Genomic DNA, 1,153,433 nt, shown 5'->3' with positions numbered 1-1,153,433 from the left:
TTTAAAGGTTGTTCTCAACCCTCCTTTACAAGTGTGAGTGGACCCCTAACAGGGTGTCCAAAAAGAAGTTCAAAGGGGCTGAAGCCCACTCCTTTTTGGGGTACCTCCCTGTAGGCAAAAAGGAGGCATGGTAGAAGGATATCCCATCTCCTGCGGAGTTTTTCAGGGAGACCCATAATCATGCCTTTGAGAGTTTTGTTAAATCTCTCCACCAGTCCATTTGTTTGTGGATGATAGGGTGTTGTGAACTTATAAGTTACACCACACTCCTTCCACATGGCCTTTAAGTATGCAGACATGAAATTGCTTCCCCTGTCTGATACAACTTCCTTTGGGAAGCCCACCCTGGAAAATATTCCCAGGAGGGCCTTTGCCACTGCAGGAGCTGTAGTGGTCCTTAAAGGAATAGCTTCAGGATATCTTGTGGCATGGTCCACTACCACCAAGATAAATCTATTGCCTGAAGCAGTAGGAGGGTCAAGGGGGCCAACTATTTCAACCCCTACCCTTTCAAAGGGAACCCCAACCACAGGCAGTGGGATAAGGGGCGCCTTTGGGGTGCCACCTGTCTTGCCACTGGCTTGACAGGTTTCACAGGACTTACAAAATTCTTTTGTGTCCTCAGACATCCTAGGCCAATGAAACAAGGGGACAAGCCTGTCCCAAGTTTTCATTTGTCCTAGATGCCCAGCTAGGGGAATGTCGTGGGCTAGAGTTAGGAGGAACTTTCTGTACTCCTGAGGAATCACTAATCTCCTGGCAGCTCCAGGTTTTGGATCCCTATGCTCAGTGTACAAGAGGTTGTCCTCCCAGTAAACTCTGTGAGAGTCACTGACATCCCCATTAGCCTGTTTGACAGCTTGCTGTCTGAGACCCTCTAATGTGGGACAGGTTTGCTGTGCCACACTCAGCTCCTCTCTGGCTGGCCCCCCTTCACCCAAAAGCTCAGCAGTGTCTGCTTCAAGCTCCTCTGGTGTAGGTTCTGCACAGGGAGGGAATTCTTCTTCCTCAGAAGTAGAATCCACTGTAGAGGGAGGGATAGTAGGAAGTGGTTTGCTTCTACTAGCCCTAGCTTTAGGGAGCACTTGGTGCATTGTTCCAGGATCCAAGCTTCCCTGTCCTTTTTGCTTTTTGGCCTGAGCCCTTGTCAAAGCAAAAATATGCCCTGGGATGCCCAGCATTGCTGCATGGGCCTCCAACTCCACATCTGACGACCAAGCTGATGTCTCCAAATCATTTCCTAGTAGACAGTCTACAGGTAAATCTGTGGCTACCACAACTTTCTTTGGACCAGTAACCCCCCCCAGTTGAGATTAACAACAGCCATGGGGTGGCTAAGTGTGTTGTTGTGAGCATCGGTTACTTGGTACTGGTGACCAAGTAGGTGTTGTTCAGGGTGGACCAGTTTCTCTATGACCATAGTCACACTGGCACCAGTGTCCCTGTAGGCCTGAACCTCAACACCATTTATTAGGGGTAGCTGCTTGTACTTATCCATATTAAGGGGACAAGCAACTAAGGTGGCTAAATCAATAGCCCCCTCAGAGACTAACACAGCCTCTGTGGCCTCCCTAACAAGGCCAACCCCAACTAAGTTACCAATAGTGAGCCCAGCTACTCCCTTGGATTGGCTATTAGTAGGTTTGCTCCCACCACCACTGCTATTAGTAGGGACACTAGGGGTAGCAGTAGGGGTTGTAGTGGTAGGAGAATTGGTGCTTTTCTTTGGACAACTGGGATCTGTTGTCCAATGGCCTTTTATTTTACATAAATAGCACCATGGTTTCTTTTCCTTGTTCTGATTAAAAGAGGATTTGGGCCCACCACCCCCACCAGAGTGTTTTTGTGGGCCTGATGAAGACTCATTTTTAGATTTGTCCCCACCCTTGTCAGAAGACTTACCATCCTTCTTTTTGTTGCCATCTTTGTCACCCCCGTATGAACTTTTCTGTTCACCCTTGTTCTGACCCATTTGTCTGCCTTCTTTCCCAATTCTTGGGGAGAGGTCAGATCAGAGTCCACCAAGTACTGGTGCAACAAATCAGACACACAATTATTAAGAATATGCTCTCTCAGGATTAAGTTATACAGGCTGTCATAATCAGTAACTTTACTGCCATGTAACCACCCCCCCAAGGCCTTCACTGAATGGTCAATGAAATCAACCCAGTTTTGTGAAGACTCCTTTTTGGTCTCTCTGAACTTTATCCTGTATTGTTCAGTGGTTCAGCCATAACCATCTAGGAGTGCATTCTTAAGAACTTGGAAATTATTAGCATCATTTTCTTTCACAGTAAGGAGCCTATCCCTACCTTTTCCGCTAAATGATAGCCATAGGATAGCAGCCCACTGCCTTTGAGGGACATCCTGTACAACACAGGCCCTCTCAAGTGCAGCAAACCACTTGTTAATGTCATCCCCCTCCTTATAAGGGGGAACTATCTTGTGCAGATTCCTGGAATCATGCTCTTTTGCAGGATGACTATGGGGAATACTGCTGCTGCCACCATGGGTTTCTAAACCCAACTTCTGTCTTTCCTTCTCTAGTTCAAAAGACTGTCTATCCAAATCCAGCTGTTGCTTTTTAAGCTTCAGTCTGGTTTGTTCCACCCTCAACTTATTGAGTTCCCTCTCTAACATTCTGTCATCAGGGTTGGTGGGAGGGAAATTCCTAGATACAGAGGTATGATGGGAATGAACAGAAGGAGACCTGTCCCTTACAGAAGCCACCCTAACAGCTTGGCTAACAGAAACATCACTACCAGTATGGTGAGAATAAATGCTTTTGCTATGATGTGAGACAACACTATTTGTATGGTGTGGCTCTCCATCATTACCAACTATGCTAGACTGTCTAGAAATGGGCAGGCTAGGAAGTTTCTTTCCTGAATCTTTTCCTGGGGGAGTCCCTGGATCAGATTGGGAACCATTAGCTACTTTTTCTACAGATGGGGCACTTCTAGCCTTATCCTGTTCTCTAAGCATGTTAAGTAACAGTTCCAAGGAAGGATTCTTCCCTACACTCAAACCTCTCTCTATGCAGAGACTCCTTGCTCCTTTCCAGCTAAGGTGATCATATGCAAGTTTGGACAGATCAACATTTTCGCCTGTGCCAGACATTTTTAGAGAGAGTTAAAGTGATAGAAAAAGAAAAAAAGTTTTCAGAACTTTTTGGAAAGACAGAAAAAAACTTTTTAAACTTTTAAGAACTTTTTGAAAGTTTAGAAGTACTTTTCAGCACTTTTGAAAAGAGTGAAAAGAGGAAATGCAAAACGTTTTAGCACTGTGTACACACACTGACCTTGTTTTGTATATTTTTCTCTTATGAAAAGTACAATGACAAGAGTGGTAAGTAGTCTCAAAGCACTTATCCCACCACTGCACAACCAATGTAGGAGGCTGGACTGGCTTGTAGTGAGTACCAAGGGGTACTTGCACCTTGCACCAGGCCCAGTTATCCCTTTATTAGTGTATATGGTGTCTAGCAGCTTAGGCTGATAGATAATGGTAGCTTAGCAGAGCAGTTTAGGCTGAACTAGGAGACGTGTGAAGCTACTACAGTACCACTTAGTGTCATATGCACAATATCATAAGAAAACACAATACACAGTTATACTAAAAATAAAGGTACTTTATTTTTGTGACAATATGCCAAAGTATCTTAGAGTGTACCCTCAGTGAGAGGATAGGAAATATACACAAGATATATGTACACAATACCAAAAATATGCAGTATAGTCTTAGAAAACAATGCAAACAATGTATAGTTACAATAGGATGCAATGGGGAAACATAGGGATAGGGGCAACACAAACCATATACTCCAAAAGTGGAATGCGAACCACGAATGGACCCCAAACCTATGTGACCTTGTAGAGGGTCGCTAGGACTATTAGAAAATAGTGAGAGTTAGAAAAATAACCCTCCCCAAGACCCTGAAAAGTGAGTGCAAAGTGCACTAAAGTTCCTCTAAGGACAAAGAAGTCGTGTTAGAGGAATAATGCAGGAAAGACACAAACCAACAATGCAACAACGCTGGATTTCCAATCTAGGGTACCTGTGGAACAAGCGGACCAAGTCCAAAAGTCACAAGCAAGTCGGAGATGGGCAGATGCCCAGGAAATGCCAGATGCGGGTGCAAAGAAGCTTCTACTGGACAGAAGAAGCTGTGGTTTCTGCAGGAATGCAAAGGGCTAGAGACTTCCCCTTTGGAGGACGGATCCCTCTTGCCTTGTAGAGTCGTGCAAAAGTGTTTTCCCGCCGAAAGAACGCCAACAAGCCTTGCTAGCTGCAAATCGTGCGGTTACCATTTTTGGACACTGCTGTGGCCCAGGAAGGACCAGGAGGTCGCAAATTGGACCAGGAGAGAGAGGGGACGTCGAGCAAGACAAGAAGCCCTCTCAGCAGCAGGTAGCACCCGGAGAAATGCCAGAAACAGGCACTACAAGGATGCATGAAACAGTGCTCACCCGAAGTTACACAAAGGAGTCCCACATCGCCGGAGACCAACTTAGAAAGTCGTGCAATGCAGGTTAGAGTGCCGTGGACCCAGGCTTGGCTGTGCACAAAGGATTTCCACCGGAAGTGCACAGGGGCCGGAGTAGCTGCAAAAGTCGCGGTTCCCAGCAATGCAGTCTAGCGAGGTGAGGCAAGGACTTACCTCCACCAAACTTGGACTGAAGAGTCACTGGACTGTGGGGGTCACTTGGACAGAGTTGCTGAATTCGAGGGACCTCGCTCGTTGTGCTGAAAGGAGACCCAAGGGACCGGTAATGCAGCTTTTTGGTGCCTGCGGTTGCAGGGGGAAGATTCCAGCGACCCACGGGAGATTTCTTCGGAGCTTCTAGTGCAGAGAGGAGGCAGACTACCCCCACAGCATGTACCACCAGGAAAACAGTCGAGAAGGCGGCAGGATCAGCGTTACAGAGTTGCAGTAGTCGTCTTTGCTACTATGTTGCAGGTTTGCAGGCTTCCAGCGCGGTCAGCAGTCGATTCCTTGGCAGAAGGTGAAGAGAGAGATGCAGAGGAACTCGGATGAGCTCTTGCATTCGCTATCTAAAGTTTCCCCAGAGACAGAGACCCTAAATAGCCAGAAAAGAGGGTTTGGCTACCTAGGAGAGAGGATAGGCTACTAACACCTGAAGGAGCCTATCAGAAGGAGTCTCTGACGTCACCTGCTGGCACTGGCCACTCAGAGCAGTCCAGTGTGCCAGCAGCACCTCTGTTTCCAAGATGGCAGAGGTCTGGAGCACACTGGAGGAGCTCTGGACACCTCCCAGGGGAGGTGCAGGTCAGGGGAGTGGTCACTCCCCTTTCCTTTGTCCAGTTTCGTGCCAGAGCAGGGCTAAGGGGTCCCCTGAACCGGTGTAGACTGGCTTATGCAGAATTGGGCACATCTGTGCACAAGAAAGCATTTCCAGAGGCTGGGGGAGGCTACTCCTCCCCTGCCTTCACACCATTTTCCAAAGGGAGAGGGTGTAACACCCTCTCTCAGAGGAAGTCCTTTGTTCTGCCATCCTGGGCCAGGCCTGGCTGGACCCCAGGAGGGCAGATGCCTGTCTGAGGGGTTGGCAGCAGCAGCAGCTGCAGTGAAACCCCAGGAAGGGCAGTTTGGCAGTACCAGGGTCTGTGCTACAGACCACTGGGATCATGGGATTGTGCCAACTATGCCAGGATGGTATAGAGGGGGCAATTCCATGATCATAGACATGTTACATGGCCATATTCGGAGTTACCATTGTGAAGCTACATATAGGTAGTGACCTATATGTAGTGCACGCGTGTAATGGTGTCCCCGCACTCACAAAGTACGGGGAATTGGCCCTGAACAATGTGGGGGCACCTTGGCTAGTGCCAGGGTGCCCTCACACTAAGTAACTTTGCAGCTAACCTTTACCAGGTAAAGGTTAGACATATAGGTGACTTATAAGTTACTTAAGTGCAGTGTAAAATGGCTGTGAAATAACGTGGACGTTATTTCACTCAGGCTGCAGTGGCAGGCCTGTGTAAGAATTGTCAGAGCTCCCTATGGGTGGCAAAAGAAATGCTGCAGCCCATAGGGATCTCCTGGAACCCCAATACCCTGGGTACCTCAGTACCATATACTAGGGAATTATAAGGGTGTTCCAGTAAGCCAATGTAAATTGGTAAAAATAGTCACTAGCCTGTTAGTGACAATTTGGAAAGAAATGAGAGAGCATAACCACTGAGGTTCTGATTAGCAGAGCCTCAGTGAGACAGTTAGTCACTACACAGGTAAAACATTCAGGCACACATATGAGCACTGGGGCCCTGGTGAACAGGGTCCCAGTGACACATACAACTAAAACAACATATATACAGTGAAAAATGGGGGTAACATGCCAGGCAAGATGGTACTTTCCTACAAGTTGTTAATAAAAAATGGTCTTCTGATAACCTAATGAGATGTATATTATTCCAACTGGAATGCGTTATAAGACTTTTTAAGGAATATTCTATTAGTTCCTTATATTTTCTAACTGAATGATTTTCAGTTCAGTGGATGTATATGACATTTTGGGGCAAGTGCTTGCATATCTAAACTGGCAGATTCTAGGCTATCTGAAATCTGAGGGCCAGATTTAAGAAGTGAGTTTTTCAGCTCGTCACGCAAGGCAATGCAAGGCATCACGTTTCCTTAATTCAGATTTACACAGCCATGCAAGTGGTGATTTGCACCACCTTGCATGTCTTTGTAAAGAAATGTAAGGCAACACAGCTGCTTCCACTGCACTATGTTAAATTTCAAGCTGGGAGGCATTCCATGCGTGGATCCTGGGCGTTCCTGTGCATCCACCTATGGATATGCTGCAATTTCAGATTTACAAAAGTTTGTAAACCTGGGATTGCATCAAATCTGTACACCTCTCAGATAATGGTGTAACGAGGAGAAAAATCATTTTCTTCTCCTCATTATTTCCTCTTTCCATAGGTGATGCATTCTGCAATCCGCATAAAAAGTGGAAAATGCTTATTTCGATTGATTTTTGTGCAGAGAGGTATTCCTTTCTGCACAAAAACAAACCTGCTCGTTATGGTGCAAGGGTGCCTGCAGTGACGATAGGCAGCACACAATGCACCAGTGCGAGTAAAGAGCAGAAATGCTCCATATCTTTGTAAATATGGAACATTTTGCAGGCTCCCTTTCACACAAAGCAGCACAGCAACTTCCCTTGCTGCACAGCGTTGTGTGAAGTAATAGTAAATGTGCTCCTTAGTGTCTTTGCAATAAAGCATGTGTTGCATATAAGTAAGCTAATTAATTTCTGCCTCTCTCTCACCTCTTCGTTATGGTTATTCTGTTCCAAGTCCAACTGGAGTTGCGTGATTTCCTCCTGATAAATCTTGAAGGATTTAAGCAGACTAACTGGTAACTCATTCGAATAAATAGTAACTGCGTCTGTGGTTGGAATTCTGACAACTGAAGTACTTAAACCGGTCTTCGGACTTGTACCTCCTTAAGTGTGGCCTATTTCCCTCATGGCACATATAGCAAAGGTAGCTTATGTCGAACTACGGCCCTATTCAGGGTTGTTTCTCTTTCATAGCCCAGGTTTTCAGGTCCAGGCAATACACGTTTAGCACTATTTAAAGGGCCAGAGCTAATAGGAGACTTTGTATCACTCTACCCCTCAATTACCTTATCAGACTTTGGGGGGAGGGACTTAGCCTGCCCCGACCCCCAATATTCATTCAGATATAGAAGCCAATTTGGAGTCTAGACTTTGAAGGGAGCAGGCATTAGAAATCATTCTCGTGTCTTCCTTTTTCCCTTAACCTTGAACAAGTACAAAGTCCACCAAAGACGTATGATCTGACCTTGACCATTGACTGCTTAACACGAACATTCGCATTGTCCGCAGAATCTGACAACTCCACAAATTATTGGCTTGTCATCTAGTCTGGTATGAAAGACCAGTGAAATTACTAGCCAGAGGCTGAAGTCTGTGACACTGATTCTTTAATACCTGCGACAGTATGGGACAGTGTTTTAAAGTGCATTAAATCCACTTCTGTCAAAATGGATATTGTACGGTCCAGAGCACCACAAAGCAATGCCAACCACACAGGCAATTAGGCCAGGTGAGTGGATCCTTAATCCATTACATGGGTACATGTACATTTATATAACGGCAGAAATGTGAGTAGCATCCTTCCAGGCTTCTGCGGTGGAAAGGAAGAAGTGACCAAAGTTGTGGCTCTAGAACCAGTAATTCCCTTCAAAGTTAATTATGATATTTCACAGTATAGTCACTCTGACATCCTGGAGCCTAGCTATAATCCGTCTTAGCCTGGCCTTTCTTCCCAACACCCCCCCCCCATGGAATGGAATCCATCAAATCTGATATTTTCTTACTCAGTATTGATTTGAACATTTATGTATGCCTTGCTTATGTAGTGCAATCTGCCGGAGCTGATTCATTCAACTCAAGCTTTGTGAGCTCTCCGGTATTTATAGATATTATGGATTCGAATAGTGTCAATGATACATCCACTGATGATGTTAACCAAGATAGAGACAAAGTAATTCATTGTGTCAATTATTGATCCTATGTAGAGCTTTCACAATGGATTTCATTCAGTATGGTGAATATAATTATTGTCTTGTTTTCTGGTGCATAGACATACATTTAGGCCCTCATTATGACATTGGTGGTCTTTACCGAAGACGAAGTGGTGACGGCTGCCAACAGACCCCCATGGAGGCGGCAATCTGTCCGCTAAGTTATGACACACAAACACAAAACCGACAGAAAGCAGCTGAAACAACAGCCCCGCCAGACCCAGCGGAGGCGAAAAACAGTCGGTCCCACCACCCTCCCCGCTATGCCTGCAACATACCGGCCTCTAAATTATGAACCACAAATAACAACAGCAGACGCTCAACGGCGGTCACCCATTAGTGGTGCGGACCGCCGCTGCTGATTTGGCAACTCCACACCAACAGTAGCCAACATTGGCCAGACTGGAAAACCCACACCTGACACATTTACACACACCTTACACACCCACCAACAGCTCTATAAAACAACCCCCCACACAACATACAATTCTTTGCAAATTCCACAATTCTGCCACACTTTGCCAGCACATACATTGATAGAACTGCATACACACACCACAACCACCTGTACACCCATCACGCATCACACACCACCAACCATACCTCAACACCTAACACCCTCTGCACAACACACACACTACACAATAGGCATGTCCCCACAAAAGAATCCCCATTTCACTGATGAGGAGTTGCGGGTGATGGTAGAAGAAATCGTCAGGGTAGAGCCACAGCTGTTCGGTGCACAGATCCAGCAGATATCCATTGCCAGCAAAGTGGAGCTATGGCAGAGGATTGCGGACAAGGTGAACTGCGTGGGAACCTATCCACACACAAGGAAGGACATAAGAAAGAGGTGGAATGGCCTGCGGGGAAAGGTACGTGCAGTGGCCTCCAGGCACCACATTGTCATAATGAGAACTGGTGGTGGACCCCTACATCCTCCCCCACAGTTGACAGCATGGGAGGAGAAATGGTGTCAAACTTTTAAACACAAGTTGGCAAATACAGCGTTACTTTTCATGGGCAGTTGCAAACTTTAAATTGAGTCTCAATTATATTCGCACTTTCCATTGTACCCACGTTGTTCTGTTACGTAACTTCTGATCATTTGGATCAGACCCCCAGGAAAGAATTGCAGTGGTTGTGTTTGATTCGACGCACCAATGCACAGCAGCACCAGAAGACCACAGCCTGTGGTGTCATGCAGTCTGTCATCAACCAGCCACATCCCACCTGGCCAACTACCTTCCCTTATATTACCTCGACAGACGTTTTTAGTTTTTGCCTATCAGCCGTGACTGGCCTAAACTGACCCGACATTTCACAATCTGGTGCATGATGCACTTCTTAGATGCAAGTGTCATTAGAGTGAAGTTTTGCACGAATGGGCACAATGTATATTCAAAAGATTTACCCTGCAATGTCTTTTTTGTAGGACTCCAACAGGCCAATCCCTTTTTTTTATTTGTACCCCTATTTCAAGCGCTGAAAGAGTGAAAGACAGTAGTAGTTTCTATGACTGCGACATATATGTTGTAGACATCAAACACTTCTTTCCCCGACTAAATCTTTGTATGTTTTAGAGCAATACCAAACTTGAGCGGGGAACAGCCAACATCTTACAGTGTTTACCCGCCCCCCCTCAGTCAATAATACAATAAAAGAAAGTGATGAAAGACAAATGAACATTCAAACTTCTAACGAGGCAGAGTAAAATAGGAGCAAAAAGATCTTGAAAGTAAACCTGAAGCATCCCACTGATGTATTTGGAGATGAACATTTGAAATGAAGAAAGAGACAATTCAAATTATATTTTTGCTTGGATGGACAGACTGGGGTGTTCCATGCAGGTGGGGTGCTAGCATCCATGTTTCTATCATTGGAATGCCAATCAATCAAGCAGGACTTTACAGAAACTGCTTGATAGAACCAGTTGATTAGGGGCCTGCCACTCTTGGTGCCACTTTGTACCTGCTGCAGGCAGCCATCTTGGATCAGCTGATTCTTCCAAATTAGGCTTGGATTTAAAACTGGGTCTCCTACCACAGTCTGGGACGGACACATCTGTAAAGAGTTTATTCCTACCAGACCTGTCATTGTGGTTCACAACAATTCACCACTCATTGACTTTGTATTGCTTTGCCTTACATAGATGCTTCCTCATCGTAGATATCTTATTGAGTGAACTAACAGGGCAAATCACTTTTTGTAGCATTACTTATTTTATTGGTTCCCAGAGTTAACCAGGGCTTTATTTGGAGGGTAGCTGTAAATGTGAGTGTTCAAACTATTCGAGCAGCATAAACTTAAAGCTTGAGCCACCTTATGACTCTACAGATATTTTAGGATTTCGAGGAAAGGCAATCCAGACCATGACAGCAGCAGTGTTAGTAGTTGAGCTCTGTCCAAAGGCTGTAGAACAAAACTATAGAAATATACATTTAGGTGCAATAGAGATCTTTTATGATGCAATCCAAATGAGGTGTGTGACAGTGAGAAAGATTTTAAAGGGATTACCAATGGGTGCTTATATTACTTAATGCAGACTGGAGACCAACTGCCCAAAGCAAATACTCATGCGTCACACAGAAGGAGTTCAGTGCTGGATTACTGGCCCAGTTCCGGACAGGTCTACCATCCACAGGGAATCTTGGGGGCAGTCTTGGAATGAGGCTTTGAGGGCACTTCAAGATAAACATCACAGCCAAAACAATATTCTTTCCCAATGGAACAATCATGGAAGTGATGGACAAATATGTTCCCCGCAAATGAGGGACCTGGAGTGCAAGAGCTTTACAGACCTTACTAGCGTAGCATATACATATATCTCCAGCTAAGTTTCAAGGTGGGTCGTGCATTGGCACTTATTGAAATTTTGTGACATGGCCAGGCCTATTAGATGGTCGTCCTGTATTTCTGTAAAAATGCAAAAGTCTAACAACACATTTAAGTAGCATTACATATCAAGTTGACCCACATCAGGTGTGAGTAGATAATGGCCATGTAGCCCTACAGTTGTAATTGAAGAAGCACTGATATAAGTACCAGAATACAAAGACCAAAACAAGTGTTGGATGAGCTGCTCTTACCTGCATGGAAAAATTTCAAAGCTCTGCAGGTTAGGAGCACACAAAAAATGTGGCCTTACACAGTAGGCTCAGGACATTCTTCAGAGAAAACATCTGCTAGACCTGTCATTGTTAGGATGGCCTTCCCCCAAACCTTTTGTCTACTCCCCTCTGGTTTGCTGGAATTCATTTTTGTTGGTGTTAGGACGCTGTGCACTTTGCCACTGCTAAGCAGTGCTAAAATGCTTATGCTTACTCATTAAGATGTGGTAAAATTGCCCTATCCCTGATTGGAACACTTAATTTACTTACACGTCCCTAGTAATGTGGTACAACATGTATTCATTGCCTAAAAATTAAATTCTAATAGTGGGCCTGTCACCCTTAAGGTAGGCCATAAGCAGCTCATTCGGCAGAGTACAGTGTATTTTAAAAGTTGGACATGTTCTTTTACGTTTTACATGCCTTGGTAGTGAAAAACTCCTAAATGTGTTTTTCACTGAGGGGAGGCCTACCTCTCCCAAGAGATAGCATTGGGTTACCTTAATATATTTATTAAGTGATAACCTTGGTTTGGTAATAGGTATAAATGTCATGTTTGGGCTCTAAAGAATTGTAATTTATAATCCTCTTCAATTGTAAAGTTGCATTTTGAGTCACAATTCTGAAAATGCAATTTTTAGAAAGTTGTTTATTTCTTGTCCCACCCATTTGGTGTCTGCAACCTGTACCTTGGGTCACAAGACCAGGTGTAGCTGGAAGTTGGTGTTTCTCTTTTGCTCCCAGACAGAGAGAGGTAAAGGAGAAATTGGGTGCTGGCAGGATGGGTTATTTCTGACTTGATGAGGGGGAGGAGCTGTCACCTACCACACGTACACACCACAAAGGCTCTGTCTCAGCACACTCAAAAAGGGTTTCACACCAGTCTATTGTGCCCACAGGCAAGCTGGAGTTAGGGCAGGGAGGCATCAAATTCCAAACACCTCTGAGGGTGGAACCTTCTAGTAAGTAATCTTACTTCAAAGCTGGGACCAAGGATACATAATGGACCCTCCCAACCAACTGTTTAGTATGCATCTGAACCTATGGAAGACTCACAAGAAGGAATGCTGTGCTGCACTACTGCAAGAAGGACCGCTACTCTGCTGCCCTAATACTGTGCTATCCTGCTGCCTGAGTGAAAAGGACTGGCCCTGCATCTTAACCCAGAACCACTGAGTGACTCCTAGGGGTAGTTAGCTGGCTTCCCAATCAGAGTCTTAGAGAGAGAATTTCCTCCAACCACTTTGAACCTTGAAGCTGAACTCTGCATGCTGTGGGTTGTATTCCCCAAGTGATGCCACCCCAGTCCTGGACCCTTGGAAGTGGGCCAGAAGGTGCTCTGCCAGCCCAGGTGTGGTCTTTTGGGCAGATGCATCTCCTTGTGGCCCGCTTCGGAACTACTGCTGCATGGCTAATCTCCTACACGGGACCCCACAGCTATTTGGAACCCCTTCTGGAAGATACTTCTTCCATGCTGGTCTCACATCACAGCTCCTCAGAACCACTGCTGTGCGATGCATCCTCAACGCAGGACTTTGCAACACAAATGTTTGTCGACATCATCATCGATGACGACACAGGATCTCACATAGCAGGCCGTGTCGAAAGCTTCATCAGAACCACCACTGTGCGACACATCTCACTGCAAGACCTCTCATCGCAGCCCGCAACCTGCATGACGCACCCACAACGGGGGATCTCACACTGCTCTGCAATGCAGATTTACTGTACTTTATTGAGTGGGCCAGACTTGGTCCCTGAATCAGGCCTGTGCTCGATCATGGTCAGCCTGAACTTGCCACTTTGGCCCAGTCAGCACAACCACATAACCACAGTCAGCTCTTTGAGCTTCTAAGCACTGTTTTCATTGAAATCTTTAAAATTGCATATCTCCAATTCTACTGATTGGATTTTTGTTGTTTTGGGTTGCATTACATTTTACTATATTTTTTTCTAAATTGGTGTATCATTTTTCATGTGTTGTGTTTTCAATTTATTAGTGTCTGAATTGCTACATAAACATTGCGTCTAAGTTAAGAGTGACTTCTTTGTGCTAAGCTACCAGAGGTTTCAGAGATGTTAATTTGGGGTTTGCTTGTGTTTTACCCTGACAAGAGTGGTGTTTTCTGCTTGGGTAGGATTTCATCCCCAACGGTTTTCTTGCAGCTTACTTTTGTCAGGTAACAATACATCATGTTACACCTTTATTATTTCTAGTCTGTTGGCCATCGGAAATTCTTCTGCAGTTAGTGCTGTCAGTCTAGAGCAGACATTCCTTACCTATTACAAAATACTCTGAATTGCAATCATATTTTCTATTCAGATCTACAGGGGGGGTCAGTAATCTAACTCTGTATATTTATGTTGGCACTATAGTTTTACACCAAGGTACTTAGGCACTAATTCGGTGCAATGTACACATATATCAAGTGCCACACAAAGTCAATTTATGATAATTAGGATTAAGTGTAACAATTCAGTAAAAAGTAGCTAAAATTTATCCAGTTCCGAAATGTTTAGGCCTTTGCATTTCTCTTGTTGGAATATTAATATGTTTCTGTATCTTTAGGGCATATGTGACAGCTTCCTGTTGTGATACTTTCTGTGATGTTACTTCCTGTGATGTTACTGATTATACTAATTTTCAGCTCCCTGCTGACTGAATGTCCCTAACAGAATTATGTGTCTACTATGTCCATAAGCATTTCAGGGTTTCAGTCTCTGCTGGCAGGCAGATGAAGGCTCTCTGAACAATTCAGTGGTGAAGACCAAACAGAAAAAGCAGAGTATTGGTAGTTAACACTGCAATGATCTTCCCAGAGCAATCAGTTCATAGTATACCTGGCTTTTTCTGTGTACTCTGTGGGGTTCTGTAAGTCGCTCCTTGGGCATTTCTATTTCCACATTGCCACTGCATGATTTAATGTGCCGCCCCATCAGGCAAACCCCTGTTACAGGCACTTGTGCCTGGAGCTCATGCTGTAGCATGGGCATGATGGGTCTAACACGGGCAGAGGGTGCTGAGCAGTGGCCACCGCTGCAAATCTCAAGGGAAGGGGCGGGGGACAGAGACGCAGGGAGGAAAATATATATTTTTTAAACTTACCTTACTGCCATCTCCATCTCCGGCTCCTGTGGTCTCGTGCTCCTCTTACCTCCATGTGGTGTCCCAGCATTCACTGGGATACCAGCACAGGTTCCCCAGCAATCCTTGTGCGGCTTACATGCTAAACATAGTATGTAAGCAGCGTCAGGATTGGTCTGAGCGGCAGTCACTGCCGCTTAGACACAAGCCTGGGGTCTGTGCTGTTTCTCCAGCATAGCTGTTTATTCAGCTGGGTTGGAGAAACCTAAGTGCGCTTGTGTGTTTGGCCGGCCTGAGATGGCCAGAGAAACACACATGCGCACTTAGTGCATTCTCCCCTCCTCCTCCCTCCCACCTCCCGTGACCCAGACCTGCCCCTCCCTGCACTGTTAGCTGAGCCAGCAGATGAAAAACAAGCATTTGCAATGCAATGGGTCTCACATTTGTTGGACTTAGAGCTATTAGCATTGTAAAGTCCTAACCGGACTTTTCTTGCCACATAAATTGAAAATGAAAAGTTATGCAGTTTTACATAAGCAATCCGATTTAAAGCGCCACGCCATAAGCATGAACAGACGTTCACTCGCAGTCAAACAGTTATGCAATTATCTATGTAACAGGGTCGATGTCACGCAAATCGCTCGACTACTGCCCAGCAAGATCGCACTGAGTTGGAAATAAAAATCAAAAGTAGTCCAGAAGCCATGTGGCAAACATGGAGCCTGTATGTTTTCAGTAATATACTGGTGCTGTTGAGGAGGGCTAAATACCAGTAAAGGCATGACCTAGGCATGCCTTTCCCAAATGAAATCAAGCAAATTTTAAAAGGCAAGCCCACAAACCAACGAAAATGATGGACATGACATGGGAGTGGTTAAAAGCCCACAGAGAGGTTACAACAGGAGCCAGAGCGATTCGGCGCTCGACCCTAATGAAACGATAGTGGAACTATTGTTTCATTTTTGATCTCCTGGCTCTTGGCTAGGGGTGCAAAGCTCCTTCCCCATAGTGAAGGAGCCGCCCCTGCACCAGGGATGCTCTTTTCCACTTTTTTCTTAACGTCAATGACAATCTGTCGATCCAGTAGATCTCACCAGATGCTAAGTGTTATCATACTTGTGCAGTCACAGGCATCCACGAAGCGCAGGGATGCGCCACAAGATGCACTCTCTTTATGGAACTGTCTCCTTAATGCTACCCACAAGTCTTATCTTTATGCCATTGTAATTATTCATGCGGTAATACATTTCCTCATGTTTCGATTCAATGGAACTCTTTATTAGGAGCTCGTGGGAGTGGTGTAGCTGAGTCAGTTTAAAATCAGTTCAGCATCTACTATTTTTGTAACTACTTATGCAACTAAAGAAGGTTAGAAGAATTTGAAATTACATGAAATGATTATTTGATTATTTTATTTGTTTTTGTTGTCGAATGTATATCGTCAGTTGCATTGCGCAGGTATAATTTTTGCATAAAAAGTGTTGTTCAGATGACCATGAGCTGTGTGCTAAGTTTCATCTAACATTTATTCAAAAACCTAAAATTAAAAAAAAAAAAAAAATAGGCACTGTTCTTTACCCCTTAGCTTTTAGTTCTAATTCATGCTTGACGACTTGGGATGGTGTGCGATTCTGGACTCACCATCTTCATGCACCTAATATTGTAATCATATGTAATGTAAACAAAACAATTCTTCTAAACGTGTAATGTGCAAATGAACTGTAGAGAGTGGGGCCTAGTACCGCCCCCAATCAAATGTGGTCACCACAACCTGGTTTCGGTAATCTGGTTTTAACCACAGATGTGCGCACATGTACATACAGGCACACACACGCTACTGACCGATCTATGGGCCATATGTACTAAAGCATTTTCCCATAGACACAGAATGGGTAAAACCCTTTGATACATCTGCCCCTATGTACCTTACTTCATGTGTGATATGCTCCTGATTCAAGAAAAAGGTTTCTCTCTAAAGAGTAGGTTGGAGCTGCGTCAAAAACCTAAAATAAAATAGAGACGCACACAAATACTCTACACTGTGAAGCTAAAATTATCAATAGTGACATATAAAGTCACGGTCCATGGCAAAATAGCAAAATCAATTCGAGAAGTGCAACTGCAGTTGTCTTTCCCGGGTTTTTAATTATGTGTTTGTTTGCCACGGTGGCCTAATTTAGTGAAGAAGATGAGCCAACATTAAGAGCTGGTCTGAGAGCTAAGTAATCCCGGGGGTGGCCCGCAAGTGCGCAGAGTTTAAAAGCTACACGTACAAAACCATCAAGCAAGGCAAATTTGAGAAGGGGTCCACATGATAAACAGGGATGAGCTCGCAAATCACATTTTTCACAATTAGCTGAACAACAACTGTGGCAGGTTCAGCGCGCCGCATTTTCATTTGTGAGCTCAAATTTGGTTATCCGTCCGCTTTTATGCAAATGTGATGTGACAGGTGAAGCTGGGAGCACTCAAGCAGTCCGATCACTCACAACGGGGGCTGCGGTCGCTGCAGCTGAGATGCCCGAATTAAATGGACTGAGCGCTGATGGATAAATGACACGAGCTGCGCTGAAAGCCTCGTAAACTGATTTAAAACTTCTCGGGGAAAACTAGGAGGGCGTAATTAGGCCGCAGGCCGCATCCTCACCTTCTCGCGCACAAGAAAAGGGAAAGGCCCAAAACCTTCTCCAAAGGAATTCTGCTATTTTCATATTATTCAGGGAAACTCTGCCTTTTTAAAGGCAGACCGTGTTAAATGCCTTGCACGTGTGGTGCTGTGGCGTAACTGTTTGGAAAAAGGTAAGAAAAACAAAATATAAAATGCAATGAGGCATGGTGAAAAATATTAAGGAAATTACTGTCTCTGAGAGATAGCATGTTAAAAAAAGCCTATGATTTCCTCATCTCATATCTACATTTTTCGAATTTGTATAGCAAGGTTCTGAAGGTTCCTAATGGAAGTAAGGGAAATGATGCCATCTTCCTGGAGCCGAAGCACAAAGTCGTAAGCCGCCAGGGCTGGACAGGCCTTTTATTAGACCGGGCATTTTCCTAATGGGCAGAAGCCCTTGGATACTGGTTTTGAAAGCTCAGGATCGCTTCTGGTGCCACTGTCACTTTCCCCAGATCCCCCAGGTTAAATGCAGTAGGCATGTGGCGACTTCAATAGAGAGAGAGAAAGAGAGTGAGGGGGGAGAGTAGAGAGAAAACAATCAAAGAGGGAGAAGAGGGATAGAATGGACGGATTGAAACAGAGAGATTGTGCAAGGAGACGAAGGAAGCAGAGTGGTTTGAGCATTTTTGCGAGGGTTGCTCTCAGGGGGGAGTCCTCCGTTAGGGGCGAGGAGCGTCACCCACCCGCCAGCAGCAGAAGCTGCAAAAGCTTTCACAATGAAGGAATAATAAATTATGTTTATTATCCCTTTGTTGTGAAAGGGGTGAGGCCATGGGGGTGACGAGCTGAGGGGAGTGCACTGTGCACTTCCCTCAGTGCGCATGTATGTTTGGCCGGCTGTCTCGGGCCGCCCAAACACACATGCGCACTAGGCTCTCTCCAGCCCAGCACTGTGTTGCTGGGCTGGAGAGAGCCTGCACAGGCTCTCAGTCTGCCTGGGAATGCCCTGGCTAGGCACTCCGAGCCAGTCCTGACGCTGCTTTGAGCAGAGTCAGGACTGGCCACAGGGCAGGCTGGGAGCCTGTGCCTGCAACGAGACGGAGGAGAGCAGTGGAGCGGCAAGGAGCAAGGTAAGTTTTTATTTTATTTTATTTTTAAATTCATTTTTAAACCTGCTTCTCTTACCCCCGCGCACCTCACCCGCCCCGCTCCTTATGAGCGGAATGAGCAGCAACTGGTTGCTTTAAGATCCCCAGTCAAGATCTGTCGGCCACCACCAGCATCATTTTTCAGCCTCCCTCACATAAGCTGAACCTGTCACCATAACATTCACCACTAGTCAGAGACCCTATTGTTTTTGAAGACCTTTACTTACAGCACGCTTAAGACGGGTGACAAGCTTCATGTTTAAAGTGGTTGGCACACACATGTATAACATGGTGCATAGCCAGGGTCGGCTGGAGGTGGGACACTGACCTCTGGGGTGGGGGGGGACGCTATGTTTAGCAATAACTTACAATTTAAAAGCACCTGCTGCAAAGTTCCTTGTGAGCCCAGCTTTCAGGCAGCAATAAAAATGTCAAGGTAACTCTTGTGACTAATGTTCGTGCTTGAGAGAGAGAGAGAGAGAGATTGGAGTTTTGTCTACTGGCAGTTCTGACTTGCCTTAAAGTTGTTCAGTGGGTTAATATGCCTGCTGCAAAAAACAGATCTGTATTTTTGTGGATAGTTGAGTGGATTAGCAAAGCCACCCTTCTTCGGAAATGTATGTGAGAGGGGGACTATGGAGATATGGAGCACTTTTGCTGTATGATAGTGAGGGAATCAGAGGAGGAAGATATTTTGGCACGTGGGTGCCAAAATACATTGCTACACCGGGGGCCACCTGCGTTAAAGCCAGCCCTGCGCATAGCTTGTCTAAAGCTTATTCACTGTAGAGACATGGATATTTTGATTAGCACTGAATCTCTATGGAAGTGACTTTCCCTACACGACTGTGGCAGGACCAACACACTGTGGCAGGAGCTCTTTCATTAGCTATCGCACATACCTATTGCTAACCATATGCAGTGAGTGGGCTTCGGGTTCACTTATTCAAGCCATTGGCTTTCTTCAACCATTGACTTGTGACTTTGTCATACACATCTTGGCTCATCCCTGTGGAGTATTAATATCTCACCTATTGCTATTGACTGTTTGAATGGTCCTACCACGTACACTTGAGTGTTTGCTTTGAACTGCATGACTACTTTACAACTTTAGTCCTCTGTCCATTCCTGCTGGTTCCCTGTCATGTGTCTCACTCTAATGTGCTGACACTACATGCATTAGCTTATTAAACCCAAACCTATTAGTTTTGCCAACGTTTGTTTTAGTAGTCACCTATACTGCAAGAGTGACTGGTATATGCAATGTAGTGGACTGCAAACAGTGAAAAGACCTACTGCAAATGGCATGTATAAATAATCTTTACAATTTGTGACTTGGCCCCTCTGAGAGGGCCCATACAGTTTAGGAATAAAACGGAGATTTCAAAGATTGCAGCATGCCCCCAACTTTAAAAACTGCTCTCCCAGGAAGACAATAAATGATTGACTATGGCCCAGATATACTGTGCGTTTCTGGGGGCACTTGCACGAGGCATAGGAGCACAAAAAGCAGCGTCAATCGAATTACCAAAGAAAAAATAATTTTGCACCGAAAAGTTGGCGTGAGTGTAACACCAAATGGCATTCCATCAAATAGAGCCAACCCTCTGATAATGAATGTAAGAGGGCGAAACAGTGAGGGAACTGTCACACGCACCTGCGAATTCACACAAACTCGCATTTGCTAAAGACGTCCAATGGACATTGTGTGCTATTCTAGCATCAAATTAAACCACATGCAAACAATGGAGAAGTTTACTATTGTCTGATATTCTCACACAAATGTCAGGCGTGAAAGGCCTACTGAGTCCTATATTTTTTCTTCTGGTATTTCTGATATTTGATTTATGATGAGTTAAACAAAGCTACAAGGCCCAGAATACAAAAGAGACACAAGCATTGGCATAGCCAATAGGTCTCGCCTTTTGGACCTTATAAGTGATTAGAATTGCAGCATACTATCCAGGGTCTCTTGTTTCGTTCAAATACCTTCGCTGGATGATGCAGGTGAATAGGCAGACGCAACATTAAATGACGCTAAAAGTTTTGCAACTTACCTATGAAAGGTGATGGGCCTCCCCTGTGCATCCAGACATTCAAATTTACATTGATTTCTACAATTTACAGCAATACAACATTGTGGCATGTTAATTCATTGTTAAACCCACTACAAATCAACGAGCAAGCAGCAGATGCTACAGAAAAGCAACTCAATAGGTCAGTACAGTCAAGGCATTAACCCAAGATTGCTCCTCCGTTCTGCCAATATCTCCCTTTGTCATCTCCATGATCACTGCATGTACACAATACTGACACAAAAGACACACATTAGACTGCCCTCCTTTGTCCATGTTGAAGAAAAAGTGAATGACACAATAACAAACCAATGAAAGATGAATGAGAACTGCCTGAAAGACCCTATGAGTAAGTATACTGTATATATAACTTAAGAAAAATCAAAAGATCAGAGCTAATTCCAGGTCTAAAAAATATATCTTGGCTACTTTAAAACTGTCCACTCAAATTCAGACCAAAAATAAAGCAAAGATAAACAGTAAGTCCTTGCTTACTAGTTACTAGGATCTGCCACAATCTGAACCACTACCCACCACCCCACCAGCAGTCATGCCACCCACATTCAGCACAAGAAGACCACGCTGAGCCCTCCCTTGATGCTGCTACCACCTATATGTAACAAAAAACTTTTTTACTCAACCCCGGAAAGTTCTTTGTGACACGTCAGGCAAATGATGGCAAATGATGCTCTATATAAATACTCAAATACAATACAATACAAAAGACCTAACATGAAAAAAGGGACAACTTAAATGTATGCCAGAAAACTGGTTTCGCTCTTAATCAATGATTAGGCACTATATAAAAACATTTGCTAGATGTTCTGCTAAAAATACGTTCAAGCAGTAAATCAATTTCAGTAAAAATAAAACACAACTCTACTCAACTAAACGTCCTCGTTTTGCTAGCGTCAATTTAACTGGTATTGTGGAAAACACTTTTGCTGCAGTAGCAACATATGCTTTGTAAATGTCTGCATTGCTATAAACGTAGGAAGAAGTTCTTTTGGATTATATCCTTTCGTCAAAAAAGGTTCCATCCAGAATAATAAATATCTATGTTTAAAGTCACCAGTGTCAATGTAACTGGTATAGTGTAAACACTTTTGCTGCAGTAGCAACATGCGCTTTGAAAATGTCTGTATTGCTATAAACGTACTTTAGGAAGAATTTTTTTGGGGGATTATATTCATTTGTCAAAAAAGGCCTCATAAAAAAAAAATCTATGTTGAAAGTCACTAAAAGTGGACTGGCATGCTAAGGAATTGGGGCTTTTGTATGTGTGACTAACTCTTCTCCAGCCCTACCAGTCTTTTAAGCACTGGCCAGAGTACTCTGAAGACAAGGATGTTTGTTTACCAAGCTTGTGAATATCTATGAAAACTGGTCAATAAAATACTGAGAGTAACAGAGTAAAGCCAGAAACCATGCAGGGTCAGTGTGGAAATAATGTGTGGCGGTTTCTGGGCTCAGCCGCCGCTATCTGTGCTCTATTTCCAAGTAAGAGTGCTGCAGATCTGATCAGTTGCAGATGGCAGGCAATTCACACCCCAACCTAAGTATGTGTGGATGGGAGGGGCGCCCTGCAGGCCTTTAAAACAGGAAGAGATAACACGATGGAGAGGTGCACGTATGTAGAACAACATTTCACAATGCAGCAAAGCATCTTTAATAACGCAGGTCTGAATCCACGGAATGAAACTTCAGGATAGAAATCTCACCATTTTCCAGATCATCCTCAGCGCTCCAGCAGTGAACTAAAATTGCCAGCTTTAGAGACTTTTCATCATATTCACTTTATAAAATAAATAAGTTCAATACTCAAAAAGGTGGGGGCTGGAGTAAATGCACTTGTGCTGACAGGCGTAGGACAAACAGAACACTTGGCTGTTAACTCAAAGATTTGCTGGAAGAGGACTTGACAAAGGAGGATGTGAAATCTCGCTAAAGGAGTGAGATCTGAAAGAATCAGAGCTCTCAAGTTACCCAATTCCTTGTAGGGCATCTATTCCAGTGTTTTACCGTTGCATGCTGAGATTTGTGGTCCTGCAAAACCTATTATAAAATTTGGACTATTCCCACAATCAAAGTGACATTCCTGGACTGCATGACCCACCCTCGTAGGAAACTGATAAACTTGAATGCTCTTAAATATATATATATATATATATATATATATATATATATATATATATATATATATATATATATAAAAAAAAATAACAATACAAAAATGCAGGAGTGTGAAACATCTTAAGAAAACAGTAATCCTCTCACGAGTCGGCACGAGCTTTAAAATGGAACGACGCAGTTGTCTTCACACCTGAAAACCAGGATGCAATGCAGTACCTCCCTTGACCCCCATTTTTCTTTACTTTTGACTGAGCCAAGATATACACACTGAAAGGAGTCAAAAAGATTCTCTGGAATGCACTTCTTAAGCTGAAGAAGACATTTATTATAGCTTTTTGCAAGGTTCGTGAAGGAAGGTTTGAATAGTAAAAAGTGTACTTTCCAAATGTGCAACAACAACGTAACACCATGTATAAAGAATCTTCAATCTATAAACAGCAAAGATATACATGTAAGGATACAAACACTTATATTGATATATAGATATATATTCATACGCAATGCAAAGCAAATAATTAATAAAAATTCATCACCGTAGGGCCTGTCAGATGCTTCATCTTTCTCATGCCAGCAAGAAGATGACCTCGTTCAACTGCGAGAAAGAGATCCCCACCCTCACGGGACAAATGTCAGGCTGTTGACATCCAATCCTGACCGAGGTCTCAGAATTCATCGCTACTGAGCAAGGCCACCTTTTTATATCTTAAAAACCATGGAAAGGGCCTTCTGGAAAAACCCCTCCTTTCAGAAGGAAATATTAAAAAACGCTGGCTAGTTTAGGTAAACTTTGAAAGGAATGCGTTGGGAGTTGGCCATCATCCCAAGGCACTTTTCCCAAAGTCAAACCGTTCCCTGCCTGTAATAAACACCAGCCTGGTACCTTCTTATCGTACTGACTGCTTACCTCCTACATATTATGTACCAGTCCTAGGTGATAATATGTCCTAACTCTTCGGTGAGAAGGAAAACACGCAGAAGTGGAAAACACGTTGCATAACATGTTTGTACTGAAAAATACTTTAACGTGGCGGTGAAGCTAAGCTGAACACAAAATGGAGTCTAGGCTGAATACAAAATGGAGTCTATAACCAGTGACCATTAAAGTGACAGTAGGCAGCTAAGCCAGGTGCAAAGTGGTGCGACATGACATCAGTGGTCAACACATAAATAACACTACAACCCCTCTGCTCCTGCACCTGAACAAGAAGGGGACTATTTCCAGCTGATCAACGTCCATCTCACAACTGACAAAGATGACGGATGAGTCTGACCTATGTAGAAAGAAGATAGTAGTGCGTGCCTGTCTGCAGGCTTGGAAGGACGGCTATGGAAAGTTAATCATGTTACAGAGAAAGAGACAACACAATGCGCAAAACCACTAACATAGGACAAAAGTTACCAAAGAAATGCAAAGTATCAAAGCTAATTATAAGAATCTGACGGGGTCAGAGTCAGACTCACCTTTATAAACCGGCATTAGACAACATGCAGAACACACTAAAATAGGAGACACCAAAAAGATTCACATTTGATGGTAAAGCACTCTAAAAAGCATCAGAGTACTAATGAAGACAAAAGGCACCTACTACAGAGGGTCAAAGTTAATATCATACAGAGGGTGCTATCAAGCAACACTGACAAAAGATTGAAGGTATCTGTGAAGGATAGGCTGGGTAAACAGAAACAATTCACTGCCACAGCTATGATAAGAGGGTTGAGAAACACCTCCCAGTACATAGTGGCTGCAACCTGATCTCACTGCTGTGCCATTTGTGAAAGTTAGGAAACAGAACTTTACTCAATTCTTAATGTTACTTTTGTGAAATGCATACGACAAAAGGCCCCTTCAAAAGAATTCATCTATTCTTCAAACAGCTGATACATCCCTAAATCACATTCAATGACAGCCCTTCAGCAGAGACACACCCTCCACTCTCCCTGCACCAGGCCAATGCCCTGTGCTGCACTGCCAGGGTATGCCCATTCCTACCTGACTATCAGCCTTTGCATGAGTCTTGGCTCCTGTGGCTGGCTTGCTTTCGGTTCCCCACTTCACTGTGTGGGAAGCCTGATATTTGAAAGTCCAGAGCCCAGACTGCAGTCACTCCAGGATTTAACAAAGCTGCCCTTTCTGTCCAGGACTTTTGAGGCAATAGACATAAATGTAGGACTACAAATGGTCGCACACAAAATGAAGGTAGGACTACAAACAAACACACATAAAAGGGAGGAAGTGGTAGGATGGCTGAAAGAGCGAAGCAGGAGGGGGCTATGGTATGGGACAAATCCTTTTACTTTTATTGTGACAAAACTAAATGAAAGCGGCCCCTCTTCTGACATTCTATGTGAGGAGATAAGAACAAGAATTACAGTCCTTTTTAGACAACTGGCGCCACTGAAAACATCGGGAGCTGAGACTGAATGAAAAAATAAATCGAGCACTTGTGCTTTGGAGCCACTGTAACCAAACAAGTTACAAAAAGGAGGGGCAAATAAGACAGATTACCCACCAGGAAACAAGGAATTTTAAAGTACACTGAAATAGACAAATTAAAACCAATGGGCCTGACTTGAAGTCCACAAAGCATATACAACAGACCTCAAGGTTCAACCTAAAAAGGACAGATAAGTTTCTCACACCTAAAATTGAGAATTAAACTCAGCAAATGTGTGATTAACTATATTTATAAGCAATACATTGCTTCTAGTCAGACTACATTTTATAGTGAATATAGGAACTGCTCTTGATGGTTGTTCATGGGATTTGAGGGTGGGACAATGTGGTGATACAATCACAGTGTAGTATAGAATTTCCAGATTAACAAGGTATATTGCCCCACAGGCTGTACCTGAAGTAAAGATTCAGATTGTATCTGGATCCTTGCTATGTTTAGGGCAAATCACCCTTGTTAGAAATTCTGTGAAAGGATAAGTGGTTAACATATTTGCAGCATTTTAGCCAATAGTGTTTTTCCTGGCCAGCAACACTTGGCATTCTGCAATGTGTGATTTGTTCATTTGTTTTTACTATATGAGCATGGGCTTAAAAATCCTAGAATGTAAAATGATGTTGGTTAAACACCCAAGGCTGGTTGAACAAGGTGCACTTGACAATGTGCCACTTGGCAGCCTTGAAGAGTAAAGAAGCAGTGCCCAAACTTTTCTTATAGTAATTCACAGGCTCCACTGAATGTGAATGTCAGGATTGCCACATATCAAGACTCTATAGTTCTTATGCTACTGTACTAGAATACCTTGTGGCCTAAATATCGTCTGACAAAAACCCTAAACATAGTTTGCAAATATATTGACCCATTGGAGCTTATACTAAAAATATTATACACAATGTAGTGATATTATATTTATGCCACCAAATTTATATCTGACAATACTTCTATAAACGATATTGTGTTATGCAACCATTATGATTCCACCTCCTCCCTTTTTCTTCTACCACCCTACACTTTCTGTCTTTTTGTTCACTTTTCATCCATGCTTTCTACCTTTGTCAGTTTCCTATCTTTATTATCTTCCTCCCTTTTATGACTTTTTCTCTCCTTATAGTCCTGTACCCTTACCCATTCTTGAATCTAGGCTTAAGACAGAAGAAACACCCTGGCTTTGCCTATCCAAAAGTGTGCCACAATGAAGTCCAAGCCTTGCACTGTCTTCATAAAATTCAAGCTATTGATCAGGAAACAAGAAAGTCAGCAGTCTGGAATCCTCCTTGCTCTTACATAAAATAGAGACATTCGTCTTTCATTTATATGAAGTAGGCCTACTATGCCTGATATTAGCAGAAATGCCACCACATGTGCAAGGAATTCAATTTGATAACTTAGTAAGCATGAGTATTTGAACCCTGTACAGAAAATGTCTGTACCCTAATAAAACATGCATCCTATTTTAGTAATCTGAATGGATACTAATGAAATCTCGATTATAAATAAGTGAAAATTGAAAACTATTCTTTGTCTATTTTATATTAATAATACCATTTAATAAAAGGTATGGTTTGTGACCTGTATGGACACGAAACTTAATAAATCATACTGTTTATGGTGGCCAATGGCCCTCAGCCATGCAACCTAAAAACACTGAAAAACAATAGTGATTAATGAAAGAAAAGCAGGGTAGCCCACTCTTGAACTGCATCACTGACAGACAAAAAGTGCTTCTTTGGTCAAGAGGTGTGTCAAGACACTGCTCCTTCCTACCTAGCCTCCAAACTCAGCATTCTTTTGGACACTACCCACCATTGGTATGCCCCCTGAATATCAACCCTAAAATATCAATGGGACACAATATCGAGGACAAAATATTGAAAAACAAATATCAGCAGGTTTGTTAGTCTAAATTTTCTAAACCTCACTCCAAATATATGCATCTACATGATATATATATATCTTCAAGGAACCTAGATGTGAAGTTTGGAATAATAAATCTAAACTTCCTATATGCACTTATATTTTCAGATTTTGTCCATCGATAGTCTGTCCTCGATATTCTTGTAACAACGCTATTTTGGGTGTCGATATTCAGTACCTCAATCCTCACAGATTAACCATTATGTAAGATTTCATGATCTCTAAACAATTCAAGCTTTTCAAAATAAACTATGTATGCTAATATGTGAAGTACAAGGGGAGACAGAGGCAATTGATTTCTGTATGATATACAACATCCTGTCTTTGTAACAAAAATTGCATGCCTTTGCAAAACATTCAGTCTAATATAATGTAGCATCCGTGTGTGAGAAAAGGCCTCTTTTGGACAGGGTTAGCCCCCACTTTTTGCCTGGTATATGATGTAGCCTAGAAGTTGTTAGTGCCCAGGGCCCCTGCCAACCAGGTCCCCTGGGCCAGAGCTCTTTCCCTAAACTGTTATGATGCATTGGCACAATTGGAGACACCTGTAGCTGCCCCCATATGTCCCTAGTAAATGGTACTTAGATACCCAGGGCAGGAGGTACTAAGGGAAGGCCTCTGAGGGCAGCCGCACTGATTGTGCCACCCTCTAGGGCCATGCATTCAGGTGCACCCAGAACTGCCACTGCAGACAGGGTGTCCTGATGCAATCCTAAATTTGAGACTCAACATGGCACACTGCCTGTGTGCCCCGTCCACTGCACATTGCATGCACTATGGGTAAGACACCCCTCTGGCAGGCCTTCAAGTCCTAAGGCAGGGTGTACTATACAGTATGTGAGGGCATAGCTGCATGAGCAATATGTTCCCACTGTGTCACTGCCAAACCTGGGACATGGTGAGTGAACAGAGCAGCCATTTTAATACATGTGCTAGAGACTGGTCAACACGGGTTTTACAGCTAGATGATAGCCACTCTGAACTCTGGGTTGTTTGGTATCAAACAACTCAGAATAATAAATCCAAACTGGTACCAGTATTGGATTCATTAACAAATGTACCCTGGGGTTACCTTAGAGGTGTCCCCAGCAACAGCTACCTAGCCTGGCATGGTTGCTGGCCGGTCACATCCAGCCTGCCGCCTCCAGACACAAATCTGCACCCCGGGGATGAGGGCCTCTGCCCTCTGGCATGTAGAAAAAAGCCCTTCCTAGGCAGAGGTGCTAACACTCCTCCCTCAAAAAAAAAAAAATGGGCACTGCTGTGTTGGTAAGCTTCAAAGTGCTTACTGCCTCTGAAACTCTACCTCCTGGCCTGCTGCTAGCAGTAGATGGCCATCCCCATTGCAAAAGGCCCACTTTTGGCGGTAACAAATGTGGGAAATTCATACAAAGGATAGGAGGAGTGACCCTACCTGGCATGCATCACCCCTAAGGTGTTGCATGTGAGTTGGACCCTCCATTTCATTTTCCTCCATCCTGGATGGAGGAAAATAGCCAATCAGGTGTAGGGAAGTGACCCTTGCCCAGAGGAAGTGGTCGCTTAGTGGGCATAGCCACCTTAAGGTAGATGACCCATTGGTCACTATCAGGTTCCCCGTAAAATTCCCACTAAATGCAGTATTTAGTGGGCATCCCTAGGCCAAGAAATCAGATTTGATGGGCAGAAAAGGGACCAAACCCTGACTGCTGCACCCAGGACCCGACAATCACCACTGAGGAGCTGCTGGATAACTGGAAAAACTCTAAAGAACCCCAGAGGAGCCCCAGGCTTCACAAATTGCCAGATAACTCCCTGCAGAGTGGAGGTACCACTCTAGATCCACAAGGAACCAACAAGCCAGTGAGGTCCACTTCACTGACTGGTTGCTAACTCTGGAACTGGATGCTGCAGCTGAACCAAACTCCACGACAACAATTGCAAGGACAAACCCTGCCAGTGTGCCAAGCTTTGTTGCAACGTGCCCTTTAGCAGCTCAATCATACCAATACCCTTGGTATTGGTCACCTGACTTCAGACACCAAGAAAAACAGTCCACCCAGGGCTGAAAAAGGACCAGGAGGAAACTCCAGTCAAGGGACTTCAGAAACAACCAAGAACTCCCACCAGAGTGTCCTCCTTGTCCTCCAATCGACCCTTGAACCGGCTTACCTTCTGCTTCTGAGGGCATGCTGGCGCATAGCTCCTGGATCACCGATTTGCTCTGCACCCGGCCGCCCAGTGCCCTGCACTGAAGAACCTGCTGTGCCCTAAGGGTCCCTAGACCAAGAAATCAGATTTGACGGGCAGAAAAGGCACCAAACCCTGACTGCTGCTCCCAGGACCCAACAATGACCACTGAGGAGCTGCTGAATAACTGGAAAAACTCTAATGAACCCCAGAGGAGCCACAGGCTTCACAAATTGCCAGATAACTCCCTGCAGAGTGGAGGTACCACTCTAGGTCCACAAGGAGCCAACAAGCCAGTGAGGTCCACTTCACTGACTGGTTGCTAACTCTGGAACTGGATGCCGCAGCTGAACCAAACTCCACAACAACAATTGCAAGGACCAACTCTGCCAGTGTGCAAAGCTTTGTTGCACTGTGCCCTTTAGCGGCTCAATCATACCAATACCCTTGGTATTGGTCACCTGACTTCAAACACCAAGAAAAACAGTCCACCCAGGACTGAAAAAGGACCAGGAGGAAACTCCAGTCAAGGGACTTCAGAAACAACCAAGAACTCCCACCAGAGTGTCCCCCTTGTCCTGCAGTCGACACTTGAACCGGCTTACCTTCTGCTTCTGAGGGCATCCTGGTGCATAGCTCCTCGATCACCGATTTGCTCTGAACCCGGCCGCCCAATGCCCTGCACCGAAGAACTTGCTGTGCCCTAAGGGTCCCCCGCCCCTTGCCACCTCGACCCTCAAACGGGACCCCCAGGATTCACTTTTAAACTTGCCTGTGCAGTGCTTTTCCAGGTCACCCCCGCACCAGCCCCGCACCAGCTCCAGAGACCTTCTCCTGCTGCTCCCGCCGGGACCTGGAGCTGCCCGAACTTCTCCAACTGGCTCTGCATACCCACCAATGACCTCAACAAACCTGCAAAAGAAGAATTTGGTGAACTCACTGTGTGATTTTATATGTATTTTTTATGTTTATCCTCCATTGATTTCTATGGTACATAATTAAGCACAAAAGTAATGAGGTTGATGATTTTGGGTCCGATGTTGTGGAGGGCTTTGTATGCGATGGTGAAGACCTGGAATTTGTGCACAGGCAGCCAGTGGAGACCTTTGAGGTGGGGGTGATGTGGGTCCATCTGGGGAGATCCAGGACGAGTCTTGCGGCTGCATTCTGAAGGGTCTGGAGGCGGTGGAGGAGTTGAATGGGGAGTCCGATGTAGAGGTTGTTTCCGTAGTCTAGTCTGCTGGTGATGATGGCTTGGGTTACTGTCTTTCTGGTTTTAGTGGGGATCCATTTGAAGATCTTCCATAAAATGTGGAGGTTGTGGAAGCAGGAGGAGGCCACTGCGCTTATCTGTCGTTTGAAGGTGCTGTGGTTGGTGTGGGAACTGCATTTCGAGGTTTCCAGTATGTTTTGTCTTTCTGTTCGGAGAGCTGTTTGTTGATGGCTTTTTCTAGGACTTTAGTTGGAAAGGGGAGCAGACAAATAGGAAGATAATGTTTGAGTTCACTCTGGTTGACGAATGGTTTCTTGAGGAGCAGCTTGACCTCTGCTTTCAGGGATGATGGCAGTCCTAATGGAGGTGTTGACGATGGGAGTGAGGACACAGCTGATTTCTTTCTGGCCCATGTTGAAGATGTAGTGGGGGTATAGGTCGTTGGGTCAGCCGGAGTGGGTTGAACCCATGAGGGCTGCTGTTTCCTGGATAGATAGAGGCTTCCAGTCGGCGATCAGGTGGCTGGCAGAGTTGCCTGATGAGGTTAGTAGGTGTTCCATGCTCATAGGTTGGGGATGGAAGTTTCTGTAAAATTCATTTACAAGCATATGACAGTCACACAATACCAGCAGGTCATTTCTAGACCTAAGACTAAGGCTAGTCAAGATTATCCAACAGGCATGGGGTCAACTTTAGATATATAAATAGCCAGACAATCTGTGGAGGGAACTGAAGGATATTGTCTGGACATCAATACTTGCATTCCCTGCTAGGGTCTCTAGAAATGAATGATTTAAACCTATCCACTATAACATCTTACTTTGTGCCCTAAAGCATACAGAGAATATATCCTGAAGTGTCAGACACTTGCCATGATGTGGTATGTGTGACATGGAATTTTTTCACATGCACTGGGCATGTACAACCATTAACTATATTAGAAAACAATATGATCACAATACTTTAGGAAAACCTAACATATGTAGGCCCTATATGCACCTCTGTCAGTGATTATGAGACCTAAGAAAAAAATAAGATTAAGGCCCTCATTACAACCCTGGTGGTCGGCGGAGAAGCGGCGGTCTTACCGCCAACAGGCTGGCGGTAAAAATTTTGAAATTATGACCATGGCGGTTACCGCCATGGTCATCCGCCACTTCTCCGATCCGACCGACAGGGTGGAGACGACCGTTGGGCTGGAGACCAGGGTCTCCAGCCCGGCAGTCGTCACAATACCGCCGGCGGTATCATGACCCAGCTGACTGCCATGGATTTCATGGGGTTAGGAACCGCCATGAAATCCATGGCGGTGAGCACTATCAGTGCCAGGGAATTCCTTCCCTGGCACTGATAGGGGTCTCCACCACCCCACACCCCCACCCGAGTCCTTGCCCTACACCCCCCACCACCCCTGCCACCCCCAAAGGTGGCAGGACCCTCCTCCCCACCCCTAACCCCAACATTACATTACACAGTCACACCTGACACGCACGCAGGCACCACCAACACACATACCCACACACACACCAACATACATGCCAACAGCCACACACACAGTCATATGCACACACCCACATTCAGACATACACGCACACATCCATACAGACATACATACAGACAGACATGCACTCATTTCCAAACACACGACACCCCCGCATGCATACACGCACTCACACACCCCATCTACATACACACACGCACACCCCATGCACCCGCACATCACACAACACCCCCCCACCCTCCTCCCCTAACGGACGATCAACTTACCTGGTCCATTGATCCTCCGGGAGGGGACGGGATCCATGGGGGCAGCTCCGCCGCCAGCACCCCATCAACAGAACACCGCCACGCCAAATCACAGGACGTGATTCGGTGGGCGGTGTTCTGTTGATGGGGCAGTGGAGGTGGAACTACCTCCACTTCCCCGCCGTCCACCAGTATGGCTGCTGGCGGCTCTCCATCCAGAAAAGAACGGAGGGCTGCCAGCGGTCATAATGCGCCGATCGGAAAACCGCCTGCACTGGCGGTCTTCAGCACGGCGGTCCCTCGGCGGTCTTGTAAAAAGACCACCGAGGTTGTAATGACCATCTAAGTGTTTAATGTTGACTGAGTTTTTGTTGGCTAAGAGACAGATAGCTATGACCTGAAATCTCTGAATGGCAAATGCCCCACAGGTTTTCTTCCATACAGAGAAAAGCTTTGCTGAAGAGGGCAGAGGCTGAAACCTTAGCTATGTCCACCCACTAGAGAAAAGAGGCAGGGGGCAAAACAATTACTGTCTGGGATACTGTGAAAACGTGGATTATTAGTTGGGGATGATGGGAGGCCATCATAAGTAATAAATGCACTATTCGTGTTGGGTCTAATAAAGTTTTTAGTAATCCAAACAAGAGCTGAACCCCTAGCAGCTATGGCACAGAGCAAACAGGCTTAACTTAAAAACATGTGTAAAGCTGTTAGAAGTGCCAAAACAGTAAAAAAGACAACACAATAAGACTACTACTCCAACTTGTAAAAATAGAGAATATTTGATGAACAAAATTACATTTAAATGACAAAAATCCAGTAAGGGGAACCACAGATATGAATTTGTAAAGTTTCAAATAAAAATAGCAGCAAAATGTCCAAAGTGCCAACCGCAGGCAATTGGTCACACTAGACCCTGTCAAAGTAAAAAATTAAGGTCACACTGTGATGAATCGTCAATCAGATACACGGACTGGGTTCATTCTGGGTGAAAGTTTACCTTATGATTTAAATCCTTTTATGGAAAAAAGTGGTTGCCGGTAAGTCATCAGTGGGATAGGCTGCTAGCTGCAAGCTGCACGCGGTGTGGGTCTTGACGATGGCAGGTTACTGAAGAGAAGAATGCTAGTGCTGTCATTGACGAAGGCAAGAAGCACAGAGCAGGCGAAGTCCAAAGTCCATGCCCAGGAAGGCCTCAACGTCAATGAGATGTTTCTCGGTATTGGTCCTGGTGAAGTTCTATGTTCAGAATTAGGATCTGGTCCTGGAAGTCGGATCTCCTTCAGCTCCGCAAACTGTCAGGTTGAGCTCAACTGGCAAATCAGCGTCAGCAACGACCCCAGGCTCCATTGGTTCTTCAGACAGAAAGGTGGCAAAAGGTTTCAAAGTCATGCTTCTTGCAGTCTGGGGACAGGAAGAGTTTATTCTAACACTAGCCAAGAGTCTAGTGGTGGGGCACTACTTGGAGGTTAGGACTCACTCCAACAGAAACCAGCTGCAGGCTCCATGGCAGGTCCAGTTAAAACTGGTCAGCTGGGCTTCTTGAGGAATGTGGACTTGCTGCAGCTTGTGTGCCCTTGTAGCTTAACAAAAGGTCAGACAACTAATAGTTGGAGTTCACTTCCTGGGTCTGCGTACAAGTAAGAGTAGGTCCAGCCCTTAGGGTTGTCTTCTAGGACCTCAATTGCAGGTGCACTCCTTCTTCTGTCTTGCATTGTTCTAACGAAAGGACTCAGGAGTGCCACATTTATGCCTGACACTAGCCAATGATGCCTTTCCCCGACCAATAGAAAATAAGTTCCCATGGGTAACCTAACCCACTTTTGTAGCAGTTCCTGTGTGCCTTACTGAAAGCAATCCCACAGTACCCCTCGCTACCTAAATCCAACATGGCAGAACCTTTTCTCCCTTGTGCAGAGCTCTTGTGCCTACCCTAGAGGTGTAATGAGTGAAATGAGCATACCGTCCCCTGTGGTTATTCAAAATCTATCCTGGGGGCAGCTCCACTTCACCTGGGATTGGTGGCAGGCAGGCTACTAAGTAGGCATCCTTTAAAGATGTGCAAGGGACTGGGCACAGCCCCAGGCCATCCTGTCAGGGCAATGCCAAATTTGCTACACACCCAAGGCTCTTGTCTGAGCTCTGGGAGCCAATTTACACCTAATCAAGGAGCTATTCAGCTCCTGGGGGAAAAGTGGAAGAAAACGCTATTGGGCTCCTCCAGGATTTAGACAAGCTAAAGATAACTTTTCAAAAGTACCTTTTTATAAATTATTTCTTACAAGTTCAACATTACTGGGAGGAAATGCGGTGTGGTATATGGTGTGGTTGTGCAACCTCAGCATGTAATACACTTATCAACCTCTTTGGGACCCTGAGGTTTTGTTTGCTAAACCTTCCTCTCAAACCTACATAGCTGTGGCTCTGCGCAGCAAGGGTTTCTCAAAGGAGCAACTGTAAAGCATTTAAACAGTACCCAAACAATTGAAGAAGAAATCAATAAGACACCAAAGAAATCGAACACACACTTATAAAAATTGACTGGATTTTTATGTATTTTTAGACACACAATGAAAAATGATTCACTGGAGGGTTCTGGATATACAGAATTCACAAAGTAAAGTAAATTAGGTTATTTCACTAAACCACGAACAAGCATTGGTAAAGTCAATGAATTTGACACTTAGAAACTTTTTCACTAAAATGTTTGGCTTGTTGGAATGCGGTCACTTTGAGTCACTTTAGGTGAACAACTCCAGTAGGGAGCAAGTCAGGGGGACCAGCTAGGTCCTCAGAGACAGTTTCCATAGTATGTGAAGCAGTCTTCAGTCATTTCAAGGCACTTTTATCTGTTGCAGGGCTTTCCTGTGGAAGTGGTCCTGATGCAAGGTTTGAAGGATGCTGAAGATGCTCAAAGGATGCTGTGGATATGATGTGTTTGATAGAAGTTTTGCTGCTACTACTCCTCAGTCCACTAGGTGAGGTGGTCCTGGTCACAAGGCTGATGGCTGATGTCCCTCCAAGTCCTCTCGGTGCTGGTAGAAGTCTAGTCCCCACTGGACTACTGGTCCCCCAGTATTGCAGTCACAGGCCAATCTTTCCTGGGTTGATAACTCGTCATCTGGGGGACCCAGCTACACCTCAATGACACTTCCATACTCAGTGAACTCATGTGCAACTTGATGCATCGAGTTCTGATCCCTGGTGCTGCATGGCGGCTTTTGGACGCAGGTTAAAGCCTTTGGGCTACCAGCTTGCCCTAGCAGTATTCTCAAATGTTGTGTCCCTGTGCTGTGACCAGGACGCCAGCTCATTGACCCTTGGAATTTCTTGGCTTTGGTCATGCTATGGAGTCAGCTTCTCCCTGAGCAGGACACACTAGGCACAGTCCCTCTCCTTTGCTAGCCTCCAGGTTCAGCAGGTGCAGTCCATGACAGTCTAGCCTCTCTTTGCTGGTTCCTTAGTGCAGCAGGACAGTCTTTCTTCAGTCCTCTTTCAGGACAGTTGAAATCTGAGATTAGGGTGCCAGGCGTACCTATGCTCAGAAAATGCCCTGAGGGCAGGATGCGGTTGGTAACCAATGGGCTACCAGGTTCCCTCCCACCTGATGACTACTTCCTGTGAAGCATGGAATCTGGGCATCACAGGATGCACCTTTGTGCCCACTTCACATATGGCAGGACCCCTCTCCGGGGTGTGGAGCTCCATAACCCAACCCAGAAGTGTGGCTACCAAGGGGGCAAAATGCCCCTGGAAAATAGGCTTGTCAACTTGTTTCCCCACTCCTGACCCAATTGCCAGTCTGTCTACCTGAACAATGGAGCAGCCCCTCTCCCAAGTGTTACCCATTTGCCCTGCTAATGTGGCTTGTCCTTTGAATCTCAACCTTTGGTGGTCCAACACCTGTGTGACTTACTGCAGGAGGCAGGAGGTAGGTGACACCTCCTTCCAGAGCAGCCCCTATTGTATTCTTTCCTGAGAGTCATTAGCATGTGCCCAGATGGCATAAATCTGTCTCTGCAACAGGACCCTTTGTATAACCAGTATGGGCACAGGGGACTGAAGGCAACAAAGTGGCAACTTTGCTAAAGTTGCCCACTGCAACATGTTACATTAATTTCGACTTGAGAATAAAGCCGGACTTAATGAAACAAGTTGTTTGATACCTTGAATGACTCACTTTTGTTGCACCGTTCCAGACTTAGTACAGCTGATGGGCCAGTGTATAACTGTGCACTCGCCATTGGGTGACCAAGCTTTTCCATAGTAAAAATTAGAGTTTACCGATTTTAGTACTAAAACATGTAAAATACATGTTTTGCCCATTAGATTTGTTGCACACTGCCTTAGGATTCACCAGGCATGCCATAGAGATGACTTACACGTGTACCAGGAGGAAGCCTGGCTTTGCCATTGCTTTAAATGGCAAAGTTGAGCCAGCAGTTAAACTGCTCTTCCAGCCTGCCAAGAGTGGGCTGCCAGTCTAGTTTTACTTCTGTCCCACCCAAGGTGGCACAACCAGTGTGGCATTCCCTGATGGGACCCTCTAGCTTACATGACCTGGGTAAGATTTACTATGGACTTACAGGTAAGCTAGCTCAGCGAATTGGGTAGAAGTCAATTCAACATATCAGTTTAAGGCTAAGGGCACAGGCATTGAGGTCTGGTGAGCAGGCCTCAGTGTACTCTCAGAGCCAGAAAACTAGCAGCATCAGTCAAAAAACTTGGAAAAGACCATAGAAAAGGAGGCATTTCACTATATTACCAATAAGTTGGATTTGCAATAACTATTTTAAAAAGTCCAAAATGAACTTTTTATCTAGTCCCTAGCTGAAGATAACTTTATTAACTTTAATAAAGTATCCAAATGCTTTCCTATGAAACAGCTAACCATGCTACATCAAAACTAGCTTTTAGGTAATTGTCACTGTAGGGACCTTCTTTTAAATAACATGTGCCATTCCTCATGGGCATTTAAGGAATAGTAAGGGATGATCTATTAATACTAAAAAGGGGATTAGGCCAGTCAGAAGGTGATATGTTGACAGATTGAATTTGGAACTTAAACCTGCATAGGCAAACTATTGGTGGCAGGCATGCAGTCATGTTTTGCATTGTCCCTTTAGTGGTGGCCCAATATGTGCTGCAGTCCACTAGTGACAGTTAACTTACAAGCCCTGAGCACACTTTGCACCATATAATAGGGATCTAGTGGTAAGTTAAATGTGCCAATTACGAATATACTAATTTGACACATTTTATAGGGCTCATAACACATACACCAGCACTGGACAGAAGTGTCTCAGTGTGAAGAGTCAAGAAAACAGCAACAGAACTAGCAAAAAATGGGAGAGACCACGCAAAAAGAGGCATTTTCCTACAGATACTATTGTATTTGTTCTCCAAGAGAAAAGTGATGAGAAATCCATTTAGACCTGTAATCGGCAGGATGTAGTCGCAATATACATTAGGATTGAAGATGCTGATTTTAAGGCAATACACACTAATACACTTAGGGACATACTTATCCTTGTGTTGTGTCCCCCTTGCACCACGCAAGGGGGCACAAGGGGAACGCAACAACAAAGTCAGACTTATCAGGCCATGCAAGGTCCCCTTGCATGGCCCTGAGTGGCTTGATAAATCTGGAGAAACGCAAGACAGCACAAATCACAGTCTAACGTTACTCTGCCCCAGGTTCGTGTTCAAGGGGGGCACATACATGTTCCCACTCATTCACTTATGGATTTTGACGCATTCACAGATTTAACAACAAGGTAAACCTGTGAATGCATCAAAATGCTAAGCCTTCCCAGGGGAGGTGCAATGAGAAGAAATATCTTTATTTCTCCTAGCTGTTTCCTCTTTCTAAGTGTTCCTCACTTAGAAAGAGGACAATTACTCTGAGGGTTCCTTTTGTACAGGAAGGTGCCCCTTCCTACAAGAAAACAATTCTGCCTGCATTGCAAGCACCCTTGCACCATGACGCAAGGGTGCCTGTGTTAGCGAAAACAGCACATCGTGCGCCAGCACATGGAAGAGACAGGAATGCACTGTATCATGTTAAATATGGCACATTCCTGCCCTTTCAAGTAGCACAGTGCAGCAAGGTGGATGCATGAAATAATTATAACTCTGCCTCTCAGAATTTAAATCTACAGACCAATACACTCAAAATCGGAAGTTATGAAAGGGTCAGGGTGCACTGTTAGCTACGTAGGTGCAGACAGGCAATGACATCTTGAAAGCTCAGGACGCTGAGCGCCTTGGAAGGGACTGAATGGCTTAGCTACATGGTTGTTTCTGTTGTAGTGTTGTCTTCCCCCAGTTGTCTACTTCTGAGACATGCATTGAACTGTATTTGTTTCAGGCAGCTTAATGTCCTTGAATGAAATGAGCACAATGATGTCCGAATACTTAAAGTGCTGCATATTACGAACTGTTAAAATCAATACAAATATTTACAAAAAACATTGCTCCTGAACTCCAAAACTATGGTAATAAGTGGTATTTACAAGCACAAGTACACGTGTATATGCACTCATTTTCATTAAAATAAATAAATACATAAATTAACTAAAATGTGGGACTGCAAAGGGGTGTGACACTTTAATGTGGGCAGACCTTAATCTCGGATTTTGCTCATTGCACATGATCCAGCCCCGTATTTCAATGGTACACTAAAATTCACCTTGAGGCTTTGGTTCTAGGCTTCTGCTTCGAGGGTTGCTGCTTGTAGACAAGATGTGTCTGCTATTGGGTCTTGCCAGCAGTGGCCACAATATGTTAATAGTAGCCCCCATACAGAGAGGACTGGGCCCTTGTCTAGTCTTGGTACTTTGATCCCCATGCAGGCTCTCATTTTTAGGCAGATAGGGTCTACAGATGCCATTGCTTAGTGATGTGTTTGCCTTTGCTGTCCATGGATGTGAGAAGAGCAGAATAATGGGAATGAGCCTGACCACCATAAACAGCCGATGATGGGGAACTGTCCATCAAAAGGACACTTGCTATGGCAACATCAAATCTGGGACATATTCTTTTTTATCTCCTTTGAAAATGCACATCTATTAATAACATGTTGTGATGCAAAGTGGCATGTAGCTACATGCAGGCACCAGTTAATTAAAACAGGGGTTATTGTAAGTTGAATGGATACATAAATGACTCCACCAGGAGCAGAAGTAGTTAGTTGCTCATCCCTGGTCTGTCTGGCTCATCTGCCTTTCAGAGATCCTCATAACCCTTAACATTCCATGAAATCATTGTGTAACATGACAAGCAGGATACCATACATCTCTCTCCTTTTAAAACACAAAAAACAAATGCCTCTCACCTTGAAAACATAGACTACAAAAACACCAGACCGCAACATTTCACATCATCATCATCACCATCATCAAATGGTGCATGCAAAAAGGACACCACAAAACATGCTGCTAATATGACCACCACCATACTATACCAGTTGGCAAAAAGGGCATAGCACACTGGTAGACATAGAAGAACCAGGGAAACAACAAAAACATAGAACCAGGTATGTGGTAAATTTCAAACGCGACACTCATCCCCTATAATGGAATCTTGTGTATTAGCAATAGGAATCTTTCACCCCACACACTCATCCTCTGTCAGGGAATCTTGTGTTTTAGCAATGGGGTTCCCTACCAATGAGAGAGAATCACACGGAACAGGGTTCAGCACAACCGAAAGACGTCCCTGCCACCAAGGGAAATCAGGTGGGAGAATCATGCAAAACAAGCTACAACAGAACTCAAGAACCTCCTGGTCACTGAGGGAAAACTATGTGAAACAGGGTTCAAAACAACCCTAGCTAACAGCTACACATCAACAATATTCTCACACACAAAGAACAAATAACAAATAGGGTATGTCACAATATCTGTAACATACCAACAGAACAGGGTGCTAACATCCAATGAGAAACAGGGAAGAGCAAAACTGAATACAAGTAAAGGGAAATACAGGTGCCTTATGCACACTCCTGCAGTACAATAAAAACATTCACTTATTTACCTCTCAAATCCTATACCAGCTGCACTGTGGGACAAATTATAAAGCAAATGCAAGTGTGTGTGTGACTGCATCATGTTACCAATTGTTTTGAACTTGCAAACTGCATACATTTGGATGTTGTAACATAAGTTAGAAAAACCATCCCAAAATTAAATTGCACACATTCACAGAAATACTTGCCTTTAGGTTGTGAAAACGATTACATGACAAATATCAAAATATTATCTTAAGCTGTGTATAGGCCTGAGAGATAACACGTTGAACCTCTTCAGAAATGCCCAGCACACATCAGCACATGTAAAAGAAAACACTGAATATTAAATAGGTCAATAGTACAAAGAGTGCATGCTAACACACATACTAGCCCTGGTCTGCCTGGCTCAACTATCCTTCAGAGACCCTCATAACCCTAACATTCCATGGTACCATTGTGTAACATGACAAGCATGACACCACATAACATAGGCATTTGTGGGGTCGTTTCCACACCACTCATGGAGGCTCACCATGACTGACATGTTCCTGCATGCTTTGTTGTCATCGCTGAGGATGAGATCAGGTGCAAGGCTTGTTGGGGCATGGGTGCACAGGAATGTTAGATGCCATAAACAGGCATAGGGTCTGCTCCCTCGGTGTATATGGTCCATGCAAGCAGTTCAATAGCTTTGAGGGGGGGAGGGGGGGTACCGGTCTATTTACAATGCACGAACCAATGCTGCCATATAACACTCGGGCTGCTAAGGCAGAACCTCTAGTATGGCTATTAACATTAGAAAGTAGTCCACATTTGTAAGTAAATCAGAATATCTGTATCAGAGACAATCCCTGGTTTACATGCTGATTCTTAGTTAAGTAAATCGTTTTTCTTCATGCTTTTGGAAGGGAAAATATTTTGTAAAAGGTAGCAAAAATAAAAACATGCCTTTTGAAGGAAATACTCGAACTTTTTTCTTGTTTCCTCGGGGGCAAGAGAATTATCGGTCTCTAGCAGCACAACTCACCCTTGTGATGTCAGAGCTGAGACCAGGTGTTTGAAAAATGACAACGTTTTTCTTTCTCAAAAACCTTATTTATTTCTCACAATAAAACTAAGAAAAATCATGAAGGCCGCACAGTTATACACTGTTGGAGGGTCACGATGGTTTTCTTTTCCCATTCTCACTCTTTTCACCATTTGAGGCCCTATTAGTGTATCTTTCCTGCTCGAGTAAGGAGTGGTCCATGAGAAAAAGTCACACAAAGTACGCTCTAGCTGTTCAAATCGGTGATACTCGACAAAAAACAAAAAACTCAATCTACTCTCCCACATCGACTCCATTGCAAAGTCTGCTCGACACCAACTGCGCCTTCTTTGGGGAATTCGTCGCTTCTTCCCGGAGCACGACCTTAAAACCCTGGTCCAATCTCTGGTTCTCTCTAGATTGGACTACTGCAACTCTCTTCTTACTGGCCTTCCCAAATCCCACCTTTCCCCCCTGAAGTCTATTCTCCATTCAGCAGCTCGTTTCATATATGGGGCCAAAAGAAGCGACCACATTACACCCATTTTATCCACCCTTCGTTGGCTTCCCATAGAGGCAAGATCTATCTACAAAACTGCATGTATCACCCACAAAGCCTTGCACTCCTCCTCCCCTCGCTACCTGGTGAATAAACTGAAACTCTCTGGGGGCTCCAGACCATCACGTAATGCAGAAAAGTTATTGCTTGAACCTCCCATTTTCAAGAAGGAAAGATCGATGGCCCAATCCTTTTCAGGCAACGCGGTGAGAATCTGGAACTCACTTCCGCCTCAGCTTCGGACCACCACCTCTTCCCAGGCCTTCAAAACTGACCTCAAAGCTCTCCTCCTTCAAAGACACTTCCAAATTTAATTCAAGCCCTCTATTTTCTGAAGGAAACCCTTCCATTATAGGAAATTCTCTTCTCCATGCCTATAGAAGTGCCTTCCCAGGGTGTTTTGGTGTTTTGAGTGTCTGCCATTTAGTGCAGTTTTATACCTCTACCTGTATTTTGTACTCTTTTGTATCATGCACACGGCACCTTTCCTTTTACAACGTATCATTTGCTACCTCTTTTATCTTGTTTGCTTTTGATACATGCACAATGGCCACCACTGCCTCATGTAACGTAACTATTGTTTTAGTGTTTTGAGTGTCTACCATTTATTGCTATTTTTTTTTTTTTCTCTACTCGTACTTTATTTGCTCTTGTAACCTGCACACGTCACTTTCTCCTTTCGTATTGCCTCATGTAATGTAACGTTTGCGTTTGTAACAGGCACACTTGTAATTCCTCTCCTCTTGTATCTTTACTTTGCCTATTGTGAAGCGCTCTGACACCTTCGGGTAAAGTCTGCGCTATATAAAAACGCATTAAATAAATAAATAAATACACCAGATACCGTGTAAATATCAGATGGAGTAAAAGGCCAGCCCAACCTATCCAAGAGATAATGGAAAGAAATCTTATTATGGTTTGTGTGACATGTTTTATTGCATGTTTGAATTCAGGTGATGTGAGAAAATACGCTTGAGAGCAAGGGAAGACAGTGTAGGAAACGAAACAAGGTGAATAAGGAATTAAAAAATAAAAAGTCCGCGCCTCTAACTTCGACGAGGAAGGCTGTGACGATTATTTAAATAAAGTTTATTAACTCGGCAATAACAAAAGAAAAACAACTATTTGCGTGTGCAGATCAATATGTAATACACGGCCTTTAATTGTAGCTAAGAATGCAGTTCTTTGTTTCAAACAACAGTTTGTAAGAGCTGCATTGTAATTATTGCAGGCAGCGACACTCAGTGTGAAGGCCTATAATCTCCATGTCTGCCCTGCTTTACTGACATTAGAGAAGGGAAACTACCGGAAATGCAGCACTCTGGGTATGTAATGTACAGCCATATAATCCGCCTTCTAGTCAGTTTCACTCTTGGGCACTATATAAAGGGCTAATGTTCAGTAGTGTTTTATCTTGGCAATCATCAGCGCTACATCTGATATGCAAGCAATGAATTTTTATCCCTCTGAAAGGGCCCAATTCATTAAATTTTGATTTGTCCATTTAAAATATTCACAGTAACAATTTTTGCTAAATGATTCTGATATAGCCATTTCGCACAGAATGGAGAACATTGTTCAGCGACACTTTGAAAGATGTGGGTTTTTAGAGAACGCGTAATATGAACTGGAACAACCTGCTGTATTTTTATTTAGTACACAAGTGAGTACTTATCGGAAACATTCTCTGAAGGGCTCTTAAACCAGAGATTATGGATATGTGTAAACATAATGGAACTTCCCCCCGTCGACTGCGAGCTAAAGAAACACCCAGGCCCATATTTACTCTACTTTTGCGACTGTACTCATGTGACAGCAATGCGGTGATTAGCAACGAAAACGCAGCAAACAACCGTCGTTCAACTGTTGCATGCAGTTTTTTGTTCTGAGAAGTTAGTGCTTTGAGTGAAATCTTAGTGCTGAACAAAAGTAGGTGAAAACAATGGGAAAAAAGTCTGATTTTCCTACATGTGATACACGTAACTTTGTGAAATTACACACGTGGTTTGTTTATTCAATTTGTGGTGGTCCATTGCGTGAAATTAGAACACAGAAGGTGTTCCTCTAGTACAAAAATCACACGAGACCTTGGGCCTCATTATGAGGCTGGCGGTCTTTAGACCGCCAGCCTCGCAGTGGCGGTCAGGATCACCGCTGCTGTAGTGTTCCACCCACCACATTAGGACCCTGGCAATCAGACCGCCAGGGTTCTCCCAGCACCGCCAGGATTCATGATCCCGACGGCCTGGCAGTGGCGATCGTAATCCGCCAGGGCAGTGCTGCATGCAGCGCTGCCCTGCCCTGCGGATTACGACCTTGTTCTCCACCAGCCTTTTCATGGTGGTCCATGGAAAGGCTGGCAGAAAACAGGTGCAGGGGCCACAGATGGGCCCCTGCACTGCCCATGCACTTGGCATGAGCAGTGCAGGGGCCCCCTTGCCCACCACCATCGTAATGTTGTGGTGCTGGTGTGATGGTGCTGGTGCACCCTGGAGGCTACAGCATTGCTGCCAGCTTGATTGTGAGCCAGAGACAATGTCCTGCTAGGCGGCGGACGGAACCCAGCGTCCTAGCGTGAAACTCTTAATAGGGCTGGCGGGGTGGTCACCATGAAGACGGCAGCCACCCTGTCCGGAGTTTGGCGGACAGGCTTTCCCGTCTGTCAAACTCATAATGAGGCCCCTCGTTCACTTGCCTTTGCACCGTTTTGCAATCCTTAGCATTGCACAAAAGTGGCTTTTGTTGTGCGAGCACCACTGATGACACAATTGGCACAACATTCTTTCAATGCAAAAACGCATGTGATGCAGCACTGCAGTCCTGCAAGCAGCAGAGTGTTGCACTGAATGCAGGTAAGAATGGTCCCTAAAGTCTTCTTAGAAGATAATGCTGCTTTGTTGGGAATTAGTGGCATGCTGCTTATCCCTAAAAACCTGCTGTTGCCTAGCTCATGTACTGATTCAAACATAGATCTAGACAACCACTACTGACTTGTGGCATTATATTACAAGTTGATTAAAACAGTCAAACTTAAGTCTGGGCTCTAAAGTGTTCTAAGAAGAATATGATGCTATGTTGAGAACTAGTGATCTGCTGTATGTTGCCCAAATAACCTTTTAGCTTCTCTTAGATATTCATTTACACAAAGAACGTTACAGCCATTATTGGCCTGTGGTGTGAATACACAAAGCCGATTAAAACATTAACACTTACAACAGAAATGGTTCTTTGAAGATACTGTTGTATCATATGTTTAGCAGAAGTGGTTTGCTGCATGCTATCCAAATAGCATGCTATCATTTCTTTTAGATACTGATAAAAAAAAAGAACTAGACATCCTCTACTGACTTGTGCTATGACATTGCAGAGCTGATTAAAATATTAAGGCTGGGTCTGGACCATAAAGTGTTCTCTGAAGATTAAGCTGCTGTGTTGGGAACTAGTGGCTTGCTGCATACTGCCCACATAGCATCCTATAACTTCTCTTAGGTGCTAATTTAAACAAAGGAGTAGACAACCACAACTGAAATGTGGCGTAATATTACAGATTTTATCTGGAAGTTTCCAGCCTAGCCCAGAGTATCTCTGTGGCAGTGGAAAGTGGAGAAATGGGGGCTATATAGTAACTAATGTTGCACCTGACTGCATCCTCATCTTTATTAGTTGCACTCTTTTTACATAGCAGAGATAGGGTTTTTGGTCTTTGACAAGCTTATTACCAGCAATGACGATGTTCAGTGTGGGAGGGGGGAGAGGGTTAACTTGTTTGATTAAGATCATACTTTGAATATTTTATTTAATGATAATACCCTGTAGAGGAACTGCCACCTGCTATCTGCACAGCAGTACCAACAGCTTTTACCTATACACTCAAATGTTGTTCTATATGATCTGGACCCTGTGATGGCCTATGCATATGTATCCATGGTTGGCACTGCACAACATTAAAAAATGCAACAAAGTATGTTTTAAAAACAAGTTACAGAGTTAATTAAACCTTTTAAATTTTGTGAAAAAGCCCAGTTGATCACAGATTCCTAAGAGGGCAAAATCATAATTTATTCAAAAACATAGTTTATTTAAAAACACATGCATACCGTTAAATGTATACATTAGCTAATGAATTGCGTACAATGACTAAAAAATACCTTTCACGCCCACACTTTTACTGTCTAGGCTTCAAAGAACATAATTAATTTATTTGCACTCTATATGTGGGGATTTCTGCCTTGCAAAATGTTGATTAGGGGGCCTTTAGCAGGCCAAATCCCAACTATTTTCGAGGTGTTATGCCGAAATATTGACTTAAAAATATTAAAAATATATTATGTGACCAGAATATAATCTCAAGAATATTTTAATGTTAAAAATACAATCAACAGGATTACTGCAGGTAAGAATATCATTTTTAGTGTTATTTTTAACATCACAGTTAAAAATATATTGAGGGTTATATTGTTTTTTAGATATTCTTGTTATAAATGGTATATAGCTTTAACTGCTTTTTCAAAATAATTCTATTTGATGTTTTTTAATCTAGGTTATATTTAGGTTTTTTCAAGAATTTATAGCATAATTTTCTGTTAGTATTTATGTAAAAAGTATTTTTTATTAAAAATACATAATACATAAAAAACTAACCATTTTTATGTTTAATAACAATCATAATAAATGTAAACAATATAAAATTACATTTAATATATGTGACTATGTCATATATTGTGGTTGTTAAATATAAAATGCTTTCTTAATAATGGTAATTTAATTGAAATATATTAAAATTTTATGAAACTATATAATTTATAAAAATGTTTTCAAAAATTATATTACAAGGGAAATATTAAATATACTTTTACATTTGTAATTTTAATATGATATAAACGTTACTGTATTAATATAAATGTAATATATTTTGAATGTTTAAAATTATTCAATATTTATAATTTCATCGTTTAATGTAAATGCATGGTTTTACCTGTGTTTTTTATTTACATATTTTAAGCACTCATATTTTGGGGGGTAATTATTCACACAAATCTACTAATTTTACATTTAAAATATTACATGACTGTTTATTTAATCAGTTATTTGTATATATTTTTGCATAATACTCAATTATATTTCATTTGATTTTTTGCATTTCAGATCTATATTCTTTAATAACAATAGTAAAGTATATACTAAATACATATTAGTGCATTATACATTTTATATGTAGCATATATTTGATTGCTTATACAGTATTTAATGTTTTTAAAGTCCAAGCTCTTTCCCATTATAGTTTAGAATGGACGGGGGATAGTATATGTAGCCCTTTCAGTGTCCAACACCTTCCCCACCCATATGTTACTTTGAAGTGGAAATATAAAAACGACCCCTTGAATAATTAGCAACACCTACCCCAAAGTGGCTCACATTATAGTCATGTTAGTAAATGTAACCCCTTTTATGTCCAATGTGTTCCAGAATGTAGCTTAGATTGGAGTGGGAATAGTATAGGTAACCCCTCCGATGTCCAACACTTTTCCCAATGTATCTTTGATTGGAGTGGAAATAGTGAATGTAACCCTTCAATATCGAACACTTTCCCCAATGTAGGTTAGATTGGAATTTTTATTACTAAATGTATCCCTTGGAATGTCTGACACTTTCCCCTTTGTAACTTGGATTGGAGTGGGATTACTAAATGTAGCCTCTTCAATGTCTACACCTTCTAAAATGTAGCTTATGCTGAAGTGGGATAAGTAAATCTCACCCTTTTAGTGACCAACACCTTTCCTAATGTGGCTTAGATTGAACTGGGAATAGTAAATGTAACCTCTTCAATGCCCAACACCTCCCCAATGTAGTTTTCTTTGGATAGAGAATAATAAGTCTCACGCCTTCAATATCCAACACCTTCCACAAAGTAGTTTTAATTGGAATGGGAATTTAAATATCACCCCTTTAATGTCCAACAACTTCCCCCAAAGTACATTAAATTGGAGTGGGAATACTAAACTTGACCCCTTCAATGTACATCTTCCCCAATGTATCTTAGTTTGGAGTGGGATCAGTTAATGTTACACCTTTAATGTTGAACCCCCAATCCAAAATCTATTGTTGATTACAAGGGAAATAATACATTTTGGGCCATATTTATGAAACGTTTGCGCCGTCTTTGCGTCATTTTTGTATGCATAAGCAAAGTAAACCTACTGGAGCATTAACCCACCTTGTGTCGTATTGCAACAATGCAAGGTAGGCATTCCCTGATGCTAAAACGACGCACAGAAAGGAAGCGGACCTAAAAAATGACACAAAGCTTGATTTGTGTCAAATTTTAATGATGGGTCAGACTAGGCATTAAAATGAGATCCACACACCACTACTTAGGGAAAACACACAAAAGGAGTATTTACAACTTCCTGGATAACATGGAACTGTTATTGCTCCAGCTTGGCACCCACCCCAGACGACAGCGACGACAACAGGTCCCTCCACCATCACCGCAGCAACCCCAAACACCACCACAGCAGCCACAAAGGCAGCGCAGTGCAGAAGGTGGGAAAGTATCTTTCAACAGTGTACAACCATCCTTGGGCGCACAGAACAAGATGTAATCAGGAATTGCCATCTGAACCGGGAGTCAATTGTACGCCTGCTGCACCATATTGCATCAGACATCACTGCAAGGGTGGAAACTTCAACAAACGTACCACCCAAGACCAAACTCCTCTTTGTCCTCCATGTGCTGGGGTCAGGATCTTTTCAGACAACAGGCGCACAAGTGGCTGATATCTCCCAGCCCTCCTTCCCGGACTGCCTTCCAAAGGTTCTGGACGCAATCATATGCCTCACACACCACCACATCTGCTTCGCCAACACCCAGCAACTGCAGCAGGAAACCAAGCTAGATTTCTATCTCATTGTTGGGTTCCAGCATGTGCTGGGTGCAATGGACTGCACCCACGTCCAACTGGTGCCACCTGCAGCAATGAAACACCTATACAGGAACCACAAGCACACCCATTTGATAAATGTGCAGGTCATTGTGGGCCACCGTGGGCTCTTCTCAAACATCCTTGCCAAATACCCTGGCAGTGTCCGTGATGCCTACATATTCCGGCATTCCACCATCAACGAGCGGTTCCAGGATGGGCAATATGGCAATGGCCTACTCGTTGGTAAGCCACCATTCCAATCAGTACACAGGCAGCATGCCAACCTTGTAGGACAAACAAGAGATACATCTCACTAAACATACATGGGCAGGGGAACAAAGATGTACAGACAGCAAAACATATGCCACACTACACTGCAATCATTGCACATCACACACACATACACCCACATGTAGATACAACAGCCACAACCTGACTGGCACACCATGTGAGAACAGGTGGAGCTATGTCCCCTTTGCATAGAGAAGCTGGGCCCAAACCACTACTAGTGTCTAATGGTTGACACCTAAATACAGATCCCACACACATTACACCAAACAATGAATAGCTCAGCTATGTGAATGGCATAGGCCATGTCAATGTAAAGAAAGTCACACATAAGCACAGCCCCACATCTGTCATGGGGTTCAAGGCTCTGGCAGCACCAATATCAAATGCCACCCAAGTGTTGCCATTACCAACAACACATCACCTACACATACCTGACATACATGTAGTGTGTACTTTCACCTGCCTGCTGCATTGTGTTGCACACACAGGAATACAACATTACCTGCCATGAAAGACAATGGGGCAGAATAAAGAGAAGGCGTGCAGCACCTAGTCCAGTGCCACCTCACATGCACCCCTTAGCGCCCCCTAATGCCACAATGTGTGTGCCTTATACAAGAAATGGCCCACTATGGCGCAGAGTTTGTGCAATACTGTAAATATCATGGATGCCATAGTTGGACTCTGTAGGAGTATAGAGGACATAACTGACCTTTCATGCACAGTACATAGGGACCCATGTAAAAAAATGGGTGTTCCCTCCAAACGCATGCACTGTGCATGTGTTGAAAGTGTCTGTGAGAAATCATGTATAGGAACTTAGGAGATTCCACTGCACTAACTTTTGCTCATCCTCCAATTGTGTGATTCACACCATAGTACACTTGAGGGCTGGCACAGCCATCATCTGCCACAAGGGTCACTATGGGTTGCACTGCATGCGTAGTGTCACATGTTAATATGAAGGCCAGAGGTTGGTTTTGTACGGCTATCATTCTGGCTCTACATATGACACCACTGTGGTGCAAGAACGTGTTAGGTTCCACCAACAATAGGACACTGCCCCAAATATGGCCAACACAACACATATTTGCAATGGTTGAACCATCAGTTTGGGTTAAATTTTACAATCCCCATATCCCTGAGCCACAACCCAAGATTGTAATATCCATCAACACAGACCAATTAAACCATTTCACAAAACAGGAACATACATTATACCAGAAGCAAGTCTGAGTCACCACTCCACCTAAAACTAACAACTGCCAAGGTGCATACCAAACCACTATTAAGCATTACCAACACATCTTCTCTCATTCCTTTGCAGCCGACCAAGGTTATGGCATACAGCCATGGGTGGCAACTCCATTTGTCACCCCCACAACAGTGGAAGAGCATGCATATAATGAAGGGCACAGAAGAACACTAAAAGTGGTGGAAAGGACATTTAGGCTTCTGAAGTCAAGGTTCAGGTGCCTGGCCCTGACAGGAGGAAGCCTGTTGTATGCTCCACCAGTGGTATATAAGTTGATACTGGTATATGCAATCTTGCATAATATATGTATACAGGCCAATGTTCCCTGGGATGAACAGTTAGATGTCCCCAACGAGGAGGAGGATGACAACGGTGCAGCACATTTGGAGGGGGAACTACAAAACACTGCTGCAGGAGTTCGCAGGAGACTATAAATTGTACAGAACATCTACACATAGTCACTGTACAAATATTAACACTTTTTAAATATCAGCAATAAATTACTTTGCACCAGAATGTCCATTGTCTACTCATTCTCCACTACATATATCATTGGAATGTTACTCATACCTCAGAGGGCAGGAAAGACTCACAACAGTTACAAGTAAGATGTAAGCTGTAAGAGGGTCTAGCGCCTCCATGTCACACATCAGTGCCAGATAACTCATGGGCATGTGGATCTCGAAGGCATAGATACATGCTCTACAAAACATGGGCAATGTGCAAAGTCCTAGCCCTTTCCCCACATGATCATCCCACACCTGGCAGGATGGATGCAACAGGTTTACATAAGGTAGGGGCTGTTATCAAATGGTGCTTTAGTAATGTAGGAACTGAACTGTGTCACATCTCAGGCAGATCACTGCAACGCCAGCACTGTGCACGTGTGACAAGGGGGACACCATTGGTAACAATGGACCTTCATTAACTGTTCAGTGTTAGTAACCAACATTAGAGCCTGAGCCTTTACTGTATGTCAATGGGCTTACGTCCTGGCACTGCCATTGGGCCCAACCCTGCCACGTGGTGCACTGTACCTCAAATATGGCGCACACGCGTTGCCTGTGGAGTGCGCTACAGGTTGCTAGACAAATGAAGCAGCAATGGGTGCTGAACCACTTTCCAAACGTGGCCAATTATCAGGATCTAATAAAAACAATTGTGACAATGCACCACCAAATTAATGTCTGGGTGGAATGTAGGCAGAGTGTGTTCCACTCTCTATGTATATTCTATACACACTTTTCACACAAATCTGCTGTCTTGACACATACCTACAGCTAATCCAGATATACATGTGAAGACTGATGTACAGGTGTATGGTCTAGGTAGGAAAGGGTTTGCAATTACAAACAATGGTTGCCATGTGTCAGCAAGGTAACCTAGTATAGACTGTATTACACCATCACAGAGCACATATCAATACACACCTCTCATTGACACTCACATGCCAGACAAAGTGAAAGTTACCAACAGTGAAAAAAAAATCCCTAATATATCTAGGTCTCCAACATGCTAATCACGTGTGGGATGTGCAAGTATGTCCAGCAATGTCCAAACATGTCACAGACCCATCCAAAAATGTATAGAAGAAGAAGACAGATACGTTGCATGTGGCTAATAAAAAAAAATAGCACTGAGATTATTTCACACACTAACATCATACACTCATGGTAAAAGTGACATAGGTTGTGGAGTGCAGGAATTAGTGCATACCCATGTACAACAAAGTATGTGAATGGACATCTGAGAGATACCCACAGATACTTGTAGATACAACATTGGGAGGTCACTTGGAGACGACACAAGCGCCGTGTAATCTTGCAAAGCCAGGCAATGGGATGGTAACTATCATGTAGCCAGTAGTAGAAGATGTGTACATCTTCAATTTACACAAGTCACATGTTGCACCCTGTCCATGTGTGACTCAACAATGTTGCTGTAGAAGATGTGTACAAAGTGTAAGCAACCTAAAGATTGGCAAAAATGTAGGACACAATCTATTCCTAACAAGATATGAGGTAGAAGATTGAGAAGGTACACACATACACCAATACTGACTGTGCAACACATCAATGTTACCATGTGATCACCGAACATACGTAAAGAGAGGATGCCTAGGTCAGTACATAACCCACTCATGTTTGCCACTACAATTAACTGTTAGTTACCTATTGCATACCATTCTGACAGAAGGCAGTGACAGATGACATCCTCTGTCCCCTGGCTCGGTCCAAATTTACAAATTACACCAAATAAACAAGCACCACCCAAACTGTTCATGGAAATTACTAAGGACATAAAATCATGTCTGTCAGACCATGCCAAATGATGAGATATGACCTACACGTACAAGTAGACAGTTCTCAGTACATTATAGGGAAAGGCTGAGATCAAGTACTCCAGAGGAAAAATAATATCCCAGTCCTTTTGATCACAATTGTGCATGGGTCTGTCTGCAGGGGACTGTGCATTGCTCTGCTGAAGAGCAATCATGAAGAAGCTAGATCCCTACACCAAACCCCCTGACCCCACTGCTGAGGTTACATTGACTAATAACATAGTAAGCGGGTTGATGCATGTGCACAGTGGACTGAATAAAATGGAGCACCGTAAACCTGTGCCTAAACATGCAACCATGGCTTTATGTGGGCATAAAAACTCCCACAGTAGTGATGATGACTGGGCTGCCATCTTTGCCTGACAGCAACACTGCTACACAGTGGTGTGCCATTGCATGTGACAGTCATAGTCATAACAAACATGATGTGGTTGATTGTGAGTACCTAGTTGGTGGCATACTCCTATATGCCAGATATCTCAGTACACATGTGCCACTTAAATGGCACAGGCCTGGTAATGTGTATTGGAGTCTGTACAAAAGGCAACTTTCCACAAATGTAAATGCATATGTGTCACAAGATCATTGACAGAATAAAATTACCTTCAGATGTGCTCTGACATACAGAAACATAGGTGGCACTGACATGACTACACAGGCATTTGACAAAGTCCAACATGTGTCCATGCAGGAAGATAGATATGTGAGGTTTCATATCCCATTAACACATTGCTGTGGTCATATTTTCCTGAAATTACACTACACATGTCTTTCCACACACACAGCACATACCAACCTTTATTGACACATGTGTACACCATCTCCTGCATCTAAAATGCATGGGGAAATATATGTCACGCATGTAGCAGAGCATCGTGAAGGCTAAACCTAACTACATACCACAGTGTGGACACACAGACACTCAAATTGCCAGGGGTTACGTGATTTCAACCCAGCTGTAGTCCACTGAATCCTCTGAGTACGATTTGTCATGGGTATCACATGGATTACCATTTATTGGACATAGCCCATCATATCTATTGTGTTGTTGTTAAAAGTACATTTGGAAATCAGACATCACAATGTAGGAGACTCACAAATATGTGTTAGATCGCATATGTACACTCCTAGTTCACATGTATGTGGACACAGTCTAGCTACACATGCACATATGTACATGGTATCACTCATCGCATGCATCACACACATATATAAACATGTTGGTAGCATATACCGATTGTAGGAGGGTGGCCTGGTTTGTAGTGGTACCAAGGGGTACTTACACTCTGCACCAGGTCCAGTTATCCCTTATTAGTGTAGAAGAGGTGTCTAGCAGCTTAGGCTGATAGAAAAGGGTAGCTTAGCAGAGCAGCTTAGGCTGAACTAGGAGACGTGTAAAGCTCCTACTATACCACTGGTGTCATATGCACAATATCATAAGAAAACACAATACACAGATATACTAAAAATAAAGGTACTTTATGTTTATGACAATATGCCAAAAGTATCTCAGTGAGTACCCTCAGTATGAGGATAGCAAATATACACAAGATATATGTACACAATACCAAAATTATGCAGTAATAGCAATAGAAAGCAATGCAAGCAATGTACAGTCACAATAGATTGCAATGAGAGCACATAGGTATAGGGGCAACACAAACCATATACTCCAAAAGTGGAATGCGAATAACATATGGACCCCAAACCTATGTGAGCTTGTAGAGGGTCGCTGGGACTGTAAGAAAACAGTGAGGGTTAGAAAAATAGCCCACCCCAAGACCCTGAAAAGTGGGTGCAAAGTGCACCTAAGTTCCCCAGAGAGCACAGAAGTCGTGATAGGGGAATTCTGCAAGGAAGACCAACACCAGCAATGCAACAACAATGGATTTCCAGACGAGAGTACCTGTGGAACAAGGGGACCAAGTCCAAGAGTCACACTCAAGTCGTGAGTGGGCAGATTCCCAAGAAATGCCAGCAGAGGGTGCAAAGAAGCTGCCACCGGATGGTAGAAGCTGTGGATTCTGCAAGAACAAAGAGGACTAGGAACTTCTCCTTTGGAGGATGGATGTCCCACGTCGTGAAAAAGCTTGCAGAGGTGTTTCTGTGCAGAAAGACCACAAACAAGCCTTGCTAGCTGCAAGGGTCGTGGTTAGGATTTTTGGATGCTGCTGTGGCCCAGGAGGGACCAGGATGTCGCCAATTGCGTGAGGAGACAGAGGGGGCATCCAGCAAGACAAAGAGCCCACTCAGAAGCAGGCAGCACCCGCAGAAGTGCCGGAAAAGGCACTACAAAGAAGAGTGAACCAGAGCTCACCCAAAGTCATAAAAGAAGGTCCCACGACGCCGGAGGACAACTCAGAAGGTCGTGCACTGCAGGTTAGAGTGTCGGGGACCCAGGCTTGGCTGTGCACAAAGGAAATCCTGGAAGAGTGCACAGGAGCCGGAGAAGCTGCAAATCACACGGTGCCCAGCAATGCAGTCTAGCGTGGTGAGGCAAGGACTTACCTCCACCAAACTTGGACTGAAGAGTCACTGGACTGTGGGAGTCACTTGGACCGAGTTGCTGAGTTCCATGGACCACGCTCGTTGTGCTGAGAGGGGACCCAGAGGACCGGTGATGCAGTCTTTTGGTGCCTGCGGTTGCAGGGGGAAGATTCCGTCGACCAACGGGAGATTTCTTCATAGCTTCTAGAGCAGAGAGGAGGCAGACTACCCCCACAACATGCACCACCAGGAAAGCAGTCGAGAAGGCGGCTGGATCAGCGATACAAGGTTGCAGTAGTCGTCTTTGCTACTTTGTTGCGGTTTTGCAGGCGTCCAGAGCAGTCAGCGGTCGATTCCTTGGCAGAAGGTGAATAGAGAGATGCAGAGGAACTCTGATGAGCTCTTGCATTCGTTATCTAAAGAATTCCCCAAAGCAGAGACCCTAAATAGCCAGAAAAGGAGGTTTGGCTACTTAGGAAGGAAGATAGGCTAGCAACACAGGTAAGAGCCTATCAGAAGGAGTCTCTGATGTCACCTGCTGGCCCTGGCTACTGAGAGCAGTCCAGTGTGCCAGCAGTACCTCTGTTTCCAAGATGGCAGAGGTCTGGAGCACACTGGAGGAGCTCTGGGCACCTCCCAGGGGAGGTGCAGGTCAGGGGAGTGGTCACTCCCCTTTCCTTTGTCCAGTTTCGCGCCAGAGCAGGGCTGGGGGATCCCTGAACCGGTGTAGACTGGCTTATGCAGAGATGGGCACCATCTGTGCCCATCAAAGCATTTCCAGAGGCTGGGGGAGGCTACTCCTCCCCAGCCCTGACACCTTTTTCCAAAGGGAGAGGGTGTAACACCCTCTCTCTGAGGAAGTCCTTTGTTCTGCCTTCCTGGGCCAAGCCTGGCTGGACCCCAGGAGGGCAGAAACCTGTCTGAGGGGTTGGGCAGCAGCAGCAGCTGCAGTGAAACCCCGGGAAAGGTAGTTTGGCAGTACCCAGGTCTGTGCTAGAGACTCGGGGGATCATGGAATTGTCTCCCCAATGCCAGAATGGCATTGGGGTGACAATTCCATGATCTTAGACATGTTACATGGCCATGTTCGGAGTTACCATTGTGACGCTATACATATGTAGTGACATATGTATAGTGCACGCGTGTAATGGTGTCCCCGCACTCACAAAGTCCGGGGAATTGGCCCTGAACAATGTGGGGGCACCTTGGCTAGTGGCAGGGTGCCCACACACTAAGTAACTTAGCACCCAACCTTTACCAGGTAAAGGTTAGACATATAGGTGACTTATAAGTTACTTAAGTGCAGTGGTAAATGGCTGTGAAATAACGTGGACGTTATTTCACTCAGGCTGCAATGGCAGGCCTGTGTAAGAATTGTCAGAGCTCCCTATGGGTGGCAAAAGAAATGCTGCAGCCCATAGGGATCTCCTGGAACCCCAATACCCTGGGTACCTCAGTACCATATACTAGGGAATTATAAGGGTGTTCCAGTATGCCAATGTAAATTGGTGAAATTGGTCACTAGCCTGTTAGTGACAATTTGGAAAGAAATGAGAGAGCATAACCACTGAGGTTCTGGTTAGCAGAGCCTCAGTGAGACAGTTAGTCATCACACAGGGAACACATACAGGGCACACTTATGAGCACTGGGGCCCTGGCTGGCAGGGTCCCAGTGACACATACAACTAAAACAACATATATACAGTGAAATATGGGGGTAACATGCCAGGCAAGATGGTACTTTCCTACACCGATGTTACCGTAAAGATAGGAACGGACATGCACACACAGGTATCCATACTATACTGACTACATACATGCATAGACCCTGTGACATGTTATGTGAATCTGGGTGCACTGTAAGCCTTTCCAAAACAAATCCACGCATTGCCGTCAAGTGTCAAAATATTTTGATGCAAACAACAATTTTCCACACTCCACAAGGCCCAAACAATGATGCCTGGCCCCTGCTCGTCAATCACATGTCCACAGGCCTTGTCAGGCTTTATGGAAAGAAATACCACACATGACTGTCATGCATTAAAATTTTAGACGCAAACGGCAAAACGTCATACTTTCCTATGCAGAAAAATTACACCTGGCACCTGTGCGTCAATCGCAAGTCCACAGGCCTTGTTAGGCACAATGGGAGAAAATCAACGCATGACCGCCATGGGTCAAAAAATGATGCATATCTGAAAACCTGACACACAGGTCAAGGAAGTGATGAAACAGGACATCCTGCCTGCATACATGGTACAGTGAGTTCACTTTCACTTCACAGTCTTGTTGTCTGTGGCTGTGTGAGGGTGTGTGGAGCTGATGTTTTTGGAGCATTGGAGTTGTAGGAAAGTTTTGTGCTGTGTCCTGTTGCTGTTGTGTTATATTTGTCTTTTCCTCAGTCTTTTGGAGTGTTTTTGTACTGTATTTGTCACTGTATTGTGGGGTGTTTTCTAGGGCTAGTATAGTACGTTGGGGTATTTGGGGTAGAGGCGGGGTAGTTTAATATTTACTTTATTTTTGGGTACTTACATTTGCAGTCTCCTAAAACTGAAATATGTCTGGGAAAGGGAGGATGACAAAGATGATGGCTGATGAACTGGGAGGGTTTATATGGCTTGTGCAGCTTTCCTTCCACTGATGCTGGTCTTGGGTGGCTGCGTGATCAAGGGCTACCCCAGAGAGGCCCAGAAGCTGCAGTGGGGCAAGATGCTCCATCTCCTAAATCGCCTAAATCAAATCTTTGGAGGAGGACGCAATGACCACCAGCTGAAACACTGTTGGGCAGACCTGATCTCAATGGAGCAAGACCTACTGGATCACCTGGGAATTCAGAATGGTGGAGCAGTTGGTAAGTATCCCTTTTGCATAGCGACATCATCATTTGTATGTGCTTGACAGGCGGACATAAAGTTGACTGCAGCATGTTTGGTCAAGAGATCTGGACAGGTTGTTTTGGGCCTGTATAAAGAGCCCCAGCACAACCTTTGGGCTGCCATTGTAATTTCCATTAATGAATCAGAGGCAGGGCAGTAGTGGCATCTTCCCTGTGCCATAATAACAAAGTGGTGCGATGCATGCATAGCGCCACTCAGTTAAGACTTATACAATATGAAGCCTGTGCCATGCATTATGTATGGGAGGGAGACCCTACCCCTGTATGGGGGCTAAAGTATATGGGTCTGGGAAAAATTATATCTTTCCTAGCGCCATATTTCCCGCACTTTGAACAACTGCTCAGAGCAGGTGTTAAAAGGGGGCATACCGTTGTATATGGTGGGCCTCTATATACTCAGCAGAAGTCGTGCTAATTTTTTGGTGCTACTCCTGCTGAGTACATCATTTGCATCCATATAAATTAACGTAATTGCCCCCTATCTCCACCATGGTGCAGCGTCTTTTTTGTACAGTGCATACATGGTGGAGGAAAAGGGGTGCTAAGGGGCACAAGGACAGTAGTGATGCACTAGGCGCAGAACTGTTTTCCTAAATCTGCTCCTTTGTGTCATTGGCCAACGGCATTTAAGGGAGCTTGTCTATGCACCGGGTCCAGACTACTAGCACATTCTTCTTCCTGTATTGTGTATCATGTACACCCTATGATGTGTCTATTACCCCACACACATATGCTGAATGTGTACCACAGGCCTGCCACTTCTTACAGACAGTATGGGGCAGGCCTGCATCTGTGGCAGCACTAGCATATTACTCAGAAACCTGCACCAACACAGGCATCCGTGGACCACAGAGGAAGAGTGTCTGTGCTGAGGGGAATGTATATGCGCATGTTGGTATCCCTTCCTGGACAAGAAATGGTATACTACGGCAACAATGGCTAGCCACGCAGTATTGGCAAGACATCAGTAATGTTACTCAGTTAATGTGCAGGCAGGGACAACTAAGTGAACATAAGTAAACTTCCATAGCATTATAGCTCAAGTGTGTGTGTCTTGTAATGGCACACACATATTAGAAACAAGAAACAAGGATGTTTCAATGCATTCCTCAACACTTTGCAACACTAACACAAACCCTGGGCAATTGTCATTCTTTTAGCAGTGATAAAGAGTTAGATGTCTTCAACATCTGGGGCAGGGTCAAAAGCTACGTGTGTCACAATGGGATGACCACTGCAACAACCATTGCATGCCCCTCAGATGCCGAATACTGTGTCATGCAGCTCCATATGGTCATGGAGGAGTAAAGCAACAAAACAGCTGCATGACAATTCCATGTGCATATGGTGCAGTTAATTGCACCACAGGAGTGTCAGGGAAAGTGATACTATGTTGCTGCCAGGGTCTCCATTATCTGGCCCTATGTCTCACAGACAGATTATAGATGTTTGACAGTTGTTCAGATCTACCACTAGGCTGACTTGCTCACTCAGCTTAACAAGTTTATTTTAAAACTGTTGTCCATGCACAGAAATGTCCAAATATCACTAAGCTATGTTTTCCTTTCATGTATTGCGGGTGGGCCTCCACCCTACACCAGTGGAGGGGTGTCCAGATTAAAAGACCCCAATGCTGACAGTAAGTGTCACCTTGTGAGTCATTTGTGGCATTTCAGGGTTTTATGTGAGACACTCTGATGTGTGTAATGCAATGATTAAATGTATTGTGTGACCAATGCAATGAAATCATCTGAGTTAGGATGTTGACATCATGTCTGATTCAATATTGAGGATTTAGAATGGATTGATTGTTGCACAAGTGGCAACGTGTGCTGCTATGGAATTGTGGGTGTTAGGAAATGGAAAGCATGCCCACATATACATTGATGTCACTCATGATAGGTGTCAGAACTGCTTTTAATGTGATTAGCATGCCTGTTGCCAAAAAATTTGTCACTGCACTTTTGACAGCACTGTGTGCCACACATAGCTTTGAGTTACTCATAAAACAGTACAGATGAAGTAAATGTATTGAGGTCTCCAGGGGGCTTATATAGGAGACACTTTCACCACCGGTGCCTCACAACTCTTCAAATTTTAATTGAGGCAGCAGTCGTTCAAGGAGCCTTATTGTGCTGGCCAACAGTCAGTAGAGTATACAATGAGAATACAACTCAGCTCAAGATGCTTGTGGGCAATGTCTACGGCTTGTAGCAAGCTAGCTCTCTGCAGATTTACCAGCATGGTCTACCCATCATGATATTTGTGAGTGATCTTGGTCACATCACATGTGCATATGATGTGAATTCTGAGTGTGTACCAGGTACTTAGGTGATGTCTGACATGCATGTGCACATGTTGTTCAATTGATAGGAATACAGTAGCTGCACTCAGTGCAGTACCAATCTTACAGTGTCCCTAAGGGCACCCATACAGCCACCATGGCTGTGCCACATTACACATTTTGCACAACATAGCACAGGGTAGGGGGCAATAGTTATGAAATCTGTAGACAACTTTGATGTGCTGTTCAGGCTTTGCCCAAACTATATGGGTACTTTGCATGAATTGTACATGTGGGCACATTGTGAGCAATGGTGTGCCCCCTTGTAACGCATGCTCAGAGCAGGTTTTAACCCAGGATACATGAATGAAGTTTTACCTAACCTCAGATTTGCCAGGGGAAAGTTTCCTGTCCCCCTATCAGATGACCCCCACCTTGCATCCATAATGCCTGGGCAAGGCATGATGTAGCACCAGGGGTGTCAAAGTGATGTACTGCATACAAAGCTCCACATGTTGACAATGGCACAGGGATTCTGGACTTGGTGGGCCACTTGATCCTCACTAGTTTCTTCACACAAAAGTTGAGCAAGGACGCAGTAGTCCACTTACCTCCGGGCCCCGATAGTCAACAATGGATAGCTGTTAACACAGTGACGTACATGACACCATAGATGGCTGGTAGGAATTTGGTATAGATTTTGAGTCAGTCAGAGTTGTGGAATGGGTGGTGGACTGCATGTGTCATCTGAGGGTGCTGTGTACATGTTTGTTCTACCTCCACCCAATGCTTTATTCTCCTCATATTTCAGCTGCCAAATGACCCCAGCAAAAATACATGCTTTCCACAAGCAGGCCGATAGGTACGGGCACATATTGGAGGTGAACGCCGGATACCAAAGGATGGAGAGGGGATTTAGGCAGGAGAAAGCCATTGGGGCATGGTGTGCATTCCCACATGCGGGACCTCTGCAACAGCCAACAACAAAGCAGGCCACATTGGGAAAGAAATCTGGGGTCTAGGGGGCCTCAGCGGGTCCGACCATATCCACATCTGCTGCACCTGTCTCAAGCCAGGCACCCCTACAGCCACCTGCTCCAGCAACAACTTCAAGCTTCGAATCAGACATAAGACAGGACATGGCCACCATGATTGCCAGATTGGAAAAGTTGGAGGCTGAGAGTGCTAAAAATCATGAGTTGCTCAGGTACTGCAAAAAAATTGAAAAAGCTGTGAACTGCTTGTGCCACAACCTCCCAGTTCCTTTCCTCTCCGTTTTACTGTTATTAGATATTTATAGTGGGTTTTAGATGAGTAGTGTTAGGTTTGTAAAATAGTGTAGGGTAGGCATAGGTTAGAGTAAGTATAGTTGGGTGGTTTAGTCAATTTTGTATTTTGGGTGGGGTGGGTGGGAGGTTATGTTGCAGACATAGAATTTTTTTTTGAAAAAATACTTTAAAATATATGTATATATGTATTTGTTTAGGACATAGGTTAAGTTAGTACATGTGTAGCCTTAGTTTATGTTGACCTACTTGTATCTTGTCTCTTGGTGGTGGTGGGGAATGTTTAGAGTGTGATGTTACATGTGTAAGATTAGTATAGAATAGGATAGATTGGTGTATATGTAAATTAAGCTAAGTTAGTTTAGGTTAGTTTATGTAGGGTAGTGTATAGGATTGGTTTAGATATGATGTTTTTAATATGTTTTAATAAATCCAGTTGGCATTTGATTGAGTGTCTGGGTGTTCTCATGTGTGCACTGGCCAAGTAGGAGGAATGGCAAAGGGTATGCTTCCTGTCTTTATTTCCATGTATGACCACATGCATCCCCTATGACCAAGGAGCTGTCAGATTGGCTGCTAAATGACATCAGCTAGTCAATACATTTATCATCCACAGTTCCAGCCATTCACATTGTGTATGTATACGGTATCTTGGACAGGTAAGTATTGAACTTCAACTGTCATTGGTGGGGTCTAGCAGTATTATTGTTGGAAAGTGTGGCACATAGGACATTAGCCAAATTTGGGTCTGGATACTGCAACACTAACAGCTGCCCATCACTGATTAGATTTGCCTCTTCTGAACCACACATATTAGTTGTGCTGGTGCTCCCAGCTGGAAAATCACCATACACTTGGCTCAGACCCATACATGCCATTTGTCAACTTCCATGGCTATCTGTTCAACACATTTATTAATGACTCTGTAAGTTGGTTGTAGCCATCATTCACCTTTTTCATGTTAGGATCCTAGTGTGTGGCTTTGTGTCTGACAGTAATAAACACATGTAATTATGTTCTGTTCTTGTTGACATAGCTTCACACAATGCATACATTTAGCTGCGGTGATGGATCACAGTATACATAGAAATGTTACACGTGAACAAAGTGATTTATTTACAGGTGCAATCATATTTCCAATGCTATACAGTGTCCAGTTCACAGACCCCATGAGAGATCCTGAGCCATTTGGTGTACAAACAGAGTCCAGGGGTGAGGCACATGTCATGAGACATGGTTGGGAGAACTGTGCATTAGTGAGGAGGTGTCCAAATTGCCAATAGGTAAGATTTGAGACAATGACAGCACATGGCAGACAAGTCAATAGTGGTTGCATGAAGAGAGCACATAGCCTGCTGTCCCAACACAGGCATGATCTTAAGCACAGAATTAAGGAGATACTATCCATGTGGCACAGACTTGTGCTACCTGGTGTGAATATTGTTCCTTCTACATCTTCATACTCTGATGTGTGTGGTGTCTACTGTGCCATGGGTGGTGCTGTTGTTGAGGTTGAGGGGGCCACACACACATACATCAGGGGAGAGAGATGTGGAGTAAAAGGTCCCGGCAGCTGCCCTTCGTGGGAACACCTATCGCTGCAGTTAGGAGGAACTGATGATTTCAGCAACAGCACAGTGGTAGGCAGCCATGTTTTCCCTGAGAGAGGCCACTTCCCGCTGTATGGACTCCAGGGTATTCTGTATAGCCTCAGCCTGTTGTCTAGCATGCTGCTGCCACCTTGGAAGGGCAATTGTTGTAGCGTTCTGCCTCATGACAGCAGCTATGTCGGCCAGGGACTGCTGGAGTCCATGTAGCGGGGGCTGTGTGCCTCTGATGGCAGCTGGGTTGTCCTTAATTGGTCTGAGGCACCTCTGCACTCCCTCTAGGCTGCCTGCCATGGTCTCCACACACACCCTCACCTGCTTGGCCAGCTCGTGCTGAACTCCTACCACTGTACTCTGGAAGGTCATGTCTGGGTCTTGGAAGTCCAGAGCTGTGTCAGGGCAGGCTGGTGCTGTGTAGCTGGGTGGTTCATGTGGAGACCCAACAATGCTGTGTGTCCCTGCGACTGGAGGTGCTGTCTGAAGGGAACCTGGGACATCCTAGAGAGCCTCTTCATTGATGGTCGGCAACTGGTCATCCATGTCATCTGTAAAATCCAGGACAGGCAGGTCAGCAGGAGGTAAGGCATTATCCTTTGCAATAAGATAGTGATATGTCAATCTTTGGTTGTGGTGGCCATTGGCATGGCACATAATTTAGTTGCTACTGGAGGCTCAGTGACATGTGACAGACCCCAGGTTGTAGTTGTATATTATGTGTAGCATTGTGCATCACACATGGGGCAAGTTCACAAGCTATTTTGGGGCCATATTTAGGAGCACCACCAGAGCATCATTTTTCGTGATGCTCCTGTGCCGTATTTACAAGGTGGCGCTAAGCCACTCTTTGTAGCTTAGCACCACGTTGTAAATACAGCCCCTTCACATGCAGCACTTTGCGTGGAAGGGGCGTGCAATGTGTGTTGCTGTGGGCGTGCACAGCAACACCCATTGAATTTTGACACTGCCTCAGATTTACAAGTTGTCATAAATCTGAGGCAGCACCAAAATCTAATGTGGTGTTAGCATGGCGCAACAAAGTGAAATACTTTCTTTTCTCCTCATTTTTTACTTTTTCTATGTGTGCTGCATTTTGCAACACACATAGAAGAGGTAATGGCCTTTTAAGATTGTTTTTGTGCAGGAGGGTGCGCCTTCCAGCACAAAAACAATCTCCCCCTCAACGCAGTCATCGCTGGACGATGGTGCAAGGGTTTCTGGATTAGAACACAGCAGCTAATTTAGCGCTGGCACAGGGTGTGCCATATTCTAGTATATACGGCACATTCTGGTGTTTTGAACATGATGGTGCACAACACTGCCAAATTTGGGGCAGCGCAGTGCACCATCATTTGCTATTACATCTGGCCCCTTGTGCTTTGATCCAACACAACCTACTTCTTTGCAGCCTCAATTTCCCTGCCACTAAAACCAGGATGGCATGTAATTTGCCATCCTATTCACCATGGTGGACATTGTCACAGTTGTGTAATGTCTGCTGTCACTCTTTTGGTGCTATAATGCATCCGCACCATGAATGATGGCAGTAGTTCAGCATAGTATATGTAGGTCCATTGTGTACAATGCTTATGTTACATTCTCATCTGCCTGTAGCAGGTCCCACACATGTGCTAACTGGAAGGGACAGTGCGACCATTATGGATTGTCTGCCCAATTACTTTGTCCCTCTCTGAATTTGGGATATTTCTTTGCACACAACAGCTCTGCAACAAGCATATGTTGGTGCAAGGATGTAGAATGTGGATCAATGTATGCATTTTGAGACTTTGTTGATGTGGCACAAGGGAAATGTGTAGCTTGGATCCACATGGGCAACTATTTGTATATACATACAGTTGCATTACAGGCTAGTGACATTGTGCCAGTAGTGCAATTTTGATGCCACTTGTGCCAGTTCTTACACATGTTGACTGTACCATTGAGCAGTACACCCACCAATCACACAAAGCACTCAATCTTGTCAGTTGCTGAGATTGCAGCTACTTGTATAGCTGCACAAATGATGTTCACAGACATACCCCATGGGTTGTATGAGTTGACTTCCCAAATGGCACATGGAGTTGTGTGAGAGTCAATGTTGGTTCACCCTTTGCGGTTTGCGTTCTACATGTTGCACACTTTAGGCACAGCTCAGTGCAGCAACAATATGTGTTGCACGACGCTGCACCAGTTTTGAAACGCCGGGATGTGCCATGTTTACTGGAATACGGCACACCCCTGCAATTCCCTCTGCTCAGACTTATTCTCCCTGCACCAATGCAGGCATTGTTGCAGCTTGATGAACGGTTGCCTGTGTTGAGGGGATAGATTATTTATATGCAGGGAGGTGTCTCTTACTGCACACGTACAAGCTATTTTGGCAAGGTGACATTTCTAATTGTTCTGCAGGATACAGCACACATGAGTAGGGCAATGGCACAAGGAGGAAGGAAAGCATTTTGAATGTTACCCCATCCTGTCTCCAACCCTGGGGTGGTAGTGGCTTCAGTCCCAGTCTCTGTTGTAGATGTTGTGTTGGATCAGGGGCAATGACAATATACAATGGGTGATGTCGTGGTACAGCCACAGCCAGACTAATTGCACATCACTTCCAGGAAATGTGCTGCATATTTACATGGTGGAGTAAAGCCATAGTGAGTGGCTTATGTCCATGTTTTGTATATGTCGGAGTGCATTGCGTAACCAGAGCGGCAGTACAAGTGTGGCTTGGGTGACGATGGAGCATTTTGATTCATGGCCCATGTGTCCCGATGCAACCCTTCAGCATGCATTGAGTGTGTCCTACGTGCCTCCCCCTTTTGCCATTTGTGAGGTCCCAGATAGTCCCCCCCCCACGCAACTTACCCTGCATTTGTGGTAGTTCTTGGCAGTCTGCTTTGTACTGCCCTGCGATTCCAGTGACCAGCTCCTCCGGGATGACCGCTGAAACCATCTCCTCCAGCTCATCCAGGTCCTTCTGGGATGCGGTACTTCCACCTCAAGTCTGCAGTGCTGCCTTTCGGTTCCTGGACAGTTTCTCCTTAGTCCTGCTCTTGCAATCATGCCAGCACTTCTTGCAATCAGTGACAGTCCTCCTCACTTCTGCCACGCTGTTGACCTTGTCTACTATTGCCTGCCATGTGGCGTCTCTCCTACCGACTGGCACTTTGGAGGTGATGAATAGCTAGTGTTGGTGCTCCGTCACCTTTCTGACCAGGATGTCATGCTCCTTCTCATTAAAGCAACACTTCAGTTTCCTCTTCTCCTTCTCCTGGGACTTTGCTGGACCCTCCTAACTGGTACTTGACTGACTGGGGTCTCCCTGGGGTCCTCTCCTGGCCTCATTCTCTGTCTTGTCTTTCCAAATGTTTCTTTCTTGCATGTTTTTTTTACACTAATGCGGTTAAATATGGCGCTAACCAGTTTTGCTTCAAAAATACGTGCCGCAAAATGGTCTACCTCCACTTTCGCAGCATTGGCATAATTTTAAAATGTTTATTATACTTTCAATGCCTAGCTTTATTTTGCTTATTTTAAACGGATAGTTTACATTAGAAAAAACTTTTAAAATATTGTTTAACAGATTTGTATTTTGTATAATCATAAATTACCATATTTTCTTTATCTTTTTAACATGTTTTTGTTTTACTTTTTCACATAACATTATAGATATCTTTACCCGTATATGTGTCACCAGGGTCAGCCCCTCCACGTGGGCAGAGGAGTGTCACCCCGCCAAAGAAATGCCCCCTATAACGAAAAATAAAATGATAATCAACTTTGCTTATTACCCTTTTATTCTTCAGCACCACGTCCTGAACAAAGTGTCCGGACGGGGCATGGCAGCTGCTGCCGAGTGGCAGCAGGGCACTGTGCACTTGTTTAAAGTGCGCATGTCCCTTTGGCCATCCGTCTGGCAACAGCCAGCCACGCAAATGTGCACTTTAAACATCTCTAACCCAGCTGTTTTAGGACAGCTGGGATAGAGAAGGCACAGACCTCCAGCGCTCTGGTGAGTGCTAAAAGAGCCTGCTCCCACCAACGCTGACACTGGTTTCATGCTGGTTACCAGCATGAAACCAGCATCAGGATTGGCTTGTGCAGTTTCCTTTGTCCCGTGCTGGTTACCAGCATGAAACCAGCATCAGGATTGGCTTGTGCAGTTTCCTTTGTCCCGTGAAGGTTGGAGCTGGGAGAGACAAGGCAACGTGAGGAGAGAAGATTGTCTAAAGGTAGGTGCTTTTTTAATTTTATTTTTACTGTATTACCCCTTTTCGCCCCCCCCCCCCATTGTAAATATGAGCTGGCATCCACTGTGTGTCACCACAGAGTTCCTCTTTTTTGCGAAAAGGAAAACACACACTGTGACAGCTAGTGAGCACTGTGAGTTTATTTTCCTTGCAGCAGCCAAACCTCTAACATGTTTTGGATGTAAACACCTTGATCACAGGTCACAAAATGAATACCCATACATGATACGCATAGTCTTAAAAATGGTGAGAAGAAAAGAAGGACTGATGTGAAAATGAGCTTCGACATTTAACATTCACAGACACCCTATTGGAATTATTATACAAACAAAAAAAACATAACCATCCATCCTTAACATTGAATACAAACTAATATATTATGAGGCACTAATGTTTCCTATGCCCAGGTGACAATATTGTCATAATAATAATCTTATTTATGGAAAGTCTAATGTATAATTGTGATTAGTAATGTCAGCTGGGTATCTATACCAGGTCTTGATAACTCTTTGTCTCTGGGGCATTTTAAAGTCCATGGACATCATTTTGGAACTGATCTAAAAACAGAGACAACAATTGTTTTATATACCCAGGTAATATTGTCATTAATATAATCTTATTTGTGGAAGTCCATTGTAAAGTTGTGATTGTCCATATCGGCTGAGGATATCTGAAGGATCTTAACAACCTTTTCTCGCTGAGGCATTATAATATCCCAGTGAACAGTCTCCAACATAAAGCAGCAGTTACAAAAACTAGCAAGTTATTTGATATGTTTCTGCCTCACAATACATACTGAAGCATCTGTCCGAATGGGCAAAAATATCTCAATTTGTTTTACTCTAACAAATAAGTGCGTACTGATAAGGCAACAACAAGAAACATGTAGGCACCTAGCCCATAAAAGTACACTGCTCCAACCAGGATCCTCCTGATGTTTGCATCTGCCAGTATTTTAGCTACTGTGCCACATGTGTAGAAGTAAGTGTACCAATACTTAATGTAACACCGTGCTCAAGTGTGCTAAAGGTTTCCCAAATCCCCACTTATTCTTAGCTCCCATGTCAGCTCCTATATGAAAACCAGTTAAAATCAGAACTGGATGGCACTTCATACATGCACTGGAAAACAAACATCATTTAGTTTAAACCAATACTATTCATTGAAGTTTTAAGATACTGTTTAACCCAAATGGACTGCTATCACTTTGAGTTTAACTCAATTGATGACAAACAGCCTCATTACGAGTCTGGCGGTCCCAACGCAGGACCGCCAGACTCGTGGGTCGGACACCCTGCCCCATTACAATGTTCCCTGCCGGTCTAACCAGCGGGAACATTGTAATAGAGTGTTCCTGCCGGTCAAACCTGCGGGAACAGTGATACAAGATAGCACTCAGCTCCCATGAGAGTCTGTTCTCTCTGGAAAAATTCCTCACTACTGAAGTTTCTTTTTGCACATAATAGTTCTCCATATAAGATACTATTTTTTAAATTCCAAGGATGGTTGCTAGAAGTGTCCAGAAGACTGTTGCCTCAAGTTTTCCTATGATAAAGCACGGTATCCAACTTCATACCGCTGACCTCTACCTTCAGATCTCTACATGCTACACAGTTTACTTCAATAGTACTGGTAAACTTCAAATTGAAATCGATGCTGTTCAATTCCTGCACAAAGTTTACAGCAGAGTCCTTTCCAATTGATGAATAAATCATCTATATAACAGACTCAAATCGCTACATGTTCAGTGTACTCCTCCTTGGTACTGATGACCTGCTCCTCCCACCAGCCCATGAACAAATTGGCATAGTGGGGGCATCTAAGTGCCCTGGGTCTGTCTGTAGAACTTAGATAAACAATTGTGACCATGACAAAACCTAATCATATCAAGCAACATTTATGTGTGTAATAGAAATGACAAGACACATGCTCTGTGAAAGTACTGGCAAACTGATATCCCTCACTTGTGTTCTATACTGGGATATAAGCTGTTCACATCCAAGGTCATGAGAAGATAAACTTCCTCCCATGCTATCCTTTCTATTAGCCTAAAAATGTCTCCACTATCTTGGAATATGAGGATAATATCTGTAAAAAGTTATTAATGCATTTAGATGTGCTTTCCAACAGACAGTCAACAATTAGACTGCAAGCTTTTTGGCATCCTTATAAATTTTGGGAATTAGATTCAGAACTGGAATCCTAGGATGATTACATCTTAAGTATTGGCATTCTTACCACCAAATGTCTCAATCCCTCCCACCAGTTAGCAGGTCCCAATACATTGTGTTAGCCTACATGATCTTGTCCTTCCACACTGGCTCATAACAGGTGTCATCTTAGAGGTGCCTATGGCCTTCTTCATGGTATTTTATTCTCAATAAGACCACTGTATTCCTTCTTTATCAGATTGAAGGATCACTAGATCATTGTTGTTTTGTAATGCTGTTAAGGCCTCCCTCTTCTTTTGATTAATTTTGAGAGCCTCAGTTTCTGACATATCTTAATTTCTTTGAATCATTGATCACCTCTTTCTCATAAACATCTACAGCTTTATGAGGTAAGCAAAACAAAAATACAACATTTGGCATGAACTTCCCTGGGCAATTCTGATCTTAAGGGATGTTCATATCTGTTAGGTGGAACACAGCATCACTCCAAGTAACAATATCTTCATCTAATTCAGATAGAGTATGTAGCAGTTCAACATCATCAAGCCTAGGTTTAGTCTGTATCGGCTGACTATTTGTAATAGGACCTGGCATCCTTAGGGTGGTCTTCCTCCAGACATTTTGCCTTTCACCTCCTGTTTTTACCTGTATGTTTTTGTTCGCCTTAAGACTCTGGGCACTTTACCACTGCTAACCAGTGCTAAAGTGCACATGCGTCTTCCCTAAACCTGGTAACATTGGTGCATCCATAATTGGCATATTTAATGTACTTGTAGGTCCCCTGTAAAGTGGTATCCCATATGCCTATGGCCTGTAAATTAAATGCTATTAGTGGGCCTGCAGCACCGATTGTGTTACCCACTTCAGTAGCCCTTAAACATGTCTCAGGCCTGACATTGTGGAGCCTGTGTGTGCAGTCCCACTGCCACTTTGACTTGGCATTTAAAACCTCTTCCCAAGCCCTAACTCCCCTTCTCTTAAATATAAGTCACCCCTAAGGTAAGTCATGTACTTTTAAGTTTTACATGTCCTGGTAATGAAATACTCCCAAAGCCCCTTTTCATTACTGTAAGGCCTGCTCCTCTTATAGTCCAGCATTGGGAATTCCTTAATATACTTTTAAGTTGTAATTCCTGATCAGAAAGGATTAGTTGATCATGTTTCATATAATTGGAATTGTAATGACAAACCCTACTTACTGGTAAGGTTGGATTTATTATTACTATTTTAGAAATGCTACTTTTAGAAAGTAGGCATGTCTCTGCTCTTACTACACTGTGTGCCTGACAGCCTGTCTACTATACACATCTGGCCTGGGTGACAACTACATTTGGGCATTCCCTCCAGACATCCACAACACAGGACACTCAAAGGCATTTGCATTCATCTGCATACTGTTGGGTCTTCCTGGCCTGGAGGGGTTAAGGGGAGTTCACATCTACATTTCAAGAGGAGAGTGGCTGTCCCCACACAAGGGCTGATTACTCTCTACTGATAGTCTGGAGCCAGGGCTGGGCTGAAAGGGGAACCTGCATACTTCAAAGGGATCTTTTTAAGTCACCTCCCACATCTGAGGCACTTTTTAGTATAAGTACGGGGGCTCTCTGGCCCCCTGAAATCAGTACACTTCTAGACCTGAAGGAAACTCTGCTGGAGAGAATTCCTGACTGATCAGCCAGAATGCAGCACAACTCAATCCCCGTTTTATGATTCTCCAAATGATTTTTTTTGTGTGTGTGAACTGTGAACCACTCCAATGTGCTGGGTGTGCTTTCGCTGATCTCCACTGGTGTTGCTGCCAGAGGTGCACAGCCCAGTTGCTCAGGCAACTGCAATGCACTATACGCACCTGCACCTTGTCTGCCGGGCCCCAGCCTGACTCCACTCTCAGCTGTGACACCGATCTAACCAGGTACTTCAATTGTTCCAGCCCACAGATGCAGCAGTGTCATTCTTTGTTTTAACTTGCATTCAAGCAGTTCTGACATTGCGATGCAGTGCTCCTCACCGCGGGGAATGCTACTCATTACTCACATTTGCGATGTCGCCCCAGTGGGACTGTAATTGACTTCCAGCATTAGTTTCTGAAATAGCAACATTGAACGATTTACCCAAATTACCGTAAAGGCTCTAAGATGACTCCCAGCAAAAGAACTGTATTTGATATCTTGAAAAGTGGATAACTCTGATTGTACTGATTTGATTATTGTCATTTTTGGTCTAATTCAATTCAGATACATATTCTCTATTTTTCCAATCCTGTGTGGAGACCTTTTTGTGGTGTTCTCATTGGTTGCTGTATTGGTGTGTGCTGCACAAATATTTTACACATTGCCTCTTAAGTTAAGCCTGCCTGCTTTGCGCCAAGCTACCAGGGGATGAGCACAGGTTAATTGAAAGTGTCTATCTGACTTACCCTAACTAGGACTGCTGAGCTGTGTTCTGCATGCTCTCTCCAGGTGGGAGCGGTATCTGTTCTGTTTCCAGGAAATAGAAGCCTGATCCCAGCTGGCACAAGCATGCTTAAATTTCCTGTCAGCTAAGAGCAGACTTGCATTCTTTGCCCACACTCGTGCATGCAGAGAAGGCATGTTTGCTCCCATTTGGCTGGAGATTTACAAATGATCCCCCCAGGTTGAAGTAAACATATGTTTCTCTGCCCACATTAGTGTGGGCAGGAAAACTATACTGTGTAAAGGGGATGGGCTTCCTGGGACACAGTAACTGAGCTAGTCCCAGCATAGGGGTCCCAGGGGCCTTTAAAAGTTCACGGAGGGTAGCCCTCCCTTTTAATTTGTGGTAGGTTTGTGGGTATGGGGTCCACAGGGTGTTTGCAAGACTCAGGGGGGAGGCCAAGCAGCCCTCTCACCTCTTTATATAGATTTTGACCCCAGAGCCCAATTAGACTCCAGGAGTGGGGCTGTGAGCCCCCCTTCTTTTTGTACCCCAGGGATGAGGTTGTACTCCCTGAGGCCTTTTTAGGCTCAGGGAGTACAACCTCTCCTCCTCTTTAGTAAAATATCTGCCCCAGGGTATGGGGTCCCTAGGGCTTCTTAGAGGCCCCGGGGATGGGTACGCGCTCCCTGAGGCCTTGTTAGGCTCAGGGAGTACGACCTCTCCTCTTTAGTAAAATATCAGCTCCAGGGTATGGGGTCCCTGGGGCTTTTTAGAGGCTTGGGGAGGGGGGAAATTTTCCTAAGATGGCGCCACCACTTCCTAGTTGATTTGATGGCATCAATCAGATCTCAGCAGGGGATCTGTTAGCTCCGCCGTTCCTCTGCCATGTGAAATATACAAACATATTCAGCATAATTACTTAAAAACTACTGAACACATTTACAACAAACCCCAAAACTATTCAAAAGTAATAGTTAACTATAACGCGCACCCCTACCATGTACCATGCAGTGTTGTCATCTATGATGTAATTTCAGGTTTTGCAGTGATGTTATCAATGATTCCATAGAAGATGTCATGAGTGGTGCATGGATTTTCATGTTCTTGTAGATATGGACTGAGCCAATGCAGCACAAGTTGCTACATTGCCTCACCCTTTGACAGGGAGGCGTGCCATGCATGTTACTGTGGGTGTTCCCACATAACACCCATGGCATTTGACACATTCCCAGATTTCCGAGAGTTCGTAAAGCTGGAAATGTGCCAAAAGCCTACGCCTCCCCAGGGGAGGTGTAAACGAGGCGCATCGAGTAGAAATACCTTTATTTCTCCTTGTTTTTCCTTTTTCTTTGTGTACTGCATTCTGAAAATGCCTCTTGCGATTGTGTTTGTGCAGGAAGGTGTCCCTTCCTGCACAAAATCAATCATCCTTACATCGCAGACACCCTTACACCATGGTAAATGGGTGCCTGCATTGGTGCATACCAGCCCATTATGCACCAGAGCAGAGGTAAAGGACAGGAATGTGCCGTGCCTCATAGATACGGCACATTTCTACCCTTTTCTTTTGACACAGGGCAGCACATTGTACATTTAACATATTACATTGTCACTGAAATTCACACTTAACTATGCTACTGCCTTTGTTTTGTCAGTTAGATATATATATACATATGTGAGTGTGTGTGGTGTTTGTGTATACTGATTACTACTATACTTATTTTTGGAATAGTATTTTTAGAATCTATTTTGCAAATATATTTGTAATGTTTCATACTTTTTTTACTTTTTATAATATTTATACATTTATTTATGGCAAGAATTTTTCACTTCTACTATTTATTATTTAACAGTCATTGACTTTTATTGATGTATAGTCTTTTTTTACTTTCATTTAGCAGACTTTTTTTCTTTACTAACTTTGGGCCCGATTTAGAGTTTGGTGGTGGGGCTTACTCCATCACAAACGTGACAAATAGCCCATCCACCTTATTACGATTCCATTATTGCCTATGGAAATAGTGACATGGCGGATGGGATATCTGTCACGTCTGTGATAGAGTAACCCATCCACCAAACAGAAGCTCTTTGCCTGTTGCTGCTCCACTGGTCAGGTAAAACATTTAAACTATGTTGTGGGGTACTGGGGGTAGGAACGATATGGGTAGGGTAATAAACTTACATTAATGTATTGTTTTGCACTGGTTGCATAGTTTTATGTCTGGTTCTATTTGGGTTTTGTTAAGTATACTGAGATAGGCTTTAATGAAGTATGTGTATGGTAGTCTATTATATTAGTTCTTCACATTATGTGACTAGTGTTATTCAATGAATGCTACATAGTTTGTAATGTATTTAGGGCATTTGTTATATGTATGTGGATTTTCTGTGCTTTTTTACATATTTTTTGTACTGGTCAAAGCCTATTCTAATTTTGAGATCTATTTCTTTTTTTAAAAAGAAGGAAAAGATATTGGTTTTATTTTACCCAAGATTACTTTTTAATTTCATTTTATTTTTCAATTTTCAAGGAGCGGTTTTAAAATTCAATATTTATGGGTTTGTTATGTTTTCCTAGGATATGCATTTATTTTATGGGTAGGTCTTTGTCCTTTCTTTAATTTCTGTGGGTGGGAAATATCTGTTTCTTTTATAGTTATTAATTTTAATGTATTGTGATATTAATTGCTTTATATTTTATACAGTTGTTAATAATTGGTTGTTGTTAGAAACTGGGTCTCCAGTTTCCAGAGGTATGCACCCTGTCCAAGCAATCCTAGTCAAGGTAAGTCACAACACAACCCAAATGATCCTGTGCTCACCCTCCGGTAGCTTGGTACACAGCAGTCTGGCTTAACTTAGACGATAATGTGTAATGTATTTGTGCAATAACTCATACAGTACCACAGCGGAAACACCACAAAACATACTCCACACCAGTTTAGAAAAATAGATAACATTTATCTGAATAAAATAAGACCCAAACAACACAAATCCAATATGCACAAGTCAAGATATCACTTTTTAAAGGATTAAATGAGTCTCAATCCTTAAGAAACAGTGGTTGTATCCTTTTAACACACAGTACCTGAGATGCATAATAAAAAAATGCAGAGGGGCCGCAAAGTAGGAGATGCGTTGAAAAGCAAAGCGATGCATTGATTTTTAAGGCGCGCCAAAGGCAATGCCTCCTCTCTTTCTACGCTGCAAGGCAATGCATCGGTTTCCAGGAATGCAGCCTTGCTTACTCACTGCAATGCAGGGATATTTTGGTGCCCAGGGATGATGCATGGAAAATCCAGAACGCTTTGACCAGAGGCAACAGGTGCTGCCTCGATCCGGCAGGTGATAAGGTGATTTTTCAGCCGCAGAGCAGGCAATGCTTTGATCTGGCAGGCGTTGCATCGATTTTACGACACACTGGATTTTCTTTTCCTTGGTGAAGTCTTTGATAGCCCTGAGACCTCAGAACAGGAGGCAAGCTCAATCCGAGCCCTTGGAGAGCAATTGAGGAGGAAGGCAGAGTCCTTCCAGCAGAGTCAGGGGTAAACAGGCAGCAGGGCAACAAGCAGGCCAGCAGTCCTTCCAGCAAAGCAGTCCAGATGAGTCCTTTGTGTTTTTAGGGAGTCTTTTTGACACAGTCCAGTTGTAGGTCCAGAAGTGTCTGATTTGGTAGGGTCACAGACCTAGTATATATTCCCAAAAGTGCCTTTGAAGTGGAGGAAAGTTAAAAGAGTGATTTTGAAATGCACAAGTTCCCCTTTCACCCCAGCCCTGTCTTCCATGAGTCCTGTGGGGGGTTATCAGTCCTTTGTGTCAGAGCAGGCCACTGGTCTTTTTTTAGACCTGGCATCCTTGGCATAGTTTCTATTGTCTTTTTGCCAATATCTCCTATATTTTTGACTGTGTGCTGGATTTTGTTTTTGCTGGTTTTGGTACTCTGGGCACTTTGCCATTGCTGATCAGTGCTAAAGTGCAAGAACTCCCTGTGTAAATTGTGATTATGATTATTTATCCATGATTGGCATATTTGATTTAAAAGTAAGTCCCTAGTCTAGTGCATCATGTGTGCCCAGGGCATGTAAAACAAATGCTACTAGTGGCCTTGCAGCAATGGTTGTGCCATCCACATGGATAGTCTTGTAAACATGTCTCAGACCTGCCATTGCGGTGTCTGTGTGTGCAGTTTTAAACTGCCATGTTGACCTGGCAAATGCATCCACTGGCCAGACCCAAATCTTCCCTTTTAGTACATGTAAGGCACCCCTAAGATATGCCCAAGGAAGCCCAATGGGCAGGGTGTATTGTGTTTAAAAGGTAAGACATGTACTGGTGTGTTGTACATGTCCTGATAGCGAAATACTGCCAAATTCGGTTTTCACTATTACAAGGTCATTCTCTCCCATAGGTTAACATGGGGATTGCCTTGGAATGTCTTTTAAGTGTAATTTCCCACTGGGAGGTATGGAGTTGGGGCCTCTGAACTCACAATGTACAAAATCCATCTTTTAGTGAAGGTGATTTTTGACTTGTGTGTTTAAAAAGTGGGCAGTTGCTTGCTTAATCATTCTGTGCCTCTGCCTGGCTGTGGAATACACGTCTGGGTCAAGATGACAGCTAGGCTGGTTGTGAATTCACTCTAGACCGTCACACAAGGGGAGCTGAGGTGTGCCCTGCATATCCTGATGGGTGTTCCTGGGCTAAAGTGGTGGGAGGAGCTGACACGTTCACCTGAATAGGGCTGTGCCTGTCCTTACACAACACAGTCTCAACCCCCCTACAGTGTGGCTGGGACCATGGCAGGAAAGGCAGGGTCTTGTACATTTCAAAGACTTTTCTTTGAAGTTTGCCTACTTCAAAGGCAGAAATAAGTATAAGTATTGGACCCAAAATACCAGACTTTTAGAACACTTTTGGATCAAGAAGAGACTCTGCCAAAGAGAAGAGCTGAAGAGCTGCGAGGAGGAGTACTGCCCCTTTATTGTGTGCTTTGTTGGGCTGTCTTGCAGTTGCTGCTTCTGCTTTGGAGAAGATAAAGACTGGACTTTGCTGTGTATCCTGCTTGTAAAATTTCTCCAAGGGCTTCAGGGACATCAAAGGCTTCATCTGCCAGCCCTAGATTCTCTTGCTGAGGACCCTAACTTGCCAAGAGGTGCCCACTCGAGTTCTCGGGCTCTTGGGAGTTAAGTCTGGCATAAAACAAGAAGAACCAGGCACACCAACTCTGGACTGCTCCAGAACCGGCACCGCTGCCCAACTCCGTGCCACTGCCTGCACCCTAAGCCATGGTCCCCGACGAAGTGCAATGACCGTGACCGACACCACAGGTCCGACACCTCCGCAGCGCCTCTGAAGACCCACAACATTGTGAGTCCTGAGTGCCCGTGACACCCGACTCTGCCATGGTGCCTGTGTCACCGTGGTGTGACCGCAACACTGGAAAGTCATGTCATCATGTCTTGACCCGCTGGACTCATCGACCCTTTCGGATCAAAAGGAACTGACACCTCACTGCCAACGCCACCTCACCCGCTGCCTCTGTAAGGAACAGATGCCTCACCTCCTCTGCATAGCAGTAAGGAACCAACGCCTCACCTCCTGCATAGCAGTACAGAACCTATGTCCAACCGGCTCCAGTGACGCCTCACCTCTAAGACTCCGTACCACTTTTTTGACTCTGCCTTGTTTCTAAAATACTTTATCTGGGGCCGTGCCCGGTGCCACATTCCCTTGTGAGTGGTGTTGGACTGTTGAGAACGACTGCGTCACAATGCCATGTAGCACCAGTTGGAGCTATTATATTTCTTAGTGCTTTGATTGGGATTTAATCTTTTAAAACCCATTTCTTTGCTTGTGTACGATGGATTTTTTTTGTTGTGGTCTTGTTTTACTTAGACAAATATTGGCATTTTTTCTAAACTGGTGTGGTGTCCATTTATAGTGTTTTTATTTTGTGACTGTGTGTGGGTTCAGATGTTTAACACATTGCCTCTGAGATACGCCTGACTGCTTGTGCCAAGGTACCAAGTGGTTGAGCAGGGGTTATCTTAGGAGTGTGACTCCCTTACCCTGACTAGAGCGAGTGTCCCAACTTGGACAGGGTATAAACCGACTGCCAACTAGAGACCCCATTTCTAACATTGGTAAACAGCGGTGAGGATAGCACTTGTCCCTGAGGTACTCTGGGGCCAGGTCTGTGGAAGCACTTTAAGGTAGAGGGAAGGGACACCTTGACAACCTTAGGGAATCCCCAGGGGCTCACCTACTCTACCATGAAGGATGTCTTACTCACCAGATGTGGTCTCACTCTGGAGCAGTAATGAAAACTTTAGGTCATACAAGAAGCTGGATTCCCAAACTTGGCTAGAATGTGTCGATTCTTTTTGCAGAGCACTGGATGGATGGGTGAAGGGCAGCAAGTTAACAGATTATGAGGGGCTGTACAATTTGATTGCATGGGAGCACTTGTATAGTCTTTGTTTTCCAGAGCTGCACCAGCATCTGATTAACAGCAAGCAGACTGACCCTAGGAAGCTTACCCAGGAAGCAGACCACTGGGAGAATACCAGTTACACAAGAGGTATGGGGGAGACTCTGCCAAGGGTGAACAGCGTCACCAACAGAAGAAATGGGGGGGCAAGGGTAAACAGGGGGAGTTCTCTAAAGGGCCCCAACCTACCTCCCAGGGTAAGGATTCCCATCCCCCAGGTGAGCCTTAAATCTCTACAGGGAAGTGTGCAGAGAAGGGTCCCAGCAAGTGTTATGCATGTGATCAGGAGGGTCACATGGGGGCATCTCAAGTGGACACTGGCACCCTCTGGTGCATGGGGGTTGGCCAGTGCCGGACAAAACATTTGATGGCTGGGCATTGATGGGGATCTTTTCCCTCATGGTGTTTTTCAAGGAGGTGGTATGCAACCGGGGTACCAACTTCATATCCACATATATGAAGTCTCTGTGGAAAACATGTGGGTGACCTACAAGTTTACCACTCCTTACCACCCTTAATGAAATGGGTTGGTTGAAAGGTTCAACTGTATACTGAACGGCATGATTGTGGGACTGTCAGACTCCATGAGGAGTAAGAGGGACATCCTCTCTTTGCGTGCAGGGAAGTAGCGGGATTTGGCTTTAGCCGTTTTGAGCTGCTGTACGGGCACCCTCTAAGAGGACCTCTTAAAATTCATATCTTTGCTTGTATATGTTATATTTTTGTTGTTTTGGTCTTGCTTTACTTTGATAAATATTGGCTGCTTTTCTGAACGGGTGTGGTGTCCATTTGTAGAGTTTTCACTGTGTTACTGTGTAAGGGTACAAAAACTTAACACATTTCCTCTGAGATAAGCCTGACTGCTCATGCCAAGCTACCAAGGGGATGAGCAGTGGTTATCTTAGAAGTGTGACTCCCTTACCCTGACTAGAGTAAGGGTCCCTACTTGGACGGGGGTAAACTGACTGCCAACTAGAGACCCAATTTGTACGTGTAAGAGAGAGCCACCTCCACCTTCCTGCCCAGGGAAACCCTTCTGTATGCAGATGCAGCCGACCATCCTTTGTTTATGGCTGCCTGGGTGGCATGCAAAAGGGGAGCTGTCAATCAGCACAGACCAGATGTGGATTTGAGACAGGCTGGCAGTAACTGCAGAGAAATGCCTACTTTCTAAACGTGGCATTTCTAAAATAGTAATGTAGAATCCAACTTCATCAGTAAGTAGGATTTCTCACTACCACTTCATCCATACCAAATATGACAATTCTATTACTCCCAGATCAGAAATTACCACTTAAAACAATATAAGGTAATTCCTAATGCTGGTTTATGAGAGCAGCAGGCTTCGCAGTAGAGAAAAATGACTTTGGGAGTTTTTCACTACCAGCACATATAAAACTTATAAGTACATGTCCTGCCTTTTACTTACATAGCACCCTGCTCTATGGGTTACCTAGGGCCTACCTTATGGGTGGCATATGGAAGAAAAGGGGAATTTAAGGCTTGGCAAGTAGTTTTAAATGCCACGTTAGAGTGGCAGTAAAACGGCGCACACAGGCTGCCAATGGCAGACCTGAGACACGGTTGGGTGGCACAATCAGTGCTGCAGGCCCACTAGTAGCATTTAATTTACAGGCCCTGGGCACATCTAGTGCACTTTACTAGGGGCCTCTAGGTACATTAAATATTTCAATTAGGTATGAGCCAATGTTACCACATTTTAGGGAGAACGCACATGCACTTTAGAACTGGTTAGCAGTGGTAAAGTGCCCAGAGTCCTAAAACCAACAAAAATGAGGTCAGAAAAGATGAGGAGGAAGCCAAACATGTTTGGGGTGACCCTTCAGAAAGGGCCATTTTCCAACAGTTGTTGAATATTTTCTTGTGAGATTGAGTTGTGTATTAGCTTTTAATTTGTGTATGTTTATTTATCATTTTTACATTAATTTATTTTCACTTATCAGTCTCACTGGATAATGTTTCAAATATGTTTAAATCCAACATATTTGTAAAAATAACGTAAGCAATATTTAAAAGGAAATGTTTTGCTTTATTTGTTATTAATGCTCTCTGACCATGGAAATATGCCTACAGCTCCCCTTACTCCTGCCCATACCCAGGCGTTAAATAATGGCGCTAAGCAAGCTTGGCGCCATTATTTTTTAAGGCCCTCCCATGCTGGATTTTAGCACAGGGGATAAATATGGCGCAAAGGCCATATCGTCCTTTTCTGGCCTGCCTACCTTGCATCTTTTCTGGAACGCCTACCTTGCATCTCATTGACACAAGGTAGGTTTTCACATCCAGAAAACTGTATTAACTCCATAACTTTGACGCTATACGTGTCTAGCACTAAAGTATAAATATGGAGTTTGGTTTGCGCTGAGTTAGCGTAAAGAAAAAATGACGCTAATTCAGTGCAAACTGAGTATAAATATGGGCCTTAATGTACTACTAGACCACCATAATATGTTTTGGCCACATCATGCTGCCTTTTTCACAAACAACGAGTGCCATATTGTGCAACTATTTATATAAAGAATCACTTCTTGTGTGAGAAGTAAACATCCTCAAACTACTAATGAAGATTCAATCTTAAAATAAAGATGGCGAGAGACTGCCAACAACAGAAAATAAAGTTCATTTTTTTCACATTTTTTTCCTCAACAAATGCTGTCTTGTCAACACAGACACAAATATGTAAACATAATAATATTAAAATATTCCATGCATTTTTTTAAAAACATAAGTTGAAACTTAAAAATAAATTCAAGATATGAGTGTAACTTCATTATACATGGCAATACAAAAATTTAATTCTGAGTAACTTTGCGTCACACATGTCACTGTATAACGTCCTGCCTAATTTACCCATAAACTGATACATGGTCTATGACTGTCAAAAATTAAATCAGCAAGAATGTATAAGAATACAATTTATACATTTTGGATACCTAACAATATTGATTAGTATGGGAATTGTTTTGTGTATGTTGACAATGTGACTGAATGGATTCCGCCTCAGTTGCAGTAGTGAATATGCATCTATCGCTCTATGTGTTTTTCAGTGCTCATCATAATAAAAAGAAGGAATTTACACAGAAAGATTCATGTTCCAATCAGACTCTAAGGTTAAAGGAATCTAAGGGATTCATAAAGGTGTATATAAATCCTCTTACATGTTGAGGCCTCCTGGTGTCTTTGTGTTCAGTTCTAAGATGTAATGTGACTCTAATCTGCTGAGTTGCTTCTTCCTACTGCCCTCAGGTTGGGTTCTAGGTACTGAGTAGATGATGAATTATTTCAAGCCATCTACATTGTTGCCATGCTTTGCCTGAAAGTCAGGAGCTACTGGATAGCTCCTATCAACATTCTTAATGAAATGCACATGTTGGAGAATGCATTTGTGGGTGTGAAGAATTGCACCACCTACATATAACTTCGGACAAGGCCACATGAGGATGTACACAACAAATTCACTTTATGTGGCTTGTAAATGAATGGTGATATAACTTCAGTAGCATTAATGCCATACCGATAAGCCTTATGTTTATGACATTTTCTGAATCCACTTGCCTTGTTAGACACGTTTTTTGATATGTCAAGATCCTGCCTCATGAACCTAGCTCTCCTGAAGGGATTGAGGGGCATATTATGAACCATATTACCTATAAAACTTGTTACCCAATGTTGCTATGTTATAAAGGCCTTCCAGGCATGGCTAACATGGCTCTCTAAGACCCTGTCAGCGCAACTCTGCTTCTGCTTTTCTGAAAGGAAGACAGGGAACGTGGTCAAGGTTGGGATTTTTTAGGGATTGCAGGTAAGGTTTTTTAATGTGGAACGGGGAGGGAAGGCTGTGTTATGCATGGCACCCACTTACTCCTCTGTCCCTGCATAGCAGTTGAAAGCATGGGAAGATGATTTTGGGGCCTTACTTAATCTAAAACTATAGCTGGGTAAACAGTGAAATACAGGGATATTTTTCACCACGGGACTCTGGGTGACATCATAGACAACCTGAGCTTCACTCTCATTGTCACTTAGAACCCCTCAGTGAAAGCATTCCCGTACATCACGGTTTCCCATCTATAATTCTATATGTTATATATGTAATTCACTGCTATGATGTAACAATAGTGAGTAACATATCTTTTAGCCCACTGTTTCTACATCACAAAGAAATTTCAGGCAGTTCTGGCTGTCAGAGCACCGCGGGTTTCATGAAGCCCAGGAAAACCTTCTTTGTTGTAAAGGGAAAGGTGTGAAGTATATCTAGGAAGATCACTGTGTCATCTAAGAATGTCACTATTTAACATTGACTTTTATAATAAGCATCTTTGATGGTGAAACTAGCAGATGTGGAGCTCAAAGACATCATGGAGGAGCTTGTTGAGAATAAACTTGACCTTATACCAAGTCTGCTTGATATGGATTTATGTACTTCTTTACAGATGCAGGTGCAAAGTTAGATCTACTTAAGTAACGTGATTTGGCTTTATGCCTAATTCTAATTCCAAGTGAAATCAGATGCAAGCAAGAGGTCAAGCAGTATATTATCTGATATACCTACATGTCAGATGTATGCTTTTCACTAATGCACACATTTTACATGTCCAACCACTGTGTGGGTGTCTCCACATTGGAATTTGCACTGGAAGGTGTACCACAAAAACAAATCATACATTACATGCTGATGGCACACCTTTGCACCAGAGCACAAAGTCGAGCATCATGCAAAACAGTTATGTTTAGGACCACTAATGACATCGTAGGCATGAGACTATTGCTAATTCTGAATTATTTTATTGTCCTTCTCACAGTGGCGCACTGCACTATTTCATGCAGTGCTTCGTTATATGACAGATAGTAAATCTGAGCCCATGAGTTGATAGAACATATCTGCAGCAGGCGACCATGATGGAAAGGACCTTAGCGATCAACTATATACCTTTGCCTATACATTTATCAGGGTAGATTCCCTTGAGGCATTGTCAAATGATTTTCCCTTTAGCTTGTTTTAAGGCTTGATTATGTGATGTAACTGGATTTATGGCCCAATCTTTATGTGTCTTAGTCAACCTTTTTGGCATTTAGGAGCCTTTGAGGTACAAAGTAGTCATCCACAATGTATTGGGCAGTCTGCAAATTTTTCAGTTGCTAGATTGACTGCTTCTCTTCACTACAGGGATGATTGACCTAAGAAAGTATTTCCACAATTAGCAAAATCAGATACAGCCCCCTTGAGAATTGCGCTGCCTGCCTAAGGCAAGCTTGTATACTTTGAGATTTATCTGATAAATACACCTGTAGTGGCCTCAAAAGGATGCAGAGGAAGACAATTTCAGGTATGGCTTTTATTTGTAGGCTGAGAGGCAGCTTAACAACCAGCCGACCATTCTCCGGTCTCAACCATTAATCCCTCCATGAACACCCCCAACATTCTACATTCTATCTTATGTATAGAATGTTTGCGCTACCCAGCTCTAAGCCTACCACACATCTTTCCCCTTTTTTTAACAACAAAAAAATCCGATCCCCACCCCAAAATAAACATAGGTAATATTAAATAACTACAACATTAAGATAACAATTACGTGGAAACATACTATATGATCAATACATCAATTCATTACATATTCCACATACTGTATGATAAGTTCATCAAACCTTTACATAGTCCTTGTACTTCTCAGGAAATTTCAAACTTCGCTGACTTCTACGATTAACTTGGTTGGATTCGTTTTGCAAATCCTTGGAGCAAATTGGTACACTTTCTTCTTCCTCATTGTTATTCATAGGAGGAACACCACCTTTACTAGAAAAACTGTTAGAAACATTGTTCTCGAAATAGAAAAAAAAAATCAGGCTCACACTCAGTGTATATGCGTTCTCTTTCATTCTCCAAATTGCCTTTATACATATGATATTCTTCTCAAATCCCAGATATTACTACCTTCCACACACACTGCCTTACTGAAAATGTGCATCACTCTTACTGGTCCAGATCACTTGGGCAACCCTTTACCAGTTATACTAGGGATGTTTACTCTCACATAGCCCTCCACACTCAATTTGGAACTTAGGACATACTTCCTTACTCTACCCATCCTCATTTGGTCTTTCTTCACCCTTCTCCTGACAGCTGTAAAGTCCACCAGAACACCGCTTTGTTTCTTTCCTCAAAGCCACCCAGGAAAAAGTTTACACCCTGGATTCCTACCATGCAACAATGCGAATGGAGAAATTCCTGTCACAGAGTTGCCTGTAATGCCTTTCTCCTTGGCGTTGTACTCTTGACAGCCAACTGAATAGATTACTTTACTGCCCTATTAAATCTTCCCACTGACCGTTGGCTTAGGAGTGGTAATTAGACACTCTTTTATGGATTACACCACACCGAGACAAAAACATTTTAAACTCTCCTTACAAATTGAGGACCATTGTCATACACAAGTTCTTCTGGTAGTCCTTGCCTACAAAAAACCTCATCCAAAAATTCAGTCACCACATTGGAATCAACTTTCTCTACCATCCTTACCTCTGGCCATTTTGAAAAATAATCAATCAACACCAGTGCAAAAGCTGATTTTCTTGGAAGTACAGAAAATGGACACATTATGGCAATACCAAGGGGCTTATTTACAGGCCCCTTGCGCTGCTGTAGCATAATTTCTTTTGATGCTACGGCAGCAGAAACAGTCCCCCACCTGGCGCTGCATGTACAAACTGGTACAATGGAACCATTGCGCCAGTTTGTAAAGCCTTGCACCACATTATACCTTCCCCAGTTATAATGTATGCAAGCTAGGCGTTCCCCCGCAAAAAGGGCTGCAGAAATGGTGAAGGAAAACCTACAAGATTTTACTGCACAATTCTGTGCCGTCACAGCATCATATTTTTTAAGCCTGCTCAGGGCATGCGTTAAAGTGACGATGTGACGTTTTCAATGGGGCACCCCCCAGCATTGCTGGACTACCATCAAAACGTTAACTCTAGTCCAGCAATTCTATTGTTTAGCTCCACAACTGCATCAGCATTTCTGGTGCAGCAGTGGACACTGTGCGCCATGAAGCACTGTACTGTAAATTAGGGGTGGGCGGTGAACTCCGCTCTGCTCGCAGAGTTTGTGGGGTTTTTCCCACTCCACGCTCCACTTATAGCACAGAGTTCTAGAAAACTCAGCGTAACAGTTTTTTTCCCCTCGCTCGGACTCTCCAACAAGTTGGCTAGAGCGAGCGAGGAAAATCGTCAACTCCTGGAGAGATTTCTCAACGCAGGTGGTCATGGATGGTCGCTACTGCCTGCATTGAGAAATCTTACATTTGCATTGAGAAAGTTGCCGCTCGAGTAGAAAATCTACTTGAGTGGTAGAAAAGAAGCAGCACCCTCTTGGGCTGTGCATGGTGCTGTATGCACTGATTTTTCAGTGCAGGACGAACACTCTGGCTAAAAATCATCACGAACGACGTGACCTAACGCAGTCCACCACTTGCAGAACTCTGCGTAGCGTGGCAGTTTTTTGGTCACTTCGCGAAGTTCCGCTATGCTGAACTCCGCAAACTCCACCCAGGCCTACTGTAATTACAGCGCTCCCATGGTGCTGTTAGGGAGGGTGCAGGGCAGCACAAGAAAATTGGCGCATCAATCACGATGCACCAGTTTCTTGTAAATGAGGCCCCAAGTCTTCTCCACTGACCTTCATGTAATTCAATACATTTATTCTCCACCACATATGCTTTAAAAGTCTTATCACTACTCACACATGGTGTACACTCCCTTACCAATTATCAATCATATCATCCACTTTTGGCCACCACTTGAATTCACAAATTCTCCTTTTATTAGAAGGCATCAGTGGATGTCCTTAATGAGATAAAGTAAAAACATTTCTCCACAAAGTTTGGGGAGAAACCACCTTGTCACCTCTCACTATAATGCTCTCACTGAACATTAATTTGTACCATGAAGTCAAATTCCCACTCGATTTCCTCTTTTCAGTCCAGTCTTTAACTAGATACTCACTCTCCAATTCTAAAACCCCATTATTTTGTAAGGATTCTTTCCACATGCCTTCAGAGATAGCACACAAAACTCACCAACCACACACCCTTCCTTCAAATCCTCCACAGTATATGCTACATCACATTAAAATTAATTGTCAAGCTCACCATTTTACTCCAAAAGAAAATGTGACATGCAATCCGCATGGACATTATCACAATCAGGGACATGCTGTACAACTTATTGGTATTCCAGCAGTTGACCCGCTAGATGAGCAAGCCATGTCGTCAATGTCCTTCCACCACCAGCTGATAGCATATTAATTAAACGCTTGTGGACAGTCCTGGTTACAAATCTTGTTTCCCCCAAAAATGGTCTAAAATGCTGTAAGACCCAAGTACATGCCAGCAGTTCTTTTTCAATCTCAGCATAATTCCTTTCCGAAGATTTAAGTGTGCAAGATGCATATGCCACAATCCATACTTTTCCATCATCCTTCTGCAGGAGTACCACACCCAGATCTGCACTGCTGGCATCCACAGCTAATACACATTTTTTACCCACAACAGACAAGGTGCATATGTAATTTCCTTCTTTAAAAGTTTGAAAGATTCTTGTTGTGGTTTCCTCCATTCTAATTTCCCAATTTTCTTCAAAACAGCTCTCAATGGGTCAACTTTTGTGTGTAGCACAGTCATGCACAAATTTGGCGTCAAACTGAGTGAAGCCTAATAAGGACAATAATTTCTCCTTTGCAATGAGCTCAACAGCATCAACAATAGCTCCCACATGGTTTATTTTGGGTTTAATGCCCTTCTGTGAAATTTCATAGCCCAAATATTCAACTTCTTTACTCTGGAAACAGCATTTATTCAATCTCACAGTTAAACCTTTCTCCTGTAACCTACTCAATACCACATGCAAATTCCTATCATGTTCTTTATCTGTTCTTCCAAACACCAGAATGTCATCTGGGAAATCTACTGCACTGATAACACCCTCGAGCGTAAACGTCATCAAGCATTAGAACACACAAGTTATAGAACATAGAACACACAAGCAGCACTTTCTAATCCAAATGGCATTCTCAGAAATTGATACATCCCTTCAGGAGTTATAAATGCAATGAGATACCTTGAAACCTCTTTCAACCCAACCTGGCGGTATGGCCTTGCTAAATCAATGGTTGAAAATACAGCTGTACCCTTAAGTGTTGAAAGCATGTCATGCAAAATTGGTAAAGGATGTCTATTGATCCCGATCTCATTGTTTAGACTATGTAAATCAACACATACGCATAATTCACCAAAACATTTTACAGAAATCACCACAGGAGATACCCAAGACTATGATTCAATTGGCTCATTCTCTTTCAAAGACACAGATTATGCAACATCTCCTTCAGTTTGTCCCTATATGCCGTATATACATTCCTAACCTTGTGTCTGACATGAGCAGCCTCCTCTTTCAGAATAGTCTTTTGTTTAAAAACTGGAAATTTTCTAGCTCCTCCTTGAAAAGTTTGGGTATATATATATATATATAGAGACTTAATCCCAGACACAAAGTCAGACCTGTGTATATCAGATGTGACAAGAGATACAGATAGAAATGTGTTGGGATCTAATTTCATCCCCAACTCTTGTTGGTGTGGCCATCCCAAAATAGAGTCACCCTTCTTGGCCGCATAAATATTCCCTCTTGCTCTTCCTCCATTATATTCTATTTCAGACCAACAATAGCCCTCTAAATTGATTTTATGTCCAGAATATCCCCTGATTGTTCATCAGGTGGATATAACTCATGTTCACTCTAAAACTCAGAGAAGATTGTTTTTCTGATTATACTGTACCATGCACAAAAATTCACCATCAATGAAATAGATTTCCTGTCCAATTTCAGATTGCATGTAGGAAACACTTTGCATTTTTATCAGAAACACAAAGCACAAAACCTACACCCAAATGTAATACAGTTGATCTTATTGGGTGTAACAGCTCTGCACATTCTCCCAAAGTGTTATTCCTTTTTACCTTTTAAGAAACTTATCTAAAGCCGGACTTCCTTTAAAATTTCCAACAGAGTATGGGCTATCATGTCTATAGCATAACATACCATTCCCTCTCCTGTCCATTCCTTTGCATTAAGAAACTTTCTTTAACTTAGCATTCATATTATTTTTATGGCATTATTCTCAGTACTTATTTCAATAGTTTCTTGAAGTAAGCCTCTAATCTCACTTACAAACTTCTCAGAACGCTCAATTCTCTTGGAAATATTTTTATTGGCACTCAAGGAAGTCTCTTTGCCAGCCCATAATCTTTCTTTGAATTTTTTCTTTTCATTTTCATCATTATTTGATCCCAAATAACTTGATCGTATGTAATTGTCTCAAATTCGCAAAAACAATCTTAAGTTTGTAATGCTGGTACATAGCCCTCAATAGATTTTTCTTCTCTTTAAGCGCGAAAATTAAATCTAAAATCTTTCTATTACTGATTAATTTTTTTTCCAAATCTGATTTTAATCTCTTCACCACCCGCTCAGATACATTCATATCATCTGTAGTTTCCAGAGGAGGTAGGCTATTAAACTCCTTCAAACCTATTCTCGCCAAACAGAGTTTTAACAAAGCAAGTTTCTGTTGGGGAGAACAGTTGTCATCCTCTAACACAGTGGTTCCCAACCTGTGGTCCAGCGTAGGAGGCTGGCCTGGTTTCTAGTGGGTACCTTGGGTACTTACACCTTACACCAGGTCCAGTTGTCTCTTATTAGTGAAATGTAGTAGTGTTCTAGCAGCTTAGGCTGATATAGGTAGCTATAGCAGAGCAGCTTAGGCTAAACTAGGAGACGTGCAAAGCTCCTGCAATACCACTTATAGTCACACAGTACTTGTACACAAGTAAAGACAATACTCAGTGTTACCAAAAATAAAGGTAAGTTATTTAGGTGACACAGTAAGAAAAATATCTTAGAGGCAATACTCCTTCTGGAGGTAAGTATTATACACAATATATACACTAGACACCAAAATAAGGTAAGTAATTAGACATAGGATAGTGCAAACAATAGGAAATGCTATAGAATGCAATGAGAGAAAAAAGGTCTAGGGGCAACACAAACCATATACTAAGAAAGTGGAATGCGAATCACAAATTCCCCCCTAGACATGTGTAGTGTGTGCAGAATCGCTGGGAGAGTAAGAATACAGTAAAGGTAAGTAAATTACCCCAACCCAGAGCCCAGAAAAGCAGGAGTAAAGTACTGCAAGTTTCCTTACGACACACTACATGTTGTGATTAGAGTTATTGCAATAACCAACCAAGTCTGAAAACAACAAATGGTGGATTCCTGGACCTGAAGACCTGCAAAGGAAGGAGACCAAGTCCAGAAGTCGAAAGAAGTTCCAGGAAGGACAGGAGCCCCTGCCAACCCAGAAGAAGGTGCAAAAGAAGAGTCCCCGGTTGAATGAAGACTGCTGAAATGCACCCTAGGAAGATGTCAGCAGGTTCCTGCTTGATGCAAAGGATGTCGCACATCATGAAGTTGGATGCAGGTGAGTTTTGGCACTGGATTCCTCCAACAAGCCTTGGTTCCGGCAAAGTTGCATTTTGCATTAAGTAGGTGCTATCTGGACCCAGGAGGGACCTGGGGGCTCAACTCTGTGTGAGGAGGAAAAGGGGACTCTCAGCACTTCAGAGAGCCCCAGAGCACCAGATAGCACCCACGGGAGTCCCAGGAAATGGGGACAAAGGAGCTGCAAAATGCAGTTGGTGCAGCACTACAAAGGAAGGTCCCACGCCGCTGGAGATCAACTCAGCGAGTTGAGCATCGCAGGATAGAGTGCTGGGGACCTGGGCCAGGCTGTGCATGAAGGAATTTTGCAAATAGTGCACAGATGCCTCAGGAGGTGAAGATGGTGTGGTGTACAGGGGAACTGTCGTTCTGGGGGAAGGCAAGGTCTTACCTCATCCAAATTGCAACAGCAGGACCTCAGGACAGTCTGTGTCAATGGGGTCCACCCTCTGTGTTCCAAGGAGCACGCTCGTCATCAGGAGAGGAGTCCAACAGAACCGTTCGTCGACTTAGAAGGTGCCTACTTCAGCAGGGGAGTGACTCCATCACCCCACAGGAGATTTCTTTGGTCCTTCTGGAGCAGGGTGAAGACAGGGAGTCCTCAGGGGGTGCACACCGTGGAAACTGTTGCAGTTGCTGGCTGGAGCTGAAGTTGCAGAGGAAAAGTATCCCTTGTGGATACTTTGTTGCTGTTACAGTGGTTCCTAAAGCAGGCTGCGGTTGATCCGACGTCAGAGGATGAAGTAGTAGTTGCAGAGGATTCTTGCTGGAAACTTGCAAGTAGAATATAAAGAGAACCCACAGGAGAGACTTTAAACAGCCCTGAGAGTGGGCTTGGCTACCTTATCAGATAAGGACCTATCAGGAGGAGTTTCTGACGTCATCTGCTGGCACTGGCCACTCAGAGGCCTCCAGAGTGTCCCCACACCTTGGAAAACAAGATGGCTGAAGTCTGGGACACACTGGAGGAGCTCTGGGGCACCAACCCTGGGGTGGTGATGGACCGGTGAGTGGTCACTCCCCTTTCCTTTGTCCAGTTTCATGCCAGAGCAAGGGACAAGGGGTCCCTGAACCGGTGTAGACTGCTTATGCAAGGAGGGCACCATCTGTGCCCTTCAAAGCATTTCCAAAGGCTAGGGGAGGCTAACCCCCCCCTGCCTGTTACACCTATTTCCAAAGGGAGAGGGTGTAACACCCTCCTCCCAAAGGAAATGCTTTGTTCTACCTTCCTGGGACTGAGCTGCTCAGACCCCAGGAGGGCAGAACCCTGTCTGTGAGGTGGCAGCATCTGTAGCTGCATTGCAAGCCTCAGAGAGATGGTTTCGCAGTACTGGGGGTCCAGGGTGGAGCCCCCAGGATGCATGGAATTGGCTCCCCAATACCAGATTTGGAATAGGGGGAAAATTCCATGATCTTAGACACCTTACATGTCCATATTCGGGATTACCATTGTGAAGCTACATATAGGTATTGACCTATATGTAGTGCACACGTGTAATGGCATCCCTGCACTAACAAAGTTCCAGGAATTGGCCCTGAACTATTTTGGGGCACCTTTGCTAGTGCAAGGGTGCCCTCACACTTAGTAACTTTGCACCTAGCCTTCTTTAAAAGAAGGTTAGACATATAGGTGACTTATAAGTTACTTAAGTGCAGTGGAAATGGCTGTGAAATAATGTGTGCACTATTTCACACAGGCTGCAGTGGCAGTCCTGTGAAAGGGTTTGTCTGAGCTTCTTATGGGTGGCAAAAGAAATGCTGCAGCCCATAAGGATCTCCTGGAACCCCAATGCCCTGGTTACCTAGGTACCATATACTAGGGATTTATAAGGGGGGGGTCCAGTGTACCAATTGGAATTGGTAAATGAAGTCACTAGCGTATAGTGACAAATTTAAAAGCCGAGAGATCATAAGCACTGAGGTTCTGATTAGCAGAGCCTCAGTGACACAGTTAAGCACTATACAGACACACACATTAGGTCACAAACTATGAGCACTGGGGTCCGGGCTAGTAGGATCCCAGTGAGACAGACAAAAGACACTGACATATAGGTTTTTTATCTATGAGCACTGGGGTCCTGGCTAGCAGGATCTCAGTAACACAGTAAAAACACAATGACACACACTTACAAACAGGCCAAAAGTGGGGGTAACCATGCTAGAAAGATGCTACTTTCTCACATCCAGGGACCCCTGGAGGTCCGCGAAGCCTCCCTAGGGGGTCCGCGACTACTTAGAAAAATTAAATAATATTAACAGATTAGGGGCCAGATGTAGCAACAAACCAAATTGCGAGTTGCAATTTGCGAGTCCATCCGACTCGCAAATTGCAACTCGCAATTTGGTATGCAGTACGGTGTCTCAGACACCGACTGCGACTCGCTATGGGGTCGCAATGACCCACCTCATGAATATTTATGAGGTGGGTCGCAAATTGCGGCCCCATAGCGAGTCAAGGCACTCGCAAACATGGAGGCCTGCTGCAGTCAGCAGACCTCCGTGTTCGTGACTGCTTTAAATAAAGCAGTTTTTTTTTTTTAAGTGTAGCCCGTTTTCCTTAAAGGAAAACGAGCTGCACTTAAAAAAAAAAACGAAACCTTTCGTTTCGGTATTTTTTCAGGGCAGGGAGTGGTCCCTTGGACCACTCCCTGCCCTGAAAAAATATTTTTGGGTCCATTCACAAAGTGGAAGGGGTCCCATGGTGACCCCTTCCAATTTGCGAGTGGGTATCAATCCACTTGAAGTGGATGGTAACTGCGATGCCATTTGCGACCGCGTACGCGGTCGCAAATGGTATTGCAACCCACTGCGAGTCGCAAATAGGAAGGGAACACCCCTTCCTATTTGCGAGTCGGAAATGCATTTTGCGAGTCGGTTCCGACTCGCAAAATGCATTTCTGCATAGGAAACTGCGTTTTGCGACTCGCAAACGGCAAATTTTGCCGTTTGCGAGTCGCAAACAGTTTCCTACATCTGGCCCTAGGTTCACTGCTTTTAGTAACGACTCAGTGGGGGTTCCCAGATTCCAATAATGATTCAGTGGGGGTCCCCAGGTTCCAGTAATGATAAAGTGGGGGTCCACAGGAGACAAAAGGTTGGGAACCACTGCTCTAACACATCTACATATGCCAGAAAAACAGGAAACCATAATTCCCATTCCATTGGAGGTTCACTTGCTACCTTCAAGAATGGTGGTGGTGTAGGCACAATGTTGGACATTGGAGTGACGAAAGACACCAACAGTTAGGGATGTTAATAATAACAGAAAGAAAAATGTATGTGAAAAAAAGCTATTTGCACATGTAACCCTAAAACTACTGTATTACATCTTAAAACGCCAAACACACATTTCACAATGGCATTGGAATCTGTATTTGTCAAGCCAGCCAAGGCCACACAAGGTAGCCTTGCCTGGCTTGATAAGAGAAACATAAGAGTTGTGTCGCTCTTACACCACGATGCATGGTGCAAAAGCAACGAAATTCTTTGATAAATATGCTCCCATGTACTTTTAGAAAAGCAACTCTAAGCGTTCAATTGTTACTCTAGCCCTAGTTAAACTGCTAATGCTAGGTGTTGGAAAATGGGTTATTGGTAAGGGCAGGTAAGTACCTACACTTAGCAATAGGCTACTAACCTCCACTTAGGTCCAGTTAGGTCTCATTAAATTAAACCTAGCTCAACCCTTGGTAGCTTGGCAATGAGCGACAAGGCTTAACTAAGAGACAAAGCGTAAAGCATTCAAATATCACAAAACAGTAATTAAATAAAACACAGGAAATAGTTTACAGAATTAATGCTTTCTAGCGCATAGGAGCAACTAGCGCTCAAAGGGTTAAAAAAGGTCACACTGGAAAGGAACAAAGTACAGAGTTCAGGCCACCTACGAGGTAACCCTGTCACACTTACTTTCAGAAGTGTTTGATTTAGGAAAGTGGTCCACAGCACCAGCCAAGGGTTCAGAGGCTCTGGTGTGCCTCTTGGGGTCTGGGACTACAACTCCCACAATGCACCTCTTCAACTTATGGAGTTGCTCCAAACATCTCCAAGCTTCTGGATCTTCTTTCAGAGGTCCTTTTTGTGTCCTTAAAGTGTCCACAACTTGATCCAAGGCTCCAGAAGCTCTTAGTTGCTCCTTGGGAGTTGGGACTACAATTCCCAGAATGCACCTGGTCAGAATACTCAAATGACCACTGGACGCTGGTCAGCTGGGCTCTGCTTGCAGGACTTGATGCAGGGGACTTTGGGCAGCTCCTTTGTACCTGTATCAAACAGCGAGTCCCTTCTTGAAGCAGTAGAAGACAGGTAAAGTCCTTTTAGTGGTGAAACCCAAGTGTGCAGCTGGTGCAGTCGTCCAGAGTGCAGTGTCCAGGTGCAGGTCAGGAGTCCAGCAGGGCAGTCCTTCTTCTCCTGTAGTTCTTCCTTGTTAGAATCTGATAGGTATCTGAGGTGTGGGTGCAGGTCTGCCAGTTTTATCCTTGCTCCTGGGTGAAAAACAGGGGGGTCCTGGTTCTCCAATCGGGGGCAGGGTCCTTCCCCCTGTGATGACAACTTCCTGGGAAGTGGGGCAAAAATCAATCCCAGGGAGCAACATTCCTCAAAAATCAATCATGGCTGAAAGGGATTTTTGGAGGTTACATCTGGCTGAGCCCATCCACTGGTGTGGCTAAAAATCCTAAACACACCCCTCTCCTGCCCTCTCCTAATCTAATCAAGGGGGCACCTAATTGTCTGGGTTTGCAGGATGTGAGGGTGTTGCTGGTTTGCTCTAAATGTCCTTCTCTGTCTTTAAAGACCAGTTTGGCAGCCCTCCCCCTTCACCATATGCTGAGGGGAGATCTCATCCCCCAGGCACATCTCTTTGTGTGGAGCCAGGCCACTTCACACCTCATCAAGGCAGGCTGGCCAATCAGATCACAGCAGCAAAAACACTGCAGGGCTGAAGTTGGCAACTTTTCAGGTAAAGTTTAAAACTGGAAGTTGTGGGGTTTATTACAACAAATAATTTTGATACCAAACTTCTGGTATCTGTTACTTAAGGGGACTTTAAAATTTAAAATAAAGTCTCCCCATTCTAGCCTATGGAGGCCATTCACTACAATGAGGGAAAAATGAATTTGGCTGTTTTACCTCACCAGGGCTTATAAAACAATTTTTATAAAGTCCCTGCTTATAGTTACATGGCACCCAGCCCTAGGGGCACATAGGGCACACCTTATGGGTGACTTATATGTAAAAATAAGATAGTTTAAGACTTTGGAACTACTTTTAATTCCAAAGTCGAATTTGCATATAACTTTAATTTAAAAGCAGCCAGCAAGGCAAGCCAGCTTTTAAAATGACACTGGGCACCTCAGCAGTGCACCTAGGGGTGCACTACCTATGCTGGGGTCCCAAAACCTACATGCCCTACCATATACTAGGGACTTATAGGTAGGTTGACTTAGCCAATTATAATTAGCCTAATTTGCATACTGATTTTACACAGACCACAAGCCCTGAGAATGGTTGGCAGTACCCACGGCATCATCAGAGTAAGGAAAACACCAGCAAAAAGTGGAAAATGGGGGCCTCTGCAATCAGTCCTGTTCTCTCACACTAGGACTATTAGAAAACAAAAGAAATGGTTGGGGCATATTTATGAAATTATCATGCAGCACAGCAAGTCACCTTGCTGTGCAGCATGAGAGGGAAAGGGCAGGAATGTGCAGTACTTAACAATATACAGTGCATTACTGTAATTTCCCAGCACTGGCGCATAATGTGCTGACTAGTGCCAATGCATCATGGTACAAAGGTGCATGCATTGTCAGCAGGATTGTTTTTGTGCAGGAAGGGCCATCTTCCTGCACAAAAACAATCCCCTGAGTCATTTTCCTCTTTCTATATGTGCTGCAGAATGCAGCACACACAAAAATGAGGAAAAACAAGGAGAAATAAACATATTTCTCCTTGTCACACATCACCTGAGGAGACGTAGAAGGTTTGGTGCATTCTCAGGTCTACCACTTATGGTAAATCTGGGAATGTATCAAAATCCATTGGTGTTGCATGGAAACGCTCAAGAACCACCCATGGAACACCTCCATGGGGCAGAGGGACTCAACGCAGCAATTTCCATTGTGTTGCGTTACTCCAGATTTATCAAGCTACTCAGAGCCACGCACAGTGGCCTTGCGTGGCTTGATAAATTGCACTTAATAGTTGTGTCGCACTTGCACCGCATTATGTGATGCAAGTGCGACAAAACTACATGATAAATATGGCCCTAAGTATACAATAACAATTTTATTACCTATGTAAATGACTTTACTTCTCTGAGCTCTATTTAACAAATTAAACACATGAAAAATCCAGTTGTGTTGATTTGGTTTAAGTTCCTTAGTGTGTAAAGTGAATGCACAATTAATTGTGTTTCAGTCACTACCTCAAGTCGATTGCACACAAATTATCTTTCCCTGCTACAAATTGGGGAGGAGATGTGTCTGCATATTTCTTTTCAGCTTGCTGCCACTAGGAATAAAAGCAGGACAATTTAATCCCATTAAAGCAAAGACACAACTGGAGAGCATAGACAATTGATAGCACGCATATTGATGTCATAACAAGAAAAAAGAGCACAAGGAAATGATGTAGGGAAAAAGCAAATTGCTATGCAAAATTTGAAAAGCTGCTATCAATATTTCCATTGCAAACCCACCCAGTTAATCTGCAACTCCACTGAAATACTTGTCACAGCCATAAAGAAATCTTACTGCACTTACGTGGCTCATTTTTCCCTTCTCAGCGCATCTCTGTTGATCACAATCTCCTCACTGTCCTTTCCCACAAGACACAAGCTTGTCAGCAACAACTATGTCAAATATAGGGATTCAATATGTGTCAGGGTGAAGTGTGTATCAATGCAAAAAAATTATCAACCAACACCTCCCCGGCCACCTCAGCAACCATCAGCTCCTCGAGACCAGCCAGTCTGCATTCATGCCCAACCACAGTATAGAAACAGCACTTATCAACGCCACAGAGGACATCTGCATGATCCTTAACAGAGGTGACATAGTAGCCCTCATTCTCCTCAACCTCTCTGCAGCATTTGACACAGTCTCACAACCCATCCTCATTAGGTGCCTGCACTATATTGACACCCAGGGCCAATCTTTGTTGGCTCGGCTCCTTCTTAAAGATAGAACACAAGCTGTCAGCCTGGCACCTTACTGCTCAGAAGCCCACAAGCTAATTTGCGGATGCCTCAAGGCTCATCACTGAGCCTCACCCTCTTCAATGCATACGTGAGCCCTCTGGGCAACACCAACCATATACACATCAACTTCCTCTTCTATGCCCAAGACACGCAACTCATACTTTACCTCTCCGACAAGACCCCTAGCACAAGAAACAAGTTTAATGCCTGCATGACCAAAGACACTAACTGCATGAAAGCCAAATGTATCAAGCTCAACACTGACAAGGCAAAAGTAGTGATCTTCTGCAAGACCACCTTATCATGGTTCTCAAATTGTTGGTCTGTCGAACTCTGACCCTCTTCCAGTATTCATGCCAGGAACCTCAGAACCATCATAAACAGTAAACCGGACATCACTGCAGAAGTCTGCAGCATCACTGCATCCTGCGTCCAAACCGTGAAGATGCTGAGGAAGATCTTCAAATGGCTTCCAAGCAGCAGTAAAAAAACTGTCACTCACACCCTAGTCACTAGGAAGCTGGACTACAGGAACAGCCTCAATGCTGTCTATGCTGGATTCAACAAGCAACCTACCAGAAGACTACAAACCATCCACTACCCGTCAGCCAGACTCATCCTTCCACACAGAACCCACATCACACCACACCTCAAGGAGCTTCACTGGCTCCCGAAACACAAATATGGTCATTTCAGACTACTCATAAAAACATTCAGGGCACCACACAACTTAGGTCCCACCTACCTGAACGGTTCCATCTCCTTCACCAACCTCCCAGACACCTCTGTGTGGCAGGACTCTCAAAAACACACATCCTACGCATACAAAGAACAAGATCAGGAGGACTGGCGTTCTCTTACATTACTAAACAACCTCTCACCACACATCAGAGCCCCCTGCTCTCTTCTTTAATTAAGTAAGAAGTTGAATACCTTATTTTTCAACTAACCATCCTACAATAGGCAGAGCCAGACAGACACACCTACTCAGCACCAGGATATCCTCACAAGTGATATAGTATTTTCCAGGTACACATAACATGCAAGGAGAGCTCTAAGTTCCTCATTATGAGTGGCAATCTAAGCGCAATGAGGCCAGTAACAGCAGTCTCCTGACCCATCAAAATTATAAGACGTGGGAAAATTGCAGCTCTGTTTGACCTGAACATTTTTACTGCTAAATGAAGCTGAACTCATGGTGAAAGGCCAAAATGAAGAATTACCAGGAACCATACCCAGGGTTACCAATTTCCTTGGTCATTCCTAATTTCTTAGTTGACCTTCAGGGATCACTCAAAATGGGACAGATTTACCCTCACCAGAAGTTACCAGCAAACCCCGCATGTGTTACTTCCGGGTGGGAAAATATCATCTCTTGTCCTTGGCTACTTGTAAACAGGGCCTAAGATTGAGTAGATGGACGGGGCAGGCAAGTTCAATCTGCAGCACAGCCACCATTGTATAAATATTAGTTGCTTCTGGCCAGAGAATCTCTAAGCACCAGTTACATCACCTGATGAGGATAGCATCCATTGTTGTGGAAGTCACTTCTATGTGAAATGTACTGCACAAGCATCTGAAAAATAGAGTTGGATTTAAGTAAAGTGCAGTTCCAGTTTCACAAGTTACACTACGAAAGACGACTCTGTTATGATTTATGATGTTGACCTGAGGTCACTTACCTCACATAGGGGGTCATTCCAACCCTGGCGGTCGGTGTTAAAGTGGCGGCCAACCCGCCAACAGGCAGGCGGATAAAAAAATGGAATTCTGACCCTGGCGGGAACCACCAACAGAGACCGCCACTTTAACACTCCGACCGCCACGGCGGGACAAACAAACAGTGCAGCGGTCACCGCCAACAGACAGGCGGGAGACAATGTACGGCCCACCCTATCACAACCCACCAATCTGCCACCTTTTCCGGGGCGGTAGCCCCGCCGATAAAAACACGGCGGAAACAGACAGTACGAACGGAAAACCCTCACCTCTACACACTCCACGAGGAATCTGGACAGCATGGAACCCGAATTACACATCCTACCAGCTATTGTCTACCTGCTCCTCTACCAGGAGCACAAACGCCGCCGCAGGAGACAACGATGAGTACTGCACCTACGACACAGGGGAGGGGGGAGGAGAAAAGATTACGGGCACACACATACGCGACACACCCACCCTCACCCTCACCCACAACTACATACACATCAATGCAGAGCAACAACTCAGAGTGACACCCCCCGGAAGAATGCAAAGACAAAATAAAATGATCATGAAAATTGAAGTATATTGTACGGCTAAGTAAATAAATATAACAAACAACTACAACTATATATACATATGTAAATTGTCTTGTCCAAATTGGGTATCAGCCATTGTACTTGGGCCAATGGGCCGAAACACATGGGCAAAGCCCACACAGGAGACCCGAATCCATTGGAGAGAACACTGCACGGGCATCAGATATCAAAACTACAGGCACCTCAGGGGGAGTGGAAGGGGGGGCACCTCAGCCAGATGAGTCCACGACGCCAGATCCACGAGGGGTCTCCATGGCTACTGTTCCATCCTGGGGAGTGCAAAGCCACAGTCTCACAATTCTCTACAGTGGGTGGTTTGCCCACTGTTCAATCCTGGGGAGTGCAAAGCCACAGTCTCACAAGTCTCTACAGTGGGTGGATTGCCCACTGTACCATCCTGGGGAGTGCAAAGCCACAGTCTATCAAGTGGATTACAGACTCCACTGGTTCTGGAGGAGGCATGGTGCCCAGAGTGCTTCGTGCAGCCCTGCCCGACACAGATCCGGCCCTGCCCCTTCTGCCAATGGGCCAGCGGTGCTTGAGATGAAGGGCCCAGTGGAGCGGTGCTTGAGATGAAGGGCCCAGCGGAGCGGTGCTTGAGACGCCGGTGCCCAGCGGAGCGTTGCTTGAGATGAAGGGCCCAGCGGAGAAGTGCTTGAGATGAAGGGCCCAGCGGAGCGGTGCTTGAGATGAAGGGCCCAGCGGAGCGGTGCTTGAGATGAAGGGCCCAGCGGAGCGGTGCTTGAGATGAAGGGCCCAGCAGAGCGGTGCTTGAGACGGCGGTGCCCAGCGGAGCGGTGCTTGAGATGAAGGGCCCAGAGGAGCGGTGCTTGAGATGAAGGGCCCAGCGAAGCGGTGCTTGAGATGAAGGGCCCAGCGGAGCGGTGCTTGAGATGAAGGGCCCAGCTGAGCGGTGCTTGAGATGGCGGTGCCCTGTTCAGCGGTGCTTGACTTGAAGGGCCCTGTTCAGCGGTGCTTGTCTTGAAGGGCCCTGTTCAGCGGTGCTTGTCTTGAAGGGCCCTGTTCAGCGGTGCTTGTCTTGAAGGGCCCTGTTCAGCGGTTCTTGACACGGCGGTGCCCTGTTCAGCAGTGCTTGACTTGAAGGGCCCTGTTCAGCGGTTCTTGACACGGCGGTGCCCTGTTCAGCGGTGCTTGACTTGAAGGACCCTGTTCAGCGGTGCTTGTCTTGAAGGGCCCTGTTCAGCGGTGCTTGTCTTGAAGGGCCCTGTTCAGCGGTGCTTGACACGGCGGTGCCCTGTTCAGCGGTGCTTGACTTGAAGGGCCCTGTTCAGCAAGGCTTGTCTTGAAGGGCCCTGTTCAGCGGTGCTTGTCTTGAAGGGCCCTGTTCAGCGGTTCTTGACACGGCGGTGCCCTGTTCAGCGGTTCTTGACACGGCGGTGCCCTGTTCAGCGGTGCTTGACTTGAAGGGCCCTGTTCAGCGGTTCTTGACACGGCGGTGCCCTGTTCAGCGGTGCTTGACTTGAAGGGCCCTGTTCAGCGGTGCTTGTCTTGAAGGGCCCTGTTCAGCGGTTCTTGACATGTGTCTCCAGGGCACCAGATCCGGCCACGAGATGGAGTTCAGTCGCCACCCGACATGTGGCTGCCGGGCCCTTCGTGCACATCTGTCTTCTCGCTTGCGGGGCCCTCCTGTGCTGCCGTCCCGGGACCGTGGGTGTCCTCCTTCACACCTGGAATGGGGCTGGTGGGGCCCTCCTGGGCAGCTCGCCTGCTGCCGGACTTGTCGGGCGTGCTGCCCTTGCCACCCTTCCCTGCTCCTCTGTGGCCCTTTCCTCCCTTTGTCGGTGTGACAGGTGGCACCACACTTCCTGACGGTGCCAGGGTAGTGCCATTCGAGCCTGCTGTCTCTGGCCTCTCGCGCCGAGCCTTGCCTTTCTTAGATTTTTTACCAGGGGTGGGCTGGCTGTCCCTTTACTGCTAGCAGAAGTAGCTGCCCTTGAAGGTGGTGGACTCCAAAATCCCTGGACTATTGTCCTTGTAGGTCCAGGGGATGTGGTGGCTGAGGTGCTGATTCGACTCTTAAGAGATGGAGGGGGTGGGTCAGATGGAAAGAGGTTAATTTTGGACAGGAATTATTTTTAGGAGCAGTGGGAAGGGTAGGTGCAGTGGGTATGGGAGTGGAGGAAGAGGATGTGGTTGGAGGTGAGTCAGGTCTGGTGTCTTTGGGTGCAGGTGCTTGTGCTGGAGGCTGTCGTGAGGTGGATGGGTGTTGGGTGGGTGGCTGCCTGCGTTTGTGTGGTTTGGAATAGGGGGTGACAGACACACTGGGAGAGGACACAGGGGACATGTAAATGGCAGTGGGGGTGGTGACTGCACGTGTGCGGAGTGTCTTGGTGGGTGTGCTGGTGATAGACGTAGTGGCTGATGATGTTGTGCATGCAAGTGTGAGTGGAGACGTCACAAGGAGGGAGGAGGGAGACGAGGAGGAGGGGGACACAGAGGAGGCAGTGGCTGTTGGCATGTCTGCATGTGGATGTTGCTTGGGTGAATGCTTGTGTGATGTGTGGTGTTTATGTCTGGATGAGCTTGCCTTGGGTGTTGAGGTGTGTGCAGGCTGGTCTGTAGGTGTGTCTGGGATAGGCAGAGGAACAGGGGAGTGGGACTGGGTTGAGGAAGTTGGAGGAGGGAGGCAGGAGACAGGGACAATGGCTGCCGTCAGTGCTGAGGCCAGAGCGTTGAACGATCGCTGATGAGCAGCCTGACCCGAATGAATGCCCTCCAGGTATGCATTACTCCGGTGCACCTCCCTTTCTACACCCTGGATGGCATTCAAAAGGGTAGACTGCCCAACAATGAGCATCCTGAGGAGGTCAATGACCTCCTCACTGAGGGCAGCAGGGGTAACTGGGGCAGGGCCTGAGGTGCCTTGGGCGAAGGAGATGCCCACCTTCCTGGGTGAGCGGGCACAGGGCAAAGGCTGAGGGGCTGCTGGGAGGGCGGAGCTGGTGCGTTGGGTGGCAGCTGTACCTGTTGTTGCGGTGGGCACGGATGTTGCCACCACCACAAGGGAGCTCCCTTCCGAGGACGTGTCTGTGTCGCTGGTGTCACCACGTGTTCCCGCTGTGGAGCTCCCCTCGCCCTCCGTCTCACTGGTGAACTCCGAGTCGGTTGCATGGCCCTCCAGGGCCATGTGAGATGCAGCTCCCTCATGCTCCGATGCCACTTCTCCTCCGCCTGATGATGTTAATGCACACATGAACAGGAAGACCAACAAAAAAGGGGGGGGGAGAAATAAAGACATGTTGAGTGCATGCATTGGCGACACCGTTGGTGGAGAGGATAGACACAGAAGCCCCCTGCACTACGCCGCGCACTTGGGGTACACTACTCAATCCGTGGGACATGGCCTACAAGCCTATGGACGACAAATCCACACATAGGTGACACAGCGCCATGATTAGCTGTACTAGGCAACCTACAGAGGTGGGGGGCGGGGGCACAGGGCCATGCCTAACGGAGGGGCCTAGCCTACAGAAATCGCCCTGGCCTAGGGATACCCACAGCCCTCCTCCCCCACCCAGACACCTCCAATGTGCGCTAAATCAGCAGAATGTGCTTGTACTCACCCCCTTGTGTCTGCTGTGATGTCCTCACGCGCCCATCCAAATCAGGGTAGGCCACCGCCAGGATCCGGGACAACAGGGGGGTCAATTGACGGGAGCCACCCCTCCTACGTTGGGAGGCCATCCCCAGCAGAGCCTCCGCGGTCTTCCTGCTCCCGCGGCGAATGTCCTCCCACCTCTTGCGGCAGTGGGTGCCCCGTCTGTTGTGGACCCCCAGGGTCCGGACGTCCTTGGTGATGGCACGCCAAATGTCGATTTTCTGATGGGCGCTGACCTATGTCACATGTACAGGGGGAGAAATAACATTGTCATAATTTTCTGCATGCTCGATGTGAGTGGCCCCCCATCCCCACCCTTGCCATGTGGCACATGCTCTCATCCGTTGTTTGATGCATGCCTCAATCGCTCCCCTCCCCACCATCTTTCATCCACCCGACTCAACACAGGCATTGCCCACAAAGCATGCTCCCAGTGTACTTACCTGTTGGTCTGGAGGACCGTAGAGTAGCGCATACTGGGGGAGGACCCCATCCACGAGTTTCTCCAATTCTTCAGAAGTGAAGGCAGGGGCCCTTTCCCCAGTCGCAGCAGCCATTGTATCTTCCAGACCGAGGTCACAGCAGCACTTGCAGTATAGGTCCTCTCCTGTGGATGATCAGGTCTCGAGTGATTAAGCAGATAGAAAATGGTGGTCACGTCCGCGGCGGTGCGTACTGCGACCTCCGGCGCACTTCGTCATTGGCTCCTGAAACCCATAGGGTTCAATGTTAACCAATGCGGCTTTGCGCTGCGGTCTTCGACCGCCTACCGCCACGGTGTGCCATGCCAGCGCATTTACCTCACATCCCATTGTCGCACTTCACAGGTCAGGCAGCCACCATTTCAAGGGCCCACATGGCTTAATTTCTACTGCGTCACACATGCCTAGGCCTTGCATCGACACTCATACAAGCCATTCAATGCATAGAGAATCGTGTTATGTGCAAGCTGTGGCAACGTACCTGTGGGTTGATTGACTCTGTGCTCGCTGTTGTCCTTCCTAGGCACCGTCCGCTGGGACTTGCGAGGAGATGGAGGAATGTTCCTGTGTACAGACCGCTGGTGGACCTGTCGACAATGGAAGAAAGACATGTCATACTGACATACAGGCTTGACCGAGCCACTATACAGGAACTGTGTGCCCAGCTGGAGCCACACCTGATGTCACCCATCCGCCAACCCACAGGGATCCCCCCTCTAGTGCAGGTGCTGTCAGTACTCCATTTTTTGGCAAGTGGCTCATTTCAAACAACAGTGGCCATTTCATCAGGGATGTCTCAACCTATGTTTTCAAAGGTGTTGTCCAGAGTGTTGTCTGCCCTGCTCAAACACATGCAGAGATACATCGTTTTCCCTGAGGTGGGGGATTTGCCTACAGTGAAGGGTGATTTCTATGCCCTTGGACATATTCCCAACATCATTGGTGCCATTGATGGGACACATGTGGCGTTGATCCCCCCCAGCAGGAGTGAACAGGTGTACAGGAACAGAAAAAGTTATCATTCCATGAATGTCCAGGTGGTCTGTTTGGCTGACCAGTACATCTCCCATGTAAATGCCAAGTTCCCTGGGTCAGTGCATGACGCGTACATCATGCGAAATAGCAGCATCCCTTATGTAATGGAACAACTACAGAGACACCGTGTGTGGCTAATTGGTGACTCAGGTTACCCCAACCTGTCGTGGTTACTGACCCCAGTGAGGAATCCCAGGACAAGGGCAGAGGAACAGTACAATGAGGCACATGGGCGTACTAGGAGGGTGATCGAGCGGACCTTCGGCCTCCTGAAGACCAGGTTTAGGTGCCTGCATATGACAGGTGGATCCCTAATGTACTCACCAAAGAAGGTGTGCCAGATCATCGTGGCCTGCTGTATGCTTCACAACCTGGCTTTGCGACGCCAGGTGCCTTTTCTGCAGGAGGATGGTCCAGATGGTGGTGTTGTAGCAGCTGTGGAGCCTGCGGAGAGTGAAGAGGAGGAAGACGAAGAGAACGACACAGACAACAGGGACACAGTGATACAGCAGTATTTTCAATAACACACAGGTAAGAATCAACACCGGCATTTTACATTTACTTACAGTCTCCTGCCTCTCTACTGTCTGTCCTTTTCACCCAGTGTATGCTAACAGAGTTGTGACTTTCCCTTCCAATTTCAGAGATGTGGGCCCCACTGTGTGACCTCTGCTTTGTTTACCCATGGACTACAGCTGTGTGACAGTGGTATGTTGTCATCACAATGTAACTGGTCATTTTGGCACATTTATGTCTAATACATATTTTCAAAAATACAGGCAGACTCCAGATTATTTGTGTGCAATAAATGTGTTTATTAAAGTGCTAAATTTTGGGACATGGTTGAAAATCGGTGATGGGTGATGATGGAGGAATGTCCATGGCAGAGTCCAGATTCTCAGTCTCACAGGTGCATTGTCCATATGCCTGTGGAAGGTGGAGAAGGGGCAGTTAGGGTTGGACAGGGTGACAATGTGGGACAGTGGGATGACATCAGGGGGTATCCTTTCCTGGCGGGGGTCTTGGCATCCTACTCTGCCTTCTTCCTAGATCTCAGGCCCCGCTTGCGGGGTGGTTCTTCTTCTGCAGGGGGTGGGGTTCTGGTGGCCGGTTGTTCTTGTGTCGGGGCCTCCTGTCCACTAGCGCCGGCGGAGGTGGTAGCCTGTTCCTGGTCCATGGTAGTGACAGGGGCCCTTTGTGGTGCCACATGGTCCCGCAATGTGGTGACAATCTGGTTGAGAGCCACAACGATGGTGCCCATTGCGGAACTAATGTTTCTCAGTTCTTCCCTGAACCCCATAAACTGTTCCTCCTGCAGTACCTGGATCTCCTGGAACCTGGCCAGGACCGTCGCCATCGTCTCCTGGGAGTGGTGGTATGCTCCCATGATGGAGGTGAGGGCCTCGTGGAGAGTGGGTTCCCTGGGCCTGTCCCCCCCCTGTCGCACAGCAGCCCTCCCAGTTCCCCTGTTTCCCTGGGCCTCTGTCCCCTGGACCGTGTGCCCACTACCACTGCCCCCAGGTCCCTGTTGTTGTTGGGGTGGTGGGTTAACCTGGGTTCCCTGTAGTGGTGGACACACCGCTGATTGACGTGTCCTGGAGACAGAGGCATGGGCCCGCTGGGTGGGTGCTGTGCTGGTGTTCCCAGAGGGGGGTAGGTCTGCTGTGGCCTGTGGCTGTCTGAGGGGAACCGACTGTTCCGAGGTCCCCGATGGGCCGGGCTGGTCATCTGGGTCCAGGGAGACAGAGCTGCTGTCATCACTGGGGGCCTCTTCTGGGGGTGGGATGGACATTTCTGGACCCTCCTGGGCAGTGTGGTGGCGTTCGGGTCCTGCAGGGGTATAAGAGTATAGTTATTGCTTCTGTGTGTGCCATAGCGTGCAATGGGTGGGTGCCCGTGTACCCCAGTGCTGGCATTCCTTTGTGGGGGCTGTTGTGACGGCGGTTTGTGGGGGAGATGGGTATGTGCAGTGGGCATGCTTAGGTGATGGGTGTCGATGGTTTGTGGTGGCATGCAGGGTTTGGTGTTGGGATGGGTGGGTTGTGATGGTGAGACATTAGCAAGGAGGATGAGTGATGGGGGTGTGAGTTGGCATGCTGGTGGGTGGGGGGGATGAAGTAGTTGAGATTAGACTTACCAGAGTCCATTCCTCTAGATACTCCTGCGAGGCCCTCAGGATGCAGGATGTTCAAGACCTGTTCCTCCCATGTTGTAAATTCTGGGGGTTGAGGTGGGAGTCCGCCGCCAGTCTTCTGCACCGCAATGTTGTGCCTGGATACCATGGAACGCACCTTCCCCAGTAGGTCGTTCTACCGCTTCCTGATGTCGTCCCGATTTCGTGGATGCTGTCCCACAGCGTTGACCCTGTCCACTATTCTTTGCCATAGCTCCATCTTCCTGGCAATGGTGGTGTGCTGCACCTGTGTCCCGAAGAGCTGGGGCTCTACCCGAACTATTTCCTCTACCATGACCCTGAGTTCGGCGTCTGAGAACCTGGGGTGTCTTTGGGGTGCCATGGGGTGGTGTGGATGAGGTGTGGGGTGGTGTTTGTGGTGATGAGTGTGGTGAGTGTGGTGGTTTGTGGTGTTTTGTGCGTGGTTGTTGTGTGGGTGATGGTGTAGTGTGCCTCTGTGTGATGGTGTTCTCTATTCTGTGCTGTCTCTCTCTGGGCTTCATCTCTGATTTGTGGTCGTAGGGGTTTGTGGGTGATGTGGGTGTGTGTTTTATAGTTAATTGGGTGTGTGGGAGTGTTGTGTGTATGTGTCTCAGGTGTGTGTATTTCAAATTGTCCAATGTGGCTGTGTTTTGGAGCTGTATGTGTATTTTGAGCGCGGCGGTGTGTACCGCCAATGGAATACCGCGGTTGAAAGACCGCCGTGTGGATTCGTGGGTCGTAATGGCATGGGCGTATTTCTGTTGGCGTGACGGTGGAGGTTTGGTCTTCGCCAGTTTATCGCTGGCCGTTGGTGTGGCAGACTTTTGTGGATGTCAGGTTTTTGGCGGTTTGCCTCTTGAGGGTCAGAATGACCGTGGCGGTTTACCGCGACCGCGGCGGTGTTGTGGTGGTCTTCTGACCGGCGGTAAGCGCCTTTTACCGCCGTGGTCAGAATGACCACCATAATGTCTTTTTCACTGGAGGAAAAACCATTAGTTGTCTGGGCCCCTTGATGCACCTAGGTAAATAAATTGTTGTCTACAGATTTTCATTTTTGATTTGTGTTTTTGTATCATTAGATATTGCTAATCCGGCCAATTTTTTCTGGACAACATTCTTAAAAATGGTGGCTGTATTGCTGAGATAATGTAATATTTCAGGAACCATGAGACCTATATACTTCATTTTGGCGTCAAAACATAGGTCTTGGTGATCAAGCAGCCTTATAGAGACAGAAAGTAACTCCTCAGAGCAACCCTTCCACCAGTTTCCAAAATGGCAGCTTCATAATGTGTTTTAGCCATCATATTGGTAATTTATTTTAATATAGTTTTTGGTTCAGGTTTTCCATTGATTCAAATTTGTAAACATGAGCGAAGCAGGTGGTAGCAGAGGATCTTTACCGCCTGACAGAGTGTTGCTAACTACAAAATCTGAGGACTCCTTCAACCAAGACAAATGTGTCATATGTCAAACTAATCCCAAAGGAAAGCTAACATCAACTAGACAGAAGAGAGTTCAAGATGCTGCAGAAATATGGCATGACGAAGCTCACAAAAGGTTGAAACTCATGGGTGAAAAGGTTCAAATATTTTATCATTGGAACAAGTGCTACAAGTTGTATACAATGGACAAAAAGCCTGGAAAACATTTGTCAAAAAATAGCAGAAACCAGTGAATCACAACAAGTATCTGAGTCTTCTGAGAAAGCAATTGCAAACAATCCCAATGCCCATCCACTTAAAAGATTGATGGCTACCCCGTGTCCGCCTCTAACAACTGATCAGAAAGCAGAGGATCTGCGATGTGTTATCTGTGGGTTAACCAGGACAAGGGCCAAGGGGACTGGCAAAAGAACAAAGTACATAGTATGTGAGTCTCAAAGGGCAAACATATTTTTATCTGCAGATCGTTTCTTCCAAGATGAAGTTTTCAGCTGAGTAGCTGATCTAAACAGTGAGAAGAATGTATTTGCAGAGGATTTGTATGCCCATCCGAACTGCATGTGTGCATACATTCGAAAATATGAATGTACAATGAGCTCCCAGCAGCAATATAACTGCCAGCCTTTGCACTCTTTGAAAAAGTAAATTAAGTTTTAAAGCCACTCTTGAGTGCTAGCTATGGGTTGTCACTAAGGGGGTCATTACGACCCTGACGGTCGGAGACCGCCAGGGCTAAAGTGGCGTCCGTACCGCCAACAAGCTGGCGGTACGGAGACCCATATTATGACCGCGGCGGTAGCGCCGAGGTCGTACCGCCAGGCCCGGTGGTTTCCCGACGTTTTAGCCCCGGCGGTGATAATCCGCCAGGGCAGCGCTGCAAGCAGCGATGCCCTGGGGATTATGACTCCCCTACCGCCAGCCTGTTTCTGGCTGTTTGCACCGCCAGGAAGAGGCTGGCGGCAAGGGGAGTCCTGGGGCCCCCTAACAGTGCAGGGGCCCCCTAACAGGGCCCCGTGCAGCTTTTCACTGTCTGCATAGCAGACAGTGAAAAGCGCGAAGGGTGCTACTGCACCCGTCGCACTGCCGCAACACCGCCGGCTCCATTAGGAGCCGGCTCCTATGTTGCGGCCGCATAAAGTAGGTTTGCGCCCGCCGGCCCAGCGGGGATGTTGTAATGGGGACCGCGGGAGTGCCGCCCGCCAATGTTGTAATGACCCCCTAAGTGAGATCAGAGAAATAATGGTCAACATTGAAGAAACCGTATTCATCCATACTAATCCATACTAATAAAATTAAGATTTTTCTGATGAGAATGTACAATGACAGAATTTATTTTTGTCAGCCCTTCAAAAATATTGAGCTACTTATGGTGTTCTAAGCTGGCTTGACTCCTGACGTTCTTGCTGCCAAAATAAGATCACAGGATCCAGTAAAATCAGTAGGAAACATTTTAAGAAATGTCCTGAAAGATTAGATTTTGTGATGCCCCGGAGCTCCGCAAATCATGGGAGACAACAGGAATGCCTGATGTTGTCTTAACATTTTTTACATCATTGTTTAATATCAGCAAAGCAAAATTGTTACAAACTAAAGTTCTTGAGTTTGGAACAGAAGCTGACAACATTGATGATGGCTTTGAAGATATAACCTGAAACAATACCATGAACCAACAGGCTTATGTTGTGCAAATGTACTGTCTTTTCCAAATCATGTTTTATAAATTACACCACAGCAAAAAAGAACTCCACTACACATGGTGACTTCCCATGCAATATATGACAAATGGCATGTGAATGGACCATAAACAGGTTGGTGCCTGGATGCAGCTTTGTGGCCCACCTTCAGAAGGCTTGGTTTCAATATTCAGATACTTTGATAAGTATTCATGCATTGAAACCATAATTTCTGGAGGTGCAAAAACCAACCAGTGTGAGTTGTGGGTTAACTTTAACAAACTAGTACCAGGGGAGTCCAAGGGTGCAGGGCTTGCGTGGCTCTCACCAGTTTTCCTTCACACAGAATCCCCTTCAAATCACTAATGTGGTCATTCCAACCCTGGCGGTCGGTGTTAAACCTGCGGCCAAACCGCAAACAGGCTGGCGGGGTAGAAAATGGAATTCCGACCCTGGCGGAAACCGCAAACTGAGACCGCCACATTACCACACCGCCCGCCACGGCAGCACAAACAAACAGCGCGGCGGTCACCGCCAACAGACAGGCGGGAGACAATGTACCGCCCACTGTATCACAACCTACCAATCCGCCACCTTTTCCCGGGCGGTAGCCCCGCCGATAAAAACACGGCAGAAACAGCCATTTCGAAGGGAAAACGCCCACCTCCATATACCCCACGAGGAATCAGGACAGCATGGAACCCGAACTCCACATACTCCCAGCGATAGTGTTCCTACTCCTCTACCAGGAGCACGAACGCCGGCGCAGAAGACAACGGTGAGTACTGCACCTACGACATAGGGGAGGGGGGAGAAGAACATATTACGGGTACACACATACACGACACACCCACCCTCACCCTCACCCACTACAACACACACATCAATGCATAGCAACACATCAGAGTGACACCCCCCAAACCCCCCGGAAGAATGCAAAGACAAAAGGAAATGATTCTAAACATTTGAATATATTGTATCACTGGCTTAAAAATATATCTACACATCAAAAAATCTGATATACATAAATGTACAAGTCCGAGCATTGTAGCATGCATTGTCCGTGGACCACTGGGCCCAAATCACATGGGCAAAGCCCACACAAGATACCTGACTCCAACGGAGAGAACACTGCAGGGGCATCAGATAGCAAAACTACAGGCACCTCAGGGGGAAGGGAATGGGGGGCACCTCAGCCAGATGAGTGAACAACACCAGATCCACGAGGGGCCTCCATGGCCACTGTTCAATCCTGGGGAATGCAAAGCCACAGTCTCACAAGTCTCTGCAGTGGGTGGTTTGCCCACTGGAGCATCCTGGGGAGTGCAAAGCCACAGTCTCACAAGTCTCTGCAGTGGGTGGTTTGCCCACTGGACCATCCTGGGGAGTGCAAAGCCACAGTCTAACAAGTGGATAACAGTCTCCACTGGTTCTGGAGGGGGCTTTGTGCCCAGAGTTCTTCGTGCAGCCCTGCCCAACACAGATGCGGGCCAGCCCCTGCCGCTTATGGGGCAGGGGTGCTTGAGACGGCGGTGCCCAGTTCAGCGGTGCTTGAGATGAAGGGCCCAGTGCAGCGGTACTTGAGACGGCGGTGCCCAGTTCAGCGGTGCTTGAGATGAAGGGCCCAGTTCAGCGGTGCTTGAGATGAAGGGCCCAGTTCAGCGGTGCTTGAGACGGCGGTGCCCAGTTCAACGGTGCTTGAGACGGCGGTGCCCAGTTCATCGGTGCTTGAGACGGCGGTGCCCAGTTCAGCGGTGCTTGAGACGGCGGTGCCCAGTTCAGCGATGCTTGAGACGGCGGTGCCCAGTTCAGCGGTGCTTGAGATCAAGGGCCCAGTTCAGCGGTGCTTGAGATGAAGGGCCCAGTTCAGCGGTGCTTGAGACGGCGGTGCCCAGTTCAGCGGTGCTTGAGATGAAGGGCCCAGTTCAGCGGTGCTTGAGATGAAGGGCCCAGTGCAGCGGAGCTTGAGACGGCGGTGCCCAGTTCAGCGGTGCTTGAGATGAAGGGCCCAGTTCAGCGGTGCTTGAGACGGCGGTGCCCAGTTCAGCGGTGCTTGAGACGGCGGTGCCCAGTTCAGCGGTGCTTGAGACGGCGGTGCCCAGTTCAGCGGTGCTTGAGATGAAGGGCCCAGTTCAGCGGTGCTTGAGATGAAGGGCCCAGTGCAGCGGTGCTTGAGATGAAGGGCCCAGTTCAGCGGTGCTTGAGACGGCGGTGCCCAGTTCAGCGGTGTTTGAGACGGCGGTGCCCAGTTCAGCGGTGCTTGAGATGAATGGCCCAGTTTAGCGGTGCTTGAGATGAAGGGCCCAGTGCAGCGGTGCTTGAGATGAAGGGCCCAGTTCAGCGGTGCTTGAGACGACGGTGCCCAGTTCAGTGGTGCTTGAGATGAAGGGCCCAGTTCAGCGGTGCTTGAGATGAAGGGCCCAGTTCAGCGGTGCTTGAGATGAAGGGCCCAGTGCAGCGGTGCTTGAGATGAAGGGCCCAGTGCAGCGGTGCTTGAGACGGCGGTGCCCAGTTCAGCGGTGCTTGAGACGGCGGTGCCCAGTTCAGCGGTGCTTGAGACGGCGGTGCCCAGTTCAGCGGTGCTTGAGATGAAGGGCCCAGTTCAGCGGTGCTTGAGATGAAGGGCCCAGTGCAGCGGTGCTTGAGACGGCGGTGCCCAGTTCAGCGGTGCTTGAGATGAAGGGCCCAGTGCAGCGGTGCTTGAGACAGCGGTGCTCAGTTCAGCGGTGCTTGAGATGAAGGGCCCAGTTCAGCGGTGCTTGAGACGGCGGTGCCCAGTTCAGCGGTGCTTGAGACGACGTGCCCAGTTCAGCGGTGCTTGAGACGGCGGTGCCCAGTTCAGCGGTACTTGAGACGGCGGTGCCCAGTTCAGCGGTGCTTGAGACGGCGGTGCCCAGTTCAGCGGTGCTTGAGACGGCGGTGCCCAGTTCAGCGGTGCTTGAGATGGCGGTGCCCAGTTCAGCGGTGCTTGAGACGGCGGTGCCCAGTTCAGCGGTGCTTGAGACGGCGGTGCCCAGTTCAGCGGTGCTTGAGATGAAGGGCCCAGTTCAGCGGTGCTTGAGACGGCGGTGCCCAGTTCAGCGGTGCTTGAGACGGCGGTGCCCAGTTCAGCGGTGCTTGAGACGGCGCTGCCCAGTTCAGCGGTGCTTGAGATGAAGGGCCCAGTTCAGCGGTACTTGAGATGAAGGGCCCAGTTCAGCGGTGCTTGAGACGGCGGTGCCCAGTTCAGCGGTGCTTGAGACGGCGGTGCCCAGTTCAGCGGTGCTTGAGATGAATGGCCCAGTTAAGCGGTGCTTGAGATGAAGGGCCCAGTGCAGCGGTGCTTGAGACGGCGGTGCCCAGTTCAGCGGTGCTTGAGATGAAGGGCCCAGTTCAGCAGTGCTTGAGACGGCGGTGCCCAGTTCAGCGGTGCTTGAGATGGCGGTGCCCAGTTCAGCGGTGCTTGAGACGGCGGTGCCCAGTTCAGCGGTGCTTGAGACGGCGGTGCCCAGTTCAGCGGTGCTTGAGATGAAGGGCCCAGTTCAGCGGTGCTTGAGACGGCGGTGCCCAGTTCAGCGGTGCTTGAGACGGCAGTGCCCAGTTCAGCGGTGCTTGAGACGGCGGTGCCCAGTGCAGCGGATCTGGCCATGGCGTGGAGGTCATTTGCCACCCGTCCTGTGGCTGGCGGAGCCTTCCTGCCCATCTGTCCTGTGGCTGGCGGGGCCCTCCTGGGCTGCAGTGCTGGGCCTGCTGGTGGCCTCCTGCCCACCTGGGATGGGGCTGGCGGGGCCCTCCTGGCCAGCTTGGCTGATGGCGGTATTGTCGGGCATGCTGCCCTTCCCAGCCTTCCCTGATCGCCTGTGTCCCTTCCCCACCTTGGGCGGGGTGCCAGCTGTCTCCACACTTCCTGCCGGAGCCATGGTAGGGGTTTTAGTCCCTGCTGTTTTCACCCTCTCGCGCCGGCCACTGCCTATCTTTGGATGTTTCTCCGGGGGTGGGCTGCCCGTGCCTTGGCTCCGTACTGAACTTGCTGCCCTGGAGGGTGGGGGACTCCACAGTCCATGGCAGACTGTCATGACAGGGCCCGGTTATGTCGTGGCTGAGGTGCTGACTATAGTCCTATGACATGGATGGGGTGGGGGAGTTGGTGGAAAGAGGTTGAGTTTGGACAGGAAAAACTTCTTAGGAGCAGTGGGACGGGTAGGTGTAGTGGGTATGGGAGTGGAGGAAGAGGTTGTGGTTGTAGGAGTATGAAGTCTGGTGTCTTTGGGTGCTTTGGCTGGAGGCTGTCGTGAGGTGGATGGCTGTTGGGCGGGTGGCTGCCTGCGTTTGTGTATCTTAGAAGAGGGGGTCACAGACACACTGGGAGAGGACACAGGGGACGTATAAATGGTAGTGGGGGTGGTGACTGCACGTGTGCGGGGGTTCTGGTGTGTGTGCTGGTGATGGACGTAGTGGCTGAAGATGTTGTGCATGCAGGTGTGAGTGGAGACGTGACAGGGAGGGAGGAGGGAGACGAGGAGGAGGGGGACACAGTGGAGGCAGTGGGTGTTGGTATGTCTGTATGTGGATGTTGATTGGGTGAATGCCTGTGTGATCTGTGGTGCTTATGTCTGCCTGAGCTTCCCTTGGGTGTTGAGGTGTGTACAGGCTGGTCTGATGGTGTATCAGGGATAGGCAGAGGTACAGGTGATAGGGTCTGGGTGGAGGAAGTTGGAGGGGGGATGCTAGAGACAGGGACAATGGCTGCCATCAGTGCTGAGGCCAGAGTGTTGAACGATCGCTGATGGGCAGCCTGACCAGAATTAATGCCCTCCAGGTATGCATTACTCTGGTGCACCTCTCTTTCTACACCCTGGATGGCATTCAAAATGGTAGACTGCCCAACAGTGAGCGTCCTCAGGAGGTCAATGACCTCCTCACTGAGGGCAGCAGGGGTGACTGGGGCAGGGCCTGAGGTGCCTGGGGCGAAGGAGATGCCCACCTTCCTGGGTGAGCGGGCACGGGGCAAACGCTGAGGGGCTGCTGGGAGGGCGGTGCTGGTGCGGTGGGTGGCGGCTGTACCTGTTGTCGCGGGGGCACAGATGTTGCCGCCACCACAAGGGAGCTCCCTTCAGAGGACGAGTCCGTGTCGCTGATGTCTGCCCGAGTCCCCGCTGTGGAGCTCCCCTCGCCCTCCGTCCCACTGGTGAATTCGGAGTCCGTTGCATGGTTCTCCATGGCCAAGTGGGATGCAGCTCCCTCATGCTCCGATGCCACTTCTCCTCCACCTGATGATGCTAATGCACACATGAACAGGAAGACCACAAAAAGGGGGGGGAGAAAATAAAGACATGTTGAGTGCATGCATTGGCGACACCGTTGGCGGACAGGACAGACACAGAAGCCCCCTGCACTACGCAGCACACTTGGGGTCGACTACTCAATCCGTGGAACATGGCCTGCAAGCCTATGGACGACAGCTGCACACATAGATGGCACAGGGCCTTGATTAGCTGTACTTGGCACCCTACAGAGGTGGGGGGCGGGGGCACAGGGCCATGCCTTACGGAGGGGCCTAGCCTACAGAAATCGCCCTGGCCTAGGGATACCCACAGCCCTCCTCCCCCACCCAGACACCTCCACTGCGCGCAAAGTCAACAGAATGAGAGTGTACTCACCCCCTTGTGTCTGCTGTGATGTCCTCACGCGCCCATCCAAATCGGGGTAGGCCACCGCCAGGATCCGGGACATCAGGGGGGTCAAAGTCTGACTGGCACCCCTCCCACGTTGGGAGGCCATCCCCAGCTGAGCCTCCGCCGTCTTCCTGCTCCAGCGTCGGATGTCCTCCCATCTCTTCCGGCAGTGGGTGCCCCGTCTCTGGTGGACCCCCAGGGTCCGGACGTCATTGGCGATGGCACGCCAAATATCGATCTTCTGGTGGGCGCTGACCTATGTGAAATGTACAGGGGGGGAAAAATAGTCATCACCATCTGCATGCTCAATGTGAGTGGCCCCCCATCCCTACCCTTGCCATGTGGCACATGCTCTCACCGTCGTTTGATGCATGCCTCAATCGCTCCCCTCCCCACCATCATTCATCCACCCCACTCAACACAGGCATTGCCCACAAAGCATGGTCCCAGTGTTCTTACCTGTTGGTCTGGAGGACCGTAGAGTAGCGCATACTGGGGGAGGACCCCATCCACAAGTTTCTCCAATTCCTGAGCAGTGAAGGCAGGGGCCCTTTCCCCAGTCGCATGAGCCATTGTCTCTTCCAGACCGAGGTCACAGCAGCACTTGCAGTGTAGGTCCTCTCCTGTCGAAGATCAGGTATCGAGTGATTAAGCTGATAGAAAATGGCGGTTACGCCCGCGGCGGTGCGTACCGCGGCGGTGCGTACCGCGACCGCCGGCGCACATCTCCATTGGCTCCTGAGACCCATAGGGTTCAATGTTAACCAATGGTGCTTAGCGCCGCGGTCTTCGACCGCCTACCGCCACGGTGTGCCACGCCAGCGCATTTACCTCACATCTCATTGTCGCACTTCACAGGTCAGGCAGCCGCCATTTCAGGGGCCCACATGGCTTTCTTTCTACTGCGTCACACATACCTAGGCCTTGCATCAACACTCATACAAGCCATTCAATGCATTAGGAATCGTGTTATGTGCAAGCTGTTGTTACGTACCTGTGGGTTGATTGACTCTGTGCTCGCTGTTGTCCTTCATAGGCACCGTCCGCTGGGACATGCGAGGAGATGGAGGAATCTTCCCGTGTACAGACCGCTGGTGGACCTGTCGACAATGGAGGAAAGACATGTCATACTGACATACAGGCTTGAGCGAGCCACTATCCATGAACTGTGTGCCCAGCTGGAGCCAGACCTGATGTCACCAATCTGCCAACCCACAGGGATCCCCCCTCTAGTGCAGGTGCTGTCAGTGCTCCATTTCTTTGCAAGTGGGTCATTTCAAACAACAGTGGCCATATCATCAGGGATGTCTCAGCCTATGTTTTCCAAGGTGTTGTCCAGAGTGTTGTCTGCCCTGCTGAAACACATGCGCAGCTACATCGTTTTCCCTGAGGTGGGGGATTTGCCTACAGTGAAAGGGGACTTCTATGCCCTTGGACATATCCCCAACATCATAGGTGCCATTGATGGGACACATGCGGCTTTGGTACCCCCCAGCAGGAGTGAACAGGTGTACAGAAACAGGAAGAGTTATCATTCGATGAATGTACTGATGGTGTGTTTGGCAGACCAGTACATCTCCCATATGAATGCCAAGTTCCCTGGCTCAGTGCATGACGCGTACATCATGCGGAATAGCAGCATCCCTTACGTGATGGGTCAACTCCAGAGGCACCGTGTGTGGCTAATTGGTGACTCTGGTTACCCCAACCTGTCATGGCTACTGACCCCAGTGAGGAATCCCAGGACAAGGGCAGAGGAACGCTACAATGAGGCACATGGGCGTACTAGGAGGGTGATCGAGCGGACCTTCGGCCTCCTGAAGGCCAGGTTTCGGTGCCTCCATATGACAGGTGGTTCTCTCTACTACTCACCAAAGAAGGTGTGCCAGATCATCGTGGCCTGCTGTATGCTTCACAACCTGGCTTTGCGACGCCAGGTGCCTTTTCTGCAGGAGGATGGTGCAGATGGTGGTATTGTAGCAGCTGTGGAGCCTGTGGAGAGTGAAGACGAGGAAGCCGAAGAGGACGACATAGACAACAGGAACACAGTAATACAGCAGTATTTTCAGTGACACACAGGTAAGAATCCACACCAGCATATTACATATACTTAACCACTACTACGTCTCTACTGTCTGTCCTTTTCCCCCAGTGTATGGTAACTGAGTTGTAACTTTCCCTTCCGATTTTAGAGATGTGGGGCCCACTGTGTGACATCTGCTTTGTTTCCCAATGGACTACAGCTGTGTGACAGTGGTATGTTGGCATCACAATGTAAATATGCATTTTGGCACAGTAATCTCTAATACATTTGTACTAAATCACAGCCAGACTCCAGAATGTTTTGTGCAATGACTGTGTTTATTTCTGTGCTCTATATTGGTGGGTGGTTGCAAATCGGTGAGGGGTGATGGTGGAGGATTGTCCATGGCAGAGTCCAGACTAGTATTATCACAAGTGCATTGTCCAAATGGCTGTGGGAAGTGGAGCAGGGGCAGTTTAAGGATGGAAAGGGTGACAATGTGGGTCAGTGGGATGACAATCAGGAAGTTATCCTTTGCTGGCGGGGGTCTTGGCATCTTACTCTGTCTTCTTCCTGGATCTCAGGGCCCGCTTGCGGGGTGGTTCTCCTTCTGCAGGGGGTGGGGTGCTGGTGGCCTGTTGGTCCTGTGGCGGGGCCTCCTGTCCACTAGCGCCGGCAGAGGTGGTAGGCAGTTCTTGGTCCATGCTAGTGTCAGGGGCCCTTTGTGGTGCCACAGTGTCCCGCAATGTGGTGACTACCTGATTCAGAGCCCCTACAATGGTGCCCAATCAATCAATCAATCATAACATTTATAGAGCGCTCTATGTACCTGTTAGGGTTTCAAGGCGCTGAGGAGGGGGGGGGTGAGCTGCTATTGGTCGAAGAGCCAGGTCTTGAGGAGTCTCCTGAAGGTGAGGAGGTCCTGGGTCTGGCGCAGGGGGGTCGGGAGGGAGTTCCAGGTCTTGGCGGCGAGGTAGGAGAAGGATCTGCCGCCGGAGGTCTTGCGTTGGATTCGGGGGACGATGGTGAGGGAGAGGTTGGCAGAGCCGAGTTGGCGGGAGGGGACGTAGAAGTTGAGTCTGTTGTTCAGGTAGGCGGGTCCGGCATTGTGTAGTGCTTTGTGCGCGTGGGTGAGTAGTTTAAAGGTGATCCTCTTGTTCACGGGGAGCCAGTGGAGGTCTTTCAGGTGGTGGGAGATGTGGCATTGGCGAGGAATGTCGAGGATCAGGCGGGAGGATGCGTTCTGGATGCGTTTGAGTCATTGGATGTCTTTTGCTGGGATGCCTGTGTAGAGGGTGTTGCCGTAGTCCAGTCTGCTACTGACGAGGGCCTGGGTCACCGTTTTTCTGGTCTTCGTCGGGATCCACTTGTAGATTCTGCGGAGCATGCGAAGGGTGTTGAAGCAGGAGGAGGAGACTGCGTTGACCTGTTTGGACATGGTGAGGGCGGAGTCGAGGATGAAGCCGAGGTTGCATGCGTGGTTGGCTGGAGTGGGGGGGGTTCCCAGTGCGGTGGGCCACCAGGAGTCATCCCAGGCCGAGAGGGTGCGTCCGAGGATGAGGACTTCCGTCTTGTCGGAGTTTAATTTTAGGCGGCTGTCTCTCATCCATTCGGCGATGAATTTCAGATCCTCATGGAGGTTGCCTTTGGCGGTGTGTGGGTCTTTGGTGAGGGAGAGGATGAGCTGGGTGTCGTCGGCGTAGGAGAGGATGCTGAGGTTGTGTTGACGGGCCAGTTGTGCGAGGGGTGCCATGTAGATGTTGAACAGCGTCGGGCTTAGCGAGGAGCCTTGGGGGACGCCGCAGATGAGGTTGGTGGCTTCGGAGCGGAAGGGTGAGAGTCGGACTCTCTGGGTTCTGCCGGAGGAAAGATGAGATCCAGTTGAGGGCTTTGTCTTGTATTCCGGCTTCGTGGAGACGAGTTAGTAGGGTGCGGTGGCAGGCTGTATCGAAGGCCGCGGAGAGGTCTAGAAGGATGAGGGCTGAGGTCTCGCCATTGTCCATTTGCTGTCTGATGTCATCTGTGGCGGTGAGGAGCGCGGTTTCGGTGCTATGATTTCGTCTGAAGCCGGATTGGGAGGGGTCTAGGATGGAGTTGTCTTCTAGGTGGTGGGTGAGCTGGGCGTTGACGATCTTCTCGATGACCTTCGCTGGGAAGGGAAGGAGGGAGATCGGGCGGAAGTTTTTGAGGTCGTTGAGGTCAGCCTTGGGTTTCTTGAGGAGGGCTTGGATATCAGCGTGATTCCAGCTGTCCGGGAAGGTCGCAGTATCGAAGGATAGATTGATGATCTTGCGAACTGATGGTTCGTAGTTCCTCCCTGAACCCCAAATACTGTTCCTCCTGCAGGAGCTGGATCTCCTGAAACCTGGCCAGGACCGTCGCCATCATCTCCTGGGAATGATGGTAGGCTCCCATGATGGAGGAGAGGGCCTCGTGGAGAGTGGGTTCCCTGGGCCTGTCCCCCCCCTGTCGCACAGCAGCCCTCCCAGTTCCCCTGTTTCCCTGGGCCTCTGTCCCCTGGACCGTGTGCCCACTACCACTGCCCCCAGGTCCCTATTGTTGTTGGGGTGGTGGGTTAACCTGGGTGCCCTGTAGTGGTGGACACACCGCTGATTGACGTGTCCTGGGGACAGAGGTATGGACCCGCTGGGTGGGTGCTGTGCTGGTGTTCCCAGAGGGGGGAAGGTCTGCTGTGGCCTGTGGCTGTCTGAGGGGAACCGACTGTCCCGAGGTCCCCGATGGGCCGGGCTGGTCATCTAGATCCAGGTCGACAGAGGTGCTGTCATTACTGTGGTCCTCTTCTGGGGGTGGAGTGGACATTTGTGGACCCTCCTGCGCAGTGACGTGGCGTTCGGGTCCTGCAGGGGTATAAATGGATGGTTATTGCATCTGTGTGTGCCATAGCGTGCAATGGGTGCGTGCCCGTGTACCCCAGTGCTGGCATTCCTGTGTGGGGGGATCTACCTATCTCTCTATCTATCTATTTCTCTATCTATCGATTTCTCTATCTATCGATTTTCTCTATCTATTTCTCTATCTCTCCCCCCTTCCCGCCACCCCCTCTATTACCTATCTTCCTATCCTCTCACTCTACCTCTCACCCTCACCCACCTCTACAACCCCCCCTCCCCTATCTTCACAACCCTACTCCTATCTTTCTCCCTAATCTCCTAAACCTCCTAACACTCACCCCCCTCCACCCTTAAACCCCCCTCCCCCAGCTCTTCTCACTCTACCTGTCCCCCCTCCCTTGCGCTTTCCCGTCGCGACCTCCTGCACGCCCCCGCCCCCCAGCTCCCATTCGCCCCCAGCTGACCCCTCCCCCCCTCCTACCTCATATGGCGGCCGCTGCGCGACAGTGGTAGCGACCCTTGACCCAAGGGTAGGTCGCTCCCCCTGCCGCTCCTCCAGCTCCTCCAGGTTCCTGAGACCCACCTCACAGTAAGTACCCTAAGTACCCCCCACCTCCCAGCCCCTCGCTCTGCCCCGCGCTACTCACCCTCTCTCCTGCTCCTGCTTCTTTTCTTCTTTTCTTCTTCTCTGTTCTTCCTCCTCGCTCCTCGTCTGTAATCTTCTTCTGTACTCTTCTTTTCCCCGTCTTCTTCTTCTGTGGTCTTCTGCCTTCTATTCTTCGTTTTCTGTATCTTCTTCTGTCTTCTTCTGTGTTCTTCTGTGTTCTTCTGTTCTTCTGGTCTCCTGTTCTTCCGGTCTTCCTTTCTTCCTTTCTTCTGTTCTTCCGGTCTTCTGTTCTTCTGTTCTTCTGTTCTTCCGGTCTTCTGCTCTTCTGTCTTCTATCTTCTGCCTTCGGCTCTTCTGCCTCCTCCGTCTTCTTCTCCCCGCGCCTGCCCTCCTGCTCCTGCCTCATCCCCCTCCCTCACTCGCCTCCCCCCTCTCTATCACCCCTATCTAACCCGTTCGCTATCTACCTCCCTCACTCCTCCTATCTACCTATCTCTCTATCTCTCTATCCCACTATCTAACTCCCTCACTCTCCACCTCCTCCTATCTACCTATCTCTCTATCGATTTCTCTATCTATCGATTTTCTCTATCTATTTCTCTATCTCTCCCCCCTTCCCGCCACCCCCTCTATTACCTATCTTCCTATCCTCTCACTCTACCTCTCACCCTCACCCACCTCTACAACCCTCCCTCCCCTATCTTCACAACCCTACTCCTATCTTTCTCCCTAATCTCCTAAACCTCCTAACACTCACCCCCCTCCACCCTTAAACCCCCCTCCCCCAGCTCTTCTCACTCTACCTGTCCCCCCCTCCCTCGCGCTTTTCCGCCGCAACCTCCTGCACGCCCCCCAGCTCCCATTTGCCCCCAGCTGACCCCTCCTACCTCATATGGCGGCCGCTGCGCGACTGCGCAGCGGGCACGCGCCAGAGGCAAGCCCGTCTGCGCCCGTCCGCGCCTGGCCCGCGCCCAGCGCCACGACCCCTGGTCCCCAGCTCTCCCGAGCCCCGCTGATCCGCTACGACCCCACCACCCTCCACGCCCTCAACCCAGGACGCTCCAACACCTGCTTCCAAGCTCATCCCAAACGCACCCATGGACCCTTCGCCTGCAACTCCTGCAAACGCATCTTCCACCACGCAACTACCACGACCACAAGCCCACGCGCCATCAACCACCTCAAGTGCATTCTGGTCAACGCTCGTTCCGTCCACAAGCACGCCGTTGAACTCTGGGACCTCCTGGACAGTCGCCTTCATCACGGAGACTTGGATGAACGCCTCCTCTGCTCCAGACATCGCCACCGCCATCCCCGAAGGCTACAAGATCTCCAGAAAAGACCGCACCAACCAAGTAGGAGGAGGTATCGCCATCGTCTTCAAAGACTGCATCAGCGTCACCACCTCCACCGAAGACACCCCTCTCGCCGCTGAACACCTGCATTTTCAGATTCGCACCGACCCGAGGACCACCCTCAGAGGATCCCTCGTCTACCGTCCTCCCGGACCACGCGCCCCATTCAGCGACGCCATCGCCGACTTCATCTCCCCGCACGCCCTCGCCTCACCGGACTACATCCTCAACTTTCATCTGGAACAAAACAACGACCCCAACACCACCAACCTGCTCGACAACCTCGCCAACCTCGGCCTCAAACAACTGGTGAACACCGCCACCCACATCACCGGACACACGCTCGACCCTATCTTCTCCGCCAGCAAACACATCTTCTTCAGCCACACCTCCGCTCTACACTGGACCGACCACAGCTGTGTCCACTTCACATTCCGACGCGAGACCCGCCACCTCCGCACTCAACCCATCCCTCGTCGACAGTGGAGCAAGATCCCCGAAGAGCAACTCTTCTCCGCACTCGCCGCCAACCAACCCACCCTCACCACCGACCCCAACGACGCAGCCCTCAGCCTCACAAACTGGATCTCCAACTGCGCAGACAACCTTGCTCCCCTCAAACGCACGCATCGACAGACCAACACCAAAAACCCTCTCTGGTTCTCTGACACCCTCAAAGAATCAAAGAAAACTTGTCGCGCTCTCGAGAAGGCCTGGCGCAAGGACCACACCGCTGACAACATGACTGCCCTCAAGAACGCTACCCGCGAACACCATCACCTGATCCGCGCTGCTAAAAGGAACTTTTTCACCGACAGACTGGACAAAAACAGCCACAACAGCAGAGAACTCTTCAGCATCGTCAAGGAGTTCTCCAACCCCAACGCCAACGCCGTCACGCCCTCACACGATTTGTGCGAATCCCTCGCCACCTTCTTCCACCGCAAGATCAGCGACCTCCACGACAGCTTCGGACACCAGACCCAACCAAACACCACCGAACCCGCACCCCCGACCATCACCCTCAACAACTGGACCCACATCAACACTGAAGAAACCAAATCCACTATGAACTCTATCCACTCCGGCACCCCTTCGGACCCCTGCCCTCACTTCATCTTTAACAAAGCCGACGACATCATCGCCCTGCACCTCCAGGCCGTCATCAACTCTTCTTTTTCTTCTGCTACCTTCCCCAAATGCTGGAAACACGCCGAAGTCAACACCCTACTAAAGAAACCTACGGCTGACCCGAGCGACCTGAAAAACTTCCGCCCCATCTCTCTCCTGCCTTTCCCAGCCAAGGTAATAGAGAAGACCGTCAACAAACAGCTGACCACCTTCCTGGAAAACAACAACCTGCTCGACCCTTCACAAACCGGATTCCGAACCAACCACAGCACGGAAACCGCCCTCATCTCAGTCACAGACGACATCAGAACCCTGATGGACAACGGTGAAACAGTCGCCCTCATTCTCCTCGACCTTTCGGCTGCCTTCGACACCGTCTGTCACCGCACCCTAATCACCCGCCTCCGCTCCACCGGGATCCAAGGCCAGGCCCTGGACTGGATCGTCTCCTTCCTCTCAAACCGTTCCCAAAGAGTTTACCTCCCTCCGTTTCGCTCAGTACCCACCAAGATCATCTGCGGCGTACCCCAAGGCTCATCACTCAGCCCGACACTCTTCAATGTCTACATGAGCCCCCTCGCCAACATCGTACGCAAGCACAACATCATCATCACCTCCTACGCCGATGACACCCAACTTATACTCTCCCTCACTAAGGACCCCGCCAGCGCCAAGACCAACCTATAAGAGGGTATGAAGGACGTCGCAGATTGGATGAGGCTCAGCCGCCTAAAGCTGAACTCTGAAAAAACAGAAGTCCTCATCCTCGGCAACACCCCGTCCACCTGGGACGACTCCATGGTGGCCCACGGCCCTCGGCACCGCACCGGCCCCCGCAGACCACGCCCGCAACCTCGGCTTCATCTTGGACCATCTTCTCCCCATGACCAAGCAAGTCAACGCCGTGTCCTACGCCTGCTTCCTCACCCTCCGCATGCTCCGCAAGATCTTCCGCTGGATCCCCGCCGACACTAGAAAAACCGTGACCCACGCCCTCGTCACGAGCCCCCTGGACCACAGCCAAACTCCAAAATCGCCTGCAATGCATTCAAAACGCCTCGGCCCGCCTCATCCTCGATGTACCCAGCAACAGCCACATCTCCGCACACCTGAGACACCTGAATTGGCTCCCAGTCAGCAAAAGGATCACCTTTCGACTTCTCACCCACGCACACAAAGCCCTCCACGACAAGGGACCGGAATACCTCAACCGACGCCTCAGCTTCTACGTCCCCACCCGCCTCCTCCGTTCCTCTGGCCTCGCACTCGCTTCCGTCCCTCGCATCCGCCGCTCCACGGCGGGTGGGAGATCTTTCTCCTTCCTGGCGGCCAGGACCTGGAACTCCCTCCCCACCAGCCTCAGGACCACCCAGGACCACTCCGCTTTCTGGAGACTCCTAAAGACCTGGCTTTTCGAGCAGCAGTAACCCCCTCTTTCCCCTAGCGCCTTGAGACCCGCACGGGTGAGTAGCGAGCTTTATAAATGTTAATGATTTGATTTGATTTGATTTGGGGGCTTTTGTGACGGTGGTTTGGGGGGGGATGGGGATGTGCAGTGGGCATGCTTTGGTGATGGGTGTCCATGCTTTGTGGTCGCATGCAGGGCTTGGGGTTGGGATGGGTGGGTTGTGATGGTGAGACATTTGCAAGGAGTAGGTGTGATGTGGGTGAGGGTGGGGGTATGAGTTGGCATGCTGGTGGGGTGGGGGGGATGAAGTAGTGAAGATGAGACTTACCAGAGTCCATTCCTCCAGATACTCCGCCGAGGCCCTCAGGATGCAGGATCGCCAAGACCTGCTCCTCCCATGTTGTAAATTCTGGGGGAGGAGGTGGGGGTCCGCCGACAGTCCGCTGCACCGCGATGTTGTGCCTGGATACCATTGAACGCACCTTCCCCCGTAAGTCGTTCCACGCTTCCTGATGTCGTCCCTATTTCTTGGGTGCTGTCCCACTGCATTTACCCTGTCGACTATTCTGCTCCATAGCTCCATCTTCCTGGCAATGGAGGTGTGCTGCACCTGTGTTCCGAAGAGCTGTGGCTCTACCCGTGCGATTTCCTCCACCATGACCCTGAGTTCATCCTCAGAAAACCTGGGGTGTCTTTGCGGTGCCATGGGGTGGTGTGGGTGATGTGTGGGGTGGATTGTGTGGTGCTAAGTGTGGTGATGTGTATTGGTGTGTTGTGTGAAGTGTGTGGTAATATTGCTGGGTGAAAGTAAAATGCGCGTCTGGGTGCTCGGATCTCTATTTCTCTGTGCGTGGTCCCGATTCTGGAGGAGTGGGGGTTTGAGGGTGATGTGGGTGTGTGTTTTATATTGTCTTGGGTGTGTGGGAGTGGTGTTTGTATGTGTATTTTGATTTGTCCAATGTGGTTGTATTTTGTAAGTGTGTGTATATTTTGAGCGTGGCGGTGTGTACCGCCAATAGAATACCGCGGTTGAAAGACCGCCGCGTGGATTCGTGTGTCGTGATAGTGTGGGCGTATTTCTGTTGCCATGACGGTGGAGGTTTGGTGATCGCCAGTTTCTCGCTGCCCTTTGGTGTGGCGGACTTTTGTGGATGTCTGTATTTTGACGGTTTGCCTGTTGTGGGTCAGAATGACCGTGGCGTTTACTGCGGCGGTATGTTGGCGGTCTTCTGACAGCGGTAAGCTGATATTACCGCCAAGGTTAGAATGACCCCCAAAGTCTGCTTAAAAAACACTTTATTTGTGCAACTGTGCATTTCCATGAGCAGAAGTCCAGGGATCTGCAGGCAGCCACAGATTTTCTACCACTCAGCGTTCCACTAAGTCTCCAGCGAAAAACTGCCTCACGTTAGTGAGTGGGGAAGTGACCACAACAGGGAAGTACCCAAAACGGATTGTGGAGATATTAAAATTACCTACCACAAAACAGCCTCGTTTTGTAAGACAATCACCTGAGTATTTGGTCCTGGGCTCTGCAGCCATTTAGGGAAACCTACCAAACCCAAACCTTTCTGAAAACTAGACACCCAAGGCAGTCCACGTAAGTGTGGCGTGTTTGGATTTCACAAAGGTGTCTTACCCAGAATACCCTGCAAACGTGAAACGTTGATTAAAAACACTATTTTTCCTTTCTTTTTCATCACAGAAACTACAGGAGTGTGCAGGGATCTTCAAAATCCCTACCACCCAGTGTTTCTCCACTTGTCCTGATAAAAACACAACCCCACTTGTGTGCCTGCACCTAGTGCCTGCGTCAGGAATGGATCACTCCAGGGTTTACAGTAGCCCTCATGTGAGGACCACCGTTAACCTTTGTGTGATCCATTCCTGTTGCGGGCACTAGACCTATGGACACAAGTGAGGTACCATTTTTATCAGGAGACTTGGGAGAACGCTGGGTAGGAGGAAATTTGTGGCTCCTCTCAGATTCCAGAACTTTCTGTCACCGAAATGTGAGGAAAAAGTGTTTTTGGGGCTAAATTTTGAGGTTGGCAAAGGATTCTGGGTAACAGAACCTGGTCAGAGCCCCACAAGTCACCCCATCTTGGATTCCCCTAGGTGTCTAGTTTTCAAAAATGCACAGGTTTGGTAGATTACCCTAGGATGCGGCTGAGCTAGAGGCCAAAATCCACAGCTAGGCACTTTGTAAAAAAAAGTTCTGATTTCTTTGGAAAATGTGATGTGTCCACGTTGTGTTTTGGGGCATTTCCTGTCACGGGCACTAGGCCTACCAACACAAGTGAGGTACCATTTTTATCGGGGGACTTGGGAGAATGCTGGGTAGGAGGAAATGTGTGGCTCCTCTCAGATTCCAGAACTTTCTATCACCGAAATGTGAGGAAAAAGTGTTTTATTTTGCCACATTTTGAGGTTTGCAAAGGATTCTGGGTAACAGAACCTGGTGAGAGCCCCACAAGTCACCCCATCTTGGATTCCCTTAGGTGTCTAGCTTTAAAAAATGCACAGGTTTGGTAGGTTTTCCTAGGTGGCGGCTGAGCTAGAGGCCAAAATCCACAGCTAGGCACTTTGTAATAAAACAGCTCTGATTTCTTTGGGAAAATATGATGTGTCCACGTTGTGTTTTGGGGCATTTCCTGTTGCGGGCACTAGACCTACCATACAGGTGAGGTACAATTTTTACCGGGAGACTTAGGGGAACACAGATTAGCAAACAAGTGTTATTGCCCCTTGTCTTTCTCTACATTTTTTCCTTCCAAATGTAAAACAGTGTGTAAAAAAAGACGTCTATTTGAGAAATGCCCTGTAATTCACATGCTAGTATGGGCACCCCGGAGTTCAGAGATGTGCAAATACACTGCTTCTCAATACCTTATCGTGTGCCCATTTTGGAAATACAAAGGTTTTCTTGATACCTATTTTTCACTCTTTATATTTCAGCAAATGAATTGCTGTATACCCGGTATAGAATGAAAACCCATTGCAAGGTGCAGCTCCTTTATTGGCTTTGGGTACCTAGGGTTCTTGATAAACCTACAAGCCCTATATATCTCCACAACCAGAAGAGTCCAGCAGACGTAACGGTATGTTGCATTCCAAAATCTGACATCGCAGGAAAAAGTTACAGAGTAAAATGTGGAGAATAATTGCTGATTTTTTCACCTCAACTGCAATATGTTTTTTATTTCAGCTGTTATTTTCTGTAGGAAAACTTTGTAGTATCTGCACAAATGACCCCTTCCTGAATTTAGAATTTTGTTTATCTTTGCAAAATATTTAGCTTTCCAGGATCCAGCATTGGTTTCACACCCATTTCTGTCACTAACTGGAAGGAAGCTAAAAGCACAAAAAATAGTAAAAATGGGTTATGTCTCAGTAAAATGCCAAAATTGTGTTGAAAAATGTGGTTTTCTGATTCAAGTCTACCTGTTCCTAAAAGCTGGGAAGCTGGTAATTTTAGCACAGAAAACCCTTTGTTGATGCCATTTTCAGGGAAAAAAAAACACAAGCCTTCTTCAGCAGCCCTTTTTTCCCTTTTTTTTTTTAAATGAAATATTTGTTGTATTTTGGCTAATTCCTTGATCTCCTCCAGGGGCAACCACAAACCCTGGGTACTTTTAGAGTCACTAGGATGTTGGCAAACAAGGACACAAATTTGGTGTGGATAGCTTATGTGGACCAAATGTTATGAAGGCCTAAGCGCGAACTACCCCAAATAGCTAAAAATAAAAAGGGCTCAGCACTCAGTTAAGAGGTTAACTGCTGAACCTGTGCAGTTTCTAAAAGGATTTGCTGAGAGAGAAGAAGAATGTGACTTTAAAGACTTTAAAAAAATACTTTGGGAGTTTGTGGAAAATGAGTTCTGGCTGTCACAATTTTGACGATCTTCGGTAAAGTAAGTTCAAGAGATCAGTCCAGCTAAGTTACCTTCCAATGAGATCATATTCTGTGCATGGACACATTAAAAGATCGTTCTACTTGATCAGAAGGTCTGTAAATGTTTTGGATCATGTATATGTGGAGAAAGATCTGTGTGAATTTGGTTAGGAAGATATTGATGGGGTGCTAAAACCTATGAAATTTCTAAAGCCTCTATCCACAGAACTTACATATACTTCCAAACCCTGTGCTGCAAAAAGCTGTCCCTGTCGATATGCTCTTCTCAAATGTTCAGCATTCTGCAGATGTACCATGAGTGATTGCCGAAACAAATAAATAAAGTGAACAAGAAAAATGTGCCTAAAACAGGAGTGATAAACATTTTTTTAATATTAAGATCATTTACATTGTTTGGTGTAAACATTAAAGGTTTAAAACCCATTTTTATTTGTTTAATTTCTATATATGTTTCTTCTTCCTCTATTATAACCTCCATTATGGAAAATGGCAAAAGGGTTGCTCTGAGGAGTTATTTTCTGTCTTTATAAGACTACTTGACCCCCAAAACCTATGTTTTGACACCAAAATGAAGTACATTGTTTTCATGGTTTCTGAAATATTAAATCATCACTGCAACACATCTGCCATTTTTAAAAAGGTCATCCAGCAGAATAATTTGGCCCAGATCAGCAATGTCTACCCAAGCTAAATTACTTTTCTAATGATCCAAAAACATAAATCAAAAATAAAAATCTCCGGACACTAATTTTTTTACAAAGGCATATCAGGGGGCCGGGATTATAGTAATAACATAACTAAAATATCTTCCTAAACATGTTATTATAAACATTAGGATCATAGTGCAGTTTGCACTTATCTTTTCTTACACATAATTATAAAACTTTACTGACTGGAGGTGATTTCAAAAAACATTTTCACACATATTTCCTGGACAAATTACCAACATTTCTAACTCACTGTGGTTTTAAAGGCACAAATTATTGTAAGATAAAATAATACATTAAAAATACCCCAAAATATGAAAAGATATTGGGAAAGGGTGCATACAATACACCTTTCAAATTCCAAGATCCTATTTATGCTGTAGTTGTTCCTTGAGGTGATGCTCCTTGTTAGACCTGTGAGCCTTAGGGTGGTCTTCCACCAAACTTTTTGCTGCTTGCTTCATATTTCTAATGATTCTTTTTGTAGGCCTTAGGACTCTGAGCACTTTACCTCTGCTGACCCAGTGCTATAGTGAATGTGCTCCTACCCTAAAACATGGTAACACTGATGTATACATAACTGGTATATTTAATTTACTTATAGGTCCCTTGTAAAGCGGTATACCACATACCCAGAGCCTGTAAATTAAATGTTACTAGTGGCCCTGCAGCACTGATTGTGCCACCTTCTTAAGTAGCCCATTAAACATGTCTTAGGCCTGCCACTGTGGAGCCTGTGTGTGCAGTTTACTGCCACTTATACCTGGCATTTAAACCCCTTTGCCAAGCCGTAAATTCCCCTTTTATTACATATAGGCCACCTCGAAGGTAGGCCATAGTTAGCCTACAGAGCAGTGAGCTATTTAACTAAAAGGTAGGACATATACTTGTAGGTTTTACATGTCAAGGCAGTGAAAAACTTCCAAAGCTGTTTTTCACTGTTGTGAGGCCACCTCCTCTCATATGTTAACATAGGGACTTCTTTAATACACTTTTGAGCTGTAATTCCTGATTAAAAAAGGAGTAGCTGTGTCATGTTTCATATCTTTGAGATGGTAATGATAAATCCTTTTTACTGGTAGAGTCAGATTTAACATTAATATTTTAGAAATGGCACTTTTAGAAAGTAGATATTTCTCTGTTCCTACAGCTCTGTGTGCCTGCATCCTGTCACCAATAAACCTCTGGGGTGGGTGACAGCTACACTTTGTGCATTCCCGCTAGTCAGCCACAAACACAGGAAGGATAGGTTTGTCTGAATATTCATCTGCACTCTAATGGCAATCCCTGAGCAGGAAGAGCAGGAGGAAATGACACTTATACCTGAATAGGCAGTGCCTGTCCCCAAACAGAGAGCTGATTACACCCCTACTGATAGTCTGCAGCCAGGGCTGAGAAAGAAAGGATACTTGTGCACTTTAAAGACCCTTCTCTAAAATCACCCCCACTTCAAAGGCCCATTTGTATATAAGTAATGGGTCTCTGACCCAACCAAATCAGACACTTCTGGACCTACAACCATACTCTGTCAAAAGAACTGATGTGCTGCATCAATTACTGTCTCTCTGCTGGACTGTTGCCCTGGAAGGACTGCTTTTCTACTGTGCTGTCTCGCTACCTGACCCTCTCTGACCTTGCTGAGGGAGAGACAGACTCTGCCTTGCAATCCAAAGTGAATTCCAAGGACTTGTTGACTTGCTTCCTGTTGCTAGAGACTTGGGGATATCAAAGTCTCTATCTCTGCTTCTGTGCCTAATTTACTGGAAGTGGACTCAGATACCTGCACCAATAAAAATCGACACATCCCCTGCCTGCTGGAAGCTGCAACCAACGCATTGACCCTGTTGCAGGAATTAAATCAGCACACAGCACTTCGGGCCTGAGCAGCACCTCCAGAACCACCACATCAACTGCCACATCCCCTGCCTGCTAGAAGTGGCACTGACGTATCATAATTGATGCAGTGAAACCACCACATTGCCACCATTGCTGAAGGATAATCGACGCATCCTTTCAACAGCATGGAAAAACCCGGCATATCCGCTTCAGAATCAACGCATCACGGTTTCGATGTTCACCTTTGAAAACTAGCACATTGCCATCAACATGTAGAAAAATCAATGTATCCCCTCCACTGCCGGAATGACATTGATGCATCTACCGATACATCATCCCTCATCTTGTGCTAGCGACCAGGATCGAGGTAGTCTGTTTCCCAGGTCTGTGTGACTCCTGCACCTGTCATGCGCTCCATCACCGTCTGTTTGAATTGTTGACTTTGCCGCAGTCCAGTGCGACCTCAAGTAACTCCTAAAGCGTTATTTGCTTTTAAGCGATGTAACTCTTATATTCATCTAAAATTCATATGTCGACTTCTACTCATTGGATTTTTATTGTACTTGTCTTAATTTGTTTATAAAATCATAATCTATTTTTGTAACCTGGTGTGGAGTCTTTTTGTGGTGTTTTAATTGTATTTCTCTTTGTGTGTGTTGCACAAATACTTTACACATTGCCTCTTGAGATAAGCCTGACTGCTCTGTGCCAATCTACCAGAGGGTGAGCACAGGTTATCTTTTGGTGTGTTTTCGACTTACTCTGACTAGAGTGGTGGTCCCTGCTTGGACTGGGTGCATACCCCTGCCCACTAGAAACCAAGGCCCTGATTTATACTTTTTATGCACTGCATTTGCGTCATTTTCTGATGCAAAAGCGGCATAAACGTACAAAATACAATTGTAGTTTGTAAGTTTATGCTGCTTTTACATAAAAAAATGATGCAAATGCGGTGCAAAAAATGTATAAATCAGGGCCCAAATTTCTAACAGTCCTCATAGTTTCTACCTCTGATTATGGGCTTGCTTATGGGTGCTTAAACAAGCCCACGAGGACTATAAAAGATGTGTGATGAGTACTATTTACAATCAGTTGCAAAAGTATCCAATTGCAGAGATCTATGTAATTTACGGGCTACTGATGATCAGCTTTCATTGAATACAGTTGACCAAGGGACAATCCTAATTTGGTATTCTGGATTTTGTAGTCACTCCTAGGCAGTAAAGGTGAGTGATCAAGATAGACCCAATTGACTTGGGTGGAGTGTTCTAGTGTGATCATGACTGTTAAACCTGTCACCCTTAAGGTTGTCTTCCCCCCAAACGTTTTGCCTGCTTTGCCTCACTTTCGCTAATATGTCTTTGATTGCCTTAGGACTCTGGGCACTTTACGGCTGCTAACTAGTGCTAAGGTGTATGTGCTCACTCCCTTAAAACATGGTAACATTTGTGTATCCACAATTGCCATATTTAATTTTCTTATCAGCCCCTAGTTAAGTGCACTGTACGTGCCTAGGGCCCTTGAATTAAATGCTACCAGTGGGCCTGCAGCACTGATTGTGCCCCTCACTCAAGTAACCCTTTAAACATGTTTCTGGCATGCCATTGCAGAACCTGTGTGTGCAGTTTGACTGCCATGTTTACCTGGCATTTAAAACCACTTGCGAAGCCTTAAACTCCCTTTTCATTACATGGAAGTCACCCCTAAGGTAGGCCCTAAGTAGCCACAGGGCAGGATACTATGTAATTAAAAGGCAGGACATAGACCTTTATGTTTTACATGTCCTGGTAGTGACAAATTCCCAAATTTGTTTTTCACTACTGTGAAGCCTTTCCCTCTCATAGGTTAACATTGGGGAATCTTTAATACATTTAATAAAGTAGAGTTCCTGATTAAGAAGGAGTAGACCTATTATGTTTAGCTCCTATGGAATTGTAATGATAAATACACTTTAATGGTTACGTTGGATTTGCCATTACAGTGTTATAATGCCTCATTTAGAAAGTTGGTAATTTCCTGCACTTAGCCCTATGTGCCTGCAGCCTGTCTCCAATACATATTTGTGTTGAGGCGACAGCTGGTTTCCTGCACTCCCTCTAGACATTCTTGCACAAAGGGAGGGCAGGTGTGATTGAGTTGCCATCTACATGTTGATGGGCCATCCTGGGCAGGTTAGGAGGGAGGAGCTGACACTTACACATGAATGAGTGGTGGTCTGCTCCAACACAAAAGTTTGCTTAACCCCCTGTAGTGAGTCTGGAGCCACAGCAGGAAGGGAGGAACTCTGCACTTCACCCCAATTTCAAAGGCACAACTGGGTATCAGTACTGGACCTTTGACCCTACCAAATCAGTACACTTCTGAACCTGTGGATACTCTACCAGGAAGAAGGACTGCTGTGATGCCAAAGGATTGCTACACTTCTGGACTGCTGCTCTGGAAGAACTGTTTTTCTTATTGTGCTGACCTGCCTGCTGCCTCTGCCCACTCTGTCTGGGTGAGAAGGACTGGACCTACACCGTTTGAACCCAGAGTGACTGCAAGGGCTTGTCTATTTGCCTCCTTTTCTGAAGTCTCAGGAACATCCAAGACTTCCAGCAACTCTACAACAGCACCAGGACTCTGCCAACTGTGAGTCCTCCCTGCCAAGTGGTGCCACTCCAGTCCTGGATGCTTGGAAGTGGGCTTCCCTGTACTGAACGAGACAAATCCATGCATCACTGGTGTTGGGCCGCTCGGAACTGATGCATCTCCTTCGACAACAACGCATTACTGCTCAAGGACTTGGCAGCGTCATCTGCGCAGCCTGACGATGACACATCACCTTCATCACCAAAGGACTCCCTGTTGACTCATCCCTGACTGCACAGATCAGAACCAACACATCAAAAGGATTAACACCGACACATCACCTCCTCTGCTCCTTGCACCGGATCTTCGACGTTGGAGCATCTCGCATCCAAAGGTGCCTGTATGTGACCCACACTCCATTGTGGTTGGCTTGCCTTTTCAAATTTGACCCACCCTAGCGCAAACAGGTAGCCCCAGTTGGCGCTTTAAGCTTCTAAGCACTATATTTGCACCTATTCTTTAAAAAAAGAATATCTCGACTTCAACTTATGGTATTGTTGTCATTTTGGTCTTGTTTTGTTCAATACATTAAACTTAATTTTTCTAACCTAGTGTGAATTATTTTTGTGTGGTGTTTTCCCTGTTTTCGGTATTGCACAAATATGTTACACATTGCCTCCTAAGTTAAGCCTGTTTGCTGTGTACCAAGCTACCAGAGGGCGATCACAGGTTAGTTTATGTTGTGTATCCAATTTACCCTGACTAGGATTGTGGTTCCTACTTGAACAGGTTGTATACATCTGCCAAATGGAAACCCAGTTTTTAACAATGACTTTAGTCCAAGAGTGACATCTGGGTATCCTTTTATCTGGAACTTTGTTTTTGTGGAACAGACACATTTTTGTTCCTTCTTGAATTTTTAAGTGCTCTTTTATATTCTGCATCTTAGCTAAGAGGAGTTCCATTGTGTTGCTACCTGTACTGAAAAGAGAATCCAGCAATTATTTTTTTTATTTAAGAACACATTTTGACCTGTGGTGCTAGGCTTGAGCGTAATGCCCTATTTTGTGAATATTGCTGGAATTATAATTACGTGTACTCTGAACCTTTTCCGTGCATGGATCTGGGGACAATGAAGAGTGTTTTAAATATCGACTGACTCGCTTTCAGAAGCCATTAGGTGCATGAAGCATTACTATCATGTGTTCCCTTGGAAAGGGGTAGTAATGTTGCTATGGCATTGTGAATCCTTAGTAATGTATGTATTAGGAAGCAAAGAACTCCAAGGTACAGACTGTTAGTATAATCAATTATAGTTATTACTAGAGTAAAAATTGCACACAGTCAGGAAATGAGATTATAAACAAAATCTCTTTTAACTTCCCTAAGTAACACTCACAGTCATTGAAATAAAAGGAAATAATTTCATGGCAAACCTAGCAAGATATCTACAAGATATGGCGCATTTCTGTCCTCTCCCCCTGCGCTGGTGCACACTTTGCTTCCTAGTGCCAATGCAGGCATCCTTGCACCATTGTGCAAGGATGCCTGTGTTGCGGGGATGATTGCTTGTGTGCAGGAAGGGATACCTTTTTTGCACAAAAACAATCACAAGAGGTGTTTTCCTCTTTCTATGTGTGCTGCAGAATGCAGCACACATAGAAAGAGTAATAACTGGGAGAAATAAAGATATTTATCACCGTTGCATCATTATTACTCCACCCCTGGGGTGGCATAGGAATCTGACACATTTCTAGACTTGTAAATCTGAAAATGCGTCAGATTCCTTCGGGTTGCATAGGTGTTGCTTGGGAACACCCTAAGCAACACCAATGGCTCCGCCTTTCTCACAGTGTTATGCGTGAAAGGGGTCTATATTTACAAGGACATGAAAAGCCACGCAAAGTGACTTTGCATAGGTTTGTAAATATGGTCTGGCACCCTGAGTCACCGGAGCGTCAAAAAACATTACGCTGCGGTGGCGCAGTGTGCTGCTAGGGCCTCGTCAATGAGGCACAATGAGTGTCAATTTAAAAAAGAAATGGATGTCAGTCCTATACTAATGCTATATATATCGAGATCTGTACTTAAATAGAAATGATAAGTAGATGTATGGGTAGATGAGTGCTGTAAATACGTTAAATAATATATTTTGGGAGCAAAGTAATGCCAGGGAAAGGTCTCAAATACAGAGAGAAGCTGGACACCCCGATATTTGTCTTTAACTGATATGCCTATTTTTTTTAGATACTAAATGATGATTAGAGTATAAATGTATTAGATTAGCACAATTGTGATTCAAGTCCTCTTGTTTCATCACAGTCTTCATTAAGAGAAATGTGCAAATGGTTCCAACTATGTTAACCGTTGTGAAAGTCCCTAAATCGTGCATTTCTGCAAGACAGAAAGTATTATTACAGAAGACAAAATGTAAAATTATACAAACAAAACGTGTCTAACAAAATATCTTCCATATGAAACAGTAAATAAATATATTTAGCAACAACGTTTTACGGCTCAAATAATCTACAGAAAAATAACATATACCTACATATTCAGTAGATGGCAGTGTTGCATAGTTTATGATAGAAAACAGTGAAAACATAGGTAACGGTGATTTCTCGTTTTTCTCATAAAAATGGATACAGCTATGTCACATGATCATTTAATGGGGTTAGGGCAAATATTACACAGGCTTCTTTAGTCGAAGCGGCCAATAGCTAAGACGTGACATTGAAATGCAGAAATGTATCAAGCCCTGAATGGAGATGGTAGGAGATTTGACTGCCAGAATAGAACTATAAATACATGCGTGAAAATAACACATTCAAACGCGGATGGTCATAGCAGGTGGTAGATGTATGCATTAAACCCCGTAGGAATGAAGTCTATGTTGATTTTACAACCAGTCCAATACGGTAATTCCCCATTCCATGGTGTTTAACTCGCAATTGCACAGTACTGCCCCGCACAGTAGCATTATTCTGGAGCGCAGATTTACCACCCTCCAGTATTGTGCAACTCATGAACATCTTCTTAGTATTCTGAAATTCACAATGCCTATCGATCTGGATGCTCGTAGAGGAGGAGAACACCCAATAGGCTTGCTAAACTAGAAGCAGCAGAAGGCCCTTCACTACAGTGCTAGTAATTCACATCAACATTCAATGCCATTGGGACATTGCACATGACAGTCTGTTCGTTCTGCCACAGGCTATACCAGGTGGTGGATACCTTGTTAAGACACTTAGGGCCATATTTACAAGGCCATGTGGCGCAGGAAAGGGCAGAAATGTGCTGTATCTACAAGATTTTACACATTTCTGTCCTCTCCCCCTGCACTGGTGCACAAATTTCTGCAATGCGCCAGTGCAGGCACCCTTGCACCATGGTCCAAGGGTGCTTCTGTTGTGGAGATGTTTGTTTTTTGCAGGAAGGGATACCTTCCTGCATAACAATCAGTGGAGGCATTTTCCTCTTTCTACGTGTGCTTGAGAATTAGAAAAAAATGAGGAGAAATAACGTTATTTCTCCCTGTTGCGTCACTCTTACACCACCCCTCGGGTGGTGCAGGCTTTTGATACATTCCCAGGTTTACAAAACTTTGTAAATCTGAGAATGCATCAAAATTAATGAATGCTGCCTACTAACACCCATGCAACACCAATGGTAATGTCTACCTGACGAAAAGTAAGGAAACACATCACCTTGGGCTGCATTGCCCTACTCCATATCTAAAAGCCATAAAAAGCCACGCAGAGTGACTTTGCATGGACTTGTAGATATGGATCAGCAGCCTGCGCCACCGGTGCCCCACTAAAAGTGACACACCGGCAATGCAGGTTGCTTGTAAATATGGGTCTTAGGACCTCGTTTACGGGTGTCCCTTCTGCACATAAACAATCACCCCTGCAATTCAGGGACCCTTGCACCATGGTGCCTGCGTAGATCCTTGGCACCAATTTGTGCGTCAGCGCACGGGAAGAAGGACAGGAATACGCCGTATCTTCTAGATATGGCACATTCTTGCCCTTTTGTTTTGACGCAGGGGGGCGCAGCAGAAAAGCTTGCGGCGCTGCCCTGGGCAAAACATAGTAAATGAGGCCCTTAGAGTCTTATTTACAAGCCCCTTGAGCCACTGGTGCGTCACTTTTGATATGGGGAAAAAGTGAGGCACCCCCTGATTCAGAACTCGTCGGAATCAAGGTGGTATTTATCGCAACTCAGTAATAATGATACCCCAGGACACTTTATTTATCAGGTGCAATAAATAGCAACTCTTACACGTTTTGGGGAAATAACATGCAGATTTTGTACTTAATGCACTAAAATGTGCATGGTACAGTAACTTACTCCTGTTAAATTTTGGGAGGTTTGACCAGTGAAGGGTAAGTTAACGAAGGGTAAGTTGTTTATTGCACGTGGTAATTACTGGGTGTGTTAAATAACAAATCACTCGTAATTCCAGCCCTTGCTCAAACAGGAGCTTAAGCAGGGTTCGGAAAACAACGATTGTAAACAGGGCCCTAGAGTGCTCTATCAAATTCTGTATAGTCTCTTATTTCTGGGAGAATGCGTTTGTATTCTACCGTTAATTTCCCCAGTGATGGAGTGTCAGACTGCAACCACATTCAAGTGCTATCAAAGGAACGGTGAGTAGATCTTTCGCAATAGGAAAATCATCTATTCCATCCACTTGTAAATTATCTTTGATGCCGATCCTGCATTCTCTTATAAGCATACTTTACCAATAGCCCTACCAAATGAATTAAGCAGCAGCTTATTGAAAAAGTACAGCCAGAAGCAGCTAACTGAACTTTCTACTAACACAAAGTTAGATCCCTGAACAGGAGGAGAATTTCCAACCACTCCCTAAAAGCCACCCATTTTCTTGAAATGCACACCTCACAAGAGCTTCTGACGTTACTCACAAACAACAACAAACTGGATGGGTAAACTATATGGCAAGGAGATACATCAGTTACTAAGATTGAGCCATTATTTCAAGTTATTAATTTCTTCTCTTGTCAAAAGCCACACCCTCATTTCAACCAGGCTGGGCCCCACATTTCCTGGTATTGCCTCAATGGGCCTAAGCCCATGGATTTAATTTTTGGAGATATCCTCATTATAATGGTTAGTGACTTTGAAACCTGAACTCTCTGGTAACATAATGCACCCCTAATCACACATAGCACACCAGCAAACAGGACAATGAGTTAATATTAATAGACCACCGTAGCATTAACACTGAAAGCACTGAGACAGCAGAACCCAGTGAGCAGGGCATTAAGCAATGCTTAATAGCAACTGGGTGCAGTACATGGCCTCTGGCCTCACATTGCATATCACCCTCCTGGCCCGAGCACACTGCACTCAGTCTTGAGCTAAGTGGTGCTGCCAGTGGGTGCAGGGAGTGTTGACTGGCCTCAACCCGGGTGCTGCCCTCCTGTTCTAGAATCAACTGTGCATGGTCTCCAGTCAAACACAGGGACCACTGGGCACAGGGTGTGACACCCTGCCAGACTCTGCACCTAGTCCATATACCCTTAAACCAATTGAACAGGTTTCGGACATGCACAATGGTCACTGAGAGGTGTTTGGACAAAATATCAAAATAACATCGGGACATTAAAAATATCGTGGACAGGAATGTCAAAGGTAAAACTACTCTTTTTAGTGTCTTTTTAATATTGTTTTAAATTATCAATGTAGAAAATATCATAATATGTAATGTCGTTTGTAAGTGTTAATTGGGAGGTACTCTACTGAAGGGTATTTGATTGTATGTGTTTACTTTTTCGTGTTTTTACTAAGATAATTGATAAAATGTGTAGTTTTAGTTGTATTAATGTATATAAAAAATTATCCCATTTTTTTGTAGCTGGATCCTGGGTTTTTAGGGCAAAAGTGTGGGGACATTTTTAAAACATACGTTTTACATTTGAATTGTAAAGTAATAAATAATTTTAAATACATGCAAATTAATAATTTAGAATGTTTAAATATATTTTAATATATTATTATTTTTTATATATTTTAATCTGATGTTAATTAAGATGTATATTAATGCTATTATATGTTTATTAAGAGAAAATGTTACAATATATTAAAATATGTAATTTTTTAATATATTTAGAAATATCTCTGTTAAAATTACAATTTTACATTATTTTTAGGAAATATTTACAAATGGATGGAACATGTATTTTCTTAAAAAATTTTTTTTTTTAATGTTAAGTGTTTAAAATGTGTAAAAAATATTTCTTACATTTATGATTGTAAATTTTCGTTATGAATTTAATTTCATTTTTTCTTAAAGTTTATGAATGGTAGTAAATATTTTCAATGGTATATAATAATTTTACTAGTACTTAAAATCGTAATTTTACAATAAAAAAAAAAAAAAGATATATATATATATATATATATATATATATATACATATGTATATATAAATATAGTTATATAAAGGTTTGTAGTTTATATTAGTGTGTTTTTAGCTAACACTAAGAATATGGAGTATTGATTGTGTATGTAATATTTGTATTTTGTAATTTGTTTTGTAAATTTTTTATTTTGAAGTGGATATTGTACATTTGAACTCTTTAGTGTCCAATTCCTTTCTCAAATTGGTTTACATTGGAGTGGGAATTATAAATGTCACCACTTTAGTGTCCAACACCTTCCCCCAAATGGGTTTAGATTGGAGTGGGGCTAGTAAATGTCACTCATTTAGAGTCCAACACCTTCTCCAAATTAGTTTATATTGGAGTATGAATAGTAAGTGCCAACTTTTTAGCATTCAACACCTTCCCCAAATTGGTTTACACTGGAGTGGGAACTATAAATGTCACCCCTTTTATGTTGAACACCTTGCATCAAATTGGCTTTGGCTTTGATCGGTGTGGGAATAGTAAATGTCACCTCTTTAGTGTAAAACACCTTCCCCCAAATTGGTTTAGATTGGAGTGTAAATAGTAAATATCACCCCTTTAGTGTTCAATGTCTTTTCCAAACTGGTTTAGGTGGGAGTGGGAATTGTAAATGTTTCCCCTTTAGTATCCAATACCTTCCCCAAATTGGTTTAGATTGGAGTGGGAATAGTAAATGTCACCCATTTAGTGTACAACACCTTCCCCCAAATTAGATTAGGTTGGATTGGGAATAGTAAAGGCCACCACTTTAGTGTCCAACAGCTTCCCCAAATTGTTTTAGATTGGAGTGGAAATAGTTAATGTCACTCCTTTTGTGTCCAACAAAGTTTGTATATCAAAGAGATGTCACACATTTTTTTTATTGTATTTGTTTCCAATTTGTATTTACTTTATAGTTTTATGTATATGTGTATATGTATAGTTGTATATGTATATATATATATATATATATATATATATATATATATATATATATATATAAACATACCTTCCCACGCGGAAAGAAAAGCTCGACTCTCCTGTAGGTGTAAAGATAATCTTTATTGAGACCTCTCCCGTCGCATTTTGGTCCCAACTGACCTTTTTCATGGGTAACAGGAGTGAAGTGACCAACACAATATATAAATCTAACAGAAATAATAAAAGAACTCATCCAGTGTCAATACCATGGGTGCCATCTTGGAATAGTATTATGAAAGCACACTAAATACATATTGAAACACTTTCTGTGCTACAAAAAATTGGCACCAAAACGCATCGGGAGAGGTCTCAATAAAGATTATCTTCGCACCTACAGAAGATTTGAGGTTTCTTTCCATGTGGGAAGGTGTGTTCCCAATATTAGGGGCAGCCTGAATCCTGCTCGAACCACTGCTGTTGCAGTCCCAGTGCGGACGGAAAAAAGGCAGTTAGACCACCAGTACCGCCAGCCAGCCAAAATCTACTGATCTAATTACGATCCACAAATCACAAAAGCGGTTCTTCCACGGTGAAAAACCATTGGCATTGTGAACCACGGTGGTCTGAACTCACATCAGTCAGAACACTACACCACGTTGGATAGTTCAATTACCCCACACCTGACACACATTCACACCCCTGACACACCTATATACTGCACTATAAAACACACCCCTACACAACCCACAATCCTTTGCAACCAGAATGCCACTCACAGCCGGAGAGTAGCCAAAAAAAGAACTAGCTAAACAAAAAATAGACAACCCTACACATTATACTCAGCACACATCCCACATTTGCACAACATACACAACACACAAATTTACAAAACCACACAATACACAACAACCGTCACCCACTCACATCACAGCACCCACACCTCATCACAAACATTTATCATCCTTTTATTCACTACCTCACCGTCTTTACCACCACCACCATGTCCCCACAAAAACATCCATGTTTCACTGATGATGAGTTGAGGGTCATGGTGGACAAAAATGTCAGGGTAGAGCCATATCTTTTCGGAGCACAGGTCCAACAAACATCAATAGCCAGGAAAATGGAGTTGTGGAATAGAACAGTCAATAGGGTGAATGCAGTAGGCAGTTACCCACACACAAGAGAGGACATCAGGAAAAGGTGGAACGATCCCAGGGGAAAGGTTTGTTCCATGGCATCCAGGCACAAGCTGGTAGTTCTCAAGTCTGGCATTGGGCCCCCCACCTCCTCCCCCACAGTTCACATCATGGAAGGAGAAGGTCTTGGCCATCCTGCATCCTGAGGGCCTGACAGGAATACCTGGGGGAGTAGAGTCGGGTAAGTAACAACAACATTCATGTCATCAAACAGTTTTGTCTTGCATGCTCACTCATCACCTTTTCCCACCCCAATGACAAAATCACCCACCACCCTCATCGAAAACTCCAAATACCCCTCACTGCCATGCCACATGTCAAGTAAACTCATCTTGGGCCACATTGTTTGGGAAGGGCATGTGGAGTTCTGGGAATTGACAGCACTGCAACTCCCAGAAGACACTGCTCCAACATTCATAAAACTTGAAATGTGCAATAAACTTGAAATGTCTTGCATGTGAGCCTAACAATCAAAGTAAACGGGCCTAAATAGTTCACCAGTAAACAGTTCATGGCAATGACAGCTATGCAATGGCTCACTACCAGTACCAATACAAGAAATTCACAGCTACAGCTGAGTCCCATACCAAACTGGACTCAATATCCATAATAATGTAATATACTCACCTGGAAGAGACACATAAATGGCAAACTGGATGCACTTACAGTACATCCAGACAGAGGCCCAGATAAACATTTAACACCAATTTTGTGTGCCAGCTCTGACACCAGTGTGCATTGTTCAGCTTGTAGTTGGCCATACACCTTACTAGGAGAGAAATGTACAATGACATGTCTTCACTCAGACAAGATATCAGGGTATTTGCAGCCATTTAAACACCAACATACACCAAGAGCATGGAGCATGCTATATGCAATTACAAATTTCTGTGTCTCACATCGCACTAACCTAGATTAAGTAGCAGCTGTCATTGTCATGTCAGGGGATCACGTAAAGGCAGTGTGTGCATCTCACATACCATGTTTAATTTATACATCACTTGCTGCATCATTTACACCAAGGTAACCATGCCATCCCCAACATGGAGATGATACCAGAGACAGACACTACCCCTCTGGATGAAGGCCCCAGTGAGGAAAACAGCCCTGGATGTCTGGACACTGAGGACAAAGCGTGCCCATCAGGGACACCTGGTCAGTCAACAACTGTCAGCCTCACCTTGCCCACAACGACTCCTCCCAGTGCTATTGTAACTGTATCACAGGCAACCATTCACCCCCAAACCTGTGTCCCAAGGACAGTCATTTCCATTGTGTGCCAGGGCACTGGTATGTGGGGGTAAGGTGCGTGGGAGGGATGGCATGGGCCAGAGGGTGGGGGCTCTAAGAGACACAACTGATCAGGAGACCATCTCCCAAGTCTTGGGAGCCTACCAAAATTCCCAAGGCATGATGGGCCAGGTACTTACCATGATGGGCAAGATCACACAGCTGCAGAGGGACAACCACCAGGAAGCCATACAGCAGTGGCTGGCCCAAAATGCCACCCCGGCGTCCATTGCTGGGGTACTGAGGGACATCAACACTAACCCTGAGTAGCTTTGGCACCCAACATCAGGCTTCTTCCACTAGCCAAGAGACATCAGGCCCCTCAACATCTGTGGCTGCTAGTGGAATTGAGGCTCTGCCAGGGAAAGAGGATTCCTCAGGCACCCTACCCTATGTAGCAGAAGAACGCCCCGCAATGTAAAAGTCCACCCAGACATCCAGGAGGAACAGATGCTAAGACTAAACCTACTGCCAGGAAGTGAACCTCTCCTGATTGGTTCCACTTGTGTGTGACTGATTTATCCTGTTGACTGTTCTGATACCTAATTCCACTTTCCTATGGTGCAAGGATACTGGACTTGTGTTTCCAAATGGTGAAGCAGCTACCCTGATGATTTCATCCACCATGACTGAACCCTTCACTGTTAACTTTGTTTCATTTCTGTTTCAATTCAGTCATTTAGTTGTTCACTCCCCAATAAATACCACTTAATCACAGATCCTGTGTAAGTGTGATGTATCAACCATATACAACTGTTATGTATGACAACTATTGTACCAAAATATTCCTCTCCAATGTTATACCTCTGTTATTGTCATCACACGTGTACTGGACAACCAGGATACATATTGCATTGGGATTGTAACATACACATGACACAAGTCACCTGTATTGTATATCTCCACATATTTATTTGTAGAATTACAATCAGCACATTGTGAAGTCATGCTGTGGATTTCAGTATTTCAGCATAGGCGTCATTCACTTCCAACCCACCGAATATAGAAGTTAGGGATATGTCATTGTATCACCATCCCAGGAGGCAGGCAGATTAATTCAATGTATATTCAGCTAAAGCCTTATCACATACCCATACCTTATCCTCCAGAATGCCCATACCCCATGAAACAGACGGAAGTCAGTAGTAAACTCCCAAGTTGTGGAATTTTCAACTTATCATGGTCAGGTAGGCTTGAAACTCACCTACGTCAGACTTCAGACACATGCACATTGGTCTGCAATGAGGAAACACACTGACAGTACGCACAAGTTAGGTCACATACAACACAAACCATAATGATGGTAGATTGTCTGGATACCACATTATGACGTGTTAGACACTTCCAAACTACTGTCCTGACTGTCTGGGCATAGAATTCACACACCAGAAATCTAATGCAAAACAGTACCTGGTCTAATCCATGTCCACTGGTCATGTCAGTCTGCACATTGCATCTGCCTGTGATACTGTTTTACAATGCCAAATGAGGATGAGCCAAAAAGCCAATCTGCAAATTTGTGATTGACAAAGTTAAGGTATAGGCCAGAGTGGAACACAAAAATCACATTGTCTATTCATAACTACAAATGTGACTTTGTGCATTTTCTAAAGTTATATACATAACTCGTAGGAACATTCAGCATGCATACCTGAGTCATGGGCTTTGGAGCCATTTAAGACCACACTGATAGTGGTAAAAAGAACATTACATGGCATGCATAACCTCAACAAGACACCATGGGATCTCTATTGTAACATCACATCACATACCTTGAGTCAGTTGAAGTTGTGATTGATGACATCTGCCCAGATGTCTCCGACTTCATCATCATTATGCTCATCCTTACTTGGCATATCTGCATTTCCACCCACAGGATCTGCTGGCCCCTCCTCATCTGGTATGAATGGTATCCGACATCCCAGGGCAAGGTTGCAGAGCATGTAGCAGGCAACAATTATTTGACATACCTTGTAGGGTGAGTAGAGGAGGGCTTCTCCAGATTTGTCAATGTAGCAAAATCTTGCCTTCAACAGCCAAAAGTCCACTCCACGACATGCCTTGTACTTCCATGGGTCTCATTGAAGTTAACTTCCCCTGGCGTGGGTAGGTACCTCACTGGTGTCAATGACTAAGGATGATTTGGGTAGACAGAGTCCCCTGTAAGGTATAGTGACACCAATCCAAACTTTAATCTTGGACATCCACATACATGGTAACAGGAAAAAAGGTACAAACACACATGACATACATCACTTACCAACCAGCCAGGCCCTCTCTGTGTATAGTTGTGTCATCATCAGTGGGATATTGGTGTTCCGCACGATGAAGGAATCATGGACTGATCCTGGATACCCTGCATAAACTTGTGAAATGTAGAGGTCAGCCAAACAGACCACTTGGACGTTTATGGAGTAGAAGTTTTTCCTAATCCTATATACCTGTTCATTTGCACTTGGGGGAACCAAGGCTACATGGGTGCCATCTATGGCTCCAACCACATGTGGAATGTGCCCCAAAGCATAGACATCTGCCTTCACATGGGCCAAATCCTCAAGTTGGGGAAATCTGATATAGCTGTCCAGGTGTTTTAACAGTTCAGACAGTTCAGGCTTCTAAACCAGACTGAACATGTGCTGAAACAGCCCAGCAGTTAGGGCCACTGTATTCTGAAAGGTCCCAGTGACCAGAAAGTGCAGCACTGACATGACTTGAACAATGGGAGGTATGCCATTGGGATTGCGAATGGCAGGGATCAGATCTGGTTCCAACTGACAACATAGATCCATAATTGTAAGCCTATCCAGGTGATATATTTGGATTACATGTCGCGCCTCCATGGTCTGCTAGTGGAGTGTACACTGGAGGTTGTCTTGCTCTCCTCAGGCCAGGGTAACTATGTGGGACAACATCAGAAGGTATATGAATGACTCAGTCTATACATCATAAGTATGATCACAACGTCACACAAATATCTAAATCATGTCACATGAAACAGTGAATATGTAGTATTCAGCACATATCGAGCCAAAATATGAAAGTGTACTGGATTCAAATCCCCTAAACCCTTGCATGTACTCTACATGGAGATACATGTCACTGGCAGTGAAAGTTACATCAACCCTGTAGACATGTAACACATATTTTTTGCACAGTTACAATCTTCAGATTGTCATTAGTAAGGTGACAACACTGTTTCATGTACATAAAAATACCTCTTTTCTCTTCTCTACTAATGACATGCACATTAATACTTGTAAACAGTAAGCCTGAACTTCACACGTTTTTATAGAGGTTTCAGTAAATGATGCAACTTTCATTATTACATCATACATATTTGAGTCCTAAAATGGCAGCTCCCTGACCTGCTGTACTGGATATCAGTAAATGACTTGACTCCGCCGGCAGATGTCGTCCTTGTGGCAGGCGGTAACAACTGCATGGACATTGCCACTGGAACACATTGCTGCCTTTGGCGGACCTGGGCCAATGGCAACGTCTGCTGGCAGTGACTGTCCTGGACATGGCAGACATGACCGTCATCTTCTGCACAGACCCTCACTTGACTCCTGACACAGCTGCCAGCAAGACCTTCACGACCTGAGCTGCTTATACTACCTCTGGGAGCAATCATGCCACGTCCTGCAGTTAATAAGGCCCCTGCCTTCTCTTTGAAAGAGCTGGACAAGCTTGTGGAGGAGCTCTTACCCCTGTATGGACAGCTATGTGGTGCACCAGAGAAGCAGGTGAGTCCAAAGCAATACCAATGGGTGAAAGATAGAGTGTATGATGAGGTAGATGAAATGTGCATGAATGAAGGAATGAGCTATCATGTGTGGGTAGATGGTTATGTGCACATGTACATAGAAAGACTGCTACCCCCGATACATAGTAGGTAGTGCGAGATGTATGTACCCTGATCCACATATGTACGTTACAGCATTTACATCCATGTTGGTGTGACAAACAGTTATAGAGATGTACCATTTTAAGGACACACTTGTAGTCTGGTCCTATGTTTATAGCCAAAACCTGGTACTGGGTATGCATGTTGCATGCCTAACTCCACTTCAGATATGGCCTAATGGCAGTGGGTGACTTGCAAAAAATGTTTGAGGTGTAAGGAAGAGTATGTTTGGCTACTTGCAATAACTTAATTGTTCACCATACTTGTTTTGGGATGGAGCCTATGTACATGACTTTCTCCTCTTGTCTGTGTCCAGTTCGACACCCATCAGAAAAAGAGGATCTGGTGTGCCATCGCCAAGAAAGTGCAGACCCTGGGAGTCCACAACGGGCGGATTACCCACTATCGAAATCGGTGGGAGGACCTAGATGCTGGGCGCGTAAGAATGCTGAGGCCCATTTGGGGATGTCCTTCCAAGGACAAAGGGGTGCCCGTTGGAACTTGACCCCCCCCCAATGACAGGCATATTGGCGGTGGCCTACCGTGAGTTGAATGGGCATTTGAGGTGAACTCAACAGCCACAAGGGGGTGAGTACTGAGTAAACTCATTTACCTTCCTCTCCAAGGTCAGTGTATGATGTGAAAGACTCTAAGCTGTGACAATGTGGTAAGGGAAGAAGGTAAAATGTCTCAGAGGAAAACCTAGAAGTACAGTCCTCAACATTGATACATAGGTGTGCACATTGCATTGTGTATAGGGACATATTACTCATCTATGCCATCCCTTCTGTACAGTAGCATATGATGATGCACATATGACTGTGTCATATGTGTACCACTGTACTGCTCTTAGTACCTTGCTGGTTGTTCCTTGCCACCTACAGATCCTTACTCACAATATCCTAATGGTAAGTTGTCCAGTTCTTTGCCCTCTGTCCATTCAAATGCCCTTGATCCATCTCTATGTGCAACATTGAGTCTGACAAGTTGAGTATATGTCTGCTATTCCTGAGGTTTCCAATGAGTGTCAACTTGCTGTGATTTCAGTCTGACATTTCACATGCCACACTTGCTGCACTTACTCAGATCTGTTAGGAGGTGCCCCCATTGATAAGTGTGGACTAAACATTGGCATGTGTGATGTTTCCTCAGAATGGAAATTCTGCATGTACTAAGCGGTAAAGTACACAGAATCCTAAAAGCCAGCACAAAGTGAGGCAGAAAAACATGAGGCCAGGGGGGCAAAAGCTAAATGACCAGTCTAAAGATGCCATGGTTTACAAATACAAATTTAATAAGGGTGTCTGGGAGGGCAATAGAGTCCAAGTCTTCCCCAAAATGATCCTCAGCAGGTGTAAGGGGGTCAGCAGTTCTGGCCCTGGGGTAATCTCTGGGGAGAGTCCATGACCTATCAGGGCACCAGGGTGCTTGTTTTTCCAGCTGTACATAATGTTGCTGCCGGTGCAGACTGAGTCCAATGTCTTGATATCTCTCATGTTCTGGTAGGTACATCTTCATGCCCAGTCCAGCTTGTGGGTGGGGGGGGGGGGCCCTTTGGCTAAGCCTCCTTCATTCATGGGTTTGACTCTGGACCAGCTAGTTACACAAAAGGTTGGTGTCAGGTCTGTTTGTGTGTGTTGGTGAAAAGACCCTTTAAAGGTGTAATGAAAGCAGGGTCCCACTCCACCCTTGTCATGCTACCAAGATGGCCCATCATGTCAACACCTAAGCCCCATTGTACACTGTCTGTCTCCAACACGCATTTCCCAGTGAGAGAGCTATCACCAGCCAGGAAGTTGGAAAGTCCCAGTCACTTTAGGCAGAAAAATGCCAACTCCCTAAATGTTGTATACAAAACAGAAGGGGGAGTCTTGATAAGAGGTAGAGACTGGATAATTCAGTCATAGCATGCAAACACACTGCCTGAAACCATTAAATTAAATTATTACTATGTCTCTTTAATTTTGGTAACCATAGGACAGGGCACAGTGGACCAATATTGTCCCATTTATTACAATTATTTATAAGGATTCTGAAAAGCAATCAGACAATCATAGTGACTCTGCCAGAGCAGCTAAATTTCAGATACTGTGTGGGCTGTTTACAGGGTTTACAGGGTGAATAATTCTGCCACAAATGTTAAGAACACCTCTTTTTGTGTCAAACTAGCAACAAACTTGTTTAGTTTACATTTATTATGCCTGCCTTTGGCGAAGGAACAGTTTCTTTGGGGAAGTATAGAATTTAATACCACTGAATTTAACTGCCTTTTGAACAATTATTACATAGATGAAACCCGGAATCAACCCATAGCAAGATTCATTTTTTCACTTGTTCTAACTAGATAGGAACCGTTTCCTAGTGGTGTGTGCCAAAAAATGAATGAGGAAGATGCTGAAAGCAATTTGCAAGTAATGCCAGTTTTAAAGGGTTGAAAACATTGTGAAACGTAATAGAATCACAAAAGAGTGAATATCCTCGTGGGTCAATGCATGCAGGTGAGCTGACTACAGGATTGTCTTTTGTCCTATAGCTGAACTCAAAAGTAAATTTCTATATGCGTTGTAGAAAAGTATTGTAGATTTTCCATACCAAGCCAAGTAGGTGTTCTTTTGACAATCGTACAAATGAAAAACAGTGACTGAAAAGATTATTTCTCCTTGCATGAGGTAGATAAGGAGTGGATTTGCTACGGAGAACAGAGTACTCTCTATCTGTTGAAGAGGAAACAAATGCATGATGCCTTTTTCTTGGAGATTGTTATTGGTCTTTAGGTCAGATTATAGGGGAATAACATGACTGATGCATTTATATGATGCCATACCACTTTATTCTTTTTTTTAGTTTGTAAAGCACAATGTAATTGTATTATTGGCCTAAACTGGGCCTGCCCTTATTGCAGGAAACTCAAATCTTCTCTTAAAAGATCAAAAGAAATAATGGTTGGGCTTGGGTGCATGCATTTGGAAAGTGTTTGAAACCCATTTTCAAATGTGTTTGATTTAATGAACGTAGCTGCGACTATAATTGAAAGATGTTGCACAGTTCGCAACTAATGAGGGTAGAAAGTTTACAGAAAGAATACTTGTTCAAGGACTGGTGCGCCCACAGTATACACCCCTGATACTTGCTAAGGGCAATGATGGTGCAAAGAATAACAAACTACTAAATCATGAAACAAGGTAACACTGTTTGAGAACAAATAACCAGAAATGTTAGTCCATAAGTCCAAAATCAAGTGATACATTTTTGTAGTCCTTACTGTGTTTACATGCTTCCAACCCAGTACATGATCATCAGCTGCCACATGTTTCAGCCCCAATGGGACCTTTTCAAGGCTTTTGACTACAAACTGTATTTCTTATTCCTCTAACAATAATACATGAAGTAAGACGATATAGATGCCAGAATATGAGTTTCTTCTCGGTGATCTCTTCTGTACCTGTTCGGCTGTACAATTCTTCCTAATAGCATATGTAGTCATTCATATCTTTTTATCTTCAATATTTTCAAGCTCACAATGAAGTGGTGTTGATTCTCAGTCATGGGAGACACCAGCGTAGAGGACCCTAATAAGCTGTGTCCTGTCCTTCGCAAAATGAAATGGGGGGTCAGAATATGCCTGCTCTTGGCAGCATATATCAGAGATAGGTAAATCTTTTTTTATGGGATGTGGCAATCAATCGAAAATCAATTACATTCATATCTTCATTAAGCTTTGACAGGTGTTCTTTCACAGCACTCAATCTAGAGTGGGACAGCCATCTCTTGCATAACCTTCCTACATTGAATGTTGTCAAAGTCATAAGAGAATATATGTTTTACCCGGGATCTGGTCTAGTTGTCATTGGACCAGCTCCTTCTTGACAGAAACCTGTGCAAACATACTTCAATATCTACTGGACACAATGTTATTCCCTCTGAACCAAGCACAGTCAAATTGTATGTTCCATTTGTTTTATTTATTTAGGTGTGTCTGACCAGTTCAAGTACACACTGTGCACATTCTCAGTTTTGGACTGGGCCCTTTTTGCAGGGCCACCTCAGATTTTTGTCTTCCTTTGCTGAACCCATTTTTGGTGGCTTTTAGACCTCTGCACACTTTAATTCTGCTCACCAGTGATAAAGTGCGTGTGCTCTCCCTTCTTAACATGGTAAAATTGCCCTACACCTGATTGGTAAATTTAATTTACTTATAGACCCCTAGTAAATGATACTACTCGTACCTAGGGCCTTTAAATGAAATGCTAGTACTGGGTTGCAGCACTCATTGTGCCACCCACAAACGTAACACTGTAAAACCTGTATTGGACTTGCCACTGCAGCCGGTAGTGCAGTTTTCAAGTGCCATTTCAACCTTGTAAAATAAATATTTTTCCAGTCCTAAACAGTCCTTCTTAATACTTATAAGTCACCCTTAATGTAGGCCCTAAAGGTCCATAGGGCAGGGTGCATGGTATTTAAAAAGCAGGACATGTATATTTAAGTTTTACATGTCCCAACAGTGACTAACTCCCAAAGTGGTTTTCTGTGAAGCAAGGCTATCTCTGCCATAGACTAACATTTGGTTACATTAAATAAGTGATAATTTCCGTTTGGCAACAGATAGAGGGATATTGCTTCCACTCATTTGAATTGTAATTTAAAATCCTCTTTAATGATAAGGTTAGATTTTAAGTTACTATTCTATAAATGCCACTTTTAGAAAGTAGTCATTTCTCTGCCTAAACCAAATGTGCCTTTTTGCCGATGTGTGAATGGCTCTCCTGTGGTGTTTTGTGTATTCCTTCCAGAGTTAACAGAAGAGGCCTGGGTGTAGAAGGGGTGGGTCTTCCTAACAGGGTGGCTGGGAAGGAGTTGTGCCCTGCCCTGATTACACTTCAAAGTACCCTTCCTGCAGTACATACAAAGGAACCGGACACCAGGCCTGCTCAGGACTCCAAGACGTGGCTCCAAGGGTATGTTAGCTGCCCTCTTGTTTGCGCTACTGAGACACAACAAGCTTTCAGAGGCCCCAGCTGACCAACACCACTTGGACCTGCTGGACCTGTTACTTGCCTCTGCTGGAGTAAGTCCTAACTCCCAAGAGGCACCCCCCCAAATCCTCCACCTTTGGCTGGCATTAGAGTGTACTTCTCCTGTTAAAATTACAAAATCTGTATTCCAGGGGTAAATCCATAAGTTTTGGGGTTCTTCTCAACTGCAAGTGGGCTCCTCCTGTCAGCAACAGTTGCCGCATTTCCCTCCAATGCAAAGTTCTGAAGGTGACTGTAGGAAAGTGCTTCTTTTGGCATTGTTACCCCACAAACATTTACCTGATATCTGATGCTAACCTGAATGTGTGCTGGGACCCTGCTACCCAGGCCCCAGAACCTGTGTTCTTTCCCTAAAACTGTGCCATTGCTCCCACAATTCACACTCTTCTCGCACACAGAAAAGTCCCTTGTAAGAGGTATTAGCTGTTCCAAGGGCCCTGTAACCAGAGAGGGTCTCTAAACGCTGCAGCATGAATTGGGCCACCCTAACAGACCCCTCACTAAACACATGCACACTGCCATTGCAGACTGTGTGTTCTAGTGCAGATACAAAGATAGAGTCGACTTGGTACCCACCCCTGAGTGCCATGTCTACAAACACTGCCTGTGGCATAGGTAAGTCACCCCTCTAGCAGGTCTTGCAGCCCTATGGCAGAATGCACTATACCACAGGTGAGGGCATGGCTGCATTATCAATATGCCCCTACAGTGTCTTAGTCCATTCCTAGACAATGTAAGTGCAGTGAAGCCATAGTGAATAAATGGGCTAGGAGTTTGTCACTATGAACTCCACAGTGCCATGATGGAATTACATTGTCAGCCTGCCACCACCAGGCAGGTTTCTGAACCCCTGAGGTGAAAGCCTTTGTGCTATCAGGGGGTCAGAAACAAAACCTGCTCCGGATGGAGGTGCTTCACACCTCCCCCAGCAGGAACAGCAACACTCGGCGGTGAGCCTCAAAGGCTCTTGCCCTTTGTCATGCTGACTTAGGACACTCCAGCCAGTGGAGATGCCCGCCCCCTGACTGAGCCCCACTTTTTGGCAGCAGGTACAGCAGGAAAATTAGCAAGCAGAGAAGGAGTGTCCACCTCAGATGGGACCACCTCTAAGGTGTCCAAAGCTGAGGTGAACTCCTCTCTTCAGAATCCTCCATATTGTCTTGGAGGATAAGAGCCAATATGACCAGGGTTGTGCACCCTCCCCAAAGGGAGTGGACACAGGAAGGGTGTAGTTACCCTGAAGGTCAGTAGCCATCGGTCTCCTTCGTCCAGCTCCCCGGGCTGATTCTGCAGCCTCTTTGGGAAACCGACGATCTCCGTTGCTTTGAATTGGGTGCCTGATGCTGTGTTTGCACTCTGCACCTGGCCGCTCAGGTGCCGCTGGTAGTGTATGTTTAGTACTGCATGTATGTTTGGTTCCCCTGTGCTGAGCTAAACACCCAGGGCTTGTGTCCTGAAACTGCATGTACTTACTGCAAACCATTCATTTTCGATTACCCCCAGTCTCCATTGATGTCTATTGGGCACCCAACACCACCTTTGATCGCTGCATCCAGCACCCCCATGACACTGGTGGTGCAACCTTGGTGACACCTTGAACTTTGCCCTGTGGACACCCTAAACCCTGAGGACTGGAATAGTAAGTCTAGCACTTACCTATAAATTGTGATTGTGTTTTTCCTCGCATAGGATTGCATTGCATTCACTGATTTTGCACTGTCTACTTTTTCTCATTGGAAACTATTGCTAACTGAAAAGTACTTCTACTGCTAATTTTCACCAGAAGTCCTATTGTTATTTGAAAGTATTACAAACTTGAAACTGTACTCACCTGAAAATAAAAGTAACCAAGTAATATTTATACAAACATTGGACTGGAGTTAGCCATTGAGTGTGTGCCTCATTTCCTGACTACAACAAATGCTTAACACTACCCTTTGATAAGCCTAACTGCTCGTCTACACTACTGCAAAAGAGAGCATTAAGATTACCTATTTTAGTCTCTGTAAAGCCTCTGTGGATCCACTGGACTCTGTGCACACTATACTTTACTTTGATATATATACAAAGGCAGCTTCCTACAGCAAACTGCTTTTCCTGGCAAACAGCTACCACCCACATTCCCCTCCAAAGTGAAGTTCCAGTGATGACTGCTCCTTGTGCCAACAAACTCCTTGTGGCTCCCGCCAACCAAAGCTCCAATTGAGGCTCCTTGCGTGGACCCAGACTCAAAGCAAGTAAACTCCTCACCTGTGTGTAACTGTATCTGACCTGCACTCCATTGTGGTTGGCCCGCACTTGTGACTTTCACTGGGTTTAACATGACCAGATACCCACTAGTGGTGCTTTGCTATTTTTCACTGAGAACCTTCAAAACACATATCTTCAGTTCTACTAATTGAATTGTAATGGTTTTGGTGTCATTTTATTTTTAAAATGTTACCCTATTTTGCTAAATTGGTTTGGAACTTGTCTCCTGTTGTGTTTTCACTGTACTGCTATTTGTGAAATACATAAATGGTTTATACATAGCCTCTACAATAAATGTACCTGCTTTTGTGCCAAACTACTAGAGGGTTATGCAAAGGTTTAATTAGTGACTTTTGAGTCTCACTGTAAAAAAATATTGTTTATTATTTGTGTAGGGTTTACACCCTCCTCACTAATAACCCAATTTCTTTCACTTGACATTTGGTTTCTGTTGCAGAAGTCACTTGCTTTCTTGCTTAGATTTCAGACTGTTGTGAGTTTTATCCAGAGATCCATGGCCCGGCTCCCAGTCCCTGGCCAGCACAGCTCAGCCCGATCCTGTATTTTATTTTTTACCCATATCTTACACCTACACCTGCTACTATTGACAAACAGGCCGTGGTGGTGTAAGACTTTTTGCCGGAGTTGTTGGGGTTAGACCAACTATAGAGGTTTGCAGCAAACCCATGACTTAGCACTTCCTTGGAGGTGAGAACAGGAGGGGGAGAGTAGGTGAGAGAAGAGGCACACAAGTGTGCTGTGGGGCCAAAGCTGCCCTATTGCAGGGTGACTGGCACCGCAGAAGAAAATCCTCCTGCCAACACCACCCCCTCTGGGTCGCATAGTCACAACTCCAGTGGAAGGAAATCCGTAGCAGAAAGAGAGAAGAGTTTTAGAGACTGTGATGGACATCTAATCCTCTCCTCCAGTCACGGAAGAGGGCAGTATCACTTGTGCCTTTGTTGCTGGGGAGGCCCGCTACACGTGGCCTATGCTCCAGCTGCGGCTCCTCCGCTATGGCAGAGTAGCATTGTCCCCCGCCAGCAGCAGCCACTGCAAATCCTTAACATCCTTTCGTTAAAGGAGCAGGCCATGGGGATGCCAGGATGCCAGGACGAAGGGAGTGCACTGTACACTCACCTCAATGTGCAGGTGTTTGGCTGGCTGGGGAGAAAAGGCACAGGCTCGCAGTCTGCCTGGGAGCACCCTGGCTGGGAGTTTCCAGCCAATCCTTACTGTGCTCTGAGCAGCTTCAGGATTGGCCACAGGCAGGCTGGGAGCCTGTGCCTGCTGAGGGGATGGAGGACCAGCAACGCGCAGGTAAGCTTTTTAAAAATTATTTTTATATTAATAGTATCCCCCCTGCAGTGTGTCGCACCACCCATTGTAACTCCTGCGAGCCGCGACTGCTGTGCCTCCCTCCACAATAGGCCTGACGGTACTGGCACACGCCAGCTAGTCTGGAAGCAAGCAGAAGAGGACACTTGTTTAATGGAGGTGTTGGGGGGCAGTAGTTATGTGTGTTGAGTTGCTTTATGCAGCAACAAGAAAGCGGCTTTGGTGCGGCTTGTGGCAGTAGGGATAGAGATCCATGCTACCGCCAATATTTTGGTCTGTTTTTGATGGCACTGTTGAACTATACCACCTGCATTTTCCACACCTCTAAATCTTAAATCATAATCCAGAAACTGACTATATGTTATGCTGCAAACCACGTGCACCAACATGTTTTGAGAGAATAGCCAGAAAAGATAAGCACTATAAGCCTCAGACGTATTTACGCATTCCAGGTATTTAAATAAATGTGTGGTGACTGGATACTATATACGATATGACACATGATGTGAATAATCTTAGAAAACAGTCTGCTATTACTATCTTCTATTATTTAGTTTTGAAAGAAGTTTTAAAGAGGTTAGTCTCCTGGCCCCTGGGCATTAGGGTGGGGGTTCTTGGCATCACCAGGAAGCTGATTCATTCTAAGTAATTGGTTTAATTACTTATTATAGGGTGATCTAAGAGCTCCCAACCAAGGACGTCATTTAGGGGTCGCAGCTGTGACCCCTGGCTTGCCCTTTGCTACTCCTGGCACTTCCTTTGTGACCCCTGGCCTCAAGGGAAGCAAATTCAGTGCCAGTAACACAGGAGCAGCTAGTCCTTATGGGCATCAGTTGGGGCTCTACATGCTTTGTTTTCTGTCATTGTTTTATTACACTAATAGTGAATAATTTTATGCGAGAGAGTGTATGTGTGTTTGGGGGTGTCTGTGTGGAAGCAGATGTCAAAGAGCATGTGATGTCACTTCTGCTACCCATGACATTTTGGTGAATTGACGCCCATGCTCCCAACTTAAGAAATAATTAAAAATCCTTAGACTAGCGGTCTTGTAGTAATATGACAGCCAGTGTGAAATCAAAGCCAGATGATAAGCAAATGCCCTCAAGGTGCTCTAAGAGAATCAACAACTGATTAATTACAGCTTTGCCAAAGGGGAGAAAAACGATGGCAAGATCAGCATTAACCCACTTAAAGACTATTGATGAGCCTGCCGTTTTATTAAAACCTGGGCCAAACCAGATTACTTATTTCTTCTACATGCAAATAAGCCAGCAGACTCCATTCAAAGGACCACTCAAAAGCCTAACTCTAAACATCTAGACGCAATTGGCATAAATGTGCACATCTTGGCAGATGTACATCATAGGAAATTAAGCATGATGGATGAACAAGGAAAATCAGTGGACTACTTGGGTCAGAATGACTCAAGGAATATGAATGATCGGAAGGGTACTGTTGCCATCAATATGGAAAAGGTAACCAAATAACTTATTTCCTTTGGCTAGCTCCCCTGTTGGGCTGGATTATACTCTTCCTGATGTACCAGTTATCGCAGTTGAAACACCCAATAAAGTGTGTGAAAATAAAACTGCACTAGTGCACAGTGAACCTGCCAAGTGCATCTTGGAAGTAAATACAGATAGCAGCCTGGGATAGTATTCAGGCGACTCAATCTTTTTAAATATGCCTGGACATAATCAACCCGCAATGTACTCCCCAAGATACTAAAGCCAACAAACTGTTATCATGGCAGAGGCTTTAAGTGCCCTATACAAAGTTTTAACTTACATAATGCCATTAATGGAGAAAGAGTAGGTGGGTCTGACTATACTGCATCCCTACTAGTAATAATTCTTCAAACTTTGGCTACCACTAGGGCTAAATGTGATGTAGCCCTCCAGACAGACGTCATAATATATAAGCCAGAGTCCAACACATCCAACTCTCATACAACCATGATACCATCAGAATATAATTGAGCAGCCAACTGTGAAGAGAGAGCAGATGATAGCCATTTGAAGGCTGTTGCCATGGAACACTGTGCCTGCTGTCAATAAAGAGGTGCTAATTTCAATAAAGGGAAAGAAGGGCAAAAAGGAGAATGCCCTGCTTACTCATTAAGAAAGCTGTTCTCAGACAAGGAGGCGGAAATAGTAAAGATTGTTGAACTAAATTGTAACCAAAAAAAAGTTGCTGCTATGTTACCTATTCACCAAAAACATTGGCTACCCCTATTGATCCTATCTTTAAAATATGAGCAAGCACAACAGCTGGTAAAAATGATTCCCTGAAAGCAGCAGCGGCTCCTTCACAATGGCAAAGGAGCGTCGCACTGCTGGCTCAGAGCCAGCAGCTGAAAACCAAACAATATTTTACTATCATTTTATTTTTTAGCTGCTGGCTGAGCCAGCCTGTTCAGGAAGAGGCTGGGCCAGGTCATGGGAGGGGGAGTGCAGTGTGCACTTAACTGCGCATGTCTGTTTGGCTGGCTGTTCTAGGCCGGAAAAACAGACATGCGCAGTTAGGTTTCTCCAACCTAGCTGTATTTGACTGCCGGGATTGGAGAAACAGCACAGACTCCCTGTGCCTGAGCGAATGGCAAACCAGCCCACTCAGCCCAATCCCGGTGCTGCTCTCATGCTTGGTAATAGCATGAGAGCAGCACCGGGATTGCACAAGGAGTCTTTCGTTCTGTCCCAGGGATCGCTGGAACCAGGAAGAGGAGAGAGAGGCAGGTAGCAGCACCAAGCAAGTGCTTTTTTGTTTTTTTCAGCAAGCTCCCCCCGAGGTACCCCCGTGCCCCTTCCACCTGCCCTACCATTTCTATTTTATGTCAACCGCTGCTGCCTGAAGGAGGAGAAACTAACAAGTCAACCAACCAAAAAGGCCCAGACTAAGAGGCCCACAACAAGAAAATTCAGAACAAAAAGCGACTCTATAATAGAACAATAAATGTCCTGCCCACTACAGGGAATGCCAGATGGGTCACGACTGTCAGTGCTTCCTGTATGCAGCCCCGGGCTGTCCTCCTCACGGCCCTCCAAGCTGCAATGGTGGCTAAAGAGCTCCGCCTCATCCTTGTGGCCTGCGCCCGAGGCTGTTGCGGGGCCTTGCGGTGGAGAGTGGAACGAGGGCTTGTCTGTAGCAAGCCTTCTGCGCCGCCTCCTCTTTCCTTTAGGCCCGTCCTGCCTCCCAGGCATCTCCTTTGCCCTGTGGGCTGCCCTAAGCGGTTCCACACAAGAGGATGTGGCGGCCTGCCTGGCGGGACACTTCCAGTGTGGGTCCCTGCCATTCCAGCTGAGCCTTGCTCTGCCTCGCAGCGTAATTCTCATCCTAATCAGCTGTATTACCCCACAGGGATTTGGGGTGGTGTGGGTTGGGGGGGGGGGCTGCGGAGCGAGGATTCACCCCAACAGACCTTCTGCGGCCCTCCACGAGGCTGGGCTGGCCTGTCCTGCCACCTGGCAAGTTTAACCCCCCCCCCCTCTCTTGGTTCCACTACTGAGGTGCTTTTTTGCCCTCCACCACTCCACTCTGCAATCCAGGTTTGTTGCACACGACCAGGCTGCCATATGCTGGTGGGAGTGGTGGGATGAGGACTATGCAATAAGGGCCCTTCTGAGGACATTCTAGTTGTCGGGCCAGCCCGCCCAATTCAGGGTGTCAAAGGCCTGTTGGCATTCTACAGTCCAGTTTACCTTCTTGGGCATCTTCTTAGAGGTAAGTTCTGTGAGGGGTGTCACTATGGATCCATATCCCTTCACAAACCTCCTATAGTAACCAGTCAAGCCAAGGAATGCCCCGACTTGAGTCTGGGTTTTTGGAGCTACCCAGTCCAGAATAGTCTGGATCTTGGGTTGGAGTGGCTGAACTTGGCCTCCACCTACAAGGTGTCCCAAGTAAACCACAGTACCCTGCCCTATCTGACATTTGAATGCCTTGATAGAGAGGCCAGCTGCTTGCAGGGCCTGCAAAACCTTCTTCAGGTGGACCAGGTGATCCTGCCAGCTGGAGCTAAAGACAGCAATATCATCAAGATAAGCTGCACTAAAGGACTCCAAGCCAGCAAGGACTTGATTCACCAACCTTTGGAAGGTGGCAGGGGCATTCTTTAGGCCAGAGGGCATCACAGTAAACTGATAGTGTCCATCAGGTGTGGAGAATGCTGTCTTTTCTTTTGCTCCTGGTGCCATTTTTATTTGCCAGTACCCTGCTGTCAAGTCAAGGGTACTCAAGTATTTGGCAGCACCCAATTTATCAATTGACTCATCTGCCCTTGGAATGAGATGGGCATCTGCCTTGGTGACAGAATTAAGTCCTCTGTAGTCCACACAAAACCTCATCTCTCTCTTACCATCTTTTGTGTGAAGTTTGGGGACTAAGACCACTGAGCTAGCCCAGGGACTGTCAGAGTGCTCAATGACTCCCAATTCCAGCATCTTGTGGACTTCCACTTTGATGCTTTCCTTAACTTGGTCAGACTGTCTAAATAATTAGTTTTTGACAGGCATGCTGTGTCCTGTGTCCACATCATGGGTACACAGGTGTGTCTGACCAGGGGTTAGGGAAAAGAGCTCAGCAAACTGTTGTAGGACTTTCCTACAGTAAGCTTGCTGTTGGCCAGAGAGGGTGTCTGAATAGATCACTCCATATACGGAGCCATCTTTAGGATCAGTGGAGAGGAGATCAGGGAGAGGTTCACTCTCAGCTTCCTGGTCCTCATCTGTAACCATTAAATGTTTACATCTGCCCTGTCATGAAAGAGTTTGAGGCGGTTCACATGGATCACCCTTTTGGGGGTCCTACTAGTGCCTAGGTCTACCAGGTAGGTGACCTGACTCTTTCTCTCTAGCACTGGGTAAGGGCCACTCCATCTTTCCTGAAGTGCCCTGGGAGCCACAGGCTCCAGAACCCAGACTTTCTGCCCTGGCTGAAACTCAACCATAGCAGCCTTTTGGTCATACCACATCTTCTGAAGTTGTTGGCTGGCCTCAAGGCTTTTACTTGCCTTTTCCATGTACTCTGCCATCCTGGAACGTAGGCCTAGTACATAGTCCACAATATGTTGCTTAGGCTCATGAAGAGGTCTCTCCCAGCCTTCTTTCACAAGAGCTAGTGGTCCCCTGACAGGATGGCAAAACAGAAGTTCAAAGGGGGAAAACCCTACTCCCTTCTGAGGCACCTCTCTGTAGGCAAAAAGCAGACATGGCAAGAGGACATCCCATCTCATTTTGAGCTTTTCAGGGAGCCCCATGATCATGCCCTTCAATGTCTTGTTGAATCTTTCCACAAGACCATTGGTTTGTGGATGGTATGGTGTGGTGAATTTGTAAGTCACCCCACACTCATTCCACATGTGTTTAAGGTATGCTGACATGAAGTTGGTACCTCTGTCAGAAACCACCTCCTTAGGAAATCCCACTCTGGTAAAGATACCAATGAGTGCTTTGGCTACTGCAGGGGCAGTAATGGACCTAAGGGGAATTGCTTCAGGGTACCTAGTAGCATGATCCACTACTACTAGGATATACTGATTCCCTGAGGCTGTGGGAGGTTCAAGTGGACCCACTATGTCCACTCCCACTCTTTCAAAGGGGACCCCCACCACTGGAAGTGGAATGAGGGGGGCCTTTGGATGGCCACCTGTCTTACCACTGGCTTGACAGGTGGCACAGGAGGCACAAAGGGCCAGATGTAGGAAACTCTTTGCGACTCGCAAACGGCAAAAAATGCCGTTTGCGAGTCGCAAATGTGTGTTTCCAATGCAGAAATGCATTTTGCGAGTCGGGACCGACTCGCAAAATGCATTTACGAATCACAAATAGGAAGGGGTGTTCCCTTCCTATTTGGCGATTCGCAGTGGTATGCAATACCATTTGCGACCGCATATGCGGTCGCAAATGGTGTCGCAGTTACCATCCACTTGAAGTGGATGGTAACCGACTCGCAAATTGGAAGGGGTCCCCATGGGACCCCTTCCCCTTTGTGAATGGACCACAAATTATTTTTTCAGGGCAGGTAGTGGTCCAAGGGACCACTACCTGCCATGAAAAAATACCGAAACTAAAGGTTTCGGATTTTTTTTCAAGTGCAGCTCGTATTCCTTTAAGGAAAACGGGCTACACTTAAAAAAATAAAAACTGCTTTATTTATAAGCAGTCACGAACATGGAGGTCTGCAGACTACAGCCATGAAAAAATACCGAAACGAAAGGTTTCGGATTTTTTTTCAAGTGCAGCTCGTACTCCTTTAAGGAAAACGGGCTACACTTAAAAAAAAAAAAAAACTGCTTTATTTATAAGCAGTCACGAACATGGAGGTCTGCAGACTACAGCAGGCCTCCGTGTTTGCGAGTGCCCATAGTCGCTATGGGGCCGCAATTTGCGACCCACCTCATTAATATTAATGAGGTGGGTCTTTGCGACCCCATACCGACTCGCAGATGGTGTCTGAGACACCGTTCTGCATACCAAATAGCGAGTTGCAATTTGCGAGTCGGAAGGACTCGCAAATTGCAACTCGCTATTTGGTTTTTTGCAACGTCTGGCCCAAAGTCCTTTACTTTCTGGGACATGTTGGGTCAATAGAAATGGTTGACTAACCTCTCCCAAGTCTTGGTTTGTCCCAAATGCCCAGCAAGTGGAATATCATGGGCTAAGGTCCGAATGAACTCCCTAAACTCCTGAGGCACTACCACTCTCCTAGTGGCACCAGGTTTGGGATCTTTTGCCTCAGTATAAAGGAGCCTATCTTCCCAATAGACCCTGTGTGTTCCACTGACTTTTCCTTTTGTTTCCTCAGCAGCTTGCTGCCTAAGGCCTTCAAGAGAGGGACAGGTTTCGTGCCCCTTACACAGCTGTTCCCTTGTGGGTCCCCCTGGGCCTAAGAGTTCAACCTGATAAGGTTCCAACTCCATGGGCTCAGTTCCCTCAGAGGGCAGAACTTCTTCCTGGGAAGAGAGGTTCTTTTTCTTTTGCTGTGTTGAAGCTGGTTCCCCAGTCTTCTTTCCTTTTCTCTTGGAGGGTTGGGCCATTCTTCCAGGCTCCAACACCTCTTTTTCACCCTGAGCCTTGCACTGTGCCCTTGTCTTGACACACAGCAGTTCAGGGATACCCAGCATGACTGCATGGGTTTTGAGTTCTACCTCAGCCCATGCTGAGGACTCCAGGTCGTTTCCAAGGAAACAGTCTACTGGGATAGCAGAGGAGACTACCACCTGTTTCAGGCCAGTGACCCCTCCCCATTCTAAAGTTACCATAGCCATGGGATGTACTTTAGTCTGATTGTCAGCGTTGGTGACTGGATAAGTTTGTCCAGTCAGGTATTGTCCTGGGGAAACCAGTTTGTCTGTCACCATTGTGACACTGGCACCTTTATCCCTCAGGGCTTCTACACTAGTCCCATTAATTAAGAGTTGCTGTCTGCATTTATGCATATTAGAGGGCCAGGCAGCTAGTGTGGCTAAGTCCCCCCCACCCTCAGAAACTAATGTAGCTTCAGTGTGAACCCTGATTTGCTCTGGGCACACTGTTGATCCCTCCTGGAGACTGGCTATTCCAGTGCTAACTGGAGTAGTAGTAGTAGAAGTGGAACCTTTCTTGGGACAGGCCTTGTCTCCAGTTTGGTGTCCCTGCTGATTACAGCTACGACGCCAGGCCTTTTTGGGATCAAAGTTTTTACCCTTGTACCCAAATGACCCTTGTACCCAAATGAGGATTGTGAAGAGGCTTTGGACCCTCCCTCCTGAGCAGGTTTTTGGGGCCCTGTGGAAGTCTCTTTACTTTTGCCCTTGGATGTCTCAACATTCTTCCCCTGGGGAGTCTTTGTGACCCCTTTCTTTTGGCCACCCCCTGTGGAAGTCTTGGTCACCCTAGTCTTGACCCAATGGTCTGCCTTCTTTCCCAATTCTTGGGGAGAAATTGGACCTAGGTCTACCAGATGCTGATGCAGTTTATCATTGAAACAATTATTTAAAAGGTGTTCTTTCATAAACAGATTGTACAGCCCATCATAATCATTTACACCACTGCCATTAATCCAACCATCCAGTGTTTTGACTGAGAAGTCAACAAAATCAACCCAGGTCTGGCTCGAGGATTTTTGAGCCCCCCTGAACCTAATTCTGTACTCCTCAGTTGAGAATCCAAAGCCCTCAATCAGGGTAGCCTTCATGAGGTCATAGGATTCTGCATCTTTTCCAGAGAGTGTGAGGAGTCTATCCCTACACTTTCCAGTGAACATTTCCAAAAGGAGAGCACCCCAGTGAGATTTGTTTACTTTTCTGGTTGCACAAGCCCTCTCAAAAGTTGTGAACCATTTGGTGATGTCATCACCATCTTCATAATTTGTTACAATCCCTTTGGGGTTTTGTAGCATATCAGGAGTATCTCTGACCCTATTTAAGTTGCTGCCACCATTGATGGGAGCTAAGCCCATCTCTTGTCTTTCCCTTTCTATGGCTAGGAGCTGTCTCTCCAAAGCCAATCTTTTGGCCATCCTGGCTAACAGGAGGTCATCTTCATTGAGGCTGCCCTCAATGCTTCCAGAGCTGTTGGACTCCCCTGTGGGAGAAGCAACATCTCTGACAATCACTTGTGGAGTCAGGGTTGGAGGAACCCTGGTCTCCCTAACTAGGAGTGGAGGGGGGAAATTTTCCTCCACATCACTAGCTTCCCCCTCTGTAAGGGTATCTTCAGAGGGGTTGTCTCTAAAAACTCTGCCAAGAGCTCCTGGAGCTGTACTTTGGTAGGGTTTAATCCAGTTTTTATTTTTTTTAATTCTGCAGAGAGTCCTTAACTCTGACATCCTAAGATGCAGGTAAGGTGTGAGGTTGAGCTCCACCACTGTCTCTTCTGCAGTAGACATTATTTTTCTAAAAGTTGGGATACTTTTTAAGAATCTAAAACTATCTCTAGAACTTAATCCAAACGTTTACAAAACTTTTAAACTCTAAAAGAAATGCTAACAGGGACTAACACAAGGCCCTAGCAGGACTTTTAAAAATTTAGAAAAATAGCTCAAATTTTAAAAACCAGTTTCTAATGACAATTTTTGGAATTTTAGTCGTGTGATCAGGTATTGGCTGAGTACTCCAGCAAATGCAAAGTCTTGTACCCCACCGCTGATCCACCAATGTAGGAAGTTGGCTCTGTAAATACTATTTCAAAGTAAGAAATAGTGTGCACAGGGTCCAAGGGTACCCCTTAGAGGTAAGATAGTGGCAAAAAGAGATAATTCTAATGCTCTATTTTGTGGTAGTGTGGTCGAGCAGTAGGCTTATCAGAGGGTAGTGTTAAGCATTTGTTGTACACACACAGGCAATAAATGAGAAACACACACTCAAAGACAAATTCCAGGCCAATAGGTTTTTATATAGAAAAATATCATTTCTTAGTTTATTTTAAGAACCACAGGTTCAAGATTTACAAGAAATACTTTAAATGAAAGGTATTTCACTCAGGTATTCTAGGAACTATGAATTATCACAATAGCATGTACAGTTTTGACAAAAATGGCAATAAGCTATTTTAAAAGTGGACACTGCAAAAATCAACAGTTCCTGGGGGAGGTAAGTAAATGTTAAGTTCACAGGTAAGTAAAACACTTACAGGGTTCAAAGTTGGGTCCAAAGTAGCCCACTGTTGGGGGTTCAAGGCAACCCCAGAGTTACCACACCAGCAGCTCAGGGCCGGTCAGGTGCAGAGGTCAAAGTGGTGCCCAAAACACCTAGGCTTCAATGGAAACAGGGGTGCCCCGGTTCCAGTCTGCCAGCAGGTAAGTACCCGCGTCTACGGAGGGCAGACCAGGGGGGTCTTGTAGGGCACCGGGGGAACACAAGCAGGCACAGAAGGTACACCCTCAGCAGCACAGGGGCGGCCGTGTGCAGAGTGCAAACAGGCATCGGGTTTCAGATAGGAATGGATGGGGAGACCCGGGGGTCTCTTCAATGATGCAGGCAGGCACGGGGGCTCCTCGGGGTAGCAACCACCTGGGCTAGGCAGAGGGTCACCTGGGGGGTGCTCTTGCACTGGAGTTCGGTTCCTTCAGGTCCTGGGGGCTGCGGCTGCAGTGCTGGTTCCAGGCATCGGGTTCCTTGAAGCAGGCAGTCGCGGTCCGGGGGAGCCTCTGGATTTCCTCTGCAGGCGTCGCTGTGGGGGCTCACCTCTGGCTACTCACGGGCTCGCAGTCGCTGGGGAGTCCTCCCTGTAGTGTTAGTTTTCCGCAGGTCGAGCGGGGGGCGTCGGGTGCAGAGTGGAAAGTCTCACGCTTCCGGCGTGAAACGTGTGGTCTTTAAAAGTTGCTTCTTTGTTGCAAAGAGTTGCAGTTTCTTAAACAGGGCCGCTGTTCTCAGAGCTTCTTGGTCCTTTAGATGCAGGGTAGTCCTCTGAGGCTTCAGAGGTCGCTGGACCGTGTTGGATGCGTCGCTGTTGCAGTTTTCTTCGAAGTAGGGAGACAGGCCGGTGGGGCTGGGGCCAAATCAGTTGTCGTCCCCGCCTTCACTGCAGGGCTTCAGGTCAGCAGTCCTTCTTTTTCTTTAGGTTGCAGAAATCTATCTTCCTCGGTTCTGGGAGCCCCTAAATACTGAATTTAGGGGTGTGTTTAGGTCTGGGAGGGCAGTAGCCAATGGCTACTGACCCGGACGGTGGCTACACCCTCTTTGTGCCTCCTCCCTGTGGGGAGGGGGGCACATCCCTAATCCTATTGGGGGAATCCTCCATCTGCAAGATGGAGGATTTCTAAAAGTAAGAATCACCTCAGCACAGGACACCTTAGGGGCTGTCCTTACTGGGGAGTGACTCCTCCTTGTTTTTCTCATTATCTCCTCCAGCCTTGCAGCCAAAAGTGGGGGCAGTGGCCAGAGGGGCGGGCATCTCCACTAGCTGGGATGCCCTGTGGTGCTGTAACAAAGGGGGTGAGCCTTTGAGGCTCACCGCCAGGTGTTACAGTTCCTGCATGGGGAGGTGAGAAGCACCTCCACCCAGTACAGGCTTTGTTCCTGGCCACAGAGTGACAAAGGCACTCTCCCCATGTGGCCAGCAACATGTCTGGTGTGTGGCAAGCTGGCAAAAACTAGTCAGCCCACACTGGAAGTCGGGTATGTTGTCAGGGGGCATCTCTAAGATGCCCTCTGGGTGTATTTTACAATAAAGTGCACACTGGCATCAGTGTGCATTTATTGTGCTAAGAAGTTTGATACCAAACTTCCCAGTTTTCAGTGTAGCCATTATGGTGCTGTGGAGTTCGTGTTTGACAGACTCCCAGACCATACACTCTTATGGCTACTCTGCACTTACAATATCTAAAGTTTTGCTTAGATACTGTAGGGGCATAGTGCTCATGCACATATGCCCTCACCTGTGGTATAGTGCACCCTGCCTTAGGGCTGCAAGGCCTGCTAGAGGGGTGACTTACCTATGCCACAGGCAGTGTGAGGTTGGCATGGCACTCTGAGGGGAGTGCCCTGTCGACTTAGTCAATTTTTCCCCACCAGCACACACAAGCTGGCAAGCAGTGTGTATGTGCTGAGTGAGGGGTCTCCAGGGTGGCATAAGACATGCTGCAGCCCTTAGAGACCATCCCTGGCATCAGGGCCCTTGGTACCAGGGGTACCAGTTACAAGGGACTTACCTGGGTGCCAGGGTTGTGCCAATTGTGGAGACAAAGGTACAGTTTAGGGAAAGAACACTGGTGCTGGGGCCTGGTCAACAGGGTCCCAGCACACTTTCAAATCCTAACTTAGCATCAGCAAAGGCAAAAAGTCAGGGGGTAACCATGCAAAGGAGGCATTTCCTTACACAAGGTAACTGTAAACAAGTATGGATTGCTATTTTCTAGTGATGGACAGACGTTTATTCCAACTGTGGAATGGCTATAGGCAAACAGTGATAGCGACTTCCAGAGCTTGAACATCAGTTAGACGTTTTGTACCACAGAGAAATGGCACGCTACAGGGAGACAAGGGTATTTAAAAAGCCCTTGCTGTATATGGAGATAAGAATATGCATGCTGAATGTTAAGAGTGCCATCAAATATTTCTCTGGTAGAGTTTAGACAGACCCTGCAGAATCCACATTCTGAGGTGCAGTTTTTTTAATAAATAAAAACTTGCTGAGGTACCAAGGACGAGCTGTAGCCATTGACTGCCTTTTGTTGTCAGAAGGACTCAGAGTAAAGGCCTTATTCCTTTGGAATTTTGGACCTGACTCTATACCTTTTTTCAGCTACATAACAAAGACTTCCTCTTGAGGCAATAATTATTGTGGGTCCTTTCCACAGACAGGAAAACTGTGTTAAGTTCAGGTGATGGTAGAAGGGCCACTTCTCTTAAATGAAGTGTGCTTCAGTAGCATTTGCCACTGATCTAACAGCTGTTGCTGAAAGCTCCATTAACATGTAGGTTGTTTCGTTACCTCAAGCTATCTGATAGGGGAATAGATGGCATATGTTCAAGACTCTCTTGCAAAGAGCCATATTAAGTCTGATTCCCTGGACAACTGGAGGGGCATGGCCTAGCTGCCTGTCCAGATTAGCCTCATTGTCAAACCAGAATGAACTCAAATGGCTATACCACAAAGATGTCTAAAGAGGAGGACATCTGTTCTCACTTTTAGTTCAAGAAAATCTGTATGGGATACATCCAAAGCCATATGCACCATGAAAGCTGATGAGCATTGCTTTGAGGATCGCAGTCCCTTTCCTAATAGGAATAAGATCGAGGCATAGCCAAATCTCACACCACCTCTGTCGGCTATAGCGATCGAGGACAGCTTTACTCTACAACCATAGATTTATCTTTCCAAAGGTACAAATGAGCTTTATTTAGAGGTCTGGTGAAGCAGCTGCAGGTTGACAACATGTCATTTGGGTGTTGCTGCAGCATTAGATGTTGGGTTAGGGTGGTCCCTTCTCAGACTTTGTATAATTTTTTGTATAATTTGCCCTTCTCAGGCTATATATTGTCTGTAATTTTCTAAGAAAATACAAATAGCTTTAACAGAATGGTGTGTTCTCCATCTAAATCATACAAACTTTGGATGATCACCTTACATGAGTAGTATCGTTTTCCGGGCTTCATTTCTGCTGCAAAACAGGCAAGACTGTCCAGTCATCAGGCACTGAGGATCGAGGTCTATGGAGTCTGCCATGACCTTTGTTGTGCATCTTATGAGACTTTTCCTCTCTTCAACCTCTTTATCTGTAATCTGTTGAAACAGGTCACAGGGAGGAATCTTCTTTAGAGGCCTGGCTGCCACAGGTGGCTGCTGGAACACACTTAAACCTAAAAGTTATAAAGATTGCACATGATGTTTTCAATTAATGGTGAATCTCGATATCAGGGTAACACTGTTACATTGTCCATTCCTTCCTCATATCTTACTATTTGAGAGATTACTCTCTTGAAGTGGTCCCAAAAGGTTTGGAGAAAAAAAAACATCAAAATTCTGAGCTTGCACTCAATGCCCCATTTCCGTGAGCTTTCGCAGAGAAACATCTTCAGTGTCTTGATGATGAGGTATCAAGGGATGCTGTAAGTGCAGTCATTGTTAACTAGAGTATCACTGTCCACGGAATATCATCTTCAAAGGTTATTCAGGGTCATTGTACTTTTTGGGTAACTTATTTACAAGTGATTGCTTACAGAGGCTTTGTCTACAAGCAACTGTCTACAAGGCATCATCTACCATGGAACGTTTACAGGGCCTCATATACAAGCAACAATCTACACTCCATACTCTATGAGGTTTACAGTGCCTCGTCTATGAGAGACTGTCTGCAAGGCCTCATCTATGAAAAACTGTCCTCAAGGCCCCGTCTATGGCTAGCATGTCACTCTAAGATGTCACTGAAAAAAAATCTTTTGATGAGGATTTTGGTGACAAAAAGTCTGCAGGCAAAAGTTGATTGATGGATGATTAGAGATTTTGACAAATACAAGGTCATTTATGAGGTGTAGCATGAAGGGAGAATGCCAATTTCCCCCATGAAGGCATTTTCTAGGCAGCTTCCATTTGGAAAAATCAACTTCGAAATTTTAGAGGGCTTTCACTGTTGCCTTTACCTTAGGGAAAATAAGTAAATTTCTGTAACGTAGCTGTTTGAAGGCATATTACACTGAGAGATGTTAAATTCAAATAAATCTTGAATGGCTCACATTGTTGTAGAATTTTGGTGGGTACTCCCAATACCATTTTCAAGGGTTCTGAAGGTCCTCGCAGAGCTATTTCACCCCTAAAGGGTTCAGACATGGAGCCAGCACTGTCTACATTCTATCAAATGTTACAGCTTTATGTTCCCTGCCAAAATAAATCCCAGAAACCACCTTCCTTAGGGTAGCAGGATGCTGCTAGGCTTCAAAAAGATAGCAAGCAAAGATGTTCTGAAGATCCAAATCAATGAAAAAGCCTATCTGAAGTGCTGAAGAGCAGAACTCTATACAGGGAGTCCCTCACACTATGGGCCGGATTACAACTTTGGAGGAGGTGTTAATCCGTCCCAAATGTGACGGATATACCATCAGCCGTATTATGAGTTCCATAGGATATAATGGACTCGTAATACGGCTGGTGGTATATCCGTCACTTTACCGCCACTTTTGGGACGGATTAACACCTCCTCCAAAGTTGTAATCAGGCCCTATGTGTGGTAGACATCTAAGGTATGGTGGCCTCTTGGGGGGGGCGGAGTAGAGTTCAGTGTACTTTCACCTCATTGGCTAATGGTTGGGGCATTTTAAATGAGGTGATTGTGTTACAAAAGGGGCACTATGTACAGCCAATAGCTATGTTACCATCTTACACTGCTATTTAAAAGGGACAGTAGGACTTCAAGCTCAACAACAGGTAATGATTCAAGCATATGAATCATTGATGGCATTACTGATAACCCCATAGTTATATACAGCATTGTGTTACTGTGTATAAGTGAGTCCATGTCATGGAAATAGCGTAAGCGCTGGAGACAAGAGTGATTGTGCATGTTGACAGTTGTATGGTGCACCATCTATAAATAACTATAGTTTGTGGTGCAAGTATTACTTTATGTTAAACAAGGTAAAGGCTGAGTACACCTCAACTGAGCTGCAGAGATACATTTGAAAGAAGATTGAGGCTTAAAGCCAAAGCCGGTTCCAAAAAATCTGTGAGAAAGTCCAAAGCTTCTATTAACAACAGATTATGCACCAGTGGATTTCTGGGTATGTGCTCCCGTTGAACAGTTGTAATGCAGTGGTATTGACAATTTCTATGCAGTGAGGATGTTTATAAGGTGTGGATGTTTATTTCCACGCCTTCGCAAAGGATTATGAGGCATTGTAGATTGTTGAATAATATAGAATGTAGAGGTGTCCAACTTAAAGGTTATCTCACGCTGGTATTGTAGGCATGGCTCTAAAGGTGTATGTCATTGTGCCCATCTCAGGCATGTGTATAGTGTATTTTACTAAACTACAGAGGGTTGTCCATAGGACCTGACAGAAGGTATCATTCCAGTAGCAAATGTATCCCTGTCAACCTCGTGACTTACAATTGGGGGTTATGAAAAGCCTTTATGGGGTAATCTCATTAAAGTGAATAGAAGACTGCCCAGAGGTGTGGTGTGTTGAATTACTTCAAGTCCACAAAACCTATAGGATGATGTCACAATGATTGTATGATGTCAACACTGATGGAATTTGAGATGCCATAAGTGATGTAATGTACAAGTTACTTACCTTCGGTAAAGAAATATCTGGTAGAGACATATTCTAGTTGCAGATTCCTTACCTTAGAATTTTCCCTCAGGCGTCAGACTAGATCCGGAGATTTTTCATCGAGCAATACCCTTGCGTGTCGGTAGGTGGCGTTGGTCGACTCCGCAGGCGTCGTAGGCGTCATGATCGCCGTGATGACGTCGGGAGTAGTACATAGACGCCGCCCTCGTGCAGTGACGTCATTTTCTTTTAACGACCTTCCACGCCAGAGCGCAGAGCCGCCAAGAACACCAAGTTTGGTGCGCCAGAGCTAAGGACCTGAAAGGGGGGAATCCCTGTCCCAAGAAATCAGTTCGCAAGCGGGGAGGATGGGTGGGCGGTAAGGAATCTGCAACTAGAATATGTCTCTACCAGATATTTTGGTAAGGTAAGTAACTTGTACATTTGATAGAGACTTCTAGTTGCAGATTCCTTACCTTAGAATAGATACCCAAGCAATGCCATCCTCGGTGGTGGGATGCGAACTAAGATCATACTAGAAAGTGCTGCAGGACCGAACGACCAAATTAGCCGTCCCGACGGACCTGACTATCCAGGCAGTAATGCTTAGCAAACATGTGCAGACGCCCACGTAGCTGCCTGACAGATATCCAGGACAGGAACTCTGCGTGCTAACGCAGTGGATGCAGCAGTGGCCCTGGTAGAATGAGCCCGCAAGCCGTCAGGAGGTTGCTTTTTTGCCAAAGCGTAGCACATTTTGATGCAAAGAAGCACCCATCGAGAGATGGTATGCTTCTGCACCGCCTTCCCTTTATTTGCACCCACATAGCCAACAAAGAGTTGATCGTCCACCGGAAGTCTTTAGTACGATTGAGATAGAATGCCAACGCTCTTTTTGGGTCCAGGCGTTGGAGTCTCTCCTCCTCATGGGAAGGATGTGGGGGTGCGTAGAAGGTAGGCAAAGTGATGAACTGGCCTACATGAAATGGTGTAACCACCTTAGGAAGGAAGGAAGCCCTAGTGTGTAACACCACTTTGTCGGGGTGCACAGACAAGTATGGAGGCTTTGAAGAAAGGGCCTGAAGCTCACTCACCATGCGAGCAGCGGTGATGGCGATGAGAAAGGCAGTTTTGAATGTGAGGAGCCATAAGCGACAATTATGCATTGGCTCAAAGGGGGGTACACATCCAGTAATTAAGTATAAGATTAAGATCCCACTGAGGCATGATGAAGGGAGTGGGAGGAAATAAGTGGGTGAGCCCCTTCAAGAACCTGCTCACAAGAGGAGATTTAAAGAGTGAGGGCTGATCAGGAAGCCTAAGAAAGGCAGAAATGGCAGACAGATACCCCTTAAAGGTGCCCAATGCAGAGCCCAGCTGGGCTAAAGAAAGAATGAATAGAAGAACTTCTGAAAGAGGGGCAGAAAGGGGGTCTACAGATTTGTTGGTGCACCATGCCACAAATGTATTCCAACGACAGGCGTATACAGTTTTAGTCGATGGACACCTGGCTGCCAAGATAACATTGCAGACTTCGGGTGGAAGAGCAAATGCCGTCAACTGTTGCCGCTTAATCTCCATGCATGAAGGCGGAGGTTGGACAGGTTCGGGTGGAGGACCGTCTCCTGCTGCTGCGACAGAAGATCCGCCCGAAAAGGCAGTATGAGTGGAGGATCGATGGACATGCTCAATTGCTCTGGATACCACACTCTTCGAGCCCAGTCCGGAGCCAAGATAACTTGGACCCGATCGTACTTGATTTTCTTGAGAACTCTGGGCAGAAGAGGGATAGCCGGGAAGGCGTAAAGGAGGCCGGCGTTCTGCTCGAGACGAAAAGCGTCTCCGAGCAAGTGCTGCCTTGGAAACCCCAACGCGCAAAATAGCTGACATTGCACGTTCTCTGTGGAGGGACTGTTGGACATCCCCCGAGAAGCCAGAATTACGTAACCAGGCATGGCGCCGTAAGGCCACTGTCGTTGCAACCGATCTGCCCAGAGAGACGGTCGTATCCAGTCCACAACGGATCGTGAACTTTGCTGCGTCTCTCCCATCGTTGACTGCTTGGGAGACAATAGCACGGTCCTCCTCCGATATCTGCGGCAGGACTTGCGCAACCGTATCCCACAGTGAGTGGGAATAACGTCCCAAAAGGCATGCGGTGTTCACAGACCGCAGCACGAGCTGGAGGAAGAAAACAACTTCTTACCAAATTGTTCCAGCCTTTTGGATACCCTATCCGGGGGTGCGGAAGAAAACACGCCAGAAGAAGAGGACGCCTGGATGACTAGACTCTCAGGCGTAGGATGTTGGGACAGGAACTTAGGGTCGTTTGGCGCAGGCCGATGGCGGTGAGCGATAGTCCTGTTCACAGGAGCCCTTGTGTTGGGTTTGGACCATGTACCCAAAAGGACATCAGTGAGGGCCTCATTAAATGGGAGAAGGGGTTCAGATGAAGAAGCCCCAGGCTGAAGCACCTCCATCAGGAAATTAGACCTGACTTTGACAGTAAGTAGCTCAAGGCCAAGGACCTCAGCCGCCCTACTAACCACCATACTATAGGTAGCTCCCTCCGCTGTAGCCACGGTAGGAGAAGACAGCATTCCAGCGTCAGGAGAAGTATCCATACCACTGGCTTCGCCCAAGTCCTGTGCCCAGTCCATAGTAGGGTCTTCCTGGTATTCATAAGGGTCCAGGGACCCCTCAAATTCCTCCCCGTATTCGTACCTATAGGAAAATGGGTCAGAATCCTACCTCGGGCGAAAAGGGCCCACTGAAGCCGATGGCAGCGGCGGCCGACGCCACTCCGGCTCCGAGTCGTCGGGAATGAGAATCTGGTCGTCGTCGAAAGTGGGCACTACCGACGTCGGGAGCATCGATAAACGACCAGGCGCTGGGGAAGGTCTCGATTATGCGACCGGCGTCGGTGCGGATCCGCGCACAGATCCAGAGGTGACGTCGGTGGCCGGGGCCGAAGCCGCTAGCGCAGAACCCGAAGGCCCCTCAGCCAAGCCCCTTGGGCCCGAAGGCGCCGTATCGGGGTCGGCACGCCCAAAGATGAGGCGAATGCCCTCGTAGAACTCTTTGAGTTGGCCGGGGGTCGCTCCAGCAAACTCAGGGAAGCGCGGAGACGACCCAGACGTAGGCTCCGAGGATGGAGGCCTAGGGCTTGGACGCTCGTCCCGCATCGCGTCGGCCGAGCGACGGGGTGAAGTCGGGGAGCGATGGGACTTCTTCGACTTCTTCTTCTTCTTACCTTGACCCGAAGACTTCGAAGAAGACTAGTGGTGATGGCTCCATGACGGATCTCGAGACCTTCCTCTCGAGCGAGATCGGGATCTACGCGGAGTCGAGTGCTGGGCCGCCATCAGCTTTAGGGACCGCTCCCACAAAGCCTTCGGATGCATTGCCTAACACTCGGAGCACGACTTCGGGTCATGGTCGCGCTCAAGGCACCGCAAGCAAACACGATGAGGGTCCGTCACCAACATCATGCAGTGGCAGTCCTTGCAGGGCTTGAACCCGGTCTTCCTCGACGCACCAAGTATCACACCATTTTTTTTTTTACAAAACGGTCCAATTCGGCCAAAAATACCCGAGGGTAGCTCTCTCTCGGATCAGCGTACGGCACGGAAAGAAAAGAACTGACATCACTGCGTGAGGGCGGCGTCTATGTACTACTCCCGACGTCATCACGGCGACCACGATGCCTACGGAGTCGACCGATGCCACATACGGACGCGCAAGGGTATTGCTCGAAGAAAAATCTCCGGATCCAGTCTGACGCCTGGGGGAAAATTCTAAGATAAGGAATCTGCAACTGCAACTACAAGTCTCTATCAGATATGTGAGATCATAAGCAGTGCGTAGAGATGTAGCAAGTTGGTTAGCTCAGAAAACTGTAACTGGTGAATTTCAGTATTTTTTTTGTTTTTGAACATGAGTTTTCATCACATTCCAGCACCCAATTATAACTTCACTTTATCCTTTGTTTTTTTTTATTGAATTTCTATTACTAAGCATGGGTGCTGGTGCCTGCATGAGATTTGCTGCTTGTTGGGGGTGGTTTGGCACAGGGGGTTGTGGCCACTCGTATGAGATTGGATGCCTGCAGGTGTGCAATCTCCAATTCACAAGTCTTTGGTTATATGTAGTGGGGCTTGGGCACAGGGCCTTGTGAGGGTTGGCTGAAGGGCCTGTTAGATTATCTGTACATGCAGAGTGTACAACTCGCTCAGGAGGGATCCTGCCAAGTGTAGGTGTCAGAAGTTGATGCGCCTGTTGAGGTAGGCAGGGCCTTGGTTGCATAGGGCTTTGCATGTGTTCATAAGGTTCTTGAACAGCGTATGTTTGTGAATGGGGAGCCAAAGAAGGTCTTTGAGGTGGGGGGTGATGTTGGTGCAGGGAGGGAACTTGAGTCTGGCTGTTGCATTCTGGATGGTCTGAAGTCTTCTGGTCAGCGGGGCGGTGATACCAACAGAGTGCTTTACCATAGTCCATCTTACTGATGAGGCATGGGTGACGGTTCTGCATATGTTAATCGGAAACCATTTGAAGATTTTCCTCAGGATTTTGAGGGAGTGGAAACAGGAGGCGGTAACTATGTTGACTTGGCTGGTCATAGTGAGATGTTTGTCAATTTGTATGCCTAGGTTCTTGGGTTGGGAGGCTGGGCAGGGGTTGGAACAGATCTGCTGGCCAATAGGAGGTGTTCCATAGCAAGGTGTCTCTGCTGAAAAGTACCACTTCAATTTTATCTGTTGATCTTCACACATCTTGCATTGTTTTTGTCTATTGATCTTCATCCACTTGGGTACTTTGACAATGCAAGAGGTGAAGTTGGTCCGCGTACTAGGTGTTTCATTACAGGGGAAAAAGATGAGCTGGGTATTGTCAGCACAGGAGATGATGTTGATTCTGTGGATCTCGATGATGTTTGCAAGCTGGGCCATATAGTTCTTGAACAGTGTGGGACTTAGAGATGATCCTTAGGGTACCCCCACTGATGAGACTGATGGCAGATGAGGTATAGGGAGTCAGGCTGACGGGGTGGGGTCTGTAAGAACAAACAGATTCAGTGTAGTGCAGGTGCTTGTTTTGTGGAGGTGTCAAATTAGAAAGGGGTGGTACACAGCGTCAAAGGCTGTGAATAGGTAAAGTTGGATGAGTGCTGAGTTGCCTCTTCTGTCCATGTTAAATTGAATGTCGTCTGTGGCAGTGATGAGGGCAGTCTTGGTGCTGTGGTTGGGATTGAGTCTGGACTGAGTGGGGTGAGGAGGTGGTTGACATGAAGGTATTTCTTGTTGACTTTCTCCAGAACATTTACAGGGTAGGGTATCAATGAGATGGGTGGTATTTGGTCAACTTTTTCAGGTCTGTTGAGGTGGAGTATTGTGGCATGCTTCCAGGCACCTGGGAAAATGGCTAAGCAGATTAAGTTGTTCAATACTGGGGTCTGAGATGAGCTGATGAGGTCCCAATCTTTGTTGAATATATGTTGAGGGCAGGGGACATCTGATGTTCCAAAATGGATGGACCACATGGCAGTTGATGATTCCGAAGTGGTGGTGATGTGCTAGATGACCCCGGTAGATTTCGAAGGGCTTGTCTTGATGGGCAGGAGGGCTGCAAGGGTGGATGGGTCCAGCTGGGCTCAAAGTTGTTGTTGATATTGCTGATCTTCCTACCAGAAAAGTTGGAGAGCTGGACAGAGAGGTCTTGAAAGGGTGTGAAAGTTCTGGAGCTGGCAGTAGGTGTGGTGAAATCCTTCTAGATGGAGAAGATTTCTTTGGCTCTATTTGTGTTCTTCTAATTAGGTTCAGTGAGTGCTGACTTATTGAGGCTTTTGTGAGTGTTGTCGTGGGTCTGTCTGCATCTGCGTTCAAGTTACTTGCAGTGGCGTTTGGCAAGTCTAAGTTCTTCTGTATACCAACTTGCTTGAAGTCTGGAAGTGGTGGCAGTGGTGGCCTTCATTGGGACCAGGCTGTTCAGGTGGCCAAACTGGTGATGAATCGTGAGATGTTGTCAGTGTGTGTGATTGATGGGCTAGGGCTTCCAAAGTTGTTTTCTTCTGGAGTCCTTTTCCAGGTTTTTCAGGCAATCATGACGGATGCAATTCCTTGATGGTGAGGGATGGGAAGGTTCAAATGGATGAGAACAGTTGTTCCAGTCGAGTGGTGTGGGCTTGTCTACTGTAATGTCATTGAAGTTCATGAATATGAAGTCCAAGAGATGTCCAGGTGTGTGGGTAGAATAACCTATTCACTGAGTGAGTTGGAGTGTGAACAGGTCCTCCAAGAGGTTGTCTATGTTGGGGCTCGGTGAGGTCCTCCAGGTGCAGTTGAGGTTGCCGAGAAAAAGGAAGGAGACAGTTGAGTACCAGAGGGTCCACTAAGGTAGCAATAGTGCTGTCGATGTCGGTGCATGGTCAGGGAGGTCAGAAGATGAGGACTCCAATAGGGTACATATGTACATACCCAAGAGGAAATACACAACATTTTTGCAGATTACACAGGAGGCAATACAAAACTTCTTTCCCAATATCCCACTACCCCAGGTCAATCCAAAGCAGCACCATGATATAGGTCTCCTTATTTCAAGAGATGAAAGAACAGCAACCATACTAATGAAACTTCAAGCTCTCCTCATACAGGCCTATCACGATCCTCAACACAGATTACAAAATCTTAAGTAAGATATTGGCGGAATGACTGATGTCGCTCAGTCTGCAACTGGTACAACTGGATCAGAATGGTTTTGTTGTTGGCGGGAGCACCCACTAAATATTTGCAGACTTTCCAGGATCATAAAGGCCAGCTCGAACTAGTGGCCTAAAGCACTAGGCATGGTCCTTGACCTCAAAAATGCATTCCACTCACTGAGCTGTCCATACCTCTTCGAACAGCTAGAAGGCTATGGTCTGGGCAGATCCTTCATTGCCATGGTCTGCCTTTTATATACAACATCATTGGTGTGGGTTAGAGTGGGCAAACTTGTAGGAGGCAGTGAAAATAAAGAGGATCCAAACAGGGCTAAACCGGCCCCCCTCAACTCTTTGCCCTGGCAATGAAACCATTGGCTATCATTAGCAATGGAGTTATTCACTGGGGAATACTGTTTGGGGATAGGACTCACATGGGTTTCCTTATACGTGAACAACATTCTGCTATACACCCGTGATGTGGCATCAGACCATGTTAACTATGCTACCATCCTTAACTCCAATGCGGGAATTTCGGGCCTCCTGGGTAATTGGGGAAAGTCTTGTCTTTGTCCCATCCATGCCAGAGGGGGAGAAACAGAGCTTGATATTAGTGTGGTTCCACTCGAAAGGCAACCCCACAAGTTCAGATATCTTGGGGTTTGAACATATCATGATGAAAATGTCGTGCTTGATGGTAATATTATCAGAACAATGAAGATGTTCTGCATCCAAATTGCATTCTGGAAATCGTTACCCTTCACCGTTTTTTGTACCACTTCGCTAACCTCCCCCTCAAACTGTCAGTAGCTTTTTTCTGTGCATTAGGCTGTCTGGTGGGAGACATGATAGGGTGCAAAGGCTGGTGCAGGATGTCTTTCTTCAAGCTAAGACTGCCCACTGAGAAGGGTGGGCTGGGAGTTCCCAATTTTGTAAAGTACTACTTGGTGGCGTAAATACAACAGGTGAGTCACTGGCTTGCCGAGGACCACCTTGCAGATAACACCTCTACCCAACTCCTTCTAATTAGCCTTCCTTCTGCACCTTTTCAACAAGTGCAAACCCTTCCCGCCACCTTTTGTGCTCGTTTTGAGTGGCCCACTATGTTTTTGCAGAAACCTGTGATATACGGTGTCCCTTTTGCCCCTGTGATCCCGCACATAGGCTTCCCCCCACAATGTAGGGTATCTCAGAGCTAACCAGTTGAAACACTGGCGTGAAGCAGGCTTCACAATCTTTGGAGACCTAATTCATGACTGTGCTCTCAACACAATATCCACAGAAGCAAATTGCTGACTTATCACAAATGGACCCATATGAGGAAAATGCACTGGTCTCTGTAAATGTATGTTGCCCCACTGCAGCCTACCAAATGCTGACTTATGCTATATGTTGGGGTCTTATCCCATGCTGTCCCAAAACTGGATACCACCACTTGAACAAATAACAGAAATTACTTGTACTCAGTTGGGAAGTGAGTGCCTTGGGGTCGTACACATGCACCAAAAAGACTAAAATGGTAGCTAGCATTATTGATTTGACATTAATTCAGGCCAAGCAAGAAATTACATGTCGATGGAAGGCCCCCGCAATCCCTCACATGATTGAAGCATGCAAGCACTCACTAGCATGAAGGGCTGCAGCAGAGAGCACCCTTTTAACATCAGAGGAGGCCATAGCCCTCTGGAAATGCACAATCTCCATGCAGTGGAAAGCCCTGGAGCTCTGATTCCAGGCAGTGATTAAGGACATCCCTCTATCACATTAAGTCGAGTTCTGCCATACGACGTATTTATGCCTACCTGCCCACCTGACACAACGCTACTTAGCTAGTACACTGTCTGCACTGCCCTGCTCGGGGAGCAGCCCCCCCCCCCCACCCAATCCTTATATAGTGACTATGTTCACTCTTTTATGATGTTACCAACAGCAAAACCGTCCTTACCCTGCCCTACACCATTTAAGGCATTAACTTAAGAACGCTGTGTCAATCTACTCTCCCTTTGTGCTATGCTTGTTATGAAGGCTCTGCTTACTCCCTACATGCAACATTGGATGTACCTCCTCATATAGCCTGCTGTTAATTTACGCTGCAGTTATTGTTTTTCTTTCCCCTCGCTACTGCAAAATTAGATGATCATTATCAAGTGCTGTAGCAATGGGAAGTTGATAGTGTTCACTATGTACCTGTCGGCATCTATACTTGCTTATTCGCAACACTATATATATATATATATATATATATATATATATATATATATATATATATATATATATATATATATATATATATATATATATATATATATATATATATATAAAATGTCACTTACCCAGTGTACATCTGTTCGTGACATGTAGTGCTGCAGATTCACATGCTATGCATAGCTCTTCCGACATCTAGTGTTGGGCTCGGAGTGTTACAAGTTGTTTTTCTTTGAAGAAGTATTTTCTGAGTCACGGGATCGAGTGACTCCTCCTCTCGGTTACACCGCGCATGGGCATCGACTCCATTGTTAGATTGTTTTCCTGCAAAGGATGAAGGAAGGCGTGATATAGTATAAGAATTTAAATAGATGTCCATGCAAATGTAAATGTATCTACGTATGTACAAATGATAAACTTTAATGAGTGCAGGCTTCCGGGGAGGAGGGAGGGTGCATGTGAAGCTGCAGCACTACATGCCACGAACAGATGTACACTGGGTAAGTGACATTTTCCATTCAGTGGCATGTGTAGCTGCAGATATACATGCTATGCATAGACTACAAAGCAGATAATCCTCCCGAAATAAATTAGCGGTGGCTAGCCTGTCGGAGTTGAAGTTGTTTGAAATATGGTTCTTAAGACAGCTTGGCCAACATTGGCCTGCTACTTTGAAAATACATCTACACAATAATGTTTTGTAAATGTATGAGGAGTAGACAATGTGGCAGCTTTACATATATCAGCCATTGGTATGTTTCCTAAGAATGCCATAGATGCAAACTTTCTTTCTTGTAGAATGTGCTCTAGGTGTGATCAAAAGTTGTCTTTTTGCCTTAATGTAACATGTTTGTATGCATCTAACAATCCATCTTGCTAACCCCTGCTTAGAGATAGGATTGCCTTTATGTGGTTGCTGAAAAGCAACAAAAAGTTGTTCTGTTTTTCTAAAATCTTTATTTCTATCTATATAGTACATAAGAGCGCTTCAGAGATCAAGAGTATGAAGGGCTCTTTCTCCAACTGAGTCTGGCTGTGGAAAGAAGACTGGCAATTCCACTGTTTGGTTGATGTGAAAAGGAGATACTACTTGTAAGGAAATGCCTCCTTGGCATGGTTACCCCCTGACTTTTTGCCTTTGCTGATGCCAAGTTATGATTTGAAAGTGTGCTGAGGCCTGCTAACCAGGCCCCAGCACCAGTGTTCTTTCCCTAAAACTGTACCTTTGTCTCCACAATTGGCACACCCTGGCATCCAGGTAAGTCCCTAGTAACTGGTGCCCCTGGTACCAAGGGCCCTGATGCCAGGGAAGGTCTCTAAGGGCTGCAGCATGTCTTATGTCACCCTGGGGACCCCTCACTCAGCACAGACACACTGCTTGCAAGCTTGTGTGTGCTGGTGGGGAGAAAATGACTGAGTCGACATGGCACTCCCCTCAGGGTGCTATGCCAACCTCACACTGCCCATGGCATAGATAAGTCACCCCTCTAGCAGGCCTTACAGCCCTATGGCAGGGTGCACTATACCATAGGTGTGGGCATAGGTGCATGAGCACTATGCCCCTACAATGTCTAAGCAAAACCTTAGACATTGTAAGTGCAGGGTAGCCATAAGAGTATATGGTCTGGGAGATTGTCATACACGAACTCCACAGCACCATAATGGCTACACTGAAAGCTGGGAAGTTTGGTATCAGCACAATAAATGCACACTGATGCCAGTGTACATTTTATTGTGAAATACACCCAGAGGGCATCTTAGAGATGCCCCCTGAAAACATACCCGACTTCCAGTGTGGGCTGACTAGTTTTATCAGCCTGCCACACACCAGACATGTTGCTGGCCAAATGGGGAGAGTGCCTTTGTCACTCTGTGGCTAGTAAAGCCTGTACTGGGTGGAGGTGCTTCTCACCTCCCCCTGCAGCAGCTGTAACACCTGGCGGTGAGCCTCAAAGGCTCACCCCCTTTGTTACAGCGCCACAGGACATTCCAGCTAGTGGAGATGCCCTCCCCCTCCGGCCACGGCCCCACTTTTGGCGGCAAGGCCGGAGGAGATAATGAGAAAAACAAGGAGGAGTCACTGGCCAGTCAGGACAACCCATAAAGTGTCCTGAGCTGAGGTGACTGACTTTTAGAAATCCTCCATCTTGCAGATGGAGGATTCCCCCAAAAGGATTAGGGATGTGCCCCCCTCCCCTCAGGGAGGAGGCACAAAGAGGGTGTAGCCACCCTCAGGGCTAGTAGCCATTGGCTACTAACCCCCCCAGACCTAAACACACCCCTAAATTGAGAATTTAGGGCCCCCCAGAACATAGGAAAATAGATTCCTGCAACCTGAAGACGAAGAAGGACTGCTGACCTGAAGCCCTGCAGAGAAGACAGAGACACCAACTGCTTTGGCCCCAGCCCCACCGGCCTGTCTCCCCACTTTGAGAAAAACTGCAACAGCGACGCGTCCCCCAGGGTCCAGCGACCTCTGAAGCCTCAGAGGAATACCCTGCATCTAAAAGGACCAAGAACTCCTGAGGACAGCGGCCCTGTTCCACAAAGACTGAAACTTGCAACAAAGAAACAACTTTTAAAGGACTCCACATTTCCCGCCGGAAGCGTGAGACTTTCCACTTTGCACCCGACGCCCCCGGCTCGCCCTGCGGAGAAACACTACAGGGAGGACTCCCCGGCAACTGCGAGCCCGTGAGTAGCCAGAGTTGACCCCCCCTGAGCCCCCACAGCCACGCCTGCAGAGGGAATCCAGAGGCTCCCCCTGACCGCGACTGCCTGCTTCAAAGAACCCGACACCTGGTAAAGACACTGCACCCGCAGCCCCCAGGACCTGAAGGATCCGACCTCCAGTGCAGAAGCGACCCCCAGGTGGCCCTCTCCCTTGCCCAGGTGGTGGCTACCCTGAGGAGCCCCCCACCTTGCCTCCCTGCTTCGCTGAAGAGACCCCTGGGTCTCCCATTGAAACCAATTGCAAACCCGACGCCTGTTTGCACTCTGCACCCGGCCGCCCCTGTGCCGCTGAGGGTGTACTTTTTGTGCTGACTTGTCCCCCACCCCCCCGGTGCCCTACAAACCCCCCCTGGTCTGCCCTCCGAAGTCGCGGGTACTTACCTGCTGGCAGACTGGAACTGGGGCACCCCCTTCTCCATTGAAGCCTATGCGTTTTGGGCTCCACTTTGACCTCTGCACCTGAGCTGCTGGTGTGGTAACTTTGGGGTTGCCCTGAACCCCCAACGGTGGGCTACCTTGGACCCAACTTTGAACCCTGTAGGTGTTTTACCTGCAAAACTAACCAATACTTACTTCCCCCAGGAACTGTTAGAAATTGCACCAAGTGTCTAGTTTTAAAATAGCTTATTGCCATTTTTGCTAAAACTGTACATGATATTGTGTTGATTCAAAGTTCATAACATACCTGAGTGGAATACCTTTCATTTTTGTCTTTGAGTGTGTGTTCCTCATTTATTGCCTGTGTGTGTACAACAAATGCTTAACACTACCCTCTGATAAGCCTACTGCTCGACCACACTACCACAAAATAGAGCATTAGAATTATCTTTTTTTGCCACTATCTTACCTCTAAGGGGAACCCTTGGACTCTGTGCATGCTATTTCTTACTTTGAAATAGTGCATACAGAGCCAACTTCCTTCACTACTTTAGGTAGAAATTTGGGATTTGTCCTAAGAACAACTTTATGTTTGTGTACTTGGAAAAAAGGTTTCTCAAGAGTGAATGCTTATATTTAGCTAACTCTTCGTAATGAAGTAATAGCTACCAGGAAGGCAACCTTCCATCTCAAAAACTGAATTTGACAAAAGTGCATGGGTTCAAAAGGTGGACCCATGGGTCTGGTGAGCACAATATTTAGATTCCAAGTAGGAACAGGTGGTATTCTAGGTGGAATAATGCGTTTTAATCCTTCCATGAAGGCTTTTATAAGAGGAACTCTGAATAGAGAAGTGTCTTGAACAGTCTGTAACTATGCTGATATTACAGTAAGATGAATTTGAATGGATGAGAAAGCTAAATTTGATTTCGCCAAATCAAGTAGATAGCATTCAATATCTTGTATTGATGCTGTAAGTGGATCAGTGTTTTTAGATTGACAGTAGTAAACAAATCTTTTCCATTTGTTAGCATAACATGGTCTAGTAGTAGGTTTACGTGCCTGCTTAAGCACTTCCATACATTCTAATGGAAGTTTTAAGTATCCAAATTCTATGAGTCAGGAGCCAAATCGCTAAATTGAGAGAACTGGGGCTTGGGTGCCTGATTTGACCTTTACTTTGTGTTAATAAATAGGGTCTGTTTGGGAGTTTGGAATCAGGTATTACCGACAGGTCTAGGAGTGTTGTGTATCAATGTTGATGTGCCATGTTGGGGCTATGAGTATCATGGTCAGAGATGTTTGATGTAGTTTGTTGACCAGAAATGAAGGAGTGGGAGAGGGGGAAAAGCATAAGCAAATATCCCTGACCAATTGAACCACAGAGCATTGCCCTTGGATAGGGGATGTGGGTGTCTGGATGCAAAGTTTTGGCATTTTGCATTTTCGCTTGTTGCGAATAAGTCTATTTCTGGTGTTCCCCACTTTTGAAAGTACTTTTGAAGGACCTGAAAGTGAATCTCCCATTCATATGTCTGTTGGGTGGTTCCTGCTTAGGAGGTCTGCCAACTGATTGTGTATTCCTGTAATGTATTCTGCTCACCGATGAATATGATTGTGAATTGTTCATTTCCATATTGTCTGGGCTAGAATGGACATTTGAGATGAATGTGTGCCACCTTGTTTTTTCAGGTAATACATGGTCGTCATATTGTCTGTTTTTATCAAAACAGTCTTGTGTTTGAGAAAGGGTTGAAAGGTTTTTAGGGCAAGGAACACAGCTAATAATTCTAAATGGCTTATGTGAAATTCTTTCTGTTTGGAATCCCACTGAATGGTGTGGTTGTCTAGATGAGCTCCCCAACCTATCATTGATGCGTCTGTTATTGTAGTCTGAGGCACAGGGTCTTGAAATGACCGCCCCTTCATTAGATTGCTGAGATTCCACCATTGGAGGGAAGTGTGTGTGTGTGTGTTTGGCGGTCTGTCAACACTAGATCTTGCAATTTACCTTGTGCTTGAGACCATTGTTGTGAGAGGCATTGTTGTAAAGGCCTCATGTTGAGTCTCGCATGTGGTACTATCACTATGCAAGATGCCATCATTCCTAGAAGTTTCATAATAAATCTTACAGTGTATTGTTGATTTGGCTGTATGTGTGGTGTGAGATTTTGGAAAGCCTGTATCCTTTGTGTATTTGGATATGCTAGGGCTTTTTGTGTATTTAGAATAGCACCTAGGTAAGATTGTACTTGTTGAAGGTGAGATTTCTGGTAATTTAGAGTGAACCCTAATGTATGGAGGGTTTCTATTACGTACTGAGTGTTGTTGGCATTGTGTAAAATTGCTTGATTTTATTAGCCAATCATCTAGATATGGCAAGACGTGAATGTGTTGCCTTCTTAAGTAGGCTGCTACTACTGCTAGACATTTTGTGAACACTCTTGAAGCTGTTGTTATGCCGAATGGCAGACCATTGAAATGATAATGTTTTCCTGCTATGACAAACCTGAGGTATTTTCTGTGAGCTGGATGGATGGGTATATGAAAATACGCATCTTTGAGGTCTAAAGCAGTCATGTAATCTTGTTTCTGTAGTAGTGGAATGACATCCTGCAGAGTTACCATGTGAAAGTGTTCTGACAGGATGTATAGATTGAGAGACCTAAGGCCTTAGAGTGCCATCTTTTTTGGGAATGAGGACGTATAGTGAGTATACTCCTGTTCCTTGTTCAGAATGTGGGACCAATTCTATTTCTTGTTTTAGTAGTAGCGATTGTACCTCCTGTTGTAATATAACGTTGTGTTCTGGGGACAATTTGTGGTAATGTGGTGGAATGTTTGGACGGGTTAAGATAAATTCTAGGCAATAGCCATTGTGGATAATTGATAACACCCAATGATCTGTAGTTAAATTTTGCCAATGAGAGTGGAATTGCTGTAGTCTTCCCCCCACAGTAGATCTGTGGGGTGGAGGGATGGGAAATAAGTCACTGTTTGGATGGTGTAGTGGCTTGTTTGGAACTTGCCTCTGTTTCTAAAATATTGGCCTCTATAAGACCCTCTAAATCCCCTTCTATATTGTTGCTGCTTTTGTCCCTGCTTTGCCTGGGAGGTAGAGGATTCAGAGGATTGTGGTTTGAATCCTCCTCTAAATTATGGCCTCTATAAGGTGTTGTGTATAATGCTCCCATTGCTGTGGCAGTGTCTGAGTCTTTCCTCTGCTTTTCTATTGTCGTATCGACCTCAGGCCCAAATAAGTGTTTCTTGTCAAAAGGCATGTTGAGTACTGCCATTTGGATTTCTGGTTTAAAACCAGAAGAACGTAGCCATGCATGCCTTCTTATAGTAATGGCAGTATTGACACTTCTGGCTGCTGTATCGGGAGCATCGAGGGCACCCCTTATCTGATTGTTCCTTATGGCCTGTCCCTCTCCTACAATTTGCTGTGCCCTCTTTTGATGTTCCTTTGGGAGGTGCTGTAGGAGTTCTTGCCTCTCATCCCAGTGGGCTCTATTGTATCTGGTGAGAAGTGCTTGCGAATTTGCAATTTGTCATTGGTTGGCCGCTTGTGTGGCCACTCTCTTGCCAGCAGCATCAAATTTTCTACTCTCCTTATCAGGTGGAGGAGCATCCCGAGGATTGGCTATTAGCCATCTTTCTAGCCACAATCACTACCACTGAATCTGGAGGAACTTGGTGTGTGATATAGTCTAGGTCTGTAGGAGCAGGTTTGTACTTCTTGTCAATATGCAGAGTAATTACTCTAGCTTTGACTGGCTCACAAAAAATTTGGTCTGCATGTTTGACCATTCCCGGCAACATGGGAAGGTACCGCTATCTAGAGTGAGTCGAGGACAGAGTGTTAAAAAATCCTCCTCTAGGGGCTCAGTATGCATAAGCATTCCATGATAAGCAGCTGCCCTGGAAACAACCTCATGTATGCAGTAGTGTCCTCTGGTGGAGAAGGCTTGGAGGGGTACAAGTCAGGACCGTTATCTGGAATAGGATCGGGGTCATATAGATCCCAAGGATCCACTGTATCCCCATGAGAGTACTGTGAATGCGTTGGTGAAGGCAACAGTGGTGGACTAGTGTGTGGAGGTAAAAAAAAAAAGCTGCGGAGAATGAAGAGGAGAATTAGGGGGCCAGTACTGGCTTCTCCTTTTGCTCATAAATCTTTGCTGGTGTTGAACAGTGTCTAATTCTTCCTGAAAAGCCAGCCTTCTTTCAGTTTTGAAAGGAGGTGCAGTAACAATTCTGCCAGTCTCTTTTTGGATGTGGATTCTGGATTGTCTTTCATCCATAACCTCCAGTTTAGGTTGAATCTCAGTGTTCTCATCAGAAGGTCTGTAAGATTTCTGCATTGATTTCGAACTCTGAGACGGCTCGAAAGTCCTTGTTCTTCTGTATAAAAGGATTCTTGGGTTCTGAAGTTTGGATCTTTTTCAGTCCCGAAAATGGAGTCAGTTGTTTCGGCTCCGAAGCATGGCATCGAAGCTTCGACTCCGAGGAGTGAGGACGCTTACTGGAGTCTGAGGCAGAACTCTTTACAGATTTACTCAACTTCGAAGTCGACAGAGGAGTGGCCTTTTTTGGCGTCGAACCCGAAGGTCGGCCGACAACAGTCTTTTTTCGGGTCAAATCATGGCCTTCTGGCAGTGGTGTACCCAAGGCCTTCAGTGGTTTTTTGGATATGGGCGTAGGGGCAGACGTACTCACGTGCTGGCCAGCAGTGATAGGCCTATCTTCTTCCGATTCTTGCTCGGAGTCGGTGTCTCAGATGGAGACTGCTGTCTGCACCTGTTCTTCTTCCATGATTTCGAGATGTTCTGTACTTTTCGATGCCATCTCTAACCTTCAGGCCTCACAATCCTTTTCTCGGTGGTCCGGAGAAAGACACAGATTACAAACCAGGTGTTGGCACCGAGGGCAGAATCAAAATGGAGTCCGATCCATCAGGCTTCCACGCGGTAGGCCCGAACAGGCCAGAGTCGGGCGCACGTGCCCAAAAGTGTGAAGTCTATAATCCGACGGTACTGTCAGTTCAAGGCTAGATAGAACGCGATTGAAACAATACCTACGATTAAATGAGTTTTTAAGGTTTCAAAATCTCGGAGCGAGAGGAAACACGTCTGAACCCGACAACGGAAAGAAAACAATCTAACAATGGAGTCGATGCCCATGTGCAGTGCAAGTGAGAGGAGTCACTCGATCCCATGACTCCAAAAAGACTTCTTCGAAGAAAAACAACCTGTAACACTCCAAGCCCAACACTAGATGTCGGTAGAGCTAGGCATAGCATGTGTATCTGCAGCTACACATGCCATTGAACACATATTATATATATATATATATATATATATATATATATATAAAAAATTTGAATTTGCTTATAGTATTGTAATGATGAAACCCATGTTTCAAAACGCAATACAATAAAAAAAAGTTCCATGCTGTGGCTGGTGTGGTGCAGTAGCGGATGTTCTCTTTAGGGTCATGGAGTCCTCCTCAGTGTCTGATTGCTCTGTCCAGCCTTATAATCTTGTATCCAGTGGTCAGACTGTTGGCGATCTCCATGCTGATGTCAGGGAATGTTGTTGGGGGTCAGTCAGATTTTGATCAGGTAGAGCAGGTCTGGTGAGTGGCTGTGCAGAATGTCACACATGGTGGTGGTGTGTATGGTAAGTGAATGGGTGTTGAGGGAAAGGCAGGACAAGGAAGGTTGGGAGCTTTGTGGGGTGGGTGGCTGTGTATTTTGGGCAGTGGGGGCAGGTACAGGTGAGGAAGTGTGGGAGGGGTGTAGTGCAGGACACGACAGAGGCCTCACCAAAAGGTGAGGAGGGCTGCACAGAATAACAGGATGGGTGTGGTCGGTGTTCTGACAGGTGTAAACAGGCCTGACTGGCAATCTGTGCATGTCCATGCTGCAATTATAGGTGGGACTGGGAGGAGTTTGGTGGCAGTGAGGAGGGGGGCAGGCAGGCGGGAGTGAGTGGCAGGAAGGAGGTGGGAACACAGCATGGAGAAAAAGGTGGGAAGGCGGGGGTAAGAAGCGAGTGGGGAGCAAAAAGGCACAAAAAATGAGTCTGGATCAGAAAGATGAGAAGACAACAGGTCAAGTGGGGCACAAAGCACAGTATGGGTCTCCCTCACAAGTGCTTTGGGGTCAAAGTGTTCCTAATTGTGCCCCCTTATTCCTTATTTTTAACACATTTAAAGGACATGGGGGCAGAGTCCCCGAGTCCTGCAATGGAGGCCGCAACATTCTTCTCGGGGTGCACCCAGTCAATCAGATTGCTTGGTACCAGGGGACTGAAATGGGTGACGGGAGAAAAAGCTCTCTTGGACAATCAGAAGGCCCCATTTGCTTTTTAATTTATAACACCATGAGACCAACTGTCCACATACACCTATTTTTTAATCCCATCATTACTACTAAGAACACATTTAAATGCAAATTTCACCAAAACAACAGATTTACAGTTAACATCAAATAACAAAAGCAGGCTTTCTGAGTAAAATTCTAACTTTTACTAAATCTGGTGTAATCCCAATGGAAACTCTGACTCAACTATAACATAATGGTTACTTACCAAAATGGTTTCTGGATTCACATGATGTGCATTATTACCCCATCCACTGGTTAGGTCCGGAATTGTCATTTCCTTTTCTTTTTCGTTTCCTCTGTGGGCATCACTGATCCCCATTTGGTGGTATGTCCTTCCCCTAGTGTGATGTCAGAAGGTGCCCCGGATGTTCTTGTGCGTAGTCATTGTCTGACACTTTTTTTTTTTTACTTTCCTTGTTTACTTCTTTCTTGTTTTTCCCTTTCATACCTTGTTGCTTCCCTTCCCAATTCTAGGGACGATAGGTCACATGAGACTCCAGACAACTCTTGAAGCTTTACTGGTAACCATTTTGTTTTGCAGCATTTATCCTTTTCTGGATTCACATGCTGTGCATCAGATTATGTAGTGGTATCTCCTCCCATGGGTTGGTTGGGATGAAATGAGGAGGTGTTAGTAACAGGTCATGTAGTACTCTTTGACCCATCTGTGCCTCCTTGTTTATTTGGATAGCCACACAATAATGTTTTGCCAATGTGTATGGTGAAGCCCATGTTGCTGACGCACAGATTGCCTCCATTGGTACGTTGTCTAGGAATTCCAGTGTTACGTCCATTTTTTCATGTTGAATGCGCTCTTAGGAGTATGGGCAGTGACATTCCTGCAATAGCATAGCAAGTCTGTATTGTTTCTCTAATCCATCTCGAGATTGTTACTTTAGTTACGGGTAAACCCTTGGTTGTTTTGGCAAACAAGACAACTGATTTCCTTTACAAAAACACTCTTGTACCTTGCAGATACTACATTAAAGCACTCCTTACATCTAACATGTGTAGGGCTCTTTCTGTCTGTGTTTTTAGTTCTTTCATGAGTGATGGCAGTTGAATACTTTGATTGACGTTAAACTGAGATACCACCTTCGGCATGAACTCTGGGTTTGTTCTGAGAATCACTTTGCCTCTGTGTATTTGCAAGTAAGGCTCCTGTATTGTTAGTGCCTGTAGTTTGCTTACTCTGCATGGCGATGTGATTGCGAGTGGGAACGCTGTCCTGAGAGTTAGTGATTTTAGATCTGCTTTGTCAATGGGTTTAAAGGGCTTTTTTCATTAACTGCGTTAGCTAGTTATTTATATTCCATATAGCCAATGAAACTGATCGTGGTGGAGCAATTCTTTTTGCTGCACGTAGGAATCTCTTCACCACTGGTGATATGAAGAAGCTGCTGCATGAAGTGCCCCTAGTGTAGGCCACCATGGCTGCCAGATGTACCTTTAAGAATGAAAATGTTAGTCCGGTACATAGCAGGTGAGGAAGATACATTAACAGTTTCCTGTCTAGTCCTAGTCTCCAAATGTATTTTCTTTGTGCACCAGTTAATTTCTCTTCTCCATTTTGCTGCATATCATTTCCTTGAAGTAGCCTTTCTAACTTCCTTAAGGATCTCCATTGTCCTAGGTAATAGTTGAAGGTATCCAAATTCTAAGTTTTTAGGAGCCAGGCCGCAAGGCTGAGTGTTGCTGGTTCTGGGTTGTACACACTTCCCTCCGGAATTGTTGGGAGTTCTTGTTCTGCTTTGATTGTCATCATTTGGCCTCTCTCCAGTTCCTTCAGGTCCGAGTACCAAGTCTCTCTGGCCCACTGTGGCGCTATGAAAATTAGGTGTGTCCCTTGTTGTCTGGCTTTCTCAAGCACCGTTGGCAGGAGGGATACTGGAGGAAAGGTGAAGCACATCTCCCCAACCAATTTATTGAGGACATTCCCCTCTAATTGGTGGTATAGATACCTGGAGACGAAACGTTTAAATTTTGCATTCTTTGCTGTTGCAAACAGGTCTATTTCTGACTATTTCAGACTTTGAAGATCTTCTCCAGTACCTTTTGCTTTAGTTCATATTCGTGAGAACTGCTTTCTTGTCTGCTCAATCTGTCTGCCTCTGTTTTCTTTTGCCAGTAGGTATATTTATTGCAGTGTGATCTTTCTTGGTGTTGCCCATTGCCATATCTCTTAGGGCTATCTTACTCAGGATGAACGATTTCGTTCCTCCCTGCTTGTTGAGGAAGAACATCATTGTTGTTTTTGCTGTTTGTATTAGTACAGTCTGACTCATGATGTGTGTTTGGAATGCCTCCAGGGACAGGAAAACTGTTTGTTTCCAGGTAGTTGATGTGTTTCAGCGCATCTGTCTTGCACCATGGTCCTCGTACCTTGGGGTTGCCTGTGTGTGCTCCTAAACCCTTTTGGGATGCATCCGTTGTAATGATCACTGTTGGAATTGGTGTTCTGATTGGTCCCCCTACGGTCACGTTCTTTTGTTTCCTTTTGTACCTTTGCTGTGATAACAACTAGATCCTCCCAATTCCCTGTGGCCTGTGACCATTTGTTGCAGATACATTCTTGGAAAGAACGCATATGTTGTCTCGCTTGTGTTATCAGGGGTATGCATGAGGCCATCGTGCCCCTTAGTTTCATGACTGTCCTCACTGGCAGAGACTTTCCTTTCTGGTAAAGGCGAATTTGATCTGTGATCACCTGTGCCCTCTTCTGGACCGGGTGAGCTCGGCTGCTCTTGTACTAAATGTCGCTCCCAAAAACACTACTGCTTGCTCTGGCTGTGTGGGTGACTTTCTGTGGTTTGAGAAAACTGGACGTTCTAGTGTTGGTTACTGTCTGAATGTCTTCTTGGCATTTGTTTTGTTTTCGCCTTCACTAGCCAATCGTCCAAGTACGGGTATACATGGATACCCTACCTTCTTAGATATGCTGTAATTGTGGCGTGGCACTTTGTGAAGACTGATGGTGCTGAGTTGATGCTGAAGGGCAGCACTGTGAACTGGTAGTGCACTTTGTCTAAAACAAATCTAAGATATTTTTGGTGTCCTTGATTCATTAGGATGGGTAGACCCTTTAGGTCTAGGATTGCCATGTAGTCTACTTTCTTTAAGAGAGGTATAACTCCTTGGAGTGTTGTCATTCTAAAGTGTTGGGTACGAATGAATTTAAGAATCTGAGGTCTGGGACTGGACTCGGTGTTCAATGTTGCTGTGGGACAAAGAGCTAAGGGGAACAGTTTCCTTTGTTTCTTTCCCTTACTGGTACTCTTTTGATAGCCTTCTTTTGTAAGAGTTCTTTCACTTCTTTCCATAGTTGTATGATCTCTTCCCCTTGAGATTCCTTTGGATTGGGGGGGGGATAGGAGTTGGTTCCTTGGTATGTTCTATACAGTATCCGTGAAGTGCCACGTTCACAATTGATTTGTCTGATGTGATTGTTTTCCCACTCCTGTATTGGGCCTTCGGTTTGTGTTATCAGGTGTTGTTGCTCAAGTCACTCGCGGGCCAGATGTAAAAGGTGCTCTGCATGTAGGTCTTCAGGATGTGCCTCCTCACCTTAGGAATGTGTCTTTGTATTGTATAGCCTCCACTGTTTTGGCCGTTTCTTAGTCCTTCTTCAGCTGTTGTAAGGACACGTCTCCTGGAAAAGGCATGTGGATGATAGAAGCTTGTATCTCTGGCTTGAACCCAGACACCCTGAGCCACGCATATATTCTCATAGCTGTGCCTGTACACATCTGCCTGCTAGCAATATCTGCCGCATGTAGGGCTAATTTTAGACATTTATTGACTGTTTTGGCCCTGTTGCATGACTGCCTCAGCCCTCTTTTTGTACTCCTTTGGGAGATGCTGCATGAGGGACTCCATCTCATCCCATTGTTGGTGGCCAGATCTATTTAAGAGGATGCTGGAACAGGCAATCTGCCATTGGGTTAAGCCTCCCTCTTCATTTTTCTCCCCACCATAACCAGCCTCTTGCTCTCCTTTGCAGGTGGTGGTCCTGTGGAAGTGTGTGCATTGCTCTGCTTTCTTGTGGTTGCCACAATGATGGAATCAGCTGGGGTGTTCCCTTGTATGTATTTTAAGTCTTGCATAGATGCCTTGTATTTTTTCTCTACTTTTGGAGGTTACTGCTTTAGCAGTAGATGGTTACCAAAATAAAACACACCTTTTCTTGATCTAATACGCTGGGAAGCATTGGTAGACAGATTCCCCATGCTGGCTGACATTAGTGTCTCAAGGAGGAAACAAGTGTCTCCCTTCTCTTTCTCCAGCTAACCCCATATGTTTCAGCAGCCCTTTTAATTGTGTTATTTTATATGGAGAGGTTTGTCTGGTGGTGACTGCCTTGAAGGGTAGTTGTCTACTCCTTTCTTTGGGGAAATCAGTCTAGAGATCATGCCAAGGGTCTCTCTGGACGAATTTGTGGTGGCAGCTTGGGCAGATATTAAAGGAGGTGTTTTCCATGGTCCCTAACTGCCTTCATTCTCCGACCACATGGCTGGTACCAGCAGGATCCCTGTCGGGAGAAAAAAAGAAAGGTCCCCCTTCTCTCTGCTCTGCAATTTATTTTTATTTCTTCAAAAATTTCCTTTTTCGAAAACATTTTCACAGCTCCTCCATTACTTCCAGACCCAATGGCAGGAAAAAAGCATTTGAAGATGACGACTACACAGGAATATCCGGGGTGCTGTCTGATGTCACACAAGGGGATGGACATACCACCAAATGGTGGTCGACGACACCCACAGCAGGGAGGAGAAAAAAAAAAAAAAAAAAAAAAAAGACAACTGCGCAGCCAACCACGAGATGGAGGAATAATGCACAACATGTGAATCCAGAAAATGATTCATTCTGCAAAAGTACACAGCTGTGCCTCCTCTCCCCCCACTGTGTACTATACATATACACACAGGAGGGAATCAAGTGTGACTGAAAATATCTAACTGCTGCAATGCGACAAATGTAATCAGAGAAGGAATATTGCATAAACTGATAATTAAAACCAATAGGAAGCAATGTGCTCTTTCGGCAGCAAAGAAAATAAACGTATACAGAAGAGCGTAACATAATGTGCAATTAAATAAGTAAAAAAGAAGCACAGACGAGACATCCTAAAAAAATAAATATTTATTGCAAACCTATGTAATTCTTCCCATTGTGTCATCCAAATTATTTTAATACAACAGGAATACAAATATGCTTTTGATGCAAATATAGAAAACCTTGGACCAAGTTTTACAATTTCAACTATCACTTTATGTTAAAAAAATAAGCATAAAAAATGAAAAAGCTTTACATTTTAGTTTGGTTTACCCTTGTATTTATTATATTTTTTTACTTGAGAAAATGGCTGTCTTTCAGTAGGTTCACTGACTGGAACGCATTTGGTTTGAATACAAATTGTAAATGAACCATAATGAAAAGGTGTCTTAAATGAACAGCATACTGATGAAGCGGCATAGGAGAGCTATTTTAAAACAAAATCCAAGATGTGGGTTCGACTGGACTGCTTTTTAGCTGTTGGTTACAGCGTCAGAGGCGAGATCAATTAATATAATGGACCACTCTGCAAGGTAGGGTTTACGCTATGACATTACTGCACTATTGGGAAGGAGACAAGACCTCGCACCTGCACAAAGAAATGAAAAGAAAAACTCCCATGAATACAAATTATAAAAAATATATTGCTCGTACGAAGTGATACTGTCAAAAGCATATGTAAATACAGTAGCATGCCATAATCGTTTTACAGTTTTAAAAAAACAATCAACACCTGCAAATGAAACTAGTGCTCATTCCGCTGTCTGCCACTATGGTGTTATTTGCATTATAGGTTGTTTCCATTGAAAATGTATTTGCTGCACAAATTAACGCTATCAAAATGGTTCTCTCACCCGACCACCATCATAACTTTTACTTAAAGTGCAGGTATTCATTCAGATCTAGGAGTATCATCTGTCGAGTTGAAACGGAAAGGTCCACAACATTGTTTATTGTGTGACTGTCGAAGTTGTTGGGCAGGAGTTACGGTTAAGAGGCAAAAATGTTTAGGGCACTGGAAATGATCCGTGAGATAATGTAAGGGAGGGTACCCTGTGGACATGCAGCAGGGGGAGCATTTGGTTCGTCATACATGGAAGAGTCTTGTGGGGACTCTTTTCACTGTGCCAAAGATGGAGGAAAAAAAGATGAGGAGCAGAGGAAACTTGTCGAAGCGGGTGGAAGCATCCAGCACGACAAGTGCAGTTGGCCATGACACGGGAAGGAATAGTATCGGGTGCAGGTAGCTCCTTTTTGCCATAGGAGTGTAGCCCTGACTTGCTTTAGATTAGAGTGGCAGCATTTAACACGTTGATTCTGATCACCTCAGACAAGTGAACTGATTGAATACAACCGTTAAGGACTTGAGGCAGGGTGGAAAGATCCAGATCAAGGGCTGATTCAAATTAAGGTACATGAAATGATTCAAAGGTATAGCAGCAGGTGAGAGCACACTAAGAATGATAGTGATGAGGTCATGGCGCTTGAAACAGCGATGAGCAGGGGAGAAGTTCATAAGGGACGATGAAATATGCAGAAAACTGAATTGCCTGTACTCTATGGTTTATAAACCATATTAACAACACATTTACATTAATTTAACCTAAGCAAAACGTATGCAGCTTTTCAGTGAATGCTCGTACACACACCATTCAATGACTGCCTTTATTTAACATTTGAGGCTTTTCATTCATACGAATTTCATGCAAAAGTAAGGGAAATGTGAGAAGGTACCCATGCCAAACATCAGAGCAATTATTTTCTTCTGAAACTTAATTTGAAATGCAAGCTACATGAAATTTACAACAGGATGACATAACCAAAAGTATAACAAAATACTAAAAACAGTATCTAACTTCGAGTGTATGTGTTGCAGGATAGATTTCAATCTGAGTCAATCAACAAGACATGGCATGAGGACTGGTAAGAAAATCACAGTCTGGAGCAGCAAAACAACACTGCCTCTCTGACGCAGAAGGAATACCTTGTTTTTGTATGATTCCAATGTTTTCAATTGCTGATGGACCTCACGCATTTGTACCTAGTGTATCTAAATACTTTTACACACAGCTAATGGCAGGATTTTTCCTTTTCAATTTTGGTATATTGCACAAACATCAGATGATGTAAGGCATCCATTAATTTAAAGTGATGAGATCAGGGAAGATATCCCATCAATCATCAGTTCTGCTGATTTGGACAATTGATCTGCTTTATGTTTTATTTTAAGACAGTGCTTCTTCGCGCCTCTATTCATTCAGTAATTGGCATGAATTGAGATTGCTCATGCAGGACAGACCTGTCAAAAATTAAGTGGAATGCATCTGAAACAAATATCAGTTGAAATGGCATTTATAGCAAGAACTATTTACACTAGTTATTTCTTAGCTGTAGACTTATGATATTAAACAGGACTGAACTTAAAAGGGAAAATTGACACTGGTTGGTGACCCCTTGTTAAGATAGGGGATTAGTAGAGATCTGCAGCAGAATTAAGTTTCAACCAGATGTGGTATGAGCAGGGTTGATGCCTTTCAGGCATCAGTCACGGTTTTCCAAATAAATTTCTGGTCATCGATCAACCGCAAGAATTACTAGTTAGAACATGCTCAACGTTGGTAAAATTGTCTTGTATAAAAACAGTCTTTTGCTTCACTCGTTTGTTTTACCTAGCCAGTCTGATGGTACAAAAGAGGTATTAAACATGGGCGGCCCCTTCTGAAAACATCAAAGTTCGTGCCCACTGAAAATAGTGTGTGTACTTTCCTCATTTACTTGGGGTTGTGGTTCAATTTAAATAAGGGAATGTGTCTGCCACACAACAGACATGGGCAAAAAGGCTCCAGAAAGATGCATTAGCTTCATACCACACAGAAATGGCTCATGTCAGAGCCCGTTTAGGAGCCCTTGGGGAACACACAGGCTACTAGGCCCGAAGCATGGTGTATGTGTCAGCTTGCCTCTTTATGTCACAGTGCAGTCTATCAGTCCTGAAAATTGAACATCAAATACCCACATTGAGCACCTGACTCTCAGGGTAGCGGGTGAGCAGCCCAAAGTTTACTCAAGGTGGTGGTGTGGGATTTGACACTCAGTAGCACACTGTACAGCTCTTAATAAATAGTTTGTCCAAAAAGTACTCTGATCTATACAAAACTCAATACTGCACAAAAGGCACAGTGATATGGGAATACTTTAAGCAACCCCTAGAAAAAAGGCAGTAATCGAGTGAATCAGCTGTCTATATTCTGTGGTCAAAACATAAGTCTCTAGTGCCCACTATTTAGCCTGCAGTGTACTGATGGCAAAACTGGGTGGCAGGTGTTGTCAATGTCTCTCTAAGCCTCAGATAGAACGTCACCTCAAGATTCACACACTGGTTTCTTTACTTCAGAAAGTCAGTCACCGGTTGCAGTGGTTACCAATTCCAGCCACTCCTGCGGTACATCTATGGTTTGCAGAGTGGTCAAAAGCCTAAACAAATGTAACACCCAAATGAACAGAAAGCCCACGCCACTAGCCTTTGATACTGAATGGAGGCTGCAATCCTGGATCCCCGGGGTCTCAGTCATGGAGTGAGATCAATGGTCACAACATGCACTTGCAAGCGTCAGCATAGCTGTGGAACAAAGTGGGGAAAAAATCTGCTCATTGTTCAGGTAAGAGTATTGCACAATGCTTCACAGACCAATGGGGGGCCCTCAGAAGCATCAAAGACTCTCTTGCTCGAAGGGCTCTCCACAGCAGATGTTTGGTAAACGCAGTCCCCACTGGCAATCCCTCAGATTCTCCACACCAGGGAGAAGTGCCAAGGTAACCTTGAGAATCAGCTGGAGCAGGGCACACGGGTTCACCAAGTCTCTGTAGCACTGATCTTCCCCTAGGCACCACAGTGACGATATCACTCGTTTTTCTTAGTCCTCTACTGTGGCCAGCCCCTACACCACCTAGCTCCTTGCTGGGCACTCCTCTGGACAATCTCCACTTATGGGGCAACCTCTAGTGTGCCTCCCTTCGCAACAAGGCCTGCTCCTCATCCAAGGCAGATGCCCAGCTCTTGCAGAACAATTCAGACTTACCCCCTCTCTGCTCACCAGGCTAGGAAGATAGCTAACAGCAACAGTACCTTTAGATGTCAAATTTCTCCAACCTTGCACTTGGTGTGATCTAGCAATGATCAACGGAACACTGACTTGGGATTTCAGTCATCTTTCATATCGTATTTCTAGACAGGGTTTGTGAATTCAACATGCAAAATATTTGTCTGTGTGTGCCAGCACAAGGGAGGCAATGGGGCTGTAAGCTGCTCAAGAGACAGAAAACAGGCACAAATGAAGGGAAGCCTTCATACTTAAGACACATCAGCCTTTACGTTGGAGCACCTCTTGGGGAAAAGAAAAGGAAGTGGCAAGAGATCTGGGCCTGCACTTCTGAACACAATCTATGATCCAGCTACATCACATATGAAACTGATGGTGGTAAAACCTGAAAAAAGAAAAGGCTAGGTCATGAAAAAAAGACTATCCCTGCACTTCTAAAGAGACTGTTGTCGGCGGACCTCCCACACCCAAGATACTAGCTCAACAGAAAAACTCAAGGAATGCTAGCCATACACATCACTCGCCTGAAGGCTTTATTACGTGCACGATCTCTACAGTAGTGATCTTTAAAATGAATTTCACTATGCACAAATCATCCATTACATGGATGCTCCTAAAAGATCCTGCTGTGCACATACACCACCAAATACATGCTGCATACACAAACATGGGATGGAGGCAATGTACATACATGAGGCCGTAAAGCCACTCTTCCTCAATCAGCAACATGAAAACTGGCCCTGCTGCTCATAGCTCAATTCTGTTGCTATAAGGACTAATGCAGCTCACTCCGGCAAGCTGACATAAGACATAAATCACTATAGCAATTATCTTTGGGCTGCAATCTATAAATACAGTGGACCTCAGTGCAGACGCAGGAGAGTTGTGTGCTTTTAGGCCAAAAGCAGATCAACAATACCAGAACCATGTGTTGTGCGTAATTCGGGGGAGGGAATGCAGGCTTGTAAAATCATGCAGAGGGCCTATCCCATTCCAACAGCTTACAAAACAAGGTGCCCCATCAGTGAGCAGAAGTGATCCTAGGGAATGCCATGGATGGTGGGTGTGGGTATTACAGACTTCAATCCCCTTTGATAAAGGGCAAGAGCTCACTAGCCCCAATCCAAATGGTAGGCAGCTATGGTCGCTGCAGTGACCTCAAAAACGCAGCAATGACGAGGCTGCTGGGGTCTGTCTACAAGCACCTGGCGCTACAACCTCTGAAGGAGAACAAGAAGGCCCACAGAGGGTAGGTGTTTTGACTGCAATCACCATTTTGAAGGGCTTCAAGGCTCCCTTAGTGGTTGGTACGAGCAGTGGCGTAGCGTGGGGGGAGCAGGGGGGGCCGGCTGCACCGGGCGCAACATCTGGGGGGGGGGGGGGTGCGCTCACACTCGCGAGTGCTAAAATCCACGGGTTAGGGGGCGCAAATTACTTGCCTTGCCCTGGGTGCTGACAACCCACGCTACGCCACTGGGTACGAGCACCTGCAGCGAAACTTTAAGAGACAGGGGAATGACAGCTCTGCGTTTTCATTCATCTTCTAGAGCATATGTGCTAATTCAGAGAATCGGTGCATGCCCAGCAAGCAATGCTTTTTCCAAGTAACACACACAATGCTGCTAATACCATACAATGTTTAAAAGCCAAATTGAAATTTGAAATTGACCAAGTGGATGAACGCGTTTCAGACAAGTCAAAAGTGTAGGCTTTGAAGAATGGTGACAATCAAAAAGGAGAAAACTCTTCGAATTCATGAAACAAGAACTACGGGTCAGATATCAATTTCTGGTTCCAGCAGTTAGAAAACAGAAAACAAAAGCTTAAGACAGCTTCTCATCTATAAGGTAATATGTGGAAAACTGTTTCTTGCAAAAAAGACTTTCAGGGAGGAGACATGGGTTAGGTTAGTCTCTTCATGTCTGCTTCAACAAAGTGAAAAAGGAAGATCATAGGAAGTGAAGGAAAAACTAAAAAGAGAAAAAGTAAAGAAATATGTCTGGAAGGAGGCTGTGTCAAAGCAGAGTTTGGGGGAAGGAAGAGAGCAAAAACTGTAAGAGCCAGACAACATGATAAAAGGGAAAGCAAACTCAAAAGTGTGTGAATTATAAAGAGACAAGTAAGGAGAGATGCCAAGAGTTGATTCCACCTATAAATCATTAAAAAAAACAAGATTTGCACTGCAACGGGTCTCACGTTCGCTCGAGTTACGGCTATTCGCGTTTTAAACTCCTAACCGGACTTTTCTTGCCACATAAACTGAAAAGTAAAACAGTTTCACATAAGCGAGCCCACAGCCACCGTTAAGTATGACGGAGACACACAAAAAGAAACAGAAGTTCGCTAGCAGTGGAACTTATTGGCAAATGTGCAATTATCCATGTAACCGGCAAAAGTGCAATTAGCCATGTAACAAGGTCGATGTCATGAAAAGGCGCTCGATTAATGTCCAGAGAGATCACGCTGCTGGCAAAATAAAGAGAAAAAGTAGTCCAGAAACCATACGGGAAACACAGATCCTCGTATGTTTTCAGTAGTTGGCCGGTGCGATTGAGGTGGGCTAAACACTGCAAAAGCCATGACACATGCATGCCTTCCACTAATGAAATGAAGCGAATTGTAAAAGGCAACCCCAGAAACCAACCAAACTCATGGGTGTGGTTAAAAGCCCATAGAGAGATTACACCAGGGACAGAGCGCTTTGCACTCGACCCTAAAAAATAAAAGTAATAAGGCATAAGTCAATGCATTTACACTACAGATTTGCACTGGACAAATGATGCACTTTAACTGAACAATGAAAAAACGTTTTCAGGTCACAATGGTCAGTCTAGTAATTTGGCAGGCCAAACTTGCCAGCATTACAGATGCCCATTTGGAGTTATTATAGGCCTTTCCTACCACTAATACCTTTGCAGTGGCACAGATTGGCAGTTTAATATAGCATCCACCATAAAGAGCATTACTGAAGGTTAAGCAATGTGTTCTTCTGATGGATACTTCTAACCACAAATTCTCGTCTTTAGCTCCACGCTGGAGGGTTTGTGGAATGGACTCAAGCCAAAAAATCTTGTAGAACAGAGCAGGGAAAATACCTCTCTCAGCAGATCAGGCTATCAAGGCAGTACTGCTTTGTGAATGTGTGCTCTGACATTCATGCGCGAAATGTCTAGGACAGGCACCCTCTGTGTGCCAACATATTGATAGCAGCCTTAGGTCTGGCAAAATGGGCCTTCAGACTTTCTGGAAGCTACCTTTTGCCAATGAGTAGCCGATCTTGATGCAGAGGGCAAACCTCCTCAAAATAATCTTTTTGTGCACAGCCACATTATTTTTTGCCCCAGAGCACTCGAGAAAAAGCTGTTGATCCTTTCGATTTTCTGTGATATGATCAATGCAAAAGCTGAAAGCTCTTTTGGCGTCCAATTAATATAGCCTTTCATCTACTCTGAAAGGATAAGGCAGGGCAAAAAACACTGGAAGAATGATGGATTGCCCAACATGGAAACGAGTCACACCTTCAGAAAGAAGGTCACCTGAACAACCTGACCGGGTTTGTCAGGAGAAAAAAAAAGGTAGGGCCGTTGTATGGGAGAGCCTAGAGTTTGCCTTGCAACGAGGAAGACTGTATTTAAGATCAAAGATGCAACAAACAGCCATGCATCAGCTTGAAGGAAGTACACATGAGAAACGTCAAGGCTGAATTAAGGTCCCGCTGTGGCATCACAAACATTTTAGGAGGGAACATGTGGGTTAAACCTTTAAAAAACCCACATCACAACCGGTGATTTAAGCAAGGACTGTTGGTCTGAAAAAAATGCAAAATGCTGAAAGACGTGACAAATAACCTTCACTAGTGCCCACTGCAAGGCCTTACGGGGCCAATCACAAAACAAACCAGAAAACACCTACCAGTCTGACTTGCATAAGGTCTGTTTCACAAATTTGTCCCAGTGTCCACTATTAAGTGGACTTCACACACTGACATTTGCCAGCAAGGAAGACATCCACAGCCTCTGGTGGTAGATAAACTGATCCTACTCACTCTCCATTCATGGAGGTGTAGACTGTGCAGGTTTGGGTGCGCAATCCTGTTGAGCTACTGCACCAGAATATCCTCCCGGAGTGGTAAACTGTTCGAAGAACAGACACTCATACCCAAAAGCTCTGGGTACCATGCTCACCCAGTCCAATCCAAAATCAATAGGGTGACCTGGCCCTGTTGCTCCTAATAGTCTTCAGAACTCCAGACAGGAGACACAATGGCAGAAAGGTATATAGCAGTACTGGGTTCCATTCCAGCTGCAATGCATCTCCTAACAAGAGGTTTTGCAGGAATTCCAATGCAAAAAAAAGTTTTGACAGTGCACTTTCTCGACAGCGATAAAAAGATCGAATCAGGGTTCCCCCATGTGGTTCACGATCAGGGTATGCATTAATGTTCCAAACAACTCGAGGCACAGAACCACACTATGCCCTGCTTGTTGCAGTACCATTTAATGGTCGTGTTATCTGTGTAAACCTGTACCAGCATCCCGTTAGTGGACCGCAGAAAGGCCTTCTGTGCCAAATAGCCCACAACTTTAACTTACTGATAATGAGCCGGGCTTCTGATGGAGACCAGAGTTCTCTGATCTCCACCTTCCTCAGATGAGCTTCCCAATCCAGCAGTGACATCTGTTAGCACCATCCACTCTGGATCAGGAAACGTGAGAGGTCTGCTGCTAGCCCGCTTGAGTCGGGCAGCCTCCACTGCAGATCATGTGCTGTTACCTCCAAAACTTGGACATCTGACAGGCTGCCTTGGTGCTGGGCCTTTTGGGACTACAGAATTCACTGCAGAACCTGCATATGCCATCTGGTGTGACTGACAAGGAGGTTGCGGGAAGCTAAACGGCCGAGAAGTTTCAGAACTGCTCTCACCTAGAACCAAAATTGAGGCTGAAACATCAGAATTATAGCCCAAATGTCCTGGACGTATTGCTACAGGGGGAAGGGCCTGAAATGAACCATATTCAGGATAGCTCTGATGAACATGAGCATGAAATCCACTGTCGCCTGGAGGTGGTCTCAACTGAATGTGGCATCCCACCTTTAACAGCCAGACAACAAGCGAGGAAAAAAATGATATCTCTGACCTTAAAAGATGGGCTGCAACCACTGCCGTCACTTTTTGAAACACCCAGCGGACACTGGTGAGCCCAGAGGGGAGCATGGCAAAATGGAAACGCTCCTACCCTATCTTGAACCGGAGATAATGTCTGGGGGACTGGTATATAAAAATACTTATCCTGCAAATCCAAGGCCACCGACCAGTTACCCGGATCGAGGGCAGACAGGACCTGGGCCAGCGTGAGCACTTTGAAGTTGCCCTTCCCTAGAAAGGCATTCATAGGGCAAAGATCCAAGATGCTGAGCCGAAGCACTCCATCCTTCTGTACTAGGATACAACACGAGTAACAGCCTGTCATCCATTTCCAGAATCCGCTTGATGGCTCCATTTACAGCTAAGTTCGTACCTCTTGCATTGGAATGGAATGGTGCTCCTCAGAGAGCCAGTCTGGTGTGGGAGGGAGATGGGGTGTGGTAGGTAGAAGTAGTAGGCCATAACCATGCTGAATAAACTGAAGGACCCATCTGTCGGATGTGACAGAGCCCCACCCTGGGAGAAAATACTAGATTCAACCTCTGACAGCGTGGTTGTGTGCTGATAAAGAGAATATGTATTGGCTTGGATACCGTAGTGGAAGGTAACTGGGAACACTGATATCCAGAATGACTTGCTCGTTCATGGCAGATCCATGGCCTCTATATTTATAAGGGAGGCTTTTATATCCCATGAGTAACCTGTGGAACACATCCACACAAGGTGACGGATTTACCACTTTGTTGCAACCCACCCATCCTAGATAATCAGTAGTATCAAGGCTTGCAAGGATCATTTCTGACCAAATGTTGACCATCCTAAAGGTTTGAGCTGAGCAAATGATGCCCTAAATTTTGTCAGGATTACCAGCAAGATCTCTCTGGACATGTATCAGAGGGCGTGTTTATCATCTGAATAAACACAACACTTTACCTGGTAACAGTGCTAAGCTGGCTGAGGAGGACATTAGTTTAATGAAAGCCTCAATCCTCTTCCAATCCCTCTACAGAGGGGTTGTACGAAACAAATTGGGATTCACCTTGCTGGTGGAAGCCTTAACTACCAGACTCTCTAGAGTAGTATGCCATGTAAGGAAACCGGGTCAACGGGAGCCTGTCTATGGTGCCCGGCTACTTGCCATTTTAACAGTGGGCACGAACATGGCTTTGACCAAATGCCAATTAGGGTATCAGCAAAGGCTTCACTGAAAGGATGCAAGGAGTCAGATTGCAAAACCTCAGTAAGGCCATTTGTCCAGGTCATCTGCTGCTAATCTAATTACAACAGCAAAGGAAGATTGCTCTATGCCCATGTGATCATAAAAGGGCTTGGCAAGGGGGGAGGTAAGGTGGGGGTGTGGGGGGGAGGGGGAAAGAGGGGTTGTAAATCATCCCATCAATGTCATTGTAAAGTGGAGGCAAACTCTGGTCAGAGCCAAAAAGAACATGAAGCCTCTAAAGGTGCCTCTGTGGTAGTGAAAGCAAAGGATCAAACTCAGCTTTTTGGGAATCGGGTGCATTATAACAGGTTTGGAGCATGACCATAGTTAGGGTCAAGCTGAGGCCGGTTTGGGGTCAGCTATCAACTTGGTACCGGATTCTCCTCAGTCACTGTCAATGAATGACTGATCAATGTGGATTTCGACCAGCTCCGGCATCTCCAATTTTCTGGGGAACTCTGGGTGCCTCGAGATCAACTGCAGAATGAGCTCCCCAATTGTAGATTCGGAGAACTTTTACATCTTAGCGACTTTTGTTTTTGTGCGGTGGGCTGAGGTAGAGTTCTGCTTTGCCATCATACACTTCGGCTTGGACGACTTCTTACCTGAACACTTCGACTACAAAGAGGACATCTTGCTGAAGTGGACTTGGGACAGGAGTGGGTCAACACTCTAAACCTGGAGTGGGGCGTATGCAAGGCCAGTGACTGCTTCCTTTGTTTGGCAAATATAGCTTTGTGGTCCTGGGCTGCCTTCACGTGCATGACGGCACACTCATAGTATGACTCTGAGTCGTGCCCCGAGCCCAACCACTAAAGACACACTTTGTGAGGGTCTGTAACCAACATCTGTTTTCTGCAGCCATGGCATGGTCTGAAGCCTGTCGTTTAAGAAGGGGACATCATTCCCTTACACAATGGATTTTGTTTTGGGGGGCCATCAAAAACTGGTGAAACTGAAAGTGGAGCACCAGATCTGCATTCAAAGGCACAAAAAGAATGGAACGGACGTTGGTAAGCAAGGCTGGCGCTTATATGCGCCTCAGTTTCATCACTTCAGGAATGGAACAAAGCCTACACACAGCTGCACAACACCAGTCAGCGGCACGCTATGTAAAGTTTTCAGATAGTCTGACACCTGGGGCTTATTCTTAAGGTGAGGAACCTGCAGCGACAAATAACCATCAAAACAGCAAACATATTTCTTGGTTAGACTAAAGTTGGCAACATGTCTGACTGAAATCTTGCTAGAAGAAGCTTTTTTGTCATGACTGCTGATAATTCCACACACAGAAACCTCTGGGGAAGGTAAAGAGTTCCAATTTAAACAAAGAAAATGAAAGTGTTAAGGAAGACACAATATGACTCGTCCAAACTCCAGCAATCCCTCGGCAGCTGATTGTACTGGGCATAGGCAACACTTGTGTTGATGGATGCAATGTACATACCACATATCCTGCATTCATTAGGGAGAATTTGAACACATCAGAGTGGAGATACAGTGAAACAGCTGCTATCAAGAGAGCTTATGGTCAGATATGGCCCTTGCAATTTAGCAGTCATATGCTGGGAATCTGGTGTGCTAGATGAAGATTGGCGGTCGGCCCTGGAAGAGACTAAAAGAGAACAGGGTGTGCAGTATGGATGTGGCTGGCATGCCAGGTGGAGCTGGAGTGAGATGAACAGCAAATCAGCACTGAGCAGTGCAAGAAGGCCCTGGGATGGCACAAAACAGTGGGACCACAAAAGAGGTGGGCTTGGAAGGTGTGCCAAACAGGGTAAGGTGAGCATTAGGATTCTCACCCCTTACCTTTATACTTTGCAACACTACCATGCAATGAAAGAGTGCTTCCACCAGGGGAGACATGAAGAGAAAGAACGAAAAAATATCTTCAATACAGAGTAGTATTATGGCAGAGCAGGCCAGTGACACTCAAACACTGGCATTGGGCTGGTTCTTCACAGTATTTCCTTAGATGGGTACAGGCAGGTTTCTCTGTACGGCAGTCTACCTTATTTTCTTCAAATACATGTAACAGGTGCTTCTCCCTCAGTCCAAAAATCTGGCTGTCCCCATGAAGGGGAAAGGACAAACCATCTAAGCCATTCCCCCCTTCCTTAGAACACCAAGTTCTGCAAATTCAAGGGTGAACTTAAATACTTTACAACTGCATTTTATAATCACTAATAGTGGCGGTTAGGATGGGACCGATAAGCCACTCAGAACAGGTGCATCACTTGAATTTTGTATTTTAGACCAATTCAGTTCCAGTGTATTATTTTTCAAGTACAGTTTATTCTCATTAGCAACAGACATACCATAATGTTCCCAGTTTTTTTTAAATCAATTTAGATAGCAGACAACTCATAAATATGCATTTCTTTTTAAATGAACACTGGCCAATGTAGATCTGTTGCTTAGTGTCAAGCTCTCCTACGTCAGACAAGAACACTGGGAATGGCCAGAGGGAGTCAGCACATTCTTTTTGTTCAAGCAAGAGGAGCGGTCATTCCCTTGGCACAGTGTTTAACTTCTTGCTTTTCTGGAGAAATACGCTGAAAATCAAACACAAAACAACCTAGCTACAATCTCCTGGTAAAAGAGGAAGGGTGGAACGAATAGCACAGGAACCTGCAAGGAGGCAGAGAAAACAGCTACTAAAATGGCATAACTTTATAACGATGAAACTCACTTTCTTGAGGGTAGAAAAGCATTACAGGATATTTCACTAGCCTATGGGTAAGCTGGGGCCTTATATGCCAAGCCCTCTAGCTCTCTCTTTCCCAACCACACCTGAAAGTAGTTTAAGACTATAAAGATTTGCAAGGGACGATCGGCATCCAGCCTCCCCAGCTGGGGGTGACATATATTTTAAAAAGCCTGTACCGACAACTATTACTCAGCTGCCCTCTAATCTTAGATGTGTCATGGTCTGAAGATGGAGACAGTGTGGTTCAATGGGGGTTAACTCCATCTCCAATGAAGTTCAATTCTCTAAAAATAAAAGCATTTGACGGGAAACTGACAAGACTTGTTTCTGGCCAGCTGAGTCTTCAAATACAGCTGCTTCACTAGAAGCTTTAAAATATATTCTGGAAAACGAAGAAAAAGGGTTGCTGAGCTTTTCGCAACACACTGTGTTTGTCGAATTCGGCTTCCGCCTCAACGCCTTCCATGACAAAAACTCCAGTGAAGAGTAATGCAACTTAAAGGCAAACACGAGTCATTACATTGATGTTAGTTTATTTATTTTTTAAATGAAAAAAGTTGACTGAGAGGCCACTTTATCAAAACATGTTTTGATGTGCAGTCTAATTTGCGAAATACTGAAACATAGGCACTATCCCACTTCATTCAATACAACATGGAATGCAAGAATTGTTTGCTACTCTTTGAAGGATGGCAAATCACTTCATGGTTGCCTCCAACCATTATTGCAAAAAAACTTTTGTGAAGGGGAATAGCTTATGGCAATTCTTAGCATTGCAGTTATGTAGGCGTTCTACTTGGAACTTCTTTTCTCCTCAGTCCTACCAATGCTACGTGGTAAATGGCAGCTTCTACACTTATATTCTTGCCCAGGAATTGCAATGCATGTAGTCTTGTGTCAAGAGTACAGGGCTAGCGGTCTGCCATCCTAGGAGTTGATGAAAACTCCTTATGCTAAGATGAGGAATAAATTTGGTAAATTGATGAAGAAGCTACGTTAGAACACTGAGGGGCTACCTTCCAAGGCACAGCGTTTAAACCCAGTGAGTGGGTGTGAATCAAAGAAGGTATCTATCTTAGTTCATTATGCCCATTACAGTAAACTTCAATATTCTCCTAAAACTGTACTGAACTTGTGCCCAATGGGTCACAAGTATCAATCAAAAAGGTGACAATCACAATGGAATAATGCCACAGTGATACTTGGGCGAATTTGACTGCATTATCAGGACACAGAACCACCTTCCATTTGTAGTGCAGGTACCCGGGAGCCACAGCTCAGCCCAAGTTCATGGTACTGAAAGGCTAATTATGTTACTTTGTGCTTCACTTTTCAAGCACAGAAAGTTGAAAATAGCCTTTGCTCAGGCTGACTCTAAGATAGCAGCCAATTATGTTTCATCGCCATCGAGATCTTTCTTTTGCACCAGTACTATTGGCAATAATGCAATGGGTAAAGCATCTCACATTTGCAGTTAGTCTGTGGGGTGTTCTCTTCACTTGTGGCTTTTTTCATGAGGACCATCAAATCAACAGCTGTTCTTTTTAGCTCTTTTCCGCAATCAACTTCGGAGAACAATTGGGATTTGTGGTCATTTTTCAGGAGCACAACTGCTGGTAATTTGTAGTTAAGGATACACGTTGAACAAAAGCTAAACCCGCTGCCCTACTTTAATATGCATAGCAGCCCGTGCCCTGCTGCGCAATTTTAAGGACCATAAATGCACATCGTGTAGCCAAACTTCATATACAATGTATGGATCTGTAAGCATATTGTCAAAACTAATACGTCCTGACGTAGCTTGGCTAAACAACTACCTAAAAAAAAAAAAATTATAATACACTTAATGGGAAATGAATGGAGGAAGCACTGCAAAAAAAAAAAAAATCATAATAATATTTGGGGTAACCGGAATACCATTCATCTAGTACATCTCTGTAAACGAATATAGTGCATTATGTAAACTAGTATGACACATGTAATAGCAAAAAAAAGTAACCTAAGATGACTATTTGCTAACAAAAAGCGTGGCCGACATGTAATAGTCTTACAGGAAGCAAGCTGCAGAATCTCAAAGCGGAAGCTGGCCCCTAGCTGATGTAATGGCGTGTACGACCTTCTATGTGCATCTTGCAGAGCCAGTATGAAAAGCAACATGTACAGGACACACGTGAGATGCTGGAGGTTTTTTTTTTTTTTTTTTATAGTTAAGAGGTGCACAGTGTGAGGATACGGACTAGTGAATAGTTTCATGAGAGCAGGAGGTGGTTACCTAAGAAGAGAGGAATAACAGGACAGAGATACAGTAAAACTTTGGCTATAATTTATAGAGGGCTCAAGGTTTGATAGGTTTTCTTTCTGAGACAGCACATTAATCCCTCGACAGCACTTCACCAATTACAATAAGCTATAAACTGCCACATCAATCTAGCCTTTTTATAGCAGTGCCAATGGCTCTAGATTTCCCAAAAAATAATTGTGATAACATTATTTAGTTAACTAAAACACCAAATAACGCACTGCAGTTAATATTGTTATCTAATGTAACCCCTTGCTTTCTGCTGTGGTAACCAAAAAACACAACGGCACCCAAGGGAGACCTACGACAGGGATTTGGAAGAGGCGCCTGAACCTGGGCTCAAAAGGTCAAGTATTATGGTCTAATAAAAAAGAAATATCCATTATTTATTAGGATCCGACTGGCTCGGGAACTGGCCTGGAAATTAATATACCTTTTCTCTAAACAAACAACCGTGACGGCTTGGGATACCAAAATTGACTGGAAGTAACATGATACCCAATGTTTGCGTGGGATTTGTCACAGAAAAGAAAAAAAAAAAAAAACACGTGACAAGCAACCTCAGACTGGACAAAAATGTTATTCTGCAATAGCACTGTGATCAAGACCATACACACAAACACACACACATGCACAAATGAACATGAGAATCAGTGCAGCAACATTATGACCACAACCCTCACATAACCAGATATCTTGGGCAACAACCATCTTCCTCTGGCCAACAATTTAACTGAAAACCATCCAACGCATACTATGATGTACTATTGGACCTACATAAAAGCCACCTTCTATTAGGTATACACTACAAACGGGAGGCTGCGCTGTAGCCCGATGTAGAGGTCTTGCATGGTTAATAACAGAAGCCTTTTGACTCTGAATTGGCTCAAAGCAGCATGATGTAATCACTAGCATGTAATTAAATGAAAGCTTGGTTAAAATGTGGGAGTTTACCGGTACATGCAGAAGAATAAAGGCGCGTGATTTACAGCTGTGTGTGTGGCATAGTCACTTGCGGGTACCTGGGCTGGGGAGGACGCTACAACTGGCGATGAGATAGTGGATAAGTACCCTGAAAAAGGTAGTGCTCTCCCAGAGAGTTGGCATCGGTCCATGCAAACTGCTTGTGCATGCCACGTGTGCCTTAGTTCAAGTGCTGAATCAACAGCAGGTGTATGCAGAGTCAAAGCACAACTCCAGCTGGTGTGAAGCATATAGAAGTAAAGTTTCACTGGAGTCTACAAATTGTTGGTGAAGAAACTACGACCAAGAACAGAGTAAAAGTTGCTGTGCTGTCACATAAAATAAAGTTGTACATTGTACGAACTCTTAGCGGGGGGGGGGCAGTTTACCAGGTTTACAAAGCACAGTCAAAGACAATCCTAATTTACCACATAAGGTTGTGAACAGAAGCACTGCAAGGCAGAGATCAACCAGTTGTCAGAATATGAAAACTGAAGTGTTAACAAATGATGAAATAAATAACTTGCAGAGCCCACTAAAGACAGTTATCGTGCCACAGCAGTCGATTAAGTTGTTCAAGGAGAAGTGCTCAGGGTTGTGCTTACAGAGCTGTCCATATCCAGAGCAGTTACTCAGTAAGCTGCTGAGTAGTCTCAGAACAACTCCATAGGTCTTCAAAGAGCAAAGAACTGAAGGCAGTTGTTGGGTTTGTGATTTTTAAGGATTGCAGCTAAGAAATAAGACACTGTTTCCAATTAATTTTGAAGATAGTCCTAAGGCCCACCTATCAAAGGACTCTAGTGAAAGTTTGCATAACCATGATGTAGGAAGCTGGCTCTGTATATACTATATCAAAATTAGATATAACATGCACAGAGTCCAGAGATTCCCCAGAGGCTTAACAGAGGCTTAACAGAGGCTAAAGTAGATAATACTAATGCTCTCTTTTGTGGTGAGTGGTCGAGCAGTTAGGCTTATCAGAGGGTAATGCAAAGCATTTGTTGTACACACACAGACAATAGTTTGGGGTTCAAGTTAACACCAAACACCCACCACCAGCAACACGGGGCCAGCCGGGTGCAGAGGTCAACAATGAGGCAAATTTAACATGGGCTCCTATGGAGACTGGGGCCACTCGGAATCAGGCCTGCCTGCAGATAAGTACCTGCGACTCCAGAGGTCAGACCTGGGGGTTTACTGGAACCGGGGGTGGGTGGGGGGGGGGCCATGAGTAAGCACCAAACACACACCCTCAGCTGCACTGGGGCAGCCAGGTGCAAACAAGGTGTTGGGTTTCCAATGCTGGTCTATGAGGGGACCCCTGGGGGTCACTCAGATGCTGCAGGTGAGGTCCAGGGGGTCACCTTGGGCAAACCACAGGCTGGAGAGGGCCATCTGCTGAACATAGCTGCACCAGAGGTCGGGTACTCCAAGGCCTGGGGGCTGCAGGTGCACTGGTCTTTTAGGCGCTGGATATCTCCATCCGGTGCTTTCGCAGTCAGGGAGGTCCTCGGGATTCCCTCAGAAGGCGTCGTCATGGAGGAGTGGAGAGGTCACCCCAGGGAGGGCACTTGCTCACAATCACCTGGGTACTCTCTCTTGGTGGTTGGGCCACCCAGCCAATGGCATTGGCTGCAGGGGGGGCAGGACTCACGGATCTGGGGAGGCTCTGGAGTCCCTTGGTTGTAGTTTCTTCTTGGACAGGGCTGCTGTCCACAGGAGTTCTTGGTCCTTTGGGGTACAGGGCAGTCCTCAGGAGCTTGGCAGAGGTCACTGGTCCCGCAGGAAGCGTCGCTTTCTTGTTGCAGTTGCTTTGAAGCAGGAGATAGGCTGGAAGGCTGGGGCCAAGTCATTTTGCGTCTTCCTTCTTCTCTGCTGGGGGTTCTGCTTAGCAGTCCTTCTTTCTTGTCAGGTCACCAGGAATCTGGCGAGTTGGGTTCAGGGAGGCCCTTAAATCCTAGATTTAGGGGCATATCAGGGGTCAGAGGGCGGTAGCCAATGGCTACTGTCCCTGAGGGTGGCTCCACCCTTCTTGTGTTCACTTCATTTGGGGAGGGGGACACAACCCTTAACCCTATTGGTCCCTGTCCTCCAAAACAAGATGGAGGATTCTGCAGGGAGGGGGTCACCTCAGCTCTGGACACCTTAGGGGTGGTCCTAACTGGGGTGGTCACTCCTCCCGGTTTTCCCTAATTTTCCCGCCAGAGCTGCTGCCAAAGGTGGGGCTTTGCCCAGGGCGGGCAACTCCATTAGCTGGAGTGCCCTGGGGCACTGTAACAAGAGGCTTGAGCCTTTGAGGCTCACCGCCAGGTGTTACAGTTCTTGCAGGGGGGAGGTGTGAAGCACCTCCATCCAGGACAGGCTTTGTTTCTGACCACAGAGAGCACAAAGGCTCTCACCCCATGTGGTCAGAAACTTGTTTGAAAGTGGCAGGCTGACACAGACCGGTCAGTCCTGCACTAGCAGTTTGGCTAACAAACAGGTGTTTCTCTAAGATGCCCTCCAGGTGCATTTCTCAATAAATCCCATACTGGCATCAGTGTAGGTTTATTGTGCTGATAAGTTTGATACTGAACTTCCCAGTACTCAGTGAAGCCATTATGGAGCTGTGGAGTTCGTAATGACAAACTCCCAGACCATATACTCAATATGGCTACACTGCACTTTACAATGTCCAATAATGGGCTTAGACACTGTAGGGGCATATTGCTCATGCAGCTATGCCCTCACCTGTGGTATAGTGCACCCTGCTTTAGGGCTCTAAGGCCTGCTATAGGGGTGACTTACCTATGCCACAGGCAGTTGTTTGTGGGCAGGGCACCCTGAGAGGGATGCCATGTCGACTTTGCCTTTTTCTCCCCACCAGCACACACAAGCTGCAAAGGCAGTGTGCATGTGCTTGGTGAGGGGTCCCCCAGGGTGGCATAATACATGCTGCAGTCCTTGGGGAAAGTCTTGATGCATTCATAAAACATGAAGTTCAATTAATTTAATGATGAAGAAACTATGCGCCAGAGTTATTGATGGATGCTTGTCAGATTCATTCAGACAACAAATACTGACAGAAACCCTTAGTCTGAAGCAAGTGATGGCGGATGCCAGAGCGGAGGAATGTGCTCATAGTCAAGCAGCTGACGCGGAGGCACCCTGGGCGAGTCAATAATGAGTGTAAAAAGTAATACGAAGCAAAAGACTAAAGGACACAAAGAGATGTCAACACATAAAAAGAAGTTGTGCTTTAGATGTGGATTTCCGTTTCCATACCAAAGAAAGTGCCCTGCCACTGGACAGATCTGTAAAGGCTGTGGTAAAGACAACCATTTTGTGATGGTGTGTAATTTGAAGGAAAAAGTGTGTGGCGGAGCAAAGAAACAGCAGCCAGAACATTCCAGAAGCAACATTTGACGCACAACCACAAGGCCAAACGGCAACATCATTGGAGGCAAATTCTAACTGATGAAAGTTGATCATCTATATAATCAAACAGTTCATCTGTCTCAATAACAAGTGAAAGTGAAGAAAGTGATTGTGCCATATCTATGTCTACGTGTGAGAAACGTGTTCATGTTGTACTGGTCGCTTGTGAAGAAATATGTTAGTCGAAGAAAAAGCGACATGCCAAAGCACCAAAATCATACAAAAACTGCCCAAATATTATATTAAAATATATGGTTGTTTGATACCTTTCATTATTAACAGTGGTGCATCAATAAAGAATTCATGAAGAGAAATACAATGTATTATCTCCATTACGCATCAAAGACCAAATTGCATATTTGGGCTGCTTTGACAACCATAAAGAGCCAGAGTTCCTTTGTAGTAACAGTGAAACATAAGAAAACGAAGTACAAGCACTGATCCATGTGCTTCAAGGTACAGCATCAAGAGCCTGTTTAATTAGTTTCAACACGACCGCTGATATGGGACTGATTTCTGTGAATTACAACATGAATGCTCATCACATAAGAGTAGGTCAACTTCCTCCGCTGTTTCATGGTTTAGGAAAGCTTAAAACTATGGGAGTAAAACTGCATAGTAATAAGGATGCCCATCCTGTTGCTCAGAGACAGTCAAACTGTGTTTCATTTACAAGAAGCATTTGAAAAAGAACTTGAATCATTACTTAAACATGAGCATAGTGAGTTGGGACGGAGGACACATATGCATAAGGCCTTTAAGAAACCTATTTACAATAGGAAATTTAAACAAAGAAGGTTGATCAGGCGGTTAAGAGAAAGCAGAGACTGCAGACAAACTTTGAGAGTGCCCATAGCAGACCTCTGCTGGGCCAACCAAAGTATAATCAAGAGAACCTTGGCTAGAGGGGGAGCCTTGTTTGTGCACCATGCCGCACATTTCTTCTGACAGGTATATACCGTTTCAGGATGCCTGGCTGCCAAGATTACATTACAAACTTGGGCGCAAGGTCAAAAGTTGTCAACTGCCGTCCTCAATTTTTACGAAAAAAAGGCAGAGACTGGACAGGTTTGGGCAGAGAACCCTCCCATGCTGCTGCAACAGAAGATCCTCCCGAAGGAGCAGTCTGATAGGAGGATCCATGGACATGCTCAATAGCTCGGGATACCAGACTCTTCATGGCCTGTCCAGAGCCACAAGGATTACTTGGGCCCGGCCGATAGTGATCTTCTTGAGAACTCTGGGCAGAAGTGGTTTGGGCAGAAAGAGACAAACGACACCTGAATACCACTTGAGACTAAAAACATTGTCAAGCAACTGATATCTTGGAAACTCCAACACGCAATACTGCTGACATTGAGCGTTCTCTGCGAAGGCGAACTAATCTAACCAGGGCTCTACCCACTGCTGAGAGGGACCTTGCGCCACCTTCGGATGGAGACGGCATTCATGATCGACTGAGCATTGTCGGCTGAGTTTGTCCACTCTAACACTCAGCGAGCCACCAGATGTTGAAACACCAGGGGAATGCCCTGTTGTTCCAGCCACATCCAGAGGCGCAGAGCCTCCTGACAAAGGGTCCACAACCCCACCCTGCTTGCTGCAGGACCACATGGCAGTGGTGTTGACAATGAACACCTGCACTATCTTCCCTTTGGGCGAGAAAAGAAATGCTTTCAATACTAGCCTGATTGCCAGGAGCTCCAGCAGGCTGATGTGGAGCCTGGACTCTGCCGGAGACCAGATGCCTCTGATCTCTGCCTCTCCCAGGTGGCCGCCCCAGCCTAAGAGTGACACATCTGTCACTACTGTCAGATCTGGTTGGGGAAGGGAGAGGGACATGCCTCTGACCCCAATTATGGTTTGTTGGCCACCACCGCAAATTTTGAGCAGTACTCTCCGAGATCTGGACCTTGTCAAAGGAATTACCACTGCAGAGCCCACATATGCCATCTGGCATGTGTCACCAGCAGGTTGCAGGAGGCAGTGAGGTACAGGAGCCTCAGAGTCATTCTCACTGAAATCCAGGATAGAGGCTGAAACTTCTGTATCACAGCCTGAATATCCTGGACTCACTGCTCGGGAGGGTAAGCCTGAAACTGCACTGTGTCCAGCACAGCTCAGATGAAAGAGTGTCAACCAGGCAGTCAGGTGTGACTTCTGCATGTTTAGAGTGAACCACAGTGACTGCAGGAAGCCAGCCATAGTCAGGAGGTGGGAGACAACGGCCTGGGGCAAGCCCGCCTTCAACAGCCAGTCATCAGATAGGGGACGACTGAAACCCCTTATCTGCGCAGATAAGCTGGGACCACCACCATCACCTGGTGAACATCTGAGGGGTGCTGGTGTTTCAGTGAGAACTGAAAGTGCTTGTGGCCTACCGGGAACCGCAATTAATGTCTGAGGGACAGACAGGACAGGACTGTTGAAGTAAGCTTCCTGCAAGTCCAACGCTACCATCCAGTCTCCTGGGTCCAGGGCAGATAAAACCTGAGCTAGAGTGAGCATTTTGAACTTCTCCTTTTAGAGGAAGTGATTGAGGGACTGGAGGTCTAGGAGAGGGTGGAGGCCTTTGTCCCTTTTGGGCACCCGAAGGTAGAAGGAATAACAACCACAACCTACTTCTGGAACAGGGACCCTGTTTATGGCTCCCTTGGCCAAGAGAGCTGTAACCTCCCTGCAGAGAAGTAACAAGTGATCCTCCGTCAACCTATCGTAGAACAGTGTCATGGATGGAGGGTCAGTCTTGAAGGGGAGGGAGTAGCCACTCTGGATTATTTGCAAAACCCACCAGTGCTGCGTCTCCCCATCAGCAACTGCTTGGGAGAAAATGGCACAAGGCTCCTCTGCGACCTATGGCAGCACTTGCGCAACCGTATTCCACAGGGTGTGCGCGTACCGACCCAAAAGGTATGCAGTGTTCATGGACTGCAAAGCCAGTTTGGCAAAATAAAACATCTTCTTCCCAGGATGGGGGCTACACCACCCAGGGACACAGGCAGCATCGGGAGCGTCAAAGCCGGCATTGGAGAAGGTTGAGGTGGTAAGACCGACACCCATTTGTGATCCAGGAACGGATCCATTGGTGCCCCCTAGAGCCAAAGCTGCCTGTGCAGAAACCAAGGGGGCCCCCTTTGACCCCTCGGGGCCTAATGGCACTGCAGCAGAGTCGGTCTGCCCACAAATGAGGAGCATGGCCTCATGAAACTGAGTTGGGCAGGGTTCGCTGAGGACTAGAGTGAGAATGCTCCAGATCCCTCATCTCATTGGCTGACGAACGGGATGAAGTTGAAGAACGTCTATTCTCCTTTCACTTCTTCTTGTGTCTCAACTCACCTGACTGTCCCGAGGACATGGATGATGACGTGGGCTGGTGGGCGCGACCGTTCCTGGGACCTTCCTCTCGACAGAGATCGGGACTTATGCTCAGCCAAGCACCTGGCCTCCAGGAACCTTAGGGACCGCTTCCTCAAAGCTATCAGATTCGTGGCCTGACACACTAAGCATGATTTCAGGTCGCGCTCCAGACACTAAAGACGAGGTGTTGATCCGTTAGACATCGCCAGATGACAGGATCCACCGGGCTTGAACCTGGTCTTATGAGAAGACAACCTCAATGCACCAGGAGTGTAGACACTCAAAATTCTTTGACAAAAACAATGACTGAGGCGTAGCTCTTTCTTCAGATCGGTGCTGGCTGGCAGAGAAAGAAAATCTGACGTCAGTGTGCCGCCTATATAGGAACCACAACATCATAGTCAGCCCAGACAACATGGAGGACACTGAGCCACTCAACTCCATCTAAAGGCATGCAGGGGTATTGCTCAAGAAAAATCTCTGGATTTAGACCAACGGCTGGGGAAATTCTTTGGTATGAAATCCTTAACTAGATGCCTCTATCAAGATAGTGCTCCATTACGAGAGCTGATGAAGAAAAAATGTTTCCTTTCAAAGGTCACAAGAATGTGAGAGAAGTTTCAAGAGAATCAGACACGCCATCGGAAATGCTACTGAAACTGCATACTTCAATCCAAACCTTCCTAAGGAAGTTGTAGTCGACGCTAGCCCGTTCGGGTTAGGCCCTATCTTTGCACAGTGGACACCCAAATGCTCAACTGCATACAGAGGCCTAAGCTAGCAGAACTTTGTCCCAAACAGAACGTGTTTACTCACAACCTGAGAAACAAAGCGTGGCTGTGGTATGGGCTTATTAACACTTCCATGTATTCCTATACGGAAAGCCTTTTATGCTGGTAAATGATCATGAAGCTTTGCTGACCGTCTTTGAGTCCAAGAGCCAATATACCTCCTTGCATTAAACAATGGGGACCCCGACTGCATTAAAGATTATGCAATTATGCATCACCCAGGAAAGGATCAGAATCTAGCTGACTAGTTTTTGAGAGGCCCTTTACAAAGGTCATGGTAACTCTAAGATGCCTGAAGCCTACATTAATGTCATCAAGTCTACCAGCTGCTATCGTGTTAGCCAAGAATATAACTGCCACAAGCCATGATAGTGACCTGCTGAAGTTAAAATACAAAATATGCACCAGTCATGAAACCAACACAACCGACCTCTCACCAATGATGGTGAATATAAAAATGTCATGGATGAGGTGTGCATAACCCAGGAAAGAGTTATACTGTGAGGGTTGATAATCTTGATTTCAGAGTGTAGGAAGTTGGCTCTGTATATACTATTTCAAAGTAAGAAATAGTGTGCACAGAGTTCAAGGGTTCCCCTTAGAGGTAAGATAGTGGCAAAAAGAGATAATTCTAATGCTCTATTTTGTGGTAGTGTGGTCGAGCAGTAGGCTTATCAGAGGGTAGTGTTAAGCATTTGTTGTACACACACAGGCAATAAATGAGGAACACAAACTCAAAGACTTACTCCAGGCCAATAGGTTTTTATATAGAAAAATATATTTTCTTAGTTTATTTTAAGAACCACAGGTTCAAGATTTACAAGTAATACTTCAAATGAAAGGTATTTCACTTAGGTACTCTAGGAACTTTGAATAATCACAATATCATGTACAGTCTTTGTAAAAATGGCAATAAGCTATTTTAAAAGTGGACACAGTGCAAAAATCAACAGTTCCTGGGGGAGGTAAGTAATTGTTAAGTTCACAGGTAAGTAAAACACTTACAAGTCTCAAAGTTGGGTCCAAGGTAGCACACACTTGGGGGTTCAAGGCAACCACAAAGTTACCACACCAGCAGCTCAGGGCCGGTCAGGTGCAGAGGTCAAAGAGGTGCCCAAAACACATAGGCTTCAAAATGGAGAACAGGGGTGCCCCCATTCCAGTCTGCCAGAAGGTAAGTACCCGCGTCCTCGGGGGCAGACCAGGGGGCTTTGTAGGGCACCGGGGGGTGGGGGGGAGGAGGGGGACACAAGTAGGCACAGAAAGTACACCCTCAGCGGCACAGGGGCAGCCGGGTGCAGAGTGCAAACAGGCGTTGGGTTTTAGATAGGAAGTAATGGGGAGACCCGGGGGTCTCTTCAACGATGCAGGCAGGCACAGGGGGGGCTCCTCAGGGTAGCCACCACCTGGGCTAGGCAGAGGGTCGCTCCTGCACTGGAGTTCGGTTCCTTCAGGTCCTGGGGGCTGTGGGTGCAGTGTTGTTTCCAGGAGTCAGGTCCCTTGTTGCAGGCAGTCGTGGTCAGGGGGAGCCTCTGGATTTCCTCTGCAGGCGTCGCTGTGGGGGCCCAGGGGGAGGGGGTCATCGCTGGCTACTCACGGGCTCGCAGTCGCCGGGGAGTCCTCCCTGAAGTGTTGGTTTTCCACAGGTCGAGCCGGGGGCATCGGGTGCAGACTGGAAAGTTTCACGCTTCCGGCGGAAAAAGTGAAGTCTTTAAAGTTGTTTATTTGTTGCAAGAAAGTTGCAGATTGTTGAACAGGGCCGCTGTTCACAGGAGTTTCTTGGTCCTCGGTTGCAGGGCAGTCCTCTGAGGCTTCAGACGTCGCTGGTCCCTGCTGGATGCGTCGCTGTTGCTGGTTTCTTCGAAGTTGGGAGACAGGCTGGTAGGGCTGGGGCCAAAGCAGTTGTCTCTGTCTTCACTGCAGGGCTTCAGGTCAGCAGTCCTTATTAAGGTTGCAGGAATCTCGTTTCCTAGGTTCTGGGGAGCCCCTAAATACTGAATTTATGGGTGTGTTTAGGTCTGGGAGGGCAGTAGCCAATGGCTACTGTCCCGGAGGGTGGCTACACCCTCTTTGTGCCTCCTCCCTGTGGGGAGGGGGGCACATCTCTAATTCTATTGGGGGAATCCTCCACTCACAAGATGGAGGATTTCTAAAAGTAAGGGTCACCTCAGCTCAGGACACCTTAGGGGCTGTCCTGACTGGTGGGTAGCTCCTCCTTGTTTTTCTAATTATCTCCTCCAGCCTTGCTGCCAAAAGTGGGGGCTGTGGCCGGAGGGGCGGGCATCTCCACTAGCTGGGATGCCCTGTGGAGCTGTAACAAAAGGGGTGATCCTTTGAGGCTCACCGCCAGGTGTTACAGTTCCTGCAGGGGGAGGTGAGAAGCACCTCCACCCAGTACAGGCTTTGTTCCTGGCCACAGAGTGACAAAGGCACTCATCCCATGTGGCCAGCAACATGTCTGGTGTGTGGCAGGCTGGCAGAAACTAGTCAGCCTACACTGGAAGTCGGGTATGTTTTCAGGGGGCATCTCTAAGATGCCCTCTGGGTGTATTTTACAATAAATTGCACACTGGCATCAGTGTGCATTTATTGTGCTGAGAAGTTTGATACCAAACTTCTCAGTTTTCAGTGTAGCCATTATGGAACTGTGGAGTTTGTGTTTGACAAACTGCCAGACCATATACTCTTATGGCTACCCTGCACTTACAATGTCTAAGGTTTTGCTTAGACACTGTAGGGGCATTGTGCTCATGCACATATGCCCTCACCTGTGGTATAGTGAGCCCCACCTTAGGGCTGTAAGGCCTGCTAGAGGGGTGACTTACCTATGCCACAGGCAGTGTGAGGTTGGCATGGCACTCTGAGGGGAGTGCCATGTTGACTTAGTCATTTTCTCCCCACCAGCACACACAAGCTGAGAGGCAGTGTGCATGTGCTGAGTGTGAGGGGTCCCTGGGGTGGCACAAGACATGTTGCTGCCCTTAGAGACCTTCCCTGGCATCAGGGCCCTTGGTACCAGGGGTACCAGTTACAAGGGACTTACCTGAGTGCCAGGGTTGTGCCAATTGTGGAGACAAAGGTACAGTTTAGGGAAAGAACACTGGTGCTGGGGCCTGGTTAGCAGGGTCCCAGCACACTTTCAAGTCATAGCTTAGCATCAGCAAAGTCAAAAAGTTAGGGGGTAACCATGCCAAGGAGGGATTTCTTTACACAACTCTCCCCCCCCCCCCCCAAACAAAGGAGGATGAGAGTATACTTTCCCAAAAGAGTCTTCATTTTCTACATGGAAGAACCTGGAAAGGCCATCTGCATTGGCATGGGCAGTCCCAGGTCTGTGTTCCACTATAAAGTCCATTCCCTGTAGGGATATGGACCACCTCAACAGTTTAGGGTTTTCTCCTTTCATTTGCATGAGCCATCTGAGAGGTCTATGGTCAGTCTGAACTACAAAGTGAGTACCAAAGAGGTATGGTCTCAACGTCTTCCGGGACCAGACCACAGCAAAGGCCTCCCTCTCAATGGCACTCCAACGCTGCTCCCTGGGGAGTAACCTCCTGCTAATAAAAGCAACAGGCTGGTTAAGGCGATCATCATTTGTCTGGGACAGGACTGCTCCTATCCCATATTCAGAGGCATCTGTCTGCACAATGAACTGCTTAGAGTAATCTGGAGCTTTTAGAACTGGTGCTGTGCACATAGCTTGTTTCAGGGTGCCAAAGGCCTGTTGACATTCCACGGTCCAGTTAACCTTCTTGGGCATTTTCTTGGAGGTAAGTTCTGTGAGGGGTGTCACTATTGATCCATACCCCTTCACAAACCTCCTATAGTAACCAGTCAAGCCAAGGAATGCCCTGACTTGAGTCTGGGTTTTTGGACCTACCCAGTCCAGAATAGTCTGGATCTTGCGTTGGAGTGGCTGAACTTGGCCTCCACCTACAAGGTGTCCCAAGTAAACCACAGTACCCTGCCATATCTGACATTAAGATGCCTTGATAGAGAGGCCTGCTGCTTGCAGGGTCTGCAAAACCTTCTTCAGGTGGACCAGGTGATCCTGCCAGTTGGAGCTAAAGACAGCAATATCATCAAGATAAGCTGCACTAAAGGACTCCAAGCCAGCAAGGACTTGATTCACCAACCTTTGGAAGGTGACAGGGGCATTCTTTAAGCCAAAGGGCATCACAGTAAAATGGTAGTGCCCATCAGGTGTAGAGAATGCTGTTTTCTCTTTTGCTCCTGGTGCCATTCTTATTTGCCAGTACCCTGCTGTTAAGTCAAAGGTACTCAAGTATTTGGCAGCACCTAATTTATCAATTAACTCATCTGCTCTTGGAATGGGATGGGCATCTGTCTTGCTGAAAGAATTAAGCCCTCTGCAGTCCACACATAACCTCATCTCTCTCTTGCCATCTTTTGTGTGAGGTTTGGGGACTAAGACCACTGGGCTAGCCCAGGGGCTGTCAGAGTGCTCAATCACTCCCAACTCCAGCATCTTGTGGACTTTCACTTTGATGCTTTCCTTAACTTGGTCAGACTGTCTAAAAATGTTGTTTTTGACAGGCATGCTGTCTCCTGTGTCCACATCATGGGTACACAGGTGTGTCTGACCAGGGTTTAGGGAAAAGAGGTCAGCAAACTGCTGGAGGACTTGCCTGCAGTCAGCTTGCTGTTGGCCAGAGAGGGTGTCTGAATAGACCACTCCATCTACTGAGCCATCTTAGGGGGTCAGAGGAGACGAGATCAGGGAGAGGTTCACTCTCAGTTTCCTGGTCCTCATCTGTAACCATTAACATGTTTACATCTGCCCTGTCATGAAAGAGTTTGAGGCGGTTCACATGGATCACCCTTTTGGGGGTCCTGCTAGTGCCTAGGTCTACCAAGTAGGTGACCTGACTCTTTCTTTCTAGCATTGGGTAAGGGCCACTCCATCTGTCCTGAAGTGCCCTGGGAGCCACAGGCTCCAGAATCCAGACTTTCTACCCTGGCTGAAACACAACCATAGCAGCCTTTTGGTCATACCACATCTTCTGGAGTTGTTGGCTGGCCTCAAGGTTTTTGCTTGCCTTTTCCATGTACTCTGCCATCCTTGAACATAGGCCTAGTACATAGTCCACTATATCTTGCTTAGGCTCATGAAGAGGTCTCTCCCCGCCTTCTTTCACAAGAGCTAGTGTGCCCCGCAAGTGGAATGTCATGGGATAAGGTCAGAATGAACTCCCTAAACTCCTGAGGCACTACCACTCTCCTAGTGGCACCAGGTTTTGGATCTCTTGCCTCAGTGTAGAGGAGTCCATCTTCCCAATGGACCCTGTGGGTTCCACTGACATTTCCTTTTGTTTCCTCAGCAGCTTGCTGCCTAAGGCCTTCAAGAGAGGGACATGTTTCTTGCCCCTTGCAGTTGTTCCCCTGTGGGTCCCCCTGGGCCCAAGAGTTCAACCTGATAAGGTTCCAACTCCATAGGCTCAGTTCCCTCAGGGGATATAACTTCTTCCTGAGAAGAGAGGTTCTTTTCCTTTTTCTGTGCTGAAGCTGGTTCCCCAGTCTTCTTTCCTTTTCTCTTGGAGGGTTGGGCCATTATTCCAGACTCCAACACCTCTTTTTCAACCTGAGCCTTGCACTGTGCCCTTGTCTTGACACACACTAGTTCAGGGATACCCAGCATGGCTGCATGGGTTTTAAGTTCTACCTCAGCCCATGCTGAGGACTCCAGATCATTTCCAAGCAGACAATCTACTGGTATAGCAGAGGAGACTACCACCTGCTTCAGGCCAGTGACCCCTCCCCATTCTAAAGTTACTATAGCCATGGGATGTACTTTAGTCTGATTGTCAGCGTTGGTGACTGGATAAGTTTGTCCAGTCAGGTATTGTCCTGGGGAAACCAGTTTGTCTGTCACCATTGTGACACTGGCACCTGTATCCCTCAGGGCTTCTACTCTAGTCCAATTAATAAAGAGATCCTGCCTGTATTTTTGCATGTTAGGGGGCCAGGCAGCTAGTTTGGCTAGGTCCACCCCACCCTCAGAGACTAATGTAGCTTCAGTGTGGACCCTGATGATTTGCTCTGGGCACACTGTTGATCCCACCTGGAGACTGGCTATTCCAGTGCTAACTGGAGTAGTAGTTGAAGTGGAACCTTTCTTGGGACAGGCCTTGTCTCCAGTTTGGTGTACCTGCTGATTACAGCAGCGACACCAGGCCTTTTTGGGATCAATGTTTTTATCCTTGTACCCAAATGAGGATTGTGAAGAGGCTTTGGATCCACCCTCCTGAGCAGGTTTTTGGGGCCCTGTAGAAGACTCTTTACTTTTTCCCTTGGATGTCTCAACACTCTTCCCTTGTGGAGGCTTTGTGACCCCTTTCTTTTGGTCACCCCCTGTGGAAGTATTGGCCACCCTTGTCTTGACCCAGTGGTCAGCCTTCTTTCCCAATTCTTGGGGAGAAATTGGACCTAGGTCTACCAGATGCAGTTTATCACTAAAACAATTACTTAAAAGGTGTTCCTTCATAAACAAATTATACAGCCCTTCACGAAGGACATTGTGGTAGTACTGCCACAAAGAGAGCTCCCAGAGACAGAGTCTGGTTTCTATGCTTAGATGAAAGAGTTAAAAAGGAACTAAAGGCCTGTCATATATGCAACTGCCTTTCTTCCACTGTTACTCAACAAACTCTGAACATGTCAGAACTCCCTAAACATGCATGGGAGAGAACAGCCACGCACTTCTTTGGTCCACTTGATAATGGACATCATCTAATAGTGATTGTAGATAAATGTTCACGATTCCCGTTGGTTGAAGACCTCTCATCTATGACTCACAAACAAGTCATTGAAAAACCTGATGGCATCTTTGCAACATTGGGCATTCCAGCCATTACGAAATGTGACAATGGCCCACCCTTTAACTGTAAAAAACTAAATAATTCCTGGAGCATCTAAACATAAAGCATCAAAAGAGTACGCCCTTGTGAGCATAGGCCAATGGACTAGTTGAGCATTTTATGAGTATGTTAAAGAAAGCAGTGCAGCACAAACTCTTGAGAAGCTCGATGTGAAAACAGTACTAAATTCTACTATACTAGCTCATCTTTCAACACCCCACTTGACCACAGGCTCAAGTCCTGCGACTGATGTTCGGGAGAGCAATGATAACCAAGTTTTCTCAATGGGCCAACAAGAGAGACCAAAGTGAGAACATGATTCATACAAAGGACTTGGTTAACAAGCAGAAACGTAAAGCTTTTGCGGGCAAGAGGTGACATGCAAAAGATATCCTGTTTAGAAAAGGAGATTTATTGATCGCCCGACAGATGCGCAACAGAAAATCTGATGCTCACTATGATGCTGAACCTTTTCAAGAGGTGTCTAACAAGGGCCACATGGTGACCGCCCAGCACGCTGAGAAGTCTATTACCAGAGACTATCTCACATTAGGTCTGTGATTCAGCGGTCTTCAACTCGGAATGGTGAAAGAAACACTGCCCCTGGCAACTCAGTGACTGCTGTCTCTTTACAATCTTTAGCAATTTCTTACACTGAAGATCACAGCTTCCAGTAACCAGATCAGGTTGAATGATCAAAGCGCCAAGAAGATTGATTGGGTTGGGGGAGAGGTGTGTGTGTTTCTCTCTCTCTCTCTACTGATTTTGCAAAAACAAACTGTCATTTTTCATTTGAGAGCGCAGGAGGTGTATTGTCCTGCATGTTTTATAACTGAACCCTTTTGGCTCTGAACAGACTACGTAGCAGTGTGACGTAATCACTAGAATGTAATATAATGAACGCTTGGTTTAGTATGTAGGAGTTCATAGTTACACACAGAGGAATAAAGTTGTGTGATTTATAGGTCCGTGTGTAGTGTAGTCATTGGCAGGAACCCAGGCTTTGGAGGAAGCCTCATCCGACAGTACATTATAATTCAGCACAGGATCACCAAAATATTTCCTCAGTAGGGCTAGTGCCTTTCCTTCACCAAAGATAGGTATCAATTTTTCTCTGAACCATGTCTCATATATATCACTCTACACTTAACACACAGTAAAGTGGAGTCCAGTTAAATCTGTGCACTCTTTATTAAGAGGGGACACATTCTCAGCACTCCTTCAAAATAGTTAAAAAAAACTTGCAAGTGATATTAAAAGATTTTTTTTCAACTGAAAATGTGTGAATGCATTGTTGTAAATGTCACAAATATAGATATTTTGAAATTACAAAAACAGCGTCACATAGCATGACAGTATTTGTTCTCTACGAACTATAAACAAAAACGTAACAATATTAGCAGGGTAACCCAACTGTATGAAAAGCTCAATTTATTTTTGAAAGGTCGTTATTTGCATGGTTACATAACTATCTGTGTGTGTCAAATTTCATGTAAATCTGTTGCTTTGCCAAATTAGTAACAAACTTTGAAGTTTATATATCCATCAAGCTAACACTGATTTCACGAAACCTGCTGAATGCATCAGGCCGAAACTAGTTGTTTTGCCATTAAATTACATAGCAGAAAAATAATAGGTGACAAACAAGAGTATTATGTTTAGTGAACGTAGTCCTAAGCACGTGGAAGCATGTGCATGATAAAAGTGCATCTTTGAACATTTTGTACTTTACTAAAATGCACAAGATCACCACTGATCAAAATGCAAGTCTTTACTCTAGTTCGATTTTGGAAACAGGGTTTGGTTAAAGGCATGGGGCAGACTCTAATCTGGAAGAGAAACAAAGTGTTTACAGAAAATGAAACTGTGTTCACAGGGTGCTCTAAAAAACATGACTTAAGGAACCTAAAAATATTCTGACATTTGTCCTCATCGTTTTATTTTGGCCATGGCAATACTTCTGTCGGGATACTAGATAGATTTCAAACACACCTTTCCGCATCTGTATCTTTATTTAATGGTTTTGTGCAAGTGGACTGCCATCAAAATCCTAGTTTGATTTGAATGACACTTAAAACACATTTATATGGCTTGTAGGGTTCATCCAAATTAACCACTTCACCTTGGACATGCATATTTATTTCTGGTGTTCTACTTCTGTTTCTGTTGTGTGTCATTTTATAAATACGGGTTCATTTCAAGAAAATGTAAAACTATACACGTTTTAATTTTTTGCTCCGTTTATGAGATTACGAAATCCAAGGTTTTTTCCAGCGCCTGTCCTCGATTTTTAAGGTTAAATCCTAAACCTGTTAACAGACAGTTTAAAACGCCCACAAATTGCATTTTCAGAACATTTTACAAACTGGAAATCACCATTGAGATGTGGCAGGAAAATCAAAATCTGCAAATGGCGTGCGCAGTTGTTAGTGGTCAAGATATTGCCCTGGTTTACAAGCATAGTAACATTTGTATACTTTGTGTATGGAAACTTAGGGAATGTCTGACAAGTTGCCCTGAAAGGCTGATACCATTTTCACCATATTAAGGAAAGCCGCCTAACCGGTTTGCTCTCATCACTATAGTTATTAGGTTAACATAAGTAATATTTAGTGAAGCTCCTAAGCAAAGACATCTGACAGAGGTTATTTGGTTAACATAAGGAATATTTAGTGAAGCTCCTAAGCAAAGATATCTGACAGAGGTGAACATTCGAAACGATATTTTGATGACATACCACATAATCGTTTCTCCTACAAGAAAATGCTATGTTATCATAGGTATGGATCCCTTCAGGGCCAAATGCCGAAGGTTGCAATCTTGCCACCCATACTAGGTGTAAAATGGCCCATTTCCAGGGAACTTCTACAATGTGGCATAGCCAATATATTTTGTTTATTTTGCTATTTGTAGGCTAGCCATTACACCCAACGCCCATAATATAAGAGCGTCTGTCAATAGACTGTTTTACAGGGACAACTGTCATTTAAAGATCTAAATAAAACCCGATAAAATACAAAATTATGTTAATTGTCCTAAAATTAGATTAAAAGTCAACGAGGAGATGGGTACCAAATAAATAACACAATACAGACGTCAAGTACACTATAAAAAGTGCACCTGGTGGGACGTCTTTCAATATGGTACCACATTTCTACAGAGTAATTTCATTTTGAAAAGTCCATAAGTGCGTAGAATTTAAGAAAATCGTAGTGTTTTTGATTTACTGAATATATTAAGTACAACACTTCTATAGCAAACGTAAAGCTAAGATATAATTTAAACAAGAGATCTTACAGTATTCTTGGGTGGTCTCTTAAAAAATCAAAAGCTTTGAGGTTAGCTGAATGACTGTGCCATAAACGCACACTAACAATATTCTGCACCCATCCATAACGGAGTCTGCTGGAGGAGGAAATTTATGATTTGCTCAGCAAAGATCTTAAGTCTGGTATACAACGAAAACTAGAATAAACTATGTTGACTAATGTGAGTTCAGAAAGCCAGACACCGAGATACTGCTTTTAAAAACTCTGTTAATATGCAGTGAGAGAGCTTGATAAAAGATTTATCACACACTTTAATTTACGTGCAATCGCTATACTGATACTTGTTTCCTGTTCTCTTAAGCTGGCAACACTCAAAATCCTGATTAAGTTTGGAAGTGCAATTCCAGCTGTGCATGCGGTTCATTAAAGATGCAACATTGGTTTTAGTGGCGAACCATGTAGTACCCTGCATATCAGATCAAGTAGATTTGATCAAAAGAAGCCAAGGCTGACTATTGGTAATACACCACTTAACTGCATTTCCAGAGCCACCAGCAACTTGTTTGTGGTGCCTGAGCAGAGGTGAGACTGACAGACATTTACTAGAGCTAATTCCGCACAGTGGCAAAATTGTATCCCAGATAACTAAGGTTGCAGAAAGTGAAAAGTATCAAGCTGTGATTGAAGTTGCAATAACACCATCTTCTTACATAATTTGTTTAAAACAGGTAAGCTAGCAATGAGTGGATAGTAAGCAGATTCCAATACAACTGTGTGACTATTTTGAGTAATGCATGATTTATGTTTTTTCAGTCATTTGTCACATGGGTTCAACCAACAAGAGGTGATGAGGATGCTACATGAAATATCTTTAAAGTTTCCACAACACAAATGCAGTGACTACCTGGGTGCTAGGTCACAGGAGAAACCAGAAGGCTTAATGAAAAAGGTACTTACCTTTGGTAACGCATTATCTGGTAGAGACTATCTGGCTGCAGATTCCTTACCTTTGAATTCTCTGGCGTCAGCTTAGAATCCGGAATCTTTTTGCTGAGCAATACCCTGCACGTGCCATCGGGTGGCATCGTTCGGTTCCGCTTCTTCGGCGTCACTGGAGCCGTTTGAGACATCACGGTCGTCTATATTGACGTCACCTCGGCGCGCGTACGTCAGTTCTTTTATCCACAAAACTTTGGCACCAGAAGCGCAGTCATGGATAGACCCAACATTTGTCTGTGCAAAACTAGGGCCCTGAAAAGGGATAAACCCTAACCCTACTAGTCATATCCACAGAGCGGGGAGGCATGGGTGGGTGTCAGGAATCTGCAGCTAGATAAGAGTCTCTACCAGATAATGCGTTACTGAAGGTAAGTAACTTGTTTATGTGATAGAGACTTCTCGCGGCAGATTCCTTACCTTTGAATAGATACCCAAGCCATAACCTCCTGGCGGTGGGCTGCGGATACTACTCCTTATACTAAAAAGTCCTGTAGGACTGCATGGACAAAGTGCCCGTCTCTTTGTACCTGACTGTCCAGGCAGTAATGTTTTGCAAACGTGTGCAAAGACGCCCACGTTGCCGCCTGATAGATCTCCAGGACTGGTATGCCTTGAGCAGTGGTAGCAGCTTTGCCCCTGGTAGAATGAGCCTGCAACCCCTCAGGAGGCTGCTTCCTCACCAATGCATTGCATATCTCAATGCAGAAAATGACCCAGCGCAGAATGGTTTGCTTCTGCACTGCCCAACCATTCTTTGCCCCAATGTACCCCACAAAGAGTTGGTCATCCACCCGGAACTCTTTTGTGTGGTCAAGGTAGAACGACAACCCTCTTTTTCTGTCCAGTCGATGGAGTTGCTTCTCTTTAGAGGGATGCGGTGGTGCAAAGAAGGTGTGCAGGGTGATGTCCTGACCCAGACGAAATGGGGTCACCACCTTGGGGAGGAAAGAGGCACAAGTTCTGAGATCCATTTTATCTGGATGGATAGTGAGATACAGTGGCTTTGATGACAGGGCTTGCATCTCACTCACCCTCCTGGGCAGATGTTATTGCCACCAAGGAGGCGGTCTTGATGGTGGGCAGCCGGAGGGGACAGTTATGCAAAGGCTCGATGGAAGCTCACATTAGAAATGCGAGGACAAGATTTAAGTCCCATTGAGGCATAATAAAGGGCATAGGGGGAAACATGTGTACAAACCCTTTGAGGAATCTATGTATAATGGGAGATTTGAACAAAGAAGGCTGGTCAGGCAGCCGAAGAAATGCTGATAAGGCAGAAAGATAGCCCTTTAGAGTTCCTAAGGCAGAACCCTGCTGGGCTAGAGACAGAATGAAGAGAAGAATGTCAGAAAGAGAAGCAGAAAGAGGGTCAATAGACCTTTCTGTACAATAATATACAAAGCGTTTCCAACAGCAGGTGTATACCTTTTTAGTGGGGGGACGCCTAGCTGCCAAAATAACCTTACAGACTTCGGGAGGAAGGTCAAAAGCCATCAACTGACGCCACTCAACCGCCACGCATGAAGGCGCAGAGTTGACAGGTTCGGGTGAAAAACCCTCCCCTGCTGCTGCGACAGAAGAGCCTCTCGAAGTGGCAGCCTGATGGATTGATGCTCATTTTGAGTAGCTCCTGATACCAGACTCTTCGTGCCTAATCCGGAGCCACAAAGATGACTTGGGCCCAGTTGTTCTTGATCTTCTTGAGAACTGTGGGCAGAAGTGGAATGGGTGGGAATGTGTATAGGAGGCCTGAATTCCACTTGCGAGGAAAAGCGTTGCAGAGCGATTGCTGCTTTGGAAACTCCAATGCGCAATACTGCTGACATTGCACGTTCTCTGCAAAGGCGAGCAGATCTAACCAAGGCTCTCCCCACTGATGAGAGTCCTTGCGCTACCTCAAGATGGAGATACCATTCGTGATCCGCTAGGCATCGACGGCTGAGTTCACTTGCCCTGGCGTTCAGAGAACCTGCCAGGTGTTGAACCACCATGGTTATACCCTACTGTTCCAGCTATGTCCAAAGACGCAGAGCCTCTTGACAAAGGGTCCACAACCCCACACTGCCCTGATTGTTTCAGTACCACATTGCAGTTGTGTTGTCCGTGAACACCTGTACTATCTTACCTTTCACAACAGGAAGATATGTTTTCAATACGAGCCGGTTCACCCTGAGCTCCAACAAGTTGATATGGAGCCCGGATGCCGCCGGAGACCAGAGGCCCCTAATCTCTGCCTCTCTTACTTAGGTGGCCGCCCCATCCCGGAAGTGACGCATCTGCCACTACTGAGAGATCTGGTTGGGGAAGGGAGAGGAGTCTGCCTTTGACCCAATTGTAGTTCACTAACCACCAATGCAGGTCTTTTGCAGTTCCTTCAGAGATCTGATCCGTGTTGGAAAGATTTCCCTGATGCTGTGCCCACTGAAAGTTCAGATCCCATTGCAGAGCCTTCATATGCCATCTGGCATGTTTGACTAACAGGATGCAGGAAGCCATGAGTCCCAACAGCCTCAGAGTCTGTCTCACCGAAATCCAGGATAGAGGCCGAAAGATCGTTATCATAACCTGAATATCCTGGACTCGCTGCTCGGGAGGATAGGCCCGAAACTGCACTGTGTCCAGACCAGTTCCGATGAAAGGGAGCTTCTGAGAGGGAGTCAGGTGTGGCTTCAGGACATTTATAGTGAACGTCAGCGAATGCAGGAGGTCCGCCGTAGTCTGCAGGTGGGTGACGGGAGCCTGGGGCGTAGGAGTCTTCAACAGCCAGTCGTCGAGGTAGGGGAAGACTGAAATCCCTAACCTGCGCAGATGAGCTGCTACCACCGCCATCACCTTGGTGAACACCCGAGAGGCAGTGGTAAGACCGAAGGGAAGCATGGTAAACTAAAAGTGCTCATGGCCCACCTTCAACTGCAAGTAACGCCTGTGGGCGAGCAGGATGGGGATGTGAAAACACGCATCCTGCAAGTCCAATGCTACCATCCAGTCTCCTTGGTCTAGGGCAGACAAGACCTTAGCAAGAGTGAGCACCTTGAATTTCTCTTTTTTAAGGAAGAGACTGACGTCCCTTAAATCCAAAATAGGGTGAAGACCCTTGTTCTTTTTTGGGATCAGAAAGTAGCAGGAATATCAACCACTGCCTACTTCTGACATCGGGACCCTTCCTATGGCTCCCTTGGCCAAGAGAGCCGTAACTTCCTCGCGGAGTAAGATCAAATGATCCTCCGTCAGCCATTCTTTTACAGGAGAGATAGAGGGAGGGAAGGACTGGATGGGGAGGGAATAGCACTTCTGTATGATCTGCAAGATCTGTCCAATGTTATGGCCCGCCAGTGAGGGGATGAAATTGAATCCTACCTCCGACTGGACGGACATGGTCTTGCAGAACCATACTACGGGGGCTTGGGTTTTGCGGTAGAGAGGGGCTGGGTCGTGGCTGACCTCTGGCCAGACCCTCTGGGTCTGAAGGTACCACAACCTCGTCCTCGCACGGGACGCTGTGAAGCAGGACGACGGTGGCTAACCTGTGGTTGGCGTGGTACCGCGCCCCTCCCAAGACCTCAAAAGGGGCGATAAGACTGCTGGCGAACAGGCGCTGAGAGGCCCAAGGATCAGGCTGTAGCTCGAGAATCCTTGAATCTCTCAAGTGCAGTCTGCCTTCCCACCAAAAAGGCGTGAGCCATCGAAAAGCATGTCCATCTAGTTCGACTGGACATCCCCTGAAAAGCCAGTGGTACGCAGCCAGGGGTGACATCGGAGGGCCACTGTCAAAGAAATCTTCCTGCCCAGCAAGTCGGTTGTGTCCAAGCCACACCTGATGATAAACTTGGCTGCATCTCTCCCATCCTTGATAGCCTGGGTGAAAGTGTCCCGTACGCCCTCTGGGACCTGGGGCAGCACTTGTGCCACCGTATCCCATAAAGTATGGGGAAAAACAGCCCAATAGGCAAGAGGTGTTTACCGCTCTCAATGCCAGGCTGGAGGAAGAAAACATCTTCTTTCCAAGTTGGTCCAGCCTCTTGGATTCCCTATCCAGAGGAGCAGAAGGGAAGGCACACAGGAAGTGGAGGCTTGGACCACCAAGCTCGCCAGGGTGGGGTGCTGGGTGAGCAAACTAGGGTTGTTTGGAGCTGGTCGATGGTGGTGGCCGATTATCCTATTCACAGGAGCCCCTGTGCTGGGTTTGGAACACGTCCCCAGTAGAACATCTGTAAGGGCTTCATTGAAGGGTAACATCGGCCCTGATGTAGCAACTCCTGGCTGAAGCACCTCTGTCAGGAGATTAGTCCTGACGGGCACCGTAGGCAAGTCCAAGACCTCAGCTGCCCTACGCACCACCATGGCATAAGATGCCCCCTCCTCGGTATCCGCAGAAGGAGGTGAGAGCATGCCAGCATCTGGAGAAGTATCCAGTCCACTGGCTTCCCCTAGATCCTCATACCAGTCCAGCTCCTGCTCCAATCCATATTCTAAGGGGTCCTCAGACCCCTCCCGCTCCTCACCTATGCCTGGCTGTTCAAAAGAAGCCAAAAGCACTGATATGGGCCTAGTCAGCGCAGTCGAAGTCGGAATTGGCATCGTACAATGTCGTTCCAGCTCATCAGGAATGAGGATGGGGCTACCTCCACCAGTGGGTGCTGGTGGTGGAGGGAGCATCGACGTTGGGCCCGGTGCCGGAGGAGGCCGACTGTGAGAACCTGGTGACGGTCCAGATCCACTATCGGATCCTAGGGTCCCCAACGGTGCAGAGGCAAAAGCCGCTGTCATTGAATCCAATGGGCCCCCCCCTGCTGACCCCGCAGCGTATGAAGACCGACCCGCAGGGACAGCCGGCTCAAAAACAAAGCTCATGGCTATGTAAAATTCCTTTATTTGCGTGGGGGGGGGGGGGCGGGAATGTCACTCCAGCTCCTGGAAAGGGGGGAAGACGCGAAGTCAGCCCCAGCAACGGCTTAGTGGAACCGTGCTCGGAACGAGATGCCTCGTCGACCAATGGGCGTGGCAAAGTCAAAGTCTGCTTGGACGACTTCTTTTTGTGACTCTTCCCCGAGGACCTCAAGTGGGCCGAAAAGGGCTTGGGGCTCCTGGAGTGGTTCCATGACCACCTCCTTGAGCGGGACCGTCACCTCCGAGGAGTCGCACCAACCAAATCGACTGCCGGGCCGTTATGAGCTTCAATCAAATCTGCAGTGCTCCTGAGAGTGATTGGCAAATAAACCTAAAGGGAAGAGACGTGGATCGAGCCCAATGTCACATATGAAACCCTATCTGGCTTAAATATATATATCATGGAACTAATCTTATTCAAAAAAGGCCTCTGTGTTTGTGGGCTTGGTGAGCCAAATGAAGGAAGCCATGGAAGGAAGGTGACAGTGGTGCCCTTCCTAAAATAATTTCATAGAGATTAATTGAAGACATGATTTTATCACATTGCTGCATCAGTCGCATTTTAGGTCTGGCCAAGTTGCAAAGCAGTCATTCAACCTATTGTTTGCACCCTTAAGACATTGCTTTCCAACAGCCTCAGTCACAATAGTATACACCTCTTACCTTATGCTTTTGGCTCTTTGATATATGATTGCTCCGCCTCTTAGTAGCAGCTGAAGTGCAATTTTACATATGGAAAGTATACTACACACTGCATCAGAATGCATTACCCATCCACAATTCTGCTTCTTCTCCCGTTACTTGCAGACTTTAAGCTAGCACTCGACCATGTACTGCACCCCAATGCTTTTTGACTAGATTTACTCAAGAAATACCACATACATAAATTAATAAATACATACACTATCTTTAAAGTACGACCAACTCAATTAGCTATTTCATACATGCATTGTATACACATAGAAATAATTTCCTGTTATTTGATTCCACTGGCAGATATATGGGTTCACATTATAGCATTATGAAGGAACTGCTTGAAGGAATTGCAAGAATGCCAAGGAGTCATTCTGCTAATATTTTTCAATGGAGGAACACCCATTTGAAGTCTTGAGCAACATAGCTCAGCCTAGTTAGACTCGGATAAGTTCCAGCAAATATCATCCTCCTGTTACTCGGCTGCTGATATATAATTCAGCTGAGTGGTTTTTGCAAAGCAAGTAGCTCCGGCTTGTAATGATAAATGAAAACCAGACCTGTTCTCTTTGCCAATGCCTGCTGATATTGTTGCCACAGCCTTTTCTGTTTGCAATTTTCTAACTGCAGGTTTATTTAGCTCCATTCATCCTACAGCTGCCTGCATTTTTATGTGCACTGTACCTTTCTTTGCACCTAATGCACAGAGGTTTCATTTACTCAGTGTAGGATAAAGGCGGCCCCAGTATTTAACTGGTGAGCTGTGAAAACCGAACTAGAGCACTATTTAGAGATCACTGACAAATGGTTGCAACATGGTGCTATGTCACTATAACCATATTTGACTATGAAGTAATAATGACCGAGCAACTGTGGATTCGGTAAACAACATAAATAGGCAATCAAAGCCTTGGATAAGCTAGTTACACTAAAGCTTCGATTATTTTTATCTGCCCCAAATGTCCTGTTTGTTTGCTGCATGATATATGTTGTTAAAATGTTTGGAAATGCCATGCCTTTGCATTAACAAATTTATACAATCTATCACTGGAATAGGGCAAGGTCCGAAACAGAAAAAGAAAATGACAGAAATCTAAAGAAGACCCTAAAAAAATAACAAATTGCTTTGTATTCTCATTGCTGCCAGTAGCAGCTAAGGCAGCTGAAGGATCAGTAAACATATAAGCAATTGCTAACATTTAATCTCAATAACCTATGTGAGCCAGCTCAAGCTGGCTTCTGCCCCCACACTATAAGGAAATGGTGTTAAGGGTTGCATTATGTGATGATAGGTGTCATTTAGATTGGAGGATGATATTACCCTCATTCTCTTAGCACGCTCTATATCCTTTAAGAATATTATCCATCCAGTTTGCTCAACTGCCTTAAAGAGGTTGATGTGGGAGCTAGAGCACTGGCATTGTGAGATCTCAAGCAATGTTTATAATCCCAGTTACTACTACAGGGAGTGCAGAATTATTAGGCAAATTGTATTTTTGAGGATTAATTTTATTATTGAACAACAACCATGTTCTCAATGAACCCAAAAAACTCATTAATATCAAAGCTGAATATTTTTGGAAGTAGTTTTTAGTTTGTTTTTAGTTTTAGCTATGTTAGGGGGATATCTGTGTGTGCAGGTGACTATTACTGTGCATAATTATTAGGCAACTCAACAAAAAAAAAAATATACCCATTTCAATTATTTATTATTACCAGTGAAACCAATATAACATCTCAACATTCACAAATATACATTTCTGACATTCAAAAACAAAACAAAAAAAAAATCAGTGACCAATATAGCCACCTTTCTTTGCAAGGACACTCAAAAGCCTGCCATCCATGGATTCTGTCAGTGTTTTGATCTGTTCACCATCAACATTGCGTGCAGCAGCAACCACAGCCTCCCAGACACTGTTCAGAGAGGTGTACTGTTTTCCCTCCTTGTAAATCTCACATTTGATGATGGACCACAGGTTCTCAATGGGGTTCAGATCAGGTGAACAAGGAGGCCATGTCATTAGATTTCCTTCTTTTATACCCTTTCTTGCCAGCCACGCTGTGGAGTACTTGGACGCGTGTGATGGAGCATTGCCCTGCATGAAAATCATGTTTTTCTTGAAGGATGCAGACTTCTTCCTGTACCACTGCTTGAAGAAGGTGTCTTCCAGGAACTGGCAGTAGGACTGGGAGTTGAGCTTGACTCCATCCTCAACCCGAAAAGGCCCCACAAGCTCATCTTTGATGATACCAGCCCAAACCAGTACTCCACCTCCACCTTGCTGGCGTCTGAGTCGGACTGGAGCTCTCTGCCCTTTACCAATCCAGCCACGGGCCCATCAAGACTCACTCTCATTTCATCAGTCCATAAAACCTTAGAAAAATCAGTCTTGAGATATTTCTTGGCCCAGTCTTGACGTTTCAGCTAGTGTGTCTTGTTCAGTGGTGGTCGTCTTTCAGCCTTTCTTACCTTGGCCATGTCTCTGAGTATTGCACACCTTGTGCTTTTGGGCACTCCAGTGATGTTGCAGCTCTGAAATATGGCCAAACTGGTGGCAAGTGGCATCGTGGCAGCTGCACGCTTGACTTTTCTCAGTTCATGGGCAGTTATTTTGCGCCTTGGTTTTTCGACACGCTTCTTGCGACCCTGTTGATTATTTTGAATGAAACGCTTGATTGTTCGATGATCACGCTTCAGAAGCTTTGCAATTTTAAGAGTGCTGCATCCCTCTGCAAGATATCTCACTATTTTTGACTTTTCTGAGCCTGTCAAGTCCTTCTTTTGACCCATTTTGCCAAAGGAAAGGAAGTTGCCTAATAATTATGCACACCTGATATAGGGTGTTGATGTCATTAGACCACACCCCTTCTCATTACAGAGATGCACATCACCTAATATGCTTAATTGGTAGTAGGCTTTCGAGCCTATACAGCTTGGAGTAAGACAACATGCATAAAGAGGATGATGTGGTCAAAATACTCATTTGCCTAATAATTCTGCACTCCCTGTACTTTCAAACCACTGGGGAACAGAATACATCATGGCTCAGCTTTGAGCACCATGTTTTGTAAATAAAATGTTACTTACCCTGTAAACATCGTTTTGTGACATGCAGTGCTGTAGATTCCTTCTGCCATTTAGTGTTGGGCTCAGACATGTTCAACTTAATTTCTTCTTCCAAGAAGTCTTTCGAGTCACACAGTATACAGTATAGCGACTTCTATAAATGGTAATGCACTTGAACATTGACTCCATTTATAGATTGTTTTCCTGCATGATGGGCGAAGATGGAGAAGGAACACACACGATGACAATGTGAGTGAATGTTGAAAAGTAAAGCATCTGCAAGAACCAAAGGCTTCCTGGGAGGTGGAAGGGGGCATGTGAATCTACATCACTACATGTCACAAGTAAATTCTTACAGGGTTAATTTTTCCATTTGAGGTATCTGCAGCTGTAGATAAACATGCTCTGCATAGACTGTAAAGCAGTAGCTAGCCAGAGGATTGAAAAGTGTACGTAATACAGAACCAGCCCAACCCACTTGAGCTTGTTGATGTGCTAGTACATCCATACAGTAGCGTTTGGTAAGTGTGTGGAAAGGACCAGGACGCTACCTTACAAACATCAGCTATTGGGATTGTACCCTAAACAGTGATTGGGGGGGGGGGGGGTTCTTGCATGTAGAATGTGGCCTAGGAGGAGCAGGGGAGGTATCTTTCTGCTTTGGTGTAGCAGGTCTGAATGCACTTGACTAGCCTGCAAGCTATTCCTGCTTTTGAAACAATACTGCCTTTATGTGGTTTAATGTAGGCGACAAGTAACTGTTGCTCTTTGCAAAATGGTGCCATCGTATTGTCATAGTAAATGAGGGCCCTTCTAACATCTAACTTGTGAAGGGTTCTGTCTGCCACACAGTCCAGATATGGGAAGAACACAATAAGTTCAATTGTCTGGTTCAGGTGGAATTAGGTGATCACCTTGGGCAGAAACTTTGGGTTAGTTGCAAGTACTACTCTGTCAGCGCAGACCTTAAAGAAGTCTATTATAGCATGAAAGTTTGGATCTGAAGAACACACCTGAGAGAAGTGACTGTGACTAGAAACTCTACCTCCCATAAGAGAAACTGGAGAGAGCATTTATGAAGGGGCTCAAACAGGAGACCCATGAGCCCAGTGAGGACTACACTGAAGTTCCAGGACAGAGCCAGGGGGCAACGTGGTGGTGGGGGTGACCCTTTTAAGTCCCTTCATAAAGGTCTTAATGATGGTGACTCTGAATAATGAAGAGCTCTCCCTACTGTGTAGATATGCTGCCACTGCAGCCAAATGCAAACAAATGGAAGTGTAAGAGTATTGCAAGTGAAACTGTCAGCTTGAGTGGATCCATGTGTTTGGGTAGGCAGTAGTGGATGAACATTTTCCAATTTGCCACACAGCAGGTTTGGGTACTGGGACAGACAGCCTCTTTAGAAATGGACTTACACTCAGCGGGCAGACTGGGATAGCCAAACTCTGGGACCTCACTAATTTAAAATGCTTGGGGTTGTGTCATTTTCGTGTTGTTGAGTGAGAAGATCTAGCTGGTTGGGAAGCTTCTCTTATCAAAGGTATTCAGCCTTTTGGATTCCCTATCAGGTAAAGCGGTGGGGGACATGCCAGGGTTGACTTGCGATGTGAATGCTTGGACCATCAAGCTCTTTGGGATGGAGTGCTGGGTGAGAAAACTGGGGTCCTCTGGACCAGGTTGATGGCAGTGGCCAATTGTCCTGTGCACAGGACCCGCTTTGTAGGGCTTATACCAGTAGGGGCTTCATTAAATGGGAGTAAGGGTTTGCAGAGGGCAACTCCTGGCTGAAGCATCTCTCTCAAAACATTTGTTTTGACCGCCACTGAGGGCAACTGAAGGTTCAAGAGCTCAGCCACCCGTCACACCACCATAGCAAATGCGGCATCCTCCTCAGTAGCCAAGTTTGGGGACCGGGGGGGTGTGGGTCGGGGGAGCCCTAGGGTTGTGGGGGGAGGGGGGGGTGCTAAGCCAGTGTCCAGTATAATGTCTAACCCACTGGCATCCACCAGTTCCTCATACCAGTTGTCTTCCTTGTCATCTAGGGAATGCTGGTATTCGTAAGGGTCCTCACACCCCTCCCATTCATCTCTCTCTCCAGGTCTCTCGAATGAAAAAGACACTGGTTCCAGGTTTGAGGGCATGGACTTGGTTGATTTTGGAGTCGACACTGGACAACGCCTATCCAGCGCTTGTGTGGGAGGTGAGAATGATGAGGGTGAAGGTGCTGCTGTGGGGTGTCTGCAATGGAGTGGGCACAGAGGAAGGGTGCGGGCGGCACCAATTCAGATCCAGCATCGGATCAAAGGGACCAGAGTGGTGTTTGGGCGCTCCTGCTTTGGTAAAGTCAGAGAGCCGTGAACCGGACCCTGGCGCAGGCTATGCAGAAGAGGGAGGCCTCGAGTGCTGACGCTCCTGGGCTCATTTGCAGCAAAGTTTAAGACCTCTTCGAATTCTTTGATTTCTTCCAGTGGAACTTACCAGGCGACTTCGATCGAGACGATGACCGCAGTGTGCAGCTACGCAAGCAGCCCCAAAACCATGCATGAGACCAGGAATGTGAACGGTGTGGGGTCGTTCAACGCTGGGCGGCAAGGAGCTTGAGGGAACACTCCCTCAGAACCTTCAGGTTCAAGGAACGGCAATCCTCGCAAGTCTTGGTCCCTCTCTAAGCACCACAGAGAAAACAAGCGTTGATCTGTCACAGACATCTACATGTGACTGCCACCTTATGGCTTATAACATCCTTGTCACACTAAGAGAATTCTAAAAAAAAAAAGAGAAGGCAAAAAGTCTAGGGGAAAAAAAAAGTCACACAAAGTGATTGAGAGGTAGCTCTTCACAGATCAGCACTAACTGGCGTGGAAAGAAAAAAACTGACAACAGCAGGCTGAAGTGGCATATATATCGGGACCATTCTTGTTACTTTTGGCGCAGACACACCCAAGCTGAACGACACCCCCTATCGGTGTAGAGGAGTGCTGTTTCCACATACAGTTGGACGCCTGGGGAATAGTCTAAGGTAAGGAACCTGTGGCTAGAAGGCTCTATCAGATTGACTGTATATTGACCCGGCCTCCAGGACATGCATTACTGGCTATCTGTCTGTACTAGTACAAAGAGGCACAGGTATATGCCTTAGTTTTCCCCTGTTCCCCCTCCTATTCGCCCTTGTGAAAGAGCCCCTCGCAACCTCATTGTGCTGTACAGTGAACATTCTCATAAATGAATTATATTTCCATACAAGCACAGATTGCTTTTACTGTATGCTGACGATAGAATTGTTTGTGAAAGACTGTGAAACACACGTAGAGCAGTTGTTCCTGAAATACTGCACCATGGTGCTGTGGCAGGTATTTCTATTAACTGGTTGAAATTTGAGATGTTTATGATGACTGAAGCAGCTTGTAAATTGATGATCAGGTTCCCCCTCTGCAGTGGTGCCACAGCTCAGTGAAATACCTAGGAATTAAACTACACTGGCTGGTGAGACAGGTGATACAGGAGAACTACAGGTCCATAACCAATAGACTTAGAGACAGAGATGGTTAGTGCTTCCGCTGTACATGGCAGGTAGAATTGGGCTGGTCAAAAGTTTATACTATCCAAGATTTTTTATATCTTTTTCATAACATACCTATTCCTCTTTCTTCTTACATTAAAGGCATCTTTGACCAGATTGATCTTGTCTGAGGAACATGAAATCTGAGACTACATTGGGAAACACTTAAACTGTTCTTTTGGGGCGTCTATGACATACTGAGTGGAGAGGATACCACTACATTCAACACACAACCCACTTCCTAATAACGTCACTCCGCCCAAATGCTAGATAGCTGAGTAATAGGAAGAATGCAGGGTGCTGCACTAACAAGGGAAGGACACTTTATTTGCTGAAGGGAAATGACTATCGCTTGAGCAGTTCAAAATAGGGCTCTACGACCACCGCAAGAGATGGCTTGGATTAACTGAGTGTCCATCACTCCACTTTGACAGGATGACCCTCCTTTCTGGATGAACCCCCAGACTTCTCACCGCTAATCCAAGTAATCACTATTAGATGAAAAGAAATGGATGTCTAAATGGTATACACTGAACTTTGCACATACCTTGAGAAGAAGACATTCAACAAATGAAAAAATGTTTTGGGGATGGGCATTAGCGTAGACACAAGGAAATATTGTTGTAGGAAGTTGGCTCTGTATGTGCTATTTCAAAGTAAGGAATAGCATGCACAGAGTCCAAGGGTTCCCCTTAGAGGTAAAATAGTGGTAAAAAGAGATAATACTAATGCTCTATTTTGTGGTAGTGTGGTCGAGCAGTAGGCTTATCCAAGGAGTAGTGTTAAGCATTTGTTGTACATACACATAGACAATAAATGAGGTACACACACTCAGAGACAAATCCAGCCAATAGGTTTTTGTATAGAAAAATATATTTTCTTAGTTTATTTTAAGAACCACAGGTTCAAATTCTACATGTAATATCTCATTCGAAAGGTATTGCAGGTAAGTACTTTAGGAACTTCAAATCATAAACATTGCATGTATACTTTTCAAGTTATTGACAAATAGCTGTTTTAAAAGTGGACACTTAGTGCAATTTTCACAGTTCCTAGGGGAGGTAAGTTTTTGTTAGTTTTACCAGGTAAGTAGGACACTTACAGGGCTTAGTTCTTGGTCCAAAGTAGCCCACCGTTGGGGGTTCAGAGCAACCCCAAAGTCACCACACCAGCAGCTCAGGGCCGGTCAGGTGCAGAGTTCAAGGTGGTGCCCAAAACACATAGGCTTCAATGGAGAAGGGGGTGCCCCGGTTCCAGTCTGCCAGCAGGTAAGTACCCGCGTCTTCGGAGGGCAGACCAGGGGGGTTTTGTAGGGCACCGGGGGGGACACAAGCCCACACAGAAATTTCACCCTCAGCAGCGCGGGGGCGGCCGGGTGCAGTGTAGAAACAAGCGTCAGGTTCGCAATGTTAGTCTATGAGAGATCTTGGGATCTCTTCAGCGCTGCAGGCAGGCAAGGGGGGGGTTCCTCGGGGAAACCTCCACTTGGGCAAGGGAGAGGGACTCCTGGGGGTCACTTCTCCAGTGAAAGTCCGGTCCTTCAGGTCCTGGGGGCTGCGGGTGCAGGGTCTCTCCCAGGCGTCGGGACTTAGGATTCAAAGAGTCGCGGTCAGGGGAAGCCTCGGGATTCCCTCTGCAGGCGGCGCTGTGGGGGCTCAGGGGGGACAGGTTTTGGTACTCACAGTATCAGAGTAGTCCTGGGGTCCCTCCTGAGGTGTTGGATCTCCACCAGCCGAGTCGGGGTCGCCGGGTGCAGTGTTGCAAGTCTCACGCTTCTTGCGGGGAGCTTGCAGGGTTCTTTCAAGGCTGCTGGAAACAAAGTTGCAGCCTTTCTTGGAGCAGGTCCGCTGTCCTCGGGAGTTTCTTGTCTTTTCGAAGCAGGGGCAGTCCTCAGAGGATGTCGAGGTCGCTGGTCCCTTTGGAAGGCGTCGCTGGAGCAGGATCTTTGGAAGGCAGGAGACAGGCCGGTGAGTTTCTGGAGCCAAGGCAGTTGTCGTCTTCTGGTCTTCCTCTGCAGGGGTTTTCAGCTAGGCAGTCCTTCTTCTTGTAGTTGCAGGAATCTAATTTTCTAGGGTTCAGGGTAGCCCTTAAATACTAAATTTAAGGGCGTGTTTAGGTCTGGGGGGTTAGTAGCCAATGGCTACTAGCCCTGAGGGTGGGTACACCCTCTTTGTGCCTCCTCCCAAGGGGAGGGGGTCACAATCCTAACCCTATTGGGGGAATCCTCCATCTGCAAGATGGGGGATTTCTAAAAGTCAGAGTCACCTCAGCTCAGGACACCTTAGGGGCTGTCCTGACTGGCCAGTGACTCCTCCTTGTTGCTTTCTTTGTTCCCTCCAGCCTTGCCGCCAAAAGTGGGGCCGTGGCCGGAGGGGGCGGGCAACTCCACTAAGCTGGAGTGCCCTGCTGGGCTGTGACAAAGGGGTGAGCCTTTGAGGCTCACCGCCAGGTGTTACAGCTCCTGCCTGGGGGAGGTGTTAGCATCTCCACCCAGTGCAGGCTTTGTTACTGGCCTCAGAGTGACAAAGGCACTCTCCCCATGGGGCCAGCAACATGTCTCTGGTGTGGCAGGCTGCTGGAACTAGTCAGCCTACACAGACAGTCGGTTAAGTTTCAGGGGGCACCTCTAAGGTGCCCTCTGTGGTGTATTTTACAATAAAATGTACACTGGCATCAGTGTGCATTTATTGTGCTGAGAAGTTTGATACCAAACTTACCAGTTTTCAGTGTAGCCATTATGGTGCTGTGGAGTTCGTGTTTGACAGACTCCCAGACCATATACTCTTATGGCTACCCTGCACTTACAATGTCTAAGGTTTTGTTTAGACACTGTAGGGGTACCATGCTCATGCACTGGTACCCTCACTTATGGTATAGTGCACCCTGCCTTAGGGCTGTAAGGCCTGCTAGAGGGGTGTCTTACCTATACTGCATAGGCAGTGAGAGGCTGGCATGGCACCCTGAGGGGAGTGCCATGTCGACTTACTCGTTTTGTCCTCACTAGCACACACAAGCTGGCAAGCAGTGTGTCTGTGCTGAGTGAGAGGTCTCCAGGGTGGCATAAGACATGCTGCAGCCCTTAGAGACCTTCCTTGGCATCAGGGCCCTTGGTACTAGAAGTACCAGTTACAAGGGACTTATCTGGATGCCAGGATCTGCCAATTGTGGATACAAAAGTACAGGTTAGGGAAAGAACACTGGTGCTGGGGCCTGGTTAGCAGGCCTCAGCACACTTTCAATTGTAAACATAGCATCAGCAAAGGCAAAAAGTCAGGGGGGCAACCATGCCAAGGAGGCATTTCCTTACAATTGTTCTACCCAAAACTCAGTTAATATCTATTTATTATAGACACAAACTGATGCATTCTAAATTTTTCAGACTGTAAGGTTCCCCTAGTTATTTACATTGGTTAGAACGGTATAAATGACCCAGCAGTTGTTTCCCATTTAGACCAGGAATGCCCTCCAACCAGGATGTATTTTGAAGCAAGTGACTGAAACATTGGTGATATTGTTGAATCCAGAGTTGAATGTGCACCTTTGATCATATTGTTGGGTTTTGTCAAGCTACTCCTCAAGCCAACCAAGAGGCTGGTGTCAGTATTGTTACTGTTGGTGAAAAAATTATTGCTGCACTCCTGGATGAAAGGTCCCCTCCTTCCCTCACACAAGCCCGCAGACTAGCTAGGGGATGTTGCTACTAGCAGAGAGTTGGCTGAAAACTTTGCAGATCTATAGGCCCTGCAGGCCAGATTATGCAACACATAGGGACCTTTCACATCATGTCTAGCCGGTAAACATAAAGAAACAGTCTAAAATAAAGAGACTGGGCAGTATATGCGGGCTTTGTAATTCTAGGGTTTTTAGATGCTGCAGAGTTATACCTTATATATATATTTTGCTCATTTAAGTATATCCCTTAATAACATTAGATGCAATGCTATGATACTTTAATAGATGTATACATTGAATATGTGATACATGGAGGTAGAGTATTGTCCTCCATCAATAGACACCATGACCCTTTTCGGTTTGGAGAACTTGTTAGATTGCTTCTTTTAGAAGAAGAGCTTGTATAACCTCTAGCAAAAGTTTGCAATGTTCTGTTATGATGGTATACGGAGAGGGTTGCTATGCTGGGTGATGAGGTGTAAAATTCTAAGCAATAACTCTGAGCAACAGAGGGAAGTACCCACTAATCAGAGGTTATTTCTTGCGAGGGAGGAAGGGATAACCTCAGTCATCCCCTGGCAGCAGTTAGATGACCAGAGGTGGAGTTACAGATGTGACAGAAGTGCCGCTCAATGTGTACCTATAATTTTGTGGGTCTATTGCCTCTGACGCCACCACTTGAACCCGGTCCATGTTTGGGTAGTTGCTAAACCCTCCTCAAAAGTCTTCCACACCTGGTATTGTTTCCTTGTAGAGGCAGATGCCCCTTTGATATTCCACATGTTTGTGGCCTACAAAAACCATGCTATTGCTGCTGACGCTGGAAAACTTCCATGACTTTCACAGTGACTGTAGCTTTCATAATTTTCTCAACCATCCCATTTACTTGTGGTCCAAACAGGTGAAAATCAGATCTCCTAAGCCAAGCATGGCACCTAAACAATAGGCTGGTGTAACCTGACTTAATGCCTTATCAGCTGCATGCAAGGGCACAGCGTATGATAGCATTAGATATTATCTTACCTTCTTTCACTACATTATTAGCCATTCCCATGTATGGGTTAGAGAGGTTTTGCAGTGTGTCTCCATCCCATCTCATTGATTCCCGTCATACCTACACAAGGGAGCCACTGAAATGGCAATGTGCCTCTGCATTTCTTCCCCTAATGCCACATGCTTTCAAAGCCACATCAATGTGCTTATTCTCTTTGATAGCAGGGAGTCCACTGTGCCTTGCATGAGTACTCTTCTCCTGACTGTATGAACTGACAGTGGGTAAATAACCTCAAGTGAATAATGAATCTTGTGGTGTAGGTTTAAAACACTTTTGTATTTTGGGCATTACTGCCTTGGAATTCACCAGGTCTTTAAAGTTCTTATAGAACATTTTATCACTGTATTCAACATTGGCAAAAACTGGGTAGTGAGCCAGTATAGATACACTGGAATACCCTCTAATGGTGTAGCTCCCCCAACTGATATCTTTAAAGAGGAGTATTCCCTGGGATCGGACCTGCAATTGTGCCAGGCATCATCCTGCACTCAGTAAGTTTTATCTCTTCATATATTGAGAGCGATTCCGCAATGATATCCTCATCTGAGCTGCTGTGAATTGAATACACTGGGAATACCTGTGCAAGTGATGTGGGTGGCTCTACTGTTTATGGGATGGAATAGGTGGTGTAGTGCTGCCTTAATAAACTGATTAATAGGGATGGTAAGTTCCCTAATGTTATCAAAAGATTGCCTCATCGAAACGTAGCCTACATTTCTTGCATGTTGGACTGTTATCTGAAGAGCTGAAGAGGGTAATGCTACTATACACCCTGTTACAGGATCTATAACTATAATCTATATATCTTTAGCTCAATCCATATGTCTACCTATCTTCTATACATGTATCTACATTCATCTATCAACACACCTCTATGTTGAGGGATAGATATATATATATTCACTGAAAAAAAACAAAGGTTAAAGGGACGTTATAGTTCGGCTGATGTTTTACCCATAAAAAACAATACACATTTAGCAGTTATAGTTATACTTATGTTAAGAAACTATAACTCGTTGCCCAAAGTTACTTTCCCGCACGAGTTATAGTTTCTTCAGATAAGTATAGCTATAACTGCAGAATTTCTATGGTTTTGTATGGGTAAAATGTCCATTATTAATTCTGGCCCAGGGAGGTGGCAGTCCCTGGGGAAAATGTCAATGCCCCAGGGACCTGGCCAACCTCAGGGCTTCATTTAAACAAGCACAGGACCCCACACATTAAAAACAAAAAAACAAAAAAATCAGAAGATGCGCAGATCTGCCGGGTCTCCACCCAAAATAGGAACCCAGCACCAGAGATAAGTGGTCAGGGTGTCCCTACCCTTGCCCCTTATCCTTTTTTTTTTTTTAATGGAACCCTGCTGAAGCTGAGTCCCGACATGGACTTCCTTGTTGAAGTGCTGGCAGCCAATCTGATCTCAGCAAGAGATCAGGAGGGTTCGCAGAGCCTTTGCATCCCTATGTATATAGATATGGATTTTCATCAATTTCTAAAAAATTACTGATACAAAATAACAAAATGGTCGCTTTCTGGACCAAGAGCTACCTTTCTGCCAAATTCAGGGTAATTCTGTCCAGTTGTTCGGGTGCTATTACTGTTCAAAATCCCTATGGAAAAATGCCTGGAGAAAAGCGTTTTTCTACAGAAATTAGGTCCTAATTATAATTACCTAGTGGCTACTGCCACTAGGTAATATATCGAAAAATCACTCTCTAGTCCTTGGATAACTTCATGCCAAGGTTTGGTTGGTACACACTTGGGTCTCAGGCTCGATTTATCACACCTTTGAAATTATTTGCAACTTGAATGAGGCTTTTGGCATCAAATACTCTCCACTGATGTGTATTAGCACTAATGGGCATTTTTTTTTTTTTTTTAAGTTGTTCATCGACTGTAGTATGGTGCTCTGAGCAGGTCCATGCAATGGAGCAGAGACTCCTTCGGAGGCCAAGGCCTACAGAGTCTTTAGGAAGCAAACGGGGTGGTGGTCTGTACTACGACTGCCAGAAACCCAGAGGCATAGGCATAGTCCTGGGTGTGGGTGGAGGCCCTGAAGATTACTCATTTCCAAAATAGGAGTATGAGAGGAAAGATACAATTGACTAATCTTCTGATGTTTGTCCGTGATGCCACATGGACTGCCCTTTCATCACGGAACAGAGGCCTTTAACATCCTCAGCAATCAAGGCAGATGGAGATTCACTGGAGTTGTGGTGCTGTATTGTGGGATTAGTAACCCACTCTGCTTTTCAGTGCCTGATTTAAATGTTTAACTTGGTAAACATAGCTCATGTTGTTGTCCTCCAGTAGGCAGAGATTACAGTGAACACAACAGGCGTGGAGGAGAAAAGATAAAACTGTCAACCACAACCACTTTGGCTGTGATCCTACCAATATCATCTAGAGTTTTTTGGAACACCGTCAAGTTGGAACCTACGTTGGGATTCCTCTTTATGGAACGCTCGTCTCACACACATAAGGTTACTTATAAGATTTATATCACCTTGGATCGAGAATCTCTGTATACTAATATACCTCAAGAAGCTACCCTTGGGGTTGTAGAGGAACTCCTTAAGAACACAGATTGGTAATCAATAACTCCTCCGGAGTTTATACTGTATCTAGCCCACCTGGCACAGAGTAGAAATTATTTTGAATTTGAAAAGCAACACCTCCTGCAGTTGCATGGGACATTGATGGGCAGTACATCTGCCCAAAGTCTGGCATGTATCTAAAAGTCTGGCATGTATCTAAAAGTCTGGCATGTATCTAAAAGTCTAGCATGTATCTAAAAGTCTGGCATGTATCTAAAAGTCTGGCATGTATCTAAAAGTCTGGCATGTATCTATGTCGACTCCTTTGAGAGAGAGTATGTGTTCCACCCCTCTAATCCATTCCGGAAACAAATCAGGTTATGGAAGCGTTACATTGATGACGGGCTACTCATATGGGTTGGCAAGAGAAATGAGGCACTGGTATTCACCGAGTGGCTCAATGCACTTAATCCATACCTACGGTTTACCATGACCATAGGGAGCACTGAACTACCTTACCTTGATCTCCTTATTCAAGAAAAAAATGGGCGCCTGGAAACACAAGTTTATTATAAACCAACAAACAGGAGCAACCTACTCCAGTTTAATAGTTTCCAGCCATGAGCCCTAAAGTACAAGTTACTTACCTTCGGTAACAATATATCTGGTAGAGACATATTCTAGTTGCAGATTCCTTACCTTTGAATTTCCCCAGGCCTCGGACTGGATCTGGAGATTTTTTCTCCAAGCAGTACCCCTACGCGCCGTTAGGTAGCGCCTGTCGACTCCGCAGGCGTCGTGGTCAGCGTGATGACGTTCCAGTCATATATAGGCACCACCCCGGCACGCTCACGTTAGTTTCTTTTCACAACTGTCCACACCAGTAGTGCGGAGCCATGAAGAATACTGAGAATGGTGCGACAAAACTACGCCCCTTAGAGGGAAGTACCTGTCTCTAGAAATCATTTCGCAGTGCGGGAGGATGGGCGGGTTGGTAAGGAACCTGCAAATAGAATATGCCTCTACCAGATATATTGTTACCGAAGGTAAGTAACTTGTACATCTGATAGAGACTTCTAGTTGCAGATTCCTTACCTTTGAATAGATATCAAAGTAATACCATCCCCAGTGGTGGGCTGTGAACTAAGATCACACCAAAAAATCCTGCAGGACCGACAGTCAATAGAGCTTGGTGAACGTATGTAAGGACGCCTACGTTGCGGCCTGACAGATATCAAGGACTGGAACTCTGTGTGCTAACGCTGTGGTAGAAGCTGTTGCTCTGGTTGAATGAGCGTGCAAACCCTTTCGGGGTTGCTTTTTCGCCAAAGCGTATCACATCTTGATGCAGAGGACAACCCATTGTGAGATGGTCCTCTTTTGCACCGCCTTTCCTTTCTTCGCACCCACATATCCCACAGAGTTGATTGCCCACCCGGAATTCTTTGGAATGATCTAGGTGTAACGCCAACGCTCCTTTTGGATCCAGACGGTGAAGTCTCTCCTCCTCATGAGAGGGATGTGGGGGTGCGTAAAAAGTAGGCAAGGTGATAAATTGGCCTACTTGAAAAGGTGTTACCACTTTGGGAAGAAAGGAAGCCCTGGTAGGAAGCACCACTTTGTCACGATGCACTGCTAGGAATTGTGGCTTTGACGAAAGAGCCTGAAGCTCACTTACTCTGCGAGCAGAGGTGATGGCAATCAAGAAAGCTGTTTTAAGGGTTAAGAGCCGTAAAGGACAGTTGTGGTGGCTCGAAAGGGGCGCACATGAGGTATGTGAGGACCACGTTCAAATCCCACTGGGGCATGATGAATGGGACGGGAGGAAACATGAGTGAGCCTTTAAGAAACAGCCCAACAATGGGAGGTCTGAAAAGAGAAGGTTGGTCTGGTACCCGTAAAAAGGCAGAGATGGCAGACAAATATCCCTTGAGGGTGCTCAGAGTAGAGCCCTGCTGGGCAGGAGAGAGAATGAACAGGAGAACCTCTCACAGAGGTGCAGAGAGGGGATCAACAGATTTGTTGATTCACAGTGAAACTAAATTCTTCCAACGACAGGCGTATATCGTTTTGGTGGAGGGACGCCTGGCTGCCAAGATGACATTACAGACTTCGGGTGGAAGGTCAAAAGCCATCAACTGCCCCGCTCAATCTCCACACAAGGAGGCGAAGATTGGACAGGTTTGGGTAGATAACCGTCCCCTGCTGCTGCGACAGAAGATCCTCCCGAAGGGGCAGTCTGATCTGAGGATCGATGGCCATGCTCAAGAGCTCAGGATACGTGCCTAGTCCGGAGCCACCAAGACTACTTGGGCTCGGTCTTGCCTGATCTGCTTCAGAACTCTGGGCAGAAGTGCTATTGACGGGAAGGCGTACAGGAGATCTGAGTTCCACTCTTGCCGAAAAGTGTCACCAAGCAAGTGCCGCCTTGGAAACTCCAACGTGCAAAACAGCTGACATTGTGCGTTCTCTGCAGAGGCACACAGATCTAACCAAGGCTCTCCCCACTGCTGAAAGAGGCCTTGTGCCACCTCTGGATGGAGACGCCATTCATAATTGACTACGCATCAACGGCTGAGTTTGTCTGCTCTGATGTTCAGAGAGCCTGCCAGGTGTTGAACCACCAGGGAAATGTCCTGGAGTTCCAGCCGTGTCCAGAAGTGGAGAGCCTCTTGACAAAGGGTCCACGACCCCACTTGTCCTGCACCACTTTCCCTTTGCGAGAGGGAAGAAATGCTTTCAATGCAAGTCTGATTGCCCAGAGCTCCAAAAGGTTGAAGTAGAACCCGGACTCCGATGGAGACCAGAGGCATCTGATCTCCACCTCTCCCATGTGGCCGCCCCATCCCAGGAGTGATGCATCTGTCACTACTGTGAGATCTGGTTGGGGAAGGGAGCGGGATCTGCCACTGACCCAACCTGGATTCAACTACCACCACTGCAGGTCTTTTGCAGTACCCTCCGAGATCTGAACCATGTCGGAAAAATTCCCCTGATGCTGCGCCCACTGGAACTTCAGGTCCCACTGCAGAGCCCGCATGCGCCATCTGGCATGTTGGACTAGCAGGATGCAGGAGGCCATGAGGCCCACAGCCTCAGAGCCATTCTCACCGAAATCCAGGATAGAGGCTAAAACATCGGTATCATAGCCCAAATATCCTTGACTTGCGGATAAGCCCGAAACTGCACTGTGTCCAGAACATCTCTGATGAAAGGGAGCGTCTGAGAGGGAGGCAGGTGTGACTTAGCCACGTTGATAGTGAACCCCAGCGAATTTAGGAGGTTCGTGGTAGTATGGAGGTGGGAGACGACTTTCTGGGGCATGTCCGCCTTCAACAGCCAGTCGTGGAGGTAGGGGAAGACTGGGACCCCTAACCTGCGCAGATGAGCTGCAACCACTACCATCACTTTTGTGAACACCCGAGGGGCACTGGTAAGGCGAAAGGGGAGCACGTTGAACTGAAAGTGTTTGTGACCTACCACGAATCGTAGGTAATGTCTGTGGGCTGCCAGGACGGGAATATGGAAATAGGTGTCCTGCAAGTCCAACGCAACCATCCAGTCTCCAGGGTCCAGGGCAGAAAGGACCTGAGCAAGGGTTAACATCTTGAACGTCTCCTTCTTGAGGAAGAGATTGAGGGACCTGAGATCTAGGATAGGGTGAAGACCTTTGTCCTTTTTGGCCATCAGAAAGTAGCGGGAATAGCAACCACAACCTACTTCAGGGCGGGGTGGACTGGGCGGCACGCTGACTCCCTGAGCCACGGACTCGGTGGATCACACATCCGCGCAGGGGCTGTACAGCATGCGTGGGTCTGTGGCCCGGTGGAAATGGACGTGGTTAAGTGCCCCTTTCGTAGCCACAAAAGGGGCGAGAGGCAGACTCAGGAGGGTGAGAAGAGCCTGCGAGGCCAAGGGACCGAGCTGTAGCCCGGGAATCCTTAGAGCATTCTAGTGCAGAGTCAGCCATGTCTCCGTAGAGACGAGTGCCATCAAAGGGCATGTCCATCAAAGATTGCTGGACATCCCCCAAAAAGCCGGACGTCCTTAACCAGGCGTGGCGTCTCAGTGCCACCGTCGATGCAACCGAACTGCCTAGTGAGTCGGACGCAATCAGTCCACAATGGATCATGAACTTGGCTGCGTCTCGCCCATCTGTGATGGCTTGGGAGAGAACGTTCCAGGCCTCCTCCAGAACTTGAGGCAGCACTTGCGCAACCGTATCCCAGACAGTATGGGAATAGCATCCCAAAAGGCATGTGGTTTTCACAGACCGCAGCGCTAGACTGGCAGAAGAAAACATCTTCTTCCCTAAATTGCCCAGTCTTTTTGATTCCCTGTCCGGGGGAGAGGTAGGAAATGCGCCAGAGGATGAAGAAGCCGGGATGACAAGGCTCTCAGGCGTAGGGTGTTGGGTCAGGAAATTTGGGTCATTTGACACAGGTCGATGGCAGCGGGCAATCGTCCTATTCACAGCAGCCCCTGTGCTGGGTTTGGACCAGGTCCCCAATAGGATGTCCGTAAGTGCTTCATTGAAGGGAAGAAGGGGTTCAGAGTTGGAGGCCCCAGGCAGAAGCACTTCTGTCAGGAGGTTAGGCCCAACCCCCACTGAAGGAAGCTCGAGGTTCAAAACCTCAGAGGCCCTTCTCACCACCATAGTATAAGACACTCCCCCTCCGTAGCCACAGTACAAGGAGAGAACATGCCAGTGTCCGGGGAGATGTCCAACCCACTGGCATCACCCAAATCCTATACCCAGTCCAGTTCAGGCTCATGCTGGTTTTCTATTGGGCCCAGAGACCCTTCTGCACAATCCCCGTATCCATACCCATAGTAATAGGGTTCAGGATCGAGCCTGGGCACAGCAGAGCCCATGGAAAACGGAACTGCCGTTGAGCGACCTCGTTCCGGCTTCAGGTCATTGGGAATGAGCATAGGGTTGACGTAGATTGTAGGCCCAATCGGCACCGGGAGCGCTGACGTCTGACCCGACACCGGGGTAGGTCACGTTGGCACGACCAGCGTCGGGACGGATCCGGAAGCGGATACTGAGGTGCCCTCTGGAATCGGGATCGAAGTCACGGACTTTCAACCTGAGGAGGCCCTCACCGACTCCCCTGTGCCCGAAGGAGCCGAGGGGTGGTCGGGATGCCCAAATATGAGTCAAATGGCCTCTCAGAACTCCTTAAGTTGGGCAGGGGTAGCCCCAGCTCTCGGAAATTCGGGGAGGCACGGAGCAGACCCAGACTGAGGCTCTGAGGACAGAGGCCTAGAGCATCGGTACTCTTCCCGCATCGTGCGAGCGACGGGACGAAGTTGAAGAACGTTTTGCCTTCTACGACTTCTTACCTGAATGTCCAGATGACCTGGACGGAGAAGAATGGTGGTGACTCCGTGACCGGACTCCTGACCTTCCTCTCGAATGGGAACGACACAGAGTCGAGTGTTGGGTCGCCATGAGCTTCAGGGACCACTACCTCTAAGCTTTCGGGTTCATGGCCCGACACTTGGAGCACAACTTTGGGTCGTGGTCGCGCTCCAAACACCAGATGCATATGAGGTGCAGATCCGTCACCAACATCATGCGGTAACAGGGCTTACATCCGGTCTTACGAGACATCCCTCAACGCACCAAAACTCATCAAAAACGAATTCGACAAAATATCGCAGTTAGTCAAAAAATGACTGGGGTAGCTCTTCTCTGGATCTGCGCATAGGCTGGCACGGAAAGAAAAGAACTGACATCAGTGCGCCGGGGTGGCGCCAATATAAACTGCAACATCATCACGGAAACCACAATGCTCGTGGAGTCGACCGACGCCACCTAACGGTGCGCAGAGGTACAGCTTGAAGAAAAAAATCTCCGGATCCAGTCGGACGCCTGGGGAAATTCAGAGGTAAGGAATCTGCAACTAGAAGTTTCTACCAGATAGAGAATTTACCAGTAGGTCAGTTTCTACGACTAAGAAGGAACTGTTCCAACCTAACAGATTATACCAAACATTCCAAAAGACTGTCCAACAAACTAAATGAAAAGAACTACTCTGATCTTCTCACAGGGAGAGCTGATAAGAGGGCAGCTAATAATCATACAGAACAACTATTGGAATCCTTTCAAAAATCCAAGGAGGAAAGATTAATGTGTGTCTCAACTTTCAATCCTTTGTCCAATAAAGTACAAAAGGTCATCAGGGATGGTTGGAAAAGTTTGACTTCAAGGGGGAGGGTCCCTTTCTCACAACCATTACATGCCTTTAGGAAGGCTAAAAGCATTTGAGCCATGATAGTTCATACACGACCTCGGGACAAGGCATCCACGGTCACACAATCTAAATTAGGGCACTTACCTCCCCCATGGGCCACTAACCATGCCGGAAAAGCAGCATATGCCAATTCACCAAAAGATGACAAACCTAGACTTGGGTCTACCTACCCCCTGGGAGTTGAGGACATTAACTAACTGTAATAGCAAGAAAGTGGTCTATGTCATCTGCTGTCCTTGCAAGCTAAAATACATCGGTATGACAACTAGAAGGGTGGGTACCCGCATCTGCAAGCACAGGAGCACGATACGATGTATACGAGACTCGACTAAACTCACCAGCCACTATATCATGAATAATCACACTGCAGACGATATTGAGTGGTATGTCATTGACAAACAAACAACAGCCGACATGAGGCAACTGCTTCTGAAATACAAACATAGATGGGTGTGACGTTTACAGACATGCATACATGGGCTGAACGACGACTTACAATGGTCAGTGTTACAGTAGTTCGTTCTGGTTCACTGAAAAATGTCATGACTAAGTTTAGCCTAATAGCACATCTAACAGAAAACAGAGGGCGACAACACAGCCATATATGTCATCACAGAGGCAATCAATAGAGACGTGCCATTGCCCGTCTCATCCTACTCCCCAAGGCAAAATACACTAATACCAACCCCACTTAGCACACTAAAGTCCCAGAGTAAGGGCCGGGAATACAGTAATAACATGAGGTTCCAAGTGTGGGTATGCCAGTTGTATAATTGGATATTCCAGGGAGTCCCAGCTACTCTAAGCATGAAGGCAGATTAATGTCATGTCCGCAATGAATTGCGGCCAACGCGAATGTGCACGGATGTTAAAGGCTTGATCAGGACCACAAATACCATCAGCCCCTGCGAACAATACCGTGTGGATGACGCGTACGCCGCATGTCTGGGAGAAACACCACAGGCACGCGAGCCGAGATGTTTATATGGGGGCCTCAAGCGCTGCATTTTTAGCTAAGTGGCTGTGAGGAGGCTGAAATAGGTGTTCAACAATGATGCGCCCTTTGACGAAGTAAATGGTGGGGGGCACGGGGGACCGGATTTCTGCATGTTTGCCCACAGCAGGGATGGGAGGAGGTTGAAGTAGGTGCTGAACGATGATGCACCCTTTGATGAAGTGCAGGGGTACAGGGGACCGAATTTCGGCATGTTTGCCCTTAGCAGGGATGCTGTACACACCAGCACATTGCCCTTAACCAGAAGCAGTTGGGTGTAGGTTATGTTACCCCTGCAAGGGTCATACGCGGGATAGGCACTTTGGCTGCCCTTTTTCGGTACAATGTTTTGGGTAGACAGTGCAAAACAGATTGTGCTTTAGAGAATGAGATATACCCATGACAAGCCAACAGATTCATGCATGGCTAAATACCTTGTTTAGACCATAACTTCATTCCCATGCATCACAGTATAGGTAGAACGAGTAGTATGTGAGTATCTTGATTTATACTATCAAGCACTGAGCTGATGGTTTACTCCTGGTTTGCACAGGAGACTATTGGGGGTGACGGACATCAAGGATCACCTCTGAAGCATTTTATTTTTCTCTCCGCAGTGTGCGACTACAAGGGGCATCATCCCCACCCCAGACCAGAGGCTTGCATCCCTAAAGTTTAGGGTAAGAGTACGAACATCCCCATAATTGAGAGGATGAGTGGATGTAGTGAGTAACAATGATAGGCAACACATCCACAAGAATGAAAACCTGCATGTTTTGTGATATTTGTGGTATGTAACTTGTAGGAAGTTGGCTCTGTATGCACTATTTCAAAGTAAGGAATAGTATGCACAGAGTCCAAGGGTTCCCCTTAGAGGTAAGATAGTGGCAAAAAGAGATAATACTAATGCTCTATTTTGTGGTAGTGTGGTCGAGCAGTAGGCTTATCAAAGGAGTAGTGTTAAGCATTTGTTGTACATACACACAGGCAATAAATGAGGAACACACACTCGGAAACAATTCCAGGCCAATAGGTTTTTGTTACAGAAAAATATATTTTCTTAGTTTATTTTAAGAACCACAGGTTCAAATTCTCCATGTAATATCTCATTTGAAAGGTATTGCAGGTAAGTACTCTAGGAACTTTGAATAATCACAATAGCATATATACTTTTTACATAAAACACATTTAGCTGTTTTAAACGTGGACACAGTGCAATTTTCACAGTTCCTGGGGGAGGTAAAGTTTTGTTAGTTCTTGCAGGTAAGTAAACCACCTACGGGGTTCAAATTGGGGTCCAAGGTAGCCCACCGTTGGGGGTTCAGAGCAACCCCAAAGTTACCACACCAGCAGCTCAGGGCCGGTCAGGTGCAGAGTTCAAAGTGGTGCCCAAAACGCATAGGCTTCAATGGAGAGAAGGGGGTGCCCCGGTTCCAGTCTGCCAGCAGGTAAGTACCCGCGTCTTTGGAGGGCAGACCAGGGGGGTTTTGTAGGGCACTGGGGGGGGGGGGGGGGGGGGGGGACACAAACTCACACAAAAAGTACACCCTCAGCGGCACTGGGGCGGCCGGGTGCAGTGTGCAAACACGTGTCGGGTTTCCAATGGATTTCAATGAGAGACCAAGGGGTCTCTTCAGCGGTGCAGGCAGGCAAGGGGGGGGGTTCCTCGGGGTAGCCACCACCTGGGCAAGGGAGAGGGCCTCCTGGGGGTCACTCCTGCACTGAAGTTCCGATCCTTCAGGTGCTGGGGGCTGCGGGTGCAGGGTCTTTTCCAGCCGTCGGGATTTTAGAGTCAGGCAGTCGCGGTCAGGGGGAGCCTCGGGATTCCCTCTGCAGGCGTCGCTGTGGGGGCTCAGGGGGGACAACTTTGGTTACTCACAGTCTCGGAGTCGCCGGAGGGTCCTCCCTGAGGTGTTGGTTCTCCACCAGTCGAGTCGGGGTCGCCGGGTGCAGTGTTTCAAGTCTCACGCTTCTTGCGGGGATTGCAGGGGTCTTTAAATCTGCTCCTCTGGATACAAAGTTGCAGTCTTTGTTGAACAGAGCCGCTGTTCTCGGGAGTTTCTTGGTCTCTTGGAAGCAGGGCAGTCCTCTGAGGATTCAGAGGTCGCTGGTCCCAGGGAAAGCGTCGCTGGAGCAGTTTTCTTCTGAAGGCAGGAGACAGGCCGGTAGGACTGGGGCCAAAGCAGTTGGTGTCTTCTTTCTTCTTCTGCAGGGGTTTTCAGCTCAGCAGTCCTCTTCTTCTGTAAGTTGCAGGAATCTAAATTCTTAGGTTCAGGGGAGCCCTTAAATACTAAATTTAAGGGCGTGTTTAGGTCTGGGGGGTTAGTAGCCAATGGCTACTAGCCCGGAGGGTGGGTACACCCTCTTTGTGCCTCCTCCCAAGGGGAGGGGGTCACATTCCTATCACTATTGGGGGAATCCTCCATCTGCAAGATGGAGGATTTCTAAAAGTTAGAGTCACTTCAGCTCAGGGCACCTTAGGGGCTGTCCTGACTGGCCAGTGACTCCTCCTTGTTTTTCTCATTAATTCCTCCAGCCTTGCCGCCAAAAGTGGGGCCGTGGCCGGAGGGGGCGGGCAACTCCACTAGCTGGAGTGCCCTGTGGTGCTGGAACAAAGGGGGTGAGCCTTTGAGGCTCACAGCCAGGTGTTACAGCTCCTGCCTGGGGGAGGTGATAGCATCTCCACCCAGTGCAGGCTTTGTTACTGGCCACAGAGTGACAAAGGCACTTTCCCCATGTGGCCAGCAACATGTCTCGAGTGTGGCAGGCTGCTAAAACCAGTCAGCCTACACGGGTAGTTGGTTAAGGTTTCAGGGGGCACCTCTAAGGTGCCCTCTGGGGTGTATTTCACAATCAAATGTACACTGGCATCAGTGTGCATTTATTGTGCTGAGAAGTTGGATACCAAACTTCCCAGTTTTCAGTGTAGCCATTATGGTGCTGTGGAGTTCGTGTTTGACAGACTCCCAGACCATATACTCTTATGGCTACCCTGCACTTACAATGTCTAAGGTTTTGCTTAGACACTGTAGGGGCACAGTGCTTATGCACTGGTGTCCTCACCTATGGTATAGTGCACCCTGCCTTAGGGCTGTAAGGCCTGCTAGAGGGGTGACTTATCTATACTGCACAGGCAGTGTGAGGTTGGCATGGCACCCTGAGGGGAGTGCCATGTCGACTTACTCGTTTTGTCCTCACCAGCACACACAAGCTGGCAAGCAGTGTGTCTGTGCTGAGTGAGGGGTCCCCAGGGTGGCATAAGCTATGCTGCAGCCCTTAGAGACCTTCCCTGGCATCAGGGTCCTTGGTACCAGGGGTACCAGTCACAAGGGACTTACCTGGATGCCAGGGTGTGCCAATTGTGTAAAACAAAAGTACAGGTTAGGGAAAGAACACTGGTGCTGGGGCCTGGTTAGCAGGCCTCAGCACACTTTCAAATCAAAACATAGCATCAGCAAAGGCAAAAAGTCAAGGGGTAACCATGCCAAGGAGGCATTTCCTTACATAACTTGGCACCTTTGTTTGCAGTATTCTATCACTAGGCTTGTTCACGTAATAGGTCACCAGTATAAGCTAGCAATACATCATTTTCTGTGAAGGAGCAATCTTAATGTATTGTTTCCCTTCATGTACAGGTAACTTCAGCCTTTCACTAACACTCAGGTAGGCCTTGGGTAGTATGGAGTGAAGTATATTTTCGCAGCAGTAGGATAGAAAAGGATCCATCTCACTTTTGCATAGAAAGGGATCTCTAGCCCTGAAGAACGCCCCAGACCAGTTGTGGGTCAATGTGAGGGCAGAAACATGTTGACCTATATGATTTTTTGACAGAGTGAGTCATTCTACTCACACATACCATTTAATTTTGACAAAAGACACCATTATTAAAGGTGTAATTAACACTGGTTGTCTATTAGGTAATTTTAAATACAACTAAGAACTCCCTCTGGGTGTATCTAATCATGAGGTTGAGTCAGCCCTGGTGGCATTGTCCTACCAGGGTGGGGTGGACAGGTGGCCGATGATGAAGCATGACACCATTATGTGCATGAGACCACCAGTTCCATAAAGAGGAATCCCCAACATAGATTCAAACTTGACGGTCTTCACAAAAAACTCTAGATGATATTGGTAGGATCACAAACAAAGTGGTTGGGGTTGACAGTTTTATCTTTTCTCCTCCACACCTGTTGCGATTTTGAGAGGAAGTGTGGCGGGTAGACCTCTCGTCTCTGTTTGTGCAAGGGGGCAGGGATTACAGACCTGATGCTGGTCTGACCAGGGGAATTTACTGTTACAGAAATACTTATGTTAAAATGGTATATTTTCCATAGTCCTCTCCCACAAGAACCATTCTTATACACTTAGCCACAGGTTCATCAACTGCAATTTTTACAGGGTTAATAAAGGGGAGTGTTCTTGGCCTTCTATGTCAAATGTTCAATGTTAGTTGGTTTGAGGTGCTCTGGTTATCTGTTTTTGGTGCAAAGTGGATGCAGTGCTGAAGAAACACACATGATCCCAATGGCGGGGAAAAAAAAAGGCGGTGCCTGAGTCATGGATGCATTGTAGGTTTCAGAAAAGGTATCAAGGGTCACTTTGATACATTTTCTTAAGGAAAAAAACAAACTGCAAGGCTAAGCCCAACACCATTTGGCAAACGTGTGCACGAGTGATGAACTACATATTCTGAACATATGACTGTTACTTGAGTGTTTGAGAGAGAAATCCTAATGTCTAGAAGTCACTGAACAAGGTTGGCAATGAGATGAGAAAATCTAAGACAGCTCCCTAAATCCCTGAGAAATATTGCCCAAATGAAGAGCTGCTGGAGGTGTGTAGATCCAATGGGTTAAGTACTCAGGGGATCTCTGCAAGCTCAAATTACAGAAACAGGATGCTTCGGATTCATAGTGAAGGTGACAAAATGAGTGGGCATCCTTTGGAAAAATATATGAAGCAGTACCATACATACAGGCCTACATTATTGACACAATGCACCTCCTATATAAACATGTTATTTATTACCTGCCGGCTTCTTTTTAGGGAGGAGCAGAATGGTAATTTGAGCTGGCAAAGCTGAGTGCAACAGCTGGTCTGGGGTTGTTAAAAATTGAGCTTTGTCCTAGACTCTGGACAGCACAGTGCTCTTCGGGCAAGAGTGTGTGCTGAAGGTTGTAAGTCAGCAACTTGGTGTTCAGCTAAGCTGGTTTGGCAAAGTACCTGGATAATGTTGATTTAAGGTGCTGTTCTTGGCACAGAACTGTTGCTAGATTTGATGAAGCTCATTTGATGGATTTTAAGCCCTTACCGCTATGCTAGAATAGCAAGTTGACCTCAATGTCCTTCATGAGTGGGACTTTTGGGCTATGTACCAGAGTGAGCTCAGCAGTTCTTTCTAGGTGCCTGCTTAGTGCCAGTAGAATGGCTTGTCCAAATGTACCAAGTAAGTCCCTTAGTATTGCAGCCGCTGTACAAAGGTAAAAGGGATGTCATTTGTAACAAAGAATGCAAGTCTCTAGAGATGATTAGTAAGAACCAGGACAAGTGGCAAACAGTCCTGTGTCCAATAAAGTGGAAAACACACAAAACAAGTGCTTTTTCTCCTACATACCTGTCTATAAATTCTTACTTTAATTCCAGGCCTTTAGCTCAGTAGCTGAACATCTAATTTTTCAGAGTGACTAAAGACTCTTGGCACTCTGGTGTCTAAATTAGCAGTTTAGGTTGTTACTAGGCGGTCAGCTCCATGATGCAGAGATAATGCTTCCAAATCCTTTTATAAACCTGCAGACGTGCCAGGTGAAACCTAAAATGTTCGGTCATCCAAGTTTGGGTCTTGGGACTGCAAATTTCTTTTGTCAACTGCTGCACAATGTAACTTTACCCAGTCTTGTACTCATTGGCCTTAATAGTGAGGGCTGCATATCAAAAGCATCGAAGTGCTTCCTGGCGGTGAACCAGGTGGTTTAACCCCCCCCCACCAACCCTGTGTGGAAACTGTTGCTCTCTCCTTGGATGACTCAATTAGGATCTGCTGCTAGTAACCTGAACCTAAGACAAAAGTAATTGGGAAACTTGTAGCCTCCAACTGATACACTGATCAGCTTTGTAGCAGCATTGAGCCCTCAAAACCCCAAATAGTACTGCTTGACCACCTTGTGAGCAGACTTTGGTATCAGAACCACAACACCTGACCAGCACATATACAGAACCTTGGTTCCTTAATGCTTAATTACTTGAACACTCTTTACATTTTGCTGTCGACAGATGGGCTGTCATTGGTGTTGATGTCAGGCACACTCAATATGGTGAACACTGGCTGTATTGAAAACAGGTCCGATAACTGGTACTGCCCTTTCGTACAGTCTTCTGCAATTCATCTGTCAGACTTCGACAGAGTTTTCCTTCTTCCAGGGAGCTGTTTTTCTGAGTGGGCCAAGAGGTCAGTAAGTTGTTCACCAGCTTTGTAATCTTTTACTACTATCAAATGGACCACATCAGTGAAGCTACAGTAGACTATCAAGCGATAGGTGGGTATGACCAGCTGGAATTGCTGTGAGGCCTCATTTCACCTGACCAATCTTCTCTACCACTGTAACTGTAAACAATCTGATTCAACAGTCATATAGGGCTCTAGTTTCAAAGGCTCAACCACCCAGACCTTTTGTCCAGTTTGGTATTTAGTCAATGTGGCCTCCTGCTTTGTCAATATTTGACTAAAGCCTTAGCTAACTTATACATCTTTGTTGGCATCTTACATATTTTGGAGGACCATAAATTAAGCACAATGTACAAAATGTCATGTGTAACTGAATTAAGCATGTTCACTCCCGTTCTCAAATAACACTCCATGGACGTCTTACATGGTACTAGGAGAGATGTCTGTAGAGTCTAAACTCCACTCCCTTCTTTAGAACCTTCACACAGGCAACTAATATGCACAGCACCCTAAAGTCTCCACCCTTCTTGACTGGAATAAAGCCAGCTTCTAGCAGTACAAGACTCTATAGTTACCTTGGTTTCAGTCACTATCACTCTAGGAATGATGGCACCCATGTTGTCCTCTATCTGTTTCATAGTTTAAAGACGATTGGTTTACCTGAACCAGCTCTAAACAGGCTTGTTTCCTTTTTGCACTGATGCTCACTAGCCTATCTTTCTCTGCCCTCACATTGCTTTATGGAACGGCATCTGTAACGTGCAGTTCCTTGCTTTCCTTCAGAGTTTTAACTTCAATGGTCAGCCTCAGGGAGAGCTGACCAGGAGTTTTGGTTTACATTCTCAAATCCAGATTGTTTTTTGAAGGTCAGCCACACTTCATCACGCAACCCCTTGCTCTTCAGGGACTGTCAGATGGTCATGCAAGCAGCATGGAGATAAAACAGAAATTTTAATCTTTAGCGACAGTAAGGTTGGAAGATCATTGGCCTTCCTTAGAGTCCTTACTAGCCCAGAGGCAACAGCTGACATTCTTGGGAGTCTGGGTTGAGCAAGATACCTCTGTCAATACACCGCTCACTCTCTCCTTACTAAAATGGACTTCCTGCTTTGCAGCATTTAAAACACCCAGGAAACACCTGCCCTCTATCTCCTTTCACCAGTGGACAGAGGCTATCAGTTCACCATCCTGTCTTGGCTGGACTATGGCTATGCTCTTCCTCACAGCCTCCCAGGCTTCTAATTAGCTAAGATGCAGAGAGTCCAAAATGTGCATATACCCATTGCAGTCAGCCTTTGGAAATGCAGTTCACAGACTGAAAAACGAACAGTGCTGCACTGACAACCAGTCAAACAGTGTATTAATTTCAAAGTTCTTAGCATGGCCAAGTGGGACCATAGCTCCTGTCTTATTTGAAGTTACTCTAGCATCAGTTAGACTCCTTAGATCAGGATCCCTTTTCACTGCCCTCAATCCCACATGGTTCAATATAAGTGATGCCCCTTTGGGATACTGGGGCTTATGCTGGACTTTCATCAGACAACCTTTCGAAACATCTTTCACATAAAACAAAAACCCATTTGTTTTATTGATGCTGTCTCTATCACCTTCTTTCTACCCTCTTGTGCAGCTTTTCCATTTCTTTTGCTCCCATGTTTTTTTCTGTTACCTTTAATCTTGTTTCTTTCTGTGCTGTATGTTTACTAGCAGTTTTAGTTTCAGGTACCTCAGGTTGAGAGTTTGTGCGGTACAAATAAATAAAATGCCCCACTTCCTTCTATGTTTGCTGCAGATAAAAAAGCCATAAAACATGCATGTTGCCCCCTACATAACAAAGTTAAATCAACTTCTTTCTTAAACAAAGCTATTTCATATTTGAAAAATAATAATCTTAAAAAAAGAGATGAAGTACTATAGGAGTGACAATATTCCAGATGGATACCGCCTGAATGTAGCACAGTCAACAACCACCAGACCAAATCTGCTGCTTGAAGTTATAAGGGTTGGCCTCCAAAGTCTATGCTGTATTTCTCAAATGTTGCCAGCGCCACCAGTGGAGGAACCATGCTGTGGTTGAGCCTCCCAGATGTGTAACTCACTGTCTAGGTTGGACAGGACAGGACAGGAAAAGCGCTTATCTTCACTCATCTAGGGTCAGTAAAAATGCTTCACCAATCTGTTCTGGGTGTCGAGTACACCAAAGGGCCCAGCCAAGGAAATGCTGAATTTCACATTTGGAAGGTGAACAGCACTGGGATGTTAGTGGCTTAACCATGGTTCCAGAACTTCTAGACACTTCTATCCTTGTTGTGTTACAAGAGGCAGGGCTACTGGAGGACTAGAAGTCTGAATATGTTTCAGAATAAAAACCACCTCCAAGAGAGAACAATAATGGTCTTGCTCCTGGGATATCTGTTGATGAATATCTTCTAAATACCACCTGGTACCTAGTACATTCAAGATGGAGTAACCAGGTGATATGGTGGGTGTTTTTAAGTTACTAATCCTAGAACCGATAACAGCTCTTCAAACACAGTTCTCTTCAAAGAGAACAAAATAGCTCAGTCTAAACGCATTTACTGCAACTGAAATAAAACAAAAAATAGTCAACTATGTCTCAAGATTTGTGACATCTAACAAGTATGAATGTTAATAGCTCCTTGAGATTTAAAACCAAGATAGCTCCGGGTATTAAAAATGCAAATATTGGGGCCTACACAAATAACAGAAAGTGGTTTTAATCTAAAAATAAATAAATAATGAGTACTTAGATTGAGTAGAATATTTAGTGAAACAAACTTGTGTTAAATGGAAGGTTCCTCTCTGACCAACTGTGAGGTAGAATTCTGTTGCGGTTTGAGGGGGCTAAACCACACAATACGAAGTGGCTGCTCAGCACACTATTTGTGGAAAGATTTTTTATTTGTTGCTATTTGCAACAGTTGTCCCTTGTGTGAAATCTGATTGAAACGTCAAGGGGAAACATCAGGCAACACTCCCTATGGAGGTACATCTTTCTCAAAGAATTAGTTCTCAGATTATGTCAATGTCCGCTGAATGTGGAATACCGCTGACAGATGTTCAAAAACCCTTAGTAGAGTTTGAAAACCTTATCAACTAAACTCAAGGTATTTTCTGAACTATTCGGCCAAAGCAACATATGGAGATTACTCAAAGGACTACACTGTTACAAGTAGAACCAAGAAAGTTTTGACAAAAAAAAAAAAGTCAAAATATTGAAGGGCCTACCTCTGGTAGGAAGATGCCACCCACCTCTTGTAACGTACAAGACTGAAGTTACATAGAAGAATGCACTGGAGTATTATGACTACAGGACATTTTAGGAAATGGCTGATAAGTGTTTATCAAGCCTCCAATACACTCCTCACACAGGTGTCTTTGGACAATTGCTCCGTAGAGTTGCTGTGTGCAAAGACTCTGAATTTTGAAGTCTATGCACCAAACAACGTTGATCCCAGTCCTATATATCTCACTAGAAATGAAAACATCAAAAAGCCTAAGAAAATGAAGGCCAGTTGATGGGACATGTCTAGCCTATAATACGAGCTGCAATTATAACCCTACAGTCACAACTGCTATTGCTTCACATTTTTCTTTACATCTTGTGAAAAAGAAAAATCCTGGGTTCCAAGAAATGAATATTAATCAACTCCAGCCTTTTAATGGTTTAAGAAGGCAAAACCATCCTGCAGCCTGGTGTCCTTGCTACACTACATGAGAGGTACTCTTCAGGTTTCTTTTGTGGCTGTAGATGGATGGGATTAGCAATCTCAGGCCTTGTGCCCAAGCAGGTTTAGAGATGGCCAAAGAACAAAATAACATGGATTTATCGTTTGGCATGTAGTGCAGAACTTGACAAACGTTTTTGCTGTTGATCTGTCAACTTCAACTCAGATCCATTTTTTTGTGGTCGTAATGAGGCAGTGATAGATGACACCTGATTTTCTAAACTTTAAGCACTCCAAATAAGGAACTGTGAGCAGGTTGAATTAGAGACTAATCAAACTGAAACACTAAATTCCCATAAGCAAGTGAGTGTTCTTACTTTAAAACCCATTAGATACTTTGTGGCTCAGCTTGTTATCGTATAAAATACTTTTGCCCCAGAGATGATTATCTGCACATCAACACCTATTTGTAACATAATGATTTAGCCATTTTAGATTATAGATTATAGGCTCATAATCGGACACCCTGCAAATGTACTGTAATGCAAATCTAAATACAACTGAAATGTTAGCCTCGTATCAGAGGAAAATAAAATTAACATGATGGCTTGTTGAAGGAAGAGTGGACAAGTGGATGCTTACTGATATTTAAGATTTTTTTGTTGCCTATTTATTTACAGAGGAAAATGCAATGAATACAACATTCATCCAGGAAATAACTTATGCATGGTCTTGGAGCCAGTATGGTGAATAGTCAACCAAATCCCTTAGCAATGCGTATAACAGTAAGAGTGGTAGTGGAATTTAAACAAACAAAAAAAACAAAATCAAAAAGAAATTTGGGAGAACTATTTTAAGTTGATTGGTGAATGCCATGATGCATGAGGTGAAATTAGAAAAGGGCATTTTCTCATGGAAATCCTAGCATGACTACCGAGGTCTAATTTGAAGTAAAGAAACATGAAACCAAAGAATCACCTCAAATAATTATGTTCCCTGTAAATGCTCCAATATCCCACGTCATGCTGTTCATAAAATCATCTTACTATTACCAACGATAAAGAGTATCTGGTGGAAAAGAAATCAGTGGAACCGTTTGCAACTCTTTTTGGCTAGGGAATTTAGAATAATTATTGGGGTATTATTAAGAACTGTCAGTTGTGAAATGGGTTGTTGAGGTTCAGATTTGGAATCAATCAAGGATGCAAGACTGCAGGTTTCGCACACCCTGCTACCTTCACAATGGGAACAAACCTCTCTGAAAAGAAAAAGGCCTGCAAGGAAGTGATTAGACCAGTGGTTCCCAACCTTTTGATTTCTGTGGACCCCCATTTTAACATTAATGGAACCCAGGGACCCCCACTGAATCATCATGGGAATCCGGGGACCCCCGCCTGAGTCATTACTGGAAGCTGGGGACCTAATTTGTCAATATTTGTTCATATTTTTTAATTTTCTAGGCTCTCGCGGACCCCCTGAGAAGGCTTCGCGGACCCCCAGGGGTCCCCGGACCACAGGTTGGGAACCACTGGATTAGACTGTTGAAGACAAAGGGAAATGTATGGGAAGATTCAATGGAAAACGTATTACTTGGAAATAGCCACACCTGTACGTAAAGGATATTTGAGTAACAAAAGGTCCTCAAGGATTTAGGCTACCTAGCTACAACCATAAGACTGCACAAATCTCTAGAGAACATAGAGCGCATTCTGCCGCAGTCATAGAATTACTACATAATAGTGGGTAGATAACAGAGAGATTTACATGGAATTCTGAATGCACTCTAAGTAAAAAACAAAAAAAACAACAACAAAAAATACAGATGAGTTCCCATAACCACTTAGTTATCTTGGAAGACAGTACAGGGCTGAACAGCTGAAAGGGCCTGCAAGTAACTATACGTGCAGAAGCATTCACAACTAAAACAGTGGTCTTCCATCAGACATTCTGCAATGAACTGGACTTTCATTCAAGCAAACAGCAGCTTAGCCAAATCTAGTTAGACCAAGTGCAGTAAGAATACATCACCTTGGTAAGAAGTTGAGTTTTGACCTGGCTGCTGACCCCGTAAACAAAATATATGCCACTTTACACTCCTGTGAAGGCTTCTTAGTTTCAGTCGGGATTTCTAAATATGCTACAGAGGGATTTAAATGTCTACACTCTCTGCAGGAGAAACGCTGCCAAAGAAAAGGATGTCAGTTTCGGGTTTAACAGAAGTCACTGATGTCTGGTCAAAATGTTTGATATGCATGGAAGACTCCTGTGCCTTTTAAGAGACATCTGAAAGAGGGTGGGAGCTACCACTGCCTGAGCCATTTAGGAGCAATGAGGATCATGCTTGCTTGGGAGTGCTGCAGTTTCGATGGGACCAATGTTAACACTGGAATAGGTGTGAAAGTGTAAATTACCAGATCAGTTCATCAAAGGGACATTGCCAAGGAACCTCGTTCTGTTGCTTGCTTTGTCAGCAGTGAGGCAGTTTCCTTGCTCCATTTAGACCGTTTATACCTAAACGCTGGCATCTGTGTGATAGAAGGTCTATGTGCATTTAAACTAAGAAAGTAGCCATCTTGCTCAAACATCAGCACCAACTAGTTGCTTTTTATGTTTTGACACCATATGAAATACTGCATTATAAAAAAAACTCAGTCTGGAGTGCAGTATAGAGGAGGGGAGGAAATAGAAGAATCATTATCTATAGTTAGACAATGGATACCTTGGCGGACTGGGTAGAGGACTTTTTTTAAGCTTCACCTCTGGTTAAAAGAATATCTGTGTCATTGTCGTCAGTGTTGAGAATGGTACCACCACTAAAGGGATTGAACTCTCTGGCACTGGTACTTGTGATCTTTGTGTTTAATTGAGAGATAAAAATGTAATTCTTTTCTCTGAACAAACAAGCTTTTAATCTTTCTGTTTAGACTTTAATCCATCTGTTCTCGGTGTATTGACCAAAGAGAACAGAGACAGATATTTAACTGGGCATGTGGTTACAAGAATGTAAGGCACAATCGATGGCAGCACTAATCACCTGATGAGAAAGGAGAAGGCTGTCTTCTACCTCATCTTTGTAATCTATGATACGGTCTTACAGTAGATTTTCAGCAAACCTCTTTAGGTTTCCCCCAACTACCTGTGATATTTCCTTCCACCAGAAGTATTCATTTCCCTGCACTCCCAAACAGGTGGGGGACTGAAAGGCTTGGCTGGGGTTGGTAGTGATGTTTCTGGTGCTAATGCATACTTCTTCTGGAGACTTAAAGCTATCACTGAGTCAGGCCATAGGAAAGTAGAGTCCTGCGCCATAAATCTTGTGCTTCTTTCATGAGCTGTAAAGTGGTTGTTTTGTAGAGTAGGGTCTGCAAAGGAAGTATTAAACTATCGATTTAAGAATTTAAAGTGTTTTGGGTCCCTTTAAGTGGTGGAGAATAATTCTAACGTTTATGGCTATTAATGAAGGTCCTAAAACGCAGTATCACAGATGCGTGTGTGCATTCTAGCATTCTTAAGTGGTCACTTGATAACATGTTTTATTGCTATACAAAACTCCATGTATACAATAAATATTTCTAATGTTCGTCATCTGCTGTGGGCTTGTCTTCTAATGAGGAAAAGCTTCCCTTCTGTTCTTTTAACTAAAAACGAGGGAAAATGTAAATGATCTTTTCAATATAAAGTAGTTTCAAGAAATTACTGTTGCACTTAAAAAAAATAATAATAATAATTGGAGTGAACCATATATCCATGAATTTACTGAAGTGTTAAAGGACACTGGGCATTTACCTGCCTGCTTTGGTCTAGTAAACTACTTCTAAAACTTAACACATCACTAACCTCTACAGAAGAATTCACAGCAAAGAATGCCCTCTTTGCAAAATGTCAGTTTATTACCAGGGCTCCAGGGTTGCCGCCTGTATGTGAATGTCAGGCACCCTCTCAATGCCGGACATCCGCCCGCCTGCTTAGAGCTTCCTGTTCTGTTGATTTCCCCAGCTCAGCTCAAAGGTGCAAGTCACCACAGGCTTAGCAACCTCTCTAACATCGCTTGGCATATGCTAGGTCGTGGCCAATTTTCTTTAACAGATATCCTGCCTTTTGCCCCCGATCCTTTTGGAATGACGAGGTAACTTTCTTAGGTTTACCTCTGAGCTGTATCTCAGATTCATTGGGGATTGCAATTTATGATGATTCACTTTTTGTGCATTAGCTTAAACCTAATCTTTACTAATCAGGGGCTGTAAGGAAATGCCTCCTTGGCATGGTTGCCCCCTGACTTTTTGCCTTTGCTGATGCTATGTTTACAATTGAAAGTGTGCTGAGGCCTGCTAACCAGGCCCCAGCACCAGTGTTCTTTCCCTAACCTGTACTTTTGTATCCACAATTGGCAGACCCTGGCATCCAGATAAGTCCCTTGTAACTGGTACTTCTAGTACCAAGGGCCCTGATGCCAAGGAAGGTCTCTAAGGGCTGCAGCATCTTATGCCACCCTGGAGACCTCTCACTCAGCACAGACACACTGCTTGCCAGCTTGTGTGTGCTAGTGAGGACAAAACGAGTAAGTCGACATGGCACTCCCCTCAGGGTGCCATGCCAGCCTCTCACTGCCTATGCAGTATAGGTAAGACACCCCTCTAGCAGGCCTTACAGCCCTAAGGCAGGGTGCACTATACCATAGGTGAGGGTACCAGTGCATGAGCGTGGTACCCCTACAGTGTCTAAACAAAACCTTAGACATTGTAAGTGCAGGGTAGCCATAAGAGTATATGGTCTGGGAGTTTGTCAAACACGAACTCCACAGCACCATAATGGCTACACTGAAAACTGGGAAGTTTGGTATCAAACTTCTCAGCACAATAAATGCACACTGATGCCAGTGTACATTTTATTGCAAGATACACCCCAGAGGGCACCTTAGAGGTGCCCCCTGAAACTTAACCGACTATCTGTGTAGGCTGACTAGTTCCAGCAGCCTGCCACACTAGAGACATGTTGCTGGCCCCATGGGGAGAGTGCCTTTGTCACTCTGAGGCCAGTAACAAAGCCTGCACTGGGTGGAGATGCTAACACCTCCCCCAGGCAGGAGCTGTAACACCTGGCGGTGAGCCTCAAAGGCTCACCCCTTTGTCACAGCACCGCAGGACACTCCAGCTAGTGGAGTTGCCTGCCCCCTCCGGCCCGGCCCCCACTTTTGGCGGCAAGGCCGGAGAAAATAATGAGAATAACAAGGAGGAGTCACTGGCCAGTCAGGACAGCCCCTAAGGTGTCCTGAGCTGAGGTGACTAACTTTTAGAAATCCTCCATCTTGCAGATGGAGGATTCCCCCAATAGGGTTAGGATTGTGACCCCCTCCCCTTGGGAGGAGGCACAAAGAGGGTGTACCCACCCTCAGGGCTAGTAGCCATTGGCTACTAACCCCCCAGACCTAAACACGCCCTTAAATTTAGTATTTAAGGGCTACCCTGAACCCTAGAAGATTAGATTCCTGCAAACTACAAGAAGAAGGACTGCCCAGCTGAAAACCCCTGCAGAGGAAGACCAGAAGACGACAACTGCCTTGGCTACAGAAACTCACCGGCCTGTCTCCTGCCTTCCAAAGATCCTGCTCCAGCGACGCCTTCCAAAGGGACCAGCGACCTCGACATCCTCTGAGGACTGCCCCTGCTTCGAAAAGACAAGAAACTCCCGAGGACAGCGGACCTGCTCCAAGAAAGGCTGCAACTTTGTTTCCAGCAGCCTTGAAAGAACCCTGCAAGCTCCCCGCAAGAAGCGTGAGACTTGCAACACTGCACCCGGCGACCCCGACTCGGCTGGTGGAGATCCAACACCTCAGGAGGGACCCCAGGACTACTCTGATACTGTGAGTACAAAAACCTGTCCCCCCTGAGCCCCCACAGCGCCGCCTGCAGAGGGAATCACGAGGCTTCCCCTGACCGCGACTCTCTGAAACCTAAGTCCCGACGCCTGGAACAGACCCTGCACCCGCAGCCCCCAGGACCTGAAGGACTGAACTTTCACTGGAGAAGTGACCCCCAGGAGTCCCTCTCCCTTGCCCAGGTGGAGGTTTCCCCGAGGAACCCCCCCCATTGCCTGCCTGCAGCGCTGAAGAGATCCCGTGATCTCTCATTAACTAACATTGCGAACCCGACGCTTGTTTCTACACTGCACCCGGCCGCCCCCGCGCCGCTGAGGGTGAAATTTCTGTGTGGGCTTGTGTCCCCCCCGGTGCCCTACAAAACCCCCCTGGTCTGCCCTCCGAAGACGCGGGTACTTACCTGCAAGCAGACCGGAACCGGGGCACCCCCTTCTCTCCATTCTAGCCTATGCGTTTTGGGCACCGCTTTGAACTCTGCACCTGACCGGCCCTGAGCTGCTGGTGTGGTGACTTTGGGGTTGCTCTGAACCCCCAACGGTGGGCTACTTTGGACCAAGAACTAAGCCCTGTAAGTGTCCTACTTACCTGGTTAACCTAACAAATACTTACCTCCCCCAGGAACTGTGAAAATTGCACTGTGTCCACTTTTAAAGTAGCTATTTGTCAATAACTTGAAAAGTATACATGCAATTGAAATGATTCAAAGTTCCTAATGTACTTACCTGCAATACCTTTCAAACAAGATATTACATGTTAAATTTGAACCTGTGGTTCTTAAAATAAACTAAGAAAAGATATTTTTCTATACAAAACCTATTGGCTGGATTTGTCTCTGAGTGTGTGTCCCTCATTTATTGTCTATGTGTATGTACAACAAATGCTTAACACTACTCCTTGGATAAGCCTACTGCTCGACCACACTACCACAAAATAGAGCATTAGTATTATCTCTTTTTACCACTATTTTACCTCTAAGGGGAACCCTTGGACTCTGTGCATGCTATTCCTTACTTTGAAATAGCACATACAGAGCCAACTTCCTACATTGGTGGATCAGCGGTGGGGTACAAGACTTTGCATTTGCTGGACTACTCAGCCAATACCTGATCACACGACAAATTCCAAAATTGTCATTAGAAATTGATTTTTGCAATTTGAAAAGTTTTCTAAATTCTTAAAAGACCTGCTAGGGCCTTGTGTTAGATCCTGTTTAGCATTTCTTTTAGAGTTTAAAAGTTTGTAAAAGTTTGAATTAGATTCTAGAACCAGTTGTAGATTCTTAAAAAGTATTCCAACTTTTAGAAGCAAAATGTCTAGCACAGATGTGACTGTGGTGGAACTCGACACCACACCTTACCTCCATCTTAAGATGAGGGAGCTAAGGTCACTCTGTAAAATAAAGAAAATAACAAGGGCCCCAAACCTACCAAAATACAGCTCCAGGAGCTCTTGGCAGAGTTTGAAAAGGCCAACCCCTCTGAAGGTGGCAACTCAGAGAAAGAAGATAGTGACTTGGAGGAAAATTCCCCCCTACCAGTCCTATCTAGGGAGAACAGGGTCCCTCAAACCCTGACTCCAAAAATAATAGTCAGAGATGCTGGTTCCCTCACAGGAGAGACCAACACCTCTGAAATCACTGAGGATAACCCCAGTGAAGAGGACATCCAGTTAGCCAGGATGGCCAAAAGATTGGCTTTGGAAAGACAGATCCTAGCCATAGAGAGGGAAAGACAAGAGATGGGCCTAGGACCCATCAATGGTGGCAGCAACATAAATAGGGTCAGAGATTCTCCTGACATGTTGAAAATCCCTAAAGGGATTGTAACTAAATATGAAGATGGTGATGACATCACCAAATGGTTCACAGCTTTTGAGAGGGCTTGTGTAACCAGAAAAGTGAACAGATCTCACTGGGGTGCTCTCCTTTGGGAAATGTTCACAGGAAAGTGTAGGGATAGACTCCTCACACTCTCTGGACAAGATGCAGAATCTTATGACCTCATGAAGGGTACCCTGATTGAGGGCTTTGGATTCTCCACTGAGGAGTATAGGATTAGATTCAGGGGGGCTCAAAAATCCTCGAGCCAGACCTGGGTTGACTTTGTAGACTACTCAGTGAAAACACTAGATGGTTGGATTCAAGGCAGTGGTGTAAGTAATTATGATGGGCTGTACAATTTATTTGTGAAAGAACACCTATTGAGTAATTGTTTCAATGATAAACTGCATCAGCATCTGGTAGACCTAGGACCAATTTCTCCCCAAGAATTGGGAAAGAAGGCGGACCATTGGGTCAAGACAAGGGTGTCCAAGACTTCAACAGGGGGTGACCAAAAGAAAGGGGTCACAAAGACTCCCCAGGGGAAGGGTGATGAGACAACCAAAACTAAAAATAGTAAAGAGTCTTCTACAGGCCCCCAAAAACCTGCACAGGAGGGTGGGCCCAGAGCCTCTTCACAAAACAATGGGTACAAGGGTAAAAACTTTGATCCCAAAAAGGCCTGGTGTCATAGCTGTAAACAGCATGGACACCAAACTGGAGACAAGGCCTGTCCCAAGAAAGGTTCCACTCCAAACTCCAATCCAGGTAACACTGGAATGGCTAGTCTCCAAGTGGGATCAACAGAGTGCCCAGAGCAAATCAGGGTCCACACTGAAGCTACTCTAGTCTCTGAGGGTGGGGTGGATTTAGCCACACTAGCTGCCTGGCCCCCTAACATGCAAAAATACAGGCAGCAGCTCTTTATTAATGGGACAAGTGTAGAGGGCCTGAGGGATACAGGTGCCAGTGTCACCATGGTGACAGAGAAACTGGTTTCCCCTGGCCAATACCTGACTGGAAAAACTTATACAGTCACCAATGCTGACAATCAAACTAAAGCACATCCCATGGCAATGGTAACTTTAGAATGGGGAGGGGTCAATGGCCTGAAACAGGTGGTGGTCTCCTCAAACATCCCAGTAGACTGTCTGCTTGGAAATGACCTGGAGTCCTCAGCATGGGCTGAGGTAGAACTAAAAACCCATGCAGCCATGCTGGGTATCCCTGAACTGGTGTGTGTAAAAACAAGAGCACAATGCAAGGCACAGGGTGAAAAAGTAGAGCTGGAGTCTGGAAAAATGGCCCAGCCTACCAAGAGAAAAGGAAAGTCAGTTGGGAAACCAACTGCAACACAGTCAGAAAAAGAGAACCTCTCTTCTCAGGAAGAAGTTCTGCCCTCTGAGGGAACTGAGCCTTTGGAGCTTGAACCTTATCAGGTTGAGCTCTTAGGCCCAGGGGGACCCTCAAGGGAGGAGCTGTGTAAGGGACAAGAAACCTGTCCCTCTCTTGAAGGCCTTAGGCAGCAAGCTGCTGAAGAGTCTAAGGGCAAGAAAAATGGAACACATAGGGTCTATTGGGAAGATGGACTCCTGTACACTGAGGCCAGAGACCCCAAACCTGCTGCCACTAGGAGAGTGGTAGTGCCTCAGTCGTTCAGAGAGTTTATTCTGACCTTGGCCCATGATATTCCCCTTGCTGGGCATTTGGGACAAACCAAGACGTGGGAGAGGTTAGTCAACCACTTCTACTGGCCCAATATGTCCCAGAAGGTTAAGGAGTTTTGCCTCTCCTGCCCCACCTGTCAATCCAGTGGTAAGACAGGTGGGCACCCAAAGGCCCCCCTCATTCCACTTCCAGTGGTGGGGGTCCCCTTTGAAAGAGTGGGTGTGGACATAGTTGGTCCACTGGAACCTCCTACAGCCTCAGGAAATATGTATATCCTAGTAGTAGTGGATCATGCTACTAGGTATCCTGAAGCTATTCCCCTTAGGTCGACTACTGCCCCTGCAGTAGCCAAGGCCCTCATTGGTATCTTTACCAGAGTGGGTTTCCCTAAGGAGGTGGTGTCTGACAGAGGTACCAACTTCATGTCAGCATACCTAAAACACATGTGGAATGAGTGTGGAGTGACTTACAAATTCACTACACCATACCATCCACAAACTAATGGCTTAGTTGAGAGATTCAACAAGACATTAAAAGGCATGATCATGGGGCTCCCAGAAAAACTCAAAAGGAGATGGGATGTCCTCTTGCCATGTCTGCTTTTTGCTTACAGAGAGGTGCCACAGAAGGGAGTAGGATTCTCACCCTTTGAACTTCTGTTTGGTCACCCTGTAAGGGGACCACTTGCTCTTGTTAAAGAAGGCTGGGAGAGACCTCTTCATGAGCCTAAACAAGACATAGTGGACTATGTACTTGGCCTTCGCTCTAGAATGGCAGAGTACATGGAAAAGGCAACCAAAAACCTTGAGGCCAGCCAACAGCTCCAGAAGTTTTGGTATGACCAAAAGGCTGCACTGGTTGAGTTCCAACCAGGGCAGAAAGTCTGGGTTCTGGAGCCTGTGGCTCCCAGGGCACTCCAGGACAAATGGAGTGGCCCTTACCCAGTGCTAGAAAGGAAGAGTCAGGTCACCTACCTGGTGGACCTGGGCACAAGCAGGAGCCCCAAGAGGGTGATCCATGTGAACCGCCTTAAGCTCTTCCATGACAGGGCTGATGTAAATCTGTTGATGGTAACAGATGAGGATCAGGAGGCAGAGAGTGAACCTCTCCCTGATCTTCTGTCATCAGACCCAAAAGATGGCTCAGTAGATGGAGTGATCTACTCAGACACCCTCTCTAGCCAACAGCAAGCTGATTGTAGGAGAGTCCTACAACAGTTTCCTGAACTCTTCTCCTTAACCCCTGGTCAGACACCCCTGTGTACCCATGATGTGGACACAGGAGACAGCATGTCTGTCAAAAACAAAATCTTTAGACAGTCTGACCATGTTAAGGAAAGCATCAAGGTGGAAGTCCACAAGATGCTGGAATTGGGAGTAATTGAGCGCTCTGACAGCCCCTGGGCTAGCCCAGTGGTCTTAGTCCCCAAACCTCACACCAAAGATGGAAAGAAAGAGATGAGGTTTTGTGTGGATTACAGAGGGCTCAATTCTGTCACCAAGACAGATGCTCATCCAATTCCTAGAGCTGATGAGCTCATAGATAAATTAGGTGCTGCCAAATTCTTAAGTACCTTTGACTTGACAGCAGGGTACTGGCAAATAAAAATGGCACCTGGAGCAAAAGAGAAAACAGCATTCTCCACACCTGATGGGCATTATCAGTTTACTGTTATGCCCTTTGGTTTAAAGAATGCCCCTGCCACCTTCCAAAGGTTGGTGAATCAAGTCCTTGCTGGCTTGGAGTCCTTTAGCACAGCCTATCTTGATGATATCGCTGTCTTTAGCTCCACCTGGCAGGATCACCTGGTCCACCTGAAGAAGGTTTTGAAGGCTCTGCAATCTGCAGGCCTCTCTATCAAGGCATCCAAATGTCAGATAGGGAAGGGAACTGTGGTTTACTTGGGCCACCTGGTAGGTGGAGGCCAAGTTCAGCCACTCCAACCCAAGATCCAGACTATTCTGGACTGGGTAGCTCCAAAAACCCAGACTCAAGTCAGGGCATTCCTTGGCTTGACTGGGTATTACAGGAGGTTTGTGAAGGGATATGGATCCATTGTGACAGCCCTCACTGAACTCACCTCCAAGAAAATGCCCAAGAAAGTGAACTGGACTGTGGAATGCCAACAGGCCTTTGACACCCTGAAACAAGCAATGTGCTCAGCACCAGTTCTAAAAGCTCCAGATTATTCTAAGCAGTTCATTGTGCAGACAGATGCCTCTGAACATGGGATAGGGGCAGTTTTGTCCCAAACAAATGATGATGGCCTTGACCAGCCTGTTGCTTTCATTAGCAGGAGGTTACTCCCCAGGGAGCAGCGTTGGAGTTCCATTGAGAGGGAGGCCTTTGCTGTGGTTTGGTCCCTGAAGAAGCTGAGACCATACCTCTTTGGGACTCACTTCCTAGTTCAAACTGACCACAGACCTCTCAAATGGCTGATGCAAATGAAAGGTGAAAACCCTAAACTGTTGAGGTGGTCCATCTCCCTACAGGGAATGGACTTTATAGTGGAACACAGACCTGGGACTGCCCATGCCAATGCAGATGGCCTTTCCAGGTTCTTCCACTTAGAAAATGAAGACTCTCTTGGGAAAGGTTAGTCTCATCCTCTTTCGTTTGGGGGGGGGGGGGTTGTGTAAGGAAATGCCTCCTTGGCATGGTTGCCCCCTGACTTTTTGCCTTTGCTGATGCTATGTTTACAATTGAAAGTGTGCTGAGGCCTGCTAACCAGGCCCCAGCACCAGTGTTCTTTCCCTAACCTGTACTTTTGTATCCACAATTGGCAGACCCTGGCATCCAGATAAGTCCCTTGTAACTGGTACTTCTAGTACCAAGGGCCCTGATGCCAAGGAAGGTCTCTAAGGGCTGCAGCATGTCTTATGCCACCCTGGAGACCTCTCACTCAGCACAGACACACTGCTTGCCAGCTTGTGTGTGCTAGTGAGGACACAACGAGTAAGTCGACATGGCACTCCCCTCAGGGTGCCATGCCAGCCTCTCACTGCCTATGCAGTATAGGTAAGACACCCCTCTAGCAGGCCTTACAGCCCTAAGGCAGGGTGCACTATACCATAGGTGAGGGTACCAGTGCATGAGCGTGGTACCCCTACAGTGTCTAAACAAAACCTTAGACATTGTAAGTGCAGGGTAGCCATAAGAGTATATGGTCTGGGAGTTTGTCAAACACGAACTCCACAGCACCATAATGGCTACACTGAAAACTGGGAAGTTTGGTATCAAACTTCTCAGCACAATAAATGCACACTGATGCCAGTGTACATTTTATTGCAAGATACACCCCAGAGGGCACCTTAGAGGTGCCCCCTGAAACTTAACCGACTATCTGTGTAGGCTGACTAGTTCCAGCAGCCTGCCACACTAGAGACATGTTGCTGGCCCCATGGGGAGAGTGCCTTTGTCACTCTGAGGCCAGTAACAAAGCCTGCACTGGGTGGAGATGCTAACACCTCCCCCAGGCAGGAGCTGTAACACCTGGCGGTGAGCCTCAAAGGCTCACCTCCTTTGTGCCAACCCAGCAGGACACTCCAGCTAGTGGAGTTGCCCGCCCCCTCCGGCCAGGCCCCACTTTTGGCGGCAAGGCCGGAGAAGATAATGAGAAAAACAAGGAGGAGTCACTGACCAGTCAGGACAGCCCCTAAGGTGTCCTGAGCTGAAGTGACTCTAACTTTTAGAAATCCTCCATCTTGCAGATGGAGGATTCCCCCAATAGGGTTAGGATTGTGACCCCCTCCCCTTGGGAGGAGGCACAAAGAGGGTGTACCCACCCTCAGGGCTAGTAGCCATTGGCTACTAACCCCCCAGACCTAAACACGCCCTTAAATTTAGTATTTAAGGGCTACCCTGAACCCTAGAAGATTAGATTCCTGCAAACTACAAGAAGAAGGACTGCCCAGCTGAAAACCCCTGCAGAGGAAGACCAGAAGACGACAACTGCCTTGGCTACAGAAACTCACCGGCCTGTCTCCTGCCTTCCAAAGATCCTGCTCCAGCGACGCCTTCCAAAGGGACCAGCGACCTCGACATCCTCTGAGGACTGCCCCTGCTTCGAAAAGACAAGAAACTCCCGAGGACAGCGGACCTGCTCCAAGAAAGGCTGCAACTTTGTTTCCAGCAGCCTTGAAAGAACCCTGCAAGCTCCCCGCAAGAAGCGTGAGACTTGCAACACTGCACCCGGCGACCCCGACTCGGCTGGTGGAGATCCAACACCTCAGGAGGGACCCCAGGACTACTCTGATACTGTGAGTACAAAAACCTGTCCCCCCTGAGCCCCCACAGCGCCGCCTGCAGAGGGAATCCCGAGGCTTCCCCTGACCGCGACTCTCTGAAACCTAAGTCCCGACGCCTGGAACAGACCCTGCACCCGCAGCCCCCAGGACCTGAAGGACTGAACTTTCACTGGAGAAGTGACCCCCAGGAGTCCCTCTCCCTTGCCCAGGTGGAGGTTTCCCCGAGGAACCCCCCCCATTGTCTGCCTGCAGCGCTGAAGAGATCCCGTGATCTCTCATTAACTAACATTGCGAACCCGACGCTTGTTTCTACACTGCACCCGGCCGCCCCCGCGCCGCTGAGGGTGAAATTTCTGTGTGGGCTTGTGTCCCCCCCGGTGCCCTACAAAACCCCCCTGGTCTGCCCTCCGAAGACGCGGGTACTTACCTGCAAGCAGACCGGAACCGGGGCACCCCCTTCTCTCCATTCTAGCCTATGCGTTTTGGGCACCGCTTTGAACTCTGCACCTGACCGGCCCTGAGCTGCTGGTGTGGTGACTTTGGGGTTGCTCTGAACCCCCAACGGTGGGCTACTTTGGACCAAGAACTAAGCCCTGTAAGTGTCCTACTTACCTGGTTAACCTAACAAATACTTACCTCCCCCAGGAACTGTGAAAATTGCACTGTGTCCACTTTTAAAGTAGCTATTTGTCAATAACTTGAAAAGTATACATGCAATTGAAATGATTCAAAGTTCCTAATGTACTTACCTGCAATACCTTTCAAACAAGATATTACATGTTAAATTTGAACCTGTGGTTCTTAAAATAAACTAAGAAAAGATATTTTTCTATACAAAACCTATTGGCTGGATTTGTCTCTGAGTGTGTGTACCTCATTTATTGTCTATGTGTATGTACAACAAATGCTTAACACTACTCCTTGGATAAGCCTACTGCTCGACCACACTACCACAAAATAGAGCATTAGTATTATCTCTTTTTACCACTATTTTACCTCTAAGGGGAACCCTTGGACTCTGTGCATGCTATTCCTTACTTTGAAATAGCACATACAGAGCCAACTTCCTACATTGGTGGATCAGCGGTGGGGTACAAGACTTTGCATTTGCTGGACTACTCAGCCAATACCTGATCACACGACAAATTCCAAAATTGTCATTAGAAATTGATTTTTGCAATTTGAAAAGTTTTCTAAATTCTTAAAAGACCTGCTAGGGCCTTGTGTTAGATCCTGTTTAGCATTTCTTTTAGAGTTTAAAAGTTTGTAAAAGTTTGAATTAGATTCTAGAACCAGTTGTAGATTCTTAAAAAGTATTCCAACTTTTAGAAGCAAAATGTCTAGCACAGATGTGACTGTGGTGGAACTCGACACCACACCTTACCTCCATCTTAAGATGAGGGAGCTAAGGTCACTCTGTAAAATAAAGAAAATAACAAGGGCCCCAAACCTACCAAAATACAGCTCCAGGAGCTCTTGGCAGAGTTTGAAAAGGCCAACCCCTCTGAAGGTGGCAACTCAGAGAAAGAAGATAGTGACTTGGAGGAAAATTCCCCCCTACCAGTCCTATCTAGGGAGAACAGGGTCCCTCAAACCCTGACTCCAAAAATAATAGTCAGAGATGCTGGTTCCCTCACAGGAGAGACCAACACCTCTGAAATCACTGAGGATAACCCCAGTGAAGAGGACATCCAGTTAGCCAGGATGGCCAAAAGATTGGCTTTGGAAAGACAGATCCTAGCCATAGAGAGGGAAAGACAAGAGATGGGCCTAGGACCCATCAATGGTGGCAGCAACATAAATAGGGTCAGAGATTCTCCTGACATGTTGAAAATCCCTAAAGGGATTGTAACTAAATATGAAGATGGTGATGACATCACCAAATGGTTCACAGCTTTTGAGAGGGCTTGTGTAACCAGAAAAGTGAACAGATCTCACTGGGGTGCTCTCCTTTGGGAAATGTTCACAGGAAAGTGTAGGGATAGACTCCTCACACTCTCTGGACAAGATGCAGAATCTTATGACCTCATGAAGGGTACCCTGATTGAGGGCTTTGGATTCTCCACTGAGGAGTATAGGATTAGATTCAGGGGGGCTCAAAAATCCTCGAGCCAGACCTGGGTTGACTTTGTAGACTACTCAGTGAAAACACTAGATGGTTGGATTCAAGGCAGTGGTGTAAGTAATTATGATGGGCTGTACAATTTATTTGTGAAAGAACACCTATTGAGTAATTGTTTCAATGATAAACTGCATCAGCATCTGGTAGACCTAGGACCAATTTCTCCCCAAGAATTGGGAAAGAAGGCGGACCATTGGGTCAAGACAAGGGTGTCCAAGACTTCAACAGGGGGTGACCAAAAGAAAGGGGTCACAAAGACTCCCCAGGGGAAGGGTGATGAGACAACCAAAACTAAAAATAGTAAAGAGTCTTCTACAGGCCCCCAAAAACCTGCACAGGAGGGTGGGCCCAGAGCCTCTTCACAAAACAATGGGTACAAGGGTAAAAACTTTGATCCCAAAAAGGCCTGGTGTCATAGCTGTAAACAGCATGGACACCAAACTGGAGACAAGGCCTGTCCCAAGAAAGGTTCCACTCCAAACTCCAATCCAGGTAACACTGGAATGGCTAGTCTCCAAGTGGGATCAACAGAGTGCCCAGAGCAAATCAGGGTCCACACTGAAGCTACTCTAGTCTCTGAGGGTGGGGTGGATTTAGCCACACTAGCTGCCTGGCCCCCTAACATGCAAAAATACAGGCAGCAGCTCTTTATTAATGGGACAAGTGTAGAGGGCCTGAGGGATACAGGTGCCAGTGTCACCATGGTGACAGAGAAACTGGTTTCCCCTGGCCAATACCTGACTGGAAAAACTTATACAGTCACCAATGCTGACAATCAAACTAAAGCACATCCCATGGCAATGGTAACTTTAGAATGGGGAGGGGTCAATGGCCTGAAACAGGTGGTGGTCTCCTCAAACATCCCAGTAGACTGTCTGCTTGGAAATGACCTGGAGTCCTCAGCATGGGCTGAGGTAGAACTAAAAACCCATGCAGCCATGCTGGGTATCCCTGAACTGGTGTGTGTAAAAACAAGAGCACAATGCAAGGCACAGGGTGAAAAAGTAGAGCTGGAGTCTGGAAAAATGGCCCAGCCTACCAAGAGAAAAGGAAAGTCAGTTGGGAAACCAACTGCAACACAGTCAGAAAAAGAGAACCTCTCTTCTCAGGAAGAAGTTCTGCCCTCTGAGGGAACTGAGCCTTTGGAGCTTGAACCTTATCAGGTTGAGCTCTTAGGCCCAGGGGGACCCTCAAGGGAGGAGCTGTGTAAGGGACAAGAAACCTGTCCCTCTCTTGAAGGCCTTAGGCAGCAAGCTGCTGAAGAGTCCAAGGGCAAGAAAAATGGAACACATAGGGTCTATTGGGAAGATGGACTCCTGTACACTGAGGCCAGAGACCCCAAACCTGCTGCCACTAGGAGAGTGGTAGTGCCTCAGTCGTTCAGAGAGTTTATTCTGACCTTGGCCCATGATATTCCCCTTGCTGGGCATTTGGGACAAACCAAGACGTGGGAGAGGTTAGTCAACCACTTCTACTGGCCCAATATGTCCCAGAAGGTTAAGGAGTTTTGCCTCTCCTGCCCCACCTGTCAATCCAGTGGTAAGACAGGTGGGCACCCAAAGGCCCCCCTCATTCCACTTCCAGTGGTGGGGGTCCCCTTTGAAAGAGTGGGTGTGGACATAGTTGGTCCACTGGAACCTCCTACAGCCTCAGGAAATATGTATATCCTAGTAGTAGTGGATCATGCTACTAGGTATCCTGAAGCTATTCCCCTTAGGTCGACTACTGCCCCTGCAGTAGCCAAGGCCCTCATTGGTATCTTTACCAGAGTGGGTTTCCCTAAGGAGGTGGTGTCTGACAGAGGTACCAACTTCATGTCAGCATACCTAAAACACATGTGGAATGAGTGTGGAGTGACTTACAAATTCACTACACCATACCATCCACAAACTAATGGCTTAGTTGAGAGATTCAACAAGACATTAAAAGGCATGATCATGGGGCTCCCAGAAAAACTCAAAAGGAGATGGGATGTCCTCTTGCCATGTCTGCTTTTTGCTTACAGAGAGGTGCCACAGAAGGGAGTAGGATTCTCACCCTTTGAACTTCTGTTTGGTCACCCTGTAAGGGGACCACTTGCTCTTGTTAAAGAAGGCTGGGAGAGACCTCTTCATGAGCCTAAACAAGACATAGTGGACTATGTACTTGGCCTTCGCTCTAGAATGGCAGAGTACATGGAAAAGGCAACCAAAAACCTTGAGGCCAGCCAACAGCTCCAGAAGTTTTGGTATGACCAAAAGGCTGCACTGGTTGAGTTCCAACCAGGGCAGAAAGTCTGGGTTCTGGAGCCTGTGGCTCCCAGGGCACTCCAGGACAAATGGAGTGGCCCTTACCCAGTGCTAGAAAGGAAGAGTCAGGTCACCTACCTGGTGGACCTGGGCACAAGCAGGAGCCCCAAGAGGGTGATCCATGTGAACCGCCTTAAGCTCTTCCATGACAGGGCTGATGTAAATCTGTTGATGGTAACAGATGAGGATCAGGAGGCAGAGAGTGAACCTCTCCCTGATCTTCTGTCATCAGACCCAAAAGATGGCTCAGTAGATGGAGTGATCTACTCAGACACCCTCTCTAGCCAACAGCAAGCTGATTGTAGGAGAGTCCTACAACAGTTTCCTGAACTCTTCTCCTTAACCCCTGGTCAGACACCCCTGTGTACCCATGATGTGGACACAGGAGACAGCATGTCTGTCAAAAACAAAATCTTTAGACAGTCTGACCATGTTAAGGAAAGCATCAAGGTGGAAGTCCACAAGATGCTGGAATTGGGAGTAATTGAGCGCTCTGACAGCCCCTGGGCTAGCCCAGTGGTCTTAGTCCCCAAACCTCACACCAAAGATGGAAAGAAAGAGATGAGGTTTTGTGTGGATTACAGAGGGCTCAATTCTGTCACCAAGACAGATGCTCATCCAATTCCTAGAGCTGATGAGCTCATAGATAAATTAGGTGCTGCCAAATTCTTAAGTACCTTTGACTTGACAGCAGGGTACTGGCAAATAAAAATGGCACCTGGAGCAAAAGAGAAAACAGCATTCTCCACACCTGATGGGCATTATCAGTTTACTGTTATGCCCTTTGGTTTAAAGAATGCCCCTGCCACCTTCCAAAGGTTGGTGAATCAAGTCCTTGCTGGCTTGGAGTCCTTTAGCACAGCCTATCTTGATGATATCGCTGTCTTTAGCTCCACCTGGCAGGATCACCTGGTCCACCTGAAGAAGGTTTTGAAGGCTCTGCAATCTGCAGGCCTCTCTATCAAGGCATCCAAATGTCAGATAGGGCAGGGAACTGTGGTTTACTTGGGCCACCTGGTAGGTGGAGGCCAAGTTCAGCCACTCCAACCCAAGATCCAGACTATTCTGGACTGGGTAGCTCCAAAAACCCAGACTCAAGTCAGGGCATTCCTTGGCTTGACTGGGTATTACAGGAGGTTTGTGAAGGGATATGGATCCATTGTGACAGCCCTCACTGAACTCACCTCCAAGAAAATGCCCAAGAAAGTGAACTGGACTGTGGAATGCCAACAGGCCTTTGACACCCTGAAACAAGCAATGTGCTCAGCACCAGTTCTAAAAGCTCCAGATTATTCTAAGCAGTTCATTGTGCAGACAGATGCCTCTGAACATGGGATAGGGGCAGTTTTGTCCCAAACAAATGATGATGGCCTTGACCAGCCTGTTGCTTTCATTAGCAGGAGGTTACTCCCCAGGGAGCAGCGTTGGAGTTCCATTGAGAGGGAGGCCTTTGCTGTGGTTTGGTCCCTGAAGAAGCTGAGACCATACCTCTTTGGGACTCACTTACTAGTTCAAACTGACCACAGACCTCTCAAATGGCTGATGCAAATGAAAGGTGAAAACCCTAAACTGTTGAGGTGGTCCATCTCCCTACAGGGAATGGACTTTATAGTGGAACACAGACCTGGGACTGCCCATGCCAATGCAGATGGCCTTTCCAGGTTCTTCCACTTAGAAAATGAAGACTCTCTTGGGAAAGGTTAGTCTCATCCTCTTTCGTTTGGGGGGGGGGGGTTGTGTAAGGAAATGCCTCCTTGGCATGGTTGCCCCCTGACTTTTTGCCTTTGCTGATGCTATGTTTACAATTGAAAGTGTGCTGAGGCCTGCTAACCAGGCCCCAGCACCAGTGTTCTTTCCCTAACCTGTACTTTTGTATCCACAATTGGCAGACCCTGGCATCCAGATAAGTCCCTTGTAACTGGTACTTCTAGTACCAAGGGCCCTGATGCCAAGGAAGGTCTCTAAGGGCTGCAGCATGTCTTATGCCACCCTGGAGACCTCTCACTCAGCACAGACACACTGCTTGCCAGCTTGTGTGTGCTAGTGAGGACACAACGAGTAAGTCGACATGGCACTCCCCTCAGGGTGCCATGCCAGCCTCTCACTGCCTATGCAGTATAGGTAAGACACCCCTCTAGCAGGCCTTACAGCCCTAAGGCAGGGTGCACTATACCATAGGTGAGGGTACCAGTGCATGAGCGTGGTACCCCTACAGTGTCTAAACAAAACCTTAGACATTGTAAGTGCAGGGTAGCCATAAGAGTATATGGTCTGGGAGTTTGTCAAACACGAACTCCACAGCACCATAATGGCTACACTGAAAACTGGGAAGTTTGGTATCAAACTTCTCAGCACAATAAATGCACACTGATGCCAGTGTACATTTTATTGCAAGATACACCCCAGAGGGCACCTTAGAGGTGCCCCCTGAAACTTAACCGACTATCTGTGTAGGCTGACTAGTTCCAGCAGCCTGCCACACTAGAGACATGTTGCTGGCCCCATGGGGAGAGTGCCTTTGTCACTCTGAGGCCAGTAACAAAGCCTGCACTGGGTGGAGATGCTAACACCTCCCCCAGGCAGGAGCTGTAACACCTGGCGGTGAGCCTCAAAGGCTCACCTCCTTTGTGCCAACCCAGCAGGACACTCCAGCTAGTGGAGTTGCCCGCCCCCTCCGGCCAGGCCCCACTTTTGGCGGCAAGGCCGGAGAAGATAATGAGAAAAACAAGGAGGAGTCACTGACCAGTCAGGACAGCCCCTAAGGTGTCCTGAGCTGAAGTGACTCTAACTTTTAGAAATCCTCCATCTTGCAGATGGAGGATTCCCCCAATAGGGTTAGGATTGTGACCCCCTCCCCTTGGGAGGAGGCACAAAGAGGGTGTACCCACCCTCAGGGCTAGTAGCCATTGGCTACTAACCCCCCAGACCTAAACACGCCCTTAAATTTAGTATTTAAGGGCTACCCTGAACCCTAGAAGATTAGATTCCTGCAAACTACAAGAAGAAGGACTGCCCAGCTGAAAACCCCTGCAGAGGAAGACCAGAAGACGACAACTGCCTTGGCTACAGAAACTCACCGGCCTGTCTCCTGCCTTCCAAAGATCCTGCTCCAGCGACGCCTTCCAAAGGGACCAGCGACCTCGACATCCTCTGAGGACTGCCCCTGCTTCGAAAAGACAAGAAACTCCCGAGGACAGCGGACCTGCTCCAAGAAAGGCTGCAACTTTGTTTCCAGCAGCCTTGAAAGAACCCTGCAAGCTCCCCGCAAGAAGCGTGAGACTTGCAACACTGCACCCGGCGACCCCGACTCGGCTGGTGGAGATCCAACACCTCAGGAGGGACCCCAGGACTACTCTGATACTGTGAGTACAAAAACCTGTCCCCCCCTGAGCCCCCACAGCGCCGCCTGCAGAGGGAATCCCGAGGCTTCCCCTGACCGCGACTCTCTGAAACCTAAGTCCCGACGCCTGGAACAGACCCTGCACCCGCAGCCCCCAGGACCTGAAGGACTGAACTTTCACTGGAGAAGTGACCCCCAGGAGTCCCTCTCCCTTGCCCAGGTGGAGGTTTCCCCGAGGAACCCCCCCCATTGTCTGCCTGCAGCGCTGAAGAGATCCCGTGATCTCTCATTAACTAACATTGCGAACCCGACGCTTGTTTCTACACTGCACCCGGCCGCCCCCGCGCCGCTGAGGGTGAAATTTCTGTGTGGGCTTGTGTCCCCCCCGGTGCCCTACAAAACCCCCCTGGTCTGCCCTCCGAAGACGCGGGTACTTACCTGCAAGCAGACCGGAACCGGGGCACCCCCTTCTCTCCATTCTAGCCTATGCGTTTTGGGCACCGCTTTGAACTCTGCACCTGACCGGCCCTGAGCTGCTGGTGTGGTGACTTTGGGGTTGCTCTGAACCCCCAACGGTGGGCTACTTTGGACCAAGAACTAAGCCCTGTAAGTGTCCTACTTACCTGGTTAACCTAACAAATACTTACCTCCCCCAGGAACTGTGAAAATTGCACTGTGTCCACTTTTAAAGTAGCTATTTGTCAATAACTTGAAAAGTATACATGCAATTGAAATGATTCAAAGTTCCTAATGTACTTACCTGCAATACCTTTCAAACAAGATATTACATGTTAAATTTGAACCTGTGGTTCTTAAAATAAACTAAGAAAAGATATTTTTCTATACAAAACCTATTGGCTGGATTTGTCTCTGAGTGTGTGTACCTCATTTATTGTCTATGTGTATGTACAACAAATGCTTAACACTACTCCTTGGATAAGCCTACTGCTCGACCACACTACCACAAAATAGAGCATTAGTATTATCTCTTTTTACCACTATTTTACCTCTAAGGGGAACCCTTGGACTCTGTGCATGCTATTCCTTACTTTGAAATAGCACATACAGAGCCAACTTCCTACAGGGGCCATTTCTTTCTTTTTTAATAACAGACTCACCAAACAATTATATAAGTATTTAATGAACAAACATATAGTAAAACAGATGCAGATAATGAAGGCCAATAATGTATAAAAAAGATTAGCAAAAATGAAGAACATGCTCACTCCCCAAACTGAGGTCTTTACAAAGTAAATCTTCCACACCAAAACCCGTGTTCGCAACATGTCATTTACTTAAGAAAACTTCAAGATTTAACATCACTATTCCCATAACAAGATGCTTGCATTACCTTTCAATTCCCTGTAATAATTATGTCTATTATCACTGCCTAGAGGTATAATTTGTCCTCCTTATGCGAGAATATCATCTAAGAATCTAGAGTCAGGGCAATATTCACTATCACTATCTTACTTGGTGTTTGGTAGTCCAGTGTTTGGCAGCCCGATACTGCGTCAGGGCAGGTACAAAACACGGCAGGTCTTGTGGGAGTGTACACCCCACATCCTTGGACATTTAAACATGCAATCCAGCCACATTTCATACAAAATTGTATGTGGTAGAGTGTTTATTTGATGAATGGGCGGAGTCATAATTAAATGCAGATTAGGTACAGCCTAATATACGCTTCATTAGATTGGGAACCTCTACACTAGTCTGGTATGTGCGAGAACCTAGACAAGTAGCACATTTTTTGCCAATACCAAGGTATTATCTGTAACAAATAATTGTCCAACAGTGAAATCTATGTAACATCAGGCTTAAGTATTGGGCAGACCAACCGTTTCTGCAAGACTAGAGCATTGGGAAGCGTTTTCCTATAAGAGGTGGCCCTATTGTGCAAAAATGTTTAAAAGGTGCCCTTACGAAGATTTAATTCACTTCCAAGTTGGTCCTCAGTATGAGCCCATAATTGTACAGAAGAGTCATCTCATAGCCTGAAATGGCTGTCATGAAAGATTTCTGACAGGGAAGAGTAATTTAGAGCACAAATGTGAAGTGAATCTTTGGGATTCCAAGATACCTTTTTCATACAGACCTTATGAAAAATTAAACGGCTACAGTTGTGAATCTTACCTCCATAACTAAACAGCAGATTAACTCACCCAATCTAAACAAACAATGGCAAAAAAGGAGTTCTTGCACAACTGATGACAAGCTTTGGTAGAGGAGTTGTTGCTGTCACCAGTGAACAGATTTGTTCGTTCACTAGAGAGGGCAATTGTTCCTAGAGATAGGTTGCAAAGGGGAGGGGGAGTAGAGACCCATGTCAGGGGGTGGTCCTTGTGTACTGGGAGCAGCACAGGAGTGGCAGGCGCTACACTAGTCTGGTCTGTGTCGAAGGAGCGTTTCATTATTAGGGCTGTGCAGTGTTTCTGCACCATATTATTTACCAGTGCATGGATCATTTAAATATTGTTCTTTTTTAAGTTTAGATCTGAGACATTATAAAGTAGTATATCATAATAGGATGGAATTAGTTGGTTAGGAACAATCAGTAATTCCTGTGGCACCGTTTTATGGAAATTAAGTATTCACTCTGTAGGTCCACTGAGACCAATACGTTTAGTAAGTCTGTTGCTTAAGGATCTGTGCCACAGTTATCCTCATGAACTTGCACATTGTTTTTTTCCAGGAAGAGAAGATCAACCATAACGATAAGTCCTCAACCATGCACAGGTTTTGGAAAATACCTAGAATAAAAGCTTCTGCAAATTTGAGAATACTGTAGTTCTACTCCAGTAAGGTAGGAACCTTGTTCATCAACATGGTTGGTAGAGAGAATGAAGGAAAGGATGCAGGGAGCCTTCCACTTCAGCCCTTTCTCCCCTACAGGGATGTCATGCAGCTCAGAGGTTAACTTTTCAAATAGGGTCTGATTTCACTGAGTCAGCAACAATGAGTTCTGCTGTGTCTGCCCCTACATACCTCTCTATCACACACTGGAGAGAAGTAATGGGGTGGATATTGCTGCTGCATAATATGGGTCCTAAGTAATTTAGAAAGTATACAGCCACCCGAATTTGTGCTGCAAATCCGTGGGTGGACGTACCTCGCAGAGTGACTCCCAAGAAGTGACATCGAAAAGCATGACTGAAACTTTGCTGTAGCATTTCACAGACAACCTGACACCAGCACTATAATGATGCCAGTACACCTCAACCTATTGCAAACATCAACTGCATCCAAGTTTTGAGCACACTGATGTGAGAATAACACCTTTATGCAGCTGGCTGAAATTCTATGTATTGGGCTAAATTGTGGTGTAGTGACCCACACCATCTCCCTCAAGGGGTGACAGCAATAAAAGTGCATGCAAGAAACTAGAGAAGCCATTAGGGCTAGGTGAGCACAGAATACCACCTTACTGCCCAGGCTGTTCAAAGTTTTAGATTTCCTGTCAAGGGACAACAAAGTGTAAGTTTCTGAATAAGTACAGTAAACGCAAAATAACAGACTTTCTCAAGCAGGTTGATAACTTAGTAATCCTAGACTCTCCAGTGCTGTAGAGAGTTTCTTGGCAGTTTTGGTGTGCACTACACAAAACCACATTGAGTGACTGCCATGCTGACATGACTGAATCTAGCAGGGTCAATAAGGGCATTTGGGACTGCTAAGATGGTGCCCACGTGTCAGTTAGAAAGCTAGCAAAAAAGCAATAATCTTCGTTAGTTTGCTTGTCGCACCTAGGAAAGAACAACCGTGGTTTACTGAATAAAACATATAGACCTTAGGAAATTGCCCTTTGTGAAAAGTTACTGATCCCCATCAGCAACTCGGTGTAGGAATCCAAATGAAAAAAAAGCAGAAGATTTATGAATCACCATCACTGGAAATGTACATTTCTAAAAGCCCAAATGAAATAGTCAGAGCTGAAAAAACCTTCAGTCTCGCAAATGTTTGAGATTTTGGAAGCTCCTTGTCCCTTTCTTCCACATCCGAAGAGAGCTCCACGACACACTTCCTGGCAGAAAAGCCAATGCCTCAGGTCCATGACAGCTTCCAAGCCGATATCACTAGAAGATGCACCACAAGCTCTGTGCCCTACGTTTTTTTGGCCCTCGAGTATAGTACTATCTAAAATCAGACAATGCAGTAGCATGGCACATGCTATTTGAAAATTGAGAAGCTTGACCTACAGCAAAAGTAGCTTGGGCGTTGTGTTGGGAAGCAGAGCCAGCAAAGTAGCAGCAATGCTTGCATCTCCCAATGAAGTGCCAGAGATCCAGAATATCCGTATCAGAGAAGCCTTCCCCTCCCTCAGACCTGAAGCCATATAAACATCCTATGGCTTATGTTGTAATTTTCCCAACTCTACAATATGCTCAGGGAAGGAATCTGACAACTTTATAAAAGCACTACACTGTTGCCTCTTCCTTCATGAATTCAACATGTGGCACCGTTCCCTCTCTGACTGAGGCGAGGCTCCTTGATAAAGTACAAAAAACATAAATGATGGACAGAATGCAGAACAAATCAAACATTCACCCCAAGTCACAGATCTGGGTTTAATCCATCAAATCTTTTGCTCACCACGCCACCCTAGTTTGGACCCAGCCATATGCAAATCAGTCTAGACCCTGGTTCCCCATGGGAACAGTCCAGCCCAGACGTAGGTCCCGAGATTCAAGCTACCCTGACTGATAAAGGGTTATACCCTGAAACCGGCCCCAGGATGCTTGTTTCTGGTCAAGAAAGGATCTAGCCTGCCAGTTCGGGCTGGATTGTTCCCATGGGGAACAGGGTCAAGACTGAGCTGCATATGGCTGGGTCCTAACTTAGGACCTGTAAGTTAAATTTTACCAAAGGACTCAAGTGCTCATTGTGCCACCCCAAGTGTAACCAGTAAAAACATGACTCCCAGACTGCCACAGTAAGCTAGCAGAGAAGCTTTGAAACTGCTAATTCGACTTTGTCATTTCAACCAGTGGCAAAGTCCAAACTTTCCTTTTTAATAATTATAAGTAACCCCCATGGTAGGACTAAAATAACCAAAAGGTAGGGTGCATTATATTAAAAAGAACAACATATGCCTTCGATTTTAAAAATTATATGACAGACAAAACTTCACATTGTTGTTTTTAATATAGGAAGGCTAGTAGACCCATTGACAAAAATGGAGTTACATGCTGACAACTCAGCAGTGCTAACTTCCAAATGGGACTACTAAAATTGATACTTCAAGGTATCCAAAACATTGTTACCTTAAACCCAACTGTTGCAAAAGTCAAATTTAAACCAGTTACAAAGGGCAATTTTAGAAAGTTGCGACTCTGCCAAATGTTTTCCAGTAGCCGTGGGTGTAGAAAATAACTACTGTAGCCCAAGCTGGCCTGCGCCCTTCCTGCTGTTGAGTTATGATTTGGGCCTTCTGGAGCCAGGAACGGTGGCACACGTCTTATGTCCATGCTGCTGGGGATAGGCAGGCTTGTGACTTTCTGAGGCAGGGGTTTGAGTCCCCAAAAGCCAATGATGGTGTCATAATAGAATGGCTCTCTGGAGGAAAACAAAAGACCTGCAAGCGGAAGGATGGCCAGCACAGTGTGAACTTCAAAAGGGAAGTCGCCTCTGTTAAGCAAAATTAAGTCACAATAGTCAAGGACTCCGCTGTGGTTTAGGCAGAAAGGCTGGCATCTTGAGGAGGAAAGGAAAACTTGTGTTGAAACTATGTTTCCAAGGGAAGTATGGCCCCAGGAAGCCACACCACTGGGTCGGGATACAATACTCCATACACTGAGAGAAGAGTCTGGCCATCTTGAGAGTGGGCAGAGTAGTGTGACCTGGGATAGCTAGATGCTACTCTTCGCAGGAAGTAGTCACCAGGTGGGTTATGTTGCCCTGTGGAACTGGCATCCCATTGGCTAGCTAGTTTCCTACACCCCGAACTTGCATTTGGCTTAAAAGTGGGACCTTTGGCACCTAGACCTCAGATCACTACTGGACTGGAAGGAAGACAGAAGGATTGCACTGCTGTCCCAAACAAAGAGAGGCTGCACGAAAGACTAGAATTCAACTGTCACACCTGATGATTGGCAAAGAGAAGTCCCCATGAATGGAAAAGAGTCCCACTGTTCAGGGAAGAAAGAAGTAACTCCAAGAGCCAATTCGCTGACCCCCTGTTAAGCATCAGGGCCACAAAAGCTAACAAGTCTGCCTTCTAGAGAGCCTGTATCCATAAATGCCTTACTTCTGCTGGATGCTGAAGTGCAGCCTACGAAACAAAGTTATGACCCCTCACAAGGTGCCCCTGTGTTTGCTGGACCCGTGGAGGTTGATAGAGTGTACTCAAGTCCCCCTGTAAGGGGAATTGTGGCTTCTAAAGGGAACCACTGAGAGCTCTGGAAACTGAGGACCAGCTGCAACTGGACATGCAAAGGACTTCATCCAAGTATCATGGAAAATTGAGTCCTGAGGTAAAAGGCAACCCTCCCAAGTCTGTGGACAAATGGAGGACTCAAAGGAGAGACACCTCTCATCACAGCATCACCCGCTTCCTGCAACAGGACTCTGCCATTCATTTCAATAGGGGTCCGACCCAAGGACCCAGCACTGGTCTGGAGACTGCTCAGAGTGACAGGTAACTGTATCCAGCACCTGTTTGATTCCTGTGACTGGCTCCCTATCAGAGTTGGCCCTTCTAGAACTGCCTATATGGAATATGTCACTTACCCTGTAACCATCTTTTCGTTGCATGCAAAGCTGTATAGTCACATGCTCTGTATATTCCTGCCATCTAGTGTTGATTCCAGAACTATGCAAGTTGTTTTTCTTTGAAAATATCTTTCGAGTCACAAGGTCAAGTGACTCCTACTCTGGGTGATAATGTGCATGGACAATGACTCCAATGTTGGATTGTTTTACCCAGGGCGAGAAAGGAGTGTAAAGTATGTGTAGATCATGCAATGACCATGTTCAAAAGTGAAAACTAATAAATGTAAAGAACTGCAACAGCCACAGGTGTCTGGGGAGGAGGGTGGGTGCGTGTTAATCTACAGAACTACATGCCACAAACAGATGCTTACAGAGTAACATTCTGTTCAATGCAATGTGTGAATGTTGATACAAATGCTCGGTATAGGCTGTAAAGCATTTCCTCCTTAGAAGCAGTGGCTAACCTGGGTGTGTTGCAGTGGTCTGAAAGAGAGTACATAGCACTGCCTGTCCTACACTGGGTTGCTGGTGTGCTAATACATCCACACAGTAATGTTTGGTGAAAGTGTGTGGTGTGGAATGGAACATATAGATGCCTTACACATGCCAACTACAAAAATATTTCCTAAAAAGACCATGGTTGCTCCTTTTTTACGAGTAGTGTGCGATCTGGAAGGAACAGGTATAGGTCTTTTGGTTTTAGCACAGCAAGTCTGAAGGCACTGTACTATCCATCTGGTTATGCCTGATCTGGATATATGGTTGCCTTTTTGTGGTGGTGAAAAGGCGACAAAAAGCTGTTTAGAATTTCTAAAAGTTTTAGTTCTATCATGTAGAACATATGTGCTCTTTTAACATCTAAAGCTTGAAGAGCTCTTTCTGCAACAGAAGCTTGTTGAGAGAAAAGAACTGGCAATTAAATGGATTGGTTGAGGTGAAATTGAGACACTACCTTAGGCAAGAATTTAGGGTTGGTGCGGAGAACCACTAGCTCAGCGTATTTGGAAGAAGGGTTCTTCTAAGGTTAAAGCCTGGAGCACACTAACATGCCTAAGTGAAGTGATGGCAACTAAGAAGGCCACCTTCCAAGAAAGAATCTGAAGAAGGGATGAGTGTAGAGGGGTATGAGTGAATGGGTGACCCCCATGAATCTTTACGATATTAAGGTTCCACAAAGGTGCATGAGGAACACTTTGTGGAATACCTTGTTTGTGTCCTTCCTTAAAAGATCTAATGACTGGAATTTTGAAGAGAGAAAGGTGCTTCCTACTTTGGAGGTCGGCAGCCATTGCAGTGAGATGTAGTCATATAGAAGTGTATGCTAATTTTGCCTTTTGTAAGTGAAGTAGGTAACAGACAATGTCTTGCACCGTGGATTTGAAAGGGTCAATTTGTTTAGAATGGCAGTAGTAAACAAAACATTTCCATTCTGCTGCTTCACAGGCTCTAGTGGTGGGTCTATGTGCTTCCTTAAGAATGGTCATACACTCATACCCAAACTCTGACCTCAGGAGGCAAATTACTAGGTTGACAGTTTTGGGACCTGGGTGTCCAATTATTAGAGTATACAGAGCATGCGTATCTACAACCACATGTCATCGAACAGATATTTTCAACTTGCTTGCCATGGCTGTCCCCAGACATTGTTGTGGTCCAATATGATTTAACACATTGACTGCAACGCAGTGACTTATTGCTTTTTTTTTTAAATCATATCGCCAGATTCCTCTGGTGGATTAGTCATGTTTAAAAGATAAAAATATATCCTATCTTTATATATTGGTGGTGTCTTGTTATTGTGTCATGCTTTCTTCCTATTTATTGTTTTGGCACTTCTTAATGCTTTACATTTGTTCCTTTGATAATGCCCGACTGCTCCATGCACAGATATCCAGGACTGGGAAACGGCCTAAACTACGCCAGGACAGCCATGCGTACCGGAAGGCTGCAAGCTGAACAACGCTTGTCTGAAACACTAGTGTGTCTTAACTACGCATTTGCGTGGTTCAGGCAGTGGTCTAGCTGTGCGGATGGGCAGGCAAGCAGGAAGACAGATCAAGGTAAGTGGGGCTTTTTAATTTTTTTTTTTTTTTTAAAGCAGTAGGGGAGTATTTTTTTTTATATTAGTGGTGTGTGTGTGTGGAGATTAAAGGGCAGCGGGCCGGAGCAGTTTGGGGGATGTCAGTGCTATGGGGGGTTGGGAGAGGGGTGAAGGGTCGGTCTGGGTAAATTAAAGGGCAGGGGTGCCGGGTGGAGGCTTTTAAGGGTGCATTCGGGGGAAGATTGGAGGGGGTGTAATGGGTTTACGTCTCAGGGCGGGGAGGATGGGCGGGCAAGCAGGACAGAGGAGGAGGAGGAAGGACTGTTCGAGGTAAGTTGGGCTGGGGTTGTTTTTTAGGGGTGAGGTATTTCTTTCAAATTTTAGGTGGGTGTTGGGGTGAGGGGGGTAGTTTGGTGGATTTGACCCTCAAGGGGGGGCAGGGGAGGTTGTTAGGGGTGCATGGGGTTTTTAGGGATCAGTATAGGGTGTTTTTTGGAATTTAGGCCTCAAAGCGGGGTGAGGGAGTTTGGGAGATATTCAGGGGTGTATGGGCAGGGTGGGAGGGAGTTAGGGCCTCAGGACAGTGGTGGGGGGGGGGGAACAGGGTAGTATTTGGAATTTAGGGCACAGGGTCGGGGATATGTTGTGGTGGATTTGGGGGGGCAGGTGTAGTTTTGTGGATTTAGTTTTACAGGCAGGGGTGGGGTGGATGGCTGGTGTGTTTTAGGGCTCAGGGCGCCTTTAGATTTAAGGATGGGGGTCAGGGTAGATTTGTGGATTTAGGTCTTGGGTAATTTTAAGAGCAGGGGAGGTTGCTGGGGGAGGTGGGGGGCAGGGGGAGCTTATGGGCCATGGGGAGAGTTGTTTTTAATGTTTAGGGCTCAGGGCGGGAGGGCAGGGTAGTTTTAATTACAGGGGTGTTTATAGGGTGCAGGGTGGGGGGGTGGTAATTTACCATGCATATTACTTAACCACATATGCTTTTACAACAAAATACATTGAAAAAACATGCATGGTAAAGAGACAGTCGTGGTTCAGACCGCATTGTTTTTGCATGTGTGGTTGTGTCATACAACCCCCAGGACTGAGCTAAGGTTTTACAAGCCAACCTAACTGGACCTGACAGTGAGGCTGCACAACCACATCATATAACAATCCACACTTCTCATAGCAAATTTATGGAATTACATATGGGAAGCTGTGCATCGCCAATCAGAAACACAGGTGTTCTCCAGTTGCATTGCTGGAACTTTGGGGCATCACTTCTGTTTGCTGATAAAACAATGGCTTGCGTGGAATGATTTGTGTGGCGTTTGAATTTTGCAGCAGGACTAATGCGGGAATCATGAAGCATCAAGTGAGGGCAAGATCGGTGGCAAGTATTATCACTACTGCTCTTAGATATGGTGATCACAATGAAGAACGCAAGTTACAGTCGCACTTAGCTTCACATATCTTTCTCTGGTCTCCATAGTAAGACTTTTCGGCGTGAGCGTGAATCCCTGAGAGTAGAGGGACGATTGTAAATCTAATTTGGTGCCAATCAGGTCTCTGTCACACCACTTCACAAAGTAAGACAGTGGAGCCTAGATTAAAAGATTTTCCAGAAAGCACACCTTTTGCAGAGTATTACCATTACTATATGAACAGAAATAGGGCACACATGGTGAACAACATTTTCAAAATTGTTTTTTGAAAGTACGGGTGTACAATAAGGCACGAAACAGAGCAACTGCCCTCCCTACAAAAAAGCAGACCAGGTTGGGACAGGAAATGTCTCCTACGTGGAGCCACAGTCACGGACTACTGCCATGAGCAGCCAAATGCATATAGCTGGTATCCTGGTTTTAAATATTGGCCCCAGCGTAAACAATAATCAATAATCTAGTGTATGGGTAGAAACCGATCCATAAGTGAGGTCTAGGACTTTCATGTTACCTAGAGGGGTGATCTCATTGCACTGACAGTGGTCTACTGTCTTGGTTATGGATTAAGTACATAGAGCGGTGGTGGAAGTGTACCCTGCTTTGTGATCTACAGTTGCAACCATACCTTATTATCTGTATCACTCCAAGTAAAGTCCTGCTCTATGTGCTAACTGGATACTAGAGCTAACATCCCACATGCATATTGTGCATGTTTGTGGCCTGCAGGGTACATACATTGTATGGTATAGGTAGACCAAAGTAACAGAGGCTTATGGAACCACTTTGGGATGCCCCTACCGTGGACATGTGCACAAGATGAAGGTAAGGTTGTTTTCCCAGACAGTGGAATTGCACTTCTGACATTCCTTGAGTTAGAGAGAGGAGACCCAGACACTAAAGTGGGGAGAGAGGAGACCAGGTTCCTTTAGAAATCAGTTGAAAAATGAAATTAAAAAAGATTTCTAAAACACAAACAAATGCTCAAAGAAGAGCTTGTAAGCACCATTACTTGATAAAAATAACTCACCTTAAAACCTGAATAGATGAAGGCCCCAATGAGCCAAAGACAGATCTAATTAAAAGTCTGCCTAAAAAGCCAGATTTGGAGATTTTTTTAAAAGAAAGACAGATCCAAGTTGGAAGGGAGTGCAAGTGACAAACTGTTCCATAATCGGGCACGCAAAGCAGCCGCAGAGCTTCCACCCCAGCTAACCAGTTGAAACCTGAGTGGTTGTAGGACGTAAGCCGTATAGGTCGTGAAGGAATGTAGAATTAAAAAATGTTTTGCAGACAAATGAGCCCGGCTTTTTAAACAGCACTGTGGATATGAGCGAACATCTTAAAGTGAATTTGTTTAGACACTGGCAGCCAATGAACATCCATTAGTCTGGAAAAAAATTAAGCTATGCTTATGGATACTAAGCAGCAGCCTGGTCGCTGCATCCTGGACAATCTGAAGTCTGTCAGATATTTTTTTGAAGTCCCTAAATATAGGAAATTTGTCTACTCTAGAAATAAATAACTGAACCACAGTTTTCCTGGCTGTGGAAGGTAAAAAAAGGAAAGACTTTATGAAGCGTTTTTAGCAAGCCAAAGCAAGTAGCAGTTCCTGACTGGATCTGTTGCCAAAAGGGTAACTGAGAATTGAATCCTACTCAAAGGTTGCATACAGATTACCCGCCCAACCTTGGGTTGGATATCAAATGGAAGATGAACATCCAGACATTTGCCAATTCTCTTTAGGCCTTCTTCACTGTCAAATCTGCACTGCTTAGAAAAATCTTTCCATCTTTCACAGAATATACCTAATGCTGAAGAAACAGGCAAAATATGAAAGAAATTGTTGGTGTCTAAACAATCTGTGAGTAATGAGCTGTTAGGTGATTCTAGCATCTTAGCTAAGGCCGGCAACAAATAAACAGGCCTGAAATTAGCAGGAATATATATATATATATATATATATATATTTCACAAGAAACTGGCCTTTGATAGCGACGCGCCTCTCTGCCGGTGCAGGTGTTAGGGTTCAGGCCAAGGACCCTCAAATACGACATCAGGGAAAACAACACCGCACTCCCGGGGACTGAAATCCATTCTTTATTCACCACATAACATGAAAGCTTCACAGCAAACCCCACGACGCGTTTCGACAAACAAGTCTTCTTCCAGGTGATTTAGTCTGCTTTCTCGATTTTTCTCCTGCCATCTAAGTAAGTATTTATGCATTCTGGGACATTGAGTCCATAACTGCCTTACACCTGAAACCAATAATGTCATTTGGTTCTTATTTCAGCACAAACCTTTCAAAACAAAAAATATGCAAATATGTTATTTCATTTCCTGATATGATCTCACCTTCATGGGGGTACGTGCCTGCAAAAAACAATATTGATTTTATGTTTATATATATATATATATGGAAAATGTCACTTACCCAGTGTAGCTCCATTGCGCATGGGCGTCGACTCCATCTTAGATTGTTTTCCCCCGCAGAGGGTGAGGTAGGAGTTGTATATGCTAGTAATAGTGCCCATGCAATGGAGTGAATACGTATGTACATAATGTAGTTTAAAGTAATATATATATATTTACAAATATACAGATGTTCAAGATCAACTTCTAAACGGCTACAGGCTCCCGGGGAGGCGGGTGGGCGCATGTGAATCTGCAGCGACTAATGCCACGAACAGATGTACACTGGGTAAGTGACATTTTCCGTTCGGTGTCATGTGTAGCTGCAGATACACATGCTGTGCATAGACTAGTAAGCAGTTATCTCCCCAAAAGCGGTGGTTCAGCCTGTAGGAGTTGAAGTTGTCTGAAACAATGTTCGTAGTACTGCTTGGCCTACTGTGGCTTGCTGTGTTGTTAGCACGTCTACACAGTAGTGTTTGGTAAATGTATGAGGCGTAGACCATGTAGCTGCCTTACATATTTCTGTCATTGGAATATTTCCTAGAAAGGCCATGGTAGCACCTTTCTTTCTAGTTGAGTGTGCCTTTGGTGTAATAGGCAGTTCTCTTTTAGCTTTAAGATAACAGGTTTGAATGCAATTGGATTTCCTGTATGAGGTTTTTGGACAGCAATAAATAATTGTTTTGTTTTGCGAATTAGTTTTGTTCTGTCAATGTAGTACATTAACGCTCTTTTGATGTCCAATGTATGTAGTGCTCTTTCAGCTAGAGTCTGGCTGTGGGAAGAACACTGGTAATTCTACTGTTTGATTTAAGTGGAACGGTGATATGACTTTTGGTAAAAATTTAGGATTTGTTCGTAGAACTACTTTATGCTTGTGTATCCGAACAAATGGTTCTTGTATGGTAAATGCTTGAATCTCACTTACTCTTCTTAAAGATGTGATGGCAATTAAAAATGCAACTTTCCATGTTAAATATTGCATTTCCCAAGAGTGCATGGGCTCAAAAGGTGGACCCATGAGTCGTGTTAAGACAATGTTGAGGTTCCATGAAGGAACTGGTGGTGTTCTTGGTGGTATAATTCTCTTTAGACCTTCCATAAATGCTTTTATGACTGGTATTCTAAATAGAGAAGTTGAGTGCGTAATTTGCAGGTAAGCTGAAATTGCTGTAAGATGTATTTTAATAGAAGAAAAAGCTAGCTTTGATTTTTGCAAATGTAGTAAGTATCCTACGATGTCTTTGGCAGATGCGTGTAAGGGTTGAATTTGATTATTGTGGCAGTAATAGACAAATCTTTTCCACTTATTTGCAGAGCAATGTCTAGTGGTAGGTTTCCTAGCTTGTTTTATGACCTCCATACATTCCTGTGTAAGGTCTAAATGTCCGAACTCTAGGACTTCAGGAGCCAGATTGCTAGATTCAGCGATGCTGGATTTGGGTGTCTGATCTGTTGTTTGTGTTGCGTTAACAGATCTGGTATGTTTGGTAATTTGACATGAGGCCCTACTGAGAGGTCTAGTAGTGTTGTGTACCAAGGTTGCCTTGCCCATGTTGGTGCTATTAGTATTAGTTTGAGTTTGTTTTGACTCAGCTTGTTTACTAGATATGGAAGGAGTGGGAGAGGGGGAAAAGCGTAAGCAAATATCTCTGACCAACTCATCCATAACGCATTGCCCTGAGACTGATATTGTGGGTACCTGGATGCAAAGTTTTGGCATTTTGCGTTTTCCTTTGTTGCAAATAGATCTATTTGTGGCGTTCCCAAACTCTGGAAGTAAGTATTCAGTATTTGGGGGTGAATCTCCCATTCGTGGATCTGTTGGTGATCCCGAGAAAGATTGTCCGCTAGCTGGTTCGGAATTCCTGGAATAAATTGTGCTATTAGGCGAATGTGGTTGTGAATCGCCCAATGCCATATTTTCTGTGCCAGGAGACACAACTGTGTTGAGTGTGTGCCTCCCTGTTTGTTTAGGTAATACATCGTTGTCATGTTGTCTGTTTTGACAAGAATGTGTTTGTAGCTTATGGGTTGAAATGCTTTCAGCGCTAGAAATACTGCCAATAGTTCTAAGTGATTTAAGTGAAACTGTTTTTGGTGAGTGTCCCATTGTCCTTGGATGCTGTATTGATTGAGGTGTGCTCCCCACCCTATCATGGAGGCATCTGTTGTTATTACGTATTGTGGCACTGGGTCTTGGAAAGGCCGCCCTTGGTTTAAATTTATACTGTTCCACCATTGAAGCGAGGTGTATGTTTGGCGGTCTACCAACACCAGATCTAGAATTTGACCCTGTGCCTGTGACCACTGTGATGCTAGGCACTGTTGTAAGGGCCGCATGTGCAACCTTGCGTTTGGGACAATGGCTATGCATGAGGACATCATGCCTAGGAGTTTCATCACCTTTTTGACTTGTATTTTTTTATTTGGATACATGGCCTGTATTACATTGTGAAATGCCTGAACCCTTTGTGGACTTGGAGTGGCAATCCCTTTTGCTGTGTTGATTGTCGCCCCTAAGTATTGCTGTGTTTGACACGGCAGAAGGTGTGACTTTGTGTAGTTGATTGAGAAACCTAGTTTGTTTAGGGTTTCTATGACATACTTTGTGTGTTGTGAACACCTTTCTAGAGTGTTGGTTTTGATTAACCAATCGTCTAGGTACGGGAACACATGTATTTGCTGCCTTCTGATATGTGCAGCTACGACTGCTAGGCACTTTGTAAAAACTCTTGGCGCAGTTGTTATTCCAAATGGCAACACCTTGAATTGGTAATGTGTTCCTTGGAATACAAACCTTAAGTACTTTCTGTGTGAAGGATGTATCGGTATATGGAAATATGCATCCTTTAGGTCTAGTGTTGTCATGTAGTCTTGTGGTTTGAGTAGTGGGATTACGTCTTGTAATGTCACCATGTGAAAGTGATCTGATTTGATGTAGGTATTTAATGTTCGGAGATCTAATATAGGTCTCAGAGTCTTGTCTTTTTTGGGTATGAGAAAGTACAGAGAGTAAACTCCTGTTCCTTTCTGGTGTTCTGGTACTAATTCTATTGCTTCTTTTAGTAGTAATGCCTGAACTTCTAGTCCTAGAAGATCTATATGTTGTTTTGACATATTGTGTGTTTTCGGTGGCACGTTTGGAGGGAATTTGAGAAATTCTATGCATTAACCATGCTGGATAATTGCCAGTACCCAAGTGTCTGTTGTTATTTCCTCCCAATGTTTGTAAAATTGTCTTAGTCTCCCCCCACAGGTGTTGTGTTGGGGATGTGTGACTTGGAAGTCACTGTTTGTTTTGAGGGGTTTTGGGGCTTTGGAACTTCCCTCTATTTTTTGGGACAGACACAAGTTACAGACCAGATGCTGATCTGTATATGGATACTTGTTATGGCATTTTGGGCAGAAGCGGAATGGGGTCCGTTCCATCAGCCTTGAAGAGACACGTGGTCGGGCCGACCAGGCCCTGACGGGGGGGATCGAAAAAACCCTGCAGGGCCACCGGAGCTCTTCAAAAGTCAGTGTCGATCTGTTATAACTAACCCGATACCGAACGCAAACAATACCGACGATTTTTCTAAGATTCTAACTAACTTTCCGACCCGAAACACGGAGCGAAAAGGAACACGTTCGAACCCGATGGCGGAAAAAAAACAATCTAAGATGGAGTCGACGCCCATGCGCAATGGAGCCGAAATGGGAGGAGTCCCTCGATCTCGTGACTCGAAAAGACTTCTTCGAAGAAAAACAACTTGTAACACTCCGAGCCCAACACCAGATGGCGGGATGTGCACAGCATGTGTATCTGCAGCTACACATGCCACCGAACATATATATATATATATATACATATATATATATATATATACATATATATATATATATATTACTTAGAACGGGGTTACTGTGGCCGATTTGCAGGGCACAAACCAATGCAGATTCAATTGATGAATTTAATAAGGTGCAAAGAAAGGCACTTTTGTTGAGGCCTCCTATTTTGAAATGTGGGAAGGACCGGGATCACTGGGTCACCGTGAAGAACATTCATTAAATAGTTTCAGCATTTCTGAGTTCAAATAGAGAAACAAATCTGGGCTGTCAAAGGTAGGATTTCAAGGAATAGGTGCTAACATGGATTAGCCAAAAGAACTACGTATAGCCATAATCTTTCCTTCTAAGTAATCGCCAGAGAGTCACAACAAGCTTGAGAATGATTAACTTGCTGTGTAGCTGCGGCCGGAGATGTAATAGAATTTACAGTCTTAAATATGGCCTTGTTAGAACGCTTAATTGATGCAATCTTAGATACATAGAAAGTCGATTTGGCCAATCTAATCTCCTTATGGTATGACTTTACACAGGCCACACAGGCTTCTTTAGCTCTGGCTGTTAAAGAAAACGCCATTTCCTTTCAAGCTGGCACCTATGATGTTTTAATATTAAAAGGCTAGGAACTAGAAATTAGGCCTACAGCTGAGAAGGACTGTTGATTAGTTTTTCTGAAGCAATTCTATTTGGTAGATGGTGGAAGGTGGTGAGGTTGAAGTGTGGGATTGCAATCTCTTGTTGAAGCTGTAAAGCCAGCCTTTTGTCTGTCCCCCCCAATCACTCTTCAGTGCAGCTGATGACAGCCGGGTGCAGAAAGCTCACACTTCCTTGTACCTCTAATGTGGGTCCTTCAGACTGGAGACTACCCTGTTAGGGGCCATCACTCTATATAGGTTTTGTCAGGGAAGTAGCATTTAAATGATACTTCCAATGAGAACCATCCTAAACAAGTTCTGGAAATGCAGACAGTGGATGCAGATCTGCAGTCTGCTTTGACTGCATAAAAGCAGAACCGGCAAAACCCACTTGCAATTTGTAGGAAGTTGGCTCTGTATGTGCTATTTCAAAGTAAGGAATAGCATGCACAGAGTCCAAGGGTTCCCCTTAGAGGTAAAATAGTGGTAAAAATAGATAATACCAATGCTCTATTTTGTGGTAGTGTGGTCGAGCAGTAGGCTTATCCAAGGAGTAGTGTTAAGCATTTGTTGTACATACACATAGACAATAAATGAGGTACACACACTCAGACAAATCTAGCCAATAGGTTTTTGTATAGAAAAATATCTTTTCTTAGTTTATTTTAAGAACCACAGGTTCAAATTCTACATGTAATATCTCATTCGAAAGGTATTGCAGGTAAGTACTTTAGGAACTTTAAATCATAAAAATTGCATGTATACTTTTCAAGTTATTGACAAATAGCTGTTTCAAAAGTGGACACAGTGCAATTTTCACAGTTCCTAGGGGAGGTAAGTATTTGTTAGTTTTACCAGGTAAGTAAGACACTTACAGGGTTCAGTTCTTGGTCCAAGGTAGCCCACCGTTGGGGGTTCAGAGCAACCCCAAAGTCACCACACCAGCAGCTCAGGGCCGGTCAGGTGCAGAGTTCAAAGTGGTGCCCAAAACACATAGGCTAGAATGGAGAGAAGGGGGTGCCCCGGTTCCGGTCTGCTTGCAGGTAAGTACCCGCGTCTTCGGAGGGCAGACCAGGGGGGTTTTGTAGGGCACCGGGGGGACACAAGTCCACACAGAAATTTCACCCTCAGCAGCGCGGGGGCGGCCGGGTGCAGTGTAGAAACAAGCGTCGGGTTCGCAATGTTAGTCTATGAGAGATCTCGGGATCTCTTCAGCGCTGCAGGCAGGCAAGGGGGGGGTTCCTCGGGGAAACCTCCACTTGATCAAGGGAGAGGGACTCCTGGGGGTCACTCCTCCAGTGAAAGTCCGGTCCTTCAGGTCCTGGGGGCTGCGGGTGCAGGGTCTCTCCCAGGTGTCGGGACTTAAGATTCAAAGAGTCGCGGTCAGGGGAAGCCTCGGGATTCCCTCTGCAGGCGGCGCTGTGGGGGCTCAGGGGGGACAGGTTTTTGTACTCACAGTCTTAGAGTAGTCCTGGGGTCCCTCCTGAGGTGTTGGATCGCCACCAGCCGAGTCGGGGTCGCCGGGTGCAGTGTTGCAAGTCTCACGCTTCTTGCGGGGAGCTTACAGGGTTCTTTAAAGCTGCTGGAAACAAAGTTGCAGCTTTTCTTGGAGCAGGTCCGCTGTCCTCGGGAGTTTCTTGTCTTTTCGAAGCAGGAGCAGTCCTCAGAGGATGTCGAGGTCGCTGGTCCCTTTGGAAGGCGTCGCTGGAGCAGGATCTTTGGAAGGCAGGAGACAGGCCGGTGAGTTTCTGGAGCCAAGGCAGTTGTCGTCTTCTGGTCTTCCTCTGCAGGGGTTTTCAGCTGGGCAGTCCTTCTTCTTGTAGTTGCAGGAATCTAATTTTCTAGGGTTCAGGGTAGCCCTTAAATACTAAATTTAAGGGCGTGTTTAGGTCTGGGGGGTTAGTAGCCAATGGCTACTAGCCCTGAGGGTGGGTACACCCTCTTTGTGCCTCCTCCCAAGGGGAGGGGGTCACAATCCTAACCCTATTGGGGGAATCCTCCATCTGCAAGATGGAGGATTTCTAAAAGTTAGAGTCACTTCAGCTCAGGACACCTTAGGGGCTGTCCTGACTGGTCAGTGACTCCTCCTTGTTTTTCTCATTATCTTCTCCGGCCTTGCCGCCAAAAGTGGGGCCTGGCCGGAGGGGGCGGGCAACTCCACTAGCTGGAGTGTCCTGCTGGGTTGGCACAAAGGAGGTGAGCCTTTGAGGCTCACCGCCAGGTGTGACAATTCCTGCCTGGGGGAGGTGTTAGCATCTCCACCCAGTGCAGGCTTTGTTACTGGCCTCAGAGTGACAAAGGCACTCTCCCCATGGGGCCAGCAACATGTCTCGGTTTGTGGCAGGCTGCTAAAACTAGTCAGCCTACACAGATAGTCGGTTAAGTTTCAGGGGGCACCTCTAAGGTGCCCTCTGTGGTGTATTTTACAATAAAATGTACACTGGCATCAGTGTGCATTTATTGTGCTGAGAAGTTTGATACCAAACTTCCCAGTTTTCAGTGTAGCCATTATGGTGCTGTGGAGTTCGTGTTTGCCAAACTCCCAGACCATATACTCTTATGGCTACCCTGCACTTACAATGTCTAAGGTTTTGTTTAGACACTGTAGGGGTACCATGCTCATGCACTGGTACCCTCACCTATGGTATAGTGCACCCTGCCTTAGGGCTGTAAGGCCTGCTAGAGGGGTGTCTTACCTTATACTGCATAGGCAGTGAGAGGCTGGCATGGCACCCTGAGGGGAGTGCCATGTCGACTTACTCGTTTTGTCCTCACTAGCACACACAAGCTGGCAAGCAGTGTGTCTGTGCTGAGTGAGAGGTCTCCAGGGTGGCATAAGACATGCTGCAGCCCTTAGAGACCTTCCTTGGCATCAGGGCCCTTGGTACTAGAAGTACCAGTTACAAGGGACTTATCTGGATGCCAGGGTCTGCCAATTGTGGATACAAAAGTACAGGTTAGGGAAAGAACACTGGTGCTGGGGCCTGGTTAGCAGGCCTCAGCACACTTTCAATTGTAAACATAGCATCAGCAAAGGCAAAAAGTCAGGGGGCAACCATGCCAAGGAGGCATTTCCTTACACAACCCCCCCCCCCAAACGAAAGAGGATGAGACTAACCTTTCCCAAGAGAGTCTTCATTTTCTAAGTGGAAGAACCTGGAAAGGCCATCTGCATTGGCATGGGCAGTCCCAGGTCTGTGTTCCACTATAAAGTCCATTCCCTGTAGGGAGATGGACCACCTCAACAGTTTAGGATTTTCACCTTTCATTTGCATCAGCCATTTGAGAGGTCTGTGGTCAGTTTGAACTAGGAAGTGAGTCCCAAAGAGGTATGGTCTCAGCTTCTTCAGGGACCAAACCACAGCAAAGGCCTCCCTCTCAATGGCACTCCAACGCTGCTCCCTGGGGAGTAACCTCCTGCTAATGAAAGCAACAGGCTGGTCAAGGCCATCATCATTTGTTTGGGACAAAACTGCCCCTATCCCATGTTCAGAGGCATCAGTCTGCACAATGAACTGCTTAGAATAATCTGGAGCTTTGAGAACTGGTGCTGAGCACATTGCTTGTTTCAGGGTGTCAAAGGCCTGTTGGCATTCTACAGTCCAGTTCACTTTCTTGGGCATTTTCTTGGAGGTGAGTTCAGTGAGGGCTGTCACAATGGATCCATATCCCTTCACAAACCTCCTGTAATACCCAGTCAAGCCAAGGAATGCCCTGACTTGAGTCTGGGTTTTTGGAGCTACCCAGTCCAGAATAGTCTGGATCTTGGGTTGGAGTGGCTGAACTTGGCCTCCACCTACAAGGTGGCCCAAGTAAACCACAGTTCCCTGCCCTATCTGGCATTTGGATGCCTTGATAGAGAGGCCTGCAGATTGCAGAGCCTTCAAAACCTTCTTCAGGTGGACCAGGTGATCCTGCCAGGTGGAGCTAAAGACAGCAATATCATCAAGATAAGCTGTGCTAAAGGACTCCAAGCCAGCAAGGACTTGATTCACCAACCTTTGGAAGGTGGCAGGGGCATTCTTTAAACCAAAGGGCATAACAGTAAACTGATAATGCCCATCAGGTGTGGAGAATGCTGTTTTCTCTTTTGCTCCAGGTGCCATTTTTATTTGCCAGTACCCTGCTGTCAAGTCAAAGGTACTTAAGAATTTGGCAGCACCTAATTTGTCTATGAGCTCATCAGCTCTTGGAATTGGATGAGCATCTGTCTTGGTGACAGAGTTGAGCCCTCTGTAGTCCACACAAAACCTCATCTCTTTCTTTCCATCTTTGGTGTGAGGTTTGGGGACTAAGACCACTGGGCTAGCCCAGGGGCTGTCAGAGCGCTCAATTACTCCCAATTCCAGCATCTTGTGGACTTCCACCTTGATGCTTTCCTTAACATGGTCAGATTGTCTAAAGATTTTGTTCTTGACAGGCATGCTGTCTCCTGTGTCCACATCATGGGTACTCAGGTGTGTCTGACCAGGGGTTAAGGAGAAGAGTTCAGGAAACTGTTGTAGGACTCTCCTACAATCAGCTTGCTGTTGGCCAGAGAGGGTGTCTGAGTAGATCACTCCATCTACTGTGCCATCTTTTGGGTCTGATGACAGAAGATCAGGGAGAGGTTCACTCTCTGCCTCCTGATCCTCATCTGTTACCATCAACAGATTCACATCAGCCCTGTCATGGAAGAGCTTAAGGCGGTTCACATGGATCACCCTCTTGGGGCTCCTGCTTGTGCCCAGGTCCACCAGGTAGGTGACCTGACTCTTCCTTTCTAGCACTGGGTAAGGGCCACTCCATTTGTCCTGGAGTGCCCGGGGAGCCACAGGCTCCAGAACCCAGACTTTCTGCCCTGGTTGGAACTCAACCAGTGCAGCCTTTTGGTCATACCAAAACTTCTGGAGTTGTTGGCTGGCCTCAAGGTTTTTGGTTGCCTTTTCCATGTACTCTGCCATTCTAGAGCGAAGGCCAAGTACATAGTCCACTATGTCCTGTTTAGGCTCATGGAGAGGTCTCTCCCAGCCTTCTTTAACAAGGGCAAGTGGTCCCCTTACAGGATGACCAAACAGAAGTTCAAAGGGTGAGAATCCTACTCCCTTCTGTGGCACCTCTCTGTAAGCGAAAAGCAGACATGGCAAGAGGACATCCCATCTCCTTTTGAGTTTTTCTGGGAGCCCCATGATCATGCCTTTTAATGTCTTGTTGAATCTCTCAACCAAGCCATTAGTTTGTGGATGGTATGGTGTAGTGAATTTATAAGTCACTCCACACTCATTCCACATGTGCTTTAGGTATGCTGACATGAAGTTGGTACCTCTGTCAGACACCACCTCCTTAGGGAAACCCACTCTGGTAAAGATACCAATGAGGGCCTTGGGTACTGCAGGGGCAGTAGTCGACCTAAGGGGAATAGCTTCAGGATACCTGGTAGCATGATCCACTACTACCAGGATATACATATTTCCTGAGGCTGTGGGAGGTTCTAGTGGACCAACTATGTCCACACCCACTCTTTCAAAGGGGACCCCCACCACTGGAAGTGGAATGAGGGGGGCCTTTGGGTGCCCACCTGTCTTACCACTGGCTTGACAGGTGGGGCAGGAGAGGCAAAACTCCTTAACCATGTTGGACATATTGGGCCAGTAGAAGTGGTTGACTAACCTCTCCCACGTCTTGGTTTGTCCCAAATGTCCAGCAAGGGGAATGTCATGGGCCAATGTTAGGATGAACTTCCTGAACAGCTGAGGCACTACCACTCTCCTAGTGGCACCAGGTTTGGGGTCTCTGGCCTCAGTGTACAGGAGCCCATCTTCCCAATAGACCCTATGTGTTCCATTTTTCTTGCCTTTGGACTCTTCAGCAGCTTGCTGCCTAAGGCCTTCAAGAGAGGGACAGGTTTCTTGTCCCTTACACAGCTCCTCCCTTGAGGGTCCCCCTGGGCCTAAGAGCTCAACCTGGTAAGGTTCAAGCTCCAAAGGCTCAGTTCCCTCAGAGGGCAGAACTTCTTTCTGAGAAGAGAGGTTCCCTTTCTTTTGCTGTGTTGCAGTTGGTTTCCCAACTGACTTTCCTTTCCTCTTGGTAGGCTGGGCCATTCTTCCAGACTCCAGCTCTACTTGTTCACCCTGTGCCTTGCATTGTGCTCTTGTTTTCACACACACTAGTTCAGGGATACCCAGCATTGCTGCATGGGTTTTTAGTTCTACCTCAGCCCATGCTGAGGACTCCAGGTCATTTCCAAGCAGACAGTCCACTGGGATATTTGAGGAGACCACCACCTGTTTCAGGCCATTGACCCCTCCCCATTCTAAAGTAACCATTGCCATGGGATGTACTTTTCTCTGATTGTCAGCGTTGGTGACTGTGTAAGTTTTTCCAGTCAGGTATTGGCCAGGGGAAACCAGTTTCTCTGTCACCATGGTGACACTGGCACCTGTATCCCTCAGGCCCTCTATTCTAGTCCCATTAATTAAGAGTTGCTGTCTGTATTTTTGCATGTTAGGCGGCCAGACAGCTAGTGTGGCTAAATCCACCCCACCCTCAGAAACTAGAGTAGCTTCAGTGTGGACCCTGATTTGCTCTGGGCACACTGTTGATCCCACTTGGAGACTAGCCATACCAGTGTTACCTGGATGGGAGTTTGGAGTGGAACCTTTCTTGGGACAGGCCTTGTCTCCAGTTTGGTGTCCATGCTGTTTACAGCTATGACACCAGGCCTTTTTGGGATCAAAGTTTTTACCCTTGTACCCATTGTTTTGTGAAGAGGCTCTGGGCCCACCCTCCTGTGCAGGTTTTTGGGGGCCTGTAGAAGACTCTTTACTATTTTTAGTTTTGGTTGTCTCATCACCCTTCCCCTGGGGAGTCTTTGTGACCCCTTTCTTTGGGTCACCCCCTGTTGAAGTCTTGGACACCCTTGTCTTGACCCAATGGTCCGCCTTCTTTCCCAATTCTTGGGGAGAAATTGGTCCTAGGTCTACCAGATGCTGATGCAGTTTATCATTGAAACAATTACTTAACAGGTGTTCTTTCACAAATAAATTGTACAGCCCATCATAATTACTTACACCACTGCCTTGAATCCAACCATCTAGTGTTTTCACTGAGTAGTCAACAAAGTCAACCCAGGTCTGGCTCGAGGATTTTTGAGCCCCCCTGAACCTAATCCTGTACTCAGTGGAGAATCCAAAGCCCTCAATCAGGGTACCCTTCATGAGGTCATAAGATTCTGCATCTTTTCCAGAGAGTGTGAGGAGTCTATCCCTACACTTTCCAGTGAACATTTCCCAAAGGAGAGCACCCCAGTGAGATCTGTTCACTTTTCTGGTTACACAAGCCCTCTCAAAAGCTGTGAACCACTTGGTGATGTCATCACCATCTTCAAATTTTGTCACAATCCCTTTGGGGATTTTTAACATGTCAGGAGAATCTCTGACCCTATTTATATTGCTGCCACCATTGATGGGTCCTAGGCCCATCTCTTGTCTTTCCCTTTCTATGGCTAGGAGCTGTCTCTCTAAAGCCAATCTTTTGGCCATCCTGGCTAACAGGAGGTCATCTTCACTGAGAGCATCCTCAGTGATTTCAGAAATGTGGGACCCTCCTGTGAGGGACTCACTATTTCTGACTAACACAGTTGGAGACAGGACTTGAGGGGTCCTGTTCTCCCTATTTAGGACTGGAGGAGGGACATTGGCCTCTAAGTCACTAATTTCTTCCTCTGTGAGGTCATCATCAGAGGGGTTGGCTTTTTCAAACTCTGCCAACAGCTCCTGGAGCTGAATTTTGGTAGGTCTGGAGCCAATGGTTATTTTTTTGATATTACAGAGAGACCTTAGCTCCCTCATCTTAAGATGGAGGTAAGGTGTGGTGTCGAGTTCCACCACATTCATCTCTGTATCAGACATTATTTTGCTAAGAGTTGGAAGACTTTTTAAAGAATCTAAAACTGTTTCTAGAATCTAATTAAAAACTTTTAACAAACTTTTAAACTCTAAAAGACAATGCTAAACAGGGACTTAACACACAAGGCCCTAGCAGGACTTTTAAGAATTTAGAAAAATTTCAAATTGCAAAAATGAATTTCTAATGACAATTTTGGAATTTGTCGTGTGATCAGGTATTGGCTGAGTAGTCCAGCAAATGCAAAGTCTTGTACCCCACCGCTGATCCACCAATGTAGGAAGTTGGCTCTGTATGTGCTATTTCAAAGTAAGGAATAGCATGCACAGAGTCCAAGGGTTCCCCTTAGAGGTAAAATAGTGGTAAAAATAGATAATACCAATGCTCTATTTTGTGGTAGTGTGGTCGAGCAGTAGGCTTATCCAAGGAGTAGTGTTAAGCATTTGTTGTACATACACATAGACAATAAATGAGGTACACACACTCAGAGACAAATCTAGCCAATAGGTTTTTGTATAGAAAAATATCTTTTCTTAGTTTATTTTAAGAACCACAGGTTCAAATTCTACATGTAATATCTCATTCGAAAGGTATTCCAGGTAAGTACTTTAGGAACTTTAAATCATAAAAATTGCATGTATACTTTTCAAGTTATTGACAAATAGCTGTTTCAAAAGTGGACACTTAGTGCAATTTTCACAGTTCCTAGGGGAGGTAAGTATTTGTTAGTTTTACCAGGTAAGTAAGACACTTACAGGGTTCAGTTCTTGGTCCAAGGTAGCCCACCGTTGGGGGTTCAGAGCAACCCCAAAGTCACCACACCAGCAGCTCAGGGCCGGTCAGGTGCAGAGTTCAAAGTGGTGCCCAAAACACATAGGCTAGAATGGAGAGAAGGGGGTGCCCCGGTTCCGGTCTGCTTGCAGGTAAGTACCCGCGTCTTCGGAGGGCAGACCAGGGGGGTTTTGTAGGGCACAGGGGGGGACACAAGTCCACACAGAAATTTCACCCTCAGCAGCGCGGGGGCGGCCGGGTGCAGTGTAGAAACAAGCGTCGGGTTCGCAATGTTAGTCTATGAGAGATCTCGGGATCTCTTCAGCGCTGCAGGCAGGCAAGGGGGGGGTTCCTCGGGGAAACCTCCACTTGATCAAGGGAGAGGGACTCCTGGGGGTCACTCCTCCAGTGAAAGTCCGGTCCTTCAGGTCCTGGGGGCTGCGGGTGCAGGGTCTCTCCCAGGTGTCGGGACTTAGGATTCAAAGAGTCGCGGTCAGGGGAAGCCTCGGGATTCCCTCTGCAGGCGGCGCTGTGGGGGCTCAGGGGGGACAGGTTTTTGTACTCACAGTCTTAGAGTAGTCCTGGGGTCCCTCCTGAGGTGTTGGATCGCCACCAGCCGAGTCGGGGTCGCCGGGTGCAGTGTTGCAAGTCTCACGCTTCTTGCGGGGAGCTTACAGGGTTCTTTAAAGCTGCTGGAAACAAAGTTGCAGCTTTTCTTGGAGCAGGTCCGCTGTCCTCGGGAGTTTCTTGTCTTTTCGAAGCAGGAGCAGTCCTCAGAGGATGTCGAGGTCGCTGGTCCCTTTGGAAGGCGTCGCTGGAGCAGGATCTTTGGAAGGCAGGAGACAGGCCGGTGAGTTTCTGGAGCCAAGGCAGTTGTCGTCTTCTGGTCTTCCTCTGCAGGGGTTTTCAGCTGGGCAGTCCTTCTTCTTGTAGTTGCAGGAATCTAATTTTCTAGGGTTCAGGGTAGCCCTTAAATACTAAATTTAAGGGCGTGTTTAGGTCTGGGGGGTTAGTAGCCAATGGCTACTAGCCCTGAGGGTGGGTACACCCTCTTTGTGCCTCCTCCCAAGGGGAGGGGGTCACAATCCTAACCCTATTGGGGGAATCCTCCATCTGCAAGATGGAGGATTTCTAAAAGTTAGAGTCACCTCAGCTCAGGACACCTTAGGGGCTGTCCTGACTGGTCAGTGACTCCTCCTTGTTTTTCTCATTATCTTCTCCGGCCTTGCCGCCAAAAGTGGGGCCTGGCCGGAGGGGGCGGGCAACTCCACTAGCTGGAGTGTCCTGCTGGGTTGGCACAAAGGAGGTGAGCCTTTGAGGCTCACCGCCAGGTGTGACAATTCCTGCCTGGGGGAGGTGTTAGCATCTCCACCCAGTGCAGGCTTTGTTACTGGCCTCAGAGTGACAAAGGCACTCTCCCCATGGGGCCAGCAACATGTCTCGGTTTGTGGCAGGCTGCTAAAACTAGTCAGCCTACACAGATAGTCGGTTAAGTTTCAGGGGGCACCTCTAAGGTGCCCTCTGTGGTGTATTTTACAATAAAATGTACACTGGCATCAGTGTGCATTTATTGTGCTGAGAAGTTTGATACCAAACTTCCCAGTTTTCAGTGTAGCCATTATGGTGCTGTGGAGTTCGTGTTTGCCAAACTCCCAGACCATATACTCTTATGGCTACCCTGCACTTACAATGTCTAAGGTTTTGTTTAGACACTGTAGGGGTACCATGCTCATGCACTGGTACCCTCACCTATGGTATAGTGCACCCTGCCTTAGGGCTGTAAGGCCTGCTAGAGGGGTGTCTTACCTTATACTGCATAGGCAGTGAGAGGCTGGCATGGCACCCTGAGGGGAGTGCCATGTCGACTTACTCGTTTTGTCCTCACTAGCACACACAAGCTGGCAAGCAGTGTGTCTGTGCTGAGTGAGAGGTCTCCAGGGTGGCATAAGACATGCTGCAGCCCTTAGAGACCTTCCTTGGCATCAGGGCCCTTGGTACTAGAAGTACCAGTTACAAGGGACTTATCTGGATGCCAGGGTCTGCCAATTGTGGATACAAAAGTACAGGTTAGGGAAAGAACACTGGTGCTGGGGCCTGGTTAGCAGGCCTCAGCACACTTTCAATTGTAAACATAGCATCAGCAAAGGCAAAAAGTCAGGGGGCAACCATGCCAAGGAGGCATTTCCTTACACTATTCCAGTACCAAGTTCTCTATGACCAACGAAGGGAGAAGTCCACAGAATACTCAGAGGACTACAGTGCAACATAGCTCCTTGTCTGCCTGGCAGCCAGATTATGAGCAGGGAGACAAAATTAACAGTGTCTCCCTTGCTAGAAGACACTGTTCATCTGATCTGAAGTGCCTAGTATCTAGTCTGCATGCTTGAAGAGGGAAGGAGCCTGCTAACTCTGCAGGCAAAATGAATGTCCAAGAGGAGCCAGGTGCTGCATGATGCTGGTGGGGGTACAGCAGAGGAGGGTGATGGAGGAGTATGATCTTTGAACCTTGGCAACATGCGCCAACTGTAAACAAAGTGAATATAGTGGCATGACCTATAACGCTGTGACCAGAAGTCTGTGGTTGAACTGTGCCGCCGCCGCCCCCCCCCCCCCCCTTGCACCCCCCCACGCTCCAAAAAAAGGTAGCCTGGTCAGAACCATCTTGCTGAAAGAGGAACCCCGTGGGTGGCCTTGCTGCCCCTTCATTTTAATCTTCATGCAGAGACTGGCCAGAAGGGCTGCCACAAACATAGAACATCTACCTGTGTCATCATCAGCCAACCCCTACACCCAAGGCAGTAAATTGTATCATGTCAAAATTGTGTGTGTGGTAATTAGTTCTACAGTGCATTTAAGTACTTTTCCTCTTGAAGTTAAAACTGTGTGACTGCTAAGACCTGAGCTCAAGCACATCCATACTAGCTACCTGAGAAGCCCTTGACAGCTTGTCAATGCTACCATCGAAATAAATGTACATGGAACAGTTTTGCACAGCTGTAGTAGAAAGGACCCAGGGACATCACTATCAAACAAACCCAATCCCTAAAGCTGAGCCCAAGTATCCCCTGGTTGCCTCATGGCCACTGAATGGGGTCTGACACCCGTTTGGAACATGCAACGGCTTACACCAGAAGAGATTTGGACACAACCTAGAAAGGTGGAAGAACGGGGAAATAGAGGAGAATTACAGGCTTGTTTGAGCTGGAAATAATAATTTTAGTAATTTAGCTGACGTTAAGGATGCCTTCGAAGTGATGCAATGGAAATCACTATTTTTACCAAGCATTAACTGACAACCACCATAACATTTTAAGAACTTTATAGGCCATAAAACTACCCTCATTGTGACTTTTCTTGAGGAAATAGTGAATTAGCAGACTACCTCTTTGCAGAATTTCATGTTAACATGCTGCAAGATTTTAAGAGATGGAATTAATTCACAATGAAAATGCTTTGATGTCTCGATGTGTGATCGGTTTAGTACAGAAAGTAAAATTCTTAATACAAATCAAGACCTTCCTTGTCCTATATTGCCCTTCATGTAAGATTTAGAGGCAAGAGCAAAAAGGGGAACATATCTGTATTGACTGACCTAACTTTTTTCTAAAGCAAGGCATATTTTTGTGCCTTAAAAATCAATATTCAGTGAGTGAAATCGGCTCTTACAGTCCAAATTCCAGGATGCTTAAAAAAAACAGAAATTGTTATACATCTCTTTGACAGAGATATATTCATTATAATTGCAGCTTTACATCAAATTCACAGGAAGAACAGCATATTTAACCACTGTCATCTGTCAAGAATAGTGTGATATACACTACAAATATTACCTTTAAATCACTTGGCTTTCTGGCGGCTCACTTTTCTGTGCATTTGCCTTCCCATCGTAACCATTTTCAAATCCAGAAAGTTGAACTTGAAATCCTCTACATGTTTGAAGAAAACAAATAGTATTCAGCATGTGAAGAACAAAGATACATGTCATTCTATAAAAGAATCAAGTACTTATAAAGTGTCACATTTCAGTACAATAGATGTTAGATAACAATGCCACTACAGCATACCTTTAATGCAAATGCATAACAGCTTGATCAAATCTAAGGCAAGGTAGCAAGTAGTAATAGTAGTTTGTGTTATCTGTGGCTGCTCAAACTGACACAAAGAAGCTAGACCATTAAAGTTCAGGGTTATACACAAACCTCTGTCAATTTATATCATCACCTTAGCTGGTAATGGCCATAATTTCATGATATCATAGTTCATTACAACGTTTATGTGAATTCCTTCACATCCCCTTAAAAGATCTTCAGCAGGAAAAAATAGTGTCAACAAATTAACTTGTATTTTCCTAACCGTGAAAACATCCAAGGTAGAAAATATGAACACTGTATTTTTCCACGTTACCTAGGTGAGGAACTGAATGTCTAATTTCTTTGACTAGGAAAGCAGATGCACAACTCAGTGGAGACTACAATGCGTACTGGATGTCACTAAAGTAATCAAATGCTCTATTAATCGAAGAAGCTTGCTTAGGAAAACAACTACAATAACCATGGCAATTTATTAATTTGCAAGGTAAGTAATGAATTAAGGTTTCAGAAAATTAAAAACTTGGTTTCATTTGATCTAATCCAGAAGGTGCCACATGTTCAGTCTGTCAGTCTCCCTCTACTGAACCAAAACACCCATCTAAGTTGAACGTCTGAGTTTTTTGCAATACCCTATACGTAAAGATATATGTTTTTGGCCTATTGAAGAATGACCAAAGATTTTTTAGTCTTAATAGGCATATTTAGTGCTTTCAAAGAGTGTACATAATTGACAAACATCCTTTCCTGTAAGTATGTCTTTAATATTAGCAGCATAAAGCCATTAAGTGTGGTGGGCAGCACTTTAAATATAACAAAATTAGTAAATCAACCATGCACCGAGTTAGAAAAACATTTTCAACCTCTGAAAACCACACCTCACTAGTGTGTCTCAGATTCTTAGTAATAAAGTATATAGGATACATATCCAGAGATCCTAAATGAAGATCAGAAAAGGTAACAAATGGAGTACGCGATGTTGGCTGCAATGTGTACAACCACTTGAGATTGAAATTCTATGTATATTATGATTTATATGGGGCGGGCCTGATCACATTTTCATGTCCACAATGCTAACATCAACAACTAGAATTAAACTAATTAAATGGAGCCTGATTAATCAATATAATTTTGAAACCGTACATTTCACTCATTTCAACAAGGCATGTGAAACTGGTTGGAATGAAAAATACAGAACAGATATACATATAATCCAACAGACCCTTGGACAAGGCTAAAGACACTCAAATATGTGTCACATTACGGTCTTAAATATAAAACAGAAAAATTAATAACTGTAATGTTACCTTCTTCCACAAATTGTAACAATTCACGGTGATTAGTCTTGCATCATGTTAGATCGAGGTATAAACCTGTCAAAAAGAAAAAAGAAAAAAACATGACATTTGTTTAAAAAGTTATTCATTTTAAAAAATACTAAAAAAAAAAAAAAAAAATGTTTACCCTGTATTGTTCCTCTAGTGGGATAGTCAGCCCAAGGACATCATGTCTACCATTACCTATGACCTAACCAACATTTAGTAACACAATTACAGGATGTAACAACGTTCGGGATGGAATAATTGTAGTACATATACTTACCAAAAGTTGCTACGTTTTGGTTGTGCACAACAAACGCTGGCGTGTCATTCTGCAGGAGCGGATTTCATTCAACTAAGTTTCCATTATTCCTTGTAAAGTGAAATGACGTAAAATGTTTTTCTTATTCACAAATTTTACTGATTTGGTTGCATGAAGTACGTGGGGCTTTAAAACCAGGAGAGTGGTAAGTTTACATCTGTAACTATTTTTTTAGATTAAAAGTCCGGCTTTTAACTAAAACATTAAAACTTGAGCATATCAGCATTCATATAATTCCAACTGCTTAGCAGAGGTTTTTTTTTTGTTTGATTTTTGTTTAAAACAAGGATTACAACGAAGAACCTCTTCTTTTGCGAATATGGGCAGGAGGCCACTTGGAATGGTCCTTTATCTTTTTTTTTTTTTTTTTTTTAAATATTTTCTTTTTTATGTTGTACTTTACACAGTGAAGTGTTTTTTGGGTTATTGCTTTTTTCTCAAAGACCATTCTATCTCTATGTTTTTGACATCTTAAAGTCAGAAGGACTTTAATACAGTTCAGCCATACAACATATTATTAAAACCCATACGTAAAATACGTACACTAATTGAACAAAAGAAGCTGGCACATAGTAAAGCCCAAGCATTCTACTATGTGATATTCTATATACACACACACACAAAGTTGTTGTGACCTCAGTTTAGTACTGTTACCTATTTATGCAGGAACACATCCATAAACATTATAAATGCAAGAATCATTCCATATTCTGGAATTAAACAAATCCATTCTAGATAACACCACCCCCTGGTCATCTGTGTGTCGGCATTTAAATTAGAGAGAAACAAAAAAATCTGTTATGCCCAGCAGATGTAATAAAACACTGCATATGTCTCTTTTGCAATGTCCTTGGCAATCAATTACTGAAATGCAACTCAGACATCAGTCTTTTCAGATTCTGCAACAGACTGCTTTTCAAGTCATTAGTCTGGGACATCCATCTTCCACGAATGTTTCTTCGCCAAAAGATTTCAGTATGACATATGCAGATGTACATTAGGTAATACTAATGCAGTTCCAGTACTGTTTTAGTTTTTGTAGATTTGCGAAAGCCAGACGATTCATCTCCTCCACGAGCGTGACTCGTTATCTTCTTCCTCTTCATCATCATCTTGAAGCAAAGAATCATCCACCAAGGACTCTTCTTGAAACTAAATCAGGCCAAAATGTATAGATAATTAACCAATATTGTTGAAAACACTAAATAAACGCAACAAGAAACTGCTTAAAGACATTAGGTTTGAGTCTCAATAAACAAGCTATCTTTTTTTAGCTGTAAGAAAGGAAGTCTTAATAAAAGGATAAATACACAAATAGGAAATATATTTTGCTTTAGTGTCAATCATGTTTATTGTGTTTTATTTTCATACAGCATAAGGCGGGCATACTCACATAGCCCCGCCCCCCACACCTCCAAGTAAATGCCCCCCCAGAATCCATAACTAACACTTTTAACCATCTCTGCCCACTAGTTTAGTTTCACACACCCACCATCCAATTATACTCACTGGTTCTCTGACTGGGCCACTTTTTCCCCAAAGAAGATAGTAGTTCGCTATCAAAACCAGAGCCCTTGGTCTTGGGCATGTTTAAACTCTGCTGTCATGATTATGGTATTCTAAGGTAGGTTTCCACAACTCACTGAATTTGTGTGCCATATTCTTTATGTTAGATGCAAGTTTCTCATACCTCAGGAGTATCCTGTCTCTAGAGCCAGGTCAGGTTGACATTACAGCACCACAAAAATACAATCACCTGCTTCAACACTCTGAGTTGGTATGGTAATGTGTTCCCCTTAACTGAGGGAAGGGCTTATCTCTCCTCTGCAGCTCATCCCAGAATTATCACCTGTGGGCATTTTTCCATTTCTTTTTCCATAGTTAGATAAGACCTTCTTCAAAAACAGCATTAACTTTGGAAATATACAGTATGCAAATTATCATTCCAACACTGCCACACTTCCTTGAGCATTCACCAGGTTTGCTGTTTATTCTTTGTAATTATTTGAGGTGTAATCCTATTTGTAAAGGATACTGTAGAAAGTATCTTTATGCTGTGCATGTTTTGTCTATTTCCTCAAAGTTTAAAGGTCCCTTCCCTTTTTTCTTTGGTAGAGAGATTTAGTCAAAATGTGCTACGTCATGAACTGTATACATTACACTAAATGTCTAATATTAGTAAGAAGGTTTTTAAGGATTGTAAGGTTTCTTGTAGCACATTCTTGGATATGTTGCCCAATGACAATGTGGAAACATTCCACATCGGATAGCCACATTCTGTCCTTGATTGTTTTAACTGTATCATTGTGATAAAGGTCTCTGAGCCTCAAGTACTCTCTGGCTCTCTAGGTCTGAAAATCATGCCAAACACTTTTGTAAACTGTGAGGGGTACAGAGTTAGTCCCACATGTTTGACCAAGCTGTCCCATATCTCTAAGGTGGTTTGCTTGACCAGAGAAACATACAAGGTTCATCCTTACTAGTGCTTCAGGAATGCACAAAACCTCCTCTCCACTGGGTGATCAGCGATCTTTGTCAAGTACCAAAACTTATCAGTCTCTCCTCGCAAACACAATCATATATGGAGAGGTAACCAATCAACCATATTTTGGCCCTGGTGAATCATTAATGACTGCTGTCCCCCCAATAAAAAAGCCTCTCATCCCAATCAGTCTGCCATCATAAACCAGTCTACCTTATCAAATACTATTTGCGCATCTCGAGGAAAAAACACTGCTTGTGCGCTTCCTTATGAGGATGCAGATTTCTATTTTTTTTTTTGTTTTGTTTGGGGGGTGGTAGGGGATGCGTCAGGGGAAGGATTAGGGGGGGTGTCTGCCATGGTTCACAAATCGAGGTAACTAATCTGTGGGAGTTGCTCCTTCCATGGAGCATAAACAGAACTGCCTAATCTAGGCCTGGCGGCTGTTTGAAACCATCGGGATCTGGTCTACATTAATCACTGTGTGGCAGTTTAGTGGCGTTCTACCACCACCTGGGTCCCGACAGCCTCCTGTGGGACAGAAAGCCCTGCTTGGCCTCAAGCACATGCCACCTGCCAGTTGGGGCACACCAAAGGTGATGGCTGTGACTGTGGCGTCCCCATGACTAACCCTTGGTGACAAGAGTAAAGGAGAATATTTACATTAACTCTCCTTCCAAGTTCTGAGGACCACTGGGCAGCTGCCCACTCCCCAACATGATGTGGTACAGTGTGGAAACACTGACACTATATTGAGCACAATATGGATAAAGAGGTGGCTTGGTGACTGACTGGACAGACATTAATTGTAATCACCATGTGCACACCATCACTGAATGAGTTTGCTCTGTTGGGGATGTGAAGCATTTGGAGTGACCGGGGTTCTGGTTTAATATCTTCCGGACACAATAATGGGAAAACTCTGACGTTCAGCAGGCAAAGCTACATTATGAGGCTAGGAGGACAGCCAGGGACTTGTCGTCGGAGCTGACATCCTCCTCGTAGACAGCCACTGTGGAACTGGAGAACGCCAAAATGAAATCACTCCTGGTAGATATCCAGAAAACCCTCACCTCTGTAGGCAGCAAGATAGATACACCTGCTGCCAGAGTAAATAAGCTAATTACTGCCCTCAATAAGCAGGAAAAACCATGCAGCACAGCTGAAAAATAGATTTGCAGCCTAGAAGACGATGCAGTCAGATACAATGAAAAGATCTGACTATGGACAAAGTGCTCAACATCATCGAGGAGACAAAACAAAGACCAGAAAACTAGGTCACAGCGCATTAACCTATGCATAATTAGCCTCCTTGTGTCTACATACACAGACAACATGGCCGGCTATATTGAATCACCTATGTGCCTCCTGAAAGATAACAGTTTTTAGTCACTGTCTACAGTTGAATGTGTGCAAAGATCCCTGTGTCCAAAACCTCCGCCGGAGGCAGCTCCTCGCCTGATTACTGCTAGACTGATCAACCACAGGGATCATGATACAGTCCTACGATAGGCTCGTGAGAAGCACATGCTGACAAGCAAGAGCTCCATCATCTCTATTTCTCTGGACTTCAGGGCTGGTGGTCCAGGAGGCTCCCTGTGAATACCTGCCCATCAAGCTTTGGCTGTGTCAGACTTGCATTCAATATGCATTGCTGTACTCAGAGTGCCTCTAAATCACACCTCGTGATAAGCCTCATGTTATTTGCATCCTCCCAAAGCACTGTACCATTTATGAAAAGCTCATCAAGGATCTGAAGTCAGACTCACCACATGGATCGGCTGCCTTAAACTAGATGACAGCTTTGCGACTAAAGAAACAGCCATGCATGTAAAGGTTTTTCTTTTGATCCTAGTATTTTTGTATAAGACTGGGAAGATGGGGGGTGGGGGAAATGCTGCAGAGAGAGATTGACAGAGTGCCATTTATCGTTGGATTTGTAGCTTGTGCTGATGGACAGCTAAACTCTGGGATGTGTTGCCACTGCCCAACTGAAAGTGGGTGCTTAGTGAGATCCAGTGCCACTGAACTACTGGCCACTTATAGTTCCTGATGCTGCACTCAGTTCATACGTATACCCAGCAGACACCACCACCAATGAAGGTGTTGACTGGCTGGTCCTCAGGACTCCCTGTGGATGCAAGCCCTTAAATAGGTGCGGACCAGTTTGAATTCATTGATGTGTTAATTTGGGGTCAGATTGATGGGATTCTCAAGGTATGATTCACTAGCATGTTGGGGTGGCTGGAGTAGGTGGGAGGGGTTACAGACAATTAAATGATGTAACATATTATGGCAATGGCTTGTGGAGGGTTATAAGTGGTCCTTTATGAGAACAATACTGTAAATGAACAATGCTGTGTTGTATTATATATCAGACAGGTCCACCGCAGTAAACCTCCATGAGACAGAAATAGGGAGATTCATCCCACAATCCAGGACTGTGAGGGGCGTTAATCACTGCAAAATGAGACAGATACTGGCATATTTGATCACCACAAAGCAGATAAATTAACTCTAGGAACTGCAAATTACGATGCAACTGAACTTGCCCTTTCCATTAAAATGGAGCAGCCACAGATTACTCTCTATTCATCATACGCCCAAGGGATGGCTCTATTAAAATTGCATGGGTTCCATTTCAGACTGCTACATGAAGAAAATGATGCACTCTGTAGATACAACATTATTCAGTTGGTGATAGGAGGGAAGCATTTCACACATGTAGACAAAATACAGATGACTTCAATATCCTTCATTAGAACTAGAATAAATGCATAGTGCGATTGCCAGAAACCATAGTAGAGGGTGGAGATTTTAATTTGGCCCTGAATAAACACCTTGATTGCTCAAACCCCACAACACTCTCTCATCCTTTGTCTGCCACTGGCCTTCTACAAATCATGAAAGATCACGGGCTAGTGGATATGTGGAGATGTAGCTGTGCTTCACTTGGCTGGGTTATTGGTTAGGCACATCTGAGGTGCAGTGAACATCTTTCCGCATTCTTGGATCACACTCCCACTTCCCAATTCTAAGTTAATTATAAAACCCCCTGCGCCTAAATATCGTCATTTACCTGCAGTCTCTCAATAGTGCCTTTGCTGAGGAATTGAAGGCTGCAACTTCAAATTATTTCACTACAGATGAAACACATCTGTGTAAGATTCTGTCATTCTACTGGAGGCTTTCAAAGCATACATGAGGGAAATCTGTAAAGCGAATTTTCATCGTATCCGCAATACATTGCGAGGTAGCCTGGATAGGCTGGAGCGAGTACTTAAAACCATTAAGGAGAAATACTCCTTATGTTCCCTCCACTAATATACTGCTGAGATAAGAACGAAATACACACTGAGTTTGTGGATACAGCTGAGCTAAAAGACATCTACATAATGTAGCCAGGGCTAGGGCGTATGGAAAAAGAAACTGACGAGCAAGATTCTGACACTTAATACAACGTATTGGCCGTGGAGAGGAATGATTGGCACCATGTTCTATGATGCTGATGATATACTGATAGATGCTGATGATATACTGATAGAACTGGTAGATTACTACTGCGGGTGCAAGTCCAGTACCTCCAGATCCTGTGATAATTAGACTAAGTATTTTGAACGTATATCTCTAGCCTGGAAAGAAGGTCTCCCAAAACGTTTTTAGATATGCCTATTATGTTGGATGAGGTAACTGCAACAAAAGGAGGGCTTCCCACGTCCCAGGCTCTAGGAGGGGATGGATTTCCAGCGAAGTTCTACAAAGCATATACTATACTCCTAGCCCCTCGATTATTGCAGGTGTACAATCATGCACTTCAGCGAGGTTTACTCCCCCAGTCTAAGATAGTGAATAGTTTTTACACTCCTTAAGCCTGGTAAGCTGCCCACCCCAAAGCAGACCCCTACAAGTTCCTCTCCATAATATATCTAGATACAAAGATTTTAGCTCAAATTTTGGCGAATAAGCTGCTACTGGATGTACCAGATCAGGTGGGTTTTACTCCAGGGAGGTATACTGCCCACAGTCTTACAACACTCTTCGTCTTTATCCATCATTTAGACCCAGGACAATAGGTGGTGGTCTTTCTGGACGCAACCAAGGTCTTTGATTCTATTGAGTGGCAATACATATTTGCAGTCTTGACTCGTATAGGTGTATGTGCACACTTCAATAATCTTGTTTGATTGCTATATGCCAGCCCATTCCCCTAGGATTTGATTAAGGGGTTTGCACAGGGACACCTTTTTTATAGGAAGGTATACCTGCCAATTGTCACCTATACTTCACACCGTCACAACAGATCCCCTGGCATATGCTTTACGACAATTGCATGGTAGGCAGGTTCATTTTCTATTGGAAATTTGATAGCGTCATTAAATGAGGATGACATCAAATTGTACCTATCAAACCCAGCCTAAAACCTTAACCAGGTAATCTGCAAGGTTACTCTACTCAATTGCTCTCTCATATGCTACAATAAACTGGAACAAGTCCAACATTCTCTTGCTCACACAGGCTATACAGCCTTGTGTACTAGAGTTTCCCCTTGCATGGAACACAATGATTATCAATTACCTGGGGGAGTGTGCCAGTCAAGACAGGATCACAGTTAGAAGAGATAACCATGGGACAACCAAGACATATCGAACAGCGTGTCCAGTGATAGATATGTATATTCCATTATCACAGGTAGGGAGAACTGCTTTGATGAAGATGACCCTCTTACCTAACCTACTCTGTCTCTTCAACAACATTGCCATACCACTAAAACAACATTTCAAAACTCTGAAATCCCACATGATCACATTGGCATGGACAGGCAAACAATGCAGGGTGAATGAGAGGCACTGCCCCTTTCTTGTGAGCAGGGTGAGCGACCAAAAAGCATGGCTAACCACAGAGGGCCTACCAGCGCTAAGACAGGTAGGAGCTAGTCAAGTTTTTAACTTAGTCTTAGGAGATTTCCTGAAAATGTGCTCTGAATTTCAGAGAGTAGAAAGGAGAGAATTCTATAATTTAGAAGCAAGAAGGGAGAAGGATGCTACCATTTCTGCTTTTTTGGAATTTGGGGATCACTGCAGAGTAGTAAGTTGAGGATCTAAGAGATCTCACTGGATTAGAAGGTTGGATCAGATGACACAACAGACTTGGGCCCTTGTTGTTAAATACTCTGAAAGCAAAACATAAGCATTTAAATTGAATCTTTTTGTTTAATTGAAAGCCAATTAAGTTTCAGCAGAGAGTTAGCCAGTTAGTCACAGTCTGAGTCTAGACATATTTAGCAAGAGACAGGCTGCCCAAAAATGTGCAGTCTTTTTAATGCTAATTGAGAGAGAGCCAAATATAGTACATTTCCATTGTCCATGTGAGATGTAATCAGAGCCTGGACTACAGATCTAAGGGTCGGGCAAGGCAGAATTTCAAGAACCTTTCTTATAGTTCTTAAAAGGCCAAAACAACCTACCACAAGTGTCCTCACCGGACTTTCAAATGACATCTCGTGATTAAACCAAATTCCTAAATTCAGCACTAAGAAGCCCAGCAAACTGGATTGTTACCTATTATCATGACTTCTGTTTTTTCACCACTGAGTTTTAAACAGAAATTGGCCATCCACTTTACAAATGCTGCAAGGGGTACCTTTAATTGGGTTGCTTTCGAATGCTGCTATGGGGTTAAGGAAATGACCAACTGCATGTCATCCACATAGGATACCAAAGTAAGTCTAAAGGACTGAACAATATGCACTAGAGGTCTCAAATAGACATTAGACAAGGTATGATTCAGAGAGGATGCCTGTGAGACCCCTCACTTAAAAGTCAAGGAAGCAAACAATTTCAAAGCCAACTGTGTCACTCCAGTAAGCAGTAATGTATTGAAACATTGTCCAAAGCAGCACTAAGATCTACCAGAATTAAGGCACAGTGTTGCCACGATCCAATGTACATTTGCGGTTCTCAGTCACAGCCCGGAGCTTGGGTCCTATCTGAGACAGATGAATGAGGTTTTGAGCTCCAGAAATTCAGATAATGCGATCTGATAGGTTTCTCTAGGAGGAAAGTGAAATTGGTATACAATTTTCTAATTGTAGGGCATCTAAAGAAGATTTATTTTAGCAGAGTTTTAACTATAGCATGTTTCCACTCCTTTGACACCAATCCACTGGCCAGGGACCAGTTCAATATATCCCTTAGTACAGGATAGATAACTGCAGTGTGACTAAAATTGAAAGTGGAGACGGCAGGGTCGAGAGGAGAACCTTATTTGAAGCTATTAGCGAGGTCTTCATTGTATTTCATAGGGAGAGAGAGAGAGAGTTTTAAGCCTTTAGATGGACTGGAAATTTCAACCCAGGGGGGTGTAGGGAGACTAAATTCCTTTATCAGGGAAGGATGATTAAATATCTGATATTTTCCTTAAGTAAAATCTGGCTATGTCATTACAGCGGGATGCCGAATTCTTTTTACAGCTGGATCAGTCACAGAGTTCACTACTATAAACGCTTCTTTTGCTAAATAAGTAGCCTTTTCGCTTTGGAAGGAAAAATGTTGCCAGTTTTCTTCTAAAAGGATAGTAACAGTTTTTAATTGCCTTCAAGTATATGCATTTACTTGGGGCATCCTAAGTCTTTCTCTACATTCTTTCTGGGATTTTACTATTCTTTTTTAGCTCCCGAAGATGGTAGTCAAACCAAAGGCCAGGCCCCTTTGAGCGCCAGTGTGCTCCAGAACAAGATAGTTTTATCTAGTGCAGTGGTGAGCCAGTCTCTGAATTTTTTATCTGCTTCTATTACATTCTGATTTACATCTGGCTTTGCGAAGGTTGGTAGATCAAATTGTACAGGTTCCAATTTCTATCAACATCTACCACTACATGTGTTGGGAGGGACACAGGGGTGTTAAAAGACTGTAGCAAACTCAGGAACACAAAGTAATCTGCACACGAAAAGGCGTATGAACTCATATCATGAACAATGAAAAACACAGCATCAAGAAGGTGGCCCCTTCTTATGTGTCGGAAAAAACACCAATTGTGTTAAGTCAAACTGCATCTAAATCTTGAAGATTAGTAGCCTGAGAGAAATGTAGATTGTGTAAGTGAATATTCCAGTCACTAAGGAGGGGGAGGGTGTTAGTAGTTATCGCCTCTGCTAAAGCTTGTAAAAACAGTGATGTAGAGCACATATGTAGCCAATAACTTAACAGTGAAGAGTAAACTTTCACAGTATGGTACAGGGAGTGACGAGACTATCATGATTCTGCAACCTTTTCTGCCTAAGCGATCCATCACAGCCGACTATATAATCACCTCAGGGGATAGCCAAAATATCTGGCATAAAACGTTCATGGTGCCAAGTATCCTTTAAGAACATTACATCCAGTTGTCTCTCCTCAATAAAAGTAAACAGATCAAGTTGCTGTCTTTCTCAAGATCTACAGTTTATCAAGAAAAGATGCCAAGTTATATTACTTCCGCAACAAGAGACCTTGGAGTATAGGCACACACTTTACAGGTTAGTGGTAATATATTAGGGTTTATAAAGTTCTGATATTTTTTTGCTACACTTACTCTACACAGCAAAAGTTATGATGCAGAGTAAGTAAGGCATAAGAATAGACTTGACTAGGCACATTAGTGGCGTGTCCGCTACGCATACCTGCTGCAATTCCACGCCTTGGCCTTTAATGAATAGTGTGGCTGGAAAAATATAATAAAGCGCACACAACTATGGCATCTCTGCATTACACAAGATGGGGACAAAAACTCCCTCTGCAATTAGGGCACAGACTAGGGACCATGCGAAGAACATTAAATGTATTCAGTACAACACAGGATTAAAGTGGAAAACACAAGTATAAGGAAATGCCTCCTTGGCATGGTTACCCCCCTAACGTTTTGCCTTTGCTGATGCTAAATTATGATTGAAAGTGTGCTGGGACCCTGCTAACCAGTCCCCAGCACCTGTGTTCTTTCCCTAAACTGTACCTTTGTCTCCACAATTGGCACAACCCAGGCACTCAGGTAAGGCCCTTGTAACTGGTACCCCTGGTACCAAGGGCCCTGATGCCAGGGAAGGTCTCTAAGGGCTGCAGCATGTCTTATGCCACCCCAGGGACCCCTCACTCAGCACATGCACACTGCCTTACAGCTTGTGTGTGCTGGTGGGGAGAAAATGACTAAGTCGACATGGCACTCCCCTCAGAGTGCCATGCCAACCTCACACTGTCTGTGGCATAGGTAAGTCACGCATCTAGCAGGCCTTACAGCCCTAAGGCAGAGTGCACTATACCACAGGTGAAGGAATATGTGCATGAGAACTATGCCCCTACAGTGTCTAAGCAAAACCTTAGACATTGTAAGTGCAGGGTAGCCATAAGAGTATATGGTCTGGGAGTTTGTCAAACACGAACTCCACATTTCCATAATGGCTACACTGAAAACTGGGAAGTTTGGTATCAAACTTCTCAGCACAATAAATGCACACTGATGCCAGTTTGCAATTTATTGTAAAATACACCCAGACTGAAAGTGCTTGTGGCCTACCGTGAACCACAAGTAATGCCTGTGGGCAGGCATCTACTTTTGGCGGCGAGGCTGGAGGAGATAATGAGAAAAACAAGGAGGAGTCACCCACCAGTCAGGACAGCCCCTAAGGTGTCCTGAGCTGAGGTGACCCCTGCCTTGAGAAATCCTCCATCTTGAGTATGGAGGATTCCCCCAATAGGATTACGGATGTGCCCCCCTCCCCACAGGGAGGAGGCACAAAGAGGGTGTAGCCACCCTCAAGGACAGTAGCCATTGGCTACTGCCCTCCCAGACCTAAACACCCCACTAAATTCAGTATTTAGGGGCTCCCCAGATCCCAGGAAATCAGAATCCTGCAACCTAAAGAAAGAAGAAGGACTACTGACCTACACGCCTGCAGAGAAGGCGGACGACGACAACTGCTTTGGCCCCAGCCCTACCGGCCTGTCTCCAACTTCAAAAACCTGCTCCAGCGACGCATCCGACAGAATCAGATAGAGAGGCCCACCCTGACCGCGACTGCCTGTAACAAGGGACCAGATGCCTGGAACCAACACTGCACCCGCAACCCCCAGGACCTGAAGGAACCGAACTCCAGTGCAGGAGCGACCCCCAGGCGACCCTCTGCCTAGCCCAGGTGGTGTCTACCCCGAGGAGCCCCCCTGTGCCTGCCTGCATCGTTTAAGTGACCCCCGGGTCCCTCCATTACTTCCTATCTAAAACCCGTTGCCTGTTTGCACTCTGCACCCAGCCGCCCCTGTGCCGCTGAGGGAGAACTTTCTGTGCCTTCTTGTGTCTCCACACCCCTCCTCCCCCCGGTGCCCTACAAAAGCCCCCTGGTCCGCCCCCCCCCCCCCCCCGAGGACGCAGGTACTTACCTGCTGGCAGACTGGAACTGGGTCACCCCTGTTCTCCATTAAAGCCTATGTGTTTTGGGCACTTCTTTGACCTCTGCACCTGACCGGCCCTGAGCTGCTGGTGTGGTAACTTTGGGGTTGCCTTGAACCCCCAGCGGTGGGCTACCTATGCCCCAACTTTGAGACTTGTGTTTTACTTGCCTTCAAAAACTAACCTTCACTTACCTCCCCCAGGAACTGTTGATTTTTGCACTGTGTCCACTTTGAAAATAGCTTATTGCCATTTTTACAAAGACTGTATGTGATAATGCTTTTATTCAAAGTTCCTAAAGTATCTGTGAAGTACCTTACAACATGTAAATCTTGAACCTGTGGTTCTTAAAATAAAATAAGAAAATATATTTTTCAATATAAAAACCTATTGGGCTGGAGTAAGTCTGAGTGTATGTTCTTCATTTATTGCCTGTGTGTGTACAACAAATGCTTACCACTACCCTCTGATAAGCCTACTGCTCGACCACACTACCACAAAATAGAGCATTAGAATTATCTACTTTTGCCACTATCTTACCTCTAAGGGGAACCCTTGGACTCTGAGCACACTATTTCTTACTTTGAAATAGTATATACAGAGCCAACTTTCTACAAGAGTGTAGAAAAAAAGAACCAAGAATTTAATCTTAAAGAATACACGTTCGGAAACAATACGGACGATGATAGAAAAACAGAAAGAATCCCATTATAGACTGTTTGGAGCAGAGAACTCTGAGCAAGAGGAACACACGTCTGAACCCAATGGCGGAGAAAAGCAATCTAACAAAGGACTTGATGTCCATGAGGAGTATCATCGAGAAGAGGAGTCACTCGATCCTGTGACTCGAAAACTTTCTTCGAACAAAAACAATTTGTACTATCCCAAACCCAACACTGGATGGTGAGCTTATGCACATCATGTCTATCTACAGCTACACATGCCATTGAACATAAAGGATTCTTTATACAACACTAACTACTACACTATCATTGGTATATCTCCCTTTCGAGATATATACACACACACAATATATACATACCCGAAAACAAGCAGACATAGCATAAAATGTACAGGGCCCTATTTTTTTTTTTTTTAGGGGGGGCGGGGAAGCGCGGGAGGAATTGAGGAGGAGGGTGGGGTGTGCATCTATGAAGTAAGTGGAATGTGAAATAGTGACCCCAACCAAGGTGAGTATGGTAGTTAGCTCGGAGCTGGGGAAGAAAGAAAACACCAAAGGTAACTAAAGCAAAGTGTCCTTAGCGACCGGGTGCAGGGTGAATATCTACCCGGTCGTCCCATTGGCTAACACAGGGAAGTCGCAGTTGGAATTTGTTTGTTTCAGGACCTTTCCCAGTGGACCTCGAGGAAACCCAAAGACAAGAGGAAGGTTTGAGAGTGCCCCCACCCAAGGATATCCAGAAGACAGGAGTACCTACACCAGGAGACCCGGATGCATAGTGGTGAAAGGACGTCAGAAACCCTCGCTGAAGTCAATGGAGGTATCAGTTGGCCAGCTGCTGTCGCGACCTGTGGACCAGTGATGGATTCCGGACCTGAAAAGGAAGGAGACCGAGACCAGCACCCTCAGAGGGGCCCAGGTGGTGTATGTGGCAATGCCCACCCTCCTAGAGTTGAAGTTCCTGCAGGTTGGTGATGGAAGACGTCCAGCTGCAGAAGATCCTACGAGTTGCCTACAAGCTGTCCCACGTCGGTCATCAGACTGCAGGAGGGTCAGTGACCTGCGTTGCCACCATCAAGCATTGGCAATTGCAAGCAGGAGCTAAAGATGGATTTGCAAGTTTTTGGGGACCAACAAGGTCAAGAAAACTCTACTCTTGAGGGGGAGTCAGGGCTGGCCCTCAGCACAAGGTGGAGGGCAGGGGGGAAGTATAAGTCATTGGAGCCCCCACAAGTGATCTACAGGCGATGGACACGGAGTCCCAAGGAGGCCTCAGCAGTAATGAATTCTGAATATCTCTTGGAGGAAGTGCCAACAAGCCCGGCATCAGCAACAGTTGCGGTGCACATTAGTGCTGTTCCAGTGGCTGCAGCAGGGGCCCACAGTCTCCCAAGTGGATCAGAAGTCAAGAGGAACCCGAGGAAGACCACAGAACCAACAGATGTATTGCAGAGCCTTTCAATGTCCTTGGGACAGCAGGATCCACCAGCCAGACGTTGTTGTCTTGAGGTGACTGCAGATGCAGGGGAGTGACTCTTTCACTCCAAGGGAGATTCCTTCTTGCTTCTCAGATGCAAACAGAGTCCTTGTGACCCTGAAGGAATCACAGACAATGATGTTGCAGAAATTTTACAGGTGCTGGAGAAACAATGTTGCAGTGGGAGCCCTCCCAACTGGATACAGCCTTATTTCAGGTCCAAAGCAGACCAGCAGCGGTTCCAGAGGCCAGGAGCAGAAAAGTCTTGCATAGAGTTCCTGTTGTAGAGTCTTGCTTGACAAAATGAGGACACACCCTTGGGAGAGCCCTTAAGTAACACTAAAAGACAGTTGGTCACTCTGCGGTGACCCACCTATCAGAGGGGGTCAGGGACATCAGTTACCTGGCCTAACCAATCAGATGCTCCCAGGGGCCTCTGCACATCTTGTTTCCAAGATGACAGATCCAATCAGCCACATGGCAGAGCTCTGTGTACACCTCTCTAGGGGGGATCTGAATAGGGGGGTGGACATTCCCCTGCACTTTGTGTGGTTTCGCACCAGAGCGGGAGGCAAGGGTCCCTGCACTAGTGCAAACCGGTTTATGCAGGGAGACCCCTGGTGTACCAAAGACCTGGGTAACTAAGTGCCCTATACTAGGGACTTACATGGGTGCACCAGTATGCCAAGTGTGGGGCAAGAAAGTTACCAAGCAACCAAATTTAGAGGAGAGCACACAGCCACTGGGGTCCTGGTTAGCAGGATCCCAGTGAACTAAAGTCTAAACATAATGACATCATGCAAAATGTGGGGGTAACTCTGCTAGAAAGATGGTACTTTCCTACACCTGCCGAGCAAGAGAAAGAATGAAGAGAAGAACCTGAGAAAGAGTGGGCAGAAAGGGGATCGATCTGTCTTTCTGAACACCATGCCACAAATGTTCCCAATGGCAGGCATATACTATGTGGGTGGAGGGACGCCTAGCTGCCAAGTTAACAATGGAGACTTCCGGGGAAAGGTCGAAAGCTGCCAACCGCCACCACTCAATCTCCACGCAGGAAGGTGAAGAGTTGACAGATTCGGGTGGAGAGCCCTCCCCTGCTGCTGTAACAGAAGATCCTCCCAAACGGGCAGCTTGATTAGAGGATTGATGGACATGCTCAAAAGCAGAGGATAGTAGACTCTCCATGTCTAGTCCCGAGCCACAAGGATTACTTCGGCCCAGTCATTCTTGATCTTCATGAGAACTCTGGGCAGAAGTGGTATTGACGGAATGGCGTGTAGGAGGCCTGAGCTCCACTTGAGACAAAAAGCTTCTCCAAGCGTGAGCTGCCTTAGAGACCATAGTTCACAGAAGTGCTGACATAGCCCGTCCTCATTGGTGGCAAACAGATCTAACCAAAGCTCTCCCCACTGCTGAAACAGACCTTGCAGCACCTCTGAATGGAGACGACATTCGTGATCACTAGGCATATTCGGCTGAGTTAGCCCAGCTTGGCGCTAAGAGAACCTGCCAGGTGTTAAACCACCATTGAAGTGTCCTGACTTTCTAGGAATGTGCAGAGATGCAAGGCCTTTTGATAAAGGGTCCATGACCTCACACCGCCCGTTTGTCGCAGTACTATATGGTGGTGGTGCTGTCCGTGAACATTTGTACTAACCTTCCCTTGAAAGAGGGAAGAAATGCCTTCAATGCTAACCGGATTGCACAGAGCTCCAACAATCAGATGTGGACGCCGAACTCCACCAGAGACCATATGCCTCTGATCTTCACCTCTTCCAGAGTGCCACCTCCTCCCATGAGTGATGCATCTGCCGCTACTGTCAGATCTGATTGGGGAAGGGAGAGGGATCTGTCTCTGACCCAATCGCAATTCATTCACCCTCACTGCAGATTGTGGGCAGTTCCCTCTGAGATCTGGACCTTGTTGGAGAGATATCCTTGATCCTGCGCCCACTATCACTTCAGGTCCCACTGCAAAGCCTGCAAATGCCATCTGGTATATGTCACCAGCATGATGCAGGAGACCACGAGGCCCAGTAACGTCAGTCATTCTCTTCAAAATCAAGGATAGAGGCTGAAACATCAGTATCATAGGCTGAATGTCCAGAACTCACCATTCAGGAGGATAAGCCAGAAACTGCACAGTGTCCAAAACAGCTCAGATGAAAGGAAGCGTCTGAGAGGGTATCAGGTTTGACTTCGGCGTGTTTATAGTAAATACCAGCAAATCCAGGAGGCCTGCCATAGTCGGAGGTAGGAGACCACTGCCTGGGGAGAGCCCACCTTTAACAGCCAATCCTCGAGATAGGGGACGACACACTCCTGATCTGGGTAGATGCAACCACTGCCATCACCTTGGTGAACACACGAGGGGAGCTGGTAAAGCCAAAGGATACCACAGTAGACTGAAAGTGCTTGTGGCCTACCGTGAACCACAAGTAATGCCTGTGGGCAGGCAGGAGAGGAATAACACTACCATCCAGTCCTCCTAGGTCCAGGGCATATAAGAGCTAAGCCAGAGTGAGCATTTTGAATGTCTCCTTTTGAGGAAGAGCGCAAGGGATCAAAGGTCTAGGATAGGGAAGAGGCCATCGTCCTTTTTGGGTATCAGAAGGTAGCGGGAATAGCAACCACAAACTACTTTTGGCACAGGAACCCTCTCTGTGTCTCTCTTGGCCAAGAGAGTCGTAACTTCTTCGCATGTGATCCACTGTCATCTGGTCGTAGGATGGTGGCATGGGGGGGAGGGGTAGTTTTGAAGGCGAGGAAGTGAACCCTTCAGACTATCTAAAATACCCACCTGCCCGACGTGGTGGATTGCAAGCGGAGCAGGTGATGGTGGATCCTGTCTCTGATTGGCCCCTGATGGGAGTCAGACTAGGAAGGATTAGAGGCTGCTCCGGTGTGGATGAAGGGAAACTGGCCAGATGGCTCCCTGATACATGGGGGTCAGTGGATCCCATGCCCGCGGCCATGCAAAGGTTGGCCACCATGCGCAGCACTGTGGCTGGCTGGGAATAAACCCATTTAGAGGCCCCTTCTGTAGCCACAAAAGGGGTGAAAAGCTTCTGAGGGGGAAGAGGGGCCGTAGCACAAGAATCCTTGAAGCACTCGAGTGCCGCATCTGCCTTGTCTCTGAAGAGACAGGTGCCTTCAAAGGGCAGGTCCATCAAAGTAGCATGAACATCCCCTGAAAAGCCAGACGTCCTCATCCAGGCATGGCGCCTTAGGGCCACTGTCGACTAAACATCTCTGCCTAGCGAGTCAATCACATCCAGTCCGCAAGAATTGTGATCTTTTCTGCATCTCTCCCATCGGCAGCAGCCTGAAAGAGCATGAGGGCCACCTCCTATGGGACCTGTGGCAGCACTTGAGCAATGGTATCTGTAGGAAAATGCCACTGTTGTTAGGGGGTAACCATGCCGTTTTCCTTTTGTTGATGCCAGCTTTGATTGAAAGTGTGCTAGGACCATGCTAACTAGGCCCCAGCACTAGAGTTCTTTCCCTAAAACTGTACCTTTGTCTCCACAACTAGCACAACCCTGGCACACAGTAAGTCCCTTGTTAAAGGTATCTCTGGTACCAAGGTCCCTGTGGCCAGGGAAGATCTCTAAGGGCTGCAGCATGTATTATGTCACCCTGGGGGGCCCTCACTAAGCACATGCACACTGCCTCACAGCTTGTGTGTGCTGGTGGGGAGAAAAAGACTAAGCACCTCACAGTGCCGTGCCCACAACTCACTGTCTGGCCTTACAGCCCTTAGGGAGGGTGCTCTATACCACAGGTGAGGGCATAGTTGCATGAGCACTATGCCCATACAGTGTCTAAGCCAATTCTTAGACATTTTAAGTGCAGGGTAGCCATATTGAGTATATGGTCTGGGAGTTTGTCAAACACGAACTCCACAGTTCCATAATGACTACACCGAATACTGGGAAGTTTAGTATCAAACTTCTAAGCACAATAAATCCACATTGATGCCAGTGTGGGATTTATTGAGAAATGCACAGAGAGGGCATCTTAGAGATGCCCAATGTATGCCAGCCCAACTGCTAGTGCTAGGCTGACCAGTCTCTCTGCCAGCCTGCCACTTCCAGACAAGTTTCTGGCCACATGGGGTGAGTGCCTTTGTGCACTCTGTGACCAGGAACAAAGACTGTCCTGGGTGGAGGTGCTTCACACCTCCCCTTGCAGGAACTGTAACACTTGGCGGTGAGGCTCAAAGGCTCAAGCCTGTTGTTACAGCACCCCAGGGCACTCCAGCTAGTGGAGATGCCCGCCCCCCCCCCGACGCAGCCCCCACTTTTGGCAGCAAGTCCAGGGAAATAATGAGAAAAACAAGGAGTCACCCCCTCAGCCAGGTCCACCCCTAAGCTGACCAGAGCTGAAGTGGACCCCTCCTTAAATCCTCCATCTTGCTTTGGGGGATTTAGCCCAATAGGAATAGGGATGTGCCCCGCCCCCCCCTCCCTAAAGGAAGGAGGCACAAGGAGGGTGCAGCCACCCTCAGGGACAGTAGCCATTGGCTACTGCCCTCAAGCCCTAACACACCCCTAAATTTAGTATTTAGGAGCGACCCTGAACCCAGGAAATCAGATTCCTGACGACCTACAAAGAAGGACTGCTTAGCTGAAAAGCCCCACAGAGAAAGGAGGACGAGAACAACTGCTTTGGCCCAAGCCCTACTGCCCTGTCTCCAACTTCAGAGAACCTGCACCAGCGACGCATCCTGCGGGACCAGCGATGTCTGCCGATCAGAGGACTGCCTTGTACCTAAGAAGGATCAAGAACTCCTGTGGGTAGCGGACCTGTCCAACCAAGCAAGAAGAAACCATCTGTAGGAAGTTGGCTCTGTATATACTATTTCAAAGTGAGAGATAGTGTGCACAGAGTCCAAGGGCTCCGCTTAGAGGTAAGATAGTGGCAAAATAAGATAATTCTAATGCTCTATTTTGTGGTAGTGTGGTCGAGCAGTAGGCTTATCAGTGGGTAGTGTTAAGCATTTGTTGTACACACACAGGCAATAAATGAGGAACACACACTCAAAGATTTACTCCAGGCCAATAGTTTTTATATTGAAAAATATATTTTCTTAATTTATTTTTAGAACCACAAGTTCAAGATTTGAAGTAAATACATAAAATGCAAGGTACTCCACACAGGTAAGCCAGGAACTTTGAATTAGAGCAATAACACATACAGTTTTGTTAAAATGGCAATAAGATATTTTAAAAGTGGACACAGTGCAAAAATCAAGTTCCTGGGGGAGGTAAGTATTGGTTAGATTGTGAGGTAAGTAAGACACTTACAAGTCTCAGTTCCTGGGCATAGGCAGCCCATTGTTGGGGGTTCAAGGCAACCCCAAAGTTACCACACCAGCAGCTCAGGGCCGGTCAGGTGCAGAGATCAAAGAGGTGCCCAAAACACATAGGCGCCTATGGAGAACAGGGGTGCTCCGGTTCCAGTCTACCAGCAGGTAAGTACCTGCGTCCTCGGAAGGCAGATCAGAGGGGTTTTGTAGAGCAGGGGAAGGGGGGGAATGGGGGGGGGGGCACAAGTAGGCACACAAAACACACCCTCAGCGGCACAGGGGCGGCCGGGTGCAGTGTGCAAACCAGGCGTTGGGTTTTGTATTGGATTCAATATAGGGACCCGGGGGTCACACTAGCAGTGCAGGAAGGGCACAGGGGAGCTTCTCGGGCCAGCCACCGACTGGGCTAGGCAGAGGGTCGCCTGGTGGTCACTCCTGCACTGAGGTTCAGTTCCTTCTGGTCCTGGGGGCTGCGGGTGCAGTGCTTGGCCCAGGCGTCGGGTCCCTTGTTACAGGCAGTCGCGGTCAGCGGAAGCCTCTGGATTCTCTCTGCATGCGTCACTGTGGAGGAGCAGGGGGGTCGTCTCGGGCTACCCATGAAGTCGCAGTTGCCTGGGAGTCCTCCCTGTGGTTTTGGTTCTCTGGATCTCAAGCCGGGGCGTCGGGTGCAGAGGGTGAAGTCTCACGCTTCCGGTGGGAAGAGTGAGGTCTTTGAAAGTTGTAGAAAAGTTGCAATATTGTTGCCGTTTGTTGAGTAGAGACGCTGCTCACAGGAGTTTCTTGGTCCTTAGGTTCAGGGCAGTCCTTTGAGGCTTCAGAAGTCGCTGGTCCCTGTGGATCCGTCGCTGTTGAAGTTTTTCGAGTCAGGAGACAGGCCGGTAGGGCTGGGGCCAAATCAGTTGTCTTCTGTCGTCTCTGCAGGGCTTTCAGGTCAGCAGTCCTTCTTGTAGGTTGCAGGAATCTGATTTCCTGGGTTCTTGGGCGCCCCTAAATACTAAATTTAGGGGTGTGTTTAGGTCTGGGGGCAGTAGCCAATGGCTACTGTCCTGGTGGGTGGCTACACTCTCTTTGTGCCTCATCCCTGAGGGGAGGGGGGCACATCCCTAATCCTATTGAGGGAATCCTCCAAACGTAAGATGGAGGATTTCTAAAGGCAGTGGTCACCTCACCTCAGGATACCTTAGGGGCTGTCCTGACTGGTGGGTGACTCCTCCTTGTTTTTCTCATTATCTCCTCCAGCCTTGCCGCCAAAAGTGGGGGCAGTGGCCGGAGGGGTGGGCATTTCCACTAGCTAGGATGCCCTGAGGGGCTGTAACAAAAGGGGTAAGCCTTTGAGGCTCACCGCCAGGTGTTACAGTTCCTGCAGGGGGAGGTGAGAAGCACTTCCACCCAGTACAGGCTTTGTTCCTGGCCACAGAGTGACAAAGGCACTCTCTCCATATGGCCAGCAACTCGTCTGGTTGTGGTAGGCTGGCAGAAACTGGTCAGCCTAACACTAGAAGTTGGATTGGTATTCAGGGGGCATATCTGAGATGCCCTCTGGGTGTATTTTACAATAAATTCCACACTGGCATCAGTGTGGATTTATTGCGCTGAGAAGTTTGACACCAAACTTCCCAGTATTCGGTGTAGTCATTACATGGCCCATGTCCAGAGAAACCAACGACCCAGAGAGGATCTCCAGGCCACTAGGATGACGTGTCCACACTGGGCTAACCTCTCTGCACCCCCACGACGATGCCTGTAGAGGGAATCCCGAGGACACCCCTGACTGTAACTGCCCGGGACGAAGAAATCCAACCCCTGGAAGGAGCACTGCACACACATCCCCCAGGCCCGTGAATAACTGACCACCAGTGCAGCAGTGACCAGCAGGCGGCCCTCACCCTTGCCCAGTCAGTGGCTGGCCCTAAGAAGCTCCCCGTGCCCTGCCTGCAACGTCTGAGTGACCACCGGGTCCAGCCATTGAAATCTATTGTAAACCTGATGCCCTGTTTGTCCACTGCACCCAGCCGCCCCTGTGCCGCTGAGGGTGTTGTTTGGACCCCCCCCCCCCAATGCTCTACTAAATTCCCCTCGTCTGCTCCCCAAGGACGCAGGTACTTACCTGCCAGCAGACAGGAACCGAAGCACCCCGTCTCCATAGGCGCCCATGTTATTTGGGTTCCTCTTTGACCTCTGCACCTTACCGGCCTTGTGTTGCTGGTGCTGGGTGTTTGGGGCTGACTTGAACCCCTAACGGTGGGCTACCTATGCCCCGGACACTGAACTTGTAAGTGCTTTACTTACCACATTAACTGTACTTACCTACCCCAGGAACAGTTGAATTTTGCACTGTGCCCACTTTTAAAATAGCTTAGTCATTTTATGAAAAACTGTGTACATTACTGTTTAGGTTCAAAGTTGTAACTATACCTATGCAAAGTACTTTACATTTAATCTACTTACCTGCAATTTGAATCTTGTGGTTCTAAAATAAATTAAGAAAAGAATATTTTTCTATATAAAAACCTATTGGCCTGGAGTTAAGTCATTGAGTGTGTGTTCTCATTTATTGCTTGTGTATGTACAACAAATGCTCAACACTACCTTCTGATAAGCCTAACTGCTTGACCACACTACCACAAATAGAGCATTAGTATTATCTATTATTGCCTATGTCAAGCCTCTTGGGGAACCCCTGGACTCTGTGCACACTATATCTCATTTTGATATAGTATATACAGAGCCAGCGTCCTACAGTATCTTATAGTGTGTGGGAGTAAAGGCCCAAAAGGCATGTGGTGTTCATGGACCGCAATGCTGGGCTGGTGGAAGAAAGAAATCTTCTTCCCAAGTGGGCCCAACCTTTTGGTTCTTCTATCCGGGGGTGCGGAAGGGAACATGCCCTGGGAAATAGTGGCTTGGCTAGCCAAGCTCTCAGGGGTAGGGTCTTGCGTCAGAAAGGTTGGGTCTCCTCGAACTGGTTTATGGTGGGCAATTGTCATGATCACAGGAGAACCTGTCCTGGGCTTGGACACAGTACCCCAGTAGGCAATCCGTAAGAGATTAATTGAAGAGGAGCTTAGGTTCCGAGGAGGAAGTCGCAGGTTGATGCACCTCTGTCAGGTTGGTCCTGTCGGCCATGGAAGGCAACTCAAGGTCTAAGACCTCAGCTTCTAACCACCATGAAATAGGAAGTTCCCTTCTCCACAGCCACTGTAGGGGGAGAAAGCATGCCTGTATCTGGAAAAGAATCCAGTCTGCTGGCCTCACCCAAGTCTGTACTCCATTCCATACGGTCCGCCCATTCCTCACATAACCTAGCCCCTAAGAAAGATGCGCATGATCAGACATAGGAGGCAAGGCTCCTGCTGGCATTGAAGTCACCGTCGTACGACGCCCATTCAGCTCCATGTAGGAGTTGGCATTGAGAATGGGGATGGTCTGCCAGAGGGTGGGGTGGCAATAAGAATGGGGATGGCCTGCCTGAGGGCACGGAGGCATTGGCATCGGGTTGGTATGACTGACGTTATTCTGGATCCAGGAATAGATCCATCGGTGCCCCTCATCACCAAAGCCACCGGCACAGAACCTGAAGTGGCCTCGACCGACTCTGCGGGGCCCAGAGGCACTCCAGCAGTGTCAGGCTGCCCAAAAATGAGGTACATTGACTCGTAAAACTCTTGGAATTGAGCTGGGGTAGCTCCGGCTCCCAGAACCTCGGGCAGGAGCTAAGCTGGCCCAGGCACCTCAGAACGCGGCCTAGAGCACAGACACCCCCTCATCTCGTCAGCCGACTGACAATGAGAAGTTGAACAAAGCTTCAACTTCTTGTTTTTCCTCTTGTGCCTCGACTAACCTGATCGCCCGAGGACTTGGAGTGGAATGATGACTAAGAAGATCTCTGCGACTGACCCTGGGACCTTCCTCTCAACAGGGATCTCAACTTGTGAGAAGTCAAGTGTCGGGCCACCATCAGCTTCAGGGACCACTCCCTCAAAGCCTTTGGATGAATCGCTCCACACTCGGAGCATGACTTCGGGTCGTGGTCACGCTCCAGGCACCAAAACCACATAAGGTGCGGATCTGTTCCAGACATCGCCCGATGACCGGAATAGCAGGGCTTAAACCCAGTAATCCTCAATGAGATCCTCGGTGCACCAGGAGCTGAAAACCCGAAAAAAGTTTTCACCAAAAAGTCAAAAAAAGCCAGTCAAAACATGACTGAGGGTAGCTCTCTTCGGATCAGTGTTAGGTGGCCCGTAAAGAAAAGAACTGACAGTGTGGTGCCTATATTGGACCTGGATCATCAAATCCTACGCGGACGTCATCAACTATGGACGTGGAGCCGATCTACACTACTTAATGGCATGCCAGGATACTGCTCAGAACACTGTCCAGATCCAGTCCGACACCTGGGGGAAATTCACAGGTAAGGAATCTGCAACTAGAATTCTCTATAAGATCATCACTTTCAGGAAGAGCTTCAAATTATCTTTATAGAGAAATTGAGAACACAAACATTTTTGCAGCAGTAAAAAATCTAGACTCTCAACCTGGCAGATTGGGACATTTTCTCGGAAAGAATCTATAAAGAAAAAGTACCCCTAAAAATTCAGAGCTGAAGCTGAGGTTTTTCAAGTCTTTCCTAGCCTGGAACATACAGGACAATGTTATAGGTAAGTACAAGAAATAAGTCCTTGGTAGCTGAACCACAATTTACTTTATAAAAAAAAAAAAAAACAAAAAAAAAAAAAAAAGATTTGGACACAGCAATAATGTAATTCAAATGGTGGGGAATACTAAGAAGAACTAGAAATTGGAGAAGTATCTTTTTAACAGGCATTTAATGTCATGGATGATGCTCGTGGCTGACTTAATCCATTTCAGGATTTGATTCGGCCAATATGGAAGGGGGGCTATAAAATGAATACCATTAGCTGTTTTAACATATACAATGCAATAATCATTGACAATATGTAGAATGCTGCAGTTCTATAATATCCATCATGTAATGTATAGGGTTTGGGACTTTCATTTTTATTTTCTTTATTCTCCACATGAATGAAACTGGCAACTAGACTTATGATACATTTTGGGGCTTTAGTTTGTGAATATGAAGGAGGACGATTTCCAAGCAAGCAGTGTGGACACTAGTTGCTATGAGAGCATTATATTAGCCACTGAATGAAGGTTGTTTATGCAAAAGTTATGATATAATTATGCTTTATATGTTGCTTTAGAGCAAGTATTGTACACATTACCTAATTATGTCTTACAATATGGCACTTCTAGATTCTCTTGGTAAGAGTTGGTGAGATATCTGGAATGCATTCAGCAGCTTTTTACACCACCTTTCCACTTGCCCTATGGGCTCTAAATGTAATACATGGATTGATATTATTTGATTAGAGCGACCTCCTATTCTTGGCAGAACATCTTTGGAGTGACTTAGCTTGAACTACTGGTGATGGTATCAGACAGTCAATGGTCACTGAAAAATAGTGGACCTCAAACATACTGTCCTGCATGAAAAACATTTAGCTGTCAATGATTCTGTTATCAAGAAAGGACTCACTTCCTCCTCTTCTTGTTCAACGTCTTCCGTTTCAGCACTTGACATGCTGGCTACAGGTTTATTCCAAGACAACTTTAAGTCTTGGCCCTTGAAACGTGCTCCATGAACAGCAGCCTGAAAGAAAAGTTTGAAATACAAAAATATCACACTGGGTAGCAATTACATAGCAAAGTGTTAATTAAAGAGCAGAGTAAACTCTTACTTTCTTAAAGTGAAAGTGATATATTATTATCATTGAGGAATACCCCTTCTGTAGCTTCTTTACTGACAGTTAAATGCTCCCTCCAGTCATAACAAATGTAAACACTAGCATCTAGTATACTGTAACAGAACCTGTGCTAAAACTAAATGGTAGGGAAGCCAACTACCCTGTTAAATTATTCACTAAGCCAGGAGGACAAAGAGCGCCTTAATACCTATAGGACATTGTCCTTCATGTAATGCAGAACAAAATATAAAGTTATTGAGCATCAAGATGGAATGGTTAACAGCACAAGGAGCAAAGATATAACTATGTAAAGTTAGAAGAAAAACATACTCACTTATAACATATATATGTAATCATTTTAGGTTGAAGGTCCAGTTGATGACTAACAACTGTGAACTACATGGTGAGAGGTGTTCAGGCTTACGTTTCCTGTGGGTGCAGGAAGTAGGTGTCTAGATGGTCTTACTACTAAGATTTGCTGGATGGAGGGTAGTACCAGATTTCACCTTCTAGTCCCAGGCCAACAAAGACCAAATTACGGAGCAGGTGTTCATGCCCTAAGCCCTCCCTCATTCCTCTAAAGGCAGATGAGCTCCATGCAAAGGAGCCCTAGCAGGGTGATGGCTATGAAATATCTCTAACACAAGCCACACTGGCAACCTGCATATGAGAGGATGAGAAAGGAAGCACTTGTTTGGTTGCTGCAATGACAGAAAACGTTTGAAAAACCTCATTGTTATGAAGATTCAGATGCAATGAAGTGAAAACCTAGCCTGTACAACACGTTTCTGAATAATGCTTATATTTCTAAACTCTACAGTTATTATGGTCAGCTGTATATAAACGTTTCATTCACAGGATCTTCCGTGATGGACATAAGCCCAGAAACGCTATGCTCATGTACAGGATCCGCCACCACTTTTCAAAATGAATGCATATTAACATACATAGTAGTTATGTGACAAAACATTTTTTAGTTTATCTTTGGTTTACAATGGCTCTTTTTTTGTTTTTAAATCAAAAGTATAAGACCACATAAAAGTCACCTTCAGAAAAAATGAGGGAGACATTTATTCACCTTGTTTATTTTTTAAATGTTAAAGAAAAAGGCATCGAAATAGACAGGATGCAGCTTTTTACCCTGGGGTACCTCTTTCAAGACTTTCTATTAAAGAGGTGCACAGGTACATCACTACAGTCACTTCCTTTCAATGTGGGTCCCTCTTGGGGAGGTACCAGAGGATCCAAGTCAGTTTGTAGGTATCCAACAGATTTGGTACTCCTGCCAGGTTATTAAAATGTGCCACTGCTTGTGAAAATCCTGTTCACTCCTTGGCACTGTTTTCATTATTTTCTCTATTCCCAGCAGCCCCTAGAATGAAAATGTCACTTACCCAGTGTACATCTGTTCGTGGCATCAGTCGCAGTAGATTCGCATGTTCTGCAATAGCTCGCCATCTGGTGTTGGGCCGGAGTGTTACAAGTTGTTTTTCTTCGAAGAAGTCTTTCGAGTCACGGGACCGAGTGACTCCTCCTTTTGTCTCCATTGCGCATGGGCGTCGACTCCATCTTCGATTGTTTTTCCCCGCAGAGGGTGAGGTAGGAGTTGAATTGTAGTAATAGTGCCCATGCAATGGAGTGACTAAGTATGCACCTATTTAAGGTTGAGATGATACATATATAAATAATTGAAGGTAACTTCCAAACTGCTACAGGCTCCCGGGGAGGCGGGTGGGCACATGCGAATCTACTGCGACTGATGCCACGAACAGATGTACACTGGGTAAGTGACATTTTCAGTTCGATGGCATCTGTCGCTGTAGATACGCATGTTCTGCATAGACTAGTAAGCAGTTATTTCCCCAAAAGCGGTGGATCAGCCTGTAGGAGTGGAAGTAGTCTGAAATAATGTTCTTAATACAGCTTGACCTACTGTGGCTTGTTGTGCGGATAACACGTCTACACAGTAGTGCTTGGTGAATGTGTGAGGCGTAGACCATGTGGCTGCCTTACATATTTCTTGCATTGGGATGTTTCCTAGAAAGGCCATGGTAGCACCTTTCTTTCTGGTTGAGTGTGCCCTTGGTGTAATGGGCAGCTGTCGTTTAGCTTTAAGGTAGCAGATTTGGATGCATTTAACTATCCATCTGGCTATACCTTGTTTTGAAATTGGGTTTCCTGCATGAGGTTTTTGAAATGCAATAAAGAGTTGTTTAGTCTTTCTGATGTTTTTTGTTCTGTCAATGTAATACATTAATGCTCTTTTGACATCTAATGTATGTAGCGCCCTTTCAGCTACGGTATCTGGCTGTGGAAAGAACACTGGAAGTTCCACTGTTTGATTTAGATGGAACGGTGAAATAACCTTTGGCAAAAATTTAGGATTGGTCCTTAAGACGACTTTATTTTTGTGTAGTTGTATAAAAGGTTCCTGTATTGTAAACGCCTGAATCTCGCTTACTCTTCTTAGGGAAGTAATGGCAATGAGAAATGCCACCTTCCAGGTTAGGAACTGTATGTCGCAGGAGTGCATGGGTTCAAAAGGTGGACCCATAAGTCTAGTTAGGACAACATTTAGGTTCCATGAAGGAACAGGTAGTGTTCTTGGTGGTATAATTCTCCTAAGGCCCTCCATGAATGCTTTAATGACTGGTATCTTATATAGGGAAGTTGAATAGGTAGTCTGCAGGTATGCAGAAATTGCTGCAAGGTGTATTTTAATGGAAGAGAAAGCTAGGTTAGATTTTTGTAAGTGAAGCAAGTAACCCACTACATGTTCTGGAGTTGTGTGTAATGGTTGTATTTGATTAATATGGCAGTAGCAAACAAACCTCTTCCATTTACTTGCATAACAGTGCCTGGTGGATGGCCTTCTGGCCTGTTTTATGACTTCCATACATTCTTGGGTAAGTTGTAAGTGCCCGAATTCTAGGATTTCAGGAGCCAGATTGCTAGATTCAGCGATGCTGGATCTGGGTGTCTGATCTTTTGGTTGTGCTGTGTCAACAGATCTGGCCTGTTGGGCAATTTGATGCAGGGTACCACTGATAGGTCTAGCAGCGTTGTGTACCAGGGTTGCCTTGCCCAAGTTGGTGCTATTAATATGAGTTTGAGTTTGCTTTGACTGAGTTTGTTTACCAGGTAAGGAAGGAGAGGGAGAGGAGGAAAAGCGTAAGCAAATATCCCTGACCAGTTCATCCATAGGGCATTGCCTTGGGATTGTTTGTGTGGGTATCTGGATGCGAAGTTTTGGCATTTTGCGTTCTCCCTTGTCGCAAACAAGTCTATCTGAGGTGTTCCCCAGAGTTTGAAATAAGTGTTCAGAATTTGGGGGTGAATTTCCCATTCGTGGACCTGTTGATGATCTCGAGAGAGATTGTCTGCGAGTTGATTTTGGATCCCTGGTATAAACTGTGCTATTAGGCGAATTTGGTTGTGAATTGCCCAATGCCAAATTTTTTGTGCTAGCAGGCTTAACTGCGTGGAGTGCGTCCCCCCCTGCTTGTTTAGATAATACATTGTTGTCATGTTGTCTGTTTTGACGAGAATGTATTTGTGAACTATTATTGGTTGGAAGGCTTTTAGTGCTTGAAAAACTGCTAGAAGTTCTAGGTGATTGATATGCAGTTTTGTTTGATGTACGTTCCATTGTCCTTGTATGCTGTGTTGATCGAGGTGTGCTCCCCACCCTGTCATGGAAGCATCTGTTGTTATTACGTATTGTGGCACTGGGTCTTGGAAAGGCCGCCCCTTGTTTAAATTTATGTTGTTCCACCACAGAAGCGAGAGGTAAGTTTGGCGGTCTATTAACACCAGATCTAGAAGGTGACCCTGTGCTTGAGACCACTGTGATGCTAGGCATTGTTGTAAGGGCCTCATGTGCAGTCTTGCGTTTGGGACAATGGCTATGCATGAAGACATCATGCCTACGAGTTGTAATACCATCTTTGCCTGTATCTTTTGTGTTGGATACATGCGTTGTATGATGGTGTTGAAATTTAGAATTCTTTGTGGACTTGGAGTGGCTACTCCCTTTGATGTGTCTATTATGGCTCCTAGGTATTGTTGTACCTTGCGCGGCAGAATGTTGGATTTTGTAAAGTTGACGGTGAACCCGAGTTTGAAGAGGGTTTGTATGATCTGATTTGTGTGATTTGAGCACTGTATGAACGAATGGGCCTTGATTAGCCAGTCGTCCAAATATGGGAACACATGTATTTGCTGCCTTCTTATGTGTGCAGCGACTACCGCTAGACATTTGGTAAAGACTCTTGGTGCGGTTGTTAATCCGAAAGGCAGTACCTTGAATTGGTAATGTATTCCTTTGAATACAAACCTTAGGTATTTCCTGTGCGATGGGTGTATTGGTATATGGAAATAAGCATCCTTGAGGTCTAAAGTTGCCATGTAGTCGTGTAGTTTTAGCAATGGCAATACTTCTTGTAGTGTGACCATGTGGAAGTGGTCTGATTTGATGAAAGTGTTCACTACTCTGAGGTCTAGGATTGGTCTCAGTGTTTTGTCCTTCTTTGGTATCAGAAAGTACAGTGAGTAAACTCCTGTGTTTATTTGTGTGTTTGGCACTAATTCGATTGCATTCTTTTGCAATAGTGCCTGCACTTCTATCTCCAGGAGATTGGAATGGTGTGTTGTTAGATTTTGTGCTTTTGGTGGTATGTTTGGAGGGAATTGTAGAAATTCTATGCAATAACCATGTTGGATAATTGCTAGAACCCAAGTGTCTGTAGTGATTTTCTCCCATGCTTTGTAATAATGACCTATTCTTCCCCCCACTGGTGTTGTGTGGAGGGGGTGAGTGACATGTGAGTCACTGTTTAGTAGTAGGGGTTTTGGGGCTTTGAAATCTCCCTCTATTTCTAGGGAATTGCCCTCCTCTATATTGTCCCCGAAAACCTCCTCTATACTGTCCCTGGTAACTGGACGGTGTGGCTTGTGAGGTGCTGGCTTGTGTGCTTTGACCCCGAAACCCCCCTCGAAAGGGCGTTTTACGGAATGTGCTGTAATTCCCTCTGCTCTGCGGGGAGTAGAGTGCGCCCATGGCTTTGGCAGTGTCTGTATCTTTTTTGAGTTTCTCAATCGCTGTGTCCACTTGTGGACCGAACAGTTCTTTTTCATTAAAAGGCATATTGAGAACTGCTTGTTGAATCTCTGGTTTAAATCCAGACGTTCGGAGCCATGCATGCCTTCTGATAGTTACAGATGTATTAATTGTCCGTGCAGCTGTATCTGCAGCGTCCATGGAGGAGCGTATCTGGTTGTTGGAGATGGTCTGTCCCTCTTCAACCACTTGTTTTGCCCTATTTTGTAAGTCCTTGGGCAGATGTTCAATGAGATGTTGCATCTCGTCCCAGTGGGCTCTGTCAAAGCGCGCAAGTAGTGCCTGGAAGCTCGCGATGCGCCACTGGTTTGCAGCTTGTGCTGCGACTCTTTTACCAGCTGCATCGAACTTGCGGCTTTCTTTATCTGGGGGTGGTGCATCTCCAGATGTGTGAGAGTTGGCCCTTTTCCTAGCTGCTCCTACAACGACAGAGTCTGGTGGCAGCTGTGTAGTGATGAAAACCGGGTCCGTAGGAGGCGGCTTATACTTTTTTTCCACCCTTGGTGTGATTGCCCTACTTTTGACCGGCTCCTTAAAGATGTCTTTTGCGTGCCGGAGCATACCAGGGAGCATAGGCAGGCTTTGGTATGAGCTGTGGGTGGAGGAGAGTGTGTTGAATAAGAAATCATCCTCGACCTGTTCTGAGTGGAGGCTTACGTGGTGAAATTGTGCTGCTCTAGCCACCACTTGAGAGTACGCGGTGCTGTCTTCTGGTGGAGATGGCTTTGTAGGGTATGCCTCCGGACTGTTATCTGACACTGGGGCGTCATATAGGTCCCATGCGTCCTGATCTTGGTCACCCTGGCTCATGGTGGTGTGAGCTGGGGAGTGTGATGGGGTTTGTGCTGGTGAAACGTCAATCACGGGCGGAGGAGAGGGTGGTGGTGTAACTCTTTTCACCACTTTTGGTTGTGGTGTTTGTTCCGTCTGGAACTCCAACCTTCTCTTTCTCCTAATGGGGGGAAGGGTGCTTATTTTTCCTGTCCCCTGCTGAATGAAGATACGCTTTTGCGTATGGTCCACATCAGTTGCTTGTAGCTCTTCCTCAAACCTATGCTTCTGCATTTGGGAGGTTAGCGAGTGCTCTTCTGTATAAGAGCCTGAAGCTGGGTCGCTTGCAGTTTGTTTCGGCATCGAAACTTTGTCTGCGTGTTTTTTCGGCTCCGAGGTGACTTTTTTCCTTTTCGGGGCCGAAACCTCTCGGCGTCGATCTGTTTCGGTGCCGCTGTCTCGGCGTCGAGCCGTGTCCACACCGGCATCTCGGTGTCGAGGCTTGTCTCCAGCACTTTCTCGGTCCCGAGAAGGCTGCGTGCCGGTGTCTCGACCGGAGTCGGACGATCTCGGCACTGTTTGGGCCTTTTTCGGTGCCGACGGTCGGTCACCGATTTTATGGGTCGAGCCATGGCCTGGTGGCAGTGGCGTCCCCTGGGCCTTGTAAATGTTCCTTTGAGTGGATTTCGACGTCTTACTCACGGTTTGTGTATCGTCGAATCCTTCGGAGTCTGAGTCTTGGATCGAGAAGGTACCTTCCTCTTCTTGTTCCTCGAACTCCCGTTGGGCTGTCGGAGCGGACGCCATCTGAAGTCTTCTGGCTCGACGGTCTCGGAGTGTTTTTCGGGACCGGAACGCACGACAGGCCTCGCAGGTGTCTTCGCTGTGCTCAGGTGACAGGCACAGGATGCAGACCAAGTGTTGGTCTGTGTAGGGGTATTTATTGTGGCATTTGGGGCAGAAACGGAACGGGGTCCGTTCCATCGGCGTTCTTCAGCACGCGGTCGGGCCGACCAGGCCCCGACGGAGGATCGAAAAAACTACCCCGAAGGGCACCGGAGCTCTCCGATCTTCGATGCGGTGTGGAATCTAAGTACGCCGATCCCGAACGCAACAATACCGACGAAAATCTTCCGAAATTAGCTAATTTTCCGTTCCGAAACTCGGAGCGACAGGAACACGTCCGAACCCGATGGCGGAAAAAAAACAATCGAAGATGGAGTCGACGCCCATGCGCAATGGAGACAAAAGGAGGAGTCACTCGGTCCCGTGACTCGAAAGACTTCTTCGAAGAAAAACAACTTGTAACACTCCGGCCCAACACCAGATGGCGAGCTATTGCAGAACATGCGTATCTACAGCGACAGATGCCATCGAACACTTAGTTTCAAACACTTTTGGGAAGGTAAAGTCCCAGTCTCTGGCTGTAATTTCCCAACAGCACACACACTATGATTATGTATCTGAACATAACAGGTAGGTGGCCATGGCTCCGAACCATACAAGAACTTCAGTCAAGAAATGTGATAAATGTGTGCACAATGTCAAGATCAAGCTAAGGTCCCACTGTGGTATCACAAATGGCCTAAGAGGAAATGTGTGTCAAATCTTTAATAAATCTCATTTTAAGAGGTGATCTGAAGACGGACGGATGATCCTGAAAACGTATAAAGGCCAAACAGAATGACAAATAACTTTCTGCAGTGGCCATAGCAAGGTTTTGCTGGAAAGGGCATTTACAGCTTTGCCACCAAGGGGGTTATATTCCTGGCACAGCACCAGGTCACAAACGTGTCCTAGTGCCCAGAATAAACAACTGTTGCGATAAGGTGCCTAGAGACAACAACAGTCAGCAAATCAAACAGTCAGTTGCAGTTGCTCAAACCCACACAAGGAAGTGTAAGTTGCATAGAGTACCCTGCCCTGCTACTGAGACAGGATGTCTTCTTAAAGAGGCAGTTTGATCGGTGAACAGACCTAATGCTCAGGAGCTACGGGTAACTACACTCTCCTGGCCCAGTCTTGTGCCAACAGTATGATTTGGGCCAGTCTTTCTTGATCTTCTTCAGACTTGGGGTAGAACAGGAAGGCATACATGATTCTCTTGTTCCATTTCAACTGGAATGAATCTCCTGAGTGTTCTTGCGGAAACTTCAACACATAGTTGACGGTTTTCATTTTAATGGTGGCAAAAAGTACAAGCTACTTACCTTCGGTAACGATATCTGTTAGAGACATATTCTAGTTGCAGAATCCATACCCTAGAATTTCCCCCAGGCATCAGACTGGATCCGGAGATTTTTCTTCGAGCAATACCCTTGCACGTCGTTAGGTGGCATCGTTTGACTCCGTGGGCGTTGTTGCTGCTGTGATGACATCTGGAGTGGTACAAAGACACGGACTCAGGGCAGTGATGTCAGTTTCTTTTTTGTGACTTTCCACGCCAAAGCGCAGAGAGGCGAAGAACACTAAAATTGGTGTGCCAGAGCTAAGGCCCTGAATGGGGAAGCTCTGTCCCTAGAAATCACTTCGCAAGCGGGGAGAATGGGTGGGTCGCTAAGGAATCTGCAACCAGAATGTGTCTCTACCAGATACGTCGTTACCAAAGGTAAGTAACTTGTACATCTGATAGAAAGTTCAAGTTGCAGATTCCTTACCTTGGAATAGATACCCAAGCAATGCCAACCTTGGCTGCGAACCAAGTTCACTGTCCAGGCAGTAATGTTTAGTAAACGTGTGCAGGGATGCCCACGTTGCTGCCTGGCAGATATCCGGGACAGGAATTCTACGTGCTAATGATGTGGAAGCAGCAGTTGCTCTGGTGGAATGAGCGCTCAAGCCCTCAGGGGGTTGCTTCTTTACCAACGCATAGCACATCTTCATGCAAAGAAGGACCAATCGCAAGATGGTACGTTTTGTCACTACCTACCCTTCTTACACACCCACATATCGAAAAAAAAAGTTGATCATCTACCCGGAAATCTTTAGCACGATTGAGATAGAATGCCAACACTCTTTTTGGATCCAGGCGGTGGAGTCTCTCCTCCTCCTAAGAAGGATGTGGAGGTGTGTAAAAAGTAGGCTAAGTGGTGAACTGGCCTACATGAAAAGGTGTAACGACTTTGGGAAGGAATGAAGCCTTAGTGCATAACACCACTTTGTCTGGCTGCACAGGCAAAAATGGAGGCACAGAAGATAGAGCCTGAAGTTCACTCACTCTGCGAGCAGAAGTGATGGCAATAAGAAAACCAGTTTTCAAAGGAAGGAGCCGTAAAGGACAATTGTGCATCGGCTCAAAGGGAGCACACATTAAGTAAGGACAAGATTGAGGTCCCACTGAGGCATGATAAACGGAGTGGGAGGAAACAAATAGGTGAGATCCTTAAGGAATCTGCTAACAATAGGAGACTTAAAGTGTGAAGGCTGATCAGGCAACCTAACGAAGGCTGAAATAGCCTTTAAGGGGGCCCAATGCAGAGCCTTGCTGGTCAAAAGAAAGAATGAACAAAAGAACCTCAGAAAGAGGAGCAGAGAGGGGATCAACAGAGACGCCTGGCTGCCAGGATTACATCACAGACTTCAGGTAGAAGGTCAAAAGCCGCCAACTGCCGCCGCTCAATCTCCACGCATGAAGGTGAAGATTGGACAGGTTCGGGTGGAGAACCGCCCCCTGTTGCTGCGACTTAAGATCCTCCCAAAGGGGCAGTCGGAGTGGAGGATCAGTGGCCATGCTCAGTAGCTCTGTATGCCATACTCTGTGCCCAGTCGGGGGCCACCAAGATTACTTGGGCCCAGTCATTCTTGCTCTTCTTGAGAACTCTGGACAGAAGAGGTATAGGCAGAAAGGCGTGAAGGAGGTCGAAGGTCCACTTGAGACGAAAAGCACTGCCGAGCGAGTGCCGCCTTGGAAACTCCAACACGTAAATCAGCTGACATTGTGCATTATCTGCAGTGGTGAACAGATCTAACCATTGCTGAAAGAGACCTTGTGCCACCTCAGTTTGTCTGCTCTAGCATTCAGAGAGCCCGCCAGCTGTTGAACCACCAGGGTGATGTCCTGATGTGCCAGCCATGTCCAGAGGCGCAGGGCCTCCTGACAAAGGGTTCAGGACCCTACTCTGCCCTCTTTGTTGAAGTAACACATGGCGCTAGTGTTGCCGTGAACACCTGCACCATGTTCCTTTTTTAGAGAGGTGTAGGAAAGTACCCTCTTTCTTGGCATGGCTACCACCAATTTCTGCCTGTTGTCCGTATGTTTGACTGTGTTTACTGGGTTCCTGCTAACCAGGACCCCAGTAGTTTTGCCCACTCTTTTAAAAATTGTACCTTTTTCTTCCCACAAATTGGCATACTGGTCCCCCTAAGTAAGGCCCTAGTATATGGTACCTAGGTACCCAGGACATTGGGGTTCCAAAGGATCCCTATGGGCTGCAGCAGTTATTCTGCCACCCATAGGGAGCCCATGGAAAGGGTTCTGCAGGCCTCCCATTGCAGCCTGCGTGAAACGGGTGCACACACCCGGTTTCACTACAGGTCACTGCACCAGGTCACTGTAAGACACCCCTATGGTAGGCCCTCTTGGCCCAAGGGCAGGGTACAGATACCTGTGTGTGAGGGCACCCCTGCACTAGCAAAGGTGCCCCCACAAACTCCAGATCCATTTTCCTGGACTTTGTGAGTACAGGGACACCATTTTACTTGTGCACTGGACATAGGTCACTACCTATGTCCAGCTACTTGATGGTAACTCCGAACCTGGGCATGTTTGGTACCAAAAATGTCTGAATCATACCCCAATAGTGATGCAAGTATTGGAAGTATAATTCCAAGCACTCTGGGGGCTCCTTAGAGGACGCCCAGCATTGATACCACAAGTCTTACAGGGTTTTCTGGGCAGCACAGCTGCTGCCACCACTCAGATAGGTTTCTGCCCTCCTGCTGCTTGACCTGATCACACCCAGGAAGGCAGAACAAAAGATTTCCTTTGGGGGAAGGGAGGTAACACCTGTAGGAAAGTACCATCTTGCCTGGTATATTACCCCCATATTTCACTGTATATATGTTGTTTTAGTCTATGTGTCACTGGGACCCTGCCAGGCAGGGCCCCAGTGCTCATAAGTATGTGCCCTGTATGTGTTCCCTGTGTGATGCCTAACTGTCTCACTGAGGCTCTGCTAACCAGAACCTCAGTGGTTATGCTCTCTGTGCTTTCCAAATTTGTCACTAACAGGCTAGTGACTAAATATACCAATTCACATTGGCATATTGGTACACCCATATAATTCCCTTGTATATGGTACTGAGGTACCCAGGGTATTGGGGTTCCAGGAGAACCCTATGGGCAGCAGCATTTCTTTTGCCACCCATAGGGAGCTCTGACAATTCTTACACAGGCCTGCCACTGCAGCCTGCGTGAAATAACGTCCATGTTATTTCACAGCCATTTACCACTGCACATAAGTAACTTATAAGTCACCTATATGTCTAACCTTCACCTGGTGAAGGTTGGGTGCAAAGTTACTTAGTGTGTGGGCACCCTGGCACTAGCCAAGGTACCCCCACATTGTTCAGGGCAAATTCCCCGGACTTTGTGAGTGCGGGGACACCATTACACGCATGCACTATACATAGGTCACTACCTATGTATAGCGTCACAATGGTAACTCCGAACCTGGCCTGTAACATGTCTAAGATCATGGAATTGTCACCCCAATACCATTCTGGTATAGGGGGGACAATTCCATGATCCCCCGGGTCTCTAGCACAGAACCCGGGTACTACCAAACTGCCTTTCCGGGGTCTCCACTGCAGCAGCTGCTGCTGCCAACCGCTCAGACAGGTTTCTGCCCTCCTGGAGTCCAGGCAGCCCTGGCCCAGGAAGGCAGAACAAAGGATTTCCTCTGAGAGAGGGTGTTACACCCTCTCCCTTTGGAAATAGGTGTGAAGGGCTGGGGAGGAGTAGCCTCCCCCAGCCTCTGGAAATGCTTTGATGGGCACAGATGGTGCCCATCTCTGCATAAGCCAGTCTACACCGGTTCAGTGATCCCCCAGCCCAGCTCTGGTGCGAAACTGGACAAAGGAAAGGGGAGTGACCCCTCCCCTGACCAGTACCTCCCAGGGGAGGTGCCCAGAGCTCCTCCAGTGTGTCCCAGACCTCGGCCATCTTGGAAACAGAGGTGTTTGGGGCACACTGGACTGCTCTGAGTGGCAAGTGCCAGCAGGTGACGTCAGAGGCTCCTTCTGACAGGCTCTTACCTCTCTTGGTAGCCAATCCTCCTTCCTTGGTAGCCAAACCTCCTTTTCTGGCTATTTAGGGTCTCTGCTTTGGGGAATTCTTCAGATAACGAATGCTAGAGATCACCAGAGTTCCTCTGCATCTCCCTCTTCACCTTCTACCAAAGGATCAACCGCTGACTGCTCCAGGATGCCTGCAAAACCGCAACAAAGTAGCAAGACGACTACCAGCAACATAGTAGCGCCTAATCCTGCCGGCTTTCTCGACTGTTTCCAGGTGGTGCATGCTCTGGGGGTAGCCTGCCTCCTCTCTGCACCAGAAGCTCCGAAGAAATCTCCCATGGGTCGACGGAATCTTCCCCCTGCTAATGCAGGCACCAAAAGACTGCATCTCTGGTCCTCTGGGTCCTCTCTCATCCTGACGAGCGTGGTCTCTGGAACACAGCAACTCTGTCCAGGTGACTCCCACAGTCCAGTGACTCTTCAGTCCAAGTTTGGTGGAGGTAAGTTCTTGCCTCCCCACACTAGACTGCAAAGCTGTGTACTGCGTGATTTGAAGCTGCTCCGGCTCCTGTGCACTCTTCCAGGATTTCCTTTGTGCACAGCCTAGCCTGGGTCCCCAGTACTCCGTCCTGCAGTGCACAACCTTCTGAGTTGTCCTCCGACGTCGTGGGACCCCGGATCACTCCTCTTCTAAGTGCCTGTTGGGGTACTTCTGCAGGTGCTGCCTGCTTCTGTGAGGGCTCTCTGAGTTGCTGAGCGCCCCCTCTGTCTCTTCCTCCAAAAGGCGACATCCTGGTCCTTCCTGGTCCTCAGCAGCACCCAAAAACCTCTACTGCGACCCTTGCAGCTAGCAAGGCTTGTTTGCGGTCTTTCTGCGTTTGAACACACCTGCAAGCTTCATCGTGACGTGGGGCATCCGTCTTCCAAAGGAGAAGTTCCTAGTCCTCTTCTTTCTTGCAGAACTCCAAGCTTCTACCAGCCGGTGGCAGCTTCCTTGCACCTTCAGCTGGGGTTTCCTGGGCTCCTGCCCCCCTGGACACTGTCGCGACTATTGGACTTGGTCCCCTTGTCTTACAGGTACTCAGGTCCGGAAATCCGTTGTCAGTGCACTGCTGGTGTTTGTTCTCCCTGCAGAATCCCCCTATCACGACTTCTGTGCTCTCTGGGGGTAGTAGGTGCACTTTACTCCTACTTTTCAGGGTCTTGGGGGGGGGGGGTATTTTTCTAACCCTCACTGTTTTCTTACAGTCCCAGCGACCCTCTACAAGCTCACATAGGTCTGGGGTCCATTCGTGGTTCGCATTCCACTTTTGGAGTATATGGTTTGTGTTGCCGCTATACCTATGCTTGCCTATTGCAACCTATTGTAATTCTACACTGTTTGCATGACTTTTCTTACTCACCTAATTTTGGTTTGTGTACATATAACTTGTGTATATTACTTACCTTCTTGCTGAGGGAACTCACGGAGATACTTGTGGCATATTGTCATAAAAATTAAGTACCTTTATTTTTCGTAACTGTGTATTGTATTTTCTTATGATATTGTGCATATGATATAAGTGGTATAGTAGGAGCTTTGCATGTCTCCTAGTTCAGCCTAAGCTGCTTTGCCATAGCTACCTTCTATCAGTCTAAGCTGCTAGAAACTCCTCTTCTACACTAACAAGGGATAACTGGACCTGGCACAAGGTGTAAGTACCTTTGGTACCCACTACAAGCCAGGCCAGCCTCCTACAACACCTTCTCCCTTTGGAAATAGGTGTGACTGGCTTGGGAGGGGTAGCCTCCCAAAACCACTGGTTTGCTTTGAAGGGCACATTTTGTGCCCTCTGTGCATAAACCAGTCCACACCAGTTCAGGTACCTCCAGTCCGTAGTCTGGCACGAAACTGGACAATGGAATGGTGTAGGAAGTTGGTTCTGTATATACTATTTCAAAGTAAGAAATAGTGTGCACAGAGTCCAAGGGTTCCCCTTAGAGGTAAGACAGTGGCAAAACTAGATAATTCTAATGCTCTATTTTGTGGTAGTGTGGTCGAGCAGTAGGCTTATTAGAGGGTAGTGTTAAGCATTTGTTGTACACACACAGGCAATAAATGAGAAACACATTCAAAGACTTACTCCAGGCCAATAGGTTTTTATATTGAAAAATATATTTTCTTAGTTTATTTTAAGAACCACAGCTTCAAGATTTGCAATAAACACTTTAAATGTAAGGTACTTCAACTAGATACTTTAAAAACTTTGAATAAAAGCAATATCATATACACTCTGGAAAAATGGCAATAAGCTATTTTCAAAGTGGACACAGTGCAAAAATCAACAGTTCCAGGGGGAGGTAAGTAAAGGTTAGATCAGGAGGAAAGTAAAACACTTACAAGTCTCAGTTCTGGGGCATAGGCAGCCCACTGTTAGGGGTTCAAGGCAACCCCAAAGTTAGCACACCAGCAGCTCATCGCCGTTCAGGTGCAGAGGTCAAAGAGGTGCCCAAAACACATAGGCGCCTATGGAGAACAGGGGTGCTCCGATTCCAGTCTGCCAGCAGGTAAGTACCTGCGTCCTCGGGGGGCAGGCCAGGGGGGGTTTTGTAGAGCACTGGGGGGACAGACACAAGTAGGCACACAAAACACACCCTCAGCGGCACGGGGAAGGCCGGGTGCAGTGTGCAAAGCAGGTGTCGTGTTTCAGATAGGAATCAATGGGTGGACCCAGGGGTCACTCTAGCGGTGCAGGCACGCACAGGGGGGCTTCTCGGGACAGCTACCACCTGGGCAAGGCAGAGGGTCGCCAGGGGGTCACTCCTACACTGAGTTCCGGTTCCTTCAGGTCCTGGGGGCTGCGGATGCAGTGTTGGTTCCAGGCGTCGTGTCCCTTGTTACAGGCAGTAGCGGTCAGGGGGAGCCTCTGGATTCTCTCTCTGCAGGCGTCGCTGTTGGGGCTCACGCCCTGTGGTGTTTGTTCTCTGATCTCGAGCCGGGGGCGTCGGGTGCAGTGTGTGAAATCTCACACTTCCGGCGGGCAACGTGCAGTCTTTGAAAGTTGCTTCTTTGTTGCAAAGTAGCAGCTGGTTTTGAACAGGCCTGCTGTTCACAGGAGTTTCTTGGTCCTTTAGTCCAGGGCAGTCCTCTGAGGCTTCAGAGGTCGCTGGTCCGTGTCAGATGCGTCGCTGGTTGCAGGTTTTCGAAGTTGGAGACAGGCCGGTAGAGCTGGGGCCAAAGCAGTTGTCGTCTTCCTCCTTCTCTGCAGGCTTGTAGGTCAGCAGTCCTTCTTGTTTCTTTAGGTTGCAGGAATCTGATTTCCTGGGATCTGGGGAGCCCCTAAATACTGAATTTAGGGGTGTGTTTAGGTCTGGGAGGGCAGTAGCCAATGGCTACTGTCCTTCAGGGTGGCTACAAACTCTTTGTGCCTCCTACCTGTGGGGAGGGGGGCACATCCCTAATCCTATTGGGGGAATCCTCCAAACTCAAGATGGAGGAGTTCTCAAGGCAGGGGTCACCTCAGCTCAGGGCACCTTAGGGGCTGTCCTGACTGGTGGGTGACTCCTTCTTGTTTTGATCATTAAATCCTCCAGCCTTGCCGCCAAAATTGGGGGCAGTGGCCGGAGGGGCGGGCATTTCCACTAGCTTGGATGCCCTGGGGCGCTATAACAAAAGGGGTGAGCCTTTGAGGCTCACCGCCAGTGTTACACTTCCTGCAGGGGGAGGTGAGAAGCACCTCCACCCAGTACAGGCTTTGTTCCTGGCCACAGAGTGACAAAGGCACTCTCCCCATGTGGCCAGCAACATGTCTTGTGTGTGGCAGGATGTCAGAAACTGGTCAGCCTACACTAGTAGTCGGATTGGTATTCAGGGGGCATCTCTAAGATGTCCTCTGGGTGTATGTTACAATAAATTGCACACGGGCATCAATGTGCATTTATTGTGCTGAGAAGTTTGATACCAAACTTCCCAGTTTTCAGTGTAGCCATTATGGAACTGTGGAGTTCGTGTCTGACAAACTCCCAGACCTTATAGCTACCCTGCACTTACAATGTCTAAGGTTTTGCTTAGACACTGTAGGCGCATAGTTCTCACGCACATATGCCCTTACCTGTGGTATAGTGCACCCTGCCTTAGGGCTGTAAGGCCTGCTAGAGGGGTGACTTACCTATGCCACAGGCAGTGTGAGGTTGGCATGGCACACTGAGGGGAGTGCCATGTCGACTTAGTCATTTTCTCCCCACCAGCACACACAAGCTGTGAGGCAGTGTGCTGAGTGAGGGGTCCCTATGGTGGCATAAGACATGCTGCAGCCCTTAGAGACCTTCCCTGGCATCATAGCCCTTGGTGCCAGGGCTACCAGTTACAAGGGACTTACCTGAGTGCCAGGGTTGTGCCAATTGTGGAGACAAAGGTACAGTTTAGGGAAAGAACACTGGTGCTGCGGCCTGGTTAGCACGGTCCAGCACACTTTCAAGTCATAACTTAGCATGAGCAAAGGCAAAAAGTTAAGGGGTAACCATGCCAAGGAGGCATTTCTTTACACCCCCGCCAAACGAAAGAGGATGAGACTAACCTTTCCCAAGACAGTCTTCATTTTCTAAGTGGAAGAACCTGGAAAGGCCATCAGCATTGGCATGGGCAGTTCCAGGTCTGTGTTCCACTATAAAAACCATTCCCTGTAGGGATACAGACCACCTAACAGTTTAGGGTTTTCTTCTTTCATTTGCATTAGCCATCTGAGAGGTCTCTGGTCAGTTTGAACTATGAAGTGAGTACCAAAAAGGTATGGTCTCAACTTCTTCAGGGACCAGACCACAGCAAAGGCCTCCCTCTCAATGGCACTCCAACGCTGCTTCCTTGGGAGTAACCTCCTTCTAATGAAAGCAACAGGCTGGTCAAGGCCATCATCATTTGTTTGGGACAGGACTGCTCCTATCCCATGTTCAGATGCATCTGTCTGCACAATGAACTGCTTAGAGTAATCTGGAGCTTTCAAAACTGGTGCTGTGCACATTGCTTGCTTCAGGGGTTCAAAGGCTTTTTGACAGTCCACTGACTTTCTTGGGCATTTTCGTGGAGGTAAGTTCTGTGAGGGGTGTCACTATGGATCCATATCCCTTCACAAACCTCCTATAGTAACCAGTCAAGCCAAGGAATGCCCTGACTTGAGTCTGGGTTTTTGGAGTTACCCAGTCCAGAATGGTCTGGATCTTGGGTTGGAGCCGCTGAACTTGGCCTCCACCTACAAGGTGTCCCAAGTAAACCACAGTATCCTGCCCTATCTGACATTTAGATGCCTTGATAGAGAGGCCTGCTGCTTGCAGGGCCTGCAAAACCTTTTTCAGGTGGACCAGGTGATCCTGCGAGCTAGAGCTAAAGAGAGCAATATCATCATGAAAAGCTGCACTAAATGACTCCAAGCAGCCAGCAAGGACTTGATTCACCAACCCTTGGAAGGTGGCAGGGGCATTCTTTAAGCCAAAGGGCATCACAGTAAACTGGTATTGCCTATCAGGTGTAGAGAATGCTGTTTTCTCTTTCGCTCCTGGTGCCATTCTAATTTGCCAGTACCCTGCTGTCAAGTCAAAGGCACTCATTTATTTGCCAGCACCCAATTTATCAATCAGCTCATCTGCCCTTGGAATGGGGTGAGCATCTGCCTTGGTAACAGAATTAAGCCCTCTATAGTCCACACAGAACCTCATCTCTCTCTTGCCATCTTTTGTGTGAGGTTTGGGGACCAAGACCACTGGGCTAGACCAGGGACTGTCAGTGCTCAATCACTCCCAACTCCAGCATCTTGTGGACTTCCACTTTGATGCTTTCCTTAATTTCATCAGACTGTCTGAATATTTTTTTTTTTTTGACAAGCATGCTATCTCCTGTGTCCACATCATGGGTACACAGGTGTGTCTGACCAGGGGTTAGGGAAAAGAGCTCAGCAAACTGCTGGAGGACTTGCCTGTAGTCAGCTTGTTGTTGGCCAGAGAAGGTGTCTGAATAGATAACTCCATCTACTGTGCCATCTTTAGGGTCAGTGGAGAGGAGATCAGGGAGAGGTTCACTCTCTGCTTCCTGGTCCTCACCTTTAACCATTAACATGTTTACATCTGCCCTGTCATGGAAGAGTTTTAGGCGGTTAACGTGGATCACCCTCTTGGGGGTCCTGCTAGTGCCTAGGCCCCCAAGTAGGTGACCTGACTCTTCTTCTCTAGCACTGGGTAAGGGCCACTCCATCTGTCCTGAAGTGCCCTGGGAGCCACAGGCTCCAGAACCCAGACTTTATGCCCTGCCTGAAACACAACCATAGCAGCCTTTTGGTCATACCACATCTTCTGGAGTTTTTGCTTGCATTTTCCATGTACTCTGCCATCCTTGAACATAGCCTAGTACATAGTCCACTATATCTTGTTTAGGCTCATGGAGAGGTCTCTCCCAGCCTTCTTTCACAAGAGCTAGTGGTCCCCTAGCAGGATGGCCAAACAGAAGTTTAAAGGGGGAAAACCCTACTCCCCTCTGAGGCACCTCGCTGTAGGCAAAAAGCAGGCATGGCAAGAGGACATCCCATCTCCTTTTGAGTTTTTCAGGGAGCCCCATGATCATGCCCTTCAATGTCTTGTTAAATCTCTCAACAAGACCATTGGTTTGTGGATGGTATGGTGTGGTGAATTTGTAAGTCACCCCACTCTCATTCCACATGTGTTTTAGGTAAGCTGACATGAAGTTGGTACCTCTGTCAGAAACCACCTCCTTAGGAAATCCCACTCCGGTAACAATACCAGTGAGTGCTTTGGCTACTGCAGGGGCAGTAGTGGACCTAAGGGGAATTGTCTCAGGGTACCTAGTACCATGATCCACTACTACTAGGATATACTGATTTCCTGATGCTATGGGAGGTTCAAGTGGACCCACTATATCCACTCCCACTCTTTCAAAGGGGAGCCCGACCACTGGAAGTGGAATGAGGGGGGCCTTTGGTTGGCGACCTGTCTTACCACTGGTTTGACAGGTGGCACAGGAGGTACAAAACTCCTTTACCTTCTGGGACCTGTTGGGCCAATAGAAATGGTTGACTAACCTCTCCCATGTCTTGGTTTGTCCCAAATGCCCAGCAAGGGGAATGTCATGGGCTAAGGTCAGAATGAACTCCCTAAACTCCTGAGGTACTACCACTCTCCTAGTGGCAGCAGGTTTGGGATCTCTTCCCTCAGTGTAGAGGAGTCCATCTTCCCAATAGACCCTTTGTGTTCCACTGACATTTCCTTTCTCTTGTTCAGCAGCTTGCGTTCTTAGGCCTTCAAGAGAGGGACACGTTTCTTGGCCCTTGCACAGCTGTTCCCTTGAGGGTCCCCCTGCTAAGGCTCCAGCTCCATGGACTCAGTTCCCTCAGTGGATATAACTTCTTCCTGAGAAGAGAGGTTCTGTTTCTTTTTCTATGCTGAAGCTAGTTCCTCAGTCTTCTTTCCTTTTCTCTTGGAAGGTTGGGCCATCATTCCAGACTCCAACACCTCTTTTTCACCCTGAGCTCTGCCCTGTGCCCTAGTCTTGACACACACCAGTTCAGGGATACCCAGCATGGATGCATGGGTTTTGAGTTCTACCTCAGCCCATGCTGAGGATTCCAGATCATTTCCAAGCAGGTATTGTCCTGGCGAAACCAGTTTGTCTGTCACCATTGTGACACTGGCACCTGTATCCCTCAGGGCCTCCACTCTAGTCCCATTAATTAAGAGCTGCTGCCTGTATTTTTGCATGTTAGGCGGCCAGGCAGCAAGTGTGGCTAAGTCCACCCCACCCTCAGATACTAATGTAACTTCAGTGTGAACCCTGATTTGCTCTGGGCACACTGTTGATCCCACTTGGAGAATTGCTATTCCAGTGCTAACTGGAGTAGTAGTTGAAGTGGAACCTTTCTTGGGACAGGCCTGGTCTCCAGTTTGGTGTCCATGCTGGCTACAGCTGCGACACCAGGCCTTTTTGGGATCAAAGTTTTTACTCTTGTACCCAAATGAGGATTGTGAAGAGGCTTTGGACCCACCCTCCTGTGCAGGTTTTTGGGGCCCTGTAGAAGACTCTTTACTTTTTCCCGTGGATGTCTCAACACTCTTCCCCTGGGGAGGCTTTGTGACCCCTTTCTTTTGGTCACCCCCTGTGGAAGTCTTTGTCACCCTTGTCTTGACCCAGTGGTCTGCCTTCTTTCCCAATTCCTGGGGAGAATTTGAACCTAGGTCTACCAGATGCTGATGCAGGTTATCATTGAAATTACTTAAAAGGTGTTCCTTCATAAACAAATTATACAGCTCTTCGTAATCATTTACACCACTGCCATTAATCCAACCATCTAGTGTTTTGACTGAAGTCAACAAAATCAACCCAGGTCTGGCTCGAGGATTTCTGAGCCCCCCTGAACCTAATCCTGTACTCCTCAGCTGAGAATCCAAAGCCCTCAATCAGGGTAGCCTTCATGAGGTCATAGGATTCTGCGTCTTTACCAGAGTGTGAGGAGTCTATCTCTACACTTTCCAGTGAACATTTCCCAAAGGAGAGCACCCCAGTGAGATCTGCTTACTTTTCTGGTTGCACAAGCCCTCTCAAAAGCGGTGAACCATTTGGTGATGTCATCACCATCTTCATATTTAGTTACAATCCCTTTGGGGACTTTTAGCATGTCAGTACTTTCTCTGACCCTATTTATGTTGCTGCCACCACTAATGGGAGCTAAACCCATCTCTTATCTTTCCCTTTCTACGGCTAGGAGCTATCTCTCCAAAGCCAATCTTTTGGCCATCCTGGCTAACAGGTGGTCATCTTCACTGAGGCTGCCCTCAATGCTTTCAGAGTTACTGGACTCCCCTGTGGAAGAACCAGTATCTCTGACTATCACTTGTGGAGTCAGGGTTTGAGGGACCCTGGCCTCCCTAACTAGGACAGGAGGGAGGGAATTATCCTCCTGGTCGCTAGTTTCCCCCTCTGTAGGGTTATCCTCAGATGGATGGTCTTTTGTAAACTTTGCTAAAAGCTCCTGAAGCTTGACTTTGGTAGGGTTTGATCCAGTCTTTATATTTTTTAGTTTACAGAGAGTCCTTAACTCCGATATCCCTAGATGCAGGTAAGGGGTGAGGTTGAGTTCCACCACCATCTCTTCTGTGCTAGACATTATCACTCTAAAAGTTAGGATTACTTTTTAAGAATCTAAAAACTACTTCTAGAACTTAAATCCAAACTTTTAAACTCTAAAAGAAATGCTAACAGGGACTTACACAAGGCCCTAGCAGGTCTTTTAAAAATTTAGAAAAATAGCTCTAAATTGCAAAAATCTGTTTCTAATGACACTTTTTGGAATTTAGTCGTGTGATCAGGTATTGGCTGAGTAGTTCAGCAAATGCAAAGTCTTAGACCCCACCGCTGATCCACTAATGTAGGACGTTGGCCCTGTATATACTATGTCAAAGTAAGAAATAGTGTGCATATAGTCCAAGGGTTCCCCTTAGAGGTAAGATAGTGGCAAAAGTAGATAATCCAGAGGCTCCCCGCTGAGGGTGTTTTTTTTGTGCCTACTTGTGCCCGCCCCCTCCGTGCTCTACAAAACCCCCCTGGTCTGCCTTCCGAGGACGCAGGTACTTACCTGCAGGCAGACTGGTACCAGAGCACCCCTGTTCTCCATAGGCTCCTATGTGTTTTGGGCACCTCTTTGACCTCTGCACCTGACCGGCCCTGAGTTGCTGGTGTGGTAACTTTGGGGTTGCCTTGAACCCCCAATGGTGGGCTGCCTATGCCCCAATCTTGAGACTTGTAAGTGTTTTACTTACCTTCAAGTCTAACCTTTACTTACCTCCCCCAGGAACTGTTGATTTTTGCAGTGTCCACTTTGAAAATAGCTTATTGCCATTTTTACAAAGACTGTAAGAGATATTGCTTTCATTCAAAGTTCCTAAAGTATCTAAGTGAGGTACCTTACATTTAAAGTATTAATTGTAAATCTTGAACCTGTGGTTCTTAAAATAAACTAAGAAAATATATTTTTCAATATAAAAACCTATTGGCCTGGAGTAAGTCTTTGAGTGTGTGTTCCTCATTTATTGCCTGTGTGTGTACAACAAATGCTTAACACTACTCTCTGATAAGCCTACGGCTCGACCACACTACCACAAAATAGAGTATTAGAAGTATCTGCTTTTACCACTATCTTACCTCTAAGGGGAACCCTTGGACTCTGTGCACACAATTTCTTACTTTGAAATAGTATATACAGAGCCAACTTCCTACACTTACTCCTTTCTTCCTGGTCGCTGGGGGGCACTGTGAACTTACCTTTATGTTTTCCGAGTTCCCCCAGCTTCCCTCTACACATTCCACTTACCTAGGTGGGGGTCCTGCATTTGCATTCAATTTTTTAAGTATATGGTTTGGGCTCTCCCTAGGGTCAGTATTGTCTATTGCTATTTGCAATGTTTTCTAACACTTTCTATGCCTACTGCTGATTACTAGAGTAGACATCTAGTGTGTTACTTACCTCCTTTTGGAGGGTTGCCTCTAGTACTTTTTGGTAATTGTGTCACTCAAATAAAGTACCATTATTTTTGTAACACTGAGTATTTTCTTTCATGTGTGTGAGTGCTTTGTTACTACAGCGGTATTGCATGAGCCTCCCATGTCTCCTAGATAAGCCTTGTCTGCTCATCCACAGCTAACCCTAGAGAGCCTGGCTTCTAGACACTGCCTACAATACACTAATAGGGGATACCTGGACCTGGTATAAGATGTAAGTACCTTAGGTACCCACCACGCACCAGGCCAGCTTCCTACACTGTCACTCAAGGGCATGATGGAATACTGGTGCTGCTGCCTTGCCTAAAGGAGTGGTTTCATTTTAGCCTTTGAAAATCTGCAGTCTATCTGGCTCCACTATCCTTTGCTTTTTCCATTTCCCATTAAGAGATTTTGAAATATTCATTTTGTCACTTGATGTCCTGCTAATAACGTTGTGAGACTTAAATCGTGATTTAATAAAAAAAAAAAAGAAATTCAGAAGTATTCACATAGTTGACTACGTAAGGCAGGCTAATGGGAGAAAAGCTTAGGACCACCCTGAAGGAGAGTGGTTTGCAAAGCTTGAGAGCAGCATGGTGAAAAGGGGCAGGAGATGGCATGATCATTAGGGGCTCAAGCCAGGTCTTGGGCAATCATGCTGCATGGCTAAGTCACATTCCAGTCAAGATGAACCTGCAGTTGGTCCAGAACTGGGCTCTGCATAAATGCAATGGAACAGACATTTACAGATTCAACTATGTACAGCATGATCAACATGCTATTTCTCAAACTCTTAATTAAGCCTGTCTTGCTTTCAGGAGTGGGAAGCACAGATCACTTTTTTTTTTTTTTGCATGTGTCAGCATATGAGAACCATCAAGCTATTTACTGCCCTACAATCTATATTTTGAGATGGGTCTGTCAAATAGTTTCTGCCCCGTGGTGCTGAAAGGAAGGCTGTGGCAAAACAAAATGAAGTATCACTCAAGAAGAAAACCACCAAAACGCATTTTTCTATTACTTAAGGTGGCTCATAATGTTGGAATCAATTCTTATGTCATCTTTATAGACTACTTGTCAATCAAATTATATTTCTGATGTCTTATTTTGAGAACTGTGGTCTTTACAAAAAAATTAAGAACTCAAATGCATACTTACTACTTCAGCTTCAGCTCTCGTCTTGAACGTAATCACTGCATGAAGGGAAGAGTCGTCAATCCGGCAGTCTTCAATTTCCCCAAATTGCTTTTTTGAGAAACAAAAATTACTCTCTTCATCAACTAACATTTGATCATACTTGCATTGCTAGTATACTGTGAAAATCATATGACAAAAGCAAAGAGGTACATGTCCTTGGTAATATTCATTCAAATAAATATGCCATTTTCTGTCCATTCTTTAAACTAACCTTTCCCCATATGCCAGACTGGATCCTGAAAACATTTTACTTGCAATGCTGAGTCACTGGTGGGGGCTGTATTAAATCCATCATGGGTAAGCAAGGCACCAGTGTAAGTAATATAGCTGGTCCAAATAAAAAGTCTGATGACCGTTTTAAACGTTTTTCTATGATCCTGCAAAGTCTACAGATTCAGCAGACACAATGAAAACAAAAGAACTGTTATATCATCATGACGTGAGGTGGAGGAGGGATGAGGAATTTGAAGGGGGCTACAAATTAACAAATATGTTACCAAAGATAAACCTTTTTCTACTCAAGTGGGTAATCTTTCTAGCAGATTTCCTATATGAGCAACTTCCAGAGGATTCAGGAGGTGGAGTGGGTAAAACAGAATCAGTAGCTTTAATCTAGTAAATTATGAATGGCATCTCTTCAAGAACCTGCTCAAGCATCAGTACTCAAACATTAATGTTTGTATAGAAATGCAGAAAGGAACCGCTCAGCCCAACCAATTCAATTGGGATTTTACCTGGCAGCCTGGAAGAGTGTTCATCTATAAGAGAACATGAAAAATAGCTATTTTTTTTACAGCTTTTAATAGCTGGCAAACCTAATACTCCACTAAGTGATTGTCATCTAGTCTACTATCCTTTGACCTAAGAATATAGGTGCTTAAAGTTATTGTGGAATCTAATCTACACAACTTCTTATTCCTGGAAATAAAAACAATCTACTTTTGGAAAAAGGAGGCTCTGACCTGCGACTATTCTTGGCACTTAAAGAAAGTAGTAAACGAAGGAGGTGCAGAAAGAGTCTGCAGCTCTACATCTCTTCTTGCTGGAACAATTATTTTTTACATAAGGACTATGCTGGGGCAAGAAGGCATTATTCAAATGGTGGCAGAGTGAGAAAGGTGAACATCAAGTTAAGATCTGGTTAAAGCATCTGAGTGGAAATTTGCTCTCAAGATGTTTCAAGAATCAAGCCACAACAAAGTGAACAAGGAGCCATGGTAAGGTTAGTATATGCAGGCATAAATCTCAGCCAAGTAAGTTTTCACTGTATTTAACTGTGAGTTGGTGGATGTTCACTGCTCCAGATTGAAGTGATTCAATCAATTTGGTAAGACACCAAGCTATGTAGACTGATCAACTACTTCAATAAATTGCTCTTGTATACAGACTTCATCCTGCTACAATGACTTATCAGGTGGCAAATTCAAGTGGACTTGGGTAAACCACTCAAGTTTCAAGCTTAAAATTTGAGCATGTGCAGACCTGGGTGTAAAATCAGGTCTGCTTAAACTATTCTTCACCTACAAGAGTGGTGATGGTCTGTTGAGGCTTGGATACAATGTGCCTCAAACCAATCCAGAACTATTATTAGCACAAAGGCCTATGACTGTGTTGTCTCTTAATGAGCTTTATGCATTTAAAGCACAGAAGGAAAAGCATTATGCATGTCGAAAGCCCAGTCCAGGGAGAGTGTGTTCCCCACTACTGTGTAAAATCTTAGTTATTTCCTGACTTGATCAATTTGCATAAAGGTGTTTAGACCTGCAACACGAAAACACAATCCAAAGTACACATGATGCTCTGCTTGCAGCTGCTCATGTGCCTGCAAAGCTCCAGTCCTCCCGTACCAAAAATAGGAGAGTGGGAAATGTGAGTGTTTTCTCAGTTCAAATACTGGCAGAAATGAAGGCAACTCTGGGCTGGGGTACTTTACACAAGTTATGAAATCACGCATTTATGCTTCCTATGTAAAATTTCTGAAATGATTCCATTTTACATATTTACATGCCATTTGTGGTAAAAATGTACCATTAACGTGTCATTTGAATGCACTGGAACAACAGAATGGTACTGACCGTGGTTCTTTTGTTTGCACTATTTTTTATCCAAAATGCATCCTTTTTCACTACAATGTAACACAAAAGTACGCATTAGCATTCTGCATGATTATGTGTAATTCTGCCACGATTTCATGTGATTACACCAAAACAAATTATACAAATTTCGCACACCTCTACTATTTTAATGGTGTTACAGAGAAAGTCAATTTTGTGCAAAGGTTGCATTGATTTCTTCACGAATAGAATGTAAGAGGAAGACAAGTATAACTGTACTGATGAGGATGCCTTACCTATCTAAAGCAGACTGTCAGAAATCTCTACAGCACTCAACACAGCTATGTAGTGCAATGAAGACCGAGTGACAGAGTAATATCTGACTCCTGGAAGATAATCAGAAGAGTCCCACAGAACCGTATGATGATGCATCTTAGCACAAATTGCTCCCTTGCACTCATCATTTTCTTTTTTTATTATTATTATTAAAAGAGCTAACGGTTCACCTGGACCAAGAAAGGCACTTGGTGCAAACCAGAGACGCATTGTGACTAATGTTTTGAGAGATTGTGACACTACTCCGAGTGGTGATCCATCAGTTTTCTCCAGAGTTCACCAGTGCAGTGCAAAGAGCTAGGCAGAGCTTTGATGCTGTCAACGTGGTCTAGCTTTGGAAGAGGGTGCAATAAGCAATGTTGCACCATGCAAAGCTGAAGATTCTCACCAATGATCAAGGCGATTATTTTTTCACTGACCCAATCAATGCCAAAGCTCTGATGGAGACTATTCTGAAGTAGCCCTGTAAATCTCATGCTCAGGCGGCAGCAGCAAGCACTTATCAAAGACCATAGTTATTTGCAAGACAGTAAATGACTGGTTGATTACATTCTGTAGCATTCATTCTGGTACAGCCTCTGTAAACGCAGTTTTCTCACCTTCTGAATATTCCATAGGTGCCAGACTGGATCCAGAAACTATTTCAGCTTTACCTCTGCAGGTCAGTAGCTGGTGCCATGCAGCTCTACACTATCGCATTCTAGCTCAGGAAATTATGTCTAGGGCTTATAAAGGTTCCACTTCTGCGTACTGTCAGCTGGTTTCAAGACTATCCAGCCCGAGAACCGAAGCCCCACCAGCAAATTGGCTTTGACCAGCGTGCCGATTCCTAGACTTGGGATCTTATTAATGGGTAATGCCCAACACACATCCCAAGAAGGATGGGAGGGTCGGTGAGGAAGGATAAGTTACTTACCTGTAATCCTAGTTCTCTAAGCAAAATCACCATCAAAGTCATAAGCACTGAATATTCCAGCCCACATGCGGGGGGCCCAACAGCACATATTAAATAAATAAATACATTTTACCTAGAATTCTATGTAGACTACATTAAAGTCTAAAAATACCTAATTTACACTGAGTTTTTCTTTAATAAACATCTCACTAGACTCAAGCGTTCCTGTAAATCAGAAAAGAAAAGAAAGAGCAAAGAGTGCAAACAGCCTTTAGAGAAGAAAAATTATAAGGAATAGCAAAGGCATTGTTAGCCAATAGGCTGCTTTAAAGCATAACAAAAGAATACTGGGACCATGCATTTAAGACCTCCAGGACCTCCTGTATCCCATCATGCTCCAAAGGTAACAGTTATGTGAAAGGTCAGTACTTTTTTACGGTGATATGCAGAACAGCACACAGACATGTATTAACTTCTGTAAGCAAGATTCATCCGGGGAGGTGGGTAGCTTATGACTTTGATTAGGTTTCCCCTGGAACAGAGATAAGATTACATGTAATTATCTTATCCTTCACTTCCAGGGAATCCTCATCAATAGTCCTAAGCAATGAATAGAGTAGCAAGCCCAACTCATACCCCTGCAGACGAAGCAAGAGCAAGCAAAAGCAGTTGGAATGTTTATTTAAAGAGGTTTCTTAAGGAGACTTCTCCTACTTGGGTGTCTGTTTTAGTATCAAGACAGTAATGCCTTGTGAAAGTATGCACCGATCTCCAAGAAGCAGCTTTGCAGATTTTGAAGATGGGGGCATTCTTTAGTAGGACTGCTGTTGTCCCCTTGCACTTTGTTGAGCGGGCTTTGGGCATGGTAGGCAATTACTTGTTGGCCAACTGAAAAGTGAACATAATGCAAGAAACTATCCATCTGGAAATGGTTTGTTTAAAGGTGGCGATGCCTGTCCTCATAGGGCCATAATTTACAAACAGGTAGTCAGACTGTCTGATGTCTAATCTTGCCCGGATGAAACTTCAATACTCTTTTCAGATCTAAAGAGTGTACCGCTCTTTCCGCTGGTATGGACGGATTAGGAAAGGACACAGGGAGTGAAATTGTCTGGTTAATGTGGAAATCAGACACCACCTTGGGAAGAAAACTAGGCTGAGTTCTTATTACTTACCCTGTTGGCATGGAACACTGTGTACAGCTCTTTGGCACATACAGACTGTATTTCGCTGACTCTGCCTGCTGAAGTAATGGTGACAAGAAAAAGCAGTCTTCCACATAAGGTGCTGTAAGGAAGCCTTACGTATAGGTTCAAAAGGTAGACCCATGAGTTTTGAAAGAATCACATTCAACTCCTATGGAGGAGAGGGGGAATGTAGAGGTGGGAATATTATGTTAAGACTTTCTAGGATATCTTCAACCTTGGGTATTTGGAAAACAATACTTTTGAGAAGGCGGTTTTCTATAAGCAGTAATTGCTGCAAGATGCACCTTTATAGAGGAAAATTGTAAACCAGATGTAGGAAGTTGGCTCTGTATGTGCTATTTCAAAGTAAGGAATAGCATGCACAGAGTCCAAGGGTTCCCCTTAGAGGTAAAATAGTGGTAAAAATAGATAATACTAATGCTCTATTTTGTGGTAGTGTGGTCGAGCAGTAGGCTTATCCAAGGAGTAGTGTTAAGCATTTGTTGTACATACACATAGACAATAAATGAGGTACACACACTCAGAGACAAATCCAGCCAATAGGTTTTGTTATAGAAAAATATCTTTTCTTAGTTTATTTTAAGAACCACAGGTTCAAATTTAACATGTAATATCTTGTTTGAAAGGTATTGCAGGTAAGTACATTAGGAACTTTGAATCATTTCAATTGCATGTATACTTTTCAAGTTATTCACAAATAGCTACTTTAAAAGTGGACACTTAGTGCAATTTTCACAGTTCCTGGGGGAGGTAAGTTTTTGTTAGTTTTACCAGGTAAGTAAGACACTTACAGGGTTCAGTTCTTGGTCCAAGGTAGCCCACCGTGGGGGGTTCAGAGCAACCCCAAAGTTACCACACCAGCAGCTCAGGGCCGGTCAGGTGCAGAGTTCAAAGTGGTGCCCAAAACGCATAGGCTAGAATGGAGAGAAGGGGGTGCCCCGGTTCCGGTCTGCTTGCAGGTAAGTACCCGCGTCTTCGGAGGGCAGACCAGGGGGGTTTTGTAGGGCACCGGGGGGGACACAAGCCCACACAGAAATTTCACCCTCAGCTGCGCGGGGGCGGCCGGGTGCAGTGTAGAAACAAGCGTCGGGTTCGCAATGTTAGTCAATGAGAGATCAAGGGATCTCTTTAGCGCTGCAGGCAGGCAAGGGGGGGCTTCCTCGGGGAAACCTCCACTTGGACAAGGGAGAGGGACTCCTGGGGGTCACTTCTGCAGTGAAAGTCCGGTCCTTCAGGTCCTGGGGGCTGCGGGTGCAGGGTCTTTTCCAGGCGTCGGGACTTAGGTTTCAGAGAGTCGCGGTCAGGGGAAGCCTCGGGATTCCCTCTGCAGGCGGCGCTGTGGGGGCTCAGGGGGGACAGGTTTTGGTACTCACAGTCGTAGAGTAGTCCGGGGGTCCTCCCTGAGGTGTTGGTTCTCCACCAGCCGAGTCGGGGTCGCCGGGTGCAGTGTTGCAAGTCTCGCGCTTCTTGCGGGGAGTTGCAGGGGTCTTTAAAGCTGCTCCTTGAAACAAAGTTGCAGTCTTTTTGGAGCAGGTCCGCTGTCCTCGGGAGTTTCTTGTCGTCGTCGAAGCAGGGCAGTCCTCAGAGGATTCAGAGGTCGCTGGTCCCTTTGGAAGGCAGGAGACAGGCCGGTGAGTTTCTGGAGCCAAGGCAGTTGTTGTCTTCTGGTCTTCCTCTGCAGGGGTTTTCAGCTGGGCAATCCTTCTTCTTGTTGTTGCAGGAATCTAATTTTCTAGGGTTCAGGGTAGCCCTTAAATACTAAATTTAAGGGCGTGTTTAGGTCTGGGGGGTTAGTAGCCAATGGCTACTAGCCCTGAGGGTGGGTACACCCTCTTTGTGCCTCCTCCCAAGGGGAGGGGGTCACAATCCTAACCCTATTGGGGGAATCCTCCATCTGCAAGATGGAGGATTTCTAAAAGTTAGAGTCACCTCAGCTCAGGACACCTTAGGGGCTGTCCTGACTGGCCAGTGACTCCTCCTTGTTGCTTTCTTTGTTCCCTCCAGCCTTGCCGCCAAAAGTGGGGGCCGTGGCCGGAGGGGGCGGGCAACTCCACTAAGCTGGAGTGCCCTGCTGGGCTGTGACAAAGGGGTGAGCCTTTGAGGCTCACCGCCAGGTGTTACAGCTCCTGCCTGGGGGAGGTGTTAGCATCTCCACCCAGTGCAGGCTTTGTTACTGGCCTCAGAGTGACAAAGGCACTCTCCCCATGGGGCCAGCAACATGTCTCTGGTGTGGCAGGCTGCTGGAACTAGTCAGCCTACACAGACAGTCGGTTAAGTTTCAGGGGGCACCTCTAAGGTGCCCTCTGGGGTGTATTTTGCAATAAAATGTACACTGGCATCAGTGTGCATTTATTGTGCTGAGAAGTTTGATACCAAACTTCCCAGTTTTCAGTGTAGCCATTATGGTGCTGTGGAGTTCGTGTTCGACAGACTCCCAGACCATACAGGGAGTGCAGAATTATTAGGCAAGTTGTATTTTTGAGGATTAATTTTATTATTGAACAACAACCATGTTCTCAATGAACCCAAAAAACTCATCAATATCAAAGCTGAATATTTTTGGAAGTAGTTTTTAGTTTGTTTTTAGTTTTAGCTATGTTAGGGGGATATCTGTGTGTGCAGGTGACTATTACTGTGCATAATTATTAGGCAACTTAACAAAAAAAAATATATACCCATTTCAATTATTTATTATTACCAGTGAAACCAATATAACATCTCAACATTCACAAATATACATTTCTGACATTCAAAAACAAAACAAAAACAAATCAGTGACCAATATAGCCACCTTTCTTTGCAAGGACACTCAAAAGCCTGACATCCATGGATTCTGTCAGTGTTTTGATCTGTTCACCATCAACATTGCGTGCAGCAGCAACCACAGCCTCCCAGACACTGTTCAGAGAGGTGTACTGTTTTCCCTCCTTGTAAATCTCACATTTGATGATGGACCACAGGTTCTCAATGGGGTTCAGATCAGGTGAACAAGGAGGCCATGTCATTAGATTTCCTTCTTTTATACCCTTTCTTGCCAGCCACGCTGTGGAGTACTTGGACGCGTGTGATGGAGCATTGTCCTGCATGAAAATCATGTTTTTCTTGAAGGATGCAGACTTCTTCCTGTACCACTGCTTGAAGAAGGTGTCTTCCAGGAACTGGCAGTAGGACTGGGAGTTGAGCTTGACTCCATCCTCAACCCGAAAAGGCCCCACAAGCTCATCTTTGATGATACCAGCCCAAACCAGTACTCCACCTCCACCTTGCTGGCGTCTGAGTCGGACTGGAGCTCTCTGCCCTTTACCAATCCAGCCACGGGCCCATCCATCTGGCCCATCAAGACTCACTCTCATTTCATCAGTCCATAAAACCTTAGAAAAATCAGTCTTGAGATATTTCTTGGCCCAGTCTTGACGTTTCAGCTTGTGTGTCTTGTTCAGTGGTGGTCGTCTTTCAGCCTTTCTTACCTTGGCCATGTCTCTGAGTATTGCACACCTTGTGCTTTTGGGCACTCCAGTGATGTTGCAGCTCTGAAATATGGCCAAACTGGTGGCAAGTGGCATCGTGGCAGCTGCACGCTTGACTTTTCTCAGTTCATGGGCAGTTATTTTGCGCCTTGGTTTTTCCACACGCTTCTTGCGACCCTGTTGACTATTTTGAATGAAACGCTTGATTGTTCGATGATCACGCTTCAGAAGCTTTGCAATTTTAAGAGTGCTGCATCCCTCTGCAAGATATCTCACTATTTTTGACTTTTCTGAGCCTGTCAAGTCCTTCTTTTGACCCATTTTGCCAAAGGAAAGGAAGTTGCCTAATAATTATGCACACCTGATATAGGGTGTTGATGTCATTAGACCACACCCCTTCTCATTACAGAGATGCACATCACCTAATATGCTTAATTGGTAGTAGGCTTTCGAGCCTATACAGCTTGGAGTAAGACAACATGCATAAAGAGGATGATGTGGTCAAAATACTCATTTGCCTAATAATTCTGCACTCCCTGTATACTCTTATGGCTACCCTGCACTTACAATGTCTAAGGTTTTGCTTAGACACTGTAGGGGTACAGTGCTCATGCACTGGTACCCTCACCTATGGTATAGTGCACCCTGCCTTAGGGCTGTAAGGCCTGCTAGAGGGGTGTCTTACCTATACTGCATAGGCAGTGAGAGGCTGGCATGGCACCCTGAGGGGAGTGCCATGTCGACTTACTCGTTTTGTCCTCACTAGCACACACAAGCTGGCAAGCAGTGTGTCTGTGTTGAGTGAGAGGTCTCCAGGGTGGCATAAGACATGCTGCAGCCCTTAGAGACCTTCCTTGGCATCAGGGCCCTTGGTACTAGAAGTACCAGTTACAAGGGACTTATCTGGATGCCAGGGTCTGCCAATTGTGGATACAAAAGTACAGGTTAGGGAAAGAACACTGGTGCTGGGGCCTGGTTAGCAGGCCTCAGCACACTTTCAATTGTAAACATAGCATCAGCAAAGGCAAAAAGTCAGGGGGCAACCATGCCAAGGAGGCATTTCCTTACACAACCCCCCCCCCCCCCAAACGAAAGAGGATGAGACTAACCTTTCCCAAGAGAGTCTTCATTTTCTAAGTGGAAGAACCTGGAAAGGCCATCTGCATTGGCATGGGCAGTCCCAGGTCTGTGTTCCACTATAAAGTCCATTCCCTGTAGGGAGATGGACCACCTCAACAGTTTAGGATTTTCACCTTTCATTTGCATCAGCCATTTGAGAGGTCTGTGGTCAGTTTGAACTAGGAAGTGAGTCCCAAAGAGGTATGGTCTCAGCTTCTTCAGGGACCAAACCACAGCAAAGGCCTCCCTCTCAATGGCACTCCAACGCTGCTCCCTGGGGAGTAACCTCCTGCTAATGAAAGCAACAGGCTGGTCAAGGCCATCATCATTTGTTTGGGACAAAACTGCCCCTATCCCATGTTCAGAGGCATCTGTCTGCACAATGAACTGCTTAGAATAATCTGGAGCTTTTAGAACTGGTGCTGAGCACATTGCTTGGTTCAGGGTGTCAAAGGCCTGTTGGCATTCCACAGTCCAGTTCACTTTCTTGGGCATTTTCTTGGAGGTGAGTTCAGTGAGGGCTGTCACAATGGATCCATATCCCTTCACAAACCTCCTGTAATACCCAGTCAAGCCAAGGAATGCCCTGACTTGAGTCTGGGTTTTTGGAGCTACCCAGTCCAGAATAGTCTGGATCTTGGGTTGGAGTGGCTGGACTTGGCCTCCACCTACAAGGTGGCCCAAGTAAACCACAGTTCCCTGCCCTATCTGGCATTTGGATGCCTTGATAGAGAGGCCTGCAGTTTGCAGAGCCTTCAAAACCTTCTTCAGGTGGACCAGGTGATCCTGCCAGGTGGAGCTAAAGACAGCAATATCATCAAGATAAGCTGTGCTAAAGGACTCCAAGCCAGCAAGGACTTGATTCACCAACCTTTGGAAGGTGGCAGGGGCATTCTTTAAACCAAAGGGCATAACAGTAAACTGGTAATGCCCATCAGGTGTGGAGAATGCTGTTTTCTCTTTTGCTCCAGGTGCCATTTTTATTTGCCAGTACCCTGCTGTCAAGTCAAAGGTACTTAAGAATTTGGCAGCACCTAATTTATCTATGAGCTCATCAGCTCGAGGGATTGGATGAGCATCTGTCTTGGTGACAGAATTGAGCCCTCTGTAGTCCACACAAAACCTCATCTCTTTCTTTCCATCTTTGGTGTGAGGTTTGGGGACTAAGACCACTGGGCTAGCCCAGGGGCTGTCAGAGCGCTCAATTACTCCCAATTCCAGCATCTTGTGGACTTCCACCTTGATGCTTTCCTTAACATGGTCAGACTGTCTAAAGATTTTGTTTTTGACAGGCATGCTGTCTCCTGTGTCCACATCATGGGTACACAGGGGTGTCTGACCAGGGGTTAGGGAGAAGAGTTCAGGAAACTGTTGTAGGACTCTCCTACAATCAGCTTGCTGTTGGCCAGAGAGGGTGTCTGAGAAGATCACTCCATCTACTGAGCCATCTTTTGGGTCTGATGATAGAAGATCAGGGAGAGGTTCACTCTCTGCCTCCTGATCCTCATCTGTTACCATCAACAGATTCACATCAGCCCTGTCATGGAAGAGCTTAAGGCGGTTCACATGGATCACCCTCTTGGGGCTCCTGCTTGTGCCCAGGTCCACCAGGTAGGTGACCTGACTCTTCCTTTCTAGCACTGGGTAAGGGCCACTCCATTTGTCCTGGAGTGCCCTGGGAGCCACAGGCTCCAGAACCCAGACTTTCTGCCCTGGTTGGAACTCAACCAGTGCAGCCTTTTGGTCATACCAAAACTTCTGGAGCTGTTGGCTGGCCTCAAGGTTTTTGGTTGCCTTTTCCATGTACTCTGCCATTCTAGAGCGAAGGCCAAGTACATAGTCCACTATGTCTTGTTTAGGCTCATGAAGAGGTCTCTCCCAGCCTTCTTTAACAAGAGCAAGTGGTCCTCTTACAGGATGACCAAACAGAAGTTCAAAGGGTGAGAATCCTACTCCCTTCTGTGGCACCTCTCTGTAAGCGAAAAGCAGACATGGCAAGAGGACATCCCATCTCCTTTTGAGTTTTTCTGGGAGCCCCATGATCATGCCTTTTAATGTCTTGTTGAATCTCTCAACTAAGCCATTAGTTTGTGGATGGTATGGTGTAGTGAATTTGTAAGTCACTCCACACTCATTCCACATGTGTTTTAGGTATGCTGACATGAAGTTGGTACCTCTGTCAGACACCACCTCCTTAGGGAAACCCACTCTGGTAAAGATACCAATGAGGGCCTTGGCTACTGCAGGGGCAGTAGTCGACCTAAGGGGAATAGCTTCAGGATACCTAGTAGCATGATCCACTACTACTAGGATGTACATATTTCCTGAGGCTGTGGGAGGTTCCAGTGGACCAACTATGTCCACACCCACTCTTTCAAAGGGGACCCCCACCACTGGAAGTGGAATGAGGGGGGCCTTTGGGTGCCCACCTGTCTTACCACTGGATTGACAGGTGGGGCAGGAGAGGCAAAACTCCTTAACCTTCTGGGACATATTGGGCCAGTAGAAGTGGTTGACTAACCTCTCCCACGTCTTGGTTTGTCCCAAATGCCCAGCAAGGGGAATATCATGGGCTAAGGTCAGAATAAACTCTCTGAACGACTGAGGCACTACCACTCTCCTAGTGGCACCAGGTTTGGGGTCTCTGGCCTCAGTGTACAGGAGTCCATCTTCCCAATAGACCCTATGTGTTCCATTTTTCTTGCCCTTGGACTCTTCAGCAGCTTGCTGCCTAAGGCCTTCAAGAGAGGGACAGGTTTCTTGTCCCTTACACAGCTCCTCCCTTGAGGGTCCCCCTGGGCCTAAGAGCTCAACCTGATAAGGTTCAAGCTCCAAAGGCTCAGTTCCCTCAGAGGGCAGAACTTCTTCCTGAGAAGAGAGGTTCTCTTTTTCTGACTGTGTTGCAGTTGGTTTCCCAACTGACTTTCCTTTTCTCTTGGTAGGCTGGGCCATTTTTCCCAGACTCCAGCTCTATTTTTTCACCCTGTGCCTTGCACTGTGCTCTTGTTTTTACACACACCAGTTCAGGGATACCCAGCATGGCTGCATGGGTTTTTAGTTCTACCTCAGCCCATGCTGAGGACTCCAGGTCATTTCCAAGCAGACAGTCTACTGGGATGTTTGAGGAGACCACCACCTGTTTCAGGCCATTGACCCCTCCCCATTCTAAAGTTACCATTGCCATGGGATGTGCTTTAGTTTGATTGTCAGCATTGGTGACTGTATAAGTTTTTCCAGTCAGGTATTGGCCAGGGGAAACCAGTTTCTCTGTCACCATGGTGACACTGGCACCTGTATCCCACAGGCCCTCTACACTTGTCCCATTAATAAAGAGCTGCTGCCTGTATTTTTGCATGTTAGGAGGCCAGGCAGCTAGTGTGGCTAAATCCACCCCACCCTCAGAGACTAGAGTAGCTTCAGTGTGGACCCTGATTTGCTCTGGGCACACTGTTGATCCCACTTGGAGACTAGCCATTCCAGTGTTACCTGGATTGGAGTTTGGAGTGGAACTTTTCTTGGGACAGGCCTTGTCTCCAGTTTGGTGTCCAGACTGACTACAGTTTCGACACCAGGCCTTTTTGGGATCAAAGTTTTTACCCTTGTACCCAGGATTGTTTTGTGAAGAGGCTCTGGGCCCACCCTCCTGTGCAGGTTTTTGGGGGCCTGTAGAAGACTCTTGACTATTTTTATTTTTGGCTGTCTCACCACCCTTCCCCTGGGGAGGTTTTGTGACCCCTTTCTTTTGGTCACCCCCTGTGGAAGTTTTGGACACCCTTGTCTTGACCCAATGGTCCGCCTTCTTTCCCAATTCTTGGGGAGAAATTGGTCCTAGGTCTCCAGATGCTGATGCAGTTTATCATTGAAACAATTACTTAACAGGTGTTCTTTCACAAATAAATTGTACATCCCATCATAATTACTTACACCACTGCCTTGAATCCAACCATCTAGTGTTTTGACTGAGTAGTCTACGAAGTCAACCCAGGTCTGGCTCGAGGATTTTTGAGCCCCCCTGAATCTAATCCTATACTCCTCAGTGGAGAATCCAAAGCCCTCAATCAGGGTACCCTTCATGAGGTCATAAGATTCTGCATCTTTTCCAGAGAGTGTGAGGAGTCTATCCCTACACTTTCCTGTGAACATTTCCCAAAGGAGAGCACCCCAGTGAGATTTGTTCACTTTTCTGGTTACACAAGCCCTCTCAAAAGCTGTGAACCATTTGGTGATGTCATCACCATCTTCATATTTAGTTACAATCCCTTTAGGGATTTTCATCATGTCAGGAGAATCTCTGACCCTATTTATGTTGCTGCCACCATTGATGGGTCCTAGGCCCATCTCTTGTCTTTCCCTCTCTATGGCTAGGATCTGTCTTTCCAAAGCCAATCTTTTGGCCATCCTGGCTAACTGGATGTCCTCTTCACTGGAGTTATCCTCAGTGATTTCAGAGTTGTTGGTCCCTCCTGTGAGGGAACCAGCATCTCTGACTATTATTTGTGGAGTCAGGGCTTGAGTAGCCCTGCTCTCCCTAAGTAGGACTGGAGGGGGGGAATTTCCCTCCAAGTCACTATCTTCATCCTCTGAGTTGCCACCCTCAGAGGGGTTGGCCTTTTCAAACTCTGCCAAAAGCTCCTGGAGCTGTATTTTGGTAGGTTTGGGGCCTATTGTTATTTTCTTTAGTTTACAGAGTGACCTTAGCTCTCTCATCTGTAGATGGAGGTAAGGTGTGGTGTCGAGTTCCACCACAGTCACATCTGTGCTAGACATTTTGCTTCTAAAAGTTGGAATACTTTTTAAGAATCTACAACTAGTTCTAGGTTCTAATTCAAACTTTTACAAACTTTTAAACTCTAAAAGAAATGCTAAACAGGATCTAACACAAGGCCCTAGCAGGTCTTTTAAGAATTTAGAAAACTTTTCAAATTGCAAAAATCAATTTCTAATGACAATTTTGGAATTTGTCGTGTGATCAGGTATTGGCTGAGTAGTCCAGCAAATGCAAAGTCTTGTACCCCACCGCTGATCCACCAATGTAGGAAGTTGGCTCTGTATGTGCTATTTCAAAGTAAGGAATAGCATGCACAGAGTCCAAGGGTTCCCCTTAGAGGTAAAATAGTGGTAAAAATAGATAATACTAATGCTCTATTTTGTGGTAGTGTGGTCGAGCAGTAGGCTTATCCAAGGAGTAGTGTTAAGCATTTGTTGTACATACACATAGACAATAAATGAGGTACACACACTCAGAGACAAATCCAGCCAATAGGTTTTGTTATAGAAAAATATATTTTCTTAGTTTATTTTAAGAACCACAGGTTCAAATTTAACATGTAATATCTTGTTTGAAAGGTATTGCAGGTAAGTACATTAGGAACTTTGAATCATTTCAATTGCATGTATACTTTTCAAGTTATTCACAAATAGCTACTTTAAAAGTGGACACAGTGCAATTTTCACAGTTCCTGGGGGAGGTAAGTTTTTGTTAGTTTTACCAGGTAAGTAAGACACTTACAGGGTTCAGTTCTTGGTCCAAGGTAGCCCACCGTGGGGGGTTCAGAGCAACCCCAAAGTTATCACACCAGCAGCTCAGGGCCGGTCAGGTGCAGAGTTCAAAGTGGTGCCCAAAACGCATAGGCTAGAATGGAGAGAAGGGGGTGCCCCGGTTCCGGTCTGCTTGCAGGTAAGTACCCGCGTCTTCGGAGGGCAGACCAGGGGGGTTTTGTAGGGCACCGGGGGGGGACACAAGCCCACACAAAAATTTCATCCTCAGCAGCGCGGGGGCGGCCGGGTGCAGTGTAGAAACAAGCGTCGGGTTCGCAATGTTAGTCAATGAGAGATCAAGGGATCTCTTTAGCGCTGCAGGCAGGCAAGGGGGGGCTTCCTCGGGGAAACCTCCACTTGGACAAGGGAGAGGGACTCCTGGGGGTCACTTCTGCAGTGAAAGTCCGGTCCTTCAGGTCCTGGGGGCTGCGGGTGCAGGGTCTTTTCCAGGCGTCGGGACTTAGGTTTCAGAGAGTTGCGGTCAGGGGAAGCCTCGGGATTCCCTCTGCAGGCGGCGCTGTGGGGGCTCAGGGGGGACAGGTTTTGGTACTCACAGTCGTAGAGTAGTCCGGGGGTCCTCCCTGAGGTGTTGGTTCTCCACCAGCCGAGTCGGGGTCGCCGGGTGCAGTGTTGCAAGTCTCACGCTTCTTGCGGGGAGTTGCAGGGGTCTTTAAAGCTGCTCCTTGAAACAAAGTTGCAGTCTTTTTGGAGCAGGTCCGCTGTCCTCTGGAGTTTCTTGTCGTCGTCGAAGCAGGGCAGTCCTCAGAGGATTCAGAGGTCGCTGGTCCCTTTGGAAGGCAGGAGACAGGCCGGTGAGTTTCTGGAGCCAAGGCAGTTGTTGTCTTCTGGTCTTCCTCTGCAGGGGTTTTCAGCTGGGCAATCCTTCTTCTTGTTGTTGCAGGAATCTAATTTTCTAGGGTTCAGGGTAGCCCTTAAATACTAAATTTAAGGGCGTGTTTAGGTCTGGGGGGTTAGTAGCCAATGGCTACTAGCCCTGAGGGTGGGTACACCCTCTTTGTGCCTCCTCCCAAGGGGAGGGGGTCACAATCCTAACCCTATTGGGGGAATCCTCCATCTGCAAGATGGAGGATTTCTAAAAGTTAGAGTCACCTCAGCTCAGGACACCTTAGGGGCTGTCCTGACTGGCCAGTGACTCCTCCTTGTTGCTTTCTTTGTTCCCTCCAGCCTTGCCGCCAAAAGTGGGGGCCGTGGCCGGAGGGGGCGGGCAACTCCACTAAGCTGGAGTGCCCTGCTGGGCTGTGACAAAGGGGTGAGCCTTTGAGGCTCACCGCCAGGTGTTACAGCTCCTGCCTGGGGGAGGTGTTAGCATCTCCACCCAGTGCAGGCTTTGTTACTGGCCTCAGAGTGACAAAGGCACTCTCCCCATGGGGCCAGCAACATGTCTCTGGTGTGGCAGGCTGCTGGAACTAGTCAGCCTACACAGACAGTCGGTTAAGTTTCAGGGGGCACCTCTAAGGTGCCCTCTGGGGTGTATTTTGCAATAAAATGTACACTGGCATCAGTGTGCATTTATTGTGCTGAGAAGTTTGATACCAAACTTCCCAGTTTTCAGTGTAGCCATTATGGTGCTGTGGAGTTCGTGTTCGACAGACTCCCAGACCATATACTCTTATGGCTACCCTGCACTTACAATGTCTAAGGTTTTGCTTAGACACTGTAGGGGTACAGTGCTCATGCACTGGTACCCTCACCTATGGTATAGTGCACCCTGCCTTAGGGCTGTAAGGCCTGCTAGAGGGGTGTCTTACCTATACTGCATAGGCAGTGAGAGGCTGGCATGGCACCCTGAGGGGAGTGCCATGTCGACTTACTCGTTTTGTCCTCACTAGCACACACAAGCTGGCAAGCAGTGTGTCTGTGTTGAGTGAGAGGTCTCCAGGGTGGCATAAGACATGCTGCAGCCCTTAGAGACCTTCCTTGGCATCAGGGCCCTTGGTACTAGAAGTACCAGTTACAAGGGACTTATCTGGATGCCAGGGTCTGCCAATTGTGGATACAAAAGTACAGGTTAGGGAAAGAACACTGGTGCTGGGGCCTGGTTAGCAGGCCTCAGCACACTTTCAATTGTAAACATAGCATCAGCAAAGGCAAAAAGTCAGGGGGCAACCATGCCAAGGAGGCATTTCCTTACACCAGATTTAGCTAGATGGAGGACGATGGGTAACAGTACCTCCTCCTGGCCTAGAATTCGGCTAAAATTATTCTGAATACACGTTGAACCTCTTCCATTTAAAAGAGTAAATGTCTGGTTGATGGTCTTACCGGATCCCTCAAAATGTTCATGCATTCCTGAGGAAAACCTAGCTGTCCATACTGCAGGAATTCAGGAGCCATGCAGTCAAGCTCAGCGAGGGAATGCTGGGGTGGAATATCTTCCCTTCGAACTTGCAGAGGAGATCCGGTCTGCATGACAGTCTCCTGTGTGGTCCTTCCAATAGGTGAAAAAGATCAGAGTACCACCACTGGCTGGGCCATTCTAGGGCTATCAGGATCATTCGGGTCCTGGCTGTGTATAGTTTGTTGAAGACTCTTTGTATCAGAGGAATGAGAAGAAAAGTACAGAAATGTCTGTGACCTGTTTATCAAAGGGGCATTCCTCTTTATTCACGGTCTGTAAAACCTGGATGCGAAGTCTGAGCATTTTTTGTTTGTTTCGTCTGCAAACAGGTCTATTTGAGGCTGCTCCCATTCCTGAAAAATATCTCTTACGAAGTTGCTGTGCAGGATCCAGTCATGAGAGTCTGAGAAGTAAGCCTTCATGTTCTGGACTCCTGGCAGATGAATCGCTGAGATGGTGAGTTTCCTCGCTATTAGCCAGTGCCATATGGCCTGCGCTTCAGGGATAGAGGGCAGGAGCATGTGCCCCCTTCTTTGGTCAGCTAGTGCACTGTGGTCGTGAAATCCATTTGGATGAGGAGCACAGTGGTTTGGATGGATGGGTAGAAAGACTTGAGGGCTAAATGCACTGCCTGTAGCTCCGGCATGTTGATGTGGTATTGTTGCTTCTTGGATGACCACAGGCCCTGTGTTTGTAGGGTACCTATGTGAGCAACTCAGCTCTGGAGATACGCATCTTTGATGGTCGTCTGGGTATGAGTGTCCTGGTGAAAAGGAACACCGATCATCTTTCTGTTGAAACCACCACTGGATTGACTCTTGTGCATCCGTTGACAGGGTGATCTTGGTGTCCCAATGGTCTGTGAATTGATACCACTGATCCTCTAGATTCTGCTGCAAAGTTCTCATGTGCAGCCTGGCATTGAGAACAATGAAGATACATGACGCCATGGATCCCAGAAAGGACATCACTTGCTTGGCTGATGGAAGCGGAGTGTGAAGGACATTGGCACACTTCCTTGCTATTGATGATAGTCTCTCCTCCAATGGACACACTCTTGCGACCTTTGTGTCCAGTGTTGAAACGAGGTAGTGTATTTGTTGAGTTGGGACTCAGATGGATTTGTCGAGACTGATTTGCAGACGCAACGACTGAATGATATCTATGGAGATCTGATAGTGTTTTCTCATCAGTTCTAGGGAGGAGCTTCTCAGCAGCCAGTAGTCTAAATATGGGTAGACAAAGATGGCTTTCTTTCTCAAAGCTGCCGCTAAAACTGCCAGGCACTTTGAAAATGTTCAGGGTGCCGACTTCAGGCTGAACGGAAGCACCCTGTATTTGTAATGTTTGGAAGCCACTTTGAACCCTTGGAACTTCCGATGCTTTTTCGTGATTGGGATGTGAAAGTAGGTATCCTCGACGTCGATGGAACACATACAATCCCCCTGATGGAGCTGTGGGAATATTTGATGAAGAGCCAGCATTAAAAACTTTTACTTTCTTAAGTGTTTGTTCAGTAGTCGTAAGTTGAGACTTGTTCTGAATTTTGCATTTGGGCCATATTTCTTCACAAGGAAGTGCTCTGAGTATACTCCTACTCCCCTGTGAGAGAACGGAACCTCCTCTATTGCCCCCTTGAGAAACAAAGCGGACACTTCGGATCGCAGTAGCTTTTGACGAGATTCTTTTGGAGGTGGAACGTTCAGAGAAGGGAACTTGAACCGAAGTGAGTACCCATTCTCTATAATATTAAAGACCCAGTTGGTTGCTTGTGATTGGGCACCACTCGTCGAGATGATTGGTGATATTCCCCTCACCCCCCACAGGAGAGGGTAACAGCGACAGAGGAAGTGAGACCTTGTTGTTTTGCTTGGTGTCTGAGGAAGCTGGGGGCTATTGAGTGGTTCCTCGTCCACGCACTGATCTGCGGGCCTGGTATGGAGCCTTGGCAGATTGATGGTGCTGGTGACGAGGGACTTAGTGAGGGATTTGAACCCTCTGATGGTAGCGACACCTGTTGTACTGCCTGTACCAGCGATGGAATTACTTCCTCTTTTCTAGTCCCACTGCTTTTAGCGTATCCAACTCAGCAATCAACGCACAACTACGGAATTTCATCGAGGCCAACAACTCCCTGGACAGCTCCCAGTCCGGCTTCCGCAGCAATCAGAGCACAGACGGCACTCCTGGTAGCCACCGATTACATCCGATTACTCCTAGATCACAGCCACACCGCAGCACTCATACTCCTCAACCTCTCAGCAGCTTTCAACACCGTCTTCCACAGCACTCTGCGCACCAGACTCCACGACATAGGAATCCGAAGAAGAACCCTGAAATGGATCCACTCCTTCCTCTCTGGGAGGACGCAGAGGGTCAGACTCCCGCCCCACACCTCCAAACCCACAGGTGTCAACTGCGGAGTCCCCAAGGATCCTCAATGAGTCCCACAATGTTCTACGTATACATGGCCCCTCTTGCTGCCATCGTCAGAAGCCATGGTATGAACATCGTGTCATATGCAGATGAGACACAACTAATTTCTCTCACTGAAGTCCCAGACACAGCCAAAAGGAACTTTCACGCAGGAATGGAAGCCGTCGCCACCTGGATGAGAGAAAGGTGCCTCAAGCTCAACTCCAACAACACGGAGCTCAACATCTTCAAAAACACCACCTCAGCTTGGGACGACTCCTGGTGGCCCACATCCCTCAGCACCCCTTGCTGCACCGACCAGGCACTCCCTCAACTTAGGAATCATCCTCGACTCCTCCCTATCCATGACTCGCCTAGTAAACTCTGTCGCCGCCTCCTGCTGGCACACATTCCTCAAACTACGGAAGATCTTCAGATGGATCCCAGCAGACTGTTGCAGGACAATCACCCATGCCTTAGTCACGAGCAAGTTCGACTACAGCAATGCCCACTACACTGGCACCTCAACTAGGAACATCAAAAAACTTCAACTCATCCAAAACACCGCCGCCAGAATCATTCTGGACCGCCCTCGCCGAGAACACATCTCCTAACACCTGAGGACCCTCCAATGGCTACCGGTCGAGAAGCGAATCACTTTCAAGCTTCTCACCCACACGTACAAGGCCATCCACAAAGCAGGACCAGCCTACCTGAACCACCACGTCTCATTCCACACCCCCGCCAGATCCATTCGCTCTGCCCAGATGGCCCTGGCTTCCATTCCTCGCATCCGCAAAACCACCACCGGAAAACGATCTTTTACTTACACTGCAGCAAACAGCTGAAACAACCTCCCCCTGCACCACAGACAAAGTCCGTCGCTCACCATCTTCAAGATGAACCTCATGACGTGGCTCTTCGTATGAGGCACCTCCCTCCCCCAGTGCCTTGAGACCCTCACGGGTAAGTAGCCGCGCTTTACAAATACTGATTGATTGTCGTTGTCTAGGAAGCCAGGATTCTCTAGAGGTAGCTGTGGATGAGTAGCCAAGCCTTATCTAGGAGACATGCGAAGCTTACGCAATACCACTATAGTCACACATCATTATTACACATGAAAAAAACCACACAGTTACTACAATAAAAATACCTTTATTTTTGTAACACAATACTAGACTACTGAATAGGCAATCCCCCAACTGGAGGTCAGAAAACACACTATTATATACACAGTAGAAATTTGTGTCTGGACTTAAAAGGAAGCCTTAAAAAAGTCCAGATAGAAGGAGAACACTTACTTTTGGAGAAGCAATCAAAATCTTCCAAAGATCTGTAATGCCACCCTGATCCAAGTAAGAAGGATGGCAAAGGTGGCTATACTTAAATACAGAAAGCTTGAACCAATTAGTAAAAGATGTATAGCTGGTGTGTAAAGGCACATTAAGCAAAACTAAAGAAAAACAGCCAAATGTTTGCACAACGAAGACAAGTGTCCTGCAGCTCTTTTGGGAAATGTCAGACAGAGAAAAGGGACTTCTCGTCTGAGCACTCAACATTGGGAAAAGTGGCTTAGACTTCCAAATGAAAACTAGCCACATTTTGTCAAAATAGTGTTCACTGTTACACATGGCTGCTTTGAAAATAAAAAGCAGTGACAACAGACTCTTAAATATTCAACATCTAGATTTTCCCACGCTTAAACAAATGTGTTCAACATTAATATTTCATATTACAAGTGCTGATCCTTTAACATTCTTGAGACTAAAAATGATTTTAAAGTCATTGTACATAACATTTCTGATGTACCAGACTGAGGAAGTATTCCTTATTCAGAAAACAAATGTTGTATTCTTGGGCTGTTCTCTGATAAAAGACTCGGGTCCAGGTGATCACTACAAGAGTGTTGCTGAAATAATTGAACTAGTGAAAGCAGCTCTTTAAGGGAGGCTTACAGTATCGGTATGTGGTCCTAGGGAGCTGTTATCGTCACCTGGCCCGTCTTGTATATGTGCATCATTGGCCAAATGAAAGCCACAGGATTGTTGTCATTGAGACCTTTGACAAAGGTCCTCAATCGGTATACCCAACTCTGTTTTTTCTGAAAGAGAACTTGGTCTACATTGTCCTTTCTTCCACCTAGCATTTCAAGTACAATCCACTCCATGTCACGGTTTGCGTGCTTTGCTGCCATAAAATGACTGCTCATTTTTGTTGTGCATTTCTGACATCTAATATTGCACCAATGCTCCCTTATGAGCACTTATTTTTCTACTCATCAGACCAATGAATTTTAGTTGACATGGACATTTAATCATGTATATTACGAGTGTGCAATTACAATTGGTGTGTTTCCTCAAAGTCCATTCCAGATTCTCAGCCAACCTGATAGTTTTGGTGACTTTCGTTAAGTGGCTAACACTGCTGAGCCACATGGATAGTGGCCAATAATGGGTTGCAGGCCGTAATTAGACAGAACTGTGGTTGGTTCCTTATGAGCTCTCTTCAGGCATGTGTGCACCAAATGATCCCGTAGGTTCTTCTTTTAAAAGCAAAACTTGGTTTTGCCCATTTTTTAATTTTCAGACGTTATAATGTTCCAGTGTTTATTATGTTTTTGACAAGGTTTGAGGATGACAAAATGTGGTAACGTATGTTCTCATCTGTGTTCCTCAATGATGGTTCTAGGAGACATTCTTGTTGCAGGTATCTTGCATGTTTTCTGCACGTGTCCACAATCTTTGTTGGCTAATTTCTCTCCTTCACTTTGGCAGTAAGGTCCTTTGTCTGGATCTTAAAATCTTCTATGTTGCTGTAATTCCACCAAATCCTTAAGAATTTACTTTAAGGCAAATTATCTCTCAGGGAACGTGGATGGAAACTGTCAAATAGCAACAAACTGTTCTTTGCTGTAAGTTTGTAAAAAGTTTTAGTTTCCAATGTCATCTCTTCTGCAAAAATAATGATGTCTAGAAAGTCCAATGTGAAATTATGCATAGTCCACATAAATTTCAAAAACTTGTATTGAGTATTTAGCCAACTTAAAAATTCTGTTAGTGTCTCTCTGGAGCCTCTCCAGATAATCAAGATGTCGTCCATGAATCGCTTCCAGAGTCAAAAGTTTTGTTTGTAGGGATTAGCTGTACTTAATGCATGATTCTCTTTGTTCTTTCCCTAAACTGTACCTTTGTCTCCACAATTGGCACAACCCTGGCACTCAGGTAAGTCCCTTGTAACTGGTACCCCTGGTACCAAGGGCCCTGATGCCAGGGAAGGTCTCTAAGAGCTGCAGCATGTCTTATGCCACCCTAAGGACCCCTCACTCAGCACATGCACACTGCTTCACAGCTAGTGTGTGCTGGTGGGGAGAAAATGACTAAGTCGACATGACACTCCCCTCAGAGTGCCATGCCAACCTCACATTGCCTGTGGCATAGGTAAGTCACCCCTCTAGCAGGCCTTACAGCCCTAAGGTAGGGTGCACTATACCACAGGTGAGGGCATAAGTGCATAAGCACTATGTCCCTACAGTGTCTAAGCCAAACCTTAGACATTGTAAGTGCAGAGTAGCCATAAGAGTATATGGTCTGGGAGTCTTTCAAACACGAACTCCACAGCACCATAATGGCTACACTGAAAACTGGTAAGTTTGGTATCAAACGTCACAGCACAATAAATGCACACTGATGCCAGTGTGCAATTTATTGTAAAATACACCCAGAGGGCATCTTAGAGATGCCCCCTGAAAACATCCCCGACTTCCAGTGTAGGCTGACTAGTTTTTGCCAGCCTGCCACACACCAGACATGTTGCTGGCCACATGGGGAGAGTGCCTTTGTCACTCTGTGGCCAGGAACAAAGCCTGTACTGGGTGGAGGTGCTTCTCACCTCCCCCTGCAGGAACTGTAACACCTGGCGGTGAGCCTCAAAGGCTCACGCCCTTTGTTACAGCGCCACAGGGCATCCCAGCTAGTGGAGATGCCCGTCCCTCCGGCTACTGCCCCCACTTTTGGCGGCAAGGCTGGAGGAGATAATTAGAAAAACAAGGAGGAGTCACCCACCAGTCAGGACAGCCCCTAAGGCAGAGGTCTTCAAACTGGGGGGCGGGCCCCCCTAGGGGGGCCCGAAGTGATCCCAGGGGGGCCCCAGACTCTGGACAAAATAAATATTATACAGATAACAGGCCTTTGTTTTAAGCAGAAGCATGTTATTGCAGTTTTAAAAAGGTAACAGTACTTAACTGCAATGTTTAAATAGGTTTAGACATATTTAGACATTGCCATGTTTATAAAATAATTGTTTAAAATTCTGAGGGGGGCCCAATGATTTTTATTTTTCAACTGGGGGGTGCGGCATTAAAAAGTTTGGAGACCTCTGCCCTAAGGTGTCCTGAGCTGAGGTGACTCTTACTTTTAGAAATCCTCCATCTTGTGGATGGAGGATTCCCCCACTAGGATTAGGGACGTGCCCCCCCTCCCCACAGGGAGGAGGCACAAATAGGGTGTAGCCACCATCAAGGACAGTAGCCATTGGCTACTGCCCTCCCAGACCTAAACACACCCCTAAATTCAGTATTTAGGGGCCCCCAGAACCGAGGAAGCGAGATTCCTGCAACCTTAACAAGAAGGAGGCCTGCTGACCTGAAGCCCTGCAGAGAAGACGGAGACGACAACTGCTTTGGCCCCAGCCCTACCGGCCTGTCTCCCAACTTCGAAGAAAACTGCAACAGCGACGCATCCAACAGGGACCAGCGACCTCTGAAGCCTCAGAGGATAGCCCTGCACCCAAGGACCAAGAAACTCCCGAGAACAGTGGCCCTGTTCAACAATCTGCAACTTTCTTGCAACAAAGAAACAACTTTAAAGACTTCACGTTTCCCGCCGGAAGCGTGAGACTTTCCAGTCTGCACCCGATGCCCCCGGCTCGACCTGTGGAAAATCAACACTTCAGGGAGGACTCCCCAGCGACTGCGAGCCCGTGAGTAGCCAGAGACGACCTCCCCTGAGCCCCCACAGCGACACCTGCAGAGGAAATCCAGAGGCTCCCCCTGACTGCGACTGCCTGTAACAAGGGACCCGACGCCTGGAACCAACACTGCAACCGCAGCCCCCAGGACCTGAAGGAACCGAACTCCAGTGCAGGAGCGACCCCCAGGCGACCCTCTGCCTAGCCCAGGTGGTGGCTACCCCGAGGAACCCCCGTGCCTGCCTGCATCGTTGAAGAGACCCCTGGGTCTCCCATTTGCTTTCAAGACAAAACCCGACGCCTGTTTGCACTCTGCACCCGGCCGCCCCTGTGCCGCTGAGGGTGTACTTTCTGTGCCTGCTTGTATTCCCCCCTGGTGCCCTACAAAACCCCCCTGGTCTGCCCCCGAGGACGCAGGTACTTACCTGCTGGCAGACTGGAACCGGGGCACCCCTGTTCTCCATTGAAGCTTACGTGTTTTGGGCACCTCTTTGAACGCTGCACCTGACCGACCCTGAGCTGCTGGTGTGGTAACTTTGGGGTTGCCTTGAACCCCCAACGGTGAGCTACCTTGAACCCAACTTCGAACCCTGTAACTGTTTTACTTACCTGTGAACTTAACAATTGCTTACCTCCCCCAGGAACTGTTGATTTTTGCACTGTGTCCACTTTTAAAATAGCTATATGTCATTTATGTGAAAACTGTATATGCTATTTTGCTAATTCAAAGGTCCTAAAGTACCTACCTGCAATACCTTTCATTTGAAGTATTACATGTAAATCTTGAACCTGTGGTTCTTAAAATAAACTAAGAAAATATATTTTTCTATACAAAAACCTATTGGCCTGGAATTGTCTCTGAGTGTGTGTTCCTCATTTATTGCCTGTGTGTGTACAACAAATGCTTAACACTACCCTCTGTTAAGCCTACTGCTCGACCACACTACCACAAAATAGAGCATTAGAATGATCTCTTTTTGCCACTTTCTTACCTCTAAGGGAAACCCTTGGACCCTGTGCATGTGCTGAGTGAGGGGTCCATAGGGTGGCACAAGACATGCTGCAGCCCTTAGAGACCTTCCCTGGCATCAGGGCCCTTGGTACCAGGGGTACCTGTTACAAGGGACTTACCTGAAAGGCAGGGTTGTGCCAATTGTGGAGACAAAGGTACAGTTTAGGGAAAGAACACTGGTGCTGGGGTCTGGTTAGCAGGGTTCCCAGCACACTTTCAAGTCATAACTTAGCATCAGCAAACGCAAAAAGTCAGGGGGTAACCATGCCAAGGAGGCATTTCCTTACAATGGCGATAAGAAAGGCAGTTTTGAATGTGAGGAGCCGTAAGGGACAATTATGCATTGGCTAAGAGGGAGTACAAATCAAGAAAGTAAGTACAAGATTAAGATCACACTGAGGCATGATGAAGGGACCGGGAGGAAATAAGTGGGTGAGCCCCTTCAAGAATCTAATCACAAGAGGAGATTTAAAGAGTGAGGGCTGATCAGGAAGCCTAAGAAAGGCAGAAATGCCAGAAAGATACCCCTTAAGGGTGTCCAATGCAGAGCCCTGCTGGGCCAAGGAAAGAATGAATAGAAGAATTTCTGAAAGAGGGGCAGATAGGGGGTCAACAGATTTGTTAGTGCACCATGCCACAAATTTATTCCAACGACAGACGTATACAGTTTTAGTCGAGGGACGCCTGGCTGCCAAGATAACATTGCAGACTTCGGGTGGAAGGGCAAATGCCGTCAACTGTTGCCGCTCAATCTCCACGCATGAAGTCGGAGGTTGGACAGGTTCGGGTGGAAGACCATCCCCTGCTGCTGCGACAGAAGATCCGCCTGAAGAGGCAGTCTGAAAGGAGGACCAATGGACATGCTCAGTAGCTCGGGATACCACACGCTTTGAGCCCAGTCCGGAGCCACCAAGATGACTTGGGCCCGGTCGCTCTTGATCTTCTTGAGAACTCTGGGCAGAAGAGGGATAGGCGGGAAGGCGTAAAGGAGGCCGGAGTTCCACTCGAGACGAAAAGCATCTCCAAGCGAGTGCCGTCTTGCAAACTCCAAAGCGCAAAATAGCTGACACTGCGTGTTCTCTGTGGAGGCAAACAGATCTAACCAAGGCTCTGCCCACTTGAGAAAGAGACCTTGCACCACCTCCGGATGGAGACGCCATTCGTGATCGACAGTGCGTCGGGTGGCTGAGTTCGTCTGCTCTGGCGTTGAGAGCCCGCCAGATGTTGAACCAGCAGGGTAATGCCCTGATGTTCCAGCCATGTCCAGAGGCGTAGTGCCTCCCGACATAGGGTCCAGGAACCTACCCCACTTTGCTTGTTGGAGTACCACATGGCGGTAATGTTGTCCGTGAACACCTGCACCACTTTCCCTTTGAGAGAGGGAAGGAAGGCCTTCAACGCAAGTCTGATCGCTCGGAGCTCCAGCAGGTTGATGTGGAGGTCCGACTCCGCCGGAGACCAGAGGCCTCTGATCTCCGCCTCTCCCATGTGGCCGCCCCAACCCAGAAGCGACGCATCTGCCACTATTGAGAAATCTGGTTGGGGAAGGGAGAGGGATCTGCCATTGACCCAATTGGGATTCGAAAGCCACCACTGCAGGTCTTTCGCAGTGCCCTCTGAGATCTGGACCATGTCGGAGAGATTCCCCTGATGCTGCGCCCACTGGAACTTCAAGTCCCACTGCAGAGCCTGCATATGCCACCTGGCATGTGCTACTAGCAGGATGGAGGAGGACAAGAGGCCCAGCAGTCTCAGAGTCTGTCTCACCGAAACCCAAGACCACGGCTGAAAGATCGGAATCATAGCCTGAATGTCTTGGACTAGCTTTTGGGGAGGATAAGCCCGAAACCGCACTGTGTCCAGAACTGCCCAGATGAAAGGGAGCGTCTGAGAGGGAGTCAGGTGGGACTTCGCCACATTGATAGTGAACCCCAGCTGGTGCAGAAGGTTCGCCGTAGTCTGGAGGTGTGAGACCACTGTCTGGGGCGAAGGCGCCTTCAACAGCCAGTCGTCTAGGTAGGGGAAGACTGAGACCCCTAACCTGCGCAGATGAGCTGCAACCACTGCCATCACTTTCGTGAACACCCGAGGGGCACTGGTGAGGCCGAAAGGGTGCACGGTAAACTGAAAGTGCTCGTGACCTACCACGAATCGTAGGTAACGTCTGGTCAGGCAGGATGGGGATGTGGAAATAAGTGTCCTGCAAGTCCAACGCTACCATCCAGTCTTCTGGGTCCAAGGCAGACAGAACCTGAGCCAGGGTGAGCATTTTGAACTTCTCCTTCTTGAGGAAGTAGTTCAGGTCCTGAAGATCTAGGATAAGGTGCAAGCCTTTGTCCTTCTTTGGTATCAGAAAGTAGTGGAAATAACAACCACAACCTACTTCTGGCACATGGACCTTTTCTATAGCTCCCTTAGCCAAGAGAGCTGCGACTTCCTGGTGGAGAAGCACCAAATGACCCTCCGAAAGGGGGTGGAAGGATGGTGGCATGTGTGGTGGCGCGGATTCGAAAGGGAGGGAGTAGCCCTTCTGAATGATTTGCAAAACCCACCTGTCTGTGTTGATATGTTCCCAGTAGGGCAGGTGATTGCAGATTCTGCCACCTACTGGGCGGGAGTGAGGGGACGGACTAGGAAGGTTTGGAGGCTGCTGCAGGGGCAGGGGTGGACTGGACAGACCACTGGTTCCATGACCCACGACCACGTGGGATTCCGCACCCCCGGCCACGCATACGCTGTCCAGCGTGCATGGCCTGATGGCTGGGTTGAGGACGCGACAAGGCGCCCCTTCCGTGGCCACGAAAAGCGAACTGTGGGGGGCGTGTGGCGGCAGAAAGGCCAAGGGACCAAGCCGTAGCCCTGGACTCCTTGAACCGCTCTAAGGCCGAGTACGCTTTGTCTTCGAAGAGATGGGTGCCATCAAAGGGCATGTCCATGAGTGACTGTTGGGCATCCCCCGAAAAACCAGAAGTACGTAACCAGGTATGTGCTTCAAGGCCACTGTCGTAGCAACCGATCTGCCCAGAGACGGTCGTATCCAGCCCACAACGGATGGTGAACTTTGCCACGTCTCCCCTGTCTTAGACTGCTTGGGAGACGATAGCACGGGCCTCCTCCGGTATCTGCGGCAGGACTTGCGCAGCCGTATCCCACAGGGAGTGGGAATAACAGCCCAAAAGGCATGCAGTGTTCACGGAGCGCGAGGCTGGAGGAAGAAAACAACTTCTTACCAAACTGTTCCAGCCTTTTGGATTCCCTATGCGGGGGTGCGGAAGGGAACGCGCCAGAAGAAGAGGACGCCTGGATAACAAGACTCTCAGGCGTAGGATGTTGGGACAGGAACGGAACTTCGGGTCGTTCGGCGCAGGCCGATGGCGGAGAACGATCGTCCTGTTCACAGGAACCCTCTGTTGGGTTTGGACCACATTCCCAAAAGGACGTCATTGAGGGCTTCATTAAATGGAAGAAGGGGTTCAGAAGTAGAACCCCAGGCTGAAGCACCTCTGTCAGGAGGTTAGACCTGACTTCGACAGTAGGTAGCTCAAGGCCAAGGACCTCAGCCGCCCTACTAACCACCATACCATAGGTAGCTCCCTCCGCCGTAGCCACGGTAGGAGGAGACAGCATGCCATAGTCAGGAGAAGTATCAAGACCACTGGCTTCGCCAAAGTCCTGAGAACAGTCCATAGTAGGGTCTTCCTGGTATTCATAAGGGTCCAGGGACCCCTCCAATTCCTCCCTGTATTCGTACCCATAGGAAAATGGGTCAGAATCCGCAGTCGGCCGAATAGGGCCCACCGAAGCCGATGACGTCGCCGGCCGAAGCCGCTCAGACTCGTCGGTAATGAGAATGGGGTCGACATCGATAGTGGGCACTACCAACGTCTAGAGCATCGCTAAACGACCCGGCGTCAGGGAAGGTCTTGACTGTGCGACCAGCGTCGGGGCGGATCTGCGCACGGATCTGGAGGCGACCTCGGTGGCCGGGGCCAAAGCCGCCGGAGCAGAATCCGAAGGCCCCTCGGCCAAGCCCCTTGGGCCCGAAGGTGCCGTATCGGGGTCGGCACGCTCAAAGATGAGGCGTATGGCCTTGAAAAACTGAGTTGGGCGGGGGTCGCTCCGGGATACTCGGGGAAGCACGGAGCCGACTCAGACGTAGGCTCCAAGGATAGAGGCCTACTTCGTTGACGCTCGTCCCGCGTCGCATTCTCCGAGCGACGGGGTGAAGTCGGAGAGCGATGGGACTTCTTCGACGACTTCTTTTTCTTACCGTGACCCGACAATTTCGATGAAGACGAGTGGTGGTGGCTCTGCGACGGATCGAGACCTTCCTCTCGAGCGAGATCGGGACTTACGCGGAGTCGAGTGCCGGGACCACTCCCTCAAAGCCTTCGGATGCATCGCCCGCCACTCGGAGCACGACTTCGGGTCGTGGTCGCGCTCGAGGCACCACAGACAGACACAATGAGGGTCCGTCACCGACATCATGCGGTGACATTCCTCGCACGGCTTGAACCCGGTCTTCGGGGACATCCTCGACGCACCAAGTTAACACCAAAAAATTTCGACAAAATGGTCGAATTCGGCCAAAAAATTGCTGAGGGTAGCTCTCTCGGATCAGCGCGTGGCGTGGAAAGAAAAAAAACTGACGTCACTGCACGAGGGAGGCGTCTATGAAGTACTCCCGACATCATTACGGCGAGCACAACGCCTACGGAGACAACCGACGCCACCTACTGATGCGCAAGGGTATTGCTCAAAGAAAAAATCTCCGGGTCCAGTCTGACGCCTGGGGGAAAATTCTAAGGTAAGGAATCTGCAACTAGAAGTCTCTATCAGATATCAATTTTTGATTTTCACAATGACTAGCAGTAAACATGAGTTGCCCTTCCTGGATTTCCTGATTAGAAGAATTGGAAGGCACTTTGAGTACAAGGGTCTATAAAAAACTCACAGATATGAACAGTTTTGACAGCGCACACCCCAGGGTATTGAGGGAGAATCCACAAGTGAGGCAGTTCCTCCGCATGGCAAGAAACGGCACAGATCTCCAGCAATACAAAACAGAGGCCAGGACACTGACAGAAAAGCTAAAAGAAATGAGGTACCCATAATTAGAAAAACAGAAAAAAGAGCGAGGTATTGTAACAGGGAAGTGTCTCTTAAAAGGGAAACACAGAATGGAGAAAAGATTATATACGTAAGCATTTCCAATCAACAAAAGAAAATAATTAAACATAGGGGGATACTAAATGGTAATAATGTTTACTTGGGAAAACCTTTTCTTTCCCTCCAAATAAAACAGAATTATTATAAGAAATATGTTAATCTACACATACCTCAAACTAACACACTCTGGGACTTATCAGTTAAGTGGCATTTCCTATGTGGTCACTACACAGTATGGGCATAACTAACACAGTCTTTAGACCTAGGTCTAGAACATATATGGGAACAAAGAAACCATACTGATTGCAGCACAAATAATGTGATAAAAAAAGATAACTTGTCCATGCAAACTGAGATACAAGAATGATCACTAGAAAAGTATGCATAAGAATAACAGAGCACTGTAGTACTGTCAGATGCTGTCTCAACACAACAAGGATGACTAACCACTTCATAACTAGCAGACACACAAAAAAATGATACAATGAAATGATGACAAGAGAAAAAACAGTGAACCATAACCAGGGTCCTAACTGAATGTGAGCAAATTGGGTTTATAAATTGGGCACACACAGTAGGGACTGAATAATTAAATCAATCTGAACCTTCTAAATACACGGATGAGTGGTCCACTCAGTACCCAGACAACTCGGCATTCCAAACATATAATACATTGGAGTACATTAAGACATACAAAACAACTCAAATAAAAGACTATCTCAATGATCAATTCAATTGATTATCTAGAACAGTCCATAATGATATGTAGGGTTAAAATTGAGAATTCACTGAGTTCATGCAACAAAAATGAATTTAGCCCTACTATTTATAATCTTAGATTGTCTGCCAAATTCAGGTCACAATTAGGCACACTGAAGATTTTTAGCAAGATCTTAACTGTAGTAAACCACTTTTCCTATGAGCCTGCTATAAATTGAGGGGCCATACTGCTATACTTATTGCGTGATTTGACTGCATGAAGTATTTAATTCAGGGTGTTCTGCTGTATTACGAGATGCAACTGTTTGACTAGATTACCCATGTACTCACGGGCAATGGTAACGGAATATCATAATGTTGATACATGATCCATGCGACTTCACCGAACGAAAACAGTGCTGGACACAACATAAAAGAATCACATCGATCCTGTAGGGGCCAATGATATAGGTGAAAGGTAGCATTTCTAAGCAAAAAGTGGCACACAATCCTTGCAGTAAGGTGTTAGGCCGAGAAACAATCCTTATATTCATGACGGTAAGAGGGAGCAACAAGGAGGGACTAATCTCTCGCCTCTATAATTTTGTCAGAGTGTGACTACAGGGATGTGCTCCACAAACTGGTATACAGTGCGACTACACATCAGGGAGGGTAAGAATGCACATGACTGACTGATGAAATGCGCCATACAATAGGTTGGGACTATACAATTCACAGCCTGGACAGACTGCTCCTAAACTACTTTTCACACTGTGTGCATTCAAAAGGTTTTATATAAAAAAAAATCTAGTGTCAAAAACAACAAAACTTAGTGATTGGTCTCAATGCATGGAACAGCTGTAATGTCGTGATCTGTGCATAAATGCATGTGTGTGTTGTTTGCATTTGGGTTCTACAATGCAGATCAGCCAGGATTAAATTAACTCTTCCTTTTCTCTACTTTTACACATCATGAACAAGATGAAAATAGGCACCAAAGGGGGCCTCTGTAGCCAAAGTACAGACACGTAGGACTGTTCTACACATCAATGTATGTTTATTCATATAATTGTTAGCCTATGTCATAGGACGATTGACTGACTGTAAAATAAATAGGAAAACAAATGCTACAGGAAAATATAGATTAAAGTCCAGGACATATATCTGACTGTTTAAAAAGGCTAAAACATGTTGACAATAGGGTACAGAGATAGTAACCCTCCCCTATATAATACCTTACATTCAGCTTTTTAAACATACCAGTGTCACCCAATAAAAAAAGGAAACTGGGCTGCGAACCAGTTATTTTTAATGCATATATTGTCCCCGTTAGACTAAGAACAATATCGAAAGTGTTTCCTGGAACATGGTATAGTCAGCCTGGTTTTTACAGAGCTGGGTGCAACCCCATGATGAAGCATGACAAGAGAGTGTATGAGGGTCCTTAAAGAACACAAGCGCTCTTCTTTTCAGAAAAGGCAGAGTTGAGGCAAAGGCGAAAGGGTAACAGGATACTTTTGATGATGTAGTTCAGGGGTCTCCAACCTTTTTGCTAATGAGTCCTAGTTTTGTTTCGACAAAATCAGCCAGAGCTACCAAAACTACTAGTGTTGTACACTTAATACAAGAGTACATTAGTGGCCATGCTATGCAAGCTTACCAGCTGTGATAACCTTAGTACAGGATTGCCAGCAGTAATGTAAAAAAAGCTTAGTCTGTTAGGAATACCTCTATAAGGGTAATACATAATGGCCACAGCTGCAATGCCCCCCCAGAAGAAAGGGAATAATATTAGCAATAAGTCTCCCAATGCTACAGGACTTTTCATTTACGTATCAACTTTAAATATATTTTTCAAAGTGTGGGTTCTGAAAATACACACATTTCACCTCAGTCGTTTAATTTTGGTAAACACATTAATTTAACCAAGTGAAGGTTTCTAATTTGGTTGCTGAGCTGCACACAGGAGAGCTACTCACAGGTAGTTGGAAAGCTAAATGCAGCTCACGATCTACTGATGTGAGACGTTTGATGTAGTTGATATGTAGAGATGGTGCACTTTAAGTTCTAATTTGTGGCAGGTGAACGCCACCAACCATAATGGCTGTGTGCAATAATGCCATAGCAAGTCATCGATTGATATTCCCATATGAACTTTCATATATTGGCACCCACTTTTTATAGCAATGCAACCAGTATCTTGAAGAGCAGCATGTCAAACATATAACTCAGACACTGGACCACCACCATTTTCATGGTTTGCACTCTACCCCAATGGGAGAGTTTTAACACTTCCCATATGATCAAGTCTATTTTCATTTGCTCAAGCAGTGATGGCATATCTTTCACAATCGAAACAAAATCCTTGCTAGTCTTTATTCCCAAATATGTCAGCGTACAGGGTAGCCAAGTCACTGGTAAGAAAACCAGTGCTTCCTGGGTTGTTTAGGATGTCCTCGGAATAGTCTCACATTTATCCTAGTTTGTTATATCCTGAAAAGATGGAAAAGTTCATGAATGGTAATGCGGTCTTAGGGTTCCCAATAATTAATAAGATGTAATTTTCATAAAGCAGTAACTTAGACTGTTCAGCTATTGTCATACAAATGACTAAGGCCAGAAGAAGTGACAGGGAACAGCCCTGTCTCATGCCCTACAGGTCTTTACAGTATCAGATATAAAGCTGTTACAGTTGAATTGAGCAGTAGGATTAGTACACAGCCGCTGGACCAATCTTGTGAACATATGTCCCATGCCAAAATGTTGCATTGCTCTGAACAGGTATAATCACTGCAGGAAACTGGATTACAAATGTCCCCCACCTTTTGCCCCCATTTGAACTAATGGATGCTCGTTTTTGACTGACAGTACAGCAAAGCCTACTAACCAGGCTCTGGTGCCAATGTTGTTCCCCTTAAAAACAGAATACTCAATTGAAACCCGATTGGCAAGGAATTCAGCACCCCTGTAAGTCCGTAGTAAATGGTACTTCTGGTACCTAGGCCACGAGTACTAAAGAGGATCCCCTATAGGCTGCAGCATATATTATGCCACTCTAAGGGACGCACACTAAAACACATGCAGACTGCCATCGCACAGTGTGAAATGGTGCAAACCATTTACAAACAAGGCATTGCACACACCTGTAAAGAAATGGCTCCCTGTTGCAGTTACCCCCCACTTTTTGCCTGATACTGATGCTGACTTGACTGAGAAGTGTGCTGGGACCCTGCTAACCAGGCCACATCACCCGTGTTCTTTCACCTAAAATGTACCATTGATTCCACAATTGGCACACCCTGGCATCCAGATAAGTCCCTTGTAACTGGTACCCCTGGTACCAAGGGCCCTGATGCCAGGGAAGGTCTCTAAGGGCTGCAGCATATCTTATGCCACCCTGGGGACCCCTCACTCAGCCCAGACACACTGCTTGCCAGCTTGTGTGTGCTGATGAGAACAAAACGAGTAAGTCGACATGGCACTCCCCTCAGGGTGCCATGCCAACCTCACACTGCCTATGCACTATAGATAAGTCACCCCTCTAGTAGGCCTTACAGCCCTAAGGCAGGGTGCACTATACCATAGGTGAGGGCACCAGTGCATGAGCACTATGCCCCTACAGTGTCTAAGCAAAACCTTAGACATTGTAAGTGCAGGGTAGCCATAAGAGTATATGGTCTGGGAGTCTGTCAAAAACGAACTCCACAGCTCCATAATGGCTACACTGAATACTGGGAAGTTTAGTATCAAACTTCTCAGAATAATAAACCCACACTGATACCAGTGTTGGATTTATTAAAAAATACACACAGAGGGCATCTTAGAGATACCCCCTGTATTTTACCCAATTGTTAAGTGCAGGACTGACTGGTCTGTGCCGGCCTGCTGCTGAGAGACGAGTGTCTGACCTCATGCGGTGAGAGCCTTTGTGCTCTCTGAGGACAGAAACAAAGCCTGCTCTGGGTGGAGGTGCTTCACACCTCCCCCCTGCAGGAACTGTAACACCTAGCAGTGAGCTTCAAAGGCTCAAGCTTCGTGTTACAATGCCCCAGGGCACTCCAGCTAGTGGAGATGCCCGCCCCCTGGACACAGCCCCCATGTTTGGCGGCAAGTCCAGGAGAGATAATGAGAAAAACAAGGAGGAGTCACTGGCCAGTCAGGACAGCCCCTAAGGTGTCCTGAGCTGAGGGGACTCTGACTTTTAGAAATCCTCCATCTTGTAGAAGGAGGATTCCCCCAATAGGGATAGGAATGTGACCCCCTCCCCTTGGGAGGAGGCACAAAGGGGGTGTACCCACCCTCAGGGCTAGTAGCCATTGGCTACTAACCCCCCAGACCTAAACACGCCCTTAAATTTAGTATTTAAGGGCTTCCCTGAACCTAAGAATTTAGATTCCTGAAACTACAAGAAGAAGAGGACTGCTGAGCTGAAAACCCCCTGCAGAGGAAGACCAGAAGACACCAACTGCTTTGGCCCCAGACTTACCGGCCTGTCTCCTGCCTTCCAAAGAAACCTGCTCCAGCGACGCTTTCCAAGGGACCAGCGACCTCTGAATCCTCTGAGGACTGCCCTGCTTCAAGAAAGACAAGAAACTCCCGAGGACAGCGGCACTGCTCCAAAAGAACTGCAACTTTGTTTCAAGGAGCAGATTTAAAGACCCCTGCAACTCCCCGCAAGAAGCGTGAGACTTGCAACACTGCACCCGGCGACCCCGACTCGACTGGTGGAGAACTAACACCTCAGGGAGGACCCTCCGGCGACTCCGAGACTGAGTAACCAAAGTTGTCCCCCCTGATCCCCCACAGCGACGCCTGCAGAGGGAATCCCGAGGCTCCCCCTGACCGCGACTGCCTGAACTCCATTTCCCGACGGCTGGAAAAGACTCTGCACCCGCAGCCCCCAGCACCTAAAGGAACGGAACTCCTGTGCAGGAGTGACCCCCAGGAGGCCCTCTCCCTTGTCCAGGTGGAGGCTACCCCGAGGAGCCCCCCCCTTGCATGCCTGCAACGCTGAAGAGATCCCTTGATCTCTCATTGAAAACCATTGAAAACCCGACACGTGTTTGCACACTGCACCCGGCCGCCCCCGCGCTGCTGAGGGTGTACTTTTTGTGCTGACTTGTGTCCCCCCCGGTGCCCTACAAAACCCCCCTGGTCTGCCCTCCGAAGACGCGGGTACTTACCTGCTGGCAGACTGGAACCGGGGCACCCCCTTCTCTCCATTGGAGCCTATGTGTTTTGGGCACCTCTTTGACCTCTGCACCTGACCGGCCCTGAGCTGCTGGTGTGGTAACTTTGGGGTTGCTCTGAACCCCCAACGGTGGGCTACCTTGGACCAAAAACTGAAACCTGTAAGTGATTTACTTACCTGACAAAAACTAACAAAAACGTACCTCCCCAGGAACTGTGAAAATTGCACTAAGTGTCCACTTTTAAAACAGCTTATTGTGTTTTATGTGAAAAGTATACATGCTAATGTAATGATTCAAAGTTCCTAAAGTACTTACCTGCAATACCTTTCAAATTAGATATTACACGTAGAATTTGAACCTGTGGTTCTTAAAATAAACTAAGAAAAGATATTTTTCTATAACAAAACCTATTGGATTGGATTTGTCTCTGAGTGTGTGTTCCTCATTTATTGCCTGGGTGTATGTACAACAAATGCTTAACACTACTCCTTTGATAAGCTTACTGCTCGACCACACTACCACAAAATAGAGCATTAGTATTATCTCTTTTTGCCACTATCTTACCTCTAAGGGGAACCCTTGGACTCTGTGCATACTATTCCTTACTTTGAAATAGTGCATACAGAGCCAACTTCCTACAACACCCTTGTGCAAAGTTCATATACACTGCATGTCTTATATTTATGTCACCCCTACAGCAGGCCTTGAGCCCTAAGGCAGGGTGCATTATAATGCATGTGAGGGCATATCTGCATGAGCAGATATGCCCCTGCAATGTCTACTTCTATTACAAGATATTGCAAGTGAACAGGTAAGCCATCTTACGGTATGTACTGGGCACTGATCATTACGAGATAACCAGCTACATAATGTCTTCACTGAAACCTAGAGCATTTGGTATCAAACAGCTTATCTCAATAAATCCATACTTATACCTATAGTGGAAATATTATGACATGTATCCAGAGGGAACCTTAGAGGTCCCCATAAAACCTGCTAGTCTTCTGGTGTCTGGCTGACTGGTATGACCAGCCTGCCACAACAGAAAAGTTTCTGACCCCCTGCAGGTCAGAGCCCTCACTCTCAGAGGCCAGAAACAATGTCTGCTCCGGAGGAAAGTGTTATCGCCTCCCCAAGCAGGACTAGTAAATTGGCATATCTGGGCTGAAGGCTTCAAAGCCTCTGCCCCCCTTTGATACGCAGCCTTGGCTTCCACAGACCTGGGAAATGGCACCTCCTGGCCGAAGCCCCTTTTGCACCAAGACAGGCCGGAAATGAGGTATACAGTAGACATGTTGCACCTCCAGGCTTGTCACACCCATTAGGTGGGCTGCATGATATGCTCAACGAAGGAAGTGTTCCACCATCTTGCTTTTGGTGGAATTATGAACTATGGGACAGGGGTATGCCCACTCCCCACAGAAAATAGTCATACAGGGGACAAAGTGTTCCCATGGTTAGGTTGCATTAGCTACTACCCATCATTCCCCTAAACACCCCTGCATTTATTTAGTATTTAGATGACCCCCTGACACCAGGACCTCAAACTGCAAGGAGGACAAAGAAGAGCCGAAAAACGGAATAACAGTGAACTAGCTATGGACTAGGCACCAAACTTTGATCGTCTGCTCCTGTCCCGACAATTGTAAAGACCGACTTGTCCTGCAACTGTGCATCTGCCCACAGCCTTTGAATGCCACTAGCACTTCACAACCAGCCATCTCCCCTGGAGTGGAGGAGCTCCTCCATTTTGCTGACCATCGGGGGTGGTCAACCGTGGGCACATGTCACCAAGAAGAGGATACCGAATGACCAGGAGGTCAATCCCATCAACCCATCTAGTCTTGTAGATGCTGATTGTAAGGAAATGCCTCCTTGGCATGGTTACCCCCTGACTTTTTGCCTTTGCTGATGCCAAGTTATGATTTGAAAGTGTGCTGAGGCCTGCTAACCAGGCCCCAGCACCAGTGTTCTTTCCCTAACCTGTACCTTTGTTTCCACAATTGGCACACCCTGGCATCCAGGTAAGTCCTTTGTAACTGGTACCTCTGGTACCAAGGGCCCTGATGCCAGGGAAGGTCTCTAAGGGCTGCAGCATGTCTTATGCCACCCTGGGGACCCCTCACTCAGCACAGACACACTGCTTGCCAGCTTGTGTGTGCTAGTGGGTATAAAATGAATAAGTCGACATGGCACTCCCCTCAGGGTGCCATGCCAACCTCACACTGCCTATAGATATAGGTAAGTCACCCCTCTAGCAGGCCTTACAGCCCCAAGGCAGGGTGCACTATACCATAGGTGAGGGCATAAGTGCATGAGCACTATGCCCCTACAGTGTCTAAGCAAAACCTTAGACATTGTAAGTGCAGGGTAGCCATAAGAGTATATGGTCTGGGAGTCTGTAATGCACGAACTCCACAGCACCATAATGGCTATACTGAAAACTGGGAAGTTTGGTATCAAACTTCTCAGCACAATAAATGCACACTGATGCCAGTGTACATTTTATTGTAAAATGCACCCCAGAGGGCATCTTAGAGATGCCCCCTGAAACCTTAACCGACTACCAGTGTGGGCTGACTAGTTTTAGCAGCCTGCCACACACCAGACATGTTGCTGGCCACATGGGGAGAGTGCCTTTGTCACTCTGTGGCTAGTAACAAAGCCTGTACTGGGTGGAGGTGCTTCTCACCTCCCCCTGCAGGAACTGTAACACCTGGCGGTGAGCCTCAAAGGCTCACCCCCTTTGTTACAGCACCCCAGGGCACTCCAGCTAGTGGAGTTGCCCGCCCCCTCCGGCCACGGCCCCACTTTTGGCGGCAAGGCCGGAGGAGATAATGAGAAAAACAAGGAGGAGTCACTGGGCAGTCAGGACAGCCCCTAAGGTGTCCTGAGCTGAGGTGACTCTGACTTTTAGAAATCCTCCATCTTGCAGATGGAGGATTCCCCCAATAGGGATAGGGATGTGCCCCCCTCCCCTCAGGGAGGAGGCACAAAGAGGGTGTAGCCACCCTCAGGGCTAGTAGCCATTGGCTACTAACCTCCCAGACCTAAACACACCCCTAAATCGAGTATTTAGGGGCTCCTAGAACACAGCAAGATAGATTCCTGCAACCTAAGACGAAGAAGGACTGCTGAGCTGAAAACCTGCAGAGAAGACGGAGACACCAACTGCTTTGGCCCCAGCTCTACCGGCCTGTCTCCCAACTTCTAAAGACACTGCTCCAGCGATGCGTTCCACAGGGTCCAGCGACCTCTGAAGCCTCAGAGGACTACCCTGCATCTAGAAGGACCAAGAACTCCCGAGGACAGCGGCTCTGCTCCACAAAGACTGCAACTTTGCAACAAAGAAGCAACTTTGAAACAACAGACGTTTCTCGCCGGAAGCGTGAGACTTTGCACTCTGCACCCGACGCCCCCGGCTCGACTTCTGGAGAACAAACACCACAGGGAGGACTCCCTGGCGACTACGAGACCGTGAGTAGCCAGAGTTGACCCCCCTGAGCCCCCACAGCGACACCTGCAGAGGGAATCCCAAGGCTCCCACTGACCGCGACTGCCTGCTTCAAAGACCCAACACCTGGTAAAGACACTGCACCCGCAGCCCCCAGGACCTGAAGGATCCGACCTCCAGTGCAGGAGCGACCCCCAGGTGGCCCTCTCCCTTGCACAGGTGGTGGCTACCCCGAGGAGCCCCCCCTTGCCTGCATCGCTGAAGAGACGCCTTGGTCTCCCATTGAAACCTATTGCGAACCAGACGCCTGTTTGCACACTGCACCCGGCCGCCCCCGTGCCGCTGAGGGTGTACTTTTTGTGCTGACTTGTGTCCCCCCGGTGCCCTACAAAACCCCCCTGGTCTGCCCTCCGAAGACGCAGGTACTTACCTGCTGGCAGACTGGAACCGGGGCACCCCCTTCTCCATTGAAGCCTATGTGTTTTGGGCACCACTTTGACCTCTGCACCTGACCGGCCCTGAGCTGCTGGTGTGGTAACTTTGGGGTTGCTCTGAACCCCCAACGGTGGGCTACCTTGGACCAAACTTTGAACCCTGTAGGTGGTTTACTTACCTGCAAAACTAACCAACACTTACCTCGCCCAGGAACTGTTGAAAATTGCACTGTGTCCAGTTTTAAAATAGCTTATTGCTATTTGTGTGAAAACTGTATATGCTATTTTGCTAATTCAACGTTCCTAAAGTTCCTAAGTGAAATACCTTTCATTTAAAGTATTACTTGTAAATCTTGAACCTGTGGTTCTTAAAATAAACTAAGAAAAGATTTTTCTATACAAAAACCTATTGGCCTGGAATTGTCTTTGAGTGTGTGTTCCTCATTTATTGCCTGTGTGTGTACAACAAATGCTTAACACTACCCTCTGATAAGCCTACTGCTCGACCACACTACCACAAAATAGAGCATTAGAATTATCTCTTTTTGCCACTATCTTACCTCTAAGGGGAACCCTTGGACTCTGTGCATGCTATTTCTTACTTTGAAATAGTACATACAGAGCCAACTTCCTACACTGATCCTACCTGGAGCCTCACTGCACTAATACCCGGGGGTACTAAAACCGGCAGGGTGCAAGCGCCAAGGATTGTTTGTGCTCAGCTGGAACACCATTACTGCCTAAACTTACCTGCACGTCGAGGGACTTCGAGATTGCCCAGCTCCATGCTAGAAGTCATCTTGCTGTGTTTCTTTTCCCTCTTCGGTAGGAGCACCAAGAACAGGGAGAGCCTCAAACCTGATGACCAGGTGGATAAAAAATAAATAAATAAAAACGCATGCACCCAAGCCCCCCAGCACGAGTCCATTGAAACCAACAGAATCTCTGTGGACCTGAGACCCTCAAGAGTCGAGCATCCCTTTGGTTTCTGCCAGACTGGTGCATAAAAAAAACCACTTACAGCCTTTTTCCTGCAGGTACGTTACCCAATTGATTTTAGTGTATGGTGTCCGAGGTTGCCACCGCTGGAAACACCTCTGCACCCAGACACACCAGGGCAGGTATACCCAAATTGTTGGAGCTTTCTAGGACCTTGGCCCCTACTTATCTCAAGTACAGAACAACAGTCCCGAAAATTGTTTGCAAGAGACCCTATGCAATGTATGTTTCTCCCCTAGGATGGCATAACTGTTTTCAAGGCTCAAGCCTCAAACCTGTCAGCTGCATTTCCTAACAATCGCTTACTCGAAAAGTACTTAACTGATCCTGAAAATGTTGGTGTCTAAATTAAAATAAAATCTGTGCTATTTTTCTACATTGGTGTTGGATTTCCTTATTAATTGAGTCATTTTTTGAACTAGGTGTGTGCAACAAATGCCCAACATTCCCCTTTGATAAACTTTAAACTGCTCAACAACACTACCACAAAGGGAGCATCATGGGACTGTTAAAGCAAACCAATGTACGCTAATGGGGATACATGGACTACCTGCATAGTGTACCTCATTTTCAGTGGTGTATAGTGGGTACAGCCAAGAAAGTCTCTGTTTCAGCTGCAAACCCAGGATCCTGCCTGCTATTCATAGAGCTTCATGCATTTTCACTTTTATACGAGAGCAGGGTTTTGTCCGCTGCCAATGAAAAAACTAGTTTTGATTTTGAATTTCGTCTTTGTTAAACTACATAGAAAATCGGCTGTAGTGTGCTAATGACAGCTGTTTGCAAATGGAAGATTTTTAAATCCAAATTTCACTTATTACCTGCAGCCCGAGGCATTGAGTCTTTCATATACATGCCTCAGAGATACGTCTTGTCAGGGGGGTGGGGGTTTCGGGGGGGAAGGAGGAATCACAGCCTAGAAAGATAAGTGGGACTGCTTTGCATAGTAAATGGATAACAGGGTTGTGGAATTGTAAGGAGGAGGACTATGAAAGATGAATTCCAGTACCATAATTCTACCACCCAAGGGCTAAAAAAAAGAGCACCTTCTTGTAGACACCCGATGTGACTGATGCAGCTCAAATTTTCTAAGCAAAGCAAGGGAAAAAGACAACTTTAGAATGGGTGAGTATTAGCTATAGGTATTCAGCTGCACCTTATGTCTGGTCTATGTTTAAACAATTCCAGTCATTGTAGTTATAGGGGGGGGGTGTCTTGTAGGAAAGTATCATCTTTTCTCGCATGTTACATCCATTTTTACTGTGTTTATGGTTGTTTTTGCCTGCGTCACTGGGATCCTGCAAGCCAGGACCCCAGTGCTCATAAAGTACGCCCTATATGTGTTCCCTGTGTGGTGCCTAACTGTATCACTGAGGCTCTGCTAATCAGACCCTCAGTGTTTATGCTCTCTCTGCTTTTAAAATTGTCACTGCAGGCTAGTGACTAATTTTACCAATTCTGATTGGCACACTGGAACACCCTTATAATTCCCTAGTATATGGTACCTAGGTACCCAGGGTATTGGGGTTCCAGGAGATCCCTATGGGCTGTAGCATTTCTTTTGCCACCAACAGGGAGCTCAGACAATTCTTACACAGGACTGCCACTGCAGCCTGAGTGAAATAATGTCCACGTTATTTCACAGCCATTTTACACTGCACTTAAGTAACTTATAAGTCACCTATATGTCTAACCCTCACTTAGTGAAGGTTAGGTGCAAAGTTACTTAGTGTGAGGGCACCCTGGCACTAGCCAAGGTGCCCCCACATTGGTCAGGGAAATTTCCCCGGACTTTGTGATTACACCATTACAACCGTGCACTACATATAGGTCAATACCTATATGTAGCGTCACCATGGTAACTCCAAACATGGCCATGTAACATGTCTATTATCATGGAATTGTCACCCCAATACCATTCTGGTAATGGGGGGACAATTCTATGCATCCCCGGGTCTCCAGCATAGAGCCCGGGTACTGCCAAACTAACTTTCCAGGGTTTTCTCTGCAGCTACCGCCAACCCTCAGACAGGTTTCTGCCCCCCTGGGGCCTGGGCAGCCCAGTCCCAGGAAGGCAGAATAAAGGATTTCCTCTGAGAGAGGGTGTTACACCCTCTCCCTTTGGAAATAGGTGTGAAGGGCCTGAGAGGAGTAGCCTCTCCTGGCCTCTGGAAATGCTTTGAAGGGCACATATGGTGCCCTCCTTGCATAAGTCAGTCTACACCGGTTCAGGGATCTCTTCCCAGCCCTGCTCTGGCGCAAAACTGGACAAAGGAAAGGGGAGTGACCACACCCCTGACCAGCACCTCCCATGGGAGGTGCCCAGAGCTCCTCCAGTGTGTCCCAGACCTCTGCCATCTTGGATGCAGAGGTGTGAGGGCACAATGGACAGCTCTGAGTGGCCAGTGCCAGCAGGTGACCCCTCCTGATAGGTGCTTACCTTTCTCTGTAGCCAATCCTCCTCTGAGGGCTATTTAGGGTCTCTCCTGTGGGTATCTCACCAGATAACGAATGCAAGAGCTCACCAGAGTTCCTCTGCACTTCCCTCTTCGACTTCTGCCAAGGATCGACCGCTGACTGCTCCAGGACGCCGGCAAAACCGCAACAAAGTAGCAAGAAGACTACCAGCAACATTGTAGCGCCTCATCCTGCTGGCTTTCTAGACTGTTTCCTGGTGGTGCATGCTCTGAGGCTGTCTGCCTTCACCCTGCACTGGAAGCCAAGAAGAAATCTCCTGAGGGTCGACAGAATCTTCCCCCTGCCAACGCAGGCACCAAACGTCGGTCCTTTGGGTCCCCTCTCATCCTGACGAGCGTGGTCCCTGGAACACAGGAGCTGGATCCAAGTGTCCCCGACAGTCAAGTGGCCCTTCTGTCCAAATTTGGTGGAGGTAAGTCCTTGCCTCCCCACGCCAGACAGTAATCCTCTGTACTGCGTGAACTGCAGCTGCTCGGGCTTCTGTGCACTTTTGCAAGACTTCCTTTGTGCACAGCCTAGCCCAGGTCTCCAGCACTCCGTCCTGCATTGCCCAACTCGCTGAGTTGGACTCCAACTTCGTGGGACCCTCTTTTGTTGTGCTGAGTCGACCGTCATGCTCTGATCTTCTGAATGCCTGTTCAGGTGCTTCTGCGGATGCTGCCTGCTTCTGCGTGGGCTCTCCGTGTTGCTGAGCGCCCCCTCTGTCTCCTCCTCCAAGGGGGGGGCCTCCTGGTCCTTCTTAGGCCCTGGCAGCACCCAAAATCCTCAACCGCGACTCTTGCAGTTAGCAAGGCTTGGTTGTGTCCTTTCTTCATGGAAACAACTCTGCATCCTCCAGCACGCCGTGGGACATCTTTTGACCAAAGGAGAAGTTCCCTGGCACCTTCCGTTGTTGCAGAATCTTCGGATTCTTCCACCCGGAGGCAGCCTTTTTTCACCTTCATCTGAGGTTTAGTGGGCTCCTGTGTGACTCTTGGACTTGGTTCCCTTCCTTTACAGGTCCTCAGGTCCAGGAATCACTCTTCAGTGCTTTGCAGTCAGTTGTCCTTGCAGAATCCCCTATCTCGACTTTACTGTCTTTCTAGGGTAGTAGGGTAACTTTACTCTTACTTTTCAGGGTCTTGGGGTGGGGTATCTTGGACACCCTTAGTGTTTTCGTACACTCCCAGCGACTCTCTACACACCACACTAGGCCTGGGGTCCATTCGTGGTTCGCATTCCACTTTTGGAGTATATGGTTTGTGTTGCCCCTAGGCCTATTTTTCCCTATTGCATTCTATTGTGTTCTACAGTGTTAGCACTATTTTTCTAACTGTTTACTTACCTGATGTGGTTTGTGTGTGTATATTTTGTGTATATTACTTACCTCCTAAGGAAATATATCTTCTGAGATACTTTTGGCATATTGTCACTAAAATTAAGTACCTTTATTTTTAGTAACTCGGAGTATTGTGTTTTCTTGTTGTAGGAAGTTGGCTCTGTATGTGCTATTTCTAAGTAAGAAATAGCATGCACAGAGTCCAAGGGTTCCCCTTAGAGGTAAGATAGTGGCAAAAATAGATAATTCTAATGCTTTATTTTGTGGTAGTGTGGTCGAGCAGTAGGCTTATCAGAGGGTAGTGTTAAGCATTTGTTGTACACATACAGGCAATAAATGAGGAACACACACTCAAAATTCCAGGCCAATAGGTTTTTATATAAAAAAATATATTTTCTCAGTTTATTTTAAGAACCACAGGTTCAAGATTTAGAAACAATACTTTAAAAGAAAGGTATTTCACTCAGGTATCTTAGGAATTTTGAATCATCACAATAGCATGTACAGTTTTGGCAAGAATGGCAATAAGCTATTTTAAAATTGGACACAGTGCAAAAATCAACAGTTCCTGGGGGAGGTAAGTATTTGTTAGGTTCACAGGTAAGTAAAGCACTTACAGGGTTCAAAGTTGGGTCCAAGGTAGTCCACCGTTGGGGGTTCAAGGCAACCCCAAAGTTACCACACCAGCAGCTCATGGCCGGTCAGGTGCAGAGGTCAAAGTGGTGCCCAAAACACACAGGCTTCAATGGAAATAGGGGTGCCCCGGTTCCAGTCTGCCAGCAGGTAAGTACCTGCGACTTTGGAGGGCAGACCAGGGGGGTTTTGTAGGGCACGGGGGGGAGGGGGGACACAAGCAGGCACAGAAAGTACACCCTCAGCGGCACAGGGACGGCCGAGTGCAGAGTGCAAACAGGCGTTGGGTTTGCAATAGGATTCAATGGGAGACCCGGGGGTCTCTTCAGCGATGCAGGCAGGCCAAAGGGGTGGGGGGCTCCTCGGGGTAGCCACCACCTGGGCTAGGAAGAGGGCCGCCTGGGGGTTGCTACTGCACTGGAGTTCGGTTCCTTCAGGTCCTGGGGGCTGCGGGTGCAGTGTCTTTACCAGGCGTCGGGTTCCTTGAAGCAGGCAGTCGCGGTCAGGGGAAGCCTCTGGATTCCCTCTGCAGGCGTCGCTGTGGGGGCTCAGGGGGGTCAACTCTGGCTACTCACGGGCTCGCAGTCGCCAGGGAGTCCTCCCTGTAGAGTTGGTTTTCCACAGGTCGAGCCGGGGGCGCCGGGTGCAGAGTGGAAAGTCTCACTCTTCCGGCGGGAAATGTGTGGTCTTTAAAAGTTGCTTCTTTGTTGCAAAGTTGCAGTCTTTGTGGAACAGGGCTGCTGTCCTCAGGAGTTTCTTGGTCCTTTTAGATGCAGTGTAGTCCTCTGAGGCTTCAGAGGTCGCTGGACCCTGAGGGACGCGTCGCTGTTGCAGTTTTTCTCGAAGTGGGGAGACAGGCCGGTAGGGCTGGGGCCAAAGCAGTTGGTGTCTCCGTCTTCTCTGCAGGGCTTCAGGTCAGCAGTCCTTCGTCTTCAGGTTGCAGGAATCTATCTTCCTAGGTTCTGGGGGGCCCTAAATACTCAACTTAGGGGTGTGTTTAGGCCTGGGAGGTTAGTAGCCAAAGGCTACTAGCCCTGAGGGTGGCTACACCCTCTTTGTGCCTCCTCCCGGTGGGGAGAGGGTCACATCCCTAATCCTATTGGGGGAATCCTCCATCTGCAAGATGGAGGATTTCTAAAAGTCAGGGTCACCTCAGCTCAGGACACCTTAGGGGTTGTCTCGAATGGCCAGTGACTCCTCCCTGTTTTTCTCATTATCTCCTCCAACCGTGCCGCCAAAAGTGGGGGCAGTGGCCGGAGGGGCAGGCATCTCCACTAGCTGGGATGCCCTGTAACAAAGGGGGTGAGCCTTTGAGGCTCACCGCCAGGTGTTACAGTTCCTGCAGGGGGAGGTGAGAAGCACCTCCACCCAGTACAGGCTTTGTTCCTGGCCACAGAGTGACAAAGGCACTCTCCCCATGTGGCCAGCAACAGGTCTGGTGTATGGCAGGCTGGCAACAACTAGTCAGCCAACACTGGAAGTCGGGTATGTTTTCAGGGGGCATCTCTAAGATGCCATCTGGGTGTATTTCACAATAAAATGTACACTGGCATCAGTGTGTGTAAGGAAATGCCTCCTTGGCATGGTTACCCCCTGACTTTTTGCCTTTGCTGATGCTATGTTTTGAATTGAAAGTGTGCTGAGGCCTGCCAACCAGGCCCCAGCACCAGTGTTCTTTCCCTAACCTGTACTTTTGTATCCACAATTGGCACACCCTGGCATCCAGATAAGTCCCTTGTAAATGGTACCCCTGGTACCAAGGGCCCTGATGCCAAGGAAGGTCTCTAAGGACTGCAGCATGTCTTATGCCACCCTGGAGACCCCTCACTCAGCACACACACACTGCTTGCCAGCTTGTGTGTGCTGGTGAGAACAAAACGAGTAAGTCGACATGGCACTCCCCTCAGGGTGCCATGCCAGCCTCTCACTGCCTATGCAGGTATAGATAAGTCACCCCTCTAGCAGGCCTTACAGCCCTAAGGCAGGGTGCACTATACCATAGGTGAGGGCACCAGTGCATGAGCACTGTGCCCCTACAGTGTCTAAGCAATACCTTAGACATTGTAAGTGCAGGGTAGCCATAAGAGTATATGGTCTGGGAGTCTGTTTTACACGAACTCCACAGCACCATAATGGCTACACTGAAACCTTTGACCTCTCAACCCAGCCGTTCCTGTGTTGCTGGTGGTGCACCCTTGGTGTCTACCTAAACTTTGTCCTGTGTGTAGGAAAGTAGCCTCTTTTTGGCATGGTTACCCCCACTTTTTGCCTGCTGTCAGTGTGTTTTTACTGTTTTTACTGGGATCCTGCCAACCAGGACCCCAGTGTAGGAAGTTGGCTCTGTATGTACTATTTCAAAGTAAGACATAGTGTGCACAGAGTCCAAGGGTTCCCCTTAGAGGTAAGATAGTGGCAAAAAGAGATAAGTCTAATGCTCTATTTTGTGGTAGTGTGGTCGAGCAGTGTGGTCGAGCAGTAGGCTTATCAGAGGGTAGTGTTAAGCATTTGTTGTACACACACAGACAATAAATGAGGAACCCACACTCAAAGACTTACTCCAGGCCAATAGGTTTTTATAGAGGAAAAATATATTTTCTTAGTTTATTTTAAGAACCACAGAGGCTTGGCAGAGGGTCACCTGGGGGTCGCTCCTGCACTGGAGTTCGGTTCCTTCAGGTCCTGGAGGCTGCGGGTGCAGTGTTGGTTCCAGGCGTCGGGTCCCTTGTTACAGACAGTCGCGGTCAGGGGGAGCGTCTGGATTTCCTCTGCAGGCGTCACTGTCGGGGCTCAGGGGGGTCGTCTCTGGTTACTCACTGGCTCGCAGTCGCTGGGGAGTCCTCCCTGAGGTGTTTGTTTTCCGCAGGTCGAGCCGGGGGCGTCGGGTGCAGAGTGGAAAGTCTCACGCGTCCGGCGGGAAACGTGGAGTCTTTAGAGTTGCTTCTTTGTTGCAGAAAGTTGCAGTTTGTTGAACAGGGCCGCTGTTCTTGGGAGCTTCTTGGTCCTTTGGATGCAGGGCAGTCCTCTGAGGCTTCAGATGTCGCAGGTCCCTGTTGGATGCGTCGCTGTTGCAGTTTTCGTCGAAGTAGGGAGACAGGCTGGTGGGGATGGGGCCAAATCAGTTGTCGTCTCCGTCTTCACTGCAGGGCTTCAGGTCAGCAGTCCTTCTTCTTTAGGTTGCAGGAATCTAATTTCCTGGGTTCAGGGTCACCTCTAAATACTCAATTTAGGGGTGTGTTTAGGTCTGGGAGGGCAGTAGCTAATGGCTACTGTCCTTGAGGGTGGCTACACCCTCTTTGTGCCTCCTCCCTGAGGGGAGGGGAGCACATCCCTATTCCTATTGGGGGAATCCTCCAAAACCAAGATGGAGGATTTCTAAAGGCAGGGATCACCTCAGCTCAGGGCACATCAGGGGCTGTCCTGACTGGTGGGTGACGACTCCTTTTTTTTTCTCTCACTATCTCCCCTGGACTTGCCGCCAAAAGTGGGGACTGTGTCTGGGGGCGGGCATCTCCACTTGCTGGAGTGCCCTGGGGCATTGTAACACGAAGCCTGAGCCTTTGAGGCTCACTGCTAGGTGTTACAGTTCCTGCAAGGGGGAGGTGTGAAGCAACTCCACCCAGAGCAGGCTTTTGTTTCTGTCCTCAGAGAGCACAAAGGCCCTCACCACATGGGGTCAGAAACTCGTCTCTCAGCAGCAGGCTGGCACAGACCAGTCAGTCCTGCACTGAACAATTGGGTAAAATACAGGGGGCATCTCTAAGACTATGCACATTGGACCTCATTTTGGTATAGTATGTACAGATTCAGCTTCTTACAAGGGCATACATGCATAAGCAGATATGCCCCTGCTATGTCTTTGTCGAGTCTGAGACATAGTAAGCATACAGGGAAGCTATTTGAAATGCATGTGTTGGACATTGGTCACTACGAGTTCCCCAGCTACATGATGGTTTCACGGAATCCTGGGATGTTTGGCATCAAACATCTCAGAATAATAAACCCACACTGATTTCAGTGAATGATTTATTGATAAATGCACCCAGAGGGCACCTTGGAGGTGCCCCCTGAAAATCCTACCAGCTACTAGTGTGCTGATTGACTGATCCCAAACAGTTCAGACACCACAGATGCATTTCTGGAACCCCGGTGTGAGAGCCAGTGCTCTTGAGACCCAAAGACAAAAGCCTGCCTTGGGAAGAGGTGTTACCTTCTCTCCCATGCAGGATGGACTTTCCAGGGTGGAGAGTTTCAAAGGCCTTGCCGCCTTTGTAATGCAACCAAGGTAGATAAAATTAAGTGGACACTACTTTTAATTTACTCCATCTTGTTTGGAAGGAACTAGGCCACTAGGGTTAGTGTCATGCCCACTTCTCAACAGAAGTGGTCATTAAAAAGGTGTAATCACTCTAAAGGTGAGTAGATAATTGGCTACCACTTGGCACTCCCTGTAAGGCCCCTAGATTCAGTAGGTAGGTGGCACCCCTGGACCCCGGAACTCAGATTCTTTCTGACCTAAGAAGAGCCGGACACTACAGAGTTGAATCAGCAGAGAAGACTGCAGACACCAACTGACTTGGACCCAGCCGTACCAGCCTGTCTGCCGGTAAAGATGACCTGTCCTGCAGTCCAAAGCTTTAAGAGGACTGCCTGCCTTCGACACAGATCAAGATCTCTTGAGAAAATGGGACCTGTTCAAGAAGAAACCAACTTTAAAAGCAAAGAACTCTGCGCTGAGGAACCGCAAAGCCCCTTCGGGACCCACCTCACCTCTGTACCCGATGCCGAACGGCCAGCGCCCAAGTGGCCAACCGGTCCTGTGAAAGTTCCCCAGTGATTCTGAGTCAGTCCACCGTAAACTGACCCCGGCCGGACTCTGCCTCAAAGGCTGCAGCCTCAAACCAAAGACTACCGCGACCTGCCTGGTAAGCTGTTTCCAACACCAAAGGACATCCCTCCACCCGGAGCCCCTGGACCTTGGGGAGCTGTTCCGTCTGTCAGTGTTCCTACGTACACTAGCACCAGAACTTACTTGGGCAGCTGTGGGATTTTCATACAGTGTGCTGGCCCGAGGCTGCAGCCTTTTTCCAAACTGCTCCTCTCATTGACTTACACTGGGTGCCACGCTGTGTTGGCACTCTGCACCTGGCCGCCCCTGTGCTGCTGAGGGTGTAAGTTTGGTGCTGTCTTGTGAGCACCCCCGTGCCTACCTCAAACCTAGGAGTCCAACCCCGACAACGCTTTACTCACCTCTGAGCGGTGCATCTTCGTTCACCCCAAGTATTCACTGGTTAACATTGGGTACCGACTTTGAATCTGACCTGCATCCAGCCGTCCCTGTGCCACTGTCAACTGCCACCGCTCAATCTCCACGCAAGAAGGCAGTGACTGGACAGGTTTGGGTGAAGAACCCTTCCCTACGACAGAAAATCCTCCTAAAGTGGCAGTCTGATCGGAGGATCAACAGCCATGCTCAGAAGCTCGGGATACCAGACTCTTCATGCCCAGTCCAGAGCCACAATGATTACTTAGGCCCGGTCGTTCTTGATCTTCTTGAGAACTCTGGGCAGAAAGGCGTACATGGGGCCTGCGTTCCACTCTAGACAAAAAGCATCGCAGAGCGATTGCCGCCTTTGAAACTCCAACGTGCAATACTGCTGGCATTGTGCATTCTCTGTGGAGGCAAACAGATCTAACCAAGGCTCTCCCCACTCCTGAAAGAGACCTTTTGCCACCTCCGGATGGTGATGTCATTCGTGATTGACTAAGCATTGTCGGCTGAGTGTCTGCTCTTGTTGTGTAGCCATTATAGTTATAGCTCCATGCACGTTGTTTTAACACACTAGGCCACTGTGCACTTTAACCTAGATATATTTTATTCAGCTTGCTTTATTATTATTACAATAACCATTTTTACGGTCTTGTTTTATTTTCATCTATCTAACTGTTTTTGCCTAGGCCAGCACTCTGTTCTCAAACAAGACATTCTTAATCACTCTGTGCTTTATTCAAGGCTGCAGCTCGGTACATTGCCGTTGAACGTGGTAGAAGTTTAGTCTCCAACATTCGTAGAAAATACACATCTTAACATAGGGACATTTTCTCAGAACATCAGTTGGGTTTAAACACTTCTTTGTCCCTTACACGTTAGAGGGAGATGCCAGCCAGGGAACCACGACTGTATGCTGATTGCTTCGCTACAGATGCTAAAGCAGACCACAGGCCTTTGCTCAGGTATGGGGGTTGATGTCTTCCCAGGGGAACCTGAAAGGCAGAATTAGAGCTTCACATGCTGTGTGTAATGATGTAACATGGCTCCATGCCAGAACACTGGGCATGGAACCAGCTTGTTCTGAGGTTCTGTCATGCAGGGTTCTCTGCATGACAGTTGATATGCTGGCTGTTGGTTGAGGCTGTAATAAATACCTCCTACCACATATCTTCATCTGGTGTGGACTCACTGTATTACACTGTGCTCAATTATAACCTAGATAGGAAATAGTGAATCGATCATAGTGACAATATGATAGCGTTGTTTTTATGTTTCACTCTTCTCGTCACAATTTTAATAGTCATGTTGTGTCGTCCTGGTTATTGCAGCTCATGCTTTGCTATCTAAGATGCAGTTATTTTATTAAATTCATTATTGAAACGTATACTGCTTCTGTTTGTCATTTATATATGAGACTAAATTGTAAATGAGAGAACCGGATGCGACCTGAGCGACCACGACTTCCCTGAAAAGCCCAGAATGTCATGCGCTCGGCTGCCCAATCATCCCTATCCTTTGGCAGAGATGAGACACTGCTAGTTAGCCGGAGCAAAACCCGGATTGGAGCGACAGGTGATGGACTTAGTCTCCCACACCACGGGCAATTCTACTGCTCAAAATCCAGTAGTGTAATTAGAATAATGAGAGCCTACGTGACACTCTAGTGTTCAGAGAGCCTGCCAGATGCTGAACCACCAGGGAAATTCCCTGTTGTTCCAGCCACGTCCAAAGGCGCAGACCTTCTTCACAAAGGGTCCACGACCCCACCCCGCCCTGCTTGTTGCAGTACCACATGGCGGGGGTGTCATCCGTGAACACCTGCACTATCCTCCTTTTGAGTGAGGGAAAAAATGCTTTCCATGCTAGCCTGATCACTCTGAGCTCCAACAGGTCGATGTGGAGTCCGGACTCCATCCGAGACCAGATGCCTCTGATCTCAGCCTCTCCCAGCCACTCGGTGCAGGGCAACAGTGGCAGGCAATCGTCCTGTTCAAAGGAGCCCCTGTGCCAGGTTTGGATCAGGTACCCATGAGGCCATCCGTAAGGGCTGCATTGAAGGGAGGCAGGGGTTCAGATGATAAAGACCCAGAATGAAGCACTTCTGTCATGAGTTTAGTCCTGACTGCCACCAAAGGTAGCTTAAGGTCCAGGACCTCAGCCGCTCTCCGCACCACTACTGAATATGAAGCTCCCTTCTCCATAGCCATAGTGACGGCAGCAAGCATACCAGTTCGTGGGGAGGTATCCAGTCCACTGGCTTCGCCCAGGTCCTTATGCCAATCCATGGTGTCTTGGAGCAGGGATTCCAAACGGTCCAGTGACCCTGCCCACTCCTCACCATAACCTAGCCCCATAGGAATAAGGCTCAGGATCTGACATGCGTGGCAAGGTCTTTGGCGGCGCCGGAGTTGCCATCATACGACGCCCATCCAGTTCAATGGGAGAGTAGGCAATGAAGATGGGGGTAGCACTGCATAGGACACGGGCAGCGGCAGAATCCCCCCTCAGATCAGAGAGCAAAGCTGCTGGCGTGGAACCCAAAGGGGCCCCTTCAACTCTGCTGGGTCCGAAAGTACTCCAGCAGTGTTGAACTGCCCAAAAATGAGGCGCATGGCATCATCGAACTCTTAACTGGGCAGAGGTCGCTAAAGCTCCTGGAAACTCAGGGAGGTGCGGAGTCGGCCAAGACGCAAGCTCCCTCATCTCGCCGGCCGACAGTTGAGGTAAAGTCAAAGAGCTCATCGCTTTCTTCGACTTCTTATGCCTCGACTTATCTGATTGTCCCAAGGACTTGGAGTGGGACAACGAAGAGGGGGGCTCTCAACTAAGATTGAGACTTATGCAGAGAGCGCCAGGCCGCAATTAACTTTAGGGACCACTCCCTCAAAGCCTTCGGATTCATGGCTCGACACACAGAGCACTACTTTGGCTCGTGGTCGGACTCCAGATACCAAAGACACACGAGGTGCGGATCCGTCACTGACATCGCCCGATGGCAGGATCAGCAGGGCTTGAACCCGGTCTTACACAAAGGCATCCCTTGATGCACTAGAAGTAGAAATATTCAAAAAACGTCAACAAAAGTTGAAAAAGAGCAGTCAAAAAACGACTGAGGGACCACTGTTTCTTCAGATCAGCACTGGCTGGCACAGAAAAAAAAAACTGCAGTCAGAACTCTTGGGTAGTATCTATATAGGATCCGCAACAGCATATCCAGCGCAGACGACGCATATGGATGCGGAGCCTATCAACTCTACCTAAAGGTGCACAGGGGAAATTCTAAGGTAAGGAATCTGCAACTTGATGTTTCTTTTAGAGTCAGCCAATGTCAAAGAATGCACTGAAGGCCCAGGAGGACAATAAAGTACCACAGAGTGTGTATGGAATTTAGCGATGAAAGTAAATGTAATTTCGAAGACCAGGAGGGAACCCAATCAAGGAGCTGGTAAAGTTAAGTGATCTAATGTAAAAATTACAAATACCACCTCTTCACAGGTGCTGTGCGGAGAACGGGAGAGAGTAGCATGCACAGTGCAGAGAACAGCAGTGCCTTTTGCATATTTTCCAGGTTTCAGTGATTGCTATTGTAGGAAGGTGGCTCTCTACAGTAGGAAGCCAGCTCTTTATATGATATATAAAAATGAGATCTATTGTGCAAAGTGTCCAGGGGTTCTGTTACTAGTGGACAGGGGCTTGCTGTAGCAATCTCAAGGTGCTCTCTTAGGGGGTATGGTGATAGAGCATCCTTAGGCTTATCAGAGAGGAACGTTAGAAGTTAATAAATGAGACATGACTCAATAAGGAGATCCACACCAATTTACAAAAACAACAAGTATTGTTATATGTGGTTAGGCACCACAATCAATACGATCAGGTAAGTACATTTTGCAAGAAAAATCCTTACAGTTTTGAAATGTCAACAGTGCAATTTTTGGAAGCTGCAATGTTATCCTATGGAGAGGAAAACGAGTACTGCATTCAGGTATAGTACAGCAACTTACGGGACCAATCTGCTGGACTTAAGGAGGGCAAGGATCAGGACCTCACCAATATGTCACACCGGGCGGCACAGGGGCAGCTGGGTGGAGAGGTGCAGTATGGCGTTGGATGTCCAATGTTAGTCAATGGGGATCGCTCCAGTTAAAAAGACTACAGTTCTGGCCGGGGAGTCCAGTCAAATAGAACCAATAGGTGTGTCCAAGTCTTCAGATGCTCAGGGACAGAGGGACCCCTTGGGTCCTCTTCTCCACGGACCAAGAGCAATGGGTGCAGAGGTGTCCTGAGACGCTGGGTTTTCTCAACCGGGAGCACTAGCGGATGAGGGGACCTGCGGGCAGAGGCTGCAGACGGCGTCAGTGAGTCCACAGTGGGAAAGTCTAAGATGGGCTTTGTCTCTAGAGGGTTGGGGTACCACGTTGACACCGTTGTCCCATTTCAGCTTCACCAAGGCAGTACGGGTACTGTGATTCTTTCCGGTGTCTGGTTTTTGTGGTCCCAAGTCCTCTCAGGTCTCTTGGGGGGTGACTGCAAGATGCAGAGAAGCACGTCTGCTGCTCCACAGGAGTTCCTGGGCCTTTGTTGAAGGCAGGCAGGCCTCCCAGGCTTTGTGAGGCACAGTAGCTTCCAGGGCAAGCCAACTTCACCGCAAATATAGGAACAATAGGCTGGAAGTGCTGGGGCCAAGTGAGTTGCTTCGTTGGACTTTGCAGCTCTTGAGTGCCCTTCTTCTTGGGTCAGCAGGAATATTGGGGAGTGTAGAGTAGCAGCCAATGGGCTACTGTAGGAAGTTGGCTCTGTATACACTATTTCAAAGTAAGAAATAGTGTGCACAGAGTCCAAGGGTTCCCCTTAGAGGTAAGATAGTGGCAAAAAGAGATAATTCTAATGCTCTATTTTGTGGTAGGGTGGTCGAGCAGTAGGCTTATCAGAGGGTAGTGTTAAGCATTTGTTGTACACACACAGGCAACAAATGAGGAACACACACTCAAAGACTTACTCCAGGCCAATAGGTTTTTATATAGAAAAATATATTTTCTTAGTTTATTTTAAGAACCACAGGTTCAAGATTTATAAGTAATACTTCAAATGAAAGGTATTTCACTCAGGTATTCTAGAAACTTTGAATAATCACAATAGCATGTACAGGTTTGGCAAAAATGGCAATAAGCTATTTTAAAAGTGGACACAGTGCAAAAATCAACAGTTCTTGGGGGAGGTAAGTAATTGTTAAGTTCACAGGTAAGTAAAACACTTACAGTGTTCAAAGTTGGGTCCGAGGTAGCCCACCGTTGGGGGTTCAAGGCAATCCCAAAGTTACCACACCAGCAGCTCAGAGCCGGTCAGGTGCAGAGGTCAAAGAGGTGCCCAAAAACACATAGGCTTCAATGGAAACAGGGGTGCCCCGGTTCCAGTCTGCCAGCATGTAAGTACCCGCGTCCTCGGAGGGCAGACCAGAGGGGTTTTGGAGGGCAGACCAGGGGGGTTTTGTAGGACACTGGGGGGGGGGGAGATCACAAGCAGGCACAGAAAGTACACCCTCAGCGGTACACGAGGAGCCTGGTGCAGAGTGCAAACAGGTGTCGGGTTTTAGATAGGAAGTAATGATGCAGGCAGGCACAGGGGGGGGGGGGGGGGGGGGGGGATCCTCGGGGGTAGCCACCACCTGGGCTAGACAGACGGTCGCCTCTGCACTGGAGTTCGGTTCCTTCAGGTCCTGGGGCTGCGGGTGCAGTGTTGGTTCCAGGCGTCGGGTCCCTGGTTCCAGGCGTCGGGTCCCTTGTTACAGGCAGTCGCGGTCAGGGGGAGCCTCTGGATTTCCTCTGCAGGAGTCGCTGTGGGGTTCAGGGGGGTCGTCTTTGGTTACTCACGGGCTCGCAGTCGCCAGGGAGTCCTCCCTGAGGTGTTTGTTTTCCGCAGGTCAAGCCAGGGGCGTCGGGTGCAGAGTGGAAAGTCTCACGCTTCGGCGGGAAACGTGAAGTCTTTAAAGTTGATTCTTTGTTGCAGAAAGTTGCAGATTGTTGAACAGGGCAGCTGTTCTCGGGAGTTTCTTGGTCCTTGGTTGCAGGGCAGTCCTCCGAGGCTTCGGAGGTCGCTGGTCCCTGTTGGATGCGTCGCTGTTGCAGTTTACTTCGAAGTGGGGAGACAGGCCGGTAGGGCTAGGGCCAAAGCAGTTGTCGTCTCCGTCTTCACTGCAGGGCTTCAGGTCAGCAGTCCTCTTTCTTGTTAAGGTTGCAGGAATCTAGTTTCCTAGGATCTGGGGAGCCCCTAAATACTGAATTTAGGGGTGTGTTTACGTCTGGGAGGGCAGTAGCCAATGGCTACTGTCCTTGAGGGTGGCTACACCCTCTTTGTGCCTCCTCCCTGTGGGGAGGGGGGCACATCCCTAATCCTATTGGGGGAATCCTCCATCCACAAGATGGAGGATTTCTAAAAGTAAGAGTCACCTCAGCTCAGGACACCTTAGGGGCTGTCCTGACTGGGGGGTGGTGACTCCTTGTTTTTCTCATTATCTCCTCCAGCCTTGCCGCCAAAAGTGGGGGCAGTGGCCGGAGGGGCGGGCATCTCCACTAGCTGGGATGCCCTGGGGCTCTGTAACAAAAGGGGTGAGCCTTTGAGGCTCACCGCCAGTTGTTACAGTTCCTGCAGGGGGAGGTGAGAATCACCTCCATCTAGTACAGGCTTTGTTCCTGGCCACAGAGTGACAAAGGCCCTCTCCCCATGTGGCCAGCAACATGTCTGGTGTGTGGCAGGCTGGCAACAACTAGTCAGCCCACACTGGAAGTCGGGTATGTTTTCAGGGGGCATCTCTAAGATGCCCTCTGGGTGTATTTTACAATAAATTGTACACTGGCATCAGTGTGCATTTATTGTGCTGAGAAGTTTGATACCAAACTTCCCAGTTTTCAATGTAGCCATTATGGTGCTGTGGAGTTCGTGTTTGACAGACTCCTAGACCATCAACTCTTATGGCTACTGTAGGAAGTTGGCTCTGTATGTGCTATTTCAAAGTAAGGAATAGCATGCACAGAGTCCAAGGGTTCCCCTTAGAGGTAAAATAGTGGTAAAAAGAGATAATACTAATGCTCTATTTTGTGGTAGTGTGGTCGAGCAGTAGGCTTATCCAAGGAGTAGTGTTAAGCATTTGTTGTACATACACAGACAATAAATGAGGTACACACACTCAGAGACAAATCCAGCCAATAGGTTTTGTTATAGAAAAATATATTTTCTTAGTTTATTTTAAGAACCACAGGTTCAAATTTTACATGTAATAGCTCTTTTGAAAGGTATTGCAGGTAAGTACTCTAGGAACTTTGAATCATTACTTTAGCATGTATACTTTTTGCATAAAACACAATAAGCTGTTTTAAAAGTGGACAGTGCAATTTTCACAGTTCCTGGGGGAGGTAAGTTATTGTTAGTTTTCACAGGTAAATAAGTCACTTACAGGTTTGAGTTTTTGGTCCAAGGTAGCCCACCGTTGGGGGTTCAGAGCAACCCCAAAGTTATCACACCAGCAGCTCAGGGCCGGTCAGGTGCAAAGGTCAAAGAGGTGCCCAAAACACATAGGCTATAATGGAGAGAAGGGGGTGCCCCGGTTCCAGTCTGCCAGCAGGTAAGTACCCGTGTCTTCGGAGGGCAGACCAGGGGGGATTTGTAGGGCACCGGGGGGGACACAAAGTAGCACAGAAAGTACACCCACAGCAGCGCGGGGGCGGCCGGGTGCAGTGTGCAAACACGCGTCGGGTTTCCTTCAGTTTTCAATGGGAGACCAAGGGGTCTCTTCAGCGATGCAGGCAGGCAAGGGGGGGGCTCCTCGGGGTAGCCACCACCTGGGCAAGGGAGAGGGCCTCCTGGGGGTCACTCCTGCACAGAAGTTCCGTTTCTTTAGGGGCTGGGGGCTGCGGGTGCAGGGTCTTTTCCAGCCGTCGGGAAATGGAGTTCAGACAGTCGCGGTCAGGGGGAGCCTGGGGATTCCCTCTGCAGGCGTCGCTGTGGGGGCTCAGGGGGGACAACTTTGGTTACTCACAGTCGTAGAGTCGCCGGAGGGTCCTCCCTGAGTTGGTTGTTCTCCACCAGTCGAGTCGGGGTCGCCGGGTGCAGTGTTGCAAGTCTCACGCTTCTTGCGGGGAGTTGCAGGGGTCTTTAAATCTGCTCCTTGTAACAAAGTTGCAGTTCTTTTGGAGCAGGGCCGCTGTCCTCAGGAGTTTCTTGTCTTTTTCGAAGCAGGGCAGTCCTCAGAGGATTCAGAGGTCGCTGGTCCCTTGGAAAGCGTCACTGGAGCAGGTTCTTTGGAAGGCAGGAGACAGGCCGGTATGTCTGGGGCCAAGGCAGTTGGTGTCTTCCGTTCTTCCTCTGCAGGGGTTTGTCAGCTCGGCAGTCCTTCTTCTTGTAGTTGCAGGAATCTAATTTCTAGGTTCAGGGAGAGCCCTTAAAAACTAAATTTAAGGGCGTGTTTAGGTCTGGGGGGTTAGTAGCCAATGGCTACTAGCCCTGAGGGTGAGTACACCCTCTTTGAGCCTCCTCCCAAGGGGAGGGGGTCACATCACTAATCCTATTGGGGGAATCCTCCATCTGCAAGATGGAGGATTTCTAAAAGTTAGAGTCACTTCAGCTCAGGACACCTTAGGGGCTGTCCTGACTGGCCAGTGACTCCTCCTTGTTGATTTCTTTGTTTCCTCCAGCCTTGCCGCCAAAAGTGGGGGCCGTGGCCGGAGGGGGCGGGCAACTCCACTAAGCTGGAGTGTCCTGCGGTGCTGTGACAAAGGGGTGAGCCTTTGAGGCTCACCGCCAGGTGTTACAGCTCCTGCCTGGGGGAGGTGTTAGCATCTCCACCCAGTGCAGGCTTTGTTACTGGCCTCAGAGTGACAAAGGCACTCTCCCCATGGGGCCAGCAACATGTCTCTAGTGTGGCAGGCTGCTGGAACCAGTCAGCCTACACAGATAGTCGGTTAAGTTTCAGGGGGTACCTCTAAGGTGCCCTCTGTGGTGTATTTTACAATAAAATGTACACTGGCATCAGTGTGCATTTATTGTGCTGAGAAGTTTGATACCAAACTTCCCAGTTTTCAGTGTAGCCATTATGGTGCTGTGGAGTTCGTGTAAAACAGACTCCCAGACCATATACTCTTATGGCTACCCTGCACTTACAATGTCTAAGGTTTTGCTTAGACACTGTAGGGGCACAGTGCTCATGCACTGGTACCCTCACCTATGGTATAGTGCACCCTGCCTTAGGGCTGTAAGGCCTGCTAGAGGGGTGTCTTACCTATACTGCATAGGCAGTGAGAGGCTGGCATGGCACCCTGAGGGGAGTGCCATGTCGACTTACTCATTTTGTTCTCACTAGCACACACAAGCTGGTAAGCAGTGTGTCTGTGCTGAGTGAGGGGTCTCCAGGGTGGCATAATACATGCTGCAGCCCTTAGAGACCTTCCCTGGCATCAGGGCCCTGGGTACCACAGGTACCAGTTACAAGGGACTTATCTGGATGCCAGGGTGTGCCAATTGTGGAAGCAAAAGTACAGGTTAGGGAAAGAACACTGGTGCTGGGGCCTGGTTAGCAGGGTCCCAGCACACTTCTCAGTCAAGTCAGCATCAGTATCAGGCAAAAAGTGGGGGGTAACTGCAACAGGGAGCCATTTCTTTACACAAGCCCCCCCAGCCCACAGGCCAGGAGACTCAGCCAAAGCTGGGAGAGTCTTCCTAGTCTGTCAGGCGAGGAAGAGTAGAGGAAATAGGCTGGTTTGTTGCAGGGCCTACTCTGCCTTACATCCTCCTGTTCAGGTCATTCCCTCTGGGGAACTGACCCACTTCCACAGTGATAGGACCTAGTCTGAATTGCCTCTTGTCTGTGTCTTTAATGTCTCCACCCATTCTCTCTATTTTGAGGTTAGAGGTATCCACCTCTGCTAATCTTATCTTAGCCAGGGTCACCCCTAGCTTACCCAAAGAGGTTACCCAGAGCTGGAGTAACCCCACCATGACCAACAGGGTCAGGGGGCCTAACTTTCTATTTGGCATGGGGTCAGACCACCAGGCCAAGGATAGTGCAGCCATAAAGGCTAACACCCAGCAGAGGCCACTGACAGCTGTCAGTGCCCAGAACCACACCTTTAGCTCTTCACCTACAAGGGAAGGGGCTAAGTTACAGGTTTCTTTGGGTTCAGGGTGCCTGTCTGCTGTATTAGAATGGGGGGTTACCACATCTTGTAGTAAACACCCTTCTTCCACTCTTTCTTCTGTTAGCTGAGGAGCCACCCACTCAGGCTGAACAGTTGCCTGACTAGCCAGGACTTCTTGTGGGTCAGGTTGGACCTTACCAGTGTCACTTTTGGAGTTCTCCCCTACTGGAGCAGAATCTCCTTGGCTTGCTGGAACCTTGGCTAAAGGTTGTCCACCCTTCCTACACTGTTTTCTTTTCTTTTTCTTCTGGGGCCTACTTGCATTTACTGCAGAGGCAGGAACTCCAGAATCCTTGGGAGAGGACTGGCACTGGACCAGTTCCTCTCTTGGGCTCTGACTAACCTCTGGGTAGTCATTTCCAAGGAGACAATCAAGGGGGAGGTCTGCACTGACTACCACCCTTCTCCAGCTAAAAGTCCCACCCACTTCTATGGGCACAAAAGCCACAGGCCTATCAGTGACCCTGTCTGGGCTAACTCTTACTCTGGCCATCTCACCTGGGATGTACTGGTTTGAGAACACCAGCCTGTCATGCACAATAGTGTGACTGGCACAAGTGTCTCTCAGGGCAGTGGCTGGGATTCCATTCACCTGTAGGTGGTGGAAGTGTCTACTTCCCTCTGGAATTTCCAACTCACCTGTTGGGCCCTTTTTCCAGTTGAAGGCTATGAAGACCTCCTCATCTGAGGAGTCATCTCCAATGGCTACACTGGTTACCCCTGGGATTTTGCTAGGGGGTTTGTTTTTGGGACAAGAAGTGTCCTTGGTGTGGTGCCCTGTCTGTTTACAGTTATGGCACCATGCCTTAGTGGCATCCCAGCTCTTACCCTGGTACCCACCTTTGTTTTGGGTTGTGTCTCTGGGCCCACCCACCTGGTCTGGTTTTTGGGGGCCTACAGGGGACTCTTTTTCTTTGTTTCTAGTGTCACCCACTTTCTCCTGGGGAGGCTTTGTAACCCCTTTCTTTTGGTCACCCCCAGTGGAAGTTTTGGTTACCCTAGTCTTGACCCAGTGGTCTGCCTTCTTTCCCAATTCTTGGGGAGAAATTGGACCTAGGTCTACCAGATACTGATGCAACTTTTCATTGAAGCAGTTACTTAAAATGTGTTCTTTCATAAACAAATTATAAAGCCCAACATAGTCATCCACTTCATTTCCAGTTACCCAACCATCCAGTGTTTTCACTGAGTAGTCAACATAATCAACCCAGGTCTGGCTCGAGGATTTTTTTAGCCCCCCTGAATCTAATTCTATACTCCTCAGTGGAGAATCCAAAGCCCTCAATCAGGGTACCCTTCATAAGGTCATAAGATTCTGCATCTTTTTTAGAGAGTGTGAGGAGTCTATCCCTACACTTTCCTGTGAACATTTCCCAAAGGAGAGCACCCCAGTGAGATTTGTTCACTTTTCTGGTTTCACAAGCCCTCTCAAAAGCTGTGAACCATTTGGTGATGTCATCACCATCTTCATATTTAGTTACAATCCCTTTGGGGTTTTTCAACATGTCAGGAGAATCTCTGACCCTAGTTATGTTGCTGCCACCATTGATGGGTCCTAGGCCCATCTCTTGTCTTTCCCTTTCTATGGCTAGGATCTGTTTTTCCAAAGCCAATCTTTTGGCCATCCTGGCTAACTGGATGTCCTCTTCACTGGAGTTATCCTCAGTGATTTCAGAGAGGCTGGACCCTCCTGTGAGGGAGCCAGCATCTCTGACTATTATTTTTGGAGTCAGGGCTTGAGAAGCCCTGTTCTCCCTAGATAGGACTGGTGGAGGGGATTCTTCCTCCAGTTCACTATCATCCTCCTCTGTGTTATCCACAGAGGGGTTGGCTCTATCATACTCTTCCAACAGCTCCTGGAGCTGTACTTTGGTAGGTCTGGAGCCCATTGTTATTTTTCTTATGTTACAGAGTGACCTTAGCTCTTTCATCTGGAGATGGAGGTAAGGTGTGGTGTCGAGTTCCACCACATTCATCTCTGTACTAGACATTATTCTTCTAAAAGTTGGAATGCTTTTAAGAATCTAAAACTAGTTCTAGAATCTAATTCAAACTTTTACAAACTTTTAAACTCTAAAAGAAATGCTAACAGGGACTAACACAAGGCCCTAGCAGGACTTTAAAGAATTTAGAAAACTTTTCAAATTGCAAAAATCAATTTCTAATGACAATTTTGGAATTTGTCGTGTGATCAGGTATTGGCTGAGTAGTCCAGCAAATGCAAAGTCTTGTATCCCACCGCTGCCACCAATGTAGGAAGTTGGCTCTGTATGTGCTATTTCAAAGTAAGGAATAGCATGCACAGAGTCCAAGGGTTCCCCTTAGAGGTAAAATAGTGGTAAAAAGAGATAATACTAATGCTCTATTTTGTGGTAGTGTGGTCGAGCAGTAGGCTTATCCAAGGAGTAGTGTTAAGCATTTGTTGTACATACACAGACAATAAATGAGGTACACCCACTCAGAGACAAATCCAGCCAATAGGTTTTGTTAAAGAAAAATATATTTTCTTAGTTTATTTTAAGAACCACAGGTTCAAATTTTACATGTAATAGCTCTTTTAAAAGGTATTGCAGGTAAGTACTCTAGGAACTTTGAATCATTACTTTAGCATGTATACTTTTTGCATAAAACACAATAAGCTGTTTTAAAAGTGGACACAGTGCAATTTTCACAGTTCCTGGGGGAGGTAAGTTATTGTTAGTTTTCACAGGTAAGTAAGTCACTTACAGGTTTGAGTTTTTGGTCCAAGGTAGCCCACCGTTGGGGGTTCAGAGCAACCCCAAAGTTATCACACCAGCAGCTCAGGGCCGGTCAGGTGCAAAGGTCAAAGAGGTGCCCAAAACACATAGGCTATAATGGAGAGAAGGGGGTGCCCCGGTTCCAGTCTGCCAGCAGGTAAGTACCCGCGTCATCGGAGGGCAGACCAGGGGGGTTTTGTAGGGCACCGGGGGGGACACAAAGTAGCACAGAAAGTACACCCACAGCAGGGTGGGGGCGGCCGGGTGCAGTGTGCAAACACGCGTCGGGTTTCCTTCAGTTTTCAATGGGAGACCAAGGGGTCTCTTCAGCGATGCAGGCAGGCAAGGGGGGGGCTCCTCGGGGTAGCCACCACCTGGGCAAGGGAGAGGGCCTCCTGGGGGTCACTCCTGCACAGAAGTTCAGTTTCTTTAGGGGCTGGGGGCTGCGGGTGCAGGGTCTTTTCCAGCCGTCGGGAAATGGAGTTCAGACAGTCGCGGTCAGGGGGAGCCTGGGGATTCCCTCTGCAGGCGTCGCTGTGGGGGCTCAGGGGGGACAACTTTGGTTACTCACAGTCGTAGAGTCGCCGGAGGGTCCTCCCTGAGTTGGTTGTTCTCCACCAGTCGAGTCGGGGTCGCCGGGTGCAGTGTAGCAAGTCTCACGCTTCTTGCGGGGAGTTGCAGGGGTCTTTAAATCTGCTCCTTGTAACAAAGTTGCAGTTCTTTTGGAGCAGGGCCGCTGTCCTCGGGAGTTTCTTGTCTTTTTCGAAGCAGGGCAGTCCTCAGAGGATTCAGAGGTCGCTGGTCCCTTGGAAAGCGTCGCTGGAGCAGGTTCTTTGGAAGGCAGGAGACAGGCCGGTAAGTCTGGGGCCAAGGCAGTTGGTGTCTTCTGTTCTTCCTCTGCAGGGGTTTGTCAGCTCGGCAGTCCTTCTTCTTGTAGTTGCAGGAATCTAATTTCTAGGTTCAGGGAGAGCCCTTAAATACTAAATTTAAGGGCGTGTTTAGGTCTGGGGGGTTGGTAGCCAATGGCTACTAGCCCTGAGGGTGAGTACACCCTCTTTGTGCCTCCTCCCAAGGGGAGGGGGTCACATCCCAAATCCTTTTGGGGGAATCCTCCATCTGCAAGATGGAGGATTTCTAAAAGTTAGAGTCACTTCAGCTCAGGACACCTTAGGGGCTGTCCTGACTGGCCAGTGACTCCTCCTTGTTGATTTCTTTGTTTCCTCCAGCCTTGCCGCCAAAAGTGGGGGTCGTGGCCGGAGGGGGCGGGCAACTCCACTAAGCTGGCGTGTCCTGCAGTGCTGTGACAAAGGGGTGAGCCTTTGAGGCTCACCGCCAGGTGTTACAGCTCCTGCCTGGGGGAGGTGTTAGCATCTCCACCCAGTGCAGGCTTTGTTACTGGCCTCAGAGTGACAAAGGCACTCTCCCCATGGGGCCAGCAACATGTCTCTAGTGTGGCAGGCTGCTGGAACCAGTCAGCCTACACAGATAGTCGGTTAAGTTTCAGGGGGCACCTCTAAGGTGCCCTCTGTGGTGTATTTTACAATAAAATTTACACTGGCATCAGTGTGCATTTATTGTGCTGAGAAGTTTGATACCAAACTTCCCAGTTTTCAGTGTAGCCATTATGGTGCTGTGGAGTTCGTGAAAAACAGACTCCCAGACCATATACTCTTATGGCTACCCTGCACTTACAATGTCTAAGGTTTTGCTTAGACACTGTAGGGGCACAGTGCTCATGCACTGGTACCCTCACGTATTGTATAGTGCACCCTGCCTTAGGGCTGTAAGGCCTGCTAGAGGGGTGTCTTACCTATACTGCATAGGCAGTGAGAGGCTGGCATGGCACCCTGAGGGGAGTGCCATGTCGACTTACTCATTTTGTTCTCACTAGCACACACAAGCTGGTAAGCAGTGTGTCTGTGCTGAGTGAGGGGTCTCCAGGGTGGCATAATACATGCTGCAGCCCTTAGAGACCTTCCCTGGCATCAGGGCCCTGGGTACCAGAGGTACCAGTTACAAGGGATTTATCTGGATGCCAGGGTGTGCCAATTGTGGAAGCAAAAGTACAGGTTAGGGAAAGAACACTGGTGCTGGGGCCTGGTTAGCAGGGTCCCAGCACACTTCTCAGTCAAGTCAGCATCAGAATCAGGCAAAAAGTGGGGGGTAACTGCAACAGGGAGCCATTTCTTTACAGCTACCCTGCACTTACAATGTCTAAGGGTTTGCTTAGACACTGTAGGGGCATAGTGCTCATGCACATATGCCCTCACCTATGGTATAGTGCGGGCTCCGGTTCCAGTCTGCCAGCAGGTAAGTACTTGCGTCCTCAGGGGGCAGACCAGGGGGGTTTTGCAGAGCACTGGGGGGATCCCAAGTAGGCACACACAAAAAACACGTCAGCGGCACAGGGGCGGCCGGGTGCAGTGGGCAAACAAGGCATTGGGTTTGTAATTGAAATCAATTGAGGGACCCCCGGGGGTCACTCACACGTTGCAGGCAGGGCACAGGGGGCATTCTCGGGCCAGCCACCGACTGGGCAAGGGTGAGAGCCGTCTGCTGGTCACTGCTGCACTGATGGTTGGTTCTTCACGGGCCTGGGGGCTGCGGTTGCAGTGCTTCTTCCAAGCGTCTGGTTTCTTTTCACCGGACACTCACGGTCAGGGAGGTCCTCTGGATTCCCTCTGCAGGCGTCATCGTGGGGGTGTGCAGAGAGGTTGGCTCAGGGTGGACACATCAGAGTCGCCTGGGGGTCCTCTCTGCGGCATTGGTTTCTCTGGACACGAACCTGGGGCATTGGGCACAGTGGTGGGGCCTCATGCTTCTGGAGTGAGGTCAGAGTTCCTTTAAAGATAGTTTCTTCTTGGTTGTTTAGACAGGGCCGCTGTCCACTGGAGTTTCTTGGTCCTTTGTAGTTGCAGGGCAGTCCTATGAGTCAGCAGAGGTCGCTGGGCCCGCAGGATTCTTTGAATCAGGAGACAGGCCGGTAGGGCTGGGGCCAAAGCAGTTGTCTTTCTTCTTCTCTGCGGGGTTTTTCAGGTCAGCAGTCCTTTGTACGTTGTCAGGAATCTGATTTCCTGGGTTCAGGGTCACCCCTAAATACTAGATTTAGGGGGGTGTTTAGGGCTGAATGGCTACTGTGCCGGAGGGTGGCTACACCCTCCTTGTGCCTCCTCCCTTTGCAGGAAAAAAGCTGCAAGTTCAAGCTGGGGGGCCAGTCAGGCAGAACCCGAAGGGGGGCTCAGCCCTGGGGGGATCTCAGATCCAAAGAGACACCGCTGGTTTCAATGGACTTAGGCTCGGATGCAGAGGTGTTTGTCCAGTGGGTCGGCAAGTTTGAGGCTCTCACGGTTCTTGGTGCACTTGCAGAAGAGGGGAAAAGAAACTGCAAGATGACTTCTGCCGTGGGCCTAGCCCCCTCTACAAGTCCCTCAATGTACAGGTAAGTTTAGGTGGCAGTGGTGTTCTGGTTGAATACAAACAAGCCTGGGTAACTGCAAATGGCTAGGGTACCCCGGCTATTGATGTAGGGAGTCTCCGGGCAGGCTCAGCACATCAAAGTCTTGATGGGTCAACAAGGGTAACCTCCTGATATCTCAGTATGCTTTTCATGGTGAGATGCGCCCACCGTGGACTTGATGGTTCCAAAAACGAGGGACAGGGCAGTTGCACTCAGTGTCTGCTTGTGTAGAGAAGTGGCTCCTCCACTCCAAGAGAGCTGCAAGCGTTTTGGTGAAGTGCTGGCAGCAGTCCAAGGCTCTGGGCAGATGCATAGCTGTAGAACAAGTAGGGTATTTGCAACTCTCGGGAGAGGAACAGACATGGTTTGGCACCAAGTCTACAGTTTTCATGTCTTCAGCTCTTCTTTGTCCTCCTTCTTGTAGTCAGACGAATCTGTGATCCTGGTGTCAAGGGGCCACCTAAATACTGCATTTAGGGGCATTAAGGAGTGTGAAGGCTAGTAGGCAATAGGCTATCTACCCCTGGAGACCCTATGGCTACTATACGACCGCTTCCTGTGGGAAGTGGGCATAACCCTGTCCCAGAGTTCCTAATTCTATCAAAAGCAAGATTGTGGAACCCTTCCTTCAAGGAACACATTGGGCAGCCCACCTTAAGGGTGAGAGTAGCCTGGAGATGCAATATGCCGACTGCATAGCTAATTTTCTGCCTGTCCTGGTGCCAAATGGGCCTCAGGACAGTGGGTGGCATTCCCCCGGTCTGGAGAAAGCCAGGATCACATATTAAATGGCAGTAGAGGCTTTGAAGCCTCCAGCCCAGATATGCCAATTTACTAGCAATCCTGCTGGCCTAGGTGAGACCACCTTTCTCCGGAGCAAGCATTGTTTCTGGCTTATGACAGCTTGGTCTCACCTCCAGAGGGGTGAGAAACTTGTCTGTGGTGGCAGGCTGGTCGAAACCAGTCAGCCAGCACATAAGAGGACTAGTAGGTTTCAGGAGGCATCTCTAAGGTGCCCTCTGGGTGCATGTCATAATAAAACCAATACTGGCAAAAGCATGGGTGTATGAAGATGAGTTGTTTGATAACAAATACCATAGGTTCCAGTGAAGCCATTATGTAGCTGGGCAACTCGTAATGACCAGTGCCCATACATATCTTACGATGGCTTTCCTGTTCACTTGCAATATCTAGTAATCGAACTTGATCTCACAGGGGCACGTCAGCTCATATTATAAAAAAATATAAGGTATCCTGCCTCAGAGCTCTCAGACCAGCTGCAGGGGTGACTTACATATATTGTATGCAGTGAGTTCGGCAAGGCACACAAGAAAGCATGCCATGTTGTGTTTTTACACATGGTTTATACCATGCCATGCAGCCCGCATGCAATGTATAGGGGGTCCTTTATGGTGGCATAATACATGCTAGAGCCCTTAGGGACCCTCTTTAGTACCCATGACCCAGGTAGCAGGGGTACCATTTACTAGGGACTTACATGGGTGCTAACCTGTGTGCCAATGATACACAATTAGACCATTTTACCTTGTTTAAGAGAAAGATCACTGGCACTGGAGACCCAGTTAGCAGGAACCCAGTGCACCTTCAGTCAAAAAAAAACCTTAGTACCAGTGACAAAAACGTAGGTGTGACCATGTCAAAAAGGGAACTTTCCTACAGCTGTGGCCATGAGGAAGGGAATGGAACAAATGTCCAAGTGATATGGAATGGTGGATCGCATACATGTTATAAGATGGGAGGGGAAAGAGGGATGTACATTTAAAGATGAGAAGCTTGTGTTTAGTCTGGAAACTACTTTGAATAACAGTATTGCAACATTAGTCATTTTAATTGTGTGATGTCTATTTTTCTCCGAAACCTCTCCCGAAGTTCCATATATTTATTTAACACAGGACTCCAATCAAAATTGATTAACACCAAATACTTACAGCAAAATGAGGAAGGAGGTCTTCTCTGTCACTTTCTAAAAAGGCAGAAATTTCTAGTGCCCTTGGACGATGGTCAACTACTGCATGGAGTGGAAGTCCTCTTCCTCTACCACGAAGTCCCCTGCCTCGGCCACGGCCACGGGACATACCACGTCCTATTGCATGAATACCTCTACCCCTCCCTCGTCCTCTGGAAGAAGACAGAATACCTCGTTTTGCTGCCTAAAAGGAAAAATTAAAAATGGTTACTCAAAACAAGTCTCTGCAGTCAATGGCCTGTTGAATAAAACAGCAAAAGATGATGTCAAACACATGAATTAACATACATTAAGGAAAAGTTTGTAATTGTTTACCAATGTAAATAATGCTCAGAGGACAAGTTCCTTACCTTCTGTAATGCCTTGTCTGGTACAGACATTCTAGCCACAGGTATATTTTCTTAGAATTATCTCCAGACATAAAACTAGATCTGGATGTTTTTCGTGACCAGTATCCCTGTGCGCCGGTAAGTGGCATCTTGGGCCATGCGTGGTGTCATTGGCCAAGCCAGAATGTCATGCGCAGTGCCTATATACAGGCGCCTCCCAGCGTGCCGATGTCAGTTTCTTTTTGTCTCTTTCTATGCCAGGAGTGCAGAGTCACAAAGAGTACTAACCACTGGTGTGTGAAACTAGAGCCCTAAAAGGGGAAAAGACATGACTATCAATCCATTCGCAGAACGGGGAGAATGGGTGGGTTAGTAAGGAATTTGCAGCTAGATAGAGTCTCTACCATATAAGGTGATACTGAAGGTAAGTAAGCTGTCCATCTGATAAAGACTTCTAACCGTAGATTCCTTGACTTTCCTTTCTTGGTCCCGTCATGCCCCATGAAGAGTTGATCTTACACGTGGAATGGTTTTGCGTGGTCAAGGTAGAACGAAAAAGCTCTTTTTGGGTCCAGTGGGTGGAGTCTGTCCTCCTCCTTAGAGGGATGTGACAGAGTGTTAAAAGGAGGCAAGGTGATTGACTAGCCTACGTGGAATTAAATGACTATCTTTGGCAAGAAGGATGCTCAAGTCCAAAGGACCAGTTTTTCAGGGAAAAACAAAATGTAGACGTTGGAAGAACAGACCTTGAAGCTCACTGACCCACCGGGGGTAGATGTAATCGTCACTGTAGGAAAGTGCCCTCTTTCTGGCATGTTTACCCCCACGTTTTGCCTGTTGTCAGTATGTTTTGACTGTGCTCACTGGGATCCTGCTAACCAGGACCCCAGTGACTATGCTGTCTCCCTTTAAACTTAGTTGCTTGAACCACAAACACCCAATATTTGGCATAATGGTGCTCCCTTATAAGTCCGTAGAATATGGTTCCCAAATACCCAGGCATTGAGGCACTAAAGGTCCCCCATGGGGTGCAACATGCATTGTGTCACCCATGGGAAGCCCATGCAAAGTTTATCTGCAGGCCTGCCACTGGAGCCTGCCTGCCCGAAAGGATGCATGCACCCCTTTCATTACAGGTCAATGCACCAGGTCACTGTAAGTCACCCCTATGGTAGGCACTCCTATCCTAGAGGGCAGGTACCTGTGTGTGAGGGCACCCCTGCATGAGCAGAGGTACCCCCAAGAACTCCCGCTCCCTTTTTTCTGGACTTCGTGAGTGCAGGGATGCCGTTTTACACATATACTGGACATAGGACACTACCTATGTCTAGCTACATAATGGTAACTCCAAAGATAGGCAAGTTTGATATCAAACATTATCAGTATTAGTTGTATGAATCTTTGCCCTCTGGGGGCCCCTTAGAGGATCCCCAGCATTGCTTCTACCAACTTTGTGAGATTTTCCAGGCAGCCCATGATGCTACCATCCCTTAGAGAGGTTTCTGCCCTCCTGCTGCTTGAACAGCACAAGCCAAGGAAGGCAGAACAAAGGATTTCCTTTGGGAGAGAGGGGGGAGTAATGCCCTCTCCTTTTGTAAATATATGTTACATGGCTTGAAAGGGGTAGCCTCCCCAAGCCATTGGTATGATTTGAAGGGCACATTTGATGCCCTCCTTGCATAAGCCAGGCTACAACATTTCAGAGACTTCCAGTCCCTCCTCTGGCACGCAACTAGACAATGGAAAGGGGAGTGATCACTCCCCTGTCGATCACCCCCCCCAAGGGGTGGTGCCCAGAGCTCTTCCAGAGGGTCTCTTGAATCCAAGGTGGACAGAGACCTCTGGGAGCATCTAAGTGGCCAGGTCAGAGCCCCTTTCTGATAGGTGGTCACCTGGCTAGGTGACAAATCCCCATTCCAGGGCTATTCAGGGTCTCCCTCTTGGGTGGGTCCTCAGATTCAACTTGCAAGATTCAAGCAGAACTCCTCTGCAATGTCTACTTCGACTTCTGGCCACTGGAACTGCAACTGGACTTCACAGGAACCTACAATCTGCAGCTCCAGCTCTTCAACAATGTTTCTCCAGCTCCTTCCAGCTTCTGCAACATTTCCCCGGCTGTGCATCCTCTGAGGACAGCAAGTCTCCAGTCTGTATGAGAACGAAGGAGGAATCACTCCTTTGTATATGCAGGCAACAACTGCAACGACGACCAGCTGCGTGGATCTTCTCTCATCCTGAGCTGCGTGGATCCTGCATCAAAGGTGGTGGTCTAGAGTGGTCCCCTTGGTCCTTTCTGCTAGCTGTTCAACTTTGGTGAAGGTAAACCCTTGCCTTCACACACAGGACAGTACTCCCGTGCAGTGCGTCTCTTGCAGCTACCAAGGCTTGTTGGTATCTCCTCCAAGGGATCTTCAGGTTCCATGTAGCCCTCGCCCCCCATTACTCTTTCCTGTGACGCACATCCCTCTGCGTGCTTCTCCCGTGGCACGGGACCCTTCTTCAATTGTGCGGCATGGGCCTCTGTGACTCCTGGGGTCCTTATCTGTGGGGGCTGCCTTTTCTTCTGTTGACTCTCTACCCTGGTGAGAGAACCCGGAGGCTCCAACCCCCGCCCCCCCAAAAAAATGTGGGTTGGGCACCGCTTTTCGTCTACCACGACTCTTTCCTGTGCCAAGGCTTGTTGCCAGTCATTCCACACCACAACCAGACGCAATCTTCCTTCCGACGTAGGACATCATCTGCATCCTCCATGAACTCTTCACCGACCCCAGGGCTGCATTCCTGACCATCTTCGTTCCACTGTCGACTAATACCTGCAACCACAGAGGGGGGGGGGGGATGGGTGATGGGTAGTGGCTCCTGCCACGACCATACACTTCCACGAGATCTGGAATTGGTCCCTTTGTTTTTCAGGTCTTCCTCTTCAGGAATCCAGCGCTGGTTTCTTGCAGTCTTGTTTCGATGTTACATTATCCTTATTTTCAGTCCTTTTGGTAGTGTTGGGAAAATACAGTAACTTACTCCTTTCCTCCTGGTCACTGGAGGACACTCTGGTACTTACCTTTGGGGTTTCCTAGTTCCTCCAGCTCCTCTCTACCGATTCCACTTCCTTGGGTGGGGACCCAACATTCACCTTCCACTTTCTTAGTACATCGTTTGGTCCCCTCCAGGCCTTAATTAGTGTCCATTGCATTTCACTGTTTTCTATTGCTCTGTATGCTTATTTCTGATTATTAGCGTACATATTTAGTGTGTTTACTTACCTCCTATTGCAGAGTTGCCGAAAAGTATTTTTGGTAATTGTGTCACTAAAATAAAGTGCCTTTATTTTTGTAACACTTTGGTTCTTTTTGTAAGTGGGGAGGGCGGGTGACTACAGTGGTATTGCATGAGCTTTGCATGTCTGCTAGATAAGCACTGGTTGCTCATCCACAGCTACCTCTAGAAAGCCTGGCTGCTAGACACTGCCTACACTTCACTCCTAGGGGAACCCTGGACCTGGTATAAGGTTTAAGTACAATAGGTACCCACCAAACACCAGGCCAGCTTCCTACAGTCACCAGAAAAGCTGTCTTGATAGTGAGCAGCCTAAGAGTTGAAGAATAAAGTGTCTCAAAGGAAGTACACATTAGAAAAGTAAGAACCAGATTTAGGTCCCATTGAGGCATAGCAAAGGGAACTGGGGGAAATCTGCTGCAGACATTTAAGGAACCTATTTACTAGAGGAGACCTGAAAAGCAGAGCTAGCACATAGATGGCCGTGTAAGGTGTCTAATACAGAGCCCTGCTGGGCCAGGTGGAGCATAAAGCAAAAGAACCTTGGAAAGAGGAGCAGATAAGGAATCCACCTGTTGCTATGTACATCATTTGTTCCAACGCCCAGCGTATACTGTCTTGGAGGAGAGACGCCAAGCTGCCAAGGTAACAGTGAAGACTTCGGGTGAAAGGTCGAAAGCTATCAACCGTTGCTGCTTAATCTCCACGCATGAAGGTGGAGGGTTGATAGGTTCAGGTGGAGAAACCTCCCCTGCGACAAAAGATACTCCTGAAAAGCAGTCTTATCAGAGAACCAATGGCCTTACCAGACTCTCCGAGCCCAGTCCAGAGCCACAAGGATGACCTGGGTCCAGTTGTTCCCAATCTTCTTGAGGGGTATGGGCAGAAAGGCGTACAGGAAGCCTGAGCTCCACTCAAGATAAAAAACCTCCATGAGTGAGAGCTGCCTTGGAAACTCCAATACCTAGAACTACTAACATTGCACGTTCTCTGGGGTGGCGAATAAATCTGACTAAGACTCTCCCCACAGCTGAAAGACCGTGCACTGTAGGTAGGTGGCTCTGTATATACTATACCAAAATCAGTTATAGTGTGCTGGGTAAGGGTTCCCCAGAGGCTAAAGTAGATAATACTAATGCTATCTTTTGTGGTAGTGTGGTCGAGCAGTTAGGCTTATCAGAGGGTAGTGCAAAGCATTAATTGCACACACATACACAGTCAAGAAATGAGGCACACACTCAATGATTAACTCCAGGCCAATGTTTTTATATAACAAAAATATATTTTGTTACGTTATTACTAGAACCAAAGGGTCTTTATTGAAGATAAGTGCAGTTGTAAGAGTAGGTATCAGACATATGTAGCAAATGTACTTTGTTTGGATTTTGCAGATAAAGCAGTTTACAATAAGTAAGACTTTTCAATTTTAAAAGTTGACAATGCAATTTTTCATAGGAATCAAGGCAGTCCTAGGGGAGGAAAAGTGTTAACACATTTAACTGGTAAGTACTCGACTTATGATCCCTGTCTTCAGGAGTTAGATGGTACAAATCTCAAAGTTCCAGTTAACGGCACAGGTCTACACCAAACTCATCCCCTCAGCGGCAGAGGGGTGGCCTGGTGCAAACAGTGCTAGAGGCCCTATTCTTTCCAATGGGGGAAGCCCCGGGGGTCACAAAAGATGCTGCAGGCTGGGTCCAGAGGGTGGTCCTGGAAAACCAGAGGCTGGACACTTAGGAGAGGTGTCCACTGGATGTTGCTTTCCCAAGGCCAGGGGGCTGCAGGTGCAAGGGTATGTCTGGGCATCTGGAATCTTTATTGTATCCGGTCATGGTCAGTGGGATGCTCTGGATTCAGGCGTTGTTGTGCTGGCCAGGAGGTGTCAACCCAGGATGGACTAAGATTGGAATCGCCTGGGGGACCTTTTCTAGACTGGTGGGCCACCTGGACTCAGGCCGGGGGCGTCGGGTGCAGAGTGGGCAGAGCTTTCGGATCAAGGCTGTTCCGGAGTCCTTTTGGAGGGTTTCTTCTGGACAGGGCCTCTGTCCTCAGGAGCTCTTGGTCCTCTGCTGGGCAGGCAGTCCCCTGGGGGTTTGTCGAGGTTGCTGGTTCTGCAGGATGCGTCACCTTTTTGTAGCAGGAGTCTTCAAAGCTGCAGACAGGCCGGTGGGGCTGGGGCAATGCCAGCTGTCGTCTGGAGTCTTCACTGCTGGGGTCGGCTTTGCAGTCCTTCTTCTGCCTTCAGGTTGCTAGGAATCTGGTAAGTAAGGTTCAAGGGTGCCCCTAAATACTAGATTTAGGGGTGTTACCGGAGTCCGAAGGCAGTAGATGAGGGTGGCTACACCCTTCCTGTGCCCACTCCCTTTGGGGAGGGGGGGCACATTCTTAACCCTAATGGCTGTATCCCTCCAAAGCAAGATGGAGGATTCTGAAAGGAGGGGGAAGGGGGGGGGGTCACACCAGCTCTGGGCACCCTAGGGGTGGTCCCAGCTGAAGTGGTCTCTCCTCCTTGTTTTTCCTATTTTTTTTTTGCTGGTCCTGCGCCAAAAGTGGGACTTGGTCCGGGGAGTGGGCACATCCACTAGCTGGAGTGCCCTGGGGCAATTTACCCAGAGGCAGGAGCCTTTGAGGCTCACCGCCATGTTTTGCAGTTCCTGCAGTGGGGTAGGTGTGAAGCACCTCCACCCAGAGCAGGCTTTGTTCCTGACCCCAGACAGCACAAAGGCTCTCACCCAATGGGATCAGAAACTTGTCTGAAAGTGGCAGGCTGGCACAGACCAGTCAGTTCTGCATTAGCAGTTTGGGTAACATACAGGGGGCATCTTTAAGTTGCCCTCTGGGTGCATTTTTCAATGAATCCCACACTAGCATCAGTGTGGGTTTATTGTGCTGAGAGATTGCAGAGTAGTATTCCCAGTCTTCAGTGAAGCCTTTATGGAGCTGTGGAGTTCGTAATGACAAACTCCCAGACCATATACTCAATATGGCTTTATTGTACTTACAATGTCTAAGAATAGACTTGGATACTGTAGGGGCATATTGCTCATGCAGTTATGCCCTCACCTGTGGTATAGTGCATCCTGCCTTAGGGCTGTAAAGCCTGCTAAAAGGGGGACTTACCTATGCCACAGGCAGTGGTTTGTGGGCATGGCACCCTGATTGGGGTGTCATGTCGACCTTGCCTTTTTCTCCCCACCAGCACACAAGTTGCAAAGGCAGGGACATGTGCTTGGTGAGGGGTCCTCCGGGGTGGCATAATACATGGTGCAGCCCTTGGGGACCCTTCCCTGGCCACAGGACCCTTGGTACCATGGGTACCCTTTTACAAGGGACTTAACTGAGCGTCATGGGTGTGCACATTGTAGAAACAAAGGTACAGATTTTGGGAAAGAAAACTGGTGATGGGGTATGGCTAGCAGGATTCCAGGCACACTTTCAATCAAAGTCTGCATCAACATCAGGCAAAAAGTGTGAGTGTGTTGGAAGGGGGGGGTGTAACTGTGCCAACAGTGGCACTTTCCTACAGTATCATACTGCTCTCTGTATCTAGGTACTAAGTTGCTGCCACCATTAATGGGTACTAGGCCAATTTCTGATCTCTCCCTTTCTATAGCCAGGAGCCGTCTCTCCAAAGCTAATCTTTTGGCAACCCTTGTTAAAAAGAGGTTCTCTTCACTGAAGCTGCCCTCGGTATTCTCAGAGGAACTAGACTTCCCTGTGGGAGATCCTGATCTTGTGACTACTATCCTTGGAGTCAGGGGCACTGGGGAAGGGGGAGGTTATCCTCCTGATCCCCAACTTCTTCACCATCTGAGGGGAGGTCTTCCTCCTCAATAGGGTGTTCCTTTGCATACTCTGTGAAGAGCAACTGGAGCTTAATCTTGGTAGGGTTGGAACCAGTTTTAATCTTAGCTCTCTCATCCCAAGACGGAGGTAAGGGGTGAGGTTGAGTTCCACAACCATGTCCTCTGAGTTGCCTATTTTGTGACTAAGGTTGGGGATTTCTTTTAGGAACTAAAGACTACTTCTAGTTACATACCCCTAACTATATTAACTTTTTAAATGTTTTAAGAAATGCTAAAGGGGACTTAACCAAGGCCCTAGCAAGACTTTTACAAATTCAGAAAAAGTGTCAATTAAAAAAATCACTTGAATCTGAAGGTAATTTTAGAACTTAGTCATGTGATCAGATCATGGCTGAGTAATCCAGCAATTGCAAAGCCATAGATCGTGCCGCTGACACCAATGTAGGAAGATGGATCTATATATACTATACCAAAATGAGGTATAGTGTGCACAGAGTCCAGGAGCTTCCCAGAGGCTAAAGTAGATAATACTAATGCTATCTTTTGTGGTAGTGTGGATGAGCAGTTAGGCTTAGCAGAGGGTAGTGAAAAGCATTTGTTGTACATACACACAGTCAAGAAATGACTAACTCAAGGCCTATTGTTTTATATAGCAAAAATATATTTTGTTACTTTATTACTAGACACAAAAGGTCTTTGTTGCAGGTAAGTACAGTTGTAAGTAGGTATCGGGAATATTTATCAAATGTACTTTGCAGATAAAGCAGTTTACAAGTAAAAAACTTTTCAATATTAAAAGTTGACAGTGCAATTTGTCATAGGAATCAATGCAGTCCTAGGGGAGGAAAAGTGTAAGGAAATGCCTCCTTGGCATGGTTGCCCCCTGACTTTTTGCCTTTGCTGATGCTATGTTTACAATTGAAAGTGTGCTGAGGCCTGCTAACCAGGCCCCAGCACCAGTGTTCTTTCCCTAACCTGTACTTTTGTATCCACAATTGGCAGACCCTGGCATCCAGATAAGTCCCTTGTAACTGGTACTTCTAGTACCAAGGGCCCTGATGCCAAGGAAGGTCTCTAAGGGCTGCAGCATGTCTTATGCCACCCTGGAGACCTCTCACTCAGCACAGACACCCTGCTTGCCAGCTTGTGTGTGCTAGTGAGGACAAAACGAGTAAGTCGACATGGCACTCCCCTCAGGGTGCCATGCCAGCCTCTCACTGCCTATGCAGTATAGGTAAGACACCCCTCTAGCAGGCCTTACAGCCCTAAGGCAGGGTGCACTATACCATAGGTGAGGGTACCAGTGCATGAGCATGGTACCCCTACAGTGTCTAAACAAAACCTTAGACATTGTAAGTGCAGGGTAGCCATAAGAGTATATGGTCTGGGAGTTTGTCAAACACGAACTCCACAGCCCCATAATGGCTACACTGAAAACTGGGAAGTTTGGTATCAAACTTCTCAGCACAATAAATGCACACTGATGCCAGTGTACATTTTATTGTAAAATACACCCCAGAGGGCACCTTAGAGGTGCCCCCTGAAACTTAACCGACTATCTGTGTGGGCTGACTAGTTTTAGCAGCCTGCCACAAACCGAGACATGTTGCTGGCCCCATGGGGAGAGTGCCTTTGTCACTCTGAGGCCAGTAACAAAGCCTGCACTGGGTGGAGATGCTAACACCTCCCCCAGGCAGGACTTGTCACACCTGGCGGTGAGCCTCAAAGGCTCACCTCCTTTGTGCCAACCCAGCAGGACACTCCAGCTAGTGGAGTTGCCCGCCCCCTCCGGCCAGGCCCCACTTTTGGCGGCAAGGCCGGAGAAAATAATGAGAAAAACAAGGAGGAGTCACTGGCCAGTCAGGACAGCCCCTAAGGTGTCCTGAGCTGAAGTGACTCTAACTTTTAGAAATCCTCCATCTTGCAGATGGAGGATTCCCCCAATAGGGTTAGGATTGTGACCCCCTCCCCTTGGGAGGAGGCACAAAGAGGGTGTACCCACCCTCAGGGCTAGTAGCCATTGGCTACTAACCCCCCAGACCTAAACACGCCCTTAAATTTAGTATTTAAGGGCTACCCTGAACCCTAGAAAATTAGATTCCTGCAACTACAAGAAGAAGGACTGCCTAGCTGAAAACCCCTGCAGCGGAAGACCAGAAGACGACAACTGCCTTGGCTCCAGAAACTCACCGGCCTGTCTCCTGCCTTCCAAAGATCCTGCTCCAGCGACGCCTTCCAAAGGGACCAGCGACCTCGACATACTCTGAGGACTGCCCCTGCTTCGAAAAGACAAGAAACTCCCGAGGACAGCGGACCTGCTCCAAGAAAAGCTGCAACTTTGTTTCCAGCAGCTTTAAAGAACCCTGCAAGCTCCCCGCAAGAAGCGTGAGACTTGCAACACTGCACCCGGCGACCCCGACTCGGCTGGTGGCGATCCAACACCTCAGGAGGGACCCCAGGACTACTCTAAGACTGTGAGTACCAAAACCTGTCCCCCCTGAGCCCCCACAGCGCCGCCTGCAGAGGGAATCCCGAGGCTTCCCCTGACCGCGACTCTTTGAATCCAAAGTCCCGACACCTGGGAGAGACCCTGCACCCGCAGCCCCCAGGACCTGAAGGACCGGACTTTCACTGGAGGAGTGACCCCCAGGAGTCCCTCTCCCTTGTCCAAGTGGAGGTTTCCCCGAGGAAGCCCCCCCTTGCCTGCCTGCAGCGCTGAAGAGATCCCGAGATCTCTCATAGACTAACACTGCGAACCCGACGCTTGTTTCTACACTGCACCCGGCCGCCCCCGCGCCGCTGAGGGTGAAATTTCTGTGTGGGCTTGTGTCCCCCCCGGTGCCCTACAAAACCCCCCTGGTCTGCCCTCCGAAGACGCGGGTACTTACCTGCAAGCAGACCGGAACCGGGGCACCCCCTTCTCTCCATTCTAGCCTATGCGTTTTGGGCACCACTTTGAACTCTGCACCTGACCGGCCCTGAGCTGCTGGTGTGGTGACTTTGGGGTTGCTCTGAACCCCCAACGGTGGGCTACCTTGGACCAAGAACTAAGCCCTGTAAGTGTCTTACTTACCTGGTTAACCTAACAAATACTTACCTCCCCTAGGAACTGTGAAAATTGCACTAAGTGTCCACTTTTAAAACAGCTATTTGTGAATAACTTGAAAAGTATACATGCAATTTTGATGATTTGAAGTTCCTAAAGTACTTACCTGCAATACCTTTCGAATGAGATATTACATGTAGAATTTGAACCTGTGGTTCTTAAAATAAACTAAGAAAAGATATTTTTCTATACAAAAACCTATTGGCTGGATTTGTCTCTGAGTGTGTGTACCTCATTTATTGTCTATGTGTATGTACAACAAATGCTTAACACTACTCCTTGGATAAGCCTACTGCTCGACCACACTACCACAAAATAGAGCATTAGTATTATCTCTTTTTGCCACTATCTTACCTCTAAGGGGAACCCTTGGACTCTGTGCATGCTATTCCTTACTTTGAAATAGCACATACAGAGCCAACTTCCTACATTGGTGGATCAGCGGTGGGGTACAAGACTTTGCATTTGCTGGACTACTCAGCCAATACCTGATCACACGACAAATTCCAAAATTGTCATTAGAAATTGATTTTTGCAATTTGAAAAGTTTTCTAAATTCTTAAAAGACCTGCTAGGGCCTTGTGTTAGATCCTGTTTAGCATTTCTTTTAGAGTTTAAAAGTTTGTAAAAGTTTGAATTAGATTCTAGAACCAGTTGTAGATTCTTAAAAAGTATTCCAACTTTTAGAAGCAAAATGTCTAGCACAGATGTGACTGTGGTGGAACTCGACACCACACCTTACCTCCATCTTAAGATGGGGGAGCTAAGGTCACTCTGTAAAATAAAGAAAATAACAATGGGCCCCAAACCTACCAAAATACAGCTCCAGGAGCTTTTGGCAGAGTTTGAAAAGGCCAACCCCTCTGAGGGTGGCAACTCAGAGGAAGAGGATAGTGACTTGGAGGAAAATTCCCCCCTACCAGTCCTATCTAGGGAGGACAGGGTCCCTCAAACCCTGACTCCTAAAATAATAGTCAGAGATGCTGGTTCCCTCACAGGAGAGACCAACACCTCTGAAATCACTGAGGATAGCCCCAGTGAAGAGGACATCCAGTTAGCCAGGATGGCCAAAAGATTGGCTTTGGAAAGACAGATCCTAGCCATAGAGAGGGAAAGACAAGAGATGGGCCTAGGACCCATCAATGGTGGCAGCAACATAAATAGGGTCAGAGATTCTCCTGACATGTTGAAAATCCCTAAAGGGATTGTAACTAAATATGAAGATGGTGATGACATCACCAAATGGTTCACAGCTTTTGAGAGGGCTTGTGTAACCAGAAAAGTGAACAGATCTCACTGGGGTGCTCTCCTTTGGGAAATGTTCACAGGAAAGTGTAGGGATAGACTCCTCACACTCTCTGGACAAGATGCAGAGTCTTATGACCTCATGAAGGGTACCCTGATTGAGGGCTTTGGATTCTCCACTGAGGAGTATAGGATTAGATTCAGGGGGGCTCAAAAATCCTCGAGCCAGACCTGGGTTGACTTTGTAGACTACTCAGTGAAAACACTAGATGGTTGGATTCAAGGCAGTGGTGTAAGTAATTATGATGGGCTGTACAATTTATTTGTGAAAGAACACCTGTTAAGTAATTGTTTCAATGATAAACTGCATCAGCATCTGGTAGACCTAGGACCAATTTCTCCCCAAGAATTGGGAAAGAAGGCGGACCATTGGGTCAAGACAAGGGTGTCCAAGACTTCAACAGGGGGTGACCAAAAGAAAGGGGTCACAAAGACTCCCCAGGGGAAGAGTGATGAGACAACCAAAACTAAAAATAGTAAAGAGTCTTCTACAGGCCCCCAAAAACCTGCACAGGAGGGTGGGCCCAGAGCCTCTTCACAAAACAATGGGTACAAGGGTAAAAACTTTGATCCCAAAAAGGCCTGGTGTCATAGCTGTAAACAGCATGGACACCAAACTGGAGACAAGGCCTGTCCCAAGAAAGGTTCCACTCCAAACTCCCATCCAGGTAACACTGGTATGGCTAGTCTCCAAGTGGGATCAACAGTGTGCCCAGAGCAAATCAGGGTCCACACTGAAGCTACTCTAGTTTCTGAGGGTGGGGTGGATTTAGCCACACTAGCTGTCTGGCCGCCTAACATGCAAAAATACAGACAGCAACTCTTAATTAATGGGACTAGAATAGAGGGCCTGAGGGATACAGGTGCCAGTGTCACCATGGTGACAGAGAAACTGGTTTCCCCTGGCCAATACCTGACTGGAAAAACTTACACAGTCACCAACGCTGACAATCAGAGAAAAGTACATCCCATGGCAATGGTTACTTTAGAATGGGGAGGGGTCAATGGCCTGAAACAGGTGGTGGTCTCCTCAAATATCCCAGTGGACTGTCTGCTTGGAAATGACCTGGAGTCCTCAGCATGGGCTGAGGTAGAACTAAAAACCCATGCAGCAATGCTGGGTATCCCTGAACTGGTGTGTGTGAAAACAAGAGCACAGTGCAAGGCACAGGGTGAACAAGTAGAGCTGGAGTCAGGAAGAATGGCCCAGCCTACCAAGAGAACAGGAAAGTCAGCTGGGAAACCAACTGCAACACAGCAAAAGAAAGGGAACCTCTCTTCTCAGGAAGAAGTTCTGCCCTCTGAGGGAACTGAGCCTTTGGAGCTTGAACCTTATCAGGTTGAGCTCTTAGGCCCAGGGGGACCCTCAAGGGAGGAGCTGTGTAGGGGACAAGAAACCTGTCCCTCTCTTGAAGGCCTTAGGCAGCAAGCTGCTGAAGAGTCCAAGGGCAAGAAAAATGGAACACATAGGGTCTATTGGGGAGATGGACTCCTGTACACTGAGGCCAGAGACCCCAAACCTGGTGCCACTAGGAGAGTGGTAGTGCCTCAGCTGTTCAGGAAGTTCATCCTAACATTGGCCCATGACATTCCCCTTGCTGGACATTTGGGACAAACCAAGACGTGGGAGAGGTTAGTCAACCACTTCTACTGGCCCAATATGTCCAACATGGTTAAGGAGTTTTGCCTCTCCTGCCCCACCTGTCAAGCCAGTGGTAAGACAGGTGGGCATCCAAAGGCCCCCCTCATTCCACTTCCAGTGGTGGGGGTTCCCTTTGAAAGAGTGGGTGTGGACATAGTTGGTCCACTAGAACCTCCCACAGCCTCAGGAAATATGTATATCCTGGTAGTAGTGGATCATGCTACCAGGTATCCTGAAGCTATTCCCCTTAGGTCGACTACTGCCCCTGCAGTAGCCAAGGCCCTCATTGGTATCTTTACCAGAGTGGGTTTCCCTAAGGAGGTGGTGTCTGACAGAGGTACCAACTTCATGTCAGCATACCTAAAGCACATGTGGAATGAGTGTGGAGTGACTTATAAATTCACTACACCATACCATCCACAAACTAATGGCTTGGTTGAGAGATTCAACAAGACATTAAAAGGCATGATCATGGGGCTCCCAGAAAAGCTCAAAAGGAGATGGGATGTCCTCTTGCCATGTCTGCTTTTCGCTTACAGAGAGGTGCCACAGAAGGGAGTAGGATTCTCACCCTTTGAACTTCTGTTTGGTCATCCTGTAAGGGGACCACTTGCCCTTGTTAAAGAAGGCTGGGAGAGACCTCTCCATGAGCCTAAACAGGACATAGTGGACTATGTACTTGGCCTTCGCTCTAGAATGGCAGAGTACATGGAAAAGGCAACCAAAAACCTTGAGGCCAGCCAACAGCTCCAGAAGTTTTGGTATGACCAAAAGGCTGCACTGGTTGAGTTCCAACCAGGGCAGAAAGTCTGGGTTCTGGAGCCTGTGGCTCCCAGGGCACTCCAGGACAAATGGAGTGGCCCTTACCCGGTACTAGAAAGGAAGAGTCAGGTCACCTACCTGGTGGACCTGGGCACAAGCAGGAGCCCCAAGAGGGTGATCCATGTGAACCGCCTTAAGCTCTTCCATGACAGGGCTGATGTCAATCTGTTGATGGTAACAGATGAGGATCAGGAGGCAGAGAGTGAACCTCTCCCTGATCTTCTGTCATCAGACCCAAAAGATGGCACAGTAGATGGAGTGATCTACTCAGACACCCTCTCTGGCCAACAGCAAGCTGATTGTAGGAGAGTCCTACAACAGTTTCCTGAACTCTTCTCCTTAACCCCTGGTCAGACACACCTGTGTACCCATGATGTGGACACAGGAGACAGCATGCCTGTCAAAAACAAAATCTTTAGACAGTCTGACCATGTTAAGGAAAGCATCAAGGTGGAAGTCCACAAGATGCTGGAATTGGGAGTAATTGAGCGCTCTGACAGCCCCTGGGCTAGCCCAGTAGTCTTAGTCCCCAAACCTCACACCAAAGATGGAAAGAAAGAGATGAGGTTTTGTGTGGACTACAGAGGGCTCAATTCTGTCACCAAGACAGATGCCCATCCAATTCCAAGAGCTGATGAGCTCATTGATAAATTAGGTGCTGCCAAATTTCTAAGTACCTTTGACTTGACAGCAGGGTACTGGCAAATAAAAATGGCACCTGGAGCAAAAGAAAAGACAGCATTCTCCACACCTGATGGGCATTATCAGTTTACTGTTATGCCCTTTGGTTTAAAGAATGCCCCTGCCACCTTCCAAAGGTTGGTGAATCAAGTCCTTGCTGGCTTGGAGTCCTTTAGCACAGCTTATCTTGATGATATTGCTGTCTTTAGCTCCACCTGGCAGGATCACCTGGTCCATCTGAGGAAGGTTTTGAAGGCTCTGCAATCTGCAGGCCTCTCTATCAAGGCATCCAAATGCCAGATAGGGCAGGGAACTGTGGTTTACTTGGGCCACCTTGTAGGTGGAGGCCAAGTTCAGCCACTCCAACCCAAGATCCAGACTATTCTGGACTGGGTAGCTCCAAAAACCCAGACTCAAGTCAGGGCATTCCTTGGCTTGACTGGGTATTACAGGAGGTTTGTGAAGGGATATGGATCCATTGTGACAGCCCTCACTGAACTCACCTCCAAGAAAATGCCCAAGAAAGTGAACTGGACTGTGGAATGCCAACAGGCCTTTGACACCCTGAAACAAGCAATGTGCTCAGCACCAGTTCTAAAAGCTCCAGATTATTCTAAGCAGTTCATTGTGCAGACTGATGCCTCTGAACATGGGATAGGGGCAGTTTTGTCCCAAACAAATGATGATGGCCTTGACCAGCCTGTTGCTTTCATTAGCAGGAGGTTACTCCCCAGGGAGCAGCGTTGGAGTGCCATTGAGAGGGAGGCCTTTGCTGTGGTTTGGTCCCTGAAGAAGCTGAGACCATACCTCTTTGGGACTCACTTCCTAGTTCAAACTGACCACAGACCTCTCAAATGGCTGATGCAAATGAAAGGTGAAAATCCTAAACTGTTGAGGTGGTCCATCTCCCTACAGGGAATGGACTTTATAGTGGAACACAGACCTGGGACTGCCCATGCCAATGCAGATGGCCTTTCCAGGTTCTTCCACTTAGAAAATGAAGACTCTCTTGGGAAAGGTTAGTCTCATCCTCTTTCGTTTGGGGGGGGGTTGTGTAAGGAAATGCCTCCTTGGCATGGTTGCCCCCTGACTTTTTGCCTTTGCTGATGCTATGTTTACAATTGAAAGTGTGCTGAGGCCTGCTAACCAGGCCCCAGCACCAGTGTTCTTTCCCTAACCTGTACTTTTGTATCCACAATTGGCAGACCCTGGCATCCAGATAAGTCCCTTGTAACTGGTACTTCTAGTACCAAGGGCCCTGATGCCAAGGAATGTCTCTAAGGGCTGCAGCATGACTTATGCCACCCTGGAGACCTCTCACTCAGCACAGACACCCTGCTTGCCAGCTTGTGTGTGCTAGTGAGGACAAAACGAGTAAGTCGACATGGCACTCCCCTCAGGGTGCCATGCCAGCCTCTCACTGCCTATGCAGTATAGGTAAGACACCCCTCTAGCAGGCCTTACAGCCCTAAGGCAGGGTGCACTATACCATAGGTGAGGGTACCAGTGCATGAGCATGGTACCCCTACAGTGTCTAAACAAAACCTTAGACATTGTAAGTGCAGGGTAGCCATAAGAGTATATGGTCTGGGAGTTTGTCAAACACGAACTCCACAGCCCCATAATGGCTACACTGAAAACTGGGAAGTTTGGTATCAAACTTCTCAGCACAATAAATGCACACTGATGCCAGTGTACATTTTATTGTAAAATACACCCCAGAGGGCACCTTAGAGGTGCCCCCTGAAACTTAACCGACTATCTGTGTGGGCTGACTAGTTTTAGCAGCCTGCCACAAACCGAGACATGTTGCTGGCCCCATGGGGAGAGTGCCTTTGTCACTCTGAGGCCAGTAACAAAGCCTGCACTGGGTGGAGATGCTAACACCTCCCCCAGGCAGGACTTGTCACACCTGGCGGTGAGCCTCAAAGGCTCACCTCCTTTGTGCCAACCCAGCAGGACACTCCAGCTAGTGGAGTTGCCCGCCCCCTCCGGCCAGGCCCCACTTTTGGCGGCAAGGCCGGAGAAAATAATGAGAAAAACAAGGAGGAGTCACTGGCCAGTCAGGACAGCCCCTAAGGTGTCCTGAGCTGAAGTGACTCTAACTTTTAGAAATCCTCCATCTTGCAGATGGAGGATTCCCCCAATAGGGTTAGGATTGTGACCCCCTCCCCTTGGGAGGAGGCACAAAGAGGGTGTACCCACCCTCAGGGCTAGTAGCCATTGGCTACTAACCCCCCAGACCTAAACACGCCCTTAAATTTAGTATTTAAGGGCTACCCTGAACCCTAGAAAATTAGATTCCTGCAACTACAAGAAGAAGGACTGCCTAGCTGAAAACCCCTGCAGCGGAAGACCAGAAGACGACAACTGCCTTGGCTCCAGAAACTCACCGGCCTGTCTCCTGCCTTCCAAAGATCCTGCTCCAGCGACGCCTTCCAAAGGGACCAGCGACCTCGACATCCTCTGAGGACTGCCCCTGCTTCGAAAAGACAAGAAACTCCCGAGGACAGCGGACCTGCTCCAAGAAAAGCTGCAACTTTGTTTCCAGCAGCTTTAAAGAACCCTGCAAGCTCCCCGCAAGAAGCGTGAGACTTGCAACACTTCACCCGGCGACCCCGACTCGGCTGGTGGCGATCCAACACCTCAGGAGGGACCCCAGGACTACTCTAAGACTGTGAGTACCAAAACCTGTCCCCCCTGAGCCCCCACAGCGCCGCCTGCAGAGGGAATCCCGAGGCTTCCCCTGACCGCGACTCTTTGAATCCAAAGTCCCGACACCTGGGAGAGACCCTGCACCCGCAGCCCCCAGGACCTGAAGGACCGGACTTTCACTGGAGGAGTGACCCCCAGGAGTCCCTCTCCCTTGTCCAAGTGGAGGTTTCCCCGAGGAACCCCCCCCCTTGCCTGCCTGCAGCGCTGAAGAGATCCCGAGATCTCTCATAGACTAACACTGCGAACCCGACGCTTGTTTCTACACTGCACCCGGCCGCCCCCGCGCCGCTGAGGGTGAAATTTCTGTGTGGGCTTGTGTCCCCCCCGGTGCCCTACAAAACCCCCCTGGTCTGCCCTCCGAAGACGCGGGTACTTACCTGCAAGCAGACCGGAACCGGGGCACCCCCTTCTCTCCATTCTAGCCTATGCGTTTTGGGCACCACTTTGAACTCTGCACCTGACCGGCCCTGAGCTGCTGGTGTGGTGACTTTGGGGTTGCTCTGAACCCCCAACGGTGGGCTACCTTGGACCAAGAACTAAGCCCTGTAAGTGTCTTACTTACCTGGTTAACCTAACAAATACTTACCTCCCCTAGGAACTGTGAAAATTGCACTAAGTGTCCACTTTTAAAACAGCTATTTGTGAATAACTTGAAAAGTATACATGCAATTTTGATGATTTGAAGTTCCTAAAGTACTTACCTGCAATACCTTTCGAATGAGATATTACATGTAGAATTTGAACCTGTGGTTCTTAAAATAAACTAAGAAAAGATATTTTTCTATACAAAAACCTATTGGCTGGATTTGTCTCTGAGTGTGTGTACCTCATTTATTGTCTATGTGTATGTACAACAAATGCTTAACACTACTCCTTGGATAAGCCTACTGCTCGACCACACTACCACAAAATAGAGCATTAGTATTATCTCTTTTTGCCACTATCTTACCTCTAAGGGGAACCCTTGGACTCTGTGCATGCTATTCCTTACTTTGAAATAGCACATACAGAGCCAACTTCCTACAAAAAGTGTTAACACATTTAACTGGTAAGTACTCATCTTACAATCACGGTCTTCAGGGGGTAAGATGTCCATAGGTCAAAGTTCAAGTCGACCCTAAGAGTCGACCTCTTCATCCAGCCGGCCCCTCCAGCAACAGGGGCCGGCTGGATGAAGAGGTCAAAGTTGGCACCAGGTTTTCAATGGAATTCTATGAGGACTGGGGGTGCTCAGTAGAAACCAACTGCAGGTAAGTAGTCACGGGACATAGGCCTAGGGGGTGTAGATCAGCACGGGGGGGCATAGGTCAACACCAAACACACACCCTCAGAGGCACGGGGGCGGCCGGGTGCTAACACAGTACAGTGCAGTGCTGGGCGACCAATGCTTTTGAATGGGGAGACCGCGGGGTCACAAGATGCTGCAGCCTGGGTCCAGGGGGCTGGTTCCAGAAAACCAAAGGCTAGACAATTAGGAGAGGTGCCCGCTGGACGCTGCTGGACCATCGGTCAGATTTCCCAAGGCCAAGGGGCTATGAGTGCAGGGGTACCTTTGGGCGTCGGGAATCTCTATCAGATCCAGTTGTGTTCAGGGGGTCCTCTGGATTCAGGATGCAGGCGTCATCATGCGGGCCAGGAGGAGCCAAACCAGGGTGGACTCTAGGTCGGCATCGTCTGGGGACCTCCTCTGGACCAGTGGGCCACCTTGACTCAGGCTGTGGGCATGGGGTGCAGAGTGGGCAGGGCTCTCGGATCTGGGGTGGTTCTGGAGGGGTGACTTATGTATGCCACTGGCAGTAGTTTGTAGGCATGGCATCCAGAGAGGGATGCCATGTCGATTTTACCTTTTTCTCCCCACCAGCGCACATCAGCTGCAATGGCAGTGTGCATGTGTTTGGTGAAGGGTCCCTTAGGGTGGCAAAATACATGCTGCAGCCCTTAGGGACCCTCGCTGGCCACAGGGCTCTTGCTATCACTGGTACCTTTTACAAGGGACTTATCTGTGTGCCAGAGGTGTGCCAATTGTAGAAACAATGGTACATTTTTAGAGAAAGAACACAGGTGCTGGGGCCTGGTTAGCAAGATCACAGCACACACTCAGTCAAGTTAGCATCAGGCAAAAGGTGTGGTGGGGGTACTGCAACAGGAGGCCAGTTTCCTACAAGCAGCACCTCCAAATCGAGATGTCAGTTGTGATTCACTAGGCATCTTTGGATGAGTTTGTCCACTTTGGCGTTCAGAGATCCCGCCAGGTGTTGAACCACTAGGGATATGTCCGAGTATTGCAGCCATATCTAGAGACGCAGGGCTTCTTGATAAAGAGTCCAGGACCCCACCGCTGCCCTGTTTGTTGCAGTACCACATGGCAATGGTGTTGTCTGCGAACACCTGCACCAGCTTTCCTTTGACAGGGGGTAGAAAGCCTTTCAATGTCAGCTGGCTCACTCAGAGCTCTAACATGTTGATGTAGAGCCCGGATACCGATGGAGACCAGAGTCCTCTGATCTTCACTTCTCCCAGATGGTCGGCACACACTATGAGTGACGCATCTTTCGAAGTCAGAACTGGTTGGGGAAGGGAGAGGGGTTTGCCTCTGACCCCATCGCAGTTTGCTAAACACAGCTGCCTGTATTCTGCAGTGTCCTCATATATGGATCATGTCGGAAAAATTCCTCTGATGCTACGCCCACTGGAACTTCAGGTCCCACTGTAGAGACCACATATGCCAGTGGGCATGTGTCATAAGCAGAATGCAGGAGGTCATGAGGCCCAGCAGCCCAATAGTCAGCACCATTGATACCAATGATAGAGACTGAAACATCCTAATCATAGTGTAGGAAGTTGGCTCTGTATGTGCTATTTCAAAGTAAGGAATAGCATGCACAGAGTCCAAGGGTTCCCCTTAGAGGTAAAATAGTGGTAAAAATAGATAATACTAATGCTCTATTTTGTGGTAGTGTGGTCGAGCAGTAGGCTTATCCAAGGAGTAGTGTTAAGCATTTGTTGTACATACACATAGACAATAAATGAGGTACACACACTCAGACAAATCCAGCCAATAGGTTTTGTTATAGAAAAATATATTTTCTTAGTTTATTTTAAGAACCACAGGTTCAAATTTAACATGTAATATCTTGTTTGAAAGGTATTGCAGGTAAGTACATTAGGAACTTTGAATCATTTCAATTGCATGTATACTTTTCAAGTTATTCACAAATAGCTATTTTAAAAGTGGACACTTAGTGCAATTTTCACAGTTCCTGGGGGAGGTAAGTTTTTGTTAGTTTTACCAGGTAAGTAAGACACTTACGGGGTTCAGTTCTTGGTCCAAGGTAGCCCACCGTTGGGGGTTCAGAGCAACCCCAAAGTTACCACACCAGCAGCTCAGGGCCGGTTAGGTGCAGAGTTCAAAGAGGTGCCCAAAACGCATAGGCTCCAATGGAGAGAAGGGGGTGCCCCGGTTCCAGTCTGCCAGCAGGTAAGTACCTGCGTCTTCGGAGGGCAGACCAGGGGGGTTTTGTAGGGCACCGGGGGGGACACAAGCCCACACAGAAATTTCACCCTCAGCGGCGCGGGGGCGGCCGGGTGCAGTGTTAGAACAAGCGTCGGGTTCGCAATGGAAGTCAATGAGAGATCAAGGGATCTCTTCAGCGCTGCAGGCAGGCAAGGGGGGGCTTCCTCGGGGAAACCTCCACTTGGGCAAGGGAGAGGGACTCCTGGGGGTCACTTCTGCAGTGAAAGTCCGGTCCTTCAGGTCCTGGGGGCTGCGGGTGCAGGGTCTTTTCCAGGCGTCGGGACTTAGGTTTCAGAGAGTCGCGGTCAGGGGAAGCCTCGGGATTCCCTCTGCAGGCGGCGCTGTGGGGGCTCAGGGGGGATAGGTTTTGGTACTCACAGTCGTAGAGTAGTCCGGGGGTCCTCCCTGAGGTGTTGGTTCTCCACCAGCCGAGTCGGGGTCGCCGGGTGCAGTGTTGCAAGTCTCACGCTTCTTGCGGGGAGATTGCAGGGTTCTTTAAAGCTGCTCCTTTGGATAAAGTTGCAGTCTTTTTGGAGCAGGTCCGCTGTCCTCGGGAGTTTCTTGTCGTCGTCGAAGCAGGGCAGTCCTCAGAGGATTCAGAGGTCGCTGGTCCCTTTGGAAGGCGTCGCTGGAGCAGAGTTCTTTGGAAGGCAGGAGACAGGCCGGTGAGTTTCTGGAGCCAAGGCAGTTGTTGTCTTCTGGTCTTCCTCTGCAGGGGTTTTCAGCTAGGCAGTCCTTCTTGTTGTTGCAGGAATCTAATTTTCTAGGGTTCAGGGTAGCCCTTAAATACTAAATTTAAGGGCGTGTTTAGGTCTGGGGGGTTAGTAGCCAATGGCTACTAGCCCTGAGGGTGGGTACACCCTCTTTGTGCCTCCTCCCAAGGGGAGGGGGTCACATCCCTAATCCTATTGGGGGAATCCTCCATCTGCAAGATGGAGGATTTCTAAAAGTTAGAGTCACCTCAGCTCAGGACACCTTAGGGGCTGTCCTGACTGGCCAGTGACTCGTCCTTGTTGCTTTCTTTGTTCCCTCCAGCCTTGCCGCCAAAAGTGGGGGCCGTGGCCGGAGGGGGCGGGCAACTCCACTAAGCTGGAGTGCCCTGCTGGGCTGTGACAAAGGGGTGAGCCTTTGAGGCTCACCGCCAGGTGTTACAGCTCCTGCCTGGGGGAGGTGTTAGCATCTCCACCCAGTGCAGGCTTTGTTACTGGCCTCAGAGTGACAAAGGCACTCTCCCCATGGGGCCAGCAACATGTCTCTAGTGTGGCAGGCTGCTGGAACCAGTCAGCCTACACAGATAGTCGGTTAAGTTTCAGGGGGCACCTCTAAGGTGCCCTCTGTGGTGTATTTTACAATAAAATGTACACTGGCATCAGTGTGCATTTATTGTGCTGGGAAGTTTGATACCAAACTTCCCAGATTTCAGTGTAGCCATTATGGTGCTGTGGAGTTCGTGTAAAACAGACTACCAGACCATATACTCTTATGGCTACCCTGCACTTACAATGTCTAAGGTTTTGCTTAGACACTGTAGGGGTACAGTGCTCATGCACTGGTACCCTCACCTATGGTATAGTGCACCCTGCCTTGGGGCTGTAAGGCCTGCTATAGGGGTGTCTTACCTATACTGTATAGGCAGTGAGACGCTGGTATGGCACCCTGAGGGGAGTGCCATGTCGACTTACTCATTTTGTTCTCACTAGCACACATAGGCTTGTAAGCAGTGTGTCTGTGCTGAGTGAGGGGTCTCTAGGGTGGCATAATACATGCTGCAGCCCTTAGAGACCTTCCCTGGCATCAGGGCCCTTGGTACCAGAGGTACCAGTTACAAGGGACTTATCTGGATGCCAGGGTGTGCCAATTGTGGAAACAATGGTACATTTTAGGTGAAAGAACACTGGTGCTGGGGCCTGGTTAGCAGGGTCCCAGCACACTTCTCAGTCAAGTCAGCATCAGTATCAGGCAAAAAGTGGGGGGTAACTGCAACAGGGAGCCATTTCCTTACACATAGCTTGCAGTTCAGGAGGATAAGACTGAAAATGCACTTTGTTCAGAAAAGTGCAGAAGAAAGTGAGCGTCTGAGAAGGGGTCAGGTAGTCTTCTGCACACTGATGGTGAACCCTAGTGAGTCCAGGATGTCCACCATAGTCAGGAGATGGAAGACTACTGCCTGGGATGAGCCAGCCTCAACACCCAGTCATCAAGATATGGAAGATCATCACCCCTGATCTCAGCAGATAAGCTGCAACCACCAACATCACCCTGGTGAACACCCAAGGGGTGCTGGTACGATTAAAAAGGAGCACAGTGAAATTAAAGTGGTCTTTGCTTACTGTGAACTGCAGGTGACATCCGTGGGCAGGCAGGATGGGGATATGGAAGCATGCGCCCTGCAAGTCCAACACTACCATCCAATCTCCCAGGTCCAGGGCACACAGGACTTGAGACCATGGGCATTTTTAATTCCTCCTTTTTCAGGACGAAATTTGAGCAGGCACAGGTCTAGGATAGGAAGAAGGCCTCTGTCATCACTGGGCACCAGAAAGTAGAGGGAATAACAACCACAACCTATTTCTGAAGTGGACATCCTCTCCATGGCTCCTTTGGCCAAAAGAGCTGCTACTTCCTGGCTGAGTAAGGAGAGATGGTCTCAGTCAGTCTGTAATAAGAGGGTGGCATGGAAGGAGTGGGAGTCACGCAGGTGAGGGAGTATCCCCTCAAGACAACCTGGAGAACTCAGTGATTTGATGTTACTGTGGTGCAGGTGATTGCATATCCTGCCACTCACTTGTTGCCAATGGTGGTCAGAGGGCAAACTAAAGGGGCTTGAAGGCTGCAGCTGCTGAGGGCTTTTGTCCTTCTTCGCTCTTCCTTCCCGCTTCGCGGTCGGAAAGTATCTGCTCCAAGAACACCGTGTTTAATTAGACGCGCGGAGCAGTATGCAAGCGATTTAAAATCCAGCAAGCACCATTGTAGGAAGTTGGCTCTGTATGTGCTATTTCAAAGTAAGGAATAGCATGCACAGAGTCCAAGGGTTCCCCTTAGAGGTAAAATAGTGGTAAAAATAGATAATACTAATGCTCTATTTTGTGGTAGTGTGGTCGAGCAGTAGGCTTATCCAAGGAGTAGTGTTAAGCATTTGTTGTACATACACATAGACAATAAATGAGGTACACACACTCAGAGACAAATCCAGCCAATAGGTTTTGTTATAGAAAAATATCTTTTCTTAGTTTATTTTAAGAACCACAGGTTCCAATTCTACATGTAATATCTCATTTGAAAGGTATTGCAGGTAAGTACTTTAGGAACTTTAAATCATAAAAATTGCATGTATACTTTACAAGTTATTGACAAATAGCTGTTTTAAAAGTGGACACAGTGCAATTTTCACAGTTCCTGGGGGAGGTAAGTTTTTGTTAGTTTTACCAGGTAAGTAAGACACTTACAGGGTTCAGTTCTTGGTCCAAGGTAGCCCACCGTTGGAGGTTCAGAGCAACCCCAAAGTCACCACACCAGCAGCTCAGGGCCGGTCAGGTGCAGAGTTCAAAGTGGTGCCCAAAACACATAGGCTAGAATGGAGAGAAGGGGGTGCCCCGGTTCCGGTCTGCTTGCAGGTAAGTACCCGCGTCTTCGGAGGGCAGACCAGGGGGGTTTTGTAGGGCACCGGGGGGGACACAAGCCCACACAGAAATTTCACCCTCAGCGGCGCGGGGGCGGCCGGGTGCAGTGTAGAAACAAGCGTCGGGTTCGCAATGTTAGTCTATGAGAGATCTCGGGATCTCTTCAGCGCTGCAGGCAGGCAAGGGGGGGGTTCCTCGGGGAAACCTCCACTTGGGCAAGGGAGAGGGACTCCTGGGGGTCACTTCTCCAGTGAAAGTCCGGTCCTTCAGGTCCTGGGGGCTGCGGGTGCAGGGTCTCTCCCAGGCGTCGGGACTTAGGATTCAAAGAGTCGCGGTCAGGGGAAGCCTCGGGATTCCCTCTGCAGGCGGCGCTGTGGGGGCTCAGGGGGGACAGGTTTTGGTACTCACAGTATCAGAGTAGTCCTGGGGTCCCTCCTGAGGTGTTGGATCTCCACCAGCCGAGTCGGGGTCGCCGGGTGCAGTGTTGCAAGTCTCACGCTTCTTGCGGGGAGCTTGCAGGGTTCTTTCAAGGCTGCTGGAAACAAAGTTGCAGCCTTTCTTGGAGCAGGTCCGCTGTCCTCGGGAGTTTCTTGTCTTTTCGAAGCAGGGGCAGTCCTCAGAGGATGTCGAGGTCGCTGGTCCCTTTGGAAGGCGTCGCTGGAGCAGGATCTTTGGAAGGCAGGAGACAGGCCGGTGAGTTTCTGGAGCCAAGGCAGTTGTCGTCTTCTGGTCTTCCTCTGCAGGGGTTTTCAGCTAGGCAGTCCTTCTTCTTGTAGTTGCAGGAATCTAATTTTCTAGGGTTCAGGGTAGCCCTTAAATACTAAATTTAAGGGCGTGTTTAGGTCTGGGGGGTTAGTAGCCAATGGCTACTAGCCCCGAGGGTGGGTACACCCTCTTTGTGCCTCCTCCCAAGGGGAGGGGGTCACAATCCTAACCCTATTGGGGGAATCCTCCATCTGCAAGATGGAGGATTTCTAAAAGTTAGAGTCACTTCAGCTCAGGACACCTTAGGGGCTGTCCTGACTGGCCAGTGACTCCTCCTTGTTGCTTTCTTTGTTCCCTCCAGCCTTGCCGCCAAAAGTGGGGGCCGTGGCCGGAGGGGGCGGGCAACTCCACTAAGCTGGAGTGCCCTGCTGGGCTGTGACAAAGGGGTGAGCCTTTGAGGCTCACCGCCAGGTGTCACAGCTCCTGCCTGGGGGAGGTGTTAGCATCTCCACCCAGTGCAGGCTTTGTTACTGGCCTCAGAGTGACAAAGGCACTCTCCCCATGGGGCCAGCAACATGTCTCTGGTGTGGCAGGCTGCTGGAACTAGTCAGCCTACACAGACAGTCGGTTAAGTTTCAGGGGGCACCTCTAAGGTGCCCTCTGTGGTGTATTTTACAATAAAATGTACACTGGCATCAGTGTGCATTTATTGTGCTGAGAAGTTTGATACCAAACTTCCCAGTTTTCAGTGTAGCCATTATGGTGCTGTGGAGTTCGTGTTTGACAGACTCCCAGACCATATACTCTTATGGCTACCCTGCACTTACAATGTCTAAGGTTTTGTTTAGACACTGTAGGGGTACCATGCTCATGCACTGGTACCCTCGCCTATGGTATAGTGCACCCTGCCTTAGGGCAGGAAGGCCTGCTAGAGGGGTGTCTTACCTATACTGCATAGGCAGTGAGAGGCTGGCATGGCACCCTGAGGGGAGTGCCATGTCGACTTACTCGTTTTTGTCCTCACTAGCACACACAAGCTGGCAAGCAGTGTGTCTGTGCTGAGTGAGAGGTCTCCAGGGTGGCATAAGACATGCTGCAGCCCTTAGAGACCTTCCTTGGCATCAGGGCCCTTGGTACTAGAAGTACCAGTTACAAGGGACTTATCTGGGTGCCAGGGTCTGCCAATTGTGGATACAAAAGTACAGGTTAGGGAAAGAACACTGGTGCTGGGGCCTGGTTAGCAGGCCTCAGCACACTTTCAATTGTAAACATAGCATCAGCAAAGGCAAAAAGTCAGGGGGCAACCATGCCAAGGAGGCATTTCCTTACAACCATCCAAATAAGCAGTGCTAGATATGCGTTTGATGCCAGTTTCCAAAAAGAACACTGGATACTATTTTGAAACGGAAGGAAGTCCACGAAGTAATGGTACTCGCTTTGAACAAATACTCTACAAAAGGAAATTCCATCCCTAAAGATAAGGCACTGGTTTTGATGTCCTGAGGAGGCCAGAAGTTAAAAGGCTGAAACACGTCGACCACACTTTTGAGGAATGTCATTGAAATTTTGGAACAATTAAACATTTGAAATGAGATGGTATCTTGTATAAGTATTAGGAACAAAGAACCTTAAAAAAAGACGATACCAAATACCATTACCTTAAGCTAGAAGACGGTTTGCCCATAAAGGTTCAGCAGCTTATCGAAGAAAAGATTTCAGTGCTAAAAGAATTATTTTTTCTTAAATTTTTGAATATTGGTTTATGTTATATGTTTATTTATGTTATGTTTAAAATGTAGCTATGTATAGTGTTGTCAAATTCTACTTTTTTGATGAAACAAAGACAAAAAACTAATAAACATTTGGAAAAAATAAGACAATAATTGTCTCCAGTGATCAATGGACTTTTTCAGTGAGGATATATACTTTTTGATCCCTTCTGTATAATCTTAATGTTATATTGATATTTGGCCCAGATACAGCGAGGTTATAAGGGCCTACCCCCAAACGGCATGCGGTATTCACGGACCGCAATGCGAGGCTGGTGGAAGAGGACATCTTCTTACCCAAGGTGTCCAGCCCTTTGGATTCCCTTTCCGATCAAGCAGTAAAATGCACCAGCATTTACTTTGGAAGTGGAGGCTTGGACAACCAACCTCTACGGTGTGGGGCATCGGGGGAGGAAAGAGGTCCCTTGGGGCAGGGGCGGCAGGCAATCGTCCTGTTCACAGGAGCCCCTGTGCAGGGCATGACCAAGGCCCCAAGCAGGTTGACCAAGAGGGCTTCATTAAATGGAAGAAGCAGTTCTGAGGGGGTGACTCCTGGCTGAAACACCCCCGTCAAGACATTAGTGTTGACAGTCACCAAGGGCAGCAGAAGGACTTTGGCGCCCTGCTCACCCCCATATCAAATGTGACACCCTCCTCTGTAGCCACAGTAGGGGATGAGCCAAGCCAGTATCTGGGGATGTGTCCTGTCCACTAGCATCCTGCAGTTCCTCACACCAGTCCATATCAGGATCTAGGAGCTGGTATTTTTCAGGGTCCAGTGGCCCATCAGCCAATACTCCCCAAATCCTAGCCCACAGGAATGGGGCTCAGCCTCCGACCTGAAGGGAATGGCTCCAGTCGGCACCGGAAGATGCCCCTCCAGCTCCGTGTCAGCTGGGGATAAGAACCTCCAGTAGGGATAGGCGGGCCAAACAGGAGGGACCTCATAGAATTCTCAGAGTTAGGTGGGCGTTGTGCCAACTCCTGGAGACTCTGGGAGCCACAGAGACGGCCCAGGCTCACCCACAGAGCCAAGCCTCGAGTGACAATGCTCACCTTCTCTCATCAGAAGACTTCAACAGGAGGTGACGAAGATCTCTGCGACTTCTTGCTCTTCTTTTTGTGGGACTTCCTGAAGTGAGACAACTTCGACTGTGACAAAGAATGATGCCTCTGAGACCGATCCTGGGATCTTTCTTGACTGGGATCAAGACCGCTGCAGCGTCGAGTAGCAAGGAGCTTGAGGGATCACTCCCTCAAGGCCTTGGGGTGCATGGAGTGACAATCGACACAGGTCTTGGTGTTGCGGTTGCGCTCAAGGGACCAGAGACAGATGAGATGCAGGTCCGTCACAGACATTTGTCAGTGGCAGGCACTGCAGGGCTTGAATCGACCCTTCCTCGAGGACATCCCTGCCACACTAGGAGAAAAACTCTCAAAAATCTTCAACAAAAAGTCAGAAAAGATCAGTCAAGAAATGACTGGGAGGTGAAGGGGGGGCGGGTGAAGCGCTCTCTCTGGATCTGCACTGACTGATGCGGAAAGAAAAAAGCTGATGTCAGCATGCTGGGTGGCACCTTTATAGGTACCGTGCATGTCACTTCCAGTGTTGACGATGCTACACAGAGCTGAACGACACCATCTATTGGCACACAGCAGTACTGCTCATGAAAAATTCCTGATCCAGTCTGACTCCTGGGGATAATCAAAGGTAAAGAATCGGCAGATAGAAGTCTCACTCAGGTTATACAGCTATTCCAAAGGGAAAGGTAAAATCGCACAGAGTGCACTGGCAGTGATTTCTAAGGGCCAGATGTATCAAAGTTCTATTTTGCATTACTTAAATAGCCAATTTTAGGTAATCGCCATTTAGGTAATGCAAAATGGAATGTAACAAAATAGCAATTCCCCAATAGTGATTACGTAAAATTGGAAATCACTATTAGGGAATGAGACTCCATTCGTTCCTAAGGGCCTGAAGGCCCACATGTGCGAATGGTTTTGCATTTCCTAATTTGCAAATTCCTTTTATGAATTTGCATTTAGGAAATGCAAAGCCAAGGGTGCCGTGGGCATAAGGCCCCCATTCATGCACCCCTCCAAAACAACTGTGCACATGTAAAGAGCATATATGCCCTAGGGACATGTGTACGCCATATGGCACTTTAAAAAAATCATTTGTAATGCATTTTGTTTTAAATGCACATGGTTACCACGAATTTGGAGTGGTGGTAACTGCATTTCCTAAATTCCCAGTTCGCATTTAGGAAATGCCTCTTACATTTGCATAGGGAACTGCAAATAGGAATTCCCCATTTGTGATTTCCTATTTAGGGAATCGCAAATTTTGATTCCCTAACTGGAGTCGCAATTTTAGGTGAAAGGCTATTTTACATTCTCAAACAGTGAAATTTATCAAATGCAAAATCCTTTGATACATCTGGTCCTAAATAAGATGCTCTCTGCACGCTTCAACAGTCAATGTCTTTAGAAGTGTCTAAAAGCACGAGGAATCTAAAATGAGCCAGATCTCAGTATCAAAGGGTGAGCTGCTGCAAATTTAATAGACTTGCACAGAAATTTACAGACAGTAGATGAGAATTATTTGTTACTCTAGCATTATTCACCTTGTTAAAGTGAATTACTGAAACTGTATGGATTCTTCCACAGATCTGAGAATGGTAGGGTGTGCTTACATTACTGTTCTTGAGGCTCCGCAGTCCCAGAAGATGATGTTTGCTAAAGTCATGGATAAAAGGCAAGAGCAGTTCCACTGTGAAACAGCCATGCAGTGATAACTAAACCACTATCTCAAAAAGGAACCCAATCCGACCACCAGTCAGCTAAACATCTTTGAGAGTGATAGCTCATGTACATACCTGCACTACACCTGGGATTACATCAGAAAATGTATTTCAAAAACATGAGTGGACTTGTGAGGTTTTACTTTCCCTCAGAAAGGCAGCCATCCAGTTCCATTTAGGAAACGAAAAATACTTTGAAAATGGCCCAAACACAGTAAAAAAGGTAGGGACGTATGAGCTTGCAGTAAAACAGCTGATGTTGCAGAAAACTCAATAAAGTACCATAGCAGACGAAAGGGTGCCTGTTTGACCACCCAATGAGACCAAATAACGTTCAGAGAAAAGGAATTTTAATCAGGTCTTTCAGGGTCACCACCTGGAAAATCAACTGAGTGGACTCGTTAACACTTTAGGGTCAAAGCATAGATCTTCAGTGTAATAACAGCTGACATCAAGTCAACAGGGTAGTTCAAAGGAAGTCACAGCAAAGTGGAAAATCTAAAAAAATAAAAGTGGGTTTTTGTATTTTTGGGGTTATTTGTAAAAGCACATTCAGACTAGAGGAATCGAAGCGCTAAGCAGATGAGAAGGCTGAAGCGAAGCAGCCACCTATAATGCAAACAGCCAAGTGTTTATATGCTTTCGAAATGGCAGGAGGGACAATATCTCTAATTTTTGGAGGGAGTGAGTTCCAGAGCCTGACAGCTGCCACTGAGAAGGCTTTGTCTCCCCAATTAGCTTTTTAACTTCTTCCTGTCTGGGCAAGCCTAAGCCCAGCCGATCTTAAAGGAGTGTACCAATTAACGGCCGATTGTAGGTATCCTGATCCTTGAGAGTGGAGGGCCTTATGAGTCAGGCACAGTGCCTTAAAGGTAATGCGTTTTCTGATGGGAAGCCAATGCAGTTTCTTTAGACCTTCTGTAATGGAGGAGAATTTCGGCAGCCCAAGCACTAGTCGAGCGGCAGCATTCTGTATTAGCTGCAACTTGAGAAGGGATGACTGGTTTATATTTAAATAAAGGGCATTACAGCAGCCCAGTCTAGAGAGTATGAGGGTCAGCACCACTGTTGCTCTGAAGTCTGGAGGAATAAACAGCAGAACTTTTTTTTTTTTTTTTTAGAATTCTAATTATCTAAAGGCAAGTATTGGCAATTTTATTTATCTGTGAATTAAAAGTCAGATCTGAATTGCAGTAGACCCTGAGGTTCCTGGCTTTGGAAATAGGATTGGGAAGGGTACCACAGATGTCTGGCCACTACCTGTGATTCGAAATGGAGGTGTTTGCCCCAAAGATGATGACCTCTGTTTTATTCCCGTTCATCTTCAAATAATTGTGGTTCATCTAATTGCTGATTTCCTTTGTGCAGGATTTAAATCTGTCTGCTGTAATCTGTATAGTCATGAATATTAACAATAATTTGGGCGTCATCACCTGGAAGTTAAAAGATCGGATGATTTTAGCCAGAGGAGTCATGTACAAATTAAAGAGGGTGGGGCTAAGTGACGAACCCTGAGGGACTGTACAGGGAAGCTGAAAGGGGGCTGAGCTGCAGTCCCCACAGCTAGCTGTCATTGTCCTGTTTTGGAGAAAAGTCTCCAGGATACTCCTAGCCGGACCCCTCAGTCCTGCCTGATGTAGGCAGTGTAGCAAAATTTGGGGCGAGTTAACATTATAGTTAGATGAATACATCAGTGATAACGTTAACAAAACAGAAATTCACAAGTTATAGTTAGCAATGTCAACTGTAACTTGAGCCCCAGCCATGCACAGATTATGAGCTCACAAATTACATCACTGTAGGAAGCTGGCCTGGTGTTTGGATATCTATGGTTCTTACACATTATATCAGGTCCAGGTATCCCTCTTAGTCAAGTGTAGGCAGTGTTTAGAAGCCGTGCTCTCTAGAGGTAGCTGTGGAAGAGCAGTCAAGGCTCATCTAGGAGACATGCAAAGCTCATGTAATATCATTGTAGTCACACAGCACTTACACATATGAAAGAAAAACACGAAATTGTACAAAAATAAAGGTACTTTATTTTTTGAACTAATCACGACAAAATAGTAGAAAAGTAACCCACCCTTAGGAGTAAGTAATACACTCAATATATACACTAGAGATCAGAAATAGGCATAGAAAAGAGTATAAAACATTGCAAACAGTAAAAACCAACTGTGACCCTAGGGGGAGCACAAACCCTATACTAAAAAAAAAAAAAAAATTGCGAACAAGGTACCCCCCACCATGGCAAGTAAAATGTGTAGAGGGGACCTGGGAGTACTAAAAAACCACAGACGTAAGAAACACAGTACTCCCCAGCGGCCAGGAATGCAAGAGTAAAACACTGGATTCTCCCCAAACCACCCAAAAGGAGGAAAAGAAGACGCCCAGAGAAGACTGCAAGAAAACCAGTGGTGGATTCCTGAGGAAAGAAGACCTGTGGAGAGAGGGGACCAAGTCCACGAGTCACAGTGGAGTCGAGGAGGAATAGGAGGTACTACTACCCAGCTGTGGATGCAGGAGTTGGTCGTTGGTTATAAAGAACAAGCCAGCACTGCAGCCCTGGAGTCGGAGAAGAGTTCCCGATGGAAGCAGATGTCCCATGCCAGAAGGAAGATTGTAGACAGCTGTTGGTGCAGGATTTCCACCAACAAGCCTTGGCAAAAGCAAACACGCAGTTAGTGAGAATAGGTGCTGCCAGGGACCAGCAAGGCCCAGGAGGACACAACCCAGGAGGGGGAGTCACACGGGACCCACAGCATCGCAAAGAGTCCACAGGAGCAGAGGCAGCACCCATAGGAGTCCCACAGGACGGGGACACAGGAGGCGCAGAAGAAGCCCACGCAGCATTACAAAAGAGGATCCCACGCTGCAGGAGAAGCACGCAGGAGGCTGTGCCTTGCAGGATGGAGTGCTAAGGGCTGGAGCTACACTTAACCTGAAGATCCCTTGGAGGAGATGCAAACAAGCCTTAGCAGCGGCACAAGACGTGGTGCACTGGGGTACTGTCCTGCGTGGGAAGGCCAGGGCTTACCTTCACCAAAGCTGGACAGCTGGCAGAGAGAACCATGAGGACTACTCCGGACCACCACCCATGATACAGGATCAACGCAGCTCAGCAGGAGAGGGGACCCACGCAGCCAGTCGTCGCTTGTTGTAGGTGCCTGCGGGTGAAGGGGAGTGACTCCATTCCAAGGAGATTCCTCCTCCTTGTGCAGGCTGTATAGTTGCAGTCTTCTGAGGATGCACGGCGAGGGAAATGTTGCAAAGCTGGCAGGAGCCCTAGAAACAATGTTGCTTTCTTCTTAGAAGCAGCTTGGCAGGTCCTGGATGTTCCAGCGGCAGTCCTGGTGGCCAGAAGTCTAAGCAGAGGTTGCAGAAGAGTGCTTCTGGAATCTTACAAGCCGAATCTGAGGACCCACTCAAGAGAGAGACCCTAAATAGCCCTGAACGGGGGGACTGGTCACCTAACCAGGTAAGCACCTATCAAGAGGGGGCTCTGATATCACCTGCCTGGCCACTCACATGCTCCCAGAGTTCCCTGCCAACCTTGGAAACAAGATGGCAGAACCCAGGGACCTTCTGGAGGAGCTCTGGGTACCACCCTGGAGGAGCTCTTGGGTCGTGATGGACAGGGGAGTGGTCACTACCCTATAATTGTCCAGTTTTGCGCCAGAGCAGTGACTGTGGGTCCCTGAACCAGTGTGGACTGATTTATGCATGGAGGGCACCAAATGTGCCCTTCAAAGCAAACCAGTGGATTGGGGAGGCTACCCCTCCCAAACCAATCACACCTATTTCCAAAGAGAGAGGGTGTTACCTCCCTCTCCCTAAAGAAATCCTTTGTTCTACCTTCCTAAGCTTGATCAGATCAAGCAGGAGGGCAGAAACCTCTCTGGGGGGGGGGGGGGGGGGGGGCAACTGCTTGGCTGCCCGGAAAACCCTGTAAGACAGGTGGCAGCAATACTGGGGGTCCTCTAAGGAGCCCCAAGAGTGCATGGAATCATACTTCCAATACTTGCAACCGTAGTGGGGTGTGATTCCGACATGTTTGATACCAAACATGCCCAGGTTCAAAGTTACCATTATGTAGCTGGACATAGGTAGTGACTTATGTCCAGGACACAAGTAAAATGACGTCCCCGTACTCACAAAGTCCAGTAAAAGGGATCTGGTGTTTGTGGGGGCACCTCTGCTATTGCAGGGGTGCCCTCACACACCGGTACCTGCACCCTGCCCTCTAGGTTGAGAAGGCCTACCATAGGGGTGACTTACAGTCATCTGGTGTAGTGACCTGTAGTGAAAACAGGTGCATGCACCCATTTCACACAGGCTGAAATGGCAGGCCTGCAGAACCCTTTGCATGGGCTCCCTCTGGGTGGCAGAATAACTGCTGCAGCCCATAGGGGTCCCCTGACGCCCCAATGCCCTAGGTACCATATACTAGGGACTTACCTGGGGGTCCAGTATGCCAATTGTGGGAAGGAAAAGTACAATTTAGAGGAGAGAGCAAAGCTACTGGGGTGCTGGTTAGCAGGAACCCAGTAAATACAGTCAAACATACTGACAAAAGGACGAAAATGGGGTAACCATGCCAAGAAAGAGGGCACTTTCCTACAATCACTGATGACATCATCCAAGTTTTTTTTGTACACACTGCTCTATAAACAGGTATGGCATGAGAGCTCTGAAACGTCTGCAAGGGTCTGTGAATTCCCTGATGCAGCCATTTACCATGGCAGAAGAATATTGTTTTTTTTACAGGTGAATCAACACCCCAAGAGAGAACCCCCAGGAGGAAGAGGAGAAAACAATGGAGGAAGAAGACGCAACGAAAGGGAACAGGTAAAGAAGTGAAAAGTGCCGCAAGGGAGGAATACACAGCAGAACAAGTGGGGCAAATAATGGTTGAGGAATGTTTAACTGTTGTCAATGTATCCACACAGAAGCCCACCACAGGGGAGAGATCCCTTTTGGAGTTGGGATTGTCCTTTTGTCCCACTGCAAATTTTGCCAATGCAAAGATCAGATTTGATTTGTTTCTTTTCATTAGAAAACTGAAATTACTTAAGGTTTACAAACAACATGAGAAACCCAGAGCTGTATTGAGGGGGGTGGAGGAGTTTGAAATGGATACATCTGCTAATGTTTTGAGCATTTGGCAAAGTGAAGGTTTGTCCATAATGAAGGAACTTGAAACTGGTTGACAAGGATTGACAATCTGAGAGAGAACGGTTGTGCAGTATGGGCTTGCAACTGGATAGAGTGGCCAAGAATTAATTTTGCCCCCAGGGGAGCTACCCTCGCCTAAGTGGTCCCTCCCCACATATAAAGAAAATAAAAAACATCCCTGGTGTCTAGGGGTTTCGGATACCTTGGAGTAACTTGCTTTCAATGTCAGGGCATGTTAAACAGAAAAAGAACTGGGGAGGCTTATTAATGAGAAACGTTTTGACCTACCAAAAAGGTTTTCTTTGCCATTAGCAGTTGGTACTGCAGTCCACTAGTGACATTTAACTTGGTAGCCCTGGGTACCTCTTGTGCCATAGACTAGGGACTTACAGGCACATTAAGTAAGCCAATGTGGTGTAAGCCAATTGTACATACACTTTGGTGGTCAAAGCACATGCATTAGGATGAGGACAGCAGGGCCCATGGCACTACAGAATTGAAACAAGCAGCATCAGTTGAAAAACTTCAGAGCGGAGTGGTCATGCAAATAGTTGTCTTTACCTACACTAATCTTCGTAAAGGGCCAATTCATCTGTTCCGATGCTTGGCAGCCTTCTGAATTTGGAGACTCCCCCAATCCCTGTGAAGTCAGCTAGGAATCTCAGAGCAAAATTGGACACTGATCTTTCATTTGGCCCTCAGATTTCCACAGCCTTAGCTTACAGCTTCATACTCCTACATGCCCTCAGAAAGTTGCTGAACGTACTTCCTCAGGTTTCACACAAAGAAGTGGTGCATGCATGCACTACTTCATGATTGAGCAAAGCCAATTTGTTCAAAACGAGGGTTCCTCCAAAACACATTAAAAAAAGTCATCTGGCTCAAAATGCAGCAGCCTGCCTCATTCTGAACATTACATGTCACAAACCTATCTCCGCTCATATACGGAGGTTCCATTGGCTCCCTGTGCATAAAAGGGGTGAAATTCAAAATGCTTGTTAGCACTTACTCAGTTAGGAGGAGGCTGGGTCCTGCTTTTCTTCATGAGCTGGCTCAATGTTATGACCCCCTCAAGTTAGCTGTGTTCCTCTTCGGGTAGCTTGATCACTGCATCTTGCCAGAGCTGACAGGGATGCACATCCTTTTTTGTTTAAGATTCCAAACTTTGAAACCAGTTACCTTTTGCACGGAGTTGCACGCAAACAGTGTTCCATTTCTGCGAATGGCTAAAGACATGGTTGTTTGATTCCAGTTAATGACCTAGATCATGTCTCTCAGTCTTTGGAAAGTCATTTGTCCATCTCCAGGATGCCCAGATGCAGGCAGTTGTTAGCGAGTTACAATTATTTTTCATTCATTATATAGGTAATCTGTGTAAGGATCTTTTGAAATATTACAATGTCCAGATTTGCACATTCCTTGAACAGAACCTGAAGCTGAAAAGGATTAGCCTGTACAAGACAGCCTGAAACTCTTCACCTCCCATGAAAGCACTGTAGTTGCAGTAAACCAAACTTAGAGAAGAGCTGCAGAAACACTAGCTAGTACAATCAGAATCTGAGGAAGGGAGGTGCCTACAGGAGATATCTCTGTAGGGTTGGGAGGAACAGGTAAAAGTATTGAACAGACTATACAAAATAACCTGTGAGGAGCTTCTATTTAAAGACACCATATTATACGGGAGGATCCCCAGCTTTACAGGGGGATATTCAAAAAGCATCTGAATCTAGAATCCAACACTGGCAGAAGTACTGACTAAAGTCATATGCTTGCTGAAGGCATCTGACTCAAAGTGAAGGTATCAAATGATATAGGAAACTGATTATCTGCAAATGAATGCCTCCATCCTCTGATTCGTTTGTGATTATCCCACAGACACCTCTTTATGAAAACCACTGGAATAAGAAAGCCTACACTTCTTGGCACTTTTTTGTTTTTTAGGAACTAGGTGCGTCGTGCTGGTGGTCCATAAAGCAAAGATATGTTTAATTAATCAATCACATCATGATCAGTCAGTCATGCATGGAATCAGAAATCTGATCTGTTGAAAATATACATGCTAATTGTCAAATTAATGTAGCTGAGAAAAGTTCACACCAACTCTGCATTACCTCTTCCCAGGGGAATCAACAATTTATCATTGGATCAGTTGCTGCATTATTATTACACAGTCCTATAGATACTGTACATCAGTGGTTCCCAACTTGTGGTTTGGGCACCCTGGGGGTAAGTGAAGCCTCCTCAGGGGGTCCGTGACTGCTTAGAATATTAAATAATAACAGTTTAACAAAGTGTCTATAAATAAAGTGGCTAAATGTACAGTTGAAATTTTAAAACACACTGTAAATGTCAAGGAATATGAAATTAGAGGCTAATTAAAATTAGTTTCCTCAGATTGATTTGTGGGAGCAGTGCAGGTGCATCAAACATACTTTAGTATGGACAATGTTTGGCTTCTGCTTAATTTAGAAAAGCTCAAACCTTCCTATTAAAATTACATTTTTTATTTTTTTATTTCTATTTGCAAATTAAATAAAATGTGGTAACATTTCTGTATGTGTTTGAATGCTTGTTTCTGTTTTTTGTGTGTACTGTTTTGCACTTCACATCATGGACAGCGTTTAAGCTGGGGTTCCTGGATTCCAGTAATGACTCAGTGGGGGTCCCCAGATTCCAATAACGACTCTGTGGGGGTCCCCAGGTTCCAGTAATGATAAAGTGGGGGTCCATGGAGATGCCAAAGTGTTGGGAACCACAGCTGTACCTTATTTATTCCTTGCACATAACACAAACAGAACCATAGTTCCTCCTAGAGCGTGCCCGAATTGAAAATAGGTATCATGGCCTTCTGAAAAACGCCTCAATCTGGCTTAGAGAGGTATATACCTGTTAAAGAGTAAGTTCACCTCTTTAACAGGTATTTCTGCTGACACAGACAAGATACAAATAGGAGCATGAAAGCTCCTCTTGTACTTGTCAAGAAGGATAAATCTTAAGGCATGGACCAGCGCTGCGTAATGTATTTTCTTTCTGTTGACAGGTTCCTACAAGGAGAATGGATTTGGAAAGGCTCTTCTACTTTCGGAGAGGCATGAATTTGGCCTCTTGTTCCCAAGCCTTATTCAGGTGCATCAAAGAAAAGGCACCAAAGGCAGTCCTCTAATTAGAGTGAGATGCAACAACAAAGCAGAAGCCCTGAATTAGAGTGGATTTTGGTGGCAATACATGAAAGAGCATTGGATTAGCAGTCAAAAATCACAAAATACAGTATAAAAAAAACGAAGCTGTCCAAATTCTACATTTGTGGAGGCACAGGAAATACAGTAACTGACTGCCACCAGTCCCTTTTAATTAAACCATGTAATTTCAAGCTAAATAATGGGATTCACGCCAGACACTATACAGTGCCATACAATGCTGTCCCTAGACAATGGTAGAAAAAATTCAAAGATCCAGTTTGGCGACTGGAATGTTTAAGGAATTTTCAGAACGGAGATTCATTTAAAATTACTGAATTAAGTCAAGACTCTCACACAACCAAATGATTACTCAAGGTTTCTCAAACGTGGTAATTGGGCAGAAATTCAAATTTTTGATTTGCAGAACTTGGAAACATTCTAAAACTTACTTCAAGCTGCAGCTCTGTGTACTTCCTCCTCAGTTCAGTAACGTCTTCTCCAGCCTGAACCTTTTTATACAAATCCAGCTCTGTATCTAGTAATTCCTTCTGAGTCTAAGAAATAAGCAATGATTGATTAAGGTGATATGTATTGCAAAATGTCAAATATACATAAGCTAAGTAACCAATTAAAAAGTGTAAGTTTTTACTTCATTTTCTCTCTCCATAAATTCACATTTTAAACATTGGCCTTAAATAAGACGTTCAAACACTTATCTGATCAAAGTTAAACTGGTCATTTCCTGGGGCAATGACAAATTCACATAATTCAAAATAAATAATAAAAATTATATATATATATATATTAAACTCCAACAGATCCACAGAAAGGGGCGCGCTCAGCTCGTCGGTGCAGGCATCAGGGAAGGACCAATTCCCATAAATCATTTTACCAGTTTAACATTTAAGTTAAAGATGCCGCACTCACAGGATTGTAATGAATCCACTTTTATTACAGACAACGAAACATCCCACCACCTAACACCTACGCGTTTTGACCTTCACGGTCTTGATCACGGTAAATGATCAAGACCGTGAAGGTCGAAACGCGTAGGTGTTAGGTGGTGGGATGTTTCGTTGTCTGTAATAAAAGTGGATTCATTACAATCCTGTGAGTGCGGCATCTTTAACTTAAATGTTAAACTGGTAAAATAATATATATATATATATATATATATATATATATATATATATATATATATATATATATATATATGTGTATATCCAAGAAGAAACACAAACAAAAGATTGGTTGGGCAGGAACTGAGAAAAACAAAACAATCCGTAAAGTCACAGAACCTAGGAAAATGGCAATTTTGGCTAATCATACAGAATACGTTTAAAGTGTCATGTGTAGTGCAGAGTAAAACTATGTAAACCCAACCCTAGATTTTTTCCATAAAAATTCTAATGGTACATGCCAAAATGTCTCCTTCGCTCAGTTGTCAGTAAGAAAGTTACAGTATCCAAAGTGACTCAAACTAGATGGGTGAACAGACCTGTCTCCTATGCTACAGTTACAATATGGAATCCAATGTCCTTCCACATTAAAAACCTTCAAAGATCATTAAGTCTTTTCAGAAAGCCTAAAAACTTGGCTATTTACCCTGCAGCTCCCCTTTCACTTTGGTTAGAGACTTGTTCCTGTCACTCATTCTTAGGGATTGGTGGTCTACAGCGCTAAGATGTGTTATGGTATATCAGCAGAAAATGTTACTTAACTTGTAAGCATTTGTTCATGGCATGTAGTGCTGTAGATTCACATGCTGTGCATACTCCTGCAATCTGGTCTTGTGACTGGATGTGGGCAAACTTTTTTTTTTTTTTTTACAATATATATATAATTTTTTTAAAGAAGTCTTTCAAGTCATGAGGTACAATGACTCCTCCACTTGCTGGTAATGTGAATGCTCATCGACTCCACTGTTGGATTGTTTCCCAGCACAGCAAGTGAGGAAGCAATGTGAAGTGAAGCCATACACAGATATACGTCCATGCAAAAGAGGGTGAAGAGATAGTAAAATAGTAAAAGGCACTACAACATCAATAGGTGTCTGGGAAGGATGGCGGGTGGGTGTGAATCTACAGCACTACATGCCATGAACAGATGCTTACAAACTAAGAAACATTTTCCAGTAGAGGCATGTGTGGCTATAGATACACATGCTGTGCACATACTGTGAAGAAATCCTCCCAAAAGCGGTGGCTAGCCTGTGGGTGTTGAAGGAGACAAAAAATATATGGTGTACTGCCTGGCCAACATTGGGTTGTTGGCTGGCTATGACAAACACAGTAATGTTTTGTAAAAGTGTGTGGTGTAGACCATGTAGCTCTTTTCCATATATCAGCTTCTGAACTGTTCCACAGAAAACCACAGACGGTCCAACACCCACCCACCCTGGAAAGCAAGGGGGCTGCAGTATATTCATATATCTGGATACATCTCACAATCTATCTGGCAGTGCCTAATTTTGACAGAGCCATCCCTTTATGGAGTTTGGAGGTTTGGAGAGAGCAACTAAGTGCTGTTGTGTGTTCCTGAGTGGTTTATGTAATGTAATTAAAAATGTAATGTGATAAAAGATTTATAAAGTGCACGGTTACTCAAGAGAGTTTCTCAGTGCTACACGATAAGTCAAGGTAAACAGACTAAACAGATTTCTGTAGGACGCTGGCCTGCTGTTTGGTGATCACCTATGGTGTTATCACCTTATATCAGGTCCAAGTATCCCCTATTAGTGAAGTGTAGGCAGTGTTTAGGAAGCCAGGGCTCTCTAGCGGTAGCTGTGGATGAGCAACCAAGACTTATCTAGGAGACATGCAAAGCGTATGCAAAACCACTAGTCACACAGCACTTAAACACATGAAAGAACCACACAGTGTTACAAAAAAAAAAAAAAAAAAAAAGGGACTTTATTATAGTAACACAAATACTAAAATACTATATAGGCAATATCCCAACTGGAGGCAAGTAAACACACTATATACACATTAGAAATCAGTAAATAGCAAAGAAAGCAGTAGACACTGGTAAAAGCAATAGCAAATAGTGAGGACCCTAGGGGAAGGCCAAACCATACATTATAAAAATGGAATGTGAAAGGCAGTCCCCCACCCAAGAAGTGGAATCAGTAGAAGGGAGCTGGAGAAACTAGGAACCCCAAGAGGTGAGTACCTGAGTAACCCCCAGCGACAAGGAGAGCGGAGGGAAGTACCTGGTTTCCCCCCAAAACTAACAGGACGACTTTGGAAAATGATTGTGCAAGACCCTGTCGAACCCAAAAGGTGGATCCTCACAGAAGAGGACCTGCAACGGAGGGAACCAAGTCCAGTTCTGGCTGGAGTGTCTCTTAAGCAGGCTGGGAAGTAAACACCTCCGAGGTTGTGGATTTGTAACCATCTCTGAATGTGGGGTGACTAAAAGTGCCCCTTTGTGAGGGGGACCGAAGAGCAACCGTGGCTTTTGCAGTGTGAGTATCTTTTTTTTCAGTTTCTCAAGGATGAAGTCCACTCAAGGGCCAAAAAGGTGCTCCTTCTCGAAGGGCATATTGAGCACCCCCTGCTGCACCTCTGGTTTGAACCCAGAGCATCAAAGCCATGCATGTCTCCTTATCAACACACTACTGTTAATATAGTGTGTATCTGTGTCTGCAGCATCTAGGGCACAGCGGATAGAATTATTTGTGATTGTTGGCCCCTTCGCAACAATCTGCTATCCTCTTTTTCAGTGCTCATCTTGGAGAAATAGGAGGAGCTCCTCCATCTCATCCCATTGAGCTCGGTCATATCTCGCTAGAAAAGGCCTGCAAATTGGCAGCACACTAAGGATTGGCTGCCTGGGAACCCACCCTTTTGCCGGCAGAATCCAGCTTTTTGCTCTCCTTATCTGTGGAAGGAGAGTCCCCTGTGGGCTGACTATTGGACCTTTTTGTGCAGTGGTGGCCACTATAGAGTCTGGAGGGACCCAGGACCTGATATATAGCGGGTCAATGGGAGCAGGCATATTTCTTATCTCCTCTATGGGTGATAACCCTAGAGTGGACAGGTTCTTTAATAATGTTATCTGTGTGATGCAGCATGCCAGAGAGCATGGAGAGAAACTGTAGATCCCTGTGTGTGATTGTAAGGCTATCAAAGCAGAAGTCCTGTTCGACTGGGTCCCTATGCAGCTCAACATTACGGAAGGTGGCTGCGTGAGCTACTACCTGTTGATAGGATGTTCTATCATCAGGTGGGGAACATTGTGCAGGGAACAAATCAGGGTCGTTGGTCAACATGGGACCAGGGTCATACGGGATCTGGGTGTTATGTCCCACCCAACTCTTCCCCTGTGAATACAGGGGATCCCTGTGGTGTAGTCTCCTGCTGTAGGTGAGGGAGGTGAATGAGGAGGGGTGGGAGCTGGAAGAGAAGTAGGTGGTGAAGGTGTAGAAGGTGGAGGAGGATGTGGTGGGGAAGGCTTGATAGGTGTAGGGGAAGGCTTGGTAGGTGTAGAGGAAGCCTGGTCATTAGTAACCTTCTTTGGGGCTGGAAAAGTGTCCAAAGCCTCTTGGAAGGATCATTTCCTCTTGCAAAGTACAGGGTGGCAAAGCCATAATGCGCCCTGTACCCTCCTGGATATGAAGGTGGCGCTGTTGAGCACCCATGGTATCCAAAAGGTGAAGGCGTAGCTGAAGACTGGGTAGAGTCCTTTTGGTCCGAAGATCTTGTCTCTGTGCTTTTCGGCACCAAAGCTTTTTTGTCAGTGCACTTTGCTCTGCACCAAGGTGATAGCTGTTCGGGTTGGTACCGAAGTACGCAGAGCCAAAGTTCAGACTGAAGTTTTTCGGACAAAGGTGCCTTAAGTTGAAGCTGAAGATGATGTTTTGGTCTTGGCTACTTTCGGGGCCAAGCCGGAGGGCGGGGCAGTCAAACCTGTTTATTGGGACTGACCATGACCTGGCGGGAGTGGCGGTCCGGTGACCTCTAGAAAGGGGCTCTTTAACAGTCTTACAGTGGGCAGGAGGGGCCACAGTACTCACGGGTTGTGCAGATGTTACCTTGTGGCTTTTAATGTCTAACTGGACGTTGGGAGTCCTGGATAGAGAAGGCCTCCCCCTTTTCTGGCTCTTCCTGGACATGTTCCTCTCTGAAGATGTCTGGGGTGTCGTCCGGACTCTTGTGGTTGATCTCAAACTGACCAGCTCTTCGGTCTGAAGGGTCTTCTTTGACCGGAAGGATTTACAGGCATCACAGGTAGCTTCTTGGTGATCGGGGGAGAGGAGCAGGTTACACACTAGATGGTGGTCAGTGTGGGGAATTTCGAGTGGCACAGAGGACAGAAACGAAATGGCATCCATTCCATCAGCTCAGCATACTCTTCGGTGCTTCATGGTGAGGTAGGACCAAAACGGGTGAGGTCGCCCCCGAAGGGAGTGTAGTCAGTGCCCGGACCGACAAGAGCAGATGAACAAGAAGATGGGAATAAGCGACTGAGAAACAATATAGTTGATACAGAGAAGACTAAAGGAAAGATTTTTGGAGTTCGTTGAAAGACGGAGTGACGAAAGACCCGTCCGAATCCGATGGTGGAGAGAAAACAATCTAACAGAGTGGATGCATATGCGCAGAATCACCGATAAGGAGGAGTCATTCGATTCAGTTACTAGAAAATGCTTCTCCTAAGAAAGACAATTTGCAACACTCCGGACTCAACACCAGATGGCAGGAGTATGCAGAGCATGTGTATCTGCAGCCACACATGCCATCAAACAAATTATTATCTTCTACCTGATAAAAAATCTGCAACCACTACCATGCATTTGGAGAACATTTGAGGCATACATTTCAGTCTTAAGGAATCACCATGGTCAGACAGTGCAAGCTCCACTAGTATGAATCTTAGAATGTTTGTGTTTGTGTGCCATTGGAATTTGAATGTATACATCTTTAAGCCCACTGCCCACATCTAGTTCCCTTTCCTAAGCTGGGGAAAAATATGATGGAGAGCAAGTTTAAGGTCCATGACCGGTCTGAGCTCTTTTGGGACCTTTTTTTCTGGAACAAAAAATAATTTTAATAAGTACCTAACCTGCATATCTGTTTTGCACTAAAGCAACAATCCATTTGTAGCTGGGTATGGCGCGCCACCTTGAGAAGTTTTGAGGCACTTCCAGCAGAACAGCACAGTGACAAGATTAAGTGAAACCCTGTGGAACCCCGATTGCAGTTATTAGGTTTACATTTCATGAATATACTGCTGTTTAAATAAGACAGTGGCTGTACTTCAGGCTGGCTCAAGCTGCCAGCGACGTAGAGCTAATATAACGAGGAGTTATTTCATTTTGAATGTTCAGGCTTTGCTTGGGTTTAAAAAATATTAGACTATTTAAACAATGAGCTATGCTCAAAGAAATCAGCAGCTTCAGCAGTATTAAGCTATTATACCAAGGCCAACTGCAATTTGAAGGTTCAGATTTCACTCTCACCTTCATGAAGAGGTTACTAATTCAACAATGGGCAAAGGAAGACCATCCTGGGACCGAAAGTGCAAGCTATAGTGAGGTTTCTCAAAAACTCATGTTTAATGTGAGCAAGATGGAAAGCCTGCTTGTAATCCTAGTTCTTTATCAGGGGTATTCGTTCTGAATGTGAAAACCTCAGTCATGATGTCAAAATCCACATTTTTATCAGTACTAATGCAGCTAATAAATTTCTGAATGGAGTTCAACCTAAAAGGCCTGGCTGACGACTCTGAAGGTGATTGGTTATTACTCCAGCAGTGATCTGGATAGCTGAAACTGCCTTCTAGTCTACAGATGCTCTTAGATACCTTCCATGACTACTTCCACAGCATAGAAAGTGGCATCTTTTTTACACAAAAGAATATATAAAAGTGAAGATGGTTCTCATTTTAATGACATGTTAAAATTAGTAATTCTCTTGACTAGATGTGGTTGTTATTGGCACAGAACCTACAAAAGCACTTACAGATTAAAAGGGAAATCTAAAGAAGCTCAGTGTAGTAAATTCCTCATTACCTGCTGCATTCTATTTGTATACTTTAAGCTAAAATCATGCTTCTTTATCCTCTGATTTCTTTTTCTTTATATACCATTACTATACTTACATTAAAAAGATTTTCTCAGTTTGAAATGCGACAATAAATGTCATACCTGAGCCTTGGTTTTTAAGACTTTAGCAGGGGTGGCTCCTGATGACACTGCCTGTAATTCATCTTTCAGTTTGGTTATGCTGTTGGTCAAGAGATCCAAAGTTTTCATAATATCTGCTTTGTCTTCAGCCTTCATGGATTTGTTTTTCTCCATTCTTGAAATAAGAATCTGTAGTTTGGAATGAAGAAAACACATCAACGTTAAATAAATCCAAAACACATAAATCAAAAAAAAAATATTAAAAGCTAACATAACTGAATTACCACTTGCGTGACTTTTTTGTGTGCAAATTAATGTAATCAGTTTTAGTACACGCGGTACAAAAAAAAATGTTTACAAAAGTCTGCCCATATGGTGAAAATAGAAACGCAAAAAAAAACAATAACTCAAAAAGTACACATAAGGTAGGACTGTAAGTAGGGTGACCAGAGATCCTGGATTTCCACTGACAGTCCCGGGTTTCAGGTGACTGTCCCGATTCTTTTATTAATTATAAATAAATGTCCTGGTTTTTGGGACAAAGGTCAGGGCAACCTGGCAACCCTGCCTCCTCTAAAGTCTTAAATAACTGAAAAAGTAATTTATTGGTTTCTGCCCGCATGCGCGTGCGTCACATTTACAGGACAGGCTAGATTTAAAAGTGAGACTAAAGGCTTTAGTCCTACTTTTATGTCTGAACTGTCCTGTTTTTTTTTCTTTTCAAAATCTGGTCACCTTAACAGTAAGAGGTCTGTCTGCATATGATTCTGTTCTTACAAACATAACATATCCAATGATAAACTTACAAAAATGTTAAGTTGTTTTAATTATGCTGAACGATATCTGTATCGAAAAAGCAAAATAGATGACTTGCCATTAACCCCTTCGCTGCCATGCCTTTTTTTTTGGCTATTTGGGGCAGTTCGCGCTTAGGCCCTCATAACTTTTTGTCCACATAAGCTACCCACGCCAAATTTGCGTCCTTTTTTCCCCAAAATCCTAGGGATTCTAGAGGTTCCAGGAGTTTGTGGGTTCCTCTGGAGGGGACCAAGAAATTAGCCCAAAAACAGCAATTATTATTATTATTTATTTTTTTTAAGGGAAAAAAGGGCTTCAGAAGAAGGCTTGTGTTTTTTCCCCCTGGACATGGCATCAACGAAGGGTTTGCAGTGCTAAAATCACCATCTTCCCAGCTTTCAGGAATAGGTCGACTTGAATCAGAAAACTAAATTTTTCAACACAATTTTGGCGTTTTACTGGGACATGCCACATTTTTACAACTTTTTGTGCTTTTAGCCTCCTTCCAGTTAGTGACAGAAATGGGTGTGAAACCAATGCTGGATCCCGGAAAGCTAAACATTTCTGAAAAGTAGAAAACATTCAGAATTCACCAAGGGGTCATTTGTGTAGATCCTACAAGGTTTTCCTACAGAAAATAACAGCTAAAATAAAAACAACATTGAAATTGGGGTAACAAATAGAGCCACCTCTCTCCACTTTTTACTTTGTAACTTTTTCCTGCAATGTCAGATTTTCAAAAGTAGTATACCATTCCACGTCTGCTGGACTCTTCTGGTTGCGGGGATATATTGGGCTTGTAGGTACATCAAAAACCCGAGGTTCCCAGAGCCCATAAAGGAGCTGCACCTTGCAATGGGTTTTCCGTGTACACCTGGTATACAGCAGTTCATTTGGTGAAATTTTAAAGAGAGAAAAATAGGTATCAAGGAACCCTTTGCAGTTCCAAAATGGGCACAAGATAAGGTGTTGAGAAGCAGTGGTTATTTGCACATCTCTGAATTCAGGGGTCCCCACAATGGCATGTGAATTACAGGCCATTTCTCAAATAGTCGTCTTTTTTACATACTGTCTTACATCTGGAAGGAACAAATGTAGAGAAAGACAAGGGGCAATAACACTTGTTCTGCTATTCTGTGTTCTCTCAGGTTTCCCAATAAGAATGGTACCTCACTGGTGTGGGTAGGCCTAATGCCTGCGACAGGAACAGCAACATGGACAGAACACATTTTTACATTGAAATCTGACGTGTTTTTTTGGAAAGTGCCTAGCTGTGGATTTTGGCCTCTAGCTCAGCCGGCACCTAGGGAAACCTACAAAACCAGTGCATTTTCTAACACTAGACACCTAGGGGAATCCAGGATGGGGTGACGTGTGGGGCTCTCACCAGGTTCTGTTACCCAGAATCCTTTGCAAACCTCAAAATTTGGCCCAAAAAATCCTTTCTCCTCACATTTCGGCGACAGAAAGTTCTGGAATCTGAGAGGAGCCACAAATTTCCTTCCAGCCAGCCTTCCCCTAAGTCTCCCGATAAAAATGATACCTCACTTGTGTGGGTAGGCCTAGTGCCCATGAAAGGAAGTGCCCCAAAACACTATGTGGACACATCAAAATTATCAAAGACAAAACTACCTGTTTTTGCAAGGGGAGGTGTGGGGGGCAGTGTGGGGGGGGTGCACCTGCGTTTTTGGTCCTCGGCTCAGCAGCCGTATAGGGAAACCTATCAAACCTAAACATTTCTGGAAACTAGACACCCGAGGGCAGGGAGGTGTGACCTGCGTGGATCCCAAAGTGTTTTCTTACCCATTTGAAGTTCAAGTTCATTTAAAATGCATAGTTAATAAAAACCAATACATCATACATTTAAAAGGATACTACACCCCCCTTACAGAATAAGAGGCAACTAACTTCCATTCTTGTCTAAAAGTTCTTCTTAAGTTGATAAAATATAGGATCAATATAACCAACCCTGATTTTTCTTCTAATTATAATAATCCATACAATATTACTATTATTAATTGTTTTTTCTGGCAAAGTGCCATTCTTATAAACGTGGGTATGTTTTAGTCATAGCCACATAGGTATTCCTATAAAGTGCATCCGTTTCTCGATCTCTTATGTTATGTGTGCAAAAAAAAAAAAAAAAAAAAGTTATGAATTTATTTACAATTAAATTGATTCTCCAATGCTAAAATGCTTTCCTTAACACTGTACAGAGGCATCATAAGCCATATATTAAGTTTGTACCAATTGATGTGCTTGCAGTATATATTTTTTTTTTTTAGATGTCAGGCGTAACATCTTTGTAAATCTGGCATTCAAGATTTAGTCAGTAGGTTTAAAACAGACAATCCCCACTTCTCTGCAGGGCCGTATTCCCCTCTAATTAAATGCTGCTTTTATTAGCGTCTTACGCTCATTCATTAGGACGTTACAGATGCATGTCAGATGGGTAATGTCTTCCAGCCCACAGCCACATAGCCTACACTGGGGAAATGTAACAGTACTTTCGCATGGGGCTTGGTGGACAACCAGGAATAACGCCAAAACGATGTTTAATAAAAAGATCCTTCTCAGCTTTTGACCACCCGGACTCCAGATATGGCTGACGTTTTAAGATTTTATACTCATTTATTACCATCCAAGCATGCGACCTGGTTGCTAACAAGTTCTTATCCATTAATACTGATCTCTTCCTCGCTGTTCGGTTTAAGATTTTTTTGAAAGCATAGTAGGAGAGATTTGAGTCCCATAGTTCCAAATCTTCTATTGCCTGATCTAGATACTGTCTGGGTTTTGCTTTTCCAGGTTTTAATATAGCTACATTCCCTTGGTATAATTTGGTTTAGATAACCAAACTCCAGTCCAATTTGAGCTTGGGAAGTATACCCTGGTATTCTAAATAGAGACCTAAATATTTTTCCGATTATACCATTTAGGATGGTGGCATCTTGCCCACGCAGGGCTTCGCTACTGTACCCTATCATCGAATTTAGTTTTGCTGCCACATCTTGTAGTAGGGGACGGTAGCTAGGGCTGTTTAGCGACTTTTTCAAGGTGCAAAAGGCGAGCAGTAGCACATTTCCTTTTCTGTATAAATCCTGCTTCTGAGGGAGAAAGGTACCCCGGTTATCAAATAATGCACCCAGATATCTGTAGTGATTGACTTGTTCTAAAAGTCCTCTTTGTGTATGCAATTTTTTATCTCTAAGGTTTTTTTTTTTTTTTTTACTATACCATCACTTTGGTTTTTTTCTGATTAATTTCCATTCCGTTCTGTTCGGCGTATTTAATTAAATTGACAATGAGCCGTCGTAGTCCTACTTTAGTTCGGCTCAAAAGAACAATATCGTCTGCGTATAGCAGGTTAGAGATAAACATGTTGCCAACCTTCAGGGGGTGCGCATTCACCTTATTAAGCTTAACAGTCAGATCAGAGAGACAGATTGAAAATAAACAGTGCCAACATGCAACCCTGTTTTAGACCTTGTTTTGTCTCAATTTTTCTTGAGAGAAAGGATCCATCCCCAATTTTACTCTGATCCATGTGTCGGTATATAGCTGCTGAATGGACTTTAACAATTTCTCTGGTACAACCCAGGCTGCTAATTTTTCCCATAGAAGGCTTCGCTGGACCATATCAAAGGTTGATTTGAAGTCTACAAAACACAAATACAAGGGTTGACTTTTTTGTTTACATTTGTCAATGACAATACAAAGAGTTAAAATGTTTGTAGAGGTTCCGGGGCCCGTTGCAAAGCCTGTCTTATTAGAGGGGATATTATTGTTCTTGGTTGCCCAGCCACTGAGATGCTCCTGCAATAGCCCAGCATAGTATTTCACCTCTACATCCATTAAGGTAATCAATCAATAATTCTCTGGGTGAACTTTATTACCTCCTTTAAAAATTGGATGAATTAGATAATCAGACCATATAGATTACGCAATGTTGGAGCTATTCAAGGTCATTGAGGCTCTGTTCAGTTGATTAACCATTTTCCAGAATCCCTGAGCATTAGATTTTTTTACTCAGAAATAAAGCCTTTGCCCAGAAGTCCTTACTATTCTGTAATTTATCTTTCCATATTTGTTTCCCGTAGATATTATTTATACTTTTTAGGTCAGCCTTAATATCACAGTCAGTTGGGTTTTTCCTATGGAGCTTTAAGAGTCTGTTTCATTGTCGTCTTAATTTGGTCGTATGAGCTGAGGTTTTAATATCCTTTTTTATTTTAATACACCCCTGAACTTGACAATCCTTTTGAGGTCTATTTAAAGATTGACTGCAAATCTGTCCAAGAATATTGACCAGATTGTTACTGGGTCACAAGATGTATCATTATGGCATTGATCACCGATGGACTCAATTGATTTTTCATTCCATTGAAGTTTCTTATAGTTTGTTGTACTGACATCCCTTGAAGTAGTTGAGGCAGGATTAAATATAGGAAAGCCACAACCAATTTCCAGACATTGTTGACCATGATCACTTTTATCTGTCTTTATAATCTGATACATAGTAATTAAAGTAAGTAGAGATAAGGAGACCGCAGTATAATCATTTTTTTTTGTCCTCATTTCAATCAATTGTTGCTTGAGTTCCAGTGGCATAGCAAGTGGTCGCCGGCGGAGTATCTTGTGGAAACCTCCCGTTTAGGAGTCTGAGCCCAAAGGCCTCAAGATTATTAACTAAGGAAAGCGCCTTGGTGTCAAATTTGCCCTGCTCTAGAGATCCCAGGGACTGCTGCGGGACTGCCCACAGCTGGTCTTGCAAGATGGTTTGAGCATCCCTTCCAAAGGAATTTAGTAATTTCATATTGAAGTCTCCAACTACTAAAAACTCCGGGAATCCTAACTCCTGATAGGCAGATAGTATTTTATCTGTCAGTTTGGAGGATATGTGTCTTCTGGAGCAGGCATCTGGATGGATGTAGACGTTAATTACATACATCAATTGTAAATGGGTTGGTAGCCAGGTCTCCTGTAAGAAGATAATTTTATATTTTTTTAATATACTTGTCAGGTCTTTATGTTAGATATTTGATTTAATTCTGTTTATATTTCATGAGCAAACTTCGAGGGGTTTATGATAGGGACTTACCAGCCTAAGTCAATGACTGTTTTCTTGTGAATTACAACCGACAACCACCCTAGATCTAGCTGCTGAGAGTTGTGAGTATTGGAAGCTTTGGACTCCGTTTATTGATCGGTACCTTGGCTCCCGATTGCAGATTTTATTTTAGGTCTTTCAGTTTGTTTGAATTGGGCATATTATTTTGAGCCTCTAGAAGGTCGGGGTAACCTATTTGTTGGGGTATAATAAATGTAATACCCCATTTTAAAAAGGAACTTTTTTCTGTCACAACTCTGCTTGCCACTTTGGATGTCCTCCAAGTTACCTGCGTTGATTCATTAGGTTTGCCTTCATTACTTTCATCCCCTGATAAGAATTCTATAGAAGCAATATCGGTGGACTTTATATCTTTAAGGGCCGGAATAGCTTGTAAAAAATTTAGTATGTTTCCTCAAATTAAAATGTCATATGGGCCCCTAGAGTGATATTGTGGTTCCAGAATTAGTTGCTTTCAGTCTACGGGTGTGCCGTACTTGGAATTTCTTATAGGCTTGTCCTGTTCCCCCGTTTGGGCTGTCTTATTGTGATTTGTTTCTTGAGCCTGTAGCACATGGTCTTCATCTGGCCGTCCTAGACTCGATATATTTGGCTTCGTGAGTGATCTAATTGGGGGGACTGCCCCCATAAGCGGTCTGGTGGATTCCATCATGCCCCTTGCCCCTGATCATACCCTTCCCAGCTGTTTGGGGAAACCTCTTCCTTTTTTAACCCAAAGTTTATCTAAATGGCCCCCTATTTGAGCCCCTCGACGTTCAGCATGGTCTGAATTGGTAACTGTAATAGTTATACACTCGTCGTCAAATGAACTCCTATGGATTACTGGGATAGTATTTTGTTCATCTTCCACCTCCCAATGATGTGGTTTTAGATTCTGTGGTTCCTGCTTGGTTGAATTTGTATCGTTTAATTTTAACGCATCTTGTTGGTTCATATATTTTATTCCTTCCTGGTCCATATATTTTATTCCTTACTCATCAGAGTTTGATTCCTTCTGCTTCCTATGATTTTGATGAATGGGCCCCGTCTTTTGAGTGCTAAATAGTGTAAACAACTTGTTGGTCATTGGGCTTTACTTTTTATTTTGGTCACAAGACATTAATATTCCATTTCCTCTGTCCAAGGTTAGAGAGGGACTCATCTTCGTAGTAGGAGGGGCCATTAAGACACCCCCTTTTTTATTTCTTGCTTTCCATTGTTTTTTCTTTTGTCTTTTTGTGGGAGGCTTTTCTAATTGAAGCAGGTGCACTGCAAATTTGGGGGAGAATGTATATTTGTTTGAGTCTCAGACTGGCGCCCTTCCTCTTTCTCAAGAGATATTAATGGACATGCTATTCCCCTGAGTGCTCCCTCCAACCCGCACCCTGGTTCTTCACTAAGTTTAATCCCCCTATCGTTATTTTCTTCAGGGCAGCACGTTACTACGATGCCCATATTTTTATTTAAACCGGCCAACTCCTGTTGGGTGGATTCTTGGGCCGCAAATCCATCCCCTTTTCCTGTGTTTAGATTCGCCTTAAGGGTTGTTTTAATTGAATTTAAAGCCTCTGAGAGAGTGGTCAGTTTATTAATTAATGGCTCACATGTGCAGCTTGTTATTGTCATCTCTGCAAAATTCTAAGCTCGCTTTATGAGGCTGTTTAAGTTTGCCAGCTTCTGATCAATTCCTGCCACTGATTTTGCCATGGCTTTCAATGTGTCTACCTGGACATCCATTTGGGCGTCAAGAGTTAATTGCGAGGTCTTGGAGAAAATATCCCATACCACATTTTGATCCAGTTGGTTTTGAGTGATTCGTGGAGGCAGTATGTCCTGATTTACAGCCGCCTTACTTCCAGAATCATCTATGGGTGTTTTTAATATGACAGAAGCATTTGAGGATCTGTCTTCAAAGGCAGAGGTGTTCAATTGAGTGCTTAAGATAGCAGCTTGGTCTTCTTGTGGATTTCCCCCATCTCTTCCCTCCAAGGTCCTTTAAAGCCGTTTGCCATAAGGCTCAAATCCAATTGTAGATGAGAGGGAGAATTGGGGTATAAATTTAATGAGCCTTGTTTGATATTGTCATCTTAAGTGGAAGTGGTTTCTGGAAAGAAGTTCACATCCCGCTCTTGGCCAGCCTCCTGTGGACCCAATGTGGATAATCGTGGCCATACCTCTTTTAATGATTACATTTACCTCAAGGGGAGATTGAATCCCTGTTTGAGGATGCTCATTAAGGGCTACCAGAGATGAATAGTCGGAGGCAACTGGTGACGGCGGTGATGACCGGAGGGTTAGTAGGTCTAAATCGCTGATTGAGCCCCAGGCATTATATTTAAGTTTATTGTCTGTTAGAGTTGTGATATTACCAAGGGCAGATTTTTCCACCGGCCCCTCCTCCTTGGGCCCCTTATGTTGTCTTGCTCATTTATCAATTTACTTTCACTTTTTATAGGGGAAGTTGGATGAGGTAAGACCGCAGAGCAATCAGGTATGGTGAGAATCGCATCCATGGGATCCCTCAAAAAGTCAGATTTATGGGGAATGATTAACTTCTCCAACCTCTGAAGAAAGGGCATTATTGGAGAGATTAAGGATGTTGCCCTTGCTTCATTTTTGGTTTCTGTTTTAGTACTGAAGACAGAGATGAGGGCTTGTTATTCTTCCTATTTCTCTTAATTTGAGGCTGAATAGCCCTCTCTTTCCCAGATCGCATTTTTAGCAGCCAAGTGGAATTTTCATCTCCTTGTTTAATTTTTGTTTTTAATTTTACTAACGTGATGCCACACCTCGGTATTGAGGGCACGAGCATGCGTGATCCTCCTCTGGTCTTGCAAGATCCTCCTAAAACCGCTAAAGATTCGAGCCGCTAAGGAAGTTCAACTGAGCTAGGGCTTTCACCAGGCTTTAGATAACCCTTGGTACCTCAATTATTGAGGGTCACAAGCACGCGCAGACTTCTTCGGTCTCTTCCTGAATCTTGCTCGGTTTACTGGAAATTCCGCTATATACCTGCTATATATCTGCTGTAAATCTTCGTGGATTTGAGTGCTGGGCCTAGTTGATCCTGTTATACCTGAAGGACTTACTAGGGCATTGGGCACAAAAACAGCAGAGCTCAGCGTTTAGCGGCTTGACACACAGTAGTGGCTAACATACAGTATAGCAAGCAAATCTTGTTCTCGACAAGCTGCACCCAGGCCTTGCTGAACGGCTTCTGTGGAGCTCTCCCCTTTGCACCCTCCACCCACTAGGCCACTTAGGTCAAGTCAAATACCTGCCGATCAGGCCAGCGAATTCACAGGCCAGCAGATGCAGTGACAAGGGCAAAGGAGCCCAAGGGGACCGGGAGGCCAGCTGGAGGGGCTACTGAAGCTGGTGAAGCTGCTGAGGCGGTGAATGGCAGCTGGCGGGCTTGAGGGCAGCCCTCGCCACAGGAGCAGCACATGCGGCTCAAGGACAGCCAACGGCAGACTTCCTGCCTGCCCGCTCGCTCCAAGTCCAAATACCCCGGTGGCAGGATATGTGGGTGATGCGGGATGCAGCCCGATCCGCACGCTGCTCGATCCGCTCAGCTCGGCTGCGGCTACGTGCCCCTGCTGCTCGGACGCGGACTGCGATCTACACAACCCGCATTCCAGCTTAGTCCATCCTCGCTCCCTCTCAAGAAAGACGCAAACAGTCACAGCTCAAATCGGCAAGGCTTCTATTGAAGCAGGGGCGAACTCAGGCGTGAGACATCCAAAATTAAAAAAAAATTCGCTTTCAAAATCGGGACTCTCCCGCATGTATCGGGTGTGTTGGGAGTGTATGATACGAAACCCCGTCCCTGAAACAAAGAGTAAAGCTCTTGCTTTCTAACACCTGCGAGCTCAACACTGACTAGGGAAATGTTTATCACAGAAGAAAGCCCTACAGAACAGGGTTTTCTTACCCAGAATCCTCAGCAAACCTCACATTTAGCTAAAAAAAAAAAAAAGAAAATGTTCATTTTCCCCACATTTCTGTGTGGGATCACTGCACCGGGACGAATTTCCTATCACCCAACATTCCCCTCAGTCTCCCGGTAAAAATGATACCTCATGTGTAGGTGACCCAAGCGCCTGTGACAGGAAAGAGCCAAAAACATGTCAAAACTGAGGGGGAACCAAAGCGGGTCCAAAAGGGCAGTTTGAAAAAAAAACATTTTTAGGCTGACAAATGAGGCAGAATTTTTATCGGTATAGATGCGACAATGCTGGGTGGTAGGAATTTTGTGGATTCCTGCAGATTCCGGAAGGTTCCATCACAAAAATGTGGGAAAAATGTATGATTTCCAGCAAAGTTTGCTCTGCATTGAGGGTAAAAAAAAAAATGGTGCAGGGTGCATGTGAAGCACAGCACCCTGGACTCACCCAGATGTTTAGTTCTCAGAACAACCTTGGCCCCATTTATTTGATGTGGGGGTATGGCCATACCCCCACCCTCTTTTTTTGAAGAAAAAAGAAAAATCTTCCCTGGTCTCTGGTGGGCTTTCTGTCCCCACTTGGGGACAGTTGGGCCTTCCAAAAAAAGGCCGATCTGCACCAAGGGTGGCAGACATGGCCAACGGTAATAATCCACAAACCAAGAAAAGGAGGGACCGGGAGAAGTTACTGGTCCAGTGTACACTCTCCCATCATTAGTAAATAAATACAAGTACACTGTTCCAATCAAAATAAACAAACCAGGAGGCCTATGATCTCAGGAGCTGAGACCCTCAAGCATCACTATGGATGACTAGTATCATCATTGGGAATAGCTCCTCACCAGGCCGGCACTGCAATGCCTGGTGGGCACCCCGATGTAGGGGGCTCTCAGCCGGATTCTCGTGATAGTGACTAGTAGGTTCAACTATCCAAATTGTGATGCTGGAAAGTCACCACCAATTAACAAAGACAGTTTAAAATTGGTTATTCATCCACTTGACACCATCATTTATTCAATCTGACCAGAACCGAGAGACTCCTTTAACTTTTAGGACTCTCCACTATATCCTTAACCTTTGAAAGGCTTTGAGCATAATCCTCAATTTTCCTTTCACGCTTTTTGATTTTAATCTTGGTCTTCATCCTCGTTATATCAGATTGATTAAATGATGGTGTCAAGTGGATGAATAACCAATTTTAAACTTTCTTTGTTTATTGGTGGTGACTTTCCAGCATCACAATTTGGATAGTTGAACCTACCAGTCACTATCACGAGAATCCGGCTGAGAGCCCCCTACATCGGGGTGCCCACCAGGCATTGCAGTGCCGGCCTGGTGAGGAGCTATTCCCAATAATGATACTAGTCATCCATAGTGATGCTTGAGGGTCCCAGCTCCTGAGATCATAGGCCTCCTGGTTTGTTTATTTTGATTGGAACAGTGTACTTGTATTTATTTACTAACAACGGTAATAAGCCCCCATGGGAGTGACCCTTGCCCAAGGGGCTGGCCCCCCCCAAACAAAACACACACATACACACACACCAATACCTCGTGACTAAGTGGTTCCAACATTATCCAGGAGACTATATAAAAAAAAAAATATATTTTCTTTTTTTACACAAGAACAGCACATGCCAGTTGATGATCAGGGTCAGCTTGTTTTGTAGCCATTTTAGCTATAGTTTTAGACACGTTATTTTAGCAAACTAGGCCTGCCGCTGTGCACTTTAACCTAGATATGTTTTATTCTAGCTTCATTATATTATTTTAACAATAGCCACATTTGCGGGCTTGTTTTATTTTCTCCATCTAGTTGTTCTTCACCTAGGTCAGCACTGCGTTCTTAAACAAGACAATTCTTTCACACTGCGCCTTTCTCAAGACTGCAGTAAGATAGGTTGCTGGCAAAAGTGGTGGTTATAAAAACACTACTTTGACCCTTGTATGTTAGAGGGAGATTCTAGCTATATGACCACGACTGTATGCCGATTGCTTCGTTGCAGTTGCTTATCTAGACTACAGGCCTCTTGCTCATGTATGAGGGATGATGTCTTCCCAGGGGGAACCTGAAGGGCAGAATTAGAGCTTAACATGCTGTGCTCTAATATAGCCTAGGTAGGAACTATCCTTCACAATCTTAGTGACACAATGGTAGTGTTATTTTTGTTTTTTACTCTCCTTGTCACAATTGTAATCTTATTGTGCTTCATCATCCAAGTTATTGCAATACAATCTTTATAATCTAAGATGCAGTCGCTTCAATAAAACCTTATTGAACTATACTCTGCTTCTGGTTGTCCTTGCATATGTGAGACTAATGTAACTGAGAGAAACGGATGAGATCCGAGTGACCACGATTCCCCTTAGGAGTCATTTATGTCATGTGCCCAGTTTCTCTTGGGTGGAGATGAGGCACTGCTAGTTAGCTGGAACAAGCCCAGATTAGGCAGACAGGTGTCACATGGTGCGGGATCAGACTCAGTATTCTGAAATACAACTGATTCTGCCGCCCAAATCCAGTAGTCTCATTAGGACAAGCTCTGCTCTTCATCTAGGTGGATATTATATATTCTTAAGTGCTGTGGGCGTGATACATATCTATGCTGATCAGTCCAGACAAAAGCCTATTTGGGATTTAAAAGATACGTCTGCTGAGCTTAAGGAATTAACTAAAACACAGAACAAGAAAAGCTGAAGAGTCTTACTAAACAAGGGTTAAGAGCCAGTAACAAGACCAACAATCACTGACAAAGCCAAAAGGACTCGGCACTGCCGGAGCTATTGGCCTTGTCAATGTGAATGCCTTTTAGATATGTTATCTAGCAGCACATCTGCTTTTCAGCATGACTGAAAGTCACTGAAAAAAAAGTGCTATTAGGCGGCCAGCCAGCGGAGGCCACGTCAAAGCGTTTTTTTTTTGTATGTCAGGAGGGGCAGAACAATGAACTCAACATGGAGGAGCAAAGAGACTCTGCATCGGCCTGTGATTCAGGGTAAATCACTTAATCTTCCCTCTCCCTACGACAATGAATGTGTCAGTGTGTAATGTAACCGGTAAGCACGTAAACCTTTGGACTGTGTCATGCTACGGAAAACTGTAAAGCAACAAACAAACAAAAATAATAAAAACATAAGCATCAATGATGAAGGAGGTAGAGGCGGAGACAGGTCAAACAGGGAAGCAGGAGGGAATGGGGAGACGGGCAAGCAAAGACAGGGGAGAGCAGGAGAAAGCAACAATTAAGGGGGAAAAAATAGCATTACCAGCTGAATAAAACCAAGGTAAAAATAAAGGGGGCAAAAGGAAACTGAGGAGGGAGTGAGTTAAAACATGAGCACTCGTGTGGAGTGCTCAAACACAAATAAACAAATAGCTCCTAAAACAGGAGCAGTGGATGGACACAAGTACTTGGTCCATGCTCTGGGCAAGGACCAAACACAGGAAGAGGCTTTGAACACATGTGGACAATGGCTATGAGAATGACGATGGGACGAGCAAATGGTATGCCTACGGGCAGACTGAAGCGCACAGACTGAACAGACTGTCTCTTTGATACAGAACATGAGCTGTCAAGCCAAGACTGAAAAAAGGATGAGAGGGTGGCTGTGACTCCCCAACCAAACCCCACAACTTTGACTGTTCTTTTACTACAACTTTGCCTCTTTGCCCACTTTGGCCAAACTGCACCTCAATTTTCCTTAATGTTTGTGAAAGTATTTTTTTAAATATCAAATCAATGTCTGTTTTAGTTAATATTGCACTTATTACTTTGCTTACTACAGAACACTATGTTGGGAAGGGGCAGACATGATACACCACTGCACCTCTACCATTTCACCATCACTGTTTATGAGCCTTTGAGAATGATGTCACAAAGCCCTAATTTTCCCTGCCCACCACATTTTTTCTTGTTTTACTTATTTAAAATGATGGACCTGAATTTAAACAGGCATACAAGATTGCCACTACAACCCCCCGTCACAATCAAATCCACATTCTGCTTCAATGATCGTGAAATATGACTGCTGCCAACCAAAGATCTCTAGTTTTCCAATCCCAAGAAATCCTTCAATAATACTGTTGGGATGACTTGTACCCAAATCACACCTACTCCTCATTAGTACGGTTTCTAAAATTTGTCAAGGTGTTAAAAAATAAAATAAAAAAAAAGCAAAACCAAACTGGACTCCACAATAATTCAAACTTGGTAAGTTGCAGTTTCAACAGGGACAAATTAATGGCTGCAACAGAACTCTCTTTTCATATAGTGGACCAAAACGAGATAAGCTGTGTATAGAGTCCAAGCAAACCCCAGAGGAATTACAGAGGCACAAATGACACCGCAAATGCTCTCTTTTATGGTAGTGTGGGCGAGCAGTTAGGCATATCAGAAGGTACTGCTAAGCATGTAGTGCACTCACAAAGGCACTAAGCAAGACACACACGCAAATGAATCCTAGACCGATTAATAAAAGTAATATGTACCTACATATACATTTTGATATAAAGATAATCGGAATCGGGTGAGTACTTTGAGTCAACAATTTTTACAGTATTCAAAAGTGGACAGTGCAATTTTTGGAGCTGTAATGTTCTCCTATGGGGAGAAATAATATACTGCATACAGGTATTTAGCAGTGACTTGCATGACCCATCTTCTGGAGATAAGCTAAGTATGGGGCTAGGTCCAAGCCAGCACCAACAGGTCACTTCGAGAGACACTGGGGCCTCTGGGTGCAGAAGTGTTTTTCAGCATTGGGTGCCCTAATGTTATCCTATGGGAAAATAAACATATGCTGGATTCGGGCACTTAACAATGACCTAAAGGACTGTTCTTCTGGAGTTTAGCTAAGTATGGGTCTAGGTCCAAAGCAGCACCAACAGGTCACTTCAGGAGGCACTGAGGCATCCTTCTACAGAGGTGCATCTCAGCCTCATGTGCCCTAATGTTATCCTGAGGGAAAGAAACAGACACTGCACACGGGTACTTAGCAAAGACTTACAGGACTGTTCTTCTGGACTTGGGGTGAGTATGGGTCAAGGCTAAGGCCACACAACAGCTTACCTCGCTGGGCCGGGGATCCAGGTGCAATGGTGTGTTAGTGTTGGGTGTCCTATTCTCTTCAATGGCGATAGTTCTGTTCAGAAAGAGGCTGCAACCAGGGATTCGTCTCAAGTCTGGGAGAAGCCATTGGGGGGGGGAGGGGGGGGGGGGCAGGGGGTTGGGGGCAGAAATGTCGACCTTGGAGATCCTCTGGCCCATAGGGACCACGTTGCCCACTTCTCCTCGGGCTGTGGGACTCGTATGCAGTGGTATCGTCGGGTTTTCAGTGAACAGGACACTTACGGTTGGAAGGGGCATGCAAAAAGAGGCTGCACGCAGCATCGGGGCGTCCACTGTTGGCAAACCAAAGGTGGACTTTGGCTCTGGAGGGCCTGGGGGCCAGGCTGGCACTGTTGACCCACTTCACCAGTTTTGGAGGTCCAGAGTCCTCCTGAGTCTTCTTTGCTGCGTACAAGGTGCAAGAAAGCAGCTATGCTACCCCACGGGAGATCCTGCTTACTTTTTGAAGTGCTGGAAGTCCTGCTAGGCTTTTGGAGGTAGGACAGCTGCAGGATGAGTCGTCCTTGGCTCAAATGTCAAGGACAGCAGGCAGGCCAGCGGGGTTTGGGCAAAGTCAGTTGCTGCTCCTCATCTATACCTTTTCGCAGCTCTTCAGGTCCTCCTCGTGTAGTTGTAGGAAGCTGGCTCTGGATATTCTATCTCAAAGTGAGAGATAGTGTGCAGAGTCCAAGGGTTCCCCTTAAGAGGTTGATAGTGGCAAAATTAGATAATACTAATGCTCTATTTGTGGTAGTGTGGTCGAGCAACAGGCTTATCAGAGGGTAGTGTTAAGCATTTGCTGTACACACACACACACACACACAGGCAATAAATGAGAACCCACACTCAAAGACTTAACTCCAGGCCAATAGGTTTTTATATAGAAAAATATTCTTTTTTTTATTTTAGATCAAAAAGATTCAGAATTCAAGCAAGTAAATAAATTGTAATGTACTTGGCATAGGTAAATATGGAACTTTGAAATAAAACAGTAATGTACACAGTTTTCTCAAAAAGGGCAATAAGCTATTTTAAAAGTGGTCACAGTGCAAAAATAAACAGTTCCTGGGAGAGGTAAGTATTGGTTAGTTTTTCAGGTAAGTAAAGCACTTACAAGTTCAGTCTCCGGGGCATAGGCAGTCCACTGTTGGGGGTTCAAGTTAAACCCAAACACCCAGCAACACAGGGTGGGTCAAAGTAGGGCCCAAATAGCATAGGTGCCTATGGGGAATAGGGGTGCTCTGGTTCCAGTCTGCTAGCAGATCAGTACCTGCGTCCTCGGGGAGCAGGCCAGGGGGGTTTTCTAGAGCACTGGAGGGGTCCCAAACAGGCACACCAAATACACCCTCAGCAGCACAGGGGCGGCTGGGTGTAGTGTGTGAAGTAGGTGTCGGGATTCAAATAGGAATCAATGGAGAGACCCGGGGGTCACTCTGGCGATGCAGGCAGGGCACAGGGGGGCTTCTCGGGCCAGCCACCGACTGGGCATGGATGAGGGCTGCCTGCTTGTCACTCCTGCACCGGTAGCTGGTTTCTGTCGGGCCTGGGGGCTGCGGGTGCAGTGCTTCTTCCAGGCATCGGGTTCCTTTGTTACCGGGCAGTCGTGGTCAGAGGGAGCCTTCAGATTCTCTCTGCAGGCATCGATGTGGGGGTGCAGGGAGGTCACCTCGGGGTGTCCACGTCTTGGGAGTCCCCTGGGGTCCTCTCTGCAGTGTTGGTTCTTCTGGACACAAGCTGGGAGCATCGGGTGCAGAGTGTTGGGGACTCACGCTTCCGGAGTGAGGCTGGAGTCCCTTTAGAGATGGTTGTTTCTTGGTTTCTTGGAGAGAGCCGCTGTCCATGGGAGTTTCTTGGTCCTTTGGGTGCAGGGCACTTCTGAGTTGGCAGAGGTCGCTGGTCCCGCTGGGTGCGTCACTGTGCAGGTTCTTTGAGTCTTGTGACAGGCCAGTAGGGCTGGGGACAAATCAGTTGTTTTCTCCGTCATCTCTGCAAGGCTTTCAGGTCAGCAGTCCTCCTTGTTGTAGGTTGCAGGAATTTTATTTCCTGGGTTCAGGGTCGCCCCTAAATACTCAATTTAGGGTTGTGCTTAGGTCTGGGGGGGCAGTAGCCAAATGGCTACTGTCCTTGAGGGTGGCTACACCCTCTTTGTGCATCCTCCATGTGGGAGGGGGGCACATCCCTAATCCTATTGGGGGGAATCCTCCAAAACAAGATGGAGGATTTCCTGAGGCAGGGGTCACTACAGCTCAGGACACCTTAGGGGCTGTCCTGACTGGAGGGTGACTCCTTGTTTTTCTCATTACCTCCTCTGGACTTGCCTCCAAAAGTGGGGACTGTATCCGGAGGGGCGGGCTTTTTCACCAGCTGGAATGCCCTGGGGCGCTGTAACACCAGGTTTAAGCATTTGAGGCACACCGCCAGGTGTTACAGTTCCTGCAGGGGGAGGTGTGAAGCACCTCCACCCAGTACAGGCTTTGTTCCTGGCCACAGAGTGACAAGGGCACTCACCTCATGTGGTCAGAAACCCGTCTGGATGTGCCAGGCTGGTGGAAACTGGTCAGCCTAGCACTAGTAGTTGGGCTGGTATACAGGGGGCATATCTCTAAGATGCCCTATGTGTGCATTTCTCAATAAATCCCACACTGGCATCACTGTGGATTTATTGTGCTGAGACGTTTGATGTCAAACTTCCCAATATTCAATGTAGCCATTATGGAACTGTGGAGTTCGTGTTTGACAAACTCCCGGACCATATACTCTTTATGGCTACCCTGCACTTACAATGTCTAAGAATTGGCTTAGACACTGTAGTGGCATAGTGCTCATGCAACTATGCCTTCACCTGTGGTATAGTGCACCCTGCCTTAGGGCTGTAAGGCCTGCTAGAGGGGTGACTTACCTATGCCACAGGCAGTGGGTTGTAGGCAAGGCACTCTGAGGGGGAGTGCCATGTTTACTTACTCATTTTCTCCCCAACAGCACACACAAGCTGTGAGGCAGTCTGCATGTGCTGAGTGAGAGGTCCCCAGGGTGGCATAATATATGATGCAGGCCTTAGAGGCCTTCCCTGGTCACAGGACCCTTGGTACCAGTTACAAGGGACTTACCTGAGTGCCAGGGCTGTGCTAATTGTGGAGACAAAGTTACAGTTTAGGGAAAGAACACTGGTGCTGGGGCCTGGTTAGCCTGGTTAGCACACTTTCAATCATAACTAGCATCAACAAAAAGCAAACAGTTAGGGGATAACCATGCCATCTGAGGCATTTTCCTACAGTAGTCTAACAAATCTGAGGTTCTGGTAGCAGGGGGTCCCCTAAATACTTAATTTAGGGGCATTAAGGGGAGTGAAGGGTAGTAGCCAATGGGCTACTTACCCATGGGGTCACTACGTCCCCTGGATGACCACTTCCTTTGGGGAGTGAACATCTTGCTGTCCCGAAATTCCTTATTCCAACACACACAAGATGGTGAAATTCCTAAGGCTGTGTTCATTTCAGGAACCCCACCCTAGAGTCCAGCCTGCAAATGCAACACACCTCCTGCATAAATAGTTATCCTGTCTGCCCAGGTGCCGAATGGGACCTGGGTCGAGGGGGGATCAGCATCTCCCTTCAGAGGGAAGCACGATCTGCATACCAAGGGAGGTGGGCTTCTTTGAAGATCCCCTGCAGGTCATTCTATTGGGAGGAGTGTGTTAACAGCAGGCTTTGTTCCTAGCCGCGTGAAAGCAAAGGCTCTCACCCGTGGCGAGTAAGTCAGAAACTTTTCTGTTGGTAGCAAATGGGTGGAAGCTAGTCAGTCAGCCCACCAGCAGTTGAGGGATCCAGGGGGGAGCCTCTAAGGTGCCCGTGGGCGCATATATTAGTAAAGCATTCACAGGAATCAGTAGGGGTTTATTAATATGGGAAGTTTGATACCAAACATCCCTATTTTCAGTGAAGCTTTCATGTAGCTGGGGAACCCGTATTGACCAGTGTCCAGCACATGCATTTAAAATGGCTTCCCTGTTCACTTACTATGTCTAATACTTGTCAAAGACGTAGGGTAGAAGGGGCATATTTGCTCATGCAGTTAAGGCCTGTAGGAACGTGCCCTTTTTTGGCATAGTTACCCCCACTTCTTGCCTATCAGTGTGCTTTGACTGTTTTCACTGGGATCCTGCTAACCAGAAACCCAGTGATTGTGCTCTCTCCCTCTAAATTTTGTTGCTTTGGACTTTGCACATGCCACCATTGGCATACTGGTGACCCCATATAAGTCCCTAGTATATGGTACTTAGGTACCCAGGGCACTGGGGCACCAGGGGTTCCCCGTGGGTTGCAGCATGTTTTGTGCCACCCATGGGAGCCCATGCAAAATGTGTCTGCAGGCCTGCCGTTGCTGCCTGCGTGAAAAGGTGCATGCATCCTTTCACTACAGGTCACTGCACCAGGCCACTGTAAGGCACTCCTATGGTAGGCCCTCCTAGCCCAGAGGGCAGGGTGCAGGTACCTGCTAGCGAGAGCACCCAAGCATGAGCAAAGGTGCCCCTACGAACTCCAGTTCCATTACACTGGACTTCGTAAGTGCAACAAAGTCATTTTACCAGTGTACTGGACACAGGTCACTCTCTACCTGTGTCCAGGTACGTAATGGTAACTTCGAACCTGGCCATGTTTGTTATCAAACATGTCGAAATGATACCCCAATAATGTTGTCAATGTTGGTTGTATTATTCCATGCACTCTGGGTGCTCCTTAAAGGACCCCCAGCTTTGCTCCTACCGTTCATCTGGGGTTTTCCGAGCAGCCTGTGCTGCTGCCACCCCTCAGACAGGTTTCTGCCCTCCTGCTGCTTGATCAGCTCAAAAAAAAAAAAACACAAATGATGGACAGAATGCGGAACCAATCAAACATTCACCCGCAGTCACAGATCTGGGTTTAATCCATCAATTCTTTTGCTCACCATGCCACCCTAGTTTGGACCCAGTCACTTGCAAATCAGTCTTGACCCTGTTCTCCATGGGAAAAGTTCAGCCCGAACTGCCAGGCCAGGTCCTCCCTGGACCAGAAACGAGCATCCTGGGACCGGTTTCAGGGTATCACCCTTCATCACCCATGACCAGCTCAAGCAGAGGAAGACAGAGCAAAGGATTTCTCTGTGGGAGAGGGAGGTAACACCCTCTCCCTTGGAAATAGGTGTTACAATAAGGGCACATTTGTCACCCCCTTGAATAAACTGATTTGTACCAGTCCAGGGACCCCCGGTCCCTGTTCTGGTGTGAAACTGGACAAAGGAAAGGGGAGTGACCACTCCCCTGTCCATCAACACCCTAGGGGTGGTGCCCAGAGCTTCTCCAGGTGGGCACTTGGTTCTGCCATCTTGAAGCCAAGGTGGTCAGAGGCCCCTGGGAGCATCTGAGTAGCCAGTTCAGATAGGTTACGTCACAGTCCCTCCTAATAGGAAGTCACCCCGCTAGGTGACCAATCCCGCTTCCTGGGCTATTCAGGGTCTCCCTCTTGGGTGGGTCCTCAGATTCGACATGCAAGATTCCAGCAGGACTCTTCTGCATTGTTTACTTCGTCTTCTGGCCACTGGGACTGCAACTGACCCTCCAGGAACCAACAAGCTGCAACCTCAGTGACGACTCCGCTCTGCAACATTGTTTCTCCGGCTGTTTCAATCAACTGCAACATTTCTCTGCTGTGCATCCTCCGAGAGCGGCGTGTCTTCAGCCTGCACAAGAAGTACAAAGGAATCTCCCTTGGAGTGAAGGAGTCACTCCTCTGCATCTGCAGGCACCACCTGCAACGACAGACTGCATGGATCTGCTCTCCTCTGGAACTGCGTGGATCCTGTATCACAGGTAATGATCTATAGAGGGCCCCTTGGTCCTCTCTACCAGCTGTCCAACCTGGGAGACGGTAAGCCCTTGCCTCTCCTTGCAGCACAGTACCCCTGTGCACAGAGACTCTTGAAGCTAACAGGGCTTGTTTGCTCCTACTGCAAGGGATCTTCAGGCTAAGTGTAGCACCGGCCTCCAGCACTCCTTCCTGCAAAGCAGTCTCCTGCCAGCTGCTCCAGTGTGACTCCTCTGCAGGTGTGGTGAGTGGGCCTCACTTCAGCTCCTGTGCCTGCTGCCAGCGGGGGCTGCCACCTCTTCTTGCGAGGTCCCCCCTCCTTGGGTTGAGTCCCCTGGACCTTGCTGGTCTTCTTCAGCCTTGCAAACCTTCTTCTCTGTCTCTTGCATTTACCAAGGCTTGTTGGTTGTTTTCCACCACCACTAACAGACTGAATCTCGACCACCGATGTGGGACATCACTTGCATTACTTTTGGGACTTCTCTTCATCTCCTGTGCTGCACTGCTGACCTTCTTCGTCCACTGTCGACCTAGTCCTGCATCTACAAAAGGGTGGGTAGTGGCTCCTGACACTCCATCATGAACTGGAGTTGGTCTCCTTCCTTTGCAGGTCCTCTTCTGTCAGGATCCACCTTTGGGTTCTTCCAGTCTTGGTTGGGACTTACACAATCCTTTTCCAAAGTCCTCCTGTTGGTTTTGTGGAAACCCAGGTACTTAACTCTGCTATCCTGGTCGCTGGGGGTCACTTTGGTACTCATCTCTTGGGGTTCCTAGTCCCTCCAGCTCCCTTATACTGATTCTACGTCCTTGGGTGGGGGACTGCCTTTCACATTCCACTTTTTTAATATATGGTTCGGCCCTCCCCGAGGGCCCTCACTATTTGCAGATACCAATACTTACTGATTTCTATGCTATTTACTGATTGCTAATGTGTATATAATAGTGTGTTTACTTACCTCCAGTTGGGGGACTGCCTATTCAGTATTCTAGTATGTGTGTTACCCTAACGAAGTATCTTTTTTCTAACACTGTGTGCTCCCTTCATGTGTGAGTGCTGTGTGACTATGGTGGTATTGCAAAAGCTTTGCATGTCGCCTATATAAGCATAGGAAGCTGGCTCTGTATATACTATATCAAAATGAGGTATAGTGTACACAGAGTCCAGGGGTTACCCAAGAGGCTTGACAGAGGCAAGAATGGATAATTCTAATGCTCTATTTGTGGTAGTGTGGTCGAGCAGTTAGGCTTATCAGAGGGTAGTGTTAAGCATTTGTTGTACACACACAGGCAATAAATGAAAACACACACTCAATGACTTAACTCCAGGACAAAATGTTTTTACATAGAAAAATATTCGTCGTTTTTTTTTTTTTTTTTTTTAGAAACACAAGATTCAGACTTCAGGTAAGTACATTAAATGTAAGGTACTTTGCATAAGTATAGTTAGAACTTAGAACCAAAACAGTAAATTACACCGTTTTTCATAAAATGGCAATAAGCTATTTTAAAAGTGGACACATAAGGCCTGATTTACACTTTTTTAGTGCTGCATTTGCGTCATTTTTGGACACAAAAGCGGCGCAAACTTACAAAATAGAATAGAATTTTGTACGTTTGTGCAGCTTTTGGGTCAAAAGATGATGCAAATGCGGTGCTAAAAAAGTATAAACCAGGCCCTAAGTGCAATTTCCAACAGTTCCTGGGGGAGGTAGGTACAGTTTAGGTATTACGGTAAGTAAAGCACTTACAAGTATGGTCTCCGGGGCATAGGTAGCCCACCGTTGAGGGTTCAAGTCAACCTCAAGCACTCAGCACCAGCAATACAGGGCCGGTCAGGTGCAGAGGTCAAAGAGGAGCCAAAATAACATGGGCGCCTATGGAGACAGGGGGTGCTCGGGTTCCGGTTTGCTGGCAGGTAAGTGCCCGCGAAGGGCAGACCAGGGGTGTTTAGTAGAGCACTGCGGGGGGGACGACAGGGTTAAGTAAGCACACAAAACACATCCTCAGCGGCACAGGAGCAGCCGGGTGCAGTGGGCAAACAGGGTGTCGGGTTTTCAATAGGATTCGATGGAGAGACCCGGGGGTCACTCACACGTTGCAGGCAGGGCACAAGGGGGCTTCTCGGGCCAGCCACCAACTGGGCAAAGGTGAGGGCCGCCTGCTGGTCACTGCTGCACCGGTGGTCAGTTTCTCACGGGCCTGGGGGCTGCGGGTGCAGTGCTTCTCCAGGCGTCGGATATACTAGCTGGTGTGCCCCGTGGCGTTTTAGCACCAGGCTTGAGCCTTTGAGGTTCACCGCTAGGTGTTACAGTTCCTGCAGGGGGAGGTGTGAAGCACCTCCACCCAGGACAGGCTTTGTTTCTGACCACCGAGTGCACAAAGGCACTCACCCCAGGTGGTCAGAAACTTGTCTGGAAATGGCAGGCAGGCACAGACCGGTTAGCCTTGCACTAGTAGTTGGCTAACATACAGGGGGCATCTCTAAGGCGCCCTATGTGTGCATTTCTCAATAAATCCCACACTGGCATCAGTGTGGGTTTATTGTGCTGAGACGTTTGATACCAAATTTCCCAATATTCAGTGTAGCCATTATGGTGCTGTGGAGTTCGTAATAACAAACTCCCAGACCATATACTCAGTATGGCTACCCTCCACTTACAATGTCCAAGAACTGGCTTAGACACTGTAGGGGCATTGTGCTCATGCAACTATGCCCTCACCTGTCGTATAGTGCACCCTGCCTTAGGGCTGTACGGCCTGCTAGAGGGGTGATTTACCTATGCCACAGGCAGTGGTTTGTGGGCATAGCACTCTGAGGGGAGTGCCATGTCGACTGTTTTTTCTCCCCACCAGCACACACAAGCTGCAAAGCAGTGTGCATGCACTGAGTGAGGGGTCCCTGAGGGTGGCATAATACATGCTGCAGCCCTTAGGGACCTTCCCTGGCCACAGAGCCCTTGGTACCAGGGGTACCTTTTACAAGGGACTTAACTGTGTGCCAGGGCTGTGCCAATTGTGGAAACAAAGTTACAGTTTTAGGGAAAGAACACTGGTGCTGGGGCCTGGTTAGCAGGGTCCCATCACACTTCCAATCAAAGCTGGCATCAACACTAGGCAAAACGTGGGGGGTGACTATGCCAACAGTGGTATTTCCCTACAATAAGTCTTGGCTGCTGATCCACAGCTACCTCTAGAGAGCCCTGACATCCTAGACACTGTCTATCCTTCACTAATAGGGGATACCTGGACCTGGTATAAGGTGATAACACCATAGGTGCTCACCACGCACCAGGCCAGATTCCTACAACGCCCTCACTTGTAAAATAATGCACTCTGCCTTTGGGCTGTAAGGCCTGCTGCAGGGTTGACCTACAAGTATTACAGGCAGTGTTAGGAGACATGGCACACAAGTGTGTGCCGTGTTCGTTTTTCTCTTCTTAGAGCACCTTGTCAAGCAGCCTGCAGTGGTAGTCTCTACGAGTGTGCTGCTGGGTCCTTTTGAGGGGCATAAGCTGCATTGCAGCTTTTTAGGGATCCTCTTTAGTACCCCTGCCCTGGCCACTTAGGGATCATTGGCAATGGGGGCCTGGTTAGCAGGAACTCCGTCAAAGATTCATCAAAACCCAGGCAAAAGTGGGAGGCTTCTGCAACCAGAACCCAGATTCCTACAAATATGCTGCTAATATTATAGGGGAAAATAATACATGCTATGTGGGGTGCAACAACTGAGGATCAAGTTCTAGTATATAGTAGTTGCCATGTCTGTACATTAGGGTGGAAACCTGTGTAGCAAACTTTTGAGTATCCACCCAAAGCTATTCTTTAATAGTGAGCATGGGCTTGGCAAGAATAAAGCACAGGGGACTAAGTGTCAGTAAGAAAACAGATTTTTGAATAATGTTGGATTTTTTTTACTATGAAGTCCAAACTTCCAGGAAGTGGATCACCAAAGGTGTCTAATGTAGATGCACTGAATTTTCAATACCCTACAAAAAGAGATAGCAAAAACAAACTTGGGTTCATGCATGTAGGCGGATGAAGGGCTAATCTCTGGAACAATGGAAAGCATGACATTTAGTAACTACTTTCTACAAGCCCCTCAAATTCTTGAGTTATCGTGGCAAAAATCAACTTTCTCTACTATGGTAATAACAAACTGCCAATGATGTCACAATCATCGTTGGGTATTATAAACTGAGGTCTCTCAGAGCAGTAACTGTCAGCCCAAAGGCAGGCTTAGGGCAATGGGAGTCTAATCCATAGATGATTTAATATTGAAGGCTGTGGCCCTTCTATTATAGTAGCTCAGGAAAGTGAGCAATTCCTCAGACAAGACAACATGTACTGACTGTAAACATTCACAAATAAAAACTGCAGGTACACATCGTCACAGGAGTAGCTGTGCAACTTACAGTTCTTTCAGCAGCATGACTGTCCTGTGGCTTCCCATGTTTTTATTATTTATTTGTTTTGCAAAATAAAATGGCACATTACCTCCCCTATCTCTGGAGGACATTACTCCAGATTAGAGGAAGGGGTGCTTTGTCTTGAAAGCATTGCTAAATGCATTTCTAATGTAGTATTCATGAATGTTTATACAAATTGACAGGTAAAACTTAATTGTCCAAATGTGGCGTAAAACAACATTTATAACTGAAAACAAGATCAATGGTAGTTTATAGTACAAGTACAATAGTATTATTTAGCAGGGAAAATAAGGATAAGTTACTTACCTGTAAATCCTAGTTCTCTTCCAGGGGTATCCTCATCAAAGTCATAAACATTGAATATTCCCGCCCTTGTGCGGGGACCCCGGAGCATACATAAAATACACACACATAAAAGTATGAAATATGCACGAAAAATATATATATATAGCATTTTTAGTAGACAAATTTTCATACTAAACTCATATATACGTGTGTATAACAGCAATGCAGACTATATTCACAAACCGGCTAAAATGCTTTATTTCTATGGAGTTTTTTTTTTGTTGTCGTTTTTTAACAGTCCTTTTCAAAATTACAATAAGAGAAAAACTTTCCAGAGCCCCATAGCTGGGCCCAGGGAAAGAAGCAGTAGCAACATCAGTGAAAAAAGAGAAAAACTACATTGAAAACAATGGAGCATTATTAGCCAATAGGCTGCATGCAGGTTAACACAGGAGAACCATAAAAATTCTGGCACCATGCCTTTAAGACCCTGAGCACCTCAGTATCCCACCATGCCTCAGGGGTGAAGGAGAGGTGACAGTTGGTTCACAGTTCGGTCAGTACTTTTTTACGGTGACAACTTGTGCAGCAGATTCAAAAGATAGTGTGTCCTGCACTTCTAGGAGACTTGCGATCGGGGAGGAGGGTGGGTTGTTTATGACTTTGATGAGGATTCCCCTGGAAGAGAACTAGGATTTACAGGTAAGTAACTTATCCTTCTCTTCCAGGGATCCTCATCAAGTCATAAACATTGAATAGATTAGCAAGCCCATCTCTTAACTCTGCGGACTGTCTAATAGAAGTGCAGGAAGAGATATGTATTATGCAAACAAATTTCTCAGAGATGCTTGTCCAACGTGGGCGTCTGCTCTGGCATCTGAGTCCAAACAGTAATGCCTAGTAAATGTATGTACAGACTTCCATGTAGCAGCCTTACAAATTTCAGAGATTGGAACATTATTAAGGAGTGCAGCCGTAGCCACCTTTCCTCTTGTCGAATGAGCCTTAGGCCTAGCAAGTAGTTGTTTGTTAGCCAATTGATATGCAGTAACAATACATGAAACTATCCATCTAGATATGGTTCGTTTTGAGGCTGCCTTGCCTGTTCTCAAATGACCGTAATTTACAAATAAGTGGTGAGATTGTCTAATTAGTTTGGTTTTATCCAAGTAAAATTTTAGCACTCTTTTCAAATCCAGGGAGTGCAAAGCTTTCTCCGCCGGAGTATCCGGACTGGGGAAAAAAGTTGGTAGTGAAATAGTCTGATTGATGTGAAAATCTGACACCACCTTCGGTAAGAATGATGGATGAGTTCGTAGAACCACTCTATTCTCGTGGAAGACTGTGTATGGTTCTTTGGAGGACAAAGCCTGAATTTCACCGACCCTCCTCGCGGAAGTAATGGCTACCAGAAAAGCCGTCTTCCACGTAAGGTGTTGCAAAGAGGCTTTGTGTATAGGTTCGAAAGGAGGGCCCATGAGTTTCGATAGTACTATGTTTAGCTCCCATGGAGGGGAGGGTTTTCGAATGGGTGGAAAAACTTTTTTTTAAACCTTCTAAGAAATCCTTGACTACTGGCCTTGTAAAAAAGGATTCCTGAGAAGGTGACTTACGATAGGCTGTAATGGCAGATAAATGTACCTTAATAGATGACACTTGCAGACCCGATTTTGCCAAATGGAGTAGGTAAGACAGTATGACGTCCTCCTGAGCCAGTATAGGATTCTGACCTTGCTGACGACACCATATGTAGAACCTCTTCCACTTGAACGCGTAAGAACGCCGCGTGGAAGGTCGTCTGGACTCCTTTAAGATGTTCATGCACTCCTGCGAGAGCCCTAGGTGCCCATACTGCAGGAATTCAGGAGCCATGCCGTCAAGATCAGAGAGGGAAGGTTGGGGTGAAGTATCCTGCCTCCCAGCCTGCAAAGGAGATCCAGTCTGCACGGCAGCCTCCTGTGAGGCTGTTCTGATAGGTTGAGGAGATCTGTGTACCAGAACTGACGAGGCCATTGCGGAGCTATGAGAATCATTCTGGTGCTGGATCTGTAGAGTTTGTTGATCACCGCAGTTATGAGGGGAATCGGTGGAAAAGCGTAGAGAAATATCCCTGACCAGTCGATCAACAGGGCATTCCCTCGAGACCCCGGACGGTAAAACCTGGACGCGAAGTCTGGGCATTTTTTGTTTTCCTCGTCTGCGAAGAGATCTAATTGAGGCCGACCCCATTGAGCGAAGATGTCTTCGACGACCTCGTCGTGAAGAACCCAATCATGAGCGTCCTCGAGATTTCTGCTCAGGAAGTCCGCCTCCACATTTTGTTGCCCTGGTAGGTGAACTGCTGTAAGAGACATTCCCCTCGCTAAGAGCCAATGCCAGATGGCCTGAGACTCCCAAGATAGGGGAAGGGATCTCGTTCCTCCTTGTCTGTTCAGATAATACATTGTCGTCGTATTGTCCGTTTGCACTAGAAGAGATTTCCCCTGAATCGATGGAGCAAAAGACTTGAGAGCCAGATGAACTGCTCTGAGCTCCAGCAGGTTGATGTGGTACTCTCTTTCGTTGTCGGACCACATGCGCTGAGCTTGAAGGGAACCAAGATGAGCTCCCCATCCCTGAAGCGTCGCATCCGTTACCAGAGTGTCGGACGGGATTAGCTGGTGAAACAGAACTCCTACTGACAGGTGAGGTCTGTGCATCCACCATCGTAACGACTGTCGTGCTCCTATCGGAAGACGCATTCTGTCCTCCCAGCGGCCTGTGCTCTGGGTCCAGTTGTTTTCCAGCGCCTCTTGAAGAGGCCTCATATGTAGCCTGGCATTCGGGACAATGAAAATGCAGGAGGCCATGGAGCCCAGTAGAGATGTCACCTGACGGGCCGTAGGTCTGGACACTTTCTCTTTATTGATAATAGTCGTTCTCCCGAAGCATACAGTCTTTCGAGCTCTGTATTCAGTATTGCTCCCAGGTAGTGGAGATTTTGCATTGGAATGAGGGTGGACCTTTGGTAGTTGACTTGTAGACCTAGAGATCTGAAAACACTGAGCACAATGTCCCGATGGTTCTTCGCCTGCTCCGGAGAGGAGGCTTTCAGTAGCCAGTCGTCTAGGTATGGGTAAATGAAGATTTTCTGCTTCCTTAGATGCACCGCTACCGTTGCTACGCATTTTGAGAAGACGCGAGGGGCAGATTTTAGGCCGAACGGAAGCACCTTGAACGGATAGTGCTGGGAGGCTATCCGGAAGCGTAGGAATTTCCGATGCTTGGGAATGATCAGGATATGAAAGTACGCGTCTTGCAGGTCTATGGAGCACATCCAGTCTCCTCGATGCAGCTGAGGGAAAATCTGGTGGAGAGCCAGCATCCTGAACTTTTGCTTTTTTATGTACTTGTTCAGTAGTCGTAAGTCCAGAATCGGTCTGAAAACTCCTTCTCGACCTTTTTTTGCTACCAGAAAGTATCGGGAGTATACTCCTTTCCCTCTGTGCGCGACTGGGACTTTTTCTATTGCTTTTTTCCGTAAAAGGGCGTGAGCCTCTTTGCGTAATAGGCTCATGTGAGCTGGATTGCATTTGGTTGGTGGCAAGTGAGGAGGAGGTTGTCGGAAAAGAAGAGAGTACCCATTCTCTACAATGTTCAGCACCCATTTTTCTTTTGTTATGCCACGCCACTCGTGAATGAACGCTGTGATACTTCCCCCCACCGGAGTGGTGCACGGTGTTAAGGGAAGCGAGTCCTCATTGCTTTGCAGGAGCTTTGGGTGTGGACTGCTGAGGTCTGCTTGACCCTCAGTCTCTCGTGGCCTTACGAGATTGGAAGAGTAGACGCCCTTGCCTCTGTTGTGGCCCCTGGGACCAATGAGGGGCTGGAACCCTCTGCTGAAAAGGACACCTGTCGTAAGGTCTATACCTTCCCCTGAAGTCCTTCCTTCTCTCCAGGCCCACTGCTCTCATGGTGTCCACTTCCGCCTTCATACGCGCCATCTCCTCATCTGTGTGGGTTCCAAAAAGCGAATTTCCGTTGAACGGAAGGTTTAGAATACGCTGCTGCGCTTCCTGCTTCAATCCTGTAAGTCTCAGCCAGGAAGACCTTCTCGCACAAACCCCATGTGAAAACCATGTGCTGCTAAGTCTGCCCCATCTGCTGCTGCACTGATGACCTGATTGGAGACCAGACTCCCCTCCAGAAGGATCTCCTGAAAATCCTGCCTGTCCTCCCTAAGCAGCTTCTCTGTGAACCTGCTCAGCGAGTCCCAGAGTGATCGGTCGTATCTGCCTAGGAGTGCAGAAGCGCTGGAGACCTTCATCATGGAAGCCGCCGTGCCACGCATCTACCTCCCCAGAGAGTCCAGGTGCCTACTCTCCTTGTCCGGTGGAACCGTGGAGGATGATGCCACTGAGTGAGTCTTCCGGGCTGCGGCCAATATTACTGAGTCCGGCGGTGGATCAGTCCTGAGAAATAAAGGATCTTGCTCAGGTGCCTTATATTTCTTTAAGATCCTAGCAGGAGCTGATCTGAGGGTGGCTGGTGTTAAAAAGGTGTCCATGATTGGTTGTAAAAGACCAGGCACTAGCGGTAGCAATTTCTTTGAAACCGCTCTGTGTTGCAGGGTTTCAAAGATCACGGATGAGGCGGTTGACGGTTCCAGGACCTCTATATTCAGCGTTTGTGCTCCCCTGAGAAGCACCTCTTTAAAGGTTGTGATATCGTCCACCGGGGAAACTCTAGCTGGTGGAGAATCCGTTAGTGTAGGGGAGTACTCTCTTACTGAGGACCCCGACGACGACCAAGAAGGAGACCTTCTGCGATAGCGTGACCATGATCTAGATCTTCTCTGGGAGCGTGACCTGCTCCGAGATGTTGTAGCGGCGCGTCGAGGCCTAGTGGCCGACTGGCAAGACGCAGAACGAGCCCGTCCTACCCGCGCTGTTGGCGATGGTGTTCTCGGGAGAGAAGCCGAAGGTGAGTACATCCTCGAGTATTGCATGTCTGGGGAGGCAGTCGTTCTATTAAGGCTCTCCAACCACCTTGGCGACAAGTTGATGGGCGAGACATGCCCAGACGATGCGGCTCTCGACCGCCCAGATGAACCACTCCTTATGGAGACCACCGGAGATGTTGGGGTGGTCTTATCCGCCGGCGGTAGCCGACGCTCTTCTCCTTGTAAGACAGGCAAAACCTGTGTCGACGTCGAAGGGAGTGACGTGGGTTGCTCTGGTCTCAACGTTGAGCGCATCGACGGTGACCGGCGATCCCTTGACCGCGACCTGCTCGACGTCGTGTGCCTCGCCGTCAAGAGATGGGCCGTCGACGGCGGATGTCTTTGCTCTCGCCGTTGAGGCGATTTCGACGTCGTCTTTCGTGCCGTTGAGGGGTGCGAGGCCTTCGATGGAGAATGGGCACGCCGGTGCTGGCTCGACATCGATCGGTGGGTTGCCGTCGACGGAGATCTGCCCCTGTGGTGGCCATGTTCCTTCGACGTCATATCCTTCGACGTCGGTCGGGTCGCCGTCGATCTATGGCGACGTGACGGTGGCAGCGATGACGTAGACGGGGAACAAACAGGTACATTCCTACCCCTGCTGACGTCGATATAGCCTGTCTCTCCTGAGAATGGCTTGTTGGCTGCCTGGGAAGCGAAGAGGACGATGTCTTCTGCCTCTCATGAAGACCATGAAGTCTGATCTTCTCCCTGTCCTTCAGAGTCCTTTTTGACATGTTCTTGCAGTGTCTGCAAGTGTCAGGTCAGTGACTCTGAGGCAAACACACAATGCAGAGAGTGTGTGGATCTGACTGGCCCTTCTTCCCACAGGAAGGGCACTTCACAAAAAGAGAAGGCATTTTCAGTCAGGAAAAAGTCTCTTTACTCAGACAAAGGTGTAAAATGTCGAGTGAAAAGCAGAAAAAAACGCTGTTTTTAAGTATTTTTCTGAGAAAAACTCAGAAAAATTGAGAGCTCAATGCTCCAGGATCCTCTCAGAAGAAGCCGGAAAAAAGAACTGACCTAACTGTGTACCAAATGTCACCTCTCCTTCACCCCTGAGGCATGGTGGGATACTGGAGGTGCTCAGGGTCTTAAAGGCACGGTGCCAGAATTTTTATGGTTCTCCTGTGTTAACCTGCATGCAGTCTATTGGCTAATAATGCTCCATTGTTTTCAATGTAGTTTTTCTCTTTTTTCACTGATGTTGCTACTGCTTCTTTCCCTGGGCCCAGCTATGGGGCTTTGGAAAGTTTTTCTCTTATTGTAATTTTGAAAAGTACTGTTATTAAAAAACGGAAAAAAAAAAAACTCCATAGAAATAAAGCATTTTAGCCGGTTTGTGAATATAGTCTGCATTGCTGTTATACACACGTATATATGAGTTTGGTATGAAAATTTGTCTACTAAAAATGCTATATATATTTTTTTCGTGCATATTTCATACTTTTATGTGTGTGTATTTTATGTATGCTCTGGGGTCCCCGCACGAGGGTGGGAATATTCAATGTTTATGACTATTGATGAGGATCCCATGGAAGAGAAGCAGGGCTTATTTTAGATGTAGGGGTTCTCAGCTTTTCATATTAATTTTTCACAGTAAAGGGACTGGGTGCATTAATGAAAATAAAAATAAATGTGGTCTGTCTGCTGCCTTCTGGTATGGGCACGTTTTAGGACAGAAAGCAACTACACTAGGTGAAACTACTGTTTATAGTGAAAGCGTAAGAAATTCTCACCTTCTGTGTTTCAATGTGCTTTTCTAGAATTTCTTGCTTTTTTTTCCTAACATCTTGCTGAAGTCTCAATGCTTCCTGTCGGGTAAAGAGAAACAGGGTTACCACACATGGTCTCGATAAATAATCAACAATGCTTGCCTCACCACTGGCTACAAAGCTTGATAAGGTCAACACATCACAATATGATCAATTTGCTGCGTGCTTGTTTATCCCAACCTCACATCCTGGTGCAACACAAGATCTTAATTGACCTGCAACTTCTACCATGTATTTTAACTTAAAGGAGAGGGAGAGTCATTCTAAGAGACAATACAAGAGGACAGCCATGTCTGAGTAGTGTGAGTATGATGCTGATAAACACACATGTGCAGATGAAGGTCCACCAGAAGTAGACAAAAATTGGTAGCATGGTAAGGACCCATCTTCTCAAACAACCAAACAGATATGGGTGCACAAGAGTATATTGCCGGTATTGTAGGACAAGGGCTAAACTTACATGGAGCACATTATATAGCATTGCCTGTTTAAACTTATCTGTGTGAATCAAAATCAAGCTTTTGAAAGAAACATCAAATCCTTTAAATGAATGTTTACGTCATCAATGTGTCAATGCTCAGGAATAATAACTTTAAGAGACAGGTAAATCCTTAGGCAATATACTTTGTCCCAATAATAAGTCAAGATAATAAAGGAAAATGAGTTGCAAAGGTGTGCAGATGAGCCTAGCAATAAAACATCTACATCAGGAATGCCTGGTCACCCTTAGGAATTTATTAGAAGTCAGATGCAAGCAAATATAGAGATTGGGGTATACTACTAAAGATATGGTGTAGAATGGGGAGGCTGAGGGAATACTTATTGTATATATGGGTTTATTGTCCCCAACTAAAAGTTCTTCAAGAAGTCCAGATTTTACAATGTGACACTGTAGGAAGCTGGCTCTGTATATACTATATCAAAATAATGGATAGTGTGCACAGAGTCCAGAGGTTTAACAGAGCCTAAAGTAGATAATACTAATGCTCGCTTATGGTAGTGTGGTCGAGCAGTTACCCTTATCAGAGGGTAGGGTAAAGCATCTGTTGGTCACACAGGCAATAAATGAAACACATACTCTAAGACTTCACTCCAGAACAATTGTTTTTATATAGCAAAAATATCCTTTGTTAATTTCTAGAGCCACATGATTCAAGTTGCAGGTAAGTACATACATAAAGTATATCACATAGGTATCGATACCACTCTGATAGTAATTGGTAAGTTGTGCAGTTTTTGGGGGGGGTGGGGGCACTGTAACAAGAGGCTTCAGTCTTTGAGGCTCACCGTCAGGTGTTACAGCTTTGTTTCTGGCCAACTAGAGCACAAAGGCTCTCACCCTATGGAGTCAGAAACTTGTCTGAAAGTGTCAGGCTGGCACAAACTGGTCAGTCCTGCACTAGCAGTTTGGCTAACATACAGGGGGGCATCTCTAAGATGCCCTCTGGGTGCATTTCTCAATACATTTCACACTGGCAGCAGTGGGTTTACTGAGCTGAGAAGTTTGATACCAGACTTCCCAGTATTCAGTGAATACTTTAAGGAGCTGTGGAGTTTGTAATAACAAACTCCCAGACCATGTACTCAATATGGATACACTGCACTTACAATGTCTAAGACTGAACTTAAATACTGTAGGGGCATATTGTGCCCTCACATGTGGTATAGTGCGCCCTACCTTAGGGCTGTAAGGCCTGCTAGATAGGTGACTTATCTATGCCACAGGCAGTGGTTTGTGCGCCCTGAGGGGCACGCTCTCAAAGTTGGCATTAATATCAGGCAAAAAGTGTGTGTGTGGGGGTAGGGATGGGGGGTAACCATGCCAACAAGGGCACTTTCCTACAGACACATTTAATTACCACTAATGATGAATTGTACATATGTTTAACTGCTTCTGACCACACTGCATACCTCAACACCTCACAGTAGGCTCTAGGCACTGGTCTAATATTGTGGCAGTCCTACTGACATATGGGCACCACCACCACATACCTTTTGTGGCTGACAGGAATTTGCAATATACTAGCAATGTATGAAGCCAGCGGCATTCAACAAAACATTATGTAAGAGAGTCCCCCCTTTTGCTGAATTCGTGGGGCAGAAGACTTTCTAACTTCCTACACTTTCCCTGCAGCTTTCTCACCTTCTGAATTCTCCCAGACCTCAGCCAGGATCTGGAGAGTAATGGAGCTGCTAGACCATCAACCAACATTGCGGTTCCATCCTGCACTTCTTATGTTGGTATACAGCTACAAACAGGCACCATCACTGCTTGCGCCCAGACGTTAAATTCTCCTTTTTCTAACACCGTCAGACCTGAAAACATGACTGATAAGACTGAAGTGATAGTTGGCAGTGAGCAAATCTAACTTGGTTTCTTATTAATTGCAGACAGCTCACTAGCAGAACAGGGAGGTAGGCAGGCATTAACAAATCTAGAAAGAGATAGAACAGGCCTTGAAAAATCAAAATGTTACTAGACCTGCAGGTGGAGTAGCTTGAATAATCTACTCAACCTAACTAACGTACTTGACTCTGAAACGGGTCTCAAATTGTGTGATCCTAGGCAAATATTGTATTTTACAGTCACCTTTTTCTTCATTCTCACGAGTGCACCTTTAATATGCGAGTTCAGCATTTCTGCTGTGAAAAAATCCTTTTGTTTGATTAAATACAATAAACGTGTGCTCCACGTATAATAAATCCAGCCCACATAAAGGGTACACATGGTCCATGCATGACTTGCCTCTTAGTTTACTAAAAGCTTTGCCAAACAGTGTTACTCAGTTTATGTTTAAACACTCACTTTTAATAAATATATTAGTGAAGCAAGATGTGGTAGCACACTGTCATTTACAGACAGTAAATTTCCAAGGAATGTCCAGAAACCTTCCCACTAACTTGCAGCTTTACTGATAAAACTATATAGTGTATTAACAATAATCTGTGAACATTGGGTTTCATAAAACGTTTATCATTTGCACATCACCAAGTAGAGTGTTCTGACTTTTTTCATCCTTTTAAAATATTTTTTTCATCGCAGAGAAGTACAACAAAATGGTCGTTCACAGCTACTGAAATATATTTTGAAATATTTGTAAAGTTGACTTAGTTATGTTAATGCTGTGTGTTAGGAAAAACCCGATACCAAAAGCCTTTCATTTCTCATAGGTCAGACAGTTTACCTTACAAAATCCTGAAACTCTGCAGTCACAAGGAAAAGTATTTGCACTGCAAGACAAACTGACTTTTGACCTCTGTTTCTGAACACAGAGCAAATGGGACAAGAATAAGATTTAAAGGCATCATAATTGCTAATTCTGTTTCCAACAGGAGACCTAAAAGGCAAAGAAGGCCTCTTGCAGACCTGGGAATCAATACAGTAGTGACTAGTGGAAGCATTTGTAATGCAATGGGTCTTGGGTTTGCTCGAGTTAGAGCTATTAGCATTGTAAACTCCTAACCAGACTTTTCTTGCCACATAAATTGAAAATTTAAAGTAAAACAGTTTCACATAACTAACCAGACTTTTCTTGTGCCATATAAACTAAAAAGTTAAAGTGTCACATAAGCGAGCCGACAATCGCCATCAGCGCAAAGCAGACACACAAAGGGAAATAAAAGTTTGCTCGCAGTGAAACCTATCAGCAAAAGTGCAATTATCCATGTAACCGGCAAATGTGAAATTATTTATGTAACCGGCAATGGTGCAATTACCTATGTAACAGGATCGATGTCATGCAAAGCGCTTGACTATTGCTCAACGAGATCACTCAGCAAAATAAAGAGAAAAAGTAGTCCAGAAACCAGACGGAAAACAGAGCCTCGTATGTTTTCAGTAGTTGGTCAGTGCGCTCGAGGAGGGCTAAACACCGGAAAAGGCATGACGTATGCATGCCTTTCACTAATGAAGGCAAGCTGATTTTAAAAGGCAAGCCCACGAACCAATGAAAGTGACTGACTTGACATGGGGGTGGTTAGAAGCCCAAAGAGAGATTACAACAGGGGACGGAGCACTTTGCGCTCTCACTGAAAAAGGAGGGAAGCCCAGATAGAGGCCTGGAAGATGCCCAAACAGGAAACCCCTGAGCTAAAGCGGTTGCAGCCTTCACCCTAGTAGAATGAGACCTGAGGCTAATTTTTGGCCTAGCAAGTAGATGAACAGAATAAGCTGTTTGTGGCAAGCAGTGCTGTTGAGTCACAGGCTTAGCATAATCCTGCCATCTAGTGTTGGGCTTGGATGAGGGCAAGTTGTTTTCCTTCAAAGAAAGTCTTTTGAGTCACTCCTCCTCTTGCTGGTAATGTGCATGTTTAGGAAACTGGGTCATAGCTGCAGAAGCTGTAGGAGGCTGGCTCAGTTTATGGTGTATACACATTGTGTGGCACTCTATACTGTGACTAGGCAACCCTTAGTAGTAACTGTTAAGTGTCCAGATAGCAAGAGCTCTCTAGGGGTTAGCTGTGGTGAGCAGCTAAAGGGTATCTAGGAGGAGTGTAAAGCACTTGCAACACCACAATAGTCAATCAGTAACTGTTCAAAAGAAAGAACAGCACCAGGTGCTGCAAAAATAAAGGTTTCTTTATTACAACCATAAAGACTATACTAACGTTGGTATATCTCCACTTCAAGATATCTACAAACAAAATATACACTTAGGAACAATTAAATAGTATAAGACTACATGGTGCACTATGGAGGGGAGCAAATTATATACTAAGAAAGTGGTATAGAAATGGAGGTGTCCAACCAAGGTAAGTGTGTTTTCGAGCCAGGTGTGCCACAGGCTAACAGTACCATCGCGGTTTGATTTTTATGGATTAAGGACCCTTCCCGAGGAAACCAGTTGGCAAAAAGAAGGTTGGAGAGTGCCCCTCTCCATGGACACCCAGAAGACTGGAGTACCTACACCAGGGAGCGGAGGTGCATGGGATGAAGTAGAATCTGAAACCCTCATTGGAGTCAACGGAGACCTTGGTTGTCCCGCTGCAGTCGCAACCCACGGACTAGGTCGGTGGAATTTAAAGATGGATTCTGGACGAGAGGAACATGAAACAGAAGGGGGCAGTGTCCAGGCCACTCTGAGATCTCCGGGCAGAGCAGGTAGGCAATGCACACCCTCTTGGAGGTAAGTTCCTGCAGGACGGTTGTAAAGAAATGGCTCCCTGTTGCAGTTACCCCCCCACTTTTTGCCTGATACTGATGCTGACTTGACTGAGAAGTGTGCTGGGACCCGGCTAACCAGGCCCCAGCACCAGTGTTCTTTCACCTAAAAATGTACCATTGTCTCCACAATTGGCACAACCCTGGCACCCAGGTAAGTCCCTTGTAACTGGTACCCCTGGTACCAAGGGCCCTGATGCCATGGAAGGTCTCTAAGGGCTGCAGCATATCTTATGCCACCCTGGGGACCCCTCACTCAGCACAGACACACTGCTTGCCAGCTTGTGTGTGCTAGTGGGGATAAAATGACTAAGTCGACATGCCACTCCCCTCAGGGTGCCATGCCAACCTCACACTGCCTGTGGCATAGGTAAGTCACCCCTGTAGTACGCCTTACAGCCCTAAGGCAGGGTGCACTATACCACAGGTGAGGGCATAGGTGCATGAGCACTATGCCCCTACAGTGTCTAAGCAAAACCTTAGACATTGTAAGTGCAGGGTAGCCATAAGAGTATATGGGCGGGGAGTCTGTCAAAAACGAACTCCACAGCTCCATAATGGCTACACTGAATACTGGGAAGTTTAGTATCAAACTTCTCAGAATAATAAACCCACACTGATGCCAGTGTTGGATTTATTAAAAAAATGCACACAGAGGGCATCTTAGAGATACCCCCTGTATTTTACCCATTTGTTCAGTGCAGGACTGACTGGTCTGTGCCAGCCTGCTGCTGAGAGACGAGTGTCTGACCTCATGCGGTGAGAGCCTTTGTGCTCTCTGAGGACAGAAACAAAGCCTGCTCTGGGTGGAGGTGCTTCACACCTCCCCCCTGCAGGAACTGTAACACCTAGCAGTGAGCTTCAAAGGCTCAAGCTTCGTGTTACAATGCCCCAGGGCACTCCAGCAAGTGGAGATGCCCGCCCCCTGGACACAGCCCCCACTTTTGGCGGCAAGTCCAGGAGAGATAATGAGAAAAACAAGGAGGAGTCACTGGCCAGTCAGGACAGCCCCTAAGGTGTCCTGAGCTGAGGTGACTGACTTTTAGAAATCCTCCATCTTGTAGAAGGAGGATTCCCCCAATAGGAATAGGGATGTGACCCCCTCCCCTTGGAAGGAGGCACAAAGAGGGTGGACCCACCCTCAGGGCTAGTAGCCATTGGCTACTAACCCCCAAGACCTAAACACGCCCTTAAATTTAGTATTTAAGGGCTTCCCTGAACCTAAGAATTTAGATTCCTGAAACTACAAGAAGAAGAAGACTGCCGAGCTGAAAAACCCCTGCAGAGGAAGAACAGAAGACACCAACTGCTTTGGCCCCAGACTTACCGGCCTGTCTCCTGCCTTCCAAAGAAACCTGCTCCAGCGACGCTTTCCAAGGGACCAGCGACCTCTGAATCCTCTGAGGACTGCTCTGCTTCAAGAAAGACAAGAAACTCCCGAGGACAGCGGCACTGCTCCAAAAGAACTGCTACTTTATTTCAAGGAGCAGATTTAAAGACCCCTGCAACTCCCCGCAAGAAGCGTGAGACTTGCAACACTGCACCCGGCGACCCCGACTCGACTGGTGGAGAACCAACACCTCAGGGAGGACTCTCTGGCGACTCCGAGTCCGTGAGTAACCAAAGTTGTCCCCCCTGAGCCCCCACAGCGACGCCTGCAGAGGGAATCCCGAGGTTCCCCCTGACCGCGACAGCCTGAACTTCATTTTCCGACGGCTGGAAAAGACCCTGCACCCGCAGCCCCCAGCACCTAAAGGAACGGAACTCCTGTGCAGGAGTGACCCCCAGGAGGCCCTCTCCCTTGTCCAGGTGGTGGCTACCCCGAGGAGCCCCCCCCTTGCCTGCCTGCAACGCTGAAGAGATCCCTTGGTCTCTCATTGATTTACATTGAAAACCCGACGCTTGTTTCTACACTGCACCCGGCGCCCCAGTGCCGCTGAGGGTGTACTTTTTGTGTGAACTTGTGTCCCCCCCGGTGCCCTAAAAAAAAACCCTGGTCTGCACACTGAAGACGCGGGTACTTCCCTGCTGGCAGACTCGAACCGGGGCACCCCCTTCTCTCCATTGAAGCCTATGTGTTTTGGGCACCTCTTTGACCTCTGCACCTGACCGGCCCTGAGCTGCTGGTGTGATAACTTTGCGGTTGCTTCGAACCCCCAACGGTGGGCTACCTTGAACCACAAACTGAAACCTGTAAGTGACTTATTTACCTGTTAAAACTAACATTACTTTACCTCCCCCAGGAACTGTGAGAATTGCACTGTGTCCACTTTTAAAACAGCTTTTTGTGTTTTATGTGAAAAGTATACATGCTAATGTAATGATTCAAAGTTCCTAAAGTACTTACCTGCAATACCTTTCAAATGAGATATTACATGTAGAATTTGAACCTGTGGTTCTTAAAATAAACTAAGAAAATATATTTTTCTATAACAAAACCTATTGGCTGGATTTGTCTCTGAGTGTGTGTTCCTCATTTATTGCCTGTGTGTATGTACAACAAATGCTTAACACTACTCCTTTGATAAGCCTACTGCTCGACCACACTACCACAAAATAGAGCATTAGTATTATCTCTTTTTGCCACTATCTTACCTCTAAGGGGAACCCTTGGACTCTGTGCATACTATTCCTTACTTTGAAATAGTGCATACAGAGCCAACTTCCTACAACGGTGAAGGAGAAGTCCAGCTGTGGAGCACAGGAGGATGCAGGAGATCCTTGGAGTCACCCACAAACTGTCCCAGCAGAGCCACCAACAAGCCTTGGCAAATGCAGAATGTATTTGCAAGGTAAGTTGTAGCTTTTTGAGGACCAGCAAGGTTCTAGTGAATCGACCCTTGGAAGAGAGTCAGGGCAGACCTTCAGCAGGAAGGATAGCCAGCCGGAGTGGATGGAGTCCCCACGAGTGACCCACTGGCAGCAGGCTCAGGGAGGCCTCAACAGCACAACAAAACAGAAGCCCCACGTCACAGGAGCTGCAAAGCAGAAGCTGATCTTGGAGTTGCAGAGTGCTCGAGACTGGGGGTTCTTGGAGCCTGAAGATCTCCTTGGAAAGACAGCAAACAAGCCTTAGCAAGAGCAACAGTTGCGTGCAGAGGGGTTCTATTCCAGTGGCTGTAGCAAGGGCCCACAGTCTCCCAAGCAGACCAGAAGACAAGGGGAACATGAGGAGAAGGACAGAACTAACACATTTGTTGCAGGGCCTTTAAATGTCCATGGGACAGCAGGATCCACCAACCGGACGTCATTGTCTTGAAGTGCATGCAGATGCAGGCGAGTGACTCCTTAGATTCCTTCCTGTGTCTTGGATGCAAACAGAGTCCTTGTGACCCTGAAGGACACACAGCCACGGGTGTTGCAGAAATCTTGCAGGAGCTGGAAAAACAATGTTACAGTAGGAGGCCCTCCCAACTGGATACAGTCTTGTTTCAGTTCCAAAGCAGGCCAGCAGCAGTTCCGGAAGCCAGAAGAGTCTTGCAGAGAGTTCCTGTTGTAGAGTCTAGCTTGACGAATCTGAGGACCCACCCTTGGGAGAGCCCTTAAGTAACCCTAAGATGGGATTGGTCACTCTGCGGTGACCCACCTATCAGAGGGGGTAAGGGACATCATTTATCTTGGCTAAACAGTCGGATGCTCCTAGGGAACTCTGCCCACCTTGTCTCTAAGATGGCAAAAACACGGGCCACCTGGAAGAGCTCTGTTCGCTTTCCTTGGGGAGGAGCTGGCCCATGGGGGGAAGGGAATGGGGGAGGGGGGTCTCTCCCATGTCCTTTGTGTGGTTATATGCCAGAGCAGGAAATGGGAGGTCCTGAACTGGTGCAAACCGTATTATGCAAGGAGGGCACCAAATGTGTCCTTCAAAGCAGTCTGGTGGCGCTCAGCCTCCACCCCACCCCAGCCCAGCCCATAGACACCTAATTCAAAGGGAGAGTTCGACACACCTCTTCCTTGCAGGAAATTCTTTGTTCTACGTTCCCTGCTTGAGTCTGGCTCGCAAGCAGGAGGGCAGAACAGAGTCTGGGGTCAGTAGCAGCGTGGGCTGGCAGCCAGACTGTGTAAGACTGCACAGGCAGAACTGGGGGATCCTCTAAGGAACCGACATAGTACAAGGGATCATGCAACTAGCACTGGAATCGGTGTAGTTGCATGATGGCAACATGTTTGATACCAAACATGCCTAGGTTCAGAGAAGCCATTATGTAGTTAGACCAATAGTGTTGACCAGTGTCCACTACATACCTTAAGATGGCTTCCCAGCACCTACAAAACCCAGAGAATGGAGTCTGGGGTTAGTAGGGACACCCTGCTCATGCATGGATACCCTCACACTTAGGGACATGCACCCACTCCTTGAGCTAAAAGGGCCTACCAGAGGGGGTGACTTACAGTGTCCAAGTGCAGTGACCACGATATACGGCAAGCCTTACATCTGAAGTGAAAGGTGCATGCACCATTTCATGCAGGCTGCAATGGAGGGCAGGCAGATACAGTTTGCATGGGCTCCCATGAGTGGCATAAAACATGCTGCAAACCACGTGAGACCCCTGAGGTACCAATGCCCTGGATACCCAAATACCATATACTAGAGACTTACAAGTGTGCACCAGTATGCCAATTGTGGATGTGAAAATTTACCAGAAACCAAATTTAGAGAGAGGAGACACTGGGTCCTGGTTAGACGGATCCCAATGTACTACAGTCAAAACATACGGACACCGGGCAAAAAGTGGGGGTAACTGTGTCAGAAAGATGCTACTATCCTACATAACCCCCTGCTAAACCAAAGGGAACAAGATGAGCCTTACCCAGGTGAGTCTTCATTTTTTAAAGTAAATATCTGTGAAGTCCAACTGCATTGGCATGGTTACTCCCAGGTCTATGTTCCACTGAAAATTCCATCCCCTGTAGGGAAATGGACCACCTCAGCAATTTAGGGTTTTCACCTTTCATTTCGCCCATAACAGGGGCATGTGATCTGTCTGAACAATGGAGTGAGTGCCAAACGGGTATTGCCTCAATTTTTTCAAGGCCCATACCACAGCAAAGGCCTCCCTCTCAATAGCTGACAGTGCTTTTCTTTGGGGGTCAACCTTCTGCTGATAAAAGGTACAGGTTGAATCCGGCCCTCTTCATTTAGTTGATATAGTATTGCTCCTATTCCTATTTCTGAAGCATCAGTCTCAACAATGAATTGTTTTGAAAAGTCTGGGCTTTTAAGAATTGGAGCTGAGCATGTGGCCTTTTTCAGGGCATCAAAGGCCTCTTGACAGGTCCATTGTATCTTTTTAGGCACCGTTTTGTAAGTGAGATCATTCAAGGGGGTCACATTTGAGCCATACCCTTTTACAAATCTCCTGTAATACCCTGTTAGACCTAGAAAGGCTAGATAGTGAGGCCTGCCTTTTTCAAGGCCTCAAGTACATTCCCGAGGTGGACCAGGTGATCCTGCCAGAACTTGATTCACCAACCTCTGAAATGTGTCAAGTGCATTTTTTCAGACCAAAGGGCATCACTGTAAAGTGACAAAGCCCACTAGGAGTGGGCAATACTGTTTTAGGCTTAACAGCATCAGTTAACATGATCTGCCAATATCCTGAAGTTAAATCAAACGTACTGAGATACTTGGCTGCAGCCAAAGTACCTATCAGCTCATCCGTCCTGGAGATAAGATGGGCAACAGTCAGTTACTGCACTGAGTCCCCTGTAGTCTACACAAACCCTTGTTTATCTCTTTCCACCCTGGGAATGAAGCTTTGGCACAAATACTATAGGACTAGCCCAAGGGCTGTCTGAGGGCTCAATAATCCCTAACTCCAGCATCTTTTGTACTTTTGCGCTGATGCAAAATCTCATACATGATCAGGCTGCCTGTAGATGTTACTCTTGACTGGCAGACTGTCACCCGTCCCTACATCATGCGCACACCAGGTTTTCTGACTGGGTATAAAGAAAATAGTTCAGAGAACTGACTGAGGACTTGCCTGCAATCAGACTGCTGCTGGTCACATAAGCAATCTGCAAAGACTACCCCCATCCACTGAACCATCAACAGGTTTGTGGGAGAGAATGCCAGGAAGAGGATCTTTCTCTGCTTCCTGTCCATCACTGGCCATGAGTAAGCTCATGTCATAGTAAGGTTTAAGGCGGTTCACATGAAGCACCATGTGGGGGCTTTTTGGAGTGCCCAGGTCAAACAAATAGGTGACCACACCTTAATTCTCTTCTATGGTGTGGGGGCCACTTCACTTGTCGTTAAGTGCTCTTGGGGCCACAGACTCTAAGACCCACATTTTCTGTCCTGGCTAGTAAACAGTCAGTACATGTAGGAAGGTAGCCTCTTTCTAGCCTTGTTACCCCCACTTTTGGCCTGTTTGTGAGTATATGTCAGGGTGTTTTTACTGTCTCACTGGGATCCTGCTAGCCAGGGCCCAGTGCTCATAGTGAAAACCCTATGTTGCCAGTGTGTTTGATATGTGTCACTGAGATCCTGCAAGCCAGGACCACAGTGCTCATAAGTTTGTGGCCTATATGTGTTCCCTGTGTGGTGCCGAACTGTATCACTGAGGCTCTAACCAGAACCTCAGTGTTTATGCTCTCTCTGCTTTTAAAATTGTCACTGCAGGCTAGTGACTAATTTTACCAATTCTGATTGGCACACTGGAACACCGTTATAATTCCCCAGTATATGGTACCTAGGTACCCAGGGTATTGGGGTTCCAGGAGATCCCTATGGGCTGCAGCATTTCTGTTGCCACCCATAGGGAGCTGAGACAATTCTCACACAGGACTGCCACTGCAGCCTGAGTGAAATAACATCCACGTTATTTCACAGCCATTTTACACTGCACTTAAGTAACTTATAAGTCACCTATATGTCTAACCCTCACTTAGTGAAGGTTAGGTGCAAAGTTACTAAGTGTGAGGGCACCCTGGCACTAGCCAAGGTGCCCCCACATTGTTCAGGGCAATTTCCCTGGACTTTGTGAGTGCGGGGACACCATTACACGCGTGCACTACATATAGGTTGATACCTATATGTAGCGTCACCATGGTAACTCCGAACATGGCCATGTAACATGTCTAGGATCATGGAATTGTCACCCCAATACTATTCTGGTATTGGGGGGACAATTCCATGCATCCCGGGTCTCCAGCATAGAGCCCGGGTACTGCCAAACTAACTTTCCAGGGTTTTCTCTGCAGCTATCGCTGCTGCCAACCCTCAGGCAGGTTTTTGCCCCCCTGGGGCCTGGGCAGCCCAGTCCCAGGAAGGCAGAAAAAAGGATTTCCTCTGAGAGAAATAGGTGTGAAGGGCCTGAGAGGGGTAGCCTCTCCAGGCCTCTGGAAATGCTTTGAAGGGCACAGATGGTGCCCTCCTTGTATAAGCCAGTCTACACTGGTTCAGGGATCCCCCCAGCCCTGCTCTGGCGCGAAACTGGACAAAGGAAAGGGGAGTGACCACTCCCCTGACCAGCACCTCCCATGGGAGGTGCCCAGAGCTCCTCCATTGTGTCCCAGACCTCTGCCATCTTGGATGCAGAGGTGTGAAGGCACAATGGACAGCTCTGAGTGGCCAGGGCCAGCAGGTGACGTCAGAGACCCCCTCCTGATAGGTGCTTACCTTTCTCTGTAGCCAATCCTCTTCTGAGGGCTATTTAGGGTCTCTCTTGTGGGTATCTCACCAGATAACGAATGCAAGAGCTCACCGAGTTCCTCTGCACTGCCATCTTCGACTTTTGCCAAGGATCACCGCTGACTGCTCCAGGACGCCTGCAAAACCACAACAAAGTAGCAAGAAGACTACCAGCAACATTGTAGCGCCTCATCCTGCCGGCATTCTCGACTGTTTCCTGGTGGTGCATGCTCTGAGGGCTGTCTGCCTTCTCCCTGCACTGGAAGCCAAGAAGAAATCTCCCTGGGGTCGATGGAATCTTCCCCCTGCCAACGCAGGCACCAAACTTCTGCATCACCGGTCCTCTGGGTCCCCTCTCATCTTGACGAGCGTGGTCCCTGGAACACGGGAGCAGGATGCAAGTGTCCCCGAAAGTCCAGTGGCCCTTCTGTCCAAATTTGGTGGAGGTAAGTCCTTGCCTCCCCACGCCAGGCAGTAATCCTGTGTACTGCGTGAACTGCAGCTGCTCGGGCTTCTGTGCACTTTTGCAAAACTTCCTTTGTGCACAGCCTAGCCCAGGTCCCCAGCACTACGTCCTGCATTGCCCAACTCGCTGAGTTGGACTCCGACTTTGTGGGACCCTCTTTTGTTGTGCTGAGTTGACCGTCATGCTCAGATCTTCTGAACGCCTGTTCAGGTGCTTCTGCGGGTGCTGCCTGCTTTGCATAGGCCCTCTGTGTTGCTGAGTGCCCCTCTGTCTCCTCCTCCAAGGGGCGACCTCCTGGTCCTTCCTGGGCCCTGGCAGCACCCGAAATCCTTAGCCGCGACTCTTGCAGCTAGCAAGGCTTGGCTGTGGTCTTTCTGCGTGGAAACAACTCTGCATCCTCCAGCACGCCGTGGGACATCTTCTGACCAAAGGAGAAGTTCCTGGCACCTTCCGTTGTTGCAGAATCTTCGGCTTCTTCCACCCGGAGGCAGCCTTTTTGCACCTTCATCCGAGGTTTAGTGGGCTCCTGCCCCCCCCGACACTTGCGTGACTCTTGGACTTGGTCCCCTTCCTTTACAGGTCCTCAGGTCCAGGAATCAGTCTTCAGTGCTTTGCGGTCAGTTGTTGTCCTTGCAGAATCCCCTATCACGATTTTACTGTCTTTCTGGGGTAGTAGGGTAACTTTACTCTTACTTTTCGGGGTCTTGGGGTGGGGTATCTTGGACACCCTTAGTGTTTTCTTACACTCCCAGCGACCCTCTACACACTACACTAGGCCTGGGGTCCATTCGTGGTTCGCATTCCACTTTGAGTATATGGTTTGTGTTGCCCCTAGGCCTATTTTTCCCTATTGCATTCTATTGTATTCTACAGTGTTTGCACTACTTTTCTAACTGTTTTACTTACCTGATTTGGTTTGTGTGTATATTTTGTGTATATTACTTACCTCCTAAGGGAGTATATCCTCTGAGATACTTTTGGCATATTGTCACTAAAATAAAGTACCTTTATTTTTAGTAACTCTGAGTATTGTGTTTTCTTGTGATATAATACTAAGTGATATAAGTGTTATAGTAGGAGCTTTGCAGGTCTCCTAGTTCAGCCTAAGCTGCTCTGCTATAGCTACCTCTATCAGCCTAAGCTGCTAGAACACCTCTAATCTACTAATAAGGGATAACTGGACCTGGCACAAGGTTTAAGTACCACTTGGTACCCACTATAAGCCAGGCCAGCCTCCTACAGTAAAGCCTTTTGGTCATGCCACTGCTTTGAAGTTCTTGGCTGGCCTCGAGGTTTTTGGAAGCCTTCTTCATGTACTCAGTCATGCGAGAACACAGGTCTAGTACATAATCAACTATTCCTTGTTTACGGGGTTTGAGAGGTTGCTTCCAACCCTTCTTCACAAGACTAAGAGGACCCTTAACAGGACGTCCAAACAAACGTTAAAATGGACTGTAGCTCACTCCCTTTTGTGGAACCTACCTATACGCAAAAATAAGACAAGATAAAAGGACAACTCATCTCCTAAGTTTGTCTGAGAGTCCCATGACCATACAGTTTAAGGGTTTTGTTGAATCTTTCAATCAACCCATTTCTTTGTGGATGATAAGAAGTGGTGAATTTGTATATTACACCACATTCCATCCATATTGCTTTGAGGTATCCAGATATGAAGTTTGCACCCCTGTTGGATTCAACATCTTTAGGGAAGCCCACCCTGGAAAAGCTTCCCAGGAGGGCCTTGGCCACTGCAGCAGCTCTAGTGCTCCTAAAGGGAATGGCCTCTTTGGGTACCTGGTGACATGGTCCACCACCACCAGAATAAATCTGTTCCCATATTCTGTAGGAAAGTCAAGGGCATGAACAATGTCCATCCCTACCCTCTGAAAGGGGACCCCAACCACACATAATGGAATTAAGGTGGCCGCAGGCACAGGAGTCGGACTCAGCAAAACTGGTAAAAAACGGTTTATGCAAGGAGGGCACCAAATGTGTCCTTCAAAGCATGCCGGTGGCTTGGGGAGGCTACCCGTCCCAAGCCATGTAACACCTATTTCCAAGGAAGTGGGTGTTACCTCCCTCACCCACAGGAAATCCTTTGTTCTGCCTTCCTCTGCCTGAGCTGCCTCAGCAGGAAGGCAGAAACCTGCCTGTGGGGTGGCAGCAGCGCGGGCTGCCCGGAACACCCCAGAAGGCTGGTAGGAGCAATTCTGGGGGCCCTATAAGGAGCCCCCAGAGTGTATGGTATCACACAACCAATACTGACAACAGTATTGGGGTATGATTCCGACATGTTTGATATCAAACATGCCGAGGTTCAGAGTGTGTGGTGAGCACCTATGCTGTTATCACCTTATACCAGGTCCAGGTATCCCATATTAGAGAAGTGTATGCAGTGCCTAGGAAGCTAGGGCTCTCTAGAAGTAGCTGTGGATGAGCAGATAAGACTTATCTAGGAGACATGCAGAGCTTATACAATACCACTACAGTCACACACCACTTACAAACATAAAAGAACATCATAGTGTTAGAAAAGTAAACGTACTTTATTATGGTAACACAAATACAAAAATACTGTATAGGCAATACCCCAACTGGAGGTAAGTAAACACACTATTATATACACATTAGCAATCAGTAAATAGCATAGAAAGCAATAGCAAATAGTGAGGGCAAAACCATATACTAAAAAAGTGGAATGTGAAAGGTAGTCCCCCACCCAAGCAATTAGTATCAGTAGAGGGGAGTGAACTGGGGGAACTAAGAACCCCAAAGTGTAAGTATCAGTGTGCCCCCAGCGACCAGGAAAGAAGAGGTAAGTAACTAGTTTTCCCCAAACCCAACACGAGGACTTTGGAAAAGGATTGTGCAAGTCGATGTGGAGGTTGCAGAGGAATCCTGTTGGAATCCTGCACGTCGAATCTAAGAACCTCCCCAAGAGGGAGACCCTAAATAGCCAAGGAAAGGGGATTGGCCACCTAGCAGGGTGACCACCTATCAGGAGGGGACTGCGACATCACCTGCATGACCTGGCCCCTCAGATGCTCCCAGGGGCTTCTGCCCACCTTGGAATCAAGATAGCAGAACCAAGTGGCCACCTGGAGGAGCTCTGGGCAGCACCCAGAGGTGTTAAACAGGGGAGTGGTCACTCCCCTTTCCATTGTCCAGTTTTGCGCCAGAGCAGACCAGGGGTCCATGGACTGGTGCAAACTGGTTTATGCAAATAGGGCACCAAATGCATCCTTTAAAGTACACTGGTGGCTTGGGAAGGCTACGCCTCCCAAACCATGTAACACCCATTTCCAAGAGAGAGTGTTGCCTCCCTCACCCACAGGAAATCCTTTGTTCTGCCTTCCTCTGCCTGAGCTGGTCAAGCAGCAGGAGAGCAGAAAACTGTCTCTGGGGTGGCAGCAGCGCGGCCTGACCGGAACACCCTAGAAGGCTGGTAGGAGCAATTCTGGGGGTCATCTAAGGAGCCCTCAGAGTGCATGGATTCGTACAACCAGTACTGGCAACTGTATTGGGGTATGATTCAGACATGTTTGATACCAAACATGCCCAGGTTCGGAGTTACTATTATGTAGCTGGATAAGTGACCTGTGTCCAATACATGGGTAAAATGGCCTCTTCGCACTTACAAAGTCCAGTGTAATGGAGCTGCAATTTGTAGGGGAACCCTGCCCTCTGGGGTGTGCAAAGTCCTAGGCAACTAAATTTAGAGGGAAAGAACATTCACTGGGGTACTGGTTAGCAGGATCCCTGTGAACACAGTCAAAACACACTGACAGCAGCCAAAATGTGGGGGTAACATTGCCAAAAAGAGGGTACCTTCCTACAGTATTGCAAACTTTGCTGTGCTAATGCTGCTTGATTGCCTCCCTGACAGCTTTGGTGGGATGTTTCTAACTAGAGGCTTCCTCTCCCTGTGGGTTTGCTGAATGTTACTGTACCCCTGTGCATTTCTCCATGAAGCACGGCTCCTCAACTTTGCCATTTCGTTGTCCTTTTTCAATTGGTTGAGTTTCTCATCAACCATGCTCCCAAACAACTATTTCCCGTTGAATGAGGTGAGAATGCTGGCCTGCACCGCTGGCTTAAATCTTGTACTTCTCAGCCACAATTGGCATCTGAGGGTGATGTCCATCATTTGTCGGCTTGATAAATCTACCCTGTACAATGCGGACTTCGAGTATGCATTGGTGATGGTCTTGCCAATGTCGACTAAATGTGCTGCTGTTTTCCTATATGGTGCAGGGTGGTGTTTCATCAGTTCTCCAATCTCCTCCCAGTGCTGGTGTGCATGACGATTTAGTAGAGTTTGCAATGCACCTCTGATTGGCTGATCTGTGCTCAAACTTCCTCCCCATGAGCTCCATTCTTTTGCTCATCTTTTCTGGAGGGGGTCCTGATGTTGATGGAACGCTGGCCCTCTCCCTTGCTGTCGACACGGTCATTAAGTCTGCATGTACTGTGCCCTTTATATATACTGTATCCTTTGAAGAATATTTGTACTATTTGTCTGCCCTTGGAGTCACTGCTCAACAAGTGGCAGGCTCCTTGAAGGATTCTCTTCCCAGATCAAGGACACTAGGGAGCATGGGTAGGAACTGTTTCCTGGTCTGAGTCCAGCAGGATGCAAGGTTGAGGTTTATCTTTCTCCAGTTGTACACCATACTTGTCTGCATCCTGTTTAATAACTTGATTGTACATGCTGATGTCATCGGAGGTGAAGGTCTAGATGGATAACTATCTACTACTTCCTCAGGGGAGTTTGTGTCTAGGTCTTGCCACTGCTCTATGTATTCAGATTCAGAGCCTTGGTATGTTTTTACCAATTGTTTCTCTTCCTCCTCATGCAAGAGTTTCTCTTCCTCTTCTTGTGGCTTAGGAGTTAAGGGAGGTTTGATTTAGTTGACCTCATTTTCGATCGGATCCTTCAGCATCTACGTTTTCTGAGGTATGCGAACATCTCTCAGACTTTCATCTAAGTACTTCTTTTCTGAATGCGGACGGCCATCTTTGCCTGAAGCTGCCTCTTCGATCTCCACCACTCTCTCTTTGGTGTTGAGGCTTGATGTCTTCCTTTTCAGCATTGATGAGTCTTTTGAAGACTTATCTGACGTCAAGCTTCGGTGTTCTGCTTGCGACCTGTCCGATTTCGACACTGAAATGTCTTTTCACGGCTGTCTTTCAATTACTTGGATTTTTCGGGTCCTCCCACGGAGTCCCCTTCGGGGGAAGTAAGGGGCCTCTTGCTCGGGGCATGCCTGCAGTCGGCGAATGCTTTAACACCCTTGAGTCATATTTTCGTAACTAAGGCAATTTCTTTTAGAATGATGGCTCTCTTAATCTTTTTGGTCTGACCGTCGACGATCCTCAATGTTACTTACACAGAAGACATCTGTTCGTGGCATGTAGTGCTGTAGATTTACATGCTAGTGTTACTAGTTGTTTTTCTTTGAAGAAGGTTTTCGAGTTGCGGGATCGAGTGACTCCTCTTGATAATACTACGTATGGGCATCGAGTCCTTTGTTAGATTGTTTTCCCGCAGTAGGGTTAAGTAAAGAGTATATAAATGTATATGTAGACATATAGTAAAGAAATGAGATGTCCATGCTATGTACAGGGAGTGCAGAATTATTAGGCAAATGAGTATTTTGACCACATCATCCTCTTTATGCATGTTGTCTTACTCCAAGCTGTATAGGCTCGAAAGCCCACTACCAATTAAGCATATTAGGTGATGTGCATCTCTGTAATGAGAAGGGGTGTGGTCTAATGACATCAACACCCTATATCAGATGTGCAGAATTATTAGGCAACTTCCTTTCCTTTGGCAAAATGGGTCAAAAGAAGGACTTGACAGGCTCAGAAAAGTCAAAAATAGTGAGATATCTTGCAGAGGGATGCAGCACTCTTAAAATTGCAAAGCTTCTGAAGCGTGATCATCGAACAATCAAGCGTTTCATTCAAAATAGTCAACAGGGTCGCAAGAAGCGTGTGGAAAAACCAAGGCGCAAAATAACTGCCCATGAACTGAGAAAAGTCAAGCGTGCAGCTGCCACGATGCCACTTGCCACCAGTTTGGCCATATTTCAGAGCTGCAACATCACTGGAGTGCCCAAAAGCACAAGGTGTGCAATACTAAGAGACATGGCCAAGGTAAGAAAGGCTGAAAGACGACCACCACTGAACAAGACACACAAGCTGAAACGTCAAGACTGGGCCAAGAAATATCTCAAGACTGATTTTTCTAAGGTTTTATGGACTGATGAAATGAGAGTGAGTCTTGATGGGCCAGATGGATGGGCCCGTGGCTGGATTGGTAAAGGGCAGAGAGCTCCAGTCCGACTCAGACGCCAGCAAGGTGGAGGTGGAGTACTGGTTTGGGCTGGTATCATCAAAGATGAGCTTGTGGGGCCTTTTCGGGTTGAGGATGGAGTCAAGCTCAACTCCCAGTCCTACTGCCAGTTCCTGGAAGACACCTTCTTCAAGCAGTGGTACAGGAAGAAGTCTGCATCCTTCAAGAAAAACATGATTTTCATGCAGGACAATGCTCCATCACACGCGTCCAAGTACTCCACAGCGTGGCTGGCAAGAAAGGGTATAAAAGAAGGAAATCTAATGACATGGCCTCCTTGTTCACCTGATCTGAACCCCATTGAGAACCTGTGGTCCATCATCAAATGTGAGATTTACAAGGAGGGAAAACAGTACATCTCTCTGAACAGTGTCTGGGAGGCTGTGGTTGCTGCTGCACGCAATGTTGATGGTGAACAGATGTAAACACTGACAGAATCCATGGATGGCAGGCTTTTGAGTGTCCTTGCAAAGAAAGGTGGCTATATTGGTCACTGATTTGTTTTTGCTTTGTTTTTGAATGTCAGAAATGTATATTTGTGAATGTTGAGATGTTATATTGGTTTCACTGGTAATAATAAATAATTGAAATGGGTATATATTTGTTTTTTGTTAAGTTGCCTAATAATTATGCACAGTAATAGTCACCTGCACACACAGATATCCCCCTAACATAGCTAAAACTAAAAACAAACTAAAAACTACTTCCAAAAATATTCTGCTTTGATATTAATTAGTTTTTTGGGTTCATTGAGAACATGGTTGTTGTTCAATAATAAAATTAATCCTCAAAAATACAACTTGCCTAATAATTCTGCACTCCCTGTATATGGGAAATGTTACTTACCCAGTAGACATCTGTTTGTGTCATGTAGTGCTGCAGATTCACATGCTTTGCATAAGTCCGCCATCTAGTGTTGGGCTCAGAGTGTTACAATTTGTATTTCTTCGAAGAAGCTTTTTCGAGTCACGCAATTGAGTGACTCCTCCTCTCTGTGATAGTGCGCATGGGCATTGAGACCTTTGTTAGATTTTTTTCCCGCAGGTAGGTAAAGTAAAGAGTGAAAAAATGTATATGTACACACACACATATATATATATATATATATATATATATTGAGGAAAGAAGATGTCCATGCAGTGTACATACATATTTATAAGGAACATAAGGAACGTACTACAACAGCTACAGGCTTCTGGGGAGGAGGGAAGGCGCATGTGAATCTACAGCACTACACGCCACAAACAGATGTCTACTGGGTAAGTAGCATTTTCAGTTCAATGGCATGTGTAGCTGTAGATACACATGCTCTGCATAGACTGTAAAGCAGTCCCCTCCCAAAATAAGTGATGGTTAGCCTGTAGGCGTTGGAGTAGTCTGAAATAGCGTTCTAAGTACTGCCTGTCAAATGTTTGCTTGTTGGTGACATAACACATCCACACAGTAGTGTTTAGTAAATGTGTGTGATGTAGACCATGTGGCAGATTTACATATATCTGCTGTTGGTATACTCACGAAGAATGCAATCGAAGCTCCCTTTTTCCTAGCGGAATATGCTTTAGGAGTTACTGGTAACTGTCTTTTCTTTAAGAAAGCAAGTCTAAATACACTTTACTATCCATCTGGCTAATCCATTTTTTGAAATAGGATTGCCTTTGTGAGGTTCTGAAAATGCCACAAAGAGTTGTTTAGATTTTCTGAAATCTTTTGTTCAGTCTATATGGTACATGAGTGCTCTTTTAACATCAAGGGTGTGAAGAGTTCTTTCAGCAACTGAATCTGGCTGTGGAAAGAAGACTGGCAATTCCACTGACTGATTGACATGAAAAGGTGAAACCACCTTTGATAGGAACTTTGGATTTGGTCTAAGAACCCATTTATCTTTATGGATTTAAAAGAAAGGTTCTTCTAAAGCAAACGCTTACATTTTGGTGGCTCTTCATAAAGAAGTGATTGCTATTAAGAAAACAACCTTCCAAGACAGAAACTGTAGAGTACAAGAACGCATGGGTTCAAATGGTGACCCCGTAAGTCTTGTGAGTACAATATTAGGATTGCACACAGGGGCTGGAGGAACTCTAGGTGGAATAACTCTTTTAAGACCTTCCATAAAGCCCTTTATAACAGGAATCCTGAACAGGGAAATATGCTGTCTGTTTTGAAGGTAACGAGCTATAGCTGTTATATGAATCCTAATAGATGAATATGCCAGAGCAAACAATATATCGTACTGAAGCTTTAAGTGAGTCAATATTTTGGGGTTGACAATAGTAGACAAACGTTTCCATTTAGTAGCATAACATTGTCTAGTTGTGGGTTTGCGTGCTTCTTTTAGAATATCCATACATTCAGATGGAAGTTGTAAATAGCCAAACTCTATGACTTCAGGAGCCAAATCGCTAGGATCAGTGTGCTGGTATTTGGATGTCTGGTTTGGGATCTCCTTTGAGTCAACAAATCTGGTCTGTTTGGCAGGTTGTGATGTGGTTCTACAGACAGGTCCAATAGTCTGTGTACCAATGTTGACGTGCCCATGTGGGAGATATGTGTATAATAGTGAGTGAGGTTTGTTTAATCTTTATTATCAGAGATGGAATTAATGGGAGAGGTGGAAAAGTGTAAGCAAATATTCCTGACCAATTCATCCATAGAGCATTGCTCTTGGATTGAGGGAGTGAGTACCTGGATGTGAAGCTTTGACATTTTGCTTTTTCTTTTGTGTGCGAAAATGTCTATGTCTGTGGTTCCCCTAATTTGGAAGTATTGTTGAATTACTTGAGGGTGAATTTCTCATTCATGGACTTGTTGCTGCGTCCTGCTTAGGAGGTCTGCTAGTTGATTGTGTATCACTGGAAGATATTCTGCCACTAATTAATTGCGAATCGCCCATTTCCAAATTGTCTGTGCTAAAAGGGACAATTGAGGTGAGTCTCCATCCCTCGTTTTTGCAGATAATACATTGCAGTCTTATTGTCTATCCCTATTAATACTATCGTTTGTATGATTTGTGTCTGAAAAGCTTTGAGTCTTAGAAATACTGCTAGTAATTCTAAGTAGTGTACATAAGTTTGTTGGATTAAGTCCCATTCCCCTTGTATAGTGAGGTTGTTGTGATGAGCTCCCCAACCTATCAGTGATGCATCTGTTGTGATTGTGGTCTGAGGCACAGGGTCCTGAAAGGGCTGCCCCTTTGATAGGTTGGTGTAATTCCACCATTGCAGAGAGCGGTGAGTCTGGCGGTCTGACAACACTAGATCCTGAATTTGCCCCTGTGACTGAGACCATTGCTGAGAAAGGCACTGCTGTAGTGGTCACATGTGTAGTCTTGCATTGGGGACTATGGCTATACATAAAGCCATCATTCCCAATAGTTTCAACACTAGTTTTACAGTGTAAGTGTGGTTGTACTGTAGGTGAGATACAAGATTGTGAAATGCTTGGATCCTTATTGGGTTTGGGTATGCTAATCCTGATTGAGTGTGCAGAATTGCTCCCAGATACGGTTGTTTCTGTGATGGTTGCAGGTGATATCTGTAGTAATTGATTGTGAATCCTAGATTTTGTAGGATATCTATGGTATATTGAGTATGTTGTTGACAATCTTGAATTGTACTGGCATTTATGAGCCAGTCCTCTAGATATGGGAAGACATGTATGTGCTATCTTCTGAGAAATGCTGCAACCACCGCTAAGTATTTTGTGAACTTCATTGGTGCTGTTGTTACACCAAATGGTAGCACTTTGAATTTGTAGTGCTTTCCTGCTATGACAAACCTTAGATATGTTTGATGAGCTGGATGTATGGGAGAATGTGAAAATAAGCATCTTTGAGGTTGAATGCTGTCATGTAAGAAAGTAGGTAAGTACCCACTCTTGACATGGTTACCCCCATTATTCTGCCTGTTGTCAGTATGTTTGACTGTGTCTACTGGGACCCTGGTAACCAGCAGCCACGTAGTTTTGCTCTCTCCTCCAAATTGTACCTTTTACTTCCCACAACTGGCATACTGATCCCCCCTATGTAAGTCCCTAGTATATGGTACCTAGGTACCCAGGGCACTGGGGCTCCAGGGGATCCCTATGGGCTGCAGCAGTTATTCTGCCACCCATAGGGAGCACATGCAAAGGGTTCTGCATGCCTGCAGCCTGAGTGAAATGGCTGCATGCACCGGTGTTCACTACAGGTTATTACACCAAGTCACTATAAGTCACCCCTATGGTAGGGTCCTCTCCGCCCAGAGGGCAGGATGCAGGTACCAAAGTGTGAGGGCACCCCTGCACTAGCAGAGGTGCCCTCACAAACTCTAGATCCATTTTCCTGGACTTTATGAGTACGGGGACGCCATTTTAAGTGTGTACTGGACATATATCATTACCTATGTCCAGCTACATAATGGTAACTCCGAACCTGGGCATGTTTGGTATCAAACATGTCGGAATCATACCCCATTACTGTTGCAAGTATTGGAAGTATGATTCCATGCACTCTGGGAGCTCCTTAGAGTACCCCTAGCATTGCTACCACCAGTTTTACAGGGTTTTCCGGGCAGCCCAGCTGCTGCCATCACACAGACAGGTTTCCGCCCTCATGCTGATTGATCTGACCAAGCCCAGGAAGGCAGAACAAAGGATTTCCTTTGGGAGAGGGAGGTAACACCCTCACCCTTTAGAAATAGGTGTGACTGGCTTCTGAGGGGTAGCCTCCCCAAGCCACTGGTTTGCTTTGAAAGGCACATTTGGTGCCCTCCACACATAAACCAGTCCACACCGGTTCAGGGACCCCCCCCAGTCCCTGCTCTGGCACAAAATAGGACAATGGAAAGGGGAGTGACCACTCCCCTGTCCATCACCACCCCAGGGGTGGTGCCCAGAGCTCCTCCAGAGGGTCCCCGAGTTCTGTCATCTTGTTTCCAAGGTTGGCAGAGAATTCTGGGAGCATCTGAGTGGCTAGGCCAGGCAGCTGACGTCAAAGCCCCCTTCTGATAGGTGCTTACCTGGTTAGGTGACAATCGCCCTTTCAGGGTCATTTAGGATCTCTCTTGGGTGCGTCCTCAGATTCGGCTTGTAAGATTCCAGCAGGATTCCTCTGCAACCTCCACTTCGACTTCTGGCTGTTGGAACTGCGACTGGACTCTGCAGGAACCAAAAGACGCTTCTACACAAAGAAGACTCTTCAGCAACTTTGCTTCCACGTCTCCAGCCAGCTTTGCAACATTTCCCTGGCCATGCATCCTCAGACAACTGCAACTCTTAAGCTCACACAAGAAGAAGGAATCTCCCTTGGAGTGAAGGAGTCACTCCCCTGCAACCGGACTAGTGCTGGAGTCTTTTTTAGTGTCTTTGTATGGTGCGATGGGGCAATTGTACTCTTGTACTGCGCTAGAGGTATGTTGTGGCTACCATCATCGGAGCGTTGATCAGAGTCCGAATCTTGGATAGAAAGTGCAGCCCCTTGTCAAACCTTTTCCTGAGCATGTTCTTCACCGAAAGATATTAGGTGTGTCTTCAGTGGACTTGGACGTCATTTCGAACGACGAGCTCTATGGTTCTGGAGAGGCTTTTTACATCAAAATGATCTGCGGGCATCACAAGTCTCTTCTCGATGATCGGGAGATAGACCGATATTACACAAGGAATGTTGGTCAGTGGATGGAAATTTAGCGTGACACCGAGGACAGAATCGAAATGGAGTTTGTTCCACCGGCCCAACACTGAAGTAGGCCCTAAAAGGGCAAGGCCCTTTTTAAGGGCAAGATTTCGAACCAGATGGTCTAAATCGGATCAAGTATAGATAGGAAACGCGATCGAAACAATACAAACGGTATTACAGAAAGGTAGAAAAAAGTTCAGAAATACCGAACTGAGATCCACCAGAGCGAGAGGAAACATGTCCAAAACCCGAATGCGGAGAGAAAACAATCTAACAAAGGACTCGATGCCCATGCGCAGTATTACTGGGAAGAGAAGCCACTGGATCCCGTGACTTGAAAACCTTCTTTAAAGAAGAATAACAACTTGTCACACTCCGAACCCAACCCAACGTCTAACAATTTTGGATAATTGACAGCACCCATTGATCTGATGTAATGTTGAGCCATTGTTGATAGAACTTTTCCAGTGTTCCTCCCACAGAAGATGTATCCTCTGTGGGTACTTACAGAAAGTCACTGTTTAGTTGAGGTGGAGGCACCTCTTGTGGTGATGGATTTACCTCTACCTCTAAAGTTGTTTCCCTTGTAGGATTCTCTGAAAAACCCTCTGGTGTAATATAGCTGTCCCTGCTTTTGTTGGGATGTAGAGGGCTTTGATGTTGACAGTTTAAAACCACCTCTGAAATGGGGCTTACAAAAAGTACCCAGAGCAAGTGTAGTATAAAGGGTACCCATAGCCTTAGCTGTCAAGAGTCTTTTTCAATTTTTGGATGGTGGTATCCACCTCTGGGCCAATTAAGTGCTGTTTGTCAAAAGGCATATTGAGTACCGACTGTTGTATCTCATGTTTAAACCCTGAAGTTCGCAACCAGGAATGCCTTCTAATGATAACCCTTGCTGTGGTGTCTGCTGCTACTAAGGGGGGGGATCTAATTTGGTTGTTGAAGATAGCCTGGCCCTCTGTAACTATGTGCTGTGCCCTTTTTGGTGGTTGGGTGGAAGGTATTGTAAGAACTCCTCCATCTCATCCCCATGAGCTCTATAATATCTGGCTAAAAGAGCCTGAGAGTTGGCAATTCTCCAGTGATTTGCAGGTTGAGTTGCCACTCTCTTCCCTACTGCATCAAACTTGCAGTTTTATCTGAGGGAGGACCTTCCCCGGTGGACTGACTATTAGCCATATCCTTGCTGCACTAACAACAATAGAGTCAGGAGGCAATTGTGTGATAAGAGTGGATCTGAAGGTGCAGCTTTGTATTTTTTGTCCACCCTTGGTGTAATAACCCTAGCCTTCACTGGCTCCTTAAAAATTTAATCTGCATGTTTAAGCATGCCTAGGAGCATTGGTAGGCATTGATATTACTTGTGCGTAGACGATAGTGTGTTAATTAAAAAAAAATCATCCTCTATGGAATCTGAATGCAAACGCACATTGTTATATGCAGCTGCCCTAGCAATGACCTGATTACAGGCAGTGTTGTCTTCAGGTGGAGATGGCCGAGCGGGGTATAAATTAGGATCCTTGGATGGAATAGGGTCTCAGTCATACAATTGCCATGGGGCTACACTGTAAGGAGTGTCACCCAACAGATCCCCATGTGAAGAAAATTGTGTAGGTGAAGGTGGTGGTGGTGGTGGTGGTGGTGGTAGAGTATCAAGTGGTTGTGAAGCAGGAAACAAAGGAGAATGTGGTGGTGAAGGCTGATGTACTGCCTTTGGGTTTCTCCTTGTGCTTGAAACTTTTTGCAGGTGGAGGCCCAGCTTCTAAAGTCTCTTGGAAAGTTAATTTTCATTTAGTTTTAGAAGGAGGAGAAGCAATAATTCTTCCAGTATCTTTATGGATTTGGATTTTGCACTGTTTAGCGTCCATAACTCCAAGTATGGGCCTTATTTCTGGAGACTCCTCTCCAGTTGGAGCATATTTCCCTCCCACAGGTTTTACATTCCAAAGTTTGGAGACTGAATGTTTTAATCAGGCCGAGAACGTCTGCTCTGAAATGGATGGTAGTTTTTTCGGTTCCAAAATGGATGATGGGTGTTCCGGCTCCGAGGTGGTAGTCTCCACTCTTCGACTCGATCCCAAAACAGATGTGGAACGCTGTTCATTCGACGCTGAATGCACTTTGGTCTTTTTCGGTGTCGAACGGGAGGATTGGTCATCGGAATGTATTTTTCGGGCCTGACCATGGCCGGCAAGCAGTGGTGGGCCCAAGACCAGTGCTGATGTGTTTTTAGATGGTTTTTGGTGATGGGAAAGGGCTAACATACTCATGTACTGCGCCACTGGAATCAATTGGTTGTACCCATCATAGTCTTGGTCGGAATCAGAATCTGCGATGGGAACTGCAGTCTGAGCTTGTTCCTCTCCGAAAATGTTGGGCGTCTGTTCAGACGACTTGGATGCCATCTCTAACCAACGCGCTCTTCGATCCCGCAGAGTTTTCTTGGAACGGATCGATACACATCACAGCTTTTCTCCTTGTGATCGGGAGAGAGGCAGAGGTTGTACACAGAGTGTTGGTCAGTGTATGGTAACTTGGCGTGACACCGAGGGCAAAAGCAAAACTGAGTCACATCCATCAGCCTGACATCATTCGAGGACCACAAGTTGAAGTAAGCCTGAGAATGTCGCGGTCGCCCGAGATGGCGTTTAATCAACCCCAACAATACAATCTGATCTAATACAAGTGAGAAAACACAGACGAAAACGATAGACATTTAGAGGAAGAAGAGAGAAGTTCAAATAGTACTGAACCAAGATCTACCAGAGCAAGAGGAAACACACCCGAACCCAACGGTGAAAACAAAGGACTCAATGCCCATGCGCACTATCACTGAGAGGAGTCACCACTCAATCTTGTGACTCGAAAAAAACAACTTGTAACACTCCGAGCCCAACACTATAGACGGACTTATACAAAACATGTGTATCTGCAGCTACACATGCTATCGAATGAATATATATATATATATATATATATATATATAGGAAGTTGGCTCTGTATGTACTATTTCAAAGTAAGAAATAGCATGCACAGAGTCCAAGGGTTCCCCTTAGAGGTAAGATAGTGGCAAAAGAGATCATTCTAATGCTCTATTTTGTGGTAGTGTGGTCGAGCAGTAGGCTTATCAGAGTGTTAAGCATTTGTTGTACACACGCAGGCAATAAATGAGGAACACACACCCAAAGACAATTCCAGGCCAATAGGTTTTTATATAGAAAAATATGTTTTCTTAGTTTATTTTAAGAACCACAGATTCAAGATTTACAATCAATACTTCAAATGAAAGGTACTTCACTTAGGTATCATAGGAACTTTGAATCAGCAAAATAGCATGTACAGTATTGGCAAAAATGGCAATAAGCTATTTTAAAACTAGACAGTGCAAATTTTAACAGTTCCTGGGGGAGGTAAGTATTTGTTAGTTTTGCAGGTAAGTAAACCACCTACAGGGTTCAAAGTTGGGTACAAGGTAGCCCAACGTTGGGGGTTCAGGGCAACCCCAAAGTTACCACACCAGCAGCTCAGGGCCGGTCAGGTGCAGAGGTCAAAGTGGTGCCCAAAACGCATAGGCTTCAATGCCCCGGTTCCAGTCTGCTAGCAGCTAAGTACCCGCATCTTCGGAGGGCAGACCAGGGGGGTTTTGTAGGGCACCGGGTGCCCGGGGGGGGGGACACAAGTCAGCACAAAAAGCACACCCTCAGCGGCACGGCGGCGGCCAAGTGCAGAGTGCAAACAGGTGTTGGGTTTCCAATAGGAGACCCAGGGGTCTCTTCAGCGAAGCAGAAAGGCGGAGGGGGGTAGCCACCACCCGGGGGTCGCTTCTGCACTGGAGGTCGGATCCTTCAGGTCCTGGGGGCTGCGGGTGCAGTGTCTTTACCAGGCGTCAGGTTCTTTGAAGCAGGCAGTCGCGGTCAGGGGAAGCCTCTGGATTCCCTCTGCAGGTGTCGCTGGGGGGGCTCAGGGGGGTCAACTCTGGCTACTCACAGGGTCGCAGTCGCCGGGGAGTCCTCCCTGTAGTGTTGTTTCTCCGCAGGTCGAGCCGGGGGCGTCGGGTGCAGAGTGCAAAGTCTCAAGCTTCCGGCGGGAAACGTGGAGTCCTTTTAAAGTTGTTTCTTTGTTGCAAAGTTGTTTCAGGGAGGATGAGAGGGTAGATAAGAAATCTGGATAGAGTATGTGAGGCGTTACTGAAGTTAAGTCATTTGTTCATCTGATAGAGAATTCTAGCTGCAGAATCCTTACCTTAGAAAAGATACCCAAGTAATACCTCCCCGTAAGTAGGTCTGCAAACAGACTCAAATCAGGAACTCTTCGAAGACTGAACAAGAAAAATGTCCATCCAGAAGGATCTGACTGTCCAGGAAGTAATGCTTGGTTAAAATGTGCAGAGATGCCCACTTCACAGCCTGACAGATATCCAGGACAAAGACTCTGTGAGCTACCAGTGGTTGCAGCTTCAGCACTGGTAGAATGAGCTCTCAAGCCCTCTGTGGTTGCTTTTGGTCAGTGCGTACCAGATTGTAATGCAGAGCACAATTTATTTAAAGATGGTCCGTTTCTGCATGGCTTGCGCTTTTTTAGCCCCAGCAAACCCAACAGAGTCTTTTCCTAAAACGAGTCAACACAGGTGACAAACAGGGAGGGCTGATCCGGCAACAGTAAGAAAGCCAATATGGCTGAGAGATACTCTAACTGTGCGCAAAGCAAAGCTTTGCCTGGCTAACAGAACATACAGCAACAGTTCAGACAGGGATGCAGAGAACCAACATGTTTGGCAGTGCAACAAGAAACAAACTTGTCCCAACGCAGATTTATACAGTCATAGTTGAGAGGTGACTTTGCAGACTTCTGAAGGAAGATTAAAGACTGTCAGCTATCACCACTCAATCTCCATGCATGTAGGTGAAGCATGCGCAGGTTCGGGAATAGGAACCAGCCCTTTGCTGTAACAGAAGCTTCTCCTGAAGGTGCAGCCTAGTCTGAGGATCGAGGCTCATGCTCAAGAATTCGGAATACCATAATCTGCATGCCCATTCTGAAGCCATAAGACTCATTTGGGCATGGTCCTTCCTTATCTTCTTGAGAACTCTCGGCAAGAAGAGTATCAGTGGGAAAGTGCAAAGGAGGACTCAAGACAAAAATGCATGTCTAAGCGAAAGCCGCCTTCGAAACTTCAGGGTGCAGAAGTGCTGACACTGCATATTCTCAGCAGTAGCAAACAGATCTAAGGTGCTCCCCAATCTCAGAAGAGACCCTGCACCGCCTCCGGATGGAAATGCCATTGGTGAACATCAAGGCATTGACAGGTGTGTTTCTCCGTTCTAGTGTTTAGAGAACCAGCCCGATAAGGTACGACCAGGAATATGTCCTGACTTTCCAGTCAAGTACGGAGATAAAGGGCCTCTTGACAAAGGCCACAACCTCACACTGCCCTGCTTGCTGCAATACCACAAGATGTAGGTGTTGTCCATGAACACTTGAACCAGCGTTCCCTTCATGGAAGGACTCAAAGCTTTCAACACCAGGCAAATGGCTCTCAACTCCAACAGGTTTATGTGAGACTCCGCTGGACACCAGGGTCTTCTGATCTGGACTTCTCCCAGATGGCCAACTAGCCCAGAAGTGACATCTGTCACCATTGGGAGCTCCAAGTTGGGAAAAGAGAGGGTCTGCCATTGGTAGAATCATGGTTTGTCAGCCACTGTTGCAGATGTTTTGCTATTCCATCTGATATCTGGACAAGGCCGGAGATATTTCCTTAATGCTGCGTCTACTGGGAAGAGATCCCACTGCAGAGCACGCATATGCCAATGGGCATGTGTTACTAATAGGATACAGGAAGCCATGAGCCAAGCAGGCTCAGAGCCAGACTCCCTAAAATCCAGGGTAGAGGCTAATACATTGGAATCATAACCTAATATCCTGGACTTGCCATTCCAGAGGACAGGGCCAAAACTGCACTGTGTCCAGATTAGCTCCAAATTACAAAACTCATCTGAGAGGGAGTCAGGAGCGACTTCAACACAATCACAGTGAACCTTAGCGAATACAGGATGTCCACCGTGGTTTGGAGGTTAAAGACTACTGTCTGCAATGAGCCTGCCTTCAACAGCCAATAACCGAAGTAGGGGAAGACTGGAATCCCAGACCTCCTGCAGATGGGTTGCAGCCACTATCACTTTTTATGAACTCCTGATGGGAACTGGGAAAGCCAAAGGGGAGCACAAAGAACTAAAAATGCTTGTGGCCCACCATGAACGGCAGGTAACATCTGTGGGCAGGCAGAACGGGTATGTGAAAATAGTTGTCCTGTAAAGCCAATGCTACAGTTCACTCTCCAAGGCAGACAGGATCTGAGCTAACGTGAGCATTTTAGAATTTCTTCTTCTTCAGGAAGACGTTGACAGTGCACAGGTCTAGTAAAGGGCAGAGGGCTCTACTTTTTCAGCACCAGAAAGTTGCAGTAACAGCAACTACTACTGTTGTTGGCACACTCTTCATGGCTGCTTTGGCCAAACAACAACACTTCCTGATGCAGCAGGCAGAGGTGGTCCTACATCGGCTTTTGTAAGGATAGTGGCTTAGGCAGGAAAGGTTTTGCAAACTGAAGGGTGTAACCCAAAGAACAATTTGGAGCACCCATTTGTCTAATGTTATGGGCTGCCGGTATGCCGGCCTGTGCTGTTGAGAGGGCAAACTAAAGGGGTTTGGAGGCAATGGCTGCAAGGGAAAGGGGGTTGCTCACTAGGTAGACCTCTGCCCTTGGGTCCCATGGGGCTTGTGGAAACCAAGGCCACGAACGGAACGGGAAACCCATTGGCCTGGGTGGATGGGCTGGAATAAACGTGGTTGGTAACCCCTACCATAGCCACGGAAGTGGTTAAAGGCAGAATGGGGATAGCGTGAGGCCATGGAGAATACCAACAATCAGACATGAGCTCTACTGTCACCAAAGAGCTCAAGTGGCTAATATGCCTTGTTGGGAAAGAGGCAGTGCCATAGAATGGCATCCGCTGAAAAGCTGGTAGATCTCAGCCAGGCGTGGCGTTGAAGTGCCTTTGACAACGTAATTGCTCTGTCCAGAAAGTCGGTTATATTAACTGTAGTATTAGGGTCGCTCAAGCTCTGGGAAATTCAGGGTGGTGCGAAGAGCACCCAAACTCCAGCCCAGTGACTGACAAATGGGAGCAGGGCCTAGATCGATGGTGTATTTCCTGCACCTCGTACGAAGACGTGGACCAGTGCAGCAAAGTTGAAGAGTGGTTTGACTTTTTTTTTTTTTTTTAAATGGCACTTACTTGACACTGACTGAGTGCAAAGACGAGCGCTAGAAATGGCTCCACTAGTGGGCTGGAACCTGGAGCGTCGTGAAGTCAACTGTTGCAGTACAACTATGAGCTTCAGCTCACATTCTTCATCTCTGAAATGCAAACTGAGTCACTAACCACGACTGCAATGGCAACACTGAAATTAAAAAGGGGTTGCCTGCATTGACGCTTTGATGTGAAGAGGCCTAGCAGTTTGAGATAGACTGTTTCACACATGCACAGCCAGACAAACAAAATACAGAGGCAGGTACTCTCAAGTGGTAGCCATTTACTCACTCCGGCACAGTGATCTTGCATGCGTCCCTTTCATTCAATGCACTCACAAAGATGTACCTGATGTTGCCTTCTCCAATGGCACCTAGGTCCATGTTCCATGGATGGGACTGCTGGTGCCATGTCCCAAAGACGGGACAGGGGAAATCGCAGTGCAGCACTTTATGCCAGTAGCATTACATTCACAATACTTTAAGCAAATCAAATAATTATAATACTTGTCTTCATCAGCAAATCAGTGTCCTGAAGCTTGCCCGACATCACCAGATAGCTGAAGGTGAAACGGCAAGAAGATATCCTTCTGCCTCATAAAACAGTCTGATGTATCTAAGTCTCAAGTCTATCTGCATAAACGGATGGCTTTTTTACTTGCTGGTTAGTAGACAAGACAAAACAGTACTGTCACCACAGCATAAGATGTCAACAAGATTCTGATATGGTGCAATACAAATTTAGAATTTACAGACTTTCAATGCAACTGGCTGTTCTTAAAACTAATGATTAAATGAGTATAAAACTTGCACTTCAAAAGATGTTTGTCATGTTTACCATGTAAAACGAGTCCCCAGGTACAAAGCGAAAATCACTAACATGTACACTGCAAAACCAAGATACTAAAACTAACCCGTAACATTTTCCTTCAGATTAGCCTTACCTATTTTAGTTATGGTAGCAAAGAACACATGTTTGATAACGTACCTGCTTTTTTTTCAATGCTTCACTTGAATCTACCGTAGCAGGCAGTGATTTTTGTAGTGCCTTTAAAGCTGCATGGTTGTACACAGTTTTGGTCAGTCCTGTGGAAGTGGAAAATACCTGGGGAAAAATTGGATAAATATTTAATATGATGATGCATTTAAAAAGGTGTACAAGAAAGTATAACATATCCTATTATTTCATTCTGCTAAAACCATAGTTAAAATAAAGTTAAGGTTTAGACAGCACAAACCCTCTAACATTTAACTACAAACAGTTATAGGGACATTATGGGTCCAAATCAAACTCTAAAATCCCCTCAAATTAGACAGTTACGGTGTGCTACACAAAAAAGAAATCATGCCTCTATCATGAAAACAATAACTCACCTGGCAAATAGACTCTAATGGCACCAGTAAACAACTGTACTCATCAACATATCACTGAATAATAACCTATTCACACAAAGTGTCCAAAATGGTATCATTCATATTACGAGCAGAAAGGCGACATATAATATCAATAAGGTCACAATGCCATTTCTGATGGAATCTTTACCATTAGGTGTGAGCTCAAGAGCATTTTTTATTGGGAGGAAAGTTATTCACTGTAGTTTTCCCCATATGAATAATGCAAGCCCTAAATGACTAAAATGTTAACTTCCCCATGTTTAATTGCAATTCTCTTCATAGAATGATAGCAAAGCCCAGACATGCTATTTAAAGCTGGGTGCTATCAACCATACCTCAAGACAGTAGCTTCAACAATCTCGTGCTTTTACTAAACTGCAACTTCTAAACTGCATATTTTTCTCATCCTTTTAACAGAAACAAAAACAGTTAAACGTCCGCCTTTGTAGTGCAGCATAATTTTTATGTTGAGTGAAATTAAACATGCACCTAATAAAATATAACTAACAAGTAACACTTGATATATGGTCCTTTACTGCCGTATTAGTGTTCGGGTGATATTTATTCTTTACCCTACACACAGTACATAAAGCAAATGAGAACGGTGATGAATGCTATCAATTACCACTGCTGAGTGACAGGACAGGCGTTCAATCAAGGATAACAAACCCTCAAGTGGGTCATCAACTTCCCTCCTTGTATGAGTTAGGGAAGAGCATTTAAATAAAACCAACAAACAAGTGCTTAAATGTGTGTAACGGACTAAAATAAAGCTGTTGAGGCCTCACTAACTGTAAGGAAATGCCTCCTTGGCTTGGTTACCCCCTGACTTTTTGCCTTCTGTGGATGCCAGTCATCACACAGTGTGCTGGGACCCTGCTAACCAGGCCCCAGTACCAGTGTTCTTTCCCTAAAATGTACATTTGTTCCCACAATTGGCACAGCCCTGGCACACACAGTCCCTTGTAAATGGTACCCCCCCCGGTACCAAGGGCGCCGTTTCCAGGGAAGGTCTCTAAGGGCTGCAGCATGTCTCCTGCCACCCTGGGGACCCCTCACTCAGCACATGCACACTGCCTCACAGTTTGTGTGTGCTGGTGGGGAGAAAATGACTAAGTCGACATGGCACTCCCTTCAGGGTGCCATGCCAACCTCACACTGCCTATGAAGTTTAGATAAGTCACCCCTCTAGCAGGCCTTACAGCCCTAAGGCAGGGTGCACTATACCATAGGTGAGGGCATAAGTGCATGAGCACTATGCCCCTACAGTGTCTAAGCAAAACCTTAGACCTTGTAAGTGCAGGGTAGCCATAAGAATATATGGTCTGGGAGTCTGTCATGCACGAACTCCACAGCACCATAATGGCTACACTGAAAACTGGGAAGTTTGGTATCAAACTTCTCAGCACAATAAATGCACACTGATGCCAGTGTACATTTTATTGTAACATACGCCCCAGAGGGCACCTTAGAGGTGCCCCCTGAAACCTTAAACCGACTACCCGTTTAGGCTGACTGGTTTTAGCAGCCTGTCACACACCAGACATGTTGCTGGCCACATGGGGAGAGTGCCTTTGTCACTCTGTGGCGAGTAACAAAGCCTGTACTGGGTGGAGGTCCTTCACAACTCCCCCTGCAGGAACTGTAACACCTGGCGGTGAGCCTCAAAGGCTCACCCCCTTTTGTTACAGCACCCCAGCTAGTGGAGTTGCCCGCCCCCTCCGGCCACGGCCCCACTGTTGGCGGCAAGGCCGGAGGAGATAATGAGAAAAACAAGGAGGAGTCACTGGCCAGTCAGGACAGCCCCTAAGGTGTCCTGAGCTGAGGCGACTCTGACTTTCAGAAATCCTCCATCTTGCAGATGGAGGATTCCCCCCAATAGGGATAGGAATGTGCCCCCCTCCCCTCAGGGAGGAGGCACAAAGAGGGTGTAGCCACCCTCAGGGCTAGTAGCAATTGGCTTCTAACCCCCCCAGACCTAAACACACCCCTAAATTCAGTATTTAGGGGCTCCCCAGAACCTAGGAACTCAGATTCCTGCAACCTAAGAAGAGGACTGCTGAACTGAAAACCCTGCAGAGAAGACGGAGACACCAACTGCTTTGGCCCCAGCTCTACCGGCCTGTCTCCCCACTTCTAAAGACACTGCTCCAGCGACACGTTCCCAGGGTCCATATAGCGGCTCTGTTCCCCAAAGATTGCAACTTTGCAACAAAGAAGCAACTTTGAAACAACACACGTTTCCCGCCGGAAGCGTGAGACTTTGCACTCTGCACCCGACGCCCCCGGCTCGACTTGTAGAGAACAAACACCACAGAGAGGACTCCCCGGCGACTACGAGACTGTGAGTAGCCAGAGTTGACCCCCCTGAGCCCCCACAGCGACGCCTGCAGAAGGAATCCTGAGGCTCCCCCTGACCGCGACTGCCTGCTTCTAAGACCCGACGTCTGGTAAAGACACTGCACCCGCAGCCCCCAGGACCTGAAGGATCCGACCTCCAGTGCAGGAGCGACCCCCAGGTGGCCCTCTCCCTTGCCCAGGTGGTGGCTACCCAGAGGAGCCCCCCCCCCCCCCCCCTTTTTGCCTGCATCACTGAAGAGACCCCTTGGTCTCCCATGGATTTCTATTGCGAACCCGACGCTTGTTTGCCCACTGCACCCGGCCACCCCCGTGCCGCTGAGGGTGTACTTTCTGTGCTGACTTGTGACCCCCCTGGTGCCCTACAAAACCCCCCTGGTCTGCCCTCCGAAGACACGGGTACTTACCTGCTGACAGACTGGAACCGGGGCACCCCCTTCTCCATTGAAGCCTATGCGTTTTGGGCACCACTTTGACCTCTGCATCTGACCGGCCCTGAGCTGCTGGTGTGGTAACTTTGGGGTTGCCCTGAACCCCCAACGGTGGGCTACCTTGGACCCAAACTTGAACCCCGTAGGTGGTTCACTTACCTGCAAAAACTAACAAACACTTACCTCCCCCAGGAACTGTTGAAAATTGCACTGTCTAGTTTTAAAATAGCTATATGTGATTTATGTGAAAACTGTATATGCTATTTTGCTAATTCAAAGTTCCTAAGGTTCCTACCTGAAATACCTTTCATTTGAAGTATTACTTGTAAATCTTGAACCTGTGGTTCCTAAAATAAACTAAGAAAATATATTTTCTATACAAAAACCTATTGGCCTGGAATTGTCTCTGAGTGTGTGTTCCTCATTTATTGCCTGTGTGTGTACAACAAATGCTTAACACTACCCTCTGATAAGCCTACTTCTCGACCACACTACCACAAAATAGAGCATTAGAATTATCTCTTTTTGCCACTATCTTACCTCTAAGGGGAACCCTTGGACTCTGTGCATGCTATTTCTTACTTTGAAATAGTACATACAGAGCCAACTTCCTACAGTTATCAAACATCTCAGCACAATAAATCCACACTGATGCCAGTGTGGGATTTATTGTAAAATGCACCCAGAGGGCATCTTCGAGATGCCCCCTGAATACCAGTCCAACTCCTAGTGCTAGGCTGACCAGTTTCTGCCAGCCTGCCACAACCAGACAAGTTTCTGGCCATAGAAAAAGGAACAATGCCTGCACTAGGTGGAGGTGCTTCTCACCTCCCCCTGCAGGAACTGAAACACCTGGCGGTGAGCCTCAAAGGCTCACCCCCTTTGTTACAGCACCCCATGGCATGCCAGCTAGTGGAGATGCCCGACCCTCCGGCCACTGCCCCCACTTTTGGTGTCAAGGCAGGAGAGGATAATGAGAAAAAACAAGGAGTCACCCACCAGACAAGACAGCCCCTAAGGTGTCCTGAGCTGAGGTGACCCCTGCCTTTAGAAATCCTCCATCTTGAGATTGGCGGATTCCCCCAATAGGATTAGGGATGTGCCCCCCTCCCCTCAGGGAGGAGGTACAAAGAGGGTGTAGCCAACTTCCAGGACAGTAGCCATTGGCTACTGCCCCCCTGACCTAAACACCCCCCTAAATTTAGTATTTAGGGGCGACCCAGAGCCCAGGAAATCAGATTCCTGCAACCTACACAAAGAAGGACTGCTGACCTGAAAGCCCTGCAGAGATGACAGAGACAACAAATGACTTGACCCCAGCCCTACCGGCCTGTCTGCAGACTCAAAGAACCTGCACAGCGGCGCATCCGACAGGGACCAGCGACCTCTGAGGACTCAGAAGACTGCCCTGAACCGAAGGACCAAGAAACTCCCTAGAACAGCGGCACGGTTCATCAACAGCAACATTTTTGCAACTTTGAAGCAACTTTTAAAGAACTCACTCTTCCCGCCGGAAGCGTGAAACTTCACACTCTGCACCAAACGCCCTGGCTTGAGCTCCAGAGAACCAACACTGCAGAGAGGACTCCCAGGCAACTGCAACCTCGTGAGTAACCTGAGATTACCCCCCTGCGCCCCCACAGCGACGCCTGCAGAGAGGATCCAGAGGCTCCCCCGGACCGCGACTGCCTGGTAACAAGGAACCAGACGCCTGGAAAAGACACTGCACCCGCAGCCCCCAGGACTGAGAGGAACCAAATTCCAGTGCAGGAGTGACCATCAGGCGGCCCTCTGCCTAGCCCAGTCGGTGGTTGGCCCGAGAAGCCCCCCTGTGCCCTGCTTGCATCGCTTAAGTGACCCCAGGGGTCCCTCCATTGCTTCCTATAGCAAACCCGACGCCAACTTTGCACACTGCACCTGGCTGCCCCTGTGCCGCTGAGGGTGTGTTCTGTGTGCCTTTGGTGTCCCCCCCCCCCCCAAAGTGCTCTACAAAACCGCCCTGGTCTGCTATATGTTTTGGGCCCTCCTTTGACCTCTGCACCTGACCGGCCCTGTGTTACTGGTGCAGTGACTTTGGGGTTACCTTAAACTCCCAACGGTGGACTGCCTATGTCCAGGATGCTTAACTTGTAAGTCCTTTACTTACCTCAGAAACTTAACCATACTTACCTCCCCCAGGAACTGTTGATTTTTGCACAGGGTCCACTTTTAAAGTAGCTTATTGCCATTTTAAACTATACTGTGTGTACTAATGCTTTAATTCAAAGTTCCTTTCTTACCTATGGGGAGTACCTTGCATTTTATGTATTTACTTCAAATCTTAAATCTTGTGGTTCTAAAATAAATTAATAAAAGTTATTTTTCTATATAAAAACTATTGGCCTGGAGTTAAGTCTTTGTGTGAGTGTTCCTCATTTATTGCTTGTGTGTGTACAACAAATGCTTAACACTACCCTTTGATGAGCCTACTGCTCGACCACACTACCACAAAATAGAGCATTAGAACTATCTAATGTTGCCACTATCAACCTCTAAGGGGAGCCCTTGGACTCTGTGCACACTATCTCTCACTTTGAGATAGTATATACAGAGCCAACTTCCTACACTAATCAGAACTGTTTCTCATGGAACATCATTGTAGTACCTACACTGAGGCAGTAAACAATGTTTAAAATGGGTTTCTCTGTACTGTGATACATGTTATATATTGTAATATTGCATGTTTATTTTGGGGTAGTATGCTTGAAAACATTTTTTTCCCCAAACACAGAAATATTTATTCAAAACAGTACATGAAATATTGAACTATATAGTTTGACTGTCTGCGATAAAATGTGACCAGTACCTAATTATGTAGTTACAAATTTGGACTTTTAAGACAAAAGCATCCCCAGTTTTGCTACAAAGCACATTCTGTTCATGGAAGCGAAACATTCCTTGAGCAGTTCTTGTCAATGTGCAGAAAGCGAGAGCCATAGAGTGTAATGAATGGCTAGGTTTTGATAAGCTCGGACGATAGACTGTTCAATAAAACAAAGGCCATAGCAAGTAGCATTTCGAGATTTGCAGAGTAATTTAGATAACCTTGCTGAATATTTAGATTATCCAGTGCCACATAATCATAGTGCCCTCCCCAACAACGTTAAAGCTCTGCAAAGTCATCTGTGGGCTGTTATTATCATGACAGTTTCACATGAGCTTTTAAAAAATATTCCATGTTTCCAGTGTCCCTGTGAAACGTGTTTTTTTTATACCCCTGCAATACAAGTGACCAAACATGTCATTTTTTACTCACATATTTTATTCAGAGGGTGATAGTGTTTGTGTAATTATGACTGGGTCAGAGTTTCCAATAAAAAGGCATTTTAAGTTTACCTGATAAGTATGGCACTGTTTGAAAGAGCTGTATTTAACTTTACAAAAGAGGAAAATCATTCCATTTAAGTTTATAATGGCACATCCCGTGCAGATCAGTCAACCAGGAGAAATAAAAGGGGAACGTGGAGAAAAAAAGTACCAATTAAATTTTTGTTTCTGTTGAGATTCTTTACTATTCAATTCAAATTGTTTACAGATTCCTCAAGAAATCCTAGGCATTTTCGAGCATGTAGCTGCAATCTAAAGTAAATTAGTGTCAGTCGTGTATAGAGGGGTATCTGTAGCGAATGCAACAAGTAAAATAAATGGGTTCTATGAAATGTTTTTTTTGTCCTGAAGTGGTGGAAGGATGATCCTAAGGTGTTGCAGATAATTACACTATTCTCTTTCGTGGTAGGCATCCACACTCTTCTGCTGAGTGGGTCTAAACTAAGAGGTACTGGTGTGGGACCACAGACAAAACGCTTTCTGCACAGCATGTACAACTTTCAGAGAAAAACATCCAAGTGTGCAACTGAGATGATTAACTGCATAAGAAGCAATCATTTAAGTGGAGGAGCCTGTTCAAGCATCAGAACCTTACCAATGAAGGCGCTCAAACATGGCTTCTCTTATGCCCCTTTTCATGTGTATGTCACAGCTTAGTAAGCAAACAAAAAGTTTACTGAACAATCGTCTTTCAGAAATAATACTTTTTTTCTTTGTTTTGTGGGGTTTTTTAAATACTCTATCAACAGGAAAAAACAGTCAGTTGTGGAGCTATGTAGTCATTTATGAAATTAACGGACAAAAATAATTTCTTCATTGTGTGAACGCCTTCCAGTTTACTTTAAAGTTTGTTAAAACGAAGTGGTTTGAGTTTCAGCTAAAACACGTTAAAAAATAGGAATTGATACTAGGATACATTACAGATACACATGCATTTCTGCCAACTCAAAGACCAGAAAAAAAACAGTGTAGATGATTTTTTATTTTTTAACATTAATACACATAAATGATCTCATTCTATCTATTGTTTGTATTCCCTTCAAGCTGTAAACAAATGACAATCCTTATGCTATAAGGCTGTTGCTCAACCTCATACAGAAGTTTTAGAGGAACCAGATAGGGGCCCGACTCTCCAGTAGTTTCTTTGCTTTGGCAGTAAGGGTGGGCAAACTCCTGGAGTTTTACTCCATGGACTTATGCAGACTTCAACGCATGGGAGGAAATCAGCACGGTACACTGCTCTCGCTGATTTTTAGCACCGGGAGCTCGTTCCATCCTGAAAAATCTGTGCGAACTGTACCACATAGCAGGCCAGAGAGTGGGTGCTAATTCTCAAGTTACTCTGGCTGCTGCTAGAGTAGATTTTCTACTTGAGTGGCAACTTTCTCATCGCACCAGTCACAACCTCCTTAAGGAGAAAGCTTGCTCTTTCTATGGTATATTAAAATGATATATACCATGCAAAGAGTCCACAGGTTCCCTTTTCTAGAGGACAGGGCTTGCTCTAGCAATCTCAAGGTGCTCTTTTAGGGGGTAGTTTGGTTGAGCAGCCTTAGGCTTATCAGAGAGGAGTGAAGATATCTGCAAATACACAAACAGTCAATAAATGAGACACATTACTCAATAAGGAGATCCACTCCAATTTACAAAAATACCAAGTATATTTGTATAGGTTTTGGCACCAGAATCCATATGATCAGGTAGGTACATTTTGCAAGCGAAATCTTTACCGTTCAGAAAAGTAGACGTGCAACTCTTGAAAGCTACAATGTTATCCTATGGAGGAACAACAGACACAGCAGACACAGCAATTTACAAGACCAAACGGCTGGACTTAAGATGAGTAGTGGGAAATGGTCAGGACCACACTAACAGGACACACTGGGCAGCACGGGAGCAGCTGGGTGCAGAGGTGTGGTGCGGTGTCAGGTGCCCAATGACAGTCAAAGGGGCTCAATCAAGTTGGAAAGAGGCTGCAGGTTAGGATTAGGTGTACAGTTGGTGCGAGTCAAAGAATAAACTCAGGTCTTGCGGTGCTCGGGACGTAGGGACACCAGCGGTCTTCTTTTCCTCAGTCCAGGGCAGCCAGGTACAGAGGGTTCTTGGGTTTTGGTCACCGGTTGCGGTGGAGGGGCGCACAGGAACAGGCTGAAGGCATGGACTGGGGGACCAGTTCAGGCAAATCAACAAGTGGGCTCAAGTCTCACAAGCCTAGCGGACGCAGAGACATCAGTGGTCCCCTCTTTCTCGGTCCAGGGCTTTGAGATGCAGAGGACCATAGAGGTTGCCGTCACCAGACGTGGTCGCAGTTGAGGGGGGTCTTCACAGACTGCAGGTGTCAGAGTGAAGGTCTCAGTGGCGAATCCCATGATGGACTGAGTCTCTGGAGAGGCTGGGGACCAGGTTGGCACCATTGGTCCACTCCAACATACTCGGTTGCAGTGTTCCTGTCCGGCGGTAGCTATAGTGGTCCAGAGTCCTCTTCAGTGGTCCTTGGGTGACGGCAAGGATACAGGGGAGCAGCTCCGCTACTCCACTGGAATTCCCTGGTGCTTGGATGAAGGCTGGCAGTCTTCCCAGGCTTTTGGAAGTTTGAACAGCTGGAGGACGAGGCGACTTTGGCACAACTGTCCAAGTTAGCAGGCAAGGTTGGTGCCAAGTCCGTCACCAGTCTTCAGTACTTGCTTTTGCATCTCTGGAATGTCCTTCAGGTCAGTGGGATCTGAATTCCTGGTGTCAGGGGCTCCCCTAAATACTGAATTTAGGGGCATCTAGGGGAGTGTAGGGTAGTAGCCAACGGCCTACTCATCCCTGTGGCCACTACTTGTCCCAGAGTTCCTAATTCTGCCAGCACCAAGATGGCAGATTTCTAAATGTTGTGTCCACATCAGCCAGCTTTTCTTAAGGGTGGGACTGACCTGAGGGACGGACACACCTCCATGAAGTCTACATTTCCTGCCTATCCTGGTGCAAAATGGGCCCTGGTGCAAGGGGGTCGCTACTGCTCCTTTGAGTGAAGCCATATCTGCATATCAAGGGTGGTGGGATTCTTTGAAACCCTCCTGCCTTGGAATGCGAATTCGCAGGGCACCTTGTTGGGTGGGGAGGTTAAAATGGCTTTCCTGTTCACTCACTATGTGTAAGAATCAACAAAGACCTAGCGGGGGCACATATGTTCTTGCAGATATGCCCTCACATTTAATATAATGCACTGTCTCTTAGGGCTGTAAGGTCTGCTGTGGGGTGACTTACATATATTGCATGCAGCATGAGGGGGCAGTACACACAGGCTGTGTGCTATGTTGTGTTTTCACTTTAACTGCACCAAGACACACAGCCTGCAATGGCATCTGCATGTGCTAGGTGAGGGGTCCCGTAGGGTGGGCCAATACATGCTGAAGCCCTTCGTGGCCCTCTTTGGTACCCCAGCCCTAGGTACCAGGGGTACCATTTACTAGGGACTTAGTGGGGGAAAAGGAATTGTCAACTGGGTAACAAATGCACAGTTTTAGGGAAGGAGATCTGGCATTGGGCACCTGGTTAAGCAGAAACCTAGTGCACGTTCAGTCAAAAGTGCATCAATTACCAGCCAAACAAAAGGGGTAACCGGACACTATCGCCCCCCCACTTTCTGGAGGGCTGCGGTTTTCATAAGTCTAAGGGTGTCTCAAACAATTTTGAACAGGAGATAGAAGGCCCTATTGGTTGAATACTAAACAGTTGGAGTTCCACCTGTATTGGTGGCATATCCCCCATTCAACATGTTCTATAAGTTTGTATTGTTGGAAGGGTAGGGTGGAGGAGGGGGGGGGCTACAGACCTCTTGACTCTTGTGGGGAAGGTGTGTGGAGATGTACACTCACAGGGGCCAAAGGGAGGTGGGGAGGGGGGTGGGTTGGGTTCTATTATGAGAAGGTTATTTCTTCTTCTGTTGTCAAGTTACACAGTTAACTCACAGACACAAATAGTTGAGCATTGTACGATTAGAAGAGTTGTTCCTCTATCCCCTCATTTATGCTCCTGGAGGTCCGAGTGGTTGCAGAGCTTAAATATTATGACTAGTTGTTTTAGATGGGCCCCATGACTAAAGGTAGGGAGACGCCCTCTGAAGGTGAACAAGGCTTTACAATCCTCTCCTGGAATGTGAACGGACTGGGAGACAAGGTTAAGTGCGGACTAGTGTCCCAATATATTAAAAGGCAGAAACCGGATATAGTGCTCCTCCAGGAGACTCATCTCAGAGGTACAAAGTGTGCTTTTCTGAGCAGGGGCCCGTATGTAGTGCTGGCACATGCAGGATACACGTCCGGCTCCAGGGGAGTAGCAATCCTGATCCTTCAGTCTCTCCCCCCCTCCCCCCTTCGCGTCACCCGCCGATGGGAGGATCCTGATGGTCGATATGTAGGTGTAGAGGGGTTCTGGGGACGGAGAGAGGTCCTGCTGATGAGTGTGTATGCCCAGCCGAGACTCCAAGGCCCCCTTCCAGAGAAGGTAGCAAAGATCCTGCTGGGGTCCTCTTCTCCACTTCATATACTGGGAGGAGATTTTCATGATGTGATGGAGACAGGTGTGGACAGATCGGGAGATGGGATATCCACTGGTCATGCTACCCCGCTGTGTGACTTTGCTGCAGCGTTGGGATTGTCGGACCTGTTGAGACAGGCGCATCCCACGGACAGAAAATATTCGTATTTCGCCAGAGCCCACAGGGATTTCTCCCGATTAGACTATATCTTTGCTCCGGCGGGAGAGGTAGGCAAAATACACCACGCTGAATACCTGGCGAGGGGGCTGTTGGATCATTCCCCTTTGATGGTGCATTTGGGTGGAAAAGCGAAGGGGCATAAGGGGTGGAGGTTGTGCGCTTGGGATCTACAAGATTGCGAAGTGGTGAGAGGACTTCGGGTAGATACTGACTTATATTTCAAAGAAAATCTGGGGTCAGTCGGCTCGGCGGTGGTGTTGTTGTGGGAGGCTTACAAAACAGTACTCCGAGAGTGCACAAAATCTAGTAGCTCAGAAAAGGTGAAGAGACAATGAACAGCTGAGTAATATGGAATGCAAGCTCCTAGAATTAGAGGAAACAGTAGTGCGGGCGCAGACATCATTGCTTCTTCGGCAACTAGAGTTGGCGAGAATTGAATATCGAGAGACAGCAGAGGAGGAGGCTAGCAATAGTCTGCAGGCGGTCCAACATAGGCTGTATGAGACTGGGGACAAAGCCGGGAAACTATTGGCCTGGCTCGGGAGGAAGGAGAAGGAAGCTAGATGGATACAGGAGGTGGAGACTCAGGACGGGAGTAAGGTGTCCGCTGACAAAGATATCGCAGAGACGCTTGCTATTATAGAGACTTTTATAGGGCAAGGTCATTAGAAAATGCCGACCGCATCACTGAATATCTAGACAGTATAGATGTTCCTGTCTTGGACGTAGAGGGGCTGGAAGAAAAGGAGGGAGACATTACACTAGATGAGATCACGGCAGCACTGATGAGCCTTAGATCGGGTAAAGTCCCAAGCCCAAATGGGTTTCCAGCAGAGCTCTTTAAGAGATTCTGCGATGTACTGGATCTCCATCTCTTAAATATGTTTTTGGAGGCTTGTGAACAGGAGTTCTCCCCCCAGACTTAAGGAGGGCTGAGATAGCAGTGATATATAAAGAGGGGAGACCTAAATGGCGATGTGCGTCATACAGACCGATATCTCTGCTAAATGTGAAAGTGAATGTTCTGGCCACAGTGTTGGCAACTCGCGCATGGTAGGTGTTCTCTCTCCATTAATTCACATGGATCAGACCGGCTTCATGCCTGGGCGCTCCACAAGACATAACCTGAGGTGGGCCCATGTGTGGCTGGCCACCATAATTGGCTGACTAGAACCTCACGTATTCTTAGCCCTAGATGCTGAGAAGGCCTTTGATGAGGTGCACTGGCCCTTTCTGGAAGCTACGCTAACACAATTTGGTTTTGGTCTGAAATATAGAGGGTGGGTGCACCTGCTTTATTGCAAACCGGTGGCAGCGGTTAGAGTAAACAGGGTCCTCTCCTCTGAATTCCCCATTACACGGAACACGAGAAAGGGATGCCCGCTGTCCATCCTTACTGTTTGCCCTTACCCTGGAATCGCTGGCGTGCAGGGTCCGCACCTGTCCAAACTTCTGTGGTTTTAGACTAAGAGGAGGGAGAGGAAGAGAGGCGTATTTCCTTACATGCGGACGATGTCCTCCTCTACATAACTCGCCCAGAGGTATCCCTCCCGACGCTCTTTCATCTGCTTGAGGAATATGGGACACATTTGGGATATTGTATTAACTGTGATAAAACAATTCTATATGCACCACGAGGGGATGTGTTGCTGCCCCCATTGCCGATACGGTTGCAGTGTAAAGGCGAAGGCTTCACATACCTTGGCATCTACGTGACACATAAGGCTGACAGATGACATGCTCATAATCTGGTGAGGGTGCTGAAGGAGTGCAGGACTGACTTGGAAAGATGGAAAAAACTGCCTCTTACACTGATGGGACGAGTGGCAATGATTAAAATTATTCCTTTATGTAGGAAGTTGGCTCTGTATGCACTATTTCAAAGTAAGGAATAGTATGCACAGAGTCCCAGGGTTCCCCTTAGAGGTAAGATAGTGGCAAAAATAGATAATTCTAATGCTCTATTTTGTGGTAGTGTGGTCGAGCAGTAGGCTTATCAAAGGAGTAGTGTTAAGCATTTGTTGTACACACACAGGCAATAAATGAGGAACACACACTCAGAGACAATTCCAGGCCAATAGGTTTTTGTATAGAAAAATATATTTTCTTAGTTTATTTTAAGAACCACAGGTTCAAGATTTACATGTAATACTTCAAATGAAAGGTATTGCAGGTAGGTACTTTAGGAACTTTGAATTAGCAAAACAGCATATACAATTTTCACATAAATCACATATAGCTATTTTAAAACTAGACACTTAGTGCAATTTTCAACAGTCCCTGGGGGGAGTGAGAGTTTGTTAGTTTTTGCAGGTAAGTAAACCACCTACGGGGTTCAAGTTTGGGTCCAAGGTAGCCCACCGTTGGGGGTTCAAAGCAACCCCAAAGTTACCACACCAGCAGCTCAGGGCCGGTCAGGTGCAGAGGTCAAAGTGGTGCCCAAAACGCATAGGCTTCAATGGAGAAGGGGGTGCCCCGGTTCCAGTCTGCCAGCAGGTAAGTACCCGTGTCTTCGGAGGGCAGACCAGGGGGGTTTTGTAGGGCACCGGGGGGGGGGGGGGGACACACAAGTCCACACATAAAGTACACCCTCAGCGGCACGGGGGCGGCCGGGTGCAGTGTGCAAACAAGCGTCTGGTTTGTAATAGAAAGCAATGGGAGACCAAGGGGTCTCTTCAGCGATGCAGGCAGGCAAGGGGGGGCTCCTCGGGGTAGCCACCACCTGGGCAAGGGAGAGGGCCACCTGGGGGTCGCTCCTGCACTGGTGGTCGGATCCTTCAGGTCCTGGGGGCTGCGGTGCTGTGTCCCTACCAGGCGTCGGGTTCTTAGAAGCAGGCAGTCGTGGTCAGGGGGAGCCTCGGGATTCCCTCTGCAGGCATCGCTGTGGGGGCCCAGGGGGGGGGGGGCAACTCTGGCTACTCACGGTCTCGCAGTCGCCGGGGAGTCCTCCCTGAAGTGTTTGTTCTCCACAAGTCGAGCCGGGGGCGTCGGGTGCAGAGTGCCAAGTCTCACGCTTCCGGCGGGAAACACGAGTTGTTTCAAAGTTGCTTCTTTATTGCAAAGTTGCAGTCTTTGGTGAACAGAGCCGCTGTCTTCTGGAGTTCTTGGTCCTTCTAGATGCAGGGCAGTCCTCTGAGGCTTCAGAGGTCGCTGGTCCCTGGGGAAAGCGCCGCTGGAGCAGTGTCTTTAGAAGTGGGGAGACAGGCCGGTAGAGCTGGGGCCAAAGCAGTTGGTGTCTCGGTCTTCTCTGCAGGGTTTTTCAGCTTAGCAGTCCTCTTCTTCTTAGGTTGCAGGAATCTGAGTTCCTAGGTTCTGGGGAGCCCCTAAATACTGAATTTAGGTCTGTGTTTAGGTCTGGGGGGGGGGTTAGTAGCCAATGGCTACTAGCCCCGAGGGTGGCTACACCCTCTTTGTGCCTCCTCCCTGAGGGGAGGGGGGCACATCCCTAATCCTATTGGGGGAATCCTCCATCTGCGAGATGGAGGATTTCTAAAAGTTAGAGTCACCTCAGCTCAGGACACCTTAGTGGCTGTCCTGACTGGCCAGTGACTCCTCCTTGTTTTTCTCATTATCTCCTCCGGCCTTGCCGCCAAAAGTGGGGTCGTGGCCGGAGGGAGCGGGCAACTCCACTAGCTGGAGTGCCCTGGGGTGCTGTAACAAAGGGGGTGAGCCTTTGAGGCTCACCGCCAGGTGTTACAGTTCCTGCAGGGGGAGGTGTGAAGCACCTCAAACCAGTACAGGCTTTGTTACTAGCCACAGAGTGACAAAGGCACTCTCCCCATGTGGCCAGCAACATGTCTGGTGTGTGGCAGGCTGCTAAAACTAGTCAGCCTACACGGATAGTCGGTTAAGGTTTCAGGGGGCACCTCTAAGGTGCCCTCTGGGGTGTATGTTACAATAAAATGTACACTGGCATCAGTGTGCATTTATTGTGCTGAGAAGTTTGATACCAAACTTCACAGTTTGCAGTGTAGCCATTATGGTGCTGTGGAGTTCGTGCATGACCGACTCCCAGACCATATACTCTTATGGCTACCCTGCACTTACAATGTCTAAGGTTTTGCTTAGACACTGTAGGGGCATAGTGCTCATGCACTTATGCCCTCACCTATGGTATAGTGCACCCTGCCTTAGGGCTGTAAGGCCTGCCAGAGTGGTGACTTATCTATACTTCATAGGCAGTGTGAGGTTGGCATGGCACCCTGAGGGGAGTGCCATGTCGACTTAGTCGTTTTATCCCCACTAGCACACACAAGCTGGCAAGCAGTGTGTCTGTGCTGAGTGAGGGGTCCCCAGGGTGTCATAAGACATGCTGCAGCCCTTAGAGACCTTCCCTGGCATCAGGGCCCTTGGTACCAGGGGTACCAGTTACAAGGGACTTACCTGGATGCCAGGGTGTGCCAATTGTGGAAACAAAAGTACAGGTTAGGGAAAAAACACTGGTGCTGGGGCCTGGTTAGCAGGCCTCAGCACACTTTCAAATCAAAACTTAGCATCAGCAAAGGCAAAAAGTCAGGGGGTAACCATGCCAAGGGGGCATTTCCTTACACTTTACCAAAGCTCCTATATGTCCTACAAAATACATACTATCAGATCCCTCCAAGCCTGTTCAGGGACATAGATCGCAACATGCAGCTCTTCCTGTAGGAGGGGAAACATCCAAGAAGAGCTCTTCAGACGTTACAACGCAATCAATACACAGGGGGATTGTCTCTGCCAGATATAGAGGTGTATTACTGGGCAGCGCACCTGGTCAATGTTAATGAATGGTTGTGCGCATCAGAGGACCACCCCACCTTCCACCTAGAGCGACTACAATGGGATAAGAAGTCGTGTAGGCAGCAGAAGTCGTGTAGGCAGCACCTATATGAGGTAAGTGGGATTGGACATCTTCTAACAGCCACACAGACGGCCTTGAAGGCTTGGATAAGAGCTAATAGGATGATGGGGTGGCATAGATGTCCCACTAAAGAGACTCCACTCTGGGTGGGGGGCTGGCTGCGGGAGATTAAGAAACTGGAGGGTTTTGAATGCTGGGACCGGATTGGTATTTCAAAAGTCGGGACGTGATGGAAGATGGGGACATTATGTCTTTTGAGTCCCTTCAAACTGAGTATGCGCTGAGCAACACACAGTACTTTCACTACACACGTCTGAGACATGCATGGAGAGCGGAGTGTCTCCCGGGAGAGGGAATACCTGAGTGCGCCCCTCCAGAAGGCAGACTATAAATGGGCAGTCTAGATGTTAAGGCAACATCCCTAATATATAGGACTATTAACAGCAACATGCCAAACACACTGGTAAACTTGCGTAATAGGTGGGAGGCAGAGATGGGAACATTGGAAGACAGACTGGGAGGCAGCACTGATGTTCCCCGGAGAGGTGGCGATTAGGTCACGACTTAGGCTGATTCAGTTTAAAATTTTACAAAGGGTATATTATGATATACAACGATTACATGTGATGGGAAGAGCGAGACACCCGAACTGCATTACAGGCTGCGGTAATATTAGATCCTTCTTTCACGTTTTATGGGAACGTCCCAAGATCAAGGAGTTTTGGAGTAAGGTGATGAGAGAGATGGAGGGAGTGCTGCCGGTACAGATTCCCTTAGACCCCAAATATATTTTGTTGGGAATACCTAACGATATTGACCTGCCCCAGAGAAATCTCACGCTGTGTGGACTGGGACTGATGGTAGCCAAAAGGGATCAGAGACATGCCCTTCTGTGGATGTGTGGAGGAGAGGGATGGACGGGTTCATGATGGGGGAAAAAGTGACGTACACAAATAGAAGATGCCCGTAGAAGTTTAAAAGGATATGGGGAGAGTGGATGACTTATTTTTCCCTGCAGATATAGCCAACTGCCGAATATGGACTCCAAGGGTGATGAGAGAGATACACTATGACACATTGCAACAGTGGAGACCTCTGGGAAAGATGAGTGTGCTGGGAGAACTGAACTCAGGGACTGCTCAACGTGCTGATGGGTTCTGTGTCAGGGTTTGGGTGGAGAGGGAGGGATGGGGATGTTTGACATATGTTTTTAGTTTAGGTGCATTGCAAAGAGATTGCTATGTAATGTCTAATTGGCTGTGCTATGCTTCGGTTAAAATTCAAATCCATTTTTTTTTTTTTTTTTTAAATAGGGGTGACCATGTGTAGGATGCAGGCTACTTGTATGATATACCACAAAGTGGTTATCTTGTGCAAAGAGTCCAGAGATTCCCCCAGAAATTTAAAGGGCTCAATGTGAACACAAAGTTCTCTATTCATGGTAGTGTGGTTAAGCAGCCTTAGGTCTAACACAGAGGATTGTAAGACAGTTATCCACAATTTTAGAAAAATAAGCTTCGTTCAAAATGTATTTTAAGACCAAGAAATACGTAAAAAGATAAGTAAATTTTTCAAGAAAAACACTTTTCACCTTAAAAGGTGGACAGTGCAATTTTTAGTTCAGCAATGTTAACCTAGGGGAGGAAACAAGAATGCAGTTTTGCAGGTAAGTTTCCAACTTACAGTCTTGGTTTTCAGGATGAAGAATCATCACCAGGCAATGTTCAAATAAGTAGAAATTCTGCACTTCAAGCAGCAAAGGGTGGCCAGGTGCAGGGTTTAAACTAGGAATGTGGCACCAAAGTTATCCAATTGAGAAAGGGGGTTATCAAAGAGATGCTGCTCAAAGGTGAGTAAAGCAATTTGGTAGCCCAGTCACCAGGGGTTAAAGTATGCACGGGGGGCCACAAGGCAGCACCAATATTACCCTCGCAGTGGCACCGGGGCGGCCAGGTGCATAAGGCCAACACACCATCAGGCGCCCAATGCAATCTAACAGGGGGAAATCAGTTTTAGAAACAGGCTACAGGGTCTGGCCAGGAAGACAACCCACAGATGTCCAGTTAAGTAGAGATGCTGGGGGACATAGAGGCACAGTTGGTCTTGCTCCCCAAAGTCCAGGGGCTTTGGGTGCAGAGGTGTCCTTAGGCATCAAAAAAGTTTTTCCGGGCAGGTCGCAGTCAGGGGGAGTCTTCGGGTTGAGGCTGTAGGTGTTGCTGTGGAGACCGGCACAGATCAGCCCACAGTGAACTCTTGCTTAGAAGCACTGGGGAACCTTAACAGGACCGGTGAGCAACTTGGACTCAGGCTGGAGGTGTCAGGTGCAGGGGCAGGCCCCCTCGGTGGCTTCACGTTTCCTCAGAACAAAGTTTTTTGTTATTTAAAGTTGGTTTCTTCTGGACAGGTCCACCGTCCATGGGTTATCTAGGTCTTTGTCGAAGGCAGGCAGTCCTCCCAAGGCTGTGGAGGTCACTGAGCTGCAGAACTGGTCATCTTTTGTTGCAGAATCAACGACGGCTGAAGACAAGCCAGTAGGGCTGGGACCAAGTCAGTTGGTGCCAACAGTCTTCTCTGCTGGTGCAACTCTGTTGTGTCCGGCTCTTCTTAAGCTGTCAGGAATCTAGTTTCAGGGTCTTGGGGAGCCACCTAAATACTACATTAAGGGGTATTACCGAGGACTAACAGATAAGAACCAATGGGTACCTTATCTGGGGTACCTACACCCACTATTAGGCCACCTTCTGTGATAAGGGGCATAGGCCTAGCCCTGACTGGTTAAATCCTACCACCTTCAAGATGGTGGGCATTGAAAAATGTGCTTCACTTCGCCTCCAGCACCGGAGGGGTGGAGTTGGTGAAGGTGGGCACACCTCCTATTTTCACTTGGTCTTGGTTTTCCTTCTGGTTCTCCCACCAAAAGTGTGTGTGTGTGTGTGTGTGTGTGTGTGTGTGTGTGTGTGTGTGCGTGTGTGTGTGTTGGGGGGTGGGGGTTGAACTGGTGGTGGCCATCTGCTGTTGGCAGCGGAGGCTGGGGTCGCATTACAAAGGCAGCATGCCTTTAAAGCTTCCCCCTTGAGCATTGTGCCTTCCTGTGGAGTAGAGGTGTGACATCTACTCCCAGGATGGGCTTTGCTTCTGGCCGCAGAGAGCAAGGGATCACACCCCATGGGTCCAGAAACATGTCAGGTTGTGGCAGACAGACTACAACTAAACAGGGTCCACACCAAGGTTGGTAGGTTTTCAGGGAGCACCTTTAAGGTGGTATTTGAGTACATACTGCAATAAATCCAACACTGGCATCATTGTGGGCTTATTGAGGGAGTTGCTTGGTACCAAACAGTTCTGGGTTCAGTGAAGCCATCATGGTGCTGGGGAACTAGAGTTGCTGAGTGTAGGAAGTTGGCTATGTATGTGCTATTTCAAAGTAAGGAATAGCATGCACAGAGTCCAAGGGTTCCCCTTAGAGGTAAGATAGTGGCAAAAAGAGATAATACTAATGCTCTATTTTGTGGTAGTGTGGTCGAGCAGTAGGCTTATCAAAGGAGCAGTGTTAAGCATTTGTTGTACATACACACAGGCAATAAATGAGGAACACACACTCAGAGACAAATCCAGCCAATAGGTTTTGTTATAGAAAAATATATTTTCTTAGTTTATTTTAAGAACCACAGGTTCAAATTCTACATGTAATGGCTCATTTGAAAGGTATTGCAGGTAAGTACTTTAGGAACTTTGAATCATTACATTAGCATGTATACTTTTTACATACAACACAATAAGCGGTTTTAAAAGTGGACAGTGCAATTTTCACAGTTCCTGGGGGAGGTAAAGTAATGTTAGTTTTAATAGGTAAGTAAGTCACTTACAGGTTTCAGTTTTGGGTCCAAGGTAGCCCACCGTTGGGGGTTCAGGGCAACCCCAAAGTTATCACACCAGCAGCTCGGGGCCGGTCAGGTGCAAAGGTCAAAGAGGTGCCCAAAACACATAGGCTTCAATGGAGAGAAGGGGGTGCCCCGGTTCCAGTCTGCCAGCAGGTAAGTACCCGCGTCTTCGGAGGGCAGACCAGTGGGGTTTTGTAGGGCACCGGGGGGACACAAGTTCACACAAAAAGTACACCCTCAGCGGCACTGGGGCGGCCGGGTGCTATGTAGAAACAAGCGTCGGGTTTTCAATGTAAATCAATGAGAGACCAAGGGATCTCTTCAGCGTTGCAGGCAGGCAAGGGGGGGGCTCCTCGGGGTAGCCACCACCTGGGCAAGGGAGAGGGCCTCCTGGGGGTCACTCCTGCACAGGAGTTCCGTTCCTTTAGGTGCTGGGGGCTGCGGGTGCAGGGTCTTTTCCAGCCGTCGGGAAATGGAGTTCAGGCAGTCGCGGTCAGGGGGAGCCTCGGGATTCCCTCTGCAGGCGTCGCTGTGGGGGCTAGTGGGGGACAACTTTGGTTACTCACAGACTCGGAGTCGCCGGAGGGTCCTCCCTGAGGTGTTGGTTCTCCACCAGTCGAGTCGGGGTCGCCGGGTGCAGTGTTGCAAGTCTCACGCTTCTTGCGGGGAGTTGCAGGGGTCTTTAAAATCTGCTCCTTGAAACAAAGTTGCAGTTCTTTTGGAGCAGTGCCGCTGTCCTCGGGAGTTTCTTGTCTTTCTTGAAGCAGGGCAGTCCTCAGAGGATTCAGAGGTCGCTGGTCCCTTGGAAAGCGTCGCTGGAGCAGGTTTCTTTGGAAGGCAGGAGACAGGCCGGTAAGTCTGGGGCCAAGGCAGTTGGTGTCTTCTGTTCTTCCTCTGCAGGGGTTCTTCAGCTCAGCAGTCCTCTTCTTCTTGTAGTTTCAGGAATCTAAATTCTTAGGTTCAGGGAAGCCCTTAAATACTGAATTTAAGGGCGTGTTTAGGTCTGGGGGGTTAGTAGCCAATGGCTACTAGCCCTGAGGGTGGGTACACCCTCTTTGTGCCACCTCCCAAGGGGAGGGGGTCACAATCCTATCCCTATTGGGGGAATCCTCCATCTGCAAGATGGAGGATTTCTAAAAGTCAGAGTCACCTCAGCTCAGGACACCTTAGGGGCTGTCCTGACTGGTCAGTGACTCCTCCTTGTTTTTCTCATTATCTCTCCTGGACTTGCCGCCAAAAGTGGGGGCTGGGTCCAGGGGGCGGGCATCTCCACTAGCTGGAGTGCCCTGGGGCATTGTAACACGAAGCTTGAGCCTTTGAAGCTCACTGCTAGGTGTTACAGTTCCTGCAGGGGGGAGGTGTGAAGCACCTCCACCCAGAGCAGGCTTTGTTTCTGTCCTCAGAGAGCACAAAGGCTCTCACCGCATGAGGTCAGAAACTCGTCTCTCAGCAGCAGGCTGGCACAGACCAGTCAGTCCTGCACTGAACAATTGGGTAAAATACAGGGGGCATCTCTAAGAGGCCCTCTGTGTGCATTTTTTAATAAATCCAACACTGGCATCAGTGTGGGTTTATTATTCTGAGAAGTTTGATACCAAACTTCCCAGTATTCAGTGTAGCCATTATGGAGCTGTGGAGTTCGTTTTTGACAGACTCCCAGACCATATACTCTTATGGCTACCCTGCACTTCCAATGTCTAAGGTTTTGCTTAGACACTGTAGGGGCATAGTGCTCATGCACCTATGCCCTCACCTGTGGTATAGTGCACCCTGCCTTAGGGCTGTAAGGCCTGTTAGAGGGGTGACTTACCTATGCCATAGGCAGTGTGAGGTTGGCATGGCACCCTGAGGGGAGTGCCATGTCGACTTAGTCATTTTCTCCCCACCAGCACACACAAGCTGGCAAGCAGTGTGTCTGTGCTGAGTGAGGGGTCCCTAGGGTGGCATAAGACATGCTGCAGCCCTTAGAGACCTTCCCTGGCATCAGGGCCCTTGGTACCAGGGGTACCAGTTACAAGGGACTTACCTAGGTGCCAGGGTTGTGCCAATTGTGGAAACAATGGTACATTTTAGGTGAAAGAACACAGGTGCTGGGGCCTGGTTAGCAGGGTCCCAGCACACTTCTCAGTCAAGTCAGCATCAGTATCAGGCAAAAAGTGGGGGGTAACTGCAACAGGGAGCCATTTCTTTACACTGAGTTTCCAGCTCATTTACTCTTTATGGCTTCAATGACACTTACAATATTAATAACAGACTTCGATACTGTAGGGGCATATCTGCTCATGCAGTTATGCTCATGCATGAGATATTAAGTACCCTGCCTTAGGGGTAGTAAGGCCTGCTAGAGGGTTGACTGACCTATACCTTAGGCAGTGCTTCTGGACATGGCACACAAGTAGCGTGCCATGTCAACCTGGTCATTTGACCCTACACCAAGGGACGCTAGCTGCAGTGGCATGGCCTTGGTGAGAGGTCTCTAGGGGACCTTCTTCAGTCGCCATGCCTTAGGTATCAGATATCATTTACAAGGGACTCATAGGGAGGTCTGAAGTTGTACCAATCGTGGTACAGTTTTAGGGAAGAAGCACTGGCACAAGGGACCTGTTTGGCAGGGACACTGGGCACTACAACTGAAACCCATTATTTCCAGGCAAAAGTTGAGGGGGGGGGGAGAAGGAGTTAACCATGTCAAAAGAGGAACTTTCTCACACCATGTCCTGCACCTGGGTAGGGAAAATCTTGACGGGTGCCCTTCCAGTGCCTGAAAACCACACTGGAGTACACCAAAATGCACTCGCCAACTTACCGCTGACAAGCCACACACAAGAAAAAAAACTCTGCCAGGCAGCAGTTGGCAGAATTTGGCCAGAACAGAATTGTCAAAATCTCACCTACTACGCCAGTGGAGCAGAATTTATCACCCAGTCCTAGCTGGAATGGAGCAGTTTGTAAAACCTTAATAAAAGAAAACCAGAATACAAATACAAATGAACAATGGGACAATTTTTTTTTATTGCTATGGACATACTGTAATTTCTTGAAGAGGGTAATGCAGGGTTAGACACAACTATGCAACTCCTAGAAGAATTTGGAAAACTTTCAGGCTTCAAAGCAAATTGGTTGAGGACAGGTGTACTTGCAAAAAACCATAGCTGACAGACCAAAAACATTTGAGGACCGGAATAAAGTATGGAAGAAACATTCTTTTGGTACCTGAATGTTAAGACATACCATTCAGTAGAAGTCTTCACTGAAGGGAAAAGTTCTGAGATCTCTGAAAGGAAATACTGAGTTTTGAAAACCATTTAATCTGTTGGTTATGGTCATGATGTCCAGGCTCCTATATTTATTTAATTATCATATCAGACTGGATACGCACAAAATGGTTTAAAGAATTGGAATCCCTTGTAAGAGACATTAAATGGGGTTAAGGAAGATAAAGATTTGGTCTAGACTGTTAAAACTACCAATTTCTGAAAGAGGACAGGGCAATCCTAATTTTGAATTATACTGAATGACAAATCAGATACAATGTTAGTGAGCTGCATGGCATACTGAATGTGATGCATGGCCTGTTACAATCACTAAACACGACAGGGAACAGCTGCAAGATGGTGACATGGTTTAAATAAAATTCAACTACCTACAAAGAAGGTATGATACACTACTGTAGGAAGTTGGCTCTGTATGTGCTATTTCAAAGTAAGGAATAGCATGCACAGAGTCCAAGGGTTCCCCTTAGAGGTAAAATAGTGGTAAAAAGAGATAATACTAATGCTCTATTTTGTGGTAGTGTGGTCGAGCAGTAGGCTTATCCAAGGAGTAGTGTTAAGCATTTGTTGTACATACACATAGACAATAAATGAGGTACACACACTCAGAGACAAATCCAGCCAATAGGTTTTTATATAGAAAAATATCTTTTCTTAGTTTATTTTAAGAACCACAGGTTCAAATTCTACATGTAATATCTCATTCGAAAGGTATTGCAGGTAAGTACTTTAGGAACTTCAAATCATCAAAATTGCATGTATACTTTTCAAGTTATTCACAAATAGCTGTTTTAAAAGTGGACACTTAGTGCAATTTTCACAGTTCCTGGGGGAGGTAAGTTTTTGTTAGGTTAACCAGGTAAGTAAGACACTTACAGGGCTTAGTTCTTGGTCCAAGGTAGCCCACCGTTGGGGGTTCAGAGCAACCCCAAAGTCACCACACCAGCAGCTCAGGGCCGGTCAGGTGCAGAGTTCAAAGTGGTGCCCAAAACACATAGGCTAGAATGGAGAGAAGGGGGTGCCCCGGTTCCGGTCTGCTTGCAGGTAAGTACCCGCGTCTTCGGAGGGCAGACCAGAGGGGTTTTGTAGGGCACCGGGGGGGACACAAGCCCACACAGAAATTTCACCCTCAGCAGCGCGGGGGCGGCCGGGTGCAGTGTAGAAACAGGCGTCGGGTTCGCAAAGTTAGTCTATGAGAGATCTCGGGATCTCTTCAGCGCTGCAGGCAGGCAAGGGGGGGGTTCCTCGGGGAAACCTCCACTTGGGCAAGGGAGAGGGACTCCTGGGGGTCACTTCTCCAGTGAAAGTCCGGTCCTTCAGGTCCTGGGGGCTGCGGGTGCAGGGTCTCTCCCAGGTGTCGGGACTTTGGATTCAAAGAGTCGCGGTCAGGGGAAGCCTCGGGATTCCCTCTGCAGGCGGCGCTGTGGGGGCTCAGGGGGGACAGGTTTTGGTACTCACAGTATCAGAGTAGTCCTGGGGTCCCTCCTGAGGTATTGGATCTCCACCAGCCGAGTCGGGGTCGCCGGGTGCAGTGTTGCAAGTCTCACGCTTCTTGCGGGGAGCTTGCAGGGTTCTTTAAAGCTGCTGGAAACAAAGTTGCAGCTTTTCTTGGAGCAGGTCCGCTGTCCTCGGGAGTTTCTTGTCTTTTCGAAGCAGGGGCAGTCCTCAGAGGATGTCGAGGTCGCTGGTCCCTTTGGAAGGCGTCGCTGGAGCAGGATCTTTGGAAGGCAGGAGACAGGCCGGTGAGTTTCTGGAGCCAAGGCAGTTGTCGTCTTCTGGTCTTCCTCTGCAGGGGTTTTTCAGCTAGGCAGTCCTTCTTCTTGTAGTTGCAGGAATCTAATTTTCTAGGGTTCAGGGTAGCCCTTAAATACTAAATTTAAGGGCGTGTTTAGGTCTGGGGGGTTAGTAGCCAATGGCTATAAGCCCTGAGGGTGGGTACACCCTCTTTGTGCCTCCTCCCAAGGGGAGGGGGTCACAATCCTAACCCTATTGGGGGAATCCTCCATCTGCAAGATGGAGGATTTCTAAAAGTCAGAGTCACCTCAGCTCAGGACACCTTAGGGGCTGTCCTGACTGGCCAGTGACTCCTCCTTGTTGCTTTCTTTGTTCCCTCCAGCCTTGCCGCCAAAAGTGGGGGCCGTGGCCGGAGGGGGCGGGCAACTCCACTAAGCTGGAGTGCCCTGCTGGGCTGTGACAAAGGGGTGAGCCTTTGAGGCTCACCGCCAGGTGTCACAGCTCCTGCCTGGGGGAGGTGTTAGCATCTCCACCCAGTGCAGGCTTTGTTACTGGCCTCAGAGTGACAAAGGCACTCTCCCCATGGGGCCAGCAACATGTCTCTGGTGTGGCAGGCTGCTGGAACTAGTCAGCCTACACAGACAGTCGGTTAAGTTTCAGGGGGCACCTCTAAGGTGCCCTCTGGGGTGTATTTTACAATAAAATGTACACTGGCATCAGTGTGCATTTATTGTGCTGAGAAGTTTGATATCAAACTTCCCTGTTTTCAGTGTAGCCATTATGGTGCTGTGGAGTTCGTGTTTGACAAACTCCCAGACCATATACTCTTATGGCTACCCTGCACTTACAATGTCTAAGGTTTTGTTTAGACACTGTAGGGGTACCATGCTCATGCACTGGTACCCTCACCTATGGTATAGTGCACCCTGCCTTAGGGCTGTAAGGCCTGCTAGAGGGGTGTCTTACCTATACTGCATAGGCAGTGAGAGGCTGGCATGGCACCCCGAGGGGAGTGCCATGTCGACTTACTCGTTTTGTCCTCACTAGCACACACAAGCTGGCAAGCAGTGTGTCTGTGCTGAGTGAGAGGTCTCCAGGGTGGCATAAGACATGCTGCAGCCCTTAGAGACCTTCCTTGGCATCAGGGCCCTTGGTACTAGAAGTACCAGTTACAAGGGACTTATCTGGCTGCCAGGGTCTGCCAATTGTGGATACAAAAGTACAGGTTAGGGAAAGAACACTGGTGCTGGGGCCTGGTTAGCAGGCCTCAGCACACTTTCAATTGTAAACATAGCATCAGCAAAGGCAAAAAGTCAGGGGGCAACCATGCCAAGGAGGCATTTCCTTACACAACCCCCCCCCCAAACGAAAGAGGATGAGACTAACCTTTCCCAAGAGAGTCTTCATTTTCTAAGTGGAAGAACCTGGAAAGGCCATCTGCATTGGCATGGGCAGTCCCAGGTCTGTGTTCCACTATAAAGTCCATTCCCTGTAGGGAGATGGACCACCTCAACAGTTTAGGATTTTCACCTTTCATTTGCATCAGCCATTTGAGAGGTCTGTGGTCAGTTTGAACTAGGAAGTGAGTCCCAAAGAGGTATGGTCTCAGCTTCTTCAGGGACCAAACCACAGCAAAGGCCTCCCTCTCAATGGCACTCCAACGCTGCTCCCTGGGGAGTAACCTCCTGCTAATGAAAGCAACAGGCTGGTCAAGGCCATCATCATTTGTTTGGGACAAAACTGCCCCTATCCCATGTTCAGAGGCATCAGTCTGCACAATGAACTGCTTAGAATAATCTGGAGCTTTTAGAACTGGTGCTGAGCACATTGCCTGTTTCAGGGTGTCAAAGGCCTGTTGGCATTCCACAGTCCAGTTCACTTTCTTGGGCATTTTCTTGGAGGTGAGTTCAGTGAGGGCTGTCACAATGGATCCATATCCCTTCACAAACCTCCTGTAATACCCAGTCAAGCCAAGGAATGCCCTGACTTGAGTCTGGGTTTTTGGAGCTACCCAGTCCAGAATAGTCTGGATCTTGGGTTGGAGTGGCTGAACTTGGCCTCCACCTACAAGGTGTCCCAAGTAAACCACAGTTCCCTGCCCTATCTGGCATTTGGATGCCTTGATAGAGAGGCCTGCAGATTGCAGAGCCTTCAAAACCTTCCTCAGGTGGACCAGGTGATCCTGCCAGGTGGAGCTAAAGACAGCAATATCATCAAGATAAGCTGTGCTAAAGGACTCCAAGCCAGCAAGGACTTGATTCACCAACCTTTGGAAGGTGGCAGGGGCATTCTTTAAACCAAAGGGCATAACAGTAAACTGATAATGCCCATCAGGTGTGGAGAATGCTGTTTTCTCTTTTGCTCCAGGTGCCATTTTTATTTGCCAGTACCCTGCTGTCAAGTCAAAGGTACTTAGGAATTTGGCAGCACCTAATTTGTCTATGAGCTCATCAGCTCTTGGAATTGGATGAGCATCTGTCTTGGTGACAGAATTGAGCCCTCTGTAGTCCACACAAAACCTCATCTCTTTCTTTCCATCTTTGGTGTGAGGTTTGGGGACTAAGACCACTGGGCTAGCCCAGGGGCTGTCAGAGCGCTCAATCACTCCCAATTCCAGCATCTTGTGGACTTCCACCTTGATGCTTTCCTTAACATGGTCAGACTGTCTAAAGATTTTGTTCTTGACAGGCATGCTGTCTCCTGTGTCCACATCATGGGTACACAGGTGTGTCTGACCAGGGGTTAAGGAGAAGAGTTCAGGAAACTGTTGTAGGACTCTCCTACAATCAGCTTGCTGTTGGCCAGAGAGGGTGTCTGAGTAGATCACTCCATCTACTGTGCCATCTTTTGGGTCTGATGACAGAAGATCAGGGAGAGGTTCACTCTCTGCCTCCTGATCTTCATCTGTTACCATCAACAGATTCACATCAGCCCTGTCATGGAAGAGCTTAAGGCGGTTCACATGGATCACCCTCTTGGGGCTCCTGCTTGTGCCCAGGTCCACCAGGTAGGTGACCTGACTCTTCCTTTCTAGTACTGGGTAGGGGCCACTCCATTTGTCCTGGAGTGCCCTGGGAGCCACAGGCTCCAGAACCCAGACTTACTTTCTGCCCTGGTTGGAACTCAACCAGTGCAGCCTTTTGGTCATACCAAAACTTCTGGAGCTGTTGGCTGGCCTCAAGGTTTTTGGTTGCCTTTTCCATGTACTCTGCCATTCTAGAGCGAAGGCCAAGTACATAGTCCACTATGTCCTGTTTAGGCTCATGGAGAGGTCTCTCCCAGCCTTCTTTAACAAGGGCAAGTGGTCCCCTTACAGGATGACCAAACAGAAGTTCAAAGGGTGAGAATCCTACTCCCTTCTGTGGCACCTCTCTGTAAGCGAAAAGCAGACATGGCAAGAGGACATCCCATCTCCTTTTGAGTTTTTCTGGGAGCCCCATGATCATGCCTTTTAATGTCTTGTTGAATCTCTCAACCAAGCCATTAGTTTGTGGATGGTATGGTGTAGTGAATTTATAAGTCACCCCACACTCATTCCACATGTGCTTTAGGTATGCTGACATGAAGTTGGTACCTCTGTCAGACACCACCTCCTTAGGGAAACCCACTCTGGTAAAGATACCAATGAGGGCCTTGGCTACTGCAGGGGCAGTAGTCGACCTAAGGGGAATAGCTTCAGGATACCTGGTAGCATGATCCACTACTACCAGGATATACATATTTCCTGAGGCTGAGGGAGGTTCTAGTGGACCAACTATGTCCACACCCACTCTTTCAAAGGGCACCCCCACCACAGGAAGTGGAATGAGGGGGGCCTTTGGATGCCCACCTGTCTTACCACTGGCTTGACAGGTGGGGCAGGAGAGGCAAAACTCCTTAACCATGTTGGACATATTGGGCCAGTAGAAGTGGTTGACTAACCTCTCCCACGTCTTGGTTTGTCCCAAATGTCCAGCAAGGGGAATGTCATGGGCCAATGTTAGGATGAACTTCCTGAACAGCTGAGGCACTACCACTCTCCTAGTGGCACCAGGTTTGGGGTCTCTGGCCTCAGTGTACAGGAGTCCATCTTCCCAATAGACCCTATGCGTTCCATTTTTCTTGCCTTTGGACTCTTCAGCAGCTTGCTGCCTAAGGCCTTCAAGAGAGGGACAGGTTTCTTGTCCCTTACACAGCTCCTCCCTTGAGGGTCCCCCTGGGCCTAAGAGCTCAACCTGATAAGGTTCAAGCTCCAAAGGCTCAGTTCCCTCAGAGGGCAGAACTTCTTCCTGAGAAGAGAGGTTCCCTTTCTTTTGCTGTGTTGCAGTTGGTTTCCCAACTGACTTTCCTGTTCTCTTGGTAGGCTGGGCCATTCTTCCAGACTCCAGCTCTACTTGTTCACCCTGTGCCTTGCATTGTGCTCTTGTTTTCACACACACCAGTTCAGGGATACCCAGCATTGCTGCATGGGTTTTTAGTTCTACCTCAGCCCATGCTGAGGACTCCAGGTCATTTCCAAGCAGACAGTCCACTGGGATATTTGAGGAGACCACCACCTGTTTCAGGCCATTGACCCCTCCCCATTCTAAAGTAACCATTGCCATGGGATGTACTTTTCTCTGATTGTCAGCGTTGGTGACTGTGTAAGTTTTTCCAGTCAGGTATTGGCCAGGGGAAACCAGTTTCTCTGTCACCATGGTGACACTGGCACCTGTATCCCTCAGGCCCTCTATTCTAGTCCCATTAATTAAGAGTTGCTGTCTGTATTTTTGCATGTTAGGCGGCCAGACAGCTAGTGTGGCTAAATCCACCCCACCCTCAGAAACTAGAGTAGCTTCAGTGTGGACCCTGATTTGCTCTGGGCACACTGTTGATCCCACTTGGAGACTAGCCATACCAGTGTTACCTGGATGGGAGTTTGGAGTGGAACCTTTCTTGGGACAGGCCTTGTCTCCAGTTTGGTGTCCATGCTGTTTACAGCTATGACACCAGGCCTTTTTGGGATCAAAGTTTTTACCCTTGTACCCATTGTTTTGTGAAGAGGCTCTGGGCCCACCCTCCTGTGCAGGTTTTTGGGGGCCTGTAGAAGACTCTTTACTATTTTTAGTTTTGGTTGTCTCATCACCCTTCCCCTGGGGAGTCTTTGTGACCCCTTTCTTTTGGTCACCCCCTGTTGAAGTCTTGGACACCCTTGTCTTGACCCAATGGTCCGCCTTCTTTCCCAATTCTTGGGGAGAAATTGGTCCTAGGTCTACCAGATGCTGATGCAGTTTATCATTGAAACAATTACTTAACAGGTGTTCTTTCACAAATAAATTGTACAGCCCATCATAATTACTTACACCACTGCCTTGAATCCAACCATCTAGTGTTTTCACTGAGTAGTCTACAAAGTCAACCCAGGTCTGGCTCGAGGATTTTTGAGCCCCCCTGAATCTAATCCTATACTCCTCAGTGGAGAATCCAAAGCCCTCAATCAGGGTACCCTTCATGAGGTCATAAGATTCTGCATCTTGTCCAGAGAGTGTGAGGAGTCTATCCCTACACTTTCCTGTGAACATTTCCCAAAGGAGAGCACCCCAGTGAGATCTGTTCACTTTTCTGGTTACACAAGCCCTCTCAAAAGCTGTGAACCATTTGGTGATGTCATCACCATCTTCATATTTAGTTACAATCCCTTTGGGGATTTTCAACATGTCAGGAGAATCTCTGACCCTATTTATGTTGCTGCCACCATTGATGGGTCCTAGGCCCATCTCTTGTCTTTCCCTCTCTATGGCTAGGATCTGTCTTTCCAAAGCCAATCTTTTGGCCATCCTGGCTAACTGGATGTCCTCTTCACTGGGGCTATCCTCAGTGATTTCAGAGGTGTTGGTCTCTCCTGTGAGGGAACCAGCATCTCTGACTATTATTTTAGGAGTCAGGGTTTGAGGGACCCTGTTCTCCCTAGATAGGACTGGTAGGGGGGAATTGTCCTCCAAGTCACTATCCTCTTCCTCTGAGTTGCCACCCTCAGAGGGGTTGGCCTTTTCAAACTCTGCCAAAAGCTCCTGGAGCTGTATTTTGGTAGGTTTGGGGCCCATTGTTATTTTCTTTATTTTACAGAGTGACCTTAGCTCCCTCATCTTAAGATGGAGGTAAGGTGTGGTGTCGAGTTCCACCACAGTCACATCTGTGCTAGACATTTTGCTTCTAAAAGTTGGAATACTTTTTAAGAATCTACAACTGGTTCTAGAATCTAATTCAAACTTTTACAAACTTTTAAACTCTAAAAGAAATGCTAAACAGGATCTAACACAAGGCCCTAGCAGGTCTTTTAAGAATTTAGAAAACTTTTCAAATTGCAAAAATCAATTTCTAATGACAATTTTGGAATTTGTCGTGTGATCAGGTATTGGCTGAGTAGTCCAGCAAATGCAAAGTCTTGTACCCCACCGCTGATCCACCAATGTAGGAAGTTGGCTCTGTATGTGCTATTTCAAAGTAAGGAATAGCATGCACAGAGTCCAAGGGTTCCCCTTAGAGGTAAAATAGTGGTAAAAAGAGATAATACTAATGCTCTATTTTGTGGTAGTGTGGTCGAGCAGTAGGCTTATCCAAGGAGTAGTGTTAAGCATTTGTTGTACATACACATAGACAATAAATGAGGTACACACACTCAGAGACAAATCCAGCCAATAGGTTTTTGTATAGAAAAATATCTTTTCTTAGTTTATTTTAAGAACCACAGGTTCAAATTCTACATGTAATATCTCATTCGAAAGGTATTGCAGGTAAGTACTTTAGGAACTTCAAATCATAAAAATTGCATGTATACTTTTCAAGTTATTCACAAATAGCTGTTTTAAAAGTGGACACTTAGTGCAATTTTCACAGTTCCTGGGGGAGGTAAGTTTTTGTTAGTTTTACCAGGTAAGTAAGACACTTACAGGGTTCAGTTCTTGGTCCAAGGTAGCCCACCGTTGGGGGTTCAGAGCAACCCCAAAGTTACCACACCAGCAGCTCAGGGCCGGTCAGGTGCAGAGTTCAAAGTGGTGCCCAAAACGCATAGGCTAGAGTGGAGAGAAGGGGGTGCCCCGGTTCCGGTCTGCTTGCAGGTAAGTACCCGCGTCTTCGGAGGGCAGACCAGGGGGGTTTTGTAGGGCACCGGGGGGGACACAAGCCCACACAGAAATTTCACCCTCAGCGGCGCGGGGGCGGCCGGGTGCAGTGTAGAAACAAGCGTCGGGTTCGCAATGTTAGTCTATGAGAGATCTCGGGATCTCTTCAGCGCTGCAGGCAGGCAAGGGGGGGGTTCCTCGGGGAAACCTCCACTTGGGCAAGGGAGAGGGACTCCTGGGGGTCACTTCTCCAGTGAAAGTCCGGTCCTTCAGGTCCTGGGGGCTGCGGGTGCAGGGTCTCTCCCAGGCGTCGGGACTTTGGATTCAAAGAGTCGCGGTCAGGGGAAGCCTCGGGATTCCCTCTGCAGGCGGCGCTGTGGGGGCTCAGGGGGGACAGGTTTTGGTACTCACAGTATCAGAGTAGTCCTGGGGTCCCTCCTGAGGTGTTGGATCTCCACCAGCCGAGTCGGGGTCGCCGGGTGCAGTGTTGCAAGTCTCACGCTTCTTGCGGGGAGCTTGCAGGGTTCTTTCAAGGCTGCTGGAAACAAAGTTGCAGCCTTTCTTGGAGCAGGTCCGCTGTCCTCGGGAGTTTCTTGTCTTTTCGAAGTAGGGGCAGTCCTCAGAGGATGTCGAGGTCGCTGGTCCCTTTGGAAGGCGTCGCTGGAGCAGGATCTTTGGAAGGCAGGAGACAGGCCGGTGAGTTTCTGGAGCCAAGGCAGTTGTCGTCTTCTGGTCTTCCTCTGCAGGGGTTTTTCAGCTAGGCAGTCCTTCTTCTTGTAGTTGCAGGAATCTAATTTTCTAGGGTTCAGGGTAGCCCTTAAATACTAAATTTAAGGGCGTGTTTAGGTCTGGGGGGTTAGTAGCCAATGGCTACTAGCCCTGAGGGTGGGTACACCCTCTTTGTGCCTCCTCCCAAGGGGAGGGGGTCACAGTCCTAACCCTATTGGGGGAATCCTCCATCTGCAAGATGGAGGATTTCTAAAAGTTGGAGTCACTTCAGCTCAGGACACCTTAGGGGCTGTCCTGACTGGCCAGTGACTCCTCCTTGTTGCTTTCTTTGTTCCCTCCAGCCTTGCCGCCAAAAGTGGGGGCCGTGGCCGGAGGGGGCGGGCAACTCCACTAAGCTGCAGTGCCCTGCTGGGCTGTGACAAAGGGGTGAGCCTTTGAGGCTCACCGCCAGGTGTTACAGCTCCTGCCTGGGGGAGGTGTTCGCATCTCCACCCAGTGCAGGCTTTGTTACTGGCCTCAGAGTGACAAAGGCACTCTCCCCATGGGGCCAGCAACATGTCTCTGGTGTGGCAGGCTGCTGGAACTAGTCAGCCTACACAGACAGTCGGTTAAGTTTCAGGGGGCACCTCTAAGGTGCCCTCTGGGGTGTGTTTTGCAATAAAATGTACACTGGCATCAGTGTGCATTTATTGTGCTGAGAAGTTTGATACCAAACTTCCCAGTTTTCAGTGTAGCCATTATGGTGCTGTGGAGTTCGTGTAAAACAGACTCCCAGACCATATACTCTTATGGCTACCCTGCACTTACAATGTCTAAGGTTTTATTTAGACACTGTAGGGGCACAGTGCTCATGCACTGGTACCCTCACCTATGGTATAGTGCACCCTGCCTTAGGGCTGTAAGGCCTGCTAGAGGGGTGTCTTACCTATACTGCATAGGCAGTGAGAGGCTGGCATGGCACCCTGAGGGGAGTGCCATGTCGACTTACTCATTTTGTTCTCACTAGCACACACAGGCTTGTAAGCAGTGTGTCTGTGCTGAGTGAGGGGTCTCTAGGGTGGCATAAGACATGCTGCAGCCCTTAGAGACCTTCCTTGGCATCAGGGCCCTTGGTACTAGAAGTACCAGTTACAAGGGACTTATCTGAATGCCAGGGTGTGCCAATTGTGGATACAATGGTACATTTTAGGTGAAGGAACACTGGTGCTGGGGCCTGGTTAGCAGGGTCCCAGCACTCTTCTCAGTCAAGTCAGCATCAGTATCAGGCAAAAAGTGGGGGGTAACTGCAACAGGGAGCCATTTCTTTACAATGACATTTTAAACTTCAAAGCACCTACGGAGGAAGAGGAAGATGTCCTTAGATGATACATTAAAGAGTAGGAAGTAACACAAGGGTGATTGCAGAGAACTGTGTTCTTTGTTGCAGTACCCACACCCCCACGTTTTGCCTGGTACTGGATGCAAACTTTGGAGTGCTCTAGGACCCTGCTAACCAGGACCCATGTGCCAGTGTTCTTTCGTCTAATACTGCACACCTGGCAAAACCTTTAGCACTCTCTGAAAGTTCCTAGTAAATGGCACTCATAGTACCTAGGACCTGAGGTGCTAAAAAGGGCCCCTAAGGGCTGCAGCACAATTTGTGCCACCCTAAGGGACCACTCACCAAGCACATAACAGACTGCCATTGGCTGTCCTGGTGCAGATAAAAGTGAAAACACGTCATGCCACACATCCTGTGTGCCATGTCCCCTAACACTGCATGCAGTATATGTAAGTCACCCCTAGAGCAGGGCTTATACCCCTAAGGCAAAGTGCATTATATTACATGTGATATGTCTCAGTCAATTCTAATACATTGGAAGTGACCAGGCAAGCCATTTTAAATGCATGTGCTGGACACAGATCAATACGAGTTCCACAGCTACATGACTGCTTCACTGAAGATAGGGATGTTTGATATCAAACATCTTGTACTTGCAATCCCACACTGATGCCAGTAATACATGCACCCATAGGGCACCTTAGAGGTTTCCCCCTCAAACCTTACCAGCCCCTGGTGTGTTTGCTGACCAGTTTATGCAAGACTTCCACCTGAGACACAGCTCTGGCCCCTTTAGGTGAGAGCCTTCTGCTCTCAGGAGGCCTAGAATAAAAGACTTTCGGGCAAGAGGGTGAGATAACCCCCTCCCACAGGATGACCTGCTGATTAGTCATTCTAAGGCGGCAAGCCTCAAAGGGCTGCTGCCTTTGAAATGCAAATGTGGCTCCCCTCACAGGAGAGCAAGCCAACCCCTCATCCAGTGCCCACTGGTGGGGAAATTAGCTAGTCAAATTCAGATTTAGTTTATTGTTTTAATTAAAACCATAACAATTTTGCCATTTTGCATGCTAAAAACAATCTAATGTAAGTTATGGTTTTTAATACAAAGTAATTAAATGTGGATTCAAAAGTTAAGTGAAAGACGAGAACAATTTTACATTTTGGTTTTCTTAGAAAAAAATAAAACGTATAAAATGTTTTGTTTGTAATAAAGGCTATGGTGGAAGCACATCAGTCAAAGCTTCTTTGGGCTTGGAAAAACAGAAAGCTGGGGATCATACGGGTTGAAACATGCTACTATTGCTCTCCTACAGGTCCTTACGGCTCTGTGGTTGAACATCCTCTTGAAAAGTCTCCTTCGAAGGTCTAACAGACCCGGGCAGATGCAGATAATATGTTGCAGGTCTTATTTGTGGCATGAACAGTGCCTACACTGCAGCAAAGTGATGTTCCTCCATGATGGAGCATTGGCCAAGGTTGGTAAATCGCCAAGTCGCAATGTCATGAATTCATGTCTCATGTGCGGTGCTTAGGTGGTGGTGAGATAGGCAGCCGGTTCCAGTTTGGCATAGTACCTTATGCAACACAAAAGGATGATGTTCGGAGTGCTGAACATTGCAAACACTCACCGCAGTCACAGATCTGGGTTTAATCCATCGTTCTTTTGCTCACCATGCCACCCCAGTTTGGACGCAGCCATATGCAAATCAGTCTTGACCCTGTTCCACATGGGAAATGCCCAGCCAGAACTGCCAAGCCAGGACCTCCCTGGACCGGAAACATGCATCCTGGGACCGGTTTCAGGGTATCACCCTTCATCAGCCAGGCTAGCTTCAATCCAGTGGCACTGTGAGCACTGGACCCACGTCTGGGCATGCCCTTCCCATTTAGGGCAACTTTAGCAACCCCAAAGTATGATGGACGGAGTGCTGAACAATGCTACCCCCAGTCACAGATCTGGGTTTCATTCATCGTTCTTTTGCTCACCATGCCACCCCAGTTTGGACCCAGCCATATGCGAATCAGTCTTGACCCTGTTCCTCATGGGAACAGTCCAGCCCGAACTGCCAAACTAGTACCTTATGGTCATCCACGCATGTGCCCGGGCACTAAATGTAGCTTTATCTTCTATGAGCGAAATAAATTTACTGGCCTTATTAACCCCTCCTGAAAATTAATTCAATGTTGGCGCTGCCCCCCACAGATCCTTAAGTCATAGTTGGGTAGTTGATAATTGAAGGTTCTTGTTGTAGGCTGAGTGCTGGTCATATTCTAGGGCCCACCAGAGTGCCTCGTTCAGTTTGTCTGCCGAGTTGCTGATTTTGTACCAGGTTTTAGCTGCCTCTGCTCTTGTGGCTAAGTTTTGCCGTACAAGTCTGAATTCAAGGCGTATCTGCAGCGGTGAGGCGGATTTTGATAATTTAAAGATTCGTCTGAATACTTTAAGCTGTGTTTTGTCTGTCAGGATCTCGTCCAGACCATGCATAGCCACTCTTGCAAGGTTAGTGTGGGAAGCAATTTAGATGCGATAACTTATCAGGGGGCGAAATGATGGACCATGTAGCCGCTTGGCCAGGAGAGATAAGGCGTGGATTAGAGCTGGGACTCTTTGCGCGATGATCCTCTTCTGTTGCTGGAAGTTAACCTGAGCATCTAAGATTACTCCAAGATATTTATAATATGGCACCGCCTCTAGCGAAAAGTTACTTAGGAACATCCTTCATCTGGAGGTTTAACTGCCGCCCTCACACATTTTTGATTTAGAAACGTTAATTTCCTGCTGGTTGGAATGAACGTATTTGGCTAAGATGTTTAGGGATCTTTGCAGCCCAACCTTTGTGCAGCTTAGCAGTATCACATTGTCCACGTATAGTAGATGTGTCAGCGAGATCCCTCCCACACGGAGGGGGTGAGCATTTCCAGCATCCAGAGTTAGGGTCTGCCATGAATAAGTTAAACAGGTGTGGGGCGGGCACACAGCCTTGTTTCAAACCGAGGGTTGTGGGGATTTTCCTTGAGAGCCTCGTAACGTTTCGGATCTTTATGCGTACCCTTATATCTGAATATAAAGAAATTATTGCATTACAAAGGGGGCGAGAAGACCCCATAGCTTCAGCACGCTCCAGAGCAGGTGTCTATTCACTCGGTCAAAGGCAGCCTTGAAGTCATGAAAGCCAAGATGTAGTTTCCTGTGCCGCTGTCTGCTGTACCAGAAAGGAGGTTATTAAGATGTCTGTCGTGGTGCCCACCCCTTTCCTGAAGCTGTTTGGTTAACTGGAATGATTTTATGTTTTTCTGACCATGTTGTTAATTCAGCAAGGAGCAGGGAGGCATAGATTGTAGCTTTAACATCATTAAGGGCGACTAACCTGTAGTCACCCAGGTTGTCTCTGTTACAGCCCTTGAAGATTGGGTTGATTATAGAGCCTCGCCAGCTCTCAGGGATGCCTCCTCCTACACTTGCTTCCTGGTATAAATAAGTTAGGACTTCTGACCAGAGGACACAGGAGAGCAAGCCACCCCCTTGTCCAGTGCCCACTAGGCACCTGGACGTGGGGAAAATTAGCTAGTCAGGTAGTCGTGCCACCTCCAGGCCACTACAACCCCTAAGGTGGGCTACTGGGAGGTGGACACAAAAGGTAGTCATCTTTGTGATAGCATACCTACGAATTCTGGGACAGGGTTATGCCCATTTCCCACAGGAAGTGTCATAGGGGGTATGGTGATCCCAAGGGTCAGTATCCCATTGGCTACTACCTGACAAATCCCTAATCCCCCTACATTCAGTATTCAGGAGAGCCCCTGGCACCGGAAAAGCAGATCCTGATAACCTAAGAAGATCAAGGACACCGAAGATGCAACAGCAGAAAAGGAGAAAAAAAAAGCAGTTGTCCTAGTATCAACCAAGCCAGCCTGTCTGTATTCCTCGCCAAGATCTGCACAAAAGTCAACTCGCCCTCCAGTTGTGACTCCAGATACCCGGGAACACTGCCTCCCTTCAAAAAGGACTCAAGACCTAACATGAACAGCAAACCTGTTTACCAGCAAACTCCAAAAGAAGGGACTCTGAAGCCTCTGGAACCGTCAAAACCCGCCACCTGAAGTCACCTCTGCACCCACCATCTCCGACCTGAGCTGAAGTGGCCCAACAGAACCAACAAGGTTCCCCTGACTTCTAGAGTCCTAGTCCATAATGGTTTCACAGCTCCTGGACTCCCCGACTATGTCTAGAGCCAGCCCCCCTCCACCGCGAGCACTCCAGTAAAGAAAACCTGTCACCTCAGGACACCTCTGCACCCATTGCCCCAGAACCATCTAGAAGAGGATCAAAGGTGCCTTTCTGTGCCTGAGCTTCGCTAGGCCTCAGCCTCCCGGTTGGTTCAGCCAGATTGGCTGCCTGGCCAGAGCCTGCAGCCTCTTTTCACACTGACTGACCTCCACTGGAATGCACAGGCACCTGATGCTGTTTGGCACTCTGCACTCGTCCGCCCCTGTCCCGCTGAGGATGGACTGCTAGTGCTGCCATAGACATTGCCCACTATTCACCTTAAACCCTGGAGATTGGTCTTGTAAGTAGCTGTACTCTATCTGTTTGCAAAACTTGTTTTTCCTCCAATGAGAACACTGCAGAACTCAGAAAATGCAGTGTGTCTACTTTTTAAAGTGAAAAGAATTAGTAGCTAAAAATGTACTTACTTTAAAGATTTTTCTCTTATACCCAACATATATGAAGATATTTGCTATTTTTATTAATTGGTGTGGATGCTCTTTGAGTCATGTGTCTCATTTATTGACTATTGTGTGTATTTGTAGATGTCTTGCACTCCCCTGTGTTAAGCCTAAGGATGCTCGACCACACTACCCCTAAATAGACCACTTTGGGATTGCATAACAAGCCCTGTCCACTCACTGGGGAACCCCTGGACTCTTTACAGGGTATACACATACCACATAAAGGGCCATCTTTTTACAGTAATTGAGTCATGACCACAAGAAGCGGGAACTGTGTTACCCCAATGTCACACTTGTGAGAGACAGGGGTGCAACTGACCGTTTCTTGTACATTGGCAGCTTTGATCAGCTATGCAGTTTCCTTCATTATACTTTTCAAGAACCCAGTCCACTAAGCTGGCTGCTGCCTATAGTTACATATTCTGGTATTTGTCTTTGTTTATGAGCTGGAGCAGGCAAAGGTCTGAGGGGATATCGGAAATTCTGGACACTGGGATGGACTTTATCATGCTCATCCCTAATATGGTGGTTGCTGTGAGGTGTCAAGGAGCAGTCGGTCATAGTATGTGGTCTGGTGGGACCTGCAGTGGTGGATTAAATTAAATTACTCCTGTCACAACTGGCCACTTCAAATTAACTTAAATGTTGACATGCAAATCTAGGTTGCTTAAAAAATGACAAAAATAATCCAGCAATTTGAGTAAAGGGTTTAAGAGGAAGTCAGAACTAATCTATATTTCAGAAATGCATGCACAAAACCACCTAAGCCCTAAACGGTTAAACATAAGCAGTGAGAAAGCCATACAGAAAAGCATGCTTGAAAACTACTATATACTGTGCTTTGAGAGCCAGCAAATGCATATTCAAGCAAAAATGTACTAACAATAAGGAACCCAAAAGCAAAAAAGAAACAAGGCACATGCATGCAAACAAGTGTTTATGTAATGGATATTCAGACTAGACAACTTGGTTGTGTTTCATAAATCTACTTTGTCGCGGTCTTTGGCTTAAAAAGGTAAGGGAAACCATCAGAAAAAAACAGTTTACAACTGGAGTTTTCTTATTCCGCTGCTTGTTATAGCACACAGCACCATGGACACGTACTCAGCGATAATGCTGCATCGGAGGGTACAATTTGGCAAATTTCAAATTCTTGAGTCTTAGGAGACGGAATTTCAAAGAGGATGGAGCCTCAGGAGAAGGTAACTTTTCGCACTAATTGGTTTAATCAAGCAGGTTAGCTACAGACTACAAGGCTGGCATATTAGGAGAAGCTCATCAGGTGCCAAATGGAACTCACTGAGTGAGTAACAGTATCCCACAGAAGAATCCTTTAACATATGTTCTGAACGTCCTTGGGGTGGCATGGTGTAGGATGGGGAAAAAACCTTCAATGACCTAAATCTTCACACAGCTTATCACACTTCTTGTTTTAATCTTTTCTACGCTTTGTGTCACTGACCACTTTTACACATCTGACAGCCACCCCTCAATCGCTGGAGTTTCCCTCCCCACTACCTCTGATTTTCACTTAAATTATTTCTATTGCAAACAGTGCTGAACCACATGGAAACATACCTGTACATTGCATGTCACAACTTAGAATTTGTCAAACCAAATTAGTTACATCAAACTCAAATCAAACATCCCCTAATATACACAAAAAACTGTGGAACTTTGCACCAGGCTGGCTTGAGACCTCCAAAGAGGTGAAGGGAGAATTAGTTGGATACACACAATAACACCAAATGGTAACCCTAAAATTAACTGTCTCCACTCTTGAAAAAGCTCATCAGCCTACAGACTTCTTGCCCTGGCTGTGTTCCAGTCTTCTGGAAAAACAGACTCCTCAATCGTCAATCCATCTGCATGGGGAATAACCACAGGACCTAAGGTCACAGATTATGCAGCACCACCCTGCAACCTCTAGCTAGATGACAAAGTTACTGTTAGATTGTATGTGGGTAAAAACATGAATCCTTTGGACATGGAGCACTGGAGGTCTGTCAGGGTAACAGACCAGAGCATCTAAGTCGCATCTGTCCCAGTTCCCTTTTGATCACAAGGGACATCTTACACTTGGTTAGGGTCTCCCTATTTCAGTCATGGAACATAAGGATATGCATCGCCACAATCAATCAATCAGATATTTGTAGAGTACAACTCATCACCCGGGGAGTCTCAAGACACTGAAGGGAGATGTGGGTCAGTCGAATAGCCAGGTCTTCAGGTCCTTCCTGAACTGAACTAGTGAGGGTGACTACCGGAGGTGAAGCAGCAGTGTGTTTCAGGTCTGCATGGCAAAGTAAGAGAAGGATCTTCCTCCAGCCGTGTTCTTCCGGATCCTAGGGATGGTGGGGAGGACCAGTTGAGCAGAGCGGAGTTGCCTGGGGAGGTGCATAGAAGGAGAGGAAGTGATTGAGGAAGGCAGATCCGGTGTTGTGAAGGGCCTTGTAAGCGTGTGTCAGGAGTTTGAAAGTGATGTCTGTTGACAGGGAGCCAGTGTAGGTCTCTCAGATGGGCGGAGATGTGGCTGTGGATGTCCAGGATGAGTCTGGCTCCGATGTTCTGTATTCTCTGGAGTCTTGTTTGGCGCTTGTTGATGCCGGGATAGTGTGTGTTGCCGTAGTCGACTTCACTGCGGATGAGTGCAGGGATGACTGCTCTTCTCGCAGCAATGGAGATCCACTTGAAAATCTTCCAGAGCAGCTGGAGTGTATGGAAGCATCAGCATGTGTTGACTTGGCAGGCCATAGAGAGCAAGGAGTCGGGAATGATGTTGTGGATACATGTGTGGTAAGTGGGAGATGAGGCAGTTCAGAGGACAGTGGGCCACCAGTAGTCATCCTAGGCAGTGGGGCTTGGGTCCAGGATGAGGATCTCAGCCTCATCCGAGCTGAGCTTGAGACAGCTGCCTTTCATCCAGTCAGTGACTGCCTTCGTTCCATTGTGAAAGTTGCTTTTGGCTGTCGATGGTTCTTCGGTAAGGGAGAGAATGAGCTGTGTCGTCAGCGTATGAGAGGACACTGAGGCTGTGGTGTCTGATGATCTTGGCGAGCGGGGTCAAATAGACATTAAAGAGGGTGGAACCCAGAGGAGCCCTGGGGTACTCCGCTGCTGCTTTCCGTCAGTTTTGAGGTGAGAGGTGGAAGCCTGACTTTGTGTTCGGCCGGTGAGGATGGAGTGGAGCCACTCCAGGGCTTTGCTGCAATTGCCGGCATCGTGTAGTCTGGTGCACAAGGTGGAGTGGGAGACTATTTTGAAAGCGGTGAAGAGGACGAGGAGGATGAGGGAAGCTGTTTCACCGTGGTCCACTTGTGTGCAGATGTCATCCGTGGCTGCTAGGAGTGTGGTTTCAGTGCTGTGGTTGTTCCTGAATCTGGATTGGGAGGGATCTAGGATGTGGTTTGTCTCGAACTTTGAGAGCTGTGTGTTGATCACTTTTTCAATTACCTTGGATGGAAAAGGGAGCAGTGAGATCGGTCTGTAGTTCTTCAGCTCCATTGGGTCTGCAGATGGCTTATTCAGTAGTGGGTTTATCTCTGCGCATTTCCATTCATCTGGGAAGGTGGGGGGTTGAGGATCTGCTGTGGTGGTGTGCAGAGGGGGTGGGTCTTTGCTTGCAAACGCTTTGTAGATGTCCTGGATTTTTTGGTGGAAAAAAGGTGGTGAGGTTATCGCAGAGGTGCTGGGAGGGGATGTCTGTGGTGTTCGTGCTGGGTTTCGCGAATTCTTTGAAAATGGTGAAGAGTTCCTTGCTGTTGTGTTCATTGGCGTGGATGTGCTCCTTAATGGCTGATTTTCTGGCTGATTTGATGAGCCGGTGGTGCGATGGGATGGCAACATCACTTCTGCCTAATCTCACAGTAGAAGCTAAGCTTTCAGAAATTCCTATTCAGTAACTATCACAGATTCACTCTCATGGGCAGATGTAAATTCTGGAATTTACAAGTTAGAAGCCCTAGGATTATTCTCCAGCCACTCAACTTTATTCTCCCTCCAACGGGATATTGGAATTCTTTTTTTTGACAAATGCTGCAGATACAACTCTTTACTGCCACCATATATGTAATTTCAGCATTTATATTATCAGAGGCAGTCATCAGAAGGGATCTACCACCCTTCAAACTTGTCCTGCAGGAATCTTCAAATCCCTATCAGGTTCTTCTGCTCACAGCTCAGGGTACAGAACCTACAGAGAAAGAAAATAATCCTGTTTTCACCCCCTGCTCTCGTTCTCTCCAGGAAGGACAGCAGGACACAAACAGGTGCCTTTTGCAACAAACTTCAGTATAAGGTATCTAAAGTGGGAAGGACTAAGATACCCACTCTCATCATGGACATTCTTTAAAAATAAATCTTCAAGGGACAGGAGATTACTTCAACTTGTGGATAGCAATCAATCCCCCTTCTGTGTCGGCTCACCCATTCACATCTCATGCCCCGCAGTTGTCTTGAAAAGGGGGAAAATGCAGTCAGTGTCAGAGAATAACATCCCTGGTGTAGGAAAATGCCTCTTGTGGCATGGTTACCCCTTAACATTTTGCCTTTTGTTGATGCTAGTTCTGATTGAAAGTGTGCTGGGATCCTGCTAACCAGGCCCCAGCATTAGTGTTCTTTCCCTAAACTGTACCTTTGTTTCCACAATTGGCACAGCCCTGGCACACAGGTAAGTCCCTTGGAACTGGTACCCCTGGCACCAAGGGACCTGTGGCTAGGGAAGGCCTCTATGGGCTGCAGCATGTAGTATGCCACCCTGGGGACCACTCACTCATCACATGCACACTGCCTCACAGCTTGTATGTACTGGTGGGTAAAAAATTACTGTCGACATGCCACTCCCCTCAGAGTGCCATGCCCACAACCCACTGCCTATGCAGTATAGATAAGTCACCCCTCTAGCAGGCCTTACAGCCCTAAGGCAGGGTTCACTATACGACAGGTGAGGGCATAGGTGCATGAGCACTATGCCCCTACAGTGTCTAAGCCAAACCTTAGACATTGTAAGTTGAGGGTAGCCATAAAGAGCATATGGTCTGCGAGTTTGTCAAACACAAACTCCACAGTTCCATAATGGCTACAGTGAATTCTGGGAAGTTTGGTATCAAACTTCTCAGCACTATAAATCCACACTGATGCCAGTGTGGGATTTATTGAAAAATGCACACAGAGTGCATCCTAGAGATGCCGCCTGAATACCAGCCCAATTCCTAGTTTTAGGCTGACCAGTTCCTGCCAGCCTGCCACACACCAGACCTGTTGCTGGCCACATGGGGTGAGTGCCTTTGTCACTCTGTGGCCAGGAACGAAGCCTGCACTGGGTGGAGGTGCTTCTCACCTCCCCCAGCAGGAAATGTAACACGTGGCGGTGAGCCTCAAAGGCTCAACCCTGGTGTTACATCGCCCCAGGGCACTCTGACTAGTGGAGATACCCGCCCCTCCGGACACAGCCCCCACTTTTGACGGCAAGTCTGGAAGAGATTATGAGAAAAACAAGGAGGAGTCACCCACCTGTTACTAATCTTTTAAATAAAGCAATCATACACCAGGTTAACTGGCCTCTACTTGTGTGGGGATAGATTCGAAAGGATTTCAATTAAGTTCAGCAATTTAGGTATTTTTCACTCTGCTAGGTTTTGCAATCAAAAAAGGAAAGACGAGTACCACAATGCTTTTAAACAATTTGTGAAAAAGTGAAGGAATTACAAGATTCTGCAGGTATGTATGAAAACACCTAAACAAAATGACACACACAGAACATGATAAAGATAATCAAAAAGTGGAAAGATTATTGCAGCATCATGACTGGCTGAATAAGCCACCCCCTTCTCCTGAGAGAATCAAAGTTTAAAAATAAGACTAAGCATAGACGTCTACGTGGTCAACAGCAACTGAGACTTCGAGAACATTCATGGCCTAGAATGATCCAGGTCTATGTCCACAAAACTGGGTTGTGTAGTGGGGTCAGAAGACAAAATATCGATTGCGCATGAATGTTCACCATGAATTTCAGTTGAATTATGTGAAAAACACCACGGAAGCACTGTAGGCATTTTGCATAATGCTTTTATGTATGACAAAACTAAAATGCATGCCTTCTAGTTAAACACATATTTAGCAAATCTTTACCCAAACACACAAACCCTTCTTCTATCACCAAGTGTAGTGATGACATCATCCATCGAAGTATGGGGATATTTCTCATCAAGAGGGAATTTAAAACTGGTCTATGCAACCTAAGTGTAAATCTACAAAAACGTTCTTAAGGGAAATTTGCTGAATTGTCTTACATTTGTAACTTTCAGCATGATAACCTGGTGTGCACAGCCACATCTAAACTGGAGGATAAGGCTTTGAAAGACCAAGCCAGAGTCACAATCTAAATGCACTAAAAAATTTGTGGCTTTACTGCCGCCTATCAACATTCCACAATGAGGTTATGCTCAGCACTTGTCACAAGGTCACTATATTCAATTAACTTCTAAGCACTTTTATAATCATTACACCAAGGGCACAGGTGGTTGCTGAAAACTGTAGATCACATTACAGACCCGGTCACAACCTACACTACGTTTAGCTGCGTTTCAATTTTGCTGATTCACAAAACTCCACTGAGGAGCTGTCTAAACATACTGTTTCATAATGTATATTTAAAATTAATCGACAGGACACTCAAATGAACAAATTACTTACTTTCACCAACGCTTTTGCTGATACACATGGTGGTTGTGTTGCCTGTGAGCACCTGAACCTGTTCCCCTTAATGGCTGGAAGGAATGCTGCAGTGCCAAGTAAATAATCACTGACAACTCCAAAAACGTCAAGTTAAAGGCAAGCTTCAGCTGGAGACCAAAGTCGTCTGAGCTCCACCTCTCCCAGATGACCTCTCCAAACAAGTAACAATGCATTCCTAATGATTGTTAGTCATCCAGGGTGGGATAGGGAAAAGTGTCTGTCACCAGTCCAATTGATGATAAGTAGGCACCACTGTCAGTCTTTCACTGACTCCTTCACCACTTGGATGAAATCCGACAGATTACTTAGGTGTTGACACCACTGAGACTTGAGATCCCACTGTATACCTTGCATGAGCCACCTAGTGTGGTCCACAAGTAGCATACAGGTAGCCAAGTAGCTTCAGAGCAAACCTCAATGATACCCAAGCTACAGGATGAGCCATCAGAATGATAGCCAGAATGTCCTGGACCCAGTGAGGTAAGAGATGGATCAGAAACGCACTGTATCCAGGATGGTTCTGATGAAGGGGAGCTATTATGAAGGAGAGGTGTGTCTTTGGCACATTCATGGAAAACCCCAATGATGTCAACTGGTTGGCAGTCGTCTGCAGGTACTGCACAACTATTTAAAGCAAGCCCACTCAGCCCCCCAGCACTTCAGGTAATGTCTGAGAGACTGCAGGATGGGAATTTGAAAAGATCTGCCCTGCAGGTCCAGCATTACCACCCAGTCTCCTGAGTCCATGGCAGACCGAACTTTGGCCTCCGGGGAGATGCTGGGGTTTGGGTGGCATATCCGGGGTGTAGGAAAGGTAGTGAGTGTCCCTTTTTTGACCATTTGGAGCATCTATTGGTAGGCTGTAATGCTACTCAAGCCTGGGAGCTAAAAGGTTATGTGCCCAAACCGGCTGATCATGCGCCACTAAGGACAAACTGATGCAGTTTTGTAGCAGCTGCGGGAAAGGGGGTGGGGTTTGAGTAGGTCGTTGCACGTGGGGGCCTGGATGCTGTCTGCCTAATCCCCGGCCTTGACTTCAATAGGATGGGAAGGCCTGTTCTTGCATTAGGGGCATATTGTCTCTGTTAGCAGCGCCATTCAAAGCCTCAAAAGGGGTGTGTAGGAAGTTGACCAGGTGTGTGGTGAGCACCTATGGTGCTATCACATTATATCACGTCCAGGCATCCCCTATTAGTGAAGTGTAGGCAGTGTCTAGGAAGCCAGGGCACTCTAGAGGTAGCTGTGGATGAGCAGCTACGACTTATCTAGGAGACATGCAAGGCTTATGCAATGCTACTATAGACCCAACAGCACTATCACACATGAACGAACCACACAGTATTACAAAAATAAAGGTACTAAATTATGGTAACAAAAAACTAGAATACCAAATAGGCAATCCCCCAACTGGAGGTGAGCAAACACACTATTATATACACATTAGCGATTAGTACAGAACATAGAAAGCAATAAGCATTGGCAAAAGTATAGTGTAAGGAAATGCCTCCTTGGCATGGTTACCCCCTGACTTTTTGCCTTTGCTGATGCTATGTTTTGAATTGAAAGTGTGCTGAGGCCTGCTAACCCGGCCCCAGCACCAGTGTTCTTTCCCTAACCTGTACTTTTGTATCCACAATTGGCACACCCTGGCATCCAGGTAAGTCCCTTGTAAATGGTACCTCTGGTACCAAGGGCCCTGATGCCAGGGAAGGTCTCTAAGGGCTGCAGCATGTCTTATGCCACCCTGGAGACCCCTCACTCAGCACAGACACACTGCTTGCCAGCTTGTGTGTGCTGGTGAGAACAAAATGAGTAAGTCGACATGGCACTCCCCTCAGGGTGCCATGCCAGCCTCTCACTGCCTAAGCCAGTATAGATAAGTCACCCCTCAAGCAGGCCTTACAGCCCTAAGGCAGGGTGCACTATACCATAGGTGAGGGCACCAGTGCATGAGCACTGTGCCCCTACAGTGTCTAAGCAATACCTTAGACATTGTAAGTGCAGGGTAGCCATAAAAGTATATGGTCTGGGAGTCTGTCAAACACGAACTCCACAGCACCATAATGGCTACACTGAAAACTGGGAAGTTTGGTATCAAACTTCTCAGCACAATAAAAGCACACTGATGCCAGTGTACATTTTATTGTAAAATACACCCCAGAGGGCACCTTAGAGGTGCCCCCTAAAACCTTAACCGACTATCTGTGTAGGCTGACTGGTTCCAGCAGCCTGCCACAACCGAGACATGTTGCTGGCCACATGGGGAGAGTGCCTTTGTCGCTCTGAGGCCAGTAACAAAGCCTGCACTGGGTGGAGATGCTAACACCTCCCCCAGGCAGGAGCTGTAACAGCTGGCGGTGAGCCTCAAAGGCTCACCCCCTTTGTTCCAGCACCACAGGGCACTCCAGCTTGTGGAGTTGCCCGCCCCCTCCGGCCACGGCCCCACTTTTGGCGGCAAGGCCGGGGGAAATAATGAGAATAACAAGGAGGAGTCACTGGCCAGTCAGGACAGCCCCTAAGGTGTCCTGAGCTGAAGTGACTCTAACTTTTAGAAATCCTCAGGGTTCCCCAATAGGATTAGGGATGTGATCCCCTCCCTTTGGGAGGAGGCACAAAGAGGGTGTACCCACCCTCAGGGCTAGTAGCCATTGGCTACTAACCCCCCAGACCTAAACACGCCCTTAAATTTAGTATTTAAGGGCTCCCCTGAACCTAAGAATTTAGATTCCTGCAACTTACAGAAGAAGAGGACTGCTGAGCTGAAAGACCCCTGCAGAGGAAGAAAAGACACCACCAACTGCTTTGGCCCCAGACTTACCGGCCTGTCTCCTGCCTTCCAAAGAAACCTGCTCCAGCGACGCTTCCCAAGGGACCAGTGACCTCTGAATCCTGAGAGGACTGCCCTGCTTCAAGAAAGACAAGAAACTCCCAAGGACAGCGGCACTGCTCCAAAAGAACTGCAACTTTGTTTCAAAGGAGCAGATTTAAAGACCCCTGCAACTCCCCGCAAGAAGCGTGAGACTTGCAACACTGCACCCGGCGACCCCGACTCGACTGGTGGAGAACCAACACCTCAGGGAGGACCCTCCGGCGACTCAGAGTCCGTGAGTAACCAAAGTTGTCCCCCCTGAGCCCCCACAGCGACGCCTGCAGAGGGAATCCCGAGGCTCCCCCTGACCGCGACTGCCTGAACCTAAAGTCCAGACGGCTGGAAAAGACCCTGCACCCGCAGCCCCCAGCACCTGAAGGAACGGAACTTCTGTGCAGGAGTGACCCCCAGGAGGCCCTCTCCCTTGCCCAGGTGGTGGCTACCCCGAGGAGCCCCCCCCCTTGCCTGCCTGCACCGCTGAAGAGACCCCTTGTTCTCTCATTGAAAACCATTGAAAACCCGACGCATGTTTGCACACTGCACCCGGCCGCCCCCACGCTGCTGAGGGTGTACTTTTTGTGCTGACTTGTGTCCCCCCCCCGGTGCCCTACAAAACCCCCCTGGTCTGCCCTCCGAAGACGCGGGTACTTACCTGCTGGCAGACTGGAACCGGGGCACCCCCTTCTCTCCATTGAAGCCTATGTGTTTTGGGCACCTCTTTGACCTCTGCACCTGACCGGCCCTGAGCTGCTGGTGTGGTAACTTTGGGGTTGCTCTGAACCCCCAACGGTGGGCTACCTTGGACCCAAAACTGTGACCTGTAAGTGATTTACTTACCTGCTAAAAATAACAATACTTTACCTCCCCCAGGAACTGTGAAAATTGCACTAAGTGTCCACTTTTAAAACAGCTTATTGTGTTTTATGTAAAAAGTATATATGCTACTGTGATTATTCAAAGTTCCTAAAGTACTTACCTGCAATACCTTTCAAATGAGATATTACATGTAGAATTTGAACCTGTGGTTCTTAAAATAAACTAAGAAAATATATTTTTCTATAACAAAACCTATTGGCTTGGAATTGTCTCTGAGTGTGTGTTCCTCATTTATTGCCTGTGTGTATGTACAACAAATGCTTAACACTACTCCTTGGATAAGCCTACTGCTCGACCACACTACCACAAAATAGAGCATTAGTATTATCTCTTTTTGCCACTATCTTACTTCTAAGGGGAACCCTTGGACTCTGTGCATGCTATTCCTTACTTTGAAATAGCACATACAGAGCCAACTTCCTACATATAGGCAAACAGTGAGGGTCCTAGGGGGCCAAACCATACGCTAAAAAAGTGGAGTGTGAAAGGCAGTCCTCCACCCAAGGAAATGGAAACGGTAGAAGTGAGCTGAAGGAACTAGGAACCCCAAGAGGTGAGTACCAGAGTGACCCCCAGCAACCAGGAGAGCAGAGTTTATCCCAAAACCAACGGGAGGACATTGAAAAAGGATTATGCAAGACCCAACCAAGACTGAAAGTACCCAAAGGTGGACCCTGAGAGAAGATGACCTGCAAAGGAAGGGGACCAAGTCCAGTTCGAGTTGGAGTGTCCGGTTGTGGCAGGAGCCACTACCTACCCTTCTGGGGAGGCAGGACTATGTCGACAGTGGACAAAGAAGGCCAGCAATGCAGCACCAGGGATGAAGAGGAGTCCCAGGAGTAATGCAAGTGGTGCCCCACGTTGGCAGTTGAGATAGTCGGTCAGTGGTGCTGGAAAACCACCAAATGCATGAGTTGGAAAGAGGTTTTGCAAGGCTGAAGAGGACCAGCAAGGTCCAGGGGACTCAACCCAAGGAGGGGAGTCTGAGTGACACTCGGCAGTCAGGAGAGTCACAAGAAGAGGAGGCAGCCCTCACAGACAACCCACTAGAGGCAGGCACAGGAGTCGCAGTGAGGCCCACTCGGCACACCTGAAGAAGGATCCCACGTCGCTGGAGAAGCAGGCTTACTTTGCTCGAAGGAGTGCTGGAGGCCAGGGCTAGACGAAGCCTGAAGATCCCTTGAAGGAGGAGTAAACAAGCCTTGGAGCTACAAGAGTCGCTTGTGCACAGGGGTACTGTCCTGCAAGGAGAGGCAAGGGCTTACAGTCTCCCAAGGGGACCGCTTCAGCACACCACCTGTGACTCAGGATCCACACAGTTCCAGTGGAGAGTAGTTGGTGCCTGTGGATGCAGAGGAGTGACTCCTTCACTCCAAGAGAGATTCCTTCTTACTTCTTGTGCAGGCTAAAGACTTGCCATCCTCAGAGGATGCACAGCCAGGGGAAGGTTGCAGTTGATGTAAGGAGATGGAAAAACAATGTTGCAGAGCGGAGTCGTCACTGAAGTTGCAGATTGTCTGCTCCTGGAGGGTCCAGTTGGAGTCCCAGTGACCAGAAGATGAAGTAAATGATGCAGAGGAGTCGGGCTGGAATCTTGCACGTCAAATCTGGGGACCCATCCAAGAGGGAGACCCTAAATAGCCCAGGAAGAGGTACTGGTCACCTGGCAGGGTGACCAACTATCAGGGGGCTGTGACGGAACCTATCTGAACAGGCTACTCAGATGCTCCCAGGGGCCTCTACCCACCTTGGATTCAAGATGGCAGAATCAAGTGGCCACTGGAGGAGCTCTGGGCACCACCCCTAGGGTCTTGATGGTCAGGGGAGTGGTCACTACTCTTTCCTTTGTCCAGTTTCGCGCCAGAGCAGGGACCAAGGGTCCCTGGACTGGAGCAAACCAGTTTATGCAAGGAGGGCATCAAATGTGCCCTTCAAAGCATACAGTGGGTTGGGGAGGCTACCCTTCCCAAGCCATGTAACACCTATTTCCAAGGGAGAGGGTTTTACCTCCCTTGCAAAAGAAATCCTTTGTTCTGCCTTCCGCTGCCTGAGCAGGTCAAGCAGCAGGAAGGCAGAAAACCTGTCTGAGGGGTGGCGGCAGCGCAGGCCGCCCAGAAAACCCCAGAGACTCGTAGGAGCAATGCTGGGGGCCCCCTAAGGAACCCGCAGAGTGCATGGAATCATGCAACCAATACTGGTAACAGGATTTCAGAGTTTAATCTATGTCATGTATCAGAAAGGGCTCAATACAAAGGTTGAATAATGCCACCTGAGGTAACCAATTATATCTGGGTACCAACAGCTAATAAACACAACTTCAACAAACACAGATGTTCAATCTTCATGAGAAAATGGGAACGGGTAAATGAACTAGTGAATTCCGTTTGCATATCCTTAAAGCATAGAGATTAATGGATCTGACCGTAGTCACTGAGAACAGAGTATAATATATACAATAACACCCTTGTCTTAAGAACCTGATAGACCGGAGAATGGTCCTCAATATGGGTTCTAAACTTTAAGTTCTTAGCACCAGTGTACTCAGAATCCCAATCATGTACCGTAACTAACAGCGCTCTGCACTTTTAAACCAGAAAGCCACCTCTGAAAAAGTACTTCAAATTAGGTTAACATTTCTTTGAATAGACTGTCATCTCTAACATGAAGAAAAGGTCTGTGAAAATAAAAAACAGCAATTAAAGATGGTTCCACTCAAGGTGCCTGTCCATGCAAAAGGTAGGGCCCAAATTCCTGAAACAAATGCAGAATTTACCCACTGTAGGGCTAAACTAATAATTTGAATTCAAAGTTCTGTTCAGGTAATATTAAGCTAGTAGTTTTGAAGTAGGCCCCTATGGGAAAGGCAGTGTTCTTGAAACATATTTCTTCAATGTGGGAAAGAAGTGAAAGCATCCTTGCCTAGTGTATTTGCGGACACCAAAGTATTATGTGGAGATACAATTGAACTCACCACGTTCTCTCAGCCACAACTGTGCAGTTTTCCTAGTATGGCTTGCTTTTAACTCATTGAAGATATCATGGCAAAGAGGGAGAAGGGACACCAGTGCAACTACCTCACTGCACTTTGAATGGAAATGGAAGCTATTTCCAATGCAGTCAATAAGACTGAAACTTGAAAACTGGCATTTTTCATTATGAAAATCTGTAACCTGAGGATCCTAGAGATCACACCATTCAAAATGTCTTTTAAAAAAGAATAAACAATCTGTAGACAACCAAACCACAAATCAAATTAACACTAAATCCTTTATTCTTACCTTTTGTGAGGCTGCAGCAGATGGTTTTGAGACAAAACCCAGTCTATCCTTTACAGATAATTTAGTATCGCTCTAAAAAGTAGTAAAAAAATTAAGAATGGGCTTTTAGAAAAGTACGCATTTAGATGGAAAGGTGATGTGTTCAATATGAAACGGGTCACATGGTCCTGGGTGTAAAAAGGACACTGGTTTATTTGATGAACTCTGAAGCAGAGGGCATTCCCCAGGAAACAAAGGGAAGGATCACCTGAAAACCTAAATTACTTTCATAATATCAACCATGTTCTGGTGCTATCCATTTGGCCCCTCTCCATCTTGCTCCCTTTCAAGCATACACTCTTAATGATTCACCACAAATATAAAAAGCTTGTTTCACACATCTACATCTAGGTAACACTAAGTTTTGACTCTTTTTGGTGGATCACTATTCATGAGGTAAAGAAATATATTTTGAAATGTATTTTAAAAGTATGGCATGTTGGTTTCAAAACACTACAATGCTTGATTTGTGAAAAAATAAAATCAAACTGTGATTTGCACAGTGGTTTAACTTAAATACATTTGTAAATTATATACAATACATGTACAGCACTGAGGGTCTCGTGCTCTAGGGGGATCAGAGTTAGAAGTGTAGCAATGTTAAAACCAAAACAGATTTATGTGGAAAAATTTCAAGATTTTAAAATGCATGATGGTAGTGCTGCATAATCTCCATGAAGTCCAAATATGCCTGTAACTTCCCCATCCCTCACCCAATAGTTCTATGACATTTCCAGGGTGAGAGAGGGCGAGCACTGAATGCTTTACATTTGTGCAAACAACATGTTTGCCTGTTTGCTTACATGTTCATATGATTTTGAGGTATACAACACGTGGAACTAGCACTACAATCCACCAGACAAAAAACGTTAACAAAGCCTATAGGTTTGGCCATTGTGAACTGGTTGACCAATATTTTTTAATGAATTTATTGGAATCATATGCCACAAAATGTTAGAAAAAAGAAAATATGCTGCTGCCTAAAGGTAGCAGTCTTATGCTTGTAATACAATTGTACATGTAAAATATAATTAACAATCACACAATTAACATAAAAGTACAACTATTTCGCAGAAGGGAAGAATCCTTAAAGCAGGTATAGTAATCTTAATTTTTTCCAAGTTTAATGTACATCACAGGATAATATGCTTTTGTTGAGGCAAGCAAAAGCTATTACTGGTGTTGAATTACTGTATCTAGAAGATATCATTTTTAACACCAAAAAACTAAAACAAGGAAAATAAATGTAAATAAAAAGCAATGACAAAGTAAAAGCCCAACAGGGACTGGTTCAAAAGTGTGCTGCTTCTCAGATCTCGTCTGTAGGTAGTGCACATGCGCTGTAGCTATGGAAATGACCTCTTGTGAGGGGAAAAAACTCTAAAAAATGGCTTTTAGTCCTCTTAGTACTTACTATTCATGGCATCCTTATAACTCTTCTTTGCTGCTTTCTAATTCAGCAGAATATGTGAGGCATCACTTCCTTATGTCTGGGAGCACACAGACCAAGTACAGACTGATTAATGTTATAGCACATTAGGTCTCAGCTCAGTGCCTGATTAGTGAATCATAATTGTCAGTATCCCTATGACTGGTTAATGTTTAACAGAATGTCTTTAAACTTAAACTTTAAACTTGGCAGCGTTCAAAACATCAGGTTTACAGTCGCAGGTGTGGGTATGATAGTGCACATTAGCAATCAATTTCATAAGAGGTGATCAACAATTTTTCACCTGCCACATGTAGATTATTATTGCAATAGTGACATAATGTCTTAACAACTGCATGTCTTTCTATTTCCATATCCATATTGATGTTAATATAACATCAATCATGCACGGTTTCACTAGTCATTGTTCAGTCTCGGCGCCAAAGCTTGACATCATCCAAGAATTGGGTTTGCACCCATAAACATCTGTAAACAGTTGTATCAACAGCTTCTTGGGAGATGTACACACGGTTATTAATATGCTACTTGTACAATCCTGAGGCCCACATTTCAATGTTGCAATACTTCATACTTTTCTTTGTCATCTGCAGGATTTGTGTAGCACATTTTTCCTTAAATTGTTAAATAATTGACTGCCATTTGAGTTCATGTCCATTACTCTATTCAAAGATGTACATACATTTCCTCATCAGCATTAAGATCACAAGATTTAAGTTTGACTTTTTGTATTTGATCGTCACCTCTTTGGCTCTTCTGAATACTTGTAATGCCATTTTTCTTAGGTTGTCATCAACTTTCATAGTTAGTTTGTTGTTTATATAGTCTTGTTTGGTGAACAAGTGACAAGGTGGCAAAGAAGATAATCTAACCATAGGAGAACATCAGGCCTTAGAGCACCTTATTAAGGAGAACTCTGCAGATAAAGCAGAAAGATAAAGGCGGTAATAAAGTCATTATGGACAAACAAGACTATATCTATGAGACCTACCACCAAATTAAAAACAACACAAGTTATAAAAAGTTGGAAGGCAACCCCATCAAACAAACAAACTATGGAACAAAATGACAGCCTAAAAAAAACTGTATGATGATTCCCTAATCAATGGTGGTTTTCTAATACCTAATAACTGACAACCCAATCATCCCTACCATCTATTCCTACAAAACATTAGCCAGACATTGAAGAGCCCGCCAGGAAGACCAACAGTATCAGGGTGTGGATCGCTATAAGCGAAGATCTCAACATATGTTGACTTTTACATAGTTCCATTAGTTAATACATTCAGTTCATATATTATGGATACAGGGGACTTCGAGAATCCTAACTGATCTTGTTCGATCACCAGATGTTCTTACTAACATACTAGACTGTGATGGAAGTTTTTCGCTCCAAGCTACACCAATCTTACAATGGGTTGGCCGGAGAGGAGAACAGCACGGAGCGAAGAGAATTAACAACACTTGGAGAAACGCGTTCTTTGGTTGAGGTATATAGACCTCTTTATAATCTGGAATGGAATGAGTTAAGAGTTTCTGACATACTTCAAAATATTAAATACAAATAATGTGGTTTCAAATTCACGTGTAATATGAGTAAAACTCAGATTTATTTTCTGGATATAAGAGCTTATATCAAAAACAACACAATAGAAACTACGTTATACATAAAAGCTACAACGACAAACTTAATATTACATGGTACAATCTTCCATATAAGAACACTCATTAAAAGCATACCATACAGAGATTTCTTAGGGGTAAGATGCAACTGTTAAAATGGCCTAGATATGAAGTACCAATTTGAAGAGAGGATACCCTTGGAAATATAAAAAACAATAAGCAGATAGAGCCAATTCCAGAACTCGCACACAAACCTTGGCTCAGAAGAAAAAAAGATACTGAACATGAGCAAGAAGACCAAAGCATTAGACTAATAATCACATTTAGCATGTAAAGTCAAACAATTTACAAAACCTTTAGTAGACCCTGGAATCTCATAAGTAAAGCCCCTGATATAGGAAACAAAGTTTGACCAAAGATCACATATAGAAAGGTACTGTCTCTGAAAGGCAAACTGATTAGAAGTCACTTCACCAATATACAACATCATGCATGGCTAGATAAAGAAAATAATGGATTCATTAAATGGAAAATAAATGTAAGGCTTATAAAATTGGAAGAAACACCACAGCAATCAGAGAATTCAAAAACCAGACAATAACCACCAACCAGAAGATAACATGTGAAACTCAACTTTGCAGTAGGTTATTGAGTATGGCCTTAAACATTTAGGCAGCACCATCTACTCCCTAAATAAAGAGAGGATCCTGGAACACATTGAGTGGTGCAGAACAAAGACACCATTTATGCTATTGCTAAACATTATTATTTATCGCATCATGACTATAACTGGAGAACCCCAGGGGTATTATTGCACAGTAAGTATTCAGAAAAAGAGGTGGCAATTGTATACAATAACCCAGCCACCTGGAATCAAGAATCATAAGATTGAGAACCAAGATCCCATATGATCTAAATGCTGATGGGAAAATGTATGTAAATCTTTGAATGTAATAATGGACTTGAAGTCATATTTCAGTCAGTTTTTTAACAATGTGAGGAAAAATTTGCTACACAAAACTTGCAGATGACAAAGTAAAGAGGTATACAATTTGGGGAAGTTTAAAGGTGGGCCATTGGATTGGACAAGTAAAATGTGGTATTCGTAACCTTACATATCTCTCTCAATAAAATACTGATACCAAAAAGGTTTCTTACCTGTAGTAGTAGTTTTGAAGCTTGGAAAAAAAGTTTCTGAATTCACATGTTGTGCATTAATCCACCATCTAGTGGTCCCACCATTTAGGGTCCTATGCAGCCTCCCCTGAAGTCATATGCCCTTCCCCAGAACCTCCCACCTGTAGTCGCCATCTTCAGATTATTTCTCCTTCTCTCCTATCTTCTAGGGAAGGTGAGTGGGTCACCTGTGAATCCAGAAATTTTTCAAGCTGCAAAACTGCTCCTACAGGTACTGTTTTGCAGTGTGAATCTTTTCTGGATTCGTATGCTGTGCACTGATTTTGCAGCAGTTTCTTAATCGTGTGGATAAAGATGAGCCTACAATTTTAAGTAGATATTTTAATACTTTTTGTCTAACTTTAGCTTTCTTGTTCATTTGAATATCAATGCAATAATGTTTTGTAAATGTGTGGACTGATGACCATGTAGCTGCCATGCAAATGGCTTGCAAAGGTATATTTGCTAATGTTGCTTTTTTTTTTGCGTGTTCAGTGCACTTTTGGTTTAAAAATATAATTGTATTCCTGCACTTGTGTGACAACTGAATTGTTAATGAGAACCATTTAAAGTGCGTACCATATGTCACTGGTTTACCCATGTTGTTCTCTGCAAATGACATAAATAGCTTGTTTTCTTACGTGTCTTAGTACTTTTAATGTATTATATGATCGCTCTTCTTGCGCCCAGTGTGTGTAATGCTCTTTCCACTTCATATTTTTTGGCTCTTGGAAAAAACGTAGTATTTTAATTGGCTGATTTATGGGAAAGTGCGAAATAACTTTGGGTGAAAATTGTTTATCTGTCCTCACCTCTATTCTGTCTTTTTGGATTTGTAGCTCTGGCTTTTGAATTTTAAATGCCTGCAGTCCGCTCACCCTCCGAAGCAATGTCTCCAAGGGTTTCCTCAATAATTGTGTTAGTGTCAGTTTTGGTTCCATGTAGCAGCCATAACCAGTCTGGGTGGTGCTACCCTTTTGCTGCCTCTAGAAATGCTTTTATTACCAATGCTCTGAATAAATATCTTCCTATATGGCCTCTTGCATAGGCCACAATCGCTGGTAGATGTACTTTTAACGAAGCATAAGTTAGTTTGCAGTCTGGCAGGTGTGTGAGATATTTCATAACTGCTGTGTCCCAGGTATTGTCCTGTAATAGGCCCATACTTTGGCACCACATTGAGTATCTTTCCCATCACACTTTCTTGTTGTTGGCCTTTTTGCTTCTCTGCGAATGTACATTTTGTTTTCTGGTAAGCCTATGTGGCCAAATTTTAAGTCTTCAGGAGCCATGCTGCCAAACTGAAACTTTCTGGTTCTACATGGAGATCTCTTACCCCCACTTTATTGACAGCAGGACTTGTTGTCTTTGTGATTTCTATATGTTGACCTGTGCCATTTCTATTAGTTCTGAGTACCACGTTTGTCTCACCCACTGAGGGTCATTATGTATTAGTGTCATCTTGCGATATTTGCATTTGTTGATAACTTTCAGTAATAGAGGTATCGGAGGTGGGGGAAGCGTAAGCAAATACTCCTAACCAATTTATCGACAGAGCATTCCCTAGGGATTGGTATTCTGGATTTCTGGACACAAGTATTGGCATTTTGCATTTGCTGGTGTTGCGAATAGATATATTTCTGGTGTTCCTCAATGTTTAAATATCTGAGTACTGCTTGATTGAGTTGCCATTCGTGGGATTGATGATGCTTGCCCTCTTAGCTTGTCTCCTTCGACACTGTCCTTCCCTGGAAGATGAATTGCTGTTATGTCTATTTGTCGGATTGGCCCATTTCCAAACTTCCTGATCTAAGCTTGATATAACAAAGGATTATGTTCCTCCCTGCTTGTTGGTGTAAATATTGGTGTAGTATTGTTTATTTGAATTAATTGCGATTTTCCCCATAGCTCCTACTGAAAGACTTTTAAAGCACATTTTTTGTTCCAGGACATTGATATGCTGGAACGCTTTGTGTTCCTTCCATACACCTCTGAGCTTCAGTAAGCCCATACGAATTCTGCAACCCACATGATGCATCTGTAGTAATGGTTACTGATGGAGCTGGTTGTATAAATGATCTTCCGCTGTTAAATGTGATGTGTTCCACCACACTATCTCCTCCTGTATTTTCTGCATGACAAGCACTAGATCTTCCAAACTCTCCATAGTTGGTGACAACTGCTTCTGTAGCCATTCTTGAACTGGTGTGATATGTAGCCCCCCTTATGGAATGAGAGGGAGGCATGAGGCCGTCTTCCCCAGAATTTTGCCCACAGTCCTCGTTGTCAGACAGCCTTTTCTGGTAAAGGCAAGTTTCTTTATGTATTGACGCTATCCTCTTCTCGCAGGGATGCGCCTTTGTTTCTACTGTGTTGATTCTTGCTCCCAGAAAGATTGTTTCTTGTTCTGGTTTTGGGGATGATTTTTCTATGTTTATTGAATACCCCAGACTGAAACGCTATCACGTTTTGTATTTATGTCTTGCATTTGCTTAAAGAATTCACTCTTACTAGCCGGTCATCTAAGTAAGGATAAACATGTATCCCTTGTCTTCTCAAACGTGCTACCACTGCTGCTAGGCACTTTGTAAACACTCATGCTGCAGATTTTATCCCAAAAGCCAGCACTCTGAATTGTCAATGTGCCTTGCCCACTACAAACCGCAACTATCTCTTGTGTATGTGATTCACTGTGATGTGCAAGTAAAGGTCTTTCAAGTCAATAGGTCCCATACCTCTTTCAGTGTTGTCATCTCAAATTTTGGGGTCTTTATAAACTTGTTTATAAACCGGAGGTCATGTATAGGATGCAGAGTTCCATCTGGTTTTGGAATTAGGAAATATGATGGCTAATTTCCCTGATTGATCTCTTTTATATTGCCTTCTTTCCCAGCAACTCCTCTACTTCTGTGAGTAGACAGGATGTTTCCTCTCTTGAGGACCATTTTCTTTGGTACCCTTGATGGTGGTATTTTGATACGTACTATGCAATAGCCAAAATGTATGATACTTAATATCCAACTATTTGAAGTCACCTTCCTCCACTCCTAAATAAAGTCTTTTATTCTGACCCGACTGGTTGTGAGAGAGAGAGGGTTTGATGTACTGATAAGTTACTTACTGGCAGGGATTTTTCTCCCCTGTGAGGCTGCGCTCTTCCTCTTGTACATCTGTGAAAGGAGTAGCGTCCTTGCATTAGATGTGAAGCTATGACATATTTACAGCTTTTAGTGCATGTGCCCGTTTCTGTGGCATGAACTCAACTGGCCAACTTGCTTATTGTCAACTTACAATGGATCTTTTTAGTACAACACACATAGACCTCGATACATTTTGAAAGTGGTTTACTCCTGCTGGACGTAAACCACTACATATCCAGCTATCTCTGTAACTCGCTACAACTTTCCCAACTTGTCTATTTAGGACCTCCACGCTATTCTTAAAAAGGAAAAATTGATGTTGGAAGAACAGTCATAAATAGAGTGTGTCTCCAATGTACAATGATTGATTGCCTTGTGCTGGACAGGCCACCAGTCAAAGGCTTCATACGGCAGACCCAGCTGAGATCTGCACCACTGGAAGGGCTGCTGCATTCCTCATCACTACATTAAGAGGACAAGCCACAGCTTTTGAGGTGGGAGCCCAGCTGATGTATGCCAGAGCTGCAATTCTGCTAAACTCCAGATCACTCTTATCACCCTCCCGTAACATCCCTGACTCAAGAATAACTGAGCTCAGGATCCCTGCCATCATTCCCTCTTCATGATACTGATCAGCTTGGCTCTGATGAGTGTTAACATCCATAACCTAACATAACAGAGTGCCTCCTTCCCTAAAAAACCTAATGCATGCACAGAGAGCATTATGAAATTTAAATATTTCTCAGGGTTCCCCTAAACAGCAGAAGCACCCTGAACAGAGGTCTCTACTCACTTCTAACCTCTAGACAAAAGGTAAAGGAGAACACTGAAAAGACTGAATTGTAACTCAAATCCCATGTCTGTGAACAAAACAGTAGTTTTTTTTTCTTTTAACTAAGACTAGGATGAGAGCAACCTTCGCTGTACATGCAGAAATCAAGAGAACAAGAAAACCTTATATCTACTGAATAAAAGGAAACCTACAGATCTCATTTCATCTAAATAAAGAAATACTAGCCTTCCAAATTCTACAGACAATTGGGAACATACTCTGTGTATCTGATGAAGGTTTTCTAATATGTTGATGCAATTATTTTCTTGAAGAAATAAACTGTGATAACTAATCATCTCTTTAGAGCTCCTGACCCTTACTAACTTGCCAGAAGCGAGCTTTTTATTAACAGGTTATAACTGTAACTTTCTAATAGTATGACCTTCAAACTAGATGGCAGAATAAGGGGAATAAGGAAACCGGATAACATGCATTCTATTCTCATCCATATCTCCCTTCTTGCCGTTCCCGTCCCAAAACCAACTCAATTGCCTGTCCACTCCAACAATCACTGCCATTACACTAAGCTGAGTTGGTGGTGCCGAAAGGTGGACCCAGTTGAGCATTGTGCTGACTCAGTGTATCAAAAGACTCCAGACATTAAAAGTATGAACGAAGTGGCTGCTGAAAAAATGTGAAGACATATAAAACAGACTCAAGAAGGAAAACATAAGGATACATAATTTGAAAGAAGGAGCGGAGGGCAGTGATACATCCAAATGTTTTATGGAACTGTTCAGGGAGTCCATCAGGCTGATGCAGACTACCCAGTAGGCATGAGAGAGTGCAGAGTTGGATGCAAAACAGCAGAAGCAAAGGATAATTAAAAGGACCTTGTGGTAAAAAAAAAATTAACTTTACCCTTAAGGAACACACTGTTGATGGCTCGCAAATTAATGGAAATAGCTTACGGCAAGAGACTATAAAGACTTAACACTAGAACTTAGGATATGAATAAGTAACAGATTGCTGCTATCTGAGGGCCTGAAATTCACTTGGAAGGGGCTTGAAAAAAATTGTTAACACACCAGCAGAGGGTCAATTAGAAATTGGGCCTCAGGAAGAAAAATGGAGACAACGATCAGAAAGGGGTGCAAAGCTGTATCAGATTGAAGCCTCATTGTAAAACAGAGTAACAGTAATAAAAGAGACAAGCCCAGTGCCACAAGACCACATGGCAGAAATTAACATGGCCCACGCCTGGCTGAGTGTACAGGATACACAACAAAGATGTGTGTCCACCCCCTACGGTTTGGCCTGGAATGGAGAAGACAAACAAATCTTTGAGCAAACCCCAAAGATGGATGAATTCTACAAAAGGTGCTGGCTGAACTGGAGAGGGGAGGGGGCTTTATGGGGATAAACAACCCTTGACCAATGCAGAGAAGACCGCTGAGACCCACCTACCAGGAACAGTGAAGGGGGGCTTACTCATGTTTTCCAGTATTGCTGACCAAGGGGGAACGGGAGGGAGGAGCAAAAGTTGACACTAAACTGACCTTTAAAGTTTGTTATACACACTTTATGCATGCCAACAACAGTTTGTACAAAAGAAGATAAGGAGATCAGGCTTCCGCAATCTGTTGCATGGGGACCTGGCACCCCTACCCTTTTAGGGAAACTTTCTGGAGTATTAGTTCTTCTAGTTATGTTTGGGGCAGACAGTTCAGTTCATCTCAAAACACTCACCAGAACAGTTACATGGGACTTTGGTCGTAAAGACTTGTACCATTCACACAGCATTATTCAACTCCTCGCATTAAATGTAAGGAAGCAATGTATGGTCTGGCAGCATTTACGACCAAAGGCAAAATCATTATTCGTCCAAGGGAAGCAGCTCCTGAAACAAGACCAATTTAGACTGAAATGCGAGGGCTATCCTAAATAGAATTGGGCCTCAGGCAAAAGCAAAACAGATCTCCAACTCTCCCTTCACACGTATCAACATCTATGCTCCCAACATTCAACAAAAGCAATTTCTTGCCCATATTCTTAACACCCTAGTAGGTACCGCAGAGGGAAGAGCCATCCAGGAGAGGACTTCAACATTATTTGGGAACCACACGTCATAAGCAGCAAGGTTATTATCGAAAAAGCTGAAATGCAAAACAACATGGAATGGAATGCAACGGCACTAGCAACGACTAGGACCGCTTACCAAGCCATCGTTGGATCGAGTGTAAGCGTTTAACCTCATGTATACTTTTTAAGTATACTTACACTGTGGGTTCAAAGCGATTTCATTTGTTGGTTGCAGTGTCCTTTAAAAAGCCTTGCTCGCTAGTGATCAGTTTTGCCTCTTTGTCCTGCCTTTTTCTCTTTGGGAGCTGGGACCCACTACTGTGTAATTATGCTATGTTCTGCTTATCTCTTTTGTACGGGACTTTTATTTTTATTTTTTGCCTGTTCAACTTGCACTGTGGGTGTGTGTTCCAGAGCAGCCACGCTTCCTCGGGCAACTCCCTCCCCCCCCCCCCAAATGTTGAGGATGAGTCGGGCGGAGGCATTTTGGATGCGTTGGAGGCATTGTAGGAGTTTGGATGAGATACCGGAGTAGAGGGCGTTGCCGAAGTAGAGTCTGCTGCTGACGAGGGCCTGGGTTACTGTTATTCTTGTTTCTGCTGGGATCCATTTGTAAACTCTGCGGAGGGTGTTGTAGCAGGAGGAGGAGATGGAGCTGACCTGCTTTGACATGGAGAGCGGGGAGTCGAGGGTGAAGCCGAGGTTTCGTGCGCGGTCTGTGGGAGTCGGTGGTTGACCCAGTGTGGTCGGCCACCACGAGTTGTCCCAGGCGGAGGGGGTGACCCCAAGGATGAGGACCTCCGTTTTGTCCGAGTTCAGTTTCAGCCGGCTGTCTCTCATCCAGTCGGCAATGGCTTTTAGTCCCTCGTGGAGGCTGGTTTTGGCGGTGTGCGGGTCCTTGGTGAGGGAGAGGATGAGTTGGGTGTCGTCAGCGTAGGAGATGATGTTGAGGTCGTGCTCACGGGCCACTTGTGCGAGGGGGGCGATGTAGAACAGCGTCGGGATGAGCCCTGGGGTACTTCGCAGATGATGTTGAATGCTTTGGATTGGCACGGGGGAGGCAGACACTTTGGGATCTGCTGGCGAGGAAGGATGCAGTCCATTCGAGGGCCTGGTCCTGGATTCCTGCTGCGTGGAGACAGGATTTAAGGGTGTGGTGACAGACGGTGTCAAAGGCGGCTGATAGGTCTAGGAGGATGAGGGCTGATGTTTCTCCATTGTCGAGGTGGCTTCGGATGTCGTCTGTGGCGGTGAGGAGGGCGGTTTTTGGTGCAGTGGTTGCGTCTGAAGCCGGACTGGGAGGGGTCGAGGATGTTGTTGTCTTCGAGGTACCGGGTGAGCTGAGTGTTGACGATTTTCTCGATGACCTTTGCCGGGAAAGGGAGCAGAGAGATGGGCCGGAAGTTTTTCAGGTCCTTGGGGTCCGCCTTTGGTTTCTTGAGAAGGGCGTTGATTTTGGCGTGTTTCCAGCTTTTCCGGGAATCTTGCAGTTTCGAAGGAGATGTTGATGGCTTTCCGTAGGTGTGGTGCGATGGCTCTCTCTGCTTTGTTAAAGATGTGGTGTGGGCAGGGGTCTGATGGTGATCCGGAGTGGATGGAGTTCATGGTCTTGCGGGTTTCGTCGTCGCTGATGGTGGTCCAGGAGGTCAGTCGGCTGGAGCGGGTGGAGTTCATGGTGGGTAGGGTAGGAGCGTCCGGAGTGTGAGGGGAGTTGAAGCTGTCGTGGATGTCTGTGATTTTTCAGTGGAACGCGGTTGCTAGGGCGTCGCATAGTTCTTGGGAGGGGGTGATGTCGTTGACGGTGGTGCTTGGGTTGGAGAGTTCTTTTACGATGCTGAAGAGTTCTTTGCAGTCGTGGGCGTTGTTTTCTAGGCGGGTCTTGAAGGAGGATCTTTTTGCTAGCCTGATGAGCTGGTGGTGTTTGCTGTGGCATCCTTGAGTGCTGTGTGGTTGACTGGAGTGCGTTCGAGTAGCCATCTTTGCTTGAGTTTTCGGCAGTGGCGTTTGAAGGCTTGGAGGTCGTCGGTGAACCAGATGGCTTTTTTGTTGATGTGTGTAGGAAGTTGGCTCTGTATGTGCTATTTCAAAGTAAGGAATAGCATGCACAGAGTCCAAGGGTTCCCCTTAGAGGTAAAATAGTGGTAAAAAGAGATAATACTAATGCTCTATTTTGTGGTAGTGTGGTCGAGCAGTAGGCTTATCCAAGGAGTAGTGTTAAGCATTTGTTGTACATACACATAGACAATAAATGAGGTACACACACTCAGAGACAAATCCAGCCAATAGGTTTTGTTATAGAAAAATATCTTTTCTTAGTTTATTTTAAGAACCACAGGTTCAAATTTAACATGTAATATCTTGTTTGAAAGGTATTGCAGGTAAGTACATTAGGAACTTTGAATCATTTCAATTGCATGTATACTTTTCAAGTTATTGACAAATAGCTACTTTAAAAGTGGACACTTAGTGCAATTTTCACAGTTCTTGGGGGAGGTAAGTTTTTGTTAGTTTTACCAGGTAAGTAAGACACTTACAGGGTTCAGTTCTTGGTCCAAGGTAGCCCACCGTTGGGGGTTCAGAGCAACCCCAAAGTCACCACACCAGCAGCTCAGGGCCGGTCAGGTGCAGAGTTCAAAGTGGTGCCCAAAACGCATAGGCTAGAATGGAGAGAAGGGGGTGCCCCGGTTCCGGTCTGCTTGCAGGTAAGTACCCGCGTCTTCGGAGGGCAGACCAGGGGGGTTTTGTAGGGCACCGGGGGGGACACAAGCCCACACAGAAATTTCACCCTCAGCAGCGCGGGGGCGGCCGGGTGCAGTGTAGAAACAAGCGTCGGGTTTGCAATGTTAGTCTATGAGAGATCAACGGATCTCTTCAGCGCTGCAGGCAGGCAAGGGGGGGCTTCCTCGGGGAAACCTCCACTTGGGCAAGGGAGAGGGACTCCTGGGGGTCACTTCTCCAGTGAAAGTCCGGTCCTTCAGGTCCTGGGGGCTGCGGGTGCAGGGTCTTTTCCAGGCGTCGGGACTTAGGTTTCAGAGAGTCGCGGTCAGGGGAAGCCTCGGGATTCCCTCTGCAGGCGGCGCTGTGGGGGCTCAGGGGGGACAGGTTTTGGTACTCACAGTCGTAGAGTAGTCCGGGGGTCCTCCCTGAGGTGTTGGTTCTCCACCAGCCGAGTCGGGGTCGCCGGGTGCAGTGTTGCAAGTCTCACGCTTCTTGCGGGGAGATTGCAGGGTTCTTTAAAGCTGCTTCTTGGAACAAAGTTGCAGTCTTTTTGGAGCAGGTCCGCTGTCCTCGGGAGTTTCTTGTCGTCGTCGAAGCAGGGCAGTCCTCAGAGGATGCAGAGGTCGCTGGTCCCTTTGGAAGGCGTCGCTGGAGCAGAGTTCTTTGGAAGGCAGGAGACAGGCCGGTGAGTTTCTGGAGCCAAGGCAGTTGTTGTCTTCTGGTCTTCCTCTGCAGGGGTTTTTCAGCTAGGCAGTCCTTCTTGTTGTTGTTGCAGGAATCTAATTTTCTAGGGTTCAGGGTAGCCCTTAAATACTAAATTTAAGGGCGTGTTTAGGTCTGGGGGGTTAGTAGCCAATGGCTACTAGCCCTGAGGGTGGGTACACCCTCTTTGTGCCTCCTCCCAAGGGGAGGGGGTCACAATCCTAACCCTATTGGGGGAATCCTCCATCTGCAAGATGGAGGATTTCTAAAAGTTAGAGTCACCTCAGCTCAGGACACCTTAGGGGCTGTCCTGACTGGCCAGTGACTCCTCCTTGTTGCTTTCTTTGTTCCCTCCAGCCTTGCCGCCAAAAGTGGGGGCCGTGGCCGGAGGGGGCGGGCAACTCCACTAAGCTGGAGTGCCCTGCCGGGCTGTGACAAAGGGGTGAGCCTTTGAGGCTCACCGCCAGGTGTTACAGCTCCTGCCTGGGGGAGGTGTTAGCATCTCCACCCAGTGCAGGCTTTGTTACTGGCCTCAGAGTGACAAAGGCACTCTCCCCATGAGGCCAGCAACATGTCTCTAGTGTGGCAGGCTGCTGGAACTAGTCAGCCTACACAGACAGTCGGTTAAGTTTCAGGGGGCACATCTAAGGTGCCCTCTGGGGTGTATTTTGCAATAAAATGTACACTGGCATCAGTGTGCATTTATTGTGCTGAGAAGTTTGATACCAAACTTCCCAGTTTTCAGTGTAGCCATTATGGTGCTGTGGAGTTCGTGTAAAACAGACTCCCAGACCATATACTCTTATGGCTACCCTGCACTTACAATGTCTAAGGTTTTGCTTAGACACAGTAGGGGTACAGTGCTCATGCACTGGCACCCTCACCTATGGTATAGTGCACCCTGCCTTAGGGCTGTAAGGCCTGCTAGAGGGGTGTCTTACCTATACTGCATAGGCAGTGAGAGGCTGGCATGGCACCCTGAGGGGAGTGCCATGTCGACTTACTCGTTTTGTCCTCTCTAGCACACACAAGCTGGCAAGCAGTGTGTCTGTGCTGAGTGAGAGGTCTCCAGGGTGGCATAAGACATGCTGCAGCCCTTAGAGACCTTCCTTGGCATCAGGGCCCTTGGTACTAGAAGTACCAGTTACAAGGGACTTATCTGGATGCCAGGGTCTGCCAATTGTGGATACAAAAGTACAGGTTAGGGAAAGAACACTGGTGCTGGGGCCTGGTTAGCAGGCCTCAGCACACTTTCAATTGTAAACATAGCATCAGCAAAGGCAAAAAGTCAGGGGGCAACCATGCCAAGGAGGCATTTCCTTACAATGTGGTTGTTGGTGGTTTTTCTGAGTGGAGCAAGGCGGTCGGCGCAGTTGGTGATCCATAGTTTGAGGTTGTGTGCGGCGATGTCAGGGTTGGTGGGGTTGACGCGCGGTTTCTGGGCTAGGGTGTTGGTTAGTTGAAGTTCGGTGACTTTACCCCCCATCGTCGGCGGGGCGGTTGTTCGATGAGGTGGTGTTCTGTCTGCTTCTTGAAGGTGAAGTGGACGCAGTGGTGGTCGGTCAAGTAGAGTTCGGTGGTATGGTTGAAGGTGACGTGGTTGCTTGTGGAGAAGATGGGGTCAAGGGTGTGACCGGCTGTGTGGGTGGGTGTGTTGACGAGCTGTGTGAAGCTGAGGTTGGTGAGGTTTTCAGTGAGGGTGGTGGAGTTGGTGTCATTGTTGTTTTCGAGGTGGAAGTTCAGGTCCCCGAGGAGGATGTAGTCCGTGGAGGCGAGTGCATGGTTGCTGGCCAGGTCGGCAATGGCGTTGCTGAAAGGTGCCCTGGGACCTGGGGGTCTATAGATGAGTGTTCCTCTGACCATGGTGTTGGGGTCCGTGTGGACTTGGAAGTGAATGAGTTCGGCGGTGTTGAAGGAGTCGTCCAGGGTGGTTTTGACTTCGAGGGTGGCTTTGTGGACGATGGCTATGCCTCCTCCGGTTGTGTTGGTGCGGTCTCGGCGAGCGACTTTGTATCCGTTCGGGGTGGCTATGGCGATGTAGGGTGCAGGGGTCGTTCCACCAAGTTTCGGTTAGAAAGGCCACGTCCGGGGAGGTGGAGTCGAGCAACGGAGGTGGTTGGTCTTGCTCCTAGGAGGTATGTGGGCTCTGTTGCAAGTGAAGCTACAGTTGTGGCAGGAGAAGGGTCAGTGCGTGCTCTTTGGAGAGGCCTGGAAGCAGGTGGTGTCTCGGCTGGTGTTGAGTGCGTGGAGGGTGTTGGCATCGTAGCGAATGCTGGCGGGGTGGCTGTTGCTGGGGCCAGGGGTTCTGGCATAAGAGGAGGGGAGGGTGGGAGTGGCAGCTGGGAGGCGGGAGGGCCTGACGAATGAGAGGGCTGGGGGGTGGGGCCGCAGGGGACGCAGCAGCAGGAAAACAGGAAAGGAAGCGGTGAGAAAGAGGGGGGAGGTGGGAGGGGCCGCAGGGGACGCAGCGCCGGGAAAGCAGGAAAGTGGTGAGAAGGAGGGGGGAGGGGCCGCAGGGGACCCAGTGGCGGGGAAAGAGTGAGCAGAAAATGTGGAGTGGAGGTGGCGCGGAAGGCGGAGCGAGGAGCGACCTGCCTGCAGTAGCAAATGCAAATTACTGTTTATTTAGACAAACTAAATACACTGTTAAAATGAGAAACAGGCACAAAAACATACACAAAGCACTGTGAGGGCAGCTCTGGGCCCCACAAGGCTGTAACTGACATTGCCTTTTTAAGGGGTCCTGGAAGGAAATGCCTCCTTGGCATGGTTACCCCCTGACTTTTTGCCTTTGTTGATGCCAAGTTATGATTTGAAAGTGTGCTGAGGCCTGCTAACCAGGCCCCAGCACCAGTGTTCTTTCCCTAACCTGTACCTTTGTTTCCACAATTGGCACACCCTGGCATCCAGGTAAGTCCCTTGTAACTGGTACCCCTGGTACCAAGGGCCCTGATCCCAGGGAAGGTCTCTAAGGGCTGCAGCATGTCTTATGCCACCCTGGAGACCCCTCACTCAGCAAAGACACACTGCTTGCCAGCTTGTGTGTGCTGGTGGGAAGAAAACGACTAAGTCGATATGGCACTCCCCTCAGGGTGCCATGCCAGCCTCTCACTGCCTATGCAGTATAGGTAAGACACCCCTCTAGCAGGCCTTACAGCCCTAAGGCAGGGTGCACTATACCATAGGTGAGGGTACCAGTGCATGAGCACTGTGCCCCTACAGTGTCTAAGCAAAACCTTAGACATTGTAAGTGCAGGGTAGCCATAAGAGTATATGGTCTGGGAGTCTGTTTTACACGGACTCCACAGCACCATAATGGCTACACTGAAAACTGGGAAGTTTGGTATCAAACTTCTCAGCACAATAAATGCACACTGATGCCAGTGTACATTTTATTGTAAAATACACCACAGAGGGCACCTTAGAGGTGCCCCCTGAAACTTAACCGACTATCTGTGTAGGCTGACTGGTTCCAGCAGCCTGCCACACTAGAGACATGTTGCTGGCCCCATGGGGAGAGTGCTTTTGTCACTCTGAGGCCAGTAACAAAGCCTGCACTGGGTGGGGATGCTAACACCTCCCCCAGGCAGGAGCTGTAACACCTGGCGGTTAGCTTCAAAGGCTCACCCCTTTGTCACAGCCCCGCAGGACACTCCAGCTAGTGGAGTTGCCCGCCCCCTCCGCCCCCGGCCCCCCACTTTTGGCGGCAAGGCCGGAGAAAATAATGAGAATAACAAGGAGGAGTCACTGGCCAATCAGGACAGCCCCTAATGTGTCCTGAGCTGAGGTGACTAACTTTTAGAAATCCTCCATCTTGCAGATGGAGGATTCCTCCAATAGGATTAGGGATGTGACCCCCCTCCCCTTGGGAGGAGGCACAAAGAGGGTGTACCCACCCTCAGGGCTAGTAGCCATTGGCTACTAACCCCCCAGACCTAAACACGCCCTTAAATTTAGTATTTAAGGGGTTCCCTGAACCTAAAGATTTAGATTCCTGCAACTACAAGAAGAAGGACTGCCGAGCTGAAAGATCCCTGCAGAGGAAGACCAGAAGACACCAACTGCCTTGGCTCCAGACTTACCGGCCTGTCTCCTGCCTTCCAAAGAACCTGCTCCAGCGACGCTTTCCAAGGGACCAGCGACCTCTGAATCCTCTGAGGACTGCCCTGCTTCGAAAAAGACAAGAAACTCCCGAGGACAGCGGCACTGCTCCAAAAGAACTGCAACTTTGTTACAAGGAGCAGATTTAAAGACCCCTGCAATTCCCCGCAAGAAGCGTGAGACTTGCAACACTGCACCCGGCGACCCCGACTCGACTGGTGGAGAACAACCAACTCAGGGAGGACCCTCCGGCGACTCTACGACTGTGAGTAACCAAAGTTGTCCCCCCTGAGCCCCCACAGCGACGCCTGCAGAGGGAATCCCCAGGCTCCCCCTGACCGCGACTGTCTGAACTCCATTTCCCGACGGCTGGAAAAGGCCCTGCACCCGCAGCCCCCAGCCCCTAAAGAAACAGAACTTCTGTGCAGGAGTGACCCCCAGGAGGCCCTCTCCCTTGCCCAGGTGGTGGCTACCCCGAGGAGCCCCCCCCCTTGCCTGCATCGCTGAAGAGACCCCTTGGTCTCCCATTGAAACCTGAAGGAAACCAGACGCGTGTCTGCACACTGCACCCGGCCGCCCCCGCGCTGCTGAGGGTGTACTTTCTGTGCTACTTTGTGTCCCCCCCGGTGCCCTACAAAACCCCCCTGGTCTGCCCTCCGAAGACGCGGGTACTTACCTGCTGGCAGACTGGAACCGGGGCACCCCCTTCTCTCCATTATAGCCTATGTGTTTTGGGCACCTCTTTGACCTTTGCACCTGACCGGCCCTGAGCTGCTGGTGTGATAACTTTGGGGTTGCTCTGAACCCCCAACGGTGGGCTACCTTGGACCAAAAACTGAGAACTGTAAGTGACTTACTTACCTGTGAAAACTAACAATAACTTACCTCCCCCAGGAACTGTGAAAATTGCACTAAGTGTCCATTTTTAAAACAGCTTATTGTGTTTTATGACAAAAGTATTCATGCTAATGTAATGATTCAAAGTTCCTATAGTACTTACCTGCAATACCTTCCAAACAAGCTATTACATGTGAAATTTGAACCTGTGGTTCTTAAAATAAGCTAAGAAAAGATATTTTTCTATAACAAAACCTATTGGCTGGATTTGTCTCTGAGTGTGTGTACCTCATTTATTGTCTATGTGTATGTACAACAAATGCTTAACACTACTCCTTGGATAAGCCTACTGCTCAACCACACTACCACAAAATAGAGCATTAGTATTATCTCTTTTTACCACTATTTTACCTCTAAGGGGAACCCTTGGACTCTGTGCATGCTATTCCTTACTTTGAAATAGCACATACAGAGCCAACTTCCTACATTGGTGGATCAGCGGTGAGGTACAAGACTTTGCATTTGCTGGACTACTCAGCCAATACCTGATCACACGACAAATTCCAAAATTGTCATTAGAAATTGATTTTTGCAATTTGAAAAGTTTTCTAAATTCTTAAAAGTCCTGCTAGGGCCTTGTGTTAGTCCCTGTTAGCATTTCTTTTAGAGTTTAAAAGTTTGTAAAAGTTTGAATTAGATTCTAGAACTAGTTTTAGATTCTTAAAAGCATTCCAACTTTTAGAAGAATAATGTCTAGTACAGAGATGAATGTGGTGGAACTCGACACCACACCTTACCTCCATCTCCAGATGAAAGAGCTAAGGTCACTCTGTAACATAAGAAAAATAACAATGGGCTCCAGACCTACCAAAGTACAGCTCCAGGAGCTGTTGGCAGAGTATGATAGAGCCAACCCCTCTGTGGATAACACAGAGGAGGATGATAGTGAACTGGAGGAAGAATCCCCTCCACCAGTCCTATCTAGGGAGAACAGGGCTTCTCAAGCCCTGACTCCAAAAATAATAGTCAGAGATGCTGGCTCCCTCACAGGAGGGTCCAGCCTCTCTGAAATCACTGAGGATAACCCCAGTGAAGAGGACATCCAGTTAGCCAGGATGGCCAAAAGATTGGCTTTGGAAAAACAGATCCTAGCCATAGAAAGGGAAAGACAAGAGATGGGCCTAGGACCCATCAATGGTGGCAGCAACATAACTAGGGTCAGAGATTCTCCTGACATGTTGAAAATCCCCAAAGGGATTGTAACTAAATATGAAGATGGTGATGACATCACCAAATGGTTCACAGCTTTTGAGAGGGCTTGTGAAACCAGAAAAGTGAACAAATCTCACTGGGGTGCTCTCCTTTGGGAAATGTTCACAGGAAAGTGTAGGGATAGACTCCTCACACTCTCTAAAAAAGATGCAGAATCTTATGACCTCATGAAGGGTACCCTGATTGAGGGCTTTGGATTCTCCACTGAGGAGTATAGGATTAGATTCAGGGGGGCTTAAAAATCCTCGAGCCAGACCTGGGTTGACTTTGTAGACTACTCAGTAAAAACACAAGATGGTTGGATTCAAGGCAATGGTGTAAATGATTATGATGGGCTGTACAATTTATTTGTGAAAGAACACCTATTAAGTAATTGTTTCAATGATAAACTGCATCAGCATCTGGTGGACCTAGGACCAATTTCTCCCCAAGAATTGGGAAAGAAGGCGGACCATTGGGTCAAGACTAGGGTGTCCAAAACTTCCACAGGGGGTGACCAAAAGAAAGGGGTCACAAAACCTCCCCAGGGGAAAGGTGGCGAAACAGCCAAAAACAAAGATAGTAAAGAGTCCTCTACAGGCCCCCAAAAACCTGCACAGGAGGGTGGGCCCAGAGCCTCTTCACAAAACAATTCTGGGTACAAGGGTAAAAACTTTGATCCCAAAAAGGCCTGGTGTCGTAACTGTAGTCAGTCTGGACACCAAACTGGAGACAAGGCCTGTCCCAAGAAAGATACCACTTCTAACTCCCATCCAGCTAAAACTGGAATGGCCAGTCTCCAAGTGGGATCAACAGTGTGCCCAGAGCAAATCAGGTGTCACACTGAAGCTACATTAGTCTCTGAGGGTGGGGTGGATTTAGCCACACTGGCTGCCTGGCCCCCCTAACATGCAAAAATACAGGCAGCAGCTATTAATTAATGGGACAAGTGTAGAGGGCCTGAGGGATACAGGTGCCAGTGTCACCATGGTGACAGAGAAACTGGTTTCCCCTGGCCAATACCTGGCTGGACAAACTTACCCAGTCACCAACGCTGACAATCAGACTAAAGTACATCCCATGGCTATGGTAACTTTAGAGTGGGGAGGGGTCAACGGCCTGAAACAGGTGGTGGTCTCCTCAAATATCCCAGTAGACTGTTTGCTTGGAAATGACCTGGAGTCCTCAGCATGGGCTGAGGTAGAACTGAAAACCCATGCAGCCATGCTGGGTATCCCTGAACTGGTGTGTGTCAAGACTAGGGCACAGTGCAAGGCACAGGGTGAAAAAGTAGAACTGGAGTCTGGAAAAATGGCCCAGCCTACCAAGAGAAAAGGAAAGTCAGCTGGGAAACCAGCTGCAACACAACACCAAAAAGAGAATCTCTCTTCTCAGGAAGAAGTTCTGCCCTCTGAGGGAACTGAGCCTATGGAGCTGGAACCTTATCAGGTTGAGCTCTTGGGCCCAGGGGGACCCTCAAGGGAGGAGCTGTGTAAGGGACAAGAAACCTGTCCCTCTCTTGAAGGCCTTAGGCAGCAAGCTGCTGAAGAGTCCAAAGGCAAGAAAAATGGAACACATAGGGTCTATTGGGAAGATGGACTCCTGTACACTGAGGCAAGAGATCCCAAACCTGGTGCCACTAGGAGAGTGGTAGTGCCTCAGGGTTTCAGAGAGTTTATTCTGACCTTAGCCCATGATATTCCCCTTGCTGGGCATTTGGGACAAACCAAGACGTGGGAGAGGTTAGTCAACCACTTCTACTGGCCCAATATGTCCCAGAAGGTTAAGGAGTTTTGCCTCTCCTGCCCCACCTGTCAATCCAGTGGTAAGACAGGTGGGCATCCAAAGGCCCCCCTCATTCCACTTCCAGTGGTGGGGGTCCCCTTTGAAAGAGTGGGTGTGGACATAGTTGGTCCACTAGAACCTCCCACAGCCTCAGGAAATATGTACATCCTAGTAGTAGTGGATCATGCTACTAGGTATCCTGAAGCTATTCCCCTTAGGTCGACTACTGCCCCTGCAGTAGCCAAGGCCCTCATTGGTATCTTTACCAGAGTGGGTTTCCCTAAGGAGGTGGTGTCTGACAGAGGTACCAACTTCATGTCAGCATACCTAAAACACATGTGGAATGAGTGTGGAGTGACTTACAAATTCACTACACCATATCATCCACAAACTAATGGCCTTGTTGAGAGATTCAACAAGACATTAAAGGGCATGATCATGGGGCTCCCAGAAAAACTCAAAAGAAGATGGGATGTCCTCCTGCCATGTCTGCTTTTCGCTTACAGAGAGGTGCCTCAGAAGGGAGTAGGATTCTCACCCTTTGAACTTCTGTTTGGCCACCCTGTAAGGGGACCACTTGCTCTTGTTAAAGAAGGCTGGGAGAGACCTCTTCATGAGCCTAAACAAGACATAGTGGACTATGTACTTGGCCTTCGCTCAAGGATGGCAGAGTACATGGAAAAGGCAAGTAAAAACCTTGAGGCCAGCCAACAACTCCAGAAGTTGTGGTATGACCAAAAGGCTGCACTGGTTGAATTTCAACCAGGGCAGAAAGTCTGGGTTCTGGAGCCTGTGGCTCCCAGGGCACTTCAGGACAAATGGAGTGGCCCTTACCCAGTACTAGAGAGGAAGAGTCAGGTCACCTACCTGGTGGACCTGGGCACAAGCAGGAGCCCCAAGAGGGTGATCCATGTGAACCGCCTTAATCTCTTCCATGACAGGGCTGATGTAAATCTGTTGATGGTAACAGATGAGGACCAGGAAGCTGAGAGTGAACCTCTCCCTGATCTCCTCTCATCAGACCCTAAAGATGGCTCAGTAGATGGAGTGATCTACTCAGACACCCTCTCTAGCCAACAACAGTCTGACTGCAGGAAGGTCCTGCAGCAGTTGGCTGAACTCTTTTCCCTAACCCCTGGTCAGACACACCTGTGTACCCATGATGTGGACACAGGAGACAGCATGCCTGTCAAAAACAAAATATTTAGACAGTCTGACCAAGTTAAGGAAAGCATCAAGGTGGAAGTCCACAAGATGCTGGAATTGGGAGTAATTGAGTACTCTGACAGCCCCTGGGCTAGCCCAGTGGTCTTAGTCCCCAAACCTCACACCAAAGAAGGAAAGAGAGAGATGAGGTTTTGTGTGGACTACAGAGGTCTCAACTCTGTCACCAAGACAGATGCTCATCCCATTCCTAGAGCTGATGAGCTAATAGACAAATTAGGGGCTGCCAAATTCTTAAGTACCTTTGACTTAACAGCAGGGTACTGGCAAATCAAAATGGCCCCTGGAGCAAAAGAAAAGACAGCATTCTCCACACCGGATGGGCATTATCAGTTCACTGTAATGCCCTTTGGTTTAAAGAATGCCCCTGCCACCTTCCAAAGGTTGGTGAATCAAGTCCTTGCTGGGTTGGAATCCTTTAGTGCAGCTTATCTGGATGATATTGCTGTCTTCAGCTCCACCTGGCAGGATCACCTGGTCCACCTGAAGAAGGTTTTGAAGGCCCTGCAATCTGCAGGCCTCTCTATCAAGGCATCCAAATGCCAGATAGGGCAGGGAACTGTGGTTTACTTGGGACACCTTGTAGGTGGAGGCCAAGTTCAGCCACTCCAGCCTAAGATCCAGACTATTCTGGACTGGGCAGCTCCAAAAACCCAGACTCAAGTCAGGGCATTCCTTGGCTTGACTGGGTACTATAGGAGGTTTGTGAAGGGATATGGATCCATTGTGACAGCCCTCACAGAACTCACCTCCAAGAAAATGCCCAAGAAAGTAAACTGGACTGTAGAATGCCAACAGGCCTTTGACACCCTGAAGCAAGCTATGTGCACAGCACCAGTTCTAAAAGCTCCAGATTACTCCAAGCAATTCATTGTGCAAACCGATGCCTCTGAACATGGGATAGGGGCAGTTTTGTCCCAAACAAATGATGATGGCCTTGACCAGCCTGTTGCTTTCATTAGCAGGAGGTTACTCCCCAGGGAGCAGCGTTGGAGTGCCATCGAGAGGGAGGCCTTTTCTGTGGTTTGGTCCCTGAAGAAGCTGAGACCATACCTATTTGGTACTCACTTCCTAGTTCAGACTGACCACAGACCTCTCAGATGGCTGATGCAAATGAAAGGTGAAAATCCAAAACTGTTGAGGTGGTCCATCTCCCTACAGGGAATGGACTTTATAGTGGAACACAGACCTGGGACTGCCCATGCCAATGCAGATGGCCTTTCCAGGTTCTTCCACTTAGAAAATGAAGACTCTCTTGGGAAAGGTTAGTCTCATCCTCTTTCGTTTGGGGGGGGGGGGGGGGGGGTTGTGTAAGGAAATGCCTCCTTGGCATGGTTACCCCCTGACTTTTTGCCTTTGCTGATGCTATGTTTTGAATTGAAAGTGTGCTGAGGCCTGCTAACCAGGCCCCAGCACCAGTGTTCTTTCCCTAACCTGTACTTTTGATTCCACAATTGGCACACCCTGGCATCCAGATAAGTCCCTTGTAACTGGTACCTCTGGTACCAAGGGCCCTGATGCCAGGGAAGGTCTCTAAGGGCTGCAGCATGTATTATGCCACCCTAAGAGACCCCTCACTCAGCACAGACACACTGCTTACCAGCTTGTGTGTGCTAGTGAGAACAAAATGAGTAAGTCGACATGGCACTCCCCTCAGGGTGCCATGCCAGCCTCTCACTGCCTATGCAGTATAGGTAAGACACCCCTCTAGCAGGCCTTACAGCCCTAAGGCAGGGTGCACTATACCATAGGTGAGGGTACCAGTGCATGAGCACTGTGCCCCTACAGTGTCTAAGCAAAACCTTAGACATTGTAAGTGCAGGGTAGCCATAAGAGTATATGGTCTGGGAGTCTGTTTTACACGGACTCCACAGCACCATAATGGCTACACTGAAAACTGGGAAGTTTGGTATCAAACTTCTCAGCACAATAAATGCACACTGATGCCAGTGTACATTTTATTGTAAAATACACCACAGAGGGCACCTTAGAGGTGCCCCCTGAAACTTAACCGACTATCTGTGTAGGCTGACTGGTTCCAGCAGCCTGCCACACTAGAGACATGTTGCTGGCCCCATGGGGAGAGTGCCTTTGTCACTCTGAGGCCAGTAACAAAGCCTGCACTGGGTGGGGATGCTAACACCTCCCCCAGGCAGGAGCTGTGACACCTGGCGGTGAGCCTCAAAGGCTCACCCCTTTGTCACAGCCCCGCAGGACACTCCAGCTAGTGGAGTTGCCCGCCCCCTCCGGCCCCGGCCCCCCACTTTTGGCGGCAAGGCCGGAGAAAATAATGAGAATAACAAGGAGGAGTCACTGGCCAGTCAGGACAGCCCCTAAGGTGTCCTGAGCTGAGGTGACTAACTTTTAGAAATCCTCCATCTTGCAGATGGAGGATTCCCCCAATAGGATTAGGGATGTGACCCCCTCCCCTTGGGAGGAGGCACAAAGAGGGTGTACCCACCCTCAGGGCTAGTAGCCATTGGCTACTAACCCCCCAGACCTAAACACGCCCTTAAATTTAGTATTTAAGGGGTTCCCTGAACCTAAAGATTTAGATTCCTGCAACTAAAAGAAGAAGGACTGCCGAGCTGAAAGACCCCTGCAGAGGAAGACCAGAAGACACCAACTGCCTTGGCCCCAGACTTACCGGCCTGTCTCCTGCCTTCCAAAGAACCTGCTCCAGCGACGCTTTCCAAGGGACCAGCGACCTCTGAATCCTCTGAGGACTGCCCTGCTTCGAAAAAGACAAGAAACTCCTGAGGACAGCGGCACTGCTCCAAAAGAACTGCAACTTTGTTACAAGGAGCAGATTTAAAGACCCCTGCAATTCCCCGCAAGAAGCGTGAGACTTGCAACACTGCACCCGGCGACCCCGACTCGACTGGTGGAGAACAACCAACTCAGGGAGGACCCTCCGGCGACTCTACGACTGTGAGTAACCAAAGTTGTCCCCCCTGAGCCCCCACAGCGACGCCTGCAGAGGGAATCCCCAGGCTCCCCTGACCGCGACTGTCTGAACTCCATTTCCCGACGGCTGGAAAAGGCCCTGCACCCGCAGCCCCTAAAGAAACGGAACTTCTGTGCAGGAGTGACCCCCAGGAGGCCCTCTCCCTTGCCCAGGTGGTGGCTACCCCGAGTAGCCCCCCCCTTGCCTGCATCGCTGAAGAGACCCCTTGGTCTCCCATTGAAACCTGAAGGAAACCCGACGCGTGTCTGCACACTGCACCCGGCCGCCCCCGCGCTGCTGAGGGTGTACTTTCTGTGCTACTTTGTGTCCCCCCCGGTGCCCTACAAAACCCCCCTGGTCTGCCCTCCGAAGACGCGGGTACTTACCTGCTGGCAGACTGGAACCGGGGCACCCCCTTCTCTCCATTATAGCCTATGTGTTTTGGGCACCTCTTTGACCTTTGCACCTGACCGGCCCTGAGCTGCTGGTGTGATAACTTTGGGGTTGCTCTGAACCCCCAACGGTGGGCTACCTTGGACCAAAAACTGAGAACTGTAAGTGACTTACTTACCTGTGAAAACTAACAATAACTTACCTCCCCCAGGAACTGTGAAAATTGCACTGTGTCCATTTTTAAAACAGCTTATTGTGTTTTATGACAAAAGTATTCATGCTAATGTAATGATTCAAAGTTCCTAGAGTACTTACCTGCAATACCTTCCAAACAAGCTATTACATGTGAAATTTGAACCTGTGGTTCTTAAAATAAGCTAAGAAAATATATTTTTCTATAACAAAACCTATTGGCTGGATTTGTCTCTGAGTGTGTGTACCTCATTTATTGTCTATGTGTATGTACAACAAATGCTTAACACTACTCCTTGGATAAGCCTACTGCTCGACCACACTACCACAAAATAGAGCATTAGTATTATCTCTTTTTACCACTATTTTACCTCTAAGGGGAACCCTTGGACTCTGTGCATGCTATTCCTTACTTTGAAATAGCACATACAGAGCCAACTTCCTACACGTGGGCTGAAAATTATTAACTTTTTTCATAGTTAGCAGTGAACAAAAGGACTTTAAAGGAACTGGAATAAGGCACAGTCTGCATAAGTAATTTAATCTTTGTTAAGAGGTACCATGAGGCATAGAACCCCAAATTATTTCATATTGCAAGTCAAATTGCAAAAAATATGCAACTGAAGAAGAAAGTACCAGAGGCTGAACTAGTAGATGCGCCTAGGTGATAATGTTCCAGGTATTGCAAAATACATCTTCCACAGCACAAGCTAAATGAAAAGGGCAGGGGAAATTAATGCAAAATTGCACATCTGGGGCTAAGGATTGCAAGGCCCTATAATCTACGCCCTGGCACAGCACAATTCCTGCCATCATTCAGGGAATGTCAACTTGTGCGAGTGTCAAGTATGAGAGGCTTTGGATCAAGAGACTGCAGGCCTCCCAGTGCAGCATCTCCCTGCCAGGGAGGGAGGCTATCTGCAAGCTGCCCCAGAGATTCTACAAACATCAGCTGTTGTGTAAACAAGCTGACAGTGCACATCGGGATGGCTTTCCAGCAATTACATTTTCCACTCACACAGGCTGCTCTATCCTAAGGATTCTTAGAGCATCCAAATGGAGCTATTCAGATCAGTAAGGCTTAACCAGAAAAGTGGGAGACCCTCAGAGGAGGCATAGTGTGGGAACAAAAAAAAAACGCTAAATGAAGGAGCTGCTGGACTGGTGCAAAAGATGCATTTTAAGTACAATCAATCTGTAAGAATGAATGAACAGATAATCTGAGCTACAATATATTTGCAGAGTGTGGTGAGGCAGAGAGTCCCTTAAGGTGCCCATCTGTACAAGCATGGCACTTAAAATAACAAAGACCTACGGACAGATATTGGACCTTTTCTCACTAAGACTTCCAACATGCAGAGAAGCCTGTGAAGTTAAACTAGATGATAGAGCTGCCAAGGGAGTATGCCTACATCATGTAGAATCATAAACTATAGTGACACAAACAGAATTACAAAATACCCCAAGATTCAATAAAGAGAAAGTATTTTACACAAAGGGGACAAAGGAAGAATTCAGAGGTTCCACTGACGAAACAGCTGTGGGATAACATCATATAATATTTGTTAGAAGAAAAAAAAAAAAAAAAAAAGCACACACTGAAGTATTATGTAACAAAAATTCAGTAAGCCCAAGATTTTGTATTTGTAAATCAGGCTCCCAGTTGGAGTCCAAAATAGAAAACCTGTAGAATAAGGAGAAATTGAGAGTTTAGATTTAGTGAATGCAAGAATACATAACCAACAAAGATCTGCCAGATCAGCATCACAGTTTAAGAAGAATGTTTGGATAGACTTCCTCATAACTCATGGATTTTAACTACCATGTAATAAAAAGACGATAAAAGGAAGAAAGCTAGCCTGAGTCGAACTAATGTCTCAATTTTTACTGATCAGTGAAATCACCAGAAAGCAGAGAACTGAACTTCTGCTACGCAAAAATAAACCTCTCCAAAGTGGTTGTGGGCAAGACAGAGGGTGTGGGTGGAGGGGAAGGTGTACTCTTCTTTCATAATGCGGCGGTGGCAAATCATTTTACAAAATCAATTAAGAAAGGTGGTAGCAAGGTTGTGAAGGGTGGAAATGCCTGACTCAGATCTTGTGCTTAAGACCTGTGTGGTGAAAATAAGTGTTGTTGGTTGTCATACTCAATTAAGCCCAGAAAGATAATGCCCTTAGAAGTCTGGACAGTTGTATGTACCTGGTTATGACATTGAGAATGTGAGTTGTGTTTTTACCTTACTCCCGCTCCGTTAGATACTTTCCATTCATTATATTTCTTCCTCATAAAAAGGCTGACAAGCGATAGTGTGTTGAGCTTAGGTGTCCTTTTTACTTTCAGATGGTAAACAACTAATAGAGAAAACCTATTTGTATTGGAGGAAGGGATTGTGGGTGTATTAAAGAGGAGACCGTTCCTCATAGTTTATTCATTTTCCACAATAAAGTTTCAATGCACAGTTAACATATCATGTACAGCTAGTTTACATTTAGAAGGAAACTGAAATTGGTAAAAGTGATACTGTAAATACCTGAGATACTTCTGGACTAGAGATGTGAGTCACTGCAAGCTCAACATTACCCAAAGGTACAGGCCCTAAGCGATCCTTTACTGACTGCTTTACTGCTGGTTGAGTAGACTGATGGGCTGAAGGCTGGACTACCTGTAAAAAAGAAATGTTTGTTTTCTGTAATAACTGCAAGTTAAGGGTGCAATCCATTTACTAGAGAAAAATTTTGTTTGGACATTCATCCTCCTTACAGATTAAAAACTGTGTTACAGCATTATAGATAACCAGCTCAGGTATGAAATAGGGCTACTCAATACAATAGCAACAATATACAGTGTACTTGAGAACTGTCATCTAACTTAAAACAAAGAAGCAGTGAAAAGGGTTAAAAAAAACAAAAATGGAGCTAATCTAAGTGAATTTGGTAATTTACAAGCCAAATACTTGATCATCTTCTTTGAGAAACAAAAATGTTACTTAGCTTGTAAGCATCTGTCCAAACGGGAGTGCTATAGATTCACATTCTCTGCAGATCCCGGACATTTGTTGTTGGGCTCAGACATAACGTGTTTTTTCTTCAACGAAGCTGCAAGTCAGATGTGCTGTGACTCTGCCCTTATTCGACCAATTCCACCTTAGATTGCTTTCAGCTCAGTGGTTGGAAGGTGAAAGTGGAGTGACGTGATTGACTACTGTGTTGCGCTGTGTGCAATGTAAATTGCTTTAAAATGAAAATAAAAAATACAAAATAAAAAACACGTTTCTTACCTGTAGTAGTTTTGCAGCTTGATAAATCTTCTAGATTCACATGCGGTGCATTATTCCATCATTTAGTGGTTGGGCCGGAATTCTTCAATATAGTAGTAGTCCTTCTCTTCTTTTATTTTTTCTTGTTAGTCATTGGCAGTTTCATCACTGTTATCCTATCCAGCCTCCTCTGACTTCATAGGCACTCCCTGAAAGCTCCCACTCGTGGTCACCATGCTCAGATTTTTTTTTACCTTCTTCTCTCCCATCTTAATGTTCTTCCATCTTCTAGAGGAGGTGGGTGGGTGGGTTGCTTGAGAATCCACAACATTCTTCAAGCTGCAAAACTATTCCTACAGGTGAGAAACCATTTCGGTTTGCAGCATGAATCTTTTCAGGTTTCATATGCTGTGCATTGATTTGGTAGTGGATTCTTAATCTTGTGGTAGTTAGGATGAAGATGAGCTTACATTTGTAAACAGTTGTCTCACTGGTGCTTCGTTGCTCACTTGAATGTCCATACAATAATGTTTAGTAATAGTGTGGAGTAATCACCAAGAAGCTGCCATGCATTTGTCCTGTAAAGATGTATTTGCTAAAAAGGCAATTGATTCTCCTTTGTGCCGTGCTCATTTGGTCTAGAATTTAACTGTATTCTTGCACTTGCGTGATGTACTTGAATGGCTTGTGAGCTCCATTCAGCAATTGTACCCTTAGTCACTGGTTTACCCACATTGTTGTCTGCAAAAAAAAAAAAAAAAAATTCCTTTATCTTCCTACTTTCTTTATTCTTTTCATGTAGTACGAGTGCTCTTCTTGCGTGTGTGACACTCTTTCTGCTTGACTTTTTTTTGTTTCTTGGAAAAAAAACGTGGAATTTCAATTGTTTGACTAATCTTAAAGTCCAAAGTTACTATGGGCATGAATTGAGGGTGTGTCCTCATGACCAATCTGTCTTTATGGACTTTTAAGTATGGTTCTTTGATTGTACGTGCTTGTAGTTCACTCACCCTGCGGAGTGATGTCATTGTCACCAGAAAGGATGTTTTCAGCATGAGCATTTTTAAATTTTTAATGAGGCTTTGTGTAGAGGTTCAAACAGTTTCTTTATTAGTTGTGTTAGTACTAGATTAAGATTCAATCTGGATGGTGCAATTCTCTTTGCTCCCTCCAGGAATTGTTTTATTACTGGTGTTCTGTTGAAACCGCTTCCTACATGATCTCTTATGAAGGCCACAATCGCTACTAAATGCACCTTTAATGACGCTTACGTTATTTTACAGTCTAGTAGTAGCATAAGATCTTTTAGGACTGTTGTGTCCTTAGCATTGTTCTGCAATTGGTCCATTCTTTGGCACCACACTTAGTATCTTCCCATTTGGCTATGAAACCCTTTCTTGATGTTTGCATTCTTGCTTCTCTTAAAATGGCCAATGTTTTTTTACAGTAAGCCTAGATGTTTAAATTTTAAGTTTTCCTGAGCTATGCTGCCAAACTGAACGACTGATACTGGATAGAGCATTCTCCCTCCTTCCATTGACAACAGGTTCTATTGTGTTGGTAATTTCTGAAAGTTGTCCTGTGCCATTTCTAATAGTTCGGAGTACCATGTTTCTCTCACCCCACTGAGGGGCAATATGTTTTAGCATCATTTTTGCCCCTTTGCATTTGATGATGACTAATGGTGGTACCGGGGGGGGGAGGGGGGGGAGAGTGTAAGCAAATCTGCCTGACCAGTTTATGGACAGAGGATTCTCCAGGGATTGGTGGTGGTGGTGGTGCTGCTGGTGCTGCTGCTGCCTGGATGCAAAGTATTGCCATTTTGCATCTGTTGGCGTTGCAAATAGATCCATTTCTGGCCTTTCCCATCATTTGAATATCTATTTGAGTACTGCTTGATTGAGTTACCGTTCGTGGAAGGATGATGCTTACCTGCTTAGTTTGTCTTCTTTTATCTTGTCCTTCCCTGGAAGATGAATTGCCGTTAGGTCTATTTGTCTCCGATTGGCCCACTTCCAAATTTCCTGAGCTATGCTTGGTAAAACAAAGGACTGTCTTCTTACCTGCTTGTTGATGTAAAACATTGTTGTAGTATTGTTTGTTTGGATTAATAGCAATTTACTTCACAGCTCTTTCTGAAAGGCCCTTAAGGCTAGGAACACAGTTTTTAGTTCCAGGATAGAGATATGCTGGACCGCTTCTTTTTCTTTCCGTACATTTCGAAGCTTGAGTGAGCTCATGTGAGCTCCCACCCTATATGTGAGGCATCTGTAGGTATGGTTACTGATGGAGTTGGTTGGGTAAACTGTCTTCCTGCTGTTAGATGTGAGTTGTTCCACCATGCCATTTCTTCTTGTGTTTTCTGTGTGACAACCACTAAATCTTCCAGTAGGAAGCTTTCTCTTTATAGGCTGTATCAAAATGTGATATATATATTTTGCAAAGAGTCCAGGGGTTCTAGTGGACAGTGGCTTGCTCTAGTAATCCCAAGGTGCTCTTTTAGGAGGTAGTGTGGTCGAGCAGCATATCAGAAAGGAGTGTTAGGCATCTGCAAATACACACACAGTCAATAAGTGAGACACCCGACTCAAAACGGAGATCCACACCAATTTACAAAAATAATAAGTATCTTTATATATGTTTAGGGACCAGAATCAATACGATCGGGCAAGTATGTTTTGCAACAAAAATACTTTCAGGTTTTAAAAGTCGACAGTGAATTTTTCAGTAGTGGCAATTTAATCCTAGGAGAGAAAAACAAGTACTGCATTCAGATATAGTACAGTGACTTAAGGAATCAATCTCCTGGTATTAAGGTAAGGATAGGGTAAGGGTCAGGGCCACATCAACATGTCACACCGGACAGATCTGGGGCAGCTGGATGCAGAGGTATAGTACGGCATCGGGTGCCCAATGTTAGTCAACAGGGATCGGTCCCGTGGCAAACATGCTGCAGGTATAGACTGGTGATCCAGTTGAGGGGAACCAACAACTGGGTTCCAGCTTTGGGATACTGGAGAACATGGGGACACCTTGGTTCCTCTTCTCCACAAGCCAGGGGTAACGGGTGCAGAGGTGTCTTGTGGCGTCAGTTATCTCTCCACCAGAGCACTCTAGGCAGAGGAGGCCTGGGTGCAGAGGCTACAGGCAGCGTCACTGATTCCACAGTGGGCAAGACCAAGGTGGGCTTAGTCTCTAGAAGCTGGCACAGTTGGTCCATTTCAACTCAGGCTGTGCGGCATGTGTGCTTTCAGATGTCAGAGCCTTGCTGTTCAGAGTCCTCGCAGTTTGTCTTGGAGTGCCTGCAAGAGGCAGGGAAGGCCAGCAAGGGTGGGGTCAGGTGCTTCTTACTTTGCTTTTGCAGCTCATCAATATCATTCAAAGGTCAGCAGAAAACTGCTTTTCTGGTGCCAGGGGCTAACCTAAATTAGAGGCTCCATTTAGGGGTGTTTTGGGGAGTGTAGGTTAGTAGCCAATGGGCGACTTAGCCCTGGGGTCACTATACCCCCTATATGATCGACTTCCTGTGGGGAGTGGGCATTACCCTGTCTTAGTTATTAAATTTGCCATCACCAAGATGGCAGATTTCTAAAAGTTGTGTCCACATCAGGCAGCCCACTCTAGGGGCGGGACTGACCTGAGGGGTGGACACAGCTCCCTGAATACTAAATTTCCTGTCTGTCCAGGTGCCTAATGGGCCCGGGGTAGGGGGGTCAGCAATTGTCCTTTGAGTGAAGCCAGATCTGCATTCCAATGGCAGAGGGCTTCTTTTAAGCTCCCAGCCTCGGAATACATATTCACCGGTCATCCTGTTGAGCCGGGTGTGCAAGCACCTCTCCCAGATCAGGCTTTGTCTCTGACCACCTAAGAGCAAAAGCATTCACCCTTGCGGGTCAGATTCGTGGCTGGCTAAAACTAGATAGTCTGCACTTTGGTAGTTGGTAGGTTTTCAGAGGGCACCACTAAGGTGTCCTCTGGGTACATGTATTAATAAATCCATCACTGGCATCAGCGCAAGTTTAATAATACAAGATGTTTTCAGTCACCATGGTGACACTTGCACCTGTATCCCTCAGTCCTTCAAATCTGATCCATTAATACAAGGGTGTTGTCTGTACTTTTCCGAATTACTGGGACAGACAGCTGGGGTCTCCTACATCCACCCCTCCCTCAGGCTTTTTTTTTTTTGGGACCGGCACGTCTCAGATCAGTGCTCATTGGCCTTGGAACTGAAGCACCAAGCCTTCTTAGGGTCAAAGTTCTTACCCTGGTACCCACACACCCTTGGGCTACGATTTGCCTCCTGGGACCTACCCTCCTGATCAGGTTTTTGGGGGCCTTTAAAAGACTCTTTGGTTTTTACACTGGTCACCATCTTTCCCTTGGAGGGGCCCAGCAACCTGTTTCTGTTGGTCACCCTCACAAGTTGTCTTGCATACGCAAGTGGTGTCCCAGTGGCCTGCCTTCTTTCCCAATTCTTGAGGATAAATTGGCCCTAGGTCTACAATGTGCTGATGCAATTTTTCAGAAAAACAGTTACGTAACAGATGCTCTTTCATAATAAGATTGTAAAGCCCATCATAGCCTTGCACCTGGTTCTCTTTTAACCAGCTGCCCAGTGTTTTGACTGAGAAGTCCACAAAATCTACCCACGATTAACTACTTCTGGCTGAGTTTCCTGATGGTGCAAGCCCTCTCAAAGGTAGTGAACCACTTGGTGATATCATGACCCTCTGAATATTTGTGGACAATCTATTTGGGGATCTTAGGGTAAAAAGCTTCTTTCTCCGTATTTAAAAGTTTGCTGCCACCAGAGATTGGTCCTAGGCCCAACTAAGCTTTTTCTTCTTCTATAGCTAAGAGTGTACACTCCAATTCTATTATCTTAGCTAATGTAGGGAGCTGGGTTCTGGTTGCAGAACCCATCCCTCGCTTTTAGATGCTACTTTGACTGAAGTGCACTGGGTTCCTGCTAACAATGTTACCCAGTACCAGTGTTCCTTCCCTAAAACAAGACACCTGGTCATTTGATTTCCCAAGTGACCAGGCCCTTCAGCACATTTAAGTCCCTAGTAAATGGTACCCCTGGTACCTAGGACATGGGTACTAAAGAGGGCCCCTCAGAGCTGCAGCACAACCTGTGCCACTTTGAGGGAAACCAGCACCAACTTTATGCAGACTTCCATTGCAGGCTGCATGACAAGGTGACCAGGAACTCCAGTGGAACATTGGAGCTGCTTACCTGCATCTTGCAGGAACCCCTAGACAAACTGCAAGGACTCCAGACCGCCTAAAACCAGACACCTGAAAGCATCACTGTTCTCACGCAGCAGAGCCTGAGTTTAAGTGGACCAACGGTGCCTGCCTAATTTCCTCCCGGTCCTCCAGAGACAAAGCCCACTACATAGCAGTATAATGCACCTTGCCATAGGTCTGTAATGCCTGCCTGTAGGGGTGACTTACATATACTGCATGCAGTGTTAAGGGACAAGGCAGACAGGCTGTGCCCCATGTTTTGCTTTCACTTTTAGGTGCACCACGACACGCAGCCAGCAATGGAAGTCTGCTAGTGCTTGGTGAGGGGTCCCCGAGGGTGGCAGAATACATCATGCAGTCCTTCGGGACCCTCTTTGGTACCCATGCCCTAGGTGCCATGGGTACCATTTACTAGGGACTTATGGGGAGCCAAAGATATTGCCAACTAGAGAACAACTGTACAGTTTTAGGTAAAGAGATTTGGCACTGGGGACCTGGTTAGCAGGAACCCAGTGCACTTTCAGTCAAAACTGGATCATGTACCAGGCAAAAGGTAGGGGTGGCCATGTCAAAGATTGGCAATTAGCTACACTTACCAACTCCCCGTAGCTTGGGACCATTGATTCTGTAGCCATTCCTGAACTGGTCTCTTATGTAGTCTCAAGTTTTGGAATAAGAGGGATGCATGAGACCATCTTCCCCAGCATTTTTCTCCACAGTCCTCAGTGGCAGAAACTGCCTTTTCTGGTAAAGGCTAGTTTCTTGAAGTGATGTCATCCTTTTCTCACAGATACACGCTTTTGTTTCTACTGAGCTGATTCTAGCTCCCAGAAACATTTTTTCGTGTTCTGGTTTTGGCAATTATTTTTCTATAATTACCGAGAATCAAAGTATGAGAAGAGTTATCACTTTTTGTATGTGTGCTTTGCGTTTATTTAGGGACTTTGCTCTCACTAGTCAGTCATCTAGATAAGGATACACATGTATTCCCTGACTTCTCAAATATGTTGCCACTAAAGTTAATACTCTTGATGCAGATTTTATCCCCAACACTCTAACTTGATAGTGTGTCTTGCTCACCACAAAACACAAGTATTTTGGAATCCCTGGGATGTGCAAGTAAGCATCTTAAGTCTGTAGTTGCCATGGAATCCCATTTTTGCAATTGTGGTATAACCTTCTGCAATGCTGTCATTTTGAATGTTTATCTCTTTTTAAACTTGTTTATAAACCTAACAGGTGTTGACTTAGCCAGTTAAATGCAATAATGAAAATGTCACTTACCCAGTGTACATCTGTTCGTGGCATCAGTCGCTGTAGATTCGCATGTTTTGCATAGCTCGCCAGCTGGTGTTGGGCCGGAGTGTTACAAGTTGTTTTTCTTCTAAGAAGTCTTTCGAGTCACGGGACCGAGTGACTCCTCCTTTTGTCTCCATTGCGCATGGGCCTCGACTCCATCTTCGATTGTTTTTCCCCCGCAGAGGGTGAGGTAGGAGTTGAATTGTAGTAATAGTGCCCATGCAATGGATTGACTAAGTATGTACTTATTTAAGGTTGAAATGATATATATACAAATAGTTGAAGGTAACTTCCGAACTGCTACAGGCTCCCGGGGAGGCGGGTGGGCACATGCGAATCTACAGCGACTGATGCCACGAACAGATGTACACTGGGTAAGTGACATTTTCAGTTCGATGGCATCTGTCGCTGTACAGTAGATACGCATGTTTTGCATAGACGAGTAAGCAGTTATCTCCCCAAAAGCGGTGGCTCAGCCTGTAGGAGTGGAAGTAGTCTGAAACAATGTTCTTAATACGGCTTGACCTACTGTGGCTTGTTGTGCGGATAACACGTCTACACAGTAGTGCTTGGTGAATGTGTGAGGCGTAGACCATGTGGCTGCCTTACATATTTCTTGCATTGGGATGTTTCCTAGAAAGGCCATGGTAGCACCTTTCTTTCTGGTTGAGTGTGCCCTTGGTGTAATGGGCAGCTGTCGTTTAGCTTTAAGGTAGCAGATTTGGATGCATTTAACTATCCATCTGGCTATACCTTGTTTTGATATTGGGTTCGCTGCATTAGGTTTTTGAAATGCAATAAATAGTTGTTTAGTCTTTCTGATGTTCTTTGTTCTGTCAATGTAATACATTAATGCTCTTTTGACATCTAATGTATGTAGTGCCCTCTCAGCTACGGTATCTGGCTGTGGAAAGAACACTGGAAGTTCCACTGTTTGATTTAGATGGAATGGTGAAATAACCTTTGGTAAAAATTTTGGATTAGTCCTTAGGACGACCTTATTCTTGTGCAGTTGTATAAAAGGTTCTTGTATTGTAAACGCCTGAATCTCGCTTACTCTTCTTAGGGAAGTAATGGCGATGAGAAATGCAACCTTCCAGGTTAGGAACTGTATTTCGCAGGAGTGCATGGGTTCAAAAGGTGGACCCATAAGTCTAGTTAGGACAACATTTAGGTTCCATGAAGGAACAGGTGGTGTTCTTGGTGGTATAATTCTCTTAAGGCCCTCCATGAATGCTTTAATGACTGGTATCCTATATAGGGAAGTTGAATAGATAGTCTGCAGGTATGCAGATATCGCTGCAAGGTGTATTTTAATGGAAGAGAAAGCCAGGTTAGATTTTTGTAAGTGAAGCAAGTAACCCACTACATGTTTAGGAGTCGTGTGTAATGGTTGGATTTGATTAATATGGCAGTAGCAAACAAACCTCTTCCATTTACTTGCATAGCAGTGCCTGGTGGATGGCCTTCTGGCTTGCTTTATGACTTCCATACATTCTTGGGTAAGTTGTAAGTGCCCGAATTCTAGGATTTCAGGAGCCAAATTGCTAGATTCAGCGATGCTGGATCTGGGTGTCTGATCTTTTGGTTGTGTTGTGTCAATAGATCTGGCCTGTTGGGCAATTTGATGTGGGGTACTACTGATAGGTCTAGCAGCGTTGTGTACCAGGGTTGCCTTGCCCAAGTTGGTGCTATTAATATGAGTTTGAGTTTGTTTTGACTGAGTTTGTTTACCAGATAAGGAAGGAGAGGGAGAGGAGGAAAAGCGTAAGCAAATATCCCTGACCAGTTCATCCATAGGGCATTGCCTTGGGACTGCTTGTGTGGGTATCTGGATGCGAAGTTTTGGCATTTTGCGTTCTCCTTCGTCGCAAACAAGTCTATTTGAGGTGTTCCCCAGAGTTTGAAATAGGTGTTCAGAATTTGGGGGTGAATTTCCCATTCGTGGACCTGTTGGTGATCTCGAGAGAGATTGTCTGCGAGTTGATTCTGAATCCCTGGTATAAATTGTGCTATTAGGCGAATTTGGTTGTGAATTGCCCAACGCCAAATTTTTTGTGCTAGCAGGCTTAACTGCGTGGAGTGTGTCCCCCCTTGTTTGTTTAGATAATACATTGTTGTCATGTTGTCTGTTTTGACGAGAATGTATTTGTGAACTATTATTGGTTGGAAAGCTTTTAGTGCTTGAAAAACTGCTAGCAGTTCTAGGTGATTTATATGCAGTTTTGTTTGATGTACGTTCCATTGTCCTTGTATGCTGTGTTGATCGAGGTGTGCTCCCCACCCTGTCATGGAAGCATCTGTTGTTATTACGTATTGTGGCACTGGGTCTTGGAAAGGCCGCCCTTTGTTTAAATTTATGTTGTTCCACCATAGAAGCGAGAGGTAAGTTTGGCGGTCTATTAACACCAGATCTAGAAGATGACCCTGTGCTTGTGACCACTGTGATGCTAGGCACTGTTGTAAGGGCCTCATGTGCAGTCTTGCGTTTGGGACAATGGCTATGCATGAAGACATCATGCCTAGGAGTTGTAATATCATCTTTGCTTGTATCTTTTGTGTTGGATACATGCGTTGTATGATGTTGTTGAAATTTTGGATTCTTTGGGGACTTGGAGTGGCTACTCCTTTTGTTGAGTCTATTATGGCTCCTAGGTATTGTTGTACCTTGCACGGCAGAATGTTGGATTTCGTGAAGTTGACGGTGAACCCTAGTTTGAAGAGGGTTTGTATGATCTGATTTGTGTGGTTTGAGCACTCTATTAACGAATGGGCCTTGATTAGCCAGTCGTCTAGATATGGGAACACATGTATTTGCTGCCTTCTAATGTGTGCAGCGACTACTGCTAGACATTTGGTAAAGACTCTTGGTGCGGTTGTTAGTCCGAAAGGCAATACCTTGAATTGGTAATGTATTCCTTTGAATACAAACCTTAGGTATTTCCTGTGCGATGGGTGTATTGGTATATGGAAATACGCGTCTTTGAGGTCTAAAGTTGTCATGTAGTCGTGTAGTTTTAGCAATGGTAACACTTCTTGTAGTGTGACCATGTGAAAGTGGTCTGATTTGATGAATGTGTTTACTATTCTGAGGTCTAGGATTGGTCTCAGCGTTTTGTCCTTCTTTGGTATCAGAAAGTACAGTGAGTAAACTCCTGTGTTTATTTGTGTGTTTGGTACTAATTCGATTGCATTCTTCTGCAATAGTGCCTGCACTTCTATCTCCAGGAGATTGGAATGATGTTTTGTCAAATTTTGTGCTTTTGGTGGTATGTTTGGAGGGAATTGTAGAAATTCTATGCAATAACCATGTTGGATAATTGCTAGAACCCAAGTGTCTGTAGTGATTTCCTCCCATGCTTTGTAATAATGACCTATTCTTCCCCCCACTGGTGTTGTGTGGAGGGGGTGAGTGACATGTGAGTCACTGCTTAGTAGTAGGGGTTTTGGGGCTTTGAAATTTTCCCCTATTCCTAGGGAATTGCCCTCCTCTATATTGTCCCCGAAAACCTCCTCTGTACTGTCCCTGGTAACTGGACGGTGTTGCCTGTGAGGTGCTGGCTTGTGTGCCCTGACCCCGAAACCCCCCTCTAAAGGGTGTTTTACGGAATGTGCTGTAATTCCCTCTGCTCTGCGGGGAGTAGAGTGCGCCCATGGCTTTAGCAGTGTCCGTGTCCTTTCTGAGTTTCTCAATCGCTGTGTCCACTTCTGGACCGAACAGTTCTTTTTCGTTAAAAGGCATATTGAGAACTGCTTGCTGAATCTCTGGTTTAAATCCAGACGTTCGTAGCCATGCATGCCTTCTGATAGTTACAGATGTATTAATTGTCCGTGCAGCTGTATCTGCAGCGTCCATGGAGGAGCGTATTTGGTTGTTTGAAATGTTCTGTCCCTCCTCAACCACTTGTTTTGCCCTCTTTTGTAGGTCCTTGGGCAGATGTTCAATGAGATGTTGCATCTCATCCCAATGGGCTCTGTCATAGCGCGCAAGTAGTGCCTGAGAGTTAGCGATGCACCACTGGTTTGCAGCTTGTGCTGCGACTCTCTTACCAGCTGCATCGAACTTGCGGCTTTCTTTATCTGGGGGTGGTGCATCTCCAGATGTGTGGGAGTTGGCCCTTTTCCTAGCTGCTCCTACAACGACAGAGTCTGGTGGCAGCTGTGTAGTGATGAAAACCGGGTCTGTAGGAGGCGCCTTATACTTTTTTTCCACTCTTGGTGTGATTGCCCTACTTTTGACCGGCTCCTTAAAGATTTTTTTTGCGTGCCGGAGCATACCAGGGAGCATAGGCAGGCTTTGGTATGAGCTGTGGGTGGAGGAGAGGGTGTTGAATAAAAAGTCATCCTCGACCTGTTCTGAGTGGAGGCTTACATTGTGAAATTGTGCTGCTCTAGCCACCACTTGAGAATACGCAGTGCTGTCCTCTGGTGGAGATGGCTTCGTAGGGTATGCCTCCGGGCTGTTATCTGACACTGGGGCGTCGTATAAGTCCCATGCGTCCTGATCTTGGTCACCCTGGCTCATGGTGGTGTGAGCTGGGGAATGTGATGGAGTTTGTGCTGGTGAGACATTAATTAAAGGTGGAGGAGAGGGTGGTGGAGTAACCTTTTTCACCACCTTTGTTTGTGGTGTTTGTTCAGTTTGGAACTCCAATCTTCTCTTTCTTCTAATAGGGGGAAGGGTGCTTATTTTTCCTGTCCCCTCCTGTATGAAAATACGCTTTTGCGTATGGTCTACGTCAGTTGATTGTAGCTCTTCCTCAAACCTATGCTTTCGCATTTGGGAGGTTAGCGATTGCTCTTCTGTATAAGAGCCTGAAACTGGGTCGGTTGCAGTCTGTTTTGGCACCGAAACCCTGTCTGCATCTTTTTTCGGCTCCGAGGTGACTTTTTTCTTTTTCGGGGCCGAAACCTCTCGGCGTCGATCTTCGTCGGTGCCGCTGTCTCGGCGTCGAGCCGTGTCTACACCAGTATCTCGGTGTCGATGCTTGTCTCCAGCACTTTCTCGGTCCCGAGAAGGCTGCGTGCCGGTGTCTCGACCGGAGTCGGACGATCTCGGCACTGTTTGGGCCTTTTTCGGTGCCGACGGTCGGTCACCGAATTTATGGGTCGAGCCATGGCCTGGTGGCAGTGGCGTCCCCTGGGCCTTGTAAATCTTCTTCTGAGTGGTTTTCGACGTCTTACTCACGGTTTGTGTATCGTCGAATCCTTCGGAGTCCGATTCGTGGATCGAAAAGGTTCCTTCGTCTTCTTGTTCCTCGAACTCTCGGTGGGCTGTCGGCGCGGACGCCATCTGAAGTCTTCTGGCTCGACGGTCTCGGAGTGTTTTTCGGGACCGGAAAGCACGACAGGCCTCGCAGGTGTCTTCACTGTGCTCAGGTGACAGGCACAGGTTACAGACCAAGTGTTGGTCTGTATAGGGGTATTTATTGTGGCATTTGGGACAGAAGTGGAACGGGGTCCGTTCCATCGGCGTTCTTCTGCACGTGGTCGGGCCGACCAGGCCCCGACGGGGGATCGAAAAACTACCCCGAAGGGCACCGGAGCTCTTCGATCTTTCAGCGCGGTGTTGAATCTAACTACGCCGATCCCGAACGCAACAATACCGACGAAAATCTTCCGAAATTAGCTATCTTTCCGTTCCGAAACTCGGAGCGACAGGAACACGTCCGAACCCGATGGCGGAAAAAAAACAATCGAAGATGGAGTCGACGCCCATGCGCAATGGAGACAAAAGGAGGAGTCACTCGGTCCCGTGACTCGAAAGACTTCTTCGAAGAAAAACAACTTGTAACACTCCGGCCCAACACCAGATGGCGAGCTATGCAAAACATGCGTATCTACAGCGACAGATGCCATCGAACCCACATTTTATAATGTGTAGTATCCAACTGTCTAACTTAACCTTCCTATGCTACTGAAGGAAGTGTCTACTTCTGCCTCCCACTGATGTTGTGTGAGTGAGGTCTTTGTTGGCTACGAAGTCATTTATTGTCAGCGACTGAACCCACCCTCCTCCTCCCTTCATGGGGGCTGAGCTCTTACTTAAGCTCTTTCATGAAAGGACTGGCATCCTTGGGCCTGATACTGAAAGAGGTGTGGGGTTATCTGTCATTTACTTGTCCACTGGAAACACTGATGTTATGTGGTACCACCGACACTACCTTTTCCTGCCAATCTTTGTGCTGGTGCTGTTCCCCTGCACGTTTCCTCTAAATTACAGACCTGCCACTGATTTGCAAGTTTCTACCTTTTTTTGAGCTGCTGCAGTGTTTGGTCTACTGTGCTGCCATTAAGTTTCTCTCAATTAAAACTGTTTAAGATGTTTGCTTGTATCTCGTTTGAAGCCAGATATTCACAACCAGGGGTGATGCCTTAATGCTGTTCCCGCCATCATTGGGTGACTTGCAGTGTCTGAGGTATCTAAAGTAGACTTGAAACTAGTATTAGCAATTGTAGGAAGTTGGCTCTGTATGTGCTATTTCAAAGTAAGGAATAGCATGCACAGAGTCCAAGGGTTCCCCTTAGAGGTAAGATAGTGGCAAAAAGAGATAATACTAATGCTCTATTTTGTGGTAGTGTGGTCGAGCAGTAGGCTTATCAAAGGAGTAGTGTTAAGCATTTGTTGTACATACACACAGGCAATAAATGAGGAACACACACTCAGAGACAAATCCAGCCAATAGGTTTTGTTATAGAAAAATATCTTTTCTTAGTTTATTTTAAGAACCACAGGTTCAAATTCTACATGTAATATCTCATTTGAAAGGTATTGCAGGTAAGTACTTTAGGAACTTTGAATAATTACAGTAGCATATATACTTTTTACATAAAACACAATAAGCTGTAAAAGTGTACACTTAGTGCAATTTTCACAGTTTCTGGGGGAGGTAAAGTATTGTTAGGTTTCACAGGTAAGTAAGTCACTTATAGGTTTCAGTTTTGGGTCCAAGGTAGCCCACCGTTGGGGGTTCAGAGCAACCCCAAAGTCACCACACCAGCAGCTCAGGGCCGGTCAGGTGCAGAGGTCAAAGAGGTGCCCAAAACACATAGGCTTCAATGGAGAGAAGGGGGTGCCCCGGTTCCAGTCTGCCAGCAGCTAAGTACCCGCGTCTTCGGAGGGAAGACCAGGGGGGTTTTGTAGTGCACCGGGGGGGACACAAGTCAGCACAAAAAGTACACCCTCAGCAGCGCGGGGGCGGCCGGGTGCAGTGTGCAAACACGCGTCAGGTTTACAATGGTTTTCAATGAGAGATCAAGGGATCTCTTCAGCGTTGCAGGCAGGCAAGGGGGGGGGCTCCTCGGGGTAGCCACCACCTGGACAAGGGAAAGGGTCTCCTGGGGGTCACTCCTGCACAGGAGTTCCGTTCCTTTAGGTGCTGGGGGCTGCGGGTGCAGGGTCTTTTCCAGCCATCGGGAAATGGAGTTCAGGCAGTCGCGGTCAGGGGGAGCCTCGGGATTCCCTCTGCAGGCGTCGCTGTGGGGGCTCAGGGGGGACAACTTTGGTTACTCACGGTCTCAGAGTCGCCGGAGGGTCCTCCCTGAGGTGTTGGTTCTCCACCAGTCGAGTCGGGGTCGCCGGGTGCAGTGTTGCAAGTCTCACGCTTCTTGCGGGGAGTTGCAGGGGTCTTTAAATCTGCTCCTTGAATCAAAGTTGCAGTTCTTTTGGAGCAGTGCCGCTGTCCTCGGGAGTTTCTTGTCTTTCTTGAAGCAGGGCAGTCCTCAGAGGATTCAGAGATCGCTGGTCCCTTGGAAAGCGTCGCTGGAGCAGGTTTCTTTGGAAGGCAGGAGACAGGCCGGTAAGTCTGGGGCCAAAGCAGTTGGTGTCTTCTGTTCTTCCTCTGCAGGGGTTCTTCAGCTCAGCAGTCCTCTTCTTCTTGTAGTTTCAGGAATCTAAAGTTTTAGGTTCAGGGAAGCCCTTAAATACAAAATTTAAGGGCGTGTTTAGGTCTGGGGGGGTTAGTAGCCAATGGCTACTAGCCCTGAGGGTGGGTACACCCTCTTTGTGCCTCTTCCCAAGGGGAGGGGGTCACATCCCTAATCCTATTGGGGAATCCTCCATCTGCAAGATGGAGGATTTCTAAAAGTTAGAGTCACTTCAGCTCAGGACACCTTAGGGGCTGTCCTGACTGGCCAGTGACTCCTCCTTGTTATTCTCATTATTTTCTCCGGCCTTGCCGCCAAAAGTGGGGGCCGGGGCCGGAGGGGGCGGGCAACTCCAATAGCTGGAGTGTCCTGCGGTGCTGGCACAAAGGTGTGAGCCTTTGAGGCTCACCGCCAGGTGTGACAGCTCCTGCCTGGGGGAGGTGTTAGCATCTCCACCCAGTGCAGGCTTTGTTACTGGCCTCAGAGTGACAAAGGCACTCTCCCCCATGGGGCCAGCAACATGTCTCGGTTGTGGCAGGCTGCTGGAACCAGTCAGCCTACACAGATAGTCGGTTAAGGTTTCAGGGGGCACCTCTAAGGTGCCCTCTGGGGTGTATTTCACAATAAAATGTACACTGGCATCAGTGTGCATTTATTGTGCTGAGAAGTTTGATACCAAACTTCCCAGTTTTCAGTGTAGCCATTATGGTGCTGTGGAGTTCGTGTAAAACAGACTCCCAGACCATATACTTGGATGGCTACCCTGCACTTACAATGTCTAAGGTATTGCTTAGACACTGTAGGGGCACAGTGCTCATGCACTGGTGCCCTCACCTATGGTATAGTGCACCCTGCCTTAGGGCTGTAAGGCCTGCTAGAGGGGTGACTTATCTATACCTGCATAGGCAGTGAGAGGCTGGCATGGCACCCTGAGGGGAGTGCCATGTCGACTTACTCGTTTTGTTCTCACCAGCACACACAAGCTGGCAAGCAGTGTGTCTGTGCTGAGTGAGGGGTCTCTTAGGGTGGCATAAGACATGCTGCAGCCCTTAGAGACCTTCCTTGGCATCAGGGCCCTTGGTACCAGGGGTACCATTTACAAGGGACTTATCTGGATGCGAGGGTGTGCCAATTGTGGATACAAAAGTACAGGTTAGGGAAAGAACACTGGTGCTGGGGCCTGGTTAGCAGGCCTCAGCACACTTTCAATTCAAAACATAGCATCAGCAAAGGCAAAAAGTCAGGGGGTAACCATGTCAAGGAGGCATTTCCTTACAGCAATGTTCTTGCTTTCTTCCACCAGGCATGAAGCTCTTTCTGTACTGCTCCCGCAGGTGCTTCATGAGTTCTCCCATGTCTTCCCAATGTTGGTACGCATAAATGTTAAAGAGAGCATTAAAGTTGTCTATCCTCTATTGATTGGCTGCACTCCTTTCAAATTTCCTGTCCATCAGATCCATCTTTTTGCTTTATTGGTCAGACGGGGGCCCTTTTTTTGCACTGGATGCAATCTGCTGTCACCATTATATGTGTACATGTGGAAAATGTCACTTACCCCGTGTACAACTGTTCGTGGTATGTAGTGCTGCCGATTCACATGCTGTGCATATCCTGCCATCTAGTTTTGGGCTCGGAGTTTTACAAGTTGTTTTTCTTCAAAGAAGTCTTTTTTCGAGTCATGGGATCGAATGACTCCTCTTCTCGGTGAAAGTGCGCATGGTCATCGACTCCTTTGTCAGATTGTTTTCGCGCAGAAAGGTATAGGAAGGAGTGATAGAGTGAAAGAATGTAAATGTACAACTACATGTAATAAGTAAATAAGATGTCCACGCAAATATAAATATATACATATGTACAAATGAGTACTGCAACGACTGCAGGCTCCCGGGGAGGAGGGATGGCGCATGTGAATCTGCAGCACTACATGCCACAAACAGATGTACACTGGGTAAGTGACATTTATTTTCCGTTCAGTGGCATGTGTAGCTGCAGATACACATGCTGCGCATAGACTAAAAAGCAGTTCTCCTCCCAATAAAGCGGTGGCTAGCCTGTAGGGGTTGAAGTGGTCTGAAATAGTGTTTTAGCACCGCTTGTCCAACACTGGCTTGTTGTTTTGATAAAACGTCCACACAGTAATGCTTTGTGAATGTATGTGGTGTCGACCATGTGGCAGCCTTGCATATGTCTGCAATTGGTATGTACACTAAGAATGCCATAGAGGCAACCTTTTTCCTAGTGGAATGTGTAGGAAAATGGCTCCTTGTTGCAGTTCCCCCTCTTTTTGCCTGATATTGATGCTGACTTGACAGACGTTTGCTGGGATCCTGCTAACCAGGCCCCAGTACCAGTGTTCTTTCACCTAAAAATTGTACCATTGTTTCCGCAATTGGCACACCCCTGGCACACAGATAAGTCCCTTGTAAAAGGTACCAGTGGTACCAAGGGCCCTGTGACCAGGGAAGGTCTCTAAGGGCTGCAGCATGTGTTGTGCCACCCTAAGGGACCCCTCACCTAACACATGCATACTGCCATTGCAGATTGTGTGTGTTGGTGGGGAGAAAAAGGCAAAGTCGACATGGCATCCCCCTCAGGATGCCATGCACACAAAAAACTGCCTGTCGCGTAGGTAAGTCACCCGTCTAGCAGGCCTTATAGCCCTAAGGCAGGGTGCACTATACCACAGGTGAGGGCATAGCTGCATGTGTACTATGCCCCTACAGTGTCTAAGTCCATTCTTAGACATTGCAAATGCAGTGTGGCCATATTAAGTATATGGTCTGGGAGTTTGTCAAAAACGAACTCCACAGTTCCATAATGGCTACACTGAATACTGGGAAGTTTGGTATCAAACTTCTCAGAATAATAAACCCACACGAATACCAGTGTTGGATTTATTAAAAAATGCACACAGGGGGCTTCTTAGAGATGCCCTCTGTGTTTTACCCAATCCTTCAGTGCAGGACTGACTGGTCTGTGCCAGCCTGCCATTGAGACGAGTTTCTGACTCCATGGGGTGAGAGCCTTTGTGCTCTCTGAAGACAAACAAAGCCTGCACTGGGTGGAGGTGCTTCATAGCTCCCCCCTGAAGGAAATGTAACACCCAGCAGTGAGCCTCAAAGGCTCAGTGTAGGAAGTTGGCTCTGTATAAACTATCTCAAAGTGAGAGATAGTGTGCACAGAGTCCAAGGGTTCCCCTTAGAGGTTGATAGTGGCAAAAATATATAATTCTAATGTTCTATTTAGTGGTAGTGTGGTCGAGCAGTAGGCTTATCAAAGGGTAGTGCTAAGCATTTTTTGTACACAAAAAAGCAATAAATGAAGAACACTCACTCAAAGACTTAACTCCAGGCCAATAGTTTTTATAAAGAAAAATATAATAAGCCTACTGCTCGACCACACTACCACAAAATAGAGCATTAGAATTATCTCTTTTTGCCACTATTTTACCTCTACGGGGAACCCTTGGACTCTGTGCACACTTTCTCTCACTTTGAAATAGTATATACAGAGCCAACTTCCTACAGAATGTGCTTTAGGAGTTATCAAAAGTTGCCTTTTTGGTTTAATGTAACATGTTTGAATACATCTCACAATCATGTAACTTATCCTTGTTTTGAAACAAGATTACCTTTATGTGGTTGTTGGTAAGCAACAAAAAGCTGTTTAGTATTTTTAAAATCTTTTTTTTGGTCAATGAAGTAAGTTAAAGCTGTTTTAAGGTCAAGAGCGTGTAGAGCTCTTTCAGAAGTTGAGTCTGGCTGTGAAAAGAAGACTGGCAATTCCACTGACTGATTAATGTGACAAGGTGAAACTACTTTTGTTAAAAGTTTTGGGTTTGTCCTAAGTACAACTTTATGTTTGTGTACTTGGAAAAATGGTTCCTCTAGAGTAAATGCCTGAATTTCAGGCACTCTTCTTAAAGTAAATGCTACTAAGAAAGTAACTTTCCACGTAAAAATTGAATATCACATGAGTGCATGGGCTCGAATGGTGGTCCCATTAGTCTTGTGAGTACAATATTAAGATTCCATGCAGGAACTGGTGGAGTTCTGGGTGGAATAATACGTGCAAGTCCTTCTATAAAAGCTTTTATGACAGAAACTCTTAAGGGAGAAGCATGCTCTAGGGTTTGTAGGTATGCTGATATAGCTGTTAGATTAATTTTAAAAGCTAAATTTGCTTTTTGTAAATAAAGCAAGTAGCACACAATATTTTGTACTGATGCTATAAGTAGATCTATATTTTTAGGTTGGCAGTAGTAAACAAACCGTTTCCACTGTTGGCATAACATTGTCTGGTTGTTGGTTTACGTGCTTGTTTCAGAACTTCTATACATTGTAATGGAAGGTGTAAATAGCCAAACTCTATGACTTCAGGAGCCAAATCGCTAAATTGATTACACTGGGATTGGGATACCTGATTTGACCTTTGTCCTGTGTTAACAGATCTGGTCTGTTTGGAAGTTTGTGATGGGAAACTATTGACAGATCCAGGAGTGTTGTGTACCAGTGTTGGCGTGCCTATGAGGGAGCTAGGAGCATCATGGTGAGAGAGGTGTGAAGCATTTTGTTGGCCAGAAATGGAATTAACAAGAGAGGGGAAAAAGCTTAAGCAAATATCCCTGACCAGTTGATCCGTAGAGCATTGCCCTTGGACAGAGGGTGCGGGTACCTGGATACGAAGTGTTGGCATTTTGCGTTTTGGTTTGTGGCGAACAGATCTATGTCTGGTGTCCCCCACTGACAAAAGTGTCTTTGTAGTACCTGGGGATGTATTTCCCACTCGTGAGTTTGCTGGTGATCCCGACTGAGATAGTCTGCTAACTGACTGTGAATCCCTGGGATGTATTGAGCTATTAGGCAAACGTTGTTGTGAATTGCCCAATGCCAAGTTTTTTGTGCTAGGAGGCAAAGTTGCGATGAGTGTGTTCCCCCCGTCTGTTTAAGTAGTACATCGTTGTCATATTGTCTGTTTTGACAAGAATGTGTTTGTGAGCCAGAAGAGGTTAAAAAGCTTTTAGTGCTAGAAAGACTGCTAGCAGCTCTAAGTGATTTATGTGTAGCTGTTTTTGCTCACTGTCCCACTGTCCTTGTATACTGTGATTGTTGAGGTGTGCTCCCCACCCAATCATTGATGCATCTGTTGTGAGCATGGCGTGAGGCACAGGGTCTTGAAAAGGCTGCCCTTTGTTTAAATTTGTGGGATTCCACCACTGAAGCGAATAGTGTGTTTGGCGGTCTATCAACACTAGATCTTGGTGATGACCCTGTGCCTGCGACCATTGTTTTGCAAGGCACTGCTGTAAGGGCCGCATGTGTAACCGTGTGTTTGGGACAAGTGCAATGCATGATGCCATCATGCCTAGGAATTTCATCATAAATCTGACTGCGTAATGCTGATTTGGCTGTATTTCTGGCACCATGGTGTGGAATGATTGCCCCCTTTGTCGGCTTGGACGTGCAATCACTTTTTGAGTTTTGAGTGTAGCTCCCAAGTACTGCTGAATTTGGGATGGTTGCAAGTGTGATTTTTGATAATTTATCAAAAACCCTAGTGTGTGTAGGGTATCTACTACATAACGTGTGTGATGTTGACACTGTTCTTGAGTGTTGACCTTTATTAGCCAATCGTTGAGATATGGGAAAACATGCATGTGTTGTCTCCTTATGTATGCTGCTACTACAGCAAGGCATTTTGTAAATACTCTGGGGGCTGCTGTTATCCCGAAGGGTAATACCTTGAATTGGTAATGTTTTCCTTGTATAACAAACCTGAGTTATTTTCTGTGAGATGGATTGATGGGTATGTGAAAATACACATCTTTTAAATCTAGTGTTGACATGTATTCTCCCTGTTTCAGTAATGGGACTACATCTTGTAGTGTCACAATGTGAAAGTGTTCTGATTGAATGTATAGGTTGAGAGTCCTGAGACCTAATATTGACCTTAGTGTTTTGTCCTTTTTGGGAATAAGGAAGTACAGGGAATAGACCCCTGTTCCTTTTTGTTGATGAGGTACTAGTTCTATGGCTTGTTTTGTTAATAGTGCTTGCACCTCTGTTTGTAACATTGTTAGATGTTGCGACAATAGTTTGTGTGCTTTTGGGGGAATATCTGGAGGAAAATTTGTAAATTCTATGCAGTAACCATGTTGGATAATTGATAGTACCCATGTGTCCGTTGTTATGTTTGACCATTGATTGTGGAACCTTTCCAGTCTTCCTCCCATAGGGGATGTGTGTTGGGGGAAGGTGATGACAAAGTCACTGCTTGTTGTTAGTGGCTTGCTTTGTAGTTTGGAATTTTCACCTGGATTTGGGAAATTGCCCTATGAAGGACCCTCGAAACCCCCCTCTTTGATACTGTGATTGATATGAGGGCTTTTTCTGTGAGGTGGATGTTTCTGATGTGTGTGGCCTGAAACCCCCCCTATACTGCGGCTTCCTAAATGTCCCTCTGTATTGGGATGAGTAAAGCGCTCCCATCCGTATCATTTTCATTTTTTCTATGGCTGGGTCCACTTGTGTGCCAAATAGCTGTTGCTGGTTGAATGCATGTTGAGGACCGCCTGTTGAATCTCAGGTTTAAAACCTGATGGTCTAAGCCATGCATGGTGTCTAATTGTAACTGCAGTGCTTATTGTTCTTGCGGCAGTATCAGCTGAATCTAATGTAGACCTTATCTGGTTATTCGTTATTGCCTGTCCCTGCTGAGCTCTTTTTTGGTATTCTTTGGGGAGATGTTGAATGATGTTGCTCATCTCATCCCAATGAGCTCTGTCATATCTTGCGAGGAGGGCCTGTGAGTTTGCTATGCGCCACTGATTTTCTGCTTGTGACACTACCCTCTTTCCTGCCGCATCAAACTTTTTACTCTCTTTATCTGGAGGGGGTGAATCCCCAGATGAATGCGAGTTGGCACTCTTCCTCGCCGCACTGACCACTACCGAATCTGGGGGCAGCTGTTGCGTGATAAATACCGGGTCAGAAGGTGGTAGTTAATATTTCTTTTCCACCCTTGGTGTTACGCCCCTTCCTTTAACCGTCTCCTGAAAAATCTGTTGGGCATGTTTGAGCATGCCTGGGAGCATGGGTAGACTTTGGAAAGAGGTATGTGTTGAGGACAACGCAGTAAAAAGAAAGTCGTCCTCTAGTGGTTCGGTGTGCATGCTTACATTGTGGAAAGCTGCAGCCCTAGCCAAAACCTGTCTGTAGGATGTGCTATCTTCAGGTGGAGAGGGTTTAGATGGATAGCACTCTAGGCTATTGTCTGACACAGGATCATCATAAAGATCCCACGGGCCTGTGTCTTGATGTGACTGCACAGTGTGTGTGGGTGACTGTGCAGTGGGTGTAGCAAGAGGAGAAACGGTTCTTTGAGGAGAATGAGGAGGAGAATGTGCTGGGGAAAACTGGCGTGGCGGAGATTGCTCTCTTGGCACTTTAGCCTTTGGCTAATCAGTGTCCAAATGTCCTTGGAAAGCCAGCTTCCTTTTAAATTTGAGGGGAGGTGCTGTGAGGATCTTGCCAGTATCCTTGTGGATCTATCTCCTGGCTTGTCTGTCATCAAATTCCTCCATTTGTTGAAGTTATTCCTCAAATCTGTGGCTTTCTTTCATCTGTTTAGAAAAAACATGTTCCTCAGTATATAAGGCTTTTTTCGGCTCCAAAGCCGTTTTTTTCAGTACCGAAATGCCCATTGTGATAGTAGGCCTCGGTTCCGAAAGAGTCTTTCGGGGTTTCGATTCGACGAGTCGATGTCAAACTTTTTCGAGTCCAAAGACTTCAATGCGGATGTGGCCTTTTTCGGTGCCAAAGGTGTTGCTTAGTCACCGCTTGATTTCTTCCGGGTAGAGCCATAGCCTTCCGGCAGTGGCGTCCCGAGGCCTTTTGTTTGGTCTTGGACTGGCTCTGGGTTTGGGATGGGGATGGGGCAGGCGTACTCATGTGCTGGCCTGCTGTCGGTGGTCGGTCCGCGTCGGATTCGCCCGAATCGGATCCTTGAATGGAGATGGCCATCTCCTCTTCCTCGGCATCGAGGTGTTCGGTACTCTTCGACGCCATTTGTAGTCGTCTCGCCCTTCGATCCCTCAAGGTCTTCTTGTAACGGAAGGACCTGCAGATATCACAAGTATCCTCTCGGTGATCTGGTGACAAACACAGATTACAGACCCGATGTTGATCTGTGTATGGATACTTTGCGTGGCACTGAGGGCAGAATCGGAACAGGGTCCGGTCCATTAGGCTTCGACACTTCCTGCTGTCGGTCCGACCAGGCCCAGAATGGGCGCGGTTGCCCCGAAGGGCAACCGAAGGTGTGTTTCGCCAGTGCCAAGGTGTCGATGCAGGATGGGTCGCGATCGAAAACAATACCGACGATTTTTGAAGTTTTCCAAATCGAATAACCGGAGCAAAGAGGAACACGTCCGAACCCGATGGCGGAAAGAAAGCAATTTAAGATGGAGTCGAGCCCAACACTAGATGGCATATATGGAACTTGTCACTTACCCAGTGTACATCTGTTGGTGGCATGAGACGCTGCAGATTCACATGCTGTGCATTATCCTGCCATCTAGTGTTGGGCTCAGAGTGTTACGAGTTGTTTTTCTTCGAAGAAGTCTTTTCGAGTCACAAGACCGAGGGACTCCTCCCTTTCGGCTCCATTGCGCATGGGCGTCGACTCCATCTTAGATTGTTTTTCCCGCAGAGGGTGAGGTAGGAGTTGCGTATATAGTAAAGGTGCCCATGCAATGGAGTAAGCATGTATGTACATAATGTGTATAAAAGTGATATATATTTACAAATGTACAAGTTTCATCAATTTATAATGTACAATTTTCATCAACTTATAACGGCTACAGGCTCCCGGGGAGGCGGGAGGGCGCATGTGAATCTGCAGCGTCTCATGCCACGAACAGATGTACACTGGGTAAGTGACATTTTCCGTTCGATGGCATGTGTAGCTGCAGATACACATGCTGTGCATAGACTAGTAAGCAGTTATCGCCCCAAAAGCGGTGGCTTAGCCTGTAGGAGTTGAAGTTGTCTGAAATAATGTTCGTAATACAGCCTGTCCTACTGTGGCTTGTTGTGTTGTTAACACATCTACACAGTAATGTTTTGTGAATGTATGAGGGGTAGACCATGTGGCTGCCTTACAGATTTCTGTCATAGGTATATTTCCTAGAAAGGCCATTGTGGCACCTTTCTTCCTAGTGGAGTGCGCCTTCGGCGTAATAGGTAGATCTCTTTTTGCTTTAATATAGCAGGTCTGAATACATTTCACTATCCATCTGGCAATGGCTTGTTTGGATATTGGATTTCCTGCATGAGGTTTTTGGAAGGCTACAAACAATTGTTTTGTTTTGTTCTATCAATATAGTACATTAGTGCTCTTTTAATGTCTAACGTATGTAATGCTCTTTCAGCTACTGAGTCTGGTTGTGGAAAAAAGACTGGGAGTTCCACTGTTTGGTTTAGGTGGAATGGTGATATGAACTTTGGTAAGAATTTGGGATTTGTACGGAGAACCACTTTATGTTTATGTATTTGGATAAAGGGTTCTTGAATAGTAAATGCTTGTATTTCACTCACTCTTCTAAGTGATGTGATAGCTATTAGGAAGGATACTTTCCAAGTCAAAAATTGGATTTGACAAGAATGCATGGGTTCAAATGGTGGGCCAATGAGTCGTGTTAATACAATATTAAGGTTCCACGAAGGAACTGGTGGTGTCCTTGGGGGTATGATTCCTTTTAGTCCGTCCATTAATGCGTTAATAACTGGGATTCTAAAAAGCGATGTTGTATGTGTAATCTGCAGATAGGCAGATATTGCAGTGAGATGGATTTTAATGGAAGAGAAAGCTAGATTGGACTTTTGTAAGTGTAATAAATAACTTATAATGTCATGTGTGGAGGCATTTAGTGGCATAATCTGATTAGTGTGACAGTAGCAAACAAATCTTTTCCATTTGTTTGCGTAACAATGTCTTGTTGTAGGTTTTCTCGCTTGTTTAATGACCACCATACACTCTTGTGAAAGGTTTAAATGTCCGAATTCTAAGACTTCAGGAACCAGATTGCTAGATTGAGCGATGCTGGATTCGGGTGTCTGATTTGTTGTTTGTGTTGTGTTAACCGATCTGGTTTGTTTGGTAGTTTGATGTGGGGTACTACTGATAAATCCAACAGTGTTGAGTACCATGGTTGGCGAGCTCAGGTTGGTGCTATGAGTATTAGTTTGAGTTTGTTTTGACTCAGTTTGTTGACTAGACAAGGAATGAGCGGGAGAGGGGGAAAAGCGTAAGCAAATATCCCTGACCAGCTGTAGGAAGTTGGCTCTGTATGCACTATTTCAAAGTAAGGAATAGTATGCACAGAGTCCAAGGGTTCCCCTTAGAGGTAAGATAGTGGCAAAAAGAGATCATTCTAATGCTCTATTTTGTGGTAGTGTGGTCGAGCAGTAGGCTTAACAGAGGGTAGTGTTAAGCATTTGTTGTACACACACAGGCAATAAATGAGGAACACACACTCAGAGACAATTCCAAGCCAATAGGTTTTTGTATAGAAAAAGTATATTTTCTTAGTTTATTTTAAGAACCACAGGTTCAAGATTTACATGTAATACTTCAAATGAAAGGTATTGCAGGTAGGAACTTTAGGAACTTTGAATTAGCAAAATAGCATATACAGTTTTCACATAAATTACATATAGCTATTTTAAAACTACACACAGTGCAATTTTCAACAGTTCCTGGGGGGAGTAAGAGTTTGTTCGTTTTTGCAGGTAAGTAAACCACCTACGGGGTTCAAGTTTGGGTCCACGGTAGCCCACCGTTGGGGGTTCAGAGCAACCCCAAAGTTACCACACCAGCAGCTCAGGGCCGATCAGGTGCAGAGGTCAAAGTGGTGCCCAAAACGCATAGGCTTCAATGGAGAAGGGGGTGCCCCGGTTCCAGTCTGCCAGCAGGTAAGTACCCGCATCTTCGGCGGGCAGACCAGGGGGGTTTTGTAGGGCAACGGGGGGGACGGGGGGGGGGGGGGGGGGGGGACACAAGTCCACACAGAAAGTACACCCTCAGCAGCACCGGGGCAGCCGGGTGCAGTGTGCAAACACGTGTCGGGTTTTCAATAGGTTTCAAGGGGAGACCAAGGGGTCTCGTCAGCGATGCAGGCAGGCAAGGGGGGGGCTCCTCGGGGTAGCCACCACCTGGGCAAGGGAGAGGGCCACCTGGGGGTCGCTCCTGCACTGGAGGTCGGATCCTTCAGGCCCTGGGGTCTGCGGCTGCAGAGTCTTTACCAGGCATCGGATCTTAGAAGCAGGCAGTCGCGGTCAGGGGGAGCCTCGGGATTTCCTCTGCAGGCGTCGCTGTGGGGGCAACTCTGGCTACTCACGGTCTCGCAGTCGCCGGGGAGTCCTCCCTGAAGTGATTGTTCTCCACAAGTCGAGCCGGGGCCGTCGGATGCAGAGTGCCAAGTCTCACGCTTCCAGCGGGAAACGCGTGTTGTTTCAAAGTTGCTTCTTTGTTGCAAAGTTGCAGTCTTTGGTGAACAGAGCCGCAGTCCTCGGGAGTTCTTGGTCCTTCTAGATGCAGGGCAGTCATCTGAGGATTCAGAGGTCGCTGGTCCCTGTGGAAAGCGTCGCTGGAGCAGTGTCTTTAGAAGTGGGGAGACAGGCCGGTAGAGCTGGGACCAAAGCAGTTGGTGTCTCCATCTTCTCTGCAGGGTTTTTCAGCTTAGCAGTCCTCTTCTTCTTAGGTTGCAGGAATCTGAGTTCCTAGGTTCTGGGGAGCCCTTAAATACAAAATTTAAGGGTGTGTTTAGGTCTGGGGGGTTTGTAGCCAATGGCTACTAGCCCTGAGGGTGGGTACACCCTCTTTGTGCCTCCTCCCTGAGGGGAGGGGGGCACATCCCTAATCCTATTGGAGGAATCCTCTATCTGCAAGATGGAGGATTTCTAAAAGTTAGAGTCACCTCAGCTCAGGACACCTTAGGGGCTGTCCTGACTGGCCAGTGACGACTCCTTGTTTTTCTCATTATCTCCTTCGGCCTTGCCACCAAAAGTGGGGCCATGGCCGGAGGGGGCGGGCAACTCCACTAGCTGGAGTGCCCTGTGGTGTTATAACAAAGGGGGTGAGCCTTTGAGGCTAACCGCCAGGTGTTACAGTTCCTGTAGGGGGAGGTGAGAAGCACCTCCACCCAGTACAGGCTTTGTTACTAGCCACAGAGTGACAAAGGCACTCTCCCCATGTGTCCAGCAACATGTCTGGTGTGTGGCAGGCTGCTAGAACTAGTCAGCCTACACGGATAGTCGGTTAAGGTTTCAGGGGGCACCTCTAAGGTGCCCTCTGGGGTGTATGTTACAATAAAATGTACACTGGCATCAGTGTGCATTTATTGTGCTGAGAAGTTTGATACCAAACTTCACAGTTTTCAGTGTAGCCATTATGGTGCTGTGGAGTTCGTGCATGACAGACTCCCAGACCATATACACTTATGGCTACCCTGAACTTACAATGTCTAAGGTTTTGCTTAGACACTGTAGGGGCACAGTGCTCATGCACTTATGCCCTCACCTATGGTATAGTGCACCCTGCCTTGGGGCTCTAAGGCCTTCTAGAGGGGTGACTTATCTATACTACATAGGCAGTGTGAGGTTGGCATGGCACCCTGAGGGGAGTGTCATGTCGACTTAGTCTTTTTATCCCCACTAGCACACACAAGCTGGCAAGCAGTATGTCTGTGCTGAGTGAGGGATCCCCAGGGTGGCATAAGACATGCTGCAGCCCTTAGAGACCTTCCCTGGCATCAGGGCCCTTGGTACCAGGGGTATCAGTTACGAGGGACTTACCTGGATGCCAGGGTGTGCCAATTGTGGAAACAAAAGTACAGGTTAGGGAAAGAACACTGGTGCTGGGGCCTGGTTGGCAGGCCTCAGCACACTTTCAAATCAAAACTTAGCATCAGCAAAGGCAAAATGTCAGGGGGTAACCATGCCAAGGAGGCATTTCCTAACACAACTCCCCCCCCCCCCCCCCCCCAAAACGAAAGAGGATGAGACTAACCTTTCCCAAGAGAGTCTTCATTTTCTAAGTGGAAGAACCTGGAAAAGCCATCTGCATTGGCATGGGCAGTCCCAGGTCTGTGTTCCACTATAAAGTCCATTCCCTGTAGGGAGGTGGACCACCTCAACAGTTTTGGATTTTCACCTTTCATTTGCATCAGCCATCTGAGAGGTCTGTGGTCAGTCTGAACTACAAAGTGAGTACCAAAGAGGTATGGTCTCAGCTTCTTCAGGGACCAAACCACAGCAAAGGCCTCCCTCTCAATGGCACTCCAACGCTGCTCCCTGGGGAGTAACCTCCTGCTAATGAAAGCAACAGGCTGGTCAAGGCCATCATCATTTGTCTGGGACAAAACTGCCCCTATCCCATGTTCAGAGGCATCTGTCTGCACAATGAACTGCTTGGAGTAATCTGGAGCTTATAGAACTGGTGCTGTGCACATTGCTTGTTTCAGGGTGTCAAAGGCCTGTTGGCATTCTACAGTCCAGTTTACTTTCTTGGGCATTTTCTTGGGAGGTGAGTTCTGTGAGGGCTGTCGCTATGGATCCATATCCCTTCACAAACCTCCTGTAATACCCAGTCAAGCCAAGGAATGCCCTGACTTGAATCTGGGTTTTTGGAGCTGCCCAGTCCAGAATAGTGTGGATCTTAGGCTGGAGTGGCTGAACTTGGCCTCCACCTACAAGGTGTCCCAAGTAAACCACAGTTCCCTGCCCTATCTGGCATTCGGATGCCTTGATAGAGAGGCCTGCTGATTGCAGAGCCTTCAAAACCTTCTTCAGGTGGACCAGGTGATCCTGCCAGCTGGAGCTAAAGACAGCAATATCGTCAAGATAAGCTGCACTAAAGGACTCCAAACCAGCAAGGACATGATTCACCAACCTTTGGAAGGTGGCAGGGGCATTCTTTAAACCAAAGGGCATAACAGTAAACTGATAATGCCCATCAGGTGTGGAGAGTGCTATTGTTTCTTTTGCTCCTGGTGCCATTTTGATTTGCCAGTACCCTGCGGTTAAGTCAAAGGTACTTAAGAATTTGGCAGCACCCAATTTGTCAATCAGTTCATCAGCCCTTGGAATGGGATGGGCATCTGTCTTGGTGACAGAATTAAGTCCTCTGTAGTCCACACAAAACCTCATCTCTCTCTTTCCATCTTTGGTGTGAGGTTTGGGGACTAAGACCACTGGGCTAGCCCATGGGCTGTCAGAGTGCTCAATGACTCCCAATTCCAGCATCTTGTGGACTTCCACTTTGATGCTTTCCTTAACTTGGTCAGACTGTCTGAAAAATTTGTTTTTGACAGGCATGCTGTCTCCTGTGTCCACATCATGGGTACACAGGTGTGTCTGACCAGGGGTTAGGGAAAAGAGCTCAGCAAACTGTTGTAGGACCTTCCTACAGTCAGATTGCTGTTGGCCAGAGAGGGTGTCTGAGTAGATCACTCCATCTACTGAGCCATCTTTAGGGTCTGTGGAGAGGAGATCAGGGAGAGGTTCACTCTCAGCTTCCTGGTCCTCATCTGTTACCATCAACAGATTCACATCAGCCCTGTCATGGAAGAGCTTTAGGCGGTTCACATGGATCACCCTCTTGGGGGTCCTGCTAGTGCCTAGGTCCACCAGGTAGGTGACCTGACTCTTCCTCTCTAGCACTGGGTAAGGGCCACTCCATCTGTCCTGAAGTGCCCTGGGAGCCACAGGCTCCAAAACCCAGACTTTCTGCCCTGGTTGAAATTCAACCATTGCAGCCTTTTGGTCATACCAAAACTTCTGGAGCTGTTGGCTGGCCTCAAGGTTTTTGCTTGCCTTTTCCATGTACTCTGCAATCCTTGAACGTAGGCCAAGTACATAGTCCACTATATCTTGCTTAGGCTCATGAAGAGGTCTCTCCCAGCCTTCCTTCACAAGAGCTAGTGGTCCCCTTACAGGGCGGCCAAACAGAAGTTCAAAGGGTGAAAACCCTACTCCCTTCTGAGGCACCTCTCTGTAGGCGAAAAGCAGACATGGCAAGAGGACATCCCATCTCCTTTTGAGTTTTTCAGGGACCCCATGATCATGCCTTTCAATGTTTTGTTGAATCTCTCAACAAGACCATTGGTTTGTGGATGGTATGGTGTGGTGAATTTGTAAGTCACCCCACACTCATTCCACATGTGTTTCAGGTATGCTGAAAAAGTTGGTACCTCTGTCAGACACCACCTCCTTAGGAAAACCCACACTGGTAAAAATACCAATGAGTGCTTTGGCTACTGCAGGGGCAGTAGTCGACCTAAGGGGAATTGCTTCAGGGTATCTAGTAGCATGATCCACTACTACTAGTATGTATAGGTTCCCTGAGGCTGTGGGAGGTTCAAGTGGACCCACTATGTCCACACCCACTCTTTCAAAGGGGACCCCCACCACTGGAAGTGGAATGAGGGGGGCCTTTGGGTGTCCACCTGTCTTACCACTGGCTTGACAGGTGGCACAGGAGACACAAAACTCCTTGACCTTCTGGGACATGTTGGGCCAATAGAAGTGGTTGACTAGTCTCTCCCACGTCTTGGTCTATCCCAAATGCCCAGCAAGAGGAATATCATGGGCTAAGGTCAGTATGAACTCCCTAAACTACTGAGGCACTACCACTCTCCTAGTGGCACCAGGTTTGGGATCTCTTGCCTCAGTGTAAAGGAGTCCATATTCCCAATAGACCCTATGTGTTCCTGTTTTCTTTCCATTGGACTCTTCAGCAGCTTGCTGCCTAAGGCCTTGAAGAGAGGGACGGGTTTCTTGCCCCTTACACAACTGTTCCCTTGAGGGCCACCCTGGGCCTAGGAGCTCAACCTGATAAGGTCCTAACTCCATGGGCTCAGTTCCCTCAGAGGGCAGAACTTCTTCCTGAGAAGAGAGGTTCTCTTTTACTTGTTGTGTTGCAACTGGTTCCCCAGTTGTCTTTCCTTTTCTCTTGGTAGGTTTGGCCCTTTTTCCAGGCTCCAACACCACTTTTTCACCCTGAGCCTTGCACTGTGCCCTTGTCTTGACACACACCAGTTCAGGGATACCTACCTAGCATGGCTGCATGGGTTTTCAGTTCTACCTCAGCCCATGCTGAGGACTCCAGGTCATTTCCAAGCAAACAGTCTACTGGGATATTTGAGGAGACCACCACCTGTTTCAGGCCATTGACCCCTCCCCACTCTAAGGTTACCATAGCCATGGGATGTACTTTAGTCTGATTGTCAGCGTTGGTGACTGGATAAGTTTGTCCAGCCAGGTATTGACCAGGGGAAACCAGTTTCTCTGTCACCATGGTGACACTGGCACCTGTATCCCTCAGGCCTTCTACACCTGTCCCATTAATTAAGAGCTGCTGTCTGTATTTTTGCATGTTAGGAGGCCAGGCAGCCAGTGTGGCTAAATCCGCCCCACCCTCAGAGACTAATGTAGCTTCAGTGTGACACCTGATTTGCTCTGGGCACACTGTTGATCCCACTTGGAGACTAGCCATTCCAGTGTTAGCTGGAGTAGAGTTAGTAGTGGAACCTTTCTTGGGACAGGCCTTGTCTCCAGTTTGGTGTCCAGGCTGTAGGAAGTTGGCTCTGTATGTGCTATTTCAAAGTAAGGAATAGCATGCACAGAGTCCAAGGGTTCCCCTTAGAGGTAAAATAGTGGTAAAAATAGATAATACTAATGCTCTATTTTGTGGTAGTGTGGTCGAGCAGTAGGCTTATCCAAGGAGTAGTGTTAAGCATTTGTTGTACATACACATAGACAATAAATGAGGTACACACACTCAGAGACAAATCCAGCCAATAGGTTTTTATATAGAAAAATATCTTTTCTTAGTTTATTTTAAGAACCACAGGTTCAAATTCTACATGTAATAGCTCATTCGAAAGGTATTGCAGGTAAGTACTTTAGGAACTTCAAATCATCAAAATTGCATGTATACTTTTCAAGTTATTCACAAATAGCTGTTTTAAAAGTGGACACTTAGTGCAATTTTCACAGTTCCTAGGGGAGGTAAGTATTTGTTAGTTTTACCAGGTAAGTAAGACACTTACAGGGTTCAGTTCTTGGTCCAAGGTAGCCCACCGTTGGGGGTTCAGAGCAACCCCAAAGTCACCACACCAGCAGCTCAGGGCCGGTCAGGTGCAGAGTTCAAAGTGGTGCCCAAAACACATAGGCTAGAATGGAGAGAAGGGGGTGCCCCGGTTCCGGTCTGCTTGCAGGTAAGTACCCGCGTCTTCGGAGGGCAGACCAGGGGGGTTTTGTAGGGCACCGGGGGGGACACAAGTCCACACAGAAATTTCACCCTCAGCGGCGCGGGGGCGGCCGGGTGCAGTGTAGAAACAAGCGTCGGGTTCGCAATGTTAGTCTATGAGAGATCTCGGGATCTCTTCAGCGCTGCAGGCAGGCAAGGGGGGGGTTCCTCGGGGAAACCTCCACTTGGGCAAGGGAGAGGGACTCCTGGGGGTCACTTCTCCAGTGAAAGTCCGGTCCTTCAGGTCCTGGGGGCTGCGGGTGCAGGGTCTCTCCCAGGCGTCGGGACTTTAGGTTCAAAGAGTCGCGGTCAGGGGAAGCCTCGGGATTCCCTCTGCAGGCGGCGCTGTGGGGGCTCAGGGGGGACAGGTTTTTGTACTCACAGTCTTAGAGTAGTCCTGGGGTCCCTCCTGAGGTGTTGGATCGCCACCAGCCGAGTCGGGGTCGCCGGGTGCAGTGTTGCAAGTCTCACGCTTCTTGCGGGGAGCTTGCAGGGTTCTTTAAAGCTGCTGGAAACAAAGTTGCAGCGTTTCTTGGAGCAGGTCCGCTGTCCTCAGGAGTTTCTTGTCTTTTCGAAGCAGGGGCAGTCCTCAGAGGATGTCGAGGTCGCTGGTCCCTTCGGAAGGCGTCGCTGGAGCAGGATCTTTGGAAGGCAGGAGACAGGCCGGTGAGTTTCTGGGGCCAAGGCAGTTGTCGTCTTCTGGTCTTCCGCTGCAGGGGTTTTCAGCTGGGCAGTCCTTCTTCTTGTAGTTGCAGGAATCTAATTTTCTAGGGTTCAGGGTAGCCCTTAAATACTAAATTTAAGGGCGTGTTTAGGTCGGGGGGGTTAGTAGCCAATGGCTACTAGCCCTGAGGGTGGGTACACCCTCTTTGTGCCTCCTCCCAAGGGGAGGGGGTCACAATCCTAACCCTATTGGGGGAATCCTCCATCTGCAAGATGGAGGAATCTTAAAAGTTAGAGTCACTTCAGCTCAGGACACCTTAGGGGCTGTCCTGACTGGCCAGTGACTCCTCCTTGTTGCTTTCTTTGTTCCCTCCAGCCTTGCCGCCAAAAGTGGGGGCCGTGGCCGGAGGGGGCGGGCAACTCCACTAAGCTGGAGTGCCCTGCTGGGCTGTGACAAAGGGGTGAGCCTTTGAGGCTCACCGCCAGGTGTCACAGCTCCTGCCTGGGGGAGGTGTTAGCATCTCCACCCAGTGCAGGCGTTGTTACTGGCCTCAGAGTGACAAAGGCACTCTCCCCATGGGGCCAGCAACATGTCTCGGTTTGTAGCAGGCTGCTAAAACTAGTCAGCCTACACAGATAGTCGGTTAAGTTTCAGGGGGCACCTCTAAGGTGCCCTCTGTGGTGTATTTTTCAATAAAATGTACACTGGCATCAGTGTGCATTTATTGTGCTGAGAAGTTTGATACCAAACTTCCCAGTTTTCAGTGTAGCCATTATGGTGCTGTGGAGTTCGTGTTTGACAGACTCCCAGACCATATACTCTTATGGCTACCCTGCACTTACAATGTCTAAGGTTTTGTTTAGACACTGTAGGGGTACCATGCTCATGCACTGGTACCCTCACCTATGGTATAGTGCACCCTGCCTTAGGGCTGTAAGGCCTGCTAGAGGGGTGTCTTACCTATACTGCATAGGCAGTGAGAGGCTGGCATGGCACCCTGAGGGGAGTGCCATGTCGACTTACTCGTTTTGTCCTCACTAGCACACACAAGCTGGCAAGCAGTGTGTCTGTGCTGAGTGAGAGGTCTCCAGGGTGGCATAAGACATGCTGCAGCCCTTAGAGACCTTCCTTGGCATCAGGGCCCTTGGTACTAGAAGTACCAGTTACAAGGGACTTATCTGAATGCCAGGGTGTGCCAATTGTGGATACAATGGTACATTTTAGGTGAAGGAACACTGGTGCTGGGGCCTGGTTAGCAGGGTCCCAGCACACTTCTCAGTCAAGTCAGCATCAGTATCAGGCAAAAAGTGGGGGGTAACTGCAACAGGGAGCCATTTCTTTACACAGGCTGATTACAGCTACAACACCAGGCCTTTTTGGGATCAAAGTTTTTACCCTTGAACCCAAAATTGGATTGTGAAGAGGCTCTGGGCCCACCCTCCTGTGCAGGTTTTTGGGGGCCTGTAGAAGACTCTTTACTATTTTTCCCTTTGGATGTCTCAACATTCTTCCCCTGGGGAGGCTTTGTGACCCCTTTCTTTTGGTCACCCCCTGTGGAAGTCTTGGTCACCCTAGTCTTCACCCAATGGTCCGCCTTCTTTCCCAATTCTTGGGGAGAAATTGGTCCTAGGTCTACCAGATGCTGATGCAGTTTATCATTTGAACAATTACTTAATAGGGGTTCTTTCACAAATAAATTGTACAGCCCATCATAATCATTTACACCACTGCCTTGAATCCAACCATCCAGTGTTTTCACTGAGTAGTCCACAAAATCAACCCAGGTCTGGCTCGAGGATGTTTGAGCCCCCCTGAACCTAATTCTATTCTCCTCAGTGGAGAATCCAAAGCCCTCAATCGGGGTTCCCTTCATGAGGTCATAGGATTCTGCATCTTTTCCAGAGAGTGTGAGGAGTCTATCCCTACACTTTCCAGTGAACATTTCCCAAAGGAGAGCACCCCAGTGAGATATGTTTACTTTTCTGGTTGCACAAGCCCTCTCAAAAGCTGTGAACCATTTGGTGATGTCATCACCAACTTCATATTTAGTTACAATCCCTTTAGGGATTTTCAACATGTCAGTAGAATCTCTGACCCTATTTATGTTGCTACCACCATGGATGGGACCAAAACCCATCTCTTGTCTTTCCCTTTCTATGGCTAGGAGCTGTCTCTCTAAAGCCAATCTTTTGGCCATCCTGGCTAGCAGGAGGTCATCTTCACTGAGGCTATCCTCAGTGATAACAGAGGTGCTGGACCCTCCTGTGAGGGAAACAGCTTCTCTGACTAACACAGTTGGAGACAGGGCTTGGGGGGCCCTGATCTCCCTAATTAGGACTGGAGGGGGGGAATTCTCAAGTCCTTGACAGTCCTTGACAGTGGGTAGCATGCCTATATCTTTGTTTCAGGAACTCCACCAATTCCCAATCTAAGGGGGGTGGGGGGAGGAGAAAGAACGTTCAGAACACTCTGCAAATGCAGAGTTACTAGGGTGTCTGGAAAATCACCCTTTAGAGTAGTAGTTTAATTTCCTCCACCTAGCCTTTACAACTCCTGTCATGGCTCATCAAAATATACGTGGACTGAAATAGCTCAGAACGCGTAAACACAGCTACTGTTATACACTTAACATAGTCATGCTTAGTGATACAGACATTTTGGGTACATGTGGTAAGCAGGTTGAGTAGTTGCCAAGCAATGACATCTCCTGGATTCTAAGGAGAACTGCTTGGGTTTATACCCATACCAAAGTAAAGTATATGAAATGTGCACTCACATGGCAGAAGGCTTACAGCTGGCTAAATGGTGCTTTGCGGTAAAGTGGCTCTAAAACAGCCAACTGTCAGTAAGACATAAGGGAGTAATAATTTGCAGCATGAACCACATTTCTGGCAAAGTGGAAGGAGTTTCTACGACTGCTTTTATTCCCATAGACACTACATTTCATTGACAAAATTCAAAGAATACAGAAAAACAGAAAGTTGATAGTCTTTCACAACTACTGTCACAGGACATATGCTCATTCAAAAAGAAGAGAGCAGTTGTAATAAGAGTCAATGACGCACAATGTTACGTCTAGTAAGCACTAAAGCTATTAACTTACTGAAGTTATGTGAAGGTATTTTGAAAAGAGACAGTGAATTCCTGATAAATAACTGCTTCCATGCAATGGGAGTGAAAATAAATATGGCCCAGTAACTCTCATTTAGATCAACTGTATTAACAAACACAAATTGACACATTACAGTGAAAGGGTTAAACTCCAGCTAATTACCACAACAGAGTTAAACTAACATAAGAAAACATGGTTTACTCCTCACACATTGCATATTATGATTAGGTTGCATGTGGAAGCACATTGTCTTAATATTCACAGGGCCTTTCCAATGTAATTTTAACATAACACACAAATGTACTAAGTTCCACCCTGGTCTTGACCCCAATTTAAAAATAAAAAAATAAAAACACACACACACACAAATACCATGGCATATACTATACATGTACAGGTGCAGAATTAATTATGCTATTTATTACTATTGCTGCAGGAGGGGAGGGGCATCATGACCCAATCAAAGCTTTGCCTCTTGCGAGTACTACCCACTCCCACACTCACAAAAGTGTAATAAACAGCACATTCCACTCAACACATCTGCAAATATAGTACTTCTGTAACTGGACAACACAAGAACAGACATCTAAATGTTACTTGTGTTTGAAAACTCACCAATAAAAAAATATGGTAAATGAGATCCCAGCAGAGAGAACTCCTTTATGAAGCTGGTAAGCCACATCCATGGGCTAGTGCCTGTTTGGCTATGCAGTCAATGATGCTACAGCACCACTTGTTCAAAGATTCGTCTGGGTTAGCAGATGTTGGGTTGGTTGCAGGAAAAAGGTCCAGATCCAGCTTGACCTCTTATAGCTACTTCTAGACTAGAAATTTGCTATATATCATACTAACAAGTACATGATATTTCAATAAACGTACTCATAAAACAATACCTTTTGAGGCGATCCATGCATATGTTGAGAATTGCTTTCTCTGTGCCAGAATACTTTTATAAAGCGATTATTCAGTACTGCTTCTGTGCTTGAAATAGCAGCTTTTGCTTCTTCAGGGGTAGCAAACTGTATAAGAGCACCTTCTGGGTCACCTTGGTAGGCAACCTAGAACAAATAAATCATTTCATTAATATGTATGGATCTAAACAAAAAGTGCTCCACCCCCCTGCAATAGTACAGTTTGTTATTTAGAAAGACAAAGTATCACTACGGGGATGACCTAAATTAAAAACATCACACAATCATTGAAAGCACATTTTCTGAAGACTAGAACAAATACTCTGAAACACCCAATATGATTCAAGTAAATGGGTAAGAGAGGGTCCAAAATAACTGGTTATCTTCACTTTGTTTTCTGACCAGGAGATGAGGGATAGAAGGGGGGCCCTTGACTACAACCCCCGGCCTCCATTGTGGCATCAGGAGGTCACACCTGTCAGTATCTGCGCACGGAGGCACTTAACTTGCAGCTGGGATGCCCGCTGCACAGGACGTGCCCGGGTGCTTGCTTGGGTGAAGACCGGGCCAAGTAGAGGCCTCTCTGCGATTGGACAAGGCTGTGCCCTCTCTCTTAGTTTTTATTTTTTTTCCCCGTTTATTTTAATTTTTGTTCTATTTTATTTTTATTCTTACCCAGTGGGTGATCCGCGTACTAAAAGACATGTAAAAAGGTACTGTGATTGCTTGGCATTTTAGGTATTTGGGTATAAGGGCCAACCATGGGCAAAAAGTAACGCTAGGTTTAGCCTCTGCATTTTCTACATACACTATGCTGTCAGCTTTTTACAGAGCAGTGGGCGTAAAAACTAAAGAGACAGAGTTGGTTGAAAGAAGATTGGCACTTTCATTAACCCCTTCCATAACACCAGCTTTGGAGATGATATAGGACTCAGGGGAGTGTGAGGTGGATGAATGTCCCTTGATGCAGGCCGCCCAAGTTATAGCTGTACCTTTACAGTCACCTTCGTCTAGCTGTGAGTGTTGATCTGCAGTCGCGCTCCAAAAATCAGAGGCACAGGCGGTGCAGATCTGTCACCGACAATATGCGGTGACAGGAGTCACAGGACTTGAATCCGGTTTTACGGGACTTCGCTCGATGCAAAACTGGTGAAAAACGAATTCCACAAAATGTCATATTTATGCAAAAAATGACTAAAGTAGCTCTTCTCCGGATCAGCACGCAGTCACGGAAAGAAGAGAACTGGCGTCAGAAGGCCTGAGTGGCTGTAGATACACATGCTTTGCATAGACTGTAAAAAAGTACTCTCTATAACCAGTTTTTAGCCTGTGGATAGTTTGGAACAAAGTTCTTAACACTGTCTGGCCAACCTTAGCCTGCTGAAGGGCTATCTACACAATCACGTTTGGCGAACATGAACAGGGCTGACCTGCTTGTCGTTTTACATGTCAACTAGGGAAATGTTAAAAAACTCCAGAAAGTGTGAGCACAGGGCTAAAAAAAAAAAAAAAAAAAAAAAAAAAAAAAGGCAAAATGAGCCTAGTTTGTTTTCTTCAAACCATACTCATACAAACGGGTGAAGCACTGCACATTTGATCATATTACACCCTCCTATGCATACCCACACTTAATAGCTCACATAGGGTAAAATATTGAAGGGTTCCACACCCAGAGTGAGAGTTGTAGCCCACACCCCAAACCATTGGGTAAGAGGCAAAAGGAGGGATCCCATGATGAAGCATGCCACCAAATGGTGGGTAAGAGCTTTCATTCTTAAAATAAAAGGTTCTGCTCAGAAATAGGAGATTGCTGGTGGAAGTTCGGTGATTGTACAGTGGCACTTAATGGACTGTCCCCGGACTGGATGCATTTATTTTGTGTTTCTATGAGTTAATGCGGCATCTCTAGCACCGAGTGGATTGGAGGGATTGACATCCCCTGCTGGAAGCTGGCACTGTATATACTATATCAAAATGAGATATTCTGTGCAGAGTCGAGGGGTTTCCCAGTGGCTTGACAGAGGCAAGAATAGATAATACTAATGCTCTATTTATGGTAGTGTGGCCGAGCAGTTTGGCTTATCAGATGGTAGTGTTAAGCATTTCTTGTACACACACACAAAAATAAAGGAAACACTCAATCACTTAACTCCAGACCAATAGGATTTAATATAGAAAAATCTCTTTTGTTAATTTATTTCTAGAACCACAATCAAATCAAATCAAAAAACATTTATAAAGCGCGCTACTCACCCGTGAGGGTCTCAAGGCGCTAGGGGGAGGGGGTTACTGCTGCTCGAAGAGCCAGGTCTTGAGCTGCCTCCGGAATGCGAGGTGGTCCTTGGTGGTCCTGAGGTTGGTGGGGAGGGAATTCCACGTCTTTGCCGCCAGGTAGGAGAAGGATTTCCCACCTGCCGTGGTGCGGCGGATGCGAGGGACGGCGGCGAGTGTGAGGTTGGCGGAGCGAAGTTGACGGGTGGGCGTGTAGAAACTGAGGCGACGGTTGAGGTATTCGGGTCCCTTGTTGAGGAGGGCTGTGTGTGCGTGGGTGAGGACCCGGAAGGTGATCCTTTTGTTGACGGGAAGCCAGTGCAGGTGGCTCAGGTGGGCGGAGATGTGGCTGTTGCGGGGTATGTCGAGGACGAGGCGGGCGGAGGCGTTTTGTATTCGCTGCAGACGTTTCTGGAGTTTAGCGGTGGTTCCTGCGTATAGGGTGTTTCCGTAGTCCAGGCGGCTCATGACGAGGGCGTGGGTCACAGTCTTTCTGGTGTCGGCGGGGATCCAGCGGAAGATCTTTCGGAGCATGCGGAGGGTGAGGAAGCAAGAAGATGATACGGCGTTGACTTGTTTGGTCATTGTGAGAAGCGGGTCCAGGATGAATCTGAGGTTGCGTGCGTGGTCTGAGGGGGTTGGTGAAGTGTCTAGGGCCGTGGGCCACCAAGAGTCGTCCCAGGCGGACGGGGTGTTTCCGAGGATGAGGACTTCCGTTTTTTCTGAGTTCAGTTTCAGACGGCTGAGTTTCATCCATTCTGCGACTTCTTTCATTTCATCTTGTAGGTTGGTCTTGGCGCCAGTGGGGTCCTTGGTGAGGGAAAGTATCAGCTGAGTGTCGTCGGCGTAGGAGGTGATGTTGATGTTGTGTTTGCGTACGATGTCGGCGAGGGGGCTCATGTAGACATTGAAGAGAGTCGGGCTGAGCGAGGTGCCTTGTGGGACGCTGCAGATGATCTCGGTGGGGTCTGAGCGGAACGGAGTTAGGTAGACTCTTTGGGAGCGGTTAGAGAGGTAAGAGGAGATCCAGTCCATGGCCAGTCCTTGGATACCGGTGGAGCGCAGGCGAGATGTTAGGGTTCGGTGGCAGACGGTGTCGAAGGCAGCCAATAGGTCGAGGAGGATGAGGGCGACTGTTTCTCCGTTGTCCATCAGAGTTCTGATGTCATCTGTGACTGAGATGAGGGCGGTTTCTGTGCTGTGATTGGCTCGGAATCCGGACTGAGAGGGGTCGAGTAGGTTGTTGTCTTCAAGGAAGTTGGTAAGTTGCTTGTTGACGGTCTTCTCTATGACTTTGGCAGGGAAGGGGAGGAGCGAGATGGGGCGGAAGTTCTTCAGGTCGCTGGGGTCCGGCGTAGGTTTCTTCAGTAGGGCGTTTGCTTCTGCCACCTTCCCCGAGAGCTGGAAACACGCAGAAGTCAACGAGCTGTTGATGATGGCCTGGAGATGCGGGGCGATGATTTCGTCGGCTTTGTTGAAGGTGAAAAGTGGGCAGGGGTCCGAGGGGGCACCAGAGTGGATGGAGTTCATGGTAGCTTTGGTCTCCTCCGTGCTGATGTGAGTCCAGGCGTTGAGGGTGATGGCTGGGGTTGTAGGTTCTGTGGTGGTTGGCTGGGTCAGGTGTCCGAAGCTGTTGTGTAGGTCGGTGATCTTACGATGGAAGAAGGTGGCGAGGGAGTTGCAGAGGTCTTGTGAGGGCGTGATGGCGTTGGAGTTGGCGTTAGGATTGGAGAGCTCTTTGACAATGTTGAAGAGTTCTTTGCTGTTGTGAGTGTTCTTGTCCAGTCTGTCTGTAAAGGAAGGTCTTTTGGTGGCGCGGATCAGTTGGTGGTGTTCGCGGGTGGCGTTTTTGAGGGCAGACATGTTTTCTGCGGTTTGGTCCTTGCGCCAGGCTTTCTCGAGGGTACAGCAGGTTTGTTTGGATTCCTTGAGGGTGTCTGTGAACCATTGAGGTTTCCTGGTGCTGGTCTGTCTTGGGAGGCGTCTGAGGGGTGCGAGGTTGTCCGCGCAGTTGGTGATCCAATGCGTGAGGCTGAGGGCTGCGTCGTTGGGGTCGGTGGAGAAGGTGGGTTGGTTGTCGCTGAGAGTGGAGAGAAGCTGTTCCGTGGGGATTTTGTTCCAATGTCTGCGTGGGATGGGTTGTGTGCGGAGGTGGAGAGTCTCGCGTCTAAAGGTGAAGTGGACACATCTGTGGTCGGTCCAGTGTATTACGGAGGAGTGGCTGAAGGATACATGGTTGCTGGCGGAGAAGATGGGGTCGAGCGTGTGTCCGGCGATGTGGGTGGGGGTGTTCACCAGTTGCTTGAGAAAGAGGTTGTCGAGCAGGGCGGTGGTGTTGGGGTCGTTGTTCTGTTCCAGGTGGAAGTTAAGGTCAAAGAGGAGGATGTAGTCCGGCGAGGCAAGGGCGTGCGGGGAGATGAAGTCAGCGATGGATTCGCTGAAGAGGGACGTGGTGCAGGGGGTTTGTCCGTCCACAAGATTCAATTAGCAGGTAATTACATTCAATGAAAGGTACTTTGCATAGGCATAATCATGACTTTGAATGGAATCAAAATTGTACACAGTTTTCTTAAAATGGCAAAAAGCTATTTTAAAAGTGGACACTGCAATTTTCAACAGTTCCTGAGGGAAGAAAGTACAGTACAGTTTTGGTGGTAAGTAACCAACTTACAGATTCAGTCTCTAGGGTATGTGTTGCCCACCCGCTGGGGGTTCAAGAAAACCCAAACACCCAGCATCAGCAACACAGGGCCGGTTAGGTGCAGAGATCCAACAGGAGCCAAAATAACATGGGCCCCCATGGAGACAGGGGGTACTCGGGTTCCGGTCTGCTTGCAGAAGTACCCGCGTTGTCAGAGGGCAGACCAAGGGGTTTAGAGGAGCACTGGGGGGACTCTAAGTAGGCACCAAACATGCACCCTCAGCGGCACAGGGGGTGCAGGGTGCAATCAGGGCATAGGTTTCCCAATGGAACTCTATGGAGGGACCCCAGGAGTCACTTAGGCGCTGCGGGCAAGGCACAGGGGGGCTCCTCGGGCAAGCCACTGACTGGATAGGGAGGAAGGCAGCCTGCCTGTCACTGCTGCACAGGTGGTCAGCTTCTCTGCGGGTGCAGTGCTTCTCCAAGCGGAGGGGTGGGGACTCCAGTGTAGACACTCTGTTTGAATCACCTGGGGATCCTCTCTGGGTAGTTGGACCACCTGGACACGGGCCGTGGGCGTCGGGTGCAGAGTGTTCCTCCCTCTTTTCATAACTTTCCTATGAAAGGGGGGGGGGGGGGGGGGGGGACATCTCCACTAGCTGGAACACCCTGGGGCACGTATCTCGAGGCTTGAGCCGTTGAGGTGTTACAGTTCCTGCCAGTGGTGAGGTGTGAAGCACCTCCACCCAGGGCATGCTTTGTTTCTGACCCCAGAGTGCACAAAGACACTCACCCCATGTGGTCAAACTTGTCTGGAAGTGGCAGGATGGCACAGACCAGTCAGTCCTACACTATCAGGTTGGCTAACATACAGGGGGTATCTCTAAGATGCCCTCTGTGTGCATTTTTCAGCATCAGTGTGGGTTTATTGTGCGGAGAAGTTTGATACTAAACTTCTCATTATTCAGTGTAGTCATTATGGTGCTGTGGAGTTTGTAATGACAAACACCCAGACCATATATGCAATATTGCTACCGTGCACTTACAATGTCTAAGAATTGACTTTCACTTTAGGGGCATATTGCTCATGCAGCTCTGCCCTCACCTGTGGTATAGTGCACCCTGCCTTAGGGTTGTAAGGCCTGCTAGAGGGGTGACTTACCTATGCCACAGACAGTGATTTTGAGGGCATGGCACCAAGCGAGGGCTGCCATGTCGACTTTGCCTTTTTCTCCACCATTTGCACACACAAGCTGCAAGGCAGTGCGCATGGGCTGAGTGAGGGATTCCCCAGGGTGGCATAATAGATGCTGCACCCCTTGGGGACCTTCCCTGGCCACAGGGCCCTTGGTACCACTGGTACATTTTACAAGGGTGCTGGGGCCTGATCAGCAGGATCCCAGCACACTTTCAAAGTTTGCATCAACACTAGGCAAAAAGTGGGGTGGCAACCATTCCAACAGTGGCATTTTCCTACACCCCCTGTGTTGTCTTGTCATCTAGATGACAGCCCCCACCCTCCTAACCCCACCGGAAAGAGATGTGTCCACGGTAATGGAAAACTTGCAGAACCAGATAAGGAATGAGAAGGGCCTGCCCAGCAACAGGTTGTTGCTGTTCCACCACTGTATTGAAAGATGTTGCACAAATCCCCTTTCCACAAGTTACTATCTATTCAATGCAGCCCCAAAGGATCCTCTCTGTTTATCAGTCATCCTTGGTAGGCTATAGATACATAACAGGGGGCATGAATGGTGTATGGCACTCATAGTACTTCTCTTAACTTACACCGCGTGTCATTAATTCATCTCAGGTGCAGGAATACCTCTTATCTTCCGGGCTGCTATGCTCAACTCACCACACCCAGACGCACACATCATAAGCTAGGCCCATGTTGTTAAGCTTTCAGATTCCGCATGCCTAGGTGCAGCACACAACCTTTGTCTTCTTGCGGAATCTTAAGTAGCTGGGAGGACACACCAGTGAAGAGAGCACTGCCATGTCACCACAGTTCAGATCCAGCCATATGCAAATTAGTCTTGATCCAACAGTCCAGTCCAAACTGCCAGGCCAGGTCCTGCCCCAAACGGAATACAAGCAATTCGGGACCAGTTTTGCCCTAGTTAGGGCTCATCAGCCAGGTTTAGTTTATTCCAGTGACAGTGTGCCCAAGACTCACACTTGGGCATAACCAGTTCACTTGGAGCAAAACACAAAAGTATAAAAAAAAGTTACAGATGGCATTACTAGACAAATTACCCTAATTTCAAACCAGCGCCCTTTTTAAAAATCTCAAAGATGGGTTTAGCACTTGCAGGATTTCATCAACATATCTTTTTAGAATGCAAGATATTTATATTTTTTGAAAAACTAAATATCCATCACTTGCATAGATCTGGATCATTGCTTTCACATTCCATTCGTGGATAAGGGAGGAACAAGCCAGTTTTCCTAGGTTTGGTAATGATTTCCCTCACAGTAACACAATACAGGACCAAACTAGCTCTCAACTGTTCCCTCCAAATGTAATTACCTAAAATATATTATAATTTAATATCACAAAGAAAACAGCACAGTGTGTGCTATCCACCCGCTCTAGTTGTATATAAATAAAACCTGCTTATTAAGACCATGTTTTCACTGACCAGAACAAGAGGATGAGACTATGTACTCACCAACAGCAAGTTTATTTGTGTTTTTACTTTAAAATATAATCACTTTGATCACATAAGGACAGAAGAAAAACATGCTTTACTGTTTTCATTCCTGAACACTTAATACAGCACTAAAGAGCTCTGTGATGACTGCAACTTAACATAAAGACAAGTCTTTATTTAGAGAAATTGGTTAACTAACATAAGGTATGTGCATAAATAATTGCATTAGGTTGAGGTGGTATTGGCTATTTACAGATACCAATTCCTTTAATAATTTTGCACTCAAAGCTTAGTAAATGAATATGCAAGAGACAAGTTTTTCAACACAGTTCTACAATGGAAAAATATCCAAGACATCAGTGCTTCATTTCTTTGCAGATTACTTACCTGCAAATTCACTAAATTGCCGAACTTGCTAAAGTGTTCATTGAGTTTACTGATGTTATTGAGCTCAGGTGGAATTCTTTTCAGCTCAAGCTTGGTATTTTCAGGTCCAAACTGACCTTTCTTTGTGAGGCTTGGGCTATTGGTTCTGTTGAAGTTTTGCCTGTACAAAAGACAACAAAGTCAAAAGCTTTGAGTATGAAAACTGTATTTCTGCAGGGTGCATTCTTTTGTGAGTGTATAACAATTCAGATTGCAGCATTTCTGAACGCAGTGACTAAGGGGCATGTTGACACGTTAAAAAAACTTTTAATTCAAGTACCCATGTTAGGGAAAACAATTTCTTTTTAAAACTAACAGGGCTATCAATCCCAAGCCACTTCCTCACAAATACATCCATTCTAACATAATATATGGTGTACAGAAAACAGTGACAGAAAAGGGAGAAAAGAAGCCCCCTTATAGCAGAGACTGCAGATGGAGTGGCAGAAGGCCATTCTGACCGTACAGCACAGACAGCAGTAGGCTACATGAAACAAATGCCAAGAACTGGAACAATCTGAAATCCCTAACCATGCTGCCATCTACACCACAAATGCCCAGACGCAGGCCATCAACAAAATGTAATCATATGGAGTGAGAGAAGATGAGCATCAGATTGAGAAAAGATGAGCATCAGATTTAAGGCACGACAAGAAATGAATGTGAGGGCAAGGACAATGAAGATCCCTGAACCTGCAAAAGCAGTGAGCTCCCTAAACCTGCAACAATGGGTTAATTGATCGAGCGCTGCACGTCGTCTGTGCAGCTTAGTGACAGAAAAAAAATAAGGAGATGGCAATTCAAGTGGACAGTTTCCCTGAGACTACTTCCACGTCAGCAAACAGTTCCATATTGCTGAAGTGTTACAATTTTCACAAGTGTAATACTTTTAATAGGGTAAAAGTGTCCTCTACTAATACAAATCATTTCCCAGAAAACGTTTACATTGTCTACGGTACAGAATAATTACAGCACTCCAACGTAATGCACAATATCCCTTCCTAGAGCAGGGTGGTAAGGTCATTCTAGTTTGAAAGAGTCTGATGGAATACTGGGTCTTAAAACTAAAGAGCTGCCTGTAATCACTGCCCTTAGAAAATATGAACTGACACAAAAGAGAACAACAGAAAACAGAATTACCAATCAACGCTGAGTTATTCAATATATGCTGCCACCTTGACTAGACAAGTACTTTGTTGAAATCTGGATAACAGTACAGAGCGTTGTACAATGCAACTTTCAGAGGCAAAATCTCCAGACTTCCTTTTAAAACGAGTCCAATGTTGCACAAGGAAAAAACATTAAGCTGTGTTACAGTTTTGCATAAACAGAGCACTTTCCTTAAAATGAATATTTTTCCAGCACTGCATTGACACTAGCATTTCAGGTTTGTCTTAACTGCAATTCAAATTGGTTTTTGGTAACATCCCACAAACATGCAAATTGGGCTAAACCCCGAAGGAAGATCAGTCATTCTACGATTTAAAAAAAAACTAAAAACTAAAATTGAAGGATTTCTGCAGGACAACTGTTCTTCTAACAATCCCCTTATAAAAGAGATGAGTTTCAAACAAGGTACAAAATCTTCTTGTATCTATGGCACATTTTAATCTGCCAAGCAGACGAAAGGATACTATACGCAGAGAAAAAAATATATGGATTCCGTATATGCAGTAACAAATGACACTGATAGCAGGAAAAAAAACTGTCAACCACGAAAGCAACCAATAATAACCCTGGTTTGTGAGTCACAACTATGAGCTGTAAGCTAACCAACGGCTGAATAGTGGTAGATTACAGAACAATGGATTGTCTTAAAAATAAGAGGTTAATAAAGCCAGGTTTCTAAAGGTTACTAATGTTCAGACCAATTAGAAATACTGATCTGTTCAATCAGCACAGGACAAGGTCCTACCTTTGACGTTTTCTATAAAAAGGTTTTTTTTTTTTTTTGTGTTTTAAAAAAAAAAGAAATTCCAGTTTGATTCCCCAAGACAAAGTTAGCTGGAAAAGAGAAGGTTAAATAACCGAATCCCTCAAATAGAAATGTATGGCTGAGAGCCAACACAGTTACAAAAACAAGTTTTTGAGAGGAGTGGAAATATTTTCACTGTGAAATGATTATTACTTCTGTTGTAAATAGATCATAGAAAAAAAGAGGAAAAAAATTCAAGGAACAATCATTTGTAAATTAAATTATTTACTGACAACTGTGTCCAATTTAATTCCTGCCTCCAGTCAACATGAAAGATTACACAACATTGCTTGAGCTACTGAGCAGTTAAATAACTCATTCTAAAGTGCTTAAACTTGCAAAACGTATAGACTACAAATGATTAGGATGCAATTCAACTTCACAGCCCACTGGCTTCCCATGTACAGCCACCAACCTGGAAAATAACGCTGAATTAACAACCATGATACACGCAGAATAGATGGTCTGGTTGAACTGAGGCAACCTGAATTCTAACCCAAAGAATACAGTCAAAGTTAAATCTATAACAGAAGCAGGCCAAAGTACTAAAGTAGAATACACCCATGTTTAAAAGGGTCTTAAATGTACTTTGGAGCATTACTGCGAGGAGTACTATTTTTTTTTATATACCATCACAACAAAGGTGACGCACGAGCCTTACCTTTTATTGTGGTGGATGGACTCTGTCCCGGTAATTCGCGGTGGGTCAACTGATGTTTTAGAGAACACTGGGTCAGCTGCTTGAAAGATATTGAAAGTTCTTCTGGAAGGTTGAAACCTAAATGGAGAGTTAAAATGTTAAAACGGTCTACAACAAAAGTACGTTTGTGTCAACATGGCACTGACAGAAGTCCAATACACTGAGTTTGCAGAAAGCATTTCTGCAACTGTTACAAGCTCATGAGTAGTGGAAAATATATCCAAACAATATTTCCTACCAGGCTTTTTTTTTTTTTTTTAACCAAAAACCTCTATATTTATCAGTCCTGCTATTCAGAAAATAAATATAATTTGAGAAAATGTGTCTACGTTCCATGTATCAAGCAGGAAGCTTTTCTATTAGACAACTAGTGAGGACTTGTTTATATTAAGTATAGAGACCCAGTCGGGCCTCAAAAAATCCATCTAGTTTGGCATTCTCCTTTGTACAACCAAAAATACAATAGAGACACTTAAAAAGACCACGAAGAAAAACTCCTAGTCCTGCAAAGCGCAGGTGAATGTATTCATTTTCCGTTAAGTAATAAAATAGTAAACTGTATTTTTCCATAAAAGATGCTATAGATGTGAAAACATTAATCTTGTATCTTGATGAGATGTCTAATTACTCTTTCAATCATGCCAAAATACTAACGTGGAAAGCATTAAAACCTAAGAAGTTATTAGACACCAATGTTAGGAAAAAAGTCGGAAAGGAACGGTGCATAATTTGATGTTTGAACAGTAGATATACTGTATGAGAACATTTTCAATGTGATGCAGAAGACAAATGGTGAAGCTAACAAAAATGAATTTAAAAATAAGAAAAAGAACTCAGAAAAAAATTGGATGGCAAGGGAAAGGGAGATTATTCAAATACATTACTTATATAACAAAAAAGTGGATGATGTCGACAAGCACTAAACATATCAGGCAACCAAACAAGGTGCAGACTGTTAGGCTACAAACAACCCAGTCTACCAAAGGCCATCAGAAAGCCAATGGATAAGAGCTACAGTTACATTTACATGAGAAACCAGCTACTATCATTGTTAACTCATAATGGAGTAGAATGTAAAACATTTTGCAGCTGGTATTTTTTCGGCAAAAGATAGCCCCCTTCTGTTTAAAATGTTCTAGAAACTTCTACAAGAAGAAAAGGTCACCAAGCACATTTTCAATTACTTTGAAAGACATTTTCCAAATACCTGATGATAATGAGAGCACTGGCAAGTAAATATGATCTCACTAACGCCTCCCATCCAGGCCATTTTACAACACTGCTTACCTGTGCCTTCTTTTTAGGACATCCTCTGGCCACACAACACATTAACAGTACAAAAAAGTCTTAAAACTTTACCAGTGAGTTACCAATAAGAACTCTAACGTCTGGCAAAATATGCAGAGAGTTATTTCTAAGAATTCCAACGTCGGACAAGATAGGCAAATTCCTCCAATGCCACTGTGCCCCAAATAAAACACATCAGTTCTTTTTTTAGCAAATACATTATGACCACTAATCTACAAAAATTGGGGGCATTGGAAAATGTGATTAAAATCAGAAGGATACCCAGGCATTTGATGACCAAGGGTCAGAAAGACCCGGAGTAGGCTATTAGTGTCTTAAAATATATGTGATGCAACTGGACCCTTTAAATAAGCTGTGATGCAACTGGACCCTTTAAATAAGCTGCTGTGCCAGAGATGACCTGGAGAAGAACATGTCATGTCATGCTGTCTGTACGTACTAACACTATCTTGTGTTGCAATTGTGGAAGGAACGCTTTCATTGCTAGGACCACCGCTTTCAGTTCCAGGCCACTGATGTGGAAAGACTGTTGAGTGTTGTCCAATACCCCTAAACTGTGAGGTTGAGGAGATGAGCTCACCCAACCGGTGTTTGAGGCATTTGCTGTGAGAGTGATCTGAGGTAAAGGGTCGAAAAAGTGCCCCCCTTTAATAAGATTTGTGGTGTTCCACCAATGTACAGAACAATAAGTATGGCAGTCCAACAACACTAGATCGTCCATCTGACCCTGTGCCTGAGACCATTGACGAGAGAGACATTGTTGAAGAGGATGCATATGAAGTCTGGCATGAAGTACGATGGCAATGCAAGATGCCATCATCACTAACAGTTTCATAACAGCTCTTACGGTGTATGCTTGGTTCTCTATTAACGTAGCAATCATTGTTTGAAAAGCCTGAACTCGGGCTGAACTGGACAACGCTGGTCCTAATTGTGTGTTGAGGGTAGCTCATAGATAGGGATGTATCTGGAGAGGGTGCAGATGAGATCTCATGTAATTTATGGTGATCCCCTTAAAGTGTAGGTGACGAATTGTGAGCGGAGTGTGACTGACACTGTGTGAATTAATTGGCTTTGATGAGTCAATCGTATAAATAAGGGAAGACATGAATTTGTTGTCTTCTGAGATGTGCTGCTAGTACCACAAGGCATTTTGTGAATACTCTAGAAACGGTTGTGACTCTGAATGGTAATACCTTGAATTGGTAATGTTTTTCTGCAACTACGAATCTTAGGTATTTGTGGTGTGCTGGATAAATGGGGATGTGAAAGTAAGATTCCTTTGGGTCTAACACAGTCATGAAGTCATCCTGTTGTAGAAGGGCAATAACATCCTGAAGAGTGACCATATGGGAATGTTCTGATAGGATGTAGTGGTTTAAGGGGACTGAGACCTAATATTGGTCTGAGAAACCCGGCTTTTTGGGGTATTAGGAAATACACGGAGTAGACTCCTGTTCCCTGATATTGTAATGGTACTGGTTCTATAACTCCTTTGAGAAGAAGAGAATGTACTTCCTGTTTGAGAAGAGTAAGATGATCTTGTGGGAGTCTCTGAGTATGAGGGGGTATATTTGGTGGAGTGGAAGTGAGCTCCAGACAGTAACCATTTTGGATGATTTGAAGTACCCATTGATCTGTGGTAGTTTGAGACCATTGGGGGTTAAAATGTTTTAACATTCCCCCTATAGGAGTGGTGTGAGTTGGTAGGTTTTGGTGGAAGTCATTGCTTAGCGGTGAATTAGGAGTCTCTAGATGTAGATGGTGTTCCTCTTCCCTTAGTGCTGTTGCCTGTATAGGAACCTCTAAAATAACCTCTGGTGTACTGAAAGGTGGGCTTTGTTTGAGTGGAAGACTGTTCCTGAAATGATGACCGAAAGCCACTTACAAATCCTGTGCGATGAAAAGTAACCCTGTGTGTGCTGGCTCGGAGTGCTCCCAAAGCTTTGGCAGTTTGATTGTCTTCATTTAATTTTTCCAAGTGTGGTATCCACTTGTGACTTTCGTAGTCTTTTTTGGAGGCGGAGAGGAATCAAGAGCCTCTTGGAAAGTCAGTTTCTAGACTAGAATTTGTAGTTGGCGCTGACTAGCATCCTTAACTTCCAAAACAGGTTCCACCGGTGAAGGGGTGGTGGTTAGAGACTGTCCAGGATCGCAAAAAGTCTTTTGTAAGATTTTTGGTTCCAAAGAATTTTTTGCCTGGTATATTTTCATAGCCAAAACTGTGGTAATTGTTTCTTCTTTTTCAGTGCTGAAGTGGTTGGTATCAAAGTAGTCGGCACCGAAGCACCATGTGTTTTTGGTCGTATCGGAGCCAAAGTAGAGGGGCTAGAGATCGATGCAGAAGATTTCTATTTGGCTTTTTTCGGTGCGGAGACAGAAGGCGTGTAATCAGAATGAGTTTCTCGGCTCCTAACATGGCTGGAAGGTAGTGGCAGACCGATGAACTCTTGAAGGGGGACAAAAATTGGAACTGACCTTCCAGATATGGGGAGGCACTATATGGCTTCAATGACATGACATAACTTCAGGCATCGGCACCACCCTCTGCCGGTGACGTGATAGCTTTTAAGTTTCCAGATTCAGTCTGAGGCCTAGGATTATTCTACAGGTGAGGAATTTGCAGGTAGAAGTAGCCATCAGTAACAGTATCTCTGGGTGTTAGAGGTTGTGAATTTTCTGTTAATATGAAGTCACAGATTGTTACTTACAAAGACTGGGGTCCAAGTGTCAGATGTTTTTTGTCAACTCCAATCCAATCATTCAGATGATAGCCGATAACCCTTTCCTACAATGACGTGCAGCAATAACTGCCATACAGCTGAAGGACGACCAGTGTCAGGGAATGGGGTGTAACATATTATGTGACTGTATGACCTCACAGAGAAATACGCCTACCAACAGCTTCAAGACCCTTAGGTTCTGTTAGTCAAACCTTCATCACAACCCTGGGTAGCCGTGGTTCTGAGCAGCAAGACGTACACAAAGAAACAAGTGTAAAGCATTTAAACAGCAACCAAACACGAAGAAGAAATCAACAAGACACCAATGAAATTCAACACCAATTTATGGCAATGTACTATATTATGTATTTTAGACAGCACAATGAAAAAGATCCATCTAAGGGTTTTGTAGATATAGAATTTACAAGGTATAGTAAATCAAAGCATTTCACTCAATCGCAAACAAGCATCAGCAAATTCACAGACTTCGACACACAAACTTTTCAGCAAAAAGTTGGGTTAGCCATAAGGAAAAAGTTACTTGCCCAGTAAGCATCTGTTTCTGGCATGTAGTGCTGTGGATTCACACGCTCTGCATAGTTCCGCCATCTAAAGTTGAGTCCAGGAGACTACAAGTTGTTCTTGTTTGAAAAGTCCTTTGAGTCACAAGGCATAGTTACTACTTCTCTTGCCTGCAATGCGCGTCATCCTCGACTCCATGTTTAGATTGTTTTCCCACAGGCGGTGATGAATGGAGTTTAATACAAAGGCAGATAAACCAAATGATCATGCGTGATAATGAAAATGTCACATCTGTTCGTGGCATCAGTCGCTGAGATTCACATGGTATGCATGAGCTCGCCATCTGGTGTTGGGTCGGAGTGTTACAAGTTGTTTTTCTTCGAAGAAGTGTTTTCGAGTCACGGGACCGAGTGACTCCTCCTTCTGTGCTCATTGCGCATGGGCGTCGACTCCATCTTCGATTGTTTTCCCCGCAGAAGGTGAGGTAGGAGTTGTACTATAGTAATAGTGCCCGCGCAATGAAAAATGTAAGTATGTACCTATTAAAGGATTAAATAATATATATACAAATGTACAAAATTGAAGGTAACTTCTGAACTGCTACAAGCTTCCGGGGAGGTGGGTGGGTCCATGTGAATCTCAGCGACTGATGCCACGAACAGATGTACACTGGGTAAGTGACATTTTCAGTTCGATGGCATCTGTCGCTGTAGATACACATGGTATGCATAGACTAGTAAGCAGTTAGTTCCCCATAAGCGGTGGTTTAGCCTGTAGGAGTAGAAGTTGTCTGAAATAGAGTTCTTAATACAGCTTGACCTACTGTAGCTTGTTGTGCGGATAGCACATCTATACAGTAGTGTTTGGTGAATGTGTGAGGCATAGACCAAGTGGCTGCCTTACATATTTCCTGCATTGGGATGTTTCCTAAAAAGGCCATTGAAGCACCTTTTTTCCTTGTTGAATGTGCCCTGGGAGTAATGGGCAGTTGTCTTTTTGCTTTAAGGTAGCAGATTTGGATGCATTTAACTATCCATCTGGCTATACCTTGTTTTGATATTGGGTTACCTACATGAGGTTTTTGGAATGCAATAAATAGCTGTTTAGTTTTTCTGATGTTTTTTGTTCTGTCAATGTAGTACATTAATGCTCTTTTGACATCTAATGTATGTAGTGCTCTTTCAGCCACAGAATCTGGCTGTGGGAAAAAAACTGGTAGTTCTACCGTTTGATTTAGATGGAATGATGAAATAACTTTTGGTAAAAATTTTGGATTAGGTCGTAGGACGACCTTATTTTTATGTATTTGTATAAAAGGCTCTTGTGTTGTGAACGCTTGAATTTCACTTACTCTTCTTAGAGATGTAATGGCAATGAGAAAGGCAACTTTCCAGGTTAGGAATTGTATTCCGCAAGAGTGCATGGGTTCGAAAGGTGGGCCCATGAGTCTTGTTAGAACCACGTTTAGGTTCCATGAAGGAACAGGTGGTGTTCTTGGTGGTATAATTCTTTTAAGCCCTTCTATGAATGCTTTGATAACTGGTATTTTATACAAGGAAGTTGAATAGGTAGTTTGCAGGTATGCAGATATTGCTGCAAGGTGTATTTTAATAGAAGAGAAGGCTAGCTTTGCTTTTTGTAAATGGAGCAAGTAATTTACTATATGTTTTGGAGTTGCGTCTAGTGGTTGTATCTGATTATGATGGCAGTACCAAACAAATCTTTTCCACTTACTTGCGTAGCAGTGTCTAGTGGATGGCCTTCTGGCCTGCTTTATGACTTCCATACACTCTTGGCTAAGTTGTAAGTGTCCGAATTCTAGGATTTCAGGAGCCAGATTGCTAGATTCAGCGATGCTGGGTCCGGGTGTCTGATCTGTTGGTTGTGTTGCGTTAACAGATCTGGTTTGTTGGGCAGTTTGATGTGTGGTACTACAGACAGATCTAGCAGTGTTGTGTACCAGGGTTGTCTTGCCCAAGTTGGTGCTATTAAAATGAGTTTGAGTTTGTTTTGACTCAATTTGTTTACTAGGTAAGGAAGGAGAGGGAGAGGAGGAAAAGCGTAAGCAAATATTCCTGACCAGTTCATCCATAGGGCATTGCCTTGGGATTGCTTGTGTGGGTATCTGGACGCGAAGTTTTGGCATTTTGCGTTCTCTTTTGTTGCAAATAGGTCTATTTGTGGTGTTCCCCAGAGTGTGAAATAGGTGTTCAGAATCTGTGGGTGGACTTCCCATTCGTGGACTTGCTGGTGATCTCGAGAGAGATTGTCTGCCAGCTGATTCTGGATCCCCGGAATAAACTGTGCTATTAGACCAATTTGATGGTGGATTGCCCACTTCCATATTTTTTGAGCTAACAAGCTTAAGTGCGTTGAATGTGTTCCTCCTTGTTTGTTTAGATAATACATCGTTGTCATGTTGTCTGTTTTGACAAGGATGTATTTGTGGGTTATGATTGGTTGGAAAGCTTTTAGTGCTTGAAAAACTGCTAATAATTCTAGATGATTTATATGCAGTTTTGTTTGATGTATGTTCCATTGTCCTCTTATGTTGTGTTGATTGAGATGTGCTCCCCACCCTGTCATGGAAGCATCTGTTGTTATTACGTACTGTGGCACTGGGTCTTGGAAAGGCCGCCCTATGTTTAAATTTATACTGTTCCACCATAGAAGCGAGAGGTAAGTTTGGCGGTCTAGCAACACCAGATCTAGAAGGTGACCCTGTGCTTGAGACCACTGTGAGGCTAGGCACTGTTGTAAGGGCCTCATGTGCAGTCTTGCGTTTGGGACAATGGCTATGCATGAGGACATCATGCCTAGGAGCTGTAGTATTGTTCTTGCTTGTATTGTTTGGTTTGGAGACATGTGTTGAATGACTCTGTTGAAATTGTGGATCCTTTGTGGAGTTGGCGTTGCTACTCCTTTTGTCGTGTCTATTATGGCTCCTAGATATTGCTGTACTTTGCTTGGCAGAATGTTTGATTTTGCAAAGTTGACGGTGAACCCTAGTTTGTAGAGGGTTTGTATGACTTGATTTGTGTGGTTTGAGCATTGTGTGAGCGAACTGGTTTTGATTAGCCAGTCGTCTAGATACGGGAACACATGTATTTGCTGCCTTCTGATGTGTGCAGCGACTACTGCTAGGCATTTTGTGAATACTCTTGGAGCGGTTGTTAAACCAAAAGGCAATACTTTGAATTGGTAATTGTAGGACGTTGGCTCTGTATGTGCTATTTCAAAGTAAGGAATAGCATGCACAGAGTCCAAGGGTTCCCCTTAGAGGTAAAATAGTGGTAAAAATAGATAATACTAATGCTCTATTTTGTGGTAGTGTGGTCGAGCAATAGGCTTATCCAAGGAGTAGTGTTAAGCATTTGTTGTACATACACATAGACAATAAATGAGGTACACACACTCAGAGACAAATCCAGCCAATAGGTTTTGTATAGAAAAATATATTTTCTTAGTTTATTTTAAGAACCACAGGTTCAAATTCTACATGTAATATCTCAGTCGAAAGGTATTGCAGGTAAGTACTTTAGGAACTTCAAATCATAAAAATTGCATGTATACTTTTCAAGTTATTGACAAATAGCTGTTTTAAAAGTGGACACTTAGTGCAATTTTCACAGTTCCTGGGGGAGGTAAGTTTTTGTTAGTTTTACCAGGTAAGTAAGACACTTACAGGGTTCAGTTCTTGGTCCAAGGTAGCCCACCGTTGGGGGTTCAGAGCAACCCCAAAGTCACCACACCAGCAGCTCAGGGCCGGTCAGGTGCAGAGTTCAAAGTGGTGCCCAAAACGCATAGGCTAGAATGGAGAGAAGGGGGTGCCCCGGTTCCGGTCTGCTTGCAGGTAAGTACCCGCGTCTTCGGAGGGCAGACCAGGGGGGTTTTGTAGGGCACCGGGGGGGACACAAGTCCACACAGAGATTTCACCCTCAGCAGCGCGGGGGCGGCCGGGTGCAGTGTAGAAACAAGCGTCGGGTTTTCAATGTTAGACTATGAGAGATCTCGGAATCTCTTCAGCGCTGCAGGCAGGCAAGGGGGGGATTCCTCGGGGAAACCTCCACTTGGGCAAGGGAGAGGGACTCCTGGGGGTCACTTCTCCAGTGAAAGTCCGGTCCTTCAGGTCCTGGGGGCTGCGGGTGCAGGGTCTCTCCCAGGCGTCGGGACTTTAGGTTCAAAGAGTCGCGGTCAGGGGAAGCCTCGGGATTCCCTCTGCAGGCGGCGCTGTGGGGGCTCAGGGGGGACAGGTTTTTGTACTCACAGTCTTAGAGTAGTCCTGGGGTCCCTCCTGAGGTGTTGGATCGCCACCAGCCGAGTCGGGGTCGCCGGGTGCAGTGTTGCAAGTCTCACGCTTCTTGCGGGGAGCTTGCAGGGTTCTTTAAAGCTGCTGGAAACAAAGTTGCAGCTTTTCTTGGAGCAGGTCCGCTGTCCTCGGGAGTTTCTTGTCTTTTCGAAGCAGGGGCAGTCCTCAGAGGATGTCGAGGTCGCTGGTCCCTTCGGAAGGCGTCGCTGGAGCAGGATCTTTGGAAGGCAGGAGACAGGCCGGTGAGTTTCTGGAGCCAAGGCAGTTGTCGTCTTCTGGTCTTCCGCTGCAGGGGTTTTCAGCTAGGCAGTCCTTCTTCTTGTAGTTTGCAGGAATCTAATTTTCTAGGGTTCAGGGTAGCCCTTAAATACTAAATTTAAGGGCGTGTTTAGGTCTGGGGGGTTAGTAGCCAATGGCTACTAGCCCTGAGGGTGGGTACGCCCTTTTTGTGCCTCCTCCCAAGGGGAGGGGGTCACAATCCTAACCCTATTGGGGGAATCCTCCATCTGCAAGATGGAGGATTTCTAAAAGTTAGAGTCACTTCAGCTCAGGACACCTTAGGGGCTGTCCTGACTGGCCAGTGACTCCTCCTTGTTTTTCTCATTATTTTCTCCGGCCTTGCCGCCAAAAGTGGGGCCTGGCCGGAGGGGGCGGGCAACTCCACTAGCTGGAGTGTCCTGCTGGGTTGGCACAAAGGAGGTGAGCCTTTGAGGCTCACCGCCAGGTGTGACAATTCCTGCCTGGGAGAGGTGTTAGCATCTCCACCCAGTGCAGGCTTTGTTACTGGCCTCAGAGTGACAAAGGCACTCTCCCCATGGGGCCAGCAACATGTCTCGGTTTGTGGCAGGCTGCTAAAACTAGTCAGCCTACACAGATAGTCGGTTAAGTTTCAGGGGGCACCTCTAAGGTGCCCTCTGTGGTGTATTTTACAATAAAATGTACACTGGCATCAGTGTGCATTTATTGTGCTGAGAAGTTTGATACCAAACTTCCCAGTTTTCAGTGTAGCCATTATGGTGCTGTGGAGTTCGTGTTTGACAAACTCCCAGACCATATACTCTTATGGCTACCCTGCACTTACAATGTCTAAGGTTTTGTTTAGACACTGTAGGGGTACCATGCTCATGCACTGGTACCCTCACCTATGGTATAGTGCACCCTGCCTTAGGGCTGTAAGGCCTGCTAGAGGGGTGGCTTACCTATACTGCATAGGCAGTGAGAGGCTGGCATGGCACCCTGAGGGGAGTGCCATGTCGACTTACTCGTTTTGTCCTCACTAGCACACACAAGCTGGCAAGCAGTGTGTCTGTGCTGAGTGAGAGGTCTCCAGGGTGGCATAAGACATGCTGCAGCCCTTAGAGACCTTCCTTGGCATCAGGGCCCTTGGTACTAGAAGTACCAGTTACAAGGGACTTATCTGGATGCCAGGGTCTGTCAATTGTGGATACAAAAGTACAGGTTAGGGAAAGAACACTGGTGCTGGGGCCTGGTTAGCAGGCCTCAGCACACTTTCAATTGTAAACATAGCATCAGCAAAGGCAAAAAGTCAGGGGGCAACCATGCCAAGGAGGCATTTCCTTACACAACCCCCCCCCAAACGAAAGAGGATGAGACTAACCTTTCCCAAGAGAGTCTTCATTTTCTAAGTGGAAGAACCTGGAAAGGCCATCTGCATTGGCATGGGCAGTCCCAGGTCTGTGTTCCACTATAAAGTCCATTCCCTGTAGGGAGATGGACCACCTCAACAGTTTAGGATTTTCACCTTTCATTTGCATCAGCCATTTGAGAGGTCTGTGGTCAGTTTGAACTAGGAAGTGAGTCCCAAAGAGGTATGGTCTCAGCTTCTTCAGGGACCAAACCACAGCAAAGGCCTCCCTCTCAATGGCACTCCAACGCTGCTCCCTGGGGAGTAACCTCCTGCTAATGAAAGCAACAGGCTGGTCAAGGCCAACATCATTTGTTTGGGACAAAACTGCCCCTATCCCATGTTCAGAGGCATCAGTCTGCACAATGAACTGCTTAGAATAATCTGGAGCTTTGAGAACTGGTGCTGAGCACATTGCCTGCTTCAGGGTGTCAAAGGCCTGTTGGCATTCCACAGTCCAGTTCACTTTCTTGGGCATTTTCTTGGAGGTGAGTTCAGTGAGGGCTGTCACAATGGATCCATATCCCTTCACAAACCTCCTGTAATACCCAGTCAAGCCAAGGAATGCCCTGACTTGAGTCTGGGTTGTTGGAGCTACCCAGTCCAGAATAGTCTGGATCTTGGGTTGGAGTGGCTGAACTTGGCCTCCACCTACAAGGTGTCCCAAGTAAACCACAGTTCCCTGCCCTATCTGGCATTTGGATGCCTTGATAGAGAGGCCTGCAGATTGCAGAGCCTTCAAAACCTTCCTCAGGTGGACCAGGTGATCCTGCCAGGTGGAGCTAAAGACAGCAATATCATCAAGATAAGCTGTGCTAAAGGACTCCAAGCCAGCAAGGACTTGATTCACCAACCTTTGGAAGGTGGCAGGGGCATTCTTTAAACCAAAGGGCATAACAGTAAACTGATAATGCCCATCAGGTGTGGAGAATGCTGTCTTTTCTTTGGCTCCAGGTGCCATTTTTATTTGCCAGTACCCTGCTGTCAAGTCAAAGGTACTTAGAAATTTGGCAGCACCTAATTTATCAATGAGCTCATCAGCTCTTGGAATTGGATGGGCATCTGTCTTGGTGACAGAATTGAGCCCTCTGTAGTCCACACAAAACCTCATCTCTTTCTTTCCATCTTTGGTGTGAGGTTTGGGGACTAAGACCACTGGGCTAGCCCAGGGGCTGTCAGAGCGCTCAATTACTCCCAATTCCAGCATCTTGTGGACTTCCACCTTGATGCTTTCCTTAACATGGTCAGACTGTCTAAAGATTTTGTTCTTGACAGGCATGCTGTCTCCTGTGTCCACATCATGGGTACACAGGTGTGTCTGACCAGGGGTTAAGGAGAAGAGTTCAGGAAACTGTTGTAGGACTCTCCTACAATCAGCTTGCTGCTGGCCAGAGAGGGTGTCTGAGTAGATCACTCCATCTACTGTACCATCTTTTGGGTCTGATGACAGAAGATCAGGGAGAGGTTCACTCTCTGCCTCCTGATCCTCATCTGTTACCATCAACAGATTGACATCAGCCCTGTCGTGGAAGAGCTTAAGGCGGTTTACATGGATCACCCTCTTGGGGCTTCTGCTTGTGCCCAGGTCCACCAAGTAGGTGACCTGACTCTTCCTCTCTAGTACTGGGTAAGGGCCACTCCATTTGTCCTGGAGTGCCCTGGGAGCCACAGGCTCCAGAACCCAGACTTTCTGCCCTGGTTGGAACTCAACCAGTGCAGCCTTTTGGTCATACCAAAACTTCTGGAGCTGTTGGCTGGCCTCAAGGTTTTTGGTTGCCTTTTCCATGTACTCTGCCATTCTAGAGCGAAGGCCAAGTACATAGTCCACTATGTCCTGTTTAGGCTCATGGAGAGGTCTCTCCCAGCCTTCTTTAACAAGGGCAAGTGGTCCCCTTACAGGATGACCAAACAGAAGTTCAAAGGGTGAGAATCCTACTCCCTTCTGTGGCACCTCCCTGTAAGCGAAAAGCAGACATGGCAAGAGGACATCCCATCTCCTTTTGAGCTTTTCTGGGAGCCCCATGATCATGCCTTTTAATGTCTTGTTGAATCTCTCAACCAAGCCATTAGTTTGTGGATGGTATGGTGTAGTGAATTTATAAGTCACTCCACACTCATTCCACATGTGCTTTAGGTATGCTGACATGAAGTTGGTACCTCTGTCAGACACCACCTCCTTAGGGAAACCCACTCTGGTAAAGATACCAATGAGGGCCTTGGCTACTGCAGGGGCAGTAGTCGACCTAAGGGGAATAGCTTCAGGATACCTGGTAGCATGATCCACTACTACCAGGATATACATATTTCCTGAGGCTGTGGGAGGTTCCAGTGGACCAACTATGTCCACACCCACTCTTTCAAAGGGAACCCCCACCACTGGAAGTGGAATGAGGGGGGCCTTTGGATGCCCACCTGTCTTACCACTGGCTTGACAGGTGGGGCAGGAGAGGCAAAACTCCTTAACCATGTTGGACATATTGGGCCAGTAGAAGTGGTTGACTAACCTCTCCCACGTCTTGGTTTGTCCCAAATGTCCAGCAAGGGGAATGTCATGGGCCAATGTTAGGATGAACTCTCTGAACAGCTGAGGCACTACCACTCTCCTAGTGGCACCAGGTTTGGGGTCTCTGGCCTCAGTGTACAGGAGTCCATCTTCCCAATAGACCCTATGCGTTCCATTTTTCTTGCCTTTGGACTCTTCAGCAGCTTGCTGCCTAAGGCCTTCAAGAGAGGGACAGGTTTCTTGTCCCTTACACAGCTCCTCCCTTGAGGGTCCCCCTGGGCCTAAGAGCTCAACCTGGTAAGGTTCAAGCTCCAAAGGCTCAGTTCCCTCAGAGGGCAGAACTTCTTCCTGAGAAGAGAGGTTCCCTTTCTTTTGCTGTGTTGCAGTTGGTTTCCCAACTGACTTTCCTGTTCTCTTGGTAGGCTGGGCCATTTTTCCAGACTCCAGCTCTACTTTTTCACCCTGTGCTTTGCACTGTGCTCTTGTTTTCACACACACCAGTTCAGGGATACCCAGCATTGCTGCATGGGTTTTTAGTTCTACCTCAGCCCATGCTGAGGACTCCAGGTCATTTCCAAGCAGACAGTCCACTGGGATATTTGAGGAGACCACCACCTGTTTCAGGCCATTGACCCCTCCCCATTCTAAAGTAACCATTGCCATGGGATGTACTTTTCTCTGATTGTCAGCGTTGGTGACTGTGTAAGTTTTTCCAGTCAGGTATTGGCCAGGGGAAACCAGTTTCTCTGTCACCATGGTGACACTGGCACCTGTATCCCTCAGGCCCTCTATTCTAGTCCCATTAATTAAGAGTTGCTGTCTGTATTTTTGCATGTTAGGCGGCCAGACAGCTAGTGTGGCTAAATCCACCCCACCCTCAGAAACTAGAGTAGCTTCAGTGTGGACCCTGATTTGCTCTGGGCACACTGTTGATCCCACTTGGAGACTAGCCATACCAGTGTTACCTGGATGGGAGTTTGGAGTGGAACCTTTCTTGGGACAGGCCTTGTCTCCAGTTTGGTGTCCATGCTGTTTACAGCTATGACACCAGGCCTTTTTGGGATCAAAGTTTTTACCCTTGTACCCATTGTTTTGTGAAGAGGCTCTGGGCCCACCCTCCTGTGCAGGTTTTTGGGGGCCTGTAGAAGACTCTTTACTATTTTTAGTTTTGGTTGTCTCATCACCCTTCCCCTGGGGAGTCTTTGTGACCCCTTTCTTTTGGTCACCCCCTGTTGAAGTCTTGGACACCCTTGTCTTGACCCAATGGTCCGCCTTCTTTCCCAATTCTTGGGGAGAAATTGGTCCTAGGTCTACCAGATGCTGATGCAGTTTATCATTGAAACAATTACTTAACAGGTGTTCTTTCACAAATAAATTGTACAGCCCATCATAATTACTTACACCACTGCCTTGAATCCAACCATCTAGTGTTTTCACTGAGTAGTCAACAAAGTCAACCCAGGTCTGGCTCGAGGATTTTTGAGCCCCCCTGAACCTAATCCTGTACTCCTCAGTGGAGAATCCAAAGCCCTCAATCAGGGTACCCTTCATGAGGTCATAAGATTCTGCATTTTGTCCAGAGAGTGTGAGGAGTCTATCCCTACACTTTCCTGTGAACATTTCCCAAAGGAGAGCACCCCAGTGAGATCTGTTCACTTTTCTGGTTACACAAGCCCTCTCAAAAGCTGTGAACCATTTGGTGATGTCATCACCATCTTCATATTTAGTTACAATCCCTTTGGGGATTTTCAACATGTCAGGAGAATCTCTGACCCTATTTATGTTGCTGCCACCATTGATGGGTCCTAGGCCCATCTCTTGTCTTTCCCTCTCTATGGCTAGGATCTGTCTTTCCAAAGCCAATCTTTTGGCCATCCTGGCTAACTGGATGTCCTCTTCACTGGGGCTATCCTCAGTGATTTCAGAGGTGTTGGTCTCTCCTGTGAGGGAACCAGCATCTCTGACTATTATTTTAGGAGTCAGGGGTTGAGGGACCCTGTTCTCCCTAGATAGGACTGGTAGGGGGGAATTGTCCTCCAAGTCACTATCCTCTTCCTCTGAGTTGCCACCCTCAGAGGGGTTGGCCTTTTCAAACTCTGCCAAAAGCTCCTGGAGCTGTATTTTGGTAGGTTTGGGGCCCATTGTTATTTTCTTTATTTTACAGAGTGACCTTAGCTCCCTCATCTTAAGATGGAGGTAAGGTGTGGTGTCGAGTTCCACCACAGTCACATCTGTGCTAGACATTTTGCTTCTAAAAGTTGGAATACTTTTTAAGAATCTACAACTGGTTCTAGAATCTAATTCAAACTTTTACAAACTTTTAAACTCTAAAAGAAATGCTAAACAGGATCTAACACAAGGCCCTAGCAGGTCTTTTAAGAATTTAGAAAACTTTTCAAATTGCAAAAATCAATTTCTAATGACAATTTTGGAATTTGTCGTGTGATCAGGTATTGGCTGAGTAGTCCAGCAAATGCAAAGTCTTGTATCCCACCGCTGCCACCAATGAAGGACGTTGGCTCTGTATGTGCTATTTCAAAGTAAGGAATAGCATGCACAGAGTCCAAGGGTTCCCCTTAGAGGTAAAATAGTGGTAAAAATAGATAATACTAATGCTCTATTTTGTGGTAGTGTGGTCGAGCAATAGGCTTATCCAAGGAGTAGTGTTAAGCATTTGTTGTACATACACATAGACAATAAATGAGGTACACACACTCAGAGACAAATCCAGCCAATAGGTTTTGTATAGAAAAATATCTTTTCTTAGTTTATTTTAAGAACCACAGGTTCAAATTCTACATGTAATATCTCAGTCGAAAGGTATTGCAGGTAAGTACTTTAGGAACTTCAAATCATAAAAATTGCATGTATACTTTTCAAGTTATTGACAAATAGCGGTTTTAAAAGTGGACACTTAGTGCAATTTTCACAGTTCCTGGGGGAGGTAAGTTTTTGTTAGTTTTACCAGGTAAGTAAGACACTTACAGGGTTCAGTTCTTGGTCCAAGGTAGCCCACCGTTGGGGGTTCAGAGCAACCCCAAAGTCACCACACCAGCAGCTCAGGGCCGGTCAGGTGCAGAGTTCAAAGTGGTGCCCAAAACGCATAGGCTAGAATGGAGAGAAGGGGGTGCCCCGGTTCCGGTCTGCTTGCAGGTAAGTACCCGCGTCTTCGGAGGGCAGACCAGGGGGGTTTTGTAGGGCACCGGGGGGGACACAAGTCCACACAGAGATTTCACCCTCAGCAGCGCGGGGGCGGCCGGGTGCAGTGTAGAAACAAGCGTCGGGTTTTCAATGTTAGACTATGAGAGATCTCGGAATCTCTTCAGCGCTGCAGGCAGGCAAGGGGGGGATTCCTCGGGGAAACCTCCACTTGGGCAAGGGAGAGGGACTCCTGGGGGTCACTTCTCCAGTGAAAGTCCGGTCCTTCAGGTCCTGGGGGCTGCGGGTGCAGGGTCTCTCCCAGGCGTCGGGACTTTAGGTTCAAAGAGTCGCGGTCAGGGGAAGCCTCGGGATTCCCTCTGCAGGCGGCGCTGTGGGGGCTCAGGGGGGACAGGTTTTTGTACTCACAGTCTTAGAGTAGTCCTGGGGTCCCTCCTGAGGTGTTGGATCGCCACCAGCCGAGTCGGGGTCGCCGGGTGCAGTGTTGCAAGTCTCACGCTTCTTGCGGGGAGCTTGCAGGGTTCTTTAAAGCTGCTGGAAACAAAGTTGCAGCTTTTCTTGGAGCAGGTCCGCTGTCCTCGGGAGTTTCTTGTCTTTTCGAAGCAGGGGCAGTCCTCAGAGGATGTCGAGGTCGCTGGTCCCTTCGGAAGGCGTCGCTGGAGCAGGATCTTTGGAAGGCAGGAGACAGGCCGGTGAGTTTCTGGAGCCAAGGCAGTTGTCGTCTTCTGGTCTTCCGCTGCAGGGGTTTTCAGCTAGGCAGTCCTTCTTCTTGTAGTTTGCAGGAATCTAATTTTCTAGGGTTCAGGGTAGCCCTTAAATACTAAATTTAAGGGCGTGTTTAGGTCTGGGGGGTTAGTAGCCAATGGCTACTAGCCCTGAGGGTGGGTACGCCCTTTTTGTGCCTCCTCCCAAGGGGAGGGGGTCACAATCCTAACCCTATTGGGGGAATCCTCCATCTGCAAGATGGAGGATTTCTAAAAGTTAGAGTCACTTCAGCTCAGGACACCTTAGGGGCTGTCCTGACTGGCCAGTGACTCCTCCTTGTTTTTCTCATTATTTTCTCCGGCCTTGCCGCCAAAAGTGGGGCCTGGCCGGAGGGGGCGGGCAACTCCACTAGCTGGAGTGTCCTGCTGGGTTGGCACAAAGGAGGTGAGCCTTTGAGGCTCACCGCCAGGTGTGACAATTCCTGCCTGGGAGAGGTGTTAGCATCTCCACCCAGTGCAGGCTTTGTTACTGGCCTCAGAGTGACAAAGGCACTCTCCCCATGGGGCCAGCAACATGTCTCGGTTTGTGGCAGGCTGCTAAAACTAGTCAGCCTACACAGATAGTCGGTTAAGTTTCAGGGGGCACCTCTAAGGTGCCCTCTGTGGTGTATTTTACAATAAAATGTACACTGGCATCAGTGTGCATTTATTGTGCTGAGAAGTTTGATACCAAACTTCCCAGTTTTCAGTGTAGCCATTATGGTGCTGTGGAGTTCGTGTTTGACAAACTCCCAGACCATATACTCTTATGGCTACCCTGCACTTACAATGTCTAAGGTTTTGTTTAGACACTGTAGGGGTACCATGCTCATGCACTGGTACCCTCACCTATGGTATAGTGCACCCTGCCTTAGGGCTGTAAGGCCTGCTAGAGGGGTGGCTTACCTATACTGCATAGGCAGTGAGAGGCTGGCATGGCACCCTGAGGGGAGTGCCATGTCGACTTACTCGTTTTGTCCTCACTAGCACACACAAGCTGGCAAGCAGTGTGTCTGTGCTGAGTGAGAGGTCTCCAGGGTGGCATAAGACATGCTGCAGCCCTTAGAGACCTTCCTTGGCATCAGGGCCCTTGGTACTAGAAGTACCAGTTACAAGGGACTTATCTGGATGCCAGGGTCTGTCAATTGTGGATACAAAAGTACAGGTTAGGGAAAGAACACTGGTGCTGGGGCCTGGTTAGCAGGCCTCAGCACACTTTCAATTGTAAACATAGCATCAGCAAAGGCAAAAAGTCAGGGGGCAACCATGCCAAGGAGGCATTTCCTTACAGTAATGTATTCCTTTGAATACAAACCTTAGATATTTCCTGTGTGATTGATGTATTGGTATATGGAAATATGCGTCCTTGAGGTCTAGGGTTGTCATGTAGTTGTGTTTTTTGAGCAATGGTAACACTTCTTGTAGTGTGACCATGTGAAAGTGGTCTGATTTGATGAATGTGTTTACTACTCTGAGGTCTAGAATTGGTCTCAGTGTTTCGTCCTTTTTTGGTATCAAGAAGTACAGTGAATAAACTCCTGTGTTTATGTGTGTGCTTGGTACTAATTCTATTGCATTTTTTTGCAGTAGTGCTTGAACTTCTATCTCTAGAAGCTGTGAATGGTATTTTGATAAATTTTGTGATTTTGGTGGTATGTCTGGAGGGAATTGCAGGAATTCTATGCAATAACCATGTTGGATAATTGCTAGGACCCATGTGTCTGTAGTTATTTTGTCCCATGCTTCGTAATATTGACGTATCCTCCCCCCCACTGGTGTTGTGTGGGAGGGGTGAGTGACGTCTGAGTCACTGCTTGTTGGTAGTGGTTTTGGGGCTTTGAAATCTTCCTCTATTCCTAGGGAATTGCCCCCCTCTATACTGGCCCCGAAAACCTCCCCTGTACTGTCCCTGGTAGGTGGGCGGTGCGGACTGTGAGGTGCTAGCTTGTGTGGCCTGACCCCGAAACCCTCCTCTAAAAGGTGTTTTGCGGAAGGTGTTATAAGATCCTCTGCTCTGCGGGGAGTAGAGTGCGCCCATGGCCTTGGCAGTGTCAGTGTCCTTCTTGAGCTTTTCTATGGCTGTGTCGACCTCCGGACCGAACAGAAGTTTTTCGTTTACTGGCATGTTAAGCACTGCCTGCTGAATTTCTGGCTTGAATCCAGACGTTCTGAGCCATGCGTGCCTACGGATGGTAACCGACGTATTAATGGTCCTTGCGGCCGTGTCTGCTGCATCCATGGAGGAGCGTATTTGATTGTTGGAATTGTTTTGACCCTCCTCAACAACCTGTTTTGCTCTTTTTTGCAGATCTTTTGGGAGATGTTCAATGAGATGCTGCATCTCATCCCAGTGGGCTCTGTCGTATCGCGCTAGCAGCGCTTGTGAATTTGCGATGCGCCACTGGTTTGCTGCTTGGACAGCAACCCTCTTCCCGGCTGCATCGAACTTCCTGCTTTCTTTATCTGGGGGAGGTGCATCCCCAGAAGTGTGTGAATTTGCCCGTTTTCTGGCAGCCCCTACCACCACAGAATCTGGTGGCAACTGAGAGGTGATGAATACAGGGTCCGTAGGAGGCGCCTTATACTTTTTGTCCACCCTAGGCGTCACTGCCCTACTTTTAACTGGCTCCTTGAAAATGTCCTTTGCATGGCGTAGCATGCCTGGGAGCATCGGCAGGCTTTGGTAGGAGCTGTGGGTTGAAGAGAGGGTGTTAAATAAAAAATCATCCTCTACTTGTTCCGAGTGTAGTTCCACATTATGGAATAGTGCTGCTCTAGCCACCACTTGTGAGTAGGCTGTGCTGTCTTCCGGTGGTGATGGCCTAGTTGGGTATGTGTCTGGGCTGTTATCAGACACTGGTGCGTCGTACAAGTCCCACGCATCCTGATCTTGGTCATCGTGGCTCATGGCGGTGTGAGCTGGCGAATGTGACGGGGTGTTATTTGGCGAAGCCGGAGTTACAGGTGGAGGCGAGGGAGGAGGTGTTACCTTTTGTGCTGTTTGTTGCTGAGGAGTAAACTGAAGCGTTCTCTTTCGTTTGACAGGTGGAAGGGTACTGATCTTCCCAGTCCCCTGCTGAATAAAGATACGCTTTTGCGTGTGATCCACGTCAGTGGATTGCAGTTCTTGTTCAAATCTATGTTTCTTCATTTGTGAAGACATAGAATGCTCTTCAGTATAGGAGCCTGAAACAGGGTCTGATGTCGCTTTTTTCGGCTCCGAAAACCCTGTTGATTGTTTTTTCGGCTCCGAGGTAACCTTCCTCTTTTTCTGTGCCGAAAATTCTTGGCCTCTATGGTCTTCGGCGCCACTGTCTCGGCGTCGATCCGTGTCGACACCGAACTCTCGGTGTCGATACTTCTGTTTAGCACTCTCTCGGTCCCGAGGAGGCTGCGTGCCGGTGTCTCGACCGAAGTCAGACGATCTCGACACTGAATGGGCCTTTTTCGGTGCCGATTGTTGGTCACCGAGAATTTGGGTGGAGCCATGGCCGGTTGGCAGTGGCGTCCCCTGGGCCTTCTTTCCTTTTTTAAGTTCTGATCTCGACGTCTTACTCACAGTTTTTGTAGAGTCTAGCTCGTCGGAGTCTGAATCCTGGATGGAAAAGGATTCCTCCTGTTCCTCTTCTGTCTCGAACTGTCGACGCTCCTTTGGCGTGGACGCCATCTGCAGTCTCCTCGCTCGACGGTCGCGCACAGTTTTTCGGGACCGGAACGCCCGACAGGCCTCACAGGATTCTTCGCTGTGCTCGGGTGACAGGCACAGGTTACAGACCGAGTGTAGGTCCGTATAAGGATATTTGTTGTGGCATTCGGGGCAGAAGCGAAACGGGGTCCGTTCCATCGGCGTTGTTCTCCACGCGGTCGGGCTGACTAGGCCCCGACGGGGTGCCGAAATCTACCCCGAAGGGCACCGAAGCGCTTCGATGTTCAACGCGTCGTCGTATGTGTCTATCTCAAACCGGATCGCAACGATACCGTCGAAAATCTTCCGTTTTCAGCTATCTTTCCGTTCCGAAACCCGGAGCGACAGGAACACGTCCGAACCCGATGGCGGAAAGAAAACAATCGAAGATGGAGTCGACGCCCATGCGCAATGAGCACAGAAGGAGGAGTCACTCGGTCCCGTGACTCGAAAACACTTCTTCGAAGAAAAACAACTTGTAACACTCCGACCCAACACCAGATGGCGAGCTCATGCATACCATGTGTATCTACAGCGACAGATGCCATCGAACAGTGCATTTATGTACTGTAATGACCACAGGTGACCGGGGAGGCTGGAGGGAACTTGTAAAGCTACAGCACTATATGCCGTAAACCGATGCTTACTGGGTAAGTAACATTTTCCGTTTGATGGCATGTGTGGCTGTAGATACACATGCACTAGCACTATTTGTCCTACATTGTGTTGCTGGCGTGCTAAAACATCCACACAATGTTTCGTTAACGTGTGTGGTGTTCACCATGTAGCTGCCTTACTAAAGTCAGCTATAGTTATGTTACCTAGAAATGTCACAGATGCACTTTTCTTACATGTTGCTGCCTTACTAATGTCAGCTACATGTAGGTTACCTAGAAATGTCATAGATGTACCTTTAATTGTTGAATGGGCTCTAGGCTAATAGGTAGTGGCCTTTTAGCTTTGCACAGTAATTTTTAATACATTTAACAATCCATCTTGCTATAGTAGATTTATTAACATGGTTACCTTTATGTGGTTAAGAAAAGGCAACAAAACGTTTTGTGTTCCTAAAAGATTTAATTCTAACAATATAGAACATAAGCGCTCTTTTCACATCAAACATGTGGAGGGTTCTCTCAGCAACTGAATCAGGTTTTAGGAAAAAGACTGGCAATTCAATAGTCAGATTGATATGAAATGGAGACAGAACCTTAGGAAAAAAAAGGTTGGGTTCGTACGAAAAACTACCTTTATCTTTATGTACCTGAAAAAAATAGTTCTTGTTATGTTAATGCCTGAAGCTCACTTACACTGCTCAGAGAAGTGATTGAAACTAAAAAAGCTACTTTCCAAGTTAGATATTGAAAAAGACATGAGTGCATTTGTTCAAAGGGTGGTTCTTCTTTAAGAATGGCCACACATTCCTGAGGTAAATTTAAATACCCAAATTCTATGGCTTCAAGAGCCAAATTGCCAAATTCAAGTATACAGGGTTTGGGTGTCTGATTTGGCCTTTGTTCTGAATGAGAAGGTCCCGGTCTAAAGGAAGCATCTTGTATGGTACTACTGGTAGATCCAGTAGCATGATAAACCATGGTTGCCTTGCCCATGTGGGTGCCACCAGTATCATTGTGAGAGAGGTTTGTCTTAGATTCTGAACCACATACGGAAAGAGGTGGAAATGAGCAGGCAAATATGTCTGACCAGTTCAGCCACAAAGCATTAACCTTGGAGTGAGGGTGTGGAAACCTGGAGAAGTTTGGCATTTTGCCTTTTCTTTTTTTGTGAATAGATCTATGTCTGGAACACCCCCATTTTTGGAAGTAGGGTTGGAGGACTCTAGGTTGGAGTTTTTATTTGTGGACTTGTTGCGGCGTCCTGCTGAGTTCGGCATACGTTTTGTGTGACCCTGGTAGGCATTCCGCTAAAGGCAAATGTGACAAATGGCCCAGTGTAAAATTGTCTGTGTAAGGCGAGACAAATGTAATGAATGTGCCCCCCCCTTGTTTCTGCAGATAAAACATGGTTGCCACGTTGACTGTGCGAATGGGGACTACTTTGTTTTTTAGAGGTGTGACAAAGACTTTGAGTGCTAGATAAACTGTTAGCATCTCCAGATAGTTGATGTCAAAGGTTTGTGCACATGATCCTAAAGACCCTGTATTGTAAGGTTGTGGAGATGAGCACCCCATTCCATCAGGGAAGCGTCCGTTGTCAGAGTAACCTGTGGAAGAGGGTCTATAAATGGCTACCCTTTGGAAAGAATGACTTTGTTCCACCACTGCAGAGAGTGAAAGGTGCGGTTGTTAACCAATATTAGGTCCTCCCAATGACCCTGTGCTTGAGACCATTGGTGTGACAGGCATTCTTGCAATGAACGCATGTGAAGGTGTGAATGTGGCACGATTGCAATGTAAGGCGCCATGTATAAGGAAATGCCTTCCTAGGCATGGCTACCCCCTAACTTTTTGCCTTTTGTTGATGCCAGTTATGATTGAAAGTGTGCTGGGACCCTGCTAAGCAGGCCCCAGCACCAGTGTTCTTTCCCTAAACTGTACCTTTGTTCCCACAATTGGCACAGCCGTAGCACACAGATAAGTCCCTTGTAAATGGTACCCCTGGTACCAAGGGCCCTGTGGCCAGAGAAGGTTTCTAAGGGCTGCAGCATGTATTATGCCACCCTGGGGACCCCTCACTCAGCACATTGCCTCACAGCTTGTGTGTGCTGGTGGGGAGAAAAAAACAAAGTTGACATGTGTAAGGAAATGCCTCCTTGGCATGGTTGCCCCCTGACTTTTTGCCTTTGCTGATGCTATGTTTACAATTGAAAGTGTGCTGAGGCCTGCTAACCAGGCCCCAGCACCAGTGTTCTTTCCCTAACCTGTACTTTTGTATCCACAATTGGCAGACCCTGGCATCCAGATAAGTCCCTTGTAACTGGTACTTCTAGTACCAAGGGTCCTGATGCCAAGGAAGGTCTCTAAGGGCTGCAGCATGTCTTATGCCACCCTGGAGACCTCTCACTCAGCACAGACACACTGCTTACCAGCTTGTGTGTGCTAGTGAGGTCAAAACGAGTAAGTCGACATGGCACTCCCCTCAGGGTGCCATGCCAGCCTCTCACTGCCTATGCAGTATAGGTAAGACACCCCTCTAGCAGGCCTTACAGCCCTAAGGCAGGGTGCACTATACCATAGGTGAGGGTACCAGTGCATGAGCATGGTACCCCTACAGTGTCTAAACAAAACCTTAGACATTGTAAGTGCAGGGTAGCCATAAGAGTATATGGTCTGGGAGTCTGTCAAACACGAACTCCACAGCACCATAATGGCTACACTGAAAACTGGGAAGTTTGGTATCAAACTTCTCAGCACAATAAATGCACACTGATGCCAGTGTACATTTTATTGTAAAATACACCACAGAGGGCCCCTTAGAGGTGCCCCCTGAAACTTAACCGACTATCTGTGTAGGCTGACTAGTTTTAGCAGCCTGCCACAAACCGAGACATGTTGCTGGCCCCATGGGGAGAGTGCCTTTGTCACTCTGAGGCCAGTAACAAAGCCTGCACTGGGTGGAGATGCTAACACCTCCCCCAGGCAGGAATTGTCACACCTGGCGGTGAGCCTCAAAGGCTCACCTCCTTTGTGCCAACCCAGCAGGACACTCCAGCTAGTGGAGTTGCCCGCCCCCTCCGGCCAGGCCCCACTTTTGGCGGCAAGGCCGGAGAAAATAATGAGAAAAACAAGGAGGAGTCACTGGCCAGTCAGGACAGCCCCTAAGGTGTCCTGAGCTGAAGTGACTCTAACTTTTAGAAATCCTCCATCTTGCAGATGGAGGATTCCCCCAATAGGGTTAGGATTGTGACCCCCTCCCCTTGGGAGGAGGCACAAAGAGGGTGTACCCACCCTCAGGGCTAGTAGCCATTGGCTACTAACCCCCCAGACCTAAACACGCCCTTAAATTTAGTATTTAAGGGCTACCCTGAACCCTAGAAAATTAGATTCCTGCAACTACAAGAAGAAGGACTGCCTAGCTGAAAACCCCTGCAGCGGAAGACCAGAAGACGACAACTGCCTTGGCTCCAGAAACTCACCGGCCTGTCTCCTGCCTTCCAAAGACCCTGCTCCAGCGACGCCTTCCGAAGGGACCAGCGACCTCGACATCCTCTGAGGACTGCCCCTGCTTCGAAAAGACAAGAAACTCCCGAGGACAGCGGACCTGCTCCAAGAAAAGCTGCAACTTTGTTTCCAGCAGCTTTAAAGATCCCTGCAAGCTCCCCGCAAGAAGCGTGAGACTTGCAACACTGCACCCGGCGACCCCGACTCGGCTGGTGGCGATCCAACACCTCAGGAGGGACCCCAGGACTACTCTGATACTGTGAGTACCAAAACCTGTCCCCCCTGAGCCCCCACAGCGCCGCCTGCAGAGGGAATCCCGAGGCTTCCCCTGACCGCGACTCTTTGAACCTAAAGTCCCGACGCCTGGGAGAGACCCTGCACCCGCAGCCCCCAGGACCTGAAGGACCGGACTTTCACTGGAGAAGTGACCCCCAGGAGTCCCTCTCCCTTGCCCAAGTGGAGGTTTCCCCGAGGAACCCCCCCCTTGCCTGCCTGCAGCGCTGAAGAGATCCCGAGATCTCTCATAGACTAACATTGCGAACCCGACGCTTGTTTCTACACTGCACCCGGCCGCCCCCGCGCCGCTGAGGGTGAAATTTCTGTGTGGACTTGTGTCCCCCCCGGTGCCCTACAAAACCCCCCTGGTCTGCCCTTCGAAGACGCGGGTACTTACCTGCAAGCAGACCGGAACCGGGGCACCCCCTTCTCTCCATTCTAGCCTATGCGTTTTGGGCACCGCTTTGAACTCTGCACCTGACCGGCCCTGAGCTGCTGGTGTGGTGACTTTGGGGTTGCTCTGAACCCCCAACGGTGGGCTACCTTGGACCAAGAACTAAGCCCTGTAAGTGTCTTACTTACCTGGTTAACCTAACAAATACTTACCTCCCCTAGGAACTGTGAAAATTGCACTAAGTGTCCACTTTTAAAACAGCTATTTGTGAATAACTTGAAAAGTATACATGCAATTTTGATGATTTGAAGTTCCTAAAGTACTTACCTGCAATACCTTTCGAAGGAGATATTACATGTAGAATTTGAACCTGTGGTTCTTAAAATAAACTAAGAAAAGATATTTTTCTATATAAAAACCTATTGGCTGGATTTGTCTCTGAGTGTGTGTACCTCATTTATTGTCTATGTGTATGTACAACAAATGCTTAACACTACTCCTTGGATAAGCCTACTGCTCGACCACACTACCACAAAATAGAGCATTAGTATTATCTCTTTTTGCCACTATCTTACCTCTAAGGGGAACCCTTGGACTCTGTGCATGCTATTCCTTACTTTGAAATAGCACATACAGAGCCAACTTCCTACAACATGGCACTCCCCTCAGAGTGCCATGCCCACTGCCTGTGGCATAGGTAAGTCACCCTTCTAGCAAACCTTACAGTCCTAAGGCAGGGTGCACTATACCACAGGCGAGGGGATAGTTGCATGAGCACTATGCCCCTACAGTGTCGAAGCCAAACCCTAGACATTGTAAGTGCAGGGTAGCCATAAAGAGTATATGGTCTGGAGTCTGTCAATTACGAACTCCACAGTTCCATAATGGCTACACTGAAATCTGGAAAGTTTGGTATCAAACGTCTCAGCACAATAAATGCACACTGATGCCAGTGTCGAATTTACTGGAAAACACACCCAGAGGGCATCTTAGAGATGCCCCCTAAATACCAGTCCAACTCCTAGTGCTAGGTTGACCAGTTTCTGCCAGCCAGCCACAACCAGACGAGTTTCTGGCCACATGGGGTGAGTGCCTTTGTCACTCTGTGGCCAGGAATGAAGTCTGCACTGGGTGGAGGTGCTTCTCACCTCCTCCTGCAAGAACTATAACACCTGGTGGTGAGCCTCAAAGGCTCCTGCCTGTTACAGCACCCCAGGACATCCCAGCTAGTGGAGATGCCCGCCCCTCCGGACACAGCCCCACATTTGGCGTCAAGTCCGGAGGAGATAATGAGAAAAACATGGAGGCGTCATCTACCAGTCAGGACAGCCCCTAAGGTGCCCTGAGCTGAGGTGACCCCTGCCTTTAGAAATCCATCATCTTGAGTTTGGAGGATTTCCCCCAATAGGAATAGGGATGTGCCCTCCTCCCCTCAGGGAGGAGGCACAAAGAGGGTGTAGCCACCCTCAAGGACTGTAGCCATTGGCTACCGCCCCCCAAACCTAACGACGGAGACACCAACTGACTTGGCCCCAGGCCTGTCTCCAGACTCAAGGAACCTGCACAGTGACGCATCCAGCAGGACCAGCGACCTCCGAGGACTCAGAAGACTGCCCTGCACCCAAAAGACCAAGAAACTCCTGAGAACAGCAGTACTGTTCAGAAACTGCAACAACTTGCAACTCTGAAACAACTTTAAAGAGACTCTCACTTCTGCCAGAAACGTGAGACTTCACATTCTGCACCCAACGCCCCCGGCTAGAGTCCAGGACAACAAACACCGCAGAGAGGACTCCCAGGCAACTCAAACAATGTGGACACCCTGAGATTACCCCACTGCACCCCCACAGCGATGCCTGCAGAGAGGATCCAGAGGCTCTCCCTGACTGCCACTGCCTGGTAACAAAGGAACCCGGACCAAGCACTGCACCCGCAGCCCCCAGGACCGAGCAGAACCAACTACTAGTGCAGGAGTTATCAGCAGGCAGCCCTCACCCTAGCCCAGTCGGTGGCTGGCCCGAGAAGCCCCCCTGTGCCCTGCATGCATCGAGTGACCCCCCGGGTCCCTCCATTGCTGTCTATAGCAAACCCGACGCCTACTTTGCCTACTGCACCCGACCGCCCCAGTGACGCTGCGGGTGTGTTTTATGAGCTTGTGTCTCCCAGGTGTAACCTATTTGCCTTTGAAAGATGGCTTCATCTTTAAAGCAGTCATTTTGGCCCAACAACTGGGTAGCTTCCTGCAGGAGAGAGGTGCCATCTCCTTCCAGATCAGGCCCCTATTGTATCCTTTCCTGGGAGTCGTTAGCATATCTCTCCAAGAGGTCAGAAAGCTGTCTCTGTGTCAGGATGCAATGTGCAAACTTTACGAGCAATGGGGACTCAAGGTAACAAAGTGCTACTTTGTTAAAATTGGGCACTGCAACTGGTTACATTAATTTTGACCAGGGAATCAAGACCGGATCAATGTAACGAGTTGTTTGGATACCTTGGATAACCCACTTTGGTTGCATCTTTCCAGAAGTAGCACAGGTGGAGTGTCAGTGTGTAACTTTGTACTCACTAATTCGGCGACCAAGCCTTTCCACAGCAAGAACATCAGTTTTGCATTTTTACAATCAGAAAATGTAAGATGAGATGTGGTGCACCCTGACTTAGAACTCAACAGGTCTGCCACAGTGGTGACTTCCACATATACCCAGGGGACGTCTGGCCTTTGCCATTACTGTAAATGGTTAAAGTCGGGCCAGCTGTTCAAACTGCTCTTCCAGCCTGTAATGGTAGGCTGGGAGACTCATTTTAGTCACTTCACACCCCAAGTGGCACAACTAGTGCTGCAGGCCCTGGGACGACCTTCTAACTTACATGCCCTAGGTATCCTGGGTACCATTCACTCTGGACTCACAGGCAAGTTAGCTTAGCCAAACAAATATAAATAAGGGTAAGGGCACAGGCACGAGGTCTGGTTAACAGGTCTCAGTGCACTCACAGAGCTTTTTTAAAAAATAAATAAAAAAAACAGCAGGATCAGTCCAGAAACCTGGGAGTAATCATACAAAAAGAGGCTTTTTCTTACAACCAGTAACTGAAAATAGTTAATAGTTATTCTGCACTAGAAATCAAAGGAACTTCATGCTTCAAGGAGAGAATAGAATTCCCATCATGAAGGATGAGAGCGCTCAGGTAACATTTGGTGCAATGCTTTTATTCTAAACTTATCTTTTTTCACCTAGGTGTCTGCTCTTCCCACGTCCAAAATAGATCTATGAGTGCCACAAGCAGATACCTTTTTTCTTCTGACTACAGTCTCCACTTCTTATTTTTGAAGCGTGGTGCATAGTTCTTAGCGCTTAGGGCCTTCACAGGTTTTACTGATGGAGGAAATGGTTTGAGGATCAATCACATCCAGAATGACCCAGTGAGTCTTTTGTGATATTCTGCCACTTTCATTTGTGCTCCCTCATCAGGACAATACAACAGTGAAGGTGGGGTGGTTATGTTAATGCTTTGGAGTGGAAGGGAACTTGACTTCCGTAGATAATGGTCAATTAGCCTTTGAAGTTCTTCATTGTGTGACACTCTTGTTGGCATTACTGGCTGGTGGACTGTATGTGGGTAGAAGGATAATCAACATGCAAATGAGTTTGTGAAACAGGTATCTAGGGTTAGATCACAGATGAGTGTTGTACAAAAGAGTGAATTATATGTGCCTCCTAACTAACTGCTTGTAGTATGTCTCTTCTGCCTTCATTCTATGCAACTGCATAGGAGCCAAACAGCATAAACCAGAAAGGATTTGAACTGTGCAAGTAAAATCCTTAATCCAAATAGATGACAATTAGGCCCAGCTCAAAGCCTCACAATGGTGCTTGCAGATGTAGTGGGTAGGTTGGGCCCCAAACATATTTGAAGGAATTACCCCTTCCAGTCTCTACAGAAACGAAAAAAAGACCGTGGAAGCCTAAATGCATGCAGACAGGCGTATTAAAGGTTACATTGTCCCACTGTGTTTGGACATCCATGGAGCTCAAATGAGTCCTGTACTGCGACATAAAAGCATTCTGAATTGTTATGTTCACAAAAGAGGTAAACAAACTATTTTTATTAGTTTGTATTATTTGCTGTACTAGGATTACAGTATATCAGGCCCAGAATTACAAAGGGAGAAAAAAACAAAAGCACATCTACTCGTTTGTATATAATATAAAAAGATTGGTGGAGAGGAGATTAGCTTTCTGTGGCAAAACAAATGAGAGAAAAGTCAATTTTATCAATCACAAGGGAAATAAATAGCCTATTTTTTTTTTTTTTTTTTTTTTACTGAAGTTGCATTTTTTAAGGGAATGTGATTTAATTGGCCATACGGACCACTTGTTTCAGCAATTTCAATTACATTTGCAATAAAGTGACACTATAGTAAAAAAAAGCTGCAAGATTATTTAATCAACAAGACTTGATTGAGTTGTAAATCTACTTACTTGTCAAACCAAGGCTTTTTGAGTGGAGCTCCAGTTTCATTAGCACCGAGTGCTCTTTTTCGAGGATCAGAATCCAAGACTATTCTCATACTGTTATTGTTATGTTCTATATTGGTAAAGGAAATCATAAAGTCATATCTATTCAAAAGCATTATCTTGTACATCTCATTTTACCACTTCTTCAATATGCAAGTACAGAATGAAAGCAAAGATTAATCTGCAATCATGTTCAAAATAAGTTATAAACATATACGCAGTCTGTGACCTGGACAACCTCAGATCTCTGTTGCACAAATGCTGGTCCACCTAATCACTCCTTTGAAAAATCTTTTTTTTAATAAGTTTAATGGTTTTATACATAACTGGTGCATTTTGCTCATTGCAATCTCAAAGCTACAACAGCATGCACTGCATTTAACAATATTCTTGTTGTGAAATACACAAAAATATCAAAGCATAAGAGTATACAAAAAACAGAGCAGCAACCAATTGTGATTTAGGAAGGTGCAGAATTCAAGTAAAGGTGTACAGCAAGAACGAGCAGCAGGCATGGGCCAAAGGATCATTCATTTGAGTGAAGCCAAAATCAAAATGTAAATTGTAGCCATTATTGCAGCATGGCTAGAGTGTTATGTTGTCTGATTTAGGTTATATCTTCAACAGGGATAGTGTCCCATTCAAAAGTTTCTATAGGTTTCCCCATCCTTTATCTTAAAGTCTATTAACATCATCATCATCAGCCTGTGCCCCTATGTAAAGCTCTGAACACCATTTTGTGATCTTGGGAGAGACAAGATTTCCAGTTAAGAGCAAAGCTCTTCTGGCCATTGTCATAGCCAGGTCAATGAACAGGTTTATACCCTTATCTACTTTAGGTCTCAACGTTAATCCCAATAAACACGTTTTTGGTTTGTATAAATGCAGTTTGTCAGTCCATGTTTTTAACAATCCCAGCAGGCCTAGAAAACTATTTGCCCTCTCGCTATGGCAAGTCATATTTTATTAGGTCAAGCTATTTTTAAATTTGTACATTTCTGCTGTTGAGTTGTGTGTATTGGTAAAAGTTGCAGACTTCCTGCAACAAATTTCTCTTGTTAAAGTGTTAAACTCAACCAGTTTGGATTGGCATGTTTCCTGGGCAGAGGTGGCTAGTGTAAATGTAATTTTAATGGGGCCTATTGTTTGTATGATCTTTAAATGCTTTCTGTTTAGTTCACAATTCAGAACTTCTCTTGTAATGTGGGTCGTACCAGTGTGTGCGTGCATTTAAACAGACTGTACATCTTTGATTTACCTATTTATAAGCATCTTTTATCTGCTCTAGTTTGTATGTGCATTTGTGATCAAATACAATGTTCTGTACGACAATGTGGGTGGATAGTAGGAAAACAAGGCAACGTGTAGAGGATACTCTCAATGGTGGGAAATTCTTCCTGCTACCTTTAATCTGTTTCATGACAAAAGAAAACAATGAGCAACAAAAATGTCAAGGTAAATTGAATACAAACCTTCTAGGCCAGGGGTTCCTAACCCCGGGGTGCGAGATGGCATTTCAGAGGTGCCACAAAGAGGAAAAGTATGCACTGTACACATAATAGAAATCCGGCAAGAATAAGGCACTACAGTTGCTTGCACATCACTGTCACCAACACACATGAGTGCCGTAGCTATGTCTGCGATCCTCCCCTTCTTCTACATCTAGATTGTTTGCACGTCAATGTGGGATGAATTCTCATTGCAGTCGGTGTGTTTTTTTCCCTGGTGCTTTCTTCAGTAAGTATGTACAAATTATCACTGCAATTTCAAGCTCTATTTAGCAAAAACTTTAAGAGCAAGTGTAGGAAGTTGGCTCTGTATGTGCTATTTCAAAGTAAGGAATAGCATGCACAGAGTCCAAGGGTTCCCCTTAGAGGTAAAATAGTGGTAAAAATAGATAATACTAATGCTCTATTTTGTGGTAGTGTGGTCGAGCAGTAGGCTTATCCAAGGAGTAGTGTTAAGCATTTGTTGTACATACACATAGACAATAAATGAGGTACACACACTCAGAGACAAATCCAGCCAATAGGTTTTTGTATAGAAAAATATCTTTTCTTAGTTTATTTTAAGAACCACAGGTTCAAATTCTACATGTAATATCTCATCCGAAAGGTATTGCAGGTAAGTACTTTAGGAACTTCAAATCATCAAAATTGCATGTATACTTTTCAAGTTATTCACAAATAGCTGTTTTAAAAGTGGACACTTAGTGCAATTTTCACAGTTCCTAGGGGAGGTAAGTATTTGTTAGGTTAACCAGGTAAGTAAGACACTTACAGGGCTTAGTTCTTGGTCCAAGGTAGCCCACCGTTGGGGGTTCAGAGCAACCCCAAAGTCACCACACCAGCAGCTCAGGGCCGGTCAGGTGCAGAGTTCAAAGTGGTGCCCAAAACACATAGGCTAGAATGGAGAGAAGGGGGTGCCCCGGTTCCGGTCTGCTTGCAGGTAAGTACCCGCGTCTTCGGAGGGCAGACCAGGGGGGTTTTGTAGGGCACCGGGGGGGACACAAGCCCACACAGAAATTTCACCCTCAGCAGCGCGGGGGCGGCCGGGTGCAGTGTAGAAACAAGCGTCGGGTTGGTAATGGAAGTCAATGGGAGATCTAGGGATCTCTTCAGCGCTGCAGGCAGGCAAGGGGGGGGTTCCTCGGGGAAACCTCCACTTGATCAAGGGAGAGGGACTCCTGGGGGTCACTCCTCCAGTGAAAGTCCGGTCCTTCAGGTCCTGGGGGCTGCGGGTGCAGGGTCTCTCCCAGGTGTCGGGACTTAGGATTCAAAGAGTCGCGGTCAGGGGAAGCCTCGGGATTCCCTCTGCAGGCGGCGCTGTGGGGGCTCAGGGGGGACAGGTTTTTGTACTCACAGTCTTAGAGTAGTCCTGGGGTCCCTCCTGAGGTGTTGGATCGCCACCAGCCGAGTCGGGGTCGCCGGGTGCAGTGTTGCAAGTCTCACGCTTCTTGCGGGGAGCTTGCAGGGTTCTTTAAAGCTGCTGGAAACAAAGTTGCAGCTTTTCTTGGAGCAGGTCCGCTGTCCTCGGGAGTTTCTTGTCTTTTCGAAGCAGGGGCAGTCCTCAGAGGATGTCGAGGTCGCTGGTCCCTTCGGAAGGCGTCGCTGGAGCAGGATCTTTGGAAGGCAGGAGACAGGCCGGTGAGTTTCTGGAGCCAAGGCAGTTGTCGTCTTCTGGTCTTCCTCTGCAGGGGTTTTCAGCTAGGCAGTCCTTCTTCTTGTAGTTGCAGGAATCTAATTTTCTAGGGTTCAGGGTAGCCCTTAAATACTAAATTTAAGGGCGTGTTTAGGTCTGGGGGGTTAGTAGCCAATGGCTACTAGCCCTGAGGGTGGGTACACCCTCTTTGTGCCTCCTCCCAAGGGGAGGGGGTCACAATCCTAACCCTATTGGGGGAATCCTCCATCTGCAAGATGGAGGATTTCTAAAAGTTAGAGTCACTTCAGCTCAGGACACCTTAGGGGCTGTCCTGACTGGCCAGTGACTCCTCCTTGTTTTTCTCATTATTTTCTCCGGCCTTGCCGCCAAAAGTGGGGCCTGGCCGGAGGGGGCGGGCAACTCCACTAGCTGGAGTGTCCTGCTGGGTTGGCACAAAGGAGGTGAGCCTTTGAGGCTCACCGCCAGGTGTGACAATTCCTGCCTGGGGGAGGTGTTAGCATCTCCACCCAGTGCAGGCTTTGTTACTGGCCTCAGAGTGACAAAGGCACTCTCCCCATGGGGCCAGCAACATGTCTCGGTTTGTGGCAGGCTGCTAAAACTAGTCAGCCTACACAGATAGTCGGTTAAGTTTCAGGGGGCACCTCTAAGGTGCCCTCTGTGGTGTATTTTACAATAAAATGTACACTGGCATCAGTGTGCATTTATTGTGCTGAGAAGTTTGATACCAAACTTCCCAGTTTTCAGTGTAGCCATTATGGTGCTGTGGAGTTCGTGTTTGACAAACTCCCAGACCATATACTCTTATGGCTACCCTGCACTTACAATGTCTAAGGTTTTGTTTAGACACTGTAGGGGTACCATGCTCATGCACTGGTACCCTCACCTATGGTATAGTGCACCCTGCCTTAGGGCTGTAAGGCCTGCTAGAGGGGTGTCTTACCTATACTGCATAGGCAGTGAGAGGCTGGCATGGCACCCTGAGGGGAGTGCCATGTCGACTTACTCGTTTTGTCCTCACTAGCACACACAAGCTGGCAAGCAGTGTGTCTGTGCTGAGTGAGAGGTCTCCAGGGTGGCATAAGACATGCTGCAGCCCTTAGAGACCTTCGTTGGCATCAGGGCCCTTGGTACTAGAAGTACCAGTTACAAGGGACTTATCTGAATGCCAGGGTGTGCCAATTGTGTATACAATGGTACATTTTAGGTGAAGGAACACTGGTGCTGGGGCCTGGTTAGCAGGGTCCCAGCACACTTCTCAGTCAAGTCAGCATCAGTATCAGGCAAAAAGTGGGGGGTAACTGCAACAGGGAGCCATTTCTTTACACAAGCCCCCCCCAGCCCACAGGCCAGGAGACTCAGCCCAAGCTGGGAGAGTCTTCCTAGTCTGTCAGGCGAGGAAGAGTAGGAGAAATAGGCTGGTTAGTTGCAGGGCCTACTCTGCCTTACATCCTTCTGTTCAGGTCATTCCCTTTGGGGAACTGACCTACTTCCACAGTGATAGGACCTAGTCTGAATTGCCTCTTGTCTGCCTCTTCAATGTCTCCACCCATTCTTTCTATTTTGGTCTTAGAGGTATCCACCTCTGCTGACCTTATCTTGGCCAGGGTTACCCCTAGCTTACCCAGAGAGGTTACCCAGAGCTGGAGTAACCCCACCATGACCAATAGGGTCAGGGGGCCTAACTTGCTATTTGGCATGGGGTCAGACCACCATGCTAAGGATAGTGCAGCCATAAAGGCTAACACCCAGCAGAGGCCACTGACAGCTGTCAGTGCCCAGAACCACACCTTTAGCTCTTCACCTAAAAGGGAAGGGGCTAAGTTACAGGCCTCTTTGGGTTCAGGTTGCCTGTCTGCTGTATTAGAGTGGGGGGTTACCACATCTTGTAGTAAACACCCTTCTTCCACTCTTTCTTCTGTTAGCTGAGGAGCCACCCACTCAGGTTTAACAGTTGCCTGTCTAGCCAGGACTTCTTGTGGGTCAGGTTGGACTTTATCAGGGCCATTTTTGGAGTTCTCCCCTACTGGAGCAGAATCTCCTTGGCTTGCTGTAACCTTGGCTAAAGGTTGTCCACCCTTCCTACTCTGTTTTCTTTTCTTCTTCTTCTGGGGCCTGCTTGCATTTACTGTAGAGGCAGGACTTCCAGAATCCTTGGGAGAGGACTGACACTGGACCAGTTCCTCTCTTGGGCTCTGACTAACCTCTGGGTAGTCATTTCCAAGGAGACAATCAAGGGGGAGGTCTGTACTGACTACTACCCTTCTCCAGCTAAGAGTGCCACCCACTTCTATGGGCACTAAAGCCACAGGCCTCTTAGTGACCCTGTCTAGGCTAACTCTTACCCTGGCAGTCTCACCTGGGATGTACTGGTTTGAGAGCACCAGCCTGTCATGCACAATAGTGTGACTGGCACAAGTGTCTCTCAGGGCAGTGGTTGGGATTCCATTCACCAGTAGGTGGTGGAAGTGTCTACTTCCCTCTGGAATCTCCAACTCACCTGTTGGGCCCTGTTTCCAGTTGAAGGCTAGGAAGACCTCCTCATCTGAGGAGTCATCTCCCATGGCTACACTGGTTACCCCAGGAATTTTGTTCTGGGGTTTGTTTTTGGGACAAGAAGTGTCCTTGGTGTGGTGCCCAGACTGTTTACAGTTGTGGCACCATGCCTTAGTGGCATCCCAGTTCTTACCCTGGTACCCACCTTTGTTTTGGGTTGTGTCCTGGGGCCCACCCACCTGTTCTGGTTTTTGGGGGCCTACAGAGGACTCTTTTTCTTTGTTTCTAGTGTTACCCACTTTCTCCTGGGGAGTTTTTGTAACCCCTTTCTTTTGGTCACCCCCAGTGGAAGTTTTGGTTACCCTAGTCTTGACCCAGTGGTCTGCCTTCTTTCCCAATTCTTGGGGAGAAATTGGACCTAGGTCTACCAGATACTGATGCAACTTTTCATTGAAGCAGTTACTTAAAATGTGTTCTTTCATAAACAAATTATAAAGCCCAACATAGTCACACACTTCATTTCCAGTTAACCAACCATCTAGTGTTTTTACTGAGTAGTCTACAAAATCAACCCAGGTCTGGCTCGAGGATTTTTGAGCCCCCCTGAATCTAATTCTATACTCCTCAGTGGAGAATCCAAAGCCCTCAATCAGGGTACCCTTCATGAGGTCATAGGATTCTGCATCTTTTCCAGAGAGTATGAGGAGTCTATCCCTACACTTTCCAGTGAACATTTCCCAAAGGAGAGCACCCCAGTGAGATCTGTTCACTTTTCTGGTTACACAAGCCCTCTCAAAAGCTGTGAACCATTTGGTGATGTCATCACCATCTTCATATTTTGTTACAATCCCTTTGGGGATTTTTAGGATGTCAGGAGAATCTCTGACCCTATTTATATTGCTGCCACCATTGATGGGTCCTAGGCCCATCTCTTGTCTTTCCCTTTCTATGGCTAGGAGCTGTCTCTCTAAAGCCAATCTTTTGGCCATCCTGGCTAACAGGAGGTCATCTTCACTGAGAGCATCCTCAGTGATTTCAGAAATGTGGGACGCTCCTGTGAGGGACTCACTATTTCTGACTAACACAGTTGGAGACAGGACTTGAGGGGTCCTGTTCTCCCTATTTAGGACTGGAGGAGGGACATTGGCCTCCAAGTCACTAATCTCTTCCTCTGTGAGGTCATCATCAGAGGGGTTGGCTTTTTCAAACTCTGTCAACAGCTCCTGGAGCTGAATTTTGGTAGGTCTGGAGCCAATGGTTATTTTTTTGATATTACAGAGAGACCTTAGCTCCCTCATCTTAAGATGGAGGTAAGGTGTGGTGTCGAGTTCCACCACATTCATCTCTGTATCAGACATTATTTTGCTAAGAGTTGGAAGACTTTTTAAAGAATCTAAAACTGTTTCTAGAATCTAATTTCAAACTTTTAACAAACTTTTAACTCTAAAAGACAATGCTAAACAGGGACTTAACACACAAGGCCCTAGCAGGACTTTTAAGAATTTAGAAAAATGTCAAATTGCAAAAATGAATTTCTAATGACAATTTTGGAATTTGTCGTGTGATCAGGTATTGGCTGAGTAGTCCAGCAAATGCAAAGTCTTGTACCCCACCGCTCATCCACCAATGTAGGAAGTTGGCTCTGTATGTGCTATTTCAAAGTAAGGAATAGCATGCACAGAGTCCAAGGGTTCCCCTTAGAGGTAAAATAGTGGTAAAAATAGATAATACTAATGCTCTATTTTGTGGTAGTGTGGTCGAGCAGTAGGCTTATCCAAGGAGTAGTGTTAAGCATTTGTTGTACATACACATAGACAATAAATGAGGTACACACACTCAGAGACAAATCCAGCCAATAGGTTTTTGTATAGAAAAATATCTTTTCTTAGTTTATTTTAAGAACCACAGGTTCAAATTCTACATGTAATATCTCATTCGAAAGGTATTGCAGGTAAGTACTTTAGGAACTTCAAATCATCAAAATTGCATGTATACTTTTCAAGTTATTCACAAATAGCTGTTTTAAAAGTGGACACTTAGTGCAATTTTCACAGTTCCTAGGGGAGGTAAGTATTTGTTAGGTTAACCAGGTAAGTAAGACACTTACAGGGCTTAGTTCTTGGTCCAAGGTAGCCCACCGTTGGGGGTTCAGAGCAACCCCAAAGTCACCACACCAGCAGCTCAGGGCCGGTCAGGTGCAGAGTTCAAAGTGGTGCCCAAAACACATAGGCTAGAATGGAGAGAAGGGGGTGCCCCGGTTCCGGTCTGCTTGCAGGTAAGTACCCGCGTCTTCGGAGGGCAGACCAGGGGGGTTTTGTAGGGCACCGGGGGGGACACAAGCCCACACAGAAATTTCACCCTCAGCAGCGCGGGGGCGGCCGGGTGCAGTGTAGAAACAAGCGTCGGGTTGGTAATGGAAGTCAATGGGAGATCTAGGGATCTCTTCAGCGCTGCAGGCAGGCAAGGGGGGGGTTCCTCGGGGAAACCTCCACTTGATCAAGGGAGAGGGACTCCTGGGGGTCACTCCTCCAGTGAAAGTCCGGTCCTTCAGGTCCTGGGGCTGTGGGTGCAGGGTCTCTCCCAGGTGTCGGGACTTAGGATTCAAAGAGTCGCGGTCAGGGGAAGCCTCGGGATTCCCTCTGCAGGCGGCGCTGTGGGGGCTCAGGGGGGACAGGTTTTTGTACTCACAGTCTTAGAGTAGTCCTGGGGTCCCTCCTGAGGTGTTGGATCGCCACCAGCCGAGTCGGGGTCGCCGGGTGCAGTGTTGCAAGTCTCACGCTTCTTGCGGGGAGCTTGCAGGGTTCTTTAAAGCTTCTGGAAACAAAGTTGCAGCTTTTCTTGGAGCAGGTCCGCTGTCCTCGGGAGTTTCTTGTCTTTTCGAAGCAGGGGCAGTCCTCAGAGGATGTCGAGGTCGCAGGTCCCTTTGGAAGGCGTCGCTGGAGCAGGATCTTTGGAAGGCAGGAGACAGGCCGGTGAGTTTCTGGAGCCAAGGCAGTTGTCGTCTTCTGGTCTTCCTCTGCAGGGGTTTTCAGCTAGGCAGTCCTTCTTCTTGTAGTTGCAGGAATCTAATTTTCTAGGGTTCAGGGTAGCCCTTAAATACTAACTTTAAGGGCGTGTTTAGGTCTGGGGGGTTAGTAGCCAATGGCTACTAGCCCTGAGGGTGGGTACACCCTCTTTGTGCCTCCTCCCAAGGGGAGGGGGTCACAATCCTAACCCTATTGGGGGAATCCTCCATCTGCAAGATGGAGGATTTCTAAAAGTTAGAGTCACTTCAGCTCAGGACACCTTAGGGGCTGTCCTGACTGGCCAGTGACTCCTCCTTGTTTTTCTCATTATTTTCTCCGGCCTTGCCGCCAAAAGTGGGGCCTGGCCGGAGGGGGCGGGCAACTCCACTAGCTGGAGTGTCCTGCTGGGTTGGCACAAAGGAGGTGAGCCTTTGAGGCTCACCGCCAGGTGTGACAATTCCTGCCTGGGGGAGGTGTTAGCATCTCCACCCAGTGCAGGCTTTGTTACTGGCCTCAGAGTGACAAAGGCACTCTCCCCATGGGGCCAGCAACATGTCTCGGTTTGTGGCAGGCTGCTAAAACTAGTCAGCCTACACAGATAGTCGGTTAAGTTTCAGGGGGCACCTCTAAGGTGCCCTCTGTGGTGTATTTTACAATAAAATGTACACTGGCATCAGTGTGCATTTATTGTGCTGAGAAGTTTGATACCAAACTTCCCAGTTTTCAGTGTAGCCATTATGGTGCTGTGGAGTTCGTGTTTGACAAACTCCCAGACCATATACTCTTATGGCTACCCTGCACTTACAATGTCTAAGGTTTTGTTTAGACACTGTAGGGGTACCATGCTCATGCACTGGTACCCTCACCTATGGTATAGTGCACCCTGCCTTAGGGCTGTAAGGCCTGCTAGAGGGGTGGCTTACCTATACTGCATAGGCAGTGAGAGGCTGGCATGGCACCCTGAGGGGAGTGCCATGTCGACTTACTCGTTTTGTCCTCACTAGCACACACAAGCTGGCAAGCAGTGTGTCTGTGCTGAGTGAGAGGTCTCCAGGGTGGCATAAGACATGCTGCAGCCCTTAGAGACCTTCCTTGGCATCAGGGCCGTTGGTACTAGAAGTACCAGTTACAAGGGACTTATCTGAATGCCAGGGTGTGCCAATTGTGTATACAATGGCACATTTTAGGTGAAGGAACACTGGTGCTGGGGCCTGGTTAGCAGGGTCCCAGCACACTTCTCAGTCAAGTCAGCATCAGTATCAGGCAAAAAGTGGGGGGTAACTGCAACAGGGAGCCATTTCTTTACAGCAAGTCTTATTTTCATGGAAAAGCTAACATGACTTAACTTTGCAATATGTTTTCCATTATTTTATTTAGTTATTTTAAAATGGAAATTCTAAATTCTTACAAGAATGAATTGATAATACATTATTGAACTATGATCAATCCATCTACATAAGTGATCAACAGGTGACTTTCATGATTGTTAAATACATGTATTGACAAGACCTGACAAGCTGGAATGTCAAACACACGAAAAAGTTTTCATAAACTGTGATTTAGTATGCATCTGTGAGTCATGAGAGAGGTGGTTTGTCCAACTCTCTCATGGATTAATCAACCACCCATGTCAAAAAGAAGGAAATAAGTGATTATATGAGCTTTGGTTTCACTTGCGCAATAGGAAATTGTAAGGAAATGCCTCCTTGGCATGGTTACCCCCTGACTAATTGCCTTTGCTGATGCTATGTTTTGATTTGAAAGTGTGCTGAGGCCTGCTAATCAGGCCCCAGCACCAGTGTTCTTTCCCTAACCTGTACTTTTGTTTCCACAATTGGCACACCCTGGCATCCAGGTAAGTCCCTTGTAACTGGTACCCCTGGTACCAAGGGCCCTGATGCCAGGGAAGGTCTCTAAGGGCTGCAGCATAGCTTATGCCACCCTGGGGACCCCTCACTCAGCACAGACACACTGCTTGCCAGCTTGTGTGTGCTGGTGAGAGCAAAACGAGTAAGTCGACATGGCACTCCCCTCAAAGTGCTATGCCAACCTCACACTGCCTATGCAGTATAGGCAAGTCACTCCTCTAGCAGGCCTTACAGCCCTAAGGCAGGGTGCACTATACCATAGGTGAGGGCACCAGTGCATGAGCACTGTGCCCCTACAATGTCTTAGCAAAACCTTAGACATTGTAAATGCAGGGAAGCCATAAGAGTATATGGTCTGGGAGTCTGTCATACACGAACTCCACAGCACCATAATGGCTACACTGAAAACTGGGAAGTTTGGTATCAAACTTCTCAGCACAATAAATGCACACTGATGCCAGTGTACATTTTATTGTAACATACACCCCAGAGGGCACCTTAGAGGTGCCCCCTGAAACCTTAACCAACTACCCGTGTAGGCTGACTGGTTTTAGCAGCCTGCCACACTCAAGACATGTTGCTGGCCACATGGGGAGAGTGCCTTTGTCACTCTGTGGCTAGTAACAAAGCCTGTACTGGGTGGAGATACTTATCACCTCCCCCTTGCAGGAACTGTAACACCTGGCGGTGAGCCTCAAAGGCTCACCCCCTTTGTTACAGCACCCCAGGGCATTCCAGCTAGTGGAATTGCCCGCCCCCTCCCGCCATGGCCCCACTTTTGGCGGCAAGGCCGGAGGAGATAATGAGAAAAACAAGGAGGAGTCACTGGCCAGTCAGGACAGCCCCTAAGGCAACCTGAGCTGAGGTGACTGACTTTTAGAAATCCTCCATCTTGCAGATGGAGGATTCCCCCAAAAGGGATAGGAATGTGACCCCCTCCCCTTGGGAGGAGGCACAAAGAGGGTGTTAGCCACCCTCAGGGCTAGAAGCCATTGGCTACTACCCTCCCAGACCTAAACACACCCCTAAATTCTGTATTTAGGGGCTCCCCAGAACCTAGGAACTCCAATTCCTGCAACCTAAGAAAAAGAGGACTGCTAAGCTGAAAAACCCTGCAGAGAAGACCAACTGCTTTGGCCCCAGCTCTACCGGCCTGTCTCTCCCCCCCCCCCCCCCCCCCCCTTCTAAAGACCCTGCTCCAGCGATGCTCTCCCCAGGGACCAGCGACCTCTGAATCCTCAGAGGACTGCCCTGCTCTAGAAGGACCAAGAAACTCCCGAGGACAGCGGCTCTGTTCACCAAGACTGCAACTTTGTTTCAAAAGGAGCAACCTTAAAACAACTGCATTTCCCGCCAGAAGCGTGAGACTTGCTACCCTGCACCCGACGCCCCCGGCTCGACTTGTGGAGAAGTAACGCTTCAGGGAAAGCCCCCCCTGCGACTGTGAGACCGTGAGTAGCCAGAGTTGTCCCCCCTGAGCTCCCACAGCGACGCCTGCAGAGGGAATCCCGAGGCTCCCCCTGACCGCGACTGCCTGTCTCCCAGATCCCGACACCTGGTAAAGACTCTGCACCCGCAGCCCCCAGGACCTGAACTCCAGTGCAGGAGTGACCCCCAGGAGGCCCTCTCCCTTGCACAGGTGGTGGCTACCCCGAGGAGCCCCCCCTTTGCCTGCATCGCTGAAGAGACCCCTTGGTCTCCCATTGAAACCTATTGAAAACCCGATGCGTGTTTGTACACTGCACCCGGCCGCCCCCGTGTTGCTGAAGGTGTACTTTCTGTGTTCCTCATTTATTGCTTGTGTATGTACAACAAATGCTTAACACTACTCCTTTGATAAGCCTACTGCTCGACCACACTACAACAAAATAGAGCATTAGAATTCTCTTTTTGCCACTATCTTATCTCTAAGGGGAACCCTTGGACTCTGTGCATACTATTCCTTTGAAATAGTGCATACAGAGCCAACTTCCTACAGAAATGACTTGCAAAAATCCCTGTAGCGTTGTCTTTTCAAACTCAAATATGAAGCCATCCACGTTTCAAGAGTACTTCAAGAACAACCATGGCAGAGCTGATGTTGAAGGACATGATGTGGGGTCATTGGTAACCAAAAGAGCTTGTTTTGATTCTGGAGTAACTTTTCCAAGGATGGGGTTCGTATCTGTTGAACAGCCACTACTTTTTGCTTCATACCAAGTGGCATATAAGGTTGCCAAATCCAAGAAGCCTCACACAATTGTAGAAGATCTTATCAAGCCATGTGCACTGTAAAGGCCAACTATTATTCTGGGCAAAGAAGCCAGAAATACATTGAATTAGTGCCCCTATTTAATAATGTCATTCACAACCAAATCCAAGAGTTGAGTGAAGATATTTTGGACCAAGTTATCTCAGATGTCAGAGCTAGTCCTCTGAAAATCTCTATTCAATTGGATGACCAACTGAAGTCTCCACTTACAGTTAACTCGTGACATTAGTGAGGTATGTCAATGATGGTGCTGTGAAGGAAGACTCCAGTTTTGTGAAGATCTGAAAAAACCCCACAAATAATGTGATGAAGCTGGTGAAAGACTTTTTTTTTTGCCAAACATGGCTTTTAGATATAAAAGTCATTTGTTCTGTGACCACTAATGGTGAACCTGCAATGCTTGGAAATAAATCTGGCTTTGCTGCATTGATGAAAAAGGAGAATCCAGATTTGCAAATTACCCATTGTTTTCTCCATCTGCATGCTTCGACATCAAAAACATTGCCTCCAATTTGAAGAAAGTCTTTGATGCTTGTGTGAAGATCAACTGTATCAAGGGGCGTGCTTTGAACCATCGCACCTTCAAATTATTTTGTGCACATCAAGGAAGTGAACTGTGATCTGTTTGAAGCACTGGAATCACAAGAATTCACACAAATGATGGCTTATTTTCCTGACATTTTCACTCATTTGAAGGATCTGAATGTTTCTCTTCAAAGAAAAGTGATGAACACGATGAAAGCTTTCAAAGAGTTGAATTCCTTCAAAGAAAAGTTACCTCTTTGGCATTGAGAGATTGAAATTTTCCTTCACTTGGAAAGATGGTTGATATTGAATTCATAACTCCTATTGTGCGTGAATAAATTGTGACTCGTTTGGAAATGCTGTCAGAATGGTGTAATGGATATTTTGTCGAATGAGACCTAAAGATTTCAGAAGAATGGATTATGAATCTGTACGAAAGTGATCCTATCAGCATGGTTACCCCCCCAAACAAACACACACACACAAACAAACACACACACACACAAAAACAAACACACACACACACAAAAACAAACACACACACACACACAAAAACAAACAAAACACACACAAAAACAAACAAAACACACACAAAAACAAACAAAACACACACAAAAACAAACAAAACACACACAAAAACAAACAAAACACACACAAAAACAAACACACACACACAAAAACAAACACACACACACAATGCCTGATAGTGATGCTTTCTTGACCAAGTGTGTGCTGGGATCATGCTAACCAGGCCCCAGCACCAGTGTTCTTGCCTAAACTGTACCATTGTTTCTACAATTGGCACACAGCTAAGGCCCTTGTAAAAAAGTACCAAAGAACTGCTCTTTGGCCAGGGAGGGTCCATGAGGGATGCCCCATGTATTATGGCACCCTAGGGGACCCCACACCAAACACATGCACACTGCCATTGCAGCCTGTGTGTCCTGGTGGGGAGAAAAAGGTAAAGTCGACATGGCATCCTTCTCTGGGTGACATGCCTACAAACCTCTGACTGTGTAACAGGTAAGTCACCCCTCTAGCAGGCATAACAGCCCTAAGCCAGGGTACACTATACTACAGGTGAGGGCATAGATGGATGAGCAATAAGCCCCTAGAGTTTCTAAGTTCATTCTTTTTTAAGTGCTGTGTGGCCATTTTAAATACATGGGCAGGGAATTTGTCATTACAAACTCCACAACTCCATGATGGCTTCACTGAAGACTAGGAAGTTTGGTATCAAACTTCTCAGCACAATAAACCCATCCTGATGCCAGTGTTGGATTGATTGTAAAATGCACATAGAGGGGATCTTAAAGACGCCCCTTGTATTTTACCCAACTCTCTAGTGTAGGACTTACCGTCTGTGCCAGCATACCACGAACAGACAAGTTTCGGACCCCCATTGGGTAGGAGCCCTCACCCTCCCTGGGGTCAGGAACAAAGCCTGCTCTGGGTGGAGGTGCTTCGCACCTTCCCCCTGCGGGAGTTGCAGAATTTGGCAGTGAGCCTCAAAGGCTCAGGCCTCCTATTACACTGCCACAGGGCACTCCAGCTAGAGGAGATGCCCGCTCCCTGGACCAGGCCCCACTTTTGATGGTAGATCTGGTGGGAAAATTAGGAAAAACAAGGAGGAGCGACCACTTCAGCTGGGACCACCTCTAGAGTGTACAGAGCTGAAGTGACCCCCTTCTTGCAGAATCCTCCATCTTGCTTTGGAGGAGAGTGACCAATAGTGATAGGAATCTACCAGCCTTCTCAAAGGGAGTGGGACAGGAAGGGTGTAGCCACCCTCAAGGACAGAAGCCATTGGCTACTGCTCTCTGACCCCTGCACCCCACTAAATCAAGTATTTAGGGGCACCACTGAACCTTGCTCATCAGAATCCTGGTGACCTCAAGAAGACTGAAAAGCCAGTCCCAGCAGTGAGAACTCCAGATGACAACTGGCTTGGCCCCAATCCTACCGGCCTGTCTGCAGTGTCAAGACTCCGGCTACAAAAAGGCGATGCATCCTGCAGGACCAGCAACCTCTACCTCTACACCCCCCCCATACCCCCAAAGAGGACTGCTGGCCCACAAACCCCCGAGGACAGCAGCTCTGTCCACAAGAAACCTTCTAAATGGACTCCAAAGCCTCCCCGGATCTTGAAATCCTTCCTACTCTGCACACCAGTCTGGATGAGGTCCCCCAGGTGAATCCGACCTCGAGTCTACCCTGGGTTTAACCCCTCCTGGCCAACACGGCAACGCCTGCAGCCTAAATCGGGAGGACCCCCCTCCCCGACTGCGACCGGATCCTACAATGATTCCCGACACCTAAAAGGTATCCCTGCACCTGCAGCCCCCAGGCCTTGGGAGATCCGACCGACATGTCCAACGGGCTCCTCTTCTACTTGTCCGGCCTTTGGTTTTCCACAACCAACTCCGTGAACCCAGTCTGCAGCATCTTTGTGACCCACCCGGGGTTCCCCCATTGAAAAGCATTAGGCACCTGACGCTGTGTTTGCACCCTGGCGCCACTGTGCCGCTGATGGTGTGTGTTTGGTGCCGAGGAGTCCGGGTCAATGCCAAAGCCCTTCAGAGAGACTTTTGGCATGCCCTTGAAGCGCTTTTTCTCCCCACCTTCTGTGTGGTTGCCTTCCGCCAGTTCACCATAGAGCAGTTTCTTGGGAATGCATATGTCTGGCATAAGTACAAGGTAGCCTGCCCACTTGACTTGGGCTCTTCTCAGCAGGGCTTAGTTACTTGGCAGACCAGCTTGAGAGGACATGTGTCTGGAACTTTGTCTTGCCAGGTAATTTTCAGCAGCCTTCTTAAGCATTTTATTTGGAAGTAATTGAGCTTTTTGGCATGGCACTTGTACGCAGTCCATGTCTCACAGGCATACAGTAATTTGGGCAGTACGACTGCCTTATACATCTTCAGCTTTGTGCGCAGTTGGACGCCTGTCTTCTCCCACAATGACTCCTGCAGCCATCCAAATGCAGAGCTTGCCTTGGCAATGCATGCATCTACCTCAGCATCAGTGTTCACATATCTGGAGTGTGTGCTGCCGAGGTATGTAAACTTGTCAACAGCCTTCAGGATTTCTCCTTCAGCAGTGATAGTTGTTTCCACATATGTATTCTGCGGTGCAGGCTGATGCAAGACCCCAGTCTTCTTGGTACGGATTGTGAGGTCGAAATTTCTGCAGACAGTGGAAAAGCGGTTAATGCTCTGCTGCATCTGGGACCCTGTGGCAGAGTTGAGTGTGCAGTCATCTGCGAACAGGAAATCGTGCACAGAATCCTCTTCAACCTTGGTCTTGGCCGGTAGCCTCTGCAGGTTGAAGAGCCTGCCATCAGTCCTATACCTGACCTTGATGCTGGCTTCTTTGTCATCGCAGGAGGCATCTCTGACAGCACGGCCGAGCACATCATGCTGAACAGCGTGGATGCCAGTACACAGCCTTGCTTGACTCCATTGGTGCCTGGGAAGGCACTGGAGGAGTCTTCATTGTCTCCACTGTCCAGTACTCGAGCAAGCTCGTGGAACTGGCACACCATACTGATGAATTTGCCAGAGCACCCAAAATTCTCCATGATCTGTCATAGCCCCTCACGACTGACACTGTCAAAGGCATTGTTCAGTTCCACGAACACTCTGAAAAGGTCCGTTTGTTCCTGACACTTCTCCTGTAGTTGACGTGCTGCAAGTATCATGTGCACTGCCCCTCAGCAGTCTCTGAAGCTGCACTGACTCTCTGGCAGGTATCCATCTTCCATGTGTTGAGTGAGGTGGTTGAGGACGACTCTGGCAAGGATTTTGCCAGCAATGCCAAGGAGAGAGATTCCTCTGTGGTTTCCATTTCTCTTGTAGAGATGGACGTTGGAGGCATCCTTGAGCTCCTGAGGGATAACTTCTTGTTGCCACATGGTGTGAAAAAGCTCGGTGAGCTTCTGTAACAAGACTGGTCCCCCTGCTTTGTAAATTTCGGCTGAGATGGAGTCAGAGCCCAATGCTTTACCACCGGAGAGAAACTTAATTGCTTCTTTAACCTCCAATTCCTTTGGAGGTTCTGCCTGGGAGGTGTTGATGGCGACTTGCGGCATGCAGTCAATGGCTTCAGCATTGATAGAGGAAGGCCTGTTTAGGACATTGTTGAACTACTCAGCCCATCTTTTCAATATGGCATACTTGTCAGTGAGCAGGTTAGACCCGTCAACACTGAGCAGTGGTGATGTTCCAGAGGACTGTGGCCCATAGATGGTCTTTAGGGCATCATAGAAACGCTTAGAGTTGTTGCTGTCAGCGTACTTCTGGATCTCATCTGCCTTTCTGCTGAGCCAGGAGTCTTGCATCTCTCTGACCTTTGCTTGCACCTTGCTTTAGCTGGAGTTATAGGCTGCCTTCTTGGAGACAGATGTAGTGTCTTGCTGGAGAGATCTGAAGGCTTCACGCTTCTCATCAAGCAGCTTCTGAATGTATTAATCTTTGTCGTCGAACCAGTCCTGGTGTCTGTGTGTGTTCTGGTCCAAGTGAGCGAGAGCGGTGTTGTAGACCACATCTCTAAAAGCTGACCAGTACTCTTCTACACTGTTTGTGCAAAGGTGAGTTGGTCAAGCTTACTGTTGAGGTCTTCACTGAGGTTCTGGCACAGAGTGCCATTCTAACTTGCTGACATTCAGTCGCTTAATGGTCTTTTTCCCCTGTGGGCGCCGCCTGGGCTGGATGTGATTGTTGAGTTTGACAGGATGAGCCTGTGGTTTGTCCAGCACTCTGCATCGCACATGGCCTCAGTCACTAACATCCTGCCTGTCCCTTCTCTTTACTAAACTTGTAGTTGATCGCCTCCGGGTCTGTCATGGTGGGGGTATATGTACTGATGAAGGTGGTGTTGTGCTTTCCTTTGAAAGGCACCTTTGAATCCTTTTGGGAGGCTGGCTAATTTGCTGATCAGATGAGATCTGATGGCGAAACCCACTCCTGCTTCACGATTTTCATCACTGCTGAGGCCACTCAAAAAAAAGTTTAACGGGCTTTGACTTCTGTCAGATGGCCTTCGTCTGAGAACCTGGTCTCACCAAGAGTTGCAATATGGATGTTGTACCTTGTACCCCGCATTTTGGTATAGGATAAACAGAGCCAGCTTCCTACGGAGTCCATATTCATACAATTTGCCGAAAATGCCAGATGATGTAGAGATGAAGGAAAATATTGATTTGCAGACAAATTGAGCTCTTGAAATGCAATTTGAAAGCAAGACCTAGGAGGAGTTAAGGTGTTCAGCACTGGATATGTTCCCAAGACTTAGTGGAACAGCACTCTGTGTCCTCATTCCATTTGCAACAAATCTGGATTCAGTTCTCTTGTCAATCAAGGCAAACTCTAGAAATCAACAGAATCCACAGGTAGACCTGAGGATTGCAATCGGCAAAGACATTCCACGTATTGACAAAATCATGAATCAGAAGCAGGACCATAGAAGTAATTTAATTTTATGTTCACAACTGGGATTGATTTTGCTTTTTACATTTTTCTTGGATTGCTCAATTTACATTACATGAACAGAGTTAAAAGCTTATTTTTTTAGGTTCAATTTGTTCACCCACAGCACTGTATGTGGTTCTATCTGTGGTTCAAAAATGAAAATGTGAATATTCATCTTCAAATGTGATATTACTTTTGTAGGGGGTGTGAACATTAAGCAAAAATTTCCAAGACGTGCAGGGCATAGAAAAGTTTGGGAACCCATGCATTAGGCCAATGCAGTCTGTAGGATATTGATTTATGTAGCAACAGTTGAACTAATTAATCACACTTTATCCTACGTGTACTTCGACTTTACTGTGTATTGGAATTCTGGTTGTCTTCTGCCTATCATTTACACGTACTCCACTTTTTTGCATTTACTCCATTCATTTTGGCACCTGTTTTTTTATTTTTTATTTTATTTTTTTTAACCAAAGTAAGAAATATTCTAACAAGGGTGTCAAAAAAAAAACCGTGCCTAGAGTAATCCTGAACGGATAACTTTCCCATGTAAACTGGAAAAGCAGGTAGATAAACTACTCAGGGGAAAAGATGACCTGTATAGTCCCCAATCAATTCATGCTTCCACTTAATGGGCTATTGTCACCTATATTCAAACTGGTTCTACTTTCAAAAATGTAATCCTTAAACACCAAAATTAGTATACTTGTCCAGGCTAACTTTTCCCATATCTTGTCAGTTTCAAGATGGGATAGAAATATATTAACAGCGATTTTTGACCTTTTCGAAGGGCGGACAATTTCCGCTTGGATTGCACAGCTTATTCAGAGAAATTTTAGGTACCCTGTAACCAGTATCTTGTACATAGCTGTGTTCAGTGCTTAATATGAGCCAGTAGTTGTAGGTGGGGCCCACTGGCACTTTTTTGGGACCAGGGCTTATTTTTAATAATCAAACTTGGATACATAGCAAAAGAGAAAAGCAGCAGAGGGCAAAAAGGAGGAGGACGCAAAAGATGGCAAAACAGTGGCAAAGGAAGAATGCAAAAGTGTGATACAGGCACATGGAGAGTCTACTAGAGAACAAATATGACAAAAGGCTAAATAAAGAGTAGGCAAGCCTTGGTATTCAGTAGCCCCCGACATTCTGCAGCAGTAGGCTTCTTCTAAAAATATGAGACCTAGGATGCATTCTTTTACAAACTAACCACTGCCTGTGGACATTGCAAACTTTCTCCCCTCAGTGCCCATCTATCTTGCCTACACAATACAGCCGGTCTGGTGACCAATAGCAGCCCTGGAAAAATGTTCTACAAGGCTGCTTAATTCTTCACTACTTTCTCTTTGCATCCATCCATCCATTTTCGGTCTCTCTCCTCCGCTCTCACCTCTCCCTCTGTTCTCTCTTCATCCTATTTCTATGCTTACTCATATCACTGTGCCACTTGAAGTGAAGTCAAAGAGGCATTAGCAGTGGCCTGCACGGGCGCCAGTCTACTGGAGAACTATCCAGTGAGTTCAATAGCCAGTACAATACTGCTGCTATCAAAAAGAAAATTATACTTGTGCGTACTATCCAAAAGCATATATGTTGGACCTGCCCCTTTTAAAAGGGTCATTCTCCAAACTTTTTGTCTTTTTCCTCCTTATTTTTCGGACCCTTGTTGGATGACGTTATGACTGAGAACTTTACCCCTGCTAATCAGTGCTAAAGTGCATGTGCTCTCCCTTGTAAAATTGGTATGATTGGCTTATACACAATTGACACATATAATTTACCAACAAGTCCCTTGTAAAGTGGTATCTCTATACCCAGGGCCTGTAAATTAAATTCTACTAGTGGGCCTGCAGCACTGCTTGTGCCACCAATTGAAGTAGCCTTTCAAACCTGTCTCAGGCCTGGTAGCGCAGGGCCTGTGTGTGCAGTTTTCTGCCACAGGGTCCTGGCATCTAAATTTATTTGCCAGGCCCAAAACTCCCCTTTTAATACATGTATGTCACCCCTAAAGTAAGCCCCAGCTAGCCCTATGGGCAGGGTGCTACGTATGTAGAAGGCAGGACATGTGCCTAGTAAGATGGTCTGTCCTCGTAGTGACAAACAGTCTATTTGGTTTCTCACTGCTGTGAGTTCTGCCTTCTCATAGGAATTGCACTGGAAATGCCCTGCCTTAAGTGTAGGGGGTATTGTCTGATTTATGAGAGGTAGCGTAGGCATGTTTGGTATGGTTGTAATGGTAGTGAAAAATGCTGCTTACTGGTGTAGGTGGATTTTTTATCGTCATCACAGAAATGCCACTTCTAGAAAGTGAGCATTTCTCTGTGCAGCTTGACTCCAATCCACATCTGGGCAGAGTGACAGTTGGGCTTTGTGCATACTTTTCAGACAGCCTGTACACACTGAGGGTGGAGGTGTCAGAGGTGCATCTACATACTGAATAGTCTTCCTGGGCTGAGAGAAGGGAAAGGGCAGGGCACACCTGCATTTGTAAAGGCTTGTCCCTGGCCTCACACAGTAGGGTCGTTTACCCCCCGATGTTTGGAGCCTGTACTGGAGGAGATAAAGGGGCACTCCCAGAACCAGTTGTAACTGGTTGGAACCTCCTCTCCCACTCTTTGTAAAACACACTGTAAACTGAGTAGAAGTACAGGGGAATTTTCCCTACAATTTAGACATTCTTGGTACTCCAGAGACACTTCTGGAACTAGACCCAGGATGCTGCTGAATGGACTCACCAGGACGCACCTTGGACTGCTGCTGTGCTGATCTGTGACCTGCCTGGTCACTAGGAGGAACTGCCACCATCTGCATCCCTTGTGCTGGCCTGTTTGGGTCTGGTAGCCCTGTGCTACCCTCCCTTCTGTCCCTGGGGGGCAGGGTGCTGTGGCCTCTGACCCCTGTAACTTTCCACAGTACGAGGAGTGCTGCTTCTGTATATTCCTTGCACTTGGAAAGAGCTTTATTGTGCCCCCTTGAGCTTCTAAGCGCATTGCCGTGTCTCATGGCCGCGACCGGGGCGCAGCGTGCTGAAAAGCGTTTGCTGAAATCAGAGTTCACCACTGCGAACAAGGCTTTGGGAAAGCTCCCCTGCGCCTTGGAAATTGCATTATTGCTGTAAAACACTCACTGGTGCGATCCGGCTTGATTATCTTCGAGCGCGGTGGAGTGATGAAAAGTGGAGCATCTGTTCTCTGACCAGTACCCCCGGGGTGACGCACCCGGTGAGGAGCGCCCCGGGGCACGAACCTGCACCTCTTGGTTCGCTTGCACCGCCGCAGCCCGTGAAGGGCAGAAGAGCGGCTCGTGCACCGTGTCGGGTGCCGCCGCATCCCAAGCAGATGAGTGGCCTCATCAGGGACTCCCCGCTTCGCCAGGCCCCACTCGGCGAGGGAGCACTAGGTGAGGAGGGAGTCCTCAATGGAGGCTCCCCACCTTTTTATTGGCACCAGATATCACGAGCGGGTGGACGCCGCATTGCAGGCCCCCGCATCACCAGGTCTCTTCTTCTCCCCAGTTTTGCATCGTCTTCTCCCCAGTTTTGCGGGGTTTGGAATTGGGCCTCCCCCCATCTTTTCCAGATATAAATGGCCCCCGTTTTGCGCATAGGAGTGCCGGGGGCCTCTATATCGATCTTCTTGGCACAGGAGGTGCCTTTCAGAAGGAAACAGGTACTTTTCAGAGACGCCCCATCATTTTTCTAATGTTTCTGCTATGGGCATTATAAGTTTGATATGATCACTTGTCTGTTTTATGACATAACCTACGCTTTCTAATGTTCCTCTTATGGGCATTTATGGTAATACCAGGATACGTGTATTGGTTGTATAATGTGATTCCTGACTACTGCTTATATTGCAGAATCCAGAGTACTTACGTGTTCTAATGTGACTATTGCTTATTCTTGCAGAGTATTTGTAACGTGTAACGTTCTGACAACTGCTAAGGTAGGGTATTTCTGACATGTAATGTTTGGTCTAATTATGTTTCGTGCAATACAGTTTATTTTTACATAGCTCAGTGTTGTTTACTTTGTGGTGTACATATTGCGTCACGTGTGTTGCGTGTGTTGTGCAAACGCTTTACACATTGCCTCCGGGTAAGCCTGACTACTCGTGCCACACTACCAAGGGGGTGAGAGCAGGGGTTATCTTGGACGTGTAACTCCCTTGCCCCGACTAGAATGGGTGGGTGCTGCCTGGCTTAGGTGCATACCCTAGCCAACCAGAAACCCCAATTCTAACAATAACTATACTCTAAATGTGAGATGTATTGAGAAATGCTTGTCTTGTTTGATGCACAGAGCGGCTCTATTACACTTCTGTTACATGTTATAAACAATATCTCCACAATACCTCTTGGTGGCAGATCCATATCTCCCGACGTCAAACCTATTAAATTAGGCCTCTGTGCATGGGGTCTGTGTCTGTACAATGGTCTTGAAGGGTTGGTTATACCAGGAGCTTCAGGATTATAGCCATCAGTTTCATAGGTTTCTGAAAGGCAGAATTGTATAAAACAAACAGAAGAAAATAATGCATTCATATTTTCAACAATAACATGTGCAGTAATTAAAAAGAGGGTGATGATTCTGCTATACAAAATTAACTAGAACACAAGACTCTGTGGCTTGTGAAACTACAATAATCATGGGCAAAACAGGAGTATAACCAGCATAAAAGCACATTTAGACTACTCATCAAAGAGTATTAGATGCTGATGTACATTTACTGGATGGTATTGCTTTAAATGGTGTTTAAAAGTGGAGAGTCAGTGGTTAATGCTATATTGATGATCTTTACATGGAGATCTTGGGGAAAGAAAATGTTACATACCCAGTAAGCATATGTTTGTGACATGTAGTTCTGAAGATTAACATGCTCTGCATACGTCTGCCATCTAGCGTTGGATCCGAAAGGTTGCAATTGTTTGTATTCAAAAAGTCTTGAGTCACAAGGTGTAGTAACTCCTCCTTTTGCTGGTAACTCCATTGTTTGATTCTTTTCCCCCAGGCAGGTGAGAGTGTAGTGTCAGAGACAAGAAGGAGGTGACAATGCAAATAAATGCATGAAGACAGTGAAAAGACTGCAACGGCCACAGGTGTCCTGGGAGGCAGGTGGGTGCATATGAATCTACAGCACTACATGCCACAAGAACGAGTTACTTACCTTCGGTAACGACTTTTCTGGTGGATACATTAGCTACCTGTGGATTCCTCACCTCATGAATACTCCCATGGCGCCAGCATTCGACGGAAATCTTCTTCCTAGTCTCTGCACGTCGACGAGGACGTCACTCTAGCCCACGCGACGCCGTCTGACGTCATACAGGCAATAAGAGGTCCTCGACGACGTGCCGACGTCAGTACCAACAATTTTTTACGTGCATGAGAACAACCACCCAATGCAATGAAAGAGCAAGGTAAAATACCATAACATTGTAAAATACACAACATTGCAATGAATAGCTGTAAATTTAATATAACTTTTTTTTTTTTTTTAAACAAATATATGCAAATCATGTATATACACAAAGATATATACATACATATATATATATATATATATATATATATACACAGATAAATATACACAAATATCCATAAATACAACATCTATTGCAACCTTGAAGACCAAGAGGAGCGCACTCAAGGATTACTTGGTAAGACCAGAAAGGCAACGGGGAGGCGGGTGGGACCGTGAGGAATCCACAGGTAGCTAATGTATCCACCAGAAAAGTCGTTACCGAAGGTAAGTAACTCGTTCTTCTGATGGTTACAACTACCTGTGGATTCCTCACCTCATGAATAGAGTCCCAAAGCAGTACCACGCCCGGTGGCGGGTGCCTAAATGGTCAAACCAAGAAATCCTGCAGCACTGACCGTGCAAACTGGCCGTCCCTTCTAACCTCAGAATCCAAACAGTAATGTTTCGCAAAAGTGTGAAGGGACGACCAAGTTGCGGCCTTGCAGATGTCGACCACAGGAACACCTCTGGCCAAGGCCGAAGTGGCCGACTTAGCTCTGGTGGAATGAGCTCTAATGCCCTCAGGAGGATCCTTCTTTGCCAAAGAGTAACAGATTTTAATGCAAAGAACAACCCACCTGGATAGTGTTCTCTTGTGGACTGCCTTTCCTCTCCTCTTGCCCACGTATCCAATGAACAGCTGATCCTCCAGCCTGAAATCCTTCGTTCTATCAATAAAGAAGCTTAACGCTCTCTTTGGGTCCAGCCGGTGCAGTCTTTTTTCCTCTTTAGAAGGATGAGGCGGAGGATAGAACGTGGACAAAGTAATTGTCTGTGCCAAATGGAAAGGTGAAACAACCTTCGGGAGGAAAGCAGCCTTGGTCCTCAACACCACCTTATCCCCATAAAAAGTTGTATAAGGGGGCTTTACCGATAAGGCCTGCAACTCACTCACTCTCCTTGCAGATGTTATAGCAACCAGGAAGACTGTTTTTATAACCAAATACCTTAAGGGGCAAGAATGCATAGGTTCAAAAGGGGACCCCATAAGGAAAGTCAAGACCAAGGACAAATCCCATTGCGGCATAACGAATGGTTTTGGAGGATATTTATTTAGAAGACCTTTCAAGAATCTGACAACAATAGGGGATTTAAATAACGATGGTTGGTCTGGAAGACATATGAAGGATGACAAGGCCGATAAATAACCCTTAATGGTAGCCACTGCACAGCCTTTCTGCACTAGATACAGAGCAAAAGACAAAACATCCGATAGATGAGCTTGTAAGGGATTAATCTCCCTCTCCACACCACGCCACAAATTTAGACCACCTATTAGCGTAAATAGATTTAGTGGAGTGTCGCCTGGCCGCTAATATAACATCCACTACATCAGGCGGGAGAGAGAAGGAACTCAGGTTGCCCCGTTCAATCTCCAGGCATGTAGGGGCAGACTCTGGAGGTTGGGGTGTAAAACCTGCCCCTGCGACTGCGAGAGGAGGTCTGCCCTGATAGGGAGACGGAGCGGAGGGCACATTGAGAGTTGGAGAATGTCGGAGTACCACACCCTCCTTGGCCAATCCGGAGCTATTAAGATTACTAGAGCCCGGTCTTGGCGAATCTTCCTCAATACTCGAGGAATCAAGGGTATGGGAGGAAACGCGTAAAGCAACTGGCCGCACCAGGTTATTTGAAACGCGTCCCCTAACGCTCCCTGCATCGGATACTGGAGGCTGCAGAATAACGGACAATGCGCGTTCTACGGAGTGGCAAACAGATCTACCGAAGGAAACCCCCACCTTTGGAAGATTAAACGGACTTGATCTGGATGGAGACGCCACTCGTGGTCTGCCGAGAATTGGCGACTGAGACTGTCCGCACGTACATTCAAGACCCCGGCCAGATGATTTGCTACCAAGCAAATCTGATGGTCCTTTGCCCAGGACCATAGTCGAAGAGCTTCTTTGCAGAGAAGGTACGACCCTACTCCTCCCTGTTTGTTTATGTACCACAACGTGGTAGTATTGTCCGTTAGGACCTGTACCGCCTGACCACGAAGGGAAGGGAGGAAGGCCTTGAGAGCCAGAAGTACAGCCTGTAACAGATTGATATGAAACATCTGTTCCTCTGGAGACCAAAGGCCTTTGATCTCCAGATCCCCCAGATGAGCTCCCCACCCTAGAGTGGAAGCATCCGTTATGACCGCGGCCACTGGTGGCGACTGTTCGAACGGCTTTCCTTGTGAAAGATTGTTGCTCGCAATCCACCACTTCAAGTCCACCGCAGCATCTCTGGAGATCTTGACAGCACCTTCTAGATCCCCTTTGTGTTGAGACCACTGCCTTCGGAGGCACCACTGAAGAGCCCTCATGTGCCAGCGAGCATGCGTGACCAACAGAATGCAGGAGGCAAACAGACCGAGCAGACGAAGGACCTTGAGGACTGGAACTACCGCTCCATTTTGAAACATTGGAACCAATTCCTGAATATCTTGAATCCGCAGAGGCGGAGGAAAGGCTCGACCCAATGCTGTATCCAGTACTGCCCCTATGAACAGGAGGCGCTGAGAGGGCTCCAGGTGAGATTTGGGCTCGTTCACCGAAAAACCCAGGTCGAACAACAACCGAGTCGTTGACTGCAGATGATGCGACAAGCTCCGGAGACTTGGCTTTGATCAACCAGTCGTCCAAGTAAGGGAATACTGCTATCCCCTTCCTTCTGAGCTCTGCCGCAACCACCAACATCACCTTCGTGAAGACTCGAGGTGCTGAAGTAAGACCAAACGGAAGGACCGCAAACTGATAGTGCTGCGATCCCACCATAAACCGGAGATACTTCCTGTGTGACTTGAGTATCGGGATATGAAAGTAAGCATCCTGCAAGTCGACAGACACCATCCAATCTTCCTTGTTCAACGCCAAAAGCACCTGAGCTAGGGTCAGCATCTTGAACTTTTCCTGTTTGAGGAACCAATTCAAGATCCTCGGGTCCAGGATTGGTCTCAACCGACCATCCTTCTTGGGAATCAGGAAATACCTTGAGTAACAACCTCGACCCCTTTCCTGCTCTGGGACCAACTCTACCGCACCCTTTGAAAGGAGGACTTGTACCTCCTGTTCTAGCAACAGGAGGTGTTCTTCTGAACAATAAGATGGGCGGGGCGGGATGAGGGGCGGGAACTCCCGAAAGGGAAGGGTGTAGCCTTTTCCCACAATACTGAGAACCCAAGTGTCCGTTGTAATAGTCTTCCACTTGCGGAGAAAATGCTGTAATCTTCCCCCTACAGGAGAGGAGTGAGTGGGAAATGGTGGAAGCCTAAGGCTGCTTTCCCTGCTGCACCCCTCCAGAGGGCGAGGAAGAGGCAGAGTGCTGCTGAGAGGCTTCTCTGGTGCGGGCCCTCCCTCTCCCTCTAAAAGATCTATAGGGATGGGAAGAGGCAGGTTGCTGGAATCTCCCCCGAAAGGAAGAGGAGGAAGAGCCACGCCCAAATCCCCGAAACCTCCTGAAAATCCTGGAAGAGGCAGAGGAAGAAGGAGCTTGGAGTCCTAACGATTTGGCTGTGGCCCTGCTCTCCTTAAAACGTTCCAAGGCCGAATCTGCCTTGGCGCCAAACAGCTTGTCCCCATCAAAAGGGAGATCCAATAGGGTTGACTGCACATCCGCAGAAAACCCCGAATTACGGAGCCAGGCCTGTCTTCTTGCCACCACAGTCGTGCCCATTGCTCTGGCCACCGAGTAGGTCGTGTCCAGCCCAGACTGAATAATCTGGGTCGCGGCAGCCTGGGCATCTGAAACAACATCCAAAAGACCCTGGGGAAGCTCCGTAAATGATGAGGAAATGTCATCCATAAGAGCATGAATATATCTCCCCAGGATACAAGTTGCGTTGGTGGCCTTCAACGCCAGACTGCAGGACGAAAAGATTTTCTTGGACTGCGCATCCAGTTTCTTCGAGTCCCTGTCCCCAGGCACCGTCGGGAAAGAACCAGGCGCTGATTTGGATGAACAGGAGGCCTGCACCACCAAGCACTCCGGTGTAGGGTGCTTAGAAAGAAAGCCAGGGTCAGTTGGTGCAGCTCGATACCTCCTGGCTACGGCTCTATGAACCGCTGGGGAAGATACTGGTCTATTCCACACCTCTAGCACCGGATCCAGCAAAGCGTCATTAAACGGCAATAGAGGCTCTGCCGCAGCTGAGGCCGGATGAAGCACCTCTGTCAGAAGGTTCTGTTTTGTCTCTGCCACCGGCAAAGGCAGGTCCAGAAAACTAGCTGCCTTCCGTACCACTGCGTGAAAGGAAGCAGCCTCCTCCGTGTATTCCCCTGGAGACGAAAGATCCCACTCAGGGGAAGTGTCCAGCCCACTGGCTGTATCTAGACCATGCAGTCCATCACCCGAGTCCTCTAGTTCTCCTTCTTCCAGGACTCGTTGGTACTCCTGCTCCTCTAATAAACGGAGAGCACGTCTCCTCGAATGAAGCCTCTGCTCGATACGCGGAGTCGACAATGCCTACGCCGAAGCCGAAGATCGGCGCCGATCTTCAGAAGCCACCGACGCCGCGTCCGGCGCCACAGGTAACTTCGGCGCCGATGAAAGAGCATTCGGAGCGGATGGACCCACCGGAGTCACAGGACGAAATCCCGACGACGGAATGGAAATCTCCGGGACCAATCCCTCAGAAGCCACCGGAGTGGCCACCGGCGCAGACACCGGCGCCGAGCCCACGTTCCCAAAAGGGAGAAAGGGCATAAAGGGTGCCGGCCGTAGAGGCGCAGGATCACCCAATGAAAAGGCCAAAGGGCCAGCCGGAGCACCCCCTGAAGCCATCTGTTGGAAGATGGTATACATCGCATTTAGGAATGCGGTACTATCGGCTCCAGGGGTGGGAAAAGCCGGATACTGGGGTGCCTGTATCGAAGGCGACCCCGACGCCGGCCTCGACGTCTGCGACGCCGGAGACAACACCAGAGGCTGCACCACTTCAATCACCGACGCCTGTCCAGGTGAAGTCGGTGACGCCGGAGAGGGCAACGGCGTCGATGGATGCGGCGTGACCGTGGGACTGACCTCCCAAGTCCTCCGGCGCCGATCCGAAGACCTGGAACGAGTCTCCTTGCTTGAATGGCGCTGTGATTCTCTACGGCGCCGGGAGTCTCGATGACGCCGATGCCTTGGCGAAGAAGACTTCTTATGATGTTTTTCTTACTTCGACTTCGCCATAAACAACTTCGCCTCACGTTCCTTGAGGGCCTTTGGATTCATGTGCTGGCATGAATCGCAAGTCGAGACGTCGTGGTCGGAGCTTAAACACCAAAGGCAGTCGGAGTGAGGATCCGTAACTGACATCTTGCCCCCACACTCACGACAAGGCTTAAAACCCGACTTTCTCTGCGACATTATTACTGCAGCGAAGGACTACGCAGCAAAAAAATACACTGTAACCACGAAAGTAACAGTTGCTCCATCGCAGATAACCGTTTCGAATGCACGGAAAAAAGGGAACTGACGTCGGCACGTCGTCGAGGACCTCTTATTGCCTGTATGACGTCAGACGGCGTCGCGTGGGCTAGAGTGACGTCCTCGTCGACGTGCAGAGACTAGGAAGAAGATTTCCGTCGAATGCTGGCGCCATGGGAGTATTCATGAGGAGAGGAATCCACAGGTAGTTGTATCCATCAGAAACAGCGGTTTACTGGTATGTGGCTGTAGACACAGACACTCTGCATAGACTTTAAAGCAGTGCCTCCCAAAAGCGGTGACTAATCTGTGGGTGTGTCGGTGGTCTGGAAAAGTGTACATAGCACTGTTTGTCCTACATTAGTACAATGCTTAGTGAAGGTGTGTTGTGTAGACCATGTAGCTGACTTATATGTTTCAGCTATGGGAACGTCATCTCAAAAGACTATAGTTGCTCCTTTTTTAAATTACTGTAGGGATTAAGTAATGATCTTTTGGCTTTAGCACATCAGGTATGTATACATTTAACAATTCACCTAGCTATGCCCGATTTTGATATAGGTTTGCCTTTGTGTGGTGGCGAGAAGGCAACAAACAGCTATTTAGTTTATTTTCAAAAGGTTTTAGTTTTATCAATGTAGAACATAAGGAACTCTCAACGTGTGAAGTGTGGAGGAGCTCTTTCAGTAATAGAATCTGGTTGTGGAAAGAAAACTGGCAATTCAATGGATTGATTTAGGTGAAACCGATACCTTTGATAAGAATGTTGGGTTGGTGCAGAGATCTACTTTATCCTTGTTTATTTGGAAAAAGGGTTCTTGCAGAGTTAAAGCCTGGAACTCACTCACACACCAGGGGTGTGGAATTTATTAAAATATCTACTTGTCCAGGGGACAGGTTGCTTCTCAAATCTACTTGTCCTGTAAAAAGATCTACTTGTCCCTTTGGTGCCATGTAGTGTGGCGACAAATTATGGCAGCAATCTCATTATGTAAGAGCTCTGATAATAGCCTCTCTGATTATGCCAGGGCTACTACCATAGTAGGGCTTGAATACTTGCAGTTTCAATCCCTACTGTAGTAATTTCCTTATTTTGCCACCTTTCTGCAGATCTGCATACTGGGGCTGGAGGAAGCAGTAAGCAATAGTTCCAGGGCTGGAATGCCTTTGAGTCTGCAAACATACTAACCTGCATGTCTTAAAGATTTTCACCAGCTTCTCTTTAATATTTTCCCATAATAAGAAAGGTTGGGCATTTACTCCTGACAATGGCAGAATTAGAACTTCTTCCATGGTTGGGAAGAAAGTGGCCGGAGGGAAAATGAACTTGCAAATGCTCAATAGATTTTCACATGAGCAAATCTACACATGCGTATTAACCCATGCTAAAATACAGTTCACAAATATTTTATAGGGGTACGACATATACCATGGTTGCACTTTTGTGACTTTCTTTAAGAATTTGGGGCCACATGTAGGTAGGTTCAGATTTGCGACCCGCAAATTGCGAGTCGCAAATCTGAATGTAGGATGGTGTCCCTGACACCATCTGTGATTCGCAAGGGCTTCGCAAATGCTCACCTAGTGAATAATCATGAGGTGGGTCGCAATTTGCGACCCCCTTGCGAATAGCGGCCCTCACAGGGATGGTGGCCTGCTGGAGACAGCAGACCACCATGTCTGTGACTGCTTCCTTAAAGGAAAACGAGATGCATTACAAAAACGAAAAATACAACGTTTTCGTTTCATTTTTTCAGAGCAGGCAGTGGTCTGCAGGACCACTGCTTGCTCTGAAAAAATGTTTACAGTGACATTCACAGTGGGGAAGGGGTCCCATGGGGAACCCTTCCCTTTTGCGAAAGTGTTAGCACCCATTTGAAATGGGTGCATACTGCGATTGGTTTGCGCCCGCGTTCGCGGTCACAAAACAATCCTACATTGCACTGCGAGTCGCAATTAGGAAGGGAACAACCCTTCCTAATTGCGAGTGGCAAACCCGTTTTGCGATTCGGTAACCAGGTTACTGAATCGCAAAACTGGGTTTGTGCATCGCAGTGTGCTTTTTGCACGTCGCAAACAGCAAAAGTCGCTGTTTGCGACATGCAAAAAGCTACCTACATATGGGTCTTGGTCCCTAATTAGGTCTGGTGTTAACAAAGACATTTTGTTTTTATTAAACTTCTTTTCTCTCTCTTTCGGCTGGCTTTACTGTGAGTGATCGCATTCTGCTCTTCCACAAGGAGCATATTGGCACACAAAGTAGTTTTGTTCAGTGTCAGGAACTACAGTGGCAATCAGTGACGTAACGAAACTGAAGGGTGCCCCTTTGCAAAGAACATGGAGGAGCCCCCTCTCCAGACTCACTCAGGGCAGGTGCTGTGCTGAAGGGGCCCCCTGGAGGGCGGCTGCAGGGCCTTTGTTAAGCCACTGGTGGCAACGTGTGCTTTTAGAGTTCAAAAACTTTGGGGGGGGGGTTTGCCAGTGTTTGTTACAATGTTGAGGGCCTGGTAGCTCCCACAACAATAAAGTGTTACAAAAGCCATGTCAAAACAAGACACGCATTGATGAAACTAAAAAACTTATAAAAATATGTCAGACCAGTTGGCTTTGTCAGTGTTTGTTTATTTTCATGCTTCCCATATTCGTGTTGAAAGTGGTTACACTGATTTTCCATTAGAAATATTTTTGGGAAATACTAGCATGCATCAACACATTTTACTAAATGACACTTCATTTGCATCTAATCAGAGAGCATTCTGGGAGCATTATACTTAGCCTCATAGCCTAAACTTTTCAAACATGTGTATACATGGTTTTGTTTTTTTTGTACTGGAAACCAACGTCAGTAGTGAAGTGTGACCTTAAAACATATATTTACAGCACTCACCCTAATAATGAAGGCTTTCAAATAATGAACCATAAATACAAGTTCGAACAGCATTATTTTTTGGAAACACATTACCTCCACTGCAGAGAGTTCCACTCTCTGTAAACAGGCAGCCAAAGGGTTTGTGCTGCAGAGGGTTGGGCCTACTTGTCCCAAGGACAAAGTAAACATAAAAACTTGTTGCCCTTGACCCCAAACAAGATGTCCCGGGCGTCGGGCAATAGGAATTCCACATCCCTGCACACCTAAGTGAAGTGATAGCAACTACAAATGCCACCTTCCACAATAAAAATTGCAAGGGGCATGAATGCAGAAGATCAAATGGTGGAACCATTAGTCTAGTGAGCACAATATTAAGATTCCAAGAATGCACTGGAGGTATCCTTGTTGGAATCACTCTCCTAAGTCCTTCTATAAAGCTTTAATGACTGGAATCTTGAAAAGGGAAACATGCTGTCTATTCTGAAGGTAAGCAGCTGTAGCTGCTTGATGTAATCTTATGTAAGTGTATGCTATGTTTGCTTTAAGTAAATGAAGAAGGTATGAAAGAATACCCTGCACTGACCCTATGGAAGGGTCCCATTGCTTGGATAGGCAGTAGCAGACAAGACGTTTCCATTTTTCTACATAACATGAACTAGTGGTGGGTTTGCGCGCCTCCTAAGGGATAGCCAAGCATTCTTGAGGCAGCTTAAGGTATACAAATGTTATGACCTCAGGAGCCATTTCGCAAGATTTAATTCCTTCGCATTTGGGTGCCTGATTTGACCATGGTTATGAGTGAGAAGGTCCGGTTTGAGGAACTCCTGAAAGTTCTAGAAGAGAGGTGAACAACGGGTGCATGATCCATGTGGGGGCCACCAGGATCAACTTGAGGGATGTTTGCCTGAGCTTCTGCACCAGAAACGGAAGAAGGAGAGGCGAATATCCCTGAACAGTTCATCCATACAGCATTGCCCTTGGACTGAGGGTCTGGGAACCTGGAGGCAAAGAGTGGGCATTTTGCGTTTATTATTGACACAAAATCGGTCTATGCCTGGGAACCTACACTTTTGGAAGAAGGGAAGCAGGACTCGTGGGTGAAGGAGGTTGGCAAAGTTGTTGTGTGACCCTGGAAGATGTTCCGCCACTAGGTGAATGTTTTAGTGAATGGACCAATCCCGATTGTCTACAATAGGCAAGACAGTTGTAGAGCCTGTCCCCCACCCTTTTTCTGATCATAATACATGGTTGTCATGTTGTCAGAGAAGATCAGGACAACTCTGTTGATCAAGTGAACTGTGAAAGTTTTCAGTGCTAGTTGATCAGCAAGAAGTTCTAGGCAACTTGCATACTTGCAGATGTGCATACTGTGATATTTGAGATCCCAGAGAGCCTGACTGTCAGAACATGAAGGTGAGCATCCCTCCCTGTCTGAGAGGTGGCCATTGTCAGAATGATCTGAGGTACAGGGTCAAGAAAGGGTTTCCTCTTTAACAGGTTGTTTTTGTTCCACCAATGCAGAGAATTATGGGTGTGGCTGTCTACAAACACAAGATCTTCCACACAACCCTGTGACTGCAAACATTGGAGCTCATGTGGAGGTGGAAATTTTGCACTATAGCAATGTAAGCAGCCATCATCCCAAAAAGTCTCATTTGACTGACATGATGATTGAGGTGTAAGCATGAAAGTTGTGTTTGAAAATGTTGTATCCTTGCTGCGTTTGGAATAGCTAAAGCCAGCTGTGTGTTCACAACAGCCCCTAAATAAGGTTGGATGTGAAGAGGTTGCAGGTGAGTGTTTTGGAAGCAGATAGTGAAACCCAGTTGGTGAAGCAAATCTATGATGACTTGGATGTGGTGTAGGTAAGGTTTAAGAGTACTGGCAGTAATAAGCCAGTCTTCCAGATATGGGAGAACGTGAATGTTTGTTCTGTGAAAATGAGCTGCAACCACTGCTAGACATTTTGTGAACACTCGTAGAGTAGTTGTTACTCCAAGTAGGAGTATCTGAACTGGTAGGGTTTGCCTGCAGTCACAAAATCTGAGGTATCTGAGATGCTCTGGGTGCATAGGAATGTGAAAGTAGGTGTCGGTCAGGTTTAGCGTTTAGAGGAAATCTCCTTGCTTAAGGAGTGGGACCATATGCTGGAGTGATACCATGTGAAAATTCTCAGACAGGATGTAATAATTTATAGGTCTGTGATCTAGAATTGTCCTTAACAATACATCATTTTTGGGAATTAAAAAGTACAAAGATATACTCCTGCCCCTCAAAGGTGTGATGGAATGTGTTCAATGGCTCATTTGTTTAGAAGAGGCTGAACGTCCTGTTTGAGCAGAGTGATATTTTCTGGAGAAAGTTTTTGAGTGGGAGGGGTAATGTTTGGAGCTGTGGAAATAAACTCCAAAGAGTAACCATGTTGGATAGTATCCAACACCTATTGATCTGTTATGCTTTGCCATGTCTGAAAGAATTTGTTGAAGACGTCCCCTGACAGGCTTTAAATAGTCAGAAGGAAGGTAAAGGGAGTCACTGTTTTGAAACAGTTGAGGAGGCTCGTGGGGACAGTGTTTTGCCTCTTCATTGTTGTTTCCCCTGTAGGGATCTTTATAAAAGCCTCTATGGGAGGATGTGAGAGTTTGGCCTTTATGGAAAGAGGACGAGGTGTCTGTGTTCGAGGACTTAGAGGTTGGTTTATCTAACAACAAACGAAAGGAGCCATGTGTAACCGGGGTCTGCACGACACCCATAGATTTAGACACCTCACTGTCTTTTTTTTCATTTTTTTCTAGCGCCTGATTGACTCACAGGCCAAAGAGGTGCTCCTTGTTAAATGATACATTAAGAATAGTTTGTTGTACCTTCGGGTTTAATTCAGAAAATGCGTAGCCACGCTCGTCAGCGTAAAAGGACACTCAGCAGAATCTAGAGCACAGCGGGTGAAATTATTAGAAATAAGCTGGCCTTCGCGGACCATTTTTTTGGCCACTCTTCCTGGGCTTCCCTGGGAGGTCCCATCGTATTGGCACCCAGGGTCTTGTGGAGAAGACAGAGTATTGTCACCCACCCCTTGATCACCTTGGAGTCACCCGCTTCTAGATCAACTTGGAAAGAGTAGGGGGAAACTTGAGGGGTGATGTCAAGGAAGTCACCTTGTGAATGTGGAGGTGAAGGTGAGGGTGGTGGTGGTGGTACAGGTGATGGTGAAGAAGGCAAAGGAGGGTGTATGTCACTAGGGTCTCTGCACATCCTCTTGTGTTTGGTAGGAGGTGCAGAAATATCAATAGTCTCCTCAATGGTAATCAGTCTTTTAAAAGGTGTTGAAACAGCAGCTTTGACCAAGACATGGCCAGTCTATGGTTGAATAGGAAGCTGCACCTACTTAGTGTCTAGTCACAGCTTCATCTTATGGAGGATGGGTACTAAAGAAATCCTCTGCTCCGAAGGAGTGGAAACTATTAATTTAAATTTTTGCGGCGCCAAAGCGCTCTTAGCTTCGATCCCGAAATGGTCAGTCTTAAGGCAGGGAATGGCTTTTTAGTGCTGGAGTGACCAGTGCCGTATGTAAGTCCCAAGCTACTGGTGGTGAAGCGGGAGATGTGCAGCTCTGCACAGAGATGATCTGTAATAGACAATACTGACGGTAGGGGAGGCATTCTAAAAGGAAGGGTTTGAAAGACTGCATCGAACCAGAGCTCGATGAAAACACAACAGGAATCGACACCTGAAGAAAACAATCTAACAATAGACTCAATGCCCATGTCCATTATCGGCAAAACAAGGAATAACTACACCTCGTGACTCAAAAGATTTTTAAAGGAAAACATTTTGCAACTTTCCGTATCTATAACCACACGTCATCAAACATCTTATTACTCAAAAAAACTAATAGTAAAATCACATTTATCTAACCCCACGGGAAAAATTATCTCAATGAACGTTCCAGTACTTTTATTTCTTCACTCCTGCCTGAGAGAACTCAGAAAGCTTCATAAGATGATGTCAACTAAATGTTTGAGAGAGCATCCCCACTTCTCTCAAGAGGGAACTGTAAACTATTTCCACAAAAGTCTCCACCTCGTGTTCAGTTGGGACACAGCTTCTGTTAACTGAGGTACCAAAGTAATGTCTGGTGTTTGTTGTGGAGGAGGGAGAGCATGGACTAAGCACCAGAATCTTCATGAAGTAGGTTTCCTTATTTAGTACACCAGCTCCTCATCCTTCCCAACTGCTCTGAAACCTGATAATACAGCCTAAACAATGCCAGTATGGGAAAATAGCTTGTGGCTTCCATCAGTTTAACCAATGAAATTAACAAAACTTCCTGACAGAAGGCTGCTTCTTTACAAGAAGGTGAATCAAGGCTCTAAAGTATACACAAAGCATGAGTAGTAATCTACACAGGTGTCTTGCCAATCTTTGTGACAGATGTATTCTTTCAGAGGAGAACCAATTCAAGGTGCAATCATTTACTGCAGGCATTCAGTCTAATTTAGATTATATTTTGCACATAAGAATGGCAAGGATGCACGGCTGGAGGCAAAGACCAACAAGATGAGCCCTTGCTTAGCACCACACTTGTAGCATCTTCAAAATTCATCAGCTGTTCTGAACAATGCATTAGGTAACAAAAATCTACTAAAAAGAAGGCAAATCAACAAACATCCTACAATGTGCAAAAACTAACATTTATCTCTGAGAATTTCATTTCAACAATAAGCATTCATTCCACACCCACCTCCCTCCCCTGACATCAGCATCTTAAAAGAGTGCCCCATGACAGAGTCAGTATTCATCTGGAAGAAGCGAAGAAGTCATCCTTCAGACTCGGCAGCAGATAGTGTAACTAGAGTATGGACAACAATCCCTCCCCCTGCGAGAATCTGGAGGGCCCACCCACAGGACCAGAAATCTGTTTGATCAGTAGCTCAGGTGAAAGGTAAACTTCATGATCCCACGTGGCCTATTCTAAATTGGAGCCTGAAGCTGAGAACTCCCCCCCCAGAGATCCACTTTATTGATATAACTCAACTCCCAAAATATGCAAAAAAATTGAGATCAACAAACGAATCACATACTCGATCAACAAAGCCACTGAATTGATCAATCAGATGCTCCCTTTGCCTGAAACAGCAATAGTTGCGCAACCTCGGGGACCTAACTCTATAGACCTCGACAGACCAACTAAGGGTGATTGACTTGAACACCTTCCTGACGACCACCGGCATGCGCTCAGTCCTCTGACGTAAGGCGGGAAAAGTGAAATTTGAATTGATCAAGCCATTCCGTTGACATACAATAACAACGCTAGAGGCATTAGAGACTATAATTCAAACCATCTCCCTTTCCCTGTGGAGCTTTCATACAAGCTAACCACTAGACCCATGTCTTATTCCACAATGAAACAACGAAGTTCCACCCTGCACCAAAATGGAAGACAAGAATGCCCAAATTGCAGGACAACAATGCCCAAAATGGATAAAAGGGGATATAAACAGCCACAATTGTGGTAGCAAAGCTCAATGCACCGAGAACTCCTCCATTAAGTGACATGCTATCATCACAAAAAGAAAAAACAGGACAAACCCCGGGACAGTATTCCGCAAAGGCTCTCCAGGATCTTGACCACCAGTCAATACAAAAGGATGAAACCAGAATAGACTACAAGAGAAAAGTCTGGTGGAATAAACAGCTAAACAAGACAAACTATTAGCCAGACTAGATTTTCTTGAACAGCGTTACAAACACCCAACAGATAGGTTTGAAGGCTGTAAAGGCATTCTAGACTGAACAACTTAATCAAATCAGAGGAATAAATCAGGAGGTCGCTAATTAGGAAGTTAAAGGTGATGTCCAGGCCTTAACTTGCCATACACGCCGGTTCCCACATGTCCAGACATGGGAGCGTGACCATACCCAAACTCTGATCAAAAAAGAAATCCTGAGAACCACTCAAAAGATTAAAGACATCCTGTTTATAAGACATTATAAAGATTTCTCAAGACATCTTGCCTCCCACCTTAGCCAAATGAATGATTTCAAGGCACTCACGCAAAAGGATTCCTGAGCAGTGGGGATTTTATCATTCTCGTTCAACAACAACATATGTGATCAAAACACCAGAGAGGGCGAAAGAAGTACTATCACAAACCTGGATAAGGCAACATGAAGCAAGTCAAGACAGAAGGGGGGAATAGAAAAGACAACCATAAAAAAGAACTGAGAGCAGCTTAAGGCAACAGAAGAACATGGAGAAGAGATACACAGACTATACACATCCTTTTTCTATGCTATTTTGCAGGCAGATATACTAACATCCTTATCAACGTGAAGCTACACTCATCTGTAGATTTTGTTACAAAAGTTACATCCAGTTACAAATCTTTGCACTACGCAGGTGGAGAGGGGGTAGGGGTTGAAGGTCCATCCATAGTCTTAGATTGATGTTGGACCTCACTAATCAGACTGGACACAACACTGAAATGGCCCCTAACACAAGAAACTAAATATGTAATGTTGGTTCCTAACAAATACATTCTTCTGGGTTACAGTTATCAATTGATATACATGTGATAGCTCAAACGAGCTACAAAATAATGAAATACGGCTGGGAAGTTACCACCAAGAGAAAGCATATAAGAAATAGGGTGAGGAGAGTTTGAACATTCGCCCCCAAAGGGGGTACAGAGATAAGCAAGAAGGGGACAGTTGTCACAAAACTCAGAGCACAGATATCAGGCACAGTCTTATTATGACACCTTTTTGAATAACTTTAAACACTGAGGTTTTCAATTCCCAATGAAAAGAAGTCCTTACTGGGGTGGCAGAGACTAGATTCTAGGAGGTAGACATTGCACAACTTCAATTGACTCACTTGTGAGCCACAGATTACCATGGACTTGACTCGTGGTTCCCATCACAATATCACTCACCAAAGCCTAATAAGACTAAACAAGTAGCAATATTGATCAAGAAGAGAGTCCCCGTCAAGTTTGAATCCCAGTATTTGGATGGAAATGGAAGGTGGGTGAAAACAAGAAGTACAATAGGCCCAAAGGAATAAATGCTATATTAAACTTGTGTCCAGTACTAGCAGAGTTCTCAAGAGTTGAGAAATTAATTGGAGGGGACTCTGAGACATTATTCTCTGTTACATAATGTATGTTAACAGCAGTATCAGTTAGCACCAGGAAATGCTCCTGTCAAAGCCAGTCTGGGCTCCAAGAACTTCATCAAGTTTATACTGACCAGTTATTGACAGTTCACCTGCTGGCCCTTCTTTTTGCTTTATCTTATATTTGAGCCCTCTATCGCCAACAGCAAATCAGGCACCTTGCCCCTTTTAACAGTTTGCAGTCCTGTGACCACCAAACTAGATTGAGTCATACAGCTTTAGATACAAATATCAAAAATGTCAGATGAATTCATTATTATACAAACATGTACTGTACCTGCTGTAAAAAGGGGTGGGACAGGAGGAGGAGGAGGAGGAGGAGGATGAAGAATTGCTGTTGTTACAACAGTAGGAACAGAACTTGTTGCAGGGATAGGGGGTGCATCCATTCCTGCGGGTTGCAAAGGTGGCAATGGAGGCGGTGGTCCTGTAAAAATAGGACAGACAGAGCTTATTACATTAAGTAAGTATGTGGTTTATATACTTTCATGAACAGTGCTACTTAAAATATGTTCAATGGCTGTTCAATTTCTAATAGACAGAATAAGAATAAACTACTTGAGGGCATAAACTCAAAGTAGGTAACTAAGGGCCAGATGTAGCAACGGTTTTTCACGTTGCAAACAGCTAATTTTGCTGTTTGCAAAGTGCAAAGCCCACATCGCGATGCCCTATTCCCGTTTTGCGAGTCGGTAACCTGGTTACCGACTCGCAAAACGGGACTGCGAGTCGCAAATAGGAAGGGGTGTTCCCCTTCCTATTTGCGAGTCGCAGCGCATTGCGAGTCGCGATGCTGCATTGTTTTGTGACCGCGAACGCGGTCGCAAAGCAATCGCAGTTACCACCAGTGTCACACTGGTGGTAACCCATTCGCAAAAGGGAAGGGGTACCCCCATGGGACCCCTTCCCCTTTGTGAATGGCCTGGAATTTTTTTTTCCTTTTGTAATGCATCTCGTTTTCCTTTAAGGAAAACGGGCGGAATTATTTAAAAAAAACTGCTTTATTTAAAAGCAGTCACAGACATGATGGTCTGCTGTCTCCAGCAGGCTACCATCCCTGTGAGTGCTGCGAGTCACAAGGGAGTCACAAATTGCGACCCACCTCATTAATATTAATGAGGTGGGCCTTTGCGACGCACTTGCAAGTCGCAGATGGTGTCAGGGACACCATCCTGCATCCTGAATTGCGAGTCGCTCGCGAGTCGCAATTCAGGACATGCATACATCTGGCCCCTAAATTACAAGGCTAAAGTAAATTGTGAAATATGTAGATAAAATCCACCACCAACGTGAAAAAATGATTAAGGTCTGAGACACTACATTATATCTACTTAAGCTAATTACTTAGCCATTGGAGCCAATGGCTCGAATAACAAGCTGTAGGCACAGATTTACATTTTTAGTTATCACCAATTCAAGAACACTGAAAATTAAAAAAAAATGGGTTCACAAATACAAGCAAAATAATGTTGTGCACCACAGGACAGAAACGCATCTTCTTACTTTTTTTTTCATCCTGATCAGATAAAATTCTTAGTCTGTAACTCACCAGCAGACCATCATTCTCTGAACCTCGCCTGACATCCTAACTGACCCGCAGTACTCACACCATCACCACAGCACTGACTCCCTAACTAGCATTCATGTCTTCACTTGCTGCCGTTCCACGACCCACACATTAACCTTCACCTAACACGTTGCACAGAAAAGGTAATTTTAACTAATCTTTCCTTGCAAAAGGGGATTTTTTTTTGTTGGTTTAGTTTTACAGTTATAGTGCTGTGCATTTCTCAGTTCAATAGAATAATTTTGTATTAAATATTCATATGGAAATAATTTTTAAATGAACTGCATTTCGTCCTCAATCCCATTTTGTATGGCTGTTATATGTATATTTTAGTCCTATATTCTGTTATCACCCACTGGCGTTCACCTTCTATTTCCAGTTCTGCTTCATTCTAATTTTTTTTAATCCTTTTATTAAAATGTTTTGTTAAGTTGTGCTTAACAAGAAATAATTTCAATGATTAAATTGAGCAAAATCTCCCTCTATGATTCTCTCCATAATGCACCACAATAGGCGTGCACAGAGGAAATAAAAACAAAAAACGTATTAAACATGTCCTAACAAAATCTCAAACCATTCTCAGAGTACTGAATAGCACAGGCAGAAAGCTAGATATGGTTAAATGTACCTCAAGCTGAATCCGTCCTTAATCCCAGCACGCATCATCAGATGAAGCAAGGTTTCTCAATGTCTTCAGCCCAGTAAGGCATGATACCTCGTGCAAGTTTCCATTCATGTATTGGGGGACAGGCAACCGGACAGCTAAGTAATCATACCTTTCTTTAAGCTCAAAGGCCGAAAGCTTCACAGACATGTTGTGTTCTGCACTCCCAAAAACCACACATTCCAAGTCAGACTAGATCGTTGTTTTCTTTGGCATACAATATTTAATTTGGCCACCAACAATAATAGGTAATGAAAATGTCACTTACCCAGTGTACATCTGTTCGTGGCATTGGTCGCTGCAGATTCACATGTTGTGCACAGTCCGCCATCTGGTGTTGGGTCGGAGTGTTACAAGTTGTTTTTCTTCGAAGAAGTCTTTCGAGTCACGAGACCGAGGGACTCCTCCTCTTTGCTTCCATTGCGCATGGGCGTCGGCTCCATCTTAGATTGTTTTCCCCGCAGAGGGTGAGGTAGTAGTTGTGTGTGTTAGTAATAGTGCCCATGCAATGGAATGAATAAGTATGTACAAATTAAGGTTAAGTAATATATATATATATATACAAATGTACAGTTGTTGAAGATAACTTCCGACGGCTACAGGCTCCCGGGGAGGCGGGTGGGCACATGTGAATCTGCAGCGACCAATGCCACGAACAGATGTACACTGGGTAAGTGACATTTTCAGTTCGATGGCATCTGTTGCTGCAGATACACATGTTGTGCATAGACTAGTAAGCAGTTATCTCCCCAAAAGCGGTGGCTCAGCCTGTAGGAGTGGAAGTAGTCTGAAACAAAGTTCTCAGTACGGCTTGACCTACTGTGGCCTGTTGTGCGGATAGCACGTCTACACAGTAGTGTTTAGTGAATGTGTGAGGCGTGGACCATGTGGCTGCCTTACATATTTCGTGCATTGGAATATTTCCTAGGAATGCCATGGTAGCGCCTTTTTTCCTGGTTGAGTGTGCCCTTGGTGTAATGGGCAGTTGTGTCTTTGCTTTAAGATAGCAGGTTTGGATGCATTTAACTATCCATCTGGCTATACCTTGTTTTGATATTGGGTTTCCTGTATGAGGTTTTTGAAATGCAATAAACAGTTGCTTTGTTTTCCTAACCTCCTTTGTTCTGTTGATGTAGTACATTAGTGCTCTTTTGACATCTAATGTATGTAGGTGCTCTTTCAGCTACTGAGTCTGGCTGTGGGAAGAACACTGGTAACTCTACCGTTTGATTTAAGTGGAACGGTGAAATAACCTTTGGTAGGAATTTAGGATTGGTTCTTAGTACAACCTTATTTTTGTGTATTTGGATAAAAGGTTCTTGTATTGTAAATGCCTGAATTTCACTTACTCTTCTTAGAGATGTGATGGCAATGAGAAATGCAACTTTCCAGGTTAAGAATTGTATTTCACAAGAATGCATGGGTTCAAAAGGTGGCCCCATGAGTCTTGTCAAGACGATGTTAAGGTTCCACGAAGGAACTGGTGGTGTTCTTGGTGGTGGTATTCTTCTTAGGCCCTCCATAAATGCTTTAATGACGGGTATCCTAAACAGTGAAGTTGAATGAGTAATCTGCAGATATGCAGATATTGCTGCAAGGTGTATTTTTATGGAAGAGAAGGCTAGATTTGACTTTTGTAAGTGTAGTAAGTATCCCACTACATCTTTTGGGGATGCGTGTAATGGATGAATTTGATTATTATGGCAGTAGCAAACAAACCTTTTCCATTTGCTTGCATAGCAGTGTCTAGTGGATGGCCTTCTAGCTTGTTTTATGACTTCCATACATTCTTGAGTAAGGTTTAAATGTCCGAATTCTAGGATTTCAGGAGCCAGATTGCTAGATTGAGCGATGCTGGGTTTGGATGCCTGATCTGCTGTTTGTGTTGTGTTAACAGATCTGGCCTGTTGGGTAACTTGACGTGTGGTACTACTGACAGGTCTAGTAGTGTTGTGTACCAAGGTTGTCTTGCCCATGTTGGTGCTATTAATATGAGTTTGAGTTTGTTTTGACTCAATTTGTTTACTAGATATGGAAGGAGAGGGAGAGGGGGAAAAGCGTATGCAAATATCCCTGACCAGTTCATCCATAGGGCATTGCCTTGAGACTGACTGTGTGGGTACCTGGATGCGAAGTCTCAGCATTTTGCGTTCTCCTTTATGGCAAATAGGTCTATTTGCGGTGTACCCCAAATTTTGAAGTAAGTGTTTAGGATTTGGGGGTGAATCTCCCATTCGTGGACCTGTTGGTGATCTCGAGAGAGATTGTCTGCTAGTTGATTTTGGATCCCTGGAAAAAACTGTGCTATTAGGCGAATGTGGTTGTGAATTGCCCATTGCCATATCTTTTGTGCTAGGAGACATAGCTGTGTCGAGTGTGTTCCCCCTTGCTTGTTTAGGTAATACATTGTTGTCATGTTGTCTGTTTTGACAAGAACGTATTTGTGGGTTATGATGGGTTGAAATGCTTTTAGCGCCAGGAATACTGCTAGTAATTCGAGGTGATTTATATGCAGTTTTGTTTGATGTACGTTCCATTGTCCTTGGATGCTGTGGTGATCGAGGTGTGCTCCCCACCCTGTCATGGAAGCATCTGTTGTTATTACGTATTGTGGCACTGGGTCTTGGAACGGCCGCCCTTTGTTTAAATTTGTACTGTTCCACCATAGAAGCGAGATGTATGTTTGGCGGTCTATCAACACCAGATCTAGAAGGTGACCCTGTGCATGTGACCATTGTGATGCTAGGCACTGTTGTAAGGGCCTCATGTGCAGTCTTGCGTTTGGGACAATGGCTATGCATGAGGACATCATGCCTAGGAGTTTTAAAACCACTTTTGCCTGTATTTTTAGTGTTGGATACATGGCCTGTATGACCTTGTGAAAATTTTGAACCCTTTGTGGACTCGGAGTGGCTAATCCTTTTGTTGTGTTGATTACCGCTCCTAAGTAGTGCTGTATTTTGCACGGCACAATGTTTGATTTTGTGTAGTTGAGGGAGAACCCGAGTTTGTAGAGGGTTTGTATGACATACTCTGTGTGTTGTGAACACTTTGTTAGCGAGTTGGTCTTGATTAGCCAATCGTCTAGATACGGGAATACGTGTATTGGCTGCCTTCTGATGTATGCGGCTACTACTGCTAGGCATTTGGTAAACACCCTTGGTGCGGTTGTTATACCGAACGGTAAGACTTTGAATTGATAGTGTATTCCCTTGAATACAAACCTTAGGTATTTCCTGTGCGAAGGATGTATCGGTATGTGGAAATACGCGTCTTTGAGATCTAAGGTTGTCATGTGATCTTGTTGCTTTAGCAGTGGTAACACTTCTTGTAGCGTGACCATGTGAAAGTGGTCTGATTTGATGTAGGTGTTTAGTATTCTGAGATCCAAGATTGGCCTCAGTGTTTTGTCCTTTTTGGGTATTAGAAAATACAGTGAATAGACTCCTGTGTTTATTTCTGTACATGGTACCAGTTCTATTGCTTCTTTTTGCAGTAGTGCTTGAACTTCTATTTCTAGAAGGTCTAAATGCTGTTTTGACATTTTTTGTGTTTTGGGTGGGATATTTGGAGGGATCTGTAGAAATTCTATGCAATAACCATGTTGGATAATTGCTAAGACCCAAGTGTCTGTTGTTATATTCACCCATGATTGATAAAACTGACTTAGTCTTTCCCCCACTGGTGTTATGTGGAGGGGTTGAGTGACCTGTAAGTCACTGTTTGGTTGTTGGGGTTTTGGGGCTTTGAAATTTCCCCCGGTTTCTCGGGAATTGTCCTCCTCTGTACTGGCCCCGAAAACCTCCCCTTTGGTACTGTCCCTGGAAGGTAGACGGTGTTGATTGTGAGGTGCTGGCTTGTGTGGCCTGACCCCGAAACCCTCCTCTGAATGTTGTTTTACGGAAGGTGCCGAAAGTGCCTCTGCTCTGCGGGGAGTAGAGCGCGCCCATGGCCTTGGCTGTGTCAGTGTCCTTTTTCAGCTTCTCAATCGCCGTGTCAACCTCTGGTCCGAACAATTGTTGTTCGTTGAACGGCATATTGAGTACTGCTTGCTGTATTTCTGGCTTAAAGCCAGATGTGCGCAACCATGCGTGCCTTCTGATGGTAACTGCAGTGTTTATTGTTCTTGCAGCTGTGTCCGCTGCATCCATAGAGGAGCGTATTTGGTTATTGGAGATGTTTTGTCCCTCCTCAACCACTTGTTTTGCCCGCTTCTGAAATTCCTTGGGTAGATGCTCGATGAGATGCATCTCATCCCAATGGGCTCTGTCATTGCGCGCTAGGAGCGCCTGAGAGTTGGCGATGCGCCACTGGCTGGCAGCTTGTACAGCGACTCTTTTCCCAGCTGCGTCGAATTTTTGGCTTTCCTTATCCGGGGGTGGTGCATCGCCCGATGTGTGTGAATTGGCTCGTTTGCGAGCTGCTCCTACCACGACTGAGTCTGGTGCCAGTTGAGAGGTGATAAAAGCAGGGTCTGTGGGAGGTGCTTTATATTTCTTCTCTACCCTTGGAGTGATTGCTCTACTCTTGACGGGGTCTTTGAAGATTTGCTTTGCGTGCCTTAGCATTCCCGGAAGCATAGGCAGGCTTTGGTAGTTGCTATGGGTGGAGGAGAGGGTGTTAAAAAGGAAGTCATCCTCGACAGGTTCTGTGTCTAACGACACGTTGTGGAATTCTGCTGCCCTAGCTACCACATGCGCATTCGCTGTGCCGTCCTCGGGTGGTGATGGCTTGGTAGGGTATGTGTAGGAAGTTGGCTCTGTATGTGCTATTTCAAAGTAAGGAATAGCATGCACAGAGTCCAAGGGTTCCCCTTAGAGGTAAAATAGTGGTAAAAATAGATAATACTAATGCTCTATTTTGTGGTAGTGTGGTCGAGCAGTAGGCTTATCCAAGGAGTAGTGTTAAGCATTTGTTGCACATACACATAGACAATAAATGAGGTACACACACTCAGAGACAAATCCAGCCAATAGGTTTTTATATAGAAAAATATCTTTTCTTAGTTTATTTTAAGAACCACAGGTTCAAATTCTACATGTAATATCTCATTCGAAAGGTATTGCAGGTAAGTACTTTAGGAACTTCGAATCATCAAAATTGCATGTATACTTTTCGAGTTATTCACAAATAGCTGTTTTAAAAGTGGACACAGTGCAATTTTCACAGTTCCTACGGGAGGTAAGTATTTGTTAGGTTAACCAGGTAAGTAAGACACTTACAGGGCTTAGTTCTTGGTCCAAGGTAGCCCACCGTTGGGGGTTCAGAGCAACCCCAAAGTCACCACACCAGCAGCTCAGGGCCGGTCAGGTGCAGAGTTCAAAGTGGTGCCCAAAACACATAGGCTAGAATGGAGAGAAGGGGGTGCCCCGGTTCCGGTCTGCTTGCAGGTAAGTACCCGCGTCTTCGGAGGGCAGACCAGGGGGGTTTTGTAGGGCACCGGGGGGGACACAAGCCCACACAGAAATTTCACCCTCAGCGGCGCGGGGGCGGCCGGGTGCAGTGTAGAAACAAGCGTCGGGATCGCAATGTTAGTCTATGAGAGATCTCGGGATCTCTTCAGCGCTGCAGGCAGGCAAGGGGGGGGTTCCTCGGGGAAACCTCCACTTGGGCAAGGGAGAGGGACTCCTGGGGGTCACTTCTCCAGTGAAAGTCCGGTCCTTGAGGTCCTGGGGGCTGCGGGTGCAGGGTCTCTCCCAGGCGTCGGGACTTAGGATTCAAAGAGTCGCGGTCAGGGGAAGCCTCGGGATTCCCTCTGCAGGCGGCGCTGTGGGGGCTCAGGGGGGACAGGTTTTGGTACTCACAGTATCAGAGTAGTCCTGGGGTCCCTCCTGAGGTGTTGGATCTCCACCAGCCGAGTCGGGGTCGCCGGGTGCAGTGTTGCAAGTCTCACGCTTCTTGCGGGGAGCTTGCAGGGATCTTTAAAGTTGCTGGAAACAAAGTTGCAGCTTTTCTTGGAGCAGGTCCGCTGTCCTCGGGAGTTTCTTGTCTTTTTGAAGCAGGGGCAGTCCTCAGAGGATGTCGAGGTCGCTGGTCCCTTTGGAAGGCGTCGCTGGAGCAGGATCTTTGGAAGGCAGGAGACAGGCCGGTGAGTTTCTGGAGCCAAGGCAGTTGTCGTCTTCTGGTCTTCCGCTGCAGGGGTTTTCAGCTAGGCAGTCCTTCTTCTTGTAGTTGCAGGAATCTAATTTTCTAGGGTTCAGGGTAGCCCTTAAATACTAAATTTAAGGGCGTGTTTAGGTCTGGGGGGTTAGTAGCCAATGGCTACTAGCCCTGAGGGTGGGTACACCCTCTTTGTGCCTCCTCCCAAGGGGAGGGGGTCACAATCCTAACCCTATTGGGGGAATCCTCCATCTGCAAGATGGAGGATTTCTAAAAGTTAGAGTCACTTCAGCTCAGGACACCTTAGGGGCTGTCCTGACTGGCCAGTGACTCCTCCTTGTTTTTCTCATTATTTTCTCCGGCCTTGCCGCCAAAAGTGGGGCCTGGCCGGAGGGGGCGGGCAACTCCACTAGCTGGAGTGTCCTGCTGGGTTGGCACAAAGGAGGTGAGCCTTTGAGGCTCACCGCCAGGTGTGACAATTCCTGCCTGGGGGAGGTGTTAGCATCTCCACCCAGTGCAGGCTTTGTTACTGGCCTCAGAGTGACAAAGGCACTCTCCCCATGGGGCCAGCAACATGTCTCGGTTTGTGGCAGGCTGCTAAAACTAGTCAGCCTACACAGATAGTCGGTTAAGTTTCAGGGGGCACCTCTAAGGTGCCCTCTGGGGTGTATTTTACAATAAAATGTACACTGGCATCAGTGTGCATTTATTGTGCTGAGAAGTTTGATACCAAACTTCCCAGTTTTCAGTGTAGCCATTATGGTGCTGTGGAGTTCGTGTTTGACAAACTCCCAGACCATATACTCTTATGGCTACCCTGCACTTACAATGTCTAAGGTTTTTGTTTAGACACTGTAGGGGTACCGTGCTCATGCACTGGTACCCTCACCTATGGTATAGTGCACCCTGCCTTAGGGCTGTAAGGCCTGCTAGAGGGGTGTCTTACCTATACTGCATAGGCAGTGAGAGGCTGGCATGGCACCCTGAGGGGAGTGCCATGTCGACTTACTCGTTTTGTCCTCACTAGCACACACAAGCTGGCAAGCAGTGTGTCTGTGCTGAGTGAGAGGTCTCCAGGGTGGCATAAGACATGCTGCAGCCCTTAGAGACCTTCCTTGGCATCAGGGCCCTTGGTACTAGAAGTACCAGTTACAAGGGACTTATCTGGATGCCAGGGTCTGCCAATTGTGGATACAAAAGTACAGGTTAGGGAAAGAACACTGGTGCTGGGGCCTGGTTAGCAGGCCTCAGCACACTTTCAATTGTAAACATAGCATCAGCAAAGGCAAAAAGTCAGGGGGCAACCATGCCAAGGAGGCATTTCCTTACACAACCCCCCCCCCAAACGAAAGAGGATGAGACTAACCTTTCCCAAGAGAGTCTTCATTTTCTAAGTGGAAGAACCTGGAAAGGCCATCTGCATTGGCATGGGCAGTCCCAGGTCTTTGTTCCACTATAAAGTCCATTCCCTGTAGGGAGATGGACCACCTCAACAGTTTAGGATTTTCACCTTTCATTTGCATCAGCCATTTGAGAGGTCTGTGGTCAGTTTGAACTAGGAAGTGAGTCCCAAAGAGGTATGGTCTCAGCTTCTTCAGGGACCAAACCACAGCAAAGGCCTCCCTCTCAATGGCACTCCAACGCTGCTCCCTGGGGAGTAACCTCCTGCTAATGAAAGCAACAGACTGGTCAAGGCCATCATCATTTGTTTGGGACAAAACTGCCCCTATCCCATGTTCGGAGGCATCAGTCTGCACAATGAACTGCTTAGAATAATCTGGAGCTTTGAGAACTGGTGCTGAGCACATTGCTTGTTTCAGGGTGTCAAAGGCCTGTTGGCATTCCACAGTCCAGTTCACTTTCTTGGGCATTTTCTTGGAGGTGAGTTCAGTGAGGGCTGTCACAATGGATCCATATCCCTTCACAAACCTCCTGTAATACCCAGTCAAGCCAAGGAATGCCCTGACTTGAGTCTGGGTTTTTGGAGCTATCCAGTCCAGAATAGTCTGGATCTTGGGTTGGAGTGGCTGAACTTGGCCTCCACCTACAAGGTGTCCCAAGTAAACCACAGTTCCCTGCCCTATCTGGCATTTGGATGCCTTGATAGAGAGGCCTGCAGATTGCAGAGCCTTCAAAACCTTCTTCAGGTGGACCAGGTGATCCTGCCAGGTGGAGCTAAAGACAGCAATATCATCAAGATAAGCTGTGCTAAAGGACTCCAAGCCAGCAAGGACTTGATTCACCAACCTTTGGAAGGTGGCAGGGGCATTCTTTAAACCAAAGGGCATAACAGTAAACTGATAATGCCCATCAGGTGTGGAGAATGCTGTTTTCTCTTTTGCTCCAGGTGCCATTTTTATTTGCCAGTACCCTGCTGTCAAGTCAAAGGTACTTAAGAATTTGGCAGCACCTAATTTGTCTATGAGCTCATCAGCTCTTGGAATTGGATGAGCATCTGTCTTGGTGACAGAATTGAGCCCTCTGTAGTCCACACAAAACCTCATCTCTTTCTTTCCATCTTTGGTGTGAGGTTTGGGGACTAAGACCACTGGGCTAGCCCAGGGGCTGTCAGAGCGCTCAATTACTCCCAATTCCAGCATCTTGTGGACTTCCACCTTGATGCTTTCCTTAACATGGTCAGATTGTCTAAAGATTTTGTTCTTGACAGGCATGCTGTCTCCTGTGTCCACATCATGGGTACACAGGTGTGTCTGACCAGGGGTTAAGGAGAAGAGTTCAGGAAACTGTTGTAGGACTCTCCTACAATCAGCTTGCTGTTGGCCAGAGAGGGTGTCTGAGTAGATCACTCCATCTACTGTGCCATCTTTTGGGTCTGATGACAGAAGATCAGGGAGAGGTTCACTCTCTGCCTCCTGATCCTCATCTGTTACCATCAACAGATTGACATCAGCCCTGTCATGGAAGAGCTTAAGGCGGTTCACATGGATCACCCTCTTGGGGCTCCTGCTTGTGCCCAGGTCCACCAGGTAGGTGACCTGACTCTTCCTTTCTAGTACTGGGTAAGGGCCACTCCATTTGTCCTGGAGTGCCCTGGGAGCCACAGGCTCCAGAACCCAGACTTTCTGCCCTGGTTGGAACTCAACCAGTGCAGCCTTTTGGTCATACCAAAACTTCTGGAGTTGTTGGCTAGCCTCAAGGTTTTTGGTTGCCTTTTCCATGTACTCTGCCATTCTAGAGCGAAGGCCAAGTACATAGTCCACTATGTCTTGCTTAGGCTCATGGAGAGGTCTCTCCCAGCCTTCTTTAACAAGAGCAAGTGGTCCTCTTACAGGATGACCAAACAGAAGTTCAAAGGGTGAGAATCCTACTCCCTTCTGTGGCACCTCTCTGTAAGCGAAAAGCAGACATGGCAAGAGGACATCCCATCTCCTTTTGAGTTTTTCTGGGAGCCCCATGATCATGCCTTTTAATGTCTTGTTGAATCTCTCAACCAAGCCATTAGTTTGTGGATGGTATGGTGTAGTGAATTTATAAGTCACTCCACACTCATTCCACATGTGCTTTAGGTATGCTGACATGAAGTTGGTACCTCTGTCAGACACCACCTCCTTAGGGAAACCCACTCTGGTAAAGATACCAATGAGGGCCTTGGCTACTGCAGGGGCAGTAGTCGACCTAAGGGGAATAGCTTCAGGATACCTGGTAGCATGATCCACTACTACCAGGATATACATATTTCCTGAGGCTGTGGGAGGTTCTAGTGGACCAACTATGTCCACACCCACTCTTTCAAAGGGAACCCCCACCACTGGAAGTGGAATGAGGGGGGCCTTTGGATGTCCACCTGTCTTACCACTGGCTTGACAGGTGGGGCAGGAGAGGCAAAACTCCTTAACCATGTTGGACATATTGGGCCAGTAGAAGTGGTTGACTAACCTCTCCCACGTCTTGGTTTGTCCCAAATGTCCAGCAAGGGGAATGTCATGGGCCAATGTTAGGATGAACTTCCTGAACAGCTGAGGCACTACCACTCTCCTAGTGGCACCAGGTTTGGGGTCTCTGGCCTCAGTGTACAGGAGTCCATCTTCCCAATAGACCCTATGCGTTCCATTTTTCTTGCCTTTGGACTCTTCAGCAGCTTGCTGCCTAAGGCCTTCAAGAGAGGGACAGGTTTCTTGTCCCTTACACAGCTCCTCCCTTGAGGGTCCCCCTGGGCCTAAGAGCTCAACCTGATAAGGTTCAAGCTCCAAAGGCTCAGTTCCCTCAGAGGGCAGAACTTCTTCCTGAGAAGAGAGGTTCCCTTTCTTTTGCTGTGTTGTAGTTGGTTTCCCAACTGACTTTCCTGTTCTCTTGGTAGGCTGGGCCATTCTTCCAGACTCCAGCTCTACTTGTTCACCCTGTGCCTTGCATTGTGCTCTTGTTTTCACACACACCAGTTCAGGGATACCCAGCATTGCTGCATGGGTTTTTAGTTCTACCTCAGCCCATGCTGAGGACTCCAGGTCATTTCCAAGCAGACAGTCCACTGGGATATTTGAGGAGACCACCACCTGTTTCAGGCCATTGACCCCTCCCCATTCTAAAGTAACCATTGCCATGGGATGTACTTTTCTCTGATTGTCAGCGTTGGTGACTGTGTAAGTTTTTCCAGTCAGGTATTGGCCAGGGGAAACCAGTTTCTCTGTCACCATGGTGACACTGGCACCTGTATCCCTCAGGCCCTCTATTCTAGTCCCATTAATTAAGAGTTGCTGTCTGTATTTTTGCATGTTAGGCGGCCAGACAGCTAGTGTGGCTAAATCCACCCCACCCTCAGAAACTAGAGTAGCTTCAGTGTGGACCCTGATTTGCTCTGGGCACACTGTTGATCCCACTTGGAGACTAGCCATACCAGTGTTACCTGGATGGGAGTTTGGAGTGGAACCTTTCTTCGGACAGGCCTTGTCTCCAGTTTGGTGTCCATGCTATTTACAGCTATGACACCAGGCCTTTTTGGGATCAAAGTTTTTACCCTTGTACCCATTGTTTTGTGAAGAGGCTCTGGGCCCACCCTCCTGTGCAGGTTTTTGGGGGCCTGTAGAAGACTCTTTACTATTTTTAGTTTTGGTTGTCTCATCACCCTTCCCCTGGGGAGTCTTTGTGACCCCTTTCTTTTGGTCACCCCCTGTTGAAGTCTTGGACACCCTTGTCTTGACCCAATGGTCCGCCTTCTTTCCCAATTCTTGGGGAGAAATTGGTCCTAGGTCTACCAGATGCTGATGCAGTTTATCATTGAAACAATTACTTAACAGGTGTTCTTTCACAAATAAATTGTACAGCCCATCATAATTACTTACACCACTGCCTTGAATCCAACCATCTAGTGTTTTCACTGAGTAGTCAACAAAGTCAACCCAGGTCTGGCTCGAGGATTTTTGAGCCCCCCTGAACCTAATCCTGTACTCCTCAGTGGAGAATCCAAAGCCCTCAATCAGGGTACCCTTCATGAGGTCATAAGATTCTGCATCTTTTCCAGAGAGTGTGAGGAGTCTATCCCTACACTTTCCAGTGAACATTTCCCAAAGGAGAGCACCCCAGTGAGATCTGTTCACTTTTCTGGTTACACAAGCCCTCTCAAAAGCTGTGAACCACTTGGTGATGTCATCACCGTCTTCAAATTTTGTCACAATCCCTTTGGGGATTTTTAACATGTCAGGAGAATCTCTGACCCTATTTATATTGCTGCCACCATTGATGGGTCCTAGGCCCATCTCTTGTCTTTCCCTTTCTATGGCTAGGAGCTGTCTCTCTAAAGCCAATCTTTTGGCCATCCTGGCTAACAGGAGGTCATCTTCACTGAGAGCATCCTCAGTGATTTCAGAAATGTGGGACCCTCCTGTGAGGGACTCACTATTTCTGACTAACACAGTTGGAGACAGGACTTGAGGGGTCCTGTTCTCCCTATTTAGGACTGGAGGAGGGACATTGGCCTCCAAGTCACTAATTTCTTCCTCTGTGATGTCATCATCAGAGGGGTTGGCTTTTTCAAACTCTGCCAACAGCTCCTGGAGCTGAATTTTGGTAGGTCTGGAGCCAATGGTTATTTTTTTGATATTACAGAGAGACCTTAGCTCCCTCATCTTAAGATGGAGGTAAGGTGTGGTGTCGAGTTCCACCACATTCATCTCTGTATCAGACATTATTTTGCTAAGAGTTGGAAGACTTTTTAAAGAATCTAAAACTGTTTCTAGAATCTAATTTCAAACTTTTAAACTCTAAAAGACAATGCTAAACAGGGACTTAACACACAAGGCCCTAGCAGGACTTTTAAGAATTTAGAAAAATTTCAAATTGCAAAAATGAATTTCTAATGACAATTTTGGAATTTGTCGTGTGATCAGGTATTGGCTGAGTAGTCCAGCAAATGCAAAGTCTTGTACCCCACCGCTGATCCACCAATGTAGGAAGTTGGCTCTGTATGTGCTATTTCAAAGTAAGGAATAGCATGCACAGAGTCCAAGGGTTCCCCTTAGAGGTAAAATAGTGGTAAAAATAGATAATACTAATGCTCTATTTTGTGGTAGTGTGGTCGAGCAGTAGGCTTATCCAAGGAGTAGTGTTAAGCATTTGTTGCACATACACATAGACAATAAATGAGGTACACACACTCAGAGACAAATCCAGCCAATAGGTTTTTATATAGAAAAATATATTTTCTTAGTTTATTTTAAGAACCACAGGTTCAAATTCTACATGTAAGATCTCATTCGAAAGGTATTGCAGGTAAGTACTTTAGGAACTTCGAATCATCAAAATTGCATGTATACTTTTCGAGTTATTCACAAATAGCTGTTTTAAAAGTGGACACTTAGTGCAATTTTCACAGTTCCTAGGGGAGGTAAGTATTTGTTAGGTTAACCAGGTAAGTAAGACACTTACAGGGCTTAGTTCTTGGTCCAAGGTAGCCCACCGTTGGGGGTTCAGAGCAACCCCAAAGTCACCACACCAGCAGCTCAGGGCCGGTCAGGTGCAGAGTTCAAAGTGGTGCCCAAAACACATAGGCTAGAATGGAGAGAAGGGGGTGCCCCGGTTCCGGTCTGCTTGCAGGTAAGTACCCGCGTCTTCGGAGGGCAGACCAGGGGGGTTTTGTAGGGCACCGGGGGGGACACAAGCCCACACAGAAATTTCACCCTCAGCGGCGCGGGGCGGCCGGGTGCAGTGTAGAAACAAGCGTCGGGTTCGCAATGTTAGTCTATGAGAGATCTCGGGATCTCTTCAGCGCTGCAGGCAGGCAAGGGGGGGGTTCCTCGGGGAAACCTCCACTTGGGCAAGGGAGAGGGACTCCTGGGGGTCACTTCTCCAGTGAAAGTCCGGTCCTTCAGGTCCTGGGGGCTGCGGGTGCAGGGTCTCTCCCAGGCGTCGGGACTTAGGATTCAAAGAGTCGCGGTCAGGGGAAGCCTCGGGATTCCCTCTGCAGGCGGCGCTGTGGGGGCTCAGGGGGGACAGGTTTTGGTACTCACAGTATCAGAGTAGTCCTGGGGTCCCTCCTGAGGTGTTGGATCTCCACCAGCCAAGTCGGGGTCGCCGGGTGCAGTGTTGCAAGTCTCACGCTTCTTGCGGGGAGCTTGCAGGGATCTTTAAAGTTGCTGGAAACAAAGTTGCAGCTTTTCTTGGAGCAGGTCCGCTGTCCTCGGGAGTTTCTTGTCTTTTTGAAGCAGGGGCAGTCCTCAGAGGATGTCGAGGTCGCTGGTCCCTTTGGAAGGCGTCGCTGGAGCAGGATCTTTGGAAGGCAGGAGACAGGCCGGTGAGTTTCTGGAGCCAAGGCAGTTGTCGTCTTCTGGTCTTCCGCTGCAGGGGTTTTCAGCTAGGCAGTCCTTCTTCTTGTAGTTGCAGGAATCTAATTTTCTAGGGTTCAGGGTAGCCCTTAAATACTAAATTTAAGGGCGTGTTTAGGTCTGGGGGGTTAGTAGCCAATGGCTACTAGCCCTGAGGGTGGGTACACCCTCTTTGTGCCTCCTCCCAAGGGGAGAGGGTCACAATCCTAACCCTATTGGGGGAATCCTCCATCTGCAAGATGGAGGATTTCTAAAAGTTAGAGTCACTTCAGCTCAGGACACCTTAGGGGCTGTCCTGACTGGCCAGTGACTCCTCCTTGTTTTTCTCATTATTTTCTCCGGCCTTGCCGCCAAAAGTGGGGCCTGGCCGGAGGGGGCGGGCAACTCCACTAGCTGGAGTGTCCTGCTGGGTTGGCACAAAGGAGGTGAGCCTTTGAGGCTCACCGCCAGGTGTGACAATTCCTGCCTGGGGGAGGTGTTAGCATCTCCACCCAGTGCAGGCTTTGTTACTGGCCTCAGAGTGACAAAGGCACTCTCCCCATGGGGCCAGCAACATGTCTCGGTTTGTGGCAGGCTGCTAAAACTAGTCAGCCTACACAGATAGTCGGTTAAGTTTCAGGGGGCACCTCTAAGGTGCCCTCTGGGGTGTATTTTACAATAAAATGTACACTGGCATCAGTGTGCATTTATTGTGCTGAGAAGTTTGATACCAAACTTCCCAGTTTTCAGTGTAGCCATTATGGTGCTGTGGAGTTCGTGTTTGACAAACTCCCAGACCATATACTCTTATGGCTACCCTGCACTTACAATGTCTAAGGTTTTTGTTTAGACACTGTAGGGGTACCGTGCTCATGCACTGGTACCCTCACCTATGGTATAGTGCACCCTGCCTTAGGGCTGTAAGGCCTGCTAGAGGGGTGTCTTACCTATACTGCATAGGCAGTGAGAGGCTGGCATGGCACCCTGAGGGGAGTGCCATGTCGACTTACTCGTTTTGTCCTCACTAGCACACACAAGCTGGCAAGCAGTGTGTCTGTGCTGAGTGAGAGGTCTCCAGGGTGGCATAAGACATGCTGCAGCCCTTAGAGACCTTCCTTGGCATCAGGGCCCTTGGTACTAGAAGTACCAGTTACAAGGGTCTGCCAATTGTGGATACAAAAGTACAGGTTAGGGAAAGAACACTGGTGCTGGGGCCTGGTTAGCAGGCCTCAGCACACTTTCAATTGTAAACATAGCATCAGCAAAGGCAAAAAGTCAGGGGGCAACCATGCCAAGGAGGCATTTCCTTACAGTATGACTCTGGGCTATTGTCTGACACTGGTGCGTCGTATAGGTCCCAAGCATCTTGGTCATCTTGGCTCATGGTGGTGTGAGCCGGTGAATGTGACGGAGTTTGTGCCGGTGATATTTGAGTTACAGGTGGAGGAGAGGGTGGCGGAGTTGCTTTCTTTGCCACCTTTGCTTGTGGTGTTAGCTGTTCAGTTTGGAACTCTAGTCTCCTTTTTCTCTTGATTGGTGGAAGAGTGCTAATCTTCCCCGTTCCACTCTGGATGAAGATCCTCTTTTGTGTATGGTCTACATCAGTAGTCTGTAGCTCCTCTTCAAACCTGTGTTTACGCATTTGAGAGGACAATGAATGTTCCTCTGAATATGAGCCGGTAGTGGTTTCGGATGCTGATTGTTTTGGCACCGAAACTGTGTCCTTTTTTGTTTTCGGCTCCGAGGCGAATCTCTTCTTTTTCGGAGTCGAGCCTTCTCGGCGTCGATCATCCTCGGTGCCGCTGTCTCTGCGTCGAGCAGCGTCGGCTCTGCCTTCTCGGCGTCGATCTTTTTCGGCAACACTTTCTCGGTCCCGAGAATGTTGCGTGCCTGTGTCTCGACCCGAGTCGGACGATCTGGGCACCGGTTCGGCCTTTTTCAGTGCCGATAGACGGTCACCTTTATGGGTTGAGCCATGGCCAGTTGGCAGTGGCGTCCCCTGGGCCTTGTCTATTTTCTTGTGCTGTGTGCTTTTCGACATCTTACTTACAGTTTCGTAGACGTCGAATTCATCTGAGTCCGTTTCATGGATGGAGAAGGCTTCCTCCTCTTCTCCTTGTTCCTCGAACTCTCGGTGTTCTGTCGGCGTGGACGCCATCTGTAGTCTTCTGGCTCGACGGTCACGGAGCGTTTTTCGGGACCGGAACGCACGACAGGCCTCAAGTTTCTTCCTTGTGCTCGGGTGACAGGCAAAAGTTACAGACCAAATGTTGGTCCGTATATGGATATTTATTGTGGCATTTAGGACAGAATCGGAACGGGGTCGGTGTCGATGTTACACGCGGTCGGGCCGACCAGGCCCCGACGGGGGAACGAAATTACCCCGAAGGGCTACCGGAGCTCTTCACGATTCGGTGTCGATTCTAACTATCCCGATCGAAACAATACCGACGTAATTTTTCGAAGTTTTGACTATCTTTCCGTCCCGAAATACGGAGCGAAAAGGAACACGTCCGAACCCGAGGGCGGAAAAAAAACAATCTAAGATGGAGCCGACGCCCATGCGCAATGGAAGCAAAGAGGAGGAGTCCCTCGGTCTCGTGACTCGAAAGACTTCTTTGAAGAAAAACAACTTGTAACACTCCGACCCAACACCAGATGGCGGACTGTGCACAACATGTGTATCTGCAGCAACAGATGCCATCGAACATTAATTTACTGGATCTGAGATTAACATCTTCCCACTTCCAACCATAGAACCACAAAATGTTACTGGGTGGATCAGTCTTTACTGAAAAACTCTCTATATGGCAAATGCTTTTTGGACCATGTGGAACCCCAGCAAAGGACCTAGGGTTCAGGGTATTCCTACCCTGCACCCTTTTCTTTATTGTTAAGTTTATTTTGGGACTTGGCTGAGTCAGAATCCCAAAGCTGCTGCCAACACTTCCTGGTTGAAGTGTTGGCAGTCAATCAGATATTAGCACAGGGACAGTCAGATCTGCTGAGGATCCGTGTATCTAGATATATATATTTTAACCCTGAAACTTTCAAGACAGCAACTGAAATGACTGGACTACTAGTTTTGAAAATTTAGTGAGGATTCGTCAAACAGCGCCAAAGTTAATGAAAAACGAAAAACCCTCTTCATAGGAAGCTCACGTGCGTGGGACTGGAAAGCCATACAGACTGCACAAGTAAAAAAAAAGGAGAGACTCTTCCAAATCGCTCACAAAACATAACAGTAGATAAGTAGTTTTTTTAAATCATGCTGTGAAATGGGGCTTGCCTTCTGTAATAGACAACATGGATACCTGGATGCCACTGAAGATATGTAATGCCCCAGCTGGCCGTTTCTTCAATATATTGTTTCTGGTAATGATGATCGTCATTTAATGCCCCCTGTGCAGTATTTCAAAAGATTACAACTTTCAGTTGCTCTCTGTTGCTGCTATGCATATACCACTTTTCTCAGCAGGAGATTCCTGTAGGCCCCAGTCAACATAGCAGCTGTACTTCCAACTCCTCACACGTGATACTGGCTATCAGAAACAGCAGCATCTTTTTAGGCTGTGGCGACCCTCGTTTCCATCAAAAAGTTTCAAGAGTTAAAAACTGAATTAGAAATGAAAAAGTCTATAGCCACCTTGGTTAATTTTGGGCCAGTGCAGAGCTTCAGCAATTGCCTTTCTTCTTTTCCTTCAGTATATGCCAGTTTACATAGGTGGAGAATAGGCTGGGCATGAGTCCGTGCTTCTGCCTTTAGATCACCTGGGAGTATTACTTCAGCTGCAGCAGTTGTGACTTTTCACAAAACCTTAAAACCTTTCTTCAGCTTAGGTAATCTTCGCAGGAGAAGGGTGCACAGGAGAATAAGCAACTTTCCACTGCTGTCCTCGGGGATCAGGCCCATATTTATCGACTCATTACCTCAAACCTCACACTGGGAAAAATAAACCTGTAAATCATATTTTGCACCACTAACACCATCTTGCAGTTCTGATGAAATTTACAAAGCTGTAGGCTTTCACTTTGTGATTTATTATCTTATCCCCTGAACAGGGACGGTACTACAAAACCTCAATTCACATTTGCTGGTTATGCATCCCATGGATTATACGATTAGTGACAGCGATTACACGGTTATAACTGATCATCTTTCTATGTGACTTCGACATTCATTTACCAGTAGGGAAACAGTCCCAAAACAATATAACAAACATATGACGCACAGTTTTATTAACATTAGAAGTTTTATGTTAGCAAAGGCAGTTTTAATTTATCTGCAATTTTTTTTGAATCCTTGATCTAAGGTTCTAAGTTTACGTAATCAAAACGTTTTGCTATTGAAATAAAAACTCAAGTGTTTTCAAATTGAGACACCTGCCAGGCTTGAAAAAATAAATCTCTGGGACAATGTCTATGAAACAAGCTCTACTGAACAAGGAGAATATCACCCCTTTTCTCAGGCACACAGTGTAGATTTCTTCTAATTTTAGCCTTCACTGTTTAATAAACCAGCCTTTATCCAAACCCGACAGCCAACTGCACAGAAATTTCTTTAGACAAAAGTGGAGTGTCCATGTTATTAACCATTTTAACAAATTATCCCTAATTTGAGGACAGTAAGGAACTGCCTCCTTGGCATGGTTACCCCCTTACTTTTTGCCTTTGCTGTTGCTAAGTTTTGATTGAAAGTGTGCTGGGACCCTGCTAACCAGGCCCCAGCACCAGTGTTCTTTCCCTAAACGGTACCTTTGCTTCAACAATTGGCACAGCCCTGGCACACAGAAGTCCCTTGTAACTAGTACCCCTGGTACCAAGGGCCCTGAAGCCAGGGAAGGTCTCTCATGGCTGCAGCATGTCTTATGCCACACTGGGGACCCCTCACTCAGCACATGCACACTGCCTCATGGCTTGTGTGTGCTGGTGGGGAGAAAATGACTGTCGACATGGCACTCCCCTCAGAGTGCCATGTTCTCAACCCACTGCCTGTGGCATAGGTAAGTCACCCCCTTTAGCATGCCTTACAGCCCTAAGGCAGGGTGCACTATACCACAGGTGAGGGCATATGTGCATAAGCACTATGACCCTACAGTGTCTAAGCAAAACCTTAGACATTGTAAGTGCAGGGTAGCCATAAGAGTATATGGTCTGGAGTCTGTCAATTACAAACTTCACAGTGGCTACACTGAAATCTGGGAAGTTTGGTTATCAAGCGTCTCAGCACAATAAATGCACACTGATGCCAGTGTGCACTGTATTGTAACATGCACCCAGAGGGCATCTTAGAGATGCCCCCTGAATACCAATCCGACTTCAAGTGTGGGGCTGACCAGTTTCTGCCAGCCTGCCACACACCAGACATGTTGCTGGCCACATGGGGAGAGTGCCTTTGTCACTCTATGGCCAGGAACAAAGCCTGCACTGGGTGGAGGTGCTTCACACCTCCCCCTGCAGGAACTGTAACACCTGGCGGTGAGCCTCAAAGGCTCTTCCCCTTTGTTACAGCACCCCAGGGCATCCCAGCTAGTGGAGATGCCTGCCCCTCCGGCCACTGCCCCCACTTTTGGCAGCAAGCCTGGAGGAGATAATTAGGAAAACAAGGAGGAGTCACCCACCAGTCAGGACAGCCCCTAAGGTGCCCTGAGCTGAGGTAACCCTGCCTTTAGAAATCCTCCATCTTAGTTTTGGAGTATTCCCCTAATAAAATTAGGGATGTGCCCCCTCACCACAAGGAGGAAGCACAAAGAGGGTGTTAGCCACCCTCCAGGACAGTAGCCAATGGCTTCTGCCCTCCCAGACCTAAACACACCCCTAAATCTAATATGTAGGGGCACCCCAGAACCCAGGAAATCAGATTCCTGCAACCTGAACTAAAGAAGAAGGACTGCTGACCTACAAGCCTGCAGAGACGACGGACAACGACAACTGCTTTGGCCCCAGCCCTACAGGCCAGTCTCCTGAGTCAAAAACCTGCAACCAGCGACGCATCCAACAGTGACCAGCGGCCTCTGAAGCCTCAGAGGACTGCCCTGACCCCCAGGACCAAGAAACTCCAGTGAGCAGCGGCTCTGCTCAACAACAGCTACATCTTTACAACAAAGAAATAACTTTTAAAGAACTCACTCTTCCCACCAGAAGCGCAAGACTTCACATACTGCACCCGACGCCCCCAGCTTGAGATTCAGAGAACCAACACCAGAGGGAGGACTTCCCGGGAACTGCGAGTAGCCCAAGACGACCCCCCCTGGACCTCCACAGAGACGCCTGCAGAGAGAATCTGGAGGCTCCCCCTGACCGCGACTGCCTGTAACAAGGGATCCGACTCCTGGACCAAGCACTGCACCCGCATCCCCCAGGACCTGAAGGAACCGAACCTCCGTGCAAGAGTGACCCCCAGGCAACCCTCTGCCTAGCCCAGGTGGTGGCTGGCCCAAGAAGCCCCCCCTCTGTGCCTGCCTACACCGCTAGAGTGACCCCCAGGTACCTCTATTGTTTCCTATCTAAAACCAGACGCCTGCTTTGCACACTGCGCCCGGCCGCCCCTGTGCTGCTGAGGGTGTGTTTTGAGTGCCTACTTGTGTGTCCCCCTCAGTGCTCTACAAAACCCCACCTGGTCTGCTCCCTAAGGATGCAGGTACTTACCTGGTAGCAGGCTGGAACCGGAGCACCCCGTTCTCCATAGGCGTCTATGTGTTTTGGGCACATCTTTGACCTCTACACCTGACCGGCCCAGAGCTGCTGGTGCGGTAACTTTGGGGTTGCCTTGAACCCCCAACGGTGGGCTGCCTATGCCAAGGAACTGAGACTTGTAAGTGTCTTACTTACCTCACAATCTAACCAATACTTACCTCCCCAGGAACTGTTGATTTTTGCACAGTGTCTACTTTTAAAATAGCTTATTGCCATTTTAGCAAAAACTGTGTATGTTATTGCTCTAATTCAAAGTTACTAACTTACTAGTGTGTAGTACCTTGCATTTTATGTATTTACTTCAAATCTTGAACTTGTGGTTCTATAAATAAAGAAAAGCTATTTTTCAATATAAAAACTATTGGCCTGGAGTAAAGTCTTTGAGTGTGTGTTCCTCATTTATTGCCTGTGTGTGTACAACAAATGCTTAACACTACCCTCTGATAAGCCTACTGCTCGACCACACTACCACAAAATAGAGCATTAGAATTTTTTGCCACTATCTTACCTCTAAGGGGAACCCTTGGACTCTGTGCCCACTAGGTCTTACTTTGAAATAGTATATACAGAGCTAACTTCCTACAAGGACCATATACATAATACACTGAGGAGAGGTATTTTCTCCACTTAAACAGTGAGAAGAGATGCAACCTCAGCTTCAATGTTTTTTTTAAATGTGTTTTATTCATTTTGTGCAATGAAAAAAAAACTGACTAAACAGTGTCATCCATATTCATATATATGAAGTACATTTCAGAGGCAGTAGTTGACAAACCATTATACAACATCTTGAGTTGGCAAATTCTACCTTCCCAGCTGGAGGTGCAACATGTATGGAGTGAAGCCTACGAAATGGCATTTTAAAAAGGAAACATTATATGCACTTGGTATTCAAAATATGACTTAACCGTTAGTTTAGCAGCAATTAATCCCTGGTGTCCAATTCACTCAGCACTTGAATCGCTATCCACCTGGAACATGGCCAACAATTGTGCCTACATCATTACCGCACCTGCTCTCTCATCAGTAGGAGAGGCTGTCATATGGTGTTCCACTACAACACCCAACTCCATTAAGTCTTGCAACCAATATTCCAGCAGAGGAACCCTTGTACCCACCCATCCAATGGCTACCCATCTCTTCGCCAGTAGGAAAGGGATATTACAGCCCTTTAGGCGTATTATGACTCCCAACAAGCTAGCCAAAGGCAACACTGATATCCCAATCCCAGTGGCTTCTTCAATGCGTGGCACCACCTGTCTCCAAAAATCCTGGACTTGTGCGCAGTCCCAAGCCAGATGGAGGAAGGTGGCGCCCAACCGTCCCACATCTCCCACACTTGGTCCCCCTGGCAGACTATATTTTGTTTAGATTTTAGGGTGGGACATATGTTCCATGTGCAAATTGAAAGAGCAATAATTTAAATCTGTTGGCAAGATATTGTCCCCACTAGCCCCAATGCACTTTCCAAGTCTGAATCTGAGATTTGCAGACCCAAGTCTTTCTCCCATGCCCCACGGGCTAGGATCTGTTGAGGTGACATATCGCCCCCTAAATCTCTGTAGAATAAGGTAATCAGATGCCATCCTTTATCCCCAACCAATTAGACCATCGAGCACCCCAGAGGACCGAGGTGCCACAAGGAAGTCTATCTAGAGCTCCCTCACAACACTCTCTAGTTTGGCATAATAAAAGAAATGAGACGGTATAACCCCAAATGAGTCCTGTGCGCCTCCAAGAATGTGCAACATGTATCCCGGGGGTACAGATCCCCATGAGCTGGCACCCTCTCCCTCCAACGCTCCATGGACATATCTACAACAATATTTCTGAATTGGGCTTAATCCCGTAACATTAGTTCTCTGCTGAATGGGGCCCTGCAAAGTACCTTCTGAACCACTTTTCGCAGAGTCTTGCCATGTCAGATATGGGATCGGGTGATTCGATTCTCTCCCCAAACTTCAAATCCCAGGAGCTGTTTCTCCCATATTCAGACTCAGTGAGCCACCTGGCAGCATGTTGTAGGTGTGCCGCGTAGTAGTATAACTGCAGATCTGGAACTACAAATTCCTAGATAATGAAAACTGTTCACCTCCCATTGGAGACCCACCTCAGACATTTGATCCAGTTGTCTCCCAATGAGACTGCTCTAAGGGAACAGGAGGGACTTTCGCAGATTAATTCTGAGACCTGAATCTTTTCCAGAATAGTCCAGCCACCGCACTAGGATAGGAAACGCTTCTCCAGGTGTTTGGATGTACACCAATGCTTTGTCCGCATATAACGAGAACACTAGTGACATTTCCCACCTTCATCCCCCAAGGTTCAAAGGTTCTCGGTTCCACTCTCAGAAGCAGTGCAAGAGGCTCAATGGCCAAGGCGAATAGAAGAGGTGAAAGGGGACACCTCTATTTGTGTGCCCCTACCCACCGGCCAGGCTTTTGGAAGTTCGCTTCCCACCCAAATACGTATGGAGGGATCAGTATACAGGAGTTGCATCCAGGCACAGAAAGTAGAGCCAAGCCTCATGCCCATCAGGACTGCCATCAAATATGCCCACCCCAGTGTCGGATGCCTTTTCAAGGTCAACAGAGACCAAGGCCATCTCCTCCTCCCTGTCCAAGGCCTCATCTAACAAACGGGTCAGCCTATGGCAGCTTTAATTAATTAATTGCACTGTTAAATAATCTACATCGACAAACTGCTTAGCACTTACAACAGAAAACTCTGTTTCTCAATTTAAAGAGATGACACACAAATGTAACTCATTATCCACCTAGCACACAGAATGAACCAAACTGAGAAAATCTTTAAACAAATTGCCAGTTCACTAGACATATTAACAGGATACAGAAATTACTAATTTGTATTCAACAAGACACACTGGACACATTGGGGCACAATTTTTACAGTACTTTCTAATATCCTTAGTTCAGAGCTATAAAAATACAATCCTGAAGTCACTTGTAACAGTGATATTTACTTATGAAATAATGGCTTGCAAAATTAAATCTCATTTATAATCCATGTAATGCAATAAAAATATATCCCAACATTTGTGCATCCTTTACATTACACTCTTTGAAAATGATGGGCAAATATTTAAGCTAGTCTGTATCTATCAAAATGCTGTATTTAAACTGCATAGGATCAGCACAGCAGCAGAGAGGCAGAGAAACACAGGCAATCTTAGCCAAGTTTGTTAGGAATTCTCCCTCCGAGATAACAGTGCATTGGTCATTCCTCAGTTGAATGAATGCAGCCTACGGCACATTGTCTCTGAAGTGAGCAAACATCTTTTTAAACGTACAAGTTCCTAGGATTTTCACCACCGGTTCACACTTTTTTTAATGTTTGTGCATGGTCATGTTAAGATATCCAGAAATATATTTCATAAAAGACATCAGGTATGTTTTGTGGCTCAAACACAGCCTTCATCAGTACTTAATTTCTGCTGGTGTTCGCCAGAGCTCAGCACCAATACTTATTTCTTAACACTGCAAATTTCTAGATTCCATCCATGGGGGTGACGTCTGACAATTTGTAAAGAGAACACAGCAGAAGAGTTTTAACAGTTTAAGATATATATTTAACCAATAATGCAAGTGTACCCAGATCATGTCTACAGATTTGGGTGGTGTGGAATAGCCAATTTTTGCCTAAGTATGACAGTTAGCAGGTAGCCTTGGATTTGAAGTTTAGCAGCGCTGGATTAGAAAGTGGGTGCTTCAAACTGCATTGACCACCTTGGGTCCTGGCACTTATTTACTTATGTAAGTACTGCTCTTCAAGTTTCCAAAACCTCAAACTGAATGTTATACAAGAAATAACATTGGGATCAACATCCACAAAGAACAAACATGTTACCTGTCACAGGAGGCAGGCTAGGTGGCAAGCTTGGAGGAAGAGGGCCAGGTGGAGGCACTGGCGGCCGAAGATTCACAGGTGGAGGAGTTAAAATGGGAGGTGGTGGAGGAAGTCCAGGAGGGGGTGGCCCATCAACAACAGGGGGCTGTGCGGGAAAAGGCAACATACCAGGGAGGTTTACATCTTCAACAACTACTGGGTCACTTCCATGATCGAATGGGCACATGTCCCCTCTCATACAGAAACCCTTTTCTGGAAGAAATGAAAAATATCTCTTTAGTAACTTATTTTTTCCAAAAGCAATATTGTGTATTACAATAAACCTAAGACATAACTTGCTACATTTTGACTTCTGTCAGCTAGCATTACATACTACTAACGGTCAACTAATAACAGCAGTACTAACAAAAACATTCCACCTAGGACATAGGCTATGCTAAAACAACATGTTATGGTTAAAAGATCCATACTGCATGCTGCTGTCTACAGGGTTTCTTGGTAATGCAAAAAAACATGCCCACAGACTGGGCAAAGTGCCAATGGATCACTCCAAGGTAAAAATAAATTTAAAGCTTTGCTTATTACCAAAAAAAAGGAAGAAACTCTTGGCTATGGCAGCAAACAGTGGGGAAGTACTTGCTTGCTTCACAAGCCATAGTAGTACTACAAACAGTCCTTTCTGCATTTGCACATAAGTGAAAATACAGAACAAGTTACTTACCTTCGGTCACGCTTTTTCTGGTGGATACAGTAGCTACCTGTGGATTCCTCACTTTTTGAATTCTCCCAATGCACTAGCATTGGATGGAATTTTTTTCCTAGCTCTCCACGTCGACAAGGTCACAATTACACTTCTCCGCACGTGACTTCATTGGACGTTATCGGAGCCATAAGAAGTCCTCGTTTACCCAGTGTACATCTGTTTGTGGCATGTTCCGCTGCAGATTCAAATGCAATGCATACCGTCTGCCATCTAGTGTTGGGCTCGGAGTGTTACAAGTTGTTTTTCTTCAAAGAAGTGTTTTCGAGTCACAGGATCGAGTGACGACTCCTCTTCAGCTCCATTGCGCATCGACTCCATGTTAGACTGTTTTCCCGCAGAGGGTAAGGTAGGAGTGATAGAGTATAAAGAAAAGAGATGACCATGCAAATGGTGTGTATGGAAAATGTCACTTACCCAGTGTACATCTGTTCGTGGCATTAGTCGCTGCAGATTCACATGTTGTGCACATCACGCCATCTAGTGTTGGGCTCGGAGTGTTACAAGTTGTTTTTCTTCGAAGAAGTCTTTTCGAGTCATGAGATCGAGGGACTCCTCCCATTTCGGCTCCATTGCGCATGGTCTCGTATGGTCTCGTGTTAAGATTACTCGATAAAGAATGGGCCTACAATTTCTTTTTGTTTTTTGTTTATTGTTTATTATATGTGTGACCAGTTGGTGCCATAAATCAAAATCATATTTGATTGTATTATGATACTTAAATATGTCTCTAATACCTGTATAGTCTGGATTAATTCTTCTCTATCCTTATCTATATAGTGAGTGGCTCTATGGATGCATGTTAATAAACTGTATTTAAACAGGGCCTAGGCGTAAAGTGCATAGTGCTAAAAAAAATATATATTAATAATAAGTGCAAAAATGTGCATATAAAGTGCAACTAAGTGTTACAAAACTCTAATATTAATTAAAAAATTATATATATACACATACATACACATAAACATATGTACAAGTAAATGTTGAACTTAAACGGCTACAGTCTCCCAGGGAGGTGGGAGGGTGCATGTGAATCTGCAGCGGAACATGCCACGAACAGATATACACTGGATAAGTGACATATTCTGTTCAATGGCATGTGTAGCTGCAGAAACACATGCTATGCATAGAATACAAAGCAGTTTTTCCTCCCATAAAAGTGGTGGTTAGCCTGAAGGAGTTGAAGTTGTTTGAAATAATGTTCTAAGTACAGCTTGGCCTACTGTGGCTTGCTGTGTTGCTAACACATCTACAAAGTAATGCTTGGTAAATGTATGTGGTGTTGACCAAATAGCTGCTTTACAAATTTCAGCCATTGGTATATTTCCTAAGAAAGCCATTGTAGCCCCTGTTTTCCTTGTGGAATGTGCTTTAGTTGCAACTAAGAGCTGCCTTTTAGCTTTACGGTAACATGTTTGGATGCATTTTACTATCCACCTTGCTAAACCTTGTTTTGAAATGGGGTTACCAGTATGTGGTTTTTGGAAAGACACAAATAACTGTTTGGTCTTTCTGAATGATTTTCTTCTATGTATGTAATACATTAGGGCTCTTTTAATATCTAATGTATGCAGGGATCTTTCTGCCACAGAATCTGGCTGTGGGAAGAAGACTGGTAGTTCCACTGTTTGGTTGATATAAAAAAGGTGATACAACTTTTGGAAGAAATTTAGGGTTAGTTCGTAGTACGAATTTATGTTTGTGTGCTTGTATAAACAGTTCTTCAATTGTGAAAGCTTGTATTTCACTAACTCGTCTTAATGAAGTATTGAATCTGACATGAGTGAATAGGTTCAAATGGTGGGCCCATTAGTCGAGTGAGCACTATGTTTGAATTCCACGAAGGCACTTGAGGCGTTCTAGGTGGGATAATGCATTTTAACCCTTCCATGAAGGCTTTGATAACAGGAATTCTAAATAAAGAGCTGCGCTGTATATTTTGCAAGTACGCGGAAATTGCAGTGAGGTTCTATTTTCATGGATGAAAAAGCTAAGTTTGCTTTTTGCAAATGAAGCAAATAACATACAATTTCTTGTATTGATGCTGAAAGAGAGGTTATTTGTTTAGATTGACAGTAATGCACAAATCTTTTCCATTTGTTGGCATAGCACTGCCTGGTAGTGGGTTTTCTTGCTTGTTTAATTACTTCCATACATTCAGTTGGTAGTTGTAGATACCCAAATTCTATGACCTCAGGAGCCAAATCGCTAAATTGAGTATGTTGGGATTTGGATGTCTGATCTGCTGTTTGTTTCAGGTTAACAGATCTGGTTTGTTTGGGAGTTTGATATGTGGCACTACTGACAGGTCTAATAGTGTTGTGTACCAGGGTTGATGTGCCCACATTGGCACTATGAGTATTAGTTTGAGCGTGTTTTGACGCAGTTTGTTGACTAGAAAAGGAATGAGCGGGAGAGGGGGGGAAAGCGTAAGCAAATATCCCTGACCAATTCATCCATAGAGCATTGCCCTTGGATAGGGGATGTGGGTCCCTGGATGCGAAGTTTTGGCATTTTGCGTTTTCGCTGATGGCGAAGAGATCTATGTCTGGCATTCTCCACTGTTGAAAGTATAGTTGAAGTAATTGAGGGTGAATCTCCGACTTGTGTGTTTGTTGATGATCTCTGCTGAGAACATCTGCCAATTGGTTGTGTATCCCTGGAATGTATTGTGCTACCAGGTGAATTTTGTTGTGGATTGCCCATTGCCAGATCTTTTGTGCTAGAAGGGAGAGTTGGGATGAATGGGTCCCTCCTTGTTGCCATTCAGGGAATAAACCACAAGCCTTCTTCTGCAGCCACTTTTCCCAATTTTTTTGAAAAAAAACAACATTTTCACTGTATTTTGGCTAATTTCTTGGCCTCCTTCAGGGGAACCCACAAAGTCTGGGTACCTCTAGAATCCCTAGGATGTTGGAAAAAAAGGACGCAAATTTGGCTTGGCTAGCTTATGTGGACAAAAAGTTATGAGGGCCTGTAGGAAGTTGGCTCTGTATATGCTATTTCAAAGTAAGGAATAGCATGCACAGAGTCCAAGGGTTCCCCTTAGAGGTAAGATAGTGGCAAAAAGAGATAATAATAATGCTCTATTTTGTGGTAGTGTGGTCGAGCAGTAGGCTTATCAAAGGAGTAGTGTTAAGCATTTGTTGTACATACACACAGGCAATAAATGAGGAACACACACTCAGAGACAAATCCAGCCAATAGGTTTTGTTATAGAAAAATATATTTTCTTAGTTTATTTTAAGAACCACAGGTTCAAATTCTACATGTAATATCTCATTGGAAAGGTATTGCAGGTAAGTACTTTAGGAACTTTGAATCATTACATTAGCATGTATACTTTTCACATAAAACACAATGAGCTGTTTTAAAAGTAGACAGTGCAATTTTCACAGTTCCTGGGGGAGGTAAAGTATTGTTAGGTTTCACAGGTAAGTAAGTCACTTACAGGTTTCAGTTCTTGGTCCAAGGTAGCCCACTGTTGGGGGTTCAGAGCAACCCCAAAGTTACCACACCAGCAGCTCAGGGCCGGTTAGGTGCAGAGGTCAAAGAGGTGCCTAAAACACATAGGCTTCAATGGAGAGAAGGGGGTGCCCCGGTTCCAGTCTGCCAGCAGGTAAGTACCCGCGTCTTCGGAGGGCAGACCAGGGGGGTTTTGTAGGGCACCGGGGGGGGGACACAAGTTCACACAAAAAGTACACCCTCAGCGGCACTGGGGCGGCCGGGTGCAGTGTAGAAACAAGCGTCGGGTTTTCAATGTAAATCAATGAGAGACCAAGGGATCTCTTCAGCGTTGCAGGCAGGCAAGGGAGAGGGCCTCCTGGGGGTCACTCCTGCACAGGAGTTCCGTTCCTTTAGGTGCTGGGGGCTGCGGGTGCAGGGTCTTTTCCAGCCATCGGGAAATGGAGTTCAGGCAGTCGCGGTCAGGGGGAGCCTCGGGATTCCCTCTGCAGGCGTCGCTGTGGGGGTTCAGGGGGGACAACTTTGGTTACTCACAGTCTCGGAGTAGCTGGAGGGTCCTCCCTGAGGTGTTGGTTCTCCACCAGTCGAGTCGGGGTCGCCGGGTGCAGTGTTGCAAGTCTCACGCTTCTTGCGGGGAGTTGCAGGGGTCTTTAAATCTGCTCCTTGAAACAAAGTTGCAGTTCTTTTGGAGCAGTGCCGCTGTCCTCAGGAGTTTCTTGTCTTTCTTGAAGCAGGGCAGTCCTCAGAGGATTCAGAGGTCGCTGGTCCCTTGGAAAGCGTCGCTGGAGCAGGTTTCTTTGGAAGGCAGGAGACAGGCCGGTAGGACTGGGGCCAAAGCAGTTGGTGTCTTCTGTTCTTCCTCTGCAGGGGTTTTTCAGCTCAGCAGTCGTCTTCTTGTAGTTTCAGGAATCTAAATTCTTAGGTTCAGGGAAGCCCTTAAATACTTAATTTAAGGGCGTGTTTAGGTCTGGGGGGTTAGTAGCCAATGGCTACTAGCCCTGAGGGTGGGTGCACCCTCTTTGTGCCTCCTCCCAAGGGGAGGGGGTCACATCCCTAATCCTATTGGGGAATCCTCCATCTGCAAGATGGAGGATTTCTAAAAGTTGGAGTCACTTCAGCTCAGGACACCTTAGGGGCTGTCCTGACTGGCCAGTGACGACTCCTTGTTATTCTCATTATTTTCTCCGGCCTTGCCGCCAAAAGTGGGGGCCGTGGCCGGAGGGGGCGGGCAACTCCACTAGCTGGAGTGTCCTGCGGTGCTGGCATAAAGGGATGAGCCTTTGAGGCTCACCGCCAGGTGTGACAGCTCCTGCCTGGGGGAGGTGTTAGCATCTCCACCCAGTGCAGGCTTTGTTACTGGCCTCAGAGTGACAAAGGCACTCTCCCCATGGGGTCAGCAACATGTCTCGGTTGTGGCAGGCTGCTGGAACCAGTCAGCCTACACAGATAGTCGGTCAAGGTTTCAGGGGGCACCTCTAAGGTGCCCTCTGGGGTGTATTTTACAATAAAATGTACACTGGCATCAGTGTGCATTTATTGTGCTGAGAAGTTTGATACCAAACTTCCCAGTTTTCAGTGTAGCCATTATGGTGCTGTGGAGTTCGTGTAAAACAGACTCCCAGACCATATACTCTTATGGCTACCCTGCACTTACAATGTCTAAGGTATTGCATAGACACTGTAGGGGCACAGTGCTCATGCACTGGTGCCCTCACCTATGGTATAGTGCACCCTGCCTTAGGGCTGTAAGGCCTGCTAGAGGGGTGACTTATCTGGTCAAGGCCATCATCATTTGTTTGGGACAAAACTGCCCCTATCCCATGTTCAGAGGCATCTGTTTGCACAATGAATTGCTTGGAGTAATCTGGAGCTTTTAGAACTGGTGCTGTGCACATAGCTTGCTTCAGGGTGTCAAAGGCCTGTTGGCATTCTACAGTCCAGTTTACTTTCTTGGGCATTTTCTTGGAGGTGAGTTCTGTGAGGGCTGTCACTATTGATCCATATCCCTTCACAAACCTCCTATAGTACCCAGTCAAGCCAAGGAATGCCCTGACTTGAGTCTGGGTTTTTGGAGCTGCCCAGTCCAGAATAGTCTGGATCTTAGGCTGGAGTGGCTGAACTTGGCCTCCACCTACAAGGTGTCCCAAGTAAACCACAGTTCCCTGCCCTATCTGGCATTTGGATGCCTTGGTAGAGAGGCCTGCTGATTGCAGAGCCTTCAAAACCTTTTTCAGGTGGACCAGGTGATCCTGCCAGTTGGAGCTAAAGACAGCAATATCATCAAGATAAGCTGCACTAAAGGACTCCAACCCATCAAGGACTTGATTCACCAACCTTTGGAAGGTGGCAGGGGCATTCTTTAAACCAAAGGGCATAACAGTAAACTGATAATGCCCATCAGGTGTGGAGAATGCTGTTTTCTCTTTTGCTCCAGGTGCCATTTTGATTTGCCAGTACCCTGCTGTTAAGTCAAAGGTACTTAAGAATTTGGCAGCATCTAATTTGTCAATCAGCTCGTCAGCTCTAGGAATGGGATGGGCATCTGTCTTGGTGACAGAATTAAGACCTCTGTAGTCCACACAAAACCTCATCTCTCTCTTTCCTTCTTTGGTGTGAGGTTTGGGGACTAAGACCACTGGGCTAGCCCAGGGGCTGTCAGAGTGCTCAATGACTCCCAATTCCAGCATCTTGTGGACTTCCACCTTGATGCTTTCCTTAACTTGATCTGTCTGAAGATTTTGTTTTTGACAGGCATGCTGTCTCCTGTGTCCACATCATGGGTACACAGGTGTGTCTGACCAGGGGTTAGGGAAAAGAGCTCAGCAAACTGTTGTAGGACCTTCCTAAAGTCAGCTTGCTGTTGCCCAGAGAGGGTGTCTGAATAGATCACTCCATCCACTGAGCCATCTTTAGGGTCTGATGAGAGGAGATCAGGGAGAGGCTCACTCTCAGCTTCCTGCTCCTCATCTGTTGCCATCAACAGATTCACATCAGCCCTATCATGGAAGAGTTTTAGGCGGTTTACATGGATCACCCTCTTGGGGCTCCTGCTTGTGCCTAGGTCCACCAGGTAGGTGACCTGACTCTTCTTTTCCAGGATTGGGTAAGGGCCACTCCATCTGTCCTGAAGTGCCCTGGGAGCCACAGGCTCCAAAACCCAGACTTTCTGCCCTGGTTGAAATTCAACCATTGCAGCCTTTTGGTCATACCAAAACTTCTGGAGCTGTTGGCTGGCCTCAAGGTTTTTACTTGCCTTTTCCATGTACTCTGCCATTCTTGAGCGAAGGCCAAGTACATAGTCCACTATGTCTTGTTTAGGCTCATGAAGAGGTCTCTCCCAGCCTTCTTTTAACAAGAGCAAGTGATCCCCTTACAGGGTGGCCAAACAGAAGTTCAAAGGGTGAGAACCCTACTCCCTTCTGAGGCACCTCTCTGTAAGCGAAAAGCAGACATGGCAGGAGGACATCCCATCTCCTTTTGAGTTTTTCTGGGAGCCCCATGATCATGCCATTTAATGTCTTGCTGAATCTCTCAACAAGGCCATTAGTTTGTGGATGATATGGTGTAGTAAACTTATAAGTCACTCCACACTCATTCCACATGTGTTTTAGGTATGCTGACATGAAGTTGGTACCTCTGTCAGACACCACCTCCTTAGGGAAGCCCACTCTGGTAAAGATACCAATGAGGGCCTTGGATACTGCAGGGGCAGTAGTCGACCTAAGGGGAATAGCTTCAGGATACCTAGTAGCATGATCCACCACTACTAGGATGTACATATTTCCTGAGGCTGTGGGAGGTTCAAGTGGACCCACTATGTCCACACCCACTCTTTCAAAGGGGACCCCCACCACTGGAAGTGGAATGAGGGGGGCCTTTGGATGTCCACCTGTCTTACCACTGGCTTGACAGGTGGGACAGGAGATGCAAAACTCCTTAACCTTCTGGGACATATTGGGCCAGTAGAAGTGGTTGACTAACCTCTCCCACGTCTTGGTTTGTCCCAAATGCCCAGCAAGGGGAATATCATGGGCTAAGGTCAGAATAAACTCTCTGAACGCCTGAGGCACTACCACTCTCCTAGTGGCACCAGGTTTGGGATCTCTTGCCTCAGTGTACAGGAGTCCATCTTCCCAATAGACCCTATGTGTTCAATTTTTCTTGCCTTTGGACTCTTCAGCAGCTTGCTGCCTAAGGCCTTCAAGAGAGGGTCAGGTTTCTTGTCCCTTACACAACTCTTCCCTTGAGGGTCCCCCTGGGCCTAAGAGCTCAACCTGATAAGGTTCCAGCTCCATAGGCTCAGTTCCCTCAGAGGGCAGAACTTCTTCCTGAGAAGAGAGGTTCTCTTTTTCTTGTTGTGTTGCAGCTGGTTTCCCAGCTGACTTTCCTTTTCTCTTGCTAGGCTGGGCCTTTCTTCCAGACTCCAGCTCTACTGTTTCACCCTGTGCCTTGCACTGTGCCCTTGTCTTGACACACACCAGTTCAGGGACACCGAGCATGGCTGCATGGGTTTTCAGTTCTACCTCAGCCCATGCTGATGACTCCAGGTCATTTCCAAGCAAACAGTCTACTGGGATATTGGAGGAGACGACCACCTGTTTCAGGCCATTGACCCCTCCCCACTCTAAAGTTACCATAGCCATGGGGTGTACTTTAGTCTGATTGTCAGCGTTGGTGACTGGATAAGTTTGTCCAGCCAGGTATTGACCAGGGGAAACCAGTTTCTCTGTCACCATAGTGACACTGGCACCTGTATCCCTCAGGCCCTCTACACTTGTCCCATTAATTAAGAGCTGCTGCCTGTATTTTTGCATGTTAGGGGGCCAGGCAGCCAGTGTGGCTAAATCCACCCCACCCTCAGAGACTAATGTAGCTTCAGTGTGACACCTGATTTGCTCTGGGCACACTGTTGATCCCACTTGGAGACTGGCCATTCCAGTTTTGGCTGGAGTGGAGTTAGAAGTGGTATCTTTCTTGGGACAGGCCTTGTCTCCAGTTTGGTGTCCAGACTGACTACAGCTACGACACCAGGCCTTTTTGGGATCACAGTTTTTACCCTTGTACCCAGAATTGTTTTGTGAAGAGGCTCTGGGCCCACCCTCCTGTGCAGGTTTTTGGGGGCCTGTAGAAGACTCTTTACTATTTTTGTTTTTGGCTGTCTCACCACCTTTCCCCTGGGGAGGTTTTGTGACCCCTTTCTTTTGGTCACCCCCTGTGGAAGTTTTGGACACCCTAGTCTTGACCCAATGGTCCGCCTTCTTTCCCAATTCTTGGGGAGAAATTGTTCCTAGGTCTACCAGATGCTGATGCAGTTTGTCATTGAAACAATTACTTAACAGGTGTTCTTTCACAAATAAATTGTACAGCCCATCATAATTACTTACACCACTGCCTTGAATCCAACCATCTAGTGTTTTTACTGAGTAGTCTACAAAGTCAACCCAGGTCTGGCTCGAGGATTTTTGAGCCCCCCTGAATCTAATCCTATACTCCTCAGTGGAGAATCCAAAGCCCTCAATCAGGGTACCCTTCATGAGGTCATAAGACTCTGCATCTTTTCCAGAGAGTGTGAGGAGTCTATCCCTACACGTTCCTGTGAACATTTCCCAAAGGAGAGCACCCCAGTGAGATTTGTTCACTTTTCTGGTTACACAAGCCCTCTCAAAAGCTGTGAACCATTTGGTGATGTCATCACCATCTTCATATTTAGTTACAATCCCTTTAGGGATTTTCAACATGTCAGGAGAATCTCTGACCCTATTTATGTTGCTGCCACCATTGATGGGTCCTAGGCCCATCTCTTGTCTTTCCCTTTCTATGGCTAAGATCTGTCTTTCCAAAGCCAATCTTTTGGCCATCCTGGCTAACTGGATGTCCTCTTCACTGGAGTTATCCTCAGTGATTTCAGAGAGGTTGGTCCCTCCTGTGAGGGAACCAGCATCTCTGACTATGATTTGTGGAGTCAGGGCTTGAGAGGCCCTGTCCTCCCTAGATAGGACTGGTGGGGGGGGAATCACCCTCCAAGTCACTATACTCATCCTCTGTGTTGCCATCCTCAGAGGGGTTGGCTCTTTCAAACTCTGCCAACAGCTCCTGGAGCTGTAGTTTGGAAGGTCTGGAGCCCACTGCTATTTTCTTTAGTTTACAGAGTGACCTTAGCTCTCTCATCTGTAGATGGAGATGGAGGTAAGGTGTGGTGTCGAGTTCCACCACATTCACATCTGTATTAGACATTATGCTTCTAAAAGTTGGAATACTTTTTAAGAAACTAAAACTAGTTCTAGGATCTAATTCAAACTTTTACCAAACTTTTAAACTCTAAAAGGAAATGCTAACAGGGACTAACACAAGGCCCTAGCAGGACTTTTAAGAATTTAGAAAAATTTCAAATTGCAAAAATCTATTTCTAATGAAAATTTTTGGAATTTGTCGTGTGATCAGGTATTGGCTGAGTAGTCGAGCAAATGCAAAGTCTTGTACCCCACCGCTGATCCACCAATGTAGGAAGTTGGCTCTGTATGTGCTATTTCAAAGTAAGGAATAGCATGCACAGAGTCCAAGGGTTCCCCTTAGAGGTAAGATAGTGGCAAAAAGAGATAATACTAATGCTCTATTTTGTGGTAGTGTGGTCGAGCAGTAGGCTTATCAAAGGAGTAGTGTTAAGCATTTGTTGTACATACACACAGGCAATAAATGAGGAACACACACTCAGAGACAAATCCAGCCAATAGGTTTTGTTATAGAAAAATATCTTTTCTTAGTTTATTTTAAGAACCACAGGTTCAAATTCTACATGTAATATCTCATTGGAAAGGTATTGCAGGTAAGTACTTTAGGAACTTTGAATCATTACATTAGCATGTATACTTTTCACGTAAAACACAATGAGCTGTTTTAAAAGTGGACACAGTGCAATTTTCACAGTTCCTGGGGGAGGTAAAGTATTGTTAGGTTTCACAGGTAAGTAAGTCACTTACAGGTTTCAGTTCTTGGTCCAAGGTAGCCCACCGTTGGGGTTTCAGAGCAACCCCAAAGTTACCACACCAGCAGCTCAGGGCTGGTTAGGTGCAGAGGTCAAAGAGGTGCCCAAAACACATAGGCTTCAATGGAGAGAAGGGGGTGCCCCGGTTCCAGTCTGCCAGCAGGTAAGTACCCACGTCTTCGGAGGGCAGACCAGGGGGGTTTTGTAGGGCACCGGGGGGGGACACAAGTTCACACAAAAAGTACACCCTCAGCGGCACTGGGGCGGCCGGGTGCAGTGTAGAAACAAGCGTCGGGTTTTCAATGTAAATCAATGAGAGACCAAGGGATCTCTTCAGCGTTGCAGGCAGGCAAGGGGGGGCTCCTCGGGGTAGCCACCACCTGGGCAAGGGAGAGGGCCTCCTGGGGGTCACTCCTGCACAGGAGTTCCGTTCCTTTAGGTGCTGGGGGCTGCGGGTGCAGGGTCTTTTCCAGCCGTCGGGAAATGGAGTTCAGGCAGTCGCGGTCAGGGGGAGCCTCGGGATTCCCTCTGCAGGCGTCGCTGTGGGGGCTCAGGGGGGACAACTTTGGTTACTCACAGTCTCTGAGTCGCCGGAGGGTCCTCCCTGAGGTGTTGGTTCTCCACCAGTCGAGTCGGGGTCGCCGGGTGCAGTGTTGCAAGTCTCACGCTTCTTGCGGGGAGATGCAGGGGTCTTTAAATCTGCTCCTTGAAACAAAGTTGCAGTTCTTTTGGAGCAGTGCCGCTGTCCTCGGGAGTTTCTTGTCTTTCTTGAAGCAGGGCAGTCCTCAGAGGATTCAGAGGTCGCTGGTCCCTTGGAAAGCGTCGCTGGAGCAGGTTTCTTTGGAAGGCAGGAGACAGGCCGGTAGGACTGGGGCCAAAGCAGTTGGTGTCTTCTGTTCTTCCTCTGCAGGGGTTTTTCAGCTCAGCAGTCTTCTTCTTCTTGTAGTTTCAGGAATCTAAATTCTTAGGTTCAGGGAAGCCCTTAAATACTAAATTTAAGGGCGTGTTTAGGTCTGGGGGGTTAGTAGCCAATGGCTACTAGCCCTGAGGGTGGGTACACCCTCTTTGTGCCTCCTCCCAAGGGGAGGGGGTCACATCCCTAATCCTATTGGGGAATCCTCCATCTGCAAGATGGAGGATTTCTAAAAGTTAGAGTCACTTCAGCTCAGGACACCTTAGGGGCTGTCCTGACTGGCCAGTGACTCCTCCTTGTTGTTCTCATTATTTTCTCTGGCCTTGCCGCCAAAAGTGGGGGCCGTGGCCGGAGGGGGCGGGCAACTCCACTAGCTGGAGTGTCCTGCGGTGCTGGCACAAAGGGGTGAGCCTTTGAGGCTCACCGCCAGGTGTTACAGCTCCTGCCTGGGGGAGGTGTTAGCATCTCCACCCAGTGCAGGCTTTGTTACTGGCCTCAGAGTGACAAAGGCACTCTCCCCATGGGGTCAGCAACATGTCTCGGTTGTGGCAGGCTGCTGGAACCAGTCATCCTACACAGATAATCGGTTAAGGTTTCAGGGGGCACCTCTAAGGTGCCCTCTGGGGTGTATTTTACAATAAAATGTACACTGGCATCAGTGTGCATTTATTGTGCTGAGAAGTTTGATACCAAACTTCCCAGTTTTCAGTGTAGCCATTATGGTGCTGTGGAGTTCGTGTAAAACAGACTCCCAGACCATATACTCTTATGGCTACCCTGCACTTACAATGTCTAAGGTATTGCTTAGACACTGTAGGGGCACAGTGCTCATGCACTGGTGCCCTCACCTATGGTATAGTGCACCCTGCCTTAGGGCTGTAAGGCCTGCTAGAGGGGTGACTTATCTATACCTGCATAGGCAGTGAGAGGCTGGCATGGCACCCTGAGGGGAGTGCCATGTCGACTTACTCGTTTTGTTCTCCCCAGCACACACAAGCTGGCAAGCAGTGTGTCTGTGCTGAGTGAGGGGTCTCCAGGGTGGCATAAGACATGCTGCAGCCCTTAGAGACCTTCCTTGGCATCAGGGCCCTTGGTACCAGGGGTACCATTTACAAGGGACTTATCTGGATGCCAGGGTGTGCCAATTGTGGATACAAAAGTACAGGTTAGGGAAAGAACACTGGTGCTGGGGCCTGGTTAGCAGGCCTCAGCACACTTTCAATTCAAAACATAGCATCAGCAAAGGCAAAAAGTCAGGGGGTAACCATGCCAAGGAGGTATTTCCTTACAGGGCCTAAGCGCAAACTGCCCCAAATAGCCAAAAAAAGGCCTGCCACAGGAGGGGGAAAAGGCCTGCCACAGGAGGGGGAAAAGGCCTGGCAGCGAAGGGGTTAAAAGCTTTGAGTGCTAGGAAGATGGCTAGCAACTCTAAGTGATTTATGTATAACTGTTTGTGTTTGGCGTCCCATTGTCCTTGGATGTTGTGATTGTTGAGGTGAGCCCTCCAGCCAATCATTGATGCATCTGTTGTAAGTAATGTCTGAGGCATGGGGGCTTGAAATGGCTGCCCTTTGTTTAGGTTTGTGGAATTCCACCACTGAAGGGACATGTATGTTTGTTAATTCTGACAGTGTATCGTTGATTTATTTGTATTTATGTGATTACATTTTGTGTATTTGGACATGCTAGCGCTTGCTGAGTATTTAGTATTGCACCCAAATACTGTTGTATTTGTGCCAGTTGTAGATGTGATGTTTGGTAGTTTATTGAGAAGCCTAGCATGTGCAGGGTTTGTATTACGTAATGCGCATGGCTTTGACACTGCGTATGACTGTTAGATTTTATTAGCCAATCATCTAGCTATGGAAAGACATGTATATGTTGTCTTCTTAGGTAGGCTGCGACTACCGCTAGGCACTTTGTGAATACCCTTGGGATGTTGTTATTCCAAAGGGCAACACTTTGAACTGATAGTGCTTTCCATGAATGACAAACCTGAGATTTCTGTGTGCAGGATGGATGGGTATATGAAAATATGCATCTTTGAGATCTAGTGCTGTCATGAAATCCTGTTTTTGGAGTAGTGGGATAACATCCTGTAGAGTTACCATGTGAAAATGTTCTGACAGTATGTAAAGATTGAGGTTCCTGAGATCTAAAACTGGCCTGAGGGTGCCATCTTTTTTGGCAATGAGGAAATATAATGAGTAAACTCCTTTCCCTATTTGAGATTGTGGTACCAATTCTATTGCTTGTTTGAGTAGTAGAGATTGGACTTCTTCTTGTAACAGACTGATGTGTCTGTGAATAGTTTGTGTGACCTTGGTGGTAGATTTGGAGGAGTGTGTATCAATTCTAGGCACCAGCCATTGTGGATAATTGATAGTACCCAATTGTCTGTGGTAATGTTTTGCCAATTTGTGTGAAACTGTTGTAGTCTTCCCCCCACAGGAGAGGTGTGGAGTGGAAAGGAAGGAGAAAAGTCACTGTATAGGGTGCTGTGGAGGTTGCTTAGAGGTTTCAAATTTCCCTCTATTTCTGGGGTACTGTCCTCTATACGTGCCCCTAAAACCACCTTGTTGGTATTGTGGTTGATTTTGTCTGTGATGTGGATGCCTCTGTTGTCTGAACCCACCTCAAAACTGAGGTTTCCGAAAGGATCCCCTGTATGTGTGAAGTATAGTGCGCCCATTGCTTTTGCTGTGTCTGAATCCTTTCTTATTTTTCTATGGCTGTGTCAACTTCTGGCCAAAAAAATATATTTTGTCGAATGGCATATTTAACACAGCCTGCTGTATTTCTAGTTTAAAACCCAGAGGATCTAGGCCACGCATGTCTGTGTATTGTGACTGCAGTAATGACACTTCTAGCAGCGGTGTCTGCTGCATCTAGGGCAGATCAAATTTGATTGTTAGTAATGGCTTGCCCTTCTTCCACTACTTACTACTTGTTGTGCCCTCTTTTGGTGTTCTTCAGTGAAATGCTGGATTATGTCTTGCATCGCGTCCCAATGGGCTCTGTCATAGCAAGCTAACAGTGCCTGTGAGTTGGCTATCCTCCACTGATTTGCTGCTTGGGATGCCACTCGTTTCCCTGCAGCATCGAATTTTCTGCTCTCCGTATCAGGTGGGGACGCATCTCCTGATGACTGACTGACTGCTCTTTTTCTGGCAGCGCTAACGACAACAGAAGCTGGAGGTACCTTAGGGTAATGTCATCAGGATCAGAGGGTGGAGGTTTATATTTTTTCTCTACCCTGGGTGTTATTATACGTGCCTTAACAGGTTCACTAAATATCTGAGCTGCATGTTTTAATATGCCTGGGAAAATGGGAAGGCATTGATATTTAGTGTGTGTTGAGGATAGGGTGTTAAACAAGAAATCCTCTTCTAGGGGTTCTGTATGCAAGGTGACCCCATGGTATGCTGCAGCCCTAGCTATAACTTGATTGTAGACTGTGCTATCCTCAGGTGGTGAAGGTTTTGAGGGATAGCTGTCTGGGTCATTACTAGGAATGGGATCTGGATCATAAAGGTCCCATGGATCCACATTGTCCTGTTGTGAGTCAAAAGAGTAAGTGGGTGACTGCACTGGTGTAGGACTAGTAGGGGGAGAGGTAAGTAGGTGTGGAGAGTGAGTAGGAGAATGAGGAGAAGATTGGGGAGGTGGTGGTTTCTCCTTCTGCTTTGGCACTTTTGCTGGAGGCTGCATAGTGTCCAATTCCTCCTGAAAGGCTAGTTTTCTTTTTGGTTAGGGGGTGCTGTCTAAATTCTGCCTGTTTCTTTATGGATGTAGATCGTGGACTGCCTTTCATCCATACCTTCAAATATTGGTTGTACTTTATACTACTCTTCAGAGATTTTGTGGCTTTCTTTAAATCTTTTTGAAAGTCCATATTCCTCTGTGTATTCTGGGCTTTTCGGCTCCGAAGCAGGCTTTTTTGGGATCGAAAAAGTTGATGTTGTCGATGCTCTCGGCTCTGAAAATGAATTTCAAATTTTCCACTCTGAAAAATGATGTTTGCCGGAGTCGGACACAGAGTTCTTTGTTGCCCCCGATGTTTTAGGAGGATTGGCCTTTTTCGGTGCCGAACTGGTAAGTTGGTCACCGGTAGCCTTTTTTTTGGGACCGGGCCATGGCCTTCTGGCAGTGGTGTACCTAAGGCCTTATGTTTTTGCTTTTGTGAAGGCAGGCATACTCGCATGATGTCCTGCTGTGACCGGCCTGTCTTCTTCTGATTCCTGTTCGTATTCGGAATCTTGAACCGAGACCGCTGTTTGCATCATTTCTTCCTCCTCCACGTAGAGATGTCCGCTGCATCGACGCCATTCCGAGTCATTGCGCGCTCCTGTCTCGAAGAGTCTTTTTTGATCGGAAGGATCAACAAGCCTCACAGTTTTCTTCCAGATGATCCGGGGAAAGGCAAATATTGCAATAGGCCAGAGTTGGGCGCGCGCACCCCGAAGGGCGAGTAAAGTTGTTTTCTCCCAACAATACCACTGTGTCGATGGAAGATATAAACCTGATCGATACAAAACTGACGAAGAGAGTTTTTCAAAGTTTTCCAAATCGAAATCTCAGAGCGAGAGGAAACACGTTCTAACCAGACGGCGGAAAGAAAACAATCTAACAATAGAGTCGACCCCCATGCGTAATGGAACCAAAGAGGAGGAGTCACTCGATCTCATGACTCGAAAACACTTCTTCAAAGAAAAACAACTTGAAACAATCAGAGCCCAACACTAGATGACAGAATAATGCACAGCATGTGTATCTGCAGCTACACATGCCATCGAACATATATATGCTTCCTATAATCTTGTCGAAATTGTTACACTGATTTTCCATTAGGAATATTTTTGGGAAATACTAACATGCATGCAACTTTCAGAGCATCTGATGCCTGCCACTAATCTTCCTAATTCAGTAATTTGTGTTTGTAAATATTTCTCATTCCCATTTACATAAACAGTATCAGGGTGAAATTAACTATATTGCAGAAGGCGCAAGCTATGATCAAATGTGAAACATTTGAGTCTTTGATAGGCAATTAAGGCTGAAAACATTTGTAAAATATTGAAATAAAATGAGCGTTTTCTATGGCATTTAAAAACCGAAACCAAGATTTTCTCATATGCATAAGTGTTTAAAATACAGCTGGCTAGATAGTCAATTGACTTGTTTAGATTTTTAAACTCACCATCATAGTCTCTACAGCGTTTCCTTGGCAATGTTGGCCTTACGTATGAGCTGTGGTCCACTTGGTCTTCAGGAAAATCAGTCCAGTTATTTGTAGTGCTGTTACCGTGGTGTGATTGGGAAATAACTTTAATGGCACTGCTTACGGTCTGAACAGGATAACAATCTGTGGCAATGTTCGAAACAGAAGACACTGGTGTATAACTGTTCTCTAGTGGGTCTGTTCGGTCCAGTTCGTACTTTGGCTTTACTGGGTCTCTTTCTGAAAAGCAAGCATTAAACTATTTGAGTACAGCATTTCAGTTTACACATTATCTGGAAAAAACATGTTCTGGTAGTATAACACGATGCAGACAGAAGCTTCCATTTCAGAGGATAATGCCGACTCCTACTTTAATAAGGCAAATGTTGGGGAACAGTTTATGTATACTCAGTTAGGGCTCAAGGTACATCACTATGAACTGTTAAAAAAAGCAGGTAGAGGGTTGACTGAATCAGACAGAATGCTCTAACCTAATACATTTACTATGAAGTGCCCTTTGCAATAGCATTTCAACTGCCCTCGGTACAAAGAGAAAATCTCTATAAGCTTTACCCTAGTGACTGAGAATCTGCTAAACAATTCCAAAAATCAAGAAATACAAAAATGACCGAGGAAGAAACTAAGTGGCTAGTTACCAGTAGGAGTGGTTTTGTAGCTTGAAGAGTTTTCTGGATTCACATAATATGCATTATTCATGCATCTAGTGGTTTGGTCGGAACTGTCTTTTCTTTTCCCTTTTATTTTTCTTCTGTGGGCGTTGTCGACCACCATTTGGTGGTATGTCTGTTCACCTTGTGTGACGGCAGATGTCCGTCTCTCCTCTCCCCCCTCCTACCCCCCCCCCCCCCCGACATTCCTGTGCATAGTCGCCTCCTTCATATTTCTTTTCTCTTTCTCTCCTAGTTTACTTCCTTCTTGTTCTTTCCTTTCCCATCTTGGAGCTTCCTTTCCCATTTCTGGGAAGGTGGGTGGGTCGCATATGAATCCAGAAAACTTTTCAAGCTGCAAAACTACCCCTACTAGAGTAAGTAATTATTTTGTTTAGCAGCACAGCACAAATCCTTTTCTGGATTCTCATGCCGGACATTATATTATGTAGCGGTATCGCCTCCTATGGGTTGGCTGGGATGCAAGTTCTGTATTGTTACTGTCTATAGTTTGCTTACTCTGCGTGGCGATGTAATTGCGATTGAGAACACTGTCTTGAGCCTTAGTGACTTTAGATCTGCTTTGTGCATCCGATTAAAGGGCTTTGTCATTAACTGCGTTAGCACTGCTTTTAGGTTCCATAAAGTCACTGGAACTGCTCTTGGTGAAGCAATTCTTTTAGCTCCTTCTAGGAAGCTCTTCAGCACTGTAGATGTGAAGAAGCTGTTGCATGAAATGTCCCTGGTGTAGGATACTTTACCTAGCAGATGTACTTTTATGGTTGATAGGGTTAGGCTGGTATCTATTAGGCGAGTGAAATAGGTTATTAGTATCCTGTCTAGTCCCTTTCCCCAGGTATTTGTTATTTGTGCACCAGAAAATGTATCTTCCCCATTTTGCTGCACAGCATTTCCTTGTAGTAGCCTTTCTAGCTTCCTTAAGGATTTCCATTGTCCTAGGTAATAGTTGGAGATGTCCAAATTCGAAGTCTGCAGGAAATAAGCTGCTAGGCTGAGTGCTGCTGGCTCCAGATGGTAAACTCTCCCCTCTTGAATTTTTAGCAAGTCTTGTTCTGCTTTGATTGTCATCATTTGGTCCTTGGACATTTCCAGTAGGTCAGAGTACCAAGTTTGTCTGGCCCATTGTGGCGCTATGAGAATAAGATGTGTCCATTCTTGTGTGGCTTTCTCGAGCACCTTCAGTATTAGGGGTATTGGAGGAAAGGCGTAAGCAAGTCCCCCTGACCAGTTTATTAACCCAGCATTCCCCTCCAATTGAGGATATTGAAACTTGGAGGCGAAGAATTGGCATTTTGAGTTCTTTGCTGTTGCTAAAAGGTCTATTTCTGGTCTTCCCCAGATTTTGAAGATCTTATCTGTTACCTGTTGCTTTAGTTCCCATTTGTTGAAACTGCTTTGTCTGCTCAATTCGTCTGCCTCTGTTTTTTCTTTTCCTCTTAGGTGTATTGCTTGCAGTGTGATCTCCCTTGGTATTGCCCACTACTACCATATCTCTTGGACTAGCTTGCTCAGGATGAATGATTTTATTCCTCCTTGTTTTTTTAGGTAAATCATTGGTTGGTGTGTGTGTATTGGAAGTTGGCTCTGTATATACTCTCTTAAAGTGAGAGATAGTGTGCACAGAGTCAAAGGGTGCACCTTAGAGGTTGATAGTGGCAAAATTAGATGCTCTATTTTGTGGTAGTGTGGTCGAGCAGTAGGCTTATCAGAGGGTAGTGTTAAGCATTTGTTGTACACACACAGGCAATAAATGAGAAACACACACTCAAAGACTTAACTCCAGGCCAATAATGTTTTTATATAGAAAAATATTATTTTCTTCATTTATTTTAGAACCACAAGATTCAGATATCAATTAAATACATACATTGTAAAGTACTTGGCATATTTAAATGTGGAACTTTGAATTAAAACAAAAATGTACACAGTTTTGGCAAAAATGGCAAATAGCTATTTTAAAAAGTGGGCACTGCAAAAATCAACAGTTCCTGGCGATGCAGGCAGGGAGCTGTGGGGGGAGGGGCTTCTCGGGTCAGTCACCGACTGGGCAAGGATGAGGGCCGCCTGCTGGTCACTCCTGCACCGGTAGTTGTATTCTCTTGTGCCTGGGGGCTGCGGGTGCACTGCTTCTTACAGGCATCAGATTCTTTTGCTACCAGGCAGTCGCAGCCAGGGGGAGCCTCTGGATCCTCTCTGCAGGCGTCGCTGTGGGGGTGCAGGGAGGTCGACACAGGGCGTCCACATCATCGGAGTCGCCTGGGGGTCCTCTTTGCAGTGTTGGTTCTTCTTGACACGAGCTGGGGGTGTCGGTGCAGAGTGTTGGGGACTCAGAGTGACAAAGGCACTCAACCCATGTGGCCAGAAACCCATGTGGATGTGGCAGGCTGGAAGAACTTGGTCAGCCTAGCACTAGTAGTTGGACTGGTATACAGAGGGCATCTCTAAGATGCCCTCTGTGTGCATTTCACAATAAATCCCACACTGGCATCAGCTATGCCCTCACCTGTGGTATAGTGCACCCTGCCTTAGGGCTGTAAGGCCTGCTAGAGGGATGACTTACCTATGCCACAGGCAGTGGGTTGTGGGCATGGCACTCTGAGGGGAGTGCCATGTCGACTTAATCATTTTCTCCCCACCAGCACACACAAGCTGTGAGGCAGTGTGCATGTGTTGAGTGAGGGGTCCCCAGGGTGGCATAATCCATGACATTCCCTGGCCACAGGGCCCTTGGTACCAGCGGTACCTTATACAAAGGACGTATCTGTGTGCCAGGGCTGTGCCAATTGTGGAACCAAGGTACAGTTTAGGGAAAGAACACTGGTGCTGGGACCTGGTTAGCAGGGTCCCAGCACACTTTCATTCATAACTAGCATCAACAAAAGGCAAAAGGTTAGGGGGTAACCATGCCAAGAGAAGCATTTTCCTACAGTCTGTCTGCGTGTGTGATGCCTTCAGGGCTAGGAAAACTGTTTTCATTTCCAGGTAGTTGATTTCAGCTCATCTGCCTTGTTCCATTGCCCTTGTACTGTAGTGAATCCTAGTTTGTTTTAATGGGATAACAGGAGTTAGCTTAGCATTTGGCTTGCAGACTCGTGCCCCGTCACCTAGTGACTTTTAACCTACTTAGGTTGCTCTGTCTTAGCCCATTAATTCTTCTAAGATGGCTGCCGTGTTTATAGTTAGGTCATTTGTTTAAGTTAATATCAGTGCCCCCGTGCTAAGGCATCAAATCAAGCGACAAAGACAAACTGTAGGTGTTCACATTAGGTACTTTCCCTCTTCACACTTTTGAGGGAATTGTTTATATTAATTACCGTCCCAAGCATGCTGTGTTATCTTGTTTGGGAACAACCCACGCCAGGGGTCCAAGTAGATCTGTGTAATCACACCTCACTTTAGAGATATAATTAGAGGGATCCCGACCAGATACCATCGCCGGACTTCGTGTTCCTACGGAGTCTGAGCTAGAGACCTCATTCTAAGGTAATGAGGGTTGGGGGCTCTTCTCAGGGACATGGCATTGGAAGATTAGGTTTAACATACCCAGCTCTCCTTTAGGTAGAAGGTTAGGTCTATCAGAATAGGGTAATAGGACATACTATACACTCTATGTCTTTCCATGTTACTGCAAGACGGGTGGAGTCTTTATAATCATGACTTGTTTTTACAATTCTGTCTCTTGCACTGTTCATTATCCTAATCATTGCAGCCCATTCAATTTACGGCAGATTGCAGATTGTGTTAAATAAAAACTATTGAAACATTACTGCATCTTTGTTATTGCCTGTGTTTGGTTGAGACATGATGTATCTGTGAGAAAGGGGTCATCTCTGTTTAACCACGACACTCCCTGAGATGTCATACTCTAGAGTATATGCGTAAAGGCTGCCACAAATCACCTCCAACTGCTTTGGTTTTTGGTGAGTTACTGCTAGCGAGCCAGAAGGGTTGGGACTACAGTTGCAACTTGTTGTAGGATAGGCATAGTCACCTACAAACATAAGTACGGTCATCCTTAAACCAGCAGTCTTGTCTAGAGCAAGAGTCCAACTACGACAGAACCTTGAGGTTGCCTGTGTGTGTTCCCCAACCCTTGTGGGATGCATCCCTTGTATTGGTCGGTGTTGGTGGCCCGAATGGTTTCTCCACTGTCACATTACTTTGTTTCGAACATTGTGCTTCCTTGAGTATCTTTGTTGTAAAAACCACTTGATCCTCGCAACTCCCTGTGGCTTGTGACCATTTGTTGCAGATCCATGCTTGGAAAGGACACATGCAGTCTTGCATGTTTTACTTGTGGTATACATGATGCCATCATGCCCATTAATTTCATGTGTGTTTTCACTGTTCGAGACTCCCCCTTCTGGTATAGGCAAGCTCTATCTGGGATCACCTGTGCTCTCTTCTGGACAGGGTAAGCTTGGGCTGTTCTTGAGTTGAGTGTCCCTCCCAGAAACACCTTTACTTCTTCTGGGTGTGGAGATGACTCTCTGTGGTTTATTGAGAAACCCAGACGTTCTAAAATGTTGGTTACTATCTGAATGTCTTTTTGGCATTTCTAGGTTTTTGCCTGTACTAGCCAGTCATTTAAGTATGGGTATTCAAAGATGTCCTTCCTTCTTAGATATGCTGCAACTGCAGCGAGGCACTTTGTGAAGACACGTGGTGCTGACTTTATACCGAAAGGCAGCTTTGTGAACTCGTACTGCACTTTGTCTAAAACGAATCAGTCGTTTTTGTGTCCTTGATTAATTGGAATGTATAGGTAGGTGCCCTTTAGGTCTCAGATTTCCATAAAGCCTCCTTTCTTTAGTAGTGGTATACCTCTTTGGAGTGTTGTCATCCTGAGGTATTGGGTAGGAATTAATTCAAGAATTTGAGGTCTAGGACTGGTCTCAGAGTTAGATCCCGTTTTGGGAACAGGAAGTAAGCTGAATAGTCTCCCTTTTTGGTACACTTTCGATTGCTACCTTTTGTAAGATATCTTTCACATTTTTTGTGAGTTTTATGACCTCTTCACAATAAACATGTTTGATTTTGTTTTGGTTGGGGGGATGGGTGGGTGTTAGGTGGTTCCTTGTTAAGTTCTATATAGTATCCATGACCTATCACGTTCAAAATCCATTTGCCAGAGGTGATTTTTTTCTACTCCTGTGGGTACATTTTTCATTCAACCTCCCAATTTTGTTATGTGGGGGCAAGTGTTGTTGCCTGAGTCACTCGCTTGCTGCCCCTACCCCTCGAGAAGTCTGTTCTCGCCCCCTTTCTTGAGCCCGAAAGGCCTGTCTAGTGTGGAGTGGACACTGTTGGCACGTGATCTGCTCTATGGCTTGGTGTGAGCTGCCTTGTGGCTGTCTATTCCGGTCTCAATCGTTCATCCGCCCCTGAAGCCTAGATCCTTTCTCTTGTTCCCTCCCAAGCAGATGGGATCGTCAAGGGCTTTGACTAATTCTTGCCAACAACAGTATTCCTCGGTCAGGATCCATGTGGCTCCTTTGTTTTTCGGCTGACCTTTGACAGAATATTGATTTGGCAGCAAGGCTACCTTTTGGTGCTTATTGTCCGAGTGTTTACACTCAGGGCTCTTTGGTAGTTTCATGACCTTGTGCCTTATCTTTCAGCATCCTTCGATGGCTTCTTCACAGCCTCCAGTTTTTCAGCATCATTTGCTTGTTTTGACGAGGGAACCTCAGCTTCCTCTACGTTTTCCTTGTCGTCACTTGAGGGGGTGAGATCCTTCAGCGAAACCGGTGTTCTCTGGGTGCTTGCCATGGTGCTATTGAGTTCCGGCCTCTGTTTTTAGTTTACCATCATGGTCTCAAATCATCAACACAGCGCAGGCCTTGAAGTCCTCATTTCAGTGGTCTTCCGAGAGGCAGAGATTGCAGACAGTTTAAGGGGTCTCTGGGTAAATTTGCGGGGCAGTTTGGGCAGAATTTAAAGGGGGGTGTTTTCAATGGCCTCTACCTGCCTTCATTCTCCGACCATGTGGCTGGTACCGGTGGGGTCCCCCGTCGGGATACAAAGTAGGTTCCCCTTCTCTCTGATCATCATTCCTCTTACGATTTTCGATGAGTCCATTTATTTTCTTTAATATCTTTGTTTTTGAAAAAAACCTTCTGAGCTCCTCTGTTGCTTTCAGACCCCCCAGCAGAAAAAAAGAATCTCAAGAAGGGGACTACGCACAGGAACATCCGGGACGCCATCTGACATCATACAATGGGATGAACAAAGTGTAGGAAGTTGGAGCTTTATAAAGTGGGCCAAAAGAGGGTACATCGTGCAAGGAGTCCAGGCAAACCACAAAGGTTATCACAGAGGCACAAATGGCCACCCTCTTTTATGGTAGTGTGGGTGAACAGTTGGGCATATCAGAGTGTAGTGCTAAGCATGTAAAGCACACACGCATAAGCAAAAGTGGAACACACTCAAAGAAGTCTGACACCAATATTTAAAAATAACACGTACTTTTATATACTTTTGATACCAAGATCACTGGAACCAGGTGATTTTCAAGATAGAACATTGACTTCATAGCAACTTACAGGACTAAGATAACTACAAGGCAGGGTCCTAAGTCACACCAACAGGTCATCTTGGGCAGCCCTGGGGTGGCTGGGCGCAGTGGTGCAGTTCAGCATTGGGTGCCCCCTGTAAGTCAATGCGGATCGGTCTAGTCAAAAAGATGCTGCAGGGGTGGACTGAGAGTCCGATCCGAGTGAGCTACCAAGGGAGTTCAGTTCTTGTGATGCTTGGAAACATAGGGACACCAATGGTCCTGTTCTCCTCGATCCAGGGTACCTGGGTGCAGAGGTGGTTTGGACTGTCAGGTTTCCATTACCAGTGGTGGTTGCAGTAGTGGGTATCTGCAGGTGGGCTGCAGGTTTGGACTGAGGGTCCAGTCCAACCAAATCAAAAAGTGGGCTCGGGTCTCACAAGCCTGAGGGGATGTAGGGTACCAGTGGTACTCTTCTTCAGGGGCGTCTATGTGCAGATGTGCAGTGGGCCGTCTTGTCTCTGTTGCCGGAGGCAGTCACAGTGAAGGGTGGGTCTGCTGAAAGAAGCCCCAGGTACTGTTGGGAAGTCAACAGTTGATGAACTCAAGGTGGGCTTTGCCTCTCGAGTGCCTGGGAACCATATTGACACAGTTGGCCTACTTCAGCTTGGTCTAGGCGACTCCGGTGCATTTTTGATGTCCGGCGTCAGGTTTTGGTGGTCCTAGATCCTAACAGTTCTTTGGTTGCCAGCAGATGCTAGCATGGCTAATGAGGGTGATACCCTGACACCGGTCCCAGGATGCTTGTTTCTGGTCCAGGGAGGACCTGGCCTAGCAGTTCAGGCTGGAATGTTCCAATGGGGAGCAGGGTCAAGACTGACTTTCATATGGCTGGGTCTGAACTGGATTGGCACGGCAAGCAAAAAAAAAAACTGCTGGATTAAACTCAGATCTGTGACTGGGGGGGTGAATGTTGGATTTGTTCTGCATTCCGTCTATCATCTGTTCTTTTCACATCAGTCTGAAAATGCAACATGCCTCCTTAACAGCTCATTTTCCTGCCTGCCCAGGTGCTAAATGGGACCTGGAGCAGGTGGAAGGGCCGGCTTCTCCCTCGGAGGTCAGCCAGATCTGCATACCAAAGGAGTAGGCTCCTTTTAAGCTTCCTGCCTAGGGATGCAGATTTGTAGATTTGCAACACTGGCACTGAGGGCTTGGTTAGCAGGAACACAGCGCACTTCAGGCAAAGTTGCATCAAAAACCAGGCAAAAAGAGGGGGGCTTCAGCACCAGAACCCAGCTTCCTACACATACCACCAAATGGTTGTCAGTGACACCCACAGAGGAAAAAAAAAGGAAAAGAAAAGACAATTTCGGTCCCAAACACTAGATGGTAGAATAATGCACATCATGTTAATCCAGAAATGGACTCATGCTGCAAAACCTAAATGAATACGATACTATTTTGGAAGTCACAGGTTGTGACATTTGGCATTTGAGTGCACCCACTCTGCCTTCTTGGTCATTAGTTGCACTGTGCAAATGCAGTTTCAAGGTTAACGATCAATCACAACTTCAGATCTCATATCGGGAATGAAAGGAGTTGCAAGGTTGTTTTTAATGAAATGCATGTGACTGGTGATAGCCAATGGTAATCAGCAACACATTGCACCGGAACAGATGACAAACTGCTACCTTCAACCTGCTGGTGGTGCCGGAAGTCAACCAACCACCACTAAATGAATAATGTAAGGGGGGGGGAATAAACAGACACTTGAATACAACTCCGAAAATGCTCCAGTTTATATAAATAAAGGGGCATGTGCATTCTGATTTTAAAAGATACATTTTAAACTAGCATAATGCACCGTAGCAAGCATCAATGCTCTCAAGCATTATGCATCAGCGTTGAGGTTCTCAACTCCCATTAACTTGAACTTGGAATGGGACCAACATACATATCAGGACACATGCAGAGTGTAATTTTCACCTTCGACGTATAGATAATCTGGAACATACAGCCCATCATCTCTTACAACATCAACCTCCCAAGAAAAGAAAATCTATAGAGAGTACACAAAGCAACAATGGGGAGAGAAAGGGATGTTGTACAGCTGGCTTACAGATGGTTTGGACAAACTAATACAACTGAAGACCCACTGGAACTAACCACACAGAAAAAGACCCCATGGATCAATGAAAATATGAAAATACAATGCAAATAGAGAAAGCCAAAAGGCAAGAAAAACGGTACACACAGAGTCAATAAAAATGGCAAAGAGGCTGCGCTAAACACAACAAAGTTTGGTTGTCAGCTAACTATGGAAAGTCAAATTATTGATTTGAAAAAAAAGCTGCGGATTTTACATCAGAAACATTGGCTTGTTTTCCACATTTTTGTGGAGCAAGAGTGGCACCACATGGCCCCAACAATGTTAAAGAATTCAGAATCAAGAATCTGGGTGGCGTATGTTGCATGCAATAATATTGTGCTTACAAAGTTGACAGTGGCAGAGCAATGCTGCAAGGGTTAAAGTTTGAAAGCAATGTAATCTGCTGCTAGGACTGTATAGCAAATCTGAAGACGTAATTGACTTGATGAACATCAATAGAATTCTTACAAGGTCCACAGTTTTGTAGTCTAAGTGAAAAATTGATTGTGGTCATGTGGCTGGAATTATAGAATAAGCTCTCGTTCTCAAGCCTGCACTGGCATCTCACATGGCCGGGTTGTGGACTTTAATCAAATGTTTCTTCTCTTTTTTTAATATCATTCAATAATGGAGTTTATATAGGGAGCTAAAACAGTATATATGTCTTGAGAGGGAAACATCCGGAACAACAATGCCGGAACCATGACAATGTTGTTAATGCAAGCAGAACCACGCTTGCGTTAACAATAACCATGCATGTGCTGAACAACGCACATGAGTGGTTAAGGCAGAGAAAAGGTGGAGTCAGCACTGGGAGAGGAAGCGGTCAGGTAAGTGGGGGGATGGTGGGGCAGTTCTGTTTTTAGGGTGGGGGTGTTGAGGGTGATTTTGTTTTTAGGGAAGGTGGGGGCAGGTTTATAGGGGCGGGGGGGAATCAAGGCAATTCTGTATTTAGGGGTGTTGATTTTGTTATGAGGGCGGGTGGGGGGATTGCTGATTTTGTATTTAGGGCGGGTGGGTGTGGGCTGATTTCGTATTTATTGCTGATGTCGTATATAGGGCGGGCGGGGGGCTAATTTCGTATATAGGGCGGGGGGCTAATTTCGTATATAGGGCGGGGGGCTAATTTCGTATATAGGGTGGGCGGGGGCTAATTTCGTATATAGGGTGGGCGGGGGCTAATTTCGTATATAGGGCGGGCGGGGGGCTAATTTCGTATATAGGGTGGGCGGGGGGCTAATTTCGTATATAGGGCGGGTGGGGGGCTAATTTCGTATTTAGGGCGGGCGGGTGGGGGGCTAATTTCGTATTTAGGGCGGGCGGGTGGGGGGCTAATTTCGTATTTAGGGCGGGCGGGTGGGGGGCTAATTTCGTATTTAGGGCGGGCGGGTGGGGGGCTAATTTCGTATTTAGGGCGGGCGGGTGGGGGGCTAATTTCGTATTTAGGTCGGGCAGGTGGGGCTAATTTCGAATTTAGGGCGGGTGGGGCCTGATCTCGTATTGAGGGCAGGCTAGCGGGTGCAAGCTGATCTCGTATTTAGGGCGGGAGGGTGGGGGCTGATCTCGTATTTAGGGCGGGAAGGTGGGGGCTGATCTCGTATTTAGGGCGGGAGGGTGGGGGCTGATCTCGTATTTAGGGCGGGAGGGTGGGGGCTGATCTCGTATTTAGGGCGGGAGGGTGGGGGCTGATCTCGTATTTAGGGCGGGAGGGTGGGGGCTGATCTCGTATTTAGGGCGGGAGGGTGGGGGCTGATCTCGTATTTAGGGCGGGAGGGTGGGGGCTGATCTCGTATTTAGGGCGAGCGGGTGGGGGCTGATCTTGTATTTAGGGCGAGCGGGTGGGGGCTGATCTAGTATTTAGGGCGAGCGGGTGGGGGCGGATCTCGTATTTAGGGCGGGCGGGTGGGGGCCGATCTCGTATTTAGGGCGGGCGGGTGGGGGCTGATCTCGTATTTAGGGCGGGCGGGTGGTTTTTTCCTAATTTTGTATTTAGGGCGGGTGGGTGGTTTTTTGCTAATTTTGTATTTAGGGCGGGTGGGTGTTTTTTTGCTAATTTTGTATTTAGGGCGGGTGGGTGGTTTTTTGCTAATTTTGTATTTAGGGCGGGTGGGTGGTTTTTTGCTAATTTTGTTTTTAGGGAAGGTGGGGGCAGGTTTATAGGGGCGGGGGGGGAATCAAGGCAATTCTGTATTTAGGGGTGTTGATTTTGTTATGAGGGCGGGTGGGGGGATTGCTGATTTTGTATTTAGGGCGGGTGGGTGTGGGCTGATTTCGTATTTATTGCTGATGTCGTATATAGGGCGGGCGGGGGGCTAATTTCGTATATAGGGCGGGGGGCTAATTTCGTATATAGGGCGGGGGGCTAATTTCGTATATAGGGTGGGCGGGGGCTAATTTCGTATATAGGGCGGGCGGGGGCTAATTTCGTATATAGGGTGGGCGGGGGGCTAATTTCGTATATAGGGCGGGTGGGGGGCTAATTTCGTATTTAGGGCGGGCGGGTGGGGGGCTAATCTCGTATTTAGGGCGGGCGGGTGGGGGGCTAATTTCGTATTTAGGGCGGGCGGGTGGGGGGCTAATTTCGTATTTAGGTCGGGCAGGTGGGGCTAATTTCGAATTTAGGGCGGGTGGGGCCTGATCTCGTATTGAGGGCAGGCTAGCGGGTGCAAGCTGATCTCGTATTTAGGGCGGGAGGGTGGGGGCTGATCTCGTATTTAGGGCGGGAGGGTGGGGGCTGATCTCGTATTTAGGGCGGGAGGGTGGGGGCTGATCTCGTATTTAGGGCGGGAGGGTGGGGGCTGATCTCGTATTTAGGGCGAGCGGGTGGGGGCTGATCTTGTATTTAGGGCGAGCGGGTGGGGGCTGATCTAGTATTTAGGGCGAGCGGGTGGGGGCGGATCTCGTATTTAGGGCGGGCGGGTGGGGGCGGATCTCGTATTTAGGGCGGGCGGGTGGGGGCGGATCTCGTATTTAGGGCGGGCGGGTGGGGGCTGATCTCGTATTTAGGGCGGGCGGGTGGTTTTTTCCTAATTTTGTATTTAGGGCGGGTGGGTGGTTTTTTGCTAATTTTGTATTTAGGGCGGGTGGGTGTTTTTTTGCTAATTTTGTATTTAGGGCGGGTGGGTGGTTTTTTGCTAATTTTGTTTTTAGGGCGGGTGGGGGCTAATTTTGTTTTTAGGGTGGGTGGGTGGATGGATGCTAATTTTGTTTTTAGGCTGGTTGGGGGCTAATTTCATATTTAGGGCGGGTGGTGGGGTCGGGTTTTAAGGGGCGGAGGTGGTGGGTTAGGTAATTTCGTATTTAGGGTGGGTGAGGGTGTCGGGTAATTTGGTATTTAGGGTGGGTGAGGGGGTTGGGTTTTTAGGGGTAGGACGCAGGTAGGATGAGGTCAGGTAAGTGGGGCTGGGGAGGGTTGGGGTAGTTTTTTTTAGGGGAGGAGTAGTTTCCAGGAGTTTTTTTTTTGTTTGTTTTGTGTTGCAGGGGTGGGGGAGTCGGGTTACTATGGTTTTTAGGGTAGGGTGGGGGGTTGGGGTAATTTTGTTTTTGGGGCAGTGGTGGGGTGGGGTCAGGGTAATTTTGTATTTAGGACAGGTGGTGGGTTGGGGTGGGTTTTTAGGGGCAGGGTTGGGGTAATTTTGTATTTAGGGCTAGTGGGGGGGGTTGGGTTTTTAGGGGCGGGCAATTTTGTTTTAGGGGTGGGGTCAGATGTTTTTAGGGCGGGTGGTGGTCGGGTAGGTTTTAGGGCTCAAAGTGGGTGGGGCTTTTGGGGTAGTTTTTAAGGGGCGGTGGGCGAGTTGGGGTAGTTTTATTTTTATGGCAGGTGAGGGGTCGGGTGGTTTTATTTTTACGGCGGGTGGGGATTCTGGGTAGTTGTGTTTTTAGGGCGGGTGGTAGGTGGCATGCAAAAAACACGCATGCCGTTCCACACATGCCTTTACAACGAAAAATTGTTGTAAAGGCAAGCGTGGTAAAGGCATTCATGGTTGGTGCATGCATTGTTCCATCATACATCCATCTTGAGACACTCCGTATGAAAGACCGGAACCGTACGAAAGGTGAATTCGTTTTAGAGGCAAGTGGTGGTAAGTGGGTACAGTAATAAAAAAGGTCAAATTGGTAGTATGTGACTGCATGTTTTTTCCTTTTTACGATTCAAGTTGAACAATGTCTGGAGCATCCCCATGCGCCCAAAAGGTAGGCACAATCACTCTCTCACCAACCAAATGATGGTGGATAGATGCGCAACTGTGGGCCCTTGTCGCTTCCAGATGGTCTCCTGGAATGTAGCAGCTTATTAGATACCCTGAAGGCACAGTTCTCATGACGGCCAAACGCTATGATGCCAACATCCTTCTCCTCCACGTGACTCATCATCTACAAAACAAATGCCCCTTCCTTAAAAGGTACGGATCTGGCCGCGTGTTCCATGCAGGTTTGTTTGGGGATTCCCATGGAGTGGCCATACTGCTACAAAACATATTCCCATTTATGCACACTCAGGCATAACACAACAAAAAACGGTTGATACATTGCAGTAATTAGGGAGGTGGGTCAATTAGTTCCTCCTGGTTATCAATTATCAGTATCTATGCCCACCACCAATACTCCACTGACATGCTTTATGGGGGCAATGGGCCTGTGAGACGTATGGCACAGACTCCACTCAGGCAACTGAGGTTATACCTTCTACTCTGGGCAACACAACTGCTACTTTTGTTTAGACTACATTCTGCTTCCTGAATCCAACATTGTTCATATCTCAAAAATCAAGATATTAGCCCGTAGACTGCTCCATATATTTATCGAATCAGGACAGAGTAGGAAGACCTTAAAAAGGCCTCTTCACTGCACTCATCGCAAGATGATTTTAAATACTTTGGAAAATACATCACGGACAATGAGGGAAGGTCCTGGGAAAGAAATATTCTTCATCAAATCTCTAGACAGCAGGTGAACATTGCATTCTGCTCCCCTTGACCTTTATCTCTAAAGGGGATAATTGCCACATCCAAACGATTGCACTGCCACAACGTTTCTATCAGCACAACATTGCCTGTATAAAATCCCAGACTCCTCCTTCACCCAACTTGCGTCTATCATATGATCTTTCCTCTGTGCTAGGGGGACTCCTCGAATTGCTATGAGTAATTCTTTTATGTCACCTTACAATGGGGGTACAGGGGTGGCTGAAGTGATTGCATGTATACAAACCTAAGGGATGACCCAAATGCCATGCAAAGATTTGGTTTAGCTGGTGGAAACACAGGGCAATCGTACATGTGAGAAGGAGCAATGTCTGTGACTTCTAACATACGGGAAATCAGAGGGACAACGTGCAGATATGAGCTATGTTGGCATGCTCATTGGAGAGTCTTAGCAATCTACTGCGCTTACTGTGAATGAATATACTCTGTCTTGCTACAAGTGATGGATGCAATTTCAATCTAGGGATTTTTTGGTTGTCTGCTTTGCAAAAGTAAATAAAATATTTAAGAAAAAGGAACGAACTAAAGTATTTTAAGAAACTGCTAAAGACTTTTCTTTTTAAAGAACCTGTTCACTGGAATGAATGTTTGATTATTCCAATGTACTTACAGGCTTGCAGGAATTTATTTCAGAGCACAATTTCATGGATATTTTTTTTCCCCGACTATACATTGCTAGCTTTTCACAATGGCTAATGCTTTCTCTTCACTGCTGTACCATGACAGAATACAAAACTAAACACGAGAAGGAGAAGCAAGAGTGTTGGATGATGGAGCTGGAAAAGAGGTGAATGAAGACGAGTGTACTCCATGAAGACTCCTTGTTCCAACTTAAAATTGAACAGCAATCTAAAAATGGCAATGCTCAAACTATCAGAAATTTTACAAATTTGCTATGTTTTTTTCCTGAATGCAAATATACAACTAGGTATCCTTCATAATGATTAAAACTAACTTGCTTTGAGTAATCCATGTTCGCTATTTGCATAATTACAACCATAACAATTTCTCTATACCTTAAAATGCCTATTTTTTTTACAAGATGGGTCCAATTCACAGGCATTTCGCTATAAACAGGTGTTACTTACACTTAATACAGCTCGTTGCTTACGGCTGAATGCAGGTGTAAGCCATAAATACTCTTGGTTTCGCCCTGCCTTACTTGTGGAATTCAGAAATAAGCCCAGAGTGCTCTAAGAATAATTAACATACCTTTTGTGAATCTCACCTACTGGTTTCTCAGGACTGACTTGCATTTATCAGTGCCACAAATCTTGAGAGACAACATAACTATGCCCATTAGGAAGTACTGTGATGGAGTTCAAGCACATTTTATAGGTCAACAATTAAGTCACTGATTTTTTTTTTTAAAAGGCAGTCCATGCTTAGAAAGGGGCACTTAGGAGTAAAGCATCAGAGGGAAGCTTATCAATAAACCGAAACAGAGGAGGATGGAAGTGAAGGGGTGGGGTGTCTTAGCACGCTCTTCCATTAATAGTCTTTTATTGGCAGCCAAAACAATGAGTTTTCAGACTTTAAAGGTCAAATATTTTAACATTAACAAGCGCCAGACAATTCTCAAATCATTAAGGTTGCCAAAGCAACCAAGACTGAAATAAATTAAACCCATGGTATCAAATAGATATGATCTACAGAATTTATTAGGATGGCTCCTCCTCGTGTATTTCATGCTCAATCATTGGTCACTGCCACAAGTAGCATAATGACTAACAATTCAATTAAGTCTACAGAAATATGTATATGTAAAGTAGCAACAGATATCATTTATAGCAAATCAACTTTGAGGGGTTGGTAAGATTCATTAAAAATTACAAAGTACAGGGAGTGCAGAATTATTAGGCAAGTTGTATTTTTGAGGATTAATTTTATTATTGAACAACAACCATGTTCTCAATGAACCCAAAAAACTCATTAATATCAAATGAATATTTTTGGAAGTAGTTTTTAGTTTGTTTTTAGTTTTAGCTATGTTAGGGGGATATCTGTGTGTGCAGGTGACTATTACTGTGCATAATTATTAGGCAACTTAACAAAAAAAAATATATACCCATTTCAATTATTTATTATTACCAGTGAAACCAATATAACATCTCAACATTCACAAATATACATTTCTGACATTCAAAAACAAAACAAAAACAAATCAGTGACCAATATAGCCACCTTTCTTTGCAAGGACACTCAAAAGCCTGCCATCCATGGATTCTGTCAGTGTTTTGATCTGTTCACCATCAACATTGCGTGCAGCAGCAACCACAGCCTCCCAGACACTGTTCAGAGAGGTGTACTGTTTTCCCTCCTTGTAAATCTCACATTTGATGATGGACCACAGGTTCTCAATGGGGTTCAGATCAGGTGAACAAGGAGGCCATGTCATTAGATTTCCTTCTTTTATACCCTTTCTTGCCAGCCACGCTGTGGAGTACTTGGACGCGTGTGATGGAGCATTGTCCTGCATGAAAATCATGTTTTTCTTGAAGGATGCAGACTTCTTCCTGTACCACTGCTTGAAGAAGGTGTCTTCCAGGAACTGGCAGTAGGACTGGGAGTTGAGCTTGACTCCATCCTCAACCCGAAAAGGCCCCACAAGCTCATCTTTGATGATACCAGCCCAAACCAGTACTCCACCTCCACCTTGCTGGCGTCTGAGTCGGACTGGAGCTCTCTGCCCTTTACCAATCCAGCCACGGGCCCATCAAGACTCACTCTCATTTCATCAGTCCATAAAACCTTAGAAAAATCAGTCTTGAGATATTTATTGGCCCAGTCTTGACGTTTCAGCTTGTGTGTCTTGTTCAGTGGTGGTCGTCTTTCAGCCTTTCTTACCTTGGCCATGTCTCTGAGTATTGCACACCTTGTGCTTTTGGGCACTCCAGTGATGTTGCAGCTCTGAAATATGGCCAAACTGGTGGCAAGTGGCATCGTGGCAGCTGCACGCTTGACTTTTCTCAGTTCATGGGCAGTTATTTTGCGCCTTGGTTTTTCCACACGCTTCTTGCGACCCTGTTGACTATTTTGAATGAAACGCTTGATTGTTCGATGATCACGCTTCAGAAGCTTTGCAATTTTAAGAGTGCTGCATCCCTCTGCAAGATATCTCACTATTTTTTACTTTTCTGAGCCTGTCAAGTCCTTCTTTTGACCCATTTTGCCAAAGGAAAGGAAGTTGCCTAATAATTATGCACACCTGATATAGGGTGTTGATGTCATTAGACCACACCCCTTCTCATTACAGAGATGCACATCACCTAATATGCTTAATTGGTAGTAGGCTTTCGAGCCTATACAGCTTGGGGCATAAAGAGGATGATGTGGTCAAAATACTCATTTTCCTAATAATTCTGCACTCCCTGTATACTTTAAAAGGCCATTTATCAGTTTCAGTGTGTTACAGTAAAATAAAAGACCCTTCAGCATGGAAGTGAAGCAAAAAACCAACGAAAGACCAAACATGTTACTAAACAGAAAGTAGCAACCACGAAAGTGGTACAGTAGCAAAACTGAAGAATATGAGGGATGTGGTTACTAGTGCTGCTTTGCTATAATGGTACTACGAGTAAAAACTGTGTGAGATTGAAGTTGTTTATGAGTAAAGAAAATACATGATTAAAAGGACAAAAAGAAAAAGATAATGTCAAAAAAAAGTTTTTAAATGCATTGAGTAACAAGTTTACCAAACTGCAGTGACTTGCCTTTGCTACGGCTTCTGCTCCTTGATCTGCTTCTGCTCCTACTTCGGTCTCTGTCTCGCACTCTCTCTTTACTCCAGCTTCGACTCCTACTTCTGCTGTAACTTCGACTACGGCCCCTTCTGCGATTGTATCTGTCCCTGTATGAGTCTCTTCTAGTTGAGTTTCGGTCATAGTCCCTCTTGCGTGAACGATCCTCCTTCTTGCGGTCACGACTCCTAAACACATTGAAATCGTAAGTGCATACTTGAACATTTGCAATGTTTTCTTTTTACATAGGTGATCAACGAATATGGGAATCTGAGATAAATCTTGAACAGAGGCAAATTTTTTATTTTGTGTAAAAGCTAAAAAAAACAGACCATGTTCAGGATTGCCAAGCCTTCTGCTAGACCATGGGTCTTACAAAACACAAACCAAGCTTAAGCCTCATAAATTGTAAAGCAATGCATTGGTGATATGATATATATGAGTGAAGATAGAGGAATGTGGAAGGAGTTGTTCATTAACAGAAATAAGTACTCAACAAGACAACATTCTAATGGACAAGTCAACATCTTAACGATATACTAATATCGTTATACAGCAAAAGGGTAATGCACCTAACAAGATAAGGGAATTCTCGTTTTGATGGTGCGTTCATTCACTTTGACTATGTAAGAACTAGGGCTTTCTAAAAGCAAATGTAAGGTGCTATTGTTTATAAAGACATATGGCAGTTACTTTCACAAGTAATGCATTCTAGCATGTCTAAAGCAAATACAACACAAATACTCTAAGCCTAAAGGATGGCTCACTGTTGAAGTATGCAGTCATCTTCCAGGTCATAAGCATGCCTAAGTCACCTTTTCAATATTTTTAGGTTGGTCAAATGAATACTATTAAAATGAATAACTCTAACACTTGTTTATAAGCAGTGCTTTCAAATGCCAGTTATGAATTACTCCTAGTGTCTGCCTGCTAGCACGCAGAAGCAGAGTAGAGATTTCAAAACCTAGCTGCCCTCTCGGCTATTAGGTGGATAGCAACGACATGACAATAAGTAATTCAGTGAAACTACAAAAGCTGAATATCAGACTAGAGAAACAGGCACAGGACAAAATGAAGACAATGTTTAAGTCTAGGATACTATCAATACAATCTCAGACAGTGGACTACTGTGCGCTGACTGAAGCCCTGGCATATATTCAATAAGAGTTCCCAGATGGAAAACAAGTAAGCTTACTATTAAGAAATGCAAAATATGTTAGAATAAGAATAAAGTTTGAAAGAAGGGGACTAATAACTTAACTACAGATATGTTCAGGTCTCTGGATGAGGCCAGAGAAATCACATTGTCAAATTAGTTAAACTAGAAATTGGTGGCAGGCAGCTGTAATGTCAGTCATTAAATAATGTCCAGGGAGAGCAGACGGGTCCCTATATGATATATACTGCCATACTTGTTGCATAAACCGGGCAGAAAGTTGCTATGCATGCATTTTTCATACTTATTAAAAAAAATAAAGTTAAGACATTCAAAGAAAATACAATTTAAAGTTAATTGTTTTTCAAAATCAAAATATATTTGAGACAAACAACAATGGCAAAACAACCACAATCTAATCCTAAAAATCCTCTAGTACAACTCGAGGTTAATTAACACGTTTATATCATATTACCCAGCATATGAAGCAATATTGCAAAATTAACTAGACATTCTTCATTTTTACTATATAAACATATCAACTAAATGTACTTAATAAACAAGTTACTTACCTTTGGTAAAGCCTTATCTGGTAGAGACTATATCTAGCCGCATTATTCCCTGAATTATCCCCATGTGTCAGACTAGGTCTGGAAATTTTTGGTGAGCAGTACCCCTGCATGCCTGAAGATGTCAATTGGCTCAACGTGGCGTCGTCCACGCTGGAAGTGACATTTTCAATGCCTATTTCGGCTCCACCCAGGCTCGCTCATATCAGTTTCTTTCACAACTTTTCACGCCAGGAGCACGGAGCCATGCAGAACACTGACCAATGGTGTGGAAAACTAGGCCCCTGAAAGGGAAGAAGCCCGGTTCCTAGAAATCCATTTGCAGAGCGGGGAGGGTGGGTGGGTCAGTAAGGAATCTGAGGCTAAATAGAATCTCTACCAGATAAGTCATTACCGAAGGCAAGTAGCTAGTTCATCTAATAGATACTTCTAGCTTCAGAGTCCTTACCTTAGGACAGATACACAAGCAAGACCATCCTCAGAGGTGAGTCTACAGACTAATTTCAGAAAAGGAAGTCCTGTAGAACCGAACAGGAAAAATGCCCATCCCGACGGACCTGACAGTCCAGGCAGTAGTGTTTCGTAAACGCATCAAATAAAGCCCACGTTGATGTCTGGTACATTTCCAGGACTGGAATGCCAAGTGCTAAAGCAGTGGTCGAAGCTTTAGCTTTGGTGGAATGGAATGAGCAAGGACGAGGAGCGGAAGCTGAATAAGTGATGCTGAGGGTAGTGACCCTTGCCAAAGTAAGTGAGACCTCTATACCTACCATTAAGGCTAATTCGTTTGTAAATATTCTATTTACAGTTAGTTCTAATTTTCCTCTAACATGATGCCCCGGTTTGGATAACTAAAGTTTGACAACAGGGCCAACCTCTTTATCATCCTCCAAGGGGTGACTTTTAACCACTAAAAGGGTAAGTGGCTGATTTTGAAGTATGTCATTAATATTTATGCAGATTTCACAAACCTTTTGATTTGGGGGGGGAGGGGGAGGAGTGGGGGTGGGTGGGTGTGTGTGTGTGTGTGTGTGTGTGTGTGTGTGTGTCTCTTGTTGTTCAGGTGTGTTAAATTTTGAGTACTGTTTGTTCAAATGGTCATCGAAGCTTAAGATTATACGTACTGAAACTTGCATGCACAAAACATTGATGATGCTATGCTGGTAATGAAAACATTATATGCACAAACGGCGTTAAATGTTAAACGGGTGAAGGTACTAGCAACTATCGCATGTTAGTCATAAGCTTAGAGACATGTGGGAGGTATGTGCGTTACATTCGACAATCACTAACATTGTCATGCAAGTTTTTACTACAGATGTCGTATCAGGCGCAGCTTCTGATTGGCAAGGATAGTACTGCCTTAACATGACAACTTGTTTTGCATGCTACATATTTCTTGGATGTATAGGACATACGTCATTGAGGGAGTATTTGGCAAAACTCACTCGCTCTGAAGAAAGCTTAGGACATAACCTGCCAGCAGTATAGGGATGAAACATGTTGGCACAATAAAGGGTCATAGGACCCTAATATTCTTGAAACTTCATTTACAGTTTTTTGTTTCAGTTTTTCCCACCCACCCCGCTATTAAAGGGATATGTACAGAGTGGATGAGGAATTTCCAATTATTATGCTCCCCTAGACAGGAATAGGATAACAGCTCCCTGAAATATGGTTGAGCCCGCTCTGACTTTCAGAGGTCCGGGTGAACCAGACCATGAAGCATGCCACTACTGGTGAGGGTTATTTATATTAAAACATATATTACATCATTATAAGTGATGTGGTGTGGCATGTAACCCCATCCCTTTTTATTAAAAAAAAAAAAAAAAAAAAGTCTTCTGATACTTTCACGTGGTTTGAGTGGTGTTTGAGGAAGGACGTATCCCTTTTTTATATAAGAAAGGATCTCCCCACCCTTTTAGGTATTGGAGCTCTCTATCTCCCTCTCCATAGTTTTGAGAATGTTATTATATTTGTCTTGAAACATCACAGGATGTACAAACCATGTTTGCCTTTATTAATGAGGTTCAACTAAAGCCTTGTTGGTGTTGGACTTTTGTAACTTGTAAGGAAATGGCTCCCTGCTGCAGTTACCCCCCACTTTTTGCCTGATACTGATGCTGACTTGACTGAGAAGTGTGCTGGGACCCTGCTAACCAGGCCCCAGCACCAGTGTTCTTTCACTAAAATGTACCATTCTTTCCACAATCGGCACACCCCTGGCACACAGATAAGTCCTTTGTAAAAGGTACCAGTCGTACCAAGGGCCCTGTGACCAGGGAAGGTCACTAAGGGCTGCAGCATATGTTGTGCCACCCTCAGGAACCCCTCACCTAACATGCACACTGCCATTGCAGATTGTTTGTGTTGGTGGGGAGAAAAAGGCAAAGTCGACATGGCATCCCCCCTCAGGATGCCATGCACACAAAATGCTGCCTGTGGCATAGGTAAGTCACCCCTCTAGCAGGCCTTACAGCCCTAAGGCAGGGTGCACTATACCACAGGTGAGGGCATAGCTGCATGAGCACTATGCCCCTACAGTGTCTAAGTCTAATCTTAGACATTCTAAGTAAAGTGTGGCCATATTAAGTATATGGTCTAGGAGTTTGTCAAAAACTAACTCCACAGCTCCATAATGGCTACACTGAATACTGGAAAGTTTGGTATCAAACTTCTCAAAATAATAAACCCACACTGATGCCAGTGTTGGATTTATTAAAAAATGCACACAGAGGGCATCTTAGAGATGCCCCCTGTATTTTAACCAATTGTTCAGTGCAGGACTGACTGGTCTGTGCCAGCCTGCTGCGGAGAGACGAGTTTCTGACCCCATGTAGTGAAGGCCTTTGTGCTCTCTGAGGACAGAAACAAAAGCCTGCTCTGGGTGGAGGTGCTTAACACCTCCCCCCTGCAGGAACTGGAACACCTAGCAGTGAGCCTCAAAGGCTCAGGCTTCGTGTTACAATGCCCCATGGCACTCCAGTTAGTGGAGATGCCCGCCTCCTGGACACAGCCCCCACTTTTGGCGTTAAGTCCAGGGGAAAAACAAGGAGGAGTCACCCACCAGTCAGGACAGCCCCTAAGGTGTCCTGAGCTGAGGTGACCCCTGCCTTCAGAAATCCTCCATCTTGATTTTGGAGGATTCCCCCAATAGGAATAGGGATGTGCTCCCCTCCCCTCAGGGAGGAGGCACAAAGAGGGTGTAGCCACCCTCAAGGACAGTAGCCATTGGCTACTGCCCTCCCAGACCTAAACACACCCCTAAATTCAGTATTTAGGGGCACCCCAGAACCTAGGAGATCAGATTCCTGCAACCTGAAGACGAAGGAGGACTGCTGACCTGAAGCCCTGCAGAGAAGACGGAGACCCCAACTGCTTTGGCCCCAGCCCTACCGGCTTGTCTCCACACTTCGAGAAAAACTGCAACAGTGACGCGTCCCCAAGGGTCCAGCGACCTCTGAAGCCTCTGAGGACTACCCTGCATCTAAAAGGACCAAGAACTCCCGAGGACAGCAGCCCTGTTCCACAAAGACTGCAACTTTGCAACAAAGAAGCAACTTTTAAAGACCACACATTTCCCGCCGGAAGCGTGAGACTTTCCACTCTGCACCCGACGCCCACGGCTCGACCTACGGAGAACCAACACTACAGGGAGGACTCCCCGGCGACTGCGACCCTGTGAGTAGCCAGAGTTGACCCCCCTGAGCCCCCCCCCAGCGACGTCTGCAGAGGGAATCCAGAGGCTCCCCCTGACCGCGACTGCCTGTTTCTAAGAATCCAACGCCTGGTAAAGACACTGCACCTGCAGCCCCCAGGATCTTAAGGATCCGACCTCCAGTGCAGAAGCGACCCCCAGGTGGCCCTCTCCCTTGCCCAGGTGGTGGCTACCCCGAGGAGGCCCCCCCCCCCCTTGCCTGCTTCGCTGAAGAGACCCCTGGGTCTCCCATTGAAATCTATTGCAAACCGGATGCCTGTTTGCACTCTGCACCCGGCCGCCCCAGTGCCGCTGAAGGTGTACTTTTTGTGCTGACTTGTGTCCCCCCCCGGTGCCCTACAAAACCCCCCTGGTCTGCCCTCCGAAGTCGCGGGTACTTACCTGCTGGCAGACTGGAACCGGGGTACCCCCTTCTCCATTGAAGCCTATGCGTTTTGGGCACCACTTTGACCTCTGCACCTGACCGGTGCTGAGCTGCTGGTGTGGTAACTTTGGGGTTGCTCTGAACCCCCAACGGTGGGCTACTTTGGACCCAACTTTGAACTCTGTAGGTGGTTTACTTACCTGCAAAACTAACAAACACTTACCTCCCCCAGGAACTGTTGAAATTTGCACTGTCTAGTTTTAAAATAGCTTATTGCCATTTTTGCCAAAACTGTACATGCTATTTTGCTGATTCAAAGTTCCTATGATACCTAAGTGAAGTACCTTTCATTTGAAGTAGTAATTTTAAATCTTGAACCTGTGGTTCTTAAAATAAAATAAGAAAATATATTTTTCTATATAAAAACCTATTGGCCTGAAATTGTCTGAGTGTGTATTCCTCATTTATTGCCTGTGTGTGTACAACAGATGCTTAACACTACCCTCTGATAAGCCTACTGCTCGACCACACTACCACAAAATAGAGCATTAGTATTATCTCTTTTTGCCACTATCTTACCTCTAAGGGGAACCCTTGGACTCTGTGCATGCTATTTCTTACTTTGAAATAGTGCATACAGAGCCAACTGAGCAGTCAGCGGTCAATCCTTTGGCAGAAGATGAAGAGGGAGATGCAGAGGAACTCTGGTGAACTCTTGCATTCGGTATCTGAAGAATTCCCCAAAGCAGAGACCCTAAATAGCCAGAAAAGGAGGTTTGGCTACCTAGGAAGGAGGATAGGCTAGTAAGAAAGGTAAGAGCCTATCAGAAGGAGTCTCTGACGTCACCTGCTGGCCCTGGCCACTCCGAGCACTCCAGTGTGCCAGCACACCTCTGAATCCAAGATGGCAGAGGTCTGGGGCACACTGGAGGAGCCCTGGGCACACTGGAGGAGCCCTGGGCACCTCCCCCCTGGGAGGTGCAGGTCAGGGGAGTGGTCACTCCCCTTTCCTTTGTCCAGTTTCGCGCTAGAGCAGGGCTGGGGGATCCCTGAACCGGTGTAGACTGGCTTATGCAGAGATGGGCACCATCTGTGCCCATCAAAGCATTTCCAGAGGCTGTGGGAGGCTACTCCTCCCCAGCCCTGACACCTATTTCCAAAGGGAGAGGGTGTAACACCCTCTCTCTGAGGAGGTCCTTTGTTCTGCCTTCCTGGGCCAGGCCTGGCCGGACCCCAGGAGGGCAGAAAACTGTCTGAGGGGTTGGCAGCAGCAGCAGCTGCAGTGAAACCCCGGGAAAGGCAGTTTGGCAGTACCCGGGTTCTGTGCTAGAGGCCCGGGGGATCATGGAATTGTCTCCCCAATGCCAAAATGGCATTGGGGTGACAATTCCATGATCTTAGACATGTTACATGGCCATGTTCGGAGTTACCATTGTGACGCTATACATAGGTAGTGACCTATGTATAGTGCACGCGTGAAATGGTGTCCCCGCACTCAAAGTCCGTGGAATTTGCCCTGAACGATGTGGGGGCACCCTGGCTAGTGCCAGGGTGCCCACACACTAAGGAACTTTGCACCCAACCTTCACCAGGTGAAGGTTAGAAATATAGGTGACCTATAAGTTACTTAAGTGCAGTGGTAAATGGCTGTGAAATAACGTGGACGTTATTTCACTCAGGCTGCACTGGCAGGCCTGTGTAAGAATTGTCAGATCTCCCTATGGGTGGCAAAAGAAATGCTGCAGCCCATAGGGATCTCCTGGAACCCCAATACCCTGGGTACCTCAGTACCATATACTAGGGAATTATGAGGGTGTTCCAGTATGCCAATGTGAATTGGTGAAATTGGTCACTAGCCTGTTAGTGACAATTTGGAAAGCAGAGAGAGCTTAACCACTGAGGTTCTGGTTAGCAGAGCCTCAGTGAGACAGTTAGTAATCACACAGGAAACACATACAGGGCACACTTATGAGCACTGGGGCCCTGGCTGGCAGGGTCCCAGTGACACATACACTAAAACAACATATATATATATATATATATATATATATATATATATATATATATATATATATATATAGTGAAATATGGGGGTAACATGCCAGGCAATATGGTACTTTCCTACAGTTTCCCAAATCAGTTGGATGAGAAAAGGATGGATTACATCAAAACTTGTTTGGAGGCCACCCAAACAAATGTGTGGGGAAAAAAGATCCAGGTTTTAGTTGGTGAGTAGGTCTGCAATGTTCATCCTGTGTTTTGCAGTCAATCTACAGTAATGAAAAAGGCAATTATAGGAGGTCTTCACTAAGTGGATCCTTGTGACTAAGGGAGTAACTACATGATGCACCTTCTGTAACTATAATTAGGAGGTGGTTTCCTGCTGTAGAAAATGGAGTGCACTGTACATGTGTTTAGTGAGGGGGGTCCCTGAGGTTTGTAGCCACATTATAGGAAAGGAGATCCTTAATCGGATAACAGTTTTGATGCACATACTGCTGAAAACAGCTCTACTCCCAAAGTTACTTTTAGATAATACATAAATCACCCTAAAACGGGATATCACCTATGATTAAGGCAACCCAAGAAGAACTAGAACAATAATGGCTAACAGTGACAGTGAAACGAAATCCACTGACTAAACCCTGAGAAACAATGTTTATACATTAGGTCTACTAACAGGCATAGTTGCACATTTGAGAGAGGAGGTGGTGAAGAGAGCAGCTAAAGACAGGCGGTGGCTGAGGGACAGTTTTATATATATAACCAAATTTAAGGTCAGAGAGAGGTCAATGCGAAGTTGAGATAGGTGAAAATGAGGTGAGGTGGGAGTGAAGCATATTTTAGGAGACACATAATAAACCTGTTGAGCATGCTAAGAAAAAAAGGCAGCAAAAACTGTCTAAACAACTTAAATCGGTTGAGCATTTATGTGAGTTGAGGCTGGGGGTATCTATTCTGCCCACTATATTGCAGAGCATGCCTGGTTTTTATTACTTTCCAATACTGCCAAGGCTGCAGGCAGGAGTCAGTGAACCACATCACCTTTAGGGGCTTCTTTTAGCTAGCAGTCACCAGGCTGTACCAAAACAGCTGTTGGTGAGGTTAGCCCAGCTGCTATTTCCTGCTAGAGAACGGGTATCCTGGCACCACCACGTCATGAACCCACTGCAAATACTCTTCTCTGGTAGTGTCTGTGGCAGACCCTGTACAGTGACTAACAGTAGTACAGTTGGCAGCCAGCCTGGCACCTCCAACTGAAAGGTCCAGTGCAAACACACTGCTGATGGATTTTAGGAAGTAAAGTTCAGGGTGTCACTGTTCTACAAAGGAAATGGCATATTAGATTACTCATGGACAGAGGAGGACAAACAGTTTAAATTGATGCAACTTTAGATAAAAAGATTTATCAGCAGATGAAAAGACATGTCAATTCGAGGGCTATCTTTAGATCTCTCCATTCTTTGTGCAAGACCAAACGCACTACAACATTTTGTTACTAGATAAAACATTTAACAAAATTACTGAAATATATATTATGCCGAGAAAAATGCACTATTGTTTACAGCACGAGAGTCCTTCCGATTTTGGTTCAGGATTAATTTGCACATACAATACCACTCAACATTTTTACAGTCACGTTTTCTGCCATTGTATCACACTGGTTATTAGTATAGCTAACAACTCTCCTGGGATACAACTCCACTACTCAAAATCAGAAAATAACACTTAAAGCTCAATAAGAAACATTCTTCTGCAGACTGAAAGATACATGAAGTATAAAGTTATGTTCTACTATATATATTTTTAATAGAACTGCAATTGTTTTCCTTTACAGGTGCTATAGCACACCATGCAGAAAGAAAGGATAGAACATATTATTATGGATTTCATTTTTCTAAAGCCACCCCTTTCGTCATCTTGCATGATCAACGAGTCACTTTAGTCTGAAATATGAAATAACAAAAACTTTAATTTCATACAGCAAGTTCGTCGTTACCTGTTTTCTCTATATCTGGAACTTGGCTGCTGTGGACTGTGATTTACTCTTCTGGAAAACTTTTTTTCACGTTCGTCTTCCTTCGTTATCTGTTATACAAAATAGCGACAGCTGAACGTCGGTGTTTACAATCAGTCGAATAAACTAGACAAGATAATCATTTCACTTGGGAGGTTGCTGTATGCAAAAGTGAACCCTAACAACAAGGAGGCCATTTTTAGCACACTAAGCTTAACTTAAAAGAAGACATCACAGGGGTGTGGAATTTATTAAAATATCTACTTGTCCATGGGACAGGTTGCTTCTCAAATCTACTTGTCCTGTAAAAAGATCTACTTGTCCCTTTGGTGCCATGTAGTGTGGCGACAAATTATGGCAGCAATCTCATTATGTAAGAGCTCTGATAATAGCCTCTCTGATTATGCCAGGGCTACTACCATAGTAGGGCTTGAATACTTGCAGTTTCAATCCCTACTGTAGTAATTTCCTTATTTTGCCACCTTTCTGCAGATCTGCATACTGGGGCTGGAGGAAGCAGTAAGCAATAGTTCCAGGGCTGGAATGCCTTTGAGTCTGCAAACATACTAACCTGCATGTCTTAAAGATTTTCACCAGCTTCTCTTTAATATTTTCCCATAATAAGAAAGGTTGGGCATTTACTCCTGACAATGGCAGAATTAGAACTTCTTCCATGGTTGGGAAGAAAGTGGCCGGAGGGAAAATGAACTTGCAAATGCTCAATAGATTTTCACATGAGCAAATCTACACATGCGTATTAACCCATGCTAAAATACAGTTCACAAATATTTTATAGGGGTACGACATATACCATGGTTGCACTTTTGTGACTTTCTTTAAGAATTTGGGGCCACATGTAGGTAGGTTCAGATTTGCGACCCGCAAATTGCGAGTCGCAAATCTGAATGTAGGATGGTGTCCCTGACACCATATGTGATTCGCAAGGGCTTCGCAAATGCTCACCTAGTGAATAATCATGAGGTGGGTCGCAATTTGCGACCCCCTTGCGAATAGCGGCCCTCACAGGGATGGTGGCCTGCTGGAGACAGCAGACCACCATGTCTGTGACTGCTTCCTTAAAGGAAAACGAGATGCATTACAAAAATGAAAAATACAACGTTTTCGTTTCATTTTTTCAGAGCAGGCAGTGGTCTGCAGGACCACTGCTTGCTCTGAAAAAATGTTTACAGTGACATTCACAGTGGGGAAGGGGTCCCATGGGGAACCCTTCCCTTTTGCGAAAGTGTTAGCACCCATTTGAAATGGGTGCATACTGCGATTGGTTTGCGCCCGCGTTCGCGGTCACAAAACAATCCTACATTGCACTGCGAGTCGCAATTAGGAAGGGAACAACCCTTCCTAATTGCGAGTGGCAAACCCATTTTGCGATTCGGTAACCAGGTTACTGAATCGCAAAACTGGGTTTGTGCATCGCAGTGTGCTTTTTGCACGTCGCAAACAGCAAAAGTCGCTGTTTGCGACATGCAAAAAGCTACCTACATATGGGTCTTGGTCCCTAATTAGGTCTGGTGTTAACAAAGACATTTTGTTTTTATTAAACTTCTTTTCTCTCTCTTTCGGCTGGCTTTACTGTGAGTGATCGCATTCTGCTCTTCCACAAGGAGCATATTGGCACACAAAGTAGTTTTGTTCAGTGTCAGGAACTACAGTGGCAATCAGTGACGTAACGAAACTGAAGGGTGCCCCTTTGCAAAGAACATGGAGGAGCCCCCTCTCCAGACTCACTCAGGGCAGGTGCTGTGCTGAAGGGGCCCCCTGGAGGGCGGCTGCAGGGCCTTTGTTAAGCCACTGGTGGCAACGTGTGCTTTTAGAGTTCAAAAACTTTGGGGGGGGGTTGGGGTTTGCAGTGTTTGTTACAATGTTGAGGGCCTGGTAGCTCCCACAACAATAAAGTGTTACAAAAGCCATGTCAAAACAAGACACGCATTGATGAAACTAAAAAACTTATAAAAATATGTCAGACCAGTTGGCTTTGTCAGTGTTTGTTTATTTTCATGCTTCCCATATTCGTGTTGAAAATGGTTACACTGATTTTCCATTAGAAATATTTTTGGGAAATACTAGCATGCATCAACACATTTTACTAAATGACACTTCATTTGCATCTAATCAGAGAGCATTCTGGGAGCATTATACTTAGCCTCATAGCCTAAACTTTTCAAACATGTGTATACACGGTTTTGTTTTTTTTGTACTGGAACCAACGTCAGTAGTGAAGTGTGACCTTAAAACATATATTTACAGCACTCACCCTAATAATGAAGGCTTTCAAATAATGAACCATAAATACAAGTTCGAACAGCATTATTTTTTGGAAACACATTACCTCCACTGCAGAGAGTTCCACTCTCTGTAAACAGGCAGCCAAAGGGTTTGTGCTGCAGAGGGTTGGGCCTACTTGTCCCAAGGACAAAGTAAACATAAAAACTTGTTGCCCTTGACCCCAAACAAGATGTCCCGGGCGTCGGGCAATAGGAATTCCACATCCCTGCATCAGTTAATGACTACCACATCTGCACAACAGACATTGCACAACAATTGCATTCTAAAAGGGATATACCAATGCAGCTACTTTGCATTTCTATTAACAAAAAGACAATGTAGCTCCTAAGTAATTTACCTCAGTATTTAGATTTCCTGAAAACATACATTTAAGTGTCTGTATTTCCAAGTTACATCAAACAGCCTAATGTTTTCATGTTAATAAATAGTAAGTACCTTCAATACATCCACCAATATAGGACCCCCCCCAGCACCATTCCACAATTGTACACAATAAACAGATTATCACATGACCTAACATAGACAATAAATGACATTTTTCTATCCCAGAACTCCCAACTGCACCTACAATCAAGATGTCCCATAAAAGCATAACCATCACATTGTACAAAACGCCAAAGTAGTATTCAATACAGTTGAACATTTAATTAATGGACAGAGGTATAACATTTTGTTGGGTTCCAATTAAGTGATGTCATTTAGGTACACTCCTAAACGCAATGCATTTTATCTTTTTTGATGTCTATTTCTATTCAAGTAAATCATAATAAATAATGTCGTTTTCCAAAGGCAATTCATTTCGCACTATTTTGCTCCTCATATATACTTTTTTTCATAGCTCTATAGGAAGAGCAATGTATATTAAGTCTGTAAACCAACAGGTTATATAGATTAATATTTATCTGTCTACAAGTTTATTTCAACATAAACCTAATCTGATTTGACTCATACCAATGGATAGCCATCGAGCTTGTCCCACCACAGAGGTCAAGAGGCATAACGTAATTTGACAGATATGCAAAGAATAGGAGTGGATTTACATATTTGAGACCGTTATTTACTGATAAGATGTAGAATAGGGAGGTGAGGCCTTATTCAGATAAAATAGGCAGCCTTGCAGGGAGCTCCTGTCGGCAACTCCCCATCTAGCGCCACTCTCTATGTTACACCTGGCTGAGGGACCCCCTCAAATAAGAGTGACAAACCTGTGCTCTCTCGGTGCTGACAGCAGACTTTCAGGACCAGCAGTGGCAGCACATACCCACAGAAGAACAGGTTAAGGGGGGTGGGGGGGGTCCCTCAGGCAAGTCAGGAGCCGCTGAGCAGACCTAGGGCCACTCCTGAGCAAGCAAACAAACACACACACACACACACACAAAAGGCATCTGCTATAGACCCGGTGCCCGGACAGAAACAGCTGTGGCATCACACCACCCGGAACCCACCAGCTTTGAAGACTGGAGCAGCATTTTACAGATTAGTGGTGGTGAGTGGTGCCATACAACATTACCAGCTTCCCCCTCCAAGTCACAACTCACCACGGGAGGAGCAGCCAGCAGTTGTGGGAGAGGGAGGAGGCCAGCTGCCACTGGAGTTGCCATGATCTCCTATCAACAACTCCCCGAGGGACCAGGGCGTTGTGCACCTGTGATTTGGAGGTTAAGAGGTCGGGGTCCACACAAAGGCAGCTGTGGGCACATACAAGCTTTGTGAAACCCTACTAGCGGCACTACTATAGCATTTACCCCAATTGCTGTGGCGGATAGTTCTGGGAGGTTCAAGAACCGTGGGGGACCTCTAGATGTCGATATTAGGAGTGCACCAACCTGACTGTGATTCTGGCAAGTAACAGCAGAGGGCAGAGTCCCAACCACACCTTGCAATTGATCTGGATACAAACTAGCCCAAGTACTCTGCTGCAGGGGGAGAGTGCTGTATGATGAGGCTGAAATGAAGGGCGATCGCCTAGCATCATGGGTCTAGAGGCACTGACACCTTTGAGGCCGGACCCAGGAATCCCCGGAGACATCAACTTTGGAAAGGGCCGTAGTGGCTGGCAGGAAACCGGAGAGGTCTGCACAGGACACTGTGGAGAGATTTTTACAGTACAATAATGATACAATAGTAGATACTTGTAGAGAGCTTCGGAATGAAGGGCCCCTATCACTTACCCAATGCATGGATAGAAGCGGGAGGTGCTACAAGTAAGTCCCAACCAAGGCGGCTGTCCGGCAATTCTGTCCCGGGCTACACAGATACCCGAAAGTACACCACTTTGGCAGGCACAGCCTAGGGCTCACTTCACTACTATAGGAGAGAGTGAACCACTTTCCCTCTCAAATCATGGGAAAACCTCAGATGGCGAGGGGGGTACCTAGAGGGGTCACTGGACCCATTCCAAGATGCAGACAGCCTAACTATTACCCCACAGCGACCTACGCTCCATGACGTACTACTAGCCATCACTGCCTCCCATGAGGTCCTGGGGTCCAAAATAGACTCGCTGCCGATGAACATGGGCATACTGCGGGATGAGCACCGCTGTTTGGTGGACAGTCACCGCGACTAAGAAAGACATGGAAGACATAACTCCAGCCTTGAATGAAGGTAACCACTAGGCTTACTGCCATGGACATGAAGGTCCACCTCTTGGAAAGGAGAGCCGAGGACTTGAAGAACAGACTGCACCACAATAACATACATATGCCAGGCCTCCCAGAGCGAGTGGAGGGGAGAAACATGGTGTAGGAAGTTGGCTCTGTATATACTATCTGAAAGTGAGAGATAGTGTCCACAGAGTTCAAGGGTTCCCCTTAGAGGTTGATAGTGGCAAAATTAGATAATACTAATGCTTTTTTTTGTAGTAGTGTGGTCGAGCAGTAGGCTTATCAGAGGGTAGTGTTAAGTATTTGTTGTACACACACATGCAATGAGGAACACACACTCACAGACTTACCTCCAGGCCAATAGTTTTTATATAGAAAAATAGCTTAATTTATTTTAGAACCACAAGATTCAAGATCTGAGGTAAGTACATAAAATGCAAGGTACTTCACACAGGTAAATATAAAACTTTGATTCAAAGCAATGGTACTCACAGTTTTAGTTAAAATGGAAATAAGCTATTTTAAAAGTGGACAGTGCAAAAATCAACAGTTCCTGGGGGAGGTAAGTTTGGTTACGTTTCTCAGGTAAGTAAAGCACTTACACAGTCAGTCTCCTGGGCATATGCAGCCCACCGTTGGGGGTTCAAGGCAACCCCAAAGTCACTGCACCAGCAACAGAGGTCAAAGGAGGGCCCAAAACACATAGGTGCCTATGGAGAACAGGCGTGCTCCGGTTCCAGTCTGCTAGCAGGTAAGTACCTGCATCCTCGGGTAGCAGTGTGCAAAGTAGGAGTCAGGTTTGCTACTGAAAGCAATGGAGGGACCCGGGCGACACTTAGGCGGTGCAGGCAGGGCACAGGGGGGCTTCTCGGGCCAGCCACCGACTGGTCACTCCTGCACTGGAAAGTGGTTCCTCTCGGTCCAGGGGGCTGCAGGTGCAGTGCTTGGTCCAGGCGTTGGGTTCCTTGTTACCAGGCAGTCGCGGTCAGGGGGAGCCTCTGGATCCTCTCTGCAGGCGTCGCTGTGGGGGTGCGGGGTCGACTCCAGTTTCTCACATTGTCTTAGTCGCCTGGGAGTCCTCTCTGCGGTGTTAGTTCTCTGATGCTCGAGCCAGGGGCGTCGAGTGCAAAGTGAGAAGTCTCATGCTTCCCGAGGGAAGATAGAGTTCCTTGGAAATTGCAAAAAAGTTGCAGAGTTGTTGCTGTTTTTGAACAGTGTTCAAACAGCTGTTCTCTTGAGTTTCTTGGTCCTTCGGGTTCATGGCAGTCCTCCGAGTCCTCAGTGGTCGCTGGTCCCTGTCGGATGAGTCGCTGTGCAGGTTCTTTGAGCCTGGAGACAGGCCGGTAGGGCTGGGGCCAAGTCAGTTGTCATCTCCGTCGTCTCTGCGGGGCTTTCAGGTCAGCAGTCCTACTTCTTGTTATAGGTTGCAGGAATCTGATTTCCTGGGTTCAGGATCGCCCCTAAACACTAAATTTAGGGGTGTGTTTAGGTTTGGGGGGACAGTAGGAATTGGTGGGTGGCTACACCCTCTTTGTGCCTCCTCCCTGAGGGGAGGAGGGCACATCCCTATTCCTATTCTTTTTGATTGGAGGAATCCTCCAATCTCAAGATGGAGGATTTCTAAAGGCAGGAGTCACCTCGGCTCAGTGCACCTTAGGGGCTGTCCAGACTGGTGGGTGGCTCCTCCTTATTTTCCTCTTTATCTCCTCCAGCCTGGCCACCAAAAGTGGGGGCAGTTGTCGGAGGGGTGGGCATCTCCACTAGTTGAGATGCCCTGGGACGCTGTAACACCAGGCTTGAGCCTTTAAGGCTCACCACCAGGTATTACAGTTCCTGCAGGGGGAGGTGAGAAGCACCACCACCCAGTACAGGCTTTGTTCCTGGCCACAGAGTGACAAAGGCACCCACCCCATGTGGCCGGAAACCCATATGGTTGTGTCAGGCTGGCAGAAACTGTCCAGCCTAGCACTAGGAGTCTGACTGGAATTCGGGGGGCATCTCTAAGATGCCCTCTGGATGTATTTTACAATACACCCCACACAGGCATCACTGTGCATTTATTGTGCTGAGAAGTTTGATACCAAACTTCTCAGATTTCAGTGTAGCCATTATGGAACTGTGAAGTTCATGACTGACAAACTCCCGGACTATGTACTCTGTATGGCTACCCTGCACTTACAATGTCTAAGGTTTGGCTTAGACACTGTAGGGGCATAGTGCTCATGCACATATTCCCTCACCTGTGGTATAGTGCACCCTGCCTTAGGGCTGTAAGGCCTGCTAGAGGGGTGAATTCCCTATGCTACAGGCAGTGAGAGGTGGGCATGGCACTCTGAGGGGAGTGCCATGTCGACAGTCATTTTCTACCCACCAGCACACACAAGCTGTGAGGCAGTGTGCATGTGCTGAGTGAGGGGTCCCCAGGGGGACATAAGACATGATGCAGCCCTTAGAGACCGTCCCTGGCAACAGGGCCATTGGTACCAGGGGTACCATTTACAAGGGACTTATCTGTGTGCCAGAGCTGTGCCAATTGTGGGAACAAAGGTACAGTTTAGGGAAAGAACACTGGTGCTGGGGCCTGGTTAGCAGGGTCCCAGCACAATTTCAATCATGACTGGCATCAACAAAAGGCAAAAAGGCAGGGGGTAACCATGCCAAGGAAGGCATTTCCTTACACATGATGGACTACCTAAAGCATTGGCTTTGCTTGAAATTTGAAGGCGAAGAGCCATCCCTATTTTTCTTGTTGGAAAGGGTGCACAGAGTGCAGACATGGAACCCCTTCCCAGGATACCCCCTGTACCCGGTGGTGGTGAGATTACCCCAATGCAAAGACAGAGACTACATTCTACGTGAGGCGAGGGTGAAAGGAAATCTTAATATCGAAAACAGCACAGATTTGTTTTGAGAAGTCCAGAGGCAGAGGTCCACATTCAGGGAGGCCAAACTCAGACATCTGTGAATCTAATATGATATATGCTGTTCCATTCCTGCCTCCAAGTGGTGACAGCAGAGGTGACGCAGTTCTTCCAGAACCCCAATGAGGTCTGGAGCTGGATCGACCATAACCAGCCATCCAGCCCCATCCAAAGATCTCAAGGATGCTGTCAATGGAAGACCCGATTGTGGGGCAGGCCCTCCATTGTCAATGCAACCACTTCTCCAGGGAAGAGGCTCAACAGGAATGTCGAAAAGTAATGGAGGTGGTGGCATCAATGAGTAGCAACGACGTGAGCCCATCTTCCCTGCTGGAAGATGGAGGCACAAGGAATTCAGACACTGACCACAGTTCCGGTATATTCTGGGGACTCGAGTGCTGCCTTACCAGTTGTGACCCTTGGTACTTCCGACAAGACTGTGTAACAGTGGTCGGCTGGTAAGAACTGGTATAAACAATGCAGTGGGTGCGTACCGAGATACATGTTAAAATGAGCCACCCGAAGGCCACATATGCAATGTCAATTTTAGACGCTGGGTGGGGGAGGCCAAGAGGGAGCTATGAAGTCACTACGACCGCTATTACTGGTTTGCAAGCAGGTTTTCGTGTCCACATAGTTACAGGTTTGACTATTTGGATGGGGGCTATTAGCCTGTTTATACTGGAGAGGGAAAGTTGGCATGAATAATGTTGTTGTTTGTAGGTGGAAACATGAGTCAAACTACTTAGCTGTCCGAAACTAATAAATGTGTGGTTGCTGCTGTTGGGGTGTGGAGTGGTGATACGGGAGAGGCAGGTAGGAGGGGAAGACACCAACATGATGACAATAGCAATGAATTACAGATTTCTATCATGGAACATAAGGGGGATGCACACAGTGATGAAACTCTATAAGGTGTTCTACCAGAGCAGAAGAACAACAATTCATGTAGCAATGTTAGAAGGGAAACATCTTACCACCAAAGAGGAGGAAGTGCTGCACAGATGTTGGAGAGGACAGGCCTAATACACCACCTACTCAACCTATTCAAGAGGCACCCTGATCTGGAGCAGGGCGGCAGTCCCCTTCCAGTTCACAGGAAACTCATCAACCCAGAGTGTAAATATGTGGTAGTAACAGGCTGCCTGGAGGGCTACAATATAACTCTGATTTATTTTATATTTACATGGTAGACCAGGGACCCTTCCTGGCATGTATGCCGGCCTACTGCCTCCCCACCTGGACCAAACCGCCGTTATAGGGGAGACTAATTATGTGTCAGACCCCCAGAAAGACCACTCGCACCCCAATTGAGAAAGCTCAGAAAGGTGTGTATTTACGCAGACTAGCAGGTGAAGTGAGAACTCAGACTCGTGGAGCCGAATGTACTCAGTCACAAGACAACCTCTTTTCAAGGTGACCTGATCTTCATGTCCGGCTGGACACCTTTCTCCATACACCAGATGCCCATGTCCTTGTCCATATGGTAGAATACATGGCCCATACAATCTCGGATCATAATCTGATATTACTTCACATACGATGGGACCAACAGTGCATGGTTTCCCACAAGAAAGCTGAAACCAAAGCCACTTGAAAACACATAATAAATAAAAGCAGTAATGGGACAACTATTTCGCACAGAATGAGGGCACAGCTACGACACCCCTAGTTGAATGGAATGCCTTTAAGATGGTAATCAGAGGGAAGTCTTTTGCAGAATCAGTGGGGGTCAGGCATGCTCTATTAAGAGAGGTCATGGTGGCAGAACAGACATTTCGTGAGGAGGAGGATAAACACAGACCGGGTTGCCCAGACTTGCAAAAACATTACTAGAGACAAAGGAAATTGTTGCTACCCAAGTGGAAAGGCTCCACTGCTTTGACTATAAGCAGTGTATGACTCGAGCTCATGCAGAACACAATAAAACGGGCTCCCTGCAGATTGGCTAATCCGCCCAAAAGCAGTTTGTTTGTAGTGGAAATAAATGTGGACGTAGGCCACAGACTCTACAGACAGGGGGAGATAAACACTCACTTTATGCAATATTATAACAGGCTCTACAAAGATGTCACTCTGTATGATGGAGGCCCAACCCACGCATTCTTGTGCCACTGTCCCTCAAGTCCCACAAGAGAAGAGACAGAGAGCCTGGGAGGAGAAATAACAGTTCAGGAGATAAAGGTGGCGATCAAAAGGATGGCACGCAGCCAAGCACCAGGGCCTGAAAGGCTCCCAGTTGAATTGTTTCCAGCATATGCTGCCAAACTAGTCCCCAAACTGTCAGATCTCTCTATAAGAAAGCAAACGAGATGGGAGCTCTACCGACCTCCACAATGAAGGTGCAGGTGGTGCCCTTGTTAAAACCAGGGAAGCCAGAGTATGACTGCAGGGTCTACAGACCCCTGTCAATGCTTAACTTAGACTACAAGATCCTCAGCAGGATCTTGGCCACTAGGTTCATCCCTCATGTGCCCCAACTTGTGCACCCGCATCAGGGGGGATTCATTTGGGGCCAAAACACCGCACTTAACATCTGTTAGCTTCTAGCAATAGTGGAAGTCACTACCTACGACAAGACCAAGGCAGCGGAATTTGCGGTAGACAATGCAAAGGCCTTTGATAATCTAGAATGGGACTTCCTCTAATAAGTCATGACCAGAATGGGATTGAGGGGTTTCCTGGCTTGGGTCAGGCTATTGGACACCACTCTAAGCCAGAGTACATACAGGACAGACCATCTCAAGGAGGAACAATGTGGAGAAAGGAACTCTGCAGGGCAGTCCACTGCCCCCAGCCCCCCATGCTATTTGCCCTGGCTATGGAGCCACTGGCCAGTCTGGCTAGGGAGGGAAACATATGCCAAGGGTTCGTCTTCAAATAGGCATGTCTCATGAATGCACTGCCTTCTAAACAGAAGATCTTTTCATTTTCCTCCAGAACACATCCTCGGATTTAGAAGGGGACAGGAAAATGCTGGCAGACTTCGGCGCCCTATCGGGCCTGCAGGTCAACAGGCAAAAATCAAGTCTATTCCCCCAGAGAACCAATAGCAACTCTCCAGGAGGCATAGATTACCTACAGGGGAACCCAGTTGGTTACTATACCTGGGGACAAAAATCTCAACGGGCAAGACATGCTAGATGGGGATGTCACCCAATCTATTAGATAGCTCAGATCCTTTACTGACTTTTGGCAGATGCTTCCACTATCCATGGCAGGTAGAGAGGCTCTACTTAAAATGATAACTCTTCCAAGATTATTATATTTCTTCTCTGTACTTCCAATAAGGACTCCTAGGGCTATGTTCAAGAACTAGACACCCTGCCCTCGATGTTTCTGTGGGGATCAGGCCAGAGAAGTGTTGCCCTCATTAAATTACAACGCCCACCAACTGAGGCCGGCTGGTGGTGCCAGAGTTTGAATCCTAGAAGTTAGTTGCACAGCCAAACAGGATACACAAAATGTCTTGCAAGCAAATACCTGACAGGACTCCAAGACCCTTTACCCCGACACTAACGCAGGTTGACCAGAGTCTTTCTGAGCGTTGGCCAAACCGAAGAAGAGGACACAGTGCTGTTTGCAGAAAACGTGGACACACGTTCCATATTCCACAGAACTACCATGGCTATGTTGAAAATGTTACCCCATGGGGGCAGTTGGGAGAGGGTGGCAGACTGGCTGGCAGCAGGAGCGAGGAACATGGAGACTTGCTTAGGACGGGTGTGCTATTACCATTTGAGGACTTCCGCACAGAGTTTGAACTGCCCCAGGGTCACTTTTTACTACATAGGGCAGTTACAGCAGCACTACGTAAGCACTGGAAGACTGGACTAACGTAATCATGCTCTCACGCTGCTGCCCAATATCTGGCTCTCTCGGCAGGCACGGTTAAAGCAGTAACATGCCTATACAGGGCATAATCAGGGATATGCTACAACCCCTGGACACCATGAAGGTGAAAGTGGAGGGTGATTTAAGCATACCCATAGCTGCTGAAGCCTGGGCAAATATCCTAGACAGAATCCTGAAGGTATCCTGTAATGCCTGCTTCAAACTGATTAACTTTTTCATACTACATTAAGCCTATCTCATTCCAGGACACATCAACAATAGTTACACACCTGAGGTGGGAGCTGAGCTCAAACACATGCTATGTGACTGCCCTCATCATGGGGCTTACCGGAATGAGGCTACTGTGGTAGCCAACTTTCCTGGTAGAAAGGTCCCATGTACACTGGGGCACTGCATATTGGGATACTTCTCCCACACCTCTGGGACGAAGATCACCACCAGGTTCCAAAACCCAACATTCATTCGAGCAAAAAGGGAAATTACACACACTGGAAATCGCCAGAGTGACCTCGTATAGTAGCTTAGCATAAGAAACTTGAGACATGGGCTACCTATGTAGGTGAAGTACTACTCAGAGAAGCAAGAAGGGGGCTGCACCCACTGGATGTAGCGCAGGCCTGGGAGGCCCTGGTGAATTGCTTAAAAGAACCAGAGGTACAGTCCCAACCCCCTAAATGCGCAAGGGAACGAGGTAGGTGGAACTTTAATCTCAGCTTTGGGCAGCCTGGATACAACCCCCTGGCTCCCTTCTCTGCCCACAGCCTGGCTACAACCCCCTGGCTCCCTTCTCTGCCCACCTTTCAGGTTCAAAAGTGTTTCACTACTATTAAGGAACGGAGACCATACAAGCAAAGAGCTGGGGCGTGGCTACGAGAGCCAAGATGTCAGACGTGTAATCAGAGTGCTCCGAAGGGCCTAGCATTTATCCGTAATAACGGAGCCCCACCAGAGCGCCGCCGGCACCTAAGAAGCAGCGCGACACCGCATGGAGATAGCGGTGCTGTGTAAAGAGGATCCGCCCGACCCGGCGCGAGCTAGAACAAGGAGGCTCCGCCGCACCCTGGGGCCTCCCCGAGCGAGCCGGGGGCTCGAGTTGGAATGAGACGCAGGGCGGTTGTCCCCGCCCGGCCGACGGCGTAGTGCAACGTCCGCCTGTCACGGACCAACTGAACCGAGCTTGGGGGGCGCCAGCGGCTCTCTCCCTGGAGCAGGATCGAGCGTCGGAGCCACCGAAGTATAGCCAACGGCGGAGGAAGCAGGACAGAAAACAGCTTGATCCCGGCGCTGCAGCACCCCTGAATAGGACGGGCCTTGGATCCCAGAGGCAAAGCCGAGCGACAGAGGTGGGAGCCGCCCAACACAGAAGAGACCCGGGCAGAGAAGGCTGCTGCCTAGAGCCAGAGGAGTACCAGTGGGGGCTGGAGGGGATGATCCTCCTCCACCTGGAGCAAGGAGAGACCAGGTGAGCGGAGCCCCAGCCAGGGCCCTGAGGGGAGCACCTGGGGCCACACCTGAGGAAAAGAGCAGCACAAGAAGGGAGAAAAATAGGGAATTGGGACAACTCCCTGATCCCTCCGCCCAGAGAAGCGGCAGTCACACACTGGAGGAGCGCATTGGAGCTGGGAGAGTAGGAGGGGGACGGCCCTCAGCACTGGGCCCTCAGGAGGAAGAGCCGGGTGAACGGGGGCCGGTCGGGCCCGACGGAGAGGGGACGGCCCCGGGTCTCATTTCGTGCACCGGGGAGTGGCACCACACAAACAAATAACCCAGGCGAGGAGGGCGATGCCCAATTAGAACACCCGTGGGTAGCAGCGGAAGCCCACAGAAGACCGAGGGATCAAGTGACACCCAAGCATTGCCAGCTGGTTGAGGCAGAGAGCTGGAACCCGACCTAACAGGGCTGATGACATCAAAAAGCCGCCGCGGAAGGAAAAGAATGGACCGCCCAGCACTTGATGGCAATAAAGGTGGAGACATGCATGAACCGGCACAATCCACGATGCAGGAAACGTTAGACAAAATCCTAGGAGCGATATAAGACACAAAAACCACACTACAACGCAACATCAATCAGGTCGCAGTGGAAGTTTGTCTCCTCAGAGCAGACCACCAAAAGTTGGCAGACAGGGTCAAAGACACAGACGACCCTGACAGATATAACCCTGAGACAAAAGGATTTGGAAACCACTGTGCTGCACTTAACGGAGAGAATAACAAGGCTGGAGCAGAGAGCAGAAAATGCAGAGGGGCGGAGCCGAAGGAACAATGTGCAAGTGGTGGGGCTGCCGGAGGGATCAGAGGGCACAAATATGGTGGCATACCTGGAGGAGTGGATGTGGGAGATGGTGGCTCCGTACCGGCTGACACCGTTCTCCGCGCTGGAGAGAACTCACCAGGTCCCTGCGAGGCGCCGCTGCCACTGCTTCTAGAGACACTTAGCCACAGTACAAGCCAAGGAGGGTAGATCGGGCACGATGCTGGCATGGTTGGTGAAACCAGGAGGAGAGGGAACACCTATAGTAAGTGTACGTGACATGAGAGGGACCCATAGATTCACACCCGGACCTATTAATCAGGCCTTTAAAGAGTACTATACTCACCTGTACAGAGAACCGGACGAACTAGAGGAAGGCAAACTAATGGAATTCTTACGACCACTCCCGCTGCCGACCCTAGTCAATGGAGAGGGTGAAGAGCTAGGGGGCCAGGTGACGAAGGAGGAGGTACTGGAGGCTATCTCGCAGTTGGCCCCAGGGAAAAAACCAGGCACTGATGGGTTACCAATGGACTTTTATAAGAAATACTCCAAGCTATTGGCCCCACAGCTGGTGGAACTTTATGCAGAGGCATAACACCGAGGCCTTCTCCCAGACACACTCAGGGAAGCAGTAGTAATCCCTCTACCTAAGATGAAAACAGGCGAGGCGTCAGTCACCAACTTCAGACCACTCTTGATGCTGAACAGCGATTTAAAAATTCTTAGCAAAATTCTGGCTAGCCGTTTGCTGCAGCACATACCCGCCCTCATACACGCGGACCAAAATGGGTTTGTAATGAACCGCGATACATCACTCAATCTCCGACGGCTCTTCGCTATCCTACAGATGCCAGGAACAGTGAAACCTCCAAAGGGGATGTTACTGGCCATAGACTTCGAGAAAGCCTTTGATTCGATTCGCTGGGATTACCTGAGAGTGGTAATGCTAAATATGGGCATGGGAAACAAATGGGTAAAGTGGGTGGACCTGCTCTACACAGCTCCACAAGCTAGAGTTAAGACCGGGAAAATTATCTCAACCCCCTACACAATACATAGGGGCACCAGACAGGGATGCCCATCGTCACCGCTATTGTTTGCCCTGGCTATCGAACTGCTGGCTGCCTACATTTGAACAGAAGGCGAGGGCAGGGGAGTAGGATGGGGAGGAACCGAACACAACATCTCGCTATATGCCGACGATATCCTAATTTACCTCAATGATGGGGATACTGGACTTCCCTGGGCCTTGCAGGCACTGGATCAGTTCGGAGACCTATCAGGATTAAAACTTAATAGAGGCAAAACATACATTTTCCCGATGACAAAAGACGCGCCCAGCCATCTACATTCCCGGAGGCTGTGGTATGGGCCCCTGCTACATTCAGGTACTTAGGAATTCAGGTGTACCACAACCCGAGGGACCTGCGGGAAGGTAACCTTGGCAAGGTGCTTGGCTCCCTAAGAGCATCCATGGGTTTCTGGAGAACCCTGAAACTATCCATAATGGCCAGAATAGCACTAACAAAAATGGTCATGTTACCTCGCCTCCTTTATTATTTCACTAATTTACCAATACTGATCCCAGCGTCATGGTTTGGAGAACTGAATTCACTACTCAGAGATCTAGTGTGGGACGGGGGCCAGCGTCGCACGGCACTATCGACGCTCTGTAGACCAACCACTGAGAGAGGACTAGGAGTTCCCGACTTCGAACTATACTACTTATCTTGCCAGTTACAATGGACTGCCAGATGGATTGCAGGTGAGGGCAACCTAGATAGACACACGGTGTGCAGAGAACTAAGCACGGAAGAGATTATGTCAGAAATGGTGGGACGGAAGATGAAGTCACAGGAAAAGAGCACATTGACGAAAGTGGCACTACAGTGCTGGAAGAGATGCTCAAAGAGGGTAGGAATAGGTAGGCCCTACTCCCCGGCATTACCACTAAGCATGTTGAAGGTAGAATCGACTGCTGGGAAAAGGATGGACTCAGACCTAGGGCCATGGACGAGGGCTGGAGTAGAGACAGTAGATCTATTCGGGGAGGGGGTGCTGAGCCCATTTATTGAGCTGGTAGATAATATGGGGATCCCCAGAGGACAGTTCCTGGTGCACCAGAGACTAACCCATATCGTACAGGAACACTGGGAAACGATCAACGCGGAACCTGCTACACACTGCGTATTACACCAACTACTGACAATGGTGGCAGATTCCCACCCAATCACAAAACTATACACAATACAAATCGAGGACAATCTAGACCAGTTGAGACCATTGAGAGATAGATGGGAAAAAACCCTTGAAAGAGAGCTATCAGACACAGAGTGTAAGAAAATAATGGCATACCCAAAGAAAGTCTCAAGAAATACCCGGTTGAGATATATCCAGTATAACTACACTCATAGGACATACCTTACTCCACAGCGCTTAACCCGTATATATGGAGGTACTCCTGCGGGATGCAGATGTGGTGGTGTGGGCGCCGACCTCAATCATATGATCTGGCATTGTCCAGAGATCCAAGCTGGATGGGGGATGGTGATGAGTGATTTGGAGAAGCTGATGGGAAGTCCAATACCACACATCCCAGCAATATGCCTGGTGGGCCTGAAGCAGGGACTTACAATTGGGAAGGTGCAGGAGCGCTACATAGATACCACGCTAGCACTATCTAGACGACTAATAGCGGTGGAATGGAAATCCCCTAAGGGAGCGGCTTTGACTGAGTGGAGACGCGAGGTAGCGAAGTAGAAAGGAGCTGAATTGCAGGTTCTGAAGAGCGAGGAGGCAAGAGCGTTGCGTCAAACACCAATAGCCCCGGCTTGGGAAGTGATACTATTAAAATGGAGACAAGAAGTGATGGGGGAAGGCAGTGACACAGGAGACTCGGGTTAGCAGTTAGCTAGTATACTTATATAGTGCTGAGATATACACACCAGAAGATCCCTTATACTATGGAGGGCGAGCAATGAGAACATGGAACCCCAAGAAGTAGAGGGCAGGCGTAATGTCAGGAAGGAGGCGAAGGGAGGAATCAGAGTACGACGAGAAGATAGCAAGTGACCCAGCACATAAAACAGAAGAGGCAGGAATCGGACCAGGGTAAGTCGGGAAAGGAACACTACTTCAATACGACCATCACATAAAAAGACAATAGGGAATAATGGCACCATAGCGTTTAGGTTTATGTTAATTTTAAGCCAACAGGATAACAGTAAGAACCCGCCAGAGAGAGCATGCGATCAAAATCCGAATACGGGGTTAGACAGAGGTTAAAGGCGGATAAAAGACAATAAAGCATGTAAATAACCCTGAGAACCTGTAACACAAACCAATCCTAAACAGAAAAAAAAGTAATGATGTTTAAATGTAAAGCAATCTTGAAGAAAGAACATGTCTTGAAGAATACAACCTGTATATGGCATAATGTTAATAAAATATATTTTAAAAAAAATACAAGCAAAGAGCTCATTTGTGTACACGGGGGAACGACTCAAGGGGACTGGGAGGGAGGAATGTTGTACCAAGTTACTATATATTGATTTTAACTGAAATGCAGAAGTCTGGCAAATGTGAAATGTCATCAGTGCTCGACTTAAGCTGGAGCCGGGCTATACTATGCATAAAACTTTCAATAAAAACTGTTTACAAATAAGATGCTGAATAGATTCACCATCCTAACCATGGCCGAAGTGCCTGCAAGTTAAGTGCGCTTGGGGTTGATTGTTCCGTGGCAACATATAGCAGTAATCAGTGCTCAGTAGGTTCCCTAAAGCTTTTGGCCATTGTGCCACTGCACCATTCATATCATGGCCCCACGCCGCCTAGGACTGCTTGCCTGGTTGGTTTCCTAGAGCTTTTGGCCCCTGTACCACTGCACCTGCTGCACCGTCCATACCACGGCCCTAGTGCCTGCAAGGTAACATGAGGAAATTGTTTATATCCAGTTATGAATGTGTTCCAAAAAAGAACAGTTACAGACGGAATACATTATTTTGTAGGCAAAAAAAAAAATCATAAAAAGGTGTCTTTAAACTTATCTAACTCACCAAAATGAGTTGCCACATGTCATAAAACAAGATCTGCATTACATATCAAAGTGAAAACCAAGCTTGCTACATTGTGTTACAATGTGGCTGGCTGTTTTGCATTAAAAGATCTTATCCTGTGCTTGACAGTGAATGGGCCATAAACAGTGTAAACTGCCAAAGATCGCCATATGTTAGACTGACACGGAGAGTGAAATGTGGTTTTGGACTTTGTTCCGTAAAAAAAATTAAAAAAAGTTTCACAAATTTAAATAGACTGAAAGAAGAAGAATTTTGCAAAAAGCTTGCAAATGTTTTGTGCAAATGAAGAACAAGATATCTTTTGAGACGGCTATGTATAAAATAAAATAAAAACAGTGCACAAGAATGCTTCATGGAGAAAGGCTGTATTACTCTTTTAAAAGCTTCCCCTTTGAGGTTAGCAGAAAGCAAAACAAAATAACCAGGCTCCCACAAAAATACAGCTTGACATTGGACCAGGGTCTTTGAATGCCCAGCAAACTTGACAGATAAGAACAAGATTTATAGGTCTGTTGACAGAAAAGGGGGTTGTGGAAGTATTCAGTGAACATGGCTTTCTCTTCAGGCGGGACAAACTGAACCTGGGCAGCCTAAAGCAAATGATGTCTGAAAATAGGCAGCAAGAAAACGTGAGTTACAAACAACAAATCCAATGGCAAGTGATGGACAGAATGCATCCGCAGGTCAACATTCTGTAACTCCAATACATCTTTAGCATAATGGACCATTTTGCTGTCTGGTAGGCTGAGACCTGAAAAAGTATTATGAAACATATTGCAACAGGTGACGACTAGAACACTAAGCAAGGAGAAAGCAGTCTACCACTAAATAACTGTATTCAAAAACAGAGAAAATATTACCTCTTCCTTTTTCACCTCTTTATCCGGATGCTGCATGAATTCCACCTTTATCAATCCCGGTGGGGGCAGTTCTGGTGGGGGTAGATAACTCTTGTTATTCAGAGCCTCAAAAAGCTTATCAACGAATCCATGGGTCTCTAAATTATAAACAGAAGAAAATAATCAGAACCGAAGAGTTTTCACAACTAACAAATTCAGCATGGCAATAAATATATAAAATAAAATGCAGCCTTTGGGAGTCCTTTAAATGAAATGACAATACAACCAAAAAGTAACAATCTGTACTCACACTATATAGTGTGGTTGTGCGGTTAGGCTTATCAGAGGGTAGTGTTAAGCATTTGTTGTACACACAAAAACAAAAGAAACCCACACTCAATGACTTAACTCCAGACCAATACTACCACAAACAAAGTTTGTATTAGTATTATATATTATTGCCTCTGTCAAGCCTCTGGCGAACCCCTGGACTCTGTGCACTCGATATCACATTTTGATATAGTATATACAGAACCAGATTCCTACATTGGTGGATCAGCAGTGGGGTTTACAACTTTGCATTTGCTGGACTATTCAGCCAATACCTGATCACATAATTAAATTCCAAAACTGCCTTTAGAAAACTGATTTTTGAATTTGGCTATGTTTTCAAAATTTTTTAAAAGTCCTGCAAGGGCCTCGGTCAAGTCCCTTTTAGCATCTCTTTTTAAGTTTACATTTTTTTTTGTAAAAGTTAGGATTTAGTTACCAGAAGTAATTTTTAGTTTCTAAAAAGTAATCCCAACTTTAGTAGCCTAATGAGCAGCTCAGATGAAATGGTGATGGAACTCAATCTCACTCCTTATCTCCATCTAGGGATGGCAGAGCTAAGGTCCATCTGTAAGCTGAAAAAGATTATAACTGGTTCCAACCTACCAAGGTCAAGCTCCAGGAGCTCTTGGCAGAGTGCAACAGGGACCACCCTACTGAGGAGGAAGAACTCCCCTCAGAAGGAGAAGATGTCAAAGATGAGGTAGATGATCGCTACCTCCTCCTTAACTAACTAGGGAGACCAGGGTCCCTAGACCTTTATCTCAAAAAATAGTACTCACTGGATCTGGCTCTTCCACAGGGGAGTCCAGTTCCTCTGGGAACATTGAGGGCAGCCACAATGAAGAGGACATACTTTTAGCAAGGATAGCCAAAAGGTTAGCTTTGGAGCAACAGCTCCTAGCTATAGAAATTGAGAGCAGAAATGGGCTTAGCACCCAGTAATGATGTCAGCAACATAACTAGGGTCAGAGAGAATACTCTCATCCTAAAAATCCCCAAAGGGATGGTCTCAAAATATGAAGAGGGTGATGATATCACCAAGAGGTTCAAAACCTTTGAGAGGGCTTGTGCAACCAGAATGTTAAACAGATCTCACTGGGGAGCTCGCCTTTGGGAAATGTTCACTGGAAAGTGTAGGAACAGACTCCTCACACTCTCTGGTAAAGATGCAGAATCCTATGACCTCATGACGGCTACCCTGACGGAGGGCTTTGGGTTCTCCACTGAGGAGTATAGAATTAGATTCAGGGGGCTCACAAAATCTCGAGCCAGACTTGGGTTGATTTTGTTGACTATTCAGTGAAAACACTAGATGGTTGGATAAAACTGGCAGGAGTCCATGGCTATGATGGGTTGTATAATTTGGTTATGAAGGAACACCTGTTAAATAACTGCTTCAATGAAAAGTTGCATCAACATCTGGTAGACCTAGATCCAATTTCTCCCTAAGAATTGGAAAAGAAGGCAGACCATTGGGTCAAGACAAGGGTGACCAAGACTTCCAAAGGGGGTGACCAAAAGAAGGGGGGTCACAAAGCCTCCCCAGGGAAAGGGTGGTGAGACACCTAAGGACAAATCAAAGAGTCTTTTCCGGGGCCCCAAAAACCTACTCAGGAGGGTGGGCCTCTTCACAGTCCACAAATGTGTACAAGGGTAAAAACTTTGATCCCAAGAAGACCTGGTGTCACAACTGTAAACAGCATGGACACCAAACTGGAGACATGGCCCGTCCCAAGAAAAATCCCACTAGCTCTACTCTAGTTAACACTGGAATAGCCAGTCTCCAGGTGGGATCAACGGTGTACCCAGAGCAAATCAGGGTTCACACTGAAGCTACTTTAGTCTCTGATGGTGGGATGGATATATCCACACTAGCTGCCTGGCTGCCTAACATGCAAAAATACAGGCAGCAGCTCTTGATAAATGGGACACAGTTAGAAGCCCTGAGGGATACAGGTGCCAGTGTCACCATGATGACAGAGAAACTGGTTTCCCCTGGACAGTATTTGGCTGGACAAACTTAACCAGTTACCAATGCTGACAATGTGACCCAAGTCCATTCCATGGCTAAGGGGACTTTAGAATAAGGAGGGGTTACTGGCCAGGAACAGGTGGTGGTCTTTTCTACAATCCCAGAAGAATGTTTGCTATGGAATATACGATTTGGAGTCGTCAGCATGGGCTGAGGTAGAACTCAAAACCCATGCAGCCATGCTGGGTATCCATGAACTGGTGTGTGTGAAAACCAGAGCACAGAGCAAAGCACAGGGTGAAAAAGAAGTGTTGGAGCCTGGAATAATTCTACCTTCCAAGAGAAAAGGTAAGAGGACTGGGGGGCCAGCCTCTGAGCAGCAAAAGAAACAAGACCTCTCTTCTCAGGAAGATATCTTATCCCTTGAGGGAACTGAGTCCATAGAGCTGCAACCTTACCAGGTAGAGCTCTTGGGACCAGGGGGACCCTCCAGGGAACAGTTGTGCCACGGGCAAAAGGCTTGTCCCACTCTTTAAGGCCTGAGACAGCAGGCTGCTAAACAGGAGAAGGGAGATGTCAGTGGCTCCGCCAGGGTCTATTGGAAGGATGGGCTCCTTTACACTGAGGCTAGAGATCCCAAACCTGGCTTCAATAGGAGAGTGGTAGTGCCTCAGGAGTTTAGGGAGTTTATCCTCACATTGGCCCAAGACATCCCCTTAGCTAGGCATTTGGGACAGACCAAGACTTGTCAACCATTTATACTGGCCCAACTTGTCCCAGAAAGTAAGGGAGTTTTGCAGCTCCTGTGTCACCTGTCAAGCCAGTAGCAAGACAGGTGGCCACCCAAAGGCCCCCCTCATTCCATTTCCAGTGGTGGGGGTTCCCTTCGAGAGGGTCGGTCTGGACTTTGTGGCTCCACTTGAACCTCCCACAGCCTCAGGGAACCAATACATACTGGTAATAGTAGATCATGCTACCAGATACACTGAAGCAATTTCCCTTAGGTCCACTACTGCCCCTACAGTAGCCAAATCCCTAATTGGTATTTTTACCAGAGTGGGTTTCCCTAAGGAGGTGATTTCTGACAGAGGTACACGCATGTCAGCTTACCTGAAATGCATGCAAAATGAGTGTGAGGTGACTTATAAGTTCACCACACCATACAATCCACAAGCCAATGGACTTGTAGAAAGGTTTAACAAGACATGGAAGGACATGATCATGGGGCTCCCTGGAAAAACTCAAAAGGAGATGCGATGTCCTCCTGCCATGCTTTCTTTTTGCCTACAGAGAGGTGCCTCGGAAGGGAGTAGGGTTTTCCCCCTTTGAGCTTCTGTTTGGCCATCCTGTAACGGGACCACTGGCACTTGTAAAAGAAGGCTGGGAGAGACCTCTCCATGAGCCTAAACAAGACGTGGTGGACTATGTGCTTGGTCTCCGCTCCAGGATGGATGAGTACATCGAAAAGGCATCCAAAAACCTTGAGGCTAGCCAACAACTCCAGAAGTCGAGGTATGACCAAAATGCTGCTATGGTTGAGTTTTAGCCAGGGCAGAAAGTTTGGGTTCTGGAGCCTGGTGCTCCCAGGGCACTTCAGGACAGATTGAGTGGCCCTTACCCACTCCTAGAGAAAAAGTCAAGTCACTTACCTAGTGGACCTGGGCACTAGCAGGACACCCAAGAGGGTGATCCATGTTAACCGCCTGAAGCTCAACAATGATAGGCAGACATAACCATGCTGATGGTTACTGAGGAGGATCAGGAAGCAGAGAGTGAACCTCTCCCTGACCTCCTCTCAACTGACCCTAAAGATGGCTCAGTAGATGGAGTTGTCTATTCAGACACCCTCTCTGCCCAACAGCAAGCTAACTGCACTCTTGGGCCACCTGGTAGGTGGAGGCCAAGTGCAACCTCTAGTACCCAAGATCCAGACAATTCTGGACTGGGAAGCTCCAAAAACCCAGACTCAAGTCAGGGCATTCCTTGGCTTGACTGGGTATTACAGGAGATTGGTGAAGGGATACGGGTCCACTCTGACTCCCCTCACTGAACTGACCTCCAAGAAAATGCCCAAGAAGGTAAACTGGACCCTGGACTGTCAAAAGGCCTTTGACGCTCTAAAAGAAGCAATGTGCTCAGCACCAGTTCTAAAAGCTCCAGATTATTCTAAGCAATTCATTGTGCAGACCGATGCTTATGAACATGGGATAGGAACAGTCCTGGCTTAAACCAATGATGATGGCCTTGACCAGCCTGATGCTTTCATTAGCAGGAGGTTACTCTCCAGGGAGCAGCATTGGAGTGCATCTGAGAGGGAGGTCTCTGCTGTGGTTTGGTCCCTGAAAAAAAAAAATTGAGGCCATACTTGTTAGGCTATCACTTTGTTGTTCACAATGACCACAAACCTCTCAGATGACCTATGCAAATGAAAGGTGAGAACCCTAAACTTTTGAGGTGGTCCATATCACTAAAGAGAATGGACTTTTTAGTGGAACATTGGAGGGGGGGGAGGTGTTGCCAATGTAGAAAGCTGGCTCTGTATATGCTACATCAAAACGAGATATAGTGTGCTCAGAGGCCCAGGGTTCCCCAAGAGGCTTCACAGAGGCAATAATAGATAATAGTAATGCTCTATTTTGTAGTAGCGGGGTGGAGCAGTTAGGCTTATCAGAGGGTAGTGTTAAGCATTTATTAAAACACACACACAAACAAACAATAGAAGAAATACACTCTCAATGACTTAACTCCAGACAAATAGGATTTTATATAGAAAAATATATTTTGTTAATTAATTTCTAGAACCACAAGATTCAGTTTGCAGGTAAGTACATTCATTGAAAGGTACTTTGCATAGGTAAGTTCAGGACTTTGAATCAAATCGACAGGCCATACAGTTTTCTTTAAAATGGCAAAAAGCTATTTTAAAAGTAGACAATACAATTTAACAGTTCCTGGGGGAGGAAAATAAAGTGCAGTTTTTGAGGTAAGTAAGAAACATTACAGATCTAGTCTCCGGGGCATCGGAAGCCCACCGTTAGATAAGATAATCCCAAACACCAAGCACCACCAACACAGGGCCGGTTAGGTGCAGAGGGGTCAAACAGGAGCCAAAATAACATGGGCCCTTATGGAGACGGGAGTACTTTGGTTCCTGTCTGCTTGCATGTTGTCGGAGGGCAGACTGGGGGTGGTGGGGGCAATGGTTACTGTCCCTGAGGCTACACCCTCCTTGTGCGCACTCCCTTTGGGGAGGGGGGCACAGTCCTATCCCTACTGGTCCCTGTCCTCCAAACCAAGATGGAGGATTCTGCAGGGGTAGGTCACCTCAGCTCTGGACACCTTAGAGGGGGTCCTTGCTGTAGGTGTTCACTCCTCCCTGTTTTTCCTAATTTTCCTGCCGGACTTGCCGCCAAAAGTGGGGCTTTGTCCGAAAGGGGAAGGGTGGGGCGGTGGAGGGGGGGGGGTGGCATCTCCACTAGCTCGAGGGCCCTGGGGCACTGTAACCAAATGCTTGAGCCTTTGAGGCTCACCACCAGGTGTTACAGTTCCTGCAGGGGGAGGTGTGAAGCACCTCCACTCAGGGCAGGCTTTGTTTCTGACCACAGAGTGCACAAAGGCACTCAGCTCATGTGGTCAGAAACATGTCTGGAAGTGGCAGGCTGGCACAGACCGGTCAGTCCTACACTACCAGGTTGGTTGACCTACAGGGCCATCTCTAAGATGCAATCTGTGTGCATTTTTCAATAAATCCCACACTGGCATCAGTGTGGGTTTATTGTACTGAGAAGTTTGATACCAAACTTCCCAGTAATCAGTGATGCCATTATGGTGCTGTGGAGTTATTAACAACCTCCAAGACCATATACTACACTCTACTTACAATGTCTAACAATAGCATTTGACACTGTAGGGGCATACTGCTCATGCAGCTATGCCCTCACCTGGGGTATAGTGCACCCTGGCTTAGGGTTGTTAGGCCTGCTAGAGGGGTAACTTACCTATGCCACAGACCGTGGTTTGTGGGCATGGCATCCTGAGAGGAGTGCCATGTAGACTGGCTTTTTCTCCCCACCAGCAACCACAAGCTGTCAGGCAGTGTACATGTGCTGAGTGAGGGGTCCCCTATGGTGGCATAATATATGCTGCAGCCCTTAGAAACCTTCCCTGGCCACAGGGCTCTTGGTACCATGGGTATCTTTTTCAAGGGACTTAACTGTGTGCCAAGGCTGTGCCAATTGTGGAAGCAAAGGTACAGTTTTAGGGAAAGAACATTGGTGCTGAGGCCTTATTAGCAGGGTCCCAGGACACGTTCAAAGTTGGCATCAACACCACGCAAAAAGTGGGGGGTAACCATGCCAACAGTGGCACTTTCCTACAGGGATAGTAAGGATCAGTCTACTACAATTAAGTTATTATTGTTGTGTGCAATATAACAGATCATGGGCGTGTGAATGCATATAAACCAATACAATTGTAGCTGTCAAATAATATTCGTGCACATTCACACTCGAGCAAATCGTCTCAAAATACGAGTGTAACGTCTTTTCTTTTGCCAAACTGATTTTAACAGAAGCTGTGCCATATTGATATACTATTTGCTAATCTTGTTGTTTACTAATCTCACAGTGAGGGAAATATTTTCATTCCGCTGTATTTGCATCACAGTCAACCTAGTAATATGTGTATCGCACAAATAAAGCTATTACCAAATATATTCCATTATATTAACTAACTCTTGCCAGCCACCTCCTGTTTATTCACATTAAACCATGCCACTCTAACGTTTTTGGAGAATGCGTTCCCCCTCAGCTGAATTACTTTGACACAGACTGTTGGCACTGCATGACAAATCAAGTTTGTGAAACTACACTGTTGCCTCTCGCTGTGGCAGGTAGTACTAGCAACAGCATACTGAAAACTCTTTCATGGAGAACAGCATTACCAATACCACTTTACAATGGCCAGGCCTAAGCAGTCTGACTGAGAAACAAAAGCAACCGGGTCCTCCATCAAAAACTGTCTGACAGATCACAATATGATCACGCCTTCAGACATCAATGAGCCCAGGATCTCAAATGCATGTGAAAACTTGTGCACTGGGTTGGTGAAATGTATACAAAAGCAAGGAGATGCATGCTTCTGTCTTTACCCTGTATAGGTTTTTCATTTAAAATACGCTATTTATTTTGTGAACACTCAACAGTAGTTTAAATAATTGTGCTATTACTTAACCCCTTCCATGCGTCTGACAGCCAGGTGGGCATGCGCATCGGACAGCTCCCAGAAATCCTAGCTCACACCCATGGGGTGAATGCTAGTGCTCCCTCCATAAGTTACCCTGTGCACCACCCAGCAAGGATGGCAGCCGGAGCACTTCAGCTACCTCTCCCCCTGGCGCATCTGATCACATCGGTGCACACAACGCACCAACGTCATAAGAAGTTGCCGCAACCCACAGGAAGCCATTTGCTTTCAGCATGTCTTTGGAGAAACAGTTATGTTTCTCATGGGGGTTCAAAGGACAAAGAGGCATCGGGGGAGGGGAAAGTAAAGGGTTCCATTCCTCCAAAGTCGCTGAGCTTTTATGCTACATGATTGTGCTGTGGGAATGCGCACTAAACACATGGGGTTTTTTGTTTGTGTTTAGCTGTATTCTAGGGGAGCGGACCCTTTGGCAAGAGTCGCTCCCCTTTGGGGGACAGATCAGAGTCTTTTTTTTTTTTGGTCCATCTGTTGCCCCCCCCCCCAGAAACCAATAGACACCTGGGATTTGCTTAGTATCACTATTTGTGTATTTGGGGAGAGGCTCCATGGGCGAGGGTAGCTCCCCTTTTTTGGGGGGGGGGGGGGGGGGAGACATATTTTGGTCATTTCTGGACACTCCCCCGCCCTTGGGGGCAGATTCCCCCCCCCCCCTCTTTTTTTTTTTTTTTTAGGCCCATCTGCCCTCCAGGGGGCCAGAAACCACTAGACACCAGGGATTTGTTTAGGGTCACTATTTGTGTGTTTGGGGAGCAGCCCCTTGGACCAGGGGTGCTCACCTTAGGGGACCACATATTTTGGCACCCACTTAGGACAGATCAGCCTCATTTTGTTTTTAGGTCCATCTCCCCAAGAGATGCAGAAAACCACTAGACACCCGGGAAAGTTTCTGAATGTTTGGTGATGTGGTGTGTGGCGACTGGCGCATATTTAGCATTTGTGATCATAATGTTTTATTTTTCCTTTTTATCCTAATGCAAAGCTTTTGATCCCTTTGCTGCGACTTTGTCTTTGCGGTTCAGTCTGTGATAGCACTGCAGTTTGCGTAGTTGCATGTGTTTGGTATGAAAAGCTTTTTTGTACTCTTTACTCCAAATAAGAGTAACTGCCATGCATGAATGAGCTTTTTGTAAATGGTGTAATAATAGTACCATATTTTGCTTATGTTTTGTGTGTGAATTTCTCCTTGGATTTGTGCACTATGTGTATTGTGTTGTCTTATGTGTATTTTTTTTTTGTTTTCCATTTTTAGTAGATTATCGTTGGTGCTTGCTGTGTCAGTGCAGAGTAGGCGCTGGTGAGTTGAGTTTAGCTGTCTCTAGCAAGTGAGTGGTATCATTTTTGAGTATACAAGTCTTTGTGAAAAAGCCACACTTTGTTTATTTGCTGCTTGTTTATTACTTATTTTACACAGTGTTGGTGGTTGTTGACTTATTTGGCAAGTTACTTTTATTAATAAGGATTATGGCTAGCTGCAAAATGGCCACTCAGCAGGTTGTTGATATGCTTTTTGAATCTTCTTCTAACCATGATTATGAGACTGACTCTGCATCGGAGGCAGAGGAGGAAATGCAAGGTTCTGGCAGTGAATTTTCTGAAAGTTCACCAGTTGTACCTAGATAACTTCTATACTGGTGTGCCCTTTTTCAGGAAATTGTTCAGCGTGGACACTTGCTTGTGGCACAGTCCGCTCTAAGCGTAAAGGTTATCTAAAGGAGTCTGTCCAAAAAAAAAAAAAAAATCACTTGAGGAATTAGTGCAGTAGTGCATGGTGATGAACTGCTAGCTGTGAAATTTGCAGACAGAAGGGATGTCTACATGCTGGCTATCATCCATAATGAAAGTACTTCACCTATGACTGTTTGGGGTCAGGTTGCTGAAGTGTGCAAACCGGTGGGCATTTTAGACTACAATAGGCACATGGGTGGTGTAGACAGAGTAGATCACAGGTTGGAATCTTACACTGCTGTTCATAAGGCTTACATTTGGTATAAGAAGTTTGCTATCCATCTCTTCCATTTAGCAACCTTTAATGCTTTTGTTGTGGTAAAGGATTGTTTTCCAAAGTCAAAGATGACTTTTGTTCAGTTTCAGGCATCTGTGATAGGCAGCCTCGCTGTAGTGGAACAGGCAAGTGTTGCTAGAGTTGGAGTGGTGGAGGATGTGGCTAGACTGGAAGATTGCCACTTTGTTGATCAAATTCCTCCCTCGCCCCCCAAAAAATAATAGATAAATAAATAAATAAATAAATAAATCTCTGTAAGAGATGTAGAGTTTGTATGCGAAGAGGCATGTGGAACAGAGCCGTATGCCTTGCTCTGATTGTACTTCTAAACCTGGGCCGTGTGTGCCCACTTGTTTTAGAATGTACCACACGCAAAATAATTTTTGGGAGCACCTGTAAGCGTTGCCAAGTCTGTATCGTTTTATATTTTTTAATTCTGTTTCACGATTGGCATTAGTGCTATCTATTTAGGTACAGCCGTTGTGTTTGAAGTTTTGCACTCTTACAATTGATTTGTTTTTTCTTTTTGTTAAAAAAAAATGTGATGGTGTGCAAGGGCTGGTACTTGGCTTGGCGCTGTGCGTGGGCTGGCTGGGGCTTGGCTGGCGGTGTGCGATTAGTGACTTGCTGCTGGTCACTAAACACACTACTAGCCAGATGCCAATCCACACGCACTGTCAGCCAGTGTGATTGGTGTGTCAGGCATGTGGGTGTATGAAAGTGATGGGTCCTTGAATGGAGCAGTCTGTTGATGTGAATGTTGTAATGAGCTGGGCCCGTGGCTGGTGGCATGAATGGTCTTGTATGCGTCATGTATAAAAAGAAAGTGTGAATAGCCTGTTAAGTGGTTGGTGCCTTGTCACGGCTTTACAGCTCACAAGCTGTGAGTCACTGGTTCAGTTTATTGACCTTTCAATTATTAACAGTGCATTTTATTTTTGTGAAATCTCTGGTTAGTAAAATTTTATATTGAACCACTCACCCTTATGCCTATTCCAACCAGTATGCGTGTGTAAAAATAAGGGTGGGTAGCCACAAGACGTATTTATTGCACTTCTCCCAGTTGGGAATTCAACTTATGAAAAAACTCTCTCCTCTGTAATCTGGCCACGAAGCATACCCCTGACACGCTAGGTGTCTTGGGTGGAACCTCAATGATGAAGCATGTCACCAACTAGGTTGGTGGGTGTAGGGTCTTTTTAACAAATCCAAAGGATGATTTTCACAATTTGAGTGTGTGGAACATCACAGAAGTAAGACTTGGTAGTGTGCTCACTTTTTGCCTAGGGAACATTTACTAACTCTAGAAATGTTTAAAAATTAGACATCCAGGGGATCACAGGGTGGTGTGCCTCTCGTGGATCCCAACAGGTTTTCTTCCCCAAAATGCCCTGCAAACCTCAAAATGTGACTAAAATGACAGATTTTCCTTGCATTTCTGTGCCATATTCTTCCAGAAACAGAAATAAACATTATATTTCCTAACACCCAGCGTACCCCTCGGTCCCCCAATAAAAATGATACCTCACTTCTGTGGGTGCCCAAAGCAGAGTCAGCCTAAAAACAACAACAAAAAACTGCACTTATGAACACCTTTTTTCCTAAAATCCCAAATTTTAGCTCTATTTTGGCTAATTTCTCAGGCCCCTCCACGGGAATCCACAAACCCTGGGTACTTTTGGAATCCCAGGACATTCTAAATAAAGGACAAAAATTTGGCGTGGCTATCTTATGTGGCCAAAAAGTTATGGGGGCCTAAGTACAAACTACCCCAAACAGCCCAAACAAAACAAAAAAAGGCTTTGCATGATGGGGGACAAGGGGGGTGGGTATTGGGAGGCTTAGCAAAGGGATTAAAATCTTTACAATATTGTTGGGGCATGGGCAAGCAACACAAGGAGTAAGCGGCGGGGCACCGAAGCTCCGGGACCCACAGCCACATCAGAACCCCCACTAAGTAATGCAGCACTTAAACTGGAATAAAGTGAAAATCCCACACAAGAAAAATCACACCAATTTAGAAAAATAGAGTACATTTAAATAAATCATCCAGCCATCAAGTCCATTTTAGATGACATGAGCTCCCCCCGCTGTCTACTTTATTTCATCCAGCACTTCGGACTGATATCCAGTTAACTTTAGGAACTGCATATCGCCTAGCCACCCACACACTGTATTTTTAAACATAGAAATTCATTTCATAATAAAATGCTACAACAGGATAAAATTCACAAAGTTAGAGCTGATCAAAGTGTGCATACTTCAGATGCAGCCCCTAAGCAAAAAAGTGACACTACTAATGCCTGGGTACTTCCCTAAAACTAAAAACGGGCATATGCCCAAGAAAAATATCCTTTATGCTGATGAACAAGTGTCTTACTTTCAGTAACGCCTTAACTTGTAGAGACAACAGCTAGTTGCAGATACCTTACCTTGGAATTTCTCCTAGGCGTCAGACTGAATCCGGTGGATTTTTGTGAGCAGTACCCCGTGCACCATTAAGCGGTGTCAATTGGCTCAGCGTCCGTTGTCAGCAGGGGGTATGACGATGCGGTTCCTGTATAAATGCCACCTCAGCGCACTGTCAGTTTCTTTTCATGACTTTCCATGCCAGAAGCTCAGAGCCATGAAAAACACAGACTACTGGAACGCCAAATCTAAGGCTCTGAAAGGGGAGTCCCTGCCCCTAGAAATCAGTTTGCAGAGAGGGAAGGATGGGGGGGGGGGGGGGGTCAATAAGGAATCTGCAACTAGATACTGTCTCGATCAGATAGAGCATAACAGAAGTTAAGTAACTTGTTCATCTGATAGAGACTTCTAGTTGCAAATTCCTTACCTTACCTTTGTATAGATACGAAGCAATATCATCCCCGGAGGTGGGTCTGCAGACCAAGATCATACTAGAAAGTCTGCAGGACTCAACAGGCAAAGTTCCTGTCCCTACAGATCTGACTTTCCAGGCAGTAGTGTTCGGAAAACATGTTCAGAGGAGTTCACGTTGCTGCTTGACAGATGTCAAGGCCTGGAATTCCACATGCTAATGCAGTGATCGCGGCTGTATCTTGGGTAGAAGGAGCACAAAATCCTTCAGGTGGTTGCTTTTGGGCCAGTGTATAGCAGATCTTAATGCAGAATACAACCCATCTGGAGATGGTCCGCTTCTGCACTGCCTGACCTTTCTTCATACCCACATCACTGACAAAGAGTTGATCATCCACCCAGAACTCTTGATAAAATCAAGGTAGAACGCCAATGCTCTTTTTGGGTACAGGCGGTAGTCTCTCTCCTCTCCCTTAGAAGGATGCAGGGGTGCGTAAAAAGTAGGAAGGGTGCTGAATTTGCCTACATGAAAGGGCGTAACAACTTTTGGCAAAAAAGAAACCCTGGTGCAAAACACCACTTTGTTGGGATACATGAAAGGTAGGGCAGCTTAGACGACAATGGCTGCAGCTCACTCACCATACGGGCAGATGTAATAGCTACAAGAAGGGCTGTTGTTTTCAAAGTGAGGAGCCTGAGAGGACAAATATGCCGAAGCTCTAAAGGAGCGCACATCAGAAATGTCAAGAACAAATTCAGATCCCATTGGAGTATAACGCATGGGGATGGAGGAAAAAGGTGGTTAAGACCTTTGAGAACCTATGGGGACTTAAACAAAGAAGGTTGACCAGGCAACCTCAAAAAAGCATATGTAGCAGTTAGATAACCTTTAAGTGCGCCCATTGCAGAGCCCTGCTTGGCCAAGGAAAGGATAAACAATAGGACCTCAGGGAGGGGGCCGAGAGGGGTTCAACAGACTTGTCTGTGCAACATGCTACAAATTTCTTCCAATGGCAGGCATTTACCGTTTTGGTGGAGGACCACCTCTCTGTCAAGATTAAGTTAGACTTCAAGAGGACGGTCAAAAGTTGTTAACTGTTGCTGCTCAATCTCCATACAAGAAGGCAGATAGTGGACAGGTTTGGGTGCAGAACCCCCTCCTGCTGCTGTGACAGAAGACCCTCCCGAAGGAGCAGTCTGATCAGATGATCCATGGCATGCGCAGCAACTCAGGAACCCAGACTCTCTGTGTCCGGTCCAGAGCCACAAGGACTACTTGGGCCCAGTCTTTCTTGATCTTCTTGCAAACTCTGGGCAGAAGTGGTATGGTCGAAAAGGCATGCAGGAGTTCCACTGAAGACGAAAAGCGTCTTCGAGTGGTTGTCGCCTTGGAAACTCTAACATGCGAACCTATCTAACCAAGGAGATTTCCTCTCCGCTGCTGACGAGACCTTGCATCACCTCCAGACGGAGACATCATTCGTGATCCGCTAGACATTTTTGGCTCGGTTTGTCTGCTTTGGCGTTCATCGCCAGATGTTAAACCAACAGGGGTATGCCCTGCGGTTCCAGCCACCCCCAGAGGCACAGAACCTCTTGACAAAGGGTCCACAAGCCCACACTCCTTGTTGCAGTACCACATAGCGGTGCTGGTGGTGTCTGAACACCTGTACCATCTTTCCTTTGATAGAAGTACGAAATGCCTTCAAGGTTAGTCAGATCACATGGGGGTCCAGCAAGTTGATACAGTCTGGATTCAGCCGTACACCAGAAGCCTCTGATCGCCCCCTCCCTCAGACGGCAGCCCCATCCCAGGAGTGACGCATCAGTCACTACTGTCAGAGCTGGTAGGGAAGGGGTGAGGGATCTACTTCTGACCCAGTTGTGGTTTGTTAACCGCCACTGCAGATATTGCGCAGTTCACTTAGAGCTCTGGACCTTGCCTGATAGATTCCACTGATGCTACACCTACTGGAGCTTCAGGTCCAACTGCAAATACCACATTTTCAATCTGGCATGTGTCACCAGCAGGATACACGAGGCCCTAAGGCCCAGCGACCAGAGTCATTCTTATTGAATTCCAGGATAGAGGCTGAAACATCGGTATCATGGCCTGAATATCCTGGATTTGCCGTTCGTAAGGATGAGACCAAAACTGCACTGTGTCCAGACCAGCTCCAATGAAAGGGCGAGTCTGAGAGGAAGTGAGGTGTGACCTTAGCACGTTCATAGTGAACCCCAGCAAATGCAGGAGGTCCGCTGTTGTCTCAAGGTGGGAAACAATAACCTGGGATGAGCCAGCATTCAACAGCCAGTTGTCAAGATAGGGGAAGACTGAAACCCCCTCATCTGGGCAGATGAGCTGCAACCACCGCAATCACATTGGTGAACACCCGAGAGGCATTGATAAGGACAAAGAGGAGCACTGTGAATTGAAAGTGCATGTGGCCCATCGTGAACCGCAAGTAAAGTCTGCGGGCAGGCAGGAAGTATGGATATAAGCGTCCTGCAAGCCCAACACTATCATCCAGTCTCCTGGATCCATGGCACATAGAACCTGAGCTAGAATGAGCATCTTGAACTTCTCCTTCTTGAGGAAGAGATTGAGGGACCAAGGGTCTAGGATAGTGGAGGAGGACTTTGGTCCTATTTAAGTACCAGAAAGTAGCATGAATAGCAACTACTACCTACTTCTGGCAAGGAAACCCTCTCTTGGGCTCCTTTGGCCAAGAAAGCCGTAACTTCCTCGCCGCAGAGGGATAAGTGATCTTCAGCCATCCGATTATAGGATGGTGGCATGGATGGAGGAGTAGTGTTCAAGAGGAGCAAGTAGTCCCTGCAGACTATCTGTAAAAATAACCTTTCTGACAAGATGGATTGCCGGTGGAGCAGGTGATGACAGACCCTGCCTCCCGCTGGCCCTAGGTGGAGGAAGAGTCAGACTAGGAAGGCTTATAGGCTGCTGTAGGGAGTGGTGGCAGACTGGCCAGACCGATGCCTCCCTGATCCACAAGGTCAGTGGATCCCATGCCCTCAGCCACGCAGATGCTGGCCGGCATTCGCAGCACGGTGGCTGGCTGAGAATAGATGTGGTTGGAGACCCCCTCCATAGCAACGAAAGGCAGACAGAGGGAAGAGGGGCCACTGCAAGATTAAATGACCTGGCCGTAGCTTGAAAATTCTTGAAGCACTTCAGCACCGAGTCAGCCTTGTGTCTTAAGAAGCAGGTGTCACCAAAGAGCATGTCCAAAGTAGCTTGACATCCCCTGAAAAGCCAGACGTCCTCAGCCAGGTTTGGTGCCTCAGAACCACTGTCGACTAAACCGCTCTGCCTAGCGAGTCGGTCATGCCCACACCACAACAGATAGTGAACTTTGCGTGTCTCTCCCTTTGGCAACTGCCTGAGAGAGAATACAGCCCAGGCCTCCTCCAGGACCTGTGGTAGCACTTGCGCAACCAGATCGCACAGCATGTGTGAGTAATGGCCCAAAAGGGATGTGGTGTTCACAGACTGCAATGCTAGGCTGGTGGAAGAAAAAGAAAAAAATGTTCTTCCCAAGTGTATCCAGCCTTTTGGATTTCCTATCCAGTGGTGCGGTATGTAACACGTCCTGGGAAGTTGAGGCTTGGACAACCAAGTTCTCAGGGTAGGGTGTTACATCAAAAAACTGGGGTCCCCTGGAGTGGAGCGATAGTGGCAGGTAATTGTCCTGTTGACAGGTGCCCCTGTGCTGAGTTTGGACCAGGTACCCAGTAGGACATCCGTGAGGGCCTCATTAAACAGGAGCATGGGTATGACGTGGAAGCTCCAGGTTAAAGCACCTGTCAGGAGTTTAGTCCCAACTGCCACCAAAGGCCACTGAAGGTCCAGGACCTCAGATGCTCTTCTCACCACCATAGAATATGAAGCTCCCTCCTCTGTAGCCATGGTAGGGGGAGAAAGCATGCCAATATCTGGAGAAGTATCCAGTAAGATGGTTTCACCAGAGTTTGAGCGCCAGTCTATAGTCCATAAGGTCTGGGAGCTGGTAATCTAAAGGGTCAAGGGTCCCCTCCCATTCCTCCTCGACAACCTAGCCCATAAGAAAGGAGCTCAGAGTCCGACAAAAGAGGTAAGGCTCCTGCTGGCATCTGAGGCGGCATCTTACAACGTCCATTCAGCTCCATGTCAGAGTCAGGGATAAGAATGGGGATGGCGCCACCCGTGAGCATTAGGACTGGCTTCAGAGAATGTCAGAGTGGTACGACCAACATCCGGATCAAGCACTGGATCCACGGGTGCCCCTCTGCATTGACACCAAAGACGCTGGCACAAAACCCAAAGGAACCGCTTCCGATTCCGCGGGCCCGAAGGTGCTTCAGTGGTGTTGAACTGCACATAAATGAGGCGCATAGCCTCATAAAACGTTTAGTTGAACAGGGGGTCACTCTGGCTCCCAGAAACTTGGGGAGGTGCAGAGTCGTCCCAGACTCTGCAGAACCAGGCCTATGTTGACACTCACTCCGCAACTGATCCCGGGACCTTCATCTCGACCGAGATATCGACTTGCTTGGTGTGGTGCATAATCCCCCCATCAGCTCCAGGGACTCCTCCCTCAAGGCCTTCGGATGCATGGCCCAATACTCAGAGCACGACTTCGGACCTTAAACTCGCTCCAGGCTCCAAAGACACATGAGGTGCAGATCCAACACTGACATCATCCATGACAGGAACCGCAGGGCTTGAACCCGGTCTTCCTCAATGACATTCTTGACCAACCAGGAGTTGAAAACTCAACAAAAGAAAAATTGCACAAAAAAAGGAAAATAGGCTAATCTAAAAATGACTGAATAGTAGCTCTCTTCAGATCAGTGCAGCTGGCGGGGAAAGAAAAAAAAAATGTCAGCGTGACGTAGTGGCACCTATATAGGAACGGCAACGTCATATCAGACGGCTGACGCTGAGCCATTCGACGCCACGTAACGGCACACAGGGGTTCTGCTCATGAAAAATTTCCAGATCCAGTCGGACGCCTGGGGGAAATTTAAATGTAAGGTACCTGCAACTAGAAATCTCCATCAGCTATTGGCCAAGTAACTTATTAGTAAAGTTGAGGACATACGAGACAAAGAAAGTATTTCACTCGCATTTTGATATCATAAAAAGACTCCTACCCTTCTGAAGAAACACATCAAGCTGATCATTGCAGAGGACCTTCAGTTCTCGTTCACTCTTATCTTTTTTTACCAGTGCGAGGACGTATTTTGCCAGAGCCGACGGGTCTGCATCGCAGCTGAAAAATAAACATAACTGATTTAGCAAGGAAAACATAACAAATTGACTGAAAATTACAATTTATAATAGCAAAATGTGGCTGAAAGGCAGAAACTGTATTTATCATTTCCTCTCTTGAAAAGACAAACATGAGCTCAAAATTTTAGTGTGAAAGGTGCGCTTAAACGTAAGCTGAACAGGTCTGCGTCCAGACTCAAACGTAGAATCCTTTAAGAATATCCTACGAATCACTGACTGTGCTTGAAAGTAAACTGTTTTAAGTGCTGAGAGTTCAGCCATGTAACAACGTTGGTCAATGGATCGCTGAGCAGCTGAAGATAGGTCAGTATCAGCCCTGTACCTGCAAGTAACCAAAACACTAATGAAATGCTGTCCTGATGAAGAGGAAGTTAATTGTAGAGGCTAATGCTGCCATCTTCGATCTACAGGTTGCACCTGGAGGAGGTGGTGCCAAAGATGATTTTTCATAGGAGATTCAACTTGAAAGGCCTGGACAACTCATTTCTAAACTGGAATTGCAGGGGTGAGGGGAACCACAGTTAGGGGCACAGGTAAGGCTACGATGTATTGGGATTACAATAAGAGAAATAGTTCCCCTCCCCTCTAACTAGTGGCAGGTGGCAACTTAAGAAAAGACCTATCCAAGAGAGCTAAACTCCTTCCTAGAGAATCCTACCCTTTCTGTGCTTCCCTCCTGTCTGCCTACTTTAGAGAATAGGGTTATAGAACAGATTTCTCCTACAATGGTTGGTTACTTCATGAGACCATATAAGGGTCCAGGGACGGACTGGGGGTGGGGGTGGGGAATTTAAGTTTGTCTGCTTTTCTGAGAAACATCGCACAAAGAAAAAGACCATAATATGTCTACCAAAAAAAAAAAATTAGCTAAGTACATTCTTCTTAAAGAGCCCTCATGTCAGGACCTAGAATCAACTCCCACTGAGGAACCAGTGGGCCAAACATTGTCTAGTGATTCTGACCCAACAGGGCAATGTTTTGTGAGTGCAAGAGAGACATGGTTTGTATTGTAGCAGAGATAAATACAGTGGCAATGGAGGCCAACCTTACTGGAGTAGACCTCAGGTCTCGAAAGGAGGGATGCAGAAAAGGTCGTGAAATACCCATGTGATTTAAAACTGAGAGAAAATCAAGCATCTCTAAGAAACCACTTATCACGTTGCTGCAAGAGCCAAGGATATGGCAGAGCATTCATGCAGAAACGATGTCCATGTAGTGGAAGAATTCTAAAGGATGGAAGAACTATTTGTGGAATTCTCTTATCCTTGATGCACTGCTTGCCAGGGGATTCTCAAAGCTACTGTCAAACAGGGCACACAAAACCCAATTATCTATAACGCAACCGAGCAGGTCAACCGACAGCAATAATAGCCCACATCCCCAACTTTAAAGAAAAATAATTCTCCAGGAAACAAGATTCAGGGCCACAGAGCCAGCCATTAAAGCAACAGTCGGTTCTTCCAAGACTTCACTTAAGGTGTGCAAAATCAAAGCTTAACTTTTGATGCAATCAAACGAGACAAAGAAAAAGTATGGCTGAGCATTATGGGAAGTCACGACATTTCACTTCTCCAGATGATGTCCGGGACTGGCTGTATATGGCTAGCTTCCGGTCTGGAAATCGAGCACCCTGTTGCTTCTAGACCAGGCAAAAGACATGAATAAAGAAGCAATGACCATGACTTCAATTCTGCACTTCTCCCTGTCAAAACGGCCACCAGGCACCACCTCCCAATTCACAATGGTTATTATCCAACAATGCTACCAAAATTCTCCAGTCTCACCACCTCCACCTTCTACTCAGTCCTCCTTTAAAAAAAAAAAATAATAATCACTAACATGCCTATCCACTTACAAATTTCCTCTCCATATTGCAAACACGCAATAATGCCTTTATCAAAAACCCTTTGGCTACTTGTCTGCACAATATTCTTGCATATAGTTCTCAAACAATCATCTTACCCACAACCAAGGAATACTTGGATCTGCAGTGAACCCTGCTCGACAAAACCGTCTACAGTACCTCCATCCCTCCCCTGGGCTGCAAATGGTGCCTGCCCCAATCATCAACTGCCATATCAGTATCAACTGCCATATCAGTATCAAGTGCCATCCATAAAGGAGTTTTGACAATGAGGAAGTCCGGTATCAGAACTGAATGTAGACATAATACAAGTGACAACAGTGCAGAAGGAGAACAGTTACGATGAAAGGATTTCTATTAGACAGAATAAAGCAATGTAACCAAGCATTGTAAAGCCGATGGTTCTAGCCTATGCGAGCGGTTTCCTTTGTCAATTGTATTAAGCCATTTTGCAAGCGCAGCAGCTGTGCAACATGTCATGAAGTTAAAAAGCAGTATTAACCAACCAGCATTAGCCACATCACAGCGCTTTTTTTTCCTTTTCTTAATTGATGGTGCAGGCATCTTGGAGGAATGGAGGGAGTACAACCATTAGGGAGCAGATGTCCCCTCGTTACGCTCTCCCACCAGCAATTCAAAAAATATGTTTAGACATGGCCAGCGGTGATCGCGTCATAGCACGCTTTTAAATAATAATAAAAAAGCTCGCTTCCATGGAAACATGGCTAAAAACACTTGTAAATTCAATAGGTTGCGTGGACAAAAACTTTGCCAATGCTTGTTTGAATACCCTTTAACTTTGATGATAACTACTAGATAAAATGTTATACCTGGATCCCTTGCGTGCATGTTAAACTGATGCAGCTGTTAACTAAGAGGAGAAACTACAATAAGGGTTGGCCTTAGCTCGGCCCGCGCACTGGGCGCCCATGTTTCATTCCTTTCTTCCACTCTACTTGTTTTAAGGGCAAGAAACGTCATACTGCGTGCTTGCTCTCATACTTGAGCATGCACAGAAAGGTCGGACACAAAAACACACTGTAGGAGGTCCACACGGAGAAGACCGACGCACCCATTTTCATGGTTTAACACCGTGCCCGGCCACACACTTTTCAAAGATGCAACATCGAGGGCTTCCTTAGTAACGCGGTGTGATCAACAGATGCTGCTCTGTAAAAACTGGACACAGAGTTTGCGCTTCACGAAGACAAGTTAGTGTGTAAAGATAGAGAGCCCGAAAGGCGCGTGCAAGCCTAACTACTAGTCATTATTTTCTTGTGCACCATTTCAACACGTTTTCTACATTTTTCCACACAGATGTATAGCTTATCCCTACGACCAAAAACTGCAGTTAACTGGCAAATAATAAATTAAAAAATATATAACATTGAGGCTGCACATCATCACCTACGGTATTAGATTTGTTTTTGTTTAATGGTTGTGGCAAAAAATTGTAAAGCCGTTTGCACATAAACTATTTGTAAGAACGGGGCTGCATTATGCTTTCAGTCTCCTCCTGTAGCACATTTCATCTTTATAGTATTATGCGGTTAATAATGTCTAGTCCTCAAAAGGAATCGCAATCTTAGCGCGAGGAGCAGAAGATGGCAGAGGTAAAAAAAAAAATGTACAACTAGTAGCGAGAAAGCGCTGTGTGTTTGTTTCTGGAGGTAGGAAATAGATAGGGGACAGAGGGAGCACTAACATCCCATGATAGCTAAAACAGGGCTAATTATGCAGATTATGGACACGTAGATAGAACGTCTATGTGGAATCGATCCTCAATAGTTTGAGATATGTTTATTGTAGAAAAGCACCCCTTTTGGCATGGTGAGCTCCCACTTTTTGTCTGGTATCCGATGCAACTTCGACTGAAAGTGCACTAATTTCCTGCTAACCAGGTCACTAGTGCCAGATATCTTTCCCCTAAAACTGCACTCACTTCCCCAACTGGTAGATCCTTTAGCACCCTCTGAAAGTCCCTAGTAAGTGGTACCACTGGTACCTAGCCTGGGGTACTAAAGAGGGTCCCTAAGGGCTGCTGCATGAACTATGCCACCCTATGGGACGACTCACCAAGCACAACAGGCGGTCATTACAGGCTGCATGTCTTGGTGCCGATCAAAGTGAAAACAGGACATGGCACACAGCCTGTGTGCATTGTCCCCTAACAATGCATATAATATATAAATCACCCCTCTAGCAAGCCTTACAGAAATATGTCAGAGTGCATTATATTACATGTGAGGGCATATCTGCATGAGCAGATATATCCCTGCTATATCTTTGTCTATTCTCAGACTTAGTAAGTGAACAAGAAAGCCATTTTAAATACGTGCTGGGCATTGGTCACTACGAGTTCCCCAGCTACATGATGGCTTTACTGAAGATAGGGATGTCTGGCATCACACATCTTTTATTGGTGAACCCATACTGATGTCAGCTGTTGATTTACCAATACATGCACCCCAAGGGCACCTTAGAAGTGCCCTTTAAAACCTACCAGCGTGTCAACTAACTGTCCTGACCAGTTCAGCCACTTTAGCCAAGTTTCTGAGCTCCCCCCTCCTTTAAAGGTGAGAGCCAACGCACTCAGGGTCCAGGGACAAAACACTGCACTGGGTGGAGGTGTCAACACCTTCTCCAGGCAGGATGGACATTCCAGGGTGGGAAGCTTTAAAGGCCTAACTGTCTTTGTAATGTGAACAAGGTCTCTCCAAATGGCAGAGATGACCAACACCCCCCACTTGTCCTGACCTCACTTTTGCCAGCAAGGCAGGTGGGAACATTAGGCAGAGTAGGAGGTGTTATGCCCACTTTCCAACAGAAGTGGTCATAGAAAGGGTGTAGCCTTTGGCTGCCACCTGGCATTTCCTGTAACCCCCCTAAATTGAGTATTTAGGTGGGGCCCAGGACTCACATCCTGACGACCTAAGAAGAAAAAGGACAAAGAAGAGACACACCTGCAGAAGAGAAGAAGCAGCAGCTGACCTGGGGCCAACCCGCAGGCTTGTCTGCACTCCTCGATGGACTCTGCACCAGAAGATGCCTTGTCCTGCAGAAACCTGGGTGGACTGCCAGCCTCCAAAAAAGACCCAAGTCTCCCATAGCAGCGGACATGCTCCCCAACCAAATCTACAGAAAGGACTCTGCAGCCTCTGGAACCGCAAGGGCCCGACACCCGAAGGCACCACTGCAGCCACCGTCAATGACCCAAGTGGAAGTCGACATCTAGTGCCAACAAGGTCCCCCAGCTGTCCATGTCCAACCACTGCACCCGCCGTCGTCAGCCCAAGTTGAAGAGGACACCTGGTGTCACAGACGTCCCCCAGCTCTCCTGAGCTCGAGTTTACTGTAGTTTCACCCCTCTTGGACTCCACGACACCTGTATCCTCAGAGCACAGGACCTCCCCCCCCACCCCCCACCCCCTTTAAACCGCAAGTGCTCCTCGATAAGGAAACCAGACTCCAAAGGACACCCCCTGCACCTATCACTCGTGGGCAATGGAGAAGAGGACCAAAGGTGCACTACATCCCCAAGCACCCCATGTTTGCGACCTACTTGTTAGTTGTCCCCGAAAGGCCCCCCCAGCCAGAGCTTGCAGCCTCCTATCACGCTTGCCCATGCCTCTGCCCCAACCCCCCTTTTTCTCTTGTTGCAGAGTCCCCCTTCTCCTCCCTACTCCAGAAACCCCAGGGACGTTTTAAAACCAAATGCTGAGTGCACTTTATTTTCATTTTTGTTTGCCTTAATCTCTCTTCTCGTTCATGTTTGCCTTACTATAGTCTCTGCTGGAAGAATTTAATCTGACTTTTCAAACTTTTGTTTTTTTTACCAGTTGTAGGAAAATGGCTCCCTCTTACAGTTACCCCCACGTTTTGCCTGGTATTGATGCTGACTTGACTGAGAAGTATGCTGGGACCCTACTAACCAGACCCCAAAACTAGTGTTCTTTCACTAAAAATGTACCATTGTTTCCACAATTGGCACACCCCTGGCACACAGATAAGTCCCTTGTAAAAGGTACCAGTGGTACCAAGGGCCCTGTGACCAGGGAAGGTCCTTAAGGGCTGCATCATGGGTTGTGCCACCCTAAGGGACCCCTCACCTAACACATGCACACTGCCATTGCAGATTGTGTGTGTTGTTGGGGAGAAAAAGGCAAAGTCGACATGGCATCCCCCTCAGGATGCCATGCCCACAAAATACTGCCTGTGGCATAGGTAAGTCACCCCTCTAGCAGGCCTTACAGCCCTAAGGCAGGGTGCATTATACCACAGGTGAGGGCATAGCTGCATGAGCAATATGCCCCTACAGTGTCTAAGTCCATTCTTAGACAATGTAAGTACAGTGAGGCCATATTAAGTATATGGTCTGGGAGTTTGTCAAAACGAACTCCGTAGCTCCATAATGGCTACACTGGATACTGGGAAGGTTGGTATCAAACTTCTCAGAATAATAAAACCACACTGATGCCAGTGTTGGATTTATTAAAAAATGCACACAGAGGGCATCTTAGAGATGCCCCCTGTATTTTACCCAATCCTTCAGTGCAGGACTGACTGGTCTGTGCCAGCCTGCTGCTGAGAGACGAGTTTCTGCCCCCCTGGGGTGAAGGCCTTTGTGCCCTCTGACGCCAGAAACAAAGCCTGCTCTGGGTGGAGGTGTTTCACACCTCCCCCCTGCAGGAACTGTACCACCCAGCTGTGAGCCTCAAAGGCTCAGGCTTTGTGTTACAATGCCCCAGGGCACTCCAGCTAGAGGAGATGCCTGCCCAGGAACTGAGACTTGTAAGTGTCTTAATTACCTCACAATCTAACCAATACTTACCTTCCCCAGGAACTGTTGATTTTTGCACTGCCTACTTTTAAAATAGCTTACTACCATGTTAACAAAAACTGTATAGGTTTGTGACAGACCGAACAGTATAAAGGCAACGGAGAGGCGTTGGTGTTGCTCAGGTAAGTGATTTATTAAAGTTTAGATGTTAAAATGTTTGTTTTGTTAGGTAGGGTTGGGTTCCGCATTAAGGTCTTGTTCTTCTTCTTCCCTGACTGGAGGTTTCCTCTGTTTTTCTTGTTTCTCTTTCAGGTGGCTGCTCTGCTGGTCCCTCGGGTGGTTCCAGGGTGTGATACCGGAAACAAAAGGACAGAAACGCGACGGTAAGTGCGGTGGACTAATACGTCTTTTCTTTCTCTGTACTATTACCGACTGGGGAAAAGGTAAGAAAAGGGTGGGGATTGTGCCAGTGAGGAGTTGTGGGGACGACGTGACCACTGTCTAGGGTTGGTAGTGCGTTGCAAAAAGTGTCTCACAGGTGGTTGTCCCAGTGCCCCTTAAATTCCTCCCGTGTCACCCTTCCCCTTCTCTAGGTCTCCTGCCCAGTCCCCTTTAGATTAGTGCCCCCTCTATGAGTCCAAAAGGACCGTACCTTGTTCAGCCACGACCCTCCAGGGTCGTGGCTGGTGCTAGGGCGGTCCGTCTGTCGATCTTTCTCGGCAGGGTTGTCCGGTTCCGGTGCTTCGTTGTACCCGGGATCTCCTCTGCCTGGATTCCTCGTCTGGCCGTCTCTGCAGGTTTTCGCGTCCTTTGGTCTCTCCTCCGTTTCTTTGGCGCTCCTCTCCTCGGGCTCTCCCACCTTCGTCGGCGCAGCCCCGCTCTTCAGGGTGCCGTCCCGGAAATCCTCGTTGGTTTCCCCGGCAACGGCCTGTCGCCAGCCTCGCTCTGGTCGCGTTTCCCCGACAACGTGGAAACGCGGAAGTGACGTATCGGAGGATTCCGATACGTCACCTGTAGTTCCGTGTGCCGGAGTGAACGGGGATATCCGGTCACACACCTCTCCCCATGAACGGTCCTGTTCGACGACCGTGGTAGAGTCCGGGAACCGAGACAAATAATCAGCCGGGTCTTGCTGGGACCCCGGTATGTGGCGGACCTGAAAGGAAAATGGTTGCAGTTCAAGGAACCATCTCAGAATCCGGGAATTTGTTTCTTTATGCGCGGACAACCAAGTGAGGGGAGCATGATCCGTAAAAAGAATAAAAGGTCGACCTAACAGGTAATACTGTAAAGTGTCCACGGCCCATTTGATGGCCAAACATTCCTTTTCGATGGTGGGATAATGCCGTTCCCGGGGAAATAGTTTCCTACTGACATATACTACAGGGTGATCTCTACCCTCCCCATCGGGTTGAGCCAGAACCCCCCCCCCAGTCCTACGTCGGAGGCATCCGTGTATAGATGGAAGGGTTTCGAGAAGTCTGGGCACTGTAATATGGGTTCTTTGGTCAGATAGGATTTTAGTTGCTCAAAACTAGCCTTCTGGTGATCCGAAAAAGGTGCTAACCGGTTAGGGTGTGATTTAGACAATAGATCCGTGAGGGGAGCGGCAAGGGTGGAATATTCAGGTATGAATCTTCGATACTAGCCTACCAATCCCAGGAACAAGCGTAAATCTTTTTTTGTTTTTGGGTTAGGTGCATTTAGAATGGCTTCTACTTTCTTAGTTTGTGGTTGTAGAGTCCCCTGACAGATTTTGTATCCTAGGTATGATATGTTGGGTTTTCATATAACGCACTTTTTGGGGTTGGCAGTTAAACCCGCTTTTGCGAGTGTGTGGAATATCTGTTGTAAATGGATTAGATGATCTCCCCAGTTTTCACTAAATAGGACTACGTCGTCTAGGTAGGCTGCTGCAAAAGTATGAAATGGTTTTAATAGCCTATCCATTAACCGTTGGAACGTAGCGGGTGCTCCATGAAGTCCAAATGGTAGCACGGTGAAATGATAAAGACCTGACTGAGTCGCAAAAGCTGTTTTTTCTTTGTCCTCCGGGGCTAGCGGGATCTGCCAATACCCTTTAGTCAAGTCTATAGTGGACATATATTTTGCTTTTCCAAGCTTTTCTAGGACGTCATCTACTCTAGGGATTGGATACGTGTCAAACATTGAACTTTCGTTAAGCTTCCGGAAGTCGATACAGAATCTGATAGTACCGTCAGGTTTTGGCACCAGGACGACTGGGGAGCACCCGGGACTAGTCGAAGGTTCCACCACCCCAAGTTCTAGCATTTTCTGTATCTCGTCCTCCATAATCTGTTTCCTTGCCTCGGGAATACGATACGTACGTAACCTAACAATTTTACCTGGTGTCGTTCTTATTTTATGGTATATTAAGGCGGTTTTACCCGGCGTTACCGAAAAGAAATTTCGGAAGTGTTTTAGTAAGCTATACACCTGTCCCTTCTCTAGATTCGTCAAGGCTTCATTTACCGCGGGTAACCCTTCCCCATCGTTGTGTCCGGTGGGACAAAACTCAATATTCAAGTTTTTACTAGGGCATAGGAATCGACCCATTTCTCCGGAAACGTCGGAGTTGTCTGGTTCTTCCCATTTTTTAAAGAGATTTATATGATAAATCTGTTTTTTTTTTAGGATTGACCGAGAGTTCAATCAGATAAGTAACAGGAGAAACTGCTCGAATTACCCTATATGGACCCTGCCATCTTGCAAGGAGTTTTTGTTCGGACGTGGGATGCATTATTAGTACCTGGTCTCCGGGGTGTAAAACCCTCAGCTTACTCCCTCTGTCATAATACTGTTTTTGGGTTCTTTGGGCTTGTTCCATATTTACTCTAACCTCTTCCCATAACCTTTGTAGTTGAGAGCGTAAGTTGTGGGCATATTCTAATAATGGCCTTCCTCCTTCTTCCGCCTCCTCCTCCCATGTTTCAATGGCCATGTCTAGAAGGGAACGGGGCTGCCGTCCGAACACCAACTCAAAGGGGCTATGACCTGTTGATGCCTGTTCATGGGTCCGGATAGCGTATAACACTAGTGGTAATTTCTGATCCCAGTCTCTCCCTGAGTCCTGCACTAATTTTCTCAGTAGGGTTTTTATCGTTCGGTTGTACCGTTCCACCAATCCATCTGTCTGTGGATGGTACACCGAAGTTCTGATTTGGGAAATACCTAATGTCTTACACACCTGTTTCATGAGAGTAGACATAAAGGGGGTTCCCTGGTCGGTGAGTATTTCATGGGGAAACCCAATTCGAGAGAAGACGTTTATCATTGCTTGGGCTACTGTCTTGGTAGTCATACTGGTCAGAGGAATAGCCTCGGGGTATCGGGTGGCATAATCAACCATAACTAGGATATATGGGTGACCTTTTGTTGAGGGTACTACGGGTCCAATCAGATCCATCCCTATCCTGCTAAAGGGGATGTCTATGATGGGTAGGGGCATTAGAGGTGCTTTCTTAGGTCTACCTGGTTCCGTAAGCTGGCACCTGGGACACTGAGAACAATATTTTATGTGTGCAAAAACACCTGGCCAATAAAACCGCCTGAGGAGGTACTCTTCGTTTTTTTCCCTCCCATAATGACCCCCACCGGGTTGATTATGAGCCAGAGTTAGGACGTGATCTCTATAATGCTCTGGTACCAATAGTTGTTGTTTATGTTCCCCCTTACGAGTAGTGGTTATCCTATATAAGAGGTTTCTCTTAATTAGGAAGTAAGGACCCACCTCCTCGGTCTCTTCTGATTTTGCGGACTTCCAAGCCTGAGTGAGAGAAGGATCTTCTCTCTGTTGTTGATGGAAACTGATAGGTGCTTCATGGGTTTCTGCCACGAGACCTTGGGCTTGTCCTGGCGCCACCTGATCCCGGAAATACCCTTTCCCTTCCCGTTTTTCTCGGCGTGATAATTTCCTACGGGTTATAGGGCATTCAATAGTACTATCAGAAAAGGGAGCTTCCCTCCACCAGTCCTGTGTTAGCTTGGGGTTTCTAACATGATCCAGGAGCTCTTGAAAATGTTCATAATCGATCCCGATGATACATTCCTCAATCAGCTGTGCCATTATTCCCATAGGCAGGACATCCCGGTAATTTCCCCACTCTACTGTCAGTCTATGTAAAGGGTATTGTTCTTTGTCTCCGTGAATACAGCAAATATTCACCCACTGCTCTACTTCCCTGTCTGCCAGGTTTAGTAGGTCTTTCCTAATTACAGATTGGCTGCAACCTGAATCAATTAGAGCACATACTGACCGTCCATTGATGCTCATTGTCTGTTTAAACTTCAGGTTACCTCTTCCGGTACACAGTACCCTTCGTCGAGTTACTCCGATCTCCATCGGTTCACTACTATCCGGTTTCCTCGGACACATGCGGGCTATGTGTCCCCATTCCCCACAGTTATAACATTGGGGTCCTGATACCGGAGGACTTTCGGTTAGTCTATGGGGAACTGGCTCGTCAGGAAGAACTCTGGGAGTGGTTTTGGGGCTGGATACCCCCGATTTTATGCTGGGTCTGGGTGGTACACTCCTTACATCCACAGAGTGATGATAGGCACATGCTAGATCGATCGCCATGTCGGTATTCACTTTTGGATGTTGGCGGATCCAGTTTTTTGTAGAAGTAGGTAAGGCATCTAAGTATTGTTCGAGCACAATCGTTTGTATCACCTCCTCACGGCTGTTCCCGGTAGGACCCAACCATTTCAAAGCCAAATCCTTTACAAAATAATAAAAGGTACGGGGGTCCTCATTCGGTCCCCATTAAATTTTTCGGAATTTAACCCTATAGTATTCGGTGTCATGTCCCACCCGTTCTAAGATGCTGGTCTTTATCTCTTTGTATGGTGTAGTTCCCCCCGGGTTTGCTGCTTGATATGCTGCTTGTAATACCCCGGTAAGTAAGGGAGCGACATACTGACCCCATCTGTCCTCAGGCCACTGGGCTGAAGAAGCCACTCTCTCAAAGTTAGTGAAAAAAGACTCTGGGTCTTCCCCTTCTTGATATTTCTGCAACACGGAACATGGGACATTGGGGTGGACCTTACTAACGGCAATGGTCTCGGTTAATTTCTTCATGGCCGTCTCATGGACCAGTTGATTGTTGGCGAGGATTGTCGCCTGGCTTTTCAAAGCCGACTGTAAGGCTTCCCTGTCCTCTTTTGCTTCCCGTTGATGTGCCTCCCATTCCAACTGCAGATGTCGCTGGCCTTCTGCCAGTTGTTTTATCATATCCTCCAAAGAGGGGCTTTCACTCATTGTTTATACTGTGCGGTTGTCTGGGAGGGTTCTGATCCCACTTCTGACACCACTGTGACAGACCGAACAGTATAAAGGCAACGGAGAGGCGTTGGTGTTGCTCAGGTAAGTGATTTATTAAAGTTTAGATGTTAAAATGTTTGTTTTGTTAGGTAGGGTTGGGTTCCGCATTAAGGTCTTGTTCTTCTTCTTCCCTGACTGGAGGTTTCCTCTGTTTTTCTTGTTTCTCTTTCAGGTGGCTGCTCTGCTGGTCCCTCGGGTGGTTCCAGGGTGTGATACCGGAAACAAAAGGACAGAAACGCGACGGTAAGTGCGGTGGACTAATACGTCTTTTCTTTCTCTGTACTATTACCGACTGGGGAAAAGGTAAGAAAAGGGTTGGGATTGTGCCAGTGAGGAGTTGTGGGGACGACGTGATCACTGTCTAGGGTTGGTAGTGCGTTGCAAAAAGTGTCTCACACGTGGTTGTCCCAGTGCCCCTTAAATTCCTCCCGTGTCACCCTTCCCCTTCTCTAGGTCTCCTCCCCAGTCCCCTTTAGATTAGTGCCCCCTCTATGAGTCCAAAAGGACCGTACCTTGTTCAGCCACGACCCTCCAGGGTCGTGGCTGGTGCTAGGGCGGTCCGTCTGTCGATCTTTCTCAGCAGGGTTGTCCGGTTCCGGTGCTTCGTTGTACCCGGGATCTCCTCTGCCTGGATTCCTCGTCTGGCCGTCTCTGCAGGTTTTCGCGTCCTTTGGTCTCTCCTCCGTTTCTTCGGCGCTCCTCTCCTCTCTTCTCTCCTCGGGCTCTCCCCCCTTCGTCGGCGCAGCCCCGCTCTTCAGGGTGCCGTCCCGGAAATCCTTGTTGGTTTCCCCGGCAACGGCCTGTCGCCAGCCTCGCTCTGGTCGCGTTTCCCAGACAATGTGGAAACGCGGAAGTGACGTATCAGAGGATTCCGATACGTCACCTGTAGTTCCGTGTGCCGGAGTGAACGGGGATATCCGGTCACAAGGTTATTGCTCTAATTCAAAGTTCCTAACTCACCTGTGAGGAGTACCTTGCATTTTATGTATTTACTTCAAATCTTGAACTTGTGATTCTAAAAATAAATTAAGAAAATATATTTTTCTATATAAAAGCTATTGGCCTGGAGTTAAGTCTTTGAGTGTGTGTTCTCATTTATTGCCTGTGTGTGTACAACAAATGCTTAACACTACCCTCTGATAAGCCTACTGCTCGACCACACTACCACAAAATAGAGCATTAGAATTATCTAATTTTGCCACTATCTTACCTCTAAGGGGAACCCTTGGACTCTATGCACACTATCTCTGACTTTGAGATAGTATATACAGAGCCAACTTCCTACACCAGTGTTTTACTTTGAAAGGGTCTTAAGTTTTCGCTGCAGTTTTGTGCTGATTAATGTCCATTCAATGACACTAATGCAAGGGGTGGTTGTAAAGAAATGGCTCCCTGTTGCAGTTACCCCCCACTTTTTGCCTGATACTGATGCTGACTTGACTGAGAAGTGTGCTGGGACCCTGCTAACCAGGCCCCAGCACCAGTGTTCTTTCACCTAAAATGTACCATTGTTTCCACAATTGGCACAACCCTGGCACCTAGGTAAGTCCCTTGTAACTGGTACCCCTGGTACCAAGGGCCCTGATGCCAGGGAAGGTCTCTAAGGGCTGCAGCATGTCTTATGCCACCCTAGGGACCCCTCACTCAGCACAGACACACTGCTTGCCAGCTTGTGTGTGCTGGTGGGGAGAAAATGACTAAGTCGACATGGCACTCCCCTCAGGGTGCCATGCCAACCTCCCACTGCCTGTGGCATAGGTAAGTCACCCCTCTAGCAGGCCTTACAGCCCTAAGGCAGGGTGCACTATACCACAGGTGAGGGCATAGGTGCATGAGCACTATGCCCCTACAGTGTCTAAGCAAAACCTTAGACATTGTAAGTGCAGGGTAGCCATAAGAATATATGGTCTGGGAGTCTGTCAAAAACGAACTCCACAGCTCCATAATGGCTACACTGAATACTGGGAAGTTTAGTATCAAACTTCTCAGAATAATAAACCCACACTGATGCCAGTGTTGGATTTATTAAAAAATGCACACAGAGGGCATCTTAGAGATGCCCCCTGTATTTTACCCAATTGTTCAGTGTAGGCTGACTGGTTCCAGCAGCCTGCCACAACCGAGACATGTTGCTGGCCCCATGGGGAGAGTGCCTTTGTCACTCTGAGGCTAGTAACAAAGCCTGCACTGGGTGGAGATGCTAACACCTCCCCCAGGCAGGAGCTGTCACACCTGGCGGTGAGCCTCAAAGGCTCACCCCTTTGTGCCTGCACCGCAGGACACTCCAGCTAGTGGAGTTGCCCGCCCCCTCCGGCCCCGGCCCCCACTTTTGGCGGCAAGGCCGGAGAAAATAATGAGAAAAACAAGGAGGAGTCACTGGCCAGTCAGGACAGCCCCTAAGGTGTCCTGAGCTGAAGTGACTCCAACTTTTAGAAATCCTCCATCTTGCAGATGGAGGATTCCCCAATAGGATTAGGGATGTGACCCCCTCCCCTTGGGAGGAGGCACAAAGAGGGTGTACCCACCCTCAGGGCTAGTAGCCATTGGCTACTAACCCCCCAGACCTAAACACGCCCTTAAATTTAGTATTTAAGGGCTTCCCTGAACCTAAGAATTTAGATTCCTGCAACTTACCGAAGACGAAGACTGCTGAACTGAAAACCCCTGCAGAAGAAGAAAGAAGACACCAACTGCTTTGGCCCCAGTCCTACCGGCCCGTCTCCTGCCTTCTAAAGAACCCTGCTCCAGCGACGCTTTCTCCAGGACCAGCGACCTCTGAATCCTCAGAGGACTGCCCTACTTCCAAGAGACCAAGAAACTCCTGAGGACAGCGGCACTGCTCCAAAAGAACTGCAACTTTGTTCAAGTAGCAGATTTAAAGACCCCTGCAACTCCCCGCAAGAAGCGTGAGACTTGCAACACTGCACCCGGCGACCCCGACTCGACTGGTGGAGAACAACCAACTCAGGAAAGACCCTCCGGCAACTCTACGACTGTGAGTAACCAAAGTTGTCCCCCCTGAGCCCCCACAGCGACGCCTGCAGAGGGAATCCCCAGGCTCCCCCTGACCACGACTGTCTGAACTCCATTTCCCGACGGCTGGAAAAGACCCTGCACCCGCAGCCCCCAGCACCTAACGAAACGGAACTTCTGTGCAGGAGTGACCCCCAGGAGGCCCTCTCCCTTGCCCAGGTGGTGGCTACCCCGAGGAGCCCCCCCCTTGCCTGCCTGCATCGCTGAAGAGACCCCTTGGTCTCCCATTGAAAACTAAAGGAAACCCGACGCTTGTTTGCACACTGCACCCGGCCGCCCCCGCGCTGCTGAGGGTGTACTTTCTGTGTGGACTTGTGTGCCCCCCGGTGCCCTACAAAACCCCCCTGGTCTGCCCTCCGAAGACGCGGGTACTTACCTGCTGGCAGACCGGAACCGGGGCACCCCCTTCTCTCCATTATAGCCTATGTGTTTTGGGCACCTCTTTGACCTTTGCACCTGACCGGCCCTGAGCTGCTGGTGTGATAACTTTGGGGTTGCTCTGAACCCCCAACGGTGGGCTACCTTGGACCAAAAACTGAAACCTGTAAGTGACTTACTTACCTGTTAAAACTAACATTACTTTACCTCCCCCAGGAACTGTGAAAATTGCACTGTGTCCACTTTTAAAACAGCTTATTGTGTTTTATGTAAAAAGTATACATGCTAATGTAATGATTCAAAGTTCCTAAAGTACTTACCTGCAATACCTTTCAAATGAGATATTACATGTAGAATTTGAACCTGTGGTTCTTAAAATAAACTAAGAAAAGATATTTTTCTATAACAAAACCTATTGGCTGGATTTGTCTCTGAGTGTGTGTTCCTCATTTATTGCCTGTGTGTATGTACAACAAATGCTTAACACTACTCCTTTGATAAGCCTACTGCTCGACCACACTACCACAAAATAGAGCATTAGTATTATCTCTTTTTGCCACTATCTTACCTCTAAGGGGAACCCTTGGACTCTGTGCATACTATTCCTTACTTTGAAATAGTGCATACAGAGCCAACTTCCTACAGTGGTCATTTATGTTTTTGTTCTGTCTCGCAGTATATTGTGCCCGTCTGTTGCATTTATTAAGCAGCTTTTGGTGGTGGTGCACAATTTACTCTCAGCTGGGGTGCTGTGTCACCTATTTAAGTAACTGACATCTCTTCTTAAAACATTAAGCAACAGAATCAATATTTTAGGTCATGCATATTTCCGAAGAATCAAGTTCTGTACACCACATGCTCATCTCGTTTGACCATAAAGACCCTCTCAAATTCAGAGCGTGCCAGAGGTCTTGTGTAAGGAGTGAGTCTTATCCAGTCCTGTTTTTATTTCCCTTTGCATAGCGGGACTTTTGATTTCTAAAACTTAATTGTATGGCAACAGCAAAGCAAAGGATAGAAACTGGATGGTGTATGTCATGTAAATTGGGGGGGTGGTGGGGGGGGGGGGGGAGAAGGATCTACAAATTGCCCCCTCCCCCCCCCAAAAAAAAGAAAACAATAATTCAGGGGTTTGCTTCGTGAACGTGTCACATTATTGCATACACCGATATATATATATATATTTATTATTTATTTATTTATTTTTTTATCCTGGAAGTGTTGCAAAGCATCCTGTCCCCACCGCCGCTTAACCAGTTGAATTTGAGGTCTCCATGAATCCCAGGAGTCCTCTGCGATCAGATCTATATGAATAAATAAATGAGACACGAATGCCATTTACATTGTGCAAATCCGGCGAAGATCCCGCTCTACTCTAAACATCACTGTAAAGTTCTGAGCCAGGCCTGAGCACTTTCCCTGTACAATGTTTCTTTGCACACATTTCTTCATTTTCTAAAGGTAGTGCAGCTGTGGACAGGAATGCATCTGTTGCTTACATCTGCACGCAACCTTCAAGACACAGCTTTAAAAATGTCAGGTCCAGCAAGTAGTTTCATCCTTCCAGGTCAAAATTGTGATTACCAGGCACACTATTTACAGCAAGGATTGGTAGACCCAATAGGTTTTGCCTAAGCGTGAGTTATTGACTTTGTCAGTGTCTTCTTTTATTATTTGAAAGATATTGTCCAGTGTTTGTCCTGATGCTTTACCGTCCTGCCAAAAGCAATTGCCAAAGCCAATAGGTCCCAGAGGCGAGACCTACTGGCTTTGCTAATGCTTGTCCTAGCTTGAGCCTAGTGAGTTAACCCCTTCCCTGCCAGGCCTATTCCCCCTCGGGAATAATAGCCTTTATTTGGCTATTTGGGGCAGTTTGCACTTAGGCCCTCATAACGTTGTGTACTCATTAGCTACCCACACCAAATTTGCGTCTTGTTTTTCCCAACATCCTAGGGATTCTAGAGGTACACAGAGTTTGTGGGTTCCCCTGAAGGAGACCAAGAAATTAGCCAAAATACAGCGAAAATTTGTTTTTTTTCACACAAAAAAGGGGGAAAAAGGACTGCAGAAAAAGGCTTGTGTTTTTTTCCCCTGAAAATGGCATCAAAGGGTTTGCAGTGCTAAAATCACCATCTTCCCAGCTTTCAGGAACATGCAGACTTGAATCAGAAAACACAATTTTGCAACACAATTCTGGTGTTTTACTGGGACAAACCCCATTTTTACGATTTATTGTGCTTTCAGCCTCCTTCCAGTTAGTGACAGAAATGGGTGTGAAACCAACGCTGGATCCCGGAAAGCTAAACCTTTCTGAAAAGTAGACAAAATTCTCAATTCAGCAAGGGGTAATTTGTGTAGATCCTACAAGGGTTTCCTACAGAAAAAAAACTGACATGAAAAAATATTGAAATGGAGGTAAAAAAAAAAAAAAAAAGATTTACTCTGTAACTTTTTCCTGCGATGTCAGATTTTTTAGAACAATATACCATTACGTCTGCTGGACTCTTCTGGTTGCGGGTATACATATAGGGCATGGAGGTTCATCAAGAACCCTAGGTACCTAGAGCCAAAAATGAGCTACACCTTGCAACGGGTTTTCATTTTATACAGGGTATCCAGCAATTCATTTGCTCAAATATAAAGAGTGAAAAATAGGTATCAAGAAAGATTTTGTATTTCCAAAATGGGCACAAGATAAGGTGTTGAGAAGCAGAGGTTCTGTGCACATATCTGAATTCTGGGGTGCCCATACTAGCATGGGAATTACAGGGCATTTTACAAATAGACGTCTTTTTTACACACTGTCTTACATTTGGAAGGAAAAATGTAGCCAAAGACAAGGGGCAATAACACTTGTTTTGCTACTCTGTGTTTCCCAAAGACTCCCGATAAAAATGGGACCTCACTTACGTGGGTAGGCCTAATGCTCGCGACAGGAAACGCAAACATGGACATCACATTTTTAAACTGAAATCTGACTTGTTTTTTGCAAAGTGCCTAGCTGTGGATTTTGGCATCTAGCTCAGCCGACACCTAGGGAAACCTACCAAACCTGTGCATTTTTTTAAACTAGACACCTAGGGGAATCCAAGATGGGGTGACTTCTAGGGCTCCCACCAGGATCTGTTACCCAGACTCCTTTGCAAACCTCAGAATTTGGCCAAAAAAAACACATTGTCCTCTCATTTAGGTGACAGTTCTGGAATCTGAGAGGAGCCACAAGTTTCCTTCCACCATGCGTTCTTCCAAGTCTCCCGATAAAAATGGTACCTCACTTGTGTGGGCAGGCCTACTGAACGTGACAAGAAATGCCCCAAAACACCATCCGGACACGTCAAAATTATCAAATACTAAACGACCTGTTTTTGCAGGGGGTGCACCTGCGTTTTTGGTCCTGGGCTCAGCAGCCATCTAGGAAAGCCTACCAAGCCCAGACATTTCTGAAAACTAGACACCTGAGGGAGTCCAGGGAGGTGCGACGTGCGTGGATCCCCCAATGTTTTCTTACCCAAAATCCTCAGCAAACCTCAAATTTAGCTTAAAAAGAAAAGGAAAAAAAAAATAAAAAATCATCACATTTTTCACACATTTCTGTGTGGGATCACCGGGACAAATTTCCTACCACCCAACGTTCCCCTCAGTCTCCCGGTAAAAATGATCTCACTTGTGTAGGTGGGCCAAGTGCCTGTGACAGGAAAGAGCCACAAACATGTTGAAATTGTGCAATTGAGGGGGGAACCAAAGCGGGTCCAAAAGAGCAGTGTGTAAAAAAACAGTTTTAGGCTGACAAGTGCAGCTGAATTTTTATCAGTATAGATGAGATAATGTTCGGTGGTAGGAATTTTGTGGATTCCTGCAGATTCCGGAAGGTTCCATCACAAAAATGTGGGGGAAATGTGTGATTTCCAAGCAAAGCTGGAGGTTTGCAGGCATTGTGAGTAAGAAAATGGTGCAGGGTGCATGTGAAGCACACCACCCTAGAATCAACCAGATGTTTAGTTTTCAAATGTTTTTCTACATAGCACAGTCCCAAAGTAAAAAAGGGAAGCCCTCACCATTCCAAGTGGGACGATTCTGAGAGCTACCAAACTCTCATGGCCCAAATGTAAAAGCAAAACCCCAAATAATCAAATGTCCTCTTGCTTGCCGTGGGATAAGATGTTTTAGTGTGCGGGGGAGAGATGAAAAAGTGTTACCCCCTTCAGTTGGGGTGGGGGCATAACCATGCCCATACTGGTGGGTAGCCACCTCCCCACTATTTGTTTTTTTTTAATTATTCCCTGGCAGACTTTCTGCACCCCCCCCCCCCCCCTCCCCTGGGTGTGGATCGGTGGACAGAACAACTTTGGCCCCATTTATTTGAGGTGGGGGTATGGCCATATCCCCCACCCTCTTTTTTTGAAAAAAAAAAATCTTCCCTGGCCTCTGGTGGGCTTTCTAGGCCTTCCGAAAATAGGCCAATCTCCACCCAAGGGTGGCAAATATGGCCAACAGCAATGTGTCCCTATGGGGAACGACCCTTGCCCAAGGGGCTGCCCCACACCCCCCAAACAAAACACACACATGCACACACAGGTGTCTAGTGGTTTCTGTCCCCCTTGGGGGCAGATTGGCCTGTAAAAAATAAGCCGATCTGCCCCCAAGGGGGACAGAAAAGGCCTAAATAAAATTTGCCTCCCAGGGGAGCGACCCCTGCCTAAGAGGTCACTCCCCATACTTAAAAATATCAAATATAAATATATCGTAACAAAAAAATATATATATATCCCTGGTGTCTAGAGGTTTCTGCCTAATTATATTAGGCCACTCTGCCTCCAGGGGTGGCAGAAAAGGCCTAAAAATGTTTCCCCTCCCCCCCCCCACCCACTCACCCCCCCCACCACCCCAGGGAGTGGCCCTTGCCCAAAATAAACAATCCCTTGTGTCTAGTGGTTTCTAATTATATTAGGCCGATCTGCCTCCGGGGGGCCCAATGACAACCAATGAGTTGCACGCCGATACTCGACCGCCTCCCACAATGGCACACAACGTCAGTTATTTCCACATGTCCATCCACACGGGACAGGTGGGCGCCATTTCAGGGGGAGGGGAGGCCATGGCACTTAACTGCGTCGCAGTACACATGGGCACCATTTAGGCCTATCCAAAAACATTACTGTCACAACATGCAATACAGTGTACAGTTTGGAAATGTGCAATACTGACCAGCTGCTCACTCTTTTGCACCCTAGAGTACAACTGCTGCAGATGAATAGGCGATGGAGACATTGCCCCCCGGGTACAGACCCCTGGTGGACTTGGCAACAATGGAGGACAGGTGCATTATCCTCACCTATAGGCTGGACAGGGCCACAATCACAGACCTGTGTACCCAATTGGAGCCAGACCTGATACCTGCTATCCGTCACCCCACTGGGACACCCCCTCTTGTGCAAGTCCTATCTGTGCTCCATTTCTTGGCAACTGGTTCAGTGGGCTTGGCAGCAGGAATGTCTCAGCCAATGTTCTCAATAGTGCTGACCAGAGTGTTGTATGCCCGGATTAAACACATGCGCAGCTACATTTGTTTCCCCCAGGTGGAGGATTTGGCCACAGTGAAAGCTGATTTCTATGCAATGGGACATATCCCCAACATTATTGGTGTGATTGATGGTACACATATTGCCTGTGTTTCCCCCAACCCCCCTCACCCCCAGAGAAATGAACAGGTGTTTAGAAATTAAAAGAGCTTTCACTCTATGAATGTGCAGATAGTGTGCCTGGCGGACCAGTACGTCTCCCATGTCAATGCAAAGTATCCTGGGTCTGCGCATGATGCCTTTATCCTGAGGAATTGCAGCATCCCATATGTGATGGCTCAACTCCAGAGGCACCGGGTATGGCTAATAGGTGAGCCCATGGTTCCAACCCAGTATATGTTGGTGTATGGTGATGGCCCTAAGGGTTAGTGTTTGGCTAACAGGTATCCATCAATATTTACAGGTGACTCTGGTTACCGCAACCTCTCATAGCTATTGACCCCAGTGAGGAATCCCAGGACAAGGGTAAAGGAACATTACAATGAGGCACATGGGTGTACAAAAAGAATAAATCGAGAGGACATTCACCCCTCCTGAAGGCCAGGTTTTGTTGCGTCCATCTAACAGGTGGTTCCCTGTGCTACTCACCCAAGAAGGTGTGCCAGTTCATCGTGGCATGCTGCATGTAACATAACCTTGCCTTGAGATGCCAGGTGCCTTTTCTGCAGGAGGATGAGGCTGGAGATGGGCGTGTGGCAGCAGTGGACCCTGTGGACAGTGACGAAGAGGAGGCAGAGGATGAGGACAACAGAACAATCAATCATACGACAGTACTTCCAGTGACACACAGGTAAGACACTTACTTCACCTTCCATTGACAGTTTTGTGTTGGACACTGTACATGGCAGGCTGATTTTCCCACTACTATGGCCACGAACTATACCCTTTGGCATCTCTATTTTCAGATATCTGTACCCCACTCTAGCCCCTGCTGCCAACTACAGGTCATGCCTATGTATACATTACTGTACAGTTGAATTGCAATGTTTACAGCTTGTTAAACGAATACATATGTCAATCAGTTGACAGACTCCATACTTGTATTTGTTCCAAGGGTGTTTACTTAGGTGCTAATAAGTGGAGGGGGTATTGCAACGGGCTCGGCTGTTGATGGAGAAAACTCGAGGGTAGAGTCCAGTCTATTGGTATCACAGGGGTATCGTCCAAGGGGGCATAGGAAGTGGAGCAATGGCAGTTCAAGGTGGACAGGGTGACTGAGTGGGACACAAGGGTGACATTCAGGAGAGTCTTATTTCCTGGTGGGGGTCTTGTCAATGTTCTCTGGCTTCTGCCTGGATCGCAGGGACTGTTTGCGGGGTGGTTCTCCTTCTGCAGGGGCAGGGGTGCTGGTGGCCTGTTGTTCCTGCGGCGGGCATACTGTCCACTAGCGGCAGCAGAGGTGGAAGGCTGTTCATCGTTGGTGTGCCACTGCATCCCTCATGGTGTTGGCCATGTCTGCCAGCACCCCTGCAATGGTGACCAGGGTGGTGTGGATGTTCAAGTCCTCCCTGATCCCCAGGTACTGTCCCTCCTGCAGCCGCTGGGTCTCCTGGAACTTGTCCAGTATCTGGCCCATTGTCTCCTGGGAATGGTGGTGTGCTCCCAGGATGTTGGTGAGTGCCTCCTGGAGAGTCAGTTCCCTGGGCCTGTCCTCCCCCTGTCGCAAAGCAGTCTCCCAGCTTCCCTGTTCACCTGTGCCTCTGTCCCCTGAACCGTGGGCCCACTGCCACTGACCCAGGTCCCTGATCGTCCTGTGTTTGTGGGGTGGCCTGGGGTCCCTGTAGTGGTAGACACACTGCTGACTGACGTGTCCTGGGGACAGTGGTATGGGCCTGCTGGGTGGGTGCTGTGGTGGAGGTTCCTGAGGGGGGGAGGGGACTGTGCCAGGGTTACCGACTGACCGGAGGTCTCTGATGGGCCAGGTTGGTCATCCAGAGCCAGGTGTCCAGAGCTGCTGTCATCACTGTGGGCCTCTTCTGGGGGTTGGGGGCTGGATGTTGCTGGCACCTCCTCGCCGGTGACGTTGGGTGGGGGACCTGTGTGATGTAAATGCAGTGTTATTGATTCTGTGCGTGCCATCTTGTGCATGGGTGTGTTGCACTCTATGGTTGATATTGCCCTGGCAGGTAAGCCTTGTGTGAGCAGTGATTTGGTGGGCTAGGTGATTGTCTCTAGTGTGCATGCTTTAGTGATGTGTGTCCATGCAGGTCTGTGATGGGGGTCTGTGCATTGGTGTTATGTGCAGGGCTCGGTATTGGGATGAGTGGGTTGTGATGGTGGAGTGTTTGTGAGGTGGTGGGGTGTTGGGGGTGAGGGCGGGGGTGTTTGATGGCACACAGGGAGGGGGGTAATAGTGAGTTGACTTACCAGAGACTAGTCCTCCTGCTACTCCTGCCAGGCACTCAGGATGCATGTTTGCAAAACTTGTTCCTCTCATGTTGTTAGTTGTGGGGGAGGGGGGGTCCACTGCCAGTCCTCTGTACTGCTGTCTGGTGTCTTGCTGCCACGGAACGCACCTTCCCCCGTAGGTTGTTCCACATCTTCCTGATGTCATCCCTTGTTCTTAGGTGCTGTGTATTGAGTGCAGCGGTATGTTCCGCCAATGGTTTACCGCGGTTGAATGTCCGTCGCATTGATTCGTGGGTCATAATGCTGTGGGTGTAGTTCTGATGGTGTAACGGTGTGGGTTTTGGTACCGCCAATTTATCACTGACCTTTGGGCTGGCGGACTTGTGTGTGTGGGTTTCTGTGTAGTGACAGATTGGAATGTGTGTGTCATAATATGGGTAGTGGTAATCCGCCGCAGCGCCGGTATGTTGGCGGTGGTCGGCATGGCGGTAAGTGGGACTTACCGCCAATGTCATAATGAGGGCCTATTTTCTGTAGTAGGACTCCCAGTAGCTCCATAGGGACACTGAATTGGCAAATCCTTCTCTCAGTAGACAATAGCTTTATTAACACTTGAAAAACACCAGAACGTGTAAATGCACCAGCAAAACTATGAATAAAAAATAAATAAATAAATAAATAAATAAATAAATAAATAAAGGGATTCACTAGTTTGTGATACCACCCTACAACTAAAACGACCAAGAAAGTCACCTTGGAGCCATGTTTCTTTTTTCCAAATTGGAAACGAGCAGCCTACAGTTGTATGTCCTAGACATTTCTTTCAGAGTTTGGAACAAGCCCTTCAGGTTACTTAAAGAAAATATTGTTACCATCTCGAAAAATGAAATTCAACACACAGCCAAGCCTACGTCTAAAGAGCATTTAATGCAGAATAGTGAGCAGCAAAGCAAAATATCAGAGACTAATCATTTTAATCCTGTGGGTGCCTGGAGCGAGCAGGTCTCGTCCTGGCACACGTCCTAGCGCTCCTCCCGTGGGCCTCCCTCCCACACCCCCTGAGTCCGGGATGAAGGGGTATCACTTCCCCTTCCACGCCTGATCCTCCCTCCACCTCCCAGTGACGTCTGATGGCGCAAAAGCATTTCTCTTCCGACCGGGAGGTGGGGCGGGAGAGACATGAAAAGGAAAGGAAAGACCTTTCCTTTCATGTCTCTCGAAGCATTTCTGCTGCCCATTCGCAATGCGATCGGGCAGCAGAAATGCCCCCGAGACACCAGGGATTTTTTTTTGTGTGTATGTTTGCATACGAGAAGAAATTTAGCTCAATCTACAATAGTATACTATAAGACAAAGGCAGGTTTTAAGAATTGTTTTTGGTTTGCAGGAACAAGACAGGACCCCTTTTATAGCTGCCACATTTTCTTACTGCTGCTTATCAGACCTTTTCCCAGGAGATTCTCTAAATATTTGACCTGCTTAGCTGTGAGTCTACTTTTTTAGATTAACTCTTAACCTGGCTTGAGCCAGGTGGTAATAATATTTTTAAGATTCACCCTGAACTGGAACCACCTCTCAGGCACAGACAAGACCATTTTTGCTTTCTCTTTGGGGCTTACGGTAATCCGCCAAGAACCTGTACACTGGTCTTGGGTTGTAATATACTGCGATTTCACGGGTTTTTCAATCGTCTCATTTATTCAAGGAAAAGGATCAGATTAACATGCCTATAGTCAATACATAAGCATTCAGGAATCTGCCAAGATCCCTTACACTTGTCTTGGGTTGTAATATGCTGGGATTTATCAAGTTTTTTAATCTTGTTTATACAAGGAAAAGGATCTGATTAATATGTCTATAGTCAATACTTAAGCGTAGTACCCCATCAGCTTTCGGCAAACAATGGGGGCGTTCCAGATATGACTACAAGTTTTAATTACTCATAAACCCAAACTTTTCAGCACCTCTTGCCATATGACAGCTCTTCTGGGTTAAGCAATCTAGTATGATCTTCGATTAACACTTTTGCCACACCAATTACTGAATGCTGTATAACAGGGGTATGCCCAGGCAACATAGCTACAATCTTTGGCAATTTCACTAAAACTGATACTCTGTGTTTTTCCCCCCTTGCTACCTAACTGTTCATGTATGCTGACATGCTCTTCTTGAGGTGCTGATAGTCATGAAGAAAAATAAATATTTATTTGGATGTAGCAGAAGCATAAATATAAAACCACAATTCATTATCGCTACACAAATCAAGCAAATAAAAAAAAACGTAAATTTGGGCAAAAATTGACCTTGACATGACTGTACTCAATACTTTTCTCTTTTCTTTAAATCCCCATAAACCTCATTCATTATTTACACCAGCTTTCCCCAGTTTTTCCTAAGTTCATACACTTTAAGGGTAGACCCTGTAATTTTTTAGTACATTTCTCGAGTATGGGTTCTTTGCATCTTATTAATCCACTGGGACACTGAGGGCACTACGACTTCCAATTCCCCAGAATTAGCAATCTTTGCACCAACGGGGAGATGAATACCAACCAGTGCTGTCCAATTGACACTTCTGAAGTTTGAAGCATAATCCCAAACAGTGCTCCGTACGCATCAGGAGACAAAGTGCAATCCAGTCTATTGCTAATTTCAGCAAAGATAACCAGCCAGAATTCAAATAAATGGGAGCAAGTAAATATTACATGGAGCCAGTCCCCCTTTATATTGTAACATCTAAAACATCTAGAATCTGCTCCGGCTACATTTTATGAATCTTAGTTGAGGTACAATGTAAAATCCACTTACTGAAAAAAGACAATTCTTCTTAGACTAGCAGCTTGCAAAGCCTTAGAAGTAAGGGCCATATGTACGAAAGCTTTTTCCCATAGACACAGAATGGGTAAAATCCTTTGGTACATCTGGCCCTAAATCGGTTATAGAACTTCCACTGCAAGATATTCAATCTGCACCCGATTAAGGATTCAATTTGCTGTAATAAGCCTGAGATCACAACCTCACTTCTTTTGGGGTGCAGTTATCTGTACCAATTTCCCATACTCTGAATTTTAGAAATAAAGTAAGCTTTACTGAGGTTAACTGCTGGTGTTTCATCTCTTATTACAGAGTCAGAACAAAAATGCTTAATTTGAATGTAACTGGAAAACAAAGCGAAGTGCTAAGGTTAGAGTGCACATTAACCAGCCCCTGGCACTGTGAAAACTCATTGTGAAAAAAAATCTTGTAACCTACAAAAACCCAAATGACCCCACCTACTACATGTATGATTGGACAAATGTAAACCCAGCAGGATACATTCTGCTAGTTTCAGCTAAGAGTGAAACCTAGGAATTGACAAGTCTTTCCAAAGTCTAGTGAAACACTCCACAATGGCACAGGAGTTTTTGCATCTACTAGACCTCTTTGGTAGCCTTGGGATTTTTAGAAAAGGGAAAAGCCCAATTTCCGTTGATTTCACCATCTGTTTGTATGTGCCTACATTGAAAGTTGCAGCGCTAGAGGCAGTAGAAGAGGATCTTACCAACCATTCAAGAAAGAATGTCTGGTATTAACTTTACATTGGGCAATGACAGCCCTCCTTCCACAGGATCTAGCTGGATGGCATAAATTTTGCCAGGGCTGTGAAAAGGACATTCCATTGGACGCAAATGAATGCATACTTTGCGTCAAGTGTTACAATGGCTACCTTAGTGTTCTGTACTGTAAAGCAATCTATCACCTGGATTAAATAATGCGTGTTGGTTGCAATCTTTCGACTCAGTAAAAAGCCATTCTGATCCCTATAAATAATCGATGGAACTTCTGATGCCAGACAATTCGTTAAAATATTAGTGAACTGCTTATAATCACAGTTGAGAAGGCTGACTGGGTGATAGGAATTCACATCCTTCTCTGCCTTACCTTTTATCAGAAAACTGATAACAACTGATTCCATAAATGAAGTCAGAATTTTGGTTCCCATAAGGATGCTGTTAAATAATCTGACTAGAAACGTACTAAATTGTGCAACAAATAGCTTAAATATTTCAGCAGGTATCCCATCAATACCGCAAGCTTTTGCATTATAGGAGATAGTTAACCTGTGCAACTTCTGCAAATGTAATTGGGTTACTGGGACTAAAGCTGGTATAATAAGTCCCTCTAGCCAATTATTTACCATTCTGGAGCCATATTATATCAATCAAAGCCTAAGATCTCAAATCTGTTTGTTGATATTGGATCTACATTTAACTGAACAAGCTAAGTATTTAACAATACGTTAAATTCTCTTAATATCTTTTTTGTAGAATTATATTATGATTTAATATCTTCCTTGAACTGAAATAATCCTGCACGTTATATCTCACCTGAGCCGCTTCATGTTTAGCCTCCCTCATAGGGAAAGATGTGTTACCTGTTTAAAAATTACTTGTAATTGCTCACATTTGATATTCTCTGAAGAAGAAATGTAAGGCCTTGCTGGGGGAATGAGAGGGGTGAAGGGAGAGTCGGTGGCCTTACCAATGTTCCACTCTAAAAAACGACTCCAAGGCCTGCTGCATTTGGATAACCCATTGGTCCTCAACTAAAAGACTTGTTGAAAACCCATTTGGGTTTTTCTCACCCCTGATCTGAAGGAAAAGCAGGAGCACGGCTCGGCTTGTGAGCGAAATGTGCACAGTTCCAGTCATGCTCTGTGTCGCAGGAGCCGCTTCCAGAGGCCACTGTCTCGCTGCCGTAAGGAACAGCATCTGATAGCAACCGCCCGCAGGCCACTCTGAGGTTTTCTGTTGTTCAGCAGTGGTGCAGCTATCGGGAGCGAAGGTGTGGCGGACTTGTTTGCTGCACAAGTTCCAACGAGGCTTAAGCATCACTACAGTTTGAGAGAGGAAAGAGGCAGACACAGCACAGCGCAGCACAAGAGACGTAGCAGGAGAGAGGCGGTGAAGAGGTGAGGTGCCGTCTTGCTTTTACTCTAACCTGCAAAGTGGAGACAATATACTCTGCATACTTGGTGGAGCATGTTAGGAGCTATCCCGATAGCGGTAGGGGCATTGGTGACAGTAGAGACTGCCCTCCTAGGCACAGGTGCAGTTTGCTGCTGTCCAGTCCATCTGCACCCAGATGCTCAAAAGCAACCCTTCAAGCTGCAGTAGTCACCTAGAGGCACCACATTTGACAGTAACTTACCAGCATTATACTAGCAGCATGTTTTTTTAAACAACCCAAAATTAGCAGAAGTAGAAGCAGCCAAATGAGTAATGGGCTTGCCATTTCTTATGGAAAACTATAGAGTGACCTCAAGGACCCACATACTAGGGTAAACAAATCCTTAATGACTCATAACTAATGTCCCTCCTCCCCCAATTATAATTCTAAGGAAGCAGCATTTAGGTCAGGAGAGAGAGAGAATACATACCCCTGCAATAATCAACAACAGTAGCCAAAATCGCAAGTGCCCATCATAACCAGTCTGGCCTAGGAGGTTCAAAGAGCATGAAGCCGGTGGACAGGCAGAAGGATTATGTTCGGCAAGCAGATGGAAAGGGGGACTGCAGTCCAGCAACCAATTCAAGAGTTTTGGAGGTGCTTTCTCCTGAACCATTATGTTCTCTGGACATCAAAGAAGATTTTAACAAGCCATAGCCAAGGGTTTCTAATCCCCTGCCCACTAGCAAACAGCCTCCGCTCTCCTTCAATGCAACACTAACGTAGGAGACGTATTCTCCGGCATGCGCCACCTCTATGTCACCACAGGACACTGTCAGCAGCAACTTGGCTCCAGGCAAAGTTCCAATAGTCCGCAAGGAGCCTCCATTACCTACGTTTGGCCTCAAGTTGTGAAATAATCATTGGGGGAGAGCAAGGTGCCTCCGCAGCCCATGAAGGCTGAGGAGAGGATAAAGGATCAGATTTTCCAAGACCCAAACACTACGCAAGCTTTTCAGGGATCTCAAGAGGAGGAGAGTACACAGGAAATCTTGCCATGCCAAGAACTATTCAACCCACGCAAGTTCTAGAGTATGTGACTCAGTCCACAATGGCCAGCTCTGCTTGTGGTGGAGAACTCCCAGAAATGCCACCAAATGCTACTCAGCTGGGGGAAATACTTCAAGTGATTCTAGGAGAAATTGGGGAGATTAGGAGTGCACAAGAAAAGGCCAAAGAAGTTCAGATGCATCTGGGAAATATTAATGACAATTTGAACCAACTTAATTTAAGGTTAACACATTTTCAGATCTGGAGGGCTCTCAGATTGGCAAGTATGAACAGGAGACGTCCAGGTACGAGCAGTAGGCTTATCAAAGGAGTAGTGTTAAGCATTTGTTGTACATACACACAGGCAATAAATGAGGAACAAACACTCAAAGACAATTCCAGGCCAATAGGTTTTTGTATAGAAAAATATATTTTCTTAGTTTATTTTAAGAACCACAGGTTCAAATTCTACATGTAATATCTCATTTGAAAGGTATTGCAGGTAAGTACTCTATGAACTTTGAATAATCACAATAGCATATATACTTTTTACATAAAACACATTTAGCTGTTTTAAAAGTGGACACACTGCAATTTTCACAGTTCCTGGGGGAGGTAAAGTAATGTTAGTTCTTGCAGGTAAGTAAACCACCTACGGGGTTCAAATTGGGGTCCAAGGTAGCCCACCGTTGGGGGTTCAGAGCAACCCCAAAGTTACAACACAAGCAGCTCAGGGCCGGTCAGGTGCAGAGGTCAAAGAGGTGCCCAAAACACATAGGCTTCAATGGAGGTAAGGGGGTGCCCCGGTTCCAGTCCGCCAGCAGGTAAGTACCCGCGTCTTCGGAGGGCAGACCAGGGGGGTTTTGTAGGGCACCGGGGGGGACACAAGTCAGCACAAAAAGTACACCCACAGCAGCGCGGGGGCGGCCGGGTGCAGTGTGCAAACACGCGTCGGGTTTCCAATTGTTTTCAATGAGAGACCAAGGGGTCTCTTCAGCGGTGCAGGCAGGCAAGGGGGGGGCTCCTCTGGGTAGCCACCGCCTGGGCAAGGGAGAGGGCCTCCTGGGGGTCACTCCTGCACTGGAGTTCCGATCCTTCAGGTCCTGGGGGCTGCGGGTGCAGAGTGACGAAGGCACTCTCCCCATGGGGCCAGCAACATGTCTCGAGTGTGGCAGGCTGCTAAAACCAGTCAGCCTACACAGGTAGTTGGTTAAGGTTTCAGGGGGCACCTCTAAGGTGCCCTCTGGGGTGTATTTCACAATAAAATGTACACTGGCATCAGTGTGCATTTATTGTGCTGAGAAGTTTGATACCAAACTTCCCAGTTTTCAGTGTAGCCATTATGGTGCTGTGGAGTTCGTGTTTGACAGACTCCCAGACCATATACTCTTATGGCTACCCTGCACTTACAATGTTTAAGGTTTGGTTTAGACACTGTAGGGGCACAGTGCTCATGCACTGGTGCCCTCACATATGGTATAGTGCACCCTGCCTTAGGGCTGTAAGGCCTGCTAGAGGGGTGACTTATCTATACTGCATAGGCAGTGTGAGGTTGGCATGGCACCCTGAGGGGAGTGCCATGTCGACTTACTCGTTTTGTCCTCACCAGCACACACAAGCTGGCAAGCAGTGTGTCTGTGCTGAGTGAGGGGTCCCCAGGGTGGCATAAGATATGCTGCAGCCCTTAGAGACCTTCCCTGGCATCAGGGCCCTTGGTACCAGGGGTACCAGTTACAAGGGACTTACCTGGATGCCAGGGTGTGCCAATTGTGGATACAAAAGTACAGGTTAGGGAAAGAACACTGGTGCTGGGGCCTGGTTAGCAGGCCTCAGCACACTTTCAATTCAAAACATAGCATCAGCAAAGGCAAAAAGTCAGGGGGTAACCATGCCAAGGAGGCATTTCCTTACAGGTGTCTTGCGAAAAGAAAAGTGCTGAGGAAGAAAGCATCTTTTTCACCCATCTTCCCAGTTTTTATGAACAGGTAGGCTAGAAACAGAAAAACACATTTTTTTACAGTTTTGGCATTTTACTGGGACATACCTCTTTTTTCCTATTTTTTGTGCTTTCAACCTCCTTCATGTTAGTGACATAGATGGGTGTGAAACCAATGGTAGATCACGAAAAGCTATACATTTCTGAAAAGTAGACATTTTTGAATTTAGTCAGGGATCATTTGTGTAGATCCTTCAAGGTTTTCCTATATAAATTATCAGTTGAAATAAAAAAATATTGAATTGGAGTTGAAAAAAAAAACAGCCATTCTCATCTACCTTTTCATCTGTAACTTTATGGCAGATTTTCAAAAGCAATATACTTAAGTCAACTGAACCCTTCTGGTTGCGGGGATATATAGGGCTTGTAGGTTCAACAAGAACCTAACGTACCCAGAGCATAAATAAATGAGCTGCACCTTGCAATGGGTTTTCGTTGTGTACAAGGTATACAGCAATTAATTTGGTAAAGTATAAAGAGTGAAAAATAGGTATAATGGAAAACTATATATTTCCGAAATGGGCACAAGATATAGAGTTTAAAAGCAGTGGTTATTTGCACATCTCTGAATTTGGGGGCACCGATATTAGCATGTGAATTACAGGGCATTTCTCAAAATTACTCCTTTCTTACACACGGTCTTACATTTGGAAGGCGCAAATGCAGTCAGACAATTGGTAGTAAGACTTGTTCTGCTATTCTGTGTGCCCTCCAAGTCTCCTGATTAAAATGGTACGTAACTTGAGTGGGTAGACCTAGTGCCCATGACAAGAAACACCCCAAAACACAACATGGACACGTCACATTTTTCCACTGAAAACAAATGTGTTTTTTGCAAAGCCTAGCTGTGGATTTTGGGCTCTAGCGTAACCAGCACAGAGGGAAACCTAGCATGCCTGTACATGTTTGAAAACTAGATACATAGTGGAATCAAGGATAGGGTGACATGTGGGGCTCTCACCAGGTTCCGTCAACTAGAATCTTTTGCAAACAACACATTTTGTCTAAAAGTTCGGTGATATAAAGTTCTGAAATCTGAGGGGAGCCACAAACTTCTTTCCACTTAGCATTCCCCCAAGTCTTCAGATTGAAATGGTACTTTCACTTGTGTGGGTAGGCCTAGTGCCTGCCACAGGAAACGGCCCAAAACATATCGTAGAGACATTAAAGTTATCCATCACAAAATAACCTGGTTTTGCAAGGGGGGGTGGGGAACGGGTGTTTTTGGTCTCGGGCTCAGCAGCACTCTAGAGAAACCTACCAAACCCAGACATTTCTAAAAACTAGACATCCAGGGGAGCCAATGGAGGTGTGGTTTGAGCAGATCCTTCAATGTTTTCTTCCCTGGAATCTCCTGCAAAACACAAATGTAACTTTAAAAACAAAAAGAATGAAAAAAAGAAAAAATAAAAAAGTGTGGGATCACTGCTCCGGCACCACTGCGCTGGCACACATTTCCTAGTGTAACCCTCGGTCTCCCGATAAAAAAAAATAGCTCGCTTGTGTGGATGGGGCAAGCGCCTGCATCAGGAAAGGACCAGAAAAATTGTTAAAAGATTGAGGGGGCAACCAAAGCGTGTTGATAACAGGTTTTTTTAAATACTTTTTCAGGCTGACTGCTTTTGGCACCCACACAAGTGAGGAGGTATGTTTATCAGGAGGCTGAGAGGAAAGCTGTGTGGTAGGAAATCTGTGCTGTCACAAACAAAAACACAGGTACCCCCCATGCAAAAGCATGGTTGTTTTGTTATACATAGGGGGCCACCTGTGTTTTTGGTCCTGGGCTCTGCGGCCATCTAAAGAAACCTACCAAACCCAGACAATTCTAACAACTAGACACTTGGGGGAGTCCAGAGAGATGCAGTTTGCGTGGATCCCCCAACACTATCTTACCCAGAACCCCCTGCAAAACTCAAATTTAACTAAAACAAAGTCACACTTTCCTCACATGCCTGTGCAGAAAAGTTGCCGGATCACCAAACCGCCCAGGAATTTCCTACCACCTAGCGTTTCCCCCTGTCTCCCAATAAAAAGAATACCTCACTTGTCTGGGTGCCCAAATCAGAGTCAGTCTAAAAACATAAAAATGCAAAACTATGGGGGAAATAAAGTGGGTCCAAAAGGTGCAATCTACACATTTTTTTAACCTTCTGTGTTGCAGGCGCTTGGCCCAGCAAACTTCACCCAACTCTGAAACAATCTACTCTGTCACTGCAGTCTACGCCACTCTATGCAACTGCACTCAAAACTAATACACAGTATGCCACTACACTCTATGCTAGCTTGCTCTGCACCACTGCACTCACTTTACTCTGCACCACACTATGCCACTACTCTATGCCAATGCATTCTACCCAGCAACACTCCACAACCTACTCAATGCCACTGCACCCTATGCCACCCTACTCCTCTGCACTCTACATTGTGCCAATCTAAGCCTCTGCAGTTTACACTATGCTGCTGTACCAGTCTACTGAAAACCAATCCACCTATCACCACTGCACCTATGCCAATTACTCTGCACCCCTGCACTTTACACCACTATATTCAACTCTACAACATTATGTTCTGCACCCCTGCACTCTGAAAAGCTCTACTCTACATAGACTACACTCTATGCCACTGCACTCTACTCCGTACCACTCCACGCCACTACACTTTACACCTCGGCACTACACCATGCACTACTCCACTCTATCCTGCACCACATCACTCTAAGCCATTTCACTCTACTCTGAAACAATCTACTCTGTCAATGCACTCTACGCCACCCTACCACTCTGCACTCTACACCAATGCACTCTACACCGCTTTGCTCAAAACCAAAGCATTCTATGACCATCTACTCTGCACCACTGTACTTTATGCTACTTCACTCTGTGGCCAGTCTATTCTGGTCTCCTACACTCCACTCTATGACACTCCACAATACTTCACTCAATGATGCTATACCCGATGAAACACTGCTCCACTGACCCTGTTTTACTCTAGGCCACTCCCCTCTACAGTATTCTACTCCACTCTATGCCATTCTATGACACTACTACACTCTAGAAAGCTGGTAGGTAACTTCCTCTATGCATCTCCATGCCACTTAAATCCAGTCTATTCTATAAAACACGTCATTCTACTCCACTCTATGAAAATATATTCTGCTCCACACTCTATTTCACTCTATGCAACACCCTCTATGCCACGTCACTCCTCTACACCACTCCACACTTCAACTTTGACACTGTAATCCACCCTATGCCACTCAACTCTATGCCCTTCCACTCTACGACACTCTGCTCCACTCTTCCCCACTCCCCACAACACCCCACTCCCCTTGATGACACTCCTCCAGGCCACTTTTACCCCCAGCAACCTTTAGCCATGTTGAACAGCAGCCACTTTGCATAGACAAGATATATTTGCTTTGACAGTGCTTAATAACTTTAAGTAAGCTTGCCTCTAGATTGCTAGCAGCCAGGCCGGCATTGCACCATTCCCCTTAAAATTCCACTTTTCAAAAGGATACTGCTTCAAAGACTTGGGGGGGTATGTGAAATGCCACTGCTGAGGCACAACAAGTGTAAATTGCCCAGTCCCACTGCATTTGCAGAATATTTTAAAAATGCTGTTTATCTGGCACCTATGCAAGTATCTTTCTGCTACGTTGTACAGCACTTCGTCATTCTCTCATCTGCAGGAAGCAAATGCATATTTGCCAGAATCTATTGTGAACACTGGTTGTGAAAACATTAGGTTATTGCAGCTACAGGGCTGCGCTAGTGGTGTAATGGGAAGAACTAGTCTGTGGTGTGCGAGAGAAGGCCACATATTAGTAAAACAAAAAAAGAATAAATAAACAAACTCAGTCTGTGAATGCACCTTTATTATTTATTTATTCTGCATCATTTCAAACCCATTAAAAAAAAAAAAAAAAAAAAATCACACTCTAAATAAATCTCAAAACATGCAAGACTCAAATTCCATAATTAACCTAGTGTAAAATAAAAATACACAATAAAAACTTACAAACATTATAAAAGATGAAACTCAGATCATAATGGTAAAAATACATTTCCAGAGTTAAAAACTTTAAAATGATTTACAATATTAACAACCTGCACCCCGCTCAGGACACACTAACATCTATTCCATAGTTTAACAGTCACTTCCAAAAACCTGGCCACGTGATCACAAACTGTGGTGGCCTGCAACATTTGTAAATAAATCAGGGAAAAACCGTGGTACCTTTGCCTTAGAAAACCCTTTCACCATTAATAAAGGCAGTATGCACCGCTATCTTAAAACACAATCGTGACCGCAGAGAAAGATAAAGTGCATAGTGTACTGGATTGCAATATTGTTGCAGGAGCAAGAGGTCTGAGTATCCCGATTATAACAAGTGTGGGGGATCTGCTAGGAGCCAGTGTAAAATCCTTAGAGGCAGAGCTTAGTACCGAGCACATAATATTATTCATATATAAAGTAAACAATGAAGGGGCCAGGATACAACCCTGCCTCACCCCTTTATGGATTTTTATTGGGGCTTTTAAGGATCCTTCGAGATTATATCTAAACCTCGCTGTAAGGTCAATATGAAAGTCAGGGAAAAATTAACAAGACTACAATCCACCATATATCAGTGAGCATAGACTATAGTTTAAGCCTATTTTACCTGGCCAAATGCAAACGACAGGCCCATAAAGGCTAAATGTAACAGCTCAATTCTGGCCACTGTACATTACCCAACTAGAAGATGCATATTAAGACAATTGGACCAGAGTACCCCTTCCTCGTCTGAAGCTGGCTGAAAGCAGGAAATAACATTCCTATAGTCTAACCAATCTGTTAATCTGGCCAAAATCACCCTACCCAGTACCTTAACAGATGAATCGATGAGAGATTGGTCTAACACTTCGGATAAGACCTTGCCCCCTTTTTTTTTTTTTGGAACACTGGGACGATTACTAAAACACCAGTTAAAACTTTGCCCAGAGGCAGATGTCCTCACCAAATAAACCAGCCAGCACCTTGTCAGGCCCATGGGGCCCTATTTTTTGACATGGCAGCGATAGCAGCCTTATTCTCCTCTTCTATAAACCAAGTGGGAGGGTCATCTCTAACCCTACATAGCTCTACAAGGGTCACACACTTCACCATGCTGCCATAAATTGCTGAAAAATGCTTCATCCAATCAGCCAGAATAGAGCAATCTATGGTCGTATTCAACTCACCAGAAAAGAAAAGAGCATTTACTAACTTCCCAAAACAAGGCACTATTATTTAGCATATACGGATTCAACAAATCTTCCCGAGCTTGTGCCCTAATCTCTTTTTGGGGGGGGGGGGGGGGGGGGGGGGCTTGAAGAGCTAATTTGTAGGCTTTTCATCAACAAAAATGTTCTTCTTAAGCGCCACTTTCAGGTTATAAAGGGCCTGAGAGCATCCTGATAACCTTCTTATTACTTTCAATCTGCTTACAAATCCTACCAAAAGCCTCATGAAGCACTGTGTCATCGCCTGATTAACTCAAACATACCTCAATGTCTGGTTAGATCACATTATATAAAGTATCTAAAAAAGCATCACGTAACACGTGGCTTCATTTCAACGTATGCCCCTGGTTGTGTGGAGTAATCTATTTTTAGGGCCAGTTCCCACTGACATGACCACTCAAGATCCCAAGCCCATATGAAGAGTCAATGGATTATGGTCTCTAAACGCTGACCAATATACTTCAGAACTACGGACAAACCTTACCAAAAAGGCAGAGACAAAGATGTAATCAATAGTAATGTTAGCCCCTCTACCCTTACAGGCTTGATTATTCGTGGCCCTTCTATACCCTCCCCAACATATAACAAATTAAAATCAGCCAGTAACTCATACAAAAAGCTGAGAGAGCGCACAAGCGCGAGAGAACACGCGAGTGCCCAAAATGGACACCCAGCTCTGAATCACTGTCTAAAGGGAGTTCAGAACCATCACAATTCATGGGACAAAGATGTAAATTAAATTCACCCAGAAGGACCAGAAAGGAAGGGCCTTTGTACTTCCCTTCAAGGAACTGCAGGGCTGAGCGTAGAGTACCTAGGTGTTCAGTGGGAGAAACCCGCCCACAAGACTTACAGAAATTTAATAAAAAGATGCTGTAATGATATTTGTGTTTTGACCACCGACTCCACGTTGCACTTAGCCTAGCAGCACATCGTCACATTAGTGACCACTAGCTTCATTATGCCTATTGACTTTATTTTAGCATTAGCCACCGCCACGTTAAAAGCTGCAAGTATTTTTCCATGATACAATGTGCTTTTTGCTCATGTTTTTATTTTGCGTGTTGTTTCTCACCAAGAGCTTAGGCTGATAAGAATGTACCAGGACAGCAGGGAACGGTTTTGTTTTGATAAAGGGCACTTTGGGATTTTGGCCAATTCCTGACGTGTTCTTTTCAAAGCTGACCTAAAGTAACCAGCATTTCTCAAATAATAAACTTATGGAGTGGAAGGGAGTTTCTAGAACTCTCCGCTCTTGTTTGTTAAAAGCATATAAGACACCCAGGCAGACTGTGGGGAGATCCAGAGACCTCAATCAGCACTACGATGTCTGATATATTTCCCGTGAGGTTAGATCGCTCTTTCTTGTTGCAGTCGAACCGGGGTCAACGACTTGCTCGCAGAAGAAGGATGAAGGAGCAACTGTGCCCCATGGTGATGATTTTTTTTTACTAATTATTTGCTTTGCACTGTATATACAAAAAAAAATACATATATATATATACACACACACAAATATAGGTATTTGTATCTTTGCATGTATATATTTGCTGTTTATAGATTGAAGATTCTTTGTACATGTTCTCACTTTACTGTGGCGCACATTTTAAAAGGTGCACTTTCAATTCTACTGACCTTCCTTTACGAACCTTGCAAAGGGATTTAATAAATCTCTTCTTTAGACTAAGAAGTGCATTCCAGAGATATTTGCCAGTGCACAAGTGTTTCATCTCGGTCATTAGTGAAGCAAAACAGATGCCTGGGAGACCCTCAAAGCCTAGCTTAACCACCAACAACATATGCTTAGTATCAAGCACTATCTGATTCAGGGATAGCGCCCCCCCCCCCCCCCAAAAAAAAAAAAAAACGACAACCTCCCCTTGCTCTACCAGCCCGGGACTGCTCTGCTGATACCGAAAAGGTAGTATGTCCATCTAAAAATAAATTCGGCTCTGTTTCTCAGGTCTCCTGCAAACCAACAATATCAAAATCTTTGACTTCGCTAATCCAATCTACATCTTGTTTCTTTTTACCCAGCCCAGCTATATTTCAAGTACAGATTTTAAGTAGTGGCAGTTGGTTACTGTGTGCCTCAACCTGAGAGATAACGCCTACCTGGGAATGGCCACTAGAAGCCATACTTTGTCAATCATTACCATCCAACTCCCCCAATGGCTGAACCGTACTCCTCAATTGCAACAATATTGAAGGCCACCAAATGTGTGCTGAATTCCCCCCTGAATTATGATGGGAATTATTATAAACCCTTGTCAGTAATGCCCCAGCTAGAGGATAAAATAAGCCTAAAGGGAAGACTTTAATATCTAACTCTCCCCACCCCCCCCCTCCTTGGATGAGCAATGAGAGACCAGTTGCCCAGCTGTCTGCTTGATTAAAATTCAACACTATACAATCTCCCTCAAACAGCTTTCCCCCACATCTAACCACCCCACTCTTCTGGCCAAAATAATATTTCCACAATCACAGTCCGGCAAGCCCCTCATCCAGAAACACCAATGTCTGGCTTTCCAACTAAGTTTTTCAGTGGAGTCATCAACCCCAGCAGGCAGAGGAGGAACATTCGCCATAACAGCAATAAAGGGAGTAGATGCAGGTGGAAGATTCAACCTTGATGGTGCTGCCCGATGTATGTTATGAGTTAGTCTTACAAAGGGTCTGTTCCCAGCTCCATGAATGCTAACACCCCTGACTGTGGAAAGAGCCGCTGACAAGCAATGCTACTGGTAGGTTAGCTAGCCATCTATCTTCTCCAGATCTCTGCCTTCTTTCCCCTGCCTGCTGCCCACTTCGTTCCCAGACACATCAGTGGGGGGGTTTGTCTATACCACTAAACATAACCAACTGTCTTTGTGAAGTCGGTTCACCTACAGTCCCCCCCCTCTGCCCAAACGAGCAACTCACCCAGCCATGGTCCAGCGCATTCCTTCTGGGTGCCCCTCAATGTAATTGACGGAGAGACTTCAGGTGTGACTCAATTAAGTCCAGGCGGGCTCTAATAGGGGTTAGGTGGGCTTCCAGAATTAGATCTAGCCGCTTGATAACATATGCCATATCAGTAGCTCCAGAAGTGGAAATAACTGCCCCCTTTTGTTCCCCCTGCTGCTGTTAGCTGAGATTTCGTCCTGACACAATGCGACCCCTGTTTTTTTTCTTTTTGCGGCCAGTTCGAATGGAAAGGGGGGTGGGGTTGTGAGGGGGAGTCTATTCTCTTCCCTTAAGGGGCTTTTGTCCCCTACCTGGGGGGCAGTTCGATACAATGGTGCCATGCCGCAATCTGCTCACAAAGTCCCTTCCACCCCCCAGAGGTACCCCATTAGCACCAGGGCCAACCGGGCAAGTACACCCTCCCCTGTCTCCCAGTCCATCAACCTGACCCAGGAATAGCCTCCTTTCAGCAAAATCAATTTCATTTGCCACTATTGCAATTACCCACTCCAACATGGTGTCAATACTGGTAGGCTTATGCAGTCGACTGGACCTCCCACCACTTTACATTTACACATAGTAAAGTAAAGGGGCAGTGTCTCAAAGGTTCCACATTTAAAACAAAGAAGACCAGATCTGTGGCGTCAGAGGGGTGGTCAAGCCAAGTCCAGCCTTGTCCAGGCGCGGATGAGCACCGACCGGCCCGTCCTTTGCTTGGTACGTCCCGTGCACGTCACGCGCAGCGGGCAGAGATGGCTTTTCTCCACCTCCAGGCGCTTAGGTGCTGTCCGTGCGGCCCTACTGCTGGAGATTGTAGACCTGCCCAACACCCCCTCCCACCCAGCCAGTCAGTCAGTCAGTAGTACACATATTAAACAAGTCTCAGACTGCACCCCCTTCTATTGCCGGTGCCCCCCTGAAGCAGCATCTCTCAAGTTCAGCTCATACTCATCCTGGGAACTGAAGAACTGAGTACATGCATTATCAAGATAGCTCAGCTAATTAAACTATTTACTACCACCATGGATTTAAGTACTCGCCATGCCTGCACTCTACCATGGTGTTCAGACAACTCAATGTATATCCCAGAACTAAAGAAAGTTCATCAACGTTTGGCAAATCAAATATAAAAATTGACACACAATTAAAGTAAGACATACCGATCAATATATTAACATCAAAAATAGCAATAATCAATAAACAACCAATACATACAGCGTATAAAGTCAGAATGAACTCAATTGCAACTTAAGATCAATTTTAATACCTATCAGCACAAATCAGTCAATCCTAGAGTAATAAGTAGGACATTAACTGTAAAGGAAGGCTAATCTGCGGAATCGAGTCAGCCACACCAACTACAAGAATTTAAATACTTTAGTTACCACACGCACGCTGGAGTCGCTTTTACAGATTAACGCATGTACCTAGTTTGTTAACCCCAATAATCGGTACATAGCAGTAATCTAAAGAGATATGGGTTTGTTTCATACTCAGCAGAACAGCAACAAACGTCCTTTGGCCTCTACAAGGCAACTATACAAGTAAGCACAACTTAAAATTGTTTGACTATGTTGGTCAAGATAAAGAAAAGACATACACAGGCAAGATTGCCATATCTGAACTTCAAGAATACACCCTTGCAAGTGTGGGATTGATGAGATCAAGAGATTCTTCTGCAATAAATACATTTTTGTGGAGAAGGAAGGCTTTGGATGGACTGGCCATGATGGCTGATGTTAGACTTTGCTTGACATACTTGGCCAAAATCTATTCTTTACGACAGCCTTCAAAGGACACACGTATCGAAGGAGGGTTGCACCAATACTCGCTTAGTCCTAGATCAATTAAAGCCTGTATGACATATGACTCACAAAGGGATCCTATCGCTATTACAGTGGCTAATATCAGCAAGTGCATGTCTGTAAGGAGTTGGCTCTGTGGTACTGCATCCTCATAACCAAAACAGAACAGGGTGAAGGTTGGCCTGTTTTGATATTGGCTAGGAACCGAGCTCTACTCTCAGAGCCTGAAGAGGAGAGGCACAGCCGAGGTTTAAAAGAGACCTGATGAAAATGGATTTCACCTACCCCTTGTTGATATTTAAGCAGCAGTTATGTCCCCAAAGCAGGCAAAGGCCCCAAGACAAGATTTCTTCAGACATGTTGCACTATAGTAACTGGGTTTCAAATGTGATGGTAGTGGCAGGTCCATTGAAGGGTGCTGAGATCGTTTTCAAGAAAGGTTGTCCGAAACTTCCAAGCAATTATCATCCCATTAGTCTCTTGGCCAATTTGCAAAAGATGTTCTTTACACAGGTTCTTGCAAAGTAATCCGAGTGGATCATGGGTAACTAAAGTTAATTTATGAGAACAAGCATTGGCAAAGCCAACAGGTCTCGCCTATACAAGATTTATTGGCTTGGCAATGTGTTTTTGCCACGTTGTACACCAGTGTGGCTGCTGTTCAGCATGGCTAAAAGTTATTGGTGTGGAGTGTCACGGTAGAGTGGTAGCACACCTATTTGCAATCGGTAGATTTTCCACTGAAATGGCCACAAAGTTTCTCACGGACACGGTTTTACTGATAAAACTGTGAAGTGTACAATGTGTAGAAATCGAGTTTCTGCAAATATTTGTCTTTTGCAAATCACTAAATAAAGTGTTCTGATTTGTTTAGCTCCTATTTAAATCTTTGTCTGCATCACACTTCTGAATTTTCAAAAATGTTTTCATAATTCCTGATATGTTTTGAACTAGTTGTACTAGTCATCTACAAACTGTTTAAATGTTGTGCCTTTTGTTTCACAATGATTGTCAGACAACTCATTTGACAAAAGCTTCTAACTGTAATAAGAGAATGAACCAAACACCATTTTCCAGGATAAGATAAACACTTTGAACCATGTCCTTATACAGACAGCAAATGTGCCAAATTAAAAACAAGATTTAAAAGGTGTCTTTATTGCTCATTCACTTTCTGAATTAACAGAACATGTTCCTTTCCAGCTTAAGTTCACTGGCCAGAAGAGTAGGCACTAAAAATAGCTCAACCTGATAAACTCTGATTTGCCATAGCGAGTGGGTGAGTATATTTTTCGGGGCCTGGTGAAGTTGAGTGGGGCGAATAGGGTGGAGTGGGTTGAGGTAGTGGGCTGGATTGGAGTAGTGGTGCGGACTAGGGTAGAGTGGGGTGGATTGAGTGGACTAGGGTGGTCTGGAGTGGCATCAACTGAAATGGGGTGATGTGGATTGGATTACGGTGGACTGGAGTGAGGTGGATTGAAGTGGGGTGGGTGGACTGAATGTGAGTGATGGGACAGGGGTGGTGGGGTGCAGTGGATCAGAGTGGGGTGGAGTGAATTGTGGTGGGGTGGAGTGAATTGGACTCAATTGTAGAGCACTGGTTTGAATGGGGTGGATTGGACAGGAGTCGGGTGGGGTGAATTGGATTAGTGTCGGATGGATTGGAGTGGGGTGGACTTGTTGGAATGGGGTAGACTGGATTGGAGTCAACTCGGGTGGATTAAGGTGAACTGGATTGGAGTGGGATAGACTGGGATAGGGTGCATGGATTGGAGTGGGTGGACTGGGTTAAGAGTGGATTGCACTGGAATAGGGCGGCATAGATTTGAGTGGATGGGGTGTATTGAACTGGACAGGGAGGATTGGACTGGAGTGGGGTGGATTGGCGTTGCATGGGGTGAGTATTAGATTGGTACGAGGTGGATTCGATTTGACTGGGCTGATTGGAGTAGACTGGATTGGAGAGGGGCACACTGTTATGGGGCAGACTGTTTTGGATTGCAAGTGGTAGATTGGATTGGTGCAGATTATTTTGGATTCGAGAGGGGCAGGTTGTTTTGGATAGGAGTGGGGCATATTGGAGTGGAGCCAATTGTTTTGGATTAGAGTTTAGCAGTTTTTTTGGATTTGAGTGGGGCCAATTGTTTTGGACAGGAGTGTGGCAGACTGTTTCGGATTATTGTGGGGCAGATCATTTTAAATTGGAGGGGTCAGACTGTTCTTGTTTGGAGCGGGGCAGATTGGAGTGCGGTGGATTGGAATAGGGTGAACTGGATTGGTTTTGGGTTGACTGGATTGAGTGGTGTGAACTGGTGTGGGTGGGGTGGGGTGAATTTGCGTGGAGAGGGATGGGGCAGATTGCACTGGAGTGGGTGGATTGCGGTGCACTGCACGATTATTTGTTAAAACAATTTCACAAATTACACATAATAAAGAAACAATGTTGCTTTGCAATATTTACAAGATAAACATCTTCTGAGAACAGTGCTTATGAGCAAAACCAAACCATGAGTACAAAGTGAGAAAAAGAAGACTTGGCAAAATAAAAGTAGCGAGTTAACTATAGGATTTCTTTTTTAGCAAGTTTGTTTGGTCTGCTGGGCACGTTTCTGCCAGTCACACACCTTCTGTTTGCAGGGTCTTATAAGTTAAAAAGTACATAAATCACGTCAGTGCTTGGTCCCATCTCTACAGACAGGAATGGAAATGATCTAGGCCATCAGTGACCAATTAAGAGGTTGCAAAAACGAGTGTCATGCAAGCCAACAAATAGTATACAACGATCGGACTCTAAACCCACTGTAAGATTACAACAGTCTTGAAGAGACAGCAAATGCGCCGACTTGCCAAGATCGAAAAAAAAAAAAAAAAAGCTATTAACAGATGTTAGTTATGCTTGCATGCACATCATAATTTAAGCGTTCCTGAAAAAAATATTTACAATTTTAAACACACGGGAAATTAGATGATTTGTCCTGAACCAGATAATTTTGTGCCGGGATTAGAAATTACATTTTCGGATTCGAAGTTTGCAGTTTTGTCACTAAGTCACACATAAACCAATCACTGCCTTTGAAACTTGTTAGTAAATTGAACAACCCTAGCCGCCCCAGTATGTGAACGGCACTCTAAAAGGAAAGGCAGAAGATTTCTAGTAGCCAATTATTACTCGCATTTTCTACATTTATTGTCCCAGTTTTTAGTACTAAGAAACAGTCTTCTTCACAAGACGCAATTAAAACATACTTCATTTATGAAAAGACACTCCTGCAAGACTTTCGCTGAAAATTAACATAGATCTACGTACAAATGACTAAAAGGGCATCATTTGGTCTCTTACCTTTGAAGTCTGTCAATTACGTGCTGATCCATCCAGCACTCAGAATATTTCGCTTTCCTCCAAAAAATACACGGAACTCAATCAATCTCACATAAAATGACCCGGTCGGGATCCAGAGCGCTTCACTTCAAACATGCCTTCGTAAATTGGGGTCTGGCTGAGCAGGTCCCCCATTTCAACCAAACTTTGACGCTGCAAGACTCACGGATTTATAGAAACAGTCAATGAAACGGCACATACAGTAAGTACACTGTATCGTAGCAGTGGAAGATTTATTATGGGTATACCCCTGCAGGTATATGGGGCTTCTCTTTGTGATAGACCAATCTCCCTCCTCTTACTGGAGCACTGCATACTGGGAGTGAGAATCTGGCGCACGCTCCAACCCTTTCTGCTCACCTCAGTCACCCCAGACACCCAATTTCAACCACAGAGCTCACATCGAAACGATGCAAAGACATATGTTCACCATAACGCAAAGTTACACGTGTTAGATTATTTTGTACGTATCTGTTACACTTAATAAAATGATGAACCATTCAATCATTATATTACTGCACAAAGGATGGCATCTGCGGGAAGGTGTAGTGGATGAAGGAGAAAGGGTCTCAACTCTTACCTGATCAGGGGCAGAAACTGAACTTCAATTTTTACACCTGAAGAGAGGGTGAATGCCTATGCAGAAGCAAACTATGTAAAATACGGAGATCACCATTTCAAATGATTGCTGTCTCTAGATTACAAGGCGCAGAAATTACCCGACCTAGCCTCTTCGCTTAACCAGAGAAAGGCGTCGCATGCCCTTCTTACAGTTAAGCAAAACACGAGCAAACAAGACCCATCAAACTTTGGGCGCCACAGCTCTGAAGTCGCAGATGATTCCCAAATTACAATACACTCTATCCCAAACCGCTTCTTGCTAATGGTGTGCAGATTGTGAAGAAAAAGTACCACATCTGTCACAGCATCTTTACTCTCCAGGGAATTGAAGAGTAGGCGGTTTCTGAAGGGTATCTAAGTTTAAAGACGTTAGCAGTAGGCTATTATCTCGTTAGTGACTATTTACATTATTGTCGTCAGTGCAATAACACGCTTTTCCTATCCTGTGGGGCTGAAGTGGTGGAGAGGTTTGCGTTAGGACGGTTACTGATCTGTTAAAGTTTCTAAAACATATAATGCACCACAATGTACAGGACCATGTGCATGCGAAGATCATTACTCGGCAACTTCTCACTGCTAGGTCCATGGGATGGGAAGGGGACACAACACCCTGTTTGTGCACTGGGTTGGTGTGTTCTAAATTGGTTGAGCTCCATTCCCCATCTCCTAACGTTTTTCCGGTTTATCAACTAAATGGTACAAGAGAGGCTGCAGAAGAGAGTAGGTCATGGTCGACTATGGCAGTGTATAAACGAAACCTAAGTGGCTGTGCTTCTGGGTGGTTGTTCCGTTGCCCAGATAATCTTAGATTAGCGTTTGGAGTTCTCGATTCACTAAGCAAACGTGCCCATGATAGGCGTGAACCATGCAAGGAATCCAGAAGGGCTCCCCAGTCCTCCATCCAAATGACCCCTCTCCCCAATCTCTTGTATTTTTTCGCTCACTGCCTTCTGCCATTTCTAGAATGGTTGTACTGCTGGTGCTATATCTGTGGTGTGTGACTGTAGGTTTCACAGCTGCTGCCTGTGCTACATATTTCTAGTGAGACACATTTGCACATCTACTGCTGTGCTTCATCTTTTCATGTGAGGCAAACTTGCACTGCTGCTGCAATCCACTATTAAGTTCCCTAGAAAACTTTGTCCTGTTGCTGCCTGAACTGTACACGTTTCTTGTGTGAGAGAAGAATGTGCTGGTGCTGCCCTATGCACAACCTAATATAACAACATCACGTCTGCCCTGGAAGGTAAAAGGAGGAGATCCGGTGTCTATTCAAACGTTGGTATCTTTACTGACACAGTACGCCTTTCAAAGTGACAGTCATGCTTGGAAATTTTGTAAGGGTTCAATTTAAATATGATTGATCTGCAGAGAAATAATGCTCAAGTCCCATAAATGGTGTGTCAGCCCTGATATGAAGTGTGAATACTACCCCACTGAACGACTGCATCTCTAAGTTTCTGTGCTGCCCCACTAACAGTTCAACAACTCTACTGAAAACGCAGTTTTGTCATTTGTCATTTCAGTCATGTTTTTCAGAACATCAAATGTGAAGCACTTTGCAGCAGGACCACTATTGGGTGGCTTTAGGTTGGAGAACTCAATTCTGGGCTGTATGGTACATAATTTGGAACAGACTGCACACAAGACACTGCTGGATTTATACAAGTACTGGACAATAGTTACCATCAAGCACTTTGGGCCTGATTAAGAGTTCGGAGGACAGGTTATATTCTATCACAACTGTGACGAATAGCCTGCCCACCATATTACAAGTGAATCATATCCAACGGTACTTGTAATACAGCTGACAGGATGTCCATCACAGCTGTAATGAAGTAACCCATCCACTAAATCAGGACCCAAGTATCTAAGCACCATTTCTAATCAAATGAAAATCTTTCGTTGGTGAACTAAGCATGGAGTTCACAAAGAGAGCTCCACACTTGTTGTACAGGTAGCTAGTACAATAGTGTTGCATACAAGGGTGCAAAACTATACAGTGCACATTTGTGCTTAAATTTGAAATACAATTCATAGAATGGCGAATTAATCGCCTTATAGGTTCTTTCTGGGACAACCCATTTGAGTAATTTAGGGAATAACTTGGGCAAGTAAATGTATTTAGTGAGCTAGTAGATTTCTGTAACATTCTGTCCCTAGGAAAAGTAGATTTTTAAAACATTTCCACACCGCTGTTACCCTTAAATTAAGGGTTTCACTATTCGGTGTTAGTGTAGGTTAGGTGCTTTCAGAGCCTCAGTGGAGCGAGGGCTTGAGTCTGTGGCACAAGGCATGATTGCCTGCGGTACACAACTGGAGCTATGCTCTCTTTGAAAATAAAGCCTACCATGAACAAAGGGACAAAGGGACAAAGCTCGGCTGAACGCCAGAATGTGCTATCTGGAAGAAGAAAGACAAGCATTTGCAATACAATCGGTCTCACGTTTGCTCGAGTTAGAGCTATTACTGTTGTAAATTCCTAACTGGACTTTTCTTGCCACATACATTGAAAATTAAAGAAAAATGAAAAGTAAAACAGTTGACATAAGTGAGCAGATTCAAAAGTGCCACGGCCTCAACGAAGGTAAGCGCAAACGAAACACACAAAAAGTAAAAGAAGTTTGCTCGCAGTCAAACATATTAGCAAACGTGCAATTATCCATGTAACAGGGTTGATGTCCAAGGCAGTAACGAAACTGCCCCAAGGAGGGACAAACATAAAGCAATTACCAATGATAAAGGATTTTTGAAAGGCAAGCTCATGAACGCATGATAGTGATGGGTGTGAGGTGGGTAAGAATACAAACAAAAAACACAGTAAAGCAGGTTTTCTGAATTAAAAGATGGCGACCACAGAGGAGATGAGCTGGAGCTAGCCAGCTAGCTACAGGGCTACATGGAAAAGAAAAGGTCACAAAGGGATCACAATTCTCATACACAAGATAAAAGGCTAGAAAGCAAAATCTCTCATGATCAGGCTGTATCTATCGCAGTCACCAGATCTGTAACCAGGCTTCTAGTCTGCTACCTTTGATAACAGAGTAGAACAGTGGTTCTCAACCTTTTGACTTCTGTGGACCCCCACTTTATCATTACTGGAACCCAAGGACCCCCAATAAATCAATATTGGAATCTGGAGAACACCCAGCGAGTCATTACTGAAAGCTGAGGACCTAATCTGTTGATGTTATTTAATTTTCTAAGCAGTCGCAGACCCCCTGAGGAGGCTTTGCAGACCCCTAGGGGTCACAGGACTACGGGTTGGGAACCAATGGACTAGAAGACATTATGAGTACCAGACTGGCAGAGACTACCTTCAAATAGTCAGTTGTGGCTGCCCTGGTGGTGAGCAAGCTTTAAAACTTGCCTAATATTCACTTCCAAGCACTGCAACACAATGTAAAAGTTTCCTGTGACAGAAAAGGAACGTTTCAGTTCTATCAGAGACACAGAGGCAAGGGTTCTTTCCCCTCCAAAGACGTGTTATACTCATCCAAGAGACATGGACTCCACCACATGGTGTAAGCTTTTTATGGCTCCCTAAGACTATATGTCAGCGACTTTGTGTACTCTACAATGGGTTCATTTTTAATGATTAATGAATGTGTTAATGGTCTGTGAAAGTGTATTTTGTGCCTCGAATAAAATTTACAACTGCTTTTTTTTGTTTTTTTTTTTGTTTTAAATCAGGGAGATTTGCAAAATGGCAGAAAAGGCTTTTCACAAACAAGAAGGGGACAGACTGAAAAAGTTTTTGATCTAAACGTTCTTGATTTTGTTTTTGGCTGCTGTGGAAAAAGATGAGGAAGGATGAGGCCTAATCTCAACCATTCCTTTATTGTAATTTAATTTAAACTGTCATTCAAGGCAGCTAGGACATTTTACATTTTCCTTCTTGGTGTGACTAAGTGTGTTATTAGCCTCAATTTTTAAAATACTGACACCTTTTATATAAGACAAGCTTTCTTTAAAACTGAAAATAACACTTCTTAAACATTTTTTCACCTTGGAGCACCAGTTTCAAATCATTGTGGCATATCACTGCTGAGGCCACTGATTTAATCATATTACTGGAACAGTGGTAAGGGAAGCCTGAGCACAGTTTATGCCACCTTTCCCTCCTATTTCCTCTTTTGGGAATATGTCCCCCACAATACAGATTATTATATGGAACACAGGTCAATTTGCTGCTGAGCTGGCAATACTAAAGCAAATCACTTTATGGATCCAGTCCTTAACAGTACAGGTCAGGTCTCAATCTGACTCTACATTACAAAGGAATCATTATGCTATAGGTGGCACCCACCAAGATGTTTTAAGTGGAGCTATCAGAGGCTGGGTGAGAGGTTTGTATGTTTGGGCTGGTCTCTATGTCCTCATACTCAAATACACTAAATTCATAAGGGTTTTGTATTAATTGTACAGTATAGGTACGAGATCTGAAAAGGTATTATTAAACAAAGTATCACGAACAGATGGCGTGTAGATAATTAAAGATTTACGAAAGTGTTACAGAAAAGAAGTGTAAGGAAATGCCTCCTTGGCATGGTTACCCCCTGACTTTTTGCCTTTGCTGATGCTATGTTTTGAATTGAAAGTGTGCTGAGGCCTGCTAACCAGGCCCCAGCACCAGTGTTCTTTCCCTAACCTGTACTTTTGTATCCACAATTGGCACACCCTGGCATCCAGATAAGTCCCTTGTAAGTGGTACCCCTGGTACCAAGGGCCCTGATGCCAAGGAAGGTCTCTAAGGGCTGCAGCATGTCTTATGCCACCCTGGAGACCCCACTCAGCACAGACACACTGCTTGCCAGCTTGTGTGTGCTGGTGAGAACAAAACGAGTAAGTCGACATGGCACTCCCCTCAGGGTGCCATGCCAGCCTCTCACTGCCTATGCAGGTATAGATAAGTCACCCCTCTAGTAGGCCTTACAGCCCTAAGGCAGGGTGCACTATACCATAGGTGAGGGCACCAGTGCATGAGCACTGTGCCCCTACAGTGTCTAAGCAATACCTTATACATTGTAAGTGCAGGGTAGCCATAAGAGTATATGGTCTGGGAGTCTGTTTTACACGAACTCCACAGCACCATAATGGCTACACTGAAAACTGGGAAGTTTGGTATCAAACTTCTCAGCACAATAAATGCACACTGATGCCAGTGTACATTTTATTGTAAAATACACCCCAGAGGGCACCTTAGAGGTGCCCCCTGAAACCTTAACCGACTATCTGTGTAGGCTGACTGGTTCCAGCAGCCTGCCACAACCGAGACATGTTGCTGGCCCCATGGGGAGAGTGCCTTTGTCACTCTGAGGCCAGTAACAAAGCCTGCACTGGGTGGAGATGCTAACACCTCCCCCAGGCAGGAGCTGTCACACCTGGCGGTGAGCCTCAAAAGGCTCACCCCTTTGTGCCAGCACCGCAGGACACTCCAGCTAGTGGAGTTGCCCGCCCCCTCCAGCCACGGCCCCCACTTTTGGCAGCAAGGCCGGAGAAAATAATGAGAATAACAAGGAGGAGTCACTGGCCAGTCAGGACAGCCCCTAAGGTGTCCTGAGCTGAAGTGACTCTAACTTTTAGAAATCCTCCATCTTGCAGATGGAGGATTCCCCAATAGGATTAGGGATGTGACCCCCTCCCCTTGGGAGGAGGCACAAAGAGGGTGTACCCACCCTCAGGGCTAGTAGCCATTGGCTACTAACCCCCCCAGACCTAAACACGCCCTTAAATTTTGTATTTAAGGGCTCCCCTGAACCTAAGAATTTAGATTCCTGAAACTACAAGAAGAAGACTGCCGAGCTGAAAAACCCCTGCAGAGGAAGAACAGAAGACACCAACTGCTTTGGCCCCAGACTTACGGGCCTGTCTCCTGCCTTCCAAAGAAACCTGCTCCAGCGACGCTTTCCTAGTGACCAGCGACCTCTGAATCCTCTGAGGACTGCCCTGCTTCAAGAAAGACAAGAAACTCCCGAGGACAGCGGCACTGCTCCAAAAGAACTGCAACTTTGTTTCAAGGAGCAGATTTAAAGACCCCTGCAACTCCCCGCAAGAAGCGTGAGACTTGCAACACTGCACCCGGCGACCCCGACTCGACTGGTGGAGAACCAACACCTCAGGGAGGACCCTCCGGCGACTCCGAGTCCGTGAGTAACCAAAGTTGTCCCCCCTGAACCCCCACAGCGACGCCTGCAGAGGGAGTACCGAGGCTCCCCCTGACCGCGACTGCCTGAACTCCATTTCCCGACGGCTGGAAAAGACCCTGCACCCGCAGCCCCCAGCACCTAAAGGAACGGAACTCCTGTGCAGGAGTGACCCCCAGGAGGCCCTCTCCCTTGTCCAGGTGGTGGCTACCCAGAGGAGCCCCCCCCTTGCCTGCCTGCAACGCTGAAGAGATCCCTTGGTCTCTCATTGATTTACATTGAAAACCCGACACTTGTTTCTACACTGCACCCGGCCGCCCCAGTGCCGCTGAGGGTGTACTTTTTGTGTGAACTTGTGTCCCCCCCGGTGCCCTACAAAACCCCCCTGGTCTGCCCTCCGAAGACGCGGGTACTTACCTGCTGGCAGACCGGAACCGGGGCACCCCCTTCTCTCCATTGAAGCCTATGTGTTTGGGGCACCTCTTTGACCTCTGCACCTGACCGGCCCTGAGCTGCTGGTGTGGTAACTTTGGGGTCGCTCTGAACCCCCAACGGTGGGCTACCTTGGACCCAAACCTGAGACTTGTAAGTGATTTACTTACCTGACAAAACAAAAACTTACCTCCCCCAGGAACTGTGAAAATTGCACTGTGTCCACTTTTAAAACAGCTTATTGTGTTTTATGTAAAAAGTATACATGTTAATGTAATGATTCAAAGTTCCTAAAGTACTTACCTGCAATACCTTTCAAATGAGATATTACATGTGGAATTTGAACCTGTGGTTCTTAAAATAAACTAAGAAAATATATTTTTCTATAACAAAACCTATTGGCTGGATTTGTCTCCGAGTGTGTGTTCCTCATTTATTGCCTGTGTGTATGTACAACAAATGCTTAACACTACTCCTTTGATAAGCCTACTGCTCGATCACACTACCACAAAATAGAGCATTAGTACTATCTCTTTTTGCCACTATCTTACTTCTAAGGGGAACCCTTGGACTCTGTGCATACTATTCCTTACTTTGAAATAGTGCATACAGAGCCAACTTCCTACAAGAAGAATGTGACTACTTTAGATGAACAGCAGATTACTTTGAGGTAAAGTTCCAAGAACAGATATCTAGTCTTCAGAACTAGTTCAAAGTGCTAATTTATAGGTTTGGTAGTAGTTGTCTGGAAAACATAATGTCATGAATTATTCAAAATGATACAATAATAAGAACAGAGTTTATTTTGGGTCAGCTGCCTTCTGTCAGTTTTCATGTGTTTCCAGGAGCTGCTCATCAAGGCCTTATTATTTAGAAAATCGTTACACAGCCCAATTTACATTTACATTAGGTTTTGGTAATGGGGCTAAAGTTTTCGTTTTGTCTGACTATAGCTAATGTGTACTCTATCGTATATACTCGGCTGACACAATGACATTTTAATTGCTGGTTTATGCTTTATTGTTTAGAGAGTGATTGCTGTTTGGATACCTCATCTCTTATAAAGGAGCAGTGCTATTCACTAATTGCCCAAACATGCTAATTTGTTTTACTATGCAGCCCTCAGGACATTTTTGATTTACAGCTTTATTTGTTCACAAGATAAACACACGCACATACACACAGCCATTCCTAAGATGTGATGAAAAATACTTACCCCTTGTCAAAAGTATCAAGTATGCAATATTTTACTGTGCACACCTTTTAAGTTCACCACTTACAACACAAATATTATCTTCTGTCTCTTCACATAACATTCTTCTTAGAAGGTACAGCTTATCTCCACTAATGCAATTGCTCAGGAAGGGACCATTATTACAGCTTCTATATTGTGAAATCCAAAAAAACGTTTTTTTTTTCTTTACAGAACTGTCGAGGGCAAGACAGAACTGCCCAACTCTCAAACACTTCCCCAAACAAAAGACCAGATCAATTAGATTAGCCAGTGCTTGTTTGTCTTTGGTTTTAATCAACCACAAAACACAGTATGTAATATTGTAACATACATGGGTATTTAAATCAAAGGATTATTTCACAATTGTAATGGCATCACTAAGGAGTGAAAGCTAGGGGTCACTTAGTAACAGTATTTCTTATATCTGCCAGCCAAAGGCTGGCAAAGATGTGAAAGGCTTTCTGATAAATGTAAGTGTTCATGCGAGTTCTATAGTCCGAGTCATGCAACAAGTATAGGTGTGTCCTGAGTAGGAAAAGACGAAGGAATATCATGTCCATCACAAACATGAAGGGTATCCTGCCTGTCACTTTACGATTCAATTATATCCTATGGACATCGTAATATGGCAGACGAGATACCCGTTACGCATGTGACTGAGTAACCCACCTGCCACACTTCAAATCAGGCACTAAGTCTGAAAGTATGGGGCCGATAAGTGAAAACCCCAAGTCTATATGTTAAAAGCATCAAGCCAAAGTCAAACCAGTCAAAATGAAGCGCAGAGTTAACAACAGATAGAATCTTCTAGCTGCAGACCCAAAGGAGAAGAAATCTATTTAACATGTTCTTAAAGTTGAAGCACTCCACATTACCTTGAAGAAACAAAAAATATGAGAAGGGGTACATCTTGCCGCGCAAAGACACAGCAATCTTTGAAAGCCCAATTGGTTAGTTCACATGCTAAATTTCCTTATTGCTACAGAAAACGTTTCATATTAACGCAGTGAACAAGTATCTATATTAAGAAAGCTAAGAGACAGACAGTGGTAATTAATGTACTTTTGCTTTTACACTGCTTCTGAATTGGGGTGGAATGAGGTAGACTGGACCTTGTTATATTGGGGTAGATGAGAGGGGGGTAGATTGGGGAAGGGTGTGGTTGAAGAGGGTGGGATAGACTGGAGTGGAATGGGGGGGTGGAGTGGAGTTGGATAAAGTGGTGTCGGGTAGTTTGAGATGGGGTATATTGGAGTAGAGTGAAGTAGACTGGAGTAGGGTGAATTGGGGTAGAGTAGATTGGGGTGTAGTGAGTTAGCTGACCTGGAGCATGGTAGATTTGAGCGTCATGTGGTAGATTAGAGTGAAGTTGAGTGGGCATATTAGATAGAGTGGAATGGAGTGTGGTAGAGTGGAGTAGAGTAGATTGTGTGGACTGGAGTGGGTAAACAAGTGGAGCCGAATGGGGTACAGTGGAGTGGGGCAGAGTGAAGCTGGATAGATTGGAGTGGAGGGAGACAGACTGGGGGCAAGTGAAGTGGGGGGGCCGAGTCTAGCATAATGGGGTAGATTAGTGATGGGAACAGTGGAGCAGATTGGGTGGATTAGACTAGGGTAAATTGGAATGAGTGGAGTAGATCAAAGAGAGACAATTGTAGTGGGGTTGTTTAGAGTTGGACAGACTGAAGTGGAGTAGGTAGGGGTGTATTGGGGTACACTGATGTGGGGTGGGTTAGACTGGAGTAGATGGGGTAGAGTGGAGTGGGGTAAACTGGGGTAGAGTGGAGTAGACTGGGGTACGCTGGAGTGGGGTAGAATAGAGTGGAGTGGGTTTGGCTAGATTGCAGTGGAGTGTAGAGTGAGGTAAACTGGAGTGGGGTAGACTGGAGTGGATTCAGGTGGAGTGGCGTGGGTTGGACCAATGTACACTAGAGTGGCGTGGATGGGGTAGACAGGAAGATAATGGGGCAGATTTGAGTGGAGTGCAGTAGAATGGTGGAGTGGGGTAGACTGGGTTAGATGGAGTGGATTAGAGTGGTTTATGCATGATGTGGTAGCACACTGCCATTACAGAAGCACATTTCCATCGAAAGGGCCATTACATTTGCACTGAAATACGGTTTTACTGCACATAAACGATAGTGTCCTAATGTCATCACAAAGTGTATTGATGAGTTTTGATCGTATTCAATTAGGTTTCCACCATGTCAGAATTACAAAGAAAATGTGCTTGATTTGTACTTGTTAATATATATTCTGAAACATCAACACAGTTCGTTATTTTTTGTTGTGTGCTAGGAAAAAAAAAAAAAAATACCACACAACATCCCTTCTGGTCTTACATGGGTACTCAGCAGGTCTGTCACAAACTGACTACCTTTGACCTCAGAGAAAGAAAAATAAACACCAAGCTCCCTGGAAGGGAGAGCCTGACATTTGACCTCGGTCTTCGGGTGCACAGCATATGACCAGTTAAGTACAAGATTTAAAGGTCTATTTACATAAAGCGAGTTTGTGGAAGAATACAGTAAACAAAGTTTAGGCAACAGGAGGAACAAACTGAACCCAGAGAGCCTCAAGCAAATAGAAAGGCAGAATGAGAGTTACAAACCACAAAGCTAAATGGTAATCAACGAGCAGAATGCATCCTTAGGACAACTTTCTGAAAGTCTCCAAGATGTTCTTAGCAAACCAGACAGCTGTGCTGTCTCGGAGGCTGTGACCTAAAAATGAAAATAACTACACAGTACACAGAAACCACTAAAAGCACTCAAGAAACGCCAGAAACGAGACTGAGGAGGCCAGTGAGCTACACAATGGAATGGTGTTATATATTTAATTGGTGCATTTGCAATCAAGCCAAACCTCAGATGAATGCAAGACGCAGACTAGAATCACAGGTGATGGTGTGGCCTACATAGCTATGTGCTGAACTCCTGTATTATTCTTCTTTCATGTGCAAATACAGACTGATTGTATTGTGTACCAATGACTCAAGCCCTTTCCCCAATTTCACCTAGTTTATTCCCATTAATATATAAAAGTACCCTATGCTAAACACATCATGATGATGGTGCTGGAAGTAATCATATTAAAGCGAAAAAGCATTGACGTGAGAGAAGGTAGTATACAATTCTAAAGATCTTTAACCCGTTCTGTGCCTTGGACGAGGTGACCTCGTCCAAGGCTACAGTTCCCGTGTGCCTTGGACGAGGTCACCTCGTCCGAGGCACGGGAACATGGGGGAGCGCTAGCGCGCCCCCCCCCCCTGTGCACCCCCCAAGGCGGGGATGGAAGGGGAAGACTTTCCCCTTCCACCCCCGACCCCCCCGCAATCTGATGACGTCAGCGCGCGCACAGCGCGCAGTCGTCATCAAGTGTTGCCGGACGCGCTGGAAGCCATTTGCTTCCAGCGCGTTGAGGGGAAAGGACCCAGAAAGGTGAGTCCTTTCCTTTTTTGAGGTTTTTGGGGGTGGGGGGGAGGGGGGAACAGACACGGGGGGAAAGGAAAGGGTTTTTCCTTTCCCCCTGTGCCTGTTTTCACTAGATTCCTGCTCGCGATCGTGGAGCAGGAATCTCCACTAGCCACCAGGGATTTCTCCAGGTCTGTTTCTTTTGGGGGCGACCCCTTGGGCAAGGGTCACCCCCCTGGGGGGCAATTTTTTTTAGTATCTCACCCCCCCCCCCCACACCCGGGGGCAGATCCGCCAATTTTTGGGCAGATCTGCCCCCGGGGGGGGGGGGGAAATCCACTAGACACCAGTGATTTTGTTTTTATTGTTTATTTTGGGGGCAACACCTTGGGCAAGGGTCGCTCCCCTAGGGGGGGGGGCTATATTTTTTTTTCCTGTTTCGGCCCCCCCGATAGACCAGCCATTTTTTTGGACGATCTGGCCCCCGGGGGGGGTGGAAGCACACTAGGCGCCAGGGATTGTGTGGTACGTGTGTGTGTGTGGTGTGTGTTTGGATGCACCCCTTGGACAACGGTCACCCCCCTAAAGTGGGGAAAGTTCGTATTGGCCATCTCTGCCCCCTTTGGGGGCAGATGGGCCTATTTTTGTAGGCCCATCTGCACCCAAGGAGGGCAGAAACCACCAATACGCCAGGGATGTTTTTTTTTGTGTTCCCTTTTTTTTGTTTTGTGCTGGGGGTGCCCCCTTTGGGAAGGGTCGACCCCTAAAGGGGGCACAGAGGTGTTGCCCATTTCTGCCCCCCTTGGGGGCAGATTGGCCAATTATTTTACGCCCATCTACCCCAAGGGGGGCAGGATCCACTTAGGTACCAGGGACAACTTCTAAGTTCTTGGTGGTGGGGTGTTTGTCAACTGGCGAAGTATTTGTATTTGTGATTATAACAATTTATTTCTTCTAGTTAAACGCTTTTGCTTCCTTTGCTGTGGATCCTTGCGGTTTTGGTAGTAGTTGTCCTTCGGTTTGCATAGTTGCATGTTTTAGGTAAGTGAAAGCAATTTACTCACTGAGTATTGTTGACCTGCATGAATGACATGTTTGTAGGTGGTGTACTAAATGCAGTATTGTGTGTTTGACATTGTCCTTTGAATTGAGCACAATGATATTTGTGTTGTCATATGTCTAATTTGCTTTTTTCTTTTTTCTTTTTAGTGGGATATCATTGGTGATTGCTGTGTCTGTGCAGAGTAGTTGCTTGGTGAGTAGCTTTTTTCAGGGAAGTGAGTGGTATAGTTTTTTTAGAACATAACTCTTTGTGATAAAGCTACACTTTGTTTATTACTTATTTTAGTGCTAGTTGTTGTTGGCAATCCATTTGTTGTTAGTGAGGATCATGGCTAGCCGCAGAGTGACAGCTCAGCAGGTTGTTCGCATGCTCTTTGAGTCGTCTTCAGACCATGATTACGACACTGACTCTGCATCTGAGGCAGAGGAGGAAGCAGGAGATTCTGGAAGTGAGTTTTCTGTCCGAGAGTATTCTTCTGATGAGGATGACGGGCCTGTGTTAGAGGAGGACATTGATGTGCCAAGAGTGCAGCAGCCTGGGGCTGAATGGTGTTCCCATTAGAAGACCTGACACCTGGATTGCCCCAAACATGGAGCAGCCACAGTTACCTGCATTTACTGGTCTCCCATGGTGTAGAGGTAATATGGAAAACTTTTTGCCTGTCCATTTCTTTCACTTGTTTATGGACGATGTATTTTTTGAAGAGATTGTGGAGCAGACAAATGTGTATGCAGAGCAATATTTGAAGGACAAAGCTGCCAGACTTAAGCCTCAGTCTAGAGCTACTCAGTGGGTTCTCACATATCTGGAAGAGATGAAAAAGTTTTTAGGTTTCTCTTTTTTGATGGGGTTGATCAGGAAGCCGTCACTGGCTTCTTATTGGTCTACTAGTCCCTTGATGGCAACGGCTATATTTCCTGCAACTATGACACTTAATCGGTATTTGCTTCTTCTTCGTATGCTGCATTTTGTTGACAATGCTTTTAGCCTTGCCACGAGATCACCCTGATTGTGACTGTCTTTTTAAGATTAGGCCTGTCCTTGATCATTTTGTGGATCGGTTTTCAGAGGTCTATGTTCCAGGCAAAGAGATAAGTGTGGACGAGTCTTTGGTCCTTTTCAAGGGGCGTTTAGTTTTTAAGCAGTACATTCCTAGTAAGAGGGCACGGTATGGGATTAAATTGTATCTGCTGTCAGAAAGCAGTACAGGATATATGTATAATTTCCGGGTCTACACTGGTAGGGATTCCAGTATTGACCCTCCTGGTTGTCCGGCCACTTTTGGAGTTAGCAAAAAAATTGTGTGGGAACTTGCTAGACGGCTGTTTAACAACGGTCACCATTTGTACGTAGATAATTTCTACACTGGAGTGCAGTTGTTCAAGGAGTTGTTTAGGGTGGACACTGTTGCTTGTGGCACAATCTGTTCTAACCGGAAAGGCTATCCAAGGGAGCTAGTCTGTAAAAAACTTGAGAGGGGACAGTGCAGTGCCTTGCGGAATAATGAGCTGCTAGCTATGAAATTTTCAGACAGGAGAGATGTGTACATGCTATCTACCATCCACGATGAGAGTACTTACCCTGTGACTGTTTGGGGTCAGGTTGCGGAAGTGCCCAAACCTGCGTGCATTTTGGACTACAATAGGCACATGGGTGGTGTTGATAGAGTAGATCAGAGGTTGGAACCTTACACTGCTCTTCGTAAGTCTTATGTGTGGTATAAAAAGTTGGCCCTACATTTATTTCATTTGGCAACTTTTAATGCCTTTATTGTATACAAGGATTGTTCACCTGAGTCAAGGATGACATTTGTTAAATTTCAGGAGTCGGTGATAGAAAGCCTTATTGTGGTGGAACCGGCAAGAGTTCCTAGAGTAGAAGTGGTGGAGGATGTGGCTAGATTGAAAGATCGGTACTTTCCAGATCACATTCCTCCCACTCCCAAAAAAGACTTGCCCACAAAGAAATGTAGAGTATGTGCCCGGAGATTAATCCGGAGGGAGAGCCGGATGTACTGCCCCGAATGCCCTTCAAAGCCTGGGCTGTGTGTGCCCAGCTGTTATAGAAGTTACCACACAAAAAAAAACTTCTGGGAAATACCGTGAGCGTAAGCTGTCTGTTTTATATTTTCATATGTTTCACGGTTGGCATCTGTCATGTATTTAGTTAGAGCTTTTGTGATTGTAGTTTTGTGCTTATTTTATAATTAGTGGTTTCTTTGTTGTTTATAAACAAAAAAAAAGTGATAACGGTGTGCGTGGGGTGGCGCTTGGAAGGCGGTGTGCGTGGGGTGGCGCTTGGAAGGCGGTGTGCGTGGGGTGGCGCTTGACTGGCAGTGTGCGTGGGGTGGCGCTTGCCTGGCAGTGTGCTTGGGGTGGCGCTTGGCTGGCTGACCCAGACTCCTCTGTAAACCTCAAAATTTGCTTAAAAAAAAGTATATTTTCCTGACTTTTCTTAGTAGGATCACCGCTCCAGCACAAAATTCCTACTCCCCGGTTTTCCCCTCATTCTCCCATGTAAAATGACACCTCACTTATGTGGGTCCCCAAAGCAGAGTCAGTCTAAAGATGTGTAAAAGAATATGTCCTTATAAACTCGCTGTGCTATCCCCTCTATCTCTACAAGTTTGGGGCCTTATTCTGTTGCAGGCACCTGGCCCACTCACACAAGTGAGGTATCATTTTTATCGGGAGACTTGGGGGAACAATGGGTGGAAGTAAATTTATGGCTCCTCTCAGATTCCAGAACTTTGTGTCACCGAAATGAGAGGAAAAGGTGTTTTTAGCCAAATTTTGAGGTCCGCAAAGGAATCTGGGTAACAGAACCTGGTCAGAGCCCCACAAGTCACCCCATCTTGGATTCCCCTAGGTCTCTAGTTTTAAAAAATGGACAGGTTTGATAGGTTTCCCTAGGTGCCGGCTGAGCTAGAGTCCAAAATCTACAGGTAGGCACTTTGCAAAAAACACCTGTTTTCTTTCAAAAAATGGGATGTGTCCACGTTGTGTTTTGGGGCGTTTCCTGTTGCAGGCGCTAGGCCTACCCACACAAGTGAGGTATCATTTTTATCGGGAGACTTGGGGGAACATAGATTAGCAAAACAAGTGTTATTGCCCCTTGTCTTTCTCTACATTTTTTCCTTCCAAATATAGGAGAGTGTGTAAAAAAGACATCTATTTGAGAAATGCCCTGTAATTCACATGCTAGTATGGTCACCCCGGAATTCAGAGATGTGCAAATAACCACTGCTCCTCAACACCTTATCTTGTGCCCTTTTTGGAAATACAAAGGTTTTCTTGATAGCTATTTTTTACTCTTTATATTTTAGCAAGTGAATTGCTGTATACCCGGTATAGAATGAAAACGCACTGCAGGGTGCAGCTCATTTATTGGCTCTGGGTACCTAGGGTTCTTGATAAACGTACAAGCCCTATATATCCCCGCAACCAGAGGAGTCCAGCAGACGTAATGGTACATTGCTTTTGAAAATCTGACATTGCAGGAAAACGTTACAGAGTAAAACGTAGAGAAAAATTGATGTTTTTTTCACCTCAGTTTCAATATTTTTCTTTTTCAGTTGTTATTTTCTGTAGGAAACCCTTGTAGGATCTACACAAATGACCCCTTGCTGAATTCAGGATTTTTGTCTACTTTTCAGAAATGTTTAGGTTTCTGGGATCCAGCATTGGTTTCATGCCCATTTCTGTCAAAGACTGGAAGGAGGCTGAAAGCACAAAAACATTGTAAAAATGGGGTATGCCCCAGTAAAATGCCACAATTGTGTTGAAAAATTGGGTTTTCTGATTCAAGTCTGCCTGTTCCTGAAAGCTGGGAAGCTGGTGAGTTTAGCACCGCAAACCCTTTGTTGATGCCATTTTCAGGGGAAAAACCACATGCCTTCTTCAGCAGCCACTTTTTCCCATTTTGTTTGAAAAAATCGAAATTTTCACTGTATTTTGGCTAATTTCTTGGCCTCCTTCAGGGGAATCCACAAAGTCTGGGTACCTCTAGAATCCCTAGGATGTTGGAAAAAAAAGGACGCAAATTTGGCTTGCTTAGCTTATGTGGACAAAAAGTTATGAGAGCCTAAGCGCGAACTGCCCCAAATAGGCAAAAAAAAGACCTGGCACAGGAGGGGGAAAAGGCCTGGCAGCGAAGAAGAAAGGAGAGGTGACTGTATTGTTGACTAAAAGCAAGTGGAAGCTGGTTTCAGTGATTAACAGCTAGATAGGAAGAAGCGCCTCCACCGAATCTGCATCTGCAAATCTTTAGGAGGTGAATAACATTGACTCTGGTAGAACACAGCATAAGGTCAGTAAGGGGGGTTTGGGGGGGGGGGGGGGGGGGAACAGTTTTGTGGGTAGGTTTGTTCCTAAAGAACATTATATGGCAGGTAAAACAGGCCTGAAAATAGAGCAATTAGGAAATGTAAGCCAACAAACAATTGCTGTTTTTTTTGTTTTGTTTTTTTAAATAGATTCTAGGCAGTGAATATTTTCTGGAGTAGCAGAATTAAAGCACAGAGTGAAGTTGAAGATTTTTCACAGAGGTTAACCAGGTCCAATCCAAGATGATCATCAAGACCAATAATAATTTGAATATTCATATGATGGTACTCATGTTCTTGATTTGTTGGGAATGCTTTTTGATTGGATTGGTGGATTCTACAGTGCACAGCCAATGGGCAGCAATTAGAGTCTTTAGTGGTTCTCCAGGTTTGGGATTTATTTCCCTGGCATCTGGCTAGAGTGCACAGCACAGGGGACAAAACTAGCCTACTTTTGGCCCGCCTTGTCACACCCAGGGCCCATGATGCTGCTACTTCAATAGTTATAAGAATACCTGAAGAGTAGACATGGTGACGCAGGTTGACATAAACAAGGCCTATTTTTAACCCCTTCGCTGCCAGGCCTTTTCCCCCTCCTGTGCCGGGCCTTTTTTTGCCTATTTGGGGCAGTTCGCGCTTAGGCCCTCATAACTTTTTGTCCACATAAGCTAACCAAGCCAAATTTGCGTCCTTTTTTTCCAACATCCTAGGGATTCTAGAGGTACCCAGACTTTGTGGGTTCCCTTGAAGGAGGCCAAGAAATTGGCCAAAATACAGTGAAAATTTCGTTTTTTTCAAAAAAATTGGAAAAAGTGGCTGCAGAAGAAGGCTTGTGGTTTTTCCCCTGAAAATGGCATCAACAAAGGGTTTGCGGTGCTAAATTCAGCAGCTTCCCAGCTTTCAGGAACAGGCAGACTTGAATCAGAAAACCCAATTTTTCAACACAATTTTGGCATTTTACTGGGGCATACCCCATTTGTGCAATTTTTTGTGCTTTCAGCCTCCTTCCAGTCAGTGACAGGAATGGTCATGAAACCAATGCTGGATCCCAGAAACCTAAACATTTCTGAAAAGTAGACAAAATTCTGAATTCAGCAAGGGGTCATTTGTGTAGATCCTACAAGGGTTTCCTACAGAAAATAACAGCTGAAAAAGAAAAATATTGAAATTGAGGTGAAAAAACCATCAATTTTTCTCTACGTTTTACTCTGTAACTTTTCCCTGCAATGTCAGATTATCGAAAGCAATATACCGTTACGTCTGCTGGACTCCTCTGGTTGCGGGGATATATAGGGTTTGTAGGTTCATCAAGAACCCGAGGAACCCAGAGCCAATAAATGAGCTGCACCCTGCAGTGCGTTTTCATTCTATACCGGGTATACAGCAATTCATTTGCTGAAATATAAGGAGTAAAAAATTGCTATCAAGAAAACCTTTGCATTTCCAAAAAGGGCACAAGATAAGGTGTTGAGGAGCAGTGGTTATTTGCACATCTCTGAATTCCGGGGTGACCATAGTAGCACGTGAATTACAGGGAATTTCTCAAATAGATGTCTTTTTTACACACACTCCTATATTTGGAAGGAAAAAATGTAGAGAAAGACAAGGGGCAATAGTACTTGTTTTGCTAATCTATGTTCCCCCAAGTCTCCCGATAAAAATGGTACCTCACTTGTGTGGGTAGGCCTAGCACCCGCGACAGGATATGCCCCAAAACACAACGTGGACACATCACAGAAAACAGAGCTGTTTTTAGCAAAGTGACTACCTGTAGATTTTGGCCTCTAGCTCAGCCGCCACCTAGGGAAACCTACCAAACCTGTGCATTTCTGAAAACTAGAGACCTAGGGGAATCCAAGGAGGGGTGACTTGCGGGGCTCGGACCAGGTTCTGTTACCCAGAATCCTTTGCAAATCTCAAAATTTGGCTAAAAAAACACATGTTCCTCACATTTCTGTGGCAGAAAGTTCTGGAATCTGAGAGGAGCCACAAATTTCCTTCCACCCAGCGTTCCCCCACGTCTCCCGATCAAAATGATACCTCACTTGTGTGGGTAGGCCTAGCGCCCGCGACAGGATATGCCCCAAAACACAACGTGGACATATCACAGAAAACAGAGCTGTTTTTAGCAAAGTGACTACCTGTAGATTTTGGCCTCTAGCTCAGCCGCCACCTAGGGAAACCTACCAAACCTGTGCATTTCTGAAAACTAGAGACCTAGGGGAATCCAAGGAGGGGTGACTTGCGGGGCTCGGACCAGGTTCTGTTACCCAGAATCCTTTGCAAACCTCAAAATTTGGCTAAAAAAAACACATGTTCCTCACATTTCTGTGGCAGAAAGTTCTGGAATCTGAGAGGAGCCACAAATTTCCTTCCACCCAGCGTTCCCCCACGTCTCCCGATAAAAATGATACCTCACTTGTGTGGGTAGGCCTAGCGCCCGCGACAGGATATGCCCCCAAACACAACGTGGACATATCACAGAAAACAGAGCTGTTTTTAGCAAAGTGACTACCTGTAGATTTTGGCCTCTAGCTCAGCCGCCACCTAGGGAAACCTACCAAACCTGTGCATTTCTGAAAACTAGAGACCTAGGGGAATCCAAGGAGGGGTGACTTGCGGGGCTCGGACCAGGTTCTGTTACCCAGAATCCTTTACAAACCTCAAAATTTGGCTAAAAAAAACACATGTTCCTCACATTTCTGTGGCAGAAAGTTCTGGAATCTGAGAGGAGCCACAAATTTCCTTCCACCCAGCGTTCCCCCACGTCTCCCGATAAAAATGATACCTCACTTGTGTGGGTAGGCCTAGCGCCCGCGACAGGATATGCCCCAAAACACAACGTGGACATATCACAGAAAACAGAGCTGTTTTTAGCAAAGTGACTACCTGTAGATTTTGGCCTCTAGCTCAGCCGCCACCTAGGGAAACCTACCAAACCTGTGCATTTTTGAAAACTAGAGACCTAGGGGAATCGAAGATGGGGGGACTTGTGGGGGCTCTGACCAGGTTCTGTTACCCAGAATCCTTTGCAAACCTCAAAATTTGGCTAAAAAAACATATTTTCCTCACATTTCGGTGACAGAAAGTTCTGGAATCTGAGAGGAGCCACAAATTTCCTTCCACCCAGCGTTCCCCCACGTCTCCCGATAAAATAGATACCTCACTTGTGTGGGTAGGCCTAGCGCCCGCGACAGGATATGCCCCAAAACACAACGTGGACATATCACAGAAAACAGAGCTGTTTTTAGCAAAGTGACTACCTGTAGATTTTGGCCTCTAGCTCAGCCGGCACCTAGGGAAACCTACCAAACCTGTGCATTTCTGAAAACTAGAGACCTAGGGGAATCCAAGGAAGGGTGACTTGTGTGGCTCGGACCAGGTTCTGTTACCCAGAATCCTTTGCAAACCTCAAAATTTGGCTAAAAAAACACATGTCCCTCACATTTCTGTGGCAGAAAGTTCTGGAATCTGAGAGGAGCTACAAATTTCCTTCCACCCAGCGTTCCCCCAAGTCTCCCGATAAAAATGATACCTCACTTGCGTGGGTAGGCCTAGCGCCGGCGACAGGAAACACCCCAAAGCGCAACGTGGACACATCCTAAATTTTGGAAAAAAACAGAGGTGTTTTTTTGCGAAGTGCCTACCTGTAGATTTTGGCCTCTAGCTCAGCCGGCACCTAGGGAAACCTACCAAACCTGTGCATTTCTGAAAACTAGAGACCTAGGGGAATCCAAGGAGGGGTGACTTGCGGGGCTCGGACCAGGTTCTGTTACCCAGAATCCTTTGCAAACCTCAAAATTTGGCTAAAAATACACATGTTACTCACATTTCTGTGGCAGAAAGTTCTGGAATCTGAGAGGAGCCACAAATTTCCTTCTACCCAGCGTTCCCCCAAGTCTCCCGATAAAAATGATACCTCACTTGTGTGGGTAGGACTAGCGCCCACGAAAGGAAAGGGCCCAAAACACAACGTGGACACATCACATTTTTTTATAAAAAGCAGTGCCTACCTGTGGATTTTGGCCTGTAGCTCAGCCGACACCTGAGGAAACCTAGCAAACCAGTGCATTTTTGAAAACTAGAAACCCAGGGGAATCCAAGATGGGGTGACTTGCGGGGCTCTGACCAGGTTATGTTACCCAGAATCCTTTGCAAACATCAAAATTTGGCCCAAAAAACACTTTTTCCTCTCATTTCGGTGACAGAAAGTTCTGGAATCTGAGAGGAGCCACAAATTTCCTTCAGGGGTGTGGAATTTATTAAAATATCTACTTGTCCAGTGGACAGGTTGCTTCTCAAATCTACTTGTCCTGTAAAAAGATCTACTTGTCCCTTTGGTGCCATGTAGTGTGGCGACAAATTATGGCAGCAATCTCATTATGTAAGTGCTCTGATAATAGCCTCTCTGATTATGTCAGGGCTACTACCATAGTAGGGCTTAAATACTTGCAGTTTCAATCCCTACTGTAACAATTTCCTTATTTTGCCACCTTTCTGCAGATCTGCATACTGGGGCTGGAGGAAGCAGTAAGCAATAGTTCTAGGGCTGGAATGCCTTTGAGTCTGCAAACCTACTAACCTGCATGTTTTAAAGATTTTTACCAGCTTCTCTCTAATATTTTCCCATAATAAGAAAGGTTGGACATTTACTCCTGACAATGGCAGAATTAGAACTTCATCCAGGGTTGGGAAGAAAGTGGCTGGAGGGAAAATGAACTTGCAAATGCTCAATAGATTTTTACATGAGCAAATCTACACATCGTATTTACCCATGCTAAAATACAGTTCACAAATATTTTACAGGGTACAACATATACCATGGGTGCACTTTTGTGACTTTCTTTAAGAATTTGGGGCCACATGTAGGTAGGTTCAGATTTGCGACCTGCAAATTGCGAGTCGCAAATCCGAATGTAGGATGGTGTCCCTGACACCATCTGTGATTCGCAAGGGCTTCGCAAATGCCCACCTCATGAATAATCATGAGGTGGGTCGCAATTTGCGACCCCCTCGCGAATGGCGGCCCTCACAGGGATGGTGGCCTGCTGGAGACAGCAGACCACCATGTCTGTGACTGCTTTTCAATAAAGCAGTTTTTTTTTTTGTAATGCAGCCCGTTTTCCTTAAAGGAAAACGAGATGCATAACAAAAATGAAAAATGAAACGTTTTCGTTTCATTTTTTCAGAGCAGGCAGTGGTCCACAGGACCACTGCCTGCTCTGAAAAAATGTTTACAGTGACATTCACAATGGGGAAGGGGTCCCATGTGGATCCCTTCCCTTTTGCGAAAGTGTTAGCACCGATTTGAAATGGGTGCAAACTGCGATTGGTTTGCACCCGCGTTCGCGGTCACAAAACAATCCTACATTGCACTGCGAGTCGCAATTAGGAAGGGAACACCCCTTACTAATTGCGAGTCGCAAACCCGTTTTGCGATTCGGTAACCAGGTTACCGAATCGCAAAACTGGGTTTGTGCATCGCAGTGTGCTTTTTGCATGTCGCAAACAGCGAAAGTCGCTGTTTGCGACATGCAAAAAGCTACCTACATGTGGGTCTTGGTCCCTAATTAGGTCTGGTGTTAACAAAGACATTTTGTTTTTATTAAACTTCTATTTCTCTCTCTTTCGGCCGGCTTTACTGTGAGTGATCGCATTCTGCTCTTCCACAAGGAGCATATTGCCACACAAAGTAGTTTTGTTCAGTGTCAGGAACTACAGTGGCAATCAGTGACGTAACTAAACTGGAGGGTGCCCCTTTGTAAAGAACATGGAGGAGCCCCCTCTCCAGACTCACTCAGGGCAGGTGCTGTGCTGAAGGGGCCCCCTGGAGGGCGGCTGCGGGGCCTTTGTTATGCCACTGGTGTGCTTTTAGAGAGTTCAAAAACTTTTTGGGGGGCGTTTGCCAGTGTTTGTTACAATGTTGAGGGCCTGGTAGCTCCCACAACAATAAAGTGTTACAAAAGCCATGTCAAAACAAGACACGCATTGATGAAACTAAAAGACTTATAAAAATATGTCAGATCAGTTGGCTTTGTCAGTGTTTGTTTATTTTCATGCTTCCCATAATCGTGTTGAAAATGGTTACACTGATTTTCCATTAGAAATATTTTTGGGAAATACTAGCATGCATCAACACATTTTACTAAATGACACTTCATTTGCATATAATCAGAGAGCATTCTGGGAGCATTAAACTTAGCCTCATAGCCTAAACTTTTCAAACATGTGTATACACGTTTTTTTTTTTTTGTACTGGAACCAACGTCAGTAGTGAAGTGTGACCTTAAAACATTTATTTACAGCACTCACCCTAATAATGAAGACTTTCAAATAATGAACCATAAATACAAGTTCGAACAGCATTAACTTTTGGAAACACATTAACTCAACTGCAGAGAGTTCCACTCTCTGTAATCAGGCAGCCAAAGGGTTTGTGCTGCAGGGGGTTGGGCCTACTTGTCCCAAGGACAAAGTAAACATAAAAACTTGTAGCCCTTGACCCCAAACAAGATGTCCCGGGCGTCGGGCGATAGGAATTCCACATCCCTGTCCTTCCACCCAGCGTTCCCCTAAGTCTCTCGATAAAAATGGTACATCACTTCTGTGGGTAGGCCTAGCGCCCACAAAAGGAAATGGCCCAAAACACAACGTGGACACAACATATTTTTTCACAGAAAACAGAGGTGTTTTTTGCAAGGTGCCTACCTGTGGTGTTTGGCCTGTAGCTCAGCCGGCCCCGGGGGGGGGGGGGGGGGGGGGGGGCAGAAATGCCCTAAAATAAATTTGCCCCCCTAACCCCCACCCTCCCCCGCCGGGAGCGACCCTTGCCTACGGGGTCGCTCCCCCTGCGTGACATTGGCACCAAAAAACAAATCCCCGGTGCCTAGTGGTTTCTGCCCCCTTGGGGGCAGGTTGACCTAAACTCAGCCAATCTGCCCCCAAGGGGGGCAGAAATGGCCTAAATACAATTTGCCCCCCAGGGGAGCGACCCTTGCCTGATGGGTCGCTCCCCATCTCTAAAAAAAAACAAAAAGAACAACAAAAAAAAAAAACACAAAAAAAAAATGTGCCCTGGCGCCTAGAGGTTTCTTCCCCCCCTGGGGGCAGAAAAGGCCTTCCCAAAAAATTGCCCCCCCTGGGAGCGACCCTTGCCAAAGGGGTCGCTTTGTTGCGTGACAATCGCGCGCAAAAACAAACTCCCTGGTGTCTAATGGTTTCTGCCCCCCTTGGGGGCAGATTGGCCTTATCAAAATAGGCCAATCTGCCCCCAAGGGGGGCAGAAATGGCCTAAATATATATTGCCCCGTAGGGGAGCGACCCTTGCCTAAGGGATCGCTCCCCACCTAAAAAAAAAGAATTCATCACAAAAAAAAAAAATGGTCCCTGGTGCCTAGAGGTTTCTGCCCCCCCTGGGGGCAGATCGGCCTAATAATAGGCCAATCTGCCCCCAGGGGGGGCAGAAAAGGCCTTCCTAAAAAAATGCCCCCCTGGGAGCGACCCTTGCCCAAGGGGTCGCTCCCTTTTGCCAATTTCAAGAAGAAAAAAAAAAATCCCTGGTGTCTAGTGGGGTTTCAAAAGCCGGATTGCAAGCAATCCGGCTTTTGAAACCTGTGAGAGACTTCAAAGGGAAGGAAATACATTTCCTTCCCTTTGAAGCCTCTCGGGGCCTCCCCCATGGGATTGAAAAAGAAATGCAAAAGCATTTCTTTTTCAATCGCGCTGGAAGCTCTGCTTCCAGCGCGATGGGGGAGACCCTGTGACTAATCAGCGCGCGCTGACGTCACAGGGGGGGTTGGGGGGGGTCGGGGGTGGGAGGGGAAGGGCTTCCCCTTCCATCCCTGACTTGGGGGGGTGGGGGGGAACCCCACAGAGGGAGCGAGAGCGCTCCCTCAGGGCTCTGTGCACAGGACGTAATGGTTACGTCCTGGGCACAGCAGCACTGTGCCTCAGGACGTAACCATTACGTCCTGGGCACAGAAGGGGTTAAGTATTATAAACACTTGTATAGGGTGGCTGCTCATGACCGTGAGAAGAATTCCTAGGAGGGATTGCTCCGTCTAGTATCCAAGATGAAACCAAAGAGGCTATGAAATTGCCAATTACAGAACAGGAATAAAAGGGGCCCTGTGTGACCCGTCATGTATTAAGGTTCCCGGCTCAGACAGTCTTCTGCCGGAGTTTTACTCAGTGTTTTCTGCCTAACAGCCCCTAAAGTGGCACAAGTCTTTAGTCAATAAAAACATGGTATATAGTACGGATAAATCATACATCGCTTCATGCAACAATGAAATATTAATTTATCATAGGGATATCAATATTATTTCTGTACATGCATTTATTTGCCCAACTTTCAACTGGTCACCCTCTCTCCTCAACTATAAAAATTGTACCTGGACTATATTTTGACATCATAAAAATCAAAGAAACAAAACAAGTAAGAACAAATCAAAACGGTCTTTAATCTTCCAACTATTTGAATCATAATGAGGTTTTGCTCCTTGTTTCATGTGTAATCCACGTGTGTGGTAGTCCTTCCATAGCATTATATATATATATATATATATATATATATATATATATATATATATATATATGGGTAATATTTTTCCCTGAGCCTTTTACAACATATGTCCATATTATAATAACGTTTCTTGAACTTTCAATTGACCCCTCCAATCAAAACTGGTCAACATGTTTAAGCCCCATCATTACTATGGGCCTCTTCAGGAGTTGGGAAGAACAAAGTACCTAATAATCAAACAATACATACAACAATGCATCAAACAAAAACATATATAAAACCAAGTCTAAGGTCAACTCAGAGCCTTTCCCCCCCAAAGTGAAAAACAGGTAGCACCACACTGTAGAGTGACAGATGATACACCAATGTGAATATCTACAGGACCATTCATGTGACCTAAAACAGGAACGATGCACATCTTAACCTTAAAATGCTTAAAACACCTCAAGTGCTTAAGCCTATTTTGATGGTATTGTAATATTTAGACTCATGTGGAAAAGAGCGATTCTATTACGTAAATCTCATGCTTGTGGTAAAAACTGGGTGAGAGCAAAAAGTCACCTGGGAAACCGGTGTGCTGCTGCTGCCTCCAGTGCTGGTGCTTAACTGCACTGACTGGCAGCCCAAAATAATCTCACGAGTCCAAACATACTGAAAAAGGTAAGGATTGCACTCCTGTAGAGTTACTGTTGTCACAATTTTGGAAAGGAAGGAACTGGACTGTAAGTTAGGGCTATAAAGATGCTAGTCCGAATAGGCCGTGTGTGCACCAAACGGCGTCCTCTCAAATCAAAGAGACTTCCTTGCGAAATTGAACGGGGGACTCCTCACACTGCAACTAGGCACCATTCAGTGGCTAAATTCTCAAACTAAGTGCTGTGTTGTCCCTCGCAGGTCGGTCCAGGAGAGAGTGGTCTCACTTACATGCCTGCATCACATGCATATTGCCGTAGGAACTAAATCAAGATAAAGCTATCCAAAACTCATGTAAATCATACCCGGGAGCTGCTGGCTATCTCTAAATGTCTACGATTGAATACAAACTTATGAACGGAGACAGGCCTCACAACTATGCTTACATGAAAATATGAAGGAGACTAAAAACTCCTGTTGTCCATGCTGGACTACAAGATACTTAGTGTTGGCTGCTTGCCACTTGACTGATTCATAGGGACCAGGCGGGATTTATACCAGGCCGCAATATAGAATTTAACATCTGCCGGCTTCTGAAGCTCATGGATTACGGCACAATGCATAAACCAAGAGCAGCTATCATAGCAATAGAAATTCGACAGTCTGAGCTGGAAGTTCCTCTATCGTGTGAAGACGAAGATGGGGTTGGAGCCAGGCTTTGGCAATGGACTAGGCTCCTTTACTCAAGGCCTACAGAGAGTGAAAACAGGTAGGACGATCTCGGCACTATGTGTGGTGGGGCGTGGTCCCAGAAAGGGAAGCCCAATTTCCCCATTGCGTTTTGCTTTGGCAATAGAGCCCTTAGCCTGCAGTTCATGTTCCTGCATATACTATCAAGAGCTGGAGGTCCAGAGTACATCACACCGTACTGCTTTATATGCCAATTATATTTTATTACTCTTACAGGATGTAGATGCGGACCTGGTGGAAACAATGGAACTACTGGAGCGCTTTGGGTGTCGGGCCTATGCATTAACTGGCAAAAATATCACTGTTCCCATTCTTTAGGGATATGCCTCCACCATGAGAACTGAGAGGGATGAAGTGGGAAGGGACGTGCCAAAAGTACTTAATTGTTAAAAATCTAACCAGACTCTCAGGACCTCCTGGATGGCAATGTTGAGGGTCTGTACAAGCACTGTGCCCAAGTGTAAATTTCTGGAAATCGTTACAACTGTCCGTGGCTGGTACAGTTGCCATGGCTAAGATGGTGGCGCTTCCCCCACTCCTTTTTATTTATTTATACGTTGCCACTGCTTATACCCCATCGGATCTTCCAAGACTTTGAGGTACTGATGACCAAGCTAGTTTGAGAGCGGGTAGCAGTAAGGTGGCGATGTCTAAATTAGAGCACCCAGTGACAAATGGGGATCTAGCTGCACTGGACTTGGTAACATAACCTAGTGGCACAACTACACTGGTTTAACCAATGGATTTATCACCAACTGAACCCTGGAGGAGAGGTAGCCCGCTGAGTTCCAGAAACACAAGACCCATTTCAGATCCTTTTGCATCTCCATTGCCATCTCGGGGATGGCCCTCAGGCATTACTGGTTGCTCAGTGTTGTTGGCTGCGCTGCCTTCCGAGGACCTGCGGTCGGGGGCTGCATTCACCAGACCTGCCAATGGAGTGGCTGGCACTGATGGAGCAAGGCTCACGGAGTGAGCCACCTATGGGGTGTGGGCTGGATCTCTTTAGAGACGGAGTGCTTTTCCCATTTAAAGACTTATCCCTTGAGTCTGGGCTCCTAAGAAGATAATTCTTATTGCACCAAGAAGTAGCTGAGATGGTTAGGAAACACTGTGAGGGCCAGACCAATCCAACATCCTACCACAAGTGCTGTCAGCCAGGGTGTACTAATACGGGCCAAATTAAATCGGTTACATGCTTGTATAGTTGCATAGGCTCTCATCATTCTAATGAGACTACTGGATTTTGAGCTGCAGAATCACCTGCGGTCTGGGAGTCTTACCCACTTACAGGTGACACCTGTCGCCCCAATCCAGGTTTTGCTCCTTTTAACTAGTAGTGCCTCATCTCTACCCAAGGGCAGGGATGATTGGGCAGCCGAGCGCATTATATAATTGATTTCTCAGGGAAACTGAGGTCTCTCAGGTCTCATCCATTTCTCTCAATTACATTAGTCTCAAATACACAATGACAAACAGAGGCAGTATTTGTTTCAATAATGTTTTAATGTGGCAAAAGTGGCTATTGCAAGAATAATAAAATGAAGCTGATTAAAATATATCTAGGTTAGAGAGAACAGCGGCAGGCCTAGTATACTAAAATAGCATGCATAGAGCTATAACTAAAATGGCTCCACAACAGTATAGGACCATGAAGGAAGATATTATAACTCCACTAGCATACCTATGGGAGAATGGGAGGGTGACTCAGATTCAGATCCCGGATACAGATTGGAATTACATTCAAGAATTTTCGCACAGTCTCTAGAAATGCTAAGTTTAAATTAATACATTTTCAGTTTTTTGCACAGAGCTTACCTCGCCCCTGGTAAAATAAACAGGTACTATAGGACAGCCGAGGTCCAAGATGTGGTGAACTCTGAGCTAAAAATGTTTCATACAGTATGGGCTTGCCCCTTCATTTCTGGGTTCGGGGAGGGGGTGATGGATTGTGTTAATGGTGCTACTCAACAGGCGGTTTCCTGCTCCCATATGGCCTGATTGCTGGGGGCTGTCTTGCACTTGACCAATAGTTTAACCACCAAAAGATTTAAGGATGTGGCATTGACTGTTGCAAAGTGAGAAATTGCAATGCACTAGAAGGCCAGCAGAGGCCCCAGACTAGCTAAATGGAGTGAAGAACTTGTTCAACGGGCAAGATTTAAAAATTAAGTCCTGCTTCAAGAAATGACTGTGTGCGCGCCTGGGAGTACTTAGTGGACTTTTTAGAGAACCCTCACTTGGATACAATAGAGGGGTCCTCAAGAAAGGTTAGAAGGTGCAGAAATCCTGTACCCAAACAGTATATGGCAGTGGCTCACAAAACCTTTGAATTCTGTGGACCCCCACTTCATCATTACTGGAACCCAGAAACCCCCAGCGAAACGTTACTGGGAATAGGGGACCCCCACTGAGTTACTATTGGAAGCCAGGGACCTCGCCCTAAACATTAGCAATTATTTAAAATGCAAAACAATACACACAAAAACAACCAACCATTCATTAAACAAATGATAACACATTTTCTTTCACTTACAAATATAACTGAAAAAGTTAATAGGAAGGTTGGAGCTTTTCCCAATTCAAAGACAGCCACACATCATCCATACTGTATTCTGTTTGCTACACCTGCAGTGCTCCAACAAATCAATCTGAGGATACCAATCTCATTTGTAGCCTCCAATATCATATTCCTTGACAATTACTGTATGTTTTAAATTTTTCAATTGTAATTTTAGCCACTTTATGTATAACATTTTTATTGATCTCATTTTCTTTGGACCAGAGGTTGGGAACCATTGGTATAGGTGTTAGGACGATGTGCATGTATCTCTTGGCTGAGCAAGCACTGTGAAACTGACAGCAATACTGTTCATGAACAGCATGGCATGGGGCACAGGGGTGGGGGTATCCAGGCGCTGTCCTTGGGCAAAGGGAGATTAAATGATTAGCTCATTGTTTTGGGCCCGTGGACCATTTGAAAATGAAAAAAAAGCTAAAAATAAAAAAGGTCTCAATGGAACTCTTACAGACCATTAGCACAAGTGGGCTGCCCAAAGTTCCTCTATGTATGCACACATATAAAAATGTATTTACGTGTAAATTTAGTTTTAGATTGGGCCTTGAGATAGGCTGAGTTTGTGGGAAGAGAGGAAGTTAAGTACATTCAGATGAAAAACAACTCAAACAGCATATGTATGATAACAGCCTTTAACTTGCCCACAAAATATAAAAATAAAAGGGTTTCTTTTAACAATCCCTTAAGCCACTGAGTATTTCTGATACAATCATATATATTAATTAATAATCAGTGCCATCTAAGGCATCACACCACATCTGTGTCAAAGAACTATCAGAAAAATTCAAACTGTCAACATGTGTTGCACTGTATATTGACAATACAAAACCGCTTTTTCAGGGCATGTGTTAATGTATGGCCAGTTTTGAAAATCTCACACAACTCTTCCTCATTTTTAGAGCAAAGAATCATCATATGCAACATGAGCATAGTGCGTAGCGTTGCCCCAACTCATAGCTTAAAAAGTAGCAGCATACCTAGAAAAAATATGTTCTGAACCTGGTGATCACGATGCGAGACGGATGTTAAACTCTTGTCTCTTGGTGTAACAATTTGATGCAAATGTTACAAAGAATGACAATATAGCTCTAGTTAAGGTATAAATTACTGTATCAAAAATGCTTCTAAGACATCAGGGGCGTGTCTGGATGTACTCTGCCCCTCCCTCAAACTCTTATAACCTATTTCTATGTTCTATGTTAAAAGTGTGGGTTGTACATCAGAGTTGGACAGAGTGCTCTGTAAGGCCAGTGAATCAAATCATTCAGGTTTGTTTCTTCATTCCACAGATAATCCATTGGCATCTAGAAATGTGTATTTATATAGTTATTCACAGAAAAAAACGAAGATTATAGGAATGTTATAGTTAGGTTCAGATTTTACAAGTACCTTTAGGTAACTATAACTTACACCACCGCCATGCACAGTATTCTCATTCTTTGTTTTTTTCAGTGAAATTCAACATTTTTTAATTTTATTTTATAACTATAATGCCCCTGTAACGTGGGTGTGTGTGTGTGACTGGGTGTGTGAGAGAGACTGGGTTGGAGTGTGCAAGTGGGTGTAACTGGTTGGGGGGATCTGTAAGTGGGCGTGGGAGTGGCTGTGTGGGTCTGTGAGTAGGTGTGCAAGTGCCTGGTTTTGTGGATCTGTGAGTGTGAGAGTCAGTTTGCGGATGTTTAACTGGTTGAATGAGTGGATGAGTGAGTGCTGTGTGTGTCTGAGTGGTTTTGTGGGTGTGAGGAACTATACGGGTGTCTGAGTGGGTGTGTAAGCGAATAAGTGGGTCTGTGAGTGAGTGTTTTTTTTTTTTTTTTTTAAATTGGGCCCTGGATCCGCTGACTCACCCGAATCAATGAGGATCTGGGTGGACCCCCCTGTGCTAAAAATGAAAAAAAAAAACATTTTGGGACTAATTCTTGCCCCTGAGGGGTCTCTCACAGACCACTCCATCAGTCCCATGGGGTCAGAGTACCACTAACCTCACCCTTTCTAACACTTACATTTTAGTTTCCCACTGGGAAGGGAGTTCCAATGAACAAAATAGTGTCTGCAACTTTACTCTCAGGTTGCGGCCAGCCAATCACAGCATTGCTGTTGGCGCGTGGATCTACAATTCCACCCTGATCTGCGGGTATTTACATATATATACACATTTTTAGTTTAATAACTCCAAAATTACTGAACAGATTTACATCAAATTTCAAAAGGCACTCTTTCTGGACCAAGATCTAGGTTTGTGCCAAATTTGCTGTAACTCCGTTCAGCGGTTCGGGCTGTAGTCATGTCTAAAATACCTAAGGGAATTTTTATGAGGAAAACCTGCTTTGGCACCCACCCTTTTTCCTCAGCCCTAGCTTGACAGATCAAACCGAAACTTTACAGACAGCAGATGGAGTGACTAGCACACTAGTTCTGAAAATTTCTTGAAGATGGTCAAACAGCACCAAAGTTATTAGCAAAACAAAAAAGCATTTCCTATGGAAACTAGGTTCTAACTATACCTACTAAGTGGTGACTTAAAAAACAAAGGTTACAGGGATGTTATAGTTAAGATCTGAATTTACTCGCACAAAACCATAGAAATTCAGTAGTTATCGTTAGGGTTAGCTCAAGTAACTATAACTCGTGCCCTTGCCGTGCAAAGTGTCCTGCAAAATAATTTTACTGCAAATGTTACACTGATATTATCAGTGATCTTATTAAAGATGTCATGGGTGATATAATATGTGGGGTGATTAGCAGTGCATGGAGACGACACAAGTTATAGTTACCTTAGGGTGTGAGTTTACATCTTTTCCTATCTTGTTCTGGTGTTAACTGGCAGCTACTGACATGAGAAATCACAAGCCCTTGAGGAAAGACAAGATGATTGCACTATCTCTAAATGTCTGAACAGAAATTGAAAAATAAAGCTGGAAAAATATTTCTTTTATTTTAACAGAATGAATCCCCTTGCAAGCCTTCTTGACTCGCAATTCAACTAGCTAAGCAGCCTGAGAAGATTCAAGGCCCAATAAAGGTGATAAGCAATGCCCTGTGTGCGAGGAGAGGGATTTGCTATGCGACACTAAGCAAGTTTCACATCATCACTTTTAGGTATAGGGCACATTGTGGCTTTTGTGAGCAGTGAGCTAAACGACTGGTTATTTCTTTTGTAAAATAGGCTTATTTTAGGAGCCAGAGGTAAATGAGGACAGCACTGGAATAAAGCCAAAACAAATACCAGCAACATGGGAGGAGATGGGACGAACAGAATGCGGCAATAAAGCGCAGGTAGCTACCAGCCTAAAACACCCACAATGAAAAGGGAGCACCAAAGACATAATGAAAATAGTCCATCAGAGCAACAGATAAAGAAACCAAAGTGGAATAATACAGTAGTTGGTGAATGCTCTGTAACAGAAAAAGGAGGGAAAAGGAGCCGGACCTGACCACTAGCGAGCAAGAACTTTTAAAAGGGCACTGCAACCAACAAATGAAATCACTTTAAGCCATAATAAGTATACTAAAAGTATAAACAAGGTTGAACACTTACACTCAACCTAAAAACTATTGTTTAAAAACAAAATAAAAATTAGTTCTAGTTCTAATTCACTAGTTCTTGTTTAGTGACCTAACTATAGCTTGAGCCCCCACCATGCACTGCTTATGACATCACATTACATCACTCATGGCATGTTAAATTGCATCACATTGTTGTGTACCCATTTTAGATATGGCTCCATGCACGTTATTTGAGCACACTAGGCATGCCGCTGTGCACTTTCACCTAAATATATTTTATCCAGCTTTATTATTTTAACAATAGCCACATTTGCGGTCTTGTTTTATTTTTCTCTATCTAGCTGCTCTTTGCCTAGGCCAGCACTGCGTTCCTACAAGACATTTCTTTCACTCAGTGCTTCTCTCAAGGCTGTAGTAAGATAGGTTGCCGGTAAACGTGGTAACGCTTTGTCTCTGGTATTCATGGAAACATACACATCTTTACATAGGGACATTTTCTCTGAACATCAGCTGTTTTATTATAAAAACACTTCTCTGTCCCATGCACGTTAGAGGGAGATTCCAGCCAGATGACAACGACTGTATACTGATTGCTGAACGCTTCGCTACAGCTGCTTATGCAGACTTCAGGCCTCTTTCTCAGGTATGAGAGATGATGTCTTTCCAGGGGAACCTGAAGGGCAGCACTAGAGCTTAACATGCTGTGCTATAACATAGCCTAGGTAGGAATTAATTTATTGACTCTAATGACACCATGGTAACGTTATTTTTATGCTTTACTCTCCTCGTCACAATTTTATTCCTGCCACGCTTCATCGTCCTGGTTATTGCAGTACATGCTTTATTACCCAAGATGCTGTTGCTTCATTAAAACCTTATTGAAACATATACTGCCTCTGAAAGTCCTTGTATATGTGAGACTAATGTAAGTGACCATGATTTCCCTGAGGAGTCAATTGTGTCATGCACTCGGCTGCCGAAGCATCCCTGCTCTTGGGCAGAGAGGAAGGCACTGCTAGTAGCCAGAACAAAACCCAGATCAGGCCAACAGGTGTCTCCTGTAGTGGGTTAGACTTAGTCTCCCCCATCTCGCAGATGATTCTGCCGCTCAAATCCAGTAGTCTCATTAGAATAATGAGAGCCTACGCAACAACATCATTAATGAATCCACAGACAACACAATAACAGGGATGTGGAATCCCTATAGCCCGACGTCCAGGACATATTGTTTGGGGTTAAGGACAACAAGTTTTCATGTTTATTTTGTACTTGGGACAAGTATGCCCAACTGCCTGCAGCACAAACCATTTGGCTGTAAGTTTAGAATACCACATTATGAAGAATAAAAGAGAATTCTTTGCAGTAGAGGTAATTTTTTCTGTCCATTTGTTAATGCTGTCTGAACTTGTATTTATGGCTCACTACTGCAAGGCTTTTATTATTAGGGTGAGCGCTCAAAATAAATACAAGGTCGGACTACACTATTGATAGTGGTTTCAGTAAAAAAATAAAAGTGTATACTGAAGTTTGCAAAGTATAACAATATGAGGGTATGTAAAATGCTCCCAAAGTGTTCTGATTAGACACAAATATTTGCATAAGCTTGAAAGCAATATTGATGATTCTTTGCTTTCAAAATAAAATGTACACACAAATGCAACTAGAAAGGTTTACCATTACTGTGAAATTTAAGGTGCTATTTCATTTAGTAAAACGTTGATGCATGCTAGTATTTCCAAAACATATTGAGAGAAAGAGAGCGAGCGAAAGAGAGCGAGCGAAAAGAAAAGAGAATTTTAATACAAACAAAAGGTTTTGGTTAATGTCAGACCTAATTAGAGGCTGAATTCTTAAAGAAAGAAGTTTTACTTCTGCTCTTGTCTGAAGTAAATTTCCAACCATACGCAGTAAAGGAAAAGATTGGCCAAGAGCTAGTGAAAATGCTTAAAACATGCAAGTTATTAGGTTTGCACACACTCAAAAGGAAATACCAACCCTGGAACTGTTGTTTACCACTACCTCCAGCCCCAGTTTGTAGATCTGCGGATGTGTGGCAGCATAAGGAAATTGCTAGTATTTGAGCCTGGCTTTAGTATTAGCCCTGGCATAATCAAAGAGGCTATTATCAGAGCTATAATACAATGAGATTGCTGCCATAATTTGTCGCCACACTACATGGAACCATAGTGATAAGTAGATTTCTTTTAAAATTTTCACACGACAGGTAGATTTATTAAACATTCCACACCCCTGAAATAGTCATATAGAGACATTGAGAATAAATGCATGTAGCCATAGCTTGAAATAGCATAAGCCCTGGACACAAGGATGACAGAGTATGTTCAAAGTTAAGTGCCTAATCATTTACAAATCATTAAAGTTAGGGGTGCAATTATTTCCTTTTAAAGAAGATAATGGCTCAGCACTCCTAATGCGGATGGCAGAGCAATGTTTGGAACTGGGTTAAGACTTAAAGTCAAAGTCTGCTCCAAACAATCTATGAGAACGACTAAACCTTCTGTTCTTAATCAATCATCCACTCGTGGATATGTAGACACAAAATCATATTAAATAGATGTAATGCTCTGCTCTAAACAAATTCTATGTAGCAAGGGTGTTTATAAAGTGTGGATATTTATTTCCATAACTTTGTTAAAGTTTCTGGAAGAATTGGAGATTATTGCATAATGTAGAATGTTGGGGGGGTATCCCACTCAATGATTTATCTCTCAGCAGTGTTATAACTATGGCTTTACAGCTGAATACCACTGTGCTCATCTCAGGAATGTGTGCAATATATCTTACTAAATTACAGAGCGTAGTCCATAGGGCCAAGAAAAAAAGTGTCTTAACAGTGGCAAATGCCTGTGAACCTCTTCACTTAAAAAAATGCAGCTCATGTGGAGCATTGAGTTAATCATCCCACTAAGGTGAATAGGAAATTGTCCACAAATGTAGTGTGTAGAATTATTTCAAGGCTAAAACCCTAATGAAGAGTGTCACAATAATTTTAAAGGACATTATTGATAACTTTACTGATAACATATCATAAATAATGAAATATGTGCAGACATAGGCAGTGCACTGCAGTGGCACACGTTATAGTTAGCTCAGTTTACTATAACTTGTAAATGTCAGGTTTTTTCTACTTAAAAACAACAGATTTATATTGTTACAATGCTGAACTATAATGACACTATTTAGTTGTGGGTATTTTTCAGCGAATTTCTGGAGGGTTTTGATCAAACTGACTCAACTCTCACTGAGCGTACCTTTTGATGAGCAGTAGAGGGTTGGCAACAGGGCATGGCTTGTGGCCACGCCATGGCTTGTGGCCACGCCATGCACCTAACTCTACATTCTCCATGCACCGCCAGCAAGGTATTGACCATGTAGCCTGGCCTGCAGCCAGACCCTGCGCACAACAACCCATGTCAGGCCTGCGCCCACGATTGTGCAACCCCTAAATGTACACCCACCCCACATTTGTTTTGCAGTACTCTTGCAGGACCACACAGGAGCACCACGCTGGGTTCTGCAAGAGTCCTGCGGTAGCTCATGGGATGAAACTTGCTTTTTAGTTTGGACCTGGGGGTCCCACTAGGTCTAGGTGGTCAGGGTACATTACCTTCCAAACTTTACCCCCTTTTGTTTTTTAACCTCAGGACATGGGGACCTTGTCCCATTATCCTGTAATGGCAACTGCAGCATTTCTGTTGATGTTGCAACCAACCAATCCAATCCCTCGGGACCTCTCAGTCCTGCACTACCAAAGCAGGCGATGGGGAAAAAAAAGCCCTTTCAACCAATCGGACTGCTCTGTCTTTTTTTTTTTTTTTTACACCCCCAGGGACTACTGCTGGATCAACCTTCCAGATATCTCCATCGTTTAAACCTTAATTTCTCAAAAATAGTTTAAAAGATTTACACCAAATCAGAAAAAACACGCCAAGTAAAGATCTAGCTTGTTGCAAAATAGGGTGCAATTCTGTTCAGCTGTTTTCACTAAAATGCGTACAATTACCATGGCAAATTACATGTGGAAAAAGGCATTTTGGGACCTCCCTTTTTTCTGGCCATTGCTTGACGGCTTAGCCTGAAACGAGCCGAGGTGGATGAACTTTTTTTGGAAAGTTGTGTAGATTCATCAAACTGCGCCAAATTTATTAGCAAAACAAAAAACGCTCTTCTATGGAAAGTCTAACCTAATTATAACTACATGATGGCTACTGACATTAAGTAAAATTTTAATTTACGCCATGCCATAAAGTTCCTATAGCTCACACACCTCTTTATACAGTGCTGTGAACTTGTTAGCCACACTACATTAACTATAACGCACCCTTCTACCTTGCAAAGCTTATACCCTTTTATATTACATCACTTAAAATTAAATCATAGCATTTATAGCAACACCAATAACATCTCAAATTAAATCACTGATGAGAACAATGTGAAGGGTTGAGGGGCATGAGTCAGCAACACTTATGCCCCAGCCCTGGGGGACCAGATTGTGTCTCTGCTCTCGCAGCAGGGGCATTCTTCCCAGCCAGCTCTTGCGGGCATAACTTTTTTTTTTTTTAAATAAAAATGTTTATACTTGCCCCATGGGAGCCATACATCGAGCCCTGGAGAATGGGGTCCCCGGGCCAAATTGGCTCCAGCATGGGTGCTAGACACCCCTGCCTGAAAGAAAATGCATACAGCCCTGGGGGAAGGAGTCCCTGGGATGGTGTACACCTCCCTCCCTCACAAAACAGGACACAGCACTAAGAATAGGTCCCTTGGGCCTTTCCAAGCCTCAGAATGAGGGGCTGCATGCCCCCCTTGTCAAACATTTTTTTTTTTTTTTAAACCTGCACCGGGCTGGGGGGCGGCTGGAGGGGTGAAGCAGGAGTGTTAATAATGAAAGGAATCAAACTTTGCCCCTTCTCTTTTTTGAAGGATTGCAGATCCTGTTTTGGTCCCGGGAGGTCCTTGTGGGACCCTCCCACCAGGCCTGGGTGCGCAGAGGATCCCTAGCCTGCCCCTATATGTTTTCAATTTCTTATTTTCAGGACAGGAATCCTAAAGTAGCTGCCATCACATCTTTGCTGATGTGGTGGCAGCAAGTCAGATCTTACCTCTTGATCTGTCAGCTTCATGGATGATATATACATAAACTCTGAACATTAATTTCACAAAAACTACTGAACGGCTTTACACCAAATTACAAAAAGCAAACTTCCTGGACCAAGATCTATTTTTCTGCCAAATTTGGTGTAATTCCACTCAGCTGTTTTGGTTTTACCTATGTCTAGTTTTCCTATGGAAAACTGCATGGGGAAAATGCACTTAGTGACCCTACTCTGCCCCTGTTTGACAGACCACCCAGGGAGTTTGCAGGAAGAGCTGAGGTGAATGAAAGTTTTGTTTTTTTAGAAAGTTTCATGAAGATTCAGATGTGCCAAAGTTCTTAGCAAACCAAAAAATGCTTTTGCAGTGGAAAAGTGGTCCTAACCATAACTACCCAGTGGCACCCGCAAATGGATAATATACATATAGTTATCATTACATTGAGAGACCTTTATTAGAAGTTGAAGCTTTTAAAAATTCACTTAGAAATGTTCCTTCCCCCACTCTCCTAATCTGATGACAATCCATTTGTGAACTAAGAGGGAAGTCAGTTGTAATATGTATTTAATATACTGCTTGATCCTTAATATAAATAGAACATTATAGTCTATTAAAAAAAAAAAGACAGTTTTTTGTACAGTGTACATACTGAATATGAAGAAAAAGGAGGGTTGACGAAATAAAGTATGTGCTTTTGATGACACAATTTAGTTGGGTGGGGAAATATCCTGTCGTTGGGCAGAAGAGTAGCTTCACTGATGGTTGGGGAATAAAACAACCATTAACTATTGGTTTCTTTTATCGAGGAAAGTTGTTTAAAATAGCAGGCATTGCATGCCTCCTGAAATTTCACAGGAAAATTGTGTTTTGGTAAGTCATTAACAGCTGGGGTGGGTTCTATTTAGCAGTGTAATTACAATCCACTCCAAAAGCCTATTGCCTTCAGCATGTGCTTTTCACAGTAGGTAAATCAGGCCTATTGGCTATGTCATAACATTTTATAATAAACAGATCAAACCTACGACATCTGACATAACTTTTTTCAACGAACCAACACAGACCTACTTAAGTGAGCATAAGCTTAAAACCATCATGCTTACTGTTATACAGTTACAAATATGTGCACCATTACCTTTGGGAAAACAATACACAGACCTTCTCCCAAGGGCATTACAAGGATTATCACAGCCAGGACCCTAAAAATAAACATGCCCACTCACTATGACGAGTCATATTTTATCAGGGTGAACAGGGCCTTCTCACCCATTCTGGTGAAAAGCTTGAAATGGCAAAAAAAAAAACTGGTATTCTGTTCATTCAGAAAGTCAATGAACAATAATAAGATTCTTTAAATCTTGTTTTTATGTTATCATATTTGCTATGCATTTATAGATAGAGGTCAAATGTCAGCTTTTGTCTTCATACAAATTGCTGCTTATTTTATCCTGGAGAATGGTTTACACTTTTCTTTCTCCGACTAAAAAGTTAGAGGATTTTGTAAAGTAAATTGTCTGACAATCATCGTGAAACGAAAGGCTGTAAGATGTCAGTTATTTTTTTTTCTAACACAACATATGTAAATAAGTTGTAAATGAACCGTACAAATATTTCAAAATGTATCATGATTTGGAAAGGCACTTTATTTGTAATTTAGACGTGCAGTGGAAACAAAGTTCAATAGGAGCAAAAATCACAACACTTTACATGGTGATGTAGAGATTTCCTAACATTATTGTTAGCATGCAATTTAGTTATACCTGTAAAACTACATGTCAAACGGGAATTTTTCGCCATTTAATTGGAAAATGCGCCGATTGTAAATGACTACTGCATTATGTTTCAGTAACACATTTATTAACCGTGGAGGTTTTTAAAACATGGGCTGAAAAACATTCCTGCTCCCGCTCTGACGACAATGCTGTTAGTGAACAAAGAGGCAAGTCAGGGGTCATGTGTACCCTGTACAAGGGCTAGATATGCATTACTCCTGAAGATTAGCCTATTATATCATAGCAGAGGTTTTTTTGTAGAGCAGACAAGCTAAAGTCGCTTATTTTAAGATGCTCTTGTATGTGATATTTAAGAAAAAGACAGCTCTGTGAAGTAAAACATTTGCCAGGATCACACAATTTGGGACCGGTTTATGGGTAAGAGCACATTAGTTAGGTTAAATAGATTACAGAAGTACTTGACTTTGATGATTTTTCAGGGCCTGGAAGTGAAAAGCTTTTTCCCTCAAGGTTTGTCAAAAGGGATGACCAACAACAAATTACTGGCCTACTATATAGTATCTGTGAGATTTCATTTATCAAAACACCTCTCTGTAGCCTGTAACTGTGAGATAACAAGCAATCATGAAAGATCTACTGGCTTTAACTGCTTTTCACAAAAATAAAAACAGGCCTACTGCCTTTGTCACCACTTCGTATAATGACGCAGATCTATCAGGTCTATCGCACTGGACACAACTTTGCCCTGTAAATCAATGAGACATTAAAAGCCCTATGGAATTTATAAGTGGCTTGCCATCATAACCAAATCAAGCTCCTGTATGGAGTGTAAACTTTGCCACAAGGCAACTATCTGGCATACAGTTGTAAAATTTAAAAATGTATACAAAATTACATTTGCCAAAATGAAACAATCTGCCAAAATAGCCAAAAAAGGATTATCACTGTGACAATCTTCGAGTCCCAGGGGTTGTGAGAAGGTGTAAGCAAAACTAAAACCCTTGCCTGCTACAGTAGTATGTGAGATTACATCGAATATTATACCTCTCTGCAGGGTGTAATAAAGAGTAATACACCCATAGAGACACCTACAGATCTTAGCATGCTTTTTACAATAAATAAGGTTTTACAACCTTCATCTGAGCGCTTCATACTAAACAGATAAGATTGATAGTGTTGATGTCGGCATGCCGTCATAAACAACTTAATCCAGCTGTGCATAAGAATTCAGACAAAGCAAAAAGTGCAATACGAACACCCTTTTCCAGGAGAAAAAAGCACGTGCTCTGCCCAATCAAATATTGTACTCGACTTCACCAACATATACTCGAAGCCTAAGTCTCTCTATTATTAGTACTTCTGAAAGCTTTTTCTGTTGCTCGTATAAAGTCGAAAATGGAAGGGGAGGGGGTATGTGTAAACGTCACTATGTGTATTGTGACAAAGTTTCGCAACATTTCGTTTTTATGCGCAGGTAGCAGTCCATTGCATCTTAACTGTCTAGAAAGTGACAGGATGACCTCCCAATTCACAACTCAGCAATTCACTCGAGAAAGTGTTACAGTAAGTGTGCGGCAGTAAGTAAGCCTGCTAGTTAAATAGGCAAAACGTCGACATCTGTCACACTATGAAATATAAGAAAACGCATCTCATCACGATTAACTCAAGCGAGAAATAAACAACGTCTGTGTACTTTATACCGCCTGACAATCTCTCTCGGCCGATTAGGTGTACACCACATGTAGCAGAGTGTCAGTGAGGATCGTATGAAGCAGACAGGAGTAACTGTCATCATTAGGAGGAATCAACCCCAGATTGCCAAATAACCTCAGAGGGCACCAGTTTTTCTAACGTAACCTCCACACACCCCCATAGCTATTCCCGAACACTGTGTGAACCCTCTTCAGACTCCCCAACCACCACCCCATCCTTCACTTACATTGGTTCCAGGGTACGGGTAAGCCATTCTCTCAGAGCCTCGAAGTTCTCGATGTTCATTTTCACGTCCCCTGGGGGCTCCTCCACTTCTTCCTCTACTGAGGGGGCGGGTGGAGCCCCCTGCTGCTCCCCCGTCGCCCCCCTGGGGTCAGTCAATGGTCCTTCGGCTTTAGAACGCCCCCCTCTAGACTTTCGCCCTCCACCAGCACGGCCCCGGCGCGGCGGCCGGGTAAGGGCCAGGCTCCCGGAGGTGGGGGCGGCGGGGTTCAGGGTGGCGCTAGGTGGGGGATCCGTGCGCGCAAAAACAAGGTACCCGAAAGGCTATGGTCAGAAGCACAGGGCTAAATCAGTTACCACAGCGGACCCAGAGCCGCTCCACAAAATAGAAAGGGAGATTTCGAGCAAGACAGTCCGGTGGTAGCGCGCTCCAGTAGCTGCCTCTCTCTGACCACCGGCTCACAATCGCCACACCGCTCAGTACAGAGTACCGATAACAACATAGGGAAAAGGTGCGCGAGGCGCGCGCTCACACGTCGGGGGACACGAAGGTAGAAATGGAAAAAATACCAACACCACCGAGGCCACTTAGCGCAGTCCAAGAGGTTCAAGCTGGAGGCCATCTTGAATACTAGCATTTTACTGCTTACTTAAAAGTCGCCTTTGAAAATAAAACTGTTTTTCCCCCCCACGCACAATCTCAACATGCATATCAAATAAAGTATAAAATGACACGTATTCGCCCACTAAAAAAATTGACAGCTCAAGAATGTAAATAACAAATCGAGTGCTAGTTTAACTTAAAGTTTTATTCATGCATTAAATTAAATCGTAGTTTAACTTCAGTCACTTTTTAATAGTATTCTATTCAAGTACATCTACATATCTTAAAAACACATTTAGAATTACTACAATCAGACATGGCTGACACGGAAAAACATATCCGACTGACAAACGCTGTCCTATCTCTGTCTCTACAAATAGCGACAGAGTTCTCCCGTTCATTCTGAGCGACATGACGCGGACCAGCAGGCTTCTACTCAAGAAGGACTCACCTGAAACCAAACATAGAAGTAGGACATAGAGCGTGCGCAAAACCAGAACAGCCTATTTTTCCAAACTATCCGAAGGGAAAGTTTCTATTCTATTAAGGGCAATGAGGCCAGAATAAAAAATGCTGTAGCTGAGGCGTTAAGAATTTTCAAACACAATTGCAGCTTATAGAAGGAGTGCAAACCATCCAGCATGGCAACAGCTACACCCAACACTGTGTGATTTGGAAAGCTTCATGCCTGTAGACATTGATGAACTTGCCTCGAGTTGTGACGTGCGTGGTGTGTTAACTTTTCAGGCTCCCTTGTGAAGTGTCCTCCCCAGCCAGGGTACCTGTCAATGACTACGCCACACATGGAGTTGAATATTAAACGTCTTTATTCTTCTCTGTGTACCTGTTTTTTTATTTTTATTATTTGCAATTTTATAGAGAGTGAACATGGCCCAAAGGCATCAGAGCACTTTACAGGATACAGAGTTACAGAGGGTCTCATTAATAGTTGTTAAGCTCAAATTTTTACATCAGTGGCCCTTTATAGCTAATTTATTCACTCTGGGACTCGTTTTAGGCCAATGAATCTTTTGACCCTGATTGAAAACACCTTAGGACGAGATAACTGATCAACATGTCAATTAATATGTCAGTACCGTCATCAATATTCACCATTACAAGACAATTCTGATTAATCAATTACATTAATAAGACTCAGAATCCACCATGACCTTTCAGTCATGAATAACCACACCAGATTGGTAAAATTTGAGATATTTATTCCCTATTGGTTACAATTCTAATAGCAAGTTTATTAGTCTCAATAGCAAAAAGCTCATCAACATTGTCATAATTTGGCAACTCGAATAAGACTTATCAAAGCAAGAATTATGAACGCTAGAACATAGCACAACGTCAGCATGGATTAACCCCATTAGAGTATTATTAGAGCGTTTTTCAACAAAGCTTAAATTCAGTCATTTCTCTATTTGCGTCTGTGAAGTGAACTCCTTAACTAGCTTCAAATTAGCATTGGCATGTTGGGCTTCATGCAAAACAATTTGGCAACATCAATTTGGAAAAACTTCTAACTAAGGTCTCTGTCAAAAGAAGCAGTTGGTACCTAGAAAGGAAAGGCAAACAGACAATTTCATTTCGTCATTATATAGTTACCCTCCGTAATGGGTCAGCATACAGAGTCAGTCTTCGTCCTCAGGACATCAGTTGATTCTCCATCAGCCAAGATTTCAGCAAGACGGGTAAGAAGGGACACTTCCCTCTTAAGGAGGAAAAGTGTAGAATCGGGCAAGGTAAGGGCGAGGATGGATTGAAGAACCAAACAAAGGGCCAGATGTAGCAAAGGGTTTTTCCCATTCTGTGTCAATGGGAAAATGTGTTCGTACATCTGGACAAAAGTCTCTAGGCAGAGTGACAAAGTGTCTGGGTCATAGCAAATTTCGCAATGGCATCTCTCCTCTGGCTCCTCGGGTCAAAGGTTTTTATCCCTTTTCTGTTGTACAGTCCCCTAATTTCTAATTGGGTGAGGTTGGCACCCCACTGTCTTCATCCAATAGGTTTCCAGTGATTTAATCAAAATTATCACCCCATAGCAGTTCTCACGTAGTTTATTGGTTCTTGTGATTGACATCTCCAATGGGTAGAATGTCCGGTATTATTTCATACTCTCGTGGTCCTTTTCGCATCTCTAGTCAGTGGTTCCATTGTCTGTACTGGTTCAGGCGACCTTGTACCTGTATCTAGTCTACACTGTTGCATTCAGCAAGAATGTTTCCTAGAGCAAGTCGAATTTCATGAGAACGGATCTACTATGGGTACACTCATCTTCTAACTTTTGGAAAAATACAAGTTCATGTCCTTCAGCAAGTCAGCACACTGTACGTTAGGAAAACACATCTAATATGAAACCGGGCATCTAGGCCTCGACTCATGCTAACTAAGGCCTAATGATTTATTAGCAGATCTTTAACATGTAACCCTTAATATTAGTATAAAATCATACATCAACTTCCCATTAGTTCATTATTTATCAATCTCATTAGTCGTCGTATACATTGGCGGCCACTCCCCGTGGGCACATTTCAAGCGTACGTTTAGCAGAAACAACATTAATACATTTTCTATGCAGCATTATTATGCATTAGTTCATAAACAGTTCATGTTAATTTTGAGTATAAGAGCTATGCTCCCTCATATGAATACAGGAGTTAACACAAGAGACAGTTACAACAATAGAGCAGAGTGCATGAACAGTTAAACTAAGGCAGATTAGGAGGCAGTGGAGAAAGTAGATGACTTAACCACAATGTCTGTCAAATGCGAGGATCTTGAGATCCTTTTTGAAGGTTGCTAGGCAGGAGGTTAGACAGAGTGAGGGAAGCAGAGAGTTCCAGATTCTAGTGGCACTACCAGAAAAGGACTGGTTCATGTATCATTCTCGTCTGAAGGAGGAGGGTTCCAGGAGCAGGGATCGGGCATTACTGGAACCCCTATTTGCACTGGAGATTTCCAGTTTCTCAGTTAGATAGCAGGGTGAGGCGGAGTGCAGTGTAATACAAGTGATTTTTAATTGGGCCTGCGCCCTCAATGGGGAGCTATTGGAGGATTAGAAGGCCAGGGGAAATTAGGTCATATTTCTCGAGACCTAAGACAAAGCTTGCTGCAGCATATATTGTTGCTCTCAGTGGACCTAAGCCTAAGTAAATTTTGTGAATACCTGAGAGAAGAGCAATTCCATAGCCTGGTCTAGAGAGAACAAGAGACTGCACCACTGTTTTGAGGTCTTGTTCCGGAATCAATTGTTTGATGCCCCAAAGTAGTCTAAGTTGGTGTCGTGCACTGTTGGCCATTACTGCTATGTGGTTGGGAAGATTGAGACGATTATCAAGGGTGATACCGGAAGATCTAGCGTTTGTGACTGGTGGGAAAGTTGGCCATCCACTCTTGAACTGGAGTTTTTGCTTTTGTGAGAGCAGAGATTTTAGTGATTAAATTTATAATTAGTAATGTATTGATCTTGATGAACTAATGTGTGATTTTTCTAATGAATGCTAACAAAACAGGTAAATGGCCACCATAATCCATTTTGTTTTCTACTTAGCCTAACTTTAGCTAAATAATGCAGATGTTTTTCATTGCTCAATGCTTATTCGAAAAGAGTGTGTTTAATAGTTTATAGACGTGTAAACAGCTACCCCTGGTGGAATTTTGTGTTATGCCTTATAAGGTCAGATTTATTAGGTCATTGCCAGAGTTTGACTGTCCTATTGTTTAGAAAATGTCACTAACGTGTGGTTTCTTCCTTGAGGATGGAAGTAGATACAACATTGTTAGACGTTTCTTCCTGAACCTGAGATTTTGACGAGATGGAACAATGGAGCCACAGATGAGACGGAAGAGAAAAATAAATTGTTATAAATTGTGTTTAGCTAATGATTTCATCAATGGAGAGATGGAAAATTAAAACTTAGTGTACTATGAATGTGTAACTTTTAGTTATCTAACAGTAGTTTTATAGGCTGAATGTGCAACACCCCATGTCCTGACCAATCATGACCTTTGTGAAAATTAATATAACGTTCTGTCACTCGTTCTTTGGGTGAGACTTGAGAAATTTTAGGAGACTTTAATTTAGATTAATGAGGGAGTTTTGCAGTGTATGTAGACCTGAGAGATTTTCAGATCGTTCCTACAGATGGTGTCCCCTTGCTGAAGTGATTCCTGTTGTTATTCATAGATCTTATGGGTAATGTATAAATTGTGAATTGTTATATGTCTCTTTTGTTTTACAGGTACCAGCTGCAATTTGTGAATTATTTGCGGCACAATAATATTATTTTTGTTATAACCCGAATTAGTATGTTTTTCTAAATTTGTGTTTCTAAAACCTTTACATGAAGCCCAACATGTTAATACTAATTAGTGGTTAGTGAGGTAGTTTGTCTTTATATGCTCATGATTCATACTGATGTTCTTTGATCTATTGCTCCAATGTATATTATTTCACTGGCACAGATTTTGGTGCTGTTAAGTTATGTTATAACTCTCAAGTTGATTCGTTTACTTCCTTTGATTAAACTTATATATATTCTTATTTTGGTTTAAGGTTTTGCTCGCGAACTAATACTACATTGGTTTGGTGTGTTAGTTGTGTAAAAGTCAAGCCGGAAGACTTTGTCAGCATTTCAGGGGTCGCGCTGAGAGGGTGTGTGTATTTCTGTGACGTGAGTTGTGCCGCACTAAGATAGGTTGGTTAGTGAGAAGGGTCGCACACGGATTCGTCTATCAGTCCAACATTTGTATAGTGCAATTGTAAAGCAAGAACGCTAAAGAGGATTGTGGGATTGTAGTCAATCTTTCAGTTGTTTTGTTTGTTTGAAATACATTTTGTAAATCACTTCTTGAGTAAATTGTTTTTGAACAGATTTTGTTGAAAATGAAGTTTTTCAAAGTTTTAAGAAGTCCCTTTAGAGGTGATGAGTATATTCTGGCAAGAGAGGGAGAAATTTGTCTGCCAGAAAATACTCCGGCATATATCATGATTGAGGAGAAGGGTACGGGAGCGTGCCTCTGGTTGAAACATTGGGTTAAGATCACAAAGAAAGAAGGTTGCCTGGTGTAAGGAAATGCCTCCTTGGCATGGTTACCCCCTGACTTTTTGCCTTTGCTGATGCTATGTTTTGAATTGAAAGTGTACTGAGGCCTGCTAACCAGGCCCCAGCACCAGTGTTCTTTCCCTAACCTGTACTTTTGATTCCACAATTGGCACACCCTGGCATCCAGGTAAGTCCCTTGTAACTGGTACCTCTGGTACCAAGGGCCCTGATGCCAGGGAAGGTCTCTAAGGGCTGCAGCATGTCTTATGCCACCCTGGAGACCCCTCACTCAGCACAGACACACTGCTTACCAGCTTGTGTGTGCTAGTGAGAACAAAATGAGTAAGTCGACATGGCACTCCCCTCAGGGTGCCATGCCAGCCTCTCACTGCCTATGCAGTATAGGTAAGACACCCCTCTAGCAGGCCTTACAGCCCTAAGGCAGGGTGCACTATACCATAGGTGAGGGCACGAGTGCATGAGCACTGTGCCCCTACAGTGTCTAAGCCAAACCTTAGACATTGTAAGTGCAGGGTAGCCATAAGAGTATATGGTCTGGGAGTCTGTCAAACACGAACTCCACAGCACCATAATGGCTACACTGAAAACTGGGAAGTTTGGTATCAAACTTCTCAGCACAATAAATGCACACTGATGCCAGTGTACATTTTATTGTAAAACACACCCCAGAGGGCACCTTAGAGGTGCCCCCTGAAACTGTATCCAACTATCTATGTAGGCTGACTGGTTCCAGCAGCCTGCCACACTAGAGACATGTTACTGGCCCCATGGGGAGAGTGCCTTTGTCACTCTGAGGCCAGTAACAAAGCCTGCACTGGGTGGAGATGCTAACACCTCCCCCAGGCAGGAGCTGTCACACCTGGCGGTGAGCCTCAAAGGCTCATCCCTTTGTGCCAGCACCGCAGGACACTCCAGCTAGTGGAGTTGCCCGCCCCCTCCGGCCACGGCCCCCACTTTTGGCGGCAAGGCCGGAGAAAATAATGAGAACAACAAGGAGGAGTCACTGGCCAGTCAGGACAGCCCCTAAGGTGTCCTGAGCTGAAGTGACTCTAACTTTTAGAAATCCTCCATCTTGCAGATGGAGGATTCCCCAATAGGATTAGGGATGTGACCCCCCTCCCCTTGGGAGGAGGCACAAAGAGGGTGTACCCACCCTCAGGGCTAGTAGCCATTGGCTACTAACCCCCCAGACCTAAACACGCCCTTAAATTTAGTATTTAAGGGCTTCCCTGAACCTAGGAAAACAGATTCCTGAAACTACAAGAAGAAGAAGACTGCTGAGCTGAAAAACCCCTGCAGAGGAAGAACAGAAGACACCAACTGCTTTGGCCCCAGACTCACCGGCCTGTCTCCTGCCTTCCAAAGAAACCTGCTCCAGCGACGCTTTCCAAGGGACCAGCGACCTCTGAATCCTCCGAGGACTGCCCTGCTTCGAGAAAGACAAGAAACTCCCGAGGACAGCGGCCCTGCTCCAAAAGAACTGCAACTTTGTTTCAAGTAGCAGATTTAAAGACCCCTGCAACTCCCCGCAAGAAGCGTGAGACTTGCAACACTGCACCCGGCGACCCCGACTCGACTGGTGGAGAACCAACACCTCAGGGAGGACCCTCCGGCGACTCCAAGACTGTGAGTAACCAAAGTTGTCCCCCCTGAGCCCCCACAGTGACGCCTGCAGAGGGAATCCCGAGGCTCCCCCTGACCGCGACTGCCTGAACTCCATTTCCCGACGGCTGGAAAAGACCCTGCACCCGCAGCCCCCAGCACCTAAAGGAACGGAACTCCTGTGCAGGAGTGACCCCCAGGAGGCCCTCTCCCTTGCCCAGGTGGTGGCTACCCTGAGGAGCCCCCCCCTTGCCTGCCTGCAACGCTGAAGAGATCCCTTGATCTCTCATAGGAAACCATTGAAAACCCGACGCGTGTTTGCACACTGCACCCGGCCGCCCCCGCGCTGCTGAGGGTGTACTTTTTGTGCTGACTTGTGTCCCCCCCGGTGCCCTACAAAACCCCCCTGGTCTGCCCTCCGAAGACGCGGGTACTTACCTGCTGGCAGACTGGAACCGGGGCACCCCCTTCTCTCCATTATAGCCTATGTGTTTTGGGCACCTCTTTGACCTTTGCACCTGACCGGCCCTGAGCTGCTGGTGTGATAACTTTGGGGTTGCTCTGAACCCCCAACGGTGGGCTACCTTGGACCAAAAACTGAAACCTGTAAGTGACTTACTTACCTGTTAAAACTAACATTACTTTACCTCCCCCAGGAACTGTGAAAATTGCACTAAGTGTCCACTTTTAAAACAGCTTATTGTGTTTTATGTAAAAAGTATACTGTACATGCTAATGTAATGATTCAAAGTTCCTAAAGTACGTACCTGCAATACCTTTCAAATGAGATATTACATGTAGAATTTGAACCTGTGGTTCTTAAAATAAACTAAGAAAATATATTTTTCTATAACAAAACCTATTGGCTGGATTTGTCTCTGAGTGTGTGTTCCTCATTTATTGCCTGTGTGTATGTACAACAAATGCTTAACACTACTCCTTTGATAAGCCTACTGCTCGACCACACTACCACAAAATAGAGCATTAGTATTATCTCTTTTTGCCACTATCTTACCTCTAAGGGGAACCCTTGGACTCTGTGCATACTATTCCTTACTTTGAAATAGTGCATACAGAGCCAACTTCCTACACCTGGCTTTTCCAGAAAATGGTTCTTTTAATTTGAGGATTTTGGAGAATCTGAGGCAGAAAATGTTCAGTTTGAAACCTCCTCCGAGACCAGCTCAGTATGAAGCCTTAGTGATTTGGTTTAGTGATTTGGGAGCTAGTAGCTAAACAGCAACAAGCTTTGAAATTCAAAAGGAGAATGAGGAAAGTAGAAAAGCTGCTAGCAGAAGCTAGGTGGGACGAGGAGCAGGGAGAGTTGAGACTAGCTACCCTACAGGGAATTAGGTTATTTCCTGCAAGAACAAAAGATGATGAGGATGAGTCAAAAGCTGAGAAGAAAAAGGGTTCTTTAGTAAATAATGAATGAAAATTAAAAGATCTGAAGAGAGTGATGTTTAATGATGATGATGAACTGGATGAGGATGAATTCATTTCTGAGATTTTCCTAATCATCCACCACCATATACAGCTCAAGGAGGTCGGGGAACCAGTGAGAGTAGAACCAGTGAGAGTGGAACCAGTGGCAGTTACTGCACCATCCACATCGGGGGTATCACAGAATATCCTGAACAGTGAACAAGTTCGGATGCAGATTAGTTTGAATGATTCATTGAACAATGGATAGCAGTTGGAGATAAACATTCCTGAGACTTATCCAGAAGTTCCGATTGTAAGGATGACTACTAATTTAGTGTTGTCTCGAGGTCAACAAGGACTGAGTTTAATTCAGTAAGAGCCTGTTCAGGTACAGATTACTCAAATAAAGAGCATGAGAACAATGCAAACAAAGAATACTGGATCTCTTCCTAGTCCAGATGCAATTTCAGTACCTATTACAATGGGTCCGCTTATTCCACTATATGTTCAGAGTAATAATAGTGGAGTGAGTTCTTTAGTCCACTTTCAGAATAAAGTTTTGGAAAAATCAACTCCAAGGCCGGAACAAAACCTGAATGAGACCAGGTCTTTATTAGATTTGTCTCCTGTTGGGAATTCTAGGATCATATCCTGCACTAATCAGGAAGAGACTATTGTCTCCACAGCAATGTATGAGTACAGTACAACAGCAAAGCTCGAGTGCACAGTCAAATGAGATTTCTTTAAAGGGTCTATCTACACAAGAAATAACCAAATGGTTAGAAGACCTAAGTAGTTCAAAGACCCTAGAGAAGCAGAATAGGGAAGAAGATTCAATAGACAGAGTAAGATTGTCGATGGAAGGAAACAAGCTTCTTGAAGGGACAATGGGTGTGACAAGACTTGAGTCATATACTGAAGCGCAATTGGGAATCTTGTGTAAGATCATTACAAAAAGGAGCAGGAAAGGTACACCAGAAGTTACAAGAAATAGCAGATGGGTATGACATTGATCTCACAAAATTGAAAAGCCTGAAGAGAAGTTATAGATTAAGGGGGTCATTCCTACCCTGGCGGTCTATGACCGCCAGGGTACGTGACGGAGGAAGCACCGCCAACAGGCTGGCGGTGCTTCCGGGGGCATTCTGACGGCTGCGGTAAAGCCGCGGTCAGAAACGGGAAACCTCCACGCCAGCGCTGCTTGCAGCGCCGCCATGGGGATTCCGACCCCCTTACCGCCATCCTGTTCCTGGCGTTTTTCACCGCCAGGAACAGGATGGCGGTAACAGGTGTCGTGGGGCCCCTGGGGGCCCCTGTACTGCCCATGCCACTGGCATGGGCAGTGCAGGGGCCCCCTAACAGGATCCCATAAAGATTTTCAGTGTCTGCTTTGCAGACACTGAAAATCGCGACGGGTGCCACTGCACCCGTCGCACCCCTTTGACTCCGCCGGCTCCATTCGGAGCCGGCATCCTCGTGGAAGGGGGTTTCCCGCTGGGCGGGCGGGCGGGCGGCCTTCTGGCGGTCGCCCGCCAGCCCAGCGGGAAACTCAGAATGACCGCCGCGGTCTTTTGACCGCGGTACGGTCTTCTGGCGGTTCCCGCTTGGCGGGCGGCGACCGCCGCCCGCCAATCTAGGAATGACCACCTAAATCTTGAAGAAGAAGATTTTGCACACATGAGGTCTGCAGAGATGAAAACACATCTTAGGGAATTACTCAAAAGAGTACAAGTTTGGAGAGCCTTGGACAAATGGGAAGGCATATGGGTCACGAAAAGAGAAAGGCCAAAGAAAGGTGGTGTGGCACAGACAGGAGAACCTGTGAAAATGTTACAGATGAGAGAAACACCAGGAGGGAATTTTGTACATGTACCCTGGAGTAGAAGTGATATCTTACATTTTACGAATTATTACCTGTAAGGAAATGCCTCCTTGGCATGGTTACCCCCTGACTTTTTGCCTTTGCTGATGCTATGTTTTGATTTGAAAGTGTGCTGAGGCCTGCTAACCAGGCCCCAGCACCAGTGTTCTTTCCCTAACCTGTACTTTTGTTTTACACAATTGGCACACCCTGGCATCCAGGTAAGTCCCTTGTAACTGGTACCCCTGGTACCAAGGGCCCTGATGCCAGGGAAGGTCTCTAAGGGCTGCAGCATAGCTTATGCCACCCTGGGGACCCCTCACTCAGCACAGACACACTGCTTGCCAGCTTGTGTGTGCTGGTGAGGACAAAACGAGTAAGTCGACATGGCACTCCCCTCAGGGTGCCCTGCCAACCTCACACTGCCTATGCAGTATAGATAAGTCACCCCTCTAGCAGGCCTTACAGCCCTAAGGCAGGGTGCAGTATACCATAGGTGAGGGCACAAGTGCATGAGCACTGTGCCCCTACAGTGTCTAAGCAAAACCTTAGACATTGTAAGTGCAGGGTTGCCATAAGAGTATATGGTCTGGGAGTCTGTGAAACACGAACTCCACAGCACCATAATGGCTACACTGAAAACTGGGAAGTTTAGTATCAAACTTCTCAGCACAATAAATGCACACTGATGCCAGTGTACATTTTATTGTGAAATACACCCCAGAGGGCACCTTAGAGGTGCCCCCTGAAACCTTAACCAACTACCCGTGTAGGCTGACTGGTTTTAGCAGCCTGCCACACTCGAGACATGTTGCTGGCCACATGGGGAGAGTGCCTTTGTCACTCTGTGGCCAGTAACACAGCCTGCACTGGGTGGAGATGCTATCACCTCCCCCAGGCAGGAGCTGTAACACCTGGCGGTGAGCCTCAAAGGCTCACCCCCTTTGTTCCAGCACCACAGGGCACTCCAGCTAGTGGAGTTGCCCGCCCCCTCCAGCCACGGCCCCACTTTTGGCGGCAAGGCCGGAGGAATTAATGAGAAAAACAAGGAGGAGTCACTGGCCAGTCAGGACAGCCCCTAAGGTGTCCTGAGCTGAAGCGACTCTAACTTTTAGAAATCCTCCATCTTGCATATGGAGGATTCCCCCAATAGGGATAGGAATGTGACCCCCTCCCCTTGGGAGGAGGCACAAAGAGGGTGTACCCACCCTCAGGGCTAGTAGCCATTGGCTACTAACCCCCCAGACCTAAACACGCCCTTAAATTTAGTATTTAAGGGCTCCCCTGAACCTAAGAATTTAGATTCCTGCAACTTACAGAAGAAGAGGACTGCTGAGCTGAAAACCCCTGCAGAAGAAGAAAGAAGACACCAACTGCATTGGCCCCAGTCCTACCGGCCTGTCTCCTGCCTTCAGAAGAAAACTGCTCCAGCGACGCTTTCCCTGGGACCAGCGACCTCTGAATCCTCAGAGGACTGCCCTGCTTCCAAGAGACCAAGAAACTCCCGAGAACAGCGGCCCTGTTCAACAAAGACTGCAACTTTGTATCCAGAGGAGCAGATTTAAAGACCCCTGCAATCCCCGCAAGAAGCGTGAGACTTGCAACACTGCACCCGGCGACCCCGACTCGACTGGTGGAGAACCAACACCTCAGGGAGGACCCTCCGGCGACTCCGAGACTGTGAGTAACCAAAGTTGTCCCCCCTGAGCCCCCACAGCGACGCCTGCAGAGGGAATCCCGAGGCTCCCCCTGACCACGACTGCCTGACTCTAAAATCCCGACGGCTGGAAAAGACCCTGCACCCGCAGCCCCCAGCACCTGAAGGATCGGAACTCCAGTGCAGGAGTGACCCCCAGGAGGCCCTCTCCCTTGCCCAGGTGGTGGCTACCCCGAGGAGCCCCCCCCTTGCCTGCCTGCACCGCTGAAGAGACCCCTTGGCCTCTCATTGAAATCCATTGGAAACCTGACGCGTGTTTGCACACTGCACCCGGCCGCCCCAGTGCCGCTGAGGGTGTACTTTTTGTGTGAGCTTGTGTCCCCCCCGGTGCCCTACAAAACCCCCCTGGTCTGCCCTCCGAAGATGCGGGTACTTACCTGCTGGCAGACTGGAACCGGGGCACCCCCTTCTCTCCATTGAAGCCTATGCGTTTTGGGCACCACTTTGAACTCTGCACCTGACCGGCCCTGAGCTGCTGGTGTGGTAACTTTGGGGTTGCTCTGAACCCCCAACGGTGGGCTACCTTGGACCCCAATTTGAACCCATAGGTGGTTTACTTACCTGCAAGAACTAACATTACTTTACCTCCCCTAGGAACTGTGAAAATTGCCCTGTGTCCACTTTTAAAACAGCTAAATGTGTTTTATGTAAAAAGTATATATGCTATTGTGATTATTCAAAGTTCCTAAAGTACTTACCTGCAATACCTTTCAAATGGGATATTACATGTAGAATTTGAACCTGTGGTTCTTAAAATAAACTAAGAAAAGATATTTTTCTATAACAAAAACCTATTGGCCTGGAATTGTTTCTGAGTGTGTGTTCCTCATTTATTGCCTGTGTGTATGTACAACAAATGCTTAACACTACTCCGTTGATAAGCCTACTGCTCGACCACACTACCACAAAATAGAGCATTGGTATTATCTCTTTTTGCCACTATCTTACCTCTAAGGGGAACCCTTGGACTCTGTGCATACTATTCCTTACTTTGAAATAGTGCATACAGAGTCAACTTCCTACATTGGTGGATCAGCGGTGGGGTACAAGACTTTGCATTTGCTGGACTACTCAGCCAATACCTGATCACAAGACAAACTCCCAAAATTGTCATTAAAAATAGATTTTTGCAATTTGAGCTATTTTTCTAAATTCTTAAAAGTCCTGCTAGGGCCTTGTGTTAGTCCCTGTTTAGCATTTCCTTTTAGAGTTTAAAAGTTGTGAAGGTTTGAATTAGAACCTAGAACTAGTTTTAGATTCTTAAAAAGTATTCCAACTTTTAGAAGCATAGGGCCTGATTCTAACTTTGGAGGACGGTGTTAAACCGTCCCAAAAGTGGCGGATATACCACCTACCGTATTACGAGTTCCATAGGATATAATGGACTCGTAATACGGTAGGTGGTATATCCGCCACTTTTGGGACGGTTTAACACCGTCCTCCAAAGTTAGAATCAGGCCCATAATGTCTAGTACAGAGATGAATGTGGTGGAACTCGACACCACCCCTTACCTCCATCTTAAGATGAGGGAGCTAAGGTCACTCTGTAAAATAAAGAAAATAACAATGGGCCCCAGACCTTCCAAACTACAGCTCCAGGAGCTTTTGGCAGAGTTTGAAAAGGCCAACCCCTCTGAGGATGGCAACACAGAGGATGAAGATAGTGACTTGGAGGAAAATTCCCCCCTACCAGTCCTAACTAGGGAGAACAGGGCCTCTCAAGCCCTGTCTCCAAATATAGTAGTCAGAGATGCTGCTTCCCTCACAGGAGGGACCAACATCTCTGAAATCACTGAGGATAACTCCAGTGAAGAGGACATCCAGCTAGCCAGGATGGCCAAAAGATTGGCTTTGGAAAGACAGATCCTAGCCTTAGAAAGGGAAAGACAAGAGATGGGCCTAGGACCCATCAATGGTGGCAGCAACATAACTAGGGTCAGAGATTCTCCTGACATGTTGAAAATCCCTAAAGGGATTGTAACTAAATATGAAGATGGTGATGACATCACCAAATGGTTCACAGCTTTTGAGAGGGCTTGTGTAACCGGAAAAGTGAACAAATCTCACTGGGGTGCTCTCCTTTGGGAAATGTTCACTGGAAAGTGTAGGGATAGACTCCTCACACTCTCTGGAAAAGATGCAGAATCTTATGACCTCATGAAGGGAACCCTGATTGAGGGCTTTGGATTCTCCACTGAGGAGTATAGAATTAGATTCAGGGGGGCTCAAAAAACCTCGAGCCAGACCTGGGTTGATTTTGTGGACTAAGTAAAAACACTGGATGGTTGGATTCAAGGCAGTGGTGTTAATAATTATGATGGGCTGTACAATTTATTTGTGAAAGAACACCTGTTAAGTAATTGTTCAAATGATAAACTGCATCAGCATCTGGTAGACCTAGGACCAATTTCTCCCCAAGAATTGGGAAAGAAGGCGGACCATTGGGTCAAGACTAGGGTGACCAAGACTACCACAGGGGGTGACCAAAAGAAAGGGGTCACAAAACCTCCCCAGGGGAAGAGTGTTGAGACATCCAAAAACAAAAATAGTAAAGAGTCTTCTTCCGGCCCCCAAAAACCTGCACAGGAGGGTGGGCCCAGAGCCTCTTCACAAAACAATTTTGGGTACAAGGGTAAAAACGTTGATCCCAAAAAGGCCTGGTGTCGTAGCTGTAATCAGCCTGGACACCAAACTGGAGACAAGGCCTGTCCCAAGAAAACTACCACTTCTAACTCCACTCCAGCTAACACTGGAATGGCTAGTCTCCAAGTGGGATCAACAGTGTGCCCAGAGCAAATCAGGTGTCACACTGAAGCGACATTAGTCTCTGAGGGTGGGGTGGATTTAGCCTCACTGGCTGCCTGGCCTCCTAACATGCAAAAATACAGGCAACAGCTCTTAATTAATGGGACAAGTGTAGAAGGCCTGAGGGATACAGGTGCCAGTGTCACTATGGTGACAGAGAAACTGGTTTCCCCTGGTCAATACCTGGCTGGACAAACTTATCCAGTCACCAACGCTAACAATCAGACTAAAGTGCCTCCCATGGCTATGGTAACTTTAGAGTGGGGAGGGGTCAATGGCCTGAAACAGGTGGTGGTCTCCTCAAATATCCCAGTAGACTGTTTGCTTGGAAATGACCTGGAGTCCTCAGCATGGGCTGAGGTAGAACTGAAAACCCATGCAGCCATGCTGGGTATCCCTGAACTGGTGTGTGTCAAGACAAGGGCACAGTGCAAGGCTCAGGGTGAAAAAGTAGAGCTGGAGTCTGGAAAAAGGGCCCAGCCTACCAAGAGAAAAGGAAAGCCAGCTGGGAAACCAGCTGCAACACAACAAAAAGAGAACCTCTCTTCTCAGGAAGAAGTTCTGCCCTCTGAGGGAACTGAGCCTATGGAGTTAGAACCTTATCAGGTTGAGCTCTTAGGCCCAGGGGGACCCTCAAGGGAGCAGTTGTGTAAGGGGCAAGAAACCTGTCCCTCTCTTGAAGGCCTTAGGCAGCAAGCTGCTGAAGAGTCCAATGGCAAGAAAACTGGAACACATAGGGTCTATTGGGAAGATGGGCTCCTGTACACTGAGGCAAGAGATCCCAAACCTGGTGCCACTAGGAGAGTGGTAGTGCCTCAGGCGTTCAGAGAGTTCATACTGACCTTAGCCCATGATATTCCCCTTGCTGGGCATTTGGGACAAACCAAGACGTGGGAGAGACTAGTCAACCACTTCTACTGGCCCAACATGTCCCAGAAAGTTAAGGAGTTTTGTGTCTCCTGTACCACCTGTCAAGCCAGTGGTAAGACAGGTGGACATCCAAAGGCCCCCCTCATTCCACTTCCAGTGGTGGGGTCCCCTTTGAAAGAGTGGGTGTGGACATAGTGGGTCCACTTGAACCTCCGACATCCTCAGGAAACATGTACATCCTAGTAGTAGTGGATCATGCTACTAGGTATCCTGAAGCTATTCCCCTTAGGTCGACTACTGCCCCTGCAGTAGCCAAGGCCCTCATTGGTATCTTTACCAGAGTGGGCTTCCCTAAGGAGGTGGTGTCTGACAGAGGTACCAACTTCATGTCAGCATACCTGAAACACATGTGGAATGAGTGTAGAGTGACTTATAAATTCACTACACCCTATCATCCACAAATTAATGGCCTTGTTGAGAGATTCAACAAGACATTAAAGGGCATGATCATGGGGCTCCCAGAAAAACTCAAAAGGAGATGGGATGTCCTCTTGCCATGTCTGCTTTTCGCTTACAGAGAGGTGCCTCAGAAGGGAGTAGGGTTCTCACCCTTTGAACTTCTGTTTGGCCACCCTGTAAGGGGACCACTAGCTCTTGTGAAAGAAGGCTGGGAGAGACCTCTTCATGAGCCTAAACAAGACATAGTGGACTATGTACTTGGCCTTCGCTCAAGGATGGCAGAGTACATGGAAAAGGCAAGTAAAAACCTTGAGGCCAGCCAACAGCTCCAGAAGTTTTGGTATGACCAAAAGGCTGCACTGGTTGAATTTCAACCAGGGCAGAAAGTCTGGGTTCTGGAGCCTGTGGCTCCCAGGGCACTCCAGGACAGATGGAGTGGCCCTTACCCAGTGCTAGAGAAGAAGAGTCAGGTCACCTACCTGGTGGACCTAGGCACTAGCAGGAGCCCCAAGAGGGTGATCCATGTGAACCGCCTCAAGCTCTTCCATGACAGGGCTGATGTGAATCTGTTGATGGTAACAGATGAGGATCAGGAAGCTGAGAGTGAACCTCTCCCTGATCTTCTCTCATCAAATCCTAAGGATGGCTCAGTTGATGGAGTGATCTATTCAGACACCCTCTCTGACCAACAGTAATCTGATTGTAGGAAGGTCCTGCAACAGTTTGCTGAGCTCTTTTCCCTAACCCCTGGTCAGACACACCTGTGTACCCATGATGTGGACACAGGAGACAGCATGCCTGTCAAAAACAAAATATTCAGACAGTCTGACCAAGTTAAGGAAAGCATCAAGGTGGAAGTCCACAAGATGCTGGAATTGGGAGTAATTGAGCACTCTGACAGCCCCTGGGCTAGCCCAGTGGTCTTAGTCCCCAAACCTCACACCAAAGATGGAAAGAGAGAGATTAGGTTTTGTGTGGACTACAGAGGACTTAATTCTGTCACCAAGAAAGACGCCCATCCCTTTCCTAGAGCTGATAAACTGATAGACAAATTAGGTGCTGCCAAATTGTTAAGTACCTTTGACTTAACAGCAGGGTGCTGGCAAATCAAAATGGCACCTGGAGCAAAAGAAAAGACAGCATTCTCCACACCTGATGGGCATTATCAGTTTACTGTTATGCCCTTTGGTTTAAAGAATGCCCCTGCCACCTTCCAAAGGTTGGTGAATCAAGTCCATGCTGGTTTGGAGTCCTTTAGTGCAGCTTATCTTGATGATATTGCTGTCTTTAGCTCCAGCTGGCAGGATCACCTGGTCCACCTGAAGAAGGTTTTGAAGGCTCTGCAATCAGCAGGCCTCTCTATCAAGGCATCCAAATGCCAGATAGGGCAGGGAACTGTGGTTTACTTGGGACACCTTGTAGGTGGAGGCCAAGTTCAGCCACTCCAGCCTAAGATCCAGACTATTCTGGACTGGGCAGCTCCAAAAACCCAGACTCATGTCAGGGCATTCCTTGGCTTGACTGGGTACTATAGGAGGTTTGTGAAGGGATATGGATCCATAGTGACAACCCTCACAGAACTCACCTCCAAGAAAATGCCCAAGAAGGTAAACTGTACTGTAGAATGCCAACAGGCCTTTGACACCCTGAAACAAGCAATGTGCACAGCACCAGTTCTGAAAGCTCCAGATTACTCCAAGCAGTTCATTGTGCAGACAGATGCCTCTGAACATGGGATAGGGGCAGTTTTGTCCCAAACAAATGATGATGGACTTGACCAGCCTGTTGCTTTCATTAACAGGAGGTTACTCCCCAGGGAGCAGCGGTAGGGTTCCATTGAGAGGGAGGCCTTTGCTGTGGTTTGGTCCCTGAAGAAGCTGAGACCATACCTCTTTGGTACTCACTTTGTAGTTCAAACTGACCACAGACCTCTCAGATGGCTGATGCAAATGAAAGGTGAAAATCCAAAACTGTTGAGGTGGTCCATCTCCCTACAGGGAATGGACTTTATAGTGGAACACAGACCTGGGACTGCCCATTCCAATGCAGATGGCCTTTCCAGGTTCTTCCACTTAGAAAATGAAGACTCTCTTGGGAAAGGTTAGTCTCATCCTCTTTCGTTTGGGGGGGGGGGTTGTGTAAGGAAATGCCTCCTTGGCATGGTTACCCCCTGACTTTTTGCCTTTGCTGATGCTATGTTTTGATTTGAAAGTGTGCTGAGGCCTGCTAACCAGGCCTCAGCACCAGTGTTCTTTCCCTAACCTGTACTTTTGTTTTACACAATTGGCACACCCTGGCATCCAGGTAAGTCCCTTGTAACTGGTACCCCTGGTACCAAGGGCCCTGATGTCAGGGAAGGTCTCTAAGGGCTGCAGCATAGCTTATGCCACCCTGGGGACCCCTCACTCAGCACAGACACACTGCTTGCCAGCTTGTGTGTGCTGGTGAGGACAAAACGAGTAAGTCGACATGGCACTCCCCTCAGGGTGCCCTGCCAACCTCACACTGCCTATGCAGTATAGATAAGTCACCCCTCTAGCAGGCCTTACAGCCCTAAGGCAGGGTGCACTATACCATAGGTGAGGGCACCAGTGCATGAGCACTGTGCCCCTACAGTGTCTAAGCAAAACCTTAGACATTGCAAGTGCAGGGTAGCCATAAGAGTATATAGTCTGGGAGTCTGTCAAACACGAACTCCACAGCACCATAATGGCTACACTGAAAACTGGGAAGTTTGGTATCAAACTTCTCAGCACAATAAATGCACACTGATGCCAGTGTACATTTTATTGTGAAATACACCCCAGAGGGCACCTTAGAGGTGCCCCCTGAAACCTTAACCAACTACCCGTGTAGGCTGACTGGTTTTAGCAGCCTGCCACACTCGAGACATGTTGCTGGCCACATGGGGAGAGTGCCTTTGTCACTCTGTGGCCAGTAACACAGCCTGCACTGGGTGGAGATGCTATCACCTCCCCCAGGCAGGAGCTGTAACACCTGGCGGTGAGCCTCAAAGGCTCACCCCCTTTGTTCCAGCACCACAGGGCACTCCAGCTAGTGGAGTTGCCCGCCCCCTCCGGCCACAGCCCCACTTTTGGCGGCAAGGCCGGAGGAATTAATGAGAAAAACAAGGAGGAGTCACTGGCCAGTCAGGACAGCCCCTAAGGTGTCCTGAGCTGAAGTGACTCTAACTTTTAGAAATCCTCCATCTTGCAGATGGAGGATTCCCCCAATAGGGATAGGAATGTGACCCCCTCCCCTTGGGAGGAGGCACAAAGAGGGTGTACCCACCCTCAGGGCTAGTAGCCATTGGCTACTAACCCCCCAGACCTAAACACGCCCTTAAATTTAGTATTTAAGGGCTCCCCTGAACCTAAGAATTTAGATTCCTGCAACTTACAGAAGAAGAGGACTGCTGAGCTGAAAACCCCTGCAGAAGAAGAAAGAAGACACCAACTGCTTTGGCCCCAGTCCTACCGGCCTGTCTCCTGCCTTCAGAAGAAAACTGCTCCTGCGACGCTTTCCCTTTGACCAGCGACCTCTGAATCCTCAGAGGACTGCCCTGCTTCCAAGAGACCAAGAAACTCCCGAGAACAGCGGCCCTGTTCAACAAAGACTGCAACTTTGTATCCAGAGGAGCAGATTTAAAGACCCCTGCAATCCCCGCAAGAAGCGTGAGACTTGCAACACTGCACCCGGCGACCCCGACTCGACTGGTGGAGAACCAACACCTCAGGGAGGACCCTCCGGCGACTCAGAGACTGTGAGTAACCAAAGTTGTCCCCCCTGAGCCCCCACAGCAACGCCTGCAGAGGGAATCCCGAGGCTCCCCCTGACCGCGACTGCCTGACTCTAAAAACCCGACGGCTGGAAAAGACCCTGCACCCGCAGCCCCCAGCACCCGAAGGATCGGAACTCCAGTGCAGGAGTGACCCCCAGGAGGCCCTCTCCCTTGCCCAGGTGGTGGCTACCCCTGAGGAGCGCCCCCCCTTGCCTGCCTGCACCGCTGAAGAGACCCCTTGGTCTCTCATTGAAATCCATTGGAAACCCGACGCGTGTTTGCACACTGCACCCGGCCGCCCCAGTGCCGCTGAGGGTGTACTTTTTGTGTGAGCTTGTGTCCCCCCCAGTGCCCTACAAAACCCCCCTGGTCTGCCCTCCGAAGACGTGGGTACTTACCTGCTGGCAGACTGGAACCGGGGCACCCCCTTCTCTCCATTGAAGCCTATGCGTTTTGGGCACCACTTTGAACTCTGCACCTGACCGGCCCTGAGCTGCTGGTGTGGTAACTTTGGGGTTGCTCTGAACCCCCAACGGTGGGCTACCTTGGACCCCAATTTGAACCCCGTAGGTGGTTTACTTACCTGCAAGAACTAACATTACTTTACCTCCCCTAGGAACTGTGAAAATTGCAGTGTGTCCACTTTTAAAACAGCTAAATGTGTTTTATGTAAAAAGTATATAAGCTATTGTGATTATTCATTGTTCCTAAAGTACTTACCTGCAATACCTTTCAAAAGAGATATTACATGTAGAATTTGAACCTGTGGTTCTTAAAATAAACTAAGAAAATATATTTTTCTATAACAAAAACCTATTGGCCTGGAATTGTTTCTGAGTGTTTGTTCCTCATTTATTGCCTGTGTGTATGTACAACAAATGCTTAACACTACTCCTTTGATAAGCCTACTGTTCGACCACACTACCACAAAATAGAGCATTGGTATTATCTCTTTTTGCCACTATCTTACCTCTAAGGGGAACCCTTGGACTCTGTGCATACTATTCCTTACTTTGAAATAGTGCATACAGAGTCAACTTCCTACATTACCTAAGGTTGAAAGAGAAGCCAGTAGAATGGTATCAGCAGACAGATGGATTTATGAAGCTTTCGAAATGTCTGTGGGAAGACCTGAATACACTCTTTGATATTGTTGTTCCAGCAGATTTGTGGATTGAGTGCAAAGGGAGTGTGGATTGGCCAACAAGTGAGCCGCAGAGAGATTTGAAAACAGGTGCACCATCTCCAGAAATAATGAAATATTACTATAAAGTTGTTGAGTTCCAGAAAACAAAAGTTTTGCCAAATAAATGCATAGATAGAACAGCACAGGAAGCAAAAGAATCAATTCATGCATATTATGAAAGGTTGTTGGCATTTAGACATTTCAGTGGTACAGAGACAATCAAGAAACAGGACATGTATCATTTTGTGTTCAGGTTTGTTGAAGGATTGAGACCAGAGATTAGCCAGATGATTAAGAATCATTTGATCTGTTGGCAAGCCAAACCGATTGATGAGGTGTTACAGTATGCAAAATGCTGAAGTGACGAGATTGAAATGAAGCAGAAAAAGTTGAAGGAGAAAGCAATGGTGATGCAGATCAAGGCTGCACAGACAGGAATGCAGGGACATTTTCAGCCGCAGTTGCAAGGAAATGGCATGTTTCAGAGTCAAGGCAGAGGTAGAGGTTGAGTTGGAATAATGCTTCCGGTTGTCAATAGAAATGTGGATTTGAATTCAGTAGTGATGCAGGATGAGCAGCAAAGAAGAAGAGTGTTACCTTGTCATAATTGGGGGGCAATTGGACATTGGAAATGACAGTGTCCGTTGTAAAATCAAGGTGGCGTCGTGCAACAGATAAATGGTGTCAATTCTTATCAGAGCATGAAAGGACCTAGAGTGACAGGTCAAAATCAGAATTTACAGAATAATGTAAATACTATGCAGGGTTTTCAACCTTTGCAGCTGATGCAGCAGATGCAAAATGTACACCCACAGGTACAACAAGTACAAATGCCACAGGTACAACAATTGCAGCCGCAAGTGCAGATGCAGATGGTGCCTGCACAACAAATTCACATGCCAAGACAAATTCAAATGACCTAGGGTCCTATGGATCAAAAACAGGTGATGCTTTTACAGGTGGTCACGAATCAGAAATCAAACAAAAGTGAGAAAAAAAACAGTTAGTCAATTTCCTTTACATATTGAGGATGAAATAAACAATGAATGGCTGTTGGAAAATTCAGATGAGGAGGAGTATGTGATGGCAGCATTATTAGAAGTGGATCAGAAAGGTCCTTATGTAAAGGGTAAAGTACATGGTCATGAAGTTTGTTTTCTGGTTGATCCAGGAGCTACACACTCAACAGTAAAATCTGTAGAGGTTCCAGATTTACCTTTTTCAAAGAGGACAGTTCAGATTGTAGGAGTTGCAAACAAGCATTTGACTAACTCTCTTACAGAACCAGTTATTGTTAAAATTAGTAATTTTGAAGGTTTGCACAGATTTGTTGGTTGCGATTTCAGTCCAGTGTCACGTCTGGGAAGAGATCTGTTGTGTAAAATAAATTGTTCAATCACCTGTTCAATTGAGGGAATTGAGATTGAGCCAAACAGTGATGAGGAAGATTCAGTGTTTACTGCTGACAATGAACAAGTGTCCAGAGAGTTTCCTCTGATTAATTTCGATGAACCAGAAAGTGAGGAGAATAATTCAGTTGATTTGATTAATTTTCAGTTTTTGAAATGAAAGATCTTCCAGTCGATTTGCAGGAAAGGGTTAAGTCGAAAGTTTGGGATCTTTCAGGGAAAGACATTGGCTTGATCAAGGGATTTGAAGGAGTCAAAGTGGCAGTGAAAGAGAATGTGGTATTTCCGCAGACTGCACAGTACCCGATGACAAATGAAACAATCGAAGGAATAAGACCTTTGATAGAGCAGTATTCGGAACAAGGAGTTCTGAAAGAAGTAATGAGTAGTACGTGTAATTCACCAATAATGGGTTTGAAAAAGCCAAGTGGGAAGATTCGTCTTGTCCAGGATTTGAGAAAAATAAATGATATTGTGGTTAAATGTTGTCCAGTTGTGCCAAATCCAGCCTGTATTATGTTCCAGATTCCATGTGATGCTGAATGGTTTACTGTGGTAGATTTATGCCAAGCATTTTTCTCTGTGCCTCTTCACGAGGACAGTAGATATCTCTTTTGTTTTAACTTCCTGACCAGAGTCTATTGTTGGTGTAGAATTCCTCAGGGTTTTTCAGAATTACCATAAATCTTCAATCAAATTTTGAAAAAAAAAAAACCTGGAGTCATTGGTAATGCCTTATCAATCGACACCAGTGCATTACATAGATGATCTATTGATTGAATCAAAGACAAAAGAAGGATGCAAGGAGGATACAATTGCATTGTTGAATTTTCTGGGAGACAATGGTCACAAGGTGTCCACTACGAAATTGCAGTATTGTCAAAAAGAGGTGAAATACTTGGGTCAATTGATTGAGAAAGGGTCCAGGAGAATCTCAAGGGAAAGAGTAGCGACCATTGTGCAAATGAAAATACCAAGTACTCAGAAAGAAATGAGGAAGTTTCTGAGAATGGTAAGATATTGTCGTCAATGGATTCCAAATTTTTCAGCTATTTTGAGACCTTTGCAAAAGCTGACACATAAGGATGTTTCAGATCCTATAATGATGGATGAAGACTGTACGAAATCATTTACTGAGTTGAAAGAGAGTTTATGGCAAGCTTTAGGTATGCCTCATTACACAAAAAGTTTTCTGTTGTTTCGTCATGAATGGGATGGATGTTTCTTATCTGTTTTGACAAAGATACATGGTGGTGTCAATCGACCAGTAGCATATTTTTCAGCTACTTTGGATCCAGTCACAGCAGCCTTACCAGGATGTTTGCGAGCAGTTGCAGCAGTAGAGCAGACTATAACCCAGAGCAAGAATATTGTGATGGGTTTTCCTCTGACAGTAATGGTACCTCATTCAATAGAGATTCTGTTGACGCAGTACTTGACCAATGCAAGACTGACACGTTATGAAACAGTGATTCTGGGAGCACCCAATGTAACAATTAAGAGATGTACAGTGCTTAACCCAGCAACTTTATTACCAGTTGAAAGAATTGATCCAGATAAAATGGATGATACTGAACATAATTGTTTGGAGGTTACAGAATTATGCACAAAACCGAGGGCAGAGATTAGAGACACCTGCCTAGAAGATAATGATCAAATTATCTTTGTTGATGGTTCATGCTTGAGAGATAACGTAGGTACACTGAGAGCAGGATATGCGGTATGTACGGTTACTGGCATACTAGAAGCTTCATGGCTTCGATGAGTGTTTTCTGCTCAGATAGCAGAATTGGTGGCTCTTACTAGAGCATGCCAAATTTCAGATCAGATGAAAGTAACGATCTTCACAGATAGCCAATATTGTTTCGGCATTGTGCATGATTTTGGACAAATTTGGTCACAGAGAGGTTTTCTAACTTCCTCTAGCTCACCTGTAAGAAATGGTGAGAGAATACATGAATTGTTACAAGCTGTTCAGAAACCTGAGAAAATTGCTATGGTTAAAGGCAGTGCACATCAAAGAGGACAGGATTATGTGACTTTGGGAAATGCTGATGCAGATCAGGTTGCAAAATTCTGTGCCTTTAATGGTATCTCTTTCAATGGAAAGTGGGAACTGATGCCTGAAAATGATGAAGTGTATACACATTTTATAATGCAAACTGTTGAGACTTTGGAAGAGTTGAAAACTTTACAAAACAATGTTCCAGAAGAAGAGCACAGAGATTGGGTGAAACAAAATTGTATACAAAGGGAAGATGACATTTGGGTGACAGTGGAAGGAAAGGTAGTTCTGCCAAACAGTTTGCTGACTCAGATGGCCAGATACTATCATGTTCAAGCACATGTAGGGAGAGATGCAATGATTAGGAGTTTTAAACAGTTTTGGTTCAATCCAAAATTTAGACAGGCTGCTGAAGTAGTTTGTCATAGATGCATTGTCTGCCAGCAGATGAATGTTGGTAAAGGAACAGTGGTCAACATGGGACACATAGGTATGGTAGGAGTCCATTCAGCAGGATGCAAATGGATATTATTGAGATGCCCATGTGTGCTGGTTTGAAATATGTGCTGGTGATTGTGTGTATTTTTAGTCACTGGTTTGAAGCTTATCCTACAAGGAGAAATGATAGCCTTACAGTAGCTAAGTTACTTCTCCGGTTTCCTGGTCTCTTTAGAATCAGATACAGGTAGTCACTTCAACAATGAGGTTATAAAGTTAATATTTTCAGCTTCAAACATTCAGCAGAAGCTACATTGTAGTTACCGCCCAGAAGTTTCAGGACTTGTAGAGCAGATGAATGGAACTCTAAAGTCACGACTGGCAAAGGTGTGTGCATCAACGAAATTGAATTGGCTAGATGTTTTGACTTTGGTTTTAATGTCAATGAGAAGTACTCCTGACAAGAAGACTGGCTTGTCTCCTCACGAGATCCTGATGGGGAGAGCAGTGAGATTGCCAGCAATACCTGCAAATGCACTTGTAAATATTACAGATGACATGGTATTAGATTATTGCAAAGGCTTGTCTGATGTGGTCCGGTCTTTTTCTTATCAGGTGGAAGCTACAACAGTTCAACTATCTCAAGGTCAAGGTCACAACTTGAGGGCTGGTGATTGGGTCATCATACGAAAGCACGTGAGGAAGTCATGTTTGGAGCCACGGTGGAAGGGGCCCTATCGGATTATCCTCGTAACAACAACAGATGTGAAGTGTGCAGGTTTGCCGAACTGGGTGCATGCCAGCCATACAAGGAAGGTGAATAATCCAACAGAACAAGAAGATGAGCTGTTGAGATTACCAACAACTAACAGCATTCCAGGTCAAGAACAAGAAAGAGAGGAACTGGAGAAAATGCCTGAGAATGTTAGAAATGGACCTACCCCTATGACAGATGAAAAAGAGAGAAGCGTGGAGGAAAGTGAATCCTCTACAAGTAGAGTAGTTGGAAAAACAGATGGGAAGAAGGAAAAACATAAAGGGAGGCTCAATGAAAGTGAAAGAAAAAGAAGAAGACAACAAGAACAGGTGAGTGGGGGGGGTTAGACCTGCCTGAAAGCACATCGCGCTATGAATGAACGAGGCCCCATGCCCAATTTGGGGCCTCATAGGTTGCATAACAGGCTGAGGGCGCGGCATGTCTCCATGCCGCGCGCAGCGGCCAGAGCCTAATGTTTGGCTCGCGCCACTGCACGACAGTGTAGGTATTGGTTTGGCGGTAGTAAGTGTATTACTATGCTTATTGTTATTTGTATGTGTGATTGTTTATGAGATGAAGAGAAAGCGCTTTCTTCTAATGTTTTCTGTTGCTTATTGTGTGAGTATGTTGATGTATTTTCTATTGCTTATTGCGTGAGTATGTTGAAGTGATGGACGCGAAAGATTCTTATGTCTGCGCAGATTCCGACTTCGGTGGAAGAAGGAACTACTTATCATAGTCTTCCTGTAACTTATGCTATAAGTTGCAGTGTTTTACAAATGTGTTTCTATAACCAAGAGTATATCCAATATTTATTTTCCAATTATGATGTTGTATTTTTGTTTGTGCCTGTCATTGTTTATTTGAATAAAATAGCCAAGGATAACAACAGTCATTATGAGAGATTCCTGTGAGCATACATTAATCTTTGGTACTGCTTTTGCACATAGGAATAATTTAACCTGTTTACTAACACCTGTAGAAAAGAAATCTTTAGATAACACAGAAGACAGGAGAAGAGAAATAAAGGCTAAGATAAATAAGGGAATGATTAGTCGTAGACCTGGGCTTGATTATGCTTATACTGACATTACTAAACATGGAAAATTAACACTGGATGCTGAGCATGTGGGAAAGCTTTGTATGTATAGGCCACAGAGTAGTAGTGGTAGAGTGTTTGTGGGCACGAGTGAATAGAGACATGTGTTTATGTTTATGAGTAAATGGGATTTTATGATGAATGGACAGGACCCACCACAGTGGCTGGTGTTTACTATATTTGTGGAAGAAATGCTTATAACCGTCTTCCTAAAGGAAGGTATGGCACATGTTATTTGGGGATAGTCTTTCTGAAAATGTACCAACTGGAAGACTTGGATAAATTTCCTAAATTGACAAGAATTCAAACGAGACACAAGCGAGAATCAATTTCTAACATTGTGGGAGACATTTTTGGAGCTGTAATTCCCTCAGTGGGAGTAGTTCTGAATTCAATAAAGATATAGAAGTTATCTCCAATAGTGGAAAACATGTTGACGAGTAATTCTGGAACTATCATACTCCTAGATACTGAGTTAGCTGCTACAAGAGCCATGGCTCTTCAGAACTGCCTTGCTTTAGACATTCTTTTGGCAAAAGAGGGAGGAGTTAGCAAATTACTTGGTTTGAGTCATTGTTGCACACATATACTGGATAACTCTAAAGAAGTTAGAGGTTTGATTAATAATGTAACAAATAACAAAGAAGATTCAAAAGAACTAACTGAAACTACAATCTGGGAGAAAGCTGGCAAGGGAATTGCAACTGTGGGAAATTGGTTTGGCAATTTGTGAAAAGGGATTATATTAAAAATAGTCAAATGGTTTTCAATAATTGTGTTTTGTTTAATTGGAATTTGGGGATCATATACATTATTCAAATGGATGAAAAGGAAAAGGTTTGAAAAGAATAAGAAGAGGTTTGATGTTCAAATGGATACATTTTATGGGAAAAATACAAGGAAAAAGAAAATTCATGAAAAGGTGAAGGAAACAATATTTTAAATTTAAAAAGAAAATAAATACATTTATTTGGGAACTGTGTGATGACATATGACATAATTAGTCATCAGAGGAGGGATTGTGAGAGCAGAGATTTTACTGATGAAATGTAGAATTAATAATGTATTGATCTTGATGAACTAATGTGTGATTTTTCTAATGAATGCAAAACGGGTGACTTTTCTAAATGGCCACCATAATCCATTTTGTTTTCTACTTAGGCTAACTTTAGCTAAATAATGCAGATGTTTTCAATGTTCAATGCTTACTCGGAAAGAGTGTGTTTAATAGTTTATAGACGTGTAAACAGCTACCCTGGTGGAATTTTGTGTTATGCCTTACAAGGTCAGATTTATTGGGTCATTGCCCGAGTTTGACTGTTCTGTTGTTCAGAAAATGTCACTAACGTGTGGTTTCTTCCTCGAGGATGGAAGTAGATGCAACATTGTTAGACATTTCTTCCTAAACCTGAGATTTTGACGAGATGGTACAATGTAGCCACAGATGAGACGGAAGAGAAAAATAAATTGTTATAAATTGTGTTTAGCTAACGATTTCGTCAATGAAGCCATGGAAAATTAAATCTTAGTGTACTATGAATGTGTAACTTTTAGTTATCTAACAGTACTTTTATTGGCTGAATGTGCAACACCCCATGTCCTGACCAATCATGAGATTTGTGCAAATTAATATAACGTTCTGTCACTTATTCTTTGGGTGAGACTTGAAAGATTTTAGGAGACTTTAATTTAGATTAATGAGGGAGTTTTGCAGTCATGTAGACTTGAGAGATTTTCAGATGGTTCCTACTGATGGTGTCCCCTTGCTGAAGTGATTCCTGTTGTTATTCATAGATCTTATGGGTAATGTATGAATTGCGAATTGTTATATGTCTCTTTTGTTTTCCAGGGACCAGCTGCAACTCTTGAATTAATTGATTCATAATAATATTATTTTTGTTATAACCTGAGTTAATATATTTTTCTAAATTTGTGTTTTTAAAACTTTTACATGAAGCCCAACATGTTAATGCTAATTAGTGGTTGGTAAGGGAGTTTGTCTTTACATGCTCATCATTCATATTGACGTTCTTTGATCTATTGCTCCAATGTATGTTATTTCACTGGCGCAGATTTTGGTGCTATTAAGTTGTGTTATAACTCTCAAGTTGATTTGTTTACTTGCTTTGATTAAACTCAGATTTATAAGGTGTTACAACCAACCATTGATGGTTCTTTATATGTATCAGTTGTGTTTTAGAATTATTTTCGGGACTTTAGCATTGTTAATATAGGGAAATAAATTTACAAACCTTCTTAATAAACTGGTGTGGACATAGCAGCGTAATCAGATTGCCAGTTTTAGTCAATTGATGTTTATTGTGGTGATTGTGACATGTGCTATTAACATCCTCTTTAATTAATGTTTTGTCGGTCCATCAGCCTAAGGTGCGAGTTCCACTATTTTGGTCTGAGATATTAGCTAGGATTTCTCGGTGCTGCAGCACTTTCAGAGGTGAGATCAATTGAAATTCTGTTTTAGTTGAGTTGAGTTTTAAAAGGTGGTTGGACATTCAGTTGTGAATCTTTAACAGTGTATTTGAAAGCAGGGTAACGTCCTCCAGGGATGAGATTTTCAAGTATATTTGGGTACCGTCAGCATAGAGGTGGAAGAGAGTCCCAGAATTACAGAGAATCACACACAGAAGTCCTAGGTAGAGGTTGAAGACATTTGGGGAAAGGGTTAAACCCTTGGGGGGGTACCTTGGTGAACGCTGACTGGTCTCTAGAACGAGGTGCCCATTTTCACAATTTGGGAACTGTTGGATAGGTAAGAGGAGAACCAGTTGAGGACAGTACCTCCACAGCCCATGCGCAGTTCAAGAAGACGAAGGAGGCCATGATGGTTGACAGTGTCAAATGCAGCGGTGTATTGCTTTCACTTAAAATAAGAGAACACGATCCCAAAAGAATGCAGCACTCTAAGTCTGAATAATTAATTTATTAAGGCACTTCCCAAATATCACATAAAAGTCATACATACATATGAAAATAAGTATGTAACTCAAGTGCAGCAGAACGTGTACATGCAAATGTAAAAGCATATATCAAGTGGTCGAGACTTAGAAAGCAATGTGCAATGCATCAACAAAGCATGTATACATTAGCTAAATAAAGAAGATTTAAAATACTTCACCAATTGAGTTGAATTAATCATCCTCGCCAGCGTGCCTGAGGCAGCCCTCAAATCTGTCAGGAAGACGACCCAATCGGGATCATAAAACAGATTCTGGGCAGCTCGTCCACTCCACAGGCGAGCTCCTACCTAAGCACCAAGTCTCCCCTTAAAACACCTCAAGAAGAAGTTTCTGGAAACCTCTTCCCTCTATTATGAAATTAAACGCTGGCTGTACTTCACCTGTGTTGAAAACACCCATTGAAGCTGGCCAGGCTCCCAATGTTTGTTCTGAGACAGATTTGTTCATTCTTCTGGTAAAAACAGTCTCAGCCTTATGAGGTTCTTTCACATCTGCATCCCACATAATATGTTCCAGCTGTCGAGACAGGCCACTCACCTGAAAAGCAGGATGTCTGCAGGGGCGATGGTATGCCCCCGACCTCCTGGAACACCTCTCGGCACTTGCTGGTGGACACAGAAACCCCGGCAGGCGTCCCAAAAGGAAAGGGGGAGTGGAAGAGAAAGAGGCAAAACACAGCCACGTCTTGCCGGTCCAGCCAGGCACCCTGTATCTTTGGGGGAGCAGGTTGTTGTTGACAGAGTGATAGTAGAGTTAGTGCACTCAACTTCCTTGAAACTGGATCTCTCTTTCTGAGATGGGCACGGGAGCAGTAGAAGAACACTGGGATGCTCCAGCACTTTTCTTGGATAATAATTACTGTTAGCACAATTACTAACACTGCATTACCAAAAACCCAAACTGAGTACCATAACAAATAAGTACTGCAACACTAGGGCTGGCTTCACAGAGATTCACTGTTGCACACTACAATTAGAACTGTGGTTGCACTTATCATGCACAAGAAAGACAAAAAAGGGCATTAATTATATCACGTATAACTTTCCTGCATGCATAGGGTTAAACTAAAAGGAACAAAAACAATCCAAGAAATACAAATGTCCACTCTGGGTTTAAACAGTTAGGGTGGCACAGTTTGGTTTGGTTTCACTGTGTGTGTGAAAAACCCTTCAAAAGCAAATTCCTCAAACCTGAAACACAGGCATGAATGACACAATTTAAATCCAAGAGTGATGCTATTAGAGAAAGAAAAGTCACGTAAATGCTCTTTTAAAATTGCACTATCACTTTTTGTAGTACTTGAGCTCAAGCAGATTTCCTGAAGCACATTTAGGCAAGTAACTACAATAATAATGTAGAATGTTCAGAAATGCATTTGTCTCTTCAAGATAAGCATTCTGCCAAAATACGAGGTCTGAAATACACCAGCTGTTCTAGGAAAGCGCAGCGCTCAAAGAACAAACTCCCTGGAGAATACTAGTCATTTAGCTGCAGTCTTTTCCGGAGTGCTGGAGGAATGCCTGGTGTCAGCTGGTACAGGAACGAAGAAAAGAATAGCCTCAAAAGTCCTGAATACGAGGATGACAGCAGAGGCTGGACTGCCAAATCAGATGCTGAGATCAGGAAACAAAACAAAGCCAAGCAGGGAGGCATGCTTCACTCTGCTAAGGCAATTGAGTTTCCACATGTGGATGAGTCACCACACCCAATTAGAAGCACATGTCTACACCACACCCAATTAGAAGCACATGTCTACACCTTCTCACATTAGCAAACAAGCATTGGTAAAAATAGCATTGATAAAACCAATTGTGTAACACAGCACATTGGCCCTCATTCTGACCTTGGCGGGCGGCGGAGGCCGCCCGCCAAAGTCCCGCCGTCAGGTTACCGTTCCGCGGTCGAAAGACCGCGGCGGTAATTCTGACTTTCCCGCTGGGCTGGCGGGCGGTCGCCTTCAGACCGCCAGCCAGCCCAGCGGGAAAGAGGCTTCCACGATGAAGCCGGCTCGGAATCGAGCCGGCGGAGTGGAAGCTGTGCGACGGGTGCAGTTGCACCCGTCGCGTATTTCACTGTCTGCGCAGCAGACAGTGAAATACATGTAGGGGCCCTCTTACGGGGGCCCCTGCAATGCCCATGCCAGTGGCATGGGCACTGCAGGGGCCCCCAGGGGCCCCGCAACCCCCCCTACCGCCATCCGGATCTCGGCGGTCCGACCGCCGGGATCTGGATGGCGGTAGGGGGGGTCGGAATCCCCGCGGCGGTGCAGCAAGCTGCGCCGCCGCGGAGGATTCAATGGGGCCGCGGTACACTGGCGGGACCCCGCCAGTGGTGCCGGTCCGACCGCGGCTTTACCGCCGCGGTCGGAATCCCCATTGGAGCACCGCCGGCCTGTCGGCGGTGCTCCCGCGGTCCTCCGCCCTGGCGGTCAAAGACCGCCAGGGTCAGAATGACCACCATTATGTTTACTTAGAAACATGAAGGTTTAACCAAGAACAGAGATATGATTTAACCCTAATCCCTGGGGATGCTGACAGATAACGAATGAGGTGCCTTGGGGATCCCTGACACCAGCACTGTCCGACTCTTTGCTGGTGAAGAAAAAAAACAAGGTTTGTAAGGAAAAATACCTGCTCTTCAGTGAAATTGCAGCAGGGCACAACATGGAGTCACTCGCACACAATGCAGTTGATGGTCAAATGATGGCCAAATCTAAATAGCATCACACTCCACCCTTTGACCATTCTCTCTCAAAACATACTGGTTTGAAATCAATCTTTTTAAGTTGAAACATGGATATTAGATTTAGCACACACTATACACAGCAACACAGCATTATAATAATACAGATTGCCATGATTATCCCACCTAGAATAGAACAAAGGTGACCGACCAAAATCAGGCATCCATCTGAATAAAAAGTCCCACCACCCTTTGTCTACATCCTGTTTCACTCCCTTTACCAGTTCAGGTAATGCTCCAATGTGAGACTGGATGGATGTAGAATGGTCTGACAAGTTAAAACAACACATTCCTTTAAATTCTGAGCATCCATGATCATGTTTTAAAAGCAAATATTCAATTGCAGCTCTATTTTGTAAATCAGTTTTTCTGGTTCCTCGCATAGCTAGTAATAGTTCTGCCAAAGCAACAGATGTGTGAATAATATTCTTGACCATTAAACATGTTAGTTTATCAATAACTTGTGTGTTATAGACAGTGAATTCTTAGAGTCCTGCCATAGAATGACCTAAGATTACATATTCTGCTCTAGATAATAACTGAGCTCCAGAGACACAGTTTTCAATTAGTTGAACCTTTTCCCTTGTGTTTCTAATATTTAATGTTGAGTGCATTGTAAATATCATAAGTCCTAGCTTTCTGAAAGTACACGGCCCTCCTGTTATATTTGCTGGGAAATAGGTGTAAGTGACATTACCACAAGAAAATAACCATTCAATAGGTAACTTAACATGCTTGATATGACTAGCAGCAGACACTAAGGCCCTCATTACAACTTTGGTGGTCTTTTTAAAAGACTGCCGGAGCAGCGGGCGCCAACTTACTGTCAGTGATGGCGGTATGTTTGGCATCCTATTATAGCATTTCCGCTAGGCCAGCGAATGGAAACAGCCCATAATTTGGGCAGTGGAATGCGCGATGGGGCTGTGCATGGGGGGCCCTCCAGTGCCCATGCCAAGTGCACGGGCCCCACGAGTCTCCATACCGCCAGCCTTTCCATGGTGGTGTTTACCGACATGGACAGGCTGGCGGATGGGGACTCGTAATCCCCAGGGCATCGCTGCCCTGGCGGATTACAACCGCCGGGACCGCCGGGCTGCAGGCTGGCAGTATCGGCAGTATTACCATCGCGGATCCGCCACGGTCATAATGTGGAGGTAAGTACTGCCAGCCTGTTGGCTGTACTACCCCCACATTATCGCCACCCACCGGGGTCATAATGGCCCCCTAAATGTTTTCAGAACATATTATTATTTACATTTGTACACATTCGGTAATTTCTTTTCTGACACAGTTTGTTGTTTCCATGAGATCTCTTGAGGGGGAACTGTTGCCGCTTCTAGGCACATTTGGCCGTATTTTCCAATGTTTTTGGCATCACAAGTTAAATTATAACATATGTCACCTGCGGTGACATTGCAGGTAATCAAGTGAGTTAGATTGTTCCACTTATCATCAGTGGTTTCTTGGCAAAATCAGCAACACTCATTCAAAGATAGATGAGTTCATACATCACTTTCCTCCACCGTACCATCTGGATTAGGCATGTTAAATATATGCAGTAAAACACTTGCAGGAGTTGGAATGGCAATTAAGCAGATGGAAACGACATCAGTGGTGCTTTTCAGATTCGTCATGCAAAAGTCCAGCCTGTTAAGCACAATCTGTGCTAGGTATATCCATACGTTTTTAGACTGATGCAGCAGAGGTGTCAATCGGCACTGTCAGTCGATCACTTCAGGGTTGGGGTCCCTCGGTCCTTTCCGACCCCACTTGGAACCACCTGAACACACTCCACATTGTACAGTTAGCACAAAGGCACCTCATTGTATGATCTGGAAAAGAGACAAGTGTGATTGTTCGTGCAAGTAACATTTATCAGCTGGTTCATTTGCCCACTTTTCTTGTCCGGGTTTCATGACTAACAGAATATTGTCTTTTCTTTTTGCAATGATTTTTGCTGGTTCAGGGGGACGATTTGGGGATTCTACCCACACCTTGGCACCGGGGTTCCTGTCAGTGAAGCCAAAGCCTCCCTTCCCTCACACAGTAAAAAGGGCCGGGGCAGTCCCCTTTTTGACTGTTCTTCCACTCATTGGAATAATCACAATTTGAGCAATTCTGTCTCTAGCTTGTATTATCAAATCAGCATCTCCACTGTTCAATAGTATCACCTTGATTTCTCCTTGATAATCTGCATCGATCACTCTCCCCAAGACCTGAATACCCTTGAGTGGCAGCTCAGATCGAGGAGCAATCAATCTGAAATGCTCCAGGGGAATTTGTATCCCAACTCCTTTTTCAATGAGTACCATATCTCTTGGTTTCAGTCTGAAAATGTTCAAAGCATGCAAATCAAGACCTGCATTCTCTGATGTTGCTCAGAACAGAGCTAAACGTAATAGTATTGGTTGCCACATGGGGTTGTATTCGCAACACTGGGTTAACATTTGTATCAAATGAGTCTCTGCATTTGTCAAAGGTCTATTGTTCAGTATTTGTAATGCTTCATTTAAATGATCTCTCCAGTTTTTCAAAGATCCATTGGACAATTTCCTCAACTGAGACTTCAACAATCCACTCATTCTCTCAATCAGTCCTGCAGCTTGTGGGTAATATGGAACATGATAAATCCACTCTATATTGTGCTGTGAACAGTAGTCTTGCACCAACCTACCTTTGAAATGGGATCTGTTAACACTTTGGATCTGGAGTGGAACTCCATAATACAACATCAACAAATCTAGTGTTTTAATGGTATTGGACTAGGTATCATGTTTACATCAAAACATTATCAAATAGCCAGATTAAGTATCTACCAATGTACATGCATACTGACATACTCAACTGAATGGCATTGGTCCAATATAATAAATCTGCTATATCTGCCCTGACAACTTTCCTCTCCCTAGTTGACCCCTGACTGTCTGTGGAACAGCTCTCGGTTGCATGTGCTGACAGATAGGACATTGGATTATTACAGTGTTGATCAAGTCTAAGGGAATGTGCATCCCTCTAATCTCTGCCCACCTGTTAGTGGCCTTCTCTCCCAGGTGTCCATATTTTTGGTGAGCCCATTTATCCATCCCCACCAAGTCAAAATCTTGTGTCTTCACTTCTGCCTCTGAGATTTTGGCTTTTTGGTCTGCAAGGAAATTAAACCACCATTCTAGTGAGTCAGTGGGCATCTACAAAATACACAGTGACTGTACTTTTCTGTAACATTTCTCAAATCTCCTGCCATAATTCCTTGCCCCAGACCTCCCTAGAATGTATTTGCCAGTTATGTGCGTGCCACATGGAAAGCCAGGTAGCTAGCCCATTGGCAGTAGACCAAGAATCAGTATAAATGTGACATTTACCAGGTAATTAAATGTTTTAAGGATTGATATACTGCATGTATGTCTGCATATTAACAGTTTTTTCCTTCTCCAGTATTGGAAAGCAGCTTTTTTGTTACTAAATTATATGACACCGCCTTCCATTGTCTCTTGGCCCCCTTGGCTAAACATCTGTGAACCATACATGCTTCCTGTCCTCAACGGACAAGGACTCAAATGGCGCGCCCCACTTCACTGGTGACTCTCTTACCTCTGGCACCTTCTGCAACACCTCCTCATCTTCCATGGGGGCTTGTGCCACCTGTTCATGCATGGCCATGGTTCCCACTCATCCCGCTCGGGCCCTGTTCTGTATGTACCATTTCCACGTAATGACACTTGCTTCTTGTGCATAACCTGTTCGGTGAGTTTTGGGTGAACTCATCACCCATTGCGTTATTGGAATCTCGGGCCTCAGAATCACATTGGCCCTAATTCTAACCTTGGCGGACGGCGGAGGCCGTCCGCCAAGGTACCGCCGTCAGAACACCGCACCGCGGTCGAAAGACCGCTGCGGTGATTCTGACATTTGCCCTGGGCTGGCGGGCGGCCGCCAAAAGGCCGCCCGCCAGCCCAGGGCAAATCAACCTTCCCACTAGGATGCCGGCTCAGAATTGAGCCGGCGGAGTGGGAAGGTGCGACGGGTGCAGTTGCACCCGTCGCGTATTTCAGTGTCTGCTAGGCAGACACTGAAATACTTTGTGGGGCCCCCAGGGGCCCCGCGGCACCCCCTACCACCATCCTGTTCCTGGCGGGCGAACCGCCAGGAACAGGATGGCGGTAGGGGGTGTCAGAATCCCCCATGGCGGCGCAGCAAGCTGCGCCGCCATGGGGGATTCTAAGGGCAGCGGTAAACCGGCAGGAGACCGCCGGTTTACCCTTTCTGGCCGCGGCTGAACCGCCGCGGTCAGAATGCCCTGCGGGGCACCGCCGGCCTGTCGGCGGTGCTCCCGCCGACCCTGGCCCCGGCGGTCTTGTACCGCCGGGGTCAGAATCACCCCCATTGTGCCCTATTGTCATCTGTTCAGTATGTACCAGATCCCTATAACACACCAGTAACTGTTTTTCAAATGGAATGTACCGCTCTCCAGTGTTTGGCAACTTTTTGGTCCAGAAACCTAGGGGCACTCTCTTTCTTCCCTGTTTTTGCCACATACTCCAGTTTGCCTATTGCCACTGAACTGTCACATGTAACTCAATGTCTCCTTCCTGTACTGGTCACAAGTCTAAAGCATGTTGAATCGCCTCCTTTGCCAATTTAAACGCACGCTGCTGCTGCTCTCCCCATTCAAACTCATGTTTCTTCCAAGTCACTTTGTACAAAGGGGCCAAAATCTGGCTCAAATGAGGGATATGCTGCCTCCGAAAAAGAAACAATCCAATGGACTACTGGGTTTCCTGCTTTTTACGGGATGTAGCAAATTCCAGTATCTTTTTTCTGCTGCAACATCTCCCTATTTCCCTGATTCCATTGAATTCCTAGGACCTTCACACTTTGGGAGGGTCCTTGTACCTTTTCAGGATTTATCGCCCACCCCTTGCTTTGCAAATGTTCCATAATCCTGTCCAACTGAGTCTGCACCTGTTCTTGGGTTTCTCCCTGCACCATCATGTCATCAATATGAGAAAGCTGCATCCCCGGAAGGACAGGTACTGCATCCAGGTGTTCTGCCCCAGCTGGTGATAGATGGTGAGGCTATGCACATAGCCCATGGGAAGTTGTAAAAATTTGAATTGTCTCTCGGCCCACGAAAATGAGAATTGCTCTTGATTCTTAGGGGCTAACGGTATGTTAATGAAAGCATTGGCAATATCAATTGTCACATACCAAGTCCCTTTATGTCTCTGTATCTTTTTGATCAAAGTGATGATGTCTGGGACGGCAGCAGCCAAAGCGGGTGTATGTTTATTCAATTGGTGGTAATCAATTGTCATTCTCCAGCTACCATCAGGTTTGTGCATGGGACACACAGGATTATTCCACACAGCGATGACGGGGGCCACCACTCCCGTTTCTACCAAATCCCATATGGTCTTACTCATCTCCTCATCCACCTCCCGGGATCTGATACTGCATCAAACGAACCACCTTGGTGGCGGGGTGAACCTTCATTGGTGGTATTTTTAAATGACCCACCCACACTCCTGCCACTGAGATGTATCTCTTCGATACGGATTGATTGCACCCATCTTCCAAATATAGAGTCATTCCCTTCAGAATATCAATTTCGAGAATATATTCAAGGTGCACTATCAAGACAGTGTATTCTCGTTTTGGCGTTGTCTGTATTTTCATGTGGACCTTGGTTTGCACAGCAAGGGTTTCTTTTCCACCTAACCCTGTAATGGTGTAATGCTGTCCTTTGAACTTTTTTTGGATTTCCATATATCAAAGAGGCCTTCGCTCCATTATCTACCAATGCCCGGACCTTCTGGACAATCCTGTTTTTCCAGTAAATTTCTAAGTCAACATGAGGTCTATTATCCTTGCGCACCCGTCCCTGTACCGGAGGTTGGCCTATTTCCTAATCTGATTTTAACCTGTTGACCTTCGCAAAGGTTAGATCCAGATAAATACTTTGATACATACAGGGTGACTGCTCTTCCCCGCTATTCTCCTAAATTAACAAATCAGTGTCCATAACATCCTTCTCATTTATCCTTGAGGGTCTACTTTTCTCTCCCTCTCAGTCTTCCTCCTTAACCTCTGAATTGCCATGACTCATCCGCTTATTATCTTACTTTTTTACTTTCCTGCTCCCCTCTTTCCTGTCCTGCCCTCGCTTTTGATACATTTCCAACAGACGTTTGGTATCTATTCCATCTATCTGTTCTTTCTTCACAACATCCTTCAATAATGCCATGAACATATCTCACCTAGATACCCTATTGTTATCTGTATGGCCTTCAGACCGGGAGGCTCTTTCAGGTTTTATTCACTCATCCAGCTCTCCCAACTCACGGACTGCCTCTGGTACATCTTTCAATGTGTGTCCTGTCCGGTTAATTAACAGAGTCATTATCACCTGTTTGTAAGCTAAGGGTGCTAAATAAATTATTTTGTTTTGCACTGATACGATCAGTGGTGCCTCCAACAGATTGTGAGCTTCGCCCAGGAGAACAGCAGTTTTCATACCTTCTTCCTTGAGTCTTTGCATAGCATCTCTCATTGTGTACCAGGGCTTATTATTTGGTGTCGAGTCTGACTCTGTATGGTATTTTTGATTACATCCCATAACCACTAATTGTAACAAATTAATTGATCTTTCATCCTCATGACCCTTAAATTCCTCCTTTATAGTGGGGTCAGTGATAAGTATACAAAACTTCAGTGCATCTCCCACATCCAACATCACTCCAGAGGCTCCAGTATCAAACAATCGTACCATCCATGTAAGCAACACTTCCCCAGGTCTTTGGCAAAACCTAACCATTTTATAGTTAATTTATTGCTGGGAGTAATCTTCCAAAGAGTGCATCACTGCCTCCCCCTGCGGACCACCTTGTATCTTTCGCCTTAATATGGGCTGTGCACGGACCACTTCTGTTTCTCCTGGCTCAACCTGACCACTATTTTGACAACACTTTTCCCCAGAGTCTGAAAACTCAGAGGAATTCCAAATCTTACCATCCCATTCCTCAGGATTCCAGTCTAACCCTGCCTTTGCAATGGATAAATGAACCTTTCTTTTATTAGCTCTGACCCATCTCTTCTTGTATTTATACCGCGCCACACGCACTGCGGCTTGCTCAGCCACAATCTGGTAAGTGTCAAGTTTATCTTGTAAAAATTTATTCTGACATGATAACATTATGGAAGTATTTTTGGCTTCCAATAACTGCTTTTCCATCTGCTCACATTCCTGTTCTAACTGAACACATTTCTCATCCATTTTACGATACGCACATAAAGGGATCCAGCCTCTCCATCCTAACGTGCTAAGTTCTTTTCTTTTTTCAAATAGCACTTTTTGTAAACAAGCTAAAACATTTGCTGTCTCTGCATCTGTAAAAAAAACGCATTCCAGTTTTCACTCAAGCCAACACAGTGAGACCACTTCTGGGCAAGCATACTCTAAGTGGCTGTTTCCCACCCCGGTATTTCATTTGGTATGTAGGAAACTGCCTTTGATTTTTTGGCAAACATTTTTTATACTTTAATCTTTTACTTGGAATCCTGCAATTGATGCCAAAATGTACTGCTTTCACTTATACTAAGAGGACACAATGCCAAAAGAATGCAGCACTCTTAGGGGGTCATTACAACCCTGGCGGACGGTGTTAAAGCGGCGGTAATACCGCAAACAGGCCGGCGGGCAAAAAAAGGGAATTATGACCGTGGCGGAAACCGCCAACATAGACAGCCACTTCAACACTCCAACCGCCACGGCGGTACAGACAAGCAGCGCGGCGGTCACTGCCAACAGACAGGTGGAAGACAATGTACCGCCCACAGTATCACAACCCGCCAATCCGCCACCTTTTCTGGGGCGGATTCACCGTGGATAAAAACACGGCGGAAACAGCTTTTGCAATGGGAAAACGCTCACCTTAACACACTCCACGAGGAAGGAGGCCACCATGGAGCCCAAACTACAAATACTCCCTGCGCTTGTCTTCCTGTTCCTCTACGAACACCAGCAACGTAGGCGCCGAAGACAATGGTGAGTACTGCACCTACGACATAGGGGAGGCAAAAGTCAGGGGGACACACAAGCAACACCCCCACCCCCAACCCGACCCTCACCCACTACAACACACACCAATGCATTTCCAAACAGCACAGTAACAACCCACAACCCCCCCGGAAGAATGCAAAGACAAAAGAAAATCAGTTCAAACATTGTAATGTATCAAAATACAGTAACCAAATATATACAGATATATAGAAACATTAGAAAATCATACATCACGATTAGTACTGCAGGTATGCACATATCAATGTCCGTGGACCACTGGGCCCAAAATTCATGGGCGAGGCCCACACTAGATACCTGTCCACAAACGGAGAGAACACTGCAGGGGCATCAGATAGAAATACAACAGGCACCTCAGGGGGAAGGGAAGGGGGGGCACCTCAGCCGGATTACAGCACCACGCCAGATCCACGACGGGGCTCCATGCCCATTGATGTATCCTGGGGAGTGAAAAGCCACAGTCTCTCAAGTCTCTCCAGTGGGTGGTTTGCCCACTGCTTTATCCTGGGGAGTGCAACGCCACAGTCTCTCAAGTCTCTACAGTGGGTGGTTTGCCCACTGTACCATCCTGGGGAGTGCAAAGCCACAGTCTCTCAAGTCTCTCCAGTGGGTGGTTTGCCCACTGCTTTATCCTGGGGAGTGCAAAGCCACAGTCTCTCAAGTCTCTCCAGTGGGTGGTTTGCCCACTGTACCATCCTGGGGAGTGCAAAGCCACAGTCTCTCAAGTCTCTCCAGTGGGTGGTTTGCCCACTGTACCATCCTGGGGAGTGCAAAGCCACAGTCTCTCAAGTCTCTCCAGTGGGTGGTTTGCCCACTGCTTTATCCTGGGGAGTGCAAAGCCACAGTCTCTCAAGTCTCTCCAGTGGGTGGTTTGCCCACTGTACCATCCTGGGGAGTGCAAAGCCACAGTCTCTCAGGTCTCTCCAGTGGGTGGGTTGCCCACTGCTTTATCCTGGGGAGTGCACAGCCACAGTCTCTCAAGTCTCTCCAGTGGGTGGTTTGCCCACTGCTTTATCCTGGGGAGTGCAAAGCCACAGTCTCTCAAGTCTCTCCAGTGGGTGGTTTGCCCACTGTACCATCCTGGGGAGTGCAAAGCCACAGTCTCTCAAGTCTCTACAGTGGGTGGTTCGCCCACTGTACCATCCTGGGGAGTGCAAAGCCACAGTCTCTCAAGTGGACGCAGGTCTCCACTGGTTCTGGAGGGGGACTGGTGCCCAGAGTGCTTCATCCTGTGAAGGACAGACAGAGTGGATGCAGGTCTCCACTGGTTCTGGAGGGGGACTGGTGCCCAGAGTGATTCATCTTGTGAAGGACAGACAGAGTGGATGCAGGTCTCCACTGGTTCTGGAGGGGGAATGGTGCCCAGAGTGCATCACGCTCCCCGTGACGGTCCCAGTTCCATCACTGTCCCAGCTGCACATGGGCTAACGATGCTTGATTTGGCCTGTTCAGCGGTCTTCACCATGGCGGTCTTTGCCCTGTTCAGCGGTGCTTGCCTTTGCTGTCTCTGATCTGTTCAGCGGTGCTTTGCCATGGCGGTCTTTGCCCTGTTCAGCGGTGCTTTGCCATGGCGGTCTTTGCCCTGTTCAGCAGTGCTTGCCTTTACTGTCTCTGACCTGTTCAGCGGTGCTTTGCCCTGTTCAGCGGTCTTCACCATGGCGGTCTTTGCCCTGTTCAGCGGTGCTTTGCCATGGCGGTCTTTGCCCTGTTCAGCGGTGCTTGCCTTTGCTGTCTCTGACATGTTCAGCGGTGCTTTGCCCTGTTCAGCGGTCTTCACCATGGCGGTCTTTGCCCTGTTCAGCGGTGCTTTGCCATGGCGGTCTTTGCCCTGTTCAGCGGTGCTTGCCTTTGCTGTCTCTGACCTGTGCAGCGGTGTGTGGCATGACGGTCCCTCAGTGCCCAGCAGGGCTGTGGCTGCCGGGGCCCTCCAGGTCACTGACGCTGGCGGTGGTCTCCGGACCAGTGACGATACTGCTGCCCTCCAGGGCACTGACTCTGGCGGTGGTCTCCGGACCAGTGACGATACTGCTGCCCTCCAGGTCACTGACTCTGGCGGTGGTCTCCTAACCAGTGACGATACTGCTGCCCTCTAGGGCAATGACTCTGGCGGTGGTCTCCTGACCAGTGACGATACTGCTGCCCTCCAGGGCACTGACTCTGGCGGTGGTCTCCAGACCAGTGACGACAGTGCTGGCGGTGGCGTCCCGGCCGGCGGGGAGGATGGCGGCCTTCTCTGCCGTGCTGCTCTTACCAGACTTTGGAGACTTCTTCTGCCCCTTCACCACCTTGGGAGGAGTCACAGCTGACTCGGCACTCCCCTGGGACCCTTGTGAGCTGTTTTGCCAGCAGGAGTCTTCACCCTCTCCCATCGGCCACTTTCCAACTTAAGGTGCTTTACACCTTAAGGGGGTGGACTGGCAGTGCTTTGGCTCCGTGTCACACTGGCTGCCCTGGTGGCCGGTGCACTCCACACACCTTTAACACGCACCACTGGTACCAGACTTTTTTTGGCTGAGGTGCTACTACGGGACCTATGAATTGGAGGGGTGGGGGTGGTGGGAAAGAGGTCAACGTTGCTGAGGAAGAGTTTCTGACGGACATTGGGATGGGTAGCTGGAGGGGGTCTGGGAGTGGAGGAAGAGGAGGTGGTTGTAGGAGGTGTAACTTTAGGTGATTTGAGTGCAGGTGCAGGTACTGGAGGCTGTCGTGAGGTGGATGGATGTTGGGTGTGTGGGTGCCCGTGTTTGTGTACTTTGGGAGGGAGCGTCACAGACACACTGGGAGTGGACACAGGGGACATGTAAATGGTAGTGGGGGTGGTGAGTGCAGGTGAGCGGGGTGTGGTGCTGGGTGTTCTGGTGCGAGTCCTAGTGCCTGTAGATTTAGTGCATGCAGGTGAGAGTGTAGACGACACTGGGAGGGAGGAGGGAGACGACGAGGAGGGGGACACAGTGGAGGCAGTGGATGTTGCTGTGTCTGTATGTGGGTGATGCTTGTGTGAGTGCCTGTGGGATGTGTGGTGCTTATGTTTGCCTGGGCTACTTTTGTGTGTTGAGGTGTGTGCATGCTTGTCTGATGGTGGGCTTGGGATAGGCTGGGGTACAGGGGATTGGGTCTGGGTGGAGGAAGTTGGAGGGGGAGGCTAGACACAGGGACGATGGCTGCCATCAGTGCTGAGGCCAGAGATTGCAGGGTTCGATAATGGGCAGCCTGACCAGAATGAATGCTCTCCAGGAATGCATTTGTGTGTTGCAACTCCCTTTCTACACCATGGATGGCATTCACAATGGTAGACTGCCCAACAGTGAGTGACCTGAGGAGGTCAATGGCCTCCTCACTGAGGGCAGCAGGGGTGACAGGGGCAGGGGCTGAGGTGCCTGGGGCGAAGGTGATGCCCACCCTCCTGGGTGAGCGGGCACGGAGTGAAGGCTGAGGGGCTTCTGGGAGGGCGGTGCTGGTAGGGGGGGTGGCGGCTGTACCTGTAGAAGTGGGGGGCACAGATGGTGCCGCCACCACAAGGGAGCTCCCATCGGCGGACGAGTCCGTGTCGCTGTTTGATGATCCGGTGACCGACGTGAAGCTCCCCTCGCCCTCCGTCCCACTGGTGTATTCAGAGTCTGTGGTGTGGTCCTCCTTGGCCATGGGGGATGCAGCTCCCTCGTGCTCCGGTGCCACTGTACCTCCGCCTGATGATGCTGATGCACAAAAGGACAGGGAGAGCACAAAAAGGGGGGGGGGGAACAGAAGAAAGACAGGTTGAGTGCATAGCTTACCGCTACAGTTGGCGGACAATACAGACACAGCAGCCCCCTGCACTACGCCGTGCTCTTGGCCTCTACAGATGCAATTCCTGGGATATGGCCTACATGGCTATGAGTGTCATCTGTCCACATAGATGACACAGGGGCATGTATACCTGTACTTGGCACTCTACAGAGGTGGGGTGGAGGGCCACAGGGCCATGCCTTACGAAGGGGCCTAGCCTACGTAACTCGCCATAGCCTAGGGAAACCCACAACCCTCCTCCCCACCCAGACTCCTCCACTGCGCGCAAAGTCAGCTGAATGAGAGTGTACTCACCCCCTTGTGTCTGATGTGATGCCCTCAAGCGCCCATCCAACTTCGGGTAGGCCACCGCCAGGATCTGGAACATCAGTGGGGTCATGGTGCGACGGGCACCCCTCCCACGTTGGGAGGCCATCCCCAGCTGAGCCTCCGCCATCTTCTTGCTCCAGCGGCAAATGTCCTCCCATCTTTTACGGCAGTGGGTGCCCCGTCTCTGGTGGACCCCCAGGGTCCGGACGTTCTTGGCGATGGCACGCCAAATGTCCTTCTTCTGGTGGGCGCTGACCTACATGACATGTACAGGGGAAGAAGAAAAGTCATTACCAACTGCACCGTCGAAGTGAGTGGCCCCCATCCCTACCCTTGCCATGTGGCACATGCATTCACAGTCCTTCATGGTCGCTGAACTCTGCCCCCTTCCTACTGACATCCAGCCCTCTCCACCCAGCATAGCCCATACAACGTGCTCCCTGTGTACTTACCTGTTGGTCTGGAGGACCGTAGAGTAGCGTGTGCTGGGGGAGGACCCCGTCGATTAGCTTCTCCAACTCCTGAGCAATGAAGGCAGGGGCCCTTTCCCCAGACGCAGCAGCCATTGTCTCTTCCAGACCGAGGTCACAGCAGCACTTGCAGTGTAGGTCCTCTCCTGTCGAAGATCAGGTATGGAGTGATTGAACAGCACTTCATCATTGGCTCCTGGGACCCATAGGGTCCAATGTTAACCAATGCAGCATTGCGCCGCGGTCTACGACCGCCTACCGCGACGGTGTACAACGCCAGCGCAGATACCTCACATCCCATTGTCCCACTTTAGAGGTCAGGCAGCCGCCATTTCAGGGGCCCACATGGCTTCATTTACTACTGCGTCACACATACCTAGGCCTACACTCAACACACATACAGGAAGAGTTTTGTATTTGGTGTCGTGTTCTGTGTAGCTGTGGGTACATACCTGAGAATTTGTTGACTCTGTGGTCGCTGTTGTCCTTCTTAGGCACCGTCAGCTGGGACATTTGAGGAGATGGCGGAATCCTCCGGTGTACCGACCGCTGGTGGACCTGTTAACAATGGAGGAGCGACATTTGATCATCGCCTACAGGTTTGACCGTGCCACAATCCAGGAACTGTGTACCCAGTTGGAGCCAGACCTGATCTCACCAATCCGCCATCCCACAGGAATACCCCCTGAAGTGCAGGTGCTATCAGTGCTCCATTTCCTTGCAAGTGGATCATTTCAAACAACTGTGGCCATGGCATCAGGGATGTCCCAGCCTATGTTTTCCAACGTGTTGTCCAGATTGTTGTCTGCCCTGCTGAAACACGTAAGGAGCTACATCGTTTTCCCTCAGGTGGAGGATTTGGCTACAGTGAAAGGTGACTTCTATGCCCTGGGACATATCCCCAACATCATGGGTGCTATTGATGGGACCCATGTAGCTCTGGTCCCCCCACGCAGGAGTGAACAGGTGTACAGGAACCGGAAGAGTTATCATTCGATGAATGTACAGATGGTATGCTTGGCAGACCAGTCCATCTCCCAGGTAAATTCTATGTTCCCTGGCTCTCTGCATGACGCCTACATCCTGCGGAATAGCAGCATCCCGTATGTGATGGGTCAACTCCAGAGGCACTGGGTGTGGCTATTAGGGGACTCTGGTTACCCCAACCTGTCCTGGCTATTGACCCCAGTGAGGAATCCCAGGACCAGGCAGAGGAACGCTACAATGAGGCCCATGGGCGGACTAGGAGGGTGATCGAACGCACCTTCGGCCTCCTGAAGGCCAGGTTCAGGTGCCTCCATATGACAGGTGATTCCCTATTCTACTCACCAAGGAAGGTGTGCCAGATCATCATCGCCTGCTCGATGCTTCACAATCTTGCTTTGCGACGCCAGGTGCCTTTTCTGCAGGAGGATGGTCCAGATGACGGTGTTGTGGCAGCTGTGGATCCTGTGGACAGTGATGAGGAGGAAGCTGAGGAAGAAGACATAGACAACAGGGAGTCAGTCATACAGCAATATTTCCAGTGACACACAGGTGAGAACAATTTTGTTACTATTACATTCACTTTCACACTTCTACCTCTACCTGTCTGTCAATTAGAAGCAGTATTTGGTAACTGAGTTGTACATTTCCATTACGGTTTCACAGGTGTGGTTACCAACGTATGTCATCTGCTTGCATCCTTCATGGACTTGTGATGTTTGACATAGGTATGTTGGCATTACATTTTGTCACTGTCATTGCTAATGCACATTTTCAAAATCACAGACTGACTCCAGATTGTTTTGTGGTTCAAGGGTGTTTATTGAAGTGCTAATTATTGGCGGGGGTGGCAAAATGGTGATGGGTGATGGTGGAGGAATGTCCATGGCAGAGTCCAGTCTATTAGTCTCACAGGTGCACTGCCCATATGGGCATAGGAAGTGGAGCTGGGGCAGTTCCAATCTGGACAGGGTAACAAAGGGAGACAGTGGGAGGACAATCAGGGTGGTCTCATTTCCTGGTGGGGGTCTTGCCATCTTGCTGTCCTGTTCCTGGATCTCAGGGACCGCTTGCGGGGTGGTTCTCCGTCTGCAGGGGGTGGGGTGCTGGTGTGGTGGTCCTGTGGCGGGGCGTCCTGTCCACTAGCGCCGGCGGAGGTGGTGGGCAGTTCATCGTCCATGCTAGTGTCAGGGGCCCCTTGGAGTGCCACGGTGTCCCTCATGGTCTTTTGTATGTCCTTCAGCACCCCTACGATGGTGCCCAGGGCAGAGCTGATGGTTCTGAGCTCCTCCCTGAACCCCAAATACTGTTCGTCCTGCAGGTGCTGGGTCTCCTGAAACTTGGCCAGGACCGTAGCCATCGTCTCCTGGGAGTGGTGGTATGCTCCCATGATGGAGGAGAGGGCCTCGTGGAGGGTGGGTTCCCTTGGCCTGTCCGCCCCCTGTCGCACAGCAGCCCTCCCAGTTCCCCTGTGTTCCTGTGCCTCCGTCCCCTGGACCGTGTGCCCACTACCACTGCCCCCAGGTCCCTGTTGTTGTTGGGGTGGTGGGTTATCCTGGGTTCCCTGTAGTGGTGGACACACAGCTGATTGACGTGTCCTGGGTACGGAGGTAGGGCCCGCTGGGTGGGTGCTGTGCTGGTGTTACCAGAGGGTGGAAGGTCAGTGTTGGGCTGTGCCTGTGCAAGGGGGACCGACTGTCCTGAGGCCCACGATGGTCCGGGCTGGTCATCTGGATCCAGTTGGCCAGAGCTGCTGTCGTCACTGTGGGCCTCTTCTGTGGGTGGAGTGGAGATGTCTGGACCCTCCTGTGTGGTGACGTTACGTAGTGGTCCTGCAGGGGTATAAGAGCATGATTATTGCATGTGTGTGTGTCATGGTGTGCAATGGGTGGGTGTGCGTGTACCCCAGTGCAAGCATTCCTGTGTGGGGGCTTGTATGATGATGGTTGGGGGGTTGTTATGGGTATGTGCAGTGAGCATGCTTTAGTGCTGGGTGTCCATGCTTAGTTGTGTCATGCAGGGCTTGGTGTTGGGATGTGTGGTTTGTGTTATTAGTACATTAGTGAGGAGTTGGAGTGATAGGGGAGGGGGTGAGGGTGGGGGTGTGTGATAGCATGCAGGTAGGGTGGGAGATATGATAGTTAAGATTTGACTTACCAGTGTCCATTCCTCCACCGACTCCTCAGAGGCCCTCTGGATGCATGATGGTCAAGACCTGCTCCTCCCATGTTGTTAGTTGTGGGGGAGGAGGTGGGGGTCTGCCGCCAGTCTGCTGAATCGCGATGTTGTGCCTGGAGACCACTGAACGCACCTTCACCCGTAGGTCGTTCCACCTCTTCCTGATGTCCTACCGATTGCTTGGATGCTGTCCCACAGCGTTGACCCTGTCGACGATTCTTCGCCATAGCTCCATCTTCCTGGCTATGGAGGTGTGCTGCACCTGTGCTGCAAATAGCTGTGGCTCTACCCGTAAGATTTCCTCCACCATGACCCTGAGCTCCTCCTCGGAAAACCTGGGGTGTCTTTGGTGACATGGGGTGGTGTAGGTGATGTGTGGGGTGCTGTATGTGTTGATGAGTGTGGTGATGTGTGGTGGTGTGGGGTGTTTTGAGCGTGGATGTTGTATGGGTGATGGTGTTGTGTGCCTCTGTGTGGTGGGGTTGTCTATTGCTGTAGTCTCTGTCTGTCGCCTTCGTCTTCAGTTTTTGGTCGTAGGGGTTTGTGGGTGATGTGGGTGTGTGTTTTATATTGTGTTGGGTGTGTGGGAGTGGTGTTTGTATGTGTATCAGGTGTGTGTCTTTCGAAATGTCCAATGTGGCGGTGTTTTGGAGATGTATGTGTATTTTGAGCGCAGCGGTGTGTACCGCTAATGGAATACCCCGGTTGAAAGACCGCAGCGTGGATTCGTGGGTCGTGATAGCATGGGCGTGTTTCTGTTGGCGTGACGGTGGAGGTTTTGTTTTCGCCAGTTTATCACTGACCTTTGGTGTGGCGGACTTGTGTGGGTGTCTGAATTTCGGCAGATTCCGTGCTGTGGGTCATAATAGCTGTGGCGGAATCCCGCGGCTGCGGCGGTGTATTGGCGGTCTTCTGCACGGCGGTAAGCGCCTTTTACCGCCAATGTTGTAATGACCTCCATAGTCTGAATAATTAATTTAAGGCACTTCCAAAATATCAAATAAAAGTTATACAAATATATGAAAATATTCACATAACTCAAATACAACAGAGCATGTGAATATACAAAGGTTAATGCATATATCAAGCGGTCGAGACTTAGAAAGCAATGTGCAGTGCATCAACAGAGCATGTATACATGAGCTAAATAATCAAGATTTAAAATACTTTACCGATTGAGTTGAATTCATCATCCTCGCCAGCACGACTGAGGGAGCCCTCAAATCAGTCAGGAAGGAGACCCGATCGCGATCACAAATCAGATCCTGGGCAGTGCGTCCACTTAACAGGTGAGCACCTACCTGAGAGCCAAGTCTCCCCATCTATCATACCTTAAACACCTCAAAAAGAAGGTTGTAGAAACCCCCCACCCTCTTTTATGAAATTAAACGTTGTCGGTACTTCATCTACGTTGAAAACACCTGTAGAAGCTGGCCAGACTCCCAATGTTTGTTCTGAGACAGATTTGTACATTCCTCTGGTAAAAACAGTCTCAGCCTTGTGAACTCTTATCAAGTCTGTATCCCACATAATATGTTCCAGCACTGCCCGACTCTTCGCTGGTGAAGAGAAAAACAAGTTTTGTAAGGAAAAACACCTGCGCCACTCTGTCAGCAGTGCGCAAAATGGAGCCACTCGCACAAAATGGAGTAGATGGTCAAATGATGGTCAAATCTAAATAGCGACACAGGCGGTTAAATCCAGGAGGAACAGGAGGCAGGAGTTGCAGGGAATCGAGGATTCTAAGGAAATCATCGACTATTTGGAGGATCACAGTTTCTGTACTGTGACCCTGGTGGAAACCTGAATGGAGAGTGTCTAGGAGGTTTTTGTTTGAATGTGTGAGGCTAGTTGAGATGATTCACAACTTTCGATGATTTTGCCTAAAAATATGAGTGTGGAGACTGGGCAGTAGATCAGGTTCTGTGGATCAAGAGGTTGGTTTTTTTTTTTTTAAGAACAGAGTGATTTGACCCATTTTGTGATGTTCAGGGAAGAGGCCCTGTTTGAGAGAGGAATTGACCATTGTAGTCCATATAAGAAGTAGGTGTGTTGCAAGAGATTTGCTGAAAGAGCCTGGAATAGCATCCTGATGATGGTGATAGTGCATTGTAGGTCCTGCTCGGAGATAGTGCATTGTAGGTCCTGCTCGGAGATTGGAGAGAAAGATGACCATCATTTTAGTGCTTTGCTTGATAGAGACTGAACCATTTCAAGGGAGTCATTGATGGGAAGCGAAATATTGATATCTCTAACTTTTTATCAAAGAAATACATAAAGTCATTGCAACGGGCCATGGATGGGCCTAGGAGAGATAGAGGGGTTAGAAGACTGTGCAATAACCTTGAACACGCGCTTTGGTCTATTCTTCGCAGAATTCACAAGGGATCTGGTATGGGAGAATTTGGCTATGAGGATTTGTTCTCTGCATTGTTTTCTCACTTTGCGAAGCTTAGTCATACTCAGGAAAGATGTTTCTTTTCTCCATTCTTTCTCGTATTTTCAGATAAGCTTTCATTCTTCATAAAGCTCTTTAGAGAACCAGGGCCTTAAGGGTTTTGGTCTGGATAATATGCATTTCAGGGGTGCACATTTGTCAATAAGCGGTTCCATGTAGGAGTTGAACTTTTTAGTGGCCTTGTTGATGTAAAGATGAGGTGTGATCGCAATTAGGGTGGGACAGGCCATGATGGCCATGGCTTCTGTGTCAAGGTTGGATGTGTCTCTAAACCATATTTTCTCTTCCGTGGGTTGCCCAAATGTTTTGGTGTAAGAACTGGTTAGATGAAACAGGATCTGCATGTGATCATACCAGTCGACTGGAATCATATGTCTTTAGGTGATGGGAATTGGAGATTATCATATCCTGTCACGATCCGCACGATGCCTCTCACCTTTGACTGAAGAATTTGAAATAACACCCGGTCTTCTGCTGGTTCTGGATAGACCAAGATAAGGGTGACCCTTTCTAGTAGCCACGGTGCTGCTTGACAGGAAAACGCCTAAGCAGACCGTACCCACCAGAAGGAGTACCAGAGGGAAAAAAAAAAAATAATTATGGGAAAAACCTCAAAACCGGAACTCCTGAAAAAGAGGGAAAAACAGGAGTGAAAAAAGGAAACAACCTGAAAATCTCAATCAGAGCAACAGGAACTGGAGAAAAACACGACAAACAGGAGCGAAGATCACCACCAAGAGGAAGTGTTTGCTACGCAAAGCAGATCAGAACTGAATGACTTATATACTGGAAGACAGGATGTGACAACACAGGAAGAGAGAACAACACTATCTTGGATTAGGAAAGGCCCATAGAAAAGAATGGAAAAAAAGTAGCAGTATAAAGGGAAAAGGCATGCTGGGAAAAAGAAACAGAAAGAAGACAACATGGAAACCAGCAAGAAGACAGCATGGAAACCAGGAGAAAGAAAAAGACGAAGTGCACAGAAAAAACAGAAGAAAAGAAGGAAAAAGAAAAGGTGTCCACCACCAACAAGCATGAAAAAATGTCATAGAGACAGGTAAGGACGATACGACCGGAAGCATGAAATGTGCTTCCAGAATTGCGCTGTAAATGTTGTGTAAACACGCAGAGGATGGCGCTCCGATAATCGGAGTCGCGGTCCGACAGCGGTTGAAAAAAGAGACACCGCGGTTAAACGCGGCGTCACAGTAGGTCACCTCCCCGAGGCCCTAGGCTTGTCAGGACAACAGGAATAAAAAAGGCGAACCAAACGGGGGGCATGGACGGATGAGGCATCCTCCCAAGAGCAATCACTGAGGAGATAACCCTTACAATGAATCAAAAATTGCAGTTTGTTCCGAAAAAATTGGGAATCACAGATTTCCTGCACCTCATATTCAGGGTGGCCATCCACAGAAAGGGGAGGAGGTTGTTGAAAATGTCGGTTGTACGGATCAAGAATGGAAGGTTTTAACTGGGACACGTGAAAAACAGGATGAACTCTCAAGGTATGAGGCAGTTTTAGGCGAACAGCAACAGGAGTCAACACTTGCAGTACCTGAAAGGGTCATTAAAAATGAGGTTTGAATTTGTTTAGAGAAAACCGTGAGGGCAGAAATCTGGAGGAAAGCCACACCTTGTGTCCTACTTGATATTAGGGTGCCTTCTGACATTGACAATCCGCCTTCCGTTTCATTGCTTATTTAGAAGTCAAAAGAGTGGTATGGATTAGGCTTTGGATTTGGTGGATTCGTTGTGCAAAGGAAGTGACTGCAGGAACAAGCAAAGTCTTACAAGGAATAATGGACATGGCCCTAGGATGGAAACCATAGGTGCAATAAAAAGGGGATGCTCTGGTTGCACTATACACTGTGTTGTTATCGGAGAATTCAGCAAGGGCAAGAAAATCCGACCAATTACTTTGAGTGGCATTACAATAACATCTCAGGTATTGTTAAAGTTCCTGATTCACCCGTTCAGTCTGACCATTGGTTTGTGGATGAAAACCAGAGGACAAGGACACATCAATGTTTAATAAGGCAAAAAAAGCTCTCCAAAATCGTGACACATATTGTGGCCCTTTGTCAGAAATTACCTCTTGCGAAAGACCATGGAGACGAAAAATGTCTTGCATGAATATGGGACTCATTTTAGGGGCTGTTGGTAATTTCTTTAGGGCTGTGAAATGTGCCATCTTGGTGAAGGAATCAACAGTTACCATGATGACATGGTTACCACAAGAAGACGGTAGGGAACAAATGAAATCTGTGGGAAGGGTATTTTGTTCTAGGCACATACTGGACATGCTGGAACATAGGTTTCCGTATGGTTCTTAAGGGAAGGCCACCAAAAAGAACATTGAAGCAGCTCCTGGGACTTCTTGATTCCTCGATGCCCAGCTACCGGAGAATCATGAACATTTGTAATGCCTCGGTCTGTACCTTTTTAGTAGGTAAGAAAAGGGTGTTTTGATGATAGAAGTAGTCTTGTTCTTTTCTTAAGAGAGGTGTCACTTTATTCCACTCTTCAAGTGGAAGGAGCTGGTACTCAGATTTAACACGATCCAGAAAAGATTGAGTAACCTCTATGATTCTACTGGACTCAATGATGTGTGGCGAGGAGGTATTGGCGATGTCAGGATATCGACGGGATAATGCATCTGCCATTAGATTCTGGGACCCAGGTATGTAAGTTATCACAAAATCATATTGGCTAAAAAAGAAGGCCCATCTTGCTTGACAACTATTACAGCACTGGAAGCTTTGAAGACATTGTAAATTGTGGTGGTCAGTCCTGGCTTCAAAAGGCTCTCTAGTGCCCATCAAGAAATGTCTCCATTCTTTACATGCTACTTTGAGAGCAAGTAATTCTCGTTCCAGTACTGAGTAATTTTGTTCTGCTTCTGTCAGAATGTGAGAGAGATGAAATATAGGGTGTTCTAATCCATCATCGTCTTGTTCTGGAAGTAGAACCGCTCCTATGGCTCTTTCAGACGCATCAGTCACTACTATAAATTTCTTAGTAGTATCAGGATGTCACAAAATGGATGCTTGAGTGAAGGACTTCTTTAGCTCCTAAAAGGCCCGTTTAGCACTTTCGGTCCAGACAAATCCCTTCTTCAAATTTTATTTTTTAATAGTATGGGTGATGAAACTTTGTTGGTGGGTAGAATCCTGAATGAATTGTCGTTAGAAGTTCAAAAACCCAAGAAAACACTGAGTTTCTTTTACGGAAGATGGAGAAGGCCAGTCAAGGATGGCTTTTACTTTATCTAGGTCCATGGATATTCCTGTTTGATTAATACTGAACCCCAAATACATCACTTCGGTCTTGTGGAATACACACTTCTCTGGATTGCAGTATAATTGATTCTTTTTGAGTCTTTCCAAAACCCGTAGCACATGTTTAGTATGTTGCTCAGGATTATGGGAATATATCAAGATATCATCCAGATAGATTACTACCTTGTGATTTAACAAGTCAGAAAATACAGAATCCATGAATCGTTGGAAAACAGAAGGTGCATTGGTTAATCCATAAGGCATGACACAATATTCATAGTGTCCGAAAAGAGTTGGGAAGACTGTTTTCCATTCATTTCCTTCCTTGATACGTAAAAGATGATAGGTACCTCTTTGATCTAATATAGTGAACATCTTGGCTCCCTGGATGGCATCCAGTATATCCCTAATTAAAGGTAAGGGATAGCAATCTTTGATTGTTATTTTATTGAGTCCGCGAAAATCGACACATGGACGCAGATCTTTCGTCTTCTTAGGCACGAAGAAAAGAGGAGCCCCAGCACGAGATGATGAAGGGGCAATTAACCCATTCTTTAAATTGTTATGTAGGTATTCTTTGAGTAAGATGGTTTACTTGGTTTATGAAAGATGTCAAAGTATTTCTGGTAACAATCTTGTATTCCTTGAATCGTATTTATAGTGTTATCGGTATTCTTAGATGATTGATAGAATCCTTTGGGAGACCAATATGAGTTGGTAGAATAGCAATTTGGCTGACAAAACTGAGATGTCAAGGATATTGTCCTCATTTCCCAATTGATATAGGGGTTGTGCCGAGTTAACAAAGGTATTCCTAACATCATTGTGTGGTGCAGCGAGGATATAAGATCAAAAGTAACATGTTCTTGGTGCCTTCCAAAATTCAAACAGAGTGTAGGAGTGGAAGCAACCACAGGCCCTGAGGTTAAAGGGGAGCCATCTACAGTGTGTACTTGCTCTGGGGTTTCCTTAGGAATACGTGGAACACCCTTATTCTTAGCCCAGGTCTCATCTAAATAGATTCCACTGGCTCACAGTCTACAAGACCAAAGAGTTGTTCTTCCTGACCTTGTGAACATTGTAACGTGACCGAAAGGATAAACAAGGTCGACATATTTTCTCTGGAGGAACATATTGACGGTACCTCAGCTCCTCCCATCCCCCTCCTCCTTACAGGGGACGTGCGTTGGCGTTTCCCAAAGGTCTGGAAGGACGAACAGGGCAACCACGAATCAGGTGACCAGCCCTGCCACAATCAAGGCAAAGACCCTTTCGTCTTCTATCCTCTTTTTCAGACTCAGATAACGGACCACGGATGAGATCAATCTGCATGGGTTCTTCTGTAGAGGATGGAGAAGCTTAAGAATGGACTTTGTCAGTTCGCCGACTGATGGTACGGTTAACAGCAGGCTGATATGGTACTCGTGTTCTTCTTTCCATCTTGCATTCTCATAATCTATATTCTGTGTTTATGGCTTGGTCCATTAATTACTTTGCGGAACGGGTTGGAGTAGAATGTACTAATTCATCTTTGATTTCTTCATGCAGTCCTCAGCGGTACAAGGTTACAAAGGTGCGTTCCACCCAAGTGGTTTCGGCTGCCAACTGTTTGAAGCGGGTTATGTATTGTAAAACGTCCTGATTGCCTTGCTGTATATCACATAAGGCCTCCTCTGCCGCTGCTTCCATTCCAGGTCTTTCAAACACCTGCTTGAAAAGTTTCACGAAAGCAGGATAATTATTCAGGACAGGATCTTCCGCAGAGACCAAGGGAGTCGCCCAAGCTTATGCAGGGCCAGCCAGACAAGGCACTGATCAGATGACCCACCTTTGCCTTATCGGAAGAAAACTGTAGCGGACCAAAGGCAAAGAAGATTGTTAGGGCACCCAGAAACTCCTTTATCTTCTGAGGATCCCCAGAGTATTGAGGTGTAGCAGCAGATACGGGTGGTACATCCATTGACCGGAAGGACAGGACATGTCTTAGTGTAGTATTTTCAGCCCGCAATTGCTGTAACTCTTGAGCTTGTTGTTGGACTGTCTGCAGCATGACTTGTGCATTTTCTACTACGTCTTCATGTGGTCCTTCCATAGTTGCCTCAAAAAGTGGATTCTTTTGGCGTTGCAATCTGTCACGATCTGCACAATGCTTCTCACCTATTTTTTTAAATGCTAGCTTGTTTAAACACATTTTACTAAATGATGCTTCAAAGAAATAGTGCCTACAATTTCACAGTAATTCAGCAAAACGTGTTTCTTTCCTAGTTGCATTTTTTTAGGAACATTTTATTTTGAACCAAATAATCATTAATCTTGGTTTAAGCATCTGCAAATATTTGCATGTAATCAGAGAGCATTCTGGGAGAATTATATGTAGCCTCATATTTTTAAACTTTGGAAACGTGTACATATTTTTATACTGGGAGCCCTGTCATGAATACAGTCCGAGCTTATAACATTTCCTTGAAACATTCGCCCTAATAATAAAGGCTTTGCATTAATGAACCACATATACAAGTTTGAACAGCATTAACATGTGGACACAAATATTACCTTAACTGCAGATAATGCCCTTCCTGGCTCCATAATGTGTTACAGTAAACTGGCAGCCAAAGTGTTGGTGCTGGAGGGGATTGAGCCTACTTGTCCCAAGGACAAAATAAACAATAAATCTTGTTGTTCTTGACCCTAAACAATATGTCCTGGACATTGGCTATAGGAATTCCACTCCCCTGGGAGGCTGTGTATGTTTGGGTCTGGGTAGGTGGCTTTCTTTCAGTATGCTGGAAAGATGTGGGGGGACCGTCCACAGTGGGTGATGAGGATAGGAGTGACGGGAAGAAAGAGAGTCACCAGGCTGGAATAGAGCCAAAAGTGGAAAGGAGCTTGTTGAAAAGAGGCCAGTGATGGTCAGTAATTGTGGGAGGATTGGGGTTGACTGTCAGCAATGGACTCTGAGGGGTTGAGGTGTAAGAGTCGGGAAGTGGTGGTTGTTGGTGTCTGGTGCTTGGTGCTTGGATATGTTGGATCAGGAGGCAAAAAGGAGAGGAGGAAGGGGGGGACAAATGAGCCGACTGTAGGGATGAAAGAAGCGTGTTGACAGCAGCTGGGGTGAGAGATAATGGTTTGTGGAAGGTTGGAGAGGAATGGTACGGAGATGGTTTGTGGGAGGGATGTCAAGGTCTGGAATTGATGGTGAGCTATGGGCTGTGGGAAGCATTACAGATTGTAGGAGAGTCTAGGGTGAGAGAAGTTGTCTGGGCGGACAGAAAGTGGAGGAGAGTGGGTGGGGGGACTGTGGAGGGTTGTAGGAGGGCCTGAGGGTGAGATAAACTAAGTTGATCTTGTTCAGGATTGTGTCATTGGCTTGGAACATGATCTTTCCAATGTTGTAAATGGATATATAGAAAGGTTGCCCGAGAGGCCAAATGGGGAGCAGCATTAGGTTTGGTTCCAAAGGGGATGTTGGAGTGAGAAGAGGATGGAAGAAAATTTTGTAAGGATATAATCCATAGGCCAGTGTTGTGTTTGAAGAGGAGGAGGTCAGTTTCAAGAAAGCCTTTGCGTTAGCAGTGGTATTGGTCTGCAGAGAGGGTTTTCAGGAAGTCTCTCAAGAACCTGTGTTTCAAGTTTTTCATTGCATGTTTGGAAAGATTTGGGGGACATTTGATCTTGAAAGCATTTGTGCCGGATTTGGAAAGGGGCGTTGGGGAGGAGGTGGTAGCAGCCGATGTTGACATGTTCGGGGCTAATGCCAGGATCCAACTTCTTACAAATAGATCTCAGAGGTATTGTGTTTGAAATTTGTCGATGAGAAGTGTGTAAGGATCCAACTTTTTACAGACTGATCCCAATAGTGTGTTGGGTTTAGTTGAGGAGAGGTGACTGAGCGATGGGTTGCAGTTGATGAGGAGCTGATTCGTTTGAACATGGCTACCAGACCTGTTGTTTTGGTCAGTGAGTGTGAGCCCAGTCCAAGATGGTCACCGCACCCTGTTGCACCGCACCCTGCTTTACAGTCCTCATTCCAGTATTATGTGCCGGGGGTGGTGAATGTGAGCCCAATTAAAGATGGCCCCCATTCCTGTTTCTCTCAGTCTTCTTTCTATTGTTGTGAGGAAAGTCAAGCTGTCATTGCATTCCAATGAAACCGATCTTTAAATTCATTCCACTCTAACAATCATGTCACATTGCCACAGGGTCCATTCAGAGTCAAAAGCGTTCCGTCATAAAAATTGCAAGACACTACATCTCCCCCTCTGTTAAATAACATTTTACAAAGACTGCATGTATGTGTGTGTGTGTATAAATAGCATTCCTTCCTGACAGAGGGGGTCATTCTGACCCTGGCGGCCGGTGACCGCCAGGGTCACCGACCACGGGAGCACTGCCAACAGGCTGGCGGTGCTCCCAAGGGCATTCTGACCGCGGCGGTTCAGCCGCGGTCAGAAAGGGTAAACCGGCGGTCTCCCGCCGGTTTACCGCTGCCCCATTGAATCCTCCATGGCGGCAGAGCGCGCTCCGCCGCCATGGGGATTCAGACACCCCCTACCGCTATCCTGTTCATGGCGGGAAACCCGCCATGAACAGGATGGCGGTAGGGGGTGCCGCGGGGCCCCTGGGGGCCCCTGCAGTGCCATGCCAATGGCATGGGCACTGCAGGGGCCCCCGTAAGAGGGCCCCACAAAGTATTTCAGTGTCTGCTTTGCAGACACTGAAATACGCGACGGGTGCAACTGCACCCGTCGCACCCCTGCAACTACGCCGGCTCAATTCTGAGCCGGCGTCCTCGTTGCAGGGGCATTTCCGCTGGGCCGGCGGGCGCTCTTGTGGAGAGCGCCCGCCGGCCCAGTGGAAATGTTTGAATGGCCGAAGACCGCGGTGCGGTCATTTGTTGGCGGGACCTTGGCGGACGGCCTCCGCCGTCCGCCAAGGTCTGAATCAGGCCCAGAGTGTCCACAGGTCCAGAAGTGTACTGAAGAGGTGGGTCTAAGGTCCAATATTTATATCTGATATCCTTCCTCTGGAAGGTGGGAGATCTTTCTAGAATTCCCTCTGAAGTCCCCAAGCATCCTGCCTTCCCTGCCCGGGCTCCAGACTAACTACAGGGGGTATGCAGTCCTTTGTGTGGAGGCAGGGCACCGCCTGTCCAAGTGTAAGTAGGGCTTGGCCTAACTCCACCCTCCGATGTAGCCAGTGATGGCCCATCTAGGCTAAACTCTCTATTGTGTGTAGCTGTCTAGGAGGAATACAGAAAGCCCAGCTGCCATCAACACCCAGTCATGCCACCCAGAAACAGGCCTCAGGCAATAAAGGATATTGCAGGAAAATGCCAACTTTCTAAAAGTGTTGTCTTCAAATTGTAACTTAAAATACCACTTTACCATAAGACAGGATTATTCACTACAATTCCAAAGACACCAAACATGAATTGGTGACCTGCTCTCATTTGGACATTACAGCTTATAAAATGTAATAGGGAAATTCCAATGTTATCATATAGGAGAGGAAGGCCTTGCAGTAGTGAAAATCAAATTAGAGTTTTTCACTACCAACACATGTAAAACTTTAACTTGCATGTCCAACCTATTAAATACACTGCACCCTGCCATCTGGGCTGTCCAGGGCTTAACCTAGGGGTGACTTATATGTATTAAAAAGGAAGGTTTGGATCTGGCAAAAAGTTTATTTTGTACAGTTGAAATGGCAGTTCAAACTGCCTACACAGGCTGTAGTGGCAGGCCAGAGACATGTTTAAAGTGCTACCTAAGTGGGTGGCACGATCAGTGCTGCAGGCCCACTAGTAGCATTTAATTTACAGGCCCTGGGAACAGGTTTTACAACTTAACTAGGGACTTAAATTAAATTAAATATGCCAATTGGGCATAAGCCAATTCTACCAGATTTAGAGTAGGGACCACAAGCACTTTGGCACTGGTTAGCAGTGGTGAAGTGCAAAGAGTCCTAAGGACAACAAAAATGGATTCAGCAAAAAAGTGGAGGGTAAAGGCAAAAGGTTTGGATGTGACCCTGCAGAGAGGGCGAGGTCAAACAGTGACCAAGAGTAGAAACAATGGCCCTTAGAAAAAAAGGAAAAGGAAGGGATATCATACATAGATATACTGACAGGATTACATGATTGGTGGATTTATGGTTAGTTTGTTCATACATGCAAACAGACCCTATTCAGGAGGGAGGCTCTTGATTTTTAAGCCAAAAATGTCTAGTTGTCTCCAGCTTGAAATAGCTTCTACTTTAAAATGTCAATGGGAAAAATACATTCCCCAGTTGTTTTCAAAATCTCCAACTTTCCAGTTTTTAAATGTTGGTACGTATGTTTGTTACTTGTTAGGTCGAGTGTAAACGCTCGACCTTGTGTATACTTTTAGTATACTTCTTATGGCTTAAAGGAATTTCATTTGTTGGGTGCAGTGTCCTTTTAAAATTCTTGCTAACTAGCGGTAAGTTCTACCTTTTTCTCCCTCCTTTTTCTGTTTCTGAGCAGGGACCAACTACTGTATTATTCCACTTTGGTTTCTTTATCTGTTGTTATGACTGACTATTTTTGTTATTTCTTTGGTGCTCCCCTTTCATTGTGGATGTTTTAGGCTGGTAGCTGCCTGTGTTTTATTGCAACATTCCGCTCCTCCCATCTCCTCCCATGTAGCTGCCATTTGCTTTGGCTTTATTCCAGTGCTGTCCTCGTTTACCTCTGGCTCCTAAAATAAGCTTATTTTACAAAAGAAACACCCGGTCATTTAGCTAACTGCTCACGAAAGCCACAATATGCCCTTTCTGGTAGAATGTAGCTAAGCCTAGAAGCAATGATGTGAAACTTGCTTAGCCTCGCATCCCGAGTCTCTCTCTCCAGTGCCCCTCCCTGCCAGCACGCAGGACATCTAACACAGGGCATTGCTTATCTCTTCTCAGGCTGCTCTGCTTGTTGAAATGCAAGCCAAGAAGGCTTGAAGGACTTTTCATTCTGTTAAAATAAAAAGAAAATACTTTTTCAGCCATATTTTCTAATTTCTGTTCAGATGTTTACACAATGCAAGGTAGTGCAGTCACCTTCTCGTCTCTCCTCAAATGCTTGTGATTTCTGATGTCAGAGCTCACCAGTGACCACCAAAACATGGCAGGAAAAGATGAAATTATGAGACAGGGTTGGCCAATTTATGTGGCAAGAAAAGTCCAGTTCTGAATTTACAATGCCAATAACTCTAACTCAAGAAAATGTGAGACCTATTCCATTGCAAATGCTTGTTTTCTCCCCGGGAGAAATGCTACGAATCAGAAATTGCCCGATGCATTGCCTTTGGTGTTGATGTCAATGAGAAACACAACTGACAGGAAAACATGGCTGTTGCACCATGAAATCCTCATGGGCAGAGCAATGAGATTACCAGCAGTTCCAGCCAATGCACTTGTGAATATTACAGATGATATGGTGTTGGACTACTGCAAGGGTCTGGCTAATGTGTTTTTTTCTTTCTGTCAGCAGGTGCAGGCCTCCACCCTGCCACCCATCCACGATCCAGGGTACAACCTGAGAGCCGGTGACTGGGTCGTTGTCGCAAGACCTGTTTGGAACCGCGTTGGAGGGGTCCTTACCGGGTGGTGTTAACAACAGGACAGCTATGAAGTGTGCAGGACTCCCAAACTGGATACAAGCCAGTCATACAAAGAGAGTGGTATGTCCACCAGTTCATGAAGAAGCGTTGTTGAGAGCACCAACAACAGGGAAACAGGTTGCTGTACCTGAGCCAGAAAAAGAGCCAATAGAGCCTGAAGTTGAACCTGAGCTTGTGGAAGATGGTTCCATTACCCCTGTAAGAGACGAAAGTGAAGAATTACAAGAGGGTATGCAAGAACCAATCTCAACGGATACAGCAGGGGAGCCTAGCTCAGCAGAGGTTCTCCCAGAAATAGATGGTGCTGAAAAGCAGACAGAGCAAGTGCCAGACCAAGAGAATGAAACAGTTGAGACGGATCAAAGTCTAAGTGATCCGACTCCTCCTGAGCCCGTTTTAGGTCCATCAAGAGAAAACACCACAGACAAAGAGGAGGAAAAGAGTCAAATCCTGAGACGAATATTAACAGAAGGAACAAGAAAAGGAGATAATTGGCCTGAATCACAGATAGGGAAGAAAAAGGAACTGGTCATAAATGAAACAATAGAGGTGGAAGTGGATACTACGAGAAAAAAAGAAGAATTGAGTGAGGGAGAATTAAGTGTGATCGAAGGTTGAAAAGAAAGAGAATAGCAAGTCAACGGTATGCAGGTCCTGAATGGGCATATGCAACTACCAATGAATGGCAACATGAGTTTATGTCTTTTTGTTTTGATAGAGAAGTTCTGAGTCAGTATTTTGATGTAACCTGAAGGTGATCAAGAAGCTGAATTGTTGAGCTAATCTGAAAAATCCTAAAAGAGACTGTTTGAAAATAATACTGGAAGAGACATTGATAACTTGATTCGACACTGAAACCCGGATGTGACAAGCTGCTAATCGATTTTAACAAAGGCAGAGGGTTCCTGGATGTGAAATGGAACTGTGAGAGAAGAGTTTGTGATTTTACTGCACTTTGTATAGGAGTTACTTCTGCTTTCTGATTCTTTACAGATCATGGCTGAGCTAAATAATCAAGATAAAGTTGCTAGGCACTGTAGATACATAAGTGTTGGATTGGCAGTTATGTGTGGAATAATGTTTATAATAATGATTATGGCAATGTCCGTTCATGATATGAAAAGAGTTACTATTACTTTTGATCCTGAAACTACTACACTAACAGCTTTAGAGAGGTTCAAGCTAGATGAGAATATTTGCATGATTATACTAATGCACAAGGAGAGCTTTCTTCAAACGTTTTCTATCGCTTGTTGAGTGAGTATGTGGAGACGATGGGTGCGAGGAATTGTCTTGTGTGTATGCAAATTCCTTTGTCAGTAGAGTAGATGACTTAAAGAAGTTTCTGAAATTGACTGAATTAAATCATAAGCGACAGAGGGTAACCTCTTCTGCAATTGTGGGAGATATCTTTGGTGTAGTCATTCCTTCAGTGGGTGTCATTCGGAACTCGATCAAGATACAAACGTTTTCTACTATTGTGGATAACATGATGATGAATTTTACAAGGGCAATACTCCTGACAGATACTGAATTAGCTGCGGATCGAGCTATGATGCTTCAAAATAGCCTTGCTTTAGACATTCTTTTAGCGAAAGACGGCGGAGTCTGTAAGATGATTAATGCTAGGCATTGTTGTTCGTATATTCCGAGCAATGATAATGAGATAAGAGACTTACTCACTAATCTGACTAACTCAACTAAGGATTTGAAGGAATTGAAGGAACCAGGTGTTTGGGAGGAAGTTGGAAAAGGATTTGCTTCAGTGGGAAATTGGCTTAGTCAAATTTGGAATGGGGTATTATTAAAACTCATACAAGGAATATTAATTGTGACTGCTTGCATATTAGGATTATGGGGTACATATAAATTATGTCAAAAGATAGAATTGAAAAGATCTAAAAATATTCAGAGGTGAGATGAACAAAACAGGTAAAGAATTTATAGGGAAGATTTGAGAAGGAGACAAAATACAGCTGAAAGGGAACTGTGAAATGATGGGGAAATAAAGGTGTGATGACATATTTAGTCATCAGAGGAGGGACTGTTGACACAGATATGCTAATTAGAAATTATTCATAAATGCATATATCTGATGATATATAAGAGTTCATAGAGAAATTAATCGTAGAGAATACTAATGTGCATGTTTTTGGAAAATGTGCCCAGAGGGTATGTCAGCCACATATACGAACTTGTACTAAAAGAACTAAAAATGAGTGAAATAATGAAAATGTGTAATAATGATGTAGTAATGTGACATAATGAGATGTATAACCTATGTTTTGTAATCTATTGTAGAAGCTAACTTAGCCGAAGCTGTGGCCTACTTGCCAGGCCTCATGCAGAAGTAGAATTAATAAATGCACGCTGTAGAAGTGGCTAGTGCCTATGAACCGACCATGAACTGGGTGCTTAGCAAGAATTTTCTGCAATGTACGGACGGACAGGAGATGATGAAGTCAAATTGATACAATTATGTGTGGAGTAGGCTCAATGTACTTTCCCAGGACATGAACAATAGAGGCACTGACTGAAGAGGAACATGCAACATTTTCAATACCTGGAGAGCCGTATGATGAGGACATCGTACAGTGGACCAATCCATGAACTGAGAAAGATGAAATACTAGAACTCATAGATATGTAAAATAAAAAGTATTAGGTAACGCAACTTATGGAGGACTGATTGACCAATTAGGAATTAGGGGGATGGACTGAAAAACTCTAATAAAAAGTCATGACAAGGGGCCAAAATTTCAGATGCGGGAGATGCGAGGGGAGAATTGATGACGTCAAGAGACGCGGTTCGAGATTCTGTCATTGGGCTCATGCTTTTGAGAGCCTGATGCGTTGCTGATCAATTGATGACCTGAGGACAAAGACTGACTTGTTGCTGATCCATTTCATGGATAGGTAGCTATGACAATGTGACTGATTAACTTTATGCCTTTTCTTTCTAGGTATCAACTGCGCTGTTTTATAGTTTTTCTCTTATTTAGATGTTTTCCAAATTTACGTTTTCTAAATTGTTTTGCATGAAGTCACACATGCTAATGCTAATCTCGGTTAGGTAAGGGTCTTTTGGGGTGATTTTGACAGTGACAAATGATTGACGAACTGATTGCTGAACCCTGCTATTAATACTGCCATATTCATCTTTGCTGGCTTATGCTGAAGCATTCGAGCATATGTTTTCTCAAGTTCTGATTAGAATATGTTATTGGTTGTCATTAATGATTAATTTTGAGTTGATTGAATAAAGTTTGATCTAACCTGATGACCTAGCATTGTAACTAACAGGGAAATAAAATTGATAAAAAGTATAATTGAGTTGTGATTATTCATGTAATGTTGATATATTGTCTCATGCTTAATGAGTCTCGTAGTGGTTGTTGATTGATTACATTGATAATAGATGTTCATCGATTACTACATAGCTAGGATACTTCATGCGATCCAAAAGGTTCATCGGCCTATATGCGTACCCTTGAAAGTATACTTACTAAGGAACATGCAGGCTTGCAGCGGGGACCCTACCAGGTGATTCTGACAACCACAACAGCTGTAACGTGTGCAGGACTTCTGAACTGGATTCACGCAAGTCATATGAAGAAAGTGGCATGTTCACTGGATCATGAAGAAGCATTGTTGGGAGCACCAACAATCGTGAACCAAGTTGCAGCACCTGAACCAGAAAAAGAACAAAGAGAGCCTGATATTGAACAAGAGCTTGTGGAAGATGGTTCTATCACCCCTGTAAGAGACGAGAGTGCAAAATTACAGGAGGGTGCTGAAGAATCAATCTCGACGGATACAGTAGGAGAACCTAGCTCAGCAGGGGTTTTCCCAGAAGCAGACGGTTCTGATAGACAAACAGAGCAAGTGCCAGACCAAGAAGGGGAGGGAGTAGAGTTGGATCAAAATCAAAGTGATCTAACTCCTCCTGAGCCTATTGCAGGTCCATCAAGAAAAAGCACCATAGAAAAAGAAAAGGAGGAAAGTCCAGTTCTGAGAAAAATATTGACCGAAGGTTCGAAGAAAGGAGATAATTGGGCTGAGTCACGAGTAGAGAAAAGAAAGGAAGTGGTCATAAATTAAACTATAGAGGGAGAAGTAGATACCACGAGAAGAGAAGAATTAAGTGAAGGAGAATTGAGTGGTGAGCGAAAGTTGAAAAGGAAGAGAACAGCAAGTCGAAGATAAGCAGGTCCTGAATGGGCATATGCAGCTACAAATGAATGGCGGCACAAGTTTATGTCTTTTTGTTTTGATAGAGCGGTTCCGAGTCAGTATTTTGATGTAATTTGAAGGTGATCAAGGAGCTGAACTGTTGAACCAATCTGAAAATATTTTGGTAAAAGAGACTCTTGAAATATAACTGGAAAAGACATTGATAACCTGATTTGACATTGAAAACTGGATGTGACAAGCTGTTATCAATATTGACAAGGATAAGGGTCCCTGGATGTGAAACTGAAATGCTGACAGAAGAAAATGTTATTTTCGATTTTTGCTGCACTTTCCTAAGTTACTTCTGCTTTCTGATTCTTTACAGATCATGGCTGAGTTCAATAATCAAGTTAAGGATGCTAAGCGCTGTAAATATATGAGCATTGGATTCCCAATTATGTGTGGGATTTTGTTTATTGTAGTGATTGTGGGTATGTCTGTGCTTGATGCGAAAGGGGCCATCCATATTACTGCTTTTGAAACTACTACACTAAACGCTTTGGAGAAGTTTAAGTCAAATGAGAAATATTTGCATGATTATACTACTGTAATGCTCAAGGAGAACTTTCTTCTAATGTCTTCTATCAGTTGTTGAGTGAGTATGTTGAGACGATGGATGCAAGGGATTGTCTCGTGTGTACGCAAATTCCTTCATCGGTAGAGGAAGGAGTTAGGTATCATAGTCTTCCACTAACTACAGGATAAGTTGTAGTCTGCTACTAACAAAGTTTTATGACCAAGAGTATATCCAGTATTTTTACTCTAACTATGATGTAGTGCTTTCTTTTGTTCCTATTGTTAGGTATTTGAGTAGAGTAGCTAAGGATCATGATATAGTATTGGTAAGAGGATTCTTTGAGCTTACACTAACGTTTGGAACGGCATATGCACATAAAAACAATCTTACATGCTTGCTTACACCTTTAGAGAAAAGCTTTTTAGGGCATACTGATGAAAGGAGAAAAGCATGAAAGGAGAATTTAGAAAAAGGCTTACAGAAAAGGACTTACATGAATGATTATACTTACACTGCAATTAAGACGCAAGGAAAATTTGCTTTAGACGCATTACATGTAGGGAAGCTTTGTATATGTAGCCAAAGTCGCGCACTAACACTTTATTTGTGGGAACGAGTGAATGTAGGCATGTGTTTTTGTTTCAGAGTAATTGGACTTTTATGTTGAATGGTCAGGACCCTGCGATTCCGGGAATTTACTATATTTGTGGACTTAATGCTTATTACCGTCTTCCAAGAGGATAGTATGGGACATGTTATTTGGGAATAGTGTTCCCAAAGATTTACCAGATAGAGGACTTGAAAAGGTTTCCGAAATTGACTGAATTACATCATAAGAGACAGAGGAGGGAATCCTCTTCTGCGATAGTGGGAGATATATTTGGTGCGGTGATTTCTTCACTGGGAGTCATCCTGAATTCGATCAAGATTCGAAAGTTGTCTACTATTGTGGATAACATGCTGACAAATTTTACAGGGGCAATACTCCTGATAGATACGGAATTGGCTGCAGAGAGAGCTATGACTCTTCAAAATCATCTTGCTTTAGACATCCTTCTAGCGAAGGACGGCGAAGTCTGTAAAATGCTTAACTCTAGGCATTGCTGTTCATACATCCCTAACATTAGTATGGAGATAAGAGACTTACTTACTAACCTGACTAACTCAAGTAGTGGTTTGAAGGAGTTGAGAGAACCAGGTGTATGGGAAAAAGTAAGGAAAGGATTTGCTTCAGTGGGGAATTGGCTTCGTAACATATGGAATGGGGTATTACTAAATATCATACAGGGAATATTGTTTGTAGTTGCTCACAGATTAGGAATATGGGGATTATGTCAATTGTGCCAAAGGATTAAATTGAAAAGGTCTAAAAATAATCAGAGTAGGGAAGAACGAAATAGAAAAAGAATCTATAGGGAAGATTTAAGGAGAAGACAAAATGCTGAAGAAACAGAATTGTGAATGATAAAAGGAAAAAGTAGTGTGATGACATATTTAGTCATCAGAGGAGGGATTGTTAACGCAAATTAGAAATTATTAATGAATGTGCATTTTGAATAATGAAAAAATGTAGAAAATGACTAACGTAGAAAAATAATGTGCACGTTTGAAGTTGTGACCTCGGAGAGCGGTCGCCAAGATTCACGAATTAAGAACAACTAACATATATGAAATATTGAAAATGTATTAAAATAACGTAGTAGTATGTCATATTGAGAGATATAACTAATGTTTTGTATTATATTGTAGAGCTTAACTTAGCCAAAGTCGTGGCATAGGTTTTCTAGGCCTCGTGCAGAAGCTAAATATTAACGTCCAATGAAAAGATGCTGACAAATCAGACTAACCGTGAACTGCTCATTGTCTAATAAAATTTGCTTAGCAGAAACCTTTGCATGAACCGACGGACAGGAGACAATGGAACTAGAATGTAGCAAACAGTGTGTAAAGTGCTCTGAGTGTACTTTCCAAGGACTCAAACAATAGGGACACTGACTGCAGAAGAGGATGCAACATTTTCGATATCTGACGAGTCGGATGATGAGGACATCGTACAGTGAACCAATAAACAATCTGAGAACTGTGTAATATTAGAATTCAGAGATTTGAATTATGAAAATTATTGGACAAAGTAAAATCATATGATTAATTGACCAATCAGGAATTGGGGGATATTCTGGGTGACTTTGATATAATGCCATGACAAAGAGGAAAAAACTACAGCTAGATGGATGGATAGAGACAGATGTCACGTGCTTATGCTAAGGGAGAGACTGCGAGAACGAAGAAGATTTGAGACATTCTATCATTGGGCTCATGCTCTTGAGAGCCTGATGTGATGCTGATCGATTGATTACCTGAGGATGAAGACTGACTTGTTACTGATCCATACAGAGGATAGGTAGATATGACAATGCGACTGAATGAACTTTTGTGCCTTTTCTTTCTATGTACCAACTGCGCTGTTTAAATAGGTTTTCTATTAGCTAGATGTTTTTCTAAATTTATGTTCTAAACTGTCTTCGCATGAAGTCCCACATGCTGATGCTAATCTGGTTTAGGTGAAGTTCCTACCCTATGACATTGACAACACAGAGACAAATGATTGACAAACTGATTTGCTGAACTCTGTTACATATGTTGACTTATTCATTCCTGATTCGATTGTTGACTTATGCTAATGCTTTAGAATGTACTCTGATGCAAGTTTTGGTTAGGTTATGTTTTTGGCGCCTTTTAATGAATTAATACAGATTTGTTGACTCAAATTAAGTTTGAACTAATTTTCATGACTTAGTATTGTAACCAATAGGGAATAGAAACTAAAATGTATAATAAGTTGTGGTTATTCATGACTGGAGGGTGTTGTGTTCTTGATTCATTGTTAATGATGACTAATGTTTATTGGACTGGGTATTAATCATTAGTGTATCAGCTCTTAGCCTAACTAGGATACTCCATGCGGCGAATCAAATGGTTCATCAACCTATACGCGTCCCATTGTAAGTTTACTTACTAAGGAACAGGCGCGCTAACACTAGCACCGTAAGCCTTCAAAGTCCACAGCAAAATCACAAAATGGTCAAACGCAGAAGCGCTGGGAAAAACTCTCCAATGTTTTTCTTGCAGATCGCAGCTACAGTGCACCAGATGTATCCAAGATCTCTGGTTCTAGATCTCCTGACAAGAGTGATTGTTGGGATGACACTGACAAATCATCTCAGTCTCATTCTGCTCATGAAGATGATCAACCAGAACAGAGAAAAAGGAAATTCAGCAGTGTGGATTCATTTCCTCCAATGCTCAAAAACAATTTGAGGATGTTAGTTTTCGATCCAGATGAGATCATCCATGCCCACTCCTCCGACTGGGTTGCTCCTCTAGAGATGGTGAAGAATTTACAATCACGCATTTGCAAGAGTTTTGAAACAGAAGTCTGAATCTGCTTGCAGGCCGAATGCCAAAGGTCTGTTCTTCCAGGGAAGGTGACCGAAACACCAACTGTGAACCATAGTATGGCCAAATTTCTGAAAAAAAGATGTCAAAGATACTAAGAACGTTTTTGACAGTGCTTGGTGTAGTTGCAAGGAGAAGATGCTAGATATACCTGGACCACTAGTGAAGATCCTGGAGATAGCTTATAAAGATAAAAACACAGCGGAGTAATAGACCTAGACATCCTTGTGGACTGGGGGCAGAGGGCGATCTGGCAGTCTGATAACTCCATCTATGCAATTTCGACTGAAAGCTGTTGATCAATTCTGATGAGAATTGACCCCAAGTGGAACAACCTAGCAGGTTTTGAGTCAGGCCAGTGGTAGAGGGGCTGTGGCACTCCCTTTTTTAGGACCTAAGTAAAATTGTGACTAGTTTCATTGCACTTGACAGGGACCAACTGTAATTAAAAACATATTTCATTCAGGCCTTTTAGGCAGGGCCAGGTGATTTCGAGGTCAATCACAGGTCATGGTCTATTTCAAGGGCCTCAGAGAGGTTACGCTTCCCAACGACGTATAGGATGGTAAGATTCTCCAAGGGGAAGCATCTTCTTCCCATCCAGGTTGAGAGGAAACCGTGGAGTTGTCAACAAAAGGGGTTACAGCGGAGAGGCCTCAGGAGGAGCAGACTCCAACATTACAGGTGATACTTATTCCTCTGACCAAAGTTATACTGGAAGGCTATGTGCAACAATTCCTAAACAATTGGTGAACAATCATAAGGATGCCTGAATCCTACAGACCATTCAAGAGTATAAACTAGAGATTAATGGAACCCCACACCAATGTTACCCTTCCAAACAGCTGTATTTTTCCCTGTGTAAGCAGAATGTTATTACTTTCAAAATTCAAGAGCTTCTACAGAAGGAAGCAATTTGTCTATCTTCCCACCATCCCAGAGGTTTTATCAACACCATTTTCTTGGTAGAAAAGAAAGGTGGAAGCTTCAAATTAGTTTTACATTTGCAGGAAATCATTGTTGGGATAATATACAGGCACTTCAAGATGAAGGCATCTTCTGAAGGACCTCCTTCAGGAGCGAGGTTGGTTAGTATGTCTGGACCTCAAAGACTCTTTCTTGACGTTACCAATCTTCGCACCACACAGACATTTTCTGCGAGACACTTCCTACGAATTCAAGGTGCTTCACTTCACTGTCCCTTTGGCCTCCCTTCATAGTGTTTCACCAAGCTAATGAGGCCAATAGTAAAGACTCTCCAAATGAAGGGAGTGCGGTTGATTGTGTATCTGGACGATCTAATTATTATGGCCCAGGATCAACAGACGGTAATTGCACATCTGCCATGGGCAATACAGTTACTACAAAACCTGAGGTTAGTGATAAACTCTCAGAAATCTGTTCTGACACTGAGTCAATGAATAGACTTGATAGGATTTCAAGTGGATTTGGTGAAGGCGCAGCTCGGGTTGCCTGCTCAGAAAGTGAAGATGATCAAAAAGGAATTGAGGTTAGCATTGTCCTACCAGAATGCCTTATTGAGATCACTGGCCAGGACAGTGGGTCTGTGGCATCATCCATTCAGGCAATCTTCCTGCGTCCTCTACATTACAGAGACATTCAATGGCTGAAGATTCAACATCTGAGGAAAGATCTGTGCTATTCAGACCAAGTGCTACTGTAAATGGAGCCAGACCAAACTATTGTAGTGGCTGGGGCACAAGGAGGCCTGCAAAGGCAGAGCCATATTTGGTTGCTCGCTGGTGATAGTGATAGAGTTGGATTACAGCAGGTGTGGCTGGGGTGCGAGATGCGGTTCTGTTACCACAGTGGCTGTTGGTCTCAAGTGGAGTTAAACCTCCATATAAATTGCTTGGAGTTCTTGGCAGGGTCATTTGCTATTTGAAGACAAACTGTTGTATTTTACTTCGTATGGATAACATTTATGCAGTTCAATATATCAACGAGGTGGGGGGGATGATATCCCAATTTCTAACGGATATAGACAAGGACTTTTGGCATTTCCACCTTCGGCTACAGATTTCAGTAGTAGCGGAATACATTCTAGGCCAAATGAATATAGGCCATCATTATGATATTGGCAGTAAGTCCCGCTTACTGCCATGCTGACTGCCGCCAACATACTGCCGACGTGGCGGATTACCGCTACCCGTATTATGACAAACACATAGCAATCCGTCACTATACAGCCACACACACAAGTCCCCCAGCCAAAGGTCAGTGATAAACTGGCTGTACCAAAACCCACACCATTACGCCAACAGAACTACACCCACAGCATTATGACCCACGAATCGCTGTGGCAGACATTCAACCGCGGTAAACCATTGGCAGTACATACGGCCGCGCTCAAAATACACACACACATACAAAACAGCACTTCCTTGGACAATTCAAACTACACACACCTGACACACATACACACACCACACCCACACACCCGCACCACTATAAAACACACACACACTACCCACAACCCTTTACAACTAAAACAAATTGCCAACTGAGATAGACCCACAGAACCAGAGCCACATAACACCACCACCCATACACCATCCACGCACCTTACAGCACACACCGCAACACATCACCCCACACACCCTCACACACACCACTCACACTACACCCATGGTACTACAAAGACACCCCAGGTTCTCAGAGTAGGAGCTAAGGGTCATGGTGGAGGAAATCATCTTGGTAGAGCCACAGCTATTTGGATCACAGGTGCAGCAGACATCCATCACTAGGAAGATGGAGCTATGGCGGAGAATCGTGGACAGGGTCTACGCTGTTGGACAGCACCCCAGAACAAGGGATGACACCGGGAAGAGGTGGAACAACCTACGGCGGAAGGTGAGTTCCATGGTAGCAAGACACCAAATAGCAGTACAGAGGACTGGCGGTGGACCCCCACCTCCTCCCCCACAACTAACAACATGGGAGGAGCAAGTCTTGGCAATCATACATCCTGAGGGCCTGACAGGAGTAGCAGGAGGACTGAACTCTGGTAAGTCAAATCTCTATTATTAACACCCCCCCCACCTGCATGCCATCACAAACCTCCACCCATATCCTCACCCCTATCACTCCACCACCTCACATACACCCCACCATCACAACCCACCCATCCCAATACCAAGCGCTGCATTTAACACCAATGCACGGACCCCCATCACAGACCTGCATGGACACCCATCACTAAAGCATGCACACTAGAGACAATCACCTAGCTCACGAAATAACTACTCACACAAGTCAAAGCTGTCAGGGCAATTACAACCATAGAGGGCAACACATCCATGCACAAGATGTCACACGCAGAAACAATAACACTGCACTTACATCCCCACAGGTCCCCGTCCCCCAACGTCATCGGAGAGGAGGTACCAGCAACATCCAGTCCTCCCACAGAAGAGGCCCACAGTGATGACAGCAGCTCTGGACACCTGGGTCTGGAGGACCAATCTGGCCCATCAGGGACCTCCGGACAGTCGGTTACCCAGGCACAGTCCCATACCACCACAGAGCCTCCCACTCAGGAAACACCAGCACAGCACCCACCCAAAGGGCCCACACCTCTGTCCCCAGGACACGTCAATCAGCTGTGTGTCCACCTCTACAGGGACCCCAGGCCACGCCTCACCCCCAAGACAATCAGGGATCTGGGGTCAGTGGCAGTGGGCACACGGTTCAGGGGACAGAGGCACAGGCCAACAGGGAAACTGGGAGGAGTGCTGTGCACCGGGGGAGGACAGGCCCAGGGAACCGACTTTCCAGGAGGCACTCTCTGAGATCCTGGGAGCCTATCAACATTCCCAGGACACGATGGGCCAGATCCTGGACAACGTGCAGGAGAACAGGAGGCTGCAGGAGGGACAGTACCAGGGGATCAGGGAGGACTTGCAGGCCATCAACAACACCCTCATCTCCATAGCAGGGGTGCTGGCAGACATGGCCAACATTATGAGGGAGGCAGTCTCACACCAGCGGGCCCCTGCCACTAGCCACAGACATCTGAACATCCTTCCACTTCCACTGCCGCTAGTGGCCAGGAGGCCCCACCACAGGACTCACAGGCCACCAGCACCCCTCCTCCTGCAGAAGATGAACCACCCCACAAACGTTCCCTGTGATCCAGACAGAGGCCAGAGACACTTGCCAAGGCCCCCGCCAGATGAGACTCTCCTGATTGTCACCCTTGTGTCCCACTCAATCACCCTGTCCACTTTGAACTGCTATTGCTCCCCTTCCCATGTCCCCTTGGGCAATGCACCTGTGCTACATACAGACTGGAACAATACCCTGGACTTTCCTCCATCATCACCCCATCTCATTGCACTTTCCCCCTATATGTCAGCACTTCAAAAACCACCCTTTGAAAAAAATCAATTTGGAGTATGTCATGTATATCAAATATGTATTCTTTGAAACAGGTACACACATTGCAAGTTAACTGTACATAGGATGAGCATAGATTAATTACCTGTAGCTGGCTGTAGTGATCACACCAAAAGTATATGTCAATTCACCAACATCTGCAAAATGAATTGCCAGAGGGAACAGTAAGTGGGCATAGAAGTGGGAAATATCAGCATGCCATTGCCACACAGATTACAACCAAAGTCATTGAAATGTAAAGTTACACTGCCCTACCTGCCCTACCTGTGTGTCATTGGAAGTACTGTTGTATAACTGATGTTCTGTTGTCCTCATCCTCATCCTCTGCCTCGTCATCCTCACTGTCCACAGGGTCTACTGCTGCCACAGGGGCATCTCCAGTCTCCTCCTCCTGCAGAAAAGGGACATGGCATCTGAGGGCCAGGTTGTGCAACATGCAGCATGCCACTATTATCTGGCAGACCTTCTTGGGTGAGTATCACAGGGATCCACCTGTTAGATGGAGACACCGGAACCTGGCCTTCAGGAGGCCAAAGGTCCTTTCAATGATCCTTCTGGTTCGCCCATGTGCCTCATTATAACGTTATTCTGCCCTTGTCCTGGCATTCCTCACAGGGGTCAGCAGACATGATAGGTTTGGGTAACCAGAGTCACCTGCAAATACTGAGGGACAACATTTAGCCACACACAATCCTATGAGGTTAACACCAGGGGCATACACTAACATACACTGGGTGGGGACCAAGGCTCACCTATTAGCCACACCCTGTGCCTCTGTAGTTGGGCCATCACATTTGGGATGCTGCTATTCCTCAGGACAAAGGCATCATGCACCGACCCAGGATACTTAGCATTGACGTGGGAGATGTACTGGTCCGCCAATCACACCATCTGAACATTCATGGAGTGGAAGCTCTTACGATTCCTGAACACCTGTTCATTCTGGCGGAGGGGGACAAATGCAATATGTGTACCATCAATCGCCCCAATTATGTTGGGGATATGTCCCATTGCATAAAACTCTGCCTTCACTGTGGCCAAATCCTCAACCTGGGGGAAAACGATGTAGCTCCACATGTGTTTTATCAGGGCAGACAACACTCTTGTCACCACTATTGAGAACATTGGCTGTGACATTCCTGCAGCCAAGCCCACTGTCACTTGCAAAGAACAAGTTGCCAGGAAATGGAGTACAGATAGCACTTGCACAAGAGGGGGGATCCCAGTGGGGTGACAGATAGCAGATATCAGGTCAGGCTCCCATTTGGCACACAGCTCTGTGATTATGGCCCTGTCAAGTCTATAGGTGAGGATATTGTGCCTGTCCTCCAGTGTAGCGAAGTCCACCATGGGTCTGTATACGGGGGTATGTCTCCATCTCCTATTCATCCGCAGCGGTAGGTATCTAAGGGACACGAGTGAGGAGGCTGTCACAAACTGAACATTGGAGCCACAACAGGAGTTTGCATTCTGTAAAGTTGTAAAGGGTCAGGGTGATTTGTGCATTATGTGCCTATTTCTCCTGTGACGCAGCATGAATCCATAGGGCTGCCCCCCCCCCCGAAATGGCGTCCGCCTGTCCTGTGTGGAGGAACAGATGGAAATGAGGTAATTCCCCTGACATTGTGCGCCGTGGCGGGAGGCAGTCGGGAACCGCAATGCAATTCCTCATTGGTTAATATTGGGCCCTATGGGTAACAGTGGCCAATGGTGATCTATGCCTGCAGTGACAGTATGCACCGCCGCGGGCGTGACCGCCATTTTCTATCTGATTCCTCACTTCCTACCTGACCTTCCATAGGAGAGGACCTACACTGATTGTGCTGCTGTGACCTGTGTCTAGAACCTACCATGGCCCGTGTGACCAGGGAAAGGGCCCCAGCCTTCACTTTGGAGGAGTTGGAGAGACTGGGGGATGGGGTCCTACCCCAGTACGGACTGCTGTATGGGCCTCCAGACCAACAGGTGAGTACACAGTGGGCACGATGCATGTGGCATGAATGCATGGAGTTGTGTGTGAAGGCCTCGTGAAAGGGGGGTAGGTGGACGTCCTCTTTGTGGTGTACACGTTGTGTGCTGGGCTATGTGTGTGCAATGGTGATGGAAACGGGTATGGTGGGACATATGTGTAACTGGCTGGACTGTTTTTCTAATGGTGTTTTCCTGTGTGTATTGCCTCTGCAGATCAGCGCCCATCAAAAGAAGGGTATATGGTGTGCCATCGCCAAGGAGGTGTGGACCCTGGGGGTCTATGGCAGGCGGAGCACCCACTGTTGCCTGCATCATCACAGTACCAAGCAGAACACACATCTCACTGGCAGACACCTCCTCAACATCCATGCACACGTCCCATGTGTCCTCTCCCGCTGTGTCTGTGCCCCCTGCTAAAGTACACCAACGCAAGCACTCAGACACCCAACAGCCATCCACCTCACAACAGCATATAGTACATGCACCTGCACCCAAATCCAGCAGACAAACACCTCCAACAACCACTCCCTCATCCTCCACTTCTATTCCCTCTCCCTCTTCCTGCCCTAATGTCCCTAAGAAACTTTTCCTTTCCACCATTGACCTCTTCCCTATGGTGTGGTTCTTCCCTGTGTCTCCAATGGTGAGTCCTTTCACTTCTGAGCTATGTTTCCGACAGACTTTTGATGTCGTTCGTACCTCCCCTGAAAAGGTGGCAGACTGTTTGGTCATAATATGGTGGGCGGAACTTTGACTTCCGCCTGGCTGTAAGCAACTACCGCTGTGGTGCCTTGTTGTTTCTGCCCTAGAGGTCAGTGTGGTACATTGGCTGTCTTTCAGAGATCTTACTGCCATGGTCATAATTTGGAGGTAGTTACCGCCAGCCTGTTGGCGGTATTACCGCCACTTTATCACCGACCGCCAGGGTCATAATGAGGGCCCAATTCTGTTTAGGACAAAAGCACTAGCTTATGCCAGAAACAACATTCTTAATCAGGTGGAATTTGATAATGCTGTAGTTGCATATGCACTATTTGCCCATTCACAAATTGTGTGCCTCATGTTATTTGCCAACATGTTTTCGAGAGGTAAAGCCTTGTGAGGATTTTATTAGCAAATACCCAAAAATCCGGATTTTGCTATCTAGTACGTATTTGAGCGTAGACAAATTATAATTTCACACTATTTGTCAACAAGATCCTTGGCAGGTTTTACCTACCATAAACCTGTGTACAAAAAGGAAATGTGCAATCCGCACATTGGAACCTACCCCCTGCTAATGTGTGCCAATGAATGGTGACCTAATAATTATGATTGCCAGTTAGACACTTAGAAAGGAGGACTAACACGTGAATTGAACATGATTGCACCAGTTGCCACGGCTTGTTTTACGACCAGTTCAGTGTGCTCTATTACAGTTAACTAGCTGCCTCTAGGGCAACCGCAAACTTACATCTGCACTGGGGCTACGCATTAGTAAAAGGCAGACTGGCTACCCACACTAGCGAAAGGTGGACCAGCTGTTTGAACCCACCAGTCCACGTTTCACTTTATAGGTGGAAACCTGGTCTGCATTACAAAAGGGACAGAGTTCCCATGCAAGTGGTGCAATACGTCATTGCACTCATTTGCATTGAAGTGCCTTGGGGGTTCATGATACCTCCATACCCTGCTTTCAGAATCAGCTTCAGCTTCATGAGATGTACTGACTGTGCGCCACCTCTCTGCAGCACACAGCCATTGAGCCTCCTAACTAATCCATTAACTCTGCACCAGTGTCTGTAATACAGTGCTAGCTCAGAGGCAGAGTTCCCTGCAAATGTTTGAATACCCATTTGAGATTGAACTGGCACTACGTGTACGCCAGCTCGATCTGTATAACAGAAGGGTCATCCAAGCATCTACGGCACTGCCTAAAATTCCAAAGTACCCCCAGGGGAGAACAAAACAGTTAAAAACGCCCACTGTGTTACAGGGGTACTTTGTGAAATACTGCCCCCAAAGAGGGACTCTGGACTACAGGGCCCATAATTCCTTGCGCCTGGGCGGCACCGAAGACCGATCATGCCGGAGAGGAAGATCTTGGCCCCACTCGTGCTGTAAAGCACTTTGCCTACACCCGCTGCACGGGATGCACAAAGGAGCACTCTCGACTACAGGCCTCATAATTGGGACAGAGTGACCAAACCGAGACTCGTTTGTGTGTGTAAAAGGCCGCTTTATTGGAACAGGTGCCCCTAGACCTTTGGCCTTTGCCTTACAAAACTAAGACCTCACTAGACATCGAATCACCTACCCCGCCCCTCCCCCTCCCCTACCCCGATCCCTCCCCCCCTTCTTCTCGACCTGTCTTTTCCTTCCTCTCGTCTCCTTTACTTTCTCCCGACCTACCCACTTCTTTGAACCTGTCCGCTACTGAGCAGTCTCCTGCCTGTCTTTGTCTAATTAATGTTCCCCCCCGTCCTAATACCTAACTTTCCCTACCAGCTCCGTCCTCCCCCGAGCTTTTAATAGCTGCCCTGCAGCTGTCCCCGCCTTGGCAAGCACCTGTCCAAGCGACGCCTACCTAACAAAAGCGGACACCTGATCCAAGCAAACCCATAAACCAGCATAACGTGAGGGAGGGAGGGAGGGTGGGGAAAGAACAACACAGAGCCTGCCTGACTACCCCCTGGCCACCAGGTCACCTTTCCAAAATGGTGCCTGCGCCCACGAAATGGCCGTTTACATACCCATCCCACCCACCTTAATTGGCACCCCGGACGTCCAACCACGTCCCGGGTCGTGCCACCTGTCCCAAAAACCCCGGGGGGGAACTCCTCGTTCCTCCTCTTCCCCCCGAGGCCCCATTGGGACAGAGTGACCAAACCGAGACTCGTTTGTGTGTGTAAAAGGCTGCTTTATTGGAACAGGTGCCCCTAGACCTACCCCCTTGGCCTTTGCCTTACAAAACTAAGACCTCACTAGACATCGAATCACCTCCCCCCACCCCTCCACCTCCCCTACCCCGGTCCCTCCCCCCCTTCTTCTCGACCTGTCTTTTCCTTCCTCTCGTCTCCTTTACTTTCTCCCGACCTACCCGCTTCTTTGAACCTGTCCGCTACTGAGCAGTCTCCTGCCTGTCCTTGTCTAATTAATGTTCCCCCGTCCTAATACCTGACTTTCCCTGCCAGCTCCGTCCTCCCCCCGAGCTTTTAATAGCTGCCCTGCAGCTGTCCCCGCCACCAGAAAAAGGCCCTGACTTTTTCTGCCCCCCCCCACTAGGGCTCCTGTAGTAAACTCTTAAGCTGCTCCCTCAACTGTAAAAGGTATAACTCCATTCCCACGAAAGATAAGTACACCCCATCATCCCTAAAGAACTCCACGTCCTCAAACCGTATGTCTGCATGCTCCAGGAATGATATTCCGCGCCCCTGCAAAATCCCTTCATTTCTTTATTAATCTTACGTCTGGCCCTCTCGATGGCCCCCGGTTTCCAGGCTCCTCTCCACACCCGACGCGGTATAAACGCCGTAAAAACAATGTGACAACCTTTCCACTGCTCACTCACCAACTGTAGATCCCTTTTCATGACCTTCAGCAAATTCAAATCTGTGGATCTTACTAAATCGTTCTCCCCCAAGTGAACACAAAGTAAATCCGGACAATGCCCCCTCCCTCGTGTGGTCTGAAGCCGAGGCACCAGCTCTTCCCACTTCATTCCCCTTTTCCCAATCCACGTCACCCGATAACGTTCCGTATCAAATCCCAGGTTGCCCCCTGCAGCAGTCCTTCGTGCCTGTCGTTGCGCCCATTTTACAAAGGAGTGCCCAATCACCCATATCTCCAAGTAGGCCGCTTCTGGCCCCAGGACCACACCTGAAAAAGAGAAAATATATGAAAATATCCCATTCTCCCTCTCCCTACGTTCCCTTAACAATCACCACCCGCACATACCACCTAAAGCAATCCGACCTCCATCTACCCAACGCCATCATCTCCTCTCTATCCCAACCCTTGCCTCCTGCCTCTGTAGCCACCCCAATCCGAAAGGAATGCGTCCCAAATCTCGCTGCATCGAAGCCCATACCCGATAACCCTTTTCCCAATACCGCCAGAAGCTGCGCCGCAGTCACCTTACAACCGTCCGCATGACAGAAAACCATACCCTCCGAAACCGCTGACTTCGAATGCAGTTGGACATCCAAATTAACTGGGCAAATGTCCTTGTAGGGATAACGACGAAGCATGACCGTGACCCCAACACCTTTTTGATCAGTTTTAGATTGCCGAACCCACAGCGCCAACCCTTCTCTCACCGCCCGAACATCCCTCCATAAGATACCCGATTTCTCCGACAGGCCCAGTAACTCCGATACACGAAACGCGCCGAAAAACATCCATGACATCAATATCCGAAAGAGAATGGCCTCGTGATCATCATAGCACTAATCTCCCAGTGTCGTTATCAGGCGCTTTAGCATTGCCAGCGATATCGGTTGGCGCTCCTGACCCTTTTGCCCAAAAGATTTTTCCCAACCCTGCAATATTCTCATTCCCAATTCCCCCCCCCGATGGAGGGTAACCCCATACCAGCTTACCCATGATCCCGAGTGCCGACAACTTACCCGAAATCGTGACTCTCGACTGACCCTTACCAATCAAATCCATAATGAACTGTACCACATCTTTCACAACCTCCTCCTGTCGCGCCTGCCGTCGAGCCCCAGATCCCAGGAACTCCTCCCATGCTTTCGCATAAGCCTGCCGCGTAGACGGCGCCAAAGAGTTCATAACCAGTCGAAGCAACCGGGATCGCCTACTCTCCACAAAGCCTCCGGCATGCAAATTCTTCTCAACGCCACGCCCGTGGTTAAACCATGGAAACGCTCCCACTGCGAACGAGACAAAGCATCCGCGATGTCATTATTCACCCCCAGAACGTGCTTAGCACTAAAATGTATGTCATTCCGCAAACACTGAAGGACAAAAACGCGTAGCAGCTGCAACAATCATGCCTCCCGCGCCGACTGCCGGTTGACCATCTGCACAACCGCCAAATTATCTACACGAAATAGCACCCGCGAATGCCTCAGTTCCCCGCCCCACAAGCACACTGCTACAATCAGCGGAAAAAAATCCAAAAACTCGATGCTACGGCCACCATGCTTCCCCTCCCATGGCCATTCCTCTGCGCACCAACGCTCTTCCCAGTACAGCCCAAAACCTGCTGAACCCGCCGCATCCGAAAACAGCTGGGCATCCCATTCCCACTCCCGCCAGACATTCAGGGGAATACCATTAAATGACTCCCAGAACTTTGCCCACATGCGCATGTCCTCCCGCACTCCCACCTTCAACCGCACATGATGATGGGGCAGCTCGTGCCCCGCCAGCGCTAGAGAAAGTCTTCTGCAAAACTTCCTACCCTCTCGCACCACCCTACACGCAAAATTCAAATGTCCCAACAACACCTGCACATCCTGCACCGTGACCTTGCGCCTCCGCAACATTTCATAAATTCGGCTGATCATGTCCATTCTTTTATCGGCAGGCAACCTCGCTATACCTGCCACCGTATCCAGTTCGATACCCAAAAACGACAGCGCCGTAGCTGGCCCCACTGTCTTTTCAGGAGCCAGAGGCACACCCAGGTCTCCCATGATGTCCATAAACCAGCTCAGCACCACCGCACAACGCGGGCTGTCCGCTGGCGCCGCAAAAAAGAAGTCATCCAAGTAGTGCGTTACCCCTTGGTGACCAGGAATTCTCACAAAGATCCACTGCAGGGCCGTGATAAATCGCTCAAACAGCACAAACGAGCTGGAGCACCCCATAGGCAGTGCCTTGTCCACGTACCAGCTCCCCCGAAACTGGATGCCCAACAACTCTAAGTCATCCGGATGCACCGGAAGCAGCCGAAAAGCTGACTTAATGTCAGTCTTTGCCATCAAAGTCCCCGGCCCCAGCTGATCCACCATCTGGACCGCTACGTCCACCGACGCATACAACACCTTTGTGAATTCCTCTGGGGATGAAATCATTCACTGAGGCCCCCTCTGGCCAGGACAAGTGATGAATTAACCGGAATTGTCCTTCCTCTTTTTTCGGAACTATGCCAATTGGCGACACAATGAGGTTTTCAAGGGCCAACAAGAAAACGGACCCGCCATGCGACCCTCCCTTACCTCTTTCATCAGTTTTCCTTGGACCAGCTCCTCCCTTCCGCACACGGATCGAAGATTCTCCGCCCACCGATGCTCCCGCGGACCCTGGTATTCCAACCTGAACCCTTCCCGAAAACCCCGAACCAATAAATCAGCTTCATCCTGCCTGCCATAACCCTCCAGCCATGCCTGTAACTGGTCGACCTTAACCGGCGTAATAGCCTTTTCCTGTAACGCCTTGCCACTGGCACTGCCCCTCCTTTCCTCCATACGTAGCCCCCTGACTCCCACTTGCAGCTCCCCCTGCGCTGGCTGCGTTCTGCTGGCCACTACACGCTGTGACCGGATGTCGACCCGCGCATTTTGTACATTCGTGCCGGAACTTACAGTACTCTCTGGTACATATTCTTTTATTGTAATCCCAGCACGATCCCGACCGTCCGGTCCCTGCACTGTTAGATCTATTGGGGCTGGAGCCCCCGGACCCAACCCCTTGGGTGGGGCGCTCCCGAAAGGGCCGATATATTATGGGCAACCCACTGACCGTAAACACCGTTTTTCCAAACTTCGCTGGCCCCATGGTGTGCTGCCACAAGTCTGTATCAATTTCCCCCCATTGCACCTCCGAATCCGCGGCCATGCGCGCCCGGAATTCCTCATCATATTGGCGCCACGCATATCCACCATAATTAAGCTGCGCTTTCCTTATGATATCCATATATTTAAATAATGATACAGACCTCTCCGGGAATCGCTCGCAATGCACGCTAGCGAATATCAAGAAAGCCGCCATCCAATTCTCTATTGTGACTGGCACTTTTGGCTGCTTAGAAAGCTCCCATTCCTCTTCTTTGGAGCCCTCCTTGGCCCTGATCTCCCGATGTAACAATTTTAATATGTCCACATACTCCCCTTTCCAAATCTTTTCCTTTGTCGCCGGCATAAAGTGTGCCCCCAGAGGTTTTGCTGTGCCCATATAGGGCAACTTCACCTTTTTAGACGACAGCTCCCCTTCCTTTTCCTCCTTCGCTCCCTTCTCCGCCCTGATAACCGCTGCGCCTTCCCCCCTTTTCCCGAAATCGCAGCCTGCCCCTCCTTCGTCGCCTTCCTGTCGCTCTCCGTTGAGACCCCCGTGTCCTGCATATAGACTCCCTTTACTAAACGCACTGACTCCTCTCTCGCTTCCGACGCTACCGATATCATTGAGCATGAAGAAGCCTTACGTGGAGATAGCAGCGGGGGCCGCTCCTGAACCGTCCATGCCTCTCCTCCCCTGCGCTCTCTGCGACGTTCCCCGTGCCGCATACCCGACCGTTGTACCTGCAATGACTGACGGACAGGGTTAGACGTTCCCCGCCCTCCTCTCTCCCACCACTCATACTCACTACCACTATTGTGCAACTCGCCCTCTTCCAAACTCTCTTCTGACCTCTCCTCCCGCTCCACAGCACTTACACCTGAGCCACCGCATCTCGCACAACCGGAATACTCCCCTCTGTCTTTTGACCTCCTTCTGGACGGGCCCGGATGTTGCTCCTCCTGGCCGGCGGCGACGGGGGGCGCAATACCCTCTCCTCCACACAGCCCAGAAAAAGCGTCCGCAGCCCCATAACGTCGCCTGCTCCATCCTGCTGATGCCATCCAGCTAGCCGCCCCAGGGCCAGCCTTCCCTTCTTCCCAGTGCACTCGAGCCGCGTCCTGCTTGCCTGGGTCGTCGTCTTCGTAATCCAAAGGCCCCTGCCAAACAAGGTCTGGTGTGCCGGGGGAAGAACCAATATCCCACTGACTTCTGACCCCTAGACCCTCCTCCCCTTCCAAGCCCTCTTCATCCAACCCATCATCCTCCCCCAGGACCTCAGACTCTGAGATGCCAGACCTATATTCCTTCCTGGGGGCCCCCAAAGATCTGTCCACTACGGATCCCTCCCCCTTGTACCACTTACCCCCCTCTGTACTCCCTCCCACCTCGTCGCTGCTCCACTGGAGCATGGTTGGCCATTTTTCAGACATTGGGACCCTGGGGTCCCTCTCCACCTCTTTTCCTGCAGTCCCCCTTTTTTCCCCCTCCCCGTGTCTAATCCCCAACTCCAGGACCCTTGCCTCCTCTACACGAGGTGCCCCACCCTGGCCCCGCCGCCCCCGGCCCGACACCGACAACCCCTTCGAGGTTGCAACTGCCCCAGGGCCCCCCGTAGCACCTCTGGCCTTCCGCACCTCACTTGAGACGGCCGCGCGCGCCTGGCGTGCGTCAGCCTTCCCCCCTTCAGACTTACCTGCGGCGCTCGCCTCGAGCGCCCCGACTCCTTCGGTTCTGTCCCCTTTGCGCCGCGCTGCCTCCTGCGGCCCCGCCTTCCCCTTCCGAGCTCGTTTACAGCTCTGCCGCGGTGGACCGTGCCCCGCCTCCCGGGAAACCCTTGGGGATCCCCGACCACGCTCCTGCCCTGAAAACCTCCCCTTGCCCTCCCCAAACACACCCTTCGCCCCCGCCCCCCGGGGCACCCCTCTCACCTTCACTGCTCCAGCTACCCGCGGCGGGGAGCATGCGGCAACCGCCGCCGCGACTCCCGCGGAGGCCCTGCGCGCCGGGCGCCCCGGCGCCAGGGCTCCGTCCTTCAGAAAATCCATCCGGCCCGCCTGACGCAACAGCGCGACGGCCTCCAGGACTTTCGCCTCAACCTCCATCCTGCCGTATATCAACACGATCACCGCCAAGGTGTTACACCTACCAAGCTAAAAAAGCGTATTTAAGTATATATATATATATTTTTTTTTTTTACTATCGCTATCCACCTACACGACACCAGCCACGTGGAAAGAACAACACAGAGCCCGCCTGACTACCCCCTGGCCACAAGGTCACCTTTCCAAAATCGTGCCTGCGCCCACGAAATGGCCGTTTACATACCCATCCCACCCACCTTAATTGGCACCCCGGACGTCCAACCACGTCCTGGGTCGTGCCACCTGTCCCAAAAACCCCAGGGGGGGAACTCCTCGTTCCTCCTCTTCCCCCCCCGAGGCCCCATTCCCTGTGCCTGGGTGGCTCCGATGAGCGAGCGCAGGGGGGAGGAGGACCTTGCCCCCTCGTACTTTAAAGCGCTTCACATACACCTACTTTGCGGGATGACCGGAAGTGGCCTGGGTCACCCCCTTGATCTTCTTTTAATTTTTTTTACACTTTTGATATTATTTATTTGATCATTATGTGATAGGTTCCCCTTCCGCTTGTTTTCCTATAAAGCACTATTTTTAGTCTTGTGATCCTTACAAAGCTTCTTTTGGATTGCAGTAAACTAGGACCAACGCTCTCTTTGATATACTATGGGCAATGTGTTTGTACTTCGTATTTTTTTTAAAGATTAATGTTCTTGTTTATTTTTAGTGTTTAAGTTTCAAGTTTCGTTTTTAGTTTTTTTTTTTTTTTTAATCTTGAAGCCCTATGTTTCTTATATAGTCTACATGGGGAAGAGAAAGGCGGTAGAGGGCCTCTTTGACCACATAAACCCCAAAAACCTCTAAAATGGTCGAGCAGACAACTACACAACCTAGGAAACTGATACACTTATTAATGAGGAAAATCTCAGAAGAGCACTTCGAAGATTATGTAAAGAGGAACTGAGAGCCGTACGGGCTCTCTGTATCACGTTAACATGCTCAACGTGTCCGGGAGGGGCACGGAGCACGAGGGTACAAATAAAGGACGGAACTGTGGTGACGCAGTTCCGAGTGTGGCTGCAACACAAAAGGGTCTGTGCGTGGTCTTTGAATGCAGCGCTGCGCCACGTGTCTACAATGGCGACGAGTGGGATCGAAGACATTGCGTTACACTTAAGCGACTATCGTAAGGTGGTTGAGGTGTAACACATACCTGAAACGTGGTGTGGTGTTGGCCCCGGAAAACAAAAAAAACAAAGAAGACCACGTGGTGTGGTGTCGGCCGCTGGGAGGAGGCGACGGCCGCTGGTGGTGCCCGGGCGCCTCGTGTAGAGTCCTACGTCGGCGAAAGCGGTGCGGTTTGGCTTCCCGATCGGGGAAGCCCAAGACGGTGAGCCCTGCCCCGCCCCGTCGGGCGTGTCCTCGCTGCTATCGGAGCAGCTGAAAATTGAAGCCCGGCCCAGGCCCCGCCTTTGTGTCGACTGCCACGTGGGGCAGTGATCGCGTCAAAAACAAAAAAAGGAAAGAACGCTCTGCCCGCGGGAGCGAAGCAGCGCGTCTGACACGTGGGGTCGGGAGGCCCTGAAAAACGCTCTGCTCGCTGGAGCGAGGCAGCGCGTCTGCCACGTGGGGCTGTAAAGCCTTGAAGAGCGTTCAGCTCGCTGGAGCGAGGCAGCGCGTCTGCCACGTCGGGCTGGAAGGCCGTAAAAAGCACTCCGCTTGCTGGAGGAGGCAGCGGATGTGCTGAAGAGGTAAAACTGACACGCATGTGGGAGCGTGTTGAATAAAATAAAAAAAAATAAAAAAAAGTTTTTGTTTTTTTTTGAAAAAAATAAGAACAACAAACAAAACAACGAGTTTAAACACAGTTAAGAAAAGAATAGAAAAGAACATTATTGACTCGGGAAAGACACTATATTGAAGGGGTGTAAAAATGAGTGCACCACCGCCAGACAATGCAAACAATGCCAATCCCCCTCAACCACCAGGGAATCCCCGTCTGCCAGCTCCACTAAACAATAGCGTTCACTCCTCGATTACCTCTTTGCCACCGTTTAGCCAACTGATTGACCCGGCCACTGCTGCGCCAAGGTGGCGTCTATGGATTAATCGCCTAGAAAACTATTTTTGTTCAACCCGAGAAACGGATGGTGAAGTGCGCAGGTCGGTGATGCTGCTGATGGGGGGAGACGAGCTACAAGAGTTGTTTGATTCTTTGCCGGATACAGGTGAAAGGTCGGACTTTGATGCAGCAGTGACTGCGTTGAATAGATATTTTGATCCTCAGCTTAACTCGGATTATGAAAGGTTCAAACTGAGACAGGCGCAACAGACTGAAGTAGAGTCTATGGATATGTTTTACGCCCGATTGAGGAAACTAGCGAGTTCGTGCACGGGACTGAACCAGCAAGAAGAAATCCGAGCGCAGATTATTCAAGGATGTTGGTCCAATGCCTTAAGAAAGCTTATCCTTCGGCAACAGGGCATGTCCCTTGACGATATTCTGATTTTAGCGAGGTCACATGAGTTATCGGCAGTGCGAGCTGATGCGATGGCGGCGGTGAGAGGACAGTCTTTGGCTGCTGCTTCTTCGACTCGTGCAGTTCAAGTCAAAGAGGAACAAGTGGAGGCTATCCAGACACGTCCGGCCACACCTCGCAAGATGAACCCCAGCAAACCCGGTGAGAGAGTCTGCGGGAGTTGTGGTTATGAACATCGACAGAATGCGGGGTGTCCGGCCAAAGGTCAGTCGTGCAATCGCTGTGGGAAAGCTAATCATTTTGCGAAGGTGTGCAGATCCAGGAGGAACAAGCCAGGAGAGCCGAAAGGAAGGGACACGAATGTCCCGGCTGTATCGAAAAGTGTGGAGGATGCAAGGGATCAAGCGATGGCGAGTGGTCCAGTTTGTGAAGAGGACGACGAAGAAGACATTTTTGTAATATCCTTTACGGGAGGAAAGCCGGGGAAAAGGAGACCCCCACCCATGAGTGAGGTGCACATCAATGGCACGCTGGTGTCTGTACTCATTGATACGGGAGCGTCTGTCAATGTCATGGATGAAACCCTCTTCAAAAAGCGGGTACCTGCCCCGCCACTTACCATGACAGCAACTAAAATATACAATTATGGGGGTAAAGATCCACTCCCCCTTAAAGGAACGGTAGAAGTGGCTGTGAGTAGTGGAAACAGATCGACAGAGGCGAAGTTTTATGTGGTAGCTGGAGATCGTGGCACGTTGCTAGGATGTCACACGGCCGAAGATTTGGAGTTGGTGTTCTTTGCGCGTCAAATATATGATAATCAAGTGGAACGCCTTCTCCAGGAGTTTCCGCAGCTGTTTGAAGGACTGGGTCGTTTGAAAGGAAGGTGCATCAAATTGCATATAGATCCCAATGTAGTCCCTGTGGCTTTGCGACATCGTCGAGTGCCGTTTCATCTTCGCCCGATTGTTGAGAAAGAGCTGCTGTCTTTGGAGGAACAAGGAGTCATTGAAAAAGTGGATGGGCCGACACCATGGGTGTCACCGTTAGTGATAGCGCCGAAACCCAAACAGCCGGGGGCGATCCGTCTGTGTGTAGACATGCGCTTGCCTAATAAGGCTATCAAGAGAGAGAGACATATAACCCCTACTATGGACGATATTATTGCCGATTTGAATGGAGCCCAATGGTTTTCCAAATTAGATCTTAATGCCGGTTACCATCAGCTAGAACTAGAGCCGGAAAGTCGGAACATTACTACTTTCTCGACGCATGTAGGGATGCGACGGTACAAACGATTAAGTTTTGGAGTGTCGTCAGCTGCCGAAGTGTTTCAGAATGCAATTCGAGAAACACTGTCCGGATTACCAGGAGTCATTAACTTGAGTGATGACATTCTGATATACTCTAAAACTAGAGAAGAACACCATCGTCATCTGAGGGCGACCTTGAAAAGATTGGCTGGAGCAGGGCTAACACTGCATAAGAAGAAGTGTGCTTTCTTTCAAAACTCGGTAGAGTTTTTTGGGTACGTGTTTTCTAAAGAAGGTTTGCAAGTGGATCCCAGGAAGGCTGAAGCCATCCGTCAAGCCCCTGTTCCGCTGAACCCAACAGAAGTTCGTAGCTTTCTGGGAATGGCTACTTATTGTGGAAGATTCATACCCCAACTTGCCACCATGTCTGAACCGCTTAGACAGCTCACGAAAGGGCAGCACCGGTGGGAATGGACTTCCAGTGCTCAGCAGGCCTTTATAGAGATTAAAAATGCCTTACTAGATAAAGCAACAATGGCATATTTTGACCCAAGTAGGAAAACGGAAGTGGTAGTTGACGTGAGCCCCGTTGGGCTTGGAGCCGTGCTCTTACAGGAACAGCGACATCAGGAGTGGATCCCTGTTGCATACGCCAGCCGGGCGTTGTCGGCGGTGGAAACCCGATATGCTCAGATCGAGAGGGAGGCGTTGGCAATTCGATGGGCATGCCGCCATTTTCATCTGTATTTGTATGGACATGAGTTTACAGTAGTAACCGATCACAAGCCTCTGGTCCCGTTGTTTATGGGAAGTCCGCGTCTTGCACCTCCGAGAATAGAGCGGTGGACTGTTTTGCTTCAGCCGTATAGATTCACAGTGGTGTATCGGCCTGGTGCTAATAATCCGGCGGATTATCTGTCTCGACATCCGTCTCCTGATATTGTTGATGGTCACCAGAAACAAGAAGAAGAGAATACGGAAGTTTTTGTGAGCATGGTGGTACAGTCGGCATGTCCAAATGCTCTCCTCGTGACTGACATTGTGAGTGCCACACGGGACGATATGCTGTTGAATAGCGTCAAAGAGGCCTTAGGTCGCAAACAATGGAAGTATTTTCTATAGAAGACCCAGGTGTCGTGCCCTGTGCAAAAGGTGGCCATGCAGAGCATCTGGAGGGTGCGAGATGAGCTGTCTACGGATGGTGATGGGTTAGTTCTAAGAGGACGACGAATTGTGCTTCCACAGTGTCTCTGGTCAAGGGTCATCGATTTGGCTCATCAAGGACATCAAGGGGCTGCCAAAACAAAAGCGAGGTTACGAGCTAAGGTCTGGTTTCCAGGAATGGATACGCAGGTGGATGAGATGGTAGGGAAATGCCATTCGTGTGTCATCACGTCTACCTCCGACTTGCCCAGTAATAACTGAACCGGCCACTCTGAAACCGTGGGCTAAAGTAAGCATGGACTTTGGGAGTTTCCCAGATGGAAGACTGACGGTAGTGTTAATCGACTCTTATACCAAATTCCCAGTGGTGGAGGTGGTGGCGTCGACGTCGTTTGAAAATATAAGACCCATTCTACAAAAGACTTTTGCTTTGTTTGGTCTGCCGGATGAAATCCGAACGGATAATGGTCCCCCCTTTCATGGACAAGAGTTTAAGTCATATCTCGATGGACTGGCGATTCGTCATCGTAAGATAATGCCTTATTGGCCTCAAGCCAATGGAGACGTAGAAAGGTTCATGCGAACTCTGAATAGGGCTCTTAGGATTGGAGTGGAGAAAAATGAGAACAGTGAACAATGTCTTTATCAATTTTTAAGTGCTTACCGTCAAACCCCTCATAGCACGACTGGTTGTGCTCCCTCATCGTTGATGTTCAAGGTGTCTCCGCGCGATTACATTCCCGCCTACCCTAAATGGAAACCTCCAGCATTGGAAATAAAAGCTACTCAAAACAAGCGAAAAGCCACCAACCTAAGGGCGAGTAGCCAACGTCGATCAAAGTTTAGGAGTTTCCAAGAAGGAGATCGAGTGGTTGTGCGATGTCGCCGCGGAGGATGGAAGTTCCGAACGCCTTTTGAGCCTGAGGTGTGGGAGGTGATCGGCATAAAAGGATCCATGATAACAGCAGCGCGAGGGAGACAAAGAGTCACGAGAAATGTGTCACATTTTAAAAGGGCTGGTCTACGAGAGTTCACCAGCGAAAGTGAAGAGATCGAGGACACCTTTGAGGAGTCACCTACTCTGAGTGAAGAGAGAAAAAATGGCCTCGAGCCTGCTGGGATCGACCCGGTGGGACCTGGTTCGGTTCCGGAACATGGAAGTGTTAACACCAGAAAGGGAAGATATAACTTACGCCCTAATCCGGCGCCGAGTAGTCATCTAAAAGATTTCGTTTGGTGAACAGTTTGCTACAGCATAAATACCCTGCATGATGAACAGAATGGGGGTGGCATTTAAAAGTGTGTAGCGTTATTACGTTTATTGTTTATTTAAATTCCGGTGATTAAGCTCTCCCCATGTGGAGTAAAACATGGGGGAGATGTAAAGAGGAACTGAGAGCCGTACGGGCTCTCTGTATCACGTTAACGTGCTCAACGTGTCCGGGAGGGGCACGGAGCACGAGGGTACAAATAAAGGACGGAACTGTGGTGACGCAGTTCCGAGTGTGGCTGCAACACAAAAGGGTCTGTGCGTGGTCTTTGAATGCAGCGCTGCGCCACGTGTCTACAGATTACACGTATTTTAAACTATATTGATACATGTACTTTACCTGTACCCCCTTCTTCTCCTAAGTATACATCTGTATTTGGCCCAACTCCCTCTCCGAAAGCTCTTAACATCAGCACAGAAAGTGAACTATCTAACCACACCATTTTGTGTAGTAACAGGTTTCCGTGTTACAAAACCTTAAGGATACACAGACAGCGAACCAGCAGATTTGGCCAGACCTGTGTGGCACTGGGATTCTGCCACGACTCATACACCCTTCACAAGAAATTCTCCTCGCTATAAGCGCATTAAAAGAGGAGACAGGACGACTCAAAACCTTAATTGCGAACTCTTTCCGATGGCGAGGAACCATATATCTAGGGATTTGTCCATGGCGGGTTATAACTGCGCCCAGTGCTTAATTTGTAAATAAAAAGGTGCCGGTGCTCAAAGCCATCATATTAAACACGCGGCTGCTGCAAATAAATGTGGGAACATGGAGTACTGAGGCGGCGTAATCCTGGAGCCATCTCGGGCCTCTTTAACCCATATAAAGCTACTCCAGCCCCTTCAGCTCTTGCAGCTTTCTACTTTCACCGTTTATGAAGCTTTTTCGTTTTTTGCCTTCATCCGTCTTTACCATATGTGTCTTTTTCTCGCAGCAAATGCTTGAGGCAAAAGAATAAGCCCCGGACCTAAAAATAAGTTCCGGTGCTCAGCACCGGAAACATCAAGCTCAAATTAAGCCCTGACTGCGCCACAAGAATCTTAGTGAGCCAATCCACTAGGATAGAGGCTCCACTTGCCTGGGCCCCACATATTACATTCCCAAACCTTGACGCTCCTTCTTTTGTCCACCTTCCCCCCCATAAACATCACAGGAGGGAGGGGTTTGCACCTTTTAAGGTTGATACTTTACTGGAAGGTCGGCTAATGAGTAGGCACACTCCTCCTTTTCCTGAATTCAGTCCGGATGCCCATTCGTAAGACTGCGGGATGCCATGGTTTACACGATTAAACTCAGGGTCAGGGTGCATGAAGATGTTGATTGGCTTATCAATGAGGTCATCCATTGGATTGCATCCCAGAGGGGCTGTGTTTCTCTTATGCGTTCTGATATCATTTATGCTTATAGAATATCATCTAGTGCATGGGTACTCACAAACTTTTTCTCGGGGGCCAAAATTGCAGTATGGTTTGCGGCCGATGGCCGCACTGAAGTGACAGCGGGGGGCGGGGCTTAGAGGGGGCGGGGCTTAGAGGGGGAACAACCACCCCACCCCCTTTTTCAAAACAATGCCCCTACCCCAGTAACACACACAGCGCGCACACATACAGCGCCATCTGCTCTCACCCCTACCCCAGTAACACACACAGCGCCATCTGCTCTCACCCCTACCCCAGTAACACACACTGCGCCATCTGCACACAGCGCCATCTGCTCCCACCCCTACCCCAGTAACACACACAGCGCCATCTGCTCTCACCCCTACCCCAGTAACACACACTGCGCCATCTGCACACAGCGCCATCTGCTCCCACCCCTACCCCAGTAACACACACAGCGCCATCTGCACACAGCGCCATCTGCTCTCACCCCTACCCCAGTAACACACACAGCGCCATCTGCTCTCACCCCTACCCCAGTAACACACACTGCACCATCTGCACACAGCGCCATCTGCTCCCACCCCTACCTCAGTAACACACACAGCGCCATCTGCACACAGCGCCATCTGCTCTCACCCCTACCCAAGTAACACACACTGCGCGCACACACACAGCGCCATCTGCTCTCACCCCTACCCCAGTAACACACACAGCGCGCACACATACAGCGCCATCTGCTCTCACCCCTACCCCAGTAACACACACAGCGCGCACACATACAGCGCCATCTGCTCTCACCCCTACCCCAGTAACACACACAGCGCGCACACACACAGCGCCATCTGCTCTCACCCCACCCCAGTAACACACACACACAGCGCACACACACAGCGCAATCTGCTCACACGCCTACCCCAGTAACACACACTACATTAAAAACAAATAAATAAATAACCAAAGAGCCTTACCTGACTCAAAGCACTGTAAAGATGCCACAAATCTGGAACAGCAGGCAGGCGGGCAGCAGACGTGGAGCCGGTGACAGCAAGCAGACGACCAAAGCCCCGTAAAAGTTAGCTGCAAGCGCTGACTTTTATGGGGCTTTGGCTTCCACGATCGTCAGGGCAACGCAATAAACAATGGCCGCCGTATGTAAACATAGAGGAGGGCCGCGGGAGCATGCTCCCGTGGCCCTCCTCTATGTTTACATACGGCGGCCATTGTTTATTGCGTTTGGTGTGCGTCTCGCGGGCCGCCAAGTTAGGTCCGTGGGGCCGCTGGCGGCCCGCGGGCCGTACTTTGAGTACCGTTGATCTAGTGCTACTCCTCCAGACCGTATTCGTCTAGAACTCATTGACAAACACATGGTGCCGGGCTTAGTGAATACGGATGGAGGTCTATTGCACCATCAGGCTCTTCTATTCAGTTCATGTATAATATCTTTCAAAACATGTGCCTCATCCAACACATCCTTATCGCTTCTTCCTTAATGCAAGCCCATTGCTTGAGACAAATAGGCCCGTGGCTTCTTGTGTCCATCCCAATAGCCAATCTGTTGGTTTTCAATCTTCTGCTCCACAAATTGGTAAAGATCCTCTAACCATGTGTGAGCTCTTGCTTGCATCCATGCCAGCTTCCAGTCGTTCACTTAATGAAATAGATCATGGGAACTCGCAAACATTTTCCCAAGGGCCTAAATGTGTGCGTGACCGAGGGCTGCATTGATGCCAGCAAAGTGGCGGTTGGTGGGATTGGGGTTTCTAAAGTGGGTTGTAGGGGAAGCAAAGCATGTACATCTAGTGACTGAATTACATAATGTGAAACTAGAACACCTGGGATCAATCCTGGCTTCCTCGCTTGACCAAATTGTGTGATCCTAGGCAATTGTTTTATTTAACTTCCTCTCCTTTTTCTCCATAATCACATAGAAGAGGGCCCTAAAATACATGACTTCACGATATGTGTGTGTTTGATTTAATAAACTATAAAGTTGCCCATATATATATAAAAAAAGCAACACAGGCCTCCTCCTAGGTCACAATTAGGATTGTTGTCAGGATGAGTGGAAGTATGAATGTTTCTAAACACATGTTTAATTTGTGCTACATATTAATGAAATACACTTATTGAATTCTGAAGAGACTTTATCATATTTTTGCACGTTTGTTGTAAGATGTCTTTAAAAATGATGGTGTTCCTAAAGTTAAGCAGGGCAGGACATCGTAATTATTTACTTTCTTTAAATTCAGTTAACATGTTGCTGCTTGTCCGTTTATTTAAGATATTTTTAATTTTAGGGCTAGTTCCAGTAAACATCCATCTTTAGGGTCGAAACGTCATCGACAGTCTAAAATACAAACCTAACCTGTTATGATTTGAATGAGAAAAGTTACTGTACGGATAAATGTGTCTAAGCTTTATAGGAGGCTGTCTTTCTGAGATACATCAGAGATTGGAGAAATACTAGCAATTCTTTGATTGTTTTTTATGTGGTGGCTTTTTCACTTGGGTGCACTTTTCTCACCATTCCGTTTGCTACTGTTATTGCAAAATAGCTATTTCATGTCATAATGGTTTACAGCAATAATAAACATTTGTGTTTGTTAATATATTTAGGTGGTGGTTGTAGTGTACCAAATTAAGATGTTTATTACAGATTAGTTACTGTTCATATTAAAACATTTTGGATGATTAAGTTAGTGGCAAGATTTTCTGCAGGAATAGGATTTTGTTTCTGCTTAGTTACGAAGGAGCACAAAGGAGCTCTGTCATGGCTACCACAGACAGCGCTGTGCCAGCCTGCCATGGTCTTTAGTCACCAGAGGTTGTGAATGACTAGGTGAACACCACAGGAAGGAACAGCAGTTACATCACACAGGCATGCATCATTGCTGTGTCACTTACACAGAAGTAGTAGGCTTAGAGGGAATGGAGACTGAGGGGTAGCTGAAAAGGAAGGCTGAAGCAACATAGGCTCTGTGAGAGGTGCAGTTGAAGAGTGTGGTTGGCTGCTGAGGAAGGAGGTAGACTATGAATGAGGTCAGATGCTTGGCGGGGTTCAGGTTGAGCATGAGCAATTCATGGGCAAACAGAGGTGATGAGACTGAGTCATTTAGAATGATGAAAGACAGACAGGAAGGAGGGAGAATCCCTAGTGTTGATGTTAGGGAAAAAGCTGATGGAGCACTCTACAGAGGGCACTCTGAGGGGAGCATGTTGAGCGGTGATAAGTAATGTACGGACAGAATTATAAGGAGGCAGGAACAAAGGGTTGTTGCATGGAAGGTGGGCAGATGAAAAGCAGGGAATCCTGTGAGCAGTGCCATGGCAACAAGTGAGGGGTAGACAGAGGAAGGTAGGCTGCGAGGATTGGCAGAAGAACATTAGACAGAGTGGCAGAGAGGTAGACCCTGAGAAGCAACTTAGCAAGCTCATGTGGACTTCTGAGAGGAAGGCCAGAATAAGAGTGAGCTAGCCTTAAAAAAAGGCAACAGTCTGAATAGAACTTGCATGAAGAGTTTGGAACAAGCTGAGCAGGGGCACGCTGATGTGGAGACTGTGAAGGCAAATTCTGACTGGTCAGACTGTCATGAGGTGCAAGGAAGTACAGTGGCTGGTGGAGATGAGGGGTAATGTGCCCTGAGTAGACAGATGAGGCAGGCTGAAAGTATGCATAGGGTGAGAGGAGTTAAGCTTGAAAGAGGGAGGTGGAGTCAGGAGGACAGTGTACCAGGATTAAGGGCCCAATTTAGAGTTTGGTGGAGTGGGTACTCTGTCGTAAAGGTGAAAGGGTACCCTCTACGCTATACTGAAGTACCGCCCGCCTAATTTAGAGTCAATCGAGCCTTCAGTATGTCAACGGCAGAGCATACTCTGTTTCGGCTGCTGACAAACACTCCAGATGGTGTGACGGATTAAGGGCTGTCAGAGAAGTAGCCGGTTGTCCACCACTCCTATTTAGAGTGGGTGAGCAAATGGCAACTTTTCACTGTCCATAACTGCCAGGGATAACCTGGCGGTAAAAGGCAGTGGAAACTGGAAAATGACCCCCATGCCCTGGGAGAAAACTGCCATGACTCATGCTGCATGCGCTCTCTGCTCCCCTTGGACTAGCTCCTCCACCACCATTCCACTGTGATTGCCCTTGATCATTCCCCTCTGATTCTTTTAGTGACCCCCTAGCTCTTCCCTTCACTTCCCATCAGGGCGTGGCCAAATGTAATATTATATATCAGTGACCCCCTGGCCCTTCCCTCCACTTCTTGTTGCAATATTACCAACAGTATTATTTCTGCCAAATGTTGCCACAATTATTGTTTTGTGTTAAAACTCTTTTGGCATTAGGGCCTTCTTGTACTAGCCTCATTTTGAATTTATGGAAAATCCTGCGAGATTAGTGATTCTAACGAGATTTGTTAGACATTTTGGTTACAATAGTATAAATAATGTTCCCATCTCTTGAAACCTTTGCTTGGCTTCACCCCTTCCTGCTTGGAACAGCTCCAGTCCTGATGAGTGGACTATTTACCTTTTCCGACTGCAGGTGTGATTTTCATCTTGCCTATCCAGTCAGCTGGACTTCGCCTTGCTGGTCTCCTGCACCGGTAAAGGAAAAAGGAGAAATTTTGGAATAATCCTCGGCTGCACCCAAGACATCAAACATGGTCAATGCACTGCACCTTTTGTATAACACTGAGAGTACATTCCTTGGAGCATTCTTCTTGGCTACACAAACTAGAGACTGGAACTTTGGTGGCCTAAAACAAGAAGCTCTGCTTTAAGTGCCAAAGACAGACAAACCTTGCCTCAGGAGTGACATTATTTAACCCTGTGATCGAATAGGGAAGAATTGCACCCCAAAAACCTTGACATACTTTCCATTTTGTGTAAAAGAGAATCTTGCACTTATGCTCTTCACAGTTAATTTGTAAGACAATTCAGCAAATGATAAGGCAAAAACTGTATGTCTTTGTACTTAACCAATGTGTCATGCTTGTATTTACACAGTGTAGAGCAAAGAAACCTAGCAGGTCTGAGATCAAACACTTCCCAAGGTTGCAGTAGTCAACCATTCCCAGAAACATTCTGACTTCCTTCTGAGTAACTGCATGGTTGCTGAAATTCTCTCTTGGGACACCATCCTTGCACCTTTCTCTATGTGGTGACCCAAATATTGGACTTCCTTTTTACAGTACTGTAACTTTGCTGGAGAAACTTTACGTTCATTTTCCCCAAAATGATTTAAGAGTGATATGATATCTCTTCTGCATGCTTCTTGAGTATTTGATGCAACCAAAAGGTTCTCAATATACTGCAAAGAGACTGAATGATAGGGCATTTCAAGGGTCTTTAAGTTATTCTTCAAAATCTGATTAAAGATTGACGGCTGATCAGTGTAGGGAAAGGTGCGGAAGGCATTGTGATGCGAAGGGTTAATTAGTTTGAACAGTGTAGATGTGTGTGATGCCTGCCGAAACCTGAAACAATGTGGAAAAGTTCACAATGTCGTTTTCAAGCTTGTTTTCCAACATTCCATATATAAAATTATCCGCAGCTACATGTGTAAGAAGCAGGAAGTGTAGGAGAGAGACACGAAGGTCGTTCTAACCCTGAGAAAGGGAGTACAGGGAAAGGACGGAAAAAACAATGGCTAGGGAACAGCAGAGCAGCCAAGGTAGATGTGCTGATAACATAGCTAGAAGATGCGAGAAAGGGATAGCATCCAAGCTTCAGGTTATTTAAACACTGAAGCACGGGCGAGGGGATTGAAGCTCGCAGATGGGGTTGTGTAAGCTGCCATCGCCCAGCCCACATCGCTGCCTCCCTGGTTGTGCTGTTCTGAGATCGTGACGCTCGAAGGGGAGAGAGGTCCAAGCAGGCGGTAGAGGGCTTCCCAGCATTTGTGGATAAAGTTAAGTTCCACCCAGGGATGAAAGGCCTTTGTTTCTCTGCTCTATTATGATTGATTATTATGTTTGCACTATGTCTATAATCTGAAGTATTCTGCTCATTTATATTTTGTTTCCTGAATGTCTTAATGTGAGCATGCTGCAGTAATTGAGATATGCGTTTCGTATACAGTTAACCAATGCATATATCTGTCAATGAACTCTTTGCTCACATATAAATAGATGCTCTTTATTGCTGGTTTTCATTCTACTTCGTTGATGTGCCAAATGCATATATTTTTCAGAAATTCTAGTAAAGCTAAATTGTGTTCATAATTGGCGTGTGGTCCTTCATTGAGCGTCCTTATTGACTTATATCGAACAGATCAGGTGTCAATCAGTCACCTGGTACCAGAAGTGGGGTATAAGTCAATAATGCCTCTTTGGGGACATAAGAAAAGTGGGTCAGAGAGCGGAAGGCAGCATGGGGCAGAAGCCAGGTCCATTCTGGGTGGTTAGCAACTGACCCGTTCTCTGGTGTGGCAGGACTCCTGAACCGGTGGGCAGCGCCGGTTTTATGGGAAGCACTAGATGAGAAAGTGACTCCTCTCTTAGTGGAAGATGCGGTTGAGAGTGTGAAACTAAGAGGGGCGAAGCTGGAGCTGAAAGCAGCAGGGCAAGTGGGATGGCTTTACCTGTCTGCGCTCCGTACGGTGTACAGGAAAACATTAACCCAGGATGCAGAAATAAGGAAGCTGCAGGATGAGGTTGCAGCCTTGCAGGAAAGGCAGTTACTTATGAAAGAGACTATAGAAAGTGCAGTGACTCGGGGTGATCAAATGGAGGCAAGGTGCACCGCATTAGCAGTACGAGTAGCAAAACAGAAGAGTAGGCAGAAGCCTAAAATACCCTCAGCTGTGCAAGTGAGGGCATTGGTACGCAAAGAAAACTGGGATCCTTATACTTGGGATGGAACAGTCTCGGATAATGATGATGATTGGAATTGGGAGGATGAGGTGGAAGTACGTGTAGCAGAACTAGGTGGAGTTGAAAGTGGAAAGGAAAGTGTAGGTGGAGTTGAAGGTGGAAAGGGAAGTGTAATGGAGGTTCGCCCACTCGTGTAAAACAAATCAAAGGGAGTGAATGGTGGGCAAATACAGAATTCTCGTTTAGTAAGAGATTATACACAGAGTGAGTTGTTGGTGATAACCCGTATGTTTAGGCAAATGCCTGCAGAGCCTTTGTTTAAATGGTTGGTGAGATTGTGGGGCACTGGAGCAGATGGTACATTTTTATCACCAACTGAACTTTTGAAAATGGGATCAGTAACTACCCATGCCATGTTAGGGCAAGGGTTACGATGTGCGTGGGGCAAAAAGCTTTCTCTCTAATGAGTTGGTTGATGGAAGGAGTGAAGCAATTGTATCCAACTGCTATAGATGTGGAAGAGAGTTGGGGCCCTTGGCATACAATTTCAGAGGCAAATGAACAACTACGAGAAATGGGGATGCATAACGCAGTGTATTCCCAACAATTTTTAGGGACTGACGCTGAACCTGTGACAGCAGGGATCAGAGCACGACTGATCAGGAATGCCCCTCCGCATATGAAAGGTGCCTTGTTGGCTCTTCTAGGACCTGCTCAGGGAGGACCAGTGGGGGATGTGGTATTATATATGGCACAATTGGAAGGGCTTGACAGGCAAAAATCAGCAAGAGCTGTGGGGCAAGACAATAAGTATAAGGGAGGAGAGTCTACAATAAAAGTGACCAGACAACAGATGTGGATAGATTTATTGAATGCTGGGGTGAAGAAAGAGGAGATAGACGGGAAGCCTACCCCTTATCTGCTTAATAAATGGAAAGCATTGCAGCGTAGACAGAAAGAAAAGGAGGCATTCGATGAAAAGCAGCCCTCAGCACCACCAATGGAAGAGTCTGAGAAAGAAAAAGCAGAGTCAGGGAAAAATAGGAAGGTGCCTGTCTCAACTCTATATCCCGACTTGTCCAGCGATGGCTGGGAAGTCCCAGACCCCTTATTATGAAGGTCAGGCCAAACCCCGGGAGTCAGAGCAGTGCAAGAGGTAAGCCCCGGGGACAGGCGGCCATATGTACCTCTTATTATTTATTGGCAAAAAGGAACACAGCATGTTATGGCACTGCTCGTTACAAGTGTGGAAGTAACTCAGATAAATGGGAACCCCAAGAGGCTGCCAGGAAAAAGTGTGATCATTAATGGTTACGGGGGTGCTGAGACAGAGGCTAAACCTGTTAATCTCAAATTGTCAAATGGTAAAGGACCCCCGTTCTCGGCAGAGGTATTAATAGCTGAAGTACCAGAATACATTATTGGCATGGATTTGTTACTAGGCAAACTATTGACACGCAATGGGGAACATTTACTTTTGGTGTGAGGAGCGTACATATAAAGAAATCTATGACAGTTCTGATCGGGCATGTAAAGTGGAGCCCATTACATGTGCCTCCTCCAAAGGAGCCAGTGTGCATTAAACAGTACCGCATACCTGGAGGTTACAAAGAGATTTCAGAAACCATTCAAGGGCTGCTAGATGCAGGTGTGCTCAGGCTGGCCGTGAGCCCATTTAACTCTCCTATATGGCCCGTAAAGAAACCAGATGATGCTTATCGAATGACTGTTGACTATCGACAACTGAATAAAGTGGCTCCACCCTTGGCAGCCACAGTCCCAGACATCATCACGCTAGTGGAACAGTTGAGCAAAGATGTGGGGGAACGGCATGCTGCAATTGATTTAGCAAACGCCTTTTTCTCAATCGACATTGATGAGGCAAGTCAAGACCAATTTGCAATAAGCTGGTAGAACAGACAATTCACATTCAGAAAGTTGCCCCAGGGATACTTACATAGTCCCACCTTGTGTCATGGACTAATAGCCAGAGATTTAGCCAACTTCTCGGCAGGGAACACCCGACTTGCACATTACATTGATGACATCATGATCACTGGGGAAACCAAAGAACAAGTCTCAGACACACTGGAAAGGTTAATTGAGTACTTAAAGCAAAGGGGATGAGCTATTAACCCGAAAAAGGTCCAAGGCCCTGCACAAGGGGTGAAATTCCTGGGCGATATTTGGTCAGGGCCAGTAAAAAGAATACCACAGAAAGTGATTGATATGGTACAGCAGCTAAAGATTCCTACAACTAAGGCAGAAGCACAACGATTTATTGGTTTGATGGGATTCTGGAGACAACATATCCCTCACTTAGGATTAATACTGAGACCATTATATCAAGTTACACAAAAAATGCCTGCTTTCCAATGGGGACCTGAACAGCAAGAGGCCTTTAAGGGGGCAAAAGATGCATTACAGAACAATTTTGCGTTAGGTCCCATCACAGAAGGAGACCTGTTTGAGCTGGAAATAATAGTACAGGATGATGTAGTGATGTGGAGCCTATGGCAGAGGCAAGGGAAAAATAGGGTGCCACAAGGATTCTGGTCAAAGAGATTAACACCATCCATGAGAAATTACACCCCGTTAGAGAAAGAACTAGCAGGGGCATGTTGGGCATTAGTGGAAACGGAAAGAATGACTGGTGACAGGCCGGTTACCTTAAGAACACGGGTCCCCTTACTAGGCTTGATAAGAGAAGGAGGGGCTGGCACTAAAGTAGGCATGGCACAGGAGTCTACCATCGTGAAGTGGAAATAGTACCTGCAGCAGAGGGCAAAGCCGGGGCCAGCAGGAGTGTTGAAGTTACAAGAAGATATGCTAGGTACAGTGGACTTGCAGGCAATGGCCCCCTCGCCAGAACCTTCTGAAATGGAACCTTCACCGTTTAAAACAGCCCCACCTTTTGAACAACTAACTGAAGAGGAACGACAAAAGGCATGGTTCACGGATGGCACTGCCCGGTACCATCAAGGAAAAAGACAATGGCAAACAGTCGCATTCCGGCCTGCTACAGAAACGCTGTTGCTGAGAGGAGGAGATAATGGATCAAGCCAGCTTGCAGAACTGCAGGGGGTAGCAGCAGTGATCGAACAGGCCCCCATCGGAGAGAAAACATTTGTGTACACTGACAGCTGGGCCTCTTACCAAGGACTAGTAAGCTGGGCCCGACTTGGCGCAAAGATGGATGGAAAATTAAAGGCACCCCCATCTGGGGAGGCGAGCAGCTATGGGAAGAGATGTGGGAGAAAGGGCAAAAATGTTACATCTATGTGGGACATGTGGATGCCCATTGCCCATCGGACACCTAGCTTGCATCTCTATTCAACAATACTGCAGATCAGATGGCCAAAACACGAACAGTGGTCATCAATGAGGAAGCCGAAGCTGCTTTAGCAAACTGGGCCCATGCAACATCCGGACATCTAGCAGAAAATGGCACTTATGCATGGGCACAGCAACAACAAATACCAGTTAGTAAAGAACAAGTGTAACAAGCAGTAAAGGAGTGCCCCACATGCAATCCGGTTAGACAAATGCCCTTGCAAAAGAAGCCTAGCGGTCATATCAGAAGAGGAACTGCAGCCGCTACGGTGTGGCAATTGGACTATATCGGGCTGCTACCAAAAGAAGGAGGAAAAAGCTACGTATTGACCATGGTGGACACCTACTCTGGCCTTATGTTGGGTATGCCTTGTAAGTCTGCAGACCAGAAGTCCACTTTGCGAGGGCTAAACTACCTGATAAAACATTATGGGGTACCTGATGAGATCCAAACAGATAGGGGCACAGATTTTTCAGGGAAAGCAGTGCAGGACTGGGCCCAGGAATAGGAAATTCGGTGGATATTACACCTTAGTTATTATCCACAAGCTGCAGGCATGATTGAGAGATATAACTGATTGTTGAAAGAACAGCAAAAAAAGTTATCAGCACATCAGACCCTAAAAGGGTGAATTAGTAATTTAGACAAAGCCTTATTCAAATTGAACAACAGACCAGTTGGGCAGCAGACTCCTTTCATTCGGATGACAGGGCATGATAGAGAAACCACCCATACAATGATTGTCTGGAAAACGAGCCCTCGAGCTCGATTACCTTTGCAGGCTACTTCTGGCAGTATAGGACTGGACCTGTTTGCTCCAGAAGATGGAGAAGTACCTGTAGGACAGGTGAAAACCATTCCCCTAGGAATAGGAGTAAGAGTACCACCCGGAACATATGGTAGAATTGCCCCTCGATCCAGCCTAGCCATCAAGGGAGTGTCGGTACTTGGGGGAGTCATAGACCCAGACTATAGAGGAGAAGTTAAAGTAGTATTGGTGAACCAAGGAAATGCTGCTGTATTATATCAAGCACATGACAGACTTGCACAATTGATTTGTGAACAAACGTACACCCCCCATATTGAAGAGAGACCTGCCCCAACCAATAACACCCAGAGAGGTGAGGGAGGATTTGGAAGCACAGGAAGAAAAGTATGGGTGCATCATCCAGGGAAAAAGTCAGAAGCAGGAGAGATATTGAGTCAAGGGGTGGGGAGTACATATATTGTGCTTTTAAGGAACTCTAATGTACCTGTGTTTGCACCTGCAGTGAGACTTACCCCACGTCGTATACAATGACATCTGGGTTCAACCGAATGTAGCAGAGAATGTCGTTACGGACCTTTATGTCACTTGTGCATCTCAATCCGCTAACGTAACTGATGACCAGGGGAAGATTTCACTTTGCAACGTAAAAGTACCTGGAGGCAAGTGGATGGCTGCCAAAGCTGTGACCTGGAAGGTAACCGGACAGCAAATCCGACATGCTACCGGACTAAATGAATTGCAAGGGACACCAGCAATAGTACAAGCTTTGAATTATACCCTGAACATGATATGCAAATATTGTGATACCATTGTACCTTATACACCAGCACAGGCATATCCATGCAAACCCTATGATTGTTCTAACAAACAAAGTAGTTTACCAGGACATATGGTGGTTGTTACAATGAACAATGGAACCAAAGGAGCTCGATATTCCAAACCCCCAGCTTTCATGTTTTATGTAACTGAAAGACGAATTGTTAGCAACTTAGGCAACGTTTCCATAGTTCGATATAGGATAGGATGTAAGCAAGCTTTGCATGCCAGCATAATTAACTGTATTGTGTTACAGATAAATATTGCTAAAGAGAATGTCTCAAAGTATGATCCATTATGCACACCATGGATACCACAGCTATGGCCCTTGCCAAAGCTACGCATTAGAAGAGATCTAGGATCCTTGACAGCCGGGACCACCGGAATAGGGGTAGGGGCCCTGAATTATTTTGATATTGAAGCCATTAGGAATAAGTTATCATCTACAGGATATAGTACAGGAGAGGCCATAAAAGTAATTTCCCAATGGGGGCCCACACGCTCACAAGAAGTATGGAAGATCCTACGAGGGTTGTACCGTGATTGGTAATGGCATAACTGTACTTATGAGCAATTTGGAAAAAGTTTTCAAAACACACACACGGTGTCCAAGGGCATCCAATGTATACTATGGCAAAGTATTGTTAATCAACAATATGCAGACTTTAAAGCGGAATGGGGACAGCTCCAAGGTGAATATTGGAGACAACAATTGCATTTGTCCGAGGAGATATGGGTAAAGCCCATACAGTTTCATTGTGAAGGAGAAATGTGTTATGCTCTTTTTGATATAGCAAGAAGTGATTTTCCTCCTGAAATATGGTGCCCCTTTATATTGCTCCCCATAGTGATAGGTAAAGAGTGGTGGATACCCCATACTGACAAAAAGTGGAGTGATCAGACAAATCACACTGTAGATCCCACTAGATGTGCAGATTGGTCTAACGGGTGGGTATGTACCCACACTGGACAGGTGCTAGATCCATGCCCTCACCCAATACCAGGAGAATGTGAATGGTTACCTTATCCTATTAATGGCACAGACTTATACCAGATAGGGACCGAGAGTATATGTCATGTTACCAATCATCCCTTACTCATTAACGGATTTGTACAAACCACCGAAGAGCAAGTAATGTGTATGTGCAATATTACCAGCATTATTGACATAAGTACTCACATCCTATGCCGACCGACTAAGTTCATCACAACCACATTACAGATGCAAATGTAAGCACCGTTAGAATGGAACATCCCGCTTGTTATTAAGCTACTCAGACTAGAGGCAATCAGGCACTATGCACAAGTCACATTTGCTAAATTTGATATGGCAGCTAAATACACCAAGGATACTGCCATACAGATGACCATAGACGCCAAACAGCTTATGCATACTGCTTCACGCATCCAGCAAGTAACGGAGCACCACTGGTATGATATTTTCCTGGGCTGGGCACCAGGAGCTACAAAAATGCTGAATATAATGTTACATCCTTTAATTTGGTTATTGATTGTTTGTGTTATGTTACTGACTATACTATGTAGGCTATATGTACGTACTAAGCAGCTTTATACTAAAATGCAAGCGCTTAGAATAATGCTGAAAGTATTCGTAGCAACCTAGCTAGCGAAACGTCAAAATAAATGATTTTGTTTCACATGTATCGCGCTCATCTAAGGGGAAGAGTGATCATTGTAGGGAAAGGTGCGGAAGACATTGTGAACGAAGGGTTAATTAGTTTGAACAGTGTAGATGAGCGTGATGCCTGCCAAAACCTGAAACAACATGTAAAAGTCCACAATGTCGTTTTCAAGCTTGTTTTCCAACATTCCATAGATAAAATTATCTGCAGCTGCATGTGTAAGAAGCAGGAAGTGTAGGAGAGAGACACGAAGGTGGTTCTAATCCTGAGAAAGGGAGTACAGGAAAAGGACGGAAAAAACAATGGCTAGGGAACAGCAGAGCAGCCAAGGGACATGTGCTGATAACATAGCTAGCAGATGCGGGAAAGGGATAGAATCCAAGCTTCAGGTTATTTAAGTACTGAAGCGCGGGTGAGGGGATTGAAGCTCGCAGATGGAGTTGTGTAAGCTGCCATCGCCCAGCTCACATTGCTGCCTCCCTGGTTGTGCTGTTCTGAGACTGTGATGCTCGAGGGGGAGAGAGGTCCAAGCAGGCGGTTGAGGGCTTCCCAGCATTTGTGGATAAAGTTAAGTTCCACCCAGGGATGAAAGGCCTTTGTTTCTCTGCTCTATTATGATTGATTATTATGCTTGCACTATGTCTATAATCTGAAACAGTCTGCTCATTTATATTTTGTTTCCTGAACGTCTTAATGTGAGCATGCTGCAGTAATTGAGATATGCGTTTCGTATACAGTTAACCAATGCATATATCTGTCAATTAACTCTTTGCTCATATATAAATAGATGCTCTTTGTTGCTGGTTTTCATTCTACTTCGTTGATGTGCCAAATACATATATTTTTCTGAAATTCTAGTAAAGCTAAATTGTGTTCATAATTGGCGTGTGGTCCTTCAGTGAGCGTCCTTATTGACTTATATCGAACAGATCAGGTGTCAATCAGTCACCTGGATAAGACAACGGCGATTCCGTATACCCCTGTGGAGTACGACATATATTCATTGACAGATATATGCATTGGTTAACTGTACGACACCATGTTAAAATATTACTCACAAATTTAAAGGTAAAGAGGAAGTGGCTTTCCTCATGTAAGGGAATAGAGAAGAACGCTTGGCACAAATCAATGACTGTAAATCATTCTGCTTCACACAGAATCTGAAATTAAATCACTGCTGGATTTGGTACCACAGGACAACATGGAACAACAATCTTGTTCACTTTTCTCAAATCCTGAACTATGTGGTATTTTCCACTGGGCTTCCGCAACCCGAAAATAGGGGAATTACAAGGACTTCCGAAGATTTCCTTCAAAGCACCTTGTTCAATCAGACTTTCAATCAAGAGTGTGATTCCTGCAACTATCTTGGGTGTCATGTTCTATGATTTTATCCTCAGATACGCTGCATTTGACTTCACTGTTAATTTGACAGGCTCAGTTCCTTTCATAAGACCTATATTCTTTCTTGAAAAATCCCAAACCTCAGGAAAAACTTTCTCCTGCAATTCTTTGGGCAAATCATTACATGTCATCACTGGATACAGCAAGACAAGTGGGTAATGTTCTACAATTTTACAAGGGACATACTCTTCTTCATTTGTTTGTATTTCTATTCCTTTGGGTGTGCAGCTAATACAACAGTTTAGCTTACACAACAGGTCACGTCCTAACAGATTTAATGGACTTGAAGCTCACACCACAAATAAGGGCTCATCTTCAAACAAACCTATTTTTACTGTTACATATTGTATTACAGGATTTCTCAATTGCTTATTAGCTACTCCTACAACCTGAATTCTCCTTCCTGATAGGGGCAAGTCTGGCACTTCTGCAGTTCTGAAAGTGGAACGTGTAGCTCCAGAGTCAACCAAGAATGACACATTGTGTCTCATAACGTTGGCATTTACAGAGGGCCCACTTTGATCTACCTCTAAGGAGGCAGCTAACATGCAATCCTCATAATCATAACTATCACTGTAAAGTGTCTCTAAGAATTCCTCATGACTTAAATCAATTAAGGGAAATTGCGAAGCAATCTAGCTCACATTTGCATTTGCCAATTGATTTGTGTTCACTTTTGCCATCTGATTAATGTTTTGCTGAGAAACAATCACCTGTTGCTGTGTCATAGGGGCTTGTGGTATCTGCATCTGTTGTACTGGGTACACTTGTACATTCAGAATTTGGGGTCTTTGGACTCTCTGAATTTAAACCTGATTATTACCTTGAGTCTGAGCAACTCTAGCATTCTGTACCAAATTATTCACTTTATTAAAGGGACATTCCCTCCGCCAATGACCAAAACATCCGCAAGCATTACATGGATTTATTTTCTTTAGTGACTGAACGTTGACCAAATTTCCACTCTGATCTACCTGAACACCACATCCTCTATCTCTAGGATGAACCACATTGCTAACCTGCTGCTTCACACCTTGCATTCCACTTGTATTTACCACCTCTATTTGCAGCCTTAATTTGCATCACCATCAACTTTTTCTGTTTCAATTCAATTTCATTGCTACAGTACCTTGCATACCGCAAGATCTCATCAATTGGTTTGTTCTGCCAACAAATCAAATGTTGCTGAATCATTACACTAATGTCCGGCTTCAATCCTTACACAAACCTAATCACAAAATGACCCATATCTTTCCACCTTATGTTCTCTGTACCACTATGCTGTTTGAAAGCTTGCAGCAATCTCTCATAATAAGCATGAATAGACTCTTCTGTTTCCTATTAAGTCCTGTCAATTTTTTGCCAATCAATATCTTTCTGGGGCTCTTTGTTCTTCACAAATTCAATTATCCTATAACACTTTTTCATCACCTCTTCAGGCGGCGCACGTTTTACTAGATCTCTCCGAGGTTCACGCTCTGGCCAATCAACATTTCTGTTGCACTCAGTCCACAAGTCAGTTGGAATCAAAATGTCAAAAAATGTATTTAAATCTTCCCACAGGCATTTTGAAAGTTTCACAAATCTTTCTGTCTGTTTGCACCACTCCACTTGCTTCTCTTTCAATCTCGGGCACTGGCGGCCGCTTTGGAAAAGTAGTGGTAGGGTGGTGGGGTCGCTCAGTTAAAAAAATAAAAAAATAAAAGTTCACTTATCTGTGAACTGCCGCCGCCTCACCTCAGTCTTCTTCTCTTCCTGGCAGCACAGAAACACACAGGCTTCCAGACTCCCCTAAGCCAATCACAACTCTCCATTCATCTGCATGACAGCAGCATCGTGATTTGGTTTGAGCAGCCTGGTTTGGCGCTCAGACAGGGAGTGGGAGCCTATGCATGTTCTCCACCCAGCTGTGCAATACAGTCAGTGGAGAAATGCTAAGGGCGCATGTCTGTTTGGCCAGCCTAAGACACTTGGCCAAACTGTCATGCGCACTTATGGTACCACATACCACTCCTTCTCCCTGTGACAATGCCCAGCCCCACCCTAACCTGGCTCTGCACTGAAAAATAAAAAGATAATAACATTGTGTTATTATAATTTTTTTCCTTTTTTGCACTACTCAGAGCAGTGGGGCGACACTCCTCCGCCTTAGCGGAAGAGTTGCTGCTGATCTCAGTTAATCATTAGTGAATGATAGTATATCACTCCTACTCCAGGGTACGTGAACATAACCTCCAACTGGTGTTTCTCTCATAGGCATCATTTTTACATTGTGTTCAGCCTGATTTCCTCATGCTGAAGACAAATTCTGCTTTGCTTTCTTCTGATCCCTTTACTTCGCTCATCTGTCTTCCCATTTATCTAATTCTCCCCATGTTTGAATGTATGTAATGAATTCCTTAATGTGCATTCTCATTCCAGGCGATCTCATGTTAATATCATCTTTGGTGCTAAACTCTAATCTGTAACTTCTCTTTAAAGGTTTTGATTTTTCTAAATCCATTTCATATTTCTCAGCCAATTCTGTTAACTTCTTATGAGTCTGTCCTGCACGTTGAGTAACATCCTTACACATGAATCGCAATTCAGCACCTGTGTACATTTCCAATTGCTCCATATGGCGTTCCCATAATTAATTTGTTTAATTCCAATCGCAAGCTCGGCACATCCACTGTCCTGTCTCTCTCTGGTGGTTCTTCCGATCTAACATTACCCTTTGTTGCACCTTGCGGGCTCAGATTGCTTAACCAACAAGTTAACTGTAGCGCTGAAAGAACTTGCAAACTAATATTTCTCTGGGGCACATCTTGCAGGGTACTGCAATGTACACTCGTAATCTGATCTATCGTGGGCAGGTAAGGAAGTGGGGTTCCCTGTGGAAACCTCGCATCAAGAACTCACCCTGCCTGATTTAACATCTGGTTAGGTTCTGCAATTCATGTAACAGTCAAAGGGGAACCAAAAGAAGGTGATCTTTCCATCTCTGAATTGTTTGAATTAACTGATCTCTGCGTGCTGATTGGTGATATCTCAGCAGATGCAAGTGGCATTTCAGGAACTACTGAAATGTTAATTGAATGGGCATTACTTCCAGGATTACCTGAAGTATACAAGGGAACAATGGGACCTGTAGGCACAGGAACTGTTAGTGCATCTGAACCCATCTAATTTGTCTGACTGTGGGTTTGTCATTCCAGTACTGTAACCTGATAAAACAGCACTGAAAGTCTGTCCTGTTTGATTTGGGGTAAAATTTGACATTGTCTGCACTGGTGTATACACAGGCATAGGCTGATTCTGATTGAAATTCTTCACATGCATAATCACATTAGGTGTCTGCACCATTTGATTCAGATTATGACTTGGCAATACTTAAATCATAACTGGGCTTAGTACTGCATGATTTACAACTGGACTTGAAATGAACTGTGCTGCATTAACAGTTGGAACTGGTGGATAAACCATGGGCACTTGTGTCATTGAAATAGCAGGTGTACCAGGAACTGGCTGATTCATGATCTGTGCAACTGGAGCAGTTGGCACATTTGGGACTACATTCTGTACTGCTTCACTACTCTTTTCTGTCTCAACTGAATGATATGGTGGGGGACGATTCATCAGAAGACAATGTATGAACTCTGGAACCAGGAACTGTTTGATTCAGGATCTGTGCAACTGGAGGAGTTGGCACATTTGGGACTACATTCTGTACTGCTTCACTACTTGTTTCTGTCTCAACTGAATGACATGGTAGGGGACCGTTCATCAGAAGGCGATTTATGAACTCATCTTCTGAATCACTCTCATTTGTGATTGTCTTTTTACCCTCATGTCCTGGTGTCTGCTTTGCCTTTGCTGTTGGTTTCTTTTGTAGCTGTAAACGTAATTGTATTTATATAGCGCTAACTACTCCTGATGAGGCGTTGAAGTGCTTTTCAGCGAGTGGCACGCTACTCCGGAACCCAAAAGCATTAGTGGTGGATTAGTATAGGGAAATATGAGTGCAGAATTAGTATTAGTATGAGTTGATTTGAGCAGAGGATATGTGAGTTTGTTAGTAGGTTTGAATAGAATAATGGAGGGATATAGGGGGGAAGAAACCAGAAGTGCTAATTGGGAGTTTATAGTAATAGGATGAGGCTTGGGATGAGTAAAGGAGAGATGGAGGAGGGAAGAGTCTGTAGAAAAGGGGTTAGGGAGATCATAGTAGTACAGGGGTTTTGGATGAATCAGAGGAGAGAAAGGTGAGGGAGAATTTAGAAGGGTTGTTTGGGAGATCATAGCAGCTTGACAGTGGATCTTGTGGCAACCAGTAACCAATGTAGTTCTTCAAAGCAGGGGAGATGTGGGCTTGTGGCTTTATATGTAGTAGTAGTCTGGCAGCCGAGTTCTGAATGTGTTGTCGTTTTTTCATAATAGTGATGACCTATGGTAGAGGCCACTGGTGTAATATAGTTTAGATAGTACAAGAGAGATATTAGCCTGGCCCTTGTGTGAAAATCCGAGGTGGGGGAAGATGCAGAGGTTTCAAGGCGATGAAGCTTGATTGTGCTAATTTGTCCACTTGGGCATTCATTGTTAACTTGGCGTCCATTGTGATTCCAAGGTTTTTAACTCCCTTAGATACTTGAGGTGGTAGTCCCAGATCCTCAGGTCAGGCGCACAGTGGGTCATAATTTTTCTAGTCGACACATGTGAGTACTTCCGTTTTGGAAGCATTCAGTTTGAGATGATTCCAAGACATCCAGTGATCAACGACTCTGAGGCAACTGAATATTTGTGATTTTCCAATTTAAGGAGTTATTTGTGTGTCATCTGCATACTGGTAGCATGTGACTTGAAATTCATTGATAGTTCTGGTAATGACAACATGTAGATGTTGGAAAGCATAGGTGAGATGATTGATTCTTGATGGACCCCTGCTTTTGTGAAGTAGGGTTTGGACAAGAAAGGGGGAGAATAGATGACATTTGTTCTGTTTTGAAAGTAGGATGTGATCCAGTCGAGAGCATTTCCTTCTATGTCGGCTTTGTGGACTCTTTGAAATAGGGTGTCATGGTCAACAGTGTCAAAGGCAGCTGAGAGGTCCAAGAGAAGTGCAGTCGACTGTTTTTAAGATCATCCCAGATTGCAATGAGTGCAGTTTCAGTGCCTCTTCTTGGGCGGAATCCAATTTGATAGTCTGAAAGTATGGAGTTATCTTCTGGGTGAATGCTACTCTTTCTGTCAGTTTGTCCAGGAAAGGTCCATTGGTAATTGGTCTGTAGTTGTTGGGGTCCTATGGGTCCAACTTTGTTTTCTTTAATAACAGGTGTATGCGTGCCTTTTTAAGGTCTTCAGGAAAGGTTGTCTTAGTTAAAGAATTATTGATGATTCTTCTTACAGGTGTGGCAGCAGAAGTAGATAAAAGGATGTTTTTGAAGATGTGTGCTGGACAAGGGTCGAAAGGGCTGCCGGAAGGCCTGTTTGCTTTGACCAAATCCATACATTTCACTTTGTGATATTTGTTTGAAGGAGTGCAGATGCTGGGTTGGCTTACTCTTGCAGGGGATTTTAGGAAACAGGTTGGGGCTGGTGAGTTTCCTTTGTTTTTGGAGTTTGTATGTGAATTCCTGAGTAAAGGGAGGAGTTCCTTCCATGCATTTAGGTTTTTGAAAATCGTTGAGAACTTTATAGAACTTATTGTGTCTAGATCTGTGTTGGCTGTTAGTTGTGTTTCAAAGTCTTCAAAACTGAGTTTTGTTTCATGGTCGATAGATGGATGTATCTAAGGTGGTCTTGGGTGGGTCTTGTTTTATATTGGAAAGTTACCAAATGGTGGTCTGACCATGTGACTGCTGTGATGCTTTGAACGGTAACTAGTTCCAGCGATGTGAGTGGGATTGTGTACAATCTGATGTAGAGTCAATGTGACTAGGCCAGTGGTAATAATTTTTGGATGTGCCATATTGGGTTTGTCAAACCAAATGTTTAGGCCCCGAAGAATAAAGAGATTGGAGTTCATACAACACTGGGGACATGTCATCTCCCAACCATGATTCAGTTATGAATAGTAAGTCAGGTTGTGTGTCAGCGAGCAGGTCATAGATGTGGTGCTTCTTTTTTGAGTGTGATCGAGCATTTATGAGCAGGCAGTTTAGAAAATGTGTTTTGGTGGTGTTGTCATTCTGTTTTGGAGAAGGGTGAGCAGTATATTTTTAGCTTGTAGTAGGTGTGTTATTAGTTGTGATAACTTTATGAGGGTCATAATAGTGTTGTTTTTCTATATTTTGATCCTTGTCCAGCAGGCTTAGGAGTCATTTTGTTGGGTCTGTGTGTGGGTGATGGGCTTGGTGGCTGAGAATGACATGATGAGTTTAGTTCTTTTTATAGAGTAGCCTTGTTGTGTAATAGACAGGGGAATGAGAAGCTGTTAAGAGTGGCATGTTGTTTATTTTGTTTGTGTCTGTTTAGGGTAGAAGGAGTATGGGTTGGGGTGGTGGAGGAGCATGTGAATCAAAATCTAAGGCTCTAATTTGTGCAATAGATGAGAGGCAGGTGAATTAATGTTTCTTTGTTGGGGTGTATATGGGAGATGTCTGTGAGGAGTGAGAATTTTGGAGTAAAGATTAGTAAGGCTTTATATTATTTGTGTAGTCATAAGGGTGGGAATGGGTGTGACGGAAAGTATTATGAAAGTTTTTTGTTATTTTGATGTGCTGATGTGTGTGGTTTGTTTAGCTTTTGTGGAGTAGTGAGAGTAGATATTGATGCAGTAGTTTCCTGTTAAGGATTTGTGTGTGAGTTACTGCTGGTGAGTGGTGTTTGACTAGCACAGGGGGTGGTGACTTGTTTTGGAGAAGAGTGTATGAGGTGTGTAGGAAGGTATGGACAATAGATAAGAGAGTTTGGGTTAGAATTGATTGCTGGAAGAGGTAATATGTGTGGTGGAGTGGAGTGTAAGGATTGTTTGGTTATGTGTAAATGGTAAAAAGATAAGGAGGGTATTGGTGGATGTTGTGATGGAAGGCTGAGTATAGGTGTTGTCATGATAAAAAGGGGTCTGGTAGGAGCAAATAGAGGATATAGTGCTGGTGTTTGGTATGAGCAGGGAGTTTGTATCTAGATGGATGAAAGTTATGAAGAATGTGGCTTTGTGTTATGTGGGCAATGGGTGGAGGGGTTAGTCGTAATGGACACAATTGTGTTTGGTCTGAGAATTTAGGTGACTTAGTGTTGTAGTTGTGGTGGATATGTGTACTGTTGTGGTATGTGGGGTTTTGTGGTTGTTATTGAGACATTGAAATCTGTATGAAGTTTGTCGTGCACAAGTTGGATGCCTTTGCTGATATTGTGTTTGGATGTTGGAGGATGTGGAGGGATTAAGGTAGCTGCTGAAAAATGGAAAATTGGGCTGCATTACCTGCCCTAAACCTGACCTGGCCCAAACAGGCAACCAAACTTGTCCTCTCCACCCTTAGCCTCGACACCCGGGCTGAGACTCCCTGAGCCCTAAGCTTAAAGAACCCTATTGGCCAATGGAACCCTAGCCCTAGTACCAAACACAGCCCTAGCCCTGACAGCCAATCACAACAGGAACCCTAAAAATCTTTAGACCAATAGGAACCCTAGCCATAGTACCAAGCAGAACCCTAGCCCTGACAGCCAATCACAACAGGAACCCTACAAACCCTAGCCCAATAGGAACTCTATTTGCACCTTAATATAACCTTAAACGTCAGACTACCCGCTTGTAAAATCAGGAATAAACTGAAACAGATGAGCAGCAAGGACATTTTTGAATAGGTATAGCACTTAGGCTTATAAGAACTGTTGTGATTGACCTTTCTATTGACTTGTTTTTCTATTCTTTTAATTCTTTCATTTTTGTTCCTGTTACACCTCAGCTAAAAAAAACATTTTTCAAATTCCTGCCTCTTTCTTTGTCGAGTTAGGAATTTACATGATGCATTCTTTTATTAGCAAGAAAAGGCTTAAATTGAATTGAGGATTTTGCATAGTGAGCTTTCTGTAGCTTCCTGTACGTAATATAAGAAATTAACATAAGCAAAATGGATGGCTGGCATCCATACTGTTCAGTCTACACTAGAGAGCCTTACAGAAAATGTAAAAAGCCTATCTTTTAATGAAAACATAACACTGCTGATTGGCATGTATGTAATCGCTACCAATTTCGGCCAAGACAAGAAAGGAGTTAATACTCATTAATACAAAGAAGGTGCTCTAAAAGATTGTTTTAGTAGTGGTTAGAAAGTTATTTAAAAATGAACTGGATTTAGAAGGAAGGTGATGTAACATTTGACCTTTGTTACGCAATAACTGAGAATCAACACAAACAAATGATAAATATACAAGCAAAATCCTATTGAGATTGAGAGCCTTATTGCGACCTTGACGGAGGGGTTTTCTCCATCACAAATGTGGCGGATATCCCGTCCACCGTGTTATGATCCCATTATATTCAATAGAGATCGTAATACAGCGTAAGGGATATCTGTCACATTTGTGATGGAGGAAACTCCTCCGTTAAGGTCGTAATAAGGCCCTAAATGTTGACATAATCATACAATAGCTTATAAGAACTTTGAAAACGAATTCAGATGTATAGATAACAGTTGTTATGCATAGTTTTTACTACGCAGAGTCAGTATGTCATTTTAATATGTAAAAACATATGGGCTTGTTAAAGTAGCATGCAAATGTATGTCCAACAAGAGCAATATTTTTATGAAGATACACTATATGTGCTAGTTCGCTCTTGCTTAGCGCCCATATGTGCTGGAAATAGCACAAATAGTTGATGTTTTTGCGCTCCTTAGTTTGATAAACAAGATGCAAAAGGTGCATCGTTTCAGTCTCCAATTTAATGAATAAGTGAGATCATCAGCAGGACTGAATGCATAGAACTAGGAAAAATGGTTGACCCCAGAATTTGTAATCTAGGAGAATCCAAATCCCACAATAGGGGTAAATGGTAACCTACATGTAGATGTGTAGAGCTTAACAATAGCTAGCTGACTCCAAAAGGCGATTTTATCACCAACTAGGACAAAGCAGGATTACAAGTGACAGAAGCAAGGAACTGCAGTTGCGCCAGCAGCATCCAGGGTAATGAATGCATTCACTGAACACATGCACCTTGTTTGCATTAACTGAAAAATTAATGGAGGCAGACGAGGATAAAAAGGCTACGTACTACTGAGCTGAGCAGTGTGATGAAATAGCGTGGAGGCAGTTTTTGCACTGGTTTCAGCTCCATGGCTCTCATTAGTTGAGCACGGTTTATACTCATTCAGGTTTGGATCCCTCTAAAAGGGTGGTAGATAAGTTGTGCTCAAAATGGTAGAAATACAGTTTATCTGCATTAGTCCCTAATTTTGCAGATCTCTGTAAATGTAATATCCATGGTGAAGTTTCTACAACCTGATTTATGAGCAAGATGATAATTGCCCTCCCCCATTTGCTTTTGCCTAGAATCATGCTATTTAGTTGACTGGCAAATAAAGGATAAGAGGGATGTGGAATTCCTATAGCCCGACACCCGAACATATTGTTTGGGGTCAAGGGCAAAAAGTTTTCATGGTTATTTTGTCCTTGGGACAAGTAGGCCCAACCCCCCACAGCACAAGCTCCTTGCCTGTCAGCTTCCAGAGAGGGGGCTGTCTGCAGTTGAGGTAGTACATATGTCCATACTTTAATGATGTTCGAACTTGTATTAATGGTTCAATAATGAAAAGTCTTTATTATTAGGGTGCGCAGTAAATAAATGTTTTAAAGTTACACTGCACTACTAACAGTGGTTCCAGTAAAAAAATAAAGTGTACACACATGTTTGAAAAGTTTAACAAAATGAGGCTAAGTATAATGCTCCCAGAATGCTCTCTGATTAGATGTAAATGTTTGCAGAAGCTTGTAAGCAAGAGTGATGATTCTATGCTTTCAAAATAAAATGGTCAGAAAAAAATGCAAATAGGAAAAAAACGTTTCACTTCTATGAAATTTTAGGTGCTATTTCTTTGAAGCACAGACAAAGTAAAGCACAGTAGACATTTAGTAAAATGTTTTGATGCATGCTAGTATTTCCCAAAAATATTCCTAATGAAAATCGGTGTAACCATTTTCAAGAGGATTATGGGAAGCATGAAAATAAACAAACACTGGCAAAGCCAACCCATCCAACATTTGTTGTGAGTCTTTTGGTTTCGTCAATGTGTGTCTTGTTCTGATATGGCTTTTGTAACACTTTATTGTTGTGGGAGCTGCCAGACCCTCACCATTGTAACGAATACTGGAAAAACAAAAAACTTTTTTTTGGTCTCAAAAAGCACACATTGCCACCAGTGGTGTAACAAAGGCCCTGAACCCCTGCAGTGCGGGAGACCCTTCCAGGAGGCACCCTCATCACAGCACCTGCCCTGAGTCTGGAGGGGGGGCCCTCCATGTTCTTCACAGAGGAGCCCCCTCCAGTTTCGTTATGCCACTGATTGCCACAGTAGTTCCTGGCACTGAACAAAACAATTTTCTGTGTCAGTATGCTCCTTGCGGAACAGCAGAATGCGATCACTCACAGTAAAGCCAGCCAATAGATAGAGAGAGAAATTGAATTTTAATAAAAACAAAATATCTTCATTAACGCCAGATCTAATTAGGGACCCAGTTCTTAAAGAAAGTCACAAAAGTGCACCCATGGTAAATGTCTTTGAATTAGTGGCTTTCGTGAATTCGCAAGAACTTACAGAAGTAGATCAGGAGATCATACTCCTAGAAAATATCAGTGAACTGTATTTTAGCATGACCAAATATGCATGTGTAGATTTGCTCATGTGAAAATCTATTGAGCGTTACAAGTTCACTTTCCCTCTGACCACTTTTTTCCCAATCCTGGAAGAGCTTCTACTTCTGCCATTGTCAGGAGTAAATTTCCAAGCTTTCTCAGTATGGGAAAAGATTAGGGAAGAGCTGGTGAACATCCTTAAAAAATGCACGATAGTAGGTTTGCAGACTCAAAGGAATTCCAGCTCTAGAACTATTGCGTATTGCTTCCTCCAGCCCCAGTATGTAGATCTACAGAACGGTAGCAAAATAAGGAAAGTGCTTTAGTAGGGATTGAAATTGGAAGTATTCAAGCCCTACTATAGTATTGGCCCTGGCATGATCAGAGAGGCTATTATCAGAGCTCTTACGTAATGAGATTGCTGCCATAATTTGTCGTTGCACTACGTGGCACCCAAAAATGTAATTTTTTTTACATTACAAGTGGATTTAAGAAGCAAACTGTCCATTGGACAAGTAGATATTTTACTAAATTCCACACCCCTGGAAAAGAATACAAGAGCCACAGTCCACAAGACAGTCACTGGCCTATATTTTGACAAGGTAGAAATAAACAAGCCTAGATAGAAATAGCCTTCTAAAATATAGCTCAGTTAGGGCTTAAGCCTTATTTAGAGTTTGGTGGATGGTATACTCTGTCAAAACATGACAGATATCCCATCTACCATATTACAAGTACCATAGTCCCAAAACACTGCATTAGAGACAGCTAAGAATCACAAAGCAATGGGACTGTACTCTCTGCTTTGTGTTGTCCACCAAATTCAGAACAGATTATAGTCCACTACTCTCTTGGCAGGACATAATCATCGCTGAACTGTGGAGTTGGAAAGGCCCCAGAGGCTGTAATGCAGGAGCTACCTCTAAACTGAGGCATATTTGTGTTTTTCTGCTTCTAGTGACAAGCTTCCTCTCCCCTCACATATAAAGATCTGTCTTAACATCTAACATTTATTTATTATTTTTGTGTTTGAAACTCCTGATATTGTATTAGTATGTGGTACCTAACAAGTCCTTCACTCATCTCAAGGTCAGAATGAGGCATAAAGGTGGTGGTTGGGGAGGACAGCAATCATGTGGTAATGTTAAATGCAGAGGAGTTCTGCCGTGAACGCTTCATCAATTTAGTAATTTTGGGGCCCTATCTGCAATAATCATGATGGATGTGATGGTGCAAAGAGGGCACTCAAGACCCTTTGAAGTTGGTCTGGCAAGTTTCAGCACTTAATGCCTACAGATGGCACATTTACCTCACAATAGTGTGGACTGAAGGTGGGGTAGCTATTCTTAGGACTCTCCAACTCAGTTTTGTTCTAGTCTCAATTATAGGGTGAAATTGCATCTTCCTAAATAAAAGTCAATGGGAGAAATACATTCTCATGATTATTTTTTATAAATCTCCCACTTTCCTCTTCTATAATATTGACATATATGTAGGGTGAAGAAGGAATGTTTGACATGGTGATACTCCCCAGGTATCTATATGTGCTGCAAAAAGATATGAGGCTGATCCTGAGTTGTGTTTAAGGAGCTTCATCACCTAATTGGAGTGGGTTATGTCTTGCTCCATGAAAAAAATAGAAATGTAAAAATAGAAATGCTGGAAGGCTATGTTGAGCAGAGTGGGCTTGCCCTCGCAAACCTTATGCTTTATTTTTGGTTTCACAACTGCAGTGAGTGGGCAGCTGGCTCGAGGAGTAGCCAGATGTTGAAAATAATTTGTTGGTGTGGATGCATTTTTCATCCTTCACAGGAATCAAATGAACAACGTGGTTGACGGACCTTTTGAACCAGTAAGATACGTGGTGAACAATAAAGAAATATTTCAACGCCACCCAAATAATTTAGACACCATGACCAATGTGTTTACGGAAGGAAAACTCCAATCAGTAATATAGTTCAAAGTTTTATTACAAGCACAAGCTCAAAGTCATATAGACTATGACCAAAACCAAGACACAGACATACATGATTAGCAAGGGTTGCCCAAGGTGGCAGAATAAATTCAGGCCTACTAACATCAATAAAGCTAAGCATTCAAGAAGAATGATACAGAAAATCAAAAGAAATATCTGAGACACAAGAAATCACATGTAGCTAAGATAGCACAATCATTCAGTCAATTCAATTCAATCAAGCCAATAACCTTTGGCATACGTCAACCCTACAGCTAACCAAATAGGGGAAATACATGTGTGGGGGGAAACACATGCGGGCAAAATACAAAAATGCAAAAAGGGAGAAAATTATTTGGAAAATAGAATAACTAAGGCTACAGGACACTAACTAAAAATTATAAAATAAGCATCAGAGTGATGGAGAGTCTAACCTGAAAGGGCATGTCAAGGGACAGGGGTACATGGCAGAGAGGAAGATACCTCTCCAAAGGATACAAAGTTCAATGAAGGTTCGCCAGCAAAGCATCTGGTCAGCAAGGCATTTGCAAGCATCAGAAAAGTGTCTGTCTCAGACCAAGACAGGACTGGTTCTGGTCTGCATCAGAGCAAAGTTTAATTAGGAACAACATATTAATCTACATGAAATTTTCCAACTGGTTACCAGGGTCAATTCATATTATTCTAAAGGGGCATCATCCAATTAGGATCAATCATCTGACTCCAGGCTGCAACAGTTCAACATTCTCCCAGGTCTGTCATGAGAACATTTCCTCTTCCGTTTAACTCGAATGGGTTGTAACAATTTGTATACAATTTCAGTCCATGTTCCTGCATTACAGGACTTTCAAGGACAAATGAATACAGTTATTCTACAGTTACAGACTGCGGTGAGCGCGTCTTTTACAATTGAGGCTGTTTTTATCGATCTTTTAACTAAAAGTTCCTGTCATTCATGTTTTATAATTATCTTGTTTGAATTTGAATCTGCACTTAACAATTCATTGTTTTTATATACATTGAACCCTGAGCTTGCATGATTGTTTTAATAGTGTGGGAAGTTTATGAAGATTAGAAAAGCTTGTTCTCGGCAGAATTGAGGCATTTACGGGAGGGATTGGGACAATCAAGGTCCTCTAAATATTGGAGGCAGGAAGTTGGGCTGGATAAAGCTCACTTCCGTTTTTTCGGCACAGCCCGCGGTTTGCGGTCTAGTGGTTGGGTCAAGGGGGATAAATGCCGGCAAAATCGCGGCCGCGCAGACTGCGGTGAGCGCGTCTTTTACAATTGAGGCTGTTTTTATCGATCTTTTAACTAAAAGTTCCTGTCATTCATGTTTTATAATTATCTTGTTTGAATTTGAATCTGCACTTAACAATTTATTGTTTTTATATACATTGAACCCTGAGCTTGCATGATTGTTTTAATAGTGTGGGAAGTTTATGAAGATTAGAAAAGCTTGTTCTCGGCGGAATTGAGGCATTTACGGGAGGGATTGGGACAATCAAGGTCCTCTAAATATTGGAGGCAGGAAGTTGGGCTGGATAAAGCTCACTTCCGTTTTTTCGGCACAGCCCGCGGTTTGCGGTCTAGTGGTTGGGTCAAGGGGGATAAATGCCGGCAAAATCGCGGCCGCGCCGCTGGCGCGCCAAAGGCAAGCCCGTCTGCGCCCGTCTGCGCCCGTCTGCGCTCGTCCGCGCCAGAACAGGCCAGATGGCCAGGGACCTTGTCTCTGGTTCTGGAAACTTCAGTTACACTGCCGATAAACTCAAGAAGTTGGCAGACCCTCGCTGCACCTATATGCTGAACCCAGATACTGCGTGCGCCTGGAGGTGCACGCAGTGCAATTGGAGGGTGCCTATGCCATCTTTGATGGGGAAGCAACCCAGAGAGTTCGAGCTATTGGTATGAATAATATAGAACAAGTTCTGGGGGAAATGGCAAAGGACGGCAGAGCGGGGGGTCTTTTTGCTCTTATAAATGTTAGATCCCTCCCTAAACACAAATTTGAAATTAATGAACTTATTCGTACCCTCAACTTAGACTGTCTTTTTATAACAGAAACTTGGGCAAGGCCTGATTCGGATCCTGACTTTATCGAAGCAACTCCTATTGGCTACTCCTTCTACAGGGTGGATAGGAATACAGGCAGAGGAGGAGGTCTAGCCATTATCTGTAGGTCTGAGCTCACGTGTACTTGGAATAATGCGAGTCTCACCACAGAGGTTTGTGAAGCTATGGCCTTTAAATTGCTTCGTGATACAGCTTTAGTCTGGGAAGGCCTTCTAATTTATCGCCCCCCTGGCCCTGTTGCTAAGTTTCTCTCGATATGGACCTCTGTACTGGAACCGTTAATCATGGCTCCTAAAGCTATTATTCTGGGAGATTTTAACATTCACTTTGATAATACTCGGGATTTGTTGGCTGTGGAATTTCTCAACCTTATGGGGGCATTAGATTGGGTTTTAAAGGATGGGATGGCCACGCATAGAGCTGGTCATACCCTTGATGGGATTTTTACTCGTCCTGAAGAATCATTTTATCTCTCCACTACCCCTTTAGAATGGACAGATCATGCCCTTCTGACATTTAAATTTCTGGCCCAGCAGCAGCCCCTAATGTCTGCTCCCCAAGAAAAACGGATAAGATCCTGGAGGAAAATTGAAGCAGAACCATTGACAGCGGCACTTCTACTTAACTGGAATGAGCCCAAGCTGTCCAGGCTGCCTCCACTTGCTAGATTTAATCTAGGTATTGAACAAGCGATGAATACGCTAGCACCCATAAGAATCTTTGTTCCTCGCTTTAGGAAGAAACCTAATCAACCCTGGTTTTCCCAAGCCCTAAAATCTTTGCAGAGGATATACAGGCAGAAAGAGCGCTGCTGGAAACTCAGCCCTGGTGTAACCGAGAGGGCGGATCTTAAGCTGGCACTCCACAACTACAAAAAAGCCTGTCAAGTAGCTAAATTGGTTTATTTCACATGCAAAATCAATGAAGCAGCTAACTCCTCCAGAGAACTATTTAAAACTGTCAACATTCTTACCACTCCGTCAGGGTTACCCAGAGTAGAAAATTCCCAAGATTTCTGCAACAAAGTAGCTACATTTTTTGATGGTAAGGTGCTAGACATGTATTCCAGCTTTAGGCTGGAGAAGACATTAACTAGCCTGTCCCCATGATTGAATGTTCTTCCGCACCCTGAGGGGTCTACTAACGGGGCGCCAGACGACCCATTTTTACTTTCTCACTTTAAGATGCCCTCTTCGGAGGCTCTGTGTAAACTGCTCCGGGAAAGCAAATCGGGCTCCCCTATGGATCCCTGCCCCCCGGCTATTCTCCAATTAGTCCCAGAGTTAGTGGTTCCTATGTTGACCCCTATTTTTCAGGAAGTGCTAGCATCAGGTCTTTACCCTAGGGTTTGGAAAGAAGCTACCATCATTCCGCTAAAAAAGAAGGCAGCGGGTAAACCTGATGACTTGACGAACTTACGTCCTATAGCCCTTCTTCCCTTTGCGGCTAAAATTTTGGAAAAACACCTTAATACGGAACTGGTGGATTTCCTATCGGGCTCTAAAGGCTTGGACAACTCTCAACATGGTTTTCGGAAAGCCCACAGCACCGAATCCGCTCTCATTGCATCATCTGACACCATACGTAGACTGGTGGATAAGGGGCAGGGTGTTTTTCTGGTGTTGTTGGACTTGTGGGCGGCTTTTGACACCATTGCTCCCCATATCCTGCTAGACCGCCTGTTTCAGGTAGGTGTTAGAGACCGGGCTCTTGAATTGATTGGCTCTTTTTTATCTGATAGGCGGGCCACAGTTAGCTGTGGTGATCTTAGGTCTTCCTCCTATGTTTTGCCGTGTGGGGTTCCTCAAGGCTCTTCTCTGAGCCCAACGTTGTTTAATGTGTACGTGGCACCACTGGCGGAGTTGGTCCGCTCTTTTGGCTTCATTCCTACCTCTTATGCGGACGACACTCAAATCATTATCCCTATTGATAATGATCTTGAAGAAGTGGCTATTCGCTTTAATGCCTGTATGACAGCAGTCAGTCACTGGATGAAGTCCAACTGGTTGAAACTCAACTGCGAAAAGACTGAGATTTTGTGCTTCGGAATTGACAGGGTTCACTGGACCTCTAGCTGGTGGCCGGAAGAGTGTGGGACGCTTCCGGTTCCACGGTCTCATTCAAGAAATTTAGGAGTAGTATTCGATGAGCATTTGTCATTTAAACCTCAGGTTAATTTGATAATTAAGTCCTGCTTGTGGACAATGAAGAAATTAAAAAAAAATCTCCCTTTTATTCCTCAGACCAGTAGAACCACCGTCATGTTGGCCCTGGTCATTTCCAGATTGGATTATGGGAATGCGCTTTTACTTAATTTGAACAAAGAATCGTTGCATAGACTTCAGTTGATGCAGAATACTGCGGCCAGGCTGCTACTAAAATTGCCTTGTGGGGCCTCTGTTAAGAGTGGCCTTAAAGATCTACACTGGCTTCCGATTATCCATCGGCTTTCTTTTAAGGCCCTCTGCATCACTCACAAAGCGGCTCATGGGATTGGGCCTTCAACACTAACCACCAAGCTGAAATGGCATAAGCCTAATCGCTTGTTGCGTTCGGCCGGTGCCTATCAAATTCAAATTGCCCGTACTAAGAAAGTAAAATGGGGAGATAGAGCTTTTACTATCGCAGCCGCTAAAATTTGGAACTCTCTACCATTGATTATAAGGCAAGAACATAATCATTTAACTTTCAGGAAACTGGTCAAGACCTGGCTGTTTCCTCAATAAGTTAGGGAGCTCCTCTGCTTAGTTCTTCATTGCCTCACCCAGTTAGCGCTTTGATGCCCTAGGGCCGGAATGCGCTTTACAAATGCTCAATACAATACAATACAATTAAACAACAGACGTTTTACAAATGGGACTTTGCTTCTCATGAGAACGAAATCTGAAAGAAGGCTTCACGTTGTGAATAAACAATTCAGCACATTTACATGACTGGGAAATGCAACCTCTGTAAGCCTCAGTTATGCTAAAACAAGAAAATATAAAATGCATTTGAATAATGCTTGTCAATAAAACACGTATAATATGCAACTTATAAATTCATCATTATTAATATTTCATAAGTATAAGTAAAACATTTCAATAAAATGAAAAAAAGCTTGTTATTGCATAACTTTAAGTATAACAGAGAACTACATTTTCTCATTTGCTCATACTTTCAGTCGTTAGTCTTTCATTAAACACAAGAAATCTAAATTTGTTTCTATATTGACTATTAGTTTAGAGTCTAAATTTCACTTTAACATCAACTTTAACCTTCTAGCATGTGATGTAATTGAAAAGGTACTTATGTCGAAATGTGTAATACAGCAAATAGCACATTTAAAATGTGTGTCGGGGGGGCGTGGCCAAGATGGCGGCGTGAGCGGACGTGTTTGTCTGAGCTCCGCCGCCTGGGCCCCCCGAAAGCAGCCTTGCGACCTTGACGAGCGGGGCTACGGGGAGCCCTGAGGCAGCGGCAGGCCCTGGGGGGCGAGAGGTGACCCGCGGAGATCGTGGGCGTCGGCATCGGCCCGGGGCAGAGGCGCAGAGCTGCGCGGCCTAGATTAGCGCCGGAAGCCCGGGAGAGTGGCGACAGAGGTCGGGCCTCGTGGAGGGCCCAGGTTTGGAGGCCCGCGGCGGCGAGAGCAGAAGCAGATATCACAGGCAAGGCTGTGGCAGCACGGCGTAGTGTATCGCGGCAGGGGCCCTGTGCGGAGAAGAGCGCTGACAGCCACCTAGACTTGGGGGTCTGCTGGGCCTGGGCCTCCGGTTGGACAGAGATCCCAGACGAGGCCGTAGACAGGCGGGGTCCCCGCGGGGGGACCCAGGCACTGGAGAGAGGTGAGCAGAGAGGCGAGGCAGGGCTGGGCTGCGATTCGAAGGTGCGATCGGCCCATAGCAGCCTCAATTGATGTGCCACTGCCATTTGGGAGCCCGGAAGCGACAGGACGGCACTGGCTGGTGAAGTACGAGGTTTGGTGAGGCCGGGTCCCCAGGAGACGTTGTGAGGGGCCCAGGTTGGGTGATTGAGGAGGCTCAGCGGAGACACTGGAGTGATGGCAGCATCTAAATCAAAGCAAGAGAGATCAGTCAGGGACATGCTGGCTGGAACGCAATCAGTGCCAGGGGGTGCTGTTGAAGGCCAGTCAGTGATGAAGTCCCCGGAGGAACGCAGCGAGATGGTAGAGGAGGAGGAGGCCCCTGTTACGAAGGGCTTTCTCACCTCCCTGTTTGATTCGCTCCGGGGTGACATACAGGAACTCTGCAGAGACATTTCTCAGGAGGTGAAGGAGCTGCGAGGGGAGGTCACGTCCCTGGGAGAGCGGGTGTCACAGATGGAGGATGGTGAGATGTCCCGCAGCGAGGAAGTGGCGGGCCTGCAACAAGAGGTTGTCCGACTTAGGGAACAGCAGGACCTTTTACAACTTGCGGTGGAGGACTTGGAGAACCGCTCAAGAAGGCATAACATCCGCATTAGAGGAGTGCCGGCTGGGGCGGAGAAGGAGGATATTGGTGACTATGTGGTGGTGCTGTTCCGCTCGATACTTGGGCTGGAGGAGACCAGGGAAATCATGCTGGACAGAGTCCATCGGGCAGGCCGGGCTGGAGGTGCTGGTGAACGCCCGCCAGACATACTTGCCTGTGTACACAATTACAGACTTAAAGAGAGCATATTGCAAAGGGCGCGCAATCTCCCGCAGATACACTTCAGGGGACACGTGCTCCAACTGTTCCAGGACCTCTCGGTGTGGACTCTGCAGCGAAGACGAGAATTTAAGCCCATCACGGAGCATCTGAGAGCACATGATGTGTCTTACTCATGGGGCCATCCATTTTGCCTTGTCTTCCGATGGGAGGATCGGCTCAGACAGGTGAAATCTCTACCAGAGGCATATCAGATCCTGCACCTGGAGGGAGACAGTCAAGAGCTGGGAGGAGACCGGGACCTGGCTGACAACGACCGCCCGCATTGGAGGCGGAGGGAGAGGCGGAGGAAGCAACACAGTCCTACAGCCGTGGAGCAGATGTCGGAGCGTCAATCGGCGTTGTGCTCTGTGGCTGCTGGGACCAGTGCGTAACAGAGTTGTGGCCGAGGAGAGCTGAACTGATATGGATCGTGTGGCACAAGGTTTTGTGGCAGTGGAAGAGGGGCCTGGGCGGCGGAGGCAATGGACTTGGCTGGACGAACTTGGGAGGTTCTGTGGCCCTGTTGAGACTTTGCCTCTATGGAGATGGACGTGAGAGGACTGGTTGGCTGTATGCACCTGTTGTGCGCTATAGTTTTTTGTTGGTGTGCTTCCCTGGGATTCTGGTCAATGAGTGGGGCAGTAAACTGGCCCTGCTGTTTGAAGGGGTTGTGGTGCTGTCTTGGGCTATGGTTCCCCCGGACGACTCCTCAGCTACTGAGTGTTCTTCCCTCACAATTGCATGTCTATTAAGTGCGTAAGCTTAAACGTCCATGGGCTCAATAGTCCGGCTAAGAGGCTAGCGATCTTATCAGGCCTGGAGAGGTCTGGGAGCCACATCTGCTTGTTGCAGGAGACACATTTATTGCATAAGGATACATATCGCATGCGCTCAAAGTGGTTCCCTGGACAATTCTGGTCTTCAGCTCCCACGAAACATGCAGGTTTGGCGATTCTGCTTTCTAGATCATTTCATGGGGAAGTACTGGCCTAGATACACGAGGTACAGGGGAGGCTTCTAGCTCTCAGAATAAGACTTGGGGCCTTTGTATTCACGGTTGCTTCTTTGTATGCTCCCAATACCCAGCAGGAAGCCTTCTTGAGGCAGGCTGTATCCCCAATTCTACACTCACCGGATGGAGCCATCTTGGTGGGGGGAGATTTTAACATGGTGATGGATAATGAGCTGGACCGCTCCGGCCACCGTTGTGGGCAGACTGGGGCGTTGACAGCAGCGGGCGCCAGTGGCTGACTGAGTGTGGATTGGAGGATGTGTGGAGACAGATGCACCCTGCTCTTAGGGACTACTCCTTTTACTCAGCTGCGACTAGGACATATGCCCGGTTAGACCTTTTTCTGGCGTCAAAGGAGATTATCTCGCGAGTTAGTGAGGCTACGATAGAGCCTCGGGCGCTGTCGGACCATGCTCCTATTACTGTAGAGCTCACAGTGAAGGTGGCTGGGGGAGGGACTCTGGGCTGGCGTTTTAGAGATTCGCTGCTTCAGAGTGAGGCAACGGTAGAGTCGATCCAGTCTGTAATCAAGGACTACTTGAGTTTTAATGACGACGGGAACACCCGTTTGGCGACGCTTTGGGAAGCCCTGAAGGCGGTGGTGAGGGGGCAGGTCATTGCGCTGTCGGCTAGAGACAATAGGGCAAGGAGGGAGAAGAGAGTTGACCTGGAGCAGAGGGTGGCAGCACTGGAGCGCTCCCACAAGTCTACTGGAGCACCCAGAATTTGGAGGGAGCTTGAGAAGGTGCGGCAGCAACTGAAACGCCTAGATTGGGACAGGGCGGAGTACGCGATAGTGCGTCTTAAACATAAATATTATATTGGGAGTAACAGGTGTGGGAAGCTCTTGGGGCATCGGTTGCGCGTGCAGCGTGCGGCATCGGCGATAAAGGTGGTCCGTTCCCCATCTGGAATGGAAGCAAGAACAAGCGATCGGATTGCAGAGACGCTTGCAGAGTTTTACCGGGGGCTTTATGCGGAGGACGACAGGGATGGTGTGGCTCCAGACTCATTTATGGATGGTGTAGCAATTACCCCCTTGGGGGAGCGCAAGGCGTCCTTATTGGATCAGCCGTTGGGGGCCGAAGAGGTCATTTTGGCGATCTCGCGCCTAAAGGTGGGGAAATCCCCAGGCCCGGACAGTTTTACAGCACTTTTTTACAAGACGTTCTGCGCGGAACTGGTGCCACTTTTAGTGCAGCTTTTTTATTCCTTTCGGGAGTCGGGAACCCTAGCGCCCAGCATGCTTGATGCTACCATTGCAGTTATACATAAGCCAGGAAAGGACCCAGAGGAGTGTGCTTCTTATAGGCCGATATCGCTTCTAAATGTAGATGCCAAACTGTTTACAGGTATACTCGCCCATCACCTTAATCTCTACATGTCGGGTCTTGTGGACCCAGATCAGGCGGGTTTCATTCCACATCGCCAGTGCAGTGATAATACGAAGCGGTTGCTTCATTTGCTAGATAAAACGGAGCGTTCTCGCCGGGAGGCACTCTTCCTGTCTATTGACGCGTAGAAGGCGTTCGATAGGGTTCATTGGCCGTATCTCTTTAAAGTGTTGGAGCGGTTCGGAATGGGGCCCGGCTTTATGGCATGGATTTGTTGTATCTACCGGTCCCCTAGAGCTGCGGTCCAAGTCAATGGTACCCTTTCCCTGCCGTTCCCAATAAAGCGAGTGACGAGACAGGGATGCCCGCTTTCTCCTCTTCTGTTTGCGCTATATATGGAACCCTTGGCGCAGCGCCTGTGCGATAGCTCTTCAGTCTCTGGCATAAAGTTCGGTGGCGAACATCACCTCATCACCTTATATGCGGATGATGTGATCCTTACCCTGGCGTCCCTACCATCGCTTATGGGAATACTTGATGAGTTAGGTCGGGTCTCCGGATTTCGGGTGAATATGCAGAAGTCCCAAGTCCCTGGACGTTTCATAGGCCCGGAGAGAGAGGAGGTGTTGAGGGCCCGTTACCCCTTTCTTTGGTCGTCCTCGCGTCTTTCTTACTTGGGCATTGACCTGGTGCCTACGGCTGTGAAGACAGCAAGCCTGAACTATGCAAAGTTAGTTTGGGAAGTAAAGCGGGACCTAGAGACCTGGGGGAGACTAAAACCGTCCTGGCTGGGCAGGGTGGCGGCGGTAAAGATGACGGTGCTGCAGCGCGTCTTGTATGTGTTCCAGGCGCTGCCGCTGACCCCACCTCCCCGGACGATAGCGACTCTTCAAGCAACAATTATGAGATATATTTGGGAGGGTCGTCCGGCGTGGATTCCGCGGCGAGTCCTGTGTCGCTCCAAGGGGGCGGGGGGCTTGCGGTTCCCTGCCTCTTACGATATTATCAGGCGACACAGTTGCATTTCCTTCTAGAGTGGAGTCGTCCACTTACTGAGAAACACTGGTGCTTTATGGACCAGGCGGTGGCGGGATCTCATATATGGAAAGATCCCTGGCTTAGGCGACGGCACAGGGTGGGGGGACTCTTTTCTTCCCCGATTACAGGAGCGACGCTGCGCGTGTGGGACGCGGTGGCAGGCCGGATGGGGTTGACAACGTTTCCATCTCCAATGACCCCCATAGGTGCAAATCCAGACTTTGAGCCAGGGCTGCGAGGGGAGGGACTGCGGCGCTGGTATGAGGGAGGCTGTAAAAGGGTGGGGAGCATTTTTGATGAGCCAGGGGTGATTCCATTTGATCAGATGAGAGAGGCCTACGGCTTTACAGAGGCGGATAGGATGACGTACTATCAGATTCGGCATTGGGCCCTGTTGCCGGCTAATAGAGCATTAATAGACAGGCCTTTAACACCGTTTGAAAAGTGGCTCCTGATGAAGAAGGATGATAAAAGAGCTATTTCAGAACTTTACAGGCTTTTACAGGGTGAGGGGCACCCGCCTAAAACTAAGGGACAGTTGAGATGGGAAAAGGAGCTGGAAAGGGAACTTTTTGATGAAGAGTGGGATAATATCTTTTATAGAATACATCACACGGCCTTTAATGCAGCTGGGACAGAGACAGCTTATGAGGTGACTTCTTACTGGTACTACACCCCAGCAAGGATGCATGCATGGGATCCCACTAGAGCTAATGTCTGTTGGAGGGGCTGTGGAGGGAGGGGTTCTCTGGTGCATTTGCTGTGGCACTGTCCCAAGCTCCATAGATTCTGGGAGAGTGTGGTGGACGAGCTTGATGCAGCGTTCAACACTACAATTCCTAGATTCCCTTCGTATATCCTGCTGGGTGTGCCAAACCCCCTCACCTTCCCCCTGCGATCGTTGAAGGGGCAGCAGATGGCCTTGGCCCTCAATGCCTTGTGGGGCACTGATAGAGTACCGACATATGTTTCTTGGCTGCAGAAACTGTGGTTCATTCTGGCGATGGAGAAGCTTACCCTAGCCTCCCAGCAGCGAATGGGTGAATTGCCCGTGCTGTGGAGGCCGTTTCTTCAGATCTTACACACTGAATTTACAGAGCTCACATGCCCCGTGTATTTGCGAGTCTTGGGGCTGACTTGAACTATTGGGCGCGTGCATAACGGATGGATTCCGGTAGAGAATGAGAGTACTGAGGTGGGGAGAGGGCGGGGGTTTGGAAAGATGAAAGGCAGGGATCACTTAAGGGAAGCACGGTTAATGTTCTATGTTTTATTTGTTCATGATGTGTTCTGTATTACAAGCATGAGATTTGGCTCGCAACGCTAAGGACCTACTGAGGGGCCCAGTAATTTTCATGAGTAGCCTGGATGAGATTGTTAAAGGGGCCTTCTGATTTGGCAATAAGAGGGGCGAGCTCATGGGGGCTGAGGGAGAGTTTTTCAACATGGGGTCCGGTGGCGTGTTTATTATATTGTGATATGTTTGGTCTATATGTTGATTTGTCTAAAATAGTAAACAGATTTGATCCATAAAATGTGTGTCAGTGCAGATTTCTATATTTATACTACAATTATAACAAACTTGTCACAGTCTGCTGAGATCTGAAACACAAGAGGCAGAGCTAAAATGTATTCTCTATCAGTGGGAACGGATAATATTCTGAAACTGAATCAGCTTTTCACTTCCCCTTGGCGGACACACCTGAATGAATGTATATTATCCAGCAGATATCATGAAACAGATGTAGAAACAATGTGTACAGATGTTGAGTGGGAAGTGCCCTTATTCTGGTGCACCGCTGTGTGGACTCTATCATTGTGTTATGTTACTGACTATACTATGTAGACTATATGTACGTACTAAGCAGCTTTATACTAAAATGCAAGCGCTTAGAATAATGCTGACAAGTATTCGTAGCAACCTAGCTAGCGAAACATCAAAATAAATGATTTTGTTTCACATGTATCACGCTCATCTAAGGGTTGGAGTGATCATTGTAGGGAAAGGTGCAGAAGACATTGTGACACGGAGGGTTAATTAGTTTGAACAGTGTAGATGAGCGTGATGCCTGCCGAAACCTGAAACATGTAAAAGTCCACGATGTCGTTTTCAAGCTTGTTTTCCAACCTTCCATAGATAAAATTATCCGCAGCTGCATGTGTAAGAAGCAGAAAGTGTAGGAGAGAGAAACGAAGGTCGTTCTAACCCTGAGAAAGGGAGTACAGGAAAAGGACGGAAAAAACAATGGCTAGGGAACAGCAGAGCAGCCAAGGGACATGTGCTGATAACATAGCTAGAAGATGCGAGATAGAATCCAAGCTTCAGGTTATTTAAGTACTGAATCGCGGGTGAGGGGATTGAAGCTTGCAGATGGAGTTGTGTAAGCTGCCATCGCCCAGCCCACATCGCTGCCTCCCTGGTTGTGCTGTTCTGAGACCGTGACGCTTGAGGGGGAAAGAGGTCCAAGCAGGCGGTTGAGGGCTTCCCAGCATTTGTGGATAAAGTTAAGTTCCACTCAGGGATGAAAGGCCTTTGTTTCTCTGCTCTATTATGATTGATTATTATGCTTGCACTATGTCTATATTCTAAAGTATTCTGCTCATTTATATTTTGTTTCCTGAATGTCTTAATGTGAGCATGCTGCAGTAATTGAGATATGCGTTTTGTATACAGTTAACCAATGCATATATCTGTCAATGAATATATGTCGTACTCCACAGGGGTATACGGAATTGCCATTGTCTTATCCAGGTGACTGATTGACACCTGATCTGTTCGATATAAGTCAATAAGGACGCTCAATGAAGGACCACACGCCAATTATGAACACAATTTAGCTTTACTAGAATTTCAGAAAAATGTGTGCATTTGGCACACCAACGAAGTAGAATGAAAACCAGCAATAAAGAGCATCTATTTATATATGAGCAAATATTCCAAGTCATCCAGTGATCAACGACTCTGAGGCAACTGAATATTTGTGATTTTCCAATTTAAGGAGTTATTTGTGTGTCATCTGCATAGTGGTAGCATGTGACTTGAAATTAATTGATCAGTTCTGGTAATGACAACATGTAGATGTTGGAAAGCATAGGTCAGATGATTGATTCTTGAGGGACCCCTGCTTTTGTGAAGTAGGGTTTGGACAAGAAAGGGGGAGAATAGATGACATTTGTTCTGTTTTGAAAGTAGGATGTAATCCAGTCGATAGCATTTCCTTCTATGTCGGCTTTGTGGACTCTTTGAAATAGGGTGTCATGGTCAACAGGGTCAAAGGCAGCTGAGAGGTCCAAGAGAAGTACTGCAGCAACTCCATTGCGGTTGACTGTGTTTTTAATATCATCCCAGATTGCAATGACTGCAGTTTCAGTGCCTCTTCTTGGGCGGAATCAAATTTGATAGTCTGAAGTATGGAGTTATCTTCTGGGTGAATGCTGCTCTTACTATCAGTTTGTCCAGTAAAGGTCCAATGGTAATTGGTCTGTAGTTGTTGGGGTCATATGGGTCCAACTTTGTTTTCTTTAATAACAGGTGTATGCGTGCCTTTTTAAGGTCCTCAGGAAAGGTTCCCTTAGTTAAAGAATTATTGATGATTCTTCTTACAGGTGTGGCAGCAGAAGTAGATAAAAAGGATGTTTTTGAAGATGTGTGCTGGACAAGGGCCGAAAGGGCTGCCGGAAAGCCTGTTTGCTTTGACCAAATCCATAAATTTCACTTTGTGATATTTGTTTGAAGGAGTGCAGATGCTGGGTTGGCTTACTCTTGGAGGGGATTTTAGGAAACAGGTTGGGGCTGGTGATTTTCCTTTGTTTTTGGAGTTTGTATGTGAATTCTTGAGTAAAGGGAGGAGTTCCTTCTATGCATTTAGGTTTTTGAAATTCGTTGAGAACTTTACAGAACTTATTGTGTCTAGATCTGTGTTGGCTGTTAGTTATGTTTCTAAGTCTTCAAAACTGAGTTTGTTTCATGGTCGATAGATGTATGTATGTAAGGTGGTCTTGGGTGGGTCTTGTTTTATATTGAAAAGTTACCAAATGGTGGTCTGACCATGTGACTGCTGTGATGCTTTGAACGGTAACTAGTTCCAGCGATGTGAGTGGGATTCTGTACAATCTGATATAGGGTCAACGTGACTAGGCCAGTGGTGATAATTTTTGGATGTGCCATATTGGGTTTGTCAAACCAAATGTTTAGGCCCCGAAGAATGCAGAGATTGGAGTTCATACAACACTGGGGACATGTCATCTCCCAACCATGATTCAGTTATGAATAGTAAGTCAGGTTGTGTGTCAGCGAGCAGGTCATAGATGTGGTGCTTGTTTTTTGAGAGTGATTGAGCATTTATGAGCAGGCAGTTTAGAAAATGTGTTTTGGTGGTGTTGTCATTTTGTTTTGGAGAAGGGTGAGCAGTATATTTTAAGCTTGTAGTAGGTGTGTTATTAGTTGTGATAACTTTATGAGGGTCATAATAGTGTTGTCTTTCTATATCCTTGTCCAGCAGGCTTAGGAGGCATTTTGTTGGGTCTGTGTGTGGGTGATGGGCTTGGTGGCTGAGAATGACATGGTGAGTTTAGTTCTTTTTATAGAGTAGCCTTGTTGTGTAATAGACAGGGGAATGAGAAGTTGTTAAGAGTGGCATGTTGTTTATTTTGTTTGTGTCTGTTTAGGGTGGAAGGAGTATGGGTTGGGGTGGTGGAGGAGCATGTGAATCATAATCTAAGGCTCTAATTTGTGCAATGGATGAGAGGCAGGTGAATGAATGTTTCTTTGTTGGGGTGTATATGGGAGATGTCTGTGAGGAGTGAGAATTTTGGAGTAAAGATTAGTAAGGCTTTGTATTATTTGTGTAGTCATGAGGGTGGGAATGGGTGTGACGGAAAGTATTATGAAAGTTTTTTGTTAATTTGATGTGCTGATGTGTGTGGTTTGTTTAGCTTTTGTGGAGTAGTCAGAGCAGATATTGATGTAGTAGTTTCCTGTAAAGGATTTGTGTGTGAGTTACTGATGGTGAGTGGTGTTTGACTAGCACAGGGGGTGGTGACTTGTTTTGGAGAAGAGTGTATGAGGTGTGTAGGAAGGTATGGACAAGAGATAAGAGAGTTTGAGTTAGAATTGATTGCTGGAAGAGGTAATATGTGTGGTGGAGTGGAGTGTAAGGATTGTTTGGTTATGTATAAATGGTAAAAAGATAAGGAGGGTATTGGTGGATGTTGTGATGGAAGGCTGAGTATAGATGTTGTCATGATAAAAAGGGGTCTGGTAGGAGCAAATAGAGGATATAGTGCTGGTGTTTTGTATGAGCAGGGAGTTTGTATCTAGATGGATGCAGGGGTGTGGAATTTATTAAAATATCTACTTGTCCATGGGACAGGTTGCTTCTCAAATCTACTTATCCTGTAAAAAGATCTACTTGTCCCTTTGGTGCCATGTAGTGTGGCGACAAATTATGGCAGCAATCTCATTATGTAAGAGCTCTCAATCAATCAATCAATCAATCACATTTATAAAGCGCGCTACTCACCCATAAGGGTCTCAAGGCGCTGGGGGGGAGGGGGTCAGTGCTCGAAGAGCCAGGTCTTGAGCTGCCTTCTGAAGGGGAGGTGTTCGGGTATGGCGCGAAGGTGACTGGGCAGGGAGTTCCAGGTCTTCGCTGCCAGAAAAGAGAAGGATTTTCCTCCGGCGGTGGTTTTGCGGATGCGGGGAACGGCTGCCAAGGCCTGACCGGTGGAGCGCAGAGTGCGCGGAGGAGTGTAGAAGGAGACGCGGGTGTTGATGAGTTTGGGTCCGAGGTTGTAGAGGGCTTTGTGTGCGTGGGTGAGGAGTCTGAAGGTGATCCTCTTGTTGACCGGGAGCCAATGGAGTTTTCTCAGGTGTCCGGAGATGTGGTGGTGGCGAGGTATGTCCAGGATGAGTCGTGCTGCGGCGTTCTGGATCCGTTGAAGTTTCCTCTGCAGCTTGGTGGTGATGCCGGCGTACAGAGTGTTCCCGTAGTCCAGGCGGCTGGTGACGAGGGCGTGGGTGACGGTCTTCCTGGTGTCGATGGGGATCCAGCGGAAGATCTTGCGGAGCATGCGGAGGGTGTTGAAGCACGCTGAGGTCACCGAGTTGACCTGTCTGGTCATCGAGAGGGAGGAGTCCAGGATGAAGCCGAGGTTGCGTGCGTGGTTGGTCGGTTGGGGAGTGCTGCCTAGGGCGGGGGGCCACCAGGAGTCGTCCCATGCGGAGGGGGTAGGGCCGAGGATGAGGACCTCCATTTTATCTGTGTTCAGTTTCAGTCGGCTGTCTGTCATCCAGGTCGCTACTTCCTTCATGCCGTCGTGCAGTCTGGTCCTTGCTGATGTGGGGTTGTTGGTGAGGGATAAGATGAGCTGGGTGTCGTCGGCGTAGGATATGATGTCGAGTCCGTGTTTGCGTGCGATGTTTGCCAGGGGGGTCATGTAGACGTTGAATAGGGTGGGGCTGAGGGAGGATCCTTGGGGTACGCCGCAGATGATCTCCGTGGCTGCGGATCTGAAGGGGGGGAGGCGGACTCTCTGGGTTCTTCCGGAGAGGAAGGAGATGACCCATTCCAGGGCCTTGCCTCTGATGCCGGCGCTGAAGAGGCGGTCTATCAGGGTGCGGTGGCAGACCGTGTCGAAGGCTGCAGAGAGATCCAGGAGAATGAGGGCCACGGTTTCACCCTTGTCGGTCAGGGCTCGGATGTCGTCCGTGGCTGCGATGAGGGCGGTTTCGGTTCTGTGGTTGGCCCTGAATCCGAACTGAGTGGAGTCGAGGGAGTCGGAGGTTTCCAGGGCGGCGGTGAGTTGAGCGTTGACGATTTTCTCAATCACTTTGGCGGGGAACGGTAGGAGGGAGATAGGCCGGAAGTTTTTGAGTTCGGTGGGGTCTGCTGTAGGTTTCTTTAAGAGGGCGTTGAGTTCTGCGTGTTTCCAGCTTTCAGGGAAGGTAGCGGTGGTGAGGGAGGCGTTGATGACGTCTCGGAGGTGGGGTGCGATGATGTTGTCGGCCTTGTTGTAAATGTGGTGAGGACAGGGGTCGGAGGGTGATCCCGAGTGGATCGAGTTCATGACGCGGGTGGTTTCCTCGGTGGTGGTAGGGTTCCAGGCGAGGATGGTGGAGATGTCGTTTGCGGCTTCCGGGGGCGGGTTCATGTTGGTGGTCGTGAAGCTGTTGTAGATGTCGGTGATCTTACGGTGGAAGAAGGTCGCGAGGGAGTCGCAGAGGTCCTGTGAAGGAGGGATGGGGTTGGTTTCTGCGTCCGGGTTGGAGAGCTCTTTGACGATGCCAAATAGGTCCTTGCTGTTGTGGGCGTTGTTGTCAAGTCTGTTCTGGTAGGCTGTTTTTCGTGCGGTGCGGAGGCGTTGGTGGTGTTGGCGGGTGGTGTCCTTGAGAGCTGTCAGGTTTTCCTCTGTCGGGTTGAGGCGCCATGTCTTCTCGCGGAGGCGGCATTCTTTCTTGGAGTTTTTGAGTTCAGTGGTGAACCAGGAGTTTTTCTTGTGGTTGTTGGTGTTGGTTTGGGTCTTCAGAGGGGCCAGGAGGTTGGCGCAGTCGGAGATCCAGTTGGTGAGGTTGTTGGCGGCCTCGTTGGGGTTGCTGGTGCTGGTGGGTTGGTTCAGGGAGAGCGTTGCTGCGAGTTGTTCTGTGGTGATTCGGTTCCAGTGTCTTTTTGGTGGTTGCCGGGTGTGGTGATGCACAGTGGTTTTCTTGAAGCTGAAGTGGACGCAGCTGTGGTCCGACCATGTGAGTTCGGTGGTGTGGCTGAAGGTGATGTGTTTGCTTGAGGAGAAGATGGGGTCGAGCGTGTGTCTGGCGTAGTGGGTGGGGGTGTTGACCAGTTGTTTCAGTCCCAGGTTGGCGAGGTTGTCTAGAACGGCGGTGGTGTTGTTGTCGGTGTGGTTCTCCAGGTGAAAGTTGAGGTCTCCTAGGAGGATGTAGTCGGTGGATGAGAGTGCGTGGGGGTTGACGAAGTCTGCGATGTCTTCGCTGAACTTGGTGCGGGGTCCTGGTGGTCTGTACATGAGGGTGCCTCTTAGCAATTTCCTTATTTTGCCACCTTTCTGCAGATCTGCATACTGGGGCTGGAGGAAGCAGTAAGCAATAGTTCCAGGTCTGGAATGCCTTTGATTCTGCAAACCTACTAACCTGCATGTTTTAAAGATTTTCACCAGCTTCTCTCTAATATTTTCCCATAATAAGAAAGGTTGGACATTTACTCCTGACAATGGCAGAATTAGAACTTCTTCCAGGGTTGGGAAGAAAGTGGCCGGAGGGAAAATGAACTTGCAGATGCTCAATAGATTTTCACATGAGCAAATCTACACATGCGTATTTACCCATGCTAAAATACAGTTCACAAATATTTTATAGGGGTACGACATATACCATGGGTGCACTTTTGTGACTTTCTTTAAGAATTTGGGGCCACATGTAGGTAGGTTCAGATTTGCGACCCGCAAATTGCGAGTCGCAAATCCGAATGTAGGATGGTGTCCCTGACACCATCTGTGATTCGCAAGGGCTTCGCAAATGCCCACCTAGTGAATAATCATGAGGTGGGTCGCAATTTGCGACCCCCTTGCGAATAGCAGCCCTCACAGGGATGGTGGCCTGCTGGAGACAGCAGACCACCATGTCTGTGACTGCTTCCTTAAAGGAAAACGAGATGCATTACAAAAACGAAAAATTAAACGTTTTTGTTTCATTTTTTCAGAGCAGGCAGTGGTCCGCAGGACCACTGCCTGCTCTGAAAAAATGTTTACAGTTACATTCACAATGGGGAAGGGGTCCCATGGGGACCCCTTTTGCGAAAGTGTTAGCACCCATTTGAAATGGGTGCAAACTTCGATTGGTTTGCGCCCGCGTTCGCGGTCACAAAACAATCCTACATTGCACTGCGAGTCGCAATTAGGAAGGGACGAATCGCAAAACTGGGTTTGTGCATCGCAATGTGCTTTTTGCACATCGCAAACAACGAAAGTCGCTGTTTGTGACATGCAAAAAGCTACCTACATGTGAGTCTTGGTCCCTAATTAGGTCTGGTGTTAACAAAGACATTTTGTTTAATAAAAAATTCTATTTCTCTCTCTTTTGGCTGGCTTTACTGTGAGTGATTGCATTCTGCTCTTCCACAAAGAGCATATTGGCACACAAAGTAGTTTTGTTCAGTGTCAGGAACTACAGTGGCAATCAGTGACGTAACGAAACTGGAGGGTGCCCCTTTGCAAAGAACATGGAGGAGCCCCCTCTCCAGACTCACTCAGGGCAGGTGCTGTGCTAAAGGGGCGCCCTGGAGGGCGGCTGCGGGGCCTTTGTTATGCCACTGGTGGCAACGTGTGCTTTTAGAGTTCAAAAAATTTGGGGGTTTTTTTTGGCAGTGTTTGTTACAATGTTGAGGGCCTGGTAGCTCCCACAACAATAAAGTGTTACAAAAGCCATGTCAAAACAAGACACGCATTGATGAAACTAAAAGACTTATAAAAATATGTCAGATCAGTTGGCTTTGTCAGTGTTTGTTTATTTTCATGCTTCCCATATTCGTGTTGAAAATGGTTACACTGATTTTCCATTAGAAATATTTTTGGGAAATACTACCATGCATCAACACATTTTACTAAATGACACTTCATTTGCATCTAATCAGAGAGCATTCTGGGAGCATTATACTTAGCCTCATAGCCTAAAGTTTTCAAACATGTGTATACACAGCTGTTTTTTTTTGTACTGGAACCAACGTCAGTAGTGAAGTGTGACCTTAAAACATTTATTTACAGCACTCACCCTAATAATCAAGGCTTTCAAATAATGAACCATAAATACAAGTTCGAACAGCATTATCTTTTGGAAACACATTACCTCAACTGCAGAGAGTTCCACTCTCTGTAAACAGGCAGCCAAAGGGTTTGTGCTGCAGAGGGTTGGGCCTACTTGTCCCAAGGACAAAGTAAACATAAAACTTTGTTGCCCTTGACCCCAAACAAGATGTCCCGGGCGTCAGGCGATAGGAATTCCACATCCCTGTGGATGAAAGTTATGAAGAATGTGGCTTTGTGTTATGTGGGCAATGGGTGGAGGGGTTAGTCGTAATGGACACAATTGTGTTTGGTCTGAGAATGAAGGTGTCTTAGTGTTGTAGTTGTGGTGGATATGTGCACTGGTGTGGTATGTGGGGTTTTGTGGTTGTTATTGAGACATTGAAATCTGTATGAAGTTTGTGGTGCACAAGTTGGATGCCTTTGCTGATATTGTGTTTGGATGTTGGAGGATGTGGAGGGATTAAGGTAGCTGCTGAAAAATGGAAAATTGGGCTGCATTACCTGCCCTAAACCTGACCTGGCCCAAACAGGCAACCAAACTTGTCCTCTCCACCCTTAGCCTCGACGCCCGGGCTGAGACTCCCTGAGCCCTAGGCTTAAATAACCCTATTGGCCAATGGAACCCTAGCCCTAGTACCAAGCACAGCCCTAGCCCTGACAGCCAATCACAACAGGAACCCTAAAAATCTTTAGACCAATAGGAACCCTAGCCATAGTACCAAGCAGAACCCTAGCCTTGACAGCCAATCACAACAGGAACCCTACAAACCCTAGACCAATAGGAACTCTATTTGCACCGTAATATAACCTTAAACGTCAGACTACCCGCTTGTAAAATCAGGAATAAACTGAAAGAGATGAGCAGCAAGGACATTTTTTAATAGGTATAGCACTTAGGCTTATAAGACCTGTTGGGATTGACCTTTCTATTGACTTGTTTTTCTACTCTTTTCATTCTTTCATTTTTGTTCCTGTTAAACCTCAGCTAAAAAAACATTTTTCACATTCCTGCCTCTCTCTTTGTCGAGTCACGAATTTACATGATGCATTCTTTTATTAGCAAGAAAAGGCTTAAATTTAATTGAGGATTTTGCATAGTGAGCTTTCTGTAGCTTCCTGTACGTAATATAAGAAATTAAAATAAGCAAAATGGATGTTTGGCATCCATACTGTTCAGTCTACACTAGAGAGCATTACAGAAAATGTAAAAAGCCTATCTTTTAATGAGAACATAACACTGCCTGATTGGCATGTATGTAATCGCTACCAATTTCGGCCAAGACATGAAAGGAGTTAATACTCATTAATACAAAGAAGGTGCTCTAAAAGATTGTTTTAGTAGTGGTTAGAAAGTTATTTAAAAATGAACTGGATTTAGAAGGAGGGTGATGTAACATTTGACCTTTGTTACGCAATAACTGAGAAATCAACACAAACAAATGATAAATATACAAGCGAAATCCTATTGAGATTGAGAGCCTTATTGCGACCTTGACGGAGGGGTTTTTCCATCACAAATGTGGCGGATATCCTGTCGACCGTGTTATGATCCCATTATATTCAATAGAGATCGTAATACAGCGTAAGGGATATCTGTCACATTTGTGATGGAGGAAACTCCTCCGTTAAGGTCATAAAAAGGCCCTAAATGTTGACATAATCAGACAATAGCTTATAAGAACTTTGAAAACTAATTCAGATGTATAGATAACAGTTGTTATGCATAGTTTTTATTATGCATAGAGTCAGTATGTCATTTTAATATGTAAAAACATATGGGCTTGTTAAAGTAGCATGCAAATGTATGTCCAACAAGAGCAATATTTTTATGAAGACACACTATATGTGCTAGTTCGCTCTTGCTTAGCGCCCATATGTGCTGGAAATAGCACAAATAGTTGATGTTTTTGCTCTCCTTAGTTTGATAAACAAGATGCAAAAGGTGCATCGTTTCAGTCTCCAATTTAATGAATAAGTGAGATCATCAGCAGGACTGAATGCATACAACTAGGAAAAATGGTTGACCCCAGAATTTGCAATCTAGGAGAATCCAAATCCCACAATAGGGGTAAATGGTAGCCTACATGTAGATGTGTAGAGCTTAACAAGAGCTAGCTGACTCCAAAATGCGATTTTATCACCAACTAGGACAAACCAGGATTACAAGTGACAGAAGCAAGGAACGGCAGTTGCGCCAGCAGCATCCAGGGTAATGAATGCATTCACTGAACACATGCACCTTGTTTGCATTAACTGAAAAATTAATGGAGGCAGACGAGGATAAAAAGGCTACGTACTACTGAGCTGAGCAGTGTGATGAAATAGCGTAGAGGCAGTTTTTGCACTGGTTTCAGCTCCATGGCTCTCATTAGTTGAGCACGGTTTATACTCATTCAGGTTTGGATCCCTCTAAAAGGGTGGTAGATAAGTTGTGCTCAAAATGGTAGAAATACAGTTTGTCTGCATTAGTCCCTAATTTTGCAGATCTCTGTAAATGTAATATCCATGGTGAAGTTTCTACAACCTGATTTATGAGCAAGATGATAATTGCCCTCCCCCATTTGCTTTTGCCTAGAATCATGCTATTTAGTTGACTGGGAAATAAAGGATAAGAGGGATGTGGAATTCCTTTATCCCGACACCCGGACATATTGTTTGGGGTCAAGGGCAAAACGTTTTCATGGTTATTTTGTCCTTGGGACAAGTAGGCCCAACCCCTCACAGCACAAACCCATTGGCTGCCAGCTTACAGAGAAGGGACTGTCTGCAGTTGAGGTAGTACATATGTCCATAGGTTAATGGTGTTCAAACTTGTGTTTATGGTTCAATAATGAAGTCTTTATTATTAGGGTGCGCAGTAAATAAATGTTTTAAGGTTACACTGCACTACTAACAGTGGTTCCAGTAAAAAATAAAGTGTACACACATGTTTGAAAAGTTTAACAAATTGAGGCTAAGTATAATGCTCCCAGAACGCTCTCTGATTAGATACAAATGTTTGCAGAAGCTTGTAAGCAAGAGTGATGATTCTATGCTTTCAAAATAAAATGGTCAGAAAAAAATGCAAATAGGAAAAAAACATTTCACTTCTATGATATTTTAGGTGCTATTTCTTTGAAGCACAGACAAAGTAAAGCACAGTAGACATTTAGTAAAATGTGTTGATGCATGCTAGTATTTCCCAAAAATATTCTTAATGGAAAATCGGTGTAACCATTTTCAACAGGATTATAGGAAGCATGAAAATAAACAAGCACTGGCAAAGCCAACCCATCCAACATTTGTTGTGAGTCTTTTGGTTTCGTCAATGCGTGTCTTCTTCTGATATGGCTTTTGTAACACTTTATTGTTGTGGGAGCTGCCAGACCCTCACCATTGTAATGAATACTGGAAAAACAAAAAACATTTTTTGGTCTCAAAAAGCATACATTGCCACCAGTGGCGTAACAAAGGCCCTGCACCCCTGCGGTGCGGGAGACCCTTCCAGGAGGCACCCTCATCACAGCACCTGCCCTGAGTCTGGAGGGGGGCCTCCATGTTCTTCGCAGAGGAGCCCCCTCCAGTTTTGTTATGCCACTGATTGCCACAGTAGTTCCTGGCACTGAACAAAACTATTTTCTGTGTCAGTATGCTCCTTGCGGAACAGCAGAATGCGATCACTCACAGTAAAGCCAGCCAATAGATAGAGAGAGAAATAGAATTTTAATAAAAACAAAATATCTTCATTAATGCCAGATCTAATTAGGGACCCAGTTCTTAAAGAAAGTCACAAAAAAGTGCACCCATGGTATATGTCTTTGAATTAGTGGCTTTTGTGAATTTGCATGAACTTACAGAAGTAGAACAGGAGATCATACTCCTAGAAAATTTCAGTGAACTGTATTTTAGCATGACCAAATATGCATGTGTAGATTTGCTCATGTGAAATTCTATTGAGCGTTACAAGTTCACTTTCCCTCTGACCACTTTTTTCCCAATCCTGGAAGAGCTTCTATTTCTGCCATTGTCAGGAGTAAATTTCCAAGCTTTCTCGGTATGGGAAAAGATTAGGGAAGAGCTGGTGAACTTCCTTAAAACATGCATGTTAGTAGGTTTGCAGACTCAAAGGAATTCCAGCCCTAGAACTATTGCGTATTGCTTCCTCCAGCCCCAGTATGTAGATCTGCAGAAAGGTAGCAAAATAAGGAAAGTGCTTTAGCAGGGATTGAAATTGGAAGTATTCAAGCCCTACTATAGTACTGGCCCTGGCATGATCAGAGAGGCTATTATCAGAGCTTTTACGTAATGAGATTGCTGCCATAATTTGTAGCTGCACTACATGGCACCAAAAAATTTAAATCTTTTTACATTACAAGTGGATTTAAGAAGCAAACTGTCCCATGGACAAGTAGATATTTTACTAAATTCCACACCCCTGGAAAAGAATACAAAAGCCACAGTCCACAAGACAGTCACTGGACTATATTTTGACAGGGTAGAAATAAACAAGCCTAGATAGAAATAGCCTTCTAAAATATATCTCAGTTAGGGATTAAGCCTTATTTAGAGTTTGGTGGATGTTATACTCTGTCAAAACATGACAGATAACCCATCTACCATATTACAAGTACCATAGTCCCAAAACACTGCATTAGAGACAGCTAAGAATCACAAAGCAATGGGACTGTACTCTCTGCTTTGTGTTGTCCACCAAGTTCAGAACAGATTATAGTCCACTACTCTCTTGGCAGGACATAATCATCGCTGAACTGCGGAGTTGGAAAGGCCCCAGAGACTGTAATGCAGGAGCTACCTCTAAACTGAGGCATATTTGTGTTTTTCTGCTTCTAGTGACAAGCTTCCTCTCCCCTCACATATAAAGATCTGTCTTAACATCTAACATTAATGTGTTCTTTTTGTGTTTGAAACTCCTGATATTGTATTAGTATGTGGTACTTAACAGGTCCTTCACTCATCTCAAGGTCAGAATGAGGCATAAAGGTGGTGGTTGGGGAGGACAGCAATCATGTGGTAATGTTAAATGCAGAGGAGTTCTACCGTGAACGCTTCATCAATTTAGTAATTTTGGGGCCCTATCTGCAATAATCATGATGGGTGTGATGGTGCAAGGAGGGCACTGAAGACCCTTTGAAGTTGGTCTGGCAAGTTTCAGCACTTAATGCCTACAGATGGCACATTTACCTCACAATAGTGTGGACTGAAGGTGGGGTAGCTATTCTTAGGATTCTCCGACTCAGTTTTGTTCTAGTCTCAATTATAGGGTGAAATTGCATCTTCCTAAATAAAAGTCAATGGGAGAAATAAATTCTCATGATTATTTTTTATAAATCTCCCACTTTCCTCTTCTATAATATTGACATATATGTAGGGTGAAGAAGGAATGTTTGACATGGTGATACTCCCCAGGTATCAATATGTGCTGCAAAAAGATATGAGGCTGATCCTGAGTTGTGTTTAAGGAGCTTGATCACCTATTTGGAGTGGGTTATGTCTTGCTCCATGAAAAAAATAGAAATGCAAAAATAGAAATGCTGGAAGGCTATGTTGAGCAGAGTGGGCTTGCCCTCGCAAACCTTATGCTTTATTTTTGGTTTCACAACTGCAGTGAGTGGGCAGCTGGCTCGAGGAGTAGCCAAATGTTGAAAATAATTTGTTGGTGTGGATGCATTTTTCATCCTTCACAGGAATCAAATGCACAACGTGGTTGACGGACCTTTTGAACCATTAAGATGTGTGGTGAACAATAAAAAAATATTTCAACGCCACCCAAATAATTTAGACACCATGACCAATGTGTTTACGGAAGGAAAACTCCAATCAGTAATATAGTTCAAAGTTTTATTACAAGCACAAGCTCAAAGTCATGTAGACTATGACCAAAACCAAGACACAGACATACAGGATTAGCAAGAGTTGCCCAAGGTGGCAGAATAAATTCAGGCCTATTAACATCAATAAAACTAAGCATTCAAGAAGAATGATACAGAAAGTCAAAAGAAATATCTGAGACACAAGAAATCACATGGAGCTAAGATTGCACAATCATTTAGTCAATTCAATTAAATCAAGCCAATAACCTTTGGCATACGTCAACCCTACAGCTAACCAAATAGGGGAAATACATGTGTGGGGGGAAACACATGCGGGCAAAATACAAAAATGCAAGAAGGGAGAAAATTATTTGGAAAATAGAATACCTAAGGCTACAGGACACTAACTAAAAATTACAAAATAAGCATCAGCATGATGGAGAGTCTAACCTGAAAGGGCATGTCAAGGGGCAGGGGTACATGGCAGAGAGGAAGATACCTCTCCAAAGGATACAAGGCTCAATGAAGGTTCGCCAGCAAAGCATCTGGTCAGCAAGGCATTTGCAAGCATCAGAAAAGTGTCAAGACAGGACTGGTTCTGGACTGCATCAGAGCAAAGTTTGATCAGGAACAACATATTAATCTACATGAAATTTTCCAACTGGTTACCAGGGTCAGTTCATATTATTCTAAAGAGGCATCATCCAATTAGGATAAATCATCTGACTCCAGGCTGCAACAGTTCAACATTCTCCCAGGTCTGCCATGAGAACATGTCCTCTTCCGTGTAACTCCAATGGGTTGTAACAATTTATATACAATTTCAGTCCATGTTCCTGGATTACAGGACTCTCAAGGCCAAATGAATACAGTTCTTCTACAGTTAAACAATAGACGTTTTACAAATGGGACTTCGCTTCTCATGAGAACGAAATCTGAAAGAAGGCTTCACGTTGTGAATAAACAATTCAGCACATTTACATGACTGCGAAATGTAACCTCTGTAAGCCTCAGTTATGCTAAAACAAGAAAATATCAAATGCATTTGAATAATGTTAGTCTTTCATTAAACACAAGAAATCTAAATTTGTTTCTATATTAACTATTAGTTTAGAGTCTAAATTACACTTTAACATCAACTTTAACCTTCTAGCTTGTGATGTAATTGAAAAGGTACTTATGTCGAAATGTGAAATACAGCAAATAGCACATTTAAAATGTGTGTCAGTGCAGATTTCTATATTTCTACTACAATTATAACAAACTTGTCACAGTCTGCTGAGATCTGAAACACAAGAGGCAGAGCTAAAATGTATTCTCTATCAGTAGGAACAGATATTATTCTGAAACTGAATCAGCTTTACACTTCCCCTTGGCAGACACGCCTGAATGAATGTATATTATCCAGCAGATATCATGAAACAGATGTAGAAACAATGTGTACAGAGGTTGAGTGGGAAGTGCCCTTATTCTGGTGCACCGCTGTGTGGACTCTATCATTGTTATAACCTGAAAGCAAATGCAACTGTTACAAAGTGAATTTCAGATGGGGCAGTAGTTTGAGAACAGTGTTTGTTGAGTTGGACAGCCCCCAGATACTTCTTGGGATAGAGCAGGATGAATTCCTGAATTAGGCAAGACTGTCCCAGGTGGTGGGGCTGACATGGATTTCTGGCATCAAAGGCATCAAGCTAAGAATTTCTGGCATCAAGGGAGCTGCGGTGGTGAGGCGATTGCAGGATAGCATGCTATATCTCTCATGTACAGAGCTTTGATAAAAGACAGGCCTTGGTGGTGAGTATCCTCAAAACTTAAATGAGGCAGAGTCCGTGGAATGCTTCTTGTTAAAACTGAGTAGACTGGGTCATGTGAGTGTGTTAAGAGGGTATCTGGAAAATCCATATTTAAATTTGTCTAGTACAAACTTCTCCATAGAACACACCTTATGGAGGTGAATCTTCATAATATAATACCCATGCCATAGGGACTCCTACCCCAAATGCTGTGAGGGAATAGAAGGGTTAAAACATAGGATAAGGTCATGTCTGATGGTCAGCAAATATTGGAAAGGAGTGGTAGCCCTGGTGAATGCTGTAACTGGAAGGATATGTTGTAGTAATAGTACACAATGTATATTGGCTCCTACCTTATGACTATCCAAGGGAGACATGCATCATAGGGTTGTTGCTCTATGTCTTTTGTTGGCTTACTCTAGAACTGCCATACATTGGAAGCAAGCAGTCTGTCACCATGTAATCCTGTGGCACATGGGAGTGTTGGAGAAGACAGAGGAGTTGCATATGCTATCTGGAGATTTGGATACCATACCCAGCACACATAGGCCCTCATTCTGACCCTGGCGGTCAAAGACCGCCAGGGCGGAGGACCGCGGGAGCACCGCCGACAGGCCGGCGGTGCTCCAATGGGGATTCCGACCGCGGCGGTAAAGCCGCGGTCGGACCGGCACCACTGGCGGGCTCCCGCCAGTGTACCGCCGCCCCATTGAATCTTCCAAGGCGGCGCAGCTTGCTGCGCCGCCGAGGGGATTCCGACCCCCCCTACCGCCATCCAGATCCCGGCGGTCCGACCGCCGGGATCCGGATGGCGGTAGGGGGGGTCGCGGGGCCCCTGGGGGCCCCTGCAGTGCCCATGCCACTGGCATGGGCATTGCAGGGGCCCCCGTAAGAGGGCCCCTACATGTATTTCACTGTCTGCTTTGCAGACAGTGAAATACGTGACGGGTGCAACTGCACCCGTCGCACAGCTTCCACTCCGCCGGCTCGATTCCGAGCCGGCTTCATCGTGGAAGCCTCTTTCCCGCTGGGCTGGCCGGGCGGTCTGAAGGCGACCGCCCGCCAGCCCAGCGGGAAAGTCAGAATTACCGCCGCGGTCTTTCGACCGCGGAACGGTAACCTGACGGCGGGACTTTGGCGGGCGGCCTCCGCCGCCCGCCAAGGTCAGAATGAGGGCCATAGTATTTACTTTACTACATTGTGCCTGATACTCTGATGCTGTGCTTCTCTTTAATACCCCTCAGTGAGACTAGAGATGTATATAAATGTCAATGTAAAGTATTGTGAGAAGATCTGATGTAATACAGACACTTTGCCAGGCCATTGTAACCATTTCCATGCTGTGCTGACTGATCATGCTTCTGCACTGACGTATTTGTTTTCTACACAAAGTAAATAAAACAAAAAGTGTTCAAAACAAGTAATTCCCTTCTTGGTGATTATTTTCCCTCTCATATTTACAAAGTAAGATTGTTCACTTACTCATTTGACAGAACTTATCAACCAAAATTATTATTTTATGCTTTTGAGAAAAAAACTTCAGTAGTGTAGGATTTTTTCTATAGTATTCCAGTACAAAAAAATGAACCTCATGTAAGGTCCTTTATGTACCTGGTGTAATATTATGTTGTGCAAAAAGCTTGTGTCACCACGTTATGACATCACAACTGACACACTCTAAAAGCCACAAACATTAAGAGCATGTAGCTCTGAGTTCCAAAGGGCATCACCAAAATAACAATGGTTAGAACCTGTCAGAGTCACCAGATCCTCGGGGTCTGTGCACGTTCCCAACACGTCCACCACTGAACAACTCCAAGACTCTGATAGATAAATCACAGAGACTGAGAATTCAAGAGGGGAAGAGGGGATTAGGAAGGGAACAGCTGGGAAGGAGACCTGTAGTAAGAAAAAGGTTAGAACACACAATATGAAAATTATATCTCCTGAAATCAATACTAGACTATGATTCTAAGCCTAGTCACTCTGAAAACATGAACAATCTAAGAGTTAAGTTTAAAATGACTAAGTTTCAAGATGGCCGGATACCTGTAGGGGAATCAAGATGAATGAAATGAAAACTTTCTTATTCAAGTACTTTCCTTTACATGAGAATCAGAAAAAACATTCTGACTAAATTTTAAACCAGTCATATAAATCATGTTTTGAGAATATATACTAGGACCATACAATATTGCATCTAGAAACTCTGACCTTCTGTGTACTCTTAAAATGTTTCAACACAAATTGCGCATATTGCAGATACATATATATATATATATATAGTAAACACCATAAAAGGATTGTGCACCATGAATAACACAATATGGATTCAGGAAACAAATCACATAACTTGTCAACTCGAATATTACATAATAAATATCTTAGAATAGTAGCATGCAATAAACAACATGAATTAAACTCGAGGAGAGAATCGTGCGTCTTGCCAATTCGAGTGTTACCATGTAAAATACCAAGAAATGGTAGCACGCAATGAATATCAAAGTCAAATCATCATTAATCGAATCGAGCGTCTTGCCGATTCGTAAAACACGATGTAAATGTCAAGGAATAACAGCTCACAATAAATAACAAGATCAAAGTACAATGAAACGAATTGCGCTTCTTTTGACGATTCTTAAGCCACCATGTAAAATGGCAAGAAATGGTAGCGCACAATGAACAACAAAGTTAAATGCTCATGAAACGAGTTGTGCGTCTTGCCAATTCGTAAAACATCATGTAAATGTCAAGAAATAGTAGCGCGCAATGGACAACAATGTTTAAACACCATAAAACGAATTGCGCGTCTTGCCGATTCTTAAGCCACCATGTGAATGTCAAGAAATGGTAGCGCGCAATGAATAACAAAGTCAAACCTTTATGAAATAAATTGCGCGTCTTGCCTATTTGTAAACTACCATATAAATGTCAAGAAATGGTAGTGCGCAAGTAATCTGTTACTCATTTAAGAATTTAAACCAAGAATATGAAAATTCTAAATAACGGAGTCGGGACAGTCCAACCACTGTCTTACCGCCTGGAACAATGATCACCAATGAAGAATTAGGACAGAAGACTGGAAGATCCAACTTCCGAGACATATAAGATACAGGATGAAGTTGACCAGTGTCTTTATTTCGTTATGATAAGACGGCTCCTATTGCTACATCTGAAGCATCAGCTTCCACTATGAAAGGTTGATTTGCATCAGGATGAGTCAAGACTGGGGCAGTGGAGAAAGCTTCCTTCAAAGTTGAGAAGGCTTGATCAGCTTCTGGGGACCATACAAACTTTTCTTTCTTTCTTAGCAGCTTAGTGATTGGAGCCACTGTCTGGGAAAAATGATTTATGAACCTCTGGTAAAAATTTGCAAACCCCAGGAAACATTGTACATCAGGAACAGTCTTTGGGGTGGGCCAATCAGATACGGCTTTTACTTTCTTTTCTGCCATCACCATACCTTGAGGGGAAAGAATAACCCCTAAAAACTCAACTGTGGTAACATGAAACTCACACTTGGTTAGTTTGCAATATAAATGGTGTTTTCGAAGGGCTGCAAGAATTTTCTTGACATGTTGGATATGTTTGTTTTCATTGAGTAGATCAAAATGTCATTGATGTAGACTATGGCAAATATGTCGAGGTACTCTCTAAGAATGTCATTCAAGAAAAATTGAAATGCTGCTGGAGCATTACACAGACCAAAACGGCATGACGGTGTATTCAAAAAGGCCATATCTTGTCTTGAACGCCGTTTTCAATTCGTCACCCTCTCTCATTCTGACCAAATGATAAGCACCTCGAAGGTCAAGCTTCGTGTAGATTTTTGCTTTCTTTACTTGTTCCAATAAGACCGGAATTAGGGGCAAAGGATATTTATTCTTGATGGTGACTTTGTTCAAACCCCTATAGTCGATGCAAGTTCGAAGTTCTCCATTAGCTTTTGGAACAAAAAACAAAGGCGAAGCTGCAGGAGACTTAGAGGGGCGAATCAAGCCATTCTCCAAAAATTGATCTAGGTACTTTCGTAAATGTTGATTTTCATGTTCTGACAGGGCATATACACGACAGTTGTGAAGTATCGCACCTGGGGCTAGATCAATTTGACAGTCATAAGATCTATGAGGAGGTAGAGTCTCTGCTCCTTTCTCATCAAATACATCTTTGTAAGATGAATACTGTTTGGGCAGCTGAATTTCTTTCTCCGTGGCAGTAGCTATGTAAGAGTTGCAAACTTTTGGTACTTGAATCTTTTGGAGACATTGTTCGTTACATAGCGCGATGAGAACACGATTTTTCGTTCTGCCCAATTGATCTCTGGATTGTGATGAGTTAACCATGGCAAGCCGAGGATAATCCCATATTGGGGAGCATGGATCACGTCAAAGATGATTTTCTCTTTATGTTTCTTTCTTTGAATCTTATCTTCACAAATCATCGACAAGGGGATAGTCTGAAGAGTTACCGGACCTCCAGTCAAGAGTTTTCCATCGACTGCCTGGATGATTTCTGGGGTCTTCTTTTCAATACACGGGATCCCCCATGCACGAACCAATTGGACATCAACAAAATTCCCAGTAGCCCCAGAATCGACTAGAGCTTTCTTGAAATACATCTTTTTCTTGACCTGAACTCTTATTTCCAGTTTAAGATGTCTAGATTGTGAAGGGTCCACGGTGACACCCAAGAGAAACCCTTCTCTGCATCTCAGGTGTTTTAGTTTTCCAACTCGACTGGTGCATTGGTTGCAACCTTCTGAACTGGACCTTGCTTGTTCTTTGGTTTGATTGGACAATCTTTTGCAAAATTACCTTTTCGCCCACAGTAAAGACATTGTCAATTTTTTCAGCGGAGGTCCTTTTCATCTTTGATCAAAGGTCTTCTGATGGTTCCAATTTCCATCGGTTCCGGCGTTCTTTCTTTCGGAGTTCTTGAGTCTCTGTCCTCATGAACGCGCCATGAATATTTTTCAATCTTTTTGGGCGTTCCTTTACGTTCTACTAAACGATGATCAAGTCTCAAGACAAGATTTATTAATTCTTGACAGTCTGTAGGTTGTGGATCGATTTGCGCTAAGATATCTTTTAATTCTTCTTTGAGTCCCTTGTAAAACAAGACCGCTTGTTTTTCATCAGGCCAGGATGTCTCGGCAACCAGCCGGTTAAAGTTGGCTAAATACGACACTAGGTCTTGATTTCCTTGGCGTAAATCTAATGATTCACGATCTGCTGACTGTGTTACAGTTCTACGATCAAAAACTCTCTCAAATTCACGAACAAAATTTCTCCAGTTATACAACAAGGGACTATTTTTACGCACAAGAAGAATTGCCCAAGTAGCTGCATCCCCAGACAGATATGATAACAAGAAAGCTACTTTGGACTGGGCCTCGGTAAAAGTATTTGGTCTGCAGGTGAAGTGTAGTTCCACTTGAACCAGGAAAGATTGCGCTTTCAAAGAGTCACCTGAGAAACGTTCTGGGGGTGCTAAAGGAATTGCAGAAGGAACATTTAGGGAAATCGGATTACTTCCAGAAGCCTGAGAAGAAGTACCTGGCCAAGACACACCTGTGGGACTTTGTTCCTTCTTCTCTACCTTATCTTGCAACTGACTCACTCTCTCTGCTAAGCTAGTTGTCAATTCTTTGGATGATACCACCTCTGCTTGGAGCTGGGTGATAGCCTTGACTAACTCGTCTAGCGTGGCCATGCTGAGAACATACACAAGCCAGGAGGATAATAATTTGTGGGCTCACTATTCTGTCAGAGTCACCAGATCCTCGGGGTCTGTGCACGTTCCCAACACGTCCACCACTGAACAGCTCCAAGACTCTGATAGATAAATCACAGAGACTGAGAGAGTTCAAGAGGGGAAGAGGGGAAGAGGGGATTAGGAAGGGAACAGCTGGGAAGGAGACCTGTAGTAAGAAAAAAGGTTAGAACACACAATATGAAAATTATATCTCCTGAAATCAATACTAGACTATGGGGGTCATTCTGACCTTGGCGGTAAAAGGGCCATACCGCCGGTCAGAACTCCGCCATACTACCGCCGCGTCCGCGGTAAACCGCCACGGTCATTCTGACCACCAACTGTGAATCCGCCAAAAACCCGACATCCAAGGAAGGCCGCAGCATCAGCGGGCGGCGGAAAACTGGAGATGACCAAACCTCCACCGCCACGACAACACAAACACGCCCATGCCATTCTGACCCACCAATCCACGCGGCGGTCTTTCAACCGCGGTATTCCATTGGCGGTACACACCGCCGCGCTCAAAATACACACACAGCTCCAAAACACTGCCACATTGGGCAATTTGAAATACACACACCTGACACACATACCAACAACACTCCCACACATCCATACAACTATAAAACACACACCCACATCACCCACAAACCCCTACGACCGAAGATCAGAGACGAAGGAGAGAGAGACACATCACAGAATAGAGAGCTACATCACACAGAGGCACACTACACCATCACACACAGCACATAGAAGCACAAAGCACCACACACCAACACACTCATCACCATATATACCACCCCACACCTCATCCACACCACCCCATGGCACCCCAAAGGCACCCACGCTTTTCGGACCAAGAACTCCGGGTCATGGTGGAGGAAATCATAAGAGTTGAACCGCAGCTCTTCGGCTCACAGGTGCAGCACACCACCATAGCCAGGAAGGCGGAGCTATGGCAGCGGATCGTGGACAGGGTCAACGCGGTGGGACAGCATCCCAGAAATAGAGACGACATCCGCAAACGCTGGAACGACTTAAGGGGAAAGGTGCGCTCGATGGTCTCGCGACACAACATCGCAGTGCAGAAGACTGGCGGGGGACCCCCTCCCACTCCTCCCGAATTCACAGCATGGGAGCAAGAGGTACTAACCATCCTGCATCCTGATGGCCTCGCTGGAGTACACGGAGGAATGGACTCTGGTAAGTACAATCTCAACTACTTCCCCCCCCCCCAGCATGCTAACCCCCACCACCACCCTCACCCCCAACCCCCCATCACACATCCTCCCTGAGAATGTCTCTCCAGCACAACCCACCCAACACCAACCCCTGCATGCCCCCACAAACTATGGACACCCATCACCCAAGCATGACCACTGCACATACCCCCCCTCCCAACACCCCCACAACACCTCCCCCAAGGGAATGGCAGCACTGGGGGACAAGGGCACCAATCAATGGCACGCAATAGCACACACAGAAACAATAACCATACTCTCTTACCCCATGCAGGACCCGAACGCCAACACACCGGCCAGGAGGGTCCAGAAATGTCCATCCCCCCCCGGAAGAGGCACCCAGCGATGACAGCAGCTCTGTCGACCTGGAACCTGACGACCAGCCCGGACCATCGGGGACCTCTGGACAGTGGGTTCCCCACACACAGGCCACAGCAGACCCAACCCCCTCTGGGAACAACAGCACAGCTCCCACCCAGCGGGCCCATGCCTCTGTCTCTAGGACAGGTCAATCAGCGGTGTGTCTGCCACTACAGGGCACCCAGGCTAACCCACCACCCCAACAACAACAGGGACCTGGGGGCAGTGGTAGTGGGCACACCGTCCAGGGGACAGAGGCCCAGGGAAACAGGGCAACTCGGAGGGCTGCTGTGCGACAGGGGGGGGAGGAGAGGCCCAGGGAACCCACTCTCCAAGAGGCCCTCACCACCATCATGGCAGCCTACCACCACTCCCAAGAGACGATGGCGACGGTACTGGCCAGGTTCCAGGAGATCCAGGCACAGCAGGAGGAACGCTACCTGGGGTTCACCAATCAACTCACAAACATCTCTACCGCTATGGGGAGCATAGTCCAGGCCCTCAACCGTATAGAAGACACGTTGCGGGACCGTGTGGCACCACACAGGGCCCCTGTCCCTAGCCAGGAACAGCCTACCACCTCCGCCGGCGCTAGTGGACAGGAGGCCCCACCACAACGACAGGCCACCAGAACCCCACCTCCTGCTGAAGAACCACCACCCCGCAAGAGGAGCCTGAGATCAAAGAAATCGACAGAGTAGGATGTCAAGACCCCCACCAGCATGAGACCCCCCCTGAAGTCATCCCACTGTCCCACATTGCCACCCTGTCCAACCTTGAACTGCCCCTGCTCTATCCTTCCACAGGCATATGGACAATGCACCTGTGAGACTGAGAACTGGACTCTGCCATGGCCATTACTCCACCCCCACCCATCACCGTGTTTATATCATGTAACATTATCTAGCACAAAAAATAAATCACTCAATGCACTTAAATCAAACAGGAGTCAGGCTGTATTATTTACAAATGTATAACACATTACCGATCAATTATGTTCTGTTAACTTTGTGCTGAACACATACCGAGATCAATAAGCATTAGTCCATGGGCTAACCAAGCAGTAGTCACGGAGTGGGTCATACAGCACTGAAAAGGGAAGGGAAAATCAAACATCAGTTTTAAAGAACTGGGGGTCATAGACAAAGCTGAGAAGCAGGAGGCTTGCAGGAAAAGTAAAATGGCGTGCTTGATTCTTACCTGTGTGCTACTGAAAATACTGTTGGATAACTCTGTCCCTGTTGTCTGTGTCGTCCTCTGAGTCTTCCTCCTCTTCACTCTCCGCAGGCTCCACAGCTGCTTCAACACCACCCTCTGGACCATCCTCCTGCAGGAAAGGCACCTGACGTCGCAATGCCAGATTGTGAAGCATACAGCAGGCCACGATGATCTGGCACACCTTCTTTGGTGAGTACATCAGGGATCCCCCTGTCATATGCAGACACCTAAACCTGGCCTTCAGAACCCCAAAGGTCCTTTCTATGATCCTCCTAGTTCGCCCATGGGCCTCATTGTACCGTTCCTCAGCCCTGGTCCGGGGATTCCTCACTGGGGTCAATAGCCAAGGCAGGTTGGGGTAACCAGAGTCACCTATTAGCCACACACGGTGTCTCTGTAGCTGTTCCATCACATAAGGGATGCTGCTATTACGCATCACATACGCGTCATGCACTGAACCAGGGAACATTGCATTCACATGGGAGATGTACTGGTCAGCCAAACAGACCACCTGGACGTTCATAGAATGGTAACTCTTCCTGTTTCTGTACACCTGCTCATCGTCTTTTGGGGGGACTAAGGCTATATGGGTCCCATCAATGGCACCAATTATGTTGGGAATATGTCCAAGGGCATAAAAATCACCCTTCACAGTGGGCAAATCAACCTCATCTGGGAATATGATGTATCTCCGCATGTGTTTCGTCAGGGCAGACAAGACTCTAGACAAAACCTTAGAAAACATTGGCTGAGACATTCCAGATGACATGGCCACTGTTGTCTGGAATGAGCCACTTGCAAGAAAATGGAGGACTGACAGCATCTGCACCAGAGGGGGAATTCCTGTGGGTTGGCGGATGGGGGACATCAGGGCTGGCTCCAGCTGGGCACACAGTTCATGGATAGTGGCACGGTCAAGTCGGTATCGTAGTATGATGTGGCGTTCTTCCATTGTCGACAGGTCCACCAGCGGTCGGTACACGCGAGGATTCATCCTTCTCCTCGCAAATCCCAGCGGACGGTGCCTAGGAAGGACAACATGGAGCACAGAGTCAAGATAATCACTGGTACGTTCACCACTGCTTGCATGGCACACGGTTATCTAGGTATTGAAAGGCGTGTATGTGTGGCAATGCCAGGCCTAGGCCTGTGTGTCGCAGTAGAGATTATGCCATGTGGGCCCTTGAAATGGCGGCTGCCTGACCTGTGAAGTGGGACAATGGGATGTGAGGTCACTGCGCTGGCGGGGCACACCGTGGCGGTAGGCGGTCGAAGACCGCTATACGGAGCCGCATTGGACAACATTGAAGCCTATGGGTTTCAGGAGCCAATGACGATGTGCGCCGGTGGTCGCGGTACGCACCGCCGCGGTACGCACCGCCGCGGGCGTGACCGCCATTTTCTATCTGCTTAATCACTCGAGACCTGATCATCCACAGGAGAGGACCTATACTGCAAGTGCTGCTGTGAACTCGGTCTGGAAGTGACAATGGCTGCTGCGACTGGGGAAAGGGCCCCTGCCTTCACGTCTGAAGAGTTGGAGAAGCTCGTGGATGGGGTCCTCCCCCAGTATGCCTTACTCTACGGTCCTCCAGACCAACAGGTGAGTACACCGGGTGCACATGGAATGGGCGATGCCTGTGTGGAGTGGGGTGGATGTAAGTTGGTGGGGTGGGGGGCGAATGAGGAGTGCAACGCACGACAGATGAGAGCATGTGCTATATTGCAAGGTTGGGGAGGGGGGGCCAATCACATCTAACATGCAGTAAGTTGATGAATGTTTCCTTCCCACCCTGTACATGTCACATAGGTCAGCGCCCATCAGAAAGTCGAGATTTGGCGTGCCATCGCCAAGGAAGTCCGGGCCCTGGGGGTCCACGTCAGACGGGGCACCCACTGCCGCAAGAGGTGGGAGGACATCCGCCGCGGAACCAGGAAGACCGCCGAGTCACTGCTGGGGATGGCCTCCCAACATAGGAGGGGTGCCAGTCGTACCCTGACCCCCCTGATGTCCCGGATCCTGGCGGTGGCCTACCCTGATTTGGATGGGCGCTTGAGAGCATCACAGCAGACACAAGGGGGTGAGTATCAGCACATTCAGCTATCTTTCTGCGCAGTGGAGGCATCTGGGTGGGGAGGAGGGTTGGGGGTGACATTAGGCCAGGGCGCTTTCTGTAGTGTAGTCCTCTCCCTTAGGCATGGCCCTGTGCTCCCGGCCCCCACCTCCGTAGGGTGACAAGTCCAGCTATTGATGGTCCAGCCTCACACATGTGCGCGTTAGTCGTCTCCTGACCTGTTGTCCGAGTCAGAAGTACTGAGTAGTGTGCCCCGAATGCGCGGCTTAGTGCATGCGGCTCCTGTGTCTGTCCTCTCCGCCAACGGTGTTGACATTGCATGCACTCAACCAGGTCTTCTCTTTCTCCCCCCACCCTTCTTCTTCATCTTCTTGTGCATGTGTGCATTAGCATCATCAGGCGGAGGAGATTTGGCATCGGAGCACGAGGGAGCTGCAAGCCACAAGGCCCCGGTGGGCACAGGAACAGACACCGAGGGCCCAAGTGAGCCGGAGGGCGAGGGGAGCACCACGACGGGGACCGCTGGTGAGAGCAGCGACAGCGACACGTCCTCGGAATGGAGCTCCCTAGCGGTGGCGGCAACATCCGGGCCCCCCGCCTCTACAGGTACAGCCGCCACCCAGCGCACCAGCCCTGCCCTCCCAGCAGCCCCTCAGCCTACGCTCCGTGCCCGCTCACCCAGGAAGGCGGGCGTCTCCTTCGCCCCAGGCACCTCAGCCCCTGCCCCTGTTACCCCTGCTGCCCTCAGTGAGGAGGTCATTGATCTCCTCAGGACACTCATTGTTGGGCAGACTACCCTTTTGAATGCCATCCAGGAGGTAGAAAGGGAGGTGCATCGGAGCAATGCCTACCTGGAGGGCATTCATTCGGGTCAGGCTGCCCATCAACGATCGTTCAATGCTCTGGCCTCAGCACTGACGGCAGCCATTGTCCCTGTTTCCAGCCTCCCTCTTCTGACTGCCTCCACCCTGTCTCTGTCTCCTGTTCCTCAGCCTATCCCATCCACACCATCTGACCAGCCTGCACACACCTCAACACCCAAGGGCAGCTCATCCAGACACAAGCACCACAGATCCCACAAACACTCACCCAAGCAACACACAGATGCAGACATCCCAACAGTCACTACCACCCCTGTGTCCCCTTCCTCCTCGTCTCCCTCCTCCCTCCCTGTGACGTCTCCACTCACACCTGCATGCACACCAACATCAGCCAGTGCTTCCATCACCACCACACCCTCCTGTACAGTCCGCACGCGTGCAGTCACCACCCCCACTGCCATTTACACGTCCCCTGTGTCCTCTCCCACTGTGTCTGTCACCACCCCTTCCAAGACACACAAACGCAGGCAGACACCCACCCAACAGACATCCACCTCACAACAGCCTACAGCACCTGCACCTTCACCCAATGACAGCACACCTGACTCTCCTACAACCACATCCTCTTCCTCCACTTCCATCTCCACTTCTCCTACCTTTTACCTTGGCCCTAAAAATGTTTTCCTGGCTAATCTTGACCTCTTCCCCTCCGATGACCTACCCCCTCCATCTGCAAAGAGTCCCAAGAGCACCACAGCCACCACCAGCCCAACTTCGGGTGTCACTGTTGTGCATGGGTTCTGGAGCCCACCCTTTGCCAGCAGTGACACCTCCATCAGCAGCAAGGACACATCCAGCCCCCCCCGGCAAGAGGACCAGGAAACACAAGGGCCGCCGTGCGAAGACTGACACGGCTGCCCCCAAGGAGCAGAGTTCGCCCACTTCACCAGCCACAACGTCTAGGGGAGGCAAGGGCCCGAGAGCCCCATCTAAGGAGCGTAAGGGCAGCAGGGCGGAGATGTCAGCCAGCAGGAGCGCGGAGCAGGTGGGCCCCACATGCCACATCCCAGCTGTAAAGGAGGACACCAAAGGGCCCAGGACTCCGTCACCGAAGGGCCCAGGAACATCACGGCCGGAGGGCGTCTGAGCACGGAGTCCAGGCCAGGTCTGGCTCCCTTGAACCTACTGGATGTGCACCGCTGAACAGGGCCCGCCGTGAAGATAGGCACCGCTGAACAGGGCCCGCCGTGCAGAAGAGCACCGCTGAACAGGGCCCCGCCGTGAAGATAGGCACCGCTGAACAGGGCCCACCGTGCAGAAGAGCACCGCTGAACAGGGCCCCGCCGTGAAGATAGGTACCGCTGAACAGGGCCCGCCGTGAAGATAGGCACCACTGAACAGGGCCCGCCGTGCAGAAGAGCACCGCTGGACAGGGCCCCGCCGTGAAGATAGGCACCGCTGAACAGGGCCCGCCGTGCAGAGGAGCACCACTGAACAGGGCCCCGCCGTGAAGATAGGTACCGCTGAACAGGGCCCGCCGTGAAGATAGGCACCGCTGAACAGGGCCCGCCGTGCAGAAGAGCACCGCTGAACAGGGCCCCGCCGTGAAGATAGGCACCGCTGAACAGGGCCCGCCGTGCAGAAGAGCACCGCTGAACAGGGCCCCGCCGTGAAGATAGGCACCGCTGAACTGGGCCCGCCGTGAAGATAGGCACCGCTGAACAGGGCCCGCCGTGCAGAAGAGCACCGCTGAACAGGGCCCGCCGTGCAGAAGAGCACCGCTGAACAGGGCCCCGCCGTGCAGAAGAGCACCGCTGAACAGGGCCCCGCCGTGAAGATAGGCACCGCTGAACTGGGCCCCGCCGTCTCAAGCACCGCTCCGCTGGGCCCCGCCGTCTCAAGCACCACTCCGCTGGGCCCCGCCATCTCAAGCACCGCTCCGCTGGGCCCCGCCGTCTCAAGCACCGCTCCGCTGGGCCCCTTCATCTCAAGCACCGCTCCGCTGGGCCCCGCCGTCTCAAGCACCGCTCCGCTGGGCCCCTTCATCTCAAGCACCGCTCCGCTGGGCCCCGCCGTCTCAAGCACCGCTCCGCTGGGCCCCGCCGTCTCAAGCACCGCTCCGCTGGGCCCCTTCATCTCAAGCACCGCTCCGCTGGGCCCCGCCGTCTCAAGCACCGCTCCTCTGGGCCCCTTCATCTCAAGCACCGCTCCGCTGGGCCCCGCCGTCTCAGGCACCGCTCCGCTGGGCCCCTTCATCTCAAGCACCGCTCCGCTGGGCCCCGCCGTCTCAAGCACTGCTCCGCTGGGCCCCGCCGTCTCAAGCACCGCTCCGCTGGGCCCCGCCGTCTCAAGCACCGCTCCGCTGGGCCCCTTCATCTCAAGCGCTGCTCCGCTGGGCCCCGCCGTCTCAAGCACTGCTCCGCTGGGCCCCGCCGTCACAAGCACCGCTCCGCTGGGCCCCGCCATCTCAAGCACCGCTCCGCTGGGCCCCGCCATCTCAAGCACCGCTCCGCTGGGCCCCGCCGTCTCAAGCACCGCTCCGCTGGGCCCCTTCATCTCAAGCACCGCTCCGCTGGGCCCCGCCGTCTCAAGCACCTCTCCGCTGGGCCCCGCCGTCTCAAGCACCGCTCCGCTGGGCCCCGCCGTCTCAAGCACTGTCTATGGTTCACTGTGCCCACCATGCCTCCTCCTTGACCAGTGGAGACTGTTATCCACTTGAGAGACTGTGGCTTTGCACTCCCCAGGATGGCAGAGTGGGCAACCCACCCACTGTTATCCACTTGAGAGACTGTGGCTTTGCACTCCCCAGGATGGCAGAGTGGGCAACCCACCCACTGTAGAGACTTGAGAGACTGTGGCTTTGCACTCCCCAGGATGGCAGAGTGGGCAACCCACCCACTGTAGAGACTTGAGAGACTGTGGCTTTGCACTCCCCAGGATGGCAGAGTGGGCAAGCCACCCACTGTAGAGACTTGAGAGACTGTGGCTTTGCACTCCCCAGGATGGCACAGTGGGCAAGCCACCCACTGTAGAGACTTGAGAGACTGTGGCTTTGCACTCCCCAGGATGGCAGAGTGGGCAACCCACCCACTGTAGAGACTTGAGAGACTGTGGCTTTGCACTCCCGAGGATGGCACAGTGGGCATGGTGGCCCCTTCGTGGATCTTGCGTTGTGGACTCATGTGGCTGTGGTGCCCCCCCCTTCCATTCCCCCTGAGGTGCCTGTAGTATTTTCATCAGATGCCCCTGCAGTGTTCTCTCCAAAGGACTCAGGTCTCCTGTGTGGGCTTTGCCCTTGTGTCGCTACACTGTAGCCCACGGACTGTTCCATTTGACTTTGATGTAGCGGACTAATTGCCTCGGTTCTCCATGGCAGTGTGTATAGTATTATTTTGTTAGGGATATTTTGCATAGTTGCCGATACATCTCAGAGTCTATTTTTTATATAAAAATTTGGTTCACAATTTAATTATGTCTTTGCATTTTTCAGGGGGGTTTGGGTGGTGTCACTGTGCATTGTTGCTCAGCATTGGTGTGTACATAGTTTGGGGGGGGTGGGGGTCGCATATGTGTGTGCCCGTAAGCTTTCCTCCTCCCCCCTCCTGTGTGTCATAGGTGCAGTACTCACCGTTGTCGTCTGCGCCGGAGTTCGTACTCGTGGTAGATGAGCAGGTAGACGAGTGCAGGTAGGATGTTTAATTTGGGTTCCATGCTGTCCTCCGTACTCGTGGAGTGTGTTTTGGTGCGCGTTTTCTCGTCCGTAGTCTGTTTCCGCCGTGTTTTTATCGGTGGGGCTCCCGCCCCGGAAAAGGTGGCGGATTGGTGAGTTGTGATAGTGTGGGCGGTACATTGTCTGCCGCCTGCCTGTTGGCGGTGACCGCCGCGCTGTTTGTCTGTACCGCGGTGGCGGTCGGAGTGTTAATGTGGCGGGCTGTGTTGGCGGTTGCCGCCAGGGTCAGAATTCCATTTTTTGGACCGCCGGCCTGTTGGCGGGTTGGCCGCCACTTTATCACCGACCGCCAGGGTTAGAATCACCCCCTATGATTCTAAGCCTAGTCACTCTGAAAACATGAACAATCTAAGAGTTAAGTTTAAAATGACTAAGTTTCAAGATGGCCGGATACCTGTAGGGGAATCAAGATGAATGAAATGAAAACTTTCTTATTCAACTACTTTCCTTTACATGAGAATCAGAAAAAACATTCTGACAAAATTTTAAACCAGTCATATAAATCCTGTTTTGAGAATGTATACTATGACCATACAATATTGCATCTAGAAACTCTGGCCTTCTGTGTACTCTTAAAATGTTTCAACACAAGTTGCGCATATTGCAGATATATATAGATATATATATATAGTAAACACCATAAAAGGATTGTGCACCATGAATAACACAATATGGATTCAGGAAACAAATCACATAACTTGTCAACTCGAATATTACATAATAAATAGCTTAGAATAGTAGCATGCAATAAACAACATAAATTAAACTTGAGGAGAGAATCGTGCGTCTTGCCAATTCGAGTGTTACCATGTAAAATACCAAGAAATGGTAGCACGCAATGAATATCAAAGTCAAATCATCATTAATCGAATCAAGCGTTTTGCCAATTCGTAAAACACGATGTAAATGTCAAGGAATAACAGCTCACAATAAATAACAAGATCAAAGTACAATGAAACGAATTGCGCTTCTTTTGACAATTCTTAAGCCACCATGTAAAATGTCAAGAAATGGTAGTGCGCAATGAACAACAAAGTTAAATGCTCATGAAACGAGTTTTTCGTCTTGCCAATTCGTAAAACATCATGTAAATGTCAAGAAATAGTAGTGTGCAATGGACAACGATGTTTAAACACCATAAAACGAATTGCGCGTCTTGCCGATTCTTAAGCCACCATCTGAATGTCAAGAAATGGTAGCGTGCAATGAATGACAAAGTCAAACCTTTATGAAATAAATTGCGCGTCTTGCCTATTTGTAAACTACCATATAAATGTCAAGAAATGGTAGTGCGCAAGTAATGTGTTACTCATTTAAGAATTTAAACCAAGAATATGAAAATTCTAAATAACGGTGTCGGGACAGTCCAACCACCGTCTTACCGCCTGGAACAATGATCACCAATGAAGAATTAGGGCAGAAGACTGGAAGATCCAAATAAGCCGCCGGGACAGGAGCTCAGGAAGAAGCTGCTGCTCTGCACCGGAACCTCTGAATAGTGAGCACTGGGAGTTGGGCTGGCTCTCTTTTATAGAGTCTTGGCCCAGCCCAGAACCACCCCCAGGCATGTTGCAGGGAAAGTCTCTGGAAGGCCCTGGAGAGGGGCCACACCCTAACACACTCTGAAAACCTGCAGCAATACATTGCAAAGGAACAGTATTTGTAAGCATATTAAAAATAAGTTTTCAGGATTGAACTCTGCAATGCAAAAGGTTAAACCACAACATATCAGCACAATGCATAAATTACTTTGTTTTGAGAGTGCTGGGTTTTTGCATCTTTGTCGCCAATAGAGCGCGTACTGCTCTGGTGTTGACAGAATCTCTGTAATTCAGTTCACATAGAACTTGTTATAATGATGATTATGGAAATTATAATAAGAATGGGGCACATGTCAAGAACCAAGGAAGGATGTGTGAGTAAATAGCAACAATAGGGATAAGGTAGGACTATGCTGCAATAAGGGTGAACTGTTTTTATTCCAATGAACAAAACCATGCTTCAAAAGATGTAATTGTATTTATAGTGCCTACTACCCCTGACAAGAAAGATGTACGACATGAGACTGAAGAATTGAGCCATTGATACTTTTTGTTTATGTCTGTTTGTATAAAAATGCTAAATAAAGATTTATAAAAAGAACCAAAGTAGGAAGGTCATCCAACCTGATCTTTGGTGACATTTTCATTGCAGTGCCAGGCAATCCCAGAAATGAGTATTAATGGACTACCTGCATGTGACTCCTGTTTGGCCTGTGTACATTACCTGGCGTGTTTATACCAGCTCGTGAAAAAATAAAACAGGTTGGTCACAAGCATTTCCTCCGTACCCTACTTTAGATAGCTGGAAACATTCTCATTCCACCTAATATCTCTGATCTCAATATTTTTTGTTCTGCATCCCATCTGGCTTTGGCAAATGTCTTAATTGCTTTCCGCATTCTAATTTCAAATTCTGTTGTTGATCTCTGTCTTGCAATAAGTTTCCAAATACTAAGGATTTCAAATTGTGCAGGTCTTGGAGGCGGTTTTGATTCACACATTACGCTCCTCAAATTGACAAACCCTCTCATATTAAATGTTGCATTATGAGGAAAAGCTAATAAACCCTCTTTCTCAGTTATTTTACACCATTGTTTAAGCCATGCCCAGGCCGAAACTCCTTTTATTTCTGCCACTTCAGAAGCTGGGGTTCCTTCAGTGACACAAATTCAATTAACTATAATGATTTTCAATCAAATCAGGAAGTAATTTCAATCCCACAATCCTTTTCGCATGCTGTTCTCAACCAATAGCAACACAATACTGTCCACCAATATCAGCGCTGCTTCACACTAACCAATCTATACCAGTGTGACACATAATGACGTCACACTCGATACTCTCAGCAGCTAAAATCGCTTTGCAATTGTCTCTCACACAATCGCTCACTCACACCCAATGCGAAATATTGCAAACAAAAATCAACAACCTGTCTGCATACTATGGGTAAGAACTCAATCACTTTGAAAGCTGTACGGGCTACTCTTCTGACTGTAGCTTTCACAATTAGATAACGAGTGAAACTTGACCAGCAATTCTCACTCCTGGTTGATATAGACCCTACATGTGCACTCAAGGTTCACTAAATACCAACCAACAACTCACACTCACTCAAGGAAGAAACTATTGGCACAGTTAACAATGTCTCATGACAAGTACCTCGCTGAAGACAATAAATTAACCAAGTGTCTTCTACACTTGTGCGTTATCCCAGGATCTAAGGTCATGATTGACCCGTCAACAAAAAAGTGCCACAATCACTTTGAGTATGATGACTCCACAACACACTTCACAACATCACACTTCACTGCAATCTTCAAACCAAAAGCATCACCCGCGCAAAACCCTATTTATACGCACGCAGCACGTCACTTATAGTCACAATGCTGGAACTTCATCAATCTCTGGAAGGGACCATGAGATGAATTACGAGGTGGGCACATTTTGGACTGGGCAATGACATGAGCTCAATCCTATCTCCCTAACACTAAACATCTCTTATGGGACAAAACTATCAGTCTGCTACCAGATCTGCGGATGCATTTTTCATTATTCACAAGAATCAAATGTGCAACAAGGTCGAAGGACCTTTAAACCCAGACAGATGTGTGGTGAACCAACAATATTTCAACACCACCCCAACAATTTAGACACCATGACCAATGTGACCACGGAAGGAAAGATTTATTACAAGAACAAGCCCAAAGTCATATAGAAAATGTGCAAAACCAAATTATAAAGAAACATAGGACCTCATTTCGACCCTGGTGGTCTTAGGACCATCAGTGGCGCGGTGGTGATCGGACTGCTGCCAATATGGCGGTCTGACAGCCACATTACAACCGTGGCAGTTGCGCCACGGTCGGACCACCAGCACCACCACTTTTACTCCACAGGAGGGACTGGCGGTGTTTGCAGTCCTAATCATGGCAGTGCAGGGACCCCCACTGCCAGCCCTGTTGCGCTTTTCACTGTCTGCTTTGCCGTCAGTGAAAAGCAGGACGGGTGCTAGTGCACCCTACACGCAGCAACATTGCCGCTGACTCTACTATGAGCCGGCATCTATGTTGTGGGCTGTTTCCGCTGGGCCAGCGGACGTAAAGTCTGTTACTGCCAGCTGACCCAGTGGGAAACTCCCAATAGGGGTTGCAGGAAGGGGACCGCACTGGGAGTAACCTGACTACGGAACTTCAGCAGATGGCCTTTTCTGTCCACCAAAGTCGACATTAGGACCATAATCACCAAGGGTTGCCCAAGGCGACTAAATAAATTCAGATGAATTAACATTAGTAAAACTAAGCATTCAAGAAGAATGATGCATATTGTCAACAAGAATATCTATGACAAGGGAAATTACATGATGCTCAGAAATTGCAATCATTAGCAAATTCAAATTTAGCAGAGTCAATAATCTTTGGCTGGGCACAGGTCAACTGTACAGCTAACCAAATCAGGGAAATACATGTGTGGGGAGGAACACTTGCGGACATAATACAAAAGTACAAAAAGGACAAAAATAATTTGGAAAATTAATAACTCAGGGTAGAGGTCCCTAACTAAAAAAAAAGAAAATAAGCATCAGCATGGTGGAGTTTCTAAGCTAAAAGGGCATCTCAAGGGTCAACGGAAAATGGCAGAAGGTAGGATACCTCTCCAAGGGATCCAGCATTCAGGGTATCATCAGCAACAAAGCATCTGGTTAGCAAGCATCTGCAAGCATCAGGAAAGCGTCTTGGGCTGACCAAAATCCAGGACCAAGACTGGACTGACCAAAGTTTGAAGGTCCATTGGTATATCAATTCACATTTGTCAGAGTTGTCAATTCATATTATGTTGAATAGGCATCATCCAATCATAAATTATCAACAGACTCAAGGTTGCAACAGTTTGACAAATTCCCAAGTCTGTCATGGGAACATCTCCTTTACACATGATCCCAAACAGGTTTGAAACAAATGTACATGATCTCAGTCCATGTTCCTGCACTGTAATGTTTCCAAGGACAAATCGGTACGGTTTTCCACAGTTAAACAATAAACTTATTACAAAACCGACTTAGCTTCTCTTGGGAACGAAAGCTGAGAGAAGTCTTCACGTTATGAAAAAAAGAATTCAACACTTTACATGACTGCAAAATGCAAGCCACAATTATGCTAAACTAAGAAAATATATGAAATGCACTTAACCCCATTGGTGCGGGTCACGACCAGTGGCCGACACCATGGAGGGGGGTTTTCATTTTTACTCCAGGAGATGCGGAACAACTTCCGCATCGTCCCCCGACCACCCCACCCACCCCTAGGCACGGTGATGTTACATTTTTTCCCCACCGGAGGATTGAGGAGCAGGTGTGTCCTCTCCCCACTCCGGTGGGGGAAAAAAGGCCAAAACAGCCTCTCCAGATGCCAGGGAGGCATTGATGGAAAGAGAAGAGTCTCCCCTTTCCTTCGATGCCTTCCCAGCACCGCATGGCCAGGAAATGCCCCTAGGCACAAGGGATCTTGTTTGGGGGGGTTGGCCTCCCCCGTGGGGGCACAAAATTAAAAGAAAATATGTTGGAGTTCTTCTGGGGGGCAATTGCACCCCCCAGGTTATGAAATAAATGTTTTTAAAAAAGAATGCCGAGGTCGGCTTGCCCTTGGGGGTCATTTCTACCAAATGGTTTTCCCTGGGGGGGCAATAGCGCCCCTCCCAGAGAATGTTTTTAAAAAAAAAGAAAATGTTGGAGTCAGCCCTTGGGGGCATTTTTTTGTATACATGTGTGCTTTGCCATGGGGTCAATGATCGGCCCTAGGGAAAGCACACATGTATAAAAAAAAAGAGAAGTAATGTAGAGAGTCAGTCAGTCTCTCTCTCTCTCTATATATATATATATATATATACACACACACACACGAGCCAAATCTCTCTATAGATATGTATGTATGTGTATATATATATATATATATATACACACACACATATATATATATATATATATAATTTGTTTACATGTGTTGTTTTCCGGGAGCCACGATCGGCGCCCAGGGAAACCAAACATATATAAAATTTATATATTTTTTATATATATATATATAGAGAGAGAGAGGGGGGGGACAGAAAAATAGATCTGTCTTTAGTCTAGTGGCAGTTTTGACGCCATAAAGTAGCGCAGATGGTTTATATGCCTGCTGCAAAGATATACATGTATTTAGATGAGTGGATTAGTAAAGCCCGGCATTACCTGCGCTTTAAAACAAATGCAATGTATGTGGAGGGTGGGCTATGGAGATATGAGGGGCACTTTTGCTGGGTGGTACTGAGGGAATTAGAAGAGGAGGTCATGCAAAAATGACTGTCGCACTGGGTGCCACCAGCGCTGAAGGCTGTGATGATGGGTATGTGGTAAGGGAAAGTAATAGTGTGTCTTTTTTGTTTTTTCAGGGTCTTCAGAGAATCTGCTGAATCGGAGAAGAAGCGAAGGTAAGGTGACGACATTTACTATTGGACACATCGCACACATCCACAAGCAATTTTGTGGCTCTATCTGCCTTCTACATAGGCTAGTACTTTAGAGGGACAGTTTAGCCAGTAGCAGAGATGGCATCTCATTGGATGACTGCTGCTCAAGCCTTAACTCAAGTTATGGAGGATATTTCTGAGGCAGGATCCCAGACTGAGACAGCATCTGAGGGCGAGGACAATAGGGCAAAATCTGGGAGTGATTTGTCAGTCGGAGAAGTTTTATCAGATGACACATCTTCCAGTGATTCTGAGGGAGACAATGGCAACAGTCGTGCTGTCCCTTCACAAGCACGGTCTGTGCAGCGGGACAACATCGGATTAGCCGAACCCAGAAAGCAGGTGCGTGCAGCCGCAAGCACAGAGAGAGTGCTCTCTTGGCAGCCCCCCTATTTAGTTAAGTCCCAAATTCCATCTCTTACTGGTGACGCTGGATGTGAAGTTGATACGGCCAACTTTTTGCCAGTCAACTACGTCCATCTATTTTGGGATGTTGACTTCCTTCAAGATATTGTGCAGCATGGAGGCACTCAAGGGCCCCATTCTAGGGCATGCCAGTGGACTCCCACTTCGCTGGTGGAGTTGAAGATATTTTTGGGCCTTACGCTCAAAATGGGGTTAGTGCAGAAACCCACCTTGCAGTCCTACTGGACCACTCGCACGGTTTGGGTAACCCCCATCTTCGCACCATTCATAAGCAGAGATCGTTTTTTTGCTACTGCAGCGCATGCTGCATTTCAATGACAATTCTGCTGCATTGCCCCGGGACCAGCCAGACCATAACAGGTTGTTCAAAATTCGGCCTGTCATGGAACATTTGTCTGCCAGGTTTCCAGAGATCTATACTCCTGGAAAGAATATAGCAGTCGATGAGTCCTTGATCCTGTACAAAGGACGGCTGCTGTTCAGACCGTACATTCTGAGAAAAAGAGCTCACTATGGCATAAAGCTGTACATGCTGTGTGAGAGCTCTTCTGGTATGTGAACTGCTTGAGAATGTATACAGGGAAGGACTCAACCCTAAACCCTCTAGGTTGCCCCCTCGCATTGGGGTCACAGGCAAGATTGTATGGGAACTTGTCCAGCCACTCCTTCACAGAGGTTATACCCTTTATGTGGACAATTTCTATACAGGAGTAGAGCTGTTCAGTGAGCTCTACAAAGCTGGCACTAAGGCCTACGGTACAGTTCGTTGTCCGCAAAGGATTTTCCCAGGAGCTTGTTTGCAAGAAGCTCCAAAATCCCAGACTACTGTATTGCGTTCCAACGAACTGCTCGCAGTCAAGTTCTTGGATAGGCGTGATATATACATGCTCACTACAATTCATGATGAGAGCACTTCCCCCATCACGGTTTGGGCTCAGATGGCTGAAGTCCACAAGCCAATCTGTATACTTGATTACAATAAGTACATGGGCGGAGTGGACAAGAACAACCAGGTTCTTCAACCATACAATGCATGTCATAAAACTTGTGCTTGGTACAAGAAACTGTTTACCCACCTGATCCAGAGGGCAACATACAATGCGTATGTTGTTTACCTTCAGACAACCACAGGGAGACTCATGGCTTTCCTTGACTTCCAGTTGTCTGTAATTGAAAGCCTCACTGCTGTTACAGAAGCAGCAGTGGCCTCCACCTCATATGTTCTGGAGGATGTGGCAAGGGTGCAGGAGCGACACTTTGCTGATCACATTCCTAATACACCAAAAAAAGATTGTCCATGTCGGCGCTGTAAAGTGTGCTCAAAGCATGGAAAGCGGCAGGAGAGTCAGTATTACTGTCCCCAGTGCCCATCTCAAACAGACCTCTGTGTACCTACTTGCTTTACTTGTATCATACTAAAGCAAAGTTCTCAGAAATCGACTGAGGTGGAGCTGCCGTTGGGTAATCCTTTCAGTGGCTGTGCATGGATACCAAACGTCCATGGGCCACTGCTTCGTTAGGCAAGCAGCCACAGAATTTTACTTCCATTTACTTCAGAAAATCACAGACTTCCTTATGGCCTGCTTGAGACCTATATCCACCGTCAGAATGTGCATTATAGTCCCCATACTGCACATACTAGTGGACAGAACATATGCCACATTGTCATGGAGTACCCTGTGTGGCAAAATGTTAAAGGCATGATTGAATTTTGAAGTGCTTGTTAGGGAACTTATGTATTCTACACAAGGACCACCATGATTGCCAATGAGAAACAGAGTAGCTGTAATAAGTCAAACAAATGTCCTCTCTGGCATATTCACCATATCTACTTGTTTGAAAGTGTGAAAACTCAATTTGAAGCTTCGCTTTCAAAGCAAGAGTAGAAGTTTTGGTGAATGAGTCCCACAGGATATTTGTTTGACGTTTTACTTTAGAGACCTTAGGATTTCTTCACCAGCATGTCTGCCTTAGCTTCAACTGTAGGTATGCTTGCTCAGTTCGAGGAATAGGCCTCCCAAGACATACTCGGACACCCCCAACTTGCATCAACAAACTAGTATAGGTTCACTTGGCAACTATACAGGATTAGTCAGGACTCTGATGAGGACAGAGACATGAATGGGTAAGGAAAGCTTATGGTAGGTGTGCCTTCACAGGGATATTGCACAGGTAGAAGGCAGATAGTAAAGGTAGTACAAATGTACATCATCTACACCTATGGATTCAAACCCATTTGGCCCATCCCAGTACTGAAGGACAATGACACGTATGGGTCAGTGTTTGGCCTGCTTTTCATGCTCATCCTCCATCAGAACTTAGTAGATGTTCAATTTGCTGTATGATAAGGGCGTTACAGTCACAGCACAGCACATAATGTTGGCTGGGACACATGCTACGTTCTCACGGACTCCCCTGTGTGCCAAACACTACCCTTTTTAATAGCCTATGACCTTCTCTTTAGGGAACATCGCGAGAATTCCCCAGCATGTCTGCCTTAGTTTCAAAGGTAGATATGCTCACTCAGTTTGAGGAATTGCTTTGTACAGCATACTCGGACACCCCCAACTTGCATCCACAAACTGGAAGGAGTTGAATTTAGCACAGTGAGTGCGCTAAAGGCGCATGAAAAACATGTCTTCCTGAGCCTCGGGTGGCTGTCATGGGAGTCATTAGTAAAGGTTTGTTACACATGCCTTTGGTAATGTTCAGGAAGAAGGAGGCGGTTACTTGACAGGTGGTAAAATGTAGTCAAACGTATTCCATTCTGTGGCGTGCAAATTTGATGGGTCCTTCTCTGGCAGCGGTAAGTTAATGTGAGTGCAGTGATTGGTTGGAATGGGCCCGTGGCCGGCGGTATGACAGGGTTGTTTGTTGTGCGTGAATGGCTTGTGAATGGACCATAAAGAGGTTGGTGCCTGGACGTGGCTTTATGGCCCACCGTCAGAAGGCTTGATTTCAATATTCAGATACTTAATTAAATATTCATGGTTTGAAACCATAATTTCTGGATGAGCTAAAACCGACCAGTGTGAGTGGTGGATCAACTTTAACATACTAGTACAAGGGGAGTCCAAGGGTGCAGGACTTGCGTGGCTCTCACCAGTTTTCCTTCGCCCAGAATCCCCTTGAAATCACAAACTTTGCTTAAAAAACACTTTTGCCTTGCATTTCAGTGAAGGGAAGTCCTGGAATCTACAGACAGCCACACATTTTCTACCACCTAGCGTTCCACTAAGTCTCCAGAGAAAAACACTGCCTCACCTTAGTGGGTGGGCAAGTGACCACAACAGGGAAGTACCCAAAACGGATTGTGGAGACATCAAAATAACCTACCACAAAACAGCCTGGTTTTGTAAGACAGTCACCTGAGTATTTGGTCCCGGGCTCTGGTGGCATATAGGGAAACCTACCAAACCCAGACATTTCTGAAAACTAGACACCCGGGGCAAGTCCACAGAAGTGTGGCATGTTTGGATTTCACAAAGTTTTCTTAACCAGAATACCCTGCAAAAGTGAAATGTTTATTAAAACACTATTTTTCCTTGCTTTTTCATCACATAAACTACAGTAAAGTGCAGGGATCCACAAAAATCCTACCACCAAGTTTTTTTCCCACTTATCCTGATAAAAACACAACCTCACTTGTGTGCCTGTGCCTAGTGCCTGCGTCAGGAATGGAACACCCTAGGGTTCATAGCAGCCCCCTTTCAAGGACTACCATTGACCCTTGTGTGATACATTCCTGTTGCAGGCACTAGCCTACCCACACAAGTGAGGTACCACTTTTATCAGGAGACTTGAAGAAATGCTGGGTGGAAGGAAGTTTGTGGCTGCTCTCAAATTCCAGAACTTTGCAGCACCGAAATTTGAGGAAAAAGTGTTTTTTGTTTGCCAAATTTTGAGGTTTGCAAAGGATTCTGGGTAACAGAACTGGTGGTAGCCCCGCAAGTCATCCCATTCTGAATTCCTCTAGGTGGCTAGTTTAAAAAAATGTATAAGTTTTCTAGGATTCCCGAGGTGCCGGCTGAGCTAGAGGCCAAAAGCCACAGCTATGCACTTTGCAAAAAACAGGTAAATTTTCTTTGGGAAAATGTGATGTGTTCATGTTGTATTTTGGGGTATTTCCTGTTGTGGGCACTAGGACTACCCTCACAACTGAGGTATCATTTTTACCAGCAGCTAAGGGGTTAATTAATACTTGTTAGTAAACCACAAATAATATGCAAACATAATGTCATCATTAATAATACTTCATCTGTATGAGTAATACATTTCATTTTAAATGGAAAAGCGTTGATATTGCATTGCATTAGGTATAACAGAGAAGTGCATTTTTCTTACTTGTACATATTTCTAAAGTCATTAATCTTTCATAAATCGCAAAAAATGTAATATTGTTTCCATATGTATTGTAGGCTTAGATTCTAAATTACATTTTAACATCCGTTTTAGTATTCTAGCATTTGAGTTAATTAGAAAGGCACCCAAGTCGAGCCTTGAAACATAAATAAATGCACATGTATAATGCATGTCTGTGCAGTTTTATATGTTAATTTTGCCAATCTTTGCATTCATAAAAAAAAACTTGTCACAGTCTGATGACTTTTATGACACGAGGGACAGCATTAAAATTTACACTCTTATCACTGTGAACAAAGTGATGTTGTTCTTCCTAAGAAGGGCGGCTAAGTTTTAGTCCCAATTTCTATGATTGTCTCCACCTCCTCTTTTCTCTTATTTCCATTTCCTATTTCTAGTAACATGTATCTTGCTAGTTGGCTGCATTTTGTTCCCGACACTGCTGTGAGATGGTGTTGCCCATTGAATCTCATTAGCAACACTGCAGATGGAAATAATCAATAGCAGCAGAGTATCGCTTGATATGAGGCAATACTATTGAGCCTCTCAATTTGCAATAACAAATGAGTGGATATTCTTGTGGCATGCATGCTACACTCCCCGAGCTCTGAGTCCATGAAGATGGTATTGAAAGCACCAAGAACGGCCTCAAAAGATATGAACTGAGAGAAAATCATAAATAAAGAAACAACCTTATTGTCCAGCAAACCCTTTACTAGAACAGAGATATCTGAAAGGCTAATAGGACTTAATCAGTATATTTCAGGACATATATGGAGTAAAGAGGCCCTAAAATAATTTCAACACATGCAGGCTGATTAAAAATTGCCTCCTACAGTAATATTTTGTTATTGGCTATATGCACTTTAAACAAGACGTAAGACAATGCATTGATTTTAAGTACGATGAACAAGATATCTCTCCTATAGAATATAAAGTACTGGATGAACTACCACAGAAAAAAACTGTTGCCCAAACATATAAAACTCAAATAATGGATTGTGTTCAGTACGTAGTTTGAGATCCAAATGGGTTGACAATACGGGCCCAACCAACACTGTTTGGGACGAAGAAGGTGCAATTAGTGCTAGATTTAGATTTGTGCAGTAAAAAATCCTAGACAGAGAATACAAAGCATGGCCTCAACTCATGAGGTTTTGAGAGATTAAAATGATTTGTGTATAAGAAAATGTAATCAGGTGGGTACATTCATACACATTTTGTGAATATACAAAAGTACAGATTTTTAGGGAAACAGGGGGTGTGTGTATGTGGCCAAAGTTACCATATACCCTTCCTCCTGGATCCCAGATCGGTGGTGCTGGGAATGTAGGGAAACCAGGCTACAATGAGATACACAAATCTCTAGGGAAAGCAGGACTGGTTGTTGCCAAGTGCGGTCTTGCTAGATCATAGAGAGGCAAGAATGTACCTGGATTTACTGGATGGTGTGCTAGAATGGATTGGTGCATGGAAGGAAAAAGAAAATACATAGGTAGGGGATGTCTGAGGAAATGATGAAAATGTGGGGACCATGGATAAAATACATGGGTATGGGATAATTGATTTAAAATGCCTTTGCACAGGAAGTAAACTGTTGGCCACCAAACTCTTGGAAAGCTAGATTCATGTTTTTTTTTTTTCCTGTAATAACAATATTAACTGTGTAACCAAACTGCATCACAATTCAGGATTCAACTATATTTTAGATGTTGATCACATTTATCATATGGTGTTGAGTCGTAATAAGTAAACAAAAACAAAAAACAATAACAATGTTTTAAAAATGTTATCCTATACAAAAAGTGAAAAATTAAAACTACCATGACTAAATGTGTTTACCGGGATCCAGTCAGCTTCTGTGGCTGTATGATCAGTGACTGCAGTTTGATAGGAGTTGAAAATTGGCCCTGCTAAAAACATTTACCTTGGCTCTTTGGAACTTTTTGAGAGAAATATATTTCCAGCAGGGCAAACTAAATGTGTCAGACAGCGGCTTCACTAATCTGGTTAGATAAAGGAGCAGTACCCCTTGCAGCCACAACCTTTGTGGCAAAATCCTGAGTAAGAAAAAACACAACACTGAGCCCACCAAGTTTGCAGGTTCAGGTTCTACAAGTGGTGCTACCTTAACGTGCTAACATCTTCAGAGTTGGCTTGTCAGACTCCAGCCCACTTTTTCTGACGCAGGGGTGAACCGATACCTACTTTTCCAGATTCGCTTGGGTGCCGATCGTGGCTCTTTCAGAGAGTTCTGCCGCACCGTGCCAATAATCCGTTGCCAACCCCCTGTTCGTCAGGGCAGAGTCACCTGGGTTGAGCACACCACAGCGGCATTTCTCTGGAGCCTGCTGCCAAATGCTCCTGGCCGCCGTGACTTGCCCCCCGCGTGTAACAGTCAGAGAGAGGCTGATTGACAGGTGGAGTGCCGGCTTGTCAGGCTGGGCAGTGGCTTTTTTCCATGCTGGTGCAGTGAAGATCTTTCTGGGTCCTGGGTCCGCGAGAGAGAGGGTGCTCTACTCTGCCCTTTCATTGCCTGAGTACTTGACTAGGCAAACAGTGATGACATCCTTAGAGGTACAGGCAATGCAGGTTCGCTGACTTGTCAGTCTTCTCCAGTGATGATTTTCCCTAACTGTACCCTGAGGGTCCAGCAGCAGCAGCTATCCTTTCCGGAGGCGAAGCAGAAACTCAGAGCCATGGGTGTCACATACATGCTCCTCTTTCTGGCTGGCATGGCACACATGATCTTCCAGGATAACACTTTTTTCTTCAACGCTCCTGAGGCACTTTGGGTGTGATTAGAGGAATACCCAACCTTGTGTAATGGGGAGCCTCCTGCTTGGAGGGAGCAGGTAGGGGGAGAAGAAGGGGGAGGGGGAAAACTGGGGGCCCTTCGGGGGAGTTGCACACTGCCCTTGGACAACAGCTGCGCTACCGACAGCACGATCACTTGGGCCCGAGACACACCCTAGACAGAATGATGTCTCTACACTGACCGAGTGCCTGCCTACAAATGTCCACAGAACCTTCACTGGCCCCTCCAGACCTCACATAGAGACTCATGGAACTATAGGCTGGCAGGTATCCTACCACACTATAATAAGGGCGCAAGGTGACTGTACACTGTTCCCTGTGCTACCACATCACTTTCTCTTTAGTGGGTTTGTGTTTGTTTTGTTGAAAGACTAGCCCCCTTCTGGAAGTTGGAGAGCTGATTTGTCAAGAGGGGAGATTTACATCTCAGGTAGCCCAGCTGGATACAGTCCCTAGTTGTATCATGACAGGTACTTCTAGTTTTCTGAAGTATGGGGAGGGTGTTATGGGTGGGTGAGGGTGGGAAAGGGTTCTTTTGTATTGATCCAGTCAGTACTACATGTTACAGTGACACACCTGACACAGGAGGAACTCCCCCTGAGATTATTAACGACACTACGCTCTTCCTGGCAGACCAGAACATGTAAACGGGGTGCGACTGGGTCCCCAGGTAGGCTATTGGTCCTCTCCTGTAATGTAAACGGCACGCTTGACAGGATCAAACACAGGGCGGTGCTAAAAGCAGCCCACTGATCCAGATCCAACATCCTTCTACTCCAAGGATCCCATCTTTTGGGCAATAACTGTCTATTTCTGGCCCAGCGGCGATTCTTGCAGGTCTGCTACTCGTGATTCCATCGAGGCTTCCGGGGCATGAACATCCTGGTATGGAAACACATCTCCCTAGTAGTGTCCAGCATGTAACACAACAGTTTGGGCAGTTATGTCGCAGTAACAGGAGCATTACGGGGCTTCCTGATCTCTATCATCTGTGTGTATGCCCCACACCCCTAACTGTAGACTTTCTGGGTAGGCTAGGTGGTCTTCTTAGAGAGATGCCTAACACTCCGTGGACCCTGGAGGAGACATTAATGGAGTGTGCAACCCTGTCCCGGACAGCTCTGCATCGCCTGCCGTGACCCCACATTGCTATTCACTTTCTTGCACAACCTGTCCATGGTGGACATGTGGAGGGCACATCACCCAACTGAGCGAGGCTATACCTTTTATTTTGGGGCCCACCAATCCTTTTCCTGCTGAGACTATTTCTTTTTGCCCTGTCGAGAGGGCCATAGAGTCCCTTGTGTTCACCTACTAGCACAAGGCCTTACCGCGGGCTCGTCGGTGGCAATATTTTTAGCTTCGTACTGGCTTTGGGTCTCCCCTGGTCCGCGGTCGCCTCGCACCTGAGTCGATGGTGCCTCCGTGGTGGAGTTCTGGTAAGCTTGCCTAAACATATGCCAGATTCTTAAAAGAAAACCATGGGTCGGTTAACTCCCAGGGCGCCCTATGGAAGGCCCAAAAAGCTACTCTCTGCAGCGATATTATTAGTTTCTGCAAGGGTCGACGTGAACGTACCTGAATGAGGGTGGGGGATCTCGCGACATGGGTGCTCAACATTAAGCAACTCCAAGGAAGATGAACTCTTCCGTGATTGTCTCCATGCTAAAACTGTTCTCAAACAAGAGCTCACTTAGCAGGCTTGGTTGGCCACCTGCAGTCACGTTTATCAATGGGAAGATAAAGTGAGCAAAACACTACACTGGCTATACATTCCTCCTGCAGCGGGCAGTTGTATATTTTAAGACTAACAAGGGTTCCCAAATCACAGGCAGAGCTGACATAGTGGGTATTACGATGACCTACGGAGCTCTGACCCTGCAGGCTCCCAGGAAGACCTATATCAATTTGTGGCAGATATGCTGGTACCGCACCGGGCTCCAGAGGACCGTGAGTCCTTGGAGGTGGTGGTTACCTGTGAGGAGCTTGGAGCGGCTCTTGGGTAACTTCACACTGGGTCGATATGGCTTTGGCTTGTGTTTCATTAGCTATGTGTGCTTACTCTATACCAATCTCAAAGCAAGAGTACGAGTTGGGGGGGGTTTCTGAAAGGTTTGATATAAGGAGGGGCACTCGTCAGGGCTGCCCCTCTCTCCTCTGCTATTTGTGTTAGCTAACGAACCTTTAGCAGCCTGGAGACATTGTTTTGCGGATTCCAGTGGTCTACAGGGGTGAGTGATAGAATATCCCTCTATTTGTATGATGTCCTGCTGTTGTTAGACAACCCAGATGAGTAAGGACCTAGAGCTCTTCAAACCCTCTGGACCTTCAGGTCCTACTCTGGTCCCCGTATGAACAAGGCCAAGTCATCCATTTATTCAATTGCTTCTTGCCCACTGCTCATGCCATGGGTGCCCGGGTTGGAGGTGCTCCAGCTAGGCTTCAAATACCTAGGTTTTTTTTAACTTCAAACAAGACGTTAAATGTTGGTTCACTCTTCCTCTGTCCCTACTGGGTCGCTCGGCCATCTTTAAGATGGTCTTACTTCTGAGGCTCCTTTACCAACTCCAGAACTACCATTTCCCACTGAGATGTGCTGTCGGGAGTATCAAGTTCTAGACAGCTAGATTCCTCAGGAGCAGAAGCTGGTCACAACGCTCCTCCACTAATATCCACACAGACCCTTTGAATAATCGCCAGTGTGATATATCAACAGGTGGGAAAGGGGAAGTGGATAGAGAAACAAGAGAGACTGTCTTGCATGGGGAATCTTTGCTTCTCTTCTTCGTATTTGCCCAAAGATATGGATGACAGCTACCTGTTGTGGAAGACAAGCACAAACGTGCAAATCGCACTTCTAATTCATATTCTAAATATCACTAAATCATTTAATTCTTTTTACTTGTACATCATTACTTAATACCACTAATGTGCTCCTCTCTTAATAAATACTTTGTTGTGTAAATAGAAAATAGATTTGTTTTCTTGGAATAACATAGTATAAATACTGCAACAGTGTGCCTTATATGGCAGTTGTAGAATTTCATTGAGTGAGTGGATTTGGTTCTATTGTCAAGATTTCTTATAGTACTTGAATTACTATACTTGTAGATATTTCCATTGATGACTTGTATAGATTTCTTGTTTTCATTTTATCCATAGCAAATACGTTTTCTCTGAGAAAGTAATTTCCTAACGGAGAAAGTCTTACTCCCAATCTGGAAATACAACTTTGAAAAAAGTATATCTTATCTGACCTTCGTGGTGAAAGCGAAACGCTGAACTCAGCACTCTAACACTCTTCAAACAAATGAGTGCTGAGGAAACTGAAATACTTGCTGTACAAACGAAGACAAGACACTACTCTTGAATACATGAGCTGTTGTCTGTGACTTGACTGAGTAGCGTTCTTCCTGATTCTTCTGAGAGGAAAAGTATGCACATAGGTGAGAAGCTACCAACGTCTCAGAAGTCCAGTTGAAGTGCGACGTCTTCCTTATTGAGCGCTTGCGTGTTGAGCTGGAAATGCTACTCGCGCTTAAAAACTAGACCGCTAACCTTCTGGGCACGTTTGCCATTTTGAGAATCTCGGAATCGGAGCATGTAGCAAACACACAGAGGATTGCCTTCAACCACAGTTTTGCAGATGGCTTACCATGCCACCAATGCGGATATCGCTGGGCTCTTGTCAATCTCTGGCTCTCTGTTCCTTTGCACAAGTAAGTTTTCACTCCTGCTAATGTGTTCCTGATATGCGCCATCTTCATCTTATGGGATGGGGGGCACTGGATCTTCCTTGACAAGTGCTAACACCCCACCCACAAGGGTGAGATAGCTACTCCCAAGATGCTTCTATACTATCAGGCCATGCACCTTTGGTGGTTCGAGGGGTTTGATGATCCAGCATAGGCGACCGAGGGGTGGATCATGGGCCACAGAAATCTCCCACACTTGCTCTACAAGGCAACAGCCCAGGCCCCCTGCACACTGCCACAAGAGTTGTGCTGACAGTATGGTCGGGCATGCTGAAATCTATGGGTTGTGAGGGAAGACTCACTTTGGAGATTCCACTATGGAGGGGGGAATCATCTTTTGCAAGTAGCGGCACCTCATGGTTTTTCTGCCTGATACACTATATGTATCTCTGTGCTAGGCGACGTCATGTGTAGTAGTTTGCTGAAGTCCTTTTAGGACTTACAGTCAGAATATGATCTACATCACACCCAATTATTTTGATACCTTCCAGAATGCTCTCACGCCTTACATACAATCTGTACAGGGCATTCCCAGATATTTCCCATTAGAGGCCAAAATCCTACTCATTAACATTAAAAGCCACAAGCTATCAGACAGATCCCGGATGCTACTCCCTAACATGCAGGACACTATGGCGGGTGTGAGGGAGGTGTGGAAACGGGTCTTGGGTCCGCTGGAAAATTAGGACTAAATTGAGATGGTGGATGCCCCCAGAGAGGCAATGATCACCTCCTAGTTTAATTTGATTCAACTTAAATTGCTGCACCGCACTTGTTTTATCCAGGCTTGTTTGTTCAACATGGGGTTTATCTCCACGAGCACTTGCTTACGATGGGATGACCCTAAGGGAGACCTACTGCACAAATTTTGAAACTGCCATATCCTCTCCCCCTTCTGGAACAGGGTATTGGGAACCTTAGATGGGATTCTGGACTCGGAAATTCCTAGAGACCCCAAGCTAATCCTTCTACTTATTACAGAGGGTACAAAAGGGAACAAATGTAGGAAGCTGGCCAGGTGTGTGGTGAATACCTAAGGTATTATCACCGTATTCCAGGTATCCCCTTGTTAGTGAAGTGTAGACACTGTCTAGAAGCCAGACTCTCTAGAGGTAGCTGTGGATGAACAGCTAAGGCTTATCTAGGAGACATGCAAAGCTCATGCAATACCTCTTATAGTCACACAGCACTTACACACATGAAAGAACTACACAGTGTTACAAAAATAAAGGTACTTTATTTTAGTGACACAAATACTAAAACACTAGATAGGTAACTTTTCAATAGGAGGTAAGTAAACACACTACTGTATGTACAGTAGTAATCAGAAATTGTCATAAAAAGCAATGGAAAACAGTGAAAAAGCAATAGGCAATACTAAAGGCCTAGGGGACCAAACCGTATAGTAAAAAAATGGAATGCGAAGGTCGGGACCCCACCCAAGAAAGTGGAATCAATAGAGGGAAGCTGGAGGTACTAGTACTAGAGAGCCCCCCCGCGACCAGGAGAAAAGAGGTAAGTTATTGGTTTTACCCAAACTAACCCAAAGGACTTCACAGAAGGATATTGCAAGACCCAGACAAGACTGCAAGAAACTAAAGGTGGATCCTGAAAGAGGAAGACCTGGAATAGAAGGGGACCAAGTCCAGTTCTAGTTGGAGTGTCCGGTGGTGGCAGGAGCCACTACCCACCTGTCTGTGGATGCAGGAGTTGGTCGACAGTGAGACAAAGGCGGTCAGCAATGCAGAACTGGAGCTGGTGAAGAGTTCCTGGGTAATGCAGTCAACATCCCACACCAGATGAAGGATTGCAGTCAATCTTTGGTATGGAAAAACCACCATCAAGCCGTGGAGCTGCCGGGGAACAGCAAGGTCCTAGGGGGACTCAACCCACGGGGGGGTCCCAGGTGACCCTCAGCAGTGCAGAGAGTCTAAAGAAGAGGAGGCAGCCCCCACAGAAGACCCACAGGAGAGGAGCCAGGAGTTGCAGAGAGGCCCACGGAGCAAACCTGAAGAGAGGTCCCACGTCGCAGGAGAAGCACGTAGAGGGCTGTGCATCACAGGGAAGAGTGCTGGGGGCTGGGGCTACACAGAGCATGAAGATCCCTTGGAGAAGATGCCAGCAAGCCTTGGTAGCTGCAAGAGACGCTGTGCATGGGGGTACTGTCCTGCTTACCCTCACCAAAGTTGGACAGCTGGCAGATAGGACCAAGGGGACCACTCCAGACCACTGCCCGTGATGCAGGATCCATGCAGCTCAGGATGAGAGGAGATCCACGCAGCCAGTAGTCGTTGCAGTTGATGCCTGTGGATGCAGGGAAGTGACTCCTTCACTCCAAGGGAGATTCCTTCTTGTTTCTTGTGCTGACTGAAGACGTGCCAACCTCAGAGGATGCACAGCCAGAGAAATGTTGCAGTTGCTGGAAGGAGCCGGAGAAACAATGTTGCAGAGCAGACTTGTAGCTGCAGATTGTAGGTTCCTGTAGAGTACAGTTGTTGTTCCAGTTGCCAGAAGTCAAAGTAAACGGTGCAGAGGAGTCCTGCTGGAGTCTTGCCCATAGAATCTCAGGACCCAACCAAGCGGGAGACCCTAAATAGCCCTGGAAGGGGGAATGGTCACCTAGCCAGGTGACCACCTATAAGGAGGGGGCTGTGATGTCACCTGCCTGACGTGGCCACTCAGATGCTACCAGAGCCCTCTTCCCACCTTGGATTCAAGATGGCAGAATCAAGAGGACATCTGGAGGAGCTCTGGGCACCACCCCGGGGTGGTGATGGACAGGGGAGTGGTCACTCCCCTTTCCATTGCCCTGTTTGATGCCAGAGCAGGGACTCTAGATCCCTGAACCGGTGCAGGCTGGTGTATGCAAGGAGGGTACCAAATGTGCCCTTTAAAGCATACTAGTGGCTTAGGGAGGCTAACGCTCCCAAGTCATGTAACACCTATTTCCAAAGGGAGAGGGTGTTACCCCCCTCTCCCAAAGGAAATCCTTTGTTCTGCCTTCCTGGGCTTGAGCTGTTCAAGCAGTAGGAGGGCAGAAACAAGTCTGAGGGGTGGCAGCAGTGTGGGCTGCCCAGAAAACCTCAGAAAGCTGGTAGGAGCAATTCCGGAGGTCCTCAAAGGAGCCCCCAGAGTGCATGGAACCATACAACCAATACTGGCAACTGGATTTCAACATGTTTGATACCAGGGCAGTCCTCTGTATTCGGTCAGGGGCTGTTGGTCCCGCTGTATGCATCACTGTTAGTTTGCAGGTTCTCTGAAGCAGGAGACAGGCCAGTAGGGCTGGGGCCGAAGCAGTTTTGTCTCCTTTTCTTCTCTGCTGGGGTTTCAGCTTAGCAGTCCTTCTTCTTCTTGTAGGTCACCAGGAATCTGACAACTTGGGTCGAGGGAAGCCCTTAAATACAAAATCTAGGGGCGTTTTTAGGGGTCAGAGGGCAGTTGCCAAAGGCTACTGTCCCTGAGGGTGTGGCATAGGCAAGTCACCCCTCTAGCAGGCCTTACAGCCCTAAGGCAGGGTGCACTATACCACAGGTGAGGGCATAGTTGCATGAGCACTATGCCCCTACAGTGTCTAAGCCAAACCTTAGACATTGTAAGTGCAGGGTAGCCGTAAAGAGTATATGGTCTGGGAGTCTGTCAATTACGAACTTCACAGTTCCATAACGGCTACACTGACATCTGGGAAGTTTGGTATCAAACTTTAAAGCACAATAAATCCACACTGATGCCAGTGCGGGATTTATTGAGAAATGCACCCAGAGGGCATCTCGGACATTCCCCCTTTATACCAGTCCAAACACCAGTGTTAGGCTGAACAGTTCCTGCCAGCCTGCCACAACCAGATGACTTTCTGGCCACATGGGGTGAGTGCCTTTGTCACTCTGTGGCCAGGAACAAAGCCTGCACTGGGTGGAGGTGCTTCTTACCTCCCCCTGCAGGAACTGCAATACTTGGCAGTGAGCCTCAAAGGCTCATGCCTGTTGTTACAGCGCCCCAGGGCATCCCAGCTAGTGGAGATGCCCACCCCTCCCGACACAGCCCCCACCTTTGGCGGCAAGTCCGGAGGAGATAATGAGAAAAACAAGAAGGAGTCACCCACCAGTCAGGACAGCCCCTAAGGTGCCCTGAGCTGAGGTGACCCCTGCCTTAAGAAATCCTCCATCTTGTTTTGGAGGATTCCCCCCAATAGGAATAGGGATGCCCCCCTCCCCTCAGGGAGGAGGCACAAAGAGGGTGTAGCCACCCTCCAGGACAGTAGCCATTGGCTACTGCCCCCAGACCTAAACACACCCCTAAATTGAGTATTTAGGGGCGATCCTGAACCAAGGAATTCAAATTACTGCAACCTGAAGAAAGAAGGACTGCTGACCTGAAACCCCCGCAGAGACTGACTTGGCCCCAGCTCCACCGGCCTGTCTCCCGACTCAAAGAACCTGCACAGCGACGCATCCAGCGGGACCTGCGACCTCTGAGGACTCAGAGGAGTGACCTGCACCTAAAGGACCAAGAACCTCCCGAGAACAGCGGCTCTGTCCAGAAACAACTACAAAACAGCAAAAAGAAAGCAACTCTAAAGAGACTCCAACTTCCCGCCAGAAGAGCAAGTCTTCACACACTGCACCTGACGCCCCCGGCTCGAGTTAAGGACAACCAACATTGCAGAGAGGACTCCCAGGCAACTCCAACAACGTGGACACCCTGAGTCGACCTCACTGCATCCCCACAGCGACGCCTGCATAGAGGATCCGGAGGCTCCCCCTCACTGCGACTGCCTGGTAACAAAGGAACCAGACGCCTGGACCAAGCACTGCACCAGCAGCCCCTAGGACCAAGAGGAACCACCTATCAGTGCAGGAGTGACCAGCAGGCGGCCCTCATCCTAGCTCAGTCTGTGGCTGGCCCGAGAAGCCTTCCTGTGCCTTGCCTGCATCGCCAGAGTGACCCCGGGTCCCTCCATTGTTTTCTACAGCACACCCAACATCCACTTTGCACACTGCACCCGGCTGCCCCTGTGCTGCTGAGGGTGTGTTTTGTGTGCTTGTGTCCCCCCCCCCCAGTGCTCTACAAAACCCCCTTAGTCTGCTTCCCGAGGACGCAGGTACTTACCTGCTAGCAGACTGTTACCGGAGCACCCCTGTTCTCCATAGGCACATGTGTGCTTTGGGCCCTCCTTTGACCCCTGCACCTGACCGGCCCTGCGTTGCTGGCGCTGTAGCTTCGGGGTTGCCTTGAACCCCCAACGGTGGGCTGCCTATGCCCGGGAGACTGACTGGGTAAGTGCTTTGCTTACCTGAGAAACTAACCAAAACTTACCTCCCCTAGGAACTGTTGATTTTTGCACTGTGCCCACTTTTGAAATAGCTTATTGCCATTTTAACCAAAACTGTGTGTACTACTGTTTTAAATCAAAGTTCTATACTTACCTGTGTGAAGTACCTTACAATGTATGTACTTACCTAAAATCTTGACTCTTGTGGTTCTAAAATAAATTAAGAAAATATATTTTTCTATATAAAAACCTATTGGCCTGGCGTTACGTCTTTGAGTGTGTTGTCTCATTTATTCATATACCACTGGAAGTGTGGGGTCGGAGAGGAGGGTGCAACTGGATTAGTGCGTCCTCAACTAATAATACCAGTTAGGTGTAGATAAATTCTAGATGGAGGTGTGCGTGAAAAGTAGCTATGAGGATGGTTGTGTCTCACAAGAGGGTGTTCCCTTTACGGACTAGGTGGTCTCACACACAGTCGAGGGAGTGCTGAAATAAATCTTACTGGATAAATAACAGGGATCCTTATGAGGTTAGGAATAAAAATACCGTACGTATCACCAATCCTGGTTGGGTATTTTTAATAAAGGTGTACGGAGGTAGGGTTAAAATGGAATGGGGTCTCACTTGAGTATTAATGTCTCGTAGAGTCTAAAAAACAGGGACCAACATGTTTCTGCCCTCTCTATGTGCTGGAAGGTCAGGGGCATTCGTCAGGGTCTAGGATCCCCTAGATAGGGCCGCTATTAGGCATGCTCGCTTAGTGTAAGGAAAAGGGTAAAGGCCTACCTGAACAGGTTATTCATACTAGGGTAGGTCTACAGGATACATTAATAAACTAGAATCAGAATTTGGTGAACTCGTGTGGCAAACCACAGCACAAAACACAGCACACACAGTGGAAGGTAAAGTGCAAAAAAGACACACACACACACACACACACTCACATGCAGTGGTGACTTACCCCAGGGTAAAAGGCGACTAGCCTCTGGTCTGGGAAATGCCGGGGAGGTATCCCTTGTAGTCACACTCTAGAACGGGGATTAAAACAATGACAAAGACCAGGCAGTGGTGAGGAAAATAAATAAATAAACAGTAAATTTAAGAGGTAATGCCCAGCTGAGCAAAGGGTTAAGATAGGAAGCTCAAGAGGAGTATCCTAATGGGCTGCGAGGTGGGGGAAGGAACCTCCAACCAAGAATATGTAGTTCAACAGGTGCAAATTGCAGACAATACCCACGAAAATGCTTAAAAAACTTACCACTCCAAAGGGAAATACCGGTGGGTGTACCTACATGTCGGCGCCCAGCCGCTCTGGTGCCGGGATGCCGGGGCGTCCACTATTTAAGGGGAGTGGTAATTAGTGGGGAATGTCGTAGATGCAGCGCCGGAAGGATCCGGTGTAATGGGAACATATGCGGTGTTTTCCGGAAGTATGGGCGCTAACCCGACTCGAGTCTCACAGGAGAAGACACGGTCAGGCGCGCATAGGTGACGCGTTGCGTACCACGTGGCGCGCCACTCCGCTCCCCGAGGGTGGTACCTCCAGCGCTCCCGTGACCCGTCCCTCGTGTGAGGAGACATGGCCCGGCACGCTGGTGTGACGCGCCGCGGCCCTCGCGGCGTGTCAAAACGCTCCCAGGGAAGACGGGAATTGTAGTGTCCCTGGGGGCGCGGCTAAGGGCACTCCAGAGTAGTGAAAACTCTGAGCGGCAGCCAAAAATAAAAAGTGATTAAAATAAGAAAGAAATAAAAGGGTGCAAGAAGGAAAGTGTAGACAGGCAGGAGGGGTGGGGGGTGGGGGGAGCAGAGAGGAGACGGGAAAGACAGGGGAAAAGAGGGAGAGAGAAGAATGAGAGAGGAGGATATATATAAAATAAAGAGACAAAATGGAAAGGGTGGAGCAAGGGAATAGAGGAAAGAGGGGGGAAGGGGGAAGAGGAAGGAGCAAGCGGTGGAGTAACAAAGGGGCGGGGGAGAACAAAGAGTGAAAGAGAAGAAAAGAAGGACAATGTGAGAGACAGGGACGCAGAGGGAACAAGAGTATGAAGAAAGGAAAAGACGTAAAGGAGCACACAGATCGAAGGAACGCGAAACAGAAGGGGTGGTTGGTTGGGGGGTGGTAAGATTGGGCGGGGCGTGAGGGATAGGCTGGGGGAATTGAACTCCTACACAAAAATGGCTCTTGTTGTAGGTTAAGGTGAATAGATGGAACCAGGGGGATACTAGATGGGAGTGTATGCTGTGTACTCAGTGTAGGAAAGTACCATCTTGCCTGGCATGTTACCCCCATTTTTCACTGTATATATATTGTTTTAGTTGTATGTGTCACTGGGACCCTGGTAACCCAGGGCCCCAGTGCTCATAAGTGTGCCTGAATGTGTTACCTGTGTAGTGACTAACTGTCTCACTGAGGCTCTGCTAATCAGAACCTCAGTGGTTATGCTCTCTCATTTCTTTCCAAATTGTCACTAACAGGCTAGTGACCATTTTTACCAATTTACATTGGCTTACTGGAACACCCTTATAATTCCCTAGTATATGGTACTGAGGTACCCAGGGTATTGGGGTTCCAGGAGATCCCTATGGGCTGCAGCATTTCTTTTGCCACCCATAGGGAGCTCTGACAATCCTTACACAGGCCTGCCACTGCAGCCTGAGTGAAATAACGTCCACGTTATTTCACAGCCATTTTACACTGCACTTAAGTAACTTATAAGTCACCTATATGTCTAACCTTTACCTGGTAAAGGTTAGGTGCAAAGTTACTTAGTGTGAGGGCACCCTGGCACTAGCAAAGGTGCCCCCACATTGTTCAGAGCCAATTCCCTGAACTTTGTGAGTGCGGGGACACCATTACACGCGTGCACTACATATAGGTCACTACCTATATGTAGCTTCACAATGGTAACTCCGAATATGGCCATGTAACATGTCTATGATCATGGAATTGCCCCCTCTATGCCATCCTGGCATAGTTGGCACAATCCCATGATCCCAGTGGTCTGTAGCACAGACCCTGGTACTGCCAAACTGCCCTTCCTGGGGTTTCACTGCAGCTGCTGCTGCTGCCAACCCCTCAGACAGGCATCTGCCCTCCTGGGGTCCAGCCAGGCCTGGCCCAGGATGGCAGAACAAAGAACTTCCTCTGAGAGAGGGTGTGACACCCTCTCCCTTTGGAAAATGGTGTGAAGGCAGGGGAGGAGTAGCCTCCCCCAGCCTCTGGAAATGCTTTCTTGGGCACAGATGTGCCCAATTCTGCATAAGCCAGTCTACACCGGTTCAGGGACCCCTTAGCCCCTGCTCTGGCGCGAAACTGGACAAAGGAAAGGGGAGTGACCACTCCCCTGACCTGCCCCTCCCCTGGGAGGTGTCCAGAGCTCCTCCAGTGTGCTCCAGACCTCTGCCATCTTGGAAACAGAGGTGCTGCTGGCACACTGGACTGCTCTGAGTGGCCAGTGCCACCAGGTGACGTCAGAGACTCCTTGTGATAGGCTCCTTCAGGTGTTGCTAGCCTATCCTCTCTCCTAGGTAGCCAAACCCTCTTTTCTGGCTATTTAGGGTCTCTGTCTCTGGGGAAACTTCAGATAACGAATGCAAGAGCTCATCCGAGTTCCTCTGCATCTCCCTCTTCACCTTCTGATAAGGAATCGACTGCTGACCGCGCTGGAAGCCTGCAAACCTGCAACATAGTAGCAAAGACGACTACTGCAACTCTGTAACGCTGATCCTGCCGCCTTCTCGACTGTTTTCCTGCTTGTGCATGCTGTGGGGGTAGTCTGCCTCCTCTCTGCACCAGAAGCTCCGAAGAAATCTCCCGTGGGTCGACGGAATCTTCCCCCTGCAACCGCAGGCACCAAAAAGCTGCATTACCGGTCCCTTGGGTCTCCTCTCAGCACGACGAGCGAGGTCCCTCGAATCCAGCAACTCTGTCCAAGTGACCCCCACAGTCCAGTGACTCTTCAGTCCAAGTTTGGTGGAGGTAAGTCCTTGCCTCACCTCGCTGGGCTGCATTGCTGGGAACCGCGACTTTGCAGCTACTCCGGCCCCTGTGCACTTCCGGCGGAAATCCTTTGTGCACAGCCAAGCCTGGGTCCACGGCACTCTAACCTGCATTGCACGACTTTCTAAGTTGGTCTCCGGCGACGTGGGACTCCTTTGTGCAACTTCGGCGAGCACCGTTTCACGCATCCTCGTAGTGCCTGTTTCTGGCACTTCTCCGGGTGCTACCTGCTTCAGTGAGGGCTCTTTGTCTTGCTCGACGTCCCCTCTCTCTTCAGGTCCAATTTGCGACCTCCTGGTCCCTCCTGGGCTCCAGCAGCGTCCAAAAACGCCAAACGCACGATTTGCAGCTAGCAAGGCTTGTTGGCGTTCTTTCGGCGGGAAAACACTTCTGCACGACTCTCCACGGCGAGAGGGATCCGTCCACCAAAGGGGAAGTCTCTAGCCCTTTTCGTTCCTGCAGAAACCTCAGCTTCTTCTGTCCAGTAGAAGCTTCTTTGCACCCGCAGCTGGCATTTCCTGGGCATCTGCCCATCTCCGACTTGCTTGTGACTTTTGGACTTGGTCCCCTTGTTCCACAGGTACCCTAGATTGGAAATCCACAGTTGTTGCATTGCTGGTTTGTGTCTTTCCTGCATTATTCCTCTAACACGACTACTTTGTCCTTAGGGGAACTTTAGTGCACTTTGCACTCACTTTTCAGGGTCTTGGGGAGGGTTATTTTTCTAACTCTCACTATTTTCTAATAGTCCCAGCGACCCTCTACAAGGTCACATAGGTTTGGGGTCCATTCGTGGTTCGCATTCCACTTTTGGAGTATATGGTTTGTGTTGCCCCTATCCCTATGTTTCCCCATTGCATCCTATTGTAACTATACATTGTTTGCACTGTTTTCTAAGACTATACTGCATATTTTTGCTATTGTGTATATATATCTTGTGTATATTTCCTATCCTCTCACTGAGGGTACACTCTAAGATACTTTGGCATATTGTCATAAAAATAAAGTACCTTTATTTTTAGTATAACTGTGTATTGTGTTTTCTTATGATATTGTGCATATGACACTAGGTGGTACTGTAGTAGCTTCACACGTCTCCTAGTTCAGCCTAAGCTGCTCTGCTAAGCTACCATTATCTATCAGCCTAAGCTGCTAGACACCCTATACACTAATAAGGGATAACTGGGCCTGGTGCAAGGTGCAAGTACCCCTTGGAACTCACTACAAGCCAGTCCAGCCTCCTACACTCAGGCTGGCATAGAGTCAGGAAGTTAACCCAGGGTGGACCATTGAATGTTATCGTTAAGTCCATTTGTGTCAGTACGTAGCCTCCATATCCATCTTTGTTCACGAAGTAGCAACTTTTGTTGTAAATTTGTTGCTGTAAGTTTGAGTTGGTCGATGACCACCCATTCCATATCGTTGGGATGGTGGTTTCTGGTGACATAGTGTTCTGTCAGTTTTGTGGCATCTCTTTTGCAGCGAATGGTGCTCCTGTGCTCGCAGATGCGTGCGCCTACTCTTCGGGTTGTCATCCCAATGTACCTTAAACCGCAAGGGCAGGTTATCATATAGATAACATTCTTGCTGTTGCAGTTGGTCATCTGCCTCAGTTCCCAGGGTGTTTGTAATCCCAATTCCACCGCAAGGGTCTTTTTAGTAAATGTGCAAACACTGCAGTTGCCGCAGGGGAAATGTCCTCTTGGGGGTGGTAAGTCCCATAGGGTTCCTTGTCTGTTTTTTGCAGGAATCTCCTGTGGACGAGTATGGACAATCATGTCCCGGATACTTTTTGCCTTTTTAAAGGCATTCAAGGGCAGTTGAAAGGGTAGTCCTCCTGAGGTAAGAATATTCCAGTCCTCATTTATTATCTTTTTGATAGTGTTGGACGCAGGGTTAAAGGTAGTGACGCATATCAAAGTGTCTCCCTTGTCAGTTCCGGCGGCGGTTGTAGTAGTGCCTCTCTGTTGCTGAAGCGAGCACTTTTCTCGGCTCTCCTCAGGAGTTGTGCAGGGTATCCTCTTGCTTGCAGTTTATCTGTGAGCCTCTTGGCATGATTCTTAAAGTCTGTTAGCTCAGTGCAATTACAGCGAAGACGTAGGAACTGTCCAACAGGTAAATTCTCTCTAAGTGAACGTGGGTGGAAACTGCAAAATTGCAGCAGATTATTCCTGTCAGTTGGTTTATAGTATACCTCGGTTTTGAGGAGTCCATCCTTCTGAGTTATGAGAAGATCAAGAAATTAGATGGTCGGGTCCCCCATAGTGGATGTGAATCTTAGGAAGGGATTAAGGGCATTTAGCCATGTGACAAAGGTAGTGCCTTCCTCCTTCGTGCCTTTCCAGATGAGGAAGATGTCATCAATATATCTTTTCCATATCTTGATGTTATCAAAGAAAGGATTGTCCTCTGTGAGCACCATTTCTTTTTCGAAGAGGTCCATATAGAGGCAGGCCAGACTGGGTGCAAAAGTGCTTCCCATTGACGTGCCCTGTATCTGTAGATAAAACTTTTTGTGAAATTCAAAGAAGTTTCTGGTCAATGCCAGACGTGCGAGGTCTAAAACAAATTCCTGGGGAGTAATAAAATCCCAGACGCTATTACTCTACAGATTGCTGATCACTTCTAGAGTTGCTTCCTGTGGGATGTTGGTGTAAAGTGACTCAACATCCAAGGTCATCAGTTGCTCTTGGTCTCTGTCAAACTCTAGGTTGCTTAGTAGTACCAGGACATCTTTGGTATCTTTAAGGTAGGTTGGAATTCTTCTCACATATGGTTGGAGAAACCAGTCACAGAATTGTGACAGAGGTTCCAGGATGGAACCAATCCTTGAGACTATTGGTCTCCCCGGGGGTGGATGCTTATTCTTGTGAATCTTTGGCAGTATGTAGAAGTAGGGAGTTTTGGGGTTGGTTTGGTTCAAAAAGGCTGCCTCATGTTTGGTTATCCAGCCATTATCTAGGCCCTTCTTCATCAAAAAGGTTATTTCTTCCTTTATGTCTACTGTAGGGTCCTTTGATAGTTTCTGTAGTGGAGACTGTTGCCTAGTAAGCGTAAGCATTCTTCCTTACACATCACCATAGGCATTATTACTATGGCGCCTCCCTTGTCGGCTGGTTTCACAATAATCGAGGGGTCATTGCACAGATTATTGAGGGCTACTATTTCCTGCGTGCTGATGTTGTGAAAGACCTCGCTCTGATTTGTTTGTAAATTATCTACTTTCCTGCTTAGCGATTTCTCAAAGGCCAGTACTTCGGGTGGCATTTGTTGGCATGAAGGTGTGAATTTATATTTAGGACGTAGGCCTGTGTTCCTCTCCAGCCCGGTGTCTGATTCGGGATGGTGGAGGAAGAAGGTTTTTAGTTTAATCGTGCGGAAGAACTCGGCCAACTCGATTCTTAACTTAAAAACATCCAGCTTGGGTGTTGGGACGAAACCCAAGCCCTTCTCCAGTGCTTGGAGTTCATTGTCTGACAGTGTCTTATTGCTCAAGTTGATGACGGTAGTCGATGTATTAGTTACATCTTGCTTGTGCTGGGAGTCTTGTTGTCTGGTTGCGCCTTAGGTTCCAGCTCACTCCCTTTTTCCTTCCCCTTCCTCGTCCAGGGCCTCGCCCCAAAAAAGGAACATTAGGGTAAGCCCAGGTGGCCGGTGGTAGAGGACACATTGGGGGATGGAACTGACTTGGTGGCCCATAGGGGGATGGCCAGGACCAAGGTGGTATATTGTTAGGGGGGACTGACGGGGGACCCGCATAGGCGGGAGGCCAATTATTCCTCGGGTTTCCTCTACGGGCCCGTCTTGGGCGTGAGGACTGTGTGCAATCGTTCTCAGAGTCAGAGCTAGAGTAACCCCCTGAGGACGTGTCAGAGGGTAGAAGAGACTTAGCCACGTAGTCCTCCTTTGAGTATGGGTGTACCTTCTCCAGTGAGAACCTCTCTAGGTCTTTCTAGAATTTCGTGATTTTGCGTTGGGTGATGTTAGAAATGGGTTTTTTGGTTGGCAGTCAGGTTACGCTCTGTCCAAGCAAGAACCCTCACTCTAGTCAGGGTAAGTCACACACAATCTAAATTATCCTGTGCCCACCCTCTGGTAGCTTGGCACGAGCAGTCAGGCTTAACTTAGAAGGCAATGTGTAAAGCGTTTGCGCAATAAATCATACAATAACACAATATAGCACCACAAAAATACGCCACACAGTGTTTAGAAAAATATATAATATTTATCTGGGTATTTGCAGGTCAAAACGATCAAAGATGCAATATGAATTTGTAAAGATATCACTAAAAAGTGATATGAAGTGTCTTTAAAAAGTAAACAAAGTCTCTTTCAAGCACAAAGTACCTGGTTTGGAGTGGAAAATCTCCGCATAGGGCCGCAGAAGAGGAGATGCGTGGAAAAATGGTGTGTGCGTCGGTTACGGCCCTTCACACACGGACTTGCGTCGTTATTTTTCACGCGGGGAGACGTGCGTCGTTCTACGGGAGGAAAAATGGTGTGTGCGTCGGTTACGCCCCTTCACACACAGACTTGCGTCGTTATTTTTATCTCGGGGAAGACGTGCGTCGTTTTCCGGCACGCGGACCGTCTCCTTCTATTGATCGCCAGATGTCCCAGGGTGTGTGCGTGGATTCCTCGGCTTGTTATCCAGCTGCGCATCGTTCCGGGGGGCTGTGCGTGGAATTTTCTTCCTCACAGCAGGCGTCGCGTCGATTTCCTCTCGGGAAGGCGGGCGGCGTTGTCCATGCGAGGCCATGCGTCGAAGTTCCGGTTGCACCGCAGGCGTCGCGTCGAGCGGCGTCTTTCTGGATCGGCGTGCAGCGATTTTCTCACCGCGGAGCAAGCTGTGCATCGGAACTTTCGGCGCACGAGGAGTCCAAATGAAAAAGAGAAGTCTTTTTGGTCCTGAGACTTCAGGGAACAGGAGGCAAGCTCTATCCAAGCCCTTGGAGAGCACTTTTGCAGCCAGACAAGAGTTCAGCAAGGCAGCAGGCCAACAGCAAGGCAGCAGTCCTTTGTAGAAAGCAGACAGGTGAGTCCTTTGAGCAGCCAGGCAGTTCTTCTTGGCAGGATGCAGGTTCTGGTTCAGGTTTCTTCTCCAGCAAGTGTCTGATGAGGTAGGGCAGAGGCCCTGTTTTATACTAAATTGTGCCTTTGAAGTGGGGGTGACTTTAAAGAGTGGCTAAGAAATACACCAGGTCCCCTTTCAGTTAAATCCTGTCTGCCAGGGTCCCAGTAGGGGGTGTGGCAGTCCTTTGTGTGAGGGCAGGCCCTCCACCCTCCCAGCCCAGGAAGACCCATTCAAAATGCAGATGTATGCAAGTGAGGCCGAGTACCCTGTGTTTGGGGTGTGTCTGAGTGAACGCACAAGGAGCTGTCAACTAAACCTAGCCAGACGTGGATTGTAAGGCACAGAAAGATTTAAGTGCAAAGAAATGCTCACTTTCTAAAAGTGGCATTTCTAGAATAGTAATATTAAATCCGACTTCACCAGTCAGCAGGATTTTGTATTACCATTCTGGCCATACTAAATATGACCTTCCTGCTCCTTTCAGATCAGCAGCTACCACTTCAACAATGTTTGAGGGCAGCCCCAATGTTAGCCTATGAAGGGAGCAGGCCTCACAGTAGTGTAAAAACGAATTTAGGAGTTTTACACTACCAGGACATATAAACTACACAGGTACATGTCCTGCCTTTTACCCACACAGCACCCTGCTCTAGGGGTTACCTAGGGCACACATTAGGGGTGACTTATATGTAGAAAAAGGGGAGTTTTAGGCTTGGCAAGTATTTTTAAATGCCAAGTCGAAGTGGCAGTGAAACTGCACACAGAGGCCTTGCAATGGCAGGCCTGAGACAAGGTGAAGTGGCTACTTAAGTGGGTGGCACAACCAGTGCTGCAGGCCCACTAGTATCATTTAATCTACAGGCCCTAGGCACATATAGTGCACTCTACTAGGGTCTTACAAGTAAATCAAATAGCCATTCATGGATAAACCAATCAACAGTACAATTTACACAGAGAGCATATGCACTTTAGCACTGGTTAGCAGTGGTAAAGTGCCCAGAGGTCAAAAGCCAACAACAACAGGTCAGAAAAAATAGGAGGAAGGAGGCAAAAAGTTTGGGGATGACCCTGTCAAAAAGCCAGGTCCAACAGGTGAGATAGTCTTTGAATTCATTAATTGTTTTGTTTGTTTCATCTAGTTTCTTTTTGAATGCGGCGGTTGTAAAACCGGTTTTCAAATTGCTTTCAGTTGTCTTAATCTGTATCATCAGGGTCTCTGATAGCCTAGAGGCTGTTTTAATGATCAATATCAGCCAATCACGTATGCACTTCCAGGCTATCAGTGACCAATCTTTCCTGAATTCCCTATCTTCGAGGAAGATGCGTGGTTCAGTGGTTACGAATAACCCGTTAGGAGCTACATTATTGCGTAGATATTCCGTCAAGGCGGCCCAGTGTAGTAAAGTTTTAATTTGTGTTCTTTTGAGTTCAATGAGTGTGTCCCAGTCGCCCAGTTGGGCCATTGTCTTTGTCAGAGAAGAATCCCCTAATAGTGATGGCGCTGAGAGGATAGCCTGAAGCTCCTCTTCACTGTAAGCTAACCCTTCTGCCATATTTAGGGTAGATATAGCTAATGCTGCTCTCGGGGGCTACCGAAGAGCAATAGCTTTGAGGATAGGTAAAAACTCTCACAGCAGACCGCTGTGCTAAATTATCAAAACACGAAAGAGAGTGGCGGGAGTCCTGCCGCCCCACACGTACTTCCAAAGCAAAAAATTACACATCCATATACCACTGGAAGTGTGTGGTCGGAGAGGAGGGTGCAACTGGATTAGTGCTTCCTCAACTAATAATACCAGTTAGGTGTAGATAAATTCTAGATGGAGGTGTGCGTGAAAAGTAGCTATGAGGATGGTTGTGTCTCACAAGAGGGAGTTCCCTTTACGGACTAGGTGGTCTCACACACATTATAGTGTCATGCTTTATCATTTGACCACCTAGCCCCACCCAGGTAAGATAGTACTACCTGGGCAGACTCAACCTCATTGTTAAAGGAACAGTCGAGGGAGTGCTGAAATAAATCATACTGGATAAATAACAAGGATCCAGATGAGGTTAGGAATACAAATACCATACGTATCACCAATCCTGGTTGGGTATTTTTAATAAAGGTGTACGCAGGTAGGGTTAAAATGGAATGGGGACTCAGTTGAGTATTAATGACTGTGTCTCATTTATTGCCTGTGTGTACAACAAATGCTTAACATTACCCTCTGATAAGCCTACTGCTCGACCACACTACCACAAAATAGAGCATTTAGTATTATCTAATTTTGCCACTATCAACCTCTAAGGGGAACCCTTGGACTCTGTGCACACTATCTCTCACTTTGAGATAGTATATACAGAGCCAACTTCCTACAATTTACAAACATAAGAGGTCTAGATTTAATATGTTGGATGTTTACACAAAAGAGCCACATTATTGCTAAGTATACTAAATGTAACACTAGATCTCCATCAAACCACAGTTTTCCAGTACATTCTCCTCTGCCTGGTGACATCAGAGAATTTATGATGTTAATACGAGATATGGAAGTCAGGACAGATGAGGTTAATTGTTGATTTCCTTTAGTAAGCATTTCACATACTTATGCTACTATTGTAAGATGAATAATGGAAGAAGACAGTTTAGGTGTCAGGATTTTTTGTGGCTAATTGATTTAGAGGAGCAGAAGCCTTCATGTTTTGGGATCTGGGAGCTTAGTTGGAGGACATTTTGATACTGATAACTGCTCAAAATCAACTCTCAAATGTTTTTAAGGGTAGGATGGAAGTTGCATCTGCAGTAGTGAACACGCTTAAAGTTGCCTTACCCTCAACCCAGACAGGGGAAGTTTGAGGACTGGGGTAGTGAAACAGATAAAGCACAGAATTACATGTTATGAGGAGTCTAGTCATACATTGCTCTCTCTTGAATCAGCAGTAAACTAAATACCTCCTGTGCACTGGGGGAAGACCAGGATTTCTGAGCTGAGGAGCTCTTGAAAACTTGTTTACACTTTGAAATTGATAAACAAGGTGGGCCACCCTGCCCTATCATGCAAGCTTCCATCAAAAAGAGTGAGAATCCTGACCATGATAACCCCCTGCAAGCAGCAGCATGAAGAAATTCACTGGGGCCTGGTGACTGCTGTGGAAAAGCAAGCACCAACCTGCTATGCCACACTATGAAACTTAGAGGCTGAAGAACTAAAGAGAAAGGGGGTACAGTATTCACATGAAACAGAAATTGGACCACACAAATTCAAGACAGGAAATAAGACCTATAAACATAGAGCACCTACAATGGTTACTCATAGAATGTACTGTGCAATAAGCTTGGTCTTCTCCTTTAAAACTTTTTGACTCTGCCCTAGAGAAAATTGCCTAAGTAGAACACTGAAAGGTTTGCTGTGAACCAGTGCCACAGGATCTAGGTAAGAAAATGGGCAGTAAGAATTCAAAGCAATCATGGAAGGCGAGGAAATAACTGACCAGTAGTTCCTGAAGAATGCCTTTCAACTGAACAGACCTGAATTTGAGCTGAGAAACTGACAAGTACCCTCACATAGGCCCCAGTTATCATTAGTGAGGCAGGGAAAGTTGCCCCTGAGAAATGTATTTAGTAACAATAGGACTGAAATTCTTTGAAACCAACAGATGAGACTCAGAGGCAGACATTAAGGACTGACAGCAATACACTGTGCTTAAGTATGGAGGCAAGACATGAAAAAGGAAGACAGGCTATCCTGAGGGATCTCTAAAATAAGTGATCCCAAGATTATTTACAGTTATCGACTTCATAAAAAGCAATGAAAGGCACAACTTGAGCCTGGCTATTGAAATTAGGTGTGTGAATCAATTCTAACACACAGGATCTTCCCCCAAAACTATGCCTTCACAACATGAATGCCATACCCCCAGTCTGTTTGTGCTGTTTGCTCCCCATTGTTTTCTAGTTGACAGGTGCCATGCATTCTGTGCACTTTTCATGGCTTTCTAGTTGGGCAAGTACCATGTACTCTGCTATACACTTCTCACTATTTTCAAATTGGGTTGGGGCCATGTACACTGCTAAGTACTTTTCACTGTTGTCTAGTTGGGCAGGTGCCACATACTCTGCTGTGCACTTTAATTAGGCATGTTATGTACTTTAGTATGACTGCACCGTTTCAGGATCTGTTTAAGTGCAAATGCTTGGAATTTCTATTTGAACCAACATGTGGTGCTGCTTAGTTAAAAACCCTCTGTTTCCATCTGGCCTCAAGATTACCTGATGTGCTTGCTTGCTGTTTATTTATTCAACTGCCCTGCCATCTAATTAAAGGCCTCCATTCCCTGCCCTAGTTTCCTGCTACTGACAGGAAACACTCAGTAAATCTCCAGGAAGCCTTCAGTGTCTAAGGCTTACTCAACCTTCTATTTCCTGCCCCAATCCCCTGCTGGAGACAGCCTTCTAGTAGACAAGAAACACACAGTAATCTTCTAGAAGACTCCAGATTTACAATGACATGACAGCCTATACTGCTCCCAAACTCAGTCCCCTGCTTGGTTTTGTCGATCCATCTTGAAAGAGAGCGGTGTTTCCCGTCAACACTGTTCCTGGGTTCCGAGCCCCGCCACCTGCAGCAAGAATAACCTAGACATCTTCGCTGGGGGCCAGCAACCACTCTTGGAACTCTGTCCCTCTAAAAGGTATCAACAATCTTGAGACCTAGAACCTAGGCTCTCAGTCAGCACTGTGGTGTGACTTTGACTAAGACCATCTTTTCACCATTTCACGCTCCAGCTATTCTAGCCCATTACATGGACCTCAGGTTAGTGTATTAACCAGACGCTTCTAGTCTTGGTAGCCTATTTTTCTTCAAGGACATCCTAGCAATTTAAGAAAAAAAGACTAGCTGTGTTGAGTAACAACGTGAAGGATAAACCAAAGATTTCAGAATCATCTGAGGAGAGGCCAAAGGATACGTGTTCAGGATTCAGCGCTGGGGTTAGTGCTACAGGGTCCTTTACATAGACTTGCATTTCTTATAGTAAATCTTGTTTGGTATGTCTCTTTAAGGACGTATGAATGGTTGTCTAAAGTGAGCGTGTTCTTGCTGCAGAGTACCTTTTCTAACTAAAGTAGTGCGCTTTGGCATTAGCACTTGAGGGGCCTACTCAGAAGGATTAACACAGCATCCTTTTCACAGAAGCTACAGGCACACCAGAACGATCATGCTTGCTTGCTCTCTTTCCGTCCTTCCCCCTCCCCCCACCCAGTTAGTTACTGGTATCTGTCATCTCTGATTCTAAAGATTAACCTCAAAGGGAAGTGGTGGAAGATCTTCACTTCCACAGATGTCCTAGGAATTAAGGTATGTGGCCCTTAGTGTGACAATCACAGGCGGAAAGGGTTGGAAGCGCACTTCTGCGACCACCCAGATATCTGTAAGAAGGCCAAACAAGACAGAAAGCATAAGCAACATATTCACATGTGGCAATACCACCAAAATCTTTATGGAGGCCTTCTTTACAAGCATTAAGAATGAAGAAGTATCTGTCATATCAGACCTCAGAAAGGGCCTGCAGATGATTCAGTTGGATTTCTGGAATAAACTGTTAACAAAAGATAGAGGTAACAGGAAAACACAGACCTGCATTAATTATCTTGAAGAACAAACTGTCTTCCGAGGAAAACAAAAAGGCTTGGAGAAAAGGTCAAGCAGAAATATTAAACAGTTCAGAGGATTCCCTAGGAAGCAGAACGTCTAAGGCATACATCCGAGTAGTGTTTGGAGTGGTCTTAAATACTACAGATGAAAAACATGATTGTATAGCAGAAATTCATACAATTGTGCTGGTGTGAACCCATGGGTCCTCTCTCAAGACATCTCTAAAGAACGCACTTTTTCTACAACAGAATTCCTGCCTAGGGTCAAGACATGCAGTGAATGAACATTCAGTTGTTAAATACAACTCTGTTAAGACCTTTCAGCCTCCATCCTGCAGGAGAAACCTTTCTAAGCGGTCACCGAAAAGCTCCACAACAACAAAGTTGATACTGAAGGGCTAATGGTAAAAAAAAACACATAGTGTGAGAACCTAGAGGAGACTCGTTAATTCTTGGTCTGGAAAATTAAGGAGTTAAGAAAGCAGACTAAAAATGCAGCCCAGACAAAGAAAGACAACGGATTTGGCTGAAGGATGAGACAAGATCCCAGGTTATCATAGGAGAAGAAAAAGAGGCCTACTTTAATATATCCAGAAAATTACCAACAAGCAAAATGTGCCAGTATCACATCCCATGCAAGAGGATACAAGAGTCAAAAAGGTATGATCTTAGCAGATAGGAAAAGAGTGAGATCAGAGTATAGAAACACAAGTGTGGTGGAGGTATAATGTTTACACTTTGAGTGGGTGAGGATGGAGGAATGTTCATCCTTCTTCTTGACAAGTCTATGACCTCTTCTCATTTCTGGGTCCTAGGTAAAGTGACAAAGTCCTATGACTACAATTTCTCCCATGGGGGGAAAACTGCGAGTCAGAAATTGCAACTAGAGGCGTTGTGTTTTGGTTGCAAGATTGTCACCAGGTAGAATAATTTTGCTGAAAAGTCAAAGGTAAAAAAGGAAGATGGAAAGGATGCAGTTTTTCTTGGTACCCCAGACACTTCAACAAAGGCAAAGAACAGTGAGGAACAGTTATAATTTAAAGAGAAGGGCATAAAACAAGCAACGTTTGCCAAAATCATACTACACACTATATTAACATGCCTTACATAGTGCCATACAATGTAAAAAGGTCTTAATGCCACACATAGGAGGAGTCACACTACAGAAAATGTGTAGGTCAGTATATAAGTCTATAGAAGACACATCTGCTGTCCAGCAAGTCATGGCAGTTTATCTGAACACAATGGCAGGAGTGTGTGTCCTGCTAATCAATAGTTTCAAGATCCTGACATGACAAGGAATGGAGATGGGAAGTGATACAGGACACGTGTCCTTTGCTTCGACTTATGTGCCCAATAGAGGACAGGAGATCTTCCAAAACTATCAATCCAGAAGGGCATAGATTGTTCTACAGGTCCAATAATGTTAATGAGAAGGTATGAAAATCAGGAGCTTCATCACCGCCATGTACAAGATAATGGCTAAGACACAACTTACATCTTTCCGACAATAGCATGTTTCCTGGCAAGATGCAACTGCTAAACTGCATGGGTTTAATTGACATGTGGTGGTACAGACACCCTGAAGTAATAGAAAATTTTGCCGCTCAGTAGCAAACAAGACAAATGTCAGGATAAATCGCATGTTATCTTACTGCTTGCTGAGCACAATAGATGAAGCAGATGATGACTCCCCCATAATAAAAGCATTGAGATGAAACTCATCCAGCTGTATAAGAGGAGGGTGGATTATGGAGCCTGTTAGAAATGGGATCTCTAGTTGGCAGAGCTATACACCCTTGTCCAAATAGGAACCACAATCCTAGTCAGGGTAAGTCACAACACAACCAAATTATCCTGTGCCCACCCTCTGGTAGCTTGGCACTGAGCAGTCAGGCTTAACTTAGAAGGCAATATGTTAAGTGTTTGTGCAATAAATCATACAGCAACACAATGAAAACACCACAAAAATTCACCACACACGTTTAGAAAGATAGATAATATTTACCCGAACAAAATATGGTCACAACAACAACAATCCAAAAAGCACAAGTTGAAATATCACTTTTAAAAGGTTTAAAAGAGTCTCAATCCTTAGAAATTAACAGTTGTTTCTTTTGTTACACAAAGTACCTGGGATGCCTCAAAAATAATGATGCACGGAGGAGATGTGTGGAAAAATAAGGGGTTGCGTCAGATTTTCTGACACAGCACAGACAATGCATCATTTCTTTCCACGCTGTAAGGGGATTGCATCATTTTTCGGCGTGTAGTCTTGGTTCCTCCCTGCATTGAAGGGCTATTATGGCACCCTGGGACGATGTGTTGAAAATCCTTGCTTTGGTGGAAGAAGGAGCAGGCACTGTGTCGATCCGGTAGACGATGCGTCAAATTTTCCTTCACAAAGTAGGCGCTGCATTGAATTTCCAGTCGGGAAATCGGTGCTGCGTCGTTCCGGTTGGCTGTGCAGTGATTTCTCAGCCGCGATGCAGGCTTTGCGTCGATTTTCGAAGCACAAGGAGTTTCTTGAAGAGGTGAAGTTTTTGTTGGCCCTGAGACTTCAGAAACAAGATGTAAGCTCAATCCAAGCCCTTGGAGAGCACTTTTGGGGAAGGCAGAATCCTTCCAGCAAAGTCAGAGGCCAGCAGTGCAGCAGTCCTTCTCAGAAAAGCAGTCCAAATTAGTAATTTGGGCAGCCAGGAAGCTCCATTGACAGAGTTCAGGTGTAGATCCAGAAGCGTCTGATTTGGTGGGGTCAGAGATCCAGTTTATACACCCAGAAATGCCTCAGAAGTGGGGGAAACTTCAAAGAGTGGTTTTGAAGTGCACACGTTACCCTTTCAGCCCAGTCCTGTCCTGTCTGGCAGGATCCATGTGGGGGGTTATCAGTCCTTTGTGAGGGCAGGCCACTGGCCTTTGGAATTTAAGTGTGAGCCCGTCCACCCTTCCTGCCCAGGAAGACCCATTCAATATGCAGATGAATGCAGATGTGACTGAGTGTCCTGTGTTTATGGTTGGGTGGAATACACAAGCCCACGCTCAAACTGAAGCTACAGGACTATGAGGCAGTCTCTGGTTTCATAGTTAACAGGGCTAAGTCTAAAGCTCCTAAACTTTAAAGACAGTTTAAGTGTGACAATGGCTATCTTTCAATGGAGCAGGAAAGCAATTAACTGCCCAGCAAAAGACTGCCTAGGAATTTAACTCAACCTCAATATCAAAGGCCTGTTAAGGACAAATTAACCAGAATTTTGTGGAGCAATCTTTCAGGATCTGCAGAGTCGGCAAACTCATGATTGCAAGGGAAGGGACAAAAGCGGACACCAAATTGTGGATTGCTGCAAGAATAATTTTATCTCTAGATGCTCTGACTAACACCACACAAGAGTACAGATTCTAGGAATTATAGCCCTGTTACACAAGCAAACGCCACTCTGGGATTAAAAGATGTCTGACGGGTACTTTAATTCTGGATAACTGAAAGCAGGTAGAGCACTGTAGCATCTCTGGAATACTTTATAAGTAGCAAAACTGGTATGCTGAAGGGGCCCAAACAGAAGCAGCCTATGCTGTGCTTTTGCCTGCTTTGTAAGCCGCACTGCCTGACACTCCAGTAACTGCAGGAAGGATGGAGGAGGGAAGAGAGAGCAGTTCTGAGTCCTTGTTTCAACCTCCCCCGCTACACAAGCCTGCCCCCACCTACAGGTCTAGGCTTCATCTTTCCAGCTGTTTTTAGTCATATTCGCTCAAAGTGCTGCCTCACTACAGACAAACCACAGGGAGAGACCAGTTATAGCAATCATCTATTCTTGCAGGACAATAAATTCCCCTGCTAGCACTACACACTCAAGCCCTCAATAGGACTCAGACAGGGTATGAGAGACCCCATCAATAAGAATATGCTACACCTCGGTGCCATGAAGAAAACCATGAGCAAGGTAGCTTCTCTGGAAAGAGCAGCACAAATGATGGTTTGGAAACTTCAGAGGAACTTGCCTAGAGTGGAGACAGAAGGAACACCAAAAGCTTTTTACTCCAGGTTTCCCTGGACCTTAAATAAGAGAACTTTGCAGGTGAAACTGACCTCCAGCACGACCTAAAAGAGATACGCAAAACTTTCTCAGAATGGGCAGATTGAATACATGTTTTGAAGGATAACCTGGACGAACATGTAAATGACTGAGTACCTCCAGGCTTGAATGCTGCAGCTAGAAGAATACCATTTAATTCTTCAAAGTAAATGTTATGATTTAAAAAACTGATCAAGAAGGAACACTCTTCCTCCGAGGACCCCATAGGTTTGAGAGAAACGATACAAGAAAATGTCTCATAAGTGTACAAGGGTATTCTGGAAGGAGTTTGAGGATGACCAGATCAGCATTCATAGAGCAGTCAGAGTGGCACAGCTGATCAGGCAGAAACTCTACTCTAGATATTCTGATGAGAGTCCACTTCTTTAGCAAAAAGGATTTTGATTACAAGCAAAACATACTAACGTGCCCTAATCCATTATGGCACACAACTGCAGCTATTTCAAGACCTCCCTGCAGTAACCTTAAGCCTGTTGCAGATCACCTGCAGAGGCATGAAATACCTATGGTGCCACTGCTATACATGATATTCTAATTGGAAGGCTAGATAACCCCAGATACTCAATCTAGCCTGTTCAGCTCTAAGTCCAAACCACTCAAAAGCATATGTGCTGCTTCTAGCTGGTGCGAAACTCAGGGGTGGGGGCGTACGCTTATGAATAAGCTCCAGCTCTTTCACTTTGCTCTGCAGACCTTCCTGTTTTTCCTAATGGAGTTTGTCTGCTGGAGACATTGCGATCGGTTCCCCCTGGATAACCACTTTGATGGTCTCCCAAAGAGTGGTGATAGAAGTATCAGTGACATTTTCAAAAGCTAAAAAATAAATAAATCAGCAGTTGCCTGTACATTGCGTCTTGCTGTGTCTGGTCTTTGCAGCAAGCTGTCACACACACACCAAGGGCGGGTGACCCGTTGTGATGTGGGCACACGAAGCAGGAGACACACTGCAGCATGATTACAAGGGGGTCTTGGTTCAATGTCAGCCACCTCCACTAGGGCCCAGTTACCACTGGTAGTCGAGACGAGCATACGTTTTATGAGCATGTGAAAAAAGGTGAAATCTCGTGACTGGGTGCCAAGCAAGCCTACCACTTGTAACCAGTGTGCACCCACTTGGGAAAGTACCCCTGTGTGCCCATACCGCTGCGCTGTCCTGTCCAATTTATTACTGAAGATGAGGTTAAGATTCCTGCCGATCAAGGAGGCCATCAACTCTCTTATGGCCAGTGTGTCAGTGAAATCACCCAAGTGCATCTGATATGCTAACAGTCACCCTTTTATGTCAGCCAGCTTGGAAGCCACGGTGCCCCAAAAGACGTTAGAAACTAGAATGGCCACTCCTGCTGCTTTGTTGGGAGCAGAGGAAAAGAACTGTTGCAGGAAGGCTCCAGATTTGAGCCTGTGCCAATTTCCAGGCATCAGGTATGTTTCCTGTAGGAGATAGAGGTCAGCCTCAGCCCGCCCCTGGTAAGACAAAATGGCTTTGAGTTTGACAGGACTATTAAGACCCTTCACCTGGAGGGCGATTATCTTCAATTTATTGTGTAGAAACAGAAGGGTGAGGTGAAGAAGCACAAGCTGACCAGGGCCCACCACAATCTCCCCTTCACTTTATCCCATGTGCGTGTGGCAGGGCAATGCATGCGTAGGGGCTTAAGGCATAGTTACCCCATACTGGGAGTGAGTACCACCCTGTCAAAGTTCCAAAAATTAATTAAGAACTAAACCAGTCTCATTACATACCAAGACACTGGCCAAAGCCAGAAATGTTCCGAAGGAAGTCCAGGAAAGGGGGCCCATAAGAGTACCTTCACTGCCTCCAGGGAAGGTCACCCGCCCCGGGAGCCACCCTTCGCACCCCTATGCTAACAGTATAGGTGATTTTCAGGTCCGGATGCACCTCATGTCGAATCCAGCCGCTCGGGATCGTCAGCTAGGGTGTTCAATACTGCTTGTTTCTCCATGGCCATAGTCATTCGACGTAGGATGTCATTGGATGTAGACCTTTAGGCAAAGCAGAGCCCTTAATTCAACTAACACATCTGCGGTTCTTCTGGCTGTGGGGAGTGTTCTGCGAGCTCGCCAACTCTGTCTGCAATGTTCAACAGGTGGGATGTCTTAGACAGAGATCGCAGCTGATGCCATTTTCCTTGCCATTGGAAGATTAAGCAGAAAGGGTGATCCCAGTTGTAGGAGATGCATTGGTTGCAAAGAAAGGTTGTCACCAGTTGGAATGCCCTGCATTTCTGAAGGGTGAGGGCAGAGAGGTATTGGTCTAACTCCAACTTGTGTCAATGAAACTGCACGGGGAAAGTGTCCCGTGCTTTGCACAGTATTGTCTTGGAGTTGGAAGTCGTGGACACTTACTAGAATGTCAGAGGGACGAGCATTGTCTGTTCTTGGCAGACCCTGTAAAGCTGTATCACTGTGTCTGCTGGCACGTCTAGGACCTGGACAAGCATGCCTGCGCATACACTCCAATTTTCAGATCTTCCACTTTGTCTGGCGCTCACCAAATGAGATTATTATTTCTTTGTGAGCAATTTTTCAAGCCCTCTGTCCGAGCTCATAGGCCTATCTGTTGATTACAGAGGCGTAACACCTACTGTAAAGGCCGCTTAAGTACCTCAAATCAGATTCATAATCCTCAAGTGCTAAGACTACCACCCACCTATGCCAGGTCCTGGTGTACATCATTCAAGTCCTGGGAAAGGTCCTTTCCCACAGTCTGGAGGTCTTCCTGTAGGGAATCAATTAACGCCCCCATGAAGGATCTTGTCACTGACCCCTTGTTGCCGCCTTCTATCGTCCCCAATTCAATTTCTGCAGTAGGGCTCTCTCTTCCAGCGGTTCTCCAGGTGGCCTGGTAAGCATCTCCTTGAGGGATCTCTTTTTAATCCCCCCTAGCTGGGTAAACACACCCTGAGAAGACGTCTCCCTGTCGCTAAGCCAGCGAGTCTCCCCAGGGACTATTACCTGCTACCATGCACTCTTGCAGTGCAAAATGGCACCTTTTCCTCTTACTGCTCCTAGTTTGATGTCTCTGCTATATAGGAGGATGGGTGAGTCAGTGCCCTCTCCTGGGTCCCTTCTCTGGGTGGTTTCCTCACCATGTAGGGGCGATGGCCCAGCCAGCCACTCTTGCTTAACTCAGGACTGGATCCAACCCTCTAGGCATTGTAGATCTCCAGCCAGGACACAGTGCCCCCACCTTCTCTTGGACAATCTCCTCTTCTTCGGTGGCTGTGGGGAATTTCTTGTGTGGAGGGGGTGTTGATTTTAGGGTTTGTTGTTTTGGTTGCAGGGAGGTTGGGGAGTGGAAAGCCATACCCAGGTAAAAAGAGCCCTGCTACAAAGCAATTGTTGTGTATGCCACAGCTTAGGAGATTGAGGGTCAGATCCCAAGACTGGGCTCCAGTAATAGAATCACCAATGGTACCAACAGTCACCATCCCAAATGTCAAGAGGTTAAATAGCATAGTCCAGCACCTCAGCTTCTTGCAAGAGATGTCTAGCCTGAAGGCTGACCTGCTTTGCCAGGAGACACATCTTACACAGAAAGACCAAGGAAAGCTGCAGTCACACTTGTTCCCAAAACAATGCATCTCAGTCTCATGGAACATAGTGGAAGGGGGAATACTGAGGGGTTCCCACCACTCATTCATAGAAACAGTGATGAACAAAGATAGCACTGGGTAGTGGTCAATGTGACCTGGGATGGTCAAACATTATTCTTCTGTGTACGAGCATGACCAGAGAGACAAAACATTTTTGAGACACGTCATTAAGAAAAAGCAGCCTTTTCTTCAGGCTAGTTGATTATGGGTGGTAGCTAATTTGATCTAGTGTACCCAGCCGCATAGATCCAAAAAAGGCTAGGTGGGGGCTAGAAAGAGGAGAGGAATAAACTCCGACATTACAGACTAAGGGAAAATAATGGCTAGG

The 1,153,433-nt window shown here is 46.3% G+C and overlaps 2 protein-coding genes and 1 long non-coding RNA gene across 7 annotated transcripts; 1 reads left to right on the top strand and 2 right to left on the bottom strand.

The window, feature by feature from the left end:
- Nucleotides 1–196,018: 196,018 nt before the first annotated feature.
- On the bottom strand, nucleotides 196,019–320,473 carry LOC138250392 (uncharacterized). The gene is made up of 4 exons (XR_011194947.1): nucleotides 320,342–320,473; nucleotides 320,047–320,112; nucleotides 318,482–318,577; nucleotides 196,019–196,155 (listed from the first exon to the last, which is right to left on the bottom strand). It is a non-coding gene; the product is annotated as an uncharacterized lncRNA (long non-coding RNA).
- Nucleotides 320,474–321,005: 532 nt separating this feature from the next.
- LOC138250391 (RNA-binding protein 26-like) lies at nucleotides 321,006–944,857 on the bottom strand. Of its 3 annotated transcripts, XM_069205214.1 has the most exons (24): nucleotides 944,317–944,605; nucleotides 879,175–879,294; nucleotides 857,467–857,585; nucleotides 839,942–840,078; nucleotides 821,042–821,130; nucleotides 811,205–811,419; nucleotides 793,149–793,409; nucleotides 775,829–776,080; nucleotides 749,459–749,608; nucleotides 732,569–732,709; nucleotides 709,409–709,514; nucleotides 679,504–679,620; nucleotides 676,829–676,988; nucleotides 668,855–669,019; nucleotides 631,729–631,860; nucleotides 602,770–602,841; nucleotides 550,158–550,274; nucleotides 516,545–516,619; nucleotides 484,332–484,499; nucleotides 477,628–477,732; nucleotides 438,696–438,917; nucleotides 369,316–369,402; nucleotides 345,310–345,423; nucleotides 321,006–321,532 (listed from the first exon to the last, which is right to left on the bottom strand). In XM_069205214.1, the coding sequence occupies exons 1-24, from the start codon at nucleotides 944,373–944,375 to the stop codon at nucleotides 321,443–321,445; spliced, it is 3,273 nt and encodes a 1,090-aa protein (XP_069061315.1). In that variant the 5' UTR covers nucleotides 944,376–944,605; the 3' UTR covers nucleotides 321,006–321,442. The 3 variants fall into 3 exon arrangements, with proteins under 3 accessions (XP_069061315.1, XP_069061313.1, XP_069061314.1); XM_069205212.1 differs by lacking the exon at nucleotides 879,175–879,294 and having other exon boundaries at nucleotides 944,317–944,857; XM_069205213.1 differs by lacking the exons at nucleotides 602,770–602,841; nucleotides 879,175–879,294 and having other exon boundaries at nucleotides 944,317–944,850.
- Nucleotides 944,858–945,320: 463 nt separating this feature from the next.
- LOC138250390 (uncharacterized) lies at nucleotides 945,321–1,009,630 on the top strand. Of its 3 annotated transcripts, none has more exons than XR_011194946.1 (3): nucleotides 945,321–945,385; nucleotides 970,165–970,635; nucleotides 1,006,170–1,009,630. XR_011194946.1 is itself a non-coding variant. In XM_069205211.1 (3 exons), exons 1-3 carry the CDS (start codon nucleotides 946,539–946,541, stop codon nucleotides 1,006,293–1,006,295), a joined length of 672 nt encoding a protein of 223 aa, XP_069061312.1. In that variant the 5' UTR covers nucleotides 945,328–946,538; the 3' UTR covers nucleotides 1,006,296–1,009,630. The 3 variants fall into 3 exon arrangements, 2 of the variants coding, with proteins under 2 accessions (XP_069061312.1, XP_069061311.1); XM_069205211.1 differs by having other exon boundaries at nucleotides 945,328–946,616; nucleotides 1,006,173–1,009,630; XM_069205210.1 differs by having other exon boundaries at nucleotides 945,328–946,616.
- Nucleotides 1,009,631–1,153,433: the final 143,803 nt, after the last annotated feature.

Source organism: Pleurodeles waltl, chromosome 8, assembly GCF_031143425.1.
Source record: "Pleurodeles waltl isolate 20211129_DDA chromosome 8, aPleWal1.hap1.20221129, whole genome shotgun sequence".
Lineage (NCBI taxonomy): Eukaryota > Metazoa > Chordata > Amphibia > Caudata > Salamandridae > Pleurodeles > Pleurodeles waltl.
The sequence above is the reverse complement of the archived record's forward strand: the minus strand, read 5'-3'. Positions and strand labels throughout refer to the sequence as shown.

What these genes read in the sequence shown, in the direction of transcription:
- LOC138250390 (XM_069205210.1), top strand. Translation starts at nt 946,539, where the DNA reads ATGGGTCAGCATACAGAGTCAGTCTTCGTCCTCAGGACATCAGTTGAT. An exon ending in CCAAGATTTCAGCAAGACGG is followed by an intron (nt 946,617 to 970,164) that starts GTAAGAAGGGAC and finishes TTTTCTTATCAG; the next exon opens with GTGGAAGCTACAACAGTTCA. An exon ending in GAAGAAGACAACAAGAACAG is followed by an intron (nt 970,636 to 1,006,169) that starts GTGAGTGGGGGG and finishes TCTTTCTGTCAG; the next exon opens with CAGGTGCAGGCCTCCACCCT.
- LOC138250391 (XM_069205214.1), bottom strand. Translation starts at nt 944,375, where the DNA reads ATGAACATCGAGAACTTCGAGGCTCTGAGAGAATGGCTTACCCGTACC. An exon ending in TGATGTGTTTCTTCAGAAGG is followed by an intron (nt 840,079 to 857,466) that starts GTAGGAGTCTTT and finishes TTTATAATTTAG; the next exon opens with AGACCCATGGATTCGTTGAT. An exon ending in AAGCATTGAAAAAAAAGCAG is followed by an intron (nt 516,620 to 550,157) that starts GTACGTTATCAA and finishes TTTACCCGACAG; the next exon opens with GAAGCATTGAGACTTCAGCA.